The sequence below is a fragment of the Planococcus citri genome, chromosome 2 (genome assembly GCF_950023065.1).
Source record: "Planococcus citri chromosome 2, ihPlaCitr1.1, whole genome shotgun sequence".
NCBI lineage: Eukaryota > Metazoa > Arthropoda > Insecta > Hemiptera > Pseudococcidae > Planococcus > Planococcus citri.
In genome coordinates, this window is record NC_088678.1 from 6632232 (window position 1) to 7739968 (window position 1107737).

Here is a 1107737-nt window from a genome sequence, read left to right on the forward strand (position 1 = left end):
TCCATAGTTTCATCCCTAGACATGGGACCAATTTTTTTTAGTTCTCTCAAAATACGAATTTTTGAAATTTTCTTCCCTCGCTTTGTGTTCTTTTTTTAGGTTTCTCAAAATACAAATTTTTGAAATTTTCCACCCTCGCTTGTTATAAGTCATATCCTATCTATATGATTGTAGTTTCATCCCTGGAAATGAGGCCACATTATATTCTTCTCAGGCCCGTGTAGGTACCTACATACTTTCCCAAAGAATCATAAATACTCGTCTGTGAAGTATAAATTGGATTATGGAAAATGCTTAGCAAATAAGAAATATTCGAGCGCAAACTGAAAGCTCGAAACTGAGTGACGTCACAAAAAATTAAAAGCTCAATTGTAGCTTTTGGGAACAAAATAAGTTGAGATTTTTATAGCTAAGATTGATGTAGGCATAATTTCACGCGTACCTATCAAAAATTCGAAAAAATCGGTCCATAAATAAAGAAATATTCGAGCGCAAACTGAAAGCTCGAAACTGAGTGACGTCACAAAAAATTAAAAGCTCAATTGTAGCTTTTGGGAACAAAATAAGTTGAGATTTTTATAGCTAAGATTGATGTAGGCATAATTTCACGCGTACCTATCAAAAATTCGAAAAAATCGGTCCATAAATAAAGAAGTGATGCGCGGTCTTAAAAACAGGGCTTTCATTTATATAATAGATGCACATATTTTATTGAAATAAAAACGTAATTTTAAATTTGCAAATAATTGTATTGACGTCATGTTTTTAGCCATGAAAAAAAAATAATTAACACAAGCAATGGCGATTAATCTTTTTGACGGTTTGAGATATGTACCTATCGTAATTATTATGTAATAAGTGCAATGAGAACTTTTGTTTAATCGTTTCGCATTCAACATTTAAAAAAATATTTTGTAAAAAAGCTGCCACAATGCGGACTTGCTTTTTTTTTTTTTTTTTTAAACACATTTTTATGTTATTACGTTTTTGCGGTAAGTTGCTGTATACCTACGAGTAATTTTAAAAATACAAACAGGTATCTCAATTTTGAAGACTTTTTTTCCAACCCTACTTTTTGGTAAGTACCTAATTATTAGCGTCAATTTTTAATTAACGACCCTTATAGTGAAGTCCCTGTAGATCTCCCTGTAAAACTTCATGTGAAACTACTTCGTAATATTGCCAAAAAATTTGAAGTTTACTGGTACAACTTTGAAGTACCCGAGAACTTCTAGACCACAATCCATACACGAAAAAGTGCTCTAGAAGTTGATTTTGTATTTTTTTTTTCGGGAACCAAAAAAACGCGCTGCCAAAATGAAGGTACTATGTGCCCCATTCAGAAAAGTGGAATTTTGACATTTTTCCCTTGCACAAATGAGGGGTGGACCCTCAAAAAGGTGATTTTGGGGACATGGTCGGAACCACAAAAACTCGACGAAGTGGTGTTGGGGGACTTCTCCCGATACCAAATATGTGATTTTTTTCCGTGACACCCTGCACAACTGCATAATTATGGCACTTTGAATGCGATTTTTATGCATTTTTGGCCAATTTCGACGATAAAACGGCTCTTATGACCAGAGTATATCCTGGAACCAACGGATTCTTAGACGTGTGTTAAACGAGGATATTTGAAGCCCAACTACGCAAAAACGGTGAAAAATACTTGCACAACGCGATTTTATGCGCACTAATGGGTTTGTCAGCTACCCCCCACCACCGGAATTCAACAATGCATTATCTATCCGATAATATCGATGCGACCTATCAAAATGGTATAAAATTTCGCGCTGACCTCTAAAATCGCAGACATTTTTCATTTCCACCCCCGCATGATGGTGTTTTGCCCCCCAAACTGAATCCAACTATGATATTGAACACATTTTGCACATTTCGCGTTGATGGTGAGGATTTATGTGTACGCAATCAGAATGAATCTCGTATTCGTTATTTGGGAATATTTTTGCTTCAAAATTTTTCATTCAACCTCCACCCCCTCCCCTCCCATTTCAGGACTATGTTAGAACATAGATTTTAAAACATAGACATGACCCATCGAAATGGTATAGAATTTTGCGCTGAGCTCGAAAATTGTAATCATTTTTCATTTGCACCCCCTCGGTGGAGTTTTGCCCCCTCCCTCCATAAAGCTATCTATGAAATTGAACACTTACAAGATGAAATGAGAAAAAAAAGAAAAAGAAAAACAACGAAAAAAAATAATACAAACAAATAAGAAAATTGGAACAAAGCAAAAAATGGAACAACAGTGAAAGATACAAAAAATGTAAATGAAATTAAATTATGTGAAATTAGTAAACACAAAATAAGAAAAACGATTTTAAAATACAAACAAAAAAATGGAACATAAATTAAAATTTCCAAAAAAATAAGCGAAAAAATGAAGTGAGAAAAAAACAGAAAACTAAGAACGAGAAAAAAATACAAACAAATAAGGAAATTGGAACAAAAATGAAAGATGAAAAAAGTATAAATGAAAAGGAATGATATAAAATCAGAAAATAGAAAAATAAAAAATAAATACAAATCAAAAAATGGAACAACAGTGAAAGATACAAAAAATGTAAATGAAAAAAATGATGTGAAGCGAGTAAAAACAAAAATAGAAAAATGATTTTAAAAATACAAACAAAAAAATGGAACATAAATAAAAAATTCCAAAAATACAAACGGAAAAAACGAAATGAAATGAGAAAAAAACCGTAAATTAAGAACAACGGGAGAAAAATACGAAAAAATGAGAAAATTGGAGCAAAAATGAAAGATGAAAAAAAAAACAGAACCATTCCCAGATAACGAATGTGAGAATCATTTGAATTTTAGGTACACATAAATCCTCATATATTGACACGTAATGTGCAAAGTGTTCAATTTCATAGTTAGCTTTATGGAGGGAGGGGGCAAAACTCCACCGAGGGGGTGCAAATGAAAAATGGTTACAATTTTCGAGCTCAGCGCAAAATTCTATACCATTTCGATGGGTCATGTCTATGTTTTAAAATCTATGTTCTAACATAGTCTTGAAATGGGAGGGGAGGGGGTGGAGGTTGAATGAAAAATTTTGAAGCAAAAATATACCCAAATAACGAATACGAGATTCATTCTGATTGCGTACACATAAATCCTCACCATCAACGCGAAATGTGCAAAATGTGTTCAATATCATAGTTGGATTCAGTTTGGGAGGCAAAACACCATCATGCGGGGGTGGAAATGAAAAATGTCTGCGATTTTAGAGTTCAGCGCGAAATTTTATACCATTTTGATAGGTCGCATCGATATTATCGGATAGATAATGCATTGTTGAATTCCGGTGGTGGGGGGTAGCTGACAAACCCATTAGTGCGCATAAAATTGCGTTGTGCATGTATTTTTTCACCGTTTTTGCGTAGTTGGGCTTCAAATATCCTCGTTTAACACACGTCTAAGAATCCGTTGGTTCCAGGCCATACTCTGGTCATAAGAGCCGTTTTATCGTCGAAATTGGCCAAAAATGCATAAAAATCGCATTCAAAGTGTCATAATTATGCAGTTGTGCAGGGTGTCACGGAAAAAAATCACATATTTGGTATCGGGAGAAGTCCCCCAACACCACTTCGTCGAGTTTTTGTGGTTCCGACCATGTCCCCAAAATCACCTTTTTGAGGGTCCACCCCCCATTTCTGCAAGGGAAAAATGTCAAAATTGCACTTTTCTGAATGGGGCACATAGTACCTTCATTTTGGCAGCGCGTTTTTTTGGTTCCCGAAAAAAAAATACAAAATTAACTTCTAGAGCACTTTTTCGTGTATGGATTGTGGTCTATTCCTGTAAAACTGGTTTGAATTTTTTCCTTTATGAAGAAGCCATCTAAGGTGCATTGGGGGAAGTCGGAATTCGGGGTAAGTCAGAGAAATTGCTCTAGCTCTTAGAGGTTTATATCTGCCGAAGCGCTACACAGGGGTAACTTAAGGGTACTACCCCTACTTCATCACAGCATACAAATTTTCGCGATCCAGTTTCATTTTACAGGCTTTTGATTGGTTCTTTTTTAGTTGCTGTTTTGATTTTGATTTCAAATTGTAACCAGTACCTATTTTTCAAACTGCTTGTTCGAATCTGGAGTTAGTTTCTTTATAGAGGTGGGAGGTGTGAGGCGTGGGGAGGTGAAAAATTCTACATTTACTTTTTGATGTTTTCTTATACCACTGATTTTCAAAGTTTACAGTTTTTTATATAAAATCAGAACTTATTTTGGAACAAAATTCACGTAATCGGGCAATATCGTGTGTTCTCTTCTGCATAGTGATGTGTATTCAGTATTTGGGAGTGGTGTATACTATGTTTTTGCGATTTTTTGCACATAATTGCACATTTTTTGCTCTGCAGGTTCATTTTTCTATTAAAAATACATCAATTTTCTTCTCAATTGCCGAAATATCGCAATTTTAAGATCAAAATATGATATACTCGATTCAATTTTTATTGAAATACATTATTTGAGGCATAAAATGAATTTTTCAAATCAAGGATATTAAGAACGTCAAAAACATTACAAACGACATATTAAACGATAATACGAGAAGCAAAATTTGGAAGTTTTTACCTCTCCACGCCTCAGTTCCAACTCCTACTAAAAAAATAACTCCGGATTCGAACTCTACGACCCCGAAAACATATTAATCGATATATCACACGATAATATAAGCAAAATTTGAAATTTTCTCGCTCCTCACGCCTCACCCCCCACCCCTACAAAAAAAATAAGTGCAGATTCGAATTCTACGACCTTGAAAACATATTATTCGATATATTACACGATTATATATGCGAAATTTGAAATTTTCCCACTCCCCACGCCTCACCCCCCACTCCTACAAAAAAAATAAGTGCAGATTCGAATTCTACGACCCCGAAAACATATTAATCGATATATCACACTATAATATAAGCAAAATTTAAAATTTTCTCGCTCCTCACGCCTCACCCCCTACACCTACAAAAAAAATAAGTGCAGATTCGAATTCTACGACCTCGAAAACATATCAATCGACATATTACACAATAATAATAATATACCCCAAATTTGAAATTTCCCCCTCCCCACGCCTCACCAACTACCCTTACCAAAAAAATAACTGCAGATTCGAACTCTACGACCTTGAAAACATATTATTCGATATAGGTATTACACGAATATATATGCGAAATTTGAAATTTTCCCACTCCCCACGCCTCACCCCCCCCCCCGCTCCTACAAAAAAAATAAGTGCAGATTCGAATTCTACGATGTCGAAAACATATGAATCGACATATTGCACATCGATGAGGGTTGAATCCGAATTATCGCCGTTTTTTTTGGGGGGGGGGGTCTGTGGCCCACTGTGCGCCGCCTCCCCTTTTTGGGGAACCCCCCATTTTTGAAATTTCAATAACACAGTTCTCAGCTTCATTTCAACCGATTTTGAAAATTGTTCTGGAAGTTACGTATATCCTCAGTAGGTGTCCCCACAAAAATTTCCAACCCCCTCCCCTCACATTTCCCCTCAAAATGGTGTTTTTTTATGGCTATTTACAATCAAGATTGAGAGGTACAATTTTGGAAACACGTTTTTTGGATGTATTTGTGGCTCCCAAACATCATATACTATATTAGAAATTTTTGCTTTGGTGCGCTGTGGTGGAAACTTGGAAAATAATGTATCTTAGGGGGGTGGGGGTGAAATGGGAATTTTGAAAAAAAAAAAACCATTAATGAGTAGGGTATTGTTTTCATATGATTCGATATCACTGAGCACGAACATGACCTCAGATTTTCTGCTACACTCACCTAACCCTCTCCAGAGCCACCCAGTCCCCCCCCCAATTTTCACTATTTTTGAAATAAATGGAGGAGAAGGTACAATTATGGACCCAGGTACAAATATGGACCCCCCATGGTTTAGAGTACAACTACTAGCGCTACGGTCATACTGGGTACTAAAAATTATACTAGTATTGTAGTATTGACGAGTGCTAAGGCTAAATTTTGAAAATTGATTTTGGAGCTTATACGTAACCTGAAAAACGCGCATTTTTAGCCAAAATGACCCTACTTTGAGGCCACATGGCTCAGCCCCATGTGGTCGCGGGGGGCTAAAAATTTTTTGGGGTGGTTTCAACTCAAAAGGAATCACGTGAATTTCAGAAAATTCCGTGACCTACTTACGTTTTTTTTCGACCCACCCTACTAAGCATGTTTTGGAATGAACACACTACTTTTTTTTTCAAAATGAGTTTTACAAGGTTTTAATGACAATTTTTGGTTGAAACACATGTTTTTGAGGGTGTATAGATCACGATTTTGACGATATTTTTTTCGTAGGGGTGGATGGTGGGGGATGAAGGGGGTGAAAACGGTGAAAAATTCAAAAATTTGACTACAATGATGTGTGATACGTCGAAATGTACTTTTTCGAGTGTGTAGATCACGAATTTGACAATATTTTTTTTGTAGGGGTGAGTGGGGGGGGGGTGAAGGGGGTGAAAAATTCAAAATTCGCCCATAATGATGTGTGATATGTCGAAATGTATGTTTTTGAGGGCGTCGATCACGATTTTGACGATATTTTTTTTCGTAGGGGTGGATGGTGGGGGATGAAGGGGGTGAAAACGGTGAAAAATTCAAAAATTTGACTACAATGATGTGTGATACGTCGAAATGTACTTTTTCGAGTGTGTAGATCACGAATTTGACAATATTTTTTTTGTAGGGGTGAGTGGGGGGGGTGAAGGGGGTGAAAAATTCAAAATTCGCCCATAATGATGTGTGATATGTCGAAATGTATGTTTTTGAGGGCGTCGATCACGATTTTGACGATATTTTTTTTCGTAGGGGTGGATGGTGGGGGATGAAGGGGGTGAAAACGGTGAAAAATTCAAAAATTTGACTACAATGATGTGTGATACGTCGAAATGTACTTTTTCGAGTGTGTAGATCATGAATTTTACAATATTTTTTTTGTAGGGGTGAGTGGGGTGGGGGGGGGTGTAGGGGGTGAAAAATTCAAAATTCGCCCATAATGATGTGTGATATGTCGAAATGTATGTTTTTGAGGGCGTCGATCACGATTTTGACGATATTTTTTTCGTAGGGGTGGATGGTGGGGGATGAAGGGGGGGAAAACGATGAAAAATTCAAAATTTGACCATATGTGTGATATGTCAAAATGTACTTTTTCGAGTGTGTAGATCACGAATTTGACAATATTTTTTTTGTATGGGTGAGTGGTGGGGGGGGTGAAGGGGGTGAAAAATTCAAAATTCGCCCATAATGATGTGTGATATGTCTCAATGTATGTTTTTGAGGGCGTCGATCACGATTTTGACGGTATTTTTTTCGTGGGGGTGGATGGTGGGGGATGAAGGGGGTGAAAACGATGAAAACTTCAAAATTTGACCATAATGATGTGTGATATGTCGAAATGTATGTTTTTGAAGGCATAGATCAAATTCGTGATCTACACTCTTGAAAAAGTACATTTCAACATATCACACATCATTATAGTCGAATTTTGAATTTTTCGCCCCCTTCACCCCTTACCCCCCACTCCTACAAAAAAAATATTATCAAATTCGTGATCTACACACTCGAAAAAGTACATTTTGACATATCACACATTATTGTAGTCAAATTGTGATATACTACCATGCCTACATTGTCTACGTGAGGGATATTAGGAGACACAGGTTGGTAACACTGGGATATTCGCGATGTCCTGGTCCTAGACCAGGATATGAGCAAATATCCCAAGCCAGTTCGCTATCCTGAGTCGACGCAGAGTAGCGTAATTCGCGGACAAATAGTACTGTTAATAACTGACCCTTAAGGTCGTTCATTCGATCCCTTCTTTCATTAGAGTTAAGGTGTTTTTTGTTATAATCTTTGCGGTAATAATCAGTTGTGTATTAAAGTGAATCGTTCATAATTGTTATTCCAAAATATATGGTATTTGGTGAGTCACTACGGTGTTTGCTTATTTATTATATATTTACGGGAGTGTTAATAATTTATTGCTGTTTGAGCTAGTCTGGCCCCTTTGAGGAATTATTCCCGGTGAATAATTCCAGGAGTCAATCATCGTGCTTGTTACTAGTTATATCCCATCAAGTCCCTCCGGCCATAAGTCTATTACCATCTCTCATTGGCGCCCAAACGTCAAAAGAATAAGTCTCACGCAAGTGCCACTTATTCGGAAAAATTTATTTTCTTGGAAAATAAATAAAATTACTCTCGTTTTCAAAACGCCAGTAATTTATACAGATTTATTCCAGTATAAAGATCGACCGAGGTCAGTGTCTTTGAAAGAACAAATCTAACACTTATTCCAGTATAAAGGCCAGCTCTTACCAAGCCAGTACCTTTGAAAGAATAAGTTACATGCCAATTCAATAGGAAACAATAAGCTTGTAAAAAACGCAATCGTGTACCTTTTTTCACGCACCTAGTTCTCTATACATCCAACACAGGTAAAAAATACCTATACTGGACAACAGAAAACAGGAGCCACACAGTACGTTGCGGTAAAACCTCCACTACCCCGCCACCGCCCTATTATACACACGAGTGCATTTCTTTAAAAAAGGTCAATACCTATTGTGTAGTTTTAAACAAATAAGCTATTGTTGAAGAAACATTTATTCTCGCATTTCATTACCCAAACCACTTTGCCTTTTACGATGAATGCAAAAAAGCAAAACGGTCCTGCCGGAAATCTGAGAAATAAGGGTAAGACGATGCCAACCACAGCTGGCATGTGTCTATGCAAAACCACGCCACACAGCTCTTTCTGTCCACGCTATAGAAAGAGAGGTAGACCTGTTAAAATAGTTAAGTTAAAAAACCAAACAGCGGAGAAGTCCAGGACCTCTCCACTCATATCCTTCGACAACTTATTCGAAAGCAATTCGGACCGAAATGCTACCGACGCTGAATCCGAGATTTCTGACACACCCCAAGTAATACCTCAGAGTGCATATAGAGAAATTCCGAACCAAAAAGCTCGTTCAAGACAGCCTCAAATTCCTGAGAATTTGACGCCGGAAAATCCAGCTCATGATCTATTCCAACAAACATGGAAATGGCAAGCTGAAATGGAATCGGAGATTCAAACCAATTACGCGATTCACGAAGGTGCCATTCAAGATTTGTCAGAAGACCTCGATAAACTATCGCTTAACACGGAGGAAAGGCTATATCAAATTGAAACCAAAGCGAACCAATTTGAAACCACGTGCAACGCTTGGTCCGATAAAGCCAAAGAGTGTGCTGCGTCCATGAAAGAAGACATAGCACACAATAAAAGGACATCGGACAAAGCTCTAAAGATAGCCACAGATGTTAAGCTTGAGCTCAGAGACAAAACTGAGCACATTGTAGAAAACATCTCGAAACTCACAGAAGATTGCAAAAAGATGGCAGATGACTATTACAGTCGTCCAAATCAACGCAACTCTGGAGGAGGATACAGCAATGTGGAAAAAACCAAAAATATGCCTATCGATGTAAATTCTGTACGCAGTGCAGGAGCATTTTACAACGACGCGAAACGATTTTTTCCACACGAATTCATAACTGAATTCGAGACATACTTCAGACGTACGAACGCAAATGAAGACCACATGCGTTGTGCATTTAAAAGCAACGTTCTAGCGAATGATGCAGAATTATGGAGAAATAACCTCCATGATTCACTCACATATGAGGAAGTGAAACAAGATTTTCTCAGGCACTATTGGAGCAAGCAACGACAAAACGACGCATGGGAAGAGTGTACAAAAAATTTCACGTACGCTCCGAGCCTCGAAGCAATGGCTAAGGAAATGGCAAGATGGGCCAGGCAGCTAAGCTACATGGACTATGCCGTACCCAGGCAAATAATCGAAATGCTAACGAACAAAGCTCCATTCACTCATTTCGAATATTTAATGTCAGCCGGTGATTCGATTGACAATTTCATTGGATGCCTAAAATATCTAGGCAACCATCAAACAGATCCAAGGCGTGAAAGAAAGGTTATGATCGGAGAGGAGCCCACAACCTCCAAAAAACCGATCACAACCAACACAAATTTGAACCAAGCTACAGGCCAGGGCTCAAATGTCGACAAATTGAGCGATGTGGAATTCTTACGAAAAGCACTAGCGCAGGCGCTACTTGCTAAAAAGAAACCGAGGGCTCCTACACCCCTACCAATCGAATTTCATAAGAAAAACTTTCACAATCGAAACAAAGACGACCGCCAGAAATCTAACACCACGAGCGATACGAATGCGGCGACCACAACCCCAAAGGAGCAGCAGCCCATAAAAAAGAAGAAATTCGACTTCAAAATGCCCTCAGGAGCCATACCAGTACAATGCCTACAATACCATGAAGAAATGGGATGGGTATACGTACCTCCAGAACCAGAATCGGAAGAGGAAGCAGAACAAGAGATGGACTGCAACCAAATTCTGAATGAATTACTAAGTGAGCCTGAAAGTGAAAATTTCCCGGGAAACGACCAAAGCTAGACCTGGTCGGGGCAATGTCTAGCAACTTGAAAGCCCTCGGTAACACAATTTTCACAGAATTCACATGGATAGGCGACGGATTAGTTCACTTCATGAAACGAGGCGAAATAGTATTCCCCGTCAGCCTACCACCGTACTTACGCGATCAAATAACGCTAGAAAACTTATATGATCGCATACAAGAACAACATTTTCCAAAAAATGGAAAATACGTATTATCAGCCGGTCAACTCGAAATAAATTTTTCAAAAAAACCATTCAGGTTGATACAAACGCTACTCACACGCATCATAGACCTACTACTACAAAAGAAAGCTGAATTAATTATCTTACTTTTCCCTCTCGTAAAACCACGCGTCAAAGAAGACGACATGGGCGCAATCAACGAGAAAGAGGTAGGCCTAGGTCGATATATCCATTTTCGTAATATATACATGAAAATGGCCGAAGACCCGAGAGTAATCTTATGGAAAGAACCATCACTAAAATTTCTTCTTACTGAAGAAATTGAAAACTCAGCCGGGGTAAAATATACGAGACCACTAACAGGGCCTTACAAAAATATTTTACCAAACCCATTAAAATTCCACTATAGCAAAGCGATAAGACGTTACTTTCCTGCAATTTCAACCTACAGAGAAACATACGAGACCATGTGCCATGGAATCCAAGATCTTGTAAATAAAAGACAAGCCAGGAAAGAGACAAGAGAGGCTTGTAAGAACGATCAAACAAAGCCCAAAATAAAACAATTAACTGAAACAAAAACATCGCAAGAGACTGAAAGACCACTTGCGATCACAAAAGAAAATACTCAAGCGGGAGAAAACAAACCACTCGAGGAAACAGCTCAAGTGACAAAACTCGAACCACTTGAACAAACGCCCGCAGAACTACAGGTAGGCAGCATTAACTACGCGCCTGCCAAAAAGGCGGCTAGCTACAAAGGCATGTTTAGAACACTAAATGCACATAAACAAGCCAAAGCAGGACAACTTTCAAAAATACAAAATATCGATGAAAGTTCAAAAAAGCCAGAATCTGAAAACCAATATGATATTCAGAACGTAGATTACATAGACGCGATCAACAACACAAAATTGATCACGCCAAACCAAATGAGTTCACAAGCACGATCCCATTTGGTCACGGAACAATGCACCGATCCTACATATGTAATTCCTATCAATGTAGGTCCGGCGGAAATGCTCTTACAATTGGACACAGGAGCACTACCCAATGTAATATCACACCAAGTGTTAGAATACGTGTATAGAAACTCACAAGGATTTGTCCAATGTGTATTACTGGACAAACCTGTATTATTACGTATGGCTGATCACTCGATTGTACGATGCACACACGCCGTTGAATTAACATTACTCATTGGCACCGAAGTCATACAATCTCCTTTTTATATTATGCCAGCGTCGGGACGCACATTTATTATGGGCAGGGTAGCAATACACGAGTTAGACATCACCCTCAAAGCACGTGATAAATGTGCAGTGTACAAACCCAATGGCAAAAAAGAAATCAGGATCCCATATTGCGATCCCAACACATACCCTAATGCTATGGGATGCTTTAGCGTAGATAAAGTACATCACGTTGAAGAATATACCCATACCATCGTACACCAAATAGGTAGAAACTCAAAACGTATTGGTCACAAAACCATAACAGTAGAGGATCAAGAACAATCATTTCAAATTTTGAAAAAGAATTTGAAAAAAGATCTCGACGAAGCTCTGAATGAAAAACGCATCACCCCCGAAGAAGCCAAACTGGGGCAAGAAAAGATTGAAAATTACAAAGATATTTTTAGTCTAAACCCAGGTAAATATGTTGGCGAAGAGGTGAAATTCAACTTCATACCAGGTAATGGACACCTAAAGAAGTTTCGAGGAGAAAAATTCCGACCCTCGAAAAAACTAAACCCTGCACTGAGACAAACAATAAAAAAAATGTTAGCCTTAGGTATCATACGTCCGTCACGATCTACATACATTAACACGCTGGCACCAGTCATTAAAAAGAATGGTGACATCCGACTATGCCTCGCAGCAGATGAGCTAAACGCTTTCCTAGAAAGCGTTTTAACGGAGCCTGCCACAATTGACAGCGTCATATTTGACAGGTCAGGTGACAAATTCTTTTGTACACTCGATTTTACAGCCGGTTTCTGGCAATTAGTTCTCGACGAAGAATCTCGCAAATACACTGCATTCATTGTTTGCGGTCAAGTTTACGAATTCTGTCGACTGCCATATGGGCTGAAAATATCAAGTGGCGAATTTGTTCACATGATTAATCAAGCTATACCCGACAAAAACGGCGTGACAAAGTTCGTAGACGACGTGAAGGTAGCAGGAAGTTCATTCACTGAGACACTAGATCGATTACTGCACGTATTCGAACTAATAAGGAAGAATGGACTAAAACTCAACCCAAACAAAACCCAATTTTTCAAACGTCGTACGGATCATCTCGGATTTGTACTCTCGGAAAACACGATTGAAAAACAAAGTGCTAAAATCGAGAAATTTAATAAATTCGAAAAAGATCACACGAAAGGTGGCCAGTTTAAATTAAAGACTAAAAAAGAGATTTTAGCACTAATTGGAAATACGGGGCTGTATCGAAATTTCATTCCGAATTACATGCACATAGTTAACCCGATATACGAGTTAACTAAAGGTAAAAATGAATCTGTTGAGTGGACCGAAACCCAACAGAAAGCATTTGAAATCCTAAAACGAGAATACAAAAAGGATTTCAAATTATCGCAACCACCTAAAGACGGCGACCTATACCTTGACACTCAGATCAAAGAGAACACCATGAGTGGAGTTCTCTATCACATGATAAATAACGAAAAATGTATTATCATGTTCGTCTCAGTAGCATTTAAACCTCACCAAGGCGAATACACTCTATATGACAGAGAAATGATGGCCCTGGTGACGTGTGTTAAAAAACTACAAATGTGGATTTACAACAGACGAGTCCACGTACGCTCAAATCTTAAACCCATCAAAGATGAGTATACGAAACTAGCGCAAACTCATCGCAAGGCAGCCAAGTGGATCACAACATTAAATTGTTATGACTTAATATTTGATATGAAATTATCAAATAGGGCACTATACGAGGTCGAAGCGCCTGAACTGCAAATAAATAGCATTGAACCAAACAGCGGCGTCTCAGACGATGCAAAATGGGACCAATTTATTTGCCACTCAATAAATTCACGCATTGAAAATGAACCCAAAGATTTACCAGCTTTATATCATACGACGAAGCTAGAGAAATTGGAAACAAATTTCATTGCAGAAAATACCCCCATCCTAATGAGACATTTAGAAAATATTGCGGATTTTCAAAAAGAAGATCCACAATGCAAAAACATCATCAAAATGCTAGAAGAAAAGGTACCAGCTAATAACAAAAAACAAATTAGCAGGCAGAATCGCAAAAAAGAAGTTTTTGCCATTCATAACGATAAAATGCAGCGCAAAATTTTACTCAAAATTTTGGAAGACGGGTCAAAGGTACCTTACCTACCCAACAGGTTATTTTACGACACGATAAACTACCTACACTGCGCCTATGGTCACACTGGGGCAGCGCGTTTGGAGATAATATTTAAACAATTATATTATCATCCAGGCTCGCTAACGTACATACAAGAAATTGTAGGTACATGCATAATATGCAAGGTAAATAAAAATTACGCCATGCATAGAGTATTAGAATACGCACAGATCGAAGCGTACGCGATTGGAGAGGTAATTTCGGTAGACATTTACGGCCCAATACCAGCCCTAAAAAACGACCCGAAATACATACTCGTCGCAAAAGACATCTTTTCAGGCAGAGTCTGGTTACGCACGATGCACCAGATTAAGAAAAAGATAGTCTGTAACGCAATGCAAACTATTCTTGACGACGTCAAGAAAAGTGGCATACAGATTAAAAAGATAATCACCGATAATGGATCGCAGTTTATCTCCGAGTCATGGTACAACTTGCTCGAAAATAGAAATATTAAAGTTGCGCACACAACAGCCTATAACCCACAATCATCGTCTGTAGAAAGGACAATGAGATGTATAGGTGATAAACTACGTGTGAAACTAAACAAGAGATATGATCCATATCAATCACATCTCAGATGGAAAATATTCGTAGAGCAAATTGAAAATGAACTCAACAATACCCCGACCTCTTTCAAGTTCAAACCCAACGAAGCTTGGGGTATTTCTGATGAAACCTGTCCTGAAATACCTCACGACAAGGTAACTTTCAATTTCAAACATGAATTAATCAAGCTGAGAGAACGCCTAATCAAAGAAGAGGTACCCTCAGTTACGTCATCAATCTGCAAAGAACAAAAACTCGATCGCGAAAACGATCTAGTTTTCGACACCGACGACTACGTCAGAATAACAGCGGACGGCGCATGTTCTAGGAACGGAGATCCATCCGCAATTGCAGGAATTGGAATCTGCTTTGCACCAGACTCCAAATTAAACATATCTGAAAAAATCGAAAACAAGGAATTTCAAATATCAAACAATTTAGCAGAGCTCCAAGCTATAATTACAGCATTGGAAATACTCAAGTTGAACAACATCAAGAAAGTCAGACTCCTTTCGGATTCTAACTACGTAATTAAAGCCCTCAACAACACTGTTTCGATCTGGCAAACGAATCAGTGGAAAAATTCACGTAAGAAACCTGTGCACCACAAAGCACTGTTTCAAAAAATCTTAGATATGAAAAAAGAGTTCGACGATGTACAATTTTTACACGTGTACGCACGCAAGTACGAACACACAAACATAATTGCAGACCACCTTGCCAAAAAAGCGGTCTACACAATCGAACATACAAAAATAAAAACCGACGACATGTCTGAACGACAGATCATCGAGACATTCATACGAGAGAAAAGGTACTTAAAAAGAATAGAAGACGAGTACCTATTCAACAAAACCCACCCTAATCCTACACTACTCGAACCAGGTGATATGGTGCTTATGACTAATCACAAACAATCCAGCTTCGAAAAACGTACGAGTGGAAAATTATACCAAAAGAAAACAGGTCCATTCACTGTAATTAAACGCGCTGGACATAACAGCTACTTATTAGCACCTACCGACGGGAGCTCAATAAATCGTATCTCCAACGCACGCCAACTCACTCTCTTCATGACAAAAAAGACACTAGATAACATGAAGACTGATACTTGCCTACAATCTCTCACAGATAATCGAGAAATTGAAGAAAAAATTCAAGAATTTTTACACAGTTATGAAGATGACCTAGAAGACGAGTCAGGCGAGGAGGAAGAGATAACAATTCCACCTAACTCACCCCTAAATATAAGCATAAAAGACAGGGCAAAATCAGAACACTATGCCCGCACTCAAGCGAACATAGCACGTGCCGAAAGAGCACGAGCCAGACGAGCACAGGACAATGATGAGATCGCAGATAACCCTAACACAGCTTCCGCGACCACGAATGGACCACCCAGACAAATAGGTATAGAAAACCCTACACCTGTTAAAAGAAGCCGCGGAAGACCGAAAAAGATTAACCCTTCTCAGGTAGAAACACGGAAGCCAGATTCTGTCAAAACAAATGAAGCGGTAATGAAAAACAATACCCCTTCAGACAGCACGAAGGCAACCTGTTCAACAGGGGCACCTGAGAGAACAGCCGAGGAAGAGACGATCACCTCTCACCTCAGCGAGAAAGACAGGCCCACTAAGACTAAGCCTAGTGAACCGAATAATAAAAATAATAAATTACCCACCGAATCCAAAATACAGCTAAAACGCTCAGCTCGCCTTTTAGCTAAACGAATGAGGATGGGTAGTGACGTAGAAACCATAGGTTGCCAAGCGATAGAACTAGGCAACTGGCAAGAACCTTACGAAGAATTTTTTCCAAAAGAAGAAGACGATGAATTACTCGGTTCTGAAATAAAAAAACTCTCTACCTTCTCCATCGAAGATAACTCAAAATTCGAAGAACATTTGGGTTACGTATACCCTGAAAAATGGTCATTTAACATACAGGCCATTTCAAGGGAGTTTGCAAAACAAAAACATACACCCCTAACAGAATTTTACAATTCAAGGAAGATAGATAAAATTCCACATATGCCCAAAAACACGGTACCTAGGATTTTGAAGAAAGGGGAACCATTACCTAAGGAATGGCAACCTACCCTAATGCAACGCATTTTAAAAAACATTACAGGTTAAAAATCTACGAATAATCAATCATTAACGATTGACAATTCAAAATAACGCTTCATTAATAATGTTACGTTACTGTACATGACGAGGTAGTAACAAAAATCAAAAATTACATTTTTTTTTTTTTTCTTTCAAAAAATTCTCACATTCATTGAAAAATACGTAATAATAAAAACCTCGTACACATGTACATAACGCGAGTACATTAAACTCCGACCACGTGCTATAGGTAATTAGCATAAAAAACCACATTCAACAAGTACGTTACATGTTTACCATGCCGGTGTATGGTACACCGGCTACACGGTAAACAAATGCCATGTGCTTGACGAAATTTGGTGAAAATTCTAAGAAATTTCTCCAGCAATATTTCATAAGATTATTTAATGTGCAACGATTTCAAGTAAGCGAATAGATGCGGTAAATACTGGCGTACAAAGTGCTTTTATTGTGTCATATAATTTTTTTAACGTAACACAAGTATAATACGTTTACACTGGCGTAAACGTATTAAGATCAGAAACCACCGAAAAACACTACACTGGCGTAGAAATTTTTCATCAAGAAATCATGACGTAAGTACAAGTGTATGGTAAAACTACGAAATACTCAATCACAATTGCTAATATATCACGCTTGTCTACAGATTTAGACTTAACGAATCCACCTACTACATGGATATCGATGGCCGGAGAAGATATTTATGCGCGGTGGAAGTCGATGAAAATGCGATAACCTTATACCTCACGATCGAAGAAATAGCTTACGTCCGTAGACTATTTGCTCTAGCAAACGCGATCCTCCTGGGAAGGCGGATCGCAATCCCGAGAAGAAGGAGATATTTTCATCGGCGATGAGGTGAAAAAACGTCTACAAATTCTACTACCGACAGGTTGTAAAGTTTAAAAAATTCGCCTCGACATTTAGAATTAAGCGTTATCATTCCTATATAACTTTCATGTATATGACTTATCAGCATTAAAATTTGTTTTATTCATAAATGCGCAAAAATCTTTATTGGACTACAAGCTAGGTTTATTTTTCTTATCTACGAATAAAAGCTAACAAACAATACTGATGAGCAAAACATAGAACAAGAAATACAAGTACAGTAGTTATAAAACAATACAAAGTAAATAAGGCAAAAGTAACTACAAAACAAGAAGCATCTACATACGGGTAGCTAAGCTTAAATCAAAATTATAACAATCAGATTCGTCGAGTTCAATAATATCTACACCGGTTATCTCCCTGAAGCGATACGATGAGGCTAATAACTCAAACTACTGAACTTGACACACTGCACGATAAACTTAAGCAGTTTATCAAGTTCAATAAATCGAGAATATCATTACATGAAGCAGGAACCGTAGCCAAATATCCAGCGATGACAACGATGGTGACAACGAGCAAAAAACTCACCGACGTACTTATGACTTGCATCTTAATGAAAGCCATACACACTCCGGTCAGTTCCTTGCAGCATCGATGATGGGAATCACTCAACGAGATTGACGAAGAAATAAAATTGGCCTACAAAAGCTAGAAAAAGAAATTCATAACAAATTTTCTCCATTTTACTCTCAAAAGACAAAAATCACTCGTCGTTATCATTCGACCATGTTTACCGATAATAGCACAGATAAAAAGTTTGACAATACCCAGTTGTAATGCCAAACCTGTTTCAGTTCCTGTTCCACCCTACATTTCGGAAGTATCACCCTAGAGGGCGATACTACCACATAGGCAGAGGGGAACGGAAACGACAAAAACACCACTGCAAAGAACGCTGACTGATCTAAGATCAATCAATGTGTTTTTACAACTCTGTGCGATATCATCGTAAATTCTTCTATATTATCAAGTGTGATTTAAAAGTAAATAGTGAATTGTTACTGTTCAACCATATCATCGACAACATCGCGAGTGTCATTTTCACCATCATCGCTGATATTCTGAAATAAAGTCATATTTCAATCGAACGTAAGTGAATAATTATAACCGGCACGAACACTTAGCTACCGATAACGAAAATTCAAAATTTGTTAATTATTATTTCGTTACATTTCTGTTCTATTCACATGTTAAAAATTTTTTTTTTTTTTTGAAAAACATTCACAATATTCTAAGAAGATTATGAATCATACGATAATAAAAAGATATTCGTTGAACATCTTTTTCGGCATCGTAATTACATGTAACGGTGCATTTATTCTCACCCTTACATACTTATCATTCAAATTGATATTAATCGTCATAAACTTAATTGAACTTCTCATTTATTAGGATGAAGACAAATCAAGTAGTGTGCGAACGGTGTGAACTGCCTATTCACCACATTGTGAACCCCCAAGCAGATCCAGAGGGGACGCTAGCAACATTCGTCTGTCAACACCTGTATCATTCTGCATGTGTGCAGAAAATGTTATCAGACAGCAGCACCGAAAGCGCCCCCTGTTCCCGAGAAGGATGCGGGGTAATGCTATGCGAGCAAACCAAGATAAACCTCCAAGCGAAGAAAAAATTCGTGGAAACGAATTTTTTCGAAAAACAAGACGTCATCGAGGATCTCGAAGCGGACAACGAGATCCTCAACGATAAAGTCAAGAACCTCGAGAATGCGCGCCGATCATATGAAACAACGATCAACGACTTGAACTGCAAAATCGAGAGACTCGAACATCGTCTGCGTATCGAGGAACGCAAATACGATAAGTTATTTAACGACTACCATCCTAGTACCAACGTCGTACCTGGCTCATCGAACGCATCGCAATCCGAGCACGCACCGCCAGCCACGCAAGCACCGCCAGCCACGCAAGCTCCAATTCTTCCGAAGAAAGAACCAATAGTATTGGGTAGTATCGACTTAACGTACGATACCAACGGCAAGCCACCATCGGGACAGTCGCGCATTCCGAAAGTTCAGAATGCGGATACACGGAGAACTCCTTTCGGTATCAACAATCAACAAAGAGTACTCCAAGACGCATATGAACAGCAACAACGAGCGGCGTACAACCGGACACGAAAGTATTCCGATAGATCTAGTAATACGTCGCAGGAACGTAGTCCTGACCAAGCTGCGAAAAAACAATGTTTGCCGCAAGGGAAATCACACCTTCGTTTTCGTACACGATTTTTTATGAGTTCTGATACGATAATCCCGTTCTACCCGCTTAATATTTACCCAGAGTACTTTACCGCTGCTGGTTTAATCGATAACCGTAACGAGGAAACGTCAGCAATCCTCGCATGCGACATCGCCATCCTCGGAGACTGCCATGCCAAGTACCTAGCACAATACGTACTACGCAACAGCAAATGTAAAATACGCCTAAATGACGTATTATACAACGCGAAGTATACGCTGAACGATCTGGTAACGCAACTTACGCGTTTCCACATCTTACCGAAGAGAATGCTGGTAACAATAGGCACGATGGATGTTTACTACGGAACAAGCCAGCAGTCATTTAAGAATGCGATGGAAAACTTAGCATCGCTACTCCAACGCAAACGAGTAAAAGAACTCATAATAATTCCACCTCTACGAAATGCCACTCCGGATGCGTCAAAATTTAAAATCACGGAAGTATTCGACACCGATTGGGGTAGTAAATACAACTTCATTTACTCCCTACAGCGGAACTTTCTAGCTGAGCTAGAAAGCTCCAAGGTAACCTTTTTTTCCGACGGCCCGAACTACGATATGAAGAAATACGTACACGTCGCCGAAGCGATTAAATTGGCTCTCATCCCACAAGTCGTCGGTGAAATTCGAAATGGCGTAAAACTCGAGAAAGAAGACGTACGTACGATGCTGCCGCCAAAGAACTACGTACCGCCGCCAAAACCGGCCTACAACGGCAACATCCAACAACCAGCCGCAACAACCACGTCAACTACCGCCACCGAAACACCCGCGGTAACGACACAGGCCAACAATACAGCTTCAACGTCAACGGCGTCGATGACACCGACAACACCAGCGACTACTTCCCAGCCAATACAAAGTATCGCGACAGGAAATCAACCGCAACCGATCGTAGCCTACAACTCGCAGAACCCGCTGGGCTTTTATACTGACCAGAATAACGCCATGGATACGAGCAATTTCGAAAACACTTCTTCAATCGACGGTCTGGGTGCCGATTTCGCCACACATACCAGCCTAAAAACCTGGGAAGGTAGCATTGGTACACGACAATCGTTCAACGCTCTGAATACGACTCCAGACAGCTCGTTCCATTTCGAGAATACATTGAACGTCCGTTCACAATCGACGTCCAACGTGTCACTAGGCAAATCAGCGGACATTAACTTCTATCGTAGAACTTCGCTACAAACCAACGATTTGCAACCTACGAATGAACCTGCGGCGATAACTGCGACCGAATATTCAAACGATTCAACCCCGCTATCAGACGAAAATTGGGCAGAAGGCGATATCGAACAAAATATACCAACTCCCAATTTATACGATGTAACGAAGCATTCAGAACCGCAGATTTAAATGACGAAACCTGGGGTAACGTACATCTGAACTATCTAAACTTACGTAAAAGCGCGCTGCCAATATATTTCGAATATACAGATACTCGACACATGTACAAAAAACAATTTTGCCCACTAATTATTCGGATAATTTTACTTCTAATTTCTCTCTTTCTTTTCTTTTTTGTTTCGAGAGTTTTACTTCATTATTTACATCAAATATATTATTTTCTTTTTTTCTCAAATATTTGAAATATTTTTCTTCATTATTATATTTTTTACTCATCATATCTTTCTTATTTCATTACCCAGATATGTTACAATAATTTGGCATCGTCAGAAATATTTTTTTTTTTTGGGAAATACATTAGATACACTATATTTTATTTTATTTCATTTTCTTTATATTTGTATTACATCGTCTTGAAGTAGACATATACCTTATTTTTAAAAAAAAAAAAACCTTTTTCTTTTCTAATTGATCATTTTTAGATATATATTTTTTTTTTTTTTTGACCACTACCACCAAAAACCGATAATCTTGTCAAAACTTTCCACTTTTATAACTGTATCGAAATAATTCTATTCCCTCTAGATTTAATTCATATATTTTTTTTATATTTTTTTTTACGCATTACTCTGCAAATGTTGCGACTCTACATTTTAATTCCTGATAATCAAGAATTAAAATCAAAACAGAAAAGTGTTGACCAGTCTATCTTCATCAAGTATCTCTCACCAAAACACATTCGACCTTGTTTTGATAATGGGGGTTCTGCTCAGGTTCTGGTAGAGGGTTCCCAAAGGGATTTTCGAAAGAAAAGCCACTTGGGGCTACCTACGAGATATTGAATGAGCCTCTCATATTCACAAAATTACACACACTCCAACGTGTCTCGCCTATCCTCGTAGCAACGCACGGGGGGCAGTTGGGGTGTCCTACAGGACAATGACATTAGGTACGCGGTAGTATACATTCTTACCGTGTGTTTCTCCGTGGATTGCCTAAGGGTAAACCCACGGGGGGCATATGTGATATACTACCATGCCTACATTGTCTACGTGAGGGATATTAGGAGACACAGGTTGGTAACACTGGGATATTCGCGATGTCCTGGTCCTAGACCAGGATATGAGCAAATATCCCAAGCCAGTTCGCTATCCTGAGTCGACGCAGAGTAGCGTAATTCGCGGACAAATAGTACTGTTAATAACTGACCCTTAAGGTCGTTCATTCGATCCCTTCTTTCATTAGAGTTAAGGTGTTTTTTGTTATAATCTTTGCGGTAATAATCAGTTGTGTATTAAAGTGAATCGTTCATAATTGTTATTCCAAAATATATGGTATTTGGTGAGTCACTACGGTGTTTGCTTATTTATTATATATTTACGGGAGTGTTAATAATTTATTGCTGTTTGAGCTAGTCTGGCCCCTTTGAGGAATTATTCCCGGTGAATAATTCCAGGAGTCAATCATCGTGCTTGTTACTAGTTATATCCCATCAAGTCCCTCCGGCCATAAGTCTATTACCATCTCTCAAAATTTTGAATTTTTCACCGTCTTCACCCCTTCATCCCCCATCATTCACCCCTACGGAAAAAATATTGTCAAATTCGTGATCTACACCCTCAAAAATATACATTTCGACATATCACACATCAATATGGTCATCTACTAAGCACGTTTTGGAATGAACACGTTAAAAAGAGGAGTTTCCATTTTTGGCATGTTCTACATGTTGGTACACATCCCAACCAACAGAAATCGCAATCGCTGAAAACTCATTTTTGATTTTTGTGGACTAAGCACGTTTTGGAATGCTCATCTTCACTTCAATTTCAATGTAAGAATTCGGTTTTTCTGATTTCAACTTTTTCAAAATTTCGTTAATGGTTTTTTAAAATTCTAAGCGAGTCCGGCTAATTAATTTTTCGTGAAATCATAATAAAACCGAGTAGGTACGTAGGTAGGCAGGCCAATTTCTACGTGACGTTAATAACGAATTCGACGACCTTCGTCGTAGAATATAAAAAAAAAGCGCTCTTAATTAGGTACCTACTTACATATTGATACGGGCCTACTCATAGGTACGAGTAGGTATTGTTATGTTGCTGCTGTGAAAAAGTGAAGTGATTTTGTGCACATTTTCTAACCAGATTAATACTCTAAGGTCGGTACATCATTATATTTTTCATCCGTGTACTTATAGAGGAAATACTGGTTTTTAGTACTTTGATAGAAATTTCATCGATATTAAAAGCTCTACAGGATTTTTCTGAGTTTTCGAAAGCCTGACGAAATGTCAGAAAGCCATTTTTTTTTCAACTTTGAAATAGTCTCAAAATTTAGACGCTCAGTGCTAGAAGAAATTCATTACTTTTTAAACGGTTTCCCATAATACCCAGAAATTAACTTTAAAATTCCTAAAAGTCAGATCTGAAATAATGTCGAAAAATCATTTTCGACATTTTCAAGTAATTTGTATCTATGTATAATAGTATGTATGTACTTACATTATGTTGACTTTTTTCAAACGCGTAGCATAAAAAAAGTGGAGTTCGAGTCAGAAACCCAAAATTCTTTCCAGCATTTTTTGACGTCACCTCCCAACTTTTTTCGATTTTGTCTCTACCACTTTCCAACTATTCCTTGTAGATACTGGGTATTCAGTTATGTGAGAACCGCGTAACGTCCAAAAACCAAATTTTGGCAGATATTCGAGAATCTGGATTTTGGCAGATTTAAAATCCACGAGAATCTGCTAGGATAGTAGCTTGAAAATGGATTTTGGATTTTACTCGAAGAGAGAAGACTTCTGATGTTTTGAAAGTTTGTGGTGGGGATTTAAAAAGTGTTTAAAAAAGAGATTAAAAAAAACGCCCGAAAACCAGATTTTTGAAAATTCGTGTAAAAAAACATACTTATTGGTAAAATAATAACTCAAAAATGCAGAAATTTTCATTTTTTCATTTTTTTCTCGAAAATTAAAAAAAAAACATCCGTTTAGTTTTTTAATATGTATTATTCTACAGGACTGAAACAGAATATTTTCATAAAATTTAACTCGTGGACATGATGATTATATTTAAATTATAAGTTTTTGAATCGATTTTTTTTTAGGTTCTTGAAAGTCGTAACACTGATTTTGACATCATTTGTCGATTACCCTCTCAAAGTACTACAATTTGAAAAAAGAGTTCAAAATTCTATATCACTCACAACCGGAACTATTTGCAACTGAAATTTTCCATTTTCGACCATTTTGGAAAACTTCGAAGCTCCATAGCTCCATTAAAAAAAAAAAAACTTTCACACGATCTGGTTAAAAAAAAATCGAAGACCCATTCGTGCAAAAATTCGCCGATTTGGCATGAAATGACCTTAATTTATCAATTATAATTACCTATTTAATATTCGAAAATTGTTTCAGATACAATTTAACCATCATTAAAAATAGCAACCGGATACGCATCCTAGAAACATGGTTCAAAAAGGACAAGCTCAAGTGGACGAATACGATGCTGAAATACTGAAACGTATAATTACTCCGGAATATCCCAGAGATCCTTTGGAAATATTAGGTGAAAGAAACTTCAACCCTCCTCGTATAGTGCCAAAAGAAGAAATCGGCACACCAGTTCAAGAATTCTTTCGCGATGTAACCGTTTTCATCACCGGAGGTACCGGTTTCATGGGAAAAATCTTGACTGAAAAATTGCTGCGTTCATGTCCTCATTTAAAGCATATTTATTTATTGGTCCGAAATAAAAAAGGACAAACTTCCGATGAAAGAATCAACGCTATTTTTCAAGACAGAGTAATTTTAATTTACCTATACCTACACATATTATTATTCATCAATGTTTTTTAAAACAATATAGGTGGTATACCTATTAATAATGTACGTTGTGATACTTACTCGTATTTATATGCGCAGCTTTTCAAAAGACTCAAGCACGAATCTCCTGATTCCTATAAAAAGCTATCTGCAATGAATGGTGATTTAGAAGAGCCGGAGTTAGGCCTATCTGACGAAAATAAGAAAAAATTTGCCGAAGAAGTCAACGTTGTGTTTCATGGAGCGGCTACGGTACGGTTTGATGAGGCACTCAAGCTGGCCGTTATAATTAACGTTATCGGCACTAGACATGTATTGAAATTGGCTGAACGTGCCAAAAATCTGAAGGTAAATTTTTCATCAGCTGTTTTTTTTTTTTGGAGAGAGAGAAGTGAATTACGATCAGGTTTCTATAGGCAGTTTCGGCACCAAAAAATTTCACCCCTTCAATTTCTGTCGTCGGAAAAGCAAATTATACTTGCGTAGTTTGGGTTGCTGTAATACTAGGCGAATTCTTGTACGACGTTTCGAATGTGATACCCTTACTTAACGTCGGAGAAGTTAGAATGCATTCTGTAGCATTGGAATGAATTTTTCGAAAAAATTCACACTTATCAGCCAAACCGAGCAACATTCTGTCCGAACTCATAAAAACAGTACGCAATCATTCTGAAACATTGTTCTAACAGTATATAGGCACTTTTCAAGTATTTCTGACTATTCCAGCTGAGGGTAATTGTATTTTTTTTCAAAAATATTCAATCTTCTACATTCTTTTTTTCCCCACTCAAAGGCCAAGACATGTGACGGAATGAGGCAAACGCCATATTGTAGCCCATCTCGAAGGGGACCTTTGATGAAATTTTCAAATGAATCGTATGTTAAATATTGGAGTTAAAAAATGTTTAATCAACTTGTGATTTATTTCAAAAATATTCAAACTGTTATATTATTTTTTTCTCAGTCAAAGGCTATGTCATGTGACGGGTTGAGGAAAACGCCATCGTGTAGCCCAACTCAAAGGGGACCTTTGTCGAAATTTTCAATTAGATCGTATGTTAAATATTGGAGTAAAAAAATTTTATTCAACTTGTGATTTATTTCAAAAATATTCAAACTGTTATATTATTTTTTTCTCAGTCAAAGGCTATGTCATGTGACGGGTTGAGGAAAACGCCATCGTGTAGCCCAACTCAAAGGGGACCTTTGTCGAAATTTTCAATTAGATCGTATGTTAAATATTGGAGTAAAAAAATTTTATTCAACTTGTGATTTATTTCAAAAATATTCAAACTGGTAGATTATTTTTTTTCTCAGTCAAAGGCTATGTCATGTGACGAGATGAGGATAACGCCATCGTGTAGCCCAACACAAAGAGGACCTTTGGGAAAATTTTCAAATGAATCGTATGTTAAATGTTGGAGTAAAAAAATTTAAATCAAAGGAAACTTGTGATTTTTTTTTCAGAAATATTCAAAACTTCCATATTATTATTTTTTTTACTCAAAGGCTATGACATGTGACGGAATGAGGCATACGCCATATTGTAGCCCATCTGAAAGAGGACCTTTGACAAAATTTTCAAATGAATCCTATGTTAAATATTGGAGTAAAAAAATTTTATTCAACTTGCGATTTATTTCAAAAATATTCAAAATGTTATATTATTTTTTTTCTCAGTCAAAGGCTATGAAATGTGACGGGATGAGGCATAAGTCATATTGTAGCCCATCTGAAAGGTGACCTTTGACAAAATTTTCAAATGAATCCTATGTTAAATATTGGAGTAAAAAAATTTTATTCAAGTTGTGAATTTTTTTCAAAAATATTCAAAACGTTATATTATTTTTTTTTCTCAGTCAAAGGCTATGACATGTGACGGAATGAGGCATACGCCATATTGTAGCCCATCTCAAAGAGGACCTTTGGGAAAATTTTCAAATGAATCGTATGTTAAATATTGGAGTAAAAAAATTTAAATCAAAGGAAATTTGTGATTTTTTTTCCAGAAATATTCAAAACTTCCATATTATTATTATTTTTACTCAAAGGCTATGACATGTGACGAAATGAGGCATACGCCATATTGTAGCCCCTCTCAAAGAGGACCTTTGACAAAATTTTCAAATGAACCGTATGTTAAATATTGGAGTAAAAAAATTTTATTCAAGTTGTGAATTTTTTTCAAAAATATCAAAATTTCCATGTTGTTATTTTCTTCACTCAAAGGCTATGACATGTGACGGAATGAGGCATACGCCATATTGTAGCCCATCTCAAAGAGGACCTTTGACGAAATTTTCAAATGAATCGTATGTTAAATATTGGTGTAAAAAAATTTTAATCCAAGGAAACTTGTGATTTTTTTTTCAAAAATATTCAAAACTTCCATATTATTATTTCTTTTACTCAAAGGCTATGGCATGTGACGAAATGAGGCATACGCCATATTGTAGCCCATCTCAAAGAGGACCTTTGACGAAATTTTCAAATGAATCGTATGTTAAATATTGATGTAAAAAAATTTTAATCCAAGGAAACTTGTGATTTTTTTTTTCAAAAATATTCAAAACTTCCATATTATTATGATTTTTCTTACTCAAAGGCTATGACATGTGACGGAATGAGGCATACGCCATATTGTAGCCCATCTCAGCGTATGACTCATTTCGTCACATGCCATAGCCTTTGAGTAAAAGAAATAATAATATGGAAGTTTTGAATATTTCTGAAAAAAAATCACAAGTTTCCTTTGATTTAAATTTTTTTACACCAATATTTAACATACGATTCATTTGAAAATTTTGTCAAAGGTCCTCTTTGAGATGGGCTACAATATGGCGTATGCCTTATTCCGTCATGGAAATTTTGATATTTTTGAAAAAAATTCACAACTTGAATAAAATTTTTTTACTCCAATATTTAACGTACGATTCATTTGAAAATTTTGTCAAAGGTCCTCTTTGAGAGGGGCTACAATATGGCGTATGCCTCATTCCGTCACATGTCATAGACTTTGAGTAAAAAAAATAATAATATGGAAGTTTTGAATATTTCTGAAAAAAAATCACAAGTTTCCTTTGATTTAAATTTTTTTACTCCAATATTTAACATACGATTCATTTGAAAATTTTCCCAAAGGTCCTCTTTGAGATGGGCTACAATATGGCGTATGCCTCATTCCGTCACATGTCATAGCCTTTGACTGAGAAAAAAAAATAATATAACGTTTTGAATATTTTTGAAATAAATCACAAGTTGAATAAAATTTTTTTACTCCAACATTTAACATACGATTCATTTGAAAATTTTCCCAAAGGTCCTCTTTGAGATGGGCTACAATATGGCGTATGCCTCATTCCGTCACATGTCATAGCCTTTGACTGAGAAAAAAAAATAATATAACGTTTTGAATATTTTTGAAATAAATCACAAGTTGAATAAAATTTTTTTACTCCAATATTTAACATAGGATTCATTGGAAAATTTTGTCAAAGGTCCTCTTCGAGATGGGCTACAATATGGCGTATGCCTCATTTCGTCACATGTCATAGCCTTTGAGTAAGAAAAAAAGGAATATGAAATTTTTAATATTTTGGAAAAAATAGTTATAGGTGCTTTTTGATGTAAAAAGCCTTACTCGAGTACTTTAACTTTAAGAAATACTCGAAAAACGGTTGTGTAGTGTTTTAGAGATGTTTTAGAAGGACTAGGCATCGTTTTTATTTGTTTAGATATAAAGCTGCTCGGTTTTGCTAATGAGTGTGAATTTCTCCAAGAAAATCATTCTGATTCTGCAGAATGCATTCTAACTTCTCCCACGTCCTTACACATCGTTATTTATCTACTTATTTCAATTCACATACCATATGTTGTTTTAAATAGGCGATGATGTACATTTCGACAGCTTTTTCTTTTTGTCATCATTCCGAAATAATCGAAGAAAAATTCTATGATATGCCTGCAGATTACATGGAGGTGATAAATAAAGTTACCAAAATGAATGATTCAGAAGTTGATTTCGAAACACCCAAGTAATTTATCCTTCTACTATTTATAAATGAGTGTAATGTTTGCATATCTAACTGTTACAAAGGGATTACTACGAAATGTATTGTATATTTTTTTAGAATATTGGGCGAATGGCCGAATACATACTCGTTTACAAAGGCATTGGCCGAATGTGTAGTGAAAAATGAAAGTCAAGATTTACCAATCGGCCTATTTCGACCTACTGTAGGTAAGTAGGTAACTAGGTATCTGCTTTTAAAATAGTCCACAACAAAAAAAATCCTTCCTTCTTCCTCGATTATTATCAAGTTTTGATCTCGCATATGTTTACCAATTTTATGAAATTTTAGTCATTTCAACCTACCAAGAGCCTGTTCGTGGTTGGATAGATAACCTTTATGGACCAATTGGATCATTTTTAGCTTTTATAACCGGAATATTACACGTTTACGAAGCAACTTACGATAAAAACTGTTTGGATTTGGTTCCGGTGGATTTAGCAATAAATGGTTTGATATGTGCGACCAAAGCTACCGCTGAAAAATATGATCAATTGAAATCGGAGAAAAAGTTTGTTACAGGTCACATGACGACCTAACTACCATTACCTTGAAACAATTATGAAGAATTCAAACTAAGGTTTTCGCTATTGTATTTCAGAGATGTGGATATTCCTGTGTATAACTATTCCAGCGGAACTCAAAATCCCATAACTTGCGGAAAATTAGAAAATCGTTTCGCTCATTTTTCCTTAGAATGGCCCGCCATAAAAGCAATGTGGTATTACTCGGTGATACTTACGGATAATAAATACCTATTTAGGATATTATCGTTCCTGATGCACACAATCCCTGCTTATTTCTTGGATTTTCTAGCTTATCTCGTTGGAGAAAAACCAGTGTACGTTGTGTTAAAGATACCTATATCTATATTGATTACTCAGTGCCTACCTAATTACGTACTGATTTTTTTAATGTTCTGTTTACCGGACAGTTTAACCAAGATTTATAAAAAATTGAACCGCGCACTGGAAGTTACGGCGTATTTTAGAGCTCGACATTGGGTTTTTAAAAATAACAATATTCAGGAACTCTGGCAAAAGTTATCCAATGAAGATAAACAACTCTTCTTCTTCAACGCGGCTGATTTCTCGTGGGAATATTTCTTACAAGCGATGGGGTTAGGATTACGCGTGTATCTTGCCAATGACGATATTCATACCTTACCAGCAGCCAGAATTAAATGGAGAAGGTAAAATCAAAAATATTTCATACAAGTAGGTACCTTACTGAAGTTATGTCTATCTAAACCTTTACTAAAACAAGATTTCATGTTTTTCAGGTTGTACTATGCACACATTGCTCTCAAAACTGTTTTCTTTGCAGTATTAATCTTCCTGCTGCGGAGTTTGCTAAAATTTATTTTATTTCTATTTTGAAAACGTTATTGTCCACCTCAAAAAATAATTGTAGACAACAGACATAGACTTTGTTTTTTGACCAATTTATTTTTACCCCGCAATCTTTATTTTTCATATCGGTTGTTCACATTCAATTTCAACTGATACCAAAGAAGAAATGGCGGTTCTTCAGTTATTATTTCATTTTACAAGTAGGTACCTACTTTTTATTTTTGATTTAATGAACTATTCGTTTGTATTTTTAGGGTTTCCCGAGCCCCGAGCCCCCCTCGGGAAACCCTATCAAAATTGTGATATCTAGGGTTACAGAAAAAGAGGATTTTTATTGCAAGAAAGTGACGGTTTTTATCGAGTAGGTATTAAGGAAAATGGGTCCGGAAGAAGATAGGTAGATGATCAAGCGGATTGAGACTTGGGAAATAGGAATCGACTAAGTAGGATAAGAAAACCTCCTAGACACCACAATAACTAACCAATAGTTCAGGAATCATCTAAAATAAAAATATCTTCTACACACATAAAAAATGAGAATTGTAAACAGCCAAGAACATAAGGAGATAAACTTGTAACAATAAATTTAGTACCTGGAGAAATCATTTCAAGAATGAATTAATTATTAAATTGAAGAAGTTCCAAAAGAGAAAGTAAATCGGATCTCATAATTGAGATATAGGTATCAAGTAATTTAAAGGAGATATGATGAACCTATTTAAGATTTATAATCATGTCATATCGAGGTAATTAAAATTGTAAGTCAATGGGTCATTCCATGTCAACTCAACCAAAAAAAGGCGATTTTGAAAGTCATGCCTTTCGATTTCGCTCAAATTTTTTTTACAATATCTACCCACCCAGTAAGTAAGAAAGCCGCAATCAGTTTGGTCCCAGCCCCCTCAGTGGGCGGGTGCTTCCATTATTTTCACATTGTCTCGAGGTACTCAACTTCAGCAGCCCATTTCTCCAAAACTATGATACTTTGATCAAAACTGATTTCACAGTTCGAAAGGGCATTGAATTTTGAACTTTTTAAGCATTTTGAAATTTTCAAAAGTTGAAAGTTGAACTTTCAATTTGAAAGTTCAAATTTCAAAATGGTACTGTAAGTGGGAGCTACCATTTAAAATTTTGAAAAAATTTCCATAGATGTACATTTTGATACTTTTTTGAAATATTTAGGTTTCGAGTTGGGACTCGTAGACGGAGGGGGAGCACCCCCACCCCAAATTTTGGGTGAAACTTTCGAAAGAAAATCTGGGGCATGTGATATATCGAATTGTATGTTTTCGGCAACGCTGAACACGAATATGACGTTAGATTTTTGATAGGAGCCTATACACGGCCCCCAGCACCTCCCCAAAGGGGGTAAAAGTTCAAAAAAGTGTTTTGTTCGTGCGACACATGGAATAATATGTTTTTGGTGACGCTGAACACGAATATGACGTCAGATTTTTGATTGGACCTCATCCACGGCCCACAACAATTTTTTTGGAATTTTACCTATTGGGGAGGTTCTGGGGGCCATGGGTGAGGTCGATTTAAAAAACTATGGCTATATTCGTGTTCAGCGATATGGAAAACATACTATTTCATGTGTCACACGAATGTTACTATTTTTTTTTGGGTTACCCCCTTTGGGAAGGTGCAGGGGGCCGTGAATGAGGTCCAATCAAAAATCTGACGTCATATTCGTGTTCAGCGTCACCAAAAACATATTATTCCATGTGTCGCACGAACAAAACACTTTTTTGAACTTTTACCCCCTTTGGGGAGGTGCTGGGGGCCGTGGATAGGGTCCTATCAAAAATCTAACGTCATATTCGTGTTCAGCGTTGCCGAAAACATACAATTCGATATATCACATGCCCCAGATTTTCTTTCGAAAGTTTCACCCAAAATTTGGGGTGGGGGTGCTCCCCCTCCGTCTACGAGTCCCAACTCGAAACCTAAATATTTCAAAAAAGTATCAAAATGTACATCTATGGAAATTTTTTCAAAATTTTAAATGGTAGCTCCCACTTACAGTACCATTTTGAAATTTGAACTTTCAAATTGAAAGTTCAACTTTCAACTTTTGAAAATTTCAAAATGCTTAAAAAGTTCAAAATTCAATGCCCTTTCGAACTGTGAAATCAGTTTTGATCAAAGTATCATAGTTTTGGAGAAATGGGCTGCTGAAGTTGAGTACCTCGAGACAATGTGAAAATAATGGAAGCCCCCCACCCGCCCCCTGAGGGGGCTGGGACCAAACTGATTGCGGCTTTCTTACTTACTGGGTGGGTAGATATTGTAAAAAAAATTTGAGCGAAATCGAAGGACATGACCCAAACACGTTGGTTGAGTTGACATGGAATGACCAAAAGACTATTTCCCATATTTACAAAGGTATTCTAATGCCTAATAATTAAGGCATATCTAACCTGAGGGGAGTTAAGAGCTCTCACCACATCTCGATGCAAAGCATTGTCACCTGCACCACTGTGCTAGGCCTTGAGCAGCCATTCCAATGACATATCAAAGTAGGAAGAAAACACAAGTCGCGTAATTTGAAGAGATAAAAGTTGATTCATAATTCAAAAATCAAACATAACAAAATAGGTACTGTAATGAACAGAATGAACAGAAATATAAAAATTTGTGTTCTCTTTTGAGGAGCCCCTAAATCCCTTTTATTCTTGCATCGCGAGTTCTGAATCATTGGCCTAGATGGACCAAACGTTGTTTCTCCCACTGCAAGCTTTTATGAAAGTTCAACGATCCTTTGTCACGCTGCGACTTCGTTAAGCCATGATCAACAATGTTTCTCGCACTGCGACTAACGTTGTTTCTCGCATTGCGAATAATCCTCACTCCACCAGAAAGATCCATTTATAAAAGCTAAAGCAACTCGCTACAAGAATCAGAACATCTCTAACCATCTTATAATTTTAAGAGCTTTGTCAACTCGTGTTGAATTAAATAAAAGTTCGAAACGTTTTTTAAAAAGCTTATTTAATTCATCACAAATTGGCGCCCGAACAAAAGTTGAGCTTTCCTCGAGCTTTTTTACATTTTTAATTTATTCAATCGTTGAACTTTCATGATTTCGTAATTTTTTTTCCAATTAATTCGATTTTGCTGATAAAAATTGGTTATTGTTGTTCCAGTACTATAAGGTATGTATTATCAATTTTTTAAATTTCTTGCTTGCTTTTTTGCACACTTAGTTATTGGTATTTTTTTCGTTTAAGTGAGTCCTGATTGTTTGTCAAAATTTAACAAAAAATCCAAAATACTTCTCAACCAAGTTTCAAGTAGGTAAATGAGTTCTGAAAAACAAGACAAAGAACAAGTTGATAGAAGTAATCCAAATTCTGAAGAGCCAAATACTCCTTCTTCAGCTTCTACTAGTAGTTCTAACGTGGTTCTCCACTAATTGATGTTGTAGGAGCTCAACTACAAACTTTGGGAAAAACCATTGATATTACTTTAAATACACAAAACGTAACCCCTACCTCTTCAAATATTACTTCATCGTCCAAAAAAGCTGTGACCCCCCAATTTGAAGAACAATCTGTTGGTTGGGTCTCAAATTTATTATTGAGTGAGGCCACGTATTTAGTGACAGCATTAAAGCTTCCTGTCACTACTCCACTTAACCTCAATAAATTGAGAGAATCATTACGGAATTACGTGGCTATAGATTTAAATAATAAAAAAGCCAAAAAACTTTACGGAGCATTAATAAAATCTCAAACTACCCCAACTCTTACTGCAGAAACTCAACCCCCCCCCCCAAATTGAAACTGCAGATAATAAAACTCAAACCCCCCCCCCCCCCATATTACTTCTAAAGATAGAGATGCTCAAACAGTTGAAATCACTGAAACTCCTCAACCCCCTACCCCCAAACTTCAGATAATATTACTCAAACCCCTCCAATTATTACACAAGACCAAAATATTCAAACAAATATGTCTAAAGAAAAGGTTTTTGAACCAGAAAAATTTTCTGGTATTGACCTTTATAAATTCATTGAAAATTTTGAACTTTGTTCCAAAGCAAATAATTGGTCAGAAGATCAACAAGGAAATATTTTTCCTATGTGGGTAATTCTCAAAAAGAAGGTCAATTTTGATGTGCATAATTTTTAAAAATAAAAATCATTTTTTTGGAAAATTTGAAGTGGGAATCATTCATTAGTATAGGTGTCCCAGATCCCTGTTCTAGTGTTGACCTTCAGTCCCCCCACTGTGGACCCCGCACTCGGCCCCCCTAAAACAGCGATAATTAGGATTCGACCCTCATCGATGTGTAATATGTCGATTGATATGTTTTCAAGGTCGTAGAATTCGAATCTGGAGTTATTTTTTATGTAGAGGTGGAGGGTGGGGCGTGGGGAGGAGAAAAATGTCAAATTTTGCTTATATTATTGTGTAATATGTCGATTTATGTTTTCAGGCCGCAAAGTTCGAATCTGGACTTTTTTTTTTTTGGTAGGGGTAGAGGTGAGGTGTGGGGAAGGAGAAAATGTCGAATTTTGCTTGTATTATCGTGTAATATGTCGACTAGCGCGATAGAAGTACAGCTGCTGTCTGAAATTTGGCCAAGTTGAAGGACAAATGGGCACTGGACAAGCTGAAGGACAATCTCAACATTTTTTCGTTTCTAGCCTTACATACTGGACATTATTCGATTTTTAACACGTAATAAATGTGTACTTATCATGTAGAATAACTTCCCTTTCTCAATTATCGTTTTTGGCAGGTTCATCAGAGTAAATAAAAAGGCAATAAGCCGAAGGACACCGATTTTGCGAAATATCATATTTTCAGAGACAAGTACGATCAGAACGAGCCATTGCGTAGGTTTTGAAAATAACATTGCGGGGTAACATTTTTATGAGGACAGAGAACCAGTGCAGCCACTCGCTAGAAAAAAATGTTGGATTGGGAAGCTACCAAAAATAATTAAAAATTGCTCTAAAATTTGCGCAAAAAGTGTGTGACAGTTTTCAAATGTGAAATGTGAGCTTCCTATGGACTTATTGCAATTGCAATTTGCACAATAATGGACCTTCGTGTTCTATGATAATGAGAGTGTGTCAATTTTTCCCCCAAAAAAATGAAGTTCATGACACTTTATAACATTCATTTTCAAAAACATGGCGTGTGACAGCCAAGTCGAAGGACATTTGGGGTATAAAATCGAATGTACACCAATGAAAGGAGGGGCTAAAAATCTCAATACCATATGTGAAATGTATGGGGGATGATCCTTGAATGGACCAAAAAATAAATAAAAAATTTCATGCCAAAACCTTTCAGAAATTTGCCATGTACACGATTTTTACCTTTTTTTGAGAATTACCCATGTACCTTACTGATTTAGCTCTTGAGGTATTTAGAAATATACCAGACAGCAAATCTAAGTATTCTGAACTTAAACCACAATTCCTTAAAGCCTTTAATGAAAATGCTCAAAAAGATCTTAGCCAATCAAAATTAGTAACTCGTTTTCAAAAAGATGAAGAACATATTTTGCAATATTTGACTGACATTTTGAACCTTTGTAAAAATGTAAACCCAAATATGCCTGAAAATGAAAAATGTAAAAATATTCTGAAGGTGTTGAAACCTGAAATTTACACAGCTTTTTCTTTACAAGAAAATGATACAGTTGAAAAATTACGTAATAATCTTCAAAAATATGAATGTTCTCAAAATTTTATCAACTTCAGAAAAAATTTTGATAAAGAATCTCGTTTGGAAAAAGTGGAAAATGAATTATTTTTGCTCAAGAATCCTTTAAAAGAGATCACTGACTCACTTAAACAATTAAAATTGGAGCTCAACACAACAAAAACTTGCACAACATCTACCAATCTCATTGAAGATTCAATTTCTGATGTCAAACCCCATTCCTGCTCCCTTCTATTCAATCAAATTTTAGACCATACCAATTTCGACCATCATTTCAACCTCCCCCACCATATTTTGGCCAAACATCCAACTATGGAAATTTTAAAGGATTTTCTCCAGGATATTTTCCTACTCCTTTCAAAAGACGTAATCATTTCCAAAGACCTTTCCCCAGTTATCAAAATTCAAACATAACCCCCTAATTTATCAAACTCACTCATACACTATACCTACTTTTAAATAATACCTATTCGAAAAAAAAAACAGAATTCATTAGTACCTAATTATTCTAGTTTGTTGATTATGAAATTAAAAATATTCCTTTTGAATCTTTAGGAAAATCAAAACTTTGCAATTTACATCATCCCTCCTTCCTTTTAATAAATAATCTTCAAATCTATGTAATTTTTGAAAAAAAAAAAAAAAAAAAAAAATTGTCACCAATATTTCTTTAGTTTGTAGAAAAATATTACAAAATCTTGAAAATTTGATGGAATTGAATTTAAAAGTATCCTATAACCATTTTAGAAAAAATTTGATTTACTTTTTTTCCAAAAAAAATTAATAGAATGAAAATAAAACAATAACATGATGGTGTTACAAAAAAAACACCACTTCAATTTATTAAGTAGATTCAATTTATTAAGTAGATTTAGGTACCTACATAATTTAAACGATTTCTTTGACCGGTGAGCATTTCGTATACTATTTAATCGTCTTTCTTGTTGATGACTACAGCTGCGTCGATGTCTTGTTTCTGGATATCTTTATCGCCCCAGCCCCAAACCGGATGGCTACCATCTCCTGTTTTTTCGGCGCGTTTCTTGATCATTTCAACGGATACAGTTTTCAAATCGTAAGCCCAACCGATTTTAGCGAAAAAGTCGATAAATGCTGTCGTCGGGTTGGCCGAATAGTCTCCTAGTTCAGCGGTTTTGTAGTCCCATGGGAACACGTGATGATAATTGTGCCACCCTTCGCCTAGAGCCACAAACGAGACACATTTGTTTTCCGATGGATTAATATGTCTGAAAAAACGAGGACCAAATGTTGTTTTTATAGTACAACAAATAATTAAGTACCTATATCAACATTTGAAAAAAATTTGCTGATAAACTTGTCTGGAAAATGCACGTTTTTCCATATGTTAATATACTCTCATAAACTATGAGCACAACTTACCTGTCGTATGGTTTGTTTCCCCACATGTGAGCGGCGCTGTTCACTAACCAAGTCATATTTAAGGTCCACGTGTATCGCAACATGGCGACAATAAACCAAGAATTCAACCAAGATTCACCCCATGAATAAACCGGTACCACAGTAGGAATAATGAAGCAGAAAACCAGTATCAAGATTAAATAGTATCTGCAACGGAAAAATACATAAATAATATTAGACTATGGAAATTGGAACCTACAAATTGAGCGTATTAAAGATATGTACCTATTTAGTAATTACCAATTATGAAAATATTTCCAAAAAATGGGTCATATTTTTTCAAATTGTGGACCATAATAATAAATGTTGTTTTATCTAAACTTTTTCCTGAATCCTACTTTCCCCCAAATCCGAGGAAAAAAAACAACAGCATCAAAGTAATTTTCAATAGCAGAATGTTTGCAAAATATCTTCTGAACACGAGGTACCTAACAAAATTATCAAATTAAAATGAAAGGCTTTTGCAGATCCTTCTCAAAGTTTCTGCCGAACATTGAGCATCGTGCTTCTTTATGATTGAAAAAAAATTTCTTTCCTCCCCTGAAATAAGTATACCTATTATCTACATATACAAAACCTGCAAATGATTTTTCTCAACACTAAACCCAAATTACAAAAAAAAAAAACAAAAAAACAAAAACAACTAATACATACTAACTAAGCATTAAAAAATTATTTCTTGAAAAATTTTAAATGAAAATAATACAGAACTTTTGAGACAAATGTAGAGCTTTTTGCACTTCTTCAATTTATAGTACCTAGATACCACTGTATGATGTTAGTTATTTACAAATTTTGAAATTAAACAATTTTATCACAATTTTCCCATGAAAATAATTATGGATTTTTAAAGTTTTTAAAAATTTTTCCCATAGATTCCCACTTAACAGAAACTTTTAGTGGAAATGAAAAATCTTCTATCATCTCTACTCCGCCCTCATGGAAGTCCATTTCTGCAACTTCTGTTTTCGGTTAAAATTTAAGCTTATATAGCTGCCCCTTTTATATACACCACTAGGACCACTACTATCAAAAAGAGGCCACGTGGGTCCCACTAGTACTACATAGTACATATAGCCTAATGTATTTATCTAATTTATCTATCTATCTATCTATCTATAATACTATAAAGGAAAGTCCCCTTTTTTTGTTGCCGGTAAACTCGAAACTTGCCGAACCAAAAATTCTGAATTTTTATCCATACAAACGCCTGTAAGCTGGAGAGTGTTTATAGCAAAAAAAAAAAAAAATTAAAAAGTTCAAAAGGACTAGTGATGGGATATTATCGATATTTCGCGATATCGATATCATCAAAATATCGGAGGTTTCATATCGATAATATCGATATATATCGGATGTTTTTGAAGTTCATAAACAGACCATAAAACAGCTGATTTTTGATGAAAAGAGAAACTGAGTCATCTCTAAGCTGTTTCTATTCCTTACTTTTTGCTTTTTCAGTATCTAGCTACCTATTTGGCGCTTTTTAAAATAATGATGACATTGATGACGTAATGTCAACATTTCATCATTCTACAGATATGGCCCATGGCTACCATTAATTAGCTGTGATAATCACTATTTTACACTAAAAGAGTCTGAAAATGCTCAAAAAGAGCAAAAAAACACCTCGCACAATTTATTTACGGGATTTTTGCATAATTTTTAAAAATTTTCCGATAATCGATTATCGGATTTAAAATATCGATATATATCGAGGGCGGCAAATATCGATATATATCGATAAATATCGATAATATCCCACCACTAAAAAGGACAATTGTTATAAAGCTTCAAAGTTGAAAAAAATGACGACTTTTTTGGACTTTGCGGAGGTGAAACCAGTTTGCGGAGAGACAAGGTAAAATTTCGTTGCAAAGCGAGTGTATTACGTTGCATTGAGGGTAGGTGCTGGAAGTGGGGTGGTTCGAAGCATCGGAGTATCAGGTTGTGAAATATCATCTCCACACACTCAATGAAAAAATCTTTTTTTTCCTTGGCTATATGGTCTAAAATGGTAACACTACATCCCATGTTGAAGACTGCAGCACATTAAACTGAACAGGGATTGAAACTCTGGACTTTTAATACTGGAAAATGGTGATAGCTTCTAACTATAAACTACGAGGAAAAATGGATAAGTTAATGCAAAATAATTGTACTTTACCACTTAAAACTAAACAACACCGGAGTGAGCACTGAAAATTTTTGGTAATTTCAAAATCAAAGTTCGATTTCTAGAAATACCAATTTATGAATTTTAAAAGCCCAAAAATGAGGAAATCTAACTGCCTAAGAAATAAATTTGGCGTGTTGAAGTAAAATTTTGCACCAAATGTGAGTAAAAATTGAAAAAAATCAAAAATTTTTCAAATTTTATTCCTTTTCCCGTACGGAAAAATACTATGGTTGACTAAAGTCAACTATAGTTACCATGCAAATTTTTGTAGTCAACTATAGTACATCTTAGTCAACTATAGTAACTACAAAAATTTTCATAGTGAACTATAGTTACTACGATAAATTTTTGTGGTCAACATAGTAAGTTGTAGTCAACTATAGAAACTACAAAAATTTTCATAGTCAACAATACTAACTATGAAAATTTTCGTAGTCAACTATAGTAACTACCTATAAAATAAGAATTTCGCGAAAATTTTGTAAAAATTACAGTGAAAATCATTTTTTTTTAAATTTAAAGAGGAACACGTTTTTTTATTTGAGGACATGAGTATTTATGACACAATTTGTTGGAAAAAAATCGACACACATTTTATATCCAAATTCAGATCCGATCATTTTTTTGTAGGTTTTTGAAGGACTTTGCTCCATAAACCTGCAAGTGTAAAAAATTTTAAAGATGAAAATTAAAATATTAAAACATTTTCATCGGGTATTTTGGAAAAATGAAATTAATTTTAAAAAAAAAATCATCACACTATACCAAAATTTTAGCTGAGTTTTTTTTTCCAAGTGCAGCCTAATAATTCATATTACATACCCAAATAAATCACTTATTTAATTTATCTAAAACTATTCATCATATGGTATTCAAAATAATTTTTATCAACTTTCAAAAACGTATCATTAAAAAAAAAAAAAAAAAAAAAAAATCAAAAAGTTGAAAATTTACTAAGTCCAGACCTAAAAGGCTAAAAGTATAGAATATATACACAAATAAACCCTCTCTCCATAAGTAGCGACTTGGCCGAGTGGGTTAGACGGACGATATAACAAACATATGTTGCGTGATGTGTGAGTCGGTGGATCGAGCCCCGGTAGATCGAGCCCCGGTAGGGCCACAATTTTTTGAAATTTTTTTTTCATTTTTTTGAAATTTTATTAGCTTACAATGCCTGAAAATACACAATTTATCAATGGACATTCCATTATCAGTGTTTTAACGCAATTTTTTACCTAAAATTTTGGTACTACACTGAACTATACTATACTATGATTTACTATAGTAACTATAGTCGCGAAAATACTATAGTTACTATACTATGATTTTTCGTATAGTCAACCATGGTTTTTTTCCGTACGGGTTTTAAAATGTTTACAAGCACATTTCAAAACAGAAGAAGAGACGTTGAGAAAATTGCATTCGAAACCACTCAAAAATGCTTCAAAAAAACAAAATGAATTGAAAATGTTAATTTTCAAACTTTTTTACAATTTTCAATTTTCTTTTATTGTTGGAAAGTTGAACGAAAAAAGCTGCAGAGGAACCCTCAGTAAATCACTGCTACAAAATCGGATAAAATAGAATTCCGAACAATTTTTTTTCAACACTCATGTCACTCACATCTGACTCACTGAAAAGTGGAAACTTTTAATAAATATCATACAAAATTCATAAGCGTTTCTTCAAAAAACAGCTGAATACTTCGATAGGAAATTTTATAATCATATGTACTTGATTTTTCAATTTTCCGTCTGTAAACTGTTCCAACAGTTCACACGTTCAGAGATGGAACTTGAGGAATGGAGTACTTTTATGAACTACTGAAGTGGGGATGGTCAAAGGTTGAAATAACAAAAAGGTCATTTTTTTGAAATTTTGAATTCGATTTTTTAAAAAAATCAAAAAGAGCAGTGAACCCAATGCACCAGAAAAAAGAATCATATTAGGCCATCAAGATTATGACCGCATTTTTCGAGACTGTCGTGATCTTATGTGACCATTTTTGACCTTTTGTGGCTTTTGTAGTGATTGGGGGGAGGGGGGGGGGGAGGAAAGAATGAAACTTTCGAACTTCAAAGAACAATAATTTGGCTTGTGTCTGAAAAATGCCACTATCCAAAAATCACTGATAATGAAAATGAAAAAAATAAAATAAAAAGAGTACCTAATTCATCAATGGTGTCTTTTGTAGCCAAAAACTAACTAAGTAGGTAGGTACCTATGTACATAGATAATTCACAATGTCAGATTTTATGCACGTACTTAAGTTTTCAATTTTTCAGTTTGGGAACTGTTCTAATGGTTCAGCGATGTTCGGAGATAAAACTATGAGGAATGGGGAACTTTCAGGAACTAGAGTTGACCCCTGGAGTGGGGAGAGTTCAAGTTGAAAACTACAGAAAGGTCATTTTTTTTTGGAGGGGCATTACTGGCATTACCTACATCAGGTGAAATATCAAATAAGATAATTACCAAACAATTTTTTATTCATTCATATGTAAATAAACAAAAACAGCTCTAGATCTCTCCGATAAAAATTTCAAACTTCGAAGGATGAAAATAAAAAAAAGAATTAAAAACGGATAATTGACCAATTTTATCATTTTTAGCAATTTTTTGTTCAAAAATTATGTCTATTCCGGGAGTGCCGACTTTGGAAAAAAGGCTGGGGGAGTAAAATTTTTGATATTTCGCAAGTTTTTGAGCTCAAACTAACTAGATGATTCACGACGTGTCAAATTTTATGTAGGTAGGTTATAGGTAAGGTGCACCGGGGGAAGTCCGAATTCGGGGTAAGTCAGAAAAACTGCTCTAGCTCTTAGAGGCTTATATCTGCCGAAGCGCTACCCAGGGGTAACTTGAGGGTACTACCCCACCTTCATCACAGCATAAAAAATTTCGCGACCCAGTTTCATTTTACAGGCTTTTGATTGGTTCTTTTTTAGTTGCTGTTTTGAATTTGATTTCAAATTGTAACCAGTGTTTTTCAAACTGCTTTTTACCTCAGAAGAAAAGATCAGTAAAAGTGATATTATAAGTGAAAGTATTCCTAAAACAATAATGTAAAACCCCAAGTATTCAATTTTTTTAAATTTTCAATTATTCATTAGGTATTTATATCGCTTTTTCTGACTTACCCCCTAAATTAGTGCTACGGGGTAAGTCAGAAAAGTGAACATTGATAATTAGGATTCGACTTCATCGATGTGTAATACGTAGAATGATATGTTTTCGAGGTCGTAGAATCCGAATCTGAAGTTATTTTTTTTTTGTAGAAGTGAGGGGTGAGGCGTGGAGAGGGGGAAATTCCAAATTTTTCCTGCATTATTGTGTAATATGTCGATTGATATGAAGCAGGGAAATACAATGTCGGCTAAGTGCCAATCACGTTTTTTACGTGAGAGCGTAAACGAGTTTGCATAACAGGTACATCTTATAGAAAGGGCTATCTCTCGGTGTTCCATAGTACAACTTGGAGTCCAAGTTGTACTATGGAACACCGAGAGATAGCGCTTTCTATAAGATGTACCTGTTATGCAAACTCGTTTACGCTCTCCCGTAAAAAACGTGATTGGCACTTAGCCGACATTGTATTTCCCTGCTTCATATGTTTTCGAGGTCGTAGAATCCGAATCTGCAGTTATTTTTTTTGTAGGAGTGGGGGGTGAAGCGTGGGGAGGAGGCAATTTCAAATTTTTCACTCATTATTGTATAATATGTCGAATAATATGTTTTCAAGGTCGTAGAATCCAAATTTAGAGTTATTTTTTTGGTAGGAGTGGGGGGTGAGGCGTGGGGAGAGGGAATATTTCAAATTTTTCCTACATTATCGTGTAATATGTCGAATAATATGTTTTCGAGGTCGTAGAATTTGAATCCGGAGTCATTTTTTGTGGTGAAGGTGGAAGGTGAGTCAAATTTTGCTTATATTATGGTGTAATACGTCGATTGATGTTTTCGAGGTTTTAGAGTTCGAATCTGGAGTTGATTTTTTGGTAGAATGAGGAAAGTAAAAAATTCCAAATTTGGTTTTTATTCATCTCAATGTTTTCTTATACCACTGATGTTCAAAGTTGACAGTTTTTTATGTAAAATCAGAATTCAGAACATGTTATGTGTGCCGGTAATACGCGGCTATTCAAATATAAAAATACGCGGCCGTCGCGCATCGCTTTGTTTTCGTTTATAAAATAGTTACCAAAATTTTACTTTGTTATTGTTGTCGAATACATCGTTATATCAACATTGATTATTTATCCGACTTGAGATTTCTTTGATTCTTAGTACAGCATCTGTACAATTGGTGACCTCCGACGAAAAAATGATGAACGAAAGCGGCGAAACTGGCACTTCGGCGAATAATGGTTCAGCTACGAATGGCGCTTATAGGGCAGTTATCAACACGGTCAAAGTCGAATTTCCACCTTTCGCGCCGAATAATGTCCAGCTATGTGCCGGTAATACGCGGCTATTCAAATATAAAAATACGCGGCCGTCGCGCATCGCTTTGTTTTCGTTTATAAAATAGTTACCAAAATTTTACTTTGTTATTGTTGTTCAATACATCGTTATATCAACATTGATTATTTATCCGACTTGAGATTTCTTTGATTCTTAGTACAGCATCTGTACATTATGAAAAAAAAAATGCTATACAATCAGGCAATATCATGTGTTCTTTTCTGCAGGATGATGTCAGATGTGTATTTTGGAGTGGTGTTACTATGTTTTGGGGATTTTTTGTTTTGTTTTCTCAGAAGATGATTATTTTTTCTCCTAACATGAGTTTTTCAATTTTTTACAAATACATTTTTGTACTCTACAATAAATTGTCAGATGAATTGTTTTTCTGAAGTTACCACAATGACAGCCAAAATGCCATAATAGGCAGGAGGGGGAGATTTCTACAAATCGCCATTTTCATACACATCCGTGTTTTTGAGCGGAAGGTATTTCAAATAATCATTAGTTAGCTCATTTCATTACTGTTCCAACTTCCACGGGGCACAGTAGGCCACAACCCCCCTCTCCCCAAACGGTGATACTTGAATATCACTCAACCCTAAAAACTAGCTCAAGATTTGAATTCTGCGACCTTGAACACATATCAATCAATATGTTACACAATATTATATGCAAAATTTGAAATTTCTCCTCTCCCCTTGCTTCGCTTCCTACCCCTGCAAAAAAAATAACCCCACATTCGGATTCTACGACCTCGAAAACATACTATTCGACATATTACATGATAATGTAGGAAAATTTTGAAATTTTCCCTCTCCCCACGCCTCACCCCCCACTCCCACAAAAAAAATTACTCCAGATTCGGATTTTACGACCTCGAAAACATATTATTCGACATATTGCGCATCGATCAGGGTCGAATCTTAAAATCACCAATTAATTTTGTAGATTTTCTGACTTACCCCAAAGCGGGGTAAGTCAGAACAAGTTACATTTTATTCGATTGTGCGAAAGCTACTGTGACAATCGCGCCAAAATTTTTACCATAGGTTAAGAACTCTTATGGGAACCTACGTACCAAATTTCAGCCATATTGGTTCAGTAGTACGAGAGTAACAGCTGATCAAAGTTGAAATTGTGAAAAAACGTTCTGACTTCCCCCGGTGCACCTTACATAGGTACTTGAATTTTTCAGCCTGGAAACTGTTCTAATAGTTCAGACGTTCAGAAATAAAACTTGAGGAATGAAGTGCTTTTAGGAACTATAGCTGACCCCTGAAGTGGAGAGACAAAAAAGGTTCAATTTTAGCCAAATTTTTGTTCAAAAATTATGTCTATTTCGGGAATGCCGACTTTGGAAAAAAGACGGGGGAGTAAAATTTTTGATATTTCGGAAGTTTTTGAGCTCAAACTAACTAGATAATTCACGACGTGTCAAATTTTATGTAGTTATAGGTTATAGGTACATACTTGAATTTTCAATGTTTCAGTCTGGAAACTGTTCTAATAGTTCAGACGTTCAGAAATAAAACTTGAGGAATGGAGTACTTTCAGAAACTATACCTGATCCCTGAAGTGGAGAGGGTCAAAGGTTCAAATTACAGAAAGGTCTTTTTTTTTTTGGAGGGGCATTAGTGTCATTACCCACATTAGGTAAAATACGACGACCATTACCAAACAATTTTTTATTTACTCATAAATGATTAAAAAAAAAATGCAGCTCCATCTTTCCACCCTCCACCCGTCCGAAGGATGGGTATTTTCTGCTTGTATTGTATATCGCACCTCGGGAGTAATAAGGTGACATCTCAAAAAAATGAAATTTTACAGGAGAGTGATTTTCTTTTTTTTAAAAACTTGATTCATTATTTTTATCAACTTATAATTAATTGTGAGGAATGAATAGCACCTCATTTTAAAGATCTGGTATCCTACCTTCATTTAGCATAAGAACACTTTGAAAAATAAAATCTTAAAGAGGAAATATTTCAATGTTTGGAAAACATTTTGAGTTAGCACCTTTCATTAAAGTTGATGTGGAAGCGAAAGGAAGCGTCCAAAAAAAAAAATGCATCTTATCAAAGTTGTAGAGAATTAAATTTCCAATCGACGTTATGTCGTTAGTTTTTTTCTAGAGTGCTTAGTTTTTGAGTTTTTCTCAAAAAACTAAAATTTCATGATATGTGCAAATTCATTTTTCTGAAAAGTGATCAATTTAAAAAATTCTTTCCATTTGGTACAAACTAATAAAGAATGCACTCCTTGTGACTATTTCTAACTGACAAACATTCAAAACAATCAAAACTGTTTGTTAACACTTTGTATGTACAAAATTTGCTCAAAAAAGGTGGAGTTTTTTGAGATGTCACCTTATAACTCCAAACAACTTGCAATGTTGTTGGGATTTTGAGTTAGGCCATTTGGGTTTTTTACATGATCTAGATAATGTACCCAACTCAAAGTGTTATTTTTGGTTGAGGGGGGGTCACACAAGCCCCAAAAATGCAAAAACATCAAAATCAATTTTTTTTGAGATGTCACCTTATTACTCCCGAGGTGCGATAATATGTTGTATACCTACTAGACTATAAGCCATACACGAAAAAGTGCTCTAGAAGTTGATTTTGTATTTTTTTTTTCGGGTACCAAAAAAATGCGCTGCCACAATGAAGGTACCTGCCCCATTCAGAAAAGTGCAATTTTGAAATTTTTACCCCGCATAATAGGGGGAGGGGTGGAACCTCAAGAAGGTGATTTTGGGGACATGGTCGGGACCAAAAAAACTCGACGGGGTTGTGTTGGGGGACTTCTCCCGATGCCAAATATGTAATTTTTTTCCATGAAACCCTGCACAACTGCATTTTATGGCACTTTGAATGCAATTTTTATGCATTTTTGGCCATTTTTGATGGTAAAATGACTCTATAATGTCCAGGATATGGTTCGGGATCGAACGATTCTTGGACGTTAGTTAAACGGGGCTATTTGAAGCCCAACTACGCAAAAAAGGCAAAAAAATACGATCACAACGCGATTTTACGCACACTAATAGGCTTGTTAACCACCCCCCACCCACCCACACCACTGGAATTCAATAATGAATTGTCTATTCGATAATATCGATGCGAACCATCAAAATGGTATAAAATTTCACGCTGTGTTATAGGTAGGATCGGAATGATTAGTTGGTAAAAAATGGTAAGAATTAACTCTATGTGAATGCGGCTCAGAAATATTCCTTTAGCGAGGAATATTTGCCTTGTATCCTAGACTAGCTCAATGCGAGAGAGTTTAATCATTCAAACCTGCTATAAGCATATTTCTTGATACTATTTTCAGTAAAAACACATCAATACACCTTTCAATGATATTTTTATTAGAAAATAGTTCAAGTCTAGAGATATTTATGTACAACGTTATAATCTATGTTTACGTACGAGTATATGCTCGTAAGTACAGACATTAGATGGACGTTTCAATGTATTATTAAACACACGACGCGAGTTTCTTGAGGAATGAAAAAGTATTTACACTGATTAAAATGCGATAAAGTTACTTTTTACACCAATTAAGTATTATTTACGTTAAAAGCTACATTAATCTGGATGGGCGAACGCTGCCTGGGGGAACTTATTTAGTTACATACTTACTGACACTGTCACTGTCCTATGTCTCTCCGTTGCACTCCTAATACTTGAGGCATCCGACATAAATTAAGCACTGTTCGCATTATTTGACCAAAATAGTTACTCGTATTAAGAGTTATTTTATCAAAGGATTGAGTTTTGTTTAGATGAAGATTATTTATCTAGCATTATTTATAAAGAAATTCACGAGTAATTTAGCGGATTACCCTCGAAGTGGCCGGAATTGAGAGAATAATCCTTAAAACGACGCCAATAATAGATAATTTAATTAGCTATTGTCATGGCTGAATCTCCACGCCAAGAGTGGTACAAACAGAAAAAAGGATGACATGAGCAAGATACTCATGCAATCATACATTTAGGTATAACAAGCAAGCTCGCCATACCACCAGGGTAGTGACGATTTTGTACCAACTATCGCGAAATCGTAAGAACAAAAAGGTGATTTGTGTGCTCGCGTATTTGTTTTTATACTAAGGGTTGTAGACAGGGTGTACAGAGGTACAGAGATCACCCTTTTTAGACGCGAGCGCGAGCTATCAGATCATATATCGCACCTCGGGAGTAATAAGGTCACATCTCAAAAAAGTGAAATTTTACAGGAGAGTGATTTTCTTTTTTTTTTAAACTTGATTCATTATTTTCATCAACTTATAATCAATTGTGAGGAATGAATAGCATGTCATTTTGAAGATTGGGTATCCTACCTTCATTTAGCATAAGAATATTTTGAAAAATAAACTCTTAAAGAGGAAATATTTCAATGTTTGGAAAACATTTTGAGTTATAACCTTTCATAAAAAGTGATCTGGAGGCGGAAATAAGCGCCCAAAAAATTTCACGATAACAAAGTTGTAGAGAATTAAATTTCCAATCGACATAATGTCGTTAGTTTTTTTCTAGAGTGCTTAGTTTTTGAGTTTTTCTCAAAAAACTAAAATTTCATGATATGTGCAAATTCATTTTTCTGTAAAGTGATCAATTTAAAAAAAAATTTCCATTTGGTACAAACCAATAAAAAATGCACTCCTTGTGACTATTTCAAACTGACAAACATTCAAAACAATCAAAACTATTTGTTAACACTTTGTATGTACAAAATTTGCTCAAAAAAGGTGGAGTTTTTTGAGATGTGACCTTATAACTCCAAACAACTTGCAATGTTGTAGAAATTTTGAGTTAGACTCTTTGCATTTTTTACATGATCTAAGCAGCATACCCGACTCAAAGTGTTATTTTTGGTTGCAGGGGGTCATGCAAACCCCAAAAATGCAAAAACATCAAAATCGATTTTTTTTTTCTTACAAGCATCATATTGTGACATAAATCCTCATGAACAGACGCGTAATGTGCAACGTTTTCAATTTCATAGTTAGCTTTATTGGGAGGGGGAGGGGGGCAAAACTCCACCGAGAGGGTCAAAATGAAAAATTGTTGCAATTTTCGAGCTCAGTGAGAAATTTTATACCATTTTGATAGGTCATGTTCAAGTTTTCAAATCCTTGTTCAAACATAGTCCTCAAAGAGGAAGGGAGGGGGGGGGGGGTGGAGATTAAATGAAAAATTTTGAAGCAAAAATTTTCCCAAATAAAACGAATATGAGAATCATTCTGATTGCGTAAACATAAATCCTCAGTATCGACGCGTAATGTGCAAAATTTGTTCAATATCATCGATATTATATTCAGTTTGGGGGGCAAAACTCCACCGCCAGGGGGGGGGTCAGAATTGAAAATCGTTGTGATTATTGAGTTCAGCGTGAAATTTTATACCATTTTGATGGGTCGCATCGATATTATCGAATAGGTAATGCATTATTGAATTCCAGTGGTTAGGGTGGGGGGGGGGGGTGGTGGTTAACAAGCCTATTAGTGCACGTAAAATCACGCTGTGATCGTATTTTTTCGCCGTTTTTGCGTAGTTGGGCTTCAAATAGCCCCGTTTAACTAACGTGGAAGAATCGTTCGATCCCGAGCCATATCCTGGGCATTAGAGCCATTTTACCATCAAAAATGGCCAAAAATGCATAAAAATCGCATTTAAAGTGCCATAAAACGCAGTTGTGCATGGTTTCACGGAAAAAAATTACATGTTTGGCATTGGGAGAAGTCCCCCTACACAACCCGTCGAGTTTTTTTGGTCCCGACCATGTCCCGAAAATCACCTTTTTGAGGTTCCACCCCTCCCCCTATTATGCGGGGTAAAAATTTCAAAATTGCACTTTTCTGAATTGGGGCAGGTACCTTCATTGTGGCAGCGCATTTTTTTGGTACCCGAAAAAAAAAAATACAGAATCAACTTCTAGAGCACTTTTTCGTGTATGGATTATCTATAGTCTATCGTATACCTACTAGGTTTTTTTGTACACTTGAAAAATTTAGTCAAACATACTTTTTTTGGAATACAACGATGGTGTCTTGTTCCAAATCCGACATATCGATTCCTTTTCCTTTCTCGATAACATCTGGATGTTTACGACACATCAGCCATCCGATATGGGAGAAGAAAAACCCACGTTTTGCATTATGCGGATCGGCGTCCGTTTCCGTGTATTTATGATGCACCCTGTGATCTCTGGACCATTCGTACACATGATTCTGTAACAGGATCGAGAAAAAAAAACACAAAAATTAGCGTAGTACATATCAACTGAATGGCAAAAGAAAGCAGGTCGCCCTCACGTACCTGGAATGCGATCGTGTTAAATATAATTAATATCACTTTTAATGGCCATTTTGCTTTATAAGTTCTATGTGCCCATAGCCTATGAGCACCGGCGGTAATTCCTAACGCGCTGGCATGGAATACTACGGAAGCTGCACAAAAATTGTAGGTAACACATTTGATTTCAAAACGTCATGATGATTATCTTATGATACCTATAGGTGAAATATTTCATAACTAACTCCAAATAATAGTTAATAGTTTGGCGGACGTTAATGCTAAATATACACCGTATAGTGCAGCTAAATGTAAATGCACAAATAAGATGATATTTCTCCAGACTAATATTTTTCTTTTATATTCTCTAGTTGGCTTAGGTGGTGTAATTTGCTCATGATTGTTGTGTAAACTAACTTCCAACTGTTCCACTGGATCATCTTCGAATAACACTCCGGTAGGAGTACTCGCCTTGCTGGGGCTCATTTCTTTTTATCTATAACAAGCGATTTGACGAAATAAAATCATTGTGAAATGTGAAATTACGAGTAGATCACCTTATAGGTATATGTACAATGAATATATGTACCAAAGTTCCAACCGAACAACAAACTTTCAAGAACTTTCGCTCTCACTTGGGCTTTAGGGTGGTCCTTATTTTTGAAGTTGGGATTTTTTCCGCTCACACCCCCTAAAGTGGCGACCTCGGATGAGAAAATAATTCCCTATTTTTTTATTTTTTCCATTTTCGAAAAATTCGAGCTGCGGTGGGCACCTCACTTTTCAAAAATTTGAAAAAAACCTAAATCAAAGAAAAATTTTAAAAATTTAAAAATTTCGAGTTCCATCATCTCTAGAAGGTCCTTTTTGAGTAAAAAGACTGTCATGACGATTTTAGCCCCCTCCCATAAAAACCAAGCTGACCCCCCCCCCCCAGAATAGCTGAAATTCGTACCTATATTATGTGGAATGTCCTAAAATTAGTTGTTTTTGTCTTTCCTCCTTCCAACCCCACAAAGTGGTGTCCTTTGGCGAGAAAATAATTCCCTATTTTTTATTTTTTCCATTTTCGAAAAATTCGGGTTGCGGGGGCCCCTCAATTTTCAAAAATTAAAAAAAAACCAATTCAAAGAAAATTTTTTAAAATTTCAAAATTTTGAGTTCCATTGCCTCTAAAAGGTTCCTTTTGTGTAAAATAGACTCTCATGACGATTTTAGCCCCCTCCCATGAAAACCTAGCTGACCCCACCAGTGAGAGTCTTTTTTACTCAAAAAGGACCTTCTAAAGATGATGGAACTCAAAATTTTGAAATTTTGACAATTTTTCTTTGAATTAGGTTTTTTTAAATTTTTGAAAATTGAAGGGCCCACCGCAGCTAGAATTTTTCGAAAATGGAAAAAATAAAAAATAGGGAATTATTTTCTCACCCGAGGTGACCACTTTAGGAGGTGGGAGCGGAAAAAATCGCACCTTTTTTTCACCATGTAGTTAAGGACCACCCTATTGGGCTTGTTCTTTTTTCTCATTCAAAATTAACATCCTAAAAAAAATCTTTTGAATTCTAAAATTTTAAAAGCAAAAAAATAAACTCCTAGCACTGAAAAAACACCGTTTTCAGTTTTCTCAAAATGCAAATTTTCAAAAGTTTTCACCTTCGCTTTGCTCGGCCCAGTCCTCTTTTTTTCAAAATCAACTTTCTAAAAAAAAACATCGTTTTTGGGCCTCTCGAAATCAAATTTTCAAAACCGGGTCAGCATTAACTCTCAACGGTCCTGCGAATTGCTTAATAGGTACCTATAGTTCGTAAAACCTCTGGTTGCTGCCTTGTTTTATAATTTACCTATCCCCATATTTTATTGAAATAAAAATGTAGTTTTAAACTTGCAAAAATGATATGTATTGACGTCATGTTTTTAAAAATGAAAAAATAATTAACGCAAGCAATGGCAATTAATTTTTTTGACGGTCGGAGGTACGTCTATGTAGGTAGTATGCACATACGAGGTGATTTTTTTCAAGTTGGTAGGTTGTCTAGGGCAAGGTTAATAAATGCTTAGTCTCAAGGCAAGAAGTAAAAGCAACGAGTATGTTTTGAAAAAAAAGTCCAGTCATTTTAGCAACATTTTTAGTCAAACCTCGAAAAAATTGGAGGAAAACTGAATTTCGCATTATTTGTTCAGATTGGTCTCTAAAACAACCTGTCAAAAGTTGCAACCCGCAACTTGCCGGCTATCCCCGCAAGAGGTCATTAAGCTTAGCCGATACTGGTTTTCCAGCTGTACCGCCAAAATGAAGGGCCCGAGAGGGAAAATGTTCGAACAAAAATTGTTCTACGCTGAATTTCCTATCAGCATGACCAGTTCAGCTTTTCCCAAAATGGCGATTTCACCCTTACTAAGGAGGGGGTAAAGTTGTCAATTTTATGAAAATTGTTTAAAAAAAATAAAAATAGACAATGTAAAACGTGAACTCGATTTACGGTAGACTTGGAAATATTATGAGCAAAGTTGCACACTGCAACATGCCTGCTACCCCAGCAAGAGGTCATTAACCTTTGTCAATTCACATTTTTCGGCTATATCGCCGAAATAAAGGATCGTAGGGAAAAAAGTGATTGAACCAAAATTATTCTACTTACGTCAAATTTCCTGTAAGCGTAACTAGTTCAGTTGGAATATATTTTTCGATTTTTGGTGAATTTTTAAAAATCAAATTTAGGCCGAAAATGAGAAAAAAAAATCAAAATTTTACCAAATTGAGCTATAAAGATGAAATTAGAGATATGTCTATTTTTGACCTGCCAAATTGATTGGAAACGATCTTAAACTGTTTTGAGCAGTTCTGGAGCCTCCAGAACATTTTTGAAACTTGAAATTCCCACAAAATTTCATCAAAAGCGGTTAGAAAGCTAAAATTCATTCTGTAAACTAATTTCATTACGCTAGGGAGTCGACTGCAGGTTGGTTCAAGTCATTTTGGAGCCTCCAGCAACTTTTCAAAAATTCCAAGAGCCTCCAACAGACTTTAGAAATTTGAAATTTCATAAACAGCATTTGGAAAACTAAAATTCACTTTGTAAACTAATTTTCAATACGCTATATGAAGTCGACTACCGGTAGATTTCAAGTCATTTTGGAGCCTCCAGCGACTTTTTGGAAATTTTACCGAAGCCTCCAGCAGAGTTTTCAATGCTCGAAATTTCCATAAAATTTTACCAAACAGAGACATTCCATTTTTGACATTATTCTGAGGTTGATCGCAGGCAGTTTCAATCCGTGTTGGAGTCTCCAGCAGATTTTTAGAAACCTCTGTTCTTCAAAAAATGCACATGAAAGCTATCCGAATTAACTTTCGACTTTCAAACTCCATTTGATGAAATTTTGTAGAAATTGCAAGTTTCAAAAATTTACCGGAGACACCAGTAATTTCCAGAAACTCGCCGAGGGCTCCAAAACGACTTGAAATCTATTTGCAGTTGACTCCCTAGCGTAATGAAATTAGTTTACAGAAAGAATTTTAGCTTTCCAACCGCTTTTGATGAAATTTTGTGGGAATTTCAATTTTCAAAAATGTGCTGGAGACTCCAGAACTGCTCAAAACAGTTCAAGATCGTTTCCAATCAATTTGGCAGGTCAAAAATAGGCATACAATTTCATCTTTATAGCTCAATTTGATAAAATTTTGATTTTTTTTTTTCATTTTTGGCCTAAAATTGATTTTTAAAAATTCACCAAAAATCGAAAAATGTATTCCAACTGAACTGGTCATGCTTACAGGAAATTTAACGTAGAATAATTTTGGTTCAATCACTTTTTTCCCTCCGATCCTTTATTTCGGCGATATAGCCGAAAAATGTAGATTGACAAAGGTTAATGACCTCTTGCTGGGGTAGCAGGCATGTTGCAGTGTGCAAATGGTTAAAGGTTAAACATTTTTTTCCCATGTTGATTATTTCGGTTACAGTTTTGGTAAAAATGGATAGATGAATAAAGGTTACAGTTACAGTGTTATAGTTACAGATTTTGGATGGATTTTTTTCGGTTAATTTGGGTCACGGTTTCGGTTTTTTTTACGGAGTCAAATTTTTAAAACTTGGAATTTTCAAGGCTGATATATGAAAAATCATTAGAAAGTCTCACATTTCTGTTAAAAATTTCTAAAAAGTTTCACTTTTTTGCTAAAAGTTAAGTCAAAAATCAAAGATGTTGCTCTTTTACATAAGGTTTCAATCCCCCTCCCCCCCCCCCAAAAAAAAGTAATCACCAAACATTCTCACTCTAATTTCAAAAATTTTCAAAAAAGTGTTGATTTATTGCCATAAAGCTGCAAAATCAGCTCATTTTTTGGATAAATATGAAAAAATCTTTTTTTTATTTGCCAGTGTAATTGACAAAATTGAGAAAAACTTTGAAAAATTGCTCAAAATATCGTTGAAATGAAATTTGAAACAACAAAAATCTGATGAAATATCTTGAAACATAAAAAAAAGCAGATCTTTGATAATTTTGCAAAATGCAGATTAATCTAAAAATTTTGCTAAACTGCACAAAATGTACAAAAAAAAAACATCAGAATTGGTGTGAAAATCGCCAATGATCACTTCAAAGTAACAAAATTCAGGTAAAATTGATCACATCTTTGCTCACGAATGGCACTTACCCCAGAGATAGAATGTACGCGGATATACCTAATAATAACACAATAAACTTATACTTAATGCATTAAACTCGGGAGAACGCTTTAGATTAATATAAAAGCACATAACACTGACCACCTGAATTGACTAAAACAGACTGCGGCGATGCCAGCGTCCTTCCTGGGCTCGTGGCGGCGACGGACGCCTTAGAACTAAGGAACAAAATACCAGGGCATGGAAATACGCCATCTTTGGTTATAGAAAAAATTTTTTAAGGACTCAATTCATTAATAATACCGCCAATTTACGTTATTTTTTTACTTCATATTCATTTTAATACACAAAATAAACATTTTCCCACCATTTTTTTGATTCCATTTCATTATACAACTGAAATGAAAAAATCACATCACCGTTAAAACTATGAAATCTATAACCAAAAATGGCGTATTTCCATATTCGGTATCTAGTTCCTTACTTAGAACATACATATAGTATACTAGTCCGGCATATGACAATAGGAGTAATTGCACCCCCCCCCCGCCGATCCTCCGGGACAACTTTTTTCTTAAAGGGGACATCCTAAGGAACATTTTAAAGCAAAGTTGCCAAAAAAAAAGTTGGCCTTACTTACAAAATGGCGGCCATTTTGATTGACAGGTCAGCCGAAATTGCAGAATTTGCGTTTTAACATGGGACTTGCACGAACTTTTTCAAACTTTACACAGGTAGATCGAAAGATCATGCTAAAATTTACCGTCTGTCCAAATTTCAAGTACTAAAGTGCGTTTTTTCGATTTTTGGTGAATTTTTGAAAATCGAATTTAGGCCAAAAATGAGGGAAAAAAATCAAAATTTTACCAAATTGACCAAGAAAGCTGAAATTTGAATTATACCCTATTTTCGACATGCCAAATCGATTGGAAACGGTTTCAACCCGTTTTGAGCAGTTCTGGAGCCTCCAGCAGATTTTTGAAACTCGAAATTCCCGCAAAATTCCATCAAATTGGAGTTGTAAAGCTAAAATTTATTCTAAAAACTAATTTCAATACGCTACGAAGTACTGCAGGTGAATTTCAAGTCGTTTCAGAGCCTCCAGCGACTTTTTGAAAATTCCTGAAACTTCCAGCAGATTTTTGAAACTTTTAAATTTTCACAAAATTTCATCAAATGGAGATGGAAAGCTGAAATTTACTCTACACTCCAATTTTAACACCCTCTGAAAACGACTTCTGGTGGATTTAAAGTCATTTTAGAGCCTCCAACGACTTCTTTGAAAATTACTGGAGCCTCTATTAGATTTTTGAAACTTGAAATTTCCTCAAAATGTTATCAAACCAAGATGGAGAGTCGAAATTCATTCTGCAAACTAATTTCAATACGCTACGAAGTTGACTGCTGGTGAATTTCAAGTCGTTTTGGAGCATCCAGCAACTTTTTGAAAGGTTGTATGCCGTTTTTTTGGAAAATTGAAATTCAAAACCATTTGAAACCACCATGTAGTCTGCGAAGTAAACTTCAGCTTGCCAACTCCATTTCATAAATTAATGTTGGGGAAATTTCAAGTTTCAAAAATTTACTGGAGGCTCCAGTAATTTTCAAAAAAGTCGCTGGAGGCCCTAAAATGACTTGAACCCACCTGAAGTCGTCTTCAGAGGGTGTTAAAATTGGAGTGTAGAGTAAATTTCAGCTTTCCATCTCCATTTGATGAAATTTTGTAAAAATTTAAAGTTCCAAAAATCTGCTGGAGGCTCCAGTAATTTTCAAAAAAAGTCGCTGGAGGCCCTAAAATGCCTTGAACTCACCTGAAGTCGTCTTCAGAGGGTGTTAAAATGGGAGTGTAGAGTAAGTTTCAGCTTTCAATCTCCATTTGATGAAATTTTGTGAAAATTTAAAGTTCCTAAAAACTGCAGGAGGCTCCAGTAATTTTCAAAAAAAGTCGCTGGAGGCCCTAAAATTACTTGAACCCATCTGAAGTCGTCTTCAGAGGGTGTTAAAATTGGAGTGTAGAGTAAATTTCAGATTTCCACCTCCATTTGATGAAATTTTGTGAAAATTTAAAAGTTTCAAAAATCTGCTGGAAGTTTCAGGAATTTTCAAAAAGTCGTTGGAGGCTCTAAAACGACTTGAAATTCACCTGCAGTACTTCGTAGCGTATTGAAATTAGTTTTTAGAATAAATTTTAGCTTTACAACTCCAATTTGATGGAATTTTGCGGGAATTTCGAGTTTCAAAAATCTGCTGGAGGCTCCAGAACTGCTCAAAACGGGTTGAAACCGTTTCCAATCGATTTGGCATGTCGAAAATAGGGTATAATTCAAATTTCAGCTTTCTTGGTCAATTTGGTAAAATTTTGATTTTTTCCCTCATTTTTGGCCTAAATTCGATTTTCAAAAATTCACCAAAAATCGAAAAACGCACTTTAGTACTTGAAATTTGGACAGACGGTAAATTTTAGCATGATCTTTCGATCTACCTATGTAAAGTTTGAAAAAGTTCGTGCAAGTCCTATGTTAAAACGCAAAATCTGCGATTTCGGCTGACCTGTCAATCAAAATGGCCGCCATTTTGTAAGTAAGGCCAACTTTTTTTTGGCAACTTTGCTTTAAAATGTTCCTTAGGATGTCCCCTTTATGAAAAAAGTTGTCCCGGAGGATCGGCGGGGGGTGCAATTACTCCTATTGTCATATGCCGGACTATACTATATGTTCTAAGACGGACGCTCTTATCAGTGTTACCCAAATTAGGAGGTGCATGTCCACGGCCCTCCCACCCCCACCGATTGACTTCAAACATATGCCATTCGTTTGTGCTACGTTTGTGCTGAAAAGTTTTTCGTTTGTGCTGCCCCCCTTACCGAGATAATTGAGAAAACTTTTGGGGGGGCTGCAGACATGGGAGCCCCCCACTTTTAGCTAGGAGGTCCAAAATGGTGTCAATCGTTTGTGCTACGTTTGTGCTGGTTTGTGCTGAAAAGTTTTTCGTTTGTGCTGCCCCCCTTCCCGAGATAATTGAGAAAACGTTTGGGGGGGGGGGGGGCTGTAGACATGGGAGCCCCCGCCCCCCCACTTTCAGCTAGGAGGACCGAAATGGTGTCAATCGTTTGTGCTACGTTTGTGCTGGTTTATGCTGAAAAGCTTTTCGTTTGTGCTGCTCCCCTTCCTGTGGTATCGAGGGGTTATTTGTGGGGGGCCGTAGACATGAATTTTAAAAAAGGGGTTAGACGAAAGTTTGAAAAGAGGAAAATAGATGTATCAATTGTGCTTCGTTTGTGCTGGTTTGTGCTGCCACCCATAACCCTATAGCTACACCCCTCCCCCCCAACTGAAATAGGGCTTTTCACCATTTATCAAGATTTTTAAAAAAATCGAAATTTGATCTACGCCCCCCACAGGGATGAAATTTTGCACAGCTGTTCTTGAGGGTCTGAGTAGACGACTCGATTTTTTTCGACCTCAAAATTCAAATTTAGCCCCCCAAATGGACCCCCCAATTTTTTTGAACCCCCCTACAGATACCTTACTGATGCCCCCCCCCAGGTCCATATTGAAGAAATATTCTATTTAAACCCCGAGGGACACTTCTACCAATTTTCAGATTTTTTCGACAATTTTCGAAATTTTGTACGTACTTAGTCAAACATAGACTGAAATTTCTTCAACTCAGACTCAAGTTTTTTGAAAATTTGAAAAAATATGAATTTGATCTACGCTCTCTAGAGAGCTGAAGTTTTGCACAGGTGTTCTTGAGGGTTTGAGCAGACGGCTCGATTTTTTTCGACTTCAAAAATTAAATTCTACTCCTCCATCGGGGCAACCAAACATTTGGACACCCCCCTCCCCCCAAATGTCCGCTAGGGGTTGAAATTGAGCGGGGCTAAATATGAATGAAGAATAAGCTCTGGAGAACAATTGTGACTTCACATGGGTATCATGCAGGTCTGAATTGTTCTTCGAGGCTTGCATTTATTACTCACGTAGTTGAGTCTCAAAATTTTTCCAAGACGCAATGAATATTTGCTGAATTCAGATTTTTTAAAAATGAAAAATATAAGCGAATCTTTATTATATCTGAGATACGGAACACCTGAGACGGGCATGCAGATCCAAAGAGATGAGGTAAGATAGCCCCCCCCCCCGAGTACGTGGTCCTTAATTATACGCACGATGATTTTTTTTTCGAATTTCATCGCTCCCAGTAGCTAGATTGATTCATAATCCCCAAAAAATAAGATTCTGAAAATAGCTCCAAAATTTTATTTTGACCCGTATCCAAAATCCCCCGTTTTTTATGTAAATTAACATAGGTACGTATGAGAAACGGCAAATTTATTTTTCAGCGTGATAATTCAAAAAAAAAGTTTTTACTTGCAAATCCTATGCCTATATTAAGTGTACTTGCTTCATTACGATGCATTTTGGACGAGAAAGAATTGAGGTAGGAAGAGGGGAACTAAGCCCTCGAAATTGATGTCAAAACTGGGGGAAAAATTCGATTATGAGTAAATTTTGGTATGGTCGTCTTTCTGCATTATGAAACTGGAAAAACCGCCTGGGGTGAACATTGCAGAAAAATTTCTACTCTAAGTGGCTCCTGAGGCGCACCAAGTTTTTTTTAATTATGAAACTTTTTCGAATTTGAGAACTTTTCTGACTTAAAAGTCGAAGTGAATACTCAAATAATTGTATGTACTTGGGATACGAAGGACTCGAGACAGACTAATGAGCGTGAGAAGAATAGGAGTTATAAATGTACAAAAAATTTTTAAATCGGTATTTTTGTGATTGTAGTACGTTTTATCATCACATTGACTTCTTGGACCGTATGATTAAGAGATACAAGCTCGGTAGAATAATTCTGATCCGGTGTAACCCTTTTTTTTTTAGAAAAAAAGGCTTCATGTACCACAATGTACATTTCGCCCGCATTTGTTTAAAAACTGTAGGCGCAAATGAACGCATTTGCACAGTGAACGTATACTCATAGCATCCCTATGGGAGGGGGATAAATATCAATGCTCCCAAATTTTGAAATTGGGTATATTATTGTAATTTATGTAGGTACGACATTGACTTCTTTGATCTTGTGAGTAAGAAATGCAAGCCTCGAAGAACAATTCAGACCAGCATGATACCCATGTGAGGCCACAATTGTTCTCCAGAGCTTATTCTTCATTCATATTTAGCCCCGTTGAATTTCAACCCGTAGCGGACATTTGGGGGGGGGGTGTCCAAATGTTTGGTGCCCCCGATGGAGGGGTAGAATTTAATTTTTGAAGTCAAAGAAAATCGAGTTCTCTAGAGAGCGTAGATCGTCAAATTCATGTTTTTTCAAATTTTCAAAAAACTTGAGTCTGAGTTGAAGAAATTTCAGTCTATGTTTGACTAAGTACGTACAAAATTTCGAAAATTGTCGAAAAAATCTGAAAATTGGTAGAAGTGTCCCTCGGGGTTTAAATAGAATATTTCTTCAATATGGACCTGGGGGGGGGGGGGGTGGGGCATCAGTAAGGTATCTGTAGGGGGGGTCCAAAACAATGGGTGGTCCATTTGGGGGCTAAATTTGAATTTTGAGGTCGAAAAAAATCGAGTCGTCTACTCAGACCCTCAAGAACAGCTGTGCAAAATTTCATCCCTGTGGGGGGTGTAGATCAAATTTCGATTTTTTTTAAAAATCTTGATAAATGGTGAAGAGCCCTATTTCAGTGGGGGGGGGGGGAGGGGGTGGAGTTATAGGGTTATGGGTGGCAGCACAAACCAGCACAAACGAAGCACAATTGATACATCTATTTTTCTCTTTTCAAACTTTCGTCTAACCCCTTTTTTAAAATTCATGTGTACGGCCCCCCCACAAATAACCCCTCGATACCACAGGAAGGGGAGCAGCACAAACGAAAAGCTTTTCAGCATAAACCAGCACAAACGTAGCACAAACGATTGACACCATTTCGGTCCTCCTAGCTGAAAGTGGGGGGGGCTCCCATGTCTACAGCCCCCCCCCCAAAAGTTTTCTCAATTATCTCGGGAAGGGGGGCAGCACAAACGAAAAACTTTTCAGCACAAACCAGCACAAACGTAGCACAAACGATTGACACCATTTTGGACCTCCTAGCTAAAAGTGGGGGGCTCCCATGTCTACAGCCCCCCCAAAAGTTTTCTCAATTATCTCGGGTTGGGGGGCAGCACAAACGAAAAACTTTTCAGCACAAACCAGCACAAACGTAGCACAAACGAATGACATATGTTTGAAGTCCATCGGTGGGGGTTGGGGGGCCGTGGACATGCACCTCAAATTAGGGTACATTAACTACTCTTATTCGAATCACCCTTAAGCATATTTCCCTCCTTACATTTGTGGCATGTTGTATAGGATTACCTTCATTTTAGCTGATTTCCGCTCGGACACATCAAAGTTCCCTTTTTTTTGACCAGAATATTCAGGTAGGTATAGGTACTATGTACCCACTGGTACAGAACTAAAAAATTCAAAAAAAATCATAACTTTTATGTTTGTGAGGAATTTCTTGGAATTTGCACGAATGACTGCGTCATATCTGAAACCTACCCTACCCTCGTTCAAATTTCGCAATTTCGAGTCATTCTTGATCTTTCGGCGGAATTTTTTATTTTTCCTGTTTGTTATTGTAGTGTAGAAGAAATCGATAAGGCTTACATGCACTCAAAGAGTCCACCTGGAATGGAAATCGGTCTTAAGATCGAGAATGAGCCTTACCCAGAGTTTTAGCAGCCAAAAATAATTTCAACTCCTTCCAGAGAAATTTTGAAATTCAGGAGAAATCTAAAATCGCGTTGGAGGCTTCAGAATGGCTCGAAATTGCAAAATTTGGATGGGGGCTGACTTTACACTAGATACAGCTGTTCGTGCCACTGCAACTTCCCTATAAAACAAAAGTTTTGATTTTTTTTAAAATAAATATTCTGGTAATCATGCATATTACCGTACAAATGCGTAATACATACTAATTGATTCCTCGCCGCAAATTATGAAATGGTTTATTCTTGGAAAAAATAACGGAAACGGAATGTCGCGGCGTTCAGCTTAATTTTTACAAGAATAAATCATTATTTCATAATTTGCGGCGAGGAAACAGTTAGTACCTATGTATTACGCATTTGTACGGTAGCCATGATTACCATGAATATTCGTTTTTAAAAAATTTTAAAAATCAAAACATTTGTTTTATAGGGAAGAAAAGAGAACGCATGTTTTTTTTTTTTTATAATATAATTATGTATGTAATAATTACGAAAAGTTCGTTTTAATTAAAGTTTGACGTAAAATTCGAGTATTTTTTCTTTTCGGCCGTATACATAGGTATTATCTATACTATACAGCTGCAAGAAAAATAAATAAGGGGGAAGTCAGAATTCGGGGTAAGTCAGAAAAACTGCTCTAGCTCTTAGAGGCTTATATCTGCCGAAGCGCTACCAAGGGGTAACTTGAGGGTACTACCCCTACTTCATCACTGCATAAAAAATTTCGCGACCCAGTTTCATTTTACAGGCTTTTGATTGGTTCTTTTTTAGTTGCTGTTTGAATTTGATTTCAAATTGTAACCAGCAGTGTTTTTCAAGCTGCTTTTTACCTCAGAAGAAATGATCAGTAAAAGTGATATTATAAGTGAAAGTATTCCTAAAACAATAATGTAAAACCCCAAGTATTAAATTTTTTTAAATTTTCAATTATTCATTATTTATATCGCTTTTTCTGACTTACCCCCTAAATTAGTGCTATGGGGTAAGTCAGAAAAGTGAACATTGATAATTAGTATTCGACTTCATTGATGTGTAGTACGAAGAATGATATGTTTTCGAGGTCGTAGAATCCGAATCGGGAGTTATTTTTTTTGTAGGAGTGGGGGATGAGGCGTGGGGAGGGGGAAATTCCGAATTTTTCCTACAGTATTGTGTAATATGTCGATTGATATGTTTTCGAGGTCGTAGAATCCGAATCTGCAGTTATTTTTTTGTCGCAGTGGGGGGTGAGGCGTGGGGAGGACATAATTTCAAATTTTTCACACATTATTGTGTAATATGTCGAATAATATGTTTTCAAGGTCGTAGAATCCGAATTTAGAGTTATTTTTTTGTAGGAGTGGGGGGTGAGCCGTAGGGAGAGGAAATATTTCAAATTTTTCCTACATTATTGCGTAATATGTCGAATAATATGTTTTCCGAGGTTGTAGAATTCGAATCCGGAGTCATTTTTTGTGGTGAAGGTGGAAGGTGAGTCGTAGGTTCGTATGGGTGGGGGATTTAAAATTTTGCCTATATTATGGTGTAATACGTCGATTCCCAGTTGGGTGAAAATCTGCTCTTACGCGACATAAAAACGTGGGCAGGAGATTTAACACTTCACGCCAATGCCTTTTCTGCCCATAAGTCGGCGCGTATTTTATTTACGCGTAAAAATCTGCCATTGATCAATATTCTTGAAAAATTTTTTGGCACAGCCGGGGATCGAACCAGGGTCCCCGGATCTGTAAGCGGACTCCTTGCTACCTACTCCACCGGGGAACTTGGTAGAAGAGAACAAATACTTATATACTAACCTATAACACACGCGCAAAATACCACATTTACGCGCGTTTTTCAGCAAATACGCGATTAAATACGCTACGAAATATTTGCGTAGCGTATTTTGTGGCTGGTTTTTTCAACGTGCAAAAATACGCCACATAATTTAGAAGCGTAGCGGCTTTACGCGATAAAAATACGCTACGAAATATTCTTGTGGCGTGTTTATCAGCAGAAATTTTATTCTGCTGTGCAGAAAATGTAACAGCCTAAAAAGTCGCTTCAAATTACGCCCGTGAATTGAAGCGCGATTTTGAAAACTGTAAAAGCTGCTGCATGGCAGCAGTTTAAAGTCCCGTTGAAGTATAAAACGCCAATTAAACTGCTCTTTACCGCGTATTTATTGGCAGAAGAGCAGATTTTCACCCAACTGGGTTGATGTTTAGAAGGTTGTAGAGTTCGAATCTGGAGTTGGTTTTTTGGTAGAATGAGGAAAGTAAAAAATTTCAAATTTGGTTTTTATTTATCTCAATGTTTTCTTATACCACTGATGTTCAAAGTTGACAGTTTTTTATATAAGATCAGAATTCAGAACATGTTTTGAAAAAAAAATGCTATACAATCAGGCAATATCATATGTTCTTTTCTGCAGGATGATGTCAGATGTGTATTTTGGAGTGGTGTTACTATATGTTTTGGGGATTTTTTGCTTTGTTTTCTCGGATGATTATTATTTTTTCTCCTTGCATGAGTTTTTCAATTTTTTACAAATACATTTTTGTGCTCTACAATAAATTGTCAGATGAATTGTTTTTCTGAAGTTACCACAAAGACAGCCAAAATGCCACTATGGGGGAATTAATAGGTAGGAGGGGGAGATTTCTACAAATCGCCATTTTCATACACATCCGTGTTTTTGAGCGGAAGGTATTTCAAATAATCATTAGTTGGCTCATTTCATTACTGTTCCAACTTCCACGGGGCACAGTAGGCCGCAACCCCCTCTCCCCAAACAGTGATACTTGAATAGCACTCGACCCTAAAAACTAGCTCAAGATTCGAATTCTGCGACCTTGAACACATATCAATCAACATGTTACACAATATTATGGGCAAAATTTGAAATTTCTTCTCTCCCCTTGCCTCGCCTCCTACCCCTGCGAAAAAATAACCCCAGATTCGAGTTATACGACCTCAAAAACATATCAATCGACATATTACACATTAATATAGACAAAATTTGTAATTTACTCTCTCTTCCCTTGACTCACCTCCCACCCCTACAAAAAAAATAACTCCGGATTCAGATTCTACGATCTCGAAAACATATTATTCGACATATTGCGCATCGATGAGGGTCGAATCCTAATATCACCAATTAATTTTGTAGATTTTCTGACTTACCCCAAAGCGGGGTAAGTCAGAACAAGTTACATTTTATTCGATTGTGCGAAAGCTACTGTGACAATCGCGCCAAAATTTTTACCATAGGTTAAGAACTCTTATGGGAACCTACGTACCAAATTTCAGCCATATTGGTTCAGTAGTACGAGAGTAACAGCTGATCAAAGTTGAAATTGCGAAAAAACGTTCTGACTTCCCCCGGTGCACCTTACCCAAAAAATACCCGAAAAATACTCGAAAAATCGGGAAAAAATTCCCAGCCCAATCTATGGCACCTAGAGAGCTAATTTTTTTTTTTAATCGACAGCTTAACTTCTCTAGAATATAGGAAAAATACGCGGGTGCAAAAATTTTGGAATTAAAGGGCCCAAATTTTGTGTTGAAATGGGCTGTTTTTCCTGGTTTTTCGATTATTTTCAAATATATCAAGAACGAAAAAAGCTAGGAAGCTGGCTAATATCTCATTTTAAAGAACATTATGTTGATATTCCTGTGTATATTTACTCCAGCGGAGCTCAAATTCCCATAACTTGCGGAGAATTTGAACATCGTTCTTCTCATTTTTACTTGGAATGGCCCACCATACAAGCAGTGTGGTATTACTCGGTGATACTTACAGATAATAAATACCTACTTACGATATTATCGTTCCTGATGCACACAATCCCTGCTTATTTCTTAGATTTTCTAGCTTGTCTTGTTGGAGAAAAACCCGTGTACGTTGTGTTATAGGTACCTGTATCTAATGATTACTCAGTACCTACCTAATTACATACTGATTTTTTTTAATGTTCTGTTTACCGGACAGTTTAACCAAGATTTATAAAAAATTGAACCGCGCACTAGAAGTTACGTATTTTAGAGCTCGACATTGGGGTTTTTAAAAATAACAATACTCAGGAACTCTGGCAAAAGTTATCCAATGAAGATAAACAACTCTTCTTCTTCAAAGTGGCTGATTTCTCGTGGGAGTATTTCTTACAAGCGATGGGGTTAGGATTACGCGTGTATCTGGCCAATGACGATATTCATACCTTACCAGCAGCCAGAATTAAATGGAGAAGGTAAAATCAGATACGTAGCTGAAGTTACCCACATCCACATCCACAGTGAAATGCACACAGCTAAGCAGAGCCGAGCAGCACTATGAAAACCTGGTTGCATAGTTCCAGACACAAATAAATAATACTCCACTCCACTCCACTCAGCCACTGTCCACCTTGGTCTTGGGCGATGGATGCGTGAGGAAGGGGGGGGGGGTGAAGAACGTGATTTTTTTTTTTTGAATTCCAATCCTTTAATTAAAGCTATTTCTTACCAAATTTATTCATTTCCTTTACAACTGTAGCTGATAGTACATCGTTAGCCAACATCGAAATTGCCCTCAAACCCACAGGGCCCTTTACCCCCACTGACCCCCAAAAAGGGCACTGTGGGTTTGAGGGCAATTTCGAAATTCGAAGTTGGCTAACGATGTACTATCAGCTACAGTTGTAAAGGAAATGAATAAATTTGGTAAGAAATAGCTTTAATTAAAGGATTGGAATTCAAAAAAAAAAATCACGTTCCTCACCCCCCCCCCCCCTTCCTCAACCATCCATCACCCAAGACCAAGGTGGACAGTGGCTGAGTGGAGTATTATTTATTTGTATCTGGAACTATGCAACCAGGTTTTCATAGTGCTGCTCGGCTCTGCTTAGCTGTGTGCATTTCACTGTGGATGTGGATGTGGATGTGGGTAACTTCAGCTACGTAAATCAGATATACTTACGACTGCGGATACGTAGATACAAGTACCTACTTACCTACCTTACTGAAGATAATCTACCTAAACCTTAATTACTAAAACATCATTTCATGTTTTTCAGGTTGTAGGTTGTACTATGCACATATTGCTCTCAAAACTGCCTTCTTTGCAGTATTAATCCTCCTGCTGTGGAGCTTGCTAAAATTTATTTCATTTTGAAAATGTTATCCACCTCAAAAAAATAATTGTAGACAGCAACCAGCAACCTTTTTTCATATGAGTTGTTCACTTTTAAATTTTAATTAATTTATTTCAACTGATGCCAAAGAAGAAACATTCTTTATTTACTTTTTTAGTGATTATTCAGTTATTATTTTATTTTACGAGTACTTTTTAATTTAATGAACTACGATTGTTTGTATTTTTTCATGTTAAAATTTAAAATGTGAAATAATAATAATATAAATAAAAAAAAAAAAAAAAACCGTCTGGATATATTTTTCATGACATCATCATCAGACAAATCGTTAGTTTTAGGATATTGCTGAGTTTTTTTTTTGAGTAAAATTTTAGTGTTGGGGGGCGTTGTGTCCGCTCACCTCGGCTTCGCCTCGGTTGCGCGGGTCGCTTTATTGTTCATACTATGTCTGTTAACTTCCCTCGGCCGTCGGCCCCGGTGAGTACAATTTTTTTATAAACAACCGCAAGTGCTACATACACGGTAAATGTCCAGCCTCCGTCTGAACTCACCAAGGGGAGTAATGCTCATTGAATGAAATGTAAATTAAATTTTAAACGGCTCGGCTTCGCCTCGCCTAATTCGGCATATAATTCGAAAAATAATATTAATAAATTTATTCATTGTTTGAAAACAAAAAAAATAATTTCATTACTTTGTCTCAGGGTTGTTAGAACAAAAAGAACGGAAACGGAAGCGGGAACCAAAGAACCAAAAAAACGAAATTTTTCAGGAACGAACGAAATTGAACAGAACAAAAACAAAAAAATGAAAGAACAAAATCAAAAACCGAAACAAGGAACATAAAATTACAAGATCTGAAACAGAAACGAAAACTAAAGATCAAAAACTGGAGAAGAACAGAAACAGAACGGAAACTGAGAACAAAATTCCAGTTTTTCTGTTCTTTTTTGTTCTTTTCCGTTCTTTGTTTGTCTCTGGTTTTCATCCAAAGAACGGAAAAGAACAGAAAAGAACAAAAAAGAACTAGCTAGAAAAGCTAACAGAAAAGAACAAAAAAGAACAGAAAACCAGCATTTAGTTGCCAGTTTCCATTCTGTTTCTGTTTTTCTCCAATGTTTTGATCTCCAAAAAATAGTTCAAATAAAGTTTCACAATTTTATCAGGGTTTCAAATTCAAATTTTGTTACTAGCGTTGATAAAAATGAGTAAAAGTAAGAAAAAAGCAAAAAGTATTACCTAAAAGTAAAGTACTAATTACTTAAACAGAAATATAAAAAAAATAAAAAATCTGAAAAAGAACAAAAATTGATGAGAACATAAAAGAACGGTTCTCAGGAACGGTTCAGAACTGAAAACGGAAACAAAATATTTGTAAGAACAGAACGGAAACCGAGAACAGAGAACTAAAAATCAGGGAACAACAAGAACGGAATAAGAACCAACCAAGAACCAAACAGTAAAGAACGGAAACTAAGAACAAAAACTGGGATCAAAATATACTGAGAACCAAGAACCTAACCGAAACAAAATCATTTAGTTCTAACAACCCTGCTTTGTCTGTAAAAATTCAACTCGTAAAAATAAAAATCGCGAAAAAAAATTTTGAAAAAACTTGTGCCGGAGGCGGGAATCGAACCCAAGACCTCTTGCACAGCAATCCGTTACCTTAGCCACGCAGCCATTGGTGCTGCTTGCCGATCAGTGTTTTACAACGCTATACATGTTGCTACACACCGTCGAAAACAACCCCCCCACGCGCGCGTACGTATACGCGTACGGTTTACTCAAAAAAAAAACTCAGCAATAGACGGGAATGAGGACGAAGGACCCCCAACAAACTGGATGGTGTAACTTGTGGCAACGCTGCGCGCGGAGAAACGAGAATCATAATAGAACGGCGGACGTGCATATGTAGTGAACCACATGAACGGTCAGTTGAATGTAATGTTACCAACCTACGTTAGTTGAGAACTGGAATTACTTTCAAACTTTTTAAATTAAAAAAGAAAAAGATAAATATATAATTATTAATTAATAATGGGAGTGGGACCCATATTTCGGAAGTGAACCTTTATTATTCAAGTTACCTATCAGCCTATCAGATGTTTTTGAAGGGAATTAATGATTACGTTGTTTAATGTTTTTTAAATTCTAATTGAAAACGAAAAAGATATGATAATTTACATTTATTTGATGCGAGTCATTCTACGAGTATGAGTCAGTTAATTTTGCATTTTGAAGAATAAGGTACCTAATTTATTATCCTCAGTTTATCACATAGACAAATTTTCAGATACCTATTTATACCTACATACTATACTTACTAGCAATGACTTTACTAAATTCTCAATCTGAACTATCAAATTTTTAAAAAACTTTCGCATATTTTGATACTAAAGTATGTATTCAAATATTTAAATCATATTAATTACTTTTGAATACAGAATTCGAATTGCAAATACATATCACACTTGATGTCTTTGAAAAAACTTTCATTTTTTGTTCCTTAAGCCTACCTTCTCGTACTTAATCACAATTCACACATCGCTTGATCGCTTTTTTTGATTTTATGGCTGCTACTCAGAGATGCGAACCGAAATTCTTAACCAAAATCGTAAGTTCATAACCGAAATTAACCCAAAAATTTTTAGGAAAATAATTTTTGTGTGATGAGTAGGTATCTAACTTGAGCATTTTTAAATTCAAATGATGATTTTTTTTATAAATTCAATGCAAGGGCAAAAGCTCTCGAAAATTAGTACTTCGAGAGATATAAAAACTGATGTTTTTTTTGTGAGATGAGTCACTTGAGTATATTAAGTTCATTATTTTGCTCCCCAAAACTTAAAAATTCGGATTATGATTTTTTTTTTGAAAAATTTGAAATTGAAAAAAACGCTCTCGAAAATTAGTATTTCAAGAGGTATAAAAACCATGTTTTCTTGTGTGTGATGAAAGAATTAATATTTTTGGTTCGAAATCTTAAAATTTGAATGATAATTTTCAAAAAAAGTTTAAACCTGAAGAAGAAAAGCAAACGAAGCGAGTGAAGAAAGATTTTATTTTTCTGATTCAAAACTTGAACAGCCAACAGGGCAAAAGCTATGAAAAATGTGTAATTCAAATTCTAAAAAATTATTGGAAAAATCTTTGAATTTTTCCAGTTGGTATTTCAAAATTGAGTTGGCATCTATTCGTGTTGGAGTTCAAGTTGCAATTTTCAAAATTGTCATTTCTTCAATAATTAGGACTTTTTGCCAACTGACGAGTGAGAATAGCCAATTTGCCAACTTTTTCCATTTCGGACGCCTGGGAGGAAGCTCTCCCTATCACCCCTTCGGTACAGCCCTGCTCGGCATTCTAAACAACTTTTGTTATTACCATTTTTTAATTACATGAACCCTATGCTTGAAAAAAGCAAAAAAGTAGGTATTTGAAAAGATTAAAATTAGCCAAAGTATGGGTAAAAATCCACAAAACATTTCAAAACTGACGAGTTTTTCGCCAATTTGAAACCACTGAACTTGAATGTGGGGTCAATTTCACCTCAATTATAAACACAGAACCCCTTTTATCATGTTCACTCCAAAATCCACTCCTCACCCCAGCAAAATGTTTTTTTTTGTTTTTTTTTTTTTTGATAAAATGCTTCAAATGCCTCAAATGCTTAATGATAGTGTAGTGTACGTGTAGTGATGAATTCATCTACCAAACAGCTTAATTTTATCATTGCAACCCAATAAATTGCGTTTTTCAACAGTTTTGATACGAGTTTTAGATCGCAAAGTAAAGCCTAGTACTGCTCATACACTGCACCTCCATATTTCTCTCATACACGAAAAACTGATGAAAAACGTGTTTTTTGGTTGTATTTTGGGCTCTAATGGTCCGAACAAGCTGAAATTTTGAATCTGAATGCACCCAAAGATTATTGATGTGCATGTGAAGATGTTTTTCCAAAAAATCAGTTTTAGTGGGGGAAGAATAAATTTGGGGGTTAATTTTATGATAGAGATGTGGGGTTGATTTTTGGGATGCAATAGAATCAAAATTTGAATTCAGCGACCTCAAATTAAAGTAAAACCTATCTTTATCTGATTATCTCGGCGTATCTTACCCCAAAAATGAATATATTTTGATTTTTTCAAAATTCATTTTTGGCTTATTTTAAGAAAGCGACTGATTTAATCGAAAACATGATAATGACAAAAGTTGTCTAGAATGCCGAGTACTAGCGGGATATGTGGGTTTCGAACATTAATTTCCTACTTTTGTTTACCTACCCAAGCTGGTAGGAAGTAAGTATAGACGAAAATACATAATCATAATTTGAAACCCCTGTATTCCGTTAGTACTCGGCATTCTAGACAACTTTTGTCATTATCATTTTTTCGATTAAATCAGTCGCTTTCTTAAAATAAGCCAAAAATGAATTTTGAAAAAATCAAAATATATTCATTTTTGGGGTAAGATACGCCGAGATAATCAGATAAAGATAGGTTTTACCTTAATTTGAGGTCGCTGAATTCAAATTTTGATTCTATTGCATCCCAAAAATCAACCCCACATCTCTATCATAAAATTAACCCCCAAATTTATTCTTCCCCCACTAAAACTGATTTTTTGGAAAAACATCTTCACATGCACATCAATAATCTTTGGGTGCATTCAGATTCAAAATTTCAGCTTGTTCTGACCATTAGAGCCCAAAATACAACCAAAAAACACGTTTTTCATCAGTTTTTCGTGTATGAGAGAAATATGGAGGTGCAGTGTATGAGCAGTACTAGGCTTTACTTTGCGATCTAAAACTCGTATCAAAACTGTTGAAAAACGCAATTTATTGGGTTGCAATGATAAAATTAAGCTGTTTGGTAGATGAATTCATCACTACACGTACACTACACTATCATTAAGCATTTGAGGCATTTAAAGCATTTTATCAAAAAAAAAAAAACAAAAAAAACATTTTGCTGGGGTGAGGAGTGGATTTTGGAGTGAACATGATAAAAGGGGTTCTGTGTTTATAATTGAGGTGAAATTGACCCCAAATTCAAGTTCAGTGGTTTCAAATTGGCGAAAAACTCGTCAGTTTTGAAATGTTTTGTGGATTTTTACCCATACTTTGGCTAATTTTAATTTTTTCAAATAGGTACCTACTTTTTTGCTTCATTTCAAGCGAAGGGCTCGTCCTATTGAAAAATGAAAGTAACAAAAATTGTTCAGCATTCGATTTTTAGCCGCCCAACTTCGTATTCAGTTATTCACGCCTTCTGGAGCAAATTCAAAATTCTGGAGAAATTGAAAAATCGCGCTGGACGCTGGAGCCTTCCAAATGTCTGAAAACGGCGAAATTCGCTCTCGTGGTGTTAGTTCATGACGAAATACTGCAATTCGCGCATTTGATTTTTTCGAAATTCTTATTTGCTCTATTTTAAGCAGAGGACTTGTTCAATCGGAAAAATGATAATGACAAAAGTTGTCCAAAATGCCGAGTACTAGCGGAATACAGCGGTTTTGAAAGTTAATTTCCTACTTTTATTTATACCTACCCAAGCAGGTAGGAAGTAGGTAGACGAAAGTACGTAATTATAATTTGAAATCCTTATATTCTGCTATAGTACTCGGCATTTCAGACAACTTTTGTCATTATCATTTTATCGATTAAATCAGTCGTTTTCTTGAAATAAGACAAAAATGAATTTTGAAAAATTCAAAATCTATTCATTTTTGGGGTGATCAGACATCCATGTACGAAATTTCAAATTGTTCTGATATTTTCAGTTCAAAATAAATATAAACCCAAGAATCACATTTTTCGTGAATAGGTGTTTCCTCTAAATTGATGAATTTTGATTTTTTCAGAGTTATTTCTTTCTTCATTTCAAGCATACAGTACCTACCTACCTACTCTGTTGATTTGAAGTTGATAGGTGGGGTTCAACAATGTTATAAAATAATTATTTACTTTAATTAGGTACTTCAAGTAAAATTAAAAATTACTCTTGGATTTTTTGCAGTGTTTCATGCGCATACCTACAATAAACATTTCAGTAGGCTACATCTCACGATTCCCTTATTCATTTAGCGCCAAACAGCGCATTGTTACGACTTACAACTATTAGGAGAATGTTTTCTTCATCATGCAGTCATCACCAATATCCGTTCTAAATGTGTAGCCGCTAACTGCCTTCAAGGACACTCAATCAGCTGGGCAAGGGAATTTAGACAGGGGTTTTTTTTTTTACTGGTCCACTATAGAATTGACACTTTAAACATACAAGATTTACGAGAGCTATAAAGTTAAGGTTTCTTTCTCTTTTTTTTTTACCAAGAATTGACGGTGTAAACTGCGATCTTTTGTGTGTTCATGCACAATATTATAGGCACGTATGTTTTTATGCGGACGTTTGGGATCATTAGTAATCCTGAACATACGTCATTTTTTAAACTGATTTTTACAAGTGTTCAAAGAGACTTGAATTTTTTTTTAACAAGGGAACCATCATCCCACATGATAATCTCCGAATTAAATCAAACTTGAACTGCTTGAAGTGGTGGAAAGAGGACCTCGAGAAACCCCCATCCCCCAATTTTCAGCTGATGAAGTTGATTTTTCGATTTTTGGCAAGCATTTGTAGTTTTGTGACCACAGGTAAAGCTGTTCAATTCAGAAAACGGGGGAAAATTACAAAATATTCATCTCTTTATCGTATCAAATTCCAGAGCTCAAATTTTGGCCAAAGGCGGTCTTCATATTATATGATCGACCCATACCATCATTGACCGGATCAAGCAGTTCGACCAGAAAAAAGGATTTTTCACTATTTTTTCTCATATTTTGAATTTTCTGTGAATAAGTACGAAAAAGTACGTTTTGCCTCATTATATGAACTTCAGCAGCTGAAATTTTTGCCGAAGGGTCTGTGCTTGATACCTAATTGATTAATTACTACCATCGGCCATATCTGGAATAATCATGAGAAATCGAATTTTTTGTCCATCTGGTTGCTAAAATTCAAGCTTTTGGAAAACTTGAAAAACCAGTAAAATATAAATCAGCTCATCTAATGGCTCACTCAGATTTTGGCATAATAACATCATCGTCCAAATCCGGCTGTCCGATCAAAAAAAACAGTTTTTTTTATTGCTTGTGAAAAAAATCGATTTCAGATGATAATTCCAGATCCGGCTGGCGGTAGAGTCCAGTCGATTAGATATCAAGCATAGACCCTTCGGCCAAAATTTCAGCTGCTGAAGTTCATATAATGAGGAGAAACGGACTTTTTCGTATTCACAGAATATGAGAAAAAATAGTGAAAAATCCTGTTTTCTGGCTGAACGGCTTGATCTGGTCAAGTGGTCAATGATGGTATGGGTCAATCATATATGAAGACTGCCTTTGGCCAAAATTTGAGCTCTGGAATTTGATACGATAAAGAGATGAATATTTGTAATTTTTCCCCGTTTTTTGAATTGAACAGCTTTACCTGTGGTCTGTGGTCACAAAACTACAAATGCTTGCCAAAAATCGAAAAATCAACTTCATCAGCTGAAAACTGGGGGATGGGGGTTTTTCGAGGTCCTCTTTCCACCAGTCCAAGTTTCATTCCAATCGCAGATTATCATGTGGTAGATTCCCTGTAAGTACAAGTAAACATTTTCCAATTCGTTTTTTCGTTTTTTCTATTTCTTTATGGAAGAAGTAAGAACACTAGGTATGTAAAAATCGGAAAAACAAGAAAAATGACTAAGGTCGCTTTTCCAAGGAACCCCTTAATTTTGGGCCTTAAAAGAATATGATTTTCAAGGATGTGAAGGTGACTTAAATTGTTTAACCGCTATTGAGTGTAAAAATTTAATGTATGTATCCCAAATTTTGCTTCAAATATGAAATAATTTCTTACTGTTGCTGGAATAATTCTGAAAAATGGGATACATTTTCTAAATTACCCATTATAATGCAGTGAAAAACTGAAAAATATTGTTTAAATAAATAAATAACTTATCAACAAATTTAGATTTACAAATTATTTTAAAAATCGTCGAAAATCGCTTTATTTTAGTACGTAGTAGGATAAAATACCATTCCCATGTTTTTTGAGAGACTCAGTAAAAATAAAGCAAGGTAAATAAAAGGGAAAAAAACGAATTGGATAAGTAAATTGTAGGTACGTTTCATCATGCCTACATAAAGCACATAGGCAACTCCTATAACAAATGCACAACGCGTGGAATGATTACAATTGGCCGTTTCACCATGGGTATCCCTGATATCTACGTTGAACGAGTAAAATAACGCGAATAAGAAAGAACGATACTGCCGTATCCAGTTTCTATATACGTTCGCCCACCAGCCTACATTCTTCTACTTTCACAACATACTAGTATTTGTTGGGGGTCCTTCATCCTGTGTGCCCAATAGACGATACTAGACTGACGTCACAACATGGCGGATTTGGTCTTATCAGTACATTTTTCATCAATTGTGGGCCAAATATCGCGTAAAAGTGGCACTTTTCGAAGAATTCTCTTTGAATATGTGAAATTTTAGAAAACTGACCAGAAAAAATGAATTCTCCGCAGTGTTGGCCATAACGATATTTTTTTTCGTTCCGTTATTTTGTTACGTTACAAAATTTTTATTTTTTTAGTTACGTTTTTCATTATGGTATTTTGTAACAAAAAAATTGCTGTAACAGTATTTTTCGTTACACCTGTATTTACATTTTTTCGTTACGTTATTTTCGTTATTTCCGTTACAATTTTTTCGTTACAGAAGTGTTTTTTCAACGTATATTTTGATGTAAAATGCATTTGTGGCGGAAAAAATGTGACAAAAATAACGAAAATAACGTTACAAGAAGGTTCAAATACCAGTGTAACGAAAAATATAGCGTTACAGCACTCAAAATCAGACAAATGAAAACACTGAAAACTCATTTTAGTCATTTTTTTTGACTTCACTTCAAATTTTCATAGCTAGAGCTACACAAATCAGAGTTTTTTAAGGGTTTGTTTTGTAATTTGTAACTAAAAAAATAACGAAAAAGGTAACAAAATTTTTCCGTTTTTTGTTATGTTACTTTCAGAAAAATATCGTTACGTTATGTTTCAGTTACACAACATCACATGATTAAAATAACGTTTTCGTTACAGTTCCGTTACCTGTAACGAAAAAAATTTCGTTATTTTCGTTTTTCGTTACAGTTACCGTTACGGGACGCCAACACTGATTCTCCGTCGAAAATACTTCAGTTTTGCTGCATTTTAATCTAAAATTATATTTAACCGCGGAAAAAAAAGCAAAAAGTAGTACTTTTTCAGGATATTTGGCCCGCAATTCACTGATAAGAAGCGACATCGGCTCGAAATTGGCCTCTTTTTTACTGATAAGAACCAGTGTTGCAAGAGTGGAGTAAGAGTAGGAGTAAGGAGTGCAAGGAGTGAGAATTTTTGAAAGGAGTAGGAGTGGAGTTGGAGTGTTGTCAAATCAAAACTCCTTACTCCTCTTTTTTCCCCTAATTTTGTGACTAAATTACATCAAAATGTTGCTGTTACTCACGTATTTTCAGTATTTTCAATTTTTTCAGTTGTTTATTTTACTGTTTTTCTCATTATTATCATCAATGATACTATTTTATCAATTATTGATATACTTTTACCATCTTACACCTTTAATTTATGGATATAATCAATCACTCAATATCTGTAGAGTCAAAATTCCTGAAAAATAATGAAAAACAATGGGAGTAAGGAGTGGAGTAGGAGTGGAGTAAGAGTGTTGACATTTCCTTTGGAGTGAGTAAGGAGTGAGAGTAGTGCTGAAACCACCACTCTTGCAACACTGATAAGAACCAATAAAAGCTGTCCGCCATTTTTTCCTAGTATCGTCTATATCCTAAGTGGACTGCTACATAAGCGGCAACTCGGCAACTTAGCAACTTCGTTTCGCGTCAGTGGAACGAAAATGATAAGAAGTTGCTCGGTTATTGGCTGGAACTAGCAACCAAATCAAAATTTTTTGATTTGGTTGCCAAGTTGCCAGTTGCTAGTTGCCGCTTATGTAGCAGTCCACTAAAACTAACGTATTAGGTTTGTTCGTTTTTATTACTCGGTCTAACCGGGTCTACACTTTCCTTACTCTCCTTACTCCGCTCTCCACTTTTTACCCCTGATTTAACCAAAGACCTATAACAGGTCTCTGGATTTAACCTTACCCGGGTAAGAAACCTGGTTAAAAACGAACAAACCTTATGTCATCAAACAGGATATCTATGATCTGGATGAGCGAATCAAAGCTGTCTATTTTCGTCACGAACGATTCGCTCGATTGTGAAACCGAATCGCGAATGTTCCCAGACCGATTTCAAATCAAATAACGAACGAGAGTGCTCTTATTTACGAAATTGAATTTCTTATCACTAAAAAATTTTATCAAGAAAAAAAATACCGATAGGAGATTTGAATTTTCGCTCTTTAATCGTAATTAAAACCATTAAAAACCTTTCGCAATGCCTGTTTATAATGATAGGCATGCGATAATGCATATAATTTGTTTTGATAGCGAAACATAATATAATATTCAATCATTGATCTACTAAGGCACTGTAAGACTGAAGTGAAAATGGCCCGGACCATTTTCACCAATTTTCAGTTACTTTTCAATTGGCTGTACGTTTCCACGCCAACTTTTCCGGTGAAAGGAGATCAGGTACGTAGAAGCTTAGCTTACCAATTCACACCTCATTTCAAATCATTCCGACATTACTGTGATTATGAATTACAGGTATCTATTCTAACCAAACCAGATGAATTCTACGATTCGTTGGTTAATCGATGTAGTCAAGCTACTTCCCGAATTGTGCTCGCTTCTTTATACTTAGGAACCGGGGATAAAGAACAAAGACTGGTAATGTTATTCGATATATTGTTTTCATCACATTTACCACGTGGTTCAACGTTCATTTATTCGTATTTTCTCTCATAGGTTGATACTATCGCTGCTAGAGCTAGCGAACGCGAGTCTCATCTTAGGATTAAAATTTTACTGGATAATTTTCGAGGATCTCGAGGAGAATTGAATTCTAGACAAATGTTATTATCGGTTTTGGAACAAAAAGCTCATGTACAGGTATGCAATTATTCATTCACGTCATTCTGAAAAATAAGACGAGTAAGATGATTTTGTAACTGTGTGTTTATGTATATAGGTTGCTTTGTATCGTACTCCAAAAGTAGGAAATTTTCTAAGCAAGATTTTACCTCCAAGATACAACGAATTGATCGGTTTACAACATATGAAGATATACGTAGTCGATGACGATGTCATGATCAGCGGGTAAACTATTTTATAATCAAAATTACATCTTGATTACGTTACCGTAGATTCGAAATAATCGTTGTTTTATTTTCAGTGCTAATCTGAGCCATGACTATTTCACGAACCGGCAAGACAGATGTATATTGATCAAAGATAATAAACAAATAGCTGATTTCTTCGAAGGAGTTGTTAGTATTTTATGCGACGCGTCGTTACAATTAGACAAACACGATCAACTTTCAGTACTAGGATCGAAAACCGAACCTCAAGATTACGTAATGAATGTCCAGGATCTAAAATATAAATTAATATCGTATTATTCTTCGTTTATCCATTCGCCTAAACAGAATCAAAGTAAGTGTACACATATTCGAGCTAAATATTCTACGATCTGTTCGAGTATTTAAATATGTACGTGAATCATTACAGCTTCGGAATACGATACGTGGATCTTCCCTACAATTGAAATACCACCCTGTGACATACATATCGACAGCACCGCTGTAGGAGAAGTATTAGCAAACATACCGAATAACTCTCACGTTCATTTAGCCAGCGGTTACTTCAATTTAAACGATAAATACGTATCAGCTATCTTAAAATCTAACGCAAAATACGACGTACTTGTTGCACATCCTACGGTCAGTGTTATTTGTAAGTATAGTCTCGTTAGAAGTTATTTAACGTTGTTTTCGACCTCAGATTTTTTATTTATCAGGCTAACGGATTCTACCAGTCGAATGGATTATCTGGTTATATCCCCGATATGTATACTTGCCTGACTGAAAGATTCTTACAAAAAGTCGAGTTGAATTATTTAACCGATCGGATCAATATACACGAGTATAAAAGACCCGAATGGACTTTCCATGGTAAAGGTATTTGGGTTACTCCTCCTAATGAAAATACTCCTCAGCTTACTGTTATAGGATCATCGAATTATGGTTTGTATTGGCTCACATCATCATAGGTACTCATTCTTTTGAAAACATCGAATCGAAAATTCATTCTGTGTATTTTTCCTCAGGTGCCAGATCCCAGGATCGAGATTTAGAAAGTCAGATTATTTTACTAACGGAAAATGAAAATTTAAGACATCAATTGCATAGAGAACATCAGAAAATGTATCAGTACTCGGAAACTTTTGATCGTAAGACCTTAGTCGAAGAAAAAAGATCACCTAGAAGCTGGATCGCTTTTTTAGTTCTTTTGTTGAAGAGTTATTTTTAAATACTATTACTTTCTTTAGATAATATTGTAAACATTGTGATATGCGTCGGTAGCTTTTGAAATATTAATAGTATGTATTGCAGAAGAATATATTATCGTGATAGAATTAAATGAAAAATAGTTGTGGTTTTAAAATTTTAAAAGTGATTGTTTGTTTTGTAATTTTTGCATTTATTTTTAATACTTAGTTGACGCATTATTGGAATATATTATCGAAATTTCGCGTTCATTATTGCTATTTTTCATTTTCAACCGGTTTGGCGGTAATTTGTTTTACAGAAAAACTTACTGATAAGAGTTGGGCAAATGGTTATGCAACCATTCTCACATCACACGTTCCAAGTGGCTAATTATTGTTATTGCAGTCTCTGAACCTTGACATTCAACATTCACTTTGACTCTGAGCCAATTTTAGTGAACACGAAGTCGAAAGAATGCCACGTTTGCGATGTGTTCGAGGATTCAAAGTAACAAACGTCAAACGAAGTCGTCTAGTTGGTATCGCTTGTGAAACACTTCAACAGCTGAAATCCAAAGGATGTGAAAAACTTCAAGTACGTATTCATATCACTTCAAAACACCTCATATCACTCTAGTAATATGATATAATCTCTTATTAGATTTCCAAAACCTCCAAACATATCGACGTCTGCCTTACCGATGGAACCATCGTCGACGACGAACAATTCTTCAAACACATCCCCAATCAAACCATCTTGATTCTACGTCAACCAGGAGAAAGAATAGTCGAAGGTATAAATCTAGATACTCGTTTACTTTTACATCGAATCACACACAGTTCCTTTAATCATACTACGAATAGTACCGCTAAATATTCTAAAATTAATCTCATCCGAATCTAAAGTACTGTGTAGAAATTTCGGCTGATTGTTGAATATAGCCCAGAGTACTCCGTTCTTGTCTACTTCAACGTCCGATGGATAAATCAACGTTTTGTCTTCGGTAATCACTCCTTGGGTTTTCTCACTATATTCGTCTCCGCTAAAATGAAACGATTCCGGTCAACATAATTCATCATACAATCGTATCAGTTACTTTATTTATTCATCGTATACCTGAATGAATTCCAACAAGCGATCGCGTTCTTTGAAATCAACGTATAGAACAGGACACCGGTTTCTTCGTCGAAACTCGAAGCACACGACTGCGAGTTCAAACCTTTCGAACCCATTACTTTAAATTCGTAGAAACTCTTCGCTGTATCTAACGTTTTATTCTGGATTACTTTGGTAGGAACGGCGAACTGCATCAGACTAGCTAAAGGACTAAAATACAGTATTCGGTGATCGTCTCTGCCCACCGGTGACATCGATAAGCTAAAGATACCGTGCTGGCTCTGATAGTGGATCCCATCTATGTCTAAATCACCGCACAGAGGATCGAAATGAAAATAATTATGGCCAACTTTATGGAATTCTTGACTCTTCATGTTATAAACGATTAATTCGTAGTTGTTCGCATCTGCGATGTAGACGTAAGCGGTGTCACAGTTTGAAGAAGTAACATCGACTAGAATATCCGATAGGAATGGCTCGGTTTTGTAATCTGTCTTGGTTTTGATCTTCTGCGAATCTATTTGTAGGTTTGTTCGTAAATCGTATACGACGATGGCTGGATCAGTCTCGTGTTTGTGTTCAATTTGACCGGAATCTATGGCCCATAAACGATCGCAGTTGTCTACGTGGATGTTCAGTATCGACGTTATGTTACGTATTTGTAAATCGTGTACGTCCAGGTTCGGATACGGGATCAATTCTGGCGATTTTACTTCGGTTTCGGTATCTGTAAGATGGTCGAAGGATTATTTTAAAAGGAGTATCGTGAGAATTCATCGTTTATTACGAATTATGTTGAGTATTCGTTATAGGAAATCGTTTCAGAAAATCATCAAAGTGATCACGATCGAATTCCCTATTTCCCTTCCAATTTTGTCAACTTCGTTCGCTAATATGGTGCTGTATATTACGATGAAATATTCGATATTAACGTTACCAGTAAAGTTAACGACGATGTAAGACAACGAAGCCGGTACACCGAACTTGAATCTAGGAGTTGTAACGAAAATCTTCTCGTTCCATAAAGCAATCGAGGTAGGTATCGCGTTACCCTTCGTGTAAAGTCCATTTTCGATCATCGATTGTTTCTGCGTCTCGTTCTCGAAAGTAAATTCGATATTTTTCCAATTAAACATTTCTTTCATCCTCGTCCCAGTCATTTCTACTCGTTCGTTTTGGCTAGTGAAAATCAACATCAAGCTGCGGTGCAAGATAACCATTACGATAACCGGTTTGCCCCTTTTATTATGCACATATTTATTCTAGCCCTACTTACCATAAAACCCTCATCATCGTTTCCGACGTTTATTAGTCGATAATAAATTCTCCTCTGCGGTTCAGCCAACGAATATCTCAATCTAACACGATCGTCGTCGTACTGACCAAATATGTACTAGTGTTGTAATTATCGCCGGAGAATTTCATTTTAATTATGGCCAAAGCGTTGTGATAAATCTAACGCCGGTTTGTCGTAATTAATTTCGTATTTATAATTGTGGATCACCCTGTTCCTCTCGTTTCGTTCCTCTCGATGAGTCATTAATTTGTCATACTTAGTTTGTCTTTTATGACACGTTCGTGTCGACGATGGGGAAAAAATCTACATTGTTGTATTTATCAATGCGAAATGTATTGTTATTTGGTATCTCTACTGTGTGTTGAATTTTTATATGCGATCTTTTGGAATATTTACTCTACTTTGACTGTTATGATGAATGAAGGTGACTAGTTCATCTGTACTCCGAAAAGGAATTATACAAAGTATTCTCGTTCATCGACTAACATTTTGACCTCAACTAAATAACATAAGTAAATATTGTGTTATACCTAATTACCTACCTAATACTTATACTCTATTTCCAGACGTCGACATCATTTACAAAGCGTTGAAGTCATTCAACGTGGATCTTCTGAGAACAGCTGCCGAACATGTAAGGCCATTTCTAGACCAAGATACCCAAGAGAAGATTAAAATTTTAGCTCAATTTGTCAAAGATGAAGAACACTCGAAGAAAGCTGCACTGAGCAGGAAACTTGATCATCCGGAATGGTTCGAAGGTATGTCTTTATATTACAATATATTTGTGTATCTTTGTTTTTTAGAATTTTTTTTTTTTGAATTTTGTGGATTTCTTCATTTTTTTAATCGACTTGTTCTGGTTTTAAGAATGGGATTTTTCTGAAACGTCGAGGAATAATTTTGGTTTTATGGATATTCATTTGGAGAGGAAGTTATTTAAGGTAGTCTTTTTGGTTTCGATTTCGAATCAGAAATTATTAGACATTATGAGAAATAATTTTGTATTTTTTAGAATTAAATTCGGTTCTTGAAAAATTCGTCCCAAAAGCCTCCACCTCAGTAGTGAAAATGAAAAAAAAAAAAAAAAAAAAAAAAATTGAAAACAGTAAGTTGATTCCAACAAATGATAATTTTTCCAAAAAAAAAAAAAAAAAAAAAAAAATATAGAAATGTGAAAGGAAGGAGGCAAGCAACCCGGAATTTATTGCTTTTTTGGATTCAAAGTTGATTTTTTTCCAAAAGGTTTCAATATCGTAATAAATTGAAAAGTTCTGATGATTGAAAGTTGATGAATGAGCTGATAGTGAGATCAGAATAATGATGCAGAAAACTTCTAAGTAGGTATAGATGAATAAATAATTTTGGATCAGAATTGTGATTTTCTATGTAGACATGGATATAAAATGTCCGAGAAGTTCAAATTCAAATATTTCAACGAAAACATTCTTTCAGCATTTCTAAAAATTTTCGAGCTATAAATTAGGTCATGGTCACGATGTTCCAGGATTTTTGAAAAAAGGGAGTTGAAATGACGCGAATAATTCAAATATTTCGACGAACGTGTGTTTTGAGCGTATCGAAAAATTTTCAGCCCAAAATTGCATCACGATTTTGTGATTTTTGGCATTTTCGAAAAAAGTCTTCACATGTGATTTATCAAATTGGATTGAAATTTCACGAAAAATTTTGAGCGGTAAATTGGATCATGATTTTTGAGGATTTTTGAAAAAGGTGTCATGAAAATTTCGACGGGTCATTCCACCGCAATCAGTTTGGTCCCAGCCCCCTCAGAGGGCGGGTGGGGGGCTTCCATTATTTTCACATTGTCTCGTGGTACTCAACTTCAGCAGCCTATTTCTCCGAAACCATGATACTTTGATCAAAACTGATTTCACAGTTCGAAAGAGCATTGCATTTAGAACTTTTTAAGCATTTTGAAATTTTCAAAAGTTGAAAGTTGAACTTTCAAATTGAAAGTTTAAATTTCAAAATGGCGCTGTAAGTGGGAGTTACCATGTAAAATTTTGAAAAAATTTCCATAGTTGAAAATTTTGATGCTTTTTTGAAATATTCAAGTTTTGAGATGGGATCTCTTGATGGTGATGGAGCACCCCCACCCCCAATTTTGGGCGAAACTTTTGACAGAAAATCTGGGGCATGTGACGTATCGAATTCTATGTTTTTGGTGACGCTGAACACGAATATGACGTCAGATTTTTGATAGGACCCCATCCATGGCCCTCAGCACCTCCCCTAAAGGGGTAAAAGTTCAAAAAAGTGTTTTTACTCTTGCGACACATGGAATGGTATGTTTTTGGTGACGCTGAACACGAATTTGACGTCAGAGTTTTGATTGGACTTCATCCACGGCCCCCAACAGTTTTTTTTTGACTTTTACCTATTGGGGGAGGTTCTGGGGGCCATGGGTGAGGTCGATTTAAAAAAGTAATGGCAATATTCGTGTTCAGCGATATCGAAAACATACTATTTCATGTGTGACACGAATGTAACCATGTTTTTGGGGGTTACCCCCTTTGGGGACGTGCTGGGGGCCGTGGACGGGTCCAATCAAAAATCTGACGTCATATTCGTGTTCAGCGTCACCAAAAACATAGAATTCGATGTGTCACATGCCCCAGATTCTCTTTCAAAAGTTTTGCCCAAAATTGTGGGGTGGGGTGCTCCCCCTCCATTGAGAGATCCCATCTCGAAACTTGAATATTTCGAAAAAGCATCAAAAGGTTCATCTATAGAAATTTTTTCAAAATTTTAAATGGTAGCTCCCACTTACAGCGCCATTTTGAAATTTTCAAAATGCTTAAAAAGTTCTAAATGCAATGCCCTTTCGAACTGTGAAATCAGTTTCGATCAAAGTATCATAGTTTCGGAGGAATGGGCTGCTGAAGTTGAGTACCTCGAGACAATACGAAATCTGTCGCGATGTTTCCGATCAAGAACTATGAATTCGAGTTTAGTCTCAAAATTCAAAATTTGATATTTCTGATAACATTTTTACTCATTTTGATAGGTGACATGGCACCTTTTTCATAATCTCAAGAATATTGATTAGTTTGAGCTCAAAATTCTTCAATTGTTGTCAAAAAAAAGTGTCGATAGAAATTTTTGATTCTCAGGTGAAGTTTTAACCTAGTATTTTGATGACAACTTTTTTCAAAAATCCCGAAAATCATGATGAAATTTTGGGCTTACGATTCTTCAAAATGCTCGAAAAACATTCGAGTTGAATCATTGTGATTTTTTTGGGAAATTTTAACTCATTTTGAGAGATCACATGGCACTTTTTCAAAAATCGCGAACATCATGACTCAATTTTGGGCTTTATAGTTCGAAATTATTTTTCAAAATCGTTCGTACTAAATTGTGGAACAGCGAATGATTTTTCCATTGAGTCCTACTCTGAAGTGGGGCGGGGGGAGGGGCTAATTATGAGAAATTTTGTCGCAGAATTGTAGAATTTTGAAAAAAATGTAAATCAACTTTTTTTGTGGGGGGGGGGAGGAGGTTGGTGCAAAAAAATTGTCGAGAAAATCAACACAAGTACCTACGAATCAATTAATATCAAACATATACCATGTGCTTCTTTTCCTATTTAAATATGTCGAATTGATTTTATTACAGATTTAGAAACGTACGCCGAAACCAAAGAAGACTTTATGCGAAAACGAAGTCGCGGTCGAATCCAAAAATACCTCTACAACACCAGAGAAGCCATCAAGAATTCGCCTCTATACTGCAACGAGACGAAAAAAAATCTAGACACGGTATTCAGCGAATTTCACGCGAAACTGAAACGAGATGATTTCTTCGGTGGCTATTTCGATCGTTCAGACAACACCGGGAAATCGATGTGTGATAAAATTGGCGAATTTCCGTGCCAAGGATTATGGAATAAAGAGAACTGTTCTTATTTGGGAAACGAATTGGGTAACTTGCAGCATAAGATCAATCCTTACGCTAGTCGAGAAAATAGAGTTATATTTTCAATGTGGAATTTAGATCACAGGTTGGTCTCATTTGTGTGTGTGTGTGTGTTTTTTTTTTCATTTTCAAATCTGCAGTATTTTATACAGTGAAGAATTTTTCATGTTTTTTGTAGAATAGAAAGATCTAGAAGAGTAATTCCAGCGTTGATGCACGCCGCCCAAATATGTTGTCAAAAAGGGAAGAAATCGTATCGAGTCAATTCGCTGTATTTCTACGAACTTCTGTTTACGACGAAGAATTTGAAACTAGTTCACATCGTTTGTCACGACAAGAACGAGCATAGGTCAGCTATTTGCGACAGAAAACGTTATGTCAACGAGGTAAGCTAGTAAAAAACACTTCTCGTTTAGTTGGCGTTCAACTTGCTGGTCATTGTTCCGCTCCTGCAACGATTTTTCTGTGGTTTTTTAATCGGATTTTATGCGAAAGATGACAGTATGAGTTAATGTTAATATTAATATTTAAGACTGAAGTCCAGTGTTCAATGCACAACAAGATTTTATGTATATTGTGTAATTTACATATAAGTATACAGTAATTTGAAACGCTTCAACGGCATTGGGTGGTTCTACTTCTTGACTTAGGTACCTGTATTATCAAAGGTACAAATTAATTTGAAGGGACTCCATGTGGCCTTTAGTTGGTCTAATTTTCACAGGTGTCTTATGTCTGGTAGGTCCTCCTTTCCTTATTTTTCACTGTTTTTTGCTGGCAAACCCAGAAACCCAGCTTTTTTTTGACAAAATGTAGGAAAGTTGTTTTCAAAAAATCAAAGGTCAATCAGATTTTGAAAATTTCTTTTTTTCAAGTTCCCATTAAATGTAGATTATAGAACACCTTTTTACCTCCCATATCCCTCACCTCCAAATTTCAAAAAATTTCCTCCTGAAGAACTTACTACTGACAATCACATTTTAAAATTTAAGAATTCAAATTTTGAAAGCAATAATTTTGAAAAATGACATTGGTAATCACCATTATGAGTACCTATAACAGAGTACAAACAATACATATAATTTATAACACAATAAAACCATTACTGTATGTAATAATTAATAGGTAGGTAAACAACAAAGTACAACAACAATAAGTAAGGTAAAGAAACAAAAAACAATAAATTACTTACTTCAGTTACTTTCAAGCAGCACATCCCTGAATGGGCATGAGTCGCCATTCTCATATCTGGGATAGCAACCTCATTCAAATCGCTTTGGGGAGGTTCAGCTGCCCCCAGAACCTCGCAATTACAAAAAGCCTATTTTACTAGTTTCACGACAAACAACTTGAGAAAGGGTGAGCAAATCAAATCCAAAAGTCAACACGTTCCTACTACATAATTATGTTCATTCACAATTTAATTAATAAAATAACTAATTAAATATTCTTAATTCTATCAAACACTTACAAGAATTATAAAATTGAACAGTAATTAATTCAATTTTTCATCTCATTTTCTAGGGACATTTCTAGTCCATAGAACAATATTTTAAGCACTAAACAATTTCAAATTATTAATACATATAAGTAGTGTCTTTTAGATAAAATGAAGATAGAAAAATACAATTACTTACTTACTAAGTATATCTTGAACTTCTTTTGACTGTCATTGTCTGTTACAGTGTAGTTTCTACTAACTTTGTTAACAACTACCTCTTACTAGATGTGGATGGCTATGTTGAAATAGAATCCTCTAGTTTATTTTCATCCATTCCAAGAATTGGTGATTTCAATTTAAATTTCCCAGGCAATTTAATTTGAAATTCCTAGGATTGCTGGCAGATGCTACTTTTAATAGTTTTCTGCAAAAAAATGAAATATAATAATATGAAACAAGTTATTTCCCTTTATATTGAGTTGAATTGATTGAAATTTCTTTTAATATCAATTGATTCAAAATGTAACCCAAACTATTATAAGAAAATGTTAAAACACAGGTAAATCCCTTTAAGACTATTTCCAATGCACAGAGGTGTTTATTGCTTACACATATTTCAGTTTTCGATATTTTTTCAATTAAAAAAAAATATTTACCTATCTCATGTTTTTAATGAAAAAAAAACTTACTTACTATTGTAAAAATTACTGGGAATAAATAAATAGGTTACCTGGAATCCATGCATAAAAATCATAGAAGTTTGAGAAGCTACCACTCCTATCCATAATACAGTTTAATTTGGCTAGCTTTTCTTTAACCATTTCATTTACAAATTGGGAGGGGGGGGGATAAACTTGACGAAGTTTTGCAAAAATTGACGATTTCCAATTTTTTTTTTGATTTGAGATTTATAAAAACACCATTTTCCAATTTGGGACTTAGACCTGAGCTGCAGCTGCAGCCGCAGGTGCACTTTTTGAAATTGAGGTATAAATAAGTTTGATTTGTTGGCAAATGAAAAGAAAAAAACCATAACCCTTATTTTTAACTGTAACCTTTATTTTTTTTTGGTCATAACCTTAACCCTTAACCTTAACCTTATTTAATTATTTAGAACAAAAAAATACCCGCTAAAAATTAACCAATATTTTTATGCTCAAAACCAAAACCTCAAAACCGTAACCAATATTTATTTCATTTTGGTTTCCATCTCTGGAAAATTTTCCAAATGTTGCATGATCATACCTGCATACTGTTACGTTTGCTGTATTCCATAGCAAAATATTTGGCATATTCGTTTATGCACTGTATCCAATTTATTTGTCGCTGGTCATTGCAGTAATAATACACAGTGCAGGCCTGTAGCAGACAGTTGCTGATATTTACTTCGTGTGACGGATCGTACAATGCAATGCATTTGCCGATGCTCCTTACAGAACCATATTTCCTACATTTCTTGAGTACATGTTGTAATTTTTCATTGCCTATATTGGTACAGTATGGGTTCTTCGATGGCAATGGTGGCGACAATGACAATGAACTGTACTTACAAAATAACCAAATCTTAAAGAAAAAATCAAAACAATAATTACATAATTAAGGAGATATTTAATTACCATAGTGAGGAAAACATTTCAATAGTAATTGAAAACACATCATAAATAGTTTTCTATCTGTTAATATTGTAAAATAATGCCAACTTAGTACGTTTGAGACTATTTCCATGCACAGAGCTATTTATTGCGTAAACATATTTAAGTTCTGGATATTTTTTTAATTTTAAAAAAATATTTACCTCATGTGTTTAATGAAAAAAAAAACAAACTTAGGTACTAAAAATTACTGGGAATCCAGGTATAGAAATTGTAGTTTAACCAGCTTTTCTTTAGCCATCTATATGGCCAGTGTCTATACTGTAATCTACATATTGTGGTGTCCTTGAGAATCTGATTTCTGAGTTGAGTAGTACCAAACCCAAATTTAATTTGAAGCATGAAGCATTTAATTAATTTGAAATTGACACTAACCATTTATGATTCACCACGAATGTGAAATACATTAAAGGGTTGTAAATAATTTGATTTATGAAAACAAGTTTCTGTTTCATGTGAGTAGTGAAATCTTACATTATCCTTTTTTTGGGGGGATACCCCAGTCCTCTACCTTTTAGCAAGGTAGGGGAAGTTTATTAAGGAATATACATTACAGGACATCTCTTACACAAAGGTTTTTAAAATGTACTGACCTGTTAGTTGAGCTTAAAGCTCTGAAAAATGATGATTTGTATTTTCGAAAATCGCCTATACTCGGCGCGAAGAAAAAATACTCGGAGATGAAATAAAAACGCATGAGCACACGACGACATCAGTATTACAACTGTTTTTCTATATTTTTTAAAAGTATAAGAAAATACCATATTTCTACATACGAGGGAGACAAATTACCGCAAACCTCGCCCATTCCATCTCACCCTCGATTCTCACAGAGTGTAAAATGTACAGCAGGCGAGTGTCCGCTTAAAACCGATTAGTAGGATGTAAACATGACGAGCACTTAACTGCAACGTATTATTGATACATTCCAGAAGTCTCAGGCTTGCATTTCGATTTTTTTTTTTTTTAAATAATGCACACATACAGACGTTGCGATCCCTTCCGTGGGAACCGCGTAAAATTACGTACATGAACTTTGAAATCTACCATAATAAATCTATTTTTAAATCCTAATATTCTAAATCGTATTTCTAGTATTTTTTCTTAAAATAATGCATTACATATCAACAGATTCCCCCCGCTGAGACCGCAGGTCTCAGGAGAGAAAAAATGATAATTTTTAAACATCTTAAACATTTATTTCTAAACTACGTACACACAACGAAATTCAATTCAAATGCATAACCAAACCATCTTAAAAGTAATCTCTAAAATTAACCCCAAAAGTGTTGTTTTTTTTTTTTTTTTAATTACCTATTTATCCTCAGGGAGAATTACTAAATTAGTAATATTTCGTGAACGAATTTGTCCATCAAACTCCACATCTACCACACGAACTAATCCTTCCTTGTCAGGATACACTTTTCTTACAATTCCTAATGGCCATTTAAAGGGTTTTGGTTGATTGTTTTTAACAAAAACCAGCTGACCAACCTTAACATTTGGAACTCGATTTTTCCACTTATAACGTTGCTGCAATTGGTTCAAATAGTCCTTACTCCAAACAGACCAAAATCCTTTAAAGATATTTTGAATTAAAAGCAACCTACGACTCAAATTAACCTCTTCAGAATCAATAGCAGGTACTGACATAATATTACGACCAATCAAAAAATGGCTTGGAGTCAAGATCTCTGTACCCTGCTCTACACCTCCTTTGTAGCACAAAGGCCGCATATTTAGAACAGCTTCGATTTTTGCAAACAAGGTTCGAAATTCTTCTATATTCAATGCATTTTCCTTTGTAACAGCCACCAAGTGCTTTTTGAAGCTTTTCACCGCAGCTTCCCAAATACCTCCTTGATGAGGCGAAGCAGGTGGTATGAAACGCCATTCAAAATTTTCAGTAACAGAATAATCGAGCAACTTTTTCTCATCCAATTTGAGAAAATTTTTTGTACCAACGAAATTGGTACCATTGTCAGAATAAACGATTGCAGGCAAACCTCGACGAGAAACAAAAGTTTGAAAAGCTAATAAAAACTTTTCAGTTGATAAGCCTGACACAATTTCAATATGTACTGCCCTAACAGTGAGACAAACGAAAATTGCAGCATAAATCTGATTATATCGAGTAGATCTATGATCTGTGCATTTGCAAGTAAAGGGACCCGCAAAATCAACACCAACATAAGTGAAAGGTGGAGCAACAGTGACTCGTTCCTTCGGAAGTTGTCCCATGAATTGTTGTGCTGTTGCTGCCTTCATTCGAGTGCATAAAACACAATTACGAATTATGAATTTTACCAAATTAGCTGTGCCACCTACTAACCACATTTTCCACGAGATAAACGAAGCGATAAATCTGCGATTTGCGTGATAGTATTTTTCATGAATATACTCACAATACAATTTAGCCAGATGGCTTTTGGAGGAAAGGAGTATAGGGTGTTTAGACTGATCGGCTAGTGACGACTTATTTAGGCGACCACCTACACGCAAAACACCATCTTTATCTAGGTAAGGATCAAGGGAAAGTAAGGCACTTTTATTTTTCAACGGAAGGTTAATTTTTAGGCGTTCAATATCCTTGAAAAAGTGAATACTTTGGACAAAACAAACAACAATTTTTTCACTCTTCTCCACTTCCTCTTTCGACAATGTAGGCGACTCATTGATTGGCTCCAAATTACGAATTCTAGCTCTAAAATTTCTAATTTTTCTGCAAATGAGCGCAATGGCGCGAATCAACCTAAGGTAGGACGAAGATCGTGAAGTAAAATCATCTACAACACCAACACAAAATGCCACCTTAACTTTACGACGTTCTAGAGCTAGATGCGTGTCTAAATTTGGGATAGGATGAAAGGAACGATAATTCTCGTGGTATAAAAACTCAGGTCCATCAAACCATCTCGTTTTCCCAACAAATTCTTCCACTTTCAATCCTCGAGTTGCATCATCAGCAGGGTTTTCATTGCTCCTTACATAGGTCCACTGACAAAAGGGAAAAACATCCAAAATCGTTCGTACTCTATTAGAAACGAACGTTTTCCACTCATCAGGTGGTTTACTAAGCCAACAAAGCACCACAGTCGAGTCAGAAAAATTAATGATATTTTGAAGAGGAATTTTCAAATTATTTGCGATTCGAGACACCAAATCAACAAGCAATTTAGCTGCTTGCAGCTCAAGCTTTGGAATTGTCAATTCCTTAACTGGCGCTACTCTCGTTTTGGATGAAATAAGACGACAAAAAATTTTACCTTTTTCGTTTTGAGCGCAAATATATACTGCCGCACAATAGGCTTTATCACTCGCATCACAAAAACCAACAATTGTGCATTCAAAAGCACCAAAAATATATCGAGGGATTTTCACAAAATTCAAGTCAGTCAAATCTTTAATATACGAAACGAATAAGGTGGCTGTTTCAGGACTGACTGGGTCATCCCAATCCTTTCCTTCAAGCCAAACCTCTTTCAAAAGCAGTTTACCACGTACTAAAACTGGTGAAACTAATCCTATTGGGTCAAAAGTGCGAGAAATTAACGACAAAATAATTCTTTTTGTAACGATAGTTTGAGAATCTAAATCCTCAATTTTAACTTTGACTGAGTAGTCATCCTCCTCTGGCCTCCAAATTAAACCAAGAACAGGAACAGAACACAAACTTTCAGTCATAGTTTTAGAACCACTAGCTGCATGCAGCTTCAAATCAATATTATTTAATAATTCCTTTGAATTTGACGAATATTTCCTCAAAAGGAAACCAAATTTTTCCAGAGCAAGGTGCAAACCTCTCTGAATTCTTATTGCTTCCTCGATTGTTTGAGCACCACCAGTAAAATCATCCATGAAAAAATTATTTCGAATCAAAAATGCAAGAAAGGGGTCATAAGGTTCAACCATTCTAGCAATAATTTCCAAACACATGGTAGCAATAAACGAAGCAGGCCCTGTACCATAAGTGAGCGTATTCAACTGAAACTGTTTAATTATCTCAAAGACTGAATCCCTCCAAAAAATCGACTGATATTTCCTATCCTCAATTGCAACCCAAATCATGCGGTACATTTTTGCAATATCGGCTGAGAATACATATTTATACCAACGCATGTTTATCAAAATATCATACAAATCTCTTTGAATTTTTGGACCAACCATTAGGGATTCATTCAAGGATGGAGTTCCGGCTGTGGCGTTGAAAACGACTCTCAAAGGAGTTGTCTCACTGCCTTCTCGGATAACTGCCCTATGAGGCAAAAAACAAGCATCAGGATCATAATCGGGAATGAGTGACATGTGACCCATTTCCAAATACTCCTTCATGAAATCACTGTAAGAAATTTTTAATTTCTCACTCAACTTATTTTCCACTCTGCTCAAGGCCTTCAATGCAATCTTCCGATTATGAGCTATTTTACTTTTTTCCAACTTGAAAGGCAAACGAACACAAAACTTACCATCTTCCCCTATTTTGTAAGTTTCCTCAAAATGTTTCATACAACGATCAGCTTCAGAATCCTTGACCTTGGACACAATTTCTGCCTCTTCTATCTCCCAAAACTTTCTCAAATTTTCATCAATCGACTGTCGAGTAAAACCAACAAATTTTTCAGTTCCTTTCTGTAAAACTGTCCCTGAAACTATCCAACCAAATTGCGACAACCTCAAATCCAAAGTTCCTACTCTCAACGACTGATCTAAAATGCATTGGCCAAAATATTCAGCCCCAATAATCATGTCAATATTACTAATTGAAATATTGCGATTGAGGTAGGCGGGATCGGCTAAGGGAACATTACGTAAGGCATTTAAAACGTCTTTTGAAAATTCAGCATTGACTGTGTATTTCATGGCAGAGGCTGGAACGATATCCGCCTGCACCTCTAAACGAAATCTGTCCTTTTTAGACGAAACAATTAAATCGACACTCGACGATGTTTTTGTGCATGAAGCACCGACACGTCTTATAGATGAAACGATCGACGACCTTTTTGTAGGCAGGTTAAATTTCTTTACTGCCGCATCGGAAATAAAGGTAGCCTGTGAACAACTATCCAGCAAAACACGAAGCGTGCCAACGACATTACCACACACAAATCTCACAATAGCAGATGGCAACAAAACTGTTTTTTCCACATTTTTCTCTGTTGCCACGACACACGATAAAGATTCTTTCTCTGAAGCAGTAGCCTCGGACGATTTAGGCACTACAGGTTGTACAATGACTTTTGCATCTACTGATTTCTCCTTACTTTTTGGCCCATTTTGGGCACTTAAATTACTGCCAAAATGTAACAAGTAATTATGCGGATCTCCACACTGACAACGAAATTTTTGACTTTTGCAATTAGGAGACAAATGGCCATAGCTCAAACAAATCACGCATAGCGCTTTACTCTTACAAAAAAGTTGCCTCTCTTTAGGAGACATACTCAAAAACTCAGTACACGTATATATCGCATGCTCTCCATTACATTTCTTACAAGCAGGCTTTTTATTTGTAATAGCCACGAATGTTGATTTTTTATCCTTTTTAATCAAATTGCTACTAATCTTTCTCTCCTCAGTACGTTCATCTACAACATGAGCTCTACTTTGAAGAAATTTATCAAGATCTTTGAATTTTGGATAAAATTCCATATTTGTGTAAAAATTCTCCCAATCACGTTTTGTATTATCATCTAACTTCGAACGAATGAGAAATGCTAAAAACCTCGAAAATGTTGGATTTACCTCCTCGCCAATGGAAGTCAATCCTCGAATTACGCTATTAGTCGTATCTAAGAGATTTTGGATTCCATTTTCGTTTTTGATCGTTTCTAGGCTCACCAATTTTTTAAAGAAAGCACCAAGCACTGACCTCGGCTTACTAAACCTATAAATTACATGAGACCAAGCCTCAGCATACCCATCTCTAGAGATTTCGTAATGATCAACAATATTAGAAGCTTTCCCTACTAAACACTTTTTTAAAAAATATAGCTTACAGGTAGGACTGTAGTCGGCATTCTCATGAACTAAATTCTCGAACATTGATCTCCATTCCTGGAATTTGGTCGCGTCTCCATCAAAAGTAGGGGGTTCAATTTCTTTCATTATTGGCGCGTACCTGAAGCCGCTTGACGATCCATTTCCTGAACTACTGCTACTGTTACTATTGATAATTGATTCCTCAGAACGATTTTTATCCAAACCAGCTTTGATCCACGCAATTTTTGATTTGACATCGACTTCAAGCTCGGTGGCCACATCCATGTCAACGAAATATTCTTCTCTCATTTTCTTATCCTCGTCATCATCGGTTTTCAGCTTTACAATGATTTCCTCGGATAGGCTTTGGAATCTGGCATTTTCTGCTTCAATTTTTTGCACAATGGCTTCAAGTTTCACTAAACTTTCGAACGACGGTTCTGTTTTTTCGATATGAGCAACGACTTGATTTTTGTAACGCATCAAATTTTCATATTGGAACAATCGCTTCTTCTTTTGAGTTTCGGTCGCCATTTCGAATTTTTTTTTTCAATTTTTTAAACGAATTTTTATAATGACGAACGAACTATCGAATGCAAAAATTGGTACTTTTTTGCGGACTACATACGAACACGAAAATTGATTATTATTTTACTCGAAAACGACACGGTTCGCACAGTATCCGGCTCCTTCGGAGGACCATAATGTTAGTTGAGCTTAAAGCTCTGAAAAATGATGATTTGTATTTTCGAAAATCGCCTATACTCGGCGCGAAGAAAAAATACTCGGAGATGAAATAAAAACGCATGAGCACACGACGACATCAGTATTACAACTGTTTTTCTATATTTTTTAAAAGTATAAGAAAATACCATATTTCTACATACGAGGGAGACAAATTACCACAAACCTCGCCCATTCCATCTCACCCTCGATTCTCACAGAGTGTAAAATGTACAGCAGGCGAGTGTCCGCTTAAAACCAATTAGTAGGATGTAAACATGACGAGCACTTAACTGCAACGTATTATTGATACATTCCAGAAGTCTCAGGCTTGCATTTCGATTTTTTTTTTTTTAAATAATGCACACATACAGACGTTGCGATCCCTTCCGTGGGAACCGCGTAAAATTACGTACATGAACTTTGAAATCTACCATAATAAATCTATTTTTAAATCCTAATATTCTAAATCGTATTTCTAGTATTTTTTCTTAAAATAATGCATTACATATCAACATGACCCAAGAAATTAATTTTTGGAAACCTGATCACGACAACAAAAGTAAAAACAAATGGTAAATGAACAATTCAAATTTATTATTTTGATACAATATCTTCTAACCCTCAGGTAAAGCAAACAAAAGAAGGTAGCCTATGAATAAACAATGCAACCCAATTTATTAGTTCCGTTAATATAATTTTGTATTATCGGTGATTGGAGATACTATCCCTAAGCGGGTATAGTTCTCTGACATTTTGGTGTGTCAAAAATTGACAATTCGATCTATATCTGGGATAGAAAAATGCAGCTGTCTAAACAAAAGTGTCAAAGTGTATTGGGTACCACCGTAGTTGTCCTTTAATCAAGTACTGCTTGAAACCTACTTTAATCAACTTATTATACTGAATACATCGATACACAGTTTCTCCATTTATAGGCTTTGTGTAGAAGTATTTGCTAACTATGGTCCCCCTGGATTCACAACTGTCGTTATTTCAATGTAATTTGTTTTTTCTGGCATATCATCCCATTGAATAACGCTGATTACAGGTGGCGGTGTTGATGCTGGCAAATAAGCATTGTAGAATTCTATCCCAGATTTATTTTTCCACTTTATCATGTGTTTTTTAATAAAACTGTCATATTCATATGGTGTAATGTCCTCCACTTCCGAACCAACAGCAACTGTGGTAAATATTATGTGTATCATTATCGTTGCAATTATGATTACTCAGATCATCATGTCCCAAAGCAAATCAAAAATTTCATTAGTACCTGTACTGTTTACATACAAAAAAAGATGTAGGTAGCTGAAGTTATCCACACCCACAATAAAATGCACACCACTGATATATGCACACTGGCACAGTCCAGCCACACTATAAAACACCAAAAATATTTCCAGGGTTAAGTACCTATTTTTGACAGAAAATGACATTTAAAATTGTTCCATTATTTATGTATTATTATATTCTATTCAAATAAATATGCTGCGCTATTGCAATGATAAAAAAATTACAAAAAAATTATATAAAATTTAAAAATATAAGCATCAAAACATTATACTAACATACACACACAGATAATTGATAATGTCACTGATACCAGTGACATCATATCGCACCTTGGGAGTAATAAGGTTAAATCTGAAAAAAATCAATTTTGACATTTTTGCATTTTTTAAATTGTATTGTTGTCTGTGGTAATTGAGTACTTATAATCTGTTTTGGTTTAACAGATGAACAGCTCCATCAGTGCTGAGTTGGAATCTCCCACTACAAAGTTTTGTGATGTACCTATCCACAAATTAAGGAATCTCATTAAAGATGGATATGTATTTTCCATTGTTCGGAGAAGTCCTTGAAAGACTCGTTATTGTTTTGACGACAATTAATTATTTTCTTTATCATATCATGACTCGATACCTTAGTGAGATAAGATTGCAAAAATGTTTTAATAGATTCGGAATTTTCTTTGACCTCGCGTTCTTTGTAATCTTGTTTGGCCCGACGAACAATGAGTGTGGAAATAGCGATAATTAAAGCGGTATGGTATTCAAGCGGAGTAGTGTTAAGTGCGAGACAGGCTTGTGAGTAGAAGGTTTCTGCATCTTCGGCATTACCATCAAACTCGAATAAAGAAATCATTCTCATGCCTTTAGTGACGATGAGATCTTCGAGCTGATAAGCTTCGAGAGGAGACATACCCGCAGTACTAATGACTGGGGCTGACGTGGAAGAAGGAGTTTCATTAGTTTTAGTCATAATGAATAATAAAAGATAAACTTGATAGATTTCAAAATGTAGAAAGAAACTTGATGGATTGCAAATAATCTTGATGGATTTCAATTGATTGGAATCTTTATGTTCCCTTGGATAGACCAGGTGTTCCCTCAAGTGTGGACTGAAACCAAGTTTGAGTGGAAGTGATGGCAGAGATTCGTACGGACTGGAACCGAATAGAGTACAGGGCCCGAAAAAGTATTTAAAAGATTAAAAGATTGAAAAGATAGAAAGATCATCTGCGAGACAGAGGTAGACGTGTTGCCCAAACGAATGGCTGTCCTACCAACTGCGCCAATTTTTGTTACAACTTTAACAAAGATTGTATTTTTAAAAAGATTTATTTGTTCGGCTCCACATCGGAGTCCGAACCACACAAGTTAAAGTTACAACAAATGAATACAGACAAAACTGTATCTGATTAACATAGAATAACTCTAGAAGAAGTCTGCCTATACATGTGGAATACACGAGTATATATAGTATAAAGGTAGGGGAGTATATTAGTGATTATGAGAGGAAATATAGTATGAGAAACATAAACGGTTAAAGTAGAGACGTGTGCAATATTACGTCATTCTAATAATAAATATAACGTCATATAAGCGGGAGTCTTCGTGATACTTTGGGAAGACTTAGGAGAAATTTATGTCGTAGGAGAATCAGCGTAGCTGGGGCGATAACAGCATGCGAAGACCATCATTATGGTTGCTGCAAGTACTTGATTTGTTCCATCAGTAGATTTAGATGAAGCTGGGTTGTGTCAGGGCTCCTCTGGATCACACTGATGGCAGGTGTTGCTGGTTTGTTCGGAATTGAATCGCTGTTGAAGTAATTCATCATTCTATCTGCGGTTTTGGCGAGTTTTTCAACCTTGTCTTCAGAGCCAGCCAAGAGGCCAAGACAAATTGAATTTGCTGAGGAAGTAATTCGAGGAACATTGGGCACAGGAATTCATCCTGCATTTTACCTGCAGATAATGCTCCTATCCATTCCGGAACTCTAATCTCACTAGGATTGATCCGAGTAATCGTTATTCTACTTGTGACATTTCTGTAGACATATAATGAAAAAACATTAAAAGGTAATCATATGATAATTAAACATTTTAGTTTAGTATCTTGTTGAAAGATCATAAAGTTGTAATTCTGTTCTTTCTAAATGATCTTAGGCTCTGTATTCTTTCAACGTTATGCTCATAACATTTTTTTTTGTAACTACGTTTTTCATACCTGTCAAAAAAATTTCACATTTTTAAAATGTGGGTCTCAAAAAAAAAATATAAATAAGTAAAAAAATTAAAAATTATGTACTCATTGTTATATTCCAAAGCTCCAGCCACTGTTTCTTCGTCTACCTCCGATTTTTCTTCATTACCCCAGATGTAACCGATAATTCATCATCCTTTTCTGAGTACGTAGTCTGACATAATTGCAATGGAACAATATCATCCTCAGAAAAAGTATCCTCCATGGATATGTCATCTTTAATCATATATAATGGAAATTTATTGTTAAAAAATAAGACATTTTTCATATTTAATTTTATTTAAAAAAGCTCACTTTATAAGCTCTGTACTTACGCAGCCTCTGTTACTGCCTCATGTTGACCAATGTTCACATATTGTTTTTCCGCGCTTTCATACCCCCAATATCTGCAATAACGATTTGGGGTATCGTAATTCCTAAAAAAATATTCGGTAATAAATAATCATACTACTTTAAAAAAAAACAAAACTGTGTAACAGTAATAATTACATGTACTGTGACATCTCTAAATTTAAAAAAGTAATATTACATAAAATAATTATTTTCATGAATATACAGTGTGGTCCAGTAGCAAGGTATCAGTTCCTCGGAATTCCAGCTTTCAACGTTCAAAAGTTATTGGAGTTTAATGTTGTAGCAACGCGCAACAATAGTAGGTCTACTTATCACAAAGATGTAAACAACAAGTAAAACATTACGTTCCCTCACTTTGTAGAACTTTCAACTGTAGTAACTTTTGAACGGCGAAAGCTAGAATTCCGAGGAAAAAATCAAAAGAAAGCGTATAAAATGACGAATACTTTGCTATATAATAACACTTACGTGTTCGTTGAAAACATTGAGTAATTTCAATTCCAAGTATGGTTTTAGCTACGCATCTCTTGTTTCTATAGCTTTGAACTTGGATAACTTTTGAATGGTTAAAGCTGTAACTTTCAATGAACAATCATATTAAAGAGGATAAAATTTTGAATATTTTACAATGCTAATTCATTAATGGTTTCACTACAATTTCAGAGTGATTTTCATTTAAAGTCAAGGTATACACAAAAATCTAGGAGGGAAAACATTCGTTGAAACGTTCATAAGAACACAAAATTCATAAAACCTTATACCAATCAATAGAAAATTTAAGCTCCTTCAATTTATGACGTCTTAAAAATTCATCAAAACATTTCTTTTTTGAGAAAAATGAAAAAACTACTGAATTTCATTTTCCCCTCCAAGTCCGAATGCCCAATTTAATTCTCATTCTACGTAATGCCATCCGATCATCACTGGAAGTATGGTTTGTCCAGTAAATGCGGAAAAACTAAAAGACAAAATTTTCGGAGGATGGTACCATGCTACTGGGTCACCCTGAACAACAACTTACTCAATCTTTTCTGTAGGCCTAATGCCTATGTGTTGCTTTGCCTTTAAGTACTGAGAAGGTAAATAATTCTTACACTACACCCCACAATTTACCTGAAAATAATTTTCGCCCTACCATGAGGCTACTCCCACATACTTGAACTTAGGGTATACCTGTTTAATTGCCACTTCTACCTGAGGGTCTCAGGGTTACCATAACCATGATATCTGTTAGGTGTTTCAATGTAAAGTCTATGAGAAAATAACATTAATTAAAAATAAAATGCATAAGAATTATAATAATAATGGTACACTTACAAAGGGTCTGCTGTTGTTTCGGGAGTAGGGTACCGATGATTATTTTTTTTCCAGCATTATCTGAGGTCAAAATACCCTCCTCTGTGGATATCTCAACAGTTGAATAGCTTTATAAAAAGGACAAATTTATTTTTTTCAAAAAAATGGATTTTTTTTAATAAGCATATTTTTAAAATGAAATGGAATAATATTATTACTTTTCCGGAGTTGCTTCCGATCCTGAATACACTACTGCTACATATTCCATGGGAAAGATTTCACTACACATTGAATCAGATCTGTGTCATGAAAAATAAATTTTATTTTAAAAATGGATAATATTTTAAAAATAAAATAAAATAAAATAAAATAATACACATTCCATTATTTCCAGCTCATCTTGTTCATTTATTCCAAAACAATGTCCAATCAAGGCATTTACTACTTTACTAAACACACACATTTTCACAAAAATAATATCCAAGTTATTTAATTAAAAATCTGAGATTACCTACTTTGGTAATTTATTCAAACTTCAAGAAAATCAATCACAATTTCTAAAAAACCACACCCTGGAGGAATTTATGGAATTTATCAATAATTTGATTTTTTTAGACTTGGTCAGTAGGTCAGTATAACACCTAATTCAATTTTTTTAATTTTTAATTTTTTAATTGGGTAATTACTATTATTAATATGGTTTATTGATAGTAATGGATAATGTAAAAATACACTTTAAGGGGTTAAATGAGTATAAAATAATTATAGGATTATTTTATAATAGATACAAGCACAAGCTTCTACCTTACGATGCGCGTTAGTGATATAAGCAATAATTAATATTCATTAATGGATATGGAAGGTAGGTAATTGCTTACTATTGAAACTGTACACATTTCCTAGAAAATGTGTGATTAATTATGGTGAAACTACTCACCAGGCTCACATAATGTCCAAGTTTTCTGTCTCTTTCACGGGAGCTCACTAATACTAGGCTCGTCGACAGAAATGTATTACACGAGGTACCCTTTCAGACGAGAAGTATTTCCGATGGCTGATAGGATCGGAGAAATACCCAATGAAAATGCGATTAATTACGTACGATAATTTAAATCACAAGAGAAGATCATATTAACCACTAAAGAAGTGGGCGATATCTGAGAAAAAGGGGCTGAGTGTCCCACTAGGGGGACCTCATATGCCTACTCGCATCTACATAAAGTCACTTTTTGACCAAAGAACCAGCTCACCGGATTGCCGAGTCCAAAGATGGTTTGGCTCGCGTCCTCAACGCCTTATATACTTGTAGACGCATTGTTCGATGCGTTTGCCAGGGATGACTACGTCATGTAAATGTAGTAGGAGTTATCACATTACCATACTTGCAGTTGTGATATAGTTAGATCATTTTTAGGAAAATTTTTTTAGACTAGGGAATGTTAGTGAGCGGAAATAGGTATAGGAAATTTACATAAAGGATAAGTGGGATGGGTTTGATAGGAACAGAAAACCTACCTATATCTACATAATTTAATGCTCTGAATTTATGAAGAGAACTTTCAAGTAATTCCATTACCAAAGATTGGGGAATAAACTATTTACAAAGTAGACAGAGTCTACGATCACGTTACTACAGTTTTGGACCATGTCCTAGTAAACAATTCGAATATGTAATTAGAAATTACGATCAATTAACTACTCAAGTAGGAATTAGATGGTTATACTTGTAAATCTATCCATAGATTATTTGTAATTTTTTAAACTAGGTCTATTTAAATCCTTCACTGGATTATCTGAATTATTAACTTACAAACTAAACCAATACCTTGATTATCTCATTGCAAATTAATACAAAGTCTTTTTCCTAGACTATCTTGTACTCGGGCATTTTGAAGAGAGACCTAAATACTGACCGGAACTACGGCATGAGGAATTACCTCAGCCTAGCCAGTATGCTCGAAATAATGTACTCACTCCATATATAATATTCAGATTCTAGAGATGAAAAATGTCCATGGTAAATAATTCACTCGCGAATACCGAAACAATTAAATCATTTTATTTCGAATAAACAATTCGAGTAAATGTTCAAAATAATAACATAATAAAAATAGGTAAAAGAAAAAATAGCGATCGAATGAAACACGTTCTTATTATTCGAATATATATAACATACTGAAGCTAGGTATGTAACTTCCTAGCGTCATAAGTCCTCAATTTTCCAACCCACGATTTTAACCTTGAAAAGGTTCATCGAATTTATGCAAGTGTAATTGCCTAACTATTTTCATTTAGGCATCTTTACACTACACAGTCTTAGGGAGTTATTCTATTAATCATCGCTAGGGTGATGATTAATTTAATCATCTCTAAGGCGATGAAGGCATATTTCCTCATATCACGTGGCTAAATTAACAATTTAGTATTTTCTGTTAATTTCACGACTTGGTAATTGGGACTGTCTTTTTTCCTTATCCCATGTAGAAATGAGCTGAAGCAGCCTTTACTGCTTATACCTATCAATTGTCAAGCCAGCTCTATTATTCAGCATAACCTCATCAAAGAGAACTAACCCCTTCATTTGAGAAACAATTTCTGGTTTTCAAATTGCATCAATTTTAACACCTCCTAGCTGTAAAAACCCCAAGTTAACCACTTCAATTATTTGACTAAAATCAAGGCTTGTAAGTTTTGATTCTGATTCAGGGGTTGTACCACTAGCTGCTGTAATCTTTGCCACCTCAATGAGAGTTTGGGAAAATAGGTACATAAGTGAATAATTTTATCTAATATTAAAAAATCAACTATTTAATAAATTATATGAAGCGTTTTCAAATTACTTAAAACATTGTGATACTTTAATATATTTAAAAGAGAGTGAGAGAATTACCCAATGAATTGTGATATTTTGTATGTACCTACTTATTTAAATGAAAGTAAGAGTAGAATACTTAAATGATTTTAATGGAAACATTGAACTATTTTTGTAAAATATATCATTCGTTTTTGTGGCTACCTATGATTTTTGCACCTTTTTTTTCTGGTGAAGATAGATCCTGTTCCTATTTCATGTATAACAGGATCCACAGATGAATGAACATCGTCAAGTCCGAAAGTCCATATTTCGATGTTCATACTTTTTGTATTTCTTCATATTTTGAGCAAACTACTTTTTGGGCTTCGAGAGGTCAGTTTTAATTTTGGGTTGAACAAATTTTAGAATCAAAGCATTATTTCAAATGATGATTTCAATCATTAGGTACTGTAAAACTTTGCAAAATTAGACAAAGGAGGTTGAAATTCATATTAAAAAGTTACAACACACCCAGAAACAGCCCCAGCTTAACATCTGATTCATCATGGTAAATTTACTGAAGTGGTACACGAAACAAATGGGTCACATACAATAAAAGGTGACAAAGAGGGCACTCCTCAGTATGGCTGAAGAAAAAGCCTCACCGGGATTAACCCTTTTTCGCGACGCCTACTATTTTGTTGTTAAAAGTGTAATATTTCACTAATCTATTAAGATTGATTGTCTAAAGCTATTTCTTGGATAAGCAGCAGTGCAGCGTAAACGTACTACTGCAGTATAAATACAGAGAAAGGCAAACATGCCTGGCAAGGGTGAGTTATAGCAGTGGTGAAAAAGTTTCAAGTATTTCGAAAGAAACTCGTTAAAGATGAGGGTTCGTGAAAAGTTGATTAATTTCAATTTAAAACATCACAAACGAGAGACTGATTAAAATGAGAATATATTTCGCGTTGAAACGACCCAACTTATAGGACGACCATTTAGCTCACAGTGAATTGAAATTGGGTATGGGGTAGCATGACATAAGATTACCATGGCGTGAACTTTGACAAAAGTGTACTTACCTTACGTTGTGTATTATCACGGCATAAATTTCAACATCGTTTATCAGAAAACGAAGGCGTTTGGCAATGAACGATTAATTAGCGAAAAATTACCCGACCTGGTTTATGAAGTACTTTGAAATAGCAAGAGACCTGTCAAGACTTTGGGAAAATGTGCGTGCAACGCCAAGTGCACGGAAAATGCATCGTGTGAGTGTCGTGGTTTTCCTGCAGCAAAATAAATTTTCATTCGTCAGCGAGGGTTGTACATAAATGACGTAAATTATACCTACCCACCACACGTTGAAATGGAAACAGTAGGCCTAAGTAGGAGGTGGATTGGAATTTACATCGATGTGAATTTTTCTCTTTGACGAAGAATGGAGGCGTACAAGGTATGGAATGCCGAACGCATTCACTTTTGTTGTTTTTTGCTTGATTGCATTTTGAATGTTGGGGGTTTTGCTTCAACTATCCTTAAGAATTTGTCAAGTTTGTTAACGTCGCTATATCTGTTGGTATGAGTCCGGTTGTAATGCTATTAGACGTCAGTCGTGTGTTTATGCGTTTATGCTGTACGTTCTCGCGTTACAAGTGTTATCAATTGCGATAAGTATCGTTAATATTCGAGCGCAGTGGAAGTGATTTTATATCTCAGACCGTTTTTTAAACCAGTAGAAACGCTCATTTGTTTGCCAATTTTTACCCGTTTTTTCGAACAGATTTCGCAACATGAACGAAGAGTTTATCAATGAGCTAAAAACAATGATGAATGACGTGAAGGAGATTATGTCCACAGTTAAGAGTACGGATGCAAAGGTAGCGGACTTCACCGAGAGAATGTCTAAGGTAGAAAATGATAATAAAGAAATTAAGAAAAATTACGAAAAGCTACAGGATCAGTTGAATGATCTTAATCAGTATAGTCGGATAGAGAATATCATAATCAACGGCATCCCTCAGAACGAAGACGAAAATATACGTGCATTGGTCATGTTAGTGGCTGAAAAATTAAACGTTACTCTATACGAATACGACATATCAACTGCTCATCGTTTGCCATGTAAACCGGATAAAACACCTGCTATTATCGCTCGCCTCAACAATCGAGATAAGAAATCGGAGATGATTACAAATTCACGTATTTTAAGAATTAACTGTAAAGACTTGAATCTCGCATCACCAGCTCCTATTTTCGTGAACGAGCATCTTACTTCAAGAAACATGGCGATTCATCGACAAGCTCTACATCTTAAGAAATTAAAAATCATAACAAGAGTCCACGTGAAGGAAGGAAAAGTCTTGATACAAGAAGAGGATAATGGAATTTTCACGAGGATATCTCACCTTTCTCAGCTGAGCTTACTCGAACCTGATAAGGAGGAGAATGTTCAATTAAAATCATCGTCTAGTGAAAATGATCAAGTGAAGCAGCGTTTACGATCAAACTCCAAGCCAACACTGACACTATCACAACTAAGTGGAAGACATAATAGAGGAGGATCGAGGAGTAAATCCAAATCACGTACAGGCAGATAGATACCGGACTCCGCTTACCCAGAACGGCTAGTCACCGAGGGTGAGAATGATGCTAAGCAGTCTCTTTCCATAAAATTAGCTACTCTCAATGTTCGTACACTGAAAACTGAAGAAAATTTGATCGAATTAGAAGAAGCTTTTGGTGAAGGTGGTATTCAGGTTCTAGGTCTTTCAGAAGTAAGGCGTGAGGGCGAATCTATACAAATAACTAAAAATAATCACCTTCTGGCACACTCAAATTGTGAAAATGGTCAGAGAGGAGTTGGTTTTTTGGTACATAAGAATCTAATAAAAGATATAAATGAATTTAGACCTATAACAGACCGAATTGCTCTACTAAATATAGTTTTGGGGGGAATTGAAACAAAAATTATACAGGTCTATGCACCCACTTCAGCTTCAACTGAACTAGATATTGAGAATTTTTATGAAAAATTAAGAGAAGTAATCAATAAACAGAGCGAGAGCTCAAAAGATATTTTTATCATGGGTGATTTCAATAGTCAAATAGGTAAGGGCAAAAATGAAGATGAATGTGTAATTGGAAGGTATGGATATGGTAAAAGAAATAAGAGGGGTTGGAGGTTGTTGAGGTTTTGTGAAGAATTTAATCTGAAAATAATAAATACCTTCTACAAAAAGAGAGAAGGACGTTTATGGACCTGGATATCACCGAACCAAGAGTTCAAAGCTCAGATCGACTACATTATAGCCACAAATGACGTTGTTTATGTAAAAAATTGCGAGGCAAAGAACTTTAGTTACTACTCTGATCACAGGATAGTTATATGCATGCTAAATCTACAAAAATCAAAAAAGTTTAGAGTCTGTAACTCCAAACACAACTACAAAATTGATAAGGAGAATGCTTTGGCCTATAAAAAGGAAATAAACACACAAATACTAAATGACCCTACAAAAAATATTGAAGAAACTATCAAAAATGCAAGTGAAAAAGTAGCAAACAAACCAAAAAAACAAAGCAATAACGGAATACCTACAGACATCAGAGAAATGATAAAAAATAGGGAAAAAATGAAACGTATAAAAAACAAAACAGACCATGAAAAAATAGAACTAAATATACTATGCAAACTAATAAAGAAATCTCTGAGAGAATATAATGACAAGAGGAAAACAGACATAATTAGGGGTATTTTAGAATCAACAAAAAGTACAAAAGCAATAAAAAAGAGTCTAATGATGGGTAAAACTTGGACAATTTATTTAAATGACAAAAATGGTTTGAAACAATACAATAGGAAAAGAATGAACGAAATTGCAACTGATTTTTATAAACAGCTCTACTCAGACAATACAAAAGAAGATGAATTAGCCATTTGGGAACCATACGAAAAGGAACCAGAGTTTATTCTCGAAGAAATTGAAGAAATTATAAAAAATTTAAAAAACAATAAAGCAACTGGTCATGATCAAATATCAAATGAACACTTCAAATTTGGAGGAAAACTTTTGGCTAATAAGATGAAAGAATTTTTCAATTTAATCATGGAAACCCAGAGTATACCAGAAGACTTCAAACTTTCTGATATTATTCTTCTATATAAAAAAGGGGACAAGCATGATATTAATAACTATAGACCAATCTCACTGAGTACGACAGTGTCAAAAATTTTCTCAAAAGCCTTGGGCAATAGAATACGTAATATTTTAAATCAACAACAAAAACGTGAACAAGCAGGTTTCAGAAAAAACTTTTCAACTATCGATCACCTTCACACAGTCAATCTGATAATCCAAAAAAGTAACGAATATAAGCTCAATGTCCACCTGGCCTTCATAGACTTTGCCAAAGCCTTTGACTCACTGAGACACAATTTTCTGCAAAAGGCTCTCCTGGAACAGGGTGTTACAAAGGCTATGGTAAACATAATAAGGGAAATGTATACTAACCTAAAGGCAAGGATAATTACAGACGTAGTAGGAGAGTATTTTGATATAGAGAGAGGAGTAAAGCAGGGAGACCCCCTCTCTGCTGATCTTTTCAACTGTGGGCTAGAAAAAGTTTTTGGATCAACTGATTGGGAGGATAAAGGAATTTTAATCAATGGGGAACGTCTTAGTCACTTACGTTTTGCAGATGATGTGGTTTTATTTGCTAATAGTATAGAAGAACTGGAACAAATGATTGTAGAACTGAGCAAAAAAGCAGAAATCGCAGGGCTAAAAATTAATTATAAAAAAACCAAAATTCTCTCAAAAGATACAGAAAAAGAAATGAGAGTTGAAGGCCAAAAAATAGAAATAGTATCAGAAGCAATATATCTTGGTCAAATTATATCTTTTGAAGATAGTACAAAAAAGGAGGTAAACAGACGTATAACTTTAACTTGGAAAAAATTTTGGGCGCTTAAAAGTATTTTTAAAGGAGCTTATCAGAACCATCTTAAAAGTCAGATCTTCAACGCATGCATTCTGCCTACTTTGGCCTACGGATCCCAAACATGGACATTAACAAAAAAAATTATGAAAAAAATTGAGACTACCCAAAACTCATTAGAAAGGTCCATGCTAAACTTCAAAAAAAGGGACAAAATTAGAATAGAAAGAATGAAGAGAAAATTGAGAAATAATCTTAACTTCAAACACTGGGTTAGAAGAAATAAATGGAAATGGGCAGGACATGTGGGCAGGATGACTGACAACAGATGGACTTATAGGGCAACTTTTTGGTTTTTGGGTCACGAAGCAAGAAAAAGAGGAAGGCAGAGGGCTAGGTGGACGGACGAACTTGATGAATTTCTAACTCACAAACACTTTCACAGGGTTGCACAGGATAGAATCGAGTGGGAGAGACTGCAAGAATCCTATGCCCGTTTCTGGGCCTAGCGGAGACGGGTTCTATTTTTATAGTTTACTCGTTAATTTTGTAAAACTAATTTTAAGAAAATTATAAGAATTCGCTAATAAAGGATTATGTATGTATGTATGTATCTGTTGGTATCAGAATTGCTGTCAGGATTGTTGCTATAGAAGGTGGTTTCACGCTTGGGCGATCTAATCAATCTTTTATATTATTTACGTTGTGCAGCATTGACAAACTATGTTGTTGGTAAAATATAAGTTATTGAATTTTTCTTCTTTTTTCTTTCAGGTATTGTAAATCGTAGCCCATGAAGTTGTTTGGGGATCGTTTCGTGTGTTACAGAAGGAGTCAAATGATATCATCATCATCAGCATCATCATTTTTCGAGGTAAGATTGAGGTAGGTAAGGTCCTTTTATGATATCTATGTAAAACGTGTGAATAGGAAAAATATTTGTCTGATTGTGTTTTAGTAGATCATATCTATACATATGTATTGTATGTTATGTACCTATTGGGTATCCAATTAGAAGACGAATGTCGGATTCAGAATTTTCTTCCAACGAGGGAGTTATTCCAACTGGCTGAACAATTATTTTTGAAAATTAGATTGAAAAAATACACCTTGAGCCACAATTTAAGGTGCCTATAAGTGCATTTTTAAATTTTTGGCAAATTTCTGAAAATTAAAGGGTAGGTACTCCCGGGTAAAAAATGATGAAACATTGTGGGGTACCTTTAAAAGAAATGTTGAAGCCGAAAAATTTCCCCCATCACACCCCCTTGCTCACAATGGTTGAAAAAACGTTTTTTCTTGGGGGGGGGGGGGAATCATACTTCATTGAAATTTTTCCATTTTTCCTGTGGAAAGACCTTCCGAAGGGACGACCAATGGCGCAAATCGCAGCCCTCTAGCCCATTTTTAAAGGCAGCCAGGGGTTGTCAAAGTTTTCAGTGAACCTAAATTAATGTCATCCATTTCAGCAGTGGATACTCGATAACCGCGATACCTACCAAAATGGAACTTTTTCCCATAGTTAGGGGTTTTTAAAGGCTTTTTGGTGATATCAAAGCTTTAGGTGATATCATAAAAATCAGTGTTGCCACTTTTTTTCGTACAAAAAATTAGCTCAAAAAGTTTTGAAACGTAGTTTTCATTTCGTTCTGACTCTCAAAAATTCTGAAAAAAAAATATATATTATGGACAACTTTTCATGCTGAACAACAAAGTTGAAAAAACCCTTTCACTCGATGAAATGAAATCATCATAAAAAAATTAAAATTCGAAAAGATTCAAAAAATAAACGATTTTTTTTTATTTTTTTGTTGTGAGTCTAATTTTTATCAACTTTTTCATGAAATACATCAGAAAGAAGTCAAAATAAGACAACTGAATAAAGAGCCTTTCAGGATAAGATAGTGAAATCCGCCCTTACTCCAATTTTGACGAAACTTACCCAAAATGTTAGTATGGATGTAAAACCATCCCAAAAAATTTTTTGAGCCGACCCCCCCACCCCAACCCAAGAAATCCCCCCTATGTGTTAAAAATTCAAAATTCTCGTCCTCCGGAGGGGAAGGTCCAAACATTTTGAAACTTTCACAAAAAATTGTCACTAGGTAGGTGCGTGTGTGAAATTTTTTTCAAAAAAAAAATTTCATATTTGGGGGGTTTTTGGGGGGGTTTAAAATTTCAAAAATTCGTAGAAAAAAAACGGGGAGGGGGGTCTCTGTGAAATTTTTTCAGAAATTTCGTTACACCTTTAGGTATAACATATAATTTTCCCAGGGTCCCAAAGGGGGGTGCAACATGGTCAAAAAAAAGAAAGTTTGAAAAAAAACATGTATCTCCAGTACTACCGCGCGTTTTGTCAACACTGTTCCACGGCACCACCGTGAGAAAACTTCACCTATCGCGCGCTCTCAAACTTGGATTTTTTTGGGAACCCTATTGAAATACCATAATTGCCATCAATGGTTTATTGGTGAATATTTTCTAGGGTGGTGTGGTGAACAACATAGGTATATACCTACAAGAATTTTCAACCCCCTCCCTTCATATTTACCCCTCAAAATTGCGTTTTTCAACACTTATTTTTTGCTTTTCACTAAAAATGAAAATTATGCGGTACACACAATATTTTAAATACGTTTTTAGATGTATTTCTGACCACTGAGTATCACATTTTTTTCGAAATTTTTATTTTGGTGCGTCATGGAGAAAAATTGAAAGAAAGATGCCATAGCGGGGGTAAAATGAGAATTTTGAAAGAATCAAATATTAATGAATGTGGCGTCGTGCGTTTCCGCGTGATTCGATACCGCTAAACACGAATATGGTGTCACATTTTCTGCTACACTAATCTAGCCCCTCCAGAGCCTTCAGCCCCCCCACTTCAATTTTTACTACATATTTTTGAAATATAAATGTTAGTGTAAAATATGTACTTTATTTTTATCTTTATTTTCGAGTAGAATCGTGCAGGTTTGATACCTATTTCCGCAGCTATCGAGTAGGTAGGTTGTTTGAGTAGGTATTGCCCTACCAGATCGAGTAGTTTCTGGCGTTCGTAGCCACACCCATGTTGTAGATAATTTGTTACGAGGCGAGAGTTGGTTCTGTTCATTTATTCATTATGTATTTTTTCTTCCACTTGGAAACATGTATATTTTCTGTCTCTCCGCGTATGGCTTGCTATCAAGCTATTTTTATGTACAGATTTTTGCTGGTATTTTTGTGTAAATAAATGTGTTTTTTCAATTCGAGGAGTCGCCTACTTTTTTAATCACTCACCCTATGGTTCGCGTATTCGCGAGAAACAAGATGGCGCCCGAACAGGGACTCCTCGAATAAATGAGTGATTTTAGTGCGTTTTCGCGTGTTTTCGCGTGTATTTGGAGCTATTGTGGCTCAAATAATTCGTAGACGGAGCTATTGTGGCTCAAATTAGTCGTTTTCGGAGCTGTTTTGGCTCAAATTAGTCGTTTTCGGAGCTCCTTTGGCTCAAATTCGTTCGTTATTCGCGTATTTTTCATTGTTAATGATGAATGAGAAAGGCGAGACGTTTGATTACGTGAAGAGTAGTCGTTATGTTTATAGATGTGTGAACAAGGTAGGTGAGTCTCTTAAAAAACTTCTTGCTTTGTCCTACTCAGTTGAAAACGTTGCTCAGGTGAAAATTACTCTCAATGAGCTGACATCCGAGTATGAGGCGTTTAAATCGATTGCTAACCGTGGATTTTTACTGGCATCTAATGCCAAAACCGAAGATGACGTGAAAAAAGGTGAAGATCTCGTTATGTCTGACCTCGATAGTGTAAAAAAGATAGTCATGCCATTGTTGGCAAAAGCAAACGTGTATGTTAACGAATTCGAGGCGCAAAAGACACGTGAGTCGCTTGCTAATTCCACTTTGAATAGTAGTTTGGTAGGTAACTCCGAGCCGTCAATTAAATTGCCAAAAATAGACCTGCCGAAGTTTGATGGCAATATTGAGAATTTCTTAGAGTTTTATGCATTGTTCCAAAATTTAGTACACGAGGAGGCGAGCATCTCAAAGGTGCGAAAACTTTATTATTTGAAAGGTGCTATGATAGGTGAGGCGGCTGAGTTAGTACTTGATACTCCTTTGACGGATAAAGGGTATGATGAGGCGTGGTGTTTAGTTCAAGCTACCTATCGTGACATTAAAAAGATCACAAGAAAACACTTTGATCAGTTGTTTTCCATAAGACGAATTAAAAACTCAGACGAAATATCTACTTTGTTGGCGCATGTGAATAGAGCTCTGAAAGGTCTCAAGGCGTGTGGAGAAGATCCAGATAATTGGGGTCCGGTCTTGTGCTATCTGGTATCCGAGAAATTAGACGAGACGACATACACTGAATTTGAGAAGACTTTGACTACCAATACGAAATTTCCTTCTTGGAAAAGCCTGAAATCATTTTTGGAGAATCGCGCATCTATAACGAGACGTCCTTCTGATATTGTAAAGGCAGCTCAACGTAGCAATGCCTCTCAGAGTAAGCGTACAAGCCTCACTACTGCAGTGAGCGACGAGACGAAGTCAAAGTCACCTCAAAGTGACAGTCATACAGCTGACAATAAGATGAGGCGAAAGTGTGCTTGCTGTGAGAAGCAACATTTGTTAATCGATTGTGAGACGTTTAAAAGCAAGTCGCCCAAAGAGCGATATGAATTTTTGAAGACGAAAAATATCTGTGGAAATTGCTTTTATGCAAATCATAAGACGAGTGAATGTCGTAAGTCGCCTAATTGCAAGCGATGTACGAAAAAACATCATACGTTACTTCATTTTGAAGAAAAGCAATCCGAGTTAGATACGAGTAGAAACGATTCGAGTAGTGGTTCGTCTGCAACATGCGGCATGTTTGTACAAGGTCCGTATGCCAGTATGAACGAGTCGGTTTTGTTATCTGTACGTAAGCCAGTACCATTGTTGCCTTCTGCAATTGTTAAGTATCAATGTGGCGATAAGTCTGGTACCATGCGAGTATTGTTAGATTCATGTTCACAAGTGAATTTGATATCAGAGACGTTTGTTAAGCAACATGGTTTATATTCTACTAAGGTTTCCCAGACTAGTAACATTGTAGGAGTAGGAAAATTAGAGACGTCTTGTAGTGGAGTTGTCAATATGACCCTCCAATCGAGAATTGAAAACTTCGAGTATTGCACCCATTTAAGCATCGTAGATCGTATACCTTACTCCTTACATAATTTATTCGTTGATAATTTCTCTTCCAAAGTGCATCAGCATGGGTTTAATCTTGCTGATACAGCCTTTTATGATCGAGTTGTGAATATTCCTGCAATAGACGCCGTGTTAGGAATTGAGGCGTATGACAAATGTGTCCGAGGTCGAACTGTAAAAATTGAGTCGGCTTGTCTTAGAGACACCACTTTTGGTTGGACCGTGTCTTCTTTGATCGAGTCGAGTCGTAATAGTGGCCATTCTGAAGGCTACTGTGGTCTAACTTTGGACGAAAGAGTCGAGCGATTTTGGAAAATTGAAGATATTCCAAACGATAAAAAAGTTTCTGAACATGATGCTTGTAGAGAGCACTTCATGAAGACGTATAGACGAGCACCAGACGGGTCATTTATTGTTCGGTTACCTTTTAAGGAAGACCCTGAGGCGATTACTGGTAATTTTGGTATAGCGTTAAAATACCTCAATCGAATCGAGAGTAAACTTGATACTAAAACGAAGGCGATGTATTCTGATTTTATGGAGGAGTACCAGGCGTTAAACCATATGTCAATTGTAGATGACGAGAAGCCGAGGTATTTTATTCCTCATCACGCTGTCTTGAGACCCTCAAGCACAACTACTAAGTTACGAGTTGTTTTTCATGCATCTGCAAAGTCGTATTGCGGAAAGTCGTTGAATGATGTACTTATGGTTGGTCCCACACTGCAGCCTGAGCTCTTTGATACTTCATTGAGGTTCAGAACGAGACGATGGGCAATTGTAGCTGATATTTCTGGTATGTATCGTTGTGTTTGGGTTGATGAAGAAGACAGGCGTTTTCAGTCGATTATTTGGCGAGGCAAAAAACGAGAATTAAACACGATTACCTATGGCACTGGTAATGCTTCTTATACAGCAACAGCCTGCTTAGAAGTAGTCGCTGAAGAGGTTAAAGAAACGCAGCCAGTTGTATCCGAGTCGATTAAAAAAGATTTCTATGTAGATGATTGGCTATCCGGCGCTGACTCTGTAGAAGAGGCGATTGAACTTCAAAGAGCAGTGCACGAGGCACTTCTATCAGGCGGATTTAAATTGAGAAAATATCAGTCGAATTCGAAACACGTAATTGATCAAATTGATCCTACTTTAGTCGAACATAATCTTACTATACAATTCGGTGAAAACGAGTCGCTTTCTGTTTTAGGATTATTTTGGTGTCCTGGAAATGACACTTTCATGTTGAAGTCAGACGTGCCTGAGCCGAAGGTCGCCATAACCAAGCGACAAATGTTGTCAACGATTTCCAAGGTTTTTGACCCCTTAGGTCTTGCCTCCCCTGTAACGATTAGGGGCAAACTTATGCTGAAGAAGTTGTGGAAATTAGGAGTAGCTTGGGACGATACTGTGCCCTCAGACGTTGAGGCGTGTTTTAGTCTCTATTTAAATGATCTTCGACAGTTGGCTAAATTTGAAATTCCCCGTTACATTCGTGAATTTAATTCTGAGACTGAGACGATTGTAGGTTTTTGTGATGCTTCCGAGCAGGCGTAATGTGCAGCTGTGTATGCGTATGACACGAGTAGTAGTCGTTTACAGTTGCTCTGTTCAAAAACCCGAGTCGCTCCTATGAATGAACGGACAATACCTGAGCTTGAGCTACAAGCTGCTCTCTTGCTTGTACAGCTCGCGAGTCGTGTATGTGATATTCTGAAAATCGATAGGCGTAAGTCGCAACTGTTTAGCGACTCAATGATTGTTTTAGCTTGGTTGGCTCGTCCACCAAGTGATTGGAAGACGTTTGTGCGTAATCGAGTCGTAAAAATAGTCGAAAAATTTCCTGCCTCTCATTGGAGTCATGTAAGATCAGGTGAAAACCCAGCTGACTTGGCCACTCGAGGTTTATCTACAAAGCTACTTATGGAGTCGCCCATTTGGTTAAATGGCCCAGATTTTGTGAAGACAAGTAGTAACGAGATGAATTCGGTTGATATAGACGATGAAATGTGTAAACCTTATTTCGCAAAGCCGAAGAGTGTGTCGTTAGTCATGGTAGACATCAAATGCGATGTAGATGTTATTAATTCTTGTTCATCCTACGAGAAAATTCGCTGTATCTATGCTACGGCTAGTGCTTGTGTGAGACGTTGGAAATCACTAATACGTGACAGACAGAATGTACCTGTCAAAATTGAGGCTACAGACGTAATTTTAGCAGAGAAGTGGCTTATTCGAGTAGTTCAGCAGGAGGCATACTCTGCTGATATATTGAGATTGAAATCTAACAAGGCGGTTAAGAGACGAAGTTGGTTGAGACGATATACTCCATTTATTGACGAGGAAGGAATTGTTAGAGCTAAGAGTCGTCTTCAAAATGCTCCAATTCCTGAAGGGGCTAAAAACCCAATTATTTTGCCAGCCAATCATCACTTGGTGAAGCTTTATGTTTGCCACTTACACGAGAAGTTCTTTCATGCAGGCCGGTCTTGGTTGATGACAAATTTATCTGCCAATTACATTTTCACAGGCGGAATCAGTCGTTTGATCAAGACGACAATTTATAATTGCAGGGAGTGTATTGAGCGGTTTGTACAGGCGAAACCTCAGCAGATGGCTGACCTCCCAGCTGATCGCGTCACACCACGACCACCATTTCAAGTCGTTGGTATTGATTTTACAGGAGCTTTTCATTTGAAATGCTCATACCACCGAACCACGAAATACATGAAGGCGTATGCATGTGTTTTCGTTTGTTTTGTCACCCGAGCCGTACATATTGAACTTGTGCCATCGTTGTCTACTGAGGACTTTTTGAATGCCCTAAAATGCTTTATAGCGAGACGAGGTGTACCAATCACCATCTATTCTGATAATGGTACAAACTTCCGAGGAGGAGAACGTTATTTGAATTTTGAGAACGATGACATTCAAAAATATTCGAGACGTAATACCATTTCATGGAAATTTAACCCCCCCTATACTCCCCACAGAGGCGGTATTTGGGAGTCGGCGGTTAAAAGCGCCAAACGATATTTACCCAAAATTACAGACGAGCAGAGGTTCAACGAGAACGAGCTAAGAACTTTGCTTACTCAAGTTGAGTGCATTCTCAATTCACGCCCTCTTGCATACTGTCAAACGTCCGAGCCGCTGGAGGAAGTTTTAACTCCAGGTCACTTTCTAGTTGGTAGAAACCTGAGTGTTCTTCCTGAGCCGAGTGAGCCACCAGCTGGTATAAAATTATCAGCTCAATATGAGGCGAATTGTAGTCGAGTAAGAGACTTCTGGAAAGTCTGGTCTCAAGATTACTTGAACCAGCTTAAAGCTCGAGTAAAATGGACAGATGAAAGGCCAAATCTCGAAGTTGGTCAGATTGTCCTACTGAGAAAGACGACGAATGAGCCAGGTCGTTGGCCTTTGGCTAGAATTACCAAGACTTTTCCCGATAGAGACGATTTAGTGCGTACAGTTGAGGTGCGCACTCCTGAACGTGTCCGAGTTGTGCCTACAATTCATGTAGTGCCATTGCCAACTACATAGTGTAGTACTGGAGCAGCCTACTGGATGTATATACTTAAGAGTAGCATTAAGATGTAATTATTTTCAATTAATGTTCTATTTTCTAAGTTGTAATTATTTTAAAATTGTAATTAGTTTTAATTTTGTAAATTTTGATAAAATTTGTTGTAAATTCAGACGTAAAATATTCCGTCAGCGCGCGGGAGTTATGTTAGTGTAAAATATGTACTTTATTTTTATCTTTATTTTCGAGTAGAATCGTGCAGGTTTGATACCTATTTCCGCAGCTATCGAGTAGGTAGGTTGTTTGAGTAGGTATTGCCCTACCAGATCGAGTAGTTTCTGGCGTTCGTAGCCACACCCATGTTGTAGATAATTTGTTACGAGGCGAGAGTTGGTTCTGTTCATTTATTCATTATGTATTTTTTCTTCCACTTGGAAACATGTATATTTTCTGTCTCTCCGCGTATGGCTTGCTATCAAGCTATTTTTATGTACAGATTTTTGCTGGTATTTTTGTGTAAATAAATGTGTTTTTTCAATTCGAGGAGTCGCCTACTTTTTTAATCACTCACCCTATGGTTCGCGTATTCGCGAGAAACATAAAGTTACTTTGATGATAATTATTGGTGTCGTTTCCAAGTGATCTAAACGCAAAGGGAGGGGGTTGAAAATTCTTGTAGGTATATACCTATGTTGTTCACCACACCACCCTAGAAAATATTCACCAATAAACCATTGATGGCAATTATGGTATTTCAATAGGGTTCCCAAAAAAATCCAAGTTTGAGAGCGCGCGATAGGTGAAGTTTTCTCACGGTGGTGCCGTGGAACAGTGTTGACAAAACGCGCGGTAGTACTGGAGATACATGTTTTTTTTCAAACTTTCTTTTTTTTGACCATGTTGCACCCCCCTTTGGGACCCTGGGAAAATTATATGTTATACCTAAAGGTGTAACGAAATTTCTGAAAAAATTTCACAGAGACCCCCCTCCCCGTTTTTTTTCTACGAATTTTTGAAATTTTAAACCCCCCCAAAAACCCCCCAAATATGAAATTTTTTTTTTGAAAAAAATTTCACACACGCACCTACCTAGTGACAATTTTTTGTGAAAGTTTCAAAATGTTTGGACCTTCCCCTCCGGAGGACGAGAATTTTGAATTTTTAACACATAGGGGGGATTTCTCGGGTTGGGGTGGGGGGGTCGGCTCAAAAAATTTTTTGGGATGGTTTTACATCCATACTAACATTTTGGGTGAGTTTCGTCAAAATTGGAGTAAGGGCGGATTTCACTATCTTATCCTGAAAGGCTCAATTTAAACTTTTTTTGATGTTTGAAATTGAAAATTGAATTTTTTCGAATTTTGATTTTTTGTGAGGAGTTTATTTCATTGAGTCAAAGGGTTTTCCAACTTTTTCAACAGATACGTGGACCAATTAATAATCATAAATTTTTTAAAATTGGTACCTACTGATTTGGAACCTTATACTTTCAAATTCCGAAACTTATCTTTAAAAAATCGTGTGTATAGGTAATTATGGGATATGTAGTTCAGTGGCAAAATGTATTTTTTAAGCAATAAACGGCAAATCATGATAAAGCTATGAAATTTGGTATGATGAACAAGGACACTAAAAGGAAATTTTTGAGCCCGGGAGCCCATCGCCAAGTCCCATAGGAAGGGAAGGAGGGTGATTTGGGGGGGGGGGTGGGTGGGTGGGTTCAACCCCAATTTTTCAAAATGGGGCTATCGGCGCGATATTGGTATCAATTCCATATGATTGAACCCCGCTGAGTTCGAAAATACCATTACTTTCAAAATCTGAGGAAGAGGCATGCCTCAAATTTGAGATTTTCTGAGTAAAGTTTTTGCATTTTTCTCAAAAATACCCCAAAATAACAGTTTTTCAACCCTAGACGACACGCTGACCTTCCATCGGCATTTTTATGGTCATTTTCGGATTCTACAGGTCAATTACAATGCGAATCGACCATCAATACTTTCGCATACCTCTACCGCGAGTGCACAGAGGTGTCAAAAGGGGTTAAAAATTGGCAGTTTTTCGGAATTTTCTTACAAAAATCACGGTTTTTGAGCTGTGCACCGGATACAATTGGCGGAAGAAGGTTCTAATGGTGATTTTCGAATTCTACAGATCAAATACTATCGAATAAGGCTCAGACGCACTTTTTACACCCCTCCTGGAACATAGTAGAGGAGGTCAAATTTGACTCTCATCTTGCTTATGTTGAATTAATTTTAGAAATGTAATTAATATAAGTATACATTTGCTTACCATCGTGATAATAATGTTTGTATCGATTTTTTTCGTGCCGTCGAACCCAAATTTTCAATTATTTTGTCGATTCCAGCCAACGGGAGGGACACCATATGAGGGGTGGGTCCATTTTTCACGAAAAATCGACATGTATATCAAAATGTAGGTTTTTGAGGACGCTGATTTCAAAAATGCTATCGATTTTTCATTTTGGTGCAACCCAAGGGGATCATACTGCGTTCAAGGGGTGGGGATGAAATTTTTCACAAAAAATCGACTTCTATATCGAAATGTAGATTTTTGAGAACGAACATTTTAAAAAATTGGGATGACATTATGTCGTAGGTCGATTTAAAAAAATTGAAAGTTTGTGAAAAATGCGATTTTTTGATTTGAAACATAAAAAAAAGTCTTGACTGGTGAAGTTGACCTATTTGACCTGTGTTTCTACTCCGTGAAAAAGTTGATAAAAATCACACTCATAGCAAAAAATTAAAATTCGTTTATTTTTTCAATTCACTCACTCTCTAAATTTGAAACAGTCAATTTCACTGCTTAGCAGTCACGACATTTTGCCTTTTTAAAGCAGTAGTTTTTTTTACTGCAAAACAGTGAAAAATTACTGAATTGGCCAGTAAAAAATCATTTTGACTGACCAAGTCAGTAATTTTTCACTGTTTTGCAGTAAAAAAAAACTACTGCTTTAAAAAGGCAAAATGTCGTGACTGCTAAGCAGTGAAATTGACTGTTTCAAATTTAGAGAGCAGAATTTTGATTTTTTGGGATGAGTTTATTTCATGGAGTGAAGGGGGTTTTCAACTTTTTCAACGGATAAGTAATAATAGTGGTCAAATGGGTCAACTTCACCAGTCAAAACTTTTATTCATGGGTAGATCTTTATATGTACTCTCTAAATTTGAAACAGTCAATTTCACTGCTTAGCAGTCACGACATTTTGCCTTTTTAAAGCAGTAGTTTTTTTTTACTGCAAAACAGTGAAAAATTACTGAATTGGTCAGTCAAAATGATTTTTTACTGACCAATTCAGTAATTTTTCACTGTTTTGCAGTAAAAAAAACTACTGCTTTAAAAAGGCAAAATGTCGTGACTGCTAAGCAGTGAAATTGACTGTTTCAAATTTAGAGAGTAGTAAGTTTTTGAAGGTGGTTGTTCAGAATCTTCCTTGGCTCGGAACCAATAAAAAATCAATAGCATATTTTGTGAAAAATTTCATCCCTCGCCCCTTGAATGCAGTATCATTCTCTTGGTTTGGACCCAAATGAAAAATCGATAGAATTTTTGAAATCAGCATCCTCGAAAACTTACATTTTGATATACAAGTCGATTTTTCGTGAAAAATTCCGTCCCCCACCCCTTGAACGCAGTATTATCCCCTTGGCTTGGACCCAAATGAAACATCGATAGCAGTTTTGAAATCAGCGTCCTCCAAAACTTACATTTTGATATAGAAGTCGATTTTTTGTGAAAAATTTCATCCCCACCCCTTGAACGCAGTATGATCCCCTTGGGTTGCACCAAAATGAAAAATCGATAGCATTTTTGAAATCAGCGTCCTCAAAAACCTACATTTTGATATACATGTCGATTTTTCGTGAAAAATGGACCCACCCCTCATATGGTGTCCCCCCCGTTGGCTGGAATCGACAAAATAATTGAAAATTTGGGTTCGACGGCACGAAAAAAATCGATACAAACATTATTATCACGATGGTAAGCAAATGTATACTTATATTAATTACATTTCTAAAATTAATTCAACATAAGCAAGATGAGAGTCAAATTTGACCTCCTCTACTATGTTCCAGGAGGGGTGTAAAAAGTGCGTCTGAGCCTTATTCGATAGTATTTGATCTGTAGAATTCGAAAATCACCATTAGAACCTTCTTCCGCCAATTGTATCCGGTGCACAGCTCAAAAACCGTGATTTTTGTAAGAAAATTCCGAAAAACTGCCAATTTTTAACCCCTTTTGACACCTCTGTGCACTCGCGGTAGAGGTATGCGAAAGTATTGATGGTCGATTCGCATTGTAATTGACCTGTAGAATCCGAAAATGACCATAAAAATGCCGATGGAAGGTCAGCGTGTCGTCTAGGGTTGAAAAACTGTTATTTTGGGGTATTTTTGAGAAAAATGCAAAAACTTTACTCAGAAAATCTCAAATTTGAGGCATGCCTCTTCCTCAGATTTTGAAAGTAATGGTATTTTCGAACTCAGCGGGGTTCAATCATATGGAATTGATACCAATATCGCGCCGATAGCCCCATTTTGAAAAATTGGGGTTGAACCCACCCCCCCCCAAATCACCCTCCTTCCCTTCCTATGGGACTTGGCGATGGGCTCCCGGGCTCAAAAATTTCCTTTTAGTGTCCTTGTTCATCATACCAAATTTCATAGCTTTATCATGATTTGCCGCTTACTTACAGTTTGCCACTGAACTAATGAAGGAAATTTTATTTTCAAAAATTCACTTAAAATTGAAAAATGCACTTCAGCATTTGAAATTTGAGCTGCTGATGTATTTTCACACGCTCTTTCGATTTTGCTTCGGCCTTTCAAAATTTTTTCTACCTGACAAGATACTTACCTCCTTTGCTAAGTATAACAATTTGACCAGGCTGAGAAGAAATCCAGTTTTTTTGTGTTTTTAATCTTGTGCTGTAATAATTCTGACGTTTCAACCCCTTTCCATATTCGTTCAGCTTCAAAAAATGGATAACTCCTGGTCAGAATTTGTCATTTCCTAGCTTTCAAATTTATTGTAAAGACCATATCAACAACTCTGCTTGTGGCGGAGTAGCTATCCTTGTAAGGAAAAGTATATTTCATCAGCTTTTATGTCCATCAACAAATACTTCATTTGATTCTGTAGGAATCTCTATTAAACTTCACAATAATTCTTTAGATATATTCTGTGTCTATCGTGCACCATCATCTTCTGCATTATCATTCGAAGACTTTAATTCATTATTACAATCCTCTTCACCCACATTAATTCTTGGCGATCTCAATGCAAAAAACACACTATGGGGTTGCCGATTAACCAACTTTAATGGTTCAATGCTTCTAGATATATGTTCCAATCTTGGTTTGGTGATTGGCGTTCCTAATGTTCCAACTTTCTACCCCTATCAATCTTCTTATGAAGCTGATATTTTACATATTGCACTTCTAAAAAATTATCCCTATACTCACAAAAGTTCAGTCATGACAGACCTTGATTCTGATCATCTCCCTGTAATCACCAAAATTACACTTAATGATGGAATTCTTCGTCATACTTCCTCTCGTACAACCACTGACTGGTCTATTTTCAAAACAGATCTGGAAGAGCTTCCACCTATTACTGAAGAGATTTTACAGAGCACTGAAATTGACTCTCACCTTGACTCTCTGTCTAGAACAATTCTTTGTGCTGCCTCCAAAGCTCAAAAAGCAATCTCTAAAATCAGCGTAACAAATTCTAATCTTAATTTTCTTATTGTTTGACTCATCCTAAAAAAAAATCGTCTGAGAAGACAATGGCAAAGAACAAGAGACTATTCCTTGAAAAATCGCTTGAATCATCTAACCCATTATGTACGGAAAAGATTGGTAGAATATCGACATGCCAACTACCAAAAATATCTTGAGAGCCTATCGCCCAGTTCTTCTTTATGGAATCATACTAGAAGTCTTCTCAACAAACCAATAATATTACCTCCACTAACTCATAATAACAAATCAGCGACTACGAACCACAAAAAATGTGAATTATTTGCTGATTTTTACAAAGATATTTTCTGCAATAGAAATACAGACACTCTTGATATTTCGACTGAACCCAGCAATTGGAGGGGGGGTGGTCACGTCCTTTTTCATGGTTTTTGATTAGGTGTTATCGCTGAAGCTTCCTCTTCCAGATTTTGCATAAACTCAGACAGATACATATTATACATTCAAAGAATACTCAAAAATGTGCTTTAGTGCATTTTTGGGGTGGAGGGGAGGGTTACTTTTCAGCTCTTCCCACCACTTTCCAACTTTGCAAAAGTAGATTTTTGTGTGTTTTTCACGGTTTTTGATTTTTTATTGCCTCTAAAAGCTTTCCAAACTCATACTGAAATTTGAGGAATAGCTAACTTCAATAAAGATATTTTGATTTTTTCACTTTTTCTGGAATTTGGAAATTGGTCAAAAACTCACTTTTGAACTCACCTTCCTGAAATCTTGCCGTAATTAATCATTGTAAAATACTGATCTCTCTGAGTGGTTTGGATGAAAATACGCTTTACTGATGGACTATAATTGAAGTACAGAAGAATAAGTAGGTAGGTACGGTTTGCTGATGAACTATGGGGAAAAAATTGCTAGCGTTTTTGCTCTTTGAGCAAAATCCTCAGAGATGTAGAACACATTTTCAGAATTTTATTTTCATTCTTAATTTCTAATTTTTTCATTAAAAAAAAAAGATGGCATGTATTCATTTTCACAACCTTGGTGCGTAATTCATGCATTATTCCCTCGATTTTCCTTCCATATCGAATTCTCCATTATAATTCTTGCAGTTCTTGAATTTTTTAAAATTGTATAGTGGTCAGCATCATCAATTTGACAAATTTGTACTGGATTTCTGAAAATCTGCATTGGATTGAAAAAAAAAGAAAGTGTATCAATTCTCGGCTTTATTTTCGTGAATATTGTGATATCAAGTCAAAACGACTCATTTATCTTCTTATACGTACTTCTGTCAATCCTGAAGAATCGTTCGAATCAAATAGAAACTCTGCACTTCTGACTAAAGTGCACGATGACTCGAGAAGATTGTGAGAAAACTTGTGACTTAATACGTTTTTGATCAGAAAACTCAACCTACTATTCTCTTCATCAAGTAATACCGAGTATTGCTCGTTGTTAATCGCTTTATGTCTACTTTTATCTTCACTCGAGTTAGGTTTCTGGCTTTCGTATGCTTTTGCTTTCCGAATTACGTAAGCTGGCGTCGAATCTATCAACCATATGTGCCCTTTTTTACCATTTTCCTCCAAAACACTGGCAACTTCTATCGCGAGTAAACCTCCCAGACTGTATCCAATGATGAAAAATTGTTGAGCTGTTCCGAGTTTTTCTAGAATAATCTAAAAATTACAGTTTTCCATTAGAATTCTACTCAATTCTTCCTCCCCCCCCCCCTTCCAAGAAAAAAATGATTCTTATAATATACTTCTGCAAATTCATCTCTTAATTTTGTAAGGAAGAATTCTGCTGACTCGATGGTATTGTGGTATTGGAAACATAGAACTTGAATGTTGAGATTCTTAGCTAGTGGTTCCATAAATGCCGCAATGCCTTTTGAAGTGAAAATCATTCTTTGTTAGTTGTCAAATGCTATGAAATGCTACCAATAAACGTTTGAATCCCACCTTCTACGCCAGGAAATAAGAACACAGTTGGATTTTCATGGACTGGCAGTTCTTTCATAATTTTCCCATTTTCGAATGGTATTCGTAGTAGGGGCTCTTTGAGTTTCTCTGATTCGTCTTCTTCTTTGCCTGAGGAATTGTATAGTAAATTTAGCATTTGAATGGTCTAGATTTAAAATAGCATATTTCTGATGATAATTTAGGTTTAGGTACCGAATTTTGAAGAGTTGATTTTGTCCTCTTTGAGCTGATATAATTTTGCGAAGGTTAGCTTTCTTAATTCTTCAGGAGTGAAGAAGAAATTGAATTCTGATTCGAGCACTTGTCGAAGTTCCATTGCTAATATCGAATCCATACCTAGTTCTGGTAAAGTCCAAGTAAGACTAATAGTGTTGATATCCGTAATACCTAAATGCATTCAAACACAATATTATAATCATCAAGCATGGTTCTAATTGCTACATAAATTGATCTGTCTATAAAAATCACCAATACTACCTAGAATATTGGCTACTACATTTATGACATCGGTTTCTGCTTGATGCTTTTTCACTATAACTATGCTAGAGACAATAGGACTCTGCTGTTTCATAAACGTGTTCAATGTTTTCAAACAAGATTCGATTTTTTGTTGCGCAGTACCTCCTGATTAAAAGAAAATATCAAATTCAAAAATTAATTTTTTTTCTGCTGAATGAATTGTTCAAAATATGATCCATACCAATTATAGCTGATTCATTTTCTCCAACTATTCGGACAAATGCTCCTACATCTCCTATGGCTCCCCATTGAATGGCCAAAGCCGGTAAACCTACAGATTTTCTTGCTTCACATATCCTCTCCATGATGGAATTGGCGAAAGCATAGTTGGTTGAATCTGGATTGCCTCGTCCACTTATGACACTTGAAAATACAACGAAGTGTTCCAGTTCTGGGCACATCTCTCGTGTCAGATGATCTAGATGAAGAGTTGCGGTTGCTTTCGGATCAATTGTCATTCGAAATGATTGTTCATTGTGTTGCATAAAGGGTTTGTCTTCGAGAATCTGTATCGAGACCAAAGTGTTAGAATACCTACTTCTTGTGTGCCAAGCTGTCCAAAGCTCTTGCAATGGACTTAGATATTCTGTATTCTTAAATTTTATTTTCTTGTTAAAAAATTCATTTTATATTTACCACTGCGACGTTGAATACTCCCTTTATTGGACCTAGAGCTGCAGCTTTTCGTAGCAATATCATCATTTCTGTTTCTTTAGTCACATCTTCAGTTGAAACAATCACATCAACCCCGTATGACCGCCATAAATTTATTCTGTACATTTGATAACCATTCCGGATTCCTGATCGAGAGCTTAGCACTATGTTTCGAGCACCTCGTAGAACTAACCAGTCTGCTAATTCTAGCCCAAATCCACCTAGTCCACCTGCGATGAAAAAGTTATCAATCATGTACATGACTATTTCACCATTTCCAGTCATTCTGGAGCCCCCAGCGCGATTTTCCAATTTCTCCAGAATTTTGAATTTGCTCCAGAAGGCGTGAATATGAAGTTGGGCAGCTAAAAATCGAGTTGTATACTACACTCGACCTGTTTAACGAGTGTATCCACATTTGAGGCGATTTGGAGAGTGACACCTCAAAACTGGCTTTATGACCAGCTTTTTTCAAAATTAAAAAATCCAAAAAATCAAAAGTTTCCCGTTTGTGTGGAAATTTTTGAAATTCACGCGAATCGCTGTATTTATTCAAGAACTAACTCCCCGAGCGCAAATTCTACCATTTCCAGCCGTTTTGGAGCGAGAGTGACACCTCAAAAAACCACTCTTGAGGTACTCTCAAAATCGGCTCAAATGTGGATAAACTCGTTAAACAGGTCGAGTATAATACACTACTCGATTTTTAGCTGCCCAACTGCATATTCACGCCTTCTGGAGCAAATTCGAAATTCTGGAGAAATTGAAAAATCGAGCTGGAGGCTTCAGAATGGCTGGAAATTGTGAAATTTTGAGGGGGGGGATAGTTTTGGACAAAATACAGCGATTCGCGTGCATTTCGAAAATTTCCACACAAACGGGAAACTTTTGATTTTTTGGATTTTTTAATTTTGAAAAAAGCTGGTCAAAAAGCCACTTTTGAGGTGTCACTCTCAAAATCGGCTCAAATGTGGATAAACTCGTTAAATAGGTCGAGTGTAATATACAACTCGATTTTTAGCCGTCCAACTTCATATTCACGCCTTCTGGAGCAAATTCAAAATTCTGGAGAAATTGGAAAATCGCGCTGGAGGCTCCAGAATGTCTGGAAATGGTGAAATTTGGATTTGGGTAATTAATATCAGTTTTGGGACTTATTTTGACCATTTTTATTGATCAAGTTCGTACTTAAAAAAAAAACATAAATCGCCAAAAACAGTCAATTTTGAATTTTCAAAAATTCGAAAAATGAACTTGGGCAGCTGAAACTTTCGTTTTGGGGATTTTAGACTATGCTCTTTCCAAAAGTTGCGGTCCCTTCAAAATCGGAGTGTGACACCTCAAGAGGTTCCCTTGTTAGCTCACCAGATAATTGATTTTTCGATTTTTGACGAATTTTAGTAACTTCAAAATTGACTATTTTTAACGATTGGTCGGGCCAAATTTCACCATTTCAGGTCATTTTGGAGCCTCCATCCCGATGTCTGATTTCTCCAGAAGCCGTGAAAATCAATTAGGGCAGCTGAAAATCGTGTGAGCTAATTTCCAGGACACTTCAAGTGCGTTTTTTTGGACCGATAATAAGGGGAAAATAATTCAAAAAATTGAAATTTTGTACAGCAATTTTTTCAGATGGGGCAAGTTGGGGCAGAAAATTTGTTATGGGTATTTTTCCTTACATGCCTTAGATCCCCAAGAATGTGTAATTAGGTAGGTACATGCCTATAATGATGTATGTACTATCGCTGTGGCAGATTACAAAAGGTTTCGCATTCATTTGTGATAAATTTGGTCCTGTAATTCGTTCTGTATCCTCTTCTTGCAGTTTTATCAAGACTTTTCCAATGTGTTTTGCAGAAGCCATGTATCTAGATGAAAGAGATACACATTCGTACAAGTTTTTGTATCTTTAATTCAATTTTCAGAAACTTTTTATCTACCTGAAAGCTGTTTCAGCCTGATTGGCTTCAAAAATTATTCGTCTGATTGGTTTAATCATTCCAAGATCGAGCATTTTTTGAAATTCTCCGCTGAGTTTCAATGCTACTTCATCTTGATTCCAAATGATATGATCGAGCTGGACACTGTGGAGAGAAATTTCATCCGAAAAACGTCCCAATTCTGATGAACAACAATACGAATTGAGGAAAATGTTCAAGTAGTTAACTATCGTAAGTTGTGCTTTCAACTCACCTGTATCTGATTTTCCTATTTCTAGAAAATGCCCTCCTTTGGCAACGCAGCGTACCGAAGCCTTAAGCTTTTCATCAGAAAGACTATTCAGAACCACATCCACTCCTTTGCCTTTCGTTAGCTGCATTATTGTTGTTTCGAATGTCGTGTCTCTGGAGTTACAAATGTGTGATTCTGGAATCTGAACAGTGAACACACACAATTTCTCAAATTGAAATTCAATTTAAACATTTGAAATTTGAAATAGGTACTATTTGTACCTATATATTTACCTGAGGATACGTATTCTTTATGAATTCAATTTTATCTGCAGAACCAACGGTTGTAAAAATATTACAATTGTAATAAAGACAAATGTTAATGGCTGCTTGGCCTACCCCTCCACTTCCTGCGTGAATCAAAACTGTGGCTCTTTCCCTTAATTGTATTTTAACAAAGAAGGCGTAGATGACCTATGGAAAAAAAGTTCTCCAATTGTTATCAGTTATTGATGTTTTGAGTAGGTAATGAATGATTAATGCTATCGAAAAATTTCCTCACTGTGATGTACACGATTGGAATACTGGCTGCTTCTTCGAGTGTCATATTATGTGGAACTTTCCAAGTGAAATATGGAATCATTTCAACGAATGTGGCTATCCCACTATGACGTACTATTCCCATCACTCGATTACCTTCTTCATCTCGTCCTGAGAATTCAAAACCTGGGCAGGGCTAAGAAAATATTCACTCGATTTCAAGATTTTTCTATACCATATTGAATACTTACATTAGGATTTTTCAAGCATAAAACTTACATTTAACAAACGACTGTAGTAGAACGAATCGATATTGGAAAGTTTCCTCGATCCTAGCATTATATCGCGAAAATTTAGACCGCTATAGTGAACTCTTGCGAGCGATTTCCCTCCTGGTTCTCTGTGAAAGAGGTATCACCAAACATTTTAGAAATTTGATAACGTGTGATTCGTACGATTAAAATTTATAATTACTTGTTTAAATTTAGCGAACTTTCGATCCATCTGAACGATGAAAAGTCACCAGGTTTTTCTAATTGGCAAATGGCACTATTGGTTTGGATATTTGCAACTTGCTCGAGTGGCAAGAAACGATAGCTACCCCACTTTCCTCCTTTGTAGACATTGTGAGCTAAATTTTTATCGAATTGATTTTTATACAGCGGATCTGCCAGTGAAAAATTCTTGGCTTCTTTATCAATTACAAAAAAGCATCTGAAAAACACATTTTTCTATTTTTTTTGGCATTTCTGGAAGATTTTACAATTTAATCGAACGTGGAATTGACGAGAACCTCATATTTATTCCTTTTACTTCCTTTCTTAAGGAATTGAAAAATCCCAATATTCCATTTATTGGTTCTTTTTCAGCGTATAAAACCAATACTTGGTCTTTTTTCAGTTTAAGGTTTTTCAATGTGTCTTGTAATTGAATTATCCAAGAATACGAATTATTTTTTATTTCTACGGTTGTGATATTCAGTTTACTTCGAGACAGGTGCGCCTGGGTAGTAAAACATGTGTTATTTTGGATAGGTATCTACTGTGTACTGTGCAATAACATGTTTTATAGAATACTTAGGTAATTGATTCCCTTTACCTTTCTTAAAAGTACGATTTTTTCATGAGAACTGATTCTACAGCTGAAGGAGACCATGAATCCCAAATTTTCTATCGAATTATTGTCTGAAGTTGTTAATTGTTTTGTTATTATAAATCCATCGTCTCTTAATGTATCAAATATTATCTTCATATGCTGCAAAAATTATTTTTAGTCAAACATAGGTATTCATAAAAGAAGCTTCTACAGGAAAAAAATTTTCTCAATTACTTGAATGCAGTTTTGAATATTTGAAATTAATACTATCGAAGCACCATTGTCTCTAGGTAGTTCATTGAGTAATTCTATATTTTCTGGTAAATTCTGCACTCCTAATGCATCTTTAGAATCGGTTACAATATTGAAATCAGCCTGGATAACCAAAAGTTTTAATGTACCTAGCTATTCTATTATGTATTTAGTGGTCAATGGTCATGTTGTTCTTCTCCTGAATTACTCACTTGGATGTTAGGCAAATCTTTCATAATATCCATTGCTATTCTGGATAAAACTGAGGAAGTATTAGTTGTAGACTCTGCTGAATCCAGCAATTCGACAGTTTTGATTTTAAGTATGGGTGTGTTTTCCAAAGCTATTTGAATGCATGTTCTAATTGCTGAATTTAAATCTAGTCCAAATAGCCTACTCACTGTCCTAGAGCATTTAAGAAAAATTCCACTTGGTTCGGGTGATTTTTCAGAGTCAATGGTATATTTGTCACAGTTGAGGGCAGGGAACGTTTTAAAATTGCGTTCAAAAGACCATGAGGTGCTACTTCAATTAATATAGCATTTTTAGGAATGAGTTGGCAGCTTTCTTCAAAGTATACTGGATTGAGGAGGTTATTTGTGTGGTAATCGGCCGAGCAATATCTCACTGTATCTGAATTCCACTCATTTTCTGGAGCAGATGAGCATATCCATTTTTTGGACCTTAATTTTGGTTCAGGGATAACCTGAAAATCCATGTCAAATATTTTTTGTTGTGGTTTGCGGTATTTTCTTTTTTTTTTTTTTTTTTTTTGTTGTAAATATTAATAATTTTACTTTTTGCAAGTATGAATTGAATTTTGGAACTACTGGAGTAATGTAACGACTATGATACGCGATATTTGACGTATCCACTTCACGAACGAATACATTTTTCTGTTTCAGATGCTCGATGTAGTTGTTGACAACTTCAGTGGGGCCTGATATCGTGCAATTGGTTGAGCTATTGTGACAAGCTATGTCTATTTCTTGCGGCACAAGATTTTTCATCGTGTTGTAACCATCACCTTCATTAGAGATGGAAATAAAATCAGAGGTGAGTTTGTATTGAAAATTTATTGTTATGTATTTGCATTGTGTTCACTTACCAACGGCCGCCATTTTCCCGCGAATTTCCTCGGTTTCTAATGAAACTAAACCGCGATAATAAGCTATGAGAATCATTTGCTCTGCTGTAAGGCATCCGTCAGCATAAGCACATCCTAGTTCTCCTACAGAATGGCCAATTATTCCATCAGCTTTGATGTCGAGTGCAGACAAAACATCCGTCAAGGCAATCTATGGGTATATTTTAGAAATTCGAACTTTATTGAGGTGAAAATTCATATTGTACTACTGTTTGAGGTATAAATTTGATTTACTTGAATCGCTGCTATTCCCACAAATGAATTCAAAATATTCTTGAACATCAAAGGATCATTTTCTGTGATGATTTTGATCAAATCGACGCCTTTTGATTGTAGTATCTGGTGACTTTTTCGAACAGATTCGGCGAATATTGGTATTTTCATCAGTGACTGGCCCATTGTCGCCCATTGAGATCCCATCCCGGAAAATACAAACCATATAGGTCTTGTATCTCCGGAAACGAACTAGAAATGTTGAGAAAATACATAGGCTATTAAATTTTGAGTAAAAGGCACGTCGTAGAATATGACTGGAATATTTGCTTACTTTATTGGATCTATTATACTTTTTTCCTGTATCCAAAATAACGAATCCTCGTTGAAGATGACCATTTATATGTTCGCTGAAAATCTCATGTATTAATCTGACGTATTCGGTATCTTTATGCTTCTTCACAACCTGTAATTTGATAGTTTGATTGAAAAATTTGTTCCATTTGAAGACAAATTTTTGCTAATTATTTACCTACTCGGGAATGATCGTGTTGCACTCTTTTTTTGAGTGGGGGGAGGGAGTGATACAAATTATTTTGTGTGTCTTTGAATACTTAACACGATGAAGAATTATAATCATCGTTGGTTCAATTATTGTAAGTTACCTCTCAATTGGCCGTAAGATTCATTGTTATTAAAATTTTGAGAAATCAAAGAGTGTATAATTTCTTGAAAAAATTAGCTAAAAATATTATTCAATCCATTTCAATTTCTCTCCTATTCCGTTTACATTTTTTGTGCTATCAACCCTTAAATTTCAGAATGATTTTGTGAGATTTTGAGGGTTGAACCAGGAGCTGAAATTTTTGGAAAAAATTGCAATACGATAGCGACTAGAGGAAAATGTATAGAATAAATTACGTCATCGATGATGTAGTCCACAGCTTCCGCTGTCCTTCCTGACACTGCAACTAGCAAAGGTATTCCATAATTCGCAGATGTGTTCAATTTCTTAATTTTATCATGCGGGGTCAGCAAAATGTGACCATTGGCTCCTCCAAGGCCAAAACTATTGACAGCGAAATATTTACCCTCCAATGCGGTTGGTTTTGATACCACCTTCGCAAAAATATAATAACAATAATGAAAACTTGCATTATTTACATCTGTATTTTGATTTCAACTGACCTCCAGATGACCATTATGTAAACCTTGTATTTTGGGATTTGGGTTGTCATAGCCAATGTGCGGTGGAATAATTCCAGTTTCGAATGCAGCGATCATTTTAACTATTGAGCATAGACCCGATGACGCTTCTCCATGACCCATGTTAGATTTCACCGAACCTATTTTTAGTGGTGTTGTGCGATTAATGCAGAATATTTCATCTACTGATGTTCCTTCCACAAAATCGCCTGCCTTGGAATGAAATACGTATTTAGGTGTTTTGTGTGCAGTTTTTTTCTTCGTATAAAATTACGATTATAGATAAATTTTATTCTTACTTGTGTAGCAGTTGCATGCATTTCAACATATGACACAACGTTTGGATTCAAATTAATTTCTTCGTAAAATGTTCTAAATAAATCCTTCTGTCGGGTTATCGAGGGGAAAGTGATTCCATCATTTTTAAAACCATCGCAATTCGTCTTCGTATGGATGACATTGGCGTACACCCTTCGAGCATGCTCCCTTTTTTGTAAAAAAGCGACCACTACTGCTTCAGCTCTTGTGTAACCGTCGACTGACAACATTAAAACGAGTGTTTGGAAATTAGTTCGAAATATAGGAAAAATCGTTTTTCACTTCCAAATTCTATGTAGGTACATACTACATACCTAAATTACCTACCATTGCTGTTGAGAGGCGACGTACTTCCATTCTGGTTCAGAAGTGGGCTATTATCGAAATATTTTGTTCGCGAAAAGCAAAGATTTGATGAGCATACGATAGCAGCATCACATTGACCATTTCGAATTAATCGAACAGCTGTGTCCATAGCGTACAAAGATGCTGAGCAGCCTGTATTTACTGTCAAACTGGGTCCTGTCAAAATATAATTTTATCATGGCTAAACTGTGTTTTTGAATGGGAAATAATATCATTTTTTCACTCATAAATTATGTATAGGTAAGATATTGATATCATACCATGAACATCCAACCAGTAAGAGATTCGATTCGCTTTCATGGAATGCATCATTGCCAAACTAGTATCTTTTAATTTTCTATCCCAGACTGGATCTTCTTCGTCACAGCAGTCCCATAATCCGCAAATAACGGCCACGTTTTTACCTTTTAGTTGATGAGGATTGTAACCTTACACGAGTTTGAAAACAAATTGGAAATTGAATTTCTTTTAATTTAAATTAGAATCTCATTTGTATGTATAATGTGAAATGTGAAAGCTACAGAGCCTTCTAAGCGCGACGAAAGCCCTCTTTTAATTTCTTTTTTGGGGGCACGCTAATTTTTGAAAGTTGTAAGTGCATAATTTTTTGTGCCCTCTCCCTAGTCCCCACCTAAACCCGGCAAAAAGAATTGATTTTCGCCTTATCTGTTATAAAAGTGTTCTTTTTGTTCCAAAAGCTATGTTTTTTGACAAACTTGCTTTTAAGGTTCTGTTTTTTTTCCTGCCGAATTGTCCCAAGTCAAAAAGTGTCGATTTTGATAAAATACGTGCTCAAAAAATTTTCATTTTTGGTAAAATTGTAAAAAGGGCCAATTTTTGTAAGATTGTCAAACCGTCCTGTTCCTGCCAAAATTGTCTTAAAAAACCGCTGCTTTTGCCAAAATTGTCAAAAAATTCACGTTTTTTGTCAAAATTGTCACAGAGAGTCATTTTTGATGAGTTGTAACGTTTTTTCGTAAAAATTCTCTGCGAGTAATTTTTTGACGAAATAGTCAAATGGTTGTAATTTTTGCCAAAATTAATCAGAAAATTTCGCTGTTTTGCCAAAACGTCCGAGAAGCATTGATTTTTGCCTTGTCTGCCTAAAAATTCCTCTTTTTGTTTCAAAGTTTGCCAAACAAAAGTCCTGTTTTTCACAAAACTGTTTTAAAAGGGGCCTTTGTTTTGTTAAATTTCATTCCTCCCTCCCAATTCTTCATTTTTTTCAATATTCATTGCAATTTTTCAATGTTTTTAAAACTTTCTTCAGGGGCACTGGATTTCATTTCTTTAAAAAAAATAAACATGAAAATATTCATTCTTTTCATTTTTTGAGGAAGGGAGAAAAATACCCTATCCAACAATATTTCTAATGAAAATTGACCAAATTTAACTAAGGATTGGAAGGTAAAAAAAAACGTAAAAATGTCAATTTCTCGGATTTATTTATATTTTGAGAACAGGAGGGGAAGAAGAGGGCTTCTTGGCACGACTTTTTACGAACCTACCTACTAACATGATGGGAAAAATTTTTCTTATGAAAACCGAAAACTTTTGGGTGTTATCAAATATTTTTTTCACAAGTAGTTATAAATAAGAGCTCTTCCCTCTAATCCTCCACAGGTTAATCATGAGTGGAGATAGGGGGGCTAAAGTTGGTTGGGACTAGAAAATTCACATCTTTGAAAATTTTTTTTGATAGTTCGATTTTTACATTTTATGAAATGGGGAGGGAGGCTCACCCGTGGTGTGATTTTCTCCCTCGAGCTAACAACTTTAGGGAATGGGAGCGATAATTTTTTTTTTAAAATTCCGATCATGTAAGAATAAGATAGGTACGCCCTACTTCTCATATCGCCTTTTTTTTCGACTGAAAAATACATATTCTTAAGGTTATAGGAATCACTACCTGCATCTAAAATTGCTTCGAATGTTTTCTCAAGTAATAATCTCGAAGAGATAGGCATACTTTCGGTTTGTTGACGAGTAATTCGAAAAAATGAATGATCGAAGCGATCGATGGTCTTTAGTAACCCGGTTTTGGCGTCTGAAAAAAAATCATCAAAAGTAGAATATAGGCAGGCTTATAATTTGACACCTGTATCAAGTTTCTCAAAACGATTATGATGAAATAATTGATATTATAAATAGGTAGGTCAGCTGGGTACGTACTTAAATTGCATCGATCTTCTTGAGAAATCATGCATTTTCCTGCCAGTAAATTATCTTTAAACTCTTCTACGTTTTCACTTTGGGGAAAAACTCCAGAAATACCAGAAATAACAACATCTTGCAAATCGCAATGCTCGTCACTGTCACTTTTTATCGACATTTCGCGCCAATTTCGTCTAACTACTCGTATGAATTATAATTCAAAGCGAATATCTACACGGTCTCATTCAATACGCTTCCGTTAATGAATAATGTTGACATAGGCACGTCTACGCGTTTATTCGGGCGTCTGATTTCAATCATCGTACGCACAATGTTTCCTATCCAGTATTTAATCTGCATTATACAATGACCCATAATTAATTCCGAAGAGTGATGCACACGTGATTAATCAATTTGTTCTGATTACAATGCAACATTTTTAACGGCGTTCATTTTTTTTAAAATTTTAAATTGCCTATTGGCGATCGTTATGAAAAGTTTGCGAGCATTATCATACCTAATTCGACAATAAAAAAAAAACTTGTTTCCTGTGTTACTTTGTATGCGTTTGTTGAATGGGCAGGAAAAATATTCAAAAAGGAAGTACCGAGGTCATTTTTTAAAGAATTTATTGCATTTCGATGAGGATCGATAGATTAGATTTTTCAAATTCTGGTTTTGGCGAAGCAATAGCTTATCTAATGACCAGAATCACTGTTCAAAGTGCCAATAAAATTGATCGAAAGTAGGTAAATGAAAATTGTTGAAATGGTTTTAATAATCGATTATTCGGGTATCTGATCTTTTTTTTTATCAGAATTATAAAAACGTCTCAGTCGGAAGGGTTTATCTCTTAAATTTTCATGAATTGAAGAAAAATTCAAAAATAAACTGTTCTATGCCTAAATTATGTTATCATAACCAGCAGATGGATGTTTCTTAGTACTCTTTATCTTACGGATAAGATCTTAGCAAAACAATGTTTTTTATTAGTGTGCGTAGCATACTATTGGTTTCGTTCTGAAAGTGGAAACATTCTTTGGAACGAATGTTCTCTTAGATGGATGGGCCGATTTTTTTGAAATTTTCATACATAGATGTGGTCTAACGTGAAGCATGGAACGCCGTAATTATAATTGCAATTACTCAAGTAGTTTCTTGAGTAATTGCAATTAATTACGAAAATTTGTACCAAAAAAGGAATAAAAAGGGGAAAAGGGCCATATCAGAAGCAAAGCCAACAGTATGTAACACCACAAGGGTGTAAAATATTATTTTCTAATGTTCAATTTTCGAAATTATTTTTCAAAATTGAACACTGGAAAAGATTTTATCAAAAGCAAAGCCAACCCCTGTGGCGTTATATTTATCAAAAGCGAAGCGGACATCAGTTTTAAAATGTAACACCGCAGGAGTTGTAAAATATTCTTATCTACAGTGTTATCTTTCCCATTGTTTAATTTTCGAACACCTGCAGGTGTTTCATTTACACATGTTCAGTACCTAGACACTGAAAGCAGGTGATTACCCTTTCTGAATCGAAACCCACCAGTCATTTGTGATTTTGCTGAGCTCTCAGTAATGTAGTGCTTTTGGAGTCGCATTATGCTTTCAAGATATATCACGTTGTGCTTTTTTTCAAAATCGCGTTGTGCTTTTTTTCAAAATTTTGTTGTGGTATTTTTCAAAAACTCAGTGTTTTTTTTCAAATTTGCATTGTTCTTTTTTTTCAAATTTGCGTTGTGGTTTTTTTCAAATTTGTGTTGTGCTTTTTTTTGAAATTGCGTTGTGCATCTTTTCAAAATCTAGTAGTGCTTTTTTTCAAATTTGCATTATTTTTTTTTAAATTTGGGTTGTTTTTTTAAAATTGCGTCGTGCTTTTTTTTTAGAATCGCATTGTGCTTTGTTTCAAATTCGCGTTGTTTTTTTTTCAAATTTGCGTTGTGCTTTTTTTCAAATTTGCATTATTTTTTTTTAAATTTGCGTTGTTGTTTTTTTGAAATTGCGTTGTGCTTTTTTTCAAAATCGCGTTGGTTTTTTTTTAAAATTTGTGTTGTGATTTTTTTGAAATCGTGTTGTGCATCTTTTGGGAACCTCATAGTGCTTTTTTTCAAATTTGCATTGTGCCTTTTTTTGTGTGGTGCTTTTTTTTGAAATTGCGTTGTGCTTTTTTTTAGAATCGCGTTGTGCTTTTTTTCAAATTCGCGTTGTTTTTTTTTCAAATTTGTGTTGTGCTTTTTTCGAAATTGCGTTGTGCATCTTTTCAAAATCTAGTAGTGCTTTTTTTCAAATTTGCATTATTTTTTTTAAAATTTGGGTTGTTTTTTTAAAATTGCGTTGGGCTTTTTTCCAAAATTGCGTTGTGCTTTTTTTTCAAAATCCCGTTGGGTTTTTTTTGAAATTGTGTTGTGCTTTTTTTGAAATCTCGTGCTATTTTTCAAATCTGCATGTGCTTTTTTTCAAATTTGCGTTGTGCTTTTCTTTTTCAAAATCACGTTGTGCTTTTTTTTTGGAATCACGTTTTCATTTTTGGAATTGCGTTGTGCTTCTTTTTTAAAATTGCGTTATGCTTTGTTTTCAAATTTTGTTGTGCTTATTTTTTTGAAATCGCGTTGTGCTCATTTTTGAAATTGCGGTGTGTTTTTTTTTTCAAAATCACGTTGTGCTTTTTTTTACAAAGTTGTTTTTTTTGAAATTGCGTTGTGCTTTCAAAATCAAAACCGTGTTCTGCTTTTGAAATCCAAGTTGTGTTTTTTCGAAAATCACGTTATGCTTTTTCCAAAACCGCGTTGTGCTTTTTTTTTCAAATTCGCGTTGTGCTTTTTTTTGAAATCGCGTTGTGCTTTCAAAATCCAAAATTGCGTTGTTTTTTTTTCAAATTTTGTTGTACTTTTGTAAGAAAATAGACCACGCACACTGTTCCAGCGCAGCTGTCTAGTTTCATAATGAGTACCTAATGATATGTACATTTAAAAAAATGTTCGCATATTTTAGAGTTTTTTATTTTGTGGTTTTTCCAATCCACTGAAGATTCTGTATTGTGTATTAAAACGAGACGATATAATTCTGAAAGTACTAATCAACGAATACACGAAAATGACTAGAATCGACGCCCAAATGAATACAACATCGAGCATGGAAAATTGGAACCAGGATAACCGACATGCAGGACTTCTCAAATGAGATGCGCCTTGATTCCTAATCACGTATTCGGTCCAATAAACGACACTTTGCTGCGGTGTCATTGGTCGGTCCTTGAACCGTTTCGATAACTTTTGCATATTATTGTAATATCTGCAAAAATGTGATCACAAAATTACATTAATTATTCAGAAATTCACGAGAATAAGGCAAGAAATGAAAACAATTGATAAGATTATTTGTCTACACTACCTGGTATCATTAATAATTGCATTCAATGCATTAAGTATGTTTTGTTTGGTAACATCATAAATATCTAAATGAACGGCTACATCAAGATTCTCCAATAATTCCGCATTGTTCACTTGGTCACAAAATAAGGGGCAGGCAACCACAGGTGTTGCGGTGTAAACTGCTTCATTCGTGCCTCCCATTCCGCAGTGAGTAATGAAGGCTATCACATTTTTATGTTCTAAAAAATTAACGCAGATTAGGTTTGTTTGAGATATTGAGCTACTCAACTAGGAGTTGATTGATTAGCTGATACTAGTAATTGACAAGATGAAAATATTTCAAATTGAAAAAAAATTAGAATGTAACTGGACATGTGTAGGTAAGTACCTAGGATATCTCTTTGAGGAACCCAGTCGAGTATCATTACGTTGCTGGATATGTTTTCAATTTTGTCTTCAAACTTCCATATGACTCTTTGCGGTATTTCTGCGAACGCATCTGTAAACGCCTTCTTATTTTCGGGGCTTAAGGTCGCAGCTCGAACAACTGACCCAAGTGTGAATAAAATGACACCATGTTCTGCCTCATCGATGAATTTTTCAATTTCCTGACAAAATATTCGAACAACATGAGTTACTTATGTAGATACCTATAATTGTACTTAGTTATTAGAGAGCTACAGTCATATAAGTCATTAATCATTATCAATAATGCTACCATAACATTAATATTATATACCTTTGGCAAAGGTTTGACACCTTCCAGATGTATTCCTCCAATGTCAATTGCATTTGGATTCATTGGTCTGGGTAACAGAGAAGCGTGATTGTTATAAAAGATTAAATGTGGTTCCATGGATAAATATTTCCCCAGAGAGTCGAGTTGTCGGATGTGATAACTGTGAAATTGTTTCAATATCCTCGGAAAAACGAAATTATCATACCACGATATCACGATGTGATTCCAAGCATTTAGTATTCGTCCTAAAATGTGATCTAGTTTCCATTTTTTGGTTGCGAATTCGTTGGGAATATAAGCTGGATGATTGGGATTATGAATTGCGTGATCCGCTATAGTCCACGTTTTCAGTGTGACTGTTCCAATGAATGGTACCTTCATTTTTTCAGCAACTGGTAAAAAACATTTATAGTGCGCTAACACTTGAACGAATACCACATCGTACAATTTTTCATCGCTATTCAATATTTTCTGGGGGAAAGAAACGAAAAAAATCAATTAATATTTTGTGAGCAATATGCACTTTAGAAAATTTTATTTTGGTTCTTTTCCAACTGTAAATATTATTCTACGTCTACTTATGAAATCACTTTTGCGTCAGTCTCACCTGAATTTCTGGCAAGTTTAGAACTTTGCTACAGTATGGGAATTCTGCTTTACTCCCTATTTCTAAAATTTTAAAAGAAGTTTGCGAAACAAATTTGTCAAATGTTGACTGGCCAACCAAACTCATCACTTCTTCAGAAACATCGATAATTGATGAATAATTTTCTGCGGAAGCTTGCTTGGGAAACGAGGTGATGACGGTGACTTCGTGGCCAGCATCAATCAAGCTTTTCATGATGGCATTATTGTATGTGAAATGACTTTTAATAGGTACTGGAAATATTCCTAGTATTTTGAATCCATTACTAGGATGTACCGGAAACACTGAAGAACAAAGTACCGGTAGATGGAACGAATCATTATTCGGGGGTTCTTACTGGACCGTTGATACTTATTGGTGAGCATGCGAGTATAACCAGAGATGGATCTAAGCGAAAAGGCCTACTCGGTAAATACATTTAAATAGGTACTGAGAGGGCCCTAAAAAAATTTCGAATTGAGAGAATGGTCTGGTTCTTGATTTTAGCAAAATTTTACCCAGTTTTTCCTATCAAAATTTTTCATATGGGCACCTAAACTTTTCTAGGGATTAAGTAATAACTTATTTAAGAGAAATAAAATAAAAAATAAATTTTAGGTACTTACTAAAAAAAGTGCGAATTTCATCATTTTGGAGTAACAGAAGGTCAATTGGTCTACTTTCGCTTACGAATTTAAGGTGCTTGATTCTCTCAATTAAAGCTGGGATGGGATGAAGATCACCTTTAAGAAGCAACGATACACAATGTTCAAGTCCGACTGACAGGTTGATGGTAGGTGTAGGTATATGTATAGGTATAGTGTCTACATGCTTATCTGGGTACTCTTTTGATTGATAATTGAATAGGTATCGAGTGGATGGGAAGTAATTGGTTCATTATTCCGCAATGTTAAGAAACGTTTACAAATTTTCAAGTCAAGTAGATACCTATATTTTATCTAACAAGACAGGTATATAGTGCTGGATTTTATTTTGATCCTATTTACCTACAACATTTTTTGATCACTTTCAAATAATTTGAATAATATTTTCGTATTTCGGATAATCATTTCAATAGATTTTTACCCATGTTTTATACTATTTTCGTTTACTATTTACCTAATTTTGCTAGGCTTTCATCATTTCTTGATAATTTGAGCCTTTCATAGTGTTTTTATGTTGTTTGTAACACGTTTTTACGATGTTTAATCCAATTTTCATAGTATTTCGCCAAATTTAACTGAAATCTCAATTTTTTTGCAGTCCACATTGTACATAGGTATTCAACAATTATCTATCAAAACATGTACTTCACACTCTATAACTATAAGAAATCATAGCTAAAACTATGCACATGTTGTAGCCAAAAAAAGATATAGCAGGTAGTCAGGTACGTACGTCAGTTGTACATAATTTTGAAAAAATACATTTTTACGCTGACGTCAGTTTTAAATTTCTAATCGAGAGAAAAACTTTAAAGTGTGAAAAATTTTATCTGCACTTGAAAGTACATAGACGTCACAGACATGCATCACAAATTAAAAAGTGAACCTAACACGTGTGAATGAATTCAATAATCTAGTTACGAAGCACGCATGACATTTTTTTTCGGTGCATAGTAAGTTGTACGAGCGAGTAAATTTGTTCGAGGTGTTTATACGTAGGTATAGATATAAGATAACCAATTGATAAATCAATGCCAATCGATGGATATAGGTATTCAATTAGGTGATTACGATGCTTAGTATACCATAAAAGAAATTTGTAGCATGTTTTGTCGACAGAAACTGACGCACGAACAGTAGCTAATTACCTCTTGAAAACCTAACCTACTCATAGTGGAGGCAAAAATTAGCATCATATTTTGAAAAAAAAAAACATTTTTGGCTATTCAAGCTTTTATGATGAAAAATGGTCAGGGGTGGTCCCCTGAATAATTCCGTGAGAACTACCACCCCACAAACCCCCGGCCAATTTTTTATGGGGGGGGGGGGGAATGAACTCACCCAAAATGGTTTTTTGCAGTTTTATCCTTAGGGGTTGATTTTACGTCGAAAATAGCTTTAGTTTTGTGTTCTGCGTCAAATTTCCGATCCAGTGATATATGAACTGTCATTCTACCCCTAAGGGAGAGTGGGGCTAGAACCATTCAAATGTGAGGGGTTTTCTAAAAAACACAAAAAAGCTGGCCTCCGAGAGCTTTCGGGTTGATACTAGCACAGAAGGTGCATTGGGTACCATCGAGAAACTACCACGTGAAAAATTTCAGATCCACTCCACCTTCCCTTTCTGGGGAACCCTCCTTTACTGAAATGTCAATAACTCTCTGTTCAGCTCCATTTCAACCAATTTTGAAAATTTTCCAGTATGTTATGTACATATATCTTCAGTAGGCATCCCCACAAAAATTTTCTACCCCCTCCCCCCATATTTACCCCTCAAAATAGCGTTTTTTTCCTTCATTTTTTATGCCTATTAACAATTAAAATTGCGAGTTACAATTTTTGAAACACGTTTTTTGATGTATTTTTGACCGCCAAACATCGTATACTTTTTAGAGATTTTTGCTTTGGTGCGCTGTGGTGAAAATTGGAAAAATGTGTCTAAGAGGGGGGGGGGGGGTTGCTGAAATGGGAATTTTGAGAAAAATAACTATTAATGAGTAGGATATCGTTTTCATATGATTCGATACCGCTGAGCACGAATATGACTTCGGATTTTCCGCTACACTCACCTAGCCCTCTCCAGAGCCTCCAGCCCCCCTCAATCTTCACTATTTTTGAAATAAAGTTATTTTGATGGCATTGGAGACGTATTCACATGATTCAATACCGCTGAGCACGAATATGACTGCAGATTTTCTGCTACACTCACCTAACTTTCTCAAGAGCACTTCAGCCCTCTCCCCCAATCTTGGCCAACTAAAAAAGTAAACAAAACCGATGACTTGAGTGATTGAGAAGTTCCCTTATTAGGGTAGGTACCTACACCTACTACCTGCGATGCAAAAATATTATGGATATGGATAAGTAAGACTTGAAATTGAATAAATTTTTTCTTCATTATGATCATTTGCTTAAAGTTAGAATTATATTAATGAGGCCATGCACATTTTTCTTATCTTATATGGCGAAAAATTATTCGTAATTAGTCGCTTCTGGTTCATAAATGTCAAGTACTTGCTGCTTTAATTTGATTAATAAGTAGGTACCTGGTACCCGTAATACGTTTATGTAATGTGTTTGTTTTGCGGTCTAGACACCTTGTTATGTACTTTATAATGTATCTGAATGGAAAATTTTCAGTAGGTACTTGTTCATAATTATTTGAATTGTTCATTTTTTTAAACTCATACACGTCTCCTTGTTTCAAGTTTTACAATTTTTGTGTATAATTCTTTTTCGAATTTTGACAGGAAAATGGGAAAAGTACAAAACGATGGATTATGGCCGCATCACACGACGGATGGAAAATTAATGGCAATATTTTTCGTCACTGCTTAGCGCTTTGATATTCAAGTTTCCCTGACTCGCGGATTGGATGTGTTTTCTTTCCATTCCCTTACCGACTTGTCGTCGTTCGGTGTAATAATTATCATCTCTTTATAATTGCGCCAGTAGATATCTTTTCTTCTTCGTCTGGAATGGCTGTAGTTTTGTATTGTTTGAAATATTTATGTACCTATTTACTTCACGATGTGGCTGGCGAGTGCTATAATAAACTTTTGTTTAGGGATGTGGATAATTAATGGCTACTGAGATTCACGGAGGAGGTGGGATTAACTGAAGGGAGGAGGAGAAGGGAGTTGAAGATTATTTACCAGGTTACCAAATATTTACTTACCAATGCTATCGATTATCTGTTAAATTTGCTTGAATGTTTCACTATTTTTTTGAGAATTCATCGTACTTACTCTCCTTTTTCACATACTTACTCGAGAGTCAGAACTAAAAAAAAAAAAACAGTACCCTCGAAAATCTATCAAACGGCCTGAGCTTTTCCATGAAAATTCACCTTTGAGTTTTTCAGATTCGAATTAGTCGGTTTGAATCATTCATCTAATATACCTATTTCATCAACGAGTATTGATATTATGAACCTGGCATTTTCGCTGGAGATTAAGTCTTGTAAACTTTGAGACCAACCTCAATGGTGGTTATCTTAGGCTATATATGTACTTTCAAAGAGAACTTTTAAACAAATTACCTGCATGAATCGAAGGGATTAAGTAATTTTAATTCAGGTTGAAATTTGAGCCGATTTTTCATCCAGAAAATAATTTTTATGCACCGAAAGTGTGTTACCAATTCCAGCATTTTGATCGAACTCTAAGCAGGACTTTGAACAAGAGAATTTCTCAAAAGTTGAGATTAAAGTTTCTCTATTTTCACAAAGGTCTTGAAACAATTTATGAAAAAAGCGAAATTCCAAAAAAAAACAAGTTTGCTTTGGCTTTTTTTTCCAATTAATTTTTTTTTGTGGACAAAAAGACTTGATGTGGAATGATGCAAAGCGTTTCAAGGACTGAAGAACAATACTGATGACTTGAGTGATTAAGAAGTTCCCTCGCTATACGGTACCGACCTCTACCAATCAATAGAAAAATATTATGGATATTGAACTCGAAATTGAATAAATCAGAAATCTTGTCTGCATGATGATCATTTGCTTGAAGTTAGAATTAAAGAGGCCTATGTAAATTTTTCGTGTCTTCTGTGGCGGAAAATTATTCGTAATTAGTGGCTTGTAGTTTAAAATGTCGAGTACTTGCTGCTTTAATTTGATTAATAAGTACTTGTATATACACACATTCGTGTAATGTGTTCATTAAGCGGTCTGGACATCTTGTTTATATCTTAAATGTACCTTGAATGAATTTTCTGTACATGCATGTTATTTAAATTGTTTATTTTTTATATACGAAGTAAACAACTCATTGTACGTAGGTAGTATTAGTCTGGATTCAAAATAGGTAGTTTGAAATTAAGAACTGTCATGAATAATTGTTTTTTTGTTTTTTTCATCAACGTGTTCGTCTTTTTCTTTGCACTTACTGCTGATTAGTCGGGTAATATAAAATAATGAACTCGACTACGAAAATATTTTCATAAAATTTGGTATTAGTCCAGTCATTTTAGCAAAATTTCTAGTCGAACCTCGGAAAAATTGGGGGAAAGCTGAATTTCACATTATTTGTTCAGATTGATCTCTAAAACAACCCATCAAAAGTTGTACCCCGCAACTTGACCGCTACCCCCGCAAGAGGTCATTAACCTTTGTCGATACAGGTTTTTCGACCGTATCGCCGAAATGAAGGGTCCGAGAGGAAAAATGTTCGAACAAAAATTGTTCTACGCAAAATTTCCTATCAGTATGACCAGTTCAGCTGTTTTAAAAATGGCGATTTCATCCTTACTAAGGAGGGGGTAAAGTTGTCAATTTTATGAAAATTGTTTTCAAAAATGAAACTCGACAATTTAAAACGTGAATTTGATTCACAGCAGACTCGAAAATATTTTGACCAAAGTTGCACCTCGCAACTTGTCTGCAACCCCCGCAAGAGGTCATTAACCTTTGTCAATCTACGTTTTTCTGCTATATCGCCGAAATAAAGGGTCAGAGGAAAAAAGTGATTGATATGAAATTATTCAACGCCAAATTTCCTACAAGCGTGACCAATTCAGTTAAAATATATTTTTCATTTTTGGTAAATTTTTGAAAATCAAAAGGCCAAAATGAGAAAAAAAATCAAAATTTTACCAAATTGACCTAGAAAGCTGAAATTTGGGATATATCATATTTTTGACCTACCAAATCGATTGAAAACTGTTTCAAACCGTTTTGAGCAGTTCTGGAGCCTCCAGCAGATTTTTAAAACTTGAAATTCTCACAAATATTCATCAAATGGAGTTGAAAAGCCGAAATTATTTCTGCAAACTAATTTCAACACGCTATGAAGTCGACTGCAGGTGAATTTCAAGTCGTTTTGGAGCCTCCAGCGATTTTTCGAAAACTACTGAAGCCTCCAGTGAATTTTTGAAAGTTGCAGTTTCTACAAAATTTCATCAAATGGAGTTGGCTAGCCAAAAGTTGATTCAGATAGATTTTGTGGCATTTTTTGAAAAAATATAAGTTTCTAAAAATGTGCTGGAGACTCCAAAACGGATTGAAACTGCCTGTGATCCAGCTCAGAATAGTGTCAAAAATAGGGTGTCTCTGTTTGGTAAAATTTTATGGAAATTTCGAGCATTGAAAAAAATCTGCTGGAAGCTCCGGTAATTTCCAAAAAGTCGCTGGAGGCTCTAAAACGACTTGAAATCTACTGGTAGTCGACTTCATAGCGTATTGAAATTAGTTCACAGAATAAATATATCAGCTTTCCAACTGCTTTTTATGAAATTTTAAGTTTCTAAAATCTGTTGGAGGGTCTAGAAATTTTTGAAACGTCGCTGACGATACCAAAATGATTTGAAACAACCTGCAGTCGATTTGATAGTGTATTGAAATTGGAGTACACAGTGAATCTTGGATTTCCAACACTGATTGGTAAATTTGAAATATCTGCTGGAGGCTCCAGTAATTTCCAAAAAGTCGCTGGAGGCTCCAAAATGACTTGAAATCCACTTGCAGTTGACTCCCTAGCGTATTGAAATTAATTCACAGAATGAATTTTAGCTTTCCAACTGCTTTTGATGAAATTTAGTGGAAATTCCAAGTTTCAAAAATCTACTGGAGACTCCAAGAATTTTCAAAAAGTTGCTGGTGGCCATAAAATGACTCATACCAACCAACAGTCGATTTAATAGCGTGTTTAAATTGGATTGCAGCGTGAATTTCCGCTTTCCAACTTCATTTGGTGAAATTTTGTAGAAATTGCAAGTTTCAAAAATGTTCTGGAGGCTCCAGAACTGTTCAAAACGGGTTGAAATCGTTTTTAATCGATTTGGCAGGTCGAAAATAGGGTATGTTCCAAATTTCAGCTTTATAGCTCAATTTGGTAAAATTTTGATTTTTTCCCTCATTTTTGCACTAGATTTGATTGTCAAAAATTCACCAAAAATCGAAAAATATATTTTAACTGAACTGGTCATGCTTATAGGAAATTTCACGTAGAATAATTTTAGTTCAATCACTTTTTTCCCTCTGACCCTTCATTTCAGCGATATATGTACCTATCCCAAAAACGTAGACTGACAAATGTTATTGACCTCTTGCAGGGGTAGCTGACAAGTTGTGGTGTGCAACTTTGGTCAAAATATTTTCGAGTCTACAGTCATCTCTCGTTTCTTTGAATAAAATGCACTAGCTCACCTCGCTCGTCTCATCCTAATCACCCGATTGAAAAAAATGACCATTAATTTGATTATTATTTCAGTTGTTTACGCCTACACTTGAGTAATACCTTTAGTGTGATGTATTTCGTGAATATTGTGTTGCCTACCAATTAATAGGTTAGGCAGCCTACATTGATAGACAACTAGTAAAGAGCGAATGATTATTGACGCTTAGCTATCTGGGAAACCATAAGCGACGATACGTCTATTCTATGTGAATATATTCTGACCTTAATCATCACCGATTTAATTAATACAATCATCCGTATTACCATTCTCTCCTCGTCCAGCCTTTACAATTTCAAATTTTGAAGAAAAAAAATCAGTGAGGTCTCCAAAGTGGTTCAAAACTAATACTTATTGAGGTACGATGCTCTAATATCATTGCTAAACATTATCATTGTAAAATACTGATCTCTCTGATTGGTTTGGATAAAAATACTCTGTACTGATTGACTATAATTGAAATAGAGGAATAGGTACTATTTGCTGGTAAGCTGTGGGGAAAAAAATGCAAAAAATAATGTTGCAGTAGCGTTTTTGCTTTTTGAGCAAAATCCCCAGAGATATAGGTAAAACAAATTTTCAAAGTTTTATTTTCATTCTAAACTTCTAATTTTTTAGTAAAAAAAAAAGATGGTCTGTATTCATTTTCACAACTTTTGTACGTAATTCATGCATTATTCCCTCAATTTTCCTTCCATATCGAATTCTTCATTATAATTCTTGCAGTTGCTGAATTTTTTAAAATTGTATAGTGATCAGTATCATCAACATGACAAACTTGTACTGGATTTCTGAAAATCTGCATTTGATTGGGGAAAAAAAAAGAAAGTATATCAATTCTCGTCTTATTCAGATTATCTTTTTCTTTTTGTGTAAGTATGTGATGGTCAATATGACTCGTTCATCTTCCTATACGTACTTCTGTCAGTCCTGAAGAATCGTTCGAATCAAATAGAAACTCCGCACTTGTAATTAAAGTGCACGATGACTCGAGAAGATTGTGAGAAAACTTGTGACTTAATACGTTTTTGATCAGAAAACTCAACCTACTATTCTCTTCATCAAGTAATACCGAGTATTGCTCGTTGTTAATCGCTTTATGTCTACTTTTATCTTCACTCGAGTTAGGTTTCTGGCTTTCGTATGCTTTTGCTTTCCGAATTACGTAAGCTGGCGTCGAATCTATCAACCATATGTGCCCTTTTTTACCATTTTCCTCCAAAACACTGGCAACTTCTATCGCGAGTAAACCTCCCAGACTGTATCCAATGATGAAAAATTGTTGAGCTGTTCCGAGTTTTTCTAGAATAATCTAAAAATTACAGTTTTCCATTAGAATTCTACTCAATTCTTCCTCCCCCCCCCCTTCCAAGAAAAAAATGATTCTTATAATATACTTCTGCAAATTCATCTCTTAATTTTGTAAGGAAGAATTCTGCTGACTCGATGGTATTGTGGTATTGGAAACATAGAACTTGAATGTTGAGATTCTTAGCTAGTGGTTCCATAAATGCCGCAATGCCTTTTGAAGTGAAAATCATTCTTTGTTAGTTGTCAAATGCTATGAAATGCTACCAATAAACGTTTGAATCCCACCTTCTACGCCAGGAAATAAGAACACAGTTGGATTTTCATCGACTGGCAGTTCTTTCGTGATTTTTCCATTTTCGAATGGTATTCGTAGCAGGGGCTCTTTGAGTTTCTCTGATTCGTCTTCTTCTTCTTTGCCTGAGGAATTGTATAGTAAATTTAGCATTTTAATGGTCAAGATTCAGAGTAGCCTACTTCTGATAATTATTAGGTAACCGAATTTTGAAGATTTCATTTTGTCCTCTTTGAGCTGATATAATTTTGCGAAGGTTAGCTTCCTTAATTCTTCAGGAGTGAAGAAGAAATTGAATTCTGATTCGAGCACTTGTCGAAGTTCCATTGCTAATATCGAATCCATACCTAGCTCTGGTAAAGTCCAATTAAGACTTACAGTGTTAATGTCTGTAATACCTGGTGCATTCAAAAACAATAATAATGGGTAATTATTAAAATTATGGTATTCGTTGCTACATAACTTAGTTGATCTGTCAATCAAAATCGTAAATATGTACTACCTAGAATATTGGCTACACCATTTATGACATCGGTTTCTACTTGAAGTTTTTTCGCTATAGCTATGCTAGAGACGATAGGACTCTGCTGTTTCATAAATGTATCCAATGTTTTCAAACAAGATTCAATTTTTTGCTGAGCAGTACCTCCTGATTTGAAAAAAAATCAAAAATATATTTTTTTCCTGCAGTCCAAATTGGTTCAAATACGATCCATACCGATTACAGCTGATTCATTATCTCCAACTATTTGAACAAATACTCCTACATCTCCTATGGCTCCCCACTGGATGGCCAAAGCAGGTAAATCTTCGGATTTTCTTGCTTCACATATCCTCTCCATGATGGAATTCGCAAAAGCATAGTTGGTTGATTCCGCATTGCCTCGTCCGCTTATGACACTTGAAAACACAACAAAGTATTCCAGTTCTGGGCACATTTCTCGTGTCAGATGATCTAGATGAATGGTTGCTGTTGCTTTCGGATCTACTCCAATTCGAAATGATTGTTCATTGTGTTCGATGAATGGTTTGTCTTCCAAAACCTATTAAGACAAAGATGTTTAAATACTTCTTGTGGGTCTCGAACTGTCCAAAGCTATGCATTGCACTCAAATATGTACGTATTCTATTTGTATATATTTTTAAATTTCATTTTCGCGTTTTAAAATTCATTTTATGTTTACCACTGCGACGTTGAATACTCCTGTTATTGGACCCAGAGCTGCAGCTTTTCGCAGCAATATCATCATTTCCGTTTCTTTAGTTACATCTTCAGTTGAAACAATCACATTAGCTCCGTACAATCGCCATAAATTTATTCGGTGCATTTGATAACCATTCCGGATTCCTGATCGAGAGCTTAGCACAATGTTTCGAGCACCTCGTAGAACTAACCAGTCTGCCAATTCCAGCCCAAATCCGCCTAGCCCGCCTGAAGTGAGGAAGTCATCATGTATAGGAATCAGACTTATTTAGCTTAGTAATTAACAAGAAAACCTCTCGACTGGTGTCCAACTTCAATTTGGACAGGAAGAAGATTTTTGAAAAAAGCATGGTTTGAAACCACTACAATCGAAATTTTAGCTGGCCAGATTGATTTTTTGAATGATGGAAATCTACCCTGAAACTAGAACCAACTCTTTTTGAATCAAATTTCAACATTTCTTGCCATTTTGAAGCCTCTGGTCGGTCCGATAATGTCCGAATTCTCCAGAATTTAATATTTTCTCCAGAAAACACAATTGGCGTATTCTTAATCTGTTTAGAGACGATTCAATTTCTAAAAAGCAGATTGGGTGAGTTTCAAAAACTGTGTTGAGGAAGAAATTAAGACCATTGAACCAGTCCCAGATAACTATGAAGATTTTGTTGACACACTGCAGTCAGTGTCAAGAAGGACTATTCTAAGAGGCAGGGACCCTTTTGTTGAATCAACCATAGAAAAGGGAGAGGAGCTGATGGCACTGCTGGCTGATGGTAGGAGCCAGAAATGGATTGAACTCATGGAGGGTCTGGACCTGACCAAGGACAGCTCCAAGGCCTGGAAACTCATCAAGGGGCTCAAGGGAGAGAAAATAAGCTGCCCATCCATTCCCAAGGTTACACTTACACCAAATTAAATAGCTAGCCAGCTGGTTGAAAATGGCAAACCTCCGATCAAAATCCAGAAGAGTAGGTGGAAGAGAACTAAAGATGAAGAATAGAACCACCTGAGCACCCCATTCACCAATCAAGGCAAGGCAACTGGCTTAGATGGCATACACAGTGAGCAGATCAAGAGAATTGGGCCAATGGGTGTCAAGTGGCTGACTGACCTTTTCAATAATGTGGTGAAGACTGCAAGGATGCCGAAGCTCTGGCAGAAGTCAAAGGTAGTAGCAATTCTTAAACCTGGGAAAGACCCTGATGATAGGAAAAGCTACAGACCCATCTCACTCCTGTGCCATTGCTATAAGCTATTTGAGCGACTACTTCTCAATAGAGTACAGGACACAATTGATGACAGACTTATCCCTTAACAAGTTGGTTTTCACTAGGGGAAAAGCTGTACAAGCCAGGCCACCAACCTCATACAACACATTGAAGATGGGTTGGAGAAGAAAAAAATTGCAGGTGCAGTGTTTGTTTATCCAACTGCTGCATATGATACTGTGAACCACCACCTACTGTGCAAGAAAGTATATGAAGTCACCCAAGACCACAATTTCACCACTATCACTAAATCTACGCACAGTAACAGGATGTTCCATGTAACCCACGTGGGAAAGTCCAGTAGATGGAGAAGGCAAAAAAATGGACTGCCACAGGGGAGTGTTCTTCTTTGACTATATATATGAGGGGTGTTTCAAAAGTCTCTACCACGCTATCAGATCTCAGCTTGCGGTAACACTGGGGGGATGAACAATACACCGTTATGTTCAGGAAGGATGAGAGAATACCTGGATAAAATTTGAAAGGTTTAGCTGGAATAGTTTGTAGTCAGTGTGTGATTAACCATGGAGCTACCACTAGTTTGTGTGTACAGTTTGTGTGAGCAATGTGCTTTGATTCAGTACCTCGTTACAAAAGATTTTAATGGTAAAAAAATTCATAATGAGTTAAAGGCGATGTATGGTGATAGTGCAATCGCTTACAGATCGGTTCGTGAGTGCATTCAACACTTCAAAGAGGGTAGAACAAACCTGCATGATGATGCGCGAAGTTGACACCCCAGCGATGCTGTGAATGAAGAGACCACTGTGGGTGTGCTCGAGTTGTTTAAAGAAGAATGGCGCTATACCATAACGCAAGTGAAAGAGTTATTGTTAGAGCATTATCATAATATTGATGTTTCACAATCCTCAATCTGTTGTGTGTTGGTGGAAAATGGATTTCAAAAAATTTGTGCCCACTGGGTCCCTCGACTTCTCAGTGACCAACATCACTTCAAACGTATGAGAGCTGCCCTTTCATTCCTCACCCAGTACCACAATGACCCCAATATTCTTACCAGCGTGGTCACAGGTGATGAGACATGGGTGCATTACACCACAGCAGTCCAAAAAAAAGATTCCATGGTGTGGAAACGTTGAAATTCTCTGTGAGTGACAAAGTGCAAAACTGAGAAGTCCCACTGTCTTTTGAATATATGCCTCGAGGTGCAACCATAAACTCAAACAGTAATGGAGACTATGTTGAAAAATAAAGAAGTTTCTCGTGGTTTGAATGGTGTATTCAGTTTTTTTCCAACTTGGATTAGGAGCCTCTCCCCACAGCAGGGGCAGAGACTTTTGAAACGCCCCTTGTACATGGACTGTTATCTTCCGTTTTACCAATGAAGCCGAAGTAATAGAGGTACTTAATTGGGAGCATCGGGAATTTTCATGCGCGTGCAGGAATCCAAAGTGCTCTCACACCTTCCAATCGCCGAACGATGAACACCCTCCTACATTCCAACAACGACAACACTTGTTGCAACGAGATCTGGCGCATGCTAAGAGCCCATGTCCTAATTAAGTACCTCTATTGCTTTGGCTTTGCTATTCCCTTTAATCTCCATATGAGATAGCAGTCCATGTACCTATATGGTGTTCTTGCTCCAATCCTATTCAATATATACACAAATGACCAAACAATTGGAGACCAGACCAGACACTTCCTGTATGCAGATGACCTAGCAGCAACAGCTCAGGGGGATACACTACAGACCTACTATGTGGATAATGCCCTCAGACCAAATCCATCCAAAAGTGTGTAGCTTCCACCTGAAGAATGCAAACGTAAAATGCACATTGAAGCTGGTGTGGGGAGGAGTGCAACTGGAGAACAGTGAAAATCCCAAGTACCTTGGAATCACACTAGATTGAACCCTCACATGTAAAAGACACTGCGAGAACACAAAAATAAAGGTGGGAGCAAGAAACAACTTACTGCGGAAACTGGTATATCAACTAGATGGGGAGCAAAGACACCAAGGACAACAGCCACAGCACTGTGCTACTCTACAGCAGAGTAAGAAGATTGACGTTGCTCTCAACAACAGCATGAGAATTGTGTCTGACTGCATAAGACCAACCAGTGTTAAACACCTACCAAGAATATGCGGCATTGCACCCCCTGGGATAAGATGGTGCATGGTAGTCGATGTAGAGAGGACAAGAAAAGAACAAGACCCCCGCCATGTTATGTTCAGCCAGAAGGAGGTGACCCTAAGGCTGAAGTCCAGGAGGAGTTTTATGAAGGAGACCCATGTGATGAAAGTGGATCCAGTGGAGGAGAGAGAGAAAAGATGGTCGGATTAGGAAAAGGCCACATGTAATGAGAACCTGGCAAATGGACACAAACTGCCATGTGTAGAGTGGCTCACACTGAACCGGATCCGAGCTGGATGTGCCTGGACAGCAGTAAACCTTACTAGATGGGGCATTCAGGATGATGTGAAGTGTCTGGATTGCGGACAAAGACAGACTGACGACCACCTCCTCGTATGTGGCGCAGGCACTGCATACACTAGAGAGGAGCTGCGGGGAGAAATGAACTATCACACAGAAGGCCTGGTGCAGAGATGGAAAGGGAGAATTTAAAGAGATCCGAATGTCCCAGACACGAGAAGGAGGAGAAGGGGTTCATCCATATTTGAGCAAATTTCCAGCAGAACACCTCAAGTGCGTTTTTTGACCATAGAATAGTGGGAAAATTCTAAAAATCAAAATTATTTCTAGCCATTCCAAAGCCTCCAGGGCAGTTTCCAGTCTCTCCAGAATTTTTGAAATTTCTCCAGAAGGCGTGGAGATTGATTTGCGCTGCTGAAATTCAGATTGTGGCTTATGTTCAATTGATTCAACAATCAACACAGGTATGTACCTATCCACATTTGGGCTGATTTTCCAGGCGGACTCCTCGAGTGAATTTTTTTAACCAACATATTTTTAAGGACGAGTGACTGGAAATACTGGTCCAAAAAATGCAATCGAGGTGTCCGCCTGGAAATTGGCTGAAATGAGGATAAACCCGTTGAATAGGCCGAGAATTAGAAATGCGCAATTTATTTTTTAGCTGTCTGAACTGATTTTCATGCCTTCTGGAGAACTCTGAAATTGTGCTGGAGGTTCCAGAATGGTCTGAAGATGAGAAATTTGGCTAGAGAAAGTTAGAGAAGTTTAGTTTCGGCATCATTTCTATCATTCTTACCAAATACCTAAGCAGGTATGTATTTTTCTAAAAACATCAAGAATCACCAAAAATGTTCGATTTCGAATTTTTTATATAAAATCGTCAAAAATTGAAAAATTAATTAGTGCGTCTGAAATTTCAAACCACACTCTACAGTGTACGTACACCTCAAGAGGTTCTCCTGGTAGTAGGTACATTTTCAAGTAATCTGTAATTAGGTAACTTGTACATGCCTATAATGATGTAAGATCTATCACTGTGGCAGATTACATACGGTTTTACATTTATTAGTGATAGATTTGGTCCCGTAGTTGGCTCTGTATCCTCTTCTTGCAACTTTATCAAGACTTTTCCGATGTGTTTTGCAAAAGCCATGCGTCTGGAGGAAAGATAGGAGACACGTTCATAACATATTTTTGAAACTTTAATTCAATTTTTAGAGACTTTCTATTCTATGTGTCTACCTAAAAGCTGTTTCAATCTCATTTGCTTCAAAAATTATTCGTCTGATGGGTTTAATAACACCCAGATCGAGTATTTTTTGAAATTCTTCACTCAATTTTAAGGCTTCTTCATCTTGATTCCAAAAGAAATGATCAAGTTGCACATTGTGAATAGTAGTTTCATACAAAGAACGTCCCAATTCTGATAAGTAACAATTAGCACTGATGAAATACTCTCCAACAAAATATTTCTTTGAAAGTACCCATCGTTAGTCGTTCGTTCAACCCACCGGTATCCGATTTTCCTATTTCTAAAAAATGTCCGCCTTTGGCAACACAGCGTACTGAAGCCTTAAGCATTTCATCAGAAAGGCTATTCAAAACTACATCTACTCCTCTTCCTTTCGTTAGTTGCATTATTGTTGTTTCGAATGTCGTGTCTCTGGAGTAACAAATGTGTGTTTCTGGAATCTGGACAGTGAACAGACACAATTTTACGAATCGAAATTCAATTCAAACATTTGAAATAGGTATATATATTTGTACCTATTATATTTACCTGAGGATACATATTCCTCATGAATTGAACTTTATCTGGAGAACCAACCGTTGTAAAAATATTACAATTGTAATAAAGACAAATGTTAATGGCCGCTTGGCCTACCCCTCCGCTTCCTGCGTGAATCAAAACTGTGGCTCTTCTCTTCAATTGTATTTTAACAAAAAAAGCGCAAATCGCCTATGGAAAAAAAAGTTCTCCTAGTTATCGGTTTTTGAGGTTTCAAGTAGGTGATGAACGATTAACGCTATCGTTAAATTTCCTCACTGTAATATACACGAGTGGAATACTGGCTGCTTCTTCAAGTGTCATATTGTGTGGAACTTTCCAAGTGAAATATGGAATCACTTCAACGAATGTGGCTATTCCACTATGGCGTACTATTCCCATCACTCGATTACCTTCTTCATCACGTCCTGAGAATTCAAAACCTGGACAGGGCTAAGAAAATATTCACTCGATTTCAACATTTTTCTATACCATATTGAATACTTAGATAGATTAGGATTTTTCAAACTTGATATTGTACTTACATCAGCCAAACGACTGTAGTGGGACGAATCCACATTGGAAAGTTTCCTCGATCCTAGCATTATATCGCGAAAGTTTAGACCGCTGTAGTAGACTCTTGCAAGCGATTTCCCTCCTGGTTTCCTGCGAAACAGATATCTTCAAACATTTTGAAACTTGAAAAAGTATGATTGGTATGATTAAACTGTTAATTATGTAAGTACTTGTTTAAATTCAGTGGACTTTCGATCCATCTGAACGACGAGAAGTCGCCAGGGGTTTCCAGTTGGCAAATGGCACTATTGGTTTGGATATTTTCAAGTGGCTCAAGTGGAAGGTAACGATAGCTACCCCACTCTCCTCCTTTGTAGACATTCTGAGCTAAATTTTTATCAAATTGATTTTTATAGAACGGATCCGCCAGTGAAAAATGCTTGGCTTCTGTATCAAATACAAAAAAGCACCTGAAAAAAAAAATTATAATTTTTTTGGCATTTCTGGCAAATTTTACAATTTAATCGAACGTGGAATTGACGAGAACCTCATATTTATTCCTTTTACTTCCTTTCTTAAGGAATTGAAAAATCCCAATATTCCATTCGTTGGTTCTTTTTCAGCATATAAAACCAGTACTTCGTCTTTTTTCAGTTTAAGCCTTTTCAGTGTGTCTTGTAACTGAATTATCCAAGAATACGAATCATTTTTTATTTCTACAGTTGTGATATTCAGTTTACTTCGAGATAGATGCTCCTGGGTAATGAAACACGTGTTATTTTGGATATCTACTGTGCAATAACATGCTTATGACCTTACTTAAATGATTCCCTTTATACCTTTTTTAGAAGTAAGATTTTCTCATGTGAACTGATTCTACTGCTGAAGGAGATTACGAATCCCAAATTTTCTATCAAATTATCGTCTGTAGTTGTTAATTGTTTTGTTATTATAAATCCATCGTCTCTTAATGTATCGAATATTTTCTTCATATGCTGCGAAAATGATTTTCAGTCAAGCATATAAAAATATTGTTATAAAAAAAGTTTCTACAGGAAAAAAATTATATCAATATTCGATAATTCATGCAAAATTTACTTGAATGTTGTTTTGAATATTTGAAATTAATACTATCGAAGCACTTTTGCCTCCGGGTAGTTCATGGAGTAATTCTACATTTCCTGGTAAATTCCGCACTTCTGATGCACTTGTAGAATCGGTTACAATATTAACATCAGCCTTGATAACCAAATGTTTCAATGTAAGTAGTTTTTCAAGCATTCAGTGGTCACGTTGTTCTTTACCTAAGTTACTTACTTGGATGTTAGGCAAATCATTCAAAATCTCCATTGCTATTCTGGATAAGACTGAAGAAGTAATAGAAGTAGACTGTGCTGAATCCAGCAATTCGACAGTTTTGATTTTAACTATGGATGTGTTTTCCAAAACTATTTCAATGCATGTTCTAATTGCTGAATTTAAATCCATTTCCTGAAATTTAGGTATTTATTATTATTTTTTTTACATTTCTTAACCAAGGAAATATCACAACTGCCGGAAAATTTCTTGAACCGAATCAAGTTGAATCGATAGATCATGGGAAAATACTGACACCAGTGCCTAAAATTCCAGATGCCTGGTAATTAAGTTCCGGGAAATTGTTCTGAGAGGTAGAAGATACAACACTGGTGTGCTTGCAAACACGTTGTTGTGTGGATTAGACCTTCCTTTAGTACTGTTAAAAGTTTCAATGCTGTAGGTTGTTCCATATTTTTTTGGTACAAGTTTTTCAATAGAGGAGTGCTGCAATTACTTCTTTGAGGAATGGTTACCTCCTCAAGACATCTTAGAGTCTCCTCACTATTTCTACACCCCAGATTTGATTCCTAGGGACCTTTACTTCATACTCAGTTGGTTTTTACCTGAGAATCAACACCCATTGCATTTTTGAGGAGGACTCAATAACCTCCACTCAAATTTTGAAGAATTCTTTCTAGATGGGAGCATTGAGTAAAAATATGATGCACTGAGTTGAAGGAAGACTACACTAACAACTTATGAGGTCAATCTCCTTTGAAAATTATTTTTTACTCACCTCAGAGGCAACAAGAATCTCATGGCCTACTTTTTGTGAGGTTTTGATCAACTGATCTTCCTCAAACATTTCCATAATTTTTTTAAACATCACGTTTGACATTTTAAGACATTTACCTCTCCCCCAACTCAAAGTCTGATCTCCCTGACTCAAAGATCCTCTTCAAGTCACTCCTTAAAGTTTTACGACACGACCTTGAAAGTTGTTCACTTTAAACAGCTATAAATCCCTCAAAATTCACCAGATCGACTTGAAACTTGTAACAGTATTAAAGGAAGGTCTAATCTACATGACAATGTGTTTGCAAGCACACCAGTGTTGTATCTTCTACCTCTCATTTTCGCTCTTTATTTCAAAAATCAAAGAATTTTCAAAATATGGCTGGAAGCTTCAGAACTGCTTCATGTCCTTTTACTTACAATAAACTCAACATGTTGAAATTATGGCAAGGAAAGTGAATTTTAGCTTTCCATCTGCAGTGAGTAAAATTTAGTGAAAATTTAATTTGTCAAAAATCTACTGAGGGCTCCATGAACTGCTCAAAATGGTCCGGAACCATTCCCAGCCAATTCGAGGCATCAAGAATAGGGCACATACCAAATTTAAGATTTCTAGGACAACATTCTCAGCCTAATATTGTTCAACGCATATATATGTAGAGAATGGGTAACAAGGGAAGCTCTAGAGGGATTGAAGAAAGGGGCTATGCTAGGAGGCTGGAAAATATCGAATCTGAGATACGCAGATGACACCACAATAATGGCTGAAAACATGAACAACATGAAGGAGATCATGGGCAAGATTGAACAAGTTATCCTAGCTAAGTGTCTGAAGGTGAACAAATCAAAGACCAGGATGATGGTAATAGACAGGGTGAATGACAACCAACCTGAGCTGCAAGAGATAGATGGAATAGAAGTGGTACAAAGAACAACCTTTTATTCCTTATCTGGACTGCTATTCCAATCTGAAATCACGCTAATATTTAATGCAAACCTCCAACCATTCCAAATCATGTTTTTGAAGAATTGAATATGCGGGGTAAGATAACTTCTATATCAGACTATATGTGGGGTAAAGTAATAGACAAGTTAGCGCAATGCTCAGAAGCATTCTTTAAAAACGCAATTCAGAAGGTTTGCAATGTTTGCATCAAAATTTAGCATTAAAATAGTGGTCCAGATGAGGAGAATAAAAGGTGGATGGGTACAAAGCTTTGTATATTTAGGCTCCCTAATAACCAACAGTGGAGGTTCAGAAGATGAGATAAGAAGATGTGCATCAATTGTAAAAACAACTGTAGGAAAACTCTACCAAATCTGGGAAAGCCATGGAATCACCAAATGAACAAAATTAAAGATTGTAAAAACGCTCGTATTCTCAATAAATTCCTTTATGCCTCAGAGACATCAAATACTATCAACTAACAATACTGGCAACTCCATCAAAAAAAGGTGTTTTATCCTCCTAGTGGCTTGGCAAGTATCTAAGTTTTACACAAGCATCTGATTTGCTGATTTAAATCTTGCGGACACGTGAAATTCAAACCAGTTATGAATCAACCAATCAGAGCATTTTTGATGAGAGTTAGTTTCAGTTCAGGCTGTTCAGATCGCGCTTTTGCTGCGACAAAAACGCTCAATGTATTTTAAATGGAGTTGCCAGTATTGTTAGTTGATAGTATTTGGAGACATGGATAGTGAAGAAATCAGTTCAGAGCCGGATAGATGCATTTGTGACTGTCCGCACTCCGTAATAAAACCAACCATTGGTCGCAACAAATAAAAAAAAATTTTCACAAATTTTTAGGTGAAAAAACATTTTTTGATTTTTGCAACCAATAGTCCGTTTTATCACGGACAGTCACATTTGAGATGTACTGCTATAGACAAATGCTTAGAATCTGATAGACCAAGAAAAGAACAAACAGACCAATACTGGCAAGATAAAACACTAATTGAGATGTATTTTGTTTGGTTCGTTATCTAGATTTGATTACCGAGGTTTGTGTGTGTATTCGCATTATCTTCTACGTTAGAAATTAGATCACAGTTGTCAGCTGTTAATATCTGGTTTCACCATGGATTTTATAAAGGGAATCAAGCCATTATCCGGTTCCAGCAATTGGCCGTCATGGAAAGATAATGTGCTTGACATACTAGCCCTTTTCAACGCCGTGGAAATCGTCAAAGGTAAATCAACATGCCCAGCTGAACTGAAAACGACCGATACAGCCGCCGAAACATGTAAGTTGATTGCAACATGGCAAAAAGTGTTGCATCAAGCAAAGATAATCATTTCTCATACGATATCACCAGAACTACAGTCGCATTGCTGGTAGGCTCTCCGCGTGACGCGTGTGAAGCATGGGTAGTGCTCACAAAAGAATTTGACGATAAGGCAGAAGATCAATTGTTCCGCAAATGCCTTAATTTCTTTAGCACCGAATAGAATGATATCGAAGATGCACCCTCTGTTGTTGCGCGAATCAAAAATCAACATCGTGAATTTCGAGCTGGATTGGAAAATAAGAAGGAGGCTCCTGAGATATTTTGGACATAATAGTGTGGCAAGACAACCTAAAGAAGTTGACTGTACTACAAGGACAAGTAGAGGGAAAGAGGTTGCACAGGAGATCGCCCACAAAGTACACAAACCTTATCAAAAAGGCTGCATGATTTCCCCTCAGGGAGTGCACCAGACAGGCTGAAGACAGAGAAAGTTGGAGACAGCAGATTGGCGAGGCTCCATACATGATGCTCAGATACAAGTAAATTATGAAGAAGAAGAATTTTTTAGCATAGATTTTATTTTTAGAAATTCGCCAAAAATCCAAAAATGCACTTCAGCGTCTGAAATTTTGAGTGCTAATGTATTTCTGTATGCTCTTGCTCTATTGATTGAGCTTTGTCTGATTTAAATAATTTTAGGGCAGTTGAAATGCCTCCCTTAAGAAAATACTGCATTTTTTTTAAGGATAGTGGGTATTTTGATATTTGGCAGCGTGTTAATCCAAAAGTAGAGAGAATGTTGATCTCTTTTTTACTGTTGTGGTGAGAACAATCACTCAAGCAAGCACAATAAGATGCATGTATACTAAGTTTAGGTACCTACTTCATTATTTATGTAAGGAATAAATTGATATGTCTCCAACGTAGGACTCAATTGATGTTGCTTTCGAGCAACGGATCTTAGCTTCCAATCTATCATTTGAATACCACCAGAACTCAACAGGTTGATGTGAGGGTAGAAATTGAGCTCAAGTTCTGTCACATTTCAAATTCGAATTCATTAAATTTTTTGAGACCAAACTTATTAAAATAGCCCAATCAGTAATTTTCAGGTAATTTAATCATTACTTGGTGTCTCAGAGTTTACTGTCTCCAGCATTTGAAAATGCCTCTTAACATCAATAACGAGTTTTCGTATGAAAATGGGAACGAGAAGTTCACGAGTGTCGATCTGAAGGATTAAAAATTGAGCCATTGCGTCCATGAACGTGACAAAATTATCGTCCCATGATATTTCTCCATGTGTACCTAGATTTTATGCAAGATCAGATCAATTTATAAAATCTATATCACTATTTGAGATGAACAAATTTTATTCTGAAATTCAGCGTATTCCAACCAGTAGAATTAACGCAAGTGACCCTTCTGAAGGCCTTCTTGTAACTATATCCTCTTAATCTCATCTCCTTGTAGAAGTCTTCACTATCAAGGGTTATTGAATCGGTATCAATGGTGTCGTTTTCGAATCGACTCGTGTCCACTTTTTCTATGGCAATATTTTCTGCTACTCGTACCAGTCCGGTGGCTACAACTGCACCTTTTTCAGTAACTTCGAAATTATTTGTCCCAATATGAATGGCTACGTTGAAGTTTAGGTAGCCTGGTGAAACAGAAATGGCATGGAATGGTCATTTTATTATTATTCTTAGCGACGAGTCTCAGCTAAAAAGAAGAAGAATTACCTTTATCAGGAATCTCAGTCACTCGTTCAAAACGAACTTGTTCAAATACCACCGGAAGATCCCTCCATTTTTTCTTTTGCATTTTGGCCAGAGTCTGCCAGACTATCACCTTTAATAGAAAGTTGCCATTAGTGATGATGTGATGAACTTGAAACTAGAAACTGTCTGCTAATGAATGTCAAACTGTTGAATCCAGTTTCATGGAAGTACTCTTACAAGGTATGCAATTCCAGGATATACATTTATTCCATTTACACCATGATCTTTCAAGAATTTGAATCCATCAGATTGTGGATTTATAAAAACGTTTTGACTGCCTGATACCAAAGTATCAGCGCCGAGTTTTCCTATGGGCCATTTCTCATCGTGTTTCCATTTAACGAGAGGCGAAATCATCGGAGTAGATCTACTGACAGGAAATTGAACCGGTGGATATAAATGATAAAGTTTTGAGCAACATCCTGATGTATAAATTCTGCAAAAATTATGATGAAAGTTGTCGTTGATAGAAAATGTTGATAAAAGGCTAACATTTCTTGTGCATAACATCCTACTCACTGTTCTAGAGCATTTAAGAAATATTCCACTTGGTTCGGGTGATTTTTCAAAGTCAATAGTATATTTGTTACAGTTGAGGGCAGGGAACGTTTTAAAATTGCGTTTAGAAGACCATGAGGTGCTATCTCGATTAATACAGCATTTTTAGGAATGAACTGGCAGCTTTCTTCAAAGTATACCGGACTGAGGAGGTTATTTGTGTGGTAATCGGCCGAGCAATATCTCACTGTATCTGAATTCCATTCATTTTCTGGAGCAGACGTGCATATCCATTTTTTGGACCTTAATTTTGGTTCAGGGATAACCTGAAAGTCCATAAGAGATATTTTTATTGCGGTTTGTGGCGTTTACTTTCTCTCTCTCTCTTTTTTTTACCTGTGGGGGGGGGGTTATTAATAATCTTACTTTTTTCAAGTATGAATTAAATCTTGGAGCCGCTGGAGTAATGTAACGACTATGATATGCGATATTTGACGTATCCACTTCACAAACGAATACGTTTTTCTGTTTCAGATGCTCGATGTAGTTGTCGACAACTTCAGTGGGACCTGATATCGTGCAACTGGTTGGACTATTGTGACAAGCTATATCAATTTCTTGAGGCACAAGATTTTTCATCGTATTGTAACCATCACCTTTATTAGGCATGTGAATTGAATCAGAGGTAAGTCTAAGTTTGTATTAGAAATTTATTGTTACAAATATTTGCATTGTGTTCGCTTACCAATGACCGCCATTTTTCCGCGAATTTCCTCGGTTTCTAAAGAAACTAAACCACGATAATAAGCTGTCAGAATCATTTGCTCCGCTGTAAGGCATCCGTCAGCATAAGCACATCCTAGTTCTCCTACAGAATGGCCAATTATTCCATCAGCTTTGACGTCGAGTGCAGACAGAACATCAATCAATGCAATCTATTGGCATATTTCGGAAAGTTGAACTTTAATCCTGTAAAAGTATTTTATTCGAGCCTTTGAGGAATATAAAATTTGATTTACTTGAATTGCTGCTATTCCCACAAATGAATTCAAAATATTCTTGAACATCAAAGGATCGTTTTCTGTGACGATTTTCATCAAATCGACACCTTTTGATTTTAGTATGTGGTGACTTTTTCGAATAGATTCGGCGAATATTGGTATTTTCATCAGGGACTGGCCCATTGTCGTCCATTGAGATCCCATTCCAGAAAATACAAACCATATTGGTCTTTTTTCTCCGGAAACGAACTAGAACATGTCCAGGAAATACGTATCTATTAAAATTTAAGTGAAATATACCCAAGTCGTAGGTAGGTATGACGTGAATATTTTCTTGCTTGTTTGGATCTGTTATGCTCTTTCCCTGCATCCAAAATAACGAATCCTCGTTGAAGATGACCATTTATGTCTTCGCTAAAAATCTCATGCATTAATCTTATGTATTCGGTATCTTCGTACTTCTTCACAACCTGTAATTTTATGGTTTGATTGAAAAATTTGTTACATTCAAAGACATATTTATTTGATGATGATGAAATTTTGTGGAAATTTCAAGTTTTGAAAATCCACTGGAGGCTCCAGAACTTCTCAAAACAGTTTGAAACTGTTTCCAATCGATTTGGCATGTCGAAAAATAGGGTATATCTCAAATTTCAGCTTTATAGTCAGAAACTGGTTGCTAAATGTGAACCAATGAACCGGTTTCAAAATGTGATCAGACAGAATTGTGTAATTTTTCATGCTCTACAACTTTTGTTTCAAGCTTTTTTCTCTATCTACAATTTTTGGGTAATTTTTGATAACTGGTTGCGAATTAATGAACTGGTTTCAAAATCTGATCAGCGAAATTGGTTCAATTTTTCACGCTCTACTACTTTTGGTTCAAGCTTTTTTCTCCATCTTCAATTTTTAGATGATTGCCAAAAACTGGTTGCTAAATGTGAACCAATGAACCGGTTTCAAAATGTGATCAGACAGAATTGTGTTATTTTTCATGCTCTACAACTTTTGTTTCAAGCTTTTTTCTCTATCTACAATTTTTGGGTAATTTTTGATAACTGGTTGCGAATTAATGAACTGGTTTCAAAATTTGATCAGTGAAATTGGTTCAATTTTTCACGCTGTACTACTTTTGGTTCAAGCTTTTTTCTCCATCTTCAATTTTTAGATGATTGCCAAAAACTGGTTGCTAAATGTGAACCAATGAACCGGTTTCAAAATGTGATCAGACAGAATTGTGTTATTTTTCATGCTCTACAACTTTTGTTTCAAGCTTTTTTCTCTATCTACAATTTTTGGGTAATTTTTGATAACTGGTTGCGAATTAATGAACTGGTTTCAAAATTTGATCAGCGAAATTGGTTCAATTTTTCACGCTGTACTACTTTTGGTTCAAGCTTTTTTCTCCATCTTCAATTTTTAGATGATTGCCAAAAACTGGTTGCTAAATGTGAACCAATGAACCGGTTTCAAAATGTGATCAAGTAGACAGAATTGCGTTATTTTTTACACTCTACAACTTTTGTTTCAAGCTTTTTTCTCTATGTACAATTTTTGGGCAATTTTTGATAACTGGTTGCGAATTAATGAACCGGTTTCTAAGTCTGATCAGCGAATATGATTCAATTTCTCACGCTCTACAATTTTTGTTCCAAGTTTTTTTCTTTATCTTCAATTTTTAGGTGATTTTCAGAAACTGGTTGCTAAAATGTGAACCAATGAACCGTTTTCAAAATGTGATCAGACAGAATTGTGTAATTTTTCATGCTCTACAACTTTTGTTTCAAGCTTTTTTCTCTATGTACAATTTTTGGGTAATTTTTGATAACTGATTGCGAATTAATGAACCGGTTTCAAAATCCAATCAGCGAAAATGGTTCATTTTTTCACGCTCTACTACTTTTGGTTCAAGTTTTTTTCTCTATCTTCAATTTTTAGGTGATTGCCAAAAACTGGTTGCTAAATGTGAACCATTGAACCGGTTTTAACATGTGATCTGACAGAATTGTGTTATTTTTCATGCTCTACAACATTTGTTTCAAGCTTTATTCTCTATCTACAATTTTTGGGTAATTTTTGATAACTGGTTGCAAATTGATGAACCGGTTTCAAAATCCAATCAACGAAAATGGTTCATTTTTTCACGCTCTACTACTTTTGGCTCAAGTTTTTTTCTCTATCTTCAATAATATGCCAGACAATACATATTTTATGCGGAGTGCCTGCCTGAAATTTTTGAGTCGTTAATTATGTATTTAATTAAAATTTTTTTCATTCGCTTAATTCCTGCGCTTTCAACCGTGAAATTTCAGGATCATTTTGTGAGATGCTAAAGTGACATTTTTTCTAAGACATTTAAACTATCGATACTTATATGGCATATGGCACAGTTTTTGGATATTATCCTTCTCGCTTCTCCTCAATAGGGCTCAAGAAAAAAGTGCAATATGATACCCCCTGAATGAGATGTGTATAATGAATTACGTCATCTATGATGTAGTCCACAGCTTCTGTTGTCCTTCCTGATACTGCAACTAACAAAGGTATTCCATGATTCGCAGGTGTGTTCAATTTCTTAACTTTATCATGAGGGGTTAGCAAAATGTGACCATTGGCTCCTCCAACGCCAAAACTATTGACAGCGAAATATTTACCCTCCAAAGGAGTTGGTTTTGTTACCACCTTCGCAAAAATATAATCACAATTATGGAAACTTGTGTTACTTTATATCTAACTTAAGGTATTGTCCTGCATAGTATTATTGTCTACATTTGATTTCAACTAACCTCCAGATGACCGTTATGTAAACCTTGTATTTTGGGATTTGGATTTTCATAGCCAATATGCGGTGGAATAATTCCAGTTTCGAATGCAGTGATCATTTTAACTACTGAGCATAAAGCTGATGACGCTTCTCCGTGACCCATGTTAGATTTCACCGAACCTATTTTTAGTGGCGTTGTGCGATCAGTGCAGAATATTTCCTCCACCGATGTTCCTTCCACGAAGTCGCCTGCCTTGTGAAGAAATACTTTTTTTTTCAACAAGAATGAATATTACGATTAGATAAATTGTATTCTTACTTGTGTAGCAGTTCCATGCATTTCAACGTATGACACCATGTTCGGATTCAAATTAACTTCTTCGTAAAATGTTCTAAATAATTCCTTTTGTCGGGTTATCGAAGGAAACGTGATTCCTTCATTTTTAAAACCATCGCAATTCGTCTTTGTATGGATGACATTGGCGTACACCCTTCGAGCATGCTCTCTTTTTTGTAAAAAAGCAACCACTACTGCCTCAGCTCTTGTGTAACCGTCAACTGTCAACATTAAGATGAGTGTGTGGAAAAATTTCAATTTTTTCAATTATTTCAACCTGGTATTTGGTAATCTATTTCGATTTCCTGAGAAATGCTAGTTTTTTTTGTTCTGAAAACGTTCAGTTTGATTTGTTGTTTTTAATGGCAGACAACTCTCACAACAGAGGTGACCAAGGAGAATCAGAGCTAAATCGTGAACTGGAACCTGCCATACTATGAGGGGAAGTCAAAGCAGCCTTTAAAAAGCAATGCTGAAAAAAGGCAAATCGGCAGGGGCAGATGGAATTGTGGCTGAAATGATAACAGCAGCAGAAGAGGAAAGCATAACAGTGCCACACAGAATCTGCAACAAGGTCTGGGAAGAAGGAAAATGGCCCAAAGACTGGACTATATCTGTGTATGTACCTCTGCACAAGAAAGGCTCAAAGATGAAGTGCTCGAACTACAGAACTATCACACACGAGCGTATCAAAGGGTACATCCTGCCACAAATACCACCAGAACAGGCGGGTTTTGTGCCAGGAAGAGGCACAAGAGAACAAATCCTAAATATATGCCAAGTGATTGAAAAGGCTAGAGAATTCAACAAGCCAGTGTACATGTGCTTCATTGACTATACAAGAAGGCATTTGATAATGTGAAGTGGAAGATCCTCTGGCAAAACCACAAAAAGCTTGGAGTACCAAAGCACTTTGTCAGTCTTATGGAGAGTCTGTATGAGGACAATGAGGCACAGCTGAGAGTTGAAGGAGAGCTCACCAATCATTTCCATACAGCAATTAAAGGGAGTAAGACAAGGATGCATACTAAGCCCAATCCTCTTCAATGCATATGGATTATGGGTAATGAGAACAGCTGCACTAGAGGATTGGGAAAAGGGAGTCAGAATTGGAGGAAAGACATTGTCAAACTTACAATATGCCAATGACACAACCCTGTTCTTAGAAACACCAGATGAGATGAAGGAAATGCTCAGGAAAATCGAAGAAGCTAGCAATGAGGCAGGCCGGAGGGTCAACAAAGGAAAAACGAAAATAATGATAATCGATAGGGAGCAAAACAACAGACCTGAAATATTGGAGATTGATGATATAGAATAGAGGTTGTGCAGGACTTCGTGTACATTGGTTCATTAATAACGAATCAGGGAAGCTCAGCCAGAGAAATCAGGAGAAGGTCGGCTATAGCAAAGACAGCAATGGGAATGCTCAACCGGATATGGAAAAGCCACAATATTACTAAGGCCACAAAGCTGAGAATAGTAAAAACGCTAGTTCTTCTCCATCTTCCTGTATGCGTCAGAGTGCTGGACTATATGCAAGGCAGATCAAGATAAAATTGACGCATTCGAAATGTACCTACTGCTACAGACGCATGCTAAGGATATCATGGGTCCAGAAAAGAACAAACGCGTCAATACTTCAACAACTGGGTGTAAAGGAAAGACTAAGCACAGTCATCAGGAGAAGAATACTGCACTACATTGGGCACATCGTGAGACAGGACAACTGGGAAAAGTTGACAGTCCAAGGTCAGGTAGAAGGCAAGAGGGGAAGGGGAAGATCACCCACCTGATACACGGACTCGATCAAGAAAACTGCCAAAAATTTGCAGGTGGTCGCTCAAATCTTACTCTATTTTCACTTTCAATTGCAATTTGCAAATAAGATCCCCATTACCTACCATCACTGTTGAAAGGCGACGTATTTCCATTCCGGTTCAGTACTGGACTATCCGTACCAAAATATTTTGTTCGCGAAAGACAAAGGTTTGTTGAGCATACGATAGCAGCATCACATTGACCATTTCGAATTGCTCGAACAGCTGTGTCCATAGCGTACATAGATGCTGAGCAGGCTGTATTAACAGTGAAACTGGGTCCTGTCAATATACGTACAATTTTATCTATGGCTCGTGTGTGTGTTTTTGAATGGGAAATATTATTTTTTCATTTAAATATTTGTATCGGGTAAAATATTGATAAGTATCATACCGTGAACATCTAACAAGTAAGAGATTCGATTTGCTTTCATGGTATGGATCATTGTCAAACTTGTATCTTTTAATTCTGCATCCCAGATTGGATCTTCTTCGTCACAGCTGTCCACTACTCCACAAATAACAGCCACGTTTTTACCTTTCAGTTGTTGAGGATTGTAACCTTACACGAGTTTGAGAACAAATTAAAAATGGAATTTCTCTTAATTTAAATGAGAATCTCATTTGTATGTGGTATGTGAGGTGAAGGCTATAAAGAGCCTTATAAGTAGGACGAAATTAGCCCTTGAAAGCATATCACTATGTTATTAATTGACTTTTGCCAATTATACCTACGATTATCATTGACCAGGCCTTAAAAGCAACGATGCCAATTTTCATGAGGTGGCTTTTCATACAGTATGACACAAAAGTAGTGCTCTGTGGCTTTAATTTCTGAGTGGAAAGAGCTAGCGACATGAATGAAGGGGCATTGAGTAGGGAAAAAGAAGGGCTTTCAAATTCAAAAGCGACCTTGACAATTTTAGGCCCATGCACAGGGTGTCTACAAATTGAAAAACCGGTTTGATCAAAAAATTCAAACTGGTTTTTATTGGCGCAATGTATTGTACACACTAAGTCGACAATTCAGATCACCCTATTGATCAAAATACTCACAAAATTCAGCTAGATCTCCAAAATTCGAACCACACCATCCACCTTATGTATTTTCCTAGTCATGTAGGCATTGAAGGAAATGAACTTGTTGACACCTATGCAAAATCAGCCACTGACCCCCCCCACCCTTCTCCATTTTAACCCCTGACGATATAAAATCCTTCTTTACACAAAATACTCACTCTAAACGGCAGAACTTCTGGTCATCACAGACATCAAACAAACTCTTTCAACACAAAAAAACAATCTACTCCTGGAAGAACCTAATTATAACCCGTCTAAGAACCACCTGTACCAAAAAATTCAAAAACCCCCTGTCAATTCTGCGAAAATGAACCTACATCCATCCATCCAACATTTACTATTCACCTGTGCTAAATTACAGCAAACAAGACCAATTCTCCAAATAGACCCAAATTTAATGACTATCCCAGACAACCCTTCCGAAATCCAAAAATTCATAACCCTACTAAAGAACATCAACCCGATAAACCAAATCTAAACCCCTCTCCACACGGGTGTAATAATCCTGCAATTATAAACACCCCCTCCCCCCAAAAAACGTGATATGAATTTTTTGAAACCAGTTCATTAATTTACAACTAGTTGACAAAAATTCCCCAAAAATTGTAGCTAGGGAAAAAATCTTGAAACAAAAGTTGTAGAGGGTGAAAAATTACACAATTCTGTCTAATCACATTTTGAAACCGGTTTTTGTTTCAAGCTTTTTTCTCAATCTATAATTTTTGGGGAATTTTGGTGAACTGGTTGCAAATTGATGAACTGGTTTCAAAATCTGATCAGGGAAAATGGTTCAATTTTTCACGCTCTACAACTTTTGTTTCAAGTTTTTTTCTCCATCTTCAATTTTTAGTTGATTGTCAAAAACTGGTTGCTAAATGCGAACCAATGAACCGGTTTCAAAATGTGATTAGACAGAATTGTGTTATTTTTCACGCTCTACAACTTTTGTTTCAAGCTTTTTCCCTATCTACAATTTTTGGGGAATTTTGGTGTACTGGTTGCAAATTGATGAACCGGTTTCAAAATCCGATCAGCGAAAATGGTTCAATTTTTCACGCTCTACAACTTTTGTTTCAAGCTTTTTTCGCCATCTACAATTTTTGGGGAATTTTGGTGAACTGGTTGCAAATTGATAAACTGGTTTCGAAATCTTATCAGGGAAAATGGTTCAATTTTTCATGCTCTACAACTTTTGTTTCAAGCTTTTTTCCCTATCTACAATTTTTGGGGAATTTCGGTGAACTGGTTTCTGATTGATGATCTGGTTTCAAAATCTGATCAGGGACAATGGTTCAATTTTTCACGCTTCACAACTTTTGTCTCAAGCTTTTTTCTCCATCTCCAATTTTGTTGATTGTCAAAAACTGGTTGCTAAATGCGAACCAATGAACCGGTTTCAAAATGTGATTAGACAGAATTGTGTAATTTTTCACCCTCTACAACTTTTGTTTCAAGCTTTTTTCTCCATCTCCAATTTTTTTGATTGTCAAAAACTGGTTGCTAAATGCGAACCAATGAACCGGTTTCAAAATGTGATTAGAAAGAATTGTGTTATTTTTCACCCTGTACAACTTTTGTTTCAAGCTTTTTTCTCTATCTACAACTTTTGGGAAATTTCAGTGAACTGGTTGCAAATTGATGAACCGGTTTCAAAATCTGATCAGGGAAAATGGTTCATTTTTTCACGCTTCACAACTTTTGTCTCAAGCTTTTTTCTCCATCTCCAATTTTGTTGATTGTCAAAAACTGGTTGCTAAAGGCGAACCAATGAACCGGTTTCAAAATGTGATTAGACAGAATTGTGTATTTTTTCTTCCTCTACAACTTTTGTTTCAAGCTTTTTCCCCTATCTACAATTTTTGGGGAATTTTGGTGAACTGGTTGCAAATTGATGAACCGGTTTCAAAATCCGATCAGTGAAAATGGTTCAATTTTTCACGCTTTACAACTTTTGTTTCAAGCTTTTTTCCCTATCTACAATTTTTAGGGGATTTTTGTCAATTGGTTATAAATTAATGAACCGGTTTCAAAAAATGCATTTCACGTTTTTGTCACCTTAGTGTGTGGAATACATTGCGCCATTAAAAACCAGTTCTAATTCTTTGATCAAACCGGTTTTTTAATATGTAGACACCCTGTGAATGGACCTAAAATTGTCAAAGTCGCTTTTGAATTTGAAAGCTCTTTCCACTTGGAAATAAAAGCCACTGAGCAAGTGAGCACTACTTTTTTTTCGAATGAAAAATTGAGAATCATTACCTGCATCTAAAATAGCTTCGAAGGATTTTTCAAGTAATAATCTCGAAGAGATAGGCAAACCTCCGGCAGCTTGTTGATGAGTAATTCGAAAAAATGAATGATCGAAACGATCGATGGTTTTTAGTAATCCAGTTTTGCCGCCTGAAAAAAAAATCAGAATTGACAGCTGTATCAAGTTTCTCAAATCGATTATGATAAAATAATTGGTAGGTATTACATACTTGAACCGCATCGATCTTCTTGAGAAATCATGCATTTTCCTGCCAGTAAATTATCTTTGAATTCTTCTACGTTTTCACTTTGGGGAAAAACTCCAGAAATACCAGAAATAACAATATCTTGCAAATTGCAATGCTCGTCGCTGTCATTTTTTATCGACATTCTGCTCGAATTTCGTCTGACTATGAAATAGGTAGTTATAATTCAAACAAATATCTACACGGTCGCATTCAATACGCTTGTGTTAACGAATAATGTGGACATAGGTACTGGGTACGTTCATTTGGCGGCCTGACTTCAATCATCATACGCATAAAAGTACCTAATCTACATTATACAATGAAACGATGCATAATTAATTCCACAGAGTGACGCACATGCGATTAATGAATTTTTTCTAATTATTATAACGCAACATTTTTAACGATGTTCATCTTTTTTAAAAATTTTAAATATTTTCGAATATTATCATACCTAAAAATACGACAATTAAAAAAATGGTGTCCGGCATTACTTGCAGGTATGCCTTTGTCGTATGGGTAGGAAAAATATTCAAAAAGGAAGTAGCGAGGTCACTTTTGACGCAATAACGTTTTGGTTTTATAAAGCTCTTCCAACAAAATTCACTTAAATTCGGTATTTAATTCACAACTAACTCACTAGAGAATCCCCTTAGTATCAAAGTAGGTATCAAAAAATTTTATGCCTAATGAATTTTAATAATTTTCAAGTTGTAAAGGTAGTTTTGGCACCCTTGCCACAAACTGCTACATAGTCTAACTTCACCCTTACCCTACACCTAATAGTACTATCACAGATAGGTACTGGCGATTTACCACCTCGTTACCTACTCTTTGGTAAATCATGAGATAATAATATATTTATGCACATAGAATAAAATAAATAATACACGGACGATTATGCAATACCTGCTTTATTTATCATTAAGTTATTATGGTGAATACATAATCTAATTACTTGATGTTACATAATGGTAATTACGTCTACAGAATACATATAAGCAATGAATAACAAGTATTCTGTAGTTGAATCAGTGAGAACAGAAAGGGGCTAAGTCCATTTCCACAGTTTTCAGGAATAACAAAAAACTGATTTATTTGGAAATCTAAAATTTTTGGTAAACATGTTAAGGTCATCGAAAGAGAGCCCCAAGACACAACTTTTCGCACAGTTTCGAAAAAAAAATATTCACGTGAGCCGGCGCTGTTGCTGCCTAAACAAATGAACTTGAATTTCAAAAAATTGTCTTCTAGAAAATGTTTGTTATTTTTCAAGGAATTCAAAAAATTTAACAAAAAGGTCATCAATGCAGACCCGCCCTTTTTCTGCGCCCAAATACCACTTTCCCGGCAGTTTTGTGGAAATCTTTCATCACCAGTCGATCCGCCGTATTTCAAAACCCACATATCCGTGAAAATTTTTTTTCCCAAGTTGTGATGGTCCCTTTCTGTTCTCACCGATTCAGTTGTACATATTAAAATACCACCCAGGGAGGAAGGGCATGTATTGTATAACCGATAGGGTAGGTCCATTATCCAAGACTCTAGATAGAGATTTAAATGAAGACAAAACGTATACAATTCGCCTGAGTCATCCTGACATCTTGTACCTGCATTTATTAAGTAAACAGATCACTTCCCTTGGCAGTTAATGTTAGCTAATGGAAGAAGAAGAAGAAGAAGAAGAAGAAATATGTATTTATTCAGCTCAGCGCCTAAACATGCTATACACGAAGTGATCAATTTTTATTCAATAACGCGATACTTAAGGAAGGAGGCAAAAATTTTTTTTATAAAAACCTACGAATATTATGATTTGAAAGAATTATTGTTTTATTGCATCAAAAAAGATCTTGAGGATTTTTATGTGTTTTAAGACGATTCATTAGATTTGTGCTTAGTAGGAATTCGAAGTCATCAAGAGATTCCAGCGTGAATAAGTATTTTTCAGTAAGTCTTTCAGAGAAGGTGTTGATTGATTCTATTTGCAGTTCATTATGTAACTGATTGTTTCGGGGGAACCATGGTGCATTTGTAATGATTTGCAGAACTTTGTTTTGTATAATTTGTAGCATATGTTTGTTAGTTTTTGAAGCTGTTATCCATATCGGCGCTGCATATGTGAATGAGCTATGGATGAGACTTTTGTAAAGAAGTAGATGTAGACAATCTGGAATGATGATTCAGTAAGGGGTAAAATTTACGTAGTTTGAGGTAGGCATCACGTGATTTGAGAACAATATGGTTTTTGAGAGATAGTTTCTGGTCCAAGTGTATGCTGAGATATTTAACTGCTGATGTATTCCATGGTTGTCGTCTTCGTGGTTCCTTATCCTTTACAGGACATTGGAAATCACATTTTTGTGGTACCCTAACAGGGTGAGGCGTATGCCTATTGCCACTGCGATTATTCTAGGGAATCGACGTTGTTTCGAGCTTCCACTAGTAGTTTCCCGTTGCTTTCTAGTGACATCTACACAAGCACCTTGGAGCTAGCCAGGTAGTTTAGAGACCCTGAGCTCCTCAGTGTTGACCTCTATAGACGCTTGAACCAGTTTCAGCTTTTTGATTCTGCTAACAGATGGCGTGCATTATCTGTTAGCTCGGCTAAACTGGTAGTCCCACGGTACTTGGTGTGTAATGTTGATAATTGCACAAAAGATTTTTTAATTACACGCACAAGCTTGCCATGGTACCACAGTGTTATTGATTAAGATTTCTGGAGTTGGTGAGATTTTGCAACGTGTGAAGATTTTTGTTTCACTTTTAAGAGGATTTCACTCAAGTTTCCAGCGTTCAAACCATGGTTCCAATTCATTGATACCAGCTTGAAGTTGATTACAAGCAACTAGAAGATCATTATTTTGGCTGAATAAACACGTATCATCAGCAAACATTGCTATTTCATTATCAGCTGGTTCAGGAATATCATAGCAGTATATGTAAGATGAACAATGTTGGACTCAATACAGCGCCTTGTGGTACACCTTGGCTGATTCCTCGAAGCAAAGAGCATTCATCGTTGATTTGAACATAAAATTTCCTATTTTGAAGGAAGGAAGAAATGATTTTACATAGAAAGGTGGGTGTTTCAATTATACATAACTAATTTGTGAATTAAACTGTGATGCCATACGGAGTCAAAGGCCTTTTTGATGTCTATAAAAGCTGCAGTTGTGAATTGCTTCTTTTCATAGCCATTGTTAATAAGTTGTACGATTCGATGCAACTGATAAACTGTGCTCGTTTTATTACAAAAACCATACTGAAAAGATGACAAAATCTGTTCCTTTTTCAGAATGTCCAAAAGATGTTTACAAATAATTTTTTCAAGGATTTTGGATAGAGAAGAGAGAAGACTGATAAGTCTATAATCATTAGGAGACAAAGAAGGAGATTCTTTTTTGGATAGCACAATATTACTTTGGCAATTTTCTAGGCATTAGGAAAGTAACCAATTTGAAGGCAAGAGTTGAAAAGTGTTTTGAAGCTCGTTAGGATATTTGTTGGAAGGTTTTTAAGCATAATGTTACTGATGTTATCCAAGCCTGGTGATTTCCAGATTTTGATTTTTTTTGATAATATAGTGAATTTCTTCAACCGAGGTTTGACAAAGCATTTTGAGAAGACACTGATTGCTATGTTCAGTCAAAATATCAAGAGTGTCTGTATTTCTATTGCAGAAAATATCTTCGTGAAAATCAGCTAATAATTCACATTTTTCATGGCTTGTAGTTGCCAATTTGTTATTATGAGTTAGTGGAGGTAATATGGTTGGTTTGTTAAGAAGACTTATAGTATGATTCCATAAAGAAGAATTGTTGGGTGATAGGCTCTCAAGATATCTTTGGTAGTTGGCATGTCGATATTCTTGAATGAAAGTGTCAGGCTCCATACTTCGACTTACATTAGATAGGACGCTATACAGGGTGCCCAGAAATATTGAGTACCCCTAAGAAAGTTTTTCATTAAAAATATAGTTTGGCAATGTGAAATAGATGCATATGATTGGTGGAACGTTATCTCTCCAGTCCAACAACCAATCATGTGCTATCATTATTATCATTCACTGTGACCAACCAAAGTATTTTAGCAGAAAACTTTTTTAGGGGTACTCAATATTTCTGGGCACCCTGTATGTACATTTACCTATCTTTCATCATCAAGTACCCATGTATACACATGGTGAGTCCATGGATGATTGACCAGGGCTGTTAAATTAAATTACTGTAATTTATTCGCTGGTAAAATACGGTGGTAAAATACGGTATTTTACGGTATTTATGGTATTTTACTAATTTGGATATGAAGAATTATTTTTTGTAGTTTGACTTCGAAATTCTGAACTTCTGACCTGCCTCTGAAGTAAATTTCCATCTGTTTTAGGTGTTATTAAAGATTATAGAAAATTTTCCATGGACATTTTTTGGAAATTTATGGGGAAAATTTTTGGTTACTTTCAAATCATAAATTTCCATGGAAATTTGGAAATTTATGAAAGAAAGATGGAAAAAAGTGTTAATTTGGCTTTTTGGTAAATTATGGTAAAATACGGTAATAAACTTTTGGTAAAATACCGTAAAATACGGTAAAATACCGCCGTAATTTACCAACATAAATTACCTTACAGCCCTGTGACTGACTATCGGCTCAGATAACGAATAACTCGTAGTAACGAGAACTAATCCGCCAGATAGCGTTGTTACATAAATGAAGTGAACTATCACAAATTGCAGATAGAAAGAGAATGAATTTTCTGCCATCTAGATGACAGAAAATGGCGCAATTCCTCCCTTTACAAAGTCGAATTTGCAATAGATTTCTGGCATGTAAAACTTTTAGAAAATGTATTGATTTCAGTGAGAATTTACCTATAAGGCATTTCTGAAGTGTTCTAAACAATTATTTTTTAATAGTATTAAAATTAGTCCGAAAGAAGCAAGAGCAGACGCTTTCGAAAATTTCTATTTCAGAGGGTTAAACAGGCTTACTTTTTAATATCTGCATTTTTTTTTTTTTTTTCGGTTGTGGGTGTTTATAATTGCCAGTTAGAATTGTATTAAAAAGGCCATGTAAATTTTTCTCATCTTATTTGGCGAAACATTATTTGTAATTAGTTGCTTCTGGTGCAAAATGTCGAGTACCTATGTACTTGCTGCTTCATTTTGATTAATAAGTAGATCGGTAGAGGTACGTAATGTGTTTATTTTGCGGCCTAGACACCTTGTTTGTACTTGATAAATTGATAATGTACCTTGAATGGAAAATTTTCAGTACTTGTATTTTATTTGAATTGTTCATTTTTAAAATTTATACCTACATGTAAACGTCTGGTTGTTTCAAGTTTTACAATTTTTGTGTATTTTTAGATACCTAATAAATTCTCTCAGAGTTTTTCCAGTTGATATTTTAGCCATCAATGTAACCAATATTTCAGCTGGAAAAATTCCAAACGCGTCTCTACAGTACTTTCGCTTAATTAATTCATAAAATATTCAATAAAAAGCAAAATGGATTCGATAAGGGGGAAGATTTCGCACGTACTCGTATTGCATTACGTACGTACGTTTGTACGTCGGTGTGTTCGGAGGTCGCCCGAAATAGTATAATTCTTTTTCGAATTTTGACAGGAAAATGGGAAAAGTACAAAATGATGGATTATGGCCGCATCACACGACGGATGGAAAATTAATGACAATATTTTTCGCTTGATCGATGAATTTCACACACAGCTCGAACCGTAGTACTATAGGTACCTCGTTTGTATGTAATCTACGTTACACTGCGACAATATCGTGTGCTTACTTCAATAAGTTATAGACAAATTTGAAAACTTTTATCTAACTTTTTTTTTCAGCTTTTGTTCCCTTTCTTTTTTTTTCACGTCGTTTTTTTTTTCAAAACGAAATGAGGAAATTTGTACAACTTCGCTGTATATTATTTATATCGAATTTCGTTTCGTTTCATTTCATCTTTTACTAACTAGTTACCTATTCGTCCATTAAATTAAAATCTCGATAAATAGTAACTTATTCCGCAGATATCTTAATTTTCTAATTTGCCTCATTTCCGAAGTAATTTTTCGAATGACAAATTACTTTCCAGAGGTATCCTTCTGGTTTTATATATTTTTTTCTTTCCTAATTAATACACGTAGCAGTTTTGGTATCGTCTAAATGGATTAGCTCGGTAAGATTTTCTTTTTTCATACTGCTTCTTTTTCATAATATTATTTTCAATGGATATACCAAGATAATTAAAGTCTCTAGAGTATTTCTTTTTTTTACACCTAATTAAAGCGCACGCGGATGGATACCTATTTCGTCGAGTGTATCGTATCATCGTCGCATCGGTATACCGTCCTATTCGTTTCTTTGATATTTTAAACGTGTTGAAATACCATAAACCATGCCACTGCACAGTGCTTAGTGCTTTGATATTCAAGTTTCCCTGACTCGTGGATTGGATGTGTTTTCTTTCCATCCCCCCTTACCTACTCGTTGTCGTTCGGTGTAATAATTATCATCTCTTTATAATTGCGCCAGTAGATATCTTTTCTTCTTCGTCTGGAATAGCTGTAGTTTTGTATTGTTTGAAATATGTAGGTACCTATTTACTTCACGATGTGGCTGGCGAGTACTATAATAAGCTTTTGTTCAGGGATGTGGATAATTAATGGCTACTGAGATTCATGGAGGAGGTGGGATTAATTGAAGAGAGGAGGGGGGGAGAGTCTAAGATTATTTACCAAGTCACAAAATATTTACCAACAATGTCAATTATCTGTCGGATTTGCCACGTTTGGTTAATTTTTCGAGAATTTATCGTACTAGAAATCTATGAAGCAGTTTACGAAAAAACCAAAATTCCAAAAAAATAAGCTTGAATTGACTCCATTTTTTCTGGCCAAAATTACCAAAACACCAAAAATCTTGCATTTTTTTCATGTTTTAATACCAAATTTTTGAATTCTTCATTCATCTTATTTTTCTTCCTCAATTTCGATTTTTTTTTTTTTTTTTTTGAAAATTGTTTTGAAATCTCTGTAAAAATGGAGAAGCTTTACCCTGAACTATCGAATTTTTTTTTCTTCAAAAGTCCTGTTTTTAGCCATAATTTCCAAAAGATCTCGATTTCTCACCAGAATTGTAAAAAGTTCTTTTTTTTGGCGACACTTTGGAATTCTCCATTTATCCTTTTTAGTGTTCTTGAAAAATGGAAACATTTCTACTTGAAAAAATTTGTTTATCAGTTATTTTGACTGATTTCTTTGATCCAAAAACTCAAAATACGTTTGAAAAATTGAATTTTGGAAAATAATTAGAGCCTTACGAAGCCAATTTTAAGGGATTCATTGACTCGAAAATAAAATATGAAAAAAGTATTAAAATTTCCTCTCAATTATTGGAACCTATTGCAAAAATAGCTCCACTTATTTTGTCACACTTTCTTACATTGGTTTGTTTGTGAGACACAAGGGGGTCGTTTTTGAATCATGATAAAACTGATGTGAAATGCTACCAAAAAATGATAAAATTCGAATGAAACTGTGCAAAAACAGCGTGTAAAAGTGTTAAAAATCATAAAATGACGAAAATAATTTTTAAAAAAAGGAATAAAATTGATGAAACGTCTAAAAATTGATGAAATTTGATAAAAATAGGCTCAAACTGCAAGAGAAACTATTACAACTGGAAAATCTAATGGAAAAATACGACAAAAAAAATTAAATTTTATGAAAATTGCCAAAAAATAAATTCTAAACATTGGAAATCGAGACTTAGATTGTTGCCTTTGTGTAAATTCGTTTTTTGAAAATTTTTTCTTCCAAAACATCGAAAGAAATCATTTCTGAAACTGAGGAAATATTTTGGAACGCAGTGGTGCCAATTTTTCAGCCATTATTACAAATTTAAAAAAAAAACGAAAAAATTTGATAAAGTGTTTGCGACTATTTTTTCGATTTATTAAAATTCGTTATAATGACCAAAAAATTGGCACCTCTGCATTTCCATGAATTTCCGCTGTTTCAGATCTGAAAAATGGCTGAAATTTGGATAAACCGTTTAAACAGATTGATAATATGCCGAAATTCGATTTTCAGCAGCTCAAATTGATTTCTATCGTCTTGGACGAGAATTTTTAAAAATCTGGAGAAATCAAAAATCGCACTGGAGGTTCCAAAAGGACCGCAAATCGTGAAGTTTTGTTAGAGGAAGTTTATGAGTTCCAGAATTAATTTTTCTAATTTTTTTTACCAAATAAATTGATTTAAAAAAAAAAACCTCACGCATTTAGCGTGAGAAGACGGACTTGTCTTAAAACAAAAATCTTTTACGAACGAATTGATTCTCTTTTTTTGAAATATTTGTACAGCAATCTGTTTACAATCGAATCGAATCATTTACGAACGATTGACGATTAAAAAAATTGATTGATTTCTTGGCGAATCATTCGCAAACGGATCAACTAATTTACGATTGATTCGGTTAGCGAAGTGAATCAAATCGAATCGAATCGAGCCATTCAAAACCGATTGGCGATTCAACAAACTGATTGATTTCTAGGTGAATCATTCGCGAACGAGTTTATCAATAGTTACTGAATCATTCGCGAACGAATCGATTCATTTACTCAATTTTTGAAGAATCATTCGTGAACGAATTGATTCGTTTGAGTGACTCGTTCGCGAACGAATCGATTCGTTTGAGTGACTCGTTCGCGAACGAATCTATTCGTTTGAGTGACTCGTTCGCGAACGAATCGATTCATCTACTCAATTTTTGATGAATCATTCGTGAACAAATTGATTAGTATAAGTGACTCGTTCGCGAACGAATCGATTCATTTACTCAATTTTTGATGAATCATTCACGAACGAATTGATTCGTATAAGTGACTCGTTCGCGAACGAATCGATTCGTTAACTCAATTTTAGGTGAATCATTCAAGAACGAATTGAATAAATTTTAGTGAATCATTCGCGAACAAATTGGTTCGTTTAAGTGACTCGTTCGCGAATGAATCGATTCATTTACTCAATTTTAGGTGAATCATTCAAGAACGAATTGAATAATTTTTTGTGAATCATTCGAGAACGAATTGATTTGTATAAGTGACTCGTTCGCGAACAAATCGATTCATTTACTCAATTTTTGATGAATCATTCGCGAACGAATTGATTCGTATAAGTGACTCGTTTGCGAACGAATCGATTCATTTACTCAATTTTAGGTGAATCATTCACGAACGAATTGAATAATTTTTAGTGAATCATTCGCGAACAAATTTGTTCGTATAAGTGACTCGTTCGCGAACGAATCGACTCATTTACTCAATTTTTGGCGAATCATTCACAAACGAATTGAATAATTTTTAGTGAATCATTCGCGAACGAATCGATTCGTATAAGTGACTCATTTGCAAACGAATCGATTCTCTTACTCAATTTTAGGTTAATCATTCACGAACGAATTGAATAATTTTTAGTGAATCATTCGCGAAAAAATTTTTTCGTATAAGTGACCCGTTCGCGAACGAATCGATTCATTTACTCAATTTTTGGTGAATCATTCACAAACGAATTGAATAATTTTTAGTGAATCATTCGCGAACGAATTGATTCGTATAAGTCAATCATTCGCGAACGAATTAATTCTCATAAATTGAAGAATTGATCGATACGTTGGCAAATGGTTCTTTCAAAAAATTGATCAATTCGTTCGTGAATGATTCACCAAAAATTGAGGGTCGTATTAGTACTTTGTAGGAATCTTGCAAGCCTAGTGAGGTTTCAAGTTTCATCAAAATCGGTTTAGCAATTTTCTAGGTAATGAGTTTTAAAAAATGTTTAAAAAAAATTTTGTCGCTCGATAAACTTGGAAGCTTTGAACTTTTGGAACTTGATGATGATGGCGAAATGTCCGGCTAGTAGCTTAGTTGTGAACTTTCAAATTTGATCAAAATGGGTTCAGCCGTTGCTGTAAATCGAAGGCCAACTTTTCCAGAGGTTTCATTGATGGAAGCGTAAGGATTTTCACTACAAAATCCATCAATGAATGTTTTGTTTCCAAAAAAATTTCAAACCTACGAAATACCTACTTATTCAATTTTCAAGTGAACTTGAATTTCAGAAATTCGTTTGAAAAGTGAGTTGGAGGTCTTGTTTCAATAAATTCTTCATTGAATGAATTTTTTTCAAAAATATTTTTATTCACAACACTAAATTTTCAGTAAAACAGAAGGATTTGTTTTTAAAAAAAGGCATCAGGTCCATAAAGCCCTTCTAAAGAATTTGTCAAACACCACTAGTAGTCCCACTCGATTTTCAAACGAAAATGAGGAATTCGAACAGAAAAAGGCTTTGGGTCTGTAAGGCCCTTTTCCAAAATAAAACCATCAAATGTGCATTAATGAAAAGATGTTAGTTCTGAAACTGAAAAAATATGTAGGTATGTATTTTGAAACGCAGTGATGCCAATTTTTGTGTCGTTATTGACAACTTTCGTCAGAAAAATCGAAAAAACTTAGTAAGTTCTTGGCAATTTTTCTCAATTTTTTGAAATTGGCAGCATTGAACAAAAAATTGACGCCACTTTCTAGCTCAATATAAATGTCTTTGCTGAATTTGGTCAAAATCCTGCTAAATTTTTCTTTCACGATCCACTTTAATATATCTACATTTTTTGCCTTATAATTAAGTACCTATAATGTATCCAAGTTACCGGAAAATGAATAACGAATCATCAAAGACTAATGAAAAACACTGCTGAATCTAGAAGGCAAACTATACACGTAGTAGGGAAGCTCCCTATCGGTCGAAATCTCCCTCACTCAAAACAATAAGTACAAAAATATGATTGAAAAAACTCACAATCACGTGGAAACAATTTTCATACCGAACGAACGCGAATAATGACGACGAACAGATAAAAATATAAAACAGCCACCTCCGCATCCGCACGTAAACGTTATTTAATTTGCAAAAAGGAGTGGAAATTTAATTTTAGCCTGACATAATGCTATAACAACTACTCAAAATCAATGCTAACGTGATTTGATGTACACGTAGGTACATGCAATTCAAAGAGTACAGTAAATTTGATGTTGTACATTCGATTAAACGTGAAAAGCTCTGACAAGTTGCATATGCATTTATTTGAATACGTTTTGGTACATTAAATATACATCTACATGGAACGTACCTTCACCTACACGAATTACTCGTAGGTATTTTTCAACTAGGACAAAAATACGAGTACGTCTACGTAATTTCGATGCTGTCACAGACATGCTGGCGTACCACCCCCTCTCTCCTCTATTCTACTCCATTCTCCGCATGTTTAGCCATCTTCATAGTTCATACTTCATACTTTGGTCTCAGATGTAACAAGAGATAGATTGAGTTTTCAATTTTTATGGTATAAGTATCTTTCGTGCAACGCTGAGTTACGTTTATGACACCGGCTTTATTACGTAATTAATCGAGAAAAAAAAAGCGCGTCGACGATATTTGAGGGGGTCACGCGATCACCATTTCTCGTGACTGCAGACCATACCACAGCAGCAGAGCAGAAGACCATCCTATCTGAGAAAGTTTTGCTCGTATTCAGTCGAACTGCGACGTTAAAATGGCTTCAATTTATTAACGCTCGAGCAGACTTTGAAAAATTCATTCAAACGGGTACTATTTCAAGTGAAATGCTGCGAAACACTCGTATCTATTTATACGAGTGCATCATGTGCGATATCTCGTTACATGTTCCACATCTCTAAAGAGAGAATTACACGTGTACTGTGAGACAAATTAACGTTTATTTTCTTACATAATAAATAATACCGAGTATAGTAGTATGATATGGAAACATAGTACGGTCATAAATCACAAAACGATTGCGGTGCAGTCAACTTCAGCATCGTAGAATAAGCGTGGTAAATACGAGTACTCGCTGGTGCACTGTTGCTGTTGATTCGTTTTATACTTCTTCGTGTATTCTCTCGGTGATAAAAAATTGAAAGCGTTGTGTATTTGTATACTTTAAATTACTATATCTACATTCTACGTTGTAGCTTGACGGCGAGACATCGTATTTTATATTTGGATGTTCGGTAACTTAAGACTTTATTATACTGACACCAAAAACGAGGATCCAATCGTGGCGTTTTTTCTTCATTTCTCGCGAGTATGGTTGTAAAATTTCAATTTATGACGGTTCGACGAGGAATCATTTTAAAATAGTTTTTTGAAAAATGTTTAACATTTTAATTTCATTATTTCATTTTACAAACATCTACATGGTTGAGTATTAAAAATGTTAAACTGAAAAAGCTTTGGGCTCAAATTTTAGTTTGAAAGATTTCGAAATAAAAATTGGGTTATGATTTTTAAAATTTTCGAGACTTCTCAAAATGTGCCAAAATTTTGACAAAAAATCAAATATTTCTATCAATTTTTTTTGGAATTTTTGTAGAATATTGAGCTTAAAATTGGTTAATACGAGCACTTTCAAAGTTTTTGAAAAAAGTGACATTCGACCTATCAAAATGAGTTGAATTTTTGCAAAAAAATCAAATACAAATATGTATTTATGTATTTTTTGACAAAGTTGACGATCTGTTTTCAGATAGAAAAAAAATCGCAGAAGCCCTATTTATGAACCTATTTCGATCATTAAAAAAGAAATTGTAGCTAACACATCGCTCTATACGTGTATAATAATTTAACGCACTTACCTTTCAAAAATATTGAATGAATTCAAAACAAAAAATCCAAGGGCGACCATTTTCACCCCAAAATGACTACTCCAACCTTGCCCACTAATGAAATTTATGGAAGTTATGGTACTGGGGGAGGGTGCGATTTTCTTGGAGGAAGTCCTTTTATAGCTAAAGAGTGTAGAACTCCGTGAAAAAAATTAGCTTGATAATTTAAATACCTATAAGTTCTGGAGAATTTTTTTTTTAATCATCAAAAAGCGTCCATTTTCACCTCAGTTAACAGTCTTTGAAGAGTTTAAACTAACAAGGGAACCTCATGAGGTGTCACACTCCGATTTGAACGAGACCGCGATTTTTGGAAAGAGCATAGTCTAAAACCCCCAAAACCAAGTATTCAGCTGCCCAAGTTCATTTTTCGATTTTTGGCGAATTTTTGAAAATTCAAAATTGACTGTTTTTGGGGATTTATGCTTTTTTTTAAAAGTTCGTACCTGATCTGTAAAAATGGTCAAAATAAGTCCCAAAACCAATATTAATTACCCAAATCCAAATTTTACCATTCCCAGCCATTCTGGAGCCTCCAGCGCAATTTTTCAATTTCTCCAGAATTTTGAATTTGCTCCAGAAGGCGTGAATATGAAGTTGGGCAGCTAAAAATCGAGTTGTAAATTACACTCGACCTGTTTAACGAGTTTATCCATATGTGAGCCGATTTTGAGAGTGACGCCTCAAGAGTGGTTTTTTGACCAGCTTTTTTCAAAATTAAAAAAAACAAAAAATCAAAAGTTTTCCGTTTGTGTGGAAATTTTTGGAAATCACGCGAATCGCTGTATTTTGTCCAAAACTAACCCACCCCAAATCCAAATTTCACAATTTTCAGCCATTTTGGAGCCTCCAGCGTGATTTTTCAATTTCTCCAGAATTTTGAATTTGCTCCAGAAGGCGTGAATATGAAGTTGGGCAGCTAAAAATCGAGTTGTGTATTATACCTGACCTGTTTAACGAGTGTATCTACATTTGAGCCGATTTTGGGAGTGACACCTCAAGAGTGGTTTTTTGACCAGCTTTTTTTCAATATTAGATAAAAATCAAAAAAATCAAAAGATAACCGTTTGTGCGAAAATTTTTGAAATTTGTGCGAATCGCTGCACATATTTCTTCAAGAACTAACCCCCGCAACGCAAATTCTACCATTTCCAGCCGTTTTGGAGCGAGAATGCACCTCAAAAAACCACTTTTGAGGTGTCACTCTCAAAATTGGCTCAAATGTGGATAAACTCGTTAAACAGGTCGAGTGTAGTATACAACTCGATTTTTAGCTGCCCAACTTCATATTCACGCCTTCTGGAGCAAATTCAAATTCCTGGATAAATTGAAAATCGCGCTGGATGCTCCAGAATGACTGGAAATTGTAAAATTTTGATTGGGGGGGGGTGGGGTTAGTTACGGACAAAATACAGTGATTCGCGCAAATTTCAAAAATTTCCTCACAAACGGTCATCTTTTGATTTTTTTGATTTTTTAATTTTGAAAAAAAACTGGTCAAAAAACCACTCTTGAGGTGTCACTCTCAAAATCGGCTCAAACGTAGATAAAATCGTTAAACAGGTCGAGTATAATACACAACTCGATTTTTAGCTGTGCCCAACTGCATATTCACACCTTCTAGAGCAAATTCAAAATTCTGGAGAAATTGAAAAATCGCGCTGGAGGCTCCAGAATGGCTGGAAATGGTAAACTTTGGATTTGGGTAATTAATATTGGTTTTGGGACTTATTTTGACCATTTTTATTGATCAAGTACATACTTTTTAAAAAAAATCATAAATCGCCAAAAACAGTCAATTTTGAATTTTCAAAAATTCGCCAAAAATCGAAAAATAAACTTGGGCAGCAAAAAATTTGGTTTTGGGGGGTTTTAGACTATGCTCTTTCCAAAAATCGCGGTCCCGCGCAAATCGGAGAATTACACCTCAAGCAAGAGGTTCCCTTGTAAACTGAAATTTGAATCATGATCTGTTGGGATTTTCGAAAAATTGCCACGCAACCAATCAATATGGGATAAAATTTTGAAAAAAAATCAAAAATTTAAATCAAAACTTTCTTTGACCACTTTTGAAGAATTTCGAACCCGAAATAGAGTCGTGATTTTCAAGAGACTTTTTGATTAAGATATGATGCAACCTACCAAAATGGATCAAAATTTCGACAAAAAATCCAAAATTCCACCAAGTTTTCATTTTTGAAAAATTTTCATCACAAACTGGGATTTTTGATGAGGTGCAATGCAACCGATCAAAATAGGTTGAAATCAGGACCGTTGAGAATCAATGGAAGCCCTGGGCAAATATACTCGACTCGTAATTTGGCCCCATTTCTTGAAAAAAAAAATATTATAGAGGGAGAGAGGTGATCGACCTGAAAATCTGCCGATTGATATAGTATTCATATGATTTATAAAAAAATTTCATTTTCTGCTGCGGATTTTTGGGGCCTCAAATATAAATTTTTTCATTTTAAAATTTTAAAAGAAGAAACAAATTGGCCCGAACGAAGCAGGAGCGAAAGTTTTCTAAAATTTGATTTCAAGAGATCTCAAAACGATGTTTTTTTAGGAAGTCGAATTTGAAAAAAAAAGAGAACATAGACATGTCCGAGCGAAGCGAGTCCAAAAACTTTTGAAAAGGAGGAGTATCGATAAGGCCATTTTTTGGCCCCAGACAGTTGTCGACTGAACCACTCTTAAATTGTTGCGAATAAAAAAATAATTTTTGGAACCACTGAGTATTATTTTCAAAAACTTTTTTAGCATAAAATATATGTTTGAACCAAATATACGTTATGCGAGGTGATTTTCTTACTTTCGACCCTCGGGGGCAAAAATTGGGAGGTTTCAATTTTTTGAAAATTTTGGAACCACCACTTTGGACCTACCCCTTTGAACCCCGCTAAAAAGCTTTTTACAGTTTATTAGTATCTGAAAGACCTCCATTCTACCAAATTTTCAACTCAATAAAAATTTTCGCTGGTACTCAAAAATCCAATTTTCCAATTTTTCGTAATTTGGATTTTTTGGAAACCCCTGGATAGCTGGAAACCTGCGATTTGCGCCAAACGTAACGTTTTGAGGCATATATTCAATTACCTAGGTGAAAAAGTTTAATCAAGCTCCCTGTATATTCGTAATTTTGAACCTTTTTTTTAGAGCCCCTCACTTTGGGCACCCCTGAAAAATGCGATTATGCATATTTTTTCAAATAAATTGAAGAATTTACATTTGGAACACACCAGCAAGAGCTCGATGATTTTTCACTCAATTTTACCAGTAACTTTCAAAATTGAGCTTTTTTGGGCCAAATTCTGAGATTTTACTTCGTCGAAATCATGAAAATGTGATTCTAACGTTTTTTCAAAGAGTAAAATCTCAGAATTTGGCCCAAAAAAGCTCAATTTTGAAAGTTACTGGTAAAATCGAGTGAAAATTTCTCGAGCTCTTGCTGGTGTGTTCCAAATGTAAATTCTTCAATTTATTTGAAAAAATATGCATAATCGCCTTCTTCAGGGGTTCCTAAAATGGAGGGCTCTGAAAAAAGGGTTCAAAATTACAAATGTACACGGAGCTTAATTAAACTTTTTCATCTAGTTAATTGAATATATACCTCAAAACGTTACGTTTGGCGCAAATCGCAGGTTTCCAGCTATCCAGGGGTTCCCAAAATATCGAAATTACGAAAAATTAGAAAATTGGATTTTTGAGTACCAGCGAAAATTTTTATTGAGCTGAAAATTTGGTATGATGGAGGTCTTTCAAATACTAATGAACAGTAAAAAGCTTTTTAGCGGGGTTTAAAGAGGTGGGTTTAAAATGGTGGTTCCAAAATTTTCCAAAAATTGAAACCCCCCAATTTCTGCCCTCGAGGGTCGAAAATGGAAAAATTGCCCCGTATCATGTTTAAGGAGTTCAAGCAGATATTTTGACGCTAAAAAAGTTTTTGAAAATAATACTCAGTGGTTCCAAAAATTCTTTTTTTATTCGCAACTTTGGGAACCCCTGGAGCCCAAAACATGGTCATTTTGGGTCAACTAACCACGGATTCGTATTTGGGGCATTTATTACAACAATTTAGGAGTGGTTCAGTCGATAACTGTCTGGGGCCAAAAAATGGCCTTATCGATACTCCTCCTTTGTATTTTAAGAGAACTAAAAACCATATGTTTTTTAAAAAAAGAGTTTTTTTTTTGGTTTTTATGATTTTATAATTTGACAGATTTTTTTTAGGATGTTAATTTTAATTAAAGGAAAAAGAACATGGTCCAAGTGAAGATAAAAGCTCTTGTAAATTTGCATATCAAAAGGCATGAAAACAATGCTTTTTATGTGAGAAAATTATTTTTCCCCTTTAAAACTTAAGCTCAGATGTGACAGAAAGGATAGTTTCTTACATAATAAACTTCAATAAATAACACAAATTTTCTTATAACTAGAAGTTGTATGTATTTATAAGTTGTACTTCGACAATTAAGTTCAAACCGATACTTACAATTAAACATAACTTAATAAAATAATGAAGAATAAAATAATGTAAACAAATTGTGGAAGTTGAAAGGTCTAGATGCTAATAAGACGTCCTTAAATAAAGAATTAAAAAAAAAAAAAAAAAAATGATACAGAAAACAAGATTATCACCGAGGGAATGTAATCGATTTGTGTTTCGACTCGATTATATTATGCTCACTCTCATAAATACCAAACAATGTTACCAATGTACTCGTAGGTATATGGAAAATATTGCATAGACAGTTCAGGTATGATAGTAAGTAATACGCCCCTTCAACCTTTAATCCAGATGATAACATTCAAACGGACAAAAATTCGGACAGACAGTGTTCTATCCATTACGACAATACTGCCAAACGTGATCTTGGCATGAGGTACTGCCCATGCCCCTCTTCCCCCACTTTTCCCTGTAAGAATGGTACAGACGAGCATACGTGTTAATTTTTAAATTTTTTATGGATAGACCTCTGCACTTGCCAGCATTAATCAACATCAATAAACCTTCCAGTGCCTGATTTGGGAAAATCAAAGCATTAGACAGCTCACTAAAAGCTGACCAATGACCAACACCAACAAGTACAAGTAGGTCATTCCTTTACGACATTGATCAGAAATGGTAGCTTCTTGTTATTGACATTTTGGTTGTTTTGAAATCCAATTGGAAATCAAAAAAAAAAAAAAAAAAATTCAATGTTTTTGAGAGTAGCAAAATCGTGATACCAGCCTTTTCTAACTTAAATGTGGGCTGTAGTGTAATAATATTAGGTTCACAAATAATAATAAAAAATATTAAAAATAATGATTAAACAATTTGAAACAATTATTCTAAACACTTCGCCTAATTTCTATGGTCTATTAACTAAGAATGTATAACTATAGTAATACTTCTTTAATACTAGATAAGACCTTAACAACTAATGTTTTTTTTTTCTTTCAAATTTTGCTATCTGAGCAATAAAACTAGATTTAATTCTGATCGACGCACCTCTATCAGAACACTTAAGACTACATGAAAATATGAAACTATTATGTACATGAGGGCATTCGTTTTAATGTTGACAATAGGTCCACAAATAATCATTAATCTATTAATATCTAACTCTACATTTATGATAAATTTATTCTACACACTAAATTTTTCACTCTACGTAAGTATCTTTTTTTGTCCCTCGGTGAATAAAATTATGAAATACATAAGTATGTACAAAATTACATAGGTACCTACAAGTAGAAAAGTAGGTACATGAATATAAATGCATAGTGATGAATACTTATACTTCTTCAGTGGATGTTGATTTTTTGTTGGTGTTCATGTTGAATGGCGAATTTGTATAGAGTGTTAAATATTAATGAGCCACTTTTCATATGACACGTTAGTTGGGTTATCTTCGCATCATCCAGGCAGGACTTGAGAGGACGTCGCCGTTGATTCGCAGGAACAAATGTGACAGATCAAAATACACGCCAGAGGTTGCTATTAATGAATAAACTAAGTAATAAAAACGCTATTAACTCAACTCTCCTTCCCTAAAGTCAGAAAATGAAATGATCTGAGCCATTTTTACTTTCATTCCATAACAATTTCTCGATAGAGAGTGACAAATTTTAGTTTTAAGTATCTGTTTTATTTGATTCCCAACGGATGAAATATTTAAAGAAAATGTCCTTCAGAAAGTTCTGCTGTTTTACCTTTTTTTTTTTTTTCATGATGTCCTGTTTGTTTGATATGGTACTTTCTACTCACTTCTTTTATTTTTTAATCATAAAACAAAAATTTTGAAACTCCCCCTTCGTAAAAATATTGAAGTATTTTTGGAAAAATGGCTCGTTTTTTATTGAATTATAAATCAAAATTTTTGAATTTTTCATTTTATTCTTCCCTTATATATATAGATTTAAACTTAGTCATTGTGGTGCCCGTTTTAAGTATACGTAGTCATTGTGGTGCCCGGTTTTGGGCTTGTGGTGCCCAAATCGGGCACCACAAGGTCTTTTTATATAGAACGATGCAGAATCGAGTGAAATGCACTCTAAGGTGAAAAAAAAAATTTTGAGGCGGGCACCAGTAGTACCAAGTTTATGTATCGGGCACCACTATGACTAACTATGATGAAAAATCCAAACTGCATTAAAACACCTTTATCATATGTATATATGTGATCCTCTATGTACGCGGGCACCACAATTACCATAAAAGACCCGGGCACCACAAGGTACTAGGTACGTGTACTTATATTTTTGAAAATATTAATTTATAAAAATTTTCTGTCAAGTGATGATAAATTGAAGGGAGGGGGGAGGGGATCTAAACATGAAAATTTTGATTTGAAAAAAAAATCGAAATGATTTCTGAAGTAGTGAAAAAATAATATTCGACCCCTCCGCCTTCCATTCAAATAAAATTTGAGAAATTGTCCTGCTTTCGCCTTTTCTACTATTTTTTAATCACGGAACCAAAATTTGGGGACTCCACTTTCTGAAACATATTGAGGTATTTTTGGGAAAATGGTTTGTTTTTTCATACTGAACTTATTCTCCCTTATTTTGGAAATTTTAATATTTTTAATTTCTAAAAATTTTCTGCCAAGTGATGATAAATTGGAGGGAGGGAGGGGGGGGAGGGGATCTAAACATGAAAATTTTGATTTGAAAAAAAAAATCGAAATGCTTTCTGAAGTAGTGAAAAAATAATATTCAACCCCTCCGCCTTTCATTCAAATAAAATTTGAGAAATTGTCCTGCTTTCGCCTTTTCTACTATTTTTTAATCACGGAACCAAAATTTGGGGACTCCACTTTCTGAAACATATTGAGGTATTTTTGGGAAAATGGTTTGTTTTTTCATACTGAACTTATTCTCCCTTATTTTGGAAATTTTAATATTTTTAATTTCTAAAAATTTTCTGCCAAGTGATGATAAATTGGAGGGAGGGAGGGGGGGGAGGGGATCTAAACATGAAAATTTTGATTTGAAAAAAAAAATCGAAATGCTTTCTGAAGTAGTGAAAAAATAATATTCAACCCCTCCGCCTTTCATTCAAATAAAATTTGAGAAATTGTCCTGCTTTCGCCTTTTTTATCTACTATTTTTCAATCACGGAACCAAAATTTGGGGACTCCACTTTCTGAAACATATTAAGGTATTTTTGGGAAAACGGTCTGTTTTTTCATATTCAACTTATTCTTTCCTTATTTTGGAAATTTTAATTTCTAAAAATTTTCTCTGAAATTATGATAAATTGGGAGGGGGGAAAGTTCTATAATTTTGAATTGAAAAAAATCGAAATGTTTTCTAAAGTAGTGAAAAAAATTTGTAGCAATAATATCGAACCCCTCCCCCTTCCGTTTAAATAAAATATGAGAAATTATCCTGTTTTTTCGTTTTTTGGACGAAAATCACAAATATGTAGAATCATGAAACATTCATTTGTGGAATTTGGGTTCGGATGAATTCTAATAAATCCCATTTTTTTTTATTGATAAGTAGTTATATCCAAAGTTGGAATATAATATTTTCCCCTTGATTTATTAAAGAATGACAAATTCTCCATTATCTCAGAAGTTGATTGCGATAATTTAAACAAATACTTTTGCACTTGGCAATTTGCAAGAGATTGGAAAAAAATTTCTCAAGTGGAGAATCCAGAATCGCAGAAGTTTGATTTTTTCTCAAAATTCATCTCGGGGTTCTCATAATTTTTTTATACCATATTAAAGCAAATAGGCTTGAAAAAAAATCAATTTTCTAGTTGAAAACTGCTCACTGTTAGGAAGAGAAAAGTAGGTGCAAAATCAATAGCCTTAAATAAATTTATAAGAATTCATCAGTACCTCATCTTGAAATAACGTACTGAAAAGAAAATATACAAATAGATGGTGTGTAGCCACAGTAAAACGCATGTCGCGTTTCTGTGATTTCTTCCACCACCTCTTCCGTCGACTTATAGTCTACGAAAGCTGTGATGGTTTCAATGAAGGTGAAGATTACCCATCATTTCTATTGCCTCTTGCTCTTGACAATTCCATGACTCAGTGTCGTCAGTGAATATGTTGTATGTATGATCCTCGAGCATTGTAGGTTCAAGAGATCGTTCGAATATTTGATTGAAATTTTCATTCGATGTGAATGAAGCTGAGTCATGAAATTGGTCATTCGTTGGCGAAATCATGTCATCAAGTGACTTGAAAGCCAAACCCTTTATCCAATCGGCTTTTTCATCCATACGACGTAAGAATTTTTCCATCATATTGTAATTAAATATCATTTCTTTGTGGATGGCCTCTAGCCATGAGCACGTGCGAATGAACATGTTGAGTGTTTGACGATTCATTCGATCCTCAAACATGTTTGGTTCAAAAGGTTGTTGGAAATTTTTTTTCGATGCGAATGAAAATGTTGACGAACTTATGTCAAGTGGGACACTACGAGGAAGCAAACCGAAAGCCAAGTTCATTGTCTTATTGGCTTTGTCATGCATACGATCAGAGCAATGTGTCGCTAGATTGATATTGAGTATCATTTCTCTGTGGATGGTCTCTAGCATATTCCACGTAGTAGTAAACATCTGGAATGTTAGATGATCCGTTTGATTCTCAAACATTTTTGGGTCAAAAGGTCGTTCAAATGTTAGTATTGAATGTCCCTTCGGTGTGAATGAAGATGAGTCATACGAAAATTTGTGAACCCTTATTTTATATGGTCCAGAGCCTGTTCTATGTGAAAGCGAACCGAAAGCCGAAGCAATAGCCTCGTTGACTTTTATATCCATATGATATAAGTGATTTCCCACCATATCATAATCAAGTTTCACTTCTCTGTGGATGGCTTCTGCCCAATTCCACAGTGTAGTGAACACTTTGAACGTTTCAGGATCCGTTCGATCCTCAAACTTTCTAGGTTCAAAAGGTTGTTCGAACATTGCTTCGAAATTTTCCTCAGGTGTCAACGCAGACGAGTCATTAAATGCGTCGTCGAATGTTGTAGACATCGCGAACCAGTATTCACGTATGTATATGTGGCTGTTTGCTTTGCCTTTCAAACTACCCAGGGACACTCGTCAATGTTAAACACGAGTGATAAAGGCGCGCCAATCCACTACAACCGGTTTTTACGGTATGTGAAGGGTGGCGGCGGGTTAGTGGCAGATGCAACTACGCCTCGTTTCCGGTGGACTCGTGTAAAACGTAGTTCCACGTTCCACGAGCACAAATACGAGTAGAAGTACCGTTATTTTCTTTTAGAAAACAACGAAATTTCCTATTGTACACGTGTTTCAACTACTAGAAATAATTACGAATAATTAGCGTAAATATCTTATTCACTTCGAGCGAATAAAATATTTCCCAGTGTCGTTTTCTTTACTTCAAACTTTTAGTTCGAATAAGAATTCTGAAACGATAGGCGCAAATGTAAGGTGAAAGACTATAGAGACCTCGTGACACAGGTAAATGTGACGATCTCTAGTGAAATCTTCTCAAGTGTATCTTTCAAAGATATATTTGAGCTTACACAGCAACCTAAAAGCTCAGTTGTGACAGAAGGGATAGTTCCGTTCAAAACAGACTTCGATAAATAACAATGTTTAATTATGGAAGTTGTTATTGTATATGTATATTTATAAGCACTTTCCAGGAGCACAAAGAGAAGTACCGTTATTTTCTTTTAGAAAACAACGAAATTTCCTATTGTACACGTGTTTCAACTACTACAAATAATTACGAATAATTAGCGTAAATATCTTATTCACTTCGAGCGAATAAAATATTTCCCAGTGTCGTTTTCTTTATTTCAAACTTTTAGTTCGAATAAGAATTCTGAAACGATAGGCGCAAATGTAAGGTGAAAGACTATACAGATCTCCTGACACAGGTAAATGTGACGATCTCTAGTGAAATGTTCTCAAGTATATCTTTCAAAGATATATTTGAGCTTACACAGCAACCTAAAAGCTCAGTTATGACAGAAGGGATAGTTCCGTTCAAAATTGACTTCGATGAATAACAATGCTTACTTATGGAAGTTGTTATTGTATAGATATATTTGTAAGCACTTTTGATATTAAATACCTACAAACGAATGTTCACAACGTAAAACAATGAAGAATTAATTGAGAAAACAAGATAACACTTCACCCAGTTATATCGCGATGCACAATAAATAGTACAACAGAAATATAACAAGTCGAATAACAAATAAATCAAATACTTTGTTTCACTGAAGATACATAAACGAATACGAAATGTCACTCTCGCGAATAGCTCACAGTAATGCCGGCGCATGTTTTCAGTTCTCGTTGCTGTGCTGGCCATCCAGCTTTGACCTTGGAGAGCATACTGGAGCGTACTATGGCGCAGTGTTACCAACGTATACCGTAAATGCCACGTAATTTCAAGAGAAGTTCAACAATTTTCATCAAAATCATTTTCGAAGTTGAAGAAATTCATAACCATAAAATTTAGACAAGAAAAAACAATAAAATTTCAAATCTGTCTATTTTTGAAAATTTTCAAACTCGAATATTCAGCATTCAAGGAGATTGAATATAAAGATGAAAGAACTCGACATTTTTTCAATTCTTTATTCCAAAGTCAGGGAATTTGGTAGATAAAATTACCTTAGCCTACCATGTACTTTTTGATATACTAAGGTGCTTCAATAAGTAACGTCCGTTTCGGGGCTAGCGCCAAAACTACCAAACCAATCAACTTGTGCTTCTAGTATGTTGTAGGCCAACTATTTCTCTTTCGTTTGCCGGGTCGCTGGTTATTCTAGCTTATTTGGTTGCTTCATAACATCAGTTCAAAGTAAATGCTTTTTATGAAGCTTGTGCCCAAGAAATGATGTGCAGAATTTCTCACTTTTTTAATGCAAAAAACACAACTGCGAAAAAAATTGTTAATAGAATTGTCCTCGGGTATGGTCTGGATGCAATAGATACCAGAAATTAGTGTTACTTGGTCAATATGCTCAGTGAAGGCCAAACAAGCCTCTTTGATGATGATTGCGCCGGACACCACGCAACAAGCGCCACTCTCCATAACGCTGTCCTGCGCGAATTTCATCGAGAATTCAACCATAGGATGCACATTTCTGATATCCATTACATTCAGACAATACCTCGAGGACAATTTCATCATGGATTTCTTTCACAGTTGTGTTTTTTGCCGTGAAAAAACGAGCAATGCAGGGAAAAATTTCCCGGATTCGAATCTCAGAAGAAGCACTCACTTTGAACTGATGTTATGAAGCAACCAGTGAAGCTATAAAAATGAACGACCCGGCAAATGAAAGAGGAAGGGTTACTCTACATTCCACCAAAAGCACAACTTGATTGGTTGAACGTTCTTATTGTGGTGGTGCTTTTTGTATTGGTATTAAAAAAACAAATAATTCCGAAAATCATTTCTTGGGCACAAGCTTCATAAAAAGCATTTACTTTGAACTGATGTTATGAAGCAACCAAATAAGCTAGAATAACCAGCGACCCGGCAAACGAAAGAGAAATAGTTGGCCTACAACATACTAGAAGCACAAGTTGATTGGTTTGGTAGTTTTGGCGCTAGCCCCGAAACGGACGTTACTTTTTGAAGCACCTTAGTAGGTAGAAGTAGTAGAAGTAGAATTATAATACCTACTCGTAGTACTCGTATTCGAAAAAAAAAACTATTCTGGGATTAATTTCTTATATCTTAGAAAGAGAGCTGTAGGTAGTCTAGGTACATAGACATACTAGGTGTGGACTTGGGTCATTTCTTGGATAAATTCTTCAATTTTACTCACATACTTTTAAAAATATTGAACGTTATGAATAAGAGCAGGTATTTTTGGTAAATGGAGTAAAAAATTTATTCACGCAGGAAAACTTCTATACCTATAATCATATTAGTCGGGGAGCCCGCATAATGACCTATTACACCCCCCCCCCCGGCCATCCACCGGGACAACTTTTTTCTTAAAGGCGAAGTCTTAAGGAACATTTCTAGCCCTTGTCCTAAAAAAATAAGTGGCCCTACTTACAGAATGGCGACCATTTTGATTGACAGGTCAGCCGAAATCGCTAATTTTGCGTTCCAACATAAGACTTGCACGAAATTATTTAACTGTACAGAGGTAGATCGAAAGATCAGGCAAAAATTTATCACCTGTCAAAATTTCAAGTGCTAAAATGTCTTTTTCGGTCTTTGGTAAATTTTTGAAAATCAAATTTATGCCAAAAATGAGGGAAAAAATCAAAATTTTACCAAATTGACCAAGAAAGCTGAAATTTGGGATGTACCCCATTCTCGACATGCCAAATTGATTGGAAACGGTTTCATACCGTTTTGAGCAGTTCTGGAGCCTCCAGCAGATTTTTGAAACTCGAAATTCTCACAAAATATCATCAAGTGGAGTTGGAAAGCCGAAATTCATTCTGCAAACTAATTTCAATACGCTACGAAGTCAACTGCAGGTGAATTTCAAGTCGTTTTGGAGCTCCCAGCAACTTTTTGAAAATTCCTGGAGCCTCCAGTAGCTTTTTAATGCCTTTTTCGATTTTTGTAAAATTTTTGAAAATCAAATTTAGGCCAAAAATGAGGGAAAAATATCAAAATTTTACCACATTGACCAAGAAAGCGGAAATTTGGGATATACCCTATTTTCGACATGCCAAATCGACTGGAAACGGTTTCATGCCGTTATGAGCAGTTCTGGAGCCTCCAGCAGATTTTTGAAACTCGAAATTCTCACAAAATATCATCAAGTGGAGTTGGAAAGCCAAAATTCATTCTGCAAACTAATTTCAATACGCTACGAAGTCAACTGCAGGTGGATTTTGAGTCGTTTCGGAGCTTCCAGCAATTTTTTGAAAATTCCTGGAGCCTCCAGTAGTTTTTCGATGCCTTTTTTCGATTTTTGGTAAATTTTTAAAAATTAAATTTAGGCCAAAAATGAGGGGAAAAAATCAAAATTTTACCAAATTGACCAAGCAAACTGAAATTTGGGATATACACAATTTTGGACCTGCCAAATCGATTGGAAACGGTTTCATACCGTTTTGAGCAGTTCTGGAGCCTCCAGCAGATTTTTGAAACTCGAAATTCCCACAAAATTTTATCAAAATGGAGTTGGAAAGCTGAAATTTATTCTGCAAACTAATTTCAATACGCTGCAAAGTCAACTGCAGGCAGATTTCAAGTCGTTTTGGAGCCTCCAGCGACTTTTTGAAAATTCCTGGAGCCTCCAGTAGATTTTTGAAATTTGAAATTTCCTCAACATTCCATCAAACGGGGATGGAAAGCCAAAATTTACTCTGTACTTCAATTTTAACACCCTCTGAACTCTGAAGACGACTTCAGGTGGGTTCAAATAATTTTGAAGCACCCAGTGACTTTTTTAAAATTGCTGGAGTCTCCACCTGATTTTTGAAACTGGAAATTTCCACGACATTCCATCAAATGGATTCAGATTCAGCAAGCTGAAATTCACTTCGCAAGTTAATTTAAATAGGATTTAAAGTCAAATGCATGGTGGTTTCAAATGGTTTTGAAGCTTCCAGCTACTGTTTGGAAATTTCGATTTTCCAAAAACGCCATACAACTTTTCAAAAAGTCGCTGGAGGCTCCAAAACGACTTGAAATCCACCTGCAGTCGACTTCGTAGCGTATTGAAATTAGTTTGCAAAATAAATTTCGGCTTTCCATCCCCGTTTGATAAAATTTTGAGGACATTTCAAGTTTCAAAAAACTACTGGAGGCTCCAGGAATTTTCAAAAAGTTGCTGGAGGCTCCAAAACGACTTAAAATCCACCTGCAGTTGACTTTGCAGCGTATTGAAATTAGTTTGCAGAATGAATTTCGGCTTTTCAACTCCATTTGATGAAATTTTGTGGGAATTTCGAGTTTCAAAAATCTTCTGGAGGCTCCAGAACTGCTCAAAACGGTTTGAAATTGTTTCCAATCGTTGTGGCATGTCGAAAATGGAGTATATGTATCCCAAATCTCAGCTTTCTTGGTCAATTTGGTAAAATTTTGATTTTTCCCTCATTTTTGGCCTAAATTTGATTTTCAAAAATTCACCAAAAATCGAAAAAGGCACTTCAGCACTTGCAATTTCGACAGGTGATGAATTTTTGCCTGATCTTTCGATCTACCTTTGTACGAGTGCAAGTCCTATGTTGGGACGCGTTTTTTGAGTCAAAGAATTCACAATTTCATAAGTTTTTTAAAAGGTTTAATTTTGAAATGGAAAAAATGCAAACATACCCGAGCAAAGCGAAGACAAAAGCTTCTAAAAATTCATGTTTAGAGAAAGTGAGAACGAGAAGTGTATTTTTTTGGTTTACTTAAATATTTTTAAATTCGTAATAGGCTAATCGATTTTCAGAAAATCCAAATTGCAAACGCTTTCAAAAACTTGTAAATTCAAGTTCTAAAAAAGGTCGGCAAATACAGTCTCTTTGTCATTTTTTCCGATGATTTGCCGGCAGTAACTCCTGCGAATTTGAATTAGTATGATCGGGATGGTGTGACCCCCGTCCTCCTCCCCAACTACCTCGTCCAAGTTTCGTCCCTGCAAATCCGTCAAAAATCAGATTTTATTCACAGCAAAAATGCGAAGTAATTTTGGCAACACCGCAATGTGTAAAAATGTTACCGATATAAGTTTCGACGAGGTCTTATCAAAAGGATGACTCATTGCATTGAAAGTGATTTTTTTTTAATTCGTAGAATCGGAATGTCTTCCATTTTCAACTGGTTTATCTTAGTTTATCAAGTCCATTGTTGAAGGTTCGATGCATCGATCGTTTGATTCATTCGTTGAAATGTATGACGCATCAACGTGATAAATACTTACATTCCTATCTTTTCTTCTTCCTTTGAAGTTCTGTTCTGCTGAATTATCGAAATTGCCTCTTTATACGGATCAGTAGATTAGATTTTTTAATCGTTATTCGTTCTCGAGTATTTTGATGATTTGCGTGTAAGTGTAAGTACATTACCGATCAGTGAAGATTTCTCGTGAATAAATGTTCCAGTTCGTGTGTTTTTTTTTTTGGTTTTTTGATATCTACGCGATTATTTTTATCGGCTTATTCGGGTTAGTGTGTGAATTCGTATTTCGATTCGTGGCCATATCAATTCATTTGATACAGAATGACGAAAAGACGTAGTAAGCGTTTTCTTCGCCGCGAGTACCATGAGGAAAGCTGTCGAGATGATTCGAATCAGTACCAAAATTGAGCCATTTATTACGTGTGTGGGTGAGTAACATGAATCAATTTCACACTAAGTTCGAAATATTGACGCAGTAGAAGGAATCAGACCTTCATTTTGAGCTGGGAGTTCCTCAGAAATTGTTTTAGGTCTGGAAGTGTCCTTGGAGGGGAGAAATGGGTTGTCAAAATGGAGGCATTTTTGAGAAAATCGCGGTTTCAACCTGTTTTGGTAAAAATAATCGAGACTTAAATGAAAGTAATATTGGAGATTCTGCGTCAAGCTAAGCTATTTACATCAAAATCCAAGACTACTTTTAAGGTTCATCTGAGCGGTTGAAAATTTGCAAATCGCTTATTTTTAGATAAATTCGAATTTTGAAAAGTTTTTCTTCGCAAATATTTTGGATTAATTCAGTTAAAATATTCCTGAAACTGGGGAAATATTTTGGAAGGTGAAATTTTTTCAATTTTTCTAACGTAGGGTTGACAATGGTGATGAAAAAATTGGCACCACTGCGTTTCAGAATGTTTCCTCAGTTTCAGAAATAATATCTTTCAATATTTTTGCTAAATAAATACCTACACATTTGATGATGATTTCCCATTGAAAAAGGACTCTACAGACCCGAAGCCTTTTTTTCAACGAATTCCTCAATTTTAATTTCGTTTTCGTTTGAAAATCAAGTGAGCCTATTAGTGTTCGGTGACGAGTTCTTTTAGAAGGGCTTTATGAACCTGATGCCTTTTATTTTGAACGAATCCTTCTGTTTTACTGAAAATTGAGCCTTGTGAATAAAAATATTTTTGAAAAAAGTTCATCCAATGAAGAATTTTTTGAAAAAAGGCCCCTAACTCGCTTTACAAACGAATCCGTGAAATTTACTTTCACTTGAAAATTGAATATTTCGTAAAGTTGAAATTTTATTCACAACGAAACATTCATTGATTGATATTTTTTAGAGCAGACAAATAGCGGTTTTAAAAAGGAAAAAATTGGCACATAAATTTTTTCTTCGGGAATGTGTTCAGATGAACCCCCTGAACTACCAAAAAAACCCCGAACCTCCTAAGCCTGCAGCTAATTTTTTTAGGGGGCTAAAACCGGTTACGATTTACGTTTTTTGCGATTTACTCCGAAAATATTAGGTTTACGAGAAAAACTACCATGACTAAAAATGTTTCCCTTCAAATTCTCGACAATTTGATTTTACGCTCGATACCCATCTCTCAAGAGGGGCGTCTAAAAAAAGGGGTGGAAAGAGTAGGTGTTTGAAAAAAAAATCAGTCCAATAAATTGATCAAAGTTACCACTTAATATCATTCGTTTTCACTCAATTTTTTTTACAAAGTCTACTCACCCAACTATTAATCACACCACCATTGATTGGTCTTCAACCCTCCAGAGGGGTTGGTGGGGGATGCTTGGTTTTTCAAGTAACACACAAATGAGTCATATATTTTAAAAACGAATCTGGACGTGCGATGCATCGAATAGTATGTTTTCGAGGTTGCTGAATTCGAATATGAACTTATTTTCTGGGTCCAACTTCTCAAAGCCCCTTCTGTGCCCCAAAAAGGGGGTTAAAATTTTGAAAAATCGTGGAAAGTCGAGTGATATATCGAATGGTATGTTTTCGAGGTCGCTGAGTACGAATATGAACTTATTTTTTGTGTCCCGCCACCCAATGTCCCTCTGGGCCCCAATAAGGGGCCAAAATTACAAAAAAATCATCAAAAAGTCGGGTGATATATCAGATGGAATGTTTTTGAGGTCGCCAAGCACAAACATGAACTTAATTTTGAGTCCCACCCCACAATGTTCCTCTGTGCTCCAAAAAAGGGGGAAAATTTCTAAAAATCGTGGAAAGTCGAGTGATATATCGAATGGTATGTTTTCGAGGTCGCTGAGTACGAATATGAACTTATTTTTCGGGTCCAATCTCACAATGTCCCTCTTCGCTCCAAAAAAGAGGAGACATTTTGAAAAATCATGAAAAGTCGAGTGATAAGTAAGTATATCGAATGGTATGTTTTCTAGGGGTCGCTGAATACGAATATGAAGTTGATTTCTGCTTATAGTTCCTCAAAACTCCTTTACGCTTTTCCAAATAGGATAAAATTTTGAAAAGTCGTTGAACATCGTGTAAATACGAGTATATCGAATAGTATGTTTTCAAGATCGCTGAACACATATTTTTAGAATCCAAAGCACAATGGATCTCAGCCCCAAAAAGGTTAACGAAAAAATATGGTGTAATCTTTTTGATATATCACTCGACTTTTTGATGATTTTTTGAAATGTTGGCCCCTTATTAGGGCCCTGAGGGACATTGGGTTGCGGGACACAAAAAATAAGTTCATATTCGTACTCAGCGACCTTGAAAACATACCATTCGATATATCACTCGACTTTCCACGATTTTTCAAAATTTTAACCCCCCTTTTGGGAGCACAGAAGGGGCTTTGTGAAGTTGGACCCAGAAAATAAGTTCATATTCGAATTCAGCAACCTCGAAAACATACTATTCGATGCATCGCACGTCCAGATTCGTTTTTAAAATATATGACTCATTTGTGTGTTACTTGAAAAACCAAGCATCCCCCACCAACCCCTTGGGAGGGTTGAAGACCAATCAATGGTGGTGTGATTAATAGTTGGGTGAGTAGACTTTGTAAAAAAAAAAAATTGAGCGAAAACGAATGATATTAAGTGGTAACTTTGATCAATTTATTGGACTGACCTTTTTTGAAACACCTTCTCTTTCCACCCCTTTTTTCAGACACCCGTTTTGAGATATGGGTATCGAACGTAGTATCAAATTGTCGAGAATTTGAAGGGGAACATTTTTTGTCCTGGTATTTTTTATCGTAAACCTAATATTTTCGGAGTAAATCGCAAAAAACGTAAATCGGAACCGGTTTTAGCCCCCTAAAAAAATTAGCTTCAGGCTTAGGCTGTTCGGTTTTTTTTTGTAGTTCAGGGTGTTCATCTGAACACATTCCCGAAGAAAAAATTTATGTGCCAATTTTTTTCCTTTTTGCCCTCGCTTTTTTACGTTATTTTTCTGTTCTTAATGCACTCATCAAGGAAACCTTTTGGAGGTGTTCGCCTTCGATTCGAATTGGACTGCGATCTTTAGCAGGAACATAGTCTTAAACACCTATAACCAGAATTCCAGATATCTAAATTGATTTTACGATTTTTAACTTTTTGAAAATTCAAAATTGCCCATTATCGGCGATTTATAATTTTTAAAAAAAATCTAAAATTAGTCCCGAAACTACAATAAACGTCCTCAAACAAAACTTCACATTTTTTTTCGAATTGTTGAAACGTAAGAGTCTCAACTGTGGCCAAATAAGCTTCATTGAACGACCCAAATATTTCAGATTTCCTACCCAAACCCATAGATACAGCAGCTATGCTTCGATCTTCAAGGATTGAAAATTTCATTAAATGGTAATTTTTATTGGTAAGTAGTTCTTCGGTGCTCTTTAATTTTAAAAATCAAGCTCGAGTCGTGTTTTATTGAAGTATCAGAACTGCGGAATTTTAGCTGTAATTTGTCAAATTTTACTGAAATTTTGTCATTTTTTCTTGATTTTCAATAATTTTAATACATTTATGCTATCAAAAAGATAAGACACCCTACTTCGGATTCTAATTAAATTGATGGATCGTGAAGATGGTTCACCTGGGGTTGAAAAGGGTATGATACAAATTTGAGACCCCCAGGTTAGGAAGAAGTGAAGGTGTGAAGGTCAGCAGCACTGTCACCATGTCACCGCATACCCCGAAATCACCCTCACCCCCCCCTTGTTCAAGTTGGAACTACAACAATGAAAATTACGAATTGATAAATGCCAGCTCCATCGTCGCACACAGTCGCATGTTTGAACATTCGAGTTTAATTTCCAGCCGAAAGTTGTACTATGTACTACGAAATTCGAGATTTATTTTCTCGAAAAACCATTCTTGCCTTATTCTCTACCCCTCTTACTCTTATTTACCCTGCTGAGCGGCCTTTGCGACATAGCAAGACGCCGCAAAACGGCAACCCGGCAAGATTTGTATGCGAAGATTAACATCGGCACTTAACACTCTTCCATCGCCTCATCATCGTCGTTGCCTCGCTCGCTGTGGGCGAGATTCTGCTGGTTCTGGTTCGCGTTTCAAATGCATACCTCGGGTCTTGAAATTCGACCAAACGTTGCGGCGGAAACGTAAACGGATGAAAGGAAACAATCTCGCCGAATTCTTCGTTAATTATTTTACCCCTCTTGCGACAATTCTCCCTCACCCAGTCGACCATTCGGTTGTCTTAGCCGAATCCTATATAGTACTGTTATGCTACTGTTGTGTAGTAATTTTAATTTGCGGCGAATTTCTAAAGCTGCAAATACTGCAATTTCGTCCTTTATCTTTATTTATAGTTATTTTGGTGTTTGGTACGAAGAGAAGTAGGAAGTAGCAAAAAAATGTTCTGTTTTGGAAGATTCTACGAAAAGGGAACTGGATATAAGTATATAGATGAAGTGTACTCGGATGATTCGACTCCACTATAACGTTCTCCTCTGAGCCCTCAAAATTTTGTGAAAATTGTAAAAAATCATGGAATAGGGTTCATTATAGGTATATCTATTCGTAGGAGCTCTGAAAATTAATGTAAGCTTAATTTTTACGAAATACTCGGAGCACACTCTGAAACCCCCTGTAACCAAATTCAAGCTCCTCAAATTGATTTTTGGCGAATTTTTCAGAATTTAAAATTAGGTAAGTAATCATTTTTGGACTTTTTTTTGGAGAAAAAATTACCTTATTTAGAAACCGAACCAAATTACACCATTTCCAGTCATTCTGGAGCCTCCAGCATGATTTTCGATTTCTATGAAACTTCGAAATTTCTCTGGAAAGCGAGGAAATCAATTTGGAAAGCTAAAAATCGAGTTCTGCCTTATTCTCGGTCTGTTTAAAGAAATAATTCACATTTAAGCCGATTTCTATGCATGGAAACCTCGAGAACATTGTTTGACTGAAATATTTCAAGGAAAAAAAAATTGATTTCGTCAGTTCTGGCCATTCTGGAGTCTCTAGCGTAATTTTTGATTCTTCTAGAATTTAGAAATTCCTTTAAAATGCGTAGAAATCAAGTTTGCTTTTGACATGTTTTTGTCGATGAAAAATAACGTTGTTAATTGGTACGTGTTAAAATGACTTTGGATCATTCCACGTCAATTCGACCAAAAAGTAGAAGAGGGGGGGGGGTTCGGCGATTTTTTTGAATTTTTTTTTGTGGAAAGACCTTCCGAAAGGATGACGAATGGCGCAAATCGCAGCCCTCTAGCTCTTTTTTAAAGGCTGCTAGGGGGTGTCAAAGTTTTCAGTGAACTTGAAATATCATCCATTTCAGCAGTGGATAACTCGATAACCGCGATACTTACCAAAATGGATTTTTTTCCAATAGGTACGGGTTTTGAAAGGCTTTTTGGCGATAACATAAAAAAAAGTGTTGTCACTTTTTTTCGTACGAAAAATGGGCTCGAAAAGTTTCAAAACGTACTTTTCATATCGTTCCGACACTCAAAAATTCTGAAAAAAATATATTATAGTCAACTTTCCGTGCTGAACAACATATCAAAAAATTGGGATGACATTATGTCGTAAAGTCGATTTAAAAAAATTGAGAGTTTGCGAAAAAATGCGATTTTTTGATTTAAAACATGAAAAAAAGTTTTGAGTGGTGAAGTTGACCCATTGGACCTCTATTTTCACGCATCCGTTGAAAAAGTTGAAAAAACCCTTTTAGTCGGGGAGCCCGCATAAGCATCACTTGCACACCCCTGCCGATCCTCTGGGGCAGTTTTTTTCTTAAAGGAGGAGTCCTAAGGAACATTTCTAGCCCTTGTCCTCAAAAAAAAGTTGCCCTACTTACAAAATGGTGGCCACTTTGATTGACAGGTCAGCCAAAATCGCAAATTTTGCGTTTCAAAATAGGACTTGCACGAAATTTTTTAAACGGTACAAACGTAGATCGACAGATCAGACAAAAATTCATCACCTGTCAAAATTTCAAGTGCTAAAGTGCCTTTTTAATTTTTGGTGAATTTTTGAAAATCAAATTTAGGTCAAAAATGAGGGGAAAAATCAAAATTTTACCAAATTGATCAAGAAAGCTGAAATTTGGGATATTTCCTATTTTCGACTTGCCAAATCGATTGGAAACTGTTTCAACCAGTTTTGAGCAGTTCTGGAGCCTCCAGCAGATTTTTGAAACTCGAAATTCCCACAACATTTCATCAAATGGAGATGGAAAGCCGAAATTTACTCTGCAAACTAATTTCAATGCGCTACGAAGTCAACTGCAAGTGGATTTCAAGTCGTTTTGGAGCCTCCAGTAGATTTTTGAAACTTGAAACTTCTCTAAAGTTTTATAAAACGTTGATGGAAAGCCGAAATTTAATTCGCAAATTAATTTCAATATGACATGAAGTCGACTGCATGGTGGTTTCAAATAGTTTTGAAGCTTCTAGCTACTTTTTAAATTTAAATTTTCCAAAAAACGTCATACAACCTTTCAAAAAGTCGCTGGAGGCTCCAAAATGACTTGAAATCCACCGGCAGTCTACTTCGTAGTGTACCGTATTGAAATTAGTTTGCAGAATGAATTTCGGCTCTCCATCTCCATTTGATGACATTTTGTGGCAATTTTCAAAAAGTTGCTGGAGGCTCCAAAACGACTTGAAATCCACCAGCAGTCGACTTCGTAGCGTATTGAAATTAGCTTGCAGATTAAATTTTGGCTTCCCAACTCCATTTCATAAAATGGTGTGGGAATTTCAAGTTTCAAAAATCTCGTGGAGACCAAGTAATTTTCAAAAAGTCGCTGGAGGCTCCGAAATGACTTAAACCCACAAAAATAAACGAATTTTAGTTTTTTTGCTATGCGTGTAGTTTTCATCAACTTTTTCACGAAATACACGTCAGAAAGAGGTCAAAATAAGACAACAGCATGAATTTAAACTTTTTTTGATTTTTGAAATTGAAAATTTAATTTTTTCAAATTTTAATTTTTTTGTGATAAGTTTATTTCGTCGAGTGAAATGGGGTTTTCAACTTTTTCAACGGATACGTATAATAGGGGTCAAATGGGTCAAGTTCATACCACGAAAACGTGTTGAAAATAAGATTAAAACACTCAAAAAAAATGATTCAAGCATTAAAAAATTCTCAAAAACAGATTACTTAGATGAAATTTCGACAAATTTCGAAGGGAACACATGAATTATTATTAAATGTGCATAATTTTAATATCTTCTCACGTGTGTTTAATGTTGTTTTCAACATGTTTCAACGATGCTTTGTGCCTTTTTTTTTTTTTTTTTTGCTGAATTCGGACTTGTAATATTTTATGATACTGTAATCATTTTTATTGATTTAAATGCTTTTTTTTACGTTTTCATGATGCTTTATGTTAGTTTTGGCAAATTATCCGGAAATTTCATCAATTTTGGTAATTTTTGATGATTTTAAAAGTGTTTTTTTTTTCATTTTTTTTAGCGTTCTGCTGTTATACTTACTTACGTAATAGAATTTTAATAATTTTTTCTGATGTTTTTGTCAAACTTTCACAAATTTTGCATGGATTTTGATATAGTGAGATTTAGCATAACTGGGATAGATAGATTTTATCAGAATTTCTACCTATGTACTGAAGTTTAGAAATATTCCCTAAGGTAGTGAATATTTGCCTCGCCTGGTTAGCTCAAAATATCGGAGAGATCTCAGTCATACTACTCACTTTTCACAGAGATAATTTCCAATCACCAATCAAAAGCATACATACAAGATAATTTATGATTTATTGTTGCTCGGAAATAATATTAGATGAAATACACATTAAATAAGGTTAATAGATATAAAATAATATTACGTCATTTTATACTAGATAATGAGGGTGGTAATTGCTTACCCATTGAAACTGTACACATCTCCTAGAAAATGTGTGATTAATGTTGATGACTTACTCATCAGGTTCACAAGCTGTCCATTTTTCCTGTCTCTTCGGGGTGTCTCTAATACTAGACACAGATGACAGGTCTTGGTTAGGAGTTCATAAGGTGCTATTCTTGATGAGAAGTATTCTCCGATGGCTAGCAGGATCGGAGAAATACCCAGAGGATGCGGTAGACGCGATAGAAATATGATCATTATTTTAATCACGAAAGAAACGGAATTATCCACTTAATAAAGTGGGCGAGAACGGATTAAATAGTAGATGAGTATCCCTGCAGAGGGAACTCATCCGCTTCGAACATACATAAATACACTTCAAGACCAAGAACCGGCTCGCGCGTTAGCCTAATACGAGATCTAATTAAATTCAAATCATGTTAGATGTAACTGCTCGGTAGTCTTGCGACCACCGAGCAGGAGATGCAGCTTAATTGGGAATGCAACTTGCCCGAAGTACAACAACTACAACTGGATTAAATGCAACTACTTTGGCTCGTGGCTGTGTTGCTCTATTTATAGTCGTAGGTGCATCGTTTGATGCGCGGCTATTGATGACATTGAATTGTCATCAAAATGTATTAGAAGAAGTTCTCACATTACCAGACTTGCGCAGTCTTTGGGAGTTGTTATATCGCTACGGCGATGCTTCTTATACTCATCACTACGACGATGCTTTTATTAATCATCTCTTACGTGATGAAGGCATATTTCCTCATATCATATGCCCTTCCGGGGGTTGACCCCTTTACAGCAGGTCACGGGGGGAAGCACGGATCACGAAAAATAAGAGGAAAAATATGCCGTACCCCGCTTTCCCCTCCCTTCCGAAACAAGGGAGGATGTGCCATCCCTGCCCCTCCGTACTTTGCTGCGTTGATCTGCAGACTATTTTGAGGTGACAGGTTTTCACAAGATGGGTCGGAGGGTGGGAATTTTGAATAAAAAATGCCATTGACTTTTTCCCCGCAATCAAAGATACCAATTGCTTGATAATCAGAGATCGCAGTGTCAATCGACAGGATCGAAAATGGTAATGTTTTTTGTGAGGATAGTAAGAAAATTCTAAAATTTTTGAGTTCTAAAACTGCCCTTCTGTTTTTTGTAGCCAAATATTTCCTAATGGGTTCGAAGCGAAGATTTTCCTTATCAATTTAGATGGAATAGATACGCGTAGTATGTATTCTGCCAACGAGAGTGGTTCTTGGTCACCAAGTAGCATTATGTCAATTTGGCCTATAAATTTATAAAAAATTTCTTGCGAATATGATGGTTACGAAAAGCCAGCTTCTTTTATTTTTATAGTGTTCATATCGCAGATTTTAAGTTTTTGTTTCCCCATTTTTGAATCCATACCCCCATCAAAACAGAAGAAAATTGAAAAAATTCAAAAGTTTACGAATGTCACGTAGTCCTGCCTTCCTATTCTCTAGAGAATGCATACAGTTTCAAAAAATTTGGCTTAATTCTAAAATTTTGCGTAATTCTAAGATTTTTATCTAATTCTAAAAGCATAATGTATGGCATAGAAAGTAATGCGGAAAATATGAATCTAACATTATAGTGAAAAGGAGACTGGATGTAAAAAATGATATGAAAAGGTTGCGTAATAATTACGAAAAGGAAATTTTGCTTAATTCTAGAATTTTGCTTAACTTTAAGGGAGTAATATCTATACATAGCATAAAAAATACGTGCATAAGAGTAGAAATATTGATGCGAAAATTGAATACGGATGCATATAACATACAAAAGTGTGGAATACAAAATCTGAACTATTGAACAATGTGGATTTTTGAAAAATTAATTGTTGAAGAATTACGGATATTTTATGATGGGAAGATGTGGTCGTTTGGTCACCAACAGTATCATTATTAACGAATCTCAGCTTTTTCGAGTTATTCAATCTCTCGACATCATCATTTAACATGGATCATTACTCAGGACCGCGTTGTTTTTTAGTCATAACCATTCTGTGGGAAACAAACCATTAGTGTGGTTTTCAGAAGATACTTACGTTTAATTCTTGTTTATAGGTGAAAAGCTGAAATGTTAATCATGTTCTATTTTATGCTTAACTCTAGAGTTAGAAATAAATAATTAGTATATTCAATTTCACTTTTATTAGGCACTTCCAGTGGTCTAGAGCTCTACTGGTTTCGGCTAAGATAGTCGTCTCATTCATCGGCTTCCGTGTCGCTTCTCTCTTCATCTTGCGATGGTACCCGTTGATCGGTATTGGAACACCTGGAATCAGAATAAAGCAGTGTCGCGCGCTCGTGTGACAAATTAATAGACGGCATGCTGACTCGTTCTGCCTGTTCTATGGCTGCTTCTACCATACGCACGATTCGATCAGTGCGTCGTCGTACATGTCGAACTGAGCTGTCGTCATCGTCATTTTTTCGACGTTCTAGGCGACGCAGTTTACCCATCTTTCCGAGATTACTGTTTTCGTCGGAGGAAGTTTGTGTGCTTTGTACTGCTACTGCCTTTGTCGTATTTGGGTGAGAAGAGGTTGAGGGGGTAGAACAAGTAGTCATTTGAGGCGATCTTGTGGATGAAGTTGTGGTTGAACGGGGAGCTATCCTTACAGGGGTCAAGCAAATCCTGGGGATTTTTAAATCAAGTGGTAGTGATTGAGGAATGTATTCTGACGAGATATCTATGTCAGGTGTAGGGGGTCTAGGATTCAGGATTATTGTTTGCTTTTTTAATACCTCGGGGATGAATTTATCTCGCATCATCGGTATTATATTGGCATATAAGTTAGATGGGTAGAAGGGACCTTTTCGGTCCATTCCAGCCCTGTTTCTGTGCAATTCTTCGAATATATCAGAGGTTTGGAAAACCCTTCCTCCGAGGGTCCGTTCCCAATCAAAATTTAGGGCTCGGTTGATTTCTGAGAAAGTCGTTTGGTTGATATCCTCATGTGGTATGAGGGGGAGGATTATGAGTTGTTGAACTTGTAATTTTTTCAACAACAGACAGATTGCTTGGAATGCATAAAAGAAGTGTTCATATGACGTGTTTCGTTCCACATCAAAATTTCCAATTGAAATCATTATTCTCTTTGGAAGTTCTTTAAACGTCCCGAGGTATGAGAGCAGTCCGGACGCTAGCATGTCTCTACGGTACATTTTATTATCAATCAGGTTTTCATAGGGTTTAGACACACCTAGGTATTTTGCAATACCATTGGCGTGTCCATCCCCCATGATTAAGATATTGTATGCGAAAAATGCAACGTTGTATGTCTCTTCCAAAATTTCATATCCCGCGGCAGTAAAGCCGTGCGGGTAGGAATTAATGGGATGAAAGGGTTTTAACTCGGCTGAATCGGAGCCGAACCGTGCTTTATAATTTTTACGAAAAAGGTTTTTGTCTGCAGATGTGCCCTTTTTCGGTTTTGGCTGGGGAATTTTCGATCTTAACCTCGTAGCATCTACGTGGTCTGAAACAGGATCTGGGGCCCTAGAGCTGTCAGACGAAGTTGATGGAATCGGCTCATTCATATTTACGCAATTGAGTTGCGATATTATGGGCTGGGTCATTGAATCATTTTGAATATCTTGGTTTCGGGGATTGATGATCGATGGGATCGGGGTCTCTGCTGGCTCCGGTCTTGGAATTGGTGCAGAGCCACAAGAAAGATTTTGTGGTTTCGCAAAGGCGGATCGTGATGATTCTTGGACTCGTCGCCGCAAGGGTGGAGGAGAAGTGTACTGAGGTATTCCTGAGTTGGAAATTGAATGTTGTGGCAGGACGGGTTCCATTTGAGAGGAGGAAGGTTGGGACTCGGTAGATGAATTCATTCTCGGACGTAGATTTGCGAATAGGTTTCCTATCTGATGATCTAGGAGCCTATTATACTGAGTCGTCAATTTGGCGTATTCCTTTCGATAATCTTCCACCTGACTTGTTAGGGTAATATTGTCGTTAACCAATACCATCTCAATACGCGTAATATAATCTCGTTGTAATGCTAGTTGATTCACTAGGGACTGGACTCTACAGTCAGTATTGAGTACTTCGAATATTCGTAGCGATTGGTCGACAAAGAAAGAATCAGATCCTAGGATCAATTGGTTACATGACGGATGGGGACATGGGACACACGGTGCACCTTGTTCTGTTCTCATAGTGGAGTGTATATACAGTCGGTATAGGCACCCAAAATGAAAAAGGTGTCTACACGCTGTTATGTAAATATCGTCATGAATAGCTCTTGCAAATGGTCCTGGCAAGGCCAAGGATAGCTTGCATTGGTCACAGATTATTTCGCAGTACGACATAATCGTGAGGGAAAATTGAAATGATGAGAAAATCGAAAAAAGGTTCTGAGAGTTATTTCCCAAAAGAAAAGGTTAATAGGGTTTTGGAGAGTACTCAAAAGGAATGAGTCGAAATCATTTGAAAATCCGGAAGATTCTATTGAAATAAGAAATAATTGGCAAGGTATTGGAAAAAATCGATCGAAGAATGATCTATTGGAGCTTTTGTTGAAGTCTTGTGGTTGAATAACGAGATTTTTGAGATAAATTTGGAGAAATGGTAAAAGCACAGCAGTTTGGTACAAAGACACAAATGATCACTCGCGAATTCGATGCAAAAGAGATCCAATTGGCCTACTTAGATATGGGCCAACCAGATCACGTTGTATTGAAAAAGCAAACTCGGAAACGAATAGGTAGAGCAAAGTCAAAAACTTACCACAGCTAAGTCGAGAGGTGTTGTGTGGATCCCAGCACTACATATAATAAGGTTCGATTCGAAAAAAGGTAGCGCTTTTATTTTGATTTTACCAACTCTTCAGTTGATACAGATTAGACGAAAAAATTATTCCCACCTCCAGGTCCATAAATTTTAGGTGTTTGTGACCGTAATGAGCACTTGTGTGTGAGAATCGATAAGAGGGCGAGGTAATTATCAAAAATAAAATAATCAAATAGGCGATAGAGAAAAAATACGTAATTTGAATGACAGTTATGTCCTCGTACGTTGACGTGTTTATGGCCTTTGACTGGTTACCGAATGGTCTCTCTAGAACTAGTAGCATTTCGCCTGAGCTTAACTATAATTTCCTTATGAATGAAATTTTCAAAAGGTGCTGACTATACTAAATCTGAATCGCCAGACGAGTCGGATGAAAATTTGCAAGGAGTTCAGTTTTTCAGAGTAGCAAATCCATAGAGATTGCTATGAGTCGTCGGAGTAATGTAGGCTTATATTTGCATTGCCGGCAATTATTTCGTTTCTATTGCTGCTGGTCTTGCTCGAATTTTGTACCTTACGTAGTATCTTAATGAGGCAGTGAGCAGCAGTGTTTCTAGTTGCCCATAACTGTCACATAACTCGCACCATTCCCTGAGTCTTCTATATTGCGCTGGGAACCATTTAATTATCCACAATGTATCGATGATTATTTTGGGTTTCTTAGGGGGGTTTGTGGCTTCGTATCCTACAGTAGCATAATATTTAAATCTCGTCATTTGATTATTGTCTATAACAGAAAACTTAAACACGTTAGATGTATTCTTACGTACGGGCTATTGCTGTTGTTGAACTGAAAATGCGCATAGTAATGTGTTAATTAAGCTTGTATTATGCATACGATTACTAGTAAGGGTTTTTTGATGGGAAAAAAGGATGATTTTTAAACTGAGTGAGAATGGGTTTGTTGTAAGATGTGTGCATCTTCCAGTATACTGAACGATGGTGTTATGTGTGTATGAATTTGGGAAAAATTACAGGTATTACCCAGTTGACCAAATGCTAGCAAATTTTGTGCTAGCGTAAATGGTGCCGGAATTTGAGACACTTTTTTAAAAAAATGCTAGCAAATCAGTTGCGATTAGGTCACATTAGAGTAGCAGAATTGCGCACAAATAGCTAGCACGTAGCTGGCACAAAGCTAGCAAAAAGCTAGCATTTTGTTGGCACTTTGCTCTGCATTCTGCTACGTACATGCGACTAAATCGCGACTGATTTGCTAGCAATTTTTGCAAAAAGTGTCTCATATTCCGGCACCATTTACGCTAGCGCAAATTATGCTAGCAAGAAGCTAGCATTTTGCTAGCGTAGAAAAACTTTGATCAGTAAAATAATTACTATTAGTTAATTTTTAAAAATTCTGGGTGTTTACCTTTAACAGGTGGTAGTTTTCCAGGAAATTCCAAAAATTAGGCGACTGTCCCAGCTCAGAGCTAGCATAACGCTAGCATCTTGGGACAGTATAAGAAGAGTGATGTCACTCTTCTTACTTTTCAACAAGATACCACCTTGAGCTTATATTCAACTTGATGACACACTTTATCTAAGAGTAGCAAACTATACCATGAGAGAGATCGACGCTAGCAATTCGCTAGCATTATGCTAGCGCTTAGGTTGAAAAATCTCTTTATTAAATAAAAAATGACGTTTTTTTTGAAATAGAAAAATTGTCAAAATTTAAAATTTGAAAATGAAGTATCAAACAAACCATCAAAATTAAAAATTTCAAAAACATTTGAACAACATTTTAGTCCACGGCAATGGGAGTAATTGCACCCCCGCCGATCCTCCGGGACAACTTTTTCCTTAAAGCGGACATCCTAAGGAACATTTTAAAGCAAACTTGCTGAAAAAAATTGGCCTTACTTACAAAATGGCGGCCATTTTGATTGAAAGGTCAGCCGAAATCGCAGATTTTGCGTTTCAACATACTCGTAGGACGTGCACGAAAATTTTCAAACCTCACAAACGTAGATCGAAAGATCATGCAAAAATTCATCACCTGTCAAAATTTCAAGTGGTAAAGTACCTTTTTCGATTTTTGGTGAATTTTCAAAAATCAAATTTTGGCCAAAATGTGAGAAAAAATAAAAATTTTACCAAATTGACCAAGAAACCTGAAATTTGGGATATACCCTATTTTCGACATGCCAAATCGATGGGAAACGGTTTCAACTTGTTTTGAGCAGTTCTGGAGCCTCCATCAGATTTTTGAAACTCAAATTGAAGTTGTAAAGCTCAAATTTATTCTGAAAACTAATTTCAATACGCTACGAAGTACTGCAGGTGAATTTCAAGTCGTTTTAGAGCCTCCAGCGACTCTTTGAAAATTCCTGAAGCCTCCAGCAGATTTTTGAAACTTTAAATTTTCACAAAATTTCATCAAACTGAGATGGAGAGTCGAAATTCATTCTGCAAACTAATTTTAATACGCTACGAAGTCGACTGCTTGTGGATTTCAAGTCGTTTTGGAGCCTCCAGCGACTTTTCGAAGGTTGTATGGCGTGTTTTGGAAAATTGGAATTTCCTTAAAGTAGCTGGAAGCTTCAAAACCATTTGAAACCTGCGAAGTAAATTTCAGCTTGCCAACTCCAATTGATAAATTAATGTTGTGGGAATTTAAAGTTTCAAAAGCCTACTGGAGGCTCTAAAATGACTTGAACCCACCTGAAGTCGTCTTCAGAGGGTGTTAAAATTGGAGTATAGAGTAAATTACAGCTTTCCATGTCCATTTGATGAAATTTTGTTGTCCCCTTTAAGAAAAAAGTTGCCCCGGAAGATCGGCGGGGGGGGGGGGTGCAATTACTCCTATTGTCATATGCAGGAATATTTTTAATGATTTTTGTATGCGCGCTGAGGGATGTAAAAGATACCTGCTCGCATTTTGCTACAATAAATAACGCAGAAAAAGGTTTATTGGTGAGAAATGCGTATAAGATCTGGTAGCACGTTCCTATCATTTGACTACAAAAAAAACGCCAAGTCACCAGATGCAGAAACTAGAGATATGCTTACATTTTTCTAGAGCCAGATGGCTAAGTAAATGCTAGCTCAGAGATGCAAGAATATTACCTGAAGTTTCCTATCATCTGTGAGCAGGTACAATGGTACATATTAGTCAGTGATACGCTGGCATTAAGCGAGCAGGTATAGAGTGAGGCAAAAGCTAGCTGAGATATGCGAGAATATTGCTTGAACTTTCTTGGCATAGAATTGCAAGCAAATATCCATCAGTAATACGCTAGCATCAGGCGAGCATGTATGAAGTGAAGTAAAAGCTAGCTGAGATATGCGAGAAAATTGCTTGAACTGTCCTAGCATAGAATTGCGAGCAAGTATCCGCCAGTAATACGCTAGCATAAGGCGAGCAAGTTAAAGTGAAGTAAAAGCTAGCTGAGAGTCGCTGGAAAACAGCTCGAAAATTGCTAGAATTGAATTTGCTAGCGAAAAACTGCAAGAAAATCGCTTACTTTTAGCGAGACAATTATTGCTGGCCACAAAAAGCGAGTAAATTGCTAGCAACTTATCAAAACGCGAATAAAACGCTAGCTTTTTGCTAGCATGTGGTCAACTGGGTATGCCAAGACCTAGATCTTAGTATACTTACGAGTATTCGAATTTGTATTTTTATGAAGTGGAAACAATTACATGAGTAAGAGAAAAAATCATTATGAGGAATGCTCGTGAATCGTGTGTAAATTACTTGTTAAGCGTATTCCTTTCCCAAATCATCTGGTGGCGAATCTCGGACCAATGTGTGTACCTCTTTATTTGGGTTCGTTTACATATTCTTCTCCAGCCGGTATATATGAGTGTCTACGCTCTGTGTTGACGCGATGTAGCAAGGTCAATGTCACACTCGCTTACTATGTCGCTGGAGTAACGAACTTAGGGTATGAAGACTTGTTGTTGTTGTCTGTATTTGTATGCGGCACAGTGGGGTTCCAGGTTCGTCTACCTGTTATGGTGTGTTTTACCTAAGGTGAGAATTACGGGTTGAAACATCGTTCTTCGTCTGTATCTTAGAATGCTTACGTATAGAAAATGCACTGAGGACAAAAAATGAATTATTAACTGAATGTGATTTTAAGCGTTACATTAAAAGGGATATGTAGTTGCTGGGGAGTATAAGAGGACATGTGATAAGATAATTTTGTCTACTGATTACTTGGGAGTACGCAAGGACATATGATGAGATAATTTTGTCTACTGATTACTTGGGAGTACGCAAGGACATATGATGAGGTATTTTCAGTGTATTTCCAAGCGATTTAGATCGTAGTTTTGTAGCTATACGAGTATACATACCACTGTAGAGTGACAGAAGGGGGTTATGGGGTTTGAAAAATATTTACACTTTCTGATTCTTAATGCTTTACTTGTCGCATGTCGGTTGTGATAGAAGTAACATGTGGTTATTGTTGCAATCAGAAAATGTGTCAGGACATATGATAGGGTATTTTTCGCACATTTTCCAATTCGCAACAATAGAGTAGTGAATTTTTGCAAAGCATTAAGTTTTCCATGATGGGTTTCCTTCATCATCTGATTTTTCATCAGGAACCATTTCGAAAAACCGAGCGATAGGCTCTTGATCGCTATCGGATACATAATTTAGGAATTTTGTCTCGAGTTTTTTTTCCAGTGAGTAGCGGGTTTAGTTCGTAATCTAGCGAGAACTCGCTCAGATCGTGTCCTGGTTGGCAAAGATGTAGGCCTTTGAGCACTTGCCCCTGCCCTAGGAGCATTCAAAGTTTCGCTAGGTTGAGATTCTGGAATCGCAGAGTCAGGTGGAGTATCCAATGGGTTTTTAACGTTGGAAAGGTCATTATTGGGTGAATTTTGGGGTGCCATAGGAGCATCCAAAAATATTTCGTCGTCAGAATCTTGGCTATCTTGACTGTCTTGGCTATCGTCCAAGGTTGAAATAGTTTCTTGTGACGAAAATTCAGTTGCCCTATTCTTACATGGACGGCCTCTCGTTCTTTTTACCGTAATAGGGGGTCCGTCCTGTGCCCCTGAAGTGGAAGGTTGGGATTGAGAAAGGGTTGAATCTTGAGACGCATGTGTTGTAGCTTGCGCCTTTTCAGGTCGTTTATTTCGTGCCTCAGCATGTTTTTCACGAGCTGATTTTGCTATTTCTTGTAGGACCACTTGAGATGCTTTTCGAAAATCTTTCCTACTGATTACAATTTCGGTGTCATCCTCGTTGTCTGAATCGAGGTATAATTCATCATCTTCACTGTCGATTTCAGATTCATTTTGATAGTCAGTAAGAAATTCTTTGATTCTTTGTTCTAACGAGCGAGAATCAATGCTAGATTTAAAGCAAACTTCGCTTCTCAACTTTTCTAAGTTCTCCTTTGTAATAAAGAGAGTCAATTGGCGAATATTTGCTACTCTGTTGATTTCATCTTCATCAGTTGGTTCCAAAAGATAGCAGTTGTGGCCATTTCTTTGGACAACGATGTAGGGTCCAGTTTTCTTTTCGTATAGTTTGCCAGAAGTCTGTTTGGCAAAAGATGATTGTTTATGATTGGCCATTAAGACCCAGTCTCCCTTTTTGAAGAATGTAGGATCTGGGTGACTTTTATTGAAGGCGTATTCTTCTTCAATTTTCTTCAACCTTCTTTTCTCTCGAATAAAAGTCTCAACCAGTTGACAGTGGGTCATTTCTTGGATTTTTAGAGTATCTTGTTCAATAGTATAGACAGCCTTTTTAGCCAACGAGTCAGCGATGATGTTTGTAAATTCATGTTTTCTTGCAAAATCATGAAAAAATTCGACTTTTTCAAATTCCTTACGAAGTTCAAGAATTTCTTTAAATAGGTGTTCATGATGGACTGGTTTATTTCGCGAATTTTTCCAATTATTGGTTTGCCATAATGAGCAGGTATTGTTGAGTGCTTTTATAGCGTAGTTCGAGTCACTCAATAATTTTACTTTCGTGATCTCATTTTCTTTAAGTACTTGCAACGCTGTGCGAATTGCAATTAATTCCGCAAGGTTGTTCGAAATTGGGTATTGAGTGCTCGTTATACGTTCAGAAATGTTTAAAATTGAGTCTGGCGCAAAACAAATACCTATTCCAGCAATTGCATTCGTGTCACCATTTTTTGAGCAGGCTCCATCCGCTGTGACACGGACGTAACCATCTGTGTCAAATATTAGGTCAATATCAGGATTTAATGTTTCCTCAAGACATTTTTCAGTTGAGACAGATGGGATTTCACGTTTGATCATGTTCTCGTGAATTTTGATGAGTTCTTTCTTGAAGTTGAACTTTACACTTGTCTGAGGTATTTGTAGTCCAATAACATCTGCGATGCCCCAGGCTTCATTGGGTTTGAATCCAAATGATGTTGGTGTATTGTTCAATTCATCCTCAATTTCAGAGATTAAATCTTGCCATCCAGAATGTGATCGTAATGGATTGTGGTTTTTATTGATTTTTACTCGTAATTTGTCTCCAATCCAGCGCATCGTCCTTTCCACAGATGAAGATTGTGGGTTGTATGCGCTAGTGTGAGCAGCTTGAATGTGATGTTCTTCGAGTAAATTGTACCAAGAACTAGAGATAAATTGTGAGCCATTGTCTGTTATTATTTTCTTGATATTCACTTTATGACTTTCAATGTCAAAGATTATTGTAGCCATTTGCTGACAGACTGACTTTTTCTTGATGTTATATAATGTTCTTAACCATGTTCGGTTTGTAAAAACGTCTTTTGCGACCAAGAGGTATTTTGGTTCATCTTTCATTGCGGGAAGGGGCCCAAGCAAATCAACAGATAGAACATCTCCAAGGGCATAGGCTTCTATTTGAGCGTATTCAATAGTCCTATGATTTGCGTAGTTCTTATTGACCTTACAGACAATGCATACGTTGCAGATTTCGCGAATATACGCCAGTGAGTTGTTGTGATAAAATATTCTGCGAAATATTACGTCGAGTTTGGTAGATCCTACATGGCCATATACGCAATGTAGGTAGTCAACAGTATCGTAGAAAAGCTCATTAGGCAGGCATGGTACTTTTGAACCATTTTCCAATTTTTTCATGAGGATTTTTTCTCCTTTGGCGTTTTTGAAAATTTCAAATTTCGAAAGTTTGTTTTTCTGAGCATCTCTTTGCTTTTTATTGTTTGCCGGGATACTTTCCTCAAGAATTTCGATAAGTTTTTTACACGTTGTGTCTGTCTGCTGATATGACGAAATGTTTCTGAGACGTTTATGAAGTTCAGGAATGTTTTCAGCAAGAAATTTGACTTCCAAGGGTGTAATTCCTGTCTCAAATTCTTGTGAATGAGGTTCCGATGGCTCAGTTTGAGGTTCGAATGGTTCCAGCTCTGTTGGATCTGAGTCATCTGGAATTTCGACATTGTGGACTTCTAGCTCAGGTGCCTTTATTTTGTAAAGGGTCTTGTTGGAAAAATTCATATCATAGATGATATCGTAGCAATTTAAAACGGTTACCCAGTGCGCCGCCTTTCGGTGGGTGTAATGGGAGAAAATTATCACTTTTAAGTCACCTATACTGGGAGAAAACTAATCAATTTCTCCCACTTATGGTGACAGAAAGCTGTTAGAATTCTACTGCCTATACTGGGAGAAAACGTAATATTTCATCTTATACTGGGAGAAAAATATGGCTTTTCTCCCACATACACTGGGAGAAAATATCGACCTCGAAATAATGGAATTAATTGTATTTTATGCCGACTACGTGGGAGAAATATTACGTCAGAATCTGTCAACTTATACTTGGGAGAAAAAAACATTGTTATTTTTTTCCCTCCATACACGAAGAAATATTTTGCGGATCCCTGAGACATCGAAATATTACGCGATTTTAATGACCACTTAATGTACATTGACCCCGTCGACCTCCCTGCCTACCTGTTCAGTTGATATACCTACCTTTAAAAAGATGACGCAATTATCGGAAATATTACATAAGATTTCCGTATATGATGCAATCATACGTGAATATTGCGTCATTCAATCGACTTCCTGTTCATTTCTGGGGGTAGCGCTTTAGCCAATCACAACGTTCGGCGCGCGCACAACTTACTCCTACTCTTTTCCTTAAAAATACACATTTTATGTTAACAAGCGGCCTGAAAAACTCTAAAAAGTCAGTCTTGTTGCAGTTTCTCGTTTGGCTTAGTCTTGTCTTAGTACATTCCTTTTCCTTTCGTTGTAATTCGACTTCCGATTCGTTATTGACCCCGGGGAGAGGCACCTACACTCATGGGCAAGTAGCAGTCGGTAATATTGGATCCTGTGTTGTTTTATATGCTGTCGTTTCCAGAGCTATGCTTGGGACTAGCTCCCAACATAGCAGGCAGTTCCGTTCCGGTTCTTTTCGACGCCGAAATATTCTACTAAGTTTCAGTTTTCTGGACTTAGTAAAATTTCCAGATCAAGTTGATGTATTCGACCTCTCATCTTATAGTAACGCAGCTTATAATGGACCAGCCCAATTAGGAATTGTAAACCAAATTCCATTCGTGAGTGTTCCCTCTGGGGTCGTTGGTGTTTTCTTTACGTACTCAGATCACCTTCGTATATGTATCGTGGAGTTCGTCTTATTAGTTTCCTTTTCCTTATTATTTCCTTATTGACCTAAGCATCCTCGTGTTATTTTCCTAAGTTTATTGACCTAAGTTTTATTGACCTAAGCATCCTCGTGTTATTGACCTAAGTAATCCAAAAACCAGTCCTAGGCTTATTCTGATAAGTTTCCCGTGTTATAGACCTAAGTTTTCCAAAATCTATTTTTCCACAAAGTAGTCAAATAACCTTCAATTAACCTCCCTTAAATGGTGAGAAAGAATTGGTATTGCGATGCGTTTCAATCCAATTAAATCGTGTGTTACGAAGTTATTTGTGTGTTCTCAATTTATTCCAATCGTAATTAGTTCGAGTGTATAAGCCGAGTATATAATAAAATGTTCAAAATGATTATTTTGAACATCGAATCGTCGAAGTATTTTCATCTTATAATGATATAAAATGTAAGTATAAAAGTCGAAAATCTCGATTTTCGACTCATTTTCCAGCAGTAACCACTGATTCCGATCACTTCAAGACATCTTATATTCATTCATCTTATAAAAACACGTCCAACTCCATTTAATTATTTTTATGTCGTACCAACAATACATTAAATCTGTCTGCGATCTATCACGACCCTGAAGATTCTATGAGCTAGTTAACAGATCGCAAGAGATATCACCTTATAATTCACAAGCTATTAATTGATCACAACCCAGTGCTTAAAAAGATATCCAGAACAGGCAAAGTGGTATAGATTAGTCTATATTTCTATACTGCAATAAAAATCTCGAAATCGTTGACCAAAAATTACTATTTTTGGTAATTACGCAATTTTGATGATTTATTTCGTACGCTTCATAAATTTTGGCGCCCAACGTGGCGAAGATTTGGAAAAACACCACCGGATAAATTGTCAAAATACTTACCTCTATTTGCGAATCAATCCAGATGAACACCATTCGAGCAGAAGAAGATGGAATTCGAAAGAAGCTATTTATTTACGTCGACCCTATACATCGATGAAATAATTATTAGTTTCATGAAAACCTGACTTGTCGTCGAAAATGCAAACTCCAAATACGCATCATTTCGATCACATTGGCATTTCACTCGAATGGAAAAGAAGAATAAAATTCTGTTTCAACTTATAATCAAATCAGACAGAATTTTACACACGAGTATATAAACAATATTCGCATTGAAGAAAGATGGAATTCGTACGACGATTTTATTAAATCCACGAAAACCTGACTTGTCGCCGGAAATGCAACTTATAAAACGCATCATTTCGACCACATTGGCACTTCGAACGCGAACAAAAAGACGAATTTCATTTTCGTACTTACTCAAAGTCAAGTTGACGATTTCATCCAACGCGAAATTTTCGATGATATTTGGAAATACTTGGTTTTGGGGCAGTTTCTTCACATTTTGTTGAATTTGGAAACACGTAGGTTTGTTCATTTTCCATCATCGACCAGCTTATAACGAAGAATACTCGATTTCAGCGATTTCAACACGGAAGAAGATTTTATTACACGTAGAACTCGTAATAATATTCACAAGCAAACTCGCATCGATATTTTCGAACGAAAATATTCTAAGTTGTTCGACAGAAATAAACCAATTTTCACGATCCGACAAACTTTCACAGTTCGACAAGATTTATGTTGATAGGAAGTGAAACGGGTTGCGGGGAGGTGTGAGTCATCGATGTCAACAACACGACCTTGAACCTCTTCCCCCCACCGTACGTCGCCGCCGCTTACGCAACGAAACAACTACTAGCTGTCCGCGCATCGTTACCCCCACTCCTACCGCACGCTGCCTCAAACCAATTTCCAAATATTTCGTCAATAATACGAAGCGTTTTATTTCGAGAAATCATTATATTGTCATCGCTCTCTCGGATAACTTCACTTCTCATCTTATAGCTTGGATCAACGACTTCCGACCTGAAAGCAGAACTTGGATTATTCTCAGCTTATAACGGATCATATTTTGAAATAAATATTCGACTTCGCATGATTAAATTTTTTACAGGTTTTCATCGAACGTGAACATCGATTTGGCTCAACTTATAATTCAACTTATATGTGGATATTCCTCTGGACTCATCTGCTACTACCTTGCCAATTGATTTTCTTCACGTTAACGTTGTATTTTTATCTCGATTTTATTCTAACTATACTCGTAGACAATCTCGACATCCTTCAACGACCTGTGGATTATTACAATTTATCATTAGACGAATCCTATATAATATTCCTAATATTATTTAAGCTGACTATAGTTTGGTATTTTCTGATTCATCGTAGATTTTGAGTATGAATTCCGATATGTATCGAAACAACGCTGCTATGCCTAGTACATCTAATAACCGCATCTATAATGTGAACAACGATGGACGAATTCGACTAGAGGCGCGACGAAGAAATGACCCTAAACCGATTCCTCAACACGTAATGGATCCGCAGGTCGAAAATACTGCCAGGTACCATGAATATCAACAAAAAGTGAATCAAACCGATATTGGTCAACCGCTACCGCCACGGAATTATGAATACATACATGGCATGCCAGAAGTCGAATATTGGAATCACGTATACTCCACAGCGCCGAATTTCGATGCAACCATACCACCACCAAATATACGACGACTTAGAACCAGTTCAACTGATACCAGAAGTTCTTCAATCAATGGAAATTCTCGACCCAGTCAGGATATTTCGGATCTACCACCGGAGCCGCGGCCACAGAGAGAATATTGTTTCGATCCAATTAATCATGAAGAAGAGTTCCCGAATCCGCCGATGATTGAATATAAAATGCCGATTGATGATTTCGCACCAAAACTCGATCATACTACCGGAGTGGTAAACTGGATTAAGGCTGAAAAGAACGCGACAGATTTGAGGTTCAATAATGTTCAAGAAAGGATCAGAAGAGTTGAATCCGGACTTACTGTAACCCGCGCTGACTTCCAAGACTTTTTCCATTTATCTCAAGAAGACCGAGCCAAGGATCATGAAGCAGTGACTAACTATCTAAAGGAAAACTTCGAAAAGATAGCCCAACGATTCACGGCGAATGCAAACATGATGAAGGGATTGAATCAGAACGATACTATGATCATTATGGAACAGCGAAATCTCCAACGGACATTGAACCAAGTAATTTCGGTTTTGAACAATCTACAAGGCCAGGAACAACAACATCGACATGGACAAGATGAGAACATCCTAAATGGAAATCCGGAACACGTATACGAAAATCCAAATATGCCAAGGAACGATGAAAATTTTCGACCAACTCGAAACCTAAATGGACTACCTCCGGTGAATCAGCGTGAACCTAGCGGAAATGTTTTCAAAGTATCGACATCGCTGCCAGTACCCATTACCACGCGTCAACGAAGACTCCGGTATAATATCAGATTTGGAGATGGAAAAAATGACATCAAACCTAAACATTTGATGGATTTCAATATTTATTACAACAACAACAATAAATTTGAAGTCATGAATTTTATCCAGAAATTCGAACGTTACATGGAAATGCATCGATGCAATGAATATCAATTTTGCCTACAACTCGAACAGATGATACAAAGCGATATTGGTATGACATGGAAAAACTCAGCGAATTTCGACGATGGATATTATGCTTACCGAGACTCTTTTGTTCGTAAAGTATGGGACGGAGTACAACAAAGCAACGCTTACACACATTTCCTCAATCTACACATCGACAATCGTTCCTCAATGCAGCTTGGAATGGAGTTATTAAAATGGTTCCAGATTCTATGTGACACCGACTTACCAGACTCGACAATAATGAATGCAATTCTCATGAAAACGCCAAGTAGTTTGAAATATCATTTCACGACGGAAATAAGGGAAAACCGAATCTTGTTTGCGAAGAAATTAATGGACATGGCTCGTCACGAAGAATATGCCGACAACCCATTTCAGATCAGAGATCCGCCGATAGCTTCAACTTGGAACAGGAATCCAGTAACCGGACGTTTTGAAAATCCTAACCATACAGCTCGTCCTATTCGCAATCCTAATCAACCTCAAGCTGGGGCACCTCATAATAATACGCAGAGAGACGGGAATAATCAAGATACTACCAGCAATACTCGACCGCAAACGAAACCGAATTTGAATTTGATGGGTTATAGTCAACCGACCTCACAGTTTGACGAAGCAGGACAAATCTTCGACGATATACAATCTAGACATGAAGAAGAATTCTACACCAATTCGTCCCAGGATTCAAAAAACTTGATGAACCCCTCTGCCCAAGCGGAGGGAGCTTTCTAGTAAATTCGATTCTTCCGGTTGCTGTCGACACATCTTATAACTCTCCGCTTGACGATTACGAATTTATCGGCGATGATTTGGCATATTTCATTAAATACGGCATAGCTGGAGTGAACGACGAGTGTCCATCATATCTACGAGAAGGTTTGAATTTGCGAGAAATTGCCACCGAAATCGACAACTCCAAATATACAAAGAAAAATGTTTTGATCTCGCTCGGCGACTACGAATTGAACAATCAATACATGAGTGTTAAATTTGTCGAAAAACTACTCGATAAAATACTCAGTATTTTAGTTAACAAAAAATTCGACGACATACTTGTTCTCTTCCCAGTCACCAAGCCTAGAGCTGACTCGACATCGACAATTCCAGTCAACCGCTGGTATGAGTTCCTGTGCGTATTCAAAACAATCTGTGATAAACATCAAGTTCGGCTTTTAATCAACGTTGCACTGAAGTTTTTGTATTACGACTTAAATTTCAAAGAAGGACATCAACTTATACTCGCCAAAGATACTGACGATATGGTTATTCCAGATATGGACTGTTTTTATTTCAGTAACCCTGAAAATATATCGAAATTCAGCTTATACATACGCAAAGCCATCTTATATACACTGAATGAATATTGCAATCCAGATTATCGACTCAACATCAAACGGGAAGCTGTAAACATACCAGAAATAACGGAAAATGAATTCGACGTCTACGTATCGATCCCGCAAGGAAACACCCATCGAATACCCGTCAACTCTATGCAGATTATACACGACATACTTTCGTTACCGGATAAGGAAGCTGCGCTGCAGTACATGGAAACAGTTAATCAAACATCGAAGGATGAGTTAATCAAATTGGTGCTACCACTTGAGATTAATGGAGTTCCAACTTCCGAATCACCTGATACCGACTTCTTATCAATTGAAGAAATTTCATCTAATATGTCATCGCTAACAATCGGCTCCGAAGATGAATCTCAGCGACCAATGGTTTTAAATACCATGACTATCGTCAATCGAATCGACACATCGACAGCTGAATCATCTAATAACCTCGACCTATCGATTTTACCGAAACCACCTACAAAGGAAGCAGATGCCGATATTAATGTAAAATCTCAATTATTTTCACCGAAAGAGAAGCCATTTACCTGTGTGATTCCGTTGCGCCTTGGAAAAGTTCGTTATCCTGCCCAATTGGATTCCGGTGCTACGCCGAACGTCATCTCCGAGAAAACTGCTCTCCAGATTATTGCAGACCATTCCGATGAAATCACCTATATTCAACTTGATAATCCAGTTGTTTGTGTACTTGCGAATAACATCGAAGCCAAAACGGAAGACTACGTCATCGTTCCAACTTTATATTTTGGAAGCCATGCTCTAAAGATTCCATTTTACGTGCTGAAAGATTGTAATCAAACATTCTTAATCGGAACTCAATCTATGCGATACTTGGGAATTGACTTACGTATGAAAGAAAATTTCGCACTTTGTCAGCCTCATAAGGATGCAGAAGTTGAAGTACTCGAATTTCTCAGCCCAGATCAATATAAAGACAAATTGATCATTTCGCATGCTCATATGAAGAAGGAATATCTCGATGAAATGGATCACGTTTTACGACGCACGAACACCTGGATTAAGTACGACAAATTACCTAAAGGGGTTCATGATGATGGACCCGAAATATTCGTCCAACGACTAAAGGAAGATCTCGCCGAAGCTGTCACCGCTAATCGACTATCTCAAGCTCAGGCCAACGAAGCTTTCGACAAACTATGGGTTTTCAACGACGTATTTTCGAAATTTCCTGGAAGATATACCGGAGATAAAATCGAACTACTTTTTAACATCCCAACCGACGATATACGCTATCGAGGGGCAAAATACAACCCTTCCAAGAAGCTAATGGACGATTTACGAAAGGAAATCCAAGTTATGCTTGCCACCAACGTCATCGAACCATCTAATAGCACCTATATCAACCCGATCGTCGTAAATGTTAAAAAATCCGGAGAAATCAGAGTTTGCCTCAATCCAGTCGACCTCAATCCAATCCTAATGGAAAATTACAACGAAGCCGGATTACTCGACAGAATCATCACCGATGAACCAGATGCTAAACTATTCAGCAGCTTGGACTTCGTAGCGGGATTTTGGCAACTTGTACTGAAGGAAATTTCGAGAAAATATTGCGCCTTTCAAGTGGACGGAAGAGTCTACCAATTTATACGACTACCCTACGGTTTGAAAGTTTCATCTGCCTATTTCGTCAATATGATCAACGAAGTAATACCTGACACTCCTGGGATAACGAAATACGTCGACGATTTACTCTTGCGTGCTGCATCATTTGAAAAAATGTTGGAATTGATAATTCTTGTATTATCGATCTTACGAAAGCACAATCTACGATTGAACGCCAAGAAGACGATGTTTTTCAAGGACAAGACGGAACATCTCGGATTCGACCTCGGACCAGGAAAAATTTCAAAGCAATCCTGCAAAATCGAAAAATTCAACAGTTATATTGTGAAACATACGTCCAAGGGAAAATTCAAACTGAAGAATCGCATTGAAATATTGGAATTCATTGGACTCACCGGCCTATATCGCAGATTCATTCCAGCATATCAACAAATCCTTGCACCTCTATACAAATTAACATGCGAAGATGTACCCTTTGAATGGGGCACCGAACAGGAGGACGCAGTGGAGCAGATACGAATCGAATATACGAAGAATTTTTCACTTCATGCAGCAAGAGACAAAATCGACCTATATCTTGACACCTATACTTCAGTCGACGCAATGAACGCGGTACTATATCAGAATTACGAGAATCAAGACGAAATTGTAATGTTTACAAGTCATAGCTTCAAACCTCATCAAAAGAAATACACTCTTTTAGAAAGGGAGATGTATAATCTTGCGAAGAGCATCAAGAAATTACAGCTATGGCTACACGGACGAACAATTCACGTACGCAGCGATTTACTGTCAATAGTCAACAAATTCGAAGCGATAGCAGAGGTTCACAGAAAAGCAGCCGGCTGGATAACTCTGTTCAATTGTTATCATCTCATCTACGACATTCGAAAACGACACAAGAAATGGTTCGGAATACAAGCTCCCGAATTGACGATAAATTCAATCACCATATCCAGCTCTGTAAACGAAGATGACGATTTACCAACACGCATCAAGAAGCAATTACACGAATATTTACAGAAATTGGATCAGATTCAACGTCGAGATGCCAGATGTATGAACATTATGCGCCGCCTGAAGACACCTGATAATGAATTGACGCAAACGGCTAGAGCTATCAAGAAAAATTTAGCTAAAAAATTCTCAATCGACAAATTCAACGAACGCGAAATTCTGATGTATAAATACCTAGACGACACGAAAGTACCAGTTATCCCAGACGAAGTATTCAAAGACTTGATACTATTTTTGCACGAAATATATGGCCATGTTGGAGCGAACAAACTTGAGACGATTTTTCGACGATTGTACTATTCAGCTAATGCAAAATACTACATACGATTCATCACCGGTGAATGCTTACATTGCAAAGCGAACAAATCCTATTCGGAGAAGAAACCATTAGAATATGCGCGAATAGTATCCTATGGACTTGCTGACGTTGTATCAGTCGACATACTTGGACCAATAGCGAACTATTCAGATCAACCTCGATATCTGCTCGTTTCCAAAGACGTTTTGACTGGAAAAACTTGGATCAGCGCCTTACTCAACATCAAACAAGAAACTGTTGTCATCGCCATGGAGTCAGTGATTTCCTATATAACATCAAGAGGATTAAAGATCAAACGAATTGTTACTGACAATGCTACGCAGTTTACGAACGCCTTATGGAATAATTTACTTACGAAGCATAAAATCAAGATTACTCACTCCACAGCTTATAATCCACAGTCGAATTTGGTAGAACGAGCAATGCGAGATATTGGCCAGCGACTTAGAATAAAGATGAACACGAACTCGGACGGAGCATATTCTCATCATGGTTGGAGCGCTTTCATCGGTGAAATCGAAGCTGAAATTAACAATACTCCGAATGACGTCAACGTTCCTCCAAATGAAGCCTGGGGCATAGACGATTTTGACAACGAATTACAGGCTGAAAAATACACGATCAATGCGAAATACGAACTACGCAAATTACGTGAAACGAAGAATCAGCGGAAATTACCTTCGGTGACGAGCGACGAATTATTCATCAATAAACTTGACTTAGTAGACGACGTATACACTTCTCCAGATGGTTTCATCCATATTTCGATCGATGGCGCCTGTGCTGATAATGGATCACCGAATGCTATCGCTGGTATTGGGATATGTTTTCATCCTGAGGGACAGAAAAACATCTCACAAAGAATCACGAATTCAAATTATCCACTAACCAATAATTTGGCAGAAGCTGTAGCTCTACTTACCACAATGAAGATCATGTTATTTAACGACATCCGGAAGCTGCGCGTAATTTCTGATTCCTTCTACTTGACATCGGCGATTAATGACACAGTAGCGAAATGGTCTGAAAACAAATGGAAAAATTCAGCTAATAAACCGGTTCACCATCAGGATATTTTCAAAGAAATAATCGACCTAAAGAGCAAATTTGAAGACTTTCAACTTATACATGTATATGCTCGACAGACGGATTTTGGAAATTTCACAGCCGACGAGTTAGCCAGAAAAGCTGTATACAATGATGACCTCGACATTTCCCGGATGGACGTATTAACCAATCGACAAGCGCTGATTAAATTAATCAAAGAGCGGAAGAAAATAAAACATCAATCAAACGAACAGAGACATAACAAACGATACGGCGACCCACGTATATTTCAACCAGGAGAATTGGTTATGATTACCAATCATCAGCAGTCATCGAGCGATAAAGGAACATCAGCGAAACTCTATCCAAAGCGATATGGGCCATTTGTTGTTGTAAATCATGTTGGTAGAAACTGCTACGAAGTACAGAAAGTTGGTGATAAAACAGACAAGCGTCTGATTAATGTTCGACAAATCACAACTTATTTAAATCTCTACCACCTGAAGATTCTACGCAAGGAGCCGAAACTGCGATCCAAATTCGACGATAGATCCTTACGTAGAAGAATTTACCAATTTGCTGAACACAAGGACATCTTGGAGAAATACCTAGAAGAAATCGAAACGCCGAGAAAGAAAAGAGTTCGTAAATTTGATGAAATGAACGAAGGTGAAAAGTTGGAAGAATTCGATGAAATTCGCAAGAAATATCGCAAACAAGCTGATGAAAATCAATGCAAACAATTCAACATCGTTCTATCAAGAGTAATTCCAGATCAATCAGCACGAGAAGAACTTGAAAAAGAAGCTGACAACAGGATGCGCATGCGCAAAAGAAGAAAAAGGATCGACTATAACGAGAATACCGACCTACCTGAAGATACGACAAAGGTTCCGAAAAAGAGATTCAAAAGCGTCAATTTCATCATTTTGAACATGTTGAATTTTGCAGAGCGCATGCGTTTTACTCAATTATTCTCTACACTTCAAGATTGGTCTGTCGATTCTCCCACCACTCAAGAATTAGTTTGTAAAAATCATTTTCAGAACGATATTTCAGCGAATATTCATTACTATTTCGGCTCTGAAGCAGTTCAATCATTTCTTCCGGAATCATCAGCGCAACCCAATTCAGCTGAATCCAACTAATACGATCAAGCTGAACTTTACCGATTTTGACAATACTATCCTGGACAGATTTATACTTATTATTTCAAGAAGATTTTTATTATTTCAACTTATATTTTTTCAAGAGGACTTTATTTTCAACTTATAATTTTGAGAAGATTTTCCATTCTCAACCTATTATTTAGCAACTTATAAGAAGACTACATCTTATAGTTTTTACACGAATTTCACCGATTGGCAACCCCGTCGGGTGTAATTGACTCACCCACCGAAATTCGTTTATTTTAATCGACATGTTTCATCGAATTGCACCTAATATGGAATTACCAGAAGTTCCTGACGTGAGAGTTATCAATGAAGCCGAGAATTTAGTTCGTATTCGACGATTCGATGGTACCTACCAAGATGTCATTTTGCCGATCAATTTTGAAAACATCGAAGACAAATTGAGAGAAGAAGGATGTCGATGGGGACCAGCTCTACCTGCCAGCGTACCAAAATATTTCCATTTCGTCAATCAGCACTTATTTATCAGTCGATATCGCTCAATCTCTCGATTTGATGGCACTAACATCGTACATGCATTTATCAACGGATGGTGGATAATCGGCGACGGAGTTGCACATGGAATTATACGTGAATTTTTCAAGAACGACGCTCGACTTAGAAATGCTTGGGATTATTCGAAAGTATCCGGTTCCAACTTATCGGCACGAAGACTTCTATTTAACCTACGTCGACACAAAATAATCATTCCACCAAGGATTATACTCGCTATGGCTAGCCACGATTTGCTAAAAGAACCATTTCAACGAGCTTGTCATAATACGAAAGAGCTAGTATCATACCTGATTAGCGAAGGAGCCGAAGAAATTCTCATATTGCCGAATATTAACTCATCTATGATTCCAGACCGAACGTTGAGAAATAAATACAGAAAATTCCTACAACACGAATTGCCGAAAATCGACCCGAATACCGTTGAATATGCACATACTTACTGCGAAGTGATGGATAAAGCTGATCCTTGTTATAAAGACAGAATCGGAAATTACTACTGCCATCCTCTGATACACGCCAAACTTGCATACCGAATTGTTCGTCATACGCAGGAATTCTCACCATACTATCGACAAGCTGAAGATGCCTACGAAGATCGACATTGATTAATAATCAATAAATTATCATTGTTTAACTCTCACATTAAATCGAACTTACCCATTTTTATAGAGTTGTATTCGTGTATTTTTTCCATCACGTACTTGAAAATAAAATTTCACTCCAAAACTCGTCATTATTTGCTCGGTCGAAACACACAGCGCTTGCAACAAAGAAACCAAATTCATCGAAATAGCACCGCAGCGGAGAGGGGAATTCAACACATCACCCCCGCCTACTCATACGCTCGCTCACACAAAAGCCAACTCCTTATCTGTTCTTGGAACTGACTGCGCAGATTTCATCGATTAAACCGATTGCGACACCGCTGCTCATTATTACTGTGCTTTTAATATGAGTATGTTCGTATTTGCTATTTGCTTGTGTCTTGTGCGTTTTTTCTGACTTTAATTTGCGGTTTATTCGAATTTATTCGAAAGGTAAGGAGTTCAACTTATAATTAAAGCGTATTTACATCTTATATAATTTCGACGACCTCGATTAATTGAATTAATCCTGATTATTTTTGTTCGATCGAATAGTGCTATTTTCGTTCTGCCATCTTTAAAGGAAGAAGAATTTTATTCAATTGGTTTCTATTAGCGTTGATTTTCGATTTGAGTAAGTAATTCGATTTATATTACAACTTATAATCACCTTATATTCGGAGTGTTTATTTTATTTATCGATTGATGGAAATTATTTCGAGTTAACTCGACACATGTGTGTTATCGAGCTGATCGAAATTCTCGCCTTTGTGTTTTGGTATCGATCCTCATAAACACCCCTTGTTTACATTGACTATCGATACCTACATTCTGTACATATTATTCTAATTACTTGGCGACTCTTTCTGCTCACACTCGGTAATACCAGACGTGTTGTATTTTTCATCTCATAACCAAATGATAGTTCGATACTCAGTAATTCCATATACCTGCATGAAACCTACGTACGTGTAATTCGATATAACTAGTGAAAATGCCGATTCCTAATCGATATGTTATTATAGGTCAAGATTGATCCATCTCCGGAAATCAATCATTCCTTAGAGCTTTTGTTCGAATACCTTCGCTTAAGAAGACGACGTCCTGTTAATCCACCTCCAGCAGCGTGAATTTTTCGTATTTCAACTTATAACCCAGCTTATAAGGTAAATTTCGACCACTCTATCGACCTATCTCATATCGAACCGGGAATTAATCGTGTTTTCATCTCATAATAGTTTGCTGTCAATTTTGAATTTTCGTGACCTGCTCAAGTGTTCTTGTCGACGAGGAAGGTATTTTCGGCGTTGTTTTATTCGTTGGAGGCTGTACGTCTGATAATTGCAATATGGAAGTCGACAATCCACCCCAGCTACGTGCCATTTGCCAATTCTGCGGCCTACCGTTCGCTTCTGACCATCAGACACTGAGAAATTCGACGTGCCACCATGTCTATCACCGTGGGTGTCTTCGTAGCTTAGTGCTAGCACCGGACTTTCGTGGTAACATCAAGAAAACTGGCAATCACTGCCAGCATGCGGATTGTGATGCGGTTTTGGAATTCACGGAAGAATTCGTTATGGAATTCAGGTACGAGCCAATCGACACAGACCCTCATCGCGACGAACGTCAGCAAAGAATTACCATACTGGAAGCGCACGTAACGGCATTAACCGACGAAAGAACTGTACGCAATCGAGAAATTGACGACCTACGTAGAGACATCGACGGTACCCGACGAGCTAACAATGAGCTGTATGACGAATCCGAACAACTTAAGCAACGGATTTTAAATCTTCAACGTGATCTCGAAACCGCTGACGCCCGCGTTCTCGATTACCAGTTCGTTAAATCGCAAGCTGAATCTGCCGAAAGAGAAATCCACCGACTCCAGCGCGAAAACCGAGACTTCACTCAAGCGCGTGAACATAATTATCGACTGACACGAGAGGTAGCCGACGCTAACAATCGCATACGTGAGCTAAACGAAGAAATGGGTAAGCAACTAATAACATCTTATAATAAAAATTATACCAATTTTGCATCTTATATTAATTATCATCTTATACGTTCCCTTAATAAAGAACACCGCGTCGACGAGGTAGTTTCCAATCGACTCCGCCAATTAGAACGAAATCGAAGAAACGATAGTCAAGTCGCTCAGCGATATGTTCCTGAACCCGACTGGCCCCTCGCCGACGATGAAGAAGCTCCCATTCCGGTGTTGCAACAACCTCATCTTGGTGTAGTCGAACCAATCCGCAGTCGAAACGATCCTCGACTAGATCGAGCAGCACACGTCCCTATTGGCCGTGGTTTCGCAGTCGTCTTACCAATAGTACAATACGACAATCGACCAGCTGGTAATCCAAATGAAAACCAAAACGTCCAACGAAATCAACCGATGGCTATTCGCGGTGTCTCTCGACGACGACTGAACCAGCCTGCTCGACAAGAAGAAGTAATTCTCGGACGCGACGACTTAAGACGCATCGGTGGAATGAATCCAGCTGACGACGAAGCTCGCATGATTGTCGACCAGCCGCCCGAAGAAGTAATTGAAGTACCTATCAACAACGGTGACGTAATGCAAGTTGGAGCTCCGATTGCTGGCTCATCAAATTCGACCATCGACAATGCTGTCATTCCAACAAACAATGGAACAAACTATCGCTATCGTCTAGTCATTTCCAACGTCGTAAGTCAGGCACCGTCAATCATCGAACCAGCGGACGAACCAATCGTCAACCAACCAATTCCATTGCTCGCCATCGAACCACCAGCGAATCAGATAGCCGACGAAGAACCAGTTGTAGACGACGCCGAAGAAATCGTCGATAATGCTAATATCGCTGACCAACAACAACCAGAAGCGCTTGCCGACCCTGCTCCTGCTGCCAATGCGGCAATCGAGGAGAGGGTATTAATTATCGACGAAGATAGACATATTTGGCGCGATTGGAATATTTTGAACTTCAGAGACGATGACGATTTTCCCGGAGAAAATTTTAACGACCGCCGACCAATTCTACGCTACGCTGATCTAGACGATGAACCCTACCAATACGGAGTATTCCAACATCGACTTACAAACACGATGGATGATTTACGCGAGCTAGGATACGATTTTAATACCCCATTGAATCGTGAATCGGCCCGACATTTTGAATTCAGATTCCAATTCGACTACACATCTATCTTTCGGACCCGATCTAAAGACAAGGACGAGCCCAAGATGTACATTTACTGTGCATTTCTGAACGACTATCTGGTAATCGGCGACGGCGCGGCGCATGACGTCGCCGGAGAACCGCTCCGACACCATGAAGTTCACCAGAAAATCTGGGATGCCAGTAAACTGTCAGGATCCTTCATGTCAGAGCAGCGTTGCCATTATAACATCTTGACTCATCTATCATATTTACACGACAAGATGATAGTTTCATTCGGCAATCACAACATCATCAAGAAAGAGTCAGAGGAGACCATTCGACTTCATACGACATATATATTACGAAACCTGCTCCGACAAAACGTTATTTCGATCCTTATCCTACCACCAATAATCGCTCCTCGACGTACGGCCGATAATGAAGTTGAACGACGTCAGAATTTCCGAGAATGGTTACGAACCGAAGCTCCATTGATCAGCAAGCAGGGAGTAATCCGGTATTTGCACGAGGCCGAAGAAGTTATCGACAGAATGGAGCCCTATAGAATCGACCGTTCCGGCACTGTTTATTTGCATCCCTTCGTAAATTTCGACCTGATCCATTTGCTCGCTCCCATCCTTCACGACGATGAGGAATCTGACGACGAAAACGACCAAAACGACAATCATCCCGAAGAAGACATCTAATCGACCAATATCCACCTTATATCGACGAATTCGACCCAATACCTAGTCATCGACCTCTCGTTCTCAACATCGACTCAGGCTCTCGATATATGCCTGCGGATTTTCAAGTCGACGAAGAAATTTTCGATCACCGGCTGGACTTCGCCTGGAAGCAGCCAATTCATCTTATAACACTGACGAGAGGTCAACAACCTTTGTAAATAATTGTTATCGTGAATTTTTCGTGTTCAACTAGGTTAAATTTGTTTTGTTTTTCGTGAGTTATTTGTGTTTATATCGCTCTGCGATCAATAGGATTAAGTTATCGCTCTGCGATTGATATTAATTGGGCTAAGATTAAAATTTAGAGACTTTTCTAGTCTACTTTTCCACTCTGTGAATGTATATAGTTTAGGTTTAGACGCACTTTCGCGTAGTTTTTGACAGTCATTTTTCTATTTTTGACTCTATTTTTATAAGCCTAGTTATGAATAAGTCGACCTGCGATGTAAAGCTTCCGCAGGAATTTTGACTTAAATCTAAGAATTTTTAGACCTTTTGGTTATAAGCTTAGTAAATTTAGGTTTTTTGTCTCTTTTCACGAAATAAAAACAATACAATCGTGTCGAGTATCAATCTTATTTACATCTTATAACCATCTCATAATACAGGTTTCAACTTATAGATATATTTGTGATTTCGAATCAAAATATATTAACCTGCAAATTTTACACGAATTTCATCGATAGGCAACCCCATCGGGCGCTCATAGAAGTACCCACCGAAATTCGTTTTATTCCAAAGTTCACCTCAAGAAGAAGAATTTTGCGTTAATTTCAAGAAAGAAGAATTTTCGATCACGTAAGTACCAGTGCATGAATATTTATTCCAAAGTGCTCGATTTCAACTTATATTTCCATTTTCGACCACAAGTATTCATGATATCTACGTATTTCGACAAACTTTCCAATTTCGACGACTTTGCAAAGTTATGCAAGTTTCAATTATTGAACGTAGAGCAGAGTGCGCAACTGTCAATTTGGCAACATTCGACCTTTTGTTGAACATTCCACCATTTTGTATCGACCATTCAACCCATTCGCCTAACGACGCGCGCATATCAGCTATTATATAACTATTTCAACTCATAACCGGACGATGCGCTATTATTATATCGACTTCTTTACGAATTGGTTCTCTCTGTATACTTACGCAACTGTTAAGCGTTCAAAATACTTACGTGATCTCAACTTATAAATTCACCTGAATTAATGCACTCAGTTCTCGCCTAAGGTGTTACTTTCAACTCATATCTCAACGAAGACTTCGCTCCTACTCATCTCATAATGACTTCCAAAATGGAATATACGGGAGATCTAGCATTGACGATTCCAGCTTGCGTTGGGTGTCAGAGTTCATTGGCTGAATTACCGAGCAAGAATGCCAGCACGAAAGCCGTTGTTGCACTACGATCTTGTCGACATACCTATCATCTCGTCTGCCTGAAAGTCATGATACACGGTAAGGAAGAAACTTTTATTCCGACATGTATTTACGTGAACCCAGATATGAAAGTGAAGTGTGATTCACCAATCAACATTAAGAAATCGATCCCGATCTCGATCTTTCCGCAACTGATCAGCGACTCGCTACGACTACTGGTAAATAATTCAATTCGACAGAAAATCATTGAATTACAAGAAGAGAAATCATTTTATTTTAACCAGAACCATAAGTTACATAAGTTAAACTTAGAATACTTAAAAACTATCGACAAATTGGAAAACGACGTTCTTCGCAGTAATGGTATCGTATGTGAATTAATCGACAGCTTTCATACTAAGCCAGAAGTGCAGATTTCATCTAATATTCTCGAAGATAAACCGGACGAGTACGACGACCCTGACATTATCGATCTCGACACTTCATCCCTCGACAGCGACGATGATTCAGCAGCGACAGTAATCGAAGCATTTTCTAAGATAACGACGACTACGAATGCAGCTTCAATGCCGACTATCTCGGATCCAGCATCATCTGATAAAACTCCGAACGTGACAGCAATTATGAACGATGGCACTCAACGTACGAATATTGTCGAAAAGATCACTGATAGCGTAGTTACTGGCAGCGTAATGATCCATAACGCGACGATTGTAAATGAAAATAACGTTAATCACAATGTTACTCATCATATTCCGGAACCATTATCGTCTGGGACTTCTGAAGATCTTGATACTCCTTACACGGCAGTTTGCGATTCAAAACCATCGACCAGTTCTCGCTATGTAATTCCAAAAGTTCGTCGCGATGAAACCAGTAAGGATAAAAAGTCATCTGATAACATTACTCCGAAAATTCGACGCGAAGAAACTCATGAAGATCGACGATCATCTGATAACTCATTCATTATCAAAGGAGTACCTAAACACGGAGATTTTGTTAAATTATCGACTCGTAATAAAGCCATGCTGGATATCGCTGAATATCATCAACTTTTACCGTACTTACCGACTTTCATCGATCGACATGTTCCAGATGAGCTACGAATTCATTTAACTGAAGTCTATGATGCCGAGTATGCGTTAGCTGCAACTTTTAATCAAGAAAAGACGACGAATACAATTTTAAACGAACCAGTCTTCTTCATTCAGCAATATTTGGTTGTTGGCGACGGTATGTGTTTTGATCTTGTGAACCATATCCCCAAAATCAACCTCAAGAAACGACCCAGCGTATTCCTAAATCAAACACACACCGCATTATCGATATTGGAAACATTCGACAAACACGTTGTTACATTTCCGAAGTTTATATTACTATCATGCGAAAACATTGGAATTGCTAGCACTAAATCAATTTCATTGATTAAAATTGAAGTAATGAGACTTATCAACTACTTACTCGACGCTGAAGTGAAGAAGATCGTCATTCTGCCTCCTTCATCGACTTCAAAATATCTAGACCGATGCATCCGTCTTCGGCAATTCCTCCGGAAAGAAGCTGTAACTCTCAGTAAATCTGGCAAGGTAACTTATTTGCGAGAAGTTGAAGAAATCATCGACCGACAGAAACTTGCTGAAAACGTAGACTCTATACCGACGCATTCATTGCATACTATACTGGAAACTGCACTTGGTTTGATCCCGAGTTTAGGTTCAAATCTGGTAATCCGACGACGCTGTGTTCCAGTTCCAAAATCATCTCGACGAAGTCCAGCTCATAGTTCTCGACCACCATCACGACAAGTTCCAATTTCATCTTCCATCAAACGAATTTTGGATTCGAAACCGACGGCACCTGTGAAAAGACAACGAAGAAATTAATTCACAAAGTATCGACATCGACATTCACTAAATCATCAGCGAACAAAGCTACTTCCCGTGTATTCCATTTATTCGATCAGTATCATTTTGACTGCCACGCGGTAAACATCTCATAAAACCTGAAACAGAAAGCAGATAAGAATACAATTATTCATCAAGAAATATCAAATTCTTCTTCTTCTACCTAATCGATTCGACGTCACGATGAACCAGACCAATCACATCGGAATCAGCTTATAAGAAGATTTTATTTTTTATTTTATTTTAGTTCCTGGAGAATTATTCTTATTTTTTAAGAATTAATTATCGTTGTTATATTTGAGCAGTATTATATTTTGTTGAGTTGAATTATATTCTTCCAAAATGAATGTCATCTTATATCATGGTATTGCACATAAGCTACTCCTAGCTGCTGCGAATGAACAATTATTGATTTGGCACCAGAATTCGGCGATGGCGATTTGGAAAGCAAGTGTTATGCACTCTTCCATTTCCCATAATCCAGATTTGATTTCGTCGATTCCAAAAACATGTACAAATATCGATTTAGGAATTTATGATACCAGTACTCGAAGATTTATCGTCTCACCTAATAACTACGATCATAAATATGTACATGATGGCGTAAATCTGATACCATTCGACCAAATCCATTTAGACTCGTTCCAGCCACAGTCAAAAATAGTCGTTGTTACTAAAGAAACTCAAGTCCTTAGTGACTATGAATTATACTTTACGTGCAAGACTTTTGTTCTGGATTTCGACCGCATACCATTCATCAAAGTCGTCCAAGGAGTTCCCGGATGCGGCAAGACAACTTATATTTTGGAAAATCTTCACTATACCAGTTTAGACTTGGTCCTATTTCCAACACGTGAAGCATCGATCGACTTTCGCACACGATACTGCGCCAAATTTGGAGTTTCACCTGATACCGCCTGGCTGAAATATCACTTCCGTACCATCGACTCATATTTAATGGGTACTGACAAAAACATCTATAATCGACTATTTATTGACGAGGCGTCGATGTTGCATTTTGGGCAAATAGTATTTGCAATGTGCAAAAGTTCGGCGAGATTCGTAATTATGATTGGAGATACGCATCAAATTCCATACATTAATAGATCACCGATTCCAGCGATTTTTCACAGTTCGATTCCAGATAACCTAATAAATGAAACTGAATATTTATCAATTTCACATCGGTGCACGGCGACGGCTTCATTTTTACTTTGTCATTTCTACAAACATGGAATGTTTACAACATCGACAGTTCGCCGGGAAATGAAAGCTCACCCATATGTAAATATTCGACAACTTCCACTTATCGACGGAGCTCATTACCTGACATTTACCCAGCAAGAAAAGGAATTTCTGTCGAAACATGGATTTCCAACGAATACCATTCATGAATTCCAGGGCAAGCAAAATGAACATATCATCGTCGTGCGTTTCATCAAGGACAAAGTAGCTGTGTTCGAAAGCCTACCTCATCTAATAGTTGCGCTAACACGACACCGGAAAAAACTGGATTATTATACCTCCGACTTCGAAGATTCGCTGACGACATTCATTAAAACATCTTACAACTTAACTGATGCTGATTACGATGCGGTCCAGATACGAGTCACGGACTCTCTTTAAAAAAAAAAAAAAAAAAATATATAATTATCAACAATATACAGTAAAAATCCTTTTTATTTTTCATTTAATTTGGACAAAATTAATGTCATGTATATTTTTGGAAGCTCTTAATTCACAAACTTTTCATTTGTAAATTTTCAATTTTTTCTTTTCATATTTTTCATAAGATTTATACTTATTCATAAGATTGTAATTTTTCACTTACTATGTACGGAGGTTATTTGACACAGATTTTATGGTTCTTCCTTCCTACTTCTTTACAATATTAAAGGTCACTCTTCGTTCCTAAAATACGATACGAAAATCGGGGCAGGGGTCATACATCGGGTCATTAAGGTCATTAATTCATCTTATAAATATTTCGATTATTCAACTTATAATCAACAGATTACGCCGATTCGATACATATCATCGATTTCAACTCAGACTTCACCGATTCCAGTACGTCCCATCGACACCAGTATAGGCACTCAACTTATAAAGGATATTTTCCCGCTGTTTTTACGTTGGATTTACGATACCATATTTTCTACACTCATATGTCACCCTAAATCGGGGCATTTGTAATGGGAGAAAATTATCACTTTTAAGTCACCTATACTGGGAGAAAACTAATCAATTTCTCCCACTTATGGTGACAGAAAGCTGTTAGAATTCTACTGCCTATACTGGGAGAAAACGTAATATTTCATCTTATACTGGGAGAAAAATATGGCTTTTCTCCCACATACACTGGGAGAAAATATCGACCTCGAAATAATGGAATTAATTGTATTTTATGCCGACTACGTGGGAGAAATATTACGTCAGAATCTGTCAACTTATACTTGGGAGAAAAAAACATTGTTATTTTTTTCCCTCCATACACGAAGAAATATTTTGTGGATCCCTGAGACATCGAAATATTACGCGATTTTAATGACCACTTAATGTACATTGACCCCGTCGACCTCCCTGCCTACCTGTTCAGTTGATATACCTACCTTTAAAAAGATGACGCAATTATCGGAAATATTACATAAGATTTCCGTATATGATGCAATCATACGTGAATATTGCGTCATTCAATCGACTTCCTGTTCATTTCTGGGGGTAGCGCTTTAGCCAATCACAACGTTCGGCGCGCGCACAACTTACTCCTACTCTTTTCCTTAAAAATACACATTTTATGTTAACAAGCGGCCTGAAAAACTCTAAAAAGTCAGTCTTGTTGCAGTTTCTCGTTTGGCTTAGTCTTGTCTTAGTACATTCCTTTTCCTTTCGTTGTAATTCGACTTCCGATTCGTTATTGACCCCGGGGAGAGGCACCTACACTCATGGGCAAGTAGCAGTCGGTAATATTGGATCCTGTGTTGTTTTATATGCTGTCGTTTCCAGAGCTATGCTTGGGACTAGCTCCCAACATAGCAGGCAGTTCCGTTCCGGTTCTTTTCGACGCCGAAATATTCTACTAAGTTTCAGTTTTCTGGACTTAGTAAAATTTCCAGATCAAGTTGATGTATTCGACCTCTCATCTTATAGTAACGCAGCTTATAATGGACCAGCCCAATTAGGAATTGTAAACCAAATTCCATTCGTGAGTGTTCCCTCGGGGGTCGTTGGTGTTTTCTTTACGTACTCAGATCACCTTCGTATATGTATCGTGGAGTTCGTCTTATTAGTTTCCTTTTCCTTATTATTTCCTTATTGACCTAAGCATCCTCGTGTTATTTTCCTAAGTTTATTGACCTAAGTTTTATTGACCTAAGCATCCTCGTGTTATTGACCTAAGTAATCCAAAAACCAGTCCTAGGCTTATTCTGATAAGTTTCCTGTGTTATAGACCTAAGTTTTCCAAAATCTATTTTTCCACAAAGTAGTCAAATAACCTTCAATTAACCTCCCTTAAATGGTGAGAAAGAATTGGTATTGCGATGCGTTTCAATCCAATTAAATCGTGTGTTACGAAGTTATTTGTGTGTTCTCGATTTATTCCAATCGTAATTAGTTCGAGTGTATAAGCCGAGTATATAATAAAATGTTCAAAATGATTATTTTGAACATCGAATCGTCGAAGTATTTTCATCTTATAATGATATAAAATGTAAGTATAAAAGTCGAAAATCTCGATTTTCGACTCATTTTCCAGCAGTAACCACTGATTCCGATCACTTCAAGACATCTTATATTCATTCATCTTATAAAAACACGTCCAACTCCATTTAATTATTTTTATGTCGTACCAACAATACATTAAATCTGTCTGCGATCTATCACGACCCTGAAGATTCTATGAGCTAGTTAACAGATCGCAAGAGATATCACCTTATAATTCACAAGCTATTAATTGATCACAACCCAGTGCTTAAAAAGATATCCAGAACAGGCAAAGTGGTATAGATTAGTCTATATTTCTATACTGTAATAAAAATCTCGAAATCGTTGACCAAAAATTACTATTTTTGGTAATTACGCAATTTTGATGATTTATTTCGTACGCTTCATGGGTTTGAGCAATTTCTCGAAACCGATTAATGATTGGTAAAAGGTTCGATCTCACATGGACTCGTCGTCCATGTAACCACATTTGGAGTTTCTGAACACATTTTACCAAACACATAATTTCTCGGTCAAACAAGGTGAAATTTTTCTGATGCTCTTTAAATGCTATAGAGATGAACATGATAATTCGTTTGTCATTCTCGACCATGTAAAATAGAACTCCGTTCATCGAGTCATCAGAGAGTTGAGTGTCTAAGAACAGATCACCTTCCTTTGGAGCTTGTTGTAGTTTGAAGTCCTTCTTGAATTCAGCTTTCAAGGTCTCAAAGGCTTTTTGTTGTTTTTCTGTCCACTCAACGGGTACGTCACCTTTCGTAAGATGGTAGATGGGATTTACAATTTGGGAATATTCAGGAATGAAATCCCTACAGAGGCCCGTGTTGCCAACTAAAGCCAAGATATCGTTCTTTTTGGATAGAGAGAATTTTCCTCGTTTAGTGTGTTTCTTTTCGAATTCCTCTAATTTTTTAATTTTTTCACTTTGTTTTCCAATTCCTTTATCGGAGATTACAAAACCAAGATGATCAGCACAATTTTTGAAAAATTGAGTTTTTGTTGGATTTAGCTTCAGACCGTGCTCTCTTATGAGGTGGAAGACCTTCTCGAGTCTTTTGATAGTTTCCTCAAAAGTTGTTCCTGATATTTTTATGTCGTCGACGTATTTTGTGATTCCGTCCTCATTATCAATGACTTGATTAATCATGTGTACGAACTCACCTGATGAAATTTTTAAGCCATATGGTAGCCTGGTGAACTCGTACACTTGCCCTTCAACTTGGAAAGCAGTGAATTTACGTGATTCCAAATCAAGTTCGAGTTGCCAAAAGCCCGCGGTGAAGTCGAGGGTGCAAAAGAACTTGTCGCCAGCATTGTCATAGAGCATGCTTGCGATTGTATTTGGCTCAGTTAAGACATTGATTAGGAATTTATTGAGTTCGTCGGCGTCGAGACATAAACGGATATCTCCATTTTTCTTGACTACAGGTGCTAAGGTGTTTATATAGCATGAGTGTGAATATTGAATTATGCCAAGAGCGAGCATTTTATTTATTGCTTTGCGTAAGGCAGGCAATAATTTTTTACTGGGTCGAAATTTTTCTCCTCTCCATGGTTTCAGGTGTTCATTTCCTTCTTGAAACGTGAATTTCACCTGTTCACCAGCGTATCTACCAGGGTTGAGGTCAAAAATATCGGCAAAATGCTGTAGTCTGTCGAACCCGCGGGTCGCTTGTTGTAATGTGATTGATCTATTTTCAACAGCCATGTTTAGATCAGCTCGTAAATTCTCTTTAAAAGTACGTTGAGCCAATCTACGTTCTTCAAAAATTTCTTGTTCAGTGACGGTGTAGTAGGCATCAGACATGTCCTCGGAAAATGTTTCATATTTTTGTTCATTAGTGACCAACGAGAATACCGTCAATGCACTTTGGAATTCGTTCGTGTGCATGAACGGTATTGTGAATTTTTCATAGAATTCTGGTCTACATTTTACGAGTCGTTTAGGGATATTCAATTTCATTTTCAAATAGTCCATAGTAATTCTACCCATAATAAATGTCTGACCTGGTGCATCAATGATGTAGAATGGCACTTTTATTGTTTCATTTCCAAGTATCATTTTGAGTTCAACGATATAATTGGCAGATGGGATGAGTGAATTGTTGGCCAATCTAAGTTGGACTTGTTTTTTGAGTTTGATAAACTTCATCCAATTTGGAGCCTCTTCAAGGAATGTTTTGATCATTAAACGAGAAAGTACATTAGGAAGTGCCCCTGTATCGAGCTGTAATGCAACTTTTCTTGCACCAATGATGACTGGTACAACACACGCAGGGTCATTGGTTTTTTGTGTCACAAGTTGCGAAGAAGTAGCTGGGTCAGGCTCGTCGTTGTTGAGTGAAGTGTTGTCTATTGCATTGATGAACTTGATATTCTATTTTTTCTTTGAGTTTTGATTTACTATTTTATGAAATCGTTGTTCATTGATTTTTGCAACTAATAACTCACCCAAACTCATAATTGTAGGAGAATCTGATAGGATTGCAGGATTGTTGAAGAGATTATGGATTGCATTTTTAATTTTTCTTTCTGGTTTGAGTCTATTACGTAAATTTGGATTTTTAATTGTTGAAACTTGACCAATTGGGGCTTCTATTGTGGTTGTAGTTTTGGTGGGGTCACTTCCCAGGTATTCTATTTCTGCATGAGTAGGAAGTGCTGCCCTTTTTTCTTTAAATGATTCGATTTGTGCTATCTCTGATATGAGTATTTTGTGGATATTGCGATACTCTGTGATTGATGGAAAGTATCTTTTTAGTGGGGGGACGTAGTGGAATTTCTGATCTATTGGCAATAATTCTTTGCGTGCACCAACTTTGGGTCTGGTGTATTGTTTGCCCTTGCTTCGAATTATTTCTGTTTCCAAAAAGCGCATCGCTGGTGTGCGTAAAAATTTTGTCTTGGAATTGTTCGCTACACGTACATACATGTTTTTAAAGTCAATATATCGTGCTAGTTTTATATCGAATTCTCCTGGTACGCGTGGTTTTGTCAGAGGAAATAATAGAATTATGCTTTGTGCACCCTTGTCAAGTAGTAAGTCGATGATACTGTGTAGTTGTGTTTCAATGACATGGTAAGGTTTACATGAAAAATTAAATTCCAATTGTCCTGCAGAAACTATAAAGTGTGAATTTTTAGGGAACTTGGCTCTCTTCAGCCTAAGGTGTAATTCTTCGAGTGCTAGCTGGTCACGTAAATACTCAGGTAAATTGTCTGATAATGTTGTTTCGCCGCGCCTTATGTAATGGCTTAAACCATCGCCGACAAAAATATACTTTTCTAAAATTGTTTCTGGGGGGGCTCTAAAGGCACTAGGAGTTGCCCCTTGGCTACCTAGTGGCTTTCGTTTCCCGATGCAGAACTTTCCTCGTCGTCAGAGGGCGTGGTTGTCATTAATTGCAAGGCAGCGGTAATTGTTTGCAAATCTAACTCTTCTGGCGCATCTGCAAAGATTGTATTTAACATGTTGCACGTTGCCACTTGATCAGTTAAATCGTCTGGAGGTGGTTGATCTACAACATATTCTTCTAAATCTTGATCAAATTCTACTGCTTGTACGGCAGCTGCAGGTGCGTTAGATTGAGTTTTTGGTCTGAATCTGTTTATTGTCAAATTGCCATTTTTATCGATACCAAATGGCTTAGATGTTGGATTTGACATGGTCATATTCGGGTTTTTCACTTGATTAGGATTTTGAAGTATTGTTTTCTGTTCTGGCTTATCCTTCGGAGGATAAGTCATTGCAGGAGGATTCAACGAAATCGGAGGAGAAAACGTATGTGGTTTTTCGTTTTGAACAGACTGGTGAGTGTTAGTGTTATTTTCATTGAAGTTTTTCGGAGTCGCCTTCTGCGAGATGAGATTATAAATTGCCAGTAATTGTTCATTTGATGGTGTGCCCTTGTTTGTGTATCGTGGATTGTTTATAGGCGTGGGAGTAGGGGGATCATCAAATTTACGTTTGTAGTTTCGTCGAAACACGATTGGTACTTCATTCTCAGGATCATGTTGCATTTTTGACAAATTGGCCAATTTTTCTAAGAATTGTTCCATTGTCTGTCCTTCTTCTCTTAAGATGGGTTGATGACTTTCTGGTGTTTTGCCTATGAGGATATCAATAATCTCGTCCTCACTTCTATGACGATGGTTTCGAAGTGATTTGGCCCATCTGGCCATTTTGTTCGCCATATCTTTGAGATCTTCCGCATATGCAAAGTCATATCTGCAAGCTTTCATTGCTTCATTTTGGGCTTTGCGGTCCCAGTAAAAGTCCAGAAATTTATTTTTCAATTCGCGATAATTTTGTACATTTCGTACGGTCTGAAGGAATGAATTACGAGTTTTTGTTGCAATCACTCCTTTAAATGCCAAGATTTTATGTCTTTCAGCCACATTTGTTTCCAAAAAATACGCATCAAATTCTTCTAAGAATTCATGCGGGAAATGCAGTTGATCGTCTGAGAATGTAATTCCTGCACTTTTTATGGATCCTGCATCAATCGCGAGAGATTTGACTTTTGAACCACCACCTAATGACGTACGTCTGAGTTTTTCTTTGATGTTATTGATTTCTTCGACAAGATGAGCACAACCTTCGTCACGTTTTTTGGTTTCTTGACAAATTTTGTTAATTGTTTCAGAAATTTTCTGTACTTCCGAAGTGTTCCCTTTTGTCATAGAATTTGTCTCAATCAAAGCAATGCGAGTAGATCTTAATTTTTCTTTCAACTCGTCGACCCATGCTCCAGCTTCTTTCAGATTATTATGAGCTTGGGTTGCAAGTTCAGAAAGTTTAGAGTTGACATAAATTCCAATTCCCTTTGCCTCACATGCTACTTTTGTTGCATTTTCAATTTTATCTTTTTGCTTTTCAAAATTCTTTTTTGCTTCTAAATGGATTTCTTCATTCCAGTCCCAAGTTTTTCGAAAAATTGCATATACGTTCTCGTTAATAGTATCCTTAAAAAGCTCAGGGTCAAAGGGGCGAGTGTACGGTTGAGTACCTATCCCTTCGTCACTTGGCGTTTGCCGATCCATTTCCTCATATACAGGCTCTTTATTTGCCTGAGAATGATCACTGAAGAAGGAGTGAACAGAACCTTGGCTATTTTCTTGTTCCATTTCACTGATACTATTTAAACCCGATTTCTGATTACGTTTATGAAATTCGAAAAATTTAGAAGATTTTTTACTCACCTTACTGCGTGTATTCAAAGCTGGAGGAGTGTTCATAGAATCTCGAAGTGCAAGACGGAGGTCCGATGCGGAGGTCCGATGCGCGCAAAAGTACTGTCGAAACTAATGAAAATGCTCAGATAGTAAGAGCTTATATAGTGAGCTTGGCTACTCAATTCGGTATAAAGAGAGGTGGAAATTGTAGAGATTTGGTGGGAACTCTATTGTAATAATTTTCCCATGAAATTTGATGAGAATTGAGCTCTACGTGCTTTCTCACGCTAGATTTCTCCGCTTTGGGTTATAAAAGTCTATTTTAAGTTCAAATTTATGTCTTTTGCTCATATGGCTCATTGTTTTACATTGGATCCTTTCCATTTTCACTCAATAAAACTGCCAAAATGTGACATTTTCGCCGGAAATCCTATCAATTAGTGCCTGGTACCTGCAATTTATTGGTGTGAAACTACTGAGAACATATGGGTTTGCTTTACTGCAGGATAGATAAATCTGTCAAAAGGTATGGGAAAAATGTCAATTAAATGCACAAAATGAATCGAACTATTTTGCTATTATTAGTATAAGCGTTTTGATTTGATTCTTATTTGTATATAACGAAATAAAACTGACAGAATTAATGACTTTGGGAAATTAATTGGAGTATTTTAAGGGTTGTTAGTATGTATGTAAGCATAGAATCAATCAGGCTGACAGATTAATGACTTAAATTTATGAGTTTTAGAAAGTGAATCGGACTATTTATTTGCTGAGAATGTTTTCGTTTTTATTTTCCCATACTCGAAAGTATAAGAAAATCAAGCAATAAAGATGTCAGAAAATTATTGGAAGGTGATAAATTGTAAAAAACTGTCAAAATGTCAAGCAGAATGGTTGAATAATTGGTATTGATGTTCCCTAATTTCCTATGTGATTAGTATAGAAAAACAGAAAACATTAATATGCTACTTTTAAGAGGTGCATAGCTATTAGTACTGTTAATTTTTAGTAAACATAGAACAAATAAAACTGACAGATTAATGACTTGAATTAAATAATTGTAGAAAATTAATCGGAGTATTTAGCTACTGTGAATGTTTACATTTTCGTTTTCCCACACTCGAAAGTATAAGGAAATTAAGTAGAAAACGTCAAAAAACTATTGAGGGGTAATAAATTGTAAAAAACTGTCAAAAGCTGACATATTGATGACTTGAATTGAAGAATTATGGATAATTAATCGGAGCTTTTAACTATTGTGATTATTTACATTTTTGTTTTCCCATACTCGAAAGTATGAGAAGATTAATCAATAAAAATGTTAGGAAACTATTGATTGGTAATAAATTGTCAAAAACTGTCAAAATGTCAGGCAAAGCATTGAAATATTGCGTGTTAATATCCTCCAGTTTCCTATGTGGCCACCACAGAAAAGCAAAAAACATTAACATGTTAAATCAATTGATTAGTAGTTATTAGTATTATTAGTTTTTACATGCGACAAAATAAAAGTCTAAGCCCTTATGTATCTATGCTTAATACAGTAGTCTTTTACGTATTTGTTGCTGAGCATCTATGTGCCTTGTACCCAATTACTTTGTCACGAAGTACAAATTAAATGGTGACATTTTTATTATACTGCAGCAAATAGGTGTAATAATGATCAAAATGAAGACAGTTTTACTAATTATGCGTTCTCAGGTATCCGAGGCGATTTTGTATGTGCGGTAGATAGGTGTAATAAAGTAACCAGAAAGTGACGTTTTTATTGCTAAGCAATAAATGTCAACGCATTTAAATAAAATACTCAAGTTGTTTGTATGTTAATTAGCCATCTACTGGCGCTATGATTTTGTGGGAATATTTCGGCTCGGATGTTTTTATAGGCATCCTGTTTGATTATGGCACGTGAGTGCTGCTATATGAGCTGTATACAAAGAAGATTCTCTATGGGGGTGATTTCTATACGTTTTGTATGGGAAAAAGATCGCGCTCTTTTCTAACTGAGAATTTAGATATTTTTTAACATGTGTTTTTAATAATTTTCATCGGAGATTTCAAGTCTTGCAACGATCTTTTTGGACTAGTTTTTTGAGATTTTGAACTTACACAGATTCAAAATAGGGTGGCTAGAGAGGTACATTTTTATGGAGAAATGTAACCAGTGTGAAATTCGCTCAAATGGCCCAAATCATTCAGGCCATTTGATCACTTTCTCACTGGTAACTTGAGAAAATATTTTTACAAACAGAAAATTCAACGAACTATTTACAAGTTGAATTTGTCCTATTTTTCTACAGATTTTCGTCTGTAGAAGACAAGAAATAAATTCGTTCCTAGGTACCTACTTGAATAAAATGAGCTTAACTGCTTATTTTACCCATACACCAAATTGTTAAAATATTGCTAGGTACATAGAAAATAACTAGATTAAAGTGGCCAAAAAATTTTCATCAAAATGAGACATTTTAATGATTTTAAAACTGGGTGGCCTCACTCAAGTTGTCATTGTACTCCATAGGGGAGGAATGAGTTTGAGTGAATTTTTTCTCAACCTAGCTTATACAGACGTTTTCGGAATTTTGAACACTTTGGTTATGAGCATAAAAAGATCAAAATTTTATGCTTTGCTTTTTAAGGGTAGTTTTGCATTTTTCTGTCAAGTTGTCAGATTTTTCATCTTCGGACTTGGCAGAAAACAGCAATTTCACCCTAATTTTAGGTCCGAATTCATCAGATGGCTAATTTGTTCCATTTGGAACAAAATTAACCTCGGAAGAATTTCTGCCTTGTTTGTGTTGTATTTTCAGATTTTCATCTTCGTAATTTTCACAGAAATGTCCGAAAATACACCACAAAGGGGTTAGTTAGGTCAAGAAGCAATTAAATTGAATTTATAAATATTTAAACTATTTCGATTCGGACTTGTACTGTTACGAATCGCGAGTCTTAATGGTCCCTATTTGAATTTTTTCCTAGTTTCTATTCTAAATTTTCGCATTTGAAAGTGTTTTGAAAAAATTTGTTCTATTTTTGTTTTAATTTATAGACGTTTTTCAAATTTTTACATTATTTAGTGAAAATTTAAGAATTTCATGTATTCGGTATTTGTGTGCAATTTTCTAGTTTTTCCAGTGAAGGAAAAACGAAAGACTCTCATGATGATAAATAACTCACTTTAGGAGACAAGCTTACCAATCGCTCACGGGGAGTCCCATGATTCTCTGTGAGTTGAATGATTTTCATGAGAGTCAATATTATTGCAAACTATACCACAAGAAAATTGATTAAATTATCCAACTCTAATCTGTATTAAGCATGGACTTTCATGATGATAAATTACTCACTTTAGGAGACAAGCTTACCAATCGCTCACGGGGAGTCCCATGACTCTGTGAGTAAAATGATTTTCACGAAAGGCCATGAGAGTACACATCATGAATCATATATTTCAGAATTTTAGAATTTAGAATTTTCCAAAAGTACATGATGAATAAGGTAGTACAATTCTACTGTGATTCTTGAGATGATTATCTCCTATGAGGCTAGTCAGGCTTTTGCCTTGCTCATTAAGGAGTTTTTTCTCAATTGGCACAGTATAGCTGCGATCCCCTACTCACCACGTGGGTGAGAGACTAGCAATTTTTATAATGTCAAAATTTTATTTAGATGAAGTTTTAGTAATTATTTTGAGATTAAAATTCTCTGAAAATACACAGTAACCAGGGTATCACAATTCTACCCTGATTCTCGAGATAATTATCTCCCTTGAGGCTAGTCAGGTTTTACACCTTGCTCATGAGGAGTTTTTTCTCGGTTGGCACAGTATAGCTGTGACCCCCTACCCGCCATGTAAGTCAGAGATGAATTTTTTACAAAGTCAAAAATTTTACGTAAGTTTAATTTTTGAACAGAATTAAATTATTTTGACTCGGACTTGTATTTTTAAGAATTATGAATCGAATAGTATTTTAGAATCTTCTCCTGCCCCTATTCGCAATTTATGCACGAAAGAGTGTTTGAAAAAATTCATTTTATGTACATAAAAAATATACTACATTATTTTAGCATAGTGTTAGTAAGCTGTACTCACTGAGACTTTTCTCACTGAAATATGAGCTATAATTTTGCCTGTATATCTACCTACGAGACTTCGAGGTAAAAAACGCAATTTTAATGGGGTATAAGAATTTTAAAAAAAATCAAAACGAAAAAAAAATCAAAAATTTTGGAATGTTATAATTCAGATTAATTCGAAACGTAATTTTTAGCTTGAATTATGCTCGTTTTTTGAGCTTTTTGGATTCAAGAAAGTTCAAAAATTTATTTTTTGGTAAATTTAAAAATTTTTTAGTTTATGAGTTTTCGAAGATTTGTGGCATGTATGATTTTTTCTAGAGAGGTTCATCCACGTCAGGCGCCAGACTAAGTGATTAGTCAATTTTGACATGCAACATATCTTGGAAAATCATGTTTTTTCACTCGAATTGTGTTCTTTATGAGAACCATTTGGAATTCGAGTTTGATAAAATTTGAAAAATCGAAAAGTTTGAAGATTTAGAAAATTTTGAATTTTTAAGGGTGGGTATTTTAGTAAGTCGGACTGAAAATTTTGCAATTTTCATGAGAATTACGCGGAAGTTAGGCGCCAATATGATATAGTGAGATTTAGCATAACTGGGATAGATAGATTTTATCAGAATTTCTACCTATGTACTGAAGTTTAGAAATATTCCCTAAGGTAGTGAATATTTGCCTCGCCTGGTTAGCTCAAAATATCGGAGAGATCTCAGTCATACTACTCACTTTTCACAGAGATAATTTCCAATCACCAATCAAAAGCATACATACAAGATAATTTATGATTTATTGTTGCTCGGAAATAATATTAGATGAAATACACATTAAATAAGGTTAATAGATATAAAATAATATTACGTCATTTTATACTAGATAATGAGGGTGGTAATTGCTTACCCATTGAAACTGTACACATCTCCTAGAAAATGTGTGATTAATGTTGATGACTTACTCATCAGGTTCACAAGCTGTCCATTTTTCCTGTCTCTTCGGGGTGTCTCTAATACTAGACACAGATGACAGGTCTTGGTTAGGAGTTCATAAGGTGCTATTCTTGACGAGAAGTATTCTCCGATGGCTAGCAGGATCGGAGAAATACCCAGAGGATGCGGTAGACGCGATAGAAATATGATCATTATTTTAATCACGAAAGAAACGGAATTATCCACTTAATAAAGTGGGCGAGAACGGATTAAATAGGAGATGAGTATCCCTGCAGAGGGAACTCATCCGCTTCGAACATACATAAATACACTTCAAGACCAAGAACCGGCTCGCGCGTTAGCCTAATACGAGATCTAATTAAATTCAAATCATGTTAGATGTAACTGCTCGGTAGTCTTGCGACCACCGAGCAGGAGATGCAGCTTAATTGGGAATGCAACTTGCCCGAAGTACAACAACTACAACTGGATTAAATGCAACTACTTTGGCTCGTGGCTGTGTTGCTCTATTTATAGTCGTAGGTGCATCGTTTGATGCGCGGCTATTGATGACATTGAATTGTCATCAAAATGTATTAGAAGAAGTTCTCACATTACCAGACTTGCGCAGTCTTTGGGAGTTGTTATATTAATCATCGCTACGGCGATGCTTCTTATACTCATCACTACGACGATGCTTTTATTAATCATCTCTTACGTGATGAAGGCATATTTCCTCATATCAATTTCATAATTTATTTTTAAAATTTATTGATTTTTTGGTGTTTTTTTTTTTACATGTTTTTGTCATTTTAAACTCATTTTTGTATAATTATGTCTTTGACGAGTTTTTGATGATTTTTAATGAGTTCAATGCTTTTTTAGAGTTTTTTTCCTGGTTTTTAATATGTTTTACAACGCTTTATTTAACTTTTTCGAATTGGCCAAAATTTCATCAGTTTTTGGGAATCGTAGATGATTTTCATACTTTTTAAAGTGTTCTATCACATGTTTTGACAATATTTTTTGTGGTTTTCTTCAAAATTTTTCCAAGTGATTGCTGCAATTTTCATAAAATTTCCGTGCATAATTTTTTAATGACTTACCTAATTACATAACTTGTTTTTTTTTTTTGCTTTAAAGCATTTTCATGTAGTTTTTAGTATGTTTTGTTGAACGAGAGGCATTGGTAAGAAGGGTAGGGAACTGGGTAGGGACCGGATTGAAAATAATTAGGTCATATTCGTCATGAGCACTTTTGAAGACATACCACACTTGATAGAGCAGACCATCTGGTCCATTTTTTTTTTACAGCGTTGACTGTTTATGGGAGACTCTGACTGAAGGGGGTGGGGGTGAAGGGAGCACGATGACATCGAGCCGCAAAAACAAACTGATATTCTTATTCAGCACCTTTGAAAACATAGTATTCGATATATCGCAGGATACTGCAGACTTCTTTTTTCCATTCCGCGCCAAAATTCGGGAACGCCTCCCCTCTGTATTAGGGTTGTTCATTTTGAAAATACGACATTGTAAACCAGTATAAAAAATTATAATTTTCGATACAAATCGTGCATGCATTCTACGAGTACATAACAGTGTTCGATGTTGTTTTGCCTTCAAATCTTTATTATGCAATTTAAACTACGATTTCTCGAAGATGTTAATAAAATTGCCTAACCAGTTTGCCGTAAATACGAGAGTATTTTTTATGACTTGCTTCTTTGTTATCAACCTTGACCGAAATTAAAGTGAGGTATTCTGATATCGCCAAATTTTTTCCAATCATTAGTTTTTGATGGCCTAGTGTGATGACCACCGTCATCCCCTCCCTGTGCCTTCACATGAGGGGGTGGCTTGTAAATTTTACGTATTTGCGATTTTGTAAACGAAAAAACCAAACTTTGAGGGTTTTTATTTCGAGAGTGGTTGAATTTGGAGGAAATGAATAGTATTTTCAGAATGAATAATTGAAATTTGAAAATCTCAAAGTTGAACTTTCAAAGTGAAAGCTCAACTTACGTATTACGATAAGTTTCAGGGATGAAATCTGGCATTAAAAAATTCTAAAAAATTACAGTGAAGAGCATTCTTTGCCTTATTTTCAAAAAACTTATTCTCAAAATGAGATCTGGACGCTCTTTAGGGACGCAACCCCCCCCCCCCCACCCCTCCATTATGATCAAATTTCAAAAAATTGTGAAAAATGATGTAGCATATCGATTGTTACTAATTGAAAGGCGCTAAATTCGAATATTGACTCGTTTCTTTAATCCGAACACATCTTCTCCTCTTTACAGAGCCCTAAATGTGATCAAAATAATGTACTACAGTAGACTCTCGATTATCCGAAGTCAATTGGAGGGGAGAGACGTTAATTTCGGATTTCTAACTTCATTTGATGAAATTTTGTGGAAATTTCAAGTTTCAAAAATCTGCTGGAGGCTCCAAAAATGCTCAAAACGGTTTGAAACCTTTTTCCAATCGGTTTGGCAGGTCGAAAATAGGATATATCTCAAATTTCAGATTTCTAGGTCAATTTAGTAAAATTTTGATTTTCTCCCTCATTTTTTGGCTTGAACTTTGATTTTCAAACATTTTTGAAAAATCGAAAAAATGCACTTTGGCGATTGAAATTTTGACTAATGATGAATTTTTGCATCTTCGTTCAATCTAGCTTGGCCCAGTTGAAAAAATTTCGGCAAAATCTGCGATTTCGGTTTAATTGCCGATCAAAGTGGCCGCCATTTTGTCAATGAGGCCAATTTTTTTGATAAGTTCGCTTCAAAATGTTCTTCAGGATGTCCCCTTTAAGAAAAAAGTTGTCCCAGGGGATCAGGGGAGGAGGGGGGTCAATTATTCTATCATCATATGCCGGACTATACATCAAGTTGTTTTGACCCCTCTTCTCTCCTCCTCTGTGAATGCCCCAGTAGACAAAACTACATACAAATCTTATAATCACTTTCAAGGAAGCTTATCGATTGCACCCCTCAGGTAGGTACATCACTAAATAATAATATTAAAACCAAAGTCCACTGGGATGTATCGTTAGTGAAAAATGTCGACAAAACGACGTCGCATCGCTGGCGAACTCTGGCGGAGCATCCGACCAACCCATCGAGGTAAATAGCGACGCTTAAATCGTGTAATTAAACGATTTACATCGACAATTTGCAATAGAGAGAAGACGAAGACCGAAGAGTTCCATCATATCCACCTGAAATGCTGGCGGATTGCGCAGAAGGCTACACACGGGTACCGGGTGCGAGTAAAAGAAAAACAATCGCCATGTTTATAAAATGCCAAAGCAAAGCCGGTAGACGACAACAACTCAATCAATGTCAACTTTCAAAGAGACATTAAACATTTAAGCCCTCTCGACGTTAACGACTAAAGTATAAGACGGGCAACTTAATATACCTAATGGGATTTATCGCGAGCTCTTTCTTCTTGCAAAATGAGTTGAATTATTCATTAACCTTTCCTGCGGCTTTAAACTTTAATACTTGCGTCGCGCCCGGTCCCACGGGAAGTCGACATTTGCGCCCCTTTAACAGTTAAAACAAACTTAACTTTCCCATTCATTAATTTGTCATGTTATTAGTTTGACATTAAAGCCATTTTACGTATCTCTCTACTCAGAAGATGATGCAGGTTCGCAGCACAAGGACGAGTATACGAGTAGTCGAGTAGGTATGCTGCGCGCCAGCGAGTATTTTTCATTTTTCTACCTCTAATCTGACTGGTGTCGCGTATTGCGACGAATTTATTAAATTAATCGCATTGCCATAGCGATGAAATTAATTCGCCGCCGAGCCCATTTCGACGGATGGGTTTTCCTATACGTAGGTATATGTAAAGATGTGTGATGTGTCGAGTGCGTCTCTAAGCTTTAGAATTTACCTATCGCTATATGTACGAGTAGGTACAAGGGCATGTGAAATGATATTCTCGAATCTCGATTCCGTGCTTTATTTTTGGTTCGCCTTTTTCCATATTATACTACCTATAGACCTACCTACCGAAATTCCCGAACTGAGATTCGATTAAATTGAATTGCTACCTGAAAGATGTAAGGTTTTAAATACGTTTTTCCAACGAAACTCTTCCAAAGTATTACGTTGAAAACGAAACGTAAAAACTTACTTTTGATTTCGGACGCTCGAATAACAGATAGAAAAAGATGGCGATGATGTTGACATTCGTGCTATGGCCGAATTTCCCTACGATGATGCCAACGATGCCAGATTTTTATGGTATTCATTTTAACAGTACGAACGAAAATTAAAAAATAAATGTATAAAATTGAGATGAGATTAAATGCCTGAGCTGAGATGTGATTCAGAAGGGGGGGGGGTAAAATTATGAGATGAAATGAACTTTATTCACCCAAGTGGGTTGTGGGGGGTTTCAAGACAGGGATTTTGTGAAATTGATCCTCAATAACCTACATTGAAATGTTGAAAAAGCAAATAGGTGTTTTTCAATTACTCTGACGAGGAAACATTTTTAAGCTGGCACTCACCAATTCAAAGGAAACCAAGCTAGATCTAAAGGGCATGTTCCAAAAGCCCTTGTTACCAAAATTATAGGTTCTAAAATTCATTTTTTTGGATTTTTGGCGAATTTTGGAAAATTTTAAAAATTTAGAGAAGTTGTTTTGAGAGTGATTTTTAGTCTTTTTTCACGAAATGAACCAATGTGAATAATTCCTTCAATAATTCAACTCCCAAACATCAACAGCTAGGTTCTATTTTTGAGCCATTCTAGAGGCTTATAAATGGTCTGTTAGCACCCTTTTGAACCATTCAAGGTGATAACCGCGAAATTCCATGAGTGGCAGCTCAAAAGTGAATTTCTGACCAAAATTTATAAATTCCAAAAAAAATGCCTACATTTTTTGATAATTTGATTTTTTTGCTTTTTTTGAAATTTTCAAACTGGTAAAAATTCATTTTTGAACTTGCTCTGGGATTTCATGTTGACTCCGTAAAATTGAAAGGGACTCAATAACAGGGCGTCTACAGGTACCTACTAAAAGTATAGTAAATAGATGAGTGATTTTGCTTAAAATGTAGTGATGAATGAAAAAAAATGCGAAATTCGATTTTCCACACATTAAAAATATAAAAATCACTCCTAAAAATAAAAAATAAATCCTCCATCTTTCATATTTGAAAAAATTGTACTCTTGAAATTGATTTCAAATTGATGAAAACGTATACTCCAATGTAAAAAAATAACAAAGTCCAAACCAAAAAAAAAAAATTGAGGGAGTGGAGTTAGAGAATACTTTGGAAGGTGGTGATTTTTTTTTGAAAGGTAGAAAAAAAAGTAAAAAAAAGTAGTGATAATGTAGTGATTTTTGGCCAACAAATTCGTGTAGACACACTGAATAAGCACAGATCAACTTTATAGTTTCTGAAGTTCATTTTTGACCTATCCAGAGCGATTTGAAATTTCTAAAGAATATTAAAACGTTGCTGGAGACTCCAGAATGGCTCAAAACTAGTAATTTTTCATTTTGTGGGAGTCTGGGAGGTCAATTTTATTGAAGAAATTATTCAAATTGGTTTACTTTTCTCAGAAAAAATTTAAATTTTTTGAAAAAGTTGAAAAATTGTCCGTAAAACAAAGTTTTTGATTTTTTTTTCAATTTTCAAAAGTTATTTCTCAAAAATCCGAAAATGAACTTCAGGATTTGAAATTTTGGTTACGGGGGTTCTAAAACTTGTTCTTTCGATTAAACTTGGATTCATTCAAATTCAAAATTGTGAGCTTAAAAGATTCCCTTGTAACTATCGCTCGATTAAAATGTGGAAAAAACGACTATCATTGCTTTTTTGGATTATTTTTTCAAATTTATGAGTAGGAGGGGGAGAGGGGGGAAGAAGGTTGAAAAAAAGATGAATAATCGAAAAAAGTTACGTGGGTGTTGCAATATAGATTTTCGAAGGCATTAATCCAGATTCTGAAAACCATTCGATCATAATCAGTTCAAAACTAGATTCTACACGTGAGGAGGAAGGGGGGGGGGGGTCGAATTCCAAAATTTCGAAAAATGCACTAAGAATGGCGGTTAAAATCTGATTATAAGTATATCTAATGCGCCGTTCAATTCTCGTTCTGACTACTGCGTATTTTCGAAAGTCTGAACCAACTTAGTCTCTCAAAGAGGAGCGGGGGGGGGGATGAGGTGAACTGGTGCTGGAAATTGTGCTTTTAAAAAATGTGACATGACTGCCAAATTTAGGATTTTTTAACGCTTTTACACAAGTTCTGTTGGCAATTTGCCCTAAAACTCGAATGTGTGGCGTTCAGAAGAGGTTAAGAGAGACTCAAAATTTTTAAAATCACAACACCAGCCTCAAAATATTGTGGTTTCAGGAACGCTGATCAAAATTCTGATAATAATTTGACTCCAAAATAAAATTTCTGCTCAACAGGAACATAGGTTCATGAAACTCAAAACTTTGAAAAATTGAAAAATGTATAAATTCCCTCCAAAGTCTGAGGGAAGTTGAAAAAATACGCATGTAAAAAAATTGAATTAACTATTTTGTAAAAAATTAAACAAAATGCAAGTCTGAGTCATTACTTCATTAGTTATCGTTAACACAGACAAAAAGAGGAAACGATGAAAAGATGAAGAGACGAAGAGACAAAAAGACGAAAAGACAAAACGACGAAAGTACAATAAGACGAAACGACAAAAAGATGAAATGACAAAATGACAAAATGACAAAACGACAAAATGACGAAACGACGAAAAGACAAAAAGACAAAAAGACAAAAAGATGAAACGACAAAACGACAAAACGACAAAAACATGAAAAGATGGAAAGATGGAAAGACAAAAGACAAAAGAAGACAAAAGAAGACAAAAGACGAAAGGTGAAAAAGACGAAACGACCAGGGGTGCTAACCTTAATTATTTTAATTACGATTACGGTTTCACTCCAATTTTTCCTTGAAATTTTTCAGTTTTCGGTTCGGTTTTGGTTTTGAAATTCAAAATTTTGGTTTTCAGTTTCGGTTTTGATCTTATATACAAGAATTTCAGTTTCAGTTTCGGTTTTCAGTTTTTTTTTTCGGTTTTACGTTTTACATATTTTTATAAAATTTCTTCAAAATTTCTCAATCTTAGAAAACAAACTGTAGTCATATATGTCATAATAATTCTAAAAAAGTATATCTATATATTTTTCAAGAGTACTAATTAGTAAATTTATCAATTTCCCTGGATTTCAAGTCTCAAAAGTCAAAATTGTGAAAAAATCCCCCCAAAAAGATTGAAAAAACTGAAAAAACCCAAACTGAAAACGAAAAAAACCCAAATAAATTATATCGGTTTAGGTTTTGGTTTCACTCACTCTGCTTCATTATTATTGTTATGGTTTTTTACTATGAAATTTCCGTTTTTGTTTTCAGTTAGGGTTTGAAAATGGCTAAAATTAGGTTCTTGTTTGGGTTTCGGTTACGGTTTTCGGTTTTTTGCGGTTATGGTTAGCACCCCTGGAAACGACAAAATGACGAAACGACAAAACGACAAAAAGAAGAACAGACAAAAAGACGAAAAGACAAAAAGATGAAACGACAATATGACAAAACGACAAAAAGATGAAAAGATGGAAAGACAAAAGACAAAAGAAGACAAAAGAAGACAAAAGACGAAAGATGAAAAAGACGAAAAAGACGAAAAAGACAAAAGAAGACAAAAGAAGACAAAAGACGAAAGATGAAAAAGACGAAAAAGACGAAAAAGACGAAAAAGACGAAAAAGACGAAAAAGACGAAAAAGACGAAAAGACAAAAAAGACAAAAAAGACAAAAAAGATGAAAAGGACAAAAGAAAAAAGACAAAAAGACAAAACGAATGAACGAATGAATCAATGAATGGATGGATGAATGAGTGAATGAATTAATCAAAAAATTAAATTAAATAAAATAAAATTTCAGTATTCAGTTCAATTCTGTTCATTTATAGTCATCACTCACTTTGAAAACTGAGGGTATTCTCAAAAACATTTACCTAGATACGTAGATTTTCAAAGCAAAATAAGAACATTTAGGTACCTACATGTAAAAGCTCACAAATTTGTATCAAAATTCCGCCACCTAACAATTTTTTCTCTCGAAATTTATGTAAGCTCTTCAAAAGAAAACAGCCCTGTCTTAGAGCCTTCGATTTTATTCCTTTTCTTTGGTGGACAATTTTGAAGCTCACTAGGAAAAATAATTTCCATTTCAGAACGAAACTAAAAGAAATAAGTAAGTGAATAATAGAATTTCTAAGAAAACATCATTTTCGAAATTACGGATCCAAAAAAAATGCTAAAAATTTACATCTCAGGCAATGAATAGAATTTTTAATGTTTTTGAATTTGAAAAATTTTCATTTTGAAAAAAATTAAAACTTGCAGGGAAAATGCAAAAATTTTGGGAATGTGCAAATTTGCTTCGCAGCTTCGTAGAAACAAGACATTAAAGCGAAGCTTCAAACAAATTTGTTTCATATTTCAATAATTTTCACGTCGTTTTCAAACAATATTGTAAAACCAGATTTCAAAGTTTTTGCCCACGAAATCGTACACTTTTTGTAGTAGGTACCTAAGACCTATTCAAAGAAGTATGCTGTAGCTTTTCGAATATTTCACTGGCAGTTTGATAAACCTTTCTTGGACTTTAAAGTGTTTTTTTGAGGTACATTTCAAGATTTTTTTCTGACATCTGTTTTATTTTTGATAACTTACTTTTCGATGTTCTACAATTTTTAATTGAATTATTTCTACGTTCTTTCATCAGTTTTTGTGTCGAATCACGTAGTATTGGATTTTGAAATTCAATATCTAGTTATTTTAAATGATAGGTATTTTGAAACATGTAGAAATAAATTCGAAATTTGCATTCACAAAACTCAAAATTGTGTCAGACATTTTTTTTCATTCTGTTTATTACTTCTCATTAGAAAGTTATCGGATTTTATGTGAGAAATAGTTTTCTATTTTTAAATCCCAACTCCAAAAAAGTTGTGCCGAACCCCCTTCCTCCCTCCAACGTTTGAAAAAGGTCGAAAAAGTTCCAAAAAATCCATTTCTGTGTCAGAATTTTTTCAAATAACCTCCTTGTGAAGAAAAACACTTGTCCAGCTACCCCTAACAACGTTGGTCTCCCTGTATGGAGTCTCCAAATTTGGAAAAAATATGAAAGAATAATAAAAAATTGAAGCCTGTAAATTTTTTTTAAAAAGTCATCATTTCTTGTCATAATGCTCCTAGAGAAACGAATCTCCTTTTAAGAAACTTCCCTCGGTGCCCCGAACAATATTGGTCTTCTTGTGTGGTTGTTGTATAGAACCCCCCCTCAAAAATTTTAAATGAATGAAACAAAATTGTTCTGGAGGGTTCTTTTTGAAAATGAGCTTAGGTACTTGGATTCTCACCAGATAAAAAATTACAAAAAAAAAATGTTCACGACTTCGATTTTTTAGTTTTCATTTTCAAAATTTTTTTCAAATAAAGGGACTCCGACTCCATACAAAGGGATCGACATTATTTGGGGTACCAAGGAAATATTTTTCTTGAAAGGGGGATTATTTTGATGAATTTTTGAAAAATATTTACCAACTTTTTTTTCCTGATTTTTGAACTTGGAGCTCCCTGTAAGGAGACCATATTGACGCAGAAATATAAGATTTCTGGACGAATTGGATTTTTATTCGGTTTTTGCAACTTGGGAGGGGGGGGGGTGTCTTTTAAAAATGACCTATAATTTAAAATTAGGAGGGGGTGCATAATAACCAAAAACTTTGAGGAGGGGGAGGGAGGAGCAAAAAATCGAAAAAAATGGCAAGTGTAAATAAAATTCCTCTTTTCCTCTCATAGATATTTTTCTTTTTTCACCCACAGCAAAATGTACACAAACCTTGATGTTTCCAAAACTGTCAAAAAATTGTGCAAAAGTTATAGAAATTTTTTTCTGAGGTAAAATAGGGAAGGGAGAGGGTGGTGCTGTTATAAAAATCAATGGAATCCTTCAAGTTGAGATTTTTTTTGGAAATTTTGCAGTTGATTTCGAACAGAAATTCATAGGTAGCTGGAATGCTTGCAATAGTTCGACTTCCCGCAGGAAAATTCGTCCGAAAAGGAAAAAGCAACCATTCGGTTTTATTTCATACCAGAAACGAAAGTAGAGTACCTATAGAAACTGTCAAAAGGTAAATCAAAACTTTTAAACGAAATGAATTTTTTTCCTTATTTTTTTCTTTACGATCAAAGGAGGCAAATAAAAATTTCATTATAAGGAGTTTATAGGTAGCGATAAATTCGTGCTACGGAAATACTACTTACCTTTGGAGGAAAAAAAACCTTCAGGAATGTTGTACGTATATATGTACAGTGCGGCGACACTTGAACGAAATTAATTTTCCCGAATTCAGGTTTTTTTTACCTCTCTTTGAACGGTATACCTATATTTTTTTTCTGTTGATAATGTACACGTGATCCTAAATCATTACTCGGCGACCCGAGATTAATTAAATATGTATTTACTACTGGGGCAACGTCGGTCGTCGGTCTTCGGTCGCCGAGTATAAAGAGATGGCTGCTGCGGTTTCATAGTACCAGTACCTACCTATAGAAATAGGATACGAGAGAGCAAAGGGGGAGGAAAAAAATATAACACGGACCACTTGGTAAAAGTTATAAAGGTTTTCGTTTTGTGAAAATTGAGACCGGTAACCGAGAGTTTCGCAGCAGCAAACGAGAGAGAGAGGAACCGCGTTCATAAATCAAAACGCGCGCGAATCAGACCAGCGCACCATCGCCAGAACGGGTACCAAATGAAACCGACATAAAAGACAAATTACAGTAATCAAAATTTCCAACGAAAATCGTCCCTCTTTACCCTGAAGCGGTAACGATACACGGCCTTTTTCCTGCCTGCGTTATGACAAAACCAGATGTAAAAACATTTCGTTCAATGGGTTTTCTTAAGGTGCTCGTTTTACAGTGTAATAATTACTCGTACTCGGCGAAGTCTCCTCCCTATAGTAGTCACTGCAGGGGCTTGGGCTATTCGAAAACTTTGCGCTTTTTCGTAAAAGCCGCGGTGATTAAAAATTACTACTTGAGAATTCGCAGGTACATTTGTAAAGATTTCCGGCAGCTTGGCGATGGTGACGCTGTTGTTGGGTCACGTTTTTCAGATTATCACGTTGCTGAGGCAAACTTGCTTGACGAGATGGGTCTTCTTTCTTTAATCGGATGCTGAGATGAAGCTGAGCAGATTTAATAGGTATAGGTACGCGAATGTAACGAGATCTATTTCGGCGTATGAGTATGGCAATAGGAATAATCGCGCTCCCCCTCCCCCGCTGATCCTCTGGGACCACTTTTTTCTTAAAGGAGATATCTTCAGGAACATTTCAAAGCAAACGTGCCAAAAAATTGGTCTCACTAATAAAACGGCTGCCATTTTGAGTATGCAAAAATTCATCATCAGTCAAAATTTCAAGTGCTGAAGTGCATTTTTCGATTTTTGGCAAATTTTTGAAAATCAAATTCAGAAAAAAAATGAGAAAAAATATCAAAATTTTACTAAATTGACCTAGAAATCTGACATTTGAGATATTTCCTATTTTCGACCTGTTAAATCGATTGGAAACAGTTTCAAACAGTTTTAGGCAGTTCTGGAGCCTCCTGCAGATTTTAAAACTTGAAATTACCACAAAATTTCGTCAAATTAAATAAAGTTGGAAATTCGAAATTGCGTGCCCAATGCACATCAACTTGAACACTCTATATAGTCGACTGTTAGTGGGTTTAAGTCATTTTCGAGCCTCCAGCGACCTTTTCGAAAATTTTTGGACCCTCTAGTACATTTTTGAAAATTGAAATTTCCACAGAAAATTTATTCTGTTGACTAATTTCAATACCTTATGAAGTCAACTTTAGGCTGATTTCAAGTCGTTTTGAAGCCTCCAGCGACTTTTAAGAAATTGATGGTTTTCAAAAAAAGCCTGAAAATCTGTCCAAATTACTTTTTTACCACGTACTGTGCAGAGTGAATTTCGGCTTTCCAACTCCATTCGATCAAAATGTTGAAGAAATTTCAAGTTAAAAAAATTTACTCGAGGCTCCAGTGATTTCTAAAAAGTTTGTGGAGGTTCCAAAACAACTCGAAATCTACCTGCAAGCTGCAGTCGATTTCATAGCATGAATTTCTGCTTTCGAACTACGTTATAGATGAAATGTTGTGAGTTTCAAAAATCTACTGGAGGCTCTAAGCCCACCGAAAAAGTTGGAGTGCAGCATTAATTTCGGATTTACACCTACATTTGATGAAATGTGGAAATTTCTAGTTTCGAAAATTTGCTGGAGGGACCAGAATTGCTCAAAATGGTTTGAAACCGTTTCCAATTGATTTGACGGGTCAAATATAGAGCAGGAGTGTGGCCCCGAATGATTTTTTTCGAGTTCCGGGTTTCGGGGCTTGGGCTTTTAATCAAAAATTTATTAGGTCTTGGGCTCAGATTGGGGCCGGGAAATTTTTGGGTTTGGGTTTCAGAGCTCAGTGTTCAGGGCTTTCCGAGGTTCGAAATTGCAATTTTGATGAAGAATTAAAGTAAAATCTTACCTATGTGATGTTCTGTTGATTAAAAAAAACAAAAACATTTTAAGGGCAGATTCTGAATTTTTGAATATTTTTTTGCCTAATTTGCAAGCAGACTGGCAGAGAACTGGAATTTACATTGGTCTTATGGGGATTTTATCGATTTGATTATTCCTCTAGTTCTAGCTCTCAGAATCACACACTGAAATTTACTGAAATTTGAAATACAAGTTCTTTGAGACAGTTTGCACAAAGTAGTGTATGCTTTTTTCGAAGTGTTTGAATTCAATAGTTCTGTTTTTTTTTAAATTAGAATTTAAAATATAATTTTTTTGAAATTTTTGATCACCATCCAAATTTTTAAAGCATCATTTTTTATATTTTTAACGAAAAATTAACTACCTACAGAATATAAATTTTGAGATGCACAGACTAATACAGACACGGTGATTACGAGTACAATAGTAATTCACACAAATTTACACCCGCCCCAAAAAGCCATGATCACAGTTCGGGTTCTGAGGCTCTCGTTGGGGCTTGGACATTCGGGATTCAAGGAAATTATCGAGACTTTTTCGGGTCCTGGTGCTGGCCCAGGCCTCATCCCTTAAATAGATCTCAAATTTCAGCTTTTTAGGTCAATTTGGTAAAATTTTGATTTTCAAAAATTCACCAAAAATCAAAAGTACAAGTTGAAATTTTGGCTGGTGATGAATTTTTGCATGCTCTTTCGATCTATAGCTTTGTTCAGTTGAAAAAATTTCGTGCGAGTGTCTATATGACGTGGTCTGAGTTTATTTCTATATATGGATTTTTTTTCAGTTTTTATGAAATTTGAATGAGGGATAAGTATGCGAAGTTTCTAAAGGTCTGATATGATGCTAAGTATTCACAATTTGTTTTCAAAGTTTTAAAACCAGCAATATGACTTGAAATACTTACCTATTCAATATTGAATTTTTTATATTCAAAGTTTTCAAAATATATATCACCTGATCATTGCAGTGGTGATTCGCACAGTTAATTCAGAGGAAATACGAGTAACACAATTCCCCATGTGTAGAATAACGTTACCTAGACTGTTGATGAGTAATGCGTATTTATCCCGACGAGTGATAATTCATATGTACCTAGACCTACGTAACGTCTAGTATCATTATTTCCAAAAAGTGATACCGGGTGACCAAGAATAATGGGTTTTGTAATGTTCTGATATGCCAAAAAGGGAAAAAAAATTCCCTCATTAAAAACTGGAAAATGAAATAACAATCGAGAAAAAGTGCTTCCGAATTATCGTTTCGAAGCTAAATGAAAGATTATTTCGTATTTCATTGAAACAATCCCTCAAACGACATTTTTTACATGATTATTTAATTTTCTAATTTTCATAACGGGAATTTTCTCTCCTTTTTGATAACATCGAAATCCCATTATTCTTGGTCACCCGGTAGTGTGGTGATATGCTCGATTAAATTTTATTATAGTATCTGCTACTTACTTACCCACCCAGTACCTATACCTACCTACTCATACTGAGGAATTATATCAAAAATTGACATTGTAGGGCTATTCTGTGTCAAATGAGACTAGTTTTGAGATGAGGTTCATCAATTTTGCTCAACATTTTTTGTACACATAGTTCCCCTGGCATTACCTGCTAATTATACATCCGAATAAGTGTGAGTGCAGTACCAACTGCATTGATTGATTTTATTCATGTGTAGTTATACTAAAAAAGTAAAAATACCACAGTAAATTGTATCACATTTTAATGAAGAAGTTTTGAGAATACAGGTACTTACATTTAGTACATATCTACATTTTTTCTTTCATCATCTTACATCTTCAATAAAATAATTGTAATTGATGTATTATGGAGATGGTAGTTGACTAATTATTTAAATATGGTAACACATCATCGCTGACCCAATCGGTGCGATGATTTTTGTAGTGTTAATTTAAAATGAAAGAATGTACAAGTACATAGAAATTCGTGAACTGTACTTATAAATACGCGAGGTAGATAGCTTAAGATATGGACAAGGTTTCCAATGAAAGCAAAACAACAACACGTTTCATACTTATAGTCACTTAGAAATGAGTATAGGTACTTGAAAATTTGGTAAAATTGCAATGATTATTGAGAAACACAGTTAGATCGAAATGTATCTTTTTTGAATGTGAAAAATATTCCAATTAAAATACCTTCTAGAAGCATTCCAAGGTGTTGAAACACTTGAAAACGATCCTGTAAGTGGAATACCTCTGTAAAATTCCTATCATTTCGACGGAGTTGCATGTCGTACAGTTGTACCACACTGAAGGTTGCAGCTAAACCACCAAGCATTACAAGAAGACGTATATGTAGAGAGAATCTAGACCATAATTCAGCTTTATTGATACTGGCTAGTCGTATGTACCAAAACGCGCCAGCAATTGGAATTAAACGAGAAACACGTATAATGCATATCATTGCCACATTATAATAATAGTACTTACGAGTCCACAAATACCCTACAAACGCATCATGCTGGGAACTGATAAATAAAAACACCAGTAATACATAAATAAAAGGGATGCTTGTTCCTAAAAAGAAGTACACAAACATTTTTTTGCATTGATTTCCTGAATTCGTTCGTTGTAAGTATAGAGCAGTACTTCGAAAAAACACACACACATCTACAGCGATTATCAGTTTCATGGTAGCCATCGATAACTCCACCCATGCCAAAAAAAATATAAATACATCGTAGTTTGATATTAGAATTAAACCAAACTGATCTGCGGCAATAGCAGCATTAAACAATAACAGGAGAAAACAGTAAGAAGTAAGATTACAAGTTGCCAAGCTTTTCGTTGATATCTTACCACTTTGGAAGAATTTGTAAAAATGGATGATTAAGCAGATAGTTGATGGTAGTACGATTATAATTTTTCCTGTGTAATACAGTATTTCACGATAATCCCACATGTTATTCCGTATTAAATCTTCAATTCTTAATCCAGTTGGTGCAGCTCCGTAGAAAACAGCAAGGTAATGGATTTCGTGGTGCTGTAGAAACCTTAAAAATCTGAAAGTAAGTACCTGGTTAAACATCTGCTAGTATCACTTGAAAGTTCAACATAGATCATCCAAACATGAAAAAAAAATGTATTACCTACTTTATTACCTGCTCAATTTGATTTTTTTTTTCAATTTACTATGCACCACTTCACTTTTATCTCATCAAAGCGATGATATTGAAAAGAAACGTTTATGCGAAAACGAGACCACATACTCGTAACAAAAATAGAGTTGATTTTTCATACTAGTGTCGATGTTTTCTGCTTCTGCTAATTTAAATGGTCGCATGTGTAATACCTAACGTACCTACTTATTCCGTAATGCTGATCAATTCTTGTTATCATTATCCTGTTTTCAATCATTTTTCTCAGATTTTCGCCATTAATGATAAAAAATATGCATCTGTATTTTGTTGAATCATATCATTCTTATCGACACCAGTCAGTTAAATCGAATGAAACTTGCGCGTCAGCTCCATTATATTAGGTGAATTACAAAATAAATTTTTGGAGGATATTGGCAAAATTCAGTGGAGCACTTCATCATGAGTTGAACGAAAGTCATCCAGAATTTTTTACCTTCTGTGGTGCCCCTGGAAGAGCTCGGTACCGTGACACGGGGTAATTTCGGCCACTTTTCGGGGTTTTTTCTCCACAGACCCTGCAATTTTGGGGAAGGGGGGCTGAAAATTCAAACTTAAGATACTTCTAACACCTATTAATGAATGACGTTGTTACATTTTACTCACCTCAATTACTCTGCTCCTGACATTGATTTGAATAGTGGCCGGAATTACCCCTCAAAACGGGGGAATTCCGGCCACCTTACTGTTTTTTCGAATAATTGAAAAAATGATACCACCATCTTACTGGAAATTTAATTTCCAACAAAAAGGTATCATCACTTTTTGCCTATCTTCAATCCCATGGACGCTATTGTCGCTATTCAAAGAATTCTTGACTTCATTTTTTTTTTAGGAAAATTTTTTCATTTTTTCTTGAAATTGATATTTCTCCTCCAGTTTTGAAGATACCAAAAATATGCCAAGAACCTTTTTTGTAGGAAATTAAATTTCCTACAAAATGGTTTTTACACATTTTCGATATCTTCAAAATTGAAAGAGCTGAGAAGAAAAAAAGGAAAAAAATGTACAAAATCTTACTATGACTTTTTTATAAAGAATAGCCGTAAAAATCGCAAAAGTCAATTAATCGGGATGTTTTTTTCGCTAAAAGTTACTAGAATATTGGGCGTTCAACTGTACCTCCTTCATTTATTCCAAAACTTTTTTCAAAATATATTCCCAAACAAAGTTATTTCCATTATCTAAATTATCAAAATATGAACATCAAAACATCATGATCCATAGAACGTATAAATAAAATAGATTTGGTCATCATAGCACATAGATATACTATTTAAGATCTCCTCTTTCGATTGCAACCTGTGGCAAGTTCGTAACACCAACAGTAGGAGCTCTAGTGCAAGAATTAGTTGGAAAAACAGGAATGGCCGGAATTACCCCGGGTGTCCGAAATTACCCCAGATGACGGTATATAGTTTCTCAAAGAGGCGGAGTTTTTAAATGACTTGGTTTCAAAATAATATGGTACCTATTTGAGATTCTAGGCGAAGCTAGGTCATTGCTTTCAAAATCTAAGACCATTTTTAGGGTTCTATTGATCGATTGGAAATTTGAAAATTACGTATTGGATGAATTTGCGGTGTAAAAATCAGCTTGAATAGAAATGTTCTAGAAACTTTTTACTCGAATCAACATTTTTTCTATGAATTGTGATAACCACTGCACTGGTCGAATCGAATCATCAGTTGATATCGTGTGTTTTGTTCGTCGTAATAATCTTATCAACGACATGTCAGTCTAATGAAAGCAGTAATTTCCTATTATATTGCATACCTACTCGTGTTTAATTTCGACCTCTTGATTTACTTTTTCATCAATATAATCGCTGGATTCATGATCAACAGGTTGAAATACCTCGATTACCTTTGCATGATTTGAGAAAGCCAGAATTTTTTTTTAGCTCCGGTGGTGCCTAGGGTGGGGAGGTGTAGCTTTTGAATGAGGCGGAATTTTTGAAAAAGTCACGGGGTTTTCACTTTTCTCTATTTTAAATGGTATCGTGCAGAGAAATTCCCCGTATAATGCGGGGAATCCTTCACAGTGATACCATTCATGTGACAAATAAATTTTAAAAAAAAATTTATTTCGAAACGTGAATGATATCATTGCGAAAAAATCCCACACAATTTTTTGTCTAATCATACTTACATCACGTGGGCTAAGGGTGGGGGTAATTTTCTCCACTAAGGATTCCCTCGAAATGATACCATGTAAGTAAAAGTGTGTGAGGGATTCACTCATAGTGATACCATTCGCGTTTTTAGCGGAAATTCGCCTTCAGTGATACCACTGGCGTAAAATTGTGACATGATTGCTGCCAAAATTTTATAGTAAGACCACTTTTGGGGTTTTGAAGTTAACGTTCAATAGAGGCTTCAGATCGGTCCGAAAAATAGTTGCGATTGACTCGGAAGATCAAGTGAGAGGGGGTGAGAGTAGACGACGTTTTGAGTAATTTTTTTTGCAAAATTGACTATTTTCTGTTTTTTTTTTTGATATTTTTAATATGAAAAAGAAACACTTTTCTACTCGTCTTCTGACCTAATCGATTCGGAATGTTGAACTAATTATAGGATTGAGTTTTCAACTGTCGAAGTTGGTTACAACGCCTTCTGGAGCTATTTCAATTTGCTTGTGGAAAGTCAAATTTAAATTTAAGAGTTCACAACTGGTAAAAATATCACTCTGCGTTTGATCTTTTTGTAGAAAATCAATATCCCAATAGGCTATTCTCGTCATTTTGAAAAGTCTAGAAAAATCAAGCCCGTCAGCTAAAAATTTGGTTATGAGATCTGGGTGATTATTACTTTTTTATAAAAGTAAATTTCTTGATTATATTCGAAATTCTTAAAATTTAGGTGGGTAACTAGGTAGTTAACTACCTCTACCTAGAACAGATATTTCCCAGGTGCAAAAATCTAGAAACTGAACGGCTGGCGTTACTCCACCACGTAATCGCGGCTCGGAACCGTTTTCGCGCGGGCGAGGCTCTCGCCTCTCGCTCCGAGTTTTAAAATATGTTACAAACAAAAATCTTTCATATGCGCTTGAATGTTCGAAAATCAAAAATCCGGTAAGATGTTTACTTGAAAAAGTACGTAGAATTCGAATATAACCTTGTTTTTTTTTTAAAAACATAATACTGATGTCTCCACAAACTCGTGAAATGGGCAATTTGAAACTATCGATTAAGCCCATTTTCAACCCGAACACAAATATGCCGTTGCCTAGTCTAATTCATGTGTACCTACTACCTACCTAACGTCTAGTATCGTTATTTCCAAAAAATGTTGGTGTGGTTATTTATGCTCGATTAAATTTTATTATTGTATCTGCTAGTTACTTACCTACCAGTACCTACCTACCTACCTACTTACCTACCTACTGAGGAATTAGATCAAAAATTGACATTGTTGGGCCATTCTGTCAAATGAGACCGGTTTTGAGATGAGATTCATTAATTTTACTCAACATTTTTTGTACACATAGTCTCCCTGACATTACCAGACCTACTAATGATACATCTGAATACGTTCGTGTGAGTACAGTTCCAACTGCATTGATTGATTTTATTCAAGTGAAGTTATACTTGAAAGTAAAAATACCATGGTAAATTGTATCACATTTTAATGAGGAAGTTTCAAGAATATTATGTACTTACATTTATCTACATTTTTTCTTTCATCATCTTACATCTTAAATAAAATAATTGAAATTGGTATATTATGGAGATGGTATGTGACTAGTTTAAAATATGCTATCACATCATCGCTGACTCAAACGATGCGCTGATTTTTGTCGTCTTAATTTGGAATAAAAGAATGTAGGTACCTACATAGAAATTTGTGAAATGCGCTTATAAATACGCGAGGTCGGTAGATAGCGCTTAAGATATGCGCATTGGGCAAGTTTTCCAATATAAACGAAACAACACGTTTCATACTTACATAGTATATCCACTTGTAATAATTGAAGACTTGGTAAAATTACAATGATTATTGAGAAACGCGGTCAGATCGAAATGTATCTTTTTTGAATGTGAAAAATATTCCAATTAAAATACCTTCTAGAAGCACTCCAGTTCCTTGAAACATTGAAAAATCGACCATCATGATGCGTTTTTCCTCAGAAAAGCTACGGAGAAATTGTTCATCATCATCAATAAAAATGATTTCATAAAAAGGAACTACTGCATACAGTTGTACCACGCTGCAGGTCGCAGCTAAACCGCCAAGCATTACAAGAAGACGAGTATGTAGAGAGAATCTAGACCATAATTCAGCTTTATTGATACTGGCCAGTCGTATGTACCAAAATGCGCCAGCAATTGGAATTAAACGAGAGATACGTACAATGCATATCATTGCCTCACTATAAGAATAGTACTTAAGAGCCCACAAATCCCTCTCCTTCACACCATGAGGTGAACTGATAGATGAAAGCAACAGTAAACCATAAAGAAAAGGGATGCTTGTTCCTAAAAAAAAGTACACAAACATTTTTTTGCATTGATTTCCTGAATTAGTTCGTTGTAAGTATACAGCAGTATTTCGAAAAAACACACACACGTCTACAGCGATTATCAGTTTCATGGTAGCCAGTGATAACTCCACCCATGCGAAATAATGTGTAGTAAATACATAGTTGTCAAATATTGAAATTGAATCAAACCGAAACGCTACAGTTGAAGCATTATTCAATAACAGGAGAAAACAGTAAGAAGTAAGATTACAAGTTGCCAAGCTTTTCGTTGATATCTTACCACTTCGGAAAAATTTGTAAAAATGGATGATCAAGCAGATAGTTGATGGTACGATTACAAGGTCTCCTATGTACTCCAGTATTTCATAGTAATTCCGCATGTTATTCCGTATTAAATCTTCAATTTTTAATCCAGTTGGTGTAGCTCCGTAGAAAACAGCCAGATAATGGATTGTGTGGTGCTGTAGAAACCTTAAAAATCTGAAATTAGGTACCTGGTTAAACATCATTCTGCTTGTATCACTAGAAAGCTGAACATAGATTATCCAAACTTGAAAAAAAGAGAATGTATTACTTTATTGCCAGCTCAATATGATTTATTTTTTCAGTTTACTATGCACTTCTTCAGTTTTATCTCATCAAAGCAGTGATATTGAAAATGAACGTTTATGCGAAAACGAGACCACATAACAAATGCAGCAGATTTTTCTAACCTAAATGGCGGTGTCTTCTGCTAATTTATAAAATTGTCGCATGGGTCATACACTATATATCGGTAATGCTGATTGATTCTGGCATCATATCCTGTTTTCAACAATTTTTCGGAGACCTCTGCCAATAATGATGAAAATAATATGTATTTTGTTGCGTCACATTATTTTTATCGACAACAGTCAGTTGAATCGAATGAAACGTGGGCATCAACTCAATTATGTTTGAGTGAAATTCGAAATACAGTGTCGTATAATTTTGACCAAATATAGTAGAGCACTTCATCACGAGTTGTAAGGTATGGTATCCAGAACTTTTTTTTAAGCTTCGGTGGTGCCCTTGCAGGAGAGGTATAGGTAGCTTCTCAGAGAGGCAGAATTTTTGAAAAAATCATGAGGTTTTCATTTTTCTCTATCCCTTACCCAAACTGTTTTTAGAAAAGTGATTTAGTTTCAAAAGATAGTATTTGAGATTCTGTGCGGAGCTAGATCATATGCTGTCAAAATCTAGATCACTTTTAAGGTTCTGTTGATCGATCGATTGATAATATGGAAATTACGTATTTTCGGACGAATTTGCAGTGTTGACTCAGCTTGAATAGAAATATATATTCAAAGTTTTCGAAATTTATATCACCTGATAATTCATTTATCACAATTTTTCCATGCTTTTCAGAAGTCAGTGTGATGCAGTGGTAATTAGCACAATTTTTAGAGGAAATACGAGTAACACAATTCCCCATGTGTACGAGTAGAATAACGTTACCTAGACTGTTGATGAGTAATGTGTATTTATCCCGATGAGTGATAATTTATATGTAGGTACCTAAATGTCTAGTATCATTATTTCCAAAAAATGTTGGTGTGGTGATATGCTCGATTAAATTTTATTGTTGTATCTGCTACTTACCCACCTAGTACCTAGTACCCACCTACTGAGGAATTACATCAAAAATTGACATTGTTGGGACATTCTGTGTCAAATAAGATGGCCGGTTTTGAGATGAGGTTCATCAAATTTTCTCAACATTTTTTGAGTACAGTACCAACTGCGTTTCAAGTGTAGTTATACTTAAAAGTAAAAATACCACGGTAAATTGCATCACATTTTAATGACGAAGTTTTAAGAAATATTATGCACTTACATTTATCTACATTTTTTCTTTCATCATCTTATCATAAATAAAATAATTGAAATTGGTGTAGGGGAGATTGTTGTACCAGGGACCGATTTTTCGTTTTTTGGGAATGGACTCCACCCATTAATTATTTTTGAAAATGTGAATAGGGTACATCAAAGAATAGTCTTTTACAAAAAAAAACGAGATATTCACATTTGTTCAAAACTCATTCCCCTCCCCCCCAGAATTTTTTGAAAAAGTCACTTTTTTTTGGTCCATGGTACATCGGGTCGTGTACCAAGGACCAAAAGGAAATTTACCCTGGAAAATGCCTAAATGTTGGCCGTGAAGGCATAAAGTTCACGTATGGATCATAGACATTCATTATACATATTTACTTTTTACAATAAGATCATATAAAATTTTGCAGAATTTTTTTTTTTAATTTCATAAGTTGGTCATGTTGTACCACGGACCATAGATTTTTCCTCAAATTTCCACCAATTTCAAATAAATTTTGAAACGTTTTCAGATGCTACAATGTAAAAACTGTGTAAAGGGCATCATGGCATCTGAAAAAGTATCAAAATTCGTGAAAATTAGATGAAAAAATTGCGGTCCGTGGTACACGATGAAATTTGGTCCCAGGTACAAGACCTCCCAAAATTTAGAAAAAAATTTCTACAAAATTTCACACGATATTTTTCCAAAAAGTGAATATGTGTACTTACACTTGGATGGTGTAACTACACGTTGCACTAATTGCTTTGACAAATTTCAAATAAACAACAGGTCAAAATGAGTTCACAAAACATGGCAAAATGTAACTTTTCGTTTTAAAACCTGATAATCGTGTGCAAAATTTTCAAATGAAAACTTTATCGCCTATAGTTCATTTTGTGGCATACCCTAGTGATGCTTTAAAACGTAGTGGGGTCCGAATTCCGCAAGTGACGTTAGTGAGGGAAAGGTCCCTGGTACAACAGGTCCGGGGTACAACAATCTCCCCTATCTATTATGGAGATGGTAGGTGACTAATTTAAATATAATATCACATCATCGCTGACTCAAACGGTGCGCTGATTTTTGTCGTCATAATTTGGAATGACAGAATTTACATATGTACATGCATAGAATTAGAAATTTGTGAAATGTACTTATAAATACGCGAGGTAGGTACTAGGTAGATAGCTTAAGATATGGGTAGGTAAGTTTTCCAATGTAAACAAGACAACACGTTTCATACTTATATCCACTTAGTAATGTGTAATTAAAAACTTGATAAAATTACATTGATTATTGAGAAACACGGTTAGATCGAAATGTATCTTTTTTGAATGTGAAAAATATTCCAATTAAAATACCTTCTAGAAGCATTCCAACGTTTTGAAACCGTGTAAAATCTTCCATCAAGGTGTATTTCTGTTCTACATATGATTTCGTGAAAAGTTGATGATTATCATCAATGAAAATGATTTCATGAAAAGCAACTACTGCATACAGTTGTACCACGCTGCAGGTTGCAGCTAAACCGCCAAGCATTACAAGAAGACGCGTATGTAGAGAGAATCTAGACCATAATTCAGTTTTATTGATGCTGGCCAGTCGTATGTACCAAAATGCGCCAGCAATTGGAATTAAACGAGAGACACGTATAATGCATAACATTGCTTCACTATAATGATACGAGGTGCGCCAATTTAAAAACGATACTCTTGCCATTACGCGAGTTGTAGTTACACTAGAACAACGGACGAGGTCTCGTTTGAAAGAGGAGTGGATTTTCTATTACTATACAAAATTTCAAGTCGATTGGATGATTTTTGCGTGTTTTACAGCCTCTCAAAGTTGGCAATTTTTCTACCCTCGTCGTGAAAATGAGTGTTGCAAATTTTTTCTTGAAGGAATATTTACCTCCTCAAGACATCTCAGTGCCTCCTCAGCATTCCAACTCCCCAGATTCAATTCCTAGTAACCTTTACTTCATTCTCAGAAGGTTTTTACCTGAAAATTAAATTTTGTTTCATTATTGAGCCTGACTGAAGAGTCTCCACTCAAATTTTGAGAAAGCTGCCTCTGAATAAGGCCGTACAGATTTTTGAAGGGCGTTTTGGAGAATAACTGTGAGGCATTCTGTTAAGGGATGACTATGCTGAAGATATATGAGGTCAACATCCTCCAAAAATTATTTTACACTCACCTCAGAGGGCGTTTCCTCACAACCATTAGGAAACGATTTTCCCATGACCTACTCTTTGTGAGGTTTTGATTGAGTAAGCTTCCTCCAACAGTTCCTTATCTCTTCTAAACATCATTTTTGACTTTTTTGGACTTCCACCACTCCTCTGATTCACAGTCACCTCTCCCTGAATCAAAGACCCTCCTCAAGACTTCCTCAAAGTTTCACGACCGACTCTAAGGAGGATGTTCACTTCAAGCAGCTGTAAAACACGCAAAAATCATCCAATTGACTTGAAATTTTGTATAGTAATAGAAAATGCACTCCTCTTTCAAAGGAGACCTCGTCCGTTGTTCCAGTGTAACTACAACTCGCGTAGTGGCAAGAGTATCGTTTTTAAATTGGCGCACCTCGTAGTACTTATAAGTCCACAAATCCTCCACATACGCATGCTGTGAACTGATAAATAAAAACAACAGTAATCCATAAATAAAAGGAATGCTTGTTCCTAAAAAGAAGTACACCAACATTTTTTTGCATTGATTTTCTGAATTAGTTCGTTGTAAGTGTACAGCAGTATTTCGAAAAAACACGCACACATCTACAGCGATTATCAGTTTCATGGTAGCTGTTGATAACTCCACCCATGCCAAATAACACATATGAAATAATCGTTCATGGAAGGTTGACATTGGAATTAAATTAAACCAATATGCGGCAGTAGAAGCATTATTCAATAACAGGAGTAAACAATAAGAAGTAAGATTACAAGTTGCCAAGCTTTTCGTTGATATCTTACCACTTAGGAAAAATTTGTAAAAATGTATAGCTAAGCAGATAGTTGATGGTACGATTACAATTAATTTTATGCAATACAGTATTTCAAGATAATTCCACATGTTATTCCGTATTAAATCTTCAATTTTTAATCCAGTTGGTGTAGCTCCGTAGAAAACAGCTAGTAAATTGATTGTGTGATGCTGTAGAAACCTTAAAAATCTGAAAGTAGGTACCTGGTTAAACATCTGCTAGTATCACTGGAAAGCTCAACATAGATCATCCAAACACGAAAAAAAGAAAAGATATTACTTTATTACCTGCTCAATTTGATTTTTTTTTCAATTTACTATGCACCACTTCACTTTTATCTCGTCAAAGCGATGATATTGAAAATAACGTTTAGGAATGCGAAAACGAGACCACATAACAAATACAGTACCTAGATTTTTCATACTAGTGTCGATGTTTTCTGCTTCTGCTAATTTAAATGGTCGCATGGGTAATACCTAACTTACCTACTTATTCCGTAATGCTGATCAATTCTTGTATCATATCCTGTTTTCAATCATTTTTCTCAGATTTTCGCCATTAATGATAAAAAATATGCATCTGTATTTTGTTGAGTGATATCATTCTTATCGACATGCACCAGTCAGTCAAATCGAATGAAACTTGCGCGTCAGCTCAATTATGTTGGATGAATTACGAAATAAATTTTCGGACGATTTCGGCAAAATTCAGTAGAGCACTTCAGCATGAGTTGAACGAAAGTCATCCAGAATTTTTTAGCTTCTGTGGTGTCCCTGGAAGAGCTCGGAATAGTTTCTCAAAGAGGCGGAATTTTTGAATGACTTGGTTTCAAATAATATGGTATTTGAGATTCTAGGCGAAGCTAGGTCATTGCTGTCGAAAATGTAAGACCAATTTTTAGGGTTCTATTGATCGATTGAAAATTTCCAAATCGCGTATTTTTGGGTGAATTTGCGGTGTTGAAATCTGTTCGAATAGAAATATTCCAGAAATTTTCACTCGAATCAACACTTTTTCTATGAATTGTGATAACCACTGCACTGGTCGAATCGAATCATCATTCGATATCTGTCTTCGTCGTAATAATTTTATCAACGACAGGTCACCGTCAGTCTAAGGAAAGCAGTTATTTCCTATCATTTTGCGTACCTACTCATGTTCAATTTTGATCTCTTGAATTCCTTTTTCATCAATTTTATCGCTTGATTCATGATCAACAGCTTGAAATACCTATTAACTTTGCATGATTTGAGAAAGTATTATTCAAAATGAACTAATTCACAATTGTGTTTTTTTTTTGTTCCAGGTCAGTGTGAATTCTCTCTCTTAAGGTAGGTAGTAATAGAATATGCATCAAACTACTCACCTACGAGAATAAGTAAGTCTATAGTTGTTATGATGTTATGATCTTTGAAGAAATTTTGCTATTGCACCAATTGAAATTGAAAAACACAAGAGGCGTTCACCTTGGTACAGGAGAGTTCCATAAATGGGAGATATTTTGAGTCCATAGCAGAACACAAAATAAATATGTTGACATCATCTGCGAAATAAGCTCTTCATGTTCAACATAAAATCTCTTGTTTATATTTTCCCAAGTCAAAAGTTAAATAATCACATCCAAAGGTGTGACGAAGCAATAGGTTTGTTTTTTTACATGGATTTAGGAAGATTTTCGAGAATCTGGATTGTGGCAGATTTAAAATCCACGATAATCTGCTAGGATAGGTATTAGCTTTTGAAAATGGATTTTGGATTTTACTTGAAGAGAGAAGACTTGTGATGTTTTGAACGTTTATGGTGGGGACCTAAAAAGTGTTTAAAAAGATTCAAAAAACGTCCAAAAACCAGATTTTTGAGAATCCGTGTAAAAAAAACAAACTTAATATGTCGCAAGGAGGTGAGAGGGAGTTAAGACCGAAATTTCTCCAACGTTTATCACCAGATTTCTCCAACTTTTCACCCCCCCCACTGACCCCGCTCCCCTCCAGTATTTTTCATGCTAATTAGCCGGCTGAGGTTCGAACAAATTTTGTGAGGGGGAGTTGGAAACAGAAACGTTGAATAATATTAAATGTTCGAAAACGATGCTGTTATACTTGACAAACAATTTGAATTGCTTTATTTCAAGGTTAGTACTAAAATCAAAAATGAAAAATTAGCAATTTTTTCAGTGGTTTTTGTTTCAGCCTTTTAGCCTTTGAAAATTACATTCAAAAAGAGAACAGAACATCTTCGATTTCGCGAAAAGCTTCTGAAAATTTACAATTGGGTGAGGTACAAAAAAATAATTTTAAATACAAGAGATTTCAACGCCAAATGTTTGTACTTTTTGGTATTTTTAAATGCAATTTCGCATCTTTTTTTCGTTATTTTACACTTTTTTGAACCTGTAGTAACCTGTAAGAATCGATTTTTGGGTGTGGTTATTAAATTTTTGAATGTAATTTTCATTCTTGCGATTTTTTGAAAAATTGCACAGTAGTATTGAAATCTGATCGAGCAAAGTGAGAGCAAAAGCTTTCGAAAATTGATAATTTTCAGAAGTGAAACAACATTGTTTTCGATGTGAGAAGTCAATTTTTCAACCCCCCCCCCCATCTTAGGTAAGAGATAATATGAAAAAAATGATCTAGCCCAATTATAGAATGATGTTGTTTTACGTTTCGATTTTGTAAGATAATACTTAACTCGAGTTTTCTTTAAGAGTTTATAAAAATATTGCCTTAGTTTTTTCATTTGAAGTTTTAAAAAATGAAAAAGCGTTCGAAAATGTACATATTTATAACTTCTCAAAAGAGGTATAGGTTTAATCTTTCTTGAAAGGAAATTACTTCGGAAAAAATTGAAAATACCACGAAACAGATGAAAATCTCCTATTTCTGTACACCTACTTGGTAATCTGCACTCCGATGAATTCGAACGAGACGAGAGGCACAAAAAGAGTATTAAAACGTGTTATAGAAAAAGGTCACACAATAAATTGAAAATTTTTCTCATACGATCTGAAAATACTTACTATATAGTACATTTACTCGGTAATGAAATCATAAAACATTATTACTCGACCAAAACAGCACATGAGGATTTTTCGTCCGATAAACACTAAACAGTTTGCGAGATGTCGCAACTAAATCAATTTCACATCGTCTCAGTTTCAATCCAATTTTCGCAACCTTAAACGGAAATCGACTATAATAAGAAACATCTTTCTATTTTCTCGTATTTCACCTCAAGGTCTTCGCTTCACAATTTTAACTGCGAAAGAAAAAAAAAAGTTTTCCATCGTGTGTAGGTATAGGTACAAAGTCGAGGGGTAAAAATGGTTTATCACAGATATCGAAATTGGTACACGTTCCAAGCTCTCAAAGAAATTACTCGGCGTAATGTATCGATATAGACTGTTTGCTTTTTGCAAAAATGGTATTGCTTTCTTTGGGGGATGAATTTTTTTCTTCTTTTTTTAAGCTTAATCGAAATTTTGATCAGTATGAAATCTGTAGATTGTGGGCGTTTTTTTTTCGTGGAATATGATTTTAGCTTCGAGATGTGAAATGATGTAGATTCCAGTGAATCTGTTTGTGGTTATATTTTGTCATTGTCAGCACAATTAAAAGACTACGAAAACTCGGTGATGGGCAAGCAAAGTTATTGGAAAAAGTTTAAACTCACGAGTGGTGACATTTTTCACTCGAGTCGAGTAAAATTACCTATCTCGTCAGAGGTGTTCATCAAACCCAACTCGAGTAATAATTGAAACGTTATAAATGAAGCTTTCAAAAAAATCGATGAATTTCTAATTGCGAATTTTTTCGCTCATTTAAACATAGCTTCTGAAAAGCAAAGAGCCGAAGGGGGTTTAAACTTTAAAACAGATGTCAGCGAATATATTCGACTTCTTTGTGCCAACGTTGCCTTTTGAAATTCTCCACGGACTTGATATCTTAACATTAATTAAGTGGCTGCGGTGCTTATTTCTTACTGATGATATCTTCTGTCAAATGTTGGTTACGGATTGGTTAGTACGATAACCCTTTTTGTCGGTCGAGTTGAAATATTTGCATTATGGGAGTTCCCCCTGCTGTGTGCTTCGTCTCTTTATGAATCTGCTTTCTGCTGGGTCTAGGTACCTACCTACTCTCGCTGTTGAACTATAGCTATAGCTACCCCGTACAATGAATGAGTTTTAGTGAACTTTCACAGGTAGTTACACGTACTTTATGGTACCTACTGATTTGCTAAAATTTCCAAAGCCATTTTTTTCATCTAAGCAGGTAAATTGCGAGTTGCCATTCCCACCGATCCAATGAGCTGGATGGAAAACTCTTCGCGTATTCTCAAACGTGCGCTGTACCACTCTTACCTCGCTATCTAACTACAGTGATTTTTTTTTTTACGGATAAAAAGGAATTGTTGCTTTAGGAAATTTCCTCGTGTGGGTGTAGAACGTGCTAGGTACGTGCTTTACTCAGTTCACGTTATAACTAAACAAAAAAAAAAGGTTCAAGGGACTTTACGAAGGTTCGAGTATGATAGAAAAAGAGATGGATTTAGATTTGCCTTAATATCTGATATACTGATACAGTAATTCATATACGTACATAACCCTTTTTTTTCGGATGTGTGGGTATTGCATATAGAAGATTCATCAAGCATTCGTTGTAAAAAAGATGGTATGAAAATTTTCCTCTAAAATTATATTATCACGAGTCTTCGTATTATTTGCTTCTGCGATACTTTACGTTTGCATTATTCTTGCGATTCTTACTCAATTTAGTCTTCGAATCGAAAAAATGAGTTGATATTTGTGGTATTCAGAGTATTCGAAAACGTATGAAACGATTTATGTCACATGATATTTTACATTTTTTCACGTTGTGGGCAAAATTTTAGGGCTCCCTGTTTCCATAGCTTTGCGAATCCCAAAAGATTAATATGTATTCGAAATTTGACAAGATTTTGAGAATAGAGCCTTCAAAAAAAGTTGAATAAAAGTAGGGCTAATAGTCCGGTTTTTTCCACCCTCTCTAGTTTTTTTAACATCCCTTCCCCTAGTTGTAAAAATAGGAAACTATTTGAGCATTTTTTTACCCACAACCCCCCCCCCTATTTCTGAATTTCAGCTCGATGAAGACTGTTTAAAGGACTGATAAAAAACTTGAATAGGTAAATGAGTTGATACCCATACCTAGACCTACCTATTGTAAGTTTTCCAAAAAAAAAAAAAAAAAACTAAACAAGGAAAAAATCGAAGGTATATATATTTTTTGAGTCTTTTTCATCACTTCAATGGTTATTTCGTGCAATTTTTTGTGAATTTTGTTGAAATCTTATCGCTTTTTGCTGATTTTTAGCCATTTTAATGATTTTTAGAGAGCGTCTTAATAGTCCTAATCCATAATTTCAAGAACGTTTTTAATACATTTTTTTCGTTAAATTTTGCAAAAATTTCTTTATTTTTCAATCTGACTGTGTTTTCAAGGATTTATTGAGCGTTTTAAAACTCTAAATCCATTTCAATAAAATTTCAGCACAACCGACGACCTACACTCGTTATTCATACATGCATTTTTTTTGGCCCAATTTCATTGAAATTCCATAGTTTTTAAATGATTGCCAATGGTTTTAATCTTTTTTCGACCGTTTTTACAAATTAATACGTTGTTTTTGACACTTTTACTTGCATTTTATGATAATGCTTAATTTTTGAACTATTTTAGGTGGGTAAATTTTTTGATGCTTTTAAAACAAACCTGATGAAATTTTCAATCCATATGGTATTCTGATTAACTGATGGACTTCACCAACTATGATGAAAGCACAATATTTTTTAAAAGCTTCATGTATGTAACACCATTTGCCAGAATCTAGTGACAAAATCTAAACAACAGTACATTCAGGCGTTTCCATATGTGACCCACTCTAATAAAATTGACCATTTCGACGAAAAAAAGTTACCAAAATAATGATGTTTGAAATGAATTTTAAAGGTTCAGAGACCAGATTTTTGAAAAAAAGAACATTTTTTGAGATTTAGTTGAAATTGTCTATTTTTTTTTGTCAGAGTGGGTCATATCTGTTGTTATTATTCGATCAAGTAGCCCAGCCTCAATCGCTGTAATCATTTTCATTGATTGATAATTGATTAACTTTCCCCGATTATCATGATTATTGTGATATTACGATACCAACTACTTGTGATCTTTTCTGCAAGGATCACTAGTGTGCTAACAAGATATTTATGCTAAAAACTGGAGAGAGGTTGTTGACTTTTGGAAGTAAGCTCCGCCCACAGTTTTGACATGCGCAGTGCCCGATTTTTTGCATTTACTTTGGCGGTCCTTGCAGAAAAGATTGCAAGTTGTTAGTCGTGATATCACAATATTCTCAATAGCTCCTTTATTCAATCAATCAATTCGATTATCGTGATATTTAATATTGTTGGCATCCCTGATTCAGACACAACCTCACCTTGCCATTTTTCTTTATGTTGACGACTATGGCATTTACATAAGGTGAGTTGGAAGGTTCAACGATCTTCTTTGCAATCATCACTCTAAGAGCTTCTCTCACAACTAAAGCTCTTTAATACAAGTATGGAAATAGATTATGCTCTTAAGAAAGTCGTAGCATTTTATGTAAGTTTTATGTACTGCACACACATCAAATCAGCTGTTCACGTACAACGTTGCACCCCATTGGTTGCTTCACCGCATGATGGCACCAACCTGCCATGCGCAGTACGTAACACATACGTAAAATGCTATGACTTTCTTAAGAGTATAAACTATTTCTATACTTGTATTAAAGAGCTTGACTCACAACCCGCACAACAATTGTTAACGTCGACATTTACATCAACTACGTTTTTTTCCAACATAATGATGGAAAAGTGATCAATTAATTATTTAGTAGGAATCTTCTGTCCGTACAAAAGCCAGGTAAATGAAAAGTTTCAAAATTTTCTCATTATTTCTGATACCTCGACATGTAGATGTAAAATCCTATGCTCGAAATTTACATCTACAACTATGTCAACCAATTTTTCAGAATTAAAATTTCTGTTTCAGTGTTTAAAAGTTTAGTAAACATTCAAAAATATGATCTTGTTCAATGAGGAAAACAAATTTTTTAGGGCATTGATGAAATTATTCACTTTTCTACAGTTTGGAATTGTAGATGATATGATGTTGATATTGTGGATGTATTTGTTGATGTCGAATTTCACATCAACATTAACATCGACAAGATGACATGAAAATGGATTAGTTTAGTACTCTTAGATAAAGTATTGCACCATTTTTGATATAAGGAATTTCTGTTCAACTTTTTAAATGATTAGTTATTTTTGGTGAATTACTCGTAATTAAAGTTGGTCGAAAATTTTGGTAAATTGCTCGGGTACTTTTTGTTTTGGTAAATTAATGGCGTAATTTTTGGTAAATTGGTATTCCAATTGGTAAATTTTTGTAAATTGCTGGGGTAATTTTCAGTTTTTCAATAAAGTTGGTTGAAAATTTTGGTAAATTACTGGGGTAATTTTTGGTAAATTGGTAAATTTTAATAAATTGCTGTGGTAATTTTTGGTATTGTTAAATTAGTGAGGTAATTTATTTTGTTGAATTGGTGTCAACCTTTGGAAGTAAATTACTGGGGTAATAAAAAATTGGTAAATTAGTGGGGTAATGTCTGGTAAATTACTGCGGTAAATGTTAGTAAATTGTTGGGGTTATTTTTGGTAAATTGGTAAATTTTGGTAAATTGCTGGGGTAATTTTTGGTAAATTGGAAAATTGGTAAATTAGTGGGTAATGTCTGGTAAATTACTGAGGTAAATGTTGGTAAATTGCTGGAGTTATTTTTGGTAAATTGGTAAATTTTTGTAAATTGGTAAATATTGGTAAATTGGTAAATTTTGGTAAATTGGTAAATTTTGATATATTGGTAAATTTTGGCAAATTTTGGTAAATTGGTAAATTGGTGAATTTTAGTAAATTGGTAAATTTTGGTAAATTGGTAAATTTTAAGGTAATGTCTGGTAAATTACTGAGGTAAATGTTATAAATTGGTAAATTTTTGTAGCAAAGTCAGTTAATCTTGCGAACTGCGCAAGATGTTTTTTTCAGTTGTAATAATTATGAGTAAAATTCATCAAGAATTACTCAAAAAAATATCATACTAATGTTTTTTCAAGTTGGGACGTTATTTGGCGCTGAAAATTTTTCATGTGATGGTTGCAAAATTTCTGGTGCTGAGTGACTTTTGACAATGCCGACATTCAGCAGATTATCACTGAACAATCTACTTCATTTGGATTTTGATTGAACCAAAATAATGTTACTATGTTATGTCTGGAGTGGTTCTCAATCAATTTTCCAATGAATTTTTCTTTTGTTAGCTTGGAAAATTAATTTTTTCTAAAATATAATTTTTGGACGGATGTTTTTTATCAGCACTCTACTAATCACGCTGTAAAATACGAACAATGCGCCCAAATGCAGAATAAATTTTGTCAGATCTGGTTGAATGTTTGAGCTATATTTCCTCCAATTTTGGTCAAAAAATGTCCACGAGTTCATACTTTTTCAGCCATGTGAAACTTACTTTCCGACTATCCCTCGTATTTTGTACCTTAAGGTGTAACTAAATTTCTGAGAAAATTTCGCAGAGGCCCCCTCCCCGTTTTTTTCTACGAATTTTTGAAATTTTAACATGTTTTTTCTCAAACTTTTTTTTTTGACTATGTTGCACCTCCCTTTGGGACCTTGGGAAAATTATATTTTGTACCTTAAGGTGTAACTAAATTTCTGAGAAAATTTCGCAGAAGCCCCCTCCCCGTTTTTTCTACGAATTTTTGAAATTTTGAACCCCCCCTCCAAACCACCCCTCCTCATATGATTTTTTTTTTGAAAAGAATTCCACACACGCACCTACCTAGTGACTATTTTGTGTAAAAGTTTGAGGTGGGGGGGTCGGCTCAAAAATTTTTTTGGGATGGTTTTACATCCAAACTAACATTTTGTGTGAGTTTCAACCAAATCGGAGAAAGTGCCGATTTCACTATCTTATCCTGAAAGGCTCTTTAATTGGTAGAGATTGTTTTTTTCAAGTTTAAATTCATTTTGAAAAAAATCCAATCTCTGGATGGTGCTTCTTGAGGAGCATTTTCGTAAAAATCATGTTTCCTGCGCCGCTGAGTAGTTAGGTCTCGTCCAACCGGTTTTGGAGAAAATGTTCCAGTTTCGAAGATGTTTCCTCCGTGTAGATTCTAAAAAACGAAGCCACTTACAGAGTTCCACTGAGCGGTTGAAAATTGACAATTTTTCGCGAATTCGCGTTCAGAAAGTATTTTTTATTTTCGCATATTCGCAAGTATCTATTATCTAATAATTACGCCAAAACATCGAAAAATATGATTTTTAGAACTGAAAAATACAGTCACCGCTGTATTCCAAAATATGTATTTACTCAGTTTCAGAAATACTCGTATCACAAGAAGTAACAAAAACAAAACAAAAGATTATCGCATCAACTGAAATTTATTTTTTTATATTTTAATCTAATACCTACGCATACTTAAATTTACCAAAACAGAAGAAATAGAATTGAGAAAATTGGTAAACGTTGAAAATTATTAGCGAAAAATTCGGAGTGAAAAAAAAAGATTAAAGTTTACAAAAACGGCAAGTCACTTAAAATAATAGGTAACAATTCGAATTCGATTTGTAAAAAAACGCGAAAAGATTTTAGAAATGGTGCATTTTAACAGATTTAACGTTGAAAAAAATTAATTGTATGTACATTCAAAATTTTGTTTTATATTTAATGGATCTTCACTTATAATTATATCTCATGAACCAAGGAAAAAGCAACATTATACCAATTTTACCGATTAATTTGATTTTGTCACTAACGGATCACTCCATCTTACACCCGCTGTAGAGAAAAAAACATAGGTACATTTATGTAGTATTTTATCAGGTACCTACCTATTTTTCAAATGTTAATTTTTTAGCGATACTTTTCCAAACATTATTAATCGCACTCGCGCATTACTAGTTACCGTACTTATACTCACTTTCCTTATTGAAGAGTTGTTGCAACGTGGGACATTGGTGACCATGAACGGCTAAAAATTATTAACTTCAAAGCTGTGTTTTAGAGGGGTATCATAATTACGAATAAAAAAAACTCACCCATCATCAAAATGATGACCAAGATGTAGAAGATCTTGAAAAGAATTTGTATGGAACGCATTTCTCTGTTTTAAGCAAAAATCTATTGATACGAGTCAGATTACTATATGGTTTACCTACCTGTAGTGGGTACGACTACGATCGATTGTACGTATAAAACAGCGAAAAAACAACTAAAGAATACCATTAAAAACCAAAGTGATGGATAGTGAAGTGCTTATTTACTTAGATGTGGTATTGGTAAACGCCGAATGTCTTCATACGTAGGTAAAAAATAATTTATTGATTTTTCTCAACGATTTACGTTGTACGAGTACCTATAAATCACATTTGAACAATCAAAGCAAGATGTGCGATCAAATGCGAAGTAATTTATCGTTACAATACGTATTTATTTTTATTTTTTTCATTTTCCAACATCTCAATATGCTATACAATTTATACTTTAAACAAGCGCGTTAAATTTTTAAAAAATTATGCCAGTGATTTTTACCATCTGCTCAAATTTAACTTAAGCCAGAACCATAATCCGTAACATTGACCAAAATTTCCAATTCGTATTTCCCTGACCCTTATCACGTAACCCTCGAAGGATGAATCAGCTCCGGTTGAGATTTTGAAGTGAACTGGTAATACATAGTTGATCATCGTGGTAAAAAACTTGTCTGAAAAAATTCGCTGATCGCTCAATCATCCCTAACCCTTCCAAACCCGGATGAAATTGGCATTTCTTTTATAAATTTATATTTTTGGGACTTTTTAACTGAGGTTTTTTCCAATTTGAAAAAATGTACCCATCATCAACAGAAAAACACGAAAGATTTTATTTTGCTTACAGTTCAAAGGAACCTTTTACTTTTACAACTCGTAAACTCCGATCGAGCTGAAATTCGGCTCACTGAAAGAGCACGTCACCTAGACCCCAGAATCAAATTTTCAGCTGCCAAAGTTAATTCAACTATCAATTGTGGGCGAATTTCTAAAAATGACGAAAATAGCCTGTTTGAATGTTTCCTACGAAAAGAGCAAACACGGAGATGAAAATTTGAAACACAGTGTCGCGATCTGGAGCCTCAAGCAGAAGTTCTATTTTCTCCAGCACCTTTTACTAATCGCTCCAGTAGGCGTTTCAATCGATCATCAGTGATGTACATATGTTCGATCTTCTGAATCCATTAGCAAATTTGAGGTGACGAATTGAAAAGTGTATTAATTTTTTTACAAGTTGCTGAAAAATCTCGTTGGAAAAATCCCAAAATCGTCAATTTTTGCAACACGTTGATCAAAACGTCGTCTATGCCCTCAACTCGACCTTCTCCGAAACGATTGGCACTGTTTTCGAAACGATCTAGAGTCTCTAGAAAAAGTTGAATTTTTTCCAGCAATTTTAAAACGCATGGGAAGGCATTGTAATCAACTTCGACAACTGATAGTTTAATTCTATCTGATGGCTATCGATTCAGAGGGTCGATTTTAGGAGGTAAACGAAGTCTTACTTAATTAATTTGTTGCAAATATTAAAAATTTTGAATTTTACATAGCGGGTTTTTGTGAATAGAAGGAGGGGGGAGTGTCTGACTGAAAATTTACCGACTAATTTAGGTGAAAAAATACCAATTTTGCCGATTGGTATCACATTTACAGGACTTATAAAAAAATTTTATTTCCAGTTTTGGATTTTCGGAGGGGGATGCAAAATGTGAATTTTTTTTGTTCTAAAACAGTTTATTTCAAGGATTTTAAAAACGATGTTTTTTGAGGAAGTTGAATTTAAAAAAAAAAAAAAAGAAAAGAGAACAGGCCAGAGCAAAACTTTTGAAAACTTGTATTTTGAAAGAACTAACAAACAATGTTTTTTTCAAATGCAAGTCGGTCATTTTTTGGCTCTATAAAATTTTAGAATTGGAATTTTTTTTTTTTTTTTGGGATTTTGATTTTGAAAAAGAAAAGAGAATTGGCCCAAGTGAGGCCGAAAGATCTTGAATATTTGTCTTTCGAGAGGCAGGCAAATTTCAGATCGATCGGAGCTGATAAGTTGTAAAAGTACCCCTGTAAATGTTCTGGTTAAGAAACGCATTTGAGGTGTCCGTCTAGAATTATTCGTCTCAAATGTGAATAAACCTCTCAAACAGTTGAAATAAGCCACAACTTGATTTTTAGCTGCCAAAATTAACTTCAACATTGCCTGGAAAAATTTTCAAAATCCTGAAGAAATCCAAAATCGCCCTGAAAGTTCCTGAATGGTCAGAAATTGTGCAAATCGCTTAACTTAGAAGTTGATAAGTACATATTAGTTTCAGGAATACTAGTTATTTCCATAATTTTTATTGAATAAGTGTGAATCGGAAAATTCGCGATTCGTGATTCGAATCATTTTTAAAGCGATTCTTAGGATTCAATGATTAGAATCGCCAAAATGAAGTAATGATTCGTGATTCAAAAATTTCAACGATTCGCGTTCCTGATTCGAGTCATTCCCCCCCCCCCCTTTAATTCAATGATTCTCCAGATTGGTGATTCGAAGTGGTTCAAGTGGCCAAAATTGAAGATGATTCGTGATTTGTGTTTTGAATCAGTTTTCACGCAATTCTGCCCACTCTTGATAGGAATGCATCTTTAAAGAAAAGCATAAATCGTCGAAAACCGCCAATTTTAAACTTTCAAAAATTCACTAAAAATTGAAAAATAATTTAATTAGCTGAAATTTTGATTTTGTAGGTTTCAAACAATTTTCTGTTTAAAAATCGCCGTTCCGTTCAAATCGGAAGCGTACATTCACATGTTCCCAGAGGTGTCACACTCCGATTTGAACGGGACCGAGATTTTTGGAAAGAGCATACATTTTTCGATTTTTGGCGAATTTTTGAAAATTCAAAATTGACCGTTTTTGGCGATTTATGCTTTTTTTTTAAAGTGCATACTTGATCAGTAAAAATGGTAAAAATGAATCCCAAAACTAATATCAATTACCCAAATCCGAATTTCACCATTTCCAGCCATTCTGGAGCATCCAGCGCGATTTTTCAATTTCTCCAGAATTTTGAATTTGCTCCAGAATGCGTGAATATGCAGTTGGGCAGCTAAAAATCGAGTTGTGTATTACACTCGACCTGCTTACCGAGTTTATCCACATTTGAGCCGATTTTGAGAGTGACACCTCAAAAGTGGTTTTTTGACCAGCTTTTTTCAAAATTGAAAAATCGAAAAAATCAAAAGTTTCCCGTTTGCGTGGAAGTTTTTGAAATTCGCTCGAATCGCTGTATTTTGTCCAAAACTAACTTCCCACATTCAAATTTTACAACTTCCAGGCGTTCTGGAGCCTCCAGCGCAATTTTTCAATTTCTCCAGAATTTTGAATTTGCTCCAGAAGGCGTGAATATGCAGTTGGGCAGCTAAAAATCGAGTTGTGTTCTATACTCGACCTGTTCAACGAGTTTATCCACATTTGAGCCGAATATGGGAGTAAACTTGATTTCTTGGATTTTTTAATTTTAAAAAAAGCTGGTCAAAAAACCACTCTTGAGGTGTCACTCCCAAAATCGACTCAAATGTGAATAAACTGGTTAAAAAGGTCGAGTATAGAACACAACTCGATTTTTAGCTGCCCAACTGCATATTCACGCCTTCTGGAGCAAATTCAAAATTCTGGAGAAATTGAAAAATTGCGCTGGAGGCTCCAGAACGCCTGGAAGTTGGGAAATTTGAATTTGGGGGGTTAGTTTTGGACAAAATACAGCGATTCGCGCGAATTTCGAAAACTTCCACGCAAACGGGAAACTTTTGATTTTTTGAATTTTTGAATTTTTAAAAAAAGCTGGTCAAAAAACCACTTTTGTGGTGTCACTCTCAAAATCGGCTCAAATGTCGATAAACTCGTTAAACAGGTCGACTGGATTTTTAGCTGCCCAACTGCATATTCACGCCTTCTGGAGCAAATTCAAAATTCTGGAGAAATTGAAAATCTCGCTGGAGGCTCCAGAATGGCTGGAAATGGTGAAATTCGGATTTGGCCGATTTGGGTGATTGATATTAGTTTTGGGATTTATTTTTACCATCAAGTACGTATTTTTTTAAAAAAAAGCATAAATCACCAAAAACAGTCAATTTTGAATTTTCAAAAATTCGCCAAAAATCGAAAAATGAACTTGGGCAGCTGAAAATTTGATTTTGGGGTTTTAGACTATTCAGGAGGCTCCCTCAATTTTTCTTAAATTTTCATAAGTTATGAAAAAACGTTTTTCCCATTTTCCTCAAATTGATTCCTCAATAATTAAAGGAATGGCATTTTCTTCCCTCACACCTAAAAACGAAAACTAAATTCATAACCTCAGTATCGTTCAATGCGACCCATACGAGTAGCTCAATCACCTCCTCGTAAAAAGAAAAAAGTTGCGCACCAATCACTCGGAAAATATATCAACTCATTACAAAAATGGGTGTGCTCGTATTTGAAAAGATTTGTCCGTGGAATTGGTTTCGAAAAAGGCTCAAAACTATCGAGACAGTTGATTAAATGAAAAAGAGTATTTTTACGATACGTGGAGCCTTTTCTATCGAAACGTGTGTTTAATTGAAAATGAATAAAAGGCGAAAAGAAATAAAAACCGTATAGGCGAACAGAGCACACAGCAAGCGAGAGCATAGCAGAGCGTATAAGATGTTGCGGAAAAATTAATACACGATAGGGAAACATATGAAATGACGTTAAACTTTTTACCAAGTTTTATTTGTAATTTTATCAAAACTTTTCGACAACTGCAGAGAGAAAGTCGTCGGACGACGGAGACGATAGAGAACAAGCTGCACCCTTATATACAGTCCATAACGTCATATTTACTATCAGAACCAACTTCCGATAGAAATATAATTTTATCGCTTTACCGTACAATTTTATATTCTGTTCGCCAATCTTCATCTTATATATAAATTCGGTTCATCTTCTCGCAACGAGTGCATAAAAAATAAAGACCCCGGCAAACGTAAACAAGAAAAGCAGAAAAAAAACCTAGACCTCGACGATAAAGTTTTTAATCGAAAACACGACGAAATTAAATCTAAAGGAGAAAATTGCAAATGGAAAAACGCAATCGTATATTTTTGGTGCACGCGCGGAAACAACATATTAAAAGAGAGAAGAGTAAGAAGAGTAAGAAAAAGAAAAAAAACGCTAAATAAATCATAAGCTAAAGTAAATTCGCTAATATAATCGCATGGAAAAGTTATGAATCAACAGTGCAGAGGTTTTCGTGAAATTATGGCCCATTTATATGCTGCACAATATTCCACAACCCCTTATCTTGTAAACTGTTCGGTGCTAGAAAAGTAAAGGTGTAACGCCGTTTACCTTCCAAAGTGTGATTTACATAAAACGCGTAACTGGTCACGGTTCAGTACTCACCGAGCAAGTAACATTTTCAAAACTTATATTAACTTTTATACCCGAGAACGAAATTAAAGCGTTACGAAAATGGATACAGACAAGTGAACTTTTGAAGCTTATTTCATACGGTATAGTTTTTCACGCTTAGAATAGTTTGACCGAAAGATATATGTACTTGGGTATGTACCTGGAGAAAAAATTACACTTTTTGGGAGCATTTCTCAGGTGGATTGGTAATTTTGTAGGTGTTTATGATTTTTGCTAATTAGTCAAAATTCCACTACATTTCTATTCGAAACCTGGTAAAAAAATAACATCCAGGTTGATGAAATCTGATTTAGATTTTTGTAAAAAAAAAAACAGATTTTTGAAATTCAAAGTTTCAGTTTTGCAAAATCCATACAAAAGGAATAGGTAAGGGTAAGGGCACCAATTATGGACCAGTCCGCAATATGGACCAGCGCCCGTTCTCATTGGTAATTAGCGCAATCTGTCAGGAAAAAATATATTCTGATGTATTTTTCATCAAAAAAACGAATGAGACAAAAATTACAACTGTAAAGACAAAACTCGCTGAGAAATTTACAAAAAACTGTTTTGAGACACTGAAAAATTTTTTCAGTGTGTTTTTCAACTTTTATTAAAATATATATGTGGTGTAATTTTCTAAATGGCATTGATGTTTATAATATCAAAAAAGGATGTAGTTTCTGCTGAAGTGATCAGTTTTTGCTAAAAATGAGGGTATGTACAGAAATTTTTGGTGCAAAGTTTTTTTTTATGGGGTGCGCTAATATGGACCACCTGTGATATTGAATTTTTTACTCATTTTTTACAGCCGCTGAAAAAGGGAATGCTTGAAATACTTTTTTTTGTTCATTTCTACTAATAAATATGATGTTTTGAAACGTAAAAATATGTTTATTTTGAAATTATTCTTTAGGTGGTCCTTATTAGACGTCCAAAATTTTGAACTGTCATTTTGACACTCGTCATTCAACAATTTGAAAAAAATATTCAAAATTAACCTGAACTGCTTAGAATAAGTTTTTTTGTTCATTTCTACAAATAAATATGACCTTTTGAAAAATGTGAAAGTATGTTTATTTTGAAATTTTATAGGTGGTCCATATTAGGCGTCCAAAATTTCGAACTGTCATTTTGACACTCATCACTCAACAATAAAAAAAACATACTTAAAGTTGACCATCACCCCTGAAGTTTTGTACAGTGTTGGTGGAAGGATGGAACTTCATTTTAAGCCTTTGCGGAGGTTTCTACCTCCTATAGTTTTCAAGTGGCAATCCTCCAAAAAAAAGTGGTCCATATTTGGTGCCTCTACCCTTATGTTTATGTGTATTTTAGATACCAATATCACATGAAATTTACAAAAAATAAGTAATGTGCGCGCCAAATCACTAGTATAGGTACTTCAGTAATTTATCAAAACTCACCTGTACTTTTAATCACTAGTAATTGACCAAAAATTACCCATAACTTAGCTGTTGGAGAGACCTAAATTGTAAAATAAAAAAATAAAATAAAATAAAATAAAATAAAGAATATACAAATTCTTTACCAAAAATTACCCGTACTTAATTTACTAAACACTACCCATAATTAACCAAAAATTACCCGTAATTTACATAAAAATCACTTGTAACTCACCAAGAAATACCTGTAATTTACCAAAAATTACCCATAATTTACCAAAAACCACTAGTAATTCACCAAAAAATACCTGTAATTTACCAGAAATTACCCGTAATTCACCAGAAATAACCAGTAATTCACCAAAAGTTACCCGTAATCAACCAAAAATTACTCGTACTTTACTGACAATTTTTAGTAATTTACCAAAAATTACCCGTAATTTACAAAAAAATCACTAGTAACTCACCAAGAAATACCCGTAATTTACCAGAGATTACCCATAATTTACCAGAAATCACTTGTAATTCACCAAGAAATACCTGTAATTTACCAAAAATTACCCATAATTTACCAGAAATTACCCGTAATTCACCAAAAATTACCCGTAATTCACCAAAAATTACCCGTAATTTAACAAAAATTACCCATACTTTGCTAAAAATTACTCCTACTTTACTAAAAATTTCCAGTTATCTACCAAAAATCACCTGTAATTTTCCAAAAATCACTTTTAGCTTGCCAAAAACTACCTGTAATTTACCAGAAATTACCCATAATTTACCAGAAATTATCTGTAGTTTATTAAACACTTTCAATTAACCAAAAATTACCCATACCTTACTAAAAATTTCCGGTAATTTACCAAAAAATACCTGTTGTTTGCCAAATACTGTTGATAATTTTCCAAAAATTACAAGTGATTAACCAAAAATTACCAGTAATTTATCAAAAATTACCAGTAATTTTCCAAAAATTACTAGTAGCTTACCAAGAATTACCCGTAATTTACCAAAAATTACCCGTAATTTGCAGAAATTACGCGTAATTTGCAGAAATTACCTGTAACTTACCAGAAATTACCTGTAACTTACCAGAAATTACCCGTAACTTACCGGAAATTACCCGTAATTTACCAAAAATTACCCGTAATTTACCAAAAAATACGCGTAATTTACCAAGAATTACCCGTAATTTACCAAAAATTACCCGTAATTTGCAGAAATTACCTGTAACTTACCAGAAATTACCCGTAACTTACCGGAAATTACGGGTAATTTACCATAAATTACTTATTTACCATAAATTACTTGTATTTTACCATAAATTACTTGTAATTTACCAGAAATTACTTGTAATTTACCAGAAATTACTTGTAATTTACCAGAAATTACTTGTAATTTACCAGAAATTACTTGTAATTTACCAGAAATTACTTGTAATTTACCAGAAATTACTTGTAATTTACCAGAAATTACTTGTAATTTACCAGAAATTACTTGTAATTTACCAGAAATTACTTGTAAAGAAATTACTTATACCAGAAATTACTTGTAATTTACTAAAAATTACTCGTAATTTACCAGAAATTACCTGAATTTTACCAGAAATTACCCGTAGTTTACCAGAATTACCCATAATTTACCAGAAATTACCCAAAATTTACCAGATATTACCCGTAATTACCAAAAATTACCCGTAATTTACCAGAAATTACTCGTTATTTACCAGAAATTACTCGTTATTTACCAGAAATTACCCGTAATTTACCAGAAATTACCCTATTTTATCAAAATTACTCGTAATTTGTCAGAAACAGAAATTATTTGTAATTTACCAAGAAATACTAGAAAGTTACCCGAAATTATTTACCTGTAATTCACCAAAAATTATCTTGTATAAACAAAGAGTCAAATAGAGTCAATTAGGGCAGCTGGAATGTTGATCACGGTATGATGGTTTTCCATCGTGATCTTTCCAAAAATTTTGTTCTCATTCATGTGGGAGATGAGCTGGAAGATCTTTTCCACACTTTTGTCCAACCAAAATAGGGGGGGGGGTTCTACAAAAACATGTATGGGTGGACCTCAAAAGTCTGCAGAAGGAATCCCTGACTTGAACCCAAGTTCTGACATTTGTGTTGAAATTCAATAAAACTTCTTGAAAAAAAATTTATGGTGATAATCGATCATGTTACATCCATTATTTGAAATTTTTTCACATTTTAAAAATTGTTACCCAACTTTTGTATGGGTCAAAAATTAAACTATTTTTGTGTTGTAAGTTATGCAAAAGTTGAAAAAAAAATTTAAACGGGTTTCTTACCTCCATGTAGATACACGTACTGTCCTAATCAAGTTATTTTTCATTTTTATTTTTAATGATCTGAAAACCCTGCAGAAAAGAGATGGTTTAATTTGTCAGGAAACCTACATTTTTTCTGCAGTATTTTTAGATCTCTACCCTTCAAAGTGGGTACATTATTTCTGTGAGTTTCTCCTCGAATCACATTGTGAGATTATTTTTGAAATTTTCATACCTATTAAATAAGTGTTTACGCGGTGATTTTTTTGGAAAAACGATTAGAAAATTTGTTCGTCTTTTTTTTTAAATTTTGAAAGTGAAATTTTCAACAAAAACAAAAAATAAGAAAAAGACTCGAGGATATATCAATTTTGAACATTTTCCGCCCCAAGGGAGGTATCCAAAACGACAGAAAAATGTTTGGACTAGACATATAGCTACATTGAAAGAGCATGTAAAAATACATTCATTACCAGCCAAAATTTCTGGAACCAAAGTGCATTTTTGTACTTGTGGTGAATTTATAAAATCAAATTCGGTCTAAAAATAAAAAAAAGAGCGTCTCAAAATGTCCACCTCCAATTTGAAGGGAACCAAACCTTATTCGAAAGATCATAAAAAAATATAACAATTTATCGTACAATCGTCGCGTTAAAATACTTCCAACCACATTACTTGTATCATTTGCCAAAAAAGGAAAAAAAATTTCAGAAAAAATTCGCTCGTTATTAAATGCGACTTCCAAAAAATCGGGTATATAAATCCAAATCTAATATAAATACGGATTCAATTAAGCAGTGGTTATTACCCTCGTACGTCATCGTGCAACTGATTTATCTGTATTTTATCTTCGTATCAGTTTAAAATTATACGTAATTTATTTTTTTAAAAAATAATATATAAGTAAAAAGAAAAGAAAAAAGCAAAAACGAAAAAACGAAGAAAAAAACACACGAAAAAAAGTTGCGCTACATAAATCAAACTCGGAGTTGTTTTTTCTTTGAAAAAACTTTTAGTATATATCGAGTCGAGAAAATGGAAGATGAAATACGAGTATTTTTTCTTTTTCTTCTCCTCTTCTCGCGTCTTCAACTTTATATATTTCTATTCGAGTGATTTGTACTAAATTAAAAGTGAAGGCCCAACTTTTACAGATGCTGCCGCGCCGAAATAGTGGGGCGAAAATTGTTTAGAAATATCGGTAGAGGAATTGGAAATTGGCAAAGAAAAATTGTCGAAGTAAGATAGATCCTACTCTATACTCGTACAACATCCAAGTATCAAATAATTTGTATCGAAAAACATACCGCCTTCGGAAAGTTGTTTTATACGCCCGTATACTGAACTCGTATATAAACCAATAAATTCTTTATTACAGTTAGAGGGCTTTTGTATGTTTGACAAGAAGTTGGAGATTTACCGATTATGATTGAAAAAATTTGTTTTCGTTTCGGTTCGCTGCTGAAAGTTTAAACTAAGTAAATATAAAGTTGGATTCGTCGAAGAAAACTTTTCTTCGTCCGTTTGTTAGCGTAATTTATTTTTGAGAAACTTTCTCATCGCTGCTATTGCTGAGCGATTTACTGGCGCGAATTATTGCTGTAGACGTTTTTAAAATTTTTAATTTCTTATAAATAAATACGTTTAATCGCTCGATAACCTTTTTTTCTCTCCCTACTTCTTTCGTCGAGTTTATGTTTATTATTAGGGAAAAAAATTACGATAATAAGCGCGTTTCTCGAAATAGCGATGAAAAGTGTTTTTTTTTTCTTCCGCTACGATTTTCGAATTAATTTCAACTATTAGGAAAAATATTTCAACGGGGCGAGAATTATTATTAAAGTATCAATTAAACGCGCGAATTATTCCGCTAAACCGTATAAATTAACGGTGGAAAATTTAAATATTTGAACAACATCCGTTAGATAGGCTCGCTGCGTTGTTTCGACACTTTCCCCTTCCTTTTTGCTTTACACCTACAATCTACTACATCGCTGTTGTTGTTCTGATTTTATCGAGAAATTATTACAACAACCTGCGAAGAATTCCGGCAATTTCGAACGGTTTAGCAAAAATTACCTGGCCCTGGCCGAGCTCCGACCCAAACGAGTCCATTTAAATAATATTCCGTGCAGTTTGAAAAACCCTGCTAACCCTTGCAAAAACCAAACCAGGCGATACGAGTATTTTCCATTCACGTGCGTGTCAAATTGTGTATACTAGGGGCATCATTTATAATTTCTCAATTACTCTGCGTGTAAGTGTACAAAAAAATGAAACATATTTCATCGAAAACTAGCCTGCTTGTTTCACTTCTGCCTCGAAAATTTACATTTCTCCTGCCAGACGTGATTATGCAACTGGACGCCTGAAAATGCATCGAATGCAACTTATCGTGCGAAGCTGCAATAATCGCACAATATTCCAACAAAGGAGGGGAGAAAAAAGATAAATTGCGTAACTTTTCGCCTAAAAAAGCTCATTTCTCCAGCTGCACCTTGCCCTTGTATAGAATGGAAACGATTCGGCAAATTAATACACACTAGCGAATGATAAGTTATCGTGGTATTTCGTTGGCAGCCGGACTTGGTAACGGTCAAAAATTGGGAACTCGATGTGTAGGTATAGGTACGTGCGTCTTGAGTCAATAAAAAGTTGCATAATATTTCCATGTCGGGTATTTTCGCCATAAAAAAAAAACTCTCTGGACTCGAAGAAACATTCAGCAGCGTATTCCCGAGTGATTGAAAAATTGCATAAGTTTCACGACGACGATGGACATAGAATGGGAATGGACCCACTCGAAACCGTGTTCCAGAGTGAAAAATTGCCCAACTTTTGGTTCATGCACACAGACGTTTTATACGGGCGACTGTTCGTTATGACGGTTTCGAGGATGGCTTCTACATAAATTATTATTTTCCATAGGGTCAATAAAAAATACTTTTAAACGTTCGATTTCGACTGACGGGTAAAATGAAGATGTATTTTTTTTCTCGACCAAATTTTTTAGCGACTGTTTCTCGAGAGTTGGAATAGTCTAGCGATGTTGAGTCTTTTTTTTCAACGGGGAGCTATGAGCTATATACCTACGTGTAAAAGTTGTGTAAAATTTGAACGGTAAGAACAGAACGTGATAAGCAATTTGGATATGTTCGCGAGGGGTCATTCCATGTCAACTCAACCAAAAAAAAGCAATTTTGAAAGTCATGTCTTTCGATTTCGCTCAAATTTTTGTTTGCAATATATGTATACCCACCCAGTAAGTAAGAACCCCGCAATTAGTTTGGTTCGAGCCCCCTCAGGGGGTGGGTGGGGGGAGGCTTCCATTATTTTCACATTGTCTCGAGGTACTCAACTTCTGCAGCCCATTCCTCCAAAACTATGATACTTTGATCAAAACTGATTTCACAGTTCAAAAGGGCATTGCATTTAAAACTTTTTGCGAATTTTGAAATTTTCAAAAGTTGAAAGTTAAACTTTCAAATTGAAAGTTCAAATTTCAAAATGGCGCTGTAAGTGGGAGCTACCATTTAAAATTCTGAAAAAATTTCCATAGATGTACCTTTTGATGTTTTTTTGAAATATCAAGTTTCAAGATGGGATCTCTCAATGGAGGGGGAGCACCCCACCCCCAATTTTGGGTGAAACTTTCGAAAGAGAATCTGGGGGATGTGATGTATCGAATTCTATGTTTTTGGTGACGCTGCAGAACACGAATAGGACGTCAGATTTTTGATAGGACCCCATCCACGGCCCCCAGCACCTCCCTAAAGGGGGTAAAATTTCAAAAAAGCGTTTTGTTCGTGTGACACATGGAATAGTATGTTTTTGGTGACGCTGAACACGAATATGACGTCAGATTTGTGATTGGACCTCAATGACTCCATCCGCGGCCCCCAACAATTTTTTTGGACTTTTACCTATTGGTTGAGGCTCTAGGGGCCATGGGTGAAGTCGATTCGAAAAACTAGGGCAATATTCGTGTTCAGCGATATCGAAGACATACTATGTATTTCATGTGTCACACGAATGTAACCATTTTTTTGGGGGTCACCCCCTTTGGGGAGGTGCTGGGGGCCGTGGATGGGGTCCTATCAAAAATCTGACGTCATATTCGTGTTCAGTGTCACCAAAAACATAGAATTCGACATATCACATGCCGCAGATTTTCTTTCGAAAGTTTCACCCAAAATTGGGGGTGGGGTGCTCCCCCTCCATTCAGAGATCCCATCTTGATACTTAAATATTTCAAAAAAGCATCAAAAGGTACATCTATGGAAATTTTTTCAGAATTTTAAATGGTAGCTCCCACTGACAGCGCCATTTTGAAATTTGAATTTTCAATTTGAAATTTGAACTTTCAATTTGAAAGTTTAACTTTCAACTTTTGAAAATGTGGGGGGAGAAAATTTCAAAAACTAACATAAAACAAAAAATTAAATTTTTTGATTTATGGTTTTTGAATTTCTTGCAAAAGTCTCAAAATCCTCAACCTCCTGGTCGAGATGAACTTTTGAAGATTATTTCTGTATAAATATAGGATCTGCCGGACCTCTAAAAGGAGCTATTCGACCTACATATACCTACTTTGCGGCACTGGATATCCTATTAAGCACTCTCCTTGTTTTGGTTACTATTATAATGGTGTGGTTAGAGTGATTGTAATTGATATCTCGCTCGATTCGTTGACTAGCTCATTGGGGTTCTCAGGGTCGTTTGTATCAAGGGCCTTAGGGGGTTCCCTCCCAAGGTTTAAATTTATTTATATTTACGTGGGGACACAATGCAAAGATGCCTGTTATGGGGAAATATGCTTGTAATATTATTCGAAGATCATTGGACGTTCAAATTGGAATATTTGTTTCAATCGAGTGTCAAAATACTCGATCTGGAGCAATAAAATTGGGGGGTGAATATTTGGGAATATTCAACTTGTTGCATTTTTCTCTGAGGGACTTAGACACGATTGCGTATCTAAGTGGGGGCATCTGTAGGGATTTATACTTACCTCGAGTATTGATGGAATTATAGATCTTCGGGGACGTACTCAATATTTGCTCGTCAATATTACCATAGGTCAATGAAGATAAAAGTCAATAAATAAAAGAACTTGTGACATGGAATTATATAGGGAATAATATATTTCATCTAAAAGTAGAAAATTGTAGATTTTTGTTGTTGTCTTGTGGACTTTTTGTTGGTTTGGGGGTTTTTCTTATCCAATAACTTATCCAATAAATGGCGGAATGGGACGTCGCCGGGGTTTGACTTATCCAATAACTTATCCAATAAATGGCGGAATGGGACATCGCCGGGTACTTATCCAATAAATGGCAGGGTGCGCAATGCCGGGTACTTATCCAATAACTTATCCAATAAACTTATCCAATAGGGTGTGATTTGGGAAAAAAAGGAAAATAAAGGGCCAAAACGACTATCTTTGGTGCCATATTTCGATGGTAATTCAAGACGGACAGAATAATTACCATTATATCCAAGGGAATAGGAATTACCACGTATGGCCATGATAATAACAGAGTCTCATGTTCAAATCCATTTCTTGTCGAAGTATTTATTGGCATGATAGGGACGGGATGATGCACCATCTCTAGCATCTCATATTTACAGGACTTGATTTGGATCCAGTTCTCTTCTTTGGGTAGAACCTGAAATAGGGCCAAGGGAGGGAAACGGAGGGAACAGGGACTAGGCATACTTCCTGGGACCGCGAGGGTGTCTAGCACCCAGCGAGAAGTAGCACTTGGCATGGTCCCTCACTTCTTCCTGGGACTGTGACGGCTGAACCGAGCGAGAAGAAGTTAACAGGAAACCGGCAGTACTTCTGTGCTTTACACGGCATTATATAGTCGTTATCGGGTAGGTGAGAGGGTAGGATAAGTGGCGCACGCGTTGTAGACTTCCGGTGGCGCCAAGATCCGCGGCTAGCGTTGTATTCGCGTCGTAATCGAGCGTATTCGGCGATATTCGTGAAATACTCGCTTTTGATTGGTCGCTGATGCGGAAATGGTGGAAAACTAGGCGCCACCACCGGAAATACGAGGATATATTCGCGTAGCATCGGCGATATTCGATTAATAAAGGGTTTTAATTGGTCAATTGGAATTGTAGAGATGGAAAATGCTCGCGGCATGGTCATTTACATAATAAATGGTCACTAAACTCCGTCACCCAAGGGGACAGAAAAATAAGTTCCCATTTAAGCGACTGAGAAAAATTCCATCGCCTAAGGGACAGATTATTTTTCTCCCAGTAAAGCGACTGAAATAAATTTCTCACAGTATAGGTGGGAGGTTTTTTCGGGTATAATTTTCTCCCAGCATAAGCGACAGAAAATAAATAATTTTCTCCCAGTATAGGTGGGAGAAAATGTAAAATTTTCTCCCACTACAAAAATTTTAAAATGCTTAAAAAGTTTTAAATGCAATGCCCTTTTGAACTGTGAAATCAGTTTTGATCAAAGTATCATAGTTTTGGAGGAATGGGCTGCTCAAGTTGAGTACCTCGAGACAATGTGAAAATAATGGAAGCCTCCCCCCACCCACCCCCTGAGGGGGCTGGGACCAAACTAATTGCGGGGTTCTTACTTACTGGGTGGGTTTATATTGTAAAAAAAATTTGAGCGAAATCGAAAGACATGACTCAAAAACGTTGGTTGAGTTGACATGGAATGACCCCGAGGCAAAGGCTGCGTAATAGAAATACTTATTTGTACATACCTACCTACATATTATAAAGGTTGATAAATGCTCTTCAGGGTGCATGATATTGATTTTAAATTTTTCTTCAATTAAAAAGGGTATTCACGGGTAAGATAAGTGAAATGCTCCTGTTTCTAGATTAATGTGGGGGGGAGGGGGGACTACTCAGTGAAGTGGTTTCCAGTGAAAAATATACCTACCATTGAAATTGATAAACTAGCAAACGTGATCTGATGTCCCTCAAAACTAAAATTTCAGCCGCTCAAGTTGATTGTTCAATTTTTGGCGAATTTTTGAAGTTTCAATATCGACCATTTCTGGTGAATTTTAAAAACTGTAGAAATTAGTTCTGAATTCAGTCAGTGTGGAATCTCCAGCGCGATTTTCGATTTCTCCTAGATTCAAAATTTTTTTCCAGAAGGCGTGCAATTCAATTTGGGCATCTAAAAATCGAGTTGTGACTTATCCTCAACTGTTTAAAGAACTTATTCACATTTAGACTGATTTCCAAACGTACGTACCTCAAGTTGCATTTTTTTTTCTTTTACCAGAAAATTGATCGGAAAAAAGTTGCAAATTTTTCTGTTTTGACTTACAGGGAAACTTTTTCAATTCGCACGAATGGCTGAAAACCAACCAACCCCCCCTCCCCGATTCGAAATTCAACACTTGAACCCATTCTGCAGCTTCCAGCGTGATTTTCTATTTCTCCAGGATTTCAAAATTTTTGCAGATGCATGGAAAATTAAATCAATTGGGCAGCTGAAAATCGAGTTTTGGGTTTTGGCTTATCATCGACCTATTTGAAGGATTTACTCGTATCTATTTGAGCCAATTTCCTGAGGGACACCTTAAATGCATTTTTTTTGGCCAGAATTCTCCGCTCACCCTCCTATCATACTAAAAATATTTTGGTCACGAAAACATACTCAGGGTACATGTTCCCGGAAATCGGCTCAAATGTGGGTGATTTCTTTAAACAGGTCGTGGAAAAGTCAAATCTCGATTTTTAGCTGCTCCGAATTGATTTCAACGTATTCTGGATTTTGAAATCGCGGAGGAATCGAAAATCACGCTGGAGGGTCCAGAATAGCCTTAGATCGTGAATTTTGGTGCGAGGGAGGTGAATAATTTCAGGACTGATTTTCATAATTTTTGCAGAATAAAAAAATTCCTTTTTTTAAAAAAAGCATACTTACATTATACTTTGTCAAAAGTCGTCAATTTTGAATCTTCAAAAATTCGCCAAAAATCGAAAAATGAATTTGGGAATCTGAATTTTCGGTTATGGGGGTTTTAGACCACGTTTTCCCCAAAATTTGAGGCGAACACTTTGAGACGTTCCCTTGTTGGCTTCCCAACTTTATGGGGTATAATTTTGTAATGCTGTCTAAAAAATAAAATTTTTTGCATTTTTGAGATATTTTACCAATTTGTTGACGAACGTGTAAAAAAAATCCGCCTCCCTCCCCCTCGTGACTTTTTTTAAATTTCTGATAAAAGTTGTGACCTACGAGTATTTATCAAAAGTCCAGAAAAAAAATTGAAAAAAGTCAGAAGTTTTTTTTTGAATCTCTTGCTTGAAAACCAAAATTTTCTCAAGCTGAAAAGATTAAAATTTTTTTGAATTGTTGAAAAAAAATCAGAATTTTTTTTTCAAACGTTGATAAAAATGAGCCTAGATTACCCTATTTGTTAAAACTTCTGAAAAAAATCAAGTCGATTTCAGAATTGAGGCGTTTTTAAATTTCTGATAAAAATCCGAAATTTCTTCAAATTTTTGGCAAAAAGTCGAGGCTTTTTAGAATTTCTCGCTTAAAAAGCAAAATTTTCTCGAATTTCTGGCAAAAAAAATAGGATTAAAAACAATGTTTCTTGGCTAGAATTAAGCCTTTTATTAATTTTTGGTAAAAAATCAGGACTTCTTGAAATCTCTCGTTTGAAAATAGAGACTTTTTCGCATTTCTGGAAAAAATAAGGACTTTCTACGAACTCAAGCTGAAAAATCAAAAGTTTTTCTTTCTGACAAAAATCATGAATCATTTTAAATTCGAAAAACAATCGAGAAATTCTTGACTCTGACAAAAAACCGTGGCTACTTTGAATGTCTGGCAAGAAATCTTTGAAAACTCGACTATAAAATCTGGACTTTTTTTCATTTTATGGCAAAAAATCAGGCCTTTTCAAAATTACTGGTTAGAAAATGGAAACTATTTAAAATTTCTGGGAAAATTCAGGACTTTTTTAAGATCCTAAAAAAATTAGAATTTTTTCAAATTTTGCAAAATCCAAGACTTTTTTTAAAATTTTGACAAAAATCATGATTTTGGGCATAAAATTAAGACTTTCTTGACTCTGGCAAAATGCTGTGGCTCTTTCAAGCAAATTTCTGGCAAAAAATCAGTACTTCTTGAAATCTCTGATTAGAAAATCGAGACTTTTTTTTTGCATTTTTGGCAGAAATCAGGACTTTTTTCGAACTCAAGCTGAAAATCGAGAGTTTTTATTTCTGAAAAAAATCACGACTCTTTAAAAATCTTGAAAAACAATCAGGACTTTTTTGACTCTGGCAAAAAACCATAGCTATTTTAAATTTCTGGCAAAAAATCTTGACTTTTCTGGAAACTCGACTAAAATTTGGCCTTTTTTTCAATTTATGGGCAAAAAATCAGGATTTTTAAAAATTTCTGATTAGAAAATGGAAACTTTTTCAAAATTCTGACAAAAATCGAGCCTTTTTTGAAATCCTAAGAAAGTCAGGATTTTCTTAAATCTTGCAAAAACCGAAACTTTTTTTGAAATTTTGACAAAAGTCATGATTTTTGGTGAAAAATTGGGATTTGTTGGCAATTTTGACTAGAAAGTAGGACTTTCTATAGTAAATTTAACGCAAAAAATTGATTTGATGGGCGCTTCTGATGAATCTTTTTTGGGTTTTAACGTTCAAACCTCTATTTTCATCGCTTCATCATTAGAACATTGTTTGATTGGCTCAGAAGATTGATATTAATATTGTGTATTTGGTAGGTTTCTGAAAGCAGTCTAACTGCATTTTCTAAAGGTTTGAAGTTTTCAGCCTCCTCACCTTTCTTTTCTTCTTACCGACTCACTCACTCTCTATCCCACAAATTCAGGCCAAAATGTGGAACTTTCGAAGAGGTAAAATGTTTGAAACAAACTGCTATTCGTATTCAGCGTTTCTAAAAATCTAAACGCGCATGTCTTACGGTTTTTTCAATTTTCAAGAAATTTGAAAGACTAATGGAAGGCTGCTGGAGGGATCAAATCAAAAAAAATTAGATTTTGGCCCAAAATTCTGGGACTTGTTAACCACTAGAAGCTACAATAAGCTTATGTAATTTTTCCATATCAGTGAAATCAAATGAGATATGAACGAAAAATCATAATTTGTAATGACTAAATTTTTGAGGAGTTACAGGCTAAAAACTAAATTTGGATGGCCTAGATCCACAATAGGGGAAAACGCTCACCAGAGACGTAAAATGACACCTCAGATTCGTGTTTAGCACTGAAAAATGGACCAGTATACCAAAATTCAGCTTTCTACCTCACTTTTCCCAATGAGCCCCCTTTCCTGGACTACCAAATTATTGACAAAATCAATTAGACTGTTTATTCAAACCTAAATTTAACGCTCTGCGTGCTATTTTCAGATATTACAATGTTGATCGCCAATGAATCTACGCTCATTGTATCACCTTCAGCTCATCGAAAATTTTCCACACGCTTCAAAAATGTCTTCCAGCAAATATTTTCAGTGGTAAGTAGTGTCATTTTTTTTTTTTTTTTCATCACACGTATGTTTATGTACTTACTCCTACATGAAACAGATTATCGAGTAAAATAGACCCATACGAAATCGACATCGTCCGACGATCATGTTAAATAAACTTTTTCACCGTAAAATAGGTAGCATATCGGATACGCTGTCATTTAAATGTCACATCGAACCGTGCACATATTCACGTATAATTTTACCACACCACCAAACTATTAGCCACGTGAAAATGGTCACAGTCGTCGGATACGTTATTATAAGTATTATTAGTACACTCTTCTCGACTCTCCTCCACCCCTTTACACCTCTTTATCTGCCAGTGCCCAATTCGAGCCACGTGAAAAATCCCTACACACACTCGTATACCTCGTGGTCGACGACGATCAAGTTAATAACGAGTTAGGAAAACTCCTATTGACAGATATTTTCTTCACCCTTGTTCACGTAGTACTATGTCCGTCGAGTCGCATGGCGCATACTATACTAGTTTTTATACTATAACCCTCGTCCAGATTGCCGACAATTACCCCTTGTATGGTTGACGTTGACAATTCAATTTGCTACCCCCGTCTGGCACCATCTATATATATAGGTACTCTTGTTGCTCGTCGCGTAAATTTGGCTTGTACATATTAGTATGTATGTGTAGTATTTTAACCAGTGGTTTGAAAAGCGAACGCTGAGCAGGAGGGCAGATTCGTGTGCAGTGATTTGAAACGAATCGTATGGTTGGATTTGTGATTGTTGATGAGGTAGCTATACCTAGTAGAGATAAAGATCTTTGGAAAAGGGTTCACGCAGGAGGTTCTATATTTGCGGATCGAATTACATCGATATCGATTACATATCGCGATATTGAATGATTTTTTTTTTAGATCAGGGCAACTGGCAAATGTGTTTTAGATGAAGTGCTTGGTATAGAATTAGGATTGATTGATCACGTGTCTTTCGATTTAGCTCGACATTTTTTTCATGGGTTTCTCGCATTAGGAAAGAAGGAAAAACGTTATAATTGGCCTCCCAACTATCTTTGTGGCAGGTGGGGTGTTTTTTCAACTTTCAAAACAGCTGAAATTTCTGGTCATTTTTCCTGATTTCGAAATTCGATTAACGAACGTTTTAAATGTGACTGAAAGGAATTTCAAAAATTTTAAAAGTTCAAAGTTCAACTTTTTTGAAAAAAATCCAGGAACATACAATTTTTGTAATAAGTACCTGCTGTGTATTTAAAATAATTAATTTTTTGTCATTAGATTCGCAAAAATCATAAAGAACGAGGGAGGGGAGGGGGTTAGCAAGCCCCAAAATTTTGGCCAAAAATGTACATTTTTTATGATTTGATCCCTCCAGCAGCCCTTTACTAGTCCTTCAAGTTTCTTGAAAATTGAAAAACAAAAAACGTGTAACATGAGCGTTACTTATCTAGTTTTTAGCTTTGTTGGAGTGAAGGGAGGAGACTGCTCAATAGTCCTGGTTATCTTGCTTCAACTAACATACATACTATTGTCTTTCTAAATCGCCAAACTGCTAAAAAGTCCTACTTTTTTCGTTTGTTTCAATAAAACTGAATTTTTCTAATTTTTTTCCTTCCTGTAAAATATTTAAAATATGTACCTCTTCAAAACTCCCACATTTGCCAAAATATTACAAATAAGCACTATAAGCAGGCAAATAACTCTTCCTGTTTTCCGTTTTTTAAATTAAACACTAAAGTTTTTGATTCATTCTTTTCTGTTTTCAAAAGTTTAGATTTTTAAAAGTATTCTCGATTTTTTTTTCTTTTTTTAAAAAAAAAAAAGTATGAATAAACTTTGATCCATTTTTTGAAAAAATTTTCCTGATAAAAATCCTTCTTTTCGGCAAAATTGAAAGTAAATTCCTGAAATTTTCCTTCTTCTTTCAGAATTTCGGATTTTTTCCAATATTTTTTTGTCGGTTCTTTTAAAAAATGAAAAAAACTTTGATCTGAAAAATATCTATTAGGATAAATTTTTGATCATTCTCGTCCTATTTCCTCCCTGCCCCCCCCCCCCAATGAAAAATCTAATCATCTTAATTTTTTTCTGCCAAAAATCGTATTTTTTAAATCAAAATTAAATCCAATTTCCCTTCTTTAAATCAAATTTTGAAATTTGACTTATATTTGCCTCTTTATTCAGAATATCCGATTTTTTTTTTCAAGCTTTTTAGTTCTTTTGGGAAGTAAAAATGTTTTTGAAAAACCTCGACTTGGATCAATTTTGAGTCCTTCTCGTTCCATCTTTCAAAAATTTCAATGATATGAAAAATTTTTCTGCTAAAAATCCTAATTTGTTGCAAAAATTAAAAATTATACGAGCAATTCTGCCGTTTTCGTTTTTAGATCAAATTTTGAAAGGCTTAATAGGTATTTTCTTCTCTTATCAATTTTTTTTTCAGTTCTGTTCAAAAATACAAGAATTTGGACCAGAAGAAGTATTGACTTGAATAATAATGTCAACTCAACCGACTCCTCCCCTCCCCCTTCTCTTAGTGAAACATTTTTTTAAAAATGCACCTAAGAAAATCTTAGTTTTTGTGACAAAACTATGAGAAAGTCTTGTTTTTTTTGGTCAAAATTACAACAAAATCCTACTCTTTGAATGAAATTGCAAAAAAAAGGTCAATTTTGTTCGTAAAATTTCCAACAGACTTCAAATTTTCTGTTCATTCCATTACAAATATTTTTCTAGAATTTTTACTTTCTTCATTTTTTCTACGGCAGTTCCATTTGAAAATGTAACTCTTTTGAATTGAAAATTTTGTTTAAAATGAATTTTTATCTCTTCCTCTCACCCTCAGTGAAATATTAAAAAAAAAAATTCTCGTTAAAAATCTTGTTTCAAGCAAATTCCGAAGAAATCCAACTTTTTCGATACAATTTCTAAGTGATAAACAATAATTCCACGAAAAAGTCCTGCTTTTCTCCATTTGTTCAATCAAAATTAAAAATTAGTTATTCGTTTTTTTCTTTTCCTAGAATTTGATTCTCTTAAAAATTATTTTCTATTGTCTTTGAAAAAAAGACATTTTGGAGTGTTGAAAAATTTTAGCGTGACTGAATGTTGTTCACCCTTATAGTCCGGCATATGACAATAGGAGTAATTGCACCCCCCGCACCGCCGATCCTCCGGGACAACTTTTTTCTTAAAGGGGACATCCTAAGGAACATTTTAAAGTAAATTTGCCAAAAAAAAAGTTGGCCTTACTTACAAAATGGCGGCCATTTTGATTGACAGGTCAGCCGGAATCGCAGATTTTGCGTTTTAACATAGGACTTGCACGAACTTTTTCAAACTTTACAAAGGTAGATCGAAAAATCATGCAAAAATTTATCACCTGTCAAAATTTCAAGTGCTAAAGTGCATTTTTCGATTTTTGGTGAATTTTTGAAAATCGAATTTAGATCAAAAATGAGGGAAACAAATTAAAATTTTACCAAATTGACCAAGAAAGCTGAAATTTGGGATATACCCTATTTTCGACATGCCAAATCGATTGAGAACGGTTTCAACCCGTTTTGAGCAGTTCTGGAGCCTCCAGCAGATTTTTGAAACTCGAAATTCCCACAAAATTCCATCAAATTGGAGTTGTAAAGCTAAAATTTATTTTAAAAACTAATTTCAATACGCTACGAAGTACTGCAGGTGAATTTCAAGTCGTTTTGGATCCTCCAACGACTTTTTTAAAATTACTGGAGCCTCCAGTAGATTTTTGAAACTTGAAATTTTCGCAAAATTTCATCAAACTAAGAAGGAGAGTCGAAATTCATTCTGCAAACTAATTTCAATACGCCACGCAGTTGACTGCTGGTAAATTTCAAGTCGTTTTGGAGCCTCCAGCAACTTTTTGAAATGTTGTATGACGTTTTTTTGTAAAATTGAAATTTCCTAAAAGTAGCTGGAAGCTTCAAAATCATTTGAAACCACCATGTAGTCTGCGAAGTAAATTTCAGCTTGCCAACTCTATTTGATAAATTAATGTTGGGGAAATTTGAAGTTTCAAAAATCTATTGGAGGCTCCAGTAATTTTCAAAAAAATCACTGGAGACCCTAAAATGACTTGAACCCACCTGATGTCGTCTTCAGAGGGTGTTAAAATTGGAGTGTAGAGTAAATTTCAGCTTTCCATCTCCATTTGGTGAAATTTTGTAAAAATTTAAACCTTCAAAAATCTGCTGGAGGCTCCAGTAATTTTCACAAAAAGTCGCTGGAGGCCCTAAAATTACTTGAACCCACCTGAAGTCGTCTTCAAGGGTGTTAAAATTGGAGTGTAGAATAGATTTCAGCTTTCCATCTCCATTTGATGAAATTTTGGGGAAATTTTAAGTTTCGAAAATCTACTGGAGGCTCCAGTAATTTTCAAAAAAGTCGCTGGAGGCCCTAAAATTACCTGAACCCACTTGAAGTCGTCTTCAGAGGGTGTTAAAATTGGAGTGTAGAGTAAATTTCAGCTTTCCATCTCCATTTGATGAAATTTTGTGAAAATTTAAAGTTTCGAAAATCTACTGGAGGCTCCAGTAATTTTAAAAAAGTCGTTGGAGGATCCAAAACGACTTGAAATTCACCTGCAGTACTTCGTAGCGTATTGAAATTAGTTTTTAAAATAAATTTTAGCTTTACAACTCCAATTTGATGGAATTTTGTGGGAATTTCGAGTTTCAAAAATCTGCTGGAGGCTCCAGAACTGCTCAAAACGGGTGGAAACCGTTTTCAATCGATTTGGCATGTCGAAAATAGGGTATATCCCAAATTTCAGCTTTCTTGGTCAATTTGGTAAAATTTTAATTTGTTTCCCTCATTTTTGATCTAAATTCGATTTTCAAAAATTCACCAAAAATCGAAAAATGCACTTTAGCACTTGAAATTTTGACAGGTGATAAATTTTTGCATGATCTTTCGATCTACCTTTGTAAAGTTTGAAAAAGTTCGTGCAAGTCCTATGTTAAAACGCAAAATCTGCGATTCCGGCTGACCTGTCAATCAAAATGGCCGCCATTTTGTAACTAAGGCCAACTTTTTTTTTTGGCAAGTTTGCTTTAAAATGTTCCTTAGGATGTCCCCTTTAAGAAAAAAGTTGTCCCGGAGGATCGGCGGGGGGGGGGTGCTATTACTCCTATTGTCATATGCCGGACTATTACCCCTCCTTTTTGGCGAAACATTCGAGAAAATCACCTGATAAAAATCAGACGATTTTTTCATAAAAACTATCGCAGAAAGTTCTATTTGCATTTTTTTGATACAATTGCCAAGAAGTCTAGTTTTTAAAATTCCTTCAATCAAACGTTGAATTGAAATTTTCACTTCAGATGATTAACCAAATTACTGAATAAGCCTGTGTCCTCCTCTGCCCCCTCATTCTCCTTCTCTTTCTCCTCCTCCTCCTCCCTCCACCCCTCCTTTTCCTTCTCTACTCTCCGACATTTTGAGGCTTCAATTTCAATACTGTTTCAGTAGACTTTTCGAACTTACGATAGATTTATTACACACGATATCACGCGGGCCAAAAAACCACCACGAACCAGCCACCATAATATTAAACAAACTTAGGTTAACTCTAAATGACCACGTCCAATTACACGCACATGACAGTGACAAAAAAATGAATAAATTTCTATACCACTTCCCCTTCCTAATGGTCTCTGTCTGTCTCTCTCTCTTTGCCTCGGTAGTCAAGTTGAATTAAACAATATTCCATCCTAGATTATTACCTCTTGATAAAAAAAATTAAAATATAACTAGAACGACCATTTTGAATAGCCATCTGTCCACATTAGATTAGTTATTTTTTTCACCATCATGCACGCTGGTTAGGTCATACCATATACGAAGCCAAAATATGCGAGTGAGTCGTCGTAGAGTTAGTCAACCTACGGGTACCTATGCATACGAATATACTCGTACAAGTCAGACATGATTTAAAATTCCGTGTACAAGGTACCTAAACCTATCGTGCAGCTCGAAAAGTTGTTTCGAGTTCGATATCATTTCAGAATCGAATTAAGGGTTACTCGTATTCGTACTTGTACTCGTATAAATGCGAAAGGGGTAAACGCTGCGGCGCGCATTCAACCAGTGGTGAAAAAAATTCATCCTCTTATCGTACTCGCTCATCGACTCGTAAATAATAAACACATGGCGTGAATCAACAAAATAATATCCATGGTCGAAACGCGAAATGTTTTGAAACGAACTGAAAAAAAACGACAACAACAACGCAGCCATAGCGAAAGAGGTTTTCTTAATCATTGGCACGAAACCTGGAGAAGACTTTTTCCATCGTAAAATCATAATAATATATTTTTAGTACACCTACGAATATTTTATTATACAAGGTGTCCCATCTTCACGCAGAAAGGTGCCAAAAGGAGAGTTGTGAGGAGGTGTTTCACTCCCCACATCCCCAAACAGATAAATTTAGGACATCCTGTATAAATATGTTTATTTTGCCAACAATTTTCGTACATTTTGAAAAAAGTTTTTCAAAACGAGTTCCAATTGTGATTCGTTTTCCGTTCGAATTGCTCTTAATTTTAGCAGTAAAACTGCCATTTGTAGTAAGTTTTCATCCAATAATAAGAAATCATTAATTACGCCATAATCTGCAGCCCGGAACGATGATACGATTACGTCCAAGTCGTAGAACCAAATTCGCTGTACGAAAGCATTAAGAAGTATAAGGGTGCTTTGGAGAGTGAGAATAAAAAGTCGAAGGTATAAAATATTATAATATTACGACGTTATCTATGGTGGTACAGCAGTAAAAAAGAAATTCGTAGTCGGCGAAAATCTGAAAATCAACGGGGGTTGAAAAAAAAATTTTACTGGATGAAAAAAAGTTTTTAATGAAAATTAAATAGGTATAGTCGCAAATATGAAAATTTTTTCTCATTTGGAAAATTTTCAATATCAAAGGTTAGGTCGATGAGGTGCCGAGGGCTGGGAACAATTCTCTGTGGCGCGTAAATCCTTTGAACATTTGTTACGTAGGTACTGGGTAAGCATGAAAAATCGCTTCATTCCGCTAAAAATTGGATTTAGCGACGACGAAGAGGAACAGGAACAGCACAGCAGCAACGATGGTAGTAGTAGGTATCGTTTACATCTGACGATTAAGTTAATTACACGACATACAGTGAAAAAGAGGGTCGCCTCGTTTAAAGATAGACGCGACCGGATTTAGGACCTTTATAATCTCGTTGTAGCGTATGATTCGCTTGTATGTATATACCTGCAAAATGATGCTGAGCCTGCTCTGAGCTGCGTTTTGCACGTTCATGCAAAAGGTCTAAATCGATTATTTTTAAATAATTAAGGAAAAATAGCTAGCATATCGCGCCAAATTCCGTCCGCTAATTTATCCGTTTATAGGATCAGATTACCGGTAATTTTGAAAAATAACCAAATTGGATTAGGCGAGCGCGATTTATAATGTCTGCTGCGCCAAACTGGCCGCACGATGTTTAACCCGAGTATAGGTACCTGCTACACCTCTCTATACCTATGCCCATTAATAATGCAATAAAACCGCTATAAAAGCGATGTCCTCTTGTTTGACCCCCTTTCGTTGCGACCCACGATGGACTAGCTATTTTGAAGGTAATTTTTTTCTCGCCTGGCTTCGGTTTGATTCGAATTGAAGGAGGGGACTGAGGGGGACTGGAGGAGTGAGATAAAACTTGAGATTTTTTTACTCGTAGTTTGCAAAGATGAAAAACTTTAAAAAATTTGTAACGTGTTATTTTTTTTAGAAAAGAATGGGACTTATTATTCATATCAAATCAGACAGATTTGGGATTTGGGTTCTTCCAACCTATTTTTTTATATTTTTTTTTTGCGATTCTCTTCATATACCTAATGCACAACTTTGGAGTTTAATTGCTTAAGTCTGCTGCAATCTTGGTAAAATCTGTTCGCAGCGTTTCAAAGGTTATTGAATTTTTCCAAATGTTTCAATTTTTGGGTGGACATGAGACTCAAAATTAATTCAATCCAAAATTTTTTAGCTCAAAAAGCTACTAAGTTGAGGAGCCCGCATAAGGATTTATTGCACCCCCCCCCCCCGTCTATCCACCGGGACAACTTTTTTCTGAAAGCAGGAGGGTCCTGAGGAACATTTCTAGCCCTTGTTCTAAAAAAAAAGTGACCCTATGTACAAAATGGCGGCCATTTTGATTGACAGGTCAGCCGAATTCGCAGATTTTGCGTTGCAACATGAGACTTGCACGAAATTTTTCAAACCGTACAAAGGTAGATCGAAAGATGAGATAAAAATTTATCACCTGTCAAAATTTTAAGTGCTAAAGTGCCTTTTTCGATTTTTGGTGAATTTTTGAAAATCAAATTTAGGCCAAAAACGTGTGAAAAAATCAAAATTTTACCATTGACTCAAAAAGCTGAAATTTGAAATATACCCTATTTTTGACACGCCAAATCGATTGGAAACTGTTTCAAACCGTTTTGAGCAGTTCTGGAGCCTCCAGCAGATTTTTGGAACTCGAAAATTTCCCGAAATTTCATCAAATGGAGATGGAAAGTCAAAATTCATTTTGCGAATTACTTTCAATACGCTACAAAGTTGGCTGCAGGTGAATTTCAAGTCGTTTTGGAACCTCCAGCGACTTTTCGAAAATTACTGGAGTCTCCACCAGATTTTTGAAACTTGAGATTCCCACAAAATTTCATCAAATTGAGTTGGAAAGTCAAAATTTACTCTGCCACTAATATCTTTTGAAGCCTCCAGCAACTTTTTGAAAATTGAAATTTCCTCAAAATTTCATCAAATTGAGTTGGAAAGTCGAAATTTACCCTGCAACTAATATCTTTTGAAGTCTCCAGCAACTTTTTGAAAATTACTGGAGCCTCCAGTACATTTTTGAAACTTGAAATTTCCCCAAAATTTCATCAAATTGAGTTGGAAAGTCGACATTTACCCTGCAACTAATATCTTTTGAAGCCTCCAGCAACTTTTTGAAAATTCCTGGAGTCTCCAGTAGATTTTGTGTTAGGGTAAAACAGAGGGTTCTTATGGTTTAGGGGAAAAGTCTTACTTATGCCACCTGGTACCTTAACCCTAAAACAACCCAGTTCGTATAGAACACTGAACCCGCAAGGTATGAATACCTATCTCAGTCTACCCAACTACTACTCTCCACAGCTCGTCGTAAATCAATGATCAACACAAATACATACGTTTCACCATATATTTATATCTCTCATTTGATGTACAGTGAATAAGAACGTTGCTACGATAACTATTCAATACCATTCGTTTACACGAAAGATTCTGCTGGTAATAAAGGCGTTTCCTAACAGACAGAGTTGGCATAAGCCAGCGTTAAACTTATTACTACTCTTTATGAAGATGGTTAGAAAACTGCAAGGCGGCTCGCTTCGGCAATCTCGGCCGTCGTCTCCACTGAACCAGTACACCAGATGGCGCTGTACCGGTTGCAGTGTTGCCGCCTGCCTGGGCATCAAATTACCACTGTAGAGTGGTAACATGGAGTCCCAAGTACCCTCTACATAATGCCCCGGCTGGGTATAGCTCGGGGGCCCGTCTGGATACGCAGCCTAAAAGAGGCCTACTCAGCGTCTCGTAGAGTACTTGGGCTCCCCCTGCCCCGCCTCGTAGTACAGATGTGGCCTACTCGTCCTAAGACCCTATCAGACCCTATCTGGCTACTCGTGCAGAATCTTATAACAATACGCGAACTTAAGATTAACATATCTAAACATGTTTACATGAAATCATAATCTAATTACATTACTATGTTAACCTTAATTCTACACCATCCTTGGATTGGAATCTTGTCTGGAGCTCTGGATTGCTTCATTAATCTGAACTGGAACCTGTGACACTACTCAGGTGAGCTTCTCACTAATCTTGCTCTTTTTCTGCTTTATGTTTCAGATTCTCGCTGGAATTCTTCTTACTGGAGCCAGACTCAGGTAACTACTCATATCTCTACTCATAATTTACCTCAGAGTGCTAACTCTTTATTTTCACAGATGCTGGCACTCGACACGTCTGGACCAGTTTAAACGTCTCAATTCCAGCTGCTCACATGACTACCTCAAGCTATTCACGATCATTTCAAGTTACTCATGAGATTGCTCCGATCTACTCATCGATACCTACCACGGGACGTAATATTTTTACTTCTTTATTGCTCAAATTAAAGAAAAACTTTGTACTTTGTTCTTCGTTTTTCTTTTCACAGGTACCTCTGAGGTGTTTTCGAGCTACTCAAGATCGTTATTCCAATACTCAACTTCTCGAATGGTGATACTCGCAACAAATAAAAACACCGTCTATTCCAACACGTAAGTTTTTATTTTATTTATCACAGCAGATTTAATTTCACCTCGTATGTTTGGCTACTCTATGATCTTAATTAATTCCAAAAAACAATACACAAAAAAAACATTGCTACTCATTTGCCTGCACAAATTCACACAAAAATTCACACTTATTTACATTTCGGCATACTCTACTTATTAGCACGCCTCAAAATTCAATAAACAAAACTTCATCTTTTAATTTGGCAAATGGTAGAAACAAAAAACAACAAAACAATAGTATAAACAACAAATACCAAAAAAAACTGCTCTACTCGAAAAATTCTCTTTTCCTCGAGGAGCTTACTCGTAACAAATTACAACAGAAAATAAACAACGATAAAAAAAATTTGAGACCACGATCGAGAAAAAAAAATAAAAGTACAACATCAGAGGAAAAAAAAATTTACAATTTTTGGAACTACTTTCGTTCACTACTCGTAATACTGCGACGAATCGCGCGTGAGACAAATTTTACCTCGAGACAACAAAACTAAGTAGACAGAGGCGACTCTTCGAAAAATTTTCACCGCATTTTAGCGTGCTTCTCTGCCATCATTCTGGTTCTGTTCGTTCTGAGGGTTTTGTCTTTCTTCCTCCGCCTCCAACCGCATTCGCTCGCGTCTCTCCGCCAGCCTGCCACGACCTCGTCCAAATCCGGCCAATCCAGGTGCTCGTGGTATAGCCACCTGTAACTGTCTTCCTTCTTGTGCCGGCTGCTGGCGACTCGGTCCAGCTTGCGGCTGCTGCGGCGGCTCAGGCATCTGTCGGTTCACCTCGTTGACCAACTGCGCGGCTCGCTCGGGCAGTAATTGACGATCGGCGCCAGGAAGGTGTCTCATCTGTCGCTGCACTCTTTCGATCAGCTCTCTCTCGTGTACTTCTCGTTCCAGCTGCTCGCGGACATTCCTTCATTCATGTGCCGCCAAGGCTGCCCGGTCTTGCCTCAACATCTCCTCGATACGTTGAAGTTGGTTTGCTTGGAGCTGCTCCACCGGACGCGGCGGATCCTGCTCCCGCGGAAACTGACCGTACCCCCATCTCCGCTCGACCGTTGCGTATTCAAATATCCTGACTAACGCCTCCGACGCTTGGTGCTCGTTCAAATACGGCGTCTCACCACGGAACGTCGCTGGAGGGCATCTCTCGATCGTTTCTTCTAATGCCTCCATATATACGTATCTACCATCGAACTCTGCTCTCGTCGGTCCTTGCCGTAGAAAATCCCGTATTCGGACGCGTATTTCCGGGCAGTGCGGCCACGTCAGCGGAGGCACCATCAAAATGTGTCGCGTACCCCGCCGATGCATCGCGCGCCAAAGTTCGAGGATTCTCTCGGTTACAATTTCGAACGTCTGCGACTCCATGCAAAACTGCCCCGCCGACATCACCACTCGCTGCGGCGCCCGCTGGACCAAGCTTCGTAGGTTTCTGCACATGGTGGTAGTTGGAATTCGTGAGCCCGCGAGCGGGTGCACACTCCACGCTCGCCTCGCCGCTACGTTTTGGTAGATCACCTCACTTACCACCGCATGCGCGAGAGCATCTCCGATGACGACGAACGAGTTTATTACGTAATACGTAGCGCCTCCACGGTATACTCGGCCCAGAATCCAAGCCCCGCCGTCTCTCTGATAATACAAGTCATCTCGTACCGTTAACTCATTGTTGATCAAAATTCCTCGGCTCTGCATCGACTGTTGAATCGTGTCGCGCGTGACCGGGAAAAACATACCTCGAACGTATCTCTCACCGCGCGGCTCGTACCGAAACTCGGCCATCAGCCATACTGGCGCTGGTGGCGGCGGGCAATTTTCCAGCGGCTCGAAATAATCTTCTATTGGTCCGAGATCCATTCTTCCTTCACGTACTCTAGCGGCTTCTCGGTCGTGATGTCGCAACGCTATTTCCATGTTTCGTCTAAACTCGCGCTCTCGTTCTTGAAAGGCGCGCTGCGCCCGTTCGCCCGGCGTTAACTGCGCTAGACCAGGCTGCTGGTCCTGTAGAACTCGCTCTGGGCTCAGGGGCGGCGGCTGCTCAGGTGCCGGTACGTTCGGTAACGGTGGTCTTGATTCGGGCTGCTCCTCGAATTTACTCGCATCTGCCGCAAGCTCGAGCGTCTCTTGACTAGATTGGGTGACTTCACCTTCCTCTACCGATTTCGACTCGCTTCGCGTCTGGCTACGAGTCTTCACTCCTTCAGGCGGTATTTCCGGCGTCTCGTCTCTCGCTACTGGGAGTTTACGCTTTACCGCCGGTTTCGTCGTCGCCGGTTTACGTTTTGTCGCCGGTTTCTTTTTTGTCGACGTAACCTTTTTCTTCTTCGGCGACGCTTTATTCTTTGAAGTTGACTTGCGTTTCGTCGCTGCTCGCTTTCTTGACGACTTCGACTTTCTAGACTTCTTCGATGGCGTTGACTCGGACGAATCTGAATCCGACTCGCTGGACGAGCTCCTCGATGACGACCGCTTCTTTTCGATCGACTCAACGCCGCTTACTCTCGATCCACGCGAACTACTCGATACATCCGTCTTTTTTGACGAGGAATCACCCGTGCTCGTGTCGCGCCTCCGTGACTCGCTCGTGCTTCGCTGCGATCGACTCGCTGAATCGGACGCCGGAGTATTCGGCGTGGCGTACCGCGGCTGTTGTTGCTGCGTCGTAATCGGCGTGCGCTCTTGATCTTTCACCCGCGCCTCGAGTATCGATTTTTTGACTACGTTTTCGGAATCTTGAGGCGTCTCAGTCTTTACCGTTGACGTTTCGCTGTATGAGTCGAGTATCCCTTGAATTCTTTCTTTAAGGTCTCCACGCGCTGCTCTTTCTAAACAGATTTTTAGCGAAGCATAAATAACCGAATCAGGTATAACATCCTCTAGCTTAGGGCTTTTTGGCGAAGAGCTCTCTTTAGACGACTCTGTACTCGTTCTTTTACGTGACTCTCTTTTCGCACGCTCATCGTCAGGTCGAGGGCTTTCACCGTCGTTACTCTTACCGTCCGTCTCGATTCCGTCCAGGTTTACGTCTGGTGTGTTCGGGACCGAAGACCGCTTCTCTTTCGACGTCGATGGTTTCTCTTCGGTCTTTTGAGGCTTCTCAACTACCGCTTTCGCCGCCGGTTTCGTAGTTTCTTTCTTTTGCAGCGACTTCCTCGCTTCTAAGCGAGCTCGTTCCGCCTCGTCGTTGACTACATCGAACACGTCATCATAGCTAATTTCGAGCTGCTCGAGACGTCTATTGAGTTCAATCATCCTTTGCATCGTCGGCTGCTCGATACCTAAAAAAGAAATACCCAGCGTGATATATCGACTACTCATATTTTGCGACTCAGCGTTACTCAAACTCATACCTGTCAATGACGGTAGCACGCTAATTCCATCGAGGACCTCCGATAATCTAACTTCTTTGTCCAACGCCTCTCTGTCGATGTCGATTAAAACCATCATCCGTGCACTGTCGACCTGCGTGAATACTCTTTGTCGGTCTATCGCTTGCAGCGCCTCGTCGAAGTTCATGTTATTTTCTTCGATTTTCTCCGTAAACTGCCGGTAGCGCCGGTCGCGTTCTTCTCGGTTCACTATTGAAACAAAAGACACGAAAAAATGAACGTAAATAATCTACTCATCGCGACCGCATTCACGTATGCGCTACTCAAATTTTACACTTACGTCTGTCTAGCGATGACTCAAAACCACGTCTCTCCGCCTCGGCTGCAAAAGCCTCCTCAGAGAGTTCCTCGACTGACCAATCTCTTGGACCTTGACTCGCGAGCAACAGCGCATCGTTCTGTACCACCAACGTTGCAGCTCTTTGCTGTACCTCTGCTAATTCCGCCTTGAGCTGCTCTATTTCGGTTTTTGCGCAGTTTAACTCAACTCGAATTTGCTCGGCTTCAGCACGCGGCGACTCTCTCGACGACTGAATCAGCGACTCGTTTTGCTCAATCAGCAAAGTGTTTTGCCGCATTTCTTTTATTAACCGCTCGCGCAAGGAATCCTTTTCTTCTTCCGCGCACTTCGATACCTCGGTAGTACCGCCGCGTAATTTCCGCCACGTCTCGGGATCGACTCTGCCATTTTTCCGGCAGCCATTAACGAAGCAATCACACGGTAACTCTGCTTTCTTTTTCTTCAGGCACTTTTTGTGAAACTGGTGCCCACACGAGACCGCGAACGCCGTCGTATTCGATTTTTTCTTTTTCGGCCCTTCACCGATCGGCTTACCACATATCTGACACCGAAAAATTCTATAATGTGTGGCTTCCGTCTCCGAATCGCTAAACATAATACAAAACGACCAAAATTTTACTACTCAATTCTCACCCGTGTATTTCTACTTTGTTTTTAAATAGGTACTCAAAATCTTTACCTTTCAGAATCGCTACTCTCGTCGGTATCATCCCAATCAGGTTGCTGCGGCTTATCGCCTTTCATCGCCATCTTCTCAAGTCAAAAAATAGCTGCGAACAGTTGAACAAGTATAGGTAAGTTTTCTTCTCACGAAAAATGCACCAAGTTAGCTACTCGAAAACTAATACATGTATATGTCTACTACGCTACTCATAATTCTAAATATCGTGCTCGTAATATTCCAACTCAACTCACCTATTTTTCAGCGTCAAAAAAAAACTTCGTCACACGAATCGACTTCAATTACAACGTCGAATTCTTCAGCTGAAACAGGCAATCGAGACAAGTTACTACCTGAGCAGTTCACTTTCAACATGATTACAAAAAAGCTACTCGACGTGGCACGAAACACATTGGCTTATGCTAAGTTCTACTCACCTTTTTTCCAGCGTCAATAATTCTCATCAAACGATCAAAAAATAACACTCCGTCCAATAATCAGCTGAAACAGGTGACCAAATGAAATTAACACCAATCTCTCTCGTATTACACCTCGCTACTCAACATGCACATTTATGGTAACGTATTATTGTTAAAAAGCTACTCAATCATTTCTCTTACCTTTCCAGTAAAAGCTTCGTCCAACCAAAGTCGCAATTACTAATCGAGAAAAACTTTCTGGCAACTCAAAGGAATTTCCAACCTCAACTTTCACCACGTTGCTGCTCGTTTTGTTCTTTTAGCTACGCAAAAAATACATTACATTACAATTCACGAGCACCGAGCTTATTATTTACACACGTGGTTACTTTATTTCAACCTACCAAGCACACGCGACGAGAGCTTCTCGATTTTTGAAATTTCCACGATTTTCGGCTAACTACGCACCCCAGATGTACGAAACACAATACTTCTCGGCTATGAACATAGAAAATCACGTATTAATATTATTTAAATTTGACTTACTCATATTTCGGCAAGAATATTTCTGCTACAAAATTTTCCAACACCAAACATGCACGAAGCTGCTCATTTCGCGAAAAATCACCGTAATTCAAAATTCCTTACCTTAATCGAACCGCAAATACGATCACGAACACGAAAAATTACTTTTTATACACCACCGATCGCAATTTACCGTAATAATTGCCAAAAAATCACGAAAAAAATTCACATTTCAACAATCAAGCACATTTCGACATATTTCACAACTCAACGCAAAACACAATAGCCAAACCATCTGCCTTTTCATTCGATCGAAATATTTTTCTTATCATTTGGTTGCCTGTTACCATGCAACCGGCTCATTGTACTCGGCTCGTAACCACCCCCCGCCTACTCTCTTACGCGCAAAACGACTCTTTGCTTCGTTGCAGTGGTACGAGGGGAGCCGTTCCTTTTCGTTCTCGTTGCGTTCGGTTTACCTCTACCCCGCGCCTACTCGCTAGTACGCATAAATGCTTGCTGCTCGTAATAGCACGGTGCGGAGAGCCGTTCTCGCTTCGTTCTCGTTGTGCGGCGTGTCTAACCACCCCCCGCCTACTCGCTTACAGTACTCTTTTCCTATAGCTCGTAGGCTGCTCGGGTAAAAACACTCTCGCTTTCGTTCGCCCAATTCTTATGTAATAAACCGATTAAAACATTTGCACGAGTAATTTTTGAATAAAATAAATTGTTTACAGGTTAAAAAAAAATTTTACAGGTTTTGACACTGCAGAGCAATGTCTGGAACTCCAGCTACTCAATCAACAACTCTACCTCACAATATCATCGTAATTTAAATACAGCTCGACGAAATTTATCCGGTGATGCGACTCCAATTTTTCTAACGCAATAAAATTAGCTGTTTTCTTTTTTCGTCTTTTCATGCTCGTTGGAGGTACGTAATCAGGATCAGCTGATCCTGGTGGCGTCTCACCTGGCTTTAAAATTTTCGTACGCTTTCTCTCTTTATCTTTCTTTTTCGCATTTTCAATAATTTCTCCAGCTTTTTTACTCAAATTAACAGCTTTTTTTATACAGTCTTCGATTTTTTCATTCTCTTTATCATCCAACTTGCGTCTCGCATGTTTTTTGAGTCTCTGAAATTCCTGCAGTTTCTTACTTTTATTTTTCTCAACTTCTTCGAGTTCTTTTTTACGCATTTCTCTAGCCAGTAGCCTAGCTGCTCTTTCCGCGACCTGATCATGTATTTTAAGGTCAGTGACCTCTTCTTCGACCTCTTCCTCAATTTCTGACTTCTCGATTTCCTTCGGCGTTACTTTTTCTCTTATTTTCTCAATTAGGGGCCTATTATCGGTTTTTGACTGTAACTTAGGGTCATTTTTGAGCTTCTCTTGTTGTTCTAAACTCAAATAGATCGTCATTTGTCTGGCATTTACGATTTGTTCATCAGACTCATTAGCGATGCTTCTCACTCGGTACGCGTTATCACCAACGTGTTTCATGACCATGTAAGGTCCAAAACGCTTGGGAAACAGCTTTCTCGAGACCCCTTTGTCGTAGGAGCTCTGCCGGTGCTCTGTGAGCATAACTAGTTCCCCCTCCTCGTAACAAATGGGGTCACCCTTAAGTTTGTAAAATGCTACTTCGTCTCTGGATCTCTGTAGCTTTCTTCTCTCCCTAATGTACGAAATTAACGCCTGCTGCTCAGTCATTTCATCAACTCGTAGGTCTACTAATTCTTGGGTATACACCGCCTTACGTGCAAGCTTATCAGCTGCATGATTATTACGATCAAAGCTTCTCGCGGGGGTGTGCTTTAATTCAAACTTCTCAAATTTTTCTTTCAGTTCTAAAATTTCTTGAAAAATTTCGCGGTGCACAACTGGTTTTCGACTCGCATTCTTCCAGCTGTTGATTTTCCACTTCTCGACGTTATAATTAATCGCGGTTGTTAAATAGCACGAATCAGAAAAAATTTTCGCGCGTCTCGCACCTAACTTAAGCAACACCTTCATAGCTTTACTCAGAGCTACCGCCTCAGCTAAATTGTTGGTATTTCGGTACCTAGGGTGGTCAATCCTCTCAGAAATGTTGAACTCTCCGTTAGGAGTCCAAGCCACCCCTATACCTGCGATGGCATCACTGGAGCCATTATTGGAGCAAGCTCCATCTACAGCAGCCCAATAATAACCATCTTCGTCTCTTATCAGGTTTGAGAGCTCAATGGGTTTTTCCATGAGCGTCTCGCTAGTCACAGATTTAGGATTCTTTTCTAACATATCCTGCTGCAACTTCTTGAGCAGGTATTTCGAATTTAACTTAGCCAACTTGGTTGGCATGTTGGCAGAGAACTCATCTTCGATGCCCCATACCTCATTCGGTTTTATGCCATACTCAGTAGGGGTGTTGTTTATCTCCGACTCAATTTTCTTAACATGTACATGCCAACTGTGGTGAGTATACTCATCATTCTCCGGCTCATTGTTCAGTTTTGCTCGTAATCTATCACCAATTATGCGCATCGTGCGCTCAACCAGTGATGACTGCGGATTGTACGTCGTCGTATGGCCTACTTTTACGCCATTAGCTTTGAGCATCTCATTCCAGCTTTCGCTTCTAAACTGAGTGCCATTGTCCGTGATCACTTTACGAACTTTATGACCGAGCTTCTCGATATCTTCTAGTACTAACTCCATAGCGTGCACAACTGTCTCAGCTGGAATCGACTCCAATGGAATTATCCAAACTTTGCCAGTAAAAACGCACTTAGCTACAAACATGTACTTTGGTTCTCCTTGCTCATTCGCGATTGGTCCACATAGGTCCGCCGAGATGACGTCCGCTATGTTGAACGCCTCAATTTGAGAAAATTGCAAGCGCTTCTTCTCGCTATAGCCTTTGGTTTTTCGACAAGTAATGCACTCACTTGTAATAATCCGTGTAGTTTTTACGATGTTTGGCGAGTAGTAAAGTCTCTTAAATACTGCCTCCAATTTGTGAGCTCCAATATGACCATACATCTCATGCAGGTATACAATGGTATCCCTGAATAACTCGTCAGGCATCACTGGAATTCTCGAGCCATCTTTGAACTTTCTGTAGAGCAACTCTTTATCCTTCTCTTTGATCACTGCATACTTCGCCTGAATTCTTCTCTTCGACTCTAACTGCTTTGCAGTCATATCAAGCTCAAGAGCGTTCAGTTTGCGCACAATCTTTGTACACATCCTATCACGACTCTGGAAGATGTCCAAGCGTCTCAAGTGATCCAAGATCTCATCTTTGACCAACTCTACGAATGATACGTTTAACGGTATCATGTTGGACCAATTTGTATCGTAAATTGTCAACTCAGGCGCCTGAATTCCATACCATTGACCACGTACTTTGTGTTTCAAATCGTACGTGAGATCGTAACAATTCAACTCTGTTATCCAGCCAGCCGCCTTTCTATGCACCTTAGCCAGAGTTGTAAACTTGTGCACGACTGACTGGAGGTCTGCTCTCACATGGATGCGTCTCCCATGAAGCCACAACTGCAGCTTATTTATTACTCGAACCAAAGCATACATTTCGCGCTCAATTAACGTGTAATTTTGTTGGTGTTGTTTAAACGCGCTACTCACGAACATTACAATTTTATCTTCTCCTTTGATGTTTTGATACAAAACACCATTGATCGAATGCTCAGTGGAGACTGTGTCCAAGTACATGTCTTCTCCATCTACCGGTGTCATAAGCTCAAATTCTTTGGTAAACTCCTCAGTTAATTTGTCTACCGCCTCTTCTTGAGCGGTGCCCCATATAAATGGTACACCTTTTCGAGTTAAGTCATAAAGAGGCCTCACTATGTCTTGGTAATTAGGAATGAAGCGACTATAAATACCAGTTAAGCCAATCAATGCCAACACTTCTCGTACATTTCTTAATTTTACTTTACCAGTTCTAACGTTTGTTTTCTTTTTCAAATACTCCAAGTAACCTTCAATTTTCTTTTTTTGTTTTTTTATGCTTCTCGTTGAAATGTTGAAGCCAAGATGGTCCGTGGAGCTTGCAAAGAACTTACACTTGTTGGCATTCAGTCTCAATCCATTATCACGCAAGATGCCAAATATATAAATCATCAACTTCAGCATCTCGCGAAAGGTGAGTGACCTCAGTAGCAAATCATCTACGTATTTTGTCACTCCCTCCATATCCGGTATAATTAAATTAATAACTTTTACAAATTCCGCAGACGATATCTTCAGACCGTATGGCAACCTAATCATTTGATATACTCGGCCATCGACCTTGAAACCACAATATTTGCGCGACTCTGGGTGCAACACAAGCTGCCAAAAGGCTGTAGTAAAATCCAACGTTGTGAAAAAACGAGCGTCTCCATCCGAGGTAATAATTCTGTCTAGGAGGCCCGCCTCATTATAATTAATCTGTAGTATAGGATTTAACTCTACTGGGTTTAAACAAAGTCTAACGCTACCGTCCTTCTTCTCGTTAGGCACCAAAGGGTTAATGTAAGTTGTGTCAGACGGCTCTGCTACTTCCTGCTCGATCATATCAGCTAATGCACGCCTAACTTTTTCTAACTGCTTGTTTGAAGGTGTATACTTTGGGCCTACGAAGTTTGGAATTTTGTTGGGGTCAACGAACTTTAATTTGACCATTGCCCCAGTGTATTTTCCAGGAAAACGGCTAAAAACATCTTTAAATTGGAGTAGCTCCTCCAGCGCCTCTTCCGACTCAGCTCTCGTGATTCTCCCTTCTCGTACCGCCTCACCCAAATACCTCTTAAGATTTCTCTCAAAGATATCTGGACCATCGTCCTTAGGCCTACCGTCCCTTCTAAAAAAGCTATGTAGGTCTGCTCGAGATACAATCTCAATGGACTCAGGTTCGTACTCGTCTACAATCTGAATTTGGTTTGCAGAAACATCCTCCTCCCTGTACTCACTTCTCTTGACAAAAGCTACTTCTTCTGCTCTGTTCGTACCTGGGGGCTTACATTTAGCAGTACCTGTTTTCATGTTTGTAGTTATTTCGAGCTTCTCGAGTGATTTGGAACCAATCAGTAACAACTTGTTGTCACCAGGCATCACGAAAAATGGCACCTTAATCTTGTGCTTACCGAACTTTAGAGGCACTACTATCGCTTTCTTCCAAGTTCTCACCGTTTGATTGTTCGCCAGTCTGCATTGCAATACTCTTTTCAAATGAATAAACTCGATTTTATCTTTATAATTATTTATTAACATATTTGCACATGACTCAGACATTATATTAGGTGTAGCACCGGAATCCAATTGTACGTACAGTTTTAAATCAGCAAACCACAATGGCACCACACAAGACTTCGCTTCTTCAAAGTTCTCGATCTGGCTTCTCACTAGTGGCTCGACAGTACTTGGATCCGTACGCTTCTCATCAATTACGTCATTTTCCAGCGGGCTGCTCTGAACTGCATCCGCCTGATTGACCGTAACTGCTTCTTGATTGACTCTTGCCCCATCCGATTGCGTTGATTCTTCTTCTCCAGAACTTTCTTCGATGGCTTCGCCTTTTTTGTTCTTCCAGGCTTTACACACCATTTTCACTTTCTTCTGCCAATCAGGTGACAGCTTAACTTCCATCTTGGTGAGGTCTTCAATGATTTGCGCCAACGGCCGGCTACTCTCTGGCATTTTTGCTTTTGTTTTTTCAACCGACTCTTTGGTGGTTACCAAGTAATCACCATCCGACTCAGTAACAACTTCCGCAGACAAGTTCGTGCTTGTTTCGACACATAAATTCTCAGAATTAAAAACTGACTTTTTTGGCTTAAACTTGTAATTGTAGCACTTTTTCAACTCGAATAATAGGTCTTTCTCGCCAGTTTCATTAGGCATGTATCGACTCCCTTTCTTTTGAAGTCTGTTATCTCGCGGAATAATCTTGCCATCTTTGTCAGGTTGAAACTTCAACCTGCCATCTTCGAGCTTGTTCAGTCTAATGAACACTGCTGCCGGCGACCACCACAATGTGACGGTTTCATTATCACAAACCTCCTCAAAGATCCTCCTCCAAGCATAATAACGTTTCGCCGTCACTCCTCGATTGTTTTTTCCAGCTGGAAAAATCATGGGAAAAAGCAACTTAATATCTTCAATGCCTTTCTCCTTCAGAGTGAAAATTACTTCTCGTAGTATGCGTCTCATATGGCTATCTCGAATACTACCTTTATTTATTTCATACGTGCCCAATGACAAAATTACTCTTTTTTTAGTAAATTCTCTTTTTTTGACATGTTCACGCACGGTTGCCATCGTACAGTTCTCAGAAATTTTTTCAACGCTACTCTTGCTTTCTTTTTTAGCATCGTCTCCGCTACCGTTGTTTTTAGCTCTAGCTTTTGTAATTTCGATTAATAATTGCGCGAATGCGTCGCCAACTAAGTCAAACTCTTCGTAGGGGAGATCGGGCTCGGGGGGGGCTGTGGCTCTTTTCTTTTTTAAGCCTGCGTCACGTCGTCGTTTAAAGACGACGTCTGAGAACCGTCATCAGACACCTCATCCTCAGAGTAAGGTGGATCATCCGGATTCATCTCAGAATAGCCTGCATCAGCCTCATTGGTGGTACCACCGTCTCTCGCTCTACGATCACGTCTGGCATCTCCTTTGTTGTCGTCTCTTTTCGAGTTTGAGCCAGAAGCTGCGGCTCCGGAGTCGTTAGTACGTCTTCGCGAATCTTCTCTGTTATCGCGGTTATCTCGAGAATTGCGAGTATCGTCGCGACTGCGCGTTCGGTTATCGCGATTGTCGCGTGAATCTCTGTTATCGCGAGTGTCGCGGCTGTCACGTGAATCTCGATTATCACGTGTATTTCGAGCGTCTCGGTTGTCAGATCTAGCTCTGTCGTCTCTACGGCCATTGTTGTCATTTGACCTATAACCACCGCCATTGTTACGTCTCGTATCCGCCGAGTTTGCTCTAGCGCCGTTGTTGTTACTAGCGCCTCTCTGCCAGTTATCGTTCGTACGATTTCTACGATTAACTTGAGGTTGAGCATTATCTTGAACTCTGAGCTGCAAGTTCGGTACTCCTTCAATGAACTCCTCGTTTTGAGTCATTTCTATGAGACGTCTCGCAAACAAAACAATATCGTTACGCTCCTCATTCGTAATCCTAGTTCTTAAAATTGGATTAATTCGCGGATATACTGCATTTATCATTTGCCATTCGGTGGTTTGCACATTCGAGACTACTCGCAACCAGCGCAGCGCAACTGTTGCCATATCAGTAGAACGTGTAGCAGGAAGTACTACTGCTCTAACGTGACTCATTGCATCTTCCTGACGCTGCTGGCTCCACATTGCTTGCAAGAACGATTGTCTCAACGCTTTGTACGATTTTTCGGTACCGGTGTTCGCTTTCCAGGTAGCCGCTTTCGGGTGTGTTACTAGTTGCCTAAACATACTAATATACATCGTCTCATTCGCATACATACTCTCCATTGCCTCCTCAAATTGGCGCACGAAGAGATGCGGCTCAAACTCATTACTCTCATCGTAAATAATTTTTAATACTTGCAGCGTGCCTAACTTTGCTGCACAATTTCCCGCACCGTAGTTGATATTCTCGTTTAGCGGCTCATATGCAATTCTCAGCCCTAAGGCATTGCATTGCATAGATCTTATTAATTCAGCTTCGCTTCTGTGAGGCTGCGCATCGTTACTCAAACTTCCAAACGAATCTCCTCGACCCTCAGGTCTCGATTGCGCACTGTTCGATCGCGCATTGTTGGATTGCGCGTTATTCTGCTCAAATCTCACATCTTGTTGCGAAGCTTGTCGCGTTCTCATTTGGGGACCCTGCTGCCATCTTGCAGGAATGTCCTGCCACTGAAAGTGGTTGTCAACCCCGAATCTTCGGCCATCGGGTGGTACAGGGTCACTTTGGGGAATGTTAGAGCCAGTTTGAGCTTGTGAGAGTGGCCTCCCGCCTTGCGGCGCCTCAGCCTGACGCTCATTTTCCAACTCAACGACTCTTTGCGTCAATAATCGAATTAAACCGGCGTCTCGCTGCCTCGCTTGTCTCTCAACACGAATCTCATCGGCCAGCACCGCAACCGCATCCATCGTTTGCGTCATTCTCAGACCTTCATTATGAATCTCATCACCGATACGATTTATAAGCCTAGAGTGATTGGTACCCCATGCCTGTGCCATTTGGCGCATTCGAGCGGTACTCGCTGTATCTCTATCTATTATATTATTTTGAATCTCACGGTATATTGTTTCCAAATCAACACGAGTACGCGATAATTCGGTCTCAATACATTCGGTTCTATGGTCTAAGATTTCGCAATTATCGCGCAAATTAGGTATTTGCGCATTAACGTACGCGTCTGTAGCAGTTTCCGGTCGTCTACTTTCTACTCGGATAAGCTGGTGCTCAACGCCTAAATTCACCGGCCTAAAATCAAATCTTCGAATAGCTACGTTCACGCTCGGACGTGCGCGTGTAACTGCTGGTCTAGTCATTGTTTCAACTTCCTGTTGAAAATTATTTTGAGCTCGTCGCGACGCGTCTCTAGTGCCTACTGGTGGCTGAACATTTGCGAGGGGGTCTACAGCAGAGTAGGGAGGAGGTGCACTCGGGTCCCTAGGTCTATTCTCGGATGGTAAAAAACCACCAAATAACGTCTCCCGGGGCCTAGTTCTTACGTTATTTAGGCTCAACTCCCTAAATCTACTCGCCATTTGCGCCTGCGCTTCTTCCTCGATGCTCATGGTGACATTTTCGACTGTCACCCCATAGACAGGTTCGCTACTCGCTCTTACACTTCTAGGGGGTGGTAGGGGGCTGATGCGCCTCGCAGTAGGCCTTTGCACCGCACTTTGGCTACCACTGGATTCACGACGCGATTCAGGGTTGTCTGAGACAGTCACCGTTCGTCCAGACTCCCTAGAACTCGATCGCCTCGGATTTATCGTCCTATTTAGTAAATCTTCAGCTTGCAGGTTTTGACCTGCAGCCGAATCGACATTATCTTGGTTTAAAGCTTGCTGTACATCAGCGTCGAGGCTATCCAACAGGCTTTGCATTGGGTTTGGCTCAGGTCTACTCACGACAGGTTCAGACTCAGCTTCATTTTGCACATTTGGAGCAGGTTCGTTCCTGCTCGAATTTGCCAAATTGGACATTGCTTGATGCATGTTCAATTCTGCTTGCGCCTCAGCTTCGTCTCTGTTCGTCTCACTACTCTCACTTTCAAGCCTCGCTTGCTTTCTAGGTGCTTCCGAGCCTGCACTATTCTCATTTCTTCTCCTCGGAAAAGTTTCGTGAATTCTTTGGGTACAGGCCACTGCCGCATCTCTCGGTTGTCTTTGAGGGATTTGGGAAGCACTGGGAGTAGCTACACGATTACCATTAACGTTAGAGCCTATATTGCGACGATAATCCTCTAATGATTCTAAATTATTTCCAGAATTCGATCTACTCAAAGAATTAGAGGAGCCACGCCCACCTCTGTTGGAACTCATTTTACTCAAAAATCAGGTAAATAATACTCAAATTAGGTAAGCAAACTTTCGTTTACTTCAAGAAAAATCCGGCTAAATAACGTCTACTCTCTTTGTTGCAGGACAGAACTGCACACAAATCAAGCAGGAATGGACTTGACCAGGTTAGTACAATCTTGCACAAAAGTGCAAATTTTCACTTTTTCACTACCAAAAAATACTTCGCGAATTACGAACGATCGCGAATAAACGAATAACTTAACGAAATAATAAAACATTCACCACTAACCTGGTTACACATGGGTTTGTCCGATCCGCATCCGAGCAACTTCGTTCCACTTTGCACAGTTGTGCAAACTTTCACTTCTCAACCTGCTCAGAACTTCTCAGAAAGAAACACCACGTTTATGGCGCCAATGTTAGGGTAAAACAGAGGGTTCTTATGGTTTAGGGGAAAAGTCTTACTTATGCCACCTGGTACCTTAACCCTAAAACAACCCAGTTCGTATAGAACACTGAACCCGCAAGGTATGAATACCTATCTCAGTCTACCCAACTACTACTCTCCACAGCTCGTCGTAAATCAATGATCAACACAAATACATACGTTTCACCATATATTTATATCTCTCATTTGATGTACAGTGAATAAGAACGTTGCTACGATAACTATTCAATACCCTTCGTTTACACGAAAGATTCTGCTGGTAATAAAGGCGTTTCCTAACAGACAGAGTTGGCATAAGCCAGCGTTAAACTTATTACTACTCTTTATGAAGATGGTTAGAAAACTGCAAGGCGGCTCGCTTCGGCAATCTCGGCCGTCGTCTCCACTGAACCAGTACACCAGATGGCGCTGTACCGGTTGCAGTGTTGCCGCCTGCCTGGGCATCAAATTACCACTGTAGAGTGGTAACATGGAGTCCCAAGTACCCTCTACATTTGGAAACTTAAAATTTCCCCAAAATGTCATCAAATTAAGTTGGAAAGTCAAAATTTACCCTGAAACTAATATCTTTTAAAGTCTCCAGCAACTTTTTGAAAATTACTGGAGTCTCCAGTAGATTTTTGAAACTTGAAATTTCCCCAAAATTTTATTAAACGAAGATGGAAAGCCAAAATTTACTCTGCATTTAAATTTTAACACCCTCTGAAGACGACTTCAGGTGGGCTCGAATTATTTTGGAGACTCCAGCGACTTTTTGAAAATTACTGGAGTCAATTGAAATCAGTTTGCAGAATTAATTTTGGCTTTCATCTCCATTTTGAAGAAATTTTGGGAAATTTCAAGTTTCAAAAATGTACTGGAGGCTCCAGTAATTTTCAAAAAGTTGCCGGAGGCTCCAAAACGACTTGAATTCCACCCGCAGTTGACTTCGTAGTGTATTGAAATTAGTTTTCAGAGTAAATTGCGGCTTTCCAACTCCATTTGATGAAATTCTGTGGAATTTAGAGTTTCAAAAATCTGCTGGAGGCCCCAGAGGCCAGAACCACTCAAAACGGTTTGAAACAGTTTTCAATCTATTTGGCAAGTCAAGAAAATAGGGTATATCTCGAATTTCAGTTTTATTGGTTAATTGAGTAAAATTGTGTTTTTCCCATCATTTTTGTCTCAGCCTCCAGCAAATTTTTGAAAATTACTGGAGCCTCCAGTAGATTTTTGAAACTTGAAATTTCCCAAAATTTCTTCAAGGTGGAGATGGAAAGCCAAAATTTATTCTGCAAACTAATTTCTATAGACTCCAGTAATTTTCAAAAATTCACTGGAGGCTCCAAAATGACTTGAGCCCACCTGAAGTCGTCTTCAGAGGATGTTGAGATTGAAGTGCAGAGTAAATTTCGGCTTTCCAACTTCGTTTGATGAAATTTTGTGCGAATCTCAAGTTTTAAAAATCTGGTGGAGACTCCAGTAATTTTCGAAAAGTCGCTGGAGGCTCCAAAACGACTTGAAATCCGCATGCAGCCAACTTTGTAGCGTATTGAAAGTAATTCGCAAAATGAATTTCGGCTTTCCATCTCCATTATTGATGAAATTTTGGGAAATTTCGAGTTTCAAAAATCTGCTGGAGGCTCCAGAACTGCTCAAAACTGTATGAAACCGTTTCCAATCGATTTGGCAGGTCCAAAATTGTGTATATCCCAAATTTCAGCTTTCTTGGTCAATTTGGTAAAATTTTGATTTTTTCCCTCATTTTTTACTCAAATTTGATTTTCAAAAATTCACCAAAAATCGAAAAAGGCACTTTAGCACTTGAAATTTTGACAGGTGATAAAAGCTGTTGCCTGATCTTTCGATCTGCCTTTGTACGGTACAAAAAATTTCGTGCAAGTCTCATGCTGGAATGCAAAATCTGCTGATCGGCTGACATGTCAATCAAAATGGCCGCCATTTTGTGAGTAGGGTCAGTCTTCTTTTAAGTACGGTACAAGTGCTAGAAATTTTCCTTAGGACTTCCCCTTTTCGGAAAAAAGTTGGCCCGGATGATCGACCGGGAGGGGGGGTGCAATTGATCCTTAAGCGACCTCCCCGACTAAATGTTTTCATAGAGAATTCAAAAAATGAGTACCTATAAGTATAGAAAATTAAAAAAAAAATCATTTTGGACCAAAAAGTATTGCGTAAAAAGCAGCAAATTTTGAATTTTAAAAATTTCCCAATATTCTTAAAATAAGGAGTAGAGAGATGAATGTCTCAAAATGTCTCAAAATGGCATTTTCCTCACAATAGGTGGTGTACGTATTGAGCATGTTTAGAGTGAAATCTCAAAATTCCAGGAAAAAAATGTTTCTTTTGATTTTCGGTGAAATTTTTGAAATTTTTTATTTTAGCAGCCAATATTTTTTTATTAAAAAGTGTTCATTTTTTGAAATGGAATATAAATTTTTGTATAAGTAAAACTTTTGTGAACTGCAGTGAAGATTTATGAAAATTACTTTAAAAATACGATGCTATGTACTTCAAAATGTCAAAAAAATCATCATGAAAACCATAGCAAAAAACTCCCTAAACATTACAAAATCCATTTAAAATCAAAAAGTAGTTATCAACGCTGTGAAAATCTTTTAAAGTGTTGTAAAAATTATTTTTCATAAAATTCTATAAAATCCTGTGAAAAAATCATAATTTTTTAAAACGTTCAATTATTGTAAAATTTCTGAATTTCGATGCTATAATGTAGTGTATCTGTGGACGTAAATACAAAATAATGGAAATTCAACTACCATTTCCCAAGAGAGTTGGCCTGAAGCTGGAATTTTTTTCAATTTTGAACGAAAATTTTCAATCTAATTGCACAAATAGAAAAATATTTCAACACTAACATATTTTTTAATCAATAATAATTCTCGATAACGGTTTCATTTTCATGCATCTCCTTCTCTTCCCTACCTTTTCCAAAAATACGTCAGAAAAATAACATTTTTCGTCTTTTAAAATTTTTTTTTTTTTCTGAAGATGAGCTAGAAAAAAATTTATACTTTGAAAGAAAATTTAAGTCTCGTGGGACTTTGTAAATAAACGAGAGAAATTGAGAGATTGCTTTGCTGGACCTTCAGAAAATAATTTTTTTCATTGATAAGTACCTACTGTTTATTTTTGTAAAAAATATGAGAATTCGAATGGGTAAATAAAATTTTTTGTACGCCCCTAGAAAGGACGATAAAGGTAAAAAATTGCACAAATTCGCTGTAACAGATTTGAAACAATTCTACTGAAATCGTCTTGATTTTTTTTCAATTTTCGAGTACGTAAATAAGTAGGTACCTATACCTACCTAATTTGTATTTGAACGTTTTTGAAACCAATATCTTTTTTCTAAAACAATCAAATTTCTAAGATAAAATTCACGTGGGCGTATTTCCAGTATTATTAATTTCGTTATCGCATGTTTTTGAGAAAATTTCGATCCAACCCACGACTCACTAAAAAAAAAACCAGACGATTTGAGTAATTCAAATTTGAATTTCTCGAACGTCTCTCTTATAAAAATTTTTTCCATCTCATTTCCTTCCTTCTTCAACGCAAATTTCAGCCTCGTTTGGAAATTTCCACAAGCATAAATTTATCTCGGTATAAATTTTATTTCTCATCCGCGGAACACGCATCATTCGTCAAAATCATTTACATTACGCAAAACTATACGTAGAACACACGTTAGAATTCATACTTCCCCCCTCACCTCATCTCGAACCAAAATGTTATTTCATCGGGGGTAAAAATAACGACGAATTTTCATACAAAAAAAAAAAAAAGAGAGACGAGGAAAAAAACCCTCGCTGCTGACAAAACGACGAATACATGGCGCGTGAAATAGCTGTTGCACCTGTTTTTTAGAAAATCATTTGTGTGTTTCGTTTCGCGAAAGCACCTTCGTTGATGCCTGATGGTGAAAAGCGACGAGGTAAAGAGTCAGACGTACACAGAGCGAGAGATCTGCGAAATTCGCAAACGACGAAATTGTCGCTGTCAAGTCGTTTGAAAAATAACACGAAGTTGACTGATGGCAACCTGCTAGGGGAGCGAGGGGGCGGAAGGGGGACACCCAAAGAGTGGGCAGACATAGTGCCAGAGATACGACTAGCTAGAGAGAGTGCGAAAGCCAGCGAAAAAGTCTTTCTTAATGTATACGAATCATTCAAAAAGTTACGCTCAGCACAAAAGTAACACGATATCGGCATTAGCATCGTTGATTATCCGCTAATTAGCGAAATATCACTCGATCTATACGCTTTTCTCTCATAGTCTCTCAAACAAGGTTAAAAACCCTCTCTAACCCCTTTTCACGTGTATCTAAGCGAGGCTGAATGCAGTGCAGGGGGGTGGGGGATGATGGCTAGAGGGTCGAAACGCGCGTTAGGGGTGTCTATGAAATTGTGTGCTTCCAAACGTCACGTTGTGATGATAACTTGGGCTTTTTCCCCCCTTCCTTGCCTGTCTCTCATCGTCGTGTAGTGCGCCGGGTTTGTTTTCGCTTCGTGTCTCGTCGTGCTCGAGTTCAGTTTTAAACGCCGAGTAAGATGTTTAGTCGGGTTTAGTTTTTTGTTAGCTGTATTGCGAGATACACCGTACGTCTTTTGTTCAGCTGTGTTCGGCTTTTATTTTCGAAGACGAGTTTCGTGTTAGTATTTTGACGAGTTTTTTTGGTTTCTTTTTTCGCGGTTTTTCTTCGGATATTTTTTAAACATTTTTTTGATTTATTTTTATCGCGGAAGTGTGTGGTTATATCGGACTCGACGAGGTTTTTTATTCGTGTGTTTTAGAGGTACTTAGATAATTTTTTGGCGTGGAAAATTTTCGAATTTATTTTTGTACTTATTTTTTAAAGCTTGCTTTTGTGAATTTTGTTTCCTCGATTTGATTGGATTATATTTGTGAAACGTTCATATTTTCTGCTAATTTTCATCGAGTGATGGAAATTTGCTTAAATGGTGAGTAATTTTTCAAGTTTACTTAGTTGTTATTTTTGTGTAATTTTAGTCAATTAGGAGCTTCGAAGTACTTTTAATTGATGTGTGTGATGAGAAATGGATCAAAAGAATGGATTTATTGAGGAAAAAAAGTATTACATAATAAGACATAACAAGTGAACCTTCAGAATTCTTCGTACTCTCCAATTTGAATATAACCAAGCAATACCGAAAAAGAATTTCTTGAAAAGTTAAAATCTCCATAAGCGAAATTTCACATACCTACTTAAAATTCATTTTTGGGTTTTTTGAAAATTTTTGGAAAATTAAAAAAATTAAAAAAAATTATTTTAAGGGCAAAAAGTGAACCAATGTGAATAATTTATTCAATTGAATTCCCATACATCAACAATAATACAAGTTTCGAGCCATTCTGAAGCCTACTTGGGGTCTATAATTTTTTTCAGAAATTCCAAATGGCTCTGGAAAAACCAAAAATGTACATTGGCACCTATAACTTTGATCGGTGCTCACTGGGCACTCTCTCGATCGTTTTAAGTGGTTACATCGACATTTTTGCAGTGTAAGGTTCAAAAGTGAATTTTTGACCAATTTACGAATTCCAGAAAATCTGAAAAAAATCAAATTTTCAAAGAACGTGTATTTTGAATGGATTTTTTTACAAGATATCGTCTGGCGGGTCCACAAGATCCCTAGACCCAAAAATAATTTCAAGTTGATCTTTTTGGAGCCTCTAGCGAGCTTTGAAAATTCTCCAGAAAATCGTTCTTGAAGGGTCAAAAATCATACTGATGTTCATTTTTGGCCATTTCAAAATGCTTTGAAATCTCTAGAGAAATTTGAAAACTCGCTGGAGGCTCCAAAAAGACCGAATTATAATTTTTTCGAGAGAGGAACCTTCCAATTCCTTTTTTGTTAGGAGGGGGGATTTCAGCAGCTCACCAAGAATTAGTTTTATGAAATAATTCACTTCTGAACTCTCATAATCCTGTAATTTCACGGTAATCTCCCAAAAACGCGAAAAAGTGCTAAACTGCTTAATAATAAGCATCGACCAAAGTTATACGCGCTGAAGCTCATTTTTGGCCCTTTCAAAATGCTTTGAAATTTCTGGAGAAATTCGAAAACTCGCTGGAGACTCTAAAAATGTTAAACAACTTTTTCGAGGCAGGAAACGTCTAATCCCTTCTGGGGGGAGGGGGGATTTCGACAGCTAACCAAGAATCAGTTTCACAAAATGACAATTTAATTAAAATGTAACGGGATCAGATATTACAAGGGAGAGGGTCCAATTTTGAAGAAATTCATTTTGTGTTTTGTGATTTTGAAATTCAGAAAAAAGTTTACTAAAAATGAAATTTTCGGAAATTTTCAACCATCTGTCTACAAAGTTGCTCTGAAAAATTTCCATTTTGCCTAAAAAATGTAAAGGGTATTCCTGGTTAAGATAGGTGAAATGGCCCTGTTCTCAGATTTGGAAAATCATGATGGATTATTGTTGGGTACCTCCAATAAAAATTTTCGAGCGGAATTTCCGCCCCCCAACCCACCCCCCTTGGTCAGTATAGCCAAAAAACGCGTTTTTTGCGCGAAAAATTCGGTATCCATGAGTGGTGAGGATAAAATTCTGGTACCACGCGGAATGTGTAGGGAAAGCCTGGGCCTTTCAACACGATTTTTTTCAAAATTTTTTATCGTAGTGGTGGGGGTAAAATTGACAAAAGAAAACTTTGAAGCGCCACAGCTCCGAACTGAAGGGTACTACACAAAAACTGTTTTCGCCAAAATGTGTCTTTTTACTAGTACTTTCTTCCTACTGATCCATGAAATTGAAATTTTGTCTGCAAAAGGCTCCTATTTGCAAAAAACTCTGAAAAATACGCGTTTTTCGCGTTTTTTTGCAAAATTATGCGAAATATGCGAAACATGTATAGAACAAAACATGTTGAGCGTCAAATTTTACCCCAGAAAACGTGTTCAGAAGGTTGTCAAAACGCTCATCTACTGAAGTTAGCTTAGATTGTAATCATGAGCTCTCAGAATAAAAAGATACCAAAAATATTCAAATTGAGGTCAGAGCGATTCAGTTATAATTTTCACAGTCTTCTCATTTTAAACACGTTTCCACAATGCTTGGTCAAAAAAATTCTTCAAAATGAAAATATCGCAAGTCAAACTTACAAAAAGTTACCAAGAATAGGCAAATTACCCAAAAATTGTTCAGAAATCCAACTCGAAATCAGTAAGCATCTAAGCAAAAAATACAAATTTCGATTTCAATTTCAATTTTCAAAAATTTCAACAAAATCTTTTTCAAATCCAATAGGTACCATACATACATGTTCAACAAATCTGACCAAAATTCAAAAACTTGACCCATCATGAGGGACAAATTGTTTGAAAAATCAATTTTTTTTAGCATTTTTGAAGATCCTTTACCCATACTACATATTCTGTAAAAAAAAAGTATACGTTTTGTATCTTATCCATAGATTGATGTGATAAACATAGGTACCTATCATTTTATTTACAAGTATGTATAATTGAACATTTTTTTCGGGTCAGAATTTTTCTATTTTTAAAGAGAACTGTAGAAAATGAATAGAAAAAGAAATCGAGAGAAAAAATACTTATAAAATTACAAGTATTGATTTTAAAAATGGGAAAAGCAGCACTTTTGAGACAAATTCTGATAAACCTTAGGACTTTTTGACAATTTTTTCAAAAACCGTACCTTCAATCTATTTTGGCTAACACGAGATTTTACTAACCATTTTGGCATAAAATAGATTTTTTTGGATAATTCATCAGAAAAAGGCCTTTTGCCCACAATATTTCGTCAAAAAAGTGGAACTTGCAGACAATTTTGACAAAAAGCAGTAGTTTTGAAAATGTTGGCTAAAATCAGAAGTTTTTTTTCCGATACCTAGGCATGTAATTTACCTATTTATTTTGAAATAACTATTAAGAAAAAATTAAATTTTGACAATGATTTGCCAAAAACAGGATTTTTTAAGGATAATTTTTGGAAAATCAAGAATTCTTGCCAATTCAGGCAACAACATTTTTTGAACATTTTGGCAAAAAGCAGGAATTTTCTTTTGGCAATTTTTACAAAGTTAAGAGTTTTTTTTAATAATTTTGACAAAAAAGGAACTTATATTTACGATTCTGACGCAAACGAGATCTTTTTTAAAATTTAGGCAAGAGCAGAACTTTGCAGACAATTCTGGCAAAAAACGTAACACGTACTTCTTAGGATCATTTTGGCAAATGAAGGAAATTTTGAAATTTTGGCTACTAACAAAGTTTTTTGGTCATTTCTGCAAAAAATATTAGGACTTTCTTGATAACGTCAAAAAAAGGTATTTTCTCAACAATTTTGGCAAAAAACTGGGCTTTTTTGGAAATTTTGACAAAAGTTGAGATTTTTTACTTAGTTTTTTTTCACAATTTTGGCGAAAATGAGACTTTTTTTACAATTATTCTGGCGATAAGACTTTTTGAATATTTTGGCATAAAACATGTGCTTTTTTGGCAATTTTTACAAAAAGTCAAAATTTTTTGATAATTATGGCAAAAAATTGGAATTTTTGAAATTTTGGACAACAACAGGTTTTTTTGCTCATTTTTACAAAAAATATTAGGATTTTGATACTTAACTTTATTCAGAAGAAAATGTGTTTTCAACAATTATGACCAAAAATAGTAATTTTTTGATAATTTCGACAGAAGTTAGAATTTTTTTATAATTTATACAAAAATGTGACTTTTTTGATAATTTTAGCAAAAGCAGGATTTTTTGACAAGTTTGCAGTAGCGATTTTTCGCCTCATACTATGTAGCGACATCACCAACGTGACAATTATCACTTTATCAGATAGCGCACAGTGAGGTGCCATGGACCTCATCTCATGACTTTGCTGTAAAGATGTGATGTGTGCGCCCGCTTAGCTCAGTAGATGAGCGTTTTGACAACCTTCTGAACACGTTTTCTGGGGTAAAATTTGACGCTCAACATGTTTTGTTCTATACATGTTTCGCATATTTCGCATAATTTTGCAAAAAAACGCGAAAAACGCGTATTTTTCAGAGTTTTTTGCAAATAGGAGCCTTTTGCAGACAAAATTTCAATTTCATGGATCAGTAGGAAGAAAGTACTAGTAAAAAGACACATTTTGGCGAAAACAGTTTTTGTGTAGTACCCTTCAGTTCGGAGCTGTGGCGCTTCAAAGTTTTCTTTTGTCAATTTTACCCCCACCACTACGATAAAAAATTTTGAAAAAAATCGTGTTGAAAGGCCCAGGCTTTCCCTACACATTCCGCGTGGTACCAGAATTTTATCCTCACCACTCATGGATACCGAATTTTTCGCGCAAAAAACGCGTTTTTTGGCTATACTGACCAAGGGGGGTGGGTTGGGGGGCGGAAATTCCGCTCGAAAATTTTTATTGGAGGTACCCAACAATAATCCATCATGATTTTCCAAATCTGAGAACAGGGCCATTTCACCTATCTTAACCGGGAATACCCTTTGTGCAAAGACAGGGTGTCTAATGGGTCCTTCCAGTCAGGAAAAGTACCTACATATTTCTTTTTTTTTAATTCATAAAAAGTCAGGAAAAAGTCTTTTTCTTTTTGTGCCACGTTCTGGCGTTATTTTCGTCGTTTTATTATATTGTTGTGTGGTTTCTTTGTTTTATTATTATTATTTTTGAATAATTTTGTTAAAATTTGGGAATTTTTGCTTTGGCGATTGTACAGTGGACGTACATATTTTTTGGTGGTGGGAGGAGGGGTGAGGTGATCCATCGGTCTATTTTTTATTTTGAAAATGTGATTCAAAGGTCTTTCCAATCCCAATTCTATTCAAGTTTGAAATTTAGTGGCACACTCTGAAAGAGCAAAAGCGCAAAAATGTTTTAAATATGTCAACATTTCATTTTGGAATTTGAAAAACACAATTAAGTGTTGGTTTAAGCGACTCATTTCGATGTAAAAATTGAAAACTCACTCAATTTTCAACATCACGTTCCAAAAATAAACTGTTAAAGTGATCAAAAATCAAAAGTTATCCTTAGTACACAATTATTTTTTTTGACAAGATTTTGATGCTGCAAAGAAAATATGTAGTGTAAATATTTATACCTGAGCTGAAATCCCAAAACATTCCAATGATTTTTTTTTCTTAATTAAATCCTCTTTCCTTCCTCTGACAATTTGACCCTGTTTCATTTCAATTTTGTCGCAGTTTGAAAATTTTTCCTTTGCGAGTCCTTGCGCAAGTACTTCAAGCAATTGCGAAAAGGATGAGAATTTTTTTTCAAGTGATGATCAATTTGACTTTTTTGTTCCAATCTTGTTTTTACCTGGGGGGGGCTTTTAGAAATTCACCTTATCTAGCTGTTTTTTGATTCTAAATTAAAATTGTGTGATCACTCGAATTGTTTTTATTTTCATGGTCACCTGTCACCTCCCTTTAATTAAATCCTTCAAATTTCAAAAAATGTGGCTCCATCACTTCCCCACCATTTCGCGTAAAATTGGGGGGGGGGGGGCGAGCGTGTGACTCAAAAGATTTTAAAATGGGGAAAAAATTGAGCCTACTCAAATCAGCCCGTACCTTGCCAGGGGCCCACTCTCACATTTGGAATTTTTTGTAAGAATACTCTGTCTCTAAGAGACATCAGATGTCATTAGCTCAGACAGCAATATCTCGAAGACTCCAGGACTCGTATGCACTGTTATGTCTCTTCAGCCTCTCCTTCAGTTTCTTGGCAAATGCATTGAACTTTGGATGGATGGTTATCTTCTTGGCGGGTGAAGGAGTACTTCCCTGCGATTGGGGGGGGGGGGTGGAAGGGGATGAGAGAGCCTATTCGAGAAATTGACTCGACATTCGAACTTGACGCTCCAAAAACCCAAGCAAATGATATGTCACACGATATCTTCATTTTTCCCACATTTTGAGCAGATACGGGGTACATGTGGTTGTGGAGGGGGTTGAAAGGGTCTAATCGAAAAATGAATTCGATATTCGAGCTTAACGCTCCAGAAACCCAAGCAAATGATATGTCACACGATATTTTCATTCTGCCCCGAATTTGGATCCCTGTGGAAGGGGTTGAGAGAGTCTAATCGAAAAATTGACTCGATATTCGAACTTGACGCTCCAAAAACCCAAGCAAATGATATGTCACACGATATTTTCACTCTCCTTGCATTTTCGATTAAATTGAGGGGGGAAGGTCTGTGACTATGTGGAAGGGGTTATGAGTTTTTGATCAAACAATTAACTCGATATTCGAACTTGACGTTCCAAAAACCCATACAAACAATATGTCACACAATATTTTCAATTTTACCCCATTTTTGACCGAATTTTGATCCCTGTCATCCCTGTGAGAGGGGTTTGAGAGCGTCTAATCGAAAAATTAACTCGATATTAGAGCTGTACGTTCCTAAAACCCAAGCAAACGATATGTCACACGATATTTTCATTCTGCCTACATTTTCGACCAAATGGGGGGAGGGGGTGTCGATTGAGAGAGTCTAATCGAAAAATTAACTCGATATTCGAACTCTACGTTGCAGAAGCTCAAGCAAACGATGTATCACACGATATTTTCACTCTACCTACATTTTCGACCAAGAAGAGGGGGGGGGGTCTATGGAATGGGTTGTTTTAATCGGAAAATTAACTCGATATTCGCAATTCTCAATGATACGCTTTTTCGGGCAGAAAATAATTTTTTTCTGGTTGCCAATTTGGGCAAGCTTTTCAAGATACTCAAAATCCCTTAAAACCAACCCTAAACCAAGCCCAAACATAAAATTTCATTGAATTTTGTTGAAATGCCTCCCTTTTGAGATGTTCTTAGTCCATGTCCCGAGGATGAAATCAGACTTGAATGGACTCCTGGGATCCAAAAGCGAGTTTTGTGAGTGGTCCAACCCAGGGTCCCCCAAGCTGAAATAGTGATAGACTGTTTAAGCCTAATTTTCCCTTAGTTCTAAAGAAGCAGTCGCAATAGAGTTTTTCGTTCTTCTCGCAAAACCCCAAAAATGAAAAATCAACTGATGTGCAAAGCTCCGATGACATTTCGAATTAAATTAAGTTCATTCCGAATCAATCAAAATTTCAATTTTATTTTTAATTCGCATAGGTATTTATTATTGTAAAATATTCGTTTCAATATACTCGTATAAGGGGGGAAATATGCGAAAAATTCGTACCACGAAACTACCGACCACACGGTTTCAGCGAGTACGATAAAATTTAATTTCAATTAAAAGTCAGCGATGAAATTCAACATATGATAATATGTTTGCATACGCATTCGTATATAATATCGTTGAAATGTTCGCATACATTCGGTACATATGATGAAGGAAAAGTAAATCTCGGCTGTATAGAAATTTGCATAATTTTAAATAAACATTTCCCCTCGCTCACATTTTCAAGTTTGCTTTATTTTTTTTTTTGTTCTCCAGCAACTTTGTATACTATTACTCATCGTACGTATCATATCGTATAATATAGGTTAGGTACCTCTACCTACATAGGACCTACAGACCTACACACTTGTGGATATAATTATAATAGTCGAATATTCGAAAGGACCGAGGACGTCCCGGGTACCACAAAACCTCCTCACTTTTTCTCCAGCTATACCATATATGTATACGAGATTAAATAACGCGAAGAGAGAGAGAGAGAGAGAGAGAGAGAAAGAGAGAGACGACGAGGAGGAAGCACGAAGCGAAGGGCTAAACAAGCTGGAAATCTCATCGTGAAAGCAAATTCGCCATACAGCTACTCGTAATTTTACAAATACATATATACTACACAATTGTGTAGATAATACGAAAGTACACTTACTACGTACAATATCCTATCCACATTTTATAGTTCGAGGAAGAGCATCAAAAATAACCGAAAATAGCTGAACTGGGTTTTGTTGTCAAATACAAACGAACATTCGCACCCCTGCCCCCTCCCACCACCCGTCGACTGTTCGCGCAAATAAGCTTCGTGTATGTAAAGTTAACGAGTTGCCTTTGGTTATTATTAATTCATCGCGTATATGCTATTAACTTAAACGGATGAAATTATTTACCGTTGCGTTGCCGAGTTGGTTGGTATGGTTGGTGCTGATTGTGTTAGTGTGTGGTATGGTATGGCTTTTGAATGCTCGATTATAATTGCCATAGAGAATTTTGCAGCTTTTGCTGCTCGGATTGCTCGTGTCGCGTCGTCAATTCGATGATAAGCGATTCTATAGAGCGTGAATGGTGAAATGGCATGTTTGGCGGCGATTTTAGCTATAGGTAGGTACTTACTACTTAGGCTTTGCACGTGATGATTGTAGAATGAATGAAGCTTTTGAAAAGGTGGATGAGTGGTTGGGACAAGTAACTGATGCGTTTTGAAAAAAATATATTTCTTGACAAAGTCTAAAAATGAAATGGCTTTTTAAAATTTTTAAAATTCTCAAAAATTCTCTAGAAAAATCCAAAATCAAACTTCAGGTCCTGAAATTACAGGGGTTTTACGACTTGATCTTTCGATCTCATTAGGTTCCGTTCAAATCGAAGTTTGCCAGTTTAAAAGATTCACTTGTGAGCATATTTTCATTCTATCTACAGCTACAAATTATAACGTACCCTGTACCCACTCATTTTTTCCCCCTTTTTTTTTAATGGGGAAAATTGAATAAAGTTATATAGGAATTCGAATAAGTAAATATAGAAAAATATTTTCATTAGTTTTGCAAATAATAATAATAAAAAAATCTCGTCGTATATATACGCAGCTGTATGGTACTTATACATGCTACAATAACCGCAGATATTATTTTTTACATTGTGTGCCATATTATACATACTACGTACAGCAGCATCAGCATCACACACGAGATGTTATGTACAATACAAGCTATTCTACTCTTACGGTATAGTACGAGTATACCAACCAACCAACCACACGAAAGGCGAAGCTGAAATTTAGCTCTCGAACGTATAGTAACGTAGTACATATAGGTATAACGTATTATTATACCAGCAGAGATACATTTTTTTATATTCATTTTTCCTATACGCTTTGGCAGCGTACCAGGAATTGCGCTTTTATTATTTCGAAAAGCTTTTGCCTTTGTCTGCGAGTATTAGATTTAGCGAATTAAAATCTTCCAAGTTGGCTTTCCGATAGCAAATCATACGTGATTCGTTACATTACGAGTACACGAGTTCGGTATTGCGTTAGCTTAAAAGAGCTACCTGTTGGAAAAAACCTTCTATTTGCTTTATATGTAGGTACTTTATCCACATATGTACTTGTATGAGTGTGCTATTGTGTATTAGAGCTCGAATATGTATGAACTGTGTATTGTTCAATGATGGGATTTTTTGGAGTAGAGGTTTGGGTGAGGTGTGCTTTGTGTTGGTGTTTTGATGTTTTCTAAGCAGAGGTGGTTTGATTTGATCGATGAATAAAACTGTGTTCTTCAATTGGTCGTTGAAGTGACTCGATTTTTTCGTTGAGACTGAAAAGTGGGCAGTGAAAGGCGAGAAGGTATATTTTTTGTGGAAAGGGTCGATGCTTTGGAGTAGAATTGAGTCGAAATTTCAGCTCCTAAAATTCATTTCTCGATTCTTAGTAGATTTTTAAAGTTTCAAATTTGACCCATTTCCTATAAAAAAAAAATTGATCAAATCAACATAAAAACAGCTAAGACTTTGCTTTATATGTAGGGTCACGGGTGGTTAGTTGTCAATAATTGTTAGTTGTCAAATTGCGTTTTTAAAAGGATACATGAACGCTATCTCCACGAAACCTTCATAATAACTTCATGCTATACCTACTAATGTTCCAACATGCAAAATTGGCTACATAGCTTTTTATTTGGGGATACAGTTTTGAAAAAAGTGATTTTACAGGTGCGAAGTTACACATGTTAAATTGGAACTTTTCGTTTTTAAACATCAAAAATATGTCAAAAGTAAATAAATTATACATCAATTTAAAGGAAATTTTATCACGGATTCAGTAATCACATGTTCAATTACAAAAAATTTTGAAATGAATAAAATTTTTTGGTGCAAAGATGAAAAACGAGAAGTTGTTAGTTGTCAAAAAAGGGAATATTGTTAGTTGTCAATGAGATAGTTTACTAAAATATGCATCAAAGTGGGAAAATATTTTTAGAAAATTATCTATTGCATTATTGAATCATTTTTTTTCTGCCTTTCATTCTATAAAACGAATAAAAAGTTGTATTGATCGATTTACCTACGCAAAAAAAAATTCAAAGAATGACCAGTCAATTTTTAAGTCATTGATGGATATTTTTTCAAGTTTTTGGGTTTATCTAAAAGTTTAGTCCTTCTCACGTGTTATCTTTTTGAAAATTTTCGAAAATTGAATTGTAAGTTTTTTTTAAATCAATAGTGAATGCGTGTTTGACAACTTACAACAGGGGTGGTTGTTAGTTGTCACAAAAAAGTATCTCACTAAATCAAGCATTAACTATTCATCACATGAACCAAAATTCAATTTTAAAAAAAGAAAACATGCGCAAAGAATCAAGCTTTCAAATGAGCCTAAAACCGCAAAAAAATATTCATAAATGGCTTCAGAAACTTCAAAAAAAAATTTTTTTTGACAACTAACCACCCGTGACCCTACCTCTTTTTCGATCTTCCGAATCCATTTTTGATGGTTTCGAGCCGTTCTGAAGCCTCTAGCAAATTTTCAGATTCTCTAGTTGAAATGTTGTAGGTAGAGTTGGAATGAAATTATTCCTAGCGTCTACAAACTTGGATTGACCACTCGAGAGGTTGGAAATGGGATATTACATAAATTTCAGTGTTTTCGTTCCATGAAACATTTTCAAAAAATTTGTGCCTACAGGTATCAATTTCTCATTTTTCATTCGACTTTGAGAACTTCATAGTAGGGAACCAGCGGACCAGCATCATTTGGGAGACCGGAGGAATGGTTTTCTTGAAACTGTGCTTATCTAGAAAGTTTCTGGTCATAAATGAAAAATGTTCAAAAAATTTTCTCAGCCATAAATTTGTCATATTTTTTATTTTATCAAATTGAGGGAGGGGGTGGCAGGGGGTCCCATGCAAGAGAGCCTATATAACTTGGGAGTCCAACGAAGGTTTTTTCTTGAAAAGGGGGTTACGTGGAACAATTTTAATGTGGAAATGAGATATTTCCAAAAAAATTCCCTGACTTTGATTTATTCTCAATTTTTTTTTGGTTTTTTCAACTTGGGGGGGGGGGATCCTTTCTAGGAGACCAATATGATTTGAAGGGCTGGAGAAATTTTTCTCCTGAAAAGAGGATTGCTTAGAAAAATTAGATAGAGTAAACATAAAAAATAGGGAATAATTTTCTCACCAGAAATAACAACTTTGGGAGCGTGGGAGGTGGAATATTCCAATGTTGCGAAATAAGGTACACCGTAGGGTAGGTATGCTCTTTTAATTCAGCTGAGTTTCTTTGAATTCAAAATTTGTCAGGTCTTCTTCTTCTTCTTCTTCTTGTGTCCGGCACATTCGGATCTCTTCAAACTCTCCCCTTCCATCTCTGCACCAGACCTTCTGTGCGATTGTTCATTTCTCCCCACAGCTCCTCTCTAGTGTATGCAGTGCCTGTACCACATACGAGGAGGTGGTCGTCAGTCTGTCTTTGTCCGCAATCCGGACACTTCACATCATCTTGAATGCCCCATCTAGTGAGGTTTACTGCTGTCTGGGCGCATCCAGCTCGGATCTGGTTCAGTATGAGCCACTCTGCGAATGGTAGTTTGTGTCCATTTGCCAGGTTCTCAGTACATGTGGCCTTTTCCAGATCCGACCATCTTTTCTCCCTCTCCTCCACTGGATCAGCTTTCATCACATGGGTCTCCTTCATAAAACTCCTCCTGGACTTCAGCCTTGGGGTCACCTCCTTCTGGTTGAACATAACATAGCAGGGGTCTTGTTCTTTTTTTGTTCTCTCTATATCTGCCACCACACACCGTCTTATCCCAGGGGGTGCAATTCCGCATATTCTTGGTAGCCCAGTTGGGTGAAAATCTGCCCTTCTGCCAATAAATACGCGGTAAAGAGCAGTTTAATTGGTGTTTTATACTTCAACGCGACTTTCAACTGCTGCCATGCAGCAGATTTTACAGTTTTCAAAATCGCGCTTCAATTCACGGTTGTAATTTGAAGCAACTTTTTAGGTTGTCACATTTTCTGCGCAGCAGAAAAAAATTTCTGCTGATAAACATGCCACAAGAATATTTTGTAGCGTATTTTTATCGCGTAAAGCCGCTACGCTTCTAAATTATGTGACGTATTATTGCACATCGACTACACCAGCCACAAGAATACGCTACGTAAATATTTCGTAGCGTATTTATTCGCATATTTACTGAAAAACTAGCGTAAATGTGGTATTTTGCGGGTGTGTTTCATCTTAGTATACAAATCTTTAGTCACTTCTACCAAGTGCTCTGGTGGTGTAGGTAGCAAGGATTCCACTCACAGATCCAGGGACTCAAGCTCGATCCCCGCTGGTGCCAAAAAATTTTTCAAGAATATTGATCAATGGCAGATTTTTACGCGTAAATAAAATACGCGCCGATTAATGGGCAGAAAAAGCATTGATGTATGTCGCGTAAGAGCATATTTTCATCCAACTGGGAGATGTTTAACACTGGTTGGGCTTAGGCAGCCAGACACAATTCTCATGGTGTTGTTGAGAGCAACGTCAATCTTCTTAACATGTGCTGATCGCCCCCAGGCAGCACATCTGTACTCTGCTGTAGAGTAGCACAATGCTATGGCTGTTGTCCTCAGTGTCTTTGGCTTTGCTCCCCATCTAGTTGATACCAGTTTCCGCAGTAGGTTGTTTCTTGCTTCCACCTTCATTTTTGTGTTCTCACAGCACACAGTGGGACCTGAGCAGAATTTAGGAGGAAAAAAGTCAAATTGACGGATGCACCTGAAACCTTTGTTTTCTACTTGAAAATACTTTAGAGTAACACATACAATCATTAAAAACTCGCCCCACCCACTTTTCCTGGAATTACAGATACAGGAACTTCAATGTTCTAGGAATGTGAAAAATGGTGAAGGTAATGTTGATAAGTGCGCGGTGTTGTACATTTCAAGTTTGCGTGAGTTAAATAGTAGGTAGGAAAATTCTGAAACATGGAAATGAAAGCTGAAGGGATGTAGATTCTATTAATGTACTTAATTTTGAATTTACAATTATTTATAATGTAATTATAAGCTGTTGAAGTTGGAGAAAAAATTTGTAATTTTGAAATTTTCAAAAAAATGGTAAACTTGGCTTTCAAAAATTGGGGTGTAAGTTAAAAAAATTTCAAATGCGAGAAAATGTGACACCAAGTGTAGACTTTTGAAAGAATCGAAAATTTTTTGCAACTGAGCTTTAGTTGGTTTGCAATTTTTGGTTTTAGCAGCCAAAAACGTTGAAATTTTGCAAAAAAAACTGTTATATTTAGTCATTTTTTTTTCTATCTAAAAATTTTTTCAGAAAAATGGTTTTGGGCTCAAAAGACGCGAAATTTTATGCTGTTTCCAAATCACCTCTCGTATACTGGATTTTTCCAATAATAAGTGCCCAAAAATCGTTTTTTTCTAGAGATTACATCAAAATTAGTGATTTTCCAAGTACCTGAATTTTCTAATTTCAAATTTTTTAGGGTGAATTCCGGCGGGGGTGTAATGATTTTGGTTTTGAAAGATGCTAAATTTGATACCTTCTCATAATTTGTTTCAACCAATGGGATAAGTTTGCAACTTCTCCCCCTATGGTGGAATCAGAATGAAATGGAGGGGGCACGAAACCTTTTTCTATGGTAATCCAGCTCTTGAGGGGTAAAAATTGTTTTTTTTTTTGGTTCTGAATGCAAATTTCATGTCCGATTTGAAACGTCGTACCCCTAACGTGGTGAACCGCCACCCCCCCGCCCCTTTATGATCCAAAATCGAAAAAAAATTTAAATACCATGTGACGTATCGTTTGTTATGTTTTTGAGGACGCTGAATCCGAATATCGACTTCGTTTTTCGATCTGGCCTTCTCTACCCTTTCCACCCCCTCCCCCACCCTTTATGATCCAAAATTGAAAAAAATAATAGCATGTGGCATATCGTTTGTTATGTTTTTGGGGATGCTGAGTCCGAATATGCACTTAGTTTTTCGATCTGGCCTTCTCTACCCTTTCCACTCCCTCCCCCCACCTTTTATGATCCAAAATTGAAAAAAAAATAATACCATGTGACGTATCGTTTGTTATGTTTTTGGGGACGGTGAATCCGAATATGGACTTAGTTTTTCGATCTGGGCTTCTCTATCCGTTCCACCTCCTCCCTTGCCCCTTCTTCAGCCAAAATTCAAAAAAAAAATTATAAAACCATTGGACATCCGATTACTATGGACAAAACCTAATAATGGATTCGGATTCAGCGCCTCAAAAAACGTATATGAGGATACCCATATTGGTTTATAAACCCATTTTATGATTTTACCCCTTTCCTCCCCCTTTTTCTCACCCTCAGATGACCATAGACAAAAAACTAATATTGGATTCAGATTCAGCGCCTCAAAAAACATATATGAGAATACCCATATTGGGTTTTAAGCTTATTTTCATGATTTTACCCCCTCCCTCTCCCTCTCCCCCACCCCCTGATGACCATAGATAAAAACTACCATCGAATTCGGATTCAGCGCCTCAAAAAACATACATGAGAATACCCAATTACCCATATTCGTTTTTAAGCCTATTTTCATGATTTTACCCCCTCCCTTCCCCTCTCCCACACCCCCTGATGACCATAGATGAAAACTACCATCGAATTCGGATTCATCGCCTCAAAAAACATACATGAGGACACCCATATTGGTTTTTAAACCTATTTTTATGATTTTACCCCCTCCCCTCACCCCCCTAATGCCCATAGTCAAAAATTGATATCATATTCAGATTCAGCGCTAAAAAATACTTCTAGTCAGACATATTCCAAAATTACTACATTCAAAGGGACTTTTTTCCTCCTAAATTCTGCTCAGGTCCCACTGTGCAGCATCTCTTGTATGTGAGGGTTCGATCTAGTGTGATTCCTAGGTACTTGGGGGGTTCACAGTTCTCCAGCTGCACTCCCTCCCCACACCAGCTTCAATGTGCACTTCGCCTTTGCATTCTTCAGGTGGAAGCTACACACTTGAGTTTTAGATGGGTTTGGCCTGAGGGCATTATCCACATAGTAGGTCTGTAGTCTGTTCAGGGTTTCCTGCAACATTTCTTATACCTCTATGTGTGTGTCCCCTTGTGCTGTTGCTGCTAGGTCATCTGCATACAGGAAGTGTCTCGTCTGGTCTCCCTGATTGGCTAGTCATTTGTGTATATATCGAACAAGATTGGGGCAAGAACACTCCCCTGTAGCAGTCCATTCTTTTGCCTTCTCCCTCTACTGGACTTTCCCATGTGGGTTACATAGAACATCCTGTTACTGAGCATAGATTTAATGATGGTGGTGAAATTGTGATCCTCGGTGACTTCATATACTTTCTTGCATAGTAGGGGGTGGTTCACAGTATCATATGCAGCAGTTAGATCAACAAACACTGCACCTGTGATTTTTTTCTTCTCAAACCCATCTTCAATGTGTTGTATGAGGTTGGTGGCCTGGCTTGTACAGCTTTTCCCCTGGCAAAAACCAGCTTGTTGAGGGATAAGTCTGTCATCAATTATGTCCTGTACTCTATTGAGAAATAGTCGCTCGAATAGCTTATAGCAATGGCACAGGAGTGAGATGGGTCTGTAGCTCTTCCTATCATCAGGGTCTTTCCCAAGTTTAAGAAGTGCTACTACCTTTGACTTCTGCCAGAGCTTCGGCATCCTTGCTGTCTTTTTGCCACATTACTGAAAAGGTTGGTCAGCCACTTGATACCCATTGGCCCAATTCTCTTAATCTGCTCACTGTGTATACCATCTGAGCCAGCTGCCTTGCTATTTTTGAGTGACTTGATCACACCTGTGACTTCTTGGATGGTGAAGGGGGTGCTCAGGTGGTTGTTTTCTTCACCTTCAGTTCTCATCCACGTACTCTTCTGGATTTTGATTGGAGCTTGCCATTTTCAACCAGCTGACTAGCTTTTTCATTTGGTGTAACCTTGGGAATGGATGGGCAGCTTGTTTTCTCTCCATTGAGGCGCTTGATGAGTTTCCAGGCCTTGGAGCTGTCCTTGGCCAAGTCCTAGTAATTCTTCCTTTGAGAGCTGAGTAAAATACGAGAATTCAAACTGTCAAAGATGGAATTTTTGGGAATTTTTCATTACCTACTTTCAACTTTTACAAACAAAGCGAGGAAAATCAACACGCTTCATTATACATTCTAAATAGTAATTTGCTGGGTAATACATTCGAAAATAAAATATCGAACGAAATGACGATTTTCTTGACCTTGGGAAATTTTCCTATTTGTATCTAGGACAACGTGAAATAAGGATTATTTATGTAATCACTTTTAACCTTGTATTTACGACACAACCCTTGGTATGTATTATCGTTTTCTAGACCGAGCACACTGACTCAACATACCTCCAACATTACAGTTCTACCTATATAGCTTAATCACTAATCAGTATTTCGATTCAGCAATATCAAATTCGATTGAATGCATCGCACATAAGAAATAATATGAAAAATACTCGAACGTTTGGTTTTTTTCCCTACATGCACTCTGTTTTTTTTTTTGTGTTTTTTCTATATTTTTCCATATAAATCTTGTATACTTGGTTAGCGAATCAAAACGGAACTCGACTATAATAATTTGTAAACAAGGAATATAAAATATTCGTCGAAAAAGACAACTTAATTTCGCAACTTGCTCGTGTACCTCGTACCTACCTACATACGCGGGAGAGATAATGAACTTTAGAAACGCTTAACTAGCTTCGATGTAGCTTCACGGATGCGACGCCGGTGTCGTAAGTTGGAGCCAGTGAGTCCCAAAGGTGAGCGTACGTGGAATGTTGTTTTATACGCGAATGGAACGCTTCAAGTTGCGCAAAATTTACAATCGCGACGAGATATGAGGGTAAAGTTTGCAAGTTTTACCGAGGAGAAGACGGTTGTTTTCTTTGAGTTTGCGGCAATATATTATGAATTTTTATGCGACTAATCGAATCTGTCAAGAAAATAATACCTACGACGTGTGTGAAAGTTGACTAAGTAGGTATGTTTTTGAAGCACGAGGAAGTACATATAAGGGGCCATTTCGCCGAACAAAATGATGACTTAATACTGCCAGGATCAAATATTCGGAAGAATTTTTCAAAAACTTGTGAGACAATTTTTAACGAATTCAAAGCAGCTGACATTTTTCATTGGTGGAGTACTTTGGAGTCTTATTTGAACTCTCCTTTATCAAGTTGAAAATTTCCTGTGCCAGTTGGGATACTTCCCTTCTGAGGGAATGAAAGCATCATTCGTGCTTTACCATTTTTTGGGGAACCCATAAAAATATTTCAAGCAGAATCAGAAGACTTGAACCATTTCACATGGCATGACTCCTCTACCCCTCCTCCCTTCTCACGAAAATACACTGCAAAATTTGGAAATTTCCAAATTCATTCTATAAATATATCGAGAGAAATACGTACGTAATTTGCTAAAAACAAAACACGAGTTTTTTTTCCTCTTTACGCGAAACAAATCCTGCAGCGATATTCGCGCGATGCTTATTTCAATATAGAAGTTATGAAACGCAGAGCTTCAGTTGGAAAATTCGATTCCGTTCTTCTTTTCTGCTCACTAATTATATGAAAACATTTACAATATTCTGCGAAACGATAATCGACACAAAGTGTAGGAATATAGCTGACTACGTTTAAACAGAGAGAACACGAAACGCGAAAGGAAATATATTAACATTTTGTAGATTCCTTCATTTTAATCTACTTAAGGAGCAATTTCCCTTAATTTCATTCCTTTATATATAAGCGGGGGTTTTCTTTATTTTTTTTTTTTTTGCGTATTTCTTAAATTAAATTTAAATTACAAGACGAAACAATTTCACTATAACACCGAAATCACTCAATTATTTTTATAATGCTTCGCTTACATCTTTGATAAAATAAACAATTACTACGAGTTTAATCGGACTATTCTGGCGGACGGTTTGTTAAATATTCCTCTATAAAAAAAAAGTCCGTGAGCGCAAATACAACGAAATACGAGTAAAAAAACGAAGAAGAAAAAACAGAACTGAACCATAAATCGCATTTAAATATTAAACTCCTCGTCGTAACCATAAACCGTATTTTTATTTCAGTCGAGGAGAAAAATCTGAAAACAAAATAGCAACTGACGGATACATTTTTTTCACTCGATTGCTTCTCACGAAAGGCTGCAAAAATTTCGTGTAATTTCAACTGCTGCGTTTCGCCATGACAGAGCTGTGTGCGGGGAATATATGCTGACTAAATACGAGTACTAGGTCGTGTCGTTTTTTCCCTCCTTAATCGAATTCAAAAGAAGGGGCGAAACGTTGTCAACCGCCAAAAAGAACTTGTATGCCCGACAGCTGGTGCTTTTTATGGTAAAACATACAAATACTATAATGCCTTTAAGGTTGCTCGACGTTGGTAAGTTTTCAAGATGCGGAAAAAAAAAGTTGTCCAAATTGTCACGCGCTCTAAACAACATATTTACTTGGAAAATGCTCCCAACATTACACGCCGCGTGAAAAATCTTTCGGTGAAAAGTTCGAGGTACCATATACAGCGAATAAAGTTTATATCGAATTTCACTCTTCCTGGAGTTCGACTTTATCGTCGTTATAGCCAGTAAAATTGAAATTTTATTCGACCAGTCATTTTTAATCACACAACAACAGTCGACTCGACTCTACTCGCGTGTACTTGGAATGTAAATTTATTGCAGTAAGTATTGAATTGGTGTACCATATTTGAACCAAGTTGCGAGCTACTATAAACTGCAGCCTATTCGTATATTTATGTACGAATGCGATCCGGCATGGCGTAGAATGGCAGATCGTCTACGAATAATTTAATTCGACGCGAACGTTGTCATATTTAACACGCTACCGGTGCACTATGATTTGATTAAACTAATTGCCATACCGTCGTGTACGTTTAAACGGCTCATTTTGAATTCTTCAAGTGTATTCCTAGTTCTACGTACCATACCAATGCTAATACTCTTGCTCTTCTGTCAGCACTATCGCCACCTCCTCTGTGCGTCGTCGTTTGCATGTATTTAATCGAATTCTCCCCCTGTTAGCCTGTCTGTACGTTGTAAAATTCACCAGCTTGTACATCACTATAATATAGCAATTGGTTGAAAAAAATGATGCTACAAATTTCGCTAATTGGCTGATATTATTATTATTTTTTGGTAGTTCAAGAGATGAACAACCGCGAGATTAATTTGTCGCGTGTGACCTCCAGCCGCCTTGATAATTGGTGTAAATTAACGACTGCTTAATTAACTAGCTCGAATTTATGTGTAAATCTCACATAATTTTATCTTGGCTTTTGAGCGGAGACCCAAGCGAAGAGTTGTTCCAATTCTTTTACACTTGATTGATCTCACAAAGAGGGTGGATTCGAGTTTATTGGAAAGGAAGGTGAAGGATTTCATTTCCAAGGTACCCTATCGTTCGGCAGGTATATGAAAATAGGAATAATTGCACCCCCTCCCTTCCTCCCTGAGATCCTCTGAGACAATTTTTACCTGCAAGGGAACATCCTGAGGAACATTTCAAAGCAAACTTGCCAAAAAAAAAGTTGACGACAGTTGAAAAATCCCTGCAGCCTCCAGAATGGACCAAAACTGGAATTGGTCTTATTGTTTCACTTTGCTTTAAAAAATTTATATCTCATGTCAAAGTCTGAAATAAGCTTTGAAATATCTCTAGCCTACTTATTCAAGAACGCCACAATAACCATTAGGAAGAGACTGCTATGTAACTTTCTACAATAAAATACTATCAGGTGCTGCCATACCTGAAGATTTCCATACAGCAGTCGTAATACCAATTTTGAAAAAAGGAGACTGCAACGACCCAGGAATCTACCGTGGAATAAGTCTATTAAATGCTGCTTACAAAATACTTGCAAAAATGCTAATGAGAAGAATTGAGAGCCATGCGGAAGCAATATTATTGGAATGCCAAAATGGATTTCAAAAGGGAAGATTGTGCATAGATGGAGTATACTCAACAAAGCTGTTGATGGAGAAGAGATGAAAATATAACCTAGAAACCCACATGTGCTTTGTTGATCTGGAGAAGGCACACAATCAAGTACAGAGGAAGGTGTTGTTTGAAATCCTAAGGAAAATCGAAGTGAACAAACAAATCAATGGCTTGGTACATATAAAAACCTCGTAAGTCCAGTTTTTTTTCGAAAATGCTTGTTTTGTGGTTTTTGTAGTAAAAAAAAAAACGAGGAATCCGAATTTGAAAACCTTGTAAGTCTTAAACGCACCCTAGCACTCTAATCAACGAAAATCTAACATTAAAAAACACGTAAGTCCGACATACGAGGTAAGCACAAGAACTTCATCAATTGTAAATTTGAAAACCTGGTAAGTCCTTGTTAAAAACCTCGTAAGTTGTACGTAAGTACGATGAAAATCTCATATGTTCTTTTTAGAAACCTCGCATGTCCTTTCAAAGCGCATTAATCAACTAATTATAATTGATGAATCTATAAAATATCGTCAGGTCATACCCTTAAGCCCCTAAAATTGGTGAGCTGTTCAGTCCTTCTGAGGAACTGTAGAAGAATTGCTCGCCGATGTGTCATCAAGCTTTTTCTTCAATCTTCCTCTGCTTCTCCTGCCAGCTGGAGTGTATTCTCTGACATTTCAAGGGGACTGTTTGTCAGGCATTCTATCAATGTGTCTTCGCTATTTCTTTTTGTAATCTTTCACCCGTCCAATGATTGGCTCTGCTCTGATCTCCTTCAGGATACCTTTGTTCCTTTTTCTATCATGTCTCATATATGTACTCTCATTTCTACTGCATTTACTCTGCTTTTTATATCCTTTCTCATTGTCCATCTTTTGCTTCCATCCAGCAGCATTGGTCTTGCCAGCGTATTGTAGATTCTTATTTGAGTTTTGGCTCTGACTTTTCTTGGAGGGATGGCTCAGTTTATCATCCCGCTTACTTTCAGGAATGTATTGATCATAAGTTGTGCTTCGACCTCTCCTTCATAAGATAGCTCACACCCGAGATATTTAAAGCTACTGACTTGTTCCACTAGCAGTCCATTTACAGCAATTTTACTGCATATTGGCTCTTTCCCTTCTTGTTTTTGACAATGAGATGAGATCCTCATTCCATGTTTATCTGCTAGGTTTTTTCTAAAGGTTGTACATCATGCTCTGCAAGTTATCTTCATTGTCAGCAAAGACCACAAAATTTTAATTTTTGGGATTTTTTCTTATATGTTGAGCTGATGGAAAGGCTCCAGAAAATTTAAAAAGCCAGCAACGAGGCAGGTATGAAGGTCAACAAAGGAAAAACAAAATTAATGATAATTGATAGGGAGCACAAGAACAGACCTACAATTTTGGGAGATCGATGGCATAGAGGTAGTACAGGACTTTGTGTATCTTGGTTCGCTGATAAAGAATCAGGGAGACTCAGCTGGAGAAATCAGGAGAAGGTTGGCCATAGCAAAGGCGGCAGTGGGAAAGCTCAATAGGATCTGGAAAAGCAACAACATCACAAAGATCACAAAACTCAGAATTTGTAAAAATGTTAGTCTTCTCCATCCTCTTGTATGCATCAGAATGCTAGACAATCGGCAAGGCAGATCAAGACAAAATCAATGCATTTGAAAAGTACTGCTACAGATGCATGCTAAGGATATCATGGGCACAGAAAAAGAACAAATGCATCAATACTGGAACAATTGGGATTGAAGAAGAGACTTAGCACAGCCATCAAGAGACGAATATTATGCTATTTCAGACATATAGTGAGGTAGGACTACCTGGAAAAGCTAACAGTCCATCTGCACAACAATTGTCAACGTTGACATTTACATAGACTACGTTTTTTCCCAACATAATGATCAATTAATTATTTAGTAGGAAGCTTCTGTCTGTACAAAAGCCAGGTAAATGGAAATTTTCAACATTTTCTCATTATTTCTGATACCTTGACATGCCATCTCAACATGTAGATGTAAAATTTGATGCTCGAAATTTACATCTACAACTATGTCGACCAATTTTTCAGAATTAAAATTTCTGTTTTAGTGTTTAAAAGTTCAGTAAACATTCAAAAATATGATCTTGTTCAATGAGAAAAACAAATTTTTTAGGGCATTGATGAAATTATTCACTTTTCCACAGTTTGGAGTTGTAGATGATATGATGTTGATATTGTGGGTGTATTTGTTGATGTCAAATTTCACATCAATATTAACATCGACATGTTGACATGAAAATGGATTAGTTTAGTACTCTTAGATAAAGTATTGCACCATCTTTGATATAAGGAATTTCTGTTCACCTTTTGGTTATATAGACTTTTCATCTGTACTTCATCAGAAGTGGACTTTGCATCAATGCTGTTTTCAGCATGAGCAATAGCCACATCAGAAAAAATCATTTTTGGAAAAAAATTTAAAATTTTTAAACTTAAATTTTATAATTTTACGAAGCAGGAGGTCGACATAAATTTCGATGTGAATGTCGATCCATCCACATCCGTCACTTTTGGATGCCCCATGTCGATGTGAATTTCAACCCTGTGTTGAGCCAATTGTTGACACAAATGCAGATCAACATCAGTCGACAATTACATTGAGAATTAGCTCAACACAGGGTCGAAATTCACATCAACATGGGGCATCCAAAAGTGACGGATGTGGATGGGTTGACATTCACATCAAAATTAGCATGGTCATTGTTGTACGGGCAAGTCCACATAAATGAGGCAAGATGGCCAGGGGAAGATCACCCACTACAATACATAGGCTTGGTCAAGAAAGCTGCCAAAATGTCACTGGAAGAATGCACAAGAAGGGCCGAAGACAGATATAAGTAGCTGGAGTGAACTGGTTGCTGGAATTTCATAGTTGCAATGTCTGGATGGAGGCAAGTGAGACAGAAGAAAAAGTTTTGGAATGGGAGGGGGGAAGGGGAAATTTCATTAGTGAATTTTTGAAAATTCTTCTTCTTGGTGCCATATCACTGGTTGCCGTTTCTATGACATGACCCAATACACCAACCCCCATCCAACCGTCTGTGTATAGGGTGCTCCCGACACATGCTGGGAAGCTGCACCCAATGGCCTTGCAAATGGAGTCTGTCCATATCGTGGGGGAGCATCCACACCCTCTTATTCCCTCTACCTTGCCTTGGATGAACAGGGACTCCATTGCATCAGTCCTTGTGACATGCCCAAAGTGTTTGAGGGTTCTGCTGAGCACCATTGCCACCAGCCTATTCTGGACACCAATTTCCCCCAGGATGGGGACATTGGCCCTTTTCTCTATCCATGGGATCCAAAATATTTTCTCCAACACCACATCTCAAGCGCATCAATTCTTCTTATGTCTCCCTCACATACTGTCCAGGGTTCTGACGCATAGAGCAACACTCAGAAAACCAGAGCATTTACAAGCCTTATCTTTAGGGTCTTAATCACCGTTGCATCTGACCAAGTCTTCTTCAGGCGAGACATGGCACTTCTTGTGATTTGCGCTCTGGGTCTTATTTCGGCTTCACTGCCTCCTTTGTTATCCACAATGGAACCCAGGTATACAAATTGGTTCACCACTTTGATTCCCTCTATTTCCTGGATCTCAGGCGAGTTGCTCTCCAGCTGATTCACAATCATAATCTTAGTCTTCGCTTTATTTATCAGCAGGTCATATTTTGCACTAACTTTCCTCCAGGCATTTCAGAAAACTGGTCATATTTTCGACACTTGAGGTTATGAGGGTTGTGTCATCAGCATAAGTAGTTAAGGAGGTACTCTACGATCAGGTGCAAGATATGCAACCCGCAACACACGCAACGTTGGCTCGCGAGTACAGTACGGTGTGGGTAATGTCATAGGCGGGGTGAGGAGGGAAACTGGTTCGCGCACACGTGGTGGAATGCTGGCTTAGGTGGCGGGGGTGAGGGAGGATATTAAATTGATATTGATTGACGAATTAATTAATTAATTTAATTAAAACACTGGTACATATCAATATGATCGATCAATTAATTAAATATTTCATTGATTCAGAATAATTATCACAATTGATTTCTTTAATTAAAATATTCATAATCAATTTTGCCAATTACGATTATATATGAACAAATGGAAATATCAACCCCCTTCTGCCCCCCCCCCCTTCATATAGATGGACTGATTGATTGATTTCTTCAATTAAAATAATTATCAGTGATTTTAATCGTAGGTATGTACAGGCATTATGGATACAGTAAATTAGTACTAGACTTTTTCTATTCTTTTCCATATCCTTCCACCCACACATCAATATTTTAAATCCCTACAATATTCAGACGTTTCTAGACTGAATAAGAATTCCTTAAAAGACAAGCCTTTGGTCAACAATAGCTACAGACATGTGTCGCCACTTTATACATTAGAAAAAAAAAGTCATTAATCTTTCTTGTTCTTCTAGAAATGTGTGATGTAGAAGTACAAAGAAATTCTGTCTTGGAAAGATCTGGAAATGGAAGAAAGTAGAAAGCAGGTATACTTTGAGAACAGGTTTTCTGTTTCCAAGGGAGGGTATATGGAGAAAGAGCTAGAATGTAAGGGTGAGATTTTAGAATCTATATAAGAAAGTAGTTGGTCAGTGGAGGTTTCAGTTGTTAATTTGTGCATTTGTGATTTTTTCAAAGAGTTTATTCTGCTAGTGCTGTGTGATTCTGTACTTTTTCTGTACTGTGTATCTGTGTGTTTATTTTTCAAATCTTTTGAATGAACATATTTTTCAAAATTGTGTACTGTGTACTGTGTACTGTGGAATAAAGTGAAGTGAATCGTCAAACTTAAATTATTCACGAACTGTTTCAATTTTTTTGTGGTAAATATTTCGTTTTTCAAAAATGGAAAGTTCGAAAATTTTTGGCGAGCTGGACAATCCAGTTAATGAAGAAGAAATGTCCAAGGTATTGGAGCAAATTTCTCAGAGCCCTTTACCTGTACTCCAAGCAGACGAAGTGCATGAAATTTTATCTCCTGTTGGTGCTCCAGGGCCATCCAATCCTATACAGCCTGTTGGTTTACCAGGACCATCTAATCGTATACAGCCAGTTGGTAAGTTTTTGTCTTTTTTTTTTAAATTTATGCTTGAAGCTATGCAAAGTAAATACATACGAGTTCGAAGATCATTTTGCTCAAAGTAAAATTAGGCAGGGAGGTGATGTAAAAAAATTATTAATTTCTTTCATTTGAGAAAAAAAAACGAAGTAAAATAGGTATATATATTTTTTTTAGAAATTTTTTCTGGAAACACACTCTGAGGTCATTCATTTCTAACTCTACACAGAATAATTCAAATTTAAAAATATTACCAATTCAAAATAATTTTTCTCACATTTTTTAAAATTGAGTAAAAAATATCTGTTCTGAAAAAGAGATTTGGCAAAGTTGATTTTTTTTTCAAAGTATAAAAAAAACAAACAAGTGATTGAATGCATGTGTGGCTTTATGCTTGCCTAATTAAATGCTTTTTAATTTAAGATTTCCCTGCCCCTTTCCCCTTTTTGCTGTTGTAAAAAATCTAATTTCTTTCTCTTTTTTTTTTAAACAGAGCTTCTTGATTTACCCCCTGAATTAATTTTCGAAATTGTTAGTCATCTCCCTGGGGCTTCTATTGTGATGTTGGCACAAGCAAGCGATTATCTATGTGAAATTATTATTGAAAAATTTGAAAAAATTTGGAATGAAAAATTTTTGGAAAAATATGATGAAATTAAAAACTTTATTCGAGTACACCTAAAAGACAAATTTAAACAATTCCTGATCAGCTGCCTGCATTTTAACAAGGAAACAATCAATGTAATAGAAGTTCTTAAAAAAGCAAAGTACATCGAATCAAAAAATTGGCAAGATTATACACAAGATGATGTTGTTCACGTATTTTCTCTTCCACAATTTTACACTGAAACAGATTTAATTAGAGATTGTCAAAAAGAGGGAAGGGCAGAGGACTTGCAATTTTTTCTGCTAGAACCATATTTTGACAAATGGAAATTGAGCCAAGCCATCCACAAACAACTAAACCTACCAGTGTTATCTTGGGAAGATTTTATCGAAGATATGTGCTCCAACTATTTTGAGGCAACTTCACTTGAGAGCTGGGGGGAATGGTACAGGGAAAAATTGATGCACAATACACCCTAATTTTTTTTTTTCTTAAAAAAGACAATTCCCTAACACACATTTTTTTTTTCTTCTATACCCACAGATGAAACAGATGAAACAGAGGAGGAATTTTATGATGTACTAGGCATATCATCAAAAGTTATTAAAAAATTTTCTACTGAAGCACTCACAATGACAGCCAAATTAAAAGAAAACTTAAAAAAAGAAAATCCGGAAGAATACCTAAAAAAAGCCCTGAATAAGTTAATAAATGAATTTGTTATCAATGATATGAATCCACGTGATAGAGTTGGTCTGGTTATGGGCAATGAATCGGCAGAAAAACCCATATTTATTTCATATAGGGCACCTGACCAATTTTCCAGCAATGTAATAATGAACGAATTTTCACGAATTATTCAGAGTAATAAAAATTTTTTAACGGATGAACCCTTTAAGATCAAAATAACCAAAGTACGAATGCCTGATGGGAATGGAAGAAGACGAAAATTTGACTTAATGAGCTATGAAGAAATTTGCCAAAAAAAAACATCTATAATTACAATTGAAAACCCCTATGACAACTTATGTTTGCCTAGAGCCCTTATAGTTGGTATAGCTCTGGTTCATAAAGAAGATAACGAGAATGCAAAAAAACATTATGAATTAATAATCCAAAAGAATCGAGACTATCAGCTACTGCAGGCTCAGAAACTATGCCGAAAAGCAGGGGTGAATATCGATGAAATTGGAGGCGGTATTGAAGCCCTCACCCGTTTTCAGAATTATTTAAAAGACTACAAGATAACTGTTTTTCATGGTGACGATGTGAATGGCAGAATACTTTATTTCAGAGGAAAGACCACAGCCCAGAAGTATATAAACTTGTACTACTTAAATGAACATTATAATGTGATAACCACTTTGAAAGGGGCTTTTGGGTTTGACTTCTTTTGCTACGCATGTGGTAAAGGCTATCACCATAAGGGTGAACACCCAAATTGTATAAATGCTTGCAGCCAATGCTTGAAAGAGCCGAAATGTAAGTTCAAATCAGTGGACCAAATTAAAACGTGCAAAGATTGCAATCGGAAATTTCTTGATCAAATATGCTATGATAAACATAAGGTTCCAGGCCATTTTGAGAAGAACAAAAGTGTATGTGAAGGCTTGAAATTTTGTAAGAGCTGTGAAAAGTTATATTCTGTTAGAAGGCAAAAAAACCAGCAACACAAATGTGACTCTCATGTCTGTGAAAACTGCGATAAATTGGTGCCTTATGATCACGTATGTTTTATCAAGCCTATGAAGAAAATGAACAAAAGAAGCGATGATTTATATGTTTTCTTTGATTTCGAAGCAAGGGTAGAAGAAGAGCCATGGATTGTCACCCCTAAGTATACAGCTCGCCGTCACATACCAAATTTTGCTGTGCTACAGATGAATTGTATGCGCTGTATTAACAATGAAAATGATGACATAACGATAGATTGTAGCCATTGTGGGCAGCGTCAGTATGTGATTGAAAACAAAGAAGGAGATGAATTGCTAGAAGAATTTTTCGATATTATTCGTAATAAAACACCCAAATTCAAAAAAACATATGTGTATGCTCACAATGGAGGTGGCTATGATTATATTTTCCTAATAGAATTCATGGTTCGAAAACTAAATTGGGTACCTACCTTGACTATGAATGGTTCAAAACTGATAATGATGAAACATAAACAAATTGAATTCAAAGATAGCCTAAACTTTTTCCATACCAGGCTGGCTGCTCTACCGGATATGTTTGGTATTGAAGATGCAGAGAAGGGGTATTTCCCCCATTATTTCAACACTTTACCGAATCAAAACTACTGTGGCTCTATCCCTGAAGCAAAATATTACGGTATGGATGAAATGGGTCTTAAAGAAAGGAAAAAATTCGAAGAATGGTACAATGATCAGAAATCCAAGAATGTGACATTCAATTTTCAAGAAGAGATCCAAAAGTACTGCATTGCAGATGTAAATGTACTACGAAAATCTTGTATAAAGTTTCGAAAACTATTCTACGATTTAATGGGGATAGACCCTCTAGCAGCAACATCAACAATAGCCAGTGCCTGCATGACTGCTTACAGAACAAATTTCATACCGCCAAATACCATCCCTTTGATGACTTTTCCATCATATCGAATGAGGGACAATCAATCAATGTTGGCAGTTCGATATTTGAAGTACTTTGAAGATATGCATGGTGTTCAATTAGAATCTGCTTACCGTGGATGGGAAAAGCAAATTGGCAAATATAAGGTTGATGGCTATCATCCGTCATTTCCTATGGAAAAATTAGGTCCAGTTCCTGAAGATATGCCAAGTGTAAGACCATTGATTATCGAAATTAACGGATGCTATTATCACGGATGCCCAAAATGTTTTGCCAATCGAACAACAGCTGTTAAATCGAAAGATAGTAAAGAATATGTCAACATGGACATGCGATATAAGAATACACTGAAAAAATTAGAACATCTTCTTTCTCTGCCTGAAGCGCCTTATGTTATCACTAAATGGGAATGTGAGATCTATAATGAATGCAGAAGTAATCCTACTCTGAAGCATTATATGACAAATGTCCAAATTCCAACCCCGATATACTCCAACCGTGAACCATTCTTCGGTGGCAGGACAGAAAACTTTTATTGGTAGGTATAAAGGTGATAAGTTATAGGTTTTTGTAGGGAAAAAACTATCAGAGAGGTTCTCTAATGCTAATTTTTCTTTTTTTTCTTCTGATACAGGTACTATAGAGTGGACCCTGAAAAAAACGAAAAAATTCGCTATCTAGATGTGAATTCTCTCTATCCTTACGTTAACAAGTATGGATGTTATCCTATAGGACATCCAAAAATTTTGCTTGGCAATGATATTCCCCCAAATTTGAATAATATTACAGGAATTGCAAAAGTTAGGCTTCTTCCACCAAAACAGCTATATCTACCTGTTTTACCAGTTAAAGTGAACAATAAATTGGTATTTGCACTTTGTAGAACATGTGCCTCTGAAGAAAATAAATTTGTATGTAACCATTCCGATAATGAAAGAGAAATTATGGGTACCTATACATGTATTGAACTAAATAAAGCGGTAGAAAAAGGATACCAAATCAAAGAGATCTATGAAGTTTGGGCTTATAAATCCACAAAATATAACATTCAAACCAATTCAGGCGGCTTATTTGCAAACTATATAAATACGTTCTTGAAGATAAAACAAGAAGCCTCAGGGTTTCCACCTCATGTCCAGTCAGATGACGACAAAAGAAAATTTATTGAAGAAATGAAACTTCGAGAAGGCGTAACCCTAGATCTGGAGAAAATTGAACCTAATCCAGGCCTAAGATCTCTGAGCAAACTCTGCCTAAATAGGTAAGATGCTGGCTACCTATCCTTCAATGTAACATATAAATTTCTCAAAAGTACATCATATCAACATTGGCATGGTTTTTGTTTATTTTTCAGTCTCTGGGGAAAATTTGGGCAGAGGAACAATCAAAGGCAGGTGAAAGTCATAAAGGATGGACCCGAATTCTTCGAATACTTTTCAAACCCAGCAATAAGACATAACAGATACAACTTTTGTTACTGATGATTTAGTTTATGTCCACTGGGAATACCTTGAAGAAACAGCCATTGATACACCCTTTATCAATCCAGTACTCAGCGCTCATGTAACTGCCGAAGCCAGGCTGGTCCTGTATAGTTATTTGGAAAAATTACAAGATAGAGTACTCTACTGTGATACAGATTCAATTATCTATATTGAAAGACCAGGAGATGAGCAAATAGAGACAGGACCTTACTTAGGTCAGATGGGAAACGAGTTGGAAAAAGAGGGTGAAGGAGCCTATATAACAGAATTCATTTCTGGTATGATGAATTTATTGATCATGAATAGATTTTATCTATCAATTAATAATTAACAGTTATCAATGATGAATTTTTCATTATACTTTCAGGAGGTCCAAAGAATTATGCCTATTGCATAAAAACAGGGAAAGGTGAGCTCAAACATGTGGTGAAGATTCGGGGTTTCACCCTGAATTATAATACCCTTCAGAGCCTGAATTATGAAGCACTGAAAAATTTTGTCCTCTCACAAACCTCCACTAATCGACCACAGAAAATAAAGGTTGAATATAAAAACCAAATTCAAAGGAAGAGACCTTTTCATGTGGTAACACAAGAAATGTCAAAAGAATATGGTGAAGTTGCCCCAAAAAGGAGGAGAATTGAATCTTTCCGTAGTTTGCCCTATGGTTATGTGGACTTAAATGTAACTAACCTGAGTTCATTCTCTTTCTTGAAATTCTGTAGGTATAAATCCTAATAATATTCTGTTCTTATTCACAGGCTTAAACGATTTACCAGATAATATCTTGGAAAAAATATTGGATAGTGTATATTGGAAGCAATACTACACAACGCTACCCTACGTCAGTCAACGATTGCAAAAGTCTTGCATTGAAAGAATTTTCAAAATCATGCATCCCAAAACTAAGGCATCAAAGGATCACACTTTGGTTGTTGACAATTATAAAAATTGGAGAAATGGAAGAAACGGCGAGATTATCATTGATAGATTCCGCAGAGGACTTATTCCATGTAATTGTTTGAGTGCACAGGGTTGTAAAAAAGAAGTACGATACATCAAGAGATATGTCATCGAGCTAAAGGCAGACTAATTACTAGAGACTAAGGATACTTTTCGGCATCGTGTGCTGTCGAGTGCTTTCGGCTACGCTCGTTTGACTTGTCTCCATGAAAATGAAATATTCTCCTTATCAAAGATGAAACTCCTGTTTCCTTTTTGTTCAAATCTTTCTTTTTCATAATCATATTATTTCATACGAATATTGTACGTATTTTAATGATAAAACTCGTGTTAGTCCTGTTTCTTTTGAATTTTAATCTGTTTCATAATTTCGTTGACACGTCGACAGTCTTGTACTCTAGTTAGACAACTTGGTTTCCGATCTGAACATTTCCAAATGGCAATAATATAAATAAAAAACAGCTGTGATGATACTAGTCTTTCGAATTCATTTTGAAGAAAATGTAAAACTTTAACAGAATGAGAAGTGACGTTGTTGTACAAACATTTGGAACTTGGAAGTTTTTCAAAAGAAGATTGATATCACATCAGTCAAAGTCAAAATCGAAAAAATCTTATCAGATTTCCAACTGCTCACATAAGGCATTTAACCCAAAGTATATTATTAAGCAACAAAAAATTGCATTCTACAAGAAATACAATGAAGAATACGTAAGAGACAATATAATATTCGAATATTATAATTAATTTTTAATTAAAATTAAAAAATCTCATCAACAGGAACAGGGAACTTGAATCATTACAATATTACAAAGAATAAAGTCAAACGAGCGTAGCCGAAAGCACTCGACAGCACACGATGCCGAAAAGTATCCTTAGTCTCTAGTAATTAGTCTAAAGGCAGGCCGCCCTTTCTTCAACGATGACCACGACACAGGCGAATCAGATCTCGAAGAATAATGTACTTTTTCTTGCAATTTTTTAAAAATTTGGAATTAATTTTGTAATTTTTGTATCTGTTTTCAATAGATTAACTTATACTTACTTACATTTCCTTACTTCTGTTTATAAATTCTAGGTTACATCTTTTATGAAATCTATTTGTTTATAAGTTTTCAAGAGTTCTTGTGATTATTTTTACCTGTATTAACTCCTGTGATTGAAATATTTCTATAATAAATAGTACCCAGTGTTCATCTTTCATTTCATTTTAATTATTATTTTTTTTTAGGAGTTCATAAAAATGAAAAAAAAGGATAAGACACAAAATTGATTTCAAGAAATTTATTTTCAAATTCTAAATTCTACATATAACTTACAACTTAGAAAATAGACTAAACTATAGTTGGATATATATTTGAGAAATTAAAGAATCCATTTACATCTTATAGCTAGTATACAAGAATACCTTAAAATACTTCACTCTACATATAAAACAAACTTAGTTCAAAGATTTTGTAGCACTAACTTGTAATTTCAATACATCAATCATGTTTAGGTCTAAACGTTTGAAGTTTAAAATTAATTCATTGATAATATTTTCTCCACAAAAAGTAATAACTTCACAATAGGCCTTATCAAAAAGATCAACCTTACCCTGGAACTCACTAAGAGAATCAGTGTATGCAGATCTAATATTATACTCCAAGTTACCAGCATCATGAAAATTTACCTTTTCAAGACAGGTATCATAGGCCTTATTGAAAATTTCATCGTACACATCCTTACAATTACTAGCCATTTTAAACAAATCATTCATGGTTGATTGCATACAAACGTGTAGTCTAATAAGATTTTTCCAACTATTTTGTTGTAAAATGATATTATCAGTATATATATTTTTATAATATGCAGCATCAGCAATGATGATTGACTTTTCATTATAAAATTGTCTAAACTGAACCTTTAAAAACTTATTTATCATCAATGTTTTCAAATCTTTGGCTTCGGCTCTATTCGTATTCTCGATATAACTGTTGATAATCTTAACATTTTCAGCAGACATGAGTTGTTCAAATGTTTCACTGGTCAAGTAAATTCCTAAACTTTTTGGTGGAGAATGTTTTGTAAAGTAAATGGTTGGTTCAAATCCATTGTCTACATTCAAACCCACTTGGACTTGTTTTGTATTACTTCGATTAATTGCATAAACTTGAGTCATAATCAGATTCTTTCGAGGATTCCATGATTTAGTTACTGGTGATTCGGTTGCACTCTGGTCATCAGATTCCATAGTGGCACGTTTTCGTTTGACACTACCATTATTACGAGTTGGGGTAATGAAATCGATAGCTGAAGACAAGGTACTTACAGTAGGTTTCTGGGAGAAAGCCATAGTAATTGAAAATAATTGCAGCTTTGCCAAATGTATAGTGGTATAGTATGACTATAATGATAATGCACTACACCACACTACACAGCACTGTACTATGAATGATGACAACGAAACTTCGCGTTTTCAACCAAAGCAACTTGACACTAGGCACAACTAAACAGTAATGAGCCTGAGACTATCTGCAACTATAACTCTAACCCAAGACATAGTATCCCCACTCCTGTGACGTTGGTGGTAGGTATAAGATTTTAGCCAATGAGAAACAACCTAGATACCCTACAATTACTTTTAGCGCCAAGATGTTTTAATAGACTATTCAACAAAGGGGAAATTTCTGGAGTTTTCTGTAGAACTTGTTTTAAAACTCGTTTTCGATTCTTTTCTAGAATAATCTTTGAATACAAGTAATCAACCAATAAATCATTATTCATCCTGTCATTTGAAAATAGCCCTAAGAAATCTTTCATTGTATAGTGTCGTGTTTTGAAGTACAGGTACATGATACAATATTTGCCACACACGGTAGAAAAGTAATCTTGAAGGCCTAGAGTATTATATGTCCAAAGCTTGGAATTTTTCTGCATGAATGAAACAAATTCACGGCGCATTGGAGGAAAACCATAACTATCAAAATACTCTGCTTTTTCTTGTGCATCTATATGAATGCATACCCAATGACTACCTTTTTGTTTGCTAGTATCCAAATTTACTACTACTGAACAAGGCAGAGTTACTTTTGAAACAGGTAGGCAATCTGCAGCATAAACATTTTCATGAGTGGAGAGAATGTGGGAGATCAAGTCTCTCTTTAACTGTATCGTATTCATGGTCTTTATCTTCAATCTGAAGAATAATTTTTGAATGATTGATAGAGTAGTCCAGATACCAGGATTTATACTTTAAAACTGCTACCACTGAGCAAATATAACCAATATTTTGAACACTCTCAACACTATGTCTTGGAAGAGGGCATATATAGTGCGAATTGGAGTGGAATAATTGGCGTATGGTAGGACAGCCTATAGTATCTAAATCCAATGTTGGCTTCTTAGTTATTTTTTCCAGAAATTTTGTCCGCTCCAACCCTTTTGAGAGAACTAAACTAGCATTCTGAGTTATGTCTTGTATAAGGTGTATGGCTTCATCCACACTGGTATAACCATCCTTCCATAATATTCCATGGTACTTTTCAGACAGCCAGTTCACTTCACGCTGTTTCTTAGGAGATAACTCTTCTAAATGAAAAGGTGATTTCACAACACAGTGAGCAAAAATATGCGAATGTACTGATACAACAGACACTTCTTTCAGTATGAAATTATTACAATTGTCTTTGAATGCCTGGAAGTCAACTATGAACTCACCCATGCCTGTTTACCTTTTGATTATTATTTTCAAAGTAGAATGAGAGCTTTGGATTACCTGCATTTTTATAACATTTTTCTACTACCCCCTCCCTTCACATCAACTATTATCAAAATACTACCCATATTGGAAGTTTAATTTCCAAAATCAATAGAAACGTTTCTCCTTTTATCTATTTCAATAATGTTATCATACTCAGCGTAGAGAATCATGTTGACAGGTTCCTCTATAGCGTCAGCAAAACCTAGGTCAACACGCACACAACCATGACGTACAAGATTCCAGTGTGTTGGTAAATGAGCTGTCAGATCCTGAGTAAGGTCATAACAGTACAGAGCATACCCGCCAATATAATCTTCTTTAGAAATTGTATGAGTATGGTTGGAATAATGAATACCAGTACCACCAAATAATGTGTTGTAGGCTTCAGCATAGAGAGAGTTTTTATAGTCTGGCTGTAATGCTCTAGAAGGAACTTGATGACCATCAATATACAAACACAAGTAGTTGAGATTGAAGTGTTGAAAATTGAAAGGATTGGTTTTAAAATCCCCATTAGTTGCCTTATTATTAACCAAACCTAAAATTATACGTTTTGGGAGCTGACCATTAATGAGATTATCAACAGTGTAACTACGAAGACCTAAAGCCAAAGTTGTAGTTTTTACATCCACCCTTGTAATAGGATATTTTGCACTACACTTTTCCAAGGTTCTTGAATGCGCTATAAGTATGCTTGGGTTTAGCTTCATTTTTCTTATGCATAATGCTGCATCTAAGAATTGTATTTTGTATTCGTTGGTAGTGCTAGTCATTAGGGCAAAGGACCCAAAAGCCCCTTTCAAAGTGGTTATCACATTATAATGTTCATTTAAGTAGTACAAGTTTATATACTTCTGGGCTGTGGTCTTTCCTCTGAAATAAAGTATTCTGCCATTCACATCGTCACCATGAAAAACAGTTATCTTGTAGTCTTTTAAATAATTCTGAAAACGGGTGAGGGCTTCAATACCGCCTCCAATTTCATCGATATTCACCCCTGCTTTTCGGCATAGTTTCTGAGCCTGCAGTAGCTGATAGTCTCGATTCTTTTGGATTATTAATTCATAATGTTTTTTTGCATTCTCGTTATCTTCTTTATGAACCAGAGCTATACCAACTACAAGGGCTCTAGGCAAACATAAGTTGTCATAGGGGTTTTCAATTGTAATTATAGATGTTTTTTTTCGGCAAATTTCTTCATAGCTCATTAAGTCAAATTTTCGTCTTCTTCCATTCCCATCAGGCATTCGTACTTTGGTTATTTTGATCTTAAAGGGTTCATCCGTTAAAAAATTTTTATTACTCTGAATAATTCGTGAAAATTCGTTCATTATTACATTGCTGGAAAATTGGTCAGGTGCCCTATATGAAATAAATATGGGTTTTTCTGCCGATTCATTGCCCATAACCAGACCAACTCTATCACGTGGATTCATATCATTGATAACAAATTCATTTATTAACTTATTCAGGGCTTTTTTTAGGTATTCTTCCGGATTTTCTTTTTTTAAGTTTTCTTTTAATTTGGCTGTCATTGTGAGTGCTTCAGTAGAAAATTTTTTAATAACTTTTGATGATATGCCTAGTACATCATAAAATTCCTCCTCTGTTTCATCTGTTTCATCTGTGGGTATAGAAGAAAAAAAAATGTGTGTTAGGGAATTGTCTTTTTTAAGAAAAAAAAAAATTAGGGTGTATTGTGCATCAATTTTTCCCTGTACCATTCCCCCCAGCTCTCAAGTGAAGTTGCCTCAAAATAGTTGGAGCACATATCTTCGATAAAATCTTCCCAAGATAACACTGGTAGGTTTAGTTGTTTGTGGATGGCTTGGCTCAATTTCCATTTGTCAAAATATGGTTCTAGCAGAAAAAATTGCAAGTCCTCTGCCCTTCCCTCTTTTTGATAATCTCTAATTAAATCTGTTTCAGTGTAAAATTGTGGAAGAGAAAATACGTGAACAACATCATCTTGTGTATAATCTTGCCAATTTTTTGATTCGATGTACTTTGCTTTTTTAAGAACTTCTATTACATTGATTGTTTCCTTGTTAAAATGCAGGCAGCTGATCAGGAATTGTTTAAATTTGTCTTTTAGGTGTACTCGAATAAAGTTTTTAATTTCATCATATTTTTCCAAAAATTTTTCATTCCAAATTTTTTCAAATTTTTCAATAATAATTTCACATAGATAATCGCTTGCTTGTGCCAACATCACAATAGAAGCCCCAGGGAGATGACTAACAATTTCGAAAATTAATTCAGGGGGTAAATCAAGAAGCTCTGTTTAAAAAAAAAAGAGAAAGAAATTAGATTTTTTACAACAGCAAAAAGGGGAAAGGGGCAGGGAAATCTTAAATTAAAAAGCATTTAATTAGGCAAGCATAAAGCCACACATGCATTCAATCACTTGTTTGTTTTTTTTATACTTTGAAAAAAAAATCAACTTTGCCAAATCTCTTTTTCAGAACAGATATTTTTTACTCAATTTTAAAAAATGTGAGAAAAATTATTTTGAATTGGTAATATTTTTAAATTTGAATTATTCTGTGTAGAGTTAGAAATGAATGACCTCAGAGTGTGTTTCCAGAAAAAATTTCTAAAAAAAATATATATACCTATTTTACTTCGTTTTTTTTTCTCAAATGAAAGAAATTAATAATTTTTTTACATCACCTCCCTGCCTAATTTTACTTTGAGCAAAATGATCTTCGAACTCGTATGTATTTACTTTGCATAGCTTCAAGCATAAATTTAAAAAAAAAAGACAAAAACTTACCAACTGGCTGTATACGATTAGATGGTCCTGGTAAACCAACAGGCTGTATAGGATTGGATGGCCCTGGAGCACCAACAGGAGATAAAATTTCATGCACTTCGTCTGCTTGGAGTACAGGTAAAGGGCTCTGAGAAATTTGCTCCAATACCTTGGACATTTCTTCTTCATTAACTGGATTGTCCAGCTCGCCAAAAATTTTCAAACTTTCCATTTTTGAAAAACGAAATATTAACCACAAAAAAATTGAAACAGTTCGTGAATAATTTAAGTTTGACGATTCACTTCACTTTATTCCACAGTACACAGTACACAGTACACAATTTTGAAAAATATGTTCATTCAAAAGATTTGAAGAATAAACACACAGATACACAGTACAGAAAAAGTACAGAATCACACAGCACTAGCAGAATAAACTCTTTGAAAAAATCACAAATGCACAAATTAACAACTGAAACCTCCACTGACCAACTACTTTCTTATATAGATTCTAAAATCTCACCCTTACATTCTAGCTCTTTCTCCATATACCCTCCCTTGGAAACAGAAAACCTGTTCTCAAAGTATACCTGCTTTCTACTTTCTTCCATTTCCAGATCTTTCCAAGACAGAATTTCTTTGTACTTCTACATCACACATTTCTAGAAGAACAAGAAAGATTAATGACTTTTTTTTCTAATGTATAAAGTGGCGACACATGTCTGTAGCTATTGTTGACCAAAGGCTTGTCTTTTAAGGAATTCTTATTCAGTCTAGAAACGTCTGAATATTGTAGGGATTTAAAATATTGATGTGTGGGTGGAAGGATATGGAAAAGAATAGAAAAAGTCTAGTACTAATTTACTGTATCCATAATGCCTGTACATACCTACGATTAAAATCACTGATAATTATTTTAATTGAAGAAATCAATCAATCAGTCCATCTATATGAAGGGGGGGCAGAAGGGGGTTGATATTTCCATTTGTTCATATATAATCGTAATTGGCAAAATTGATTATGAATATTTTAATTAAAGAAATCAATTGTGATAATTATTCTGAATCAATGAAATATTTAATTAATTGATCGATCATATTGATATGTACCAGTGTTTTAATTAAATTAATTAATTAATTCGTCAATCAATATCAATTTAATATCCTCCCTCACCCCCGCCACCTAAGCCAGCATTCCACCACGTGTGCGCGAACCAGTTTCCCTCCTCACCCCGCCTATGACATTACCCACACCGTACTGTACTCGCGAGCCAACGTTGCGTGTGTTGCGGGTTGCATATCTTGCACCTGATCGTAGAGTACCTCCTTAACTACTAGCATAACGGAGGTTTGACATGTGTAAACCTCCAATGGTCACCCCTCCACGTCATTTGCCTGAGCCATCATCATTTGTGCTTTCTGATACGAGTAGCTGCAGAGTCTCACAAACTATATATTCTCCATATATTGATTAAACAGGAGTGGGGACAGAATGTAGCCCTGTCGTACTCCTCTCTCTGGGTGGAATTTCTCTGACGTTGTTTCTCTGTTAATTTGAACATTTGCCATGCTCCCCAATCCCTATTTAAAAAAGCTACCACAATTGTAAAGTTTTAGATTTAATGACCATACGTGAAATGATGAAAAAAAGTTTACTACTGGCAAAAAAAATGGATTTTTTAAAAATTGCGAAACAAATCCATACCTGTAGGTACACTTCCGAACTTCCTTCCATTTCTGTTTTCCTCCGAATTCATACGGGCAATCTGTACACAGGCTACAACTACCTATACATACTTACATAACCAAACGATAAAAAATATAGTAATAAAACGTCCCCCTGGCCCTTTGACCCGTCACGTTTAGTACGATTTAATTCATAAACATTCGTTATCGAGGCACTCGACTCTTAGAACAAGCATTGCGATAACAAATTGACCAATAAAACCACCCCGAATCAATTTAAAAAGCTAGATAGGGACGGGATATTTTTTAGAAATTAATTTTTCAAAACATGCGGGCACATTTAAACGACTACGTTGAACCCGCGTACCTATACTAACCGCAAATAAAGATATAGAAGCAGAGCGAGAGAGAAAAAAAAACTCACACACGCTCCAAAGTACCTAAAAAAAAAGCACCTCGTAGTACATACACAACCCGAGTGAAATAAAACAAGAGATTTATAGGCTGCTGCCGAAGGGAACGGTAAAAGGAGATGCACGTGACTTGTATTTAAGTTGTAGTCGCACCTTGGGAAATCAAAGACGATACGTATTCGATCAGAGAAAAGACGTTTACCGCTACTATACTGAAGGATCATTGCAGCAGTCACAGACATCGCAGGATTCGGCACGAAGAGCATGAGGCAAATATATATAGCATATCAAATAATGCTGGCAGCGGTATCATCGTCGTTCAAAAAAAGCTACACACGTACAAGTGGCATCAAATAGAAATAGAAAAGAGAAGGAAAAAAAAACACAGAATTTTCCTCAATTTACATATAAAACTCTCTATTTCCCAGATGGAAATTAGGCTTTATAAAAAGGTAAAACGTTTTGTTGGAATATTTGAGCTTTTTCGAGTTTTTTTTTCGCTCTCTCTGTTTTCTATCGCTGGCTTGTTCGACTTGATTGTTTTAAAGGATATTTTTATAAAGCTCGTGGAAAATTTTTTTGATTTAGTGCTAGTTGAAAAATCAACGCGACCCTTTTTAAAGTATCGAGGAAAAAAATAATCGACGATGTAAAACGCGACCGGGATTTTTTCCCCGCAGTCGATAAGATTACTCGTAGCAATTCTCAGGTGTATGGGACCTTTCTGATACCTACGAAAACAACGTAGTCGCTCGTCGTCGTCTCTCTCGTGTTTTCCTTTTAACACAGTAACCGAATCCAATCACCAGTCGACGAAATTTCGTTAAAGGTCGACAAAGATTTCAACGAGAAGAAAACGATGAGGGGTAGGGGGTACGTAGGAGGTGGAAAATAAATAAACAAGCTCGTCGACGACCATCCGAACACGTATGAAATTCACGTTGTTGTTTTCTTTTTTTTGCACACCGTTGATTATTGAAAAATTTCATTCTTTTTCGTTTTTATTTTTTCATTTTCGCGTTATGCTGTATGTGTATTTGTATGTCCCTTTCCCTGCCCGTCTCCTAGCTCTTTTGCCACGTTACTTAAATCTGCACGCTTTGTGATTTCTGCAACCCTGTGTTATTATTTATTCCCCTCGTCCTTGCGCACTCTCGAATCTTTTGTCATCGACATTCTGCTTCTGTACTGCTACCCCTGCTCTTGCTCAGCCCTTTCTCGATTGTGTGTGATAAATTCGACGTATATACTGAAAAATGATTACGTTAAATGAGATTCCGATAAAGTATGTCCTGTTTTTGAGATGTTTTGTGTTCTATTCTCTTTTTTTTTCAAGCTGCTTTTTTTTTTTACTGCAGCTAAACGAGAGAAAAAAGACGATTGAAACACGCGGCGAGCTACAGAGAGGTACGTCAATGCGGCGACGAAATTTTTAATATCGGTGCAAGGTAAATCATCCTTAAGCTATTAAAGCAATTTTTTCCAAATATTATCTAGGTGAGGTACCCCCCTTTTTACATGACGACAATGTTTACCTTTTGCAATATTTTACATCGGAGTAAGCTACTCTTTAGTTATTTTTTGCTTTACCATCGTTCATTATTTTTATTGTACAGAATTCGTTATTGTTGTCTCGGTTATGTGCTCTTTTTGGTCGAGTTTTTTACTTGGATGTTTGATTCGACGAAGCACATCGTGGACCTTTTTGATGAGATTTATTAATAGACATTCCTCGAGTCCAATTTGATCTGAAATTGTTTGATCAGAACTAATAATTTTCCCCGAGCTTTATTGGGTATGATTTTATAACACTTCTGTTTGACCGCATATTATATCAGATGTGATAAAGTACGCTCGGTTCTTTGATCTGAACAGTCCAGGTACGTATTTCCTCAACTTTTGAGTCGAGAAATCAACAATTAGTCGATAATTTCACTCAAAAATCGATAATACTAGAAACTTTATGCAAATGTACTTCAAACTGAATAAAATTTCTTTGCACCTTTGAGAACTTTCCTCAAATTAATATGTACTATGTAATGATAATTTAATTACCTAGGTACTATAAGTGTAATAATCGATAAAATCGACTAATCCACGATTTCGATTTTTTTTTGTTTCAGGTGAGTAAGAATTTTCATCGTAAGAGTAATTATCTATGTTGGCTTGTCACACGTGAGAATAAGTAAGTTATTTTAGGATCCCTCATTCGATGTTCAATCTTACCTTAGAACGGAAAATTTGGAAAAATTCTATGTTTAAGAAGTCCTCTAAAGGATCACTTAGAACTAGGTACTTACTTAGAAACTCTATTTAACCTAAATTACAGATGCACTAGATATAATAAGATATCCAGAGAAGACGTTTTTTAATGAAAATTCCAAAATTTCTGCTTTGATGCTGAAGTTGTCAAAAGGTTATTTATTATAATTTTCATCAAAATTCCTCTCAAAAAGTTCGGCTTTGTTAAAATTGTTAGGAAATCACAATTTTGACAAAAATTCCAAATTAAGTCCCATGACCTAAAATTCCCTGAAAGTTCTTTTTGTTGTTTTTTTTTTGCACGGATTGACAAAAAATAACTAAGTAAATTTATGAAAAAAAATCCAAAAGAAACTGTTTTTTGCATTATTTCCCAAAAAAGTCGATTTTTGTCAAAATTGTCAAACAGGTGCTTTTTTTGCCAAAATTTTAATAAAAGGTTTTGTTTTTTGACAAACATTCCAAGTTTTGTGCCAAAATTGTCAAAAATTTCTAATTTTACCTAATCAAAGTTTTCAAAAAAGTCCTGATTTTGCTTAAATTGTAAAAAAGTCGCATTTTTGCTAAAATTGCCAAAAAAGCGATATTTCTGTTAAAAATACCAAATATCCGGAGTGGCCACATAAGGATCCATTGCACCACCCCCCCCCCCCCACCGCCCATCCACCGGGACAACTTTTTTCTGAAAGGAGGAGTTCTAAGGAACATTTCTAGCATTTGTCTTCAACAGAAAACTAGCCCTACTTACAAAATGGCGGCCATTTTGATTGACAGGTCAGCAGAAATAGCAGATTTCGCGTTCCAAAATAGGACTTGCACGAAATTTTTTGAACCGTACGGAGATAGATCGAAAGATCAGGCGAAAGTTTATCACCTGTCAAAATTTCACGTGCTAAAGTGCCTTTTTCGATTTTTGGTGAATTTTTGAAAATCAAATTTAGGCCAAAAATGATGGGAAAAATCAAAATGTTACCAAATTGACCAAGAGAGCTGAAATTTGAGATATAGCCTGTTTTCGACACGCCAAATCGATTGGAAATTGTTTCAAAACTTTTTAAGCAGTTCTGGAGCCTCCAGCAGACTTTTTAAACTCGAAATTCCCACAAAATTTCATCAAAATGAAGTTGGATAGCCGCCAGAATTTCATTAAATGGAGATGGAAAGCCAAAATTCATTCTGCGAACTACTTTCAATACGATACATGGTTGACTTCAGGTAGATTTGGAGTCGTTTTGGAACCTCCAGCGATTTTTTGAAAATTACTGGAGTCCCCGCACAGATTTTTGAAACTTAAGATTCCCACAAAATTTCATCAAAATTGAGTTGGAAAGTCGAAATGTACTCTGCAACTAATATCTTTTGAAGCCTCCAGCAACTTTTTGAAAATTACTAGAGCCTCCAGTAGATTTTTGAAACTTGAAATTTCCCCAAAATTTCATCAAACGGAGATGGAAAGCCGAAATTTACTCTGCACTTCAATTTTAACACTCTCTGAAGACGACTTCAGGTGGTCTCAAGTAATTTTGGAGCCTCCAGCGACTTTTTGAAAATTACTCGAGTCTATTGAAATTAGTTTGCAGAATAAATTTTGGCTTTTCATCTCCATTTTGAAGAGACTTTAGGAAATTTCAAGTTTTAAAAATCTATTGGAAGCTCCAGTAATTTTCAAAAAGTTGCTGGAGGCTCCAAAACGACTTGAAATTCACCTGCAGTCGACTTCGTAGTGTATTGAAATTAGTTTGCAAAATAAATTGTGGCTTTCCAACTCCATTTGATGAAATTCTGTGGGAATTTCGAGTTTCAAAAATTTGCTGGAGGCTCCAAAACTACTCAAAACGGTTTGAAACAGTTTCCAATCTATTTGGCAGGTCAAAAGTATGGTATATCTCAAAATTTCAGTTTTCTTGGTTAATTGAGTAAAATTTTGTTTTTCCCTCATTTTTGTCGCAGCCTCCAGCAACTTTATGAAAATTACTGGAGCCTCCAGTAGATTTTTGAAACTTGACATTTCCCCAAATTTCTTCAAGATGGAGATGAAAAGCCAAAATTTATTCTGCAAACTAATTTCAATAGACTCCAGTAATTTTTCAGAAGTCGCTGGAGGCTCCAAATGACTTGAGCCCACCTGAAGTCGTCTTCAGAGGGTGTTAAAATTGAAGTGCAGAGTAAATTTCGGCTTTCCATTTCCATTTCATGAAATTTTGGGGAAATTTCAAGTATCAAAAATCTACTGGAGGCGCCGGTAATTCTCAAAAAGTTGCTGGAGGCTTCAAAAAATATCAGTTGCAGAGTAAATTTCGACTTTCCAACTCAATTTGATGAAATTTTGTGGGAATCTCAAGTTTCAAAAATCTGGTGGCGGCTCCAGTAATTTTCGAAAAGTTGCTGGAGGCTCCAAAACGACTTGAAATCCACCTGCAGCGAACTTTGTAGCGTATTGGTAATTCGCAAAATGAATTTCGGCTTTCCTCCCCATTATTGATGAAATTTTGGGAAATTTTGAGTTTTAAAAATCTCTTGGAGGCGCCAGGAATTTTTAAAAAGTCGCTGGAGGCTCCAAAACGACTTGAAATTCATTTGCAGTCGATTTCGTAGTGTATTTAAATTAGTTTGCAGAATAAATTGCTGCTTTCCAACTCCATTTGATGAAATTCTGTAGGGATTTCGAATCTCAAAAATCTGCTGGAGGCTCCAGAACTACTTAAAACGGTTTGAAACAGTTTCCAATCTATTTGGCAGGTCGAAAATAGGGTTTATTTCAAATTTCAGTTTTCTTGGCCAAGTCGTTTTGGAACCTCCAGCGCCATTTTGAAAATTACTGGAGCCTTCAGTAGATTTTTGAAACTTGAAATTTCCCCAAAATTTCATCAAGTGGAGATGGAAAGCTGAAATTTACTCTACACTCCAATTTTAACACCCTCTGAAGACGACTTCAGATGGGTTTAAGTAATTTTAGGGCCACCAGCGACTTTTTTTGAAAATTACTGGAGCCTCCAACAGATTTTTGAAACTTTAAATTTTCACAAAATTTCATCAAACGGAGATGGAAAGCCGAAATTTACTCTGCACTCCAATTTTAACACCCCCTGAAGACGACTTTAAGTTCGTTCAAATCATTTTGGAGTCTCTAGGGTAACAACTCCACGTCCACCGAACCGAATTTCACCATTTTCGGGTCATTCTGGAGTCTCTGGGCCGATTTTTGATTTCTCCAGAATTTCAAAATTTCTTCAGAGAGAGTTTAAAATTGATTGGGGGTGTTGAAAATCGAGTAGCTGCTAATTCTAGACTTGTTTAAAGAGTTCTAATTCATACTGAGCCTATTTCCAGGCGAAACTCTCTCAAGTGTTTTTTGAAAACAGAGTTCTCCAGTTTTCACTAAGAAAATATGCGGTCAAAAGGCACATTCGAAATGTCCACCTGGAAATTGAGCTAAAGGCGAATGGCGAATTCGTTCAATAGGTTGAGAATGAGCAACAACTCGATTTTCAGTTCTAACCAAATTAGTCTCCACGCTTTTTGAGAAAATTTAAAAATTTTATAGAAATCGAAAGTCGAGCTGGATGCTTTAGAATGACTCAGAGGGGCCAAATTTGGATTCAACGGTTCTGGTTTTAGACAAGATGCAACCATTCGTGCCAATTTCCAAAAATTCTTTCAAAACAGAAAGTTTTTGATTATTTGTATTTTTTTTTTTTTGGTCAGGAAAACGATCTCATGCAAGTACATTTGGAAATCAACTTGAATAGTATGGATTTGATCTGATCCATTTTCCTCATAAACACGTTGAGTAGGAACTAGAGCGAAAAAATACGTTTTTTTGTTGAAAATTTCCCTTTTTCGAGAACCCATAACTTTCCTTCTAGGAGCACTTTCAGAGTTGAAATTTTTTCTGGGTGCTCATCATCTCAAAAGTAAGGTCTGCAAGCTGATTTTGGTAAAAATCCTGTGATATCCCTCCACTCTTGACCCGCCCAAAAATTCGATTTTTTTATTTCTATGTTTTTAATAATTGACAAAAATGCATCCCTGCTTCCCAATTGGTTGGCTATTGCTGTTTTTTCTCTACCAAAATCATACCAGGAGGTATGCTCAGAGATTATAGTATACCAATTTCACGGCAGACTTCTTCAATCGGATTTCTACTATTGCATTCGTCGGTTTGAATTACTCTCCCTCGCTCGTGTATACATTTGAACGTGAAACAAAAAAGGATTAGAGGAGCTTTAACGATAAAAAACAGTTTTAAAAAACACCATTTATAAAGAGGCACATCCACCCCGCATCCCATGCGGGTGCACCGAACTCATATTAAGCATCTACTACAACCTACCTTTACCACGACCTCGATGTACCAAGTACCTTACCTCTACCTACCAACTACACAGCGAGTATACAAACAATACATTTGTAATGGAAATTTCATTTTCACTCTACGGTAATACCATTTGTTGGCGGTGTAGTTTGATTGTATTGGTGTGTTTTATGTATGTATTATATAAGGTGTACTAAAGCTTGTTTAACCTCTTAGCAAAACAACAAAACGGTTAAAAGACTCGCTGGAAATATCACTCTGATAAAGCTGATTGTGAAACTGTGTGCAGTGTGCGCCACTTCCTCCTCGCGGAGATACCTACGTTTATAAATCTTATCTGTGTACAAATGCCACAATGCGGTGAAGCGACGAGCAAGGTAGAGATAGTCGAGAAGAAGAGTGAAATAAAATTTATCGAAACATCTCGACGGTAAATTTGGCCCGATTCATCAAAACGCTCGTCGGAGCGAGAAATACGCGCGTAAATAAATGATTAACTCTCGCGCTTGAGTTGAGCCATCATCTCGAGTCTCGAGACGCTCTTGTATACTTACTCAGTCCTTTAGTATAAAATACATAAGCTGACGGGAGAAAAAGAGAATAGGTACACGAACTATACATACACGATGTACGAATTACGAGCTGTAAAATTTATATTTCGCATATGGTTCGCGAGCATTCTGTCGAGCACGTAGTACATACGAGGTACGTAGTATACAGTACATATATGCGAAAACTAGACGCGTTAAATTGGAATAAAGCGAGAGAAGAATGCATTAAAACGCGAGCCCGAGCCGTCCGATAAAAAGGGCATATGGGGATGTGGTGCTGGATGTTTGATGCTGGACTCGGAACGATAGAATGGATGGAGACTGGAGACTGGAGAGAAAGAGGATACTCGTATGTTAGAGAATGTACGAGTACGTATAGAGAACACGAAGAGCACACATTGGAATCGTCGATGCACACAGCAAATTAATCTGTTACGCGTTTACAAAACTAATAAAAAGCTCGCAACTTTGCCAGTATAGTAACCGAAGTTATCAAGTTGGGTGGAATTTTTTTTCTTCTCAATAAACTTCGTTATTATGGCGATTACACGTATACAGGGTGTCCGCAGTTTCAATGCGATCTCCTTCGAACTATATAGTCCGGCATATGACAATAGGAGTAATTGCACCACCCCCACGCCGATCCTCCGGGACAACTTTTTTCTTAAAGAGGACATCCTAAGGAACATTTTAAAGCAAAGTTGCCAAAAAAAAAGTTGGCCTTACTTACAAAATGGCGGCCATTTTGATTGGCAGGTCAACCGAAATCGCAGATTTTGGGTTTCAACATAGGACTTGCATGAAATTTTTCAAACTTTACAAAGATAGATCAAAAGATCATGCAAAAATTTATCATCTGCCAAAATTTCAAATGCTAAAGTGCGTTTTTTTGATTTTTGGTGAATTTTTGAAAATCCAATTTAGGCCAAAAATGAGAAAAAATCAAAATTTTACTAAATTGACCAAGACAGCAGAAATTTGGGATATACCCTATTTTCGACATGCCAAATCGAGTGGAAACGGTTTCAACTCGTTTAGAGCAGTTGTGGAGCCTCCAACAGATTTTTGAGACTCGAAATTCCCACAAAATTCCATCAAATTGGAGTTGTAAAGCTGAAATTTATTCTAAAAACTAAATTCAATACGCTACGAAGTACTGCAGGTAAATTTCAAGTCGTTTTGGAGCCTTCTGCGACTTTTTGAAAATTCCTGAAGCCTCCAGCAGATTTTTGAAACTTTAAATTTTCACAAAATTTCATCAAATGGAGATGGAAAGCTGAAATTTACTCTACACTCCAATTTTAATACCCGCTGAAGACGACTTCAGGTGGGTTAAAGTCATTTTAGAGCCTCCAGCGACTTTTTTGAAAATTGCTGGAGTCTCCAACAGATTTTTGAAACTTTAAATTTTCACAAAATTTCATCAAATGGAGATGGGAAGCTGAAATTTACTCTACACTCCAATTTTAATACCCGCTGAAGACGACTTCAGGTGGGTTAAAGTCATTTTAGAGCCTCCAGCGACTTTTTTGAAAATTACTGGAGTCTCCAACAGATTTTTGAAACTTTAAATTTTCACAAAATTTCATCAAATGGAGATGGGAAGCTGAAATTTACTCTACACTCCAAATTTAACACATTCTGAAGACGACTTCAGGAGGGTTCAAGTCATTTTAGAGCCTCCAGCGACTTTTTTGAAAATTACTGGAGCCTTCAGTAGATTTCTGAAACTTGAAATTCCCGCAACATTAATTTATCAAATGGAGTTGGTAAGCTGTTTACTTCGCAGACTACATTGGTGGTTTCAAATGGTTTTGAAGCTTCCACCTGCTTTTAGGAAATTTCAATTTTCCGAAAAAACGCCATACAACCTTTCAAAAAGTCCCTGGAGGCTCCAAAACGACTTGAAATCCACCAGCAGTCAACTTCGTAGCGTATTGAACTTAGTTTGCATAATAAATTTCGACTCTCCATCTCAGTTTGATGAGATTGTGGGGAAATTTAAAGTTTCAAAAATCTACTGGAGGCTCAAGTAATTTTCAAAAATACCGCTGGAGGTTCTAAAACAACTTGAACCCACCTGTAGTCGTCTTCAGAGGGTGTTAAAATTGGAGTGTAGTGGAAATTTCAGCTTACCATCTCCATTTGATGAAATTTTGTGAAAATTTAAAGTTTCAAAAATCTCCTGGAGGCTCCAGTAACTTTCAAAAAAAGTCGCTGGAGGCCCTAAAATGACTTGAATCCACTTGAAGTCGTCTTCAGAGGGTGTTAAAAATTGAGTGTACAGAAAATTTCAGCTTTCCATCTCCATTTCATGAAATTTTGTGAAAATTTAAAGTTTCAAAAATCTGCTGGAGGCTCCAGTAATTTTCAAAAAAAGTCGCTGGAGGCCCTAAAATGACTTGAATCCACTTAAAGTCGTCTTCAGAGGGTGTTAAAAATTGAGTGTACAGTAAATTTCAGCTTTCCATCTCCATTTGATGAAATTTTGTGAAAATTTAAAGTTTCAAAAATCTCCTGGAGGTTTCAGGAATTTTCGAAAAGTCGCTGGAGGCTCCACAACGACTTGAAATTCATCTGCAGTACTTCGTAGCGTATTGATGTTAGTTTTTAGAATTAATTTTAGCTTTACAACTCCAATTTTATGGAATTTTGTGATAATTTCGAGTTTCAAAAATCTGCTGGAGGCTCCAGAACTGCTCAAAACGGGTTGAAACCGTTTCCAATCGATTTGGCATGTCGAAAATAGCGTATATCCCAAATTTTAGCTTTCTAAGTCAATTTGGTAAAATTTTGATTTTTTCCCTCATTTTTGGCCTAAATTCGATTTTCAAAAATTCACCAAAAATCGAAAAACGCACTTTAGCACTTGAAATTTTGACAGGTGATAAATGTTTGCATGATCTTTCGATCTACCTTTGTAAAGTTTGAAAAAGTTCGTGCAAGTCCTATGTTAAAACGCGAAATCTGCGATTTCGGCTGACCTGTCAATCAAAATGGCCGCCATTTTGTAAGTAAGGCCAACTTTTTTTTGGCAACTTTGCTTTAAAATGTTCCTTAGGGTGTCTCCTTCAAGAAAAAAGTTGTCCCGGAGGATCGGGGGGGGGGTGCAATTACTCCTATTGTCATATGCCGGACTAATCACATAGACGAACTACATATTATGCATTGGTGTCAGAGTGGTTGCTTTGAGTGGTTCTGAAGCCTCCAGCAGAATTTTTTGAAAATTTAATGTTCACCAATTGAAGTGGTCAAGCTAAAATTTATTTTAATTGTTGAAATTTCAACATTCGAAAATCTGCCGGAGGCTCTAGAATTGCTCAAAATGGTTCGAAACTGTTCTCGATCGATTTGAGTGATCAAAAATAACTTGGGTAATTTGGTAAAATTCGGATTTTTTTCCATTTTTAAATCAAAGATTTTCAAAAATTTACCAAAAATAAAACAACGCGTAAAGAAGGATAAATTATGAATAAAACTCGGCCACTATGTTAGGGAAGTTTTCAAACCGCATACTCGCGTATTTTTCCCGAGGTCGCGAAGGGTGAAACTAAAATCGACGTAAAATTACGACAATAATTGAAACATAGCGTTGTTGGGGGGGGGGAGACTAGCGAGAGGATTATTTAGTAGGTAAATTGTAAATTTTATGCTAATTCTGGTAATTTGGCGTGGCCGCGATGTTTGCCGGTGAAAAGTTACCATCACCATCTTCAACGCGAGCAGCAGTTTAATTTTATCAGATTATGTTTTGTGTACTAATCAGATCCTATTTCGCGTATACGATGGACGTGGGTCGTGGGGTGAGGGTGAGGGCTACGTGTAGTTGTATTTTTGTCGTGCGATGACGACGACGACGAGGGCGACGGTGCTCGTCGTCGAATTAACATAATGAATAAACACTACCTAAGTGCTTCTCTTTTCCCAATAAATCCTGCAATAACGTGGCGAAGCTGTTCGCCAATTCAATGAACAGGTAATTCGCAGCCTCTTTTCAAAAGACATAAATTTACTAGCATCATGGTCTGTGCTGACTGCTGTGTTACGTCTCGCTCAGTCGTTCGTAGTATAGTTGGTTCGTTGTGTCCAGATGTACATAATGAATTCTATTATTTTGAACCGCGAGATGTGCGTTTCCGTTTTGGAAAATGAATCGTTATGATTTCAAATCAAATTACGCTATGTTTTTTGGTTGGATGTCGAGAAGGAGAGTGGAGAGGGGAGTGGAATATCAACGAATCCTAGGTCTACCCATCTTTTGGAGCTGGACCATTTTCCCCATTACGATTGCGATGAACCCTTCTAAAGGTAGGTATAAAGGCCGTGTTCGAGGAGAATGCGTTGCCCAAAAAATAGAATGTTACACAATAAACTCAATTTTTGGGCAACACTCTTCCCCCAATGTATTCCTTAAGAGGGTCCAACTGCAAATCTAACTTCATATTCGTGTTTAGTGGGTTCAATTCATATGATACCGATACTCATATTGTTTTTACACCTCCTTTCGCCCCGAAATTGGGGAGGGGGTGCCCATGGGCTCAAAATGGGGGTTTCATGAAGTGGATTTTCGAGAGAGTTGTTAATTTTTTTGACAAAACAATGTACATGCGGAATAGTGTTGTGTTTTAAACAAAATCCAAAGATTTTTCAAAGATTTTATATAGGATTGGCAATAAGCTAATGGGTCTGTACCAGAACTCGAACTGGGATAGAGTAGTACCTGGGTATACTTACTCGTTACTGTAATCGATTGAAGCGAATACCGAGTAATCCCAGTTATCGGTTTGATGAAGACAAACCTGGGACCGGGACTATCCTGTCCTGGGTTGTCCTTTGACAATGTACGCATCAGCCATGACTCATTTCAATGCAGAATCGAATGATGAGAATTTGTATTTATGAGCGTATGTGCTGTGTAAGTGTTAGTGTGATGTACATGATAAGAAATGAACGAATACATACATCGAGTGATGTAATACACTAGCGAGTTAACACTTGACAGTTAGCCAGGACCTTTTTTTTTGTGTTAAATGTTATATTATTCAATATTTGCTGAACAATCACTTTTACCAGGTGGGGGGGGGTGGTGGTGTTATAAGCAACTAGACAACTTAACATATTGATAATACAAAATGTGATGATAAATACAGATAAATGCTAGAAGAAAACCCCGAGTGGAAAAACCTTACAATTTGACAATATAAACAACATATTACATGGACATTGAAAACACTGGAAAAATAAATAAATAAATAAAATAAAATGAATAGGTTACAATTTATTCAACAACTATAGCTTGGGTAGAATAAAGAGAATAAAAACAAATAATTAAGATAGAATGATGAGTTCAATATCTCAGTAACAAGTTCAGAATGATGAGTAGCAGTTTAGTGTCATGATGTATGTTGTAGATAATAAGTCAAATGTTATAATCAGTTTATTTGAGATGTTGGGCCTCTTTGTCGAGAGCTTTCAACTTTCCACATTTTCTTTACAGTTTGGCGAAGGTATTTTAGATGGTTTTCATCCAAAACTTTAATGGGAAGATATGGGCAATCTGCAGCGTGAAGGGGACAGGTTTGAAAAACGTGTTCAGGTTTTTCCAGTTCACCTCATTTGCAATGTGGATGAGTTGATCAGCCAAACTTATGGAGGAGATAATGAAATATTCCATGGCTGCTAAGGGCCTGTCCCAGGCATTGTCAACCTTTTAGTTAACCTAATCCACAGAGTTGGCGACATAACCAGTGGCCTTAGTTTGCATTAGAGTAGTCATCTAGGTTAACTAAAAGGTCGATGGTCCTAGGTAGAAGTCAATTTCCAAAAGTGGAACAAGGACCTGGGATTACTTGGTTACCAGACTGTATCTGTCAGTGATACCAAATATGAGCACGGTATTGTTCTTGGTTAAAGCGGATACTGGGTAGTACTCTGTCCCTCTTTTGCCTAACCCAGGACTGAGTAGCAGGGCTTCATACCCAAACATTTTTGGGTACGAGTATTCGGGTTCGGGTTCGGGTTAGGGTTTGGGTTCGGTATTTGGGTTCAAAATAGTTTTTATCGGGTACAGGTATGGGTTCAGATATTCATTTCATTTTTCAGTTATGGGTAAGGGTTCAGGTAAAGAAATTGTTGGATTTTCATTTGGGTACAGGTTTGAAGCCCTGCCGAGTAGGTATACATATATGTTACCGTTAATGTGTTTACACCAGGTAATGTATAAAATAACTAGTTATTTCATACATTACCTGAGAAAGTGTAAAATTGAATTTTTTTCTACACTTTACCTAGTTATTTCATACATACACGAGGTGTGTATGGTTAAAGTCTGAAATCAATGAATGAACTGCGATAAAATAAGAAATGAAGTTTAATTCAAAGGTAGAACTGGGTGTCCCGCCACAGAATAACCTCTAAGCCCCCAGGGACAGATTTTTGGCCACCCAAAAAAAACGTTTTTTTCATTTTGTAAGTAGGTAATTTACTTTCAACATTACACCGTTGAGCAACCCTGATAGGTAGAGTGTTGAGGTTTGTAGGACTCGATAGCAAATTCAACGTAGAATTTTTTGATATGGCTATGAACTGCACCAGATGAACAGGAAGAGTTGTACAAAGAGAAATAATTGGAAAAACGTGTTCAAAAATTGTCATTTTTTTGCTTTTGTAAAACTTTAAAAAGTTTTCCTCATGACATATCCTTTCTATCAGTTTCCTTGAATTGAAAAGTGTGACATTTTTGGTACAACAAACCAACGCCTCTCTATCTCAATTTATAAAAAAGTTTTACCTCTTTCAATGCTGAACAAAAACTTGGAAAAATTCAAAAATTTCATTTTTTTACTCTCATTTAAAGATTTGGTGCAGTTTGTATTAGCCACATCAAAAAATTCTCCATGAAATTTGCTATTGGTTCCAGCAAACTTCAATTTTTAACAGCTTATTTCATGATTTAACTGATCACACCTCGCTATTTCATAGAATAACTAGATTCTTCATACATTACCTAGATGAACTATGAACAATTTACTTGCATTAAGTACTTTTTCATTAATGTTTACCTGGAGTAAACACATTAACGGTAACATACATATATATGATACTCTGACTAGTTCAAGCTCTGGTCTGTATGATGAGGCTTCATGATCTAGTTTTCCTGGTTTATGGATGAGAATAACTTTGGCATATTTCCATTGGTTGGGATAGAATCCAGTTGTATCATTTTAAAAATTTGTGTGTTCAGTTTGCATTCAACTGCCATTGTGACAACATCTCTATTATACGGCCTATGAAATTGGAGCTAATGCCTAGCAATGCTTTTCAAGAAAAATTGTTTCGAACCTCTTGTGGATGCAAATACCGATGGTGATGACGAGGAACCACCAGAAACAAACAAACCACCTAAAATTCCGCCAATCGTTCTATACGAATACAGCAACTACCTCTCTGTAATTAAAGAAATCAACAAAGTGTTCAAAAAGACATACAACACCAAAATTCTTGGGAAATCACTAAAAGTTCTTCTCACTGACGTCGATGACTTAAGAAATCTCACAAAGATTTACGACAACAACAAAATGAAATGCCACACATACCTCTTACCTAAAGATCGCGAAGAAAGAATCTCTGTTGTTATCAAGGACATTCCTGTATCTACTGTATTACTGAAGATGAACTCTTAACTGAACTTCGAAAAGACCTATGTACCTGTTATCAAAATCTCCAGACTGTGATATACAAATCAGCTGAGGTTGAAATTCTTTGATAATTTTTCCATCAATTCTCTAGTATCCAGGCAATTTCTTGTTTTTAATTTGTTTAATAAATTTGTCTAATTTTGCTGGTTGTGATTTTTGGTTTTTGAGTGTTGTTTCATTCTGTAGTAGATATATTTGGTGGTGATGTAGGTACATGGTGGATGAGGTTTGAATTGTTTTTCTAGGTGGTCAGCAAAGATTTTGGCATTTTCAGATGCACTGTGTGCCCATTCACCACTTTCTTGCTCTACATGTGGTATCAATTTTGTTTTTGTCTTTTTAGGTGTTTTGTTATTTTCCAAAGAGAATAATCTGTGTTGGTACAAGCTGTTGCTTCTGATAATTTTTTGGGCGAGCTGATTGTTTTTGTGACATTTTAGTGCTTGTTTCAATTGACGAGTTATTCTACATTTATGTTTCCAAAGCTGTCGTCGTTGTCTTTTTTGCAGGATGAGTTGTGTTATCTCAGATGGAATTTGAGGATTCTTTCAAATATTTGATTTCTTCTTCGGTGTACTGCCTCGTTGGTGTTGCTCAGTGAAAACTCAGAAGTTGGAAGAAATAGGGCCCAGAAAATGGCTAAGTATATTTGTTAGATTTTGACTTTTATTAAGAGGATCCAGGAGGCAAGGAAGAGATCGAATCTAAAAAAATAATGTCATATTCATCTTCCTTCACCACCGATGAAATTTCACCTTATCTTCAGCAATAATTCTCAAACTGTGCAATCATCCACAACATGTACCTACTTGTATTTGAATAGGCGTAAAACTCGTACAATCAGTACACTATGGCATAATTTTCAAAATCCTTTGCTGCATCATTTACCAAAACACAGCGGAATACCGGTTTTTTCGGCGATGGCTGCCTATAGCCTGACTTTATAGGTTATCAAATACCATTGTACCTTGTACGATGATGGATACATAAGATTGAACCGCTTAGTTGGCTCTTTTCATAGCAAACAGCGCGTTCAAATATTGTGATTCGCAGGTGGTACGCGAAAAAAAGGCACGCCATAGAGTAACAGTAAGGCCAGGCCGGGTGTACCGAGACCTCGTTTAAATAACGATCACACCTTTTACAGTGTTAGTTCGCATTTAGCGATTAAATGACCCGGAAGCGAATAACCTGAGAGGAAAAAAGTAATTTCGCTTCATTTATACGCTTTTCTCGAGCACTTGGGGCGCGATAAAGATAGCGCCGCGTTGAAACGAGCTGAGCCGAGCCGAGCCGCCGCGACGTTGCTGCGAAATATGATATCGTCGAACATTTGGTTAAAAGTTTCAAAATTTTCCCAGCAAAAACATACCATACTCGCAAAGAGGCTGGATTTTCCAAACATTCGTAAACGATGAAGGCTGAAGGGGCTATTCGAAAAGAAAAAGTCTTAATTTTAAATTGTTAAAATAATCGATAATTTAAACATTATAGCCAGGTTAAATAGGATAGGTACTTGAAAGTATAACGTTTCTTCATAATAGGTACGCGTATAAGAAAGCTTAAATACGTTTCCTTAGATTGTTTTTTTCTCCCTGCCCAACTCTTCTTGCTCGATTCGATGTACTTATGTGTACCCAACTACCCATCCTCAGAGTATTGGAGAGGTTAGGTTAAGACGATGAAGAAAATAACTCGAAGAAGAAGAAGAAGAAGAAGATCTTAAAGAACAAGGGGACGTGTACACTGTACATGGATGGAAGGACGAAGAAGAAAATCCCGACTTTATCTGCAATACGAGAATACCCTCTTATTCGCTTAATATAACTATTGAATTTCCGTATAGAGTAAACGTTTCCTTTTCATTTGGTCTAATTTCCCTTCGGGAATTCTGCAGCCGAGTGTGCGGCGCTTCGATGGAAATTGTGCGGGCAGAACTTTCGCCATTTCTGTTCCACCATACCGAAACCTCCGGCTGCTATACGATGCTGCATATTTTTGTAATTGCTCGTTGTCGTACGAGTATGTGTACTGTACGTTGCATTGTGTTCGATGTTTAGTTCTTTAGTTTTTACAACGAATGTATACAGGGTGTCCTGTGTCAGTGTAGGTTCCTACCGTGACTAAGGCAGGTTTCTTGATTGAGCATGATGTGTGAATGCTTGCCTAATCTTCGAATTGGAAAAATTACCTTTGCATGAAACATAAGTTTTGTAATTTTGTTAACCCAGCAGTGGATGATGGAAATTTGATCTGCATAGAAGATTCTCAGAACTGCAGGGGTCCAACAGAAATTTTGAAATTTTAGGACATGAATAGCAATCTACTCAAACAGATTCTCCTTATTTTTCAGCACAATCAAACATTCGAAAAGAATTTAATTTCGTCTCATCTATTTCAAAAGTCTTTCTTTCTTTCAAGTGCAGGGTTCTGTTTTTTTTTTTTTTTTTTTTTTTTTTTTGCCAAATTGGTCTGAGTCAGAAAGTGTCAATTTAAGAGGGAAAAATGTCAAAACGCGTCAATTTTTGGCAAAATAGCCAAGAAGTGTACCTACATTTTTGCACGATAGTCAAAAAGTGTGAATTTTTGTCAAAATTGTCAAAAAGTGCCCATTTTCGGCAAAATGGTCAAAAACGGTCATTTTTTTTGTCAAAGTTGTCAAACAGTCCTGTTCTTGTCAACATTGTCCAAAAGTTCTGTTTTTGACAAAATTGTCAAAAAAGTCCAGTTTCTGTGTCAAAATATTGTCAGAGAGTGTTTTGCTACATACCCTATTTTCGAGCTGTCAAATTGATTAAAAATCGTTTCGAACAAATTCGAGTAGTTCTAGAGTCTTCAAAAAAATTTTAAAAGCTATAATTTCTACAAAATTTTACCCAACATAGTGAAAAAGCTAAAATAATGTACTTTGTAGATTAATAATAACATGCTGAATTTATTGAAAGTGGTTTCAAGCCGTTTTGAAGCTTCCAGTCATGAGCCTCAGAGATTCCAAAATACCTAATTGATCTATTTTCAAATGAAGTGTTCGCGTATAAATTGATTCATTTTTTAGTGAATTGTTCGTGAGAGTATCAATTTATTCAAGGGAATCATTCATGAACGAATTTGTTGATTTTTTGAAAGAACTATTCACGTACGAATAAGTATATTCATCTTTAACGAATCATTCGCCAAAGACTTGATTAATTGATTAATCATTTATAAATCAATTCAGTCTCGAAGGAGCCACTTATACGAATCAATTTGTTTTGCGAATGATTCACTAAAAATTATTTGATTCGTTCGTGAATGATTCAATAAAAAATAAATAAATGTATCAATTCGTTCGCAAACGAGTAACTTACACGAATCAATTCGTTCGCGAACGAGTCACATATACGAATCAATTCGTTCGCGAACGAGTCACTTATACGAATCAATTTGTTCGCGAACGAGTCACTTAACGAATCAATTCGTTCGCGAACAAGTCACTTATTCGAATCAATTCGGTCGTGAATGATTCACTGAAAAATAAATAAATGTATCAATTCGTTCGTAAACGAGTCACTAATACGATTCAATTCGTTCGTGAATGATTCACCAAAACATTAATAAATGTATCAATTCGTTCGCGAATAATTCACTAAAAATTATTCAATTCGTTCGCGAACACTTTATTCAAATTCGTTTGTGAATGATTCACCAAAAGTTGATTAAATGAATTGATTCATTCGCGAACGAGTCACTTCGTTTGCGAATGAGTCACTGAAAACTATTCAATTCGTTCGTGAATGATTCACCAAAAGTTAATTAAATGAGTCAATTCGTTCGCGAACGAGTCATTTAACGAATCAATTCGTTCGCGAACAAGTCACTTATTCGAATCAATTCGGTTGTGAACGATTCACTGAAAAATGAATAAATGTATCAATTCGTTCGTGAATGATTCACCAAAACATGAATAAATTATCAATTCGTTCGCGAATGATTCACTAAAAATTATTCGATTCGTTCGCGAACACTTTATTCAAATTCGTTTGTGAATGATTCACCAAAAGTTGAATAAATGAATTGATTCATTCGCGAACGAGTCACTTCGTTTGCGAATGAGTCACTGAAAACTATTCAATTCGTTCGTGAATGATTCACCAAAAGTTAATTAAATGAGTCAATTCATTCGCGAACGAGTCACTTATACGAATTAATTCGTTCGCAAATGATTCATTAGAAATTATTCAATTCGTTCATGAATGATTAAAAATTGATTGAATGAATCGATTCATCCGCGAATGATTCACCAAAAATTATTCAATTCATTCGCGAATGATTTACCAACAATTGATCGGTTCGTTCGTGAATGATTCCCTCAAAATCAACTATTCCGTTCGCAACTGATTCACTAAGAAATCAATCAATTTATTTAATCATAGTTTTTTGGTAATATAATCGAATGGTCGCAATTTTTGGCAAAATTGCCAAGAAATTTGTGCTTCCTTTTGACAAAACGTACAAAAAAGCATTGATTGTCTCCTCTTTTTGTTTCAAAATTTTCCAAACAAAAGTACTTTTTTTACAAAACTGTTCAAAAGCTTCTGTTTTTGTCAAATTTCTTTTTCCCCCAAAAATTCTTCAATTTTTTCTAGCTCTTATGGAAATTTTCCAAAATTTTTGAAATTTCATTAGAGAAAGGGGGTGTCCCCAAAGTCTCACAAAAAAAAAAAAAAAAAAAAAAAAGGATATCAACGTCGAAATGTGTGAAAAATTTATGATTCGAAACGTAAAACAAAGCAAAAACTTGATTTTCAGGGCTTCATCATTTTCAGGAAATTATAATATTTTCGAAAACAACCAATTTTGGAAAATATTAGAAATCATTGTTTCCGAATTTTCGACGAAAAATAGACCATTTTTTGATATTTTTAGGAGAAGTTGAGATATTCTGGCAGGTTCGACTGTAATTGCATTGGAAATGCCCTTTTTCGTTGGAAAATTTCTGGTAACTAAAACAACATTAACTTATTTTTGATGTGAAAGGGGGAGGGTGTTGAAGAGCAAATTTTGGAATTTTTCGAGTGAGGTGTCGAAATCTACATATTTTTGCATCCAAAATTCATTTTCAACTTTATTTTTTACCCTAGCCTCAAAATGGGCCCTCAAGGGGGGGGGAGGTGTTTAAGAGCAAATTTTGGAATTTTTTGAGTGAGGTGTCGAAATCTACATATTTTTGCATCCAAAATTCATTTTCAACTTTATTTTTTACTCTAGCCCCAAAATGGGCCCTCAGGGGGGGGGGGTTAAGGGGCAAATTTTGGAATTTTTCGAGTGAGGTGTTGAAATTTACATATGTATTTTTGCATCCAAAATTTGACGTTATTTTTCACTCTAGCCTCAAAATGGCCCATCAAGGGGGGTACTAAGTGATAAATTTTGGAATTTTATCTCTCTCATCATAAGTGGGGTGTTGAAATCTACATTATTTCTTCCTTCCAAATTCATTTTTGACGTAATTTTCTACCCTAGCCCCTGAAATGGGCTCTCAAGGGAGTGCTGAGTAGTAAATTTTTTGATTTTTTTGAGTAGAGTGTCAAAATAGTCCACCAAGCCGAAAATCACTTCGATGAGAATTTATCCATTACGTCTTTCTAAAATTTACCCAGGTAGCCGGTTATTTTATGGAAAACCTGTCGAAAACATTTCATCAATATCAAGGAAGCACTATATAAATAAATACCTACCTACCCTCCGAAACAGCGTGTATTTCTACATAAGCGTTAAATTAACTCACGTACTTATTAATAAAGTTGATGGCATCGATACTTCTTCTTTGTATACTCGTCTCGCGAACACGAGAAGCGAAGGAGAAACCGATAACATTTTCTCAAAATATTAATTTCTTCTTGTAATTAAATAACTTTTTTCTCCCTACTTGAACGAAATTCTAGCTTACTTCAAAGAGTGAAAAATTTTAATTAAGTTCTTTTGTTTTTTGTAGTACAGTTTTTATTGTTCAGTTTCGCCTTTCGCTTTCGCTCGCCCCCATCTTGCCTTTTTCTCGTCGTCGTCGTATATAAATAAGGCGTACTCGTACTTTATTAAATCGCTATTTGTTTAAAAAAGTTTTAAAAATTGAAAGTTGTAGCGTTTTTTTTTTTCGTATACCCTGTGTCTTCTTTTATTGATACTATAACGGACGAGAATTTGGAATTTGGTGCTCCGCCAATCTGCTTCGCTGGAAATTGGTATGTGTACTTCATTAATTCGGATTTTTTTTTCACCAGAAAGAATAATACACTTCGATTGTATTCTTTTTCAAAAAGGTATACTAAATTGATTAGCTGCCAATTTGCAAAATTATTGGAATATGTCCAGAATTAAGTTTTCTGTTTCCGTTGATAAAAAAAAAAAACTATATTAGGAAATATTTCATTGTTGTTGCTCTTGTATGTAGTAAAAGTTTACCCCTTGGTCTGGTGAAGTTGCTAGCTCAATTGCAAATTCTCATTTACGCCGTCGCGTAATACACGCTTTTCTATTTCTATATACGTAGATGATAAAGAATAATTTTGATTTGTAGTACATATTTTACGATTGTACTATTGGGTGGTACTCGTATGTGCGACAGAATAGAATTTCGCTCGGATGCGTGTTGTAATAATCGAGAAGAAAGCTGAAGCAGGTTTTACATTTTGCGACTTGGCCCAGCTATTAGGAATTCACGAGGATTAATTTGCGTCTAGTCTGGTGAACTGGAAAAGGATTACACTGTCTAGGATTTACTGCAATATAAACAACTTACAAAGCGCAGAGAGACACCAGCGTAATGGTTGTAGTTGAAATTACACGACGAGATGGCAGCAGCTCGAGCCCGCCCGAGAGAGAGAAACAGAAAGAAAGAATAAGCTTTGCGAAAGAAAAAGGGGAACCCGGAACGCTAACGCTAAGCGGATTTGCCATTTTACAACAGATATTTCAAAGAAGATTTTCTTATCGTAAGAAACGATACGGTTGCGCGATTAATAATCGCTAAGATGACGTCACGAGGATTTGGTAAATTGATATTTTCGAGATGGAATTTTTTTCTCCAACTCTGGTACGTCCGTCATGCTTCCCTTGTCCTGATCTTGGCTTCCTTTTCACCTTATATACTCGACATCTAATTAAAACTGCAACGACCAGGTAACTTGTAACTTGCAGTAAAAATGCTCGATACCTCGAACGAAACGTCTGATTATATCTGCAAATGTCACCAAGATTAGACCAAAGGTACCTTATACTCGTACCAGCGTGTTTATGACTCTATATCGAGCACATATCGACGAACCTTCGATAATCTCGTAACCCCGATAGCCGTATGTAAAATGTTACCTACCTTATTCGGTGTTTTTCTTCTTATATAGTTTTGCCCGCTATTTACGTCAGCTTTCCCTACTTCATTATTTACATTAGCCCGAGAACATCTGGCACTGATCCCCCGATAAATTTCAACTACAGCGTATTTTCCACTCGGGAGCCAGCGCCATATTTAAAGTGGCAATTAAACCCGACTCCGAATTGTTTTCTCGCTTCTTCTTTCATTTTTCCCTTTCTTTTTCTTGTTTTTTTTTTTTTTAAAGCTCGTTTTTTTCCCACAAGTTGTGTTGCTTTTGTTTGGAAAATCGCGAAGGAGGGGTTTTTTATGCAGGAGCTATGACGAAGTTGTAGAAGAAAATCCACGAAATTGGGTAAGTTGAAACGTCCTCATCATGCTGATTGCGAGTGGCAGAAGATGCCTGTAGATTTTAAGTTTGCTCGAGTCTTCTTCGAAGTCTTTGGAAAATTATTATCCCTGCTTTGGTGGCATTATCAGATACAATAAGTACATATATCCAATTATTTTTTTTTAGAGATGTGTGGTAGGGGGAGTTCCACTGTTTATGTTATCCGATGAGAGAGGGTACTCGCAAAATTATTAAATAGTACTTTTCAAAATAAGCTGTGCTGAATCTGAAGATTGAAATTTGAATTTATTTCTTATTTTGATGATAATGGGGGGGGGAGGAGGAGGAGGAGGAGACTTCCCGGCTCAATTTGATTTTACTAAGAAGGTGTCTTCTGATTTTAACAAGGCCAATAATATTTTTGTAGAGATCAATGTCTAAAACCCCATAACCAAAATTGTATCCTCAATATTGTGTGTTTTTATTAAAATAAAATTCTGTGAAAATTCCCCCTTCTAATTCATAAAATCAAAAATATCCGATTTCTCCCAAAAAATCATGTTCATAATCGGGTTCAGTGTCTTCGAAAACCTACCATTTAGTATATATGCCCATGTATAACACAACTTTTCAAAATTTTTCAAAATTTTGGCCCTTTTTTTTGGACACAAAGGAACATTGAGGAGCTGGACCCAAAAAATAAGTTCATATTCGTACTCAGTGACCTCGAAAACATACTATTTGATATATCACTCGACTTTTCACGATTTTTCAAAATGTTGGTCTTTTTTTGAGGCACAGAGGGGCTATGAGGGATTGAGCCCAAAAAGTAAGTTCATATTCGTTCTCAGCGACCTCGAAAACATACTATTTGATATATCACTCGACTTTTCATGATTTTTCAAAATTTTGGCCTCTTTTTTGGGGCACAGAGGGACTAAGAGGGATTAGGCCAAAAAAAGTTCATTTTCGTACTCACTGACCTCGAAAACATACAATTTGATGTATGTATCACTTGATTTTTCATGATTTTTCAAAATTTTGACCTCTTTTTGGGGCACAGGGAGGGATTGGGCCCAAAAAAAGTTCATTTTTGTACTCACTGACCTCGAAAGCAAACTATTTGACGTATTACTCGACTTTTCACGATTTTTCAAAATTTTGGCCCTTTTTTGGAGCACAAGGGACTATGAGGGATTGGGCCCTAAAAATAAGTTCATATTTGTACTCAGTGACCTCGAAAACATACTATGTACATTGTACATATTTGATATATCACTCGACTTTTCACGATTTTTCAAAATGTTGGCCCCTTTTTTGGGGAACAGAGGGGCTATGAGAGATTGGGCCCCAAAAATAAGTTCATATTCGTACTCAGTGACCTCGAAAACATACTACATATTCGATATATCACTCGACTTTTCACGATTTTTCGAAATTTTGGCCCCTTTTTTGGAGCACAGAGGGGCTATGAGGGATTGGATCCCAAAAATAAGTTCATATTCGTACTCAGTGACCTCGAAAACATACTATTCTCGAAAACATACTACATATTTGATATATCATTCGACTTTTCACGATTTTTTGAAATTTTGGCCCCTTTTTTTGAGGAACAGAGTGGCTATGAGGGATTGGGCCCCAAAAATAAGTTCATATTCGTACTCAGTGACCTCGAAAACATACCACATATTTCATATATCACTCAACTTTTCACAATTTTTCGAAATTTAGGCCCCTTTTTTGGGGCACAGAGGGGCTATGAGGGATTGAGCCCCAAAAATTGGTTCATATTCGTACTCAGTGACCTAGAAAACATACTATTAGATGTATCACTCGACTTTTCACGATTTTTCAAAATCTTGGCCCCTTTTTGGAGCACAGAGGGGCTATGAGGGATTGACCCAAAAAATAAGTTCATATTCGTACTCAGTGACCTCAAAAACATACTATTTGATATATCACTCGACTTTTCACGATTTTTCAACATGTTGGCCTCTTTTTTGGGGCACAGATGGACTATGAGGGATTGGGCCCCAAAAATAAGTTCATATTCGTACTCAGTGACCTCGAAAACATACTATTTGATAATCACTCGACTTCTCACGCTTTTTCAAAATTTTGGCCCTTTTTGGGGCACAAGGGGGCTTTGAGGAGTTGAACCCAAAAAACAAGTTCTTATTCTATTCAGTGATCTCAAAAACATACTAGTACTATTCGTTATAGCGCACGTCTAAATTTGTTTTTCAAATACCTATTATGATTCAGTTGCGTGTTCCTTGAAAAATCATGCATCCCCCCCGGCCTCCACCCACCACTGGGAAGGTTATTGGACGGTTTTTATGTCACTTTGCGGCAATTTTAAATTTCCAAAATATTACTGTAAGCTCCAGAACATCTTGAAACCATGTTCAATCGATTCAGAATGTTGAAATTTGGGTATATGAAGCAAATTTCAACTTTTCACTTCATTGAGTAACATTTTATGCCATTTGCATTATTCAAAAATTTCGCCGGAAACTTCAGAACTGCTCAATACGGTTCGAAACCATTCTCAAATGTCTTCGGAAATCAAAAATAGGATCCGCACAAAACTTCAGCCTCCGAGTTCAATTCAGTCAAATTTTGGTTTTTCCCATTTTTTCATCACATTTTGATTTCCAAAAAATTTGCCAAAAATCAAAATACGCTCTTTGGCCCCCGAAGTTCTTTAGCTGGAGATGTATTTACCTGAAAAGAAAGGAAAACAAGTCCGAACAATGCGAGGGCAATTGGGCAAATGATTTTGAAAATTTGTGTTTCGAGAAGACGTAAAATAACAGATTTTTCTATCATAATATAGGCCCTTCTTTTGACAGGCCAACCAGAAATCGCGGGTCTGGGGCAAACTTCCCCCTTGACTCCCCTTCTCGACGTCTGTGATATCTTCAAATTGACCATTTTTGGACCACCCAATCGATTGCAAGCAGATTCGAGCCGTTTCAGGTATTTCTGGAGGCATCATTTGAGGAAATTTCAACTTTCAAAAATCTGCAGAGAGCTCTACAGTCTACATATATACGTATGAACTACTTAAATCGGTTTGAAATAGCTTTCAATCGATTCGAGGGGTCAAAAATGGAGTATATGCCAAATTTAAGCTTTCTAGTTTCTAGGGTACCTAATTGAGTAAAAATTTGATTTTTTCTCATTTTTGGCTTGAATTAATCAATTTTTGAATGTTTTTCAAAATTCACCAAAAACCGAAGAATGTATTTTCGAAGCCTGCAAATTTTTCTGGTTATGTATTTTTGTATGTTCTGTCGATTTTGGTCAGTGTGGTTCAAAAAAGAGTCTTCTGAAAAAAAATACGTCTGTTCAGGCTGTTGGTATTTATCAAAACTTGATTACCTATTTGAGTCGAGATAAGAACTTCAAGAAGTTGTTTTTCAAAGAAAAAATATCGAGGATCCCGCTAAACAAACAAATTAATGAATTATTCATCATTTCAGAGAATGATTCATTTTTTCCCAGAGGGTGTCTACATTCGAGGTATTTTTATTTTTGAGCACAAGTTAAAAAATTCAACGTGAATTCCATTGAAAAAAAAAAAAAAAACGCCCCAAAATTGCACTAATTTTTTGAATATGTCAAGCGGGCGGAGGGAGGGGGGTTACTCCTCGTAGACCCAAGGGTCATCCTATCCCTGCCTACACCTTTTTTTTCTGCCATCTCGCCAACTCACCACTTGACGATTAAAATCGATATGAAACACAAAGACTACAGGTATTCTTTTCTAAACACCCTGTATTTCCTTATTAGCCAAAACTTTTCCAATATACGTCGGGCAGGATTTTCAAAAATAAACTAGAAAAAAAAACACTTTCGAAACGAATTTCAAATTTACGACTTCCCCTTTTTCGTATCTTTTCACAGTCTTCATAAATAAGCGTCTGAATAAGCGTCCACTGCAGTCGAGTCGACTTGAAAAGTCCATTCCTTTAACCCTGAGAAGGAGAGTAGGTACCTACGGCGAGTGCTGCAAAATCGAGTTAATTAGCGATTTCCTGCAATCAATTCAACATTTGCGAGTTGTTGGTTGGTACTCTGTACCTCTACCTACTTGTAGAAGTGGCCAGAGAAATAGAAAACACCGACTCGAGTATTTCAATGTGATAAGCATTATATTCGGTGTTTTACTCGGTGGCGGCGTCGTCGTATCGCACAAACAATGGCCAATGGTGAAATAGGTTTACAACACTTTGTTTAGTTTTGGTTAGTAACAGTACCCGTGGGATGTGCTATGTTATTGTTGTAGTATTGACCTATTCGTTTTATAACTGGTAATAAGAATGACCCCTTGGTTGAGAAAGACGTAGGATGCAGGCATCCGTATACAGACTACAGAGTAGCAAGCAGCAAGGAGCAGTCAAGTTACCAATAATCACAGAGACTGTGCGCGTGTGTGTTGTACGTTGTGTTGTGTGAGGGGAAATCCTTATTGTAATAAGCTAATGCTGTTTTTTTTTTCGGATACTCGCAGAAGAATCATGTCAATCAAATTTAATTATTTTTTTCAATTCGTTTTTTTTCTCTAGACAATTAGGCCTACGTGTAATTTTTTTTTACTATTAGAGGGTCTATTGGAATTAATATATCTATATCGAGATGTGAGTTGCTTCGTATCACAATTCAAGCGAGAAAATGACTATTCCAAATTTTCATTTGGATGATGAGGGTCTTGCTTTTGTAATTGGAATGTGACACGTGAATAATTATTGTTCATGAGGGATGCGAGCAGAGATGACTCATTAAAGATTATATTTTTTTATTTGAAAAAAAAAAAACTCCTCCTTTATATCTTTTTTCTCGTTCAGAATTACGAGTACTTCTAGCCCGACAAAAAAAAATGATGTAGCAGCGATTATACGTACCTACTTCTGGACATTTTTGTGTTATTTTTTTTCCTACTCTTCAAAGTTGTTTGTGGCTATGAAAAAAATCCTTGAAAATTCCCCCTTCCCTGTTTATATGTAACTTCAAAACCCAATTCCTCCCAAAAAAAATCACATTGTTTATACCCAATTGGATTTAATTTCCTTTTCTAGAAAAGTGGAATAAATCAAAGTTGCTGGAATTATTTCGAAAATTTTTTCATTTCTGGATAAGAATTTTCCCAAATAAACTCCCTTGCTCGAGAAAAAATTTCCTCCACCCCCACCCCCCTCGAAGTAAGTACAAATTTTCAAGAGCTTTCGCCCTCACTTGGGTCTGTTTTCTTTTCTTTTTCAAATGAATTAACATTCTAAAAAAAATCTTTCAAATTCTAAAATTTTAAAAACAAAAAAATAAACGCCTTGCTGAGAAAAATATCGAATTTTTAATTCTTTCAAAATACAAATTCTCAAAAGTTTTTACCCTTTGACTCGTTTCGTTCTGACCTGTTTTTTTTTTTTTTTTTTTTTTTTTTTTTTAATCGACTTCTTATAAAAACATTGTTTTAAGCCTCTAGAAATCAAATTTTCAAAAACTTTCGTCTTTGCTCTTCGCTCGGTTCGATTTTCTTTTTTCTTTTAAAATGAAAAGAATCACATTTGAGCCATCAAATACCTAACACAGAATATTAACCAGCAAAATTGGTATTTTCCCCTATATAAGAAGGCGAATTTTCAGTCGAACCCTCTCTCTTTCCTCCTTTTCCTCCTCCTTCTTCTCTCAAAAAAACTCTATACAGTTTCGTCCCTAGAAATTGAGAGTCGATCGCTGTTACACTTCACTCTTAAAAGAAGCACAGAAGACTCCAATTTTGATCAAAATTTGAAATATTATGTAGTTTAAAAGTAAAGTGCCATACCTATTTGAGTAATTTGAAGATGGTGAGTTCAACGAACCTTCAGTGCCCTTCCAGATTCCGCTGACCCCACCTCCCTCCCTAAAAATGAAAAAAACTCTCGCGTTAAGCGTGAGAAGACCGACTTTTCTTCAAAATACAAAAATCTAAAATCTTTTACGAACAAATTGAGTCATTTTTTTTGAAACATTTGTACACCTATTGATCTGTTTACAATCGAATTGAATCATTCACGAACGATTGGTGAATAAATAAATTGCTTGATTTCATGGTGAATCATTCGCAAACGCAAACGAATCAATCAATTTACGACTGATTAGGTTTTTGTGAAACTATTGTATAGAAATTGATCATTCTGTTTTCATGCGAAGTGAATCGAATCGAATTGAATCATTCACAACCGATTGGCGATAGGACAAATTGATCAATTTCTGGGTTGATCACGCGCGAACGAATTGATTAGTAATTGGTGAATCATTCGCGAACGAATTGAATAATTTTTGGTGAATCGTTCACGAACGAATGGAATAATTTTTGGCGAATCGTTCGCGAACGAATTGAATTTTTTAGTGAATCATTTGCGAACGAATGGAATAATTCTTGATGAATCGTTCGCGAACGAATTGAATAATTATTGGTGAATCGTTCACGAACGAATTAAATAATTTTTGTTGAATTGTTCGCGAACGAATTGAATAATTATTGGTGAATCGTTCACGAACGAATTGAATAATTTTTGGTGAATCTTTCGCGAACGAATTGAATTTTTTAGTGAATCATTTGCGAATGAATGGAATAATTCTTGATAAATCGTTCGCGAACGAATTAATTTGTATACTTGAGTGACTCGTTCACAAACGAATCTATTCATTTACTTAATTTTTGGTGAATCTTTCACGAACATATTGAATAATTTTTGGTGAATCGTTCGCGAACGAATTGAATTTTTTAGTGAATCATTTGCGAACGAATGGAATAATTCTTGATGAATCGTTCGCGAACGAATTGGATAATTTTTAGTGAATCATTCGTGAAGGAATTGAATAATTTCTGATGAATCGTTCGCGAACGAATTGAATAATTTTTTGTGAATCACTCGCGAACGAATTGAAGTTTTTAGTGAATCATTTGTGAACGAATTGAATAATTTTTGTTGAATCATTCGCGAACGAATTGAAGTTTTCAGTGAATCATTCGTGAACGAATTGAATGATTTTTGGTGATTTGAGAACGAATGGAATAATTCTCGATGAATCGTTCGCGAACGAATTGAATAATTTTTTGTGAATCACTCGCGAACGGATTGAAGTTTTTAGTGAATCCTTTTTGAACGAATTGAATAATTTTTAGTGAATCATTCGTGAACGAATTGAATAATTTTTGGTGAATCGTTCGCGAACGAATTGAATTTTTTAGTGAGTCATTTGCGAACGAATGGAATAATTTTTAGTGAATCATTCGCGAACGAATTGAATTTTCTAGTGAATCATTTGTGAACGAATGGAATAATTCTTGATAAATCGTTCGCGAACGAATTGAATAACTTTTACTGAATCATTCGTGAACGAATTGAATAATTTTTGGTGAATCATTCGCGAACGAATTAATTTGTATACTTGAGTGACTCGTTCACAAACGAATCGATTCATTTACTTAATTTTTGGTAAATCTGTCACGATCGAATTGAATAATTAATGGGTCAATTCGTTCATGAATGATTCCCTTAAATGAATCAATACTCTCACGAACAATTCACTCAGAATTGAATCAATTCATACGTAATACAATTCGTTTGAAAACAGATCCACTTGTTAATATGTAATTCGAAAGCTGCGAACTTTTGAGCACGTAATCGCGATGGTATTTCCACTTCGACCATTCGACCATTTCTCATAAATTTTACGCGGTTCACTTGTCGAGTAACCTGCCAAGCTTGACCTTCAAAAAAAAGGTAGGTACTCTCTGAAAATTCTGTAAAATTCGAACCACCTTTCCATACGAAATTTTATTACAAAACTCACCTCGTTTTTCTGCATTCTAAATATTATATCAAATTACACGCATATTTTTCGCTCAATTTTTCACGCTAACGAAATTTTTTTCACGTTTTTTTTCAATTTCATCGCCATTTTGTAAGCCTGACTTTCAAAATTTTCATCTCGTGTTACTTCGTAGTATCCTTTTTTTTGCACCAGGCACTCTTAAGTACCTTCACTACTAAAACCATGTGTAGCATTCTACGAGTAGGTACATTTTCGAGATCTTTTACTTACACACACACAGACAGTACGAGTTCGCAAACTTTACAACATCATAGTTGGAGAGATACCCAGACCAACGAGTGGCGAATAAAGAAGTACACGCGTATATACGAAAGCACGTACGTGTATAATTTTTAATAATAAAGTAGCAAGATGAGGCTGGGCATGTATTTACGATGCTTTTAAAATGCTAGGCGACGCGTTAAACAGCATTGGCGAACAAGACGTCGAGAGTCTGGTCTCTGTTGAGCACTTGAGAATAATCTCAGAGTAACGTGTACTCGTTCGTACTCTTACTCGTAGGTTGGAGATATTCTTCTTGAGCAAAAGTTGTAGTATCACGCAGATAGAGACGCAACATACAGTAGGAAAGACCGAGAGATGGAGAAAAGGCTAGCCTTTTAATTTCTACCCAATGTCGTGTAATTATTAAAGTTGATACACTCGGGAATACGTTTCGTTTCTTATCACTTCTACTCTCTTTGACTCATTAATAATAATGAACAATTCAGCTAAAGCTGAATAAAGCTCTGGCTTAATGAATCATCTAATATCGTTGTAAAAACTAAAAATAGTACGACACGTCGTCGCGGCGAAGCTTTTATATTACGTAATAATGCTCGAATAAAAATTAACCCTAACGTTGCTGTTGAAGACAAAAAAAAAATAAGCAGATATCTCTCGACAAGAGGTATTGTTTGTGCAAGGGTCCTTTTTTCTGGTCACTGTGGAGAACTGGAGATGTCCTGAGCTTCAGTCGTTCGTTTCGAAACGATTCTTTTTGACATATTCTCGAGAAAAAACCTCCCAAAAGCCACTTACACGTGTTCTCGTGTGTATTTTCGGTCTACAAAAATCGTATAAAATATTAAACGCACTCGCAAAATGGTCTCAGCTATTACAGAACGAGAGAGAGACGAGAAAAAACCCACGAGGCAGGAAAAAGAGGGAAAAAATTTACCCAAAGATTTATTATTTGTCGCATGATGCGGTTTACCAAGCACGTAGCATTCCATTGTTTCACGCGAATAAGCTTGAAATACGCGATAGAAATCGCTAGTCGCATTTTTTTCTCCATCGTTTGTCTTTATTCAAATTGCATGTACGCGACCATAAGGCAAAGCAGCGTTTTCCAAGACGTCCGTTGCGTTGTGACTGACGTTAATTTCATTACAAAACGAGTAGGTATTTGAGTATAAAATCTATTATAAAAATTTTCCATCTCTGACTCAGCTCTGTGCTATACGCTGCATTGCGAAAACGCGAGCTTCGGTTTATTTTTCATATTTTGCACGTTTTTTTTTCTTCTTCGAAAACGACTGGGAAAAAAGAGAGAAAAAATTGGACCCGAGATGCTGCGCGGTTTCACCTCTTTGCCAGGTTTAAATTGTTTTAAAAAATGCGAATAGAATTATAAATTATCTTTAAAAATGGTACGTCGCATTTTAATGTTGTTATTATGTTTTTTTGTGTGTTTTTTTTCTTCTTTTACTTCTTCGTTTCGTACTTCCAAACGATGGGCTAGCTTCTTTGATTTATTCTTTATAATCAAGAAATACTGGTACGTACTGTGCACGCCAACGAGAGCTAGCATGAGGTAAATTAGCGGCAAAATTTTAGACGAATTTCCTCGCAGAAATATGTATTCGAATGTGCAGTGTTTTGGGTTGAAAATTGTGCATTGAAATGAATGTTCAGACATGGGGAAAATTCTTAAAATAGCGTTAAAATGATGTATGGGTGAACAGGATGTCATAAAAATTGCTTAAATTGTTATTGAAAATCAGAAAAATTATCAGTTTCACGAACCAAATGGTAGTCTAGATTCAGGGGGAGGATTCTTGGTCAAACTAGCCAATTTTGGGTTTAGATTCTCCATGTTTGCTCAATTTTTTATTGCAAGTTTCGAGTTCCTTATGTTGGGGAAGGAGGAAAATCGTTATCATAAGTTTCCCAACTCCCCTATTGGGTAAGGAAATTTTCGTTGTGGTGACTTTTCTCAATGAAAGGGCGTTCTAAAATATCCCATTAAGCCAAATTCCAGGTGTAAAATTTCTTTTTATCGATTTTTGGCGAATTTTTGAAAATTCATAAATTTGAAGTCTAGTTTATTTATTTTGTGATAGTTTCGAATTTCTTAACTTCCTTTCTAGCAGATTTTTAGACAGCCCAGTTCTGAAAAAATGTCGTAAGAGGAACTCAAAGAAATTCAGGATTTTTTTATCGCAGCTGAGAATATAAAAATCTGCTAAAGGCTCCAAAATGGCTTTGAAAGGTCAAAAATAAACTTCGAACTAAATTTCAGATTTCCATCTAAACTTTATCGGATTTTAATTTTTCCATTGAAAATTTCAGCAATTTTTAGAAGGAGGGCAGATTTATGCAGGCGTTGGAGTGAGACTAATCAAAATAATAAGATTATATTCGTATCTATGTGCTCCCAAAAACTCTAAAAAACATGTGACACGATTTTTTCCATTTTCACGACATTTTTGTGGGGTTGTAATGGGAGAGAGGTGTAGAGAGGAGCGTTGAGGAAGCCCAACTAATTTTTTTTGGGGGGGGGAGTGTTTATAAATGCAGGATTATCACACCCGTGAAGAAAGGGGTTTAGATTTGGTTTATTAGGTTGTTGTTTTTTAGTAGGGTTATGAATTTTTGGATTTCGCAGTAGGTTTGTCTGGGATATTCATTGAATTTGGGTCTAATTTGGAGAGATAGTCTTGTTTGTTGTAATTTAGGGCAGGAGAATAGTAAATGTTGGATGGATGTAGGTTCCTTTTCACATAATTTACAGGGGGTTTTTTAGGAATTTTTTGGTAGAGATGGTTGTGTGTGATTTTAGAGTGACCTAAATTTTTTCATTTATTGAAAAAGCATATCCAGTATGTAAGTTAGAGATTGTAGAACCATCAGTAAAGAATAAATATTGAACTCTGTGCAGTTTGATGTGAGTTCCAGATAATGGCTTTTAATTTCTAATTGGGGATGGATGATATTTTTGATAGGTATTCGTATTCAGAGTTTCCAAAAACATAATAAATACTTTCTACGATTTCGTCAACGAAGTGAATCGAATCGATTCATTCACAACCGATTGGCGATCGAACAATTTGATTGATTTCTTGGTAAATCATTCGCGAACGAATCGATTCATGTACTCAATTTTTAGTAAATCATTCACGAACGAATTGAATCATTTTTTGTGAATCATTCGCGAACGAATTGATTCGTATAATTGAATCATTCACGGACGAGTTGATTCGTATAAGAGACTCATTCGCGAACGAATCGATTCATGTACTCAATTTTTAGTGAATCATTCACGAACGAATTGAATCATTTTTTTGTGAATCATTCGCGAACGAACTGATTCGTATAATTAAATCATTCACGAACGAATCGATTCCCATAAGTGACTCGTTCGCGAACGAATCGATTTATTCACTCAATTATTGATGAATCATTCACGAACGAATTGAATTATTTTTTTGTGAATCATTCGCGAACGTGTTGATTTGTATAAGAGACTCATTCGCGAACGAATCGATTCATGTACTCAATTTTTAATGAATCGTTCACGAACGAACTGAATCTTTTTTTGTGAATCATTCGCGAACGAGTTGATTCGTATAAGAGACTCATTCGCGAACGAATCGATTCATGTACTCAAGTTTTAGTGAATCATTCACGAACGAATTAAATCATTTTTTGTGAATCATTCGCGAACGAATCGATTCATTTACTCAAGTTTTGGTGAATCATTCACGAACGAATTGAATCATTTTTTTGTGAATCATTCGCGAACGAATTGATTCGTATAATTGAATCCTTCACGAACGAATCGATTCCTATAAGTGACTCGTTCGCGAACGAATCGATTCATTTACTCAATTATTAATGAATCATTCACGAACGAATTGAATTATTTTTTGTGAATCATTCGCGAACGAATCGATTCATTTACTCAAGTTTTGGTGAATCATTCACGAACGAATTGAATCATTTTTTGTGAATCATTCGCGAACTCATTGGCTCGTATAATTGAATCATTCGCTAACGAATTGGCATTTGCGAACGAATTGATTTATAAATTAAAGAATTGATCAATTCGTTGGTGAATGGTTCTTTCAATAAATTGATCAATTCGTTGGCGAATGTTTTTTTCAAAAAATCGACTAATTCGTTCATGAATGATTCACGAAAAATTGAGAGTCGTATATTAGTACTTTGTAGGAATCGTGCAGGCCTTTCTAGGTAACGAGTTTTAAAAAATGTTGTAAAAATTCTTGAGGAGAGGGAGGGTGGGTATGGGAGGTTGAGGCGTTCACATTTAGCACTCCCAAAAACCTTTAAACCAATACACGTCACATGATCAGGGCTGGAAACTGAAACTGAAACGGAGAAACAAAAAATGAAAACTGAAACTAAAACTTTTCTCATCTTTTTTCCAGTTTTCATATTATTAATTTTTTTTTAACCATTTCTCCGACCCCTTTTCGGCCAGTTTATTCTTCAAATTCTAATTTGAACTTCCCTTTCTTCAACTATCAACACTCGAATACACAATTTTTAAATTGTCAATGTGTCAGATTGCCAAATACAATACGTAGGTACTTCATAGCATCCGCATAGTACCTATGTACATATAATGCGATTTCTTTATACTTTTTTTTCGAGTAAAAAATTTTAAAAAATGATGAAATTTTTTTATTTTTGAGTGTTTTTGGTATTTTTTTTTTCAACATAACAATGAATTACAAAACTAAAACTGAAACTGAAAAAAAAGAAGAAGAAAAAAAGATGAAAACCAAATGTACCTAAAAGTGAAATTGAAAACTGGAAGTAGAAAAATGAAAACCGAAATTTCTGATTTTTTTTTTTTTAGTTTCTTCTGCTCTGCTCACGATTTTTTACAGGTATTTTTAATTGGGCGGGGGAGAGTGTCTATGGATGCGTAGGAAGGGTCGAATAAAAAATAAGAATATGATATTCGTGTCCGGGTGATCTCATAAAGGCAGCCTTAATTAACCACATGTGACATGAACTTTTTAATTTTCAGATTTTTTGGGAGAGGGGATGTTGATGAGAGCGTGGATAGAGCTGAATCTGATGAATGATTCGAATTTCGTATTTGGCACTTCCAAAAACCTAGTAAACTATAGATCACACAATTTTTTCAACGCTCAAAAAATGAGTTTTCTTTTTCTTCATCTTTTGAGCAATTTGGTTGCTTCTCATTTATACCTTTCCCGCTCCTCTTTCTCCTTTAATTTTTGAATTATGACACCGAAATTTTGCAAGTTTTTCAAAATTGAGCTTTCAAAAGTAGCTCGACTTTGAAATTTCGAAATTTTTGACTAATATTTTTGTAACTGCTCTCACTTAGTTACTTTTTCAACTTTTTGTAATCCTGATGCAAGGAACATGAAAAAATTGTGCGAAATCGGTACGCCAATTGTCCCCAAAAAGAGCCAAAATGAAATAAAGCATCTAATAGTTCGAATTTATCGATTTTGTGACAATTAGATTGATTCAAACAGAAATGTCCGAAGTAGGTATGTTTTTGCTGGTTTAAATCCAAAATTCTCTACATCCTTTAAGTTGAAAATTGAATCCCAAAATCTGCATTCGAGGTTCCGCAGACAAACTCCCCTTAAATTGAAAAAATAATGAACTGATTGCGAGGAGGCATTTCACTATTTTACTGCTTCAAACTCCATCTCCATCAACGCGATTCTCGTCCTCTCATTTATGTAAAAAAACTGGAAATTCGGCCAACTACCCTACACCGCGAAGCTCACATTACATTGCAGTTTTCATTCCAGCTACATAATTTGTATAGCGTAAAAAGCGTGTGCAACTTGGCGAAATTTCCATTACACATTACTCGGTTTGGTTCTGTTCGGTTAGAGAGTAGAGAGATACCAAGAATACAGTTCGAGTTCGGTTATGAAGTTGCACACGAGGCGGCGAAGGGCAACAAGCTGGCGCCAGCTATTAAATTACCGAAGAATAAGAAAAACTTTCACAGCGAAATAATATTCTCGTAATTTTAATATTTTGATAAATCCGTTATTTAAACGTTAAATCCGAGCGTAGTAACGTACTCGTAGTTTTTCTCAGAGCTGTATTTCCTCTCCCCTGTGCCCCCGCAACCCGAACTCCAATCTGTCCCGTCTTCAATTTTTCGTTCGTTTTCCCATCTGAATTGTAATAAGCGAGGTTTTTATTTAGTTCAACGAGTTGTAACGTCGTATACGGCGTACGATGCGAATTTTCGTCAAAATACGTATTACGTATTATCATAGATGCGGATTTTGATTTTCACTCGAGTTTAGATAATTTGAAACGTGTAAGGGGTTGGTAATTGTTGTATTGTGTTTAAGTAGCTCTTCGAGAGGTCGCGTTCGGTGGAAAAATTTGAGAAAAAAAATCGCTTTAGAAGTGAATCAACCCAAACACTTGTTTGCTGTTGCCCAGTGTTATTTTATGTACTCGTTGTAGCATCAAGAAACTGACCAATTTTTCATTAAAAAAAAAAAATAATAATGAAAAATAGCACAGAACTGTATAAAAACTGAAAAATCTCGTTAAAATGTCCCAAGTATCTAAATTCGATTATTCGTTGAAATAGGAAAAAAATTCATCAAAATAACAAATCAAATTAGGCACATTGGCAAGCAACAAATCATCCGACTATTTTCCTCTGGAACTTTTAAAACGAACACAATCTCGATAAGAAAACCAAACGTTAGGTTACATACGTAATAAAATCGTCCTTCGACTTTCCATCTCATTCTCGATAGCAATCTCCCATACTATGTATACGACGAGTCGCCAATTCAATCCGTCTCCTATATATTCTTTTGATTACAAATAAATAATACTTACTCAAAGACTCCGGAAAAAATATCCGAGTCTGATTTTACATTATACATAAACGTGGGAAAATAATTCGTCTCGAATTCTCGATCCATAATATTCAATTTTCTCATCTCAGCGACCGAACTTTTCCTCTGCTTTTTCCTTTCGTCGTCTGGATACCGAAATCCAGACTTTCTCTACCGTTGTCGTCCTACAGGGAAAATATCCCTAATAAAATTAAAACCTGTGTGGTTGAAAAAAAAACATACGAAAACCGAACAACGACAGGATGTATAAAAAAGACCACTACGGTACACATGGTCCGGACAATGGGGATAAAAACGCGGAATACGCAATTAGGTAAAACATATTTTTATGTTCTCTTACCCATTGATAGAGAAAGACCTGAACGTGGGGTTTCGATGAAAAAAAAACCTAAAAACTGCTTTCCAAGAAATTTTTTTCCTCGTTTATAAATATTTGTTTTGAAAGCAAACATAGCTCTTTCGTTTCAATGGGTCGTATGCTACATACATAAATATATATATGAATTTCAGAAACTGCTCAGTACTCGTATACCAACTTTCGCGACCGATTCTCACCCATAAATGAACCGAAAATTAGAGCAAAAGGGACACACCAAGCCACCTTATTGAAACATCCACAGATTAACCCTTTGAGACCCGGTCGAGAAGAACCAGACGGATGAAAATTGAAAAATTTCTTTATATGGGAAGAAGTAGGCTGAAAATTTCATTTTGGAATTTGAGGAAATGCTCAAAAAATGTACATTTTTTTCTACCCCAATTCCCGAAATAAATTATCTAGTCGGGGAGCCCGCATAAGGATCTATTGTACCCCCCTTCGATCCTCCAGAACAACTTTTCTCTTGAAGCGGGAGTCCTAAGGAACATTTATAGCCCCTGTCCTAAAAAAAAGTGGCGCTTACAAAATGGCGGCCATTTTGATTGACAGGTCAGTCGAAATCGCAGATTTTGCGTTCCAATGTAGGACTTGCACAAAATTTTTTTAACCGTACAGAAGTAGATCGAAAGATCAGGCAAAAATTTATCATCTGTCAAAATTTCAAGTGCTAAAGTGTCTTTCCCGATTTTTGGTGAATTTTTAAAAATCAAATTTAGGCCAAAACTGAGAGAAAAAAATCAAAATTTTACCAAATTGACCAAGAAAGCTGAAATTTGGGAAATACCCTATTTTCGACATGCCAAATCGATTGGAAACTGTTTGAACCCATTTTGAGTAGTTCTGGAGCCTCCAGCAGATTTTTGAAACTTGAAATTTCCCAAAATTTCATCAAAAACGGAGATGGAAAGCCAAAATTTATTCTGCAAACTGATTTCAATACGCTACGAAGTCAACTGCAGGTGGATTTTAAGTCGTTTTGGAGCCTCCAGCGACTTTTTGAAAATTACTGGAGCCTTCAGTAGATTTTTGAAACTTGAAATTCCCACACAATATCATCACATTGAGCTGGAAAGCTAAAATTTGCTCTGCAGTTAGCCTCCAGCAACTTTTTGAAAAGTACTGGAGCCTCCAGTATAGATTTTGAAACTTGAAATTTCCCCAAAAATTCCATGAAACGGAGATGGAGAGCCGAAATTTACTCTGCACTTCAATTCTAACACCCTCTGAAGACGACTTCAGGTGGGTTCAAGTCATTTTGGAGCTTCCAGCGATTTTTTGAAAATTACTGGAGTGTTCATGCACCAGATTTTTTAAACTTGAAATTCCCGCAGCATTTTATCAAATGGAGTTAGTAAGCTTAAATTTACTTCGCAAACCAATTTCAATACAATATGAGGTCGACTGCATGTTGATTTCAAATGGTTTTGAAGCTGGAAATTTCAATTTTCGAAAAAATGCAATACAACATTTCAAAAATTCGCTGGAGGCTCCAAAACGATTTGAAATCCACCAGCAGTCCACTTTGTTGAGTACTGAAATTAGTTTGCAGAATGAATTTCAGCGTTTCATATCTCCATTTTGATGAAATTTTGAGAAATTTCAAGTTTCAAACATCTACTGGAGGCTCCACTAATTTTCAAAAAGTCGCTGGAGGCTCCAAACAGACTTGAAATCCGCCTTCAGTCGACTTCGTAGCGTATTGAAATTAGTTTGCTGAATAAGTTTCAGCTTTCCTACTCCATCTGATAAAATGTCGAGGGAATTTCGAGTTTCAAAAATCTGCTGGAGGCTCCAGAATTACTCAAAACGGTTTGAAACAGTTTCCAATCGATTTGGCATGTCGAAAATAGGGTATTTCCCAAATTTCAGCTTTCTTTGTCGATTTGGTAAAATTTTGATTTTTTCACTCATTTTTGGCCAATAAATTTGATTTTCAAAAATTCACCAAAAATCGAAAAACGTACTTTATCACTTGAAATTTTGACAGGTAATAAATTGTTGCCTGATCTTTCGATTTACCTTCGTATGGTTTGAAAAATTTTGTGCAAGTCCTACGTTGGAACGCAAACTGTGCGAATTCAGTTGACCTGTCAATCAAAATGAACACCATTTTGTAAGTGGAACCACTTTTATTTTGAGAACAAGGGCTGGAAATGTTCCTAAGCACTCCCGCTTTGCGAAAAAATTTGTGGTGTTGGATCGACGGGGGAGGGGTGCAATAGATCCCTATGTGGGCTCCCCGACTAATCCTCAGAGTCAACATCCTTCATTTTTTACCAAAAATTTTTTTGATTTGAAACTAACTTATGTCACCCTACACTTGCAATGGTCACAACTTGTGTCTGAAATCATATTTCATTTATTCTCAAAATTTTGGATTTTGGCTTCAAAAATTTTTGACGTAATAAATTATTCAAAATTTTATGATTTTCGTGTTAGAGAAACTTTTCGGAAAATTTTCGTATCCTCCCATCGAAAGTGTACTTTTGAAATTGGGATAGAAAAAATGCCCATTTCTGAGCATTTCCTCAAATTCCAAAATGAAATGTTGAGTAAACCTCATTTTTTAAAAAATTTCCCTTAACGAAGTTATACTCATTCCCACGTAATGAAATTTTTCAATTTTCAACCATTGGATTCTTCTCGGGTCTCAAAGGGTTAAGAGTAAAGGAGCAACTATATGAGGGAACACACAGAAAAAAAATAAGGTGAAACTACAGAGTTCAATGAAGAGAAAATAAAAAAAAGAGACGTTAAAGAATGAAAAACACGAGAAGAATGCGAAAATTGCAGCACAAATCTCCCAACATTACGATATGCTACGTGTCTTAGTGGTAGACTGCGAAGCTAGAACCTTGGCTGACGAGGGGTCTGTACGGGGGTAAAGGGGTTCAGTATGCGGCAGGGTATAGAAAAAAGTAAGAAATCGACTTTTTCGCATAGTTAGCTTTAAATTATAGCCTTAAGTCAACTTTCGGGTGTGCTGGATGCGGCATGGCAGCTGCTAACTATAAAAGATAAATTGGCTAAGATATTCGTTCTCATTTCGTTTGCGCTTTGCGGCTCGGGCTCGGGCTCGGGCACCGGCACAGCTTCTCACTCACCCATACAGTGCAGCGCGTAACATCCTATATACCGAAAACTTTCAAAAGAATGTTGGAATACGTGAAAAGTATTTTAACTTTTAAAAGCTTTAGATGAATGTTTAAGTACACAGATACGAAAAACTTCAATTTTTCATACATAAAAGTATTTTACCGCAAAGAAAAGGAAGAAAAAACAGAGTGAGAACGAGCTCAGTCGAGAAGAAAAAATACACCATATATACGCGTCAACTCATCGTGAGAGCGACAGAGAGAACACTACCTACAACAGTATAGTGGGAAAAAAAACACAGCAAACGCGAAAACACTCAGAAACGAAAACATTTTGACAAATCTCATTCCATTTTCCCCCAACAACCCCGACGACGAGTAAAGAGAGAGAGAGAAAAAAAGTGCGAAACCCGGTGCTAAGGCCAGAAAGAAAACGCCTAACCCGTCCGCATACATTCTAATGAAGCAAAAACGACGTGATGCTCGTGGACGCCATCAGTGTTTTCGTATTCAACTCGGCACCTTTCGAAACTTTTTTTTTTTATCTGTTGGCCCGAGTAGGAAAATTTTCTCACGCGTTGGCCAGTCTTTTTTCATCGTTGATATCTTTTAAACATGTATATATTGTATAACTGTTTCCGGAAAAAATGTGCTAAGTTTGAACGATGAGATGGAAAGAAAAATACTAAACTTGTATACTTTTTGCACGCGAGTAATACGAAATACTCGTACGTAGTACTTGGAAAAACTCGACTGAGAATTGAATTTTTTAAACGTGATGATGGCTTAAATGATATATAATATTTTGTTTCGTTTCGTTTCTTCTTCTTCTTCTTCTATGCGGTATTTTATCAACGTGTTTGGAAAAGTTTTCATGTTGAGAGAATTTTCAAGTGTGAATAATAAGGAAAAGGTTCTATTGCGACGAGTTCGATTATCATTTTCAATTTTTGAAAAATTTGCGACAGTGGTAGGGGAGAGAGGGAGTGGGATGGTGGTGTTCGGGGGGGGGGGGGAGTCATTAAAATCTTTGGAAGAAGGATTTTAGCCAAATTTGCTGGAGACCTTGAAACATATTTTCAATTGTGTATTGAAAATAGAAAACGTGGAACTGTAAATTCGAAGAGATAATGTTTGATGAGCCTGGAGTCTGGATGACCCAAAAAATGCCCTAGGATTTCTACCTTTGCCGGAGACCTTTATTTTGAGTTGATGTTTGCCCCTGAGAAGTTCTTGAAAGGTATACCTATACATGAGCCCTTGGAGCTGAGTCATTTATAACACCTGATTTTTGCTTGAAATTTCAAGAAATGAAAATTTTCGCCACATAAAAGAAAACATTTTTGGAAATTTTGACGAAAAACGAGCTAGAGAGTTACAGCAATTTTGGTAAAAAATGCCTTTCTGGCAGTTGATGAAAGAAACTTTTTGGTTGGTGTTAATTTATTGGCGAAAATTGGGTCCCTAATCAGAGTTATAAAAAAAATTAAGTTTTTCTCAATTTTGAAATAAAACAACAAAATGCAAGATTTTTGGAAAAATTTTGACTGAAATTTTTTTTTTTTTTTGGTAATTTTTACAACAAGCATGACTTTCTAACGATTTAGATGATAAAACTGGGCAATTTTGACAAAAAGTGTTTATTTTTTTTTTACAGAATTTACAAAAAAGTAGTAAGTATCTATTTGTCACAATTTTGTTGAAAAAGGGTGAGATTTTTTGGTATTTTTGATGAAATGGATATACAAGTATTTTGCAATTTTGACCAAACATATGCAGATTTTTTGCAACAATAATGCAACACTTCATAAAACTCTTATTTGATTTACAAAATTCAAACTTCTCCATCCAGTTTATGTATGTACCCAGCCATGTTGGAATCACAGGAAACAGATAGATAGATTTATTGATTGTTTTTCGCGGAAATTGTAGATAAAAATACAAAATTCGCCACTACTCCTTTCTCCTCTCACATTTATCACAGCTGACGACCTTAAATCTATCTTCACCCAAAACACACTTATTAAGAAATGGCAAAACTTTTGGTCCCTCCAAACATCAAACAAGCTCTTTCACCACTAAAAAACTACTCAGCCTTGGAAAAACCTATCTTAACTAAATAGACTTGAAGAAATCATTATCAAATCGAATCGTTTATTTTTGCAATGGGCAGCTATGCTGCATTTACAAAGTCAGCTTATAATTAAGTGAATGTACAGCATTTTCAACTAATTATTCTAACATTTGAATTTAGGTAAATAAAATAAAAAATAAAATAAAATAAATATAAATATAAATGGGTACGGTACATTATGTAAAAGGTAATGATACATGTTGGAGTACTTATTTACCATAACTTACTCCAGTTGTACTATCTCATCAATGCTGTAGAACGCATATCCCTGCAACCATTTTTTGAGTTTATTTTTGAACAGTTTACCAGATGTCAGAGATTTAAATTCCTGGGGGATTTTATTATATATTTTAGATGCCATAAAATCAACATTATTCTGCATATTTTTTGTCCTTAAATTTTCACTTATTGCCAAGTTTTGATGTCTTCTATCATAGGTATGAGAAGGTGTCTTGAGTTCTATTGTTCTATTTTTTACCATAATACACATTTGCAATATGTACTCACATGGAACTGTTAGTATCTTGCTTTCAATGAAGAGTGGTTTGCAGGATTCTCTTGGATTTTTTCGAAACATTATTCTAACAAGTCTTTTTTGTGCTATCAATACTTGTTGAAGCAGATTGTGATTTCCACCCCAAAGTGATATTCCATAGCTCATATTTAAATGAAAAAGGCCATAGTATGCAAGTTTTAGAGTATTTAGGTTTGTGATATCACGTAATTGCCGTATTAAGTAAGGTATAGGTGAAGAGTTTTTTGATTAAATGGTCCACTTGGCTATTCCATTTCAAGTCCGAGTCTATTATGATTCCCAAAAACTTTGTTGAGTCAGCTATCCTGTAACTTCCACTAATAGATTGAAGTATTTTCCCAAATGACAAAAAAGTTGTTTTACTTAAATTTAGTATCATTTTGTTTGCTGAGAACCAAGATATTAAATTTTCCATTATAATTTTAATATGATCACTATCCATAGTTTCATTAAGTTCTATGAGAGCAGTAGTATCATCAGCAAATTCTGTAAGACTATGCTCAAAGTAATATGCCAAATTGGCCCCCCCCCTGGCTGAGGGGGGTGGGGTGAAGAGCGGGCTATGGGCTCAAAATTATTTTTTGGGGGTACTAAACATACCCTGTGAGTTTCATCGAAATCCGAGGTTCAGGGCATTTTGCCTATCTTATCCAGGGGTACCCTTTGGTTCACAAAATCAAATATTCAAACTCAAAATAAACATGAATTAAACTCGTGAAACCAATTCATTTTGGTAATTCGAAGATGGAAAACAGTAAAGATCTCATATGTCGAGATATATCAATAAATTCAGAAAAAAAAACTCGATTCATACTGGAATCATCTCAATTCATAAAGCAAAATAAAAAGCTAGTGTAAAGTCCTATTTGACTATTTCATACTATACAAAATATACATTAAAACCATATAATCATGGTATATCTTACAGGACATTCATTTGCTCACCTACTAGGTCATGGCAGAGCCATGCCTACACCAGCACCCTCGGTGCAGCAACTTAGGCTTCCATATTTAGCTTGATGAGCACCTCGAATAATATTTAAAAATCACGAACTCCGAGGAATAATTAAAATCTTGATTCAAATCATAGTCTTTTAATCTCCTTCACAAATCAACACCAAAAAACATTATAAAAATAGGAATATCGAACCGATATAAAAACGCACGGCCAAAATACAGTTATCTCGAACAAGGAAGTTTATCTCGACAACTATGTACTTTTCCCTTTACCTCCTACATTTTCCTCATCCAAAGAGAATAATCTTCTATCAGTAAAATACGGAATTACAAGGTAATACATATTTTACCACAATTCATACCAGAGGACCCTTCCAAAATGAAAAAATTCTTTGACCTAATTAAAAAACTTGACCTTACCAACTCGATTTAAATCTCACACGACGGGTGTAATAATCAAGTAATTACCCCCCCCCCCCCAAAAAAACCCTCGTTATCTTTAATTTTTACCCAAAAACGAAATTTTTCCTGCAATTTTGGCAAAAAAATCACTTTTTGGAAATTTTGATTGAAAAAAACTGATTTCTTATAAAATCTTTGAAAAAAAGAACTGATTTCTTGAGATGAAAATACATTTTCTGAAAAAAATAAAATTTTGTCTGAAAAGTTTTTTTTCTTAATTTTGGCAAAAAAACATAACGTTTAGCAATCTACTAGTAGATTATAAAATTGGGCAATTTTTGCTATAAGTGTGTCCTTTTTACTGCAAAAAAGCAGGATTTGCTACAATGTCTGCGAAAAATGTTGGATTTTTCGATAATTTTGATGAAATGATTTCATTTTGCAATTTTGACGAAACAGGCAATTTTTTATGTAGTACATACTTACAATAAAAATGCAAAGTTTCGTTCAAATTTTCAATTTTGGTCATAATACTGGGTTTCCTGAAATTGTGGAAAGAAATGTAATTTTTTGGTACCTAGTTTTGATCAAAAAACTTTTTTTTGAAAATTCCGATAAAAAATGAGCTTTTTTAAACTTAGGCTACCTATTTATGCTAACAAAGTTGTAATTTTGCAAAACAAAACAAAACTTGCGGGGATATTTTGATGAAAACTCGGATTTTGTTGGTGCTACATAATTTTAATAAAATCTGATTTTTTGCGATTTTTTTACACGAAGCAATTTTTCGTTGCAAAAAAAGCAAAAATTCTTCAAAATTTTGATCAAGAAAAGTTTTTTTTTGATAAATTTGTCAAATACAAGACATTTTAGCAATTTAAGAAAAAAATGCCTTTTTTTGCAATCTTGACAATTTTTTTTTTATTACAAAAGAGTGATTTTTTGCTGTTTTTTTGCAATTTTGATTTTTGAGACTTTCTGGAAATTTGACCAAAAAGGGTTTTCTGCAATTTTGATTAAAAAACTACACTTTTTTGAAATTTAGATGTGACAGAAACAGTCATTTTGATAATTCGGACTACACTTTTTGGTAATTTTCAGTTGATTTAATGCGTTTGTCAAGTTTTTTCTCACCATTCTGGTGTGTTTTAAACATTTTTTTCATAAATACTTTTTGGCTTTGGTTTGGCCAATTTTCATGCAAATTTATACGGTTTTTGTCAATTTTTAGTGGTTTTGATGTTTTTTTTTGTGTTCTTTTAATTCTTTTTAGCGCATTTATTTGAACACTTTTTCGTGAATTTTTGAGAATTATTTTTGGCAATTTTTTGGTTGAAGGGTTTTCAAGACTTTCACGTGCATTCTTGAAATTTCATCTCTTTTTGGCAATTCTCGACAATTTTAATGATTTTTTTTTTAGTGCTTTTACATATATTTAAAGAGGTTTCAACGCTTTTCCATGCATTTTTTGGGCAGCTTTCATTGAAATTTTAGCACATTTTGGTGGTTTTCATTGATTGTAATGTTGTTTTACTTATTGAAAGTTTTTCGATCATTTTATGCATTTTAAACACTTCTGACTTTATCGTGCATTTTGCAAAATTTATGCTGATAAGTACTTCATTAATTTTCAACAAAATCTTTAAAATACGTAAGAAGACAAACATGCAAAAGTTTTTGAAAATTTTTAATTTAATTATTTTTTTGTTAAATTTTGAGGCCTTTTCGAAACCCGATCTTGTGCTCTTTTTCAAAAAAATACGTACGAAGTAGAATTGAAAACTTCACATTGAAAATACGCCATTGCTTCGTCGAAAATTTTATAGATTTGAAGTTCAGTTCAGTTCGGTTTAGGCTTCGATTTAAAATTTAATAAGTATATCGAAATTTCTTTCGAAAAGCGTGGATAATGTGAACTTTTTTAGCTCATTGATATTAAAAAATAAGACGTTCTTACACCCGAATTGTAAATATTGTATCCTCTACCTTTCCTTTCCACGTAAATCTTTACCCCTGAAATGTATAAATAAGGGCGAGGCAAATACATTAAAAAATGGCGTCACCTCTTCACCAGCATAAAATTCTTCAGCCACGGTTTTTCACTTTTCAGCGTATACTATACGTAAAAGCTCGTAGGAGGTAATCACTTTGAAAAAATTTCCCAACACGAAACTTGTAAAAACTTCGAAGAAGAAGAAGAAAAAAGTAGAAAAGAAACTTAAGAGAGAGTTACCAACTCGTACTCGTACTTCTCAGGTGTGTTTTTTTCCAACTTGTAAAAAAATACTTATTCCTAGTATATATAGGTAGGTATAGGTACCTCGAAGCATCACATAGAAAAGTCGAAAGATTAATACCTCGAAGACAACACGGTTCGGTTTTACCCTATCCATATACAATACCTTAACACGTATCCTTGGATCTTCCTTCTGCCCCATACCTTCCATGTCCTGTGCTTTAGGTAAAAACTCGTTAGAAATTCTTACCGCCACTCTGGTCTCTCTACACACACATATGTTGTACTGTAAATGGGATAAAAATCGAATGAGAATTTTTATTATTTTATACTCCGTGTCGTCGACCGAATCGAGTTATATTTCCATTAATTGAATTTCATCTGTAGTAAATTGGCTTGCTCGAATTACAGCTTGTCGCGTCGCTTCTCATATACGATTATAAATCTGTTGCCCGGGTCTCTGTGTATTCCCTTTAGGCCTTTGCACAAGATTGTACGAGTATGTATGTAGTATAGCACTTTGAGGTAGATGTACGTGTCACCATTGGCATGGGCGGATTGACCGGACCCTCTTGATGTTTCCTCAATTACCAGTGTATATGGTGGTGTGTTAATATGGCTACTGCATACCTACCTACCTAGTCATCGTGTTAATGTTATACATTGTGTTTAATTTGATTTGGAAAAATTGCTACGAAATTTGATTGGGTGTTTTCTTTTTTTTATGTTACAGGTTGACATGGCTTGGATCATGTCGGGGCCATGAATACAACATAGGTAAGTGAAAGAATACTTTTTCATATAGGTACGAGTAATTATTATAGTTTGGAGCGTTGTTAGGAACGAACAAAAATGAATCGATTGTGATTCAACGACTCGATTTTTTGTTCATACAAATCGTTCGAAAAAGACTTGGAAATCGTCATTAAAATGTTAGAAATCCAGAGCACATAAAAATCATTGAATGATCATTAATTTTATTTTTATGAATGATTCGAAAACTGTTTTAAAGTTCATTTTGGTTTTGGAGCATATCACACCTCTTTAAGATTGACAAGGATGCTTAAATTTAGGATTTTGCATGAAGAGGAGGGGACCTGGGATACATGTTTGGGGCAGGAGAGGTGATTGATGGATATTTCTACCACCCTTTTTTTCTTCGAAGCTCTGAAAAAGTGCCTTTTTTCACTTTTTAATTTACCCACATTTTTTTAATCTCGACAAGGTTGCAGAATATGCATCAAAAGAAGATGAACAAAAATTTCAATTTATGCATAAAAATTCCTCCAAATAATGCTTCCTTTGTCTTCCCACCACCCTACATTAATTGTTTGTTTCTTTCAAGAAGCCCCGAATGTTTCGAAAAAGAAAATACAACAAAAAACAAAACAGAAGATGAATTTTAATTCATATGAAAGAATCCCTACAAATTGCCTAAGACGAAAACACAAAAAGACAAAAATACAAAACGACAAAACAACAAGTCAACGAACAGACAAAAAGACAAAAAGACGAATTGATAAAATGACAAAACAATAAAACGATGAAAAAAATGAAAAGACAAAACGACAAAAAAAAGATGAGAAGACAAAACGACAAAAAGACAAACAGATAAAAAGACAAAAAGATAAAAAGATAAAATGACAAAACCGCAAAACAAAAAAAAGACTAGACAAAAAAATCAAAAGGCAAAAATCAATCAATCATACAAAAAATATGAAAAGTTGCAAAGATTAAAAAGACAAAATGACAGAAAAAAGACAAAACAATGGAACAACAAAACATCGAAAAGACAATGAAAATTGAAAAGACGAAAGGACGATGAAAATGTGAAAAGACAAAACAAGTCAACAAACAGACAAAAAGACAAATTGATAAAATGACAAAACAGTGAAACGATGAAAAAAAGTTGAAAAGACAAAAATACGAAAACAAGACAAAAAGACGAAACGACAAAAGGACAAAAAAAGATAAGAAGATGAAACGACAAAAAGACGAAAAGATAAAATGACAAAACAGCAAAACAAAAAAAAAAGACAAAAAGATGAAACTGTGAAAATACAAAAAAAATGAAAAGTTGCAAAAATGAATAAGATAAAATGACAAAAAAAAAAAAGACAAAACGATGAAAGGACAAAACGATGAAACAACAAAATGATGAAATGACAAAATGACTAAAAGACAATGAAAAGACAAAAAGATGATGAAAAGACAAAAACTGAAAAGACAAAAGGACAAAAAAAAGATGAAATGACTAAATGGTGAAACGACAAAACAACAAAAAGAGTAAAAGATGAAAAGACAAAAAGATGAAAAGACAAAAAGACAAAAAGATGAAACAACAAAACGACAAAAAAAGATGACAAGACAAAACAACAAAAAGACAAAAAGATGAAATGACGAAACAACAAAAAGATGGAAAGACAAAAGAACAAAAAGATAAAACGACAAACAGCAAAAAAAAGATGAGACAAACAGATGAATAGACAAAAATACAAAGAAGATGAAAAGTTGCAAAGACAAAAAAAGATAAAATGACAAAAAAAAGACAAAACGATGAAACGACAAACAATGAAATGACAAAATGATGAAACAACAAAATGACTAAAAGACAATGAAAAGGCAAAAAGATGATGAAAAGATGAAAAGACAAAACGACAAAAGGACAAAAAAAAGATGAAACGACAAAATGACAAAACAAAAACAATGAAACTATAAAGCGACAAAACAATGAAAAGATGAAATGACAACATGTTGGAATGACAAAACAACAAAAAGTCAAAAAGGTGAAATGACAAAACAACAAAAAGACAAAAAGAAGGAAAGACAAAAGGACAAAAAGATAAAATGACGAACATCAAAACAAAAAAAAGACGAGACAAAAAGATGAATAGGCAAAAATACAAAAAAGATGAAAAGTTGCAAAGACAAAAAAAGATAAAATGACAAAAAAAAGACAAAACGATGAAACGACAAACAATGAAATGACAAAATGATGAAATGACCAAAACAATGAAACAAAAAAATGATGAAACAACAAAATGACTAAAAGACAATGAAAAGGCAAAAGGATGATGGAAAAAATGAAAAGAAGAAACGACAAAAGGACATAAAAAAAGATGAAACGACAAAATGACAAAACAAAATCAATGAAACTATAAAGCGACAAAACAATGAAAAGATGAAATGACAAAATGGTGGAACGAAAAAACAACAAAAGGACTAAAAGATGAAAAGACAACAAGACGAAGCAACAAAACGACAAAAAAAGGTGAGAAGACAAAACAACAAAAAGGCAAAAAGGTGAAATGACAAAACAACAAAAAGACAAAAGGACAAAAAGATAAAATGACGAACAGCAAAACAAAAAAAAAGACGAGCCAAAAAGATGAATAGGCAAAAATACAAAAAAGATGAAAAGTTGCAAAGACAAAAAAAGATAAAATGACAAAAAAAAGACAAAAAGATGAAACAACAAAACAATGAAACGACAAAATTACGAAAATACAATAAGAAGACAAAACGATGAAAAGACGAAAAGACAAAACGACAAAAAAAATATGAAACGACAAAAATGACAAAAACAATGAAACGACAAAACAACGAAAAGACTAAAAGATGAAAAGACAAAAAGACAAAATCGACAAAAAAAAGTAAAAAAGATGAAACGTGAAACAACAAAATGATAAAACAATGAAACGACAAAACGGCGAAAAGACGAAAGAAAAGACGAAACGATGAAAAGACAAAAAGATGGAAAGATGCCCCTGTGAAAAAATACTGAATGTAGTTAAAAAAAAAACAAATAAGTATTATCTAATCATTTTATGTTTTTGGTTATTGTAGGGGGGGGGGGGGGGTTCTGGGAGCCCAAGATTACATGAGGAACCGAGGAAGTTTTTTTTTTTAAAACGATAATTATTTACTCGTAGAGGAATTATTACAACGTATAAAATGGAAAATTGTGGAACTATGAAAATCAACACTGAAAGCGTCATTAGGTACACTTTACCCCTTCAATTCCTACAATTGACTAACCGCAATTTATGTGTTGGTAGTTTGGCTTGCAGAATTACCACATAAATCATTCGAGATTCGTTCTAGAACAACCAGTACATAGGTAAAGAGATTGTTCTTCAGAGAAAAAGCTACCTAACAAAAAAAAAAAACAATTTCGCTCGAACAAATCTTTTTTTCTTTTTGAAAAATAATCGTAATTTTGACACACCATTCTACATCCTAGGTCGTCGAAATAAACGAGTGCTAAAAAAATACAAATGAAACGTAACGTCGGTACCTTTTCGATTTAAAAGTCTGTCTAAAAACTATCAAAACACGAAATCCACCATCACTTTTGATAAGCATAAGCTTCCAGCAGTAGCCATCTATACTCGATTCAACTCAGGCGTCAGCTCGAATAAAAGAAATGAATTCCGAAGCCAACCTGAGATAAGTCTTCATCTTTGATGAAATACCGCAGCTGAGACCGCGGTGAAACCCCCATAAGCTTCGAAAAGGTCAAAAATACGCAACAAAACGGAACCAACCATATACGTATTACGTACCAACGAGTAGTTGACTCGTCGACTATATTACGTGATAAAGTGGTACATTTTCATCTTCGTTATACTCGTAGCACGTTGTGTGTTGTGTACATGTGCCATACCATACCGACACGATGTGAAAACAAAGACATAGCAATTGGATGGATTTAAAAGCCAAAGGTTCCGCTTTGAAAATCCGCAACAGCAACAATAACAACGATGAAAATAAAAAGACCGAGTGGGAAAGGGGTCGAGGTACAGCTACATGAACATAGGTACATCTACATATGTGCACCTCGACCGTTGACGTTTCATCGCACGTGGTGGGTCTCAATATGTATATACCTTCGTTTAAAAGCTAGCAGTGGCAAAAGCCAAAGCCAAAGCCAAAACGTTTATATTAACTGCATTATTAAATATTTGTCGAGTGAAAAACAACAGCGTAAGCGTCTCGACGTTTGGGATTCGTCTGCTTCTGCCTCGACTCGCACCGATATTAAATTCAACCACCAAGACCACGATAGGTACCTATAATAGGTACAATGTATGTACAATCCCTTCACAATGATATCGCGTATCTCGTCGTGGTACACCAACCCCCCCCCACCCCCTTCACCCTCAAATATACACGACAGAAGAAGCTCGTCATGAATACCAAAAGTTATTCGATGTTTTTTAATTACGACGAGGCGCCCACGTCATGAAAAAAGTAACATATGCCAAAGTTAAGGGGAAACCGAATCGCGGCGGTGTTTTTTCCACTCTTCGTGTATATCCAGCAGCGTCAACGCCAACCATTAATATTCTATTGTACGAGTCGAGTCGAGTCGCGTAGATAGAGTGCAGAGATACTCGTATTCGACGGTGGAAAATTTCTGGCAGCGAGATTCGTATATATACGTATACAGAGATACTTGTACACGGTGTCACGATTGTTGATTGATTATTCGACCGAATATATAGAATACGAAGTGCTCGAATGGCGCGGAGAAAAAAACCGCATAGCTTTTTTTTTCTTCTAGCTCTCTTTTCGCTGCTTATTTTTCTCTTTCGACGTCGTCGTCGTCGTCTTCGTATATATCTAGTTGAAGAAGAAGGCAGAGCAAAAAAAAAAACGAGATGCGTCTCGCACGCAAATACACATTTTTCCATTCTGCACATCGCCAACCGCAGAGCAGAGTAAAAAAATCAACGATGAAGGCGAAATAAAAGCACAGAGACGTGGTTCGGTTTGGGTTTGATTGAAGTAGCTGTGGGAGACGGGCGAGAGGGCGAAGAGCGAATCCTTTTATGTCGTCAACTACACCAACGTACTGCAGCAGTTTCCGCTCGAGTTGAGAAAATTCTATCAAACGATTCCAGATAACGCCGAGGAAATGGAATATCTGAAATATATCACAGCTAAACGACGCTTCGTTGACAGTTGGACAGACATCATCGAATGTACTGTACTTCGTCGACGACTACGACGACAACGAGAAAATAACCTGATATGAAAAACAGAGATCGGGGTGGAGAGGAAGCTCTTTTCATAACGCCAGTGTTGAAAAAAAAATACAGGAAAAGAGAAGAGACCTTCTGTTTTCGAAATGTAACAACGCGCGTTATCAGCAGCTTTACCCGACTACGTCCACCAGTCAAACGACAACGACTAAGTGAAACTTTCAGTACGATGAATGGTATCGTTTCCATCATCGTTGTCGATGTGGTCTGGTCCCATTGAACGAGTGTACCAACAAATCGTTCGCTGGTAATGATAAAATGGCTGGGTACTTTGGCAGAGCAAATCTGAAATCTGTCATTTAACTGGAAAGATCGCGATTGCACGAGTCTTTTATTAATACCTACGAGTACTTTTCGACCACTGGAAAGTAGATATCTTTTCGCTGATGATTGCAGTATCGGTTCGAGGTGAATGGTTCAAAAGTGCACCATATTGGAAAAATGTAAGGGACTCTGGACGAGTTGAAACTTCATTCTTTTTTTCCAAGTTTTACAGATGAACTGAATAGTAATAGATAGGTAGGTAATTAGGTATAAAAATGTTGAAAAGTAAACTTCATTTTCTATGGTTTTCGTGCAAATTTAGCCAATTTTTCGTGCATAAGATCAGATATTTTTGTAGGGGTGTGATGATCCTCCTACGTCTATGACGAGCACACCTCCCTGGAGACCCCCCCTCATCGGTTTTGTTCCTGCAAAGTACATTTTTTCCATACAGTTGTTTATAGCTTTCAAAAAGTTATAATTTGTTTTTTAAAACGAAAATAATATATTGCTGACTATTAATTTCTGCAAACTTGAGTATTCAGCCAGTGCATGCCGCCGTTTACAGAATAATTAGAAAAAAAACGAATCCTAAACTGAATCCTCAGGTTTCCGAATCTTTTTGCAATATTTTTCAAAAATCATCGAATCTTTTCAATTCTGTGTACTTATTTAATTTTTTGTCAATTATTTTTTGATCTTTGATTTGTATACCAAGTAATGACATTTGAAATTGAAAAACACACATGTGAGTACATTGAAGGGCGGTTTTCCAAAAAGCGATAAGTCAAAAATTGTGATTTCGAGATAAATGATGTTTTTAGTGCCCATTTCAAGGCGCGATGCACTTGGAGTATGACACCTATCCTGCATGTTGTATTGGTTCTATCTCAACACGTATGTGTTGGTTTCGTGGTGTAACTCAAGTTTGCAGCGCTTCTGCGGCAGAAAAAGTAAACTGACTTATCGCCTTTTGGAAAAACGATTTTTCATGTTTTCATTTATATGATAGAACCAGTGTTGCAAATTGACGTAAGTCAACTCTAATTCACAATACAAAAGTATATGACCAAAAAAATTGATTACAAAAAATTTTACCTGTGTTTTAAACAAAAATTAAGTACCTATTACAACACTATAAATTGAAAAAAAAGATTTTTGATTAAAAAAAAAAATCTTACCACTATTTCGGCAATAAATTTACCAAAAAAAATTTTTGATTGCAAAAAAAAATTTTTACCTGCATTTTGGCGATAGAATTGGCAAAAATCAAGTATTTATCTACAGCACTATCATTTTAAAAAAATGTATCTGCATTTTGGCAATAAAATAAAAATGAAAATATAGTACATATTACAGTACTATCTATTAAAAAAACCATATTTGCAGCTCTATTTTGGCTATAAAAGTAACGAAAACGAAGTAATCATGACTTATCGCGTTTTGGAAAAACGATTGCAATCCGCAACTTACAGAAAAGCTGGATTGTACGTAGGTAAATAGGTATTTTGGGTAGGTTAGGCATTAAATAGGTGAGATACGACCTATAGAACACAATGGCGTGAAAAACTCAATTTTCAAAAAACTTGACTTATCCACTTTTGGAAAACCGCCCTATGTAAAAAAATTGAGGTGTGGGAGGTCTATTCTGGATGGGGGTTTCATTTTGATCATGGGGGCCTTACACTTTTGGCACAAATACCAAATAAATCCAATAACTTTAAGAAAAAGTTCAAATTTTTAGTTGAAGTTTTTTGAAACTGCAAAGCGATATAATTTGAATAAATGGGTGGGGGGGTCCGTTAAGATGCATGGAGGCCTCATTTGATTATCGTCATCATCAACGCCATAGTCGCAAGCGACTAGTGTGCCCCCAATAACAACCCCCACTCCTCTCTGTCTTGAGCCAGTATGTCTGCAGTCACAACTGAGCCAACTATTTTCCAGACTGCATCAGTCCACCTTGTTGGAGATCTTCCTCTCTCTCATGTTCCGGTGTCCTTGCCAAAGAGAATTCCTTTTTCGATGTTTTCCAGTCCTCTGCTGGCTACGTATGTGTCCAAAATAACTCATTGTCCTGTTTTCACATATGTGACGTGCTCTACGAGAATCGACCTTAGGTCAAAAAAAGGGTTTTCAAGTTAATGAGCGATTACTATAGAAAAAAAGACGCTCTTTCCAATGGCGCAAACCGCAACTTCATATCTCTTTTACTTTCCTCGGAAATCGACCCCAAAGTTGAGGGGTAGGGCCAAAATCAACTCAAATTCATTTTTTTAAATTTTTAATAGATGTGTTCTTTTTACACGGATTTTGACAGATTTTCGAGAATCTGGATTTTGGACATTTTTTTAAATCTCTTTTTTTCAACACTTTTGAGATTACAATCACCAATTTTTCAAAACCTCGAGCCTTCTTTTTCAAAGTAAAATCCAAAATCCATTTTCAAAAGCTGCTACCCAAGCAGATTCTCGTAGATTCTAAATCTGCCAAAATCCAGATTCTCGAAAATCTGCAAAATCCGTGTAAAAAGAACACATCTTATGATTTTGGCAGCAAAAAATAACCTAATTTGCATACAAACACTTATCAAGCTCCATTTGTGTATTTCACTTCATAAAAACTTGTTGATTCATTAATTTTTTAAAAGAAGAAAAAGTAGAATAAATTTCATTTTCAGTGAAAAATCTGCTTGAAAAAATATTAAAATAAAAAAAACAACTGAAAAAAATTGAAAAAAATTGTTGGCTTAGGGGGGATTTGAACTCAGTACCTCCCGCGTGATAGTCCATCAGCTGAGCCACGAGGCTAGCATGGCAGCATAGGAACACGCGGTTATGACTGGTTTACACAAACAGTCACAGAGCTAAAGGGGACCTAGAGGAAACCACTGGAAACGTTTCTGTTGCATACCTACCCGAAAATAAGGCGAAAACACACTTCAAAACTTTAAATGCATGTTTCTCAAAACACATTTTTTTCCCTAAGGTCGATTCTCATAGAGCACGTCACATATTTTATTTAGCCTGGTTGGTTCTTGCAGTTGTTCCACAATTTATGCATTTGTTTGGTGCGCAGTGTATGGTATCTTCAACATCCTTCCCCATATCCACATTTCAAAGGCATCAATTCTTCTTTGATCATCTTGCTTTTAACGTCCAGGTTTCTGCTATATACATATAAGAAAACTGGAAAAACTGGCGTCCTGATTAGTCTCTTCCTCATTTTTATTGAGATTTCCCAGTTGGTGGAGACTTTTCTCAACCCGAGACATCACTGCTTTTCCAAGAGCTATTCTTCTTCTAATTTCCTCAGCTGATCCTCCATTGGCATCCACAAGTGAACCCAAATAAATAAATGAGTTCACTTTTTCAAGTTCATTCAGGGCTTCAGATTCTGGTAAGTATCCAGCTGTAGGTATCAACAACCATGACCTTGATTTTCCCCACATTTATAATTCGTCCCATGTCCTCACTGACCACCCTGACCCACCTGATCAGTTCTGCCAGTTCCTCTTCATTTGCGGCTATTTTAAGGTGGTATCATCAGTGTTATGGTGATTGGAGATTTGTCTTCCTCCTATCTTGATGCCACCTTCCCAGTTCTCCAAGGCTTTTTACATAATGTACTTGCCATAGATGTTGAACAGCAGAGGTAAGGGTATGTAGCTCTCCCTTACTCCCCATTCTGGATGAAACGGGTTCGACTCTTCACCTACTCTCACCATCATCTTGTTCTTGTCATACAGCGACCTGATCAGCTCAATTATGTGCTCAGGAACACCCATCTAGCATAGTATCTCATATAGCTTCGTCTAGGGAACTGTAACCCAGGTATGTCAGACGGCCATTTTGTTCCTGGTTTGACAACCTTAGCATTGCAGTATATGGGAATTCGGCAAACTTTAACCGCGTATATCTTCAAAACCGTGCATTTTTACAACTTTTTCATAATAACATTTTTGAAAGAGAATTGAACGAGCTTTCCAATGGTATGCCACATGTATCAATTGAAATACATTTAATTGTTTTGAATTTCAGTCATTTTTCAGCACTTCATTTTTGGGTTAAAAATAGTTTGAAATTGTGTGAAATTCACAGCATGTGCTCTAATTCAATGATTACTTTCATTCTATGCCAGAAATTCCGTCATAAAAACCTTGAATCAAAAAACAACAATTTTTTTTCGTGAGGAATAAAATGGGAGTCTGACATACCCGGGTTACAGTACCTTAGCTTCGTCCAATTAACACAGTCAAAGGTCTTTGTGTAGTCAACAGTGAATGAAACATAGTATTGCAGAGATGTTGAATTCACGGAATTTTTCTATCATTTGTCTGATGTTCAAAATCTGCTCTCTTATATGTACCTCTTCCAGGCATACAACCCACTGTTCAGGTGACTGCCTATGGAAGTATGCCTTGATCCTGTTGTTGATTATTTGGAGCATCACTTTACACCATGTAGAATCGGGGCTATTGTGCAATAGTTAGCACAATTTTTCGTATCACCTTTCTTGTGTAGTGGAATTAACAATCTTTTGACCATTCTCTTTTGCATCATAATATATTGTTGCATATCTTCCAAATCACCTTCTCGACTTTCTTACCCATGGACTGTAGTATCTCAGTCTCAATACCATCACATCCAGGCGCTTAGCGTTTCTCAATGCCTGTGATAGCATCTCTTACTTTATCAAGTAAGATATCTGGCTCATCTACACTATCCACTTCAATTTCTGGTACTTCATTGTTGTTTGGGTTCTGTGGTTCACTAAGTGTGAGACCCAAGAAACGACAATTTATTCTCATAAGGCCCAATCTCGAATTAAACTCGAAAAACAGATAACAATTCATCACAGATTACAATTATCTTCATTTATTAATATTTTCGAATACGACATAAATTATACACGATGAGTTGATGACGTATACCTAATCATTCTAATAAAAATAAAACAAAAATCACACTGAGAGCCTCAAGGAGCAAGGTTGAAATATGGATGAACCTTTTTAGTAGACAATTCCTGATCAACTAATTAATTTTTTAATCAATGTCATTTTTCAGCCAAAAGGAAAACGACATTCTAATGGTACTTTGGACAGCTGGTGGATTTGGAGAATCGAATCCACCAAGCCGCATAACGGGATCCTGATTAATTTGGCAACTAGCAAATTCGGGGAAGCGAATTTGCAAGTCGCATGTATGCTCAACCACTGGCCGGCCAAAATTGGGATCATATTACAAACATGCGAATTTTTGATTGATATTTGCGCACAAGTCAAACCTTGTTAGATTTGGCTTGTGGCAAATATGCAATTTTTGGACAATGAGATTTAGCCTCGAAATGTGAGGTTAAGTCTCACCGTCACACTCCGATATAGCTTGCTGCAATATAGTCTCCCGATTGGCACATAGTCAGATCCACACTCAGAACCACTGTCAGATATTGCCGTTTTGGCAGTCAGAAAGTACAATCTGACTGATATGTGGTCATATCCCTATTCAGAATGCACTGTCTAAAAAATGCCGTTTTGCCAACCGGGCTTCAGTTCTCTAGAACCTTTTGCAAGTTCCATGCAACTGTACCATCCTCGGCTGTGATTTCACATGATTGTGGTTTAAAATCTCTAGTGATTTGTTTTATGTTCTTGAATAGTATTCTTGATTTGTTGTGGTCAGTATATTCTTGAATTTCTTCAAAACATCTGTTCAGGTAGGCTTTTCTGTCTTTCCTACAATTTCTCTGAATGCATCTATTCAAGGCTTTGTACTTCTCATCATTTCCTTCCAGTTGTACTTTTCTGTGTTCTTCTATGAGCTTCAATGTTTCTTCTAACATCCATGGTTGACATTTTTGCAGTTGTTTCTACACATTCTTGATCACCAAATCGTGTTTCTTTTGGATTTCTGCCTTCATATTTTCCCATAAGGTATTTGGGTCCTCTTCATCTGTGTGATCAATATTTATTTAGACAGCAATGGTACGTATTTTGAGCTATCAACCAAGTTTTTAGCTCAATTACAGCAGCCATGGCAATCAAAAACAAAAACCTGTCCATATTAGGCGCCCTTACCATTATCTCTTTTTGCCCTTGATCTTTTGAAAAATGTTCCCCTCCTGTAAAGAGTTCTTATCAACTTTTGTACTCAGAATTCTTCCAAATCACCCCCTTGTTTTTTTTTTCAAGGTAAAATCTCTCTCTGAAGCAGTGCTTCACTCTCCTTTTATTAATTTTAGATAAGTACATATGTTGAAAAAAGTTCGAAGAATTATTTTCTGATACCTAAGCATGAAAAACTGAATTTACAACATTTTTCTAATTTTTTTGTCACCTTGGAGGGGGGGGGGAGGATTTTTTATCATTAAAACTGCGAAAATTTGTAAAGATTCTTTCAGATGAATTAAAATTTGTTGTCTTCTGTATTGTTTTTTGTTGACTTTTCTTTTTCAAAAACTTTGGGGAGTTCTTGAAAGAAGGAAGCAATTAATGGAAGACGGGTGGGGGGGAGATAAAACAAGAATTATTTGAGAAATTTTTGGCGCATAAATTGAAAATTGGGACTATTGGGAGAAGGTAGAGCTCCTCAGTGTGAACCTCTGAGAGAATTTCGATCAGAAATTTCAAAATTCTGGATGATATTTTTTGGACTTTTCTCACTTTTAGGGGTGGAAGACTAACGAAATCATCTGAGAAACCAAGGGAAGTATTTTCACAGATAGAGAGGAAATTATTTGGAAATATTCTGTCGTAAAAACTAAGAAGTGTTAAAAGAAAGTTATTATCACAGTTTTTTGATATTTTTTTGGATTTTTGATCCGTTGCCACCAGTTTTTTTGGATTTTGAGACAGATTGAAAAATTAGAAATAGATTTTCTCCTATACTTGAGGCAACTTTTTCAGGGCGTTGGAAAAGCGTTTTTCGTCTTTTGGTTCATCAGTTTCGATTTTTGGGGGGGGGGAGGGGGCTATTATTAAAAAATTTTCCAAGCTTTGGGCAATTGCATCAGTTTAACACCACCTTTGCCAATTTTGAGAAATTTTAAACATAAATAGGTACCTCGGCGACCCCTTGAATTTTGAATGTCGCAGTTTCAACGAGGTCAAGCACTATTTCGATCCATCTTCGAAGACCATAACTCTGCAATCAGATTTTTCGTTTGGTTTTTCCCCTATTTGTACTTATTTTTTTTACATCCAAATCGGAATAATACGCTTCATTTAGAGCGGAATAATTCCCCAGCAACGATGTTCGCGCAAATTCGATACAAAACCGCACGTTCCCCGAGTCGCGATGAGAACGATGCGAACTAAGCGAAATAAGAAACAGAAAACAGAAAACAGAAAAAAAAGGCTACAAAAACGAATAAATTTCCAACGTGTCATAAAAAGGCGATCCATTCATCGACTCGAATCTACTCTTCGTCATTTATTTATCAAAACGTTTCCGCTTCTGTCATGCGAACTTAACCAAATAAGCATAAATTGCGAGCGCAAATCAGCTCGGCTCGGCGGCGATGTAAGGAAATATTCAAATAAACGATGCTCATAAATTAAAGACGTATAAATTTCAAACGCCTTCTTGGCACAAAGAAATATATCATTTAGGCAATTTTTTTATCCAGCCGAGTTTCGTTTTAGTAGCGTATTCCTCCACGCTGGAATTTTTTTTTCTTCTTCTTCGTAACCTCATCCGGAGGCAACACTGTTTTTTTCCCTTCTATGACGATACTTCCGCAAAAATAAAGCTATTTATTACCCATTTTTATTCGTTTCGTTTGGCCCATTGTGTTAATCTGAAATAATGTTCGTCTCTAGCGAAAACAAGTTAATTTCTTTTAACATTTTTCTTGCGTCTCTGTAGTCTGTATATCGTATACTATATTTTTTCATGAGCCGGATGGCCAAGGCGTGAGCGAGGGGTTCGAACACTACGTGAAATGAAATATCAAACAGCCCGAGCAACTATGTGAAAAGAGTAAAAAATTCCTGGGAATTAAAAAGATAGGTCATTTGTCAAAATAAACACAGAGAAAGGAGTTGGTTTTTTTTTTTCCTTCATCTCTTCTTTTGCACTGAAAACGATCCCACATTGGCCCGATGAAGGGATAAATCAGACCAGTGTAAAAGGGAGAGGGTACGTGGGTGATGCGGCGAGGCGCCGCCGGTCGCCATTATCTTTTTGCTACATATCTATCTCTTTTTTTCTCTCTCTCGCTGTGGCTGGTGCTATGGTCTCTCTGTATCTTTATGCGAGCTGTACGCACCAGTCCCCCGCTATTTTCTGACATTTAATACGTCACGATTGTTGGATTTTTTTATGGCCCATCTTTTCGGATGTGTAATAAAAAAATATGAACTTTCACAAGTTCGATTCAATGTGACTCGTATTAAAGCAACGTTAAAATAGTTACACGAGCTATCTCGTATCGTACGAAGGTCTTTCTCTCTGGTCTCCCTTATCGTATATGAGAGGAAAAAAACTACATCGCAGCATCGTTTATATGTTCTATACGCTGGTTCGTATACATATATATAGTTTTTTAAAGGCAGAAAAATGATAAAGAAATAGGCCCCATCCCTCGTTTAACAAATCAACTTTGATGGGCCGCGAAAAAAAAACTGCTCCCAGAGAAGATACGAGCTCGTTAAACGTAAAATTTTATTGGTGGCAAGTTGGCCTTTTGGGATGCCTATGACGTTGTAATAATTTTTGCCGAATAAATCCATTAAATACCGACGCCTTGGCACCCGCTTTAATTAAGTTGTAAAATTTTACAAACAACAATACGCCCATCCCCCTCACCTCTTGGGTATGCACGAGCCCGTGTATCTCTATCCACCATGTACCCATATAGCGAATCGCTATCTATGTATTTACGATACTAATTTAATGAATTATAACGCGCCATCATTAATATAATATTTAGTGCGGTAAGAAATCTTATCGCGGCTTCACGCGAGATTAATCGTCTGTTTTTGCGACTTGTTTGCCAAATTGTTCGGCAGTGCTGTTCGGGGTTCGCTCATTCGCCGCTCTGTAGAATTTCTAATATCCAGAAGTTCACCCAGGCGAAGGTCGTTATGTACTTTATCAGCTATGCTTTCTCCACGTCTGAAACCCTCCCCCTCCCTTTCTTTCAGATCTTGTTTATCCTAGTAAGATTATGATTTTGGTTGCTGTACAGAGGATGTAATTACTCGGATACAAAATGGCGCCCATATGGTGCTGTTTTATGGACACCTAAATAACGTGAGCGTACCAAAGGATTAAATTTAGGGGCTGAAAAATTAAAAAGCGTTATAATTTTGAGCGAATAGTATACCAATTATAGGTATATATATACCTATTTTAAAAAAACTAAGAACAATAAGCACCCTCGTAAATATTTGGTTGCCTCGACAGGAAATCTGGAACATTTTTTGTCCAATTAGTACAAAATTTTGAAAATGTTTGTTATAAGGGGGATTGGAATTACTGGTTTAGAGGAATAGGGCTGACATCCCTCTATAAGGTGTTTAGGTTAATAATTATTCCTTACGTGGGGAATAATTACCATGTCCTGACTAGCTCAAATTCGGACACTGGGTAACTCCAATCCTTCCATATACATTATACTAGAGAGTATAAAACAACAAATAAAACGAGTCATATTCGTAAGGTGTAGTGATTATATTTAATCGTCGTAATATACAATGTTTATAAAGCAGAGTCTTTCGGCAATCACACAAATATATGATTCCGAGAATTAAGCATAATTAAGAATAGCATGAACATATTAAATGGGGAAACATAACATATTCATGTTATTCACTGGGGTCAAAGCAATATTATTAAATCAACATAAATACATTAAATGAGAACATGTAAAATATTCATGCAGACTTACTAAGATTTGCTAATTGCAACTCATTGCAATTAAGTAGCGATATGCGATATTTACTGACACTGTCACTGTCCAGCCATCTCTCCGTTGCACTCCTAATACTTGAGGCATTCGATGACAATTAAGAGTTGTTCGCGATATTTAATCAAAATGATAATTTAATTCAGCATCGTTTAACAGAGATATTTAAATTAATTCAGCATTGTTTAGCAGAGATATTTAAATTACGTTAATGCGTTATTTGAGAATTTCAGAGTTATTTATTTAGCTTTCACGAGTTATTTATGAGTTATTTTCACGAATTCACGAGTTATTTATAAAGAGTTATTTAGATGGATTTACAATCAATACCGCGAATATCGAGAATAAAACCAATGATCGAACCAATAATAGATATTTTAAACAGCTATTGTCATGGTTAAGTTTCCACGCTAGAAGTGGTACAGACAGTAAAAAGAAAGACACAGGCAAGATGCCTGTGCGTTTGTGCATCTGATATGCCAACGGATCGACACATCAATCAAGGGTGACTTAACTCCAGAGAGCTCGAGATTCCGATGCTAAGTAAAGATCTTATTTTTTGCGATGTACCTGGTAGCTACCAGAAAACATCGCTTCTATTAGAAACGCCCACTTTACCATACTTCCAGTATAAGGGTTGTTCTTTTAGAAGAAGGAGAACAGATCGCACTTTCTCCTACCACTTACCAGGGATGATTATCATCATTTCCCCTACTGTGATTATTACGAGAATAACTGCTAGGCAGTTGGGCCATACTTGTACCTTACATATTTACTACTTTTTCATTGGTACCTTCCAAAATATTTCTCCTCCCCCCTCTCAAAAAAGTTACGAGTAAGTACATATATAAGAAAAACATTACTGATTTTACAATCTCTTACTTAGTTTTTCGACAGAGTATCTTCAAATAATTTCTTCTCTATCTGTGAAAATACTTCCCTCAGTTTCTCAGATGATTTCGTTACTCTTCATCCACCCCTAAAAGTGAGAAAAATCCAAAAAATATCATCCAGAATTTTGAAATTTCTGATCGAAATTCTCTCAGAGGTTCACACTGAGGAGCTCTACCCCAGAAAATCGTTTAGAACCGAAAATGTCTCCGCCTTCTAAAATATGTACTTAGGTATGTACTGTGTTTCAGAAATATTACAGGAATTAACAAAAACAAAAGATTATTGTACCTACATATTAACTGAAATTTATTTTTTAAAATTTAAATCTATGTAATACCTACATAGGTAAATTTACTGAGACAGAAGAAATAAGAATTGAGAGAATTAGTAGATAGGTGTTAAAAATTATAAGCGAAAAATTTTATGTTGAAAAAACAGCAATATTGAATTTAAATTTTACAAAATAAATAGCAGGTCACTTAAAATAATATGTAACAATTTGAAATCGATAAAAAAAAGTGAAATGATGTTATAAATGACGCATAAATCAACAGATTTGATGTTGAAGAAAATTAAATACATAGGTACCTACTCGCATTCAAAATTTTGATTTTATGTTGAATGGATTTCCACTAATAATTACCTACAATTTTCATGAACCAAAGAAAAAGCTAGTAGGTACATTAGGTACCATATATTATAAATTTTACCGATTAATTTGATTTTGTCACTAGCGGATCACTCCATCTTACACCAGCTGTAGAAAAAAACGTAAATATGTATAGTAGGTGGTACTTTATTAGGTATTTTTCAAATGTTAATTTTGCTAGAGATACTTTTCTAAACATTATTAATCGCTCTCGCATTACTATAGTTAGTTACCGTATAGGTACTCACTTTCCTTATTAAAGAGTGATTGCAACGTGGGGCATTGGTGATCTTGAACGGCTAAAAATGATCAACTTTAAAGCTGTGTTTTAAAAGGGTAAGGATAATCACAAATAAAATAAACTCACCTATCATCAAAATGATGACCAAGATGTAGAAAATCTTGAAAAGAATTTGTATCGAACGCATGTTTCTGTTTCAAGCAAAAATCTAGATAAAATACCTAAGTCAGATTACTATGGTTTACCTAGGTAGGTACTTGTAGATATAGTGGGTTGGGTACGACTACGATCGATTGTACACACAAAATACCGAAAAACAACTGAATAATATGATTCAAATTTGTGGTTATATATATACATACTTATATGTATTATACTGTGTAGATGTACCTACCTATCTACCATCAAAAAACAAAGTGATGCATAGTAAACATGTTTATTTACCTAGGTATAAGAATAGTTACAGCTGCAGCTTTAGGTATACTAATTGTAAACGCTCATATGCCTTCGTAGTTGAAAAATATATTGATTTCTCCCAACGATTTACGTTCGTAGATGCGAGTGAGTCACATTTGAACAATCACAGCGACATGTGCCATTAACGCCAAGTACCTATATGAATTATCGTTACAATACGTAGGGGAGAGACGCCAAATATGGAATACCATCTTTAAAATTGAGATTGCTCAGCCCCAAATCAACTTAAGGGTGATCTCAAACAACCAATGGGTAGCTGCAACCCTCTAGTTTCACCCTCTAAAAGCTCAGTTCTCAAAACCAAAAACTTTTCCCCCCACTCTCAATTTTGTAGAAAGTGTCATTTTTGGACTTTGAAAAAATGGTCCCCAAATATGGAATAGTTTTTTTTTTCAAAAATTACTCTCAAAAATACGTATTTAAATGAATTTATTTGACTTGAAATGTAATAAGTAATTAAAACCTTTGATTACAATAACAAAATTCACATTTTAATCAATTTAAAATGTGAAATTATCTGACTTTGAAAAAAAAATTTTTTTTCAAAAATTAATGGATAAAATTGCGTATTTAATCAAATTTATTCGACTTGAGACTTAAAATACATCTAAGATGCATAATAATTACTAACGTTTTGAACAAGTGTGATCGAAAGAATAGTTAAAAAATAAGAAACACAGCATATTCCATAATAGGCTACCCAAAGAATCTGAATAAAAAACGATCATAACTTTTTTATTTGCAGCTTTCGAGAAAAACTGATGAAATATTCTGAAAGTACTCACTTTTCACTTCTAGAAGCTATCTTCATACAAATGTTTTCGCACAATTTTCTGCTAAAATTTTTCAATTCAAAATTTTTCACAGAAAAATTTTTTTGTTATCAAATCACATTTTTGTCAATTAAACACAGATAACTTTACGGATCACAACCAAAACTCGTATAGCCTGGTTATTTCACTAGCTTAATCGATTCTGACCATCGCCGGTAGATTTCGATGGTAAACATTCGAGATATTGTCGCATTCCATATTAGGCAACATTCCATATTTGGCGTCTCTCCCCTAGGTATTTTTCATTTTTCAACATCGTTTTATAGTATAGGTACTCTATAGTGTAATATAATTCTGGTTTGAGAAAGATTAAGATTTTTTAAGGCCCAACGATGTAGGTATAGTTATAGGATAAGATAGGTATAGGAAAATGTAGGAAATAGGTATATAGGTGTTCGGGATAGGAATAGGAATCAAGTGGATTCATTATAGGGAGGATTAGAAATAGGAAACATTGAATTATATTATGTTACCGTTAATGTATTGACTCCAATTAATGTATGAAATAACTAGTTAATTCGTATGTACCTACATTACCTGCGAAAGTGTGTAATCAAACAGCACCTCATTTTAAATATCTGGTATCGTACCTTCATTTAGTATAAGAACAAGTTGAAAAATAGAATCTTTAAGAGGAAATTTTTCAATGTTTGGAAAACATTTTGAGTTATAACTTTTCATCAATCAAAATAATTTTCTCGATGTTGAAATTCCAATTTTTCAAAAAATGTCTGATTCAGTTGCAAATTCAACTTCATTTTCGTGTTCAGAGAGTTAAAAGTATACGAAAACGACACCAATATCGTCGATCCAGCTTTGTCCAGAAATTGGGGTAGGAGCTGGGGGGAGGTGGGTTGAAATGGACACAAACGTCGTTTAAAATTCCGAAAATCGGCAGAGTTATGCTGAATGTTTTGTAAATAAATATGATGAAGGAGCGCCCGAATTACTTTAAATTTAACTTTCGCGAGAAATTGTTGTTCGTATTCTCAATAATTTTGATTTTTTCAATAAAATATTTATGGATCATAAAAAGAAAAAAACGAATTCCAGAAATGAAAAACGAAACGAGTATTTACCTAATATTCGCTTTCAAAAACTCACCATTTCCTCTGCATTTTTTCCCACAAGTTCGCAGCTTTCGAATTATTCACAAGTGGATCTGTTTTCAAAACGAATTGTTTGCGTATAAATTGATTCCATTCTGAGTGAATTGTTCGTGAGAGTATTAAATTCATTTAAGGGAATCATTCATGAACGGATTGATTAATTTTTTGAAAGAATCATTCGCGAACGAATTGATCAGTTCTTCAATTTATGAATCAATTCGTTCGCGAATGATTCACCAAAAAGTATTCGATTCGTTCGCGAATGATTCACCGAAAATTATTCAATTCGTTCGCGAATGATTCATCAAAAATTATTCAATTCGTTCGCGAATGATTCACCAAAAAGTATTCGATTCGTTGGCGAATGATTCACCAAAAATTATTCAATTCGTTCGCGAATGATTTACCAAAAATTATTCAATTCGTTTGCGAATGATTCATCTAAAATTATTCAATTCGTTTGTGAATGTTTCACCAAAAATTGAGTAAATGAATCGATTCGTTCGTGAACGAGTCACTTATACGAATCAATTTGTTCGTGAACGAGTCACTTATACGAATCAATTTGTTCGCGAATGATTCTCCGACAATTATCCGATTCGTTCGCGAATGATTCACCAAAAATTATTCAATTCGTTTGTGAATATCAAAAATTATTCAATTTGTTCGCGAATGATTCATCTGAAATTATTCAATTCGTTCGCGAATGATTCATCAAAAATTATTCAATTCATTCGCGAATGATTCATCAAAAATTATTCAATTCGTTCGCGAATGATTCACTAAAAAATCCAATTCGTTCGCGGATGATTCACCAAAAAATTCAATTCTTTCGCGAACGATTCACTAAAAAATTCAATTCGTTCGCGAATGATTCACTAAAAAATTCAATTCGTTCGCGAATGATTCACTAAAAAATTGTTCAATTCGTTCGCGAATGATTCACTAAAAAATTCAATTTGTTCACGAATGATTCACTAAAAAATTCAATTCGTTCGCGAATGATTTACCAAAAATTATTCAATTCGTTTGCGAATGATTCATCTAAAATTATTCAATTCGTTTGTGAATGTTTCACCAACAATTGAGTAAATGAATCGATTCGTTCGTGAACGAGTCACTTATACGAATCAATTTGTTCGCGAATGATTCACCAAAAATTATTCGATTCGTTCGCGAATGATTCACCAATAATTATTCAATTTGTTTGCGAATGATTCACCAAAAAATATATAATTCGTTCGCGAATGATTTAACAAAAATTATTAAATTCGTTCGCGAATGATTCACTAGCTATCAATCAATTCGTTCGCGAGTGACTAACCTAGAAATTAATTATTTTGTCCTATCGCCAATCGTTTGTGAATGATTCGATTCGATTGTAAACAGATTAAGTAATTGCTGGATATACAAATGTTTCAAAAAAAGTCACTCAATTTCTTCATAAGAGATTTGTATTTGAAGAAAAGTCGGTCTTCTCGCGCTTTATGCGTGAGTGTTTTTTTCCATTCTCCTTTTCATTTTTTTCTTTTTTTGTTTTGGCACCTGTTCATTATCTTTTTTTTATTATTATTTATTAAGAAACAAAAAGTTAATGAAATCTCAGAGTGGAGTGTTCATTGACGCGACAAGCGACGTTTCTACACCGAATATACATTTAGCCGGCGCATTTCGTTCGTCGAAACGTAACGTAAATGACAAAAGGGGTGAAAGTAGAGGGTGAAAAAGTGACATTCGTACACGAAGGAAATCAACTGGTAAAAATATCATCGGTTTATTTGCTTTAGAGGTAGGTAAGGTACGACGACTATGACATGTACGGTGTCTACTGTCTACATATATATAGGTGGTGTAGAGGTAGGTATAGGTACCTACGGTCAGCGGTAAATACGTCTAAACTTAAGATGTTAATAAAAATAGTGGGTAAAAAAAGTCGTTAAAAATGACAGACCCCTTTTGAAATTGTCGTGAAATGTCAACACCCTGTCAAGCGTTTCGGTTATATCGCCTTCGGTAAAATTGTGCGCTTTCAGCGAAGGGCTGAAGTCAGCTCGTACTAATTTCCGACATGAAATGATAATAGAAGGCCGCCAGCGTATCCGGTGACCCATCTTTCGTTGACGAAGAGATGCCTTGACAGAAGGGGTTGCTTTTTGACAAGAATAAGCCGAGTCAGCGCTATCTTGTGACATTCGGGTTCTCGTTTTAATACAATGGATCACCATTAGTCTGGGAGATTTCTTTTTAAATTGAAACTGTCATTCTGATAGAATCCTACGTTTGGCGTAGGAGCGTATATATACGATAGATATACGCAGTGTTACCACACGTACGATATTTTTATACTCCGGGGCAAGGTGCGTACTCCTTAAGGAAACGAGCAAGTCGCGCACCAAAAAGACGAAGCAATGAAGGCGACGTAAAAAGTCGTACTTTTTCGTCGAATTAGAACAATTTCGTTTCGGCAAGATTTACAATCTTGTATTTTTGGGGTTTGCTTTCTTTCATTTTTTTACTCGGCTTTTTGTCTTTTCGCACGCTCTCACTCGTCGTTTCGTTCGCGTTGCAACAGAAAAGAAATTGTTGTACTTTCTTCACGAGTTGTTTATTCCAACAATCATGGCCTCACTTTTGCCCCTTCTCTCTGACTCGCTATCTTTTCTTTTTTTTACTACCGAGCCGAGAAACAATTTTTTTTCTTCTTCGTCTCTTCCTCGCTGTTTTCTTCGGAGTTGATTTGTTTTTCAACGTTTTCACTCGCCCTCTTTTGTTCTTTATTTCTTGTGCTTTTTTGTTTTACTACTACGGTTGTTTTTCTTCTTCTTCTTCTTCTTCTTCGTCTTGTTTTGAGAATGCTACGATGTAGCGAGTCGATGAAAATGATTTTGACGAAAGAGATGTTTTCGTCGAGTTTATTAAATTATACCGAATTCAACGGTTCGATTATCCGAGTGGAAATACAAAGTGCAGAAAACGGGGGTGAATTTCAAGAGGCGCAGGAGGTATGCTCTCGTTATACCAGAATGGAATTACGAGGGTAGCCGATAAATTGGCATTTACTTGACATCTGTGTTTTCCGTCAAACCATAACCCATGCCAAACTGACCACGTATCAATTTTCGTACCGAGTTTCAATTGGCATTACCCTTATAAGTGAATTTACCATTAGATGAGAAGACGTAAAAGAAACGTTTTTTTTTCAATTTTTCGCCTTCTGGTCGAAGTTTTCAGGGTGAATTTGAACAATTGGGAAACCAATGAACTGGTTTCGAAATAGATTTTCTTCGAAATGCGTTCAAATTTTTCAAGAACTCACTTTCAACGAAATTGCATTTTGAGCATTTCCAAAGATTTTCAAGTTCGAAAGTGGCTCATAATTTTCAGGATTTTCAAAAAAATGTTCTGTAATTTTTCAAAATTGGTTGAAATTTTACTAGAATTTTAAATTTTTTCAATAGTTTTGAAGAATTTTGGGTCAACAACTGAGTCATGATTTTCAGAATTCCGACTGGTGGTCAATTGGTCAAACAATAGCCGATGAAAATGCGTTTAAATTTTACAAGAAATTCTAATTTTTTGACGAGATTGTATTTTGAGAATTTTTGGAGATTTTTTAGCTTAAAATTGGGTCACACTTTTCAGGATTTTCGAAAGATGTCGTGCAATTTATCAAATTTGGTTAAAATTTCACGAGAATTTTAAATTTTTCATCAACGCTGTTTTCTTTTACCATCTTGAAGTATTTTGAGCCGGTAATTGAGGCATAATTTTTGGGATTTTTGATAGGTAAGTGGTCATGCGATCCATCAAAATGATTTGAAATATTGCGTTGAATTAAAATTTTTCAACAAAATTGGTTTAAGGCCAACATTTTTTGAATTAATGTCATTGAAGTTCCGAGAGAATGTCATGTACTGTAAAGGTATAGGTAATCTATTGCACGTAGTAGTGATATAGATAGGATGTACACCTATAGGAATAGATCTAGGAAATATCATTATAGGTGATAGGTTTTTGCCTGAACCAGGGTTGTGGAAGTATCCACCCTTTACCTCTACACAATAGCCACCAATTGATGACTGCAGATGAGGAATCAACTGCTAACTACCATACCGATGCTTCAGTTGCTCACCTCCCCCGCAACCTACTACTGGGTACTACTCCTAACTACGTCTAATCAACTCACAGATACTTAGAGCTTTGCCGTTGAGAGTATATTACGCTACTCAAGTCGTAATATACCCGTACTTTACCTGGAGGGTACTAGACCACCTCACTCTAGACACATTAACCGAACACGGAATGGATTCTTTCACCATCCAACATACACATTAACCGATCTTATGAAGGATGTTTAACCAACATAAGCTCACTTTACCATAGATATTAACCAGAGTACGCAATAATACACAAGACACTTTCAAGAGACGTTCAACTCTAAAGCGACGAACATTGACCTTGGGGCATATGAATATGCTTACGTTACACAAACGCGACAGAATACATTAACTGAGAATCATATGTGACGTTAACACATATGATACACACTTTACCCTAACTTACATTCCCCGAAGGGAAAGCAAGTGTGCCGAGACAGGCAACAGAGATGGATTTAACCACCGAGCATTGATCATGAATTGAGCACTTGCAACTAACCAGGAACACTTCTGCACTGAGGAGCTACAACACAACAACTGACTGTCTAGTCTCTAGCAGCCTCGCGCTTCGGCTCGGCTACTGCCACATAGCCACGCCCATCGGCGTTGCCAGTGGGAGCTAGATGCAGTGTTACCACTCATCCATACCTGTAAAGTATCGCATAAACATGCTAGGCCATAAAGTATATCACAGTACCACACATCACATCCGGATGGTGGTGGGTGGCGTGGCTCTGCTGTAATTATCAAAAAAAATATCAAACACTTCTTGAACAAAGGAGTTCAGGAAAACAACATGCAAGTCACAGTTGTAAAAGTGTACAAGACAAAAAATATGAAATGAACTTTGCAGCAGCTTATTTTCCACCTGGCAAACAAGGGTTGAAGATAACTGATGTGGACTGCCTCAAACTATTTAAGCAACTTGGTATTTGGTAAACGTTTCATCATTGGAGGAGATTTGAATGCCAAAGACACAGTTTGGGGCTCGTAGAATAGAAAACACTAGAGGAAAGACAATGCTATAAGCCATAAATGTTTATGGATGCCAATATCACTCTTCAGGTGATTCTACATACTGGCCAAGTGATCCAAATAAGATACCAGATCTACTAGATTTGTTCATCTCAAAGGGTATTGCTTCTAACTACCTACATGGAAACTAAAAGCTATAATGATCTTTCTTCAGACCATACCCCTGTATTGCTAACTCTCAGTGAAACAGTAATACAAAAACAGAAGCCTACATTTCTCACAAATCGGCACACAGATTGGGACAAATTCAGAGAAGAATTAGATCAGAGATTAGTATTGAAAGTAAAACTCAAAACTGAGCAAGAACTCGATACACAAGCACAAAACTTCAGAGATGTTATTAACAAAGCAACAAAAATTGCAGCTATAGATGTCAAAAGTGAAAATGTTCCAGAAAACAGCTATCCATAATATGAAATTAGGGAACTCATAAAGCAGAGAAGAAGTGCTAGATGTGTCTGGCATATCAATTGCACACCTGCAAACAAAAATCGGTTCAATTGAATCAGCAATAAGCTGAATCGAATGATGAAGGATTTTAATCAAAGCAACTTTAGTCAGTATTTAGAAGAATTGACCCCAAATGCTGATGAAGAATACATAGATGGCAAAGTTTGCGCAAACTGTGAATGCATTCACATTCAAACTCCCTGAGGTGGGAACACGTTCACATTCACGTTCACATTCATGTTCATGTTCATAAAAATGTCTATTTTTAAGCTTCAAAGTGATGAAAATAAGTCAAAAACACATGTTGAAATCAGTACGTTCATCATATCGTTCACCCAAAATTGAATGCATTCACACTCACGTTCACTGGAATCAAACATGTTTGCAAACTTTTGCGTTCATGAATAGGTGAATGGGGTGAACTTTGCCAACTATGGAAGAATACTCCTTATGAAAAGCTACAAAGCGTTCAAAACATCCTGTTGTCTGGAACTCTCCCCTAAAAAATGAGTTTAAACAGTGGATAAGCCGAGATGAAGAAAAAGCAAAGCTGTTTATAGAACATCTATTTACAACATTCCAACGACACAACATTCCATCTACCGCAGCACTAATGGAAAAGTTAATGCCACATCTCCAAATAAAACCAATTAGGTCAAATGGAAGTTGCCAACAAAATTAAGAAAAATCTTAATCTGAAGAAATCTGCGGGTGTTGATGAAATCTTACCAAGAATAAGGTATTGTGATGCTAACATAATTCAATGCATGCTTTCAGCTAGAGTATGTGCCACAGTGCTTCAAAATTGCAAAAGTAATCATGCTGAAAAAACCAGACAAGCCGGAAGAAAAAGTGGAATCATATAGACCAATTTCAATATTGCCTGCAATATCAAAATTATTTGAAAAGCTACTTCTGAAACGCCTCAAACCTCCAGCCAAAATACCAGATCATCAGTTTGGGTTTTGTAATCAACACTCAATGATAGATCAGGTCCACAGATTGCAGCCATCATTGAAAAAGCATTTGTGACCGTCCGCGATAAAACCGACCATCCGTCGCAAAAAATTGAAATTTTTTTCGCGAATTTTTGTTCCCTAAACCATTTAAGGCCCAAAAATAGGCGAAAAAACATTTTCGATTTTTTGCAACTGATGGTCGGTTTTATCGCGGACGGTCACATTTGAGGAAAAGAAATACTGTTCTGCGGCATTTCTTGATGTAGCACTAGCATTTGACCGAGTATGGCACAAAGGTCTCCAATCAAAACTTGCAGAAATCCTACCAGGAAATTATGTTTGTTTACTGAAATCCTATATCACAGGAAGAGCATTCAGGGTGTTCCATGGAGATGCCATATCTTCTCAACATCCAATTAATGCTGGAGTGACCAGAAAAAAAAACTCAAATCAACCTGAAACTTCGCCAAATGTACTTTGGTAAAATTGGATCAATAATTTTTGCATTTTTGAAATCGTGCAAATTATCAAAAGTGGGTTGGAAATTTTGATGAAAATGCAAAAATTTCCATCCAAACTCTACCTAAACATTTTTGAAGAATTTCAAGATGTTGAAAAGTTCTTATGCAATCTATCAAAATGGATCGAAATTTGGGAAAAACATAAAATGTTTCTATCAAAATATTTTTTTGAGTATTTTTGAACAATTTTACATTGAATCATGATTTTCAGAATTTTTGAAACGAGGTCATGCGATCTATCAGAATGGGTAAGTTAAAATTTCAGGATCATGATATGAATTTTTATTCGAACTTTTTAAAACATATTTTGGAAGTCATCTGAGCTCAAAATTGGGTCATCATTTTCAGGATTTTCAAAAAGGTGCCTGTGACCTATCAAAACTGGTTAAAATCTTGCTAAAAATCCAAATGTTTCAACGAAAATGTTTTTAAAGAAATTCTACAAAGATTTGAATTCAAAATTTTGGTCATGGTTTTCAGGATTTTTGAAAAACAGTCATGCTACTGATCAAAATGTGCTAAAATGTTTGAGGAAAATTATAAATTTCCATCAAAGCTTTTTTTTTACCAGTTTGAAGAATTATGAGCTTGAAATTTTGGTAATGTTGTGGGAAGTTGTGATAAAGTGTCACCAGCATCAAAATGCTTTGAAATTTTGAAAGAAATTCAAATTTTTTGTCGACATTTTTCTGAGCATTTTAGAAGAATTTTAAGCTGAAGATTGAGCCATGACTTTTGGAACTTCTGATCTGATTTCAGTTGAAATCAATTCGGATAGTGTTGAATTTATTGCTTCCACTTCTGTACGGAATTTTAAAAAATCCACACAACATTATACCTTGAATTTTCAGTGTTGACAAACTAATTTCATCTTCTGCAATTCGGAGTCATTCGTTCACACCTGTTGGAACACCCTGCAATAGCAAGGGAAAATATCGAAGTGCACAATGTGAGTGGATGGATTATTGATTACCATATATAGTGGTGCTATAAAAATTAGAGAGAAAAATACCTACGATTATTTCGACGAAACCATCATGTTCAATTCTCTTCAATCATCATATCTCTCATCTCAACGGAATTTAAAATTGAAAAAAAAACCTTATTCATCGTAGAGCTCTACGGATAATTCGGCTCTTCTATTCTCCCACCTTCATACCAGTCTACAGCTCTACACATTTTTTTGTCCAAATACCCGACTACGAATCCACTATACCGACGGCGATACTCTCGACAATATGAACGAGAGACGCGTGAACAATGGCTGGAAAAAAGTTTCCACCATTTGAATGGCGGTGTATGATTGGAATCCTAACAAAGGCAAAAATTGCAGCAAGTTTATACTTATACAAAAGTACTACGAGTACAACGACTGCGACGACTGCGACGACGATCTCGAGCTCGAACGAGGAAAATATTAAACAAAGAAACGACTCGTCGTCGTTAAAGTCTAGCCATAAGTACACGACGATGAGAAGACTATGGCAAACGGTTTTATACTCGGCGATGCTCATTATAGCGGTTGACATTTTCGGGCTTTTTGGTTATTATTTTCTTCCAGATAGAAGAGAAAAGGCGAACCGAGGCTTTTTGTAATTACGGATTAGCGGTCGGCTCGAGTCGTGTTGAGCTTCGAGGTAGTTGTGTGATAAGTGTTTAACGTCGAGAATAACAAGACTTATATTTTTATATCGGTGACAGGACCGTGTTTTCATTCGACTCGTAGACCAATTACCGAGCTGGTTGCTGTTGTTCGTTGTGGAATGGAGATTTTCAGAGATGGGCGATAATTTACGCACCATGTTGTACTATAGGGTGTACCTTATGGTGGACAATTTTTTGATTTTTTTCAACTTTGGAGGTCTCTATTTAGATAGACGATCTGTGTAGTAAAAATTGCCCTCAATAATAGACAAACTGTCCCATTCTAAACACCCTGTATACATAGGTACCTATACGTGTGAAAAACCAACTCAAATGACTGCTGCTGCAGCACAATTAAAACTCGTAAGAAAATCTTTTCTATAGCTCAATTCTCATCGGCGCGTCGCATCGGCACTTCCGACCAATCTGTTACTTTTGCAATTAAGAGTAAAAAAAAGTTTTCCATTATCGGTTCAAATTAATATTTGACGAGAAGCACTGGTATCTACGATAGAAAAAGAACGGTGCAGAAGCAGAAGCGAAGCCCTATCGGGAACGAGAGAGTGAGCGCGAAAAAAAGAGGAAAGAAGCAAAAGTCGGAAAAATACTCTTAAGTTTTATTAAAATTCTCGCAAATTGCTCACCGACGAGAAAAAAAATCTCATCCGGGAAGATTAGAACGAAAACTGCGTGAACGACTATAGTTAACTACGGCGAATCTCTAGTAGTTCTCCGTTCGTCGTCGTCGCAGCATTCGTGAGTCGAATCGAGTCCGATTATAATTAGAAAATTTATGGTATACGGAGATCGAAAATTAATTAAGGAATAAGCGTTAACGAGCTTTAAATCAGTAAGAAAGGAAATTAGCCGCTTTTGTTAATTAAAAAGGCACACCGAAAAGGAATTTTAAGAAAGTCTAAAAGGAACAATTTAATTAATTGCTCGCCTGGTAACGAAAGCGAACGAACATTTCTAAGTAATTAACTTAGTTTGTTGAAAAGTTAGTTTTGGGTTCGCTAAGTGCGAAATATTATCGGCAGAGGTGGCGATGCGATGAGGGTTATACACCAAAGTGATGAAAAATATCTTAATTAAGTACTCCAACAAAACGAATAAGATTACTCGCTAGGTTTAACGTACTCAGACGATTCTCGTTTCTGTTTTTTTTTTCTTTTCTATATTGAGAAAAACGAGAGAAATACTATCTATTGCATTATGCTCGTCTGCGTAGTTGTACAAGTTCAAGAGAGAGCATTTTTTTGAATCAAAGTGCGCACTCATTTTATGTAGGTAGATACGTTTTATTTGTGCTTTGTTGTACCTAACGAAGAAAAACACACCGAAGTACGAGAGTTTTCACATCCCGTGTGAAATAATAATGTACAAAAACTAAATACTTAAGTAATCCTAATTGCCAAATTTAACAAAATTTGCAAAAAATTCCGCATAGAAAATTGATAAAAAATTTTGAAAATGGCATGAGAACATATTGTAAAGCATTAAATTTGTCAATAAGTATCGAAATACGTCAAAACTCAGAGAAACTTGCACGAAATATCGTAAAACATTTTGAAAAATTGACAAAAAAAAACCAATGAAATTATATACTTACCTACATAAAATTATCTAAAACTGATGAAATTGGTCGAGTTTTCTGAAAATTGCATAAATAAGTTGTTGAAATGAAACACTAAAATCATCGATTTTTTTATGCAAATTTCCCTCAATTTTGAATTTGACCAAATTATGAAGTACCTACTTAATATTATATTATTCAATTAATTTGGAATTTACTTACCTACTTGTCTAACTCATTTTATCCTGTTTTTTTGTTCCAGGTGAGTTTGAATATCTAGTGTAATAGAATATCACAAGGGCAATCTTGCATCAGAATTACGTATTATGTGAGTCATATTTTTACGATATTTCAATGCGTTTTTTGTTTATTTACACATAAGTACAATAAGTACTTATGTACGTATTAAGGTAATTTCAAACGCATGTTACTAAATGAGCTGAGAGGCGTGACGAAGTGATGTGTTGGGAATGAGAGAAGAGGAGAGGAGGGGAGGGGAGGGGAGGGGTGAGACTGAAATTTTCTCAACTTTTTACCTCAGACTCCCCTCCCCCTCCCCACTCGCCAAATTTTTCCAGCCAATTGACCAGACATCAGGTTCAAACAAATTTTGGAGGGGAAATTGGAAATAAAATTGTTGAATAATTTTAAATTCAAAAATGATTATTTTTCACAAAAATAAGCGCAAAATACACATCTTTCTTAATCCAAAAAGTTGATTTTCATGACTTGAACATTTTTAGTTTGGTTTCAGAAAATTATAACATTTTCAAAAATAGGAATAAGGCTCGAGAGAAATGAGGGCAAAAGCTCTCAAAAATTCAAAATTCTTCATTTTTTCGAACAAAATTAATTATTTTTTGGTGTTTGTAATTACCAGGGATGAAAAGCTAAAAGCTATGAGCTGAAAGCTGAGAAAGTTTGGAATTTTTGAAAGCTAAAAGCTAAAGCCAAAAGCTTCATTTCTTCAGCTTTCTTTAAGCTTTTTTTACAAATTCATTTGGTTCAGTTTCTGTTTGAGTTCTTTCTTGATTTTCACATTTTACTTTTCTCAGGTTTCAGTTTTCTTGTGTTTTTCAATTTTTTTTGTTGTGGTTGTGAGTTTCCATTTTCTTTTTATTCACCTCATTAAAAAAAGTTTGAAAAGCTGAATGCTGAGGAAGTTTGAGATTTTTGAAAGCTAAAAGCTAAAGCCAAAAGTTTCATCTTTCAGCTTTCCATCCCTGCTTGATTATTACACCAGTCGTGTGAGAGTTTATATCGAGTTGGTAAGGTTGATTTTTTTTTTATTACTAATAGATCTATGAATTTTTTAATTTCAGAAGGGTTGTCTGGTATGAATAGGGATCTTTAATTTATTTATAGGGATAGTCTGTGCTGATGTAAGGAGGTGCAATGGAATATGAAGTGTTGGTCAGATAGAAGTTCTGGCAGGCAGAACTGGCATGTGGATTTTGGGGCCCTTTCATAGAGGTAATTATGGATGATTTTTGTGTGGCCAATTCTCAATCGGGTTACAATGATTTCTTCCAGTATATTTAATTGGGATAGACTAGTATTTGCTTAAAAATGGCAAAATAATATTCGATTATCCACAAAATTTTCAAAAATATTCGAATTCAATATGAATAATTGCCTTGAGGAGGCTTGAGAAGCCAAGGGGCGTATATTATTGGTTTTTGGATGAGAGTTTTTGAATTAATTTGAAGTTCATTCAACGTGGTGATGAAATTAGAAATGGGTCTTTCTAAATAAGTATATGGTCAAAATGCTGGAGGTTGGGTGGGTTAATTGGGTTGTGGAGTGGATGGGAAGGGTTGGTGGATGCATTTGAGATGAATTTGTTTGTAATGAGAGTTCTTCTAAAATCCGGGGGGAGGGGTAATGCTGCTTCACAATAGATGCTATCTATTGGAGAGGAATAGAGGACTCCTATACAGATCCTTGGTGCTAAATTTTGCATTGTTTTCAGGATATTAGATGTTTTATTTGAGATATTTGCAAAACATGGGCTTCCATACTCAATTTTACTGTGAATTAGAGATTTATACAAGTAAAGTAAAAGTTTGCAAGATGGATTATACCTTAGTATTTTTGATTATTTTCAACAGATTAGAAGTGAAACACAATATGGCTTTGTAGCGAAAAAAGGGACGAGAGATGCAATTGCCCTGCTGAAAGTGATCATTCAAAGAGCACTGAATGCAAATAGGGAAATCATTGCTTGCTTCGTCGATTATGAAAAAGCATTTGATCGTGTCAACCATGAGAAGATGTTGGAGATCCTGAAAAAATACAATATCGATGACAAAGACCTGCAAATAATCAAGAACCTGTACTGGGAGCAAAGCGCTGACATCAAGATTGGAACTGAGTACTCAGAGAACGGATGTGGAATAAAGAGAGGTGTGAGGCAAGGATGACCCAGATTGTTCAATGTGTATGCAGAAGAAATAATGAGGGAAGCGCGAATCGAACGAATGGGATTCAAGATCAACGGCAAGAGAATAAACGAAATAAGCTATGCAGATGACAAAGTGATCCTTGCTGGGACAGAAGCAGAGATGCAGAAAATGATAGACCGAATTAACAGTGCAGGATTAAAAATACAGAATGAAAATAAATGCAGGCAAGACCAAGGTGATGAGATTTACAAAAGGAGATGATAAAGTGGTCAAAATCAACATCGGATCACAAGAAATTGAAAATGTAAACCAATTCAGATACCTTGGAGCGCTGATAAACAATGATGGCAGAGATAATAAAGAAATTAAATCACGGATTGGAATGGCAAAAACCGCTTTCAACAACCTTGCCAGTGTGCTGGGAAATCAAACGATGAGTATAGATCTGAGGAAGAGAATTATGCGATGCTACGTATGGACCGTTCTGAAATATTCCTGCGAAACATGGACCATGAGTGCAGAATGTGAGAACAAAGTATCCGCTTTTGAGATGTGGTGCTATTGAAGGCTACTACGAATCTCATGGAAGGACTTCATTACCAACAAGGAAGAATTAGCAAGAATAGGAGAGGAGCGGAAAGTCGTAGTTGAAGATATCAAAACTAGAAAGCTAAAGTATTTAGCTCATAAAATACGAGAAAACGGTATTTTCATGCTAGCGGTACAGGGGAAAATCCAAGGAAGATCGACGATAGGGAGGAAACGATCTGAGCTGTTAACAACAAACTCACCAGCCAACTCTCCCTGTAAGACCCTGAAAGAAACGATCAGATACACTAGATACCAGCTAATATAGATGGACATATACGCTATCTCCTGTAAAGGAGCGTGACTACGATGACGATGACGAGGTGTTTCATGAGATTTGATTTTACTTTTAGGAAATGAGGAGTCTAATTAAGTTTTCTATCAATAGTAAAGCTAAGAAATTTAGTAGTGGTTTTGTCCTTTGAAGTTGAGAGTGAGATCTGGAGGAATCCTGTTTTTTAGTGGGTTTTTGACTCTGAGAAGGTTAGACCATTAGAATCTGCCCATGGTTCAATTTGTTCAAGGGTTTCTTGGATTATTTGAAGAGCAAGTTGAGTTTTGAATGAAAGGTACCTAATGTTTATATTATCATCAGCAAAGATTCTTAGAGAAATGGGACTGGAAAACAACATTAGAAATGTCACCAATCAAAAGTATGAATAAAACTGTGCTAAGAACTGAACCTTGGGGAACTGCATTTTCAATTTCAAAATATTGCGAGTACGTTTTGTTAACTCTCACTCTAAAAGTAAGATTTGTTGAGAAATTCTGAATAACAAATTCCCGACAAACCATCTTGACTTTCAGATTGAGGTCGAGTTTTGATCGAGTAGAAATCGGCGGATATTTTTGATCATTTTTTAGACCATTTTGAGAATCGACAAAAAATACAAAAATAATCGACTGATAGTTTTCAACAATTTTAAACAAAATGTAACATTGATGGAAACTTGATCCCAAATCTTCCTTTATTGTAGTACTTTAATCGATAACGATTTCATGATGAAAATTCAAATCGATTTTAGGTCGATTTCTTGCTGAGGACCTAAACTTGACTGCAAATTTTTGTTGATTTTTCTTTCTCTATAGACATCAATTATGCATACAAAAGTTGAAGTCAATTATAGGACGATTTTTACCAAGTCATAAAAATGATGTGAAAATCGATTAAAAATTGTTCTAAATTTGTGATATCATAATCGATGTCTTTTTCTGAATTTCAATGTTGGATCAATTTTCTATCAATTTTTTGCTCGAATGAAAATATGTCAAAAATCGATTCAAAATTGTTGCAAAATGGTAGTAAAATTGATTGCTTTTTAAATCAGAAGTTGGATCTATTCTTCATCAATTTTTTGTCAAAATGATGAGAGGATGAAAACTTGATTTTAAATATTTATTGATTTTGCCTTGAAAATAGTCATTAAATTTAGCACATAAAAGTTGAAGATGATTTCAAGCCGATTATCACTTAGAAATGAAAATGGCGGGAAAATGATTAAAAATTGATGTATATTTGTGCTGTTGTAATCAATAGTTTTTTTAAGTTTAAAAATTTGAATCAATTTTTCATCGATTTTTTGATGAATTGAAAATAGTCAAAACTTGACACAGAATATTCATCAATTTTTTTCTTGAAAATATAAATTTTTTTCTGCACATTGAAGTTGAAGTTGATTTTGAATAATTTTTGCTGAGAAATGGAAATGTTATGAAAATTGCTTCAAAATTTTATGGTTGATTTATAGCACAGAAGTTGTAAAAGTAGACCAAAAATTGATAAAAAATAGACATCAATTATCCATCACTGACATAAATTTACTACTTGCAGATAAAGTGTGTAGCAAAAACTATAAGTAGTTTTTCAAAAAAATTCAATGTTGGAGAAAAGAAGTGTTATAACGTTTCGCTTCATTTCTAAGGGGTCATCTAGATCCAATTTTTGAGTCAAGAAAGAGTCGAGGTGCAGGGATTTTTCCCATCAAATCATTTTAAATATCAATTCACAATATAATATTATGTATTTGCATTAATATGCACTAGAATATGAAGAGCAATTTTCTGAAGATTTAAGGTCGTTTTTTATAAGCTCGACACAAAATTGATCAGAAAAATGTGTCGATAGAATGTACTAAAAACCATCGACGCAGATATTGAGTCAATTTTGCATCAAATCACAAAAAAGTGTTGAAAAATCAACTGAAAAACTACACACACTCTTCAAATTATCGACACAAAATATGTGGCGATGCTGGTAAATTTGAATCAATTTTATACCAATAATGTTCGAGAATAGGTCGATTTTATGCCGAAAAAAATGATGAAAAGGAAATAAATTGGTTCAAATTTGACTTAAAATTTGAGTCAACTCGACCCTATTTTTTTCAAGATTGTGTCGAGGTGGTTTGTCGTGAAAGACTGAAAGAACACTTTCTTCATTCTGAAAGGTTGAACTGATTTCTTTTTGGAGACTAAAGAGGTGGTCTAGGGTACATCTTTTCTTTCTGAAACCACTTTGATAAATGCTGAGAGAGTTTGTGGAATCAACATACCAATTAAGGGTTTAGTAACCATTTTTTCAAGTATTTTGCAAGGAACAGTTGGGGAGATGGGGCGATAACATCGCTAGATGCAAGATTTGGGTGTTTACCAGGTTTCAAAATTCCACATTTTTGGGAATGAATCAGTTGCTATATAACTGAAGTAAGCCTTCTTTTCCAGTATCTGAAAGGTACTTTAACATGTGCGGGTGAATGCCATCAGGTCCAGGGGATAAATCTTTAATGTGTTTTCAAAAAGAATCAATTTTGGAAAAAATTAAGAAAATTGTTTACGAATTTTTTTATGAGGGATGATGAATGAATATTGGATTAGTATCACTTGTTTGCTCGAATTTCTTCTGACCAATAATCAAATTCAAATTGGTCAGCAGGCAATGACTGTGGAAACAAATTCCAAACATTTTCGTCGATCAGGTACACCAGGTACTTTTTGACATCCTAAACCATTTCTCCATAAAATAACACCCAACCTTTCGAATAATTTATATCTCACCTCACACTCGTATCACACATCGTGAAAACAATTTCTAAAAATTTTTACCACACTCTTCGCGAAAACACCGCAACGAAACATCATAAATAACGCTTACTTTCAAAACTTAACGACCACCGCATTACACCTTTTAAAAGTAACAAGATAGGCAATCCATATAACATCTCTTTTAAAAGGTTTCCACATATCCCAGAATCATATCCTACCTACCTATCGTATAGTAAATATATTTATCCATCGACAACCTATATACTACACACAGGCATGGCGAAAAAAGAACACACACGCAAGAAAAAAAAACACCAAGAAAGACGCTGGCGCCATAAAGAAATTCTCAAAGGTAATATTTCGCGTATAGCGAACGACAAAATAGTATTTATAGCGCTCGATTAAACGGTATAGTATAGGTAGGTAGGTAGAACTCGTCGAGCCTCGTTCGTGGCTCTTTCTCATTGCCGACGAGCGAAAGTAAATAGCGGAAAAATGCGATCTGTGTAGCGAACACAGAGAGAGCCTTCTTCACGGACGAGTGAAACGTATAGATATTTAAAGCTAGTAGAGAGTGAAAGAAAAAATACGAGGAAAATCTACGTAAACAAGCTCGCCACCACTCGTCGTACGTATAAGCTCTCGAATATTTAAAAAAAAAAAAAAAAGTATTTTATGGTATTACTTAGATGGGTACAAGCATACGAGAGACAAGTGTGTAGGGTAAAGGCTATATACAAGAAGGTGATCCGCTCCGGCGAGTAAATAAAGCTTCAATATTGAAAGAAAGTGAAATAGCGAAAAAGAGTTAGCCAAGGTATATACTCTCGTAGTATACGAGAAGAGGCAGAGGATTAAAAGCGGAAGAATGGTCTTACCGCAAACAAAATAAGGTCTTTGAACAAGGGCCATACACACAGCGACGGCGGTCTCGTAAAAAAAGTTAAGGTTTTTCAAATACCACCAGTTCCACGACCAGCAGCACCAAGTATAGAGCGGGTTTTAGCATAGAAAAGTATCAACTTATGTACGAATAAGGGGAGAGGGGGGAGGGGAAGGCTAAAGGGATGCAGCGATGTACACATTCGAGTATAATATAAAAGGTAACCGGCGCACACATACGCAAAAGGCATACACAGGAATGGGGTTAAAAGTTGAAAAGCTTCTAAAGTATCCAGATAACCCTTTTATATTAATGAAGCTTGACCCTTTTATGGGTACGTGTAGTGTACGAGTCCGGTATCAATGACTTGGCTCAGAAAAGCGTTTCTAATCGAAGTTTTTGCATTCAAAAGTCGCATTCGGACTCGGACTCCGTCTCCCCCCCCCCACCCTCCTGCGTTTACATTAAAGGCTTATTGTGTCGGCCAGAAGTTTTCTAACTGTATGAAAAGCTACCCCCAGAGAACACCCTAATACCCTTTGTGTGTACCATTGATACTGTAGCTCTCATTCGGTTTTTACCTGCTTGTAGCCTGTACCTAGACCTACCCCCGTGCCGCAAACCGTAATCTTTTCTTAATTGTATCTTCTTTATTCCGCAGCACACACCACACAGCAAAAGTCAGGCAGTTTGAAAAAAAATTTCCCGGTTCCGGATTCTCTCATCTGTTTGTGTTTACAATTTTGACCCGGCTGATTAATGTAATTTCGCGCTCTTTTTAAATATGATATATTATCCGTGGCCCGGCTCGAAGCTCGGATTACACCGGATCCCCTCACATACCCTCGCGGTGATCTTCACTTCATCGCTAGCAAATACACAAAGGATTATGCAAATTAATATCCATTTTTACCAGTATAAATGTTACACTGACGTAACCTTATTCTTCGGTTGATATAATTTTTCTTTTAATACGTCGCTGCTCGCTCGTGCTCGTGCTCGTTCTCGCTCGTTCACCCACCCACGCCACCCTTCGTAATCGTAATATAAATGTGAAAACATTCGCGATTATTTTTCTCTTCGTATTCGACGATGTGGATGCTCCTCGTCGTCAACGTAGTCGTCTCTAACACAGAAACACAGAATCATCAGTCATTCGTCGTTTCGCTGATGAAATATACCGACGGAGTAATTCGTTTTTTTTTTACGATGCTTTGTTTACAACGAGCTCATCATCGTTGTATTATTATACAAATCCTACGTATAAATGGAAGACTAGTGATATACGATAAATTTTTTGATATCTTATTAATTCAAACCGCAAGCTACCTATAAAGTTGCATTATTCGTCTCCGGATGAATTTTTAGAATTTTTTCAGAAATTTTTGGAACAAAGGAGAACTTGAAGAGGTTAAATCCCAAAAATGAGTCAATATTCGGAATCAGCACCCTCAAAAACCTAATAAACTATATGTCACACATTACTTTTCCATTTTTGGGAAATTTTGAAGGTTGAGGGGGACGTTGGAGGGGTCGAATCGAAAAAATAAGGTGATATTCGAACTCAGCGCACCCAAAAACCTAATAAACGATATGTCACACGATTTTTGAAATTTTTGAAAAAATTCTCAAAACTGAGGAAGGGAGGGGGGTTAGGCCCCAAAAATTTTGGTAAAATGTGAAAAATGCCACATATCGTGTGACATATCGTTTTATATGTTTTTCAAAGCTCTGAATACGAATATGAACTCAGTTTTCCGATTCGATTCGTCCAACGTCCTTATCGACCCCCGAAATTGCCAAAAAATTGAAATTTCTGAAACAATGGAGATGTTGGGGGGGATCAAATCGAGTTGAAATTCGTGTTCAGCACGCTCAAAAACCTAGCAAACCATATGTCACACATTATTTTTCAATTTTTAGAAAATGTTGAGGGTTGAAGGGGGCGTTGGAGGGGTTGAATCAAAAAAATAAGGCGATATTTGAATTCAGCGCTCCCAAAAACCTAATAAACGATACGTCACACGATTTTTGAAAATTTTGCAAATTTTTTCAAAACTGAGGGGGGGGGGGTTGAAGTCCCAAAAACTTTGGTCAAAATGTGAAAAATTCCACATATCGTGTGACATATCGTTTTACATGTTTTTCAAAGCTCTGAATACGAATATGAACTTAGTTTTCCGATTCGATTCGTCCAACGTCCTCATCGACCCCCGAAATTGCCAAAAAATTGAAATTTCTGAAACAATGGAGATGTTGGGGGGATCAAATCGAGTTGAAATTCGTGTTCAGCACGCTCAAAAAACTAGCAAACCATATGTCACACATTATTTTTCAATTTTTAGAAATTGTTGAGGGTTGAAGAGGGCGTTGGAGGGGTTGAATCAAAAAAATAAGGCGATATTTGAATTCAGCGCTCCCAAAAACCTAATAAACGATACGTCACACGATTTTTGAAAATTTTGCAAATTTTTTCAAAACTGAGGGGGGGGGGGTTGAAGTCCCAAAAATGTTGGTCAAAATGTAAAAAATGCCACATATCGTGTGACATATCGTTTTCTATCTTTTTCAAAGCTCTGAATACGAATATGAACTTAGTTTTTCGATTCGACTCGTCCAACGTCCTCATCGACCCCCGAAATTGCCAAAAAATTGAAATTTCTGAAACAATGGAGATGTTGGGGGGATCAAATCGAGTTTAAATTCGTGTTCAGCACGCTCAAAAACCTAGCAAACCATATGTCACACATTATTTTTCAATTTTTAGAAATTGTTGAGGGTTGAAGGGGGCGTTGGAGGGGTTGAATCAAAAAAATAAGGCGATATTTGAATTCAGCGCTCCCAAAAACCTAATAAACGATATGTCACACGTTTTTTCAAAATTTTGAAAAATTTCTCAAAATCCAAGGGGGCTGAAGCCCCAAAAATTTTGGTCAAAATGTGAAGAATGCCACATATCATGTGACATATCGTTTTACATGTTTTTCAAAGCTCCGAATACGAATATGAACTTGGCTTTCCGATCTGACCCGTGCAAAACGTCCTCATCGACCCTCGAAACTACCAGGAAATGGAAATTTTTTGACAATGAAGATTTTTGGGGGATAAAATCCAAAAAATGAGTCGATATTCGTATTAAGAATGAAGAAATGAAGTTGTTACTTTCAGCGTTTGACATCTTAAATATAAGAAAAATCTTTTTAACGAAAAACACTGTATTGAACATTTTAAAAAACATGCGACATGTTTTTTAAAATGTTCAATGCAGTGTTTTTCGTAAAAGTTATTTTTCTTATATTCAAACTATACGTCACACATTATATTTCAATTTTTGGGAAATTTTTAGGGTTGAAAAAGACGTTGCAGGGATTACATCGAAAAAATAATGTAATTTTCGAATTCAGCGCGCCTAAAAACCTAGTAAACGATATGTCACACGATTTTTCAATTTTTTTTTTTGAATTTCTCAAAACCAAGCAGGATTTAAGCCCCGAAAATGTTGATAAAAATTCAAAAAATGCCACATATCGTGTGACATATCGTTTTCTATGTTTTTTAAAGATCTGAATACGAATATGAACTTGGTTTTTTGATCCGACCCGTATAACGCCCTCATTGACCCTGGAAATTCCCAGAAAATTGAAATTTTTGAAACAATGGTGATGTTGGGGGGATAAAATCTTTAAAATGAGTCAATATTCGTATTCAGCACCCCCAAAAACCTAGCAAACCATATGTCACACATTGTTTTTCAATTTTTGGAGAATTTTGAGGGTTGAAGGGGGCGTTGGAGGGGTTGAATCAAAAAAGCAAGGCAATATTCGAATTTACTGCTCTCAAAAACCTAGTAAACGATATGTCACACGATTTTTAGGATTTTTGGAAAATTTCTCAAAATCAAGGGAGACAAAGCCCCAAAATTTTGGTCAAAATGTAAAAAAATGCCACATATCGTGTGACATATCGTTTTCCATGTTTTTCAAAGCTCTGAACACAAATATGAACTCATTTTTTTGATTTGACCCTTCCAACGCTCTCATCGACCCTCGAAATTGCCATAAAATTGGAAAAAGGTCATGTGGCATATGCTTTATTAGGTTTTTGGCAACGCTGGATACGAAGATCGACTCAGATTTTTCATCAATTGCTACCAAATCTCCCACGTGGGAGATTTGGTGGCAATTTCCTGAAATTGAATAAATCGTGTTTTACTTACACGCAAATTAATAAAGTTTCAGTCATGCTAATCATTAGGGACGAAGAATATATTCTCTAAAAAACTGAAAATATTTTTTCAATGATTCATTCATTTGTAGACGATTTGTCTCATATGTGAGCAAACCGTTCGCGAACGATTTGAAAACAGTTTTTTTATTTCGTCATTTCACATCTACTTAATTTTATTTTTGAGTGATTCATTCGTTCGTAAAACGATTGTTTTCATATGAGCAAATCGATTTGATTCCAGGATAATTTTTTACCTACTTGTGGGACTGTACACTCACTTTTTCTTATTAGTTCTGTTGTCAACTTGAAACGATGAAATTTAATTAATTTTTGTACAACTTTTCGCTATCAAAAATTTCGATAAAATTCTACATGACGCAACTTTTTTTTGAAAATATCTAGAAAACTCATTGAAGCTTTCTCATAGTTCAAGGTTTTCAACACTAGTCTTTTTTTCTACAAAAATTCAAACGCATAGCTGAGAAAATTGCCAAGTTTATTTGTCTTAAAAGTAGAGGTCTATAAATTTATATGAAACAATATTACCATTATTGGGTTCCTATCTCTCTTAAAAATAAAGGTATGTAAATTTACTTATATGGAAAACTTAAAATTATTAGGGTTATTTTTCTTGAAAATAATGGTCCGTAAATTTATATGAGAAAATTGACACGCCGGTTTTTTCCTCATAATAGCTACCTATCCATCACCATCACTGTCACTGTCACTGTCACTACCTGTAAGTGGAGTGTTGTCTTTTGGAGGTAGACGAGGCCAGCTATCTCCGAAGATATCGAGGGGCTTACCATCGTCACCAGGACCAGGAGCGACAACAGCATAGTCTGAAAAACATAGAAAATAGTATGTGTAGGTATAATTATTATGTTGTTCCAACCATCTCATACCTAATCTGGGTATTTCCATGAATTTAAAGTTCATGAGCTACCTATTTAAATTGAAGGTTTTGATACCTATCGATCCTTGTTTGGGGACATTATTATTTTTTGTCGGTTTTGAGTCTTCTGTCTTGAAAAAAAGACACATGCCTACAACATGATTTTTAAATTTTTTTGAGCAGTTTTCGGGTCATTTAAAATCCGAAATCATCGAGAAACAATTCATTTAGGATTTTCATCACCAAAAGTTGATTAGAAATTGACACGAAAAATTCCAAGATTATAATAAATATTAAATTTTAAATCACCAAGGAGAAGAACGTATTCTGAGAATCACCTAGTTACCTGGGTAATTTATTTACTACAAAAAAAAAATCAGTGGAAATGATGACGAAAAAATTCCAAACTAATTCAACGTTGAACATTTCATTCTAAATCATCGCAAAAAAATGATTTTGTAATAACCTCGCAAAAATTTATCAGAATTCAGCACTAAAAAAAAAAAAAAAAAAAAAAACAATTTGAAACCCGCACGAAAAATTCTAAGCTGAATAGAAAAATGAAATTTTAAATCACTATGAAGAAAAATTCATTTTAAAAATCACCCAAAAAAATGTGTTGAAAATTCATACAGAAAATTAATTTTAAATAATCTGTGATTTTTTCCCATTTATTTCAGCCCGATGTTTCGCATACTGTTCGCATTTGAATAAAACTCGAATTCAAAGAGTTTTTTTTTCAAGATTTTTAACGAGATTTTTGCATTCTATTCGAGGTTGGATTTGCTGGGAGATTTATTCGAGGATAGTTTCCTCAAAAACCGAGTGCAGGGCAGGAGTATATGATACTTTTTCGGAGAATTTTTTTGGCGGATACATCTCGTTCAAGCAGAAAATACATTAGGTAGATAATTTAAAAATTATGAAAGTTTCGCCAAGTACTTACATTTAACGGCATAAATCTGTATGGCTGAAATCAAGAAGAATCACGATTAAGAAATTTATTTTTCAAATGATGTTGATGGATTTTCAAATCATAGTATTAAACGAAGTTACTCATATGTACTCACCTACAAATGTAACCAATAAAATGAAAGCATACGATTTGATAGCCATCGCTGTAGGAAGCGGATATCTACGATTCGATTTTTCAAATTTGAATCGGCTAGTGCTTCTGATACGTATTATAAACGCTTGAATTAATGCAACTGAACATTAAACCGAATACTGATACCTTTATGCTTCCGATTCTGAATATATATAGGCTCCCAGTGATCATGTGATTCCGTTTCTGCTTGAATTTCGTGTCAGAAAATTACCCGAAAAATAAGGTCATAAATCACAGGCATTTGTCAACTCCTGAATCATTTGTCGTCTTGAATAGGATTAAAATCACGAATTTTACGATCGATGAAGGAAGAATACAAGTGCGACATGTTTTAGTGCAATAAACCCAACACGCTGGTAAATCGAAGATTTCAGAAACCTAGCGTACTTTTCGACGTGATGTATAACCATTTTGTCAACTTGAATATGATTTGAATACGATGTTCCATTACGATCGACGGAAGAATACAAGTACCACATGTTTCGGTTCTTGTGTAAGCCATAGATCGAAAAACATCCATCTTTGCAAACGCAATAAACCCAACACGCGCAAAAATCGACGATTTCAGAGACCTAAATTTTATGCAGTATTTTTGACGTGATTTATAACCAGGTATGGTACCTAGTAAATACGTCGAATGTTATTTTCCCGAAAAAATTACAGAAGGAAGCAACCGCGTTCAATTCGCAGTCGAGTAGAACGTGACAATCGCGCAAAACATCCTGTGAAAAATTCCTCCAAGTTCGTCTTCCATTCGAACGCGATTTTGGCACAATGAAAAGGGGTAAGTATTATCTTTTTTTGTGCCCAGGTTTATTTCAAGGGCCCTCAGAGCCATCGGAAAAACAAAGAAGTAAAAATTCAAGAAATTGCAGAATACATTGAACAAAATTTTTCACTTTTTTCCCCTCTCGGAGGCCGAATTTTCCAGCAAAAGAGTTGAATATAATGCGAAAGTTTCGACAAATTTTGCGATAATTGCTCAAAGTATCAACGTATCGAAAAAAATATATTTTTTCACTTTTTGGGAAATTTCGGAGGTTTAGGGGGCGTCGGAAGGGTCGAATCGAAAAAAAAGGCGATATTCGAACTCAGCGCCCCCAAAAACCTAATAAACGATATGTCACACGATTTTTCAAATTATTGGAAAATTTTTCAAAATCAAGGGGGGATTAGGCCCCAAAAATTTTGGTGGAAATGTAAAAAAAATGCTACATATGGTGTGACATATCGTTTTATACGTTTTTTAAAGCTCTGAATACGAATATGAACTCATTTTTTCGATTCGATCCCTTCTAACGCCCTCACCGACCCTGGAAATGGCCAGAAAATCGAAATTTTTGAAACAATTGAGATGTTGGGGGGATTAAATCCAAAAATGAGTTGATATTCGTATTCAGCGCCCTCAAAAACCTAGAAAACCACATGCCACACATTGTTTTTCAATTTTTGGAGAATTTCGACCGTTGAAGGGGGCGTCGGAAGGGTCGAATCGAAAAAAATAGGGTGATATTCGAACTCAGCGCCCCCAAAAACCTAATAAACGATATGTCACACGATTTTTCAAATTTTTGGAAAATTTCTCAAAATTAAGGGGGGACAAAGCCCCAAAAATTTTAGTCAAAATGTAAAAAATTCCAAATATCGTGTGACATATCGTTTTATACGTTTTCTGAAGCTCCGAATACGATTATAAACTCATTTTTTCGATTCGGCCCCTCTAACGCCATTATCGACCCTAGAAATTGCCAAAAAATTGAAAAAAAATCGTGTGACATATGGTTTATCAGGTTTTTGGCAGCGCTGAATACGAATATCGACTCAGTTTTTTTTATCAACTGCCACCAAAGCCCCTACTGGCTTCTAAAATTTCCTGAAATTGAAGAAATCATGTTATAATCAGGCATGCTGATCATGAGAGGAACAAAATTATCTGAAAGCTGTCCGAAAAAATTAGTAAAAATGTATTTGTATGTTATGTTGGTAGGTTTTGTGCAATTTTGTTGGATTTTTCCTTGAAACACTTGGATAATTTTGTTTATCATGATCAGGTACAAAAGTAGGGAGGTCAATGAGGACTTCCACAGACATAGTCGAAAAAACAACCAGATATTCGTATTCAGCACTCTCAAAAACCTTATAAACCATATTATGTCACTCGATTTTTTTTTTAATTTCTGGAATCAAAATGATTCGTTAATTCTGAGCAAATCGTTCGCGAACCAGTTGTGCCAAGTTTTTCATGATAAGTAGGATTAAAAATGTCAATTGACAAAGTTTCCTGTAATATCTAATTGAATTTCTCAGTGATTCGTTCGTTCCCGAACGATTCATCTACTCTGAGCAAATCATTCGCGAACGAATCATTAACTATTTTTCAACTGTTGGTAGTGTTGGTAGATTTAAGAACGAATCGTCTGTCATGTCATGTCTGAGTTGATATTTTCCAAGTCGTTCTCAAATTATTAATCGTTTCTGAACGATTCGTTCGTCTCTTATTTTTCATAACAAATCAATTCTGTTTTTTGTGGTTTGATTTATTGGTGATTCACTCATTCACGACTGTTTTTTTGCCTTTGTCGAAGTTGTTCGCGAACGAATCATCTCGATTTCCTACTGATGGATTTTTAAAAGTCAAATGCCACTTCCTCTTTCATTGCAATTGATGTACAGGCGATTTGGTCGTTTTCGAACGATTTTTCTACAATGAGCGAATCGTTCGCGAACGAAACGAGCCCAGTTTTTTATGATGGGATTAAAACAAACTGTCAAATTCAGTCATGCCGATTTTCATCCATATCTAATTGATTCAACTTGATTGTTCAGCGATTCACTCGTTCGTGAACGACTTTTCTTATCTGAGCAAATCGTTCGCGAATGAATTAAATGCAGTTTGATTAAAACTGCCAAATTTCTTCATGTCAATATTCATCTGAATCTAACTTGATTTTTCAGTGATTCATTCATTCGTAGACAATTTGTCTCATATATGAGCAAACCGTTCGCGAACGATTTGAAAGCAGTTTTTTTAAAAATGATTTACACTGTCAAATGTCGTCATGACATTAATAATTGTCACCCACATCGAATTTAATATGTCAGTGATTCATTCATCGTGAACGATTATTCTCTCATAAGCAAATCGTTCGCGAATGAATTGAATGTAAATTTTATTTTTCAGTGATTCATTCGTTCGTAAACGATTGTTTTCATATGAGCTACTGTCTACAATATAAGCAAATCGATTTAATTCCGGGATAATTTTTTACTTACTTGTGGGACTGTACAGTGACTTTTTCTTGTTAGTTCTGTTGTCAACTTGAAACGATGAGATTTAATTACCTTTTGTCCAACTTTTCACTATTGAAAATTTCGATGAAATTCTACACGACGCCACGTTTTTGAAAATATCTAGAAAGTTCTTTGAAGCTTTCTCATATGTACTTCAAGTTTTTCAACACTCATCGTCTTTAAAAAAAAAAAAATCAAACGCATAGCTGAGAAAATTATCAAGTTTATTTGTCTTAAAAATAGAGGTCTGTAAATTTATATGAAAAAATTAACATTATTGGGTTCCTATTTCTCTTAAAAATATAGGTCTGTAAATTTGCTTTTCATGGAAAACTTAAAATTATTAGGGTTATTTTTCTTAAAAATAAAGGTCTGTTTTATCTGTATGAAAAAATTGACACGCTGATTTTTTCCAAATAATAGAGGTACCTACCTACGATTCATCATCGCTATCACTGCCTTGAAGTGGAGTGCCGTCGTCTGGAGGTGCACGATCCCAGCATGATCCATAGATATCGAGTGGCTTATCATCACCATCAGGAGCGACAACAGCATAGTCTGAAAAACATAAAAAATAGTAGATGTAGGTACTTATATTATGTTTTCCAACCATATGATACCTAATCTGGGTATTTCCATGAATTTAAAGTTCATGAGCCACCTATCTGAATTGAAATTTTAGATTTTTTTTATTTTCAATTTTTATACCTACCTACATACGAGTAATTGTATGATATCCTCAACTGACGCAATTTTGAGATTCAAAACGTACTAAAAAATGAGATGAATTCAAAATTTTATCAAACTATCAAGTAGAGAGCTAAAATTTCCGTTATATTCTAGTATTTTAGATGCTCCGGATCGATTGACAAATTTGAAATCGCCAAGGTTGAATTTAAACAATGAAATTCTAAATTACCAATGAAAAATTTATGTCAAGAATGCGCCGAGAAAATTTATTAGGTAAAAATTATTACAAAAAAACAAAATTATTTGAAAGAATCACGAAAAACTTCCCAACTAAATCATCGCACCCAACATTTTGTTCTAAATCATTATACGAAAAATCCTCTAAAAAAAAACTCACCAGAATTCAACAATGAGAAAAAAATTTGAAATCAATTTGAAATTGCGATTACTGAATTTAAAAAATGAAATTCTAAATCACTAATGGAAAATTTATCCTAAAAATCACCCGAGAAAATTTATTAAAAATTACTACCAAAAAAAACTAAATCATTTGAAATAATCACGAAAATTATCCAAACTAAATCATTATACCGAATACTTTATAAGTCTAAATTATTCATTATATTAGGAAAAAAAATCACTGCATTAGAATTCAACATTGAAAATTAAAACTCGTTGTGATGAGCGGATATGCCCTGACCGCCTATGCGTGGCTTAATGTAATTTCCCCTCAACGTAGCTTTATGATCTTGCCGGCCTTAGGCAAGATTATGCAAATCTTACTGTAGGGGCGTGATCAAGGCTATCGTACGACAATTCTGTCGAAGCAGAGGTTCAGCTCCAGCTTCGTATTCTCTAGAAAAATCAGTCTGTTTGAGTACTTAGTCCGCGGTAGTTTCTCATCAGCTCACCTAACCAGCTAAATAGGTGACCAGGGAACCCTGCCTAGGTTCTCTGGAAACCAAACATTGAAGTACCCATCCGTAGATGGTGATTTTGGACTTATAACGTGTCTCGTCGTTAATTTCCCGCGTAAGATCGTGGTACTTTTTTAGTCACTGGTATTGATTTATCCGGAAATCATACCTTTGTCTCTACAAAAATGGATCTCCGACCCAGACCTGCTGAAGCGACTATTATTGGGGTCGCCAGGGAGAGGCAGGCAATGTGAACATGCTAAACAGAAGTGTACTCAGACCAACCTAGGTAATCGTGTATCCTTTTATTCAGGGTTACGTGCACCCTTAATTTATCTAGTTACGTTAAAATTATATCTAGCGTAATTGTATTAATTGGTAGATGACGATGTGTTAATCATCTACCATTTGATCTATTTGTACCTTAGAAGCTGTTGTAATTCGCCTATATGTGTACTTTAATTTATCCCCTAAACCAATCTTCCGAGCCTAGCTTGCTAGCTCGCGTGCGTTGTAATCTGCCACCTAATCTTGGCCGGTTAGGCATGCCATTGTATCGTCATGGCAAAACAGAATAATTTACGTTTTGACCCTTTGTAAATTATTTGGTATTAATCTGCTCATTTTTGTATATATTTCTTGATTAAAATAATTGTACATAAATGCTCCTTGAGTTATCATTTCATAATCTAAAAGGTAACGAAAGGATTGTTCTTAAGTGAATAGTGTAGTTTGATTGACTAAAGTCTCTCCATCTTGAGCTAAGCAGGCATCTAAGAAAGATTTTCTCTCTTAACGAATATTTCTTAGAATTAGCCTAACACAAAATTATAGGAATTTCTCTCATACTCGATAATTATCATCCTCACCCGTACAACAATGACCATGCTAATTTCGATGTGAATGTCGACCCATCCACATCCGTCACTTTTGGATACCACATGTCGATGTGAATTTCGACCCTGTGTCGAGCTAATTGTCGATGTAATTGTCGACTGATGTTGATCTACATTCGTGTCGACAATTGGCTCCACATAGGGTCGAAATTCACATCAACATGGGGCATCCAAAAGTGATGGATGTGGATGGATCGACATTCACATCGAAATTTATGTCGACCTCCTGCTTCATTAAGATATAGAATTTGAGTTTAAAAATTTTTAATTTTTTTCCTCAAAAATTATTTCCTCTGATGTGGCTATTGCTAGTGCTGAAAACAGCATTGATGCAAAGTCCACTTCCGAAGAAGTACAGACGAAAAGTCTGTATAATCAAGAAGTTCAACAGAAATCCCTTATATCAAAGATGGTGCAATACTTTATCTGCGAGTACTAAACTAATCCATTTTCATGTCGACATGTCGATGTTAATGTTGATGTGAAAATCGACATCAACAAATACATCCACAATATCAACATCATATCATCTACATCTCCAAACTGCAGAAAAGTGAATAATTTCATCAATTCCCTAAAAAATTTGTTTTCCACATTGATCGAGATCATATTTTTGAATGTTTACTAAAATTTTAAACACTAAAACAGAAATTTTAATTCTGAAAAATTGGTCGACATAGTTGTAGATGTAAATTTCGAGCATCGAATTTTACATCTACATGTCGAGATGGCATGTCGAGGTATCAGAAATAATGAAAAAATTTCGAAAATTTTCATTTACCTGGCTTTTGTATGGACAGAAGATTCCTACTAAATAATTAATTCATCATTTTTCCATCATATGTTGGAAAAAAAACGTAGTCGATGTAAATGTCGACGTCTACAATTGTTGTGCGGGCACTACCTAACCTAGTCTATCTCACTCTCACTATTACATCGTGTCATTTTAAATCCGAAATCATCGAGGAAAAATTCATTTCAGATTTTCATCAGAAAAAGTTTATTTGAAATCGACACCGAAAATTCCACGTTTAATAAAAAAAAGATCAAATTTTAAATCGCCAAGGAAAAAAAAACAATTTTAAACCCTCAAGAAAAATTTTGAGCTGAATAAAAATATTAAATTTCGAATCACCATAAAGAAAATTTATTCTAAAAATCACTAAAAAAAAAGTGTTGAAAATTCCCACAAAAAATTCATTTGAAATAATCGCCAGAAAATTCCGAACTACATAATTCATCAGTTCTTCATCACCAAACAATAAAATTTATATTTTAAAATCACCACGAAAAAAGTATTTGAAACCATCATAAAGAAACAGTCGTTTGTTAAGTATCGCAGTCTAAAAAAAAATCAGAATTCAACAGTAAAAAACCAATTTGAAATCAACTCTGGCGGAAAGCAGAAATTCTCAAAAATCGTACAAAAAATCTATATAAAAATTCTTTTTTTGCGCTCTTTTCGAATGGGAATAATTATGCGAAAATCGAGATGAAAAAAAATGGAAAAAAATTGTGTGCGTTTTGTTGGCGAATTCAGATTTTTCACGAGATTTTTGCATCCTATTCGGGGTTGGATTTGCTAGACGATTTATTCGAGAATAGTTTCCTCAAAAACCGAGTACATAGACAGGAGTTTGATTCTTTTTCAGAGAATTTTTTTGGCGGATACATCTAGTTGAAGCAGAAAATAAATTAGATAATTTAAAAATTATGAAAGTTTCGCCAAGTACAAACTTACATTTTACTGCATAAAGTTGTATGGCTGAAATCAAGAAGAAACACAATTTAAGAAATTTATTATTCAGTTAATGTTAATGGATTTTTAAATCATAGTATTAAACGAAAGTTACTCATACTCACATACAAATACAACCAATAAAATGAAAAGATATGATTTTATAGCCATCGCTGTAGGAAGCGGATATCTACGATTCGATGTGACCCACGATTTGAATCGGTAATGCTTCTGATACCTATTTACCTACGTACACTGAACATCAAACCGAATACTGATACCTTTATTCTCCCGATTCTGAATATATATACTTGATATGTAGGTACCCAGTAATCGTGTGATTTCGTTTCTGCTTGAAAATCGTGTCAGAAAATTACACGAAAAATAAGATCATAAATTATAGTCATTCGCTGATCGCTGAATCATTTGTCAACTTGAATACGATTAAAATCACGAATCTTTCGATTGAAGGAAGAATAATGTACATGTGCGACATGTTTTATTGCTTGTGTACGTAATAAACCTAACACGCGGATAAATCGATGATTTCAGAAACCTAGCGTACTTTTCGAAGTAATGTGTAACCAGCTGAGTACCCAGTAAACACACAAAATCGCGGAGTAGGAAATCGCGTTCGATTGGAAGTCGAATAGAATACCTACAAAAAATCGCATAAAAAATCGTGTAAAAAATTCCCCTAAATTCGTATTGAAAACTGCACTAAAAAAATGGAGAAAAAAATCACCGTCAATTCGTGCTCGTTTCTATAACGAATTTATCAGTGATTTTTTCTTATTTTTTTCAACGCGATTTTCCCATAATAAGTAACTATTCGTATTCGAATGGAACACGAATTCAATAAATCCCAGACATTCGACGGCAAATTATTTATCAACTTGAATAGTTATGATTTGAATGGCGCGTTCCATTACGATCGACGAAAGAATACCTCTCTAAATTTGAAGCAGTGAAATTTCACTGCTTAGCAGTCACGACATTTTGGCTTGTTAAAAGCAGTAGTTTTTTACTGCAAAACAGTGAAAAATTTTCTGAATTGATCAGTGAAAATGATTTTTACTGACCAATTCAGTAGATTTTTCACTGTTTTGCAGTAAAAAACTACTGCTTTTAACAAGCCAAAATGTCGTGACTGCTAAGCAGTGAAATTTCACTGTTTCAAATTTAGAGAGCAAGTACGACATGTTTTTAGTAAAACATCCATCTTCGCAAACGCAATAAACCCATCAAAACGCGCAAAAATCGATGATTTCAGAGACCTAACATTTTATAGCGTACTTGACGTGATTTATAACCAGGTATAGGTATATAGTGGTACCTGCTACATACCTGGTAATATACACCGAATGTTATTTTTCTGCAAAAACCACAGAGGAAGCAATCTCGTTCGATTCGAAGTCGAATAGAACACGAAAATCGCGCAAAACATCATGTAAAAAATTCCTCCAAATTCGTCTTCCATTTGAATGCGATTTTCACTTATTTAGGCTTCATGAGAAGAGCGGGGAAAAGGGGTGGGTCATTCCATACCAAATCAGCGGATTTTTTCACGAGGGGGTCTTCGATTTTTTTCAAAATCAGATCATGTTTAGACGTCATCGAACGATGACAAATGTCGCAAATCGGACATTTTTTTGATTTTTTTTTGGTGGAGCTGTGGGGCTTCAAAGTTCTCCAAAATGGCCGAAAATGAGTTGTACGTGGTGTAGAATTTTGAACTTTTTTTCAAATTGTAGTAATTTGAGAGGGAAATTGACGAATGATGTCAAAATCAGTGTTGCCACTTTCAAAAACCTAAAAAAATCGATTTAAAAACTTATAATTTAAATATAACCACGATATCCGCTAGTAAAAATTCTAAAAAAATTCTCAGTTTCAGTCCTTTTCATGTAGAATAACATCAAAAAATTATGTCAAAATCAGTGTTGCCACTTTCAAAAACCTAAAAAAAATCGTTTTAAAAACTTATAATTTAAATATAACCACAATATCCGCGAGTAAAAATTCTGAAAAAATTCTCAGTTTCAGTCCTTTTCATGTAGAATAACATCAAAAAATTGGACTGGCATTTTTTTTCATTGTTGAGTAAAAAATTACAAGTTTGGCACTTATTGCAAAAATACCATCATCATCATTGAGTCCTATAACCACTCGTGGTGGTACAGCATACAAATCAACGCATACCCTTTTGACAAATCGGGTATTTGGGCTAACATCCTTTATCATGGTGTTGCCGCTATCGCATTGATTATGTATCTCATGGAAATTTATTTTCGAGCTTCCACTAGTAGAGGAGAAGGTACAATTATGGACCCCCCCCCCCATGGTTTAGAGTACAACTACTAGAGCTACAGTCATACTGGGTACTAAAAATTATACTCGTAGTGTAGTATTGATGATCCAAGTACTTATTTTGGATCCATGCATACTTGGGTGTCTCTCATCAGCAATTGTTTTTTTGCGCATTATTTTCTTCCCAATGGAAAATTTTACAAGTTTTTCGTTCGGTAATTCATAAACTTCAAATGAAGTTTGGAAAAAAAATTATCAGAGAAGTAAGTAGCTTACAATGTGTACTTTCAAAATATACTTTCATACCTATAGACAAGAATGCCTGAGCTTTTTCAGAACTTTAAGCTGTCAGCTACTCATACCTCTAAAGCACATCTATATAAATTTCACACATCATTCGTAATTAACTTGGATACCTGGTGAAATTTTTGTACACTGATACAGTTTCCTCCACTACATGATTGGGCACATCATCAATTAATCATGCAGAAATTTCACTATCCAAATTGATTACGAATGATGTGTGAAATTTATATAGGAGTACCTAGACATCCTTTAGAAGTATGAGTAGCTGGCATATGGCAGCTTAAAATTCTGAAAAAGTTTAGGCATTCTCGCCTATATGGTTATTAATTTTTGTAACTGATCATGGTTCCTTTATAAGTGTCCGATCTTTAAGTTGAGTAAACTACATCATCATACCAAAATAATTACACTCTATCCAAATTAATTACAAATGATGTGTGAAATATATGCAGCTGTGCTTTAGAGGTGTGAGTAGCTGTCAGCCTAAAGTTCTGTAAAAACTCAGGAATTCTTGTTTACATGGTTGTTAATTTTTGTACCTAACTAATCATGATTCCTTTATGTGTGTTCAATCTTTTAGTCATGTAAACGACATCATTGGAAAAATTTCACTTCATCCAAATTACAAATGATGGGTAAAATTTATTCAAATGAGCTTTAGATATTAGTGCAACTGAAAGTGAAAAGTCCTGAAAAAGCTCAGGCATGCTTGTATAAATGTATATACATACAATTATACAATTTATAATTTCTGTATCTTTTTACTTAAGTGAAGTGTATTCTCATATATGCAGTACATGATGTACTCACATCTCATGTTTCAACGACTTTACAAAACCATTTAATAAAAAATTGTAAAAATCGCTCTGTACACCACTGTGTATACCCTTTGTGATTATATCACACCTCAGGAGTAATAAGGTTACATCTCAAAAAAGTGAAATTTTACAGGAGAGTCATTTTCTTTTTTTCAAAAAACTTGATTCATTATTTTTCTTTTCTTTTCTTCTTTTTAGCGGTTTTTATCAATCCACTGCTGGATGAAGGCCTCCCCAACTTCTTTCCACAATGTCTGTATCTCATCCTCCCATGTCCGTTTTGGTCTCCCCAGTGCCCACTTTCTGTCTGGTCTCCACTGAGTAGTCTTTACCACATTGTTGACCCCCACTTCTGGCAACATGACCAGACCAGCACCACTTACTCCGCTTAGCTGTCTCCATAATGTCAGTCACCCCTGTGGTCTCCCAAATTTTCTCCACTGTCCATTTGTCTCGCAGCATTATCCCCAGCATTGACCTCTCCATACGCCTCTGCATCTTGACAATTCGATCTTCCAGCTTCTTTGTCAATGCCCATGTCTCACTGGCATATGAGGCCACTGGGATGATGCATTGATTGGCTACCTTCCTTCTCAGACACATTGGTATTGATTTCTCTCTGATAATTCCTCGCAGCCTCGAGTATGCTGCCCATGATGCCTTTATTCTCCTGGATATCTCTCTGTTGAAATCATTATTCATAGTCATATCTTGGCCAAGGTACACAAATCCATCAACCACTCCAGCTGGACACACTTTTTATCAGTCACAAACCCATTGCACATAGTCTTGGTCTTCCCTTTATTAACTTTCAGTCCTACTTCTAGACATGCATCTCTCACCTTGTCCAGCATTCCCTGAAGTTCATCCATATCCTGTGCTATCAGCACCACATCATCAGCATACAGCAAATTGGTCAATTTTTCTCCAGAGATCTCCAGTCCTCCTTCTCCCCATAGTATATCTCTGATGCTGTTATAGAGTGTGGCTGTGAACAATTTAGGTGAAAGAGCATCTCGCTGTCTTATTCCCTTTTTGAGCCTTATTTTTGCTGTTTCTCCATTGACTGTGATAGAAGCTGTGGCATTTCTGTAGATATACTCAATCACTTGTAGGTAAGCAGGATCAATTCCAATCTTTTCAAGAGCTGTCATCATAGACACCATTTTCAAAGAATCAAATGCTTTTTCAAAATCAATGAATGCTAAACATAGGGGCATTCTCCAGCACCGTAATTACCGAGTGATCCCAGCATTTCACACTAGCAAAATTTCATCATAATGCTAGCATGAGATGAGCTAGCACAGTATATGCTAGCAATATGCTAGTTACATCCTATCACCATAATTACTGAACAATGCTCATAGTTTTGTTAGCATGATGCTTTCATATTGCTAGCATGATGTGAACTGGCAGAGTACACTAGCAGCATAACTACCAAATGAAGATATGTAGCAGTTCCTGCAAGCATAAAACTACCATGTTGCTAGCTTGATATGAGCTAGTAAAAAGTACACTGGCCATACACTAGTTAATCCTAGCAGAATGCTAGCATTAGTAGCGCCCATCTAGCATGAGTAGCAGAAGACTAGCACAGTACTAGCATGGAATTAACTAGCAGATTACTAGTTAGAATTGTGTTGGCACATTGCCAGCAGACTTTTTATTGGAAAATGCATCCTAGGATAGAACTGGTATTGTGCTAGCATGAGGTGCAAGAGGCAGATAAGCAATTATCTGGTTACATGCTAGCAGCATAACCACTGAGTACAGCTAGCAGTCACTACTAGCATAGAACTAGCAAAATGCATGCTAACAATATGCTAGTTACATGCTAGAAGGACAATCACTGGTAAACGTGCACTAGTCTACTGCTAGCGCTATTCCAGTCTTGGTAAAGCTAGCAGTCAAGGTAATAGCTTGGAGCTAGATTTTTGTTGGAAGACATTCTTATCCAGGTGCTAGCAGTCAAGTGCTAGCATAATGCTAGCAAATTGCTAGTGTTGTTCTCTATCATGATACACTTAACTTCTCTTAGATGAAGTATGTAGTCAATGTGAATATAAGCTCAATGTGGTTTCTTGTTTAAATATAAGAAGAGTGAAGTTCGCCAAGTAATCACTCAGCCTATACTAGCACAAGATGCTAGTGCAATGCTAGCTCTAAACTAGCATTGTATGGCTATTGCCCATTTTTGGATATTTTTTGGGAAATTTCATACCATTAATTAAAAATACCCTATAATCTTTTAAAGAAACTGATATTCTTCTAGCATTGTACTAATTATACACATGCTAGCATATTCTAGCAAAAAGCTAGCAAGAACATTCTAGCACAAAGCTAGCAAGAACATTCTAGCACCAGTAGCACCATTTTGGGCACCTTGACTAGTTCATTTGCAAGCAAATTGATGCTAGCACAATACTAGTCTCCCTGCTAGAATTATGTCAATTGCGTATGCCAGCATATGTCAGCAAGATGCTAGCACTGGTGGCACCATTTTGAACACCTTAACTAGCATATTGCTAGAAAAATAATTCTAGCATGGTGCTGGTACTACTTTCCTAGCATCATGCTAGCAACAGTTTGCTAGCAGATATGCTAGTTAAGATGTTCAAAATGGTGCAACTAGTGCTAGCATTCTGCCTCTTGAAATTGTCAATAGGGTTAAGAGCACTTGTTGAGGGGAAGAACATATTAAAAATTCAGAATCATACGTAAATTTTCTATCATTTTCTTATGGGAAACTCTGTGTTCCACTTGACCCACCCGTCGGGCCGTCTGTTCCACTTGAACACATTATTGGGTCAAGTGCAACGAAATAAGTTTGTTCAGAAAAAAAATTCCGGAGGCCAAGTTTTTGGACCAAATTTGAAAAATGAGGAGTCATTTTGTAGCCAAAGGATGGGACTACACAACAAAGTATCAATATTTACAGGGTCTCAAAGTTGAGACGAGTACCTAGTCACAATTTTTGGTCAAGTACAAATCGTTCCACTTGACTCGGTTTCACCCCTAGTAAAAAGTTTTATGAAAATGGTGTTTTTTTGGGGGGTTTTTTAAATCGGTGGCGAAATTTTTCAAATATGTATCACTTGCAAAATCATAGCCAGAAAAATGGTAGGTACCTTTTTCTCGTAAATTCACTGACAAATTAGGGGGAGGGGGGGATTTTTCACATGTCCGTCTACATATTGGTGAAATATTTCAAAAATGCAAATATTTTCATTTCTTAGGTTTCTGCTTTTGTTTAAAACAGTGGTGAAATTTTTTCGATGATTCGCTCTTGAAATTATAGCACAAAAAATTGTATTTCTCCATTTCTCTTCTCGTCAATTTGTTGACAAATTGCAAGGGAGGGAAATTTTTCTCAAATGTTCGTCTACACATTGGTAAAATATCTCAAAAATGCAAAAATTTTCATTTTTTAAGTTTCTGATGGTATTTTTACAATAAGTGTAAAACTTGTAATTTTTTTTTCTCAAAAATGAAAAATAATGCCAGTCCATTTTTTTTATGTTATTCTGCATGAAAAGGACTAAAACTTATAATTTTTTCGGAATATTTACTCGCAGACATCGTGGTTATATTCAAATTATTAATAAGTTTTTAAATCAATTTTTCTAGGGTTTTGAAAGTGGCAACACTGATTTTCACATCATTCGTCAATTACCCTCTAATGTACTACAATTTGAAAAAAAGTTTAAAATTCTATACCACATACAACCGGAGCAATTTCCAACTGAAATTTTTCATTTTCGACCACTTTGGAAAACTTTGAAGCTCCACAGCTCCGCTAAAAAAAATCAAAAACATGTCCGGTTTGCGTTATTCGTCATCGTTTGATGACCTCTAATCATGCTCTGATTTTGAAAAAAAATCGAACTCCCCTCGTGCAAAAATCCGCCGATTTGGCGTGGAATGACCCGATAGAACCCTGCTCAGTACTGGTGGAATTTTTCTAAGACGCTTACGATAAATTGGTATTTTAATCAAAATCCCAGCACCAGATAGGTATTGAGTTATGAAAGAGCTTAAAATGTAGGTACTTAGATACCAATCTATCCATATAGCTCAAACGAACAAATGAGTTTTTACTTACATACTTGTAACTTTTCCAATATCTGTTGGTGAATTTTCCAAGTTTCTTTTCTCGACTGCTCGATGTTTACAATATAATTGAAAAACTACCGTACAAAATTATATTGTTATACTCGGACAGTTCACCTCACCCAGCTATATAGTAATTGTTTATAAGTATTATGACGTTACTTATTACGTACAAGATCACTACTCTGCTCTTTGCCAGACATGAAAAATACATACTTACTGCTCGTAAATTCCAAAGTAATGAATTCTTGGCTACATGTACATTGTACGTACTACCACTACGTATAGTACAGCACTTACGACGTTTTAATTTGTTATGTTCTTAAAAGAACCTAACTATGTACTTTTCTCCCATAAAGAAGTTAGCTAGGTACTTATAGTATGTATTGTATTTATTTCAAGGGGTTGGAAAACAATTCCGCTGTGTAGGATTTTTTAAGGTATTCCCTTTTTAGTTTTTATTGAATTTTTTTTCAAACCCCTGTATGTATATCTAGGTGTGGGTAAATGGTGCGGGTTCGTTTGTCATTTCCTTAGCAGGTAGGTAGGTAGGTAGGTAGGGGGTTGGTAGTTGGTACTACAAACAGCGGTATTTATTCTTTTTGGTTCGTATCTAACGGATTAGATTAATGTTCCAATTACACGTTGTGGTCGAATCAATACACCTAAAAAGGTCTAGAACTTCAACCATAAAGCACCTCAAGTGACGTACGCGGATAAATTTTACCAAAGAGTACTTCTCGAATAAATCTCATTATAGGTATAGAGGAATCCCTGTAAAAAATTTTGTGTGGAGGAAAGAGAGGCAAAGGTTGGTAAATATGGGAAAATTTTTATATGGAGTAGTCGGATTACAGATAAGGTAGTTACATAGATTTGATTCAATTTTATAATAGTCCGACATATGACAATAGGAGTAATTGCACCCCCCCACCCCCGGCGATCCACCGGGACAACTTTTTTCTTAAAGGGGACATCCTAAGGAACATTTTGAAGCAAACTTGCCCAAAAAAAAGTTGGCCTTACTTACAAAATGACGGCCATTTTGATTGACAGGTCGGCCGAAATCGCAGTTTTTGCGTTTGAACATAGGACATGCACGAAATTTTTCAAACATTACAAAGTAGATCGAAAGATCATGCAAAAATTTATCACTTGTCAAAATTTCAAGTGCTAAAGTGCATTTTTTGATTTTTGGTGAATTTTTGAAAATCCAATTTAGGCCAAAAATGAGGGAAAAATCCAAATTTCACCAAATTGACCAAGAAAGCTGAAATTTGGGATATACCCTATTTTCGACATGCCAAATCGATTGGAAACGGTTTCAATTCGTTTTGAGCGATTCTGGAGCCTCCAGCAGATTTTTTAAACTCGAAATTCCCACAAAATTCCATCAAATTGGAGTTGTAAAGCTGAAATTTATTCTAAAAACTAATTTCAATACGCTACGAAGTACTGCAGGTGGATTTCAAGTCTTTTTGGAGCCTCCAGCGACTTTTTGAAAATTCCTGAAGCCTCCAGCAGATTTTTGAAAGTTTAAATTTTCACAAAATTTTATCAAATGGAGATGGCAAGTTTAAAATTTACTCTACACTCCAATTAAAACACCCTCTGAAAACGACTTCAGGTGGGTTCAAGTCATTTTAGGGCCTCCAGCGACTTTTTTGAAAATTACTGGAGCCTCCAGGAGATTTTTGAAACCTGAAATTTCCCCAACATTAATTTATCAAATGGAGTTGGCAAGCTGAAATTTACTTCGCAGACTACATGGTGGTTTCAAATGGTTTTAAAGCTTCCAGCTACTTTTAGGAAATTTCAATTTTCCAAAAAAAACGTCATAAAACCTTTCAAAAAGTCGCTGGAAGCTCCAAAACGACTTGAAATCCACCAGCAGTCCACTTCGTAACGTATTGAAATTAGTTTGCAGAATGAATTACGACTCTCCACCTCAGTTTGATGAAATTTTGGGGAAATTTCAAGTATCAAAAATCTGCTGGAGGCTCCAGTAATTTTCAAAAAAGTCGCTGGAGGCCCTAAAATGACTTGAACCCACCTGATGTCGTTTTCAGAGGGTGTTTTAATTGGAGTGTAGAGTAAATTTCAACTTTCCATCTCCATTTGATAACATTTTTTGAAAATTTAAAGTTTCAAAAATCTGCTGGAGGCTTCAGGAATTTTCAAAAAGTCGATGGAGGCTCCAAAACGACTCGAAATTCACCTGCAGTACTTCGTAGCGTATTGAAATTAGTTTTTAGAATAAATTTTAACTTTACAACTCCAATTTGGTGGAATTTTGTGGGAATTTCGAGTTTCAAAAATCTGCCGGAGGCTCCAGAACTGCTCAAAACGAGTTGAAAGCGTTTCTAATCGATTTGGCATGTCGAAAATAGGGTATATCCCAAATTTCAGCGTTCTTGGTCAATTTGGTGAAATTTGGATTTTTTTCCCTCATTTTTGGCCTAAATTTGATTTTCAAAAATTCACCAAAAATCGAAAAATGCACTTTAGCACTTGAAATTTTGACCGGTGATAAATTTTTGCATGATCTTTCGATCTACTTTGTAATGTTTGAAAAATTTCGTGCAAGTACTATGTTGGAACGCAAAATCTGCGATTTCGGCTGACCTGTCAATCAAAATGGCCGCCATTTTGTAAGTAAGGCCAACTTTTTTTGGGGCAAGTTTGCTTTAAAATGTTCCTTAGAATGTCCCCTTCAAGAAAAAAGTTGTCCCGGTGGATCGGCGGGGGGGGGGGTGCAATTACTCCTATAGTCATAATGCCGGAGTATAACCCAACCCATGTTTCGTTTTTCAATATTCCACTTTCACGATCTTGTTCGAGCAGTATCAAGATAGAAAAATTTGTACATTCTGACAACGAACCTCGGGAACTTGTAGCAACTAACTCGATGAAATTAAAGCAACTACTTTCAAAGAGCAAAACTACCTTCTTCGCTGAAAATACACCAAAGTCGGACGAATTTAAGTACATAATTACCCAGAATAGCCATACGCTCGAATAACTCCCCTATTTCTGGCTTTTAATCTGGTCTACTTTGAAAGTAGCCAAGTAGGTATTCCTCCATCCCCAATGACCAGCTCATAAAATGACATCTGTATTAGTACGAAGATGAATGACGATCACCTTCTAACAATACATATCTCGAGAGCCTCGTCCCATTTATATTTTCCTCAAGTATTAGCTTCATCTCCTTCTCGTATTTTTTTTATGACTCGACATCAGTTAATCTGAAAAAACCCCCTTCATACCGAACTTGTTTTCTGCTACCACTCTCGTGCTTTGACTTGCCTCTCTCTTGCTGCTCTGACAGAGAGTGTGTGAGTCTATGAATGGCACATCGTTAACGTAATTTTCTTTGTCAAATGGTAAAATTGTACATAACCATCTGGTAATTTGACGACAATACAAGTTTGAAAACTTCATCGCGTGTATTTTGTCGCGAAAAAACCCCTTTTTAAACGTATTATTCACATGTAAATGAAGATGGCACACGCTTATACCCCAACTACCTATACATGCTACAGCTGCACATCATATATCTAACTATAATTAACGACTCCCCGAGTTATAATCTGATTTACGGTTGCGAAATGAGGTCACGTTGTGGTGTGTAATTTTCGCCACGTACCTAAACGTACCTTTATAAAGATATCTTATTTGCCTGCCTTTTTTTCCATACCCTGGCGTCGGTTGAAATGACATTTTAAGTGATTGAAAGTGTTGTTTAGTATTAAAAAATTCTATAGGTGGAATAATAAGGACCTATTCGTGGGTAAAACTGTGAAAGTTATTCTTTCGGTGGAGGTTTTTGTTCTTAAATATCAAACTGGAATTTTTACTCGGTATTTTTAGCGAAACTGAAAAGGTGAAATGTGATGCGGAGTGTAACTTATTCATCGCCAGAGTGTCGAGAATACACAATATTATATTGTATCTGTACTAAAGCGAAGACACGATAATAGAGTAAAAAATTTCATCCAACAATGAGAAAATTCTCCTGTAAGTGTATAGTGAGTTTTAAACGACACTTTAAATGCATCGACTCGATCGTAAATATTGCGGAAGTCAGCGGTTGGTAAATGAATCATATGTAAGGCCTTTTAAAAAGCCCCCCCGAACACACAGTAATGGAATAAAGAAAATTCAACTTAACGCCATCCTCTCTTTAAATAAAGGACCTCAATATTTCAACCTGTAATAGGTTCGGCTAAAATGGCTACCGTTTTATATGTAGCTCCGGCGCATATTGTTTCTGTAATGTAATTTATAGTTAAGTGCAACGACGTACTTATGCAGTATAAGACGCTGCTCTATACGCTTATCTGAAATTCTGCCCGACCCGAAAGCTTCCCGTCGTCTTCTTCGTCTTCGTCGTCGTCGGAGTCGTTTTAACGATAAAATGAAAAACTTTTCGGTATTTTTCTCGCTTCTTACGTGCTTAAATTTGTATCAGACTATGGCGCGAATTTGCTCCTGGAATTGGAAAACATTTCGTAAGCAGTTTTGAGTTTGTAAATTTAATGCATGAGGTAATTCAATGATCAAAAAATTAGCTCCATTGAGTTTCAAAATATTTCCCCAGTTCTAGAAATTACAGTTTTCGATATTTTCGAAAAGAAAAAAATTTCAAAACACGAATTTATGCGAAAGAAACGATTTGCAAATTTTCAACCACCCAGTAGAACCCTAAGAAAGTCTTGGATTTCGATGGCAATGACCTAGGTCAACTCAGAATCTCAAATAACATCTTTAGAACGAGATCATTTCCCCCAAAACAGGTTGGGTAAAGACAGGAGCCAAAAAACCTCGAGTTTTAGAAAAATTCCCTCTCTTCGACGACTCATATCTCCCTTCCAGGGGCACCCCAAGAGCTAAAATTTCTCTGGAGTGACTTTCAACTTAACTCCTTCGAATTTTGTCAAAATTCTCCGACATTAGTTTTTCAATGTAGAGATAGCTGAAAAAATACATACCTACTCGAGGGTTGTTGGGAGTAAATTTAAGCTCTAGCAAAAACCAGATTTTAGTAAAAAAGTGTCTTAGTTTATGGGCTCTGGTATCTCTCGGTTCATTCAGACTCACCCGTTACCATGTATGTATATTAGGTGTATGACGGCGTATAAGTACATGTATATGCTGAAGAGGATATGAAGATGTAAACAAGAAATATTAACTGTACACCCTGGGGAAGCCTTAATTTTACTCTTATGACGTTATTTTTGCTAGATTTTTCCCCTTTTATCATAAATTCGTGCCGTTGTAACTACCGCACGATGGTTGTTTCTACTTTTTTTCCACGTAGAAGAATGTCGCCGCTTTCTTGTATGTATAGTTACCTCGTACACGTGAGGTGTGTTGAGATGGAGCAGATGTGATTTTGAGGCGTGTTGAGATTTCCAGCGAAGAGAGAAAGAGAGATGGGAGGGCGAAAGAGTTGAATGAACGTAGGTTGGAATTTTTCTTGTGTATATTTTTTTTCTTGTCAATATTTGCTGATAATGCGGAATCACTGAGAAATTTGGTGAAGGTGAAAAAGTTATGGGTTTTGTGAAGGAGAAAAAAAAACATGAAAACAGATGACGATGGTTTTCAGTTTTGTTGAAAGCTCAGATAAAATCTTGAGCATTATGTTATTCTTGATGCCAATTTTGATGCTCTGAACATTTGCTACTTTTCATTTTGGGGAAAGTAGTGTTTAGCTTCTAGTTTTTTTTTTTTTTTTTTTTTTTTTGGTAAGATGACAATAAATTCAAGTATTTTTTGGCACTTTTTTGAAAAATGGGGTATTGACAAATTTTCTGAAATTTTCACAAATTTTTAGATTAATTTTTCTCTTAAATTTTATCAATATCTTAATTCTGTGAAATTTGAATTCTAATAGTCCGGCATATGACAATAGGAGTAATTGCACCCCCCCGCCGATCCTCCGGGACAACATTTTTCTTAAAGGGGACATCCTAAGGAACATTTTAATGCAAAGTTGCCAAAAAAAAAGTTGGCCTTACTTACAAAATGGCGGCCATTTTGATTGACAGGTCAGCCGAAATCGCAGATTTTGCGTTTTAACATAGGACTTGCACAAACTTTTTCAAACTTTACAAAGGTAGATCGAAAGATCATGCAAAAATTTATCACCTGTCCAAATTTCAAGTGCTAAAGTGCGTTTTTCGATTTTTGGTGAATTTTTGAAAATCGAATTTAGGCCAAAAATGAGGGAAAAAATCAAAATTTTACCAAATTGACCAAGAAAGCTGAAATTTGGGATATAACCTATTTTCGACATGCCAAATAGATTGGAAACGGTTTCAACCCGTTTTGAGCAGTTCTGGAGCCTCCAGCCGATTTTTGAAACTCGAAATTCCCACAAAATTCCATCAAATTGGAGTTGTAAAGTTAAAATTCCTCCTAAAAACTGATTTCAATACGCTACGAAGTACTGCAGGTGAATTTCAAGTCGTTTTGGAGGCTCCAGCGACTTTTTGAAAATTCCTGAAGCCTCCAGCAGATTTTTGAAACTTTAAATTTTCACAAAATTTTATCAAAATAGAGATGGAAAGCTGACATTTAGTTACTCTACACTCCAACTTTAACACCATCTGAAAACGACTTCTGATGGATTTCAAGTCATTTTAGAGCCTTCAACGACTTTTTTGAAAATTACTGGAGCCTCCAGTAGATTTTTGAAACTTGAAATTTCCCCAAAATGTTATCAAAAATGGAGATGGAAAGCTGAAATTTACTCCACACTTCAATTTTAACACCCTCTGAAGATCATTTCAGGTGGGTTCAAGTCATTTTAGGGCCTCCAGTGACTTTTTTGAAAATTACTGGAGCCTCCAGTAGATTTTTGAAACTTGAAATTTCCCCAACATTAATTTATCAAATGGAGTTTGCAAGCTGAAATTTACTTCGCAGACTACATGGTGGTTTCAAATGGTTTTGAAGCTTCCAGCTACTTTTAGGAAATTTCAATTTTCCAAAAAAACGTCACACAACCATTCAAAAAGTTGCTGGAGGCTCCAAAAATACTTGAAATTCACCAGCAGTCAACTTCGTAGCGTACTGAAATTAGTGTGCAGAATGAATTTCGACTCTCCATCTTGGTTTGATAACATTTTGGGGAAATTTCAAGTTTCAAAAATCTACTGGAGGCTCCAGTAATTTTCAAAAAAGTCGTTGAAGGCTCTAAAATGACTTGAAATCCATCAGAAGTCGTTTTCAGATGGTGTTAAAATTGGAGTGTAGAGTAACTAAATGTCAGCTTTCCATCTCTATTTTGATAAAATTTTGTGAAAATTTAAAGTTTCAAAAATCTGCTGGAGGCTTCAGGAATTTTCAAAAAGTCGCTGGAGCCTCCAAAACGACTTGAAATTCACCTGCAGTACTTCGTAGCGTATTGAAATCAGTTTTTAGGAGGAATTTTAACTTTACAACTCCAATTTGATGGAATTTTGTGGGAATTTCGAGTTTCAAAAATCGGCTGGAGGCTCCAGAACTGCTCAAAACGGGTTGAAACCGTTTCCAATCTATTTGGCATGTCGAAAATAGGTTATATCCCAAATTTCAGCTTTCTTGGTCAATTTGGTAAAATTTTGATTTTTTCCCTCATTTTTGGCCTAAATTCGATTTTCAAAAATTCACCAAAAATCGAAAAACGCACTTTAGCACTTGAAATTTGGACAGGTGATAAATTTTTGCATGATCTTTCGATCTACCTTTGTAAAGTTTGAAAAAGTTTGTGCAAGTCCTATGTTAAAACGCAAAATCTGCGATTTCGGCTGACCTGTCAATCAAAATGGCCGCCATTTTGTAAGTAAGGCCAACTTTTTTTTTGGCAACTTTGCATTAAAATGTTCCTTAGGATGTCCCCTTTAAGAAAAATGTTGTCCCGGAGGATCGGCGGGGGGGGGGTGCAATTACTCCTATTGTCATATGCCGGACTACATTTGCCTGCTGATAGGTGAATTTTGAAAATTTTCACGAGAGAAGGCAGATTGATAAATTTGATTGAGATATTTAAAAAAAAATGAATTAAATTGGTAAACAATTTGATATCGGATTTTATCACATGAAGTTTGATTCCTAAAAACGCAGTATTTCATTTTTTTTAAAATTATTTTTCTTTACATTAATAACACTTATGACAGAACAAATTGCTAAAATTGTATGAAAAATGCATAAACTTACAATTTTTACAACGGAAAATAAAATGCTTAGACATTACATCTCATTTTCCTTTTTAAATTCTAAAATGAAATTTGAAAAAATTTTAAATTTTCATTTTATCCGAAATGAAAATTTCTTCCAAATTCAGGAACACTAAAATTTTGTTAATATTGCGAAAATTTTTCATTTTTTACCATATTTTTTCTCAATTTTTGAAATTAAATTTTTTCAAAATTAAAAACTTCGTGAAATCGTACTCCTTTTTATTCCAATGTTGTCATGATGTCAGCATTTTTCTTTTGTGGGTGCTAAAAAATTGAGGAGGAAGAAATTGAAAAAATTTCAAGGGGTAAGATTTTATGGAAAATTTCCATCAGTTTGGATTTTTGTTTTCACTTGAACTTTTCTTCAAAAATCCGCACATTTTTAAAAAGAATTTTCAATTTTTTTCACTCACCACAATCTAATTTTTTTAATCAAACTTCTCACATTAGATTTTTATGAAATGTACTTACCTTATCTTGATAATTATTCTGGAGCATTAAAGAGTTGAAAAAATATCTTTAAGACAGTCATTTTCTGAAGTGTTCTCAGCAAATCGTGATAGGTATTCATTTATTTGTCTCTTTTTATCTTGCAATCTGGAGGCTCATGGCTCATGCCACAAAATCCATGTGAAGAATATGAAATCTTTTTCGTTGGATTATCCCCAGATTCCAAAGGATCAAAAACATGATTTTATGTGATTTTTTTCCTCCGATAATTATAATAAACTTTTGAAAACTGGGCTGAAATGTTGTCTGATCAAATTATTCTCACTTCAGAAAAATTAAAAATTACATAAAAGTCTTTCAATTTTCGTGTGGCTATTTTTTTTTTTAGAATTAATTCTCGGTTTCCAGTTTGATGTTTGGTGATAATTTCTTATTTGAAATTGCAATTTAAGTATGTATTTTCGTCTGTGGAATTCGATTTTTTGAAATACCTAATTCTAATCCCAATTGAGGACATGGAGCTCAAGAAGTCGAATTTTGTATTTGAATATACCCAGCAATCGATTTCGTACATACGAGTAAAATAGAGAAAAAATTGGATCTGAGACCATATGTACATAAAATGGAAAAATTGACCCATTCATTTGACTTTGATTTTCTAAACAAATTCGCAGTCCTAATTTTGGACTAAAAGATGCATTTCCAGTTTGCCTAATTTATTAGTAAAATTATGAAGTATGGATTAATTACCTAATTAAGGTTGACTTATCTTGATTATTTTACTTTGTTTTCTGTTTCAGGTGAGTTTGAATTTTCGCTGTATGCTCCTAGTGTAATAGAATACCATAAGTTGACTGATATCAGAATAAGTGAGTCATACCTATTTCAATTGTACCTATTTAAATACATAATCATTTTATTTATCAATTTTAAACTGATATTTCGAAGGGAAAATCCTTCCTGAAATTGTTGTAGGAATCCTTTACAGAGTTCCTACAACAATTTCAGAGAACTTTTTCCTATCTTGAAATTTAACGTGAGTTTCTTAGAGAGCTTGTCAACAATTTTTTCGTTAATTAGGTACTTCAAAGCTCTCGTAGCTCGTTTCTAAATTTTTGTGGAATTTTCCTATTGTAAATCACAAGATTTAAAACACACCACTTTGTAGGTATGTAGGTATTAAAAAAAAACTGAAACAATAATATTTGATTAGGTACTGTACCTACCTTATCGGAAAATCAGAAAGTCTTCACCATTTTTTCGTTTAAAAAAAATCTGGAAAAAAAGAACAAAAAACTCGAAGGTAGAACTTTTGAATGAAAAAATAAAGAAATGTCCCAATCAACGAAATTCAAAATTCTTATCCTATTCGAAAAAACATGAAAAAATTAGAGCTTCGCCTTTATAATTTCTGCGAAAATGAAACGTATTTTTCCACTATTCATTCAAAGCATAGATATTCATAAATTAAGAGCTTTATTTTTCAAAAAAATGTTTCTTCAGGCAGTTGGTAAAAATCACCTACCTATTGGCTTTTTGTCGAAAATATTTTCGTAATCAGTTCTGTGATATTATCGTCAACTTCCAGTTTCCCTTATGCCTTTTCGTAAAATTTTCCATTTTTTCTTCAAAAAAAAATCCAAATCTCAAGACCTTTCGAATCGGCACACCACTAGGTATGGACGATTATACACGACTTAGGTACTTATCATTCGAACGAAATAAACAGAACGTTTCTGATTAAGGCAAAAAGTTTTCCAACTCCGAAGGATCAACTTACAAGTATTTTTTCTTTCTTAAAAACTTTCTACGTGAGATAAGGAAGTAATTCTATGGTGTAGATATCTTTGCATAGTTATGTACATTCTTTTATCTATTTTTTCGTTTTCTTTTCAGTTTTTTTTTTTTTTTTTTTTTTTTTCATTTTTACTCCACTCTGCAACAAAAGAACCTCATTTTCCAAGTTCGGCCAACCTCCTAGAAATTGTATTCCAACCATTCTCACTGCTGTTTGTTATTACACCCTTATACTTACTGGCAAATATAGAGTTGTGTTTGTAGCTTGTACATGTGAAACTTAGCGTTTCGAATTTCCTCCATAATATAATACACGTTATAAGCTCACTAAGCGAAGAAAAAACCCACAGTGAGAGGAACTTGACGCTAAAAATGCATCCATGTGTACACCTATACGTACCATTTAAACTTCCTTTTTCCATAACGCATCCGTAACTTAGCTTATATCGTACTCAGGCATGATCGCAATAAATGTGTCAACGCGTGCTTTAGGAGGGTACACACCACACAGTATACTACATAGTGCATACGCATAACTCCATACTCTAGCTCATAAAACAGACGCCTTATTCGTATTATAAATATACTATTTTCGTTTTGGGTGGAAAAAAATAAAGAAGAGATATCCTTCATCAAATGGTGATTATTTACGCTGCATTTACCATGTTACGAGTACGTGTGTATAACTCATACGTTATTATACGAATGTAGATATATATTGCATCATTAATCAGATATTTCGGTTTGTGGGTATCCGTTTGAGTACATACAATTTATGCCTACTCTTTATGTACAGTTTCAAAGTACTGGTTGCTGGATTCGTGCATATTTGACTTACCCAGCTAATTTTGAGAAGTTTTAGAGTGTCGATGATGGAAGTGGGTAATTGCAAGAAAAATCGACGATTTTGCTCCGAAATTTGAAATACCTTAACTGAACTTTTAAAGCGGGCAAATAGCGGGTTTAAAAAAGAAAAAATTTGGCACATGAATTTTTTCTTCGGGAATGTGCTCAGATGAACCCCCTAAACTACGAAAAAAAACCGCACCTTCCACCCCTGGAGCTAGCTTTTTTAGGGAGCTAAAATCCGTTTCGATTCACGTTTTTTGCAATTTACTCCGAAAATATTAGGTTTACGATAGAAAGTACTGTGACAAAAAATGTTCCCCTTTAAATTCTCGACAATTTGATACTACGCTCGATACCCATTCCTTTAAAGGGGTGTCTGAAAAAAGGGGTGGAAAGAGTAAGTGTTTCAACAAAGGTCAGTTCAATAAATTGATCAAAGTTACCACTTTATATTATTCGTTTTCGCTCAATTTTTTTTTACAAAGTCTACTCACTCAACTATTAATTACACCACCATTGATTGGTCTTCAATCCTCCCCGGGGGTTGGTGGGGTGGGGGGGTGCTTGATTTTTCAAGTAACACACAACTGAATCATATATTTGAAAAACGAATCTGGACATGCAATATATCGGATAGTATGTTTTCGAGGTCGCTGAATACGAATATCAACTTATTTTTTGGGTCCAGTTCCTCAAAGCCCCTCTGTGCCCCAAAAAGGGGGTTAAAATTTTGAAAAATCGTGAAAAGTCGGGTGATATATCGAATGAAATGTTTTTGAGGTCGCCAAGCACAAATATGAGCTTATTTTTTGGGTCTCACCTCCCAATGTCCCTATGTGCCCCAAAAAAGGGGCCAAATTTCGAAAAATCATAAAAGTCGTGTGATACATCAAATGGTATGTTTTCGGGATTCTATTTTGAAATATTTTATCAATTTATGAGTTTTTTCAACAAAAAAAAAACATTATAAATAATTAATCCCATTTAAATTTCCCATAGTTAATAATTCGAGTGGCACATACCTAAGCGAAATTTACAAATAGAAATTAGTTGGATGGTTATACATTTTATTTCGACGAAATTCGACAAAACTGTAAAAGTTCTAGTTCCATTTTATTTTCTATTAAAAAGTAATCGAAAACTGGTTGGTGAGTGAGTGTTTTAAAAAAAATCTTGAGATGTGAAATGTTTTCTTTGCAAAATGAGCGTTCAAACTTTTTGAATAGCGATCCCGATAATACCGCCTTGGTAATACCTCTACCTCTACCCTCCTCCCTCCGAAAGTTACTCCAAACAGTGTTTTTGAGATGAATTTTCAGAATTATTTCTAAAATAATGGTGAGAATCTTCAAAGAAAATGATCACACCATGTTTTGTCGTCAACTTTTTTGGGACAGAGAACCATTGTGCTTTTGATTCTAAAAATTTGTGTTCAGCAATCTTGAAAACGTACTATTCGATATACTCGTATTACACGATTTTCAGCGACTTTTCTAAACTTTATCCTATATTTAGAATGACGTAAATGGGTTTTGAAGAACTGTAAGCAGACAATAAGTTCATATTCGTAATCAGCGACCTCGAAAACATACCATTCGATATATCACTCGACTTTTTGATGATGTTTTGAAATTTTAGCCCCCCCTTGTTGGGGCACAGAAGGGCATTGGGGGGTGGGACTCAAAAATTAAGTTCATATTCGTACTCAGCGACCTCGGAAACATACCATTCGATATATCACTCGACTTTTCACGATTTTTCAAAATTTTAACCCCTTTTTTGGGGCACAGAGGGGCTTTGAGGAACTTGACCCAAAAAATAAGTTGATATTCGTATTCAGCGACCTCGAAAACATACTATTCGATATATCGCATGTCCGGATTCGTTTTTCAATGTGTTACTTGAAAAATCAAGCCCCCCCCCCCCCCACCAACCCCTGGGGAGGATTGAAGACCAATCAATGGTGGTGTAATTAATAGTTGAGTGAGTAGACTCTGTAAAAAAAATTTGAGCGAAAACGAATAATATGAAGTGGTAACTTTGATCAATTTATTGAACTGACGTTTTTTGAAACACCTACTCTTCCCACCCCTTTTTTCAGACACCCCTTTAAAGGGATGGGTTTCGAGCGTAGTATCAAATTGTCGAGAATTTGAAGGGGAACATTTTTTGTCATGGTACATTTATCGTAAACCTAATATTTTCGGAGTAAATCGCAAAAAACGTGAATCGAAACCGGTTTTAGCCCCCTAAAAAAGTTAGCTCCAGGGGTACAAGGTGCGGTTTTTTTTCGGTAGCTCAGGGGGTTCATCTGAACATATTCCCGAAGAAAAAATTTATGTGCCAATTTTTTCCTTTTCGCCCTCGCTTTTTTACGTTGTTTTCCTGCTCTTTTTCAGAAAGCTGAATTTTTAATAAAAAAAGTTTCATCAATTTACCGGACTATTGTTGAATCTCAAATCGAACGAATTTCGAAAAAATTGTTAAAAATTGAAAAATTAATCGCAGCAGCTGAAATTTTTGATCAAAATGTTTTAAAACTTATCGTTCTACAAAAAATCCAACTTTAATTGAAGTTCAACCTTGACACCTCAAGTGAATGGTAACCTCCCCCCCCCCCCCACCACCACCTGATAAGATTAAGAATAAACTTCATTTTTTCGGACAATTTCACCATGTAAGATGACGTTGCAGCATCGGTATCGGTGTAGCAACAGGTACAAAAGAGTGAGCAGAAACACAAGTTTTCAGTAAAAGGGGGTTGCTACGAACAGTAAGCCGAGACGTTGCCCTATAATACCGCACGTTTTCTTGCTTAAGCTTTATTTTATTAGCTCGACGACACTATAAATGAAAAGCATCGCGTACATAGCTACATTTTGCCTTGCACTATGCTACATAATACACCGAACGTATCGTATAATCAAGCCATGTAGCATTTGATTAGCTCTTGATTTACATGCGAGCACGTGACAAGAATGTACCTATACAAATCAGTTCGTCCAATCTACGTACAAAATGGCAATCGAGTATGACATCGATGCAAAAAGAACTGCCCTATACGTAGAGAATTTGCTCGCATATGACGTTCTGTATACTTGCAATTAACCATTTTACGTCCAATACAAGAGCTCATACAAGTACGAATCTCGAATTGCAAATTTGCATCCGTTTTAGAAAATCACGTCGTCGATATGCCTCCATAATACAACGAGTACATGGTGGCTGCGAACATTTTTGCACGTTTATAAAAATTCTGCCATAGCCGCGGAGAGCTGAAGAAAAAGGCAACGCAGATCCGGGCCATAATATTCTTCTCAGGTCTGTATTTAGAAAATTTTCAAATCTTACAGCATCGAAAGTGGTGATAAATTTCAACGTACTAGACGTTTACAGCGTTTAGCTTTATATTTCGGCCCCGAAAAAGATAACGTAGCGCAGGTTTTTAGCTTTTAGCAGCAGCGTCCTCGTCGTCGTCGTGCTCGTGAGCCAGGCCACATCGCATCGCGTATACCACGCTTTAATATCTTTTAAAGCTGACCATGTTACATTGGGCGTAAATGTTAAAAGATTATTTATAAGTATAGAAAATGTAAAAGCCTAAAGATAATAACACTCTTGATATTTCGCCGATATAATATTCTCTCACCCTCGCTCATCGTCTTTCTCGCTTTCTTTTTCTGCGCGAAACATTAGACAGAAAAGCGTAGGATTTTGCTAACATCTACACTCTTGCCCAATATCCTTACCTACTTGTAAAATTCATCGCGCCTTATTTTCTCAATTCATGGTACACGATAAACGTAGTACGATGTACTAGTTTGCTCGCAATCATGTATCATGTTCGGCTTGTTTTCACCCTTACAACAACTAATACTTACACTCTATACTTGGTACTTGGGTTAAATATTACGAGACTACGAGTACAATGCGAGGAACAAGTTTGCTCGTAAAAAACACAAACGCCAAACAAGCTATGGTATCCCTACTCTCTCGTCGTACATTTTACCTAAATACGCAGAGGCACGTTCTTTTCTTCATTGTGAACTTTGCGTAAGACAACCTTCCAATATTTATTTAAGAGATGTGCAAACGATCTGATCGTCGACGGTGGTAAATTAGGGATAGATTTTGGCTGTATTTTTTTCCCCCTATACGACTTGGAAAGCAAATTGTGTTTCAGATACAAATTTGGGGGGGGGGGGAGGCTTGAGTTTAGTTTTGATGACTGGACTGAAAAATCAACATTTGGGAGTTTTTTTTTTTGTACAAAGAAGAGTACAATCTTACCTGATTACCATAAATTAGTAGGTACTAGCTTTAAGGAGTAATTTAACGAGGGGCGGAGAGGGTCACAGCCCATTGACCAGATCCCTAATACAGATAGTTCTAACTATAATCCAAAGGCTTGCTTCTCCATAGCCTCCAAGGCCCATGAGGGTGCAGCAGCTGGATTGCTTCAGTGTTGATGTGACTGTGTAGGTGCTTCTCGTGGGCATCTGCGTAATATTCTCTTACTTCATCCACGTAGGTATAGGATATTTAAGTCTGCATAGAATCTGCATGCATTTACAATCATTCTCAGTATTACATTTTGCCTTCTCTGTATCATCTGGCGATTAGATTTCTTTGCACAGCCCCATAGCACCAGGCCATATGCCCAGATAGGTCGGATAATCTGCTTGTAGACCATGACTTTGCTGCTCAGGTCCAAATCCTAGTGCCTTCCAATCAGCGAATACAGTTGCCACCTTTTTTTTGACCTTCCATGATAATCTGGAGTCCAAGTGCATTCCCAGGTATTTAGCTGTGTCAGCCTGTGGTATTGGGTCGCCCGTGAGATAGAGCCTCATTGAGCTGTTAGCATAACAAAGAGTGAAGAGTAAGTACATGCCTCAACTTTGGTTATCTTCCATTTACCCGAATCCATCAACCCGAAAACTAAAATTCTGTCTGCCAAACACCTGAAAAATATTTTCCCGAATCAATAATTATACCCAAACATCATTTCCCCAAATGACAAAAGTTTGACAAAATATAAATAAGAATTTTCATTACAAAAGACCAGTGTTGCGGAGCGGAATGAATTTTGTTCCGGGTTCAGGGTTTGGCTCTGGCATAAAAAAAAATTCTGTTCCAGTTTCTTATATTGTTCCACTCCGCTTAAAAATATCATTCTGTTCCAGTTTAGCGTTCCGTTCCGCTCCGGCTTTTCTTTTTTGTTTTTGTTGTGTCCGGAGCAAAAATTAAAGTTTAAATAAGTACCCAAAATTTTGAAAAATGGTTGAATTCAGAGTGTTTTAATGAAATTTATAAAAGAAGCACCAAAAACACCTAATGAAATTTGGAAGGTTTTACTTGGTGTTTTGACTGTTCAGGATTTGAATTTTTATGAGCTGAAAATGGTCCATTTCATGTCATTTACCATGTCTTTTTATAATTTTCTGGTTTATTGAGGTGAAATTTCAGCAAAAACACGTGTTGTCCACACTACAGTCTTGCAAAACGTTCATTAAAGGTCAAAAAATTTTGTGAGGTCGGAGAATTAAAAACCCCATATTTTTATTCCGGTTTGATTCCGGTTTTGCTCCAGTAAATTTTTTGTAAGTTGCTCCAGGTTCCCTTCCGCTCCACGACACTGCAAAAGACGTACCGTAAACTGGGGTAACATTGAAATCGCGGGGTAACATTGAAGGGTGCGGTTTTTCATCACATTATGCTCCATGGCGGTGGAACTATGAAGTATGGAACAATTCTGACACCGGGAATGGATAGAGTACACTTTGGCGATTATTTTTCCCATTTTATCATTTTCAACTAGTGGTTCCAACACCAGTGAAAAAGCAAGCGAAAAAAAGTGATGTTTTTATCAATTTTAATTAACATGAAAAGCTTGGTGTCTGGAATTTTGAATTTTCAAAGAACGAGTCAAGTGACATTATAGATGTGTTGGTACACCTCCCGACTATAAATTAGCGCATTTGTTCATGTGCCAAAGTTGTTCTCTGAGGAGTAAAAAAATAATATTCAAACTGGGGTAACTTTGAAGTCTATAAAAAAATCATGAAATTTTGGTAAAATTGGACAAAAATGCATGAAAATGCTTGTAAACTTGTTAAAAACGATGTGAAAACTTGAAAAACAGCTCTAAAATCATTAAAAAATCATAAAATTTGGTCAAATTGGCCAAAATGCATGAAAAACGCCTGAAAACTAGAAAAATTCCAAATTATCATTTTGGAGCACTCTTTCATAAATTCAATTGTGAATATGGATCATTTTGTAAGTGCTTGACGCGTATAAAGTGACCAAAAAGTGAATACTCATGTTTTTGATAATTTTTGACCTTGATTGAAGCACATTTCAAGGGGTCTTCAAAGTTACCCCAAACGCTGGGTAACTTTGAAGGGCACTTCTTTTGGCTCTTGCGCTTGACAGGAAAAAGGTAGGCAACTTCTGTAACCGCCAAAACGTAGTGCTGACATAGCTTTATCAAAAGCACCACACACATTTCCCCTACCTCCGCCATTCATACCTCTAAACATAAAAAATACTGAAAAATCCTTCAATGTTACCCCAGTTTACGGTATTGAAAATTTTTCGTAGGTTGAGAGTACCTAAGTTTATTTCTTATTTTTTGGATCATTAATACCCTAATTGATTGAGCAGACGGCTACACTCTTCCTCCACTCTCACCATCTTGTTTCTCTACTTGTTTTATGGAATTTAAAAAAAAAATGAGTAAAAGAAAGACCATGTTCTTGGGTTTTATCACGCTCTCTTGTTTTTTATCTCACAAATTCATTAAAAACTTCAATACTTACTTAATTTTCAAATTTGAATACATTTTTTCAAATTTTTGGATTGTTTTTAACTTATGATGAAAAACGCACATCTCCTGCATTTCACCCAATCATTCTAAATTTTCAATTTTCATCATACTCCTAACCCCCCCCCCTCCCTCCTCCTGAATATGATGCATTCAAAAGAGGATTTATTGTTTAAAAATTGGTAGGACTTTTTTCCCTCAAATATGGGACAATTTTTGAATTTTTTTCAAAATTTTTCAGCTCTGATCAAAATTAATTTTGGCGTGGATAGAAAAGATGAAAAACATATTTGGGGGAATCGATTCAAGGAAATGTACCTACTGGAATCCTCGACTTCTGGTGATTCAGGGCAATCCTCCACTTTCTAGTCCAATTGCAAATTTTTTCTAGTGACTGTTGCAGTATGTTGTTGGCACTACATACTTTGGTCTCTGCTCACAGCCACAATTGCAGTGCCATCTGACAACATTGCGGTGGTGATTTGGGAGTATTGAGTATGAGAATGTGATCCAAAATTTTCCTACTTGGCTGAAATTTTAGCTGCTCAAATCAATTTTCTGAAAGTTGTAGAATATTGTGTTTCCAGTAAAATTGTTTGAAAGTTCATTTTGACCTTTTGGAAAAAATTGGTGGTCATTATAAACAGTTCTGGAGTCTTCAGCAATTCCTTTTGCACTTTCAAGTTTTGAAAAAATAACCATAAAAGGAGTAAAAATTGAAATTACAGTAAAAATCGCTCATTATTATAACGGTTAATGTTATAAATCGCTTTATGTTATTAAAATCGTCCGGTCCCGATCTTTTATATCTCATTACATTGAAATTCCATCGGTTATTGTAATTAGAGCATCGGATAATGTTATAATTTATAAGTAATTTTTAAGCGTTTTTCGCATTTTTATGTAATCTTAAAATGTTTTTAACACTTTTTCACCCAGTTTTTGCCTAATTTTTTTGAAATTTCAGATTTTTTTTCTGATTGACATAATTTTTTGATACTTTTTTCATAACTTTTTGAAGTTTCAACCTATTTTCAACACGTTGACATAGTTAATCCAGGAATTACTGGGAAGAAGAGGAGGAATTATTTGTTTTCCTATGCTAGTGAGTTTTAGAAATATCACCTAAGGAGTGAATATTTCCCTATTTTGCCTGGATAGCTCAAGACTCTCTATCTAACCAATAACCTGACTTAACTACGCAAAAATCTATGTATTGAACATTGAAATAAAGACAACCTGCAATACAATTTAAAGAATTTATTATAACGTATTTATACATAGGACTTCAGTTCTACCTATTGGTAGCCTACATCTACTACGATCCGTCATAAGGAAGTAAAATGCATGATTTATAACTAGTACCGAGTGCACTTAATTAATTTCCTCGTAGCATTCCTCCTATTTAGGGAATGCTCACGAGTAGAAAATTAAGAAACCTATACACAAAATACACGATGAAGTCATGCAAAACACCATTGATAAAATGAATCAGTCATTTCGAAAACCCCATTCTGACCCTTTTTAAAATTTTTCAGGAAATGAAAAAAACTGTTTGTGCGCTTTATTTTCATGGTATAACAGCAAACTTATGCAGTAATCGATAGGTCTTATGATTACTAATATTTCTGTACCTTTACCAGAACTTGAAGTTTTGTAGGCTGCGAGCAATTCCATTGTGAAATATGTGGAGTTATGGGGTTTTCGAAATGACTTGTTTTTAAAACTTGAAAAATGACACGTAATCCTAGAAAATCCAGTAACTACAATACCCAAAATGATTTGAGTATGGATTTTCATTCATTCATTGAAGTTATACCTGCAATCTACGATTCAATTAATTTAATGTAATAAAGAAGCAACAAAAATGTTATCCATTTCACGGCATAAATTAAAAAATTGAATTACGTTGATGTTCATGAAATTAATGTTCTTCATTTGTCTTATAAAAAATAATTTCAAAAACCCTGTAAATGCAGGAGTTATGGGGTTTTCGAAATGACAAACGCTGAAATATGCACTTTTGAGCTACCTTCCAACTTTATCCGATAGAGCTCGCAAAGCACCATCAGAATCAGTGAAAAACATAAAAACCCCTAAAATGGTGATTTATGGGGTTTTCGAAATGACTGATTCAAATATTAGGTAGGCATGGAATTCTCCGATTCCACATACCTACCTATTACAATAATTAGTAATAAGCCAATTACCTTGATGATAAATGCGCTTTAACATTTACCTGAAAACTGTCCACATTGACCATCTCTATCATGGGTCCTACCAATACTAAGGACGACGATGGCACCTTAACTAAATGAGACTTCACGTAACACTTCGCATAATTTATAGGTGACTGGTTACACCTCAAACTACCGAAAAGAACTCCAATACAATTGATCATCGGATCAATTGATTGTCTAAATCAATTAAATAAATTTCACACGCGAGGTGTTAACAAATAAAAACTTATTACTAAATGACGAAGAACCATCTTACTGCAGGAAACGGAACTAAGTGGAGAAAATGCCGCGGACTGCTTGTATATATAATTTTTTGAGATAGTCACGTGACCAAAGGCTAAGATCTTTGTCGGCATTTTTCCCTATTTTAAATAATAAGCTCGCGGTGCGAGCTCGATACAAAGACCTAACTTGTCATCATAAATCTGTCACTTAATTGATGACAAATTGCTAACTATTTAGAGTATTTACCCTTCGTAAAGCACACGTTCTCAAACTTATCAGTTTAAGGGGTTCACAAAATCATCCCCCTTTAGGCGATGGAGGCAGTATGCCCTATATCAACTTTTTCTCACAATTTTTGAGAAATTTCAGTTCAATGACTACATATGTATTTAGTAAAAAATTGACCATAATTATAAAAATTTTTGAAAAAAATCACTTTTTTGTTCAATTGGCTTGTGTTATAAGTCGCTTAATGTTATTAAAATGGGCTGGGACAAACGTTATAATATTAAGCGATTTTTACTGTATTACTATTTAGGTATGAATTCAGATTTTCTAAGGTAAGTACCTACATATTTGTTTGCTTCTGATCCAAGAGACGAAAAGACAAAAAGATTTGTTTACTTCTGATCAAAAGACAAAAAGATGAAAAGACGAATAGACGAACAGATGAACACAAGAATAGACAAAAAGACGAAAAGACAAATAGACGCAAAGATGCAAAGACAAAAAGAGGAAAAGAGAAAAAGACGAAAACACGAGTAGATGAAAAGACGAAAAGACAAAAAGATGAAAAGATGAAAAGACGGAAAGACGAAAAGACAAAAAGACGAAAAGACAAAAAGACAAAAAGACAAAAAGATGAAAAGACGAAAAGATGAAAAGACAAAAAGGCAAAAAGTGAAAAGATGACAAAAAGACGGAAAGAATGAATGAGTGAATTTATCAAACAAAATCATAATGTGTACCCGTACAACAATAACCATGCTGATTTCTATGTGAATGTCGACCCATCCACATCCGTCACTTTTGGATGCCACATGTTGATGTGAATTTTGACCCTGTGTCAAGCTAATTGTTGATGTTATTGTCGACTGATGTTGATCTGCATTCGTATTGACAATTGGCTCCACACAGGTTTGAAATTCACATCGAAGTTCATGTCAACCTCCTACTTTGTAAAGTTATAAAATTTGAGTTTAAAAATCTTAAACTTTTTTTACAAAAATGATTTCCTCTGATGTGGCTATTGCTCGTGCTGAAAACAGCATCAATGCAAAGTCCACTTCCAAAGAAGTACAGACAAAAAGTCTGTATAATCAAAAAGTTGAACAGAAATTCCTTAAGTATATCAAATATGGTGCAATACTTTATCTAAGAGTACTAAACTAATCCATTTTCATGTCGACATGTCGGTGTTAATGTTGATGTGAAATTCTACATCAACAAATACCTACATTCACAATATCAACATCATATCATCTACAACTCCAAACTGTGAAAAAGTGAATAATTTCATCAATGCCCTAAAAATTTTGTTTTCCTCATTGAATAAGATCATATTTTTGAATGTTTACTAAACTCTTAAACACTAAAACAGAAACTTTAATTCTGAAAAATTGGTCGACATAGTTGTAGATGTAAATTTTGAGCATCGAATTTTACATCTACATGTCGAGATGGCATGTCAAGGTATCAGAAATAATGAGAAAATATCAAAAAATTTCATTTACCTGGCGTTTGTACCATTAGAAGATTCCTACTAAATAATTACTCAATTGATCACTTTTCCATCATTATGTTGAAAAAAAACGTAGTCGATGTAAATGTCGACGTCGACAATTGTTGTGCGGGTATATGAGACATTTCATGAAAAGCAGCAATAGCTCGCGTTTGCTATGGGATAATGCACTTTTTTCAAAAACAACGTTAGGTACTTAGATGGAGAATCATAGCTCATTAAGTAGGTATATTTCACTAAATTTGGTGGAAATCTCCTGATAAGGGAAAATGTGGACAAAAGGGAATCGAAAGAAAACCCCAAAATGTACCCCAGCTAAAATTTGAAAAGCTGAAATTCATATTTACATTTTTGATAAATTTTTGAAAATTAAAATTTTGGGCAAAACTTAGAAAAAAACAAAATTCTAGAATAACTTGACCTAGAAATCTGAAAATTTTATTTCTGACTTTTAACCCATTCTGAAGATTTTAGCAAATTTTCTAAAATCTCTTTAAATTGCTTAAAAACGCCAGGAAAATTACTCGAAATACTACAAACTATGCTTTTTCACTGCAGCACGTTTCCAATCTCAAAACAGCCTCAATAATGAAACAAGGAGCAGTGCATGAGCACTCGCAGCACAACGTCGAAAGTCCCGTCAAGATTACTATGCTTTTATACAGAATCGATTTATCTTCTCGAGTTTTTTTCTGCAACTTCGAAACCACCGCAACTCTTCAAGCCAGCCCATAAATTACCGTGCAAATATCCACAGGTGTCAAAAATCTGAGAACTTTGCAAAAAGGTAAATCTTCCAACGCCAACGAAGAAAAAAACTAACCTCTGGAAAGCACCAAAAAAACTCCACCTGTATTCCAGTAGCTAGCTACCTATTTCATACGAATAGATGTTGGTACACGTTTACTTTCTCTCTTTTTCTGTGTAGATATTCGAGGGTAAATCTAATCGAAAAATACGACGGTTCTCGCCATAATGAAAATTTCATTAAAATGGTTATTCGGTAGAGAAAAAAATTTATAACCGTATTCATTTCAGCGTAAAACCAAATTTAGAAAATATTTCTCCGGTAATTTAATTTAAGAACCCCCTATTTTAATGCAAACATATCCCAACCTACTTATCTAGAAGTTTTTTTGCCTGAAAAACGCAGCTAACAGCGAAAAAAAGAAAAAACCTCTCATCTATAAAAAAAAAAACCACACTGCCAATTTCTCTACATAGCAAGCTAGAGAGTAACCCCTTAAAAAGTATCCTGGGAAAATGACTATATATACAGTATACGCCGTAGCGTGAGTTTTTCCGACCTCTTTACCTCGTCGGCTCGTTTATCCTTCCATCATATAAGAGCGTCTCTGTTGGCTTTGCTTTTTCTAAAGTTTTATCACTTTCCATTTCAAAGCCGAATAGAAAGCTTTTATTATTAATGTTTGTGTACGTTTAGCGCGAAACAAACCATAAAAGAATAAAATACTAGCGAAAAGAAAAAGCAGATAACGTTGGCGAAAAACTTGCTTTTGCATTTTCCCTTTAGCTTTTTTAATCCTTTGTAAATAAATACCGGCAACTTTTAACTCGGTGCAACCATTTTGCTTAATATCCTTTTACGATTGACAAGCCAGAGTCTTGCACAGCTCAAGAATTAGTTTATAGGTGTTTTTTTGCTTTTTTTTTTTTTTTTTGATGCGACTTCGATGCCGCTTTTTCAAAGAGAGTAAAACAGAAATGGCGGAAAGGAGAAGAAGAGAGGTAAAAAATACTTTCGTGAAAAAGGAATAAAACGAACACGTATCAAAGAGCTTGTCATTATTCGGATTTTCCAACTTCAATCAAACGCAACGTTTTTGAAACTGGAGTAAAGTTAAACCCAGCCCGATAAACTGTTTCCTATGCGTAAATAAAATCCTGCCGTCGTTTATTCGAATTACGCCTCGGAAACCTACCTACCTACCTACCTACCTACGTAGGTATTTTATACTACTTTTGATAAAAACCACCTCAGGTAAATATTTGCCAACAACGTAATTTCTCAATCGATTGCCACGATATCGACTCCTTTCTACCTTCGATTCGGGTACATCAGTCAAAATTGAAGTTATTTTTGGTATCATTTTAGCTTGGCACTGAGAGCGAGTCAGGAGTCTGATTTCGGGCTAGAAATTCATAAAAATCAGAAGCTATGATGGCTGAAAATTTTGAAAGCTGGATTTTTTTTAAAGATAATAAAATTGAATGAATTGAAAAATAAATAAGAGGTTCAATCATAATCAATTTTCAAATTCAACGTATTTCCCCCCCCCCAAAAGGGGGAACGAAGAATGATTTTCTGATTTTTTTTTCGATCCAGTGGTGCAACTCTTGCCATTATTAAAAAACAACAAAATTTGGAAGAGCTCACAAAAAGTTCATTTTGGAGCTGTAGCGTAGGTATTTAAAAAAAATTAAATTCAGACCGAAAGTGGGTCAGAAAAAAAAATAAAAATTTTACCCAATCGAACCAAAAGAAGCTGAAATTTCATTCTGCCCTATTGTTCCAATCAGAGGCGTGACGAATTGATGTTTCGGGGGAAAGAGACCGAAATTTTCCCAAATTTTTTCGCCAGATTTTCACAACACGTTTTACCCCAGAGTCGTCCCCCCCCCCTCCAAGTACATTTCATGCCACTTGATTAGCCAGCTATGATTCGAACAAATTTTGCAAGAAGGAGTCGTCGTAAACATTTCAAGTGCCAAATTGTATTTTTCGATTTTTAGCGAATTTTTGAAAATCAAATTCAGCCAGAAAAATAGATGAGAAAAAAAATCAGAACTTTACCAAGTTGATCTATCAAGCTGAAATTTGGCAAATACCCTACATTTGACCTGTCAAATCGATTGGAAACGGTTTCAAACCGTTCTGAGCAGTTCTGGAGCCTTCAGCAGATTTTTTTAAACTTGAAATTTCTGGAATTTTCAAAAAATCGCCGGAGTCTCCAAAATGACTAAAAATTGACATGCAATCGACTTGATGGCGTTTTGAAATTGGAGTGAAGAGTATAAATTTTGGATTTCCAGCTCTGTTCGGTCAAATTTTATGGACATTTCGAGCATTGAAAAATGTGCTGGAGGCTCCAGTGATTTCCGAAAAGTCGCTGGGGGCTTAAAAATTACTTGAAATTTACCTGCAGTCGATTTCATAACGTATTGAAATTAGTTAATAGAATAAATTTCGGCTTTCCAACTGCATTTCATAAAATTTTCTATGTCAACTTTAAGTAGATATCAAAAATTTACTGGAGGCTCCAGAAAATTGCTCAAAATGATTTGAAACCGTTCCGAATCGTTTGGGCAGGTCACAAATAGAGCGTCTGCCAAATTTCAGCTTTTTAGATCGATTTAATGAGATTTTGATTTTTTCCCTCATTTTTGGGTTAAATTTAATTTTCAAAAATTAGTCAAAAATATTTAAAAAATGCGCTTTAGCACTTGAAATTGTGGCTGGTGATAAATGTTTGCATGCTCTTTCGATCTAGCTTTATCCATTTTAAAAAATTTCCTGCTAGTTCTAGTACGTTGGAAAGCAAAATCTGCGATTTCGGTTCACCTGTTAATCAAAATGTCCGCAATTTCTTCAGTAATAGGGCCATCTTTTTTTGGTAAGTTTGCTTTAAAATGTTCCTTAGGATATTGATCCCTTTGAGAAAAAAGTTGTCTCGGACGATCGGAATGAGGGTGAATTTCTGAAATTAATTTTATTCATTCTTAGAAATTTTTGAAAAATTGGACAGTAGAATTCAAATTTGCCCAAACGAAGCGAGAGCAAAAGCTTTGAAATAATTGATAGTTTGAAAGGTAAAATGACTGATGCAAAAAGTTGATTCAACATTTAAAAATTTTAACAATAATTTTCAAGAAATTATAATACCTACGTATTTTCAAAAATAGGACGAAAGGCCAGAGCAAACCGAGGCAACATTTTTCGAAAATAATTAATTTTTTAAAAACAAAACAACATTATTTTCGATGTCGGAAGTAAATTTTTAACCCTCCAACTTTGGTTCGAAAAAAAAAGAAACCGAGCGAAGAAATGGCGAAAGGTGTGAAAAATTGATAATTCAAAGCGTAAGATACAATGATCATGAATTTTTGATGATGCAAAAAAGGTGGTTTTCATGGTTTTAGCATTTTTAGTTTTCGGTAAATAATAATACAGTATGTATCATTGAAAATATGAATGAAGCTTGAGCGAGGCAATAGAAAAAGCTCTCAAAAATTCACAATTCTTCATTTTTTCAAAACATTTTCAAAAACAACCAACTTTATCAGAAATTAGAAACTATTTGTCTCCTAATATTTTCAGCCATAAATGTGACATTTTGTGATATTTTAGTGGAATGCTAATGGAGAGACCTTTTTTTTGGAAAATTTCCAGTAAATTAACGTTGTTTTTGATGTGATAAGTAGCTTTTTCTACTTTTAAACTTTGGTATGAGAAAGTACATAAGAGGAAAATGATCTGGCAAAAGGGAAACGAGGACGAAAACTTTTGAAAATATAATTCCAGAAATAAAAAATCGTGGTTTTTGGTAGTTCTTTGATTTTCCCTGCTCACACAATTTTTTCTCAACTTTCACCAAATTGTTACCAAAAATGCCAGCTTTTTTCCAAAAATGACAGCTTTTTTCCAAAAATGCCAGCTTTTTTCCAAAAATGCCAGCTTTTTTCCAAAAATGCCAGCTTTTTTCCAAAAATGCCAGCTTTTTTCCAAAAATGCCAGCTTTTTTCCAAAAATGCCAGCTTTTTTCCAAAAATGTCAATTTTTCCCAAAAATGCCAATCCTGCCAATTTTTCCAAAAATGCCAATTGTGTTCAAAAATGCCAATTGTTTCCAAAAATGCCAATGTTTTCCAAAAATGCCAATTGTTCCCAAAAATGCCAATTGTTTACAAAAATGTCAATTTTGCCAATTTTTCCCAAAAAATGTCAATTTTTCCTAAAAATGCCAATTTTTCCCAAAAATGACAATTTTTTCCAAAAATGACAATTTTGCCAATTATTTCCAAAAATGCCAATTTTTCCCAAAAATGACAGCTTTTTTCCAAAAAAGCCAATTTTTCCAAAAATGCCAATTGTTTCCAAAAATGCAAATTTTTCCCAAAAATGCCAATTGTTTCCAAAAATGCCAATTGTTCCCGAAAATGCCAATTGTTCCCGAAAATGCCAATTGTTTACAAAAATGTCAATTTTGCCAATTTTTCCCAAATAATGTCAATTTTTCTTAAAAATGCCAATTTTCCCAAAAATGCCAATTTTGCCAATTGTTTCCAAAAATGCCAATTTTTTCCAAAAGTGCCAATTTTTCTCAAAAATGCCAATTTTTTCCAGAAATGCCAATTTTTTCCAGAAATGCCAATTTTTTCCAGAAATGCCAATTTTTTCCAGAAATGCCAATTTTTTCCAGAAATGCCAATTTTTTCAAAAATGCCAATCTTCTCCAAAAATTCTCAATTTTCCTCAAAAGTGCGTAGCTTTTTACCTAAATGTTTCTGTGCGAGAGGAGAGTGGGTGGAGTTCTACTTTTTAATCGATTGAAAATGATTTTGAGTCGCTTTGAGCAATTCTGTAGCCTCCAGTAAATTTTCGAAAATTAAAGTTTTCGCATTTCAAGTAAGTACAAAGTTAGAAAGCTGAAGTTGACTTTATATTGGGTGATGTTTACAGAAGCCTAATCCCATTGGATACTTTAGTATCTACTTTTTGGAAAACTGCAATTTCCAAAATCTTACTCCAGGCTCCAAAAAGGTTCAAGAATCGCTTCCAGTTAGTTCAGAATGTCGAAAACGGCCTAAACAAGTAATGAAATTTCGTTTTAGAGGATCGAGATTTAGCAGAAGAAAGAGATTTCACCAGTCCAACACATCAAAGTCAAAATTTTTTTAACCTGGTACCTACAATTATTGGAAAAATTTGCTCCCCAAAAATGATGCGATTTTTTAGACATTCGCTAAAAACTCAGATGTGCTATTCTCGAACACACATGATCTCAGCACCAGCTGTATTTCTATGTATGTACCTATAACGATACTTTCGACCCAAGTCAGACCGCAGAAGCAATGTTAACGTTGGCGAGATAATTCATAGTGTTTCCGTTACCGGCTCGTGTAAAATATGTATCGATGGTGTAGCTTTTTCGAGACACGATTTTCGCGTTTAGTTTTTGGCGGGTACAAGCCACGATTTCGGATGTTTGCAACAGTCGTTCCGAATAAGAAGGCGAAGGGGTCTGAATAAGGCAAAGGCAAGACTTATTCACGAAAAAACCACCACCCCTTCCAGGGTCTCATTTATTTTATCATTTCTGCGTGTTTAGAAATCGCTACAGCGAGACGGGGACGAGGGAGGGGCTCTCGTATCTGTAGTCAAACGTTATGGAGTGTTACTCGTTTCGATTTTATTGCATTGTATCGTTTATATGGTTATTTATGTTTCAATTGGTCGAATGCAGGTCGTGAAGTTTTATTATTTTTCAATTTTTATTTTTTCCCAGCTAACGTATAAGATACCGATACGGCCAACTTGTATTTTTCGCCATTCGCCATTCGCCACCGACAGACAGTTTTTCTATTCGGTTAGGTGATTTAATATGGAGATTATTTTTGGGGCACTCGAGTACCTACTTACTCGACGCGCTGCGAGTGGTTTTTATACGCACGTCGGGATATAACTATACGAACGAGTTGGTTGAGAATTTTTCATTTGCTAAATGGATTCGCAAATGGGTATGATTTGCTAAGGTACCTAGCGTTATACGTACTATGATTTATGTTTTATTATTTTTTATACGCATGTAATATGTGTATCTTCTCACTTTGTCTGGTATTCTAAAAACGTGCCGCGCGAGGTATTAGGTATAGGTTGTTACTTGGGTCGTTTTTATTTGCCCAGACGTTACACGATAGTGAAAAAAATCCGTCAGTTTTTCATTATATGTACCATCAAACCCATTCGGAACTATCTGTGTACACATCTAAACGAGATATCGTCCGTAGTATCCTGAGGGAACGAAGAGAAAAATTTCATAAAATCAATTCGACCTTTTGAAGGCCAATGAACAGGCGTCTTTCGCTATGTAGGATGTGAAATTTTACCGCATCAAATTTGTTCTTCGCGAAGATGTCTGAGAACTTTTACGTTTATTACAATTGACGTTCTCTTGTGTCTGCTAGCAATCTGGTTGAGTAAATTTTCGACTATTTCGTAAATTAAACGATGAACTACCACATTAAAGAAGTTGGTATTTTCGACTGGAAAATTTTACGCATCATATACTTACCTTTGGACGATTAAAACCACAAATGAACCGAAATTTTCATTTTGTGGAATTTTTAGGATTTGAGAAAGGGAATAATTATATTTAAATGGATAGAGAAATTATTTTCTGAATTAATACAGGTTTTTTAGGTGATTCAACACTCCTGGAAACAAGATAACTCATTTTTTCCCACAATTTTTGACCGAATCGAGGTTCAGGACAAACTGAGGTGCTGATGGGGGCGGGGGCGAAACGCCAAAACTCAAAAAATACCATTTCTGAAACTGGAAGAAGATTTTGGAACAGAGTAGTGCTAATTTTTCTGACCAGTATTGCCAATTCAAAAATATCCAGAAAAATTCTAACCAACTATACACATTTGAAGGTGGTTACATAATAAACAAAAATGCATATGTTACCATCCGTGATAAAACCGACCATCAGTCGCAAAAAATCAACAAAAAAATTTCCCCGATTTTTTGTCTCCTAAACCATTTAGGGGCCAAAAATAGGTGAAAAAACATTTCTGATTTTTGCGACCAATGTTTGGTTTTATCGTGGATGGTCACATATTTACTTATTATATATATTTACACTATTTACAAATCATCATTAACATACATCTTTAGACTTATGTTTTCACATAGCATGTGAATGAATGAAACTTGTAATCATAAATGATCTACCTATATGTGTGATTGGTGAGATCAGCAAAATGATGACAATAACGAAGTATTGAGACTTCAACCTACCATCTTACATTTGGGTCTGTTGGGCAAATTAGGTACAAATTGCTTGATTGGGAGGAGTTCTCTGCGTAGTCCAATTTGGGCTGTGTGAAGAATCTGCCTTCATCACGTATGACTTCTGTTTGTAAAAATCTCATTGCTGAATTTTTCCAAAAGAGTACTTTTGGATGAGAGGCTACACGAGCATACATGTTCTTGAAGTCGATATATCGATATAATTTAACATCTAGTTCGTCAATGTTACGAGGTTTGACGAGAGGAAATAGTAGAATTATGCTTTCTGCATGTTTATCTAATAGCAAATCGACGATACATATGATGTACATTGTGGTACATCATAGGGTAAATGTGCCTAAGTTTGCGCGCTTCCTAAGATTGCGCAGTAACGATTTCTCAGAACCAGTGAGAGTTACAACATTGATACCGCCTTTACTTGAAAGAAGAATCAAAATGACCATACTTCACGTTTTTTGGTGATGGTAGCACCAAGTGTCCCGAAATGACAAGCGAAAAACTTTTTTTCAAATTTTTTTATAACTTTTCCAATAAAAGTCGAACGTGAAAATTTTTATGGAAATGGCAGTAGAAATCTAAATAAGCTATTTTTAGATTCGTCATTGTCTGGGGATTATAACAAGCACATATTTCAAGTACTTTCTGCTTTAATTAGGTTCCAATTTTTCAATTTTTTTAAAAAACACCCCTGTGCCTAAGATTGCGATTTTTATTTTTTGCTACTTTTCTAAGACTAATTATGATACTTTTCAAAATTATCATTAAGAACACAATTTATTTGAATGAAATGACACCTTATACACATATATCGAGTTTACTCCTTGTCAAAAGCTAGGGAGAAATGGGGGTAATGCTGGAAATACCAGATATGAGCGCATTTCCAGTGTGATTCACTCAGAAGTTTCAAATGCACGTTCATGTGAGACATTTTGTTTGCTTTCATCATTAATTTAACAATATTGACGAATTTCTATGTTTTTCACTGGTGCACAATCTTGAGAAGGTGAATGCGCAATCTTAGGAAGGCATATGCCTAAGTTTGCGCATTTGACTTTTTTTGGTTTTTGGTCAAAATATCAAAAACTAAATCGATTAAAAATTTTATTTCTGGGGCAAATCATAGCCAAATGTTTGAGGAACCTTCTGTACAAATTGAAGGGTTCCTTTCCAAGTCGGCCTAAGTCCATTTTTATCATTTTTGAGTTAGCAGCGCCATCTGCTGGTACAGGTCGGTTAACACCTTTATCACCTTGTCCCAACACCTGGCGTTACTTTTTTCGCTCAGGAGCGCTGTTTTGCCGGCTCGAAAAAACAGCTAATTATTCCAAAGTGGCCTAAATCCATTTTTTACGAGTATTTGTATACAAGTGCGGTTGTGCCGGTTTTTTTTTTCAAGTTTTTCAACGATTTTCGAGAGACGAAATTTGAAGGTGCTTCGAATGAAATTGTTTCAGAAATGTATTAAATTAATGATTCGTGAATTTTTTTTTTGAAAAAACGCGTTTTTCAGCTCTTTTTCGAAATTTTTAACATCAGATAATTCCAAATGGGCCTAAGTCCACTTTTTCTGACTGTTTGACGCGCTCTGGAGCTGAAAATACGCAAAATTAAAAAAATACCAATACGGTACTTTAAAGCAGAAAGATCAAGCTTCACAACCATATAATCACATCATTTATTATTGAAGCGGAAGGGCGAGAAAAACACTTATTTGTGTTTTTCTCGAAACGAAAAAAATGGACTTAGGCCGACTTGGAAAGGAACCCTTCAATTTCAATATTCTAGCTGCTTTTCATAAAAAGTAGTGGTTGTTTGAAAATTAGGTGCGCAAACTTAGGCACATTTACCCTATACAGACTTCTTTGAAGAAATGCAGGACTTGATCTGTTTTCATGCAAGCGAATCAAATCAAATCATTCACGAACGATTGGTGATTGAACATAGAAATTTGAAAATCTTGCAGAAATTAAAAATCGTGCTGGAGGCTCCAGAATGGCTGGAAATAATGAGATTCAGATTTGGGCACTTGATTTCAGACAAAATACAGCCATTCGTGCAAGGTTCAAAAATTTCTCTAGAATCAAACATTTTTCAATTTTTTTGAATTTTTTACATTTCGAGAAAATAGTTGCTTACATATTATGCAATGATTCATCCTTTTTGTATTTTTTTTTTTCATCACAAAGTTTCCACTGTCTCATTAAATAAAAAATTAATGACTTTTTTGACCGATTCAATCTACTTATCTGGAAATTCTTTATCCGTTTTTGATAATCATACACAATCACGCATATAATATTCATTTTCAAAGTTTTGAAAGCTTTCTATTCAACATACCGGAATTTCTGCAAAATTTTACCCAATGAAGGTGGTATGCTAAAATTTACTATACCTATACCTTAATTTTTAATATGCTTATAGTCGATTGGAGGGGCAGTTTCAATAAATTCCAGAAGCTCTTGGAAACTCCAGATTTTCAAAATGTTCCATAAAAAAGTCAAAATTAATTTTAGCATGTATGAACACGACTGGTTCTTGTTGTGGGTCATTTGACCGATCACCCTTCATTTTTACAAAATTGACTAGAGGTTAAAATTGTGCACATTCCAATTCTTAGCTCTCTGGGTCAATTCGACAAAATTTGGATTTTTTCAAATTTTTGATCCTAAGTGTTTCAATAATTTATCAAAAATCAAAAAAAAATATACTTCAGCATCGCCGAAAGCTTGGCAGGTGTTGAACTTTGTGTGGTTTTTTGATTTAGCTCTGCCTGGTTTAAACATTTTTCTGTTTTTTTTTTTTTTTTTTTTTTTTTGGCCATTAGAAAACTTTTCTTGTTGAAAATAACTACACAGTTCCCAGGTTTGTGACAGTAAGTAAATAAATGCTTGAAAAATCGCATTGACAGATTATATTTAGGTATACTTAGTTGATTAAAAATAGATAAATCAAGCTTTTTATAAAATTATAATACATATGAACACTTCAGTAAAACTTACTGCATCTACTTCCATAACTTACTTAAATGATAATTAGGTAGAATAATTAATGAGATGTACTATGAGTTGATCGAAACGTATCTTTCTTGAATGTAAAGAATATTCCAATAAGAATACCTTCTATATCAACGCCAATGTCCTGCATTCGTGCGAAATCAAGTTGCATGCGTATCATTTCCGAGTTACCTTCCTCAGTTCCACCGATAAAAATCGCTTTAAAAAGCTTAATCAACGAGTACAGCTGTAAAACACCGAAACAAGCAGCTAAACCTCCGAGCATAGTGAGAAGACGCACATGAAGCGAAAACCTGGACCATAATTCGGTTTTATTGATGCTGGCTGATCGTATGTACCAAACCGCTCCTGCGATTAAAATTAATCGAGAGACGCGAATAACACTTAATATTGTCTCCTCGAGATACCAGTACTTCAGGGCTTTGTAAGCACAATTTTCAATGAAAAGCTGGTGCGTTGGACATATCAATTGAGTCGACAGTAAAACCCAAAGTAGAGGAATACTTATCGTGAAAAAACAATAAAGGTAAAATTTTCTGTGTCCATCGTTTGAGGGAGGTCTTTGCAAGTACAAAGCAATTCTGCGAAAACTTAAGCATGTATCTAGGGCCATAATTAGTTTGAAAATCACCATTGATAAATTCATGTATGTGGTAAAATGTAACTGAAAATGATCTATTTGTGAGAATAAATTATCCATCAGCAGTATAGGAAGAGTAATGTATAAGAATAGAAGAAAGCAGTAAAAAGTGAGGTTTTTAGTCGCCAAGCTTTTCGTGGATGGTTTACCACTTCGAAAAAATTTATAAAAATGGATAACCAGACATATTAAAGTTGATGGAACGATTACAAATTTTCTAAGGAGGTCTAGTACACGAAGAATTTCATATTCTGTTAAGTCATCCATTGCGTAAAAACGCACGTAGGAAGAGGATCTGGAATGTTCAAAATTTCAAGACCTGAAAGCGAACATTATGTACTCGTAAGTATATCCATATTGAAATAAATGTAAAGACTTTATAAATTACATAGATCGGTCAAATTGATACTTACCTACGTAGTCTACAATACGTAGAAGTAGAAAAGTATGTATAGGTACTCAATATAATATCTATACTTACGTGGATAGATTGTTTGACTGGAATTTTGGATTGCCAGATCTGGTCTGCTGGTAGGAATCGGAGAAACTCTTGTAAAATTTCCAGTTCACTTGTGAAATTATTTAATGAGATTAATCACATCAAATTCAACTCTGGATTACTGTACTTACAATAACATAAGCATAGATCTAACAAATATAATATTTTACAAACTAATTTTATATTTTTGAAGTTATTATCTTATCGATGATTCATGAAATATCCGGATAGGAAATACCTAATCAACTCAACTTCCATCGTCATCGCAGATAAGTTCTCACGTCAAAAACATTTTGAGCGATGATGGAAAACTAGGTAACTCGAACTCGTACTTACTGCTTAGTCTGGAATGTGACTCATCGTCATTTGATATTTAACAGCGTCAAACGAAGCAGCTCCCAGCAGAATTGCACCCCCTCCCTGCAATCCACTGGGTAACTTTAAAAAGAATTATTTGAAAATCCAATTTAAGTTATGCCAGAAAAAAAAAACACCCACGCATTATTCGTGAGAAGGTTGACTTTTCGTCAAACAAAAATCTTTTACGAACGAATTGATTCCCTTTTTATGCAATTTCTGTTGTAGGAATTGATCTGTTTTCATGCAAGCGAATCGAATCGAATCATTCACGAACGATTGGTGATTGAACACATTGATTGGTTCCTAGGTGACTCATTCGGGAACGGAATAATTAATTATTAGTGAATCATTCACGAACTAATTGACTAATTGTCGGTGAATCATTCGCGAATGAATCGATTCGTTTCATTAATTTTTAGTGAATAATTTACGGACGAATTCATTAATTGTGGGTGAATCATTCGCGAACGAATTGAATAATGCTTGGTGAATAATTCGCAAATGAATTGAATAATTTTTGGTGAATCATTTGCGAACAAATCGATTCATTCAATTGATTTTCGGCGAATCATTCACGAACGAATTGATTCGTATAAGTAAATCGTTCGCGAACGAATCGATTTATTTAATGAATTTTTCGGCGAAACATTCCCGAACAAATTGAATACCTAATTAATTCGCGAACGCATCGTATAATTTTTAGTGAGTCATTCGCGAACGAATTGATTCTTATGGGTGAATCGTTCGCGAGTGAATCTATTTTTTGGTGAATCATTCTCGAACGATTTGGTTCCTATAAGTGAATTGTTCGTTCGTGAACGAATCGATTCCCTTAATCAATTTTCGGCGAATCATTCACGAACAAATTGAATTATGTATCAGCGAACGCATCGAATAATTTGTAGTGAATCATTCGCGAACGAATTAAATTAACTCGTATGAGTGAATCGTTCGCAAATGAATCGATTCGCGAACGAATCGATTCATTTAATGAATTTTCGGTAAATCATTGACGAACACATTGAATAATTTTTGGTGAATCATTCGCAAACGAATCGATTCATTAAATGAATGTTTGGTGAATCATTGACGAACAAATTGAATACTTTTTGGTGAATCATTCGCGAATGAATCGATTCGTATAAGTGACTCATTCGCGAACGAATTGATTCATAAATTAACGAAATTAATGAATGATTCCATTAAATAAATTGATACTCTCACGATCAATACTCAATTCACTGAAAAGTAAACAATTCGTTTGAAAATAGATCAGCTTGTTACTTAAGCCATTTATTCAATATCATTTAGAACTCATTATAATCTTGCCAAATCGACCTAGAAAGCTAAAACTTAGGATATAGTCTATTTTCGACCTACCAAATCGATTAGAAACCGTTTCAAACCGTTTCGAGCAGGTTTGGAGCCTCCAGCAGGTTTTTGAAACTTGAAATTTCCACAAAAATTACACCAGCTGGAATTGGAAAACCGAAATTCACGCTGCACTCCAACAAAAAAACGTTATCAAGTCGACTGCTGGTGAGTTTGAGTCATTCTGGAGTCTCCAGTAGATATTTGAAACTCGAAATTTCCACAAAATTTCATCAATTGGAGTTATAGGAAATCCGAAATTCACCCTGCAAACTAATCTCAATAGGCTATGAAGTCGATTACAGGTGCATTTTAAATCGTTTAGGAGCCTATAAATACAGCGACTTTTTTGAGATGTCTAAAAATGAAATTACTTAAAATTTAGAGTGAAATCTCAATTTCTGAATGTGAAACATGAAACGCTGGAAATAAAGTGAGATCGTCCCGGAACATTGAATAAGAAATCGAGACTGAAATGAAAAACTCTGATTGTGCAGTCCCTGAAAACAGAATCTGAATCAGAAACTAAAAATGTAATGCAAAAAGAAAAATGAAAAAGTCAGAAGATTGAACTGGAACATTAAAAGTAAAATTTAAAACTTATATTGAAATTCAAAACTCGAAAATTGAAAATGAAGTAGAAAATTGATGATGAAATCTACTATAGTAAGTAAGTATAAAAATTCACATCAAAGTATATTGATAAAAAATCATAAAATTAAAGTTGAAAATCACCAAAATCAAAATTCTCGTAAGTTTTTCACACCATTGATTCAAAATACAAAGCAAAATGCAAAATTCAAAACTTCAAAACTTCATTCAACTTGGCCTTCACCTTCCTACTTCACTCCAGCACGAAAACACCCTTACTTAACGAACACCAATAATCCACGTACCAGTTAAACAAAACCCCATAAAATGAAAACAGCACATCCGCACCATACGAGTATAGGTAGTAAAAACACATCGTTCAAATACAAAACGATATAAATCTGCGTTAAATCCTCGGTAATTCCTCTGGTAACCTTGTCCAGGCCAAATAGTCACCTGCGAATACGACCTCTGCGGACAATAAACAACTCACAGCGGGCTAAAATTGTCGCCAACTATATCAGTACCATATAATATAGCTTCGAAGCTCTCATCCACTGTCCCAAATCTCTAACCCTACACTATGAGCTAAAATAATATTGTCTCGCTAGCACCATCATCGACAACGACGCTGAAAAGCCATAAAAATCAAAACGCCAACTCGCCTGTTTTTGGCCCAAAAAATAAAAACAATAAAATATGATTAATCGGTCGATGAAAATAAATTTAATAATTCGATACGATTATTTATAATAAACTGTACGCTAAGAGAACACCTACCCCTATAACGCTCGTTCTTTGGCGTCTCCTGCAGCCTGCAGCCTCCAGCCACTATTGTGATTAGGCAATAAACGTGCAAGTGTGCTCCTTTCGTATTTCAATTCTCGTACTTGTACACAGGGTGGTCTATTCCCGTACGGAAAAAAACCATGGTTGACTAAAGTCAACTATAGCTACTATGGAAATTTTTGTAGTCAACTACAGTAAGTCATAGTCCACTATAGTAACTTTGAAAATTTTCATGGTCAACTATAGTTACCATGATAAATTTTTGTAGTCAACGTAGTAAATTACAGTCAACTATAGTAACTTTGAAAATTTTCATGGTCAACTATAGTAACTACAAAAATTTTCATAGTCAACAATACTAACTATAAAATTTTTTGTAGTAAACTATGATAACTATGAAAATTTTCGTAGTCAACCAATATAATACTACCTATAAAACAAAAATTTTGCAAAAATTTTGTAAAAATCACATTGAAAATTCACTAAAAAAAAAATTCAAAGAGAAACACGTTTTTTATTTGTTTTATTTGATGACATGAGAATATGACGTAATTTATGGGGGGAAAAAATCAATTAACACACATTTTATATCCAAATTCAGATCGTTTTTTGTGTATTTTTAAAGGACTTTGCACCATAAACCTGTAGAAAATTTTGAAGATGAAAATGAAAATATTAAAAATTTTCAGCGGGTATTTCGGCAAAAAAGAAATTAATTTTTAAAAAAATCATCACACTTTAAGTATAAAAAAATTTTAGCTTAGTTTTTTTTTATTAATAATACCCAAATAAATAATTTATTAATTTATCTAAAAATATTCATCATTGCTGTTCAAAATAATGTTAATCAATTTTCAAAAACACCTATACGATGTAACATTTAAAAAAAAAAAAAAAAAAAAAAAATCAAAAAGTTGAAAAATTTATAAGTCCAGAGTTCCAGACCTAGAAATATAGAATATATGCACAAATAAACCCTATCCTCATAAGCAACGAGGTGGCCGAGTGGGTTAGGTGGGTGGATTGTAGGCATTCAGGTAACATGACTCACGGGTCGAGGGATCGGGCCCCGCCGGTGCTGAAAAATTTTTGAAATTTTTTTCACTTTTTTTGAAAATTTTATCACCTTACAATGCCTGAAAATACACAATTTATCAATGGACAATCCATTGTCAGTGTTTTTACACAATTTTTTACCTAAAATTTTGGTACTACACTATACTATACTATACTATGATATACTATAGTAACTATAGTCGCGAAAATACTATAGTTGACTATAGCAGTTTTTCTTCATAGTCAACCATGGTTTTTTTCCGTACGGGTTCGGCCAACTCGTGGCTCGGCTCGTACGATAGAGAGTAAAAGTTTGAACATCACTGACACGGTATACTTTTCGGCGAAAGCTCAAGATGCGAGGGGATAGAAGAGGAATAAAGGGAAGGAAAAAAACCAACATAAAGGCTTCGCACTGTAGTATAGGATAAGTGAGATAACGTGTAAAACTGAAAGCAGACTGATAGAGAAGAAGAAAGAGTAATGGCCAACTAGCGTGAACGAAAGTGAGATAAAACTATAACCGAGGCGTTATAATAATTTCTGCGTACACCCTTATTTCGCACAGCAATTCTTCCCTTCTTGACACCGTAACATTATCGATTACAATACCCATCTTTTTTTCCTTCCTCTTGTTTTTTTCTCTCTTTTGCTGATGCATACGCGATGTCGACGACGACGAGGATCGAGGTGTATACATATTTGCGTGTTTTTCAACCCCTCTGTGTGTCGACGAGGTTGACGTCGTCGTCGGTGTTGGTGTTTTTTTTACACCACCCTTAATCGTTTACGTAGTTATTGGTCGGTTTTTATTGTTTGTTTTTTGGCATTAATGGGTTACGATAGAAGGTGTGAAAGATACAAGCGTTTCCTCGCTTTCGCTTCATCGTCGATGTCGTGGAATTTTCCGGTAATTTTCGCCACAAACAGCCAGCCAGCAAAGCGAGCGTGGTAATTTGCTCGGCTCGTTTCACGGTTTCACGTTATGTGTCGACTGTCGAGCCAGAGCCAAAAGTTCGCAAATATGCCGAATTTTCAAAAGTCTCGCTCGTAACAGACCGACGACGACAACGACAACGACGACGAGATGGGTTTACAGGGATGCTGAGTGAGGGGGAGGGGGAGGGGTAGTAGAACAACGGTGTTATGTATTTTCCTTGTATACGTATTTTCGCCTTCATCGCCATAATATTATGTTACTCGTCGTCTAAAAAACCACCGTGTACCGCGCCCTCTGTTACGTATTTGCGAATTTTCTTCTCCGCGGTTTCATGCACAAATGTATTTATTAATGGAATTTTCTCTTCTACGAGTATACGAGTATACGTATAAGGATAAATTTTGTCTTCGCCGCCGCCAGTTTTACGGTTATCCAGCACAGTGTGTGCCTAAAACGCAACAACTTTCGAGTTTATGTATTGTAAGTATCCATCTATCCAGCGTTGTTGTGGAAAAAATTAGACCTTTTATAACTTTTCCAAAATGGTTGCTTTGTATTAAAAGATGGTTATCGTAAAAATTACCATTTAAAAGGCTCCGTAACGACCCTGAACTCTCTGCTAAACTTCGAGTAACTATAGAGTGTTCGTACTATTATTCGACGATACGACGCGATACATTGTTTCGAGAATAATCAGATTGCCGCAGATAGTGATCATATTTCTGGGTGAAAAAAACAGCGATGAAAATTCAGAATTTTTTATGAGGTCAAAAAAACTCCTTTCGATACCCCTCCCCCCTCTTAAAAAAAAAAAAAAAAACATTGAAACTTTGAAATTAACAGGTACCTAGTCAAATACCTATAATCTGAATAGTAGAAAAAATGAGTGTCGAATAACTGACGAGAGAGACAAATAAATCTATCACAACCCAAAACAGAAAACAGACAATAAAATGCAGGGAGGAGGCAAAAACAATTTTTTTGACCTCAACATTTTTGAAAATTAACAATAAAACTCCGAAAATTAAGTGAGAGTATTTTTGAAAATGAAATCAAAACGAGAAATAGAAATAAAACACCGGAAAGTAACTGCGGTGATGAATTCACGAACGGTACGCAATCGAAAAAGTATCAAAACCTTAAAAAATTATCAAAAATCAATATAATTTGCACCGAAGTTGCCAAAAATGCACGAAAAAGCACATAAAAAATTTCTAAAGATGATGATGTAAGATTGATCGGTGAGCCAAATCATTCATATCATTGTAAATCATCACAAAATGATGAAATTATATGCTAAAACTTGACCAAACTGTGTAAAAAAGTGTTGAAAACGTCTCTGTTATTCATCAAGAATAATCAGAAATTTTCCAAGAAATACTGCTATTTAAATTTTCCAAAATTACTGATAATTTACCAAAAATTACAATTAATTTACTAAAAAGGTGTCTATAATTTACAAAAAATTCCCAATACTTAATCTGCCAAAAATTACCAGTAATTTACCAGAAATTACCTGAAATTTACCAGAAATCACCAGTAACTCGTCAGAAATTACCAGTAACTTGCCAAAAATTACCAGTAACTTATTAGAAATTATGTACCTGTAATTCACCAGAAATTACCTGCAATTTACCAAAAATTACCTGCAATTTACCAAAAATTACCTGAAATTTACCGAAAATTACCTGTAATTTACCAGAAATTACCTGTAATTTACCAGAAATTACCTGTAATTTACCAGAAATTACCTGTAATTTACCAGAAATTACCTGTAATTTACCAGAAATTACCTGTAATTTACCAGAAAGTACCTGTAATTTACCAGAAAGTACCTGTAATTTACCAGAAAGTACCTGTAATTTACCAGAAATTACCTGTAATTTACCAGAAATTACCCGTAATTTAACATTAAAATACGTCATTTACCCTAAAATTACCTGTCATTTACCATAAAAATTACCAGTAATTCACCATAAAAATTACCAGTGATTCACCATGAAATTACCTGTAATTTACCACGAGATTACCTGTAATTTACCACGAAGATACCTGAAATTTACCAGAAATTACCAGGAATTACCAGTAACTTACCAGAAATCACCAGTAAAACTTAACAGGAATCACCAGTAACTCGCCATAAAATACCAGTAACTTGCCAAAAAAATTACCAGTAACTCATTAGAAATTATGTACCTGTAATTTACCAGAAATTATCTATAATTTACCATAAAAATACTTGTCATTTACCATAAAATTACCTGTCATTTACCATAAAATTACCAGTAATTCACCATAAAATTACCTGTAATTCACCATAAATTATCTGTAATTCACCATAAAATTACCTGCAATTTACCAAAAATTACCTGTAATTCACCACAAAATTACCTGTAATTTACCACGAAATTACCTGTAATTTACCACGAAATTACCTGTAATTTACCACAAAATTACATGTGATTTACCACGAAATTACATGTAATTTACCACGAAATTACCTGTAATTTACCACGAAATTACCTGTAATTTACCACGAAATTAACTGTAATTTCCATGAAATTACCTGAATGTACCAGAAATTACTTGTAATTTAACAGAAACTACTAATTGTAATTTACCAGAAATTACTTCCAGAAATTGCTTGTAATTTACCAGAAATTATGTGTAATTTTCCGGAAAGTACCAGTAACTTACTAGAAATCACCAGTAAAACTTACCAAAAATCACCAGTAACTCGCCAGAAATTCCTAGTAACTTGCCAAAAATTACCAATAACTTATTAGAAATTATGTACCTGTAATTTACCAGAAATTACATGTAATTTACCAGAAATTACATGTAATTTACCAGAAATTACATGTAATTTACTAGAAATCACCTGTAATTTACCATAAAATTACCAGTAATTTACCATGAAATTACCTGTAATATACCATGAAATTACCTGTCATTTACCATGAAATTACCTGTCATTTACCAGAAACTACTTGTAACTTACCAGAAACTACTTGTAATTTACTGGAAATTACCAGTAACTTACCAGAAATCACCAGTAAAACTTACTAAGATTAGTTCATCAGTAACTCGCCAGAAATTACCAGTAACTTACCAAAAATTACCAGTAACTTATTAGAAATTACCAGTAACTTATTAGAAATTACCAGTAACTTATTAGAAATTACCAGTAACTTATTAGAAATTACCAGTAACTTATTAGAAATTATGTGAGGTGCACCCGGGCAAGTCAGAATGATTTTTCGCAATTTCAACTTTGACCAGCTGTTGCTCCCCTTCTAATGAACCAATATGAATCAAATTTATTATGTAGGTTCCCATAAGGGTTCTTATCCTATGGTGAAAATTTGAGCGTGATTGACACAGTAGCTTTCGCTCAGTGGAATAAAATATAAACTGTTCTGACTTTCCCCACTTGGGGGAAGTTAGAACAGGCTAAACTTTGCAGAGGCGTAGATCACAAACGGAGCGTCCTAGAAAAATTGCATATTAACAAAATTGTAGAGAATTTAATTCTCTTTGTGATCACTTTCATCAGATTTTCACAAGGACGCACGGTTCGGCCGCTATATGCGAAAAACTAAGAAATAGAAAGTCTGTATTTTAGAACACATTCAAAACAAGTTCAAAACAACAACAACAAAATGCAATTGAACAAGAGACATCTAAAATTAAACTGAATCGCGAACATTTTTATGCCGTGATGAAGTAGGGGTAGTACCCTCAAGTCACCTTTAGTGGCACTTCACCAGATATAAACCTCTAGGCGCTAGAGCAAGTTTTCTAACTTACCCCAAATTCCAACTTCCACCGGTGCACCTTACCTGTAATTTACCATGTGATTACCTGTAATTTACCATGAGATTACCTGTAATTTACCATGAAATTACTTGTAATTTACCATGAAATTACCTGTAATTTACCTTGAAATTACTTGTAATTTACCAGAAACTACTTGTAATTTACCAGAATTTACTTCCTGAAATTATTTGTAATTTACCAGAAATTATGTGTAATTTACCGGAAATTACCTGTAGGTTTCAAGTCGTTTTGGAGTCTCCAGCGACTTTTTGAAAATTTTGGGAGTCTCCAGCACATTTTTGAAACTTGAAATTTCAACAAAATTTCTTCACATGGAGTTGAAAAACCAAAATTTACTATGCATTCCAATTTGAAGTAATTTACCGAAAATTCTCATTAATTTTCAAAAATATATCAGTGGTAGGAAAAGTATGAAATTCGTGTAAAAATTACTAAAAATTAACAAAAGTTTCATGAAATGCTGACAAATTTGAAAAAAATTTGCACAACAAAACGTGAAACTTGTATTTTTTGTTGCAAAAAATTTCAAAGTACCCAAGTTACGTACCTTCTATAAAAAATTTCTGAATTTTGCCAACGTGCTTTTAAAATTTACATTCTCGAAACAGTAGTTAGGCCTTTTTCATACACTCGACTGCACCTTATCGAAATTCAGCTCAAAAATCTATACCTAAACGCCATCAAGTTGAAAATTTCCAGATAGTCATCATTTTGACGAAGCTGACACAACTTTCGTTCAGTTCAATTCTTAAACTCCGATAACATCGATGTTTAAACTCGCACTACCGGTACAAGTGGTACGTTTTGCAAACTCTGTACGTGCGAGCTAGTAAAAAGAGGGAAAAAATTCTTCGGCAATAAAATCTTGACATATAAAAGTCTCAGAGGTAGTAAAATAAATTACCCGTAATAACAATTTACCAATGAGATGCAACGAGGTAGTAAAAGAACCTGCCTTCTACCTGAGATAGTAAAACTGTCGAACGATAGAAAAATGAAAAAATGTTATCGCGGTGAGAGAGAAGAGTCCTTGAAAATTAAATGGATATTATAGATATATTTTTTCGATGAGAAAACGTTACGTTTTTCGATATTATATTCGAAGGGTATAAAGTATTCGTAAGTATATCGATAATAAAAATGAAAAAGAAAAAAAAACACACAATATTATACTCCGGTTGTGATCTATTTCCTGTCGAGGCAATTCTACAATTCTAACGTTAATCTCGTCAAATGCGTTATTACCAGAGATTCGTCTCTTTGCGAAATTTCTTTTCATAATCATTTCAAAAAATTGGTCCCAAAAAAAGCGTAGCTATAACTTTACGAAAGAGAATGATCGTTTGAAAAAATTGGCTAAAATATTATTTACTCAAACGGTCGTACCATAGATGATGACGATGAAGGCAAATTGAACGTTTTCGCAATTCATCTGTAAATTGATTCGGTATCATTGTGGAGCCCGTAAGTGAGATATCTCTTTCACTATTTTCAAGGTCTCGCAATAAGGCACGTGCGCTAACACGAGTGTTCGCTTGAACATCGCCGAATGTGCAAAAACCAGCCGCCGTTTTTGCCATTAATACATTTATGCATGTAAACTTTCCACAAGAGAAGCAGAACCACGGTAAATAGAGGGTGGGAGTCTACACCGAGAACTAAAATAACAATATACGACGCTGGTATTATTCGCAGAAAAAACCAAGTATCGAACACCTGTTGAAATTTTCTTCATCTCGTGTACGTACTATGTATGGCTTTCTAAATAATTAATACAACGATATCCAAACACCAGAAGGTTTACTTTCACGTCTACTGTTTTCCACCTCTAAGGCATGTCAGGTTTTCAAATTCCAAATCAACTAGCTCTATTCTTAGAAATAAAAGCGAAAATGCCCTCGATGCGTTTAATGGCGATGGCGCTTTCCCAGGGTGTCTCTTTTTTTTCTCATCTCGTTCTTTTTCTTATATACAGCATTATCATTCGCTTATTGACACTTTTTAATGTTGCTGCTGGCAGCGTTGATGTTACACAAAGCTATAAACATAGCCCTCGGGTGTTATTACAATCGATATAAGTCCCATAGTGGGTATTCCCTATTGCTGCGTTGTGTTGTCGTCGTTATTGTCGTTGTCGTTGTCTTCGAACTGCATGAACTTTTTCCCGCAATAGCGTAGCTGCGAAGATCTGCGATAGGTCAATAGCTCCGGGGCCCTGTTCTTTATCGTAGTTTATTGTTTTGCCACCTGATGCCAGACAGCTCTTTTAATACAGTCAATAATACGGTCTGTAGGGGTAAACGTAATGCATAGCAAGTGTCACTATCAAGGTCTTATTTATTTATCGAGTTATTCGCACCGTAAACTAAGAATTAGGGGAATTCGCTGTATGTTGGCTAGCTTTTTAGTGCAGTTTTATTGCCGATGCCTCTCAAGATTCCTGCTGTTTTTTTTATGTCAACTGGGCGAAGGGGAGAGTAAGTGGGTGCTATTCGTTTTTTAGTGTGAGTATGCGTAGCACACTATTACTCTCGGTCTGTTTGCTGAAAAGTTCTTGGGTTTGAATGTTCTGTTATAGGGGAATGGACCAATTTTCTTCAAATTTTCACAAATTGCAATTAGGTACCTAAACCTACTCTACTATAGTTCATAAATAGTCTTGTTGTTATCTTTTGGGCTAAGATATACATAAAAGAGTGGTAATACCACTTTCTTACTCACAATTTCTCCAGATTCTTTTTTTGTTTGCCTCTGTTCTTACAATAATTACATTGGTGACATTAATGGCATCATGTCCAATTTTAATCAATTCTACAAAGGTTGTCCGGAAACAACTGAGACTGGTGCTCGCGTTTGAACACCCTTTGAGCTAGCGACTTTGTTAGTATCTCATTCGAAAGCTCATCAAATTCTCTATAAAATGGTATAATAAATTTTTTTCCCGTGTCGCGTGAAAAAAAATTACGGCGTTTCCCGCGCGACCAGTTAGTTGCCACCCTCCAACTTTTTTCAATCAACTGTGATTCACGAACCACGTGGTCTATCGATAAAATTGAAAAAACAGATCGATAGAGGATTATTTCCTCCATAACATACTAAAATTACAAGGTTCTAGCTGCATTATTTAGGGAGCAACGGCGAAGCGCGTTCGGTGTGGTGATAAAAATTTGTCAGTTTTTTCAGGTTTTTTTTCAGTTTTGTTGACGCTCGACCGCATGCTGCTATTCTCATCTCAAATTTCTTGGGAAAGTTCAAAATAACCATTATGCCACATCCACAATATTCACTGGGTTCATCCCCGTGCGATTATTTGTTGTTTCCGATGCTGAAACATTTCCTTTGAGGTAAACAGTTTAGTGAAGATGATAAAGTGGTCAGCGCATGCTAAAAGTTTTTCAAAACGCTCAAACTGACAAATTTTCAAAATTTTTTTGATAAATGGATTACCAGATGAATGCTGTGTATCGATAATAACTGCAACTATTTGGAAAAGCTATAAATTATGCCAATAATAAACTTTTTTGAGCATTGTTTTTTTTACTGATAAAAACTTGGAGGGTGGAACCCAACTGCTTGCGCGCGAAACGCCGTAATTTTTTTTCACGCGACACGGGAAAAAAATTTATTATACCATTTTATAGAGAATTTGATGAGCTTTCGAATGAGATACTAACGAAGTCGCTAGCTCAAAGCGTGTTCAAACGCAAGCACCAGTCTCAGTTGTTTCCGGACAACCTTTGTAATTTGATATCCTCGGGTGAAGTGGAGGGGTGTAGCCCCCTTATAACTACCTGATAGGGGTTATCTTGTTTCAACTGATATTCATGGTGCCCAATTCCATACATTTTGTGACTAGAATTCTTCCTTATAGCCTCCAGTGCCCTATACACTGCTCTAAAGTTTTGCTCGTTTGAGCATGCTATTTTAACATCTCCATTAGAGAGGGGTTTCAGTATAGGAATCTCACACTCTTCCATACTTTCTAACATTGCAGTAAATTCAGTAATATTTTAAATTCCACTTGTGTAAATAGGTTGAATACGTTTCTTTTTGAGTTCTTCAATGTAAGTTTCTTTTGACTGGATAGATTTCCCAGCTGCAGAGGCAAGCTTGTGTGTGTAATTAAAAATCTTTTGTGCAATTATCAACATTACACACCAAGTACAGGGGGACTACCAGTTATTTAGCTAAGCTAACAGATCATGCACGCCATCTGTTTGCAGAATCAATAAGCTGAAACTGGTTCGAGTGTCTATAGAGGTCAACACTGAGGAGCTCAGGGTGTCTAAACTACCCAGCTAGCTCCAAGGTGCTTGTGTAGATATCACCAGTAAGCAAGTGGAAAACTACTAGTGCAAGCTCAAAAATACATTTTCATGAGATACATCATCAACGCGATAGAGGCAACACCAACATAAAGGATGTTAGCCCAAATACCCAATTCGGCATAGGGGTACGCGTTGATTTGTACACAGTACCACCTTGAGCGGTTATAGGACTCAATGATGGTGATTGTCATATTGCTATGATTTTCCTTTCCTCCGATTCATAATTATTCTGTTGATGATGTTTGTTCACTGAGATGAGTTTCATCCTCTTTTGACTTGGCTTGATAGTGAGCTACTACTTGCTGTAAGTGGTTGATTTGCATCTGCTGTTCTTCTATCTGTTTTTGTTGAAGTTTATTCTGTTTCACAATGTCACTGTACATAGCTGTTAGCTGGTTGTAAGTGGGATTGCCATCATTCATACCCATACAACAATGACCATGCTAATTTTGATGTGAATGTCGACCCATCCACATCTGTCACTTTTGGATGCCACATGTCAATGTGAATTTTGACCCTGTGTCAAGCTGATTGTCGATGTAATTGTTGACTGATGTTGATCTGCATTCGTGTCTACAATTATTGGCTCAACACAGGGTCGAAATTCACATCGACATGGGGCATCCAATAGTGACGGATGTGGGTGGATTGACATTCACATCAAAATTAAAGTCGACCTCCTGCTCTGTAAAATTATAAAATTTGAGTTTGAAAATTTTAAATTTTTTTCCCAAAAATGATTTCCTCTGATGTGGCTATTGCTCTTGCTGGAAACAGCATCAAAGCAAAGTCCACTTCCAAAGAAGTACAGATGGAAAGTCTGTATAATCAAAAAGTTGAATAGAAATTCCTTATATCAAAGATGGTGCAATACTTTATCTAAGAGTACTAAACTAATCCATTTTCATGTCAATGTTAATGTTGATGTGAAATTTGACATCAACAAATACATCCACAATATTATCAACATCATATCATCTACAACTCCAAACTGTGGAAAAGTGGATAATTTCATCAATGCCCAAAAATTTTTTGTTTTACTCATTGAACAAGATCATATTTTTGAATGTTTACTAAACTTTTAAACACTAAAACAGAAATTTTAATTTTGAAAAATTGGTCGACATAGTTGTAGATGTAAATTTCGAGCATCAAATTTTACATCTACATGTCGAGATGGCATGTTAAGGTATCAGAAATAAGGAGAAAATTTTGAAACTTTTCATTTACCTGACTTTTGTATGGACACAAGATTCCTACTAAATAATTAATTGATCACTTTTCCATCATTATGTTGGAAAAAAACATAGTCTATGTAAATGTCAACATCGACAATAGGAACTTGACAGAGGTGTGCCGCGCTAGTGTCGCCTTGTTTATGATTGGCTGATGAAAGGTCCCAGTATAAACATTGGAATGTAATGTTGTGAAAATTGAAGGAAAATTGTTGAAAATTGCTGATAACAACTGGACCTTTCGTTAGTTCCTGTGTTTTTCACTACCATTTTCTAGATCGCGACAGTTGTCTTGTCAAATCCCTATTGTTGTGCGGGTACCCATCATAGTTCACGTTCACTATTTACATTCCAGACAAGCAGTATTTTAATTATTTGCAAATAAAAACACTGAAATAGGTAAATTGTAAATCATTTCTTATGCATATCACACCTCCGGAGTAATAAGGTGACATCTCAAAAAAGTGAAATTTTACAGGAGAGTGATTTTCTTTTTTTTAAAAACTTGATTCATTATTATTTTTTATCAACTTATAATTAATTGTGAGGAATGAATAGCACCTCATTTTAAAGATCTGGTATCCTACCTTCATTTAGCATAAGAACACTTCGAAAAATAAAATCTTGAAGAGGAAATATTTCAATGTTTGGAAAACATTTTGAGTTAGAACCTTTCATTAAAGTTGATGTGGAGGCGAAAGGAAGCGTCCAAAAAAATTTCACGTTAACAAAGTTGTAGAGAATTAAATTTCCAATCTACATAATGTCGTTAGTTTTTTTCTAGAGTGCTTAGTTTTTGAGTTTTTCTCAAAAAACTAAAATTTCATTATATGTGCAAATTCATTTTTCTGAAAAGTGATCAATTAAAAAAATTTTTTCCATTTGGTACAAACCAATAAAAAATGCACTCCTTGTGACTATTTCTAACTGACAAACATTCAAAACAATCAAAACTGTTTGTTAACACTTTGTATGTACGAAATTTGCTCAAAAAAGGTGGAGTTTTTTGAGATGTCACCTAATAATTCCAAACAACTTGCAATGTTGTTGGGATTTTGAGTTAGGCCATTTGGGTTTTTTACATGATCTAGATAATGTACCCAACTAAAAGTGTTATTTTTGGTTGAGGGGGGTCATACAAGTCCCACAAATGCAAAAACATCAAAATCAATTTTTTTTGAGATGTCACCTTATTACTCCCGAGGTGCGAATGTGCTGCCATGAACACAGCAAAATAGGCGCATCACAATACTTTCAGCTCCGTGAGAATCAACTTCTACAAAATTTAAAATTAATTCCTATTAGCGAGGTGAATTTTATGGAGATACTATTGTGATGAGAATTATCACTATCCTTCTGTGAACTTTTGAAACATTTCTTTTCCTGAAATTGTAGTTGTCATCTTTTTATTTTTTGGTAAATTACTGGTAACTTTTGGTAAATTACAGGTAATTTTTGGTAAATTACAGGTAATTTTTGGTAAATTACAGGTAATTTTTGGTAAATTACAGGTAATTTTTGGTAAATTACAGGTAATTTTTGGTAAATTACCTGTAATTTTTGGGCAAAAACCGGTCATTTTTTGGTGAATTACTGGTAGATGTTTTTGGTAAAATACTAGTAATTTCTTGGTAAATTACCAGTAATTTTTTTTGGGGTATTACTGGTAATTTTTTGGTAAATTACTGGTAATTTTTTTGGTAAATCACTGGTAATTTTTTGGTAAATTACTGGTAATTTTTTGGTAAATTACTGGTAATTTTTTGGTAAATTACTGGTAATTTTTTGGTAAATTACTGGTAATTTTTTGGTAATTCACTGGTAATTTTTTGGTAAATTACTGGTAATTTTTTGGTAAATTACTGGTAATTTTTTGGTAAATTACTGGTAATTTTTTGGTAAATTACTGGTAATTTTTTGGTAATTTACTGGTAATTTTTTGGTAAATTACTGGTATTTTTTTTGGTAAATCACTGGTAATTTTTTGGTAAATTACTGGTAATTTTTTGGTAATTTACTGGTAATTTTTTGGTAAATTACTGGTAATTTTTTCAGTAAATCCTGGTAATTTTTTCAGTAAATCCTGGTAATTCTTTTGGTAATATGTATACTGGTAATTTTCTGGGTAATTACTGGTAATTTTTTAGTAAATCAATTTTTTGAGAATTCGAGTGAGTTTTTTGAGATTTATTTTTTTGTTGCCAATTATTTTGGATCATTTATTTTTTCTCGATTTCAATTTCAAATGAGCTACACTTACACACACTCACTGTTACGGCAAAACTGTCATGTTTTGACACATGAGAAAAGAAATACTCCAATTAAGTCTTCGAAATGAGCGTAATTGTACAATCTTGGAACATACTCCACGTTTTCAACAAAAAAATTCACAAAAAACTTCATCACTGCCCATCTTATTTTATTGACGAGACGAGATAAACTTTTGCAAACAAAAATTAAAAAGGAAAGAAAATCGTCCAACCAGGCGGGCACACCCTCCAGCCACCATCTAGGTACTAGGTGACTCCGACAAAGACTAATTAATGGCGTACCACGTCGTTGGTGGACGGGTGCGGGGGTGCGCAACTTATCCGACGATATGTACTTGCTACCTACACACGTAGAAAATAACGAAATCGACTTAAATATATTATCGTTATCTACGTTTATCACACACATATACGAGTATCTCGTCGTAATTCAGGGCGCAGCGCAGCTTCATCGTCGCGGCAACCAAACGAGATAAATCCTTTAATAAACGTACTCTGGCTGTTGATAATGTACCACATCATTAAACAGACCGAAGAATGCCTGCCATACACAGCATTTATTAACCGAACTACTAATTTAATTAATCGAGCAAATTATTTAACTTTGTATCATTGCTAAATGTCGCACAAGCAGCCGAGAAGTTCGAATTTCAAATATTTGAATAGAAAGAGAGAAAGAGACAAGGAACGAGCTTATATACCTACCTTGTAAAGTACGTAAAATGGGTGCATATTAGTCGACGTATACCACGAGTACGTATATTTGCTTACTTAAATGTCTATGCCCCTTTTTCTCTCATCTCTCTCTCTCTCTGTTTATCTGCTGACTTCCTTATGTAGTATGAAATTCGTTGCAACTGCGCGAGAGATGAAGATGAGCAAACATATCGTCGTTTTGCCGTTCGCTTTGTACTTGAGGTCGTACTCGCTCGTGCCGTCGCGTCGTCAAATCCTATTCCTGTACTTCTCCCTAGCTAGATATTCTGTTAATTAAAAATATTATACCGAGGCTCGTTCGTATCGTCGTTTACGATATGGTTTATCTTTGTGCACATCTACATTTTACATATATGCAGTACACAGCACACGCATCTCTTCTCTTCATCTATGTGTACCCATTATCTTATACATTTATACACGAATCCTTACTGTAGTCTGCCTTCTGCCTTCCTACACGTAAACGCAGCGCAGCAGTCAAATAATCAAAACCGTCTACATCGTATTTGCCATACTATAGAAGCGTCTAACGAGTAGCTAGCTTACTCCTGTTCGTATAACTTTTAGATTTACATGTAATCTGATACCAACCAAAAGGAAAACGTTACGGTAATAGTCTATCTATAGCGAAATTCACAACCAGTAACAAAGTTCCGGAGGATACGTTACAGGGAGTTGAATTTTCATAAAAGTCTTCCTTTCAAGGCTGGGTTTTATCGAAAATTTACATCTGCCGAGTGATTCCTATACAAGTATACAGTGTGGTTCCCCTCTTCGAAGCAGGTGTGTAGGCAAGACATCTTACATTGTGTCATGATGTTTTGTACGGGTATAAAATTCAAGGTGCTTAGATCAAAGTTGCGGATCTTAATGAGCAGGGAAATATAACGGAAAATGTGATGTGACAAAGAATATTTATGAAGGAATGGAGGAAGTGGGGTTTAGATGAAGGGGACTTCAGATAGATGCTCTCTCACTGATTTTTCAAAAAAAGGTTTGAATTTGCTGAAAAATTTTAGTCTGAAATTAGGATTTTACACTGATGTTTTAATTTAGTAAGTACCTAACTACCTACTCTTAAATTGAACGTTGATTTGATTGCATTTTGAATTTGCCAATCATCTGTGAAATTGATTACTTTTCTATTCAGAACTATTTTTTTATTAATTTTTTTGGGGGGAGAGAGAGGTTTTTAGTTTTCAATTTCAATTTCTTTTCAATATGGCGATCCACACACATAAAAAATATAAATGAAGAATACGAAAACATTAAAATTTCATCTATCACACTACCCTCGAGTCCCACGAGACCATATTTCCCACTCACGAACCCAGTGTACCAATCCACCAACCTGTGGATGCAAAACAAGCACCTTATTATATGCATCTACCACCTACGTAGCTCTACGTACAGTATCCTCTTGTATGTAATATGATGGATAGTTTAGATTGATAGGTTAATTTTATAATAACCCAGACAAATACGAGCCAGCGAATAGGTTGTCTACGAAGCAGATTTCTCACATCGTATTAGGGTATATTTTCAGCAAGATTGAAAAAGTTTACACTCTCAGCTGTAGGAAAATCGTATCGGAAGGAGGAATGTAATTACGTGGTGGAAGTTGATAGATGCGAACGGTATTGGGAAAATTCGAGACCCCGAAAAAAAACAAGCTGTATTATACGATGTGATAGTGTGGTGGTCGTGTACGAGTATGTGTACGTGAAGATCTAATTTAGAAAAGTTGTTTGTTTCGAAACGTACGTATATGTATAAGGCGAGAAAAACCCCCTGGTAAATCGAACCTTGCACGGTTCAAGAAAAGAAAGAAAAAAAAAGAGAAGAGAAAATCTTGATGTATTATCTATTAGATATCTATTACCATTGGCATTTTATATCAATATAAAGTCGGCTCTTTGCCTTTGCGTTCACTGTTCGGTTTCACCCACATGAGGTACTCGTGTGGTTCGTTTTTTTAAACTAGTGTATTCCGTTGATTTTGTACGATGTGAGGTGGAAAATGTGGTGGATGTGGTGCATATGTGTGGCATCATGCTGAAAAGTAATTTAGGTAATTCATGCTGATGGTGTGGTAGGATATCTGACGATATCATAATATTCTATATTGTACGAATAGGTACCTATCTGTAGCTGTACACCCAAAAGCGTTGAAATATTGCTTTTAAGTTGATTGAGTGACTGAGAGAAGATCGTTGACTTGAGATGAACGCGTTATGTATCGAATAAAAGTGTACTAGGTAATAATTTCTCTTCGTATTGTTGTTGTTGACAAGCTCTCGAATGTTCTTATATACCTACTCAGTCTGATAGGTTTGGGTTTGTCTTGGTTGCTGTTATAGGTAGTTGTAATTTGGTATATGTGTTTTTAGATTTTTTTTATGTAACGTACTCGTACAATATCGTATGATGGTGATATTTAATCGATATTTTTGCATTTTGATGTGTTTCAGCTGTAAAATGAGAGAGTCTTACCAACCTGTTTGAAAACGAACCGTACCACAAGAGTTATGTTGAGAACGTTGACCAACATTTGGTTTGTTACTTCGATATTATGGCTCGTTATTGATACTGGTGAGTTTTGTTTTTGTTTTTTTTGTTTGTTTGTTGAAAGTTTGCTTATTTCATTTGTACTTAACTTATAGATTAGATTTTTTCATCATGAGTTGACAGGGGATTGAAGAAGTGGAGATTTTCAATTACCTGTAGGTTTCTTTCAAAGTTCTGAAAATTTTCACATTCTCCAGTAGGTACGGGCTTGTCAGGAAAAAAATTGTACCCATCATATAATTATAATCTTTGAAAGAACAACCTGATTCTCAAATATGGCAAAATCTGCCACGATGTGGCCATAATAAAACTCAGATCCTATATGAAGAGAGATTCACTCTTCTTTCGATCCTTTTCATCAACTTTTGACCCTTTTTTCAATATTCAGATACAACATTCTTCTCAGTAAATATTTTAGAAAAAAAGAGAATTCACAATTTTCGAGTGAGTGAACTAAATGAGTTAAAATTTGGTTTACGAGTACGTCCTATTTTCAAGTTTTTTAATCATGAATCTTGGTTCAGGAGTGAAAAAAATGTCACTTTAACTGTATTTGTGGCATTTATTCGAAATTGAAGGATCTAAAAATCTGCTGTAGGCTGCAAAAGGGCTCAAAACCATCACTAATCAACTCCAGAGTTTGAAAATGAGGTATACACCAAGTTTTCAATTTTTACGTTCATTTTGACGTAAACCGTGAATTTTTCATTTTTTTTCAAAAAAAATTGTTGGAAAAAATTTAGTATTTAAACCGTTACTGATTCCGAAAAAAAATATTCCGAAATTGATTAAAAATGGTCACAAAGCCAGGAAATTTGAATTTTCAAATGCTGAATTTAATTTTTATTTTATTTATGAACACGATGAAGAATCTTGAAATTTTCTGGAGGCTGTAGGACTGATCGAAACCATTACCAATCGACTAGAGAGGTTGAAAATGAGGCATAATTCAAATTTTACCTCTTTTCGTTCACTTGTTCGTAAACTCTAAAATTTTTATTCATTAAAAAAAATTCCTGAGAAAATTTTGGATTTGAACCAGCACAAACAGATTTTAAAATTATGTTCCTAAATCCATCGGAAAAGTCACAAAAACGAAAAATCCAAGTTTTTTGGTACTTAATTTAATTTTGACCCTCAATTATGGAATTTTTTCGAAAACTGGAGCTCTGAAATTGAACGAAAAGGTCACACTTTCTTTTAAAAACTGGAGGATGATACCCAAATTATTGATTTGACTGAATTTTGATTTTTTTAAAATAAGGAATAGATACGCTTTTACAATTTTGAAAATTTGCAAAAAAATCGATAAACGAACTTCGTCAACAGCTGAAATTTTCACTGTGGAGTAAGTATTATAGCCCTACCGACCAAAAAATGTTTTTCTTTTCTTGAGCTCTTTCGAAGAATTTTCAGCTCAAACTTGGATCATTATTTCTGGGATTTTTGAAAACTTGCCTTACAATATTACATTTTCAGAGAAAAATCAAAATTTTCCATCAAAACTTTTTTTGAGAGTTTCGGAAGCTTTTTTATTTCAAAATTGGGTGATTGTTTTTAGGATTTTTGAAAAAATTTCGTACAATTTATCAGAATTAATTTAAATTTTACGAGAATTTCAAGTTTTTTCACAAAGTTGTGTTCTTTAAAATTTTGAAGAATTTTGAGCCTTAAATTGAAGCATGATTTTTCAGTTTTTGAAAAGGGGCAATTTGCGGACCGGAGAAAATGCGTTGAAATATTGCAATAAATTCAAATTCTTCGGTGAAATTGTATTTTGAGAATTTCTGATAATTTTTTAGCCCAAAATTGGGTCACGTTTTTTAGGATTTTTGAAAAATGTCGTTCAATTCATCAAAATTGCTTAAAATTTTACCAGAATTTCAAGTTTTTTTTTTTCACACATACCGTTTTCTTAATATTTTGAAGAATTTTGAGTCGAAAATTGAAGCATGACTTTTGAAATTTCTCAAAAGGAGTCATGCGACCGATCAAAATACGTTGAAATATTTTAATAAATTCAAATTTTTCGACGAAATTGGTTCCTGAAAATTTGTTAATAATTCTAAGGGCAACATTAGGTCATTCTCAGAATTTTTGAATTAGTGCCACGCGACCGGTAAAAATCGATCAAGATTTCGCAAAAAATTCAGCCAATTCAATGAAAATGCTTTTTGAGCATTTTGAATAATTTTGAGCCCAAAATGGGGTCATGGCTTTCAAATTTTAAAAAAAGTGTCATGTGACATATCAAAATGGATTCAAATTTTGTGAGAGTTCAGATATTTCGACGAAAATATTTTTTGACCATTTCTGGAGGTTTTTGAGCTTAAAATAATTGTATGGATCATCATTTTCGAGATTCTTGTGAAGTGTCATGTGACCAAACAAAATGGGTTAAAATCTGGGAAGAAATACAAATTTTTAATTATAATTTTTTTTGAGCTTTTTTGAAGAATTTCGAGCCCAGAATTGCATCATTAGTTTTCATATTTTTTTAACCATTCGACTGATCAAAAGGGGTTTAAATTTAGAGGAAAATTAAAAAATTTCCATCTCAACTCTTCCTAAGTATTTTTGAAGAATTTTGAGCCTAAAATTTGGCTATAATTTTCGAGATCTCTGAAAAAGGTATCAAGCACCTATAAAAATGAGTTAAAATTTCGACTGAAAATCAAGCATTTCCATCTAAACTTTTTTGGACCTGTTTTGAAAATTTTCAAATCGAATGTTTCAACATTTCAATCATTTTGAAATTATTTTTTCTCGTTTGTTTTTAAGGTAAGCTGTACTTAGTCGTATCTCAATCAGCAGAAAAAAATGTTAACCTCGCAAAAAAAATCGAAACAAAATCTAAAAATACACCATCAGCTTATAATTACATTTTCTTTGTTTTATATCTCATATTTCGCTATATTTCTCCCCTCCCCTCACCTCCCCTCCTCTCAAACTCTCACTACCAGAAGAAAAATGATTTCATTGTGCTGACTCGGTAGTAGATACTAAATAGATACGCAGCACAACAAAACCGTATTGTATTTTTATACGTTGAAAAGCCATCGAAACAGAATACACTCGTTAACAAGGTCGGAAAATCCTACTGGCAGCGCGCTTATGAGTCTGCTGTAAGTATAAAAATCATATAAAAGAAAACTATAAGCCAGATATTGTTACCATTTTCCATTACAAAGTAGGTAAACGATACAGAGAAGGGGAAAACTTTATAGCGGCGTTGGCAAATTAGTCGAAAAGCTCGAGCTCGATCAAGTCGATGTAATTTTTCGAACCACTGGCGTACCTACTTTTGAGAAAGATTGCTTTTAATTAACAGCGTGTTACACGGATGATAAAAGATATGCCTTGTATAATATCACAAACGTTGGTCGAGCTTCGACGAACGAGAAACGACGTATAAAACGTTTTCTCAGCGATTTTATACGTTTGTAAAATTTAACGTGTCATTCCGTTATGCTGCAGCATTTCCACCGCGCACCGTCGCGTTCGTTGGTGTAGTTAATTAAACGCGATATACCTACATGGAACAAGGCATATATAGGACTAACAGAGCCAGAGGTTTGCCTTTAATAAACCATTTTGTTAGCTTTCCACAAAGGCTGGCTGGTTTTCTTGATTTGTTGCCATCGTAGTGTGTCTTTTTATACGTACTCGTATACTATAGACGATACTTGTAAAAAAATCAAGCAGGGGTCGCCATATTGCGATGTCGTGTTTACGTCCAACATCAGCCATCGGCTCGACGTCTAATGCGAAATTAATCGTTTATCGAAGAGTCAAGCAGGCACGGTTGTCACGTTGAATGATGAACCATTTTAGCACCAGACATGGCAATAATAATATTTCTAACAGCTTTTAATGGCTCGAGCCGCGTGTCTGACCATCGCCATCGGATGTTATTATACTACGATAGACGTAGACTTCATTGCTTAATGTTTAGTAATTTAACATCGGTTACTTGTAAATCACGTAATGGGCCGGGCGTTGAAATTTTTCCTTACCTACTTAGAACTCTTCCTGTATTATTTTATACTGCCCTATACCGTCAACTTGGCCGTTATAATTTATCGTCCGTTATTCATAAGTTTTGCAGAGACATCGATAGAGATTAATAAGTCTAGAGGGAAGACCCTCCCCCCTCCAACGACCCTCAGGCGCAATTTCTTTCCTAATAAAAGGAGCATCTTGAGAAACAATTTAAAGCCAACTTGCCAAAAAAAAAGTTTGGCGATCATTTTGATTGGCAGCTAGATCGAAAAAGCATGCAAAAATTCATCACCACTGAAAATTTCAAGAACTAAAGTGTAATTTTTGATTTTTGGTGAATTTTTGAAAATCAAATTTTGCCCAAAAATGAGAAAAAAATCAAAATTTTTACTAGATTGACTTACGTAGAAAGCTGAAATTTGGAATAAGTAAACCATATTTTCGACCTGCAAAATCGATTGGAAACGGTTTCAAACCGTTATGAGTTGTTCTGAAGCATCCATCAAATTAGTCCGGCATATGACAATATGAGTAATTGCAACCCCCCCCCCCCCGCCGATCCTCCAGGACAACTTTTTTGATTGACAGGTCAGCCGAAATCGCAGATTTTGCGTTTCAACATAGGACTTGCACGAAATTTTTCAAACCTTGCAAAGGTAAATCAAAAGATCATGCAAAAATTCATCACCTGTCAAAATTTCAAGTACTAAAATGCCTTTTTCGATTTTTGGTGAATTTTTGAAAATCCAATTTAGGCCAAAAATGAAGGAAAAAAAATCAAAATTTTATCAAATTGACCAAGAAAGCTGAAATTTGGGATATACTCCATTTTTGACATGCCAAATCGATTGGAAACGGTTTCAACCCGTTTTGAGCAGTTCTGGAGCCTCCAGCAGATTTTTGAAACCCGAAATTCCCGCAAAATTCCATCAAATTGGAGTTGTGAAGCTAAAATTTATTCTAAAAACTAATTTCAATACGCTACGAAGTACTGCAGGTGAATTTCAAGTCGTTTTGGAGCCTCCAGCGACTTTTTGAAAATTCCTGAAACCTCCAGCAGATTTTTGAAACTTTAAATTTTCACAAAATTTTATCAAATGGAGATGGAAAGCTGAAATTTACTCTACACTCTAATTTTAACACTCTCTGAAGACGACTTCAGGTGGGTTCAAGTCATTTTAGAGCCTCCAGTGACTTTTTTGAAAATTACTGGGGCCTCCAGTAGATTTTTGAAACTTGAAATTTCTCCAGAATTTCATCAAACTGAGATGGAGAGTCGAAATTCATTCTTCAAACTACATTTCAATACGCTACAAAGTTGACTGCTGATGGATTTCAATTTTGAAAAGTTGTACATGGCGTTTTGAAATTTTCTAAAAGTAGCTGGAAGCTTCAAAACATTTGAAACCACTCTGTAGTCTGCGGAGTAAATTTCAGCTTGCCAACTCCATTTGATAAATTAATGTTGCGGGAATTTCAAGTTTCAAAAATCTACTGGAGGCTCCAGTAATTCTCAAAAAAGTCACTGGAGGCTCTGAAATGACTTGAACCCACCTGAAGTCGTTTTCAGAGGGTATTAAAACTGGAGTGTAGAGTGAATTTCAGCTTTCCATCTCCATTTGATAAAATTTTGCGAAAATTTAAAGTTTCAAAAATCTGCTGGAGGCTTCATGAATTTTCAAAAAGTCGCTAGAGGCTCCAAAACGACCTGAAATTTACCTGCAGTACTTCGTAGCGTATTGAAATTAGTTTTTAAAATAAATTTCAGCTTTACAACTCCAATATGGAATTTTGTGGGAATTTCGAGATTCAAAAATCTGCTGGAGGCTCCAGACTTGCTCAAAACGAGCTGAAACCGTTTCCAATCGATTTGTCACGTCAAAAACAGGGTATATCCCAAATTTCAGCTTTCTTGGTCAATTTGATAAAATTTTGATTTTTTCCCTCATTTTTGGCCAAAATTGGATATTTAAAAATTCACCAAAAATCGAAAAACGCACTTTAGTACTTGAAATTTTGACAGGTGATAAATTTTGCATGATCTTTTGATCTACCTTTGTAAGGTTTGAAACATTTCGAGCAAGTCCTATGTTGAAACGCAAAATCTGCGATTTCGGCTGACCTGTCAATCAAAATGGCCGCCATTTTGTAAGTAAGGCCAACTTTTTTTGGGCAAGTTTGCTTTAAAATGTTCCTTAGGATGTTCCCTTTAAGAAAAAAGTTTTCCCGGATGATCGGCGGGGGGGGGGTGCAATTACTTCTATTGTCATATGCCGGACTAAATGTTAAAAACTTGAAATTTCCTCAGCTGGTGGATTTAAGTCATTTTGAAGCCTCCAGTAGATTTTTGAAACTTGAAATTTTCACAAAGAGCCTTCCAGGATAAGATGATGAAATCTGCACTTTCTCCAATTTTGACAAAACTCACCCAAAAGGTTAGTTTTGATGTAAAGCTATCCCAGAAATTTTTTGAGTCCACCCCCCCACCCCAACTTGAGAAATGTACCTATACATGCTCAAAAATCAAAATTCTTGATTCCCTGAGGGAGTGATGGAGTAGTCCAAAAATTGTGAAAATGATTTTTATTTCAAAAAAAATCATATTCGAGATGATGGGGGGGGGGGGGGGTTGAAAATTTCAAAAATTCGTACAAAAACAGAGAAGAGAGGTCCCTTTTTGAAATTCTTTCAGAAAATTAGCTACACCCCAAATCACTTTTTCAATGTACATAAATGAGTGTGACATATTATCAAAAATTCATTTCAATTTTTTTTCAAGTTCCCAAAATACCTACAGACAATACTAATTGTCTAAGAATATAGAAAATTGACAAGTTAATTTTCAAATTTTTGCAAAAATTCTATAGAAGTAGGTACTACTCATTTTTGTGCTAACCAGACTCTGCAGTCTGCGAATACCTCATTAGCATAAAACTGTAATAGGCACTTCGCAACTCTGAAGTAACCGCAGGGTAATCGCAAGTACGGCGAGGGCAGCCGCTTAAAAGAAAACATTAAATGAAAACCGATTCTTCTTCAAAACGAACCGTAACTAGTCAAAATTTATGAATTTTTTACCGCAATTCGGTGGTTTGAAAATTTAGCCCGACTGTAATTGAAATTAAAGCTCCTTTTTACTATGTAAATTTTCAAATCCTCGTCGATACCGAGAGTCTAACGGGAAAAAATAAACGCGAATAATTGGTTCGAAAGTTGGAGAATGGAAAAAAAAATCTGCTACAAATAATTTTTTAAAAATTATGATAATGCTTTGCAAGCTCGAGGTCCGGAAAAAATATACATAACTGTGCTCAGATAATTCGAAACCGATTACGAATTAAATTGAAACGTGAAATTCGAAGCGGAAAAAGTAATTCCCCGATTCTTTATGCAGTAAAACCGCTATAGCACTAATTTCTCATTAATTTTCCCCTCACAGTAGTACAAGTTGCGGTAAAACGTTGAAACGACGACAAAGCAAAAAAAGAGTCATCGTTGTGTCCGCGATTGGAAAAATTCAATCTAGAGAACCACAACCACGTGACGATGAAATTTGCAAATGAATCTTATATAAAGTTAGCGCGTGCTAGTCGAGTCGAGCAGCTATAAGAGAGAGAGTTGGAAATTCCGAATGCATACTTAGGTTATTAAAAGCGAATATTACTTCCGGGATAGAATTCGCATAAATTTGCCAAACACGGTGCCAGGTCCAGGATTAAACAATAAGTGGAATATAGATGCCCATTATACGGGTATAACGTTTACGTATTCGACGATAAGTGGATTATTGTTCGGCTGTGATGTGTTATATATGAAAGTGATAATATACGTCGTATTGTTCGGTAATTTATTGAGATTTTACAACTATACGACTGAAATCCGAAGCCAAAATGTTTATGGACCGTATGGTTTACGCACAAGCGCCCTATGTTCGAATTATTCGAAATGTAAGGAGCTATCTTCGACATATAGGACTATAAAGGACACTGCCAGTCTATCTATCCTCTGCAGCCTCGATTCATATGATATCATTCTGTTTCTCATGGTCCATCATTTTAGTAGGTACCTATACCTACTTATTCTAAAGTATTTGATCTCATAGTACGGTAGGTATTTTCACACTATTGTTAGATCTTGGGCTGTTGGACAGTCTCTGGTCAGATGGTATGAACTTTGACACAGAAAGGAAAATTTCCTGCCCAAATGCTACGTTTCTTTCATCTTTTTCTCTATCTTTACTTTTTTCAACTTTTAAGATAGATAGACTTTAAAATTACCTGGTTATTTATGAAAATGACTGTCAGACAACCGACTATGCTTTCATTTTCTGCAAATACGTTTCTCAACTCAGGGAGAACGTATTAGATGTGATCAGAATTGAACTGACCTGATTAGATGTGGTCAGATCAAATTGCGAATGGAAAATTTCTGGATTTGATCAAGTCTGAACAGATCTGAACTGATCAAAGAATTGCTGTAATCAGATCTTATATCCCATCAAATTGAATCAGGGAAACGAGTATCGTCGCATCTGATGAATCCAATCAAGCTTCCTGATCGGATCAGATTAAGTCTGAGCAGATATTATACAATCAAAAAAAAATAATGATCTGATCATACCTGAATCAGATTAAATTGTATCAAAAGATTGTCTGAATCAAATCAAACCAGATCTGATCATATCTGATGAGATCAAATTGAAGCAGTAAAATGTCTGGATCAGAATTGGCGTAATCAGATCAGATAAAATTGGATTGGTGGGATTTCTGGATCTGCTCAGACTAGATCTTATGATAGACGGTCTGATCAAATTGGATCAGGGGAATGCGTGGATCTAAAGTAAGGTCAAAAATTGCATCAGAAGAATCTCTGCATATACCTACTAGACTTAATCTTATCATATCGAGTTCAATGAAATTGGACCAAGAAAATGTCTGGAGCTCTTCAGATCCAATCAGGTTTTCTCCAATTGAACTGATCAGGTGTGAACAGATCTTATGTGATCAGATCAAACAGAGCTTATCTGATCAGATGTGAACAGATCTTATCTGATCAGTTGTGAACGCATCCATCTGATCAGATGTGAACAGATCTTATCTGATCAGTTGTGAACGCATCCATCTGATCAGGTGTAAACAGATCTTATCTGATCAGGCGTGAACAGGTCTTATCTAATCAAGTCTGATCAGAATTTTGATCTAACTAGACTGAGTGAGATATTGACCTGATCAAACCTAGCTTGATAAGATTGAACAGGAATGATCAGATGAAATATTGGGGTGGAGGGCTGGTTGGATCTGAATCTGATCAGATTTGAACAGATATGATTGAACCAAAAAATTATTCTGATCATTTCTGGATCGATTGAATTTGTTCAGGAGAATGCTAGGTCTTATCAAGACCTGATTGGATAAGATCTGACCAGATCAAATTGAATCAGGAAAATATATTGATCAAATCTGACCTGATTCATCCCCACTGAGTTAGATATAATTAGACTAGGAAAATGTCTGCATCTAATCAGACCTGAGCTGATATAATCAAATCAAATTAGATCATTGGAATTTCCTGATCTTATCAGACCTGAGCTGATATAATCAGATCAAATTGGATCAGGGGAATATCCTGATCTAATCAGACCTAATCTGATCTTATCATCTCTGGTCAGAGTCAGAATAAATTGTGACAGGGAAATGCCGCCTTTGGTGTAATGATCTTGAAATATTCCCTTACCTGAAAAAATCCAAGAAGGAAAAGAAGGACAAGCCTTCATATAATAATTATGATAAGAATTCATGATTGACAGGTCAGCCGAAATCGCTGATTTTGCTTACCAACATAGGACTCGCACATTTTTCTAAGCTAGAGAAAACTAAATCGAAAGATCATACAATAGTTTATCACCAGCCAAAATTTCATGTTTTAACTTCTAAGGAGTATTCGATTTTTGGCGAATTTGTGAAAATATACATGAGAAAAAAATCAAAATTTTATCAAATTGACCTAAAAAGCTGAAATTTTGGATATACCTTATTTTTTACTTTTCAAATTGATTTGAAATGGTTTCAAACGGTTTTGAGCAGTTTCTAAAGTCTCCAGCAGATTTTTGAAACTTGAAATTTCCACAAAATGTTGTCTTAAGAAGTTGGAAATCCGAAATCCACGGTTCCAGTTTGACGATCTTGAAATATATGCCTTCACCTGATAGAAATCAATGAAGAAAAAGTAAGATACGTCGGTAATCACATCAAAAAACATTAAAAACATGGCGGGCGGATTCTGCGCCAGGAGCCAACAGCATTTCTATTAACATCGTACTTTGACGAATAGCTGACAAGAATTCAGATGAATCAGGCTCCTGGCGCAGTACCTACCCGCTCCCAATCTAATGTATTGTGAATATTTCCTGAACCAGAAAAATCGTGGAGAAAAAATTGCTCGACAAGCTCGAACGTTTTAATCAAATCAGAAGACGTTAAAGAAACATGGCGGATTCTGCGCCAGGAGCAAAATCCACTCACAGAATTTGGCTCCTGGCGCAGTATCCGCCTCTGGCCTGGGTATCTGAAAATTTTTCCTTATTTAAGAAAAAAGATCAGAGTTATTCAATCCGTTTCGGAGCCTCCAGCGGATTTTTAGAAAATTCTGTTTTCCAAAAATTGTCACAAAATCTGTCCGAATTATATAACTTGAGCACCTATTGTGCAGAGAGAATTTTGACTTTCCAGCTCCATTTGATGAAATTTTGTAGAAATTTCAAGTTTCAACAATTTACTGGAGGCTCCAATAATTTCCAAAAATTCGCTGGAGGCTCCAAAACGTGTTGAAATCTACCTGTAGTCGACTTTATACCATATTGAAATTACCTAGCCTATTTAGTTTACAGAATGAATTTTGGCTTTCGAACTGCATTTTTGATGAAATTTTGTACCTAGACATTTCAAGTTTCAAAAACCTGCTGAGGGCTCCAGGAATTTTCAAGAAGTCGCTGGAGACTTCAAATTGACTTGAACTTACCTGCAGTCGACTTGATAGCATGTTGAAACTGGAGTACAGACTGAATTATGGATTTCCATCTCGGTTTGGTAAAATTGTATGGAAATTTCGATAATTGAAAAATCTGCTGCAGGCTCCAGTAATTTCCAAAGTGTCGCTGGAGGTTCCAAAACGACTCAAAATCTACTCGCAGTCAACTTCCTAAGGTATTGAAATTAGTTTACACAATGAATTCAGGTTTTCCAACTGCATTTGATGAAATTTTGCGGAAATTTAAAGTTTCAAGAATCTACTGGAGGCTCCAGAACTACTCAAACGGTTTGAAACCGTTTCTAATCGATTTGGCAGGTCAAAAGTTTGGTATATCCAAAATTTCAGCTCTCGCATCCACTTCAACTTGGTAAAACTCTGATTTTTTCCCTCATTTTTGGCCTAAATTTGATTTTTAAAAATTCCACAAAAATCTAAAAATACACTTGAGCACTTGAAATTTTGACTAATGATGAATTTATGCACGCTCTTTCAATCTGAATATAATGTAGCTTTGTTCATTTCAAAATATCTCGCTCGAGCTCTCAGTGTAAAGCTGACAAGAATTCGGATTGAGCAGCCTCCTGGCGCAGTACCCACCTTCAGTGTAATGATCTTGAAATATTCCCTCAGCTGAAAAAATCCAAGAAGCAGAAGAGAGGATAAGCCTGCATATAATAATTACGTCTGCAGACGAAAAAAAACATGATGGACACTGCGCCAGGAGCCAACTGGATTTTGATTAGCGTCGCTCTGTTAGTATACCTCATGAGAATTTAGATGGATCAGGCTCCTGGTGCAGTGTCCACTCCCAACCTGATGACTTGTGAGTGATTCCTCAACCAAGAAAATCATATAGAAAGAGAATAGCTCAACAAGCTTGAATGTTTTAATCAAATCAGAAGACAATAAAAAAGTAGCGGATTCTGCGCCAGGAGAAACATTTGTTCACAGAATTTGGCTCCTGGCGCAGAATCCGCCACCATTATCAAATCAGAAGACAATAAGAACATAGCGGATACTGCGCCAGGAGCGAAATCCAGGCATGGAAATTTGGCTCCTGGCGCAGAATCCGCCACCAGTCTGGGTATCTGAAAATGTTTCTTCAATTAAAAAAAAAAAAAATCAGAGAAGATATTGCAGGACAAGACGTATACTCGCGATAATAAAACTATGCGAGATTTGATAATATTGAACAATTAGGTATACACGCGTTTTCTTAGAGACTTTTGAAAAAAATTGACAAGAAATGCAAAAAAAGTGTATTTTTTATATCAACGTTCATCTCAAAATAAACGATGAAAAATGAAGTCGACAAAATTCTTTACCTTATTGCTGAAAGTCGTTTTATAGTCATTCCAAACCAAGCATGTGCTAAACCGCAATCATAGCTTACCCTTAAGGAGTAAGATTGCGTGAAATCATTAATATCTGCTACAATCGGTAACCATCATGGCTCATATAGTCGATTCCAAAGCACGTTTGGCCAGAAGCGTGAATTGGTAATGGCTACGAAAAAGCATATTTCCATTTACATTGATATTAGTGGGTTCGTCGTACCAGGTGACATTACATGAACGACTACGAAACCACAGTGATAATAGTCCAATAGCAGCACGTGACCAGATAATGTGTAGCAATGATAATCACGCGTCTACCACCCTAAAGTTTCGTTAAGTACATGTACAGGTGGCCCGCCAATGGAGATATATTTGGCTCCTGGCGCAGAATCCGCCGTCAGTCTACAGTTTCAAAAATTTATTCTCGTGAAAAAAGTAAGCTACAAAAAAAAATTAAGGACACGTAGACATACCTATTATAATTAAGTACATGATAGAACTGCGAAAAATTACTTTATACAGCATTTGATGTGGTGCGTCAGAAAACACCCCTTTTTTTGTTGAAAACTGAGCCCATGATTAAAAATGAAAAACAAAAAAAAAGGGTTGTTGTTCAATAATCATGCGAATAAATGATCCGTGTATTTGGAAGAACATCGAAACGAGAAGGGAAACAGGCTGAGCAACAATCATTATATCATTCAAAAATAGAAGAAGAAGACGAGAAGAATGCACTAAAAGAAAGATCAAACACAACTCACCGACAAATTATCTTTTCTTTCTTTCACCGAAACAATCGAACGATACTTACCTCGCAAGCTTCGTTTGGCATATTTTCTCTATACCAGTTTGAAATCATTCGAGGTTCAATTCTTCGACAATACGCTCTCGTTATGCACGTTAAAGATACGAATGATGCAGCTCATTGTCTATAGTATTGTTTATCAGTTGGCGCTTTTATTTGATACTATCTTTTCAGAGGATTTTATAACGGCCACATAGTACACTACTTACACATAATCAGAAGCAGCCCGAACCTCAGCTAGCTAAATACTCATATACCAAATGTCGGTCGAGAGATGTTTTTGTTTCTAATTAGCTATATACAGAGCACCGTGTGCATGCCGGTTGAATATAAATATTAATTATCCACGCCCACTAAACTTTTATTATCGTACCGAGAATAAAAGAGAAATTAGTTGGCTTTTACAATAGAAAACAATTTAGAGATAACGGAGCATGTATTGTACATATAAGCCAAATTATCTGATGATTTCACCATTTATAGTAAGTTTTTTTTTTGTTCAGTTCGAAATTGGTGTGTGAAAATTAGCTACGCTTTTATTACATCGAGTCTAATTAGCTGTTGTAGCTTTTTCAGCGACAGTTACAACATTCATAGGTACTATGTACGAGTGCGAGTAGAAATGAAGGCATTTATTGAAACTTCGTAACACGTGATAAGCTTTAAATGTCGAATGCTTAATTCAAGTTAAACATGTGTTATTGAATTGCCTACCTAGCCTTTCATGTACAGAACTCTCTCGGTCTCGCGTTCGTTCTATACGAGTAACCTTTCATCGAAGTGTGAAGTTTTACCAGATGAATGACTCGAACAGGTCGCCCTTTCATGTGTTATACGGTTTTTTCAAAAAATGTGACGTAAACCATCGTTTTTTCCATGCCCTCTTAAATTTATGGAAAACTTGATACGAGTTTAATGCTTCGTATTTCTGTGGTGATTTTTTTTAATTTTTTGAAAAAGAAAGGTTTTGCTTGCTTATTCATCAAGTAGGTAATCACATCATTTTTTTTTAATTTGGAGATTTTTTAATTTTGGTGGTTTTTACAAAGAGCATACCTCGACCAGAAAGTTAGTACTGATGGTTCAAGACTCTATTAATAAAATTTTTTGGATCGCTGGAACGAGGTGGAAATCGAAAATCTAAAAATCAACTCGGACAGCTTAAATTACCATTTACCTAGAGGGGTTCAGACAGAGCCATTCTAGAAATCTTCATCCTGTTCAATGTGGTGTGTTACGATTATAATATGCAATTAATTTTGTACACGAGGTTGTCAGCTTCATTTCTGAGCTAGTATCAAAATTTGGTAGGTAGGAAAATAGGTATTTTAAGAAGAATTTCTAATCAGGTAAGTAGGATCAATTTCAGGTAGGAAATATGAAAACAGAACCCTAACACATCACATAAGCTTCTCAATAGTAACAATATTCATTCTCGAGTAAGAAACTAAAAATTCTTCTCCTTAAAATAATTTAAGGTAAACCCGGGTAAGATGGCTATGTTTTGCCAAAACCGCTCTGGAGTCAACAGGAATTGTCCGATTCTACTTTTTTTTTTTTTTTTTTTTTTAATATAGGTACCTAAGTTATCCCTCTACAACTACCATTAATTGAAAAGTGGTTTGGTGAACTTGTTCATGTACAGAAAAAATAATTCAAAAAGTTGATTTTTGGGCTCTCAAAAAAGTACCCTGGAAAGATGGCTAACCCACCAAGGGTAAAATGACCACCCCATAAAAAGTGATTAAAAATGCAAATAAATGAACAAAATCAAGTTTTGAGGGTTTTTATTATATTTAAAATAAAAACTTCAGAAACTTGCATTTTGTTAATTTATTTGCAATTTTAATCATTTTTATAGTGAGGTGGCCATTTTACTCTAAATGGGGTACATGATTCCAACTATTTATCATAATCTATCACATTTTTATAGGATTTTCCTTTTTTTATAGCTATAAAATAACACAGACACATGTATTACGATCAAAGGGACATGTACTAGATCAATTAATTCATTTTCAGCGTGAATTTAACAGGTAGGTAAAGCATATGGCCATCTTCCCCCTGGCCATCTTTTCCGAATTTCACGTTCATGTACAGAGACTCTCTACAGTCTTGAAATAACTGAAGCTTTACATAAAAATGAAGCTGAGAGTTCTAGCTTTCAAATGATGTACAAAATGTTTACTTCCCTCTTCGTTGAATATGTTTTGGCAACAATAATAAAAATCCAAAATTCTTCTTTTGGCAAAAAAATAGCCTTAAAATTTTATCAACACTTCTCACACACACACAAACATAGTACTGAAAAAAAATGTTTATGCCTGGTAAGTTCCTTTGTTATAGGGAATAAAAAATATTTTTTACAGCGCGATCTACCATCACATACTCGAGTAATGGTCACCTGGCCATCTTACCCTGTTGGCCATCTTACCCAGGTTTAACTTAGAACAAAGCCAAGAAGGAGATGAGATGTAAGATCTCATCTGAACAAATTTGGTTCACAAAATCAAATATTCAAACTCAAAAGAAAAACGAATTTATCTCACACAAACCAATTCATCTTAGTAATTTGAAGATAGGTAAAAGGTAAAATCTCATATGTCGAGATATATCATTAAATTTAGGAAAAATAAACTCGATTCATAATTGAACCATTTCAATTTATAAAGCAAATAAAAAGCTAGTGGAAAGTCTTATTTGACTATATCATACTATACAAAATATACATTAAAACCATATAATCATGGTATATCTTACGGGACGTTTGTTTGCTCACCTACAGGGTGTCTTACAGGTACTGCAAGTACTGTAAAAGTACTGCATTGAAATCCTCGGTACTGCAAGAACTGAAAAGTACTGAATTTTGCTGGAAAAGTACTGTATTTTTTTCTCAGAATCATTGATTTAAAATTTTTTATAAACCTCAAAATGAATTAATTGGTGAAAATTTTAAAAAAAAATGTTCATTTTTTTATCAACAAATTCCAAATGGTTCAAAAATATTTTTTTTTCTTGGAGGGGGGGTCGGTGTAAGCTGGATAAAAAAAAAGGTAATGCAAAAGGTACTAGAAATTTTGTTAGACACCCTGACTTAAGTCATGGCAGAGCCATGCCTACACCAGCACCCTCGGTGCAGCGACTTAGGCCTCCAATGCCTCCATAGTTAGCCTGATGAGCACTTTGAATAATATTTAAAATCACGAACTCCGAACACAATTAAAATTCTCGATTCAAATCATAATCATTTACTTGTCTTCAAAACATAACATCAAAAAACATTACAAAAATAGGAAATTCGAACGGATATTAGAACGCACACGTCTGTCTCAAAACGCGGTAAAAATACAAGTCATCGAGCCCAAGGAAGTTTATCTCGACCACTACGTATTTATCCCTTTACCTCCTCCATTTATCTCATCCAAAGAGAATAATCTTCTATCAGTAAAATGGTAATGACAATGACCTAAGTCAATGAAGAATCTCCAATACCACATTTTGGAACTAGGCCATTTTTCCCAAAACAGGTTGGGCTGGTTGGGCATGGATTAGAGCTGTCTGGCTTTCTTCATTGACCAGTCTGCTAGACTTTCCAAGGTCATCTGTTTGTCCGTCGTGTCTCTCCAGGTCATTGAACTATCTGTCTGGTTTTTCAAGGTCGTCTGCCTTTCTGACTGGCCGCCTCAGCTGATCATCGACCCATCTGTGTAGCTTCCTAACGTCATTTGCCTATCTGGCTGTCTAACATCCTGAGGTAATGAACACATCTGCCTGGCTTCTCAAGGTCGTCTGTCAGCCTGTCTGGCCTCTGGAGGTCATTGATCTATATGTCATCTGTCATCTGAGGGATGTCTGCCAGATTGTCTAGCCCAATGAGGTCATTGACCCATCCGTCTGACTTTCTAAGGTCGTTTGTCTGAATGTTTGGCCTGCCAAGGTCATTGACCTGTCTGTCTGACTTCTCCATTTTGTCTATTTTGTCTCTTGAGTTCATTGACCCGTCTGTCTGGCTTTTCAAGGTCATCTGTCTCTCTATCTGGAGTCACAAGTGTAGATCTTTTCAGAACTGATCAGATCCAAACATTTCCCTCTAAACTAAGTATTGAAAATCATGAAAATTGAATGAAAAACTTTTCTCCTGCTTATGTTCACTACCTGATAAGAGGAAGGAAATTATTCGAAAATACTTGGTTCCAATTTAGTAATAAAGATTTGAAACCAGTTCATTGAACTCGGAATTCTACTTTTTTCTTTCAATTAAATAGGTAGGTACATACCTACAGTCTACACGTTGTTCAAAATTCTATTCGGCAAATTGTTTATAATAGAGGAAAATCGTCCGAAAAATCTATAGAATATTTGAACAACGCAACGCTTTCACTTCCCTATCCAGATACCTACATAAAATGGAACGTTTTGTAATACAAAATTTTCGTTTTACATTCGCATTCGTGTTAATGAAGTTTAAAAAATTTAAAATATTTCTATAGCTCGTTTCGCGAGTAGATATTATTCGAAACAAGTATATATTGTTGAATCGAGCAAACAAATATACATTTTTTCGCTCGTTGAATCATCGCATATTTATCGCGAATAAAACTTAATTACCTAGATATCGCAGCTTGGAATGGGGATAAACTGCATGGAAACTGGACGTTACTCGAGTATTTTTGTTTACTATGTTAACGCGAACGAAATGGAGCAGGGAGCAGACGTTACGAATGTTCATGTGTAGATAGATGTCGTCGTATAATAATAACGTAATGTCAGCTAAAAAGTGAAATTATGCATAAAACAGCATACAGTATAGAATGTCTGGTCTGCGTTGTAGTTTTCTTTTTATGACCTCCCCCGAAAAAAAAGTAATATAAAAAACCTCGCTCAGGTGTTATCTGTTGCTTTAATGATATTTCCCTCGTTTAAAGGGGTCTGCCCTTGCTTTCGTTGACGAGAAACCTAGACGAGGAGAAAAATGAGGATAACCGAATGCAAAACTACACTGTTCGTATTATACTTTTGCACGAGTATAATAAAGGTTTTAATTAATTCGTTACTCGGACCAGTCTGTTGCTGTTGGTGAACAATTTAAAAGTGACCATTAGCTCGGTGGATTGCACGCAGAGGGTATATGAGGGGATTCCTTCGGCGAAACAAGCAAATGTACCTATACCATATACTACCAAGTACACCGAAAAGCATTCGAGAAAAAAATTTAATGGTTCAATGTTCAACATTAAGTAACACTATTACTTTTCTTAATGAGTAGTAATAAACTTTACAGATGAGAGTAAACGTAAAGTTCAAGTTTTAACGTTCTAAAACATGAAAGTTGTTAACGTTATTATTAAGCTCGTTTTTATGATAAAAGTTGCCAACTCGGTAATTGTTACTCGAGCAGTTTTTCGCTTTTAGCCTCCGCCACGTCTCAGATCTGTCTTTTTTACCCCTCCTTTTTCGAATTAAACCTCGTTTTCCAACTTACTTTTAAATGTACCGGAATGTACCTATCGTGTATCGATATGTTGTAGGCACTTAAACGTTTCTCGACGAGTTACCCTTACTTACCTAAATTGCTGTAGACGATTTTTTGACTTCGAGGAGGAAAATGAGCTTTGTGCTGGTTGGAAGTGTGGTGTGAGGTGACCTGATGCGAGTAAGGATTCGTTTTTATTTAGGTATGGGCATAATTTGCGATTTTTTAATGTTTGTTGCCAGCGTAAGTAATATTTGATGGGCTGTAACTAACTCGACAGTCGTGAAATAATTTTCAAATGATTATGTTTTGATAATGTTTGACATTTTATGACACTATGAAACATTCTAAAGATCGTAAAGTCTTTGTAGTTGAGTAATTTGGTGAAATTAGCATTTAGGTAATTTTATTCTATGCCCAAATCGAGTAAAAATTTTTCTTTCAACAAAAAAATTAATATTTTCGGGAAACTGGTTTCGACTCACAATCAGATGCGTTCTTTTAAAAAATTAAAACGACAACTAAATCGTGAAAAAATGTACTTACACTTTACGTTACATGAACAGTACAAAAGCTCGATCTCTTTGAGAATACCTCGCAATAATCCATTTTTTACCACAATGATATTTAATTTCAGGATATTTTTTTATACGTGCTCTGCCCAGTGCCCTGGTCGAATAAGCACCGGGTATCATGGTTCACAATGAATAAGAGAAAGAGCAAAAAAAAAAAAAAAGGGAAAAAATACCAATGATAAAAATGTGTTACGTTTTGTATGAAATCTGCAGCTCCGACTCCGACACCAGCACACACAGCACACAGTATAACCACCCGGGACGTAATAATTCTTCGGTTTTAATGTTGAATGAAGTAACGTTCCGGCGAGCTTGATTTATCATCGTAATAAATGATACATAAGTGAATTGTACAATACCTTCTTATTATTACTGTTACATACTGGAGTAGGTACAGAACGCGGACGTTGATCCGTGTGTGGTATATTTTACGTGGGTACGTATTACTACTACATAATATTATAAATGTAAGTGTAGTATAACCTTGATTTGATTAATGATTACGATATTAATTCGAACGTATTGTCTGGTATTTGTACACGATATAAATGTCGAGTTTAGTAGGTACCGTTTTATTGGCTAGATTTGGTCTTTCTGATGGGGTGTTGTTCGATAGAGGTATTAGATACGTACACATGCATGGGATGTTCGTCTACATATTCGTAGGAGTAGCTACGAGTTAGATGGAGAATCCAGATAGAAGTAGGTGGAGATGCTGATTCGAAATATCTCGACTTGGGATTTGGTTTAAATAATTTGAAGTATGGGTTTCGAAAGATGATGGGTCATTCCAAGTCAATTCGACCGAGAAGTGGTAAGAGGGATCGGTGATTTTTTTGAAATTTCTCCTGTGGACCTCTTAACAGATGACCAATAACGCAAGTCGCAGCCCTCTAGCCCCTTTTTCAAAGACTGCTAGGGGGTGCCAAAGTTTTCAGTGAACTTGAAATATCTTCCATTTCAGCAGTGGATTACTCGATAACAGTGATTTATGTTAAAAATAATGTAAAATTCGCGTCATTATTTGAAGAGCTCTATTCCAAAGTGGGTTAAGTCATTATCAAAAAAAGCATGTTTTACGGAGATTTTTGCTTTAAAAGTGGGTCAAGTCATTGATTTTTCAAAATAAATTTTTCTACAAGCAATTGTTCTATGTCCAAAGAAAGAAAAGGTGCACTGACCTTTAGAAACAGAACAAATTTTAGCATCATAATTGTAAACGCATTTTTTTTGGGGGGGGGGGGGGGGAATGACTTAACCCACTTTGAAATAGAGTTCTTCATTTGTATTTATTCATTTCGTTGTAAATACGAGTAATTCTTTGAATATCGAGATACATTGTATCATTTACATTTCTGAGAAGTCAACAAGCATCAATAGTGACTTTGAAATATTTTTCTATTCGAATATCTGAAAGCTTATTTGTATATTATTACGTTTTTCCATTCACATTATGGCAATTTTCTTTTTGTTCGATTAATGTATATGTGACGTGCTCTACGAGAATCGACCTTAGGTCAAAAAAAGGGGTTTCAAGTTAATGAGCGATTATTATAGAAAAAAAGACGCTCTTTCCAATGGCGCAAACCGCAACTTCCTATCTCTTTTACTTTCCTCGGAAATCGACCCCAAAGTTGAGGGGTAGGGCCAAAATCAACTCAAAATTCATTTTTTTTATTTTTTATGATTTTGGCAGTAAAAAATAACCTAATTTGCATACAAACACTTATGTGTATTTCACTTCATAAAAACTTGTTAATTCATTAATTTTTTAAAAGAAGAAAAAGTAGAATAAATTTCATTTTCAGTGAAAAATCTGCTTGAAAAAATATTAAAATAAAAAAAACAACTGAAAAAAATTTTAAAAAAATTGTTGACTTAGGGGGGATTTGAACTCAGTACCTCCCGCGTGTTAGTACATCAGCTGCGCCACGCGGCCAGCGTGGCAGCATAGGAACACGCGGTTATGACTGGTTTACACGAACAGTCACAGAGCTAAAGGGGACCTAGACGAAACTACTAAAACTTTAAATGCATGTTTCTCAAAACACATTTTTTTACCTAAGGTCGATTCTCGTAGAGCACGTCACATATATTTTAATTATTGTAAATATGTTTCAATGCATCTTTTATTTCAAAGTGCGCATCGTATTTTATTAGGTTATGGGTACCAGACGTGCTAAACTGTGCCTTTTGAGATAAACTGCTAATTGAGATGGTTACCAACAACGCGTGGGATTTAGTTCCTAAACCTCTGGGAAAGCCTATATTACTTACATAATCGATGGGTTTTCCACGTAAAGACAAATTTGAATGGTACAATCAAGAAATATCGTGTTAGATTGGTTGTAAAAGGTTGCAGTCAACGACCTGGAGTTGATTACGATGAAACTTTCGCACTTGTAACTCGCCTCAATACAATAAGATTGTTGTTAGCGATCTCATCTCAGCAGCCAAAAATATGATTGTGTGTTAATTTGACATCTCTGCAGCATTCCTGTATGGAAAGGTTGAGGAGGATGTTTACATGTGGCAACCTGATGGATATAACAATGGTACAAATTGAGTTTGTCGATTGAAAAGCAGCTTGTACAGTATGAAACAAGCAGCACAGTGTTGGAATGCTTGATTCCATGCTTTCCTGCTAAAACTCGGTTTTGTCCAAAATAAAGAAAATCCTTGCATAAGTATAGATCTTCTATGTAAAGCGAAATGGGAAAATTAGTAAGTTCATTTTACCTATATATCGCACCTTGGGAGTAATAAGGTCACATCTCAAAAAAGTGAAATTTTACAGGAGAGTGATTTTCTTTTTTTTAAAAACTTGATTCATTATTTTCATCAACTTATAATCAATTGTGAGGAATGAATAGCATGTCATTTTGAAGATTGGGTATCCTACCTTCATTTAGCATAAGAATATTTTGAAAAATAAACTCTTAAGGAGGAAATATTTCAATGTTTGTAAAACATTTTGAGTTATAACCTTTCATAAAAAGTGATCTGGAGGCGGAAATAAGCGTCCAAAAAAAATTTCTTGATATCAAAGTTGTAGAGAATTAAATTTCCAATCGACATGATGTCGTTAGTTTTTTTCTAGAGTGCTTAGTTTTTGAGTTTTTCTCAAAAAACTAAAATTTCATGATATGTGCAAATTCATTTTTCTGAAAAGTGATCAATTTAAAAAAAATTTTCCATTTGGTACAAACCAATAAAAAATACACTCCTTGTGACTATTTCAAACTGACAAACATTCAAAACAATCAAAACTATTTGTTAACACTTTGTATGTAAGAAATTTGCTCAAAAAAGGTGGAGTTTTTTGAGATGTGACCTTATAACTCCAAACAACTAGCAATGTTGTAGAAATTTTGAGTTAGGCCCTTTGCATTTTTTACATGATCTAAGCAGCATACCCGACTCAAAGTGTTATTTTTGGTTGCAGGGGGTCATGCAAACCCCAAAAATGCAAAAACATCAAAATAGATTTTTTTTTAGATGTGACCTTATTACTCCCGAGGTGCGATATGTCGACAACGGACTTGCATCTTCGGACAATGAAGAGCTGATGGACACATTTACTGACACGTTGCAGGCCAAATTTAAGATCGTTTCAAAGACAGCAGACCAGTTCCTTGGTACTTATTCGAATATCTCAATCATCAAACGGAGATATTTCCTTGGATCAATCGCTGTAAGGTGCACCGGGGGAAGTCAGAACGTTTTTTCACAATTTCAACTTTGATCAGCTGTTACTCTCGTACTAATGAACCAATATGGCTGAAATTTGATATGTGGGTTCCCATAAGGGTTCTTAACCTATGGTAAAAATTTCAGCGCGATTGTCGCAGTAGCTTTCGCACAATAGAATAAAATGTAACTTGTTCTGACTTACCCCACTTTGGGGTAAGTCAGACCCAATTGACAACAAAAAACGCGATCCGCTAGCGAAAACGCTGGCGGATAGCTAGTTTGTCCTAAAAAGTCGCTAGCGTTTTCGCTTTTCGCCATTAAAAACGCTATCTGGAACTCTTTTCACATGGCGGAAATGACAGCGGATAGCGAAACCGCTACTCACAGTTTTTATCACAGAGCATTTTTGAGGGCAAAAAGCAAAACCGCTGGCGTTTTTGAGAGCGAAAAGCGAAAACGCTATTTCAGGTATGAATTTACTTCAGCATTTCGCGTTTTCGCTAGCATTTTTGTGATACATGTTAGAATTTGGAATAGTTTAGCTACGAAAACATCTTTTAACATTTTGCTGTTGAATTTTTCGCGAAAAGGAACTTGAATTAAATAATTAATTCTAAAATGGATTTCAATTTAGAAGGTTGAAAAACATTTATTTTGATGCTTCATTCGACAAAGTTGAAAAATTTCATTTTTTTTTTCATCTCCCTCCCTGAAAAATTTCATTTTTTCTCCATCTCCCTCCCTGAAGATTGAGTCTTTAGTATGGGATTAGTGTTGTATCCGATTATAATCCATTATGAAAATAATCGATTAATCAAGGTGAAATGTAATGTAAATGCGATTTTTCTGATAATCGAGGATGAATTAATCGATTATTTTGACAAAAAATCGCACATCCAATAATCGCATGTTCAGTTTTTTTGGCAAAATTTTTCAATAATTTGAATAAGATTTCTGCAAAGAGTTGGATTTTTAGGCATGAAAAATCAAAATGAGAGGTACTTTTTGAAAAATATTTCGTTATTTTATGAAAATGAAAGTAAAATCAAAAATTTTGTGGAAAAATGTGCATGATTTATTCCAAATTCGATTATAATCGATTATTTTTGAACGATTAATTCAGACAGCAATTATTTTTTGTCGATTAATTTTTTTGCAATTATTTTAAATAATCACATTTGATACAACACTATTTGCGATAAAAATACATACCTATATTTTTTAAAAAAATATTTCACTTTCATAAACATATCACATACTGTTCAAACACATCTCAAAAAATTAGAAAAATTATTGGCTACAGATACATATATTTGGGTGGATAAATTTCTCGAAATTGATCAAAAAAAATTACCTCCCTGAACGAGGATCGATTGCCATATATGCTTAATTTAATACCAATTTCTAAACCTGGACTAGTGGTGTACTCCTGTAAATGAAGTTGACAAACATCCCTTACAACAGTACCAGATATGCGGGGTAGGAGGAGATCAGCAAGAACCAAAGACATCCCAGAGAAAGTAGAGAAGAAAACCAGTTCCATCACTCTTTAGTTGGAGATAATGACTTTTCTGTGCAACTACAACATACTACCTAGTACCTAGGCGCCTACCCTACACATTCATATTTCTGTTAATTGTGGGTGTAGTTTTGTCACAAAAGGAATCTTTTTCTTTTGTTTGGTTACTTGTTCCAGCTACACATTACCCCCTACAGTGAATAGCATACCTTGTAGAGCGGATTCGCTATTCGCCAGCGAAAACGCTATAGCGAAGTGGTCCTAAAAAGTCGCTAGCGAAAACGCTCTCATATTTTGTCACTAGGGGAAAATCTACAAAATTAATTGGTATTATTAGGATTCGACCCTGATCGATGCGCAATATGTCGAATAACATGTTTTCGAGGTCGTAGAATCCAAATCTGGAGTTATTTTTTTTGTAGGAGTGGGGGGGGGGTGAGGCGTGGGGAGGGGGCAATTCCAAATTTTTCGTACATTATTGTGTAATATGTCGATTGATATGTTTTCAAGGTCGTAGAATCCGAATCTGCAGTTATTTTTTTTTTGTAGGAGTGGGGAGTGAGGCGTGGGGAGAGGGAAAATTTCGAATTTTTCCAACATTATTGTGTAATATGTCGAATAATATGTTTTCGAAATTGTAGAATCCGAATTTGGAGTAATTTTTTTGTAGGAGTGGGAGGTGAGGCGCGGGGAAAGGGAAAATTTCAAATTTCTCCTACATTATCGTGTTATATGTCGAATAATATATTTTCTAGGTCGTAGAATTTAAATCTGGAGTTACTTTTTTTGTAGGAGAGGGAAGTGAGGCGTGGGGAGAGGTAATATATCAAATTTTTCCTACACTATCGTGTAATACATATGTTGAGTAATATGTTCTCGAGGTCGTAGAATTCGAATCTGGAGATATTTTTTTTGTAGGGGTGGGAGGTGAGTCAAGGGGAGAGAGAGTAAATTACAAATTTTGCCTATATTAATGTGTAATATGTCGATTGATATGTTTTTGAGGTCGTATAATTCGAATCTGGGGTTATTTTTTCGCAGGGGTATGAGGCGAGACAAGAGGAGAGGAGAAATTTCAAATTTTGCCTATAATATTGTGTTACATGTTGGTTGATATGTGTTCAAGGTCACAGAATTCGAATCTTGAGCTAGTTTTTAGGGTCGAGTGCTATTAGTATCACCGTTTGGGGAGAGGGCCCCACCCATGCGAACCTACGACTCACCTTCCACCTTCACCATAAAAAATGACTCCGGATTCGAATTCTACGACCTCGAAAATATATTATTCGACATATAACACGATAATGTAGGAGAAATTTGAAATTTTCCCTTTCCCCACGCCTCACCCTCCACTCCTACAAAATAAAATACTCCAAATTCGGATTCTACGATTTCGAAAACATATTATTCGACATATTACACAATAATGTACGAAAAATTCAAAATTTTCCCTCTCCCCACGCCTCACCCCCCACTCCTACAAAAAAAATAACTGCAGATTCGGATTCTACGACCTCGAAAACATATCAATCGACAAATTACACAATAATGTACGAAAAATTTAGAATTGCCCCCTCCCCACGCCTCACCCCCCACTCCTACAAAAAAAATAACTCCAGATTTGGATTCTACGACCTCGAAAACATATTATTCTACATATTACACATCGATGAAGTCGAATCCTAATTATCAATGTTCACTTTTCTGACTTACCCCATAGCACTAATTTAGGGGGTAAGTCAGAAAAAGTGATATAAATAATGAATAATTGAAAATTAACAAAAATTGAATACTTGGGGTTTTACATTATTGTTTTAGGAATACTTTCACTTATAATATCACTTTTACTGATCATTTCTTCTGAGGTAAAAAGCAGTTTGAAAAACACTGATTACAATTTAAAATCAAATTCAAAACAGCAACTAAAAATGAACCAATGAAAAGCCTGTAAAATGAAACTGGGTCGCGAAATTTTTTATGCTGTGATGAAGTAGGGGTAGTACCCTCAAGTTACCCCTGGGTAGCGCTTCGGCAGATATAAGCCTCTAAGAGCTAGAGCAGTTTTTCTGACTTACCCCGAATTCGGACTTCCCCCAGTGCACCTTATATCGAGAAAAGCACAAAGCGATTCGGAATGGCTGGCTGTAAGTCAGTAGATACTCCGATAGTAAAACAATCTACGAAATCAGACATTGAGAAAACATCCGATTTTCCCTACCAAACAGCAGTTGGCGCGCTGCTGTATGGTGCCAAAGGTACTCTATTCGATATTTCATATGCAGTTGGCGTATTATCGAGATCCCTGGAAAATCCATCACCCAAAGATGTTAGCTGTTTGAAGCGTGTTATTCATTACTTGAATGGTACGATAAACTTGAAGTTAGTGCAAAAATTCGATCCAACTGTCAAACAGCTAGAATGTTACAGTGATGCAGATTTTGCCGGCTGTCCTACTACATCTTGATCTACAACTGGCATTCTGATCAAGTATGCTAATGCGGTGATTTCCTGGATCAGCTAATGCCCAATTGACAAAATCGTAAGCGTTTTGCTAGCGGAACCTCGCGTTTACCTCGCTGACTCGCGTTTATCTGGCGAATTTCTCGCGATTTCCAGCTAGCAACATTTCCTTCCTTACGCAAATCAAGCAGTTTACTAGCGATTGTAAGCTAGCGTTTCAGATGCTCGCAAAAAGCTAGCGATCATCTAGCACATTTCAGCTACTTTAAAAATGGTTAGATTTGCTCGTTTTATGCTCGCGAAAAGCAAGCGATCATCTCGCGCACTTGAGCTAGTTTGAAAATGCTTAGATTTGCTCGTGTAATTCTAGCGATCTGCGAGTGAATTTTTGCTAGCTCTCCTACTCATGACGCATGACGTCACAATCACATGATTACAGTTATAGTCTTTGTTTTCAAAGGGTATTCCAGAGTAAAATAGATAAAATGCCCCTGCCCTTGGATTTTTAAAATTTTAATGAAACATTGTTGGGTTCAACCCGCTCCCCCCATATTTACCACTCAAAATGCCGTTTTTTTTCATTTTTTTTATGCCTATTAACAATCAAGATTGCGAGGTACAATTTTGGAAACACGTTTTTTGGATGTATTCTTGACCCTCAGACATCATATACTATATTCGAAATTTTTTCTTTGGTGCGCCGTGGTGAAAACTTGGAATAATGTATTGTAGGGGGATGGGGGGGGGGGGGTGAAATGGGAATTTTGAGAAAAATGATTATCAATGAGTGGGGTATCGTTTTCATATGATTCGATACCGCTGAGCACGAATATGACCTCAGATTTTCTGCTACACTCACCTACCCCTCCCCAGAGTCCCTCAGCCCCCTCAATTTTCACAATTTTTGAAATAAAGTTATTTTGATGACATTGGTGTCGTTTTCATATGATTCGATACCGCTGAGCACGAATATGACTCAAGATTTTCTGCTGCACTCACCTTCGCCTCTCCAGAGCCCCTCAGCACCCCTCAATTTTCATGATTTTTGAAATAAAGTTATTTTGATGACATTGGTGTCGTTTTCATATGATTTGATACCGCTGAGCACGAATATGACTTGAGATTTTCTGCTACACTCACCTTCCCCTCTCCAGAGCCCCTCAGCCCCCCTAAATTTTCACAATTTTTGAAATAAAATTATTTTGATGACATTGGTGTCGTTTTCATATGATTCAATACCGCTGAGCACGAATATGACTTAGGATTTTCTGCTGCACTCACCTTCCCCTCTCCAGAGCCCCTCAGCCCCCCTCAATTTTCATGATTTTCGAAATAAAGTTATTTTGAGATGTTGGTTTCATTGCTATGGGAAAATTACATAAGTTCATTGTTATTGTACATGAAATTTCTCGTAGAATGAGCTACACCACATGGCTCCCCCTCATAACATTCTTTACTTTTTTTTTATCAGTATTTCGTTACCATATTTTTTTCTCGTGATTTTTCATGTAGGTATAGTCATTGAATTATAAAATACATACTCATACGTACTCAAGTTACAGTTATCATGCATATTATTATGCCACATACAGATTTGTAACGTTTTCTGTGTAGCAAAAAAATCAAGGGTCCGCCCCCTCGGGGGGAGTCATGTGCTCTAGCTCATTCTACGAGAAATTTTATGTACAATAACAATGCACTTATGTAATTTTCCCATAGCAACAAAACCAATGTCATCAATACAACTTTATTTCAAAAATCGTGAAAATTGAGGGGGGCTGAGGGACTCTGGAGAGGGGTAGGTGAGTGTAGCAGAAAATCTGAGGTCATATTCGTGCTCAGCGGTATTGAATCATATGAAAACGATACCCTACTCATTGATAATCATTTTTCTCAAAATTCCCATTTCACCCCCCCCCATCCCCCTACAATACATTATTCCAAGTTTTTCACCACGGCGCACCAAAGAAAAAATTTCGAATATAGTATATGATGTCTGAGGGTCAAGAATACATCCAAAAAACGTAATTGTACCTCGCAATCTTGATTGTTAACAGGCATAAAAAAATGAAAAAAAACGCCATTTTGAGTGGTAAATATGGGGGGAGAGGGTTGAAAATTTTTGTGGAGATACCTACCAAGGATATACATAACTTCCAGAAAAATTTTCAAAATCGGCTGAAATGGAGCTGAGAAAAGTGTTATTGAAATTTCAAAAAAGGGGGGTTCCCAAAAAGGGGAGGTGGTGTGGATCTAAAATTTTTCACGCGGTAGCTTCTCGATAATGGTACCCACTTTCCATGCTAGTATCAACCCGAACGCTCTCGGGGGGCCGTTTCACCCCTCCTATGGGCCGATAGTTTTTTTGTGTTTTTTAGACAACCCCTCTCATTTGAATGGTTCCAGCTCCGGCCCCCTTGGGGGTGGAAGGAAAGTTGATGTATAACTAGATCGAAAATTTGACGTAGATTCTTTTATCTAACCACATATTTTTCGCTAAAATGCAATGCGGGGGAGAAAATTGCAAAAAACTGGTTTGGGGGGCTTAGATCCACAATAGGGGAGAACGCACACCAGGGACGAGCGGGGACTCATCGGATTCGTGTTCAGCACATAAAAATGGACCGGTATACCAATTTTAAGCTTTCTACCTCACGTTTCCCAATGACCCTTTTTTTTGTCCAATTTTCCTGGACTGTGATGGATATTTTTCAATTTTTTATTGAGGTTTTAAGTAGGTAGGTCTACCTACCTAACTGAAAATTCAATTTATAGATAAATGATTGATAATGAACATTCTTCTTTAAAAAATTTGCAATGAGAAACACTGATTCACACACTGTAATCCAATAAATGCCACATTACAAACTTGTACAGTGATACACCAATCAATACTTGGAGGGCCTGGATCAAATATCTCCGTCGTGGCCATGTCGTTAAGCGTAGGTAGTTAGGAACATAGGGTTGCTGGTTCGAATCCCCGTTAATTAGGTAGGAAAATTTTCGTAGGTAAATTAGGTCTTAAAAAATTCGTTGTGATAAGGGGAATTCAGACGTGAAGAAATTCTCAAAATTGAGGGTACCTAACCCCACTCTTTTAATTTTTGAAAATAAAATTTTGACTTTAATGGGTGATTATTATTTTATTTAGTGGAATGCTAGCGTATAGCGAGCTGAGAAAGAAGCAACATGTTCTGCTAGCGTTTTTATCGCTCAAAAAAATCCGAAAACTGCACAAAACGCTAGCTTTCTGCTAGCTTTTTCCTAGCTGAGGCTCGCTTTCTTTTAACGAACACGCTAGCTTTTTGCTAGTGATTTTCTAGCGTGAAACACTGGCGAAAAAAAGCTAGCAGAGAGTCCCAAAATCACGCTAGTGCGCTAGCGCAATTGTAGCGTGATTAGCTAGCTATTATCTAGCATTTTTATCCAAATTTTTGTCAATTGGGTGACAGCAGTTGGTAGCTGACTCAAGTTGCAAAGCCGAACTGATCGCTGCTAACTAAGCATCGATGGAAACTATCTGGATTTCGAGATTATTTCGAGAATTAATCAAAAATGCCATTCAAATAGCCAAGAATGTAGAATTTCATAGCAGAATGAAGCATATCTAGAGGAAGTACTTCTTCATCTGTGACCAAATTTGAGTAAACATGATCGATGTTCAGCATATTCAAACTGAGCAGCAATTGGCTGATATACTGACGAAGCCATTGCCAAGTTCAAAATTGTCAATCTTACGAGAACAATCTGGGTTGATATCATCAATTGTCTAGATCATTGTTCGATAATTCTCGAATTAGGGAAAGTGTTAAAAATAATGTGAAATTGGCATCATTATTTGTATTTATTTATTTCGTCGTAAATACGAGTAATTCTTTGAATATCGAGATACATTGTATCGTTTACGTTTCCAAGAAGTCAACAAACATCAATCGTGACTGAAATATTTTTCTATTCGAATATCCGAAATCTTATTCATTTATTATTATGTTTTTCCGTTCGCATTATGGCGATTTTCTTTTTGTTCCATTAATGTACATATTTTAATTAAGTATTGTAAATATGTTTCAATACTTCTTTTATTTTGAAGTGCGCATCGTATTTTATTAATTTATACCTAAATGGAACTTGTTTCCATGGTTAGGGGGTTTGAAAAGCATTTTCGTGATACCATAAAAATCAGCGTTGCCACTTTTTTCATTCACACGAGCTTTTTCCAAGACGCATTTAATGACGACACAAGGTCATCACATAAACCCCACCGTCTCTCTCTTATCACATCCAACAAAGACGTCGAAAAATCTCGTAATAATTCGACACGTGCTACTTCGACTCGAGAAAACAATATTAATAAAACTTTAACCATTTCCTAATTTCAACCACAGTACGTATCTGGTTGAAAAAGCACACATACAGCTCGTTGTCAAATCAAAGATCATCGTCATCGAATAAAAGAGTACCTAAAAAAAATCAACCCTAATGGCACTGCACTTTCTATCATTCGAGTAGATAACCCTCATCGTCTGCGCGTATACGCACATGCAATAAACGATAAATCATTCATTTCGGCGATGAGGGATCGTCGTAATAAGAATGATGTCTCGACACCAGAAATTCATATTCACTCCCCGTTTTGTAACTGTTTGAAATGTTTAACGTCGCCAATGACGCGAAAAGCATAATAATTTGCAAACAGCACAGTACAGCAGCCAAGCAAGTCGGAGTCGGCTAACCCAAGTGAGAAACTGCTGCGAAATGTCGGGTATCTGTTTCATCGACCTAAAAGCTTTTTCATACGTTTCAATAGGTTCGTTCTCCCTTTACCGTTTTGTACGTATACCCAAATCAGCGCTCAACTCGGAGGTCTTTTATGGTACGACTTTTCTTTTCAATAAACACTAACACGATGAAAGAGTGAGATGGATATGGAGACAGTTCAGATCCATGTTTTAAAATTTAATTACATCGGTCAAAGGATTGAATTAACACGAGAGTATTTCGGTAAAATTCGACCAAACTTCACGATGGAAATGGAAAAACACACGTATGGTATTTGAAATCTGCAACGTTGGCATTTTTGTTCGCCAACGTGATGGTAATAAATTTGTCGTTGGCAAATATCGAAGTGCTACAGAGTGACACGTCGAGTAGCTAAAAAGACACATATACTCGTATATCTCACTTTTTACCGCGATCGCATTCGTTCAAAGGGTGACAATTGAACTGGGATATCGATATCTCGACGTTATATGTAAATTGGAAACGAAACGAAACGAAAAGCAGACAATTTCGTTCGCACAAACACGAAACAAATGTGCCAACGAATCACCGCACACATCCACATCTCCAGCCAGTATATCTGCCATTTTACTCGTCGTCGTACAAACAAAAACAAAAATAACAACGGGGATACGGATACGATAAAGGTGTACGAGTATAAATTATTTCGACTTATTTTAGCAATGTCGCAAAATCTGAAAACATTGTCTTGGTGACGGTGAAAGTGCCGGAATAGTGACATGGGGCATGGCAATGCTGGCAAAATGTTGTAACGTTACATTCGCGAATGACACGTAAGGGTACGTTGGTGTTGGTAGTTTGAGTATAGTATATTTCGCCTTCATCTCGTTCATGTGTTGTAATGTACAGAAGGTGGTAAAGGTGCCTCTGCCTGCCTACGAGTACCATATATACCTACACAGTACACACAGACAAACGAACGAGAGGGACAAGTTTATATGTATACCCTGGTATCATGTTGGATTTAGCAAAAGCTCTGATATATTCCATTAATGGAATGAATTTCGTTGATGTGTCTGTTTTTCGACAAATGCAACTATTTCACGTTTGTACGGAAGACTACCCTATAGACTGGGAAGAACGGGACGAGGTTGATGTTTAATAGTGTTAAATGTTTAACAAGATTTGCTGCTTTTAGCGATGCGAATTTTCTTTAGCACTGGATTTTGTTCGAGCTTACCTACATGTATAGTATACTCTCTTACGTGTACTTGTTTTTCTCAAACGTAGTTGTACTTGTACTCGTATCTATGTACCTACTTACAGCAACATACCTACCTCTCTCGTATGTGTCTGTTATCGTCGACTGTTCTTATATAGTAGAGTTTCATATTAATTAGAATTTCGCACCGTGTTAGGTATTTTCTAAATAGAACAACGCGGATTTACTAGCGAGAGATGGAAGGAGAGAGACAGACAGAAATTTTCAAACGTCTAGAAACACGAGTTACAGAATATTATACAATATGTAAAACTCGTTATAAAATAATACAATATACGTTTTAACGGTTTTGAAATTAATATCTACCACGAGGTAGGAGGATATGTCCTGAAGGTACGATATGATTCGAAAATACATTTACACTTGACGAGTATTATGGTATGTCCGGAATTATTACTTGATATTTTGACGTTACTATTTCTAATGAAGATTCCATCGCAATAAATTCTGAAATTATTGCATTAATTTTTAAAAACACCAATTGTGGATTTTCTTCGTAATTCAACTGTTTTTAGGATCTTTTGGGAGGGTGGTGGTGGGGGGGGGGGGTAAAAAGGACGAGAAGAGATTAAAAGGTTCAAACTCATTGAAGGCATATTTTTAGGACATTCTAAGGTTGAAAAAAAATTATAAAACCAAAAATTGCTAACCCTCAAAATGTGAGTGATGAATTTTTAAATTCAATTTACTTACAGAGAGAAAAAAATTATTTGCCAAGAAAATTGAATAGAATCATATCAATAACGCTTTGTTTTGTTTTGTTACATTTTTCAAGTGGAAGAAGTAGTTTGAACGAGTAGAACACACTCCAAAAACTTCCACTTGAAACACTCGATCGCATTGAGTTAAAAATCCAATTCTGAAAACATTCAATGATAAATGCAGTTTACCGATAAAGCAATGCACAATGTGCATAGCATCTCATAATGTGCTTAAAGACGCGCTAAATGAACAAGGGTGACAATAAAATAAAGAGTGGCGCACGCGCGCATTAAATGAGTCGTGAAGATATTATAATACGAGTATGCGTGGGAAAACTGAAAAGACCCCCGACGACCCTTAACCACGTATGCGCCTGGCAAGTGTCACTTGACAGTAATATACACATTCGCTCGATAAAATAATTTTTCGCGAGATCGTTTAACATTTATATAAGGGAGGGAGGATGAAAGAATATACAGGGTGTCCCTCAGGATGTCTGCCATACTTATAGTCCGTCCGCGCTAAGAACGGACTGACGTCACAACTTGCTGTAGACGTTTCAACGACTGAAGGGGTAGGAAAAGGAAGAGATTCATACTGCGTTGACGAGTTGAGCAATTTCTTCACGTAAATTACTGCTTTTTTATGCACTTGGCTAGAATGCATAGTGTTGTCATGGTTTGTGACGTCAGTCCGTTCTTAGCGCGGACGGACTATACGTATTTTGGATGAGAAAAAAATCGGCAAATTTCAACCAAAGTCAGCAGATGCTTTTATTATGAGTTGAAAGTCGCCCAGAAAAATGTTTAGTTCGTGAGATGTTCCTTGAGGGGAGAAATGAGCTTTAAAAGTGGGGGCATTTTCGAAAAAATTGTGGTTTTTTCGTTCCTGTCGTTACTCAACATGTTTTGGGAAAAATTGTCCTTCATTTTTGGAAAAATTGTTCGCAGATATTTCGTACCTATTAATTTTGCAAACGTATATTGTACTAGGGGGCTGCGCCCCCAAACACCCCTGGCTCGCTGAGGATTACAAAACCAAACTGAGTAGGTAATTAAAAAGAGAAATACTCGGCTGAGAAGTATAAGTTGCATTTTTTGTTTACTATTCGATGATGAATAAAATTCCTAGCAAATTGGAAATATTCGGCTAAGAAATGAAAGCTCAAAGTTAAAATTGTTCAAAATAGTTCGATTTTGATTTTTAATTTTTCATGCTTAAACTAAAATATTTTGATTTCAAAATGTTTTATAACATATCTACACATTGTAAGGAAGATTTTGAAAAAAAATGAGCAAAATCGGTTCAGTTTTCATAAATTTGGAGGAGGGGGCCCAAAAATTGGTTTTTGGGCCATTTCTCCCCCTGTATAGGGTCAAATCGGTTCAAATTTTGGAATTCGGTTCAAAATGCAATTTGGAAGAAAACATATTTCCAAAATTTTTCTAAATTGATTTTCGGGTATCATTCCCTAAATTTGGGGCCCTAAAAATCAAAATTTGGACCTCGCTATAGTTTTCGCATCAAGTACTCGTCGAGAGCTTTCTATTAAAAAAAAATGAGCTTCCTAGGTGTAATTGGGGCTGAATGAGAGCCTGCTGAACTTTTTTTGCTCGATTTTTGCTTGTAGCTTTATACTATAGATAAGACATCGTTTTTGAAACTAGAGAAATAATATTTTGAAACGCTGTGTGGTTCCAATTTTTTGATCATTTTTGCCAATTTCAAAAATTAAAAAAATTTCATGAGTGTTTGGCTATATTTTTCTCGATTTTTTCAAATGGGCAGTACTTAATTCCCAAAAAATTGAAAACCATCCACTGCGTTCCAAAATAGTTTCTCAGTTTTAAGAACAGCTTCTTACAATATTTTTGCATAATTAATGCGAAATAGCTGCCGAGAAAAAAAATTTTAAAATACGATTTTTTTTTCAAAAATGAACGATTTATTTTGCAAATTTTCAACTACTCAGTAGAATCTTGAAAGTGGTCGTGGATTTTGACGGCAATGGCATAGATCGACACTGAATTTCAAATACTTCCATGTGGATAGTGCACAATTTTTTCCAAAACAGGTTGGGTAGCGTCACTCGCTAGGAGCGAAAAGTCCACGATTTTTTCGAAAATGGCTTCTCTTTTTGAGCCCATTTCTACCCTCCATGATCACCTCCTGAGCTGAAATTTTTTTTGAGTAAATTGCAATTTATAATAAAGGGTCTCTGCTAGATTTGGTCAAAATCTGCCATTTTTTCCGGGTGATCCACCCTAATGGACATGCCTAAAACTGAAATTGAAACCTTTCAAAATGACCGCAAAAGTCAGGCATAAAATGAAAGGAATCGTTCTTTTTTGCCGGGGAGGGGGGGGATTTTGCGAAAAAGGGTTCAAAATTCAACTTGCTAAAATTCCTGGAGCTAAAGTGTTCACATTCCTCAAATTTTGAAGGATTTTAAAAAAATTTTCAACAAAATTTCAAAAAATCGACGTTATGCAACTAATTGAGCTTGAAAGTTGAGCATTATTTTCTACATCTTAACCAGACCTGATCAGACCTCATACTTGTTTCCATGAGCATTTTTTTCTTAAATAGGAACCTACGTATTTTTATACCCCCCCTTTGCAATTTTTGATATTCAAGTTTAATGAACGAGGAAAACATGATCCTAGGAGGAAGCGATTAGACATGATCAGGTCTGATCAGTCTTATTGCTTCCACAACATTTTTCTGGACAAAATTTCAACTCAGTATTTTCTTTATAATGCTCCAAAGTCAATTAAAAATAAAGAATTTTCCTCTTCTGATGCAAATTTCAAAAAATCGAGAAAAATGGCCAAAACACTAAATAAATAGATAGATAAATAAATAAACTTACTATTACCTGCTTATCAAATCAAGTTCTCGGTTTCTGAAATTGACAAAAATTACCGAAAAATTGGCACTGATGAGTGATGAGTTTCAAAATATTTCTATCTTTCGATATTTCTGAATAATTAACACGAAACATTCGAAAAAAATTCAAAATTTGAATTTTTTCTAAAATAAATAAAAATAAAAAAAACATTTGAAAATTTTCAACTGTTTGGAAGAACTTTGAAAGTGGCCCTGAATTTTGAAAGCGGTAATGCAGAATCTCAAATGCTATCTATTGAGCTTAGCCATTTTTCTCAAAACAGGCTCGGTAGGGGCTAAAGCGAAAAAACCAAGATTTTTCTGAAATTATCTCCTCTTTGAGAACCTACATCTCTCCTCCCAGAGGCCCCCAGCCCCAAAATGAAATCCTCCAGCCTTTTATTTTTTTATTTTTTCGTCATCTATCCTGAAGTAAATCACGTTTATATGTATATAGTTTAAGGAACCTATTTAGTCTGTTTACTAATCGAGAGTCTATTTTGTTTTTTGTTTCAGGTGAGTGAATAACATTTCTCGTCATAACGTTCAGTAAAGTCGATAATAAGTGAGTCAATTTGTTCATGATTTATGTAAGAATCTTCTAGAAGATTCTTATATTAATAATTTTCAAACTAAAATACTTCATAATCATCCAAAAGATCACCTAAAACTCTTAAAATTTGACAGACATCCCATCTTTTCAAACTATGCTTCAATTTCTAGTCGATTTGCACCAAATGTTGCTCTATGATTCGCTGAAACTTAATCAAAATTCTCGAGCTCTCGTATCAAAAATTTTTTGAATTTTTTTTTATCTACTTATTATGACTTTTGTAACAAGGCCTATAAAATTGAAAAAAAAAATTGAAAAATACCTACTACCTAAGTATGTACTACAGATTAAAGGAAGTCTGTGAACATTTTTTCAAAATTTTTCATTTCTGATCAGAATTCTTCAGAATAGTTTTCTTTTGGAGAGGAAACCTCTTTCGACCCCCAAACATACAGAGCTCCCAACCGAAAATTGAGAAAATTAATAAAAAGGGGGAAAAACTAAAAACTATACAGTCTGTAAACATGTTTTTAAAATTTTTAAATGCATGGTCCAACCTCTTCGAAAGTAATCCTCTTCTTCAAGAAAGCATCTCTCTTGGGCTACTACTTACTTATTTATTTCTGTCACGCAGAAGGTTCATTGTTGGGAGGAGCAACCACGGGAAAATTTTCCTTAAAAAGGAGAAATTTTTTGGAATAATTTCAAGAATTTTGATCAAAAATTAAAATTGTTCAATTTTTCCAATCATTTTGGGACTTTGAACAAGATTTCATGGTTTCAAAAACTTTGAGGCACATCAGAAATGAAAAATGGAGGAAATACTAAGTAATTTTTAAAGTTTTATGGCATCCAACTCCTTCCCGCCCCACTTTTCTCTCAGCCTGTTCCAGTTTTCTTACGCTTCAACTTTTATTTCAATTTTTTGGTCAAAAAATTCTGTAAATCTTGTTGATGTTTTATGGTCCGTAATTTCACATTTTGAATTTCAATCTTTTTTCTGCGAGGTATAAACGCTGCATTATCAAATCAAAGCGAATCAACGTCACGTTAAAGTTCCTTAATCAAATAATGAATTCAACCAGCTAACTCAAACTTTCAAAGCAGTTCACCTGTGATGAAAATATTTCAATTTAATTAAGGCAATAAAGTGAAAACCAACGTTGAACGTTGGCACACATCTTTGAAATCGAACACCTACACTGCACAGATACGCAGCATCTACGCCAGAGATGAAACTATTTCAGGCAAGAATTCCACCATCAATATCTGCCAATGCCAAGTTGACACCTGTGGGACCACAGAATGTCAGTAGTACGAAAGAGTGCTCGGTAGTTGGTACCAGGAGGCAAATCACAGTCACACTTCTATATACTATGACATGATACGACATCGACATCTAGCTCGCGAGAAGCAAGGTAAAGAAAAAAAGAAGCTCATCAAACATCTCTCGGATCGTTTATATCTGTGACACTTGAATTATCCTCAAGCGCTGAGAGAATCTTTATAGTATAAAAAGTACCTACGTTTGATTCGAGACTTTTTTTTTTATTATTATTAACTCGGCTGTAAATTTATTTTTTCGCCGATTCATCGTATTTTGTCATTTTGGCACACCGCACCTCTATCAATTTCCAAGCCGATTAACACCATGGCTCAGTGTGCCTGTTCATTCGGCGAGAAATTATCGGACTGTGAATACTAGCGTATTGCTGTGTGGGCGTAGCGTGTTCGTATTTTTCTCTCTTTTTTTGCCAGTGTGAGCTTTCGTTGGTGTGTTGCAGCTTTTGTATAAATTCAGTTGGCGTTCGACTAAACACCTAATAGGAAATTTGATTAGTCGTTCGACGTGAGGACAACAAAAAGCTCACGGTATGTTTTAACTTCGTTGTGTAATTCGTACCCCTCTTGCTCCTTGCCCCTTTTACTGTTGCTGCTGTTGCTGCTGTTGCTACCGAAGAACGGTTTCCTTTTGATGCTTTACATCGTGCATTGCCTGTCGGATGAGAAAACAACAAAACTTACGCGAAAGTTTTCCAGCTGTAGTATTTGTGCCATGGTCGTCCCACCTGCCTCTCTGCTGCTCTGCCCCTGCCCCGTCTTGGGCGCGTTTTCAAAATGTAACCTGAGTATACGAATTATTTTTGCGCGTGCAAAATTTACGACTGATTTATTAGTTAGAAATGTATCCGCTTAATGAGTTTCTGCGGTAGACGAAGGTATTTACTAACTCTCTGTTTAACTGTCGTTAATTAAAAGCGATAATGAATTTACCCCTAGTCTTCTATCAGTCCACCCCCGTGCGCTCTTTTTACCGCGAGTATTTTACCGAGTTTTGTACCGCCAACTTCGGCTCTAGTGCTAACTTGTGACAGGATTCGAATAAATGCGTAAAAATTATTAGGCTACGGTATACCTACCTACCTACCTACGTAGGCAGCAGATACATTGATTATACCACAGTGTGCTGGTTTTCGTCTGCCTCGCGATCTAGCCTTTTTCTTGTTACTGGGAATTTTTTCGACGGTGAAATGAATCCTGGCAGAGGAATAGATGAAGTAGTGAGTGGAGAAGTGAATCAGTCTGTATCAGGTCACAAATGAACTATCAGTAGATATCCACATTATAGTCAACTCAGATTTGCAAACATATAAAGTTTTTTTTGTGGAAGGAAAGGAGGGGTAAAGATGAATGAGATAAAAATCTATTGCCAACCTTTTTTTTTAAAAATACGCAACAAAGTTCGATGAAAAAATGTGAAAACTTCTTTGATGAATTATTCTTCAGAGATTTTAAATCGAATGCATTTTTTTTCCCCGAAAGAATTATGAACTCTTTTTGGTAAACCACAAAATTAAATATAAGTATGTACACATTAAAAAAAAAAAAAAAAAAAAAAAAAAAGGAAAGCGGTATTCAGAAAAGTTCTTACGCAGAACTTGATAAGTTTTATGCTTGAAAAATACAAATTCCGGAGGAGGGGAGGATTTGTGAAGAAAGGCCGACATTGTTGAGAAGGCTGGCAGATTTTTTCCCTTTGAAAAAGAGATAATTGAAACGGTTTTGACCCAGAAATAGAAACATAAATTATAGAAAATTTTTCTATTGTTACAAAATTCTAGGACTATTTAGTAAGGCTATTATGACGTTGAAAATTTGAGATTTTCAGTAAACATTTTAAAGATAGATTTAATTTTTTCCCAAATTTGAGGAGCCTCAAGAACAATTAAGGTAATTTTTAGTTGTGGGTTAAAATTTTCAAAAATTTTCAACTCCTTGAAAATCAACAACTTCAGATACTGAGGTGAAAAAAATCGCAACAAAAAAGTTTTCATACTCGAATAAATCAAGGGGAAATGGCGACAACATTTTTTTCAACACTTTTTAAAACTCATTACCTAGAAAACGGCTGAACCGATTTCGATGAAACTTGAAATCTCACTAGACCTGCACGACTACTACAAGGTATAGTAATACGACCCTCAATTTTTGGTGAATCATTCGTGAATTGATCAATTTTTTGAAAGAACCATTCGTAAATAATCAATTCTTTAATTTATGAATCAATTCGTTCGCGAAGGAGTCACTTATCCGGATCAATTCGTTCGGGAATGATTCACAAAGAATTATTCAATTCGTTCGTGAATGAATTCACCATAAATTGAGTAAATGAATCGATTCATTCACGAATGATTCATCAACAATTGAGTAACTGAATCGGTTTGTTCGTGAACGAGTCACTCATACGAATCAATTCGTTCGCGAATGATTCACCAAGAACTATTAAATTCGGTCGCGAGCGATTCATTAGAAATTGAGTAAATAAACGATTTGTTTGTGATAGAGTCACTCATACGAATCAATTCATTCGCGAGTGATTCATCGAAAATTGAGTGAATAAGTCGGTTCGTTCGCGAACGAAACACTTATGCGAATCAATTCGTTCGCAAATGATTCACCAATAATGAATCGATTCGTTCGCGAATGATTCACCAAGAACTATTCAATTCGTTCGTGAATGATTCACTATAAATTCAGTGAATGAATCAATTCGTTCGCGAATGATTCATCAAAAATTGAGTAGATGAATCGATTCGTTCGCGAACGAGTCACTTATACAAATCAATTTGTTGGCGAATGGTTCATCAAAAATTGAGTTATTGAATCGATTCATTTGAACGAGTCACTTATGCAAATCAATTCGTTTGCGAGTGATTCATCAAAAATTGAGTGAACAAATCGATTCACTCGCGAACGAGTCACTTATACGAATCAATTCGTTCGCGAATTGATTCATCAAAAATTGAAAAGATGAATCGATTCGTTCGCGAACGAGTCACTTATACAAATCAATTCGTTCGCGAATGATTCACCAATAATTATTCAATTCGTTCGCGAATGATTCATCAAAAATTGAGTGAACAAATCGATTCGTTCGCGAACGAGTCACTTACACGAATCAATTCGTTCGCGAATAATTCACTGAAAAAATTCAATTCGTTCACGAATGATTGTTCAAAAATTGAGTAAATGAATCGATTCGTTCGCGAGTGATTCACCAAGAACTATTCAATTCGTTCGCGAGCGATTCATCAAAAATTGAGTAAATAAACGATTCGTTTGCGATAGAGTCACTCATACGAATCAATTCGTTCGCGAATGATTCATTGAAAATTGAGTGAATAAGTCGGTTCGTTCGCGAACGAAACACTTATGCGAATCAATTCGTTCGCGAATGATTCACCAATAATGAATCGATTCGTTCGTGAACGAGTCACTTATACGAAAAAATTCGGTCGTGAATGATTCACTAAGAATTCAGTAAATGAATCGATTCGTTCGGGAAGGAATCTATTATACAAATCAATTCGGTCGTGAATGATTCACTATAAATTCAGTAAATGAATCGATTCGTTCGCGAACGAGTCACTTATACGAATCAATTCGTTTGCGAACGATTCGTTAAAAATTGTGTACATAAATGAGTGAATTCGTTCGCGAACAAGTCACCAATGCGAATCAATTGCCAGTGTTGCCAGGTCAAAATTTGTGAAATCCCCACTGAGTGTTTTGAAAACCAATGAAAAAATCCCCAAAATCCCCACTTTTATATTTTTCTCAGTAAAATCTCCCAAATTATGTAAACTACATGTGAAATTCAAGGAAATTTGATGTTAATTTTTGTTTTCCTCATGGTCATGAAATTACCTTTAAACTGACGCATTGAAATTTGAAACTCCAATTTAATAATTGGCTCTGAATGTTTCTTTGGTCCAGGGGCGAAGCAGACCAATTTTATTAAGGGGGGCAAAGATCTTGAAAATGCGAACCAGAAAATCCCAAATTTTCCAACAACTTTGCTAGATACTACTTTTATAAGATTAACCCTGCATTTTTTTCATGCCAAAAATGGGTATAATTTGCACGCACTTTGCAACTGTCTTGAATTCAAGTTATTTTATTTTAGAAAGTGGAAAAATTGAAAGACATAGATGAAAAATGATTATAATATGACGTGATTTTGATTTTCGAAATTGAAAATTATCAAGAGAAGGATAAAATACTGCCCGAGCGGAGCGAGGGCAACATTCTTTGAGGGATTTTTTTTTTAAAATAGCATTATTTAATGAAAAAAAGTACATTTTTGTAATTAAGAATGAAAATTTATACAAAAATCCCCAATTTCGCCACTTGAATGGCAATTCCACACTTTTTCTCCGCAGCCAAAATTGGAAAGTGTAAAATCCCCACTTGTGGGGACAAATCCCCACACCTGGCAACACCAATTCGTTCGCGAATGATTCACCTAGAAATCAATCAATTTGTTCAATCGCCAATCGGTTATGAATGATTCGATTCACTTCGCTTGAAAACAGATCAATTCCTTTACAATAATTTCACGAAAACCGAATCAGTCGTTAATCTCCAATCGTTTTTAAATGATTCGATTCAATATTGTAAGCAGATCAATTGCTGTAAAAATGTTTCAGAAAAAGTGAATCAATTCGTTCGTAAAAGATTTTATTTGGAGAAAAGTTGATCTTTTCACGCTAAATGCATGAGTGTTTTTTTGGAGTCTCCAGCTGAAATCTGGGGATTTTCAAAATTGGGGGCAAGCTCCAGAAAGGTTTGAAACACCTACGATTATAATCGAGTCAACGTGAGAAAATTTGAGTATAATCGTAAATATTAGATTTACAACTCAATTGGGTAAAATTTTCGGTAAAATTTTGACTTTTTTCTCCTTTTTTGACTCTAATTTAATTTTCAAAAATTCATTGAAAATTGAAAAATTCACTTCAGCTTTTGAAATTTTATCTGGTAATTTACTTAGTTTTGCATGCTGTCTCAATTCATCTGTGTTCGGTTCAAAAATGTTTCTACATATTGGTTTAGAACTGTTTATCTCATCCCATTACGACCTTTTCATTTAAGAAGTGAGATTAAAATTTGAGAACATCGTGTAATAATATTTCGCCCCACTTCATAATGTACTCGAATAAACGTCTTAGGCTTAGTCTTAGTCTTAAACGAAATTTAATTTTAGGCTCAGTCGACTCATGGGTGATAAAAATGATTAGACTTTTGTATATGAACTTACCCTCTGGGGGCTGATACATACAGTACACACGTAAACCATGCTACATAAAAACGTATCAATTACAAATATAAATTTTAATGTAATCTAGTAATCTGCCATGCATAGCAATACCCTTCATATTAAACGAGGGTTTTTTTTACAGTAAGACCTTCTAAGCTACAGAATCACCTCCCATCACGGACCATTTAATTATACACCCAAATAACGACTACGAATGCATACTATAGTGCTTTGTATAGTAGGTAGTACAAGAAATGGTGGCGAATTCGCACTCGACTCGATGAAACGTACTCGTAAGTCTCAGTGGGAAAATCAGAACGGAAGGAGAAGCCTTTTTCACCCCCTGTTTCTGTACTCGCGACGACGACGACGACGACGCTGCTTCGCCAAGTACGAACGTATAAAAGCGTAAAAAAATTAATTAAAAATTTCACTCAATCGAGTAGATTTGTTTCTTAATAACGATTTCTCAGGCGCTATTGTTATACGAGCAATCGGCAACGCCATAAAGAAAATACTCACTGTAAAGCAATAGAAAGAGAGAACCGAGCTTCTCTCGAGGCAGCGAAACACGTAAGAGGCCTGAAGACAGACAGAGAAGGCAACAGGGTTAGGAAAAAAATAACAAAACGCGATTTTATAAAATCATTCGAAGCGCATTCGCCCTTTTACGATTCCGTTTTGTGAATTATAATAAGAATGCGGGGTGGACGATGCTGAAGCCGAAGGTGGCGCAGGCATCAGCATCGAGCAATGCGATGTTATTTTCCACCCTCCTCGACCTCTGCCTCGTCTGAGCTGTGTTATTACACCATAATCTGTGAACTACTACGGCTAAACCCCTATATTCTCAATGTAAAACCCTTGTTTATCAAATGGGGTGCGCGGCTAACACGAAATATTTATGTCTCCATTATACCTTTCTTTGAACTAAATTAATTTAATTGCGGAGCTGCGCGTTTGTTTAATAACATTTTTTTTTCACTCTTTTTTTACATGTTTTTCCGTTAGTATCATTTTTTTTTATACCCTCTCCTAACCTGACACGTTTCTCTCTCACTGTAGATTAGGCATTGGTCTTCGCTATCCTCTATCCGGCGATTTTGCTAGCTTGGCTGGTGTGCAGACTGAAGGTAGATATGCATGGTTGGAAGGTCGCAGCGAGCAAATTTTTCAACGTAGGTGTTAAATTTGTTGTAAACGAATTATACGTGCGCGCTTATATATACGTACGTATACTCGTTGTGTATACTTTTCTCTCTTTGCTTACTCTACTTTCGGCTACGGCTCGGCTCCGCTTCGCCGCCAAATGAATATATTTTAAAAAATACTATACCCATAAAAATGAAATACGCGTTGTCGTTTCGCGTAAATTAACCTACCTTTCTTCTGTCATCCCTCTACTCTTTATGGAGCTGCAGCGTGTATAGTCTTCGTAAAAATACCCATTATTCGGATAAATATTTAACAGGTTCGCCTTACTACCTACGGGCCAAGAAGAGTCGAATTTTCCATATACGAGAGAGGGTTGTGTTTAATTTTTTGTATGTTTACAAGATGGGAAAATTTGAAGTTTGAAAAAATTGCACGTCTATGAAAATTTCTCGAAGGTGAATTTTAATTTGGGAAACATTTCGTTCGAAAATAACAACAGAATTAGCTGAAACAAAAAATAATAATTATAATTTACGAGGAAAATTGATTACTTTTTTTCGTTCAATTTACTCAGAATTGATGACTTTGAAAGTTGATATTGATTCGAAATTCTGTTATATCTCAAGTGAAATCAGAAAAATTGAATTTTCATCAATTCGCAATTCAAAAGAAAACCACTCGAACTTCAAACGGACTCGTTCCAATTTTAAAATTCAAAAGAAAACCACTCGAACTTCAAACGGACTCGTTCCAATTTTAAATGAAGCACGTCCTGAAATCCCCGTGACCAAACTTTCAAGTACCTACTGAAGTCCATTTTTGGATTTTTGACGAATTTTTAAATTTTTAAATTCGACCCATTTCGCTTGTAAAAAAAAACAAAATTTGACTTTTTTGATTTGCATTCTTTTTTTTGTGTGGAAGGGATGTAGTTGAAGCAAGCTTCAAGCAAAAGCCCCCGGCGAACATAAGATACCTTCCATGATCTCTCACAAAAGTTTGCACTCTCCACCCCCACACACACCTATCTGAAAAAAGCCATTCACACCATCGCTACAAGTCCCACTTCACAGGTTCCTGACAGATTAATACATTTCCACAATTTTTTTTTTTTTTTTAATTATAAAACATACCTACAATCTGAAACTAGGATGGAAAGGAGCCTGCATGAATCCTGATCAGGTTCACAGCAGAGACAGTCAGGAGCAGGGGCTCCACTTGGTGGCTACTGACCTGCAGCGGTGTCTTGCCTCCAGGCAAAAGAGGAAAGTACGTTGACTACTACAAATGACACCATTGCACAATACATATTACCTAGAAAAGAATATCCAAAACACTTCAACGTGTTTATTAGTTTCAAGCATGGTAGATATAATATGTACAATGTAAAATAGTAATATAGCACAACAATATATAGCACAAGATGGATTCAATTCATAGGGTTGGTTAGGCAAGGTACTCTTGTATTTGTCATAGTCTGCTTTACATCAATAAGTAAATCAACGAGTTATCAAAATTGAGATGGAATAGATGTAAGGTGAGTTCCAGCACTCTGAAAGCCCCTGTTGCAGATCAGCCTCTAATTTGGCACAAGTGTACATGTATCCCACGTGTAAAGGCAACACTTGTGGATGTGACACCTATCAATGTGTGGTCCAAACAGCCAGAGTATAACCGCAGCACACTTGGTGGTGTAGTGGGTTGAGCCACAGCTTTCTGAACAAGAGAAGAGGTTGTGGGTTCAAATCCCGCTAGATACGCAGGTGTATTTAACATCTATTACACCTTAGGCTCCAAGCACCAGTACAGCAGAGGCAACAGAAATGCACACAATCTGTTGCCGGTATCAAAAGGCTGCCCGTACGGAAAAATACTATAGTTAACCATAGTATTTTTCCGTACGGGTGTAACTGGTTCAAGCAACTATAGGTAGTGATGATTACGGAACTCAGGGTTGTAAAAACCTGGCTAGTGATGTATGAGCTACTTTGTAGATAGCATAGAAAGCAACAGGAAACTACTACATGAAAGCTCAAAACGTCGATTCCCCAGAATAATCACAGTGGCATTGGCATTCGCCTTGCCCTGTTAGGGTACCACAAAAATGTGATTTCCAATGGCCTGTAAAGGACAAGGAACCACAACAACGATGACGATAACCGCAGCAGCACCAGACACTTGGAGTTGTTGATGATATGTGAGGGCGCATACGGAAAGGGACCTTACGACCAAAAAATCAATTTTTCATTTCTTCGCCAAATTTTTGTAGGGACTTTTTAAAAATTGAGTAGAACCCTCCATAGGCCCCAATTTTTATTATTTCATCAATTTTTTTTTCTTTTAAGCGAAGCATGCGTACATTTATCATTCATAAAAGTTGAAAAATGACGCAAAAAATTTGAAAAAAGATGTAAAAACGCGTAAAAAATGAAAATTTTACAAAAACTCGTGACTTTGATAAGACACGAGTGGAAAAAATCATTTAAAAAAATTTCCGATAGCGGAACTCGAATCGAAGACTTTCGGCAAGGTACATACACCTAGCCACCGGTATCGATTTATGAAATGTACTTTTTAACAATACATATATAGCTAACTTTAATGTGAAACTATATAAAAAACACAAGTTGAACCAAAAAACACTGCCACAATCAGCAGTAAATGATTTTTATCAAAACTAATACCCTAAAATTCTTGATAATATCAACAGAATTGCTCACTTCATCAACTTTGTAGTGCCTAATTTGGCCAGTACAGGTCGTTGGAGGGCATGTGTGAATGTGTGATAATGTATAGGACCTTCGAAGTTGGAATAGCCATATGTAATCATGCCTTAAAACAAGGGAAATAATGCAAAACTTTAAACCCTCCTCTTGTGAAATTTTACTTTTGGTCGTTAGGTCCCTTTCCGTATGCGCCCTCACATATGATGTTGATATTGTGGACGTATTTTGTTGATGTTGAATTTCACATCAACATTAACATTGACATGTCGACTTGAAAATGGATTAGTTTAGTACTCTTAGATAAAGTATTGCACCATCTTTGATATAAGGAATTTCTGTTCAACGTTTTGATTATACAGACTTTTCGTCTGTACTTCTTCGGAAGTGGACTTTGAATCGATGCTGTTTTCAGCACGAGAAATAGCTACACAGAAGAAATCATTTTTGGAAAAAAATTAAAAATTTTCAAACTCAAATTTTATAATTTTATGAAGCGAGAGGTCGACATAAATTTCGATGTGAATGTCGATCCATCCACATCCGTCACTTTTGGATGCCCCATGTTGATGTGAATTTCGACCCTGTGTTGAGCCAATGTCGACACGAATGCAGATCAACATCAGTCGACAATTACATCGACAATTAGCTCGACACAGGGTCGAAATTCACATTGACATGTGGCATCCAAAAGTGACAGATGTGGATGGGTCGACATTCACATCGAAAACGTGTTCTTATCATAAATTTAACTTATTCCATGTTATTCTACGCACTTTCAAGTACCAGAATCCATTTTTTGAAACATTAGGTATGCACCTTTTCTCGGAAAACATCACATTATCAGTTTTCATCATTTTTTTTCTTTAAAATGCGTTTTTCTCAAAATCTTGTTTTTCAATCCTTCAACATCAAGAAATGAAAAAAGGTGGAAAAAAATGAGCTAGGAGGCTGGGATTGGTCTCATTCGACTCAGTAGGATGTCTAGTATTCAAAATGGCCAAAAAATCGAAAATGATTTTTCCGACTTGTGGCCCCTAGTTTCAGAACAGGTCACATATGGCTAAAATTTACTTCTTACCCTAATTTTAACATGTTGAGTTGATTGAAGGTGGTTTCAAGCCGCTCTGGGGCCTCCAGTCGTAAGTGAGTTTTTGAAAATTGAATTTGGGCCAGAAATTAAAAACTAAAAATTCACCAAGGTGACCTGGAAATCTGAAATTTGGTATGTGCCCTATTTTTAACTTCCCAAATTGATTAGAAATAGTTGCAATCCGTTTTGAACAGTTCTGGAGCCACCAGCAGCATTTTGCTGTAATTAGAACATGTGAAATCAATTGGGGCGATCAATTTTTAGCTGTTCTGGAGCCTCCAACGATATTTCAGAGATTTCAGACTTTTAAAAAGTCTTATTAAAAACTGCCCAAAATTAACTTTAGCAGCTATATTTACATTCAAGTGGACGTTCAGATCTTGAATATGACATTCTAGAGCTCGTATGATAAAATTATGTCAAATTTTCACAGATGATCGACTAAGTTGTATTGACATTCTGACATTTTGTGAAGTAACACTTTTGAAAACTTGGAAAAAATTGTTCAGAATCCTTATCAGCAAGATTTCATTTTCAGATTCAAAGCAAAAAACCATAATCCAATACTTGAAACTTTCCTCGAAGAGCCGTACAGGAGACTTTACCTCCATTTTTTCAGAAATTTCAATTCTAGAAGTCTTTATGTATGTGGCCAACATTGTTCAGGGGGACTGAGGGGAGTTTTTTTTTGCATTTTTGGATTTTTTTCAGCCTTGGGGGCTTCATAAAAGGAGGCCAACATCATTTGGAGGACCGAAGGAAGTTTTACTAGAAAATGTGGTTACATATCTAAAAGTACCCTGCCCAGAAATGAATTTGAAAAAGTGCTTATTCAGAAGGATTCTTTCCATGAATGAAAAATTTTCAAAAAATTTCTACAGACATCAATTATTTTTCATATTCTCTTACTCATATTTTTCCCAGGAGGAGGCAGGATCCATGCAAAAGAGCCAACACCGTTTGGGGGTCCAACAAAGGTTTTTTCTTGAAAATGGGGTTATGTAGAACAGTTTTAATGAGAAAATGAAGTATCATTTCCAAAAAATTTCCACTGATTTTGATTTATTCTCATTTTTTGAAATTTATTCAATTTTGAGGTGCCCCTTACAAGGAGGCCAATATGGTTTGAAGGACCAAGGAAAGATTTTTCTTGAAACTGGAATTACATGTTTAGAAAAATTCTGTTGCTCAAACAAAATTTTTTCATAATTTTTTTTTGGAGGGAATTCCAACTTTGCAAAATAATGTACCCCCCCACCCTATTGGAGACATTTTAATTACGATTATAATTATTTTTAAAAAAACAATAATCTAGAAAGCATATCCAGTTCATCTCGTGTCCAAAGTACGTACATAAATGGTATAGATACTCGTATACGTAGGTATACCCAAGTACATTTCACACTTCGCGCACAAAGCCCACAATTAATCCCACGACCTTTACCAAAAAAAGATATAAATTTTTATAAATTCTCGCTGTCGAGAGTTTCGATCGTTATAAATTTCTATCAATTGTAAAAGGAAATGAAGTCGTTCGTCGGTAGATTTGTGGCTGCTTTTTGCACGCCTCCACCTTCGTCTCTCCCATTCCCATCTCCTCATGACGCTACAAAATACGCCGCAAGCGATATTTTTCTATACATCCTTTTATTGCTCTTGCCTATAGATACCTAGACCTACTACAAATATACTATATACGATGTCACATTGGCGGTCGTGTACATATTTCAATATTACAAACACGATCCTCGTGTCTTTGTATTGAAACATGTACAACCTATCGCCTCTATGAATAGAGTGTTATGTGGGTGTAGTGAGTGAGTACATTGTGCCTATACGAATAACACTGCTGTGGCGATCCATATCCCATATCCCGCACCCCCTGCAGACTCGTATAACATGCTCGTCAAAAGGGTTAGGCTGTGTAGATATCGAGTTGTTATTCTTTTTTAAACTTATTTTTTTAATACGTTGTTTTTTCTCTGTTTTCATTTACGAACACCTACTGCTTTTAATTTTGTGTTGTTGTTTTTTTTGTTTAGGGGAGATACGTACTTATTTCATGTACAAAAGTATTACGTCATTATTAAGCATAAATTATAAACCGAGGATTGAAGTACATTAAGCTTACCATTCAAAATATTACAATTTCTGAACAGAAGATTACGACTCGGTGTTTAAATACAAATTGAATTCAAGTCACCCAAATCCATCTGCAATGTTTTTAGCCCATTTCTGAGACTCCTGACTGAAAATCTGATACGTTTGGCGTGCAACGAGCAACTCGCGCTATAATACCTTTAATTATACACGAGTCAGCGTCAGCCCACCACAAACTGCAGTAACTTTTCCATATTATAAGTATAAAGTTGGGATAGAGCGACGACTGTAATCGATATTCGTATTGTCGCTCTCGTTTAAAAGAAGAAAAGAGTGAAAAAAACACACCTTATAACGTATTATTAAAGGTTATATATTTTTCACGCTATATGGGCGATATCAGCAGGAAAGAAAAGCGTGTGCCAGGATATCTTGTAGCAGCGGTCAGCGCCTTAGCATGTAATTAATCTTCGTTGCCTTATACGAAACGCGAGTGGCGTAGTGCGGCACCTTTGAATTTATAATACCGCCGATGGATTTAGTTGGTTTTAATTATACTTATAAAGGGCTCCCCTAATTGCCGGGTTAACCTTTAAACGAGTCTATAATGTTTTGCTCGCGACGTGGTAAAAGTGTTTGAAACGTTTTAGATGCGAGGGAGACGTAAAATGTGGACTCAGCAGTCTTGGATGATGGCGGTGGTCGTTGACACGAGGCTTCAAAATCTATGTACTACATTCCTAGCTCCAGATGCTCGTAAAGAAACCTTCGACGAAAAAGTTAACGTTTTAACCCCTGGTTTTTTTAATATAGGGGGGCAGGAGGACGAGGGTTCGCTTCGTTACTCGTTTTCTCGTGGAAAAAAAAATGAAAGAAAAATTCATCGAGATGCAAGATGGGGCTGCAGGAATGGTCGTAATGGCGGGAAAATCTTGCTTCTATGTACAATTACGAGGTGGAACCGCATTAACATATTTTGAAATTATTATTATTATAAAGAAACGACGAGCTTCGCTAACCGAAGCGGGAGAAAAACTCCCTAGTTCCTGCATCATATTCGAACATATGGTGCTGAAAGCTCTCGTCAACGCGACTGGGTTTTTGATTTCTCTTTTTTTTTGCCTACACTTGGGTTCGCAAAAATCTGAAAATCGAGCCCTCGACCCCTGGGCTCGTCTTATATAGGTAGGTAGGTACGAGTATGAACGTGTAAATTAGAATAACAAAAAACGAGAAGATTCATTGTTTAATTAATATTTGTTTCGTTGTACGGTGTACTAGTACTATAAGCTCGTTTAAACAATTTTCAAAGTTTAATTTCCGTTGAACGAAGCTCGCGAGCGTGCAGTTTTTATGAAAATCTAAAAGCCCGTAAGGAATTTCGGTAACGATAACGTTTACTTTAGTGTTTTTATCACGGTACGCGATGTACCCCTTCACCTCCCAACTCTGCTGTTGGTCTTGGTTCGTTTTTCGTTTCCATACATAGAGAAAACTGTACCTATAGCGTAGGTTTTTCGCGAATATAGTCGCCCCTTTTTATAGCTATAGAGCCCTCTTCACACCCGCCGAGCTCCTCTCGTCGTCAGACGCACTTCAAAGTTAATATATTCGCCTATTTAATTGAAATTAATTCGCGAATTTATAAGTATCGAGCGAAAAGTTTTAATTAATATTGTACCAAAGCTGGATCGATGGGTGTACACTGTGCAGTGTGGATCCCTTCACGTGTTTGAACTGTAATGGCCATATTAGGCTGGGTTCTAGCCGTATATTTATACTTTACTCAGGATACGGTTTTAACCTAATTTTTAGCAACGTGTATCGGTGAGGAGGGAATGTTTAGATTGACATTTCTGTACAATGTGTTGGTAATTGGATAAGAATGGCTTGTAGCAAAATAAGGACACTAGCAAAACAAGAAGATATCGCTGAAAAATCTACTGCTTTTTGCTACAAATTGTAAAAGTCTCACTTTCTGCCAAAAATAACAAAAAATTTCACTATTTATGTCAAAATTGTCAAATTGTTTCGTTTCCTTCTGAAAATTATCATTTTTTTGCGACAAATTTTTTCAATTTTTTTTCCTAAAAATTATCCAAGAGTGTCGCTTTCTGTTGAAAAATTGAAAAAAATCTTGCTGTATTAGCAATAATAATTTCCATAAATTTCTGTTTGTTGTTGAAATTGTCAACCTTGATTTTTTCCAAAAATTTGTAAGTTAAATATTCTCAATTTTTCAAAAAGTAAAAAAAAATTACTTTCTGGTTAAATGGTTAGAAAATTATTTTTTTTGCAAAAAAAAAATCCGCAGACTTAAATTTTTTCCAAAAATTGCTCAAAAGTCTTGCATTTTGCTAAAAATTGTCAAAAATTCTAATTTTTTGCATCTTCACCCACAAAAAAATACCAAAAATTACCCAATAGTCGTGTTCTTTTTTTACCTGGAAACTGCAAAAAAAAAATGTCTCGCTTTTTGAAGAAAATTACAAACAATGTAATTTCTTTGCCAACAACTCCCAAAAATTGCTGCGTTTTGTTAAAACTATCAAAATTTTGTTTATTGATCTGAGTTTTCGCTTTTTAGAAAAATTGAGAAAACTTCTACTTTCCTCCAAAAATTTTTCAAGTCTCGATTTTTGGCCATGAATTACCAAAAAGTCATGCTTTTCGCTGAAATTGTCAAATTCTTTGTTTTTGTCAAAAATTGTCGATAACTTTCGTTTTTTAACCAAATTTCCCAAAAATTGTCGTTTTTTGCAAAAAGAAAAAAATCAAAAAGTCTAAATTTTCTTCAAAAGTTGTCTTAAAATCTTACTTTTCTGTCGAAAATTGCCAAAAAGTCATTCCTCTTGTTAAAATTGTCAAAGTCTCCGTATTTGCCGAATCGCCAGAGACTGCAAAAGTTCTCACATTGTTACCAAAAATTGCTAAAAAGTCTTTTTTTCTTTGTTTGTTTTTTTTACTTCGAGGTTTTTTGATTACTAAAGTTGATTTCTATTTTGGAAAAAATTGAGCACGAGCTCTGCTGGCTGATTTCACTTTTATTTTCACATTATCATGAAGAAAAAAATTTCAAGTTCAAAACAAAGAAAATGATTTTTTTTCGAAAACCAAAATTCTAAAAGAAAACAATAGGTAATGAAAAACTTTTTATGAATAAAAAATTTAGGAAAGTACGAATGCCAAACAAGTAAAAAGAATCAGATCATCAAAAGAGCCCTGTTTCAAATGCATATAATTATTTTTTGATGAGTGGGAAGGGGTAAAAATTTCCTAGCTGAGCTTTCATCAACACAGTTTGATGACGAACTTTTCAAATTTTGATGATTCAGGTGTTTGTTTTTCAAGAAAACTCAACTACTCAAGTGTGCGAAAATTATGAAATCCACCTTCTCCCATCCTCACACCACCCCCACACCCTCGTATCGCTCCACGAAAAAATGGAAAGATCCGGCTCAGATTTCAGACATCGTTCGGATTTACGGCAAACTGGTTATGCAATTTAATTAACACGCGCACTAAACGTGTTAATAAAATTGCATAACCAGATCACCGTAAATAATTCACGCATCGCACTACCTTTTTAGGCCCGAGCCCAACAAAAAATTCGCAGGAGGGAGAAATTTCTTTGTGTTATGTCCAGTGGATTATAATACCTATTTATTTAAATCTGGTTCTTTCATTTTTTTGAAAGGGGGGGGGGGTAAGAATCGTCTAAATTATGTTAATATTTTTAACCATAATTCTTCAAATTATACAATATTATTACAATAATGTTGTAGAACATTGAAAACATTATTTTTTTATAGGGGCTCATGAAAAGAAGGCACGTCTATGGAAAGAATAATTTTTAAAAACTTTCCTTCAATACTAAAAAATACCAGAAATCAGTTTGATTGATTTTCAGAGGACCTTTTTAAAGCATTTTATTAGGTACTTTCAAGCGGTATTTAAAACGAGAAAAGCTCTGATCTTTCTCGATTTTGACTTGCACGAAATTTGTTAAACCGTACAAAGGCAGATCGATAGATCAGGCAAAAATTTATCACCTGTCAAAATTTCAAGTGCTAAAGTGCTTTTTTCGATTTTTGGTGAATTTTTGAAAATCAAATTTGGGTCAAATATACCTAAGGGGAAAAAATTGACTATGAAAGATGAAATTTCGGATATTACCCTTTTTTCGACATGCCAAATCAATTGGAAACTGTTTCAAACCGTCTTGTGCAGTTCTGGAGATTCCAGCTGGTTTTTGAAGTTTCAAAAAATCGACTGGAGGTTCCAGTAATTTTCAAAAAATCGCTGAAGGCTCCAAAACGACTTGAAATCACCTGCAGTCGACTTTGTAGCGTACTGAAATTAGTTTGCAGAATAAATTTGACTTTCCAACTCCATTTGATGAAATCTTGTAGGAATTTCGAGTTTCAAAAATCTGCTGGAGGCTCCAGTAATTTTCAAAAAGTCGCTGGAGGCTCCAAAATAACTTGAAATCCACCTGCAGTCGATTTCGTAGCATATTGAAATTAGTTTGCAGAATGAATTTCGGCTTTTCAGCTCCATTTGATGAAATTTTGTGGGAATTTAGATATTCAAAAATCTGCTGGAGGCTCCAGAATTGCTCAGAATGGTTTGAAACAGTTTCCAATTGATTGGGCATGTCGAAAACAAAGTATATCCCAAATTTCAGCCTTCTTGGTTAATTTGATAAAATGTTGATTTTTTTCCCTCATTTTTGGCCTAAATTTTCTTCTCAAAAATTCACCAAAAATCGAAAAAGGATACTTTAGCACTTGCAATTTTGACAGGTGATAAATTTTTGCCTGATCTTTCGATCTACCTTTGTACGGTTTAAAAAATTTCGTGCAAGTCCTATTTTGGCACGCAAATCTGCGATTTCTGCTGACCTGTCAATCAATGCCCGCCATTTTGTGAATGGGCCACTTTTTTTTGAGCACAAGGGCTAGAAATGTTCCTTAGGACTCCCCCTTTTGAGAAAAAAGTTGTCTCGGATGATCGAACGGAGGTGCAATAAATCCTTATGTGGGCTCCCCGACTAAATAGCAAATCCAAGAAAATAATTCAATAATGTTGTACAGAACTTGAAAAATATGGAAAATATTATTATTTTTTCACTAGATATGGAATAATTATTTTTCCATGAATAGTGGGGGGGGGGGGTAAAGAGGAATTCGTGTACTGGAGAGAAAACGTTTATGGAAAATTTCTCATGATCTTTACAGATGAGTATTACAACGTTGCACCAAATTGAATTTGTTTTTGATCGAAATATAATGGAGGTAAAAATTAATACGAGTAGAATAATTGGTTCCTTTTGTCCAGGGGGGGGGGAGTTGTGAAATTTCGACTACAGTTGAAAATATGATCAGATATAATGTAGTGTGATACATCGTTTGTTTGATTTAAAAGGGCCCTGAGTTCAAATATCAACTTGTTTTTCTGATCTGATCCTCTCAAAGCCCCTATTATGATTTCAAAATGAAAAATTTTTTCAAAAGCGTGTGATACATTGCTGGTTAAAAATTTAGAGATGCTGAAAAATTGAAAAAAATATATCCAATCTCACAGAAATATCGTGTATTAAAAATATTCAAAACGAACCTTTCGTCCTTTCAAATTCCATTATCGTTATAAAATCCAATCATCATTCTCGTCAAATGTTGTAACTCGTCAACGACTGCGTGATTCTGAGAACGATGTAAGAGTAAATGAAAAGCCTCTCAGCGTGTTCTTATTCTAATCTCACAGCTTTAAATTTTCTCCCTCCCTGTCCCTGTGTGTAAAAATATTCCACGTTTTTCCTCATTCTCACTCTCTCGTCGCGGTACAACTACTCGTATCATACAGAATCGAGGATTAAATTTTTGCTCTTGTTTTTCGCCCGCAACGACCATAAATATTGTATCGCGTTATTTACATTCGAGTCGAATGAATTCACACCCGAATCCCGCCAAACATCGCCATCCGCATTCCAACCAACTGATTTTCAGCTAGCTCTAGGAAGTAGGAAGTAGGAAGTGGAAACCCTTCGTCGTTTCATTTTGCATTATTACGTTGGCGAAAAGAAAAATGAACTGCGAAACAATGTTCATACATATAGCTTTTTCAAATTAAGTACAAAAAGACGAACGCCTGAGATATGGAGAATTGGAGAAGAGTGGAGTCGAAAACGCGATGAGAATGAGACTTATACCCGCAAACAAGATACATTAAGTATAAGGAATAACATTCAGCGGGGGTCCGTATAATAAATGACAATTCAACTCGAAAAAGGATTTATAAAGGCGTGCAGAGTGTTGTATGTATTACGATGAGATGCGCTGATCAACCGGTAGAATGTATATACGAATGAAGATGTTTTTAAAATGAGAATCGTATATTATTATCATACAATACAGCGAACGCGATATTTGTCGTCGTTGTCGCGTATATACGAGTATTCGAGCAGTTGAATGGTTTATCATTCTCGATATGGATATTTATTACGATTATGTGGTGTTTTTTTTTACGATACACACGACGGTGTTGAGTAAGTTGTATTGAGCATTGATCGACTCCATTAACTTAATCATCGTGAGCTATATCTACATTCGTGCATCGCAGAGCTGGTTGGAAATTCGATTGCAATATTACTCGTACACCAGTCTGTTGCTAACGTTCCACTTCTCTTCCTGAGTCGACTCGTAATAAGATTTACGACCTTATGGAAAAATTATACAAAAAGTTTTAGCCCATAAATCAAAATCAGCTCATCTTTTTTTTCCTACTTTTTAATGATGTTACACTAATGACTCTTTGCTCAAACCACTAGGTCGATATCGATTACTCTAAAACGTTTCGAAACTAAGAATAATTATTATTGATCATCTTAATCGATCGATTTTAGGATACCTAAATAAACAACTTTACAAAATCCGATGATGAAAATTATTTCGAGTATCTACCCCCAAACAAACTCGAGTTATTTCGTTCCCATTGAAGTGTTCCATTATATTTTCCTATGTTTACCTACCGTTGGGTGAAACATTTTGAAAATAATTTCAAAAAAAATTCCTCTCAAACGCTTTGAAATTTACCGCTCGCGTATTGATGTAATATGCTAATGGTTCGTCGTGTGGTACGAGTACGAGTATATGTATAGGTACATACGTTCTATAACGTCGAGTTAAATAGGTTGTATGGCTTTTTACTTGGGTGAAAGCCGCACACAAAGCAACCTCTATACTTCACTGGATGCTTTTAGTTTCGAATTTTCGAGGTTCGCTTTTTAAATGCATAGCGCCACGTTATTGCTGGTTTTTGTCTGATCGTGTAGACTATGAGGGTTTCATTCAATGTATAGTGAATGGCTGAAAACCGACGGATGTGTTTAATGTTTGCGTTTTTGATATTTTGTTTTCCGAATTTGATAGACAGGTGAGAGGATGTGGTAGGAAAAGGTACACGTGTAGTAGTTCTTTTTTAGACCAAAAAGTGAAAATGAAACCAAAAGGTATGAAAATGAAATTAAAAATTGAAAACTGAATCAAAAACTTGAGAAATTAAGTTGTAAACTCGAGGTAAAATTGAACACTTCACACCTGAAACTTGGCCAAGCAAACCAGGAAACCCTCATAGAAAATCACTACTAGCGTCATTCTCATTACTAAAAAAAAAAAACACTAGTAACTTTTTCGGTAAGTAGCGTCACTACTATTGACAGACGTTACTAATGACTAGTAACGTTTGTCAATAGTAGTGACACGCGCAAATTTGCGCATTTTGCACTGAAAATCATGGCAAAAACATGTTAATGGCAGCTATTTACTCGTAAACCCTCCTAGAACAACGAATTCTCCCCAAAAAAATTTTGAAAATCAAAAAAAATTTCATGCCTGGGGTGGGGTTCGAACCTGCAACCCCTCACTCTCTAGTCACCTGCCTAACCAACTAGGCTATTGAGGAAGATGGAAAATGAGGTGTTTGAAACATTTATATGCACTTTTTAGCACTCTGGACTTTAAAAAATTTCAAGTTTGATGATTTTTTAAAAAATTAAAACTGAGTTTTTGGTGAGTTGTTATTTCTAGATAAAAGTTAAATGAATATTATACACTCGTATTCGATATTTCTTTGCGAAAATGGACCCTTCTTCGTCCCCTTCCCCTCGTTCCCCCCTCCGAGGGGGCTGGTACCGCAAAATTTTTTTTTCATTTTTCGACTGGAATTTAGGCTTTATTCGCAAAAATGGACTTTTTTCTGTTCCTCTCCCCTCCTCTCCCCCTCCGAGGGGACTGGTATCTCGAATTTTTTTTCATTTTTCGACTGGAATTTAAGCTTTATTCGCAAAAATCATGGACTTTTTTCCGTTCCTCTCACCTCCCCTCCCTCTCCGAATTTTAAAAATATAAATGGGGCCCGAGCAACTGAGCAAGCCATGACAAAAGCTCTTGACAATTGACAATTCTTCATTTTTCAGGATATAATTTCTATTATGCCAAAAATTGAAATGTTAAATGATTGTTTCCAGATATTTGGTGAAAGCGCTGAAAGAAACAACTTCGTTTATTCATTATGAAAAAAAGGGAGTTTTAAATTGAGGATTTCTAGGACCCTTAGTAGTGTTAAATCATTCACTAGTAATGTTGAGACAGTCGCTAGTAGCGCCGAGCTGGTCGCTAGTAGTGTCGAGCTGGTCGCTACTAGTGTCGAGTTGGTCACTAGTAGTGTCAAGTTGGTCGCTAGTATTGTCGAGCTGGTCACTAGTAGCGTCAGTACAAGCGCTAGTAACGTTTTCGGTATCACTAGTAACTTTTTCAGAAACGCTAGTAATTTTTTGAAGTCGCTAGTAGTGATTTTCTATGAGGGAATGAAATCAGGGTTTGCGGAAATGAAAACAAAAACTGAAAATAGAATCCGTAATTGAAAAAGAAATTTTGTAATTCTGAGAATCCGATCAAAAACGGGAAATAAAAATTGAAAAATAAAAGTGAAATTGAAAACTCGAAAAATGAAGTTGAAATCATTAATCATTATCGGGTTATTCCATGTCAACTCAACCAAAAAAGGCGATTTTGAAAGTCATGTCTTTCGATTTCGCTCAAATTTTTTTTACAATATGTACCCACCCAGTAAGTAAGAAAGCCGCAATCAGTTTAGTCCCAGTCCCCTCAGGGGGTGAGTGGGGGGGCTTCCATTATTTTCACATTGTCTCGAGATACTCAACTTCAGCAGCCCATTCCTCCAAAACTATGATACTTTGATCAAAACTGATTTCACAGTTCGAAAAGGCATTGAATTTTGAACTTTTTAAGCACTTTGAAATGTTCAAAAGTTGAAAGTTGAACTTTCAATTTGAAAGTTAAAATTTCAAAATGGCGCTGTAAGTGGGAGGTACCATTTAAAATTTTGAAAAAATTTCCATAAATGTACATTTTGATACTTTTTCGAAATATTTAAATTTTAAGATGGAACTCTTGACGGAGGGGGAACACCCCCACCCCCAATTTTGGGTGAAATTTTCGAAAAGAAATCTGGGGCTTGTGATACATCAAATTCTATGTTTTTGGTGACGCTGAACACGAATATGACGTCAGATTTTTAATAGGACCCCATCCACGGCCCCCAGCACCTCCCCAGAGAGGGTAATAGTTCAAAAAAGCGTTTTGTTCGTGTGACACATGGAATAGTATGTTTTTGGTGACGCTGAACACGAATATGACGTCAGATTTTGGATTTGACCCGTCCACGGCCCCCAGCACCTCCCCAAAGGGGATGACCCCCCCCCCAAAAAAAATGGTCACATTTGTGTGACACATGAAATAGTATGTTTTCGATATCGATGAAAAAGAATATTGCCTTAGTTTTTCGAATCGACTTCACCTATGGCCCCCAGAACCTCCACCAATAGGTAAAAGTCCAAAAAAATTGTTGGGGGCCGTGGATGGGATCCAATCACAAATCTGACGTCATATTCGTGTTCAGCGTCACCAAAAACATACTATTCCATGTGTCACACGAACAAAACGCTTTTTTGAACTTTTACCCCCTTTGAGGAAGTGCTGGGGGCCGTGGATGGCGTCCTATTAAAAAGCTAACGTCATATTCGTGTTCAGCGTCACCAAAAACATAGAATTTGATGTATCACAAGCCCCAGATTTTCTTTCGAAAATTTCGCCCCACCATGTGCAATTGTGCATCTATGAAGTGAGACGGAACAAAAACCGCTAGAATCTGGGTAGAGAGATTTTCCACAAAGTACCCTTTTTTATGTTTTCACCCTCCTCTCTCTCACTCTCTCTCTCTTTGCATATTTTTCTGCGTGTCTGTGTTATGGCTACTCGACCAGGTGTTTTTTTCACCGTTGTAAAAAATGAACCAATATGTTGTGAGAACATTTCCATCTTTAATTTTGCGGTGTTTTTTTTTGGATGCACGATGGGTTGCTTTTTTTTGAAAAAAATTATTCATTAATACGACAAACGTGGAAAATAATTTCAAAAAAAGCTGTAATAGTTTTCAAACTTCGCTCGTGATAAATTATCGCAACGGCGAAAGTTTTGTGTAAAATTTGTCATCGCTGGGTAATTTATTTATTTCGTGTTCTCGTCGTGTTAAACGGCCAGCGTGTTAATGTGACAACGAAAACTCCAACTCTGGTCCGGTCTAATAATTCGATATTTGAAAAAAAGAAACCGCATTGCAGATGATATGAAAAGATAATCTGTGCTGTGGTGGGATTCGAAATGTTTTAATTTGTGAATAATAGCGATTGGCCGGTGTAAAAAATTCATTGAAACGAAACTTTATGAATTTCAAAAAAAAAATCCTAAAAAAACCAAACACCTTTGACGCTGAAAACATTTCTAAAATATTGGTTAAATTCATTGAGCTCGATTTCAACCCAACCTTTCGTTAGAAAAATTGAAAAAAAGTCAAAAAAAACATATCTAATTCAAAAATCTTCGAAATATTCCCACAAAAACGCCAAGCTGCTCATAAATCCAATCAATTGCCGCATTTCTTGGCAATTTCCGCATCTTTATATTCGAAATTTACAACTCAACGACCGAGTAAAAAAAAACCATAAAGAATTTGCAAATCAGGCCAAACCAAACATCGCTCTGTACTCCAAAGAAAACCTCGTTCGTTGGAATTTTAGTAACACTTGGAAACATTTCACGAGCGTAAAAATTGAAAAGACGATTTATTTTAAATTTTACGCGAAAAGCAGCCCCCAACCTGACCTTTGTTTGGCAAAAAAAAAAAAAAAAAAAAAAAATACAACGAAACAATTTCAGGAAATACGAATACCGAGAAAAAAAATCAGCGTTCTTTTTCTCAGCGTTTAAAAATTTTCAAAACATTGGAGCTCAGAATACAAAAAAAGACGAACAGTATTCTTTAATATTCGTCGAAATTGAGAGTGAAAGTGATAGGAGCTGAAGAGAGGATGCTACTAAACCGAGGAAAAAAATCGTTGTACGTTCCATTAGGTTTGAAAAATTTGGCAGATTGTCGATGATAAAATTTGATCGTTTGATATGGCCCTGTTTTTATATCTCTGCAGCGATATGCATCGTCTTGGTTTTATTTTCAGCGTGTAGTTTTATTTTGATCGCTTATTTTGATCGTTTGACAGTTGACATTACATAAAAATGTGTATTCTGTTACCTACAAATTATACGTGTTGTATTTTGTAAAGGGAACAAATTTTTCAGTTAAATCGCCGATATGAACTATAAAGTAGGTATGTATTTCCCGAAACCATCAAAACTTGGAAATTTCCAACAAATCGCCATCCCCATCGCCATTCCAGGCGCCAAATTATAATCGTTGGCCGAATAATAAAACACGCTCATTTAACGTCCAAATTATTCGAGGCCTAAATACCGCCAAAAATATAACCTTTGAATGGATATGGTATAAGAGGGGAGGAGGGGTTCGGGTTCGGTTTACAACTTGGGACTATACTATATACGTCGAAGATAAATTCTATTTCTAAACAATACCGATGCGTGAAAGTTGAACACTAAAGGGTTTCGAAACTTTTCACGAGGGTAGACGAGCCACTATAATCGTTATTTCGACTTTGTAACGTAATAATTATAATAAAGATGTTACACAATCGTTGGCATTATCGGACTTGTTCATTTTAGCGGCATTGAGTCACGCGGCAGTTATATAACCCACAGATTCCAGAATCGATCGAGTAAATTTTATTATTCAAAGTTCATCCTATTAATATCTATTGTAAATATGTTGATATTTGCCAATTCAAATAGGATTTTTGTACGTGATTTGCTCGGAATTATTCATGATTATTTTAATATAGATTGTACATATAGAATACGAAGAATTGGTGTCATGAACTAAAAACTGCAATCCAAGATAGAAAAAGATCATTAAAAAAGTTTTTTTTTTCTAATTTTATGCCCTCTGCCACGTTAGGCACTCTGCATGGTTTGGGCCTGTTTTTGTAATGACTGTGTTAGGTGACACATCCAGCGACTGTCATCCTATTAAAAAAGTACCAAAAAAATTGCACTCTTGACAACCTCATTGATTTTAAGAAAAAAAAGCTATTGCTCGCCAAATCAACTTATCTAAACAAAGAGAAAGTTGGAATAATTTCATGTTCAGCATCAACCAAAGCACATCTACAAAAGAAATGCGGAGAAAAGTTCAAATCCTTAAAGGAAGCTATATACCTACTGAAATACCCTATTTAATAGATGGCAACACTGAAATAAACTCAATAGATGACATTGCAAACACCTTAGCTAGATCCTTTGCAAAAGCTTCTGCAACTGCCTCTTAAAGCTCTGCTTTCCAAACACTAAAAACACAAATAGAATCCACCCCCTTAGACTTTTCATCTCAAAATCTAGAACCATACAACTCTCCTTTCTCTCTTGAAGAGCTAAACCATTGTCTAAACTACAACATTAAAGATTCATCCCCTGGACCTGATGAAATTCACCCTCACACATGTTAAAGTACCTTTCAGACACTGGAAAAGAAGATTTACTTCAGTTATATATATAACAAAATTTGGACTTCTGATTCCTTTCCAAAATTGTGGAAAACTGCAACAATCATTCCAATATTAAAACCTGATACGCTCAGTGGCGTAGTGGACTGAGCCACAGCTTTCTGAACAAGAGGTCGTGGGTTCAAATCCCGTAAGAGACGCAGGCATTAACGTGTAATGTATACATTGTACTGCATTTAACATCTATTACACGTTAAGCTCTGAGCACCAGAACAGCAGAGGCAACAGAAATGCACGCAATCTCTTGCCGGTATCAAAAAGCTGTAACTGGTTGAGCAACTATAGGTAGAGGTGATTATGGAACTCAGGGTTGTAAAAACCCGGCTAGTGATGTATGAGCTACTTTGTAGATAGCGTAGAAAGCAATGGGAAACTACTACGTGAAAGCTCAAAACAACGTCAATTCCCTAGAATAATCGCAGTGGCAATAGGCATTTGCCTCACCCTGTTAGGGTACCACATAAATGCAATTTCCAATGTCAGGTAAAGGACAAGGAACCACGATGACGATGAAAACCTGATAAAAACCCAAATCTGGAATCTGGCATCTAGTTATCGCCCCATCTCCTTAACTTCAGTTCCTTGCAAAATACTCGAAAAAATGGTTATTAAACGTCTTAATTGGTATATTGATTCCTCAAACTTGCTTAGTATTTATCAAAGTGGTTTCAGAAAGAAAAGATCTACCCTAGACCACCTCTTTAGTCTCCAAAAAGAAATTAGTTCAGCCTTCCAGAATAAAGAAAGTGTTCTTTCAGTCTTTTTTGATCTTGAAAAAGCATTTGATAAAGCCTGGTCTTATAAAATTCTCCACAAAATACATTCCATTGGAATTGGAGGACATTTGGCCTACTTTATTCAGAATTTTTTAACAAACCATTAGAGTGAGAGTTAACAATACATACTCAAAATTTTTTGAAATTGAAAATGGAGTCCCCCAAGGTTTAGTTCTTAGCACAGTCTTATTTATACTTTTGATTGATGACATTTCCAATGTTGTTTCTAGACCCATTTCTCTAAGAATCTTTGCTGATGATACAAACATTTCCTTTTGTTCAAATAATATTCAACTAGCTCTTCAAGCAATCCAAGAAACCCTTGAAAAAATGGAATCATGGGCAGATTCTAATGGTCTTACCTTCTCTGAGTCAAAAACCCACTGTATACTTTTCATCAAAAAAAAAAAAATAAGATTCCTCCAGATCTCATTCTCAACTTCAAAGGACACTTTTTAGAATTCAAAACCACTACTAAATTTCTTAGCTTAACTTTTGATAGAAAACTAAATTGGACTCCTCATTTTCTAAAAGTAAAATCAGATATCATGAAACGCCTAAATCTGTTGAAAATAATCAAAAACACCAAGTATAATCCATCTCGCAAACTCTTACTTCACTTGTATAAATCTCTAATTTGCAGTAAAATTGAGTATGGAAGCCCATGTTTTGCAAATATCTCAAATAAAACTTCTAATATCCTAAAAACAATTCAAAATTCAGCCCTAAGGATCTGTTTAGGAGCCCCTGTATTCCTCTCCAATAGATAGCCATTATTGTGAAGCAGCAGAATTACCCCCAGATTTTAGAAGAACTCTCATAACAATCAAATTCATCTCAAATGCATCCACCAACCCTTCCCATCCACTCCAAAACTCAATTAACCCACCCAACCCCCAACATTTTGATCATATAGAAGGACCCATTTATTCTAATTTCATCACAATGTTGAATGATCTTCAAATCAATCCTAAAACACTCATCCAACAACCAATATCATATCCCCCTTGGCTCCTCAGGCCTCCTCAAGTCAATACACAACTTATTAACTACCCAAAAAATACCCACTCTCCACTAGTAATAAAACAAAACTATGATAAAATTTCAAATTTTAAAATCCATAACTGCTCTCCAACCTACACTGCCCTACTCACAGCTATTTTCCACTGCCTCTGTGATATATTCACTTATGAATCAGAAAATAAGTCTTTCTTAATTCAGAGTGATTCCCTCAGCTCACTAACTGCTATCCAAAATCTATTTTCTGACCACCCCCCCCCCCCTAATTCAAAATATCCATAAAACTCTATTTGATTTACAAAATTCAAACTTCTCCATCCAGTTTATGTAATGTACCCAGCCATGTTGGAATCACAGGAAATGAAATTGTAGATAAAAATGCAAAATCCGCCACTACTCTTTCTCCTTTCACATTTATCACAGCTGACGACCTTAAATCTATCGTCACCCAAAACACACTTGAAAAATGGCAAAACTTTTGGTCCTTCCAAACATCAAACAAGCTCTTTCACCACAAAAAAACTAGTCAGCCTTGGAAAAACCTATCTCAACTAAATAGACTTGAAGAAATCATTATAACCAGATTGAGAATTGGCCACACCGACCCTTCCGAAATTAAAAAATTCTAAGACCTAATTAAAAAACTTGACCTTAACAACTCGACGGGTGTAATAATAATCAAGTAATTACAAACACCCCCCAAAAAAAAGTTAGTAAAAAAAAAGTCAATATCCAGTTGTAAATAAATTTTTATTGAAAAAAAAACGAGTTTTTTTTCAAAAGTCACCCCACTTAGAGGATCCATGGCTCAGCCCCCTGAACAGCTGGGGAGGGCTAAAAATATTCCCAGATGGTCTCCCACTCAAAGTAAACATTTTCAACATTTTTCGTCCAAATCCAGGAGATGTGGTTTTTTTTCACTCCACCCTTGGTGAAATAAATAACGCTAACGTTTGCGTTTAGAAAGGAATTCCTCGTGTACTCGTAGTTTGTTGTTGTTTTCGATTTCAGCGGTGGTTTTTTCCTCCTCTATTCTTTCGGTTTTATCGTCGACGTGTAAGCCAAAGTGACGGTGGGGGAAAGGGGGGCAAAGAACAGATTACTTTTTGATCTAGAATATGAGACAGGTTTAAATTATATAGATGAAATATATAAAACAATAAACGACGATGGGGAATTTCGCTGATCGCACCGAGCGACGAGAAGTGAAGGTGAAAAATGAATTTCTCGTTCAACAGGAAATGATAGTGCGTCGATATGGAGGAGGAGGGTCGAGAGGGCAGAGGGCGCCAAAGCAAACGCAATCGTCAAACGATAACTGTTTTCTTCTCAAAGTAATCTCCAATATCGTGGGGGGTAAAAAAGATGTAGCTATTGTTCGGCGAACAATGACAAAACTACTATTACACTTTCTTTTTTTTTTCTTTTTTTGATAATCTGATTTTAACTACAATAAAGGTATCTCGGATCGTTTATTTTCGCTGATAAAACACAACTTGCCAGAGAGAAAAAAAAGCCTGCAGAAATGCGTTCAACACGCGAGCAAATACAAAAGAATTTCCTTCTCGTATTTTTTTTCCTCCTGCTTCATTCACTCGTTGTTGGTAGGTTTTTTTTACTTTCTTTCTTACCTCGCTCGGTTCGCGAATAAAATGTTAGGTTTTATCTTCTTTGCACTCGTTCTTTTCCGACATTTTATACTTATGCGTGTAAAAGAACGTTTCGCATTCGTATTGCACCGCAGCAGCAAAAGTCGTCTCTCGATCGAATAAAACGCTAAACCTCAAATTGTTGTTAAAACGTTCGGATTTTCCATCTGCTCGAATTAGCCAAGTACCTACACGAAATTCTCGGCGGACTAAAAATGCACAGTTTACCCTATTTTTCGATGAAAGAGGAGAGCTGAGAAGGGAAGGGGTGAATTTTAATGTAAATGTAATGCATTTTTTGCAAATGTAAGTATTTTTTGAGGTTGATATAAAAGTTCAAGTTTTCAAGCCCATTTCACGTTTTAAATGTGATGAATGGAAAAAAACGTGTCGTGTTGAAATATTTTTATGGGTTTCCCTGACGTGAATCGTAAAAATATACCTACTCTGTGATCACCGTTTCTCCAAAATCAAAAATTGAAAACTGAAAATGATATTGAAAACTGATTGTGAAATAATTGAATGGTTTTTTTTGGTGGGGGGGGGGGGATTGAAACTTAAAACTGAAAATAATATCAAAAACGTGAGATAGAAAATTCTGAGAAGAAATCAGAACCCTAAAACTTTGAATCTGAAATTATTGAAAGCTGAAAATTCTGGAAATAAAAGTAGAACCTATAAAAGTGAAATTGAAAATTCTGAAAAAACTTGAACAAAAAACTAGGAATATACATACATACAAGTAAAATTAAAAACTGAAAGTGAATTGGAAAATTCTGAAAAAATCAAAACCAAAGACTCTAAAAATATAGAAAAACAGATTAAAATTTATCAAAAAATTCAAATATTTCTATAAAATTGTTTTTTGTTTTAAAAAAAGTTTTGAGCCCAAAATTGGGTAATTATTTTCTAGAATTTTTCCAATTTTTTGCAAAAAGCTCAACCTAATGGTAATATAAATATCTATTAATGAACTGAACAGAACTGGATACTGAACTGAACTGAAGTGAACTGAACTGAACACCGAACTAAATAATGAATTGAATGCCTACTAAAATTTAATTTAATTTAATTTTTTTATTCAATTTTATTAAGTTATTCATTCAATCATTCTGTCTTTTTGTATTTTTTTCTTTCTGTTTCCATCTCTCCTTATTTCCAGCTTTCCATTCCATCTGTCTCTTTGTCTTTTTATCTTTTTGTCCTTTCAATCTTTTCATCTTTTCATCTTCTTGTCTTTCTTTTCGTCTTTCTTTTAGCCTTTCTTTTAATTGTTGTCTTTTCATCTTTTGTTGTTGTTGTCTTTTTGTCATTTGCCATATTTTCGTCTTTTGTCGCCATTTTGTCTTTTGTCGCCATTTTGTCTTTTGTCACATTTTTGTCTTTTGTTGTCTTTTCAACTTTTGTTGTCTTTTTGTCTTTTGTAGTCTTTTCGTCTTTTGTCATTTTTTTCATATTTCTGTCATTTTTTTGTCTTTTGTTGTCTTTTTGACTTTTGTTGTCTTTTCATCTTTTGTCACCTTTTGTTGTCTTCTTTTTGACTTTTGCCATCTTTTCATCTTTTGTTGTCTTTTTGTCATTTGCCATCTTTTTGTCTTCTGTCATCATTTCGTCTTTTGTTGTCTTTTGTAATCTTTTCATCTTTTGTCATTTTTTCATATTTCTGTCATTTTTTTTGTCTTTTGTTGTCTTTTCATCTTTTGTCACCTTTTGTTGTCTTTTTGTCTTTTGTCGTCTTTTCATATTTTGTCATTTTTTTCATCTTTTGTTGTCTTTTTGTCATTTGGCATATTTTTGTCTTTTGTCATCAATTTGTCTTTTGTCACATTTTTGTCTTTTGTTGTCTTTTCAACATTTGTTGTCTTTTTGTCTTTTGTAGTCTTTTTGTCTTTTGTCATTTTTTTGTCTTTTGTTGTCTTTTTGACTTTTGGTGTCTTTTCATCTTTCGTCACCTTTTGTTGTCTTTTTGACTTTTGCCATCTTTTCATCCTTTGTTGTCTTTTCATATTTTTTAATCTTTTGTTGTCTTTTTGTCATTTGCCATCTTTTCGTCTTCTGTCATCATTTTGTCTTTTGTTGTCTTTTTGTAATCTTTTCATCTTTTGTCATTTTTTCATATTTCTGCCATTTTTTTGTCTTTTGTTGTCTTTTCATCTTTGGTTGTCTTTTGTTGTCTTTTCATATTTTTTCATCTTTTGTTGTCTTTTTGTCATTTGCCATTTTTTCGTCTTCTGTCATCATTTTGTCTTTTGTTGTCTTTTTGTAATCTTTTCATCTTTTGTCATTTTTTCATATTTCTGTCATTTTTTTTGTCTTTTGTTGTCTTTTTATCTTTGGTTGTCTTTTGTTGTCTTTTCATCTTTTGTCACCTTTTGTTGTCTTTTGTCGTCTTTTCATATTTTGTCATTTTTTCATCTTTTGTTGTCTTTTTGTCATTTGCCATATTTTTGTCTTTTGTCATCAATTTGTCTTTTGTCACATTTTTGTCTTTTGTTGTCTTTCATAGTCTTTTTGGCTTTTGTCATTTTTTCACATTTCTGTCATTTTGTTGTCTTTTGTTGTCTTTTGTTGTCTTTTCATATTTTGTCATTTTTTCATCTTTTGTTGTCTTTTTGTCATTTGCCATATTTTCGTCTTTTGTCATCATTTTGTCTTTTGTCACATTTTTGTCTTTTGTCACATTTTTGTCTTTTGTTGTCTTTTCAACTTTTTTTGTTTTTTTGTCTTTTGTCATTTTTTCATATTTCTGTCATTTTTTTGTCTTTTGTTGTCTTTCCATCTTTTGTCACCTTTTGTTGTCTTTTTGTCTTTTGCCATCTTTTCATCTTTTGTTGTCTTTTCATCCTATGAACTGAACAGAACTGAATACTGAACTGAACGGAAGTTAATGCTGAACTGGACAGAATACTGAACAGAACTGAACTGATGTTAATAATACCTACTAATAATTGACAAAAAGGTGCCAATAGTTTTTTGCAATTATTGTCGAAAAAACACGTCTTTTTTATAACTTTTTTTTGAAAAACAAAAAAAAACAAGATTTTCTATAGTTTTTGGTAAAACAGCGAGAACTTTTGTAATTCTTCGTCAAAAAAAGACAATTTTTACCAATGTTGGCAAAAAACGAGAGGTGTACGATTTTAATTTTTAAGAATTTCTTTATTTTGAAAAAATGTGAACGACTTCTGCCACCCTTGAAGACGAAATGAGGTTCTCTGAGCGAATCGAGAAACAATCTCTGATCCTATAAAGGAAATGTTAGGCTGGAAAAAACTTGATTAAAAAATAATAATTTGAGGCTGGGGAGAAATGAGAGGCGGGGGAGTCTTGTCAGCATTTGTCGAGTTTTTTAATCATTTCTGGTGCTTGATATTTCGTTCTTCTTCGTTGAGCCCTTTACTCACATCTTGGTCAGCTCAATACCAATCACTTTGGTTCAAATTCGCAAATTCAAATTTGTCTTTTGAATGTCGTATCTTGTACCTACCTGATTGTTATAATGTAGAAAGATAATTTTCAATTCATTAATCGATGTTTATTTTATTTGTTTGTTTCAGGTGAGTGAAAAGAAATGTTTATCATTATGATTAAAGGAACGTAGAAGGTGATAATAAGTAAGTCAATTCGCTGTTTCTGTTTGATGTAAAAATTTATAATCGATTATAATTTCGAGTTCCATTTTCAATTCATTTTTACCTTATGGTCTATATTTTAAATAAATTTTATATGCATTTTAGATCATTTTATCAATACCTAATTTGACAGTATTTTGAATGATTTTTGCAAAATTGATCCCTTCTGGCAAAAAAAGCAAAAAAAATCAATAAAAAATAGATCACAAGCCAAAATTTCAAAATTTTAAAATTTAAAAAGCATTTTTTGATTTCTAGTGAATTTTTGAAACTTAGATTCGGGCCAAAAATAGGAGAAATCCAAATTTTACCAAATAAGTCATAATAAGATTACTTACCAAATTTCTGCTTTTTTACTTCATTTGGAAAAATTTTGATTTTTTTCCCATATCTGGCTGAAATGTGATTTTCAAAAATTCACCAAAAAATCAAATGTCTGCCAGTTGAGATACCTACTTTGTGAGAAAGATGGACGATTCTCTTATTTTTAATTCGAAATAGATGCAATTTCAACATCATTATTTTGTCCATCGTCTTTTCTTCTGACAACTTTCGGGGAAAAGTTTCAAATCTCAAATTATTGAAATGTCATCATAATACGACGTTCAGATTATTCTACGTATCTGCGTAAGTATACAAGTTAGAGAAACAATATCATTTTTTATCGTCAAGTAGGTACTCAAAATTCGCTAAATAACGAAACAAAAAACAAAAAAACACAGCAGAATTCCAACACCCACGTATTTTATACTCTCTTCGAAAACCCATCTGATATCTTTATGACATTCACCCAACCACTCTTCGTCTCCCACTCGAAACATTTTTCACAAACCGTTCGAAAAATTGTCGACGAAGTGAAAAAAAAAGAAAGAAAAAATCGATCACTAAACTGTGTTGCTACTACATACAATGAGGCAAAGTTAGGTACTTGAAACCGAGCAGAAATCTGTGCTGGGAAAACTTTTTGTACGTTCGCGATTAATCAAAATAAATCAAAGCGATGTGTCATATCGCGATGTACCGCTTATTTTAGCGCCGAAATTACTTCGAAAACAAAATTTATCAGCGGTGGAACATGTGTGTGAATGATAGAAGAAATGAAGCGTCTCTTTTATCTGACTGCGAGATAACTAACGTTACTGTTACTCTTTCTACGAGTAGGTACGTTTCTCGTTGCCTTGTTAAGGCTTTTTGAAAAATTAATTAAAAGTTTCCTTATTAAAGACTCGACTGTGTGAGACTTGGCGGTATAAAATTTGACAGTGTGTCGTAGAACGGTGTGTATCTGATTCGGTACACCACCGTATCCTGCCATACAAAAAGCATATACCTTGTATAGTGTATACCTATCATAATATTACGCTTTGCTTTATGCCGCCTCGAGTAAAATAAACTGTGTGTGTGAGATGCTTGTTTATGGTTTTTTTTTCAGGTGATCGTTTTTTGTATCTATAGGCAAATACTTTCACCTACGCGAGTAAATTGAAGTGTGGTTTTATTTTATATGTACTATATTTCTACGCGATAATTTGATTCTTGGAAAAATTCCATTGGGGATTATTTGGAGCGATGGTGTTGGGAATAGGGGTAAAGAAAGGGTGTTAAAAAGGGTGATTTTTTTTGTGAAATTGCGTAAAACGAGTTTTGTAAATATTTATTGGTAAGTTGCGATGTGTACATGCAATTGATCTTTATTTTGTGCTATTTTTGAAAGAGGTGTATTTTTATTTTTTTTTTTGAATCAAGTATTTCAAAGTTGGTTGTACTTATCTTCCTATAGCTTATAATGCAGAAGTTTCACGCTAGAGTACACTTTCAACAAAAAAAAAAAAAATATATATTACAAAGAATTGTTTTAATGTTCAATTATTGTGTCAAAATCACTTCGAATAGCCCCTTAAAAATGTATCTGTTTTGAAAAGGAAAAAACGAATACATATTTTGAGAACCCCTGAATTTGGCAAAAATTAACTTTAAACTTGGCTCAAAAGTGAGCATGTGCAAGTGTAAGACAAATAATCTAAAGGGATCGCCTGAACAAACTGAAAAAAAAAATCAAAAAAATTAAAACAATTGATAAATTTCAACTAGAGCTACAAAGGTCAAACGTTGATAAAAAAACTTTGAAATTTTTCCTACGCTTTATTGAGGTCATTTGGCCATAATTTTTCGCAACGCTGAATCAAAATTCTAAAAAAGTTGAAAAACGACCTCCAACCCCCCCCCCCTACGTGTGCTTATTGACTCGAGAATTTCCATTTTGAAAGTACAACTTTTCAAATCAACTGGAAAAGCGATAATTTTGAATAAAAATCGTACGCGATTAACGTATCTGTGTAGTTTTAATTTTGCCCCTTCGAATCTACTCGCAAACCTTGATATTGCAAAGATGTTAATAAAATTGCATAACCAGTTTGCCGTAAATACGCGATTTTCTTCTCCATATGACTTACCTATGTACTTGGATCAACTTGAACCATGTGTGAACTGTGAAGTTCTGATGTTTTTATTTTGCTGAATTTTTTATGATTTTTCTCTCATACTCTGCGGATGGAAAGTTGGAATTTTTGTCGATTTCCAACTTTTTTTTCCAAGAGAAGTTGCACTTTGAAGAATTAGATATATCTCAAGGTTGATGGAACTTGGAGCAAATCTAATCTTTATATTTGATTCGAAATTGGTGGGTAAAATTTTAAAAGTAGGTATAAACTAAATTTTCACCGTGAAAGCTCAACTTTTATTATGATAAATTCAGAAGTCGAAAGCCAAATTAAAGATGATTTTTTTCAAATAGGGAAGAAACCCGTTTCATTTTTTTTTTTTTTGGCGAGAAACTTAGGTATTTTAGAACTGAGATTTTAACATCTGTAAGGGACTCAAGAACCTTCCAATTTTGATGAAATTTCCAAACAAATATTACATTTGAGTAGTACATATATTGGTTGTTATCAATTCAAAGACGCTGGGTTGAAATTTTGGCTGATTTTTCCGATTAGAACACATTTAGTCTCCTTCTCTCCCGTTTACAACGCCCTAAACTTGGCCGAAATCCCAAAATTTGAGATAGACAATTGTATTACAAACCTTCATACGACCTTGAGAAGCCAAACAGACAGGTCAGTGACCTGAAATGTTCAGATAAGCAGACATACATGTTGATAGCTAGACAATTAGGTCATTGACCTCAGAGAACCAGCCAGTCTGGTAGACAAACACACCGTTTTAAGAAACCAGACAGAAGGGTCAATGACCTCGGAAGGTTGGACAGGCGGACATACGACCTTGAAAAAAAAAATCGGACAGGAAGGTCAATGACCTTAGGTGACCGGACAGACAATCTTGAAAAGACAGACCAACAGGTCAATGACCTTGGGAGACCAAACATGTACACATACGACCTTTGAAAGCCAGGCAGACAGGTGAATGACCTCAGGAGATCTGACTCACAGCCAGACAGACGACCTTGAGAAGTCATACAGGCATGTCAATGACCTCACATAGTCGGACAGACGCCCTCAAGAAACTAGACAGACTTGGTCAGTGACCTTAAGGTCAAACAGGCACACATACAACCTTTGAAAGTTAGGCAGACAGGTCAATGACCTCACCAAGACCGAATTGGGGACTTACGACGTTGAAAAACCAGAAAGACTGATCAATGACCCAGGAGACCAGACAGACTGACAGACAGACAAACAGACGACTTTGGAAAGTCAGGTGGACAGGTCAATGACCTCAGACAGTCAGACGGACAACCTTAAGAAGTTAGATAGACAGGTTAGTGACCTTAAGAAGCCAAACAGGCACACATACTATTATTGGAAGTCAGACAGACAGGTCAATGACCTCACAACACCAAATGGTGGACATATGACCTTGAAAAACTAGAAAGACTGGTCATTGACCCCAAGAGATCAGACAGACAGACAGACAGACAGACAGACAGACAGACGACTATAGAAAGTCAGATGGACCAGTCAATGTCCTCAGAGAGCCTGATGTGGAACATACAACGTTGGGAATAAGCCAGAAATGTAGGTCAATGACCTCAGGGGACCGGAGAGGCAGACAGACGACTTTCGGTAGCCAGGCTGACAGGTCAATGATGTATAGAGGTCAGACAGAGGGACAGTTGACCTTGGAAAGTCAGACAGACAGGTTCATGACCTCATGAGACCAAATAAGCAGATTAGACGGCCTTGAGAAATCTGGCAGACAGGTCAATGACCGCACAAAGCCAGCCAAATAGGCTGAAGACGTTGAGAAGAAGAGCTTGTCCGGATGATTGAGTACGTACTTTTGATGGAGCATTTAATCAACAATGTATCCATGATTAATTGAATCTTTACTTGAAAAGGAGACTTTAATATAGGTTCATTTTTCCAGAATCTTGTGACCAAAGTTGTGGGTAAAGAAGTACATTTTTAGCCAAATTTTTGTAAAAATTGGGGCTATTTGCGGTAGGCCAGACATTTTTATTTACCTATAAGTTGAGTTTTAGCATGACAGTGATTTGTACATTTTATGACCTGGAGCCTGTTCTAATTGATCAAATAAAGTCAAACTTGGGGAATGGGGTTCTCTTTGAAGCTAAAATTTACTCCTGCAGTTGGAAGGGTCAAGGTTGAAAATTACTGAAAGGTCGTTTTTTTGGAGAAGCATAATTTGGCCCCAAATTGATGAAACGAGTCCAAATTCATACCATTGGTGAGTATCGCCATTGTGAACAACATATCCAAAGTTCAGCATCCTAGGTCATCCCCATCCCATTTAAGATAAAAACCCCTGATTTTTACCCTATTTTCAACCCCACCACACTCTTAAAATTGACCTAAGGAACCTCAATGCCCAGTACATGTACAATGGGATGGTGCCACTTGAGTGTATTTTGCAGGTTTCAACCTTCCAACCCTATTTGACCCCTCTCCAGGGTCGAAACTATGTTTTTTTTGGCTATTTACGTGTTTTTCTACCTTTAGGAAAGCCTACAACCTCCCCTAATTGACCTAGTTGAGGATTTTTGGCGAATGTTTGAAAATTCAAAAAAGGTCATACTCAAATATTTATTGAAAAATTTTGACTTTTTCATAAAGCATGTGCATTTTTTTTCTCAAAACGAAACGACGGAAATAATCATCTTATTACAACCCTCAGAACGAAAAATCATCCCATTTTCATGCTATATATTTTGCAGCCTCCAAAAAGTTTTCAATTTTCATCAGAATTTGCAAAATTGATTTTCGAGAGTCCAAAAATGAGCTTTAGTCTCTGCATCTTGAAATCTAAAAACTTTTGAATATGTTTCATTTCCTGCCAAAACCCTTCTAAATAACTTTCTTTTTGATAAAAAAATCTACCTCGGACCTTAAACTCTGCTGGGTCCCTCCCTCTAAGTTGAAGAAAGTAAACAAAACTTGAAAGTTGAATTTTGTAAATATTTTTTGAAATGAGCGTGCTTTGCTCAGTCCAAATACTCGTGTAAACGTTTCTGACATTTGGAATGCCTCCCCTGGCATAATTTTTCCTTTACCTACTCTACTGATTTTTGAGCATCCTTCAAAAATGCATAAATAATTACGTAGATCAGTACCTAGTGCGAACCTCATGTCTCCATCTCCATTCATGGATATAAATTAGGAGACTAAATGAACGAGCGATCCAACCTCTTCCTCCGTTCATACCTTCATTCTTTTTCGTAAAATAAAGCAGTTCATTTCATCTTCTCCTTTCAAGCGTACATATCGTAGAACATAGACAACCCCTCGCTCACCCCCTCCACCTCTCAGCATAAAATTCCTGCTGCGACAACAACCTTTTCCTCATCGCGTCGTCGTCTCTTGGAAAATGTTAAACCAACAAAGCCAATCAAAGGTAGTGCGAGAAAGTTAATAGGGTTTTCTCGCAAGCTGGTTACGAATATATGTCACGTTCGAAGACACGTTGCTGGATATCTGCTTTGTTGAAATTCACTTTCCGTAATGAATAGAAGAGATGAGGTGAGATATGTCGGTGGAATTGTTTACACAAGCATTTACTCGTACGTACTCGTACTACCTATCGACTCTTTATTCTGGTCTTTTTTTTTCTAACGCTTTTTGCCCAAAAACTGGTTGAACGTTGAAATACGAGTACGAAATCGAAAAGAAAAATCTCCCGGTGAAAAGGCGAAGTTTTCAAATTAATGACAGAAAGCTTGGGCTTTGGTTTTACCCTTCATTGGCTTCGGTTTATATCTCTCTTTGATGATTCCAAAGACTTCACGTTCTTGACGTGTCTTTCACGTTCACAGAAGGTCGCATTTGTACTTGTAGAAATGGTCCGAACTCCGAAGCTGGCTAAAAACAAGAAAAAATACGACGAAATTAATTAAAACGTAGGGACATTATTGGAATTTCAATTCGTGTTGACGATGAGAATATTCTCAGTACGAACATTCTCAATGTGGTTATTTTGAAAATTCTCAAATTTTCGCGTTCGAGGATAAAAGTGACCAAATTTTGGTAAAATTCTCGAATATCGCCAACACTAATTTTGATACGAGGCGTGTAGAGTACCTATTTTATGCGAGCATATCGAAAGAAAAATTCGTTTCATCGGCTTCATCGCTATGTATTTTTTTTAATAACATTAAAAGCGTCGCTCCTCTCGCTCGCTGGGTCGGTTTAAAACGTATGGGCATGGCCCATATTTGCGACGTACTACAATTTTGATAAAGGCTTTTATAGTGTACTGGGTTACGTTCAACGTACCAACGTTCTCTACCTAGTCCATCGATAACAAATATATAGTGAGATGTGGCTTTTGTGGTACCAAAAGTTTACCATGGCGAACCGCACACGTCCACCGCACCCTAACGTTTAATTAACTCGCGTAGTATATACGCAGATGGCTGTAGGTAGAGAGATAGGTATGGTGGACTCATTGCATATATGCCTTTAAAATCGAACTGTGGGCTCGATCAATTCCTTTTTTTTTCTCATTATCGGAGACACACGCGTTCGTATAGCCCATAGCCCATAGACCTTCGAATAAATATTTATTTTACTCGGTTGCTCAGCAGTAGTGGATATTTTTGAACTGAGACATCGTCGTTCAAAATATTCGCTTATATTACTTGGTGTAGTTATATAGTATGCGGATATTTATCTGTTTATCTTACGTAGAAATACTCGCGTATAACCGACCAACTTCCACAATTTTCATTCGCGCTTCGCTAAGCACGAAATAGACCCGTCAGAACCCCCCCTCCTCCACCAACCACCACCCATTCATCCTACCATCATTGCCATTGCCATTCATCCATCTATCGTACTACGTCGTCGTCGCCTTCCCATACTGTAGATACGTCTTATAATATAGGCTTCAACAGAAACACAAAAACAAATTCTCAAATAAAATTTTCACGTCCTTGGGTCTCAGAGGTCTTGGTTACCGAGCTGTATTTTTGCTCCCCCCTCACCCCATCTCCATTCGATACTTCTGTTCTTTCATACGACAGATGATCTTGTTTCAAAGTTGTTATTATTAATAATATTGTTGATGTTGGGAAATTTTTCGACACATTTTCTGTGTACAGGCACAAAAACACAAGGCGAATTTTCTCCTTCTTTGTCAAGTAATTTCTTTATTCGACCCAAATTCGAGGTAAAGACCGAATTTTACCTTTTTTAATTGATTTGGGGACTTCAGAAAAATATAATTTTTTTTCTTTATTTTTGAGCTCTTCTTGTAGGTATGAAAATGGTGTGGGCAGAAAAATATAATTATGGAACCGTACCTACCATCTAAAAATGTGTTTTTGCTAGTTTTTCAAAGGCCACTTTGAGTGGAATTTTGATTTTTGACTGTTTTTATTTGTCAAAAATTGAAGGAGCAATTGATTTTGGTCGAATGGACTAGTCATTTTGAACTTTTTCAAATCATAAAGCTTGGAAAAGGAATTTTCATGGAAGCGAACCACTCGTTGATGACCTACTGAGAGGCCCAGATTTTGAACCCGAACGTGTGAGGTATCTCACTCAAAACAAAAAATTTTGGAGCAGACGTAGGGGAATCAAAAAAGAGTACCTACTTACCCTACCTATACCAAAATACACCACTAGCTCAAATTTCAGTTTCTGAACTCAATTTCTTGACTTTTGGCAAATTTTTAAAATGTCAAATTTATCCCATTTTCCATTTATAAAGAAAAAAATGAGGCTCTTTGATTTACCTATAATTATCATGTTTTTGACCGTCTCGGTTGAATGGTGATATTTTTGAACAATTCTGGAGCCTCTAGTGAACTTTTGGGCTCACCAGCTTTTTCGGGGGAGGGGGAGATTCCATAAATAGGGTCGAAATGAAGTCAAATTCATATATTAAACTCGGATTAACCATCTTTGTGGCCCTTTCAATCGATTTGGGAAAATATTTTCAAAATTAGTTTTTGTCAGTTTAGCCCTTATCCTAAAAAAAAGTGCCCCTACTTACAAAATGGCGGCCATTTTGATTGACAGGTCAGCCGAAATCGCAGATTTTGCGTTCCAACATAAGACTTGCACGAAATTTTTTAAACCGTGCAAAGGTAAATCAAAAGAACAGGCAAAAATTCACCACCTGTCAAAATTTCAAGCGCTCAAGTGTCTTTTTCGATTTTTGGTGAATTTTCAAGAATCAAATTTTGGCCAAAATGTGAGAAAAAATCAAAATTTTATCAAATTGACCTAGGAAGCTGAAATTTGGAATATACCCTATTTTTGACCTGCCAAATCGATTGGAAACTGTTTCAAACCGTTTTGAGCAGTTCTGGAGCCTCCAGCAGATTTTTAAAATTTGAAATTTCCACAAAATGTTGTCAAATGGAGTTGGAAAGTTGGGAGATGGAAAGCTAAAATTAACGAAATTTCAATTTTCCTAAAACGCCATGAGACCTTTCAAAAAGTCACTGGAGGCTCCAGAATGACTTGAAGCCACCTGAAATTGTCTTCAGAGGGTGTTGAAATTGGAGTGCAGAGTTAATTTCAGCTTTCCTGCAGCTCCATTTGATGAAAGTTTGGGGAAATTTCAATCTTCAACATTTTACTGGAGGCTCCAGTGATTTTCAAAAATTTACAGAAGGCTCCAAAACCACATGAAACCACCATGCAGTTTACTTCATATAGTATTGAAATTAGTTTGCAGAGTAAATTTTGGCTTGCTAACTAACCCCATTTGATAAAATGTGGAAATTTAAAGTTTCAAAAATCTGGTGGAGACTCCAGTAATTTTCAAAAAGTCGTTGGAGGCTCCAAAATAACTTAAACCCACCAGAAATTGTCTTCAGAGGGTTTTAAAATTGGAGTGCAGAGTAAATTTTAGCTTTCCATCTCCATTTGATGAAATTTTGGGAAATTTCAAGCTTAAAAAATCTACTGGAGGCTCCAGTAATTTTCAAAAAATTGCTGGAGACTCCGAAACGACTTTCAATTAACCTGCAGTCGACTTCGTAGTGAATTGAATTTAGTTTGCAGAATGAATTTCGACTTTCCAACACCATTTGATGAAATTTTGTGAAAATTTCGAGTTTTAGAAATCTGCTGGAGGCTCCAGAACTGCTCAAAACGCTTGAAACAGTTTTCAATCAATTGACAGGTCAAAAATAGGGTATATTCCAAATTTCAGCTTTCTGGGTCAATTTGGTAAAATTTTGATTTTTTCTCACATTTTGGTGAAAATTTGATTTTTGAAAATTCACCAAAAATCGAAAAAGACACTTTTTTTGCCTGTTCTTTCGATTTACCTTCGTACGGTTTAAAAAATTTCATTCCTTTTCCAGTTTTCAAATCTCTCAATTTTACTTTCAGTCTTCAGTTTTATTTTCAGTTTTTGATCCAAATTTTCAAATTTTCAAATTCTATTCATTTCTGATTTCAAATTTTATTCCCAGTTTTTAATTTTATTTTCAGTTCTCGATTTTAGTTCAAGTTTTTCATTTCATTTTCAGTTTTTAATTTTACTCGTGGTTCTGAATTTCAATGTTTTATTTAGATTTTGCTTCTATCTTCAGTTGTTAATTTCATAATTTGCAGAATTTTCGATTACATTTGAAGAGTGATATTCCAAAACTCGCTCTGTCCATTTTTATCAAAGTTGGGTCTTCAGTGGTACCTGGTAGATGAAGTATTAACTCACATTCCTACATCATCAACCTACCAAAATGAGGTGTTCAACTCACCTAAATAGCCAATTCAATAACAATTTTTAAAAAAATAATGTTCCAAAACGCGCTTTGTCCATTTTTATTGAAATTTTTTTCAGCAGTATTTAGTGGATGAAATGTATACCTACACTCCTACATCATAAATCCACCCAAATGAAGTGCTAAACTCGCCTGAAAAGCCAATTTACCCGTTTAAAGGGAAACTGTTTTTCCTCTCTCCTGAAAAGTTGTGAAAATGGACAAAGCGAGTTTTGGAATATCACTCTTCATTTCATTTTCGGCTTTCTTAGACATCTTCAGTTTTCACAATTTTTAATTTTCCGGTTTTATTTTATCTTCAGTTTTTATTTTCATTTTCATGATTTATAATTTGGTTTTGCCATCAGTTTTTAATCTTATGTAGGTACAGAATTTTCCATTTATTTTCATTGTTTGGGTTTTATTTGTAAAATTTTTAGCTTTCAATTTTATTTATAGTTTTCGCGATTTCAATTCTAGTTTTTCATTTTATTTTCAGTTCTGATTTTCATCTTTAGTTTTTGTTTTCAAGTTTTCAGTTTTGCGTTAGTTTTTAATTTTTTTTTTTTAGGTTTTGAGTCAGTTTTCAGAATTTTTAATTTCTTTCATTTTCGTTTTTTTAAATTCCATCTTCAGTTTTTAAATTCGTTTTCAGTTTTTGATTTCAATTCAAGTTTTTATTCATTTTTCAATTTCAAAAATAGAATTGATCCCTTTGATTCAAAAGGCCAGAAATGAGAAAAATCTAAATTTTTCCCGAATTGACCCAGAAATAAATTTTTCCCGAATTGACCCAGAAACGGAAAGATATTTTTATACCTTATTCTCGACCTCCCGAGTCCAATGGTGATGGTTTTAAACCGTTTTGAAGTCTCCAGAGGATTTTAGAAATTCTCCAGTTTACAAATCGCTGATTTTTTGTTTAGTTTCACTTCGTTCAAAAATAATTGCTAGAGAAAATTTCAAAGAACCTGTTCTAAACGATTTTGAAAGGAGATGCTAAATCAATTGAGAGGGTCACAAAGATGGTAAATCTGAGCGAAATAAATTACTTGAAAAGAAAAACTACATAATAAACATTTCATCATCATCATCATCATCATCTTCGTCATCATGCACCTATAAAGTTATACAACGTTCAATTTATATATGCTGAGCTCAGCTTACCATTCTCTGCCCAGTTAACAAAACAGAATTTCGTTTTTTACTTCTGCATGGTAATATAAAAAGTAGCACAATAAGTAACGAACGTTTCTCAAGTCACATTTGTAACTCACTTGAGTTACAAAATGGCTCGTTTAACATTGCACAATATCGTACACGTCGTTAAATATTTGAAAAAAATGTCACAGCGATGTAAAAAAAATCCTCATCTTGCTTTCAAGATTAATTTTTCTAAATTATTACACAACGAGAAGACCAAATAATAGAGGTAAAATGTGTCCGAATCGTTTATATATCCAAACTACAAGTACAAAAGGAAAAAGGTACCTCATCTCTATGTTGCTTTCCAGTGGACGAAATTTCAAATGACAGCAGCAGGTAGAAAAAAAGTGAAGCTAGGTATTTATTTTTCGATGCATGGAAAGATTTCAGCCATCATATAACCACTACAACAAGTACATATACAAGGTGTCCTAACCAGGAAAGGAAAATAATTATTCCTTAATGAATAATTATGAGAATCATTCAGTGAGGAATAATTATTAGAATCATTTCCTAAACCAGTTTATAACCATTTAGACCATAACAAAATAGAGAAAAAAATTCAAATTGAAGCACTCGCGTTACTATAGAGATTCTTCGATACTGTAAGAATTATTTTGATAGAGCTCGAGATGAAGAAGAAAAAAAACTAGAGCATTTTTGGTCTCGGGTAATACTCTTCTCGTGTAGATACGACGATGTCTCCCCAGGGGGTTACAATCAAACCGATAGAATTTTTTCAGAGATCAATAACAAAGGTAACATTTTGAGTCACTTTGTATATGTGTAGGGAAAAAAAGACAGATAAGATGTTACCTTCGCTACCTGTCAATTCGAAGAATACAGTGTCATTCGGTTTAAGAGTATATGGTTTTCCTGCATCTCCTCACCACTCTGCCTGACTCGAATGTTGTTTGCTTTCTACATATCTAAGAACAGAAGAAAAAAACACACACAAAACGTTATTATTTCGATTCAAAGTTGTGTATGGTATTGTGTGCTGTGTGGAATTCGTATAGCGAAAGAAAAAGCTTAAAAGAAATAAACTCGTACGCGTTGCGATTTTCCCTCCGGCGTATTAAAAGGGAAAACAAGTAAGCATTATGAGATCGACTCTGGGAATAAAATTAAACGCTTTCGTGGTTGTGATTTCGAGTGAAAGATGAAAAAACAAACAAATTTATTTTATTGGCTCGTTTTAGCTTATTAAAGGGTATCATGGGCCTGGCTCAGCAGCTCGAAGCGAAAACCCTATACACATATAAAAGGGTAAACATTATAACTGATACATAAGGTTGTAAATATTATTTACCATGTCTTATTACTGCGCTTTCATACATAGCTAATCCCTAAATTGATATTAAACTTGGAATTCTGCCTTCTTCCGCCTTCCTACCCGAGTTTACAACGTTCGTGTTCAAACAAATTGTGACGAGTTTGCCGAGTAATTTTGCTCTCCTAAACCTGCCAACTAAATTCCATGTGTATCTGGGAAAACTCGACTCGATTTCGACTATATTCGTGCGGCGAACGCGAATTTTCCCCAGAGATGAATAAAGTACCTACTTGGGAAATTTTCAAGGTTGTTGACAATAATTTTCTCCAACTCTGGCTTTATTACTGCGTGTATTTTGTTGATTTATAAATATCGCGGATTAGGTTAAATAAAATATGGTATAACGATTTAATCCGTCGCTTGGCCCATTTCCACTCGAATAACTCGGACTTATTGCCAGCGAATTATAAATTTTATTCGATGAATTTTCAAGAAGTGTTTTATATTTTCGACGATTCGATTCGATTCGATTGCGCTCTATGCTGCGTCTTTCTTTTAACAGACATAGAAAGAATCGTCGTATAAAGTGCTCTATTAATCGTTTGTCGTCGCCAACTGATTCTCGAGAGTTTGTGGAAAAAATTCGTTGTCGAGATTTATTATTTGTTCGTCGAATTATTAATTTTTTTTCTCTGTTTGAAAAACTACTCGATAAAATTTTTTCATCTGGGTAGGGTTTTTTTTCGCCTTACGAATCTATTCTATAAGCGAGCGTGAGAGAAAAAAGTTTTTTAATCGGGAAATTTTACATTTTTTTCCTATAGTTGAATGAATTTCTTATTTCTTGCAAGTTGTAAAATGTAAATTTTTTCGAAAAGAATTGTGTTCTACCCAAAGTTGTTTGTTTTTGCATAAAAATAAAAATAAAAATTTTAGATATCTAACATAAAGTTGAGTCGTTTTGCAAAGTCCCTCCCTCCATCTTGAAAAAAAAATAAAGAAGTGATGAACTCACCCTAAACACCTAAAACAAATTATTGATTTTCACCTAATATGTTTAAAAAGTCTTCTTTCGGTTCCAAAATTGCAAAACATTGTTAACTGGACAGAGAATGGTGATCTGACCTCAGCGTATAAATTAACGTTGTATAAATTGAGGAGCTGAGAATCAAAACTCACATTTGCCACCATAAACGATTTTGAGAAAAACGCGAAAAACTGAGTTAGTAGTGTTGCCAGTTGAAAAAACTTATAATACCAAAATGAATCATTAGATAGCGCTACTAGCACACGATTCCGTGTGTTGGCTGATTTTCACCTAGCTCCCTTCTGCTTTAATATCCAGACAAAGAATGGCAAATGTGAGTTTTGACTCCAAGATTTGCGATCAAATTTTTTTTCACTGTTTTAATTACGACGATAGGGAAAAATTTGATTACAAGCTGAATTTTGGTACACGGAGGTTTTTTGATACGCTGAACACGAATTTGGAGCGTCCAGGTGAATCCGGTGTACGCTTCCCCCTTTTTTGTGGACCTTAAGCCCCCAAATTTGTTTTTTTTGCGTTTAAGTCCAAAAATATGCAATTTTATGCAAAATTTATTTTTTTTGGGTCGCAGAATACGAATTTGACAATATTTTTTTTGTAGGGGTGGGGGATGAGGGGGCGAGGGGGGCGAGAAATTCAAAATTTGACTATAATGATGTGTGATATGTCGAAATGTATGTTTTTGAGGGTGTAGATCACGAATTTGACAATATTTTTTTCGTAGGGGTCAATGGTGGGGGCTGAGGGGTGAAAATGGTTAAAAATTCAAAATTTGACTATAATGATGTGTGATATGTCGAAATGTATGTTTTCGAGGTTGTAGATCGCGAATTTGACAATATTTTTTTCGTAAGGGTTAATGGTGGGGGATGAAGAGGGTGAAAAATTCAAAATTTGACCATAATGAAGTGTGATATGTCGAAATGTATGTTTTTGAGGGTGTAGATCACGAATTTGACAATATTTTTTTCGTATGGGTGAATTGTGAGGGATGAAGGGGGTGAAAACGGTGAACAATTCAAAATTTGACTATAATGATGTGTGATATGTCAAAATGTATGTTTTCAAGTTTGTAGATCACGAATTTGACAATATTTTTTTCATAGGTGTTAATGGTGGGGGATGAAGGGGGTGAAAAATTCAAAATTTGACCATAATGATGTGTGATATGTCAAAATGTATGTTTTTGAAGGTGTAGAAAAGGAGAAGGGTGGGGGATGGAGAATTTTATATTGGAGAGCCGTCAAAGTCCCTGGAAGAAAAAATTTGTAACATTTAAACAAAATTCACCATGATTTTTCATTATAATTGACTGTTGTGGTCGCCGAGGCATTCGGGGGCAAAAATGGCAAATGACATCTTGAAATACACTATCTTCAGTACTAGCCCCTGGTATTTCCCGTGCATCTACGTGCAAAAATTTGTTCTATTCCTATTTATGTAGCAGAGTAGGCAAAACACGGAGTTTTAACGTAAATTAAACCTCTATAATGACTTTATAACAACTAAAATCGAGTAAATTGATGAAAATTACTCACTTTCAGTTGAATTATTCATACTTGGTACATTTCGACAAATCACACATCATTATAGTCAAATTTTGAATTGTTCACCGTTTTCACCCCCTTCATCCCTCACAATTCACCCATACGAAAAAAATATTGTCAAATTCGTGATCTACACCCTCAAAAACATACATTTCGACATATCACACATCATTATGGTCAAATTTTGAATTTTTTACCCCCTTCATCCCCCACCATTAACCCTTACAAAAAAAATATTGTCAAATTCGTGATCTACACTCTCAAAAACATACATTTCGACATATCACACATCATTATAGTCAAATTTTGAATTTCTCGCCCCCTCACCCCCTCATCACTCACCCCTACAAAAAAAATATTGTCAAATTCGTATTCTGCGACCCAAAAAACATAAGGGAGGATAACATTGTACTATTTTTTTAGGGTTCATTGTATGTTTTTGAATTACGCCCATTTTGAGGGTGCTCACAGTCCACTGTGCACCCCTACTTTGTGTGACCATAGGTCCACCCCCTTTGGGGTGGGAAACTTCGCTGACTCTTCATTCGACGTGGAATAGTAAAACGAAATCGATGAGAAGCATTTTGCATAAAATTACATATTTTCGGACCTGAAGGCATAAAAACAAATTTGGGGGCTTAAGGTCCACAAAAAAGGGAGAAGCGTACACCGGATTCACCTGGACACCTCAAATTCGTGTTCAGCGTATCAAAAAACCTCCGTGTACCAAAATTCAGCTTGTTATCAAACTTTTCCCTATGGAATTTTGCAAACAAAACTAAGTTTTCATCAAAACTCACATTTGCCAATGGCAAATGTGAGTTTTGATTCTAACCCTTGGTTTTGAAAGTGAATTTCACACCAAAATGACTTTGATCCAAAAAAACCGAATATGTCACATTATAGAGTGTAAAACGGTATATCCAAATCTGCCATAAAACGGTATTTTTTTTTTTTTGGCAAATGTGAGTTTTGATTCTCAGCTCCTCAAATTTAAAGGTGCATGATGACGAAGATGATGAGATAATGATGAAATGTTTTTTAGTTTTCTTCTTGAATTTATTTCAATATAATACATACCTATGTATATTATATTTTTTTGTAAAATCACTCCATACTTTGAAGATGAATTTTGTTTAGCAGGTGGGGAAATTATTCGAGTTGTTTGAGCAAGATGTACCCGTAACTTCCTTCAAGTTTTGGAAATCCTGAAAAAGAACACCACGAAAAATGAATTTGTATTCTTAAAAGTATTCAACAGCTTTCCTTCAAACTATAGACTTTAAAAACCATGCAATCTGAAAACAAAAAAAAATCTACAACAGCTTAGAACCTCAAAGCATCCGAGTTTATGAAATCAGAATTTCATTTTAACCTACCTTATTAAATTTTTTTCGAAAAATGAAAAATCCAAAAATCCGCCGGAGGCTCTAAATTGGCTCACGATCATTATCAAACAATTTAGAAGATGGAGAGGGGGTGTGAGGGTTCGAAAATAGCGATGAACCGAATTTCGGCTCTTTGTTTATTATTCGCAAACTGATTTTTTTTCTTTTTTTTTCATCAACGTATTTTGAAAATATGACGTATACCTACTCAAATCTATCGAAAAGATCGCAAAGACGATATAAGTAATTATGTGTTTATTGGTAGTGAATTTTATTATGAGCCGATTTATGGAATTTTTTCAAAAACTGGAAAATCTGAAAGTCCACTGGAAGTTCCAAAACATCTCAAAACTATGACCATACGAATTGAGGCGAATTTCAGCCTCTTATAGTGAATTGATCAAATTTTTATTTTCTTCGTGGGAAAGGGGTCAAATTTGAAATTATAAAACTTTCCAAAAACCGAAAAACGAATCCAAGTTGCTGAAATTTTAGTTAATGGTGCATTTTGGGAACCACTTTGGATTTTTATTCACCCAGTGCATAAATGTTTATTGAGATCGATCGTCCCCCCCGTCCCCCCTCACCAAAAATTCGGCAACTTTTCACCAAATTGAAGGTGCTCCTGGAGGGGAGAAATGATAATTTTTGGTAAATCATTTGCGAACGAATCAATTCATTCATTTAATTAATTTTTGCGAATCATTCACGAACGAATTGAATGACTTGAGTAATTCATTCGCAAACGCATCGAATAATTCTTAGTGAATCATTCGCGAACGAATCGATTCATTTACTTAATACCTAGGTAATTTTTGGTGAATCATTCACGAGTGAATTGAATCAATTTTGTTGAATCATTCGCGAACGAATTGATTCGTATGAGTGACTCGTTCGCGAACGAATCGATTCATTTACTTGATTTTTGGTGAATCATTCTCGAACGAATTGAATAATTCTTGTAGAATCGTTCGCGAACGAATCGATTCATTTACTTAATGGTTAATTTTTGGTGAATCATTCGCGAACGAAACGATTCATTTACTTGATTTTTATTTTTTGGTGAATCATTTACGAACGAACTTAATAGATTTTGTTGAATCATTCGCGATCGAATTGATTCGTATAAGTGACTCGTTCGCGAACGAATTGATTTGTATAAGTAACTCGTTCGCGAACGAATTGAATAATTTTTGTTGAATCGTTCGCGAACGAATCGATTCATTTACTTAATGGTTAATTTTTGGTGAATCATTCGCGAACGAAACGATTCATTTACTTGATTTTTGGTGAATCATTTACGAGCGAATTCAATAGATTTTGTTGAATCATTCGCGATCGAATTGATTCGTATAAGTGACTCGTTCGCGAACGAATCGGTTCATTTTTTTAATATGTAGTTAATTTTTGGTGAATCATTCACGAACGAATTGAATAATTTTTGTTGAATCGTTTGCGAACGAATTGATTTGTATAAGTAACTCGTTCGCGAACGAATAGATTCATTCACTTGTTGAATAATTTTAGGTGAATCATTCACGAACGAATTGAATAATTTTTGTTGAATCATTCGCAATGGAATCGATTTATTTACTTGATTTTTGGTGAATCATTCACGAACGATTCATGAATAATTTTTTTTCAATCATTCGCTAACGATTTGTATAGGTTACACTCGTTCGCGAACGAATCGATTCATTTACTTTATTTTTGGTGAATCATTCACGAACGAATTTGTTTGCATGAATCACTCGTTCGCGAGCGAATAAACTCATTCACTTAATAGTTAATTTTTGGTGAATCATTCACGAACGAATTGAATAATTTTTTTCAATCATTCGCGAACGAATCGATTCATTTACATGCTTTTTGGTGAATCATTCACGAACGAATTGAATAATTTTTGTTGAATCATTCGCAACGGAATCAATTCTTTTTCTTGATTTTTGGTGAATCATTCACGAACGAATTGATTCGTATATGTGACACTTGTTCGCGAACGAATCGATTCATCACCTTGATTTTTTGTGAATCATTCACCACGAGCTTCAATAAATTTTGTTGAGTCATTCGCAAACGAATCGATTCATTTACTTGAAGAGCTCAATTCCAAAATGTGCTTTGTCCAATTTTTTCAAAAATGCGTTTTCAGTGAATTCCGTTAGATGGGCCTGTTACGCAGTTAGGTAGGACGTCAGATAGCCGAAAATTCGTTTTTAAACGCTCTATCCAGTACATTGAATGCAGAATTTCATGTAAAATTCGTTTTATTCAACACTATTGAACCAACCTACCACTCCAAAATGTGCCAAGTCCAACTGGGTGCAGTAGTCTGTTACCTAACAAAACATTGTACCAGTCCAAAACGTGCTAAATACCACATTTCATCGTGATAATTTTGGAAAATAATCTGTATGCAGTGCCAAAACGTGCTTAGTCCCATTTTTGGCGACTTCGTACACAGATTGAACAAATAGGTGTCATTTTGAAAAAAAAAAAAATATTGCAGGGAAAATATTCGAAATACTTTACACTACACTGTCTGATATTGAAAATTGACATTAAAACATCTTTGTGTGTTCACGAATTTTGTTTTTGATTTGCCAAAAACAAAAATCTGGGACAAAGCACATTTTGGAATTGAGCTCTTCACTTGAAATGCGGTGAATTTTGGTGAATCATTCGCGAACGAATTGAATAATTTTTGTTGCATCATTCGCGAACGAATTGAATAATTTTTGGCGAATCATTCGCGAATGAATTGAATAATTTTTGGTGAATCATTCACGAACGAATTGAACAATTTTTGGTGAATCATTCACGATCGAATTGAATAGTAAGTTCTTGATGAATCATTCGCGAACGAATTGATTCATAAATCTAAGAATTGATCAGTTCGTTCGCGACTGGTTCATTCAAAAAATTAATCAATTCGTTCATGAATGATTCCCACGAACAATTCACTGAGAATTGAATCAATTGATACGTAAACAATTCGTTCGAAAACAGATCCACTTGTAAATAAACGATTCGTTAGGAATGGTGGAGGGTTTGTGAGATTCAATTTTCATCGAAATCAGTTTAATCGCTTTCTAGGTAATGAATTAAAAAAAATATTTTGTCACTCGATAAACTCGAAAGCTTTGAGTTTTTGGAACTTAACGAGGATGTCGTAATGTCCGGCTGGTAGCCTAGTTGTGAAATTTCAAATTCGATTGAAATCGGTTCAGCCGTTCCTGAGAAATTCATTTTCTTAATGATTTTTGTGCAAAGTCACCCCATGAAAATTTCCAAAAGGTCAATTTTTCACATTTATGGCCCAAATTTAAATTTTCAAAAAATTTGAAAAATTGATTTCAACACTTGAAATTTTTGCAGGTTGTGTATTTCGAGATCGTGTTTCAATTCCAAAAAATTTCGTTCCCGTTTGGATCGTACTTCTCTCGTGAGTGCTAAAAAAAATCCACAACTACCAATTTAATCTATCCCATTAACCATTGCTCAATTTGCAAGTCCAATTACACTTCTGCACCCCCCCCCAATCTTCTATTAGAATTCCACCAAGCGTCCTCGTTCCAATAAATCCATCTCTTATTCATTAGGTATTCTAAAACGAAAACTCTTCCAACACACAACGTACGATGGGGAAAAAAGCAAGAAAGAAAGAAAAAGTGAAAAATAATACCAAACTAGGTGTACTACAACTGTATATAATTAGATTGGCGTTGAAAGGAGGTCAAACGCTAATGGGCTAAAACGGTGACAAATATCGCTAATGGATACGACTCCGTAATCAATTTACCGACACCTGAAATCACGCAGTTTTCCTAATGGAATTTCAGCAACGAATTCAAAAAAGGTCGGGCAAACATTCAAAACGTCCATCACATTTCTTTAGCACAACTACCTCAACCACCACCACCAGCAGCAGTGGCAGTGTCAATTAAGTATATACTACTCGACCACATTCACACACACCCACACATTTAAAAAAAGGACTCAGAGAAAGAAGAAGCAAAACTTGAATTAAAAATGAACTCTTCCCAGTTCCTAAATCCTGCCAAGAAACATCACGTCGCCGTCGTTTTCTATATGCTCATTTTGAATCGTTTCAACGAACCTAAAATCTTGAAATAAGTCAATTTTCGTCTTCAATATTCAGTATTCACTCTATAAAAACACTTATAGAAAAATTCTACCAAATATTATCTCACTATAGGCAACTTATTTCACACTCGATAACGATAATTTGCCTATTCAGGATATTCTCAGTAGGGTGACGAACGAGGTGAACAAGTTGGAATGTGAAACAATGCACATAGCCCCTTTCAAATATCTCTTATGCAAATCATATCTGTCGTACGTGCTCGCAATACTTACAACTAGAGCTAATAACTGCTACTTTCAAACCTACCTCGACGACTAGGTAGGTATAGGCAAATTATCTGACATTTACACGCACACAGGTGTACCTGCTCCTTTGTACTATTCGGCAAATCATCGCACACTGGTGTAAAATAAGTTGCCTGAATGATGGCGCAGTCTACTCGTAATACTCACAGCCTACAACGTATGTTTGGTTTTATTGTAAAAGAGGGCGGTTTCGGCAGCACACTTCAAGAAACCGCTAAACGATAAAGTTGGGCTCGGAAAGTCGCCAATAGTAACCGCAAAAATACAACTTTCGAATTTATATGCAAATAAGTTTTTCCAAAATAAAAAAGAGGGTTGAAAAAAAAACAACAAAACAAAACAAGTATAGAAAAAAAGTACCACGTAAAATGGAAAAAAAAGTACCGACGTGAGTGATACAATGATTTATGGCGCGAACATTCGTCTAAGTATTTTTAAACATAAGCAAACCTTCTAAACTATGTTTAAACGATAAATTATCGTCGTATATGTATTTTTTTTATGCTCGAGTATAAAATTTATACATGCAAACGTATACATATATTTTCTTTTTACCGATCTCGTATAGCTAGCTATAGCTTTGTGAGAGTAGGTGCTGCTGGTGCGTGTGTGTGTGTTATACGTGAGTACTTGAACGTGTACGATACGATACGATAAGTATATCGAGACAGAGCAAGGCTGAGGGGGTGAATACACAGGCAAAAGTTACAACATCGGAACAGGACACAAAAAAAAGCAGAAGCGAGAGCTAGTAAACTGTGGAATGAATTTATTATGACAGTTGGAGTGTTGGTATCAGAACGCCATTATTTTATCGTACTCGCGTGACTTTGCCTTAAATTCTTGAACTTTGGTACTTTACGCGAAATTTATTGTTCAACTTTGATAAACCTCTAAAATGATGAAATAATTTCTCGTCTCTTTATGATGCCTATTTTCTATCAACTTTTTTCCCCCTCCACGACTCGTGCCCCTACGAACAGATCGGGTAATTTTGACAATTTGTTTCTTGGGCCTTTTTTCCACTCTGCGAAGTTGACGTTTTTCACATTTCTCGTACTATGGTGCTCCCTTTCTTTAGGGAACTGAGAATGAATAAATGAACTATATACGCCTAAAATGGCGCAATATTTAATAATTCGCGACTCGATTCGAGATTTTATCGGATTAAAAGGAATTTGAAAAATTTGAAATATTCGACGAGCGTGATTTTTTCCAACTCGAAGAATCAGATTACCTAATTTTTTAAATAAGCCTTTTTTTTCTCGTTCACTTATCGAGACCGAAATCCGCCTCAGAAAGGAATTTTTTCGCTAATTTTTTCCTCTCTTGAACGACAACACGACCGACGCTTTGTATAATATAATGATGAAATTGATAAAGGGCTTTGAAAATGACCCTTGTAATGATTGCAGACTCGAACGATCTTGGCCCAGATTAAATTTATATTTCGTTGATTTAATTTCTTTAATGTGTTCTGTTTTTTTTCGAGCGAATATTTTGGCTCTTGTAAATATTTTATAATTAAATCATTTACGCATCGATGGAATTTTTCAGACGAGAATGGATTATTCGAAAAGTAATACGAAGAGTTGTATATTATCTCTTCTATTCAGGCTTCAACCAGCTGGAAACTTTGCTACTGTTTGAAAATCAGGCAAATTGATATTAGGTAAATACGCTTGAAAAAAGTTGAAAGTTGACAAAATATTGTCAAAAGGGTATTCCCAGCTAAAATAGGTAAAATTCCCGTGTCCTCGGATTATTGTAGTTTTCGCGTCATAAAACAGTGTTGGGTACCTTAAAAAAAATCTTGAACCCAAAAAATTCCCCCCTACCTCACCCCCTTGTCCATTTTTTTTGAAAAAATCCATTGAAGGATATCATTCCTAAAACTGATGAAATATTTTGGAACGCATGTGGTGCTAAAATGAAGCATTTTTCAAGAGAAACTTAATTTTTGGACACCCCCTCCACCCCTCAAAGTGGCTATTAAGAGGGTCCAAGTGCAAATCTAACTTCATATTCGTATTCAGCGTGCTCGATTCATATGATAACGATACCCATATTGTCAATCTTCTTTTGTACCAAAATGGGAGGGGGGTGTGGTGCTCATGGGCTCAAAATGGGATTTTCGAGGAAGCGAGGCTTAATTTGGAAGTCATTTTCGTGTTCAGCGATCTCAAATTAGTGAGAAAACCTCGTGTAAAAATTTTGATTTTTGAAAAAAAAAAGACTCAATTTTGAGGCAGTAATAGGCGATTTCCAGGATAAAATGGAGCTCCATGGCAAAAATCTGACTCCAGAAATGGATTCGCCGTCTCAATAAACTCCCATGGCTGAAATTTTCATTCGATTTAGCTCAAAGTTAAAAGATTTATTTTTTGGAAAAAATATGATTTCGTATTTACGGCAAACTGGTTAGGCAATTTTATTAACACCTCTGTTGCTCGAAAGTGAACGCTTTTGATTTGCTGATTCGGTCCGAAGTGATTAGTTTTTCCACTTTGAAAGATGTTTTCCGACTAATTTGAGGTCACCGAGTCCGAATTTGGTGTCCAATTTGAGCGCCAGCGTCTTTTTCATCGAGAATAGACGATTTTTTTCGCGAAATTTGCATTTTCTGGAGACCTAAAGCAAGGCTTGATTTGGACGTCGATATTTTTGTGTTCAGGGACCTCAAATTAGTCATAAATTGTCATGTAAGGTTAATGTGGGTAATTGCCAACAGGGGATGATTTGTGAAAAGAGCATTTTCGCATTTGAAATCCGGAATCATTGCAAAAAAATTCAAAATACCTAATAATATAGGTAAGTAGGTCCCTAACAATACTGATTTGAAATAAGTAGCCATCAAAAAATTTATTTGAACATATGTACCAGAAATTTTCAAACTGATTTTCAAAAAATCAACTTCGAAATGGTCACTATAAAAAATTTATTCTCAACGCCATTTAAAAAAAAAAAAAAAAGATTCAGAATCACCATAAAAAAATTTCCAAAAATGGAATCGTAATCGAAAAGTGTAGTCATTCAAAATCATCATTTATACGTATACCTACATACCTATTTAAAATGACAAAAAAATACTTTGTAATCAAATCACCCAAAAGTTCCTGCAATTGAAAAAGTTTGAAATTCCAGATTCAATTTTCAAAAATCAGTCGAAATAAATTATCAACAAAAACTTCGTGAATTTAGTAATTTAAAAAAAAATTGAAGCAGCAAAATTTTAAATTTGAAAATGAATGCTAGACGAAAACATTGTGAATTGAAGATAAAAATTAGAAACATTAAAAATGTCATATTCAAAATGATCCAGATGCAGAAAACCATTTTAAAAAATCAAAATCATGGAAAATGAATCAAATTTTGGATTTTTATTCAAATAAAGAATAAAAACAATATAAAAAACTTTGCAAATTAATGAAAAAAAAAGTTGATATTTCAACAACAAAAACACCAAAATGTTGGAAAATCAGTCGAAGAATACATTTTTTGAAAAAATCTGATCTGCAGTGAAAATGCAGAAATTATGTAAAATTAGCAGAAAATCGATCGGAACACTTGAATCGAGGAGAAAAACCACTAGAATTGATATTTTATCTTTGCTCCCAGTACAGGTTCTTGATTATTTGCAGGTCTTTGTCATCAATGTTATATTTTTTCAGGATCTCCAACATCTTCTTATGGTTGACACAATCAAATGCTTTCTCATAATCGACGAAGCAAGCAATGATTTCCCTATTTGCATTCAGCACTCTTTGAATGATCACTTTCAGCAGGGCAATTGCATCTCTCGTCCCTCTTTTCGCTACAAAGCCATATTGCGTTTCACTTAGATTTTCATCTATCTTCTTTTCAATTCTGGCATTTATGATGAAGAGTAACTTGGTCTGTTTGTTTTTCTTTGTTCTTCCATCAGATCCAGTATCTCTTGAGTCATCCATGGTTTGTGTTTTCTTCTTCCCTTGAATGGAATGGACTTTTCTGCTGCTGTTTTAACCTTCTGCTTCCATGTTTGCCACTTTTCCTTGACACCTTGTTCTTCTTCCAACCTGTCTTCCTTTTGCTTTTCCAGTTCTTCTCAGAATTTCTTTTTCACTTCTTTTGATTTGATTTTTGCAAAGTCAAGTTGTTGGTATCATTCTTTGCTCTTCTTCTGGCGCTTCAAGACTAGCTGGCATTTTGCAACCAATAGTTTGTGGTCAGAGTTGCAGTCAGCACCAGGATATGTGTGACAGTTCTTCAATGTGTTCTTGAATCTTCCTTTTACAAGTATATAGTCTATCTGGTTTCTGACTCAATCTCCAGGACTGACCCATGTGTATAATCTTCTTTCATGCTGTTTGAACCAGGTATTGCATATTACTAGAACGTGTCTTTCTGCAAACTCTACAAGCATTTCACCTCTATCATTCTGCTCTCCAAGTGTTATCTCACTGCAACTTGGCTGCCATGATCCTTCCCAACTGTGGCATTGAAGTCTCCCATCAAAAATACAACATCCTTGTTTTTCAAGCAGCTCATCACTTCTTCTAGGTTGTTGTAGAAGTTGTTGATTTCAGCTGTACTGCTATCCGCTGTTGGTGCATAAACTTGAATTATCATAATTTGTTTTGGCTTAACCTCCAATCTCACAAGTAGTATCCTCTTTGATTTTGGAATTATGGCACTGATTTTATCACTGATTTTGGTATGTACAGTAAAACCTCGATAAGTGCAACCTCAATAACTGCAAATTCGTGTTAAGTGCAACAAAAATGTAATCCCCGGTCCCTACAGTCAATTTACCATGTAAATTCACCTTCATAAGTGCAAATAGTCACCTTGATAAGTGCAACAATTTTTTGGCAGTAGAAAGCACTTTCACCTCTATAAGTGCACGTTGCTGTACGTTTCACCTCTATAAGTGCAAAATTACCTCTATAATAAAAATTGTAGGTGAATTTAACCTCTGTAAGTGCAAGTTGCTCTACATTTTGCCTCTGTAAGTGCAAAACTACCTAGACAATAGAAATTGTAGGAACCTCAATAAGTGCAAAATTACATAGGCAATGGAAATTGCAGGAGAATTTAACCTTTGTGAATTGTTTACCTCAATAAGTGCAAATTGTGGAAAAATAACCTTGCTAAGTGCAAACCTTTTTAAGTGAAAAACTCGATAAGTGCAATAATTTTTCCTGTCCCTTGAGTTTGCACTTATCAAGGTCTTACTGTATTAATATACCCACACATTGTTTGTGTGTGTCTTTTCCAGCGTAGATCATTTCATTGTCTTTATCTACCCAGTTTCTACCATTTCCAGTCCATCGGGTCTCGGTTATTCCTAATATGTTGATTTGCAATCTCCTGGCTTCTTTAATTACATTAGCAAGTTGTTCAATTTTATATCTACAAAGTTCTTACATTCCAGGTTGCGACGTTGATGTTGTTCCACCTTGTTTTGACTCCGCGTATTCTTAGCACCCTATCTGACCACCTTTGCGGATGAGGATCAGCCTGATGGAGACTTGGGGCTATTGCTAAATTGATGTCCACATAATTCTAGGGAAATGTAATGGTGTTGGTTTCCTGTTGCCTTCCACCATCAATGGAAGTAAATTGTGAAAAGAAACGATAAGAAAAATTGAAACAAATGAACACGCAGTTAAGTGAAAAAAGATGGAATTCAATTTTGGAATTGAAATTCAAAATTCAAAATGGCCCAGAAAAAATTTATGTTTTTGTAAAAGTCAGATCTGTAATGAGAAAAATTGAAATTTTGGGAAATTATCGGGAAATATTGAAAAACTTGACAGAAGGAAAGAATACATTTTGGAATCATTCAATTGAAATTAATTATGAAAAAAAAATTATGATTGACTGCTAATTTAAAAACTCAAAGTGCCAGTTGTTTTGACCCAAAGGGTTATAAAAACCTCAAAATTTGAAAATTTCTCATCTGAAGTTATTTTAGATCGGTATTATTTTTTCAATTGTTCAGTTTGGAAAATTCAATTCAAGTAATCGTAATCAATCATAAAGCTTCCTTAATTTTGAAGATAGTCTAAAAAAAATTGAAAATAACCTTTCTCATTCTCTTTGGAAAATTCTGCCATGTGATGCAAAAGCCAAGCCATGGGTAATATTAGAAGGGTTTGATAAAATACAATGCACACTTTGAAATGAAACGATGTATTTGAACATATTTACAAACGAACAAATATGTACATTAAAATAAAACTGTAGAAAATCGCCATAATAATATGAATGTTAGCGTGATCGGAACATTAGTTAGAATATTTGAAAATCGGAATCACGAGTATAAAAATATTACAAAGTCATCTTCGATGTTTGTTGACTTCTCGAATACAATGTATCTTGATAATACGAAGAATTACCAGTAAAAATTCCGTAATAAATAATTACTGATAATGACACAATTTTACATTATTTTTAAGAAGATTGAGTATTGTACCTAGGTACTTTTGTTTTTATCAAAATTGACCATTGATTTCATAAAAATCCACATCCTAAAATTGGAGTATTTTCATTGCCTTTTCAGCCAGACTCGTGTTTTTTCCTCGTACCATGAAAAATTCAACAAGTAGAACCAGATCATTTACATTTGAATTTTCATATCTAAAATAACATTCCATCTACGTGCCTTCCTATCGCATTCGGCATCAACAGCTAAAGATACACCTACAGTTGATTTTCAGTACCTAATTTACTTTTTTCACCCGTCTCTGGAGGCGACACGCGCGGCATTGGCACCTCACCTACACACACGAAACGTATCCGAGCATTTTTTCTCCTAATAATAATACGCCACATTATACTGTTTGATATTTAGAAGGCGGCAGCGTGATGAAAATTGTTGATACGACGGTGGCGTGTTAAGCATTTCATTGCTGGAATAATGCATTTTTTATGTTCGGTATTATTATTTAATGAGTTTTTTTTCACGTAGGGGAAAATGTCAGCTCGACGAAAGTGAAAGCGTGACGAGACCGTGAACCGGCTAAATTTCGGGCAATTTGTGTTTTTTATTGTGTTTATGAGTAAATAAGACTAGATGGCGGGCTTTTTTACGCCTTGTTTCTTACCACATCGAGATGGTATGTTTTATTGAAATTTACCATACAGATAATGTACTGTAAGGGAAGAAGGAATTTGTTGACGTGTCCTTTTGACTGCCACTTTTTTTTTCACCGAATAAAAAAGGCGAGGGTTGGAGAAAGCTACAGAGCGGTTTTATGTATTGAATAAAGTTTCGACCATAATTTCTTCGAGTAAATATCTAAAAAAAAAATTCAAAGTCATTTCTTCGAGGGACCAAAGAGATGCTGGAAATTTGGGTCAACTCTTCAGGCATTACGTTTTACTTTGCTGCAAGGATCAAAAGAGACCTTTGGTACTTGATGCAATGAAATAGACTATAATTAAAAGCTTTCCTCAGCGAGAGAGTACAAATATGCAGTCATACACAGTTGTGTAAATAGGTACAACCAGGAAGTGTATTCGGCAATATCGACTCGACAGGGAAGCCAAAGGGATAAAGGATAGAAAAGAGACCAAAACGGTCAACTGTTTCGATAACGAGCTTTACATAAAGTTACAAACTGAAAAGCATTTTAGTAGTTTTACTTTAATTAGAAACGAACACACAGTTTTCTGTTTAAAATTCCCAACTCTCTCTCACATCGCACCGTCGCTATACCCTGCAGTTCGATTCTTTAATATGGTAAAACGCTATCCACCTATTACAAGTTACGGTTTATTAAGCATCGCTTATTCTCCGTGTATAATTAAACAATTGCAAAATACTACGAATACGTGGAATGCATTCGAAGAATATCGCGCGAGCATCGAGCTACGTAAAAACCTCGCATACATTTATTATGGTATGGAAAAATCTCTAATCTTTTTTAATTTATTTCGCTGTTACAGAATGTTGTAAATTTCCTGCTCATTGGGTTGGAAATTGGTACCAGTCGGGAATTCGTAAGACGATATCTATCGAAGGGAATCGATTCAGTTCGAAGGGATCTTGCGTGGCTGTGGACGGAGATAAATTTCTCATCGCCAACGAGTAAGTACATACACACGCAGCTAGCTCATCTGTTGATTACAACCAACAACGCAACGTTGAACTAACCCTAATGAAATTGATACGTTCTATATAAAGGGGGAGTATAATCTGACAGCGACGTATGCTATTTTTACTATAGGTACTCGTACATTAGGTGGGTTCGAAGTTCGAAAGTTTTGTCCAAATGGTGGTTGGAAAAGCGAATGATTGGGCATTGGACAGACATTCGAATCGTAGTTTTATTGGGCAAATAATCATTCAACTTTTGGTATGTGTTTTTTTTTGTTGTGCACGGTGCGAGATTTTTATCTGTAATTTCTTGGTAGATGAGAACACCTCCCCCCCCCCCCCTCAAAATCACCACAAGTGACCAAAAATGTTTTGGATTGGATAAAAAAAAAAAACAACACAAAAGCATCCAAAAATACACTGCCTGGTCTCAAATTTCCACTGCTGAATATCATTTTTAGGTTTCAGGTGGCATTTAAAAACCATTTTGAATGGACCGTTTGTCTCGAAAATTTTTAGCCAAATTTTTTGTAAAAAATGGGGCTATTTGCGGTAGGTCAGACATTTTTATTTACTAAGTTTCAGCACGATGGTGATTTTTACATTTTATGACCTGGAGCCTGTTCTGATTGATCAAATAAAATTAAACTCGGGAAATGGGGTTCTTATGGAACCTCAAATTGACCCCTGCAGTTGGAAGGGTCAAAGTTGAAAATTACAGAAAGGTGATTTTTTTGGAGAATCATAATTTGGTCCCAAATTGATGAAAAGACTCCAAATTCATTCCATCTATGAGTACTGCCATTGTAAACAACATATCCAAATTTCAGCTTCCTAGGTCATCCCCACCACCTCACCCAACTCTTAAAATTGACCTAAGGAGCTCCCAATGACCAGCATATAATGATATGGTGCCACTTGACTGTATTTTGCAGGTTTCAACCTTCCAACTCTATTTGACCCCTCTCCAGGGTCAAAAAGTGGATTTTTTGGCTATTTTACGTGTTTTTAGACTTTTAGGAAAGCCTACAGCCTCCCCAAATTGACCTAGAACGTCCAAATTTATGCAGTACATTAGGAGGATATACCCAAAGTGCCTTTTACAGATTTCAACCTTTTAACCCTATTTGATCCCTCTCCAGAGTCAAAAAAGTGGATTTTCTTGGCTATTTTACATGTTTTTTGACCTTTAGGAAAGTCAACAGCCCCTCCAAATTGACCTAGAGGGTCCAAATTTTCACAGTACATTGGGAGGACGTATCAGAAGTGCATTTTTCTGGTTTCAGCCTTCCAAATCTATTTGACCTCTCTCCATTGGGCGAGAAAAATGGATTTTTCAGCCATTTTCAAGTTTTTTTTTTCAACTTTTAGAACACCCTGTCTCTCCTTCAAATTGACCTAGAGTTCCACACTATTTCTACATTTTCAGTGCATTTTTGGTGAATTTTGTTGAAATTTCACCATCTTCTGATTTGAACACTCTTTCAGGCACATTTTCGAGCCATTTTTCTGAAATTTCATTACCTATTTTTAATAACTTTCATTGACTTAAAATTTTTTTTTGTATTCTTACATCATTTTAACATGTTTTCAATTCAGGCATTTTTGAGTAGTTTTTCTAAAATTTCATTGATTTTTGGCAACTTTTATTGATTTTTAATGTGTTTTATTATTATTATTTTTTGGTATTTTCACATCATTTTAACATGTTTTTGGATCAGGCATTTTCGAGTAGTTTTTCTGAAATTTCATTGACTTTTAGTAACTTTTATTGATTTTTTATGCTGTTTTTTTTTTTTTGTATTTTTACATCATTTCAACAGCGTTTTCAACATTTTTTATGCATTTTCAATGAAATTTCATTGATTTTTGGGCAATTTGTAGGTATTGATTTTAATGTTGATCAAGAGTGTTATTATCACATCATTTTAACACCTTTTTCACGCATTTCCGGTTAGTTTCACCAAAATTTTATTAATTTTTTTTGACAATATTCAGTAGTTTTGATACTTTTTTGATTGTTACTCGTATTACACTATTTCAACATTTTTTCGCGCATTTTCGATCAACTTCACAAAAAAATCGAAAAATGCACTTTAGCGCCTGAAATTTTGGTACTTTTGATTTAGCATATTTTGTTTGGTTCAAAAATGTTTCTGCCAATTGAGATTTCTCCTTGAACGGGAAACAGTTTGAATTAATTAGCCCCCAAAAAATTCTCAGCTATGCAATTGAAAATTCCATTTTAGCAAAAATAAAAAAACAGCAGTTGAACTGAGCATTTGATGGATTTATTGGTGAATTTTTCTGTACTTTTCTATTTTAAATTTTCCAAGTCTTGATGCAGACCACTTTCAATGTACCCAAAGAATCCCAAAAAATGAAATAAAAACCGAAAAAGTGTCTCAACAACTAAAAAAAAAACCAAACACCAACGATTGCAAAATTCCAATTGCACAATTGAAGTTTTCGTCGTGTACCCAAATGTTGCCAATTGCTTGAAAAATGATAACAATCTCACATGGCGAACTCATATCGATGAAATTAGAAAAAAGTGCTTCAAAAAAATCAACTTACTTAAAAAACTCTCTCACACTCATTTTGGCTCTGACCGTCATACATTACTAAAACTATATCGCGCAATCATTAGACCTATACTTGATTATGGATGTCCCATTTTCTTACATGCCCCTTCCTCCACCCTTGATAAACTGAACACAATTCAAAATACAAGCGTGAGAATAGCTACAGGTGCTTTTAGATCTACTCCCACTCCCAGTCTTTTAACTGATGCTTTTGAATGTCCTTTAAACATTCGTAGACATTATATCTCTGCTCTATCCTTCCTAAACATCAAAGCCAACTCAAACTTTAACATTAACTTACAATACTCCACTAATATGCAATCTACCCCTACAAATTTTGGTAATTTTCTTAATGATATTGACTCTAACAATATCAATATCCTACATTTCCCAATTAACCTACTACCACCCTGGCAAAATTATAATCCTACCATTGACCTCTCCCTAACAGAATTTAATAAAAAACAAACAAATCCAATAATTTTCAAAAAACATTTTCTCTGTCTTCTAAACAAATATGAAAAATTTAATCAAATATACACAGATGGTTCAAAATCAAATCAATTTGTAGGTTGTGCTTTCACTCAAAAGGACTTTACCACTCCTATTGCTCTGCCTTCTCAATGCACCATTCTAACTGCTGAATTGTATGCGATAAAATATGCTATTTTATACACTACAGACTTCTTACAAAACGAAACTGTCATCTTCTCTGACTCACTCTCTGCAATCCTATCTATAAAAAATTATAAATCAAAGAACTCTCATCCCATCTCTCAAGAAATTGTAAATTTTCTTCAGTCTACTCCTCAGCTTCAAAATTTAGTGTTATGTTGGATCCCTTCACACTCTCAAATAGAAGGTAATGAAATTACTGACAAAACTGCTAAACAGGCTTTCAAAAATCTACCTATAGCAAACATACCAGTTCCCCTTTCTGACTTAAAATTACATGCAAAAAAGATCATGTTTGATGAGTTCCACTCCTACTGGTCCCAAATTCCTAACACAAATAAATTAAAAAGTATTAAAAACTCTGCATCATTCTGGAAAACATCTGAACAACCCAACCGTCGTTCAGAAGTAATACTAACTCGCCTTCGAACTGGACACTCTTTACTCACCCATCAATACTTATTCCTAAAACAACCTCCTCCTATGTGTTCCACTTGCAATGTTCCTCTAAATGTTCCCCACATACTCATACACTGTCCCATTTTCCAACATACTCGCTCCCTCTTTCTAAATTCCAATCAAATAAATACTATCCTATCAGATGATCCAGTCGCAATAAATAATGTACTGAACTTTGTAAATATCACAGGACTAAGACAAAAACTATAGTTTAATAATTATATGCTTACATTATAAATTTTCTTACTTTGTAATATCTATAATTTATAATTTGCTATGTAGATAACTGTGCCAAATGTAATGATGAGGTGCCCCTAGCCATAGTAGCTGTTTATGGCACCCAATAAAATAAATAAATAAATAAAATAAGTACATTTTTCCTTTCTCTGGAGATAGGTTCAAAATTAGTTGGAAACCCCTATTTTGGGTAAGAATTTCAACAATCCTGTATTGACTCTTGAATGAACAAAAGGAAATGAAAACGTAGGTACATCAATTTTATCAGATTTTGATTTTTTTTTTGATCAAAAAATAAGCCAAATGATTTTTTGAAAATTACTAAAAATTCAGAAACGATATTCAGAGCTTGAAATTTGACTTTGTGGTGACTTTTTAGATACTCTTTCGATTTAATCCGAGTTCATTGGGTGTTGAATTTGCATTTTGGCCTTTTTATGATACCCAACTGTCCCAAAAGTGGAGAATCCAAAAGCTCACTGGAGACTTAAGAATGGCTCTAAACCATGGGGTGGGGAATGAGAAGGTTGAAATGAAATAAAAGCCAAATTTATGTTTTGTAACACTTCAATTTTAAAAGAATCTTTTTGACCAATTTTGAATTTTAAAAAATTGATCAAAAATCGAAAAACGAAATTCAACGTTTAAAATTGGGTCTCGTGGTATATTTTTATTTAAATTTACTCCGAGTTCAGAACGACGGCAACAGGTGTTGAATCACATTTCGGCTTTTTTTGTTAAAATTTATTGGAAACTGAAAATCCTAAAATCCGCTAACAGCTTCAGAATCGTTTTACATTACGGTTAACAATCGATTTGAGAAGTCGAAATTGAGAAAAATCCACATTTCAATTGTCTGTCTCAATTTCTTCAAATAATATTTATTTTTTACCCACAAAAAATAGGGCAAATCAGTATTAATAATTTTTGTAAGAATTCTCAAAAATCAAAAAATCAAGTTCCAGTTTCAAAAATTTGACTGGCTGAAATTTTTTTAAAAATTTTGTTGAAATTTTATTGATTCTTAATGCTATATTGACTGTTTTTCTTTTACATCATTTCAACACTTTTTCCTGCACTTTTTGGACAGTTTTTCTAAAATTCATCAATTTTTGGCAAATTTCAGAAATTTTAATTCTTTTTCGAGTGTTTTTTTTTGTATCATAATTATGGACACTTTTTCATGCATTTTGAGCAGTTTTATTGAAATTGTATCTATGTTTGGCAACTTTCATTTATTCTTATGCTTTTTTTTTTAGCATTTTAACATTGTAAAAATTGATACGATAAGTATTCCATATTTTGATTTTCTAATTAAATTTTTTCCGAGAGAGGAGGGGAGCAAAATTACCTTGAAAACCTCCATTTTGGGAAAATTTCTACAATCCTGAATTGACTCTTGAATGGTTGAGAGCAAATAAAGCTTACCTGGTTCAGTGATTCTCAATCTCAATCAAAATCCCGAGTCTTCAAGCATCCAGTTAACTGGTCTGATTGCGAAATGAAAAAATGTACTTAGAAGGATTTTGACCCAATTCAATGCAGACCTTGTGTTGAAAGTCACTCTGAAAATCAGAAAAAGTTTTCGGCCTGGACTTCCGGAGTTGCCCCTGGAGAGAAGATGTGGGTCCTCAATGAGGGGATACTCCCAAAAAATGCGTTTTTTTCGCCTCAGCCCACTTCCCCCTCACTCAACCTGTTTTGGAAAAAAATGAGCCAGTTTCAAAAGATGATATTTGAGATTATGAGTCAATTTAGGTGATTGCCATCAAAACTCAAGACCATTTTCAGGGTTGTATACTGAGCAGTTGAAAATTGGCTAATCGCCAATTTCAAAGTGAATTCGTGTTTTGAAAATATTTTTTCCTCAAATGATTCGCATTTATCATATCGAAACATCGAAATCTTAAACTGAGGAAATATTTTGGAATGTAGTCGTACGAATTTATTTTCAAGAAATCGATTTTAAAAAAGCCAAAAACACATTCATTTTGGGTGGAGGGGGAGAAAGTTGAAATCTGCAATAATGACCTAAAAATTGGCACAACATATACTTGAGCTAGCTGAGCTCTCTAATAAACTATAGCACTGGAAAACTCGAGAATTAATTTTTTTCATCTGCGTTTTGTTCACAGTGACCGAAGTTGCTACCGATGCGTCGTCATTCACGAAAAACACTACAACGTATTGCAATATAAAGAAAGTAAGTGATGATATTTGCTTCATAAATTTTCACCCAAAAACACCGCGTTCAACTACCTATAACTGCTATATTCGACTACTACAATATAGGTACTGGGTACTGCTTTCTATGTGGCTTTCTCCTTTATATCCTAAATCTCTCCACAGCGTACTTAACGTCAACCTACACATAAGGGAGCGAAGTGGTATCGATGGTGTTCTGCAAATAGGGTATTGTTAATGACCCGAGATGTAACGGCTGCCAGTGCAAACACTCGACCGTAAACCTTCGTTGAATACCCTTTGCTATGCACTTACATTGAGAATCTTTTTGCTCTATAGCAGAGTATACCTCTTCAATATAGTCGGCGATAATGAGTGTTACGGAGGTTATTGTTTCCGCATTGATTGGTACAATATAGTGTATAGAGTTGTTGTGTGTGTGGTGAAAGTTTTGGTGCAATTTTTACCCTAAAATTACACCTTTATTTGATGCGGTATTATTATTACTGCTGTAGGGATTGTGAAATAATAAAAGAAATAATTCTTTTGGTCAATTCCAAGTGGTTTGAAGAGCTGGTCTTTTCAAAAATGTGGAGAGAAAAGTCAAATAAGTATACCATGATCTTGGGCCATAAAAATGTAGATCTGTGAGCAGTGCACTGTTTGGTCTTTCAATTTCTAGATCAAAATCAATCGAAAACTACATACGAGTTATTTCTCTTTCTCGATCTTGGTCGAGTCTCAGAATTGGAGAAATAAAAATATAAATATACGATTCGAAGCTGCAGTCTCGAGCTGCCTACGTTTGCGAAACGCCATAAACGCGCCGCCGAAATTACCTCTTTTTGTATGTGAAAAAACGTAGCTTTTAAATTGCGAACGCGTGTAATATATCCTGTTTAACGTCTTCCATGTACACAGTAAATAGCAGTCATTTCCGAAGCAACCGTATAAGCGGCGACACTTAAAAGTGACAAATTTTCAGTATCAAATTTCCTTAAAAATAAAACCAAGACCGAGAGATAACCGAGCTAATGGGCATGTTTATGCGTATATGGTGAATATATACGAGTATCTAGAGCGAGTTATACTTATTCCTCGAGCTATTTTACGACCATACTTGCGAACAAATTTATCGTTTTGGAGAGATGCGAGAGGTGGTGTGAACTGCGAAGTGGGATTTTATTTCTTTAAATGAGCCGGACGTGATTGAAGGCTTAATTATAGTGAGTGCATTGGTGATTCCAAGAATTTGGAGGGTACAAAATAAATATCGGATTTTCAACTCTTTATTAAAACACTTACCATCTATGTATACATTAATACTCTAAGTAACTTATTGTAAATTCATTTTAAAACTACCTTATTATCCTTAAAGTGCTTAATTACCTACATACTATTTACTAACCTATGAAGGGTGGATCGAGAAACATAATGTTGGAAAAATTTCGCTACCCTATTGACAATTTTACTAGCAGAATGCTAGCATTAGTAGCACCCACCTAGCATGAGTAGCAGGAAACTAGCATGATACTAGCGTTATGCTAGCATGAAATGAACTAGCATAACATGCTAGCAAAATGCCAGCTTATTGCTAGCATGATACAAACTAGCAAGAAGTATGTTAGCAATGAGCTAGCTACATGCTAGCAACATAACTACCGAATGAAGCTAGCATTTCCCGCTAGCAAAATGCTATCATATATCTAGTATGAGATGAGCTAGCACAATGCATGCTAGCAATATGCTAGTTAAAACCTTGCCCCTTAATTACCAAGTGATGCTAGCAGTTCATACTAGCATGATGCTATCATATCGCTAGCATGGGGTGAGCTAGCAAAATGTATGCGAGCAATGTGCTAGTCAACCCCTTGCCTCATAATTACCTAGTAATGCCAGTTGTCCCTGCTAGCATGATGCTATCATATTGCTAATGCAAGATTATCTAGCAAAATGTATGCTAGGGGTATGCTAGTAAAAACCCAGCACCATAATTATCGAGTGATCCCAGCAGTTCCTGCTAGCAAAATTCTAGCATAATACTAGCCTGAGATGAGCTAGCACAATGTACGCTAGCAACATGCTAGTTATATCCTAGCATCATAATTACCGAGCGATGCTGGTAGTTTCTCCTAGCATAAAGCTAACAATGTTGCTAGCATGATATGAGCTAGTAAAAACTACACTAGCCATACACTAATTAATCCTAGGAGAATAATTATCTTATTAACAATTTTACTAGCAGAATGCTAGCATTAGTAGCAGAATACTAGCACGGTGCTAGCATGGAATCAACTAGCAGATTACCAGTTAGAATAGTGTTAGCACTTAGCACTTTGCCAGCAGATATTTTATTGGAAAATTCATCCTAGCATTGAACTGGTATGATGCTAGCATGCGGTGAACTAGCAAAAGACAGGCCAGCAATTTGCTGGTTACATGCTAGCAGCATAACCACCGAGTAAAGCTAGCAGTCACTACTAGCATATTGCTAGTGCATTGCTAGCACCCTGTAATGGTGCTAGCTTGAGGTGAACTAGCAAAAGGCATGCTAGCAATCTGCTAGTTACATGCTAGAAATACAATCACAGGTAAACTTGCACTAGTCTACTGCTAGTGCTATTCTAACCTTGGTAAAGCTAGCAGTCAAAGTACTAGCATGGTGCTGGATTTTCGTTAAAAGACTTCTTATCCAGGTGCTAGCAGTCAAGTGCTAGCATAATGCTAGCAAATTGCTAGCGTTGTTCTTTAATATGATACACTTAACTTCTCTTAGATGAAGTATGTAGTCAAGTCGAATATAAGCTCAATACAGTTTCCTGTTTAAATTAAGAAGAGTGAAGTTGGCAAACTAATCACTCAGCTTATACTAGCACAAGATGCTAGTGCAATGCTAGTTCTAAACTAGCATTGTAGGGCAATTGCCCATTTTTGGATATTCTTGGGAAACATACCATAATTAAAAATATACCCTATTCTTTTATAAGGAAATTAATAAACTTCTAGCATTCTACATATTATACACATGCTAGCAAATGCTAGCAAAAAGCTAGCAAGATCATGCTAGCACCAGTAGCACCATTTTGAACACCTGCACTAGCGTATCTGCTAGCAAACTGACGCTAGTATAATGCTAGTCCCCCTACTAGAATTATGCCAGTTGTATGCCAGCATATGCTGGAAATATGCTAGCATGACTATGCTAGCACTGTTGCTAGCATTCTGCCACTTGAAATTGTCAATAGGGTAAATTCAGCGAAGATTTTCATTTTGAGTTGAAAGGTACTCAAAAAACAATTTCAAAAGTTACTTTGTAAAATTTTCAACTCTGGAAGTGCCTCCTATGGGGAGATAAAGACCCTCAAAGAAGAAAAATTTTCGTAAAAATCGTGGTTTTGTAAGCAACAGGTATAGCTTAAATCGACGCAGAATTTCAAATAGGTAGGTACCTACTTTCATTTTAGACTGGACCATTTTCCCCAAAACAGGTCATGATGCTACAGAAGTGAAAAAAGTACGATATTTTCGCCTCTGCTGAATATTGCCAAAATCTTCAAACTTTTTTTTGGGAGGGAGGGGTCGATCGACCCATTTTTTTCAAAAATTTTTTTGAGGTAGATGACTTTCATGATTGCAAAAAACTTATTTTTCCCGCCTGAAATCCAACATTTTGTTGCAAATTTTTTTTCTCGTAATCGTTGAAAGACCCTTCACCCCGAATTAGAACCAAATTCGTCAAATTTCCCCATGTTTTATGATTTTTATTAAAAATTCTGAATTACCCAATTTTGGGGACCCCTGACTCTCTTTTGGGGTGAGCCACTGGGCTTAAGTTCTTGTGGGACATGTTTTCCAAATTGTAAAATAATTACATCTGACGAAAAGACCCAGAAAAACATTGAGAATTTCTAATTTTTCTGAAATTGCGATTCCTATGATGTTTAGGAAATATCTTGGAATGCAGTGTTGCCAATTTATCGGCCATTAGGTATTACCTATTTCAAAACATCCAGAAAAATAGCCACAACTTATCAACATTTTTCGGTTTCTCGAAATTGGCAATAATGACAAAAAATTAACCCGACTATATTCTAAAATATTTCCCAAGTTTCAGAAAAGATTATTATGCTACGATATTTTGGCATACTAAAGGCGAAATTTTTGAAAAGGGTCATTCCATGTCAATTCGACCAAAAAAAGGCGATTTTGAAAGTCATATCTTTCGATTTCGCTCAAATTTTTTTACAATATCTACCCACCCACGAAGTGAGAAACCCGCAATCAGTTTGGTCCCAGCACCCTCAGAATGTGGATGGAGGGGGGGGGGGGCTTCCATTATTTTCACATTGTCTCGAGGTACTCAACTTCAGCAGCACATTCCTCCAAAACTATGATACTTTGATCAAAACTGATTTCACAGTTCTAAAAGGCATTGTATTTAGAACTTTTTAAGAATTTTGAAATTTTCAAAATTTGAAAGTTGAACTTTCAACTTGAAAGTTCAAATTTCAAAATGGTGCTGTAAGTGGGAGCTACCATTTAAAATTCTGAAAAAATTCCCATAGATGTACCTTTTGATGCTTTTTCAAAATATTTGAGTTTCGAGATGGAATCTCTTAATGGAGAGGGAGCATCTCCACCCCCAATTTGGGGCAAAACTTTTGAAAAAAATTCTGGGGCATGTGACATATCGAATTCTATGTGTTTGGTAACGCTGAACACGAATATGACGTCAGATTTTTGATAGGACCCCATCCGTGGCCCCAGCACCTCTTCAAAGGGGGATAAAAGTTCAAAATAGGGTTTTTTTCGTGAAACACATCAAATAGTATGTTTTTGGTGACGCTGAATACGAATATGGGGTCAGATTTGTGGTTGCACCTCATCTATGGCCTCCAACAAATTTTTTGGACTTTCACCAATTGGGGGAGGTTCTGGGAGCCATGGTTGAGGTCAATTTGAAAAATTACTGCTATATTCGTGTTCAGCGATATCGAAAACATACTATTTCATGTGTCACACGATTGAAACCATTTTTTTTTTTTAGGTTATCCCCATTGGCGAGGTGCTGGGGGCCGTGGGTGGGTCCAATCAAAAATCTGACATCACATTCGTATTCAGCGTCATCAAAAACATGCTATTTGATGTGTCGCACAAAAAAAAACTATTTTGAACTTTTACTCCATTTGGGGAGGTGCGAGGGGACGTGGATGGGGTCCAACCAAAAATCTAACGTCATATTCGTGTTCAGCGTTACCAAAAACTTACAATTCGATGTATCACATGCCTCAGATTTTTCTTTTGAAAGCTTTGCCCAAAATTGGGGGTGAGGGTGCTCCCCTTCCATTAAGAGATCCCATCTCGAAACTTAAATATTTCAAAAGAGCATCAAAAGGTGCATCTATGGAAATTTTTTCAGAATTTTAAATGATAGCTCCCACTTACAGCGCCATTTTGAAATTTTAACTTCAAATTTGAAAGTTCAACTTTCAAATTTTGAAAACTTCAAAATACTTAAAAAGTTCGAAATTCAATACCCTTTTGAACTATGAAATTAGTTTTGATCAAAGTATCATAGTTTTGGAGGAATGCGCTGCTGAAGTTGAGTACCTCGAGAGACAATGTGAAAATAATGGAAGCCCCCCCCACCCGCCCCCTGAAAGGGCTGGGACCAAACTGATTGCGGGTTTCTTACTTCCTGGGTGGGTAGATATTGTAAAAAAAAATTGAGCGAAATCGAAAGACATGACTCAAAAACGTTTGGTCGAATTGACACGGAATGACCCGAAAGAAAATATTTTTATATCACGAATTTGTCCAAAAATGAGCTAATAGCGGTCATGGATTTTGATGGTAATGACCTAGGTGAACCCAGAATCTTCAATACCATCTGTTGAAATTGTACGATTCTTCCCTAAACAGGTTTGGTAGGGGCTGGAGCAAAAAAATAAACAAGATGTTTTCGAAAATGCCATTCTTTAGGGGGCTGCCATGCAATTGCGCCAAAAGTACCCGGAATTGCGCCGAGTAAAAAAATTAGGCATACCCGGAATTGCGCCACATAAAAAAATTTGTGTATGGGGAATTGCGCCAGTCAAAAGAACGAATCCTCCCATCACACTTATACTCAGACTTCGGATTGTCAGATTAATAATTTTTCTGGTGTGGTTAAAAAATTTGTTCTTATGATTATAGGTACCTATAAGTATTCAGTCCAGCTCCAGCAATAGATACAGATTGTCAACAAAAAAATAATCCACATTTCTAATACACCGAGGGCGCATACGAAAAGGTACCTTATGGCCAAAAAATTAATTTTTTTCTTCTTCGCCCAATTTTCCTAGGGATTCTTCAAAAATCGAGTAGAACCCTCCATAGACAAAAATTTTTTTGGCCATAAGGTACCTTTTTGTATGCGCCCTCACATATATCTGGATGAGCATGTGAGAAGTAAGTTTTTAAGGTCGAATGAAAAGCCTCACACACATTCCTTGTCCTTCCCGTATGTCTATTGACGCTCATAGGTGAGGAGGAAAAGCTGAGTCTTCGGATATGTACATACATAGTACTTACTCTACCAGATAATTACAAAATAATATGTGCATACGTAGGTACTTTATGTATGAATATAGTAAAATGCACCTCTATAGGTTGGTGATTCATTATCAATTCAGATAACTGCGACTGAACGATGAACGATTCGTTCATATTTTGTTCATATCACATTTTTCTCAACTCGGCGCAATTGCCAGTATATCTTTTTTAAAACCTGGCGCAATTCCGGGTACATGATTTCAACCATTTGGCGCAATTGCAGGGCTCCCCTTTAGGGGACCTACATCTCCATCCAGGGACTCTCCGGAGCTGACATTTTTTCTGAGTGGTTTTCCGCTCAAAATGGTCTCCATTGATTTTGGTCAGAATTCTCTTACAGGTTTTTTCTACGATCCTTTCTTATGCATAATTTGCTTACAAAAATTATTTTACAAGGTACCTATTAAATTTCATTGGAAAACTTATTCATTAAAATGGAGGAAAAAATTAAGTACCTATATTGAAAAAGAAAAAATTAAAATAATGCTCTTATAATTTACCTACCTACTTCAAGCAAAATAATTTGCATTTTCGTGACATATCGATATCACACCTATGAATTTTTCATGAACGAAATCAAACCAACACGTGACGATTTTAAGCGTCCGCTGATTTAAACGTATCTTTTCGAAGCGTGAAAAATATTCCAATAGCGAAGCTTTCCAAAATAGTACCCAGATCTTGTAATTTTTCGAAAAAATCGACCCGTCTCATCAAAGCCAAATGCTCTTCGCTGTTATTATGATTATGATGTGAAACATCCAGTATCAGAGAAATCGCTCCATACGACTCTGCGACGCCAAAAACAGCAGAAAACCCGCCCAGCATGATAAGAAGACGGATATGTAGAGAAAATCTGGACCACAATTCGGCTTTATCGATATCCGATATTTTTATATACCGAGCCGCACCGCCGATAAAAAATAAACGCGAGATACGAATCATAATCAACATAGTATTTTCTTCAAAAATCAGCGTCACTATTTGAGATATTTCTCCGAAAAAGTGAAACAGTATGATGTATAACAAGGGAACACTTGTACCCAGAAGACAATACATGAAAAATTTTTTGTTTTGAGTTACCGAAGTAGGACGATGCATGTACAAGCTCACTTTTCGAAAGCATAAGAACAAATCCAGTGCGATGATTAGTTTGAAGAATGCCATTTTCACCACGATGTACGTGTAGTAGAACCATCGAACGTCGTGACGTATTCTCCATTTATTTGTAACGCCGTTTAGAATGCAAACTGGGTAGAATAAAAGCAGAAGGAAGCAGTAGAAGGTGAGATTTTTACATGCCAAACTTTGCTTCGGTATGGTACTTCGGAAAAATTTGTAAAAGTGTACGATCAGGAAAGCGATTGATGGTACAGATAGAACTCTGTGTACGATTACCAGTACATCCAAATCAACTTCGGAACTTCCTATTTTTCTGTCCATTGTTTCGCGTGCCTTACAGGTACCTAATTGACAAAAATCGCGATGGTTAGGATTTCATTAATTCGGAAACGAATTTATAGAATCATTTATGGCATTTATAGATTTTAAGAAAAATGAAAAAAAATCGAAAGATTTATCGAGCAAATTTCATGACACGATTATTCCAAAAATATGTATAAAGTCTCCCTCTGAAAGAATAGTTTCAAACCATGAGAGTGTTGTTTTGGTCTTGACTTTTCAAATTAAAAAAAATAAAATAAGTTTCGTACTATTATTTATTGAAATTATTTTAAACTTTCGAAAAACGATTTCCTAAAATTTTGCCAGACTTTTGAATTCTTGGATTTTTTTTTTGAATTTCTGAAATTGTTCATTAAGTAATATTTTGAGCGACATACTTTTAGTTACGTCTGATATTCCAAATTTTTAAAAATTTCACATTAGGTACTTATTTTAATAACAAATTGATTTCTTCCTCAAATTTTGAAAAGTCAAAATTGAAAGTGATGCATTTTTCCAAGTTTTTAAAAGTGTGACAATGAAATAAAATGTATTCAAAATTGATCACTTTTTTCAAGTCTTTAAATGTGCATTAAATACGTATACGGTTTCAAATTCTATAAAAAGAAATCATACTTGAATCTGATTCATTTTACTTACTTGTGTAGTGCGGTTTCGTTGATATTTCCAATTTTAGTGAAGTATTGTCGAATATCACTCAATAACGTTCATAGAATCAAAATCGACTCCCGAATTATAAGGTGCTCGAATAACGAATGCTTCTGATATTTTTATAAATTACGTTCGTTGTGAAAAAGGTACCCACTTGTTTACAGACTTTCAGGCTTTCGGGTATCGTAGTATCGTACCTATTTTTGCTATTTTTATCGCCAGTTCATGAAGTAATCGGATATTCAAAGATAAATTCTCGTCTAAAAAAACAATTTTTGCAAAATATATCTCCAATTTTTGTGATAAATGATGAATTATCGATATAATTCGTCGCTCTAACCGTTTGTTTTAATCATACCCTTGAATATGGGACCAATAAAAATTATACAGATTGAACGGATGTACAGTTTGATACCATTTATGGTAATGACAAAAGGTAAATCTCTCTCCTCTCCTCTCAACATTGCACGTGTCGAAAGTAAAAATTCTAAATTTAGAATTTTTCAGAGCTGTCGCGTCAATTACAGTTTGGAATATACTACGTATTTGAATTTGATCATAGAAGCAATCAAATTGGTACCTAGTATTTTGTATAAGATTACACGTTGGATTTTTCATGGTAATTTCAGATCTTAGGCTCCAAGAAAAAGCTTAAAATTTTGCTGAATCAAAAAAAAAGTGAAAATTGTGGTAAATTGACTCTATAAAATAAACCAGGCAATGAAAAAAAAAAAAAAAAAATGAAAAAATTCGGCAGAGTGGAGCGTCTTTTGGGCAGAATGTGCTGTTGAAATTTTCTTTTATATCATTTTAATAGGGTGCCGGGGGCAAGGGATGAGCCTCCACGAATGCTTTTTTTTAAGAACTGTGAATAAATTTTCTCGATAAGCTGGCGCCCCCTGGAAACAGTAGTTCAACTACTGGCCAATCATCCCATCACTGGTTCCAAAAACTGAAGGAATGAAACTTATTATTGATAGACCTCATGAAAAATATGGAAGTGCCATACTAGTTAAGTTAAACATGGAGGTAATAAGTACTTCACTGTCTGATGAAAATAATGTTGAGATTCTAACAATCAACATAGGAGACTGCTCAATCTCATCAGTTTATAAACCACCGAATGTAGAATTTACTCAGACAGAAAACAGCAATGTCCCACCCACAAAAATGAGAATAATAGTTGGAGACTTCAACAGCCATAGTGTAAGCTAGGGATATGCTGAAAATGATACAGATGGTGACCTAGTGGAGAAATGGGCTGAAGAGCAGCAGCTGAGCTTGGTCTTTGATGCAAAACTGCCGGCATCCTTCAATAGTGGAAGATGGAAACGTGGATATAACCCAGATAACATTTTAGTTTCGGAGCAAATCTGAAGTCTATTTCACAAACAAGTAGCAGATCCAATTCCCCAAATCCAACACAGGCCAATTATATGCGAAATTAAGGCAGTCATCAGCCCAATTAAATGTGAAAACCCACCTCCTAGATCCAATTTCAAAAAGGCCAATTGGGAATCTTTTAAACAGGCAATTGAAGAAAAGATAGACAACCTACCGCCAATACCAGAAAATTATGAACTCTTCAATTCGGACCTCCACGTTCCCCAGAGCGCACTAGCTGTTGCGGTACGTGATTGGCTAGTGAGATTGCTCTTAGGTGTTTACTTTCAAAACGGGACTTTTCTCATCACAAACTTCGGTGATTCGATGCGATTTCATATCTTCAATGATATTTCGATAATTTTGTAACTTTCACGGTGTTTTTTAGTATTTTTGATTAATTTATGACTTCTAATATCGTGATACGTTGTGAATAATTAATATTACAGTGGAATCTCGATAACTCGAAGCTGAAGGGAAAGGAGTTGACTTCGAGTTATCGGAGTTTTCGAGATAACGAGGTGAATTTTGCATTGAGTCTTATGGGGAGTTGAAGAAACAGACCTTCGAGTTACAGAGGTTTTCAAGTTAATGGAGTTCGAGTTATCGCGATTCCACTGTACCTCGAGTTACAGTGTTTTAGTGAGCTTAGAAGGATGAAACAAAGTGGCATGATTAAATGAATTTAAAGTTGTTCGCAAGTGTTATTTTAATTCACCACAACATTTACTCGATAGCACGATGACAAAACAATTCACTTCACGTAAATTTAGTTTCATTTAATGTGAATTAATGGAAATATGACATCAAATTTGAAAACGCCAATTTCGTGATAAGAAAAGTCCCGTTTTGATAAGCACCTAAGAGCACAGAATATCACTGACCAATCACGTACCACTAATGCTAGCGCACTCTGGGGAACGTGGAGGTCCGAATGAAATTGTTAAGAATGCCTCAAAAGATCATATTCCAAGGGGAGCAAGAAAGGAGTACATCTCTGGAATGGAGGTGCACCTCATGACACAATATAAGGAGTATGTTAAAAAATTCAATGAAAATCCCTTCAGTGAGGAAACCATTGAACTAGGAAATCAATTAGCAAGTGATATAGCAGAATCCAGACAGAAAAAAATGGCAGGAATTAGTAGAAAATCGGGATTTCTGCAAAGATAGCCGAAGAGCCTGGCAGCTGCTGAAGAGACTTGATGGAGGCAAAACTCAACAGAGTAATTCCACTCATGTTACAGCTAACCAAGTAGCCCATCAACTACTCCTGAATGGCAAGACTGACAGCAAAAGCATCCGAACAAAAGTGGTAAGATGCATGGATGGGGAAGTGAATAACTTTGCCACACCAATTACTAACAAAGAAGTGAAGTCCGCAATCAAATTGTCCAAAAATAGGAAGGCTGCTGGTGTAGATAACATGTAGGTACACTGAACAGATCAAAAACTTTGGACCAAAGGCAATAAATTGGATCCAAAAAATGTTTAATGCCTGTATAAAAACTTCAAAAATGCCAAGATTATGGCGATAGGCACATGTTATTTCATTACAGAAACCAGGCAAAGATGCTAATGACCCAAAGAGTTACAGGCCTATCTCCCTGTTGTGTCATCTATACAAGATTTTTGAAAGAGTCATTTTAAATCACATGGCTGACTGCATATAGATGAGGGGCTAATCAGACAGCAGGCTGGATTTAGACCAGGAAAATCATGCACTGGCCAGATATTACACCTAACACAGCACATTGAGGATGGCTTTGAAAAGAAGAAAGTCACTGGAGTAGTGTTTGTCGACCTCACTGCAGCTTTTGACACAGTATGCCACCGACTACTCCAGTATAAGGTGTACCAACGTACAAAGGATTTTAAATTTACACAGATATTCACTATGATGATGAAAGACAGAAGATTCTATGTGACACCCAATGGTAAAAACAGCACCTGGAGGTGGCAAAAGAATGGATTGCCTCAGGGCAGTGTATTGTCACCAATTCTCTTCAACATTTACACCAATGACCAACCAATTGGACCAGATACTAACCACTTTCTGTATGCAGATGAACTTGCACTAACTGCCCAACATAATACGTTTGTGGAGGTGGAGGACACACTAAACCAGGCTATAGAAGAACTGGGCACATACTAAGTATAAAGATAACCACCTCAAACCAAATCCAACAAAGACAGAGACATGCTCTTTCCATCTCAGAAATCGTGAAGCAAAGCGACAATTGAATATTCAATGGGGTGGAATAGATCTGAAGCATGCAGATAACCCCAAATACCTGGGTGTAATCCTAGATAGGTCATTGACCTACAAAAGGCACTATGAGGCAACTAAGATGAAAGTTGCAGCCAGAACAAATATAATTCGCAAACTAGCAGGCAGCAGTTGGGGAGCTAAGCCCCAAGTTATGAGAACATCTGCACTGGCACTGTGCTATTCAGTGGGAGAGTATGCCTGCCCTGTTTGGAGTTGTTCAGCACATACAAGCAAAGTTAATATACCCTTAAATGAAGCATGTAGATTGGTGACAGGGTGCTTACGCCCAACCCCATTGAATAACCTATATGAGTTGAGTGGAATTGCCCCACCAGCAGTCAGATGTGAAGTTGCATCCAGGGTAAAGAAGACAAAGATGCTAAAAAATCCGCTGCATCCTATGTATGGATATGAAGAACTGATAGAAACCCGCCTCAGATCTAGACACAGTTTCATGAAAACAGTTGAAGAACTAATAGATACTCCTAGCACAGATAGATGTCGCATATGGAATACAGGTGGACAGGGAAGAACCAGGCAGGAAGGCCTACCAAGCGGAGAATACTTGAAACATGTACTGTGGAAAACACTTAACAGATTGAGGAGCGGAGTCACAAGGTCAAAGTATAACCTTCATAGATGGCAGTTAGCTGATGATGATCTGTGTGAATGCGGCGATGTTCAGACTGGCAGACACTTATTTGAGTGTGAATTATCAGGAAAAATCGATCCTGGAAAATTAAATGCGACACTTGATGATGAAGCAGTTAGATTCCTAGTACTGGCAGGAGAAGGGTATTTAGATTTAGATGTAGATTAAGATTTAGATTGCGTTTTTCATGTTAATTTAGGCATGCCGACCGGATACGAGAGAAAAAAAAATAGGGTGCCACTACTCGAAAGGTGAAATTGTCATTGAAGATATTTACCAAAAAACCATAGACGCATAACTGGAAGCATGGTGGTGATTTTTCAAAATTCAACATTAATTTCGACGGTGAAAAAAGCTGTATCTAATGCCAACTTTTGTATAATTTGACCAAAAGAAAGCTATAACGAAGGAGCCTTTTTAAAATCAAAATAGATTGAAATAGCAAGTCATAAAATCTCCGTAACCAAAATTTTATGTATTAAGATTCATTTTTGGATTTTTGAAATTTTTTTTTGTATGTATCTATTTTTAATCTAAAAAAAGCTATTTTGAAGGCGGTTTTTTAATATGTGACCCGCTCTGACAATACCGAACGTTTCAACGAAAAAAAGTTTCTAGAATAATGTAGTTTAAAATGAATTTTAAGGGTTCAAGCAGTACGTTGATGGGCTCGATAAAATTCTCTTTCTGATCAAATTCTGATTTTTTTTTATAGAAAATGGTTTTTATAAACATCTACGATTTCAACTGAAAAAAAATTGCCTGAAAATTCTCATCCATTTTTTCTACCAAAAATTCGAATTTTACTCCACACACATTCGATTCTCTCCTACGTTTCATTCCACGTCGCGTTTTTCAATAACCCGCGACGAAATCGAAGTCGAAAATCCGACACGAAAATTATCGGCGATAATTTGTCAAAGCTACGTTGTACGAGACGATAACTCGTGTATCATTTTTCCAAGCGACTAAGCCGAACTATACGCTTTGGCAAGAAAGGGTAACACTTGTACAGCGAGGGCGAGCGAGTCGACGCTACATTTCGTATCCGATATCAATATTTTGTAAAATTCATCGACGAAAAGGAAATGTATTTTCGAAACGGTTACTTTTTAATCCGATAAAACGGAGATTCGTGAAATTATTTCAGGCAACACGGTCGCTTTAATTTTCGATCAAATGAAAGGGTTCGCAGTTCGCTGTTCGTCGTCGCGTCGGTGCGGTTCATGATGAAGGGTACGTTCAACGCTGGAAATATCATACAACGTATTATTTTAGTACGTTTTGTAGTACGTACGTTTTGTAGTACGTTGTATGTAGTTGGAGAATACAAACGCTATTTCGAATTGTGAAATGTAAATTTCAAAAATATTCGACCCAAACGTTTGGCTTTCGATTGTTGGCCAACGAGTTTATAAAACTGATAACGATATAATAATTGCTCGTGAAAAAGATACCGACAACGTTGATGTGATTTTTGCCCATCGTCGTCGGGACGATGAAAATTTCAACCAAAATACTCCTCCTCGATTCGTAGGTATACTTTTCTCATCCGCAAAGCTCACAGAGTGCAAATCAACGTCAAAATTGTACCAGGAGGGAGCCGAGTATCCATGTTGTGTAAATAAACAGGGTCATTAGGCAAACTTTCGGCTAAACTTTCGTACGTCTGTTTACATAATGCGGTAAAAAGAGCCATCCGAGCGTTTTCGTTCGGCTCACCATTGCATTGGCTGCGCACAAACCCACCGTTAAATTGTTTCAACCGAACTCATCCGAAACCTAAATTTGCTCGCGAGTTAGCTAAATTTTTAAACATTCGACTAGCAACTTAGCAACTCGCCCCCTGCCCCCTGTTTCTTATCCCATTCACCAACTGATCTTGGTCTTCTCTTTCTGAATGAGTTGGTATCGGTTCCTATACTCTCTGGTGGTAATTTGTATTAATTTTTGAACTGTTGGGGTTTGCAACCATTTCACATCAGGTAGTTCGAAGATATACCCAGGGGTTCACTTAGCATCGACTTAGAGACTGCGACATCTCAGCTAGCACGTCTCTTCCGACCCCTTCAACGCGTTATTCGCTACGCAGAGGAAAAAAAACACTACCTGGGTCGTTTGTGAGTTTTGTAAAAACTTTAAACTTCGTTTCTGTATAAAAGTAAAGTTTATTTTTGAAATATAATTTCTCTCGGTATACGAGCGAAAAGAGCAAAAGATACCGAGCCGGGCTGGGCTTCGTACTATAATAAAACTTTCGTAAATAATTAGATTAACAGAGCAAGAGTGAAAAGACTAGCTGGCAAAAAAAATGAGAAAAATGACGTCGAAATAAGTTTAAAAAGGCGTATATTTTAAAACAATGTTGTTCGTTTGCTGTGTTTGGTAAGATAGGTAGGTAGGTAGGTAGGTAGGTACGTCTAGTATACTCTGCTACACCGGTACAATAGAGTGCTAAATTCGCCCGAGTCTTGTTAAAATTCTTCTTCTCATTAAAAGCTATGCGAACATTCTGTCTCACTTCTCATAGGTATTTGCAAAAGCTTTATACACCGAAGCAACCTTCTTGAATAATATTTTACTTCCGTTTTTTTTTCTTCTCAACGTCTTTCGCGTCTTGTGTTTTTCTTTCTTTTTTTTTTTTGCATCGTTGATGTGCGCACGTAGTTGTAGATTTCTTTCCTCGTCTCCTTTGTATGCGAGTATATACGAGAGTTTTGGCGGGCTGAACTCTACGATACTCTTTTTGTGACTCTGAGAGACTCCCACGTTCACGTTATTCCTGCCCTGCCCTTTTCTGTATGGTTTGCTACTTTGTCATATTTTATGGTACGCGAATTTGCCAAGAATAAAGCTCGTTTTAATTTTTTCTCGACTTGATTTTTTCGGTAGTTGGAGAAGTTTTAACTGGAATACGGTGTTGTTCTTGAGGCAATTTTCCCCCTCGATTACTTTGAATTTTGATGGTGATTTGGTCGAGTTGAATGACCTGATTAATGGATACGATTTTTAGTAAGGGTGGAAATGAGTAAATAAGTAAAAAAAAATTAAAAAGTGGGATTTTTGGCTATTTAGAATTTTTTAATCTAGGCAATTTTGGAATAAATCAAGGAGCATTTTAGAAAACAGGTAGGATTTTAGTAGGTTTTTGACAACAAAGTACGTAACAATTTTTGTTTCTGCAAAAGAGTGGGACTTTTGAGAAATTTTTGGTAAAAAAGAAGCATATTCAACAACTTTGGCAAAAAGTGAAATCTTATGAGAAATTTTAACAAAAAATCAGGAACATTTATTAATTTTTGAAAAAAAGTAAAATTTTTTAGAAATTGGAATAAAGTGAGATGTTTGACAATTTCTGCAATCAGGTAGGATTTTTGAAAATTTTTGACCAAAAAAAGTTACATTTTTTGACACTTTCGACGAAGAATAAAATGATATTTTTTGATTATTTTGAGAAAAAGTTGACTTCCTGGGAAATTTTGGCAAAACGTGAAATTCTTGAGAACTTTGGCCAAAAATTGGATTTTTTTGAAAATTTTTACAAAAAATCATGCCTGTTTAATTTTATTTATTTATTTATTTAATGAGCCATATACAGCAACTTATTGGCTAGAGGCTCGTATTTACGAGTGAAAAGCTTAAAATTAGGTTATACAGGAAATAAAGTTAAGTATGTACATACAAATTCAAATTTTTCTATCTAATTTTGTTGAGATTAGAAATTTAATAACTTCGTCTGCGTGTGAAGGGTTGTCAGAAAGGAGGACCTGGAGTTGGTTAGAACTGAGGTGTCTGGAGCGTTCATTCTGGTAGGAAGGGCAGTCTATTAGTAAATGAGCAATGTTTAGGGGGATGTTGTTGCATTCTGGGCATAATGGTGGAGGCTGTTTAAGGAATATGAATTGGTGAGTGAGAAGGGAGTGGGCAGTCCTGAGTCTGGTGAGAAGAACCTCAGATTTACGTTGAAGTTGCTCAGAAGTTTTCCATAAAGATTTGGTGTTTTTAATGCTTTTGAGTTTATTAGAACTTGGGACCTGAGACCATGAAGATTGAAATACTTCATGCATTAGTGTTTTGGAATGGAGTTTCAAATCAGATAGAGGGATTGGTATGTTGTCAAGGGGGAGGTGGAGGTGTGCCTGTTTAGCTATTTTATCTGCTAGCTCATTTCCTTGAATCTGGGAGTGTGAAGGTATCCAACATAATATGGGTGTGCTATTTTGGAAGAGTTGAAGGAGTTCAATGATCTCAAGTGATATACTTAGGATGTGAATACTTTGACCTATAGTTTTTTATTGATGAAAGCGCAGATAAAGAGTCAGTAAAAATTATGACATTATTTAAAGAAAAAATCTTTAGTTAAAAATAAGGTTTTTTGCAAATGAGGAAAATTTTGAGATTAAAAAAAAGAGCGTCAATTAACTCAAACAAGGCTTTTGAAAATTTTGACCAAAAAGTAAGTACCTGGATACATTTTTTTGAAGAATTTCGGCAAGGAAATGAGATTTTTGACCATTTTGAAAAAAAGTGAAATTTTATGAGAATATGGATTGAAAATAAGGCCTAAATTTGATAATTTTTAAATAAATCGGATTTTTAACGATTGTAAAAAAAGTTGGGTCATTTGGAAATTTTGGCAAAAAAGTTGGATTTTTGAAAAATGTTTACTCTCTAAATTTAAAGCAGTCAATTTCACTGCTTAGCAGTCACGACATTTTGCCTTTTTAAAGCAGTAGTTTTTTTTTACTGCAAAACAGTGAAAAATTACTGAATTGGTCAGTCAAAATGATTTTTTACTGACCAATTCAGTAATTTTTCACTGTTTTGCAGTAAAAAAAACTACTGCTTTAAAAATTCAAAATGTCGTGACTGCTAAGCAGTGAAATTGACTGTTTCAAATTTAGAGAGTACAGATAAGTAGCATAAATGAGATTTTTGAGAATTCTGACAAAAAATCAAGTTTTTTGAAATTTTAAAAACAGCAAGGATTTCTGACAATTTTGGGCAAAAAAATTTGAACTTGATAATTTTGGAGATAGGTGAAGATTCTTTGGACATTTTGAGAACCAAATAGGGTTTTTGGCTGCATTTGCCAAAAAAGGTACCTAAAATTTTTTGATATTTTTTCCAAAAAAAGTTGAGCCTGATTGTCAATCTTTGCAAGAAACTGACTTTTTGGTCATTTTGGTTCGGAAATCTTAGCTAATCGAGTGAAATTTATCGAAAATTTCAAAGAAACGCCTTAAGATTTCTTTTAACTTTTAACAAATAAAAAAACTGGATCTTTTTAAAAATTTTGGCAAAAAATTAAAATTTTTCAGTCAACAGTGGCTATGAGCAAGACTTTCAAAAAATTTTTTCAAAAATTATGACCTTTTAAAGTTTTTGTAAAAAAGTCAGGCTTTTTTGTCAATTTTGGCAAAAAAGTGAGCATGAGCCATTTCGAAAAAAGTGGAGCTTTTGTGGAAATTTTCACAGAAAAGTAGATTTTTGGGAATTTTAAACATTTTTGACACCAGAAAAACATGTCAATTTTCTCAAATAGTAAGATTTTTTGGTAATTATTTTAGCTTAAAGTTGGATTTTTTGAGAATTTTTACAAAAAAAATCAGAGTAAGGTATTTCCGTTTGAAAATTTTGTAAAAAAAAAACTGGACTTTTTGAAAATTTAAAAAAAGAAGTCTGCCATTTCTCTAAATTTTAGCAAAAATGAAATAAAGGACAATTTTTTGGTAATTGTGACGAAAAAATGAAATTTTTGGCGATTTTATTAGGTGATAAAGAGTGAGACTTTTCTCACAATATTATAGAAAAAACTAGAATTTTCAACAATTCTAACAAACAGAAAAATTTCTTGAAAACTTTCGGGAAAAACAGGAATTTTTCATAAAATTGGCATAAAAAAGGATTTTTAACAATTTTGGCAAAAGCAAAACCTATTTTGAGGAAATTTTTTAAAAAAACTGGTCCTTTTGAAAATTTTGTCAAAAAAGAACAATTTTTTGAAAATTTTGCTGACGGAAAATAAGCAATGCTTTTAAGAACCCTGTAAAAAAAGTCTGAAAAAATCTTTACTGTAATTTTTTTCAATTTTTAAGTGATCGATTCGAATTTTGAATCTACCACAATAAGTTGAGATTTCGCAATAACAGTTCAGTTCTGAACTTTTCAAATTTTAGTTATCGGCTCTGAATCAATCATTCATTTTCTTCAAACAAGATATGAGACATCAAAACTTGACGTGGCAGTTTTACGAAAAATCAAAAATGCATGAATATTTCAAGGCTCCCTCTTTAGAATGGTGAAAATAGGAATGATTGCATCAATGAACCATCGAAGATGAATAAAATTAAATTTTTGTAATTTTGATTTTCAAAAATTTGTTATTTAAACAAAGAAATCGCCAAACCTAAGTACGAGTAAGAAATAATCGTATCTTTGTATCTTTTAAATTTTCAACATTGTAAAAATCTTGCTTTCCATTAAATCAGTTCTAACCAAAATTTCATCAAGTACCACTCAAATATATGGTAAACCACCCATCAGAAAAAAATTACACGTTATACATATTTTCAATTTCCACCACTTTCTCCAATAACATGCGATAGCAGTCGCAGTCGATAGTTAAAAACGTCGCTCGTCGTATTACCAAAAGTACTCTACAAAAGTATACATCATGTACTACTATACAATAATCAACTCGAAAATGGAAAACTGCTCGCAGATTTTATTAATTTCCGTTCTAACCTTTTCATATCGCGCGCAAATATACGAACAAAATAATGAATATAAAAAAAGGAGCACAATAGAATGGGACGAGAAAGGAAGGGAATTGGGTTGGGTTGGCCTCGCTCAGTTCACGTACTAGAATTTTTGATGGAAGAATATTGATGGAGTATTGTGCGCAACTTAAGATAATTAAATTCGATAAGAAATTCGTGATGGAAAAAGTTACATTTTTTATTCATCGTCGATTAAATATTACGATGACGACGAGTACGATGACACGACGACAGAAGCTTAACAGGCATTCATAAGCGATGTCAAAATCAGAGTACACCTTCTAATCGTATCTTATGTAAATATTTGCTCGCTCAGGAGCCATATTATTAATTGCAAAATTTTTCTTTTTGTACGAAAAGCAGGAAAAATTAATGCATTGGAGTGAAAATGGTTGCATAAAGAGACCTTCCAAGTGTCATGGAGACTCCTACAAATTTCGAAGACCGAGTATAATGCACAAATACAATCACAAAGATGCTCGTAAAGTTGCATTATTATGCATTAGTGGACTTTAAACCCCCTAAATATGATATTATGCAATATTATGAGCTTTAATGTACGAAAAGTTGCATTAAAGTGGTATCGATTGCCCAAATGTATCTTTTCAGGTAGCAATCAAGCCCCTGCAAAAGTTCAAATATGCTATCTTTCATGCTCCAGTGTTGAAAGGGCAGTATAACTTTATTAAGTCGGACCCTGTTTTCAAATTGTTTTATATTCGTTTTGGGTATAATTTGACCAGCTGCAAAATGATCCGAGATTTAAAAGGAAATGAACCACGTGGGCGAGTGTAATATTCGAAAGATATTCTCCCCATAATATCGAGCACTACCCTCGGACTCTCTCAGCATGGTCATCATGTAGAGATTACATTTTATATAGAGTCCGAAATACCTGGTGTGGTTTTGCAAAGGGGTAGAAGGTGCGATCCACGTGTGCTTTTGGTGAAAACCGTAGCCAGAAAAAGCGTGTGTGTGAGAGAGAGAGGAGATACAAAAGCGTAATTAAAAATACCATATCGAGTGTTAAACGATGAGAAATCGTAAAGAAAGGAAAAAATTCGTAAACGTGATCAAAACGAGTTTACGATCAATTTCGAAAAAGAAATCTAGCGAGGGATAGAAAATCATGGTTTATTTTCACCTACCCTACATCTACGTGAAACTAGGACAGGGGAGATACACGACTGATGAAAATGTCAATTTACTCGAACAGTGATAATAAATGTACCGTAAATGAAATTTAATAACTTTTATACACCATTCAAAAGTATTCCAACTGCATGAAAAATAAAAAGAAGCCGATGTTGCCGAGCGTGTTGAATTTTTATGAGAAATTTCAACACCGGTGTTCGCCTCGAGGCGGTTGAGAAAATTTTCCCACCGAGAGAAGTCGACTCGACGACTCGACTCGACGATGAAGGGAAAAAATAACGAAGAAAAGAAGCACAGGTCGAAAAGTAAATTTATTCGTTACCGTTGCTCTCCACGTTGTGAATCCAATCTAAATGTAATTTTGTCAGCAAAAAGCTTATTCTTGTAAGTCGGGCGCTTGCATTATGCAAAGAGTACCACACCACACCATACCACACACACAGACAGTGAGCGAAGAAACCGGGCACGTAGCGAATTGAACACGATCGGCTAACCCAAATTTCAACGTGGAAAGTTTTTGATGACCAGTAAACTGTTTCCATATTCCCATGTGACCTATTCGAAGCACTTTCCCGCCATTCTCCTTCCCTCTCCCCCTCCAAACCCGCTACCCTGCAGCTAGAAACCGTGTGTACTTTTTGCTTAAAACACATGACGCTCTGTGTATACACGAATGCTTTAGCTTCTCGTACGTACGAGTACTTCTATTTTCTTTTCTGACTTATTTTTTTTTCTTTTAGTACTTTTTTTTTGGTTCTTTTATTCTTTATAAGTGTGTTCGACGAGTAGGTGAGTGAGTACGTGAGTCGAAACCCTGTTCCGGATCTCTTAATGGGAAGTATATATCTTCCTCGCATGTTCATAAATTGGATTGGTAAAAATATTACCTGGAAACAGCTGGAAAAAAATGAATGGAATAATTGTTAAAATATTTCAGTACAATGCATTGTAATTCAATAGAATATTGAAAAAAATGATCGAAGAATAAAACATTTCGTGAAAATTTTAAAAAAATGTTTTAGAATACCTTAGCTATCTGAACATAACTGAAAAATTGGTGGATTTTCAAAACGCTTTTTCAAAAAGTGATTGACAAAAAGAATTAAATACAATCTATTTTTTGAAAATTTTTGGAACCAATTTTTCATTTCATAGAGCAGAAAAATGAAAGGAGGACATTATTAAGGTGACTCTCATCTAAATTCGTGAATTTTTTTGTGACCGCACCACATATTCTTTTAAAATTGCGTGTTTTTATGAAAGAAAAAAAAATTAAAACTGTAAACTTCAACTCTCAACTTGAAATTAAATCATAATTGTGGATCGAAATCTTACTTCGCCTTAAAATCTCAATATCACAAGGATGTTAATAGAATTGCATAACCAGTTTGCCGTAAAAAGACGTTCTTTTTTCTCCGACTTACTACTTACTTGCTTGGCTTCTTATTTCTTATCAACTAACAACTTGTACCAAAAGTTGAGTTGAGTCTGGTATTCTGATTCCATTGAATTTTTTTATTTTTATTACTATTTTTTTTTGTTCATATTTGATGGTTTAGTTATTGATAAAATCATTCCTATTTCCATCATTCTAAAGAGGCGAAAGAGCCTTGGAATTTTCATGCATTTTTGATTTTTCGCAATAAAGCTGCCATGTCAAGTTTTGATGTCTCATATCTTGAGCCAGGTGAACTTTGGAGCAAAATCTTCAGAATTGAAATCAATCATTTAAAAATTGAAAAAAAATTACAGTGAAGATTTTTTCATTTCTTTTTTTACAAGGTTCTTAAAAGCACTACTTATTTTCCCTTTTTAACAAAATTTTCAAGAAATTGTTCGTTTTTAACAAAATTTTCAAAAGGACCAGTTTTTTTTGAAAAATTCTCTCAAAATAGGTTTTGCTTTTGCAAAAATTGTTAAAAAACCTTTTTTATGCCAATTTTTGAAAAATTCCTGTTTTTCCCGAAAGTTTTAAATAGAATTGTTGAAAATTCTAGTTTTTTCTGTAATAATGTGAGAAAAATCTCACTCTTTATCACCTAAAATAGCCAAAAATTTAATATTTTCGTCACAAATTACAAAAAAATGTCCTTTCTTTCAAAATAACCATTAATCTCTTTCTTTTTTTCTTTTTTTTCTTGTTTTATGCTAAAATTTAGAGAAAAGGCTGACTTTTTTTTTTTAATTTTCAAAAAAACTTGTTTTTTTCACAAAATTTTCAGACGATGCAATTTTTGCAGAAATTGTTAAAAGGTCCTGTTTTCCTCAAATTTTTGTCAAAAGTTAAACAGTCTCACTTTTTTCAAAATTGTCAAAAGCTGCATCTACTTATTTCAAAATTATCAAGTACTTTGATTTTTTTGTCAAAATTCTCAAAAAGTCCAACTTTTAGTCAAAACTTTTAAAAAAGCTTGAATTTTTAGAAAATTGTTATGAATTTTTTCTAGTGTCAACTTTTAAAATTGCGTTTTTGTCAAAATTTTTGTAAAATTCAACTTTTTTCAAAATGACTCAAAGTCTCACTTTTATTTGCCAAAATTAACAGAAAGATACTGAAATTGTTTCTCATTTTTCCAAAATCATCAAGTTGGAAATTTTTTGCCCGAATCGTCAAAAAAATCGTTTTTTCTAAAACTGTAAAAAACGCCAATTTTTAGTCAGAATTTACAAAAAATCTCATTTATGCTACTTTTCTGCCCCAATTTTCAAAAACCCCACTTCTTTGCCAAAATTTTCAAATTACTCAGCTTTTTCTCCAATCACTGAAAATCTCTTTTAATAAAAAAATTATTAAATAGGCCATATTATTGGTCTAAAATCTCAAAAAAAATCATATTTTTTCTAAATAGTCAAAAATTTGACTTCTTTGGTCAAAAATGTCAAAAAAAAGTTCGTACCTAATTTTTGAAAAACGTTTTCAAAAGCCCTACTTGATTGACACAAGTTTTTAAAAATCATCGTTTTTTCCCAGTGTTGCGAAAAAACCTAAATTCATCTCAAAAGATCAGCAAACACTCAAACAGGCTTGATTTTTTGTCAAAATTCTCAAAAAATAACACTGTTTTCCAAAATTGCCCAAAATCTCATAATTCTTGTTAAAATTGACATACCTAAATATTACTTTTCTTGTTGTTTGCCAAAAAATCTCATTTTCCCCCAATTCCCAGAAAATTTTACCTCAGCATAAATATAAGCCTATTTTTGAGAAAATTTGCTCAAAAAATTTCACTTTTAAACAAAGCTGTCAAAAATTCCACTTTTTGCCAAAAATTTACAAAAAATCTCCTGTTTTGCGAAACAAAAAATGTTACTTTGTTGCCAAAGATTTTCTAAAATCCTTCTGTTTTCTGAAATGCGCCTTACTTTGTTCTAAAATTTATCAGGATTAAAAAATTTTAAACAGCAATAAAACCCCTCTTTTTTTCAAAAATTTCCAGAAAGTTTTTCTTTTTTCAATTTGTATGTTAAAATTTTCAAAAAATCTCACTTTTCTCCCTCAAGTTGTCAAAACCTATACTTTTTAGCTAAATTGAGCCTAAAATATTCAAAAGCCCAGCTTTTTGTCAAAACCTTCAAAAGTTCTTACTTTTTTCAAAATTTTTCATGATTTTACTTTTTGCATAAATTTAAAAAAGTCTCGCTGTTCTCATTTTTCAAAACAAATTTCAAAACTTTAAATTTATTTTTGAATAAATTCGACCTCCTGGCCTCCTCTCACTTGAACTAAATGGAAAATATTCCCTGTTAAAAATCTGCATTTGACCTGCTTTTTGCATGTTTGTCCTCCTCGTTTGACGTCTTGCCTCAACAATGCTCTTTTAAAAGTGATATTTCACTACTTTGGGAAGAAAAGGTCACGGAGGACCCAATTTATATCAAAAAAAAAAAAAACACACAGCGATAATTCTTCATATTTGGACTCTGGGCTTGATTTCTTTTTGAACGAATATCAACTCAGATTATAGAGTATTATCGATTAAGATTCTGTATTTTGCATACTTACCTGAAATCTATTTTTCAAACTCATACTATAATTGTAATTATCTTCTTTACAGCTTTTTGCGACACGCACGAAACACTGAATAAAATCTGCGCCTTGATTACCGGTGAAGCTCTACTGTACTCAATGTTCCGTGAAAATGCCACACCAATTTCGTGCCCGTTCAAGCCACCGTATACGTTTACTTATAACCGAGGACATGGCGAATGTCGGTATCCTGTGTCCACCATCGACTCGTGCACCCAAGACTCGAAAATTGTCATCCAATATCAAGCCTGCCCGGATGTTTACGGTTCAGAAAGCGCTCGTAAGTATCCAGTAATTAAAAATTGGCTTCGGCCAGGCTGTGCCGGGTTCCCATATATAGTACATGTATATTCTATGTACTGCACTATCCACCCCATAGACTCGTATATATATGTAATAATACCGCAGATGCAAGATGACTCGAGGGGTTGCCTACTTCAAAACCAAAGTATGGGTACACATAGTAAACATAACGTTGTATTATTCCGCGATATTAAACAACGTTAAAATTAAGGGGGATAATGTAGTGAAACCTTTTAAGCGGTTTGTTTGGTCGTATAGCTTTTTTCATTTTTTTTTTCATCAATCTCCTCCTTCTTTCAACTCCGTGTGTATAAAAAGAGAACCACCAAACAGCGAAGAGAGGAAAAAAACCTGCAGAATAGTCACTCAAAGCGTGCCCATTAAAGTCCATAAAGTTTTTAAACTGCGTTTTCTTTTCTTTTATAACATATCATTAACTTGCCAAAAGCTTCTAGGTTAAGTTTTAATGGTGTTGTTGTGTAAAAGTTTAAAAACTAAAGTAAAAACTCCTAAACAATGGTAATTTTTAAGAAGAAACCCGCAAATAAATAAATAAAAGTCAACTCGTGCAGTTTGCCAGTATCCCAGCCTCGTTAAATTTAATAAGACCGAACAAAAAATAAGATGAAAAATTCCATTCGATAAAAACCGGATTTATTTGTTCGATTATGCGGCCACAAATTAAACTCGCAGAGTTTTTTTCATAGTCTGAAAAGATGCGACATTTGCGGGTCTTTTTTTCTTTAATCCGAGGGATTATTTCGATCCTAATTGACAGATTTATTTATAGCTAGCCCAGCATACTTTCTTTTTCTGTTAAACTTCCCTATACATGTAGGCGAGCGACTCAGATGCAACCTTTTTCCAAGTTATTTTGTTCAACGTGTATGGCTATTTTCTGGCCGATAGAAAATAGCTCTCTTTTTTTGTGTTTATTGAATTATAGTATATACTTCGAGTCCTCAATGGCTAAGTGGTTTTCGACGAATTCCTAGATGATTGTTATTTCAACGTGTGTTCGCCTTTTAAATGTAGCTTGCTCGGGTAGTTTGGCCATTTTTCCAACGTGGAAATAAATTGCCAATTTCGTGATAGGTACACTTAATGGTAATTTTTTTTGCAAGTGTAATTGCTGGATATTGTTTTAAGAGGTTGTTGGCCTTATTGATGTGTACTCCTCCTTGCTGTTGCTGTTGTTCGAAGAGCTGAAGGGTGAAAATAAGAGGATTAGGTTTTCTGACCAGAAATCAACTTCCTTTAAAAAGTGCGCCATACTTACTTGAATATATTTTTGAGAATTGGTCTCACATAACTTCTGGTATGGTACCAAAACCTACCTGCCAATTGTGCAGCTATGAAAATATTATTTCCACTCAACATCTTCTCTTCTACAGCCCTTCCCTAAAAAAGAAACTTCAATAATCCTCAAACATTTTAGACAATGACCCTACAATTCCTGACAACATTGAACCAATGGAAAATATTCTAAGGTTCATAAAGAAAATCCCCTCGAAACTAGGCACAAAAGTCTAGGTAATTACACGTTTAGTATAATAACCCCCCTCCCCCTCTAATGTAAATTTCCAGTTCAAAGTTTTTTAGAACATGTTTACTTACAATAATTTTAGGTCTGAAATTAAAAATTCAGTTTCTGATAACTCACTGACAAAAAAATGACAACAAATTTGTTCAATACTAATCAATTTTAATTTTAAAATCGAAAAACACAATGATGAAAAAAAAAACAAATAATAAATCTAAATTATAAGCATAAGTTTTTTATAACAATTGGGGTGGATTACTGTGCTGATTTCTTTTTGAATGCTTTCAGTTGAAATATTTTTATCATATGCATTTTCCTTCTTGTGGTTCTTCAATGTGTTTGTATATTCATTTTTCCTTCTAGAAGTCTATTTGGTAGGTACTTCATCCCGAGTTTCTTTCTATATGGCGAGATGGTTCTTAGTTCCTGTGCAATCCTAAAAAAAAAAAACGTAATAAATTAAAATTAATTCATCCAAATGGATTATTTACCATTATTTTATTCTATACTCACTGGCAGAAATGTTGTGTTGGTGCAGGCTTTTCTCCATCAAAAACTTCTTCAGCAGCAGCAGCGCTATAATAAAATTAAAAAAAACAAGTTGAATTTATTCATCATAAAATTAATTTTGAGACCCTTAGGGGCTTATTTTTATGCTTACTATTCAAGCCAATTGTCCAAGCTGCTATACCCAACTAGTGGAGGTACGTTTTCTTTGTCACAATCATCTCCTCTGACTACATTAGAAGGATGCTGCATATTTTGGATTTCATCAATACTCCAGCTGTTCAAAAAAATGAAAATAAAAATAGGACCATCTAAATGTACATTTTATCATTTATTTTGATTAATACTCACCCAAATTTCTCAGCATTGTCTACAAGTTTACAAGTTGAAAAATTGATCTTTTCATGAAAAAAATTGAGAAAAGAAAAACAAAGAGAAAAATGTACATTTTTGCAAAAAGCTGGATTTTGATGAAAAAACAATTACTATGTGGAGGTAGCAAAAAAATTTCAAATTCTAAAATAGATGGTAATATTGAAATTTTTCAAAGAAATAAGTATATAAATTTTAATTTGTTTTTTTTTTAAATGAAAAAATATGACTTTTTTCCAAAACTATCCACATTTCTTAATTTTAGTTTTCACTTTTACACAGAATGGTACTCGAAACATTGTTATCACATTAAGCATAATTTTTAAAAAAATTGTAAAAAAAGATAAAAAAACTTACCAGCTGATTGTAGGGGGGCTTGAGATGGGCTAGGTAAGGGCTGAGGTATGGTGTCAGATGGCCCTGGTGATGGTTGAGGAAATATCTGATCAATTTCAGATGTTGGAATAACTAGTGGTGTATTCAGTATTGCGTCAAGTTGCATATTAAACATCTCCTCTTCATCTACTGGTTGTTCCAACCCTCTCACATTTTCTGAATTTGCGGTGACCATCATGGTCATTGCATACCTCTCGCGTCATCGTCATTGTTCCTTCTTGCATCCTCGCGCTGTTGCCACGATCCTGCATTCCTTCTGTCTTCTCCAATGATCGTCACATGCTCACGTTGCCGCCTATGCTGCTGCTTGCTCTCTCTTCGAACCAGTTCCGTTATCCTGCCTTTCACACACTCTCGACTCGCCCCGCTTCATACCGTCACTGTCCTCACACTCATTTCCTTTGTTGCTCGTTCTCCTGGCTCATATACATCAACGACGCATTGATAGTTTAGTTATCTAGTATTCGGCTACGTGTACACATGCCAATATAAACGTTTAGCTCCACGCTTCGCCTCGACCTTTATTTCTCACCCTCGACGAACATTACGAATGCCCATAACGCGTTTGGGCCTATCCTCGACTGCGGACATGTACAACCCCGCAAATTTTCCATTATTTATTATTTTTAAATTTAAAAAAAAACTCCAAAAATAGCCAAGTAGTTTCCAATTTAAAAATTAATTCACAACTTTGTTTTTGAAAAAAAAATTTGTAATAAAAAATTGGATCCATTTTTTAAAAAAATCCAAAACATTTCAATAAAGTTATTCAATTTTAATGGAAAAAATCGTCACCGCACATATAATCATTAAAACCACACACATTTAAGAGAATTCAGAAAAAAAAACTAGAAAAAATCACAGTATCTACTATTAAGGTTCTGATTTAAGAAAAAAAAAACACAAGCACTGTTTTTGTATGTGACACTTTGTCGCAAAATAGCCACTTGAAAAATCAACAGACAACTGATCTCTTCACCAACCATCTACTTTCTTATATATCCATAATTTCTTTTTTTCCTACCCTTAATTTTGGTATCTTCTACCCCCTACACCTACACATGGAGTCTGGAAAGCTGTTACACATCTTTTTCCACGATTTCTAACATTTTCTAGAATTTTCTATATTTGATTTCTGCAAAGTGGCCTACCTACCACACATTTATATCTATATTAGCAATTGTAATTAATGTCTTTTTCTTTTGAATGATTTTTTGCAGACTTCTTTAATCCTTATTGAAGGATAAATGTGTGGTCTTCAGACATGTGTAATTTGTATTGTTAAGTATACTTATTTTCATTCTTGTTCTCATGTTTCTTTTCTTTCCCATTTAGCCACTTAATTTTGTCAATGATTTTCAATAAGCCATACTTTTTTTTCAAACCTTATTAGAAAACACTTAAGATATGTAGAAAGATAAAAATGGTACTTGGTATCTCATTGTATGTGTGATCCTGTGAAGTCTTTTTTAAAAAATGCTAAAGATTTGTGGGGGAAAATTATACTTTGCATTTTGACATTTACAAGTATATGTGTGTGACAGAGTCGAGCCTTTTTAGGAAAAAAAAGCATTAGACTCATTGAAAACAATAATACTCCACAATTTTCGCAAATACTCCTATGTCTATGTCTATGTGTGTGGCAGAGTCAAATCTCCCCCCCCCCCCAAAAAAAAAAAATGTTAAAAGACTTTGTGAAAATAAAATAATAACTACATTGCATTTCACGACACGAGTGCTTGAGAATGAAGGGGGGCAGAACCATATATACTTTGCAATAACTAAAAAAAAAATAGAACTCATACTTACAGTGATTTTTTGGAATCCATTTTGAAAACAAACACAAACAAAATGAGAAAAAAATCAAAAAAACAACAACACAAATTTAAAATAAAACACAAAAACATTACTAAACAAACTCTCAACAAAAATGAATCCACAAAATTGCATTGCGGTGTTTCCAGGACAAGTGGTAGTAGAATAGTGAACACAACACACTCATCTGATCCCTTAAACAGGTGGTGTAAGGAGTGAAAACAAAACCTAGATGGTGGAACAAGGTGGAAAAAAGTGAAGCAAGGTGGGTGAAGGGGTGGTACGCATGCTTCTGCTCTTCAGTTAGACCATGACAGTATAAATACAGCTGCTGGAACAAACCACAGTCAGTGTTGAGTGTTGCCTACTGCTTTGTTGTGTTAATATGCCCCTTATGCTTACTCTTGATTACTGTGATTTTTTTATCAGTGATTTTTGAATACAAATTGATATTGTGATTTTTACCATGGTGAATAATAAATTGAAATTGAATGAGCTTTGTGAGATTGCTCAGGAATGTAAAATAGATGAATATTATAAATTGAGTAAAAATCAGTTATTAGGTATTTTATATCCTTATCATAAGACTGGTGTTGGTGTGGGTAGCCCAACTGTGGCAAACACCCAGGTTAGTAAATTAAAATCAAGTGAGCTCCTTGAGATAGCTTAGGAATGTAAAATACATAAATATCATAAATTTAACAAAAATGAATCACTTATTGAATATTTTATATCCTAATCATAATACTGGAGTTGGTGTATCTGTACAGCAGGGTGAGCCTGATGATTCAACTGTTGGTTCTCTAAAACAGTTGAAAGAGTTGGCAAAAACGAATAAGATAGAATATTATTATAAGTTGAAGAACAAATTCATTTCTGCTTTACGAGAATGCATGACTTCTGCAGTTATGGTTGATGATGAAAAATTAAAAGTTGATGAAATTTCGGAAGAAATGGTCAGCATTAGACTTCCTTTAGAAAAAATTCCTGACCCTTTGAGTAAAGTTGATAGAATTTTGGAAGAAATGATCAGCATTAGACCTCCTTTGGAAAAAATTCCTGACCCTTTGAGCATTAATGAAATGTTGAATGAAATGAAAATGGAGAAAACTCGAGTGGATCTAGTAATCACAGGTACCTACCTATGTTTGATAAGATCTGATCAACAATAAGACAAAAAGAGGAAGAGAAGAAACGATGAAAAGACAAATAGACAAAAATATGTAAAGACCCAAAGATGGGAAGACAGAAAGATGCCCATGTCATTGTCAAAAAATAACTGTTGGTTAATCATTGATAACCTATGGTATTTTAAAAACCATTGGTATTTTTTCACTAGGGTGGAAAGATGGAAAGACAAAACGACTGGATGAAAGAATGAATTAATAAAAACATAAAACAAAATTAAATTTCAGTAATTCATGTTAGTTCATACAATATTTTATGCTTGGATGAATGGTTGAATGGATGAACGGATGAGATCTAATCTGATCAGTGCCAATCAAATCACCCTTACTGGATTTGATCATATTTAAACAGACCTTAATCCTATAACAACCATTGATCTCTGATCAGATTGATGAAACAATTCTGATCACTTGATCAGTTCTGAATGGATCTAATATATGACCAAAACATTGGTCTGATCATCTTCCACTCTGGAACCTATTCGATCTAACCAACTTCAATATGATCGAAATTATGGTTTGATAAAACATTTTTCATCCGATCAAGTTCTGATTAAATAAAATCAGGTCTTCTCTATTGGATCTGATCAGATTTGAACTAATCGAATTCGACCAAATTTTGTTCCCTAGAACAAATTTGATCTGATCTGATGATCTGATCTGATAATCTGATCTGATTCGATCTCATCAAACTGGTCTAATACATTTGAATAGACTTGGCTACTTCAAGTTATACAATAGAGATACTTGCATATCAACCAACAGAATGATATTTTTCAAAATTTTGCTATAATTCTTAAACACTGTATATTTCCCTGCACCATCTTCCTCCCATTAACATCCACCCTTTTTACAACACAGCCATGTAACTATTATAACGTTTAATTTATAATCAGCTATTACGCCAATGTATCACTCGTGTTTCAAAGTTTTATATCGAGCTGGATGAAGGGTACAGAAGGGGGGGCGCCAGAGAGCACCTTAGTTTCGGCAAACTTTCGACGCGCCGCTAAATTATTACATAAATTTTCTTTTAAAGCACTTAATTAAAATTCACGTTTATGGCTTCAAAGAGAAGAAGAAATTTTGTATTTCTCTTCTCGTGTATACTACGCGAAGAAGAATTTTAATTATTTAAACGAGCCGCCGCCACGCCATTGCATTCGGTTAGGTTACGTGCGAAACGTAAGTGCTGAGCGGCTTCAAGTCTGCGGTAGGGGATTATTTTTTCCTCTGTTTTTTCGCTCTTTTTCTCTTTCCTATAGGCTTTAATTGTATATCTTTCTCGCTCTTTCTACTTCTCTTCATTCATCGTTGTCGTCGGCGTGTTCTTGAAGTATGTACGCTTTTTACACGCGACTAATGTAAAGGTTGAATTAATGTGGAAGTTGAACTCTAGGGGGTATGATTTTTGAATTTTTTTAGTGTTTCGAGGGTGGTCGAATCGAGTGTTTGGTAAAATTCTCGTTGATAGAGAAAGATCTGAAAGTTATGCCTGAATTTCTGAAAAATATCCTATCCAAATTTATTTTTTCCATCGTTAATTATCGTTGGTATATTTTTAAAAATAAAAAAGGTATTTTTTTCTCTTACATTCGGTCTGATTAGATTTAAAACTCGGTCCTTTTCTGAAAATTCCATTCTTTCGGTATAAACTCGAGTTCGACTACGTATTCAAGAGCTACGAGCATACCTACCTACTATAAATAAGTGTTAATAAAATCGAACGTATATCGAACACCTGTACCAAATAAATTTTATCATTTTGTAATTAGCATGGTAATGAAGCAACGTATAGCCGAGTTTTCTCACATTAATACATTCTTACACGTATTCCAAGTGTCAGGGGCTCGATACCAAAGTCGATAAAAATATGTATAGAGGTATTATATCCTCGGAGATACCTAGCTTTAGGTGAGAAAATTAAGCTTTTTACCCATCCTGATGGGTACAAAATAGAGCAAAAGGATACGAGAAAGGTCTATATACTGGGAAAGGTATACCAGGTACCTCCTATACTTACACATATACTCGTACAGTCGGTTGTAGGTGTTACCCGTATGGTATGGTATTTTTAAATTGCCTCATATTTACGTTTATGAGCTTTTTTGAATACATTAGGTTAAGCTTTTCCGCATCGGGTAGCTTGTTTCTGTCTGCATCGTGCACAATTTTGATGTCGTGAAGCGATATCGAGTTGGTATTTTGGGAACGGTGGCGAGGAGTAATGGAAGGATTTTGAATAATTGGGAAATTTTTATGGAACGCTCGTCTCTGAAGTTCCAATCATGAAGCTAGTCTATGTACAGGTCGATTGGGCTGGCAAATTTTTGTGGAATTGATTGCACAAATTGCTAAAGCATCGATAGGTAAAATTATGCAATAAATGAAAAAACAAAGCTAATGATTGATATGTAGGTATATATGTATACCTAAAAGCCATAAAAAAATGAAATACTCATAATTTACAAAATGTCACAAAACTTTCAAAAAGTTACAAATTTTAATATAAAGTCACATCATCATTAGAATAAGTACGAATTTTTGAAAATTAAAATAGCGAAATTTCGGTGAAAATCGTTGGAAAAGAGGAAAAACTGATTTAAAAAGGTTAAAATAGGTTGAAACACACATTGCATAAGCTGCTTTGAATACTTACTAACAAAATTTTGTGATAGACAGAAAACAATCAGTATATCCACATCAAATCAGATCATGATCACAGTCTACATTCCTTGGATCCAATGTGTTATGATTGATCATCAAATCTCAAGGTCACTGATCTATGATCCGAATGCATGACTTCCCAGGGTCGCTTGTCTGGCTTGTTAAGGTCATTGACCCATCTGACCGGCCTCTTGAGGTCACTGACTCACCTGTATAGCCACTCCATGATCATCTATCTGCCTGCCTATGCCTGGCCTGTAGAGGTTGCCTGAGTACATGTCTGGCTGTCCAAGGTCGTGTGCCAGCCTGTCTGTCTGTCTGTCTGTCTGTCTGTCTGTCTGTCTGTCTGTCTGTCTGTCTGTCTGTCTGTCTCTTAAAGGTCATTGACCCAATTGACCAGCCTCTTGAGGTCACTGACTCACCTGTACAGCCTCTCCATGATCATCTATCTGCCTGCTTGGCCTGTAGAGGTTGTCTGAGTACCTGTCTGGCTGTCCAAGGTCGTCTGCCCGTCTGTCTGTCTGTCTCTTAAAGGTCATTGACCCGTTTGTTCGGCTTCTCGAGGTCATCTGTACTTCCAGCTAGCATCTGAAGATCATTGACCTTCGATTTTAGGCGAATTTTTGAGAATCAAGTTTGCCTCAAAAATGTGGAAAGTCAACATTTTACCAAATTGACGCCAGAAAGCTGCAATCCTGTATACCTTTTTTCAAGCACACAAATCGATTGGAAACAATTTCGAACCATTTTGAGCAGTACTGGACTACTGAAGCCTCCAGTACATTTCTGAAAATTAAAATTTTCTTAAAATTTGCCCAATGAAGTTGCGGATACTTCCCATTTTGAACTTTGGTGGACTGAATAAAATCCTCAAATTAAAGTTGAGCTGAACATTTTCAAAAATTCTGTCATTCTCTATTGGTTTGGGGGGTGCATAAGGATCTATTGCACCCCCCCCCCCCCCCCGGTAGATCCTCCGGGACAACTTTTTTCTTGAAGGAGAAGTCTTAAGAAATATTTCTAGCCCTTGTCCTAAAAAAAATTGCCCCTACTTACAAAATGGCGGCCATTTTGATTGGCAGGTCAGCCGAAATCGCAGATTTTGCATTCCAACGTAGGACTCACACAAATTTTTTAAAACTTACAAAGGTAGGTAGTTCAAAAGATCAAGCAAAAATTTATCACCTGTCAAAATTTCAAGTGCTAAAATGCCTTTTTCGATTCTTGATGAATTTTTGAAAATCAAATTTGGGTCAAAAATGAGGGGAAAAAATAAAAAAAAACAAAATTTTACCAAATTGACCAAGAAAGCTGAAATTTGGGATATAGCCTATTTTCAACCTGCCAAATCAATTGGAAACTGTTTCAAACCGTTTTGAGCAGTTTTGGAGCCTCCAGCGGATTTTTGAAACTCGAAATTCCCATAAAATTTCATCAAATGGAGTTGGAAAGCCAAAATTCATTCTGCAAACTAATTTCAATACGCTACGAAGTCAACTGCAGGTGGATTTTAAGTTGTTTTGGAGCCTCCAGCGACTTTTTGAAAATTACTGGAGCCCCTAGTGGATTTTTGAAACTTGAAACTTCCACAAAATATCATCAAACACAGATGGAAAGCCTAAATTTACTCTGCACTCCAATTTTAATACTCCCTGAAGACGACTTCAGGCGAGTTCAAATCATTTTGGAGCCTCCAGCGACTTTCTGAAAATAGTGAAAATTACTAGAGTCTCCACCAAATTTTTGAAAGTTGAAATTTTCAAACCATTTAATCAAAATGGAGTTAGCAATCCGAAATTTATTCCGCAAACTAATTTCAATACAATGTTCCCACGTTTTAAAAAATTTCGTGGAAGTCCTATGTTGGAACGCACAATCTGCGATCTCGGCTGACCTGTCGATCAAAATGGCAGCCTGGAGGATCGACCGGGGGGGGAGTGCTATAGATCCTTATTAGGGCCCCCCGACTATGAGCTGCAACAGGGTGTGCAATCTTTGGAAAACTGAGAAAGCGGTGAAAATAAAAAAATTCACTTTTCTGAAAAAATAGCAATTTGACAAATTTTTGACAAAAATGCAAAAAATCCTTGTCAAAAGTCATTTTTGAATTATTAAAAACTGTGTTCCAAAATAATGATACCTAATGAAAAATCCTCCATCATTCATTCTTATTTGTAGACAACATGAGAGCTTGAGAGCTGAAGTTGATAGTTTGAGACAACATTTTGAAAAAAATTCTATTAAAAAAAAGATCAAAAACTTGTTAGCCTACTTAGTAGTTGATTCAAGTGGTGAGCCAAGGTTCCAAGGTGAGGTGAGCCAGATGAGATGACGTTTGCTGGACGCGTCTTCTGACGTCACCAATGAAAGCGGTTGCTACGAATCGTAGTTTGTTTTATACAGCACTAGATGACGCTGTTGTAGAGACCTGATGCAGTTCTACAACATGAGACCATGGTTTGTTTGTGAGGTTCGGTGTTGATAAGTCTTGTTTCTCAACAAATCATGTACTACTTAGTGTAAATTTTTTCTATAATTTCCATAAGAAGCTCTTTAGATTCGATTCTGTTAGTTCATTTTCATTTAGAACGCTGAAAAAACAAAAAAGTCCACTTCTAGTTTTAATCTTATCCTATAATGGTAAGTAAGATTTGATAATACTTGAAATACTCGTATCATTATTATTGCTACACTACAGGATCTAGTTCACTGATAGGTATCATTTCGAGCATTTTATTAAATTCCAGATTTTACCCTCGGAGGGTGCATCAAATCAAGAATAAGCACATATTCCTACTCAACATGGGTGAAACTGTATCCAACGTGTACGACCTGATGTATACCAGCCCTGTCACCCTGAAAAAATTTCAACTATCGTAGTTGTTGCTGAATTCTGGCGTGAAGAAATCTGCACTCAGATCGAAAGTGAACGTTTAGAGGAACTGAATTTATTCGAGAGTATTCAGTTGAAAAATGTTATTCCCAAGTTGCCATCTACGATTAACGATTTACTGGAGGAATATGTCAACATATACAGAGACTCTATGTTATTATGGTTGCTCTATCATCGCAATAAAGTATTATCTTCGTTTCATGGCAATTCAACTATTATTTTGAGCCGTTTCCATGATTTTGCATGCGACTGGGATGGCACTATTCACTACGTGCGCACAGCCAAACGGATGATGTTGAGCGATCGACTGGATAGCGATGAAAAATTCAAGACTGCTTGTTTGTATTGCTTGGAAGACGATATCAAACGTATATGGCCATCGGTGAACGCGAACATGGATTTACAGTAGACTCCCGATTATCCGCCATTCGATTATCCGCCCTTCGGCTTATCCGACCCAATTTTGTCCGCCCTTTCCTCCGGGTTATCCGACCTACTGAGGGCGGATGCATACATATTTGCATATTTTGGCTGTTTTTAGCGCATATTTCAGCATATTTTGCTCTTTTTACTCGTTTCAATGCATATTTTTCTCATTTCTGCTCACTTTCTCAAACTTTATCTAAAAAATCCAGTGTTTTTCGTTTTTTAGCTGGAAATTTTTTTAAAAAATGTCACCCAAATGAAACAAATTTCTCTGAAAACGTTATTTCGGATTATCCGCCATTTTCGTTATCCGCCAGGCCTTCAGCCCCAATTAGGGCGGATAATCGGGAGTCTACTGTAAATGTTATTGATTTTCAAACTCGTCCCGAACTGTATTACTGGATCTGCTACCTCAGAAACGAACTACACAAGGTACCCAATCCACGTAATGAATCGGTCGACGAAGTAATGCTTCGTGAAGGCAAATGGGACAAACATCATCATTCATCTGTTGAGTATTTTTGGCATCGTTTATCCTCCGATAAACAGTCACGAATGGTTATCCATGAGTTTAATTCTCGGTCGGAATTATTCACCAGGTTTATTTTACTGAAACTAAACCAACATCAACTTGAGACGTTCCTGGGAGCAAAAAGTATTGATTTTATGTGGTCTCTGTTGACGTTTGATCCAGCACGATTTGATGTTCTTCCACCTTGGATGTACATTCGAAACAAGATCAATGCAAAAGATTTCAGTCGTTTCATCAGATATGTGCTATTTTCACTGGCCAAGTTCCCCAAAAAGATGTCTCTGTCGAGTGCTTTGTTCTATGATATGTGGAAGAGTGCTCCTCAGCATTTAAAACGATCGGCGTTAGATAATGTGGTATTAAATGATCCGTCATTTCTCAGCGATGAGATGTGGCCATCTGACGACAAAGAAATCAAATGTCTGACGATAGTACTACAAGATGCTACTTTTGAAGAGAGAAACGCACTTTGGCGTAAATATTGGCTCAATTTGATCGGTTGCGCGCCTGTCGCAGATTCGCTCGAATTGATGACATTGTGTCTTGGAAATGATGACGAAATTACGTTATTTAAAGAAAACGTCATGTCGAAATATGAAAATATCGCTGGATGGGGCGTCTCGTTGATAAAAAGTGGTTTGTTTGAAAAATTGAATGCCTTTTTGTCCATTTGCTGCGCCGATTCGAACAAAATGAGTGAGTTGAAAGAACGATTATGTGCTGAGGCCGGATTTCCTTGGCTAAGATTCTAAGTTAACGTAATCACTAGTTCAATGAATTGTTATATCAGTATAATATTATGATGTGTATTTATCGTTTTTTTGAAGCAATTAGAGCAGGCGAGTATAACAAAGAGTGTAAATAGTGATGAAGTGGAAAAAATTTTGGATAGGTTCGATGATTTTTTTGAGGTGATATTTGAGTAGAGATGAAGATGAAATTGAGGAGCAATTGAAGTTGTTTTTTACTCGGAAGTGTCTAGAAGAGTTGCCTAGGTCTGATCCTTGAAATCCTGAGGTATTCTTATGTCATTTAAGTAGGTACCTACTTTTTTTTATTGTATGTATTTCAATTTTTACGTGTAGGTATAATTTTAATTGCTTATGAACTCGATCAGGAAAAAAAACCATGCTTGAGAAGACTGACTTTTCTTCAAATAAAAACCTTTTACGAACGAATTGATTCACTTTTTTTTGAAATATTTGCATGGAAATTGTTCTGTTTACAATCGAATCGAATCATTCACAAACGATTGGTGATTGAACAAACAAATTGATTGATTTCTTGTGGTGAAACATTCGCAAACGGATGAATTGATTTAGGTGCAAAGTATGTAAGGTCAGGTGTACATACATCTACTTACTATGAATATACCTACCTTAATTTATCGACATGTCACGTGTTTTTGTTTTTTCTTTTTTTGAATGATGACGAATTTATGCAGTTTTCAAGTGAATGACTCGTGAACAAATTGATTCAGTTTCTGGGAAACTCTTTTGCAGGAATTATTGATTTGTTTTTATGCGAAGCTGATCGAATCAGTCACAAACGTTTGGTTATCGAACAATTTGATTGATTTGTAGGTGAATCATTCGCGAACGGAATAATCGATTTTTAGAGAATCATTCACGAACGACTTGAATAATAGTGGGTGAATCATTCGCGAACGAATTGAATAATTGTGGGTGAATTATTCGCGAACGAATTGAATAATGCTGGGCAAATCATTCGCGAATGAATTGATTAAGTTTTGGTGGATCATTCACAAACGAATTTATTCGTGTAAGTGACTCGTTCGCGAACGAATCGTTTTGTTTATTCAATTTTTAGTGAATCATTCGTGAACGAATTGAATAATTTTTGGTAAATCATTCGCGAACGAATTAATTAAGTTTTGGTGGATCATTCACGAACGAATTTATTCGTGTAAGTGACTCGTTCGCGAACGAATCGTTTTGTTTATTCAATTTTTAGTGAATCATTCGCGAACGAATTGAATAATTTTTGGTAAATCATTCACGAAAGAATTTATTTATTCGTGTAAGTGACTCGTTCACGAACGAATCGATTCGTTTAAATTTAGTTTTTGGTGAATCATTCACGAACAAACCTATTTGTGTAAGTGACTCGTTCGCGAACGAATTGAATAATTTTATTTATTTTTGGTGAATCATTCACGAAAGAATTTATTCGTGTAAGTGACTTGTTCACGAACGAATCGATTCGTTTATTTAGTTTTTGGTGAATCATTCACGAACGAATTGAATAATTTTTAGTGAATCACGAACGAACGAATAGAACAATTTTTAGTGAATCACGAACGAACGAATTGAACAATTTCTGATGAATCATTCACGAACAAATTTATTTGTATAAGTGACTCGTTCGCGAACGAATCGATTCGTTTATTCAATTTTTAGTGAATCATTCGCGAACGAATTGAATAATTTTTGGTGAATCATTCACGAACGAATTTATTTATTTATGTATCGTTCGCGAACGAATCAATCCATTTATTTAATTTTCGGTGAATCATTCGCGAACGAACTTATTCATCTAACTATTAATACTCAAAAGTTGGAGCGTTTGTCTCCCTTTTGCGCCGATTGTACGGTCGTTTTTGGTTTTTGCGAATTAATTTTGACATACTAAAACTTCAGTCGCTGTGCGAATGCCCTTCACTAATTTTGAAAATTTACATATTTCGAAAAAATTGTATTTTAAAATTTGATAGAAATCACAACTCCAGGGACTGGTAATGTCAACTCACAAGGATCACGAAAATAGATCCGGAGTACCTCTATCATTTTAAAACCTTGGAAACATCAAGACATCAACCTTGATTGATATTTGCCTAACGTCATATACGAAGGCATTTTAATTTTTTTCGTTTTTGAAAAGATGAGATTTTGTTGAATTTGAATGAGACTTCTATTAATACGAGTAATTAAATTAAATTTTTCTAATTTTCGTCAATTTGTCATACAATAATCAAAACAATATACATCGTCATCATTTCTTGAAATAATGGTGATTGGAGATTGGAGAAAGATGTTGAAAAAAAAATGAACACATAAAGTACTGCAAATAGGTACATAAAATAAAATAAAATCGCAAAATTTTCGGCTTAGGTGTTATTTAACAAATGAAAATATGCAGATTTTTCAACAGAAAAGAAAACAACTGATCTGAAACGTTATATAATGTGTAAAGACTGTAAAGAGGCAATTCTTCCAGATCCAGAAGCATCATTTCATAGATTTCGATAAGAATATGATTTTTTACCAGACCTTTGACTTTGAGCTCACTGTGACTGTATGACTTTTGAAGTTTTGAACTATTTTTTGCGAATTTCACAACAATCGCTTCAGGTACATAACTTTTTTTGCTGGGCTTCACATGACCTGAAGATGACCTTTTTTTTGGAGGAGGGCGATGTTTTAGAAAATGGGTAGAAAATATAAATAAATAGTGAGTAAATAAATTGACTTAATTGACCGAATTTAATTTTGTTTGCACCCTTGGTTCAGCTTGCAGAAAATGAAAAATTCATAATTTTTTTTCGTGCATTTTTTTTATTTAGGTAGGTAATTGATTATTTGATTCAAAAAAATTTTTAAATGAAAAACCAACGAATTCATGAGAGAAACCCCTGATAAAAAAAATACCAATGGTTTCAAAATACTATAGAAATACCCTATGATATTTTCATTTGAAACCAACAAACCATTGTGTTTTTTTTACTAGGGAATAGGAATAACTTTTCTGTAACTGGATAACTGGAAAGAATTGACGATTGACCCATTTAGGCTCAGGATAAGGGTTCTGCTTCAGATTTTTTTTGGATAACAATTTTTTCTACAATTACGAAAATTTTTGGGCCAACTCAGATTATGGTTAAGGCTAAAATTCTGAATTCTGATCTGACTCACATCCCTGGTAAATGTGTAATTATCAACGGAAAGATAATTCATTTTTTTGTTATGACATAAAAAAAAAGTTATGAAGTGCTCGAGATGGATTTTGAGAAAACTCAAATCGATTTCTCAGTGCACATCGCGGTCCACCCAGGTCCATCTCACTGGCCACCTTTTTTTCCTAAGCAGTTTTCTACACAAAGTTCTTTTTTTTTAAAGAAGGATAGTATTTGCAGATCTTTAAAAAAAATTATTTGTATCAATGGAAAGAAGATGAAATTCCCTTAATTATGGTACAAAAAAATTGAAAAAATTATGGGGTCCAGCTATAGGTAGATGGATGTTGAGTGAAAAAAACAAACTTCTGCAATTCTTCACTTGGAAATTTTTATCCATTATTCTCCTGCACCTGCATAATAGCCAAGTTCAAGAGTATTTTGTTTAAATTATTGAAATTAACTTCTAAAAAATAATGGAGAATTGATTGACACAAAATTCATTATTTTTTACAATGACGTCAATGACGTCATGTCATGTACATTTTATGTAGAATTTGTTGCGGAATTCTCCGCAACTGGTCGACTTGTATAAGTGATTCTCTTGCGAAGGAATTTATTCATACATTGAAAAATTGATCAATTCGTTGACGAATGATTCGCCAAAAATGAATCCATTTGGGCATTTGCACTTGAATAGTTTGTTTATAAAGTTAATCAATTCGTTCATGAATGATTCCTTTACCTTAAATGGAACTCTCTTATTTTTAGAACACTCTAGCATCGTTTATTTCGAACTTCAGAAAATAATGAATTGATTAATATTGCTTTAGCACTTAAAAAATATCAGTCCTTCAATATGCTCATTATAAAATTCTGCAATTAAATTCAAATTTTTTGAATTTTGATAGAAGTAAAGGAAATGCCCAAATTAAAAAATTTGTACTTTCCTTCAGCGTGGACAAAAATATCACGATAGCCACGACGAAATACCAAACTGTACCATCCACGACGTAAGAAAGAAAAAACTAAAAATTTTTTTACTGGTAACAGATCAATAATTTTTCAATTTTCAAAGTTGAGGTCATCAAATACTTACCATTTGAATGTTTTCTTTTTCTCAAAAAAAAAGGTCTCTTTTAAACGCGGGAATGATGAGCCACGGCGATGGATCTGAAAAAATAATCTGTACAATTTTCGCATATTACCATTTGCAGAAAGGTTGATTGTATTTGAAGTTGAAAATTGAAAGTGGTTACAAGCCACGACGATGGGATTTTCGGGGTTTGGTGGGACTTGACCCCGCCACCAAAAAAAATTTTAATTGTAAATAGTAGATATTCAATTACCTAAACCACCTGTTATACGTACATATGATTTTCAAACTTTTTAGAGAATTTTAAAAGACAGCCTGAGAACTTCAGAGTTGAGGTTGAGAGTTTAAGACACAATTTTGAAAAAATTCCATTGAAACAAAAATATGAAAAACTTGTTAGTAAGAAGTTGATTTAAGGGGTGGGGCAAGGTGAGCCAGATGAGTGATGACGTTTGCTGGACAGGTCTTCTGACGTCACCAATGAAACCAGTTGCTCAAACGAATCAAAGTTTGTTTTATACAGCACTAGATGGCGCTGTTGTAGAGACCTGATGCAGTTCTCCAATTCGAGACCATGAGGTGGTGTTTGATACTGTTGCCTGTTACTGTTGAATGTTCACTGTGCAGTCTCGTTTCTCAAATTATGTTCCTGCTGGTGTTAATTATTTCAAGTATCGATTAAATCTATTACTTATTTTATTTCCATGAGAAGCTCTTTAAATCTCAAGGATAGGCCCATATCATAATCAACATGGATGAAACCGTACCCAATGCGTATGACCTGATGTTTCCCAGCCCTGTCACTCTTCAAGAAATCTCCTGTATCGTAGTTGTTGCAGAATTATGGCGTGAACATATCCGCACACAAATCGAAAGTGAGCCTTTTCAAGAATTGGATTTAAACAATAACATTAAGTTGAAAAATGTGATTCCCAATTTGCCATCTGCGATTAACGATTTACTGCAGCAATATATCAACACATTCAGAGAGTCGATGAAGCTATGGCTGAGCAGTCATCGCTTCAAAGTATTCACTCCATCTTCTGCCTTTCCAGCTAATATTTTAAGCCGTTTCCAAGATTTTGCATGCGACTGGAATGGCACCATTCACCACGTGCGTACAGCCAAACGAATGCTGTTGTGCGATCGACTAGATATCAATGAAAAATTCAAGATTGCTTGTTTTTATTGCTTCGAAGACGATATCAAAAGGATATGGCCATCGGTTAGCGCGAAATTGAATTTAAACGATATCGAGTTCGACACTCGTCCTGAACTGTATTACTGGATCTGCTACCTTAGAAACGAACTAATCAAGATACCCCCACCTCCTGATGAATCTGTCGACGAGGTGGTGCTTCGTAAATGTAAATGGAGGATCCATCGTCATTCTCCATCTATTAAGTATTTTTGGGATCGTTTACCCACTGACAGACAGACACTAGTGGCTATCGATAAGTTTATTTGTTGGCCGGAATTATTCTGTAGGTTTATTTTATCGAGACTAAACCAACATCAACTTGAGATATTCCTGGAGGCAAAAAGTGTTGAATTTATGTGGTGTCTGTTGGAGTTTGATCCAGCACGATTTGATGTTCTTCCACCTTGGATGTGCATTCGGAACAAGATCATTACAAGTGATTTCAATCTTTTTATCGAATACGTGCTACATGCTCAAGCTAAGTACCCCGAAAAGGTTTCTCTGTCGAGTGCTTTGTTCTATGATATATGGAAGAGTGCTCCTCAGCATTTACAACGATCGGCGTTAGATAATGTGGTATTGAATGATCCGTCATTTCTCAGCGATTCTGGCCATGCAGAAATCAAATATCTGACGATAGTGCTGCAAGATTCTACTTTTGAAGAGAGAAACGCACTGTGGCATAAATATTGGTTTAATTTGATCGGTTACGCGCCGGTCGCAGATTCGCTCGAATTGATGAAATTGTGTTTTGGAAACGATGACGAAATTACGTTGTTTAAAGAAAACGTCATGTCGAAATATGAAAATATCGCTGGATGGGGCGTCTCGTTGATAACAAGTGAATTTTTTGAAAAACTGAATGGCTTTTTGTCCCTTTGCTGCGACGATTTGAACAAAATAAGGAAGTTGAAACGACGAATATGTGCTGGGGTCGAATTTCGCCGTAAGCGAGGATTCTACCTGAGTCAACGTAATCACTAATTCAATGAATTGTTATATCAGTATAATTATGATGTGTATTTATCGTTTTTTGGTGCAAATGGAGCAGGCGAGTATAAAAAAGAGTGTAGATATAGTGATGAAGTTGAAAAAATTTAGGACAAGTTCGTAGATTTTTTTGAGGTGGTATTTAAGTGGAGATGAAGATAAAATTGAGGAACATAATGAGCAACTTTCCCGTTGTTTTTTACTCGGAAGGATGTAGAGGAGTTGCCGAGGTCTGATTATTGAAATCCTGACTTATTCTTATGTTGTTTACCTACCGATTTTTTTTAAATTGTATTTTTGTATTTTAATTTTTACGTGTATCATTTTATTATTCGTATTAAAAAATAATTGAATTAATTTTACTGGCAAATTTATTACATAGATAATGATAATTGCTTATGAACTCGATGGAAAAAAACACTTGCGTGAGAAGACCGACTTTTCGTCAAATAAAAATCTTTTAAGAACGAATTGATTCACTTTTTTTGAAACATTTGTATGGAAATTGATCTGTTTACAATCGAATGGAATCATTTAAGAACGATTGGTGATTGAACGAACAAATTGATTGATTTCTTAGTGAATCACTCGCAAACGGATGAATTAATTTACGCATAGTCATCAAAGGAAAGGCATATATGTACCTACACCTACCTACTAAGGATAATTTATCGACAATTCGACATGTTACGTATTTTTTTTATTGATGACGAATTAATGTGCAGTTTTCAAGTGAATTATTCATGAACGAATTGATTCAGTTTTTGGGAACCTCTTGTGCAGGAATTGATCTGGTTTCGGGCGAAGCTAATCGAATCATTCACGAACGATTGATGATCGAACAAGTTGATTGATTTCTAGGTGAATCATTCGCGAACGGAATAATCAATTTTTAGAGAATCATTCACGAACGAATCGAATAATTGTTGATGATTCGTTCGCGAACGAGAACGACGGAACGAATTGAATAATTTTTGGTGGGTCATTCACAAACAAATTTATCCGTATAAGTGACTCGTTCGCGAACGAATTAAAAATTTTTTGGTAAATCATTAATGAACGAATTTATTTGAAGGCTATAAGTGACTCGATCGTGAACAAATTGATTCGTTTATTCAATTTTTGGCAAATCATTCACGAACGAATTGAATAATTTTTAGTGAATCATTCGCGAACGAATTGAATAATTTTTGGTTAATCGTTCGCGAATGAATTGATTAATTTTTGGTGAATCATTCACGAACGAATTTATTCGAAGGCTATAAGTGACTCGTTCAGTCGTTCGCGAACGAATTGGTTCGTTTATCTAATTTTTAGCGAATCATTCACGATCGAATCGAATAATTTCTGTTAAATCATTCCCGAATGAATTGAATAGTTTTTGGTAAATAATTCACGAACGAACTTATTCGTGTAAGTGACTCGTTCCCGAACGGATCGATTCGCTTATTCAATTCTTGGCGAATCATTCGCGAACGAATTGAATAATCTTCTTGGTAAATCATTCGCGAATGAATTGCCAATTCAATCATTTTTGGTGAATCATTCGCGATCACGAACAAATTTATTCGTGTAAGTGATTCGTTCGCGAACGAATTGAATAATTGTTGGTGAATCATTCGCGAACGAATTGATTGATTTTTGGTGAATCATTCACGAACGAATTTATTCGAAGGCTATAAGTGACTCGTTCGCGAACGAATTGATTCGTTTATTTAATTTTTGTCGAATCATTCACGATCGAATTGAATAATTTCTGTTAAATCATTCACGAACGAATTGAATAATTTTTAGTGAATCATTCGCGAACGAAATGAATCGGTAATCGTTGGGGAATCATTCGCGAACGAATTGAATAATTTTTGTTGAATCATTCACGAATGAATTTATTCGTGTGAGTGATTCGTTGTTTGATTCGTTTATTCAATTTTTAGTAAATCATTCGCGAACGAAAGGAATGGGTACCTAATTGTTGGTGAATCATTCGCGAACGAATTTGAATAATTTTTGTTGAATCATTCACAAACGAATTTATTCGTATCAGTAACTCGTTCGCGAACGAATCGATTCGTTCATTTAATTTTTGGTGAATCATTCACGAACGAATTGAATAATTTTCAGTGAATCATTCGCGAACGAATTTAACAATTTTTGGTAAATCATTCGAGAACGAATTGAATAATTTTTAGTGAATCATTCGCGAACGAATTTATTCAATTTTTGGCGAATCATTCGCGAACGAATTGGTTTATAAATTGAAAAATTAATCAATTCGTTGGCGAATGATTCGCCAAAAACGAATCCATTTGTAGGTATGTACTTGAATAGTTCTTTCAAAATATTAATCAATTCGTTTATGAATGATTCCCTTAAATGGCGCTCTCAAATTTTTAAAACACTCTAGCATCGTTTATTTCGAACGTGAGAAAATAATAAACTTATAACCTAACTTGTTGAAATTGAATATTTATTGAGGAATTTAGAATGATTTAGCACTTCAAAAATATCAGTCCTTCAATTTTTAAACATGGCTTGGATAAAATTGAAAAGAATTTTTATATTCTCATTAGGTATAAAATATTGCAAAATGTCTTTAATCAAATTCAAATTTTTGCTACAATTCAAGGAAATATCCAACTCGAATGAATTTGCACAATATGGCTCATAACCTTATCCCTTCAGTTTTTGGGATCGGCAACTCAACTTACAAGGGAGGTATCACAACCTGCAAAAAATGTTGAACAACACCTACCTAAATACACACCTAGAATGAGCATACGAAAATACATCTCCAGCCGAAATTTCAGGTTATACTCGTACATATAGATTGTCGATTTTTTGTGAACTTTTAAAAATCAAATTTGACTCAAAAATGAAAAAAAAAATCTAAATTTTACCAAATTGACCCAGAAAACTGAAATTCGGTATGTGCCTTGTTTTCGACCCACCGAGTCAATTAGGAACAGTTTCGAACCATTTTCAGCTGTTCTGAAGTCTCCAGTGACATTTTGAAAATCTTAAATTTTCTCAAAATTCACTCAATGTATGTAGTTACAAAACCTATATTCTCTATGAACGAGCATAAATATCTTCAAATCTTAATCTTGATAAATTTCTAATCTTTACCTGAGATTCCCCACCAACTTTATCAATAAACTTATCATCCTCATTATTTTTATTGTTACAGTCGAAGAAATCCAATGCCTAGCTGTCTGGAAAGAAGGCTCATACCGTTACCTTGTGGGCAAAGTCAGCAACCACCACATAGCAGTGGGTGAAGACCACTACAGATGTTTCGTATTCGAGAAATCTGGCTCGTTACCGCAGATTCCTCTCGAATCCGACTCAACTCCAGATCCAGATGTCGAATACAGAATAGCTCAATCAGGAGATGCCACATGCACAGGATTATTCAGCCCTGCTGAAGGATCACGAACGATGATTTTGAAAAGAAGTGAGTGTTTTGAAGTTTGAACTTGTCTATTTTGAGGCACCTTCCTATCTATATTTTCTTCTTATCACACTTTTGCCATCAAAGGTACCTATACCTATTAATAAATAGCTGATGTGATTTTAATTTTTACTCCCCTATTTATTCGTACCTATTTATTAGAACGTTTCTCATCGTCGCCATGATGAGAAGGCGAAAGTTTGTTGCTTCTTCGCGTTTTTAATGAAGCGGTATACTTACGAATTATTATTCAAACGTAAATTTATTTACCAATTAATATTCCTTTCAAAATAAAACTTGGCTTAATTATTCAAAAGTTAACGAAACTTCTTGTGTTTTTTTCCTTCTTCTTCTTCTTCGTCTTCGTCTCGTTCGAGTTTTTTATTTTTAAAAATAATTTCTCGAGTAAATTGACATCGTTATTAAAGTGAACTTTTTAACGCCGTTAATTGCAAAGCTGGCAGGTTTTTTGAAGTATTTATCAAACGTTTATTTATTCGCGGTTATAACCGAAGATAATTACGGTTTCGAATACTCGTATTTTCATTCCTAAGAGCAGGTGAGATGAAAGGGTTGGATTAGGAGAATAAAAATAGGTACTAATTCGGCGTTCATTTTAATCGAATTTCTCTTGTGTAGTTGAACTAAATTACTTTCTTTTACGAGGCATTGACCTTCACACTTCCATTTTTTTTTTACAGCTCCTTTAAACTTTAAATGCAAATTCCCAACATGGATGACCAAAAAGAAACAATGGCATACGTTGGATTACAGCTACTCTTATACTTTCATTCAACACAACTCGACGCTCAAAATTACCAACACATCGACTACAATAAATGATTATTATTCCAATACCAGAAACTTGAGGCATACCTTGTTCAATGGAGACGAAGTACGAATCAATTGCGTAGAGTCAATCAGATCATCTCCCGGGTACATTCAAATTCTGACTCATTTTTTAACCGAATGGTAAGTAAAGGATTCGAATCTTCCATCCTTTATTCTTGAAACTTTCAGTCTCTAGTTTAATTGCCAGATTGCACCCCCCCCCCCCCCGCCGATCATCCGGGACAACTTTTTTTCTTAAAGGGGACATCCTAAGGAACCTTTTAAAGCAAACTTGCCAAAAAAAAAGTTGTCCTTACTTACAAAATGGCGGCCATTTTGATTGACAGGTCAGCCGAAATCGCAAACTTTGCGTTTCAACATAGGACTTGCACGAAATTTTTCAAACTATACAAAGGTAGATCGAAAGATCATGCAAAAATTTATCACCTGTCAAAATTTCAAGTGCTGAAGTATGTTTTTCGATTTTTGGTGAATTTTTGAAAATCGAATTTAGGCCAAAAATGAGGGACAAATCAAAATTTCACCAAATTGACCAAGAAAGCTGAAATTTGGGATATAACCTATTTTCGACATCCCAAATCGATTGAAAACGGTTTCAACTCGTTTTGAGCAGTTCTGGAGCCTCCATCAGATTTTTGAAACTTGAAATTCCCACAAAATTTCATCAAATTGGAGTTGTAAAGCTAAAATTTATTCTAAAAACTAATTTAAATACGCTACGAAGTACTGCAGGTGAATTTTAAGTCATTTTGAAGCCTCCAGCGACTTTTTGAAAATTCCTGAAGCCTCCAGCAGATTTTTGAAACTTTAAATTTTCACAAAATTTCATCAAATGAAGATGGAAAGCTGAAATTTACTCTACACTCCAATTTTAAGACCCTCTGAAGACGACTTCAGGTGGGTTCAAGTCATTTGAGGGCCTCCAGCGACTTTTTTGAAAATTACTGAAGCCTCCAGCAGATTTTTGAAACTTTAAATTTTCACAAAATTTCATCAAATGAAGATGGAAAGCTGAAATTTACTCTACACTCCAATTTTAAGACCCTCTGAAGACGACTTCAGGTGGGTTCAAGTCATTTGAGGGCCTCCAGCGACTTTTTTGAAAATTACTGAAGCCTCCAGCAGATTTTTGAAACTTTAAATTTTCACAAAATTTCATCAAATGAAGATGGAAAGCTGAAATTTACTCTACACTCCAATTTTAAGACCCTCTGAAGACGACTTCAGGTGGGTTCAAGTCATTTGAGGGCCTCCAGCGACTTTTTTGAAAATTACTGAAGCCTCCAGCAGATTTTTGAAACTTTAAATTTTCACAAAATTTCATCAAATGAAGATGGAAAGCTGAAATTTACTCTACACTCCAATTTTAAGACCCTCTGAAGACGACTTCAGGTGGGTTCAAGTAATTTTAGAGCCTCCAGCGACTTTTTTGAAAATTACTGGAGCCTCCAGTAGATTTTTGAAACTAGAAATTTCCCCAAAATTTCATCAAACTGAGGTGGCGAGAGTTGAAATTCATTCTGCAAACTAATTTCAATACGCTACGAAGTGGACTGCTGGTGGATTTCAAGTCGTTTTGGTGCCTCCAGCGACTTTTTGAAAAGTTGTATGACGTTTTTTTGGAAAATTGAAATTTCCTAAAAGTAGCTGGAAGCTTCAAAACCATTTAAAACCACCATGTAGTCTGCGAAGTAAATTTCAGCTCGCCAACTCCATTTGATAAATTAATGTTGGGGAAATTTCAAGTTTCAAAAATCTACTGGAGGCTTCAGTAATTTTCAAAAAAGTCGCTGGAGGCTCTAAAATGACTCGAACCCACCTGAAGTCGTCTTCAAAGGGTCTTAAAATTGGAGTGTAGAGTAAATTTCAGCTTTCCATCTCCATTTGATGAAATTTTGTGAAAATTTAAAGTTTCAAAAATCTGCTGGAGGCTGCAGGAATTTTCAAAAAGTCGCTGGAGGCTCCAAAATGACTTAAAATTCACCTGCAGTACTTCGTAGCGTATTGAAATTAGTTTTTAGAATAAATTTCAGCTTTACAACTCCAATTTGATGGGATTTTGTGGGAATTTCAAGTTTCAAAAATCTGCTGGAGGCTCCAGAACTGCTCAAAATGGGTTGAAACCGTTTTCAATCGATTTGGGATGTCGAAAATAAGGTATATCCCACATTTCAGCTTTCTTGGTCAATTTAGTGAAATTTTGATTTTTTCCCTCATTTTTGGCCTAAATTCGATTTTCAAAAATTCACCAAAAATCGAAAAACGCACTTCAGCACTTGAAATTTTGACAGGTGATAAATTTTTGCATGATCTTTCGATCTACCTCTGTAAGGTTTGAAAAATTTCGTGCAAGTCCTATGTTGAAACGCAAAGTCTGCGATTTCGGCTGACCTGTCAATCAAAATGGCCGCCATTTTGTAAGTAAGGCCAACTTTTTTTTGTGCTAGTTTGCTTTAAAATGTTCCTTAGGATGTCCCCTTCAAGAAAAAAGTTGTCCCGGAGGATCGGCCGGGGGGGGGGTGCAATTACTCCTATTGTCATACGCCGGACTAAGAACTATGTACAAATGTGCAACCTTTGTATTCGAAGAAATTAATATTTTTAGACTGTATAAGTAGATAGGTATAAAAGAAAACTTTCCCATTTTAATTTCTGTTTTTTTTTACTCTGTTTCCGGTTCCAGCCAACGCGGATATTTATGCATTACCCTGCACAGAAGAAGCGATCATATCGTCGAAATACAAATCGGTAAGAAAAGTTGAAGTAATTTGTATTCTACTATACGTAGATTAGGCAGCTAGTTTTGGAAAAGCTGCGACATGGAGTCGAACCAGGCTCCCAAAAGTAACCTGTAGAGTTTCCATCTTTGCGGTTGATATACTACAGCCTCGTATTTTGAAAACTCCAAAGTCTCGAGGCTTTATAAAGCTGCGAACCGAACGGAACGCAAAGTTGGGCGTGTAGTAGATTTAGTAAGAAACTCGTCGCAAAACGTCTCTTTGGAGATTATCATTGGAATGACGTTAGGAGCGCGAGAAAACGAAATTTTGCCCAAGTTTGTTGTAAAGAAGAGGCAAGCAGGGGGGTTTCCCTCGGTCTGGATTTAATGTTTTTACGACGACGAAGGCGTGTGTTGTGCGGTTTGTTCAGTATCGTTTGTGTGCCAATATGCTCGAAATGGTCAAATGATTCGGAATTCCACATTCGGTGCAGCGGCGTTTGACGATATTGAAAGGAAAATAATAAAATGTATTGTGGCAGGTTTTTCCTGTTTCAATTCTGTATAGGTATGTGTTTGTATTAAAGTGGGATACGAATTATGAAATTGCTTGAGATTGATATGTGGTGGAGCATGATTGAAAACTGTAATGTCGATTTTGTATGATTGTGTATATCTGTATATGTATATTTTCAAAGTAGTTCCTTCTTTTTTTATTTCATCTCACAAGCCCTCGTAAAAATATTTTTGAAGCTATCGAGTTGACTGAATCGAAAGGCAAAAATACATCATCAGCTAAAATTTCTGGCTCCAAAGTAGATTTTTTGATTTTTGGTGAATTTTTGAAAATACATACTACTCTAATGTCTGCTTGAAAGTCAACTAAAATGACCACAATGTAGGTATCAGTTTCCTGAAAAATTTGCTATCTACCTATTTTCATAAATTATGTATTGAATAAGGGTAGAGGCACCAAATATGGACCACTTTTTTTTTGGAGGATTGCCACTTGAAAACTATAGGGTGTAGATACCTCCACAAAGGCTTAAAATGAAGGTCCATCCTTCCACTAACACTGTACAAAACTTCAGGGGTGAAGTTCAACTTCAAGTATGTTTTTTTTATTGTTGAGTGACGAGTGTGAAAATGACCGTTCGAAATTTTGGACGCCCAACATGGACCACCTATAAAATTTTAAAATAAACATACTTTTACATTTTTCAAAACGTCATATTTATTTGTAGAAATGAATGAAAAAACGTATTCTAAGCAGTGCAGGTTAATTTTGAATATTTTTTTTAAATTGTTGAATGACAAGTGTCAAAATGACAATTCAAAATTTTGGACTCCTAATATGGACCACCTAAAGAATTTCAAAATGAACATATTTTTACGTTTCAAAACATCATATTTATTTGTAGAAATGAACAAAAAAAGTATTTCAAGCATTCCCCTTTTCAGCGGCTGTAAGAAATGATGAAAATGAGTAAAAATATTCAATATCACAGGTGGTCCATATTAGCGCACCCCATAAAAAAAAATTTGCACCAAAAATTTCTGTAATACATACCCTCATTTTTAGGAAAAACTGATCAGTCCAGCAGAAACTACGTCCTTTTTTGATATTATAAACGTCAATAACATTTCAGAAAATTACACCACAATTACATTTTAATAAAAGTTGAAAAACACACAAAAAAAAATTTTCAGCGTCTCAAAACGTTTTTTGTAAATTTCTCAGCGAGTTTTGACTTTACAGTTGTAATTTTTGTCTCATTCGTTTTTTTGGTGAAAAATACATTTTGAATAAAAACACTGAAGAAATACATTACACGCAATTTTTATTGATTACACAGTAAGAATAACCGAACGTTTCGACAAAAACTCAAAATCAAACACGCGTAATAATTCTACTTCTTTTAGAAAAATACATTGGAAAACATTTTTTCCTGACAGATTGCACTAATTACCGACGAGAACGGGCGCTGGTCCATATTGCGGACTGGTCCATAATTGGTGTCCTTACCCATGGCATAATGTTTTTTCAAAAAAAAATTATATTTTAGTAGTGAATAAACTAACATGAGAATAATGATATTGTGTAATTCTATACATTATACATAGGTAGTATAGTACATATTCATTACATATAAAATGATAGCCGCGGCTATCATTTTATCTCAACTCAGGTGTACGCGTATACCTGAGTTGAGTTGTTCAACCATTTCTTCTACAAATTCCAAGAATTTTTGGTTCTTATTTTTACTCTCGACATCCCCTCCCAAGGAAAAATTTGAGATGAGTTCTTTAAGGTTTCCTTTTAAACGTTCCAAGCTTTTTAGGAGCTCTTTTTTGTTTTTGTCATCCCCCTCCTTGGCGATGCGTACATTTGAGATGAGTTCATTAAATAAACCTGTCAGATGGTCACTGCTTTTTTGCAAATCTTCTAAGCCATAACTCACCTTATTCCTCATCTTTAGCGCGGTTTGTACTATTTCATTTAACCAGCTCGCAAACAATACTAAAATACCGTATTCAGCAGCTTCCACTTTCTTTTCTAACTCACTTACTTTCTTTCTCATCAAATTCAATTTTCAATCACATTGTCGTATGATTTTGACAATGTATCATTCATAGTATTGGTGATTTCAGCAACGGTTCCATTCACTGAACGTTTTTCCAAGTATTTTCCATTTTTGTGATGAGCATTCAAGCTGCTATTTGTAACACTTGTATCAGAATCGAGGTATTTGTCATGTTGCTGAGTGAAATTATCCTTTAGTAAATAAGTAGCACCGTAGCTGGTTGATGAAAATAGTGCCATGCAAATGGGGAATGTCATGAGGACATTCATCGAAATGGTGAAATTAACAGATGGTTTTAAGTACACGAGCTCTTTTTTTTGCTCTGAAAACAGAACAAAAAAAGGAGTTGGTAATAGTTAGGTATACGTATCCGTGTTTTCTACGAAAAAAAATTAGGGTCCCTATTAAGGTACCAAAAAATCGGAATCTCGAGTGGTCCACATGTCAGGAAATCTGGGCATAGTTATTATATTTTTTTTTAAAATTGATGCTCAATTATTCAGAAAAAATGAAAAAATAGGTATAGTTACATTCTATATACGTACGTAAGTTACATAATCGAAAAACTTACCAGCTTCAGACTGTACGCTGTCACTTCCAATACCTTTTTAGGCAGTGCAACAAACTGAACCCTTTCAAGAGATGAGATGCGCTGGGCATACTTAGGTATAGGTACTTGAATTACAACTGCACAATACGTAACTCAATCTGCGAATAAGTATATGATAGATAGTAGTATTCAGAAAAGTGATAAGGCGTCTATGTTCCTTAATTCGCCGAAAATTAATTCGAAGAAAACATCAAACGGATGATCAAAATTGATTAACTTACCCAAATTATCAAATTCACCGTACCTACCTATAGGTTATCAACTGATGATATGGGTGATGCCTAAATGTTTACCTACGTAGTGCGTACCTCTCTATGAAAATGTTACATAAATATACGAGTACCTATTCGTTAATGAGAAAACATGGATCAATAATTTAAAGACAAATGGCTTGATGATTTCTCTTTGAAGTAGGGCAATATTCTTCGAATCCAGATTTTAAACACGAGTAAGAATTATTAAGTACCTATACTTTTATATCTCAAGTCAATTTTTTAGCATTTTTCTCTCACTTCGAATCGATTGAGACAAAAAACCATCAGCAAGAAGAAAAAATACGGTGGGTTCTAACCAAATTCTATCGATACTTTCATTTTGAGTTGAAAGTTGGCCGAAAAAAGTTTCAGTTCTGCAGTTGTCTCTAGAGGGGCAATGTGCTTTTAAAAGGAAGGTATTTTCGAAAAAATCGTTTTCAAAAGAAGATTCCAAGTTTTGAGAAACCAAATCGAAAATTTGAAACCGCGTGTCAGACATTTTTAAAAATTGAATTTCAAGTTTTAAAATTTAAATCCAAAAATTTAAAAATTTAAATCAAAAATGGGTGGCGAAAAAATAAACTGAAATGGTATGAAAAGTTTTGATGATAGCTTGAATCAATTCCAAAACTGGGTTGAAAAATGATAACCAAAATTTTGAAGAATTGATCAATAATTTGGGAGAACTGAGTGGTAAAATTATGGCACGAAAAATTGCATTTCTCGTCGATTCGTTGGCGAATTGAAGGAGGAGGGGTATTTTTTCACATGCTCGTCTGCACATTGGTAAAATATCTCGAAAATGCAAAAATTTTCATTTTTTAGGTTTTTGATCGTACTTTTGCAATAAGTGTAAAACTTGTGATTTTTTTTCTCGAAAATGGAAAAAAAATGCCAGCCCAATTTTTTAAATATGCTATTCTGCATGAAAAGGACTAAAACTGAGAATTTTTCAGAATTTTTACTCGCGGACATCGTGGTTATATTTAAATTAGAAGTTTTAAAATGGATTTTTTTAGGTTTTTGAAAGTGGCAACACTGGTTTCGACATCATTCGTCGATTACCCTCTCAAAGTACTACAATTTGAAATAAAAAAAAACCTCAAACAGCCTCCAACTTAGTTCATGCTATCATTTTTTAATGAAAGTTTTCAGAAGTATTAAAAAAATTTTTTCTCATTTTCAGGAAACAAGTATTTGAGAATTTGGTAGATACTCTATAGGAAATCAGGGAAGTGTCTATTTGGGAAAATGCATGTCCTTTTAGGAATTCACCATTCAAAGAAAAGTCATTTTAGGAAAAAAGCTAACCGTAAAATTATTTTACCATATCCAAGGCTGGGGAAATTGCCTTAGTGGGATTTGTGGCACTTCCAAAAGGGTTCTGGTGCTGTCCGGGATGCTCTTTCCGTTTCTCAGCCTCGCTGTTTCGCTTTTGTACTTCATGTTCTCTTCTTTTCAATTCCTCCTCCTTTGCTTTCACTCTCCCCTCCCTACTTTTCAATTCTGTTTCAACATCACTATTTCGCTTCTCTTTTTGCATGGCTTCTTTTTCTCTTTGTTTCAATCCCTCCTCTTTCACTTTCATTTTTTCCTCTTTATTTTTTACCTCAGTATCCGTTTCATTGATGCGTCTTTCCTTTTGAGTAAGTCAATCTGTTTTGTCCTTTATTTCCAATTCTTGTTTTTTCCAGGGCTGGTGAATAGAACAGAACAGAACACTATGAACAGAACGATAAACACAAAAATGTTCTAAATTTTCTGAATGTTACCCAAGCAGAACGATATAATGCTCTGAACAAATGAACGCTAACTGAACAAAATGATTCAACGTTTTGAACAAGAAACAATAACCAGAACAGAACAATATCTTTCAATTTTATTCAACTTATTCACTATTTTCCATGTTTAGTTTTGTTTTGCCTTTCAAAGGCAGTAAAATGCTTAATTTTGAAAGTAAAAAGCTATCTACGAGTAAGTATTAAGAGAATTCATCGTGTAAGTGAAGAAAAAAATTACTGAAAAAGTGAGAACAAAAACAGAACAAAACAAAATACTTAGAACCAAATCATCGTGAACAAAACCAGAACAGAAAAAAATGAATCAAAATGAATTAGAACAAAACCAGAACAGAATATTACAAAAAGTTTTTGTTCATGAGTAGAACAGAACTGAACACTACAATCGTTTCGTTCACCCCAGCCCTGGTTTTTTCCAAACGATTTGATTCATTCTTTAATTTCATTGTTTTATTGATGACGATTTTTTTCATTTTGTTGCATTTTGTTTTGAAGTGCATTTATTTGTTCCTGAAATTCATGTATTTTCTGATTGACTGCATCCGCCACTTTCATTGCTTGCCTCATTTCTTCGCTTAATTCTACACGAGGAAGTTTTTCAATCGTATCGTAGTATGATTTTGGCAATGTATAATCCATAGTACTAGGTATTTTAATGTCCATTCCATTCACTGGATATGTTTCCAAGTATTTGTCATTTTTGTGATGAGCACCGTGGCTGGTTGATGATAATAATCCCATGCAAATGGTAAATGCCATTAGGAGATTCATCAAGATGGTGGAATGAAGAAGTGGTTTTAAGTTCATTTTGACGAACGTAAATGTAGCTGAAGTAAAGGAGCTCTTTTTTGTTCTGAAAACAAAGCAGAACAAAAGTAGGTATCATTAATATGATTAAGTTGATGAAAAATTGATGAGAAATTATTCCAAACAACATAAATAGTGAGCTGGATCGATGAAAAATAATAATTTCATCTTTCTAAAAATTGTCAACTTTTTTTCCCAAAACAAGTGATCATTTTAAAATTGCAAAAATTCAGAAGTGGCCACCCTACACTACCTACGAGTAGAAGTGGTCACTTGAAAAATAAATAAGAATGAACTTTCACCATCATCAAACAGTTCTAGAAATCTGAGAGTTTGGTTACCCCAACCCCATTTCCGATCGTTGAATCAAATTTCGAACCATTTTGAGCTCTTGTGGAGCCATTAGCAAATTTTTTGACGTTGAAATTTCGGTAAAACTTCACCCAATGGTAAGTAAAATTCGCTTCATACTCAAATTCTAACTTGACGAGCTGACCGGAGATGATTTCAAGCCATTCTAGAGTCACCAGTGATATTCTGTAAATGGATTTTCATTCATTAAATGCCATAAAAATAATTCTTTCTGACAGATGTTATAACATTTTTTTGAGACGACTGAAATTTCCATGAAAATTTTGAAGGCTCTATGCAACTACCTAAAACCATTTACAGTTATTCGACGTCTTGAAATTAGGGTAAATACTTGGATAAAGTAAAAGTGCCTAATACATCTAGTTTCCCAAAGGTTGTTAGGGCTTTCCCAGGAGCCCAAAAGTGAAAGGAGCCCATATTCGGCACTCTCACCTTAAATAGGTATAAAGTAAAGTTTACAGATTTGATGATTTTCAAAAATCCCCTAGGTAAGAATCGAAAAAAAAAACTTTAGTCTCTGAAATGTTGACTGGTAACGTATTTTTGCATGTTTTCTGGATTTTCGAATAGCTTTGTACGGTTTAAAATGTTCTTTACCGCTTGGGAAACCTCCTTTATGAGAGGATTTCAGACCAAGTGACCACTTTCGAATGAGTAATGTATAAAAATTTATGCTATTAGTCCTCTTGCAGTATTGAATTCAAAAAAAAAAAAAAGGTTAGATGCTTAATTATAGAGGAAAATTTTTTAAAAAAATATTCCCAATGTTGCATAATATCGAAAAAAAAGGGAACAAATAAGAAAAAGGTTACATAATCAAAAAACTTACCAGCTTTAGATCGTACGTTGTCACTTTCGATGCTTTTTTAGGTAGGTAGCACAACAAACTGAACCTTTTCAAGAGACGAGATGCACTAGGCACAGACCACGTTAAATACAACTGCACAATAACTCGATCAATCTACGAATATATATACGATGAATAATCTCGTTTAAAATGACACGAGTATAATGATCAGAGTGATTCATATTTCCGAAAAGTGATAAGGGATCTACGTATATTCCTAAATTCGCCGAAAAAAGTTCACAGAAAACATCAAGCTGATGATAAAAATTGATCAACTTACCCAAATTAAGAGTATATCTCACTGTATATGTTACCGATTGACGATGTAGGTGAGACCTATAATCTGGATTTTATGCATGAGTGGGCGAGAATATTATAATTTTATATTTCAAGTTAATTTTTAAGCATTTTTCTCTCACTTCGAATAAATTGAGACGCGAAAAACCACCAGGAAGAAAAAATACAGTGAGTTCTAAACAAATTCTATTCTTTACTTTCATTTTGAGTTGAAAGTCAAACTAAAAAAATTTCAGTTCTGTAGCTGTCTCTAGAGGCGAAATGTGTTTTCAAAGAGGAAGTATCTTCGAAAAAATTGTTTTCAAAAAGGAAATTCCAAGTTTTGAGAAAGCAAATTGAGAATTTTGTAAAATCAAACCAAAAATTTGTGAAAGTTAAATTGAAGTTTTGATCAATTGAATTCTATTTATTCTGAAAACATAAGTCAAACATTTTCAAGAATTTAAATTTAAAAGGTATGAAAAGTTTTGATGGATAGCTTGAATTAATTTCAAAACTGGGTTGAAAAGTGAATAACAAATTTTTTGAAGAATTGATCAAGAATTTGAGAAAACTGAATGAAAATTATTTGAAAACTCATATCATGAAACTATGTACTTAGGTAGGTAGGTATAAGCAGTTGAATCAAAAATGTAAGTTTTAATATTTTAAGAAATCAAAATAAGAAATTGGAAAAATAAAATTAGGAACTTGAGAAAATTAAGTAAACTTGATTCCGAATTTTTTTTTTAAAAGGGGAGGTACATATATAACTGAACGATAAAAAAGGTGGTTTGCACGATAGTCATTTGAACGATAAAAAATGATTTAAGAACGATAATTTAGGTGGCAAGAACTCCCCACCCCAAACATCTCAAAAAATTTATTTCGCGTTCAAAAAGTACTCTTTTTGTTCCAAAATTACCAAACGAAAGTCCTGTTTTTTTTTTTTTTTTTTTTTTTGCCAAATTCAATTATAATGTCCTATTTTTCGGGAGGGGGGATAAATTTCAAAAAGCGTTAATTTTTGGCAAAGTTGTTAAAAATTGTCCATGTTTGTCGAAATTTTCAAGAAGTGAATATTTCTGGTAAAATTTTCAAAAGGGGCCAATTTCTCCAAAAATTGTCAAGCAGTCCTGCTCTTGTGAAGATTGCTCAAAACAATCCTTTTTTTTGTTAAAATTGTAAAAAAAAATCCTGTTTTGTAACAAAATTTTAGGAGAGTATCAATTTTAGGCGAGTTGACGAAAAATTATAATCTTTTATTTGTCAAAATTCTCTGGAAGTAGATTTACGATAAAATAGTCAAATGGTCGTAATTTTTGCCAAAATTGCTACGAAATTTGTGTGGTTTTTTGCCAGAACGTCCTAAAAGCACTGATTTTTGCCTTGCATGCCTAAAATGTCCTGTTTTTGTTTCGAAGTTTGCCAAACAACTTCATTTTCTATTTACATCGTGGAAATCGCATAATTTATCATTCGTATACTTTTATTTTAAATAATAATGAAAATTAAAACACTGAATAGTAGAAGATTGACAATTTGAAATCCATAATTTTTCGACAGAAAATCGAATTCGATCGACAGTAGAGAATGTTTCTCTCTAAATCTAAAATTTTTCAACCGATATCTCAACATTCTATCGATACAATACCTTCAATGATAGATTGTTGCTATAATGTCGATGTATCGATCGAGAAGTGTTCAATTTAGCGAATAACGTTCTCTAGTCAAAGATTTTGATTTTTGGCAGCTTTTTAAATGTGATAATCTGCTGATTGTACTGTTCAGGTTCATTACATTTAAGACGATTTATATTGACGCTGACGCATGCATCTGTAAAATTATCTTGCAGCCTCATTACGTCCTGTCCAAGATAAAATGATTTATGTAGCAGTTTTTGATCATTATTGCCTTTTCGAATTTCTCCATGTGTTGTTAAGAATTCTAGCCCTTTCGACCTCAATTCTGCCTCTATATTTTTCAATTCTGTTTCAATATCACTATTGCACTTTTCTTTTTGTATGGCAAGCTCTCTTTGTTTTTCTACCTCGTTCTTTTGCTTCTGTACTTCATCTTCTCTTTGTTTCAATTCCTCTTCTTTTGTTTTCATTTTATCCTTTTTATTTTTCAATTTCGTTTCGACATCACTATTGCGCTTTTCTTTTTGTATGACAAACTGCTTTTGTTTTTCTACCTCACTCTTTTGCTTCTGTAATTCATCTTCTCTTTTTTTCAATTCCTCCTCTTGTGCTTTCACTCTTCCCTCTCTACTTTTCAATTTCGTTTCAACATCACTATTGCGCTTCTCTTTTTGTAGAGCTTCTATTTCTCTTTGTTTCAATTCCTCCTCTTTCATTTTCATTTTTTCCTCTCTACTTTTTACTTTAGTGTCAGTTTCATTGATGCACCTTTCTTTTTGTGAGAGTTGATCTGTTTTGTCCCTAATTTCTAATTCTAGTTTTTTTAAATGACCAGCTTCATTTTTTACTTCCATTGTTTTATTAATGATGAATTTTTCTTTTTCTTCCTTTTCCTTTTGAAATGCAATTCTTTGTTCTTCAATTTCATGTATTTTCTGATTGCCCACATCTTCGAGTTTCTGTGCTTGTATGATTTTTGCTTTTAATTCTTCATCGATGTGTGCAAGATTTTCAATCACTTTGTTATATGATTTTGACAATGTATCATTTATAGTACTGATTACTTCGGCAAGGGTTCCATTCACTGAACGTGTTTCCAAGTGTTTTCCATTTTTGTGATGAGCAATCAAGGTACTATTTGTGTCATTTGCATAAGAATCAAAGTCTTTGTTGTCTTGTTGAGTGGGGTATTCCTTGAGTAAATAAGTAGCACCATTGCTGATTGATGATAATAATCCCATGCAAATGGCAAATGCCATTAGGAGATTCATCGAGATGGTGAAATGAATGGGTAGTTGGGTAGTTTTATGAGTACATCTTGGCAAACATAATGATGAATGTAGGTAGCTGAAGTAAAATAGCTCTTTTTGTTCTGAAAGCAAAACAAAACAAAATTAGTTGGTAATTTTATTCATAAGTAAGATTAAGTCACTTGAAAATTGATGAGAAAGAATCCCTGACAACAAAGTGAACTTGAAAGATTGAGAAATGCTCCTTACCAACTGCTGAATTTTTTTTGTTTCTTGTTTTTTTTTTCTTTAGTCTAATCCGTTCGATACTCTTTCTTATTAACGATTGTTATTTAAGAATATCTTCAATATCTCATGTGAAATAAGATGATGCTAAGGCAAAGTGCCCACATGTTGCCACATAAAAGTTTTTTTTGGATTAATATAACCCAGCAAGTTTTATTACAGGTGCCTTCTGACTTTAAAATCATATCTATCAATCGAAAGTAGAGAGATTTTCGCATCTTTTGAACTTTTCGTTCTCAAAAAATAAATCAAAGTGGGTGATATAGGTATATATATTTTTTTTGAAAATTGCTACTTTTCTGCCCAAAAGTCGTTCATTTTAAAATTGCAAAAATTCAAAGGTGGTCACTCAAAATAACCTATTTGTTTTTTAGACGTTACTGTGATTAGAGAGGAGCACATTTTAAAAATTTTCTGTGCTTTGTACTTTAAGAAAAAAATTGAGGATCTATATTAGGACACCAAAAAATCGATACGGCTAAAAATGATACTTTTACAGAAATCATCGCCAAAAATAAGAATTTTTTAATTTCTTAAAATCTGCGGGGTTGATAACCAAGTCAAGTCTCTTGGCTACTATTTAGGCCTGTTTCTAGCTTCTGAGGTTTTTTTTATGGATTCCCCAGATACTTGAAAGTAAAAGGAGCCCATGTTAGGCACTCTTACCTTAAATACTAAGTATAAAGTAAATTTTCGCCTTGCAACTTTCTTAGGTAAAATTTTGCGGACATATCAACATTCGAAAATTTTCTGGAGGCTCCAGTACTGCTCAAAATAGTTTGAAACCCTTTTCATTCCACTTTGAGAGTTGAAAATAAGGCGCATACTAAATTTCAGCGTTCTAGGTTAGGTTAATGTTTCATTTTTTGGTACAGATTTGATTTCCACAATTCTCTAAGAATCGAAAAAATGTACTTTAGTTTCTGAAATTTTGGCTGATGACGTTCTGTTGTACGTTTTCTCGATTTACAAATTGCATGGTACGGTTCAAAACTTATTCTGCCGCTTGGAATAACCTTCTTTATAAGATGATGTCAGACCAAATGACCACATTTAGATAATGTAACGAAATTTATGCCATGTATTTCATGGAAGTATTGAATTAAAAAAAAAAAAAATAAGATGCTAATTATTGAGAAAAAAATGGAAAAAAATATACATAGGTGGGGCTACGATAAATAATCGAAAAACTTACCAGCTTCAGATTACACGCTGTCACTTTCGATATTTTTTTATACAGAACAACAAACTGAACCTTTTCAAGAGACGAGATGCACTGGGTATATACAACTGCAAAATAAGTCAATCTGCGAATAAATATACGATAGATAATCTCGTTTAAAATCCTATATTCGCAGAAAATAGTTCGGGAAAACCATTAAGTAAGCGGATGATCTAAATTGACTAACTTACCCAAATTATCTAATTCACTATAATGTAGGTTATCGACTGATGATATGGGTGATACATAAGCTTGCATAGATGTATGTTTACCTACGTAGTACGAGTACATACCTCTACATACATACCAGTAATTGCATTTCTACACAATGGTTGCATACTTAGTAATAAATAAATTATAACGTGAGAATAATGATGTGTATAATTCTATACATAGGTAAGTATACGTATATAATACCTATTCATTACATTTCAGATGATTCACTTGAGATGAGTGTTCATAAGCTTTTTTTTTTTAGACGTTTGTAGCCTTTTTGGAACTCTTTTTCAACGTACCTCATCCAGTTGCGACTCTTACAAGGGATATATTGTTCATCTTTTGATGGTTTCTACTTTTTCATTTTGTGTGCTCAACTAAAAAAATAACCAATCAATCGCATCCTTTATAGCTTGTGCTGTTGACTTACTCTCATTATTTCGATTTTCTTTTCCTATTGCCAACTTTTTCTGATTTTCTGCTTCACTCATTTTCTTCTGTACTTCATCTTCTCTTCTTTTCAATTCCTCCTCTTTTGCTTTCACTTTTGGCTCTCTGTTTTTCAATTTTGTTTCAGCATGATTATTTTGGTTTTCTATCTGTGTTGCCCACTCTAGCAGATTTTCTGCTTCGCTCCTTTGCTTCTTTCAACTCCTCCTCTTTTGTTTTCACTCTTCTCTCTCTACTTTTCAATTCCAACCACTCGAAAGTCTGCTTGAAATTCACCTCAATCAAATGACTACAATATAGGCATCAGTTTCCTGAAAAATTTGCTATCTACCTATTTTCATAAATTATGTATTGAATAGCCATACTTACCTTAATGTTTTCTCAAAAAAATCTATACCTACACATTTAGTAGTGAATAAACTAACATGAGAATAATGATGTGTTATATTTTATTCATTACATAGGCAAGTACCTACATATTATACATACTTATTCGTTACATTTAAAACGATGCACTTGAGTTGAGTTCTTTAAAAATTTTTTCTGCATTTTCCAATGATTCGGACAGTATTTCATTGACGGCATGAGTCATTTCAGAGATGATTCCATTCGCTGGATGTGTTTCAGAGTATTTTTTCACTTTTCTGATTATCATTCAAGGTGCTACGAATGACATTTTTTTCAGGTAAATTGGTAGCATCATAACTGGTCGGTGATAATAATCCCATGCAAATGACAAATTAATGTCGTTAGAAGATTCGACCAGATGGTAAAATGAAATAGTCGTTTTAAATACATGATTTCTTGACGACTAGCACACGTAGCTAAGCATATTATGTAAAGCAGCTATTTTTTGTTTGTTCTGCAAAAAAATAAATAAAAATTTAAAAAAAAATAATTGATCATCACACGCGTAAGTAGGAATGAGCCACTTCAAAATTGATGAAAAAAGTGAGACAAAGTGATTAAAACTTACCAGCTTTAGATTAGATATATAGATATACTCGTACGTTGTCACTTAAAATACGTTTAGCCGGCGCGACAAAAAATCTTTTCGAGAGACGAGAGGAGATGATGCATTTGATATAGGTATCTCAAGTACTGGCTGCACAATAACTACCTGCTTAGATGTGCGAATACATACACTAAGACTAAGAGATAATCTTGTTCAAAGTGATACGAGTATAACAATGTCAGAATTCATAATTATATTGAATGATAATGAGGTGGAATTGGATTAGGTATATATATATATACAAGATTCGGCGAAAAATGTTTATAATTAAGTAACATACTCAAGTACATGACGACATATCGACTGATATAAGGTGTTACGTATGCACCTCTTCTCATAAGTGATCGCATTTCTGCGAAAAATATGAATACATAACTTCGTTACCAACAAAATGCATACTTACCTATGATTAACTTGAGGAAAAATTGCTTGATAATTACTTCTCCTTAGAATAGGGCAATATTCTTCAAATCCAATTTTAAACATAATTATAGAGCAGGCAAATAGCGATTTTAAAAAGGAAAAAATTGGCACATCAACTTTTTCTTCGGGAATGTGTTCAGATGAACACCCTGAACTACCAAAAAAAAAACAAAAAAAAAAAAACGATCCTCCTAACCCTGGAGCTAATTTTTTTAGGGGGCTAAAACCGGTTCCGATTCACGTTTCTTGCGATTTACTCCGAAAATATTAGGTTTACGAGAAAAACTACCATGACTAAAAATGTTCCCCTTCAAATTCTCGACAATTTGATTTTACGCTCTATACCCATCCCTCAAGAGGGGTGTCCAAAAATAGGGATGGAAAGAGTAAATGTTTCAAAAAAAGTCAGTCCAATAAATTGATCAAAGTTACCACTTAATATCAGTCGTTTTTGCTCAAACTTTTTTTTACAAAGTCTACTCACCCAACTATTAATCACACTAGCATTGATTGGTTTGCAACCCTCCCAAGGAGTTGTTGGTGGGGGATGCTGGATTTTTCAAGTAACACACAACTGAATCATATTATATCTGAAACACGAATCTGGACATGCGATATATCGAATAGTATGTTATCGAGATCGCTGAATACAAATACCAACTTATTTTCTGGGTCCAACTCCTCAATGTCCCTCTGTGCCCCAAAAAGGGGGTTAAAATTTTGAAAAAAAAGTGAAAAGTCGAGTGATACATCGAATGGTATGTTTTCGAGGTCGCTGAGTACGAATATGAACTTATTTTTTTGTATCCCACCTCCAAATGTCCCTCTGTCCCCCAACAAGGGGACCAAAATTTCAAAAAAATCATTAAAAAGTTGAGTGATATATCAAATGGAATGTTTTTGAGATCGCCAAGCACAAATATGAACTTATTTTTTGGGTCGCACCCCCCAATGTCCCTCTGTGCCCCAAAGAAGGGGTCAAATTTTGAAATATCGTGAAAAGTCGAGTGATATAAAAAATGGTACGTTTTTGAGGTCGCTGAGTACGAATATGAACTTACTTTTTAGGTCCCACCTCACAATGTCTCTCTTACCCCTATAAAGGGGCCAAATTTCGAAAAATTATGAAAAGCCGAAAGAATACTAAGTGTCTATAACATTTTACCATGCATGCCTATAAAGCCCTCTTTTTATTTCGAACTTCGCCAAATAACTTCATTTTCTGTTTACCGAAAAGTTGAATAAACAACTGAATTAAACATTTTCGAATGAATTAGAAACATTTATTTCGAAAAATAAAATACAAAGATTTGAAAACTCCAATCATAGAATAAAAAAATTATGAAGAATTTCTAAACAACGAGTTTGAGAAATGCAAAATAATACAGAATATTCCAATCTATAGTGATACCACTTTTTCAATCATTTTTAAATTTCAAAATGGAATAAAATTGATGAGTTTTTTCAAGTTTTTCTCGATTTTTTTCATAAGATTGAAAAATTATTAAAGTTTAAAACTGTCAAAGATCATATTTCTCCCCAAAAATTGCAATTTCATTAAATTTGAGGGGGTAGGGGGGTTAAGGGTGAAGTATAGATTTAAAAATTCCATCAAGATTTCTGATCATGAAATCCAACTTTCCATTTAGTCGAAGAGCCCGCATAAGGATCTATTGCACCCCCCCCGTCGATCCTCGTGGACAACTTTTTTCTTAAAGGGTGAGTCCTAAGGAACATTTCTAGCCCTTGTCCTAAAAAAAAAGTTCCCTACTTACAAAACGGTGGCCATTTTGATTGACAGGTCAGCCGCGAAATCGCGGATTTTGCGTTCCAACATACGACTTGCACGACATTTTTCAATCTGTACAAAGGTAGATCGAAAGATCAGGCAAAAATTCATCACCTGTCAAAATTTCAAGTGCTAAAGTGCCTTTTTCGATTTTTGGTGAATTTTTGAAAATCCAATTTATTCGGCCAAAAATGAGGGAAAAATCAAAATTTTACCAAATTGACCAAGAAAGCTGAAATTGAGGATATACCCTATTTTCGACATGCCAAATCGATTGGAAATGGTCTCAACCCGTTTTGAGCAGTTCTGGAGCCTCCAGCAGATGTTTGAAACTCTGAATTCCCACAAAATTTTATCAAATGGAGTTGGAAAGCAGAAATTCATTCTGCAAAATGATTTCAATACGCTACGAAGTCAACTGCAGGGGGAGTTCAAGTCATTTTGGAGCCTCCAGCAACTTTTTGAAAATTACTGGAGCCTCCTGTAGATTTTTGAAACCTAAAATTTCTCCAAACGGAAATGGAAAGCCGAAATTTACAATGAAAACTAGTTTTAACACCCTTTGAAGACGACTTCAGATGAGTTCAAGTCATTTTAGAGCCTCCAGCGACTTTTTGAAAATTACTGGAGTCTCCAACAGATTTTTGAAACTTGAAATTCCCACAACATTTCATCAAATGGAGTTGGCAAGCTGAAATTTACTTTGCAAACTAATTTCAATACGATATGAAGTCAACCGCATAGTGGTTTCATGTTTCAAATGGTTTTAAGCTTTCAGCTACTTTTTGGAAACTTCAATTATTCAAAAAACGCCATTAGAGGCTCCAAAACGAATTTAAATCCACCTGCAGACGACTTCGTAGTGTATTGAAATAGTTTGCAGAATAAATTTCGGCTTTCCATTTCCGTTTGATGAAATTTTGGGGAAATTTTAAGTTTCAAAAATCTACTGGAGGCTCCAGTAATTTTCAAAAAATCGCTGGAGGCTCCAAAACGACTTGAAATCCACCTGCAGTCGACTTCGTAGTGTATCGAAATTAGTTTGCAGAATAAATTTCGGCTTCCCAACTCCATTTGATGTAATTTTGTGGGAATTTCGAGTTTCAAAAATCTGCTGAAGACTACAGAACTGCTCAAATCGGTTTGAAACAGTTTCCAATCAATTTGGCAAGTCAAAAATAGGATATATCCCAAATTTTAGCTTTCTTGGTCAATTTGGTAAAATTTTGATTTTTTCCCTCATTTTCGGCCTAAATTTGATTTTTAAAAATTCGCCAAAAATCGAAAAAGGCACTTCAGCACTTGAAATTTTGACAGGTGATGAATTTTTGCCTGATCTTTTGATCTATCGTTGTAAGGTTTAAAACATTTCGGGCAAGTCCTATGTTGGAACGCAAAATCCGCGATTTCGGGTGACCTACCAATCAAAATGGCCGCCATTTTGTAAGTATGGCAACTTTTTTTTTGAGGACAAGGGCTGGAAATGTTCCTTAGGACTCCCCCTTTAAGAAAAAAGTTGTCCAGGAGGATGGAAGAGGGGGTGCAATAGATTCTTATGCGGGCTCGCTTACTAATTCAGTAATTTTAAAATGTCCGTTCAAGCAATGAAAATCTTAACCGAAGAAATAGTGTAAAAAAATTAATAAGTATGAAATGTAAAATAAGCACGTAAGAATCAAGTACATACACGAGTAAATATATTTTTTTCTTTTTTCTTTATGTCACAGGTGCTCCTGCCAAACGACTAGAAGATGCCTGCCATCCCAATTATTTCGATGCAGATAAAACGCCTTTCATCACGTTAGTGAGTAAGTATAATAAATTCCAAACAAAATGTTCCATAAAATTTTTTGAAGAATTTCTAACTGTACCAGCACTGTACACTGTACATATAACATAAATTGATACATTAGCGCTAGATAAATTGTTGCTCGTGTTTCATTCTCCCCATCCCCTTCACGACTGACACAACGACTTAAAATTTCTTGCTCGAAATGTTGCAGCGCCGGAACCGGAAACGAAAGTATGTCCGTTTTTTGGAAATTTTCGCGTCAACGGCGTCAGCGGAATGGAGCAAAGCGTTTCGGAAAAATTCACTTCGGAAGAGAACCCCGGAAAACGACCTTACTTATCGTCCGTAGATATAATGGGAACTTATTCCGATAATTTGTCACAAAACTTTTTCAAATCCGACAATCAAATAAAACAAGAACTACAGCAGCGTTCGTCGTCTTCGAGCTCCGGCTTCGGCTACAGGACGGCGACGAGCGGCGGTCCTTCTGCTTTCGATGCAGACAACGTCGTCGAGTACGCGAAAAGAAAAATTTCAAAGAGATACGTTAATTACGCGAAATTCGTTTCTCGTCGTTCTGCTGTGTCGTCGTGGAACGAGAATAAACCGAATTTTACCAACACGGATCACGAGTTGTACTACGACTCGAATAACGAAACCAGCGGCGACGAAAGTGTAAGAATTAGTTTAGAAGATCGACGACAACGGGTCGCTGCTCGTTACCTGTTAAATGCCAAAAGAAAACTCGATAATCGAATAAGAGCTAAGAGGGAAATGACACGAAGTACGGGTCAAGAGAAGAAGAATTCTTGTATTTTGAATTTCAATAAATTATATTTCGGCTGCCGTTCGCCGGATACCATGGAATTCAGATCCGATTGCCCCTTGTTCTCGTCTGATATCATTTCTGGTAAGTTTGCTTTCGTACGAGTTGGGAGTTGAGGGGGAGAGGGGGAAATTCTGGAATTGTTTGGTCAATTTTGGCCGCAAGTTCGATTTGTTAATTGGCTTCTGAGGTGGAATAAAATGAGAAATTGTGGAATTCATTCCAAATATTCCCAATGCCCAAAAAAAGAAGAGGGACTCAGTTCTCGAGGCTTGATAAAAAAAAACTTCAAGATTCTAAAAAAAAAGTTCTGTAGATGATTCGATATTATTCAAGTCCAGAATACTCCCCCTCCCCCCTCACACATTCTCGTCGAGTCAACGATATAGAAAAAAATTTGTCTAACTCGAGTATTTTCTATATTATTGTGTAGTGTACTTATGCCACGGTTCTTGGAGTCACAATGTTAGTCGAAATTCGAGTATACACTACCTCGTTACGACTCCATTAAGTCGTACTTCAAGAGGAGTACGTCGTTACTGTTTTATGTACCAAACGAACGAGGATTCTTCTCTCATACACTTCACGAGTACTTCGGATACGTGTCATCGTGGCTCTGTACCAGGTCTCGATGGTGCTCTATCGTTTAATATCACGCCAATTGGTGGCGCAGGTATGCTATACCTTTTACATCTTGTTGTTGCAATTTTTTCGCTTCTTTTTTTCATTTTTTTGCTATTTGCTTGTTATAATGGTGGGTACAATGAATTTTATTTATTCTTATTTGCGGTTTTTTCTTTCGTACTTGAGCTAGGAACCTATAGTGCAATACGCTTGTTGCCATTATATTTACTTGCGGTGCGATGTAATTTACAGCGAATTGGCGAATAACAATTGAACCATAGGTGGATTGTTGATGAGATGTGACGATATTGTGTATTTGGAGTGGCAAAGCTAGAAAAAAAATCTATCAAATGTTAGCTAGGAATTGATGAATGAACCATGAATCACTTCAACCTTTCTATGTCTTGGATTTGGGAGGATTCATGGGTCAATGAACTCGAATTTTCAAATTTATAGGTACATACTGAAATCTGTTGGGTTTTCCATCTTTGACAGTCGAAGAAAATAATTTTTAAGTTGAAAAATATTCGCGAATATTTTCGTTTTTCCGAAACTTTTTGAGGTAAAAGTACTATGGTTGTGAATGATTAGTTCAATTCCGCGAAAGAATCGTTCGCGAACGACTGAAAACAGGTATCTAGTGATCGGGCGAGCTTTTGAAAAATATTATGAGTTGTTTTCTTGAATACATTTTTCATAGTCAGTAATTCGTTCATTGGTAACGATCGACTCTGTTCTGTGAACGAATCGTTCGCGAACGACTTAAGAGTAAAAACTAGTCGTTTGAGATTTTAAATCAAAATTTTATGCATTATTTTGTTCAATTTCGTTTTTTGACGATCGAGTGAGTCATTCGTAAATGATGAATTCCATTCAATGAACGAATCGTTCGCGAACGATTGAAAAAAAGAGACCAATAATCTGAGATTTTAAATCAATTTTACAAATTTATGTTCTTTTCTGAATATTTTTTCAAAATCAGTGATCTAATAGTACCTGACCGATTCGGCTTGGTGAACGAATCGTTCGCGAACGACTGAATGAAAAACGAGTGATTTGAATTTTCAAGTCGATGTTGCATCATTTTCTAGGATTTTTTTTTCATTTGTGAATGATACACTGGCAAAGTGAATGATCGACTCCACTGAATAAATGAATCGTTCGCGAACGACAGAAAACAAAGTGACGAGTGATCAGGAGAGCTTTTGAAAAATATTATGAGTTGTTTTCTGGAATACTTTTTTCGTAGTCAGCAATTTGTTCATTGGTAACGATCGACTCTGTTTTGTGAACGAATCGTTCGCGAACGACTTAAGAGTAAAAACGAGTCGTTTGAGCTTTGAAATCAAATTTTAAGCATTATTTCGTTGAATTTCGTTTTCTGACGATCAAGTGATTCATTTGTAAATGATAAATAAAATTCTACTCAATGAACGAATCGTTCGCGAACGATTAAAATAAAAAGACCCATAATTTGATATTTCAAATCAATTTTACAGATTTTTGTTCTTTTCTGAATATTTTTTTAAAATTAGTGATCCAATAGTAACTGACCGATTCGGCTTACTGAACGAATCGTTCGCGAACGACTGAATGAAAAACGAGTGATTTGATTATTTTTAAGTCGATTTTGCATCAATTTCTAGGATTTTTTTTTTCATTTGTAAATGATACACTGGCAAAGTGAATGACCGACTCCACTGAAGAAGTGAATCGTTTGCGAACGACTCTAAAAGAGAAACGAATTGTTAGAACTTTTATACCATTCAAATTCACCCATGTTTTTCTTGGATTTAATTTTCTGATTGTCGAGTGATTCATTTGTGAAAATGGCAAATTAACGCAGTATGAACAAATCGTTCGCGAACGATTGAAAGAAGAGCAAGTGATTTGAATATTTAAATTAAAATCACGTCTCATTTCCTGTTTTTTTTTTTTTGTTTTTCAATTTTCAAGTGAATGAATAATAGTTGATACAATGGTAAATGACCAACTCCACTGAATGAGTGAATCGTTCGCGAACGACTCTAAAAGAGAAACGAATTGTTAGAACTTTTAAACCAAATTATCCATGTTTTTCTTGGATTTAATTTTCTGATGGTCGAGTGATTCATTTGTGAAAATGATAAATTAACGCAGTATGAACAAATCGTTCGCGAACGATTGGAAGAAGAGCAAGTGATTTGGATATTTAAATCAAGATCACGTCTCATTTTCTGTTTTTTTGTTGTTTTTTTTTTTTAAATTTCCAAGTGAATGATGAATGGTTGATACAATGGTAAATGAACAACTTCAACTCCACTGAATGAGCGAATCGTTCGCGAACGACTGAAAGTAAGGAACCAATGATGTGATCTTTTTAATCAACTTTTTTACAAATTATTGTTCTGATACTGTTTTCTAAATCAATAATTCATCAGTAACTGATTCAATGTGTTCAGTGAACGAATCGTTTGCGAACGACTGAAAGAAAAAACGAGTGATTTGCACTCTCAAGTTTTAAATTGATTTTTTCGAATTTGTTTACTCTTGAAGGAATGATATTTTGTTATACTGATGACTAACTCACGTTCGGACGATCAACTCCTCCAAATAAGCGAATCGTTCGCGAACGACTCAAAAAAACATACTATTATGATATGATTTTTTGAATAAATTTTACAAATTTTTGTTCTAAGTAAATCTGTTTTCTAAATCAATTCATCAGACGCATACTCAGCTGACTTACTCAGCTCAATGAGCGAATCGTTCGTGAACGACTATGAGATAATCCGAATTATTTGAATTTTTAATTCATCATTACCTACAAGTCGTTTTCTGAGATTTAATTTCTTATTCGTTTACTTATTTCATTCATGAATCATACCCCAGTAACAGACTAACTTCGCTTCGTGAACGAATCGTTCGCGAACTGCTGAAAATAAGAAAAAAGGAGTTGAGTTTTTTTTTACGCAGTTTTACCTACACTTTGTTACCTATTTGAGATTTCTTTTTTTATTCTTGAATGATGCACTTGTAAATGAAAAACTCCTGTTAATACAAGTGAATCGTTCGCGAACGACTTCAAAATAGAAACAAATAATCTGAGTTTTTGAATCAATTTTGCACTTTTTAAAAAAATATTGGTTTTCAAGTAACGATTTGTTGTTGTTGGTAACTGACCGAATTCACTTTTATAAACGAATCATTCGCGAACGACTGGCCGAATAAATTGATCTGGGCTGTTTGATCAATATTTTAGACATGATTTTCTTGAATTTCCACTATTATTTTTGAATGATATTTGCTCTGGTATAGTAAATGACTCACTTGGTGCTCTTCTTAATGAACGAATCGTTCACGAACGACTTGAAACAGAAAACGTACCAATGATGTGATTGAGAATGAGACATCTTTTTAACCAGTTTTACTACGTATTTCCTTTTCTTTGATTTTTTTCTTCTTCAAATGATACTCTGTTGAATGAATGATTCCTCTCGATGAACGAATCGTTCACGAACGACTGAAAGAAAAAGACTCGTAATTTGAACTTTGAAAACAAATCACAAATTAATTTAATCAACTTTTTCCGTAAGTGATACGTGATCTTCGGGCAAATGACTTATTCCTCTCAATGAACGAATCGTTTGCGAACGACTTGAAACAAAAAATCGCTGATGTGATTTAGATACCTTTTAAAAAACTAGGGATTTATTTTTTGTTTATTTTTTTCTTCTGAACATGCTCTGTTCCCTCTGTTGAATGAATGATTCCTCTTAATGAACGAATCGTTCACGAACGACTCGAAGAAAAAGACTCGTAATTTGAACTTTGAAAAAAAAATTACAAATAAAATTTCATCAATTTTTTCCTTATGTGATTCGTGATCTTCGGACAAATGACTGATTACTCCTAATGAACAAATCGTTCGCGAACGACTTAAAACAAATAATCACTGATGTGATTGAGATAGCTTTTAAAAACTAGGGATTTAGTTTTTTTTAATGTTTTGTCTTCTGCACATGATACTCTGTTGAATGAATGATTCATCTCAATGAACGAATCGTTCACGAACGACTGAAAAAAAACTCCTGATTTGAACTTTGAAAAAAAAATTACAAATAATATTTTATCAATTTTTTTTGTATATGTGATCGGTGATCTTCGGTCAAATGACTGATTACTCTCAATGAACGAATCGTTCGCGAACGACTTATATCAAAAAATCAGTGATGTGATTGAGATACCTTTTAAAAACTGTTTTTTTCTAATTTTTTTTCTTCTTCACATGATACTCTGTTGAATGAATGATTCCTCTCAATGAACGAATCGTTCACGAACGACTGAAAGAAGAAGACTCGTAATTTGAATTTTGAAACAAATCTACAAATAATTTCATGAATTTTTTCCGTATGTGATTCGTGTTTCTCGGGAAAATGACTCATTCCTCTCATTGAACGAATCGTTCGCGAACGATTTGAAAAAAGAAACGAGTGACCTAAACTTTAAAATCAATTTTTCAAATAATTTTCATAAGTTCTTTTTTGAAATCAATGATTTATTACTCATTACTAACTGACCTAAATGAACGAATCATTCACGAACGACTCAGAAAAATTTTAATTCGTGGTTCTGTGATCATACTCGTAATTCAATCTGACGCATGATTCTCCTAAATCTATTCTTTTTCTAAATCACTCTCGGTAAATGACTGACACCTTCTGTGAGCGAATCGTTCACGAACGACTGAAAAAAAAAGAATCAAATAATCTAGGCTTTTGAATCAACTTCACGAAATAGATAGATAGGTATGTATTTAAAAAAATCTTCATCTCAATCAATGATTTATTGGTAACTGTCTGTGACTGACTCCAACAAGTGAACGAATCGTTCGAGAACGACTGAAAAAATCAGTGATTTGAACTGTCAAATCAATTTTTGCTCATGATTCTTGGATTTCTTTTTTACCGAATGATACTCTTGTGAATGTCTGACTCCTCTCAATGAACGAATCATTCACGAATGACTAAAAAGAAATAAGAAATTGTAGCTTCTAATTTACCTTAAGTTTACGAAATTATTTTTCTGAATTGTTGTTTTTTTTTTTTCTTTTTTTATTCAATGCATGATCCATCAGTTGGTTTCTCAATCTGTGGAACTTGCTTCTCTACATTTTGGAGTGTAAAACTTTCAAAATACACTTGTATCAAACACCTTCCTTGAATACTAGAATCAACTCGTCAATTCCAACACAGATTTAACTAAACTTGGGTACTTAAGTATTTCAGAGGTGAAAGGGGAAAAACATTCCTACAGAAAGAGATCACTAAGCTTCTGAAAACCTAAATATAAACATAGGATTAGATACATTTTCAAATGATCCAATTCGAGTCTACACGCTATTGATTTATGGCGAAATGAAATAAGGGTCTATGAGACACTCACACCACAAGTCCTTTTTCGTATTCCCTTCTGAGCAGCTCGTATGCATTTTGGGGGGTCGCTGACTCGATGGTTCGTATATATAAATCTTATTCACACCAGAAACGCAAATTAGCATAGAATCGAAAGGAAAACACGTCGCCACATAACAGCCATAAATTAAACAATAATGAAAAAGGGCAGAGGAGAAAAACAAAACAAATTCTAACATCTTTACAGTGATGTATGTGCCATTTAGGTATACCTACGTGGACCTAAAATAATAATTCTTAGCCCCATATGATCATAGTTATAGCGATCGAAGGGCTAACTGGAGAACTAGGCTACCTAGGAATAAATTTCGGGTTAACGTCTAAAAAAAAAACACCAAACAAATCCATACTCTAGGTCGATACAAGCAATTCGCAGCCAAAGTATCAGTATTTCAATGGTGGGTACACCAATGGAAGAAAAATTTAATGAACGTGTAAATCTTATCCTGTTCGACAGGTTTTATTGTTGTAATCGTCAGAGCGAATAAAACCGGAAAAACGAGGGTTGTGTGGTAAAGAATTTACAACAATGTATAAAGCAGCATTTTCCCTTATACTATGTATAATATAGGTATCTACTTATACCTACCTAGAATAGGTATCGCGCGGCAAACGAGCAAGAGGGATCGATTGTTTGCTCATATCGTGATATAGTAATTCTTTCGCCAATTCGTATACATTTTTCCATATAAACCTCGTGCGGGTACGAGTAAAGTGCAGCTTAGGATTTTAAAAGTTCCGATCCCCCTCACATCGCATCGCCATCGCCATTCCCACTCTTATAGGCTATATGAATTACGATTTCACTATACGTGTTCGCCTTTTAAATTTGGATAAATGCGCGTATATAGTACGCGATTTTATTGCTTCGCTTGCCCCCCTCCCCTGTATCGCCTCCTCAGCACCTTATACGAGTATTATATAGCGACGCTTTTTCTGCTAAACACTGTAGTGATAAATTCGTAAAATATTATAATTTTAAACGATAACGCGACGTTTTCGGGTATTTTTGTGTTATAGGAAAGTGCGCCGAGTTGAATTCGACTTCTTTGCAGTTTACGATATCATCGTTGACGATATCGGCGACCGTAATTCATTGTTTATTAATTATTTATAGCCTTTTAAACCCGAATAGGTGACTGCAGTACTACTAATGATTGTAATAATACATCGTATAGTTTAATACGTACACGGTTCCCTGTGCCCCTTTTACCCTCGAGGTTGTACTCTGATTTTTGATTTTTTTTTGGTTCGTTGTCGAGTTCTCAAAGTTGTTTCTTTTTGGGGAAAACTGAAATTCGAAATGCAGTTCAATGTTTTTATGGAGAGGGGAAAGAGGAGGGGAGTTGAAAATTGAAAATTTCACGATGAGAAATTGCGTTGAAAGTTTTCGACTCCTTCAAAAGATAAATGAAGATCCTCCAAAGTGCTTCTGATAAAATATATAATTTTTATAATTTTTCAATTTTTGCTTTTTTCTTGAATCAGCTGTTCGAGGAAAATGAAAAACATTTAACCCTTTCAAATGAAAGTTCAACTTAGCTTAAAATCACCAAAAATCCTGAAAAATTAAAATCGAAATTTTTCAAGCGTTGTTTCAATTTAAATTCGCTTTATTTATGAGAAACTCTAAGCTTCTCAAAGAGAGCTTCAAGTTGACAAAAATAAATCTTAAAAAAATGAACAATTTTGAATTTATCTAACGTGAAAAAACCTCAAATAATAAAAATATCACCAAAAATCGTGAAAAATTAAAATCGAAATTTTTCAAGCGTTGTTTCAATTTAAATTCGCTTTATTTATGAGAAACTCTAAGCTTCTCAAAGAGAGCTTCAAGTTGACAAAAATAAATCTTAAAAAAATGAACAATTTTGAATTTATCTAACGTGAAAAAACCTCAAATAATAAAAATTTTTGTGCAAAAAAAATGAAGAATTTATTGAGAAGAAAAGATGTATAACTTCTATAAGGAAAATATAAAATGATGACGTATCAGTGCACTGAACTCCCCCCCTTCTCTTCTCATAAAAATAAAGCAATGGTCGCAAATTGAGAAAATTTTAAATATTTTTTCTTATCCTGGCCACTCGCAGTTCATTGAACAGAAAATAGCTCTAAAGAATCAGGACAACTCTCCTCTCCCACCCACTCTCCCTCCCTCCTCGTCTTCCTTCTCCTCCTCCTCCTCCTCCTCCTCCTGCAAAAAATGAAATAAACAACAAGTTGTGGGCAAAAATTCAAAAAAAAATTTCGTAAATCGAAGAATTTTGTTCAATTTTCCTCCACTATTCCTCCCCCTCCCACCCCAAAAAATTATAATTTAAAATATTTTGATACTCAACTTCTTTAAGAAAAAGACAAAATGATGACGTGTCAGTGCACTGAACTTCCCCCTCCCTCCTCTCATAAAAATAAAGCAATCAGCGAAAGTTGAGAAATTTTAAATATTTTTTCTTATCCCGACCACTTGCAGTTCATTGAACAGAAAATAGCTCTAAAAAATCAGGAAAACTCCCCTCTCCCTCCCTCCTTCTCCTCCTCCTCCTCCACCTCCTCCTCCTTCTCCTGCTAAGAATGAAAGCAAACAAGCAGTTGGGGGCAAAAATTTTAAAAAAAAAGATCGGAAATCGATGAATGTTGTTTAATTTTCCTCTCGAATCCCTTCCCTCCCTCCCCCCAAAATACAATTGAAAATATTTTGAGATCCTTAAAATTTTTATAGAAAATTTCTATCAGAAAATACCCCCTTCTCCCCCCTCTTCCTCATCTCGAATACGAAACAAAACTTCAGAAAGCTGAGACTAAAATTTTTCAAAGAATCGTACAAATAGAAGGATTTGTTCAAATTTCAAATTTTTCATTCAACTGAACCCTCTAAAGCCCCTCTTCTCTTCTCTTCTCTTCTCTTCTCTTCTCTTCTCTTCTCTTCTCTTCTCTTCTGTTCCAAAACAACAAATCATTCATCAAAATGAAAAAGTTTTAAAGATCGGAAAAAATTCAACCACAACTTTTTTTTGATATTTTTTTCAACAAGAAACATCTCCAAAATATGATCACACCCTCCTCCCTTTCCACAAAAAAAAAAAACAAAAAAAACTTGAAGACAGCAAACATCTTGCAAAATAAACATATCTATGTATTTTATTTAATGCTCTCCCTTTCCCCTCTCCCTAAAAAATGATTGAAATCAAAATATTTTTCAGATCTAGACATTTTTTTGCAGCTTTTCATTGGGAAATAGCTCCAAGAAATCGCTCTCCCTCCTCCTTCTCCTCCTTCCTCCTCTCAAATATGAAAATAAACGACAAATTTAGACCAAAATTGTCAAAAGGTTCTTCCAAAATGAATAAATTGTTCAAATTTAAAATTTTTCTATTCAACTTTGCGCCTCAATTTTCTCTTCTCTCGTTCTCTCTCATTTAAAAAAACGAATCACTGAAAACAAATGGAAAAATTTTGATGATCCAAGTTTTTCATTTTGAAACTTCAATTTCTGTTTTTTCTGCAGAAAGTTCTTTTGAAAAATGCTAACTTCCCTCTTCTACCCCTCCTAATTTTCTACTCAAATACCAAAAAAAAAAAAAATGTTCGTGAGTTGTGACCAAAATTTTCAATCACAAAAAATCTGGCGAATAGATAAATTTTATTGAACTACATAATATCTATTTCTCCTCCTCTGCTCTTTCCTCTCTTCCCCTAAAAAAATTTATAAAAGAGGAAAATTTTCAAGATCTAAACATTTTCGTTTTGTTGCTTTAGATCAGGAAATAATTCCGAAAAATCTCCTCCTCCTTTCCTTCTTCCTTGAATATAAAAACAAAAGAGAAATTCGACCGAAATTTTGAAAAGATCTTGCAAAATGGTAAATCGTTCAAATTTTGAATATTTTGATTAAACTTCCCCTCCATCCCCCCCTCACCACCGCCCTCCAAAAATCACAAATGATTAAAATTTTAAAAAGTTTGAAGTTTTTTTATTCAAACTTCACTTGCAGTTTTTTTCGAAAGTAAATTCATCTGAAAAATTCAACCTAGCTCCTTCCCTTCCTCCTTCTCCTTCTGAATACAAATAAATTTCGAAGAACAGACCAACTTCTTGTAGATTTTTCATCCAAAAATAGTTCTGAAAATTTCAGCTTTCGGTGAAATAAAAAAAGAAAAGTTTGCAAGTTTGCCAAAATTTGAAAAAAATTACCAAAAATGGGACATTTTCCCAGTGCTTCTTTCTCAATTGCCAATTTCTGATTTTAAAATGAACTTGAAAAATTTTACACCCCTGTTCCTTTTAGAGAGGAGGAAGTGGTAGAAAAACAGGCTCGAGGAATTTTCCTAGCCACGTATTTTGTGCAAAAAATTATCAACGTCCAATAATAGCGAAATTTTCAAAATTTTCACATTTTTGACTATCCTGCCTACCCTTGATCTTGTTTTTGGGGTTCTTAATCCATTTTATAATTATCTTGATTCATTTTTTGCGTCAGTTTGAATTTTCTAGAAATATTATTAAAATTTGAATGAAAAAATCTGTTTAATTTGAGGTACCTACCGTGAAAAGACAACCCGGAAATAAAAATAATGAGATACAGAATCTCGAATAAATTCAAAATGCAACCATTCGTTTGATTTTGATTCATGTTCAGGCATAATTTTGTAAAAAAGGAACAACTTCGGTCAGGTCAGAGAGAAAAGGAAATATTGAAAATCAAAAAACAGAGATAACCCTTCCCTTCCCTACCCTGTCCCCTTCTCGACATTTTTATCTTCTCAATGTGCAGTAATGTTACGTTTTATTGTGTAAATATTACCTAATTAATACATTCTTTTACGTTTTTTTTTTCATTACTTTTTTTTTCAACGTTACATTGTTATTTATATTTTCACTTTTAGTTATTCATTATTATACCTGCATTATTTTATTTACCTATATAAATTTTGTTGTATCTAAAAGAAAAAAAAAAGGTCGTCGGAGTCCGAAAACCCCCCTCCGCGACAGATATTATTTTTATACTACCAATTTTACGAATAATACACTTTTATACGTAAATTTTTTTTCAGTAACTGTAGGCTGTAATCAATTTTGTATTGTTTTTTTTCTTTTTTTTTTTTTGGAACGGTTTCCCTCAATCCCTTTACCCTTCATTGCCCGATCCCTTTAGCTCATTTTTAGTCGAATTTTATCCCTCGGTCTGATCGTTGTATAGGTTGATTGAGTTTTTACCCATAATATGTTGGATGTACTAATACTCGTGCTGCTGGGAATGTCAACGTGCACGATTACCCTGCAATTGGATGGTTCGACTTTGCCTTTTGGGTCGAACGAGCCATACTGAATTAGGAATAAAGGGAAAATTTATTAAAAAAAGAAATCCTCATCGGATGTGCGGTTGTTGATCGGATTATATGTTGTACACTCAATTTGATTTATAAATATTATAAGGTGATGGTTCGTTTTATGCTACAAATTGTGTTGGTTATTTTTAAGGATTTGGCCAGGTATTATGAATTTTGTATACCTACCTGTTTCAGGCATCTTGTAGATGAGAAATCTTTATAAATGACACAGCTTATTTCTTCTTACACCTACCTGAAATGTGTTTTGTTGTAAGGTGGCTAAAACTACGTACCTACACAAGGATATGTTTTCTTCTCTGGTTTATTTGTTAGATGCTGGGTTTTCTATTAGAAAAAGTGAATGAGAAAAGGGTAACACAGAACTCCTCGAATAACGCACCAGTGACCGCAATGTGTGTGCGAGAAAATTACGTCCTTTTGTGAACTCAGTATATAACTAGGTACGTAAGCAGTAAAGTACCTACCTATATCGTTGGCAAAAGCTCATGAAGTTGAAAACTAATTATCGCCTAAGAACGATTTGAACTTGAACTTAGCCACGTTAGACGTTATAAGCACACGTGTAGGTAAACCCCATACCCACGTATGGTATAATTTTGAAACTTGTCGTGAACCTGGACCTATGTCTAAAATGGATAAATACTCGTATGTGTGTGAGCCAGATGTGCACTTGTGCAGAATACCTACTTACTTGGGTAGTAGGTATATGTATAAGACTCTGATACACGAATTGTCAAATTCTCGCCAAGTTTGAGGTCGAATTACGCTCGAATAATTTGTACACGTTTGTGCGAATTTGTTGACGAAGGTGTAATTTGATCCGGTGTGGTTTACTTACTTGTACACATCTTATGATGAGTTTGAAAAGCAAAATGTGTTTTGCGAATTGTTTGACAGTTGAGGAGGGAAAAAGTATACAGTTCTAAAAAAATTTCTGGGTGTGAAAATTTATTTAAGAAAAGTTCAAAATGAAATTCAACATTTTTAAAACTTTGATTATTTACTATCTTTGTGACCTTCTCAGTCAATTTAAGTACGACTTCTTAGATCTGTTCTTGCAGGTTCAAATCCAAAGTTTTTCCATGAGCCAAAGGGGAGGGGACGAGACCCTCACCCCCTCCTACCCCACTACTGTGACTTTCGACTCTGTCAAAACTAATCTGATTAAACTGGAATAGATAAAATTGCATCCGAGAATCTGTATCTTCGAATCTGGTCAGATTCAATCAAGTCAAATTGGATCCATTTATGGAATGGAATGTCTAAATTTAACCAGGTCTTATCAGATTCAGTCATTTTCCACTGAGATACGAAAGTATGTGAATGCTCAAAGCTCAATGTGTTTCATCTTCGGAAGTTATGACCCAAAAATGTTCTAGTTTTCTAAAACTTTAAAAATTTTCCAAAAAAAAAAAATGGAAATAGCTGCTCTGTTTTTACTCAAAAAATTTAGGTATCATTATTTTTTTTCAAAAATATCAGCATTTGAACCGAAGAAAAGAAATTGAACCAGGTATGAAAATAATTCTTAGAAACTTGAAAAAATTTTCTACTTTTTTTTAATTTTTTTTTTTTTTTTTTTGGTAACATTTCAAAACTTTGAAAATCTGCCTTTGAAAAAATGGAAATATATTCTGTTTTTTCTCAAAAAAATTGAAAATTTCCCAAAAAAAATTGAAAATTTCACAAAAAATTAAAAATTGATCATTTTTTTCATAAAGATCGGCATTTGAACTGATGAAAAGAAACTGAACGAGGTATAAAAATAATTCTTACTTGAAAAAATTTTCTACTTCTTTTAGTTTTTTTTTACAGTAAAATTCCAAAATTTTGAAAATTTGCCAAAAAAATAGATTCTATTTTTTCTCAAAAAATTTAAAAATTCTCTCAAAATTAGATAAAACTGAACCAGAAAGGTGAAAGGTCGTTTAAAATCTATTTTCGATCTCATCCTAGTTTGATTGGTGATGATTTTTGAACCATTTTGGAGTCTCCGGTGGATTTTTGGATAATCTAGTCCTTGAAAAATCACTATGAAAATCACTCAAAAATTGAATTTAGCGTCCACAAACTCAGATTAATCATTCTTGTGTCCCTTTCTATCGAGTTATTAGGTACGATTTTTAAAATGCGTTCCTTGTCGAATCCAACTAAAATTGTTTCCAGAGATTGAGTGCCTATTTCCGGAAAAATTCGTCATTATTGAATATAAGAAAGTAATTTCTGAAATCACCTTTTTCGGTTATTCTTTGAAGTTTTGATTGTCTCAAGTCCAAAAAATGATGCTAAGATCCTCGAAAATTTCGAAAAAATGCGATCAAAAATCAAAATGATAAGGGATAAATGAAAAACAGGAAAACATTCAGCATGGATTTTTTAAAAATTCACAATTCCTGCGTCAGAAGTTTTCCTAATTGACCCATTTTTCGAGAAAAAAATTCTCCAGTCTCTCGAGCAAAGTTAAGTAATATGAAAAAATGAAAAAAACAATTAATGAAGAAGAAATTGATGACATTTTTTTTTCAAATTTTCAATTTACATGTAAAAAGTTCTCTAAATACAAATGTAGTTTTCCTTTGCAGCAAAAACTATTCCAACAACGTTTTGAAAAAATGCTTTCATTTCATTTTTTATGATCGAGACCGAAGATGGTGGGGGGGGGGTCATTACTGGAGGACCAACAATGTCTGAAATATCAGCGGAGGTTTTTCATTCTGAAAAAACACACATGAAAATTTATTCTTTCACAAAAGTTGAATATTTTTGAAACATTTCGGTGTTTTATTTAATTCGTTTGATTTTACCTCCTGTTGGGGGGGGGGGGTCCGCACAGTGGGAGAAAAATTACTTGAATTACTTGAGATACTGCAGGAGAACGGTTTTCTCAAAACTAGGAGGTTATTTAGAGGAATCTTAGCGTGGAAATTTGAAATTAAAAAAAGTTAGGTACTTAATGCAATTTTCTCTTTTATTTAATTTTTTAAATTTTTTAAATCTTTAAGAGATTCTGCTCAAGGACGTGGACATTGCTTGAGGGGTCGATGAGAGTGATTTTTTTTTGAAAAGGGGTGGGGAGGGGTCATTTAGAAGAATTCCATTCCGTGATTTTTTTCAATTTTTTTCAGTTGGGGGGGGGGTCTTTTGGCAACACTTGGATAATTTTCAGTTGACAGACTGAAATTGAATATGTTTCCATGAAAATAAAAAACCAACAACTTTAGAAAGTGGGAGTGAAAAAAATCAAAAAATCTAATGATCACACCTCTTAAGTCAATTGGCTGTCTTTTTGAGATATTCTGGAGCTTCCAGCAAATTTTTTGGATTCTCCAGTTTTGAAAAGATTCTCATAAGCCCTGAAAATGCAAACCCAAATTATACAAATTCATTTCCAGATCGTTCAAAAAAATGTCGAAGAATTGAATTCAGGTGTTCAAAAATGCAAGCTTGATCAAATTCAACATTTTTAGCCAATTTGATGAAAATTTTATGTTTTTTTTTGTCTAATCGACGTTCAAAAATTGTCCAAAAGTTGAAAAATGAAATTTAGTGAGTAAAATTTGACGCATGATTCTTGAAGTTTTCTGTGTTTGGTTCAAAAATTTCACTAACGAGCCTTGAAAAAAAAATAGTTATGAGGAATTTTTAGCTGCATATTTACAATTTTGACTAGGTACTTTGAAATCTTGTTTTGCTCCTCTCTTGGAGAAATTCTAACCAGGCCACTGTCTGATTACACCATTAAGAAAATTCAAAAAGAAAGTCTAAAAGATTAAAGCATTACACCTATTAATAATTTCACCATAAATTTTGATTTGATCGTAGGAGTAACCAAATTTGTTCTTTTTTAGCATTTTCAAAGGAAAAGTTATAGAGTAGGTGTAAGTGGTAATGAAGATACCGAAAATAAACCCACACCAAAGTAACATCAAGCATAAAACGAACCGTTATCTTTTTAAATTAAAATAACCCAACGTAATAATAATTAATTCACGGATATCGAAATTTTTCATCGCGATTATTTGCACCTGAAATACCTGTGTATTGGTAAAGGTATTAAATACACGATGGAAAATTTTTCCAAAAAAAATACGTTTCGAGAGTACCACGAGAATATTTTCTTTTTTTATTAAATTTATAGTACAAATTGAGTGATTGTGATGTATGAAATTTTTAAGCAATTTATTTTCTAAGTGTGTACTTTGTACGACGAATAAATTATTTTTTAATTTTGTTATCTTATTTCTTACATTGTACTTATAAGACGTGTAGAGTGTACAGGTAATACTTTCACAGGTATAGGTATAGCAGCAGTCAAAACAAAGATGCGAAATTTCGCTTTGAATTAATTTCAAAAGATAAGAGGTTAACGATTGAGATAAATATTTAAAATGCATTATCGAGACACGTTGTTTGGAAGAGAGGGGATCTTGATTAAAAAATTGGGTTTTCTTATTATCATAATAATAATGTTCGTACATCGTACGAGTCATACGAGTGTTACCAATACTCATGAAAGAGTTAGTGGTTCCGAAGCTTTTTGATATATTTTGTTGCGTGGTTTTCTTCGAATAAGTTCTCATTTCGCGCTCGTAATTTTCTGAAGCTTGATACAAATTTCGAATCCTTAATATCCTTAATCAATGGTGCCTCTATAACAATGAAAAAAAAAAAGTAAAAAAGGTTCAGAAATAATTTTGAACGGGTATAAATGTTTTTAAGGGGGAAAAAAATTTAAAAATCCGGTACTTCTCACCCCTCTCTCTCTCTTTTCTCCTAGTAAACAATATATTTTTCAATTTTTTAAATTTTGATAAATTTTTTTACTATACGTTTTCAACTCAAAATCTTCATATTGATTTACCTACATGTCTAATAAACTTACCCCTTGTGCTTAAAAATTTAACGTATAAGTATGCCTAACATGGAATATTTTTAAAAAACAATTTTTCAACTCAAACAGCTTTTTAAAACTATCTTCAAAATCGAGAATCACGTCGTAAAAATCTCATTCCGCCGCACTTATTAATTTCGGAAAAAAATTCCATTCTCAATTCGTTCAATAATAGACTGATTGATTATTATCGCCAAATATTTTCACCTTTGAACAGTAACACTCTTTCATTTTTCGCGATATTACCAATTCACTTGTTTGAAACAACTGAACAGAGAACATCTGTTCTCTATCGATTTTTTTTTTCAAGAGAGAGCGAGAGAGTGAGAGAAATTAATACTCTCGCAGATTACAATGTTGATTGTGAACTTAATGATTAAAATTACATAAAAAAGTCAGATATGGTTTTATCAGTTAGGTATGATTGTTTCAAGTAACAATATGCAATTTGCAGATTAAACACGGATTACTGATATTGTAAAAAAGCTTAATAGCCTAGGCATAAACGCACCGTACCTGTACTTGAACAACGTTAGCTTTGTAATTTTTGAGCATCTGAGATTACTCGTTAAGCTCTATCTTAGGGTATTTCTGTCGGTTGTTAAAGAATTGAGTTCTTTTTGAATTGAATCCGGTGAAGGGTTCAGTTCGTTTTGGCTGGTGTGATTTTGTGATCGTTGTTCTCTCTGGTATGTTGATTTATTTTATTATTTTTTTTCGGTATTTATTTCTATTCTATAGTGTAGTTGGTAAATATGGCATTGTGTTGGTGAAATTTATCTTTTTTTTGATTATCGTGTCCGACTCGTTTAATTTGTTGATTGTGTGTTCAACTTATGATGCTCAGATAGATAGGTAGATATCAATTTTTGATGAATATAATTTTTACAAAATGGCAAAATTGCTATTATTTGATAACATTTTTCTGTATTTATTTTTGAAGTAGGCATGGATTTAAAATTTGATAATTCTTTTTCTATTGAAGGGTCCCCAATCGGGCTTGTTTGGCTAGAATTCTTTTGGGTTGTCAACGCTGAGCCATATCAAAAGTCAAAAGACATTGATTCAATCTCTTCTAGCTCCCAATTTGAGTCAAAACTTGAAAATCCATAAAATCGATGAAATTAGAAAACTTGAAAACCGTGAATTTTTAATTGAAAATTGTTGTAAAAAAATTTCAATTCCCTCAATTTGAAAAACAAGTAAACAACGAGCTTGGGAGGGGGTGGATCAGCACCAATTTGTATAAAATCGAATTTGGGCCAGACCTTTTGAAAAATTCCAGTTTTTTTGTTGCAAATACCTATCTCAAAATTGAAGCCGAAGCCTTCCAGAAATGAAAATATGTACATGGTGCAAGGACGGTTGCAAATTTGGTTTTCTTTCAAATTGATCCTCATCGATTTGGTGGTAAAACTTTTTGCTCAATTTCCAAAATGTCTGAAAGTTTCAAGCACCCATCTCAAATTTAGAATTGGTAGTTTTTAAGAAAAACCCATCTTAAGTAAAAATAAAGTCTTCTGAAGAATAAAATAGTGGCACAAAAATGATCAAACATTAAATTTTCTACAAGTTTTGTTCTTATCACTTTTGGCATAAAATCCTTCTTTTAGCCTCCAGACGTCTCAAAGTTGAGAGCATCTCATCTCAAATTTTACAATGTGCAGTTTTCTTGTAAATACTTTAAAAGTGAATCCTTCTAGAAAAAAAATTAATAGCTCATAGATGATTAGAAATTCAATCTCAGTCAAATTTTCGATTCTTTCACTCATTTTTCTTATAGTCAGGTTTTTTTCACTTTGCAAAAATGCATTCGTTGCAGGTAAAAAAATTCGAGGATTAATGTCTATGAAATTGCAATTGATGTACTTACATATTTCAAGTTGATATTACCTAGTCAAATTAGCTCATATAAGAACTCAAACTTGGAATAAATTGGGGGAAAATTTTTTTTGCGCCAAAATGCTCAGGATGGTGTTCTCCAAAAAAAAATTGAAAAAAAATGTCTGCAAAATTTTTTCATAAGGTAAAGGTGGGACTGTGCGAGTGTAGCAGAAAAACTAACGTCATATTCGTGCTCAGCAGTATCGAATCGTAAGAAAACGACACGAAAATTATCAAAGTAAGTTTATTTTTAAGATCTTTAAGATTGAGGGATGAGGCTGAGGGGTCCGGAGGGGCTGTGTGAGTGTAAAACCAAATCTGACGTCATATTCGTGCTCATTGCGGTATCGAATTATAAGAAAACGACACCCTACTCATTGATATTCATGTTTCACAAAATTCCAAAATCACCCCCCCCCACTCCCTTAAGACACCTTTTTTCAACTTTTCAGCGCGGGGCACCAAAGCAAAAATTTCGAAAGAAGTAGGTACATGATGTATGGGGGTCAAAATTACATCCAAAAAACGTGCTTATAAAACTATACCTCGCAATCTTGATTGTTAATAGGTATAAAAAAATGAAAAAAACGCCGCTTTGAGGGGTAAATATGAGGGGAGGGGGTTGACAATTTTTGTGGGGATACCTACTAAGGATATACATAACTTCTAGGAAAATTTTCAAAATCGGTTGAAATGGGACTGAGAGAAATGTTATTAAAATTTCAGAAAAGGGGGGGAGGTCCCCAAAAAGGGGAAGGATTGTGGATCTGAAATTTTTCACGCGCAAGTTTCTCCATCGTACCCACCTTCCATGCTGATATCAACTCGAACGCTTTCGGGGACCATTTCACCCCCCTTAGGCGCCTATATCTTTTATGTATTTTTCAGGAAACCCCCCTTTTTTGAATGGTTGTAGTTGCACCCCCCCCCCCTCGAACATACAAGGAAAGTTGATACATCATTAGATCGGAAATTTGACGTAGATTCTTTTATCTAGCTACATATTTTTCGCTGAAATGCAATGCGGGAGAGAAAATGGCGAAAAACTGTGTTATGGGGCACAAATGTGGATCTGGGGGGAGAAGCACCTCGCGGATTTAGGGTGGGTTTTAGTATGTCATTTAGGACACCATCCTGAGCATTTTGGCGCAAAAAAAATGTTCCCCCAATTTATTCCATGGTGAAATCCTTATTTTACTGTATTATTAATCTAGATATAAATTTTGGCCTCTAGGGTGACCAGAGATAGGGTTCAGGGGTTCCCAAATTTCGAAAAACAAAATAAAACTTCGAAAAGTTGAGAAAAGTTTTCTCTAACATGATTATTGAGATGGATCGCGAAAAAAGTCAGAGGATTTCGACCAAATTCAATAAAGACTTTCATTTCGAGTTGAGAGTTACTCTGGAAGAATTTTAGCTCCGGAGGTGCTCCTGGTGCCAGAATGGGTCCTCAAAGTAGAAACATTTTTGAAACAATTGTGTTTTTTTTTTGCTCCAGCCCCTACCCAACCTGTTTTGCGAAAGATGACCTAGGGGTAACGGCCCTATTCTTTTACCCCCCTAAGGACATATCTTGAAATTTCTTCTGACCTAATGAAGCTAGAGAAAAACTGAAAAGCGCATTGAAATCAGCAAACATTCGTTGACAAGATCCAGTGTTTGCCAAAAGTTTAATTTCATTAGGTTCGCCAGAAAAAATTTTTTTTTTGCAAAAAAACGAGTTCGCAATTTTTTTACCCCCATTCGCTATTTCGTTTACCCCCGTTCGCTATTTTTTTTACCCCCCAATTTTTTCTGTGTTTTCAATAGTAACAATATAGATTCAACGTTTCCTGACAAATTATTAACTAATCATGCCAAAAAGTGCCCTTTCCGTTATCATTAGTGTATTCATTGCTTGAAAACCTAATTGAGAATAAAATTGAGAATTTATAAAGATTATTTGTGCAAATTTTCAACAAAAAAATTTAATACACGTATTTTTGGACTTTAAAATTCCTGGACCACCAGATGAACGCATTTTTTCACAAGAAACTATTTTTTAGACATTTTTTGCGGATATATGTAGATGGTGAAAGTTCCTGCTACAATTTTCTGTTTCCATGTTATTGCTATACTTAAGGTCTTCAATTTTGTACCCGTTTTTGTTTTGTTTGCTTTCACAGACAACCTATATTAGAGGGGTATCAATCATATTTTATTCAATTTTTTGGTTGATTATTTACATTGATGTAATCAACTGTAGAAAGTGTTTTTTAGACAATATTATTTACAAAAGTTCAGAGCCATACATTCAAAACTTCCCCAAAAATGAATAAAATTTATATCACGCCTTTAAACGGTCTTCAGCGAGCAAAAATTGTGAAAATAGTGGGGGGTAAAAAAATTAGAGAACAAAAATCAATATGGATTTTCTATTTTTTTACCGGGTAAAAAAATAGAAAACTGGGCTTGAATCGTTCCCTATTTTTTTACCCCCTCTAAAAAATTTTAGAAAACAATTTTGATGAAAACTAACCAGCTCATCTAATAGACCAGAGCGTGTAGAATTCAGCGATGTACTCATGAACTCATTTTGATGGAAATTAGTGCGTCCAATCCTTAAAATCAAAACACACTTTTTTAAAATTTTGTTAAGAAAATCGACTAAAATTCACATCACATTTTTCAAAGTCTCCTGAACCATGAAGATTAAATGGAAAATGCAGTTTTTCAAGGACATTGTGTTCCAAAAGAACCACAAAACATGTTGATATGGTTTTCAATTCGATTCATGACTTTGGTGGCTTATTTTTCAGAAAATTCTTGGGGGGTAAAAAAAACTAGAGAGGGTAAAAAAAACTGGGCCGTTACCCCTAGTTCCAAAAAATTGTAAATGGAGATTTTGAGTCAATTAAAACTCAGGAAATATTTTAGAACCCAGTGGTGCCAATTTTTTGTCATTATCACATAATTTCCTAATGAAGAAATTCAATTAGTTTTTGTTGTTTTTCTCATGTTTTTTGAAATAGGTAAAAATGGCCCAAAAATTGACCCTACGAGTTCCAAAATATTTTTCCAGCTTTAAAAAGTGATATCTTGAGATATTTTGGATGAATTATTACGAAATATTTGAAAAGAAAAAATTTTAAAAACACGAATTTACCCAAAAATAAGTGATTTAAAAATTCTCAACTGCTCAGTAGAACTCGAAAAGTGGTCTTGAATTTTGATGTAAATGGCCTACATCAGCGTGGAATTACAAATATTTTCATTTGGGACTGAGCATTTTTTTGTTTTCAAAACAGTTTGAGTGGGGGCTGGAGCAAAAAAACCAACGATTTTTTTCAAAGGTTCCCTTTTTTCGGGTGCCCGCATCTTCCCTGTATGGTCATATTGGTCATTCTCTGGAGCTAAACTTTTTTCTCAAAAACTTTCAGCTCAGAATTATTATCTCTGCTGAATCTGCTCAAAATCCTTCCCCATTTGTTGTTCACGACCGATCCACCCTGACGATTAATAATTGATCAATTACTATGTACCTCTCTTTGCATAAATCTCATAACCTTGGAAGAATCAGGGTAGTATATATTTTTCTGATATCTCTATTTATTCTGAACATTATTACACCTTCCTGTGATTGAAGGGTACTCCCAGGTGAAAAAATTGAATGCCCTGTCCTCGGATTTTTGAAATTTTGATGAAACATTGTTGGGTACCTTTTGAAAAAATGTTGCAGCTAAAAATCCCTCCCATCTCGTCCCTTGCAGCTTTTTTTGAGAAAAAAAATCATACTTACTTCAACGAGTTTTGAACAAAAATTTTTGAATTCAATCAAAATATATACAGGAGACATCAGTCTAGCCATGTGTATTTCTTCAAATTTTTTTGCCCCCCCCCCCCTCCTCGCAGAGGAGATATGACAAAGGAAAATTTGAAACCGCCATATTTTCGAACCTAATTCATATATCAAGCACACACAATTTTTTTCTTCCAAAAACATACCTGCATGGGTACTATTACTTATTGGAATTTTTTAAAATTTTTCCTCCAAGTGAGTCATTTTCAAAAACTTAAAAAAACACTCAAAAATGTGTTTTTTGTGTCATGGTACCGCCAAAAAAATGATATGGCCATGTGATATATGTATTTGTATGTAGTTCTGAAATTTTGCATGCAGGCCTCTAAAAATAGTAAAAAAACCAAACAACTTCTTAAGAACTCCATTTTGAGTCCATGGGTTTTCCCCCTCCCATTTTAGAGCAAAATAAGATTAACAACAAGGGCATCGTTATCATATGAATCGAGCTCGCTGAACACGAATATAAAGTTAGATTTGCAGTTGGACTCTTCATCCCCCCTATCCAAGTACATATGAATTTATCAACATGAAAATTTATCTCCTCTGTTAATGATTTCACCTAAATAAAAAAAAGTTTAGGATGTAGGTAGACAGCGTAGTACAACGTGATGATTATTTTAAAACGGAAATCACATCGCTGATAATCATTTTTTTAGGTACCTACGAGTTTGGGTACACTCTCATTTTCCATTCGTTTTAAAACTCGTTTTGAAACCCGTTTTATAAAATCATCTCGAAATATTCGACACAGTAGACAGTAGTCAAAAACGTGATTAACTTCGGACATTGTAACATTATTATTTTGTGTGTGTTTTTAGCGGTTAAAAATCATCGAAAATATAAACTGTGAAAATGAGTAGAAATTTGGTGTGGCATTTGATATTTAATTCAGGTATTTATTTATTTTAAATTTTTACCTTCTTACTTAGTTACTTACCTATACCTACTTAAGTATTTTTATTATTACCTATTATTTGTATGTATAAATCACTCTCAATTGATTTAATCCAACGACGGATTCATCAATCAATTTTTTTAAAATGATTTTAGCAATCTTATCGTGTGCTTTGGGTTCGTTACAATTTGATCCTGATATTGTAAAACCTCTCACTACCAAATGTGAAATTGTCCGGTTGTCGACTAAGTAAGAATTATAGACCTACCGATTATTATTCATCAAACTCAGAAGTATAGAAGTGATTAAAATTCAATTTATGTGTTTGTATTTCGTTTCAGTACTCAATTTCCGAAAAACACCACCATCGATTTCGATGTCGAATCTCCCAGAATAGCGCACGTTTCTCCTGAAAGTATCGTTGTCAATAATAACTCAGAATGGTCACTCGAAGTATGCGCCAAAGAACCCGGCTCCACTGTAGTTTTAACCAAAGTTAATGGCTTTCAGTTATTGTAAGTAATCTATAATAGGTTCCAAAGAGTTTTATAATTTTATTGAAGAATTTGAATTCACAATAAACGATATACCTAATGAACCTACCTATTCGCAGAGAAGATGAAGCTGTTCTGCACATAACCGTTGGAAAAATTCGTTTCCTGATAATATTAGCTGTTGTTGTGGGATGGATTTATTTTACTGCCTGTACTATTTCATTTTATCCTCAAATATACGAGAATTACGTTCGTCAAAGGTAAAGATATCACAGTTCACTTGATCAAATTTACAATAGTACCTACCTACATATGTATTTTGTATTTAAATTAAGCTTACGTATTTATAATTTTTTCTGAAAATTTCGTTGGCTCTGTTGCAGTGTGGTAGGACTGAACTTTGATTATTGCGCATTAAATATTGTCGGATTTTTTTCATACTCGTTGTACAACATGGGCATGCTGTATATTTCATTTATAGAGGTAAATTATCATTATTACGAGTAGATACCGGGTGACCAAGAATAATGGGTTTTGTAATGTTCTGATATGCCAAAAAGGGAAAAAAAATTCCCTAATTAAAAACTGGAAAAAGTGCTTTCGAATTATTGTTTCGATGCAAAATGAAAGATTATTTCGTATTTCATTGAAACAATCACTCAAACGCCATTTTTTACATGATTATTTAATTTTCTAATTTTCATAACGGGAATTTTCCCTCTTTTTTGATAACATCGAAATCCCATTATTCTTGGTCACCCGGTACTGTAGATAAAAATTATTCAAAGGAAATAATAACTTCGAAAATTTGGACACAAATATTTTTTTTCAACTTATTCGTTTTTTTTGTTTTTTTTTTTTGACAGAAAGAATATTTTAAAAGACATCCTACCGGTTTGAACCCTGTGCAAGTCAACGACCTACTTTTCTCCACTCATGGAACTTTTGCATCGGTGTTGACAATGATTCAATGTTACATATACGAAGTACGAATTCTATCAATGATTCTCTTATCGTCACATTTAGAATTATAATTATGTATCTAATCAAACGATGATTCATTTTTTCACAGAGATCGGACCAGCGAATTTCATGGACTGCGAGACTGATCCTTTCATCATTCGGGTTGGTGATTTTGACGTCTGGTATCACTGCCTCTTTGGGTGTTATTCACTGGCTGGATTTCTTGTATTATTGTTCCTACATCAAATTATGCGTGACCATCATTAAATATGTACCTCAGGTCAGTAAATTTTGAAAGAGTTCTGTAATAAGTATTAAAACTCCTATAGAGCTGGCAAAGAGCAGTTTTAAAAAAGAAAAAATTGAATTTTTGAAGAACGAAATAATTCTAGAGTCGTTTACAAAATTTTTTATCATGGAATAATATGAATCGAAACCGGTGCAAACTGGGTCAGTTCGGGATCCGTGGTGGAGCACCAAATGGGCTCTCGAAATTCTTTCCCTTCCCCTTCAGAATTTTTCTCCTCCTGGTTTTTCTGAGGTTTAGATACTTGAATTTTATTTTTATTTTTTTCGTTTTTACTTACCTATTTAATTTTGCAAAAAATAAGTCAAACTGACAGAAACAAAACAGAGATTTTTTGGAAGGAAGGGGGAGGGGGAGGGAGATTGAAAATTTGCCGATCAGTATGAGAAAAAAATGTCAATTTTGCCGAATAAAATGACGAGTTTCTGAAATGAAATAGGAGATGAAATGAGAATTTTATCAATTGATATGTACTTGGTAGGTACTTTTATTAAGATAGAAGTTTCAAATATGGAATTTTTTTAGTGATCTGTCACGAGAAAACCAACCTAGTGTCCAAAACGTAAATTTTACAGGAAGGGCATTTGAAGTTTTGACTCTGTGTATCCCATACAACAATGACCATGCTAATTTCGATGTGAATGTCGACCCATCCACATCCGTCACTTTTGGATGCCACATGTCGATGTGAATTTCGACCCTGTTTCGAGCTAGTTGTCGATGTAGTTGTCGACTGATGTTGATCTGCATTCGTGTCGACAATAGGCTCGACACAGGGTCGAAATTCACATCGACATGGGGCATCCAAAAGTGACGGATGAGAATGGATCGACATTCACATCAAAATTTATGTCGACCTCCTGCTTCATAAAGTTATAAAATTTGAGTTTAAAAATTTTAAATTTTTTTTCCAAAAAATGATTTTCTCTGATGTGTCTATTGCTCGTGCTGAAAACAGCATTGAGCAAAGTCCACTTAACTACCAAGCATCAACACTGTGATCTCTCACACACTCAACACAGTAATCTCACTCTCAATTTTTCCATCTAAACTAAAACCCCACCAGAGAACTAAAAAAGTACATAAGAACCCAATTTAATAAAATTTGGGAAAGTCTCACGCAAGGAAGCATTTCACCGGCCCAGGGAGGAGGTGCCGGGGCCAAAATGTTTATTTAATTTTGGTTGAAAATAATCATATCTAGTCGAATCAAAAAACCACATTAAACTGCACTTTTACACTGTTTCATTCAAAAAATCACATAGCACTGCACTTTAAACTTTTTCAAACAAAAATTATGTTACACTGTACCTTTAATAAAAATCACTTCTATACAAAAGGATTCAAAAACACACCATTTACGTTTTCAATGATCATTTTTACATAATATAAGACGCGTTCAAACTGTTCGTAACAGACAACTGGACATTTCTCTCAGCCACTGAGTGTTTGTTAGGTAGTTAATCAGTTGAAAAATGCGAAGCGATAGAGTTATTAATAGACTATCAGTAATTCCTGAGACCAACCGGATGTCAACATCACAACTTGTTTCAAAGTATTAGCAAAAATTTTATCATAGCGCCAAGTGTAGGGCAAAATTTCATAATTTGCTCACATGTGTAGGGCGATCTTTTCTTCAAGCGCCATGAAGAGGGCGAACTATCTTGACTTGCATCTATGTGTTGGGTGAAATTTCATTTGAGTGCCAAGTGTGGGGCGAATTTTTGCCATTCGCCCTCATATGTTAACTGAAAGTTCATTTAGCGCCGTCATGAGGGCGAATTTGTAAAATTTTGTGCGGATTTTCATTAAAACGGACTTCCATTTTCATGTCGACATGTTGATGTTAATGTTGATGTGAAATTCGACATCAACAAATACATCCATAATATCAACCTCATATCATCTACAACTCCAAACTGTGGAAAAGTGAATAATTTCATCAATGCCCTAAAAAATTTGTTTTCCTCATTGAACAAGATCATATTTTTGAATGTTTACTAAACTTTTAAACACTAAAACAGAAATTTTAATTCTGAAAAAGTGGTCGACATAGTTGTAGATGTAAATTTCGAGCATCGAATTTTACATCCACATGTCGATCTGGCATGTCGAGGTATCAGAAATAATGAGAAAATTTTGAAAATTTTAATTTACCTGGTTTTTGTAGGGACAGAAGATTCCTACTAAATAATTAATTGATCACTTTTCCATCATTATGTTGGAAAAAAACGTAGTCGATGCAAATGTCGACGTCGACAATTGTTGTGCGGGACCAGGCGATCTAAAATTTGTAGGTCCGTGAAACTTACACCACTTTTGGCCCCTATAAGTGCCAACATAACCCGATATTTTTTTCAGGATCATCACATTCAAGGTTGCCAAGTCCAATAATCTAAATTTCCCAAAATCAATTTTTTCAATTTTTTTGAATTTTTCGCCAAAAATGTTGCAAAAACTACCCGAGTATGAATTATTAATGAAGAATACGTTATTATTATTGAATTTATCACGTTTCTTAACAAATTTGTTCAAGGTGAAAAGAACTGATTTTTCCAGCTCAAGCCTTACTCAAGTTTCAAAATATGGCACAAATCCTCCAAATGTGGGCCGATTGTTGCAAAAATTTGAATTTCGACTCTCCAGAACATACCTTTCAAGGAAATCAAAAAAAAAAATTTCAACTTTTACTGTAGTTGCTCTATTTTTTTGACCTCAGATTAAGGGTCAAGAGAATCGTTCGCGAACGTTTCAACTCCCATAGTTGGATTCAGCACCCTAAGTACAACTAATATCCACCATAAAAAAGATATCGATTTTTTGGACACTAAGCTGGTTTTCTCGTGACAGATCACTGTTTAGAAAAGAGATAGAAATTGACCTGAAGGAAGCGAGGGCGAAAACGTTCAAAAATTCGTATTCCAAGAGGTGAAAAACAATGCGTTTTTATTAAATTTGTCAATTTTTTTGGCTCTAAAATTTCAGAATTTGAATGTTGAGCTTTTAAAAATCTCAATTTTGAAAATGAAATTCGAACAGACCTGAGCAAAGGGAGGGTGAAAGTTTGTTTCGAAAAGTGAAAAAAAAAACATTTTTTTCTCCAGGTGAATAAGTGTATTTTGTTTGGTTTTAAACATTTTTTAAAATTCAAAAATTCGTATTTGGAAAAGTAAGTTTTTGGATTCTGAACAAATTGAGCAGAGACCTTCATTTTGAGTTGAAAGTTACTCAGAAAAAAATTCAGCTTGGAATTGCCTCTGGAGGGGGAAAATGGGCTCTCAAAGAGGGATCATTTTCGAAAAAATCGTGTTTTTTTCGCTCCTGTCTTTACCCAGCCTGATTTTGGGAAAATGGCTCAGCTCAGTCCCAAATGGAAGTATTTGAGATTCTGCATCGATTTGTCCTGTTTTCGTCAGAATCCAAGACCATTTTTAGAATTATTCTACTGGGTGGCTAAAAATTTGCAAATGGTTTGTTTTTGGATAAATTTGAATTTTTGAAAATTTTTTCTTCGCAAATGTTTTGCGTCAATTTAGTCAAAATATTGAAAGATACCATTTTTGAAATTGGGGAAATATTTTGAAATACAGTGGTGCCAATTTTTTTGATCATTTTTGCCAATTTCAAAAAATCTAAAAAAGTAGCCAAAAACTTGCCAAAAACTTATAAATTTTTTTCGTTTTTTTGAAATTGTCAAAAACGATCAAATCTTTCAATATTTTAGACCATAATACCTATGATCTAATTAATCAATTTTTTTTTGTTACAGGCTTTGATGAATTACAGAAGAAAAAGTACCGTTGGTTGGAGTATCTTCAACGTTATACTCGACTTCAATGGAGCTTTCTTTAGCGTCTCTCAGATGTTGATCAATGCATACAACTATGGTGAGAATTTAGTAACATTTTAGTACCTACCTATTCTTTGGAGTACCCACTTGTATCTATTACCTATTTAATCAATTGTGTAAAATTTTACAGATGATTGGGAGTCGATAATGGGTGACCCAACCAAGTTCGGTCTAGGCTCGGTTTCATTAGGATTTGATATTCTATTCTGTTACCAGCATTATGTGTTGTACAGACACAGCAATAGTGACACAAATATCATTAGTGATACAAAAGTTCCTTAAAAGTTCACGATTTTGTTGATATGGTCGTTCATCTTTTCAACAGCTATTATACTTATGTACATGACGTTCCTATGATTTTTTTGTGCTAAAAATGTATGCTTTTATACTTCCTTAAAGTATTTGTCCTAACTTCAATAGGTATAGTGTTTTTTTTTTTTCAGTACCGATCTATCTAATGTGGGTACTTATTTGCTTGTTTCTGTACGTCTATGTGAATATTTTAATAAATTTTTAAAATTCTTAATTGTACAAACCAATAAGTACGTACATGTTTTTTAAGTGGATTTTCAAAAATATGGTTTTTGGACGTTTTTTAAATCTCTTTTCAAAAACACTTTTCAGATTCTAACTACAATTTTTCAAAATTGTGAAAGTCTTCTTTCTTTATGTAAAATCAGTAAAATTCAAAATCAATCTGCCAAAATCCAGATTCTCATAACAGCTGTCAAAATCCCTGTAAAAACAAAAACAAACAAAAAAAAACTCGATAATTCTTGTTTATTGTTTAAACTTAATTTTTGTATGTACTAGTATAAGCTGTAATTATCTTACTACTGAACTGTTTTTATAATAAACCAGAAGTTCTGACTTTCATTTGACATATTTACAATGTAGAAATATTTAATATCATTTCTATTTATTTACATCGCTATCGCCAATCGCCATTTCAAAATCATTAAAGTTCTTCATTTTTGTAGAAATTCTCATTTTTAAAAATTATTTCTGACAAAACTACAATAGGTAGTAGGTAATATTATGAAACAAAATTCATCGAGGAATGAGCGTGAGGAAAATGGACAGCAGATCAGAATTCAGTCATCCAAAATTGGTTAGAAAATGTAGTCAACTCGTCAAATGCTTAAAGAACCTTTTCGAAATTGAAATTAATCATAAACTGCCTTCTAAGTGAACTTTATGCAATTTTAATAAAACAGACATACTGAAAAATGCAATAATCTGCTGCAAAAATCCTCAATATGCAGCGCTTATATAATCAATTTAGATGATTGAACGATTTTCTTTGGATAATGGGGATCCATTTCTGGTATTGGTTTGACCCAAAAATGCAAAATTTGTCAAATATCGACACTTTTGATATAAATTTCAAAAGTTTCAAAGCTGAAAAAATGCAGTATGCAGTGAAATAGATGACATATTCGTAATCAGCGACACTTAATTAGTAATAATCGACTCCTCGTAGGTACATCGTAATAGTATTTGATCAGGTCCAAAAAAATTAATTTTGAAAACGTAATATGCAGCGCTATCTATAATACGAAAGGCGAACCAACTCTCTTAAAGAGAGAACAAAATCCGAAATTGTTAGAACAGCGCTTCAGGCGGTGAAAAGAAGAAGTTCTTTTGTGATTCTCATGTGGATATAGAAAGACCTATTTCTAAATTCTTTCCCCCCCCCCCATATAAATTAGGATAACAAAAGAAGTTCCTGTTTTCACCAATCAAAGCGCTGCATCAAAAATTTTGGAATTTTAGACTTTTTTTCCAAGCTTTAGGGAGTTTTTGGAGGCGTACGAAGGGTCGTAGATATGGTTTTCAGACCTCGGGAATCCATTTCTGGTATTGGTTTGGCTCAAAAGTGCAAAGTTTTTCAAATATTGACGCTTTTAAGATAAAGTTCAAAGTTTCAAAGTTGAAAATGGTGTGCAGAGTGAAATTTATGACATTTTCGTAATCAGCGATGGTTAATTGATAATTATTATCGACCCTTCCGTCCCTTCGTATACTCTAACAGCTTTTAATCGAGTCACATAAACACAACTTTCAAAAAATCATACTCACCCCTTAAGGTGAAGAAGATATGCAACCTATACGACTTCTGAAATATAAAATTTGAATATTTTTTTATGAGTTTTAGAGTACACGAGGGAGTACAAAATATCTTCGAAGGCGTTTTCACCTCAAAGAATCATTTCCGGTGTTAGATTTTTTTTCTACTTACAAAGCAAAATTTTCTATGGATAGTGGTGTTTTTTTTTTTTTTTTTTTTAAATAAATTTGGATTTGAGGAGGGCTGAGTTCATTTCAAAGAAATAATTAAAGATTGATGTAAAAAGTTTCCGTTTAAAATTTTAAACATTTGGATTAAAAATTTTTAAAAATGATAAAAATGTCTGAATTCGATAAAATCGGTTTCTTTGAAGAAAAAAATAAGATACCACGCAGTTCGGAAATCATAGTTTTACGAGGAAAAATTACTAATTTTTTTTATTCTTATCGTTTTCTTATTGGCGTAGGTATTATTTACCTAATGTTGAGAATATCACACCAATTATCACTTTTTGATAACAGTTTGATTCTCATCTTTCATTCGAATTTGTGCTTTCGTTTTGCAAACATCAGTTGCTATTCGGTTCCATTTCTGCCATCCTGGAAAATACTTCTGAAACGGGTAAGTTTCTACGTAAAATTTTTAGCTCTGCACTCGAAACCATTAATTTTGAAGAAAGGTTATTTTTAGACTGTAATTTTATTCAAATTTAAAATTATGTTAGAATTGAAAAAAAAAATCGATTGAGCTGTTAGAAACTCACTTTCTTGAATACCTTAGCATAGGTACCTACCTAAAAATAAAATTGGATGATTCTTGTTCGTGATTTAAATTTTGTTTCTCTTTCAATTTTTAGACCTAATTTGGGAAATTTGATTTTTTCATAAATCTAACCTCCCAAAAAAAACACACTGTTAAAATTCGAGGTAGTGTTATTTGTGATTCGCGAATTTAACCATTATTACGCAATTCTGCCTCCTTCTGTAAGTAGATAGTCTAGATAATAATAATTTTAAACCATGCATATGTTTAAATATTTTATCAAAATCGTAGAAAATGAATTTGAATCTGAACATGCGTCATTTTTTTCTACAAAGATTCAAAAAGAATACAAAAATTTGACTAATATGATTCAAAGAATCATTCATGAGAAGCCATTAAATGATATCACGCAAAAAAATGATGTTGCAGAATGCAATTTTGAATTATTTTGATCCCTTAAGTTAATCCATATAGGTACCTAATGTTCTATTCAATTATTTTTTGTTTTTTCAGAATTTATTTAAAAAAAACCTCTTATTTGTGCAGATCCATTCCTAGAGGAACATCATGTATTTCAAATCACCTATTCATGGAGCCATTTCATCATCCACTCTGATAGTGCTTCTCATGTGTATCCTGCCACATGAAAGTCAAAGTGCCAACATTCCAGATCCTCTTAATAATTTGCAAATTGGTTCGATGAATGCTGGAAGCAACGACTCATTAAAAATATGGATTGAAAGATTCAATAATTCACACCAAGACTACGTTAACAATATCACATCCTACAGAAATAAATTGGAAGCCAAGGAACGTGACCTGGATAAACGACACCAGGAAATAACTGAAAAAGAAAGAAACGTCAAAAAGCAAATAGACGAAGTAGAAAACCGAGAGGTGCAAGTCGCATCGAAGGAAGAAAATATCACTAAACGAGAGTTGCAAGTTGCTTCGAAGGAAGAAAATATCACTAAAACACTAGCAAAAATTACAATCCAGGAAAAAAAGATGAGTGAAAGAGAAAGTGATGTTACACAAAGAGAAAAGAAATTAGAAAATGAGGAAAATGAAGTATATGAGAAAGCGAATCGTGTTCAACAGCAACAAGATCAAGTCACGGCTAAGGAAAACGCAGTCCAAAAAAGGGAAACTGATTTGAAAATTAAACAAGAACAATTCAACATTTGCGAACAACAATGTACAAATAAAACGCAGAATGTGAACACATCCTCAATGGGATGACCAGACAGGAGACGCAAGCGTTCCACCTAGAAATTTCACTGAAGCAATGAAATGTGTTGATTTGTAAATACCTAGGTACCTAATGAAATTAGATTAGTAAGTTCATCATTTTGTGATGAAAACAATATTTTTTTCCAATGTAAATATTGTAGGTACAAATATTCAAAATAAATCATGTTGAAAATGGGGTTGAGATACTTTAGCAAAATATAGATAATCCTCAATGAATAAAAAAATATAAAAAACTTGGCGATGGTTTATACATTTATTTCTAATTTGAACTCACCCATGGTTTTGTGATAAGGTGCCCAGAATGATTATATGAGAAATTTACTCATTAGATAACATGTAATCAATTTTCTGACGAAAGTATTGAAAAGCTTTATCAATTTCCTTTAAAATACAGATACCTACCTATTTAATTTTTGTGCCGTAATCGACTAAGCATCACTCGTATATGTGCAACTGTATACTTCCGGCGTAGATACAATTTTTTTTCTTTCAAGTAGGTATTAAAAGTTACCTAGTGACAATCAAGACATCTCAAAGCCCCTCAGAGTGTATTTCAACCGGATTCATTTCTGATCAAATGATATCAGTTCGGTAGTCATTTGAATTCAAGATGATTTGGAGTTCCATCTTTCTCCTGAGTACGTACTATTTAGAAGAAAATACTCTTCATTACTTTCGAAGCACATTATACTTACTATACAATAATATCCTTTTGTTTTTTTAAAACAGCTATAATTACATCTCATAGCTGGGCCAAATTACATTTTTCGCCCAATACGTTGCGACCTTTCCTTCACGAAGTACGTTTTGTCAATTTAACATCCGAGTAAGTTTTCTCTTTTGAGACACCCCATCACCTTTCACCAAATATTCATTACCTATCAGTAGATCTTACCTGTAACTGTTTTTATGTTCCTTATCCAGCTGCACTCTGCCAAAAGACACAGTCATTGAAATTTTTCCATTACCGAATGATAAGGCAGCTGACATATACCCCCGTCAAATCACCGTTAAAGACAGCACCCAGATGATATGGTCTTTAGAAATTAATATCAAAGGATATGGCGTTACTTCTTTCATAGCTAATGTGAAAGGCAACTCAAAACCGTTAGTATAATTTTTAAGTTTACCAATATACGAGTAATTGGATCTTTTTCTTCCATGTTTTTGAGTTGTTTAGATCATGAATAGTGAAAAAAATGAATTTTATTTTCAGGGATCTGTCTGGTTCGGTGCAGGTTAAAGTGTCACATGTTTATTGATGTTGATTTGCTGATTGATGGAGAATAGATTTTTGTGGAAATAGGCAAATAGGCCTACGCATGTTACTGAATGTTTTGATCAAATAGTTTCGTGGTCTACTTGGCGTGGTAATGGTGTTTTTAATATTGTATTAAATGTTGAATTGAGTACGATTTAAATTATAATAGGAGTAATAAATTTTTTCTAGATTTTTTTTTTTCATTTTGGGCTTATGGAAGAGATTTTTTATCATTTTGTTTTTTTTTTTCCTTCAACCATCTATGCTTCATTCAGCATCATTGTCTTCAAGTCTCGTCAGTGAGCTGATAAGAGAATTTCCCAAAATACTTTTTAAAAAAAAAAGAGTGCCCTAATTTCAACTCCTCGTCCTCTAGGAGCTGATTGGAAACGGTTTCGAGCCATTTCGAAATTTCGAACAGTTCTGGAGCTTCTACAAGTAGTACTACCTACAATTGGTAGATTTTTTGAAAGTTATTGAGATAATTTTCAGAAAATTTCACTCAATGAAATTATAATGCTAAAATTTGCTGTATTTTTTTTCGAAAACACAAAAAATGATGAGATTGTGTAAAGAGGGGACGGGGAAAGATTAGTTAGAGGTGGAAAGGTGGTAATAACTCAATGCCTGGGGGATTCCAATAAATATTCCTTAGGGAAGTAATATTTATTCGGACTTGTCTAGCTCAGAGAAGAGGCTGTTAATCTTTTCTACGCTCCAATTTAACACTAATTCTGAATCTATCTATCTATGAAATAAAACACAGTAGACAAATCATTTTACTCCTATATTCGATGTAATTGAATAAAATGGTTTAGCATAATTATACCAAATAATCTTAACTAGGTTAATATTATTCTGTGTTGACATGGAAAACTGTCAGCAGCATAATCAGCCACGATTATGCGGATTGTGCAGAACTAACTCGGGAACATGCCCAGCTTGTAATCAATAAGCGAGTGAGATTAATTACAAAAGTGTGGTGAAGTTACACTACTTATAATTAATAGGGTGGTGAAGAAAACTGGGTAAGATTTAGGATACATCTCTTACCTCAACACTGTACACGTTCCCTGCTCGTCGGGGTGCTACTCATACTAAGCACGTCGCAGGGTATTGGTTGGTAGATACACGTTCAATTGGGTCGACATCCCTTAGATCCGGAACGAAAAGGGATTCTTCCATAGCACCATTAATTAATCGACATAACGTAATCAATGTTCATATACAACAAATTCACCACGCGATGGGTAACATTATAAAATAGGGGGAGTGGAACTGGGCCACTCTAGCCTTGTGTAGTTTAACTCTGTGACATTAGAACAGGCTAGCTCGAGATACCCGGACCAAGTGATTGTTAGAGGTTCACGATCAGAGCTTGGAACCTCGGATAGAGAATATACTAGTACACATAACCTTCAGTCCCCACTATGGAATAAGTTCAATAATCTTTGCTGCGAGAACTTTACAATAAAAACCACGTATAGCGGTTGGGCCATATCTCACCCTTACAATTGGGTTTATAAGTGCGTAAATTGATGATTTTAACATCAATAGGTATGTTGGATGCATACCTTGCAAACTAATTAGCTCCATTTTCCATTTTTTTTTTTTATCAAAAAAATAGGTGAAGTGTCCAAATTCTGCGAACAAAAACACCAGTAATTAGCAAATTCTTCGACATTCATCAAAAAGCATCAGATTTCGGCTGGCTTTCCAAGTCTGCTTAAAAATCAAGTATATAGGTCAAAAAATCAAAATCAAAATGTTGCCAAGTTGACCTACAAAGCTGGATATATACCTCTTTTTTAAATCTCCAAATTTAATACATAGAAGTGACTTTGAAATGTATTGAGCAGTTCTGCAGCCTACAGAAAATTTTTGAACATTGAAATTGCTGCAAAACTTCACCCAAGGAAGCTGCTAAGCTAAAATTTATGTACTTTATACCATCGAGTCAGCTGGAAACGGCTTTGGACCATTTTGGAGCCTACAACAATATTGTTTAATAATTTCAGTTCCCTGAAAATGATCATAAAATCTGTCGAAATGAACTTCAACACCTACGAATGGGGTCGATGTATATTGGTAACCCACTTCCAAACACAATTTTTTCCAGTTCAACTGCATACCTATTTCTCAAATTTTCAATTACGAAAATTGAAATCACGGCCAGAAATATTGGTATCGACCTAAGTTTCCAAACTGGCAGAAGGTAGTAATATTAGGAAAATGGAGTATAATCGATCAAGCAGCCACTATATAACCAATACCAATCGCGTTCATGCAGGCATAGGCAATTGCTAGAAATACCTACGTAATTTTTACAGTTTTTATGGCACTTTATGAAAATCTGGAATTTCAATGATATCACTGAAAGCTCCAAAACGGGTTGATACAACCTTCAATTGATTTAGTATATTCAATTTGCCGGCGGTTTCAAGAACTGCTCAAAATTGATTCGTTGGCTCAAAAATAAGGCAAGTATTATTATACCAAATTTCTGTATTTCTTGATCAATTTGGTGAAATGTTATTCTCCACTTTTCAAGTGTCTGGATTTCCAAATTTTAAAATGGCTACTTGAACAGAAAAGTTGAAATTTTCAAAAAGAAATTTCACCCGCAAATTCGGTTTGATTTTCAAAAATAGATGTTTATATGATGCGAAATTCTTAGTATTCTCAATTTTTTCCCTCAAAAAATATCTCCAAGGTGGAGTGCCCAAATTCTGCGAACGAAAACGCCATTATAATAAATTACCAACTCTTTGAAGGTACTCTTATGTTTAGGTACCTAGGTACATATTTTTACACAGGTACCTTATATTAAAACGAAAATTCTCGTGATTAATTCAAATTTTTTAAAATTAGTACCTACCTATTTTCGTGTGCATCGAATATGAATCATCATAATTAATATTCACTCAACAATTCACAAAATATGACTGCATAGGTTTCTCATTTTTTTCGCGGAAATGTGATAAAAAAGCACATCAAGAAATTGGGATAAGTATGAAATGCTACTTTAGGAAACATTCGATTATTTACGTTAGGTAGTGTCTTGTGTCAAGAAGATCAAATTTTGCTGCTGGATGTTTTGTACCTCCTATTTACTGCATCTCGAAATAATCAGGTAAGTTTTTTAATTTACCACGTAATTTTTAACATTTTCTAAACGAAAATATGTATCTACCTACCTGTAGGGAACCATACGTTAATGTGTTATTTGAAAATAAATCACCATAAGCCAAAATTTAAGATACGGGTCATTCCATGTCAACTCAACCAACGTTTTTGGGTCATGTCCTTCGATTTTGCTCAAATTTCTTTTACAATATCTACCCACCCAGTAAGTAAGAAAGCCGCAATCAGTTTGGTCCCAGCCCCCTCAGGGGGCGGGTGAGGGGGCTTCCATTATTTTCACATTGTCTCGAGGTACTCAACTTCAGCAGCCCTTTGGAGAGGTGCTGGGGGCCGTAGATGGGGTCCAATCACAAATCTGACGTCATATTCGTGTTCAGCGTCACCAAAAACATACTAACTATTCCATGTGTCACACGAACAAAACGCTTTTTTGAACTTTTACCCCCTTTGAGGAGGTGCTGGGGGCCGTGGATGAGGTCCTATAAAATATCTGACGTCATATTCGTGTTCAGCGTCGCCGAAAACATACCATTCGATATATCACATGCCCCAGATTTTCTTTTGAAAGTTTCACCCATAATTCGGGGTGGGGGTGCTCCCCCTCCGTCAACGAGTGCCATCTCGAAACCTAAATATTTCGAAAAAGTATCAAAATGTACATCTATGAAAATTTTTTCAACATTTTAAATGGTAGCTCCCACTTACAGCGCCATTTTAAAATTTGAACTTTCAAATTCAAAGTTCAACTTTCAACTTCAAAGTTCAACTTTCAACTTCAAAGTTCAACTTTCAACTTTTGAAAATTTTAAAATACTTAAAAAGTTCGAAATTCAATGCCTTTTCGAACTGTGAAATCAGTTTTGATCAAATTATCATAGTTTTGGAGGAATGGGCTGCTGAAGTTGAGTACCTCGAGACAATGTGAAAATAATGGAAGCCCCTTCACCCGCCCCCTGAGGGGGCTGGGACCAAACTGATTGCGGCTTTCTTACTTACTGGGTGGGTAGATATTGTAAAAAAAATTTGAGCGAAATTGAAAGATATGCCTTTCAAAATCGCCTTTTTTTAGTTGAGTTGACATGGAATGACCCATACTCAAGTGAATTTTTCGATATTTTTCCCTATTGACAATTTTACTAGCAGAATGCTAGCATTAGTAGCACCCACCTAGCATGAGTAGCAGGAAACTAGCATGATACTAGCGTTATGCTAGCATGAAATGAACTAGCATAACATGCTAGCAAAATTCCAGTTTATTGCTAGCATGATACAAACTAGCAAGAAGTATGTTAGCAATGAGCTAGCTACATGCTAGCAACATAACTACTGAATGAAGCTAGCATTTCCCGCTAGCAAAATGCTATCATATATCTAGTATGAGATGAGCTAGCACAATGCATGCTAGCAATATGCTAGTTAAATCCTTGCCCCTTAATTACCAAGTGATACTAGCAGTTCATACTAGCATGATGCTATCATATCGCTAGCAAGGGGTGAGCTAGCAAAATGTATGCGAGCGATGTGCTAGTCAAATCCTTGCCTCATAATTACCTAGTAATGCCAGTTGTCCCTGCTAGCATGATGCTACCATATTGCTAATGTGAGATTATCTAGCAAAATGTATGCTAGGGATATTCTAGTTGAAACCCAGCACCATAATTATCGAGCGATCCCAGCAGCTCCTGCTAGAAAAATTCTACCATAATACTAGCCTGAGATGAGCTAGCACAATGTATGCTAGCAACATGCTAGTTATATCCTAGCATCATAATTACCTAGCGATGCTGGCAGTTTCTCCTAGCATAAAGCTACCATGTTGCTAGCATGATATAAGCTAGTAAAAAGTACACTAGCCATACACTAGTTAATCGTAGCAGAATATTTATCTAATCAACAATTTTACTAGCAGAATGCTAGCATTAGTAGCAGATTACTAGCACGGTGCTAGCATGGAATCAACTAGCAGATTACCAGTTAGAATGGTGTTAGCACTTAGTACTTTGCCAGCAGACATTTTATTGGAAAATTCATCCTAGCATAGAACTGGTATGATGCTAGCATGCGGTGAACTAGCAAAAGACAGGCCAGCAATTTGCTGGTTACATGCTAGCAGCATAACCACCGAGTACAGCTAGCAGTCACTACTAGCATATTGCTAGTGCATTGCTAGCACCCTGTAATGGTGCTAGCATGAGGTGAACTGGTAAAAGGCATGCTAGCAATCTGCTAGTTACATGCTAGAAATACAATCACAGGTAAACTTGCACTAGTCTACTGCTAGCGCTATTCTAACCTTGGTAAAGCTAGCAGTCAAAATACTAGCATGGTGCTGGATTTTTGTTAAAAGACTTCTCATCCAGGTGCTAGCAGTCAAGTGCTAGCATAATGCTAGCAAATTGCTAGCGTTGTTCTTTATCATGATACACTTAACTTCTCTTAGATGAAGTATGTAGTCAAGTCGAATATAAGCTCAATACAGTTTCCTGTTTAAATTAAGAAGAATGAAGTTGGCAAACTAAGCACTCAGTTTATACTAGCACAAGATGCTAGTGCAATGCTAGTTCTAAACTAGCATTGTAGGGCAATTGCCCATTTTTCGATATTTTTGGGAAACGTACCATAATTAAAAATACCCTATTCTTTTATAAGGAAATTAATGCACTTCTAGTATTATACATATTAAACACATGCTAGCATATGCTAGAAAAAAGTTAGCAATATCATGCTAGCACCAGTAGCACCATTTTGAACACCTGTACTAGCATATCTGCTCGCAAACTGACGCCAGCATAATGCTAGTCCCCCTGCTAGAATTATGCCAATTGTATGCCAGCATATGCTAGAAATATGCTAGCACCAATGGCACCATTTTGAACACCTGTACTAGCATATCTGCTAGCAAACCATCGCTAGCATAATGCTAGAAAAATGCTGCTAGCGTGGTGCTAGTACCATTTTCCTAGCATTGTGCTGGCAACAGTTTGCCAGCAGATATGCTAGGAAAGGTGTTCAAAATGGTGCAACCAGTGCTAGCATGGTCATGCTAGCACTGTTGCTAGCATTCTGCCACTTGAAATTGTCAATAGGGTTGGTAAATTTTTAAAGATCAAAGTGAACCAAAAATAGAGAAATCAAATCGACTCGATTAACTTGAATTTGGTAAAAAGCCAATACCACGAGTCCGTTTTAATGGCCATATTTAGGTGTAGGTATTGTAAAAAATACAAATGCTTACCTAATCAAAAATAATTGCTGGTTTCATTTTTCAGGATAACCAGATAATACAAAAGAAAAACAAAAACCAGTCAAGGAAAACAATCGTCGCGCTGAAAAACATGCATTCCAAATCATATCTTCATTTCACCATTTTTTTGGGGCTTCTGAGCATTTCAGTTGATGGATTCCATGTGAATAATTCTGACACGCATTCCATAAGTGAATCAATTCGTTTTACTGATCTTCCTGAAAACACATCTGATTCACTATCAGAATCTTTCATCGAGCTGATTAAACAGTTAACAGGTATACAAGTTTATTTGGAAACCAAGACGAGAGATATGGAAAAACGAGACATTGAATTGAGTTGGAAAGAAAAAGAGGCTGAAAAACGAGAGGATGGAATAAAAAGCGTAGAGCAGTTGCTCAAGCAAAAAGAAGAATACATCAATAAAACAGGAGGGGAACTAAGAAATAAAGAAGAACACATTGCATCGAGAGAAACTCAGGTTCGGACAAAAGAACAAAGCGTTGATCAGGCAGAAAAAGAAATTATAAACAAGTTGAAATTCATCAAAGAACAAGAAGAACAAGTCAAACAGAAGGAAGAAAACGTGAATAAAGAGTCAGAAGTGATCAAGCAACGAGCTGAAACTCTCAATAAAACTGACTTCCAAGTAAAACTTAGAGAGGCAGAGGTAAAACAAAAGGAAGACATAATCAACAAAAAAGAAACTGAAGTCAAAAACCATGAAGAATTATTAAAAACACGAGAAAAACAGTTGAATGAAAAAGAAAACGATTTGGAAAAATCGAATACAGACTTAAGGAAACAGATTGATGAAGTGAAACAGAAGGAAGTAAATATTGAAAAATCTGAAGCTGAAATCAAAAAAAGAGAAGAAATTTTGCAAAAACGAGAAGAAAAGTTGAAGCAAAAAGAAAAAAGTATCTGCTCAATCTCTTGGGTTCCTGCATCTAATGGTGATGTACCTGCCAATGCACTTGTAGGAGGACATGACTATTCAAATACAATCTATGTTGGGCGAGCAAACCATAATGGTGCCCTGATTCCTGGAAAAATACATCCTAGACTACATTGTTCATACATTTCAAATAATGGCTTGGAATATTTGTACAAAGAATACGAAGTTGCTGTATTAGATAACCAAAATGTCTGTTCAATTTCTTGGGTTCCTGCTACAAATGGTAGGTTTCCTAAGAATGCAATTCTAGGAGGTTATAACGATAAAGGAGAAAATTTGTACGTTGGACGAGTAGGCCTAATGCATAACAAATTTGTGTTGATTCCTGGAAAACTGCTTCCCGAGAATAAATCACTGTGTGTTCCATATGACAGCCACGAATACTGCTACACTGAGTACCAAGTTGCAGTAAGTGTATTGCTGGAATGATTGCTGAGTCACATTCGACAGTTTTCATGCACGCTGCAGATGCGACAATTTCCCATAAAAAAAATATTTGCTACACAGTATAATTCGCAGTTTCTTCATATCATGTTGTTTTAATATTATTCTATTGTTTGTATGAGTGTGCATTACGTTTATCCAGTTTGCATTTAAAATAGGTACCTACTTATATTATGTAAAAATAAATAAATCAAAATTAAATGAAAAATCTAAAGACTTATTTGTTGGTACGTAACTACCATTTTTTGGGAGACCAACATTTTTTCAACTTTTTAAATCAGATTTTCGGTTCCCTAGTAACCATTCCACTAAAAGTGGTTCTGAGATAATCGAAAAAAACTGTCTCATTCTTCACAGCATCAACCAAATTTGATGAAATTTTAACCATAGATAGATTTCAACATCCTTCAACCACTACCGATATCAAATTTTCCTTGAACCCCCCTCAAAAAGCACCAGCCCCGCTCAAAAATCGGTAATGGTGCCCTTTCAACACTCAACGAAAAAAAAAATGTGTTTTTTTCATCAGAAAAATTGAAATAAACATCCATTGTTATATTCAATCCGAAAGTTCATGACATGTTACTGAAAGGAAATTTCATCCTCTACAATTTTGTTCATAACCATTTTTATTGTAGAATGTACCGTTTGCCCAGAAAATCAACTTTATTGTCAAAAGATGAGAAAATCAACTTTTTTGCAAATATGAGTTTTGAATTCACATTTTTTGACATTAAAGTTGATTTTCTGGGCGAACGATACATTCTAAAATAAAAATGGTTATGAACGAAATTGTAGAGAATGAAATTTCCTTTCAGTAAAATGTCACAAATCTTTGGAATGAATACCTTTTAACACTAACTGCATATTTCGATCGCCCATAAACCATAGAAAAAATTGTGGATTGAGTACTTTCTATAGTTCCTCAGATGTGTCTACCCTTCAAGAATATGACCTAGGGCATAACTCATATACCTCAAATAAGTTTAATAATTTAACCTGATCCTGGAGTCTGGAAGATTTGTCAGCCCCCAAATTTTTGGCTCATTAGCTGTTTCATAGTTTGTCTCATACCATCTGGTGAAGTTGGTGAAGAGGTAGGTATTTTTGGGGCGGATTCCACCATGATATCATAACATTTTCTTACTGAAATTTTTACCTCTTATTTATGGTTATGGAGTAAGTTAAGTTCATTAGGAATCGGGGAGAGGGCGGGGTGTAATTCTTTTTTGAAGAGTTTTTTTGGGAGTAAAATATACTCCTCATTTTAAAATTGATCATTTTTCAGCATCTTTAGACTCCACTCAAGCTTGATGTAATTGGGCTACAAAGCTCAATTTTTGCATGAATATTAAGTTTGTGGTGAAGAAGTGCCTTTCGATATTTTGGGTCAATTTTGAAAATTTTTGGGACCCAAAAAAGGGGGGTGCAGGGTCAATTTTGAAAAAAATTTGGGCCCCAAAAAGGGGGGTGCAGGGTCAATTTTGAAAAAATTTACAATTGATCCAAAACTGCAGGTATAACTTTAGCTAGATTCGATATCAAGATCACTTCTTCTTCATCCTTTGTAGTAGATGAGTGAGTCGGAACCATCCTAAGCGATCTATTTGTTGGACCTGAGCATTTAGTCCGCTTTCTCATAAAATCAATTGAGAAAGTGTGTAGTTTTAAGTTTTCTTCTGTTTGCCCTTTTTAGGGATTGGTGAATTTGTATCTTACACGTGATTAGGCTGTCAAGCATAGTGTCTCTGTTCTAATTACATATTATCAGGTGAATGTGTGTACATTATGAAGAACCTTAGGCTATATTTAAGAGACCAAATGTGATTTAACTACAACGATTGCATTGGAGAAACGAATCTGTGTTTTAATTATTTTGCGAATCCGTGAGCCTATTTAATGCATTGATTAGTTTATTATGTTGACGTATCAGACACTAAAATGGTATAAGCTGAGCTAGAAAGGGGTAAGTAAATAGTTCCTTGTTGATATTGATACTACCTACAAAGATCCATATAAGGAATAAGGATACTGGTAATCTTTCAATCATTAAGGAGTTATTCTCATCCTTCCTTTGTATTGTAATAGTGCTTGTATACAGTCTAACAGTAGGAACGTCATGTAATTGTATAATAACTGTTGAAGAGATGAATGGCTATACATCAACAAAATCATACGTATAAAATTTTAAGGAACTTTCGTATCACTAATGATATTTGTGTCACTATTACTGTGTCTGTACAAAACATAATGCTGGTAACAGAATAGAATATCAAATCCTAATGAAACCGAGCCTAGACCGAACTTGGTTGGGTCACCCATTATCGACCCCCAATCATCTGTAAAATTTCAAACAATAATTGATAATTTTAAAATACATAGGTAGGAGCTGATCAATAGGTAGGTATAGATACAAATGGGTACTTCAAAGATTGATAAATATTACTAAATTCTCACCATAATTGTACGCATTGATCAACATCTGAGCAACACTGAAGAAAGATCCATTGAAATCAAGTATAACGTTGAAGATGCTCCAACCAACGGTACTTTTTCTTCTGTAATTCATCAAAGCCTGTAACCAAAAATAAAAAAATTTTAAAATAGAAATGTAATTAAGATCAAAATTATTACGCACTAAACTACTGAAAGATATTATTCCATGGAACCGAGGAAATATTTTGGAACACAGTGGTGCCAATTTTTTATCATTTTTACCAATTTCAAAACATTGAAAAAAATTTATACTCAAGTTTGTATTAGGGGGAAATAGAATTAAGTATCATCATCATCATCATCGAGTCGTACTTACTTATAACCGCTCAATAAGGTGGTATCATGTACAAATCAACGCGTACCCTAATGTAGAATTGGGTATTTCGGCTAACATCCTTTATGTTGGTGTTGCCTCTATTGTGTTGATGACGTATCTTATGAAAATTTATTTTTGAGCTTCCACTAGTAGTTTCCTGCTTGCTTACTAGTGACATCTACACAAGCACCTTGGAGCTAGTGAGGTAGTTTAGAGACCCTGAGCTCCTCAGTGTTGACCTCTATAGACGCTTGAACCAGTTTTAGCTTTTTGATTCTGCTAACAGATGGCGTGCATGATCTGTTAGCTCGACTAATAACTGGTAGTCCCTCAGTACTTGGCATTGTTAATAATTGCACAAAAGTTTTTTTTAATTACACGCACAAGCTTGCCTCTGTTACTGTCTGGAAATATGTTACTAAAAATATCTTGAGGTGAAGCATAGAAATTCTCCTTAGGGAAGGAGAATTTACCCATAACCAGACTAGCTCAAAGTGGGTTATTGGTGGATAATTCTATCTCCACTACCAGATAAAGTAAAAGAGTAATGAAACACTTTAGACAACACGGATTAATACTATGCACTTAGCAATAGGTAGGCAATATGCATACATTCATGTTAAATGGCTAGTTGTTTTATAAATAATTATGAACTCTCGTTCATCTACTTATTATTAGAAAATAGGTCAACTTGAACTAGGTTAGGGACACTCTGTTAAAATCGGGCCCTTTGTCCTTCTACTTACTATCAATCAAGCTTCACACTAAATTCACTCATTCAATGATGTGCATGGTCATAATTAACATCAAAGCAAGGGAGGAAAATATCCTAAGATATATTCTTCGAAACACTGTACACTTCCTCACCACTTCTGCATGATGGCACACTAATACTAGGCCTTTTGGTGAGTATTGTTAAGTTAAGTACTTACACCTTACCTTGGGTACACCTACTCACGTCCGGACTCGTGGTAGTGATCCTACGCATTCTCGCCCCACAATGACATAATGGGGGGTGAGTTATTAAACAATTAAATTAACCACGACAGTGGTATAAATCAAACATATACGAGTAAAATCACGGCATAATATCTTTAATTAAACATATCACTGGTTGTTGACGAGGATCTTGTCATCGCGAATCACAAAAACCAAGTAAAGAGGATCGATCGAACGATTCTTCAAGGAGCGTCCGATTGTCATGGAATTTTACACGTTAACCTTGACTATAAATGGAAGGGTAGTTACGTCAATCCTTGCCTAGAGGAGAAGTTACATTATAACCGCCAAAGAGGGGTAATAATGACGATTCCCACCTCCGGTGGTTAGGCCATTTCTGCTCCTTACAAGCTTTTGGCTACTTTTTTAGATTATTTGAGATTGGCAAAAATGATGAAAAAAATTGGCACCACTGCATTTAGTCCGGCATATGACAATAGGAGTAATTGCACCCCCCCCCCCGCCGATCCTCCGGGACAACTTTTTTCTTAAAGGGGACATCCTAAGGAACATTTTAAAGCAAACTTGCCAAAAAAAGTTGGCCTTACTTACAAAATGGCGGCCATTTTGATTGACAGGTCAACCGAAATCGCAGATTTTGCGTTTTCACATAGGACTTGCACGAATTTTTTCAAACTTTACAAAGATAGATCGAAAGATAATGCAAAAATTTATCACCTGTCAAAATTTCAAGTGCTAAAGTGCGTTTTTCGATTTTTGGTGAATTTTTTAAAATCAAATTTAGGCCAAAAATGAGGGATATAAATCAAAATTTTACCAAATTGACCAAGAAAGCTGGAATTTGGGATATACCCTATTTTTGACATGCCAAATCGATTGGAAACGGTTTCAACCCGTTATGAGTAGTTCTGGAGCCTCCAGCAGATTTTTGAAACTCGAAATTCCCACAAAATTCCATCAAATTAGAGTTGTAAAGCTAAAATTTATTCTAAAAACTAATTTAAATACGCTACGAAGTGCTGCAGGTGAATTTCAAGTCGTTTTGGAGCCTCCAGCGACTTTTTGAAAATTTCTGAAGCCTCCAGGAGATTTTTGAAACTTTAAATTTTCACTAAATTTCATCAAGATATGGAGATGGAAAGCTGAAATTTACTCTACACTCTAATTTTAACACCCTCTGAAGACGACTTCAGGTGGGTTCAATTCATTTTAGGGCTTCCAGCGACTTTTTTGAAAATTACTGAAGCCTCCAGTAGATTCTTGAAACTTGAAATTTCCCCAACATTAATTTATCAAATGGAGTTGGCAAGCTGAAATTTACTTCGCAGACTACTGAAGCTTCCAGCTACTTTTAGGAAATTTCAATTTCCCCCCCAAAAAAACCTCATACAACCTTTCAAAAAGTTGCTGGAGGCACCAAAACGACTTGAAATTCACCAGCAGTCAACTTCGTGGCGTATTGATATTAGTTTGAAGAACGAATTTCGACTCTCCATCTTGGTTTGATGAAATTTTGGGGAAATTTCAAGTTTCAAAAATCTACTGGAGGTTCCAAGAATTTTCAAAAAAGTCGTTGGAGGCTCTAAAATCACTCGAAATCCACCAGATGTCGTTTTCAGAGGGTGTTAAAATTGGAGTGTAGAGTAAATTTCAGCTTTCCATCTCCATTTGATGAAATTTTGTGAAAATTTTTTAAAGTTTCAAAAATCTCCTGGAGGCTTTAGGAATTTTCAAAAAGTCGCTGGAGGCTCTAAAACGACTTGAAATTCACCTACAGCACTTCGTAGCGTATTTAAATTAGTTTTTAGAATAAATTTTAGCTTTACAACTCTAATTTGATGGAATGTTGTGGGAATTTCGAGTTTCAAAAATCTGCTCGAGGCTCCAGAACTGCTCAAAACGGGTTGAAACCGTTTCCAATCGATTTGGCATGTCAAAAATAGGGTATATCCCAAATTTCAGCTTTCTTGGTCAATTTGGTAAAATTTTGATTTTTCCCTCATTTTTGGCCTTAATTCGATTTTCAAAAATTCACCAAAAATCGAAAAACGCACTTCAGCACTTGAAATTTTGACAGGTGATAAATGTTTGCATGATCTTTCGATCTACCTTTGTAAAGTTTGAAAAAGTTCGTGCAAGTCCTATGTTAAAACGCAAAATCTGCGATTTCGATTGACCTGTCAATCAAAATGGCCGCGATTTTGTAAGTAAGGCCAACTTTTTTTTTGGCAAGTTTGCTTTAAAATGTTCCTTAGGATGTCCCCTTTAAGAAAAAAGTTGTCCCGGAGGATCGGCGGGGGGGGGGTGCAATTACCCCTATTGTCATATGCCGGGCTAATTTCAAAACGTTTCCCCCGTTTCAAGAATGGTATCTAATTTGGCGATAAAAATTTGAAACAGAAACCGAACCAGTTTGCACCTGTTTCGATTCATCTTACTCCATACTGAATAATCTTGTAAACAACTCTGGAATTATTTCGCTCTTGAAAAATTTCAAAATTGCTAACCGAACTCTTTAAAAATTTACTTACCTGAGGTACATACTTAATGAAGGTCACGCATAATTTGATGTAGGAACAATAATACAGGCAATCCAGCCAGTGAATACCACCCAAAGAGGCAGTGATACCAGATGTCAAAATCACTAACCCGAATGATGAAAGGATCAGTCTCGCAGTCCATGAAATTCGCTGGTCCGATCTCTGCGAAAAATAAAGCATCGTTCGATTAGATGTACATAATTCAAAATGTGAGGAGAATCGTTGATTTGTACGAGTAGGTATTCAATTATTCATACTTCGTATATGTAACACTGAATCATTGTCAACCCTGTTGCAAAAGTCCCAAGAGTGCAGAAAAAAAGGTCGTTGACTTGTACAGGATTCAGACCGGTAGGATGTCTTCTAAAATATTCTTTCTGCAAGAAAAAAAAACGAATAAGTCGAAAAAAAATTATTTGTGTCCAAATTTTCGGAGTTATTATTTCCTTTGAATAATTTTTATCTACAGTATCTAACATAGTAATAATTTACCTCTATAAATGGAATACACAGCGTGCCAACGTTGTACAACGAGTATGAAAAATATCCGACAGTATTTAATGCGCAATAATCGAAGTTCAGTCCTACCACGCTGCAACAGACCCAATGAATTTTCAGCAAAAATTATAAATTTAATTTAAATAAAAAATATGTAGGTACTAAATTGTAAATTTGAACAAATCAACTGTGGTACCTATCTTTACCTTTTACGAACGTAATTTTCGTATATTTGAGGATAAAGTGAAATAGTGCCGACAGTAAAATAAATCCATCCCACAGTAGCAGCTAATATTATTAGGAAACGAATTTTTCCAACGGTTATGTGCAGAATAGCTTCATCATTTCTGCAAATAGGTAAATACATTAGGTAGGTATATCGTTTATTGTCGATTCAATTCTTCAATAAAATTAAAATTCATAGGAACCTATTAAAGATTACTTACAATAACAGAGAGCCATCGACTTTGGTTAACACTACAGTGGAGCCGGGTTCTTTGGCGCATACTCTGAGTGACCATTCTGAGTTATTATTGACAGTGATACTTTCAGGAGAAACGTACGCTATTCTGGGAGATTCGACGACCACATCGATGGTGGTGTTTTGCTGCAATTGAATACTGAAACGAAATACAAACACACAATTAAATTTTAATCACTTCGACATAGGTATATGAGACCATTATACGAAGATTTGAAATAGATACATAAATTAAATATTTGAATTTGATTAATACTATTAGGTTGGTAAGTAAGCCTATAATTCTTACCCAGTCGACAACCGGACATTTTCACATTCGGTAATGAGAAGTTTTACAATATCAGGATCAAATTGTAACGAACACGAAGCGTATGATAAGATAACTAAAATCATTAAAAAAAATAAAATGAAAAACTGATGAATTCGTCGTAGGATTAAGTCAATTGAGAGTGATTTATAATAGGTACGAGTACTAATAAAAGTAAAGTAGGTACCTAAGTAAGAAGGTAAAAATTTCAACTGAATAAATACATACCTGAATGTAATATCAAATGCCACGCCAAATTTCTACTCATGTTCACAAGTTGTATTTTTGATAATTTGTAATCGCTAAAAACATACAAAATTATAATGTTACAATTATGAAAATTTCAAGTAATTTCAGTTTAAAGTTTGATTTTAACTTCGAGTTGCTTTCATTACTTTAAACTCGAATATATTTCGAACGACAACGGCTACAACTCCGAAGAAAAAACCATATAAAAGAAAAACAAATTCTGAATACATTATTTTTTTTTCAAACACCCACGTAATCGATGAAAATTTCAAAACAACTAAAATTGCAGATGGAACTGAGCAGTTGAGAATTTTCAAATCACTCACTTTTGGTCAAATTCGTGTTTTTAAAATTTTTTCTTTTCAAATATTTCGTAATAAATTCAGTCAAAATATCTCAAGATATCATTTTTTAAAGCTGGAAAAATATTTTGGAACTCGTAGGGTCAATTTTTGGGCCATTTTTACCTATTTCAAAAAACATGAGAAAAACAACAAAAACTAATTGAATTTCTTCATTAGGTAATTATGTGATAATGACGAAAAAATTGGCACGCCTGGGTTCTAAAATATTTCTCGAGTTTCAGTAGACGCAATAAATCTCAATTTAGTCAATTTACCATGTTTTTGGAACTGAGCCATTTTCCCCAAAACGGTTCAAGTCATTTTGGAGCCTCCAGCGACTTTTTTGAAAATTACTGGAGCCTCCAGTAGATTTTTGAAATTTGAAATTTCCCCAAAATTTCATCAAACTGAGATAGAGAGTCGAAATTCATTCTGCAAAATAATTTCAATACGCTACAAAGTTGACTGCTGGTGGATTTTAAGTCGTTTTGGAGCCTCCAGCGACTTTTTGAAAGGTTGTATGGCGTTTTTTTGGAAGATTGAAATTTCACAACAGTAGCTGGAAGCTTCAAAACCATTTGCCCCCACCATGTAGTCTGCGAAGTAAATTTTCTGCTCGCCAACTCCATTTTATGAATTAATGTTGCGGGAATTTCAAGTTGCAAAAATCTACTGGAGGCTCCAGTAATTTTAAAAAAAGTCGCTGGAGGCCCTAAAATGACTTGAACCCACCTGAAGTCGTCTTCAGAGGGTGTTAAAATTGGAGTGCAAAATAAATTTTGGCTTTCCATCTCCATTTGATGACATTTTGTGAAAATTTAAAGTTTCAAAAATCTGCTGGAGGCTCCAAAACGACTAGAAATTCACCTTCAGTACTTCGTAGCGTATTGAAATTAGTTTTCAGAATGAATTCCAGCATTACAACTCCAATTTGATGGAATTTTGTGGGAATTTTGAGTTTCAAAAATCTGCTGGAGGCTCCAGAACTGCTCAAAACGGGTTGAAACTGTTTCCAATCGATTTGGTATGTCAAAAATAGAGTATTTCCCAAATTTCAGCTTTCTTGGTCAATTTGGTAAAATTTTGATTTTTCCCCTCATTTTTGGCCTAAATTAGATTTTCAAAAGTTCACCAAAAATTTGAAAAACGCACTTTAGCACTTGAAATTTTGACAGGTGATGAATTTTTGCAACATCTTTTGATCTACCTTTGTAAGGTTTAAAAAATTTCATGCAAGTCTCATGTTGAAACGCAAAAGCTGCGATTTCGGCTGACCTGTCAATCAAAATGGCTGCCATTTTGTAAGTAAGGCCAACTTTTTTTTTGGGCAAGTTTGCTTTAAAATGTTCCTTAGGATGTCCCCTTTAAGAAAAAAGTTGTCCCGGAGGATCAGCGGGGGGGGGGGTGAAATTACTCCTATTGTCGTATATGCCGGACTATTAATGATCTATGAGATGTTTCCTGATTAGAAAAGAATTCCTTGAAACTTTTCACTATCCGACCTGCCCTTCCCTTAAATTTTCAGCCTTTTAAATGCGTTTATTTTGATGAAAATGAAAGAAATAATTGTAATTTTTTTCATAAATTCGATTTTATACAAATTGGTGCAGATTCACCTACTCAGAGCTCGCGCTCGTTGCTTTTCAAATCGAGGGAATTGAAATTTGTTTACAGCAATTTTCGGTGTCTCGTCAAAAAAAAAACTTGAACAGAACACATCAAAAATTCACAATTTTCAAATTTTCATATTTCATCGACCTCATAAATTTTCAAGTTTTGTCTCAAATTGGGAGCTAGAAGAGATTGAATCAATGTATGTTGATAGTGTTGATATTCCTTACCATTGGCATCCCATAAAAATTCTCGCCAGCCAAGCACGATTTTGGGGACCCTTCAATAGAAAAAAATTACCAAATTTTAAATCCATACTTACTTCAAAAATAAGAACAAAAAAATGTCATGAAATATGTATAATAGCAATTTTGCCACATGTAAAAATTATATGTATTCATCAAAAATTGATGTCTTACCAGCTACCTCACCCATCTGAATATCATAAGTTGAACACTCAAACAACAAATTAGCGAGTCGAACACGATAATCAAAAAAAGATATATTTCACCAACACCGAACACAATGCCATATTTACCAACTATACCTACTATAGAATAGAAATAAAGTTCGAAAAAAATAATAATAAAATAAATCAACATACCTACCAGAGAGAGAACAACGATCCTGCACAATTCGATCACAAAATCACACCAGCCAAAACGAACCGAACCTTTCACCGGGTTCAATTCAAAAAGAACTCAATTCTTTAACAACCAACAGAAATACCCTAGGATAGAGCTTAACGAGTTATCTCAGATGCTCAAAAATTACAAAGCTAACGTTTTTCAAGTAGGGTACTCTTATGCCTAGACTAAGCTTTTTTACAGTATCGGTAATCCGTGTTTAATCTGCAAATTGCATAATTATTGTTATTTGAAATAATCATAACTGATAAAACCATACCTATCTGACTTTATATAATTTTGATCATTAAGTTCACAATCAACATTGTAATCTGCGAGTATTAATTTCTCTCACTCTCTCACTCTCTCTTGAAAAAAAAATCGATGTTCTCTGTTCAGTTGTTTCAAACAAGTGAATTGGTAGGTAATATGTATCGCGATAAATAAAACATGTTTATTTGGAAAAAATATTCAAAGAAAGGAGAAGGGAAGTACTGGATTTTTTTACCTTTTTTGAGCAAATTTTGTACATACAAATTGTTAACAAATATTTTTGATTGTTTTGAATGTTTGTCAGTTAGAAATAGTCACAAACAGTGCATTTTTTATTGGTTTGTACCAAATGGAAAATTTTTTTTAAATTGATCACTTTTCAGAAAAATGAATTTGCACATATCATGAAATTTTAGTTTTTTGAGAAAAACTCAAGAACTAAGCACTCTAGAAAAAAACTAAGGAGATTCCGTCGATTGGAAATTTACTTCTCTACAACTTTGTCATCATGAAATTTTTTTTGGACGCTTCCATTCGCCTCCACATCAACTTTAATGAAAGGTTATAACTCAAAATGTTTTCCAAACACTGAAATACCTATTTTCTCTTTAAGATTTCATTTTTCAAAGTGTTCTTATGCTAAATGAAGGTAGGATACCAGATCTTTAAAATGAGGTGCTATTCATTCCTCACAATTAATTATAAGTTGATAAAAATGATGAATCAAGTTTTAAAAAAAAAAGAAAATCACTCTCCCGTATAATTTCACTTTTTTGAGATGTGACCTTATTACTCCAGAGGTGCGATATTATACACAGAAAATGAAAATCGAGAACAAAATTAATCGAGAAAAAAAATCGTATAAAATGAATAGGGAAAATATTTGAAGAAAGAAAATAAATTTAGAAAATGAGAATATTATATCCGCCAAAAAAATCTCCAAAAAAGAATAAACCTACCGAATAAGCTGGAGAAATATTAGAGGGAGGATCTGAGACCAAAAGTTGGGAAAATCTGACAAAAAAGTTGAGAAAATTTCAGTTTCACAAAAAATGGTACGAATAAGTTTTTAGATTTTTGATTTAATTTCGTATAAACATAACGAACATAACATTAAAATAATCTTACAAATTATCTTTTTCATCGTTATACTTATCACTCCTAGAACTTGTAGGTATTCTCCAAGGAGAACTATCATTCATTGGGATTTAGCTTATCTAATACAGCGACTTCAAAATTGCCATAACAATGTTCCTTGCCATAATTGGCAACACATATGCCATAGTTGATTCTCACTTTTCCAGGAGTCAAGGAACTGAGCAGGTTTACTCGTCCAACATAGTACAAATCATTATTTACGTCGCGTCCTCCCACAATCGCATTTGCAGGCACACTACCAGTAGATGCACGAACCCAAGACACAGAACAGGTTTTATTTTCTTTTTGCTTCAATATTTCTTCTCGTTTTTTCAAAATGTTTCCCATGTTTTTGATTTCGCTTTCACATTTTGTAATATTTTCTTCTTTATTTCGTTGTTCCGCTGCTGTTTTACTGATGTATTCTTCCTTTTGCTTGAGTTGCTCCTCCAACTTTTTTATTCCATCCTCTCGTTTTTCAGCCTCTTTTTCTTTCAGGCGCAATTCAACGTTCCGTTTTTCCGTCTCTTTCATCTTGATTGCTAATTGGACTTGTACAGCCATTATTTTTTTCATAAACTCGACGGAAGATTGTGATAGGGTTGCAGATGCGTTTTTAGGAAGAACAATAGACCTAATTGATTCACTTGTGGAATGCGTATCAGAATTATTCACATGGAATCCATGAACGGAGACGCTCAGTAATGCCATAAAAATGGTGAAGTGAAGATTTAATTTGGAATGCATGTCTTTCAGCTTTGCAAGTACGTACTTTCCTTGACTGGTTTTTGTTTTTCTTCTCAATTTTCTAGTTATCCTGAAAAACGAATAAGACACTCGTTAAAATAAATTAAGAATAATAGAAAATTGTGAACTAAATTTTTGAAAAACTTTACATTGGGTAGGTATTCAAGTGAATAGGTATTTGGTTCAATTTTTTAAAATTTAATTTTCTTACTAGAGACCTACGTAACGAAAATTTCGTAATCTTAAGGTGAAAACTATATAATATAAATAATTACTATGGCCATTAAAATGCACTCGAGGTATAGACTGGATACCAAATTCCATTTTATGAAGTCGATGTGATAAAACTTTGATTTTCTCCATTTTTGGTCCAATTTGATTTTAAAAAATTCATCAATCATCGAATAATTCACTCGAGTATCTTTAAATTCTGACTGAAGATTTTTTTTTTTGAAATAGCACATGAAGTGTGGTTTCCTACCTACAGGTAAGTACCTAGACCTACCTACCTACCTACCCACTTTCGTTTAGAAAATAGTGACATGGCTTAAAACTTTGAATGGGTTGTTTTAATTTTCAGGAAGAATGGCATACTTAGTTATATGTATGTACTATATTAAAGCAAATCTTGAAAGTGTACATATTTGAAAATCGTACCTGATTGTTTCGAGCAAAACTCCCAGCAGCACAATTTGATCTTCTTGCCACAAAACACCAACGTACGTACAAAAGTGAATAAACGAACAATGTATGCGATTATACCAAATTAAAGTTGCATTTTATATCCGCATTTCTTGTTGCACTTTTTTTTATCCTTCTTCTGCGAAAAAAAGATAAAACAATAGTGTCGTCATATTTTGTAAAAAAGTACCTACTTACCATTTATACGTATAAAGATTAATTAAGATGATTCATATTCGATGCACGCGAAAATATGGTATCAATTTTTCGTGAAATTAAATTTATTACGGGGATTTCCTTTTTAATTAGATAAATGTAAAAATAACTATAAGTGCAATTTAGAAGTATTCGATAATTATAATGGGAGTTTCCTCGCAGAATTTGTGCACTCCACTTGCATCTTTTGAACACCTTATTTTCGAAAAACAAATAAAATTTGCGGGTGAATTTTACTTTTTGAAAATTTCAACTTTTTAAAAGTGGCCATTTTAAAATTGCGAAAATCCAGAAATGGCCAATTGAAGAATGAAGAACAAAATTTCACCAATTTGACATATAGTCCGGTATATGACGATAGGAGTAATTGCACCCCCCCCCCGCCGATCCGCCGGGACAACTTTTTTCTCAAAGGGGACATCCTAAGGAACATTTTAAAGCAAAATTGCCAAAAAAAGTTGGTCTTACTTACAACATGGCGACCATTTCGATTGACAGGTCAGCCGAAATCGCAGATTTTGCGTTTTAACATAGGACTTGCACGAACTTTTTCAAACTTTACAAATGTAGATCGAAAGATCATGCAAAAATTTATCACCTGTCAAAATTTCAAGTGCTAAACTGGGTTTTTCGATTTTTGGCGAATTTTTGAAAATCCAATTTAGGCCAAAAATGAGGGGAAAAATCAAAATTTTACTAAATTGCCAAAGAAAGCTGAAATTTGGGATATACCCTATTTTCGACATGCCAAATCAATTGGAAACGGTTTAAACCCGTTTTGAGCAGTGCTGGAGCCCCCAGCAGATTTTTGAAACTCGAAGTTCCCACAAAATTCCATCAAATTAGAGTTGTAAAGCTAAAATTTATTCTAAAAACTAATTTCAATACGCTACGAAGTACTGCAGGTGAATTACAAGTCGTTTTGGATCCTCCAGCGACTTTTTGAAAATTGCTAAAGCCTTCAGCAGATTCTTGAAACAATAAATTTTCACAAAATTTCATCAAATGGAGATGGATAGCTGAAATTTACTCAACACTCCAATTTCAGGCCGGGCGGTAGCACGGCGAGGGGGTTGGGAAAAAGAACGTCGCCGCTACCGCAAACGCCTATTCTTCCGAGACCAACAAACGCGAAAATTAGTACCTTCAGATTTCAAAAACAACTGCACCAATTTCAAAGATTAATATGTCATTTTGAAGATCTCGACGAGCTTATCAACATACTAAAATTTGAAAGTTGTAGGTTTAATACCAAAAGTGAACGAGATCTTCAAACATGTCGTTTTTTCGCTGTTTTTTTTTCTTCATTTTCTTCAATAGACTTTTCAGAAAATCTGCTCGGCCAAATTCAACGAAATTTTGCATGATGGTGTATTTATACACAATTCAGGTCGCTACAAAGGGATTTTTGAAAAAACGAATTTTAACCACTTTTTTTCCAAATTTGAAAATTTTAAACGATTATTATTCAGAAACTATTGTTGCAAGTGAGCTAAAACACACAAAAGGCACTTCTCTATTCTTTTAATAATCCATATCCCAAATCTCATTCAAAATAATTCAGTCTAAAAGTCTGCAGCTTTGTTCAAATAACTCAAACCAACGTCAATATTCAGAATGGCCGTTAGATTTAAAACTTATCATGTTGCATTCAACGCATTCGGCCTTGTATGAAGTTGAAACGCGCTGTCAACAACGCAGCCACTTGGCTGCATGACTTAAGCATCGGCTTACTGTGCAGGGGGTCCTGGGTTCGAATCCCGCCTATACCTATGCAGAAAAATTTTTTTTCAAATTTATTTTTTTTTCAAGTAATTCTTTTTTTTATTAAAAAATTTTTATCATCTCGTTTTATATTCTTGAATTTTTTGACTTTCAAAATTGGTTCTGCTTTTTTTAAAATCTAAAAGAAATAATTTAAAAAGTGAAAAAAGTCAAAATTTCACTATGCTAAGCTGGAAAGCTGAAATTTCGTATGTAATTTATTTAAGACAATTCAAATTGATTGGAAATGGTTTCATACCATTTTGAGCAGTTCTAGAGCCTCCAGCTGTTGGAATTTCCACATAATGTTACCAAATGAAGGTGAAATTTTTTCCCAAATTTTTTACATCTACGCTACTTTTAAAATAAATAAATAAATAAATGAATAACATTCACTAGAACAAAAAAATCTCCAGAAGAGAATTAATCCCCCCTTTCACAAAGTTTTTAAGGAAACCATGTTTAAGTGAAAGTGAATGCAAATCTAACCCATATTTTATTTATAAAATTTATAAAAATACAAAATTTGAGAACACCACTGATATGAACTGAACAAGACTCTAGTGCTAGAGAGAAATGATTTGTAACTCTCCCTCAACCACTGCCTTCTCATTCATTTTCACATGGTAGCATGGTGCACTGTTCAGAAAAAATTGGTGATATCCCCCAAAAAAAGTACCTCACGGTAAAAAAAGGGGGTGTTGAAAAAGAACGCGCTATGAAAGGTTCGTCACCATTATATAAAAAAAAACTTCAAAAAAAATCTCCATAATAGAAAACAACTGAAAAATATCCAAAAAATGACCCAAAACAAAAAATTACTGATATCTCCTTTGCAGGGAGTTGGAGAGTGATTGGTTGGTACCTCTACCTACTTACCTATCTATGAACCTACTTCAGAGTCTTTGCAAAATGAACAAAAATTTCCCAACTTCCGCCCACTTCTTCAGACAAGTAGCTACATTTCCATTTCCAGCATTCATGAAGTACCTATCCATGATCAAATTTGATTAATCTTCATTAAAAAGTGAGCGGAAGTTGGGAAATTTTTGTTCATTTTGCAAAGACTCTGAAGTAGGTTCATAGATAGGTAAGTAGGTAGAGGTACCAACCAATCACTCTCCAACTCCCTGCAAAGGAGATATCAGTAATTTTTTGTTTTGGGTCATTTTTTGGATATTTTTCAGTTGTTTTCTATTATGGAGATTTTTTTTGAAGTTTTTTTTTATATAATGGTGACGAACCTTTCATAGCGCGTTCTTTTTCAACACCACCTTTTTTTACCGTGAGGTACTTTTTTTGGGGGATAACACCCTCTGAACACGACTTCAGGTGGGTTCAAGTAATTATAGGGCCTCCAGCGACTTTTTTTGAAAATTACTGGAGCCTCCATAGCAGATTTTAAAATTTCATCAAATGAAGATGGAAAGCTGAAATTTACTCTACACTCCAATTTTAACACCCTTTGAAGACGACTTCAGGTGGGTTCAAGTCATTTTAGGGCCTTCAGCAACTTTTTTAAAAATTACTGGAGCCTCCAGTAGATTTTTGAAACTTGAAATTTCACCAACATTAATTTATCAGATGGAGTTGGCAAGCTGAAATTTACTTCGCAGACTACATGGTGGTTTCAAATGGTTTTGAAGCTTCCTGCTACTTTTAGGAAATTTCAATTTTCCAAAAAAACGTCATACAACCTTTCAAAAGGTTGCTGGAGGCGCCAAAACGACTTGAAATTTGCCAGCAGTCAACTTCGTATAGCGTATTGAAATTAGTTTGCAGAATGAATTTCGATTCTCCATCTTACAAGATGAAATTTTGGGGAAATTTCAAGTGTTTTTTGAGAGTTTTTTGAGCTTTTGAGCTTGACCCACCATTCCAAATGGCCGGGTGATGATTTCTATAAAAAGTACATCTAATGATACATATTTGACGAAAAAATCATTTCGGTATGTTTTTTCGTTCCGGAGTAATGTCGATTTAAAGTTTTCTTTTGTCCCCCTTCTCCCCCCCATGCGATGAAAAATTCTGAAAAATTCAGAAAGATACCCCCATGTATCCTCTAACTATATTCGTTTACAGAATAAATTTATCTCAAACACGCGCTGATGCTGAATTTTCTCTCTGAAAAACGCGTTTTTTGGCCCCCCTGGCCGAGGGGGTGGGGTGGAGGGTGGGCTATGGGCCCAACATTATTTTTTCGGGGTACTGAGCATACCCTGAGAGTTTCATCGAAATCCTAGGTTAAGGGCATTTTGCCTATCTGATCTGCAGGGGGGGGGGGTAGTTACCCTTTTGCAGAAATTTGAACATTTATATTAAATTTGCTGGAGGTTCCAAGAACTGCTCAAAACAATTCAACTCCGTCAAATCTCGTATTTGGTGGCTCAGAAATGGAGTACACGCGTATCAACTTTCAGATTTCTACGTCAAATTGGTGGAATTTTGTTCTTCATTCTTCAGTTGGCCATTTCTGGATTTTCGCAATTTTAAAATGGTCACTTTTAAAAAGTTGAAATTTTCAAAAAGTGAATACACCCGCAAATTTGATTTGTTTTTCGAAAATAAGGCGTTCAAAAGATGCAAGTCAAGTGCACAAATTCTGCGAAGGAAACACCACTATAAAATAAATCATTATCGAATTCTTCAAAGTTGCACTTACAATGGTTATTTTTACATACTTATCAATTAATAGATAAAAATAAAATTCTCGTTATAAATTTAATTTCACATACCTATCTACATGGGTATTTTCGTGTGCGTCGAATATGAATCATCTTAATAATTAATATTTATGTAGATATGGTAGGTACTTCTACTTATTAACAAAATAATTATGACGACACTATTGTTTTATCTTTTTTTCGAAGAAGACTGATAAAAAAAAAAGTGCAACAAGAAATGCGGATATAAAATGCAACTTTAGTCTGGTATAATCTCATATATTCGTTTATTTGCTAGTACGTTGGTGTTTTGTGGTAAGAAGATCAAATTGTGCTGCTGGGAGTTTTGTGCCTCCTGTTTACTGCATCTCGAAACAATCAGGTAAGATTTTCAATTACTTGTGTACACTTTCAAGTTTTGCTTCAATATAGTACATATAACTAGGTATGCCATTCTTCCTGAAAATTAAAACAACCCATTCGAAGTTTAATGCCAGGCGACTCTTTTCTAAACGAAACTAGGCAGGTAGGTATAAGTAGGTCTAGGTACTTACCTGTAGGAAACCATACTTCGTGTGCTATTTCAAAAAAAAATCTTCAGTAAAAATTTAAGATACTCGAGTGAATTATTCGATGATTGATGAATTTTTTGATAATCAAATTGGACTAAAAATAGAAAAAATCAAAATTTTATCACATCGACTTCATAAAATGGAATTTGGTATCCGGTCTATACCTCGAGTGCATTTTAATGGCCATAGTAGTTATTCATATAATTGTGAAAAATACAAATACTTAATCAAAAATTATTGCTGGTCAAAAAATTAGGTACATAGGATGGTACTTTAAATGCCCACCAGGAAACTGGCTCAAATGAGAATAAATTTGTTTAGTAGGTCAATAGTGAGTCACGACCACTAGTGTAACTGCTCAAAAATGGATTTCGACAAGTTCTGAAATCCACCAGAAATGAGAGATCATGTTTGTTCAATTTTTTTTTCGTCATAGTTACGTAGATTCAGCGAGTTAAAGTTAAATTTCGACTTTTTTTTTACCACGATTGTATAAATACCTATAAGTAAATTGAATTTTAATAAGCTATAGTTTTCACCTTAAGATTACGAAATTTTCGTTACGTAGGTCTCTAGTAAGAAAATTAAATTTTAAAAAATTGAATCAAGTACCTATTCACTTGAATACCTACCCAATGTAAAGTTTTTCAAAAATTTACATCACAATTTTCTATTTTTAATTTTAACGAGTGTCTTATTCATTTTTCAGGATAACTATACAAAATTCAGACGTAACACAACAACCAGTCAAGGAAAGTACATACTTGCCAAGCTGAAAGACATGCATTCCAAATCAAATCTTCATTTCACCATTTTTATGGCACTACTGAGCGTCTCAGTTCACGGATTCCATGTGGATAATTCTGATACGCATTCCACAAGTGAATCAATGAGGTCTATTGCTGTTCCTAAAAACGCATCTGACACCCTATCGGAATCTTCCCTCGAGTTGATGAAAGAAGTAATGGCTGTACAAGTTCAATTAGCAGTCCAGATGAGAGAGATGGAAGAACGGAACGTTGAATTGCGCCTGAAAGAAAAAGAGGCTGAAAAACGAGAGGATGGAATAAAAAAGTTGCAGGAGCAACTCGAGCAAAAGGAAGAATACATCAATAAAACAGCAGCGGAACAACGAAATAAAGAAGAAAATATTACAAAATGTGAAACCGAATTCAAAAAAATAGAAAACATATTGAAGAAACGAGAAGAACAATGGAAGCAAAAAGAAAATACAACCTGTTCTGTGTCTTGGGTTCGTGCATCTACTGGTAGAGTGCCTGCAAATGCGATTGTGGGAGGACGCGACGTAAATAATGATTTGTACTATGTTGGACGAGCAAACCATAGCAAATCCCTTATTCCTGGAAAAATAAGTATCAAATATGGCTTATGTGTTGCCGATTATGGCAACGAACATTGTTATGGCAATTTTGAAGTCGCTGTATTAGATAAGCTAAATCCCAATGAATAATGATAGTTCTTCTCGGAGAATACCTACAAATTCTAGGAGGATATAACGACGAAAGAAATAATTTTTGTAAGATTATTTTAATGTTACTCGTATGTTCATCCGGTTTGCATATTAAAAGAAATAGATAATAAATAAAATTAAATCAAAAGTCTAAAAGCTTATTCGTACCATTTTTTGTGAGACTGAAATTTTCTCAACTTTTTCCGTCAGATTTTCGCAACTTCTGATCTCAGATCCTCCCTCTAATATTTCTCTAGCTTATTCGGTATGTCAATTCTTATTTGGGGAATTTTTTTGGCGGATATAATATTCTCATTTTTAAAATTTATTTTCTTTCTTCAAATATTTTCCCTATATTCATTTTATGACTTTTTTATCGATTAATTTCGTTCTCATTTTCTGTGTATAATACCTCAATCTCATTTACAGTTAATATTTATCAAACACTGAATCAAAGTCATACGATTCAACCTCCGGGGAACCCCCTTGCTGGGACCTGTGGACCTCGTTTGCTTTAACATTGAAATGTTGAAAAAATTGCTGAAGATGTTAGACACTGACTTACGATAAAGGGAATGTTTTGAACTCGCAGTCTTCGATTCGAACGAAACCATAGCTAGATCGAAAGAGCATATATGTCCTAGAACCCTTAGTAAACCATCAAATTACAGTTTCCAAAATTAATTAAACAATTTGAAGTAATCAAGCAGCGCGTTGAAGCTCTCAATAAAACTGAATCACAGTTAAAACTCAAAGAGGAAGAATTGAAAAAAAAGGAAGCAGATATCAATGAAAAAGAAACCCAAATGTCTGCAGAGAAACAACGTTTAGAAAAATGGGATTCTGAATTAAAACTTAAACAGAAAGAACTGGATGAAAGGCCCCCTTGTCCCACCTGTCAATCGTGCCCCTCCTGTCCTTCCTGTCCACAATGTAGCTGTTGTTTAAGTTGGTGTTATGGTAGGCCTAGTTGTCGAAGTTGTTAGGTAGGTACGCTTAATTGCTCTGATTTAGGCTAGGGCATGCTTTTAGGTATGCAGAAATTATTTGCTTGAGTAATTATCATTATTTTAAAAAAAACACCATGTTTTTGGAAAAATTCCAATTTTTTGAAAAATAAAAATTCCAACAGAAAATCAAAAATTGATTCGGAAAAAGAAAATATTACGCAACCTGAATTATTTTCAATCTAATTTTAAAATTTAAAAAAAAATGTAAAATAGTTTTTAAATTTTTAAAATGGGTAAGTATTTAAGAATTTTTTTTTTAGAATTCGGAAAAAAAATTTCAAATAGAATTCAAATAATTTCTGAATTGAGCTTTTAAATTTTTTGTTTCGCTGGAATTGAAAAAAAATGTGTACAAAATTTATTCATTGTTAGGTAATTTTCTGACGAAGTGTTAAACCATGTGGTATGAATGCATGTTCATGTTTTTAAGGAGTTGTTTGTGAGCCGGGTAATATTTCGGATTATTTTCTTTTCGTTTTGTTTATTTTTCATTTTCTCTTTTAGATAAGTAGCTAGATCTACATTTATTATTGTAATTTTTTTTTTGCTTGTTTGTTTTTGTATCATTGGATTTTTTGAACCTTTGCGGTTTTTCAAACTAAATTTTATTTTTTAGGCTATCTCCTCTTAATTATGAGCGGCATCTCCTTGTAAAATAAATAAAAAATTAAATATCTATGTTACATTGATTGGTAGTAAAATTTTATCCTGTCTTTTCATTCCAGGGTTTCTGAATAAGATCTATTCGTTTTATTGTGAAAAGGATTATGTTTTGATACAATCAAACTTAACCTACCACGACATGGGTTAAAATTTCAACATAAAACCAAACTTTTATATCAACAAACTTTTTTTTAGTATTTTTGAAGCACTTTGAGCCTAAAAGTAAGTCATGAATTTCGGCGTTTTCGAAAAAGGTGTCGTGCGACCTATCAAAATAGATTTAAATTTTGGCAGAAAAACAAAAATTTTTATCACAACTTTTTCTAAGCATTGTTGAAAATTTTCCGCAGAAATTTGGTTGATTTTTGAAAACATAAGTATATCGAAGAAGGGATAGGTACGTGGCTTATCTAAGTAAGTAGGTAGGTACTGTATATTCGAAAAAATCAATCATTTAAAATGCCACCTTTATAATCTAATTAGAAATTACTCGTAATAATGAAACATTTCCAATTTTCCATAGTATGCGGACAAAAAAAATAAAATACCTAATTAAGTAGGTAAAATGGTACCCACGCTGACGACAGATTTACAAAAATAGAGAATAACATTGACATGAATTGTTCTACGAAAAATTGATAACCACGAATACCATGATGCATAGCACTACATTTTCAACAACTGTTAAAGAGAAAAAAATTATCAAATGTAAGGTCAACTGTTACTGATAAAAGTTCATTACCTATCTCGAGAAAGAGTTCGGTTATTTTTAACGTGGTTATCTCGTAGGTAGGTAATAGGTATGTAAATAAAAAGAAACATTCGTCAAAAACTCTTTTTTATCAATAATGGGGGTTTCCCTGTGTCTCTGTCTGTATAATGAATCATATCATCAATCCAAATGGATATTTTATAAACGTTTGCCAATTCATGGGGATATAAAATCCTACATCAACTCCGCATAATCTTTCTTACCTATTCGTTTATACGTATTTATGTTGGCATTTTTATTGCAAGAAGATCAAACTCTGCTGCATTGGAGTTGTACTTACTTTGTAGTTATCTAGTACCTCTACTTACCTAGACCTACTGTTCCTTGAAATAATCAGCTAAGTTTTTCCATCAGATAAATTCTTAAGTTTTGATTCAGTGATTATAAGACGTACTTATAAGTAGAGAGAGAAAAAGTTTTTAATTAACCAGCAAATAATAATCTTGAATATTGTATTAATCTGTCTAAATAAAGCATTAAAAAACTAAAAAATTGAGAATTCTTCCTTAATTATATGTAGGTACGCGAGTAGTTACAAAACTCCATTCGAAGTCATCCTGAAAAATACCTACCTAGGTATCTATTCTAAAAATTTTCCAAAGTGACGAAGTTCTTTTCTTGGACTAGATATTCTGTCATCAGTTTATTTAAAAATGCAATTCAGTTTTTTTTTTTTTAAATATAGTGCTCCATTCATCTTTCAGAACAACCAGAAAATTGAAAAGAAAAACTAAAACTTGCTGAGAAAATCAACCACTGTCTACGTTGCAAGACAAGCTGGAAGACATGCATTCCAAATCGACATATCTTCGTTTTACCGCTGAGCATCACAGTTCATTGATTCCATGCGAATAACTCTGATACACATTCCATAAGTGAATCAATTAGGTCTATTGCTCTTCCTAAAAACCCATCTGAATCCCTATCACAATCTTTCGCCGATTTGATTAAATAAATAATGGCTGTACAAGTTCAATTGCAATCCATACGAGAGAGATAGAAAAACGAGACATTGAATTGAGCCTGAAAGAAAAGAACGTACCCTAGGGTATTAAAAGATTGGAAGAAAACTTAAATAGAAAAGAAAAAGATTTAGAGATGCAAAAGATTGCAACGAGTAAAGCGTTGGATCAAGCAAGAAGCTGAAATTAAAATCAATAAAAGAGAATAAAACTTGTGAAACGCAGAACAATTTTTATTAAAAAGAACCATTTTTGTACGGTTAAAAATACTTATCTAGGTACTATTATTACTTAATATGATACTTATATGTACGGTAGTTAAAGCTTCAAAATGCTGAGTATGTTCATGAATACCTAACGTTTACCTACATGTTCGTTTTGATGTTATCGTTGATGTGTAGGTACTTGATGCTTCCAAATTGAAATATCCATGAACTCGTATTCAGCTTGTCCGGAGACATTTCATTACCTCGTTCCGTCTTTCGTCGATTTGCTACAAAATGCAAAAAAAAAAATATTATTAGCGTCAGATTTAACTGAGGATGAATTGTTCAGCTGAATTCAGCAAACGAATGAAAATTGAATGTTTTTATACTAGACTTACTGTTGCCTGAGACATATTAAATAAGATGCCTCGCCTTTATGGTTCCGTTGATAGTGCTTTCGTATTGTAGAATAACTAGTGTTCTGGTTGAAAACTATATGGCAATACACACATCGGATACCATCCTGGTAATGACAGGTCCTCAGATGATGGTCTAGGGCACTAACCGTTTTGAAAAGCGGCTCGCCGACGCAATATTGACATCGTTTACTGAAATTCAACGTAAGTATTACACAATGCTTCGTAAGTATGTACATTCGAACTATACTCAATTAACAAATCACAGACCGGTTAACTTACTTCCGTGTTATTTTCGGTTTATCCATTTTTAAAGAGTAATCATCAATATTTTCTAAACTGAACAAAGAACTGATTGATTTTTCAAACATTTAATGTCATATTCCATTCCATGTTTTGGCGATAAAATAATGGTTGACTTTGTGGTGGCGCCTGACACAATACTTCAGATTCTAGGGAAGGCGCCTCTACTATAAAGTCAAGTCAACCTTATCCGTCTACGTAGGTACACCCCTGTGTTGACCGCGTATTTTACCGTAAAACCGGTTATTTCAATACATATAGAACTACCAGATCGAAGGCTCCCTAGTTTAATAACCGGTTTTACGGTAAAATACGCGGTCTACACACGCGGTGTACCTACACCTACGTACACTAATAAGTAAACTTTGTAGAGGCGCCTTCTCTAGAATCTGATGCAATCTCTGATGAGTGATAAGGCTATCGTATTGAAGTCGATCTCGTTGTGAATGTTGTTGTGATATGTTGTAATCTGGATTTGTGTCGCAAATTAAACGCATTTTACGGTATGATTCATCTCGATGAAATTCTATTGTACATATTTTTACAATGTATATGTACATGCAACGCAAGAAACCTCGCTACAAACGATAGACGCAATTCTTCAACACCTGGATAATAATTCGTATACGACCATCGAAGTCAACGATTGGGTAATAAAAAATACTACCTAATCCTTTTTCTCTTATATTAAACTTAGAGCATGTCAACGAAAAAGAGGATGAAGATATGTTTTTAAAAGGTATTGAAGCGTTATCGATCATAATAAATTGCTCATTGAAATACGATGTTATTATGAAACTTCCGGTTTGTTTTAATAAAAAATACTTTAGTTGAAAGTTGGCCTAATTTGTTTGATCCCGTGCGAGCCATCGCTGACAAACACTTGTGTGAAACAGTTGAGAAATAATGTAAGATGTTATCAGACGAAGTGATGCACTGGATCCCGGAAGACCAGGAGATGAACACTAAAATTCATTTTAGCAATTAATTTCGAATGTTTTTGCATAGTTATTATTCGGAATTTTTTCATTTCAAAATTCATACTTAAAAAATTGAAAAAATCTACAAAAAAATACCTAGTATTTACAGACGCTGAAAAAGCGATGGTAAATCGCCGGCTTAATGGCAAACGGATGTATGTCCAAGAAAATTTATGCGCGTTTGGTGGCCGTTTCTAGAAGTTGGCAGCGCCATCTATTAGTCAAAAAGGGAACTAGGTGCAGAAAATGATTCCTGAGACTTCCCAGATTAATTTTCTGTACAAAGTTTCTCTTTTTGCCGAATGGTGACGCTTGCCGCTATCAAAAAGCAACAACGGCCACCCAGCAAAACCTGGCACATGTGTCTTTTTGCCATTAAGCCCACGAAATATTCCAATGGTTTAGATATTGAAGAAAATGAATTATAATAAAAATTTTGCCTACATTCCCTTGAAAAATCAGGAGGGAGCTGAGCCTTAGCTACCATGTTCTCTTCAAAATATTGTGCAATGAATTTTTTTAAAATTACAATGTCTTCAGAGCTTATTCATCGTTTACGGAGTGAATTTTTATTCCTCAAATGACGGTGAACTATGGAACTTTTCCAATGTCGATGGATTGAACTTTGAAAAGCTGTCAACTGCTTAAATGATGGTGAACAGATATGTTCACTCTTATAGAGTATATCCAACGTTGACGAAGTGCTTTTTGAACAAATTTCAACTGGTCAAATTATGGTGAACAGATACCTATGTTCACTCCTATGGAACGTTTCTTGAGGTAACGGAGTGACCTTTGGAAAACTTTCAACTGCTCAAATGACAGTGAACTGGTATGTTCACCCCTATTGAGCTTATCCAACATTGATGGAGTGACCTCTGAAAAACATTCTACAGCTCAAATTCTGGTGCACAGGTATGTTCACCTCTATGGAGCTTTTCCAATGTTGATGGATTGAACTTTGAAAAAGCTGTCAACTGCTTAAATTACAGTGAACAGATATCTTCACTCCTATGGAACTTTTCCTGTGGAAATGGAGGAGTCACCTTTGGAAAACTTTCAACTGCTCAAATCAAGGTGAACTGGTATATTCACTCCTATTGAACTTATCCAACCTAGACGGAGTGACCTTTGAAAAACTTTCAACAGCTCAAATTCTGGTGAACAGGTATGTTCACTCCTATAGAGCTTTTCCAATGTCAATGGATTGAACTTTGAAAAGCTGTCAACTGCTTAAATGATGGTGAACAGATGTGTTCACTCTTATAGAGCATATCCAACGTTGACGGAGTGCTTTATGAATAAATTTCAACTGGTCAAATTACGGTGAACAGATACCTATGTTCACTCCTATGGAACGTTTCCTGCGGTAATGGAGTGACCTTTGGAAAACTTTCAACTGCTGAAATGACAGTGAACTGGTACGTTCACTCCTATTGAGCTTATCCAACGTTGATGGAGTGACCTCTGAAAAACATTCAACAGCTCAAATTTTGGTGCACAGGTATGTTCACCTCTACGGAGCTTTTCCAATGTTGATGGATTGAACTTTGAAAAGAGCTGTCAACTGCTTGAATGACGGTGAAAAGACATGTTCACTCCTATGGAACTTAGAGCTGTCAACTGCTTGAATGATGGTGAAAAGACATGTTCACTCCTATAGAACTTTTCCTGTGGCAACGGAGAAGTGACCTTTGGAAAACGTTCAACTGCTCAAATCAAGGTGAACTGGTATATTCACTCCTATTGAACTTATCCAACATTGACAGAGTGACCTTTGAAAAACTTTCAACAGCACAAATTCTGGTGAACAGGTATGTTCACTCCTATAGAGCTTTTCCAATGTCGATGGATTGAACTTTGAAAAGCTGTCAACTGCTTAAATGATGGTGAACAGATGTGTTCACTCTTATAGAGCATATCCGATGTTGATGGAGTGACCTCTGAAAAACATTCTACAGCTCAAATTCTGGTGCACAGGTATGTTCACCTCTATGGAGCTTTTCCAATGTTGATGGATTGAACTTTGAAAAAGCTGTCAACTGCTTAAATTACAGTGAACAGATATCTTCACTCCTATGGAACTTTTCCTGTGGAAATGGAGGAGTCACCTTTGGAAAACTTTCAACTGCTCAAATCAAGGTGAACTGGTATATTCACTCCTATTGAACTTATCCAACCTAGACGGAGTGACCTTTGAAAAACTTTCAACAGCTCAAATTCTGGTGAACAGGTATGTTCACTCCTATAGAGCTTTTCCAATGTCAATGGATTGAACTTTGAAAAGCTGTCAACTGCTTAAATGATGGTGAACAGATGTGTTCACTCTTATAGAGCATATCCGATGTTGATGGAGTGACCTCTGAAAAACATTCAACAGCTCAAATTCTGGTGCACCGGCATGTTCACCTCTATGGAGCTTTTCCAATATTGATGGATTGAACTTTGAAAAGAGCTGTCAACTGCTTGAATGACGGTGAAAAGACATGTTCACTCCTATGGAACTTTTCCTGTGGTAACAGAGGAGTGACTTTTGGAAAACTTTCAACTGCTCAAATCAAGGTGAACAGATACCTATGTTCACTCCTATGGAACGTTTCCTGCGGTAACGGAGTGACCTTTGGAAAACTTTCAACTGCTCAAATGACAGTGAACTGGTACGTTCACTCCTATTGAGCTTATCCAACGTTGATGGAGTGGCCTCTGAAAAACATTCAACAGCTCAAATTCTGGTGCACAGGTATGTTCACCTCTATGGAGCTTTTCCAATGTTGATGGATTGAACTTTGAAAAGAGCTGTCAACTGCTTAAATGACGGTGAACAGATATGTTCACTCCTATTAGTCCAAGAGCTATACCACTGCAATAGGGCCGAAATAACTGAAAGCTGGGGATGGTCTCAAAAGTTAGTATGCATACACCTATTTTGAAAGCACTTGGTCTGCCGATCCGCAGCTGCTGCTTTAAAGCTCAGTGAAAGCTCGAAAGTTCAAAATTTTTCTGAACTTTCAGCTGAGAAAACTGATGGCTAAAATTGGTGCCTAATTATAGCATTTTTCGCGCTGAATCCGAATATATCGGTCTGCCGACCCCTAAGTGCCGCCAAAGCCCCGCCAGACTGGGTCAAAATGGGAGCAAATTTGACAAATTTCATGTTTTTGGGCTAAATTCTCATAAAAAGCTACAAAATCGGGTTAAAAATTATTTTCAATCAGTTTAACGGAATGCTCTATGGCTAAGATGATTCTTAGGCACCGAAATTTTTCAAAATTTTCAGTTTTTGGGGGGTGGGGCGTGAGGGGTGTATTTATGAATTCAGCAAATATGGCTTTGTGATACATCAAAATATATATTTTGTGACCATATTGTCCTCCAATGTGAAAAATATTGCCATAATTGAATTCTACGACCCAAAAAACATAAATATTTTGATATATCACAAGGCCATATTTGCTGAATTCATAAATACTACCCTCACGCCCCACCCCCCAAAAACTGAAAATTTTGAAAAATTTCGGTGCCTAAGAATCATCTTAGCCATAGAGCATTCCGTTAAACTGATTGAAAATAATTTTTAACCCGATTTTGTAGCTTTTTATGAGAATTTAGCCCAAAAACATGAAATTTGTCAAATTTGCTCCCATTTTGACCCAGTCTGGCGGGGCTTTGGCGGCACTTATGGGTCGGCAGACCGATATATTCGGATTCAGCGCGAAAAATGCTATAATTAGGCACCAATTTTAGCCATCAGTTTTCTCAGCTGAAAGTTCAGAAAAATTTTGAACTTTCGAGCTTTCACTGAGCTTTAAAGCAGCAGCTGCGGATCGGCAGACCAAGTGCTTTCAAAATAGGTGTATGCATACTAACTTTTGAGACCATCCCCAGCTTTCAGTTATTTCGGCCCAATCGCAGTGGTGTAGCTCTTGGACTATATGGAACTTTTCCTGTGGTAACGGAGGAGTGACCTTTGGAAAACTTTCAACTGCTCAAATCATGGTGAACTGGTATACTTATTCACTCCTATTGAACTTATCCAACCTTGATGGAGTGGCCTTTAAAAAACTTTCAACAGCTCAAATTCTGGTGAACAGGTATGTTCACCCCTATACAGCTTTTCCAATGTCGATGGATAGAACTTTTGAAAACTTTCAATTGCACCAATTACAGTGAACAAGTATGTTCACTCCTGTGGAACTTTTCCAGAGGTAACGCAGTAACCTTTGAAAAACTTTCAACTGTTCAAATTAAGGTGAACTCGTATGTTCACTCCTATTGAGCTTATCCAACGTTGACGGAATGACTTTTGAAAAACTGGCAACTGCTTAAATTACGGTCCTTTTACCCAATTAAGGGAGGTGCTGGGGGCCGTGGATGGGGTCCAATCAAAAATCAGGCGTCATATTCATGTTCAGTGTTACCAAAGCATACTGAAATATCAAAGGAACACATGAACCGATTTTGAATACATCAGTCATGCGCGATAAAGCACTTTGTTCAAAAGTTCGCAGCTCCGGGCACCACAAGGTACTAAGTAGGTATGTGTATTCTTATATGTAGATTGTATTTGTAGGTACATATAACCTTATAAATAAGGAAACCTGAAATTGCGGAAATGAGTGTATCGTGATCCCGGACCCTCAAAACATGGAGAAAAGTCACTCCCCGGCCCAACTCTCACTATTGCAACAAATAAGGTACAGTAGGTACTCCACTTTTCTAAAGAAAAGTCGGTACAAAAATTTGAGCAAAATCGAATTTTTTTGGTTGAGTTGACATGGAATGGTCCATTATAATTATTAGGTCTGTATTAAGAAATGAAAATAGTCGGGGGGCCCGCATAAGGACCACTTGGACCCCCCTGCCGCTGCTCCGGGACAAGTTTTTTCTCAAAGGGGGAGTCCTAAGGAACATTTATATCCCTTATCCTCAAAAAAAAGTGACCCTACTTACAAAATGGCGGCCATTTTGATTGAAAGGTCAGCCGAAATCGCAGATTTTGCGTTCCAGCATAGAACTAGCATAAAATTTTTTAAACCGTACAATAGTAGATCGAAAGAGCAGGCAAAAATTCATCACCTGTCAAAATTTCAAGTGCTGAAGTGCCTTTTTTGATTTTTGATGAATTTTCAAAAATCAAATTTTGGCCAAAATGTGAGAAAAAATCAAAATTTTACCAAAATTAACCTAGAAAGCTGTAATTTGGGATATACAATACATACCCTATTTTCGACCTGCCAAATGGATTGGAAACTGTTTCAAACCGTTTTGAGCAGTTCTGAAGCCTCCAGCAGATTTTTTAAACTCGAAATTCCCACAAAATTTCATCAGATGGAGTTGGAAAGGCGAAATTAATTCTGCAAACTAATTTCAATACGCTATGAAGTTGACTGCAGGTGAATTTCAAGTCGTCTTGGAACCTCCAGCGATTTTTTAAACATTACTGAAGCCTCCAGCAGATTTTTTAAACTCGAAATTCGCACAAAATTTCATCAAATGTAGTTGGAAAGCCGAAATTAATTTCTGAAAACTAATTTTAAGTCGTTTTGGAGCCTTTAGCGATTTTTTGAAAATTACTGGTCGAGCCTTCAGTAGATTTTTGAAACTTGAAATTTTCCCAAAATTTCATCAAATGGGGTTTAGCAAGCCGAAATTTACTCTGCAAACTAATTTCAATACAATAATTTATGAAGTCGACTGCATGGTGGTTCCAAGTGGTTTTGAAGCTTCCAGCTATACTTCTTGGAAATTTCCAATCTCCTAAAAAGGCCGTGAAACCTTTCAAAAAGTCATTGGAGGCTCCAAAATCACTTAAACCCACCTGAAGTCGTCTTCAGAGGGTGTTAAAATTGGAGTGCATAGTTCATTTCAGCTTTCCATCTCCATTTTGATAAAATTTCGGGAAAATTTCAAGTTTTAAAAATTTACTGGATGCTCCAGTAATGTTCAAAAAATTGCTGGAGGCTCCAAAATAACTTGAAATTTACCTGCAGAGCGTATTGAAATTAGTTTGCAGAATTAACTTCGGCTTTCCAACTCCATTTGATAACATTTTGTGAGAATTTCGAGTTTCAAAAATATGCTGGAAGCTCCAGAACTGCTCAAAATGGTTTGGAACAGTTTCTATTCGATTTGGCACGTCGAAAATAGGGTATATCCAAAATTTCAGCTTTCTAGGTCAATTTGGTAAAATTTTGATATTTTGGCCAAAATTTGATTTTTGAAAATTCACCAAAAATCGAAAAAGGCACTTTAGCGCTTGAAATTTTGACAGTTGATGAATTTTTACCTTCTCTTTCGATCTACCTTTGTACGGTTTAAAATTGTTTATGCTAGTCCTATGTTGGAACGTAAATTCTGCGCTTTCGGTAAGGCACTATAGTAGTGCCCTAATTTCAGCTGACCTGTCAATCAAAATGGCCGCCATTTTGTAAGTAGGGCCACTCTTTTTTTTTGAGGACAAGGGCTAAAATGTTCCTTAGGACTCCCCCTTTAAGAAAAAATTTCTCCCGGAGGATCGGCAGGGGGTGCAAGTGATCCTCATGCGGGCCTCCGACTAAAAAGAAAATTATCAAACTCGATTTCGTTAAAAATTGATACCTATTTTCGTTAATCTTAATCAATGTGTAGGTATTGGTTATTATTCACAAAATAATGACGGCATGTGTTATCATTTTTAGGTACATACATATATCTATGATAAAAAGTGCCATAAGAAATTGGGATATTTACGTAAAATGATAGATATTTTAGTCTCGCATAATCGTATACACTCGTACATTCATTCATTTACGCTAGTGTTTCGTGGCAAGAAGATCAAATTCTGCTGTTGTGAGTTTTGTAGCTCCTATTTGTACTGTGTCTTGAAATAATCTGGTAAGTTTCTCAATAACTATGTACGTGTTTAGTTGATCTCAGCCAATAGTAATTTAACAATCCATTAGAAGTTTTTATGCCTTCAATTTTTTATAAGCAAAAGTACTTATTTACACCTACTCTCTAAATTTGAAAGAGTGAAATTTCACTGCTTAGCAGTCACGACATTTTGTATGGTTGAGGTGTTCAGAGCATTATATACTCGTATCTACTCTTTGTAAACATTTTGGTTCCATTCAAATCGAAATCGACCATCTTCAGTAGTTGTGTTGTCATTTTTTTTCATGACTTATGCCATCCTTAGAGAGACCCTCATTGACTGAATTTTTTTCGTCGCAATTAATGTAGAATCCAGCAAGTCAAAGGGCGACTTACTTTTACTTACGTCATATTTTCACCATGCTTACGAATTAAATTTTTAATTATCTGTTCTTCACCTTAAAATTCCCTAATTTTCTTAAAGAGTTTAATATAGTAAGCAAAAAATGAAACTTTGAAAATTGAAAAAAGTGCCTGTTCATGTGGAATACCTACCCAATGTTCAGGTTTTCGATTCTAATGTGTGTATCATTCATTTTTCAGGATACCTAACCAGAAAATTTGAAAGAAAAACGAAAACCAGTCAAGGAAAATAACCACACCGAGCTGAAAGACATGCATTCCAAATCGTATCTTCATTTCACCATTTTTATGGGGTTCCTGAGCATCGCAGTTCACGGATTCCTTGAGGATAGTTCCGACACACCTTCCACGAGTGAACCAATTATGTCCATTGCTCTTCCTAAAAACATATCTGATTCCCTATCAAAACCTTTCTTCGAGTGGATTGAACAGATAAGGGTAGCACAAGTTCAATTGGAAATCGAGACGAGAGATTTGGAAAAACGAGACATTGAATTGAGTCTGAAAGAAAAAGAGGTTGAAAAACAAAAAAATGGAATAAAAAGCCAAGAGGAGCTACTCAAGCAAAAGGAAGAATACATCAATAAAACAGGAGCGGAACTCAGAAATAAAGAAGAAAATATTGAATCGAGAGAAACTCAGGTTCAGACAAAAGAACAAAGCGTTGATCAGAAAGAAAAAGAAATTAAAATCAAATTGATATCCATCAAAGAACAAGAAGAACAAATTAAACAGAAGGAAGAAAATCTAAATGCGACACAAATGGAAATAAGAAACCAGCAGCAACGTTTGAAAACTCTGGAAGAGGAGTACAAACGAAAAGAAACTGCTATAGAATTCCAAAAGTTTGAAATAGCTAAACAAGTACAACTAGTTGAACAAAAAGAAGAAAGTGTCAATGAAACTAAATTGTTGATGAAAGTTTCAGAAGCTATCTTACAGCAAAGGGAAGAAACCTTGAAAAATAGAGAAATTGAAATTTTGGCAGAAAAAGATCGTATTAAAAAATGGAGTGAAATTGTGAATCAACAATTTGAAATGATCAAACAACAAGCAGAAACTCTCAATAAAATCAACTCCCAAATAAAACTTGGAGAGGCAGAAGTGAGACAAAAGGAAGATATAATCAATAAAAAAGAAATCGAAGTGAAAAACAATGAAGAACTTTTAAGAAAACAAAAACAACAATTGAATCAAAATGTACAGAATAAATTAGAAAAATTAGAAACTGACATAAGGACGCAGATGCAGAAAGTCCAATAGAACGAAGAAGTACTTAGTCACAAACATAGAACAAAAATTGAAGCAAAATTCAAATGTCACGAATGAAACAAAAATTCTGTACTGAAAATTTATCTAGAAAAAAATGTGTTTTAAGATTTGTTTCATACCTATTTAGTTATATTATCTATGTAAACTAAATCTTGTTAGCATTCTAAGAAAAAGTAAAAAATATTTTAAAAACTTGTTTATAAGATTATTAGATGTGTTCTTTTTACACGAATTTTGGCGCTAAGAGCAAGCTTTCAGCTTTCAAAAATCATGAAAAAGCATCAGCTTTCGACTGGTTTTCCAAGTCTGTTTAAAATTGAAGTCTACAGGTCGAAAAATCAAAATCAAAATTTCGCCAAGTTGACATAAGAAAGCTGAAATTTGAGAAAATTTTTGAACATTGAAATTGCTGCAAAATTTCACGCAAAGAAGCTGCAAAGCTAAAATTTACTTTATATCACCGAGTCAACTGGAAAAGACTTTGGATCATTTTGGAGCCTACGATAATTTAATAATATCAGTTCCCTGAAAATGATCATAAAATCTGTCGAAATGAACTTTAACAACACTACGAATGGGGTCAATGTATATTGGTAACACACTTGACACTTGACTGATTATACGTACACATTCTTCTTCCAAACTCAATTTTTTCCAGTTCAACTGTATACCTAGCTATTTCTCAAATTTTCAATTATGAAATCGCTGGAGAAATATATCCACCTATAACCACCTACCTACCTACCTACCTACCTACGTTTCCAAACTGGCCAAAGCTGATATTATGAAAATGGAGCATAATCTATCAAGCACTCAAGCAGTCACTATAACCAACACCAATTGCGTTCATACAGGCTATTGCTAAAATTAATTTGTGCAGTTTTTATGGCACTTTATGAAAATCTGAAATTTCACCAAATATTACTGATAGCTCCGAAACGGGTTGATACCACCTTCAGTCTATTTAGCATACCTAAATTGACTTTGCCAGCGATTTCAAGAACTGCTCAAAATGGTTCAGCGTCGTTTCAAATTGATTCGTTGGCTCAAAAATTGGGTAAGTGTACCTACCAACTTTCAGCATTTCTTGGTCAATTTGATGAAATTTTCTTCTCCATTTTTCAAGTGTCCGGATTTTCCCAATTTTAAAATGGCTACTTTTAGACAGAAAAGTTGAAATTTTCAAAAAGAAATTTCGCGCGCCAATTTGGTTTGATTTTCGAAAATAAGATGTTCAAAAGATGCGAAATTCTTCGAAGGTACCTACTCTTATGTTTAGTTACCTACGTATTTTTACATATCTAATTAAAAAGAAAATTCTCGTAAATTAACTCGATTTCTTTAAAAATTAATACCTATTTTCGTGTACATCGAATATTAATCATCTTAATCGCACTCAACTATTCACAAAATATGACGGCATAGGTCATCTATGTATCAGTTTTCGCAGAAATAGGTAGGTATGATAAGAAAAGTACAATAAGAAATTGAGATAAATATGAAATGCCAATTTAGTCTGGTACCTATATAATCTTATACATTCGATTATTTACGTTATGTTGAGTTTTGTGGCCACTTGGCCAGAAGATCAAATTCTCCTGCTGGAAGTTTTGTACCTCCTATTTACGTATGTACTTCATCTCGAAATAATCAGGTAATTTTTTCAATTGTTCATTGTAATTACTTACACACTTAACTTTTCTTTTAACAATCCATTCGAAGTTATATGCCTTCACTCTTTTCTAAACGAAAGTACCTGTAGGAAACCATACGTTATGCGTTACTTGTAATGTAAATAAATCTTCATCAGCAAATATTCAAGATACTCAAGTGAATTTTTCAATGTTTGGTAAATTTTTCAATCAAAATTCGATAAAAATGGAAAAAATCAAAATGTCATAAAATCGACTTGGTAAACTTGAATTTGGTATCCGGTCGATACCTCGGTGTGTTATTTGTAATGACCATTTATACTTATCGTGAAGAATACGAATAAGTAATCAAAAATTATTGCTGGTCAAAGAATACATATGATAGGAAGGTAGGTACTCTCAATACTCGCCATAAAATCGGCCGAAATGAGGATAAATTCGCTCAACAGATCAATAGTAAGCCACGACTCAAAGTTTCGCTGCTCAAATTGATTTCGACGTATTCTGGGAGAAATTAAAAAATTCTAGATAAACCAGAAATCGCGCTGGCAGTCTAAAACTACCTGAAATGGTAGAATTCGGTTCGGGAGGGTTTATTTTAGTTCCAATACTAATTTTTATCCTTTTCACCAAATATATTAAGTATAGTTTTTTTATATTTTATTTTTTTGAAAAAATGACATCATCGAAAGTATTCAACAATAATCACTTCATCGAATAATAGTCCAGTGCAGCTGATACTCGTATATAATTAGGAGCTTAGGAAGTTCAGAGCTTCAGACCATGCCCTTAAAAAATAGCTAATCAAAAAACATGCGTCAATCAAAATCTCCCCTTTGATCAAATTTTCGCCACAATTATATGGATTGTGGATTCAACTAGGTACTTAGTTGAAATCAAATTTTTACGTTTTTCCCATGATTGTACATATATGGTGGGTACCAAGTCCAAAATTGTACAACTCGGTGTTGGTACAGCCAATTTTGTACCGTGTCCGGACCAAGCGTGAATATTACTTTTTCATCTGGCTTGGTTCGTACCATGCCCGGAGGGTCCGGACAAAGTGTTCGACTTGGTACAATTTGTGTTGTGCAAAGTTCGAAATGTAGTTTTATAATGAATGAATTCGAATTACATTAGTTGTAATAATATTACTATTCGTCCATTCAAACAAATTTTAAAAATTTCCCCTCGAACAGAAAATTTTTAATATTTAAAATTTTTTCCATTCTAAAATATTCTGATAAAAAAAATTTACCCAAGATTCCCGTCTGGAAATCGAACTTGAATGCGGATGAATTCGTTATAATTATGGGTCGAAAATAAGATACAATTGTATCTTATTTTCTTTCTAGACCTTCTGAAGAAATTAAAAATTGCATTTGGGACTTACAAGGGAACTACCCGAGGTCTGACAAGCCGATCGAAAAAAATTTTTCACAGGCGGATAGAGTATCAAAAAAATATTATGAGCCAACATTTTAGCTGCTGAAGTTTATGGGGGGAAAAGTTACGGGGAATTGAATATCAAAAGTACAGAAAAATATGCTCAAAAAAATTTAAAAATTGAAATCATTCGGCACCCTGTTCGCTTCTGCCGCTATTTTTTTTAGCCATCGATCTACATCGATATATTCAAATTCAAATTCAAATTTTTTTATTGTAGGTGACAGCTTTCGCTGTATTACAATGTCGGGGCAGTTATACAAGTCGCCGCGATCTGCGTGTAAGACCTTGGGGATGAATTTTTCCCCATCCCCTAATTTGGGCGAAACTTTCAAAAGAAAATCTGGGGCATGTGATATATCGAATTGTATGTTTTTGGTGACACTAAACACGAATATGACGTCAGATTTTTGATTGGACCCCATTCTCGGCCCCCAGCACCTCCCCAAAGGGGGTAAAAGTTCAAAAAAGTGTTTTATTCGTGCGACACATGAAATAGTAGGTATGTTTTTTGTGACGCTGAATACGAACATGACGTCAGATTTTTGATTGGACAAGTCGCTGCGATCCGTGTGTAACATCTTGGGGATGAATTTTTCACTTATTAAAAAGAATAGAAAAAATGAAAAATCAAAATAACTCGCCACCGTATTTGTTTTGCAGCTAATTTTCTTTCACCATGAACCATCGTCGATATAATATGATGTCCAATGGGGGACAATAATTCGCCTGAATTCGCTTGTGACACCCGAGGGATGACATTTTTACTTGTGCAAGAGGTACAGAAATCAAAATGACACGACACCCTGTTCAGTTCAGTGCCTGCTATTTTTTTTACCATGATCTACCATCGATATGATGTTAATGCGTAAGTGAATCGTTTAAACCACGTAACACACTATGTTGGAAGATGAATTTACACTCATACAGCAGTTTTATTGCAAAAATTACCCTAAAATTGTGGCTCATAATATATTTTTTGATGCTCTATTCGTCTGTGAAAAATTTTTTTCGATCTGCTTGCCGGACCTTGGGTAGCTCCCTTGTTAGAATAGTTGTAATTGGTAAAAGTTGAATAGGAGGGGGAGGGGTTGACACGATTTATATCGATTCGTGCAAATTTCAAAAATTTCCTACGAACAGAAATTTTTGATTTTTAAAATTTTTTTCCTTTCAAGATATACTTTGTGAAAAAAAACAGTTGACGTAGCCACAAGTTGATTTCAAAGCTCTCAAATTAATTTCCACGCTTTTCACATTGAGAATTTTTCAGATTCTGTAGAAATAGAAAATCATGCTGAAGGCTCAAGAATGGCCCAAAAAATGGTAATACTTTACTAACCGATTCGCGTAATTGGGGGGATACGTTGGTGAAGACTCAGAAATTCCAAACAAATTTCACTTCCAGCTGCCTACAGATAATTTGTAGGTAATAATTTGAATTTTTTCCCCCAAAATACACAGTCTGGTCAAAAACCTCCATCGAGGCGTCTTACCACAAATCCACTCAAATATGGACAAACTCTCTAATTCGAATTCATTCATTGTAAAACTATATTTCGAACTTTGCACAACATACTTAAATTTGTACCAAGTCGAACACTTTGTCCGGACCCTCCGGGTATGGTACGAACCAAGCCCGATGAAAAAGTAATATTCACGCTTGGTCCGGGCACTTCGGAGATGGTACAAAATTGGCTGTACCAACCCTGAATTGTACAATTTCGGACTTGGTACACAACATACATATATATGTAAGTACGTAAATATAAATAAGTTACCTAGTAACTTTTAAGAAAACGAAACTTTGAAAAATTGAACAAAAATACAAGTACATACACGGAAAAAAAAAATTAATAAAAATTACTATTTCAGTATAGTAACCGGATCCCATTCAAAAATAATAGTGATTTTTATTCAGCCAAAAAATACATTTTATCTAGAATTAGGTAAAAATTTATTACTCTCAAAGTAAAATTTACTAATCTCATAGTAAAATTTACTATTCTCATAGTAAAAATCACAATATTTTTGAATGGGATCCGGTTACTGTATGAAATAGTAAAAATTATCTATACTTTTTTTTTTCGTGTACCTACCCAATATTAGGTTTTTCAAAAATTGAATTTCCAATGTTATGGTTTGTAATTAATTCTGATGAGCGTTCTTTTCATTTTTCAGGATAACCAGAAAATTCAAAAGAAAAACAAAAACTAGTCAAGGAAAACAATCGCTGTGCCGAGCTGAAAGACATGCATTCCAAATCATATCTTCATTTCTTCATTTTGATTGGGTTTCTTAGCATCTCAATTCATGGATTCCATATTGTGAATAATTCTGACACACATTCCATAAGCGGATCGATTCGGTCTATTGCTCTACCTAAAAGCATGTCTACATCCCTAATAGAATCTTTCATCGAACTGAATAAACAGATAACGTTTGTACAAGTTCATTTGGAAACCAAGACGAGAGATTTGGAAACCAAGACGAGAGATTTGGAAAAACGAAACATTGAATTGAGTCTGAAAGAAAAAGAGGCTGAAAAACGAGTGGATGAAATAAAAAGCGTAGAGCAACTACTCAAGCAAAAGGAAGTATACATCAATAAAACAGCTGAAACTCTCAATAAAACTGACTCTCAAGTAAAACTTAGAGAGGCAGAAGTAAAACAAAAGGAAGACACAATCAACAAAAAAGAAACTGAAGTCAAAAACAATGAAGAATTGTTAAAAACACGAGAAAAACAGTTGAATGAAAAAGAAAACGAATTGGAGAATGGAGAGGTGTGGAATCAAATAGTGCGATTGAAACAGAAGGAAGAAAATATTGAGAAAACTGAAACTGAAATCAAAAAGAGAGAAACAATTTTGAAAAGAAAAGAAGAAATATTCAGGCGAATAGATAATAAAACCTGTTCAGTTTCTTGGGTTCGTGCATCTAGTGGTAATAAACCTGCAAATGCACTTGTAGGAGGACACGTGGGAACAATGACATTGTACGTTGGGCGTGCAAACCATAACGGTTCCCTGATTCCTGGATATGTAGAACTCGGGAGTGTCATTCGGATTTCAGATTATGGCATTTCATATTCATACGAGGGTGACAAATATGAAGTTGCTACGTTTGATGAAAAAAATATCTGTCGAATCGTTTGGGTCAAGGCTTCCCATGGCAGTGTCCCTACAAACGCAATTGTAGGAGGATATGACAGTCATGGAGAAAACTTATATATCGGAAGAGCAACGTACATGGATAGATTGTATCCTGGAAAAGTACAATCCAGTAGACATTGCTTGCTCACTCCGTATAGTGAATTAAGTCACGCCGAGTATGAAGTTGCGGTAGTCGAATTATTTGGCTAAGCCATTCATAAGTTCAACAATTTTCCAAAAAAAAATCCTACCTAAGAGTTTGACTAGAAAAAAAAATGGGTTTAAGATTTTGTTTCATGTTTAGTTATTATTACAAAAAACTATCTCGTCATCGGTCGAAAAAATATAATAAAAAATGGTTGAAAAAACTTGTTTTGAAGATTTTTGTGTTCATTTACTGCCACACTCAACATAAAGACATTCGAACCATCATTCCTTATCTATAGTATAAAGCTACAAGCAAAAAAAGTTCAGCAGGCTCTCATTCAGCCCCAATTATACCTAGGAAGCTATTTTTTTTTTAATAGAAAGCTCTCGACGCGTACTTGATGCGAAAAATATAGCGAAGCCCAAATTTTGATTTTTAGGGCCCCAAATTTAATGAAAAGGAGGCTAAATTCAATATAAAAAAATTTTGGAAATATGTTTTCTTCTAAATTGCATTATGAACCGAATTCCAAAATTTGAACCGATTTGGTTCCATACAGGGGAAGATATGGCCCAAAAACCAATTTTTGGGCCCCCTCCTCTAAATTTATGAAAACTGAACCGATTTTGCTCATTGTTTTTTTCAAAACCTTCCTTACAATGCGTAGATATGTTATAAAACATTTTGAATTCAAAATTTTTTAGTTCAAGCATGAAAAATCAAAAATTAAAATTGAATTATTTTGAACAATTTTAACTTTGAGCTTTCATTTCTTAGCCGAATATTTCCCATTTGCTAGGCATTTTATTTGTCACCAAATACTTAGTAGACAAAAAATCCAACTTACCTATACTTCGCAGCCGAGTATATACCTATCTCTTTTTAATTATTCATTTTGCTTAGTAATAATTGTATGGAAAAGTACTTGGGGTTGGGGGCAATCTTGAAAAGGCGAGTTCTGAGAGAAAAGAGAAAGCGAAGGGGGGAACGAGTATGGGGTTTAGGCTGCGAAGCGCCCAGGGGGCGAAGCCCTCCAGTAATTTATAAACTCAAACGAGCTCTAAATACCTTCAAGGTTTCGATAAACCGAAAAATTGTTTTTTTTCTAATATTTATTTCCTAGCAATTAGTGTCTTAGATAAATTTCATGAAATCAGTCGCGTTTAATTATTTTTCGTACACAGGTATAGTTAATCACCTACCTCTCTGATAAACTAAAAGCTCCCTATTATACCTACTGATGAAAGAATAGTTACTTTGCACTGAACAAAAATTAATTTTAAACTACCTATATGGACATTATGAATGTTTGGAAACATGTGCGTAGTTATCTAATATCAACCTACGTACCTTTAAATGTACGTAATGAGGTACATACTATATTATGCTAATTTTAAAAAAAATTATTTTCCAATCCTATACAATTCGTTCATTTTGCGTTTGTGTTTTGTGACAAGAAGATCAAATTCTGCTGATGGAAGTTTGGTACCTTGCCTATTTACTGCGTCTTGAAATAAGTATAGGTAAGCTTTTTAATTTCACACATACTCGCTTTCCCTTCAAGATAACACTATTCATTAGTAGCTGGGAGCCATGGGATGGTACCTATGGTAATAATATTGAAAATTGTTCCTAAAAATTGAAACGATCCATTCGAAGTTTTATGTCGTCAATCGTCATTCTTTTCTAAACGAATAGGTATAAGCCTACTTAGGTACTCTCTAAATTTGAAACAGTCAAATTTCACTGCTTAGCAGTCACGACATTTTACCTTTTTAGAAGCAGTAGTTTTTTACTGCAAGACTACTGCTTCAAAAAAGGCAAAATGTCGTGACTGCTAAGCTGTGAAATTTGACTGTCTCAAATTTAGAGAGTACCTACCTACTGCGTACCTTTTTGTAAGAAAATGAAACTTTGAAAAACTGAACAAAGTACTTAGATATTCACTTGAATACTTACTCATCAATGTCAAGTTTTTAAAAATATAAGTAATAATTCGCAATTTTTTAATGAGTGTGTACCATTGATTTTCCAGGAAAACCAGAAAATTGAAAACAAAAACCAGTCGAAGAAATCAATCGGCAAGCTGAAAGACATGCATTCCAAATCATATCTACATTTCGCCATTTTCATGGTGTTTCTGAGCATCTCAGTTCATGGATCCCATGAGGACACTTCTAAAACGCATCCCATAGGCCTAAGTGAATTTAGGCGTACTCCTTATCCTAAAAACACATCTGATTCCCTATCAGAATCTTTTGTCGAGTTATTTAAACAAATATCTGTTGTACAAGTTCAATTGGCAATCAAAATGAGCCAGATGGAAACACGAGACACTGAATTGAGTCTGAAAGTAAAAGAGGCTGAAAAACAAAGGAATGGAATAAAAAGCCTAGAGGAACTACTCAAGCAAAAGGAAGAATACATCAACAAAACATGCAGCCGAACTCAGAAATAAAGATGAAAATATTGAATCGAGAGAAGCTCAGGTTCAGAAAAAATAACAAAGCGTACATCAGGCAGAAAACAAAATGAAAATCATATCGAAATTCATCAAAGAACAAGAAGAACGGGCATATACAAAATTCGGCACATTCTCACTTCTTGCATACAAACTCGGCACAATGCTAGAAATTGTTCCCTAATGACACATAGGTACAAATTCGGCACATACAAACTCGGCACACAAGGAAAAAAAGAACGAAAGTAACACATACAAACTCGGCATCACAGGAAAGAACGAACCTCCCATTTAAAACTTTTATTTAAAAACTTGAATGTAAAAAATTTGTCGCACCTAACCTACGCATAAATACGCAAGTAGGTACCTAGTTTAGGTACGTACTCTAATACGGATACTAGGGAATAGGGATGGATGTAAGTTTAGTTTAATTCTATGTGCCTAACAAGGGAGGTGCCCCAGGTGACATTCACTGATTTCAGCAGAGTACCTATTTGATTATTTTCCAGCGTGTCTAGTTAGTATGTCCTCTTTTCGATTTCGTTCATTTTTTCCAATGTGCCGAATTTGTATGTGTTATTTTTTTCGATTTCGTTCGCTCATTCTAATGTGCCGAATTTGTATGTGTCATTACTGACCCCCTGGTGTGCTTACTTATCTTGTGCCGAAATTGTATATGTCCGTTTTAAAATTCCTCCAGTAATTTCTAATCGCTGAAAGGGACATTAAAGAACTTCAGAACTTATGGGTGACTTCAGACGATGCTTATTGGAAACCTTCTTGCCCGTTTTAGTTTTTTTCCATTTTCGAAAAACTCCGGCTGCGGCGCGGCGCGGTGGGACCCTTAATTTTCAAAAATTTGAAGAAATACAAATTCATTGTAAGATTTAAAAATTTAAAGTTCTATCATCTCTGAAAAGTGCCTTTTGAATGCAATAAACTCTCATGATGATCTTAGACCGCCCCTCCTTTTCCGTCAAAAAAAGTCGAAAAAATGTCCGGTTTGCGTCATTCGTCATCGTTTGATGACCTCTATACATGATCTGAGTTTGAAAAAAATCGAAGATGATTAAAAAAGTACAACAAGAAATTGAGATAAGTATGAAATGCCAATTTAGTCTGGTACTTATATAATCTTATATGTATGTACATTCGATTGTTTACGTTAGGTTGAGTTTTGTGGCCAGAAGATCAAATTCTGTTACTGGAAGTTTTGTGCCTCCTATTTACGTACTTCATCTCGAAATAATCAGGTAATTTTTTAAATTGTTCATTGTGTTTACACGCGTGACTTTTCTTCTCAAAGTTTCGCTGCTCAAATTGATTTCGACGCATTCTGGAGAAATTTAAAAATTCTAGATAATCCGAAAACCGCGCTGCCGGTCTAAAACTACCTGCAATGGTGAAATTCGGTTCGGGAGGGTTTATTTTAGTTCCGATACTAATTTTTATCTGTTTCACCCAATACCTACCTACATTAAGTAATTTTTCAATATCGAATAATATTCTAGTGCAGCTGATATAATTAGGAGCTTAGGAAGGTTCGGAGCTTCAGACTATGCCATATCAAAAAATTTCGGTTCTGTTCAAATCGAAGACAATAATTTTATAGGTAGTACTTACCTAGTGCCACATTTTCAGTACCAATTTTAACTACTTAGCTAGGTAGTTAGTTTGAATAAAATTTTTACGTTTTCCCCGTGATTGTATATGTATGTAAATAAGTTACCTAGTAAGTAACTTTTAAGCAAACGAAACTGAAAAATTGAACAAAAATACAAGTAGGTACCTACCCAATGTTATGTTTTTCAAAAATCGAATTTCCAGCGTTATAAATAGTTTATATAAATTCTAACGAGCGTTCTTTTCATTTTTCAGGATAACCAGAAAATTCAAAACAAAAACAAAAACCAGTCAAGGAAAACAATCGATCGTCGAGCTGAAAGACATGCATTCCAAATCATATCTTCATTTCATCATTTTTTTGGGGTTTCTGAGCATCTCAGTTCATGGATTCCATGTGAATAATTCTGACACGCATTCCATAAGTGGATCAATTCGTTCTCCTGATCTTCCTGAAAACACATCTGATTCACTATCAGAATCTTTCATCGAGCTGATTAAACAGTTAACGGGTATACAAGTTTATTTGGAAACCAAGACTAGAGATATGGAAAAACGAGACATTGAATTGAGTCGGAAAGAAAAAGAGGCTGAAAAACGAGAGAACGGAATAAAAAGCCTAGAACAGCTGCTCAAGCAAAAGGAAGAATACATTAATAAAACAGCTGAAACTCTTAATAAAACTGACTCCCAAATAAAACTTAGAGAGGTAAAGGTAAAACAGAAGGAAAACATAATCAACAAACAAAAAACTGACGAAAACTTGTTAAAAAAACGAGAGGCAGAAGTAAATCAAAAAGAAGACACAATCAACAAAAAAGAAACTGAAGTCAAAAACAATGAACAATTGTTAAGAACACGAGAAAAACAGTTGAATGAAAAAGAAAACGAATTGGAAAAATCGAATGCAGATGTGAGGAAGCAAATAGAGCAATGGAAACAGAAGGAAGAAAATATTGAGAAAACTGAAGCTGAAATTAAAAAGAGAGAAGAAATTTTGAAAAGACAAGAAGAAATATTGAGACAAAAAGAAAATAAAACCTGTTCAGTTTATTGGGTTCGTGCATTTAAGGGTAATAAACCTGCAAATGCACTTGTAGGAGGACAAAGAGGGTCAGACACATTGTATGTTGGGCGAGCAAACCATAACGGTTCCCTGATTCCTGGATATGTACTCAATTCTTACATATATATTGTAGATTATGGCCGCGAACATTCATACCACAGTGGCAGTTATGAAGTTGCTACATTTGATGAAAAAAATATCTGTCGAATCTTTTGGGTCAAGACATCCAATGGTAGTGTCCCTGCAAAAGCAATTGTAGGAGGATATGACAGTCATGGAGAAAACTTATATATCGGAAGAGCAATTGACTCGCGTTATTTGGTTATAGGAAAAGTACAACCCAGTAGGCATTGCTTGATCACTAAGTATTCTAGCAGTTCTAGCAGGGAACAATGTCACGCCAAGTATGAAGTTGCGGTAATACAAGAAACTGACGAAAACTTGTTAAAAAAACAAGAGGCAGAAGTAAATCAAAAAGAAGACACAATCAACAAAACAGAAACTGAAGTCAAAAACAATGAACAATTGTTAAGAACACGAGAAAAACAGTTGAATGAAAAAGAAAACGAATTGGAAAAATCGAATGCAAGTGTGAGGAAGCAAATACAGCAATTGAAACAGAAGGAAGAAACTATTGAGAAAACTGAAACTGAAATCAAAAAGAGAGAAGAAATTTTGAAAACACAAGAAGAAATATTGAGGCAAAAAGAAAATAAAACATGTTCAGTTTCTTGGGTTCGTGCATCCGATGGTAATGAACCTGCAAATGCACTTGTAGGAGGACAATACGGAAGAACAACATTGTATGTTGGACGAGCAAACCACAACGGTTTCCTGATTCCTGGAAGTATATTACAGATTATGGCCATGTACATTCATACGACAATGACAATTATGAAGTTGCTACATTTGATGAAAAAAATATGTGTCGAGTCTTTTGGATCAATGCATCCAATGGTAGTGTCCCTACAAACGCAATTGTAGGAGGATATGACAGTCATGGAGAAAACTTATACATCGGAAGAGCGATTCACTCTGGTAATTTGATTCCAGGAAAAGTACAAGCTAGTCTTCATTGCTTGTACATTGGATATGCTGACCTTGAATTTTGTTACACCGAGTATGAAGTTGCAGTAATCGGATTATGATGGCTAAGCCATACATACGTTCAACAATTTTCCAACAAAAAATCCTACCTAAGAGTTGAACTAGGAAAATAAATGTATTTTAGGATTTGTTTCATGTTTAGTTATTACAAAAAACTATCATGTCAACGTTCAAAAAAATAAAACAAAAAATGGCTGAAAAACTTGTTTTGAAGATTTTTGTGTCCGTTTACTCCCACACTTAACATAAAGACATCGATTTTAGTACCATCATTCCTTATAATTCATAAACGCAAACGAGCTCTGAATACTTTCAAGGTTTCAATAAACCAAAAAATTGATTTTTTTTAAATATTTATTTCCTAGCGATTAGTATCTTAGATAAATTTCATGAATTCAGTTGCGTTTACCTAATTATTTTTCGTAAACAGGTGTAGTTAATCACCTACCACTCAGTCTCTTGGGTTAGTGCGTCTAATGGTAATATACCTGCAAATGCACTTAAAGGAGGACAAGACCGGGGAGATACATTGTATGTTGGGCGAACAAACCATAACAGTTCCCCGATTCCTGGAAAAATACATCCCAGATATATGAGCTTATTTATTGCAGATCATGGCCATGAATATAAATATGCCAATTATGAAGTTGCTACATTTGCAGATGAAAAAAATTTCTGTTCAGTCTCTTGGGTCAAGGCATCCAATGGCAGTGTCCCTACAAACGCAATTGTAGGAGGACATGACAGTCATGGAGAAAACTTATATATCGGAAGAGCAATTCACTCCGGTTATTTGACTCCAGGAAAAGTACAACCCAGTCTTCGTGGCTTGCTCATTCCATATGGTTACCTTGAACATTTTTACACTGAGTATGAAGTTGCGGTAGCTATAGGTTAACGGATGATGATGGCTAAGTCATAAGTTCATTAATTTTTACCAAAAAATAAATAAAAAATCCTGCACAAGAGTTTGAATAGGAAAAAAATGTGTTTTAGGATTTGTTTCATGTTTAGTTAGGTATTACAAAAAACTATCTTGTTAACGTTTTAATAAAAAAAAAACTGGTTGAAAAAACTTGTTTTGAAGATTTTTGTGTTCATTTACTTCCACACTCAACAAAAAACATCGATTTTAGAACCATCATTCCTCATAATTTAAAAACGCAAACGGGAAAACCGTCATTGATCCAGTCAAAATAATATCCAGTGAGGTATTGATCCCTAGTGAGTTTTAAAAAAAATAATTTTTCAAAATTTTTTCACTCCCCTAAAAATTTTTTTGGGAAGTGGAAAAGTTATCGAATTTCTTACCAAATCAAGACTACAAATACATCAAAAGTTAGCAAATGACACGTAGAATACAGTGAATGTGTTGAAAATGTAAAAAAAGAACAAAAACAATAACTCCAACTTTTGCATTATTACCTAAACACAGGGTAAATGCAAAAGTCGATTTTCAAATTTTCAAATTTCAATTTTCTCCGCGATTTGGGGACGAAATTGTACCAAAATTTTACCATTGATAGAGAACCCCCTGAAGCACATATAAGTGGTACAAATTTCAGCGTCATCCGTGCAATAGTCTTCTCACAGCACCCTCTCAAAGTGTCACTAATCAAATAGTGCTTTGCAATTACCCCACTCCAATTTAGTGTACCAACTTTCAGCATTTCTTGGTCACTTTAGTGACATTTTGTTCTCCATTTTTCAAGTGTCCGGATTTTTCCAATTTTAAAAAATGGATACTTTTGGACAGAAAAGTTAGAATTTCCGAAAAGAAATTTCACTCGCAAATTTGGTTTGATTTTCGAAAATAAGATGTTCAAAAGATGCGAAATTCTTCGAAGGTACCTACTCTTATGTTTAATTACCTACTTATGTATTTTTACATATCTATAATTAAAAAGAAAATTCTCGTAACTAACTCAATTTCTTTAAAAATTGATTACCTATTTTCGGGTACTTCGGATATTAACCATCTTAATTAATACGCACCCATAAAATTCACAAAATATGACGGCATATAGGTTATCTATCTGTTTTCGCAGAAATAGGTATGATAAAAAAAAAGTACAATAAGAAATTGAGATAAGTATGAAATGCCACTCTAGTCTGGTACCTATAATCTTATACATTCGATTATTATTACGTTAGGTAGAATTTTGTGGCCAGAAGATCAAATTCTCCTGCTGGAAGTTTTGTACCTCCTATTTACGTACTTCATCTCGAAATAATCAGGTAATTTTTTTAAATTATTCATTGTACCTACACACTTAACTTTTAACAATCCATTCGAAATTTTATGCCTTCGCTCTTTTCTAAAAGAAAGTACCTACCTACCCGTAGGAAACCATACGTTATGTGCTACTTGAAAATAAATCTTCATCAGCCAATATTTAAGATACTCGAGTGAATTTTTCAATGTTTGGTAAATTTTTTAAAATTCAATTGAACCAAAAATGGAGAAAATCAAAATGTCATCAAATCGACTTGATAAACTTGAATTTGGTATCCAGTCGATACCTCGGTGCGTTTTAATGACCATACTCAGATCGTGAAAAATACGAATAATCAAAAATTATTGCTGGTCAAAGAATACGTATGATAGTAAGGTACTCTAAATACTCGCCATAAAATCGGCCGAAATGAGAATAAATTCGCTCAACAGATCAATAGCGAGCCACGACTCAAAGTTTCGCTGCTCAAATTGATTTCGACGCATTCTGGAAAAATTGAAAAATTCCAGATGAACCGGAAATCGCGCAGGCGGTCTAAAACTACCTGCAATGCTGAAATTCAGTTTGGGAAGGTTTCTTTTAGTTCTAATACTAATTTTTATATTTTTCACAGAGTATAGGCCTATTAAGTAATTTTACTATGTTTTATTTTTTTAAATAAACGACAAGTGTAGGTACAACAATAATCACTTCATCGAATTATAGTCTAGTGCAGCTGATATAATTAGGAGCTAAGGAAGGTTCAGAGCTATCTCACCTTTGATCAAATTTTCGTCACATTTAAGTATGTAGATTCAGCTATGGTATTTAGTTGAAATCAAATTTTTACGTTTTTCCCATGATTGATTGTATGTATGTAAGGTATATGATCGTAAAGAAGTTACCTTCTAATGAGCGTTCTTTTCATTTTTCAGGATAACCAGCAAATTAAAAAGAAAAACATAAACCAGTCAAGGAAAACAATCGCCGAGCTGAAAGACATGCATTCCAAATCGTATCTTCATTTCATCATTTTTATTGGGTTTCTTGGCATCTCAGTTGATGGATTCCATGTGAATAATTCTGACACGCATTCCATAAGTGGATCAATTCGTTCTACTGATCTTCCTGAAAACACATCTGATTCACTATCAGAATCTTTCATCGACCTGATTAAACAGTTAACGGTCATACAAGTTCATTTGGAAACCAAGACTAGAGATATGGAAAAACGAAACATTGAATTGAGTCTGAAAGAAAAAGAGGCAAAAAAACGAGAGGCAGTAGTAAATCAAAAGGAAGACACAATCAACGAAAAAGAAACTGAAGTCAAAAACAACGAACAATTGTTGAAAACACGAGAAAAACAGTTGAATGAAAAAGAGAACAAATTGGAAAAATCGAATGCAGATGTGAGGAAGCAAATAGAGCAATTGAAACAGAAGGAAGAAAATATTGAGAAAACTGAAACTGAAATCAAAAAGAGAGAAGAAACTTTGAAAAAACAAGAAGAAATATTGAAGCAAAAAGAAAACAAAACCTGTTCAGTTTCTTGGGTTCGTGCATCTAATGGTAAACCTGCAAATGCACTTGTAGGAGGACAAGACGGAAGAGTAACATTATATGTTGGGCGAGCTAACCATAACGGTTCCCTGATTCCTGGTAATGTATATGAGGATTGTATGTATATTGCAGATTATGGGCATGAATATAAATACTGCAATTACAGTTATGAAGTTGCTACATTTGATGAAAAAAATATCTGTCGAGTCTGTTGGGTCAAGGCATCCAATGGTAGTGTCCCTACAAACGCAATTGTAGGAGGATATGACAGTCATGGAGAAGACTTGTATATCGGAAGAGCGGTTCAGAACAGTCCCTTGAATCAATTGATTCCAGGAAAAGTACAACGCAGTCGTCATTGCTTGCTCATTTCATATAATACCCTTGAACATTGTCACACCGAGTATGCAGTTGCGGTAATCGAATTACATGGCTAATGCCATACATAAGTTCAACAATTTTCCAAAAAAAAATCCTACCTAAGAGTTAACCTAGAAAATCATGTTTATGGTTATTACGAAAAACTATCTTGTCAAGGTTCAAAAAAATAAAATAAGAAATGGTTTAAAAAACTAGTTTTGATGATTCTTGTGTTCATTTACTCCCACACTTAACATAAAGACATCGATTCTTATAAAATAAGTACTTATAGTATACACCAACTTTCAGAATTTCTTGGTCAATTTGGTGACATTTTGTTCTCCATTTTTCAAGTGTCTGGATTTTTCCAATTTTAAAATGGATGCTTTTGTACAGAAAAGTTAAAAATATTCAAAAAGAAATTTCGCTCGCAAATTTTGGTTGATTTTCTCAATTTCCCTAAAAATTAATAGGTACCTATTTTCGTGTGCATCAAATATTAATCAACTTAATCGCACTCACCTATCAACAAAATATGACGGCATAGGTTATCTATCTGTTTTCGCAGAAATAAGTACGATAAAAAAATTTAGTCTGCTACCTATTTATAATCTTACATGTGCATTCGATTATTTACGTTAGGTTGAGCTTTGTGGCCAGATGATCAAATTCTCCTGCTGGAAGTTTTGTGCCTCCTATTTGCGTACTTCATCTCGAAATAATCAGGTAATTTTTTAAATTGCTCATTGTACTTACACACATAACTTTTCTTCTCAAAGTTTCGCTGCTCAAATTGATTTCGACGCATTCTGGAGAAATTAAAAAATTCTAGATAATCCGGAAACCGCGCTGCCGGTCTAAAACTACCTGCAATGGTGGGATTCGGTTCGTGAGAGTTTATTTTACTTCCGATACTAATTTTTATATTTTTCACCAAATATATTAAGTAGGTAATTTTAAGTGTTTAACAATAATCAGGCACTTCATCGAATATAAGTGTAGTGCTGCTGACATAATTAGGAGCTTAAGAAGGGCCAGAGCTTCAGACTATGCCCTTTCTAAAACTTTCGGCTCTGTTCAAATCGAAGACACTAATTTATAGTACATACCTAGTGCCACATTCTCAGTACCAATTTTAAATATACTTACAATTAAACCAATCAAAAAACATACGTCAATCAAAATCTCACCTTTGATCAAATTTTCGTCACAATTACGTATGTGGATTGAGCTAGGTACTTAGTTTGAATCAAATTTTTACGTTTTCCTCATGATTGTTCGCATATGTACGTAAGGTAAATAAGTTAGGTACCTAACAAGTAACTTTTAAGCAAACGAAACTGAAAAATTGAACAAAAATACAAGTACCTACCCAATGTTATGTTTTTCAAAAATCGAATTACCAGTGTTATAGTTTGTAAATTCTAATGAGCGTTCTATTCATTTTTCAGGATAACCAGAAAATTTAAAAGAAAAACAAAAACCAGTCAAGGAAAACAATCGTCGAGCTGAAAGACATGCATTCCAAATCGTATCTACATTTCACCATTTTTTTGGTGTTTCTGAGCATCTCAGTTCATGGATTCCATGTGAATAATTCTGACACGCATTCCATAAGTGGATCAATTCGTTCTACTGATCTTCCTGAAAACACATCTGATTCACTATCAGAATCTTTCATCGAGCTAATTAAACAGTTAACGGGTATACAAGTTTATTTGGAAACCAAGACGAGCGATATGGAAAAACGAGACATTGAATTGAGGCTGAGAGAAAAAGAGGCTAAAAAACGAGAGGATGGAATAAAAAGCCTAGAACAACTATTCAAGCAAAAGGAAGAATACATCAATAAAACAGCTGAAACTATTAATAAAACTGACTCCCAAGTAACATTTAGAGAGGCAATGGTAAAACAAAAGGAAGACGCAATCAACAAAAAAGAAACTGAAGTCAAATATCACGAAGACTTGTTGAAAAAACGGAAGGCAGAAGTACATCAAAAGGGAGACACAATCAACAAAAAAGAAACTGAAGTCAAAAACAATGAACAATTGTTAAAAACACGAGAGGCAGAAGTAAATAAAAAGGAAGTTGCAATCAACAAAAAAGAAACTGAAGTTAAAAACAATGAACAATTGTTAAAAACACGAGAGGCAGAAGTAAATCAAAAAGAAGACACAATCAACAAAAAAGAAACTGAAGTCAAAAACAACGAAGAATTGTTAAAAACACGAGAAAAACAGTTGAATGAAAAAGAAAACGAATTGGAAAAATCGAATGCAGATGTGAGGAAGCGAATAGAGCAATTGAAACAGAAGGAAGAAAATATTGAGAAAACTGAAACTGAAATCAAAACGAGAGAAAAAATTTTGAAAAGACAAGAAAAATTGAGGCAAAAAGAAAATAAAACCTGTTCAATTGGTTGGGTTCGTGCATCTAATGATAATAAACTTGTAAATGTACTTGTAGGAGGACAAGATAGCGCAGGCACATTGTATGTTGGGCGAGCAAACCATAACGGTTCCCTGATTCCTGGATATCTTTCTGTCGATGGTACCATATTTTTTACAGTTGATGGCCATCCATATATTTCATACTACGATGAACATAATTATGAAGTTGCTACATTTGATGAAAAAAATATCTGTCGAGTCTTATGGGTCAAGGCATCCAATGGTAGTGTCCCTACAAACGCAATTGTAGGAGGATATGACAGTCATGGAGAAAACTTATATATCGGAAGAGCAATTCACAAGGGTCATGTGATTCCAGGAAAAGTACAACCCAGTCTTCATTGCTTGCTCATTTATTATTCTTACGTTGAATATCGTTACACCGAGTATGAAGTTGCGGTAATCGGATTATGATGGCTAAGCCATACATATGTTCAACAATTTTCCAAAAAAAAATCCTACCTAAGAGTTTAACTAGAAAAAAAAAAATGTGTATTAGGATTTGTTTCATGTTTATATAGTTATTACGAAAAACTATATTTTCAAGGTTCAAAAAAATAAAATAAAAAATGGTTGAAAAAACTAGTTTTGAAGATTTTTGTGTTCATTTTCTCCCACACTTAATATAAAGACATCGATTTTAGAACCATCATTCCTTATAAAATAAGTACCTATAGTATGCACCAACTTTCAGAATTTCTTGGCCAATTTGGTAACATTTTGTTCTCCATTTTTCAAATGTCTGGATTTTTCCAATTTTAAAATGGATACTTTTGTACAGAAAAGTTGAAATTTTGAAAAAGAAATTCGGCTCGCAAATTTTGATTGATTTTCTCAATTTCCTTAAAAATTAATACATATTTTCGTGTGCATCAAATATTAATCAACTTAATGGCACTCACCTATTCACAAAATATGACGGCATAGGTTATCTATCTGTTTTCACAGAAATAAGTAGGTATGATAAAAAAAGTACAATAATAAATTGAGATAAGTATGAAATGCCAATTTAGTCGGGTACCTATATAATCTTATATGTATATTCGATTATTTACGTTAAGTTGAGTTTTGTGGCCAGAAGATCAGATTCTGTTGCTGGAAGTTTTGTACCTCCTATTTACGTACTTCATCTCGAAATAATCAGGTAATTATTTAAATTGTTCATTGTACTTACACACATAACTTTTCTCCTCAAAGTTTCGCTGCTCAAATTGATTTCGACGTATTCTGGAGAAATTAAAAAATTCTAGATAATCCGAAAACCGCGCTGCCGGTCTAAAACTACCTGCAATGGTGAAATTCGGTTCGGGAGGGTTTATTTTAGTTCCAACACTAATTTTTATCTTTTTCACCGAATATATTAACTCAAGTAATTTTTCAATATTTTATTTTTTTTAATAAACGACATCATCGAAAGTGTTCAACAATAAGCACTTCATCGAATAATAGTCTAGTGCAGCTGGTATAATTAGGAGCTTATAGGAAGGTTCAGAGCTTCAGACTATGCCCTTTCTAAAACTTTCGGCTCTGTTCAAATCGAAGATAATAATTTATAGTACCTAGTGCCACATTTTCAGTACCAATTTCAACTATTTACTATGTAACTAATCAAAAAACATACGTCAATCAAAATCTCCCCTTTGATCAAATTTTCGTCACAATTACGTATGTGGATTCAGCTAGGTACTTACAAGGGAACCTCTTGAGGTGTCCGCCTCCGATTTGAACAGGACCGCGATTTTTGGAAAGAGCATGTTTTAAAACCCCCAAAACCAAATTTTTAGCAGCCCAAGTTCATTTTTCAATTTTTGGCGAATTTTTGAAAATCCAAAATTGATTATTTTGATGATTTATGCTTTTTTTTAAAAAAAAGTACGTACTGGAACAGTAAAAATGTTCAAAATAAGTCCTGCAACTGATATTAACCCGCCAAATCCAAATTTCGCCATTTCCAGTCATTCTGGAGCCTTCACCGCAATTTTTAAATTTCTCCAGAATTTTGAATTTGCTCCAGAAGGCGTGAATATGAAGTTGGGCAGCTAAAAATCGAGTTGTGTGTTATACTCGATCTGTTTAACGAGTTTATTCACATTTGAGTCGATTTTGGGAGGGACACCTTAAGAGTGGTTTATTGACCAGCTTTTTTCATAATAAGAAATCCAAAAAATTCAAAATTTTACCGTTTGCGAGGAAATTTTTGAAATTTGTGCGAATCGGTGTATTTCGTCCACAACAAACCCCCGGATGCCGAGTTCCAATCACGCTGGAGGCTCCCACAACTCGATTTTTAGCTGCCCAACTTCATATGCACGCCTTCTGGAGCAAATTCAAAATTCTGGAGAAATTTAAAAATCGCGGTGAAGGCTCCAGAATGACTGAAAATGGCGAAATTTGGAATTGGCGGGTTAATATCAATTGCAGGACTTATTTTGAACATTTTTACTGATCCAGTACGTACTTAAAAAAAAAAAAAACATAAATCATCAAAATAATCAATTTTGGATTTTCAAAAATTCGCCAAAAATCGAAAAATAAACTTGGGCAGCTTAAAATTTCGATTTGGGGGTTTTAGAACATGCTCTTTGCAAAAATCGCGGTCCCGTTTGAATCGGAGGCAGACACCTCAAGAGGTTCTCTTGTTAGTTTGAATCAAATTTTTACGTTTTCCCCATAATTGTATAATGTACGTAAATGAAGTTACGTAGTAAGTAACTTTTAAGCAAACGAAACTGAAAAATTGAACAAAAATACAAGTACCTACCTACCCAATGTTATGTTTTTCAAAAATCAAATTTCCAGTGTTATAGTTTGTAAATTCTAATGAGCGTTCTATTCATTTTTCAGGATAACCAGAAAATTTAAAAGAAAAACAAAAACAAGTCAAGGAAAACAATCGTCGAGCTGAAGGTAATGCATTCCCAATCATATCTTCATTTCACCATTTTTTGGGGGTTTCTGAGCATCTCAGTTCATGGATTCCACGTGAATAATTCTGACACGCATTCCATAAGTGGATCAATTCGTTCTACTGATCTTCCTGAAAACACATCTGATTCACTATCAGAATCTTTCATCGAGTTGATTAAACAATTAACGGGTATACAAGTTTATTTGGAAACCAAGACGAGAGATATGGAAAAACGAGACATTGAATTGAGTCTGAAAGAAAAAGAAGCTGAAAAACAAAAGGATGGAATAAAAAGCCTAGAGCAGCTGCTCAAGCGAAAGGAAGAATACATCAATAAAACAGCCGAAACTCTCAATAAAACTGACTCCCAAGTAAAGCTTAGAGAGGCAGAGGTAAAACAAAAGGAAGACACAATCAACAAAAAAGAAACCGAAGTCAATTATAACGAATACTTGTTAAAAACACGAGAGGCAGAAGTAAATAAAAAGGAAGACACAATCAACAAAAAAGAAACTGAAGTCAAAAACAATGAACAATTGTTAAAAACACGAGAAAAACAGGTGAATGAAAAAGAAAACGAATTGGAAAAATCGAATGCAGGTGTGAGGAAGCAAATAGAGCAATTGAAACAGAAGGAAGAAACCATTGAGAGAACTGAAACTGAAATCGAAAAGAGAGAAAAAAATTTGAAAAAACAAGAAGAAGTATTGAAGAAAGAAGAAATTAAATTCTGTTCAGTTTCTTGGGTTCGTGTATCTAGTGGTGATGAACCTGCAAATGCACTTGTAGGAGGACAATACTATTCACACGCTACCTTGTATGTTGGGCGAGCTCACCATAAAGGTTCCCTGATTCCTGGAAAAGTATATCTCGGGACTAGGATATATATTGTAGATAGTGGCCGTGAACATAGATACAATGACAATTATGAAGTTGCTACATTTGATGAAAAAAATATCTGTCGAATCTTTTGGGTCAAGGCATCCTATGGCAACGTCCCTACAAACGCAATTGTAGGAGGATATGACAGTTCTGGAGAAAAATTATATGTCGGAAGAGCAATTCGCGATGGTAATTTGACTCCAGGAAAAGTACACCCCAGTCATCATTGCTTGTACATTGGATATGATGACCTTGAATTTCGTTACACCCAGTACGAAGTTGCGGTAATCGGATTACGAGATGATAGCTAAGCCACACATACGTTCAGCAATTTTCCAAACAAAAAAATCCTACCTAAGAGTTTAACTAGAAAAAAAAATGTGTTTTAGGATTTGTTTCATGTTTAGTTTTCACAAAAACCTATCTTGTCAACGTTCAAAAAAATAAAATAAAAAATGGTTGAAAAAACTTGGTTTGAAGATTTTTATGTTTATTTACTCCCACACTCAACATAAAGACATCGATTTTAGAAGCAACTTGACCGACTAGGTACACATCATTCTTCCGAACTCAATTAATTCCAGTTCAACTGTAGGTACACCTATTGCTCAAATTTTCAATTATGAAATCGTTGGAGAAATATATCTACTCCTACCTACATTTCCAAACTGGCAGAAGCTATTCTTGGAAAATGGAATACAATCGATCAAGCAATCACTATATGGGTATGTAAGTATAACCAACACCTAATCGCGTTCATACATGCTATTGCTAAAATTAATTTGCATCTACTGTTTTTATGGCACTTTATGAGAATCTGGAATTTCAAAAATATATTCATATGACTGATGGCTCCAAAACGTGTTGATGTCACCTTCAGTCAATCAAGCATACTGAATTTACTGGCGGTTTCAAGAACTGCTCAACATGGTTCGGCGTCGTTTCAAATTGATTCGTTGGCTCAAAAATAGGTGGTAAAGTAAGTACAAATATCAACTTTCAGTATTTCTAGGTCAATTTGGTGAAATTTTGTTCTGCATTTTTCAAATGTCTAGATTTTCCCAATTTTAAAATGACTACTTTTGGACAGAAAAGTTGAAATGTTTGAAAAGAAATTTCGCCCGCAAACTTGGTTTGATTTTCAAAAGTAAGCAGGTGTTCAAAATATGAGAAATTCTCAGCTAAATAATCTGCTCCATTCTCCATACAATTACCTACGAGTATATATTTTTTGCCAACAAATAAGGTTAAGTGCCCAAATTCTGCGAACGAAAACATCATTAGGTGTACCTAATAAGTAAATCAATTCTTCGAAGATACGTTTAGGTACCTATTTTTACATACTTACTTACATATCTAATATTAAAAAGAAAATTCTCGCAATTACCTCAATTTCTTTGAAAATTAATATATGATACCTATTTTCGTGTGCATCGAATAGCTATCTCACCTAATCACAAAATATGACGGCATAGATTTCTTATCTTTTATCCCGGATAAGTATAAACTGCTACTTTAGTCTGGTATAATCTAAACATTCGATTATTTACGTTAGGTAGTGTTTTGTATATCAAGAAGATCAAATTTTGCTGCTGGAAGTTTTGTGCTTTCTATTTACTGCATCTGGAAATAATCGGGTAAGTTTTTCAATTGTACATGGTACTACACACTTAGGTAATTTTTAACAATCCATTCGAAGCTTTATGCTTTCACTCTTTTCTAAACGAAAATACCTGTAGGGGACCATACGTTATGTGCTACCTACTTATTGAAAATAAATCTTCATCAGCCAAAATTTAAGATACTCGAGTGAATTTTTCAATATACCTATGTATTTGGTAAATTTTTTAAAATCAAATTGAATCAAAAATGGATAAATCAAATCGACTCGATTAACTCCAATTTGGTATCCAGCCGATACCACGAGTCCGTTTTGATGACCATATTTAGGTATAGGTAGGTATTGTAAAAAATACGAATGCCTATCTAATCAAAAATTGTTGCTGGTCAAAAAATACGTAGGATAGTACTTTAAATACTCGCTAGGCAATCGATCCAAAAGAGGATAAATTCGCTCAATAGATCAATAGTGAGCCACGACTCAAAGTTTCGCTGCTCAAATTGATTTCGAGGCATTCAGGAGAAATTCAGAAATTCTAGATAAGGCGGAAATCGCGCTGGCGGTCCAAAACTACCTGCAATGGTGGAATTCGGTTCGGGAGGGCTGATGGCTGATTTTAGTTCCAAGAATAATTTTTATATTTTTTATTGAATATATAAGAGGAGCTGAGCATCAAAAATCACATTTGCCACCATAAACGATTTTGAGAAAAACGCGAAAAACTGAGTTAGTAGTGTTGCCAGTTGAAAAAACTTATAATACCAAAATGAATCATTAGATAGCGCTACTAGCACACGATTCCGTGTGTTGGCTGATTTTCACCTAGCTCGCTTTCTGCTTTAATATCCAGACAAAGAATGGCAAATGTGAGTTTTGACTCCAAAGATTTGCGATCAAATTTTTTTTCACTGTTTTAATTACGACGATAGGGAAAAGTTTGATAACAAGCTGAATTTTAGTACTCGGGGTTTTTTTGATACGCTGAACACGAATTTGGAGTGTCCAGGTGAATCCGGTGTACGCTTCCCCCTTTTTTGTGGACCTTAAGCCCCCAAATTTGTTTTTTTGCGTTTAAGTCCGAAAATATGCAATTTTATGCAAAATTCATGTTTTTTGGGTCGCAGAATACGAATTTGACAATATTTTTTTTGTAGGGATGGGGGATGAGAGGGTGAGGGGGGCGAGAAATTCAAAATTTGACTATAATGATGTGTGATATGTTGAAATGTATGTTTTTGAGGGTGTAGATCACGAATTTGACAATATTTTTTTCGTAGGGGTCAATGGTGGGGGCTGAGGGGTGAAAATGGTTGAAAATTCAAAATTTGACCATAATGATGTGTGATATGTCGAAATGTATGTTTTCGAGGTTGTAGATCGCGAATTTGACAATATTTTTTTCGTAAGGGTTAATGGTGGGGGATGAAGAGGGTGAAAAATTCAAAATTTGACCATAATGATGTGTGAAATGTCGAAATGTATGTTTTTGATGGCGTAGATCACGAATTTGACAAAAAAAATTTCGTAGGGGTGAATTGTGGGGGATGAAGGGGGTGAAAACGGTGAAAAATTCAAAATTTGACCATAATGATGTGTGATATGTCAAAATGTATGTTTTTGAAGGTGTAGAAAAGGTGAAGAGTGGGGGATGGAGAGTTTTCTATTGGAGAGCCGTCAAAGTCCCTGGAAGAAAAAATTTCTAACGTTTAAACAAAATTCACCATGATTTTTCACTATAATTGACTGTTGTGGTCGCCGGGGCATTCGGGGGCAAAAATGGCAAATGACATCTTGAAATACACTATCTTAAGTATACTAGCTCCTGGGATTTCCCGTGCATCTACGTGCAAAAATTTGTTCTATTCCTATTTATGTAGCAGAGCAGGGAAAAAACGGAGTTTTAACGTAAATTAAACCTCTATAATGACTTTTATAACAACTAAAATCGAGTAAATTGATGAAAATTACTCACTTTCAGTTGAATTATTCATACTTGGTACATTTCGACATATCACACATCATTGTAGTCAAATTTTGAATTATTCACCGTTTTACCCCCTTCATCCCCCACAATTCACCCCTACGAAAAAAAAAATTGTCAAATTCGTGATCTACACCCTCAAAAACATACATTTCGACATATCACACATCATTATGGTTAAATTTTGAATTTTTCACCCCTTTCATCCCCCACCATTAACCCCTATGAAAAAAATATTGTCAAATTCGTGATCTACAACCTCGAAAACATACATTTGGACATATCACATATCATTATGGTCAAATTTTGAATTTTTCACCGTTTTCACCCCCTTCATCCCCCACAATTCACCCCTACAAAAAAAATATTGTCAAATTCGTGATCTACGCCCTCAAAAACATACATTTCGACATTTCACACATCATTATGGTCAAATTTTGATTTTTTCACCCCCTTCATCCCCCACCATTGACCCCTACGAAAAAAATATTGTCAAATTCGTGATCTACACCCTCAAAAACATACATTTCGACATATCACACATCATTATAGTCAAATTTTGAATTTCTCGCCCCCTTCCCCCTCTCATCCACCACCCCTACAAAAAAAATATTGTCAAATTCGTATTTTGCGACCTAAAAAACATAAGGGAGGATACCATTGTACCATTTTTTTAGGGTTCATTGTATGTTTTTGAATTACGCCCGTTTTGAGGGTGCTCACAGTCCACTGTGCACCCCTACTTTGAGTGACCATAGATCAACCCCCTTTGGGGTGGGAAACTTCGCTGACTCTTCATTCGACGTGGAATACTGAAACGAAATCGATGAGAAGCATTTTGCATAAAATTGCATATTTTCGGACCTGAACGCTTAAAAACAAATTTGGGGGCTTAAGGTCCACAAAAAAGGGGGAAGCGTACACCGGATTCACCTGGACACCCCAAATTCGTGTTCAGCGTATCAAAAAAACCCCGTGTACCAAAATTCAGCTTGTTATCAAACTTTTCCCTATGGAATTTTGCAAACAAAACTAAGTTTTGATTCTAACCCTTGATTTTGAAAGTGAATTTCACACCAAAATGACTTTGATCCAAAAAAACCGAATATGTCACATTATAGAGTGTAAAACGGTATATCCAAATCTGCCATAAAACGGTTTTTTTTTTTTGGCAAATGTGAGTTTTGATTCTCAGCTCCTCATTAACAGTTTTATTTTATATTTTAATTAATTAGGTAATTAATTTTTTTGAATGATATCAACGAAAGTGTTCAACAATAATAAATTTCAGCTCCATTCAAATCGAAGACGATCATTTAGAGTGGTGCCACATTTTCAGTACCTTATATCACGCGTCAATCAAAATTTTTCATTTTAAATATGTGGAGTCAGCAAGTTGAAATCCACTTTTTACATACGTTCTTTTCCACGATTGTATAATTAGTTATGCAAATATAAATTTTCATTTAATAACTATATGAACCTACCTACAAACGTAATTTTGAAAAATTAAACAAAAAACCTATTCTCTTGAATACCTATACCCAATGTTGAATTTTTCAATTCTAATAAGCATTCTACTCATTTTTCAGGATAACCAGAAAATTTAAAACAAAAAAAAGTCAATGAAAACAATCGCCAAGCTGAAAGACATGCATTCCAAATCATATCTTCATTTCATCATTTTTATTGGGTTTCTTAGCATCTCAGTTCATGGATTCCATGTGAATAATTCTGCCACGCATTCCATAAGTGGATCAATTCGTTCTACTGATCTTCCTGAAAACACATCTGATTCACTATCAGAATCTTTCATCGAGCTGATTAAACAGTTAACGGGTATACAAGTTTATTTGGAAACCAAGACGAGAGATATGGAAAAACGAAACATTGAATTGAGTCTGAAAGAAAAAGAGGCAAACAAACGAGAGGCAGAAGTAAATCAAAAGGAAGACAGAATCAACAAAAAAGAAAACGAATTGGAAAAATTGAATGCAGATGTAAGGAAGCAAATAGAGCAATTGAAACAGAAGGAAGAATATGTTGAGAAAATTGAAACTGAAATCAAAAAGAGAGAAAAAATTTTGAAAAGACAAGAAGAAATATTTAGGCAAATAGAAAATAAAACCTGTTCAGTTTCTTGGGTTCGTGCATCTAATGGTAATAAACCTGCAAATGCACTTGTAGGAGGACAACAAGGAGATACATTGTATGTTGGGCGAGCAAGCCATAACGGTTCCCTGATTCCTGGAAAATTATATCTCGGGCGTCACATCTGGATTGCAGATTATGGCAATACATATTATTACACAAATGACAATTATGAAGTTGCTACATTTGATGAAAACAATATCTGTCGAGTCTTTTGGGTCAAGGCATCCAATGGTAGTGTCCCTACAAACGCAATTGTAGGAGGATATGACAGTCATGGAGAAAACTTATACATCGGAAGAGCAATTCACGAGGATAATTTGATTCCAGGAAAAGTACAACCCAGTATTCATTGCTTGCTCATTCCATATGATTACAAAGAACATTGTCACACCGAGTATGAAGTTGCGGTAATCGGATTTGATGGCTAAGCCATACATATGTTCAACAATTTTCCAAAAAATCCTACCTAAGAATTTAACTAGAAAAAATGTGTTTTAGGATTTGTTTCATGTTTAGTTAGGTATTACAAAAAAGTATCTTGTCAAGGTTCAACAAAATAAAATAAAAAATGGTTGAAAAAATTTGTTTTGAAGATTTTTATGTTCATTTACTTCCACACTCAACGTAAAGACATCGATTTTAGAACCATCATTCCTAAATCTATTATATAAAATGAAAGCCCTGTTTTGGCACTGCACGAATTGCGTCCTGAAAGTATGAAAAGGCACGAATTGCGTCCCAAAGCAACCCTTTCGAGATCATTAGATTTAGGCACGAATTGCGTCCCAAGGTAAGGGTGTTAAATAAGTTGGATGGTTGTTTTTAGAAAAATAGGAAGAATACGTACAAATTAACGTATACGAATACGCGTTGTCCTGACTTCGTTGGGACCTTTTTGCTTTTCTTTTTTGGAGCTGAAATTTCTTTTAAAAAAATCATTCAAATTATGAAAATTTTGAACCGAAAAAATCAACCTCCTCCCATGAAAAATCATTGTTCTTTTATTACTTATAAAAGTACAAATTTTCAAAAGCTTTTGCCCTTGCTACGCTGGGCCCATTTGTTTATTTGTTTTCATTTTTATAAAACAAAAAAATGCTGCTTGAGGCTTCTAAAAATTGAGAAATGGACATGCAAATTTTTTATAAGTCATAGTTAATAGGCTCTGAATATAACCTAATGGCTAATACCCATCATATGTGTTGAGTACTTACTTATATCAATTGGCAAAATTGTTTTCTCACATTTTTTTATTTCACATTAAAAAGCTCAATGTTTTAATCGGCCAAATTCGTATTCTTTTGTCATATCAGTCGGCAAATTTTTAGTAGAACAACCCCCCCCCCCCACTCCCCAAAGAAAATGCCTAGTTTCCTCCCTGGAAGTCAAGTTCATTTGAAATAACATTGGTAATGCAAGACGTAATGTACACCCTACTTTGTGAATACATTTTTTTTCCTATTTTGAGCCACTTCTTTTGTCTAAAATATACCTGCCTCAGCGGACGCAATTCGAGCACACCCATTTGTACCACCCGTGGTGAGGGACGCAATTTGTGTCCAGCCGTCTTTCAACTTGCCTGTCTCACGCCATGCTTTTGAAAATAAATGTAATAAAGTGTTATGAAATCCTTTTTTTTTTTTTTTTTTTTTGTGGAAAAATTGACGCATTCTCATCATTATAGAACACAAAGGTAGGCATATTATTGTGCGAATTGCAATTGCAATAAGTCCATAGGAAGCTCACATTTCACATTTGAAAATTGTCACACAGTTTCTGCGCCAATTTTAAGCAACTTTTAATTATTTTTGCTGGCTTCCCAATCCATAATTTTTTTATAGTGAGTGGCTGCACTGGTTGACTGTTCTCATAGAAATGTTACCCAGCGCCGTTTTTTAAAAAAACTAAATCACATCTCGTTCTGATCTGTGAAGTTTTGATATTTAGAAAAATCAAGTGTCCTTCGGCTTGCGTTTTTATTGGGTGCAATTTATCGTTACTTTAAAAAAGGGGGTTAGCACGATAACAGTAGTGGGTTATCATGATAAATAAGTATTCACGATGAAAAAGAGGATTGCACGATAAAAAAGTGTATTTCGCAATAAAAAAATGTATTGCACGATTTCTTAAAAAACGAACGATAAATTAGGTGGTATCCACGATATATATGATAGTAAGAACAATAAAAAATAAACAATTTCCACGAGAAGTTTTTGACAAAATGAACGATAAATAAGTGATGTTCACGATAAATAAGGATAAATGAACGACAAAAAGTATAAGATTTTTGCGAGTGAATAAAAAATGAAGTGTTCTAGTAGGTACCTATTTCAATAAAGCTTTACGAGATAACGCCGGACGACCTCGTTTATGATTTTTACCCAATGGGATGGATTTTGCTGCGAAGGGAGAGTTGAAATTCGGTAAATTTTTACCTGAGCCTAATACTTTTTCTCAAAATGTCCCGATTCCATTCTAATTGGACTTGAAAAAATCAACAATTTTTAATGAAATTACGAAAAATTTTATTTTTTACCTATTCGATGGCCTTTGCACCCCTCCTTCTGGGGCCTCATTTGGGTTTCGAACCAAAATAACGTCAAAAATGAATTCTGGAGCCCAAAAAACGTACATATTGATACCCCGCCACTCGACTCTTCCAAAATATTTACCCCTTTGCACCCTCCTTCTGGGGCCCCCATTTGAGGTTCGAACCAAAATAACAACAAAAATGAATCCAGCGCCTCAAAATACCTGTGTATCAAAAAGATTGACGTCCAAATTTGCATTCATTTCTGAAATATGATTTTTGACACCCTAAAAAAATTAATCTGTCCCACTGTGTGCCAGCGTCTTTTTTTGTCAATGAAAAATATCGTGCTAATCAATGAAAAATATCGTGTTTATCAATGAAAATTATCGGGCTAACAACCTTTTTCAATGGTTGAAAAATGCTGTGCTTACCACCTAAACTACCGTTCCTAAGCCACATTTTATCGTTCAAATGGTTATCGTGCTAACCACCTTTTTTATCGTTCAATTATATATTTCCCGTTTTCATTTACCCTAATGAACCCGCCAAAAACGATACTTGATAAAGGGAAGATATTCTACATGATAAGTACACATTTATTACGTGTTAAAAATCAAATAATGTCCAGTAAGTAAGGCTAGAAACGAAAAAACGTTGAGATTCTCCATCGGCTTGTGCAGCGCTCATTTTGTCCGCCAACTTGGCCAAATTTCAGACAGCTGTACTTTTATCGCGCTTACACGATAATAAGCAAGATTTGGCATTTTCCCCCTCTCCACGTCTCATCTCCGCCCCTACCAAAAAATAAGTCCAGATTCGAACTCTGCGGCGTCAAAAACATATCGACATACTCGTATTACATGATAATACAAAGTATAGGTACCTAAGCAAAATTTGTCATTTTCCCCTTCCCCAAGCCTCACCCTCCACCCCTACGAAAAAATAACCCCAGATTCGAATTCTACGACCTCAAAAGCATATCAATCGATATATATGTATTACACATCGATGAAGGTCGAATCCTATTATCGCCGTTTTAGGGAGGGTCAGGGCCCACAGGGAGGATTGAAATGAGGCCAACACTAGAAAAGAGATTTGGGACTCCTATACAAGTGATTCCTACTTGAAATATTCCACAAAAATGATTTTTGTTTTTCAGAATTATGCGTATCAAAATTGACTTTTTTTTTGAGAATTACCCATGAATCATTTTAATTTTAATTAATACGCATTCAGCTATTCACAAAATATTTGTATGACGGCGCATAGATTTCTCATCTTTTTTTCGAGGAAGTATGATAAAAAAAGCACATCAACAAATTGGGATGAGTATGAAATGCCACTTTAGTCTGGTAAGTATAATCTAAACATTCGATTATTTACGTTAGGTAGTGTTTTATGGCAAGAAGATCAAATTTTGCTGGTGGAAGTTTTGTATGGTCTCCTACTCGTACTTATTTACTGCATCTCGAAATAATCAGGTAAGTTTTTCAAACGTACATTGTACACACTTCATTTTTTAACAATAGGTACATTCGAAGTTTTATGCCTTCACTCTTTTCTAAACGAAATTACCTGTAGGAAACCATACGTTATGTGACACTTGAAAGTAAATCTTCATCAGCCAAAATTTAAGATACTCGAGTGAATTTTTCGCTCAAATTGACACATTTAGGAGAAATTCAAAAATTCTAGATAAGTAAAGTGGAAATCACGCTGGCAATCTAAAAATACCTGCTGCAATGATGGAATTCGGTTCAGGAGGGCTGATTTTAGTTCCAAGAATAATTTTCATCTTTTTTACTGAATATATAATAGGTAGTTTTATTTTATTTCATGTACTTATATTTTTTTTTTCAACAAACGACATTATCGAAAGTATTCAACAATAATCAATTCATCGAATAGGTACCTTAATTGTCTGGTGCAGCTGATATAATGATTAGGAACCTAGGAGGGTTCAGACTATTGAGAAAGAAATCAAAGTACCTAAATTTTTATTTTTTGTTTTAAAAAACTTTGAACTTTTTTGAAATAAAAAGTTTTGATCACTTTTTTTACTCTTCAAGTGATAATGCCCCATAATTCAAAATTTTTAATGTGACAACCTTGGCAGATCTTGTATTGGATAATTTCGAACTAAAAAAAATGTTTAATTTCATGAAAACTTCTCAAAATTTATTTTTAAAATTTTTTGAAAAATTCTTTCATTTTTTTGGGGTTTTTATGGCAATTTTTTTGATTTTTTCGTACTTTGCTTCCCTGCGCGCTCTCCCACAAGAAAAGCTCTGCTTACTTTCAACTAATCAACAAACATGGGTCAATTAAAATTTCTCACCTTAGAGATATATCTCTTTTGTTCAAAGTTTTTTCGTTACAGTTAAGTACATATGTGGAGTCAGCAAGATGAAACCCACTAAACTTTGAAATATTGAACAAAATAGGTACATATTCACTTGAATACCTACCCAATGTTGAGTTTTTTAATTCTAATGAACGTTCTTTTCATTTTTCAGAATACCCGGATAATTTGAAACAAAAACAAAAACCAGTCAATGAAAACAATTGCGGAGCTGAAAGACATGCATCCCAAATCGTATCTTCATTTCGCCATTTTGATGGGGTTTCTGAGCATCTCAGTTGATGGATTCAATATGAATAATTCTGACACGCATTCCATAAGTGGATCGATTCGTTCTACTGATCTTCCTGAAAACACATCTGATTCACTATCAGAATCTTTCATCGAGCTGATTAAACAGTTAACGGGTATACAAGTTTATTTGGAAACCAAGACGAAAGATATGGAAAAACGAGACATTTTATTGAGTCTAAAAGAAAAAGAGGCTGAAAAACAAAAGAATGGAATAAAAAGTCTAGAGCAGCTGCTGAAGCAAAAGGAAGAATACATCAATAAAACAGCTGAAACTCTCAATAAAACTGACTCCCAAGTAAAACTTCGAGAGGCAGAGGTAAAACAAAAGGAAGACACAATCAACAAAAAAGAAAATAAAGTCAAATATAACGAAGACTTGTTAAAAAAAAGGAAGGCAGAAGTAAATCAAAAGGAAGACACAATCAACAAAAAAGAAATTGAAGTCAAAAACAATGAACAATTGTTAAAAACACGAGAGGCAAAAGTAAATAAAAAGGAAGTTGCAATCAACAAACAAGAAACTGAAGTCAAATATAACGAAGACTTGTTAAAAAAACGAGAGGCAGAAGTAAAACAAAAGGAAGGCACAATAAACAAAAAAGAAACTGAAGTCAAAAACAATGAACAATTGTTAGAAACACGAGAGGCAGAAGTAAATAAAAAGGAAGACGCAATCAACAAAAAAGAAACTGAAGTCAAATATAACGAAGACTTGTTTAAAAAACGACAGGCAGAAGTAAATAAAAAGGAACACACAATTAACAAAAAAGAAACTCAAGTCAAAAACAACGAAGAATTGTTAAAAACACGAGAAAAACAGTTGAATGAAAAAGAAAACGAATTGGAAAAATCGAATGCAGATGTGAGGAAGCAAATAGAGCAATTGAAACAGAAGGAAGAAAATATTGAGAAAACTGAAACAGAAATCAAAAAGAGAGAAGAAATTTTGAAAAAACAAGAAGAAATATTGAAGCAAATAGAAAAGAAAATCTGTCCAGCAGTTTCTTGGGTTCCTGCATCTTTTCATAATAAAATTGTAAATGCACTTGTAGGAGGACAAAGCGGAAGACTCACATTGCATGTTGGGCGAGCAAACCATTGCGGTTCCCTGATTCCTGGACAAGTATATCTCGGGGGTTCCATATTTTTTACAGATGATGGCCATGAATATGCATACTATGATGACAATTATGAAGTTGCTACATTTGATGAAAAAAATATCTGTCGAGTCTTTTGGGTCAAGGCATCCAATGGTAGTGTCCCTACAAACGCAATTGTAGGAGGCCATGACAGTTATGGAGAAAAATTATATATCGGAAGAGCAATTCACAAGGGTGGTTTGTTTCCAGGTAAAGTACATCCCAGTCATCATTGCTTGTACATTGGATATGATGACCTTGAATTTCGTTACACCGAGTATGAAGTTGCGGTAATCGGATTACGAGATGATAGCTAAGCCACACATACGTTCAACAATTTTCTAAAAAAAAATCCTGCCTAAGAATTAACTAGAAAAAAAAATGTGTTTTAGGATTTGTTGCATGTTTAGTTATTACAAAAAAACTATCTTGTCAACGTTCAAAAAAACAAAATAAAAAACGGTTGAAAAAACTTGTTTTGAAGATTTTTGTGTTCATTTACTCCCACATTCAACATAAAGACATCGATTTTAGAACCATCATTCCTTATAATTTATAAACTCATACGAGCTCTGAATACCTTCAAGGTTTCGATAAACCAAAAAATTGATTTTTTTATGCGAAAAGTCAGGTAAGGTAGATTGGGGTAATGGCAATAAAGCACTTTTCGATTAGTAACACTTTGAGAGGGCGCTGTGAGAAGACTATTGCACGGATGAAGCTGAAATTTGTACCACTTATACTTCGGGGGTTCTCTATCGATTGTAAAATTTTGGTACAATTTCGTCCACAAATCGTGGAGAAAATTGCAATTTGAAAATTTGGAAATCAACTTTTGCATTTACTCCATGTTGTGGTAAATGCAAAAGTTGGCAATATATATTTTTTTCTTTATTTTTTTGCATTTTCAACACACTCATCACTGTATTCTACGTGTCATTTGCTAACTTTTGATGTATGTATTCGTGGTCTTGATTTGGTGAAAAAATTCGATTACTTTTCCACTTCCCAAAAAATTTTTTAGGGGAGTAAAAAAATGTTGAAAAATTATTTTTTTTTAAACTCGCTAAAATGAACAAAAAATCAACTACCTACCTACCTACCTATTAATCATTTCTGATGTTTTTTACGTAAAAAACTCGTAATAGAAATACTCGTTTTATGTAAACTTTTCATTTCGTGAATATTTTCACAAATTAAAATAAAACCTGTTGTTTTGTTATACAGGGTAGCCTAAAAGTCAGGCTGCAAATTTGTAAAATCAACGAGCTTAGTAAAATTTTCACGGAATTTTCAACACAAAAAATCGTTCACAATACCGCGTTAAAATCATGTAAGCAAGTATTGATAATTAAAGTGTGAACACGCCAGTATAACTTTTAACCCAATTCGGTTACTCTATTCGTTGCCCAAACTCAAAAAAGTACACTACTATGTATATTGCGTTCATGACGAAAAAAACTCGAGAGTGCGGCCTGTCTTATGGGATGGACCACCCTGTATTTGTTCGTGGTATTCGAATTTGGGATGTTCAAAAGATGCGAAATTCTTCAAAGGTATCTACCTATTACCTACTCTTACGTTTAGTTACCTACGTATTTTTACATAAGTATCTATGTAATTAAAAAGAAAATTTTCGTAAATAACTCAATTTCTTCAAATATATAATATCTATCTTCGTGTCCATCGAATACATATTCATCATCTTAATTAATACCTACGCACTCGCCTATTCACAAAATATGACGGCATTAGGTTATCTATCTGTTTTCGGAGAAATTGGTATGATAAAAATAAGTGCAACGAGAAATTGAGATAAGTATGAAATGCCACTGTATAGTCTCGTACCAGCTCGTACCTATATAATCTTATACATCCGATTATTTACGTTAGGTTGAGTTTTGTGGCCAGAAGATCAAATTCTCCTGCTGGAAGTTTTGTACCTCCTATTTTACGTACTTCATCTCGAAATAATCAGGTAATTTTTTCAATTATTCGTTGTACCTATACGCACTTAACTTTTAACAATCCATTCGAAGTTTTATGCCTTCACTCTTTTCTAAACGAAAGTACCTACCTGTAAGAAACGATACGTTATGTGCTACTTGAAAATAAATCTTCATCAGCCAATATTTAAGATACACTAGTGAATTTTTCGATGTTTGGTAAATTTTTCAATCAAAATTCAAATTGAACCAAAAATGGAGAAAATCAAAATGTCATCAAATCGACTTGATAAACTTGAATTTGGTATCTAGTCGATATCTCGGTGCGATTTAATGACCATATTTTTATCGTGAAAAATACGAATAATCAAATATTATTGCAGGGCAAAGAATACGTAGGATACTAACAAGGGAACCTATTGAGGTGTCCGCCTCCGATTTGAACGGGAGCGCAATTTTTGGAAAGGGCATGATCTAAAACCCTCAAAACCAAATTTTCAGCTGCCGAATTTCATATCTCGATATTTGGCGAACGTTTGAAAATTCCAAATTGACTGTTTTTGGTGATTTATGCCTTTTTCAAAAAAGTACGTAGGTACTTGATCAGTAAAAATGACCAAAATAAGTCCTAAAACTGATATTAATTCCCTAAATCCAAATTTCACCATTTCCAGCCATTCTGCAGCCTCCAACGCGATTTTTCAGTTTCTCCATAATTTTGAATATGCTCCAGAAGGCGTCAATATGAAGTTGGGCAGCTGAAAATCGAGTTGTGTGTTATACTCGACCTCTTTAACGAGTTTATCCACATTTGAGCCGATGCTGGAGAGGACACCTCAAGAGTGGTTTTTTGACCAGCTTTTTCATAATAGAGCGGGCAAATAGCGGTTTTAAAAAGGAAAAAATTGGCACATGAATTTTTTCTTCAGGAATGTGTTCGGATGGACCCTCTGAACCACCAAAAAAAAGCCGACTCTCCTACCCCTGGAGGAAAATTTTTTAGAGGGCTGAAACCGGTTCCGATTCACGTTTTTTGCGTTTTACTCCGTAAATATTAGGTTTTTGAGAAAAACTACCATGACAAAAAATGTTCCGCTTCAAATTCTCGACAATTTGATACTACGCTCGATACCCATTCCTCAAGGGGAGTGTCCAAAAAAAGGGGTGGAAAGAGTAGGTGTTTCAAAAAAGGTCAGTTCAATAAATTGATCAAAATTACCACTTAATATCATTCGTTTTCGCTCAATTTTTTTTTACAAAGTCTATTCACCCAACTACTAATCAAACTACCATTGGTTTGTCTTCAACCTTCCTCGGGGGTTCGTGAGGGTTGCTTGATTTTTCAAGTAACACACTACTGAATCATATATTTGAAAAACAAATCTGGACGTGCGATATATCGAATAGTATATTTTCGTGGTCGCTGAATACGAATATGAACTTATTTTTTGAATACAACCCCTGAAAGCCCCTCTGTGCCCCAAAATGGGGGTCAAAATTTTGAAAGATCGTGAAAAGTCGAGTGATATATCGAATTGGTACGTTTTCGAGGTTGCCGAGTGCGAATATGAACTTATTTTTTGGGTCTCTCCTCCCAATGTCTCTCTGTGCCCCAAAATGAGGGTCTGAAGTTGGTAATAATCATTCATTGAAACTTTGATGTGGAGAGAACTGAGAATTAAGGAGATAGGGATTCCAACCAGCAGGAAAACTTTTGAACAAAACTAAGTACGTAAACTAAAACTAAAGAGCATGCAAAAATACCCAACAGCCAAAATTTCAATTCTAGACATTTCAAGTCCATTTTTTGATTTTTGCTAAACTTTTTAAATCGTTGCAAAAAAATTATTTAAAAAAATTAAAATTTCTCGTAACTAAGCAGACATTTTAGAGTTATTTTGACCACTTCTGGAGTCTCTTGCAAATTTCTGAAAGTTGAAATTTTCACAAAATGCTACCAAAAATTTTCAAAAATCTGCTGGAGGTTCCTGAACGACTCGAAATGGCTTGAAAGTGTTTCCAGTCGATTTAGGGAATCGAAAATAGAATACATACCAAAACAGCTTTCTAGCTTTATCAAGTAAAAATGTTATCCTATTTAGGGGGCGTAAGGGGATTTTGAGGAATCGTAAGTAGAGCAGGAAAAAAGTGCATATTCCAATTCAGTGTCTCAAAAACAAACAAGTCGATATATCACTCGACTTTTCACGATTTTTCAAAATTTCGACCCTCACTTTGGGGCACAGAGGGGCATTGAGGGGTTGTAGGCAAAAAATAAGTTCATGTTCGTACTCAGCGATTTCGAAAACATACCATTCAATATGTCTCTCGACTTCTTCATTTTTTCAAAATTTTGGTTTTTTTTGGGGGGGCAGTTGGGAGCTGTGAGGGGTTGGGCCCAAAAAATATGCCCATATTCGTGCTCAGCGAATTCGAAAACATTCAAGTCGATATATCACTCGACTTTTCACGATTTTTCAAAATTTTCACCCTCATTTTGGGGCACAGAGAGACATTGGGGGGTGGGACCCAAAAAAATAAGTACATATTCGCACTCGGCGATCTCGAAAACGTACCATTCGATATATCACTCGACTTTTCACGATTTTTCAAAATTTTTACCCCCATTTTGGGGCACAGAGAGGCTTTCAGGGGTTGTATTCAAAAAATAAGTTCATATTCGTATTCAGCGACCACGAAAATATACTATTCGATATATCGCACGTCCAGATTTGTTTTTCAAATATATGATTCAGTAGTGTGTTACTTGAAAAATCAAGCAACCCTCACGAACCCCCGAGGAAGGTTGAAGACAAACCAATGGTAGTTTGATTAGTAGTTGGGTGAATAGACTTTGTAAAAAAAAATTGAGCGAAAACGAATGATATTAAGTGGTAATTTTGATCAATTTATTGAACTGACCTTTTTTGAAACACCTACTCTTTCCACCCCTTTTTTTGGACACTCCTCTTGAGGAATGGGTATCGAGCGTAGTATCAAATTCTCGAGAATTTGAAGGGGAACATTTTTTGTCATGGTAGTTTTTCTCAAAAACCTAATATTTACGGAGTAAAACGCAAAAAAACGTGAATCGGAACCGGTTTCAGCCCCCTAAAAAATTTTCCTCCAGGGGTAGGAGAGTCGGCTTTTTTTTGGTGGTTCAGAGGGTCCATCCAAACACATTCCCGAAGAAAAAATTTATGCCCCTGCTTTTTTACTTTATTTTCCCGCTCTATAACAAAAATATCAAAAATTAAAAATTTTCCGTTTGCGAGAAAATTTTTGAAGTTTGCACTAATCGCTATATTTTGTCAAGAATTAACCCCAGGAGGGCAAGTTTTGTCATTTCCACTCATTCTGGAGCTTGCATCGTCTGGAGAATTTGAAAAATCGCGCTGGAGGCGCCAGAATGGCTGGAAATGATGAAATTTGGATTTAGGACTCATTTTGGCTATTTTCAATGATCATGTACGTACTTTTTTGAAAAAAGCATAAATCACCAAAAACAGTCAATTTGGAATTTTCAAACGTTCGCCAAATATCGAGATATGAAGTTGAGCAGCTGATAAAATTTGGTTTTGGAGGGTTTTAGAGCATGCCTTTCCAAAAAATGCGGTCCCGTTCAAATCGGAGGCGGACACCTCAAGAAGTTCCCTCAGGTATATGGTATTATAAATACTCGCCATAAAATTGGCCGAAAATGTAGATAAATTCGCTCAACAGATTAATATCGAACCACAGACTCGAAGTTTCGCTGCTCAAATTAATTTCGACCCCATTCTGTAGAAATTAAAAAATTCTAGATAAACCGGAAATCGCGCTGGCAGTCTAACACTACCTGCAATGGTGGAATTCGGTTCGGGAGGGTTCATTTTACGAGTAGTTCCAATACTAATTTTTATCTTTTTCACCGAGCATATTATTAAGTAATTTTATGATATTTTATTTTTTTAAATAAACGACATCATCGAAAGTGTTCAACAATAATCGCTTCATCGAATAATAGTCTAGTGCAGCTGATAAATAATTAGGAGCTTAGGAAGGTTCAGAGCTTCAGACTATGCCTTTTTTAAAAATGTCGGCTCTGTTCAAATCGAAGACGATAATTTATAGTGGTGCAACATTAGTACCAATTTTAACTAGGTACTTATAATATAACCAATCAAAAAACATGCGTCAATCAAAACCTCCCCTTTGATCAAATTTTCATCACAATTATATGGATTCAGCTAGATACCTACTTCGTTGAAATCAAATTTTTACGTTTTTCCCATGATTGTATATGTACGTAAATCAGCTACCTAGTAAAAATAACTTTTAAGCAAACGAAACTTTGAAAAATTGAACAAAAATACAAGTAGGTACCTACTCAATGTTAAGTTTTTCAAAAATCGAATTTCCAATGTTATATGGTTTGTAAATTCTAATGGGCGTTCTCTTCATTTTTCAGAATAACCAGAAAATTCAAAATAAAAACAAAAACCAGTCAAGGAAAACAATCGCCGAGCTGAAAGACATGTCTACCAAATCATATCTTCATTTCATCACTTTTATTGGTTTTCTCAGCATCTCAGTTCATGGATTCTATGAGAACCATTCCGAAACGCATTCCATAAGTGAATGTAGGCCTACTGCTTATCCTAAAAACACATCTGATTCCCTATCAGAATCTTTCGTCGAGTTATTTAAACAAACATCGGTTGTACAAGTTCAGTTGGCTATCAAGATGAGCGAGATGGAAAAACGAGACATTGAATTGAATCTGAAAGAAAAAGAGGCTGAAAAACAAAAGGATGTAATTAAAAGCCTAGAGGAGCTACTCAAGCAAAAGGAAGAATGCATCAATAAAACTGCTGAAACTCTCAATGAAACTGACTCCCAAGTAAAACTTAGAGAGGCAGAGGTAAAACAAAAAGAAGACATAATCAACAAAAAAGAAACTGAAGTCAATTATAACGAATACTTGTTAAAAAAACGAGAAGCAGAAGTAAATCAAAAGGAACACACAATTAACAAAAAAGAAACTGAAGTCAAAAACAACGAAGAATTATTAAAAACACGAGAAAACCAGTTGAATGAAAAAGAAAACGAATTGGAAAAATCGAATGCAGATGTGAGGAAGCGAATAGCGCAATTGAAACAGAATGAAGAAAATATTGAGAAAACTGAAACTGAAATCAAAAAGAGAGAAGAAATTTTGAAAAAACAAGAAGAAAAATTGAAGCAAATAGAAAATAAAATCTGTTCAGTTTCTTGGGTTCGTACATCTGATGGTAATAAACCTGCAAATGCACTTGTAGGAGGACGAGGAGCATCAGGTACATTGTATATTGGGCGAGCACACCATAACGGTTCCCTGATTCCTGGATGGGCATATCTCGGGTCTAACATATATATTACAGATTATGGCCATGCATATTCGTACAACACTGACAATTATGAAGTTGCTACATTTGATAAAAATAATATCTGTCGAGTCATTTGGGTCAAGGCATCCAATGGTAGTGTCCCTACAAACGCAATTGTAGGAGGATATGACAGTCATGGAGAAAACTTATACATCGGAAGAGCAATTCACGGGGATAATTTATATGTGGGAAAAGTACAACCCAGTCTTCATTGCTTGTTCATTCCATCTTATGACGTTGTATATCGTTACACCGAGTATGAAGTTGCGGTAATCGAATTATATGGCTAAGCCATACATACATATACGTTCAACAATTTTCCAAAAAAAAAATCCTACCCAAGAGTTTAAGTGGAAAAAACATGTGTTTTAGGATTTGTTTCATGTTTATTTATTACAAAAACCTATCATGTCAACGTTCAAAAAAATAAAATTAAAAATGGTTGAAAAAACTTGTTTTGAAGATTTTTGTGTTCATTTACTCCCACACTCGACATAAAGACATCGATTTTAGAACCATCATTCCTCATAATTTATAAACGCAAACTAGCTCTGCGAATACCTTCAAGGTTTCGATAAACCGAAAAATTGATTTTTTTCCAATATTTATTTCCTACCAATTAGTGTCTTAGATAAATTTCATGAAATCAGTTGCGTTTAATTATTTTTCGTACACAGGTATAATTTATCACCTACCTCTCTGATAAACTAAATGCTTCCTATTGTACCTACTGATGAAAGAATAGTTACTATTTTGCACTGAACAAAAATTAATTTTGAATTATGGACATTATCAATGTTAGGAAACATGTGCGTAGGTACCTATCTAATAACAACCTACGTACCTTTAAATATACGTAATAAGGTATATGCTAATTTAAAAAAAAAATTATATCTAATCCTATACGTTTGTTCATTATGCTTTGGTGTTTTGTGACAAGAAGATCAAATTCTGCTGCTGGAAGTTTAGTACCTCACCTATTTACTGCGTCTTGAAATATGTAGTAAGGTAAGCTTTTTAATTTCATACCTACTCACATTCGCTTCAAGATAACTATCCATTAGTAGCTGGGAGCCATAGGATGGTACCAAATAATTGAAAATTCTTCCTAAAAATTGAAACGATCCATTCGAAGTTTTATGCCATCAATCGTCATTCTTTTCTAAACGAATACCTAGGTATTATATGTACTTAGGTACTTGCAGAAAATTATACTTGTGTGTGCTATGCATTAAACCAACTCAAAAATGAGATGATATCGCACCTTGGGAGTAATATAAAATTACATCTCAAAAATTTATTTTGACATTTTTGCGTGTTTGGGGTTCTTCAACCAAAAATAACACTTTGAGTTGGGTAGGTATATTATCTAGATCTTGTAAAAACGCAAATGGTCTAACTCAAAATCCCATCAACATTGCAAGTTGTTTGGAGTTATAAGGGCACATCTCAAAAAACTTCGCCTTTTTTGAGTCGTACATACTTACAAAGTGTTAAAAAACAGTTTTGATTGAAAAAAGTTGTTAAATTGATCGCTTTTCAGAAAAATTGAATTTGCATATAAATAATGAAATTTTATTTTGTTGAGAAAAACTGAAAAACTAGGCACTCTAGAAAAAAACTAACCATTACGTCGATTGGAAATTGAATTCTCTACAACTTTGTTAACATGAAATTTTTTTGGACGCTTCCGCTTCCTATCGCCTCCAGATCAATTTTAATGAAAGGTTATAACTCAAAATGTTTTCCAAACATTGAGATATTTTCTCTTTAAGATTTTATTTTTCAAAGTGTTCTTATGCTAAACAAAGGTAGGATACTAGATCTTTAAAATGAGGTGCTATTCATTCCTCACAATTGATTATAAGTTGATAACAATAATGAATCAAGTTTTTTAAAAAAAGAAACTCACTCTCCTGTAAAATTTCACTTTTTTGAGATGTATCTACTTAACCCTATCACTTCCAAGGTGCGATAATATGATTTCATATTTTTTAATGGATAAATAATAGTTTTATTTATTCACGTGTTTTCTCAAGGTACCTACCTATCTACCTACTGTGCAGGTACCTAGTAAAAAAAAATGAAGCTTTGAAAAATTTAACAAAATACTTATTCACTTGAATACTTGCCTAGTAACTCAATATTAGGTTTTAAAAAAATGTAAGTACTTCACAATTTTCTAATGAGCGTGTCCCATTGATTTTCCAGGAAAACCAGAAAATTGATAACAAAAACAAAGACCAGTCAATGAAAACAATCACCAAGCTGAAAAACATGCATTCCAAATCATATCTTCATTTCACCATTTTTACGGTGTTTCTGAGTATCTCCGTTCAAGGATTCCGTGAGGCCACTTCTAATACCCATTCCATAAGTGAATCAATTAGGCATACTGCTCTTCCTAAAAACACATCTGATTCCCTATCAGAATCTTTTGTCGAATTATTTAAACAAATATCGGCTGTACAAGTTCAGTTGGCAATCAAGATGAACGAGATGGAAAAACGAGACATCGAATTGAGTCTGAAAGAAAAAGAGGCTGAAAAACAAAAGAATGGAATAAAAAAGCTAGAGGAGCTACTCAAGCAAAAGGAAGAATACATCAATAAAACAGAAGCAGAACTTGGAAATAAAGAAGGAAAAATCGAATTGAGAGAAACCCAAGTTCAGAAAGAAGAACAAAGCGTAGATCAGGCAGAAAACGAAATTAAAATCAAAGTGAAATCAATCAAAGAACAAGAAGAACATGTCAAACAGAGGGAAGAAAATATTACAAAATTTGAAATCGAAATCAAAAAAAGAGAAGAAATCTTGAAGCAGAAAGAAAATAAAACTTGTTCAGTTTCTTGGGTTCGTACATTTAATGGTAATGTACCTGCAAATGCAATTTTAGGAGGACAAGAAGGAACAGACACATTCTATGTTGGACGGGCAAACCATAGCAATTTCCGGATTATTGGAAAAGTACTTCCCAGGCTACAGTCGATATACATTCCACTCTATGGCAAAGAATATGGGTACAAAGACTACGAAGTTGCTGTAATAAATCCACCCATCTGAAATGTCTGTTACTTAAATATGTATTATGTATACGATTATGTGGGCATAGAAAGATGCATCAACTTTCCACATAGTAGAAATATTCCATCGCTATACCGATGATGATTCGCATGTTTCCTATTCATACGATGGGTGGTTATTGTGATAAAAAAAATACAAATAAAAATAGGCTTCAAGATTACTTTATTTTTATGTGCATTATGTAGACCACAAAAATTATCCGGTTTGTATTTTAAAAAAGTTTTTAAAAAATTGAATCAGTTTACCTATTTGTTGTGAAAGGGATTATATTATTATTTAATACAATAATTCAACTTCGACTATCACGACATAGGTTAAAATTTCAGCAGAAAATCGAAATTTTCCATCACAATTTTTTGTAAGCGTTTTGGAAGCATTTTGAGCCCAAAATTGGGTCATGAATTTCGGTGTTTTTGAAAAAGGTGTCATGCAATATACCAAAATAGATTGAAATTTTGGCAAAAAAATAAAAATTTTCATCATAACTTTTTCTGAGCATTTTTGAAAATTTTCTACTGAAATTTGGCTGATTTTTGATACTTAAATATCAATGAAGGAATGACGATCGATGGCCTCTATCAAGTATCAAAGTATGCTGAAATTATTCGAAAAAATCAATCATTTAAAATGCCTGCCTTATAATCTAATTAAAAATTACCTGCAATGAAACATTTCCATAATATACAGACAAAAAAAAAGTTAGTCAGATGGTATCTACATGGTAAAATTTACAAAAATGGAGAAAAACTTTAGGATGATTCGTCGAACGAAAAATTGATAACCAATGATGCAAATACCAACTTTTCAACAACTCAAAAAAATATACTATCAATAAAATGTACCGATACAAACGTGCGGTAGGTCGATAAACCTACCTCGTAGGTAATTAAAAAGAAACATTCACGGAAAGCTCCATTTTTATTACATTGTTGTTTTACTGTGTCTGGATTATGAATTATTTCAATCCATAAATGTAGTAGGTATGTTTATACTTAAACGTTTGCTAATTCACTAATAATTATAGATTCGTATTCACAGGATAGGTATGTTATCTTTGCTTCTTGGAAGTAGGTAGGTATACGAGTATGATATTGAGAAGTGCATCTAAAAATGGGCAAGTGAAATTCTATATCGGGCTCGAATAATCTTACCTACATATAAGTAGGTACATTGACATTCGTTTATTTATGTTGGTATTTTTGTTGCAAGAGGATCAAACTCATTCTGCACGGAAGCTGCACTTTACTCGCATGTTAGTTATCGACTGCTCTTTGAAATAATCAGGTAAGTAAGTTTTTCAATTAGATAAATGCTTAAGTTTTGCTTCAGTGATATTATATAATTGTATAGAATAAGGAAAAAAGTGTTGAATCAAACCCATCTAATTGAATATTGTACGAATCAGTCTAAAAGCATAATTAAAAAATTCAGATTTCTTCCTAAATCATAATAGTTATGCCCCTATAGTGGAAATATCCATTCGAAGTAATTATAAAATTTTTTTAAAGTTTTTTGTTCACGCCATTTAGGTGAAGAAATACTCAAATTAAAATTTGTCTTAATGAGCTCATAAATCATATTATAATATCTACTGTAGGTATTTATTGGGGTGGATCACAAAAAAAAATCGGTGGATTTTGGCCAATTCAGCAGAGACTATATCGTTTTGAGTCGAAAATTGCTCAGAAAAAATTTCAACTCTGGAGGTTCCCATGGAGGGGCAGATATGGACCCTCAAAGAAATGGAATTTTTGAATTTTTACGCTCCTGTTGCTATCCAACCTGTTTTGAGAGAAATGGATCAGTGTCCTAAGTGATTTTTTTTGTCATTATTGGACATTAAAAAAAAAAAAAACATAAGAAAAGCGATGTTTTTGAATATTTTTCTCAATTTTTCAAAATTGGCAATAATGACTCAGATAAGTAGCACCTCCGCGTTCCAAAATAGTTCCCCTATTTAAGAAATGATATCATTCAATTGTATTTTGGCATTAGTTAGGTACCTAATAAATGTGAAATATTTGTGAAGAAAACATTTCCAAAACACGAATTTACCTAAAACTAAATGATTTGCAAACTTTTAAATGCTCTCAGTAGAACCTTAAAACTGCAGGTCTTGGACTTTGACGACGATAGCGTAGATCGACGAAGAATCTGAAATATTTTCATTTTGAATTGGACCATTTTTCCGAAATTAAGTTGAATAGTAGCAGCAGCTGAGCAAAAAAATCCAATTGATTGAAAATTCTCTCTTTTCGAGGGTCATATCTTCGCTTCGAGGAAACCTCTGGAAGTATCGTTTTTCATGAGTAACTTCCAACTGATACTAAAAGTCTGTTTCGAATTTGGTATCTGCCTGAGACTTGACGTCACCATCGTGACTTCGTGACCATGATTTTTGGTCATAAAGCCCCCACAAAAGAATTTAAGCAACCCCAATTGATTTTTTAATTCTTTTTGACAGTTCCTGAAAATTTACAATTGTGATTTTGGACAGTTTGATCAAAATTATTGTGAAAAGTTTAATAATCGAGATATTTTGACCTGCTAAACACGAATCTAGCGCTGGTTTTTCGTAAAAGAAATTTTTAATGGTGGAAAAATGCTTTAAAATTGATAATGTAATTTTTGCGAACCATAAACCCTCAAGCTTGGTAGATGAGGGTTAAAATTGGTTTTGAATTTTTAATTCAATGGGTCAGGGGAATTCAGAAAATCAAATTCCAACTTTGAAGGAGGTGTAGTGGGAGGTTTTTCCCTCTTTCCTCACATTATTTGCTGGGTAAATATTTCCTTAAACGAAACCTCATCTATGTCCCTCCCGTTTATAATATTCTCAATATTTATGAATATCATTGCACCGCGCCGGTCATATTATCAATCCTGTTTACGACTAGCGGCGTTTCGAGGAACTTACATTTAAGCTTCCTACGTTTGAAACTTTCGCATGAATCTTCAGTAGGTCCGAGCACCTCGGCCTGCTCATTCGATGTAGTGAAAAGTGATACCGGTTATATTCATCATGAAATATGTTACAAGAAAACTTGAATCTCAATGAGACAATTCAATCATTCAACATCATAATTAAATTAAATCTTTAATTATCCAAAACCAATCTCTCTCTTTTCCTATTATCGTCTTATCTTCCATTTTTATTCTTAGAGAATAGGTGATTAATTCATCCGGTCGACATAGGGTAGCTGTCACCTATTTCAGTTGATTTCTCTGACCAGGGTATGCTATTGATTTTTTTATTTAATTATAAGCTGCACAATTTTCTTTATCTTTGTTGTTTTCTAATAAAAGTCTCAAAGCAGTGTGCTTGTTACTTTCTTCAAGTTTGATGGGTTAGGGGTGCCCTTTTTATCCCTTCATATTATTCTTGGTATACCTATTTTCTTCGTCCTTTGGTAGTTATTTAATGGTGAAAGACCCTGATTTTAATTACTCATCCGGTTGCATGATTTTTATGTATGAATCTTCATGGTAAATCTTCGAGATACATTCGTTTCATGATCAATATTGCGCCAATGCGGATATTGATCCATTCAGGTTCAACATATCAATTCGATCTAGGTCTAAGATTCTATGCTTTCTTTATTCATTTTTATTTATATTGCCCGAATAACCCATGGCGAGGCGGTAAGTCGCCAGACATGGGTGTGCTTTAATTAGCTAGGTCATTTCCCAGGGGCTAATTCATTTTTTTTTAGTACTTGGGATGATTCGTGCTTGAAAAGGAATTTTCTGCACGCTTCAGAGGCCAAAATACTGCACAGGTGATACCACCCAAAAGTGGCAATTAATCCAGATTTTTTCAAAAATGGCCCAACCTTGAGGACCCCTTGCTCAGCCTCCTGAATAGCTAGGGTGCTCAAAATTTTTCTTGGTAGTCTCTCACTCAATGTAAACGCCTCCTTGCCAATTTTTTGTCAAAAATCCAGGTCATCTTTTCTCTTTCAATCCACCCTAATGTGTAGGCATAAGCTATTTTTTGAATAGGTAGGTACCTAATCTTTTCTACACCTTTAAATTCCGAAATTTTCATCGAGAACCCAGTGGTATGAAATGAAATTTTGTAAACTTGAACTATGATGTCGTCAGTTTATTTAATAATATAATTCACAGGTTTTTCAATAGTGCCCCATTCATTTTTCAGAATAACCAGAAATAATTGAAAAGAAGAACTAAAACTCGCCCAGGAAAATTAACCACCATCTACATTGCGAGACAAGCCAGAAGACATGTATTCCAAATCATATCTCCATTTTACCACTTTGATGGTGATTCTGAACAACTCGGTTCTTGGATTTTATGTGGATAATTCTATTACAATATACAAGTATCCCATATTAAGCGAATCAAATATTCAGTCCCCTAAAAACGTATCTGAATCCCTATCAGAATCTTTTATCGAGTTGATTAGAAAAATAATGGATGTAAAAGTTAAATTAGACATCAAGATGAGAGATATGGAAGAACAAGGCATTGGTTTGAGTCTGAAAGAAAATAAGACCGAAAAACAAAAGGATGAAATAAAAATGCTAGAGGAGCTACTCAAGCAAAAGGAAAAATACATCAACGAAACAGCAGCAGAACTCAGAAATAAAGAAGAAAAGATCAAATTGAGGGAAACCCACGTTCAGGAAAAAGAACAAAGCATCGATCAGGCAGAAAAAGAAATGAAAGTGAAAAAGAGATCCATCGAAGAACAAGAAGAACAAGCCAAACGGAGGGAAGAGAATATGATTGCAACACAAATGGAAATAGAAAATCGCAAAAATCAGTTAAAAACATTTGAAGCGGAATTGAAACAGAAACAAGCAGAGATCGAATCACAGAAGGATGAAATAACTAAACAACTAGAACTAATCAAGCTAAAGGAAGAAAGTGTCAATAAAACTAAATTGCTAATGGAATTCAGAGAGACTTCGGTGAAGCGAGGGGAAGAAGCTCTCAAAAAAAATGAAATTGAAACATCTGCAGAAAAAGAACGTATTAAGAAACGTGGAGAAGACTTGGATAAAAGAGAGACAGACGTGAAACAAAAAGAAATTGAAGTCAAAAACAACGAAGAATCAGTAAAAAAACGAGAGGCAGATGTAAATCAAAAGGAAGACAAAATCAACAAAAAAGAAGCTGAAAACAAAAACAACGAAGAAATTTTAAAAGAACCGGAGACAGAAGTGAAAGAAAAAGAAGACCCGATCAACAAAAAAGAAACTGAAGTCAAAAACAATGAAGAATCAAAAAAAAAAACGAGAGGCAGAAGTAAATCAAAAGGAAGACACAATCAACAAAAAAGAAATCAAAAGTAAAACCAATGAAGAAGTTTTGACAGGACGAGAAGCAGAGGTAAAATAAAATGAAGACAATATCAACAAAAAAGAAGCTGACAACAAAAACAATGAAGAATTTTCAAGAAAACGGTGGACAAAAGTTTAGGTACATAGGTAGCTAAAGTACACAGACAAAATTATCGTTTAATAGATATATCATTAATTCAGGAATTTTATACCTATACCTATACGTACTCTAGAATAAACATACTCAAACATTTTTTTTTATCATATCTTTTTTGTGGGAACTCTAATTCTGGAAAGTTGAAAGTCCATAACTTTTTGAACCGCCTCCTCACCCCAAACATCCGAAAATAATTTATTTTCGATATTCGAAAAGTTGTCTAATTGTTCCAAATTCCAAGATTGCAAAACAAAATTCCTGCTTTTTGTCAAACTCGCTTTATAAGTTTTTTTTTTTTTTTTTTTTTTTTCAAACCAAATTTTCCCAAGTCAAAAAGTGTCCATTTTTAGCAAAATAATGAAGAAGTGTGCACTTTTGTCGCAATTGTCAAAAAGTTTCAATTTTTCATAAAATTGTCAAAAAGTTTCAATTTCTCACAAAATTGTCAGAAAGGGTCAATTTTTGGCAAAATTGTTAAACAGCACTATTCTTGCGAAGATTGCCCAAAAAAAATCATGTTTTTGCCACAATTATCAATACACTCACGTTTTTTGTCAAAATTGTCAAATCGAAAGTAAATTTTTGGCGAATATGACGACAAAATTTTTCTTGAAAGTTCTTGGGAAGTAATTTTTTGATTAAATAGTTAAATACATAGTTGTAATTTTTTTCAAAAATGTTCAGGTTTTTACAAAATTGTTTAAAAGATTCTTTATTGTCACATTGAATACTTTTCGGATTTTTGTTGCAATTATTCGATATTTTTGAAATTTTCTTTGGGGGCACTTATGCCCTAACAAAGCGCTCAACATACTTATGAATGACCATAGCTCGCATGAAGATATAAGCTCATATGACGTAAATAGCATAGTTGGGTAAAATAGGCAGTTCGGCCTCATCCTCGCGGATTCTAAAACTAACCAGTGGAATTTATTCCTTACGGTTCAAAAATTTCGTGATAAAATTTGTAGATCCCCAAATCACCTTTAACGCCTTCAAATGGGGTGAGATTGCAATTTCAGTTGGAAATTTTCAACCCGATTTAAAATAAGTTGATATTCGTATTGAGCGACATCGAACACCAACCCCCGGGGAGGGTTGAAGACCAAACAAAGACGGTTTGATTAGTAGTTGGGTGTGTAGACTTTGTATAAAAAATTTGAGCGAAAACGAATGATATTGAGTGGTAACTTTGAATAATTTATTGGACTGGCCTTTTTTGAAACACCTACTCTTTCCACCCCTGTTTTTAGACACCCCCTTGAGAGATGAGTATCGAGCGTAGTATCAAATTGTCGAAAATTTGAAGGGGAACATTTTTTGTCATGGTACTTTTTATCGTAATATTTACGCAGTAAAACGCAAAAAACGCGAATCGCAACCGGTTTTAGTCCCCTAAAAAATTAGCTCCAGGGATAGGAGGGTCGGTTTTTTTTTTGGTAGTTCGGGAGTCCATCTGAACACATTCTCGAAGAAAAAATTGATGTGCGAATTTTTTCCTTTTTAAAACTGCTGTTTGCCCGGTCTAAGGCAGGTAAGTACTGAATTCTTCGAAATGGAATAGCACTTTGGGGTGGTAATCCCAGTCTACTCCAACCTGTACTATTACCCGCACAACAATTGTCGACGTCGACATTTACATCAACTACGTTTTTTTCCAACACATGATAGAAAAGTGATCAATTAATTATTTAGTAGGAATCTTCTGTCCATACAAAACTAAAAGCCAGGTAAATGAAAATTTTCGAAATTTTCTCATTATTTCTGATACCTCGACATGCCATCTCGACATGTAACTAGATGTAAAATTCGATGCTCGAAATTTACATCTACAACTATGTCGACCAATTTTTCAGAATTAAAATTTCTGTTTTAGTGTTTAAAATTTTAGTAAACATTCAAAAATATGATCTTGTTCAATGTGGAAAACAAATTTTTTAGGGAATTGATGAAATTATTCACTTTTCCGCAGTTTGGAGTTGTAGATAATATGATGTTGATATTGTGGATGTATTTGTTGATGTCAAATTTCACATCAACATTAACATCGACATGTCGACATGAAAATGGATTAGTTTAGCACTCGCAGATAAAGTATTGCACCATCTTTGATATAAGGGATTTCTGTTGAACTTCTTGATTATACAGACTTTTCGTCTGTGCTTCTTCGGAAGTGGACTTCGCATGGATGCTGTTTTCAGCACTAGCAATAGCCACATCAGAGGAAATAATTTTTGGAAAAAAAAATTAAAAATTTTTAAACTCAAATAAATTTTGATGTGAATGTCGATCCATCCACATCCGTCACTTTTGGATGCCCCATGTCGATGTGAATTTCGACCCTGTGTGGAGCCAATTGTAGACACGAATGTAGATCAACATCAGTCGACAAAATTACATCGACAATTAGCTCGAACAGGGTCGAAATTCACATCGACATGTGGCATCCAAAAGTGACGGATCGAAATTAGCATGGTCATTGTTGTACGGGTAATACAAAAAAGAGCTGTAAGAATAATGTTTCAAAAACATCCAAGAGAATCCTGTAAACCAGTCTTTATTGAAAATAACATACTGCCAGCTCCCTGTGAGTACATACTTCAACTGTGTATTATGATAAAGAATGGAATAATAAATCTCAAGGTCCCTTCTAGATTCAAACATTTGGCAATGGGTGAAAATTTAAGAACAAAAATTATGCAAAATAACGTTGATTTCATGGACTCAAAAATTTATAATAAAATACCACAAGAACTAAAAAATATACAATCCAAAAACCTTTTTAAAAAGAAGCTGAAAAATTGGCTACAGAGATATGCGTTCTATGATGTTGAAGAAATGCTGCAGCTAAACTCATAAGTTTACTTTTTTTTCTTTCTTTTTTTATTTACTTGTTTTTTTCATTATTCTATTTCATTTATATTTTTATTTTTTATTTTTTAAATTTAAATTTTCAATAATTTTTATCGTTTTAAACCCTTCTATAAATGTATGTAATATTAAAAATGGCCTGTATGCTAACTGTTATTCATACCTATGTACCTGTATCTATTAGTAAGTACCTTTTTGTATGACATTGTAAATGCAGCGAATGCTGTGACCTGCAATAAATATATTTGAATTTGAATATATTTGTCTTGTAGGAAAGTCTGGTTACTGTTACATACCTAATTAAAAATAAAATTCTTGTAGTAAACTCAATTTCATTGAAAATTGATAGGTAGGTTCCTATTTTTGTGTGCATCGAATATGAATTATCTTAATTAATATAAATGACGGGATATGTTATCTTTTTTCGCAGAAGTTCGATAAAAAAAGTGCAACAAAGAAATTGAGATATAAAATGCAAAGTTGTAGTCTGGTATATGATCTTATATGTGTACATTCGTTTATTTACGTTGGTGTTTCGTGGCAAGAAGATCACCCGGTTGGCAAAACGGCATTTTTCAGACAGTGCATCTGAATAGGGATCTGACCACATATCAATCAGAATGTATTTTCTGACTGCCAAAACGGCAATATCTGACTGTGGTTTTGAGTGTGGATCTGACTAGTCAGATCCACGCTCAGATCTCCACTCAGTCTTCTGACGAGTCACCGCCATCTTGGAATTTCAAAAAAATACTTGTTTCTGATTGGTTGATTGTAGTCAGACTGCGAATCTGACTGTCAAAACGGCAATTTCTGACTGCAGAAATGATTAGTCAGATATCACCAGAAATGTGCCAATCGGGCAAATTCTGCTGCTAGGAGTTTTGTACCTACTATTTACTGCATCTTGAAATAATCAGGTGGGTACCTAGCTAATTTTTTTCAATTCCATACTCACTCTCTCTTCAAGATAAGTATACGTAATGTAGTAAATAATAGAGATTAGTTGATCCCAGCTAATGGTAATTTTTGAATACTCGCCTATCTATGTATAATCATTAGAAAAATTGAAAACCCTTTTAATTAAAATAATTCATTCAAATATTTCTGCTTTTTCAATGTTTGGTGAATTTTTAAAAATCAAATTGGACCAAAAATTGATTGCTGGTCAAAAAAAAACATGGGATGGTAGGTACTCTAAAATGCTCGCTAGGAAATCGGCCTAAATGAGGATAAATTCGTTGAATAGGTCAATAGTGAGGCACGACTCGAATTTACCTGCTCAAATCTATTTCGACGCATTCTGAAAAAATTGGTGGAATTCGGTTGGAGAGGGTTGATTTTAGCTCCAAGATCAATTTTCATCCTTTTTTACTGAATATATAGTAATTGTCTGGTGCAGCTAAAATTATGGTTAGGAAGGTCCAGTCTACATGTCCTTTTTAAAAATTTCGACTCCTTTCAAATCGAAGACGATCATTTCGAGTGGTGTCACGTGTTCAATATTTTTCCCTCATGGGCTAATGCCACTTTTTAGCATTTTTTGAGTAGGTATCTAGAGGAACTATAGGTACTTAAGTATAACCAATCAAAAAACATGCTTCAATCAAAATTTCTCACCTTATAGAGAAATTCCTCTTGTTCGTTTTTTTTTCGTCACAATTCCAAGTAGGCCTATAGATATGGATTCAGAAAGTTAAAGTCCGATTTTTACGACTTTTTTTCAAGATTGTACCTATGCCTATTTCAATAAGTATCAATTAATTTTCAATAAGCCAATTTTCGCCTTAAGATTACAAAACTGTATTACGTACGTACCTAAGTATCTGGTGAGAAAATGAAAATTTGAAAAATTGAACAAAGTACCTACCTATTCACTTGAATACCTACCCAATGTTGGGATTTTTAAAAATTTAATTTACAATGTTCTATTTTCAAATTCTAATGAGCGCTTCATTCATTTTTCAGCATAACCAGAATATTGAAAGGAAAACAAAAATCAGTCAAGGAATATATCTAATTGTCAAGCTGAAAGACATGCATTCCAAATCAAATCTTCATTTCATCATTTTTATGGCGTTACTGAGCATCTCAGTTCATGGATTCCATGTGGATGATTCTGATAAGCATTCCATAAGTGAATCAATTAGGTATATTGCTCTTCCTAAAAACGCATCTGAAACCCTATCAGAATCCTTCGTCGAGTTGATTAAACAGATAATGGATGTACAAGTTCAATTGGCAATCAAGATGAGAGAGATGGAAAAACGAGACATTGAATTGAGTGTGAAAGAAAAAGAGGCTGAAAAACAAAAGGATGAAATAAAAAAGCTAGAGGACCTATGCAAGCAGAAGGAAGAATACATCAATAAAACAGCAGCAGTACTCAAAAATAAAGAAGAAAAGATCAAATTGAGAGAAACGCAGGTTCAGAAAAACGAACAAAGCGTCGATCAGGCAGAAAAGGAAATCAAAATCAAAATGAAACTTGTGAAAGAACAAGATGAACAAGTCCAACAGAGGGAAGAAAGTATTAACTCAACACATATTGAAATAATAAATCAGCAGCAACGTTTAAAAACACTGGAAGAGGAGTTCAAACGAACAGAAGCAGCTATAAAATTGCAAAAAGTTGAAATAGCTAAACAGGTGGAACTAGTTGAGCTAAAGGAAGAAAGTGTCAATAAAACTAAATTGTTGACGAAATTTAAAGAGGCTTTGCTGGAGCAACAAGAAGAAACTCTACAAAAAAAAGAAATTGAACTCTCTGCAGAAAAAGAACGCGTTAAGAAACATGAAGAAGAACAGATGGAGCAAATGAAACAGAAGGAAGTCAGTATTGAAAAAGCTGAAACTGATATCAAAATAAGAGAAGAAATTTTGCAAAAACGAGAAGAAAAGTTGAAGCAAAAAGAAAAAAGTAACTGTTCAGTCTCTTGGGTTCCTGCATCTGATGGCGGTGTACCTGAAAATGCAATTGTAGGAGGACAAGAAGGAACCGAAACATTGTATGTTGGGCGAGCAAACCATAGCGGATCCCTGATTCCTGGGAAAATACAGCCCAACTTACATTGCTCTGAATTTATGTACAAAGATTACGAAGTTGCTGTATTAGATAACCAAAATGTCTGTTCGATTTCTTGGGTTCCTGCAAGGAATGGTAATTTCCCTCAGAATGCAATTCTAGGAGGACATAACGATCAAGGAGAAAATTTGTATGTTGGACGAGCGATGGTTAAGGATTCTGTGTGGGTTCCTGGAAAACTGCTTCCGAAGCATAAATCCTTGTGTGTTCCATTCAACAGACAAGAATCCTGCCACACTGAGTACCATGTTGCAGTAATAAACGAATTGATCCAATGATTGCTGAGTTATTATTTGTTAATCAATTGAATTTCGTACTTAATGTTTTTTTTTCATTGTTGTGAAAATGGCCGTTTTTGCACTACTTCAAAAATGTATACCTATCCACATTCGTATTGTTTTGTACTTTTTTAAGTAAACTAATTTCCCTTACTTTTGATTTTCAGATTTTTGTTTAGTACCTACTTACCTATTTTGAAAAAGGGAAAAATAGGCTCCGGTGCGGTAATCGGCCTAACTATACGTTTTGAGGGGTAAACGGATAATTTTGTAAGTTTTTGTATGTATGTATAAAGGAGAAGGTACAAATATGGACCCCCTCTAGCTTTTCGGCTTTAAAGGGTAGAAAAAATTATCAACAATTTTTTTTCGAATATACCATTCAAAAGACCAAAGACTCTAGTATTAAAAAAAAAAAAAAAAAATTGTTGAAAACTCACGGAAAATCTGAAATTTAGAAAAGTGACATAAAGTGGTAGGTACAAATATGGACCCCCTCAAAAAAAGAATAAAAATTTCAGAAAATTGTACAAAAATTTATTTAAAGATGTTTTTTGATGCTATGGATTGTTTTCTTTTCTTGGTATTCTAAAAACCATTGAATCAAAATTAGATGGAAAAAAATTTAGGGGTCTATATTTATACCCATGCAAAAAATAGGCAAAGTTTATGAAAAATGAAAAAATCATGGTCTCATTTTTGACACTTCGGACTTGTCTTCTTTGTTAATAACACTTTTCTCGACATTCTAAAAAATATTGAATCAAAAGTGTAAGGTGGCATTATGGCCTCACTGTCCTCTCAGTGCATCTTGTAATGATTCGTAAGTTGGGGAAGATCCAATAAGACTTGGTTAATTCCATCCTTTAGGTCTTGACAACTTAGGGATCGTTTGATTTATGAAGGTAAGATGTAGGTACTTGCGAATTTGAAGTATTATTGAATCCCAGCAGGGGGTCTGCGCCAATATTATTATATGGGCGGGGAGTTCGCATTTGCGTCATTGTAATATCATTGGTTATTATATTTCCCCCATTGTTTGGTAAAAGTAGCGCGAGCCTATCAGCTTTCAAGATCGATTTAGGAACTTTTAGGTGCTTTAGGTATAACTTTAGCTAGGTTCAATCTTGAAATCACTTCTTGTTCATTGGTCGAGTTGTAGATACGTGAGTGTAGTACAGCCCAGTACTTAGGTGCGATCTATGAATCGGTGGACTTGAGCATTTAGTCCGCTTTCCTTCAACTTAATCGTTTGAAAGTGTATTTTATCCCCTGTTTGCCCCTTTTAGGGATTGGTTAAGTTGTACCTTGATTAAGAGCAATCAAGCACTTCATCTTAGTTGCCCTGTCGTGCCATTATGATTAATTAAGTTTTCATTGGTGAATTAAACGTGATTAGGCGGTCAAGCATAGTGTCTCTGTTCTAATTATGCTAATTGGTGAATTTGAATTGGTGAATTTGTAAATTGGTGAAAGTATACATTTGAGAAAACCTTATAATTAAGAGAATGTAATTTAATACAACGATTACATTGGAGAAACTCACCAATGTGTTATTATTTCATGAAAATGAGCCTAATTGATACATTGGTTAGTCTTTATCTTGACGTGTCTGACACTATTGTAGTAGCTGCAGAGCTAGCAAGGGGTAAGTGCAAATAGTTCCTTCTTGATATTACAAAGCGCCGTATAAGGCTACTGGTAATCTTTCACCTGCTAAGGAATATTTCTCATCCTCAATCCTATTACCATACGTGCTTGTAGGTATACAGTCTAACAAAAGTAATTAGGTAAAAAAATTTAGGGGTCCATATTCATACCCATGTAAAAAATTGGCTCAGTTTATGAAAAATGAAAAAAGTTATGAAAATCAGTCGAAGTAAAGACAAATATGAAAGTATATTTTGAAAGTACTCATTGTAAGCTACTTACTTCGCTAATAATTTTTTTTTCAAACTTCATTTGAAGTTGATGAATTACCGAATGAAAAACTTGTAAAATTTTCCATTGGGAAGAATATAATGCACAAAAAAACAATTGCTGATGAGAGACACCCAAGTATACATGGATCTGAAATAAGTACTTGGATCATCGATACTACACTACTAGTATAATTTTTAGTTTTCAGCATGACCATAGCGCTAGTAGTTGTGCACTAAGCCATGGGAGGGTCCATATTTGTACTTGGGTCCATAATTGTACCTTCTCCTCTACTTATTTATGCAGCCTGCAGGTGAAGATTCTGGAGATGAATGCTATAGATTTTTTTTTTAAATTCCTGAGCAGTAAATTGACCTTGAAAGTAACTTTGCAAGCTAAAAATGATTGCAACCACATGAATAAATTAAAGTTCAAATTGAATTTTTCGTATTTCAAATATTAAGAAGAAAGATAAATGCCCTTCGTTTTTTTGCAAACAATACGGCCAGCTGTCGCTATGAATTTTTGAAGTAGTACAAAAATGGCATTTTTCGCAACTTTGATTATTCCTCCAGGCCACAAATATACAACTCAAATTTAAAAAACTCGCTCTGTTTTTTTTTAGGGTCCAATAATATATCGATTAAGTAGATTTCCGACCGAAACACAAAAAAGCTCCCAATTGTTGCCCAGTGTCAGCAAAATCCATTTTATTTAATACAATTTACAATAGGCATATACTTTTGGATAATTAGGCACATATTTTGGTATCTAAATAATTCGTGGATGGTTGAATGAAGAATGAAAAAATACCATAGCCTTATCTAAGTGTACCTTAGTTATCTCAAGAAAAAAAAATGATCAAAAATTAGCGAATAACTAATTGCACCTAATAATTAGGTAATTATTGACCCACGTTGCTGAACGTATAGTAAAAGTTAATCGCCAAGAAATACACGAATACGTAATTTAATAAAGAACAAATCATAACAAACTACAAAGTTGATTGAGACCACGTGTATAGTTAGTTGGTCTACTCGTGAGTCGATGTACCTCAATCTATTCTTTCTTCTCCTCTCTCCTCGCTATGCTATACATGGTTGGGTAGATAATGCAAAAATCCCATAAACGAAAACATTTCGTTCATAACACTAGATAGGCAGATGCAGATGTGCTACAACACAGGTAGAAATTATCGCATTGATTAATTGTGTTATCCATACTATAATCAACATAACCTTTGATAATATGGAAAATAATGATGTCCCTCGTGAAAAAAAAAACCTGAAGTACGTATGACTTCAGCATTATTTTTATATTCTACTCACGAAATCAAGTAGGCAGTCACTCAACTACCTACCTCTTCTCAGTAGGTACAGAATAATAACAGAAAAAATTCCGAGAACGAAGAGATAAAAATTCCCAAGTTATATGAAAATAAAAAAAAACGAGAGCAGCATCAAAGAATCTGATATTCTGTACCTATCAGATCAGTTACAAAATGAGCTGTAAAATTTCACGTATCATTAACTTCACAATACCATTGCCATTTTTTAAATTCAATTAATATTCTTATAAGAACGTAATTAATCGAAAATCGAACTATTAATTACCACTATCTTCGATATTATTCGAAATGATTCGTTCCATAAGAATTCAATCTGATTTTTTTTTCAATTTAAATTCTCAAGTATCCAATTCCAAGTATTTGAAATTTAAAGTTTGAATATTTATTTACTTACAATTGCCTTCTACCTACGGAGACTTTTTCTGACAATATTTTCAAATTCGTTATCTTCATTCAATAAGTAAGATGGGTATAAGTAGGTTTTTTTGAAAATATGAAAGACTCGTATCATAATACCTACTCGTACCTATGCATGGGTGGCCTTGACTCTTACATGTTCGATACCTGTTTGCCGACTGTTCGACAATAAATAGCGCCTATATTTTGCATTATTGTTACCAACTGTTCAAATAGCTGACTAACATACCCGGTGTCATTTTTCATACTGTTCGGAGTTGTTCGAATTTTATTTTGTTTTGAAATTTTTAATGGTTTGATGTGCCATGAAGAATGAAGATGTGAATAGTCGGTCGTCTAAATTGTAAGTACAGTAAACTTCGCTTATTATTATAACGGTTAATGTTATAAATCGCTTTATGTTATTAAAATCGTCTGGTCCCGATCTTTTATATCCCATTACATTTCAATCGGTTTATGTTATAAGTCGCTTAATGTTATTAAAATGGGCTGGGACAAACGTTATAACATTAAGCGAAGTTTACTGTAACTTGAATAATTATTTTTCGTGTAAATTTTCTCTCACTGTAATTTTCTCAAAATATCAGAAGAAAAACTTACCTACTTATTCTGTCTGAGATCAATTTTAATAATACCTAATCTATAAAATTCTGAGTGAGATAGGGAGTGAAAAAAAGACGTAATTATTTTATTAAAAAATAAAATTACCCATGATTCGAACACTTGGTCTACTCGTATGTAATGTAATAGACAATTCATTTATATTGCAAAGAAATATTCACCTCCTAACTCTTCCACTCACCCACATCACTAATTCATATAAACCAAGTTCAACAATTCAATAGATATCCATTTTCATAGATTTACGATTTAAAAAAAAAAAAAGAAAAAAAAACAGATTACCTACCAATAATGTTAATTGTATAATTAAAACTGGTCAGATATCCTTATCAGCTTTCTAATGTTCGATAAATGATACATGCAATTCTTTGTAGATTAAATGGATTACTGTAATATGGTAAAAACCGTAATTATTCTCCTCGTTTAAGTCTCGGTTTGGAAGTCGAATGCATGTAAACTAACAATGCTCGCATTGTAATTCTTAAGCACCCGAGAAAACTGTTACCATAAGGTAACTATTGAGAGCTAGATTGGAAATAATAATTTTCTTTTTTAAACTTACTGACGAACTTTATTTCGATTTAAAATCTTCGAGTGTTCGGTTCAGTTTAATGAGTGGTTTTGTTGAGTTTATTTTTTGGACATCGTTTCTCTGGTATGTGGATTTATTTTCTCGTGTTGGCTTGTTTTTGTTTTTTCGTTTTTTTTTTTAAATTTTAAAATTCATTTTTTTATTTCTTTAATAATAATTCCCTCTTCACTTAATTTTTTTTTTTTTCAAGTGAAAGTCATGAAAAAATTATTGTCCTTGAAAAATCTCTCCCAATCCTCAATTTACTTTTCTACAGCAATAAGCACTAAATTACATATAAATCAAGTTTTCTTAAAAAAAAAAAAAAAAAAAAAACACACACACTATTTCCACCAACCTAGTCATTACCTCTATCATTTCGAGTCAGGATGAGATGCAAAAAAATTATTCTTCAATTTCATTGGTTGATTCAATTTTACGAGATTAGCTATTAATTTATGGCCAATTTCATTTTAAGTACATATAAATGTGAAGAATAACTGGAAAAGTAACTCTAATAGTGAGAAAATGGTTAGACGTACACCTGCACCAAAGATTACATAATCGCGAACTAAACCATTCCAAAGTGAATCGTATGAATGGAAGTAGATTTTTCATGACTTGTCAGACAGACAGTTCCAGGAAAAAAAAAATATTAATTTCTACATTCAGTTGTCTGATTACGGATTCCTAATAATATAGGTACTCGAGTACGTAGGTATCTGTGTAGATTGTGGATAGGTATATGAAAAAATATTTTATGAAGGATTTTCTTCTCTCACATTTGTGTAAAACTTGTCAAAGTTTTAAGGTAGGTAGTAGGTACTCAAGTTCAACAGTTTATTTACCATCGATTACCTAGTTAGAATTGAAGGTAGTATTTCTTTTTCAAGGCGATGTACTGCTATCATCTTATTTGGATATAAATTGCTATTAGGCATATCAATGAAAGAGTTCATTAACAAGGTACGCCGATTAAGTACATGTACCTAGTTAAAAAATACTTTTTTTAAATTTTTTTTTAATGAAAAGTACTCTGGTGGTCAAAATTGGTGGGAATTCTTGGGCCCTGAAAAATTTAGTTGGCCTGCTATAGATATGGATTTTGGTTCATATTGTTCGAGATTTTCGAAAAAGTGGCATGCAACCTATCAAAACGCTCGGTTAAAATTTTGCAAGAAATTAAAATATTTCAAAAAAAAATTCTCGAGCATTTCTGAATAATTTTGAGCTTGAAACTGGTCTTGATTTGGAATGGGTTATTTGCGAATTTCGCCATAAAATCAAAAATTTTCAATAAAACCTTTTTTGTGAGCATTTTAAAGAAATTCCAGCCCAAAATTTGGCTTTGGTTCTCAGAATTTTTCAAAAAGTGTCACGCTACACGTCAAATTGGCTTGAAAATTCACAAGAAATTTAAATATTTTGACGAGAATGTTTTTTGAACATTTTTTGAAGAATTTTGAGCTGAAAATTGGGTGTTGATTTTTGGAATTTTTCACAAAGATGTCATTCATACCATCAAACTGGGTGAAAAATTTGGAATAAAATCTATAATAGGTACCCATAAATAGGTAATTTTTGAGCATTTTTGAAACATATTGATCCCAAAAAATCAAGTCATGATTTTCAGAATTTTTGAAAAAAGTCTCATAAGACCCATAAAAAAGGCTTAAAATTTTGGCAAAAAATCAAAAATTTCCATCCGAATTTTTTTTCAACATTTTTGAATTGCTTGTACATGATCCCAAAAATTTGGTCATATAGTCATGATTGTCGGAATTTTTAAGAAATGTATCATGTGGCTCATTAAAGTGGGTTAAAATTCCAGCAGAGAATGAGAAATTTCCATCGAAACTTTTTTTGAACACTTTTGAATTACTAATACATTGATCCCCAGAATTGGGCCATTGTCATGATTTTCGGAATTTTTGAAAAATTTGTCATGTGGCCCATCAAAAAAAAAAAAAAAAAAAAAATGGGTCAAACTTCTGGCAGAAAATCAAAAATTTCCATCAAAACTTTTTTTGAATCCTTTCGAAGAATTTTCAGCCAAACATTGAGTCATGATTTTGGAGGTTTTTGCAAAAGTTAGTCATCAGGTGACCAAAAAGTTTCGATAGATAGGTACCTATGATTTATTTATTCTTAAAATCATAGCCCATTTTGATACGTCTTGCGTATGGAATTTTTTCAAAAAGTATGAAAATCATGACCCAATATTGGGCATAGAATTTTTGAAAACTATTCAAAAAAGGTTTCGATAAAAGTTTCTCGATTTTCTGCTAAAAATTTACCCACTTTGGTAGGTTTCATGGAACTTCTTTGAAAAATTCCAAAAATCATGACCTAATGTTGGACTCTAAAATCTTCAAAAGTGCACTAAAAAAATGTTTTGACAGTCATTTTTGATTTTTAACTCCGATATTATCATGGAAGAAATTTCCGGTTTTATGGTGAAATTTTGCGTAAATTTGGACAGATGGAATGACACGTAAAAAATTAAAAAAATAATGACCCAATTTCGGGCTCAAAATTCTTAAAAAATGCTAAAAATGATTTAATAAATTTTTTTGATTTTTCACCAAAAGTTCTGTGCTTTTTTTCAAACTAAAAATATTCAAAAACCAAAAATTCCTCATTTGTGAGAAAATTTTCGAAACTTGCACGAATCGCTGTACTTTGTCAATAATTAACCACACGAGAGCGAATTTCACCATTTCCAGCCTTTCTTGGGCCTCCCTTTAATTTTTGGATATTTTTATTATCTATGAAAAAAGCTGGTCAAAAACCCACTCTTTTGAGGTGTCCCCACCAGAATCGGCTCAAATGTGAATAAATTCGTTAAACAGTTCGAGTATAACACACAACTCGATTTTTAGCTGCCCAACTTCATATTCACGCCTTCTGGAGCACATTGAAAATTCTGGAGAAATTGAAAAATCGCGCTGGAGACTCCAGAATGGCTGGAAATGGCAGAACTCGGCCTCATGGGGTTTGTTGTGTTCAAAATACAGCGATTCGCGCAAATTTCAAACATTTTCTCGCAAACGGGAAAGTTTTGATTTTTGAATATTTTTATTTTGAAAAAAAGCTGGTCAAAAAACCACTCTTGAGGTGTCCCCACCAGAATCGGCTCAAATGTGGATAAATTCGTTAAACAGGTCGAGTATAACACACAACTCGATTTTTAGCTGCCCAACTTCATATTCACGCCTTCTGGAGCAAATTGAAAATTTTGGAGAAATTGAAAAATCGCACTGGAGGCTCCAGAATGGCTGGAAATGGCGAAATTTGGATTTGGGGGGTTAATATCAGTTTTAGGACTTATTTTGAACATTTTTACTGATCAAGTACGTACTTTTATAAAAAAAGCATGAATCACCAATAGTCAATTTTGGATTTTCAAAAATTCGCCAAAAATCGAAAAATGAACTTGGGCAGCTGAAAATTTGGATTTGGGGGTTTTAGAACATGCTATTTTCAAAAATCGCGGTCCTGTTCAAATCGGAGGCGGACACCTCAAGAGGTTCCCTTGTCAGTATGGAGTTCAAACTTCTTCAAAAATGCTCAAATATTTTTCTATAGAAATGCATCATTCTCTGCCAAAATTTTAGAATCTAGGTATTCTGATTGGTAAAATAGTCACTTTTTCAAAAATACCGGTAATCAATACCTAAATGTGCTCAAAATTCTTCAAAAGTGCTCAAAAGAAGTTTCAGTAGAAATTTTTGATTTCCTGCCCAAATTGTAATCAATTTTCATCGATCATAATATAATATGTACTTTTTTCAAAAAATCCTAAAAATTGTTGCTCACTTCGGCTTTCAAAATTCTTCTAAAATGGTCAAAAAAAAAGTCTGCGGAAATATTTGAATTTCTCATAAAATTTTAACTTATTTTGACAGGTCACAAGGTCATTTTTGAATAATCTTACAACAGTTCTTTTTTACTTAAAATTAGAGAGAGCGCTACTTTTTGTGAAAAAATTTGCCCAAAAATCAATTTTCTTTGCTAAATTGCACTTCATCAGTCTATTTTCTTGTAATTATGTAGGTACCTATTATATGAGAGGGAAGTGGTCTTCAATTTAAGTAAGTGTGCATGCACTTGTGTTGTAAATTATGATACGTTCTTGAAAGTTGATAAATAAGGAAAAATTCTCACCTATGCTGACGTTTTTTTATTACTTAACGTCATTAATAGCGCAACATTGTTGATAAGTAATTTTCTTTCATTCTTTTTAAATTTTAAATTCTTATCCGTGATTTTCTACCTAATATTATTATGAGTTGGACAATGAACCAGGATAAATTCAACACTATTAGTTCAAAATATTTCGCAAAAATTCGCAATTTGTTTTCATAAACGTGAAATAATTATCTCGAAACTTCAAAAGAGTAAAAAAATTTACGATCATGATTCCAATCTTTCGTTATTGACCTCAATAGATATTTTCCTCCATTCAAATGGCAGCACTGCTTCATCAAGTTCAAACGTTATCAGTGAGCTTCTTTCTTATCACAACATGATTATACACACTAAAAAATTGTACATTTTTTTCATCTATTTCATTACTAAAGTAATTATTATAAGAGATTAAACTGTCATGAGTATCAAATGGAGTATTTCCTCCACAATGCAAAGTGGTCTAGATTATCCTCTGAACTCATTACCTTGTAATAATAAATTGAGTAAGTATGTAGTCCCAACTAGTAAGAATTCTACACCACTATGTTCATATTCAACGTTGTTTTTTGTGTTAATTTATAGTTTGACGACGTTTGTAAATAATCTGAAGTCAATTTTAAAACATTTGTGTATTTTTTCAGATGATACTTATCGTTGTTCCTGATTCCTAGTGTGATTAAAAAGCTTCAAACATGTATGAAAGTTTAAGTTTGCGTGTGATACTTGCTTCAGGTATGTTATCCTTTCACATTTTTCATTATTACAAATTTAAATCAACGAATAAAATTAATTATTCTCTGTTCTTTGTAGCGATCTTATCCTGTGCTTCATGTTCCATACATTTTGAACCTGGTGTTATCGAACCTCTCATCACTGAATGTTCCACTGTCGAATTAGTAGCTGAGTAAGAACGAAAATTGATAATAATCCTTACAAAGATTGAGTACATTATTTTTGAAATAAGTATGAGTTTATTATGGAATTATGTTTCAGTTCTACTTTGAGGCATAACAGTACCATCGATTTAGAAGCTGAATTTGAAAAGGTAGCTGGAGTGAAACCAGAGAAAATCAACGTCACTACTGAGTCAAGGTGGCATGTGCATGTTTGTGCAAAAGAGCCTGGATTCACTTCGATTTTAGCTAGAATCGATAACTCTACTTTATTGTAAGGTGTTCTTATAGCAGATAACTTATAAGTATTAAAATACTTTGTGATTAATAAGCAACTCAATGATTGCAGAGATGATGAAGCTGTTCTGCATGTATTCGTTGGAAAAATCGCTGTTTTGAAATTAGTTGCCCTCATCGTAGGTTGGATTTACTTTAGTGCTTGGTCTATTTCATTTTATCCTCAAATATACGACAATTATCGTCGTCAAAGGTACCTATACCATCTTATTATTGACTTTTGAGAAAATGCAGTGTCTTTATTCCTAAAAAATTGACTCATTTTTTTTTTTTTTCGCAGTGTGGTTGGACTAAACTTTGATTTCTGTACGTTGAATATCGCCGGATACCTTTTATACTCGTTTTATAACATTGGAATGAAATATATCCCATCGATACAAGTAAACTTAACTCAAATATTGGTTTAAAATTAAATAATTCGTTGAATTAATTCCATAATATTTGTTTTTCTCTCCCACATTTTAGAAAGAGTACTTCAGTAGGCATCCTACTGGTTTAAATCCAGTTGAATTCAACGATGTATTTTTCTCTACACACGCTTTCTTCGCATCAGTGGCAGTTATTTACCAATGTTATTCCTACGAGGTTTGTATTTTTGAAGAAAAAAAATTGCACTTTTGTAGCCTCAGTTGATGAGAATTCTAAATATTTATCATTTTCACAGAGGTCGAACCAATGTGTGTCGAGGATTGCCAAACTAATCCTTTTGGTGTATACGTGTATTGTAGCAGCATCCGGTGCGGCGGCATTTTTTGATGTCCTTCATTGGTTGGATTTCTTATATTATTGCTCCTATATCAAATTATCAGTAACGATAATCAAATATATACCTCAGGTTGGTAATTATAAAAATAATATTAATTTTGAAATTAATTTGAAAATTGTAAAATTTGCAAATGATGTATTGAAGACTGATTCGGGAGATTTTGCTTTTATAAATGAAAAGAAAAAAAAGAAAAGAAAATGGTCGACTTCAAAAATAAGTTCATACTTGAATTTTTAACGCCCAAAGAAATTCAAGGAACTGGAAAAGTAAAATTTAATGCCTCAAAACACATCAATAATTTTTTTTAAATTCATTTAGAGCTTTGATTGTTTGGAAGAAAACAATTTCTCACCATGATAAATTTGGAATAAAAGGGGGTTAAATGTCAAAGGTTTTTAATTTTGAAAAATTTTCATTTTTGAACTTTTGGAATTTTGGTTGGAGTTTGAAAACTTGTAATAAACATTTTTCAACAAAAAAAAAAAATATTTTGGAGGACAATCAGACTTGTGCAAAAAAGTACATAAATTCAAATTTTTGGCCACTTTTATATTTATTTTTGGAATTTGTTTTCAAAAATTTGGTAAAATTCCAAAAATTTTACATCAAAATGAATTTAGTTTTTCATCATTGAAACTGAAAAATGAAATTTTCCTGAATCAAGATCTCAGAGGTATCTGACCCTAATCTCATTTCAATCAAACTTCCCAAAAAATCAAAAAAAAAACTCTTGAAAATTTTTTGAAATCCATTTAAGTAGTAAATTACCCTTAGGCTCTGCTTTTTCAATGATCAAATGTAAAAATATGAATAGACCAAACTCCTTGAAAAAAGACCTCTAATTCGAATGGTCTTTACATCCCATTCAAGCTAATATTCATAAATTTAACGCTCCTGAAAACCTAACAAACCATTTATGTCCCTTTGTCCCATGAAATTTTAGGAAATTTAAAAAGCTAATAAGGGGCATTGGAAAGATCAACTCAAAAAAGTGAGTTCATATTCGTAATCAGTGCTCTTGAAAATGTTTGAAATGATATGTCACTCAATATTTGACATTCTTTACATGTTGACCAAATTTTGGGACTTTGTCTCCCCCCTCCCCCTGCGTTTTACAAATTCCATGAAGAAAAATTTGTAGTTCCTGTTTTTTTTTTCATTTTTGAAGATCCAGCTTTCAAAAAAGCCCAAATTTGAACTTTTGAAATTTTTGGTGACTATTTTCAAAACTACTCTCAATCTTCTTTAAAACTCCAGAAATAGATTTTCCCCAAGTCACAGTATCTAGTCCTGAGCAATTTTGACTCCAAGGGATTTGACCAAAAAATTTTGACTCAGAAGCAAAATCTTTGTATTTAAACATGAGATTGGGCCAATTTAACATGAAATAGCTCATTAATCTTGTTTTTGAATGTCTGCCTACTTGAGACTTATCTTTATTTTTGTTTTTTTCCCCACAGGCTGTGATGAATTATACCAGAAAAAGCACCGTTGGCTGGTGCATTGGTAATGTGATACTTGATTTTACTGGAGGAACGTTTAGCATAGCTCAGATGTTAATCAATGGATATAATTACAGTAAGAATAGATTATCTCTTCATCAGAACTATATTTATCGTTATTTTTAAATTAAAACCCTCAATTAAAAATAACCATTATTTTTACAGATGATTGGGAATCGATATTCGGTGATCCAACGAAATTTGGCTTAGGTGTATTTTCAATAGCCTTTGATACTCTGTTCCTCTACCAGCATTACGTTTTATACAGGTCAGTTGATGAAAAATGAAAGCTCTCTTTCGAAATAATGTTGTGATACTCACCTTTTTAACACTGTTTGGCTTACATTACCTAATTATTGTTTTACAGAAAAAGCAACCCTTTATAGAATCATACTCCTTGTACATAGTTGCACTTATATGTATTTGTGTTGCCATTTATATAACTTTGTCTCTAATGATATTCTAAGAATAACGAATCGTTACCTATTTTTTCCTCGATTGAAATGCTGCATTTTTTGAAAAATTGTTACCTACCTCTTCTGCACTCATTTTTTTTACATGATTTTTTCTAATATTTTTTTTTTGTATGATGACGAGAGTAATCGTTATTTGTTGTGTAATAAACGAATTTTTACATAGGTAGTTTTGTTTCCATTTCGTGTAATAATTGAAAAAGCACCTCTATACATATAATCCATATTATGCATGTTTATGTGTAGCTGTATTTATTTGCTTGATTGGAATTGGCTTGCTTATTATGAATTGAATGGGCTAACCTAACTTAGTTATTGATATTAATTGTTTTTGTGTGAGTAAATCTAATCTTGCATTTGTGTTTTTATAGAACTACCCAATATGAAGAACCCATCATCGATGACAGTGTTCAAAATCCTATCGAAACATCTCCTCCTGTAATGGATCAAAATACGAGTAATGCTGATTCTATGACAACGTGATTGGTAACCAGGATCTCAATTCTATTTCTATCTCATGTGTACCGGAGTCTTTCAAGTTTTCATCATTGATGTTCCTAAACTACGCCATTTTCAGTGAGATCATCACCAAAGTCTCATAGTATTTATATATTTAATCACTGTATCGATGTAATTTATTGATGTAGAATTTACTTATTATTATTATCATCATCATGTATAGGTACTTTTGCATGTGAAAATGAGTAATTTGAAGCATGATGCTCTGAAGCAGCGCTCTTAGATCTGACTTAATGTTTGGTAAGGAGTAATTTGATGCTAGATGCTCTGAAGCAGTGCTCTCACATCTGACTTAATGTTTGGTAGGTACTCAAGCAATTTAGTCAGTATTTAGTATGTTTTGATCAATAGTTGGTGTTCATGAACATGAACAAAGAAAATACAAGATTTTACTTAGAATTATCTGAATGTCCAGGCTCTAGAGCTACTTGAGCTTACTACATATTAGGTAGTATCCTGTTTCATCTCCTCAAGGAGCATTTAATACAACAAATCAAGTTGTAAATTGTGTTAAACATTGCATTAGAAGGAATCTGAAGTGTTTCCAACTGTCTCCATGAACATTTAGGTACATATATGTACATATAAGCAAAATAGAGGGGATAATTTTCAAATCAAAAATTTCTGCCTATTGTTGGTTTAAAGTTTTACCTTCACTAGCATGTTTCCATCATTTTTTCTAAATTTTCCATTCTATATTATTCATTGGTCAATGTTTGAAATGCTTATATCATGGGGACCAGTTCAGTGCTTACCCATTCTAATTTATTCAGCCACTCTAGCCCCTTCTTCCCAGTGACTCAACTTCAATCATAGATATGCAAGTGTGCTTTCAAGTTCTAAGATTATTTGATATGACGCTTGTGACACTTGAAATGATGTGAAAATCCAGTTGAAAAATATAAATCTAGGTAGTTTTCAGAAAAGAAATTAACTTATTGAAAAAACATTTAATTCTTGAGACTTTCTCTATAGTGAGGAACAACGAGACTCTCTTGCCAGTATGTTGAGGCAAAGCATCACATACACCAAAATTGTGCATTTTCTTTGACTGCGAAAACACCACAGATATAAATTGACAATTTTTTTCTATTTGTAATTGAATAATCACTTGTACTGATTTTTCTATGTTTTTTGTTGCTATTTTATACGTTTTCATTTTAATTTATATGCCATTAAAGGCCCTTATTGGGCGTGTGAAATTTGTGTACGGATATAAAAATTTGTTTTTTCTATTGTGTTTCCTTTTTGTGTATCCTCTCCTTTCCATCTTCTTTCTTATTCACATCATGTGTTTCTGTCGATTATTTGTGCTGATGAAAAGGAATAATGCTTTCCTGACAGATTTAAAAATACTATAGGTAGTAACTTTAATGTACCTAGGTAGATATACCTACAGAGAATTGGAAGAAATCATTTTCCATTACCTAGGTACTAAGTATGTACCTTATAAAGCATGAATAAAGCTATAGAAAATTTTAACATTATAGCTTGATTAAAATTTTGTAGAATTCGATATTTGAATGACTCACTTGAGTCATTATAACTGTTGATTGCCTATTTATTTATGTAGGTGCTTATGCACCATAATCACTCGTATTTTTCTTCGAAAACACGAATAAAAATATGATAAGATTAGGTAGATTTATAAATTCGTACATATAATAATTTCGCCTCTTTCCGATAAGCTACCTAAGTTTATTTACCAATATGTTCCACGAAATTGGAAAAGATATCTTTCCATGTTATGGTATAATTAATTCGTTAATAACGTAGGTCTAGGTACCCAAAATAAGTGATCCGTTACAAAAATTTCAGAGGTTAAACTTCATTTCTGGATCTTTGGGAAATTTTCGAAAATTTAAAAAGCCCAGAAATGTTGTTTCAAGTACCAATAACTTTTTTTTCAGAAAATGAACCAATGTAAATAATTCCTCCAATTCAACTCACACACATCAGCCATCAGCATGTTACTAGTTTTGAGCCATTCTGAAGCTTCTGAAGATTTTAAAATTTTTTCTAAAAAACTTCAAATCACTCCGGAGAAGCCAAAAATGAACTTTTTTTGATCAAATTGTAAATTTCATAGAAAGTGAAAAATTTCAAATGTGTACCTAGACCTTACCTACCTATATAAAATTTTTGAATGAGGTATTTAACATGTGGTTTTTCGGGAAAAGATTTTTTGGAGTACTTGTACCTATCTACATATACGATCACCAGACTCGAAAACAATCTCAATTTGACTTTTTTGGAGCCTGCGGCGAGTTTTCAAATCCCTGCAGTAATTTCTAAACGCTAAAAGACACAATAAAGAACTTCAGAACTTTTGAGTAGCTTTAGACGATGCTGATTGGAAACCTTCTCCCAAGTTTTAGGTTTTTTTCCTACCCCAAAATTCCAGAAGTTCAATCCAAAAGTGAATTTCTGACCAGTTTGTAAATTTCAAAAAAAGTGAAAAACACTAAATTTTCCCCAGAAGATACCTACATTATTATACATCTAATGGGTGACTTTTAGGCAAATTATCCAATTTTCAATTTTCCAAGTCAATTGGGTGAAATTTTTGTTCTCTATATTTTTCAAGTAACCACTTCTAGACTTTCGCAATTTTACAATGGCCACTTTTAGACAAAAAGGTTGAAATTTTCAAAAATAGGTAGGTACTAAAATTTCAGCCAAAAATTTTGATTGTAATTTCATAAAGGGGGATTTTATCAAGAAGGGAAAGGGCAAGTGCTGTAAAACTTTCCATGAATGTTCATCTATTGTACCCACCTTCCATGCAAAATATCAACCCGAAAGCTCTCTTTTAGCTTTCTACAGGTCAATTTGGTGAGATTTTGTTCTTCATATTTCAAGTGACCATTTCTGGATTGTCTCAATTTTAAAATGGCTACTTTTGGACAGAGAAGTTGAGTTTTCAAAAATAAGGTGTTCAAAATAAGATGTGAAATTTTCTGTAGTCTCTACTTTAAATTGACGATTTTGACGTCAGTAGGTTGGATGCGTAGATGAACAATTGGCCCTGTTTTCGATTTTTTTTCCATCAAATACTTACCTATCGAAGTGTCCAATTAAATTCTGCGAAGGAAAAAAAATACACCTAATTAGGTACCGAACTCTTCGAAGGTGCTCTTTTGATAATTTTTACATTATCTTTTGAAAGAAAATTCTCGTAATAAACATTTCATGAAAAATTGATACTTATTCTTGTGTGTATCGAATGTGAATCATCTTAATCAACATAATTGTTATATGTACATATGTATGGTACATACCTATGTACTATTATTTGTACTTCCAATATACGACGGCATACATATTATCTTTTTTCGCAGAAGTACGATAACGAGGGGGGGGAGAGAAATTGGAATATAAAATGCGAATTTTAAATCCTCATAATCTTACACATTCGTTGATTTACCAACGTTGTGCTTTGTGAGAAGATCAAATTCTGCTACTGGAAGTTTTGAACCTCCTATTTACTTGCTGTTTCTTGAAATAATCAGGTAAGCTTTTCGACATAAATACTCACTTTCGCTTCAACATGACTTTCCATTAAGTACCTACCTATACATGAGTAGAATAAAGAATTATAGTGATTGGTTGATCTCAGCTGATGGTTTTTCTTTGAAAATGTCGTTTTTTTCGGACAAATTTTGCTAAAATTTCAAAATTTTGATTTTTTGAATGATCTTAGTGCTTTTTAAGTAGGTACTCCAGTATCATGTTTGTTTTAATCATGTACAATTTCCATTGAATATATTTCGTAGGATTGTTCTAAAAATTTTATAAGTTTTTCGTATTTTCTTACCTAAAACAATTTTAGTGCTCTCTAAATAATTACCTACCTACCTACATATTTTTAAGTACTTAGTATAATTTTTGATTTTAACGCGTTTTAAAGATGATTAATGCAATTTTTGTTAGACCTTGCAAAACCATGAAATTTTGTCAGCCCCTACCTATTTGGCAATTTTTATTGATTTTGGAGTTTTTTTCACCATAATTTCAATAAGTTTTTAACTACTAAATTTTCTGGCATTTCATCAGTTTTTTGATGACTTTTGATTATTTTTTTACTTTCCGCAGGATGTATGTACATTTACATATTTAAAAAAACAAATCATTTCAACATACTTATTTGAACAACGTTTTTTTGTAATTTTTGTGAATTTTTTTTGAATTTTGATGAATAAATTCCATTGCTTATTGAAGGTTTTAAATGATTTAAATGATTTTCAAAATAGCTTCGTGTCATTTGATCAAGTTTTCGCTGAATTTCACAAATTTTCGTGCAATTTCATCAATTTATTTTCTGACAATATTTCAAATAATTTTGATGCTTTATAAGTAGATGGGCAGACACCCAGTGGAACTACATAATTTACTTATAAACACTCAAAAAACATGTTTCAATCGGAATTTTCCACCTTAGCTAAAGAGATCAGATCTCCTTTGGTAATTTTTTTTTTTTTTTTGTCACAATTATGTGGATTTAGCAAGTGAAAGTACATAGAGGAGAAGGTACAAATATGGACCCCTCTCTAGCTTTTTGGCTTTAAAGGGTAGAAAAAATTATCAAAATTTTTTTCGAATATACCATTTAAAAGGCCAAACTCTAGTATATTGCGTAAAAAAAAATTTTTTGTTGAAAACTCACGGAGAAATTTGAAATTTAGAAAAGTGACATGAAGTGGTACAAATATGGACCCCCTCAAAAAATGAATAAAAATTTCAGAAAATTGTACAAAAATTTATTTAAAGATGTTTTTCGATGCTTTGGACTTGTCTTCTTTTCTCGGTATTCTAAAAACCATTGAATCAAAATTAGATGGAAAAAAAATTTAGGGGTCCATATTTATACCCATGCAAAAAATTAACTAAGTTGATGAAAAATGAAAAAATCATGGTCTCATTTTTGACACTTCGGACTTGTCTTCTTTGTTAATAACACTTTTCTCGACATTCTAAAAAATATTGAATCAAAATTAGGTAAAAAAATTTAGGGGTCCATATTTATACCCATGCAAAAAATCGGCTCAGTTTATGAAAAATGAAAAAAATTATGAAAATCAGTTGAAGTAAAGACAAATATGAAAGTATATTTTGAAAGTACTCATTGTAAGCTAGGTACTTACTTCGCTAATAATTTTTTTTCCAAACTTTATTTGAAGTTGATGAATTACCGAATGAAAACTTGTAAAATTTTCCATTGGGAAGAAAATAATGCGCAAAAAAAAACAAATTGCTGATGAGAGACACCCAAGTATGCATGGATCCGAAATATTAAGTACTTGGATCATCGATAATACACTACTTGTATAATTTTTAGTACTCAGCATGACCTTAGCGCTAGTAGTTGTACACTAAACCATGGGGGTCCATATTTGTACCTGGGTCCATAATTGTACCTTCTCCTCTACAACTTTTACGTTTTTTTACCGTGATTATAATACAAATATAAATTGAATTTTCAATACCTACCTACTTAACCCATTTTCCAAACTTAAAATTGCCAAATTTTCGTTTGGTACCTACATCTAGTTGGAAAATGAATCTTTGAAAAATTTAACAAAGTACTTACCCATTCGCATAAATACATACCTACCTATTTGCTTAACTAATGGTGGGTTAAAAAAAAAATTAATCCACAATTTTTTAACGAGTGTGTTCTATTCATTTTCCAGGATAACCAGAAAATTGAAAATAAACGTGAAAACCAGCCAAGGAAAATAATCGCCAGCTGAAAGACATGCATTTCAAGCCATATCTTCGTTTCGCCATTTTTATGGCGTTTCTGAGTATCTCAGTTCATGGATTCCAAGAGAATAATTCTGATTTGCATTCCATAAGTGAATCAATTAGGCCAATCGCTGTTCCTGAAAACGCATCTAAATCCCTATCAAAATCATTCGTCGAGTTAATTAAACAGATATCGGTAGTACAAGTTCAATTATCAATCCAGATGAAAGAGATGGAAAAACAATACCTTGAATTGGGTCTGAAAGAAGAGGTTGAACAACAAAAGGATCAAATAGAAAGGCTAGAGGAGCTACTCAAACAAACGAAAGAATCCATCGATAAAACGGCAGCAGAACTCAGAAATAAAGAAGAAAAGATCGAATCGAGAGAAACTCAGGTTCAGAAAAAAGAACAAAGCGTTGTTCAGGCAGAAAACGAAACGAAAATCAAAATGACACTCGTCAAAGAACAAGAAGAACAAGTCAAACAGAGTAAAGAAAATATTGAAAAATCTGAAGCTGAAATGAAAAAAAGGGAAGAAATTTTGAAAAAACGAGAAGAAATAGTGGCGCAAAAAGAAAACCGCACCTGTACAGTTTCTTGGATTCGTGCATCCAATGGTTATATACCCCCGAATGCAATTTTAGGAGCGCAAGAAGGAATACACAAATTTTATGTTGGACGAGCATTCCATCCTCCTAGCAATGCCATGATTCTTGGAAAAATATATCCCATGGGCCAGTCAATATACATTTCACTCTATGGCAAAGAATATTCGTACAAAGAGTACGAAGTTGCTGTATTAAGTCCGCCTAACTAAGATGTCCGTTCAATTTCTTGGGACAGATGCGCCAACACTTTCCATTAGGACATACTCTTTCGTTTCGTAACACCGACGATGATTCACAGTTTCATAATTTATGATGAATAGGCATGTTAGTGATGAGAAACTAAAAATACTTAAGTTTTAAAATTATTTTATTTTTATGTCCATTATGTAGACCTCAAAAAATTATCCCGTTTGAATTTACTAGATTAAAATAAGTAGGTATGTAAATAAAATTGAATCAAAAATAAAAATTATATATCTATACTTACCTACATTTTTTGTTCAGATGTAGGTACCTACTTAAACATCATAGAAGTGTCTTTTGATATTTTCAAACCAATCTGAGCTTCAATTTCCATAGCATGCAGTGAGCAAAGTTTGGTCATTTCTTTGTGCTTCACTTACCTATACTTAAGTAATTCGTTCTTCGTTCTGAAGGATCCTTAGATTTGAAATTGAACTATTACTGACCACCATCTTCAATTATTTGAAATAATTCAATCTATCATAAGAATTCAATCTTTTTTTTCCAATTTTAATGTTCAAGTGGGTATCCAAGTAGGTATATCAAATTTAAACGTTCGAATATCAACCTAAAAAAAATCATTAGGTATCCTTTTGGTTTTTTTTTTTTTTTTTTGAATTTCTTATTTCGCAAGATTGTACTCGTAATGAAAATCCTAAATCTGTAGGTATGCATAGGTAATTATACCGGAAGCTTCAAAAAAATGCAATGCTCCGAATTTTGCAATTAAAGAGTTAAAATATTTCCTCTCCACTTCCCATAGACTCTAACTTGAAAAAAAAAGCTCAAATCCACGTACAAAGCCCTTTCAAAATTTCTCTTGCGAGTATAAATCCACAATAAAATCGGACAACATCTATCAGAGTTCTATTTTGAATTATGTAAGACATCGGTATTACATACATAGATTTAGGTAAACATGTACTATGTCTCAGTAAGTATATAGTAGATAAATAAAAAAACAAAATATGAAAAAAACATAGGTAATAACCATAAAAATGATGCGTTATATTGTATAGTCAGTCGTTATGAAAATATAAGCCAACGCTGCATAAAATAATATTATGTATTCACGAAGAAAAAATAACTGACATCCACAACTACCAGCTTATAAAAAAAATATATTCCAACGAAGGCCCTCAATATGAGAAAAAGTATCCTTTTTATTTAAGTGGGGGGATAGTTGCAAAAATAACCCACATCTTAAAACATAGGTAATAGGTACAGCTATGCGCATATCGGAATGTAGAATTTAAAATTTTTTACTATCAGTCGTTTATGTATTTATATTGGTTATACCTCTCTCAAAATTTATAATGGTCAAGGCGATGCTGCAGTTTATGGCCAGTAGATGCTATAAAAATTCATTCATCGTCAACTTTAAAAAAAAAAAAAAACAGTTTTTCCATAATACATTGACACATAAGTAGTAGTAACAACAATCGTATATAAATATTATACATATTCTTTTAAAACAAAATAATGCTGTATAAGCAGAATGAAAACAGGTATATAGTAAGCATCGCCTTAACACGATCATTTTAGTTATCACAGACTACGCTTTCACATATACTATTATTTTTACCCAAACATTCTTCTTACAAAATATACAACATACGTATGTTAATTGGTATTTCGTTTGTAGAGAAAACAAGAAAAAAAAATCTCATCTTACAGCACAGAGGTAGGTACTCTTAAATAAATTAAATAGATAGGTAATCAAATCACTATTACAACGCATAATGCAACTGTCGGTTACGTTTTTTACCACATAAAATAAGTACAAATTAAAATTATTATTTTTTTTTAAATAACAAACTTATTCGACTAATAATCAATTTTGATATCGTATTTCAAAAAAAAAAAGGAAACAAAAACACAAAAAAAACTCATCATCATCATTGAAATCCGTCATAAAATAAAATACTAATACCAAATTGAAATCAGTAACTCACATCTATTGTCATGAGTGCACAAAAAAAAAAAAATGCTAATTAACAAGATGGCCAGAAAAACGTACACAACAGGATAAAAATTGAGTAAGAAAATTAAAACTTAGACACTGGCACACTTTTTAAGAATCATTCTGTTGCGATTTATCGTCCGGTAACAGGCCTTCTTGTTGTAAACTCGAAGGTAATTTATTATCTGGGTAGTTCCACTTTTGTACTTCGGCTGTACCGAAAAATTGGAATGAAAAATAGGTTACTATGGCTACAGCACTGGTCACCTGGAATACTTTGCTCCATTGGTCTAAACTCGGCTGTAAAATGCCAACAAATTATTTTCAAATGGAAGAATAAAATGAAGACGAGGTGAAAGGATTTAAGAAATTCTATAGGTAGGTAGGTTTAAGTGAATGAATAGGTATCTTACGCTTTCTTGCAGCAAAAATCCGTTAACTATTGGTGAAAGGAAACTTGCTGACATGTGTATTGTTTGAGCAAATGCTAGTACTGGTCCTAAAAAAAAAATAAATCAGCTTCACTCGTATTCCATGTTTTACTGGAAATTTTTTTTAATTGGAAATTTTTTAGGGACTACTAACCTGCGAAATTTGGAGCAATATCGACAATATTTGCCATAGCACCAGCATACGAGGCTGTTATCAGTGTTACTACCGAAAACCATGTAATTAGAATTAATACCTTATCACAACCGAAATATATGATGAGTAAGACGAGTAATCCAGGAACAACTTGAGCTACAAAAAGAAATAAGTACACATAGGTATTGTTAAAATTAGTGATTCTATCGTTTAAATGGATAGATTTTTTTGAATGAGTTTCTTACATAATGCGGTGAATAATTTACGTATGTTGGTCAAATTCATGACCTTACGAATGATGAGAAAATCTGCTGCGTAGCAAAACACAACCGAGGCAAAATAACTGCAAAGGAATGGTGTCCCACTCATCAATCCATTCTGCAAAATATATTTCAATCAACAGTTAGTTATTTCATTCATAAAAGTAAACCGATGGAAGTACCTAGATTAATACAATATGTACCTATATTATTTTACTAGATAGGAGGTAGTGATTAAATTTTTGCTCGTATTAGGCGAACGTACCGTTTGAATATCAAAACCCAAAATACTTTTCATGTATTTAGGTCCCGAAATGATGAATGTATAATGTACCCAAATCCGTCCGAATGTAGTTACTCCGATAGACCAGGCTGGTAACGATGTGAATATAGACATCCAAGGCACTTTTAAACCCTGTAAAAGCATTCGAGATTAGTTAATGGATTAAACGTGTTGGAAGTTTTCAATTATTTTTAAAATAATGCAGCTAAATGAGGCAGGTAGGTAGTCTACTTGAAAGTTGAAAGGAAAAAAATAATTTACAGCGAGAGGTAGGCGATGTTTTTCGCTTTCGTTTCTCAAATGACCGAAGAAAATATATTACATATTTTCATAAGTAGATTTTTTTAAAATTCCATAAAATTTTTTTCCAAGTTCAACCATGTAAAAATTATTAAGACACACGCTTTCAGTTCACCTCTAAATCCCCCGGAAGAAAAAGAGAATCGTGGAAAGGAGAGGGACTGGAGAAGTCTTGATTATTTTTGAAGTGCTAGATATCAACAATAAACACTTTTTATTAGGGCGTTTAAAGTTCTGCAAATTGGATTTCATTCATTTTTCAATTTCTGCCAAAAATCAAAATTGACTGTCAAAATTCAAAAAAAAAATCAAAGTCAAATTTTTTAGTTTTTCAATTTTCAAAAAATTCGAGCCCTTTCAGTTTGAAGTAACACTTCCAATGCATGGGTACAATTTCAGGTGAATTGCGGTCAATTTCGCAGTGAATTCGTGTAAATTATGGGTAATTTCAGGTAAATTACGGATATTTTTGGTAAATTACGGGTAATTTTGAGTAATTTTGGGTAAATTACTGATAATGTTGGGTAAATTACTGATAATGTTGGGTAAATTACTGATGATGTTGGGTAAATTACAGGTAATTTTTGGTAAATATTACAGGTATTTCCTGGTAAACTATGGGTAATTTTTGGTAAATACTGATAACTTTTGATGAATTGAAAATAATTTTTATTTTTTGTAAATAACTGGTAATTTCTGGTAAATTACTTGTAATTTTTGGTAAATTACTGGTATTTTTTGGTAAATTACTGGTATTTTTCGGTTAATTACCAGAATTACCTTTCAATAATTCTTGGTAAAATGCCTATCAGTCATTTTTAGTAAATTACCAGAAATTTCTGGTGAATTATGTTATGCGTCATTTTTGTTAAACTATGGGTAATCTTTTGGTGAATTATGTGTAGTTTCAGGTAAATCATCAGTGATTTTGGGTAAATTACCAGTAATTTTGGGTAATTATGGTAACTTTTGATAAATAATGAGTAATGACGTATAATACTAAGTACTGGTAATTACGGTCAATTACAGGTGGTTTTAGGTAAATCACAGGTAATTTTGTGAAGATCAATTTATAGGTAATTATAGGCAGGTCACTGGCTGATTATGGGTAAATCATGGGTAATTTTGGACAATCGTTGAAATTTTTAGTAAGAAATTGTGAGTACATTACTTACAGATAATTTTGAGTAATTCAGAAGATTTTTGGTAAGTTACAAGTAAATTTAAGTGCATTACTGTTGTTGTTGTTTTCTTTGGTAAATTGGCAGTAATTTTTGGTTGATTACTGGTAACTTGTGGTAAATTATTTGTACTTTTTGGTAAATTACAAGTAAATTTTTGGTAAATTACGGGTAATTTTGAGTAAATTACGGATAATTTTGGGTAAATTACGGGTAATTTTCTGGTAAATTACGGGTAATTTTCTGGTAAATTACGGGTAATTTATGATAAATTACGGGTAATTTATGATAAATTACGGGTAATTCTTGGTAAATTAAGGTAATTCTTGGTAAATTACGGGTAGTTCTTGGTAAATTACGGGTAATTCTTGGTAAATTACGGGTAATTCTTGGTAAATTACGGGTAATTCTTGGTAAATTACGGGTAATTCTTGGTAAATTACGGGTAATTCTTGGTAAATTACGGGTAATTCTTGGTAAATTACGGGTAATTCTTGGTAAATTACGGGTAATTCTTGGTAAATTACGGGTAATTTTTGGTAAATTACAGGTAATTTTATAGTAAATCACGGGTAATTTTCGGTAAATTACTGGCAATTTTTGAGGGATGATCAGTGATTTTGGGTAAATTACCAGTGAGCAATAATTTTGATTGATCATGGTGACTTCGGGTAATCATGGTAATATTGGGTAAATTACAGGTAATTTTAGGTAAACTACTGGCAATTAACAATTAATTGGTAATTATGCTAAATTGCTGGTGATTTTTGGTAAATCAGAGTTGATTGTGAGAAATCCAGCTATAAGTAATTATGGGTAAAGTACGGGTAATTTTGGGTAATCAACGGAATTTTTAGTAAATTACAGGAAATATCTGGTAAATTACAGGTAATTTTGGCTTTTGGGTAATTGAGATAATTTATGGTAAATTACAAATTTTTGGTAAACTATGAGAAATTTTAGGTGAATTACGGGTAACTTTGAGTTAAATTTTTCGCATCAAGTGTTCGACACAATTTTTAATTTCTCCATAAATTTTTCTAATTTTTTGATAATTTTGGCAAAACTTTGTCATTTTTTCCCCAGGATTTTCAACAATTACGCATCACTTTCATCACGTTTTGAGTGATTTTTGAAATGGCCTGAATATTCTAAAAAACTGTCATCATATTTCACCAGGTTTTACATACTCGTATTTTCAAGGTAAGTTAATTTTTACTTTTTGACATGTCAGGTTTGAAAAATGTTGCAGATATTTTGTACAATTTTCACCTCATTTGAATTCACAAATTTTTGACAAATTCTAGGAAATGTTTTCTCGTAAAACTTTTTGGATATTTTATCAACTTTCTGCGAATTTCACTCTTTTAAAGTAAAGCAACTTTATACACTACCTAATTTCAAGCATATGTAGGTATAATTTTGTCAAAATATTGTGTCACTTTCATTAAGTAGGTATCTTTTACGCACAAAATTTTTGCATTTATTTTGTCTGTTCTGGCCAGCGTTATCAACACTTTTCTCATCAATTTGACCAATTTTCAATTCATATTTTGCTCTCAATCAGCTCAAACGTAGGTTCTTAGTTTTAAAGAAAGAAGCTTGCATAAAATATGGAATTTAAAATCTAAAAAAATGACCATAAAATTCTATTTTTCAACAAATTTGTTTCAATAGTACCTACTTTATTTATCAAGAACTAATTTTGGGAGATCAAGAGTTTCAGATTTTTCAAAATTTTTAATGGTGGAGAGAGGAGGGATAGAGGAAGATTCTCAAAATAGATAAATTTATTTTCACTCGATCGAAATCAAACGATAGTATGCCAAAGATGAGAAATGATGTTAAGTATTGAAGATTGCAAAACAAGGAAAATGGAAAATTACTCCAATTTAAATTTAATGATAATGAGCTATATGGAACAAAAATAAACCTCATATACAAATATCCCATCAAGTTCATGGGTATTTCAATAACGTTTCCCACGATTATTCATTACCTACCTATATACCTACATTTTATAAATAGAATAAATATGTGTAACATTCGATATAGTAAGTAAGGTACAAAAAGGTCGTCATGGAAACAGGGTAAATTCTTTTGATGGACATACGTATACAACGCGACGAAGGTTTTAAAATATTAAAAAAAAATTTCAAAAGATAAGGTTACAAAAGCATCGCTTGGCCTCGTGCATATTTCATTTTTCAAGTTTACGTTGGCATGCGTGAAATATATGACTGTTACAACCCCGCCCCCTCAACATTGTACTCGTGAAAGTCGATAAAAGAAAATAATAATACGTATAAGTATAGGTATCACCTCCTGTTTTATGGATTTATGGTACCTATACCTACAATCATTTACCTATACACAATATAACGAAAGAATAGGCTCAGGTAAATATGTATACAAACCTTTCTCATAATGATGGAATCTCCAATACCGCACTCGATGTAATCCAGCTCCTTCCTGGTGATTCGGGGATGTTTTTGAGGCGCGTCGAATGCCAGCACCCACCAAATAAAGCACCACATGACGCCCAAGGTTCCAGTCGTGTAGAAAACACTCCTCCAGCCGTAGCGAGCGATGAGGAATCCGCATAACGGGTACGTCAATCCGATTCCGAAACTGAACCCTGTCATCCAGAGGTAATTACCACAATTACCGATCATTCCTACCTAAATGACGACGAACTTTCGTCTAGGTAATTATTATTATGAGTAGCTCTAGATATCCTCCTCCTGCCTGCCTACACTAAAAAATCACCGGCGCAGGAGTGGTGTTTAGGTACCAAATTTGTTTGGTGCGAGCTCTTCCATCGCTCTGCGGTATACGCCTGTGTGCCCCTATATTCCTAAAATGCAAACACCATTTTGCTTTCTCGTAGATATTCATTACTAGGATATGCTCCAATGTATGCTAAACAATTTTTTTTTCCATTCCATTAACGAGTAAATTCCCAGTAGTTGGTGTAGTCTTTGGTGTGCTCGAGGATGAGAAGCGAGAAGGGAGGGGATCGATGCTCAAATTTTCTATTCAAAAAGTTGACTTTTTCGTAACATTTTACTATCAGACTATTCTTCTACGTAACAACACCTATCTATGCACTGATTGAATTTTCATACAGCTAACTCCTAATTTGGCTACCATGATATCTCTATGAAATATAAGATTTTATTTCGAAAATGAAAATTAAAGCACCTAAGTTTGTAACAAAAAATTAAAAAAAAACTAAATTTCTGAAAAAAGTTTAAAACCTTTGTTATTCTAAATCATCAATTTTTTCTCTTCTACAGAAGCACCTTCAGAGCTAAAAAATTTTCTGAGTAACTTTCAACTCAAAATGAAGTTCTCCCTCTGCTGGATTTGATCAAAATTCACCGACTTTTTTTGTGATCATCTTCAAGTATTCTTACTTATTTTTACTATAAAAATTTCCATTCTGGTGATTTTTGAATTTTCGAAAAATTCGCCAAAAATTGAAGAAGAATACATTTTTGATGGAAAAATTTTCGTTCTTGTGATTTTTAAATTTTCAAAAAATTCACTAAAATTTGAAACATTGATTTCGAAGTACCTACAGTCTCTCCCAAAAATTCAACCTTTATTGCACTTGCCAGATCTCAAGTTAGTAGACTATGGACATGAGGATGGATCGCCAAAAAATAGGTTGGAGGATTTTTGCCAAATTCAATGCAAACGTACATTTTGAACTGAAAATTACACAGAAAAATGTTCAGCTCGGAAGGTGCCCCTGAGAGAGATACATTGGTCTTTAAACAAAGGGTCATTTTCAAAAAAATCGTACTTCGCTCCACCCTCTCCTCCATCACACCTACTTTGGGCAAAATAGCTCAGTCTCAAAAGACAGTAAGTATTTGAGATTTGCCTCGACCGAGCTGGGCCAGTCCTCAAAATCTGATACTACTTTTAGGGTTCTACTGAGCGATTAAACACATACAAATTTCTCATTTTTGAGTAAATTTATGTTTTGAAAATTTTTTCTCCTAAAATATTTTACATAAATTATGCAAAAGCATCAAAAAATATATTTTTTGGGACTGGTGAAATATTTTGGAAAAAATTGTGCCAATTTTTGCCCATTAAGTATTGCCAATTAAAAAAAAAAAAAAAAAAAAAACGAGAAAAATATCCAAAAAGTTGACAATTTTTTTCGCTTTTTTGAAATTGACATAAATTAAGAAAATTTTGGCACCACTGCGTTCAAAAATATTTCCCCAGTTTCAAAGATGGTATTTTACGACGCTTCGCCTTAATTAATGCAAAACATGAAGGAACATTTTTTAAAAATATGAATTTACCCAAATACATGTGATTTGCAGATGTGTAACCGCTCAGTGTAGAGCCATACAAAATGTGATCTTGGATTTTAATTGCAGGATGGCGTAGCTTGATCCAGGATCTCAAATAATGTGCTTCAGAAATTTGGTATTTTTTCCAAAACGGTTTGAGAAGGAGAGGGGGGGGGGCTTGTACGAAATAACTGGGGAAATAGGTACACACTTCTCCCTGTTATTATACTTTCAAGAGAGAATCGCAAAAATTTTTTTTACAGGATTTAAACTAAATTCATTGGAGACTTTCATTTTGAGTTGAAAGACATTCAAAGAAAATTTCAGCTTCGTAGGTGCCCCTGGAGGGAAAATATGAGTTCTTAAAGAGGGGACATTTTCAAAAAAATTGTACTTTTTCGCTCTAGTCTCACTCAATCTGTTTTGGAAAAAATGACCCAGTCCCAAAAGATATTATTGAGGCAATTGCCTTCAAATCCAAGCCTATTTATGGTTCTACTGAACTGTTTAAAATTCACAAATCTCTCATTTTTGGGTAAATTCGTTTTTTGAAAATTTGTTCTTCTCAATATTTTGCGTTACCAAAAATATTGAAAAATATAATTTTCAAAGCTGAGAAAATATTTCGGATTGCAGTGGTGCCAATTTTTTTATCATACTTCCAATTTCAAAAACTGAAAAAATGTTGTTGTCATCAACGTTTTTAGCCCAGTCAAAATGCAATAATTGGGATCAAAAGTTTTTTTGGTGAATATTATCTAGGATGGTATACTGAACAACATACCAAAAGTCCCCGCCGCTACTCCACGAGTTAACCCCCCACAGTGGATCAAAGCTCCCAAAAATCAGTTTTTCGTCAAAAACTCCTGAAATATTGAATTTTGAGTAAAATGAGCTCAGTGATCATTTCATCTCCTCTCCAATACCTATCAAATGAGCTATCGACCAACTCCCTAGCCTCAAGGGGGGTGGCGTTACGACCCTTCAAAGTGACGTGATTTTAATAAATTTACATTTTATGACTTGGGACTTGTAACCTGTTCTACTTGACAAAATGAAGTCAAAGTTGAGGAATGGGATTCTTTTGGGAGCCAGAGTTGACCTCTGGAGTGAAGAGGGTCAAAGTTGAAAATTACAGAAAGGTCATTTTTTTGGAGGGGCATAACATGACCCCAAATAGATGAAAATGGTCCAAAATCATACCATCGGACAGTTCCCCAATTGTGATCAACATTTACAAATTTCAGCTTCCTAGGTCATCCCCACCCAATTTAAAGCGGAATCAAGTTAAAAATCCCCTTATTTTGCCCCTATTTTCGGTTTTTTCCATCTTAAAAGGAGTGGGGATGACCTAGGAAGCTGAAATTTGGATATGTTAATCACAATGAGAATACTGTCCGATGGTATGATTTTGGACCTTTTTTGATTTATTTGGGGTCATGTTATGCCCCTCCAAAAAAATTACATTTCTGTAATTTTCAACTTTGACCCTCCCCACTCCAGAGGTCAACTCTGGCTCTCAAAAGAATCCCATTCCCCAAGTTTGACTTCATTTTGTCAATTAGAACAGGTTACAAGTCCCAAGTCATAAAATGTAAATTTATTAAAATCACGTCACTTTGAGGGGTCGTAGCACCACCCCCCTTGAGGCTAGGGAGTTGTTCGATAGCTCATTTGATAGGTATTGGAGAGGAGATGAAATGATCATTGAGCTCATTTTACTCAAAATTCAATATTTCAGGAGTTTTTGACGAAAAACTGATTTTGGGGGGCTTTGATCCACTGTGGGGGGGTTAGCTCGTGAGGTAGGGGCGGGGACTTTTAGTATGTTGTTCAGCATACCACCCTAGACAATATTCACCAAAAAAAAACTTCGATCGCAATAATGTTTGGGTTCACCTATTTTTTTATGCTATGTACATTGTATTTGACTGGGCTATTTTAGATGTTTTTCTCAATTTTTCGAAATTGATGAAAATGATCAAAAAATTGGCACCACTGCGTTCAAAAATATTTCTTCAAGTTCAGAAATGATATTTGAAGTATTTTGGCCTAAAATTTTTCGAAATATTTCAGAAGAAAAAATTTTCAAAACACGAATTTACCCAAAAATGAGCGATTTGTAAATTTTCAACCACTCCACATAGAATCCTATAGTGGTCTTGAATTTTAATGGAAATGACCCAGACCTCGATCGACGCAGAATCTCAAATGGTATACGTTTTGGAATCTGGTGATTTTTCCCAGAGAGGTTGAGTTGGGTCTGTAGCGAAAAAACAACGATTTTTTTTTGAGAATCTCCTTTTCAAGGACTCATATACTTGTATCTTCCCTCCAGGATCACCTCCAGAACTATAAAAATTTCTGAATATCTTTTCGCTCAAAATGAAAGTCTCTGTTGACTTTGGTAAAATTAATCTCAAAAGCGTTTGAAAGTGAAAAAAAAACAAGAGCTAACTTCGAAAATTCACAATTTTTGATAGATCTCTCTAATAAATTCAACCAAAGAAAAAATGTACCTAATCACCTGTAATATGAGGTCAATTTTTCAAACTTCTTGGAAATATTATAATTTCATATTGCAACTGCACTTCCGTTTATTTCGCGAATGATTTAAATTCTCATTAAGTGGGTAACCTTGACTATGAGCAATGACTATATAACATAAGGACGAGACACAATAATCAATCGTATGGTTCGTTTCGGGTCATATTTTTTTTTTTTTTTGACTATTATGAAAACCACTGGCAATTTACTAATTTATGAATTACTCGTACTAATAAATCAGAACTACTGCTACGATCTACGAGCGAATAAAAACACTCAATAAAAATGCTCACGACTAGATTCTAAATATTAATTAGCTCAAAGCTGCCTCTAACCTTGGAATGACGACATGAATCTGCTCCTCTCTTTGGATGGTATCCATTTACCAACCAAAGCGTACATGGCAGGCCAAGTTAGACCCTGCAAAAGAGGACATGAACTATGAAGACCGAGAAATTAGAAACTACAGTAAAAAAGTATACTTAATCAAAATTATCATAATACCGAAGCAATTCCTTGGATGGAACGTAGAATTATCACAAGCACGTAATGTGTTACAGCAGCTTGGGGTATCAGTAATGAACAAATGGCGGTGACGAATTGCGAATATCCAAATACAACTTTGGTACCAAAGTACTGAGTCAGTAGGCCACCGATAACTTGTGAGAATACGTAACACCAGTAGAATGATCCAAGTATGATGGATTGTGTTGTCGAGTCCCAGTCAAATTCGCCTTCTTCCTGTAACGTGCCAAGTCAAAGATTGATTTCATTAATACCTAAGGTAGAGGGGAAGGGTGTTTCTGTGAATTAAAATTTGCAGGATTTCGTACCATTGTGGATGAGGAAGTCTGTGTGACGGAATCGTTGGTGTTTGTTATTGTCACTGGAGTGTAGCAGTATAATTGGCTGAGGTTGCTGTTAGTGGTTTTGGGTATGTCAGCTTTGGCCATCGCAACCATCGCGATGTTTATGTCTGTTCGCATCATGAAACTCACCAAGAACCCAGTGAACGAGAGCATGTAGAGGACTAAACGAGCAGGTACCATGTCTGTGGAAAATAACAGAGAAATAATGTTGAATTAGGTACCTATCAAAATTCTGGTCAAAATTCCCTCAAATTTCAACACTTTTGACCACTTTTCAAACCTTCTTTCATCATAAGGAATATTGAATTTTAAGAAAAACTGTCTAAGCATCTATTCACAAATTTGAGAAAAAAAACATCGATCACTGAATAATAAGCTTAAAAATAACCCCATTTGTACGACTACGTATATCCCTACATCTGAAAAAACCTTGAACTACTTGGACTACGAATGATTCAACCCAAACTGCTCGTGAAAAAACCACCCCCCCCTCACAATCCTCTACTCACCAAACCCATTAAAAACAGACAAAAAAATTAAATGAAGTGCGTAATCTGCGAATAATCTGTACGCAGTATGCTTGCACGAATAATTATCCACAACATGAAAGAAAGCGACTGAAAACGTGGTCGCGAAACTGTACCTACGTAAAGACGAATAAAGAGTCGACGTCGATGCTGTACAATGAAAGTGTTATTAGGATCGTAGCCAAAAATCTGCCGTGTAATATGAATGGTTGTGAACTGTGCTGATGAAATTTTAGCAACGATGGCAATTTCTTAACGGTAAGTTGTTAATATCGTGTAATAGTTATCGGAGTCATAGACCACCATTTACGTGTTTTGCAGATGTAGGATTTCTGTTCCTAAAATGACTCAGATTCAGAATGTGAAATTTCCTCGAAAATATTAAGCCATGTTGTGAAATTTACTTGGAGTTAATATCTAAAGATATTCGAAATAGAACTTTTGAGACCACAGCTGGTAAAATGACCACAATCTTTTCTGTCTTAATCCTCCAATAAATTGGAGGCGAATGAAACTCATATAATTTTCACGACTTTAAGATGTTTAGAGAAACCAGACAGGTACCAAATTCTAAAAGCTCATAGCTCAAGACTGGTTGAGCTTTCAGAAAATATGTTTGTGTGGAATAATTTCAACAAAAATTGGGTAAATAGGTACATACTTGGCAAATCCAAGATCAATAATTGAAATTTTAAAAGCCTAAATCCAAACTTTCAGGTGCTAAAGAGCAGTCTTTAATTCTCGATGAATTCTTGAAAATCAGATTGGGTCAAAAATGAAGAAAAAAAATCAAAATTTCATCAAACTGACCGAGGAAGCTAAAACTTGGTATGATGCCTTCTTTCGATCCCAAAAAATAAAAATTGATTGTAAACGATTTCTAACCGTTCTGAAAAGTTGGTTCTAAAGTCTCCAAGAGATTTTTGAAAATTGAAATTTCCAAAAAAATATACTTCAAGGCATTCACTTCTAATTTGAACGGAACCGAAATTTTTGAAATACGCATAGTCTAAGGGTAATTTTCCAAAAAATTTTAAATTTCAGTACTAAAATGTTTCGAAAATGAAAACCTTTTTTTGAATTTTTTTCAAAAGGGACTTGATTCTAGACATACCCAGGACCCCAAAAATGACTTCAGGCCCAAATCATCTTCAATAGGGGCGGGGGGAGGGGCTTTAAAAAATTGATGTCACATGTTGAAAAAAAAGGCTGTTCACTACTTTTGGGTAGGTATAGGTATAACTGGAGCAGTTATTAGTAGCTTTAGCTCACAAAAAGTTCATCAAGTAGGTACCAGGTTCATTTTAATGGGATTATTCAAACATGATAAGGTAGGTACTTTCCTTCGCCGTGGACAAAAAAATCATGATAGCCACGACGAAACACCAAACTGTACTATCCACGACGTAAGAAAAAAAGAACAAAAATTTGTTTTACCAGTAATAGAATCAATAATTTTTCAATTTTCAAAGTTGTGTGGTCATCAAGTACTTACTATTTGAATAATTATTTTCTTTTTTTTTCAAGAAAAAAAATTTCTCTTTTAAACGTGAGAATGATAAGCCATGGCGATGGATCCAAAAAAAGGAAATCTGTACAATTTTCACAGATTACAATTTGCAGACTGGTTAACTGCATTTGCTTGATGGATTTGAAATGGGTGCAGCACTACAATCACTAAAACGATACAGTGTACCCATTTCACCTTTAAAAAAATCGAATAGGAGAGCCAGAAAAAAATTAACAAAAATTGGCCACGGCGATGGACCAAAAACTGGTTACATCACTTTATGACCTCGGTTTCAGGGTATAAGTATCATTCCAAAAATTTATATCAGTTCTGTCATTTACTCTCATATCATATAATAATACGTACCATTTTTTTTTTTTTTTTTCAGAAAAAGTGATAGTGTAATTCATTTTTGAAGATGAAGTTGAAAAATTTAAGTGGTTACAGGCCACGATGGAGTTTTCAGGGATTGGGAGGACTTGACCCATAGTGGAGGGGGGTTGGCGGCCGTTAAACTATATGCACGTGATGCCCGAGTTGGTATCTACACAATACCACTGAAAAAAATTTCAATTGTCAATAGTATACAAGTAAACCACCGGTTACATGATTTTTAAACTTTTTTTGAGAATTACCCCTAAATACTCTAAATTGTCAAAATGTCAGCAAGCCGAATTTCTTTTAAGATTTTTGGTGAATTTTTGAAAACCCAAAATTGACTGTTTCCGGTGATTTGTGCGTAAAGAAGAAGAAGAAAAATAACCTGAAAATTACTCCTGAAATGAAAAAAAAAAATTCTTCCAAACCGAATTTGACTAATTTCGGTCATTTTAGAAAATTACGAAAATTTCAACTCACAAAAATCATCTATAGACTCCAAGACTGCTCAAACTGGTTTGAAACTATTTCCAATAGATTCGGAGGGTCCGAAAAAGGGCACATCTTTCAGATTCCTAGTTTAATTTCGTAAAACTTTGTCATTTTGTTGATTTTTTTTTTTCATTTTTGATCCAAATTTGATTTTTAAAAATTCTTCCAGAATCAAAAAATGCACTTCATTACCTAAAAGTGGGGCTGGAGATGCATTTTTGTATGCTCTTTCTATTCTGCTTTGTCAGATGACTCAAAAAAATGTTCGAAAGTTGGGATTGAGCTTGAGCATGGACTTGTTTTTTCAATCCAAACTACCTGCTTCCCCTTTCCTACTGTATAAAACCTCAAAAGTCAGGTCATAAATTGTTCGTTAGGCTTTAAGAAATGCTAAGTTTAAATTTTTACTCACGTATTTTTCTAATATTACTTCTTATTGCTTTTTCAACCTCCTCTCCCTCCATCCAATTTTGAGAAACGTTTGAGAAATTTTGAAAATTCGATGTAGGTACCTATAGTCATGTGACTTGTCAATTGTCAATTCCCACTAATTCTAAGACGTCGAATTCAGATTTTAATTGGAATGAAGCCCTCGATGCCTCCACTTCACTCTACCTTCGCCATTCTGAATATTCTGATACCGATAATTTGAATAATGATACGAGGAATGGGCTAGAAATGTAATAAGTAACTTACCTTGGACGCTTTGTAGTGGTGTACATGATTTCATATTGGACCCATGAACCCTGATATGGTTGTTGCGATTTTTATCCAGAACCGACATTTTTCCTTCAATTTTTTAATAATCTGTAAATAAAAATAAATTTGTACCTAAATTAATAAATAAATACATATTATAACATTTTAAAATAAAGTAAACGCGAAAATTATTCAATCAACATTTGATAGGTGCCGACCCCCCCCCCCCTGAAAAAAGTCAGCGAATTTTGACAAAATTCAGCGAAGACCTTCATTTTGAGTTGAAAGGTACTCAGAAAAACATTTAGCTCCGGAGGTGCCCCTGAACAGGAGAAATGGGCTCTCAAAGAGGGGGCATTTTCGATAAAATCGTGATTTTTTACGTTCCTAATTTTTTGGTCATTATTGCCAATCTCAAAAAAACGAAAAAAATCATAAGTTTTTGGCTAGCTTTTTTGATTTGCCAGTAATGACCAAAAAACTGTCCCTCTTCGTTCCAAAATATTTCTCCAGTTTCAGGAGTGATTTATTATCTTTCAATATGTTGGCTAAATTATTGCGAAATATTTGCGAAGAAAAAATTTTCAAAACAAATTTATTCAAAAATAATGTGATAGATTGACGCAGAATCTCAAATACTTCCTTTGGGATTGGGCCCTTTTTATTTCAAACAGGTTGGTTAGCAAAAGGGGCGAAAAATCTACGATATTTTCGAAAATGCTTCATCTTTCAGAGCACATTTCTCCCCTCCAGGAGCCTCCCCGAAGCTAAAAAATTTTCTGAGTAACTTTTAACGCAAAATGAAGGTCTCTGCTGAATTGTTGGTCAAAATTCGTCCACCTTTTTTTTTTTTTTTTTGGAGTGATCCACTCTAACTTTTATGAATTTATCATCAAAATTGAAACGATAAATTATGAGAAACCCTGAGTACAAAATTTTGCACATTATATTATATAAATTATGCTTACGTACTAATAATTTAACACTTCGAAGCATAAAAATTTGCTGCAAACGAAGTATTTTCGTCGGCATCTCTAGTTAGATATCATATGAAGAATAGGTAAATGTATTTTTAGAAAGTGCTCACTGGACAATTTTTAATTTTTTTTTTTTCAGAAAGACATTCCTATACTTCCGTATACTTGCCTATTTGTGTGTTCTACCAATAAATGTATGTACTTGAAAATAATAAACAGTGCTTTATAATGCAATGTATAAGGCGAAACAATGATATCATTTTGACAAAACTGTCAGGCAATCAACGACGATAAATCAGTCGGCGCTATTTCTTGGTAGGTTAGGTACATTTACAAAATAGGCTACACATGTATAGCACGTTGGTACTTCTAGTCTATAATATGTAACATTGAACCGTCAAAACACATGCTTACAACGTTCAAGTCTGTGATAAGAATAAATAAAGAAGCATATAGAAAGGACATTTTTATAACTATAAACCAAATTTCATACATTCAGAATGTACATTTGTGGATTTCGAATATATATTCCAGATATAGGTACTCTATATAGTATAAGATCATAAGTACCTATTTGGCTGTGCTTCGTCGTAGAACTTCATCAACCTGAACTTGAAGACGACCAACTTCCCCCTCCTCCCTTTTCAATTTCTTAAGACCTCAACCTTTAAATTTGTGACCGATAAACGAGCTTACGATTCGAAAGATAAACCGGTTAATAACATTGATTAAAAAAACCTTCTACGCCGCATCACGATATGTAAATTATTTCAAAGCCATAAATTTTTTGCCATCGATTTGACCATTGCAGAGTAAGTATAACAGGTGTGACTGAGACATCTGGCAAACCAGTTGCAAGCCAAAGCGCCATTTGACGGATACAGGAGTGAACTTTTTTCTCACGAATAGATGCCACTGGCACAGCGACAACTTCAGTGCTACTTTATCGCATAAATTCTTCTTTCTGGACCCTTGGATCGATTTGAGTAAATTCATTTGAGCTGGTTCAAATCCAAAATTTTCTCCTACGAATTACTATTTTTTTATGCTTAATCGGTACCTCTAATTATTTTTTTAACAAATTTTTTCCCTCAAAAATAGCAGGTAGGTAACTTTAAAAAATTTTGGTTTCAAACAGGCACAAACATTTTCAATGGAGTATTGCAGAAATAATGTATCTTTCTGTAGTTCCCCCATTTCAAAAAAATTATCTTTGTGGTGTCGACTTTTTGAACCCATTCATCTGTTTACTTTGTATTTTATGCAGCCTTTTATTTACATATTTAATGATTAGCTGAGTACAATACCGAATAAAGTAGGTATACTTGGTACACTGTAGGTACTAAATAATGTAAAATTGTGGAAAATGTGTGGAAAATTATAAACCCTGGCCGCGTGTTACCATACTTTATCAGCACGAAGTTGGTAAATGCTTATCAAATATTTGCTATAATGAGTTAAACATACACAGGTACCCAACTGCCGGTATCTATGCTTCTTTTTAAAGGTAGAAAAACACTGCGATCGCCTGTAATGTGTACCTTCTACTTATACATAGTACATACAGTAATAATAACCGTTGATATCTGGCTTATCGTTGTACAAAATTGGGCTATTATCGCAGGTACCTGCAGTAGGTACCTGTATACCTATAATATACGTCGTATGTATTTATGACGCGCCAAGGGTCACCTATAAATTGAAATTCTATTGACTCGAGCCATTGGGATAACGACCAATGCTTTGTTTAATCGGTTGGCGATTCTGATAAAAAGGTGAGATAACCTGGGTTTCATTTTACGAGCACTTTTTTCAACTACCTTTATGGAAAATTTTCGATATGGCATAAAACTGGAGCGAAATAATCGTAAGTTGTAAATACCACTGTGACGAATTAGTTTATGAATAAAATGAGGTTAAAAATAAAATATGCCTCAACAAACGTATCTATACTTCTAAGTGTAGGTAAGTTCACCCAACGAAGCGATATGATGGTAAAAACAATAATATTTTCTACCTACCTAAAGTACCAGATGAAAAAGTATAAGAAGGCAATCAGTAGACTGATAATTTAGTCTCCTCTTACGTCTCCTTCCATTTTAAAAATCATTTATTTAAAACGAGTTGTTTTCAAAAACGAAATTCTATCAAATTTTTGTTATTTTCTTCCACCGTCATAGTTTTCAATAAAGACGTACCCATTTTGTTGAAAATTTTCACCCTTCGCGTGTTTTTGTTTTGTGTATAGTTGTTCGTTCGAATGAATTGAAACTTCTTTATTTTTCATTACTTCTCAAGATACAAGTTCTTTGTAAGTTTGAACTGCTCTGTTCGCCCTGTCTGGGCACCTGCCTACTTTCACTCTTTTATAAATATAATGTCAGCTCTCAAAGGTGACGTCATTATGGTAAAGTTCAGGAAATTACGAGAAAAATATTCCGAAATGACGGGTATCATTTCTCATGTTACCTTGTCTAAATGTCTACCTCATTAATTATTTGAACCCTTTATTTCTCAAAGGAAAAAAACTTGCATGATTTTTTAACCTACCTAATTACTCTTTTTCAGAAATTCGATCGATTTTGGGACTTGAATTTTGTGGTACTTACAAACAACATTGCAGGCCTTGTTTTTTGAATTTTTAAAATGGTCCATAAAATATTTAGAACCCAAAATTTTCTAGTCATTTTGACACTTTTCAGAAAACTATTTATTTGATCTTGGGGAATGTGATTTTATTGAAAGCCACAGCTGACTCCTGAAGTGTGGAGGGTCGAAGTTGAAAATTACAGAAAGGTCATTTTTTTGGAGTGGCGTAATATGGCTCCAAACAGGTGAAACGTGTCCAAAATCATACCATTGGTCAGTACCCCATTGTGATCAACATATCTAAATTTCAGCTTCCTAGCCCCCCCCCCCCGGTTTAAATGGAAGATTCATCCACAGATGAGGCACCACAAATTGAAATGTGGAAGCTGAGGAACGCAGGGAAGAGAGCCAGAAACCACAAAGCAGTGGGGGAAGATCACATACCAGTAGATTTGATTAAACATCCAACATCGGAGTATGAAAAGGAGCTTTAGAAGCTAATAAATGAAATTATACGACGAAGGTATGCTGCCTAAGGACTTCAAAGTGGTAAATTTCCTACCAATACCAAAAAAGAATAATTTGCAAAAATGCTCTGAATATAGAACCATCACACTGATGAGCCACACACTGAAGCTACTAGTCACCATCATAAATGCCAGAATTGAAATGAAGATAAATGAAAATCCAAGAGAAACACAATGTGGCTTTGCAGCAAAAAAAGGACGAGAGATGCAATTGCCCTACTGAAAGTGATCATTCAAAGAGCACTGAATGCAAATAGGGAAATCATTGCTTGCTTCGTCAATTATGAGAAAGCATTGATCTTGATCATGTCAACCATGAGAGGATGTTGGAGATCCTGAAAAAATACAATATTGATGACAAAGATCTGCGAATAATCAAGAACTTGTACTGGAAGCAGAGCGCAAACATCAAGATTGAAACTGAGTACTTGGAGAAAAGATGTGGTATAAATAGAGGTGTGAGACAAGGATGCCCCCTCTCACCTAGGTTGTTCAACATGTAAGCAGAAGAAATAATGAGAGAAGTGCGAATCATACAAATGGGATTCAAGATCAACGGCAAGAGAATAAATGAAATAAGTTACACAGATCGTTGTTGTTAAGTCTCTCCGTGTTTTTATTTTGAAGTCTCTCGTTGTCTGAAGTCTGTAGTTGTTTTTTTGGTGTCTCTCTTCCGGTACCCTAGGGAAGCATTCCCATGTACAAAGTCTCTTGTTGTTTTTGTAAATATCGCACCTCGGGAGTAATAAGGTCACATCTCAAAAAAAATTGATTTTGATGTTTTTGCATTTTTGGGGTTTGTATGACCCCCCTCAACCAAAAATTACACTTTGAGTTGGGTACATTATCTAGATCTTGTAAAAAACGCAAATGGCCTAACTCAAAATCTCAACAACATTGCAAGTTGTTTGGAGTTATAAGGTTACATCTCAAAAAACTCCACTTTTTTTGAGCAAATTTCGTACATACGAAGTGTTAACAAATAGTTTTGATTGTTTTGAATGTTTGTCAGTTAGAAATAGTCACAAGGAGTGCATTTTTTATTGGTTTGTACCAAATGGAAAATTTTTTTTAAATTGATCACTTTTCAGAAAAATGAATTTGCACATATCATGAAATTTTAGTTTTTTGAGAAAAACTCAAAAACTAAGCACTCTAGAAAAAAACTAACGACATTGAGTCGATTGGAAATTTAATTCTCTACAACTTTGTTAACGTGAAATTTTTTTTGGACGCTTCCTTTCGCCTCCACATCAACTTTAATGAAAGGTTCTAACTCAAAATGTTTTCCAAACATTGAAGTATTTCCTGTTTAAGATTTTATTTTTCAAAGTGTTCTTATGCTAAATGAAGGTAGGATACCAGATCTTTAAAATGAGATGCTATTCATTCCTCACAATTAATTATAAGTTGATAAAAATAATGAATCAAGTTTTTAAAAAAAAGAAAATCACTCTCCTGTAAAATTTCACTTTTCTGAGATGTGACCTTATAACTCCCGAGGTGCGATATGTTATGCGTTATGTTTATGTGTTATGTACTTAATTATATGCTATCTGCTGTTGAACTGTTCCGGGTAGAACCACACTCCACTGCAAACCTCGCTGTCTGGAGGCAAGACACCATTCTTCAGTAGCCACAGAGTTTGGCCCGCTGCTGGGTGCCTCTACCAAGGGGCAGAAGTGAAATAAACAAAAAATAAATAAATTCAGATTCTCGGCACCTTCTCCCAGGGCCGCGGATCCCTTGTGCGAGCTGTCCTGGCATGAGTTGTGGGTTTCAAGTTTTTTGGCGGGGCCAGGGCTTGGGACTTTCAGCCATGTTGGGTAAAGTGAGCAAGAGGTGGTCTGAGTGGTAGGTGAGGTTGGTGTTTAGGAGAAACGAGCAGTTTCAAAGTGCAGTATGATGGGAAAAATTTAAAAAAAAAAAAAAAAAAAGATGACAAAGTGATCCTACGCTGGGACAGAAGCGCAGATGCAGAAAATGATCAACCAAATCAACAGTGCTGGATTAAAATATGGAATAAAAATAAATGCAGGCAAGACCAAGGTTATGAGGTTTACAAAAGGAGATGCTAAAGAGGTCAAAATCAACGTTGAAACTCAAGAAATTGAAAATGTAAACCAAATCAGACACCTTGGAGTGCTGATTAACAATGATGATAGAGATCATAAAGAAATTAAATCACGGATTAGAATGGCAAAAAATGCTTTCAATAACCTAACCAATGTGGTGGGAAATCAAACGATGAGTCTAGGTCTGAGAAAGAGAATTATGAGATGCTACATATGGACTGTTCTGAAGTATTCCTGTGAAACATGGACCATGAGTGCTGAATGCGAGAAGAAAGTATCTGCTTTTGAGATGTAGTGCTATTGAAGGCTACTACAGATCTCATGGAAGGACTTTGTTACCAACAAGGAAGTAGGTAGGTATTAGCAAGAATAGGAGAGGAGCAGAAAGTTGTAGTTGAAGATATCAAAAACAGAAAGCTAAAGTATATACTTACCCTATTGACAAAATTATGCATAAAAACAGGTGTGTAGATGCGCAATGTGTGAATTTGGACTTTTTTCAAAAAAAACAAAAAAAAAACATGCGATTCAGCCTGCAAATAGCATACATAAAAGTAATGTTAAAGCATGTAAAATGAAAGAAAAATTTAAAAAAACTTCTGCCCTGGGTGGGAATCGTACCTGGGACCCGCGGATTCTATCTACCTGCGTTACCTAGCCCACTCAGACTCAGCCACTTCGCCGCTTGTGAAGAGTGAAGTTATTTCCCCATAAATGTTTGCACTTACTCTTTGCCAGCAGCGAAGTGGCCGAGTGGGTTAGGTAACGCGGAAAAATAGAAACCGAGGGTCCTGGGTTCGATTCCCACCCAGGGCAGACATTTTTTTAAATTTTTATTTTACATGCTTTAACATTACTTTTACTCATGATAATCGCAGGATGAATCGCATGCTTTTTTTTGAAAAAAGTCCAAATTCACGCATGCTTGTGCTATGCATAAAAGCATGCGTTTTAGCATGCTGTTGCGCATATTTTTTGTCAATAGGGTAGCTCATAAAATACGAGAAAACAGTATTTTCATGCTAGAGCTATAGGGGAAAATTCAAGGAAGAATGACGAGAGGGAGGAAACAAATACAATTGGAGATGTTAACAACAAACTCATTGGCCAACTCTCCCTTTAAGACCCTGAAAGAAACTATCAGATATGCTAGAAACTGGCAAATACAGATGGAAGTCTGCTCTTATCTCCTGCAAAGGAGTGCGACCATGACACAACAATGCGATCATTCCTGCTTTTTTTGAGGTGGAAAAACTGAAAATATGTGAGGTACCATCATGCCTTGCAACATTTACATGTTGCTTCTAATACAATCTCTGTCTGTGTTGCATATGATGACTCCCACCTATACGTGGTATACCCATCTATGCACTTGAAGTACAAGGCCCCTTGCATCATACTGAGAATAGCTCTCTTCACAACGCAAATAATCTTTGACTGATCAGCTTTGTTCAAGTCGTTGTACTTGTGTATGTCCTTGTCGACTTAGGTAATCTAACTTTGAGTAAAAGTCAGAGTACTCACTAGGCTGATCACATCTTGAGCCCTAAATTAAGTGTGTCATATTTGTATATGTACAAGGGATAGTCAATAGGTAAGTTTCACATGGCTGAAAAATTATGAACTCGTGGACATTTTTTGACCAAAATTGGAGGAAATATAGTTCAAACGTTCGACCAGATCTGACAAAATTTATTTTGCATTTGGGTGCATTATTCATATTTTACAGCCCGATTGGCACATTTCTGGTGATGTCAGACTAATCATTTCTGCAGTCAGAAATTGCCGTTTTGACAGTCAGATTCGCAGTCTGACTACAATCAACCAATCAGAAACAAGTATTTTTTTGAAATTCCAAGATGGCGGTGACTCGTCAGAAGACTGAGTGGAGATCTGAGCGTGGATCTGACTTCTGAGTGTGGATCTGACTAGTCAGATATTGCCGTTTTGGCAGTCAGAAAATACATTCTGACTGATATGTAGTCAGATCCCTATTCAGATGCACTGTCTAAAAAATGCCGTTTTGCCAACTGGGAGTGTGATTAGTAAAGTGCTGATAAAAAAATTCTTGGTTCAACCTTTAGTGCTTTCAAATGATGTAATGGTAAGATACAGTTTGTCATATTACATCTACAATCTGTGTGTTAATTATTCTAAGGTGCATATTTGTAACTATATCGCAAATATGAGTGAAGAAATATCGCTTGTTGTATTATTATTTAATCTACCTGCGCCTGTATTGAAGATAATACTATAAAAGAGTGATATATTGTGTGAACATTGCCTATGCTTTCCATTATATATGCCAGAGCAGCTACATACTTTGATGTAAGGTTACCTATTTAATTATGAGACTTTTCATATCCCTTTGAGCTATCTATAAACTGTAAGGAAAGTTTATATCACTTGGGTGAATATTCTAATCTAATCTGCTGTTGTTATACGAGTACTTGATCATAACCGCTTTATATCTCACCCATTTTAAATAATACCTACCATTTGCAAAGGGTTAAAGTTCAATGATGATGATGACAAATAAGGGTAAAATGAGATTACCTGAGCTGAAAAAAATTGTCAAAAAATTGAAACGATCAGACATTTTTCAAATTTTGGAAACTCTAGTCTAATTCATTCTTAATTGCATTGTGACAGTATTTTTTAAATAAGAGAACCGGGGCCTGTTCATTATTTTTTTCGTGCTCAAGTCCAAAATTAAAACTGCTAGAGCACTTTGAGCATTTTAATTGGTAACTTCCCTATAACTGAACTCTGAAGATAGGTAGGACATCATTCTCAACTTGAATTTTTCGTGGAGAATTAAAAGTTTTACAAGTTATATGATTTTCATTTTTTGCCTCAAATTCAAATTGAAGGCGTTAGAGCACATTGAGAAGTGGGAAGAATTTGAAATTTTGCAAGTTGTATTGTAATGTATTCATCTTGTCGAAACTCAAAATTGAAGGTGTTGAGATTTTAAAAATGATAAGTAAATTTTTGAAGTTTTATCGAATTTTTGAAATGATCAGGCGTTGCTCCTTCAATTTCCAGGATTGGCTACCAAACTGACATTAATGTAGTTTTGATTGCTGAACTGTCAGGCAAAATATTTGACATAAGTTTCAGAACACCCAGATCATACATTCGGGAGTAATTTCTCCAACAAATAAAATTAAAGTTCTGGATACCCAAATCCAGGGAATCATAACACATTTTATATCACATCGAATGAACTGTAACGTTGATATTTCAACGTAAAAAATGTAAGGAAAGAGACGAGCAGAAGGAAAAAAATAGAAAAACAGGGAAATTCGAGCGTAGGTGAATCAATTACGCAGATGCTCATACGAAGCACAATTTTGATAAATTACACGTATTTAGTACGCCTACCTACACGTTCACCTGTATGCTCTATAAATAAGTATCTTCTCTCACAAATAAATTTGTACATAAATAAGTACGATACTTTACCTAATTTAAAAAAGAGAAAAAAAATTACAGCAGGTAAACCACGCGTTAATTAATTAAACCGAACATGACAGCAGCAGCAGGTAGTGCCATGTCAAAAAAAAAAAAAAACACTTTAACCCATAACGGAAGTTGAAAAACGCATTATTAAAAAAAACACACACCAACAAAAAAAACGACAGATGGAAAGAAAAGCTCCATAAATCGTCATAAATTATCGTTAAGCTAATATTTCTCGTACCATTCGTTTTAACGTAGCAATAGCAGCAGCAGCAGCGTCAGCAGCAGTAGAGTAATCAAGAAGTTAGCAGTAAAAACGACGTCAGTGTCTTGGTCATACGTAAACAATACGACGATAAATGAGAATCGACAGACGATGAGACAATAATAAGCCGGCCACAATAGACGCGAAATTTAACTTACGAGCGGAATTAGAATGCGGAGAGGGAAAAAAACGATAAATTTTAACTACTCGTGTAAAACAAACGAGGAAAAAATTTAGACCGTATGATTTTCAATTAACGAGCACATGTGTCATCGTGATACGAAACTCGGTTACAAAATCGTCGAGATTTTTTCCGGCTTAAAACATTTTTACCGGTTGCCCCCTCTTATACTAATTCGTTATTGCTCAACATCTTTTGGAATTTTTTGCCAATAAAATCACAAGTAAAATTGCGCAATTTGCAGTACCTATGTCTTTGAACGTTCCCTTCCACCTTGCCTCAAATCCCCAGCCCGAGTTGTCTGATTCATATAAGTAGGTACCTTTAATGCATGGACGAGGTATCCAGAGATACCTACTTGACACCTATTTCCTTTGCCCTTCTTCCTCGTCATCTCATGTTCTTCCTTCTTGGCTCTTGGACGATGATACCGTATTTTAAATTTATGGTCGATGATTTACAACTTTATACCGAGATACGAGTATACGATAATGAAGTCGAAATACTGGTTGAAAAATTTTTCGTTTCGAAACACACCGTGAAAAAAATTCAATTGCGCCATAACTTGTAACTTGTACACACTCACACTGACATACACTTTTTAAGCTCGGATAACATTTTCGCCACTAAATGCAAAAAAAAAAAATTATTACGTACCTACGCGGTATATACCCTCTGCTTAGTCTTATGTGTTTCTGCTGCAGACAGCTGCCGTTCATTAAATTAGGAAAAAATGGAAGAGGGGATACTAGAGAGAAGATTTATTATTCATCTTAACCTTCCACCAAAGGCGAACACGAATACCTACCTATGTTTTCGTACGCTATCCTACTGAGCGATTTAACCCATTTGGCCAAAATGCTAGCATTTTATTCGAGTTTTGTTCAGGGCCGTCGAGAGCCAATGCGGGCCCGGGGGTGAACATAATCTGGCTCCACTTTCATAGCTGGACGAAACTATAGAGGTTTTTTGAGAGGGAGAGGGGAAGGGGGGATTTGACTAAAAATTTGCCGACTGGTATAGCCAATTTTGTTGATATACACATCATTTATACCTATTTATATGACTTATAAAAAATTTTCATTTTCTGTTTTGGAGTTTTTGGGGGCCCAAATGTGCATTTTTTAAATATTAAGAAACGTGAAAGTTTTTGAAAATTTGATTTTGAGAGGCCTATATTGAAACGATTTTAAGTTGATTTTGAAAAAAAAAGAGTAGATAGGTAACTACAGGCCAGAGCGAATCGAGGGCGAAAACTTTTGAAAATTTGTATATTTTTAGAGAACTAAAAATGATGTTTTTTTATGCTAGGAGTTGATTTTTTTATTTTTTATAAATTTTAGAATTGGAAAGATTTTTTTTCAGGATGTTAGGTAATATTTAAAAAATGACCAAGTGAGGGTAAAACCTCTTGAAAATTTGTATTTCTAGAAGCATAAAAACGATAGGGTTACTTTTTATGCGAGGAGCTTTTTTTCACTTTAAAACTTTAAAAAGTCGAATAATATTTTTTTTGGGAAATTTCAATCTTCAGAAAGAAAAAAAAGAAGCCCGAGTGAAGCGAGGTGGTCATTCCACGTCAATTGGACCAAGAAGTGGTAGGTGGGTTCGGCGATTTTTTTGAAATTTTTCCTGTGGAAAGACCTTCCGAAGGGATGACCAATGGCGCAAATCGCAGCCCTCTAGCTCATTTTTAACGGCAGCCAGGGGGTGTCAAAATTTTCAGTGCACCTAAAATATCATCCATTTCAGCAGTGGATTGCTCGATAACCGCGATACCTACAAAAATGGAACTTTTTCCCATAGTTAAAGGTTTTGATAGGCTTTTTGGGGCTGTCATGCAATTGCGCCAAATATACCCTGAATTGCGCCGAGTAAAAAAATAAGCATACCTGCAATTGCGCCAAATAGGGAAATGTGCTCATGGGGAATTGCACCGATCAAAAGAACGAATCTTCCCGACCCTTTGCTCACACTGCGGACTGTCAGAATCGTAATTTTGGTGTACTTAGTTGAATAATTCGTTCTTATAATTAGGTGTAGACACTGTAGACGTAGGGGCATGAGGTACTTATTGCTATTATATTTTCACTTTTTATAAACATAAATTTTTGCAATCTAAAAACATCGTTTTCTTACTTCTCGAAACAGATTTTGTCCTCGCTTCGTTCACGTCTGTTTGTTTTTCATTTTCAAAATTGAAATTTTCAAAAACTCAACATTCAAATTCTAAAATTCTTTAGCAGAAAAAGAAATAAGTTTTTAAAAAATACTTACATCGTTTTTCACTTCTTGAAATACAAATTTTTGAATACTTTTGACCTCATTTTGCTTGGACCAATTCCTATCTCTTTCCCAAACTAAAAAAATTTCATACATATTTGGAACTTCCATAAATTCAAAAGGGAAAATTACAATTTTTAAATAAGCTTTAATGGATGAGTGAGTACCTATTTAGAAATGCATCATTTTATTCGGCAAAATTGGTATTTTTTTTCCTCATACCAATCGAAAAATTCTCAGTAACCCTCCCCACCCCCTCTCGAACAACCTCTAATTTTGTTCCTGTTCGTTGAACCTATTTTTTTGCGACATTAGGTGGAGGAAGATTCTGGAGTGAGTGAATAAATCATAATCATAGATATAACTTTTGCGACTGAACGATTCATTCATATCTTGTTCGTTTCGCATTTCTTCAACTCGGCGCAATTGCCAGTGTACTTTTTTGAACACCCGGCGCAATTCCGGGTACATGATTTTGGTGATTTGGCGCAATTGCAGGGCTCCCGCTTTTTGGTGATATCATAAAAATCAGTGTTGCCACTTTTTTTCGTACAAAAAATTAGCTTGAAAAGTTTCAAAACGTAATTTTCATATCGTTCCGACTCTCAAAAATTCTGAAAAAAATATATTATGGACAACTGTTCATGCTGAACAACATATTAAAAAATTTGGATGGTAACTTGTAACAAAGTCGATTTAGAAAAATTTAAACTTTGCGAAAAAATGCGATTTTTTGATTTAAAACATGAAAAAGAGTTTTGATTGGTGAAGTTGACCCATTTGACCCCTATTTTCGCGTATCTGTTGAAAAAGTTGAAAAAACCCCTTCACTCGGTGAAATTAACTCATCACAAAAAATCAAAATTAAAAAAAAAAAACAAATTTCATTTTTTTGCTGTGAGTGAGATTTTTATCAACTTTTTCATAAAATACGTCAGAAAGTGGTCAAAATAAGACAACTGAATAAATTTAAACTTTTTTTGATGTTTGAAATTGAAAATTTAATTATGTTATAGAGTGAAAGGGGTTTTTTCAACTTTTTCAATAGATACGTGAAAATAGGGGTCAAATGGGTCAACTTCACCAATCAAAACTCTTTTTCATGTTTTAAATCAAAAAATCGCATTTTTTCGCAAAGTTTAAATTTTTTTAAATCGACTTTGTTACAAGTTACCTACCATCCCAATTTTTTAATATGTTGTTCAGCATGAACAGTTGTCCATAATATATTTTTTCAGAATTTTTGAGAGTCGGAACGATATGAAAATTACGTTTTGAAACTTTTTGAGCTAATTTTTTGTACGAAAAAAAGTGGCAACACTGATTTTTATGATATCACCAAAAAGCTTTTCGAAACCTCTAACTATGGGAAAAAGTTCCATTTTTGTAGGTATCGCGTTTATCGAGCAATCCACTGCTGAAATGGATGATATTTTAGGTTCACTGAAAATGTTGACACCCCCTGGCTGCCGTTAAAAATGAGCTAGAGGGCTGCGATTTGCGCCATTGGTCATCCCTTCGGAAGGTCTTTCCACAGGAAAAATTTCAAAAAAATCGCCGAACCCACCTACCACTTCTTGGTCCAATTGACGTGGAATGACCCGAGGGCAAAAACATTCAAAAAATGTGTGTTTTGTTACAGGGTTTTTCTTCAGTCACTGGCTTTTTTATTGTCAGAACCTCCAGAAATCGTGGACCCGGGACAAAATGTGCCCTTCCCTCCCACTCTCGACGGCCCAAGTTCTGTTGGATTTTCAGCATTTTATTAGAGTTCTGTAGTTAGCATTGTCTAATTGGTCAGCAAAACCCAAATTTCCATAATTCAAAATCAAAATTTAAAACTTTGGCAAATACCTAATTGAGAAATGATTAATTATTTAATGAAGTACATACCAGGTACCTATCTAACTTTTTTTGTCAATAGGTAAGTGCGTATGTATAAAAAATTTTCAAAATTGAAAAATTGGGGTGGGGGGTTGAAAATTTTTACCATTGCAAGTTTTCTTAAAGCCCTGAAAATATGTGATTTAAGGAGAAAATTCTTGAAAGTGATAGTTTCTTCTAATTTGTAAGGAAATTCTTAACCACTCAGCCACTGATTCTGTTCACTTCTTCTTCCCAGCAGAGCACAGGTTTCCATAAAATTACCACAATAAATTCTCTCACAAATTTCAAAACTTTCAGTTTCGTTTCAATTTTGTACCTATTTTAAATTAGATACCTGTATTTTATTTTCATTTTTTTTTTTTCATTTTACTTTCATTTTTCAACCTTTCAATTAGTATTTGATCCAATTTCCAGAAATTTAGATCAATTTTATTTTCAGTTTTTAATTTCATTTGCAAAGTTTTCAACTTTTCTAACATTTTTCCATTCAACATTATTCAAGTTTCTGATCAAATTTTTTGATTTCTTGATTTCATTAATTCTTTTTTTTTCAGTTTGATCCAATTTTTAAGATTGTTACGAGTTTCATTTTCAGTTTTTGATTTTATTTTCACCTAATTTTTCCCAGTTTGATTCAATTTTTAGGATTGCCAGTTTAATTTTCAGTGTTTGATTTTAATTTCATTCAGAGAGTTTTCCATTTTTAATCGCATTTATTTTTCTATAAAGTTTATTTCAAGTTTTAGATCGAATTTTTAGAATTTTCAATTTCGTTCTCAGTTTTGTATCTACTTTATTTTCAGTTTTCAATTTCAACTTTAACTCGTCTTCAATTTACTTTCAATTTTTAGATTTTTTCCCAGAATTTTTCGATTTTATTTTTCACTTTTTGTCTTTATTTTTAGTTTTTGATTTTCAATTTTCAATTTTAATTTTTGATTTTATTTTCAGAATTTTTGGTTTCACGTTCAATTTTTGACTACCTACATGCTCTGTTTTTGATGACTGGGTATAATTTTTAGGATTTTCAATTTCTATTTTATTCCATTCATGGGGGTGGGGGTGGGGGGAGGGGGGGTGTTTCAACTGGGAAAAGTCGACTTTAACTGAAAATATACGTACCAGAACACAATTTGAATCTTAATATTCGCCATTGCGTTAGAAGTGAAAACGAAAACACAAGCTAGACGAGGAAGAAGAGGAAGAGGGTAAAGTTGAGGAAAAATTATAGTCACACGCATCATCATCGACGGTTTTTAAATTGCTCACATACACGCGAATGGTGGCGGTATTTTATCGTTTCCTTTTCATTTTTCTCTTTCGTCACTTGGCCTTTTTTTTCAAACCAAGTAGGTATGTATATGGAATATTATAATAGGTACCTAAGTATATATTATATTATTTGCTTGAAAAGTAGGTACCTATTGCATAAGAGAAAAAGTAAAAAAGGAAAGTAAAGAAAGAGAAAAAATATAATATCAAGGTCTTCTTATAAACTTTTTTTTGACGTAGGTAATTGTGCCCTTCAAAACCGTATGTTTGTTTTGGAAACTTCATAGTGAAAAGAAAAAATAAAGGAGGAGGAATGATTGAAAGGTGTGGTTAAGAAAGCGTGTATTTTCACATGGATACCTCACTGAATACCTACTCAAAAAGTATTTCATATTACTCGCTTCACAGATGGAAAGCAAGTGATAAAAAATGTTTTTTTCGGTAAATTAGTTTCACTTCGAGTGAGCAATGATTTAAAATGGAAATAGTTATGATAGACAGACAGTTAAATTTTCTCGAATCTGTTTTTGCGAATATATTCAAATATTCGCTTTCGGTCTGAAACAGCAAAACTATACGAGTAAATATTCAGCCAACTACACAGCATCGTTTTAGGTATAGCCTACTTCACATTAACGAATACCTGAATCGAATATTCCAAATATCTAACTATGTTCATATTGCCAATGAATAAGGTATTTTCGCCTATACTTACTGTATTTTATCGTCTCTCGCAAGAACTACAATAGCTCGTTAAATTCGTATAATTGGTACACCAATAATATTAACCTTGGTACAAATAAATATACGCGATGTTTTAGAGTAAAAGAAAAAAATGTCTCGCGAAATTCTACCATCGTTGTGTCGCTTCAAGTATTATAATAAATGGTGATCCAAAATAGTCCCTGATAAGTAATTATTGCTCGAAAATTCTTCGTTATTCTCCGCTTCTCCCTTCTCATCACGATAGTTAGATTCAAATTCCACGAATACGAGTACTCGTCAGGGGCGCCTACAGGGATAAAGAGGTCGGGCCGTGGCCCGACCTGCTGTGGGGGTGGTGTGGTCTAGCGGCAGTGGTAAGTGTCCTAGAAGTTACGAGTTGAATGATGAAAATTTGGGGGCAAAATCATATCAAAAGCAGAAGGAAAAAATTCAAATACTATTAGATTACTGTGTAGCCATTTCCTATGGGTAGGGTAGGATGTAGGTAAAGGTATACTCGTTATGTAAACACTCTGAAATGTGCTGTGTTGCAAAATCAAGAAATAAAATCGTCGCTCGATTCTGATAATTTAAGATTGAGTGAGTCATAGATAAGACATAAGGCACCAGTGACCAGTCGTAGAGAGCCTGAGTGCACCTGCTTAGTGCTTAGTAAACGTTTATATAAAAAAAAAAACATATTCCAGCTATCAGCAGTCGATTTATCGATATTTCTACGATGGTCTTTGGCTATTTGCCTTCGGACATTTAATCCATTTGATTGAATATTTCATTGCGTTTTGGTGTTGCTCGAAGTGAGGAGCTCGTGAAAAAATACATTTATTAAAATATAATGCGATCAAATGCTTTGGTGTTCGTGTTTATGAAGTAATTAGTCAGTGATTTTCACATTTTAATGTAAACATTTTGAAATGGCCCCAACGAAGTGTTCGTACTGCGACAAAGTTAGAGGTAGGTTTGATAATCATACAAATTGGACCAGACATGTTGCGAGCGTGTTCATGCATTATTATTTTTATTAGTTTAAATAAACTGTTTCTGTTACTTGAATAAAATTTTGCTTACGTAAAATTTTTAATTTCCATTTGTGGGAGGGGGTAAGGGTCTTTTGGGGGGGTGGTGGTGCACTGACCAAGGGGGTGTGTCGCCGCCCGACCTGTACAAGTTTTCTGTAGGCGCCCCTGGTACTCGTAGATATGAAATTCCCAGCTCATAGAGAAATGATTAATCGGCTAAACGAGAGAAGACGAGAGAAAAATGATGAATGAAAATAATTACGCCATGTCGCGCTTTATATGGCTACGAGAATCGTTTCATTCTTCCCACTTTTCTTCGCATTAATTTCAAATTCAGCGCAAAGCTGTATATCATTAGTTTGAAAATCCTTAATTACTCGAGTAGGATGGGGTGAAATGGAAAAATGAAGAAAGGGAGGGGAATCTGGCGAGAAATGACGAAGAAATTGAGAGGTACCTAGATTTGGTTATTCGTAATCGCGCACTCGAAACTGGAATTAAAATGGCTTATAAAATAATTAGTTTTTGAAGAAAGATATCGAACGAATATTATTTTTTTATCTTGATTTTGTTTAAATAGAGATAAGGCTGGAGAAAAATTATGAAAATATTTCTGTATTGTTTAAGAAGATGGGCTTGATGGAGAAAAATAAATTCATTCAGTGAATACGATATATTTCTTTAAATGAATAGGTACTGAATACAGTTCTTCTGATATCAAATCTATTGAGTTTTTTCATCAAATTTTTAAAATTTTTTACTTTTATTTTCAGTTTTTGAATCAAAGTCGAGTAAGTTATAAAATAGCATAAAAACACCGAAAAAGGCACCAAAATCACTACCTAAACAATGCAGTAAAAAATAATTAAATTATTGGAAAAGACAAAATATTATCAAAATTGTATAAAATCCTGTTTAAATGACTTAAACAGATGAATAAAGCATTACAATTTCTGATAATCAACAATGAGTAAGGAAATGAATTTTCGACGAACCTTAATAAAATTAAGCAAAAATTGCATAAACCATCCTTGAAAGTTGAACTACCCTCTAAACACAAGTAAATGCATTAAAAACACTGTAAATCACAAAAACATTATAAAATTTTGGAAAAATTTGGCAAAATTACATGAAAAAGTGTTTAAATTGCACCTATTTTCAGATTTGATTTACCTACACCTAATTTTCAGAATCCTCAATTTCATGATTTTTATTTAGGTACAGATTTTAATTTTACATTCAGTGTTTGATTTTAATTTTAGTTTTTGATTTCATAATTTCAATTTTGTATTCCATTTTCAGCATTGGATTATTTCTTCCGGAGGCATCGGTTTCATTTTCAACTAACCTAATTTGATTTTATTTTCAGAATATTGAATTTCATTTTTGGTTCCTGATTCAATTTTTTCATTTGCAACTCTCACTATTTTGATTCTGTTGTCAAAGTTTCCAGTTTTACATTAATTTTTTGATTCTATTTTCAGAATCAGAATCTTCAATTTTATTTTCAGTTTATTGATCTATGTAGTTTTCAGTTTTTAGAATTAATTCATCTCGTTCGTTCGTCTTTCTGACTTTCCATCTTTCCGTCTTTAAAATTTCATTTTTATTTATTTTTTTTTTTCAATTTTGATTCAAATTTTAGTTCCTGCTGCTTGATTTTACTTTCAAAATTTCCATTTCATTTGCTCAGTTTTTCGTTCTATTTTCATCAATTTTTTTTTACCTTTCTTCCAAAATTTTCGAATTTAATTTTCACATGAATATTTCCGATTTTCACGCTTCAAAAATCGTTTTTTAATATTACCGTCAGTTTTTGATCAGATTTTCAGAATTTTCAAATTCAATATTGTTTAGGTTTTTGATTTTATTTTCAGTTTTTAATTTTTAAGTATTTCACTTCTCTATTTTATTTTGATGAAATTCTTTTGAATTTCCATTTTCGATTCCATAAGTATTTTTAGTTTTTTTTTTTTTTTTTTTTTTAATTTATCTAACCACGCCGTGTACAGCCATTTGGCTAGAGACGTGGAGACAATTTGGAATTAGATTTTGTTGTACTAGTTTCTAATTCTACGTTCAAATTTCAACTTCAATTGTATAGTCTTGATTTAATTTTTGAAATTTTTTATTTGATTTTCAGTTTTTTATTCCATTTGGAGTTTTTAATTTTATTTTTATTCGTTTCATTTTCAGTTTACGATTTCATTTTTAGGAGTTTCAGTTTCGTTCTCATTTTCAATTTCATCTTTGGATTTTGGAACTGCAGGTGGATTTTAAGTCATTTTGGAGCCTCCAGCGACTTTTTGAAAGGTTCTATGGCATTTTTTGGAAAATTAAAATTTCCAAAAAATGCTCCTGTTACTCCAAATAACCTAAGTATCTGGAGTACATACTTGCTTCAATTTTCAAGGTCAAAAGATTTATTCAATGAAACAATTTAGTTGTTATAAGAGTAATAAAGAAGAGAGTGTCTAAACAAGAACCACTTCAATTCTCTTTTGCGCTCATTTTCGATCCCAGACTCACAAACAACTCACGAAAGCTTGTAGATCAATTGATGAAATTCACTGCTGATGGCGTTTGAAAAAAAATGTCCTTTTTTTGTCATTTCTGTTGACTAATTTTGCACGTGGACAGACTGATATTCAAATAATTAAAATAATTCAACAAATTGTAGAAATTGGTTTGGAATAAAACCTGCGGGACCATCTCCTCTTTCCCGTCCTTCCCTCTTCATTACTTTGAGTACCTAGTTGATGTTTGAAATGTTTAGAAAATTGGAAAAATTCTCGTTACTCTACAAAAATACCCAAAAAGAACTCCAAAAAACTAAGGAAAAAATTTCTAAACCCAATAAAATTTTGATTTCTTTCACTTAGCGAGAATTTTGAGACACCCTGTCAATAGAATGACAATATTATCACGGTATCTAAATCGAACCCATTCAATCTTCTCAACATTACAATGACAATGCTGCGATGTCAAAAAACATTCCACCAATTCTGCAAATACATAGAAAAAAAAAGAATTTCTCATCCGGAAAAATTTTTTCCCTCGTTTTCTGTTCTTCTTTTTCTCAGCTATTTTTCACATTGGACTTGAAAAAAAAAAGATCTTTTGCTCGTTTATGAACGTAAAACGTATATTGTTCGAATATATGTATAGGTAAGGTACATTCACGCTGGTAGGATAGTGTGCTATATAATTTGGCATTTCGGCATAGCCGGCGAATACTTGACATAGTTTTATCGCCCGCGTTCGTCGCCTTCTCCATGCTCGTTCAAGTTCGGCTTCGGCATTTCATTTCATCGCATTCTATAGTCGTATCAGCGCCATCGGTATTATTTTCATTACACGCGATATTATCGCGATGACAAATTTTTTCCGCGCTTATTCGTTTTCGAGAATTTTTAATATCGATGATAAAAACACGCTAGCTGTGGCTCGTTATGTACCTACCCTCAGCTCTCAAATCATACAGGATGATGGTTGATATTTTCTGCAGAAAAATTCGAGTGCATGAGGAGTTTTGCGAAAAATTTATCGAACTAGTGCGATTTTTGAATTGGTTCCTTAATACTACAAATTACATGTATTTCTCTTCTCCTTAACCCCCCTTTCCCTCCAAATTGATAATTACTGAATGAAATAGGTATATAGGTAGGTATAAAAATTGTAAACGACGTGTGTACTTGATCACGTTCCAATATCGTGTTAATTTTTTTGATTCGTGTAAACGATGAATTTGTTTATTTATTTTTTTTTTAATTGGTTGATTATTCAAATAGTCGTATGTTTTGGGATGTGGCAATGTTTATAATTATGCATGGTTTATGTATATACCTCTCGACACGTTCAATTGAATGTACATACGAGGCTATTGCTTTTTTATACTACACATAAAACATCATTCATGTTCTCATAATATCAGTAATTAATATACGCAGCTGAAGTTGTATCAATTGCGGTCTCTTGGGTCGAGGATGTACAGTTATAGACTGCATAGATATAGATATTCAAATTCATGTACATTTGGCCGAAACATCAGGCGTCTTGAGGTCTTGAGTTTTTCAGTTTAATTATGTCTTTGAGACTCGAAATATACGCATCGATCTGTTTCTGTAGGCTATTATAGTCGTACAAAATGATGAAAAACGAAGTGATGACCAAAGTTATTAATACATTACGTATGGTAAACTTTCAATTACGCGGTCGTATATTTTTTTTATCCGAATGGGAAATGAGAGTGAGACATATCTACGGTCGTGTGATAATTAAAGTACATAGCTTACTGGTATTGGATGCTATCGATTTGATCTTTTTTATGACGAAAAAAACCACGTTGAACGTGGAACTACAGGTAACTGATGGTGAGTTATTTTAAAAAATTCAGTTGATAAGAACAACTGAAGTTTTTTTTTGCATTCATTTGCCAAAGTTATTTCTCTTCTGGTCTAATGGTCTCCCTTTTTTGCCTCATGTACCGAACTTTGATAATAAAAAGCATGTTGAAGGAGGTAGGTATATTATATATTTTATAGAAATGAAAACTTTCATAGTTCAATGAGAAATAGGTACCTGCGATGAGTAATTAGAATTTTTCTGATATTTAAGAAGAAATTCGAATTTGAAGTAGGTACATTATTAATATTGAGGGGAGAGGAATTTCTACACTGGAGTTTATCTCAATTTTTCAGTAAAAATTGTTTGAAAATTCCTATCCGAAATTTGGGTCATTCCGCGTAAAGTGAGAAAATTTGATCTAAAATTTTTCAAATTTTAAAATAATTTTTTGGAAATTTTTTTGGTCAAAATTGTTAATGTTGGGTTGGTGGAGACCACTGAGCATGTTTCCGGAGCAGGAGCCCCACTATTAGGGGCGGGGGGGCTCTTTTTTCTACATGACGATGGACATGATTCACACGACGATGGACATGTTTGAACTTTTTCAAATTTTCAAATTATTTTTTGGAAATTTTTTTGGCCAAAATTGTTAATGTTGGGTTGGTGGAGACCATTGAGCATGTTTCCGGAGCAGGAGCTCCACTATTAGGGGCGGGGGGCTCTTTTTTACATGACGACAGACAATGGACATGCTTGACACGACGATGGACATGTTTGACATGACGAGAGCCTGTGATGACAGATAAAACAAGCAATCGACGTCATGGAGAATACTGGATGACTGTCAATGTCAAAAATGTCTGTCATTGTGTCAATCGGTCTTTTGTTGTGCCTAATTGCTTATTTAAAAAGCAGAAACACGACGATGGACAAAAAATGTTGGCCATGCCTATGGACAAAATTTCTCTTTTTCAGTAATTAAGGGAGGGGATTTATTTTTTTTTCAAAAGTTGATAGTTTATTCAACTTGGTGTACTTGAATACAGTTTTGGTATAAGTTATCAAAATTTTCCAATTGAGGAAGAAGGGTTAAAAATTACACACGACGAAGGACATTTAGGTTTGGAATTTCTGGTTTTAGAGAAATTTATTGTTGTGGCGTGAGTCCCTCTCCCAATGACATTAAAAAAATACCTGGATCATGTAGCTATGATGAAAGGTAATCAGGATTACCATATTAGAACTTCAAAAATGTGTATTAAATACACCGCATGGCCAAAACAAAATCAAGCATGACGATGGACAAATTAAAATAAAAACTATGTGACAGTTCTCTTAATTGGTTTTACTCACACTGAGGAACCTCAAAAAAAATAAAAGATTCATCAAGTGAATATTCAACTTATATCTAATAGAATATTTCATTCATTTTAGTTGAACTTCAAATCAGTGGTCCAAAAACTGATAACAAAGCAACTGAAACATGACCTGGGACAGTGGGACATGGACACACACGACGATGGACATTTCAGCTATATTTTTGATTGGAATGGGAAAATGACCCACCCCCCCCCATCTGCCCAATCTGTACTAAAATATAGGGGTCAACGTCCCCTAATCATAGACCCCAAAAAAATTTTTGTCGCCCTTACAGTTTTGGAGCTATCCCATCTGGACATGATATTCTCACTTTACGCGGAATGACCCATTTACAAGTATGAACGTTGTTTGAAGTTGATTCACAAAATTATGAAAATAAGTTAATTTTTAGAACTGTCAGATGCACACATACTTATTTAAATTAAGTGCCTCTATAATCATTCGCATGAAATGTCATTACAGTTTATAGTGAGCTACCTGAGCGCTGAAAGAAATTAATAAAATAATCCTCGAGAGTATAAATTCAGTCATTTTTATTCTTATAGGTAGGTAGGTAGGTAGGTAGAGAGGTAGGTATAAGTAGGTACGTTCATGCCACAAATGTGATTTTATGAAATCATTTTAAGCTTCGTTGTCAGCTTAATGTTTGATTTTAAAATAGCCTAATTATGCAAAGTACATAGCTATAATGCCTTACCTACTCAATTGATATAAATAGGTCAGCTTAAACTTTCTTTTTCACCAAAAATCGAAACTTGACCGCACATTCAGTAGCACTTTCTTAGATGATTTCTGTCTACTACATATATGTAGGTATAGGTACGAGAGGGGGGAGGGGGTTACCAATAGATTCAAAATATGTTTAAACGTTTTCGAATGATGGAGAAGAACTGAAAACTTTCACAAAAGAATTAAAATGGGCGTTTCGATCGTTGAATAATGATAAATTAATAAGGTTGAAGTTACCAAAGTAAAAACATAAAAATGAACTAAAGGAGATAAGAAATTGGAAATAGAATCGATGGATAGTTTAAATATTGAAAGTTCTAAACATTGAATCGAAAAAATGAAATGAAATAAAATTGCAAACTAAAAACCAAAAACTCTAAAAAAAAAAAAAATGAAAATTGAAAACTAAAGACTGAACATGAAACTAAAAGTATTGAAAATAAAACTGAAAACTCAGAAAACAAATTGGTAAACTGAAAATGAAACTGAATAAGGAAAGTGAAATTGAAAATTCCGAAAATGATTTTCAAAATTAAATTTGAAAATGAGAATTGAGAAAAAATTGAAAATATAAATCCAAAATCCAAAAATGAATTTGAAAATGAGAACGAAACTGAAACTCCTGAAAATGAAATCGTGGACTGAAAACAAAAAAACTGAAAATAAAACGAAAAAACTCTGAATGAAAATTAAATTTAAAATTCCAAATGGAATCAAAAATTGAAAATTGAATGAAAAATTTCAAAAAATAAATCAAGAGCTGAATTGAAATTGAAAATTGAACGTAGAATTAAAAACTAAAAATATGGAATCAAATTGAAAATAAAATTAAGAACTGGAAGATTGAATTGTAATTTCTTAAAATGAGGATGAAATGAAAATAAAAGTCAAAATTTTGGAAGTGAGATGAGAAAAACTGGAAAAGCATGAAGTGGAAAAATGAAAATGAAACGAAAAACTGTGTAAATGAAATGGAAATTCTGAAAGTTAAATTCAAGAAGCAAGCACTAAAATTCAAATCAAAAATTGAAAAAAATCAAAAACTACAAATTTGAATTCAAAATCAAAAATAAAATTGAAATTTCTAAAAATAAAATAAAAAACTTAACTAAAATGAAGATAAAATTAAGAAAATGAAATCAAGAATCAAGAATCATGATTCATGAACTAAAAAAAAAATCAAAATACAAAAATGAAATTTTCAAATACCTATTAGATAAAAACCCCGACATGGGGGATTAATTTTGAAAACTGAAAATGGAATTGAAGATTCTGAAAATAAAACTAGAAAATGAAAATAAAACTGGAAACTGAAACTAAAATCAATGTGTACCTATCGCTGAAAATGAAAAAAAATTATTTAAAAACCAAAAATTACATTGAAAATTTTAAAAATGAGCTCGATTGGGTGAATTTAAAATCAAACCGATTCCTCTCGAAAAAATCCAACTCTAAAAAATGTAATAAAAAATTGAAATTAAAATCAAAGATTGAAAATAAAATTAAAAACTGAAAGTAAAATTAAAACCTGAAACTAAAATCATAAAATTGAGGATTCTGAAAATTAGGTGTAGGTAAGTAAATCAAATCTGATAAAATATGTTTTTAACAGTCTTTTTCATGCAAAATTTTTGTCTTTCAACGATGACTTATGCAATTTTTTCTCAATTTTGTTAAACTTTATTGAAAATTCATTTTTTACTTTTATTGTTGATTTTCATAAATTTCAATGCTTTATTCGTCTTTTTATGTCATTTTAACGGGTATTTTGTACAATTTTTTGATATCAACAGTCTGTCAAATTTTCCAGAAAAAATTCATTACTTTTTGGTAGGTACATTGTTTAGGAAGTACTTTTGGTGTTGATATGCTGTTTTAATAACACTTTTCACTCAACTTTGTTTAATTTTACAGAAATTTCACCCATGTTTTCTGATTTTTTGTAATTTGGGGCTTCTTATTGTGTTTTATGCTACTTTATAATGCGTTTTATATATTAATTTTTCATGCAATTTTGGTGATCACTTTTTTGTGATTTTAAATGATTCAAGAATTTTTTTGTGAGTTTTTTCAAAAAAAAATCAAGTATCTTGACATTTTTCAACGCTTTTTCTTGATCATGAAAAAGATTTATTTTACTTCTCCTGTCCTCCTCCACCAAATTACTCGTATCTTTGAATGAAAGTGGGATAAATTGCACAAAATTTGAGCCAAAAGTTCTCCCTGTTTAATTATTCCAAGGCACAGCTCACTCTACTTTTATTTGAAATGTTAAAAAAGCTTTGCTTTATAGGGTTTATATTGTATTGTGTCAGTATTAGCTAGGTACTTAATTCTTCTCCCTTCGTAGTCTCCGCTCTTTCTATTTGCAAACGTTGATTTATTTCGGATTGTTTGAAGTACAAATCGAAATTTATTTTGAGGGTTGCGATACCAGAGAGAATACGGAGTGAGACAAATAAGACAAGAAATGTTTTAGGATTGTGTTTGTAGTTAATTATGTTGGTATTATAGAGGCAGCAGAAGAGGCATTAGTCTCCTGAGATCAGCTTCACAACGTAGGTACTGTATTTAGTTACATTAACATTATTGTAGCTATCAAATACAAGTACCTACTCAGTACTCACCTACTTATAAGTAGAAAAATAGGTATCTATTCTAATGCATGAAAATATTAAATTTGCGAGTGAAAATAAATAAATATGGTTTGAAATGTGTCATTTTTTCGTACATTTATCTGGATTTTCACAAATTTTTGATAGCTTGAAGTAACATCCATAAAATTAGAATTTTTCTTTGCATTTTAAGAACCTTTTCTCATTCATTTCGATGTAAAAATCATTAAAATACGAGCGAGTACAGGAGACTTTTTCATCCTGGCTTATTAGTAAATTCGTATCACGAAGACGAAAAAGGTTCTTTATGGCGACGGAAAATTTCTCCGCAGTATGCGACAATCTGGCGTGCGAATTTTTTTCCTCGTCGTATAGTCATATATTAGTCGTTGGGAGTAGTAATTAATATCCAGAGCACGCTAACTTGTGTTGTGTGTACACATAGGCCATGAATTGAATGGCGAACTGGCGAACAATTTGACGCAAATTATGCGCCCCACACGTGCAAAAGGATTCAATGAAACGACATGGCGCTTGTGGCAGCTGCGGCAAACATCGTCAGGATTCACGAAATATGAGGGGGTTTTCTTTTCGTCGAGTTTTGTCGCAGTATATTATGTAGCTCTGGATATAGAAGAAATATCGTATATAGCGTTCTCGTTCGTTAATTACAATCCTATTGATGGTATTATATGTTCCTATAGTCTCGGTGTGATTTTGTTTTTCATTTCAATACACGTTAAATTAGGTTATGGGAATTTCGCTGTGCGATATTTACGAAGTATATTCGAATTTCGACATTTGTATTCGTACGGATACGAATGACGATGAAAAGAATATACGAGACCGAAATACGTAATTTTTATAGTTGCGCAGTGTCGAGAAGTTGACAATGGTGGATTTATAAAATATGCATAAATGACGATGGTGGAAGATAGATTACGAGTAGATATGCAAAATAACGAAAAACGTGAAATAGAATTTTATAAATTTGGCTTTGGCTGACTTTTGCGATCGTCGTAGTTAGTAGTTCTCAAATGAATCGATTGTGGTGGAAATGGTTGATTTATCTCGTCAATGTATCATGAGTTTTCAGTCAATATGATGTGATAGTGCTGGGATTTATTTTTTACTTTTTTGTGCCTTTTCAATTTTTTTTGTTTTTTTTTACGAAAAAGTTGAAAAATTTTTTTAGAAGAAAATGTAACGGGATCAAAGAAGAATTATCATCAATAAGTTATTAAGTATATGTAAAGGTGCATCGTTGATCATTGTCCAATTTCTCTTATTTAATTGACACTATGAGGGGGTTCAGTGTATAATCTCAAGAAACCAGAAAAACATCAGAGAATCTTGCCATTCTAGAAATATCTGGAAAATGTCAAGAAATTTGATTAATTTTTGGCGAATCATCATTCACGAACAAATTGATTTGTATATGTGACTCGTTCGCGAACGAATCAATTTATTTAAATAATTTTTGGTAGATCGTTCACGTGCGAATTGATTCATATGAGTGACTCGTTCGCGAACGAATCGATTCCTTTAGTCAATTTTGGTGAATCATTTATAAACAAATCGAATAGTTTTTGATGGATCATTCTCGCGAACGAATTGAATAACTCTTGGCGAATCATTCACGAACGAATTGATTCTTATAAGTGACTCGTTCGCAAACGAATCGGTTCTATTAATTGATTTTGGTGAATCAAATCGAATAAGTTTTGGTGGATCATTCGCGAATGAATTGAATAATTTTTGGTGAGTCATTCATGAACGAATCGAATAATTTTTGGTAAATCATTCGCGAACGAATTGAATAACTCTTGACGAATCATTCACGAACGAATTGATTCTTATAAGTGACTCGTTCGCGAACGAATCGGTTATTTTAATTAATTTTGGTGAATTAAATCGAATAAATTTTGGTAGATCATTCACGAACGAAATGAATTCTTTTTTGTGAATCATTCACGAACGAAATGATTCGTAAAAGTGGCTCGTTCGCGAACGAACCAATCAATTTGAATAATGTTTGGTGGATCGTTTACGTACGAATTAAATAATTTTAGTGGATCTTTCGCGAACGAAATGATTTGTATAAGTGACTCTATTGCGGACGAATCGATTCATTTACTCAATTTTTTTGGCGAATCATTCGCGAACGAATTGATTCTTATAGGTAAGTGACTCGTTCGCGAACGAATCGGTTCTTTTAATTAATTTTGGGGAATCAAATCGAATAAATTTTGGTGGATCATTCACGAACAAAATAAATAATTTTTTGTGAATCATTCACGAACGAAATGATTTGTGAAAGTGACTCGTTCGCGAACGAACCAATCAATTAAAAAACTTTTTGGTGGATCGTTGACGTACAAATTAAATAATTTGGGTGGATCTTTCGCGAACGAAATGATTCGTATAAGTGACTCTATTGCGAACTAATCGATTCATTTACTCAATTTTTTTGTTGAATCATTCACGCACAAATCGAATCATTTTTTGTGAGTCATTCACGAACGAATTGATTTGTATAAGTGACTCGTTCGCGAACGAATCGGTTCGTTTAATAAATTTTGGCGAATCAAATCGAATAAATTTTGGTGGATCATTCGCGAACAAATTGAATAATTTTTGGCGAATCATTCACGAACAAAATGATTGGTATAAGTTACTCGTTCACGAACGAATCAATTAATTTGAATAATTTTTGGTGGATCGTTCACGTACGAATTGAATAGTTTTGGTGGATCTTTCGCGAACAAATCGAATCATTTTTTATGAGTCATTCACGAGCAAATTGATTCGTAAAAATTACTCGTTTGTAAACGAATCGATTCATTTAAGAATCAATTTACGAGTATTCAAGTAATTTTTGGTGGATCGTTCACGTACAAATTGAATAATTTTTGGTGGATCATTGGCGAACGAATTCAATAATTTTTAGTGAATCATTCACGAACGAATCAATTCTTTTGATCAATTTTGGTGGATCATTGGCGAACGAATCGAATATAATTTTTGGTGAATCTGTGAATCATTCGCGAACGAATTGATTCGTATAAGTGACTCATTCGTGAACGAATTGAATAATTTTTGGTGGATCATTCGCAAATGAATTGAATAACTCTTGGCGAATCATTCACGAACGAATTGATTCGTGTAAGTGACTCGTTTGTAAACGAATCAATTCATCTGATCAATCTTTAATGGATCGCTCACGAACGATTTGAATAAATTTTGGCGAATCATTCATAAACGAATCGAATAAGTTTTGGTGGATCATTCGCGAACGAATTGATTTACATAAGTGACCCTTTTGCAGAGCTCGAAAAAAAAACATTTTATTTTAAATAAAAACGCTGAAAATTTACTATTTTTATATCTTTTTTCCATCAAAAATAGTGCCTGTTTTATTTATACGGTTTTTTGTTGTTTTTTTTAATCAATCAATTTTCATTGTTGTTTTAAACAGCTTTGAACATCGCGTTCATTAAAAAGTCCGAACTCTGCTCCTTCGCGAACGTGTTGATCCATAAATTAATGAATTAATCAATTTGTTGGCGAATGATTCGCTAATAATGAATCTATTCGTACGCGAATTATTTTTTCAAAAAGTTAATCAATTCGTTCCCGAATGATTCCCTCAAATAAATTAATACTCTTACGAACAATTCAATGAAAAATGAATCATTGTACGTACGCAATTCGTTTGAAAACAGATCAACTTGTCAATAAACGAAGGGATTTCTTCATTTTCCCATTCGACTAAATTTTTCAGCATACATCTTTTAATGAATATTCAAATTTTCATTGAAAATAAAAAATTCGAATAATCTTCGAAAAATATAACATGAAAAATAATTATAGTACCTAAATAAAGCACGTCTCTCGGTCGAGCGCATGGGTCGAAATTTCCCACGACAACACCGTGGAAAAAACCTGAGCGTCGGGGTAGCTGTTCTCGAAAATTTAAAAATTCCAAATTTCCTAATGGGAGCTAAACTTGAACCTGCTAAAATTATATCTAATGGTGTGGTACTTGGGCCAAAGGCTATCACTGAGACTACCCCCCCCCCAATAATGGGGGAGGGGGTGCACTTCATGAAGTTCCCAGTAAGCCAATTTTCATTCAAAAAAACTTTTTATTTGGTTTTCAAAATTTTCAAATTTTCCATCTTTCATCTCCAATAGGTATATAGCGTAATTTTTAAATTGACTCAGGTATCCCTTGAAAATATAGATTTATTGAATGTGTAAAAACACACATCTTTGGAATATAGATAGAGTGAGGAGGGGAGGACACCTCGTTGAGAACTTAAACGTAATGAACGTGAAGCATATACGGTGATTTCAAACATATTATGAGTATTTTGTTTAACCTAGATTTTTTCGTCCTGAAAGAGATATACGGTATCGTTTGTTACTTCATATGGATAGCTAAACATTGACGGGTGCCATATGGCGCAGCAACGACTCCCAAGTCCCAGCACCGACAACACCGGCCACTGTATTACGACGAGCAACCAATTTATGGCGGTTGTTTCGCTATCACCAGAGCTTATTCGTCCTTTCTATGGGTTGTTGTTATAGCACCATATCAAAATGACGATGACGTTTTAATCAATATTACCAGTTTAATACCACCAGGCACCATGTGTATACATATACTGTACTAATTGAGTATGGTAGGCTTTTTTTTACACATGTAGAATACACCCACACACATCACCGCGAAGAAACCGTATCAATGATGAACTTTGAAAAATTTTGAAATATTACTTTCAACTACTATGCATCTGACTGCTGACATTTAATATAGGGTAAAAATGACACGAAAAAATATCTCACACTCTTCTGGTCGCATGATTTAATAGGTAATTAAAAATATTGAAAAATTTTCGTCGATTAATAGGAGTTAAAAAATTGAATGGCAACTTACGTCAATAGACTTCAGAATATGGTTAAAAATTGATGGAATGATACGAAATGAGATGAACTGCCACGAACCTCGATTCACGTACAGATAATAACACAAGATACACAGCTGAAAGTTGATCGACCTTTGCGGCTATCCAAGTTCGGCTTTTAGCCGGTTCCTACGTGAGGAAAAAATTCGCAATATTCGTAGGAGTTATCGTCGAACTCGCACATGACTAATCAATCGGCCGTTTCCGATACTCGAGGGGATCGAAACCCAATCAAAAATAACCGCAATCGAATCGTCGCACATTCGCGATGAAAAAAAATTTTCTCAAAATAAATTCGCCTCGCAAAACCGGCGACCGGTGGGTATAGAGACGACTCACTCGTCGGCGTTAACCGCACAACTGCATGGAATATCGTGTTAACCTATCGTACGGTGGCCGTAGTTGTATGTACGATAGACGTCGTCGTTGACGTTGAAACACTAACGGGGACGAGGGGAGGGGGCATTCGTACGCATATACCCAGCATAGAGGAGAAAAATACGTAAAAGAGAACGAGAGAATATTTTAATGTGTACATAGAGTGTTGTATATAGGCATAACACCTTAAACCCAACACCCGATGTGCCCCCGTAGCCCATAAAATTGTCAAAATGGCGAGTACAGTTCAGGGCACAGGGGTCAAGGCGGGGTACGCCGCGCAAATGCAAAACCCATCGCTGAAATTATGACGTCATCGTACGCAATCGATTACGTTCACGATTCACGTTCGACTGCAGAGAGAGCATGCAACAGGGCGGGGCAGCCGCATAGGTCGCGAAGCGATGCCGGTCGCCGGTCCGAAATTGATAGCTTTACGTGCTATGCGGGCAAGAGTACGCAAATAGATTACCTATACCGACCGGAGTCGAGTATTTATAGTAAAAGTGCCAATTTATGTAGGTAAGTGCGTTAACGATTCGATTAATTGGACGGTATCCATATCGCCGGCCGTTTAACAAAACCACACAGCTGGTGTTCAGGAAGTGAGCTTTATTGTTTGAAGAATTCCGGTTGATTATTTTTTTTAAATGGTTATATGGGTCGAAGGTAGATATTTCCAAGCTCAAAAAATATTGGTCATCTATAAAACTGTTTGACAAAAATATCGGACGTCCGAAGTTTGAAATCTCTATTTTCAGAAGTTCGTCAAACTTTCGATCTATGATAAAAAATTTGAAAAAATTCAGAAAGCACGCATTCTTATGATTCATATATCGATGAACTTATCGTGATAAAATTCGCAAACTTTCGTTTTTCGGATTTTCAGTTTTTTTGGGAGGGGACACGGGGGGGGGGGAGTCATCAATGAAGACGTTGGTAGAGTCGAATCAAAAAAAATGAAAATTAATTAATATTCGTATTCAGCGTTTTCAAAATCCTTCTGAGTCATACATCACTCAATTGTCTCAATTTTGAGGATATACGGGAATTCTTGAAAGGATGGGAGGGGGGTGAAGGAGCGAAATCAAAAAATTGGGCTGAAGTTGACATTCGTACCCAAGGCTCTCCAAAACCTCATACATTTTTAAAATTTTCCTATGAGTAATTTGTTTTACAAGAATTTCGGAGCTTTATATCTTCCTACCCCTCCCATTCCTCCCCCCCAACCCAATAGTCTTGCAAATTCCATCACCTTCACCAACAGTTCATATTTATAACTATTGTAGCAATACATACATAGGTACCTATTATAAAATGCTTTGTGGAGTTTTTTTTCTCGAAAGTTTGAATTACTTTTTGTAAATAAAAGAAAATATATTTTTTTAAAAAGCAAATTTTTTTGGTAAATTTTGTGAGAATTTTTGATATTTTTTTCCAAAAAAGCCAAAATGACAATTTAAATAAAGAAGCCATACCTTTTGATACAATGTACTTATTATATGTTTGAAAAAACTTTGGACTTTTTGGAATTTGCTGCCAAAAAACACTTCTTAGCCATTAAAGTTTTTGACAATTTTTTAGCAAAAAACTAGACTGAAAATTTTAGCAAAAGGAGTAGCTTTCTGGTAACTTTGAGCAACTGAGCTAAACATTTGGACAATTTTTGAAAAAAAGTGAGAATTTTAGAACTGTTTGGAAAACATATGAAATGATTTTTTTCCAAAGACAAGTCCTTGATGATTTTAGCAAAAAGCAGGACTTTTTTTTTTAGCAATTATTGACAAAAAAAACATGTAAAAACTAGTTGTTGTTGAACGCCTTAAATCAACAAAATTGAATGATAATTGTGGAAATTTTAGAGCGTTAAAACGCGATTTTTGGATGCTCAAGAGCGTTATATCATGATTAATTTTACATTGGTTTAAATGGGGATGTCAAGGGACCAGAAGAAATCAGCGTTATAATGAAATCAGCGTTATATCCGAACGCGTTATAACGAGCTTTTACAGTATATTTTGTACAAATTTTGAGAAATAATCAACTGAGGGTTTCATTCAAAAAAATTTGAGTGCAATTGTAACTTAGTAGGTAGAAGAGAACCACATTGGCCTAAGCAAAGCGAGGGCAAAAGCTTAGGAAAAACGTGCAAACGTGCAGACGTGCAAACATGCAGATGTGCAGACGTGCAAACATGCAGGCGTGAAAACGTGCTGACCTGCAAACGTGCTGACGTGCAAACGTGCAGATGTGTAATTGTGTAAATCAATGGCTTGGTTCAAATATCATGTAAGTACAAAATTGTAAATTTTTGAGGAGGGCGAAAAAACGTTTGAAACATTCAGATGTTGTTATTTGCAGTTTTAGATTGCATTATTATATTTAAGGGGTCTTATTGGTACAGCCTGATGATATTTTATAGGTTGATCAATTATAAGTAATTACTTAATTAAAACACGTTGAAAGGACATAGGAGGTTTCTAAAGACAACATACAGGTTTTCATCACACTTACATGGGACGTACATGTTTTTAACGAGGACTTACGAGGTTTTCAAATTAAAATTCTTGTACGAGTAGTTAAGTAGTTTTTATGATAAAAACCTCGTAAGACGGACTTACGTATTTTTCATTTATTATAGACACCTCTTATGTCACACATACTCGTTTTTCAATCTTAGATTTTCGCCAAATACAGTGCCTGGGTGCATTTTCGACTTACGAGGTTCTTATATTCAGATTCCTCGTTTTTTTTTTTACTAAAGAAACCACAAAAAAAGCATTTTTGAAAAACCTGGACTTGAGTGTTTCTTAAACCAAGCCATCAAAATGTGCAATCGTGTAAACGTGAAATCTTGTATAGGTGAAATAGTGTAAAAGTGAAACAGTGTAAACATGTAATGATGTAAATGTGTAATCGTGTAAACATGTAACTGTGCAAATGTGCAATTGTGTAAATGTGTAAACATGCAAACGTGGAGTCGTGCAAATGTGCAAACGTGCAGTCGTGCAAACGTGCGGTCGTGCAAACGTGCGGTCGTGCAAACGTGCGGTCGTGCAAACGTGCGGTCGTGCAAACGTGCGGTCGTGCAAACGTGCGGTCGTGCAAACGTGCAGTCGTGCAAACGTGCAGTCGTGCAAACGTGCAGTCGTGCAAACGTGCAGTCGTGCAAACGTGCAGTCGTGCAAACGTGCAGTCGTGCAAACGTGCAGTCGTGCAAACGTGCAGTCGTGCAAACGTGCAGTCGTGCAAACGTGCAGTCGTGCAAACAGGCAAAAGTGTAAACAGGCAAAAGTGTAAACAGGCAAAAGTGTAAATGGGAAAACATGTAGGCAGGCAAACTTGTAAACAGGCAAGAAAATTTGGCAGATATTAGACACCTGTCAATTTGAAAAATCAAGCCAAAAAATAGCAAGAAATGAAGTAAAAGAGGTTTACTTAACAAAATTTAAAATTACTGACCTTCTGGAAGTCAAATAATGATCTACATAATATTGAACAAATTTACCATTCAAAAAGACACCTATGAGTAAGCAAAATTTTATCTTCTGGAAGGTAGATTACTACCAACCTATAGGCTAGACTTGCCATTACTTACTGGCCTGAATGATTATGCTTATATTAATATGTACATATATAATATATAGTCTCAACTTGCCACTATTTATTGATTCTTTATTATAAAAACCAAAAATAACAGTAAACCAAAAATAAAATATAACACAACAATAACAAGAACCAAAAGGTGTAAAAATGTACCTCTTGATATTGTTACACTCAAGCTTATTTCTTAAAGAAAAAATACACATAAAATCACACATCCAATCTCTGAAACTAAAAAACAAGTAATAAATACATAATATAAAACACTTGCTCACTCAGTAGGTATGCTTTTGATCCACTTATTTTATTCACCTTATCACTGCTAATACAAAGTCATTCTGACAAAAGCCTGTGAACACCAAAGATTCGAATTTAAAATGAAAACAATTTATAAATGCACTCATTGTACTATAAATCACTTTTAAAAACACTCATACCTATACAATTACAATATCTACTTTGTTAAATGATGGGCAAGTAGTGTAAACATGTAAATGTGCAGTCGTGCAAACGTGCAGTCGTGCAAACGTGCAGTCGTGCAAACGTGCAGTCGTGCAAACGTGCAGTCGTGCAAACGTGCAGTCGTGCAAACGTGCAGTCGTGCAAACGTGCAGTCGTGCAAACGTGCAGTCGTGCAAACGTGCAGTCGTGCAAACGTGCAGTCGTGCAAACGTGCAGTCGTGCAAACGTGCAGTCGTGCAAACGTGCAGTCGTGCAAACGTGCAGTCGTGCAAACGTGCAGTCGTGCAAACGTGCAGTCGTGCAAACGTGCAGTCGTGCAAACGTGCAGTCGTGCAAACGTGCAGTCGTGCAAACGTGCAGTCGTGCAAACGTGCAGTCGTGCAAACGTGCAGTCGTGCAAACGTGCAGTCGTGCAAACGTGCAGTCGTGCAAACGTGCAGTCGTGCAAACGTGCAGTCGTGCAAACGTGCAGTCGTGCAAACGTGCAGTCGTGCAAACGTGCAGTCGTGCAAACAGGCAAAAGTGTAAACAGGCAAAAGTGTAAATGTGAAAACATGTAAGCAGGCAAACTTGTAAACAGGCAAGAAAATTTGGCAGATATTAGACACCTGTCAATTTGAAAAATCAAGCCAAAAAATAGCAAGAAATGAAGTAAAAGAGGTTTACTTAACAAAATTTAAAATTACTGACCTTCTGGAAGTCAAATAATGATCTACATAATATTGAACAAATACCATTCAAAAAGACACCTATGAGTAAGCAAAATTTTATCTTCTGGAAGGTAGATTACTACCAACCTATAGGCTAGACTTGCCATTACTTACTGGCCTGAATGATTATGCTTATATTAATATGTACATATATAATATATAGTCTCAACTTGCCACTATTTATTGATTCTTTATTATAAAAACCAAAAATAACAGTAAACCAAAAATAAAATATAACACAACAATAACAAGAACCAAAAGGTGTAAAAATGTACCTCTTGATATTGTTACTCAAGCTTATTTCTTAAAGAAAAAATACACATAAAATCACACATCCAATCTCTGAAACTAAAAAACAAGTAATAAATACATAATATAAAACACTTGCTCACTCAGTAGGTATGCTTTTGATCCACTTATTTTATTCACCTTATCACTGCTAATACAAAGTCATTCTGACAAAAGCCTGTGAACACCAAAGATTCGAATTTAAAATGAAAACAATTTATAAATGCACTCATTGTACTATAAATCACTTTTAAAAACACTCATACCTATACAATTACAATATCTACTTTGTTAAATGATGGGCAAGTAGTGTAAACATGTAAATGTGCAGTCGTGCAAACGTGCAGTCGTGCAAACGTGCAGTCGTGCAAACGTGCAGTCGTGCAAACGTGCAGTCGTGCAAACGTGCAGTCGTGCAAACGTGCAGTCGTGCAAACGTGCAGTCGTGCAAACGTGCAGTCGTGCAAACGTGCAGTCGTGCAAACGTGCAGTCGTGCAAACGTGCAGTCGTGCAAACGTGCAGTCGTGCAAACGTGCAGTCGTGCAAACGTGCAGTCGTGCAAACGTGCAGTCGTGCAAACGTGCAGTCGTGCAAACGTGCAGTCGTGCAAACGTGCAGTCGTGCAAACGTGCAGTCGTGCAAACGTGCAGTCGTGCAAACGTGCAGTCGTGCAAACGTGCAGTCGTGCAAACGTGCAGTCGTGCAAACGTGCAGTCGTGCAAACAGGCAAAAGTGTAAACAGGCAAAAGTGTAAATGTGAAAACATGTAAGCAGGCAAACTTGTAAACAGGCAAGAAAATTTGGCAGATATTAGACACCTGTCAATTTGAAAAATCAAGCCAAAAAATAGCAAGAAATGAAGTAAAAGAGGTTTACTTAACAAAATTTAAAATTACTGACCTTCTGGAAGTCAAATAATGATCTACATAATATTGAACAAATACCATTCAAAAAGACACCTATGAGTAAGCAAAATTTTATCTTCTGGAAGGTAGATTACTACCAACCTATAGGCTAGACTTGCCATTACTTACTGGCCTGAATGATTATGCTTATATTAATATGTACATATATAATATATAGTCTCAACTTGCCACTATTTATTGATTCTTTATTATAAAAACCAAAAATAACAGTAAGCCAAAAATAAAATATAACACAACAATAACAAGAACCAAAAGGTGTAAAAATGTACCTCTTGATATTGTTACACTCAAGCTTATTTCTTAAAGAAAAAATACACATAAAATCACACATCCAATCTCTGAAACTAAAAAACAAGTAATAAATACATAATATAAAACACTTGCTCACTCAGTAGGTATGCTTTTGATCCACTTATTTTATTCACCTTATCACTGCTAATACAAAGTCATTCTGACAAAAGCCTGTGAACACCAAAGATTCGAATTTAAAATGAAAACAATTTATAAATGCACTCATTGTACTATAAATCACTTTTAAAAACACTCATACCTATACAATTACAATATCTACTTTGTTAAATGATGGGCAAGTAGTGTAAACATGTAAATTTCAATTATTGCTTCACCTATATGCTAGAATTGATATTGCTTATTGGCTTAAGTAATTAAGCCTCTTTACATATCACACCTCGGGAGTAATAAGGTGACATCTCAAAAAAGTGAAATTTTTATAGGAGAGTGATTTTCTTTTTTAAAGATCTGGTATCCAACCTTCATTTAGCATAAGAACACTTTGAAAAATGAAATCTTAAAGAGGAAATATTTCAATGTTTGGAAAACATTTTGAGTTGGAACCTTTCATTAAAGTTGATGTGGAGGCGGAAGGAAGCGTCCAAAACAAATTTCATGTTGCCAAAGTTGTAGAGAATTAAATTTCCAATCGACATAATGTCGTTGGTTTTCTTCTGGAGTGCTTAGTTTTTGAGGTTTCTCAAAAAACTAAAATTTCATTATATGTGCAAATTCATTTTTCTACAAAGTGATCAATTTAAAAAAAATTTCCATTTGGTACAAACCAATAAAAAAATGCACTCCTTGTGATTATTTCTAACTGACTAACATTTAAAACAATCAAAACTGTTTGTTAACACTTTGTATGTACAAAATTTGCTCAAAAAAGGTGGAGTTTTTTGAGATGTCACCTTATAACTCCAAACAACTTGCAATGTTGTTGGGATTTTGAGTTAGGCCATTTGGGTTTTTTACATGATCTAGATAATGTACCCAACTGAAGTGTTATTTTTGGTTGAGGGGGGGTCATACAAGCCCCAAAAATGCAAAAACATGAAAATAAATTTTTTTGAGATGTCACCTTATTACTCCCGAGGTGCGATATATTATCAATGTGTACATTTTTTCACCTTTTTGTTCTTGTTATTGTTCTAAATTTATTTTAATTTTGGTTTTTTGTGATTTTTTTGTTTTTATAATAAAAAACCAATTAATTGTGGCAAGTCAAGTCCATGTACAAAGTATGTATAGAGGCATAATTATTCAATCCAATAAGTCATGGCAAGTCAAGGCTGTAGGGGGAGTAATGCACATTTGCACGATTGCATGTAGGTATGCACATTTGCATGATTGCATGTTTGCACAATTGTACATTTGCACGAATTCACAAATGCATGCATGCATGCATGCACGCCCGCACGCTCATTTATCTTCTCTTTAATTCTAGCATTTATGATGGTGAGTGGTAGCTTCAGTGTGTGACTCATTAATGAGATGGTTCTATATGAGGCAATATTGCGTGTGTTCTGTTTTGCTGGGGATGTGTATTTTGGAGTGGTATAATTATACCATGTTTTAGGGATTTTTTGTATATAGGTGCATATGTATTTGCTTTGCATGTTCATTTTTCTATTAAAGATACATCATTTTTCATCATCATTGCGGAAATATCGCGTAGCAAGCCTGTAGCCATATATATTCCACAGTATAACTTTGAGAGCCATAGAGGCGGATTTTCCTTTTGCTACCGCATTATTGATATACTTATCCCACCGTAATTCACCCAAATACACTTGATTTGTTCTGAGTTCTTACTGAAAACAATTGAAAAATAATTGCAAAATCATTCAAACGTAAAATTTATTGGCAGATTTGTAGGAACAGAACAAATATCACAAAAGTTATCCAAAATTCACTTAGGTAGTGAAGTGAACATGGCTGAAAATAATACATATAGGTAAACGTAATCCAAAATGATGTGAATGAAGCATATGATCATTTGAGCATTCACAAAAAACAGCAACTCTATAAAACAAGAGAAAATTTGCTATAGAAAAATTGAGTGATTTTTTTGTTTCTATTTTTTTATGCTAGAAATGCTCTGATTAAGCCATCATCACTCGATCTCATTTTCATAATAATAATCAGCTTCATACAAGTACATACCTATAGTTAAAATAATTCTATTTCTACATTCCAATCTTGTTTTATAAGATCCGAAGCTTTTTCTCCAATCATGATGGTAGGTGAATTAATGTGACTTGCTGTAATTTCCGGCATTATAGACGCATCAGCAACTCTGAGATTTTTAACCCCCTTAACCCTGAGTCTAGGATCCACCACACAAGTTGAATCTGTTACAGGAGCCATTTTACAAGTACCAGATAAATGATATATGGTGAAAGGTAAATTTCTAGCGTGACATTTCCAATAATCATCCGAATCGAAAGTATAATTAAGACAACCAGGCAACGATACATTCAAAAGAGTTGTTTTCAGACCTCTCATCGCTTCAGTTTCAATAATCAACTTTTGACTAAGCCGAACACCTTTCACTAAAACATCGAGATCTCTTTCATCGGAAAAATAATTGGGATATATTAAAGGATGACGAAACGGATTGACATCATTGAGTAAAATACGTCCTTTACTTTTAGGGCGAAGTACCATAGGAAAAATAGTAATACCGTCAACGCCTTCGTTAGGTTTATACACTCGATCATATATTTCATCAGTGATACCAAAATTTTTTCGTAATGTTGCCTCACTGCTCAACATTCCATTGATGAATAATAATTCTAAATCAGGATGCCCGCCTATATTATTTAAATCCTCCAGATCGAAAAAAGCAAGAGCTTCTGTACCTCCTGGAATGGAAATAGGTCCTCGGTGATAATGAAGGAAATCGTTGATAGAATACGGATCTTCTAGAAGTCGATGGGTCATTATTGAAACTTTATCGTTCATCGTGAAACTCATTCCACCCAGGGCTACGTGATCCATCAGGTTCTCTCCTACTGGTAAATCTTCAATCACTGGGATGCCTTTTTCTTCCAGATGTTCTCGAGGTCCAATACCAGATAGCATGAGTAATTGGGGAGAGTTTATTGCACCTGCTGATAGAATTATTTCTTTCCTTGCTAAGACTCTAAATTTGCGTTTTTTTCTCTGAAATTCCACCCCATAGGCGACTTTGGTTTTCGGATTTATTAGTATTTTGGTAACCGTGCTGTATTTTTTCACGTGTAGGTTTGGTCGATCACGAATCGGATGTAAATAGGCTCGGGATGTACTGCATCTGGTACCGTTTCTCATGGTTAACTGTGAAATCCAAAAATAATTTAAGAAACTATAATATGTACCTATATAAGAGTGAGAGAAATTTTTTATCAAATAAATTCTCACTTGATGATAAGAGAAGCCAATTTGAAATTGACCATTTATGTCGGGTGTTGGGAAACCCATTTCAACGCCTGCTTTTACGAAAGTTTCGGCAGATTTTGAATGATAAGGGGCTTCGGTGATGGTCTGATATCCTCCAGTGCTTCGGTAAGTTGTATCAGATGCATAGCGAGGGATTTGAACATCTTCGAGTTTTTTGAAGTATTTCAGCACGTTTTGATAATCCCATCCTATGAAATTAAAAATGCTTCGGTGTGTGATTTTGGGATTGGCTCATATTTAGATTTGAAAAAATGTTCAGGAAATTCAATTAGCTTCCCCCCCTCCTACGTCAAAAAATACTTATCACATTCTTATTGATGGGTGCATATTTTACTCACCAGTGTTACCCATATTGGCCCAATTGTCAAAATCTTTCCAGTGTCCACGAGTGTAAATCATGTAATTCAATACACTACTTCCACCCATTACTTTACCCCTGGGAAAATTACATTGATGGTTGTTCATTCCTAAAACAGAAATCATTGGTCTTTTGAAATTATGTTTGCGTACTCAGTGAGATACCCAAGTAAATTCCAGTTCACCTTTCAATATTACAAGATCTATACTGACCTAAACAATACTCATTTGATGGCACCGTTTTATAATTCCAGTTGGCTTGAGTGAATTGTATCATATTTGCTAATATAGGAGTATCCATCACGATGCTCTCCTCGCATCCTGCTTCAATCAATAATACTTTCCATTCAGGTATCTGCGAATAACCAAATCTTTGTATGGATTTACGGCGAACTGATTATGCAATTTAATTAACATCTAGATTGATTGATTAATATACGACTACTTTGCAAGGGGATTTGTGCGAGGAGGAGGAAGGGAATGTTTTAAAACATGAATTCTCGACTTTGACCGAAAAAGAGGAGTTCCCCCTCCACCTACAGGGAACATGGAACGTTTCAATACTTATTCAGTTTTGTAAAATTACCTCTGTCAATCGATTAGCTATAACGTTTCCTGCGCTGCCAGCTCCGACGATGATAAAATCATACTCCTTCAATATAATAGGTCGATCTGTTGGTTCATTACTCGAGTACTGTAATCCTTCCCTCAAAGCTTTCAGAAGACCTTGAAATAGAGGTGGAAAAGATTGTTGATAGGTTTGCGTGATCAGGATCAATACCATCATCAGTACTATTATTGACATGTTGATCTTCATTTTGCAGTTAGTATGGAATCACAAAAAATAATGCTAAATCTGAAACCGAAAATAAAAAAGTGATATTTCTCAATTTTTGGCTGATTTTCAATCATTTAAATTGGTTTCCATTTTCTATGAAAAAATCACTATTTGAAAGAATTTGGATAGAAAATTTAAATTTGGTTCATTTTATGCCAAATTAGCCAAAATTTGCACAAAAGGGAGTCGATTTCTTTTTTCATATTTTGCATGTCGGTAGAGGTGATCAAACGATGAGAAATGGCGCAAACCGAAAGTTCCTATAATTTTTTTGCTGGCACGAGGGGCATTTGAAAATTTACCAAATGGGTACCAAAGGAAAATTTCAAATGCTTGTAGCGGTGGTTCTAATCAACTTTGTCGTTCAACCTTTCATTTTATTTTATTCGCAATTCTGGGGGCTATTTGTTTTGGTGCCAAAAGCAGTGTTGCCATTTTTGATGATATAAAAAAATCAGTTTGAAAACTTGCATTTAAAATAAAAATATGAAAAAATGGATTGAAAACTCTGAAAAATTCTCAAAAATTTATCTTTTTACTTATATAGAACAATATTATGGGCACAAAAAACTGCGATGATATTTTTTTGATATTTTTTAAATAATTATTGAAAATTGTGAATGTGAGTGAATACAAAAAATCGTTTTTTTGGACCATTTGGCCAAAAATTTTAAAAACAGTTTCCAATACGCCTTATCGAATTTTTTCAATTTTTGAAACATTTTTAGACCATATGACGTTAGAAATTTTTTCAGATTTTTAAGTGAAAGGAATTACGCCAAAATTGTGATTGAAAGAACGCATTTTTTTGTTGTTTTTTTTTCGATTTAAGCAAAAAATTTTTTTTACCATCAAAATGGCAAAACATTTTGATTTTATAATTTGTTTTTGTATTTTTCTATTGAAATTTGGTATTTACTCACAATCTTTAAAAATATTTTCTCGAGACACCTCGAATGTGTTTTTTTGATCAGCTAAGGTGGGTAGTTGTTTGTTGGGGGAAAAATTCAATTTAAAATTTCTTCAGAAGATGTGGAAATTAATTTGGTCATCTAAAACCATTAAAAATACCTCATGTTTATATACAAAAAAAAAAAAAAAAAAAAAAAAAAAAAAAAACACTCGACAAAAAATCAGTTTAAATGTGGATAAACTTGTTAGTTTCATAGATCGAAGATATGGAACAACTTTTGACTTGATTTTTACCTGCTTAAATTAATTTTAATGCCCTCTGGAAAAAATATCAAAATTCTGGAGAAATCGGAAATCGAGCTAGAGACTCCAGAATGTCCAAAAATCATAAAATTCGGGTCGAAGGGGTGAATATGTACCTATCTATTAGTTTTAAGATTATTTTCCATTATTTTTACTGAATAAGCATGCTTTTTAAAAAAAATCATAGATCGCCAAAAATTTTGAAATTTCCAAAATATAAAAAATCAATTTGAATTGGTGAAACTTTAGTTATGCAATTCACACCATATTCTTTCCAAGAATCATGTTTCTGTTCATATCGAAGGCGTCCTTTTTGAGGGTCCCCTCGTCAGTAGGTATGTATATTACCAAATTCTGATTTTTTTCTGTGAAAAATTGGTCTACTTTGTAATCGTGCATTTCTGAACTTTTTTTTTTTTTAAAAAAAACATGTCTAAAAATTTACCTCATCCCACAATCACAAAAAAAAATTCAAAATTTCGTAGAGGTTATTTAATTATGTACCTACTACCTACTATCTCAGTTTAGAAAATATCGATATACTCGGAAAATTGCTGAAATGAGCCTCATCGTTCTGCTAAATCTAAAGAATTAGCACCCTTAAGTATTAACTAGCTATACTTTGCTTAGGTACTTACTTACTTGCTTACCTGTTTTCAAATTTGAAAAAAATTGATAAAAATGGAAGATACAAAACTAGAAAAAAAAATTGAAAAATCACCAATAATTAAGCAGATACGTAAAACAGTGACCGAATAAACAAAAGTTTCAAAAGATGAAGATCAATCTAAACCCACGTGCTCGATATTTTCATTGAACCTGATAGCTGCATCAACCTGCTAACTTGACCGCGTTCTATTCACGATTATTACTTCTCTTGTGTTCAAGGTTCATTTTCGCTTGGGCAGAAATTCGTTTTCCGTAGAAGACTATTTTAGAAACATAGAAACACAACGCGACCTCTATTTTTATAAAACATTCCACCTGTGGCTGGCTGAGTAATTTTCACTTAGGTACTGATTTGAGGGACATGACTGCGTCTGTAAAATTAATTTCCAAAAAAAAACATCCGCTATTTTTTAAAATAAATTTTGGATTGAATTTTTTTCGATTTTTTTCCTTACTAATTCAGACAGTAAAAATGTATTTTATCGCAAAAAAGGGAATTTTTCTATCAAAAATAAGCTGGAATACTTTGAGTGGATCGCAATAAAAAAAGTCAGTAGATTTTCACAAAATTCAGCACAGACTTTAATTTTGAGATGAAAGTTACTCAGAAAAAAATTTAGCTCTAGAGGTGCCTCTGAAGTGGAGAAATGAGCCATCAGGGTCATTCCATGTCAACTCAACCAAAAAAAGGCGATTTTGAAAGCCATGTCTTTCGATTTCGCTCAATTTTTTCTTACAATATATACCCACCCAGCAAGTAAGAACCCCGAAATTAGTTTGGTCCCAGCTCCCTCACGGGGCGGGTGAGAGGGCTTCCATTATTTTCACATTGTCTCGAGATACTCAACTTCAGCAGCCTATTCCTCCAAAACTATGATATGTTGATCAAAACTGATTTCACAGTTCGAAAGGGCATTGCATTCAAAACTTTTTAAGCATTTTGAAATTTTCAAAAGTCGAAAGTTGAACTTTCAAATAGTAAGTTCAAATTTCAAAATGACGCTGTAAGTGGGAGCTACCATTTGAAATTTCTAAAAAATTTCCATAGATGAACCTTTTGATGCTTTTTCAGAATATTCAAGTTTCGAGATGGTAATCTCCTAATGGAGGGGGAGCCCCCCACCCCAATTTTGGGTGAAACTTTTAAAAGAGAATATAGGGCATGTGACATATCGAAGTGTATGTTTTTGGTAGCGATGAACACGAATATGACATCAGATTTTCAATAGGACCCCATCCACGGCCCCCAGCACCTCCCAAATGGGGTAAAAGTTCAAAATAGGTTTTTTTGTGCGACACGTCAAATAGTATATTTTTGGTGACGCTGAACACGAATATGACGTCAGATTTATGATAGGACCCATGCACGGCCCCAAGCACCTCCCCAATGGGGGTAACCCCTCCTCAAAATGGATACATTCGTGTGACACATGAAATAGTATGTTTTCGACATCGCTGAACACGAATATAGCCATAGTTTTTTATATAGACCTCACCCATGGCCCCCAGAACCTCCCCCAATAGATGAAGGTCTAAAAAAATTGTTGGAGGCCGTAGATGGGGTCCAATCAAAAATCTGACATCATATTCGTGTTCAGAGTCACCAAAAACATTCCATGTGTCGCACGGACAAAACACTTTTTTGAACTTTTACTCCCTTTGGGAAGGTGCTGGGAGCCGTAGATGGGGTCCTATCGAAAATCTGATGTCATATTCGTGTTCAGCGTCACCAAAAACATAGAATTCGATATGTCACATGCCCTAGATTCTCTTTCGAAAGTTTCGCCCAAAATTTGGGGTGGGGGTGCTCCCCCTCCATTAAGAGATCCCATCTCGAAACTTGAATATTTTGAAAAAACATCAAAAGGTACATCTATGGAAATTTTTTCAAAATTTCAAATGGTACCTCCCACTTTCAGCGCCATTTTAAAATTTGAACTTTCTATTTGAAAGTTCAACTTTCGACTTTTGAAAATTTCAAAATACTTAAAAAGTTTTGAATGCAATGCCCTTTTGAACTGTGAAATCAGTTTTGATCAACGTATCATAGTTTTGGAGGAATGGGCTGCTGAAGTTGAGTACCTCGAGACAATGTGAAAATAATGGAAGCCCCCTCCCAACCCGCCCCCTGAGGGGGCTGGGACCAAACTAATTGCGAGGTTCTTACTTACTGGGTGGGTATATATTGTAAAAAAATTTGAGCGAATTCAAAAGACATGGCTCAAAAACGTTGGTTGAGTTGACATGGAATGACCCCTCAAAGAGTTGGCATTTTTGAAAAGTAGTAGTTTTTTCGCTCTTGTCGCTACCCTACCTGTTTTGAGGGAAACGACCCAGTCTCACATGAAAGTATTTGAGATTCTGCTTCGATCTACACTACGTATTTCCGTCAAAACCCAAGATCACTTTTAAAGTTCTACTGAGCGGTTGAAAATTTGCAAATATCGTTCATTTTTAGATGAATTCGCCTTTTTGAAAATTTTTTCTTCGCAAACATTTCGCATCAAATTAGCCAAAATATTGAAAGATATCGTTTCTGAACCTAGAGAAATTTTCCAAAAACACGTTCACGAGATCACTACCGACAAGAGCGAAAAACCACCATATTTTCGAAAATTCTCCCTCTCTACGGACCCTTTCTCCCCTCCCGAGGCACTTCCGAAGCTGAAATTTTTTCCGACTGATTAAGAAATAATAAAACATAATTACCAACGATGGAAAAAATTGAGATAAAATGATCTGGTACCTTTAAAACATCGAATGGCCACCCATAATAATCACCTAAGGCATTTTCAACTGAGCTTTTCAGATGTAGAGTAAAAAAAAAAATACATGTATTTTGTAATATTCCACTGGTAATTTACAAGGTCGCAACTAGTAGAGCGTGTACTTCGCGAAATAAATATTTGGTAAGATACTCATACGCACAATTTTCAATTGCGTGATCATTAGGTACCTATAGATACATACCCTACTAGATGATAAGCAGGTATGTTTTTGCATATTTTTTTCAAGTATGGTACAGTATTTTTTGTCAACTTTTTTCAAAACAATGTATAGCTATCGAAACATAGTCGATTACATGGAAAGTGGCTCCATTTAATACATAGAATGCCAGTCTCGATACGATCGCGACAGGTTGTACGAGATCTATACCTACAATCTACATCCTTCAAAACCTGTAATTAAAAGATAACTTCATTCGTAATAAATAGGAGTATGATGTTTTGCATTATTTTTATTGCTTTTTATCACGATTTTCGAAGCGATTCTTAACTGGACTAAAAGTACATATAATTTCTGCACAGATAATGAATACTTACTCTCTTAAAATTAATGAGGTTTTAAATACTGTTAAAAAAAATTTAGCGAGTGGTTTTTACCGCCAATTTGTTTTGTGTGATACAATGTTACACAATTTTGGCACTCACACGCCTATCTTATGTTGATTAGTAAGATGAAAGAAAAAAAAATTGTCTGGAGTTTGAATGGGAATTTTTTGCTTGTTGTTTATGATTTTTATTTCGGCGGCAAATTGCATACTAGACCTTCATTTACGTACAAAGTAAGTGTTTACTCGAGAATCAAATGATCAATCAAAGAGTTAATATGCTTTTTTTTAATATTTTGAAAAAAAATTCGGTCAAATTTTCAATTTAAAAATTTTTTTGAAATAAAATAAAATACGTACGACAGCAAACAAACATTTTTACGTTATAATAGAGTAGATAAGATTCTTACGTAATGTGTAAAATTTTGTAGAATTTTTTCCTCAAATTTTGGGAGTCTTGGGTCTCTACCTATGAACAAATTTTTTCACGTACCACGGAACATGAATGTTTCATCTGATTATACGAGATTTGGAACCTTTATCTACCTACCAAAAATTACCAGTAATTTATGTAGCTTTAGCAAAAAAGTCACTGTAATTTACCAAAAAATTACCAGTAGTTTACCAGAAAATTACCAGTAATTTACCAGAAAATTACCAGTAATTTACCAGAAAATTACCAGTAATTTACCAGAGAATTGTCAGTAATTTACCAGAGAATTGCCAGTAATTTACCAGAGAATTGCCAGTAATTTACTAGAAAATTACCAGTAATTTACCAGAAAATTACCAGTAATTTACCAGAAATTTAACAGTAATTTACCAGAAATTTAACAGTAATTTACCAGAAAATTACCAGTAATTTACCAGAGAATTGCCAGTAATTTACCAGAGAATTGCCAGTAATTTACCAGAAAATTACCAGTAATTTACCAGAGAATTGCTAGTAATTTACCAACAAATTACCAGTGATTTACCAGAAAATTACCAGCATTATACCAAAAAATTACCAACTTTTTGACCATTATTACCAATTTTAAATAAATGAAAATATTGACAAAAACTTTTTTTTTTTAAGGGATTCCTATCTTAACATTACGTGAGTGGGGCAAGTGTTTTGATAAAAATACATAAATATTACATAGACTATCCATTTTTTTGGTTTTGTAAATCGGCGGTAATTACCAAAAAATTGGCACCACTGCGTTCCAAAATATTTCCTTAGTTTCAGAAATGACACCTTGTTCTGTATTGGATCATCTCGAAATTGCAATAAAAGAGCATAAAGCCTGTAGTATAGATACCATCTAGTCTACCTATATAGGATTCCTATAGGTAAAGAAAAACGACACTAGAGCTCGTTAGTTGATTCTGGTAAAATTTAATTGAATCCTCATACGTCAGAATCCAGATCAACTAACTTTTGAATTTCCGTTGTAATGATATAACGTACGTTTATGCGTTCCTATTTTTTCATTTATTAATATTGAATTTTATAATGTGTAAAATGAATTTTGTGATCATTGTAAAGTGAAGCATTTATTACAATCAGGGCTTCAAACCCGTACCCGTACCCGTACCCGAATACCCGAATACCCGAACGAAAATCCAACAATTTCTGTACCCGAACCCGTACCCGTACCCGAAAAATGAAATGAGGAATACCCGAACCTGTACCCGTACCCGATAGAGACTATTTTGAACCCAAATACCCGATAGATCGGGTACAGTTCGGGTATTTCACCTAAAATACCCGAACCCGTACCTGTACCCGAACGTTTAAAATTTTCATACCTGTACCCGATACCCGTACCCGATCCTCCGAGAAATAAATCTGTACCCGTACCCGATACCCGTACCCGAAAACGTTCGGGTTTGAAGCCCTGATTACAATGATTTAGTTGAATTGACTTTTAATTATTTGAATTACCGCGAAGTGTTGTGGTGGAGTATTCTTTATCTCGAGATGTGTATCATGATGGCAGCTTAAAGCCTAGCACCGAGGTGCCAATGGTATACGATATGTAGTGAGAACCCCTAAACCCTTCTTTAGGTACGATATGCATTTATTTATATGCGACATGATTTACCTATTTGTATAAAATGAGATAGTCTAATTTAGGACTTTAAATATTTATTTAGCTCGATATGGTTTAATTACAAATCTCAAGTAGGTTTACCTACTTTCTAAATTTAACTTGATATATCTCGATCATGAGATTCTTAGACCCCTAATTTGGAACTACACGAGAGTTGTAATAAATCATACGTTGTGTGATTTACTTTGACATTCTAAATTACTTACGAGTTGAACTCGTACCTTCTTAGTTTTACCTACAAAATTCTTTTTATTTTAAAATGTAGAAGATATTTTTATTTAGATGAAATTTGATATCTATAGTCGTATATGTGTGGTCTTGAAGGTTTCCTCATTTCCTATTCGTTTCCTATTTCCCTAGTCTCTGCCTTTTTCATCTACCTATCTTCTATATTCAATTTACCTACTTCTTACATTCACTCATTTTCCTATATCTCCGAAACCATATTCCTTGTCCCAAAAATTTATCCAATTTTTTATTCCTAAAAGACACCACAAGCCTGCCTTTTCTTTCAAGTCCTCCCTCCGGCCCTCCCCTTCCTCCTACTCCCTCCAAAAAAAAACCGCACATGTAAAACGGAAACAACACTAAATTGGTCCCAATTCTGGACGAAAATCGACGTTTTTCCACACTTAGGTAAGTATGTAGGTACTTCCAATGTCTTTTTTTTCAAGTCGGTGTATTTCGAACACAACAACAATAAAATTAATAATGCACTTATTCCTTTATTCTTAAGATATATACTGAATTTACAGTAAATGATGCTTTTTCGTCAAGGATTTGGCAAAATGCTCGACATGTTATCTAATCATTCGAGCAAATTGACTTTAAAATTTTTCACGACATAATCTTCCGCTTGCAGAAAGATAACAGTGAAAAAACAGTGGGGTAATCGTATCTACGTATGTACTTTTCACAAATTGGTATAACTAGTTACTAACTTGGGTTTCAAATGGTGGTGATGACCAAAAAATGACCTATTCGTGCGCTTGAACCCATAAAAATGAACTTTAAAATCTCACTTGTTTGTATTTCACTGCTGATCATCGCAAAATATGCTAACGGTGAGTAATTTTTTTTACGTAATTGTTTAATTGTGTCCATCTTGTTACCTACATTATTCGAATTTTTTTCCATAGCAAGTGGATCCAGTAAAGATGGAGACCTACTTTCTCCGATAAATATCGATACATCTCGAGTTACTCCAAGTTTTGATCTACTGAAAATATCATTAGACGTACCCAGAACTCTATCTTCCGATGGCATAGCAATAAATACAGGAAAAGAAAGTGATTCACAAAACATATCGTATCACGTCGTCTGTCAAAGAGTGCTCAAAATCACTATACCAAACTTGTTCTACTTTTTCAGTCAGATTTCCTCTGACAAAAAAACAAGAAATGGGCTCACAACAAATAACACTTGACAATATTACATATACACTAGCTGACCGACATATACTAATAAACCAAAATGGATCGCAGAAAAATCGTAGCGGACACACCATCAATGGCAAAGGGTAAGTCCACAGAACCTATAAAACTGGACTATGCAGACCTTAAAATATTTTTTATCGATGCAACTGTCCCGAAAAGATATCCCATCGAAGCAACCAATATATTCGCCAACATTGATGAATACAAGAGTTTGTAAGAAGCCAAGAAAGAGAAACACCCCAATGGTATATTAGCTCTCTCGCAACCAGTCGATGTAATAGTAAGTGTAGGACAATGTTTTTCAAGTCACCCAGTTTTCTCACCATATGTAAGTAGGTAAGTATCTACCAGCATCTAAAAATTATTCTCTCACACAGGACATTCCGAATCCTACTTTCATACCATTTGGTATATTCTTGCGTTCAGGCAATCTAAAAACACCCAACTCTGCTGCAACGATTTCCACCCTATTTTCATTTATTTGGTTCGACTCTCTTGTCAAGAACCGTGCGTATTACATTTATACAGGATCTTTATACGATCCGGAAACCAAAACGCAAATACTTGAAGTGACGAACATTGTACCTCAACCGCCTTATAGCTCTATTTCTTATCAACAAGTAAGAATGTTTGAGAATTTTATTTGGGAATCTCGAAGAGCACTTGGGATATGATTTTGTAATCAACTTTTATGGCAGTTCACAGCTTTTAGAAATGTTTTGGATACAGATGACAATCCATTGAGTACCATAGCTCCATTAAATCCTGTCAAAGGCAGAGAAATCAAAGCAGTGAGAGGACTCTTCATTGAACTACGTCCCGTTTACGTCACTCTTTTTGCTCCGTGAGCAATCAGCAGCCGTATTGAAATTTGAGGGTAATTTGGTACATAAGTATTTTGATGAAATCATCATCTTCACTATTACCATGTTTATAATTATTATTATCAATATTAAGAAAATAACTTTTTCCAAAAAATGTCGATTTTTTTTCAAATTTTTAAATCTTGAAACATTCTCACAAAGGAGGTAGGTGGTATTTCAACTGGCAGAAAAATTAATGATTCGAATGATGGTTTTATCCAATTTATGAATAGATTTCTTTTCAACTCTTTTTGAACTTTTTGGTCTAATCTTCAAAAAAATATTCACCAAAGCTATTACACCTGGATCTTTTGAGGAACCATGAGAAAAAGTTGATCGAAGAGTTTGTTCAAGAAAGAGTGAATTCGAGCCCAGCTCTCGTGATTTTGATCTGGAAAAAAACCTCTTCGCACAATCCTGAATAAAACCCGAAAATGGAAGGTAGGTACTTACCTACTTAAATATTGAGTTTTCTAAAATAGGTTACAAATGGCTGATGTGTGCTATAGGTTATTGGAGGGTCTTCAAAAATGAAAATTTCACCAGAACTTTATAGGTTTCTAGGATTTCCAATTTTCCCAAAAATTAGGAATATGTATAGTATCTCAAAATTTTACAAGGTTCCAAAATTTCTTTTTTTTTCGTTTGGCAATCCCATTTTAATAAAAAACACATTTCTGAGACATGTTCCTATGATTTTAAAGTCGATGACTCATCTGGAGGGGAAATTATCAAAAATAGTAGGAAATCATCTGAACATATTTTTAGAAGAAATAAATTAGCGTACTTACTTGAATTAGATTCGATGATATGGCAGTTTCAATTTATATTTTGTAAATACCTCCCTCCTAAAGGGGAATAAAATTTTCAAAAAATTCTCGTGGATAGACTCATGAAGTCTCTATACATATGTATTTCTGGTGGATTCAACATTTTTTTTATTAATAACTCGTTGAAGTAAGTATGATTTCCCCCTCCCCCACCCCAAAAAAACGTTTTTTCAGTAATTGTGGGCAATGAACATTGATACCTTATTGAATTATTTTTTGACCAAAATCTTTTCAGAGTAAATGTAAAAAAATGTTTGATAAAAATTTCAAAAACCCTAAAATAGAAGAATTTTACCATTTTTACTTGCAAATGCCCTTTTAAATACTTTTGCAAATTCTAAATGTGCGATAAGTGCGAGCCAAATTCTGGGAATCCAAAACTGATTTGATCATGGTTTCACCCCAAACTTGGAATTGAGAGTGTACATCCATGGTTTTTCTTTTAGTTCAAAAAACACACAGAAAACCAACAAAAAAAATAAGAATTGGCCTCCATTTTTTTCTCAGAGATTTCCATCTCAAGATAAAGTTTTCCAGTGAATTTGGGTAAAATTTTCTTACACCCCCCCCCCCAATGAATCACCCGAAAGTATCTACACAGATACCTAGATTTGAATGTCACAAAATTAAATTAGGTACCTACATTTTCAGTGCTATGGAATATAAACTAATAAGTTGATACTTTAAATGATATGCCATCGCTACAAAGTGTACGAAAACCTCGAAACGTTATCTAATCAATAGCCAATTAGCAAGTTGTGTTTCCAAAATTTTCACGACATAACAATCGCTCGAAGTCGGTAATAAAATTACCAGGAAAAAAATGAAATAAAAAAGTATAGTCGAGTAAGCGCAGCTATTTTTCAAAAAACAGAAAATTTTTAATACTTGCTTACCTATCTACTCGTACTTATGATGTATTCGTGTGTATAACTCAGAACAGGTTAAAGTGAACATGAATTTCAAAATCTCACTTATTTATATTACACTACTGATCATCGCAAAATGTACCAAAGGTGAGTATACTTTTTACATAAATTGCTAAATTGTGTCCATCTTGTTACATTATTTGAACTTTTTTCCTTAGCAAGTAGATCCAGTAAATCTGGAGGTCTACTTTCTCCGATAAATATCGATACATCTCGAGTTACTCGTAGTTTTCATCCACTGAAAATATCAATAGACGTTCCTAGAATTATTTTTTCCTCTGGCATGGCAATAAATACAGGAAAAGAAAGTGATTCACAAAACTTATCGTATCACGTCGTTTGTCGAAGAATATTCAAAGTCTCTTTACCAAATTTGTTATATTTTTTCAGTCAGATTTCCTCTGACAAAAAAACAAGAAATGGGCTCACAACAAATAACACTTGACAATATTACATATACACTAGCTGACCGATATTTACTAATAAACCAAGACGGATCGCACAAAAATCGTAGCGGACATGCCATCAATGGTAAAGGGTGAGTCCACAGAGCCTATACCACTGAACTATGTTCAGCTTAAAATAATTTTTAACGATGAAACTGTCTCGAAAAGATATCCCATCGAAGGAGTCAATATATTCGCCAACATAGATCAATACGGGAGTTTGAAAGAAGCCAAGAAACACCCTAATGGCTTACTAGTTCTCTCGCTACCAGTCGATGTAATAGTAAGTGTAGGCTAATGTTTTCAAGTCACCCATTTCTTCATGGTAAGTATCTACCAGCATCTAAAAACTATTCTTTCATACAGGATATTCCGAATCCAACTTTTATACAATTTGGTATATTGTTGCGTTCAGGTAAACTGAAAGCACCCAACTCTACTGCAAAATTTTCTACTCTACTTGCATTTAGTTTGTTCGACTCTCTCATCAAGAACCGTGCTTATTACACTTATACAGGATCCTTATACGATCCGGAGACAAAAACGCAAATAACCGAGGTGCCCCAAATTGTACCTAAACCGCCTTATGGCTCTATTTCTTACGAACAAGTAAGTATGTTTGAAAATTTTATTAAGGAATCTCAAACAGCACTTGGGGTACGATTTTACATATAATTATTTAACTTCTATGGCAGTTCGCAGCTTTTGAGTATGTTTTGGATACAGATAGCAATCCATTGAATACCATAGCTCCATTAAATCCTGTCAAAGGCAGAGAAATCGAAGCAGTGAAAGGACTCTACGTTGAACTACGTCCCTTCGACGTGACTATTTTTCTTCCGTGAACAGCCAGCAACCCTATTGAAATTTAAGGCTAATTTGAATATACCATTAGGTACTATTTTGATTATTATTATGGCAAATAAAACGCTGAAATTTAAGAAAAAAGATTGACATTTTTTCACATTTTTAAGAGCTTTTAAAACTCGAAAGAATTCATCTGGATGATGACTTTATCCAAATGATCCATTCTTTTTCACCTCTCTTTGAACTTTTGGGTCCAATTTTCAAAATAATATTCACCTAGCAACGCCATTGCACCTGGAGCTTTTGAAGCACCATAAGAAAAAACTGATCGATGTCGAAAATAAATGCATAGTTTTTCCAAGAAAGACTAAATTCGAAATAAACTCTCTTAATTTTGAACTAAAAAAATCTCTTGGCTCAATTCTGAACAAAACTAGGTACAGGTAGGTACCTAAATCAAAACAGTACACAAAAATTTACAAAATGCTGCTGTTCTTCATAGGTTTGAGGATTTAAAAAAAAATGTAAATTTCCCAAAGATTTCATAGGTTTCAAGGATTTCCTATTTTCCCAAAAAATTTCAAATATCTCAATATTTTGGAAGGTTCCATTTTTTTTTTTGGAAACGCCATTTTACAAAGAACGTATATTATTTTGACAGTTTTTTTCTCAAAATTTTGAAGTAGACCTATCTGAAGGAAAAATCTCCAACAATTTCCAAAAATGGTGATCATCTGAAAACATAATACTTCAGAAGAAATTAAATTAGTGTACCTATACCTATTACCTACCACCTGAATCAGATTCGATGATATGACAATTTCAAATTTTCTTTTAAACAAACTATCTCCATTACAAATTGCACAAAAAACTCGAAATGTTATCTAATCATTAGCCAATTAGGAACTTGTATTTCAAAAAAATTTCACGTCACAACAAACGCTTGAAGTAGGGAGATAAGATTACCAGGAAAAAAAGGAAATAGAAAAATAGTAGAGTAAGCGCAACTATATACGAGTATGTATTTTTCAAAAAACACATTTTAAATACCTGCATATAGATATGTACTTATCTATGTACTTGGTTCTTAAATGACAGTTATGATTAAATGATCTATTCGTGTGTAACGTAAAACAGGTAAAAATGAAATTCTGTAAAATTTCACATATTTATATTACAATACTGATCATCGCAAAATGTACCAGTGGTGAGTAGGTATACTTTTTACATATTAGGTATACCTGCCTAAATTGTTAAATTGTGTCTATCTTGAACACTATTTGGATTTTTTTTGACAGGGAGGAGATCCAGTAAAGCTGTGGGCCTGCTTTCTCCAATAAATATCGATACATCTCGAGTTACTCCTAGTTTCAAACCACTGAAAATATCAATAGACGTTCCCAGAACTTTTTTTTCCTCTGGCATAGCAATAAATACAGGAAAAGAAAGTGATTCTCAAAACTTATCGTATCGCGTTGTTTGTCGATGAATACTCAAAATCACGTTTACCAAAATTGATCTATTTTTTCAGTCAGAGCTCCTCTGACAAAAAGACAAGAAATGAGAACACCACAGATAACAATTGGCAATATTACATATGTACAAGCTGACCGACATTTACTAATAAACCAAGATGGATCGCACAGAAATCGTAGCGGACACACCATCAATGGTAAAGGGTAAGTCCATAGAGCCTACAGAACTGAACTAAGTACAGCTTAAAATCTATCTTAACGACCCAACTGTCTCGAAAAGATACCCCATCGAAGGAGTCAATGTATTCGCCAACATCGATAAATATGGGAGTTTGGAAGAAGCCAAGAAACACCCCAATGGCATATTAGTTCTCTCGCTACCAGTCGATGTAATAGAAAGTGTAAGTAATGTTTTTCAAGTCACCCAATTTTTACTATCTACCAGCATCTAAAAAGTATTGGTTCTCTCTTATACAGGACATTCCGAATCCAACATTTATCCCGTTTGGTATATTGTTGCGTTTGGGCGAACTAAAAGAACCCGACTCTGCTGTAAAATATTCTTCCCTACTTGCATATAGTATGTACGACTCTCTCATTAAGAACCATGCGTATTACACTTACACCGGATCTTTATACGATCCGCAGACAAAAACGCAAATACCAGAAGTCACGCAAATTGTACCTCAACCGCCTTATGGCATTATTTCTTATAAACAAGTAAGTACTTACATATGTTGTAAGAATTTTATTTGGGAATATCAAGGAGCACATGTGAAATGATTTTGTAATCAACTTCTATGGCAGTTTGCAGCTTTTAAAAATGTTTTGAATAATAATGGCATTCCATTGAGTACCATAGCTCCGTTATATCCTGTCAAAGGCAGAGAAATCAAAGCAGTAAAAGGACTCTTCCTGGAAATACGTCCCTTTTACGTGACTCTTTTTGTTCCGTGAGCAGTCTGCAAGAAGCTGAAAAGTTTTAGACTGTTCTGGTTATTTTGATGAAATCATTATATCATCAGTTCATCACTATCACTACCTTTATAGTTACCTACTTACCTATCATTATTATTACTTATCATCAAAAAATTATAATGCATACCTACATATTTTAAAAAATGAATAAATAAATAAATAAATACCTAAACAAACAAACAAACAAACAAATAAATAAATAAATAAATAAAAACTCATGATATCCATCAAAACTTCAAAAGTACTTTTGAAAAGCAAAATTACTGCCAACCAAAGAAAAAAAACTTACGTTCAAAAAACCAAAAAGAATTGTCAACAAAAATCTGTTTAGTAATTTTAATGAAAAAATTTTGTTGGTCAAAACCACCAAAAATATCTCGCCTTTTATCTAAACTGCCTATTAGAAAATCTTGTTTTTTTTTGTCAAAAAAATTCATTTTTTCATCAAAACTGCCCAAATGTGTGTTTAAAAACTCTCTGGTGAAATTTTTAATCCTTCAAATTACTCCTATCTCCTCATGACGTTGTCCAGAAAACAAAAATAGCACAACTTCTACAATGATCTATAAGAAGTGATGAGCTGCTTGAAAAACAACAATGTTGTGTTTTTTGATGGGAGAATTCAATGCCAAAGTCCGGAACAATCATGGCAGCCAAATTGTGGGGAGGTACGCACTTGGAGAGCAGAACAAAAGAGTTGGTGTACTTGTATAGTTCACAACCTACTTGGTTCAAACAGCATGAAAGAAGATTATACATGTGGGTCATGGTCAGTCATAGAGATTGAGTCAGAAACCAGATAGACTACATACTTGTAAAAGAAATATTCAAGAACACAGTGAAGAACTGTCATGCATATCCTGGTGTTGACCGTAACTCTGACCACAAGCTATTGGCTGCAAAATGCCAGATAGTCTTGCAGAGCCTGAAGAAGAGCACAGAATTATACCAACAACTTGACATCACAAAAATCAAAACACATGCAAAGGAAATTCTGAGAAGACCTAGAAAAACAAAAGGAAGACAAGTTGGAAGAAGAACAAGGTATTGAAGAAAAGTGGCAAGATACTGCATTTGATGGAAGAATGAAGAAAAGCAACAAACAAACGAACAAACTCATGAACACACGAATGCACAATTGCACAACTGCACAACTGCACGACTGCACAAATGCTCGATTGCACTAACACATGATTGCAAAACTGCATGATTGCATGACTGCATGATTACACGACTGCATGATTGCATGACTGAATGATTGCACAACTGCACGATTGCACGACTGCATTATTGCATGACTGCAAAACTGCTTGACTGCATGACTGCACAATTGCACGACTGCATGATTGCACGATTGCATGACTGCACGATTGCATGACTTCACAATTGCACAACTGCACAATTGCACGACTGCACAATTGCACGACTGCACAATTGCACGACTGCACAATTGCACGACTGCACAATTGCACGACTGCATGATTGCACAACTGCATGATTGCACGGCTGCACAATTGCACAACTGCACGATTGCACGGCTGCACAATTGCACAACTGCACGATTGCACAATTGCACAACTGCACGATTGCACAACTGCACAACTGCACGATTGCACAACTGCACAATTGCACAACTGCACGATTGCAAAACTGCATGATTGCACAACTGCACGATGCACAACTGCATGATTGCACAACTGCCCGCATTATTGCATGACTGCAAAACTGCTTGACTGCATGACTGCACAATTGCACAACTGCATGATTGCACGATTGCATGACTGCACGATTGCATGACTTCACAATTGCACAACTGCACAATTGCACGACTGCACAATTGCATGACTGCACAATTGCACGACTGCACAATTGCACAACTGCATGATTGCACGGCTGCACAATTGCACAACTGCACGATTGCACAACTGCATGATTGCACAACTGCATGATTGCACAACTGCACAATTGCACAATAGGGTGGTTCATGTAACATTTTTTTTGAAATCTTAAGGTCTTACCTCCTAATTTTGTTTCTTTTGATGAAAAAATGTCACCATAAAAATTTTGTTGAAAAATAATAATATTTAGAGGTCGCGCAGGAGCGTTGAATGTTGAGAGCTAAGAGCGCGCGCAAGCACAATACTTCCCACGACGGTGCCGTGGGAAATGCAACGAAACTCGACGGGGTCGATTCTACTCAACTGTACTGAGAGTGGCATCCCCACTACAACTTATTAAATTATACCAATTTTTTGGGGGGTTTTAAAACAACTATTCCAAAGTATTGATTATAATTTTTCGGCTGTAGAATTTATTTGAACCCAAATTATGGAACTTCGAAATCAAAAAATTCCATTTTTACTAAGTAATACATAGCTCTTAAATTGATATGTAGGTAGGCCTAGTTGATAAAACATCAACTTGTAGTGTTGAATCTAATAAAATATTCATATTTCAACGTAAATTTATCCCATAAATTTTTTCCCTTTGGTTTCCAAGTTGGATATGAATAGAATAATACATACAACCTCAAATTCATACTTGTACTTTTTTCTTTACTTTTCAAATCTTTTGTATGTATTTTCACCTTCAGTGATCTTCGGAATTGAAAAATATTGTCATTGACTCATCATTAATAACATCTTAAAAAGCCCACTAAGGACTAGACTTACTTATCATACATTGTAGAGGGGATAACGTGTTGACATTTGCTTCGATCCAACGAGGGGACGCAACGCTGCGATCCCCGGCGCGCAACCGTGGGAAGTTTTTGCTCATCGCGCTCATACCTTTTCAACATTCAATTCTCATGCGCGACCTCTAAATATTATTTTTTTGACCTGAAATTTTTTGTCAAGTGTTTTCAGACCAAATGGAACACTTCTAGGGGGTAAGCTCAAAAAATTAAAACATAAAATTTTTTCTATTGTTTTTTGAACCACCCTATTGCACAACTGCACGATTGCAAAACTGCATGATTGCACAACTGCACGATTGCTTGACTGCATGATTGCATCAACTGCCCGATTGCATGATCACACAATTTCACTATCGCACAAACGAGCAATCACACAAACTAGCGTTTCAAAAAGGAGTAGGAGTGTTGCCAAGTCAAACTGCTTACTCCTCTATTTTCCCCCAATTTCCTGACTAATTACATCAAAATGTTGCTGTTATTCACATATTTTTAATTCTTTTATTTGTTTATTTTACTGTTTTTCTCATTAGTTATTGCCAAAGATGTTATTTTATCAATTGTTGATATACTTTTACCATCTTACTGTCTTACACCTTTCCTTCATGGATATAATCAAACACTCAATATCTGTTGAATCATAATTCCTGAAAAATAATGACAAATGATGAAATGTGATAGGAGAAAGGAGTTGAGTATGAGTTGATTAAGAGTGTGTTGACAGTTCCTTCAGAGTAAGGAGTGAGTATAATGAGAAAATTTCAAAACTAGGAGTGGAGAATGGAGTGTGCAGTATGATGAATATGCTTGGAGTAAAAAGCACTCCTCTGGAGTGCTGATACCAGCACTCTTGCAACACTGATTGTGCCATATTTTTGTGTATTTACCTATTTTACATTTCATGTCTTTCACCATGTTTTGCTATGATTTTCTATTTTACCTATTGAGGTAAAATACCTATTGAGGTAAAATTTCAGCAAAAACGCCTGTTGTTCGCACTATGATCTTGAAAAACTATTATTGAAAGTCAAGAAATTTTGTGAGGTTGGAGCGTTATAATTCCATATTTTTATTCCCGTTCGGTTCGGGTTTCGCTCCTGTAATTTTTTTGTAATTTGCTCCAAGTTCCATTCTGCTCTGCAAAAAAGTTCGTTCCAGTTTGGTTCCGCTCCGCCACCCTGGCTATCGAATAAACAAACTAAAAATATACCTTAAAAGATATATTTCACCTACACAAATTGCACAAATCGCTCGAAATGTTATCTAATCATTACAATAGCCTACCAGCAGCTTGTATGTATTTTGAAAAATTCTACGTCATAAGCACCGCTTGAACGTAGATAACAATAAAAGTAAAATGAAATAAAAAAGTAGTGAAGTAATCGCAGCTGTTTTTCAAAAAAAAAAAAAAACAAACAAAATTTTAAATACGTACACATTTAGTACTTACCTACTTGTGTTTTTGAACGGCAGTTATATGATTAAATTACCTATTCGTGCAAAACAAGGAACTAGAAAAAATGAATTTCAAAATTTCGTTTATTTATATTACACTGCTGATCATCGCAAAATGTACCAACGGTGAGTAGACTTTTCATGTACATAAATTGCCCCATTTGTACCCATCTTGTTACCTACAATACCTACATAATATGATTTTTTTTCAATAGCTAGTAGATCCAGTAAATCTATGGGCCAGCTTTCTCCAATAAATATCGATACAGCTCAAGTTACTCCAACTTCAAATCTACTGAAAGTATCATTAGACATTTCTAACACGCTCATTTCCTCTGCCATTGTAAACAATACAGGAAAAGAAAGTGATTCGCAAAACTTAACTCACCACTTCACATCTGTTGAAAAATAGGTACTCAAAATCTCATCACCATAACTTGTTTTCTTTCAGTCAGTTTTCCTCTGCCAAAAAACCAAGAAATGTTCGTACCACGATTCACATATGGCGATGTTACTTATACCTTAGCTGGACGATATTTACTAATAAATCAAAATGGATCGCAGAAAAATCGTAGTGGACATACCATCGATGGTAAAAGGTGGGTAAGTCAAGTCAAGTCGATAGCACTGAACTATGCCAATTGCAAAGCTTGAATTCTGTCTCACTTGTACAACTGTCCCGAAAAGATATCCCATCGAAGGAGTCAATATATACGCCAACATTGATAAATACGGAAGTTTGAAAGAAGCTAAGAAACACCCTGGTAGCATATTGGTTCTCTCACAACCAGTCGATGTAACAGTAAGTATAGCGCTTCTCAAAACATTATACGAGTACGCTTTTTTCACCATGGACATCCGTATCTAAAAAATTATCTTTCGAAACAGGATATTCCAAATCCAACTTTCAATCCATTTGGAAAACTCTTGCGTACTGGTAAACTAAAAAACCCCAACTCTGCTGCATCGATTTCCACCCTATTTTCATTTGATTGGTACGACTCCCTGGTCAAGAACCGCGCATATTTCATTTATACAGGATCTTTGTACGATCCGGAGACAAAAACTCAAACACCCGATGTAACTCAAATTGTAACTCAGCCACCTTATAGCTCCATTTCTTATGAACAAGTGAGTAATTTGAGAGTTTATTCGAGAAACTCGAGGGTAAGCATGATTCTCATTAGGTAACTCTTATCACAGTTTACAGATTTTAAAAACGTTTTGGATACGGAAGGTAATCCTTTGAATACCATAGCTCCATTAAATCCTGCTAAAGGCAGAGAAATTAAAGCAGCAAGAGGATTCTCTCTTGAAATTCGGCCACTTCACTTGACGGTTCCTCTTCCATGAGCAGCCAGCAACATATTAAATTGGGGCTCTACTCGACTTACATTCTGATGAAAATACGGGTATTTATAGGTAGGTACATAGGTAACTGATCATCAAGTCATCAACCAATATCAACATCACCATCACGAGAAACAAATAGGACAACATTTTCACCTGGATTCGAGAAGAACTAAAATTTAAAAAAAAAAACTGATTTCTTTATTAAATTGTGCATCCTTAGGTGCTGTAAAATTTCATCACTTGTACCTATCTATTTTTCTCTTCTCAATATTATTTTACAGAACCCTGAAAAGAAAAATTCGACTTTTTGATGCGGCATTTCATTTCTTTTTTTCAATTTCCCTATAGAAAAAATTTGTATTTTGAAATAGATACCATTGGACTTCAAAATACACATGATCCAAATTAATTTTTTCGTTATTTTCATAATTTACTTATTTTTGAAATTTAATTCTGAAAAAGTAATTTATCAAATTTTTTCATAGATGTTTTCCTTCTCAAATTGCAAAATAAAATTTTATCCATTTTTCATAATAGTTGTGCTTTTATTTTCCACAAAATTTTCATTTGATCCAAAATGGAAATTTTTTTCAAATTCAGAAAAATAAAATTTCTTATTACAATAACGTTGTCGTGATACTTAATGCATGTAAAAATTTCTCCGTGTTACTGTTGTGAGGTGTCGAAATGCTATACTTATTCAAGTCCAGAAAATTGAAATATTTCAATAAACATCCTCATACGATCACTTTTGTAAAGACATTAACGGAACTAATGGCTTAGTGAATAAGATCAATAATAAACACCTAGGAAGAAATAACTAGCAGGGTGCCAATGTAAAGACCTTAGAACCTGATGTAAAGTATATATGCCTGGATAGCTTTAGCCGAATACCATTAATCTGATCAATGCTTACATGAATCCGTCTATGATCTGTCCGAGGACCTATCATAGGGGTGTATTAGCCTATTCTTAGGGGTAGAAGTACCTACTATTTTGCCTATCTACATTTATTATGCGCCTAGATAAACACAATAATAAGACTACAACACCTATGATTAGACACTCCGTGCATTTGATGTAATTGTAATACACACCTTATAATTACGCCACAAATAATAGATATAATTAATTATTTGTATCTTAATAATAACAGGTAAATAAATTCATATTGACATATTTTATGGAAGAAGATGAATACTTACGACCATTGATGTTATTATTGACGCGGCGAGCACTTTACCTTAACCAGTAGATAAAGAATACACGAAACGCGACGAATATATAACAATTGTTTTTATAACCTGCCAGTAGTGTTGACAATTAACCGATAAAAGGTTTAAGAATATTAAATTAAACGAATATTCTTGTAATTGACAAAAAGTACACTTTGACAGATGTCGAGCTGGGTTAACCGGATAATACCCACACGACTGGACTGATATTAGAGAGGACTTTCGGCTTCCTTGATTCTAATCAGGGTTGGGTATCTACGCATAGAATAACCTATTCTACATTTTGGTGTAGAATGCGTAAAATTTGATGTAGAATGTGTAAAATGCGTAGAATAGGCGTAGAATGTGTAGAATGCGTAAAATACGATGTAAAATGCGTAGAATGCGACAAAATCACCCATCTGAAAGCCAAAAATATTGTTTATTTATCAAAAATGTGATTTGAAAAATTAAAGTTCAACTATTTTGTTCAGCAAATTAAATTGGAAATGTGAATCTTCTTTTTGATTATGTAACCTAATTATAAAATAAAAGATTAAAAAAATGAAAAAATAAAGTTTTTTGAAAAAAAAATTGTCTGCACATTTACCTATTCTACGCATATTCTACGCATTCTACACATTCTACGCATTCTACGCATTTTACATTATTTCCAGGCTATTCTACATGTGCTATTCTACGCGTAGAATGTCCATGTATTCTACATGGTGTATTCTACGGCACAACCCTGATTCTAATATAAGTGGCGAGAGCTACCGTTTCTCCGAGGCTTGATGCTGGCATCTCGCTAGATCGGAGGTGGAGTCTCTCCCACTGATATAAGTAGGGATCTCTCCTTTTAGGAGTAATCTTACACATAGACGCGGACAGATATATGATATGTGGCAACACCTAAGAGTTGCAAGGCATATGTCCCCTCACACTTTTTAAAAAGTAGTGTTATACTTACTTGCTTTGTTGCGATTATTGATTATCAACTCACCTTGAAAGATTGCAGTGTATCTTGAAGGTATTTAATACTTATTTTAACAACCACATAATCGGTACCAACGATACAACTTTAGTAGGCAAAAGTAATGTAAATTCAGCAGGAGGTATGTCACTTCCTCTGCCATAAAATTCTAATTTTATTCCAAAGAAAATAATAGGAAAAAATTATATCTTCTTGGTGATTTCAAAGGTTAAAAAATTTCCTTTGATTTGCACAGTTGTTTGAGAATTTAGAAGTTTCCAAAATATCAATCCCTTTTATAGTTTTGAAAGTCTTCGAAATTCAAATTTTCCCAGGATTTTAAATTTGAACTCTGGAGTTTCAAAGTTTCATAAATACTTAATTCCGGAAGGTGGTTTCTCAGAATTCTTGATTGTTTCAAAAATTGGGATTTTCGCAGAATTTGAGGAAGTTCCAACGACAATTTCGTCAGTTGGAAACTGTTTCAAACCATTTTGAGCAGTTCTGGAACCCCAGAAGACCAATTTTTAACCAATGAAATTCGAAAGCTACTTAAAATTCACTCTGAACTCTAATTTCAACACTCTGGATCAATTGAAAACTTGATTTGAAGCTATTCTGGAGCGTCCAGACATGTTTTGGAAATTCCAAATTTTTAAACAGTGTCATAAAAACAGTCTCAATTAACTTTAGCTCGCATAAATATAATTTCAGTGCATTTAGTGACCTATTTGACCAATTAGGGACGATTTTTTTCAAAATTAGTGTTTTTGTTTTTCTGAAATTTCACTCTATAAATTTCTAAAATATGACTGAAGACTGCAGAACGACTTGAAACCATCTCCAATCGACTCAGCACGTTGAGAGTATGGTATAAAGTAAATTTCAGCTTTCCAACTTAATTAGATGAAACTACGTGGAAATTTCCAATTCCAAAAATCTGCAGGGAAGCTTCAGATCTGCTAAAAACTGCTCAAAACAGTTTCCAATCGATTTGGCAGGTCAAAAATTGAGTAAGTACCTACCTAAATTTCAGCTTTTTGGGTAAATTTGGTGAGATTTCGAATTTTCCTGATCTTGGATTAAAATCGATTTTCAAAAAAAATCCAAAAATTGTCATTGGTGTCAAAAAATTTGGCTCGAGTTGGATTCCCTTATATGAGTTTTATTTTTCATTAAAAATTTTATTTTTTCCAAGATCATCGTTTTGTCAAATATTCTGCAGCAATCTGAAATTTAAAAAAAAGTAAACTTCGGTACAATAATGAAAATGAACTGTTTTATTCTGAGAATTTTTTGAATATTTAACGAAAAAATTCAACAGTTTATAAAACATAATAAGGTACCTACTTATTCGATATTTTTTTCAGTAATTCTGAAAAACTCGTTCAAAAATTCTTGACTAGTGTTTTTCAATATTCAACTTATTTCATAATGACAATTTTTTGCAATAGAATTAAGTACCTACCTAGCTGGAAAAAAAGTCATATGTACAACGTAACAAACGATTCTATCCTCATTAGATTAATATGGATTGAATTTTGTTTAGTCACACGTTTTGAAAATTCTCCACACACTCTCCTGATATAAGAGAAAGACTTTTGAAAATGAAACTAAAAATTTTACAAAAAATGGTACAAGAATCATCCAAGATCATTTCGTCAGGAAAAATCATATTTACTCAAAGTGGATGATTCTAAAAAAAAAAAAAAGAACTTTGTGAGTTTAGGAAGCTTTAACCACAGCATTATGTTTTCATATTCCAGTCTTCTTTTATAAGATCCGAAGCTTTTTCGCCGATCATAATAATGGGTGCGTTTACATGAGCGCAGGTAATCTCTGGCATTATAGACCCATCAACCACTCTGAGATTCTTAATCCCCTTAACCCTGAGTCTAGGATCCACCACACAAGTGGGATCTGTGACCGGAGCCATTTTACATGTACCAGAATAATGATATATAGTGAAAGGTAAATTTCTAGCGTAACATTTCCAATAATCATCCGAATCGAACTTGTAATTAACGCAACCAGGCAATGGTGTTTTCAGCATAGCTGTGCCATAACGTTTCATGGCGTTGGTTTCGATGATTTGTTGAGAAATCCGTATACCCTTGACTAAAACATCGAGATCTCGTTCATCAGCGAAGTAATTCGGATAGATAAGAGGATGATGGAACGGATCATTGTCACTAAGTAATATACGACCTTTACTATAAGGACGCATTATCATGGGAAAAAGCATAATACCGTTCTTATCTTCTATACTCTTAAATACTTGATCATACACGGCATCAGTTAAACCGAAGTTTTTTTTCAAACTTGGTTCGGGGGCCCCAACGAACAATAATTCCAAATCGGGATGACCGTCCGGGTTCTTTAGATCTTGCAGATCGAACAATGCTAAGCCCTCGGTACCTCCGGGTATAGCAAGAGGGCCTCGATGATAGTTCAAAAACTCGTCGAAATGATTCGAATCCATAAATAGTTGTCTAACTCTGAGGGCGACTGATTCGTTCATTGTGAAAGATAATGCGCCTAAGGCTACGTGATCCATGAGATTCTCTCCTACTGGTAAGTCTTGATGAACCTCGATGCCTTTTTCTTCGAGATGTTTTCGAGGGCCGATACCAGACAGCATGAGTAATTGGGGAGAGTTTATTGCACCTGCTGATACAATTACTTCTTTTTTCACTGTGACTTGATGTTTATTATTGTTTCTGTAAAATTCCACTCCGTAAGCGGTTTTTGTCGCCGGGTTGATTAATATTTTGGTAACCATGCTGTGTTTTATCACGTGTAAGTTGGGTCGATTACGAATTGGGTGTAAGTAGGATCTGGAGGTGCTGCATCTGGTTCCGTTTCGCATTGTTGTCTGTAAAAGTTGAAAGATTTTAGGTAAGTATTATAATGTCAAATGAAAAAAATCAAATGACTTGGTAAACAAATTTGGATAAAAAAAACTTAACAAGGGAACTGCCTATACATAATATCCAAACTCCCCCAACAAATTTTGAACTGAACACAACTAAATTGAAAGAGCATGCAAAAATATGTCATCAACTAAATTTTCATGAGCAGAAGTGCATCTTTCGATTTTTAGTGAATTTTTGAAAATCAAATTTGGGGCCAAAAAACACTCACGCGTGAGAAGACCGACTTTTCTTCAAATAAAAATCTCCAATCGAATGATCATTTACAAACGATTGGCGATTAAATAAATTGATTAATTCTTGGTGAATCATTCGCAAACGGATCAACTAATTTACGATTGATTCGGTTATACTATATAGTACAGGAATTGATCTATTTTCAAGCAAAGTGAATCAAATCGAATCAAATCGAACCAAATCGAACCATTCACAAGCGATTGGCGATTGAACAACAGATTGATTTCTTGGTGAATCGTTCGCAAACGAGTTGATCAATAGTTACTGAATCATTCACGAACGAATCGATTCATATAAGTGACTCGTTCGCGAACGAATCGATTCATTTAATCAATTTTTGATAGACCATTTCGCGAACGAATTGATTCATTTACTCAATTTTTTTGGTGAATCATTCACGAACAAATTGACTAATTCGCGAACGAATTGGTTTGTATAAGTGACTTGTTCGCGAACGAATCGATTCATTTGCTCAATTTTTTTTTGTGAATCATTTTTTGTGAATCATTCGCGAACGAATTGGTTCGTATAAGTGACTCGTTTGCGAACGAATCGATTCACTTACTCAATTTTTTTGGTGAATCATTCACGAACAAATTGAATCATTTTTTGTGAATCATTCGCGAACGAATTGGTTCGTATAAGTGACTCGTTCGCGAACGAATCGATTCATTTGCTCAATTTTTTTGGTAAATCCTCCACGAATAAATTGAATCTTTTTTTGTGAGTCATTCGCGAACGAATCGATTCATTTACTCAATTTTTGAAGAATCATTCACGAACGAATTGAATCATTTTTTGAATCATTCGCGAACAAATTGATTCGTATAGGTGACTCGTTTCCGATCGAATCGATTCATTCAGTCAATTTTTGGTGAATCAGCCACGAACGAATTGAATCATTTTTTGAATCATTCGCGAATAAATTGGTTCGTATAAGTGACTCGTTCGCGAATGAATCGATTCATTAACTCAATTTTTGATGGACCATTTGCGAACGAATCAATTCATTTACTTACTCAATTTTTGGAGAATCCCTCACGAACGAATTGAATCATTTTTTGAATCATTCGCGAATAAGTAGGTTTGTATAAGTGACTTGTTCGCGAGAAAATCGATTCATTTACTCAATTTTTTGGTGAATCATTTACGAACAAATTGATTCGTATAAGTGACTCGTTTCCGAACGAATCGATTCATTCAATCAATTTTTTTGGTGAATTATTCACGAACAAATTAAATCATATTTTGTGAGTCATTCGCGAACGAATTGGTTCGTATAAGTGACTCGTTCGCAAATGAATCGATTCATTTAATCATTTTTTTTGGTGAATCATTCACGAACAAATTAAATCATATTTTGTGAGTCATTCGCGAACGAATCGATTCATTTACTCAATTTTTGATGGACCATTTACGAACGAATTGACGATTCATCAACTCAATTTTTGATGAATCATTCGCGAACGAATTGATTCGAATAAGTGACTCGTTCGCGAACGATTGAAACGAATCGATTCATTTACTCAATTTTTTTGGTGAATCATTCACGAACAAATTGAATCGTTTTTTGTGAGTCATTCGCGAACGAGTTGGTTCATATAAGTGACTCGTTCGCGAACGAATCGACTCATTTACTCAATTTTTGGTAAATCATTCACGAACAAATTGAATCATATCTTGTGAGTCATTCGCGAACGAATTGGTTCGTATAAGTGACTCGTTCGCGAACTAATCGATTCATTAACTCAATTTTTGAAGAATCGTTCACGAACGAGTTGAATCATTTTTTGTGAATCATTCGCGAACAAATTGATTCGTATAAGTGACTCATTCGTGAACGAATTGATTCATAAATTAATAAGAATTGATCGATGCGTTGGCGAATGGTTCTTTCAAAAAATTGATCAATTCGTTCATAAATGATTCACTAAAAATTGAGGGTCGTATTAGTACTTCGTGGGAATCGTGCCGGCCTAGTGAGATTTCAGGTATTCATCGAAATCAGTTCAGCGTTCAGTTCAGCCATTTTCTGGGTAATGAGTTTTAAAAAATGTTGAAAAAAAATTTATCAAATTTTTGCAGTGAAATTCAATCAAATCGATCTTAAAGACAATAAATCCGAGTTTATAAAAGATGAATGTAATTTTCACCCGATTTATGTAATTTTTTTGAAAAATTGGGTTTAAACCAGATTTGCAGCTCCTTAAATTAATTTGGTTACATTTAAATTTTTGTCATAGAAATGAGTCAAATTCGAAAAATTATTCTAGACGACTTTCAACTTGAAATGAACATCTCCATTGAATTTGATCAAAAATCCTTCCACCTTTTGTTCTAGTGTACTTAGATAATATTAATTCATATTTCAGTACCTGATGATAAGAAAAACCGACTGTATACCGTCCATTGTTATCAGGCGTTGGATACCCTAGTTCAATCCCTGCGTTTAAAAAAGCCTCTGCAGCCTTGGAACGAAAAGGTGGTTCGGAGACCGTTTGATATCCTCCTGTACTCCGATAAACTGTATCTGACGCATATCTCGGTATCTGAACGTCTTCCAATTTTTTAAAATACTTTAACACACTTTGATAGTCCCAACCTATAGAATTTAAGAAATTTCAAGTTGAACTTATTGTGATATCACATTCACATGACCTTGAATGTAAAGTTCGTATTCCGAAACTATTCGTGATATTTGTAAATCAGGAAAAATCATATTCTCCTACCTGTATTTCCAAGATTAGCCCAATTGTCAAAATCTTTCCGGTGCCCTCGTGTAAATATCATATAATTCAAAACACTACTTCCACCCATTACTTTACCTCTGGGAAAATTACACTGGCGGTTTTCCATCGCTGAAATAAGTATTTATCATCTTTGTGCAGGCTTATTAAATAAGTATAGGTATCGTAAGTTGATCGTAATTCAATTTTAAAACTACCTAAACAGTACTTATCCGAAGGTACCGTTTTGTAATTCCAATTGACATCGGAGAATTGCAACATATTCGCTATTAGAGGAACATCCATTATGAAATTTTCCTCCTGACCTGCCTCTATCAATAAAACTTTCCATTCCGGAACCTTTAAATAAGTATATTAAATTATATCACAATTCATCTTGGATTTTTCAACGAAATAAGGAACAGAAAAATGGTCCAAAAAAAAGGAAATTACCTCGGTTAATCGATTGGCAACCACGTTGCCTGCACTTCCAGCTCCTACGACAATGAAATCGTACTCGTTTAATATCTTCGGTTGATCGATAGGTTCATCGCTTACTTGCTCGACTCCTTCAAATAGTACGTCGAGTGCTCCTTGAATTAAAGGAGGAAATGTAAGTTGATAGGATATTGGGATGTGGCAAATTGATAACAGGATTATCAACACGGTTCCCTTCATTGCAGGTATGAATCTGAAACCAAAAAAGATGAAATCTGTAATGTTATGGTTTATTATCGTACGTACCTACCTACTTTCTCGAATAATAAGACTCGAATGCCGGAAAGCAGGTAAATTTTGCCCAAATTATTAGCATACATTTGCACGTATTATAATAATTTATTATAATAAAAAAAAAGTGTGTACAAATACATTTTTTCCTATTACTAGGCAGACAGGCCATTTATTAAGCACATTCCATTGCTACTTTGGGGAAAATACTTTATAATTTTTTTTACGTAATTTCAGGTCATTCTTCATCATAATGTTGCGATGCAAATCAGAAATTTTTTAAACAAGTTTAAAAATCTCAAATATGATGAAACTGAAAATTGTTCCAACAAACCAAGAAATTCATTTCAATGTGAAAATCTTTACCAGTGAACTGCTACCTGCATAATGTTTTTCAACTTGGGAAAAACACACACCAATTGTTAATTGGGCTGACCCGCTTATTCTAATGAAGATATTCATATAGCAAGGTAAATATTTTTTAATAAACGCGATTTTTCAAATAAATTGCCTCGTTGCGGACGTTTAAATTACTTCATAATGAGCTAAGAATTGAAATTATGTGGATGGAAAAATCCATTGTTGAATGTAAAAAAATCCAAGTTCAACAATACATCGAAGCTAGCGTTTTGCTAAGTTCTGTTCCACGAAAATCACCAATCTAGAATTTTATCCTCGAGAAGAGAAGACCTCAAAAAAAAAAGGATAAATGTGAAATTTATGGAAGCAAATATTGTCTTAACGTTCCAGAGTAATTTTAAAAATTTCATCAGAGTAATTTTTGTGAAAAATGAACCTCCAAACTCATAAATCGATTTGAAAACAATATCAATGCGTTTTTGTTCTTCTTTTGGAACACAATACCCTCGAAAAGCTTCATTTTCCATTCAATCTTCATGATTCAGAAAACTTTCAAAAACGTCGCGTGATACGAATTTTAGTGGATTTCCTTTTTTAAAAAATTTCAAGTAGGTTTTGTATTTGGGTTTAGAACCCAAATAGCCAAATTTAAAGGTCTACCTTAAAATTTTTCCAATTACCATCTCAATTTTTTAGAATCTCTGAAAAAAATTTTAACCACAATATTTTGTTCGGTTTTTTTTGACCATTTCGACAGTCTGAAAGGAAAAATTTTTCACACTTAATAACTTCTAGACTTGTAGGTATGCAAAGTTGAAGAATATCCACTTCAATTTTGAATCGAGTCATTTCATAAAACCGAAATTTTAGAATTCACTTCGTCGAATCAATGTTTTAAAAACTGAATATATTTTGTATCGATTCAAAGATCTGGAACATAAGTTACCTATTTCGAGACATGGTGATCAATGCCTTCTTTTCCACCGTTTCTCAAGTGGAAAATTTTGCCAACATATCTGTCATTTAAAAAGGGAGTCTGTTCTTTGAATCAGCTTATCCACATTTTCGGGCTACGAGGAAACTTGTCATTAAAAAAATAATCGAGAGTATTTGGATATTCGAAATGGTAACACAGAAATAGGAAAAAATTGAAAAATTGAAAAAATATTCTGAAACTCGACGAAGTGAAATTTTGTTGAAATGTCAAATAGCTGAAAATCTCGAGATAGGTAGATTTTTTGAGAAATTGTCATGAACGTGGAGAGATGATGCTTACTTACCTGTCTAATCAACCAATCATAAAAATAATCACCGGGCACAAAACCACATAATATTTATAAAAAATGAAAATCATTCGTTTTCTCGTTTGAAAAAAAAATAAAAATCAGGATAACATTTTCAAAGAACATGATTGCGTATCCGTTATTTTGAAGAAAAAAGTATAATTGTTTTCCACCGTCTCCTTCCTCGACAACTTGAGTAATGAGTACAGGTAGCTCACATTTATATGTACTTCGATAAGCACGCGAATTGTAACAAATAAACGTACCTACTTAATTTATTATAAATACCTGCACTTCAGGACGAAATTTTATTCACACCTATACAATCGAGTCAAAATAACCAAGAAAAAAGAAATGAACGTTTTTTGACAAAAATATAATCAACGCGAACTATGTATGAATTGTGACTCATAATAAATTGGTCTTCACCACACCATTACACTACCAAAATTCAGGGACGAACAGTTGTTGTTTTTTTTTAAACATTATGTAAAACAGACATTTTGGCGATTTTTAATCATTAGTTTTTTAAATTTCTACTCTCTCGTACGAGAAGCAAGGTTTGCTGTTCATTTATATTTTAATTTTCTTTCAAATTTGACACAAGTTGTACTTTTCCTATCAATTTATCTGCAAACTTTCCATTTCTGAGTTAACATTTTTCCAAATGACTCACTATTTAAGGAAAACTTTGTATTCAGCCCCTTCTTCTGTCGAAAAATTTGAAAATTTTGAATTACTGGCCAGCAGTGCCAGCATACTTACTCAAAATGACTCCTTTTTCAAGAAAACATTTCCACATCCTTTCAGCAATCAGCAATGTTGGTCCTCTGGTTATACTTATAAGATTCTCAAAACTTGAAAAACATTTTTTTATGTAATTTTTTTTGGAAAGTTTTCATTTCTGGTCTAAAATCATAACCCACTGATTTCAATATAAAACTTTCCTCGGTACCTCAACAGTCTGTATATTTTTGTTTACGCAGAGTCCCTCCCAAAAAAGAAAAAAAATGAAAAAAAAACGCTTCTAAAATGAGCCACTATTCGAGTGAAACCTCCTTCAGCTATATTCCTTTATTGCGAGCTCCTAAAAATTGGAAAAATTTTAAAACAAAATCAAAAATTGAAGTTCACAAAAATTTTTGAAAATTTTCAACTTATTGACACAAGTCACAACGATTCTGAATTTGATGTCAGAATTTTTTTATACAACCCCTGAACCCCCTTTTTCCAAAAAGCAAACATCCTTTAACCTCTCATGCGAATTACCTAAATAATAAAATTAAAAAAAGAAACTCACACGCCTATAAAAAAAAACAACAATTTATTTACAAGAGATCATTTCTACGCGAGTTTTGTTCGATTTTGAGGATAAGAGTGTAATTTGAGTGGATAAATGTTGCTCCTCCGAGGTATCTTTTTTATTCCAGGACTGCAACTCTGAAGTACCGAAGAATAAATTCACAATTCCACTGATCCAGCAGATGAATGCAGTAATCATGAAAATTTTCTGCCATTGAAATGACGTGTGCTGCAAATTATATACATATATTATCAATCGTTTCGAATTGAGTACTTTTTTCATTTAGGAAAGGAGGGTATAGTCTGTCCTTTCGAGTCCACCTTCCAAAATTGACCCATTTCTTGTCTGCAAAGTCAAAGAATTGGGGAAAATCCTATAAAATGTTATGTATAAGGATATATTTTTTCGGAAATTTTCTCAAAATTTTATTGACCATTTTTTCAAAGGTCCTACTTACCAAAATGCAAAAAAAAAAAAAATGTAAAGTTTCTTCTCCGAGGAAAGTTCAAAATCGTGAATAATTTTGTTCTCAAATCAACTCAATGTTAGAATTCCTAAGAAGAAATCTGAAGAAATATCGAAGAGGTTTTTTTTTGTTAAAAATTTGTTGGGTAGGAATTATTTTGGTAATTTATTGAACCCCCCCCCCTCAATTAGTCACTTTGACAGAAAATCGACGAGATTTTTTCTTCAAGTTTTCAGGTCTGACATAATGCCAAAAAGTCAAAAAGATTTTTTTTCAAGTTTTTAAAAATCTGACATAATGTCAGAAAGTTCACTGGATTTTTTACCGTTTTCTTAATTCAGGGTCACGCAAAAATTCATCACCTGTCAAAATTTCAAGTGCTAAAGTGCGTTTTTCGATTTTTGGTGAATTTTTGAAAATCCAATTTAGGCCAAAAATGAGGGGAAAAATCAAAATTTTACCAAATTGACCAAGAGAGCTGAACTTTAGAATATACCCTATTTTCGACATGCCAAATCGATTGGAAACAGTTTCAGACCGTTTAGAGTAGTTCTGGAGCCTCTAGCAGATTTTTGAATTTTGAAATTCCCACAAAATTTCATCAAATAGAGTTGGAAAGCCGAAATTCATTCTGCAAACTAATTTCAATACGCTACGAAGTCGACTGCAGGTGGATTTCAAGTGATTTTGGAGTCTCCAGCGACTTTTTGAAAATTACTGGAGCCTCTAGTAGATTTTTGAAACTCATCAACCAATTTTAGCATTATCTGAAGACGACTTCAGGTGGGTTCAAGTCATATTAGAGCTTCCAGCGACTTTTAGGAAATTTCAATTTTCCAAAAAAACGCCATACAACATTTCAAAAAGTCGCTGGAGGCTCCAAAACGACTTGAAATCCACCAACAGTCAACTTCGGAGCGTATTGAAATTAGTTTGCAGAATGAATTTCGATCGACTCTCCATCTCAGTTTGATAAACTTTTGGGGAAATTTCAAGTTTCAAAAATCTACTGGAGGCTCCAGTAATTTTCGAAAAAGTCACTGGAGGCTCTAAAATCACCGGAGCCCACCTGAAGTCGTCTTCAGATGGTGTTCAAATTGGAGTGTAAAGTAAATTTCAGCTTTCCATCTCCATTTGATGAAATTTTGTGAAAATTTAAAGTTTCAAAAATCTGCTAGAGGCTTCGGGAATTTTTAAAAAGTACCTGGAGGCTACAAAACGACCTGAAATTCACCTGCAGTACTTCGTAGCGTATTGAAATTAGTTTTTAGAATAATTTCAGCTTTACAATTCCAATTTGATTGAATTTTGTGGGAATTTCGAGTTTCAAAAATCTGCTGGAGGCTCCAAAACAGCTCAAAACGGGTTGAAACCGTTTCCAATCGATTTGGCATGTCGAAAATAGAGTATATGCCCAAATTTCAGCTCTCTTGGTCAATTTGGTAAAATTTTGATTTTTCCCCTCATTTTTGGTCTAAATTGGATTTTCAAAAATTCGCCAAAAATCGAAAAACGCACTTTAGCACTTGAAATTTTGACAGGTGATGAATTTTTGCATGATATTTCGATCTACTTTTGTAAGGTTTGAAAAATTTCGTGCGAATCCTATGTTGAAACGCAAAATCTGCGATTTCGGCTGACCTGTCAATCAAAATGGGTGCCATTTTGTAAGTAAGGCCAACTTTTTTTTGGTCAAGTTTGCTTTAAAATGTTCCTTAGGATGTCCCCTTTAAGAAAAAAGTTGTCCCGGAGGATCGGCAGGGGGGTGCAATTACTCCTATTGTCATATGCCGGACTAATATCCATAGATAGTTATAAATAAAAGAATCGAAAATACATATTAAAATTACATCATCTTTCATCAAATAATTCAGCCACATCGGACTAATTAAGCCAGCAAGACCTCCTACTGAACCACTAATGCCAGTCAGAATACCTATAGAATAAATTTACATTCATGTTAAAATTCTAGATAAATTTTAATTTTTTGAAAAAATACTCAAAAACCAAATCACCTGTGAAATTAGGACCCATATCGATAAAAATAGCCACCGGTCCTGCTCCTTGCACTCCGATCGAAATTATAGCGAGGGAAAGGGCAATCATAGCCGGAACAATGTTACAATTTGATAAACTGACGATCAACAGCGTACTCCCGGTACCAATGGTACACACTGAAGTGGCTAATTTGCGAACATTTCTGAGAGGAAGGTATTTTTGACGTTTGGCAACACTACATAAGGTTATGGCGAAGAACCATCTGGCGATGTGAGATATGCTGAAAAATATGCTGATCTGCAAGTGAGATGATACTGATATCTATAGTCTAGATTGCATCAAAATGTTTAATTTTATATTAGAATCGTCATTCATAAAATTGAACTTACGGTTTTCCAATCGAGCCCATGTGATGACTTGAGATAAGAAGGAGATAACGTGATCATGGTAAATAAAACCCATAAAGATCCAGTACATGTGATTAAGTTCACCCAGACTGCTGCACAGGTGAAAATACTTCTCCATGGAATAGGAAGCTACAGATAAGAAAATTAAACAGCTAATATGAATATTGGACCCAAATTATCTCAATTTCCTCACTTTATTTTTTCTTCTCACTTTCAGTTTAAAAAAAAATACCTACCATTTGACCTTCGATGAACCCTGATTCTCTCATACCATTCAATATGTGAGCTCTCTCTTTGATGGAGATACTCGGATGTTGGAATGGATCATCGTAAGCTAATTGTTTCCAAGTTATGCACCAGATCATGCCAAGAATTGATTGAACGTAGAAGACATACTGCCAACCGAAGGTGTCGGTTATGTACATAGATAAGACGTATGTGATTGGCCATCCAGCTGATCCACCTTTTCATAAAATTATCGAATGATTAGATTAAGAAATGAGAAGCCTAAAAGGCAGGTCTAACCAGTGGAAGGAGCAAATGTGCACCCTCGAGGCCACGATTCTTCAGAAAGAATTTAAAAACAAAGATCAAGAAAATTGGAAAAATCCTCATCATTTTTTTTTTCAAGTCTCAGATCCTCTCTGCGTGGCCCTGCCTAAAGGTTTGATTCAATTTGTACCTGATTGACTCATACTTCTATACTTACCTAAATAAGATGTTAAAAAAATTGCTCGTTCTTTCTTTGGTATCCATCTTGCAGTCAAATGAGGCAACGATGACCAAGTGGCACCCTATCCAATGGAAATAAGTTTAGAATTTTGAACTCATGTAGTATCTCATGGCATAATGTTTCACTTACTCCCACAAACCCTTGAAATAATCTCACAAATATCAATGTCTTGATACCCATTTTAGCAGCAAAAGGTATTAAAATATTGGAAATAACTCCCAAAAAAATGGAAACTCCAAGAACTACCTTGGTGCCAAAATAATGGGTGAGGATGCCACCTGGTAATTGGGCGATCCAATGAATCCAAAAAAAGCTACCCAATATTAAATCTTGCTCGTGGTCGTCCCAGTCGAATGTGATTTGCTGTGTGAAAGAATTTTAGATGAGATTGTGAACAGTTCTTTAATAGGTATCTTATCAGAAAATAATTGGGCCTGATCAGAACTGGGCATTCGTTGATCCAATTTGACCTGATCAGTATTATAATCGTTCAGAGCACAGGTTTAATAGGATTAAATCTGTTCAAATCTGATTTGATCCATTTGGGGGGGGGGACCTGATTAGATCCGAACACTCCCTGGATCTAATTCAGATCAGAGTTTTGATCGAATTTGATCTGTTCAGACCTGATCAATCCAGTAAGGGGGAGCTGACTGGATCCCACCAGATCTGAATAATAGATCTGCACATTTCCTGGATCATCAGAGTTTTGATCAGATTAGATCTGTTCAGACCTAGTCAGATTCAGACGTGGTTATCCGAACATTCTTCGGATCCAATTCATTTGCTTAGATCAATGTTTTGATGTTCAGACCGGATCAGATCCAATAATTTCCCCCTACGCATTTATTTTTGCCAGATATATCATAAGCCTCACTTTTATCACTGATTTGGGAGGTACTACTCCTGTTAGTTTATGCCAAGAAGTAAAGCTACCCACGCCACATCTTCCAGTAAAATTTGTATTCATGCTGTAGTCCTTGACCATGGACGTTATAACCATACTCATGTTAGTTTTGAACACGTCATTGATCCAGAATCCGAGAAAAACCAGTAACCATAAAGTAGATCGAGCTGAATAAAGATATTCAAGAAACATACAGTGACATTATACAAAAATTAAAAGCGTGTTTGTGATCCAGCTTCAAAAATAAGTGCACAGATAGGTACGACACTCGTACCTACTTACCATTCATTCCGTAAAAATAAATTATACAATCACAATCACGTCAATCACACATACATTATTACTCCTATTTTAAAATCACAGACAGATTCGAGCCGATAACTGTAAATCACAGACCTTATCTTCCAAAAATCACCATCATACTGGTTAGAAAAGTTTTCACTTGGCAGACTCTCATTTACGTATCTCGTCAGTCATCTCTCGAAAAACCAATCTCCGATAAGATGATAGAACACAGAGAACAGATAATGTGTCATTTTGAGGCGAATAAAGCGTGTAAAAAAAGATATTATGTCATAAAAATGGATGAAGCGATAAACGTCTCGTTAACATTAATCCGTCTAAACTCGTTTAGTAGGTTCCTGAAAGGCCAACACTTCTATCTACATAGTCGTATAGCTATTCAAGTACCTACGAATATATTTGTATGTAGATAACCATAAGAACATGACGCATAAGTTCAAGTAGCAAATGAATGGTGTCATATGACTTGTATGAAAAGGTAGATTTATTTTGCACAAATAGGTTATTTTCTTCGACTCTTTCTAGAAAGTAGTTTAGCTTGAGTGGATTGCTGTTCTTTGGAGAGTTCAGGTTTGACCGAATTCCAAGGTTGTAATTTAGATGTACCGAAAATTAAATCTAGTGCTCCGGTCGAACTGCAGATTACGGCGGTGATTATGAAAAATTTTTGCCACTGTACGGAAGTTTGCTGTGAAGAAAAAAAAAATACGAAGTGAGGAAATTATTATTTTGTGAATTAATGAGCAAAAATATAGACCTCCTCTTTCGTTCCCAATTAAAATTCAAAGAATTAATATTCTGAAAAAAATTTCAACTTTATTCAGCGGGCATAATTTTGAATAACTGTTTGTAAAGGGTAAGTAGTAGGGTGGATCACCCCCTCCTAAAGAAAATTGGGGGGGGGGGAATCTTGACCAAATTCAGTGAGGACCTTCGAATTGAGTTGGGATTCACTCCAAAAAAAATTTTGCTTCGAAGGTGTCCCTGAAGGGAAGATAATGAGTCATCAAAGGGAGTGCATTTCGGAAAAAAATCAACGTGCTTTTTTCGTTCTCGCCCGTACCCAACCTGTTTTGGAAAAATGACCCTGCAGTTCCAAAAAAAATTCTAGATTCTTCGTCAACCTAGACCATCTTTTAATTTCTGTTTTTTCCCCTAAACAGGTTGGGTAAGGATGAGGGCGAAAAAATTATGACGATTTTTTTCGAAAATGCCCTCTCTTTGAGGACTCATATTTTCCCTCCGCAAGGGCATTTTCGAAGGTGGAATTTTTTTTGAGTGAATTCCCACTCAAATTAAAGGGGTTTACTGGTCAAAATCCTTCCATTTGGGGAGGGGCAATACACCCTCATATTTACTTACACCACACAAACAGATGATTAAAAACCGTCATTTTTTTTTTTGAAAGTGGCTTCTAATTTTAATGATGGGATAATATTGCTCATTTCTTAATTTCTTACATAGAATATAATCCAATAAAGACAACAATAGAACTTACATTATTCTGAGTCAGGTTTCCCACCAGTATGGGACCAATGAATCCAGAGAGTACACTCAAGGTCCCACTGATACCTTGTACAACACCTGGAATCATATAAAAATCAGTGGAGAATGATTGAATCTGATTAAATTGGGAAATTGGCTGAAGTAGGTAAGTATAATGGGAAAATGATCTGTCCGAATTTACTCTAGCACGTAGTAAGTACTGTACAGAGTAAATTTCAGCTTTCCGACTCCATTTGATGAAATTTTGTTGAAATTTCAAGTTTTAAAAATTTACTGGAGGCTCCAGTAGTTTTTAAAAAGTCACTGGAGGCTCCAAAATGACTTGAACCCACTAGAAGTCGTCTTCAGAGAATGCTAAAATTGGAGAGTCAACTGCTTTGATGAGTTTAAAAAATCTACTGGAGACTCCAGTAATTTTTAAAATGTCACTGGAGGCTCCACTAATTTTTAAAATGTCACTGGAGGCTCCAAAACTACTTAAAATACACATGCAGTCGCGAGTCGTATTCATATAGCATATTAAAATTAGTTTGCAGAATAAAGCTCGGCTTTTCAACTGCATTTGATGAAATTTTGTAAGTTTTAAAAATCTACTGAAGGCTCCAGTAGTTTTTAAAAAGTCACTGGAGGCTCCAAAATGACTTGAACCCACCAGAAGTCGTCTTCACAGTATGCTAAAATTGGAGTGTCAACTGCTTTGATGAGTTTCAAAAATCTACTGGAGGCTCCAGTAATTTTTAAAATGTCGCTGGAGGCTCCAAAATTAGGTACTTAAAATACACCTCCAGTCGTCTTCATGCCATATTAAAATTAGTTTGCAGAATAAAGCTCGGCTATCCAACCGCATTGTTTTAAAAATCTACTGGAGGCTCCAGTAATTTTTAAAATATCGCTGGAGGCTCCAAAACTACTCAAAGTACACCTGCAGTCGTTTTCATAGCATATTAAAATTAGTTTGTAGAATAATAAGCTCGGCTTTCCAACCGCATTGTTTTAAAAATCTACTGGAGGCTCCAGTAATTTTTAAAAAGTCGCTGGAGGCTTCAAAATGACTTGAACCCACTTGAAGTCGTCTTCAGAGAATGCTAAAATTGGAGTGTCAACTGCTTTGCGATTTTCAAAAATTTACTAGAGGCTCCAGTAATTTTCAAAAAGTCACTGGAGACTCCAAAATCACTTGAAATCCACCTGCAGTCGACTTCGTAGCGTATTGAAATTAGTTTGCAGAATGAATCTCGGCTTTCCAACTCTATTTGATGAAATTTTGTAGAAATTTCAAGTTTCAAAAATTTACTGGAGGCTCCAGAACTACTGTGGTATAGAAAAAGATATTAATTATAAGGATTTTTATCAAGGAATAGAATGGTTCATAAAAATGGAAAATCTAACATGATGATAGATAGGAAAAAACACCAAATGGGAATAAAAGGAGTAGGTATCGGAAGAAGATGGATAGGAAATGGAATAAGATGAGCATAGGGAAGTAGGAATGAAATAGGATATGAAATAAAAACCTAGTTATACCACATAACCTTCAATAAATCAGTTTCCATTACCTTAATAAAACAAAAGAATCTTCTACACGATAATAAATTTAGAAAAGGCCAAGAAGGTATCGAGATGACATCTCGATATGATTTTAGAATTCAAGAATATATCAAATTAAAACACATTTGATTCGATTACTTCACCATTGTGAATGTAGGTCAGAAAGTTAATCTCAAAAATCGAGATATTTCAATTTAGAAAAATTACATAGAGGACCAAAGTCCCATATCGCGATTCATAATCGAACCATATCAATAAATAAACTAAATTTAAGCCAAATTCGGCTATATCTTTTTTACATCACTAAGTCTAAAACCTCATAATCAAGGTATATCGGAAAGGGACATTTTACCTAACACTCACTCACCACATCATGGCAGAATTGCCATTACCGGCAACTCCGCTGCTAGGCTTCTACTCAGCCATCTCGATGAAGTCAGCACTAGGTAATAAATCAATAATTCGCGAAATAAATCTCGACAGTCAAATCAAGCTCAAATCATTATAATAAATGAAAAAATATCACACTAAAAATTACATAACAATATAAATCAAAAAAGATGAAAAAGAACGCGAAAACGTACGTCTAATTCGTAAACGGAAAAATCATAAGTTACTTGAAACCAGATTCAAAAGTCCCACAACACACCGAATCTGAATTCAAGTAACGCAATCTACTTCAATTTTGTTCAAGTAGACGAAGACTTCCAAGATTATAGCCATCTATACTACACTACTCTAAACGGTCTGATACAGTTTCCAATCGATTTGGCAGGTTGAAAATAGGGTATATCCCAAATTTCAGCTTTCTAGGTCAATTTGGTAAGATTTTGATTTTCCCCCCATTTTTGGCCTAAATTTGATTTTCAAAAATTCACCAAAAATCGAAAAATGCACTTTAGCACTTGAAATTTTGACAGGTGATAAATTTTTGCTTGCTCTTTCGATGTATCTTTGTATGGTTTAAACAATTTCGTGCAAGTTCTCTGTTGGAACGCAAACCTTGCTATTTTAGCTGGCCTGTCAATCAAAATGGCGGGCCCCTGGCCATCAGATCATTTCCACCTAAAGCAGCTTTGAAATACCTAAGTTAAACACAAAATTACCTGAAAAATTAGGACTCATGTCTATAACCTTGGCCATTGGCCCTGCAGGAATGGTGCCTTGCAAAGTAACAGCCACTATAAGCATTATTACAGCCACCATGACGTTACATCCAGAAAAACTAATGATTAGTATGGTCATACCAACTCCAATGGTACCTGTCACAAAAAAACAAACGTTCGCTTCAAACAATAGATGTACTTTATCATCATGTACAGATAAATAATACCACTGAAAGATTACTTTTACGAACATAAGGTAGTAGCGAGCATTCGAATTCTTCCAATGGATACAGCTTTCTGATGCTGTGTCACAATACCAAAAATGTAAGCAAATATCCATCTAGTGAGGTGTGGAATACCAGAGAATATTCCTGTCTGTAAAAAAGACTCATTCAAAATTAACCTGCACTTGTAGATAGGCCAACTTCTATACATACTAAAGGAAGATTTATTAATAAGTTTCTTACCGATTTAATATCAAGACCGTGGATGAACTTGAGATAAGATGGAGACTCTGTAATCAGTGCAAATAGACCCCATGTAGTGCCAAATTGTGCAATATGGTTGATCCAGACAGGTCTACTGGTTAATATATTTTTCCATGGGATAGGTAGCTGTGTTAGATAAGTAAAAATGGGAACTATTAGGTATGATTGTGCATCAATTCTATTGCGAGTAGGTGTCTTAATTGATAATATATTGTAATACCTTGCCTTCCTCATGCAATGTATCCCCAAGACTATTCAATATGAACACTTTTTCTTTAGTAGAAATCCACGGATGCACTGATGGGCTATCATAGACTAACAGCATCCAAGCTATGCTCCACAATATACCCAACAAACCCTGCATATAAAATACATACTCCCATCCGTATGCATCGATTATGTATCCAGAAACAGCGTAAGTGAATGCGATTCCAACTGAGCTGCCTGCAGGGCAAATTACGTGCACCAAATAATTATAAAGATCAGTCAACATGAGTAGAGTTGTTATAATGGTTCGATATTAGAATAATTCCAAGAATACTTACCTAAATAGGACGATACGAAACTTCCTCGTTCTTTCTGTGGAATCCATTTTGCGGTCATTGCATGGAAAGAAGGCCAAATGGTGCCCTGTAATCGAATCAAAATGTTACAATTTCTATGGCTTGCCTCTCGCATATTCTCCGGGTAATGCACGATTCACTCACCGATACAAATCCTTGAAATATTCTCAACGCCATCAACACGTTAAAACTATATTTGGCTGAAAATGGTATCAGAAATGTGCCTACTGCGGTGAGAAAATTAGAAACACCGACTACTTTCTTAAATCCGAAGTGATGAGATAAGATTCCACCAGGAATCTCGGTCAGCCAATGGATCCAGAAATAGCTACTTAAAACTAAACCTTGTTGGTATTCGTCCCAATCAAACGTAACTTCCTACGAAGCAGAATAAATGAGGAGATGAGCAACACAATAATGAACAGAAAAATTTCCAATCTTTATTTGTTTTCTACTGAAGGAATACAGATGTCTGTCCTTCATGCTGAAATAAATTACATACTTGTGCAGAATGTTTCGATGAAGCTGCAGTCAACGATTCGAAAAAAGTGTTGTTGGCTACTGAGGCACATTCATTCACCATGGTTTCATTTGATATTTTATCTTTAACCATTGCTACGATGGCTATATTTATGTTATTCCTCAACATGTAGTTGACCCAGAAACCGAAAAATGTTAAAATCCAAAGCACAGTTCGAGCTGAAAATTAAATTAACAGTGGTGAAGAAACTTCATAAAAATGTAACTAAGTAGACTAACTACGTACATAATATAAGGTCATGGGATTTGAATGTTGAGATTTTTTCGTCAAGTGTGCTGCCCCCAATGTAACATTGAGAGGGAAATGAAGTATTACATACGAAATATCGACCCTGATGAGGACACCACACAAATTTTACAAAAATGTCATTTTGGAAAATGGAAATCCTTTTTTTTTTTTTTTTTTTTTGAAATATGGAAATAGTAGATAAATGTTCTTTTGAAAAAAAAATTCAAATCGCCAATTTACAATTTGAAAGGTTTAAATTTGACCTTTCAATGTTAAAGTTCAACTTTTCATAATCAAGTACATAGTAGGTAAGCACAGAAAATCTCGAGAAAAAAGTTTAGGATCCAACTGAAATAAAAATCAATGTAGATTTTAAAAATAATAGCTCATCACGTTGGGTCAGATTTAGATCCAGTTATACCAAATTAGATCGACAATTGAATCCAACTGGGCAAATCAATCAAATCTACTTAGGTCCGATTTGAAGCGAAAAATGGCGCGATCAATTGAAGTATCAAACGATACTACATATCAATCGATAATCAAATATCTGATCTAACTGAATCCAAATTTGATTCCATTGGATCGGATTAGATCTTACTGGATACATCATGATCCATTTTTTTTTTTTTTTTTTTATGAAACCCTGGTTTAATAATTACCTATAGATCCATTTGGATTCAACAAAAATTTCTGTGTCTCAAAAAGCTACGGAGTATGTTGATTGTTGATAATTTTGATGGTTTTTAGTTTAAAAATCAGCTTATTTTCTCGATCTGATCCATTTGATCCCCCCGGGACTTCACGATTATCTTCGAAAAGATCAAAAATTTCAACAATAAAGTCAATTGATCGAAAGTAGGTCTCAATTTTTGAAAAAAATATGATGGTCAATTTTTTTCAGTTTTCAAAAGAGAAACATAATTTTCATCGAAAACGAAACAAAATAATCAAAAATCAAAAATACTCAACATGATCAATGAAATGAATCGATTTTTGGCGTACAATAAATCGATTTTTGAACATGATTGATTGTGACCAAGGAAACTACATAGTAGGTAGGTACTTTTGAACGTAAACTTGATTTTTCCTTTCGAACATGCTCGATCGATTAAATCGATCATATGAATTATGTACATCAAAAATCGCAAATTGAATCGATTTCGAGAGTCGATTAATCGATCATTGATCATAATCAACATTTGATCCACTTTGAAACTAATAATCAATATTTTCACTTATTGGAACATGGTAATTGGTAATGTATCATTTGATATAAAAAATCGTAAATAAATCAATTTCTTAGATTCAATTGGTCGATTATTTATTGATCATGATGAATTTTTGATCTGTAAGTTAATTTCTGAAGCTGAAATCTTATTTCGAACATATTTTGATCATATTAGATCAGAAATTGCAAATAAATCCATTTTTAAGATTCGATTGTTCAATAATTAATCATTATCCATTTTTGAGGCTGCAGTTGATTTTTTCACTAGGAACATGCATTTGATCATAATTATGAGATTTCGAATCGGGAATAAATCGATTCGGTATCTATCGATTATTGATCACAATCAATTGTGGATCTAGAAGTTCATTTTTGAGGCTGAAATTATTTTTTAATTTCGAACATGATTATGATCATAATTATGAGGAAAGAAAAATTGCAAATGAATCGATTTTTGAGGTTCGATAAATCATAATCGTTTTTTGATCCCAAATAATTTTTCATTTCGAACATTATTGATCATGTGAGATCGGACTGATCATGATCGATTTTTGATCTCTGGAAGTCCATTTTTGAAGCTAAAATGATTTAATAACATGGAATCGAAAATTATTCAGTTTCTAGGAGGTGAATCATCTTCTTTTAGGTTCTCAAAAGCTTTTACTTCAAATACCATTTGTTAACTTTTAGAATATGATCAATAAAATGTTCCTCCAGCTTTCTCCCTTTCGTTTCAAAAAAAAAAAAAAATTGAAAAATCAGCGGAATTCAAATACTAGGTAATTTTTTGGGTTCGATCTTTCGTTACTATCCCAGCCCTTTTGAAGTGAGCCCGCCCCTTCCACAATTTTCTTCCAGTCTCTCAATTGATTCATTTCCCATCAGATTTCAATAATATTACATTCAACTCATTCATGAATTTAAATTCACCTAAATCCATCATTATGCATCATCAATATTGCGAAAATATTCTACTCGTGATTTTAAGTACCTCGTACTTGTACCTACCTACCTATCTACTGATAGATAATCAATGTAATCGGTTTAATGAAAGAACAAAGCATTAGATAACAAATTTGAAGGAAGAAATAAAATACTAAATGCTCAATTAAACATAGATATCTAATTATTCACACAAGTAGGTATAACACACATTTCCAAAACACGTCAACAACGTGTTGAATGATATCTAACGTGAAAATAGATAATTTTTCACAGCAGATAACTTCTAATACGAAAGATATGGGTTGAGTTGAAACAATAAGTCGCATTGGGAATGGCGTGAACTTGACCTTCTAGGAGATTATTTTGTATTACATTTTTTGTTGCGAAACCTACATTTGTATTTCAAATAAAATTTATTATGTACCTATGGTATTAATCTAAATCGGATAAGTATATGGCGTTAAACTTGTCAATTCAAATGACATCTTCAAACGTTTCTGTAGGAAACGAAGAGGACACGTGTTTTTTTATTTGTCACGTACAAACGTATAGGTAGAGGTACATAGCTACCTACCTAAACGTGTTTGAAAATGAGAAAAATATCAAATGTGAGCCTCGCGAGGGCATAGGTTGTTGTCGCTAGAGGTAGTCTCTAGGTAGTAGCTCGGATCATCAAGAGGAGCCAGTCCCCGAGGACAGATGAGAAGGCGAAGACAACACCAGGGGTATTCTGCGCGTCCACGTCGTGCGGGGTGGTAACATGTTGCTGTTCGATGGACTCGGAATCGATAAACATGGCCAAAGCAGAATTCTCCAGTTGGTGGAACGACGGGGAGGAGTGGCAAGCTGAAGGCCAAACCTCTACATAAATACCGGATTACAAACAAGAATGCATAACAGCTGCAGAACACCAACAACTCACTTGTTCCAGCCCTAGGGAAGCTCAAGAGCTTCAGAGTGAGAAGGCGAATACCAGCGCCTAAAAACTGGCACATTCAGCTAAGGGAGCAAACCCCAACAGAAAACCATGGTGGAAGGCAACGGGAAACCAACACCATTATATCTCCCTAGAATTATATGGACATCAATTCAGCAATGGCCCTAAGTCTCCGTCAGGCTGATCCTCATCCGCCAAGGCAGCCGGATAGGGTGCTAAGAATACGCGGAGTTAAAACAAGGCGGAACAACATCAACGTCGCAACCTGGAACGTACGAACCTTGTATAAAATTGGACAACTTGCCAATGTAATCAAGGAAGCCAGGAGATTAAAAATCGACGTATTAGGAATAAGCGAGACCCGATGGACTGGAAATGGCAGAAACCGGGTAGATAAGGATTACGAAATGATCTACGCTGGAAAAGACACACACGAACTAGGTGTGGGTATATTAATACATACCAGAATCAGCGATAAAATCAGTGCCATAATTCCAAAATCAGAGAGGATAATATTTGTGAGATTGGAGGTTAAGCCAAAACCAATCGTGATAATTCAAGTTTATGCGCCAACAACAGAAAGCAGTACAGCAGAAATCAATAACTTCTACAATGACCTAGAAGAAGTAATGAATTGCTCAAAAAACAATGATGTTGTGTTTTTGATGGGAGACTTCAATGCCAAAGTCGGGAATGATCATGGTAGCCAAGTGGCAGGGAAGCATGCACTTGGAGAGCAGAATGAAAGAGGAGAAATGCTCGTAGAGTTCGCAGAAAGACACGATCTAATAATCTGCAATACCTGGTTCAAACAACATGCAAGAAGATTATACACATGGGTCAGTCCTGGAGATAGAGCCAGAAACCAGATAGACTACATTCTTGTAAAAGGAAGATTCAAGAACATGGTGAAGAACTGTCATACATATCCTGGTGCTGACTGCAACACTGACCATAAGCTACTGGCTGCAAAATGCCAGATAGTCATGAAGAGCCAGAAGAAGAGCAAAGAACAATACCAACAACTTGACATTGCAAAGATCAAAACAAAGCATGTGCAGAAGAAATTCCAAGAAGAACTGGAAAAACAAAAGGAAGACAAGTTGGAAGAAGAACAAGGTATTGAAGAGAAGTGGCAAGAATGGAAGCGAAAGGTTAAAAACGCAGCAGAAAAGTCTATTCCACTCAAAGATAAAAGAAAACACAAACCATGGATAACTCAAGAGATACTGGATCTGATGGAAGAACGAAGGAATGCAAACAGACCAAGTAGTGAATACACAGAACTAAATCACAAGATCATGGGAATGTGCAGAATAGCCAAAAATGAATGGTATGAGGAGAAGTGTCGAGAAGTAGAAGAACTGGAGAAAAGACACAACTCTAGAGAAATGCATACCAAAGTGAAGCAGATGATGGCTGCCCATAAGAAAAGGAGAAGTGGAATAGCATACATGCGAAGAAAAGATGGAAAGTATTGCGTTAACAATCAAGAAACAGAAGAGGTCTGGATCAGCTACATACAGGAACTGTATGGAGATGACACACGTCCGGCTCAAATGGAAGTTTCATCCACAGAGGAGGCACCACGAATTGAAATGTGGGAGCTGAGAAATGCGGTGAAGAGAGCCAGAAACCACAAAGCAGTGGGGGAAGATCTCATACCAGTAGACTTGATTAAACATCTAACACCTGAGTATGAAAAAGAGCTGCTGAAGATTATAAATGAGATATATGATGAAGGTACACTGCCTAAGGACTTCAAAGCAGTAAATTTTGTACCAATACCGAAGAAAAATAACTCGCAAAAATGCTCTGAATACAGAACCATCACATTAATGAGCCATGCTCTAAAGCTACTGCTATCCATCATAAATGCCAGAATTGAAAAGAAGATAGATGAAAATCTAAGCGAAACACAATATGGCTTTGTAGCAAAAAAAGGGACGAGAGACGCAATCGCCCTGCTGAAAGTGATCATCCAAAGAGCACTGAATGCAAACAGGGAAATTATTGCTTGCTTCGTCGACTATGAAAAAGCATTTGATCGTGTCAACCATGAGAGGATGCTGGAGATCCTGAAGAAATACAATATCGATGACAAAGACCTGCGGATAATCAAGAACTTGTACTGGGAGCAGAGCGCAAACATCAAGTTTGGAACTGAGTACTCGGAGAATAGATGTGGTATAAAGAGAGGTGTGAGACAAGGATGCCCCCTCTCACCTAGGCTGTTCAACGTGTACGCAGAAGAAATAATGAGAGAAGCGCGAATCAAACAAACGGGATTCAAGATCAACGGCAAGAGAATAAATGAAATAAGCTATGCAGACGACAAAGTGATCCTTGCTGAAACAGAGGCGCAGATGCAGAAAATGATCAACCAAATCAACAGTGCTGGATTAAAATATGGAATGAAGATAAATGCAGGCAAGACCAAGGTGATGAGATTTACAAAAGGAGACCTCAAGGAGGTCAAAATCAACATTGGAACTCAAGAAATTGAAAATGTAAATCAGTTCAGATACCTTGGAGCGCTGATAAATAATGATGGTAGAGATCATAAAGAAATTAAATCACGGATTGGAATGGCAAAAAGCGCCTTTAACAACCTAGCCAATGTGCTGGGAAATCGAACGATGAGTCTAGCTCTGAGAAAGAGAATTATGCGATGCTACGTATGGACCGTTCTGAAGTATTCTTGTGAAACATGGACCATGAGTGCAGAATGCGAGAAGAAAATATCTGCTTTTGAGATGTGGTGCTATCGAAGGCTACTACGGATCTCATGGAAGGACTTCATCACCAACCAGGAAGTATTAGCAAGAATAGGAGAGGAGCGGAAAGTCGTAGTAGAAGATATAAAGAACAGAAAGCTGAAGTATCTAGCTCATAAAATATGAGAAAACGGTATTTTCATGCTAGCGGTACAGAGGAAAATTCAAGGAAGAACTACAAGAGGGAGGAAACGATCGGAGATGCTAACAACAAACTCACCGGCCAACTCTCCCTGTAAGACCCTGAAAGAAACTATCAGATACGCTAGAAACCGGCTGATATAGATGGAAGTATACGCTATCTCCTGTAAAGGAGCGCGACTACGACGACGACGATCAAATGTGAAATAGGTACGTCATTCGCATCTTTTTTCCAATATTTTCTCCTTTGATTAGATTATAAAAGGGATGAAAAAAGCGATGAAAAAGCCATTGTATGAGTTATTTTTGGTATTTCGTAGGAACTTCCACCTACCTACTTCAGAATAAGCTAAGTATAGCTAACTAAGTATTTTTTTCAAAAAAAAAAAAAAAAAAAAAAAAAAAACAGAAACAGAAACTATGCATTAAGTAATTGGTTTGAAAATGCGAATTTTTCAATGAATTACGAGAAGTGTCATTCAATATTAATGGTCCTTCTGTCGATCCAGAAAGAGAAGATCTTACCCATGTTTGCCCTCCTAAACAAAATTTTAGTTCAGAAGACAATTTTTCGCTTTTCTAACCAAAAATTAGCTATGGGAATTTATTCTTTCAATAAAGATCTAAATAATACTCAATTTTGAGATCCAAATCTGATGCTCAATTTTAGCCTGCCCTCCTCCATAAGCTTCCCTTCCCATAACCATCCCTGAAATTTCTTTCATTTTTTCAAACGATACTTACATTTTCCCAGGATCACCTTCTCAATCGACATAATTTGTAAAATAACATAATATTGAGAACTTACTCTCCATTTTGCTCCTTTTTAAAAACTCCAAACTGTAATTTTTGAAATTTATCACAGCAAATCAGTTAATTATTTTCGACAAAAATCATCACCAAATCCGAATCGAAACACAAACCATCCATAATACCACTCCACACCACCTGAAGTTCTCACATTCGAACAGACAATATCACAAAACCACCACCGCAAAGATTCATTAGTCGAAACTGATAATTTGAAAAACATACTTAATTATTAAACATTCAAAATTCAACGCATCGTCGACTCGTTTATAGGTACTTTCGATACTGTCATAATATGTTACTTGAAGTAGTGGAGTGAAGTGGGGAGGGTTTCTTACAATAAATCTCTGATAAGGTAGCAAGAAGAAGCGAAAAAAAATAATACCTACCCAGATAAAAGTAGATGCGTTATTTTTTTTTAAATTCAAATTAAATATATTAAAGAAAAATAATGCTTTATGATAACATTCAAGTCAGCAAGTCCAAATATATCCATAATAAGTTATCTTTTATGAAAACAATCAGCGAGTTTTTGTGATTTAATTGTGTCTTTTATGTACATATGTAGCTCATCATCCAGTGGACCATGTCTCGTGGAAAATTCTGGTTGATGGATTGAAAGATCATGTCATTCGTAAAAGTCGAGATCATCTCGAAATAGTGATGACGGAATAGAAATGTCTCGATTTAAATTTACCTAAGCATTCGTAATGCAACTATTATAAGTGTAAATAAAACAAAGTTACCTATCTAACTATACAGTTGATAATGAAAAAGAACATTATGCAAATTTGCACGCGTCGAGCTAATCGCTCAATTATGCAAGTTGAGTACCTACCAAAGTAGCTACCAAATAATGAGAAAAATTCAAACTTTTCAAATGAGCTCGTACGTAGTTTATATTTATTCCATGAATTATTGATACAAGTTGATATTCACATAATATATATAAGAGAATCTTACGTCGTATTAAAAAACTTTAATAATTAAAAAAGTTGTACCTTAAAGTATTCGTAAAAGAAAGGTAAAAAGTACTTCAACAAAATAAGTAAGTAACAAGGACGCAATTGTTTACAAATTCGTAGTAAGGTAAACAAATAGGTACCTACACATTATTCGACTTGCGTATTCAAGAGGTAGGTTATAGGTAATTTACATCAACACACAGTAGATAGCTTTATATAAAAATACAAAGTAGGTATTGTACAATTTTGAAAGAAAAATCAAAATTTACTCATAAATACCCAATATTATTTTTTAAACGCTAATGGTGGGCTTTCGTTGAAGTTCAGATTTGTTCATTGGCGTAAGTTTCTTTTCATTCCAATATTGTACTTTGTCTGTGGCGTAAAAAAAGTATGGAATGAAGGTGAATATTCCTATGGCTGTAGAGAGTTGAAATAAATTCAACCACTGCTTGGGATTTGTCTGAAAAATACAAGAAAATTTATACAGTCTCAGTTTCATTTAAGGTCCTTCCCACAGGAGAATTTTTATCAGAAATATAGATTGGCAACATGTAATACTGTAATAGCAATGATTTGTCAACTTGTTAACGAAATTCAGAACTACCTACCTAAAACTCTTGAGAATTTTTCACATTGAATTCAAGTGAAAAATCCTAAAAAAAAAAAAAAAGGGCCTAAATCAAACTTTAGACCAGGTAGATCGAAAGATGAGGTTTTAAAACCCTCGTTATAACCACAACTTCAGCTGCTATAACGTTCAAGCTTGGATTTTTGACCTATCATTTCAAAAACAACCAGGTTTAGGGCATTTTGAAGCGTTCAGAGAGTTTGCATTTTTCTGCAGAAATTTCAAAGATCTCTTGGAAAGGTCAAAAATGAATTTTAGCACCAATATTTTATGTAGTTTATGGTTGTATAAAACACAAAAATAAATCACTCACTAAACAGGAAAAACTTGGCGAAATATGATTTTTAAGCTGATTTTTAGTAGTAGGGGTACCAAAGCGAAAATTATCAAAACAATGGCATCGCAAAAATATAAAATTTTTGCGATATTCCTTCGAAAGGAGACCATTTCCCGAGCCCGAAACCACCATTACATTTTTGAGATCGAATTGCAAAACCGATCCAGGGGTTCCCAAAGTTGTGAAAATTGAGCACCTCCGTTGTCATCTGTTTTGGCCAATAAATCCTAACCCAAGGAGGGTAGAGGGGTGCTCGTGGTCTCAAATAACTCGTATTGGATCACTCTTGAAATATCTACCCATGATTGTTCTCATTTAGTGATACCCAACATTTCAGTGGTTCCCAAAGTTGAATTTTTGTATTCCAAGTTTTTGAAGTCACGCATTCAAACGAATATTGTCAGTAAATGAATTTTGCAATCAAAAAATGTTTCTGATAAAAAATTTGCAAAATTTTATGACGATTTCAAAAATGTGTAATTTTTTTCCTTAGCATTGATAGGGGCCGAGGTGAGGGGGCTGGAACGTCAAAAAACGTGATCTAACAAAGTTACATCCAAACCTGAATCTGAATTTCTCACGAGGTTTTACCGTTGCACTGTTCTCTTCAGTTGCACTTAAGATTGTTCTCGATACACGCAACCACAATCCACTCCCCCACGCCTCACCCCCCTCGCTAGAGCTTCAATAACTACATAGGTACTAAAAGTGCCCTCCCTGAAATAGCTTCACTTATGAGGTTATGTTGCTGAAGTGTTGACTCCAAATGAACTTAAGATACCTCTCGATGCACTTGGCCATGATATCCCCCCTCCTTCTGTTACTGCTCCATTATCAATAAAAGTACATTTTTGAACTTGAAAGTTGTAATATTTTTACAACAAAATTATTCTATGAAATAAAATGAAAAAAGAAAAACAATAATTATAGGATAGGATTAGGGGTTGAAATACTGAAATAAAATATACATGTGTAGTGACAAGACAATCAGGCCTTTTTTGTATTTCCTTCTTTAGAGGACGCTAAATCGTAAATTGAAGTTGCAATTCCCCAATTTTCATAACCCTGCCTGGTGGCTGGCACTGTTTTGAGAAAAAAATCAGGGAGGTACCTAAAAAATATTTTGGAAAGTACATAATTATAAGCTTTTTGAAATGAAAAATTTTGGTCACTTTTTTTTGCTCTTCCGGTAATAACATTCCATAATTCGAAATTCTCAGTGTGGCAAACTTTATAAATTTTGTATTTGGATAATTTTGCCCTAAAAAAATTCAAAATTTTTTGAAAAAGTTACCAGCATTTTTTTTAATTCTTTCATTTTTTTAGTTTTGTTTGGCAATTTTTCGATATTTTCGAAATTTCCTTTTGGGAAAACTTCTACACTGCATCTCTCTACCGCACTCCCTCACAAAATAGGCTCCAGTGGAACTGGTGACAATATTTTATTCCACTCACTTTACCTCAAAAATGAAAGATGGATGAGATGTCTTTAAAAATAGAATTTTTAATCAATTTCAATTTTTTTTCAAACATTATTCTGCAACTCCAAAATCGAAAATTGAAATTCACATTTGCAGAGAAAAATCATACTGGACATCAATTTTCACAACTTTGGGAACCCCTGGATCGGTTTTGCAATTCGACCTCAAAAATGTAATCGTGGTTTCGGGGTCAGGAAATGGTCCCCTTTCGAGGAAATATCACGAAAATTTTATATCTTTTAAATCACTAGTAGTCGTTGGTATATGTTGTATATCAATTTCTGGCGTGAAATGCAATGTTGGGGTCAAAAGTGGACTTCGAGTGAATATGGAGGCTCAAGTGGGGGTGTGGGGGTTGATTGTGGATACGTGCATCGGAAAATACATATGTAAAGTTCGTTAATTAGAATCATCACTTCAGCAACATAAACCTCATAAGTGAAGCTATTTCAGGTTCAAACTGCACTTTTAGTAAGTATTGAGGCTCTAGCGAGGGGGGTGAGGCGTGGGGGAGTGGATTGTGGATGCGTGTATCGAGAACAATCTCAAGTGCAACTGAAGAGAACAGTTCAACGGTAAAACCTCGTGAGAAATTTGGATTCAGGTTTGGATGCAACTTTGTTAGATCACGTTTTTTGACGTTCCAGCCCCCTCACCTCGGCCCCTATCAATGCTAAGGAAAAAAATTACACATTTTTGAAATCGTCATAAAATTTTGCAAATTTTTTATCAGAAACATTTTTTGATTGCAAAATTCATTTACTGACAATATTCGTTTGAATGCGTGACTTCAAAAACTTGGAATACAAAAATTCAACTTTGGGAACCACTGAAATGTTGGGTATCACTAAATGAGAACAATCATGGGTAGATATTTCAAGAGTGATCCAATACGAGTTATTTGAGACCACGAGCACCCCTCTACCCCCCTTGGGTTAGGATTTATTGGCCAAAACAGATGACAACGGAGGTGCTCAATTTTCACAACTTTGGGAACCCCTGGATCGGTTTTGCAATTCGATCTCAAAAATGTAATGGTGGTTTCGGGCTCGGGAAATGGTCCCCTTTCGAAGGAATATCGCAAAAATTTTATATCTTTCCGATGCCACTCTTTTGCGATTTTGAAACGATAGACCGACATGGTACCCGTACTATAGTGTTTCATACAATTTTAAACTTTTTTTTCGCGTTTTTTCAGCAAATGCGATGTTACTAAGTTTTAATAGATTTTGTTGAAATTTCGTTGGTTTTTGGTAAATTTGGATGATTTTTGTTTTGTTTTTGGAATTTTCAGTAAATTTTACCAAATTTACAAAAATTTATTCAGTTTTTTTTTTTAAATTACTTTGTCCATGGATCCATTTTTCCATGTTCAACTTCCATTTCAAATTTTATATTTCAATTTCCAGGATGTCTCCTCCACGATTTCGTTTGATTTCCCAAAATTTTGATGTTTTAATTACAGATCAGATTTTTTTTGAACCATTTTGATTTGAAATTTCTACTTTTCTAATTTTTTTCTTCAGATTGAGAATATTTTTCATTTTTGAAGTCGAAATTTCAACTTTTAAATTGATGAGAGTTCGAGTGAAAATGACTTGAGGTCAATATTCGCAGTTGTCCCAATTCCTGGGAGGGGAGAGAAAGTTGTGAAAAAAAAACAGAAAAGACTCAGCCAATCCATAGAAAATCAAAAATTGTTCAATATGTCCAAAAATCAGCTTCTTAGAGCAGTTTGGTGGGGGAAAAACCGGTCTTTTGTGTTTCTTTAACCTTGAAAAATGTTGTTTCACACCCTCCCCTCCCCTCCCCTCCACCCATTCAAATTGACCTAGGAGGCTGTACGTCCGCAGGGATGCTCTAGATGTACCTTTCAAGGGTTTTGACTTTTCAACCCCTCCCCGCCCCTTTTCACCAACAAAAAAGTGGATTTTGCGTTTCAACATAGAACTTGCACGAAATTTTTCAAACCTTACAAAGGTAGATCGGAAGATCATGCAAAAATTCATCACCTGTCAAAATTTCAAGTGCACAAGTGCGTTTTTTGATTTTTGGTGAATTTTTAAAAATCCAATTTAGGCCAAAAATGAGGGGAAAAATCAAAATTTTACCAAATTGACCAAGAAAGCTGAAATTTGGGATATATCCTATTTTCGACATGCCAAATTCATTGGAAACAGTTTCAACCCGTTTTGAGCAGTTCTGAAGCCTCCAGCAGATTTTTGAAACTCGAAATTCCCACAAAATTCCATCAAATTGGAGTTGTAAAGCTGAAATTTATTCTAAAAACTAATTTCAATACTCTACGAAGTACTGCAGGTGAATTTCAAGTCGTTTTGGAGCCTCCAGCGACTTTTTGAAAATTCCTGAAGCCTCCAGCAGATGTTTAAAACTCTAAATTTTTACAAAATTTCATCAAATGGAGATGGAAAGCCGATATTTACTGTACATTCCAATTTTAACACCCTCTGAAAACGACTTCAGGTGGGCTCCAGTCATTTTAGAGCCTCCAGTGAATTTTTTGAAAATTACTGGAGCCTCCACTAGATTTTTGAAACCTAAAATTTTCCCAAAATTTCATCAAACTGAGATGGCGAGTCGAAATTCATTCTGCAAACTAATTTCAATACCTACGCTACGAAGTTGACTGCTGGTGGATTTCAAGTCGTTTTGGAGCCTCCAGCGACTTTTTGAAAGGTTATACGCCGTTTTTTTGGAAAATTGAAATTTCCTAAAAGTAGATGGAAGCTTCAAAATCATTTGAAACCACCATGTAGTCTGCGAAGTAAATTTCAGCTTGGCAACTCCATTTGATAAATTGTTGCGGGAATTTAAAGTTTCAAAAATCAACTTAATGCTCCAGTAATTTTCAAAAAAGTCGCTGGAGGCTCTAAAATGACTTGAACCCACCTGAAGTCGTCTTCAGAGTGTGTTAAAATTGGAATGTAGAGTAAATTTCAGCTTTCCATCTCCATTTGATGAAATTTTGTAAAAATTTCAAGTTTTAAAAATCTGCTGGAGGCTTTAGGAATTTTCAAAAAGTCGCTGGAGGCTTCAAAACGACTTGAAATCCACCTGCAGTACTTCGTAGCGTATTGAAATTAGTTTTTAGAATAAATTTCAGCTTTACAACTCCAATTTGATGGAATTTTGTGGGAATTTCGAGTTTCAAAAAACTGCTGGAGGCTCCAGAACAGCTCTAAACGGTTTGAAACAGTTTCCAATCGATTTGGCATGTCAAAAATAGGGTATATTCCAAATTTCAGCTTTCTTGGTCAATTTGGTAAAATTTTGATTTTTTCCCTAATTTTTGGCCTAAATTTGATTTTCAAAAATTCACCAAAAATCGAAAAACGCACTTTAGCACTTGAAATTTTGTCAGGTGATGAATTTTTGCATGATCTTCCGATCTACATTTGTAAGGTTTGAAAATTTTCATGGATCTGGGGGGGGAGGTTCAATTACTCCTATTGCCATATGCTGGACCATGAGTACTTATCTATCTATTTCGAAAAATGTATTTTGCCTGGGCCATTTGAAATTTCAAATTTCGATTTGTGGGTTCATTTGTTCGAGTTTTTTCACCAATTCTCAATGTTTCGTTATAACAGATTTATTTTTAATTTCAATCGTTTAAAAAAAATAAACGCAGCTGTTTAGTTTTTTCCTTGTTTTGTTTTTCTTCCATTTGAATTTAAAAATTGCTCAACGTCCAAGTTTTGACCCCCCCCTCCCTCCAATAGGGGTTTGTATTTTGCGGGAAAAACTGAAAACTCAATGTAGCATGAAAATTTTAGGAAGGTCGTTCACAATGGGTAAGTACTTTTCATAGGAGAAGGAATGTTGAATTGAAGTAGGTACCTACCTAATTATTCACACTTGGTCGTTTTTTTTTTTGGAAAAATGTGTACTTGACAAAAGTTGAAAAATTTTCATACGAACAGTTTTTTTAAATATCTCAAAAATTCGTCAAAAATACAAAAATGAAATTCAGTGCTTGAAATTTTGATTAAGGGGATTTTAACACATGCTCTTTCTATCCAGCTATGACTCGAATTCGTGCAAATTCTGAATCCAACAAGAGTTCCATTCAAAACAAATTTCAAACATGAAATGTCCCTAAGATAATTTATCTCGCCACTAGCAATAATGTTGAAATCGAGTCTAAATCCTCTTTATACCGCTTCATCCCCCCCCTCCCCAATCCACCAATAACGAAGCGTTCATTAGGCTATAGTAATATCACCAGCCTATCTTTATGTAGGTAGTTTAATCCTAGTACTTACCACATCAACTATCATAAAATTAACTAATACTGGACAGATGAAATTGGCGCTCATGTATATTAACTGACCGACTGCCAACGTTGGACCTTTAAAAAACCATACAATACGAATAAATATATATTAAATTCGGGCGATAAAAACGAAAACGTATTTTTATAAAGCGACGTAAATGATCGAGAGGAAAACAAATGTTGAATATAACCTTCATAGTTCATACATAATTCAACCAAGCAACTTTATATGTACGTATACTCGGTTTATTCTGGTTAAGTACCTATATAGCGACCTACACTTCTACATAGTCACAGTAAACATATTAAGCCTACTAACTATGGAAAAGTTGAAATTGAAAATTTTCGATAAATTATCGCAGACGAATAGCGACAGAGCGGAGTATGAAATTATATATATATAGAACAGCGTTTGGGAAAGTGATTGCTGAAAATAAAGCCTTATTTGCTCCAATCGATTAACTTTCATTCGCAGCGTTTTGTCATTAATCTATAGACTACCTCACCCTGCCTTCTTCCCTGGTTCCCCTGTAAATGTGCTTTGAAAAGTAGGTGGGTATAATGCGATATGTATGAATCAGATTTCAAGGTTATTTTTCACTTTTCACGCGGTAGCTTTATCGAAAACAAAAAGGCCATAATGAAGGATGCGGGGAGATTTTTTACGTACCAGCAAAATTTGGCGCGATATCTACGATAGAGGCGGCTGAACCGGAGGAACTGAAACTAAATAAGATCAATACTACGGTGCAGAGGATTGAGAATTCGAAAGCGCTTTTTGTGAAAACGACGAGGAGCAGCAAGAGCCCTGTGCCAACTTGACCTGTTTACAAGAGGGAATCGTTAATTAAAAAATTACATCATCATAATTATTGGTGTAGGCACAAAAAAAGGGCTGGAAAAAAGTTTACAAAATTCAGATATTTTTAAAAATAGGTAAGTACAAACTTACTCAAAAATGTAAACAACAATCGAACTCCAACCGTCGCCATGTATCTTTGTTTGATCATGTAATCAGCCAAACAACTGCTTGGTAGTGAGAAAGCGCAAGCAATCATGTAAGGGATACCACTAAAAACGCCATTCTGAAAAATTAAAGATTTATAAAAAAAAAAAAAAGAAATTAGGTAATTTTTTCAGCACCAAAGCCACTGATAATGGCATTATTGCTCAGAATATGTGATTGATACTCACTTTGTCGATTTGGATTTGAACGATATTTTTTAAATATAACGGAGAGTACAAAAAGATGACTGACATGATCCAAAATCGACCAAAATTCGATATGGAAATGGACCAGAAAATGGGCGAGAGCAGAATATCTCGCCACGGTGTTTGTAATTTCTGCAAAACCAAATTTAAATTTAAATTAAATTTTTAAAAATTGTGGAAATAAATTTTTACGTCAAATCAACACGATTTTGGGCTTGATTCTGTGATTTTGCTCATTTTTTTCAGCAGTTGAAGTTACTTATTACATTTATAATGACGAACTTTGGGGTCTATTATTGTGGTCTTAATGTGTTAAAATTTGCATCGATATAACGATATTCTTAAAATATCGAAATTATTGAAAAATGAATGAATTTTCAAGAACGAAAAAGTGGAAAAATTGGAAAAATTCTGGTAGAAACCCAGAAGTCAATGAAACATTACTTCAAATCCAGTGTAAATAATCACATAATTTAGCTCTTCCTTCCATCAAAGCACTAAAAGAGTAAAAAAGTTTCATTTTTAAATAAAAATTTTGAATTCCTATTGAATAAGAGTGAATTATAAGACGTATACCTGATAATTACATCGAATTTCTCCCCTTTAGCAATTTTATGTTGAAATATCGATATTTTCGATAAATTTTTGAATATATTGATCTCATCTATTGATACTTTTTTGAAAATGTCAGTACTATCAATGCCTTTTTGAAAATATTGATATTATTGATACTTTGAAGATATTGATGTTATTGATACTTTTTTGAAAATATCAATAGGTATCATTGTTACATATTTTTTTGAAAATATCAACACTTTTGTAGAAATATTGATATTAGTGATACTTTTGTGAAAATATTGATATTATCAATACTTTTGTGAAAATATCGATATTATCAATATGTTTGTGAAAATATTGATATTATTGATACTTTTGTGAAAATATTGTAAAAATATCAATATTATCGATACTTTTGTGAAAATATCAATATTATCGATATGTTTGTGAAAATATCGATATTATCTATACGTTTGTGAAAATATCGATATTATCAATAATTCTGTGAAAATATCGATATTATCGATAATGTTGTGAAAATATCGATATTATCGATACTTTTGTGAAAATACAAGTATCAATATTATCGATACTTTTGTGAAAGTATTGATGTTATTGATACTTTTTTGAAAATATCAATAGGTATCATTGATACTTGATACTTTTTTGAAAATATCAATATTATTGAAAATTTTTGAAAATATTGATATTATCGATACTTTTGTAAAATTACCAAAATTATTGGTACTTTTGTAAAAATATCGATATTATCAATAATGTTGTGAAAATATCAATATTATGGATACTTTTGTGAAAATATTGATGTTATCGATACTTTTTTGGAAATATCAATAAGTACTACATTGATACATACTTTTTTGAAAATATCAACACTTTTGTAAAAATATCAATATTATTGATACTTTTGTGAAAATATTGATATTTTAGATGCTTTTGTGAAAATATCAACATTATCAATACTTTTTTGAAAATATCAATAGGTATCATTGATAGGCAGAGTTGGCGCGATTCCTCGGTTCGTCAGAATCGGATTCCTGAATTACGATTCCCATACCTGAGAGAATCGGGATTCTCCACTCTCGATTCTTTCACAGAGTGAATCCGGTTCTGAATCCGATTCTTTAGCGGTTCTCGATTCCCTCCGATTCCGATTCCCAAATACTAATTTTTTTCAACTTCAGGACTTGACAAATGAATTTTAAATGAAATCAGTAATTTCCCCAACTAGGTATATGATCATTTTTCATGTTCTATTCTTTCGTTTGTGGCTGTGAGTAGGGAATTGCAGAGAATCGCGAGGGCGCGATTCTCCATTAAAGAGAATCCGATTCTTGCATTGCGCGATTCTTTCACTGCATAGAATCACTGATTTGCAATATTATCACACAACAGCCAATCTTTAAAAAAATGTCACCAGTCTCAAACTACAAAATGCAAATGCATCACTAAAAGCCATTAAAAACAGTGCATTTTACTGTTTCAACACGTGAATAATACCTGCAAGGAATCGCAGGGAATCGAGAAGGTGCGATTCTCTATAAAAGGGAATCGGATTCCTGCGTTTTCCGATTCTTTCGACTTGAAGAACCGCGATTCGAATCCGATTCGAATCGTGAGAATCGGATTCTTTCTCGATTCTTTCGCGCGATTCGAATCGCGCCAACTCTGTTGATAGGTACTTAATACTTTTTTGAAAATGATCAATACCTATCATTGATACTTTTTTAAAAATATCGATAGGTATCATTGATATTTTTTTGAGAATATGGATTATGGCAATACATTTTTGAATATCTCGATATTATTGATACCTACTTTTGTGAAAATATTTATGTCATTGACACTTTTTTGAAAATATCAATATTGTCAATACTTTATTGAATATATTGATATCATCAATACTTTTTTGAAAATATCAACATCATTTATACTTTTTCAAAAAATATTGATATTACCTATTAGAGCTGAAAACAGTACTCGCTGACAATGGGTATCTATCGTACCCGTATTGTAAATTCTCGCTAGTCGCTGGTAGCGAGTAGCTACTTGGAAAAATTTCACACCGGTTCACATTATAATGTGTATCGAGTTGAATTCGTTGCTGGTGTACCGGGGTGACATCATCATTGTCATCAATCACTGTCAAACGACAGGTGTCGCAGCGTAACTCCTCCCACTTATGCACCAATAGTGGGGGAGCGGCATTGCGATGTGTGTTATGACTCATGCTGTACGAGAGCCGATAAAACCGGATCGTTCTCGCTATACGCTACTATCTGGTATCTGACTCAACTCGTTACCTGCCCTAGCGGGTTCAGCCGGTATTTTACCCCGATACCGGTTAGTGAGTAGCGTAACCGTTTTCAGCTCTATTACCTATCTATATTTTTTGGAAAATATCAATATCATCCATACTTTTTTAAAATAAGTATATCGATATCATCAATACTTTTTGAAAAATATCAATATTATCACTACTTTTTTGAAAACATTGACATCATTGATTCTACCCGATTAGCGCAGTGGCAATTATTTTTGTCATTTTTACTGCCACATTGGCATTTTCGAGTATAAAATTGGCACCTACGAAATAGAAAATGAAGGTAAGAGAAAATTGCCACAGAAATGTCAAAACATTGCCACGTATTTTATTTGCGCATGCGCATTTCGCTGTGGTTGGCAATAAAATGTCAAAAAATTGGCGATAACTTCCTTAGAAGAACATTGTCAACATTTTGGCAATTTTTTGCCAATATCAGCATCATGCGCTTGCGCAAGACATTACAGATGCTATTTTTTTTTTTTTTACAATTCAGTTGAAGCGCTACAAAAATTCAAGTGTATGTTTCAGTGCTCAAAATTTTGAGGCATTCATTGAAATAATTACTTAGTATATTTTGGTGGTTTCAAAGTTTAAAATTAAACTAAAATCATAAGTACTAGAATGGATTTTTTTAGAATCCAATTAAAAATAAGAATTTTTCATTATTTTTAAATTGATTTTTTTGGTTTTTACTATAGTTTTTCTTTCAAAGTAGGTACCTATTTCAATTTTTTCCAATTTCAAAAAAAATCACTACACTCAGCCAAATTCTGTAAAAAAAAAAAGCAAAAACAAAAAAGAACAAATGCGAAATATTTTGCGAGGTAGGTACCTATTTTATAATATTTTTAAATTCACAACAATCACTGAAATTGAAAAAAAAAACGGAAAAGAAAGGTCAATTTTCAACCAAAAAAGTCCCCCTCCCCAAAAAAGGTGCTTTTTTTGAACTTTCTGAAAAAAAGTTCTCCACAGTCATTGCCAATTTCGAAAAGGAAACAATTTAATTTAAAATAATATTTGAACCGAATTATCAAAAAAATCTAAGCAGAATAATTTTTAGAACAAAAATTCTGAAGCTAAATTCAAAAATATGTACTTACTTAATTTTTGAAAAAATTACTGCAAGCAGCCACTTAAATTTCGAAACCCCCCCCCCTCCCACCCACAAAAAGTTTTAATTTCAATACCTAGCACCTAATTCTAATTTAAAAATTTTTGAGAATAGGCTGACCACGAAACATGAAAAAATTATAATAAAAATTGATACTTAAGTATGACTGAAAATATGACATTAAAAAAAGTGGGAACTCAAGTAACTGTTTAGGAAAACATATTTTTGTTTATTTTTTAATTTTTTTACTCTACAGTAATAAATAAAAAGATAGGTAATAGATTTAAAATTGTTTGAAAACAATTAAAATTGTATCAGTAACTTATTTTTTTAACCAATTAGGTTATGTGGATTGAAAAAAATTGCAGTGAAACCAAAAATTGTAAAGCTGAACCAGGGCTGGTGGAACGGAACAGAACGGAACAAATAAACGGAACAATAAACAAATCAGGAAAAAATCTTATTCAGAACGGAACGGAACGGAACGGAACGGAACGGAACAGAACAAAATGAACAAAACCAGAACAGAACAAATAAGATAACGAAGTGTTCTTGAACAGAACAGAACAGAACAAAACAGAAAAAAAATGGAACGGAACGGAACAGAACAGAACAAATTTCAGCTTTCCAAATTCCATCTTCATTTGGTAAAATTTAGTGGAAATTTCGATTCTCAAAAGGTCAATAATCTGCTGGAAGGTTGCAGAAAATGCAGAATTGCTCAAAATGGCTGAAAATCATTTTCAATTGATTCGGCGGGACAAGATTACCTATAAGAAGTAGCTCATTCCAAATTCTTTAATTTTTTTCTCATTTTGGGACCAAATTTGAGTTGAAAAAAATTAAATTCATCTAAAAATGAGAAACAAAATGCACTTCAGTTTTTGAAATTTTCAGAATTTCGGATGGTGTCAAATTTTGCATGTTAATTTGTTCATTCAATGATTTGATCTAGCTTTGCCTAGTTCAATTCAAAAAAATTGCTGCCAGGTAGGACTAGGATTCCCCCCCCCTTGTTAAAACGGAATGGAACAGAACAGAACAAACGGAACAGAACAGAACAAATGGAACGGAACGGAACAGAACAGAACAGAACAGAACAGAACAGAATGGAACAAAAAATTATGAGCAAAACGGAACAGAACAGTAAAAATGCGAAGTGATTTGTTCAGGAATGGAACGGAACAAAACGATCGTTTCGGTTTTCGGTCACCAGCCCTGAGCTGAACTCGGATATTTTTAAAATTTCATTTTACAAAATAATTTTTTCCAAATCAATGAAAATAAAAAAGTCAATTCACAAAATTTATTCAAAAAATTAAAAAAAAATAATTTCAATTTAATTGATAAGTATTACTTAATTTTTTTAAATTGATTTTCTTATTTTTATTTTATTTCTCAAAATTTCTGAATTTAGATTAAAAATTTTTGGTTTTACTAAAATTTAAAAAAATCCACTTCACGGAATTTTTTACAACAAAAAACATTCATAAATTTTTTTGACATAGCCTAAATCAAAGCAATTAATAACAGGAGCCTCAAGCAAATTATGAGAATTCATTTTATGCCCAATCCTTCTCGTAGCATTGGTAGCTGTAGGGTTAGACGTAGGGTTTTAGGTGCAGGAGAACACAGGTTCAAACCCCCCGTAGGTCAGGAAATTTTAGTAATATGTTATAGGTAGGAAAAATGAAACCCCTTGAGAAGGTACCTCTTCTGCAGTCAAAAAGCAAAAATAAGCAACCCTTCCCTTCATTTTTGATTTTTGAAATTTAAAATTCAAAAATGTAACTGTTATTTTGAAAATAAGAGTAATTGGCAAAAATATTGCCTCTGTTGGCAATTAGTTGGAAAAATGAAATGTACGTAATTGAAAGAAATATTGCCTCTGTTGGCAATTAGTTGGCAAAATTTTTTCCAACAAATTGTCAAGTTGGCATTAAATAAAGCGTTTTCATTGGTGGAGATTTTTACCAACTTCTTGCTTTTTTTTGCCAAAAGTCCAAAATTGGCAGTTGGCAATTTTATTGCCACCGAGCGCTAATCGGGTACTTTGCAAATATCAATATTATCAATACTTCTTTGAAAATGAAATTATCGATACAGTTTTTGAAAATATCGATATCATTGATACATCTTTGAAAATATCTATATTGACTATACTTTTTTGAAAATATCAATACTTTTGTGAAAATATTGATGTTATCAATACTTTTTTGAAAATATTGATATCATTGATACTTTTTTGAATATATCAATATCATTGATGCTTTTTTGAAAATATCAATATCATTGAGACTTTTTTGAAAATATTGACATCATTGATACTTTTTTGAAAAATATCGATATTATCTATATTTTTTGAAAATATCAATACCATCCATACTTTTTAGAATATATCGATTTCATTGATACTTTTTGAAAAATATCAATATTATCAATACTTTTTTGAAAACATTGACATCATTGATACTTCTTTACAAATATTGATATTATCAATACTTCTTTGCAAATGATATTATCGATACAGTTTTTGAAAATATCGATAAATTATCTATACTTTTTTTTAAATATCAACATATTTTTGATAATTTTTTGAAAATACATCGACATTTTTGATATTTTTTTTGAAAATACCAGTATTATTGATATCTAGGTATATTATCAGCAGGTGCCTTTTTTAAAAATATTGATATTAACAATATTGAAAAATGAATATGTATTGAAAATTTGATATCGATATTTTTAAGAATGAAAATTGGAAAAATTGAGAATATGTTGATGAAAAATTTAATGATCCGACTCATCGCTTTCCCATTTTGGTCCTTTGAACTTTTAAAAGTTCACCAAAAATCGAGAACTGAATTTCAGCACTTGAAATTTCGGCTGGTGGTATATTTTGGAGCCCTCTATCAATGTCCATTTATGACATCATGTTTCGAGCAAAAAACGTTTCCATGATTCTAACAGTTTAGAATGTTTTCAATGGAGACATTGATTCTGATCCTGAAAATCATTTGACCCTAAAATCAAAAATATCCCCCAATAACATCCACGGAAAAGGATTGAGCTCAAAATTTCAAAAATATCCACAAAATGGGACTTTTGAAATGTACTTGTATGTTTTCACAGGAATCGATTCTCGATTTCATAACTGCATATCACCAAAATCAAAATTTTTTCATCAGTTTTACCATTGAAAAGGTGTCATTCCTATTAAAAATATTTTTGTGATCAAATTTTTAAAAATTTTACCAAAAATCAATCAAATAAATTCAAGTAGGTAGCTGAAATTATGACAACAAGAATTTTGGAATAGGTAGGTAAACTCATTCAAAAAATGCAAGTGTTATTTAAATCAGAGCCAAATACATATTTTAGGCATCTAAATAATTTTCTGGTTAAATACCTCGTCTTTTGGAGCTACGTTCTGACGTTTCGACTGAATTAGCTTCAGTTCAGCTTCGGTAATACTAGGATGATCTTCGGGATCATCGTAAACGTTCCACAGCCAGCAAATACACCAAATCGTGTTCAACGTTCCAGTCAAATAGAAAACACTTCTCCATCCGAAAAAGCTAATCACATATCCGAGCACAATGTACGATAATCCAACACCCATGAAGTAACCTAAAAAGCGAAATTACCATCTTTAGTGACAAATTCCACATGGAGAGCTACATAGGTACCTAGAGATACGATAGCTGGAGTGTTTTTTTCCTACCATAAGTAGCTGATAAAAATCGATTCCTTTCCAATGGAGGGATCCACCTGCCTACTATTCCGTAAAAAGCTGGCCATGTTACACCCTGGAAACAAATTGAAATAAGTCATTGTGGGTTTTGGGCAGTAATTTACTTAGGTACCTACACCACTCAGGGTCCAACTAACCTCAGCAAACCCTTGAGCAGATCTCAGAATCAAAACGTAAATGGAATTATTGGAAGCAAGCACAGGTATCAGCAATGAACCGATACCACAGATGAACTGACCATAACCAAAAGTCTTCGTGGGTCCGAATCTGCTAATGAATACACCCGAAATACCAGAGCAGATGAAATACGATAGATAAAATCCAGTTTGTAGGTTATTTTGTTGTCTGGTTGTCCAATTGAATTCAGGTGGTTCCTTCGTAAAGAATTTCATAAATTAATGAATTCTGAAACCAGGTGCAAATGCAACCTTTTCGAGGTGAATACCTACTTGAGGGATGGGTGGGATCGTAATGGGGGGCAATGAAATCGGTTTGGGTGCCGTTGATGTTCTATTGGCAGAGGAAATCACTGAGATATTTTGAACAGATAAGTTTTGTGGAAGAATGGATGACAAATTTGGCGCACTTTTGACGACATCTTGACGAGCCATAGCTAAAAGAGCAATATTCAAGTCCGTCCGCAGCATGTAATTGACCATGAAACCAGCGAAACTCAAGATGTACAGTTTGACTCGAACTTGCATTTTTTCTGAATCAAAATAAATTGAAATAAAATTTTTTCTTCTACTTACTAATACTAACATTTTCTCAATTTTAAAAAAAATTAATTATTGATCAAGGGAGCTAGAGAAAGTGCCATCTAAAAATACGTTTTTTCTTCTCCTCTCCTTCCCACCTCTCTCCTTCTCTCAAACTTTTCAAAGCGAATACCTACGTCACATCAAATACACAGAGAGATAATCGAGAACTCTAAATTGATAAATTTTTGCTCTCGAATCGAAGGTATTCGCTAATTGAATTCGAGGTCTCATCACTCATCGGGCAGATTAGATAATCGGTTAAAATTACGTATTATTAATACGATATTAAGTAATTGAACTAAGCACACGAGCCGAGTATGGGTACTTACGAGGTTTACGTGATTGAGATTTTGTGTCAGCTGAACGTGATTCTTTATCGGAGCGTAGATTCGATTTTATCAACATTTCTGTCAAAAGGAACGTTCGCCTGATTGATGAAAATCTGCAACAATCCAACAACGCACATTATAGACTCTGCTGTTGATTTCATTCGAACATATTATCGATCCTGAGATTTACTGAAAACTTTGGCGTACCATAGCGAAAAGCTCACTTTACTATCTTCTACATTACGTACAATTTTGCGATGAAAATTTCATCTGACAAGAGTCGAAAAAAGTCACCAATTTGGTCAATTTTTGCGAACATTCCACCGCAATAAAAGTGCAAAAAAAATTTCGCTTGGTGTGAGGTGACGATGCCATCGAAGACATCGTCTGTTCGTAGACATACGGACGCGTGGATTTGATTAAAAACACCTACTTTGAACATAGGTACGATAGTTAAAGGTAAAGGTACATTTACGTCGATTTATCAACGTTATTTGAGTACCATTCATGCGATGATAATTAATGATACGATAGGTGGATTAGGTAGGTACGTATTAAGGGTTTATTTTTGATACGAGTACTTGGCCTACGTTGTATTGTAGCTTTGTAGCCTTTGGCCTTTGAAAATTAGGTTTTTCTTTCTTTTTCGATTTGTTTTTCTTTATATTATCTAGAGGTACCTACTTTTTATGGAAAGATTAAGTGAGGGAAAGGTTTTAGAGAGAAAACTTACCGAGGTTTGGATGTTTTCGAGATGTGGATTGAGTAGGTAAGAAATTCGTAAAATCTTGATATTGGATGTTTGATTTATCAACCTGGAAATAAAACGAGATATTTAAGTACGGTTTACTCAATATATGGAATTGAGATAAATGGGTAGATAATATCATGGTCATAAGGGTGGCCGGTTTTCGTCAAGTACATAGTTCAAAGAGTCCACAGGATGTCCATAAAATACGTATGAACCTACAAGTTTACATTTTTTTTTTCGATGTATTTGAATTTTAATGGGTATCTTTTTTTACCAAATTTTTAAATAGGGTATTTTCTCCTGGGAGATGCCTCATTCTCCAGAAAAACTTTTCAGTCGAACAAAACTGGATCGAAAGTTCATGTGAAAATACCCAGACCCACCTAACATAATTTTTGGTGCTAAAGTTCACTTTCTAGTGAATGTTTAAGAATAAATTGTGGGTAAAAAATGCATTAAAAAAATTTAAACCTAATGTAAATTGATCTAGAACGCTCAAATTTTGATAGTACCCCTCTTTTGACGCCCAAAAATGATTGGATGTGGTTTTGAGCTATTTCGAGAGATTTTGGAGCCTTCATGTAGCAGATTTTTGAAAATTAAAATTTCCACAAAGTTTTTCCAAATGAAGTTGATGAGCTGAAATTTACTCTGTATCCTAATTTCAACATGCTGAGTCGACTAGGGATGTTTTCAAACCATTCTGGAGCCTTCAGTCATATTTTGAAAATTCCAGGTTTTTCAAAAAGTTTAATAAAAGTTGCGCAATTTCAATTTAGGATATATAAACTTGATTGGAGCTCTGGTTGGTCACATACTGATTGGTATTTAAATCGCCTTCAATGGACTCAGCATGTTTAATTTGTGATTGAGTAAAATTTTGTGGAAATTTCAACTTTCTAAAATGTTCTGGAGGTTCTAGAACTGTTCAAAATGTAGTTCGCAACTTTCTTGAATTGAAAGGGCTCGAACTGAATTTCAACCTTCTCGTAAGTCAGTTCGATGAAATTTTGATTTTTCCCCCTACTTAATTTGATCAAACATGTTCAAAAATTCTCCAAAAAATGCAATTAATGCGCCAGAAAATGGCATGCAACTGGTCAAGTAAGTCACTAACAAGCACCAATTGCTATTTAGACTGATTTTATGGCATTTTTTGGAGAACTGGAATCTCCGAAATGTCAGAACAACTCCAAACCAGCTCCAATTAACTCAGTATGTCGAAAATTATGACCGACATAGTTTCCGATCTATTCAAAGAGGGGAGGGAGTGTCTAAAATTGGACACATTCCGAAATTTCAGGTTTATAACTCAAAATTATGACCACTTGCTCAAGAAATTCCAATTTTTTTCACATGTTTGGACAAAATTTGATTTTCAAAACATTCATCAGAAATCTAAAAATGAACTTTGGCACCTAAAAGTTTGACTAAGTATAGTTGCTTGGCGATCTTCAACCACTTTTCTGTCATTGAAGTAACCCATCCCTCTCCCTTTTGCAAGACATCATTTTTTCAGATTGCACATTTTCTTGACATAAATTTTATTGTTATTCAAAAAGTTGTTTAAAAAAAGAAGTAGTGGTACATATAATTTAATTTTAATCAATTTAATTTAATTTTAATAATTTTTCAAAAAAATTTCAAAATTAATATTTTTATTTATTTTTTTGCTTTTAATTCATCTTAGGCAATTCAATTTCTTTATTCATTTTCATTTCTTCTTCAACGTATTTCGATTAATTAGTATCTTTTTGATGAGTCTGGAGAAAATCTTTCAATAAAATTTCAAAACAATTTTGATCTTACGCATTAATTTTTTTTTTTTTTGAAACAAATACGAAAGGTTTGTGGCAAACATGGGGAGAGACACATATAAACTAAAACCAAAACTGTACAAAATAATCAAAAGAATATCGGAAGATGATGTACACAGAGCCAACATTGCCCCACCAGACTGTGAAAAAAAAAATGGTCGAATACTATGCGAACCTATGGAGTGATCCCCACAACAAAATTGAATGGCAAATCATGAGGAGAAAAAGTATGAGCCATTCTCTTGGGAAGAGCTAGATGGAGCCTTGAAAAGTTCCAGAAATGGAAAAGCCCCAGGCAGTGATAAATTACCAACCGACTTATTCAAGAACGCCACAATAACCATTAAGAAGAGACTGCTAGCTTTCTACAATAAAATACTATCAGGTATGACCATACCAGAAGACTTCTGCACTGCAATTGTAATACCCATCTTCAAAAAAGGAGACTGAAATGAGCCAGGAAACTACCGTGGAATCAGCCTACTAAATGCTGCCTACAAAATACTTGCAAAGATGCTAGTGAGAAGAATCGAGAGCCATGTGGAGCCAATAATATTGGAATGCCAAAATGGATTTTGAAAGGGAACATCATGCATAGATGGGGTATATGCAACAAAGCTGCTGATGGAAAAGAGACAAGAATATAACCTAGAGACCCACATGTGCTTTGTTGATCTAGAGAAGGCGTATGATGGAGTACAAAGGATGAAGTTGTTCGAAATCCTGAGGAAAATCGAAGTGAATGAACAAATAGTACGCCTAATTGAAGACATATACACGGATAATGTAATAAGAGTAAGATCTGGAAACATGTCAGAAGCAAAGAAGATAAGAAGAGGAGTAGGTAAGACAGGGATGCCCAATGTCATGTAGTCTGTTCAACATCTACTTTGATGACATGATTAAAGAATGGCTGAAAACTAAGCCAAAAGAGCTAGATATCATCGACACCCATGTCAATACCCTGCTATTTGCTGATGATCAGGTGGTCTTTGCTGACAACGAAGATGATTTGCAGAGAGCTATGTACAACCTTCAGAAAGTACCTAGCTGATAAGTACGGAATGAGAATCTCGTCGTCAAAAACAAAGGTGATGGCCTTCGAGGGGAGAGAGCCTATACGCAGTAAAATCGTTGTAAATAGACTGCCAGTGGAACTAGTTAAAAACTTTAAATATCTCGGATGTGAGCTGCTATATGAAGGAGAAGTTGACGCACAACTTCAGATCAGTAAATTCCTGAGAGCAAGCGGAGCTATAAACCGAGCCATACCTCCAAGAAAAGTCAGAGCCAAAACTCGAATAAGAATCTACAATATGCTGGCAAGACCAATGCTGCTGTATGGAAGTGAAACATGGACAATGAGAAAGGATATAAAAAGCAAAGTAACTGCAGTGGAAATTGGAAATGAGATTCAGGCAAGCCACAGCAGGTTATACTAGACGAGATAGGAAAAGGAACGGAGACATCCCGAAGGAGCTAGGAGCAGAGCCAATCATTGGACAAGTGAAAGATTACAGAAAGAAATGGCGAAAACACGTTGGCAGAATGCCTGATGAACAGTCCCCTCAAAAAGTCAAAAAGTACACTCCAACTGGTAGGAGGAGTAGATGAAGACCAAAGAAAAGACTGGATGATACATCGGCGAGCAATTCTTCTACATTTTCCCAGATGGGCTGAACAGCTCACCAGGTCAAAGTTTATGCATTAAAAAACAATTTTAGATATTTTTTGTCAGATGAATTTTTTCACGTTTTTTTTGTTTTTCACCTGGTTTTTTGCATTAAAATGTTTTCTAATTAAGTAACAAAATATTAAATATCATTTTTATAAAAGTGATCTTCTTTCATTTTTTTAAATTTTTTGGGATTTTTTATAAACGTTTTGAGTACTTTTTTCCGATTTTTTCATATGTTTTTTCAATCTGTGAAATTCTTTTTGACGTACTATCCATTTTATTTAATTCCCTGTTTTTGGATAAATCATTCTTTTACTTGTTTTTTTTTTTTTTTTTTTTTTTTTTTTTTCAAATTCTGTGAGTACCTTTTTGTGTCTGCAAGTTGGGGAAAAAATCAATCTAATCAACGTTTGTCTAGGTACTTTTTGATGAACTAATCTCTTTCCCTTTTTTGGTTAACATGTATGCCAACTTTTTTTCTTGAATGACATTTTGCCCCTTCAAATTTCAAGATGGGCAACACATTCATCTGAAGTGTTTTCTATGGTCGCATTCTCTTACTTTCTGATCAAAACTAAGTAATTTTTTTTCACCTACCTATCACATTTTCATACAATCAAATGGCCTTAGAAATGCAACCCGCACGACTTGATGAGCATACTGTAGCCTCGAGAACTATAAATTTCTCATGAATGGAATATTTCACGCAACATGGCGGGGACAATCGACTGACGAAATTTAATATCAACGCGTATTATTCCGGCGTAGTAATAATATAAAAGAAAAATCCTCGCCTCGCTTTTCTCTCATCGTTTTACTATTTTATCTATTCATTTGAAAAGCCAGCGAGGCGCCACCTTTGGCGAAAACTTGTACGATAATGAAAAGCACCCAAGCACCACACACCACACGACGTAGGGATATACAGAACAGGATATCTTACCTTTCGCTTTGTAATTAAATTCGAACTCGATAATAAGAATAATAGAAGGTACGAATTATTATCGTTGCGAATGCGGAGGAATAAATTTAAAACAACGTACGAACTAGAATTAGAAGCTGGGTGATGTCGCATAGGTCACCTGAAAAATGAGCGAATTGTTAAGGTGGCGGTGATTGTCGCTGGATCGATTTAATCCTGTAATTAGTGAAATTCGTCAAACAGTAATAACGAATAAGGCAATTAATAAAAATAGGGAGGTAGGTAGCTTATTGAAGTTTTTTTTTTTTTTTTAATGAAATGGTTATAAGCCATTCTACGTTCGAGCAATACATTGCTTCGGAAATTTAAAATTATCGATGCAAAATAAAGTGAGAAAGTTTCTTATTAAGAGTTCGTGGAGGGTCAATGCACGAAAATTCAATCAATTTTGCCAATCTGATCGGTTATGTAATCAAAATGTGAGATATGATGCTGAAGATCGAGGTCGTTTCAATGATTTATAATTTATTAGATTTTTTTCAGAACAATTATTTTAATGAATTAAATTTTCGAGAAGTGATTTACTTATTTGATTTTTTAAATTGATAAGGGTCGTCAAAATTACTTCAACTTTTGAGTGGGTGAAACAGAAAGGGAATCATAAAAGGAATTTTTGAGAACTATTGCCATTTTAAAATTGAGAAAATTTCTAATTTTCGTGAGGTGATTTAGATCATGTCGAAAAATGGGCATTTCTGACTTCGAATATTTTTCTTTTAGTCGAAATAATATCGCATTATCTTATTTTTCTTTTTGAAAAATAATTTTTCATTTTTTTGAATTTTTTCCTCATTTCGTTTTTTGGTTAAAAATTGTGAAAATTTCACATGTCCCTAAATAAAATTGCAAAAAAATTGCAAAAGTTGATCAAATGAAAAATTTACAACTTCAGGTTTATTGATCTAAAAAGGCTCTACTGCAAGATTTTTAGAACCCCTGAATGTTTTGAAAATGTATGAACAGAAATTATCTCTACGATTGATAAGAAATCATCATCTTTATTCGCTCAATTTAAATGTCTGTTTTTTGAAAAGTGAATTTGAAATCTACCAAATAATTTTTTTCCTTCAAATTTGCATTTAAAAAAAAGCCCAATCTAGGCATTTTTTCAGATATTTACAAGTAGGTAAAATTTCCAAATTGAAGAATAATATCACTATAAGTTTAAGTACAACTTACCAAACGCCTTCTGTATGATTGTCGAATGATTTTAACCAGTTTAAAAAATTAAATCGCATCAACTGCAGCAGCATTTTTAAATTTTTATGGGTTGTTTTTGACAAATTTAAGATATTATCTTAGTGGTCATAATAAACCGGTCGCAAAAATACAAAGTGCACGTGAAAGGTTTGAAAAGTCGTAATGAACTAAGTAATATAGAAAAATTCACCACCGAGGTTAATACTTTAGCAAGATTTTTTCGTACCTTATCGATTATATTTTTATCAAAATACCAGATAGGCTACGAATTTTCAGATTGAAATAAAGATACTGATCTCTCGTCTGAATTTGAGGGAGGGTTGGGGAGCTGAAAATGATTTAATAAACTTCAAAGGTACCTACGTTTTAAGAGATGTATTTTACTTCGTCTTAAATGTTATATAAAAAGATGATCGAGATGAAGAGTATGAAAGAAGCAAGTATAATTGCTGATGTTTAAGATAAAATACACACGTATTCATTTTCAATATAAAAATATTAATCGAGTGTAAATCAACGTATCTCGTTTAACGTTTTCTTGTCTTCTTTGATCTTTTCTTCGACGAAATTCCATTCTTGGACTCGCGAGTCCCAGATGAAAATGAATTGAAGTCCGGTCAAGATGCTGATGGCGGCGCTGATGAAGAATACTTTTTGCCATTGTTCGACTGTGTCCTGTGGAATAAGAATACAGGTTTTTTGATTAGGATGTTGGACTTTGATCTTTGAAATAGTGTACTGTAGATTGTCGAAAATCACGCAGCTGAGTCGCACATTTTTGACCTTGTTTTGTTCATGGTCAAAGTCAATGACCATTGACCAATATCATTCTCATCTTGACGTAAATTGAGTAATTGGTTTCATTTAGACCTAAATCTATCAATCAACATGTTAAAATGCGATGTAGGTAGTGAAAATATATGTACCTGGTTCAATGTCAAGTATCCGACTAAGGTCGGGATTAAGAATCCAGCAGTGTGACTGCAAACACCGCATAATCCTTGGAGAATGGCTGGAATAAAATTTATTCAAAGTCCAAGTATACTTTTGAAAAAATCAGAGATCATATTTTAAAGGAAAAGGTGAAATACAAACCTCCAAAATTAGGACTAATATCGATTAATCCTACAATACCTCCACTTGCAGCTGTTCCACTGAGTCCCATAATGGAGAAAATCACTATTTCAGCTACAGCCAAAATGTGACCAAAATATGCCAGACAAATCATCAGGAGTCCAGTGAGAACGTGACCTTTAGTATTAAAAGATATCAATTAGTTATAAGCACATAATTAATTTTTTTGTGATTTTGGAAACGAGTATTCAAAGGTTATAAATAAAAGTTCAGGAAGACGAACTTATGAATGTAGCTAATTTCCTGACAGTTGTGGTGGACAGAACTTGCTTCTTGATCAATCGATCCGAATAGACGGCGAAACATAATGAGACCACAATCCTGAACAGATGAGGGAACGAAGACCATACTCCTGTCTGGTTGAACAATAATAAAGGTAATTGTATAACCATCGAAACATACCTAAGCTCAATTCTCAGGATTTGGAGTAAGAATCTATGCAGCATCGACTTACTCTTTCTGGAGTAAGATGGTGAAAAAAGCTCATGTATCGAGGAGCGTAAATGGTTATGACAAATATTGTCCACATAATTCCAAATTGTCCAATAATATTGGAGTGGACGATAAGAGAGAGCAGAATACGTCTCCAAGGCACTGGAATTTTAACCTGAAAACAGAAATTCAAATTCAATTTCATTCCAAACAATGGATGGTGCAGAATTACAGCGAAAAATATCAAATTTTTCTTGACAAAATTAGCAAAAAATATCAACTGGCAACTACGAGGAGAGACAGAATGATTGGTGATGAGGATGAACACCATTTTGTGGCTCCAAAATCACTAAAAATCATACTTCCATCGCAGTTCTGATAAATTTTTGAAATATAGTAAGTAAGTAGATATCTATACTTCTAGTTATGCTATGTCTGTGTTTTCTGAACACTTGAAAACTTCAAATTGAAGAATGTAAATCAGAAATGAAGAAAAAAATTTGCAAAATTATCCAGAAATTATAATCTATTTTTATTTCTGGCAATTTTCAATCATTTTAATTCTTTTTCAAGAATTTATGTCATTTTAACATGTTTTAACGACGTTTTATTTTTCCATTTTAAAGAGGGGGGAATTCTGCCTAATTTTTGTGAAATTTCTTCAATTTTTGTTGATTTTCAATGATTTTCATGATACTTTTGTGTTTTTATAATTTTGTACATATTATTTCAATAGGTTTTCTTTCATCACTGAGTTTATTTTGGGCAATTTTTTCAAATATTGTCTTTATCGTGAATTTCATCAGTTTTTGAAATTTTTTTTACTACGGTTGTAATTTTTTTAAACTCTGAGTATATTTTCATGCCAATTTTACAAGTTTTGACAAAATCTGATGCAATAATTTGTAAGTAAACTTTGACGAAATTTCATCGATTTTTGGTGTTTTTAAATGATTTTTAAATATTTTTCATTTTAACATACTTCAATGATTTCAAAATGAATTTTATCAATTTTTATCTGCATTCTGTCAAATTTTTTCCTAAATTTTGCCACTTTTTAGTACATAATTTCGAATCATTTTAATACAATTCAGAAACTTTTTAACCTTTTTCAAGACATTCTGTGCAATTTTTCATGTATTCTTCCAAATGTTAATAAAATTGCATTAATTTTTGATGATTTAAAATGGATTACTTTACCTGCTTTTATAAAAGTGTTTTTATGCCATTTCAACATTCTTTTGTATTGAAATTGTCAGTCGCATTTTTTTTCGGCAAAAATTACATTTTTCATTAGAAATTTCCAAAATATTTTCTTTGCTGCCAAAAAATGGCAAAAAAGTTTCGAAATAATTCAACTTTTCAAAATTACATACATTTTTATTCGTAATATTATTATTCTGTTTTTTTATTGTGATTTTTTTCAGTAGGTATTAAAATGTTTTTCTCGCATTTTGTCACTTTTTTGATTATACTTTTTCAAGATTTTTTTGGTTACTAAAATTACTTTTTTGGGGGGGAGGGGGAGGGGGAGTTTTATTCATTTTCAAAATTAAAATTTATAATAACTCATCATTCAAATTCTAAAATTTTGGATCAGAAGAAATAAACAAATTTTTTTACGCATTGTTTTTCACCTCTCGAGATCCGAATTTTTGGAAGCTTTTGCCCTTGTTTTGCTCTGGACAATTTCTGATCTCTAAACTAAAAAAAATTTTAGTTTGAAACTTCCATAAATTCAAAAATGAAAATAACAGATTTTTAATGAACCTAGCTATAATTTTCATCTTAAGAACTCGTCATTTTATTCGACCAAATTGGTATTTTTTTTCTCATAAGAGTCGGAAAATTTTCAGTCAACATCCCCCCTCCCTACTCTACTCTACCCCCCTCCCCCCACAAATATTTTTCTTGTCTGGTTGACGTATTTTCGCAAAAGTGAATAAAGAATTTGAAAAAACAATTGTGCAACTCGCGTTCAAGTATCCGAATCTGAGAAGAACACAGTAGGAGAAAGATTCATTGTGGGAGGGGAAAGGGAATTTTGAGGGCCCCATTCGATGCACCACCAAGGGCCTCCAACTGACTCAGTGATATTGATTGACTATTGCTACAATACCTACTCTGCTGGAGAACTGAGCTCCTTGTGTTTTATCCTGGATGGTTTTTCTATCTTCGATGGAAAGTCTCGGATGGTATTCTGGTTTATCAAACATGAGATGTTTCCAAGCAGCACACCACACGAACCCAAGTCCAGCTATTGAATAAAACACCGCTTTCCAGCCATAAAATTTCATAATAAATCCGCTGATGAAGTACGTGACAGCAGAACCAAATGATATGCCTAAAGAACAATATAATTATTATATAGGTACTCATACGAAGTGCTTTGGTTTTCATAGAATGGCGATTGACATTTTCGAGACAGGTCTCATTTATTGAGATTGGCTAACTTACCTAAGAAACAAGTCAGAAATTTCCCTCTGTTGTGAGGAGCTACCCAATGAGGAACAGCGACAAAAGTGCTCGGAAATGACAATCCCTTCGGAAAATTAAAATTAAAACGTACAAGTATGAAATTGGCTGACTCATCAATCATCATTAATTCATTATCAACATGTGCATTCGTCATACCACGATACATCCTTGGATCATTCGAAGACTGGCTAATAATCGATAATTCACTGCGGCAGCTATAGGTAGAAGGACATTTATGGCACTGCCTAATAATATGGAAAATCCGAAGACTCGTTTGGCGCCGAAATTTTGAGCAAAAATGCCTCCTACAGGATGGGATAACCATAGTAGCCAGAACACACTTCCTAGGACTACACCTTGTTGTACTTCATTCCAGTGGAATTTTTCTTCCTAAAAATATGTAAAAGTGCATATTTGTGTAACATTTTGTAAAAAAATTATGATATCAATTATTTTTTTCAATTATTATCTAATACTTTTGTATCTGTGGTAATGTTGTGATGAGAAGCGTTGCCATGTGATGGCTTATCCACCATGTTTGTTATGGCGATATTCAAATTAGTGAGCAGCATGTAGTGCATCGAATATCCCAAAAAGCACATCAAGTATAGGGTGATGACCGTGGATACTGAAAAATAGAAGAATGGCCAGAAAAATAATAATCATACGTAAAACCATCAAGTTGACTCTTAATAACTTAATAACTGTACCTACATAAATATACTCATACTTGGCTACTTGGTGCTTATACTTAAAATAGGTTGGTACATACATAGTAAATAATTAAATTATTCATTTTAAAAAGGTACCTATAATTATTTACCTGCTTTGGACATTTTTTAAAGCTTGTGAGTGGAACTTTTCGTACAGGAGCAAAAATTGAAATTCAATGCATTAACTTTTTGAATTTAACGAGAAAAGGTGTTTGTTAAAAATCACAGACATTTTTACGATCACAGAAACCAACTAAGTACCGGTGATGAATCTATCGTTTCAGATGTTTCTTTTTTTCCTGATCTTGGTTTATTTTATTTTTGCTTGATATCAGTAAATGAATCTCGATTGCGATTAATTTTTTATTATCTCAAAGTAGCTGTGAATTGATTAAAGAGAGCACGATGCAGGTCCAAAATAATCTACGATTTGTGGCGAATGAGGAATGACTTCGTACAAGTCTCATTACTGATTGAGGATTTTGTGATGGATTTTCTGTGGATGTTTAATTCACTGGAAACTTCTGGAATTGCTTTGGAGGAATGAAATGTTTCTGAAATACTTGAATGTGCCTAACAGGGTTATGTAGGTATTTTTTCTTGATGAATAAATCAATTACCTAATCGTTATCTTTTAAAATTAATTTTAAAATCCAAAAGATCCACAAGACACAAGAGAGAGCATAAGTTTCATGTTCATGCAAAATGTAGGGTTTCAGCCTTCAGGTACATCGAAAGTAGCATTTCCGCTTACCTAAATAATTGATTTAGTGTCGAATAAGTTGCCTAATATCTTTCATTGAGGAGTCATCATAATGGTGCTTAGGTTAGAAAAATTTCCATTCAATTCTATTTCAATTAGAACTAACTGCTTCGTGGTTTTTTAAAAACTTTCACATTTTTCCATTGAGTAGTTTTGTAAACGTTCAGAATTTCTTTTTTTTTTTGTTTTGATTGTTCAAGTATTTTTATATAATTGTATTACGAGTTGAAGCAGTTAATATTTAGAACTTCGATTTGAATTTTTTGGAATTTTCTTGACAACTTTAAAAAATGTTTGTATTACGAGTATTTTGATTTCATTCTGATTTTTAGGTAATTTTTAATTATTCATGCTTTCAAGTGAGATGCCCCAACTTGCACCAAAAATTTCAGGTGCCAAAATTCATTTTTCAACATTGGGTGAATTTTTAAAAATTTTGATTTTGTCCAAAAATGAGTCAAAATTACAATTTTACCAAATTGACGAAGAAAACTGAAATTCGGTATACATTGATATCTCATTTTTTGACAAGTCGAATCAATTGGAAAATGTTTTCGAATAATTTTGAAGAATTCTGCAGCCTCCAGAAAATTTTTGAAGCTTGAAATTTTCACAAAATTTTACCAAAATATGAAGTTGAAAAGCTGAAAACTCTTCACCCTGATTTCAACATGTTGAATCAACTGAATGTAATTTTAAGTTACTTTGGACCCTCCAGCAAATTTTTTAAATTTCTAGTGTTGCAAAAAATTCCACAAAATCTGCCCAAATCAACTTTTTATAAAACGTATGCACGAGATTGGCGCATGTTAACGACCCACTTGACCGATTCACACACAATTTTTACAAAATCTGCATGTTCTAGTTCAAAACTTTGCGTACTAACATGTTTTTTTAGAAAACTGGAATTTCAAAAAAATCTCTGGAAGTTCCAGAAAGACTTGAAAACCATTTGCAGTTTACTCAGAATGTTGAGAAATTAGGATGCAGAGTAGGTAAATTTTGACTTGCCAACTTCATTTGGTAAAAATTTATAGAAATTCCAAGTTTCAAAAATCTGCTGGAGGCTCCAGATTTGCCCAAAATGACCTGAAACCGTTTTCAATCGATTTTGCAGATTGGAATTTGGAAATAAGGTATAAACCGAATTTCAGCTTTCTGAGCCAATTTGGTAAAATTTTGATTTTTCCTCAATTTTGTCCCAAATTTGATTTGAACCCTTTGGAGGTTCTCTCGATTCCCATGTCAGGAAAACGAATTGCTTCGAAGAGTGTAATAGGGTACTCATCTTCCTAATTGACCAAATCACAAAAAATTGAGCTTTCAAAGAAAAATCATTTTGGAAAATATTTTTCCCTTCACAAATTGACTTTAATTTCTGCGAATTCGTGACGAATTTGATCACAGTTAAATATTCATCTCATCTACAAGTATTTTAATCTCATGGAATTCATAGACACACACAAACCAACAAAACTACCTCTTTGAACAATACCTGCCAGACCATACCTTCACAACCTCAGTAAGTATTAATAGTTTTGAAACACCCTATACCTAATTAGTCATAATTATAGTCTTAACTCGAGTACATTTAATCGTTTCGAAAGTTCCGCTTACGAATATTCACAATAATTATCACATTCTGCGTCGTGATAACTAGACATGTGTCTTCCTTTCCTTACCAGTTTTAAAATCACGAAAATCAATCAAAAACAAAAATACTACGAACGCATAATTCCTAAAATTATTATTTTTTCAATCTACCTATACCCATTAGAATAAATTAAATGAACGCAGTTTTATGGATAGAAAATAATACAAGCGAAGTGTTTTTTCCAACACTTCTCATCCTTAGCTATACTGGTTCGAGCATATTTTTTTAAAGCAGATGGGCAAGCAAAAAGAATGATTACACCTGCACTATTTCTAGTCTACTCCTGACGTACCTATGTAAAAAGATGTACCTGTAACCACGTAGGTACCTATAGTCGTCGAAAGTGACCCTGACTAGATTTTTTCTTGGCTAGTCAGCTACCTACCTAGTAGTTTGTATCTATTTCTTATTTTATTATTATTATTTTTTTTTCTAAATGTGTATCCTTATTCACTCCCCATTAAGAACTCGTATTTTATGAATCATACAAACAATTCTGGTTGGTAAATATTAAAACCAATATAGGTACCTACCTAATTTCAATGCAGAAAGTTGAAATAAGTAGGCACCTGCCCTACCTGCTACATAACTAATTCATGTATCGATATTCTAATAAAAAAACGATTTCCTTGCTTCCGCGTTTAGGTGAATAATTAAATTTGCATACGTATTTTTACACATGCTAGGTATTTACCTACCTATTTACTTATTCAATAATATAGCTAAATTAGATTAAAAATATCTGAATAGGTTAATCAATTTCCAGCAAGGCGATAAGAGGGCCTATACCCTTCTGTAATCTGTATTTGATGATAACTCATTTGTTTACTACCACCTATTAATTTTACTTAAATTAATGAGATGATGATTAATACATGTTCAGATTTCACCTAATATTTGTTATATAAGCCAAGTTAATTGGAAGTATTCATTTTCATATGTACGTGATTTAGACAAATATTTATTGTAGCATAACACAGACACAGCATAGGTCCAATTAAAAAATTGGTCTGATTAAAAAAAATGTACATACAAAAAATTAATATCACATAAACGTAATCTTAAAACATGACAGCATTTTTTTTTTTTAATTACACATTATAGAGACATTGTACGATTTCGTGATTTGTTTCACTCAATGCATTAAGTACCTTATGTACTTCAAAAACGAAAAAAAAAAATTAAAAATTGAAAAAAGGTCTTTTAGAAAATTTGATAAGAGATATTTCAATTATTCATAAAAAGACTAGATAACGCTTATGTAAAGGTAGGAATCATTTCAAGAAATCCCCCTTCCCCTTATCCCCTTTCAAAGTTAACGTATCGTGATTCGCAAATCACTAGTTTTTTATTTACTAGGTATACCTACTCGTATTTACAAAATAATTTCAATTCATTATTTTTAGGAACGCAATGAAAGGAAATTATAAGACTAATTAGCCAGCTAATGAGGTATGGAGTTATGGCTTTTATAGATTATCGAATTTTGGATATTATCTCGAGTGCAATAAATATTATGTACCTACTTTTACAAAAATGTTTTCAAATAATTCTACGTATAGTATATAGTGGATGGCGGTCTCCGCATGCTTATCAGAACTGAGTAGAAATTTGATTCGAATTAAATATCGTTTTAATTGGTAAATTATCTAAATGTTTTACACTGATTTCGAGGGCGAGCTCATTTGAAAATCATCTTGTTTCCATTTTCGTGATTTTTCAATAGTTTTTTGTCCGGTTTCTCTACGTCAGTTTGTTGTGTTGCGTAATTCCAAGGCTGTACTTCGGATTGGCTGAAAATCATGAATAATATGCCAGGAACGATGTTAATACATCCGATAATCACGAATACCATGTTCCATTCTCGGATACCTCTCTGAAATACATATTAAAGTTGCATATTCGTGTGTTAAAATGGAATTTGATTCAATGAAAATCCAAGAGTACCTAGGTATTTTTTACTTACGCCTTTGTGAGCTATTAAAGTGATCACTAGAGGTGACAGGTAACCGGCAGATGATGTTATGAATCCTTGTATTCCGTGTAAAATAGCTGTAAAGTTATACAAAAATTTCAGGAAAATTCAAAATCAAAATATAAGCAAAATAGAATTTTAAAAACATGCTTACAAAAAATTTAAAAAAAAATTAAAAATTGAAGAAATGAAATTTTCAAGTTCGATTTTCAGTAGGTAAATTTAGAGGGTCAATTTGAGACATTTAAGAGATGAAATCGAAAAAAATAAGTTGATATTCGTATTCAGCACTCCCAAAAGCCTGGTAAACCATACGTCACACGATTTTTTTAACTTTCAGAGAATTCTGAGAGGAGGGATCGAGGGCATTAGAAAAGCTCATTGTTGGTGGAGAAATCAGCTAAAATTCATATTCAAGGCTCTCGAAAACTTGTTAAATGATATGTCACACACGATTAGCTTTTTTTTTCACGTTTTGACCAAAATTTTGAGGCTCCTTATCCCCCATCCTCCCACTCCTTTCCTACTCCCTCAGTTTTGCGAATCTCATCAGTCATCACAATAAGATTCATCGATGTTAATATTCCTAAATTTTTTTCAAATTTTCAAGCTATCGCTTCAAAATTTGACATGTTTTTGAAAATGTAGCTTTCCATAAAAAGCTAAAATTTGGAAAATATTTTAGAAATCGGTTTCAATTATCTTTAGAATACTGCAAACAGAATTTCTTCCAGTCCCGAGTAATAAAACTCCAAATTTGGACATCATGATAAGAAATTTCAACCGTTTAAAGAAACACCCCCACTTGCCTGAGGGAAAATTTTCGGAGGAGGGGGCGATGATGGCGATATTTTGAGCGAATTCGGAAGACATACACCCAGAGATGGACTGATTTGACCTAAGATGACCTTATTTTGATATTTTGACCAGACATTATTGTCAAGGGAGCAGGAGAGTTTATAGTGATCAAATCCATAAAAATGAGCCAATATTGTGAATTCAACATCAGTTGAGATCTCATTCTGAAAAAAAGGTGGAGGAATGGCCTTGATAGAACATTTTTATCATTTTTTTACCCATAAAAAATGAACGAGATCGAAAGACAAGATTACGAAAACTGAATTTTTTTATCGATTTGATATACAGTATGACACAAAAAGTAGTGCCCAGTGACTTTTATTTCTAAGGGGAAAGAGCTATAGAGATTAATGAAGCGGCGTTGACCCGATGTGCAAGCGTGTCCGTAAAAATCGGACACAACGGTATACAAATCCAGTAAAACGGACATTTTGTGTCTGTTTTCAAAACAATACGCATTGTGTAGTGAAAAGCAGACACTATGTGACTGTAAAACCGGTAAAACGTTCACAATGTGACCGCCTGCTGATGAAATGGTTGCCTATACTCGTAGTCTCGTACCATGCTACATGGTACGAATGTATAAGTTGCACATTTTTTTTGTGTTATTAATAAAGTGAAATAGCCGGGGGGAGGAGAATTCAAAGAGGGGAGTATAGGCTTACCACCTAAACTGTTAATATTCAAAATTAGTCGGCAAAATAGTCAATTTGCCAACAAAATCATCGATCTACCCTAAAAATTCTTAATTATGTTTTTTAGGCCTCGAGTAAAGTAATATAGATCTGATCTATATTACTTTAGCCTCGAGCTTTGGCCCTCGCTTTGCTTGGGCTAAATTGTTCTTTTCAATTTTTCAAATTGTGCTTGAAAGTTGAAAAGTATTTTCATTCATACTTTTTAAATTGTCACTGGTGGAACACTGGCTTTTCACATAAAAAATAACAAATTTTCAAAAGCTTTTGCCCTCGCTTTGCTCGGATCAATTTCATTTTCTTCTTCACGCTTAAAATTTCAAAAATCCAAAATTTAAAAAATATCAAGATCAAAAAAACCGAATTCTTAGATTAAAATTGGTGTTGTTCCATCACCATCATCTTCAGAGTTACAAATTGAAGAAACTTACGAGTAGGTATAATAGAATTTGAAAATTGTGGAGATCAGAAAAATAGATTTTTTAAAATTAAAATTGATGTTTACTTCCCGAATCACAAATTCTTCAAAACTTTTTCCCTCGCTCGCTTCACTTGGGCTATTCAAGACACTTATCTCAAAAATTTTCAAAATTCTAAAATTAAAAAGAAAATTCCTGCAATACTTACTCTTTGTATTCAAACCATTTGAAAAGTGCAAATTTTTAGTTTTTTCATGAACAGAGTTAGGTACTAAATTGCGCTCTGATGAAAAAATGTAAAATAAAACATGCAAATGATCGTTTTTTCAATTTTGGAACCAATGTTTTCATAAAGTTTTGCTCTCACTTCACTCAAGCAGTAATATTGCCTTTTCCCAATGACATAATTGTTCATTTTGAAGGATTTTTGAAAAATTACCTAAAATTTCGTTTTTTTCTGTGTCTAAAAACCTGGCCCCCTACACGCCACTGGTGTTCAGCACACTATAATTTTGATTTTGTCAGATAACCCATAATTTTATTTTATTTTTTTTCAAAAAAATAGTTCATCTTCATAAACCCATCACACACTGCTCAAACACGCATCAATAAATTTGAAAAATTATTCGCTACACATTCATATGTTTTGGGGAATAAATTGGTCAAAATTGATGAAAAAAAATTATCTACTTTAATGAGGCTCGATTGGCATATATGCACAATTTGATACCTATTTCTAAACCTTCAACAGTGGTGTACTCCTATAATTGAAGTTGTGAAACATCCCTTACACGCGCGGGGTAGAGAAAACCAGCAGCAACTGAACCAAGTAAACATCCAAGAGAAAGTGGAGACGCAGAGAAAACCGGTTCTGTCACTATACATTTCTGAGCAACAACCCTCCGAAACACATTACAGTACAGGCTACAGGCTAGGTTTTGGTATGGAATTCATCTTATTGTTGTTGTCCCACACACACAAAAGAATATTTTCTTTTGTTAGGCTACATGATGAGAACTACTGTGGTGGAATACGCATTTTGCCTATACACGTTTGCATTAGGAGAAACACAAAAAAACGGACACAATGTGTCTGAAAAAACCGGAATAAACAGACACAAGCAGTCACAAATCCGCGGACACAGCAGACACATTGTGTCGACGTTTTTGCACATCGGGGAGTAGGGAAAAATAAAGGCTTTCAAAAGCGACCTTGAAAATTTCCGGCCATGCACACTTGCACAGGGTGTCCACGTCCACAAATTGAAAAACCGGTTTGGTCGAAAAATTCAAACTGGTTTTTATTGGCGCAATGTTTCCTACGCACTCAGGCTTCAAAAGCGTGATATGGATTTTTTGAAACCGGTTCATTAATTTGCAACCAGTTAACAAAAAATACCCAAAACTTGTAGATAGAGTGAAAAGCTTGGAACAAAAGTTGTGGAGTGTGAAAAATTACACAATTCTGTCTAATCACATTTTGAAACTGGTTCATTGGTTCGCACTTGGCAACCAGTTTTTGACACTAATCTCAAAACTGAAGATATAGAAAAAAGCTTGAAACAAAAGTTGTGGGGCGTGAAAAATTGAACCATTTTCGCAGATCGGATTTTGAAACCAGTTCATAATTTGCAACCAGTTTTCAAAAATCACCTAAAAATTGGAGATGGAGAAAAAAGTTTGAAACAAAAGTTGTAGAGCGTGAAAAATTACACAATTGTGTTCAATCTCATTTTGAAACCGGTTCATTGGTAAATTGAACCATTTTCGCTTATCGGATTTTGAAACCAGTTCATAATTTGCAATCAGTTATCAAAATTCATCTAAAATTTCTAGATCGAGAAAAAAGCTTGAAACAAAAGTTGTAGAAAGTGAAAAATTACACAATTGTGTTCATTCACATTTCAAAACCGGTTCATTGGTTTGCATTCAGCAACCAGTTTTTGACAATCACCTAAAAATTGGGAATACAGAAAAAAGTTTGAAACATGAGTTGTTCAAGTGTGAAAAACTGAACCATTTCTGCAGATCATATTTTGAAACCGGTTCATTAAAACGCAGAATGCCATCAAAAGTTACCTGGTTGCAAGTTGATTTGCAATTTTCAAAATCCGATCAGCAAAAATGGCTCAATTTTCCACGCTCTACAGCTTCTGTTTCAAGCTTTTTTCTCATCTTCAATGTGATTGAACACAATTGTGTAATTTTTTAGCCTCTATACCTACAACTTTTGTTTCAAGCATTCTTCTCGATCTTGAATTTTTAGGTGATTTTTGATAACTGGTTGCAAATTATATGAACTTGTTTCAAAATACGATCCGAGAAAATGGCTTCATTTTCCACGCACTACAACTTTTGTTTCAAGCTTTTTTCTCGATCTCCAAATTTTGGGTGGTTTTTGATAACTGGTTGCAAATTAATGAACCAGTTTCAAAATCAAATCAGCGAAAATGGTTCAATTTTTCACGCTCCACAACTTCAGTTTCAAGCTTTTTTCTCTATCTTCAGTTTTGAGATGAGTGTCAAAAACTGAAACTGGTCGCCAAATGCGAACCAATGAACCGGTTTCAAAATGTGATTGTGGACAGAATTGTGTAATTTCTCACGCTCTACAACTTTTGTCCCAAGCTTTTTTCTCTATCTACAATTTTTGGGTATTTTTTGTTAACTGGTTTCAAATTAATGAACCGGTTTAAAAAATTTGTATCACGTTTTTGTCGCCTTAGTGTGTAGAATACATTGCGCGAATAAAAACCAGTTTGAATTTTTTGACCAAACCAGTTTTATAATTTGTGGACACCCAGTGCATGGGCCCACAATTTTCAAGGGTGCTTTTAAAAGCCCTCATTTTTCCCTACTCAACGCCGCTTCATTCATCTCTCTAGCTCTTTCCCTATAGAAATAAAAGCCACTGGGAACTACTTTTGTGTCATACTGTGTGTAGAATGATCTAGTAACACCTAAGAGTGGGGGAGATATTTCTAAATTTCCCTCTTCGATTTAAATGAAACCAAGCTAGATCAAAAGATCATCTTCTGAAACTCTGCAACCAGAATTTTCAAAACTGAAATTCATTTTTAAATTTTTAATGAATTTTTAAAAATTTTAAAGTTCTAAAAATCTATTTTTATTGAGATTATTTTGGATTTTTCATGAAATACATACGTATTTTTTTCAAATAAAATGAATCCTTGTATTTAAATATGTAATTCAATTCCACCTCCCCTTTTCAAAAACTATCATGTTCTGACCCTTTAGGAGCCCTCATGAAAAATTAAACTTTCACCTTGAATATTTGCTTTCAAGCTTTTCAAATTTATTTTGAGATATGAGCCTTTAAAGTTTGTCTCTTCCAAAAAAAGAAACGAGGCTTAACTCACTCCTCCCCCCCACCGTATAAATTTTCTGGACCATAGAAAGGAACTCATCATTGATGAAAATCGTTCAAAATAGAATAAGATCATCTTTCTCACCTTTCATTGCACTCTTGCATAATTCAACACTTAATTCGAATCAAGTACACTTATTGGTAGCTTAAAAATCATATTTATTCAAAAAAAAGAAACTTACCGCAGAAATTAGGACTGAGATCAATAACGTTGGGAGCTATGCCAGACAGACTGGCTCCATGTAGCATCACAGCCAAGGTCAATAAACTTAAAATGTACACACTGTTACAACCACCAAAAGCTAACGCAGCGAACATCGAGCCCGCAATTATGGTATCTATGAAAATGAATATTTTGGGAATTAGTATAATGCAAATGAGAACCTAAAATATTAAACATCATTCGTAGATTTTCAAGAAAAATTAGATTGATGACGACTCACTGAAAAAAGCTGCAAACTTTCTAGTATTTGTTCTAGAGAGAATGTGTCTATGTAATAAGAAATCTGTCAAGTATCCAAAAACTATGGCGAATAAGGTTTCCAAAATGTATGGTAAACTAGACAGCATACCCATCTGTGTCGAGAGAAAATATTTCATTATTTCAAATTGTAAGTATCTAAAAGCTTTTGCTATTGCTACAGAAACACAAGTAAAAAACAAAATAAATTACTTTGTGAGCTGCAAATCCGTGAATTTCTGTCAAATACGCTGGAATGTAAAGTGTGAAAGTGAATATGGTCCACATTGAAGCGAATTGACATAAAGTGTTGACTATTATAGGAGTTGATGTCAGAATAGCTCTCCATGGTATAGGAAGCTACATAAAGTGAAAAAAAGTCAGGTGTTGGAAAACAATATTTTGAAAATTTAATGTGGTATAAATTAATTACCTTCTTTTTTGAAATAGAATTTCCTATTTCTTTCTCAATGTATTTCACTTCTTCGGGAGAAATATAAGGATGCTCTTGAGGACTATCGTAAATGATGAAATGCCATGCCACACACCACATTGTGGCTATAGCTGAGGTTACGTAAAACACAGCTCTCCATCCCAATAAATGTATCACCCAACCGTGCAGAAAGTAAGAAAATGCAGTTCCAGTGTATAAACCTGTAAATTTTTAATCGAATACTTAATTTCATCTTGGATAAATTTATCGAGATACAGAAATGATAATAAATAAATATTCAGAGTTCATCAATCTTCACATACCTGCCATGACAGTTGAAAATTTCCCTCTTTCATTCGGTGGCACCCACTTTGATATCAGCATGTTTGCTGAGTTGCCTATAGCTGCACCCTGTATACAAATTTTCGAATATTAATTCAAACTGATTTTATTGATCAACTTGATCAGAAATCATAATCGTTTGCCAATGTGGGTTTTAACAAACAGGCCAACTATCAGATTACTTACCCCAAAAATACCCTGTAGTACTCTGAGCATAATTAAGACTTTGATACCGAGTCCAGCTCCAAATGGTATCATTAAACTAACCACAGCCATTATTAAGTTTGACAAAGTGAAGGTAATTTTTCCACCATATCTTTGGCACATCATTCCACCTAGCAATTGGGCTGGTCCCATAAACCATGTGAAACTGCTTCTCAGAACATTCACCTCGTCGGAGGTCCATTCAAATTCACCTCGCTGTAAAAAAAAATGATTTTTTTTAGACTCGTAAATACATTTAAAAATATATATATTTTTAGAACTTGAAAAAAATATTACGTAGGTAGATCCAAGTGTATTAATAGAGATTTTATTTTAATAATTTTTTATTACTCCGTGTTAAATAAGTAGGTAGCTATACCTATATGAAAAGTAGGTATAATCCAATAGGCAATTTTAACGATGAAATAGATACATTGTATGTATTATACAAATAATGTAGACCAATATTCAAATTAATCTACCTATGTCAATATTGCGCAAGATGGCGAGATGATTCGTGACCAGAACGTCAACCTTCTCTCAACACTTACACCATGTGATTGAAACCGTTAATTTTTTTCAACCAAAGTTGAATTCAAAGATGGTGAAAAGATAAAAATTTTATTAACTTGATACGCATTTACATGATTGGCTCAATGTAATTATTTTGTTTATGTGTATTGGGCATATTTATCTACCTGCCTATGTAAATTAACCAACTGATTTTAATAGTAAGCAGACAGATGTAAGCATTTGAAAAATTTATGATAATGGCAAACAAACCCAAACGTTAATTTAAATTATTATAGGTACCCCAACCTTTCCCTTATTCCTATTTTAATCGCAAATTTTATCATTTTTGTTGCATTTCATGTGTCAATATATTTCATTTTTGTCACGTTTACGAGTACATAGGTACATACATAAACTAGTTAATGAGTAGTGTACAAAATTGTTTAAAATTATTCATTTGGAATCGGTTCAATATTCGATTTTTTCACATGTTTGGTATCCTGAAAACGCAATGTAATTTTATGTTGATTTTATCGTTCCATCATATGTACCTACCTACAAATCACAGAGCAATTAAAAAATTCTATCCCTCACTCAATGTAAGGTTCAGCATAGGTAATAAATTTATTCTTTCTGTTTTTGGCTCGAAATTCATAATCTCACAATAAGAGCCTCCCCCCCCCCCGAAAAAACCTACCGAATCATATTCTATGTAAAATTTTATGTAGCACATTGCGCAATCGAAAAAACATAAAATTCTCAAGAAATGCATACTTACGAGTGATTCTTTTATGGCAAATTGCAGGAATATGCTGAGAATTTTTGAAAAAAAAATGTTGTCACTATCATTGAGGCCTCGAGGCTTAAATACACCTATCCTACGACACGAGAAAAAAAAATCCAAAAAAAAAGTGACCAGGGTTACTTTCAAGATCAGGTCCTCGATGCTTAAAAAAACGCATTGAAAATTTGAAATCATCCGAATAGTGCAAACACACAAAAAAAGTATTACAGTTACCTACCGAAAATGATCAAAAATTGGTAAATTTTAATGGAAGTTGCCTAACAAAATGCACGAGAAAAGCCTAAAATACGTCAGAATGCAGTAAAAGAAATCAAAAAACGGATTTTAAAATTAAAATTACCAAAAATTATCTAGATACTAAAAAGTGGTGAAATTATGGTAAAATTTTGATAACCTGTTAAAATAATGTAAGATGACCAAAAAAAGCAACCAAATCACTAAAAATTACCAAAAAAATGTGAACTTTTTTATTTTTTATTTTTTTTGGGTATTTCTTAAAAAGCTTTGATTTTAATCAAAATTACAAAAAAATCCCGTTTTTTAAAAATCAAAATTCCTCATCAACCATTCCGTTTCCAGCAATTCTGACCTTGATCCCGAAAAATCCTGAATAACTATCGAGATCCTGATACAAGGGATCGGGTTCTAGGTTTCTGTTTCGGTCCAGGCTCCAAGTTCATTGAAAATAGGTAATCGAGATCTTTCAAAGTCAGGAATCTATCAGGATAAGGTTTGGAGCACTATCTCTGTTCAATGTCAATAAATGCGTTAAGGAAGTGACACAGCTTTGACCGATTTTACACAAATTTTTCCGTAAATGGTCTCAGTCGATTCAAAATTGTACATTTTTCAAACTTTGAATTCTGAAACCATTGGAGAGATGAAATCTGCATTTTACGGATTTTGGTGAATTTTTGAAAAACCAATTTGGCTCAAAAATGAAATAAATTCGAAATTTCGGCAAAGTGACCTAGAAAGCTGAAATTTGTTACAAACCCTATTTTCAACTCCCAAAATGTATTGGAGACGATTTCGAACCGTTTTGAGCACTTCTGGAATTTCCAGCAGATTTTTGGAAATTGGAATTTCCACAAAATGTTACCGAATGAAGTTGAAAAACTGAAATTCACTTTATACCCTAATTTTGACATGATGAGGCAATTAAAAAAGATTTCAAGACATTCTGGAGCCTCCAGTATTTTTTTGAAAATGTCAGATTTTCAAAAATTACAAAAAAAATTGTACAAATTAACTTAAGGTCGTATAAAATGCACTAAGTGCTTTGCTTATTAATGACCTAGGTACTTGATCGATTACGGATCGTTTTCATAAAATTGGTTTCTGTCCAAAACCGTTAATTCATATTTTAAAATTTGAAAAAATAAAATTTATTTCAAAGAATTGATGTGGTAATTGGTCTCAATTGGTCAAGTGAGTCTCCAACAAGCACCTATCCCGTTTACTTATGCTAAAATTGATTTTGATAGGTTTTATGGAACTATTTTGAAAACCTGGAATTTCCAAAATATAACTGTAGGCTCCAGCTAACAACTCTAAACCACTTCCAATGGATTCAGCATGTTGAAATTAAGGTATACTTACAGTAAATTTAAACTTTCGAATTTTATCGGGTAAAATTTCGTTAAAAACTTCCATAATTCAAAAATCTGCTGGAAGCTCCAGAACTGCTTGAAAAGATTCTAGACCATTTTTCAATCGATTTGGAGGATTGAATATGGAAAGTTTACTTACAAAATTTCAACTCTCTAATTTACTTTTTTTTTAAATTTTCCCCTTTCTTGATCAAAATTTGATTTTTAAAAATTCCCCTAAAAATTGGAGAACTCAGTTTAGCACCTTAAATTTTGACTGGTGATGTATTCCTGTATAATAGTTTAATTTTTCTGTCGATTAGATATCTACTTCTCTTGTGAGAAATGTGAATTTTTTTCAAATTTGCAACTCCTGTTCACATTGATTTAAATTTTTTCAAACCGATTTCAAGGTCATTGTTGAGATAAAAAAAAAGTCGTAGCAGTCTGCCGCTACGTAAGAGCCAAATTTTTGTGCCAGAAACATTGAGAGCTGTTGAACTACTCGCACCCTCGCTTCGCTCCTGTGTTTCGCCTGTTTTTGGGGGGGACTTTGTCCCCCCTGCACCCCCGTTGGGCTTTGCCCACCTACCTCCTGTGCATGCTTTATTTCATGTTCTGCGCTTTTCTTGAACTACTCACACCCTCGCTTTGCTTCTGTGCTTCGCCTGCATGTGGGGGGACGTTGTCCCCCCTGCACCCCCCTTGAGCTTCGCCCAACTCTCTCCTTCCGCTGTTTCCTTCTTCGGTTTGTGGGGAGACGTTATCCCCCCTACACCCCCCTTGGGTTTCGCCCACCTACCTCTGTCCATGCTTTTTTTCATGTTCTGCACTTCTCTTGGACTACTCGCACCCTCGCTTCGCTCCCGTGCTTCGCCTGCATGTGGGGGACGTTGTCCCCCCTGTACCCCCTTGGGCTTCGCACAACTCTCTTTTTCCTCCTTCAAAAAATGTGGTAACAAACCAGTCTTGACCCTGATTTAGGTAAAATGGGGTTGGAAGGCCGAAACCGGCAAAAGGCACTTCGGGTTCATCCTCCCAATGTACTGTGAAAATTTGGACCCCCCCCCCTAAGTCAATTTGGAGGGCCTGTAAGCTTGGCTAAACGTCAAAAAACACATTTGACCCTGGAAAGGGGTCAAATAGGGTTGCAAGGTTGGACCCTCTAGGTCAATTTGGAAGGGCTGTAGGCTTGGCTAAATGTCAAAATTTTCAAGAAACACGTATAATTGATGAAAAAATCCACTTTTTTGACTCTGGAGAGGGGTCAAATGGGGTTGGAAGGTTGAAACCTGCAAAAGGCACTTCCGTACATCCTCCCAATGTACTGTGAAAATTTTAACCCTCTAGGTCAATTTGAAGGGGCTGTAGGTGTGGCTAAATGTCAAAAAACATGCAAAAATCCACTTTTTTGACCCTGGAGAGGGGTCAAGTGGGGTAAGAAGGTTGAAACCTGCAAAAGGCACTTCCGGTACATTCTCCCAATGCACTGTGAAAATTTGGACCCTCTAGGTCAATTTGGAGGGGCTGTAGGCTTGGCCAAACGTCAAAATTGTCAAAAAACCCGTATAATTGATAAAAAACTCCACTTTTTTGACCCTGGAGAGGGGTCTAATGAGGTTGGAAGGTTGAAACCTGCAAAAGGCACTTCGGGTACATCCTCTCAATGTAGTGTGAAAATTTGGACCCTCTAGGTAAATATGGAGGGGCTGTAGGCTTGGCTAAACGTCAAAAAACACGCAAAAATCCACTTTTTTGACCCTGGAGAGGGGTCAAATGGGGTTGGAAGGTTGAAACCTGCTAAAAGCACTCAAGGGGCACCCTCTCATTGTATGCTGAAAATTTGGACTCCTGCGGTCAATTTTAGGGGTGAGGGGGTCAAAAATAGGGGTCAAATGTGGTTTTGCCCACCTTAATCAGAGTGGGGATGACCTAGGAAACTGAAATTTGGATATGTTGATCACAATAAGAGTACTGACCAATGGTATAATTTTGGACTCTTTTCATCTTTTTGGAGTCATATTATGCCCCTCCAAAAAGATGACCTTTCTGTAAAAATGGGGTTGGAAGGTTTAAACATGCAAAAGGCACTTCGGGTACATCCTCCCATTGTACTGTGAAAATTTGGACCCTCTAGGTCAATTTGGAGGGGCTGTAGGCTTGGCTAAATGTTGAAATTTTCAAAAAAACACGGTAAATGGATGAAAAAATCCACTTTTTTGACCCTGGAGAGGGGTCAAATAGGGTTGGAAGGTTGAAACCTGCAAAAGGCACTCCGGGTACATCCTCCCAATGTACTGTGAAAATTTGGACCCTCTAGGTCAATTTGGAGGGGCTGTAGGCTTGACTAAACGTCAAAAAACACGCAAAAATCCACTTTTTTGACCCTGGAGAGGGGTCAAATAGGGTTGGAAGGTTGAAACCTGCAAAAAGCACTCAAGGGGCACCCTCTCATTGTATGCTGAAAATTTGGACTCCTAAGGTCAATTTTAGGGGTGAGGGGGTCAAAAATAAGGGTAAAATGTGGTTTTTCTCACTTAAAATGGGGTGGGGATGACCTAGGAAGCTGAAATTTGGATATGTTGATCACAATGGAGGTATTGACCTATGGTATGATTTTGGACCTTTTTCGTTCATTTGGGGCCATATTATGCCCCTCCAAAAAAATGACCTTTCTGTAATTTTGAACTTTGACCCTCCCCACTGCAGGGGTCAACTCTAGCTCCCAAAAGAACCCTATTGTCCAAGTTTTATCCCATTTCATTCATTAGAACGTCTCTTGATTCAAAAAGTAAAAAAATTCAAGTTTCGGTGAAACTTCTATACATAGTCGTTGGACGGTAGTCTGGCATCCAAGAATATATACGGGAGACTGGCATCCCTATGTCAGTGTTGCACTTTTTCAACTTTGAAGGCACAGTTATGTTTTATTTTATCAACTGAAGACTTATATTCACTTACGAAGTTCAGGTATGCAGAAAATAATTTTGCTGGTAATGTGGCTTCTGGTGTGTAAACGACTTTGTGGCATCATGCGATGTTGCCAAAAAGATTGATGCCAGGTTACCATATATATTTCGTGAAGCCACTTTACCACATATACACGTGATGCCAGGTTACCGCATATACTTCATGATGTCATTTTACCACATATACTTCATGATGTCACGTTACCACATATACTGGTGATGCCGGGTTACCCTATATACTTCATGAAGCCACTTTACCACGTATACGAGTGATGCCAAATTACCTCATATATTTTTGATGCCTCAGCCATAATCAATCTCCTACGACTCGTGATCTAGAGTTTCTATCTCAAATCGAATGCGTCAGTTCAAATAAAATACTTCAAAATTAGGTCAAAAGCTGTCTAATTTTATTCAACAGTTTAGTTAATGTTACTTATTCGAGTGATTTTGCGAGAATTTGTATTTTTTTTTTTTCAGTATTTGACCAATCACAGAAATTTTTTAATCAGACTTTCGCATTTGAATCGAGATAGAAAAGCTTTGACAGGTGTGTAAAGGTCATTCGACGACCCTTACGAGTGATTTGAATTTTTCAGACCCCTTTAAATCGAACTTGCACATTTCATTCGATATGGAAATGCTTTTCACATACCTACGTAAAGCTCATTTAAAAGATCAGTAACTAGGTATGCCGAAGTGACACTACAAAAAATTAAAATATTCGCAAAAACCGTCGAATGACCTTTTCACACCTGTCATTAGCGTTCTCTTGTACTAAGAAATGCGAAAGTTTGATAAAAAGCCGTCCGAATGCATTCGAAAGTAGGTTATTGTATTCAAAAGCGCGATATAGTTCGAGAAAAACACTAAGAATTTTCGCAATGGTCGATAAACAACTGCTAAGCAAAAATTTGATTAAATGGACTCTAAAAAATTTAAAAAGCAGGTCCGAAATCTTTTAAACCGCACAAAGGTAGGTCGAAAGAGCAGGCCAAAATTCATCACAATTTTAAGTGCTAAAGTGCCTTTATCGATTTCTGGTGAATTTGCAAAAATCATATTTTGGCCAAAAATGTGAGAAAAATGACCTAAAAAAGCTGAAATTTGGGACATACTCTGTTTTCGACCTGCCAAATCGATTGGAAACTGTTTGAAGTCGTCTTGAGCAGTTCTGGAACCTCCAGCAGATTTTTGGAATTCGAAATTCTTACAAACTTTCATCAAATGGAGTTGAAAAGCCGAAATTCATTCTGCAAACTAATTTCAATACGCCACGAAGTCGACTGCAAGCGGATTTCAAGTCGTTTTGGAGCTCCCAGCGACTTTTTGAAAATTACTCGAGCCTCCAGTAGATTTTTGAAACTTGAAATTTCCCCAAAATTTCATCAAATGGAGATGAAAAGCCGAAATTAACTCTGCACTCAAATTTTAACACCCTCTGAAGACGACTTCAGGTGGGTTCAAGTCATTTTGGAGCCTCCAGTGACTTTTTTAAAATTACTGGATTCTCCACCAGATTTTTGAAACTTGAAATTATCCATCAAAATGGAGTTGGAAAGCCGAAATACTCTGCCTAATTTCAATACAGTATCAAGTCGACTGCATGGTGGTTTCAAAAGATTTTGAATCTTCCAGCTACATTTAGGAAATTTAAATTTTCCTATAAACGCCATGAAATCTTTCAAGAATTCGCTGGAGGCTCCAAAATGACTTGAACCCACCTGAAGTCGTCTTCAGAGGGTGTTAAAATTTGAGTGCAGAGTTAATTTCGGCTTTTCATCTCCATTTGATGAAATTTTGGGGAAATTTCAAGTTTTAAAAATCTACTGGAAGCTCGAGTAGTTTTCAAAAAGTCGCTGGAGGCTCCAAAACGACTTGAAATCCGCTTGCAGTCGACTTCGTAGCATATTGAGAACTGCTCAAAACGACTCCAAACAGTTTCCAATCGATTTGGCAGGTCGAAAACAGGGTATATCCCGAATTTCAGCTTTATTAGATCAATTTGGTAAAACTTTGATTTTTTCTCACATTTTTGGCCAAAATATGATTTTTGAAAATTCACCAAAAATCGATAAAGACACTTTAGCACTTGAAATTTTGACATGTGATGAATTTTGGCCTGCTCTTTCGATCTAGCTTTGTGCGGTTTAAAAGATTTCTACAAGTCCTATGTTGGAATCCAAAATCTTCGATTTCAGCTAACCCCTGTCAATCAAAATGGCCGCCATTTTGTAAGTAGGGTAAATAGGGCCATTTGTTTTGAGGACAAGACCTAGAAATGTTCCTTAGGACTCCCCCTTTAAGAAAAAAGTTGTCCCGGAGGATCGGCAGGGGGTGCAATTAACCCTTATGTGGGCTCCCTGACTGTAATTACATATAAGAACATTTCATTTTCGATTTTGTAAAAAAAATAAAACAAACAAACAAACAAATTAGCCTAAGAAGAGCAAGGGCAAAAGCATTTGAAAATTCTTATTTTGATAAGTAAAAGAGCGATGTTTTTTATGGGAAATCACCAATTTTTTGGCTTAAAAATTTCAAAATTTGACTGATTTTTTTAGAAGTTTCAGTTTTGAAAAAGAATGGCAAAGAGGTCCGAACAATGTGAGGGCAATAGCTCTCAAAATATCACGTTTTGAGAAGTAAATAAAATTGTATACTACCTATGTGAGGAGTTTATTTTCGAATTTAAACATTTTTTAAAGTTTGAATAATTGATGTTGAAAATTTACGTTTCTTAGGCCTAAAATTTTCAAAAAAAAATGTCCCCAAATCCAAGACTACAAAAAAATTTGAAGAGACAACTTTAGATTATTTGAGACATTTCCAAAGGAAACAAATTGCTAATTACAAAGTTGAAGCAGTGTGCACAAAAATAACAGTTACAGCTTCTGAAATTGATTTTTCGTTATTTTTGGAAACTTTGTTTTGAAGATTTTGGATTTAAAAATATGTACTATATTGAACACATATTTTGAAAATTTCGCTCAAAAATCACAGAATTTATATTACGAGAAAAAAAGACAATTTTCAAATGCAAAGCAGGTCTATCAAATTTTTCGAAATACTGCAGACACTTTTTTTTCAAAATTAATTCGTTGTAAGTTCTCATAACTGTCCACACTGTCGAAAACAATTTCCAAAAGTTGAAGCTGCCTAAATTGTTGGGGGCCCGCATAAGGATCTACTGAGCATCCCTGCCAATCCTCCCAGGCAATTTTTCCCTAAAGGAGGAGTTCTAAAGAACATTTCTAGCCATTGTCCTCAAAAAACTGGCCATGCGCACACAATGCCTGCCATTTTGATTGACAGATCAGCTGAAATTGCAGATTTTGCGTTCCAACATAGGACTTGCTCGTAAGATCGAATGAGCAGGCAAAAGTTTAACACCTGTCAAAAATTTCAAGAGCTTAAGTGCACTTTTCGATTTTTGGTGAATTTTTGAAAATCGAATTTAAGCCACAAATGAGTGAGAAAATCAAATTGATGTGAAAACTGAAATTTAGGATGTACCCTGTTTTCGACCTGTCAAATCGATTGCAAAATGTTTGAAACAGTTTTGAGTAGTTCTGGAGCCTCCAGCAGAATTTTGAAACTTGAACTTCCATGATATTTCATCAAAACCAAACTTCATCCTGCAAACTAATTTCAATACGCCACGAAGTCGACTGCAGGTAAATTTCAGATCGTTTGGAGCTTCCAGCGATATTTTAGAAATCACTGGAGCCTCCGGGAGATTTTTGAAACCTGAAATTTTAATAAAATTAATTCATGAGATGGAGTTGGAAAGCCGAAATTCACTATGCGCAGTACGCACTATCAATTCGGGCAGATTTTGTGGCATTTTTTAAAGAACTAAAGTTTTCAAAAAGGTGTAGAAGGCTCCAAAATGGATTGAAACTACCAGCAATCTATTTCGGAGAAATGCCAAAAGAGGATGTTAACTGAATTGTATCGTTTTCCCTCAAACCAAAGAGGAAGAGTAAATTTTTGAAATTTTCAAAGAAGTGTGAAATCGAATAAATTGATGCACAAAAATACGTTTCAAACAGGAGTCGCGATGCCGATTTTTTAAATAAAAATAACGGGTAAGTACGTAATCTGTCAAGGTCATTAACAAGCACCACTCACGAGCAAGCAAGCTTTAGATTATTTGAACGAGTTTTATGGCGTTTTTTTGGAAAATCTAAATTTCAAAAAAGTAGCTGGTAGCTTCTAAAACATCTTGAAACCACTGCAGTCCACTTCATATCGAATTGAAAATTTCGGCTATCTAACTCCATTTGATAAGATTGTGTGAAAATTTCAATTTTTAAAAATGTGCTGCTGGAGACTCAAGGAATAAAAGTTGCTGAAGGCTCCAAAATCATTCGGCCCCTTCGACTTTCCACCTACATTTAATGTGATTTTTGTGAAAATTTTCAAGTTTCAAAGATCTACTGGAGGCTTCAGTAATTTAAAAAAAGCCAGTGGAGGCTCCAAAACTACTTGAAATTCACCTGCAGCCGACTTCGTAGCGTATTGAAATTAGTTTGCGGAATGAAGTTCGTCACGTTTCAAAAATTTGCTGGAGGATCTAGAAATATTCAAAACGGTTTGAAACAGTTTCCAATCGATATGGCAGGTCGAAAATAGGGTATACCCTAAACTTAAGCTTTCTACGAGTACGTCAATTTGATTTCTTCCCTCATTGTTGGCCTAAATTTGATTTTCAAAAATTCACCAAAAGTCGAAAAAGGCGCTTTATCACTCGAAATTTTTACAGGTGATGAATTTTTGCCTGCTCTTTCAAACTACCTACCATTGCGATTTTGAGCGCATGTATCCGAAATTGTACATACAATTTTAAAAACTTACATTATCACTGATAATAAAGCAATTTCCGAAATCGAAGCAACACAGCTACCTACTCTCTAAATTTGAAGCAGTGAAATTTCACTGCTTAGCAGTCACGACATTTTGGCTTCTTAAAAGCAGTAGTTTTTTACTGCAAAACAGTGAAAAATCTACTGCATTGGTCAGTAAAAATCATTTTTACTGATCAATATTTTTTAAAGTTTGAATGATAGATTTTTAAAAAGTTTGATTTTTAAAAAACAGACAGGCCTGAGCCTGAGCCACAAATGTGCCAAAAATACTCGGCAAATAAATACTTTTAGCAAGACTAAAAATTTTGTGTCTCTGTCATCCATGAAGGTCCAAAAAGTAGCTGCAAGCTTCAAAACGACTTGAAACCACCTGCAGTCAACTTTATAGCGTACTGAAATTAGTTTGCAGATTGAATTTTGGCTCTCTAACTCCATTTGAAGAAATTTTGTTGAAATTTCAAATTTCAAAAATGTGCTGAAGGTTCTAAAAATTTTCAGAAAAAGGCAGTAGGCTCCAAAATGATTTGAACCCATCTACAGTGGATTTTACATCTTGTTGATAGTGGAGTACAGAGTAAACCTTGGATTTCCAGCTCTGGTAAAATTTCGATTCTGAATGCGATTCAAAATTGATGCGCGATTCGAATCACCCCATCTCTGGTTATTCGAGTAATTCTGCGAGAATTTGTACTTTTTTTCTGTCTTTGATCAACCATTGAAGTTTTTAAATCAGGCTTTTGCATTTGAATCGAGATAGAAACGCTTTGGTAGGTGTGTAAAGGTAATTCGACGATCTTTGCGAGTGATTTAAATTTTTCAGACCCCTTTAAATCGACTTTGCGCATTTAATTTGAGATGGAAATAGTTTTCCCATACGTGTACAGCTCATTCAAAAGATCAATACTCCAAAGCGAATCTAAAAAAAATAAAATATTTGCAAAAGTCGCCGGAAAATCTTTTTACATCTGTCATTAGCGTTCCCTTCTCCTAAGAAATGCGAAAGTTTGATAAAATTAGTCTGAATAAATTCAAAAGTAGGTTATCGCATTCAAAAGCTCAATATGGTTCAAGAAAAACACCAAGAATTTTTGCAAAGGTCGCTAAACAACTGCTACATGTAGGCAAATGCTATTTTATTTCAAATCAAAAGCAAACATTTGATTAAATGGACTTCAAAAAATGTCAAAAGCAGGTCAATGTTTTCAAAGGTGCAATACATCAAAAAGTTGAACGAAAAAAATTTAAAACACTCGAGATAGTAGTTGGAACGTCCCGTCGCACAGTGGGCTGTGAGCACCCTCAAAATGCCTGTAATTCAAAAACTTATAATGAATTCTAAAACTATGGTACAATAATATCCTCCCTTATGTTTTTGGGGTCGCTGAATACAAATTTGACAATATTTTTTTCGTAGGGGTGAATCGGGAAATTCCAGTGGCTGGTAATTCTTGAGATAGTGTATTTCAAGTTGTCAATTGCCATTTTTGACCGAAAGTGACCCAACGACCTCCACAGTCAATTGTAGTGAAAAATCGTAGTGAATTTTGTTAAAATGTTACAAATTTTTTCTTACCGGGAATTTGACGACTCCTCAACATAAAATTCTTCATCCCCCACCCTTCACCCTTCCTTCACCTTCGAAAACGTACATTTTGACATATCACACATCATTATGGTCAAATTTTGAATTTTTCACCGTTTTCACCCCCTTCATCCCCCACCATTCACTCCTACGAAAAAAATATTGTCAGATTCGTGATCTACACCCTCAAAAACATACATTCCGACATATCACATATTATTATGATCGAATTTTGAATTTTTCACCCCCTTCACCCCCCACTATTCACCCCTACGAAAAAAATAATGTCAAATTCGTATTCTGCGACCTCAAAAACATACATTTCGACATATCACACATCATTATAGTCAAATTTTGAATTTTTCACCGTTTTCACTCCCTTCATCCCCCACCATTCACCCCTACGAAAAAAATATTGTCAGATTCGTGATCTACACCCTCAAAAACATACATTTCGACATATCGCACATCATTATTGTCAAATTTTGAATTTTTCACCCCCTTCACCCCCTCACCCATCACCCCTATAAAAAAAATATTGTCAAATTCGTGTTCTGCGACCCCAAAAACATAAGGGAGAATATAACTGTACCATTGTTTTAGGATTCATTGTAAGTTTTTGAATTACAGGCGTTTTGAGGGTGCTCACAGCCAACTGTGCATCGTCCTAGCAATGCATCAGCCTTTCCAGGAAAAACTATGATGGCGCATTACCATTTATCGTCTATTAGCACCGTTGCCAAAAATTGATGCGAGTTTGTCCCTTAACAACAATTCCAAAACCGTCATACAAACGCTCGAGCAGCGCACTCTACCCGTTTGGCGCGTACATCATAGGGGTAAGGGGTGGTAGTATATATGGTATTGTGGCATCAACAATTTGACCAGTTTTCCGGCATCTATACGACTAGACTTAGCCAAAAAACAGTGATGTTAATCCGGCATCCGTAAAATGATGCCACTTTGTAAAAAAGAAGCCAGATTACCGTTTAACGAAAAAAAAAGATGCCAGATGGGCCCTGAATAAATCTATATATATAAATACAGGCTTACTACGGCTTATACAGGCCCGTTTCTGGAAATGATACTGACGGTCCGAGGCCCGACGCGACGTTCCGAGACCCGATCCCGGGTCTCGGACCGTTTCTCCATGTTTTTCACAATTTTCATCATGTACACCTTAAGGCATGCTTTTTGCCAAATTTTTGTTTGGGACTCGGATCGTACGTTGAGTGCCACCACTTATACAGATTTGGTTCGCACTGTCTCTCTGTAGAGGGTGCCACCATGCTTGTATATAACGATACGAGACCCACTAAATGGTACCAACGTTACGAGACCCAATGCATCGGCAACATCGCATGCACACAGCCCAACTGTGTCTGGAGTGGAGTTGATGAGAGTTGGTGTTTTAACTAGGTATTCACTATAAGGTGTAGTCTATGTCTCATATTAATTTTATGAAATGACAACGGATCAAAGTATTATTTTTAACCTGTTTTTTTTTCTTGAGAAACGACTTCCTCAATTCAAGATACTTAATTTTTTCAATTTCCAATTGTACTTTCTGCGTTTTTTTTTTTTTTAAAGTTGAAATTTAAAAAAATGACGTACATGAATTGATTACACATCAGGAATGATTTAAACAAATTGGGGGTTTTGTAATGAAAACTAGTCCCTCTGTGAGCATGGAGAAGGTTTAAGGCTTCAGAGCAGCAATTTGATTTTTTTAGATGAAAGACGGTTCTTATGAGCTGAAAACCTGGAAACCAGTATCGAAAGTATTCACGAGAGAAAAATGTTGAGGTAAAATAAAATGAAAATATGATTTATCATGCAATTCTAAAATACACAGTGAGGGTGTCGTTTCTCCCTCACCTTACGTAATTCTCGACCTGATTAAGGGGGCTAATCCACATTTGAGGATTTCCTGAGGATTACCTCGTGTGTTTTTGACCAACATTCTTCACTTTCGATATCATTAAGAATAATACTCGTATGATGAAAATACCACTGGAGGGACTGCCTGGAAATTGACTCAAATGTGATTTAGCCCCTTTAATTAGGTCAAGAATAAGCCACGACTCAATTTTTAGCTATACGAATTTTTCACGCCTTCTGGAGAAATTGAAAATTATGCTAGAGGCCTTAGAATGACTCAGAATTATGTAACCTCATTTCCGGGCGGGGGGCGGAAGGGTTGGTTTGACATATACACCATTTGTTTAAAGCAGTGATGGCTCAAATTTGTATTATTTTCAATCAATTTTTTTTTCTTTTTGTTGTTTTCAGGAATGACTTCCTGACTCCGGGATATTTCAAAAATTTTCAATTTTTTATTGTACCTTCGAAGGTTTTTTGGTGAAAAGAGTTGAAATTTTGAAAAATTACGTCATAGTATTAACTGATTAGACACCAAAAATAATATTTAAACAAATTGAGATTTTTGTTATGAAAACTAGCTCCTCTGTAAACCTGAAGGGAATTCAGAGACGTGCCGAATTGGAGGGTGAGTGGGAGCTGTCTCACCCCCCAAACAGATAAGTATTGGAAAAAGCTGAGAATTTTTCAGGAAATTCGGGTGAATTGGAAAAAATTGGGTAAAAGTTATGTAAGCTGGGAAAATCATAGAATTGCCAAAAACCACGAGTTCTTACTTCATGAATTATAAATTTTCGAAAGCTTTCTTTTTCGCTCCGCTCGTGCAGATCATTTTCCTTTTCCTTTCTGTGACCAAAGTTGAAGAGTAGAAAAATTGAGTTTTCTAAAATAATGTGGTTTTACTTGAAATTTTTCAACAAAGGTCTCTTCAATGCATTGCAGTCAAACTGTCAAAAAATATCCTATTTTTCACCAAAAATTCGGAAACAATTTCTATGTCCCAAAAAAATGAACAGCGGATTTTCGATAGGTTTTGCCCTCACCTTGTTCAGACTTTGTTCATATTTTTAAAAATATTACAATTTCCTGACAAACAAAAAATTCTAAAGCCATAAAAACCAACTTTTCGCATCATCTTTCAAGAATGATAGATCATTTTCCTGTTCTTTTCTGTGTCAAATAATCAGTGGGTGAAAAAATAAACTTCTCACATTGAAAATTAATGTTGTTTTACTTTTGAAAAATTATCAATTTTTGATGGCTTTTGCCCTTGCTTCACTTGGGCATAAGAATAAGCCACAGCTCAATTGTTAGAAATTCAAATTATTTTTCTCGATTTCTGGAGAAATTTTAAAATTCCGGAGAAATCGAAAATAACGCTGGAGACTACAGGATGGCGAGAGATGTTAAAATTGAGTTTGGAGGAATTGATATTACCTAGTTTCGGAACTGATTTTCGTAATTTATGCTGAAGAAGTAGGAATTTGAAAAGAAAAACATAAAACACCGAAGACGGTCAATTTTGAATTTTTAAAAATTCACCAAAAATGTATAAGTCGGTTTGGACAACTGAAGTTTTGGTTACTGAGGGGAGGTGGTTAAGACGACTTTTCTTAAAATCTTGGTCCCAAAAAAATTGGAGGCAGGCACCTCATCAAGTTTCCATGCCATGCTCATGTGAAATGTGCCGCAGAGTGAGGATTTGTTGAAATTTTTTGGTATAGCTGGAACAGTTTGATTGAGGTCTACATTTTAGCATGTTCGATTTTCTCTCACATTCAAATTTTTTAACTGACTAAAACTGAATTTCGTCACCCTAATAAGTACGTAAAATAGCTAACATACTTAATTAATTTTCACAGCTTGTCTGATTGTTTGCACTTTTAGAATACTAAAAATTCTAAATTTCTGAGACGGAACTAAAAATCTCCCCTTGGCTCGGATTTTTACAGGGTACTTTTGGGATTATACATACTAAGAAAGTATTTGAGAGCTAAAAAAATTTCGCTCATCTCTCTTCTCTCACCCTCATGCAGAAAAATTTTATTTTTTACATAAAACTTTCTATTTATCAGCACGTTGGCCAAAAGATTTGAATTTCCTATGGTGTGTGGACTGAGGGCTAATCCATGGACTTTTTTTCAATTTTTTTTCGCACTGTATTTCAGCAAAAAAAAAAGAAAAGAAAACTTTTACGCTGTTATTAGTCCGAACTTTGAGAGTGTACATAGGCTAGCTTTTTCCTCTAAAATGTCGAACTAACAAGAGAACCTCCCACATGATAATCATCGGTTGGAACAAAATTTGAACTGGTGGAAAGAGGACCTTATAAAACCATCATCCCCAATTTTCAGCTGCTCAAGTTGATTTTTCGATTTTTGGGGAGCATTTGACGTTTTGTGTACACAGGTAAATCTATATCTATTCAACAAAGAAAATCTGAAAAACTTACAAATATCCATCTCTCTAGCGTATCAATTTCCACTGTTTAAATTCTTGCCAAAGGCAGTCTTCTAGATCACCTGTCAAAATTTCAAGTGCTAAAGTGTCCTTTTTGAATTTTAATGAATTTTAAAAAAATTAAATGTACGCCAAAAATGCAAATAAAAATCAAAATTTTACCAAATTGTCCTAGAAAGCTGAAATTTGGAATATGCACTATTTTCGATCTGCCAAATCGATTGAAAACTGTTTCAAACTGTTTTGAGTGGTTCTGGAGCCTCCAGTAGTTTTTTGAAACTTGAAATTCCCAAAAAAATCCATCAAATGGAGAAAAAACTAATCTTAATGCGCTACGAAATTGACTGCCAGCGGATTACAAGTCGTTTTGGAGCCTCCAGCGATTTTTTGAAACTTGAAATTGCGACAAAATTTCATCAAATGGAGATGGAAAGCCGAAATTTATTCCGCGCTCTCATTTTAACACCCTCTGAGATGACTTCAGTTGGGTTCAAGTCATTTTGGACCCTACAGCGATCTTTTGAAAACTATTGGAATCTCCAGCAGATTTTTGGAATTTGAAATTTTCACAACATGTTATCATATGGAGTTGGAAAGCCATCATTTATTTTGCAAACTAATTTAAATATGTACTATAAAAAGTCGACTGCAGGTGGTTTCAAGTGATTTTGAAGCTTCCAGCTCTTTTTAGAAATTTCAATATTCCAAAAAATGCCATAAAACCTGTTCAAATAATCTCAAATACGCGTGCTCGAAATTGGTGCTGGTTAATGACCTTCACGAGCGATAAAGTATTGACCAGTTATTGTCTTAAAGTCGGTGTATTTTTTTTGTGCATCGATTTCATACTAATCACGCTTCCACCTACGTTTGAAATAAAAAGAAGAAATTCGGTTCACACCTTACTTTTGACATTATTTCGAAGTGGATTGCAGGCAGTTTCAATCCATTTTGAAGCTTCCTGTGCCTTTTTGATAACTTCAGTTTTTTTGAAAAAAAATTTTTTAATGCCACAAAATCTGTCCAAATTAATTTTTGTACGTAGGTACTGTGCAAAGTGAATTTGATGAAATTATCCGGGAAATGCAAGTTTCAAAAACCTACTGAAGGTTCCAGTAATTTTCAAAAAGTCGCTGGAGGCTCCAAAACGACTTGAAATCTACCTGCAATCGACTTCATAGGGTATTAAAATTAGTTTGCTGAATAAATTTCGGTTTTCCATCTCCATTTTGATGGAGTTATGTCGAAATTTCAAGTTTCAAAAATCTGCTGGAAACTCCAGTAGTTTTTAAAAAATCGCTGGAGGCTCCAATGACTTGAACCCATCTGATGTCGTCTTCAGAGGGTGTTAAAATTAGAGCGCAGAGTAAATTTCGGCTTTCCATCTCCATTTTATGAAACTTTGTCGAAATTTCAAGTTTCAAAAGGTAGCTGGAGGCTCCAAAACGACTTGAAATCTACCTACAATCGACTTCATAATGTATTGAAATTAGTTTGCAGACTGAATTTCGGCTTTCCATTTCCATTTGATGAAATTTTGTCGAAATTTCAAATTTCTAAAAGTCGCTGGAAGCTCCAAAACGACTTGGAATCTACCTGCAATCGACTTCATAGCGTATTGAAGTTAAAATTCTCGCCTTCTTTGGGCTTCTTGCCAAGAATTATCTTAAGATTCACTCCCCCCCCCCCAAAGACGCGAAATGGTCTCGCATTCGGACAAAAAATACTAAAAAATTCTACTGATATGTATCATGTCTGACATTTTAAAAAACGTGGAACTATACGTGCATGACCTGACTTTTGAAAACATTCTGGCTTTTTGACTTTTAGTTATACCTTGGTAGGTATGTCAGACTGTACAAATTTTCAAAGAAATCAGTAATTTCCGAAGTTTCTAATCAAGAACTGTGACATTTTGAGGCAAAATTTAAAAAAAAAATGAGAATAAACATGAGCAAAAAAGAAATGTATCTGGGATTCAAAACTGCCCTTGGAGAGAGAGACTCATTTTTCTTGGTTCTCCAATCCCCTCGATTTTAATATGTTCGTATTTATTTTCTACTCAACAGAAAAGAACTTCATTACCTGCTTTAAATAGGTAACCCCAAAAGTAGTTGTATCTCCATACACCGGAGACATTTCAAATTTTTCAGACGACGTGATGATAATACAAATTTTTTTTATGTGAATAAGAAAAATTTTAAAAATCCGAGCCAAGGACCGTCCGGAATTGTCACGAGTTTGTAAAAGCACGTGATGATGTAAGTAAAATAACGCGGCAACGTTGCAGGGACTCGGACAGTCGGCATGATATCCTCAAGGGCCTCGTAGCGTCGGTAGTGTATACTAGGTCTCGAAACGTAGGCAAAAAATAAGATATACATCACTTAAAAAAAAATTAATTTTCCTTTCCCCTCAATAGCCACCAACATAACCCCCTACTAATACATCACAAATCAGCTTACAATTTATTTCTATATATATTTCTAAGCCCGGGCCTCGGGTCGTCAGTGACATATACCGGGCCTCGCAACGCTATTAGGTTCCATATATATAAATATATACATATTCTAGGGGGCAATCTCGTAACCTTTTTCTAGATTAACCAGCAAACTCATAACGTTTTGGCAAACTCGTAACCTTTTTAGGACGTGACTTTGCGATGAGGTGCTATATGAATCTACAAGGTGTGGGGAGTCTACTGGCAAAGTTTGAGCAGGGACGTGAGATTGCTGTTTATACAATTTCTCATTTGACTCAATTTTCAAATGAGTGCATAGCCTAATTATTATCTACGAGGACATGAGAAAAAGGTGCTTATTGCCAAGAACCATTTTATTCATTTTTCAAGTTCTGTTTGGTGATTCTGGTGGTTGAAGGTCTCCTCTTTCACATGGCGTGGTCAAAAATCGTCTAAAATGAATTTTTGACTGCTCAATTTCAATTTAAAGTTGATTATACAGGTCCGCATTTTCGTGTTTTTCAACATTAACATTGATTTTACGAGGAATGTATGCATCCTATGAAAAAAAAGCAATGAAGGAAATTGTAGAGCATAAAATTTCCTTTCTGCTCAGAGCTGGTTATTTTTTTGTAGGATGCTTTGTTCAAAATGTATTTGCGAAAAACATGGATGCATAGGACTTGAAAAAAAAAAGCTTTCCTGAAAAATTGATGTTTCGGCAATGAGCAACTTTTCCACAGGGCCCCCAAAAATCAAGTTAACGAATATAACGCGGCCTAACATCGAGTACTATCAGGCCTATGGGGTGACGCGTCGAGCGTATGCACAGCAACGAAGTTATAGAGGGGTCTTGAGATTGCTGTTTATACAAAACGTTACGAGTTTGCCTGTATGCGGCTATACATAAATATATATATAAAAACTGACACACCGGGAATCGTCTATTTTGAGCTCAAAACGTTGAGAACTATCAAAATTTTTCATCCCCGACCTTTTTATCCAAAGTTGGGCCTACCGCAATAGCCATCATTTTTTACAAAAATTTGGCTAAAAAATCGGTAAAATTCGAAGAAATTCAGGGCCATTACCCTCAAGTATTTTTACTTCCACTTTCGTGTACCATTTCTTACTCCCAATCGAATCAAAACAACTGGAAATAGGTCGAAATACATAAAACATATTGATTTGGAATTTTGAAAAATATGTACTTTTCTTTTTTGAAATTTTATTTCAAACAAGGATGATCAGATTTTTTATCAATAAATTGATTTCACTTTTTCTCGTAGAAAACTTAGCTCGTTTTTTACATTCATTTGCATTAATCGTATTACCTAATGCATCCAATATTAATCATTAGATTTCTCATTTTTGAAAATTTTCAATCATTTACCTACTCAAGATTATTCTCAAATTTACAAAATATCTAATCAAAATACTCGCGCTTCGTGAAATGAATTTGATAAACCTGCACCATCGACATAGGAGATTAACTGAAACCACAACTGAAAAAAATAAGTTCACTATGATTCAGAAGTGGCAATAAATTTCCGTTTATTACCTTGCCACAACATCTACTACTGGAGATGATCCGCACACGAAAAATACGAAGAATTACGTACATATGTGGTACTTGGAAGTAAAAAGTAAAGACGGATTTTCGTATAGTAACCGGTTGTAATTTCCAGAGATAGTTATCCAACGTAGGTTAATACGTTTTTTTCTTATCTGCTTCTTTTTTTTGCAAACATGCCCTTGAAATTTTGAAGACGGACCTGCAGGTAGCCTAGTCATCGTCAATTTTTTTTTTTCAAAAACTGGTCATCTTCGCTTATTTACTCAGAAATTTATCACTGAACTGAGTAATTTTAGCCTTATTACGAGTAGGTATTTTAAAAGCAGTACCCACGAAGCTACATTCCATACGTTGTTTACATATAGGAAATAATTTAAATGAATCATAGATATGTTTAAATACATAGGTACTAGATAAGTAATTATCAGGTATAGGTGCTTAAATTATAACGGAAAGGTACCAATATTTTGCTCTATATTTATACGCGAAACGATGATTTCGATTACCTATATTATCGACATATAGCCAACTAAGGGAAGGCTCGTAATGTGTACGTGAGAAGAGGAAGTGCTGAATTAGGAAATTTTTGTCATTTGTATTGGTTTCCTTGTAGGTAGTCAAAATTAACGGTAATGCCGACGAGGTGTTTTAACGTGTGATTGTCTACGTGATTGTATAACTACCAATCAAAATAAAAAGGCACCTATCATCGTTTGAAATTTTCTTGATTTTGTTGACTCAAACTTGGAGAAAATTCCGGAGCTTAGAAAGCATATAAATTCTCCCCTCCCCCCTTCATAGCAGATTTTAAGCTTCCAAATTTGATTATTTTTCAATTTATATTTTCAAAAAAATTGCTTCAACTTCGACAGCTTTGAAAATGCGCAGGTTTTCTGGACACCTCAACGTGCTCTTTTCAATTCACAAATAAATAGATAATGAAATCGAAGTATTCCCTGACCACAATCAAGATGACTTTTCCATCAGCTGTGCTTGTAAATTACATCACATTACGTATACCTATACACCGTTAAATTAAAAGCTTTTTTGTCGGTGTATTAATAGTTCATCTCGATCCCAACTTGAGTCGTTCATAAGGAACAAGTTCATCTAACTGCAACCGGTTTACTTATACGATGAGAAAAGATAGTTTCTCGATTGCACCACTGTCGTAAATGTTAGATACATTCGGTATACCTATCTCGATGAAGGTGACGATGATGAAGAAGCATATAAGAAAATAAAAAGATATTCTATCACATTAATTACCTACTCAGGTATTCGAAATGACCATTACCTACTTCACCTGTAAAAATGCACATGTTCGACTAAAAATAAAACTAGGATTACCGTAATGTTGGCGGAGTGATCCAGAGGCGACAACGTGGAATTGTAATTTTCTGCATCGATGGCATTTTTTACACATAGAGCCACAGTAGTCGTTTCATTGGTGTTTGAATTCCGGTCCGGCTTGGCCATGTACGTTAGAGCGATGTACAAGCTGGTGCAACATAACATGTGCACGATGACGCCGGTGAACAGCATGAACCATAGAGTCGATCGTACTGCGCCAAAAAAAAATCATTAAAATGCATGCGAGAAGTGAAGAGGATAGGTAATTTTAATGCAATAAAAATAAATGTAGTTTGCATAACACTTTGATAACATTTAGACGTCCGAGTAGGCGGATTTTTCATTTATTATCGATGCACGATGGGTAATTTATTAATCGCAACGCACCTCTGTTGCATGTACAAATTATACGAATGTATCTCCTGCTTATCAATAGCAAAGCTACTTAGCTACATCGTCAGCTATTGGGCTTAAGACATGGAGAAAAAAATTCTATAATTTTTTACTTACGTAGTTGTTCCCCTTCGAGTATAGGAACAAACCACTTTTTGGCCAAGAAACTGGATGTAAAGTACTTAGGTAGGTACATGTACCTACGTATATCTAAGAACCAGATGCAAAAAATTTTCTATTCGTCCTTAGACTACATTGATAATCATAATTTGCGTATTTTATCAAGTGCACCCCTTGACCATGTAATTATTTAGATGGAATCGAGGTTTCAGATCGTGCTTTTCAATGTCACGTCGTTTTCTGATGTATTTTCTCATTTTAGTCATTGAGCATAATATCTTTTTATAGAGTAGGTACCTAATGATAGATTTAACACGTTCAGTGGCAAACTTGTAGCTCTCGCAAATTCTTTCACCGTGTTGAGTGGATTTTTCACAATCCGATTGGTCAAATTGGTTTTATAGCGATCAATCATAAAAAGATGACGAATCAGTTTTTTGACCTCAGAAAAAAAATACACAAAAATGCACCAGGTACTTGAAAGATTATATTTCAACAACAAGATATCGTCATTTTGTCTGATAATTTTTTTTGTATTTTTCAATTTTTTTTTTGTATTTTTCAATAAATAAGTTAGAATGGACCCCTTCCCCCTCCTGGATTTTGACAAAATTTAGCAAAGATCTTCATTTTGAGTTGAGAGTTACCCACAACAAATTTTGTGCCCCGGAGGTGCCCCTGGAGGGAAGATTTGAACCCTTAGAGAAGGAAAATTTTCGAAAAAAATTATTTTTTTCGCTCCTGTCACTACTTAACCTGTTTTTGGAAAAATAACCCAGTCTCAAATGAAAGTATTTGAAATTCTGCGTCGATCTATGCTATTTCCTTCAAAATTCAAAACCATTTTTAGGGTTCCACTAAGTGGTAGAAAATTTGTAAATTGCTTATTTTTAGATACGAGTAAATTCGTGTTTTGAATATTTTTTTCTTGGAAAATATTTCGCATTAATTATGTCAAAATATTGAAATATATCGTTCCTTCAATTGGAGAAATATTTTGGAATGCATTGGTGCCAATTTCTCCTTCATTTTTATAAATTTCAAAAAATTAAAAAAATTTCACAAGTATCTGGCTATTTTTTTCAACTTTTTGAAATTGGCAAAAATGATCAAATAATTGGCACCACTGCGTTTCCTGGTGTATCTAAATGACCCAAAGACGTAAAAACAATAATTTTCAGAGCATCCTGGAGCCTCCAACTTGATTTAAATTTTCTCCATAAAATTTCAAATTGCTCTAGAGACTCCAAAATGGCGTAAAATTGGAATTTTTTTGAAATGAAGGAGGGAGGGGGAAGTGATTTTTACACTCGTTCATTTTTTTTTCAAATAACTATGAAAAATTCAAAAAAATCAGAATAAAAAATGAGCTCTCTAAATTTTTCTTATTTTCAAAAATTCGTCAAAATTCAAAAAATGAAGTTAAACTTCTGAAATTTTAGTTGATTTTATCGCCGAAAAAGTCAACTCGACAACAAAATGTACGAAAATGAAGAAAATACTAATTTTCAAAATCTGGGATACAACTTCTACTCCCTCCCTCTCTCATCAGCTCATCCTGAGACTTTCAATTTTCTCCATCAAATTTCAAATTGCTCTGCTCGTAGACTTCAAAATGGAGTAAAATTGAAATTTTTTTTAAATGAGGGAGAAGGGTGAGGTGATTTTACACTGGTTCATTTTTTTTTCATTGTATAACTATGAAAAAATCAAAAAATCAGCATAAAAATGACTTCTCTGAATATTTCTTATTTTCAAAAATTCGTCAAAATTCAAAAAATGAAGTTCAACTCCTGAAATTTTAGTTGGTTATATCGCTGAAAAAGTAAACTCGACAATAAAATGTACGAAAATGAAGAAAATACTAATTTTCAAAATCTGGGATACAATTTCTCCTCCCTCTCTCTCTCTCTCATCAGCTCATCCTGTGACTTTCAATTTTCTCCATAAAATTTCAAATTGCTCTGTAGACTTCAAAATGGAGTAAAATTAGAATTTTTTTGAAATGAGGGAGGAAGGTGAAGTGATTTTTACATTGGTTCATTTTTTTTCATTGTAAAAATCAGCATAAAAAATGACTTCTCTGAATTTTTCTGAATTTCAAAATTTCGTCAAAATTAACTTCAACTCCTGAAATTTTAGTTGGTTTTATCGCTGAAAAAGTAAACTCGACAATAAAATGTACGAAAATGAAGAAAAATACTAATTTTCAAAATCTGGGATACAATTTCTCCCACCCCCCCCCTCTCTCTCATCAGCTCATCCTGAGACTTTCAATTTTCTCCATCAAATTTTAAATTGCTCTGTTGACTTCAAAATGGAGTTAAATTTAAATTTTTTTGAATGAGGGAGAAGGGTGGGGGGATTTTTACACTAGTCCATTTTTTTAAATGTGTAACTATGTAAAAATCAAAAAATCAGCATAAAAATGATTTCTCTAGATTTTTTTATTTTCAATAATTCGTCAAAATTCAAAAAATAAACTTCAACTCCTAAAATTTCAGTTGGTTTTATCGCTGAAAAAGTAAACTCGACAGCAAAATGTACGAAAATGATTTTCAAAATCTGGGACACAATTTTTCCCCTATCCCCCTTTTATCAGCTCATCCTGAGACTTTTACACCCTAATCCTAAAATTAGTTTATACAGAATAATTCTTTGAATCGAACGAATTTTCATCGTTTTCAAAAATGTTGAAACATGCAACGAACCCTCCCCCTCGCTCCCTCTCCTTATACTTCCCAAATAAGCTCCTGTGGGGCCAAATAAATGACTGAAATGTACTGATTTTAAAAATTTGAAGAATATTTAAAGCCACTTCCTCTTCCCTTCACTCCTCAGTTTTTTTTTTGAGTTTTCGAGATCATCACGTATGCAAGATATGATCAAGATGTTTACCATGCGAGTACTTCGTTTTTTTCAGACGTAAAGAAATGTTGAAGTGCGGAAATTTTTACCTTTTTTTAATATTTCCTAAAATGGCTTCTTGAGAAATCATGGTTTTTGCGTCAAAAAAGGAGAAGAAAGAAAAAAATCATCAAATTTTTCATAAAAATAATTTTCAAGAAATCTTTCGAAAAATCCAAAAAAAAAATTCAAAAACTGAATTATTACGAATAGTGATAAGAGAAGGGCAGGAGAAGGGGCGAAATTCTTCTAGCTGTGACTCTCGATTCACAGAATTTTGGGGTTGAAAACCTCAAAATGCTTGGTGGAAGACCAAATTTTGAAGAGCCCAAATCAATTCCAACGTTTTTGGCAGGATTTTGAAAAAGAATGGTGAAATCGAAATCTTGTATAGGGCTCTATATCAATTGGAAATATGGCAATATTTGGAGTTATGAGGTCAATATCATTTAGAGAATAACTTTTCATGGATTTTACAAAAAAATTTCGATTTGTAATTGAATAATGCTCAAAATATGAACTTGTGCAGTTGAAATTGAAATCAATTAGGTTTTGAACGTTTGGAACAAACAAATGATCGTCTTTTATTTTATTTTCAAGAAATTCTCGAAAAAAATTTTCCATTTATCTGCTGTCCAAAAATAGAAAAATCCAAGACTTTTTGCAAAACTTTCCAAATTCATACACGATTATGTTCACATCCTTCCTCCATTGACATTTACTTTCAAAAATTTCTGTTGGAATGGGACAAAATTTTACCAACAACTGGAACTGGAATTAGTTATTAGATAGAAAAAATTATTAACAAAGATGAGAACATGAGCAGACTCTCTTCAATGTCTGACAAATGGCGTATTCACAAAATAAATTTCGTTTTACGAAGAAAAGATCGTGTCTGAATTTGAATCGTGTTTCTTGAAATTTTGTGCCTGCATGTTTTAGAAATAATATTTTCTCATTAAAAAAAGAATAAAAATAGAATAATGTCACAAAAATCTCGATGAAGAGCATTCGAGAAAAATTTCAAATTGACCACATTTTTTAAAATCAAAATCAAGCAAACGAATAACGAAACCTCTACGAAGAAGATCCGGAATGTAGAATTAATTGGTCAAATCACATCGTCGTTATTCCAACCTCGCTGAGATTGAGACCGGTAATAACCACATTTTATATTTCAAAAAATGAAATAAAAAAAAAATACATAAAATTGAAAAAAAAACATTACATTCGTGTCAAGTACAAAAAATTAAACAAAAATGCACGTGTTAAAAGATGTAAAGATACTCACTCTTATTCATTTTGGTCTACGCGAGCACATCCGATCACTAATCAATTTACGTAGGTATTTAACTGAAGTGTTGAGTAAAATTGCTAATTGGTTTAAAAAAAAATTAAACTACAGCGGTTCTGAAACAGGTTGGCTAGAACGCGTGCATAGGACACTACATTTACCTATAAATACGTATAAAATGACGCAAAGAACTCACGTTGCTATAGGTAAACCATGCACACGGATTCTTCGACCAACATAAGTAATATTTTTCACTAGACTGTGGCATTTCTCAATGTAAAATAAGGAAACCTAAGCCGGTAGATAGGTATACTCTTTTCAGATATTTTACTATAGCTATTAAAATAATGGGTTATCTATCGTTCATCGCAGTAGAAAATAATCACATGTAGGTACAGGTCTGAGGTGCGTGAGTCAGGTTGTTAAGTAAAGTAAATTTGGTAGTAGGCTATTTTTAGATACTTGATACGAGTACTACGCCAGTACATGTGATGGCTCCTGTGATTATCACTAAAACTGGTTCCCTGCTTAATTACTCATTTAGTCTTGTTAAACTAGATACGTACATCTACATTCAAGAGATCAATTTTAGTGGTTTAAACAAAAATGTGAATAGATACATAGTATCGTGTGTCTGTGCTTACCGACGACGTTTCGTGTGGATTGCCGATGGTCTAATACGTGTACCTACTAATGAAACTTTGTTCAGCTTGAATTACCCGTGTCTGATATGTTTCAGTCAATTTGCAAATAGGTACTTTTTGGCTGTAGATGGTCATGATCGTGTGAGATAATTACTCAATAAATGTTAAGCTTCATTGACTAGAATGGCCATATTTTCCGGGTAATTTTCCTTTCAGAAGCTGAAACCTATACATAAGTAGGTAAGTTCCCTAGTTATGGCACATTGTGCAATTTTGCACAATGAAGAAACATTGCTGAAAAATTGTTGAAATCTGGTTTGATCAGGGATAAAACGAATTCCATTTTTTGATTGAGGAAAATATGTATTCTGCCTGTCTCTTATTGCACCCCCCCCCCCCGCTGATTCACTAGGACAACTTTTTTCTTAATGGGGGAGTCCTAGAGAACATTTCTAGCCCTTGTCCTCAAAAAAAAAGAGTGGTGCTACTTTCAAAATGGCGGCCATCGCCATTTTGATTGACAGATCAGCCGAAATTGCAGATTTTGCGTTCCAACATACAACTTGCACGACATTTTTTAAATCGTGCAGAGGTAGATCGAAAGAGCAGGCAAAGGTTCATCATCTGTCAAAATTTCAAGTGCTAAAGTGCGTTTTTCGATTTTTGGTGAATTTTCCAAAATCAAATTTTGGCCAAAATGTGAGAAAAAATCAAAATTTTACCAAATTGACCTAGAAAGCAGAAATTTAGGAAATACCCTATTTTTGAGTTGCCAAATCGATTGGAAACTGTTTCCAACCGTTTTGAGCAGTTCCAGAGCCTCCAGCAGATTTTTGAAACTCGAAATTCTCGCACAAAATTGAATATTTCTTACTCTGAGAATAAATGTGGTAGAATTTATCAGATGTTTAATAATTTTAAATATTCAATTCATATTATGGTAAAGATGGAAAACCATTGGTTGATTACAATGATTATGTTAGCAAACATCCACTGATTGTCATTGATTGTTCAAAACAATCAGAAGTGATTAAAGGATCAACAATTAATATAAGAATTAATTTTCAATGGTAGGATTCATTTGCAGTTGATTCTGTGATTAATTGTTTTGTAATTACATCAGATCAAGCCAGATATATATAATCTATTGAAAAATAGCTGTAGTAGTTCATTGGATTTTTTTTATAATAAATGAGGTGGCTTTGGAAATTAAATATTTTGTTTTTCCTTTTTGCTTTATCCAAGCGAGCTGATGATTTATTTCTGAGGGTGCAAAAAAGAATTGATACCTAATGATGAAATAATTGCATTATTTTGTAATGTCACTTTTTCTGAACAAGAATTTGTGTATAGATTAGAATGGCTCAAAGATACTGATATATTAAATGTAGATAACTTTGAATATTTGAATTCTAATTCAAAAAAAAAGATAGAAGTTGTTTAATTTTTGAAAATTGAAAAGAATGAAAATTCTAAAGGTAGATATTTATGTCGTACCTATTCAAACTAAAAAATTTGGTGATTCTATTAATAATGTTTATGATAGAACTATACCTATTTTAGAATCATATAATCCTAGTAAGGAAATCAATAATCAAATTCCTTATTCAAAAACTTGGGTTAAATTAATAATGGAAACAGAAGGATCTGATATTAAAATTCCATGTGTTTATGATCCAAATAAATTTCAGAAAAATAATGAATGGTATGATTACTACAATAAATCAATTAGTTGTAATGATGATGGAATTCAAATTACTGATCTTTTCATTATTATAAAAAATTTGACGTTGAATGATCAAAATTTATATAAATGTGTGAATCCCAATAATGAATTTAATACTTACAATTTTGATCGTTACCAAAGATTATATGAAAAATATGTGAAATTTAATATTAATTTTTAATTACATGAATATAATGTATACTCATCATGTTAACTGATTACCATGTACTAATTTAATTAGATGAATTAATATTATAAAGATATTTGAGATGAAAAAATACAAAATACTAATTAAAAAGATAACGTGAAAGAAGATTATTAGATTAATAAATTCAATCTACCTATATTGATTGAATATTTCTCTACATTCAATATTGAAATCACTAACGTGGCTGCAGTAGTCTGACTAATCTATACAATTTCAACATCTGTTTAAAGCTTAAAAAATGTTTAAAATTTTTAAAAAATTTGTAATATATCTCTTACTTTTACCACACACTTTTCCACAACCAATTGACCCAAAGGACAGTAGTAAGGAAACCACACTTGATGTTGAACAAGTGATGCAAAAAGTAAGTTATGCTTGTTAACCTTGATTATGAATTGATTGCAATATTGATTACAAAATAACACTTTTGTATTTTTAGGAGATGGTAATTTTTGCCAAATACTTGGATAAGATCCCAGATGATGTAGATAGAGCTGACTTTAGGGGTGACTTGAGAATGTTAGCTCGGCGAGCAGTCATGGCTGAAATGAAAAATGAACAACTCCTTGAAGATCGCGGAGGTTTGAAATCTCAGAAGGTAATTATTTAATTTTTTATTCTTTTTAGCATTAGTTCCTTATCAGGCCATAGAAAAGTAGACTCCAGGCACTTGTCCTGCGATTGTGGTGTGACGATGTCAGTTTTAATAAGAGTTTAAATTGTTTTAGAAATCTGTGCTTTCTTTCTCTCTTCGCTTTTGCGTGCTTCTTATATGACACTCGTACCTAATTCGGATATTATTTGAAATTTTTAGAAAAACTATGAAAAAGTGTTGAGAATCATAGGTGCCCGAACTAAACTAGAAGGATTGGTGGATAAGCTGTATCCATTACGCAAAAACACTAAAACAGGAGAAATGATATATGGTAAACCAGATTCAAGTTACTGTGATGCATTGAATGAAATGCTGCAGTCAAAGGATGAACGATTTACTCAAGATCCATTCATTTCCATGTTACGTAAACGGCTAATTGATAATGGGATAACAGTGCCCATCTTCATGAAATTTAGTCGCTGGTTATATAATCAGTTTAGTGATAAAGCATGCCATAAAATGGCACAGTTTTCACCACCTTTGCCTCGCTATAATGATACAAATGCAATAAATGAAATGCTCGAATGCGTTGAAATAGATGCAGATATACCAGCCGCCATATGTTTAAAAATCATGTTACAACCATTGGATTTACCTACAACTACCTAATTCCTATTTTGTCACTAAAAATTACAGATAATGTTTTTTTATAAATAAAAATGTTTTTGATATAAAATGTAACTAATAATAGATAAGTTTTTAAAAATGTGTTAAAAATTTTAGTAGCTTCAGTGAAATTGGTTTCTGATCATTCAACAACTACTCCTAAATCTGAATGAATGTATGACTTTCTTTTCTGCTTGAAAATTTTTTGGTAGTTAGTAATTATTAGTAATTTTTTTTTATTGTAGGAATAGTTGAATGTAACTTCATATTATTGATTTAGGCTTACATAGTATAAAAATGGAAAATTATTATCCAAGTCTCTCATTAATTGCTAACATCATCAATTTTATGAATTTAAGGAGAAATTATTATTAAAAAACCATCGTTGTGAGTGTTAAAGTAAATTAAATTTTAATTCATAAAAATATGAGTGAGCAATACTTAGTAATAATATTTGAAACAGAGAAGTTGAATCTTCATTAAATGTTTTATAAAAATCTGGTTTGGTCAAAAAATTGATCAAAATTATAAAAATGATTGATGTTGAACTAGTGTTGAGTCCGGGTTGAAATTTTCAAATCTGAGTTGGAAAAAATTGATTAAAATTATCAACAATATTGGTAAGTAGGTATTGAAATACATTAGTGTTGATTTTTGTTTGATTTGATTTTATAAAAATCTGAGTCAGAAAATTTGTGAAAATATTAACGTTTATATCTGAAATATCAAGGTTCAATTGATCATGTAAGAGCAGTTTTAGATAGAATTGTTGGTGTTGAATCTTGGTTGAATTTTTTATAAAAATCTGGGTTATCAAAAATGATTGAAAAAGTGAAAATTTTGGCGTTTAATCGATTGAGAAATGAATATCAACATCTTTGAAATTGTTTCTTGGTTTTTTCTGGGTAATGAACTGATAAAACTTTTAATCGGTTCTTGAAGGGAGAAAAATAAAATAAATATGGTTAAGAAACTGAAATTATTTTTATTGGTTATTGAATAGATGAATACAAGATAAATTCGGTTGGGGAACCGTTGAAATAAATCTGAGTCAGGATCAGGTAAGCATATTATGTATACTACTCGCGTAGGTATTATTGGCAGATTTTCACCCAATGGGGTGAAAAGGTGTCTGTCATCTTGTACTTTGCCACATTCGCATAGATATCGTCATCAGCCAAGTGCCACCATAATAGGTTGGATTTCGAGTGTGTTGTTCCACTTCTCAGTCTATTTAGTGTTATTACCAGAGGTTGTATTTCAGTTTGTTGCCTGGGGCAATGATTCACTCATATTAAGTATTGCTTCTTGATGCTGTATTAGATTTGACAGCATTCAACTTCGGCAGGAGCACTTAATTCATTTACTGTTCTCAGGAAACTGAACAACAGGATATATCCCAAATTTTAGCTTTCTAGGTTAATTTGGTAACATTTTGATTTTTTTTCCATATTTGAAAATTCACCAAAAATCAAAAAAGGCACGGTAGCACTTGAAATTTTGACGGATGATGAATTTTTGCCTGCTCTTTCGATCTACTTTTGTACACGGTTCAAAAAATTTCGTGTAAGTCCTATGTTGGAACACAAAATCTGCGATTTCGGATGACCTGTCAATCAAAATGGCCGCCATTTTGTAAGTAGGGCTACCTTTTTTTTATGAGAATGAAGGCTAGAAATGTTCCTTAGGACTCTCCCTTTAAGAAAAAAGTTACCCCGGATGATCGGCGGAGGGGGGTGCAATTGATCCTTATGGCCCCCTCCGATCAATGAAATTGCCTAACAATTTATCGAAATTTGCAATTGGCTACGTCAAAAACATTGCAAACGATATGTGAGATCTTGGAGTGAAACACATTATAAAATTCTTCAGGACTCAAATTCAGTGACGAAACTATAACAAGGCGGTTGAAGAGGCTCACCCCTCTCACTCGTTGTCAAATTTTGAAATTGTCGAATAATTTCGACAAAGTTGACAACTGTTGATAAAGCTGGAAAATTTCGACAAATTCTACAAATTTTTAAAAATTTTTGACTTTATAAGGAAGCTTGGTGAACTTTTTTGGAACTTGAATAACACATTTTTGAAAGAGGTTGCCCTATCATGATGATCGAAGTAATTTATTTCCCCAACATAGCAACCTAGAGAACCTTCAAAAGCTTACACTTAGGAATCATACAGAAACATTGAACCTCTCGCTCCCTCAAACCTCCAAAAAATAGAGGTCAAAGATGAAATAATTGAAATGATAAAAAAATAAAAGCATAGAAAAAATGAGCAAAATTTTCGATTGGAAGATAAATGAAATTTAAAAAGAAATCCAACAGGTGTTATTAAAATTTTGTGCATATTAATTATTTCAAATCACCGTGTTAATTACGTAGTTGGCTGATAATTATCACCGACGCTTGACGGCTTGATAAAGCATCGAAAGATGCTGCTGTGAAGAGAATGTAAGCAGTAGGGTATCTATTTGGTGATAAGGTAAAAAACAACAACAACAACAACAACAACAGAGTTACTTTAGCTTGAATTAAATGATACATGCATTCAAAAACGAAAATAAAATATGTACATCTTATCTTAGAATACCCATCGAGTAGGTACAGTAGGTAAGCATTTACCTAATAAAGTTTAAAACTAAAAGTATGTATTCCTCCTATTTGCATTACAGTTACTTGGTCGAAAGATTGCAGAGAAATAGCTGAAATATCAAGTTTACTTTTCTCAAAAATCTCCCGAGATAAGTTTACATCGTCGTATCGTAGGACAATATTTATTTAGTGCTCTATTTCTCATATCTGTTGTCTCATTCTTATCTCACATCGTAAACGTCATTGTTACAACTATTCATTTGCGAACAACATTTGAATAAAATTAGAATCGATTCTTTGATACTTTCAATCTCATAATGAGCTAGTCTATTAACGCGTTAAATTGAAATTTCGATGCGATGTGATAGGTATAAAATGTGAGTTTGATGTGTTGATCGTTCGATTTTTTTGTTCAATAATTTCACGAGCTTCAAAAAATATCAGTTCAAGATGTTGAAAAGTAAGAAAAAATACATTTAAATATAAATGTACAAATAAATGCTTAATAATTTTTATTTCTGAATTGAACTCAAATTACAGAACGTGTTGTTCTTTGGTGGTTGATTATTACCGGTATAATATGCCATATGTTCCTAATGACCAACATAAATGTTGCCATAATATCAATGGTTAAGAAGCCACAAGACAACAATACTGAGGTAAATTCAGGAAAGTTATTATTACTTACTTATTTACCTAACTACCTAAGTACTATTCGATAAATTTGATGTCTCAAATTATCAATTTTTTTTTTTTTGTTTCACAGAGTGATAAATTCGACTGGAATGTTCAGCAGCAAACCATGATCTTTGGAGCGTATTACTGGTTCACGTGGATTTCTCAGTTTGCTGGTGGAATATTATCGCACAAATATGGATCCAAGATTACGTTTGGACTGAGTAACTTTATAGGATGTTTGATGAGCTCAGCTATACCTGCTGCAGCCTATATTGGCTGGGAAGTGGTTGTAATTGTTCGAGTTCTGCAAGGCACCATTGCGGTATTGTATGCATTTTTTTCATTTTTTTTTTAAACGTAGTGTTATCGATTATGGTGGTACGATATACTTACTCGAGTGATTATCCAAGTAACAAAAAATGTGTGTGATTTTCAAGTAATTTTTCAAAAAAAATATTCGTGATTATTTTTTTTTCAATTTTGCCGTCTCGAAATGATGTTGTCATGTGCGTAGCAAGCGATAATGAACTCGTGAACCTGAAGTAGGCAACTTCTTGTACACTTCTGTGAAACTGATTGCTGATTTTAAAAAGCCAAAATTTGTCCCACAGTTTATGTACCTAACATACTATTTTAATTCCAACAAAAATAATTTGTTTTCTTCCCCATCGCCCCAAGACATAATCATTTCATTGCTCGTCCACCCTCCACCCCTCCCCACCCTACAGGAAATTGAAGGGTATTTGAAAAAATTTATAGTGACATTTTTTTGTGCCCAGTCCATAAGGCAAAATTGCTTCATCCTCATCATTCCCTGAGATGATAATATGTATTATTAAAAATTCTGTACCAATTATGGATTTTACTGCATTATGGTTCAATGTACAAAAAATATCATAATACCGACTCCTTTGATTTAATATGTATATTTTTTCTTTATTTCACAGTCTGTAGGGTTACCAGCTGGAATCGCAACAATAATTGGACAATGGTCTCCTCCAGACGAAAGAGGGAAATTCACTTCAGTAATGCTGGGTAATCATATAATTTTATATGCACAAACCCGGTATTCTGGGACAGATGTCGAATATTTTGCCTGACAACTGCACAGAAATAAAAACTTGATTGTAATTTGGGTTACAGAAGATAAATACTGAAGGGGTGAGATTCTTCGAGGTTGCATGAATCTCAAACATTGAAGATGAATAAAATTGCAGAAAAAAAATTTTTTCGGTCAAAATTTCCAGAAAAAGTTGTTTTCTTGAAGCAAATAAAAATCAGTTTTTTGTTAAAATTGCAAAAAAATCTTACTTTTTTGTATAAAATTGTTGAAGACTGTTTTTTTTTACAATTGTTTTTTACGAAAATTTAAAAACAAATGATTGAATAATTGTTCAGTATTTTCAGAATACAATTATGTGGGCTTGTTTTTTGGGCGCCAAAAAATCTGTTTTTTTCGTCAAAATTGCAAAAAAAAAGACTGTTTTTGATCAAAATTTTCTAAAGATCACACTTTTTTGCTAAAATTGTAAAAAATCTTATTTTTTGTGAAAGATGTTAAAAAGAACCATTTTCTGTGGAAATCCCCCAAAAAATCCAGCTTTTCTTTCAAAACTGCCAGAACGTATATTTCTTGCCAAAATTTCAGAAAAAACTTTTTCATGGTCAAAGTTTTTAGAAAGTTTTGCTTTTTGGTGCCAAAAATCTACTTTTTTGCAAAAATTGTAAAAAAAAACACAGTTTTTTTAATCACAATTATTACCTACCCAAAAAATCGTATCTTACTTTTGTGTAAAAGCTGTTTGTTAAAAAGAACCATTCTGTCAAAATCGCCCAAAAAAAACAAAAACAGTTTTCTTTCAAAACTGTCAAAAAGTCTTTTTCCCCAAAAATTTCAGGAAAAAACTTATTTTGGACAACATTTTTAAATCCTTTTTTTTTAGAATCAAAACGTTGACTTCTTAAAATTGAAATTGCAAAAAATTCAATTTTTCATCACAATAAAATCTTAATTTTTTGTAAAAGCTGTTGAAAAAAAAAAAACATTTTTATAAAAATTATCAAAACATCAAATTTTTTCTTTCAAAACTGCCAAAAAATATATTTAAAAGAAAACTCTTTTCTGGTCACACTTTTTGGAGAATCTTGCTTTTTGGTGCCAAAAACTTTACTTACTAGCATTTGTCAAAATTTGTCAAAACTGAAAGAAAAAAAAAACAGTTTTTAATCACAATTTCCTACCAAAGAATAGTCAGTAGGTACTCTTTTTTTAATCAAAATTTTGGAAGATTTTTCAATTGGCGCCAAAAAAATCGACTTTCTATCGAAATTGCAATAAAGAATACGTTTTTCCATCACAGTTTGCTGCCCACCAAAAAATCCAACTCTTTTGTAAAAGCCGTTTAAAAATAAACATTTTCTGTGAAAATTATCAAAATATCCAGTTTTTTTTTTCAGAATATAGGTAGCTAAAAAGTCTATTTTTTGCCAAAATACCAAGAAACATTTTTTTTAGTCAAATTTTCTAGAAATGTCGACACATTTTTTTTTTTTGTTAAAATGACTAGAAAAAAAACTAGTTATTTTGTCAAAGTTGCAAAAAAAAACATCATCAAAATTGCTGCGAAGATTCATTTGTTGTCAAAACCTCCTAGTTTTGTCCTATTCCTGCAAATAAAATTGAAAGAACTTCCAAAATTGTTCCCAAATGGTGCGATCAAATTCAATTCACCTGCAATATTGAAAGAACTGTGCAACCTTGAAGAAGTATAAACTAGTCCATAAATTTACCCCTTCAGATTTTCAAGGTTGACACTCGTGCAGATCTGGTTGCTGTATTTTCACTATTTTCAGACAAAATACCAACTTGACATCCAACCCAGGATACTCCGTTTATGATTCTCCCTTAATACCCATAAATTCTGAAATGGCATCATTTTGCAGGCATACCTCTGGGTATATCCATTGGATACACGTTTTTCGGATTCATCGCTGATAACTTGAGCTGGCCTTATGTATTCCACACCACAATGATATTGGGCTCAGTGTGGTACGTAGCGTGGCGTTATTTCGTATACGATACTCCAGACGAGCATCCCAGAATATCAGAACACGAGAAAATGTACATTAAAAAAAGTCTGGCTAATAGTACCACTAGAGAAAATGTAATGAGAAAATTCGCAGAAATATTTATTACTCGTACATAATTAATGTACTAGCAAGGCATTATTGTTTCAATTTATTTGTTTTTTTATGCAATGTTCCTCAGATACCGATACCTTGGAAAGAAATATTGACTTCGAGGCCTTTACTACTGAATATAATTTGTACATTTGGGACATCTTGGGCTTTCTTCGGGACCAGTATGTTTTTACCTATGTACTTGAAGAGGATGCACGATATCAGTCCAACAAAGGTACCAATAAATAGCTTAAACACTGCATAGATAAGAATAGGGTTGCTGATTTGCTATGAATCATCTCAAATCATGGTTTTCAGATTGGTTTGATCACTGGTATCTCGTTCCTGGCGAAAGCTATTCTACAAATTGTTGGGGGAGCTGCGACTGATGAAATGATTAGACGAGGAATGTCTAAAACTAGAGTGAGGAATATTGCAGTTCTTCTTGGCAAGTGGAATTGAATTTCTGAATTATTTTTTATATCTTACTCGTATCTCATGAGCTGAAACGTTTCGTCAACTCCATATTTTTTTCTTCATTTTAGGAGCAGTAATCGCTCCAGTTCTCCTAGCATGTATTATATTCGTTCAGTACGATGTATTTTGGTCTTTGACCTTATTGATGGCTTACTTTATGATCTCATCATTCACCAACAATGGTACTCCAGTTGCAGTAATCGATATGTCTCCTAATTTCTGTGGTAAATTATAAATATTTTTTTTCAAAAGAAAATATTCAGGGGTAAAGACTAAATGACTTTTTTGAAATTTTCATTCATTTTAGGAATTATTCAAGGGATTACTTGCGCTCTCACTGCAACGACTGGATTTTTTTGCTCTCTAATGTTCAATCTAATATCTTCCCATTGTGTAAGTATCTTCTACCATTTCCTTTTTGTAAATTTTTAATTAGCGAAGTGAAGTGATTTATAACTTGTCAATAAATTTTCACGCAGGATGAGTCAAATACTTGGGGGTATTTCTTCTTATCCAGTGGATTGATAAACGTCGTACCTGGAGTATTATTTTTATTATTCAGTAATTCGGAGCTGCAGCCCTGGAATCAACCCAAAGAATCAGTGGGACAGGTTTTGAGCAATTTGAACGTTGATAATTCTCAGCCATGATAAACTTATTGATACAAATAAGCCTCGAGGCTTGAAGTAGATGAAAGATAAATCAAAGTTTTTCCTAGCACCTGAACATGTTTTCAATTGTGATAATAAAACGTTACCTAGTACAAATTTTCAAAAAATTGAGTGAATTTTTGATTCGAGTAGTTTTTCCTGAATTTAGAAACATAGGCAACTTGGCTTATAGTTGTGTTGATTGATTTGCCACTTGTTGTACGAAAAATTTTATTTTGCAAGAGGAGAAGGGAGGGAGGATAAAATTGGCAAATATTTCCTAAGGTTCTTTTTTCAGAATAAAAATTAAACTACGTAGGTAGGTAGATATCATCCTAGAAAAATACGATAATGGGTATTAATTGATATTCTCGTCGTGGAAATTGGCTCTATTCGGCTTACTGCTGATAAATCGTCAATCACACGAACCTACTACTATATTTATTCAATGAATAAAACATTTTCCTTTACGGTTCGATTCGCAAATCGTCGTGGTCTGAATACATGCGACATTCGAAGAATTACCATTTAAATTGGTCGATAAGAAAGTCAGTTCGACAATTTTAGGAATAAAAATAACAAACAGTCGAGAATTTTATCAAATTTAGATAGGTACCAAGAAATGTAGCACCTCTTAGAGGTGACTCAGGTGAGTACAACTTATTTCTTCGACGAACAGAATAAACGTGTGCGAAATACGAATTTGCATTTAATTTAAGGTTACGCGATATTTTGTAAATAGTGTTAACTGAATGAGCGAATTTAATTCCAAATAATTCCAACGAGTCGAGTACCTATTAAAATATGTAGCTGAAGATGTTTGGTCGCGGATTCGCGCGATCGAAGTGTAAAGAGAGAGGTAAAAAAAATGTAAACATTAGAGAATGAATATTTTACTTAAAACTTGTTGCATCATATATATTAGCCTATCAAGACACTTGGATTTGGAGAACTGGTTTTTACATATGTTATGGTTCGTCTAATGCGATTCGAGGGTTTACTAAAATGTGTGTTTTTCTCTAAAAAAATATACTTACTTAGACCCACCTAACCTACCGGTAAATTGAAATGAACTGTTTAAGGATCAAATTACTTTGGTGTCCGTCTAATTAAGGTTTTATTGCCATATAAATTTTCAAGGTGATAAAATTTGTCTAATTTGGAGTGATTTTAAATTAATTTGCGAGTAATAAAATTGAAAAAGATGACTCAAAACAATAATTAGATGTGTAGGTATACGAAGAAAAATTAGCTGAAAATGCTTTTGAACCTGGCTCCCAAACATGTCGAAGTATTCTGAAGGGTTCGTGAAGAGTCAATTTATAGGCTATAGAAATGAGAAAATTGCTCAATGTGAATTATGTTCGGTCTATTTTAACATTTTTTGAAAACCAATGGAAGAGGGTATTAAATGGATTGGACGTCCTTCAACTCTTCTGATCTCAATAAATTAAAATCACAAAAATCATAATCATAGATAAAATTTGATAAAAATTGGTTTGTGAAATATAAATCGTCTGAGACAATTTTTGAACCATTTTTTTTCATATATTTAGAAGTGCTTGAAATTATGATTCGCCAATTTTATGGAAAATGATGATATTTTGGAAGCAGTGAAAAAATTCATGAATTGCCTGGAATGATCAAAATGTAAGTTGAAACATAGATTCTCATTTCTATGCATAATTTTTCAGAAAAGTGACATACTGAGTTGATCAGATTTTCATTTAAAATTCATTTAAAAGTTATCCGGTAAAGAATCATGAAATTCTCGAAAAATTGAGCACATAATAATTCTAATTCTAATTTCTAGGAACTTTGATAAAAATTCCACAAATCATTTGAGACGATTTCTCTACTTACCATCTTACTGACCAATTTTTTGTAAAAAATGACGGCTATTGCGGTAGGCCCAACTTTGGATAAAAAGGGTGGGGGTCAAAAATTTTGATAGTTCTCGACGTTTTGAGCTCAAACTAGACGATTCCCGGCGTGTCTGTGTTTATATATATAGATTCATAAGTTTCAGCACAATTGAGATTTTTACATTTTATGACCTGGAACCTGCTCTAATTTATCAAATCAACTCAAACTTGAGGAATGGGGTTCTTCTAGGACCGAAAATTGAACCCCGCAGTTTGAAGGGTCAAAGTTTAAAATTACAGGAAGGTCATTTTTTTGGAGAAGCATAATATGATCCCAAATAAATGAAAAAGGTCCAAAATCATACCACTGGTCAGTACTCCTATTGTGATCAACATATCCAAATTTCAGCTTCCTAGGTCATCCCCACCCCGTTTAAGGTGGGAAAAACCACATTTGATCCCAATTTTTGACCCTCCCCACCCCTAAAATTGATCTAGAAGGTCCAAATTTTCAGCATACAATGGGAGGGTGCCCCATGAGTGATTATTACAAGTTTTAACCTTCCAACCCTGTTTGACCTCTCTCCAGGGTCAAAAATAGGATTTTTGGTCTATTTTACCGGTTTTTAAATTTTTCAGACAGCCTACAGCCCTTCCAAATTAACCTAGAGGGTCCAAATTCTCACAGTACAATGGGATGATGTACCCAAAGTGCTTTTTGCGTGATTCAACCTTCCAACCCCATTTTTACAGAAAGGTCATTTTTTTGGAGGGGCATAATATGAGCCCAAATAGATGAAAAGGGTCCAAAATCATACTATTGGTCGGTACTTTCATTGTGATCAACATATCCAAATGTCAGCTTCTTAGGTCATCCCTACTCCGATTAAGGTGAGAAAAACCTCATTTGACCCCAGTTTTTGACCCCTCACCCCTAAAATTGATCTGGAAGGTCAAAATTTTTAGCATACAATGGGAGCGTGCCCCATGAGTGATTATTGCAGGTTTCAACCTTCCAACCCTATTTGATCTCTCTCCAGGGTCAAAAAAGTGGATTTTTTTGCTATTGTACGTGTTTTTCAATTTTTCAGACAGTCTGTAGCCCCTCCAAATTGAACTAGAGGGTCCAAATTTTCACAGTACAATTGGAGGGTGTACCCGAAGTGCCTTTTGCCTGTTTCAACCTTCCAACCCTATTTGACCCCTTTCCAGGGTGAAATGTGGTTTTCGACGTTTAGGAAAGCCTACAGCATGCACCTCCAAATTGACTTATAGAGTTCAAATTTTCACAGTACAATGGGAGGATGTACCCGAAGCAGGCTCTTTTGCCGGTTTTAACCTTCCAATCCCATTTGACCTGTTTCAGGGTCAAGACAGGTTTGTTACCATAATTTTTGCAGGAGGAAGAAGAGAGTTGGGCGAAGCCCAAGGGGGGTGCAGTGGGAAGAAGTCCCCCCGCGAATACAAGAAAGAAACAGCGGAAAGAGAGAGTTGGGCGAAGCCCAAACAAAATTACGTAGCGGCAGACTGCTACGACTTTTTTTTCAGTATTGAGTAAAAAAAAATAATAAAAAATTCTTGAAAAATTAGGTAATATTACAATTGTAGTTCCAAGGAATTTCATGAACTTTTGGATCTTCGAAACAAAAAAAAATTCCAATTTGAACGAACAATTTACTGAATATGGACGAAAAAAATTAAACCGTCGTTTAAAAGTACGCCACAAGGTTAATTTTGAACGCAAAATTTCATTTTTCTCACTTTTAAAAAATTTTAAAAATTCAGTTTTCGGTCAACTTTTTATTCAAAATTGGAATTTGATTGGAAAACGGGCGATAGAAAGTTGAAAGCTCGATTTATACATAATTTTTGAACTTTTAAATCGATTAGTACCCAGTGGGTTTGAGCTGCCCTGGAGGCTTCGACAAATTTTTTGGTTATCTTGTAATATGAGACGAAAAATGTTGCATTCATTTCCAAAATAATTGCGGGAAAAATTTTCGACCAAGTGAACTGAAAGTAACGAATTTTGAACATTTTTGCATCGAATCGTTCAACAATAAGATAACGAAGGTGGATAATCCGAGTATACTTCATTTTGGCCCAGTTTGTTAGCATTATTTCAAATTTGGAAGCGACAAAAAATCTGCTAAAGACTGCAGGACAGCTGAATAGTCAAATTTGACCGGTTTTGGGTTTAGCTCTCTCGATCTTCTTAATTTTTTTCGCACAGTTCATCAATTCAGGAAAGAAATAAAACGCTATAATTTCCTCCTTACCCCTGGGGAGGGCTTTGCAGTTGAAATTTCTCGTCATAATGTCCATAATTTCGAAAATTTTCGCCAAAAATTTCAAAAAAATCGAACTTAAGATTTTCTTGAAAGTTCGATTTTCAAAATCTTATCATAGATAATTTAATATTTTGAAAAAAAATCCAGGAAGCGTGCATTTTTATAGTTTTTATTACTAAATAAGTAGATTTCTTCGTGATAAATTTTTCAAAATCATGCAGGATACGAAGCCCCAAAATTGGGGTCATATTGTGGGAAAATAATGTCGAATATCGTGTGACATATCGTTTAATTTGTTTTTGAGAGCTCCGAGAATAACTATGAAAATTAACTCAATAATTTTTTTAAATCAACCCCTCCAATGCCCCCAACACCATAACCTCCTCTATTTACCTGAAAATTGAAGAAATCGTCGTTCCAATGCGCAATGTAGGTACCTAGGGAACTTGTTCGACATTACATTATACATTAAAATGACTTTAGAAGTTATCAAAAATACGACTCAGACAGGTGTAGCGGTGTGGGGATCCATTAAACCAGTATTCTAAATACCGAATAGATAAAGAGTTAAATTACACACACACGTGTTTCAATACAAGACCTATGGAATCTAGAAATAATTTAAAAAAAAAAAAAAATGAAGCTCAGAACCTTCAAATTGAATAATGCTTTAGTTGTCTATTAATGTGTATTATTTATCCAGACATGCCTACCGATATTTCAAGTTCAATTACCTCATACTCGTATATTGGATGGAAAATACGATATAATAATACGTACTGATGTGCTTATTTGAAGGGCAAGGAAAATTGCGTGCGTATCGTCTCAACAACCAACCAGTTGGGTGTAATGTTTACGATAACTCACTCGTGAGCTTGTTCTCTCGAAGTCTAAGTTAACGAAAAATTAAATGGTGTAGGTAGCGTTGTGATTGTTGTGATCCAGAAAAAATGATGAAAAGTAAGTTTTATTGTGAACTTTATTTACGAGTATATTTACTAATTTTTAAGTGATTTTTTAAAAGTAGGTACCCACTTACATGTTGAGACATTGATCTATATATTTTTTCGTGGGATATTTTAAAGTTCTCATAATACTTCCTATATAAGCTGCAGTGGGGTAATTGCAAAATTGAGACTTGTACATTGCCATAGTGAATTTCTGATCTTTCTACCGTTGAAAAAAATAGCTAAAAACTTATTTTAAAAATTTTCAATTTCTTGGAATTGGCAAAAAAAATCAAAAAATTGGCACCACTGCGTTCCAAAATATTTTTCCAGTTTCAGGAATGATTCACCTTTCAATATTTTTGGCATAATTAATGGGCAATATTTGCGAAGAAAAAATTTTTAAAACACAAAATTCAAAAATGAGCAATTTAATTTGCAAATTTTCAACCCCTCATTAGAACCCTTGAAGTGGTCTTGGATTTTGACAGAAAGAGCATAGATCGATGCAGAATCCCAAATACTTTCATTTGAGACCAGTCCAATTTCCCAAAAACAGGTTGATGTAGCGACAGGAGCGAAAAACCCACGATTTTTTCAAAAATGCCCTCTCTTTGAGGACCCCTTCTCTCCTTCAGGGGCACCTTCAGAGCTAGAAAAAATTCTGAGTAACTTTTAACTAAAAACCTTTTTTTCTTTGATGATCCAACCTAAAAGATGAGTTCAGATAGGTACGTATCTAATCATTCCTCGTAACAATAAATTTTACAAATTGGTGGTTTTTTTATGTGTTTATAGAAAGGGTCATATTATGGTGGATGTTATTCATCGGTATTGTGGTCCATATGTTCCAAAAAACTAACGTCAATATTGCCATAATATCGATGGTGAAATTTGAAACGACTGAAAATGAACTACATAACACAGACGAAGGCATTTGTACTCGTAGCTCCAATATCGATGTGATTTTTTTCAAAGGCTTGGATGACTCAAATAATCAAAACACTCACTACCAAGTTGAAGCCAATCATACACAACACAACAAACATCAAGCAAGAATAATTTTTATCATCGAATTACATTATGCATGTCTAAGTATGTCCATATTATTATCAACTGAATTTCGATTTTGATCAATTTCAGAATAAGGGATTACCTTGGACAGAACACCAACAAAACTTGATCCTCGGCGGATTTTTCTGGTTTGCTTGGTCGGCCCAGTTTTTTGGCGGTATCCTTGCTCATAAATTTGGCTCCAAGTTGACTTTTGGACTTTCTACTTTCATCGCCTGTGCAATGTCGTCTCTGATCCCTAGATTAGCATATTTGGATGCGACTGTTGTGTTGGTGGTGCGAGTACTGCAAGGATTTATCGCGGTTGGTTAGAATTTACCTACTTACTCTACTCATAATGATTCAATATTACAGATACCTACATATTATTGGTTTATTATTTTATATTTTTAGTCTTTGGGTATTCCTGCTGGATTAGTTGGAATCGTTGGTCAGTGGTCGCCACCTGACGAAAGAGGAAAATTCATGTCTGTGTTTTTGGGTTAGTGCCAAAATTTAATTAATTTTATCAAATTATGCATTGGAAAATACCTATGCTATTTATTCTACTTACGTACTCACAAGGAAGGTATCCCAAACTAATGGGAAATTTTCGAACAGGACGAAGCTAAATCGATTGAGTAGACAAAAGAGTTTTTGAAAATCAAAAGGGCCAAAATTTGAATCGAATCTAAATTTTACCAAATTGATCTAGAAAACTGAAATTTGGTACGATCCTATTTTCAACCTTCTAAATCAATTGGGAACGGTTTTTGAACCGTTTTGAGCAGTTTTGGAGCCTCCAGAAAATTTTTGAACGTTGAAATTCACTGGACTTTTTTTAGGAATTTCCACCTTAAAAAATCTGCTGGAGGCTCTAGAATCTGCTCAAAACAGTTCAATTGCTCAATGGAGGAGTTGCGATAAGGCCATTTTTTGCACCAGCTAGTTGTCGACTCAATCACTATTAAAATGTTGTAATGAATGTACGAAATACGAATCCGTGGTTGGTTAATCCAAAATGACCATTTTTTGGGCTCTAGGGGTTCCCAAAGTTGTGAATAAAAAAATAATTTTAGGAACCACTGAGTATTATTTTCAAAAACTTTTTTAGCGTAAAATATCTGTTTGAACCCGATAAACGTTATGCGGGGAGATTTTTCTATTTTCGACCCTTAGGAGCAGAAATGGGGGGGGGTTCAATTTTTTGAAAATTTTGGAACCACCATTTTAGACCCACCCCGTCAAACCCCGTTAAAAAGCTTTTTACAGTTTATTAGTATCTGAAAGACCTCCATCCTACCAAATTTTGAGCTCAATAAAAACTTTCGCTGGTACTCAAAAATCCAATTTTCCAATTTTTCGTAATTTCGATATTTTGGGAACCCCTGGAAAACTAGAAACCTGCGATTTGCGCCAAACGTAACGTTTTGAGGTATATATTCAATAATCTGGATGAAAAAGTTAAATTAAGTTCCCTGTATATTCGTAATTTTGGAACTTTTTTTGAGAGCCCCCCATTTTAGGCACCCCTAAAAATGGCGTTTGTGCATATTTTTTCAAATGAATTAAGGAATTCACATTTGAAACACATTAGCAAGTGCTCGATAATTTTTCGTAGGATTTTTCCAGTAACTTTCAAAATTGAGATATTTTAGGTCAAATTCTGGCATTTTTACTTCGTTGAAATCATGAACACGTTTTCACGTCTTTTCGAATAGTTAAATCCTTAAATCTCAGAATTTGATTCAAAATAGCTCAATTTTGAAAGTTACTGGAAAAATCCTACGAAAAGTTATCGAGCACTTGCTAATGTGTTTCAAATGTAAATTCTTTAATTCATTGCACAAACGCCATTTTTAGGGGTGCCTAAAATGGGGGGGGGCTCTCAAAAAAAGGGTTCAAAATTACAAATATACAGGGAGCTTAATTCAACTTTTTCATCTAAATAATCGAATATACACCTCTGAACGTTACGTTTGGCGCAAATTCCAGGTTTCTAGTTTTCCAGGGCTTCTCAAAATATTGAAATTAGGTACGAAAAATTGGAAAATTGGATTCTTCAGTACCAGCGAAAATTTTTATTGAGCTCAAAATTTGGCACGATGGAGGTCTTTCAGATACTAATAGACTGTAAAATTTTTTTTAGCAGGGTTCGAAGGGGCAGGTCCAAAATGGTGGTTCCCAAATTTTCAAAAAATTGAAACTCCCCCATTTTTGCCTCCGTGGGTCTAAAGTAAGAAAATAACCTCCCATAATGTTTGTTTGGTTCAAACAGATATTTTATGCTAAAAATTTGTTTGAAAATAGTACTAAGTGGTTCCTAAAAATGTTTTTATTCGCAACTTTGGGAACCCCTGGAGCCCAAAAAAAGTTCATTTTGGGTTAACCAACCACGGATTCGTATTTCGTACATTTATTACAACATTTTAAGAGTGGTTGAGTCGATAACTAGCTGGTGTCAAAAAATGGCCTTATCGCAACTCCTCCTTTTGATTTTTTTTTCATTTTTGGCTGAGATTGATTTTCAAAAATTTACCAAAAATCGAGAGAAAGAGATTCTATTCATATTTGTCCATTTCAAAACATTTTTTGACAGTTCGGATATCTTCCTCGTTGGGCCCTATTTTTTTTTCAAAAAATCGTTAGGTACTTTCGAGATGATTTATTGGTTCACATCACAAACTTTACATCGTTTTTTTTTTTTTTTTTTGCAGGAGTAGCCTTTGGAGTAGCCGTTGGATATCCGATTTTCGGTACCATTGGAGAATATTTCAGCTGGGAAAGTATATTTTACGCCTCTACTCTGATGGGAGCGATATGGTACGGTGTATGGTTACTGGTGGTGTTTGATTCTCCCGAAACTCATCCTACCATCACAACAGAAGAAAAAAAATACATCCAAGAACGTATAGGAAATAATATATCTAAAGATAAGGTTGGTAATCGTGTTCTCAAAATTTTTAAATTTTCGTTCTAACTGGTAATTAATCACCTAGGTACCTGACTTAGATAATACCTACCCTCGTATGTATATTACGTAATTCGTAGACAAATGAATTAATTTTTTTTCGTCGTTTATTTCATAGTTACCGATACCTTGGAAGAGTATTTTAACCTCTGTACCCTTCTGGGCGAACGTTTTTTGCCAATTTGGTATCCAATGGTGCATACACACGTTGAATATCTATTTACCGTCATATTTGCGATATGTGCACGGACTGGATATGAAAAAAGTAAATAATTTAGCCTTACCTACTGACCTATTCTCCAATGGAGTGATATTTTGATTATTTTCGATTTAATCAAGAGTGGTGATTTTTCCAGGGAGGCTATATCGCTGGAGCAGTGTTCTTTGTGAAATCAATCGTATCAGTTTTCGCAGCCTCCATTACAGATTTTATTATCCGAAAAAAATACATGAGTACTCAATATGTCAGGAAACTTTCAGTTTTTGTAAGTAAGTCTGTTCGAAGAGCTACACATTGATGAGTAAATTGATTCAAAGTGCTCGTGAGATTAATATTAAGGATACATATTTTTGTTTGACCAGGTTGCGTAATGGGAGGAGCTTTCTTATTGGCTGTGCCTTATGCTGAATGTAATGTGAAGCTGGCTGTGGTATTTCTGTTTGTGGCGATAACCCTACATGGGTTTTTCATCGCTGGAGCTACAGTGGCTATCTTGGATATGAGTCCTAACTTCAGCAGTGAGTATATCTACCTATTTAATTGAACTTCGTTCGAAATTGCATCAAAATCACAGATTAAATTTCAGGATGATTTTCCAAAAAAGCATGATGAAAAAGTGTTAAATATTTTCAAAAATTGTAAAAAAACAATAAAATTACTTTGAATTTAAATTTCATTAAAATTTCAAAAAATTACCAAAAAAAACAAAATTGTAGCAAAATTTTCCAACAAAATGCACGAAAAACAATTGAAAACACATTGTGTTTTCAACAGATGTAAAAACATTCAAAATAATGCACTAAATTGACTGAAATAATTATGAATATAGTGGCCAAAAATACACGAAAAATTATTGAAAATGCGTTAAAATAATATAAAAACATTTAATCAATAAAACTGTTTTTTTTTTAATTGAAACTTACAGAAAATTTTTGGGTGTCTTATTTAAATGTTTTCAAATTTAAGTTGAGGTTAGAAAAATAAACTTCTCACTCAAAAATGTTTTTTCTAGAACAGTAAAATGTTCAAATATTTTTCCTTTGCTTCGCTCGGATCTTCTTAATTCCACTGAAAAAAATTTGTAAAGACGGAAAAATAAATTTCACGAAGTCCAGAAGTAACTATTTCCAAATCAATTGAAACATTCCAATTTTTGATATGTTATTGGTGGGGAGGGGGTTAAAAATTACAATTTTTTAAATCAAATGGTTCGTCATCAATGAAAAATTTTGTAGGAACTTGAAGTGGGACTTATTCTGAGTATAAGTGTGTATGTTTGACCATCATTTACATTAAAGGAGCAGATGTAGAAATTATTTTTCAACTAAGATAGCTTCAATGAACGTGCAAATGTACCTACCTACATGTTTCAGGTGTTTTGCAAGGAATCGCAGGCACATTGGCTGTATCATCTGGATTCCTTTCGCCATTCCTAACTGACCAGTTACCGTTTTTCAACGTTAGTTGAAATTTATAATTTACCTATTTTATACCTACATTATTCAGATTTTAGTAGATAGGTAAACTTTTTAATCCGGCTAGTCATTAATGTGTTATCTTGTTTTCAGAACGACATGGAAAAATGGCAGTATATATTCTACATCACAGCGGGATTCAGCATAGGCGGCGGTATAATATTTATTTTTTTCAGTGACTCCACTCTGCAACATTGGAATTCACCTAAAGAAGTTCCCGAAATAAGTAAAAATTCAGTCGAGATGAGTAATGACACATGTAAGCAGACTCCGTGACCTTATAATCGTTTCAATTTATTTTTTAAATGGACCATGTCGCATTTAGATTATTTTAAAAGAAATATACGTAATTTGTTAATTTGTTTAGCATGTGGAATTTATTCTTGTTTTAATCATACGTTTAACATTAAAAAATATGATAACCTAGTATTGTTTTAGCAAGCAAAGGTCGCCATATAGGTGAAGTCATTATCAGTGTTACGAGGTTCCTTGTACCCTACTTTATGAGCTGCACCAACCCAAATAAAAATTAAATCTAGGTACTTATCTAATTTGCTAATTTTTCTGAGAAGTGATGACGTAGGCTGGCAAAAAAAACTAAAATCACTTTAATTGTGGAATTTTTGGAGGTAGAAATTCGGAATAAAAAACCATTTATCGCTTTATACCAACATCCATTCAACATTTATTATTCCCTGTCCTAAATTACAGCAAACAAGACTATCTCTCCAAATAGACTCAAATTCAATCACTATCCCAGACAACCCTTCTGAAATCCAAAAATTCATAACCCTACTAAAAAAAAACAACCTAATAAATCAAATCTAAACCCCACTCTACACGGGTGTAATAATCTTGCAATTATAAACACCAAAAAAAAAAAAAAAAAATTTAATTTATTATATCTATGATATGATGATGTCGGTGTCTACTTATTTCATATCTAATTATTTTAACGACTTACAAAGCAACCTTTAACATGATAATAATCGAGAATAAATTGCGAATATGTAATCATAAATTAGTTTTCGATCTCAGACTGATCAGTGATCATGCACTTAGTTGATGTGAGTCTTGTGGAACTTTATTTATCCTAATTTCTGCCAATCTGAGTTGTTTGTAGCATATTTCAACGGGATAGGTAGTCCGGAAAAATGCAGAGTATGTATTTTATTTTTTGTACATTTTTCTACTGAATTAATTACATGGTTGGATAAAAAATTCTATTTGCAGAACGTAATATACTTAGATGGCTACTATTATTTCTACTTCTCTGTAACACGTTCGTCACATTGAATATTAATATCGCAATCGTGTCCATGGTGAATACTCAAAATGTTGAAATCACATTCAATAAATCGCAAACTATATGTCCAAATGCTAGTTTCTTCTCAAGAAATCATTTGGAGAACGACGATATTGAAAAATCATTGGCAAATTCAATTCAAGTGAGCTACCTTCAAAATGTTCCTACCAAATTTAAAAATAGAATATCAACATTATATAAGTAGTTGGCAATTTTTCATCGAATGTTTATGTTCAGAAAGATGGATACGACTGGTCAGAAGCTGAACAGAATTTAGTACTTTCGGGGTATCATTGGTTGAATTATGTTTCAATTATGCTCGGTGGTATTCTAGCTCATAAATATGGATCGAAGAAAGTCGTTGGTTTTGCTCAAGTGATTTCATCCGCAATGTCATCTCTGATTCCGACTATAGCCGGATATGGACCCCTGGAAGTAGCCTGGCTAAGAGCCATACAAGGAGTTTTGTCGGTAATTGTGATAAAAATCATTTATTTCAGATGAAGTTTTGATAATTTTTATGAAAAATTTAGTCTTATTTCGCTGATCTGTTGTATGTATACCTAGTTTATGTCTGTACCAGCTGGATTGTTTTCAATCGTGGGAAATTGGAGTCCACCCGATGAACGAGCCAGATTTGGAGCCAGTCTTGCACGTATGTAAATTACCTACCTAGCAGCCTTTAAATTCGAGTAAGATGTTTAGGTAGGTATGATTTTTATACTGATTTTGGTGGGTTTTTTTATAGTTGGTTCATATTTGGGTTTAACGCTGGGCAGCTTCTTATTTGGGTTCATTGGGCAATATTTACACTGGACGTGCATTTTTCACTTGACCAGTCTGCTTGGAATTATTTGGGGTTTATTTTGGTATTTCCTGGTCAGTGATACACCAGCTTCTCATTCCTCAATTACAATTGAAGAAAAAATATATATTGAAAGTAGCCTGAAAGAGGTTACTGCACGGACAAAGGTAGGCAGCCAACGCTACATATCGTTTTTAAATAATGTCGGAGGATTTTGAACAAATGCAGTGGAGACTTTTCATTTCGAGTTGAAAGTCACTCAGAAGAAATTTGGGCTTCGAAGGTGCCCCTGAAGGAGAGATATGGGTTCTCAAAGAAGAGGAATTTTCGAAAAATTTGTAGATATTTTTCTCTAACCCTTCCCCAACCTGTGCAAATCACTTATTTTCAGCATAAATTTGAGATTTAAAAATTTTTCCTTCTCAAGTAATTATTTTGCATTAATTATGTCAAAACGTCAAAAAATATCATTTTTGAAACGGTGGAGATATTTTGGAACGCAGTGGTGCCAATTATCTGGTTATTATTTCCGATTGCAAAAAACTTACAAAAATGGCCAAAAAATTACACAATTTTTTTTTTTTTGGAGGGGGGAGGTTCAAAACTGGCAGTAGTGAGTTAATGACCAAGAAGTTGGCAACTTTCCATCCCAAAATATTTCTCCAGTTTCAGATATGACAATGTTTGATGGATGTCTCGACATAGGTAGAGGTACATAGGTAGATTAATGTGAGATGCTTATTTTGGAAACAAAGACAATTCTAAAATACAAATTTACCCAAAAATAAGTAATCAGCAATATTTTTAACTGTGCAGTAGAACCTCAAAAGTGGTCTTGGATTGTAGTCGTGAAGTGATTCTCCTACCTTGGATCCATCATTGAGAACACTGACGGGTGTAAAGCTGAGATATGTCGCCACTGCCAGCTCATTAAAACTGGGGTGACTCGTTTGAAACGAATTTAGAGCAATTCAGCAATAAGCAGGGCCCTTAAAATTTGACTGGTAAATGCGCTGGCAGGCCCGGAACCTACCACCGAGTTACCTAGAAAATCTCGGCGGGCCGCAACGTATTTGGGCCAGTGAGGTAAACACTGGGCTGCTTAAAAAATTTCTGAATGAATTTTTATGCTCAGTGTCCTGCACTTTAAAAAGTGGGATAAAAAAATTTGGCCGATTAATTGAGAAGCCCAGAATCAGGACTGATAAAATGGAATATCTCAGTGGGCCGCTAAATTTTTGGTGTTCTAGGGTTTGGCCCTATGCGATGGTCTTCTTAGTGTTCCTGTATGCATCAGCGACTTGGGCTACTTGAGAAAGGGTTTGGTTAAAGATCGACGTGATGGAAATGTGGTGCTGAAGGCAGCTGTTGCGAGTACCTTGGACAGCAAAAAGAACTAACACATTAATACTAAGAGAGATTGGTGAGACCAAATTATACTTTGGACAGGTCAGAAGACAGATACCATGGAGATAATCTTTGTGCAACGTAGCGCAGAAGATGCCAGAGTAAGAGGACAATCATCAACCTAGTGGACTGATTCCATTTGCAAAGCAATTAGCTGCAGCTTTGCCGAATGTGTGAGAAGGCACAGGACATGAAACAACCCAGTTGGGTGAAAATCTGCCCTTACTCGACATAAAAACACTGGCAGGAATTCTGGCACTTTACGTCAATACATATCTGCCCATTAATCAGCGCGTATTTGGTTTTTCTGCCCCTAAGTGTAAAAATCTGCCATTGCTGTTAGTTCATGAGAAATTTCTTGGCTCAGCCTAGAGGATCGAACTCGGGTCTCCGTATCAGAGAGCGAGAACTCTAATACCTAACCACCAGTGCAGATGATATCAATAGAACAAACATTTATATACTAAGCTAAAACACACACGTAAAATACCACATTTACGCGCGTTTTTCAGCTGGTACGCAAATAAATAGAGGAGAAGGTACAAATATGGACCCCCTCTAGCTTTTTGGCTTTAAAGGGTAGAAAAAATTATCAAAAATTTTTTTCGAGTATACCATTCGAAAGGCCAAAGGCTCTAGTCTATTGTGTAAAAAAATTTATTTATTTTTGTTGAAAACTCACGGAGAAATTTGAAATTTAGAAAAGTGACATAAAATGGTACAAATATGGACTCAGGTACAAATATGGACCCCCCCCCTCAAAAAATGAATAAAAATTTCAGAAAACTGAACAAAAAATTTTTTAAAGATGTTTTTTGATCCTTTGGACTTGTCTTCTTTATTAATAACACTTTTCTCGGTATTCTAAAAACCATTGAATCAAAATTAGATGAAAAAAAATTTAGGGGTCCATATTTATACCCATGCAAAAAATTGGCCAAGTTTATGAAAAATGAAAAAATCATGGTTCAATTTTCGACACTTTGGACTTGTCTTCTTTGTTAATAACACTTTTCTCGACATTCTAAAAAATATTGAATCAAAATTAGGTAAAAAAATTGATGGGTCCATATACGTATTTATACCCATGCAAAAAAATCGGCTCAGTTTATGAAAAATGAAAAAAATTATGAAAATCAGTTGAAGTACAGACAAATATGAAAATATATTTTGAAAGTACACATTGTAAGCTACTTACTTCGCTAATAATTTTTTTTCCAAACTTTATTTGAAGTTGATGAATTACTGAATGAAAAACTTGTAAAATTTTCCATTGTGCAGAAAATAATGCGCAAAAAAAAACAATTGCTGATGAGAGACACCCAAGTTTGCATGGATCCGAAATAAGTACATGGATCATCGATACTACACTAGGGTAATTCTCAGAAAAAAGGTCAATTTTGATGTGTCCCAGATCTCTGTTCTAGTGTTGGCCTCAATTCAATCCCCTCCACTGTGGACCCCGGCCCCCCTAAAACAGCGATAATTAGGATTCGACCCTCATCAATGTGTAATATGTCGATTGATATGTTTTCGAGGTCGTAGAATTCGAATCTGGAGTTATTTTTTATGTAGAGGTGGAGGGTGAGGCGTGGGGAGGGGAAAATGTCAAATTTTGCTTATACTTATTATCGTGTAATATGTGAATTTATGTTTTTCAGGCCGCAAAGTTCGAATCTGGACTTATTTTTATGGTAGGGGTAGAGGTGAGGTGTGGGGAGGGAGAAAATGTCAAATTTTGCTTGTTTTATCGTGTAATATGTCGACTAGCGCGATAAAAGTACAGCTGTCTGAAATTTGGCCAAGTCAAAGGACAAATGGGCGCTGGGCAAGCCGAAGGACAATCTCAACGTTTTTTCATTTCTAGCCTTACCTACTGGACATTATTCGATTTTTAACACGTAATAAATGTGTACTTATCATGTAGAATAACTTCCCTTTCTCAATTATCGTTTTTGGCGGGTTCATCGGGGTAAATAAAAAGGCAAGCCGAAGGACACCAATTTTGCGAAATATCATATTTTCAGAGACAAGTACGATCAGAACGAGTCATTGCCTAGGTTATGAGAATAACATTGCGGGGTAACATTTTTATGAAGACAGTGAACCAGTGCAGCCACTCACCAGAAAAAAATATTGGATTGGGAAGCTACCAAAAATAATTGAAAATTGCTCGAAAATTTGCGCAAAAAGTGTGTGACAGTTTTCAAATGTGAAATGTCAGCTTTCTATGGACTTATTCCAATTGCAATTTGCACAATAATGGACCTTCGTGTTCTATGATAATGAGAACGTGCCAATTTTTCCTCAAAAAAATGAAGTTCATGACACTTTATAACATTCATTTTCAAAAACATGGTGTGTGACAGCCAAGTCGAAGGACATTTGGGGTATAAAATCGAATGTACACCAATGAAAGGAGGGGCTAAAAATTTCAATACCATATGTGAAATGTGTGGGGGATGATCCTTGAATGGACCAAAAAAAAAAAAAAAAAATCATGCTAAAACCTTTGAGAAATTTGCCATGTACACGATTTTTACCTTTTTCTGAGAATTACCCACTACTAGTATAATTTTTAGTACCCAGCATGACCGTAGCGCTAGTGGTTGTACACTAAACCATGGGGGCCCATATTTGTACCTGGGTCCATAATTGTACCTTCTCCTCTACGCTACAAAACGTTCTTGTAGCATATTTTGTAGCTGGTTTCTTTCGACTTGCAGAAATATGCCAATTAATTTAAAAGCGTAGCGGCCTTATGCGACAAAAATACACTACAAAATATTCTTGTGGCGTGTTTTTCAGGAGAAATTTTTTTCTGTGGTGCAGATGGTGCAGAAAATGGCGTTTTTATTGGCAGAAGGGCAGATTTTCACCCAACTGGGAATGGCGTGCTTACCTCCAGGATTATGTAACTGTAATGGTCACAATAGCCACATGCGGGGTGATATGGTATGATGATGAGGATTGATGATTGATGAATGATGAATGATGGATGGATGATGGACGATGGATGATGAATGATGAATGATGAATGATGGATGATGAATGACGAATGACGGGTGAATTATGGATGATGCATGATGCATGATGAATGATGATTGAAATGATGATTGATGGATGGTAGATGATGATGATGGATTATGAATGATGAATGATGAATAATGAATAATCGATAATTAATGATGGATGCTGATGAGCTTAACTTGAGAATGGATCTCAAAAATTATCTTTTGGAACTGTACCACTTTTGCCAAAATAGGTTAGGTAGAGGCAAAGAGCAAAACAAAACCAAGATTTTTTCAAAAATGCCTCCTCCTTGAGGACTCATATCTCCCTTCTAGGATACCTACCTCCGAGTTGGCATAATTTTCTGAATGAATTTCAATTCAAAAAGAAGGCATCCTTTTAATTTGGTCAAAATCCTCTTGATTTTTTTTCACCATCCAACTTAACATTTATCTATGTTCACAAACCATTGACATTTAAATGGGTTTTCATGACCAATTATCTCATTTTGTAGGTAGATATTCCTTGGAAAGGTATCATTTCTAGTGTACCACTGATGGCGACCATATTTGCAGTGAATTCAATCACATGGACATGGGTAGCAATGACCACGTATTCTCCTACATATCTCAAAATATTTTATGGACTGCATTCAAATGAAGTAGGTGATATACTTGTTTTTAATAACTTGTTCAACAATTCATATTCAAGTTATTCAGCTCAGAAAGCAGAGTAATTTTAACTTATACTCTTGTGAGATTTAGCGTGGGGTCATTCAGGCTTCAGATTCACTCAAAAAAAAATTTGTAGGTGACTCATATTCACACGTAATTTTCTCATAGTCTCCTAATGTAACAAAAAGTTTTTTTTTTTTTTAATTTATGAGGTTTTCCATTGCGGAGGGGGGGGCGGAGGTGGCTCAACTGTATAATTTTAGAAAAATTTACTGACTATACCTCCAGTTGTTCAATCAATATGAAGGTTAATTTGAAGGAGAATATCAAGAACTTACACAAAATTGAGGGGTTTTATGAAAGTAGATAGGTCATTCTAAAATCTACACAAATTAAGGAAGTGGCTTAACAGAAATAATTTCTTGATACCTATGTACCTATACCCAATACCTAACTGATTTTTTAATACAATTATATAGATCGGAATCATCACAAGTACGCCATATTTTGTAGTTATGGTACTGATTGTTGGAATTGCCTACTGGAGTGATTTGGTTCTCAGGAAAAATCGGCTTAGTATTACAGCTGTAAGAAAAATTTGTACATTTCTAGGTAAGTAGGTAATTTCTCAACACTCAGTTAGGTACCTAATGTATATATCTTAGTATCGGTGTAATACCTACTGCTGAGATTAAGTGTTTTGTTTTAAATAATCAATGTGAATTCACACAAAGGTAGTATAGTTTCTGCAATCCCATTGATAATTATTGCTTTTACGAAATGTGATCTGATTTTGACCGTGTGCTGTATGATGATCAACTGTATTATGAGAGCGTTTACCATGTTTGGACCATTATTAGTTGTCATGGATCTCAGTCCTAAATTTTGTGGTATGTATACCTATTTAAGTAGTAGGTATCTGCAGAAAATAAAACAACTTGTTGAATTGTAAAATGGGTTACCAATCATAAAAACTGAAATAATTTTTGGGTTACTTTTATTATTCTGATCTTTTAAACATCATAGAACAAATTTATTCTGATTGTACCATATTGCAGAATTCAAGCGAGAACATGAAAAAAGTTATTTCAATTTTAACCAATTTTAAAAATTGAGGATTAGGCTATTTGAAATGCTCAAAGTGCTCCAACACTTATAATTATTTTTTACTTTCAGGAATTTTAGAAGGAATTACAGGGACTTCATCCTCCATATTGACATTCGCATTTGCCACGATGGTTAATCATTTTACCAAAGTCTACGAGCATGTAAGTACCATACCCTATCCACATATTATTTTAAGTAAATACCTATTTTGAGTAGTTACCTATTACCTGACCGAGAAATGTTAATGGACCAGGATAATGAGTGGTTGTGGAAGATGATATTCTTGTCAACAGCATTATATGGTATTTTTGCCAATGGAGTTTTCATGATCTTTGGCTCTGCCGAAGTACAACCTTGGAATTTTCAAGATGATTTTGAACTATGCTCCAAAGACATGAATAATGAAGCCAATGACTCTGTTAAGACCAGTTTTGAGATGAAGAATGGTGAAGATAAAGAAATCAGGTGACATAAGTTAAAGATTGTCATTGAGATGAAGAGTGGTGAAAATAAAGAAATCAGGTGACATAAGTTAAAGATTGTCAGAAATGTTTTTTTTTTAATTTTAATTGGTCTCATTTGTGATTCAAATCGAATAAATACCTGTTGAATTTCTTCTTACGTTGAGTTCATTTTTATCACCAAGTGATAGTATTCGGTGTGAGGATTTCAGCAATGGCAAAAAAAACAAAACCCGTTTTAAAAGGAATTAAAACTCTCCTTTTTTCAACTGTAAAGAGGTAGGGAGTTGAAAATGGACTTCTCCGGGACCCAAAACGAATTTTGTGAGTGATTCCAGCCTCACTCATAGAATCATGATGGACCGTTCACTCTATTTTTTTTTTTTTTTTGTCTAAAAAAAATCAGGCTAAAAATACAATTTTGAAAATTATTCGTATTAAAGCAAAATCAAGCCGTAAATTAAATATTTATCTAATAATTGCTGAAGGTGAGTATTTTTTTTTTAATTTCTAAATTTATCGTTTTCTTGCGTAGGTACCTACTTTATCTAGGTGTACTTTTATGTACTTACGTTTACTTTGTTATCGTTTGCTGTTTAGTAGAAGGAAGGAATATAACTTCTGCATTTTGTCACCACAGTCACTTACGTGAAAGTTCGTTATTTTTACATAAAAACAGAAGTGCAATGCGTTAGGTAGGTGAAACAATAGAAAAATGCAGAGTATGTGTGTAAATGTATAGTACATACCTACCTATAGCGTACACATTTACCTACCTATTTTTGATTGATTCAAGTGTATCGCAACCATTCTTATTTATTTTCAGTACGTATTGTGATCAGATGGTTATTACTATTTTTGCTCGTGTGTAACACGTTCGTCACAATGAACATTAGCATAGCTATTGTGTCTATGGTGAAACCACTGGACTCATTTAGTGAAGGACAGAATGCTATAATTTGTCCTAATTCAACATTTTTACAACAGACTTATTCTGGAGAAGGCTATAATGGGACATCACCAGCAAGCACCTCCCAAGTGAGTACAAATGAGTAGGCCCATAGGTGTGCTGAACAGCTGTGGAGAGGGAGTGCTCACCTCCAGTTTGGAAAATTTAATCTCACTCCCCCCTCCCCACGACGTGAGGCCTCGTATGTAATTGACAAATAAATATTTGAAGAACTTGCATAAACCTATCATGAGTTCACATTATGCAGGAAACTGGATACGATTGGTCTGAAACTGAACAAAATACGGTGCTTTCGGGATATTACCGATTGAATTATATTTCAATTATGCTCGGTGGCGTTCTAGCTCATAAATACGGGTCGAAGAAAGTCGTTGGTTTCGCACAAGTGATTTCATCTGCGATGTCATCATTGATTCCATGGACAGCTGAATATGGCCCTCAGACTGTAACCTGGATAAGAGCCATTCAAGGGGTTTTATCGGTAATAGAAAATAATTAATAAAAAAATCCTCTGGTGCAAACAGTTGATTTATTCCTTATTAATTGGTTTGTTGCAGTTCATGTCTGTACCAGCTGGTATGTATTCTTTAGTGGGGAATTGGAGTCCACCTGATGAACGAGCCAGATTTGGGGCTAGTTATGCACGTCAGTTTATTTACAAACCGTTCTAAAAAAAAGTACGATTTCTCTTCACTGATTCTAGTATTTTTTTTCAAATGTAGTGGGTTCGTACATTGGCCTGACGATAGGCAGTTTTTTATTCGGATTCATAGGACAATATTTATATTGGACGTACATTTTTCATTTAACCAGTCTGCTTGGAATTATCTGGGGTGTGTTTTGGTATTTTCTTGTTAGCGATTCACCAGCTCGGCATCCCTCAATTACAATAGAAGAACAAAAATATATAGAGAACAGCTTGAAGGAGATTACTAGGAAGACAAAGGTAGGCAATCAATACTGCTGGTCTTGGGAATGTTCGATACTATCTTATGAGAGGTGCATTTCACCTTCCATGATGAATATTTAAATTATTTTTTGCATCAATTATCTGATTTTATATAGATCCGTATTCCTTGGAAAGATATTTTTACCAGTGTGCCTCTAATGATAAGCATATTGGGGGTGCATTCAGCTACATGGACATGGGTAGCAATTACCACATATTTTCCCATATACCTTAAAACATTTTACGGACTAAGTTCCAATGAAGTATGTTTGCAAATTCATTGTAAGTACTAGAAATTAATTTAGGAAGCCAGGTTCTTTGGTCAATTGGAGTTTTTGCGCTGGGTCCTTCAGATCCATTGAAATCAATCCTTTGCAAAATTTTCTTTATTTAGAAACACTCGAAGAGAGAGGATTTCTTCGTTTCGTTCTGCGATTTGTACCAAAAACAAGATGGAATGACCTATAATATGTACCTTGATTTACTATTATTTTGTTGCGTGTACCTGTCGTGTAGATTGGAATTCTCACAAGCGCGCCAAATATCGTGAAAAGTGTATTGACTGTTGGAATTGCCTACTGCAGTGATATAGTTGTTAGAAAAAAACTGCTGAGTATGACAGCTGTTAGAAAAACTAGCGCGTTTTCTGGTAGGTACCTAGTTTCACAGCACATACTTGAGTGCCTTTGTACCTGGTAGGTAAAGTACGAGTAGATGTACTTTTTAATGGGATTAATGTTTTCAAAGGTGGTATCATTTCTGCAATTCCATTAGTGATTATTGCATTGACAAAATGCAATTTGGACTTGATAATATCCTGTTTAATGCTCAACTTTGTTATTGGAACACCCGGCATGTTTGGAGCTCCATTGATTGTTATGGACCTGAGTCCGAAGTTTTGTGGTACGTGGTACCTTACCTATACTCTTGTATATCCGTAGATAGCTTAAAATAGGGTGGATCGTGAAAAAAAAATGCTAGAGGAATTTGAACAGTGGAGACTTTTATTTTGAGTTTAAAGTTACTCAGAAAAAATGCTAGCTCTAGAGGTGTCTGAGGAGGAGAGATATGGGTTCTCAAATAGGGATCATTTTCAAAAAGAAAAAAATCGTAGTTTGATCATCGTGTTTTACTTTCAGGAATTTTGGAAGGAATTTCCGGAACATCGTCTTCCTTGCTAACGTTTGCATTTTCTGCAATGGTGAATTATATCACTACAATCTACGTGAGTATTATCCTCATAATTTGGGTACCTACCTACCTATCTACTATGATACGAGTTCGAATTCTAGTAGATTAATGTATTGTAAAGGGAGGTACATAGATTACAATCTAAATACTGAGTGAGTAATTTGAAACCTTTTGTATATTTCAATCAATCAGGACACGGAGTCGTTATGGAAGACTGTATTTTTGTACACAGCAATTTATAGTGTGCTTACCACCGGAATTTTTATATGTTTTGGCTCAGCAGAAGTGCAATCTTGGAATTTCGAAGATAATCCTGAACTTCCGTGTGAGAAGAAAGATGAAGTTGAAGTGACCAACCACCCTGGTAAGACTTCTATTGAGATGAAGAAGGATAAAAATGAAGAAATCTCGTAATATCAGAATTGTTTCAATTCTCCAAATACCTACCTAATTTATGTTTAAGTATCTAGATATAGCTAACCGTGCCGTGATTTCGTTTTTGAAAATATACTCTGGTACCGATTAATTTTTGAAAATTTTTGTTTTGGATTTTCAGCAGTAGGTAGATAATTAGGTAGGTATTAACTACCTATAATTTGGAGAATTTACTTTTTTTTTTTTTTAAATTGTAGTTTGAAAAGCATTTCACAGAAAAAAAATACTATCTCTCTACTTTTCCCAGTTATCGACACAAAAGCAATACATTGTTCCTACTTATCTGACTTTTTTTTTCCACGAAAATTCGGTAAAAATTTACGACTCTTTCAAATACACATTTGACTTACAAGAAAACCTCGTAAACTCGTCATTCACTCCCGATTTAAATGAAATTTGGCTCACTGAAAATTCATACATGAGTATCTTCCAACCCTGAGAACCAAATTATCAGCTGCTGAAGTTTGATTTCTCGAATTTCATAGAATTTTTGAAAATGTCTGAAATAGTCAAATTACTGACAAGGTTTTCATAAAGATGATAAACCGCTGGATTAAAATCTTAAATTTGGTTTGAATACTAAATTCGACCCCCAGAATCGATGGCGATCATTTTCCAGACGATCTGGAGCCTCCAGCAGAAATTACTTCTTATCCAGCATACTGGAATCTCTCCAGAAGGCGCTATAATACAAAAATTGAGTCGTGATTTTTGTAATTTTCGAAAATGTGCTAAGCGATCCATCGAAATGGTTTCAAATTTTGCAATTCACTCAAACTTTCAACGAAAACATTTTTCGAGTACCTACTTCTGGAGAATTTTGAGCCCGAGATTGGTCATTATGAATTTCGTAATAGGTAAGTGAAGGTATCATATGTACGACTTCAAAATAATATGTTAAAATTTCGGCAGAAAATCCAAAATTTTAATCGAATCTTTTTCAAAAAATTTTGAAAAATTGCAGCTTTAAGATTCGGCTGATTTTTGGAAGCTTATTTTATAGAAGGGATATGCGGCTTATCAAAGTACCTACATAGTTTGGAATCATACGATAAAATCAATTAAGTAAGTATTCAAAATGCTTCAAAATCTTATTAAAAAATATTCAAACATTTAAAAAAACCAGCTGAAATAGGGTTGCAATTTTTCAAAACTGAACAAAAAAATTTATTGGAAAATTTTTATTCTTATGTCGAAACTGTAGGTAACCCATTCTGAAAATTATAACTGAATTTTGGGTTCAAAATTCTTCAAAATGGCTCAAAAAAGTTTGATGGAAATTGATTTTTTTGCTGAAGTTTTAACCCATTTTGATTTGTGGCATGAACATTTTTTCAAAAACACCTACTGAAAATCATAGCGCCACTTTGAGCTCAAAATTCTTCAAGGGGCTCAACAAATGTTTGTTATAAATACGTATTTAATTTTCTATCAAAATATTAATCCATGTACCTACCTATGTACTTTGATAGGTCACTTCAAAAACCTAAAAAATAATGAATCTATTGCACTCAAAATTCTTCAACAATAAGTGCTCCAAAGAAAGTATATTGATTGATAGAAAATTTTGATTTCCTCCAAAAATTTCAACATACTGTTTTGATAGGTTTCACATGAGTTTTTTACAAATCCGGAAAATTATGGCTCGAGTTTGAGCTCAAAACTTTTAAAAACAGCTCAAAAAAAGTTTGATAAAAATTTTTGGTTTTCTGCTGAAGTTTTAGCCCATTTTGATAGTTCACATGACATTTTTTCCAAATCTACTGAAAATCACAACTCAATTTTGGGCTTAAAATTCTTCAGAAGAGCTAAACAAATTTTGAGGTGAATTTTTAATTTTTTTTAAACAAAATTTTAACCTATATTTTTATAGGTTAAGTATATGAACCTTTTTCAAAATCCCAAAAATCTTGGCCCACATTTCGGGTCAAATTCTTTGAAAATTCTCAAGAAACACTTTTGTTGAAATACATATTTGAATTTCTCGCGTAATTTTAACCCATTTTATAGTTCTACGCCATTTCATTTTAACTCAAAATGGGGAAGAGGAGTTTCGAAATACTGTACACCCTATTGAACAGGCTGTTTCCGTGAACTTTGGTTCAATTGGACGTAATTAACGAACTCCTCTTCGACTCAATGACACCTGCGTAACCATTTCTTGTGCAAAATTTATACAAAAAACATATTGCAGGGGTTGCCAACTGAAGTAAACTTATATTTGGTGCAAAGGGACGGGAAATTCCTAGAACTAATCCGTATAAAAAGTTCTAAAAACCGTGCAATTTTGAAAATTGCGTTTTCAGGCTCCACCTCTCTATTTTTCAGCAGCGAAAACCCCATATTATCGTTCCAATTTATTTTTTAAATGACCCTTATCGTGCAGATTACTCATAAGAAACATATTTATGCGAGTATTTATTCGTTAATTTGTTTCGCAAATACCTCGGATTGATTCTTGTATGTTTTAATTAGCAAATGATAATTGAACATTGTTTTTACAATCATAGGTCATCACAGGTGAAGTTGGTATCAGTATGAGTTGCAAATATTCTTGATACCTACGTACCTCTACCTACCCACTACCCACATTAAGAATAATTAATAAAGTAAGTAGGTATTAAAAAAAAAAACATTATCTACACCAAAATTATTGCGTGGATCAGCGAAAAACAAAAATTATTTTAATTAAAAATCAGATAGGTAAGTACCTACCTACATATTTTTGTGTACCTATAGGAATACAAAAATTTAAACAAAACATAATTTATCTGTTCACGATTAATTTATTTAAATGGTTATGGCGTAGACTTCAGTACCGGTTTCAGATTAGATGTTTTATTACTTCAACGACTTTTAAAACAACCTTTAAATCTGGTGATAATTCAAAAGAACCGCGAATATGTGAAATGATAACTACAAGTAGGTAAATTCGCTTTCCATCACAGACTACATACTTCGCAGTAGTCTACCAAACGTGAATGTAGACAGATTTCTGCAAATCAGCTGTATTCTTCACAACGTATAAATTATTCTAACGCGAAACACGTGAAAAATGCAGAGTATGTAGACTGACCTATTTCATTTATTATTAAAATTTTTCATCGAATTAAATATTGCATCTCTGTCTATTTGTAACCGATTTTCAGAACGCAATGTGCTCAGGTGGTTATTGCTGTTCTTACTTTTGTGCAACACTTTCGTCACATTGAATATTAGCATCGCGATTGTGTCTATGGTGAAGCCGCTGGAAGTTGAAAACACATCTCATAAAGAACCAGATATTATTATTTGTCCCAATACGACATTTCTACAGAGGACTCATTTGGAAGAAGACTACAATGGAGCATTACCAGAAATCATCTCTCCAGTAAGTAACAAAATAAATTAATAGGTACCTACTCGGTTGATCGATAGAACTTTTATCACTTAGGACCTTACACTTACCTAATTTCATTTTATAGAAAACTGGTTACGATTGGTCAGAAGCAGAACAAAATATGGTGCTTTCGGGATATTACTGGTTGAATTATATTTCAATTATGCTCGGTGGTATTCTAGCTCATAAATATGGATCCAAGAAAGTCGTTGGTTTCGCTCAAGTGATTTCATCTACGATGTCATCATTGATCCCGATAGTAGCTGGATATGGGCCTCTGGCAGTAGCCTGGATACGAGCCATACAAGGAGTTTTATCAGTAATAGAAATCTGTCATCTCTTTTGCTTACTAATTTACTATGTGAGCTTTACCTACTTATGCTTTCTTATCAATTAATTGCAGTTTATGTCCGTACCAGCTGGTTTATTCTCCATCATGGGAAATTGGAGTCCTCCTGATGAACGAGGAAAGTTTGGGGCTAGTTTTGCACGTACGTATGGATTGCTTCATCAAATTCGAATCCTTCCTTCAAATATATATATATGTAGTTTAGCGATATTTATACATCTTGATTTTAAGTACCTATTTTTCAAATGCACCTACAGTTGGTTCGTACATTGGCCTGACAGTGGGAAGTTTCATGTTTGGTTACATTGGACAATATTTACATTGGGCGTTTATTTTTCATTTAACTAGCCTGCTCGGGATCATTTGGGGTCTACTGTGGTATTTCCTTGTTAGCGATTCGCCAGCTCTGCACCCTACAATCACAATCGAAGAAAAAAAATACATCGAAAACAGTCTGAAAGGGGATACTAAGACCAAGGTAGGCTCCAATGTTACAACTTTCATGAACGCAATTACCTGTGCATAGATTGAAATGGTTTTTCGAGTCCGATTATCTTATTTTTTAGATCCATATTCCTTGGAAAGGTATCATCACTTGCGTGCCACTGTTGATAAGTATTTTTGCAGTGAATTCAATTACATGGACGTGGGTTGCGGTGACCACATATTTTCCTGTATATCTCAAACAATTTTATGGATTAAATTCAAATGAAGTAAGCATGGTCATTGGAGTGCCCCCTCCCCAATTCAAAAAAATTCAGCAGATTTTGACTAAATTCAGCGGAGACCTTTGTTTTGCTTTGAAAGCTACCTGGAAATAATTTTAGCTCCGGGGTTGCTCTTGGAGGGGAGATGTGGTCCCTAAAAAAGGTGATGTATGTATTTTCAAAAGGCGTTTTTTCGCCGTTTTGAGAAAAATTTTGTGTTTTGAAATTTTTTTCATCGAAAAATTATCATTCCTGAAAAGGGAGAATATTTTTGAACGCAGTGGTGCCAACTTTTTTTGTCATTAGCGGTAATTTGAGAAAATCAAAAAAATTCATGAGTTTTTGGGCTATATTTTTCTTGATTTTCTGAAATCAGCACGAACCAAAAAAGTGGCACCACTGCGTTCCAAAATATTTCATCAGTTTCAGCTGGAGCGAAAAACCCACGTTTTTCTTTTTCAAAAATTCTCTCTTTTTGAGGACTTACATTTGCTCTCCGGGCTCCTCCGAAGCTAAAAATTGTTGCGAGTAACTTTTAACTCAAAATGAAGAGCTCCCTGATGAATTTTGTCAAAATTCTCCGACATCGCCCACCTATGGGCTATAATAGTTATTGAAATAAATATTCAAAATTCAGGAAGTGGTGTCATTCCAATCCTATTCATTTTACTTTGGGTCTGAGAAACAAATTTTGAACCCGGCGCTTGTAGAGTTGATACTCCTGTGAACCCTAAGATAGACAACCAGTCACAATTTTAGTTGCTGAAATTCATTCCTCAATTTTTGGAGATTTTTTAAAAATTCAAATTGGACCCAAAAATGGAAAAACAAAATTTTACCAAATTGACCAGGAATGGTGGAATTTGGTTTATACCCTATTTTCAACCTTTTGAGTCGATTGATAATGGTTTCAAACCATTCTGAAACCACCTGCCAATGTCACTCTCTAAATTCGAATCAGTCATTTTTGTAACTGTTTCATTCAAGTATTACTCAAACATTACATAAAGCCATTTTCCAGAAATAACTATCGATTGTACTCGTGGTTCGACAAAAACCACTGATTAAAACTGTGATTTACACAGCATTCCTATGGTTTTTCTCAGTGATCTTTAATGAATCATTGATAAACCACTTAACCAGTAATTTCAACAATGACTGATTTCACAGTCAAAAACATTGACTGAAATATTAATCAAATTTGTAGAAATAATTGTTTTTTCAATTATTCTGTTATTATTACTAAGGTTCCTGCGGGTATTACCATCAGGGTGGGTAACAACGCCAGTCACCCAAAAATCGTGTTAGGATATGGGGTATCCATTAAGCAGCACTGATTACTTTTGTTCCTAATGATGAAAAAAGTAGCCTGACCAAATTGCATCACAATATGTTCGTTTAAACAGGGTGTACAAAAAAAAAAAAAATTATGTCTCAATTTTTGACATTTTTCACCCCCTAATATTATTTCGGAATAATGTAACTGTTTCACTTTAATTTGAAAAAAAGGATGTTCAAGTTATGCTAAATACAAGTTGTTACACATAGATGACTGGAAAGCACATTTCACAAGCTTTCAAACCATACAAGGTACCTGTGGGTATTAACGCCACATGTTTGGAAAATTGCTCTGATACCTCCCTGCCACACCCCATGGTCAAAGTAAGTGATGGAAGTGGTAGTCCTATGTGTCAACTACCATTCCATGGCCATGAGTGGGGGAGGGGTCTCACAGGGTCTGGAAATAACAATTTCTCCACAAAGTAGGCTACATATTGGTGGTGTTACCCAACCTGGTAGGGTAACAATGCCATGTCATTTCTTATGCAAAAAAACTCATTAGAAACCTATTTTTCCGGACAAATCAACAACTACCTATTTTGTGTTTGCCAGTACAAAGTGACCATGCTAATTTCGATGTGAATGTCGACCCATCCACATCCGTCACTTTTGCATCCCATATGTCGATGTGAATTTTGACCCTGTGTCGAGCTAATTGTCGATGTACCTAATTGTTGATTGATGTTGATCTGCATTTGTGTTGACAATTGGCTCAACACAGGGTCGAAATTCACATCGACATGGAGCATCCAAAAGTGACGGATGTGGATGGATCAACATTCACATCAGAATTTATGTCTACCTCCTGCTTCGTAAAGTTATACAAAATTTGAGTTGAAAAATTTTTAATTTTTTTTCCAAAAATGATATATTGCTCGTGCTGAAAACAGCATCGATGCAAAGTCCACTTCCGAAGAAGTAGGTACAGATTAAAATTTCTGTATAATCAAAAAGTTGAACAGAAATTCCTTATATCAAAGATGGTGCAATACTTTATCTAAGGGTACTAAACTAATCCATTTTCATGTTGACATGTCGATGTTAATGTTGATGTGAAATTTGACATCAACAAATACATCCGCAATATCAACATCATATCAAGTACAACTACAAACTGTGGGAAAGTGAATAATTTCATCAATGCCCTAAAAAATTTGTTTTCCTCATTGAACAAGATCATATTTTTGAATGTTTACTGAACTTTTAAAAACTAAAACAGAAATTTTAATTCTGAAAAATTGGTTGACATAGTTGTAGATGTAAATTTTGAGCATCAAATTTTACATCTACATGTCGAGATTGCATGTCGAGGTATCAGAAATGATGAGCAAATTTCAAAAATTTTCATGTACCTGACTTTTGTATGGACAGAAGATTCCTACTAAACAATTAATTGATCACTTTTCCATCATTATGTTGAAAAAAAACGTAGTTGATGTAAATGTCGACGTCGACAATTGTTGTGTGGGTGGGACCTTGAAAATCATGTTGACAAAAAAATTGCAACAATTGAATAATGAAAGTGCATCGTCGTTTTAATTTAGTTTTTTTTTTTTTGTAAATTTTTGTAATTTTTTTCAACTTTTTTCATTAAACACATTTCTGGCTCCAAAACACGAAGCAGAAGTTACTGCTCAGTGATTTAATTGGAAGATTGAGTTTCCAATGAGATTTTCTTCATATTCATTGAAAATTGTCTCATAAACCTGTAACTTTCTTGCATTGGCGTATTTACCCTCACACCTTTTTTTTTAGCAATTTCAAAAAAAAAACACCAATTTTATATGTGATGCGATCTGGGATAGGTACCCAAAGTCGGAAAAGTAAATTTCGTGCTACAGCAAAAAACAGTTGAGATATTGAGAAATGTCAATTTTCAGGTTACACTGAAAACAAAATTTTTTATAATTTTTTTCACTTATTTCTTTTTAAAGTCGTGAGTTTCTGTAAAATTTTCATTTTTTACGCATTTTAATGTTTTTTTTTTCAAATTTTCTGTACAAAAAATGTGTTTCCCACAACATGATTCAACAAATAGTCAACAAATGTTGACACAATTTTTAAAATTTGATTGTCTATAATTTTGAAGTATCATATCAAAATTTCAGCCAATTTAGTGCAGTAGAAGTCGAGAAAATAATTTTTTTTGAAATTTTGAAGGAAAAACTTTGAACTTTAATTTTCTCAAAATTTTCTTTAATCCCAGATCGCATCACATATAACTTTTTGTGTCATGAATACGGGTCTGACCAAAAAATGTAATTAAGGTACCTGAGGGTAATAACGCCAATTATCCAAAAATTTCATTACTCTATTACTTACATTATTCGTGTATATTTCTTCAATAATAAGGTGCTAACTAGATTTCAGCTTTCTATATCAGTTTGGTAAAATTCTAATTTTTTTCTCATTGAAAATTTTTAAGAATTCGCCAAAAATTGAAAAATGAATTTCACCAATTGATATTTTGACTGGTGGTGTATTTTGGGGTACTCTATCGATTCTATTTTGTCCTGTTCAAAAAACGTTGTGCCAGTTAAAGTGAAGAAAAACATTTTCAAAAGTAGTACTTTACTTACATATAGAATAAGATAGGTATGTTGAGCAAAATTGAAGAATCCAGAGAAAAAAATCGAGCGAATTTGGAAAAACTAACTGATCTGTTGTGCACTTTGTATAGATTGGGGTCATCACAAGTGTGCCAAATATCGCCCTTAGTATCTTTACTATTGGAATAGCCTATGGAAGTGACATGATTCTTAGAAAAAAATTGCTGAGTGTCACAGCTGTAAGAAAAGGCTGCACATTTCTAGGTAAGTGGTAAAGGTAAATAGGTATTAACATTAAATGTACAGGGTGCCCAGAAATATCGAGTACCCCTAAAAAAGTTTTCTACTAAAATACTTCGGTTGGTCACAGTGAATGATAATAATGATAGCACACGAGTGGTTGTTGGACTGGAGAGATAACATTCCACCAATCATATGCATCTATTTCACGTTGCCAACCTATATTTTTAATGAAAAACTTTCTTAGGGGTACTTGACATTTCTGGGCACCCTGTATTACTTACCTAGGTAGCCAAATAAAGCAAAATGTGCCTACCTAACGTTTTATGAGAACTATTTGATTTCAAATAACTGACATTCTGATGTTTGTGTACTCAAAGGTGGCATAGTTGCTGCGATTCCACTAGTGATTATTGCATTTACAAAATGTAATTTGATCTTGATCGTGTTCTGTTTGATGGCTAACTACGTTATGAGAGCATTTATCATGTTTGGAGCACCATTGGTTGTTATGGATCTCAGTCCCAAGTTTTGTGGTACGTTTATTAAATAAGATAGGTACCTGTTGTTTTTTCTCTGTGGCTATGATTTATACTTATAAAAGTAGCTATATAATGATATCATTATTTTTTCGTTTGCAGGAATTCTAGAAGGAATTACAGGGACATCGTCTTCCTTGCTGACGTTTGCATTTTCCTCGGTGGTGAATTATTTCACCACAACCTATGTAAGTAATATCCTGCTCGTATCCGTATTATAATTCAGGCATTCTGGTCACCCATTATTTAACTAATGAGCGATTTGAAATTTATATTACTTACCTATTTCAACCAACCAGGACAACGAGTCACTGTGGAAGATAATATTCTTGTACACAGCATTGTATGGTGTTCTCGCCAATGGTATTTTTATCATTTTTGGCTCGGCTAAAGTGCAACCCTGGAATTTCGAAGATGTTACTGAGCATCAGCCTAATAAGGAAATAAATGAGGCAGCCAATGATTCTGGTAAGAATTCAGCTGAGATGAAGAATGGTCAAAGTAAGGAAATTTCGTGACATCAGAATTTGTAAATACTTTTAAAAAAAATTATGTTTGTGCGAGGTCATTGTATTTTTAAAATAATAAAACGACTAATTATTTTTTCATTATTTTTTTTATAGTGCAAGTAGCACACTGTTACCTACTTTTAGTCTGTTTTCAAAATACAAATAGGTAATATTTTTTTGTAGTAATTTTCTAGGGATTCTTTTCTATTCTGTATATTTTCCTGTAGTGATTTTGAATTTTATTTTTCAAATTTGCTTTTCTGTTCAAAATTTTTCTACGATCTCAAACGAATTTCTCGGTGGTGATTTTTTTTCTTGCTAATTTTAGATTTAAATGAGTCTTTTGTACGTGTCAAATTCTATTTTTGTAAATACATATATGTACCAGCTAATTGAATTTTGGAGTTCATTTCAATAAATGATTTTTTTCATGTTTTAAAATTTTTTTCACAGAGATCTAGAATAAAATAATTTTAGGTGATAATTTTTTGTCTTGTTTTTTGTGTGATTTCAAATAGGTATCTAGGTTCAAATTGTTTCATATAGTGATATTGAATGATTTTTTTAAGTATTATATTACGCACACAGTTACAGCTGCATCTGGCGCAGCTGTCTATTTTTTTTTTTTTTTTTTTTTTTTTTCGTCAAAATAACAGGGTGGACACGAGTATATGAAAACAATAATCACCTACAGACTACATTAAAAAAGAGTAATTTTTTATCAATTCTGTTCATAGGTATGCCTACTTAGCACCTATTTATGTAGCTTGATAAAATTTTTTAATTCCTGCACAATAAATTATCGCATCTTTCATATGAACTCTCATGGTACCTACATATATTTACCTTTTTCGATACATTTTTGACATCTTAACACAACAAACATTTTAAACAAACCAGTTTCTCTCTCTCTGGTAAATTGCCAGCTATCCAAACTCGATACAATCGCAAACGTAAATTAATCTGGACAAGAATTTTGGGAATCAATACCTAAGTAAAATAGGCCTATTCTATAGAGTAACAATCGATATCTATAAGAATAGGATAAGTAGAGTGTGTTCGTGTAGTGTTCTTTTAGGTAAAAAACAAAAAAAATAACGGCGTGAAAATGCACAGTACCTAAGTACATAAATCCAAGTAAATTAATTGCCTACGTGAGTTAATTAGGTAATTTAATTATGTACCTATTTGGAACAAATTTGAACATAATTTATCTATTTAATATAGAACGACATGTGCTCTGGTGGCTACTACTAACATTGCTGGTGTGCAATACGTTTGTCACACTAAATATGAATATCGCCATTGTGTCCATGGTGAATAACAAAAACGTTGAAACCACATCTAATAACTCTCTGACTATTTGCCCAAATACCACTTTCTTCCTGAGCAATTACTTCCAGAGTGATAATGCCAAAGAATCAATAACGAATGCCATTCAAGTGAGCAACAAATTTTGAGCAGCAAATTTTCTGCATCTTCTAAAAAAGCAATGTACTTTCAATAAGTCTCATATTTATTTAGAAAAATGGATTCAAGTGGTCAGAAGTAGAGCAGAACATGGTTCTTTCGGGATACTACTGGTTAAATTATATTTCAATTATGCCTGGTGGTATTCTTGTTCATAAATACGGAGCCAAAAAGGTCGTCGGGTACGCTCAACTGATTTCTTCTGCGATGTCATCATTGATTCCAATGGCAGTCGAGTCCGGACCTCTAACAGTATCTTGGATTAGGGCTTTACAAGGAGCTTTATCGGTCAGAATAGTGCATTAATGGGCCTCATACAGACTCGACAGAGTAATACAATAATTCATCGTATGATGATTGATGAATAAAAAAATTTTATTCTGTTGCAGTTTATGTGTGTTCCCGCGGGAGTATACTCAATTATTGGAAATTGGAGTCCACCTCACGAACGAGCAAGATTTGGAGCTAATTTTTTGAGTAAATTGATGAATAATGACTAATCTACTTAGATATGGATTTAATTTTCGAAGTGGATTACTGATTCGAGTTATCACTTTGCTTGTATAGTTGGAACTTGCATTGGTATGACGTTGGGCAGCTTTGTATTCGGATTCATTGGACAGTATTTACATTGGTCAATTATTTTTCATTTGACCAGCGTTTGTGGTGTGATTTGGTGTATATTTTGGTATATTCTGGTCCATGACTCACCTGTTAGGCATCCTACGATCAGCGTTGAAGAAAAAGAGTATATTGAAAACAGTCTGAAGGAGGCAACCTATAAAACAAAGGTAGGCAGATGCACTAGGTAATCGATATTACACGATTATAGTACTTATAGGTACCTAATACTGCAAAAAGATGTGCGCATGCGCATCAGAATCTGGTAAGTGGTAATTGATTCGCGTGAGACGCGCGCACCTTTGGTAAGCGAGTGCGCATGCGCACTTGCATCCGCACAAAAACCTCTTTCTAATGCAGGTATCAGCTGTTATAGTCATTTAATATTCAATTTTTAAATATATATATATTTTTTTTTTTAGAATTCAATACCGTGGAAAGGTATTATTACTAGTATGCCCCTCACAGTGTGTATCTTGACAGACGGCCTGTTACGTTGGGTATGGGTAATGATGACAATGTTATAGTGACGCTAGGAATAAACGGCCAAATAATGTAATGGTTAGATACAATACTTATATCGTTGGATAGACTAATTTGTTCGTGGGAATATGTTTAAAATTACTCCCAGGGAAAGGAGATTTTCCCTGGTCGTAGCTAGCTCGAGAGAATGAGTGTCTATCGTTCCTAGGTGACTATTCATCATTAAAAGAAGAGGTTTGAATAAAGAAACACCTCTAGAATAATATGTACATTCTGTTTTATTCTGATTTTTACAATTTATACTCAACGAGTTATTTAGATTAATAGCTACTTAACGTACATCGTACAACTAGGCAATTTATTATACACTAGTGTTAGATAAATAGCTGAATTATGTCACTCAAGAGGCGTAAGGCCTGGTGCGTAAGAATATTTAAATACTTACCCTATTGAAGGAGCAATAAATCGTTCCTTGCGTCTGTGTAAGCTGATTAGGCTTACTGCACATGATTTTATGACGATCACGTCATAAAACCCAGAAAAGAATGGGCGGCAATTACCTTGCGATAATTACGGCAAAAACACTGTACACTTTCACACCCCTACTGAACGGCTCACGAATACTAGGCCTTATTGGTGTGTACATATCCTACTCTGCACTTTTACCGGATCACGCTGGATAACCTCCGGATTGGTTACCAGTGAGTCGAAAATACCTTGTTCCCTCAACGACATAACGGGGGTACAAGTTAATAACAACTAGATAACCCGTTTTTCGCGCATACTGCGCTCCTCTTCTAGATGTGAATTGTTCATTTTGAAAATTTTGAAAGTATCTTTTTTCGCCTATAATTCCCAAAAAGTCTTGCTTTTTGCTAACATTGTTATTGTTGCTTTTTGCCGGAAATTGTGAAAGTTTATGGCTGTTTTAATAATTGACAGAAAAAAAATTGTTTCAAAGCAAAAATTCCAATAATTCTTACTTTTTCATAAAAAATAACCCAAAGCGTAAATTGTTCTCTAAAATATCCTGAAAAGCATCACTCTTGTCATCGCTTTATCATTCATTAAAATAATGTCCTACTTTTCTACAAAAATTGAAAAAAAGTATCAGCTTTCTTATAACAATTGCCTGAAAAGTCATGGTTTCATTTAAAGTTGGCAAAAATTTCAAGTTTTAGGCAAAATTGCGAATTAGGCTACCTACTTATCACTTTTTTAGAAGAAGTTGCTGAAAAATTCCAAAAATACTTGTTTTTTTTCCTACATTTGAAATGAAACTAACACATCGGATTGGATCTAATACCACATAACTGGAAATTTCAAAGTTTCACTTAACTTTGACCTGGAACTTTTTTAAGCTTTCTTCAAAACTGTGAATGTGTCAAAATGTATTTTATGGCAAGCTTTTTCTAAGCAGACTATGAGTACTCTAAATATTGGTTCGGTACTGGAGAATACTTCAATAAAATACTTACTTGACACAATTTTAGAAATATTCCAAGATTTCCGAGTCAAAAATGCAATTAGGAATTTCCTTAAAACGTGATTCTAATTTTGTCAAGGACTCACAAAAAAAATTCAACCCCTCAGTTGAAAAATCTAAACTCCTACATATAACAGTAGAGATTTTCCCAAATAGTCCGAAACTTGCATAAGTTGATGAAAAAGTGAGATGCTAGATATAACCACTCCAGAACTCAAAAAAATGAAACCATGGTTCCAGGATTAATTTTGATACCCAATGTGCTAAAAATAGCACTTTTTCAAGTGTACATCAACACTGTTGTTTTTCTGTTTTGAGCTATTTAAAAACTTTTTAAAGCTCCCTTCAGAAACTTTTCAACTTTTGATAAAAACCATCACAACTAAAGTTTAAAAGCTATTTTCAAATTAAAATATCATTGAGTAGTAGAGAATACTGATTGTATGAAGCTTTTTCATGTTTTTTAAGCTTTAGGATTTCATTTAAGCTTTCTTCATACTGCGAATGTGTCAAAATGTATTTTATGGCAAGCTTTTTCTAAGTAGACTATGAGTACTCTAAATTGGTTCGGTACTGGAGAATACTAATTTTTTATGTCATATCTGAAGCTTTCTAAAAAATTTTCAGCTTTAAGCTTTCTTCAAAATTTCACGAATATGGTCAAAAAGTATTTTTTGGCAAGCTCAATATAGGTAGACTATACAATATACATACTTTAAAATATTCATTGGGCACTGGAGTATTCTAAGTTTTACATCATATCTGAAGCTTTTTGAACTTTTTTCAGCTTTAAGCTTCCTTTAGAATTTTGCGAAAATGGTCAAAAAGTATTTTTTGGGGAGCTCTTTTTAGGGAAACTATACATACTTAAAATATTCATTGGACACTGGAGAATTTTAATTGTTCTTATGAAGTATGACGCTTTTTGAACTTTTTAAAGCTTTAAGCTCCTCCATGACTCACCCCACAACCTCACCAAAAAAATAACTCCAGATTCGAACTCTACGACCTCTAAAACATATCAATCGACATATCACACAATAATATAAGAAACATTTGACATTTGAGCTTTTTTGAACTTTAAGCTTTTTTCAAAACTTTACGAATATGGTCAAAAAGTATTTTTGGCAAGCACATTCTAGGTAGGCCATACATACATTAAAATAGTTATTGGGTACTGAAAAATTCTAATTGTTTATGTCATGTATAACGTTTTTTGAACTTTTTCAAGCTTTGAACTTTATCCAAAATTCTACAAATATGGTCAAAAAACATTTTTTGGCAAGCTCTTTCTAGGTACACTATACGTACTTGCGCGTATACATCGACACAGTCATTTATACTGCCTTGAACTTTTTGAGCTTTTTGAAGCTTTTCAAAGCTTTAATCAGAACTTTCCAAAGTTTTGATACCACAACCCCACCAAAAAACTGACTCCAGATTCGAACTCTACGACCTCGAAAACATATCAATCGACATATTACACAATATAATATAAGGAAAATTTGACATTTGAGCTTTTTTGAGCTTTAAGCTTTTTTCAAAACTTTACGAATATGGCCAAAAAGTAGTTTTTGGCAAGCACTTTCTGGGTAGACCTCTTACGTAATTTAAAATGTTTATGGGGTATTGAAGAATTCTAATTGTTTATGTCATGTACAAAGCTTTTTCAACTTTTTCGAGCTTTAAGTTTTTTATAAAACTTGACAAATATGGTCAAAAAGTATTTTTTGGCAAGCTCTTTCTAGGTGGACCATACGTACTTTCGCGTATACATCGTCACGCTTGTTTATACTGTATCAATTTTTGAGCTTTTTTCAAAACTTTTTGAACTTTTGACCAAAACCTGCACATCTACAGGTCAAAAGCTTTTTTTTGAGACATCGTCGAACAAAATCGGTTCGGCGGTTCTTCCAAACGAACGATCACAAAAAAAACACCTTGCTATTAATATATAGATATTGAGCTTTTTTTGAGTTTTAAAGCACAAATTTTTTGTGAACTTTTTTCTTCAACATTTGACTTTTTTAGATGCTCTTTCAAGGTATAATATACGTACTACTGTGAATGCGTGACATATGCTACATATAGGCTAAAATCAATTATTGAGCTTTTTTGAGCTTTATGGCACAACTTTTTTGTAAACTTTTTTTTTGACATTGGACTTCTTTCGGTGCTCTTTCAAGGTATAATATACATATTTCTCTATATATGTCAAAAGCACTACGTATAGGCTAAAATCAATTATTGAGCTTTTTTGAGCTTTAAGGCACAACTTTTTTTTGAACTTTTTTCTTCAACATTTGACTTTTTTAGATGCTCTTTCAAGGTATAATATACGTACTACTGTGTATACCTGAAGTTGGCTACGTATAGACAAAAATCAATTATTGAGCTTTTTTGAGCTTTAAGGCACAACTTTTTTGTGAACTTTTTTCTTCAACATATGACTTTTTTAGATGCTCTTTCAAGGTATAATATACGTACTACTGTGTATACGTCGAATGCGCTACGTATGTACAAAAATCGATTATTGAGCTTTTTTGAGCTTTACGGCGCAACTTTTTGAACTTTTGATTAAAACCTGCACATCTACGGGTCAAAAGCTTTTTTTTGAGACTTCGTCGATCAAAATCGGTTCAGCCGTTCCTGAGATCTCGCTGTCACAAGAATCCGGTCATAATTTTAATATATAGATTATATTAACCCTCGAGGGGGTTACAACGGGGGATGAATGTACGGCACAACCTAAATTAGATGGGTTGAATGTCACTTGACTAGATCCTATCATCGCGAATAATAAGAACTTGGTCTGTTAAGATGGAGATTCGACAACCGCGACACCACACTGGATCTCTGGTCCGGTGCATAACGACAACGCGAGAAGGCTCTTAAGAAGATGTTACCACTTCGGAAGACTTGAACGAACTCTCTTTCTTTTCTCATCCGATGATCCGTCGAGGTGCTCGCCCGGATCATAGTGGGAGTTAACACGTAGACCTTGACCATAAAGAGGTGGATCTTATTTCTCCTCTTTCGAGAAGAATACATTAGAACCGGTATGGAGAACCTTCTAGCAGTTTCCCAATATAGAGAAACTTCTAGCAATTTCCCCTTACGCGGTTGGGCCATACCTGTACCTTACATTATGCCCCTTCGGACTTTGGGTCAAAAAGGGCACTCTTTGGGACAAGTGCGGATAAATTTTGAAGAAGATACAGGTATGCTAATGTACCCCCTCTTCCCCGGCTATCTAATGTATTCATCCCTGAAGGGGAGCCTCTGCCCCACCGGACTTGTTCGCTAAGAGCGACACTGACCTGGCCAAAGGTTAATAATCGAAAAGAAAGAATGAGTAATTATAAAAATTAAAAAGTTTTAGCAATGTAATGTTTTAATGTAATCAGGTGCACAACTGGGAAATGGAATGCCACAGTTGGTGGTATAAAAGTGAAGCACCTCTGCAAACCATTAGAAGACTATCTGTTTAAGAAATAATTGAATATTTTTTAGCAATGTTAAGTAAAGAAGGTGGTGCGCTTGCAAACCTGGTTGATTATATCGAGGGTGTAATGTCTTCGAAGATCTCTTATACAGAGGTCCAATGATTTTAGAAAACCTTACTGTTAAGTCGCAAGATAGCGATAGCATTATACATCGAAGAGAACAATACCACTATATATGCATGTACGACATGTGTTATCTATATGTGACAAAAAATACGGAATGGCAAAAGAATATCTAATCAAAGGCTCAAGCAGGAGCGATTAATGTTGTTCTGCCATCAAGGCAACGAAAATAATAAAGAAATAAGCGAGGTTTCAAGAAAATGGCAGTTCTTATGGACAAACTACGTTTGTCATCTTGTCAAATGGCAAGTTGGAACTTAGTCGTCGGACTTAATAGTCGATCGAGTAGGTAATCTTTAGTTCAATTGTCTTTGTATGCGAAATTTTCTGGCATAGCCCTATCGTATGTAATTTTGAAGAATCACTTAGGGCAGGTTGTTGTCATTATTCAAATGCTTGATTAAAATTCTGTGGCTTATTTATATGCTCATAACGTCGATCTGACCTGTGGCATTTCATTGGTGCACACATTTTCATAAGGATTACACTGTTTGGTTTTTTATAATGTTTAATAAGTTTTAATGGGTAATTTAATGTTCTTATGGAACTGTGACACCTTATGACAACTAGGCCACTAAGTGATTCCTAACAAGGCCAAGAAAAAGATAGGTACTATGATTAAATATGTTTGGTTAATAATATTTCTAAAGAAATGCGATTTTCTGAAAACAATGGGCTGGTCTAAACATAGCTATCGATCAGCTGACATTGTTTATGACGCAAAAACTAACCTAGATGCAAAAAGGTTTAGTGAGAAGGAGTGTACGCATCGGACGAAACCCGAGTAATTGCGCTTATTTCAAATTTCTCGTTCAGCGAATATGCGAAGTGCGACAATTTCTGAAATAAAGTGTGTCAAAGAAACGAAGACAGGTGTCGACCGATATGGTGATGATAATTCGTTTTATCCACATGAATTTGTTATACCAGCATGAGAAGTTGGTTGTATTAACTGGGTGGTACTGGGATTAATGTTTAAGTAAAGATTTTTTAGCATAGTAAGAATAGATTTAACTATTTAAGGGGAGCAGGAACGTTTTGGCGTATTTTCAGTTACCCCAGTTTCAGAAATCTTTGGTGTAGTACAAGTTGACCATGCTTGAAAAAAATCAAAAAAATCAAAATTGGTGTAGGAAAATCAGCCACAATTTATTCACTAGGGAGGTGTACCCAAAACTCTTAACAACAACAATTGCTCTAGCGAAGATGATTACCCAGGTTTATAGAATTACACTTTTGTCGGATGTAAATGAACACACGCTCAAATGTAAATTGCCAACATACAATGCAAGTAAAAACTAAGCTCGGCTCGATATAATTATACAAGTACCAGGATGGGGGGCAAATGTATAGCTGATTTCATTAAAAATTTGGGAGGAGCAGAAGCGTTTTTTGGGTCAGAAAAATCGTATTTTCAATTATCCTTGAAATTGACAGAGGCAAGTCTTGTTAACGTCAAAAACATGGAAAATAACAAAAATGTGGTAGGAAAATACAATTGAAGGAGAAAAAATGGATAATGATTTTTAAAAAGTTAGCACAGCTCAATTCCTACTAAACACAAAGAGTTACAATTTTGGTTATCTCTAAATTTTAAAATAAAGCTATACCACTACAATACTGCAGAATAATACAGCTGGAACATAAAGAAACACAATAGGATAACGGACCAATGGTTTCTTTTTACAAAGTCTGGGTTAAAAAAGAGCGAAATAGAGTGCGGACCCTACCAAATTTCCAAACGCATGTCTAAATTTATCCCCAAATTTCATGGAATAACAAAAGGCGCAGTGAAATCATGAATAAGAAGATGTGAGTATGTAAAATCATGGTAGGATTTTGAGCTGAACGATTTCAAGAAAAGAGTTAGCGAGTTATCCATTATTTGGCATTGGCATTTATTGACAACGGAGTGTGGTTATCATCCTATGGGAGCTGCCAATGACTGGTTCTGATTATCCCAATTTTCGAAGCTTTTGGGAATTTTACAAATTTCAGTGGGGTAAAAAAGCTTGAGAGTGTGTAAATATTGTAGGACTGACTGAATGTGAATTTTTTGAACTTTTAGTACGGAAGTCACAGAAATTAAATTTGAAACATACTAAAATTGTCAACGTGTGATATTGATTACTCAAAATCATGAACATACAGATCATCGAAAAAATTTTAGTTGGATAAAGGAGGCCAATGATGATTATGTTCAGTAGGGTCTCTTGATACATAAGTCATTGAGCTTTTTTTTTTTTTCAAAAAATCACAATGTGGTGGATTTCCTATACAAGTTGCAAAAGTGAGATTCCAATTATTCCAATTTTTGAAGATTCTTGAGATTTCTTAAAGTTTAGTGGAGTAAACAAACTGGAGTAGGAGTAAACATAGTAGGATTGACCATGTTAGAAATTTTTGAACTTTTTGTATAAAGGCCAGAGCAGTAAAATTTGAAACCTATTGAAAATGTCAATGTACCATATTGCTTACTCCAAATTATGAACACACTGGTGATCAAAAAAATGATCATTGGATAAAGGAGGCCAATGATGATTATGTTCAGTAGGGTCTCTTGATACACAAGTCATTGAGCTTTTTTTTCAAAAAATCACAATGTGGTGGATTTCCTATGGAAGTTGCAAAAGTGAGATTCAAGTTATTCCAATTTTTGAAGATTCTTGAGATTTCTTAAAGTTTAGTGGAATAAACAAACTGGAGTAGGAGTAAACATAGTAGGATTGACCATGTTAGAAATTTTTCAACTTTTTGTACAAAATGTCAAAGCAGTAATATTTGAATCCTATTGACATTGTCAATTTGCCGCATTGCTTACTCCAAATTATGAACACTCTGGTGATCAAAAAAATGTTCATTGGGTAAAGAAGTTCAATGATGATTATGTTTGGTAGGGTCTCTAGATACACAAGTCATTGAGCTTTTTTTTCAAAAAAACACAATGTGGTGGATTTCCTATAAAAGTTGCAAAAATGAGTTTCAAATTATCCCAATTTTTGAAGATTCTTGAGAGTTCTTGAAGTTTAGTGGAGTAAACAAACTGGATTAGGAGTAAACATAATAGGATTAACCATGTTAGAAATTTTTGAACTTTTTGTATAAAGGCCAAAGCAGTAAAATTTGAAACCTATTGAAAATGTCAATGTACCATATTGCTTAATCCAAATTATGAACACACTGGTGATCAAAAAAATGATCATTGGATAAAGGAGGCCAATGATGATTATGTTTCGTAGGGTCTCATTGAGCTTTTTTTTTCAAAAAATCACAATGTGGTGGATTTCCTATAGAAGTTGCAAAAATGAGATTCAAATTATCCCAATTTTTGAAGATTCTTGAGATTTCTTGAAGTTTAGTGGAGTAAACAAACTGGATTAGGAGTAAACATAATAGGATTAACCATGTTAGAAATTTTTGAACTTTTTGTATAAAGGCCAAAGCAGTAAAATTTGAAACCTATTGAAAATGTCAATGTACCATATTGCTTACTCCAAATTATGAACACACTGGTGATCAAAAAAATGATCTTTGGATAAAGGAGGCCAATGATGATTATCTTTCGTAGGGTCTCATTGAGCTTTTTTTTTCAAAAAATCACAATGTGGTGGATTTCCTATGGAAGTTGCAAAAATGAGATTCAAATTATCCCAATTTTTGAAGATTCTTGAGATTTCTTGAAGTTTAGTGGAGTAAACAAGCTGGAGTGGGAGTAAACATAGTAGGATTGACCAAATGAGAAAATTCTGAACTTTTTGTACAAAATGTCAAAGCAGTAATATTTGAATCCTATTGAAATTGTCAATTTGCCGCATTGCTTACTCCAAATTATGAACACTCTGGTGATCAAAAAAATGTTTATTGTGTAAAGAAGTTCAATGATGATTATGTTTGGTAGGGTCTCTAGATACACAAGTCATTGAGCTTTTTTTTCAAAAATCACAATGTGGTGGATTTCCTATGGAAGTTGCAAAAATGAGATTCAAATTATCCCAATTTTTGAAGATTCTTGAGATTTCTTGAAGTTTAGTGGAGTAAACAAACTGGAGTAGGAGTAAACATAGTAGGATTGACCATGTTAGAAATTTTTCAACTTTTTGTATAAATGCCAGAGCAGTAAAATTCGAATCCTATTGAAATTGTGAATTTGCCGCATTGCTTACTCCAAATTATGAACACTCTGGTGATCAAAAAAATGTTTATTGGGTAAAGAAGTTCAATGATGATTATGTTTGGTAGGGTCTCTAGATACACAAGTCTTTGAGCTTTTTTTTCAAAAAATCACAATGTGGTGGATTTCCTATAAAAGTTGCAAAAATGAGTTTCAAATTATCCCAATTTTTGAAGATTCTTGAGAGTTCTTGAAGTTTAGTGGAGTAAACAAACTGGATTAGGAGTAAACATAATAGGATTAACCATGTTAGAAATTTTTGAACTTTTTGTATAAAGGCCAAAGCAGTAAAATTTGAAACCTATTGAAAATGTCAATGTACCATATTGCTTACTCCAAATTATGAACACACTGGTGATCAAAAAAATGATCATTGGATAAAGGAGGCCAATGATGATTATCTTTCGTAGGGTCTCATTGAGCTTTTTTTTTTCAAAAAATCACAATGTGGTGGATTTCCTATGGAAGTTGCAAAAATGAGATCCAAATTATCCCAATTTTTGAAGATTCTTGAGATTTCTTGAAGTTTAGTGGATTAAACAAGCTGGAGTGGGAGTAAACATAGTAGGATTGACCAAATGAGAAAATTCTGAACTTTTTGTACAAAATGTCAAAGCAGTAATATTTGAATCCTATTGAAATTGTCAATTTGCCGCATTGCTTACTCCAAATTATGAACACTCTGGTGATCAAAAAAATGTTTATTGGGTAAAGAAGTTCACTGATGATTATGTTTGGTAGGGTCTCTAGATACACAAGTCATTGAGCTTTTTTTTCAAAAATCACAATGTGGTGGATTTCCTATGGAAGTTGCAAAAATGAGATTCAAATTATCCCAATTTTTGAAGATTCTTGAGATTTCTTGAAGTTTAGTGGAGTAAACAAACTGGAGTGGGAGTAAACATAGTAGGATTGACCAAATGAGAAAATTCTGAACTTTTTGTACAAAATGTCAAAGCAGTAATATTTGAATCCTATTGAAATTGTCAATTTGCCGCATTGCTTACTCCAAATTATGAACACTCTGGTGATCAAAAAAATGTTCATTGGGTGAAGAAGTTCAATGATGATAATGTTTGGTAGGGTCTCTTGATACAGAAGTCATTGAGCTTTTTTTTCCAAAAAATCACAATGTGGTGGATTTCCTATGGAAGTTGCAAAAATGAGATTCAAATTATCCCAATTTTTGAAGATTCTTGAGATTTCTTAGAGTTTAGTGGAGTAAACAAACTGGAGTAGGAGTAAACATAGTAGGATTGACCATGTTAGAAATGTTTCAACTTTTTGTACAAATGCCAGAGCAGTAAAATTCGAAACCTATTGAAAATGTCAATGTACCATATTGCTTACTCCAAATTATGAACACTCTGGTGATCAAAAAAATGTTCATTGGGTAAAGAAGTTCAATGATGATTATGTTTGGTAGGGTCTCTAGATACACAAGTCATTGAGCTTTTTTTTCAAAAATCACAATGTGGTGGATTTCCTATGGAAGTTGCAAAAATGAGATTCAAATTATCCCAATTTTTGAAGATTCTTGAGATTTCTTGAAGTTTAGTGGAGTAAACAAACTGGAGTGGGAGTAAACATAGTAGGATTGACCAAATGAGAAAATTCTGAACTTTTTGTACAAAATGTCAAAGCAGTAATATTTGAATCCTATTGACATTGTCAATTTGCCGCATTGCTTACTCCAAATTATGAACACTCTGGTGATCAAAAGAATGTTCATTGCGTAAAGAAGTTCAATGATGATTATGTTTGGTAGGGTCTCTAGATACACAAGTCATTGAGCTTTTTTTTCAAAAAAACACAATGTGGTGGATTTCCTATAAAAGTTGCAAAAATGAGTTTCAAATTATCCCAATTTTTGAAGATTCTTGAGAGTTCTTGAAGTTTAGTGGAGTAAACAAACTGGATTAGGAATGAACATAATAGGATTAACCATGTTAGAAATTTTTGAACTTTTTGTATAAAGGCCAAAGCAGTAAAATTTGAAACCTATTGAAAATGTCAATGTACCATATTGCTTACTCCAAATTATGAACACACTGGTGATCAAAAAAATGATCATTGGATAAAGGTGGCCAATGATGATTATGTTTCGTAGGGTCTCATTGAGCTTTTTTTTTTTCAAAAAATCACAATGTGGTGGATTTCCTATAGAAGTTGCAAAAATGAGATTCAAATTATCCCAATTTTTAAAGATTCTTGAGATTTCTTGAAGTTTAGTGGAGTAAACAAACTGGATTAGGAGTAAACATAATAGGATTAACCATGTTAGAAATTTTTGAACTTTTTGTATAAAGGCCAAAGCAGTAAAATTTGAAACCTATTGAAAATGTCAATGTACCATATTGCTTACTCCAAATTATGAACACACTGGTGATCAAAAAAATGATCTTTGGATAAAGGAGGCCAATGATGATTATCTTTCGTAGGGTCTCATTGAGCTTTTTTTTTCAAAAAATCACAATGTGGTGGATTTCCTATGGAAGTTGCAAAAATGAGATCCAAATTATCCCAATTTTTGAAGATTCTTGAGATTTCTTGAAGTTTAGTGGAGTAAACAAGCTGGAGTGGGAGTAAACATAGTAGGATTGACCAAATGAGAAAATTCTGAACTTTTTGTACAAAATGTCAAAGCAGTAATATTTGAATCCTATTGACATTGTCAATTTGCCGCATTGCTTACTCCAAATTATGAACACTCTGGTGATCAAAAGAATGTTCATTGCGTAAAGAAGTTCAATGATGATTATGTTTGGTAGGGTCTCTAGATACACAAGTCATTGAGCTTTTTTTTCAAAAATCACAATGTGGTGGATTTCCTATGGAAGTTGCAAAAATGAGATTCAAATTATCCCAATTTTTGAAGATTCTTGAGATTTCTTGAAGTTTAGTGGAGTAAACAAACTGGAGTAGGAGTAAACATAGTAGGATTGACCATGTTAGAAATTTTTCAACTTTTTGTATAAATGCCAGAGCAGTAAAATTCGAATCCTATTGAAATTGTGAATTTGCCGCATTGCTTACTCCAAATTATGAACACTCTGGTGATCAAAAAAATGTTTATTGGGTAAAGAAGTTCAATGATGATAATGTTTGGTAGGGTCTCTTGATACAGAAGTCATTGAGCTTTTTTTTCCAAAAAATCACAATGTGGTGGATTTCCTATGGAAGTTGCAAAAATGAGATTCAAATTATCCCAATTTTTGAAGATTCTTGAGATTTCTTAGAGTTTAGTGGAGTAAACAAACTGGAGTAGGAGTAAACATAGTAGGATTGACCATGTTAGAAATGTTTCAACTTTTTGTACAAATGCCAGAGCAGTAAAATTCGAAACCTATTGAAAATGTCAATGTACCATATTGCTTACTCCAAATTATGAACACTCTGGTGATCAAAAAAATGTTCATTGGGTAAAGAAGTTCAATGATGATTATGTTTGGTAGGGTCTCTAGATACACAAGTCATTGAGCTTTTTTTTCAAAAATCACAATGTGGTGGATTTCCTATGGAAGTTGCAAAAATGAGATTCAAATTATCCCAATTTTTGAAGATTCTTGAGATTTCTTGAAGTTTAGTGGAGTAAACAAACTGGAGTGGGAGTAAACATAGTAGGATTGACCAAATGAGAAAATTCTGAACTTTTTGTACAAAATGTCAAAGCAGTAATATTTGAATCCTATTGACATTGTCAATTTGCCGCATTGCTTACTCCAAATTATGAACACTCTGGTGATCAAAAGAATGTTCATTGCGTAAAGAAGTTCAATGATGATTATGTTTGGTAGGGTCTCTAGATACACAAGTCATTGAGCTTTTTTTTCAAAAAAACACAATGTGGTGGATTTCCTATAAAAGTTGCAAAAATGAGTTTCAAATTATCCCAATTTTTGAAGATTCTTGAGAGTTCTTGAAGTTCAGTGGAGTAAACAAACTGGATTAGGAGTAAACATAATAGGATTAACCATGTTAGAAATTTTTGAACTTTTTGTATAAAGGCCAAAGCAGTAAAATTTGAAACCTATTGAAAATGTCAATGTACCATATTGCTTACTCCAAATTATGAACACACTGGTGATCAAAAAAATGATCATTGGATAAAGGAGGCCAATGATGATTATCTTTCGTAGGGTCTCATTGAGCTTTTTTTTTCAAAAAATCACAATGTGGTGGATTTCCTATGGAAGTTGCAAAAATGAGATTCAAATTATCCCAATTTTTGAAGATTCTTGAGATTTCTTGAAGTTTAGTGGAGTAAACAAGCTGGAGTGGGAGTAAACATAGTAGGATTGACCAAATGAGAAAATTCTGAACTTTTTGTACAAAATGTCAAAGTAGTAATATTTGAATCCTATTGACATTGTCAATTTGCCGCATTGCTTACTCCAAATTATGAACACTCTGGTGATCAAAAAAATGTTCATTGGGTAAAGAAGTTCAATGATGATTATGTTTGGTAGGGTCTCTAGATACACAAGTCATTGAGCTTTTTTTTCAAAAATCACAATGTGGTGGATTTCCTATGGAAGTTGCAAAAATGAGATTCAAATTATCCCAATTTTTGAAGATTCTTGAGATTTCTTGAAGTTTAGTGGAGTAAACAAACTGGAGTAGGAGTAAACATAGTAGGATTGACCATGTTAGAAATTTTTCAACTTTTTGTATAAATGCCAGAGCAGTAAAATTCGAATCCTATTGAAATTGTGAATTTGCCGCATTGCTTACTCCAAATTATGAACACTCTGGTGATCAAAAAAATGTTTATTGGGTAAAGAAGTTCAATGATGATAATGTTTGGTAGGGTCTCTTGATACAGAAGTCATTGAGCTTTTTTTTCCAAAAAATCACAATGTGGTGGATTTCCTATGGAAGTTGCAAAAATGAGATTCAAATTATCCCAATTTTTGAAGATTCTTGAGATTTCTTAGAGTTTAGTGGAGTAAACAAACTGGAGTAGGAGTAAACATAGTAGGATTGACCATGTTAGAAATGTTTCAACTTTTTGTACAAATGCCAGAGCAGTAAAATTCGAAACCTATTGAAAATGTCAATGTACCATATTGCTTACTCCAAATTATGAACACTCTGGTGATCAAAAAAATGTTCATTGGGTAAAGAAGTTCAATGATGATTATGTTTGGTAGGGTCTCTAGATACACAAGTCATTGAGCTTTTTTTTCAAAAATCACAATGTGGTGGATTTCCTATGGAAGTTGCAAAAATGAGATTCAAATTATCCCAATTTTTGAAGATTCTTGAGATTTCTTGAAGTTTAGTGGAGTAAACAAACTGGAGTGGGAGTAAACATAGTAGGATTGACCAAATGAGAAAATTCTGAACTTTTTGTACAAAATGTCAAAGCAGTAATATTTGAATCCTATTGACATTGTCAATTTGCCGCATTGCTTACTCCAAATTATGAACACTCTGGTGATCAAAAGAATGTTCATTGCGTAAAGAAGTTCAATGATGATTATGTTTGGTAGGGTCTCTAGATACACAAGTCATTGAGCTTTTTTTTCAAAAAAACACAATGTGGTGGATTTCCTATAAAAGTTGCAAAAATGAGTTTCAAATTATCCCAATTTTTGAAGATTCTTGAGAGTTCTTGAAGTTCAGTGGAGTAAACAAACTGGATTAGGAGTAAACATAATAGGATTAACCATGTTAGAAATTTTTGAACTTTTTGTATAAAGGCCAAAGCAGTAAAATTTGAAACCTATTGAAAATGTCAATGTACCATATTGCTTACTCCAAATTATGAACACACTGGTGATCAAAAAAATGATCATTGGATAAAGGAGGCCAATGATGATTATCTTTCGTAGGGTCTCATTGAGCTTTTTTTTCAAAAAATCACAATGTGGTGGATTTCCTATGGAAGTTGCAAAAATGAGATTCAAATTATCCCAATTTTTGAAGATTCTTGAGATTTCTTGAAATTTAGTGTAGTAAACAAACTGGATTAGGAGTAAACATAATAGGATTAACCA

General features: G+C 35.0%; 45 protein-coding genes and 11 long non-coding RNA genes across 86 annotated transcripts; 34 read left to right on the forward strand and 22 right to left on the reverse strand.

Moving 5' to 3' along the window:
* The first annotated feature begins 823 nt into the window (after positions 1–823).
* Positions 824–30662, forward strand: LOC135834355 (fatty acyl-CoA reductase wat-like). 3 transcript variants are annotated; one of them, XM_065348217.1, is made up of 9 exons: positions 824–992; positions 24764–25150; positions 25271–25519; positions 29057–29205; positions 29302–29411; positions 29533–29752; positions 29843–30082; positions 30176–30433; positions 30524–30662. In XM_065348217.1, exons 2-9 carry the CDS (start codon positions 24815–24817, stop codon positions 30618–30620), a joined length of 1659 nt encoding a protein of 552 aa, XP_065204289.1. In that variant the 5' UTR covers positions 824–992; positions 24764–24814; the 3' UTR covers positions 30621–30662. The 3 variants fall into 3 exon arrangements, with proteins under 3 accessions (XP_065204289.1, XP_065204287.1, XP_065204288.1); XM_065348215.1 differs by having other exon boundaries at positions 825–1078; XM_065348216.1 differs by lacking the exon at positions 824–992 and adding an exon at positions 23398–23503.
* Positions 30663–37049: 6387 nt separating this feature from the next.
* Positions 37050–37850, reverse strand: LOC135834356 (acyl-CoA Delta-9 desaturase-like). The gene is made up of 2 exons (XM_065348219.1): positions 37682–37850; positions 37050–37527 (listed from the first exon to the last, which is right to left on the reverse strand). The coding sequence occupies exons 1-2, from the start codon at positions 37762–37764 to the stop codon at positions 37209–37211; spliced, it is 402 nt and encodes a 133-aa protein (XP_065204291.1). The 5' UTR covers positions 37765–37850; the 3' UTR covers positions 37050–37208.
* Positions 37851–50397: 12547 nt separating this feature from the next.
* On the reverse strand, positions 50398–51163 carry LOC135833626 (acyl-CoA Delta-9 desaturase-like). The gene is made up of 3 exons (XM_065347396.1): positions 50923–51163; positions 50702–50832; positions 50398–50613 (listed from the first exon to the last, which is right to left on the reverse strand). The coding sequence occupies exons 1-3, from the start codon at positions 51161–51163 to the stop codon at positions 50398–50400; spliced, it is 588 nt and encodes a 195-aa protein (XP_065203468.1).
* A 26480-nt stretch (positions 51164–77643) lies between these two features.
* PGS1 (Phosphatidylglycerophosphate synthase 1) lies at positions 77644–79986 on the forward strand. Its single transcript, XM_065348220.1, has 8 exons — positions 77644–77918; positions 77994–78116; positions 78195–78338; positions 78418–78545; positions 78622–78881; positions 78957–79168; positions 79246–79471; positions 79555–79986. Exons 1-8 carry the CDS (start codon positions 77832–77834, stop codon positions 79755–79757), a joined length of 1383 nt encoding a protein of 460 aa, XP_065204292.1. The 5' UTR covers positions 77644–77831; the 3' UTR covers positions 79758–79986.
* Positions 79987–80066: 80 nt separating this feature from the next.
* Drep4 (DNA fragmentation factor-related protein 4) lies at positions 80067–145622 on the forward strand. 4 transcript variants are annotated; one of them, XM_065348224.1, is made up of 8 exons: positions 80067–80311; positions 80378–80510; positions 82697–82891; positions 85773–86157; positions 86251–86458; positions 109581–109691; positions 131383–131533; positions 144035–145622. In XM_065348224.1, the coding sequence occupies exons 1-6, from the start codon at positions 80192–80194 to the stop codon at positions 109587–109589; spliced, it is 1050 nt and encodes a 349-aa protein (XP_065204296.1). In that variant the 5' UTR covers positions 80067–80191; the 3' UTR covers positions 109590–109691; positions 131383–131533; positions 144035–145622. The 4 variants fall into 4 exon arrangements, with proteins under 4 accessions (XP_065204296.1, XP_065204295.1, XP_065204294.1 ...); XM_065348223.1 differs by having other exon boundaries at positions 109581–109680; XM_065348222.1 differs by lacking the exons at positions 109581–109691; positions 131383–131533; positions 144035–145622 and adding an exon at positions 97607–104083.
* LOC135834358 (protein yellow-like) lies at positions 80512–82259 on the reverse strand. The gene is made up of 4 exons (XM_065348221.1): positions 82110–82259; positions 81771–82033; positions 80834–81560; positions 80512–80759 (listed from the first exon to the last, which is right to left on the reverse strand). The coding sequence occupies exons 1-4, from the start codon at positions 82124–82126 to the stop codon at positions 80537–80539; spliced, it is 1230 nt and encodes a 409-aa protein (XP_065204293.1). The 5' UTR covers positions 82127–82259; the 3' UTR covers positions 80512–80536.
* Positions 112882–115557, forward strand: LOC135833627 (uncharacterized). Its single transcript, XM_065347397.1, has one exon. The coding sequence runs from the start codon at positions 112882–112884 to the stop codon at positions 115555–115557; it is 2676 nt and encodes an 891-aa protein (XP_065203469.1).
* LOC135833629 (uncharacterized) lies at positions 115756–117543 on the forward strand. The gene has a single exon (XM_065347398.1). The coding sequence runs from the start codon at positions 115756–115758 to the stop codon at positions 117541–117543; it is 1788 nt and encodes a 595-aa protein (XP_065203470.1).
* Positions 124586–125349, reverse strand: LOC135838215 (uncharacterized). Its single transcript, XR_010557336.1, has 3 exons — positions 125226–125349; positions 125027–125151; positions 124586–124940 (listed from the first exon to the last, which is right to left on the reverse strand). It is a non-coding gene; the product is annotated as an uncharacterized LOC135838215 (long non-coding RNA).
* Positions 138827–140124, reverse strand: LOC135838216 (UDP-glucosyltransferase 2-like). The gene is made up of 4 exons (XM_065353845.1): positions 139995–140124; positions 139644–139863; positions 139275–139494; positions 138827–139175 (listed from the first exon to the last, which is right to left on the reverse strand). The coding sequence occupies exons 1-4, from the start codon at positions 140109–140111 to the stop codon at positions 138872–138874; spliced, it is 861 nt and encodes a 286-aa protein (XP_065209917.1). The 5' UTR covers positions 140112–140124; the 3' UTR covers positions 138827–138871.
* A 2898-nt stretch (positions 145623–148520) lies between the features above and the next one.
* On the reverse strand, positions 148521–173119 carry LOC135834360 (fatty acid synthase-like). Of its 2 annotated transcripts, none has more exons than XM_065348227.1 (36): positions 172808–173119; positions 172587–172727; positions 169642–169809; positions 169332–169529; positions 167410–167648; positions 167113–167343; positions 166811–167008; positions 164665–164796; positions 164345–164575; positions 164071–164260; positions 163752–163981; positions 163347–163651; positions 163005–163263; positions 162789–162897; positions 162446–162706; positions 162175–162354; positions 161930–162081; positions 158038–158211; positions 157819–157959; positions 157560–157715; positions 157268–157476; positions 156951–157190; positions 156750–156870; positions 156484–156657; positions 156217–156396; positions 155948–156128; positions 155679–155859; positions 155448–155593; positions 150747–150994; positions 150281–150605; positions 150065–150211; positions 149766–149960; positions 149556–149687; positions 149357–149481; positions 148879–149271; positions 148521–148758 (listed from the first exon to the last, which is right to left on the reverse strand). In XM_065348227.1, exons 1-36 carry the CDS (start codon positions 172965–172967, stop codon positions 148642–148644), a joined length of 6969 nt encoding a protein of 2322 aa, XP_065204299.1. In that variant the 5' UTR covers positions 172968–173119; the 3' UTR covers positions 148521–148641. The 2 variants fall into 2 exon arrangements, with proteins under 2 accessions (XP_065204299.1, XP_065204298.1); XM_065348226.1 differs by having other exon boundaries at positions 156750–156885.
* A 27750-nt stretch (positions 173120–200869) lies between these two features.
* LOC135834409 (uncharacterized) lies at positions 200870–733062 on the forward strand. 2 transcript variants are annotated; one of them, XM_065348275.1, is made up of 15 exons: positions 200870–201338; positions 281360–281384; positions 309760–309866; positions 428045–428088; positions 540839–540959; positions 640806–640947; positions 647048–647115; positions 672105–672356; positions 695105–695371; positions 696070–696340; positions 698904–698968; positions 716510–716590; positions 716786–717484; positions 717834–718073; positions 724498–733062. In XM_065348275.1, exons 5-15 carry the CDS (start codon positions 540896–540898, stop codon positions 724614–724616), a joined length of 2268 nt encoding a protein of 755 aa, XP_065204347.1. In that variant the 5' UTR covers positions 200870–201338; positions 281360–281384; positions 309760–309866; positions 428045–428088; positions 540839–540895; the 3' UTR covers positions 724617–733062. The 2 variants fall into 2 exon arrangements, with proteins under 2 accessions (XP_065204347.1, XP_065204346.1); XM_065348274.1 differs by lacking the exons at positions 200870–201338; positions 281360–281384; positions 309760–309866 and adding an exon at positions 340020–340462.
* On the reverse strand, positions 289814–290404 carry LOC135838217 (uncharacterized). The gene is made up of 3 exons (XR_010557337.1): positions 290249–290404; positions 290131–290181; positions 289814–289988 (listed from the first exon to the last, which is right to left on the reverse strand). It is a non-coding gene; the product is annotated as an uncharacterized LOC135838217 (long non-coding RNA).
* On the reverse strand, positions 320605–324705 carry LOC135833631 (rootletin-like). Its single transcript, XM_065347401.1, has 5 exons — positions 324611–324705; positions 323911–324518; positions 323592–323819; positions 323238–323519; positions 320605–323066 (listed from the first exon to the last, which is right to left on the reverse strand). The coding sequence occupies exons 1-5, from the start codon at positions 324679–324681 to the stop codon at positions 321154–321156; spliced, it is 3102 nt and encodes a 1033-aa protein (XP_065203473.1). The 5' UTR covers positions 324682–324705; the 3' UTR covers positions 320605–321153.
* On the forward strand, positions 367603–371828 carry LOC135834370 (uncharacterized). Its single transcript, XM_065348234.1, has 4 exons — positions 367603–369563; positions 369660–370787; positions 370877–371193; positions 371271–371828. Exons 1-2 carry the CDS (start codon positions 368179–368181, stop codon positions 370288–370290), a joined length of 2016 nt encoding a protein of 671 aa, XP_065204306.1. The 5' UTR covers positions 367603–368178; the 3' UTR covers positions 370291–370787; positions 370877–371193; positions 371271–371828.
* On the reverse strand, positions 474440–479093 carry LOC135838219 (uncharacterized). Its single transcript, XR_010557338.1, has 3 exons — positions 478882–479093; positions 478760–478783; positions 474440–475073 (listed from the first exon to the last, which is right to left on the reverse strand). It is a non-coding gene; the product is annotated as an uncharacterized LOC135838219 (long non-coding RNA).
* LOC135838220 (uncharacterized) lies at positions 519500–521277 on the reverse strand. Its single transcript, XR_010557339.1, has 2 exons — positions 520853–521277; positions 519500–520690 (listed from the first exon to the last, which is right to left on the reverse strand). It is a non-coding gene; the product is annotated as an uncharacterized LOC135838220 (long non-coding RNA).
* On the forward strand, positions 683343–685895 carry LOC135834384 (uncharacterized). The gene is made up of 2 exons (XR_010556662.1): positions 683343–683506; positions 683614–685895. It is a non-coding gene; the product is annotated as an uncharacterized LOC135834384 (long non-coding RNA).
* Positions 704246–710972, reverse strand: LOC135834411 (golgin subfamily A member 6-like protein 7). The gene is made up of 3 exons (XM_065348276.1): positions 710863–710972; positions 706196–709504; positions 704246–705040 (listed from the first exon to the last, which is right to left on the reverse strand). The coding sequence occupies exon 2, from the start codon at positions 709401–709403 to the stop codon at positions 708216–708218; it is 1188 nt and encodes a 395-aa protein (XP_065204348.1). The 5' UTR covers positions 709404–709504; positions 710863–710972; the 3' UTR covers positions 704246–705040; positions 706196–708215.
* A 268-nt stretch (positions 733063–733330) lies between the features above and the next one.
* On the forward strand, positions 733331–746829 carry LOC135834385 (cystinosin homolog). The gene is made up of 11 exons (XM_065348245.1): positions 733331–733499; positions 734174–734408; positions 740263–740336; positions 740495–740588; positions 740681–740854; positions 740953–741093; positions 741217–741316; positions 741700–741819; positions 741906–742076; positions 745873–745990; positions 746084–746829. The coding sequence occupies exons 3-11, from the start codon at positions 740297–740299 to the stop codon at positions 746233–746235; spliced, it is 1110 nt and encodes a 369-aa protein (XP_065204317.1). The 5' UTR covers positions 733331–733499; positions 734174–734408; positions 740263–740296; the 3' UTR covers positions 746236–746829.
* A 1679-nt stretch (positions 746830–748508) lies between these two features.
* Positions 748509–751501, forward strand: LOC135834386 (uncharacterized). Of its 3 annotated transcripts, none has more exons than XR_010556664.1 (5): positions 748509–748645; positions 749300–750678; positions 750770–750866; positions 750965–751147; positions 751257–751501. XR_010556664.1 is itself a non-coding variant. In XM_065348247.1 (4 exons), exons 1-4 carry the CDS (start codon positions 750651–750653, stop codon positions 751300–751302), a joined length of 354 nt encoding a protein of 117 aa, XP_065204319.1. In that variant the 5' UTR covers positions 750431–750650; the 3' UTR covers positions 751303–751501. The 3 variants fall into 3 exon arrangements, 1 of the variants encoding a protein (XP_065204319.1); XR_010556663.1 differs by having other exon boundaries at positions 749333–750678; XM_065348247.1 differs by lacking the exon at positions 748509–748645 and having other exon boundaries at positions 750431–750678.
* A 6219-nt stretch (positions 751502–757720) lies between these two features.
* On the forward strand, positions 757721–759254 carry LOC135834387 (golgin subfamily A member 6-like protein 6). The gene has a single exon (XM_065348248.1). It carries the CDS (start codon positions 757781–757783, stop codon positions 759074–759076), a length of 1296 nt encoding a protein of 431 aa, XP_065204320.1. The 5' UTR covers positions 757721–757780; the 3' UTR covers positions 759077–759254.
* A 1940-nt stretch (positions 759255–761194) lies between these two features.
* LOC135834388 (cystinosin homolog) lies at positions 761195–769809 on the reverse strand. Of its 3 annotated transcripts, none has more exons than XM_065348250.1 (10): positions 769498–769804; positions 766918–766991; positions 766672–766765; positions 766348–766521; positions 766108–766248; positions 765896–765995; positions 765661–765780; positions 765395–765565; positions 761549–761666; positions 761195–761430 (listed from the first exon to the last, which is right to left on the reverse strand). In XM_065348250.1, the coding sequence occupies exons 2-10, from the start codon at positions 766955–766957 to the stop codon at positions 761279–761281; spliced, it is 1110 nt and encodes a 369-aa protein (XP_065204322.1). In that variant the 5' UTR covers positions 766958–766991; positions 769498–769804; the 3' UTR covers positions 761195–761278. The 3 variants fall into 3 exon arrangements, with proteins under 3 accessions (XP_065204322.1, XP_065204321.1, XP_065204323.1); XM_065348249.1 differs by having other exon boundaries at positions 769502–769803; XM_065348251.1 differs by lacking the exon at positions 761195–761430 and having other exon boundaries at positions 761627–761666; positions 765408–765565; positions 769502–769809.
* A 1034-nt stretch (positions 769810–770843) lies between these two features.
* LOC135834389 (uncharacterized) lies at positions 770844–772537 on the reverse strand. The gene is made up of 2 exons (XR_010556665.1): positions 772334–772537; positions 770844–771746 (listed from the first exon to the last, which is right to left on the reverse strand). It is a non-coding gene; the product is annotated as an uncharacterized LOC135834389 (long non-coding RNA).
* Positions 772538–777099: 4562 nt separating this feature from the next.
* LOC135834395 (uncharacterized) lies at positions 777100–779204 on the forward strand. Its single transcript, XR_010556666.1, has 2 exons — positions 777100–777382; positions 778282–779204. It is a non-coding gene; the product is annotated as an uncharacterized LOC135834395 (long non-coding RNA).
* Positions 779205–782662: 3458 nt separating this feature from the next.
* On the reverse strand, positions 782663–783650 carry LOC135834396 (uncharacterized). The gene is made up of 3 exons (XR_010556667.1): positions 783355–783650; positions 783055–783264; positions 782663–782943 (listed from the first exon to the last, which is right to left on the reverse strand). It is a non-coding gene; the product is annotated as an uncharacterized LOC135834396 (long non-coding RNA).
* A 7428-nt stretch (positions 783651–791078) lies between these two features.
* On the forward strand, positions 791079–793094 carry LOC135834390 (golgin subfamily A member 6-like protein 25). The gene is made up of 2 exons (XM_065348252.1): positions 791079–791228; positions 791811–793094. Exon 2 carries the CDS (start codon positions 791883–791885, stop codon positions 792891–792893), a length of 1011 nt encoding a protein of 336 aa, XP_065204324.1. The 5' UTR covers positions 791079–791228; positions 791811–791882; the 3' UTR covers positions 792894–793094.
* A 1326-nt stretch (positions 793095–794420) lies between these two features.
* Positions 794421–799517, forward strand: LOC135834391 (uncharacterized). Of its 2 annotated transcripts, XM_065348254.1 has the most exons (3): positions 794424–794556; positions 796664–796868; positions 798182–799517. In XM_065348254.1, exon 3 carries the CDS (start codon positions 798253–798255, stop codon positions 799363–799365), a length of 1113 nt encoding a protein of 370 aa, XP_065204326.1. In that variant the 5' UTR covers positions 794424–794556; positions 796664–796868; positions 798182–798252; the 3' UTR covers positions 799366–799517. The 2 variants fall into 2 exon arrangements, with proteins under 2 accessions (XP_065204325.1, XP_065204326.1); XM_065348253.1 differs by lacking the exon at positions 796664–796868 and having other exon boundaries at positions 794421–794556.
* A 3372-nt stretch (positions 799518–802889) lies between these two features.
* LOC135834393 (putative leucine-rich repeat-containing protein DDB_G0290503) lies at positions 802890–805570 on the forward strand. Its single transcript, XM_065348255.1, has 2 exons — positions 802890–803017; positions 803643–805570. Exons 1-2 carry the CDS (start codon positions 802905–802907, stop codon positions 805435–805437), a joined length of 1908 nt encoding a protein of 635 aa, XP_065204327.1. The 5' UTR covers positions 802890–802904; the 3' UTR covers positions 805438–805570.
* Positions 805571–807679: 2109 nt separating this feature from the next.
* Positions 807680–809914, forward strand: LOC135834394 (uncharacterized). The gene is made up of 2 exons (XM_065348256.1): positions 807680–807798; positions 808712–809914. The coding sequence occupies exon 2, from the start codon at positions 808778–808780 to the stop codon at positions 809774–809776; it is 999 nt and encodes a 332-aa protein (XP_065204328.1). The 5' UTR covers positions 807680–807798; positions 808712–808777; the 3' UTR covers positions 809777–809914.
* Positions 809915–810308: 394 nt separating this feature from the next.
* Positions 810309–812734, forward strand: LOC135834397 (putative leucine-rich repeat-containing protein DDB_G0290503). Its single transcript, XM_065348258.1, has 2 exons — positions 810309–810425; positions 811151–812734. The coding sequence occupies exon 2, from the start codon at positions 811217–811219 to the stop codon at positions 812564–812566; it is 1350 nt and encodes a 449-aa protein (XP_065204330.1). The 5' UTR covers positions 810309–810425; positions 811151–811216; the 3' UTR covers positions 812567–812734.
* Positions 812735–813157: 423 nt separating this feature from the next.
* LOC135834398 (repetitive organellar protein-like) lies at positions 813158–816410 on the forward strand. Its single transcript, XM_065348259.1, has 2 exons — positions 813158–813296; positions 814997–816410. Exon 2 carries the CDS (start codon positions 815063–815065, stop codon positions 816251–816253), a length of 1191 nt encoding a protein of 396 aa, XP_065204331.1. The 5' UTR covers positions 813158–813296; positions 814997–815062; the 3' UTR covers positions 816254–816410.
* Positions 816411–816694: 284 nt separating this feature from the next.
* LOC135834399 (uncharacterized) lies at positions 816695–821566 on the forward strand. Its single transcript, XR_010556668.1, has 3 exons — positions 816695–816921; positions 817498–817579; positions 821137–821566. It is a non-coding gene; the product is annotated as an uncharacterized LOC135834399 (long non-coding RNA).
* Positions 821567–825517: 3951 nt separating this feature from the next.
* LOC135834400 (uncharacterized) lies at positions 825518–828578 on the forward strand. Its single transcript, XM_065348260.1, has 2 exons — positions 825518–825712; positions 826748–828578. The coding sequence occupies exon 2, from the start codon at positions 826787–826789 to the stop codon at positions 828341–828343; it is 1557 nt and encodes a 518-aa protein (XP_065204332.1). The 5' UTR covers positions 825518–825712; positions 826748–826786; the 3' UTR covers positions 828344–828578.
* Positions 828579–829845: 1267 nt separating this feature from the next.
* Positions 829846–838624, forward strand: LOC135838179 (uncharacterized). Its single transcript, XM_065353813.1, has 3 exons — positions 829846–830004; positions 834423–835667; positions 837592–838624. The coding sequence occupies exons 2-3, from the start codon at positions 834489–834491 to the stop codon at positions 838441–838443; spliced, it is 2031 nt and encodes a 676-aa protein (XP_065209885.1). The 5' UTR covers positions 829846–830004; positions 834423–834488; the 3' UTR covers positions 838444–838624.
* Positions 838625–839617: 993 nt separating this feature from the next.
* Positions 839618–844023, forward strand: LOC135834405 (golgin subfamily A member 6-like protein 22). Of its 2 annotated transcripts, none has more exons than XM_065348268.1 (2): positions 839618–839748; positions 842624–844023. In XM_065348268.1, exon 2 carries the CDS (start codon positions 842709–842711, stop codon positions 843780–843782), a length of 1074 nt encoding a protein of 357 aa, XP_065204340.1. In that variant the 5' UTR covers positions 839618–839748; positions 842624–842708; the 3' UTR covers positions 843783–844023. The 2 variants fall into 2 exon arrangements, with proteins under 2 accessions (XP_065204340.1, XP_065204341.1); XM_065348269.1 differs by lacking the exon at positions 839618–839748 and adding an exon at positions 841559–841698.
* Positions 844024–847661: 3638 nt separating this feature from the next.
* LOC135834402 (golgin subfamily A member 6-like protein 25) lies at positions 847662–853420 on the forward strand. Its single transcript, XM_065348261.1, has 2 exons — positions 847662–847718; positions 848767–853420. The coding sequence occupies exon 2, from the start codon at positions 848836–848838 to the stop codon at positions 850159–850161; it is 1326 nt and encodes a 441-aa protein (XP_065204333.1). The 5' UTR covers positions 847662–847718; positions 848767–848835; the 3' UTR covers positions 850162–853420.
* A 490-nt stretch (positions 853421–853910) lies between these two features.
* LOC135834403 (cystinosin homolog) lies at positions 853911–870520 on the forward strand. 5 transcript variants are annotated; one of them, XM_065348263.1, is made up of 12 exons: positions 853911–854189; positions 859871–859961; positions 860040–860133; positions 860223–860396; positions 860472–860612; positions 860700–860799; positions 860885–861004; positions 861084–861254; positions 862646–862763; positions 862853–862955; positions 863532–867191; positions 869373–870520. In XM_065348263.1, the coding sequence occupies exons 2-11, from the start codon at positions 859922–859924 to the stop codon at positions 863641–863643; spliced, it is 1173 nt and encodes a 390-aa protein (XP_065204335.1). In that variant the 5' UTR covers positions 853911–854189; positions 859871–859921; the 3' UTR covers positions 863644–867191; positions 869373–870520. The 5 variants fall into 5 exon arrangements, with proteins under 5 accessions (XP_065204335.1, XP_065204337.1, XP_065204334.1 ...); XM_065348265.1 differs by lacking the exon at positions 853911–854189 and adding an exon at positions 854855–854978; XM_065348262.1 differs by lacking the exon at positions 853911–854189 and adding an exon at positions 854985–855122.
* A 606-nt stretch (positions 870521–871126) lies between these two features.
* On the reverse strand, positions 871127–917884 carry LOC135834407 (sialin-like). Of its 3 annotated transcripts, none has more exons than XM_065348270.1 (11): positions 917471–917884; positions 886189–886299; positions 882550–882767; positions 882221–882457; positions 882052–882136; positions 877271–877491; positions 873355–873504; positions 873075–873207; positions 872830–872985; positions 872658–872743; positions 871127–872544 (listed from the first exon to the last, which is right to left on the reverse strand). In XM_065348270.1, exons 2-11 carry the CDS (start codon positions 886274–886276, stop codon positions 872356–872358), a joined length of 1563 nt encoding a protein of 520 aa, XP_065204342.1. In that variant the 5' UTR covers positions 886277–886299; positions 917471–917884; the 3' UTR covers positions 871127–872355. The 3 variants fall into 3 exon arrangements, with proteins under 3 accessions (XP_065204342.1, XP_065204343.1, XP_065204344.1); XM_065348271.1 differs by lacking the exon at positions 917471–917884 and adding an exon at positions 896066–896376; XM_065348272.1 differs by lacking the exon at positions 917471–917884 and adding an exon at positions 895828–895915.
* Positions 917885–926000: 8116 nt separating this feature from the next.
* On the reverse strand, positions 926001–928808 carry LOC135834408 (glucose dehydrogenase [FAD, quinone]-like). Its single transcript, XM_065348273.1, has 5 exons — positions 928545–928808; positions 928172–928313; positions 927940–928068; positions 927563–927789; positions 926001–927478 (listed from the first exon to the last, which is right to left on the reverse strand). Exons 1-5 carry the CDS (start codon positions 928773–928775, stop codon positions 926330–926332), a joined length of 1878 nt encoding a protein of 625 aa, XP_065204345.1. The 5' UTR covers positions 928776–928808; the 3' UTR covers positions 926001–926329.
* Positions 928809–937055: 8247 nt separating this feature from the next.
* On the forward strand, positions 937056–938429 carry LOC135838222 (uncharacterized). 2 transcript variants are annotated; one of them, XR_010557341.1, is made up of 6 exons: positions 937056–937174; positions 937250–937399; positions 937482–937629; positions 937706–937826; positions 937924–938166; positions 938245–938429. It is a non-coding gene; the product is annotated as an uncharacterized LOC135838222 (long non-coding RNA). The 2 variants fall into 2 exon arrangements; XR_010557340.1 differs by having other exon boundaries at positions 937250–937629.
* A 1711-nt stretch (positions 938430–940140) lies between these two features.
* On the forward strand, positions 940141–941502 carry LOC135834413 (carbonic anhydrase 7-like). The gene is made up of 6 exons (XM_065348278.1): positions 940141–940255; positions 940327–940476; positions 940559–940706; positions 940783–940897; positions 940981–941223; positions 941310–941502. Exons 1-6 carry the CDS (start codon positions 940195–940197, stop codon positions 941457–941459), a joined length of 867 nt encoding a protein of 288 aa, XP_065204350.1. The 5' UTR covers positions 940141–940194; the 3' UTR covers positions 941460–941502.
* Positions 941503–942448: 946 nt separating this feature from the next.
* On the forward strand, positions 942449–944399 carry LOC135834412 (uncharacterized). Its single transcript, XM_065348277.1, has 6 exons — positions 942449–942628; positions 942720–942869; positions 942953–943100; positions 943177–943297; positions 943374–943616; positions 943704–944399. Exons 1-6 carry the CDS (start codon positions 942565–942567, stop codon positions 943851–943853), a joined length of 876 nt encoding a protein of 291 aa, XP_065204349.1. The 5' UTR covers positions 942449–942564; the 3' UTR covers positions 943854–944399.
* A 3593-nt stretch (positions 944400–947992) lies between these two features.
* Positions 947993–950556, forward strand: LOC135834415 (uncharacterized). Of its 2 annotated transcripts, none has more exons than XM_065348281.1 (6): positions 947993–948150; positions 948240–948389; positions 948476–948623; positions 948712–948826; positions 948913–949155; positions 949212–950556. In XM_065348281.1, exons 1-6 carry the CDS (start codon positions 948090–948092, stop codon positions 949239–949241), a joined length of 747 nt encoding a protein of 248 aa, XP_065204353.1. In that variant the 5' UTR covers positions 947993–948089; the 3' UTR covers positions 949242–950556. The 2 variants fall into 2 exon arrangements, with proteins under 2 accessions (XP_065204353.1, XP_065204352.1); XM_065348280.1 differs by having other exon boundaries at positions 949228–950556.
* A 2265-nt stretch (positions 950557–952821) lies between these two features.
* Positions 952822–960249, reverse strand: LOC135834416 (glucose dehydrogenase [FAD, quinone]-like). Of its 4 annotated transcripts, none has more exons than XM_065348284.1 (6): positions 960121–960249; positions 957914–958151; positions 957679–957820; positions 957464–957592; positions 957110–957336; positions 952822–954439 (listed from the first exon to the last, which is right to left on the reverse strand). In XM_065348284.1, exons 2-6 carry the CDS (start codon positions 958136–958138, stop codon positions 953312–953314), a joined length of 1851 nt encoding a protein of 616 aa, XP_065204356.1. In that variant the 5' UTR covers positions 958139–958151; positions 960121–960249; the 3' UTR covers positions 952822–953311. The 4 variants fall into 4 exon arrangements, with proteins under 4 accessions (XP_065204356.1, XP_065204355.1, XP_065204354.1 ...); XM_065348283.1 differs by lacking the exon at positions 960121–960249 and adding an exon at positions 959830–960079; XM_065348282.1 differs by lacking the exon at positions 960121–960249 and adding an exon at positions 958213–958289.
* Positions 960250–961131: 882 nt separating this feature from the next.
* On the reverse strand, positions 961132–966268 carry LOC135834417 (vesicular glutamate transporter 3-like). 3 transcript variants are annotated; one of them, XM_065348287.1, is made up of 9 exons: positions 965929–966268; positions 965617–965813; positions 964986–965102; positions 964716–964800; positions 964243–964469; positions 963989–964135; positions 963617–963896; positions 963452–963537; positions 961132–961363 (listed from the first exon to the last, which is right to left on the reverse strand). In XM_065348287.1, the coding sequence occupies exons 1-9, from the start codon at positions 965933–965935 to the stop codon at positions 961157–961159; spliced, it is 1353 nt and encodes a 450-aa protein (XP_065204359.1). In that variant the 5' UTR covers positions 965936–966268; the 3' UTR covers positions 961132–961156. The 3 variants fall into 3 exon arrangements, with proteins under 3 accessions (XP_065204359.1, XP_065204358.1, XP_065204360.1); XM_065348286.1 differs by having other exon boundaries at positions 964869–965102; XM_065348288.1 differs by lacking the exon at positions 963452–963537 and having other exon boundaries at positions 961137–961363; positions 964869–965102.
* A 147-nt stretch (positions 966269–966415) lies between these two features.
* On the reverse strand, positions 966416–979057 carry LOC135834419 (sialin-like). Its single transcript, XM_065348289.1, has 10 exons — positions 978769–979057; positions 971663–971859; positions 971305–971538; positions 971143–971227; positions 970818–971041; positions 970577–970723; positions 970361–970484; positions 970110–970265; positions 967448–967533; positions 966416–966637 (listed from the first exon to the last, which is right to left on the reverse strand). The coding sequence occupies exons 1-10, from the start codon at positions 978773–978775 to the stop codon at positions 966452–966454; spliced, it is 1446 nt and encodes a 481-aa protein (XP_065204361.1). The 5' UTR covers positions 978776–979057; the 3' UTR covers positions 966416–966451.
* A 594-nt stretch (positions 979058–979651) lies between these two features.
* Positions 979652–1003162, reverse strand: LOC135834420 (sialin-like). 3 transcript variants are annotated; one of them, XM_065348291.1, is made up of 13 exons: positions 1002961–1003162; positions 1001743–1001881; positions 997287–997368; positions 996554–996666; positions 995913–996172; positions 995601–995837; positions 995434–995518; positions 995119–995339; positions 987676–987825; positions 987434–987566; positions 987152–987304; positions 986471–986556; positions 979652–980198 (listed from the first exon to the last, which is right to left on the reverse strand). In XM_065348291.1, exons 4-13 carry the CDS (start codon positions 996627–996629, stop codon positions 980028–980030), a joined length of 1572 nt encoding a protein of 523 aa, XP_065204363.1. In that variant the 5' UTR covers positions 996630–996666; positions 997287–997368; positions 1001743–1001881; positions 1002961–1003162; the 3' UTR covers positions 979652–980027. The 3 variants fall into 3 exon arrangements, with proteins under 3 accessions (XP_065204363.1, XP_065204362.1, XP_065204364.1); XM_065348290.1 differs by having other exon boundaries at positions 1001743–1001937; XM_065348292.1 differs by lacking the exon at positions 997287–997368 and having other exon boundaries at positions 1001743–1001937.
* A 179-nt stretch (positions 1003163–1003341) lies between these two features.
* On the reverse strand, positions 1003342–1008053 carry LOC135834422 (vesicular glutamate transporter 2-like). Its single transcript, XM_065348295.1, has 10 exons — positions 1007849–1008053; positions 1007502–1007653; positions 1007182–1007415; positions 1007005–1007089; positions 1006671–1006891; positions 1004570–1004722; positions 1004339–1004471; positions 1004077–1004232; positions 1003908–1003993; positions 1003342–1003656 (listed from the first exon to the last, which is right to left on the reverse strand). Exons 1-10 carry the CDS (start codon positions 1007859–1007861, stop codon positions 1003495–1003497), a joined length of 1395 nt encoding a protein of 464 aa, XP_065204367.1. The 5' UTR covers positions 1007862–1008053; the 3' UTR covers positions 1003342–1003494.
* A 3043-nt stretch (positions 1008054–1011096) lies between these two features.
* LOC135834421 (vesicular glutamate transporter 1-like) lies at positions 1011097–1045976 on the reverse strand. The gene is made up of 10 exons (XM_065348294.1): positions 1045703–1045976; positions 1040989–1041203; positions 1018911–1019144; positions 1018706–1018793; positions 1018383–1018603; positions 1018163–1018309; positions 1017933–1018065; positions 1017672–1017827; positions 1012122–1012207; positions 1011097–1012031 (listed from the first exon to the last, which is right to left on the reverse strand). The coding sequence occupies exons 1-10, from the start codon at positions 1045710–1045712 to the stop codon at positions 1011837–1011839; spliced, it is 1485 nt and encodes a 494-aa protein (XP_065204366.1). The 5' UTR covers positions 1045713–1045976; the 3' UTR covers positions 1011097–1011836.
* A 2462-nt stretch (positions 1045977–1048438) lies between these two features.
* LOC135834423 (uncharacterized) lies at positions 1048439–1050199 on the forward strand. Its single transcript, XR_010556671.1, has 3 exons — positions 1048439–1048647; positions 1048723–1048881; positions 1049098–1050199. It is a non-coding gene; the product is annotated as an uncharacterized LOC135834423 (long non-coding RNA).
* Positions 1050200–1052396: 2197 nt separating this feature from the next.
* LOC135834424 (vesicular glutamate transporter 1-like) lies at positions 1052397–1057251 on the forward strand. The gene is made up of 10 exons (XM_065348296.1): positions 1052397–1052598; positions 1052679–1052797; positions 1052905–1053138; positions 1053764–1053851; positions 1055760–1055980; positions 1056085–1056231; positions 1056315–1056444; positions 1056542–1056697; positions 1056781–1056866; positions 1056953–1057251. The coding sequence occupies exons 1-10, from the start codon at positions 1052589–1052591 to the stop codon at positions 1057121–1057123; spliced, it is 1362 nt and encodes a 453-aa protein (XP_065204368.1). The 5' UTR covers positions 1052397–1052588; the 3' UTR covers positions 1057124–1057251.
* Positions 1057252–1061939: 4688 nt separating this feature from the next.
* On the forward strand, positions 1061940–1068311 carry LOC135834428 (sialin-like). Its single transcript, XM_065348300.1, has 10 exons — positions 1061940–1062239; positions 1063025–1063278; positions 1063370–1063603; positions 1063694–1063781; positions 1065997–1066217; positions 1066369–1066515; positions 1066607–1066739; positions 1066833–1066988; positions 1067844–1067929; positions 1068039–1068311. Exons 1-10 carry the CDS (start codon positions 1062230–1062232, stop codon positions 1068219–1068221), a joined length of 1512 nt encoding a protein of 503 aa, XP_065204372.1. The 5' UTR covers positions 1061940–1062229; the 3' UTR covers positions 1068222–1068311.
* A 640-nt stretch (positions 1068312–1068951) lies between these two features.
* Positions 1068952–1076877, forward strand: LOC135834426 (sialin-like). Of its 2 annotated transcripts, XM_065348298.1 has the most exons (10): positions 1068953–1069106; positions 1069179–1069393; positions 1069489–1069722; positions 1069819–1069906; positions 1070000–1070223; positions 1074990–1075136; positions 1075629–1075761; positions 1075884–1076039; positions 1076326–1076417; positions 1076510–1076877. In XM_065348298.1, exons 1-10 carry the CDS (start codon positions 1069100–1069102, stop codon positions 1076723–1076725), a joined length of 1512 nt encoding a protein of 503 aa, XP_065204370.1. In that variant the 5' UTR covers positions 1068953–1069099; the 3' UTR covers positions 1076726–1076877. The 2 variants fall into 2 exon arrangements, with proteins under 2 accessions (XP_065204371.1, XP_065204370.1); XM_065348299.1 differs by lacking the exon at positions 1070000–1070223 and having other exon boundaries at positions 1068952–1069106; positions 1069835–1069906.
* A 342-nt stretch (positions 1076878–1077219) lies between these two features.
* On the forward strand, positions 1077220–1080353 carry LOC135834429 (sialin-like). 2 transcript variants are annotated; one of them, XM_065348301.1, is made up of 10 exons: positions 1077220–1077439; positions 1077544–1077755; positions 1077935–1078168; positions 1078245–1078332; positions 1078410–1078633; positions 1078753–1078899; positions 1079153–1079285; positions 1079384–1079539; positions 1079776–1079861; positions 1080020–1080353. In XM_065348301.1, the coding sequence occupies exons 1-10, from the start codon at positions 1077433–1077435 to the stop codon at positions 1080239–1080241; spliced, it is 1509 nt and encodes a 502-aa protein (XP_065204373.1). In that variant the 5' UTR covers positions 1077220–1077432; the 3' UTR covers positions 1080242–1080353. The 2 variants fall into 2 exon arrangements, with proteins under 2 accessions (XP_065204373.1, XP_065204374.1); XM_065348302.1 differs by having other exon boundaries at positions 1077232–1077412.
* A 2703-nt stretch (positions 1080354–1083056) lies between these two features.
* LOC135834425 (sodium-dependent phosphate transport protein 3-like) lies at positions 1083057–1089974 on the forward strand. Its single transcript, XM_065348297.1, has 10 exons — positions 1083057–1083324; positions 1083412–1083632; positions 1083727–1083960; positions 1084045–1084132; positions 1084248–1084468; positions 1084557–1084703; positions 1088719–1088851; positions 1089208–1089363; positions 1089469–1089554; positions 1089666–1089974. The coding sequence occupies exons 1-10, from the start codon at positions 1083318–1083320 to the stop codon at positions 1089882–1089884; spliced, it is 1512 nt and encodes a 503-aa protein (XP_065204369.1). The 5' UTR covers positions 1083057–1083317; the 3' UTR covers positions 1089885–1089974.
* The last annotated feature ends 17763 nt before the right edge of the window (positions 1089975–1107737 follow it).

Excerpts from the sequence above, each read along its gene's own strand:
- LOC135834390 (XM_065348252.1), top strand. The coding sequence starts at position 791,883 with ATGCATTCCAAATCGTATCTTCATTTCACCATTTTTATGGGGTTCCTG.
- LOC135834403 (XM_065348263.1), top strand. The coding sequence starts at position 859,922 with ATGTATGAAAGTTTAAGTTTGCGTGTGATACTTGCTTCAG. Across the intron at positions 859,962-860,039 it reads GCGTGTGATACTTGCTTCAG|CGATCTTATCCTGTGCTTCA; the intron begins GTATGTTATCCT and ends TGTTCTTTGTAG. Across the intron at positions 860,397-860,471 it reads ATCGATAACTCTACTTTATT|AGATGATGAAGCTGTTCTGC; the intron begins GTAAGGTGTTCT and ends CAATGATTGCAG.
- LOC135834420 (XM_065348291.1), bottom strand. The coding sequence starts at position 996,629 with ATGTTGATAAAATCGAATCTACGCTCCGATAAAGAATCACGTTCAGCT. Across the intron at positions 996,173-996,553 it reads ATCTCAATCACGTAAACCTC|AAAAAATGCAAGTTCGAGTC; the intron begins GTAAGTACCCAT and ends ATTTTGATTCAG. Across the intron at positions 987,826-995,118 it reads ACGTAGCTCCAAAAGACGAG|AAATTACAAACACCGTGGCG; the intron begins GTATTTAACCAG and ends TTGGTTTTGCAG.
- LOC135834409 (XM_065348275.1), top strand. The coding sequence starts at position 540,896 with ATGTTGAGAACGTTGACCAACATTTGGTTTGTTACTTCGATATTATGG. Across the intron at positions 540,960-640,805 it reads ATGGCTCGTTATTGATACTG|AATGTTGTAAATTTCCTGCT; the intron begins GTGAGTTTTGTT and ends TCGCTGTTACAG. Across the intron at positions 718,074-724,497 it reads CACGCCAATTGGTGGCGCAG|GAAAGTGCGCCGAGTTGAAT; the intron begins GTATGCTATACC and ends TTTGTGTTATAG.
- LOC135834424 (XM_065348296.1), top strand. Across the intron at positions 1,053,139-1,053,763 it reads TTCTGCAAGGCACCATTGCG|TCTGTAGGGTTACCAGCTGG; the intron begins GTATTGTATGCA and ends TTTATTTCACAG. Across the intron at positions 1,056,445-1,056,541 it reads GAATATTGCAGTTCTTCTTG|GAGCAGTAATCGCTCCAGTT; the intron begins GCAAGTGGAATT and ends TCTTCATTTTAG.
- LOC135834429 (XM_065348301.1), top strand. Across the intron at positions 1,077,756-1,077,934 it reads CACCAGCAAGCACCTCCCAA|GAAACTGGATACGATTGGTC; the intron begins GTGAGTACAAAT and ends CACATTATGCAG. Across the intron at positions 1,078,169-1,078,244 it reads CCATTCAAGGGGTTTTATCG|TTCATGTCTGTACCAGCTGG; the intron begins GTAATAGAAAAT and ends GGTTTGTTGCAG.
- LOC135834387 (XM_065348248.1), top strand. The coding sequence starts at position 757,781 with ATGCATTCCAAATCATATCTTCATTTCACCATTTTTTTGGGGCTTCTG.
- LOC135833626 (XM_065347396.1), bottom strand. The coding sequence starts at position 51,163 with ATGAGCCCCAGCAAGGCGAGTACTCCTACCGGAGTGTTATTCGAAGAT. Across the intron at positions 50,833-50,922 it reads ACTATTAACTATTATTTGGA|CTTCCGTAGTATTCCATGCC; the intron begins GTTAGTTATGAA and ends ATTTTTGTGCAG. Across the intron at positions 50,614-50,701 it reads TTAACACGATCGCATTCCAG|AATCATGTGTACGAATGGTC; the intron begins GTACGTGAGGGC and ends ATCCTGTTACAG.
- LOC135834416 (XM_065348282.1), bottom strand. The coding sequence starts at position 958,274 with ATGCTAATAATTTGGGCAAAATTTACCTGCTTTCCGGCATTCGAGTCT. Across the intron at positions 957,593-957,678 it reads TTCGGATAAGTACTGTTTAG|CGATGGAAAACCGCCAGTGT; the intron begins GTAGTTTTAAAA and ends TACTTATTTCAG. Across the intron at positions 957,337-957,463 it reads GGCTAATCTTGGAAATACAG|GTTGGGACTATCAAAGTGTG; the intron begins GTAGGAGAATAT and ends TAAATTCTATAG.
- LOC135834385 (XM_065348245.1), top strand. The coding sequence starts at position 740,297 with ATGAGTAGAAATTTGGTGTGGCATTTGATATTTAATTCAG. Across the intron at positions 740,589-740,680 it reads ATTGTCCGGTTGTCGACTAA|TACTCAATTTCCGAAAAACA; the intron begins GTAAGAATTATA and ends ATTTCGTTTCAG. Across the intron at positions 740,855-740,952 it reads GTTAATGGCTTTCAGTTATT|AGAAGATGAAGCTGTTCTGC; the intron begins GTAAGTAATCTA and ends ACCTATTCGCAG.
- LOC135834397 (XM_065348258.1), top strand. The coding sequence starts at position 811,217 with ATGCATTCCAAATCGTATCTACATTTCACCATTTTTTTGGTGTTTCTG.
- LOC135834398 (XM_065348259.1), top strand. The coding sequence starts at position 815,063 with ATGCATTCCCAATCATATCTTCATTTCACCATTTTTTGGGGGTTTCTG.
- PGS1 (XM_065348220.1), top strand. The coding sequence starts at position 77,832 with ATGGCCCGGACCATTTTCACCAATTTTCAGTTACTTTTCAATTGGCTG. Across the intron at positions 78,117-78,194 it reads GGGATAAAGAACAAAGACTG|GTTGATACTATCGCTGCTAG; the intron begins GTAATGTTATTC and ends TTTCTCTCATAG. Across the intron at positions 79,472-79,554 it reads TATAGGATCATCGAATTATG|GTGCCAGATCCCAGGATCGA; the intron begins GTTTGTATTGGC and ends ATTTTTCCTCAG.
- LOC135834407 (XM_065348270.1), bottom strand. The coding sequence starts at position 886,276 with ATGTCGGTTCTGGATAAAAATCGCAACAACCATATCAGGGTTCATGGG. Across the intron at positions 873,505-877,270 it reads ATTCCATCATTATGAGAAAG|GGTTTAAAAGTGCCTTGGAT; the intron begins GTTTGTATACAT and ends ATGCTTTTACAG. Across the intron at positions 872,744-872,829 it reads TATTGCTCCAAATTTCGCAG|GACCAGTACTAGCATTTGCT; the intron begins GTTAGTAGTCCC and ends TTTTTTTTTTAG.
- LOC135833631 (XM_065347401.1), bottom strand. The coding sequence starts at position 324,681 with ATGGCGATGAAAGGCGATAAGCCGCAGCAACCTGATTGGGATGATACC. Across the intron at positions 324,519-324,610 it reads GAGAGTAGCGATTCTGAAAG|CGATTCGGAGACGGAAGCCA; the intron begins GTAAAGATTTTG and ends TATTATGTTTAG. Across the intron at positions 323,820-323,910 it reads TGAGTCATCGCTAGACAGAC|TGAACCGAGAAGAACGCGAC; the intron begins GTAAGTGTAAAA and ends TTGTTTCAATAG.
- LOC135834422 (XM_065348295.1), bottom strand. Across the intron at positions 1,006,892-1,007,004 it reads ATTTCTGACTTGTTTCTTAG|GCATATCATTTGGTTCTGCT; the intron begins GTAAGTTAGCCA and ends ATTGTTCTTTAG. Across the intron at positions 1,004,233-1,004,338 it reads GAAATTAGCTACATTCATAA|GTCACGTTCTCACTGGACTC; the intron begins GTTCGTCTTCCT and ends TTAATACTAAAG.
- LOC135834413 (XM_065348278.1), top strand. The coding sequence starts at position 940,195 with ATGAATTTCAAAATCTCACTTATTTATATTACACTACTGATCATCGCA. Across the intron at positions 940,477-940,558 it reads AATAAATACAGGAAAAGAAA|TCAGATTTCCTCTGACAAAA; the intron begins GTGATTCACAAA and ends ATATTTTTTCAG. Across the intron at positions 941,224-941,309 it reads GCTCTATTTCTTACGAACAA|TTCGCAGCTTTTGAGTATGT; the intron begins GTAAGTATGTTT and ends CTTCTATGGCAG.
- LOC135838216 (XM_065353845.1), bottom strand. The coding sequence starts at position 140,111 with ATGGAACCACATTTAATCTTTTATAACAATCACGCTTCTCTGTTACCC. Across the intron at positions 139,495-139,643 it reads TCCTCAAAGAGATATCCTAG|AACATAAAAATGTGATAGCC; the intron begins GTACTTACCTAC and ends TTAATTTTTTAG. Across the intron at positions 139,176-139,274 it reads GCAATTATTAATGATACCAG|ATATTACAATAATATGCAAA; the intron begins GTAGTGTAGACA and ends ACATTTTTGCAG.
- LOC135833627 (XM_065347397.1), top strand. The coding sequence starts at position 112,882 with ATGATAGGTGAGGCGGCTGAGTTAGTACTTGATACTCCTTTGACGGAT.
- LOC135834428 (XM_065348300.1), top strand. Across the intron at positions 1,063,604-1,063,693 it reads TACTGCAAGGATTTATCGCG|TCTTTGGGTATTCCTGCTGG; the intron begins GTTGGTTAGAAT and ends TTATATTTTTAG. Across the intron at positions 1,066,516-1,066,606 it reads ACGGACTGGATATGAAAAAA|GGAGGCTATATCGCTGGAGC; the intron begins GTAAATAATTTA and ends TGATTTTTCCAG.
- LOC135834400 (XM_065348260.1), top strand. The coding sequence starts at position 826,787 with ATGAAAACAATTGCGGAGCTGAAAGACATGCATCCCAAATCGTATCTT.
- LOC135834386 (XM_065348247.1), top strand. The coding sequence starts at position 750,651 with ATGATTTGGAGTTCCATCTTTCTCCTGA. Across the intron at positions 750,867-750,964 it reads TTTGTCAATTTAACATCCGA|CTGCACTCTGCCAAAAGACA; the intron begins GTAAGTTTTCTC and ends TTCCTTATCCAG. Across the intron at positions 751,148-751,256 it reads GTGAAAGGCAACTCAAAACC|GGATCTGTCTGGTTCGGTGC; the intron begins GTTAGTATAATT and ends TTTTATTTTCAG.
- LOC135834421 (XM_065348294.1), bottom strand. Across the intron at positions 1,018,310-1,018,382 it reads ATTCTATTTCAAAAAAGAAG|CTTCCTATACCATGGAGAGC; the intron begins GTAATTAATTTA and ends CACTTTATGTAG. Across the intron at positions 1,018,066-1,018,162 it reads ACGGATTTGCAGCTCACAAA|ATGGGTATGCTGTCTAGTTT; the intron begins GTAATTTATTTT and ends CTCTCGACACAG.
- LOC135834426 (XM_065348298.1), top strand. Across the intron at positions 1,069,394-1,069,488 it reads CATTGGCAAATTCAATTCAA|AAAGATGGATACGACTGGTC; the intron begins GTGAGCTACCTT and ends GTTTATGTTCAG. Across the intron at positions 1,075,137-1,075,628 it reads ATGGACTGCATTCAAATGAA|ATCGGAATCATCACAAGTAC; the intron begins GTAGGTGATATA and ends ACAATTATATAG.
- LOC135834405 (XM_065348268.1), top strand. The coding sequence starts at position 842,709 with ATGTATTCCAAATCATATCTCCATTTTACCACTTTGATGGTGATTCTG.
- LOC135834393 (XM_065348255.1), top strand. The coding sequence starts at position 802,905 with ATGTATGTACATTCGATTGTTTACGTTAGGTTGAGTTTTGTGGCCAGA. Across the intron at positions 803,018-803,642 it reads CTTCATCTCGAAATAATCAG|GATAACCAGAAAATTCAAAA; the intron begins GTAATTTTTTAA and ends TTCATTTTTCAG.
- LOC135834425 (XM_065348297.1), top strand. Across the intron at positions 1,083,633-1,083,726 it reads TACCAGAAATCATCTCTCCA|AAAACTGGTTACGATTGGTC; the intron begins GTAAGTAACAAA and ends TTCATTTTATAG. Across the intron at positions 1,084,704-1,088,718 it reads ATGGATTAAATTCAAATGAA|ATTGGGGTCATCACAAGTGT; the intron begins GTAAGCATGGTC and ends CACTTTGTATAG.
- LOC135834355 (XM_065348217.1), top strand. The coding sequence starts at position 24,815 with ATGGTTCAAAAAGGACAAGCTCAAGTGGACGAATACGATGCTGAAATA. Across the intron at positions 25,151-25,270 it reads ACGCTATTTTTCAAGACAGA|CTTTTCAAAAGACTCAAGCA; the intron begins GTAATTTTAATT and ends TTATATGCGCAG. Across the intron at positions 30,434-30,523 it reads GCCAGAATTAAATGGAGAAG|GTTGTACTATGCACACATTG; the intron begins GTAAAATCAAAA and ends CATGTTTTTCAG.
- LOC135834402 (XM_065348261.1), top strand. The coding sequence starts at position 848,836 with ATGCATTCCAAATCAAATCTTCATTTCATCATTTTTATGGCGTTACTG.
- LOC135834388 (XM_065348250.1), bottom strand. The coding sequence starts at position 766,957 with ATGAGTAGAAATTTGGCGTGGCATTTGATATTACATTCAG. Across the intron at positions 766,249-766,347 it reads GTCGATGGCTCTCTGTTATT|AAATGATGAAGCTATTCTGC; the intron begins GTAAGTAATCTT and ends ACCTATTTGCAG. Across the intron at positions 761,431-761,548 it reads GATCAATGCGTACAATTATG|ATGATTGGGGGTCGATAATG; the intron begins GTGAGAATTTAG and ends GAAATTTTACAG.
- LOC135834356 (XM_065348219.1), bottom strand. The coding sequence starts at position 37,764 with ATGTTGCGATACACGTGGACCTTAAATATGACTTGGTTAGTGAACAGC. Across the intron at positions 37,528-37,681 it reads GGAAACAAACCATACGACAG|ACATATTAATCCATCGGAAA; the intron begins GTAAGTTGTGCT and ends TCGTTTTTTCAG.
- Drep4 (XM_065348222.1), top strand. The coding sequence starts at position 80,192 with ATGCCACGTTTGCGATGTGTTCGAGGATTCAAAGTAACAAACGTCAAA. Across the intron at positions 80,312-80,377 it reads AAGGATGTGAAAAACTTCAA|ATTTCCAAAACCTCCAAACA; the intron begins GTACGTATTCAT and ends ATCTCTTATTAG. Across the intron at positions 86,158-86,250 it reads ATGTGGAATTTAGATCACAG|AATAGAAAGATCTAGAAGAG; the intron begins GTTGGTCTCATT and ends TGTTTTTTGTAG.
- LOC135834408 (XM_065348273.1), bottom strand. The coding sequence starts at position 928,775 with ATGAAGATCAACATGTCAATAATAGTACTGATGATGGTATTGATCCTG. Across the intron at positions 928,069-928,171 it reads ATCAAATGAGTATTGTTTAG|GAATGAACAACCATCAATGT; the intron begins GTCAGTATAGAT and ends TTTCTGTTTTAG. Across the intron at positions 927,479-927,562 it reads TTGGCTTCTCTTATCATCAA|TTAACCATGAGAAACGGTAC; the intron begins GTGAGAATTTAT and ends TGGATTTCACAG.
- LOC135838179 (XM_065353813.1), top strand. The coding sequence starts at position 834,489 with ATGTCTACCAAATCATATCTTCATTTCATCACTTTTATTGGTTTTCTC. Across the intron at positions 835,668-837,591 it reads CGGTAATCGAATTATATGGC|GAAAACCAGAAAATTGATAA; the intron begins TAAGCCATACAT and ends TTGATTTTCCAG.
- LOC135834360 (XM_065348226.1), bottom strand. The coding sequence starts at position 172,967 with ATGTCGATAAAAAATGACAGCGACGAGCATTGCAATTTGCAAGATATT. Across the intron at positions 163,264-163,346 it reads TTCTTAAATGCTCTAGAACA|AATTTATACATCAGGATGTT; the intron begins GTGAGTAGGATG and ends TAATTTTTGCAG. Across the intron at positions 162,082-162,174 it reads AGTAAACTCTGAGACACCAA|AACTTGAGCTCAATTTCTAC; the intron begins GTAATGATTAAA and ends GAAATGTGACAG.
- LOC135834358 (XM_065348221.1), bottom strand. Across the intron at positions 81,561-81,770 it reads CATCGTCGTTAACTTTACTG|ATACCGAAACCGAAGTAAAA; the intron begins GTAACGTTAATA and ends ACCATCTTACAG. Across the intron at positions 80,760-80,833 it reads GCTTGTTGGAATTCATTCAG|CGGAGACGAATATAGTGAGA; the intron begins GTATACGATGAA and ends GTTTCATTTTAG.
- LOC135834391 (XM_065348253.1), top strand. The coding sequence starts at position 798,253 with ATGCATTCCAAATCATATCTTCATTTCTTCATTTTGATTGGGTTTCTT.
- LOC135833629 (XM_065347398.1), top strand. The coding sequence starts at position 115,756 with ATGATTGTTTTAGCTTGGTTGGCTCGTCCACCAAGTGATTGGAAGACG.
- LOC135834415 (XM_065348280.1), top strand. The coding sequence starts at position 948,090 with ATGAATTTCAAAATTTCGTTTATTTATATTACACTGCTGATCATCGCA. Across the intron at positions 948,151-948,239 it reads CATCGCAAAATGTACCAACG|CTAGTAGATCCAGTAAATCT; the intron begins GTGAGTAGACTT and ends TTTTTTCAATAG. Across the intron at positions 948,624-948,711 it reads CATACCATCGATGGTAAAAG|ATATCCCATCGAAGGAGTCA; the intron begins GTGGGTAAGTCA and ends TGTCCCGAAAAG.
- LOC135834394 (XM_065348256.1), top strand. The coding sequence starts at position 808,778 with ATGCATTCCAAATCGTATCTTCATTTCATCATTTTTATTGGGTTTCTT.
- LOC135834419 (XM_065348289.1), bottom strand. Across the intron at positions 970,724-970,817 it reads CATTGCATGAGGAAGGCAAG|CTACCTATCCCATGGAAAAA; the intron begins GTATTACAATAT and ends TATCTAACACAG. Across the intron at positions 970,266-970,360 it reads AATGCTCGCTACTACCTTAT|GTACCATTGGAGTTGGTATG; the intron begins GTTCGTAAAAGT and ends TTTTTGTGACAG.
- LOC135834411 (XM_065348276.1), bottom strand. The coding sequence starts at position 709,403 with ATGAATCTCCTAATGGCATTTGCCATTTGCATGGGATTATTATCATCA.
- LOC135834412 (XM_065348277.1), top strand. The coding sequence starts at position 942,565 with ATGAAATTCTGTAAAATTTCACATATTTATATTACAATACTGATCATC. Across the intron at positions 942,870-942,952 it reads AATAAATACAGGAAAAGAAA|TCAGAGCTCCTCTGACAAAA; the intron begins GTGATTCTCAAA and ends CTATTTTTTCAG. Across the intron at positions 943,617-943,703 it reads GCATTATTTCTTATAAACAA|TTTGCAGCTTTTAAAAATGT; the intron begins GTAAGTACTTAC and ends CTTCTATGGCAG.
- LOC135834417 (XM_065348286.1), bottom strand. Across the intron at positions 965,103-965,616 it reads CTCCCAAATCAGTGATAAAA|CAAATCACATTCGACTGGGA; the intron begins GTGAGGCTTATG and ends TCTTTCACACAG. Across the intron at positions 964,136-964,242 it reads GGTTCATCGAAGGTCAAATG|CTTCCTATTCCATGGAGAAG; the intron begins GTAGGTATTTTT and ends TCTTATCTGTAG.
- LOC135834370 (XM_065348234.1), top strand. The coding sequence starts at position 368,179 with ATGAAGAAAATGAACAAAAGAAGCGATGATTTATATGTTTTCTTTGAT. Across the intron at positions 369,564-369,659 it reads AGGACAGAAAACTTTTATTG|GTACTATAGAGTGGACCCTG; the intron begins GTAGGTATAAAG and ends CTTCTGATACAG.